Genomic DNA, 1,153,433 nt, shown 5'->3' with positions numbered 1-1,153,433 from the left:
TCCTTTGTTCTACCACTCATATTACTGTCACTCAGTGTTTACTGTCATCTCAAAAGTCTTTATGTTAGAAGACCCATAGCTGATCTCAATTTTCTTTTTAAAATTCCCTCTGGAAATTGTGATTCTCCAAATCTGTTGCAATTGATAAACTTTCACATCTCTCCCATCAGTAGACTTTCCATATCCATCCATCCATCCATCCATCAGTGATATTAAGAAATAGTCCTAGAACAGACCTTCCTCAATTGCAAATAATCATAATTTAGATTTCTTTAGCAACTCGGCTAATATTGTTATTACCGTTAAGGTCTTTGAGCATTCCCTTTGTGCAGTAAGTGATGTGGTTTAATAATACTACTTTAATTAATCTTATTTAATAAATAAGATTACTATAATTTCATTATTATTGTAAGACTACTTTTTGTCTATTTTTTTATTTTTTATTTTTATCCTAGTAAGTTCCTAATTTGTTATTATTTTATTCATTATTATTGTTATAATTTTATATTTCAAATGTCTTTCTTTTTTTTTTTTCTTTTAATTAAAAGAAAAAAAAGCATTATAAGACATTAGCATTAGTATATATGATACAAGAAAGCAAGCTTATGCAGCATCAGCCAAAAAAAAAAAAAAAAACCCACTTCCACTTCACCACTCTGTTCGTTCGAAATACCTCTCCAGCTGAGCCTTAAATTTATTTAGGCTATCAACTTCCACGACAAGGGATGGAAGTCTGTTCAACCAACCAACTACCCGCTGGCTAAAGGCAAATTTCCGCACGTCTATCCTATATCTGTTTTTCCTCAATTTGAATTTATGCCCTCTCAGGTGATTATTCTGAGCAAGAGGAAGAATCCCATCAGCATTGAGCATGCTGAAACCATTCAAGGCTTTATACACCTCTATCAGATCACCTCGCTGGTGCCTAGTCTCCAGACACTGTAATTTGCAAAACTTAAGCCTTTCTTCGTAAGAGTACTCCTTTGTTCCATTCACTAATCTTGTTGCCCTTCTCTGTACTCATTCCAGCAGCTCTACATCCTTCTTGAAATGAGGCCTCCAGACCTGTATACAGTACTCAAGGTATGGCCTGACCATTGCCTTATACAAGGGAATAATCACCTCCTTATCCCTGCTAGAAAAATTCCTGTATATCATTGACAAGACACCATGAGCTACTCTTGCAGCCCATCTGCATTGCTCAGAGAACTTCATATCATATGTTGCTCCGGGGTTGCTGTTTCCTATATGTAGTACTTTACATTTGTCAATGTTAAACTTCGTCTGCCACCTCGGAGCCCATCTGCTCAACCTTTCCAGGTCCTGTTGCAGCAGCAGCATAGTGTCAGTAGTGTCCTTGACAACTCTGCCAACCTTTGTATCATCTGCAAACTTGGACATTAATCTTGATATACCATCATCAATATTATTTATAAATACAGAAAACAATAATGGACCCAACACTGAACCCTGAGGGACTCCACTAATAACATTAGTCCACGGTGAGCAGTGTCCATTGATTACCACTCTCTGTCTTCTCCCCCTCAACCACCCCCTTTATCCATAGCAGCAATTTGCCTCCAATGCCACACTGCTCAAACTTGTGCAGCAGTCTTCCATGTGCAACAGTACCAAAAGCCTTTCCAAGATCCAAGTATATAATATTAAAGTTATTCCCTGCATCCAGTTCTTTTGTGACTGCATCATAGTATCCAATCAAATTAGTCAGGCAAGACTTCCCCTTAACAAAACCATGCTGTGGCTGAGCTATAACTGAAATCTTGTCTAGATGATCCTGCAGTGCTTCTTTAACCAGTGCCTTCATTAATTATTCTGGAACAGAAGTTAAACTCACAGGTCTATAATTACTTGTCGGCCTTTGATCCTCCTTTGTGAATTGGGGTCACATTTGCACATCTCCAGTCTGTGGGTACCTCCCCTGAGTCCAAAGAAGCTCTCATAATTATGGCTAAGGGTTTGTTTACATCCCTTTTTTTTTTTTTTTTTTTATGAAAACCCCAAACACGAAAGGTATCAAAACCTATAGTACATAGTACTGTGCATGGGTTGAAGGAGAAGTATGGGGGGAGGGGGATGCCGGAAACTTTGCTCTAGAGACTAAACATGGGTTTCACCACTTCAAGCCTCCAATAAGCAAAGTGGTGGTATTTCACCGGTTGATGAAATTTGCTGCCTCCTTTAATATAACTGGATAAATCCCATCCACCCCAGGTGCCTTGCTTGTGTTTATCTTCAACAATTTCTCCTCATAGGGACTTCTTTTTCCACTTATTTTTTTTCTTTGACGCAGAGAAATCGTTTACACACAACTGGATCACACAATTTTATAAAATCATCTAAAACAATATTGTAATAATCTGCCCACCTTCAACATTTATTTGGTGTCGAAACTTTTCAGCAGTTGCTGTCAGACATTTTTGCTGTTTTATTCGGTGAACTGTGCTAAGACCTGTATCCACTGCAGCACTAGAGCCTGATCAATTGGAATTTCTAACTGCTTTTTGTTGCCTCTTCTTCACAAAACTGAATAACTGAATTTTTTTGTGAAAACTCCAAACATGAGAAGTGTTAGAACCAGTAGTACTTATAGTACTTAGTACCATGCATTAGTTGGAGGTTGAGAAGATGAAAGAAGATATTTGTTGAAATTAGACTTGTACTTCTGTAGATTGAATTTTCAGGAAATGTGTATGAAGGAAGGTTGTTCCAGAAAACAGAAGTTGAATGAATAAATGAGGAAGAAGAAAAGTTGGTTCTGTGAGTTTGAAGTTGGACAGTAAAAGAATGTTGACTGGTTGCTGCACATGTTTGGACTTCTTCTGAAAGTCGATTCAGAAGAACAGTACCCATGTAAGTATCTATAGAAAAGAATGCAGCAGAAACAGAACATCTATGAGACAGAGATTGGAGAGAGACTGTTAGAGATGAGTCATTAATGAACCTAACTGTCCTCTTTTGAATGGAATCTAGAAACCTGAGAGAGGTTTTGTGTGTGCCACCCCAGATGGAACAATATTCCATGGTAGGGTGGAATTGTGATTTGTACAGCGTGAACAGCTGTTTGGAAGAAAGTTTTTTAGATGCAGAGAAAGCAGTATTTGTAATGTGCTTATGTCAAAAGAGATTACAAGTCGGGGTAATCCCAAATGGACATATGTGATCTTGCCTAGAAATCGGGGTGTCATCGAAGACAAGAATAGGAACAGAAGAATCCTTTTTGTGAGTTATAAGACAGGACTAAGCTTTAGAAGGATTGAAATCCACTAAGTTATCTTTGCCCCACTGGAGATCAGCATTTAAGGAACCAATAGTGGATATTTGAGAAGTTGAAGCTGTTTGAGGAGGGCAAGGTGGAATGCAATGTGTTATCATCAGCAAAACTATGGATATGATTTCTGGTCAGTGGAAGAAGGTCATTAATACACAAGAGGAAAAGAGTGGGTGAGAGAACTGAACCTTGGTGACTCTATTGTCAGGGAAACGGGGAACATGCTTTGTAAAAAGGATAGGTGGAACAGGACCAGGGTATGTCTGCCAGGAGCAAAGGTTGATGACATTGTAGAGCGGATATCATCTTTTAAGGGCACAAAAGTTGATATAGTTGTACATGTTGGCACTAATGATATTAAGAGTAGGAGACATGGCAGAATTACTTAACGAGTACAGGTCACTGTTGAAAAAAAACCGTGAATTAAGGTTGAATTTGAAAGTGTCTGCAATTCTGCCCAGACACGATAGGAAGGAGTATATGATGAGAGCCTTGTCGATCAATTCGGCCCTGGAAAGATTGTGCAAGGCTCAAGAGGTAGAATTTTTTTCAGGCTGGTCTGTACTTGTTAACACGAGAGACTGCTTCTACAGGGATGGGATACACTTAAATAGAAAGGGTGCAAAAATATTTGCTGATGCTATCGAGGCAGTGTTAGGTGGGTCGGAAAACTGCTAGCTTGGGGGGTATACAAGGACTAATAGATTAACAGTAGCCACTGGCAGAGGTGAAAGTGATTCTTGCACTGCTTCTATTGGAATGAGAAGCAGCCTGGAAAACAAGATGCAGGATATTTCAGAGACTGCTGGGAGTCATTGCGGTACAAGTAAACACATCGGTTGTGTTAGGGTAGCTAAGAATAGGAACAGGTGCATGTATACTTGTGTGTACCCCAGTGCTAGGAGTTTGGTAAATAAATTTGATGAATTTGAAGTATTGCTCAAAACATCAAAGGCAGATATTGTTGGGATATCAGAAACGTGGTGTCACACATATATAAGGAATGAAGAACTGGAATTTGGGGAGTTCAATGTGTACAGATAGGAAGGGAGGAGGGGTTATGCTATTAGTTAAGAGAAACATAAAATCCAAGGTAAGTGAAGCCAGTCGACATCACTGGACAGTGCAGTGTCGAGTCAGTTTGGTGTGACATAAGCATTGGGAGATCAAATTTGAGAGTAGGAGTGTGCTATAGGCCTAATGACTCTGACGAGTATAATAAGAAACTGTACAGGGAAATAGAGTGGGTCAGTAAATCACAGAGTCTTATAATGGGAGATTTTAATTTCCCAGATATTGACTGGAATTTGTGGGTTGGTCACTCTCACACTAACAAGGCTTTTGAGGATTTAGTGGATGATTGTTTTCTACATCAGCATGTTTGGGAGGCAACTAGAGGGAGTAATACTCTTGATCTGATTATCAGTAGTGATTCTTTATGCATTAAGAATCTGCAGATAAAGGAACCACTAGGTGGCAGTGAACAGTGTGCTGAAGTGGGATTTACTCAAAGAGGTAACTACCATCAGGGGTAAAGGGAAGGGTTTTTGCTTTCGTAAAGGCGACTATGATGGTCTTAGACAGTATTTAAATTCTATACAGTGGGACCAACTGATGATATTACCAACAGCAAATTCAAAATGGGAAGCAGTCAAAGAACTTATCTTGGAAGCTACTAGGCTTTACATACCAACTAAGAAATATTGTTCAAGGTTTAGGCCTAAGTGGATGTCAGATGAACTAATGAGACATATGGCAGAGAAGAAAAATGCATGGGATACATATAAATTAATGGGTGACATGGAAGCCTATGATAGATATAAGCTGGCCTGTAACCAAGTCACAAAGGAGATTAGGCAGGCAAAGGCAGATTATGAGAAATCCTTGGCAAAGGATGCAAAGAAAAACAACAAAGAGTTCTTTACATATGTAAACTCTAGAATGTAGATTCTCGAAGTGGGCGGTACACCCCCCCAGTGGGCGCTGATGCCTTCTAGGGGGGGGTTCAGAAGCAATTTGGGGGCGTTCAGGCCTTTTGGGGGTCGGTGGCTCCTTATCCGTATTTTTATATCCTCGGGGTCCAGTGGACCCAGTTCAAAGGTCAACTAATAAATTCTATAATTTTTACTCTATGGACACAGCTGAAATTCACTATAGGTGAAGCCAGAACTGTTTTCTTCGATTTTGCCACTTCAATTTTCAAAACCTTCTATTGAATGTCACGCAAATGACAAAAATGTGACATCAAGTGTGTATTTTTTTAGGCCTTTTTCTGTTATTTTTCTAAACCCACCCTAATTAGCCTAAGGCCTTTGAAACGCGACAACGCGAGCTACTGTGAGTTGACATAAGAAGCAATAAAGCAAAACAGTAGCAACAAATGTTTTTGAAAGGCGTACATTTTTGCTGTTTAGGAATAAGTTTCATTACAATCATCAGTCAAAAGTGTGATAGATAAGGGGAGTCATACAAAGTGTAAATTAAATCTTTTAATTTGTGAATATTGTTGCAAATTTTATTACTTCATTATGTCTGAATCTAAGAAGAAATATCGACAGTATAGTGTTGAGTATTTGAAATACGGCTTTATTCAGTCTCCTACGAACCAATTATTACCTATGTGCTTGATTTGCCAAAAAGTATTTTCAAGTGAAGCATTGAAGCCTTCTAGGCTACAAGAGCATTTGACTAAAATGCATGCTGACGAAAAGGATAAAGATTTGTTCTATTTTCAAGTACTAGAAGAAAAATATTTTAAACGTCCAACTATATCAAAACTTTTTGCGTCGTCCACTAAACAAGATAATGACGGATTACAAGCTTCTTATAATATTTCATTATTAATCGCAAAAGCGGGAAAACCACACACAATTGGTGAGGAATTAATCTTGCCGGCAGTAAAAGAAGTAATAAACACTGTGCTTCATAAGTCAGTGTCAGATATCATCAGGAAAATTGCTTTGAGGAATAATTCAGTGCAAAGAAGAATCGATGAAATGGCTGAAGACTTTGAAAAATCATTGTGCGATTATTTGAAGACATGCCAATTTTCCATTCAACTTGATGAATCAACTCTCCCAAATAATGAAGCACTACCCTTATCATACGTACGATTCATAAAAGAAGAAAAAGTTTGTCAAGAATTATTATTTGCTAAAAATTTGGAAGCTGATACAAAATGAGAATCTATATTTAATACCACGAATAAGTTTTTTCAAGAGAAAGACATTCCAATTCGTAATATTTTGTCTGCTGCTACTGATGGTGCTCCAGCAGTGACAAGGCGCCACAAGGGTTTCATAGCACATTTGAAACAAGCAGTATCAAATGTACTCTCTATACATTGTGTTCTTCATTGTCAACATTTGGTTGCGAAGAACTTAAGTGAATGCCTGCATACGTCACTCCATTACGTTATTAGAGCAGTCAACAAGATTAGAAGCAATTCATTGAGTGACAGATTGTTTAGCCAACTTTGTAGTGAAAACGATGAAGATTTCAATCGTTTGCTGCTTCACACAGAAGTTCGTTGGCTTTCAAAAGGTATTTGTCTGAATCGATTTTACAATTTGTTTGATTCAGTACTAGAGTTCCTAGAAAACAGAGATGACGGATTGCGGGCCAACCTGATTACATCCAAAAATTACATCGCTTATTTGACAGGCCTCTATAAAATATTTAATGAAGTCTATCTACAATTACAAAGTGATGAATAGAATTTAATTAAAACAAAAAACATTATTGCTGCTTTTGTGGGGAAACTTCTTTTGTTCAAGGGAATCTAGGCCGAGGGGAATATAGCCACTTTACAAATTTATCAACAGTGTCTCTCAAAAAGGAAGATTTACTTACATACTGCCAACACTTGGAGGTTCTCCATGCTGATTTTAATGAGCGATTCAAGGATATTCTAAACATGAATATACCAAATTGGGTTCTAGATCTTTTCTCACATGTAAACATAGTAGGATCATCAAATTTAGAAGAGGAACTCATAGAACTCACAACAAATGAAGAACTAAAAATAAAATTCAAAAGTGGATACCAAGAGTTCTGGCTTCAGAAATCAATACCGACACTGTACTCTGGATTATGGGAAATAGTGCAGAAATTTTTAATTGCATTTCCATCTTGGGCGCTTCCGTAGCCAGGTGAGAAGGAGCAGCAGTGCATAGCACACGCTTTTTTGATTAGACCGGGGTTCAAGTCCGTCACCACCAAATACGGAGGATGCGGAAAGGTCAGGGAATGACTACCGCATATCCCGGAGCAATATGGCCTTAGTTGCTAATGCTCCTAAAAAAACCAAATAACAAACATAACATTTCCATCTTCTTATTTGGCTGAGCATGGGTTTAGTGCTGTAACGAATTTACTATCTAAGAAAAGGAACTGATTGCATATAACTGAGCATGGTGATTTACGACTGTTTTTTCAGGCTTATCCTTCACATTAATTTGTTATTTTTTCTTTGTATTTTTACTTTGTAAGTTTGAAATAAACAATTTTCTAATACATTTGATGGTGTTTTAATTATTACAATAAGATTCTTACTAATGCATTTGCAATCTCTTAATATGTATTCCGAATTTTCGTATTTAAACCATTGTATGAAACTGTGCATAATGTTATTCAAGCATACACTTTACAATCTTTACATATGGGCTATGTTTCATCAAAATCGGAATAGCAATACAGTCAGTCCTCATATAACACGTGTTTGCACTACACAAATTCGATCATACACAATTTATAAACAGGGGAACGATATCTTATGTAACATGAACTGAATTCGCTTATGCACCATTCGCCTTTGTGTTTACAAGAAATGGCAGTCTAACCGAACCCTAACCGAACGCAACACGATAGGAATGAAGAGAAGATTCTGAAAAGTATTTATGTTTTTTATATCAGTGAAGGGGAAACACATTTCACCATAATAACGTAAAACCAACACAATTCCAGCAATCGGTATAATCACAAATGCAATTAGATCGAGTTTACTACCAGTTTATAACAGATTCCACTAGCAGAAACGCAACTGGAAATTGTTTTTATTGTTTTATGGTAGTAACCCCTAGAAATGTGAGGTGTTAATAGTATATCTCGGCCTTTACAGTGTTGTTTATTCAGTTGCTACATGCGCGCAGCTTTGTTTATGTGTATCAAGCGTGCCTCCTCGTTTTGTAATTGTGCTTTATTCCCTAAAAATGAGTAAAATACTTAAAAGGTGTGAAAAGGAAGCGTCCTGGTGAAGACACTGCAGATTCAGAGAGAAAAAGAAAAGCGATATCGATAAACAGGCGAACTGGGTCAAAAATTCTTACCCGGGAAAATTTATAGTGGCCTCATACTATGGTTTATGGCCAAAATCACACCGGCCTCCGACCCACCGGGGTTTCCCTGGTAAGGCTTATGGCCAGTCTGCCTCTGTCGATAGAGAAAAAAATATGAAATTGTGAAACGCTTTGAGCGAAATGAAAGACCATGTGATATTGCACGTGCTACAAGCCTAAATGAGGCAATGCTGAGAATTACAAAGAATGCAGAGAAAATAAAAACAACTTTCATAGCAGGAACAACTCAAAGTGTAATTAAAATCCATTAGATTAAGACACAAAGAATTGGAAGAGATGGAACGGCTGTCATCTGTTTGGATAGAAAATCAAACAAAAAACAAAGTTTGCTTACGACAGAAGCAAAAGCATTAGCAATATTTTATTATGTAATATTCGTAATAAAATACTGAAGTATTTTGTTATGATTATTTATTGTGTTTTGTAATGTTTTGGTTAGAAATATGTGTTCAATCTTAGGTGGTCGGCACCTAACCCTATTTTTCCCATAGGGCCTGTTGTTTATATTGCACGATTTTGCATTGCACGAGGGTTTCTAGGAACACAACTATCATGCTATAAGAGGACTGACTGTACCTGTGTTCAAGATGAAGCACATATTGGTCACTACTTTTTCAATAATTTAACGGCATAAAAGTAATGTATCATTAGTTCCTATTTACGTCAAAAATATCAAACGGCTTCAACGCGGAAAACTGTTATAATGGGGGGGGGGGCGTTACAAAATTTAAAGTGGGCAAAATTCTTGCAAAGTGGGTGGTGGCCCGAAAAGGTTTGGGAACCTATGCTCTAGAAGGAAAAGGATGAATCAGATGAACCACTGGATATTGATGGTTCAACAGTTGAGGATCCTGCTCAGGTGGCTAACAAACTAAACGAGTATTTTGCATCTACATTCACACATCAGGAGTTATTCAGGAAGGGGAATGCCAGAGGTGAAGTAAACTCTGGCAGTGAGCTAGATGATTTTGTGGTAACTGAGAGGAAAATGGAGGAGAAATTGTTGAGGATAAACACAAGAAAGGCACCTGGGGTGGATGGGATCTATCCAGTTATATTAAAGGACGCAGCAAAGGAAGTAAGAAAACCCTTAGCCATAATTATGAGAGCTTCTTTGGACTGAGGGGAGGTACCCATAGACTGGAGATGTGCAAATGTGACCCCAATTCACAAAGGAGGATCAAAGGCTGACACAAGTAATTATAGACCTGTGAGTTTAACTTCTGTTACAGGAAAATTGATGGAGGCACTGGTTAAAGAAGCACTGCAGGATCATCTAGACAAGACTTCCGTTATAGCTTGGCCACAGCATGGTTTTGTTAAGGGAAAGTCTTGCCTGACCAATTTGGTTGGATACTATGACGCAGTCACAAAAAACTGGATGCAGGGAATAACTTTGATATTATATAAATTGATCTTAGAAAGGCTTTTGATACTGTTGCACATGGAAGACTGCTGCACAAATTGGAGCAGAGTGGCATTGGAGGCAAATTGCTGCTATGGATAAAGGTATGGTTGAGGGGGAGAAGACAGAGAGTGGTAATCAATGGACACTGCTCTTCATGGACTAATGTTACTAGTGGAGTTTGCACCTCCGTAGCCAGGTGGGAAGGAGCAGCAGTGCGTAGCACACGCTTCTTGATTAGACCGGGGTTCGAGCCCGTCACCACCAAATATGGAGGATGCGGAAAGGTCAGGAAATGAACACCGCATATTCCAAGAGCAATATGGCCTTAGTTACTAATGCTCCTAAAAACCAAATAACAACATAACAGTGAAGTCCCTCAGGGTTCAGTGTTGGGTCCATTGTTTTTTTCTGTATTTATAAATGATATTGATGATGGTATATCAAGCTTAATGTCCAAGTTTGTAGACCATACAAAGGTTGGCAGGGTTGTTAAGGACACTACTGATGCTATCCTGCTGCAACAGGATCTGGAAAGGTTGAGCAGGTGGGCTGAGAGGTGGAAAATGAAGTTTAACATTGACAAATGTAAAGTACTGCATATGGGAAACAGCAACCCCAGAGCAACGTATCAACTCTGTGGTACTACACTGACAGTTGTAGAGAATGAAAAGGACCTAGGGGTAATTGTGTCAGGCCACACCTTGAGTACTGTATACTGGTCTGGAGGCCTCATTTCAAGAAGGATGTAGAGCTGCTGGAATGTGTACAGAGAAGGGCAACAAGATTAGTGAATGGAACAAAGGGTTGCTCTTATGAAGAAAGTCCTACGTTTTGCAAATTACAGTGTCTGGAGACTAGGCACGGGCGAGGTGATCTGATAGAGGTGTATAAAGCCTTGAGTGGTTTCAGCATGCTCAATGCCAATGGGATTCTTCCTCTTGCTCAGAATAATCACCTGAGAGGGCATAAATTCAGATTGAGGAAAGACAGATGAAGGATAGATGTGCGGAAATTTGCCTTTAGCCAGCGGGTAGTTGGTTGGTGGAACAGACTTCCATCCCTTGTTGTGGAAGTTGATAGCCTAAACAAATGTAAGGCTCAGCTGGACAGGTATTTTGAATGAACAGATGGGTGAAATCGAAGTGGGTTTTTTTTTTTTTTTTTTTTTGGCTGATGGTGCATATGCTTGCTTACTTACATTATATGCCTCTACTAATGCTAATGCTAAACATTAGCATTAGTAGAGGCATATACTTATGCCTTAGTTGCCATTATTGGAGAAATTAGAAAGCAGCCATCTACCATCACATGTTGTGAGCGGTCAGAGAGAAAACTAGATACCCAATTACAAAAAACAGTTGGCAAACCATACGATGGAAGCTTATTTAGAAGACCTTTATGCCAGTCTTAATCAAAAGTCTGAAATGTTAAGAGCAACTGCTTGAATTTCACCAAACTCTTCCATTGACTTTGTCCATAGATGAGTAACATAAGCCAGATTATCACCAATGGATCAAAACTGACAGATTCTTTACTGGTGAGAGTTGATCAGATAGAAGGTTTCAAGATAGTTTTAAGAGTTGTCAGTTAATTGATTTCTCCATTACTTTAGAAAGAGTAGAAGTAATTGCAATGGGTTAATAATTGGATGGGAGGACTTTGTCACCCCTTTTTAGGATCAGGTGGGCAGGAGCAGCAGTGCGTAGCACACGCTTCTTGTTTAGACCGGGGTTCAAGCCCGTGACCACCAAATACGGAGGATGCGGAAAGGTCAGGGAATGATCACCACATATCCCCGGAGCAATATGGCCTTAGTTGCTAATGCTCCTAAAAACCAAATAACAAACAAACAAACCCCTTTTTAGGAACTGGCTGGATATGAGCAAATTTCCAAGCAGAAAGGAAAATGCCTTTGGAATACGAAATTGAGAAAAGATAACACACAACAGGATTAAGATCAGGAGCACAGGTTTTGAGAATAAGTGGAGAAATACCATCAGGTGTTGGAACTTTCTTTGCATCAAGATTCGACGAAATCCTTCTAACATCCTTTTGATGGAAGACCAGAGGAAGCACTGATTTGAGTGTACTGGGAATGGTGGGAGATGGTGTACGAAGATCATTAATATACTAGTTGGAAGAAAAATAGGATTCTAGCAGGTCAGCTTTTTCCTTGGCTGAAGTGGCAATAGAACCATCTGATTTAGACAGAGGTCGGAACTGAGATGGGCAGAGATTGTGGCCAATAGCTTTGGCAAGACTCTAGAATGCTCAATTATCATTTGGACAAGAAGCAAGTTTTCTACTCTTAGCCTGTTTGAAATCCAGTTTGAACTGATTAATAAGTGGTTTACAATAGTTGTGAGCTTTGGTGTAGGCAGAAAACGAAACTGAAGATTTGGAAACAAGCTAATTACGTTATGTAACATTTTTCTCTCGAACAGCCATAGCACATTTATTGGAAAACCAAGGTTTAGATAAAGGACAAGATTTTAAGGTGGAGTGTGGAATAAAGGATTCCATCCCTACATGAATAATTTCACTGACATGATATGAGCAAATATCAACATTAGAAGTTTTGAAACAGCAATTCGACCTAGGAAAAGAAGAAAAGAAATCTTGCAGATCACCCATTTTGTAATCTTGTAATGCCAAACAACACTGTTGGGAATGGCCACGAAAGAATGGCTCCATTGGAGAAGAGACCATCACGAAGTTGTGATCTGAGGTGCCTAGGGTACCACTCACCTCTACTGTGTACTTAGAAGAGTTGTTCGTGAGAAACAAATCAAGCGTGTTGGCTGTGTGGTTAGGATTGTTTGGTATTCTGGTAGGTGAATGAACAAGCTGTGTGAGGTCATTAGTAATTGCAAAACCCTTTGCTTTACTACCAGCTGGGTCTGTGTGACTAGAAAATGGAAGCCAGCTGGAGTTGTGAACATTAAAATCACCGAGGAAAATTACCTCACTCTTAGGAGATTTGGACTGTTGAAAGTAGTTTCAAAGAGAGGAAGTCAGAGTTGCATGTGATTAGTGGAGGTGGGAGAATGATAGAGGCAACAGATGAATTTGATGGAATGTGGTAGAGAGATTTTATGTCAGAGAAGATCGAAAAGAGGAGATTCCAAATTACTAAGTCTCTGAGAGGGAATATCCGAACAGACATGCGCAAGTTCTACCTTTGTAGCGAAAGGAATCATACAGCGAATAACTCGGACAACTGAGATGGGCAGTGATCGAATCTACCAATAACTGAGACTCTGTCGGAAAGAGTACATAGGGTTTGGCCGACTGTAAGTGGAAATGGACATCATTGAGATTAGAAATAAGACCACAGATATTTGTGAAATGAACGAGGAAGTGTTTGGGAGTTTTAGATCTTTTTCCAGATAACAGATGTTTGCTCTATTAGTTTGACAATTCATGGTGTATTCAGTAGTAAGAAAAGGTGGTGGGTGGACATTCTGTATGAAGTAATGAAATTTTTGGATATGGTATACACATGGTTAGAATATACCCAGCTCCTTGACATAACGTGTACTTGACAATGCCCCCTGTATATACACTACTCAGACTTCCTCTAGTCACTATCTCTCAGAGTAGAAGCAGCGAAATTATATACATTAACTGATCCGGAAGCTTCCTAGATAGTAACCAATAGGTTCGATCCGTTGTACTAACTAGATGCCGTCCTGCGAATGCCGTTTTAGAGCTGTACCCTTGAAATGTAAGGAAGATTGGATCTTGCCATGATATCCATCACAACCTCAAAAGACAGCAATCATACTGCATGATGGAAGAGATCGAGGGTTTACCGGAGCTTTGCTCTGGAGACTAAAGATGGGTTCCACCACTTTAAACCTCCAGTAATCAAAGTAGTGGAATTTCACTGGTTGATGAGAGTCAACCACCACCTAGCAATGCCTGGTAACACAGAGGGGTGGCATTCCTCTGTGTAGTATGGGTGTCACACCTGACCCCTGCTTATGTTGGTTTGCACCTGGGTGGTCACCCACTGTGTGCTAGGTGCTATATTTCAGGGTTTGCACATGGGGGGGGGTTATACCCAGAGTTACTAACAGTCCCACCATTGTGAAGGTATAAGCAGAGGATTTGGCTGTCACAGTCTGACTGGACTTTGCCAATATTAGGTCCACTTGACTTGATTGTCACCCGAATGTCAGTTCCATCAGCATTTTAGACTCCAGTTAGCAAGTACAGCTTTGCATATCTGGGAGAATGTCTGCAACACCCTCAAGGTTGTTGCAGACATTCTCTCTTTGTGAGTTTAGGAGTGATATGTCTTATTCTTCTTGGAAGCAGATATCTGATGAAAATTACAAAATTTATAAAAATGAAAGCAAGTGAGATAAAATTTGACCTTAAGTTAAAGCAAATGCAAAGCATAATAAATTTCGGACATATCACAAAGTATACAAAGACTTTCTTTCCAGGAAACAAACAAAAAAAAAATAAAGTGCAATTGTTGAACTTCAGTGAAAGTTTAAAAATTTTTTGACGCTTTGATGAGAAGAATCTTTCAAGCACAAAATCATTGGCTGTGTAAAAATGCTGCCAGTGAAGACTGTATAGGAGTGATAGAAAAATGAGAAGATTAGAGCCAGGAGAACAACATGGTTCCCATATTCTGTTTGATATGCAGAACAGTCTCGACTGATGCTGCACAAGTTATTGCTGGCAAAATGCCGGCGGACCTTTTAGTGGTTCGTTCTGGCTTATATTATTGTTTAAAGAGAGGCATTGCCAAGGAGATCCTCGGCATCCGGTCCTGTGCGGTTGGCAAAGTGGTGTTTGAGAGGCAGCTGTTAGCGGTCGAGCGGAGGCGGATTGATGATGATATTGTAAAACTTTGGCAGAATAGATGGCTAAATTCAAGTAAAGGCCGAGAAACATATCATTTTCTCCCCTCCGTTCAACTAGTAAATTTTAGAACAAGACCTTGGCTGCAGTTTGGTCTACAGGCATGCTTCGTTCTGACTGGTCACGGATTACGGGCCAGGCTGAGTGAGCTTGGATTATCTGACACAGCTTTATGTGCTTGTGGGCAAATGGAGACTGGTCTCCATGTCATGTTATACTGTCCTATCTATTCTGATTTTAGATTGATGCTTGAGGTGGCTCTCAGTATTAATCAGAGTACCTTGTATACTATGTTTTTAACTCAGGAAAATTTTAAGGTTTTTAATGATTTTATTGACAAAGTGTTTGTTAGAAGACTTGCTGGTCTTAATACTTGAGTAGTGGTCTTCCTCCCCGTGGAAGGGGCGGGAACTGGAGCCATAGGGGATATTGAATTATCTCCCTATGGTGACAGGCTAAAGACCGAACAATTGTAAATCATACGACAAAAGAGTTAGAAGTTTTAGGATTTTAAATGTTTTATAACTTACTAACAAATTGTTTGTCGCTTAAATAACAAATTTTTTGGAGAAGAAAATTTTTCAAAATTATAAGTAATAATTTGTGCATATGGGCATATTGCCCAGGTGGCACACACAATTAACTCTGTTGTAATATGATGATTCTGTTTGGTGTGCTATACTGCTTAGTGAATAATAAGCAATTGGCTTGTAACATATAAAGTCAGACTTATGTAGCTTAAGCTTAACAATAAGCATAATGCTAATAGCATTTAAAGCACTTAATACCTCAGTGGTCTGGTCCTCAGCTGGTGAAAATAGCGAATTTAATATTAAAACCAATCTTGGATATTGAATAATGGGTGTTAAAATGGTCCAGTTATCATGCCAAATTGTTTGAATTTAGTCGAATGATACATTCCCATTTATAAATTGTGGAACTTCCTGAGGCTGAAATAGTCTTTATTGACCAAAGAAATGTGAAAAGTTGTTCATTTATGTAGCTATTTAAATATATGAACAGTCTTATAGGTTTTGATCTATAGATTAATAATATGCAACATATGCTTAAAAACATAAATAGCATTACTGAATGGTAAAAGTAAATAGTATATTTTTAGTAATATGTTTATTTTTGTAACTGAGAATTCAGTAAGTGTTAGTTGAATTCTTGTTTATTTGGCATTGAGGAATATTCCCTGCAATTTATGTATTTTTTTTCTAGCAATAAAAGATTGATAAGTATATTGCATTTTACAAGCTGCTTTCACCTTTCATTATAGGCCTTATTTGTCAGACATTTTCACAATCATCATGTGTGAAATTTTAGTCTCGTCACTTACTTCTTTGATATGGCTGAAAAGTTAATATCACGTTTCCAATTATTTTATTATTATATTTGTTCATACTTGAACTAGGTATAATCTTTGAACCACTTACGGTGTTTTGACAAAGCATGCAAAACTGGAATAACAGATTTACAAAATTTGCAGTACTAAATAACAAATTTACTTCTACTTTTTTTTCTCTCCCTCTAGTTCACTTTCTGTTTTCAGGGGTGAAATTGTGAGTTGCTGAATTTGTGTAAGTTAGTTATATTCAGTAATGATATCTGTTTTGTTATTAAAATATTTTTGTAAAGTCAACACTTTCTCTCTCTCTCTCTCTCTGTGTGTGTGTGTGTGTGTGTGTTGGTAACTGCCAAGAATTAATGCTATTATAAATGTTGGCCTTTTATAATACACTATGTATGTAAGGCACCAATTTTACTCTTTTCCTGAGATATTCAGGTTCTGTTGATTTTTCTGTGGTTCTGTTGATTTTTCTGTGGATTCTAGTAGATCAGAATTCCCCCAGTATTCTTTGGGGGGGGGGGGTTATTATGACTGCAAGCAGTATTTCAAACATAGTTTGTTTGTTATTTGGTTTTTAGGAGTATTAGCAACTAAGGCCATATTGCTCTGGGATATGCGGTGCTCATTCTCTGACCTTTCCGCATCCTCTATTTGGTGGCGATGGGCTCGAACCCCGGTATTTCAAACATAGCTTATACAGCACTTTTGCATAATTGTTTATATGATTTATTATCTGTTATATCAGAAATGAAAGATGCATTTTAATACAGTTAAACTTCCCTTTAACGGACAGCCATGGGGAACGAGAATGTGTCCGTTAGAGAGGTGTCCACTAACAAGAAGTCTGAGGGAGAAAAAAAAAAAAGAAAGAAAGAAAAATTGTTAAACGTTTAATGTAAAATTAAATTAAAATATATACAGATTTTGAACAATATTTTTGTAAATAATATACATACAATTGTGCTATGCATATTATGACTTTATCTTAAGAAAAATACATACAGTAATCACTTATTTTCTTCTGCACCTTCTTCCGGCTGATAATTTTGTTTTCAACATTTGTTTGGAGTGAAGAAACCATCGAAAGTCCTTCAGTATCTTCTTCAGCGGCGAAAAACATTTTTAAACGATTGATTTGTATGAGCGCTTCTTCTATTTTCATCGGTGGTTCATCATTAATATGTTCTTCGACAGAATGACCTCCTTCCATTTCTTCATCCTCATGAGGAACTTCTTAAAAAATATCGATGATAATGTCATTGATATCTAGAGCACCATCTTCTGTAGTGAGGTTCGAGTCTATATCTTTGTAGCCAGGGGTCACTTGTAGCGGAAGTATCGTACATTATCAATAGATGTTGAAGTTCTTGTTCTTGTTGGTGCTCCACATTGCTGTTCACAACTTCAGTTTTTGCGTTTGAGAAGCCAGACTTTACAAAACAGTTCACGACAGTTTGTTTTCTAATTGCGTTTACTGAAGAGGAGGCGCCTCCGTAGCCAGGTGGGAAGGAGCAACAGTGCGTAGCACACGCTTCTTGATTAGACCGGGGTTCGAGCCCGTCACCACCAAATGTGGAAGATGCGGAGAGGTCAGGGAATGACCACAGCATATCCCAGAGCAATATGGCCTTAGTTGCTAATGCTCCTAAAAACCAAATAACTAACTAACTAACTAACTGAAGAGGAAATCTATTGAATCGCATCTAGGATGCTGAGTTTCTTTGCAAGGTCACTCGCACATGTTACATCGTTCATGTTTGCAATGAGATGTCTTAAAACACGTTTTCTGTAGTGAAGTTTAAAATTTTTTATTATCCCTTGATCCAAGGGCTGACACTCTGCAGATGTCTTTGGTGGCAGAAAAACGATTTGAATGATACAATTCAATATGCGGGTGAGATGCAGCATTATCCATGAAAAGAATAATTTTTCTGTTTTGACGAATCATGTTTTGGTTAAAGTGACTTATCCATTCGCTCATGATATCTCGTGTCATCCACACTTTTTTATTAGACTTCCAGTCAACAAAATCTTTTGAATCTTCAAAAGATTCAACTTTATGCCCTTGAAACAACGAGGATTTTGTGGTTTTCCTATAACAAGAGGTTGTTCAAAGTCTCCCAGCATATTTGTACACAATAGTACAGTCAAGCGTTCCTTAGAAATTTTTCCGCCCTGGCACTTTTTGTTTTTTAAACTCATTGTTTTTTCAGGAAGAGCTTTAAAAAACAACCCTGTTTCGTCACAGTTGTAAATATCCTTAGCTTCAAAATCACGACATAAATCTTCCAATTACAACAGATCCACCTTCACCACTTACAGTTTTCCAAGAATTTTATGCCGAGTTTTGAACTTGTCTAGCTGTCCCACAGAAGCTTTGAACTCATTTACTTCCATAGATTTCGCAACCTCCAAAGCTTTTTCCCTAATAATAGGCCCATTAATGGAAATTTTTTAGCACGTACGCGACAAAACCACTCATACGCAACATTGTCAATTTGAAGTCCAACAGTTTTCGGGATTGATTTTTGAACCTGATCATTTACGTGTTGCCAAAATTGTTTGATCAGTTAATTTTTTTTCTTTAGGATGTCGCTTACCTGCGTCTTCCCGATTTTGAATTTTGCAACGAGATTGCAAACTATTTTTTTGCCAATCATACGCATTAATGAGTTTGACTTTATCTTTTAAATTTAAATGTTTACGAGAAGACATTGTGCACTTCACACTACACTGAACAAAACTGAAAACTGAAACTCAAAAGATGAAAGGCCGACAAAATTCCTCCACCCCTCATACACACGCCGAATTCATCAGAAGTTTTACACGTGCCTTAAAATTCTTGAAAAAGGGTTTAGAACCGCGACGTAAACCTTGATAAAATTCAGAGAATCGGAAATAGAAAATAAACACACAATTGAGGCAATACGTGGAAGAAACGTTCCTGGAAAAAGGGCCGTGAGCTTGCCCGCTGTCCATTATTGAGAGATCAAATTAAGTGCTAATCTAAACGAAACAGTGCAGATTGCCTGTCCGCGTCCGTTACAGAGAATGTCCGCTAGATAGAAGCTGAAAACACATTAAAACCAATAGAGGAGAGTTCGGGAATTTGAAAATGTCCATTGTAGAGAGATGTCCGTTAAAGAGATGTGTCCGTTAGGAGAAGTTTCACTGTATTTGGTTTCTGTTCCCAGTGATATATCACTGGGAACAGAATATTATTTTTGCCAAAAGAATCAGAAAATAACATTAAAAAATAAAACACTCAATATCTGCAGTTGGACTTCATCTCGTGCTAAGAAATGCCTGCACTGTAGGAAAACTTATTTGTGCAGTATGCTGCACTATGCTGCTTCTTGATAAATTGCTTATAATAGTTACCTTTATCTTAGTAAGGATGTTTATTATCTATTTGTTAATAGTAGTAGTGGCATGTGATGCAAGAAAGCAAATGTATGAGCTTATGCAGCATCAGCCAAAACAAAATCACACCATTCCCTCCAAATGCCTGTCCAGTTCCTCCTTAAATTTATTCAAACTATCAACTTCCACAACGACAGATGGAAGTTTGTTCCAGCAATTAACCATCTGCTGGCTAAAGGCAAATTTCCACACATCTAATCTACATCTGTCTTTTCTTAATTTGAATTTATGCCCCCTTAGGTTCGTAATCTGAACAAGTGGAAGGATCCCATCAGAATTCAGCGTGCTGAACCCATTCAAGGCCTTATACACCTTAATCAGATCACCGCACAGGTGCCTAGTTTCCAGCCACTGCAATTTGCAGAACTTGAGCCTCTCTTGATGAGAGGATCCCTTCATTCCCCCTCACCAATCTTGTTGCCCTTCTCTACACGCTCAAGTAAATCTACATCCTTCCTAAAATGAGGCCTCCAGACCTGTACGCAGTACTCAAGGCGTGGCCTGACCATTGCCTTGTACAGAGGGATAATCACCTCCTTTTCCCTGCTAGCAAAATTCCTATTATATCATTGACAAAACCCCATGACCTGCCCTGGCAGCCTGTCTGCATTGCTCAGAAAACTTCATATCTGACTGCACAATTACTCCCAGGTCTTTTTCATTTTCTACCACCTTAAGTGTAGTACCACACAGTTGGTAAGTTTCTCTGGGGTTACTTCTACCCATATGCAGTACTTTGCATTTGTCAAGGTTAAATTCCAGTTGCCACTTCTTAGCCCATCTGCCCAAATTATCTAGATCCTGTTGCAGTAGCACACTGCCATTACTGTCGTTAACAACCTTGCCAACCTTTGTATCATCTGCAAACTTCGACACTAAGCCTGATATACCTTCATCAATATCATTGATAAATATACAAAACAACAGTGGACCCAACACCGAACCCTGTGGGACTCCACTAATATTATTAGTCCAAGAAGAGCAGCACCCATTGATTACCACCCTCTGTCTTCTCCCACTTAACCATCCTTTTATCCATTGTAGCAACTTACCCTTAATACCATTCTGCTCCAATTTGTACAATAGTCTTCCATGCCCAACAGTGTCAAAAACTTTCCTGAAATCCAAATATATGATATCAAAATTATTTTTTGCATCCAGTTCCTTTGTAACCACATCATAATATCCTATCAAATTTGTCAGACAAGACTTTCCCTTAACAAACCCATGCTGTGTCTGAATTATTGCTGCAGTCGTGTCTAGATGATCCTGCAATGCATCTTTAACCAGTGACTCCATTATTTTACCCGGAACAGAAGTTAAACTAACTGGTCTGTAATTACTCATGTCACCCTTCGATTCTCCTTTGTGAATTGGGGATACATTTGCACATCTCCAGTCCGTGGGAACCTCCCCTGAGTCCAAGGATGCTCAGGATAATCTACAACCTTGCAATATAGTATGTGGCTGAATTGTGCAACTTGGTGACAAAATTAGTTATTCAATTATTTAGTTAAAAATTAATCTAATTCTGGCTAATATGAGCCCACTCATCCTTTTTTTTTTTTTTATGAAACCCCAAACACGAGAGGTATTAGAACCTATAGTACTTAGTACCGTGCTTGGGTTGGAGGTTGAGAAGACGAAAGAAGATATTTGTTGACATTTAGACTTGAACTTACGAAGATTAATTTTTAGGAAATACATACGAAGGAAGATTGTTCCAGAAAACGGAAGTTGTATGAATAAACGAGGAAGGTAATATGCAAAGATGAAAACTTGGGTCTATGAGTTTGAAGTTGGACAGTAAATGGATGTTGGCTGGTGGCGGCATGTGTTTGGACCGTTTTGAAAGAGAGAGCAGGAATTATAAAGCCAATTCAGTAGAACAGTGCCCATGGAAGTATTTGTAGAAAAGGCATGTAGCGGAAAAGTGTGTCTATGAGACAGCGAGTGGAGTGACTGTTAGAGATGAGTCATTAATTAACATAACTGTTCTCTTCTGAATGGGATCTAGAAGCCTGAGAGAGGTTTTGGAAGCACCACCCCAGACGTGGGAACAATATTCCATGGTTGGGTGGATTTGTGATTTGTACAGAGTGAACAGCTGTTTGGAAGAAAAGTAATGCCGAGAGCAAAAGAGAAAACCAAAGTTTTTTAGATGCAGAGCAAGCAATATTTGTAATGTGCTGCTTGTGTCAAGAGAGATTAGAAGTCAGAGTAATCCCCAAAAGAGATATGTCATCTTGCCAAGAAATCAGTGTGTCATCAAACCAGTAATGGTTTGATGACTGAGAAGTTCTTATAACTTCTCCAGTAATGCTGGTGTCCCAGCATTACTGGAGAAGTTATAAGACAGAGAACCATCTACCATCACCCTCAGTGAGCAATCAGAGAGAAAACTGGATAACCAATTACAAAAAGCAGTTGGCAAACCAGAAAAGGTGGAAGATTGTAGTAGTAGTAGTAGTGGCATGTGATGCAAGAAAGCAAGTGTATGAGCTTATGCAGCATCAGCCAAAAAAAAATAATAAAATAAAAAAATAATTGTTTAGAAGACCTTTATGCCAAACACGATCGAAAGCCTTTGAGATGTCAAGAGCAACTACTTGTGTTTCACCGAACTTTTCCATTGAATTTGTCCATAAATGAGTAACATAATCCAGAATATCACCAGTGGTTCGACACTGATGGAGTCCATACTGGCAATCGTTGATCAGACAGAAGGTTTCTAGGTAGTATAAAGTTGGCAGTTAATTTATTTCTCCATTACTTTAGAAAGAGTAGAAGTAATTGCAATGGGATAATTGGATGGGAGGGATTTGTCACCCTTTTTAGGAACTCGCTGGATATGAGCAAATTTCCAAGCAGAAGAAAAAACACTTTGGAATAAGAAAGCGAAAAAAGGCAGCAAAGAACAGGAGTAAATTCAAAACCACAGATTTTGAGAACAAGTGGAGAAATACCACAGGATCTGGAGCTGTATGAGCATCAAGTTTTGTCAAAATCTTTCTGACATCCTTTTCACGGAAGACCACAGGAGGCATAGAATGGAGCATATTGGGAAGGTGTTTTACCAAGATCATTAATACACGAGTAGGAAGAAAAATGGGATGCTATCAGGTCAGCTTTATCCTTGGCTGAAGTGACAACAGAACCATCTGGTTTTGACAGAGGTGGAAGCAGAGATGATCCGACCAAGGAAAAGAAATCTCGCAAGTCTTCCCATTTTGATTCCTTGTAATGCCAAACAAGGAATCTCTGTGAATGGAGAACACCTAAACCATTTACGATTTGCAGATGACATTGTGGTCATAGGCCACGATCCCAAAGAATTAGAGGAAAATCTTAATCAGTTATGCAAAGTTAGTAAGGATTTTGGACTAAAGATGAATATGGCTAAAACAAAAGTAATGATGAACAAGTATGCCACAGAAAGGGATATGATTGAAGGAGCAGTAATTGAAAAGGTGGAGTCATATACTTATCTGGGACAAGTCATTAGCTGCAATAATGATAAATGGATGGAAGTCAAGAGAATAAAATTTGGATGAATAGCATTCAGAAATATAGTCACATACTGAGGAGCAATATCCCAATTTGTCTGAAATGTAAAATAATGAACCAATGTATACTCCCCACCATGACTTATGGAAGCGAAACTTGGGCACTCACCAAAAGAATGGAAGAGAAGCTGAGAACTACACAGCGAAGAATGGAACGAATCATATTGGGGATCAGACCGTTAGATAAGAAGAGAAACACATGGATTAGGCAGCAAACTCAAGTAAAGGACATCCTTATCAAGACTAAAGAACTAAAATGGCCTTGGGCAGGACACATAGCTCAAAGACATGATGACAGATGGATTAAGAAAATAACAGAATGGTACCCAAGAAAAGCTAAAAGAAAACCTGGAAGACAACAACGGAGATGGACAGATGAAATTCATAAGTTTGTGGGTAGTAAATGGATGGCCATTGCACAAAACAGAAGGAACTGGAAAGTTGCAGGAGAGACCTTCACCCTGCAGTGGATTGAAAATGGCTGATGATGATGATGAATGCCAAACAACATGATGTTGGGAATAGCCATGAGATAATGGCTCCGTTGGAGAAGAGACAATCAGTAAGTTGTGATCTGAGGTGCCTAAAGGACCACTCACTTTGATCGTGTACTTAGAAGGGTTATTTGTGAGAAAAAGATCAAGCATGTTGGCTGTATGGTTAGGATTGTCCGGTATTCTGGTGGAAAAATCTTCAAGTGATGTAGATCTTTGTGATGAAAAATGTATGGGTAAGATTGTGAACAAACATATTTAGAAAAGGCTTTGATAATAGATATTTTCTTTATTAGTAAAAAAAAAAAAAAAAATATGCAGTTTGACTTTTTGTATTGATGAGTGGATCTGTTGATCTGATACAGCAGTTAACCAATTATTTGAACTAATTAGATTGGATTAAGTGGATTTTTTTTTTTATGATCAGATATATTTAAAAACATATTACACATTAAAAGAATTATGCACCCATGTTTTAAAGTGTTTTCTATTTGTTTTTGATAACTATATATATATATATATAATTTTTTTTTTCCCCTCTTCAGATTAGAGTCAGAGATAATAGATTCATTCCAATAATTTCTCTATTGAAGAATGCATTTCATCCATATGGATCCATGAAGGGTATGTATAGGCAAAACTTTTAACAGTATTTCAGATCTTAAATATTTTTGTGTCATTTGCAGTTATATCAAGAACTGGAAATTGGTGAAATAATGAGATTTGCAATGAAAAGATTGCCAAAAATGATATTAGCACAATCAACTACCCACTGGCTAAAGGCAAATTTCCGCACAACTATCCTACAACTGTTTTCCTCAATTTGAATTTGTGCCCTCATGTTTTCTGAGCGAGAGGAAGAATCCCATCAGCACTGACCTTGTTCAATCCATTCAAAGCCTTGAACACTTCACCTAGTAGGTACCTAATCTCCAGATGCTGCAATTTACAGAACTGAGGCCTTTCTTGGTAAGTGCGCTCCTCTGTTCCACTCACCAATCTCTTTGCCCTTCTTTGTACCTGTTCCAGCAGCAATCCCCAATAACCTGCTCTGGCAGCCTGTCTGCCCTGTTCAAAAAACTTCATATCTGACTGCACAATTACTCCCATGTTTTTTCATTTTTTATCACCCTAAGTGTAGTACCACATGGTTGATATGTTTCTCTAGGGCTACTTCTACCCATATGCAGTACTTTACATTTGTCAGTGTTAAACTTCAGTTGCTACTTCTCAGACTATCTGCCCAACTTTTCTAGATCCTGTTGCAGTAACGTACTGTCATTAGTAACCCTGCCAACCTTCGGATTGCCTGCAAACTTGAACACTGAACCCTGGGGGATTCAACTAATAACATTAGTCCACCAAGAGCAGCATCCATTGATTAATTCTCTGTCTTCTCCCACTCAACCACCCATTTATCCGTTGTAGCAACTTGTTTTTAATACCATAATGCTACAATTTGTATAGTAGTTTTCTCTATGCAACAGTATCAAAAGCTTTCCTGAAATCCAAGTAATGATATCAAAATTATTTTTGCGTCCAGTTCCTTTGTAACCACATCATAATACAGCAGGCCCTCGTTATAACGCGGTTCGTTTTACACTGATTCGCTATAATGCTGTCACAAATTACTATAACGCTCTTTTACAGATTGCATTTTTGGCATATTTAACGAAATCATTTCATTTGATGGAGTCGATAGCTTGAAAATGAATGGCAAAATAGCATTAAAATGTTTCCCCCGCTGACTTGAGAAATTTTCCCACGCTTAGTGAAATTTTCTTGCACGCCAATTTAATCGTAGTACAGTGACTTGTTACGTAGTTCCGAGATCAACATTTTAAAAAATGATCCAAGTATATTGCTTGTAATATTTGCATTATATGCATTTATCCGAAGTCTAGTCATCATTCAGTACAGTATTAGACATCGTGCGTAATGGACAGTTTACTCGAACATTGAATCATAATTATTAATGCAACCAACGCAGTTACATTTTCGAAGAGTTAATAATGGCAGATAAGAATGAAAAAGCAAAATCGTCTGGACGCAGTGTGAAGACTACAAATGTAAGAAAACTACTGAATTTTAAAATTAAATTAGACGTTTTGAAGCGAATCGATTCCGGTCAACGACAAGCAAATGTGTGCCATAATTTAGGACTTGCAACTTTAACTGTAAGAACAATTATAAAAAAAATAAAGAATCAATTTTAGCAGTGGGATAGACAGCTGTTCCACTGCATGCAACTAGGGCTAGGCCAGCTATTAGGATTGAAATGGAGAGACTTTAACTAATTTTATTGAAGATAATATCCAATGCAGAATTCAGTTAAGTTAAATACTATAAAAAAAAAAAAAAAGTGAGAGAGAAAGAGAGAGAGATTAGCCTATATCTGAAGAAAACTCACAAAAAAAAAAAAAAAAAAAAAAAAAACGTGGAACTATTTAAAACTAGTAAGGGCTGGTTGAATAGATTTAAAATTCAGGGAGAAGCCACAAGTGCAGATCAAGGAGCTGAAACTTTTACAAAGAACTTGTTAAAATTATTGAAGAGGGATATTATGTGTTATACTTCTCAACAAGTTTTTAACATAGATGAAGCAGGACTTTTTCGGAAACTAATGCCTAAAAGAAGTTTCGTATTGATAGAAGAAAAAAACATGCCAGGTTTCAAAGCGGCAAAGGATCGGTTGACTTTATTGTTCGGTGGTAATGCTGAGGGAGATTTAAAATTAAAACCCCTTTTAGTTTACCAAGAAGAGGGCCAAAGTACAACCCAAAATCGACACATTTTTCATGATTAAATTCATCAATTAAATTCATGATTTTAATTGGAAATTTTAAGTTTAATTTTGATACATAAGTAGTTATGTATCAAAATTACCACATAATTATATACGTATGTGATGCAGAATATTTTATATGTACAAATATTTGAATATTAAATATTTTGACTGACATTTGTGCATTTTTTCACTACCGTTTATTATTAAGAAATATCCTATGGCACCGACCGCAACTCACAAATACATGAATTTATGTTACCCTATGGGAATGCGGTGCTCGCTTAGCGCGGATTCACTTAGTACTCTGTTTTTCCGGAACAAATTATCAGCGTTAAGCGGGGGTCACCTGTATCCAATCAAATTTGTCACACAAGACTTTCCCTTAACAAACTGTTGTTCCGAGCCACCTAACACTGCCTCGATAGCATCAGCAAACTCTTGCACTCCTTCTATTTAAGGGTATCCCATACATGTAGAAGCAGTCTCTCCTGTTAACAAGCACAGACCATACTGAAAAATACTACTCCATGAGCCTTGCACAATCTCTCCAGGGCCAAATTGATTGAGAAGGCTCTCATCGTGTCTGGGAAGAATAGCAGACACTTTCAAATTTAACCCTAACTCATGAATTTCTTTCAACGTTGACCTGTTCTTGTTAAGTAAATCTTCAGATCTCTTACTTGTAATGTCATTAATGCCAACATGTACAATAATATCACCCTTTGTGCCCTTAAAAGATGATATCTGCTCTACAACATCACCAACCTTTGCCCTTGGCAGACATACCCTGGTCCTATTCCACCTGTCCCTTTTACACAATATATTGCCTGTCTCCCTGACAATAGAGTCACAGACAATCAAGCTCTCAGCTTGATGGGTCCCCCACTTTAATACCTTTGAGAGCATGAACCCAACTCTTGAAACTCTCATAAGTGCCCATCAGGACACTGAGTTGGCACCTAATTTCTTGACACTGTCTGCACCTAGCACACACAAAGACTAGCTAATCATGTCCTGTTCCAGGAAGGTCCTCAAATATTTCACAAGTTGAAAATTATTTTAGGCTGTGATGCTTTTGGATGTTCCCCCCCACCTCAGTTCTCCCCCGAGTCACAGCAATCTTGCTACTTTGTGCCCGTTGCTTTGCTGCTCTAGTCTGGGGCATAATATCCAATTGAATACTATTAATTAACAATGAAAATTAATAAGATTAATAAATTTAATTAAATAATTATCAATACTACACTATCTAATAGATTCCTAAATGCAGTGATACGTATTATGTTATCTAGTTTTACATTAGAGCCACCTATTTACCACAATTAAAAAGTTGAATTCCTACCACTGTCTATACTATAACAATGGCGGCAAGATTTGAATGAAATGATGGTTATATGTATATTAAGTAGTAACCTACAAAATTATCTAAAATAAAAATAATGAGCATAACTAGGAATGTATGTAATATATGTAATCACTTTTGTTAATAATGATAGTTGTATTATCTTTATCTGCATTTATATATGTATTTTTTTAAATGAAAACTACAAATATTATATTACTTAGTACTGTGTATGGGTTAAAGGCAGGAGATACTCCCTGATGTTAGAGTTGAATTTCTGCAGATTGTAGTTTTTAGGAAAGGAAGTTGTACTTCTTCTACATGTGAAGGAAGTTCTTCCAGAAAGCAGGATATATTAAGATATATATTCCACAAAATGCACACACATTGAAGTTGCTGAAGAGATTTAAGCTCTAAGAAGGAAAAAAAATTAATTTGACATACAATTTGATTGATATTGGGAAAAATGCAGATGTGGGAAATTGTAGCAAAATTTCTCATGGCACTATACAACTGACATTTGCTGGTACAGCCAAGTGATTATATACTATAAGTGTAGTTTAAGCAAAAAAAAAAAAAAAAGACAATAGTGTTAATCATTGTTGACATCACTTGGAATATTTTTCACATGCCCATACATGTGTTAAAAATAGCTATTTGACTGACTTACTCAGATCACAATATCAAATGATAAACAAGTCAGTTTATCAATAATGAAAGCTGAACTCTACATTGAGTGATCACCGAATTATAACCGCCTACTAATACTTCGTAGGTCCTTTTGCCCTCAGTACAGCAGCCTTCCAACATTGCATTGATTCAACAAGATGTCGGAAGCATTTGGGAGGTATGGCCCACCAAATTGTGTGTAATGCGGTCAGCAGTACAGGTATGTAGGTGATTGGTGTATCCAGATGCCTATATGCCTTTCCATAGTATCCCACAAGTGCTCTATGGGATTGATATCAGGAAGTTCAGAGGCCAATTGATATGCTGGAAGTCAGAACTGTGTTCCTCAAATCATTCCTGCACAACATGTGCCCTATGGCTCGGTGCATTGTCATCTTGGAAGACACCATCGCCATTCTGGGAAAAGTGTAACATAGCGGGGTGTACACAGTCGGCAAGCAGTTGATGATAGTGGGGATCACTGATACATTGTTCCACACTAGGGGTCCAAGTTCCTGGCAGTGAAATATGCCCCACACCATACAACCACCTCCACCAGCCTGCACTTTTGATACCATGCATGATGGATCAAGAGCCTCATGTCGACGCTAAATCTGTACACGACCATCCACGGTGTGGAGTAAATAACGTGACTCATCTGACCAGCACACCTTCTTCCAGTCTTCTAACATCCAACTTGCATGCTCTTTGCACCAGGTGAGTCTTTTACGCTAATGAACCTTGGTTAGGAGAGGATGCCGTAGGGGTTGTCTGTATGTCATATGTGCGAGAATGCGATGCATGGTCATGCCAGATATTGTTCCAGGTTGACCCATGTTGTATTGGGTAGTAAACTCTTCAACAGTGCTGTGCCTGTTTGCCTGTACGAGTCATTGGACCCAGCGCTCACCTCTAACATCAACCTTTTGCTGTCTGATCATTATTTGACCATTTTGACGCCAGTCCTGGTACACTTTAACAACAACGGCTCTCGAACACCCCACCAGTTCAGCCATTTGGGAAATCGAGGCACCAGCTCGTCGAGCACCAACAATCTGTCCTTTATCAAAGTCTGATAAATCCTTCCTTTTACCCATCATGCTCGGAATTTTACTACCTACTGAACCACTGACACCTTGTCTATGCTACATAGGTCGACTAACTCTGCACTCTTGTACCTCACATGGTCAACGGATTGCATTCAGTTTTCATAGGGATGGTCATAATCAGTGATCACTTAGTGTACATAATAGTCTGGGATACTGTTATTTTACTGATTATCACTTTACATATAAATTTAAAACCCTTTCATTATTTGCTCATTTCACGAAGCTGTTATAAATGTGAGATTTTTCTAATAAAACATTTCTAACAAATTCTTAGTTCTTTTCTCACTATAGTCTTGATCTTGCTGTATCCATGGTATATCCTCACTATAACAGCTTGCAACTACATATTGGATTAATAAAAAAAGGTGGTTTTTTTCCAGTCATCAGTGGTCCAACGACACTGTTCAGATGCAACTTTAGGTGTCATTGCTGATGTGTGGCTGTATGAGTACCTGACAGGGAACCTACTCTGGTGGCCCACATGAAGGATGATTCATTGTATTGTGGTCTCGAAAATGCTGTTGGTTGTCCCTTGCTTAAAATTCAGTCAGCCATTCCGCCATTTTACATTTATCTGCTCACACAGGGTGGGGCAGTTTATGTTCACCCAACTGTTGATAAGGTTGGGATATTCACCATTGGCCCTGCAACTGCTTCTCTGACTACTATCTGTGTACTCTTGAACTACACCATTCTGTAGACCACAAGATTCACAGTTTCCATGATACGGCCACTATTCAACTGCTACCCAACAATCATTCCATTTTCAAAGTCCATCAGATCATGTCCTTTGCCCATGTTGATAGAGTATGCTGTATGGCTCACTTGCCATGTTCAGTATCACATTTACTAGTTCTTAGCACAACGTATGTGCCACCATGTTGTCAGGCATGGTCAGTTACTAAAACACGGGGCGATTATAATTTTTTTATAATCCCCCGCCCCATAACTTTAAAAATTCAAAAATAGTTTTAACATGGATTGGAAAATATTTGGGAAACCCAGATACCATCACACTAAAGAAAATATGCTTCTATCATTTGAACAAAATGCATTCTTCTGAGAGTAGGACCACAAGCAGTTTGTCTGTTACTGCCTGGGGTTGTCAGTTTTGGGACTTTTTACTATTATTAATTAATAAGAATTAGAGCTATTGAAAGTTTTTATTTTATTTTTTTCTGGTTAATTGCATGTCAACATATAACATGGAGTCATTAATTTATAACCAGTAGTGGTCTCATTATTGGTTATTTAGAACCAATAATGACACAGTTATTGTTTTGTTGTGCATATTAGTTCACTGGTAAATGTTGCTTTTGAAAGAAACTGTTCTGCCAAAAGTCATGTGACACTTTCAGTTATAAATAAAATAGCATGTTGGCTCACTTTTGGACATAATGACTGCTTCAGTGCCTTGTGGGGAACACTTTTTACTAATTTCTAGTAGAAATTTCCTGGTATGTGCTCCACTCCATCTTTAAAAGCATTTTATCAGTTCTACTAAAGAGTTAATGGAACTCACAGATGCTAAATGTCTTGGCTGTGCTCAGTTAGGTTGATATTGGAGCTCTGCACTAATCACTGCAATTTTAAGTGTTTTTTTTTTTCTCTTTAACCCAGCATTCACGACCATTCATTATGACATGATGCATTGTCATGTTGAAGTTTTAAGGGCTGCTTCCATGAAATTACCAGAATGGAAGGCTCATGGAATTGTTCAAAACCAACTGTAGGGTGTAGCATTCATGCTTACATGCACTGCAACCTCTGGAAATATTCCAATTATCATAATAAACACTCTCAAACTGTGCCACCTCCTCCACCCCTCAACCACTCAGGTTATATGCCTTCCTAGCAACCACCATACCTGCACTTAGAGTATGTCGCGTGATTTGTTGTTCCACAGGACTAGTTTCCATTGATTCACAGTGCAGGTTCTATGCATCTTGCACCACGCAATCAATTTTGGATTAACTACTGATCACCTTTATAGATTAAAATATTTGCACATTTCATGGTCATATAATTTCCTGCAATCAGAGAGGTGTCTCATGGCTTTTGGTGTAGTGTATGAACTTAGTGGTACTTAAATTTTTTGTTTATGTATTAAAAACTACTTTTTTTTAGTATTTTTTTTTCTCTTTCCAGATATTGATCTTCTAATTTTCTAAAGCCTGTAGAAAACATTCTTTCAAGTTGACTGGCGTCTTTTGCATTTCACTTGCAATATGATGGTAAATATCTGTGCATGAATGATTTGACTGTAGAAAGAATCCCATTTCCAGGTCATTAAAGCACATTGAAACAGTGTGAAATATGTTGTTTTGTACTGTTTAGATTGTGCTTTGACTGGTTAAATAACACTTCTGTATGTGAAATATAGAAATAATTGGTTGTTCAGGGAGCTTATAAGTACTAATTTGAATAATGAATAAATTCATAATTTTTGAATTTAAATCTTGGGAGGTTATATGTTGCAACTTGGTTTTACAAGTTTTATTTCTCATTTGCCAACAGCTAATCTAAACCAAGGAACTTCTATGTGATCTGTGCCTGTTGTGTACAAAGTTTTTTTTCCAGCAGCTGTATTCCATCATCTAGAAATGAAATAGCTGTCTTAGGTCCTGGAATGTCTGGTTTTTGATAAAAAGGGATTTTCTTTTCTGTGATTTCATTGGATTTGATTAATGTTGGGCTGGCCCAAATTGTGAGCTTGGATGCCTGAATTGGAGATCTGGTTGGTTGGTTAATGTTTTATGGGTCACTTCACTTGCAGTAATTAAGAATCATTGTATTGCATCACAGTGCAGTTACCTGTGTTACAGCACAGTTATGTACATACAAGGGCTGGCAACTTTTAAATGGTCTCAAGATTGACCTATTACAATTGTTTTAAAAGTATATCTTTGTCTTAAATAGAATGTTTGTTGTTGTAGAATTACACTGGTCTACATTTTAAGAAACATTCTCTGATGTTTTACTAAGGAACCTGAACTAAATTTTTACCTGAAATTTTCTCTATCACAGAATTTTTTCTTAGGATTTATTCCATTATTACAATGGTTCTCTTCAACCTAACATCGAAAAGTCATTCCTTTATTCTTTTTTTCCATTTTCTTCTATCTTCCCAATCTCCGCCCACCAGTCCTCTTCTATTTATGGCTGCTCTCACACCCTCTATCCACGTCCTTCTTGGTCTTCCTCTCTTTTTCCTTCTCCATGGCATCCATTCCATTGCTCCTCTCAGCAATCTGTCATCCTCCATTCTCTTCACATGGCCAAACCATTCCAATCTTTTCTCGTCTATTTTATTAATGATAGTTTTTTGGACATTCATTGTATTCCTTATCACGTCATTTTTAATTTTTTCAGTCCTAGACTTTCTTGCTAATCTTTGCCAAAAATCCATCTCAACGGCCAGTAGTTTATTTGTCTTTCAGTTGAGGTCCAAGTCTCACATCCATATAATAAAACATTTTGTAATATTGCATTATATATTTGATGTTTAGTTTTGTTAATAATATTTTTATTCCATAGCACAGAATTAAGTATTCCTATGACCCTTCTACCTTCACCCAGTCTTGTCTCAATTTCCTCCACAGATGATCCATCAGCCTGAATAATTGCACCCAGGTATTTAAATTGCTGTACAGTTTTCACCTGTATTCCCTCTAAATTCAGAACCTCCTTGCTTCGATTCATGTACTCTGTCTTGTTAAAATTAACTGTCAATCCCCATGTTTTATATTCTTCTAGTAACTTTCTGCCCATGTAGTTTACATTATCATCATCCTGTGCTTACCACAACTTGGTCATCTGAAAACAGTAGATTGTAAAGGTACTTATTTTTACCAAGGGTACTTAAGGTACTTATTGTGACACATTGAACTGCACTTCTGTGACTATGGTCTAAAACAAAGTAGGTGACAAACAGCATCCTTGAAGTAGTCCTTTGGAAGTCTTAAATTTTCTTGATATTTTTGAACCAATTTTTATACAGCATGTATTGTTCTTGTAAATTCTTCTAATTATTTCAGTTAATGGCTGGCTTATTGACATTTTTTCCATAGCCTTCCACAGACGATTTCTTGGCACATTATCATATACTTTCTCTAAGTCTATAAACAGCATACCTACATCTTGGTTTGTAGTCTGCCACTTTTCCAGAATTTGCTTGAGTGAATAAATGGTCTATACATGAGCATCCAGTTGAAAAGCCACACTATTCCTCAGAAATAGCAATCACTTGTTCCAGTTTTGATTTTATCACTTTTCCAAATAGTTTAGCAACAGAGCTCATAACACAGATTCCTCTATAGTTGTAACATCTTTTTTCTGTCACCTTTCTTGAAAATTGATGTAATGTATCCGATTTTCATCTCATCTGGTATTTCTTTGCCATCGCATAATTTGTTGAACAATTGAGTTAGTAGATTTATAACTTTTTGACATCCATATTTAAGCAACTCCATGTTAATTCCACCTGGGCTGCTTTTCCATTTTTTGTGATTTTTATTTCCACTTCCTTAATCTGGATGTTCAGTCCTGTTTCCATGACAACGGCCTGTTTCAGTTTCTCTAAATTCCTCTCTTTCTTCATTCAATATCTGTTCATAATAATTGACCCATTCCTCCAGATCTATCATTTCCAGTCTAGCATTTTGCATATGTGGTTTCCTTAAACTCTTCAATACTCTCTACGCCTCTGCAGACCTTGTACATCCTAGTTTGCTGTTCACCTCGGCAGGTGCTCTATTTCAGGACTCGTTCTTTGCCTCGATGACCTCTGCTTTCACTTCCTTATATTTTTCTTCCCTTTTCTGCTTTTTTAATTCCTTAATTTCCATGTCAGACAATCATTTTTCATTTTGTTTCATCTTTTGAGATTTTCCTATTACCTCTCCAGCAATTTTCTTCACTATTTCCTTTAGGTATTCATATATATCTTTTGCACTCTCCCTATAGGTTTCATCTAATTCTTGGTCCAATCTTTGTTGATACAAGCCCCTAGTGCTCTCATCTTTTAGTGAGTCCACATTGAAACTTTCGGTGTCAAGTTGGTCACTCCTCTCAAGGTCTTTCTTCCTTTTTTCCTTCCTTTTTTGGCACATCCATGGAAATGACAACATAGTTTTCACCAAAAACACAATATGAGGCCTCCTCTCATCACAGACAAATATTGTGCTTTGTTGTTTAGGGATCACATAATCAATTATTGATTTTAGTCTTGTTTCTTGGAACCATGTGTGCTTATGAATGTCTCTATGTTGGAAGGTGTTACTAATCCTCAGCTTATATTGAGAGCAGAGTTCTATCAGTCTCTCTCTCCGTTATCATTCTTTACATTTTATCCATGTATTCCCACCATTTCATTGTCCGCAGCTTGTCTCACTCTGGAGTGGGACAAGCTCAGTATTTTTTACAAATAAAAAATCAAAATATTGCTTCTTGTTTATTTTGCATTTTTATAGATTTTACAAATAGGCTATTTTTATATAAAAATATGTAAAAACAGAAAAGATCAAGGGCTGTATCCTCCTGTCAATTATAAATGGCCACAGACTGGATTTCTTGACTAGACTGGATAAAACTTGTACCCTTTTGACATTTTTCACGTAGCTAGTATCCAGCAATCTTTTCAGTATCCAGCAATCTTATTGACATTCCATCTCTCTTCACATCTTTTTCAATTTCTTTTATATCCTGATGGGATCTTTCCCCCTTCCCTTCATTTAAATTATCTAAATTTTCTGGACAGTAGTTGAGATGAGATTGCAAGAAGTGTACCTTAACACTCGTACTGCAGCCTAAGTTTCTGAATTTCTCCAGCATGTCACTCACAATCATCTCATAATCTGAGTGTCTATTATTTCCCAAAAAATTGCATACTACATTTTTAAAGCTAATCTAAGCATCTTTTTCAATTTGGTTCATGGATCCTTCAAATAGAGTCTAGCAGCAGTTTATGGATTTGAAGTCTGACAAAAAAATTCCTACTTTGGTTTTTTCATATGTAAGAAATGGGAATTTAGTGCAAACATATTTGAAACAATTTTCTTCTTTATTCAGGGCATATACAAACTGCTTAATTAAACCTAGCTTTATATGGAGAGGAGGTAATAGTACTTTGTTTCAATCTACTAGTGCCTTGTCTTTAATGTTCTTTGAACCTGATGTCAGAGACCATCCTGGTGGCCGTACTTCCTTTCCCAATGCTTGCTTCTTGCTCAACTTTCCCACTTCCACAGAAAGCAAGGCATTTTTGTGTAACCAAGTAACAGACTAATAAATTTAAAATTTACACACACACACACACTAGCCAACCATGATCTTTGTACTGAATTCTTTTACAAAAGAAGCTTAATGTTTTTTTCCTTTTAAGTTTAATGGGCTTATGAGTGCATATTTCTGTCCATTATGAAGGAGAACTCTGAAATTTTGCTTCAGCAAGTCAATAAATAGCCTTCACTCTATTGGTTGATAGGAAAATCCAAACACTATGAAAAGACTATTCCTGGGCCCAGCAGATTCTTAGATTGTAGTCTTGACCCTGAAAGCTCTGCAGACCCCTTGGGGCAAATTTAAATCTCTCATAAAATTGCGAAGCTTGCTTTGTGTAAACAGCTGTGGTTCAGAGTTGTGAATTTCTTTGTTACAATAATTTACATCATTATCTAGATCACAAATGTCAGATTATGGATCTGATGGCATATGTTTAAGAACTGGTAGTGGTGGTACTGGCAGTTTGGGTCCATTGGGTGCTGGGCTTACAGCTGAAGTAATACTGCTGGTTTGCACAATTCTCTGCTTGTTCTTTGCATTATAAACTTGCTACATTTTCAGTAGCAGTCATTAATATGATCCCTAGGTTCTCTCCACACCATGGGTATGGCAAATGTCATGGCTTTCTGTTTACCACATTTCCACAATTACAAGCCCTCCACACATGTGTAGCACTCTTTATGATTGGAGGAGGGGCAACTTTTATCTTGGTTACCTAGTTTAATTCTAAAATATGCAGCATATAAATTTTTCACAAATGGTGTTATATCTTTCCTTTGTTTCCACAACATTTTTACCACAGATATAATAAAATTTATTTAGATTGTTCGCACAAGTTATGATTGTCAAAGACAGAATATGAAAATCACATTAAAAGCAGATGCTGTTTAGCACGACTGACCAGAAATCAACTGAGTGCAGAAGCAGCACTCTGCAGACTTATGTAGCTATCTTGGGTCTCAACATATCCAAACATGCCTTGAAGTAGTATGCATATCATGTATACATGGAAGGAATGTGTATATACGAAAAGTTTTTTTTTTTTTTTTTTTGTGAAAAAGCCGTACTTGGTAGGCAAAAATGATTTTGGATTTTTAGAAGTAGTACTAAAAGTACAACCAAAAATACTATGAATTTTGGAAACATCAAAATCTGTGCTGACCAGTGTTATCAATTTTTAATTATAAAAATCACATTAGGTAGGTAGATAAAAATTTAAAGTAAACTTAAAAAATAAATCATTCCAGTAATTAAGATTTCTGGCACTGTCATTCTCTAGAAAATTATATTTTTTTATTTCTAATACACTATGATCAATCAGAATATGCTTTGAGATTGGTCAGTCTTACAATCATCTCATTTGCTGGCCTCTAGTTTAAAATCCCTAAAATAGTTTCACACTTATACACACTTTTTACAAGTTATTAAATAATTTAATTTAAAAATTTTTTAAAAAGAAGTTTTAGAAAATTGTAGACTTGGTCATTTAAGGTGCAAATTTTGGTTCAGATCACTGCTCATTCTACCATGCTTAAATCATTAAGCTTTGTAGATCCTAATATCTTTCCTTTAACAAGTTCCATACCCATATGAATGGGTGGGAGAGGGATAAACAGAGGTTTACTTTAGTGACAAATGGGCCTGGAGTATTGGGGTCCATAGTTTCTAATACAGATATATACAGTTATACCCAGATATTTATTAACAAATAAAGTACAAATAAAATAAAATATAAGTACAAAAACCAGTAGCTTTCGGAACACGTGTCCCTTTATCAACTGATAAGTTAATATAAAATTTTGAATACACTACAAGCAAAGTGGCATGTTAATCATGCGTCATTGTTGTAGCACGGACGTGTGCTGCCTTACGCCAGTGATCATCCATCAATAAAACGGTTGTCTCTAGGATGGGATGCAGACGCATGCCTTTCTGGCGATTTAATGCCTTAGGGTTGTTTATTATGTTTAGTGACTCTAGCCATAGGCGGTGGCGAAAGTGTCGCGCGTGGTCCACTATCTCAAAGTCGCGCTTGGGGTCAAGATCGTGGTTGGTAGCCCAAAAATGTTCTGCGAGCACGGACTGGTCAGTTTCGGCAAGCCAGATTGCTCTGTCGTGTTCCGTGAGGCGATCCTGGAGATGTCTCGATGTCTCACCTACGTAGCAACTGTTACAGGCCTTACAGGTGATACGGTACACTACATTGCTGCATAAGACAGGTGTGACAGGGGTCTTCACACTGGAGACAAGTGAACGTAGGTTCCTACCGGGTAATTGTACACATTTGATGTTGTAACTTCTAAGGATCTTCGAGATACGTCCTGACACTCCTGGATAGTACGGAATGTTGGCGGACGATATGCCGACTTGCTTCAGAGGTCTTGGGTTGAATGTAAGTTCTTCTGCCTGTAACAAGCATCTGTTTAGTTGCTACGTGAGATATCTACTAGGTGAGACATCGAGACGTCTCCAGGATCGCCTCACGGAACACGACAGAGCAATCCGGCTTGCCGAAACTGACCAGTCCGTGCTCGCAGAACATTTTTGGGCTACCAACCACGATCTTGACCCCAAGCGCGACTTTGAGATAGTGGACCACGTGCGACACTTTCGCCACCGCCTATGGCTAGAGTCACTAAACATAATAAACAACCCTAAGGCATTAAATCGCCAGAAAGCATGCGTCTGCATCCCATCCTAGAGACAACCGTTTTATTGATGGATGATCAATAAAACGGTTGTAAAAAATCAGTATCACTGGCGTAAGGCAGCACACGTCCGTGCTACAACAATGACGCATGATTAACGTGCCACTTTGCTTGTAGTGTATTCAAAATTTTATATTAACTTATCAGTTGATAAAGGGACACGTGTTCCGAAAGCTACTGGTTTTTGTACTTATATTTTATTTTATTTGTACTTTATTTGTTAATAAATATTGGGTATAACTGTATATATCTGTATTTGAGAGGTTTACTTTATATCAGGAGCTGAAATGTACTTATCAATTTGTAGTTCCGAGACAAAATATCTACATATGGATCCCTATAGAGGGAACCTGTGAGAAAAATTTCCAAAACTGATGCTTTAAAGACTAATTTAAGGTAATTTTTGATGTGCACCTACTAAATTTCAGACTGAAGTAAAACCAATTTTTACGATTTTGCGACACATAAATGACATCATTTGTCGTCACTTTCATTTTTTTGATTCGATCAACAAACCGGAAATGACGATTTTGTGACACAAAAATTGTGCTGCAAAATCGTAACAGAATAGTGAATTCCTAGGAGATGAAAGAGGCGTCAATTAGAGTTGTTAAAACTCTAGAAAACATAATGTCACTTCCGGTTTGGTGATTTGATTCACAGACAGAAAATCACGATTTTGCATGGAATGATGTCCCTTGAGGTCACTTCTGGTTTGTCGATCAAATCGACAAACCAGAAGTGATGATTTTGCGATATGTCATTTCCCTTTCTCAAACTCTCATGTCAACACTATTTCATTGAATTGAAGCACCATTCATGCAACAAGGCATGAATGGTGCTTCAAATCGACATGTCTGTGGTTTAACCGGCATTATTTTCTTGTAACACATGAATGAGTTTGAAGCTTGATCATCCCCGAAGCCTTGCTGGTGGATACGGACACTAACTTATCAATCATTGCGATGGCGTCTTCTTTGTTCTTGCCCAAAGGACTTTGGGAGCATTATTTAGCCACAGGAAAATGTGTGCGTGTGGACTACCGCAAAGTTGAAATTCTATGCACTTGAAAAATTTGACTATGTAAAATTGATCAAACAGGCTATAATGTTTTGACTGCAATATGTTCATAATTTCATCTACAATCGTCTTGAAATATATCACACAAGTTACAGCATCTTCATTCACTAGCATCGCCTTCTGCATGAAGTCAATGTCGCTTGCAATGTCCTCACTAATATCGTGCCCTTTATTCTGTAGCTTAGTACAATAGCTGAAGCTAGCATGGCCAACAGATTTCATTGGCACTCAGAGTCAAGAACATTGTAGGTTTACCAAGCTGTCTAATCAGAGCAAATAGATCGTGCTTATGTTGAGCCCAGTAGTAGGTCTAGCTTGGAATTGTCCTTAGGAATGCCAAATTGTATCTTTACCTTTATATTTGAAAGCCCAACGGCAAAGAGTCTGTTGTTCTCAGTCTCATTATTTTCATTGCTACATAAAGGAGATGATATGGAGTAACGCCATGTCGGTCAGATTGTCTGAACTCACTCGTTGCCATCATGAACAGAGTCACATGTGAATTCTCTTTGAACGTTCTGAATTGTCCAAGATAAATGCTGGGAAAGGACAGTTTCTCTGCGTGCTCGTAAAACAGTAAACTCTGCAGTACGTTACTTTCTCCTGGGGAGATTCTAAGATATTTATCATAGCTCCACAACAACTTTTGCTGTTGGGCGATGCAACTCCTCAATTGGGACCACTTCACTTATGTTGTCTTTAGCCAAATTAATTTCCATGTGCCTGTCATCAAACAATGACTGCTCTATTGTGATTTCACTGATTTCATACAATTGATAGAGGCATGTTGACCAAATATTGAAGCCATGCTTTAACCACTCGCTTTCTTACGAACCCGATCAAATAGCTGGACTTGTGTATTTTCTTGTATTTTATATGCATAAATAAGGTGCCTGACACATTCATGCAGACAATGCAGCATTCTGGGCAAAGTGATCAATGTGCCTGTTTCAGTCTTGATCAATCTCCCTTGGCAAGCGATGGACCATTGTGTTGACTGAAATAGGAATATTGATAATTTGGCCAAGAATGCTGTATTGTTCGTATGATTGTCTCAGACTCCTTGTTTGCATGAATGGTAAGCGAGGAGAAATAAGCCTCTCTGTCACTAAATCCAGCTTCAGCAAATGAGACAGAATTTCTGGGTAGACAAAGCCATTTGAGTTAGATAGCGCTGGAATGGTGTTATTCTTACATGATCCTCTGCAGCCATTACAGACAAGGGTCCCGTTGACATCAATATCAGGAAATGCAGTGCATATCATGGTGCATCTTCAGCAGCTGGTTTCTTTGTGTCATTTTGGAACTATAGACAATCGCAAATGTAGCATACAGAACAGAAATCATTTTTCATAAATATCCTTTCAAACTCTTGATATGCCTTCTTATGTAAATAGTAGTCGGTGTAAGGAAAAGAGGCTTGATCATTTAAACTCATCTTTTTTTTTTTTTTTTTTTTATGTAAACCCCAAACACAAGAAGTATTAGAACCTATAGTACTTAGTACCGTGCTTGGGTTGGAGGTTGAGAAGACAAAAGAAGATATTTGTTGATATTGGACTTGAACTTCTGTAGACTGTAATTTTCAGGAAATACGTATGAAGGAAGGTTGTTCCAGAAAACGGCAGTTGAATGAATAAACGAGGAAGATGAAAAGTTGATTCTGTGAGTTTGAAGTTGGACAGTAAATGCATGTTGGCTGGTGGCTGCACGTGTTCTGAGTGTTTTTAAAGAAGAGAGCGGAAATTATAGAAGCCAATTTAAAAGAACAGTGCCCATGGAAATATCTGTAGAAGAGGCATGCAGCAGAAACAGTACGTCTATGAGACAGCGAGTGGAGAGACTCTGTTAGAGATGAATCATTAATTAACCCAGTGGTTTTATACCAGGGTGCTGCAACAACATTCTTGGGGTGCCGGGCAATTTGGGTTTAAGTTATTATTATTATTTTGAAATTTATATATTTATTTCATTATAAAAAGGGTACAATATAAATGGTACGGTATAATATCCATTGTACCGTATCTTTTTAATTTTGTAGTGATCTATAATTGATCTTTATTTAGTACCTCTATATAAAGAATAAAATTATTATATATAGGTATATATTAAAAGGTAGAAAAACCACTGTGTTTGGTATTTCTTTTGGCCTAGGGGTGTCGTGAAAAAATTACTGGGACAGTAAGGGCGCCGTGAACCGAGAAAGGTTGGGAATCTCTGAATTAACCTAACCGCCCTCTTCTGAATGGAATCAAGAAGCGTGAGAGAGGTTTTGAGGGCACCACCCCAAATGTGGGAACAATATTCCATGGTAGGGCGGATTTGCGATTTATACAGAGTGAGCAGCTGTTTGGAAGAAAAGTAACGCCGAGAGCAAAAGAGAAAACCAAGTTTTTAGATGCAGAGGAAAAAATATTTTTAATGTGCTTGTGCCAAGTGAGATTAGAAGTCAGGGTAATCCCCAAAAGAGATATATCATTCTGCCTAGAAATCGGAGTGTCACCAAAGATAAGCATAGGAGCAGAAGAATCCTTTTTTGCGAGATATAAGACAAGACTGAGTTTTAGAAGGATTGAAATCAACTAAATTGTCTTTGCCCCACTGGAGAATTACCTGAAGATCGGCATTTAAAGAATTGGTAGCAGAATTTCGAGAAGTTGAAGCTGATTGAGCAGGGCAAGGTTTCTCAAAATGGAATGCAATGTGCTATCATCGACAAACCTATGGATAGGATTTCCAGTCGATTTAAGAAGGTCATTAATATACAAGAGGAAAAGAGTGGGGGAAAGAACTGAACCTTGGGGGGGACACCGGCATTAGTGGAGAAGTTAGAAGACAGAGAGCCATCTACCATCACCATCAGTGAGTGATCAGAGAGAAAACTGGATAACCAATTACAAAAAACAGTTGGCAAACCATTAGATGGAAGTTTGTTTAGAAGACCTTTATGCCAAACACGTTTGAAAGCCTTTGAGATGTCAAGAGCAACTACTTGTATTTCACCGAACCTTTCCATTGAATTAGTCCATAAATGGGTAACATAAGCCAGAATATCACCAGTGGATCAACACTGATGGAATCCATACTGGTGATAGTTGATCAGACGGAAGGTTTCTAGGTAGTTTAAGAGTGGCGGTAAATTGATTTCTCCATTACTTTAGAAAGAGTAGAAGTAATTGCAATGGGACGATAATTGGATGGGAGTGATTTGTCAACCTTTTTAGGAACTCTCTGGATATGAGCAAATTTCCAAGCAGAAGGAAAAACACCTTTGGAATAAGAAAGTGAAAAAAGACGGCAAAGAATAGGAGTAAGTTCAGGAGCACAGGTTTTGAGACGATAATTGGATGGGAGTGATTTGTCACCCTTTTTAGGAACTCTCTGGATATGAGCAAATTTCCAAGCAGAAGGAAAAACACCTTTGGAATAAGAAAGTGAAAAAAGACGGCAAAGAATAGGAGTAAGTTCAGGAGCACAGGTTTTGAGAACAAGTGGAGAAATACCATCGGGATCTGGAGCTTTCTTAGCATCAAGGTTCATCAAAATCCTTCTGATATCCTTTTGACGGAAGACCACAGGAGGCATTGAATGGAGCTTGTTGGGAATGGTGGGAGGTGTTTTACCAAAATCAGTAATACAGGAGTTGGAAGAAAAATGGGATGCTAGCAGATCAGCTTTATCCTTGGGTGAAGTGACAACAGAACCATCTGGTTTGGACAGAGGTGGGAGCAGAGATGGGCAAAAGTTGCGACCAATAGCTTTGCCAAGAGATCAGAATGCTCGGCTACCATTAGGGTAAGAAGCAAGTTTTCTACTCTTAGCCTGTTCAAACTCCAGTTTGGACTGATTAATAACTGCTTTACAATTGTTGCGAGCTTTGGTGTAGGCAGAAAATGAAACTGAAGAATTAGAAACAAGCCAATTAAGATATGCAATGTTCTTCTCTTGAACAGCCTTAGCACATTTATTGGAAAACCAAGGTTTAGATAAAGGATGAGATGTTAAAGTGGAGTGTGGGATAAAGGATTCCATTCCTGCAAGAATAATTTCACTGACACGATCTGAGCAAACGTTGACATCACAAGTTTTGAAACAGTAATTCGACCAAGGAAAAGAAGAAAAGAAATCTCACAGGTCATCCCATTTTGCATTCTTGTAATGCCAAACAACACGGTTTGGGAATGGCCACGAAAGAATGGCTCCATTGAAGAAGAGACAATCACCAAGTTGTGATCTGAAGTGCCTAAAGGACCTCTCACTTCAACCGTGTACTTAGAAGGGTTGTTTGTGAGAAAAAGATCAAGCGTGTTGGGTGTATAATTAGGATTGTCCGGTATTCTTGTAGATAAATGAACAATCTGTGCAAGGTCCTTAGCGATTGCAAAAGCCTCAGCATCTCGACCAGCTGGGTCGGTGTGACTAGAAGATGGAAGCCAGCTGGAGTTGTGAACATTAAAATCACCAAGGAAAATTACCTCACTGTTAGGACAGTTGGACTGCAGGAAGTCAAGTTGCAAAGAGAGGAAGTCAAAGAGCTCCAAGTGATTGGTGGAGTTGGGTTGTTGTTGTTGTTTTGGTTTTTAGGAGCATTAGCAACTAAGGCCATATTGCTCCGGGATATGCGGTGGTCATTTCCTGACCTTTCCGCATCTGGTGGTGACGGGCTCGAACCCCGGTCTAATCAAGAAGCGTGTGCTACGCACTGCTGCTCCTTCCTACCTGGCTACGGAGGCGCCATGGTGGAGTTGGGAGAACGGGAGAGACCGCAGATGAATTTGACACAATGAGGTAGAGAGATTTTAAGCCAGAGAAGATCAAAGAGAGGAGATTCCAAATTGCCAAGTTTCTGACAGGAAATATCAGAACGGACATATGCACAAGTACCACCTTTGAGGCGAAAGGAATCATACAGCGAGTAATTTGGGCATCTGAGATGAGCAGTAGTTGAATCAACCAATAACTGAGATTATGTCAGAAAAACTAAATAGGGTTTGGTAGACTGGAAGTGGAAATGGACATCGTTGAGATTAGAATTGAGACCATGTATATTTGTAAAACGAATTAGGAAGTGTTTGGGAGGTTTAGATCTTTTTGCAGATAAGCTTGCTCTATTAGTTTGACAATTCATGGTGTATTCAATAGTAAGAAAAAGTGGGTGGGACATGCTGTATGAAGTACTGAAATTTTTGGATATGGTGTACATATGGTAAGAATATACCCAGATCCTTGACATAATGTGGCCTCGAAAATGCCCCCCCCCCCCCGCATACATTCTACTTGGACTCCCTCCAATCACTATCTGGCAGAGTAGAGGTAGCAAGATTATACACTAGCTGATCCGGAAGTCTCCTAGAGAGTTACTAATAGGTTTCGTCCGGTGTACTAACAAGCGGCTGGCCTGCGAACACCGTTTTAGAGCTGTATCCTCAAAATGTAAGGAATAATGGATCTCACCACGATGTTCATCATAACCTCAAAAGTCATCAATCATACTGCATGATGGAAGAGATGGGGAAGTGTTGACCAGAACTTAGCTCTAGAGACTAAACATGGGTTCCACCACTTCAAGCCTCCAATAAGCAAAGTGGTTGGTATTGCACCAGTTGATGAGAGTCATCTACCACGTACTGCCTGGTAACATAGAGGGATGGCATTCCTCCATGTGGTGTGGGCACCACATCTCGACCACTGCTTACGTTGGTTCACGCCTGGGTGGTCTCACCATGGTTGAGGGGGAGAAGACAGAGAGTGGTAATCAATGGACACTGCTCATCGTGGACTAATGTTATTAGTGGAGTCCCTCAGGGCTCAATGTTGGGTCCATTATTGTTTTCTGTATTTATAAATGATATTGATGATGGTATATCAAGCTTAATGCCCAAGTTTGCAGATGATACAAAGGTTGGCAGGGTTGTCAAGGACACTACTGACACTATGCTGCTGCAACAGGATCTGGAAAGGTTGAGCAGATGGGCTGAGAGGTGGCAAATGAAGTTTAACATTGACAAATGTAAAGTACTACACATGGGAAACAGCAACCCCAGAGCAACGTATCAACTCTGTGGTACTACACTGACAGTGGTAGAGAATGAAAAGTACCTGGAGGTAATTGTGCAGGCAGATATGAAGTTCTCTGAGCAGTGCAGACGGGCTGCAAGAGTAGCTCATGGAGTATTGTCAATGATATACAGGAATTTTTCCAGCAGGGATAAGGAGGTGATTATTCCATTGTATAAGGCAATGGTCAGGCCACACCTAGAGTACTGTATACAGGTCTGGAGGCCTCATTTCAAGAAGGATGTAGAGCTGCTGGAACGAGTACAGAGAAGGGCAACAAGATTAGTGAATGGAACAAAGGGGTGCTCTTACGAAGAAAGGCTTAAGTTTTGCAAATTACAGTGTCTGGAGACTAGGCACCAGCGAGGTGATCCGATAGAGGTGTATAAAGCCTTGAATGGTTTAAGCATGCTCAATGCTGATGGGATTCTTCCTCTAGCTCAGAAAAATCACCTGAGAGGGCATAAATTCAAATTTAGGAAAGACAGATGTAGGATAGACGCGAGGAAATTTGCCTTTAGCCAGCGGGTGGTTGGTTGGTGGAACAGACTTCCATCCCTTGTGGTGGAGGTTGATAGCCTAAATAAGTTTAAGGCTCAGCTGGACAGGTGTATTTGGAACGAACAGAGGGGTGAGGTGGAAGTGGTTTTTTTTTTTTTTTTTTTGGCTGATGCTGCATAAGCTTGCTTTCTTGCATCAAATGCCCCTGCTAATGCTAATGTACTTGTGCATGGAGGTTATACCCAATATTACTAAAAGTCCCACCATCGTGAAGGTGCAAGCAGAGGATTTGGCTGTCACAGACCATCCGGACTTTGTCGAAATATTGGTTCACTTGACTTGAGTATCACCCGGATATCAGTTTCATCAGTGTTTTAGACTCCCAGGTAGCAAGTACAGCTTGTCTGGTATATCTGAGAGAATGTCTTTGACAACCTCGAGGACCATTTAAACTCATCTACTCCACAATTGGAGAAATGTTCCGTTGTACATAATTAATACTCACTTCAACCGGCAGCGGCATTGCTGGTTGAAGGCAGTACTAAATCCAATGCTTGATTTTCTGTTTGTCTTTTACACAATCTTGATAGTCTGTTGTTTTTGCTTGCTCATTCCTACTTCCATCTTTATTTTGTTAGGTTGGCTTGCTCGATACTGTCAACAGTGCCCTGCATTTGACTTCGGCATTGTTGAGAACAAAGACTATAGCAGTGTGGCATTCAGTCCCTTTCGCTGCTCAGAAAATTATTACTGTGAAAACATCTATAGTGGCATATAACAATGGAATGTAACAAAAATGCAGTTTGCAACAATACAAATACTTGTATTGTTCCAATCATACTATTCAACAAATGGCTACAATCAAATGGGTAATTAGGCTTATTTGCTTGGATTTTGCTAACCACTTCCAAACTTTGATTCGGTAGGATAAGTAACGGGCGTGTGAATAAAACATTACATCGTTCATACTAAATATTTCGCACTGAAGTATGTCACTAATGTTACTAACATTGATTCAGTACAGTAAGTAGCGGATGAGAGCATAAAATGTTACATCGTTCATAACTTTGGTTCTAGCAGTTTGATTTTAAAATGGTTATGATTTTATTCAAAGATGCCTTCACATAAAACATTTTGTGCATACAGGGTACACATTTCGGGCCCGTCACCACCAAATACGGAGGATGCGGAAAGGTCAGAGAATGACCACCGCATATCCTGGAGCAATATGGCCTTAGTTGCTAATGCTCCTAAAAACCAAATAACAAACAACAACAACAAACAGGGTACACATGCACTTTTTTTTTTTTTTTTTTTAATTTTATTGAATATTCTGATATGAAGAGGGAAGATCCTACAACCTGACCACTCTATAATCAGTTTATTGTTAATTGTTTTTATATGTAAATCACATGTACCCTATGGAAGTTGTAAATTTGTGGGGTCAAAAACTTAAGTTTCTAGATGATCAAAGGAATTTAACGAGGAAAATCATGTAATCCTCATCATAGACTGACTGACTCCCTTATCTGTGTTTTGAAAATAGCCAATGAAATATTGCAATGCAATCTAAAACCATGGAAAATGTTGAATAGTAGTGACATGAGCAAGCAGTGGCATAGCTAGGGTGGGGCGGAGGGAGTGGAAAAGTGCCGCCCTGGGTGGCACTTTTTTGGGGGTGGCACTTTTCACGTGTTACACAATTTTATTTTTCGATGATTCTTTTGTTTATGTTAACTTAGTAATTTTTATTACTTAATTAATAATTAGTTTTTAACAACTACACTTACAACTAAAATAAATAAAATATAAATATAACAAAACCTTTACATTTCCCTATCATACTATAATTCAAATTCTTAAAAATAAAACAATAAAATGCATGGCACGACGATTGCTTTATTGGTTTATTGCTAATACCCTGGCAGCTGTGTCTCAGCAGCGGCACCACACAGTCAGTTTAATTTATTTCCCTATACATCGCTTTGACTTTTTGTAATATTTTTGGTGTGTATTGAGAGGGGCAGCAAACTCAGGGACCACCCTGGGCGGCAAAAGCTCCAGCTACAGTACAGAAAAACAAATTGATCAAATTATGTTTAAATTTCACATTAAGATGGTTCAAGGTTGGCATGGACTTTTTATTTTTTTTATGAGAAACATACCAGAATCGCCATACTCATTACCCTTTTTCAAGACAGTGTCCTGCCATCTCTTTGGCAAAATAATGATGTCAGCAGCATAGAAAGAAGTTGGCAGACTGTGTAGCCAATTCAAGATGCTATACTTGAATTAAGGTGTTATCTTTCTTGAATTTCTGCTCTCCAGGGTAGAATTTCTCAAATTTCTTCCCTACACTAATGCTCTTTCATTAGCTGAAACAAGTGACAATTACTGGAAACTAAACCTTGCCCATAAGGAGGGCTGTTCATGATTTCCCAATCCAGATGTGTCAGATACCATATGGACATTTGTGGACGGTTTTCATAAAGCAGAGTGATTCCCACTTGCAGTTTTCCAGGCCTTTTCTTATGGGCTGCTGTATGCACATCACTAAGAAGCAAGTTGCAGTAATACTGAGCCGTAACTATCTGAGGTGGCAGAAAATTTACAAGAATGGGCTTCTCTGAATCCCACAGTCTTGCAACTGGAGGCCATGTCTTGAATTTTTTTGAATGGTGGGGATCCTTTGTTGTGCCATTCCAAACTATTTCATACTGAATTTTTATTCTGAAAATAGTGTACCCATATCTAATTGGAAGTTGCTGTTCACCTTTAGTGGACAGCAAAATGAAATGCAATTTTTTCTAGTTCCAACTAGTTTAGATATTCAGTGGAAAGAGCCCTGTTAGGGCTTACAATTACGGGATCGCGGTAATTTTTATCCGGTATTCAAATACCGGTATTGATACAAAAATATCGGTTTTTTGGTACTAATTTAAAAAAAAAATAGTTTATAATTTAATCACATAATGGTTATAAAATCACCTTTATGTGATTATGACATCCTTATCTCTACTAGCAAATGTTCGATAAATCACCGATAGGACACCATGCAACAATGCAACCTCTCCACAATTCTCGGACTTCATGTCTAACCTTATCATAACTCCCAAGTCCTGTTCCTCCGCTACTGACTTTAGTTGAACTCCACCAAGTGTTACTTTGGGATTGCTCTTCCCCAGGTGTAAGACCTTGCATTTTGTTGAATTAAAGCATATAGCTGCCACTTTTCTGACCATCACGGAAGTCTATCTAGGCCACTCTGAAGAAGCTCTGCTTGGTGGTGATCATTAATTACTCTACTGATCTTTTCATCATCTGCAAGTTTAGACATCACACACCCTATATCCCTTCATAGATGTCATTTAAGATAATCAAAAACAACAGTGGTCCCAATACTGATCCTTGGGGAACCCTGCTTCTTACATTAACCCAATCCGAGGAATAACCATTTATTACAATCCCCTGCCTGGTGCCCTCAAGCCATCGTGCTATCCATCTAAGAATTTTCCCTATGATTTCAGCCTTCTCCGACTTATAAAGTAACCGCTCATGCGGGACTGAGTAAAATGCTTTGCTGAAATCCAAATAGACAATGTTGAAATTATTCTCTAAATCCAGCTCACGAGTGACCTGTCAAAATGGCTAACCAGATTTGTTAATCATTATTTTCCCTTTACAAAACCATGCTGTGTATTCTACAGAAGTCCATCTAAATGATTCTGTATTCCGCCCTTGATCGTTGCCTCCATGATTTCCCATTACACTCCTAGAACCGCCTTTATGTTCCAATTTACACCAATCCAACGGAATCTCTCCTGAGTCCAGTGATGCTCTCATAACTAGCCTTAATGGTTCAGTGCACTAACTTGCCGCCTCCTTTAAGATTATATTTGCCATCAACCACAGGAGCCTTACTCACCTGTGGCCGTGAAAGTTTTCTCATTAAATCAACATGTGAAATTTCAACATCATTAATTATATTTTTTCAACTTCTCCCATAATTTCTCATTGACTTGAAGGGTTTTTCTTCTGTAAATATCCATGCAAAGTAACTGTCGAGTTCGTCTGCAACATCAGTTGGGGTATCTAATACTGTCCCATGCAATTACATATGCATCCAATCTGATTTGTCCTTCTCCCATTTGCATTTATATATGTGAAGAATTCCTTAACTGCACTCTTTGCTCTCTTTATTCCTTATCCCCACTCTTTGCTCTCTCCCAGACTCAGTAAAGATACTGTAGTGAAATTATACTTCGCTGAATAAAATGTCTTTCTCCTTCAGAAAATTATGAACATAATTCAACCACGAAAGACCAACATGGAACAGAACATCAGTGTTCTGCAAATTCTTTCCAAAATAAGAAATTGCCTGACTCCAATGAGATTTTAAAAGATGAACTTTAGTCGGAAATTAATGAAATACTTTTAACTATTTTTACTAAAAAAGTTCAAAGCCTAGAAAATATGGACTGAGATTGTCTACGATTATCTCAGTACAATAGTACCAGAATAGAATCCGAAAGGGCGTTTTCTGCTGTTAATCAAATATGTACCAAAATTTGATCCATTTTAAACAATCATACTATTGATTGCTTATGTTTCTTAAGAGCTCACTTTATTCGGACAGGTAGTGTGGATGCTTAAACATAACTAAACTTTGCAGTAACAATATGTATTTTTTTGTTTTTAGAATAACCATATTTTTAATGATTTTTTTTCAGAATATTTATTATTGCAATAAATGTTTATTTAAAACTAACTACAGTACTTGTTTTTTCCTTATTTTATTGCACCTAACTGTCATCACAATTTATTGAGAAAAACATTTGTTTTTGCAATACCGGTATTAAGGGGTGCCTCTGTAGCCAGGTGGGTAGGGGCAGCAGTGCGTAGCACATGCTTCTTGATTAGACCGAGGTTCGAGCCCGTGACCAAATACGGAGGATGCGGAAAGGTCAGGGAATGACCACTGCATATCCCCGGAGCAATATGACCTTAGTTGCTAATGCTCCTAAAAACTAAATAACAAACAACAACAACCGGTATTAAGATTTTGAATTTGAACCGGTATTAAATCTTTGCATAATTGCCTCTAAACTTCCAGCACTTACGTACAGGTTTCGTGCAATATCATACAGTGTAATTCATCTGCTTTTCAAAAGCAGCTCCGTGATGTGATGGATGTTCACATCTGTAACAGGTGTCTTCTGCATACAAGTACAGATTTCTTTTTTTAATGTGAAAACATCTGTGGCGGCACTAGAGTAAAATTGATTGGTAACAAAATTTTCTTGTAACGGAAATGATGCAATTGATTGGTAATGAAGAAAGCTGACCGTTTAGATTTTAAATGATGTTACTTCCTAAATGGTGCTAATGATGCTAACTCAGTCACTGACATTGATTTGGTAGGGTAAGTAGTTGATTCAGTAGAGTAAATTCATATTAATATACGGAAATGATCTCACGTCCTTTTGCCTCTAACTCAGTCACTAATATTGATTCGGTAGAGTAAGCAGTGGGTAGTAACATTATGCAAGAATAAAAGCTTTGAAGAAGCCTCTCGTGTCAAAAAGGAACTAGTTCAAAACCATGGAGAATGAAATAAATGCAGACTTTAATAAAATCTGCAGATTTTATTGAAGAATATTCTTTCACACAAGACCATTTCATTGCATTAAAATTTAAATGGCTCCGAATGAAGAATGCGACAATAAAACAATCACTTCAACAAACATTAACTTGTTGCAGTAATTTTTGGTTATGACATCATACTAGTCTACAAATGGATTTCGTTAACTATTGAATTGTAAAATACCTGTAAAAGTGTTTCGAAGGTGGCTAAAACTCTAGATGATGGAAATCGAGAGAAGTATGCAAGAATAAAAGCTTCAAAGCCACTGAAGAAGCTTCCCATGCTGACAAAAGAATGATTTGAAAAACTTATATGAGAACAAAAAAAAAATGCAGAGTTTAATAAAATCTGTTTCTCAAGATTTTGATCAATATCAACCATCTACATCGACTTCTCATCAAGAAGATGGACTGTCGACATCATAAAATTATATTCAAGAACTTCCTGAAGATTTCAATCCAGAAGATTTGAGTTTAAATGAATTACCTGAGGATTTTCAATTGATTCCTGAACCGGCTTGACAGCATATACTGCAACAACCAGCTTTGCCTTTGAGGGACCTGCTAAAATGAAGGCTCATTGATTTCCTATAGCTAGAGAAATCGATTTAGAAGCCATACCGATCAATCGCAAGAAGTATGAGTGTTTTGTTGAATAATAACAGAATGATCTCGGCTAAATGAAATCATTTTCCACTAATACCGACGTGCTATTACCATCCATAAATCTCAGGGAGGTACTTTCGATTCCATAGCTTATGAATACAAGAAATGTCACGAACAACAACTAGTTTATGTTGCATTACCTCGAGTTACTGATATCAATAATCTTTACATTATTCCTGCAAATGGAGAAAATAAATTTTATCGTGGACTGAGAAACACTACATCTACTCTTACGCTTCAAGCTGAAATGACCAGGTTGTCAAGTAATTCTCTATTTACCATGCAAGATACTTTATACAAGTTCATCAGTAAATGACAAGATCTTTCCATTCTAACATTAAATTGTCAACGTTTACGTGCTCACAGTGACAATCTCACTGATGCAGTAACAACAATCCAATTTACTTCTGCTTTCTGAAACGTGGCTAAATAAAGAAGTAGTAAGCATACCTAACTTCGATTGTGTCATGCAATTCAAACAAGAAGATAAAAATAAATAAATTTTCAGTTTATACTCTGGCACGACAACCAAGTCGGAAGAGTTTACAATACATCATCAATAAAAATATTTATCGTATTTAGTAGTCACGGGCTTGAACCCCGTGACTACTAAATACGATACTCAAAGAATGTGTGCTATGCACTCTCACTCCTGACCACTCGGCTATGTCAACAAGCTTGTGGTGTAGCAGTTTATCATAAGAGAGAAAATTGTATTCGTGTTGTTACTTCTCATATGGAAGTGATTTATCGACATACTTTTGGCAAATCCGTGGGTGTTAGACCTGTTGGAGACATTTGTGCAGCTGAATGCCTTCTTCCTAATGGTCAAACGATATTGTCGGTAGTCATTTACATTTCCTCTAACCAAAAGATCGAACACATCATTGAATTCATCCATTTCGTTTTACTTCCTTACACGATTGAAGGAGCTGCATTGCTACAACAATTTTCTCACAAGAAATATGACTGGATACCAATGATACTTAGTGGAGATTTCAACATTAATTTTGCAGATACTCAATCCAAACCTTTGACTGATTTCATAGAAAATAAATTTGGGCTAAATACTTCTAGATATGTATCGACCACCAATCATGAAACTATAATTGATGCTGTGTTTCAAAGACATTTACTCTCTTTACAATCTCAAGTGTATGTATCATATTTTAGCTATCACAAACCCATTGTAACTAAATTACCTATTGAACATGTATTGCAAACTCAAATTCTTGAGACTTGAAAAAACATGAATGCTTTAAAATGTTAAACACGTTCGGATTCTTTTCATACTAAACCCCTTAATCTCATCCAATTGAAGGTTTTCACATAAAATAAAACACGAAAGGTATCAAAACCTATAGTACGGGTCGACCATAACTAATCCGGTTCCACCACTAATTCGGACATAATTTCCGCGAATGTATTTTCAAATTTCCTGGGTTGGCACACCGACCTGCCGCTACTGTTTTGGTGGCATTGGTTGCAGCATCATCTGTTGGTGCGAACTCGTAAACACTGGCAAGCTATTCCCACTTGTTTTTCTGCATTTATTATTATTATAACCTGCTCACATTTAGCCCCAGCTGTGGTTCCAATGCATAAAGGAAGTGCCTCTTGTGGTGTAAAGTGCAAACACTGTACATTGTCCCTAACAGATAAAGTTGAACTTCTGAAAAAACTCGACAGTGGTGTGTCCTGTGAGAAGTTTAACTCTGTTTAATTGTAAATTCCAGCAATTTCTCTCAGTTCTTCTTATTTTACTAATTTTATTTTAGCCATTCCTTTTTAGATTTTTTTTTTTTTTTTTTTTTTTACAACACTTGTACAAACTTGCAGAAAAACACAACACAATATGATGGATAATGCAGTGCGCTGACAAACTTTTTTTCACAAAATCTCTAACAATACTGACAAACTTATTGCGACGTTTGAGAGTTTATTTTATCACAATTAGTTTTATTGCAGTGCTCGCTGTGCATGCAATAAACTAATCACAAATGACCTTCGTATGTATGCCGTAATAGCATCACACGTATGTGGCCGACACGGCTTCTCAAGAAATAAAGTAACCTACTGGGCCACATATATGCGACATAAAAAAAGTCTCTTTTTTATATATTTTAAGCGAAAAAACGACAACACCGACATTACAATATTTATTTTAGAATTACTAATCAAATTATTTGCTAAATATTTTTTGGCCCCTGGGGAATTTTTTTCTTAAACTGGCTTGGCAGTCAACGTGTTAAAGGTAGGAGGAGGTGGTTAGCTGTTGGGTAAACTGTATGTGCTAAAATAACAACCGGTGATCTGGCAAACTCACTAATCCTGTACCCCACAGGTTCCAACGCAGCCGGATTAGTGACGGTCGACCTGTACTTAGTTCTATGCATGGGTAGGAGATGGGGAGGGAGGAAGAGGATGCCAGAAACTTTGCTCTGTTTTAACGTCTTCATTGCCTTCATAAAAGTTGTACCGATCATACGCTTGCATATGATAGTCTCTTTCCCATACTGTGCACGTAACCTGATTAAAATTCTTCTACACTTGCAGGGAGTCTGATGCCATATTGTATTACTTCTAATGTGTATGACTGGAGAGTATGGCTGTTTGTTAGGTGTAGAGAGCACCATTTGTCCGAACAAGTGTTTTGTCATTCTAGTACACCTAGTCCAAGACAACTGTGAACAAGCCTCTTTTATATTTAAATGCCAAACTATATATAGTTTAATTAACAGGGGTGGGCAACCTCTGGCCAGCGAATATGCATAATCCGGCCCAGGTTTTCAAATTATATATAATAAATGGCAAGCCATTTATTACATATTTTGAATTAATGTAATTTCTGGCGTAAATTTAGAAAATACTCTGCACATTGCTACGACAAATATCAATCCAGATATTGATTCACTGATAAAAATAAACAGTATCAAATCTCATTAAATATAAAAAAAATAAAATATCAATTTTTGTTATTGGAATTGTATCTGTATTTTGTTACTATAATCGTATTTTTGTAATTTTGTCTTGAATTTGTATTTCATTTTTCTTAATAAAATTATATGTACGTGTATGTATAAATATTACAATAAATAACATAAAACTGTTTATGATTTTCATTATACACTATCCTAAAAATCGTGGAAAGCTAAAAAAGAATTTGACCCACGTGTACCTCACAGACATTTTATTTGGCCTGCCATTTATAAAGGTTGCCTACTCCTGATATATAATATCAGTGCTCACTTGCATAGTTAAAGAACAAATTAGTATACATTCCAAACATCACATTTCATTGCAAACAAAGGTTGCAATGAATGCTATGTTTGGGACTTTTTGTGACACAGTTATTCCTTTGAGACTGATAACGTTGCAAATTCTCTTCATTAAAGGAATAACTGAAGTTATACAGAAAAATTTACCTAGGTTTCCATGTGATAACCTCATCTTTTCTTGTAATTCTTAAACCAACTGCACTGGTGATTTTGACAGCTCGTGATGAAATATTTTTTATTGGTTTGAGGTGTAATGTGGACAGGGCTGCTGCAAGTGGGTAGGCGGGGTAAGTGCCGCTTACGGGTGGGAGTTCAGGAGGGTAGCAAATATATTTTTGATATATACGAGTCAGACTTCTGTTTAACGAACTTCTTTATAGAAATTTTTTCTATTTAGCCCTTTTTTTTTAATTCTCCTTGGTAATTGCATTTAAAATGGTTTCGGTAAAACGAAAACTACTTCCATATAACGAACAGATTACAAGAGACTTGACTGGGAACGCATTGTTTGCACCTCTGGCCTTCAAGCAATTGAGTCAATCAGTGCTGCTGCTAAGCACGAATTAAGAGCCAAAAGGATTACCATTCTATAACTTAGTGTTACTCTCAAAACCTATCCAACTGCCTGTCCCACGTACTCAGAAGTTGCACTGGTCATCTGATTGGTTTTAACCAATCAGATGACTAGCACGACTTTCATCATTTACCAGCAATGGCAAATTCTGTGTAGGGGCACTGGGGCACGTGCCCACCTGTTGTTTATCGGAGAATATACACCAATCGTTTAAATTCCCTTTAGCTAGAAAAAAAATTTTTTTTCATTGTTAATATAGGATTTTATTTATTTCCGCATTGTGGCTCAGTTATTTTCAACTGACTACAGTTGGCAACACTGATGCTGATGTGATCGCCATTCTAGATCATCATGTCATACAGTTTGGTCGTGCGTAAAGTTTATTTCAAAGAATTCAGACTTTAGCTGTGTGCCTGTGTCCGCCAGTCACATTATGTTTGAGTGTCATATTTGTTTTGTCTGTGCATTATTTTGTGCCTTGTTTGTTCACAAACAAGGCACAAAATGGTACACCCCTATCAAAAATGGTGCCCCTTCTGTCATTTTTTTTCTGGATCTGCCACTGTTTACCAGTATTCAACATGGCAGGCAAATAATTCATTTGAAATATATACAGTACGTGAAATTGCAGACACGTTAATTTGCTTATCTGGATCTGTGTTTCATATTTATATTTTGCAGTTACAAAATCTTTTTCTTCAAGTTTTCTACTCTCAAGCAGGTTCAGGGCTCCATTGATGTCATGATTCTCTACTTCCGTTGTGCTATCCTTTTAATTCCTGCATAATTTCCTGTTACCACCAATAATCATTCCAATTCTCCTTTTCCCAGAAGTTCTCTTCCCACACATCTACCCCTCAATCCCTTTCCTCTACATGCTTTCTCTTCTCAATACATGTCCTATAAAGTTATTTTTTACTAACATTCTCTCTTCTACTTTCCTCAGAATTTCATTACTCACTCTGTCCACCCATTTCACCCTTTCTGTTCTCTTCCACACCCACATCTCGAAAACTTCTAGCCATCTAATCTTCTCTTTCCCAGTGTCCACTTCTCGGAGCCATATAGTAAAACAGTCCATATTAATGTTTTCACCATTTGCTTTCTTAACTCCTTGAAATTTCTTCTCAATAGTTCTTTTCTCTTACTAAATGCCTCTTTGCCCATTGCAATTCTTGATTTTATTTTTTCCAGGCTTTTTCCATTTTCTGTCATGCTTCCCAAGTATCTGTATCTGTTGACTTGTTCCAATATTATTCCACCTAATGTTATATTGATTCTTCTTTCTGGCCACTTTGAAATTAACATTACCTTGGTTTTATTGCTGTTAATCTTCATATTGTGCTCCTTTATTATGCTGTTCGAGATGTCCAAGGAGCTCTGTAATTCTTCATTATTCGCAATCAGTATTTAGTCATCTGCAAATCATATTGTCTTTATCTTCTCTCCTCCTTTCTGCTCTTCTTTGAATTCATTTATCAGTGCTTCTGCGTATGAATGAAATAGCATGGGAAACGTGGAACATCCTTGCATTACACTCCTACCAATGGGAAATCATGGAATATTTTAAAGAAAATAGAGCAGAGGAAGCATTCCAAAAAATTCTTGATTCGGCTAATGATATGGCTACTATCATTGGCATTGACACTTCATTTCCAGAAGAAGCACCGTAAGGAAAATATTGAAATGATGTCATTTCAATTATGAAACTAGAGAGGAAGCTATTCAAGATCCCCAACAAAATTTCAAAATTAATTTTTTCTTTCAAATTATGGACACTACAATTTTCTCATTAACTGAAAGGTTTAGAATTATGAAAGAACATGTAAAAATATTTAAAATATTTTATATTTTGGACTTTAAAAAAATGGTCATATGACGATTTATTAAATCATTGCAAAGATTTACATGTTAAGTGACATTGATCGTAATGAGTCTGTTATTGATGGTTTAACATTATTTGAAGTACAGGCAGTTCTCGCTTTACGAGTTTTCGGGTTTACGAGTTTTTTTTCCCTAGTATCAAGTATCAACAAAATCGAAAATATGAACATTAATTGCAAAAAATGAATGTTAAACATTCATAAATACCACATTTCAAACCACGTGCGTAGCTATACAGTACAGTGTACCCAGCTTTATGATATTAATCCGTTCCAGAGGCATTGTGCCGTTAAAATTTCGTAATATGAACCCAGTAACACATTGTTTTTTGGTAATTCGTTTCAAGATCTCGGAAGTTGGAATTTATCTCTAAAATGTCATTTTTAAGGTTACGAGCGTGACCTTAAGGCCATATAAAAGGTCGTGAGCATGGTTTGTAAATTGTATTAGTTACCAATTCAAATCATTAAAATGCACTACACTTTCGTTATCATATATTCCGTTATAAGAATCAATTTTAAACACCTTTGTGATATTTTTCTAAAGCACATTTCTGGAGGTCACGACCATAAAACAATAAAAACAATTTGCACTTTCCGGTTTATTGGGCTTTTCTGTTACTGCAAGCAATTATAAATGGGCAGTAAACTCAATCTTCTTGCATTTGCGAAAATACCGATAGCTGGAATTGTGTGGGTTTTAACGTTATTATGGCGAAATGTGTTTCCCCTTTACTGAAATCTTCAATCGTATAAAAAACAAATATATTTTCAGAATCTTCTCTTCATTCTTTTTTTTTTTTAAGCTTTGTAAACTTGGTACTCCACGTGAATCGTGTTAGTTGCAATTTGTGTGTGCCATTAAAAAATGCTTATGCTTGCAATTGTGAAATTTTTAATTAAAAGAGATTATCTTGGAAACAAATGCCTCTTGAAACATTTCTGAAGAAGACGACTCCTCGTGCAACAAACCAACGAGTGCCGAGCCATTAATGAGTGATCAACGAGTGTACATTTAGTCGATGATGATGATGAAGAATAAACATTCTTTAACATTTGTAAGTCGTAAATAATTTCTCTATTATAATTTGCTTGATTTTACAGGCTATGTTTTCATTTCTTTGGATAAATCAATCGTTGTTTAAACATAAACAAATTAGCTAACTGATTTCATTGTTGAGAACGTAACCCCTATTCTTAACCTTGTGTCTATGTGAAATAAATTCCCGCTTTACAAGTTTTCGCTTCACGAGCGCGCGCTAGAAACAAATTAACTTGTAAAGTTGAGAACTATCTGTACTTCAAATTTATATTAAAGACAATATTACTCCGTTTGAAGTGTTACAATATATTTTTAAAAACGATTTTACAGATACTTTTCAAAATGCAGCATTAAGAATTTATGCACATGAGGAGAACAAATGGATGCTCTTACCAAGAAAGGCTTAAGGTTCTGCAGATTGCAGAACCTTAAGCCTTTCTTGGTAAGAGCATCCTTAAGAACTTAAGATTCTTAAGGTTCTGCAGATTGCAGCATCTGGAGACTAGGCTTCTGCGAGGTGATCTGATAAGGCTTTAAATGGTTTGAGCAAGCTGATGGGATTCTTCCTCTTCCCCAGTTGAGGGCCATAAATTCAAATTGAGGAAAGACAGTTGCAGATAGATGTTTGGCAATTTACATTTAGCCAGCGAGTGGTTGAATGCTGGAACAAACTTCCATCTGTCATTGTGAAAGTTGATATCTTAAATAAATTCAAGGAAGAACTGGACAAACCTTTGAAGCAGATGGAGAGGTGAATGGGAAGTGGGTTTTTTCACACTTTTTTTTTTTTTTTTTTTTTTGACTAGTGCTGTACAAGCTTGCTATCTCGAATCATATGCCACTACTAATGTTAATTCCAATTTTTATAACTTTACCAGTTTCAGTTGCCTCAGGTGAATGGAGTTTTTCAAAATTAAAATTAATCGAAAATTATTTATGATCGACAATGTCTCAACAACAACTCTCTAATTTGGGAATAATTTCAATAGAAAATGATCATTTGGGACAAATAAACATAAATGAAATAATAAATTCACATCTCTTAAAGCAAGAAAACAAATTTTTATAACATTATAATTTTTTTTTTTTTGTTTTATTATTGCGATAGAATAAGATTACTGTGATTTAGAAGTTAAAGTTTATTTCCCGAATTTCAGAATGATTTTGTTATTTTTGTTTGTTGTTTCATTATATTATATGTGAGATATGCTGTAATTGTTTTATTTTTCAATAAATTAATACTAATTATTTACACCTAAATTTAATTTTTAATTGAAATATTTTGGGGCAGCAAATTTGATTTTGCTTACTGGCTGCATATAGCGTCAGTGGTCCGGAATGTGGTATCTGGTCACTCCAGACATAATTTTATTATTTTTAAAACAATATCTTTTTTTGCTTTGTAATGCATGTCTTATAACATCAAATTGCCAAACGGCTTCTTTATTTGTTTTGCATTAATGAAAGATATATCATTTTTATTAATGTCAGCATGGCTGTTGATCTTTAGGTGACCTTTGTAGAGCAAAAATTTGACCTGTGTCATACTCCCAACACATACACACACTTTACTACCACCACCACCACCACTTTGGATACAGCCATTGAAATTGAATTGAATAAGCACTTTTCTGTATATGATTTGTAGTGCACAAATGTTCTGTGACCTTTTAACACACTGCAGCATCTAATTTCCATGAAGTCTGGATATCTGGTGTGCAATATCAGACCATACATTCCAGACCTTTTTATGGTGTTTCTGATGTCAGAAATACAGACATTCCCAGAGAATGTATTGAGAACACACACTTGTGCAAAGCATGGTGCAATAATCGAACACAACTACTAGGATTGCACTGCTTCACAACCAAAATGTCAGAATTACAAAAAAAACAGGCTCCTGCCTATGCTAGAACATGTGGGCCACTAGAAAGGTGAGATCCTGATCATAAAATATAACAAATTGAGTAATGTATTCAGTGCATTACCTTAAGAAGTCGAATAATAAGTAAAAAGTAAATAGTTCACTTTAACAAATTAATTAATAAGGATTTATAAATTAATGCTAATTATACCTTATCAAAGGAATATATGCAAACTGCAACCAGCAGTGCCGAAGAGATGCTACCTGCAAATAAACAAAAATTAAAAATCACACTACCGAGTAAGAATAAAAATTAGAAATTTCAGAAATAAATAAGCAGAAGCCTACACTCACCAGGGGAAGCACAGCGATATGGTGTCCTGCTTGAAGTATGGTGCAACTGCTACTGGAGACAAGCTAGGAAACCTCCACTCCACCTAACCCAACAGGCAAATGTAGACACCCACTAAAAAAGAAAAAGTTTAGAACTACAGTGACCACTTCAAAGAGGCCTGTGGAGATTCTCCAAAATGCTCACATTTCCATCAAGACAAAATAGAAAAATAATCATTGATACCTCCAATTGTGTTCCATGTGCCCTGTAATTGTGTTATTGCGAGCAGTCAAGACAGGCGACAACAGAAAATATTTCTTAAATGTCATTATTCCAATAACTAAAAAACAACTCAAAGTAAAACACAAAATTTAAATTACATCTGCCACCTGATCAACAAGCCAAATCAAAAAGTAAATTTGCAGTAACATCTAATTTAAATTAATGAGCAAAACAGCAAATAAATTCAATTATTAGTTTGATAACACTGATCAATACGTAAAATGAAAATACCCAATTTTGACTAATTTTATGCTGCCTAACAAAAAAAAAAAAAAATCCACATTAAAATTTGTCAATCTGTTCTTGTTTTTGAATTGCAGTTGGCATCTCATATTAACTGGTTACTCTACCTTATCAACTATGGCTCTCAGCAGAATGCATGGCAACGTCACAGTTTCAATACCGCCACGCTCTTATCACATGATCGACAACTGTCGCCTCATTCTGCGTCACGATAAGTTGTCTCAAATGTGTCTTCAACTCTGTTGCAGTACTCCTCCAATATGGCTAGGTACTGGGCGATTTGTTCTCGTTTAATGGTTCTCTGTAAGATTCCTACTTTTTACGCAGTATTTGTGTCATGTAGATTAATGTGCCCCTTAATTGTGTGAACAGTTCGGATGACTTCTGCTATGTATGCTGAGAAGTCATGTTAGCTTCAAGAAAGCGTCCCTTTACTTGAGCCATAAAAAAGGCCTATTTCTTGTACTTTGGGTGTAAAGTAGGCAACCAGGTGAGGAGCTGGGCTTCACACATGCTGCACTACTTGTTCATCAAAATTCGACACAGTGAATTGAAAGGGATGTTTTATGCCTATCGCAATGCCCATGATATGGAGGGAGCCAACAAAACATATCACAGACTGTTATTTCTGTATCGTGCCTCCTATTAGAAAAGGAATGACAATGAAGAAAAGGTGGGCAGTGATGTACCCAAATATACCATCTGCAATTCGTTTTGTGCCTCATGGTGAAGTACTGCCTTTTGCCAAACCACCCAACCATTTTTTTTTTGTACATTCTGATGAACAACTTGATATACACGAAGAAGTACAGCAACCATCTACTTCAAGGGATCCACCGTTTTGTCCAAATATCCTTCCGAACCACATAACATTAAGAAAGTGAGCTTGATGACCTCATGAGGGATCTCAAACTGCCAAAGAATAAGGCAGAGCTTTTGGTCTCGAGGCTACAACAATGGAATCTTCTAGATCATTCTGTGAAAGTGACATTTCATACTCAAAATAAATACTAATAAATTCTATCAAACGGAAGGTGAACTCACTGTTTCTAAGGCTGTTGATGGTCTAATGACAGCAATGAATAGGCATGTTCCCGAAGAATGGCGACTATTTATAGATGCTTCGAAGGTTAGCTTTAAGGTTGTGTTATTACACAATGGAAATATGTTGCTTTCACTACCTCTTGCATATGCTTTCCACAAAAAAGAAACATATGCAAACATGGAGAACATCCTATTAGGTGTACACTGTCAGAAGTATGAGTGGCAGATATGTGGTGATTTAAAAATAATCGCTATGTTGTTAGGTCTACAAAAGGGTTACACTAAGTATTGTTGAGATTTAGAAGGGGTTTTTTCCAACATATCACAAAATTTCTCTGCAGCCACAGAATCGGCACTGGAAACTTCACCACATACTTTAATGTTTTGGAAACCAGCGTGATGCTTGAACCATCCATTGCTTGCCACGAACTTGGCTTGGTGTTTGCCATACTTTCCTTAATATCTTCATAAATACTTCTTGATTTTGCTTGAATGGCCATTGGATTCAGGGGCACTTGCTTCTGAATCTGATTTTCCATCCATATTAATACCTTTTCCATGTTCGATATAGCACATGAACACTGTTTATTGATCACTGTTGATCTTAAATGCGTTGATCCTTTAACATGTTCTTTTATACGTGCACTGTCCCTTAAAATAGCATTCACTGTTGAAGCAGCGAGACCTAATTCTGTGCAATAGATGACAGACTTTGTCCTGCTTCATACTTCTTAATTAATCATTTTTGTTTCGTTTTCTAGCACTGCCAGCACTTGCACTTTCCGTTGGTCCCTTTCCCTTCACCATTGTAATAAGTAAATAGGAATGAGGAGAAGATTCTGAAAATTTATTTATGTTTTTATATGATTGAAGATTTCAGTGAAGGGGAACTTATTTCACCATAATACTGTAACGTAAAAACCCACAGAATTCCAGTTATCGATATTATCACAAATGCAATAAGATCGAGTTTACTACCTATTTATAATAGATTGTGCTAACAGAAAAGCCAATAAACCGGAAAATGCAAATTGTTTTTATTGTTTTATGGTGACCTCCAGAAATGTGTTTTAGAAAAATATCACAAAGGTGTTCAAAATTGATTTTTGCAACGGAACATATGATAACGATGAAGGTGTAGTCCAGTTTCTATTAGAAAAATGACCTCTTAGAGAGATAAATTGCTTGGTTATATAGCAAAAATTTGAACTTCCAAGGTTGTGGAACGCATTACCAAAAAAAAAAAAAAAAAAAAAAAAATGTGCGATTGGGTTCACATTATGATATTTTCACGATACCGCCATTTATTCCTACAGGATGCAAAATGCGTTTCCATGATTTTTTTAAGTTTGCACTGGCCAGCAAAAACTTACATAAAGCCGAATTTCTGTAAGTAGTGTTACGTAAGCCAGGGAGAGGCTGTAATATTCATTCAATTTTTGTAATACTTTTTTTGTCCCTGAATTTTAATAAAAATTTGTTTATTTCATGAATCTTTGGTTTCGTGAAATAAACAAATAGCAACAATGTGCAGTCAACATTTTTGTAATTTACTTTACTTGTCCACTTCTGGATTTTATTAAAAATTAAATTATAATATATATTTTATGTTTCTGCTGGGATTTCAATAAACAAATTGTATAATTTATTATTTATATATTTAGTATATTAATCAGAAAAATAATGAGACCTTCAAAAGCAACAGTTTTTGTGTGTACAGTGTTTAAACTGAACTTTTTCTTTCTGCGCATCTGCCATGTCACCCATTCATTCCTCCACTTAGTGCATCCCAAAAAACATAATATCTAGTGCTTCAGCTGCAATATGTAGTATTTGAATAATCTGTGATATGTATGGAAAAAAAAATAATAACTTGCTGGTTTTTGTTTGTCTGATTTTAACAAAATTTTCAATGGTACTACAAATCTTTCTAAAAGAGCCAAATATAAATTTTCTTGAAAATCCATCCATTGGGAGATGAACTGTTACATATAGACATAAATGGTTAAGACAGTAAGCATGTTATGTGTATGCAAACATGCCTAAAAAAAACATTCTAGTGTCTCCTACCAGGAAATGAAACTATCTTCCAGCCAACCCACATAAGATCAACATATGCGTACTCACCTAGACATACCAATTATTGAAACACATTAGGAATCTATTAGCTCAGTATATTGTCAATCAATCAATTAAATTGTTTTAAATGGAAATCATGCCTGAGACTAGAGCAGCAAAGCAACGGGCACAAAGTAGTGTGAGCACTGTGGCTTGGGGGAGAACCAAAGGGGTTGATTCTCCTACGCATCTAAAAAAAGGTGCAACTTGTGAAATGTTTGCAGATCTTTCTGAAACAGAACATGATTCAGCCAAGGAGGGTGTCTTTGTGTGTGCTGAGTGTAGAGAGTGTGAAGAAATGATGGGCATCTATGAGAGAGAGAGTAGGATAGATGCTCTTGAATGAATTAAAATGGGGGCCCATCAAGTTCTTAGCTGCCCAACTCGATGCCAGAAGTCACGCTTATGTATCAGCAGTAGCAACCTTCAAGGCAGAATTCCTTCGTCCCACAGGCGCTAGTTGTGTCAGGGAAATGGGAAATATGTTGTGCAAGAAGGATAGTTGGAATAGGATTAGGGTATATTTGCCAGGGGCAAAAATAGATGACGGAGAGTCTTTTAAGGGTGCAAATGTTATTGTTGTACATGTTGGCACTAATATTTAGAGTAAGAGATATGAGGACTTATTTAACAAGTACAATGTTGACAAAAAGTCACCAGTTGGGATTGAATTTAAAAGTGTCTGCAATTCATGAATATGATACGATAGGAGGAGCCCATGAGGGCTCCTCCTATTGTATCATATTCATATGAGCCCTTTTCATAACAAAGCTGAGTTAGTTGACCTCTGGTGAGGGTAGCATGGTTTTTCCTCCCAGAAAATTGAGTTTTTCATCCAGCAAACAGAAAATTGACCTCAGAACACACAATTTACAGTCAATATACGCAGCAATAATGCCTTAGTCGTTAATGCTCCTAAAACTATGCTACAACAACACCAATGATATGAGGGGGGTACATGTTGAGAGCCTTGTCAATCAATTCGGCCCTGGAGAGAATGTGCAAAGCTCATGGGGTAGAATTTTTCTCAGTGTGCTCTGTGCTTTTTAACAGGAGAGTATTTTTATAGGGATTAGGTACACTTGAATAGAAGGGCTGCAAAAATATTTGCTGATGCTATCAAGACAGTGATAGGTGGGTTAGAAAACTGCTAGCTTGGGGGGGATGGACTAGGGCCACAGGCAGAGATGAAAGTGATTCTTGCATTGTGACTATTGATACGTACAACAACCTGGAAAGTAAGGTGTCTGGAATTTCAGGCCCTGCTGTGGGCCATCATGGAACAAATGAATATGTGCTATGTATTAAGGTACTAAGAGTAGGAACATGTACATGTACACATGCTAGGAGCATTGTAAATAAATTGGATGAATTTGAAGTATTGATTAAATTGTCGAATGCTGAGACATCGTAGGAATAGCAGAGATGTTGTGTCACTCAGACATAAGTGTTGCTGAATTTGTAAATGAGGAGCACAATGTATGCATGAAGAATAGACGTGAGAGGAGGGGTTATGCGCTTAGTTAAGAAGAATTTTAAATCGTAAGGCCTTGCATCTGGTTGACTTAAGTTAGGTGTTAGGTGTTATTTTGATTTTTAGGAGCATTAGCAACTAAGGCCATATTACTTCGAGGATATGCGGTGGTCATTCCCTGACCTTTCCGCATCCTCCATATTTGGTGGTTATGGGCCGAACCCCGGTCTAATCAAGAAGCGTGTGCTACGCACTGCTGCTCCTGCCCACCTGGCTACAGAGGCACCTTGATTTATGTGGTGAGTGCAGTGTTAAGTGAGTTTAATGTGATATAAACAAAATTGAGAGTAGCAGTGTGTTATAGGCCTAATGAATGATGAATATATACCAAACAGCTATACAGAGAAGTAGATTTGGCCAGCAAATCAAAATGTCTCATAATGGGGGATTTTAACTTTCCAGATTTTGACTGGAATTTTTGGGTTGGTCACTGTCACACTAGCAAGACTTTTGTGAATTTCTTAGTTGACTGTTTTCTACAGCAGCATGTTAGAGAGGCAGAAAGAGTGGATAGCCTCATCATCTTGCAGAACATGTTCAATAAACCACAAAAGGGCTAATTTGTGCCTGATGCATATTGGCTGCAGGAAACATTACAGAGCTGGTCCAAGAGACCATAGAAACATCCATTAATAAATCAGCCACTTGTGGAGATAGCTGCACAGCCTTGAGTTCAGTGGAGGCAGCTGCACATAAGGCCAATATCATGGTTACCAATGTGAAACAGTATTTTGGAGTGGTGTCATTCCCAACTGTTATGGAACAGCAGCAGAACGTGCTGTGGTGTGATGAATTTCATCACGTGATATTTCATTCTGATGAACATGTTTGGGTGTGTAGATTGCCTGGAGAGCACTTCCTGTCAGAGTGTATTGTCTCAACCACGAAGTTAATGGGAAGGGTCTGATGGCAAGCAGCTGTTTTGGACGTGAACTGCTGACATTAGTGCTTGAAAACTTGAAGTCCATGATCTATTTGGATTTTGTGGACATTTACATGTTACCTATGCCCGGCACTACACTGCTTGACAAAATTAACAGAACAATATGTTTTTTATGAATATTTTATTATGAATAGTGGTGCCGAGGTTGAATATTTGATATAATAGGCATCCTGACATGCAAATTCTGAGTATCCAATAGAAATCGATCTACTGCCTTACAGAGCTGCACATTATACAAATTATTCATGACTATAAAAAACAGGTTGTGCCCGTGTTTTTATAGGTCATGAATAATGTCTCCAATACTCAAGATGGCAAGTCATCGTCGTTTAGATGATTCTTTGAGATGGCGTGCCATTGGACAACTTGAAGCCAGGCGGAGGTGGCACGTTGGCTTAATGGGTAAAACAATGTCAGCACTATGAAAGCAGTTTCAGAGACAGGAACCATTACAAGAAGAGCTGGCCAAGGTTTCCCGAGGTCTGTATAAACCGGAACAAATTGCTATCTGGCTCTAACAGCAAGATGGAACCCTACAATGTCCTGTCATCAACTGTCTCTTGAGGTTGCTGCAGTCGGGTGTAAAAACATTTCCAACTGGACTGTGTTAAGAAGGCTCAATTCAATTTGTCTCTACACAAAGAAGCCAGTGATTTGTATCCCATTAACCTCAAACCATCACATAGCTCATTGAAACTGGTGCCATGAACATGTGACTTGGAGCCCTGACAAATGGGGTATAGTTGTGTTCTCTGATGGGTCCTGTTTTAGCCTATAAACAGATTCTAGACATTATTTCATCTGGAGACAACAAGGAATACAGTATCATCACAACATCAGAGAAAGGACATTTACAATGGAGGCAGTGTTCTCGTGTGAGGCGAAATAATGATCAACCACTGCACCCCTCTTCATATTTTGGGGTACTGTAACTGCATAATGGTACTGAGAACAGATGCTCGAACCTTGTTTGTGACTTTTTAGGTGTGCGGTTGGCCCAGATTTTCTTTTCATGAAACAACATCACTACACATAGAACTCAAGTGGTGGAGGAATATCTTGAAACTGAAGATGTCCAATGACTGCTGTGGCCAGCATGCTCACCAGACTTAAATCCTATCGAATATGTGAGGGATGCCCTTGGGTGTCGCATCGAACTCCAACAGCCAACTCCTTGGTCAGTTGCTGAGCTAATGTTTGTGCTGGTGGAAGAATGGGATTTGTTGCCACAGAATCTTATAGATACCCTTATATCGAGCATGGTTCACCGCTGTTAGGCCTGTTTAGCTGTTGGAGGAAATCATACGTGTAGGTGCAGTGTAAATAATATAAATGGGAGTTTTTAAATGTACTATGTTTTTAATTATATAAAGTTATTTTAATGTGAGTTTATTTTTATTGTATATATCAGGAGTGGCCGACTTAATTTGTGGTGCGATCTACTTTTTTCCTTCAAAATGTGCCGCGATCTACCATCGCAAAAATTTCATTGCACAAATCGAGGGATGACTGTATATTTAAAATTCGTCGTGATCGACCGAAATTAAATCCGCGATCGACTGGTAGATCGCGATCGATTCGTTGGCCACCCCTGGTATATATGATATTATGTTTAATGTTTTTAGAGTTGAAATTTTTTTGGTATAAAATGAGATTGGACAACTCGAGGTGGCATAAGCAGCCCGAGTTGTCATAAAAGACTAGGAGTGGTGGTGGCACACTCCTGTTATCCTGTGACTGGAAGGTCTGACTTATTTTTAATGTATGTTTTTTAGAATTGACATAGAGTAGTTAGATAGTAGAGACTCGCTTCCTCATGGCAGGGATGGTAATCCTGTTGTTAGTTAGTTATTTGGTTTTTAGGAGCACTAGCAACTAAGGCCATATTGCTCCTGGATATGCGGTGGTCATTCCCCGACCTTTCCGCATCCTCCGTATTTGGTAGTGACGGGCTCGAACCCCGGTCTAATCAAGAAGCGTGTGCTACGCGCTGCTGCTCCTTCCCACCTGGCTACGGAGGCGCCAATCCTGTTGTGATGTCTAACAGTGTTAGGTGATAACATGGGGCCAAGAGGCCTTATAATGTGATTTATTTTAAATTTTGCGTAAATATGAGGTAGAATAATGGTCCTTAATGTGGATGAGGCAATGGCTCAGGCAGCGTGTGGGTAGAGGTAGCTATAAAATTCAGACTATTGGGGTGGCCACACCATAATTTGCAATACCTTCTGTTGTTTAGTTGCTAGAAAGTCCCTTCACAGCTTAGAGCTGTGCTTCGGAACATTGTTTTGTTATAATATAAAATTTCTTCCACAAAAGTATAAACTGAAAATTTATTTATTTATTAAAGTTGAAGTTCGGAGGATGTTGCATTATGTTCAAGCCTTTTTTATAACCTTCTTTTCATAAAATTCCTTCATTTCTGACAATGTCACCCACTCCAGAAAAACAGAAGCAACCTCAAATCATGCTGTCCTATCAATGATTTATCAAACATCATCCTGTAGAGATATGGAGGTCATAGTCCCACTGTATAAGGCAATTGTAAGACCATTTGGAATACTATGTTCAAATATGGAGACCTCATCTGAAAAAAAAGACGTTGAGCTTCTTGAAAAGGTACAAAGATGGGCAACTCACATGGTGAGATCAGCAAAAGGGCAACCGTGTGAGGAAAGACTCCGATTATGTGTGCTGCAGTGTTTGCAACCAGACACCTTAGGGGTAACCTGATTGAGGTTTATAAGGCTCTGATAAGGGTTAGTAAAATGACGGAAGGCACAGTTTTCACTGTTATAGAAAATTCCAGAATTCAGGTCCGTAAATTCAAATTACAGGGGAAGACGTTTAAACTAGCATGTCGGAAGTTTTCTTTTATCCAGCGAGTCACTGATTGCTGGAACAGATTGCCTCCATAGGTAGTTGAGGTGACAGTTTGAAATAAATTCAGAAATAAACTGGATAGTTATCTATGTGAAGAGGGAAGCAAATAATTTGATTTTCTTATCTGTTCAGTTTTTTTTTTCCAGCCTGTGCAGCAAAAGCAAGTGGCTTCCTTGCACTATATGGCTATCACACTATCATGATGAACTATCATCATGCTTGACTGTAGGCACTGAACAATATGGCACCATTTTTTTCTTCAGTTGATTTGTCTCACATGAGCTCTATTCTTGGATTCATCCATCCACAGTACATTTTTTTTGCACTTCAGTTGTCCCATGTTGATAGCTCTTAACCCAAGCCAACTGTTTCTTTTGATTTTTTCAGTTTTAATAAGGGTTTTCAGACTGCTACATGACCATGAAGTCCTTCTTGTTTAAGACAAAGTTTTACAGTGAATGTTGACATGGTAGTTTCTCTGTTCTGTTGAACTCAGCTCGGCTTTCAGGTGAAGCAAGTCATTGATTGCATTTAGAAATCAGTGTTATGGTTTATTTTGTGCTTCTGTTGTTACTCGCAATCATCCGCTGATCATGGTTTGTCATGTAAACTGCCAGTCTCCTTGAATTGCCAAATGGGACTTTGTACCCCTCTAAATGAAACACCTAGTTTTTTTCCCTATACTTCTCAAGGAATAACTTTCTCTACAGGGTGTCTCAAAAATATTGGTACAAACGTTTAGGGGAGGTAGGTAACATCTAAAGGAATGTGAATTGCATAGGAACCCATAACCGGAAACGTCACGGGAAAGTAGTAGCAGAGGCACAAGAAGCAGAAGTGACACAAGACAGTAATTCGTGGCAAACATTTATTTGACATAATATTTAACAATGGAGTACGAGATGGATGCATTTCATGATGTTACAGCAGATGCTCGATGGTTCCACCATGAGACGCGATGCATGCATGACACCGATGCAGCATGGATTGGCGGACACAGTCGAACACACCTGGAGTTTCTTTGACAGTAGCAGCAGCACAGATGAATCTCGCCACGAGATCCATTTCCATCTCCACAGGCGATTCATACACGATAGACTTGAGGGCCCCCCACAGAAATAAATCAAGGCTCGATAAATCAGGTGAGCACGGAGGCCAGGCAACGGGTCCACCACGGCCAATCCATCGACGCCCAAAACGCCTGTTCAAATGGTCACGAACACACCTTCCATAATGGGGAGGCGCCCCGTCGTGTTGAAACCAAATGTTGCATCTCACATTTGCTGGAACATCGTCAAGTAAACCTGGTAGAACTTGTTCAAGAAAGATCCAATGTTTAGCGGAGTTCATGTGGGATGGTAACGGGTATGAGCCTACTAAGCGGTCACCGACCATACCTGCCCACACATTTATTGCGAAGAGATGTTGTGCCTAATGGGGACGCACACCGTGTGGGTTGTCGTAAGTCTTGAACACTTTCTTGGAGAAACCACTGTGCTCCCCCAAGGATGACCTTGGGGGAGCAGTAACTGAACCCTTTGGAGATGAAAGGGGTGTAAGGAATCGTCATTCCAGACACGCTGTACACTGCAACGAGACACTCCTAAGGCAGAGGCAGCGGCACGTGTGCTAGTAGTAGGATTATTCTGGACGGCATTCAACACACTTTCTTCCATGGCGGGAGTTTGCGTCGAACGTGGTCTGCCCGCACTACTCCTGTTACCTCTAAATGACCCATAATCGCACAAATTTTGATGCACACGTGCAAACAAATGGTGGTCCGGTACATGTCTCTCTGGGAAGTGTTCTCCATAAATTCGTTGAGCGGCTCGTCCATTGCCCTCTGCTAATCCATACACTAGGTGCATGTCTGCCAGCTCACAGTTCGTATATCGATGCATGCTCTTCGTGCGGCAACTACTGCTTGAATGAGTAAACCAGAAATTTTCCCTCTCCTCTCGCAAACTGATGAACAGTGCCATGTACCGACTTGCGGTGATGTTTCCGGTTATGGGTTTCTATGCGATTCACATTCCTTTAGATGTTACCTACCTCCCCTAAACGTTTGTACCAATATTTTTGAGACACCCTGTATATAGAGTTAAAATAGCACTTAATTTTTCAATGCTCAGTTCCTTATTTCTTGCCATGTTTATCATGAAACATACAAAATTTACACCAAACACTTTCTGAATGATGGCTGTTTGATTTTATACATTACTGCTTTTTACTCCTCAATTTATATTGTTGCAAAACACTTCAGAATCATCTACGATTTTCTATAATATTGAAAATTTTTAAAATATTCTAGATTCTATAACAATATACCACATTCAGGAATATTTTAATAAAAATTGGTAAACAAGTCTTATTTAAAAAAAAAAAAAATTGAAAATGAAGAAAAATGAAATGTGATTCCAACTTTTTAGCATTAGCAAGGGTACATGATACAAGAAAGCAAGCTTATATAGCATCAGCCAAAAAAAAACACAACCCCCTCCTCATTTCACCCATCCACTCGCTCCAAATGTTTTTCTATTTCTGCCTTGAATCTGTTTAAGCTATCAACTTCTACAACGACAGATGGAATTGTGTTCCAGCAATCAACCACCCGCTGGCTAAAGGCAAACTTCCGCACATCTATCCTACAACTGTCTTTCCTCAATTTGAACTTATGCCCTCTCAGGTAATTATTCTGAGCAAGAGGAAGTATCCCATCAGCATTGAGCATGCTCAAACCATTCAAGACTTTATACACCTCAATCAGATCACCTCGCAGGTGCCTAGTCTCCAGACACTGTAATTTGCAAAACTTAAGCCCTTCTTGGTAAGAATAACCCTTTGTTCCATTCAATAATCTTGTTGCTCTTCTCTGCACTTGCTCCAGCAGCTCTACATTCTTCATAAAATGAGGCCTCCAGACCTGTATATGGTACTCAAGGTGTGGCCTGACCATTGCCTTATACAAAGAGATAATCACCTCCTTATACCTGCAAAAAAAATTCTTATATATCATTGACAAGACACCATGAGCTACTCTGGTAGACTGTCTGCACTGCTCAGAAAACTTCATATCTGCTTGCACAATTACCCCTAGGTCCTTTTCACTCTCTATCACTGTCAGTGTAGTACCACACAGTTGATACATTACTCTGGGGTTACTGCTTCCCATATGCAGTACTTTACATTTGTCAATGTTAAACTTCAGTTGCCACCTCTCAGCCCATCTGTTTAACTTTTCTAGATCCTGATGGAGCAGCGTATTGTCATTAGTGGCACTAACAACCCTGCCGAACTTTGTATTGTCTGCAAACTTGGACATTAAGCTTGATATACCATCATCAATATCATTTATAAATACAGAAAACAATAATGGACCCAACACTGAACCCTGGGGGACTCCACTAATAACAGTAGTCCACAAAGAGCATTGTCCATTGATTACCACTCTCTCTTTCTTCTCCCACTCAACCATCCCTTTATCCATAGCAGAAATTTGCCTCTAATGCCACACTGTTCCAATTTGTGCAGCAGTCTTCCATGTGCAACAGTATCAAAAGACTTTCTAAGATCCAAATATATGATATCAAAATTATGCCTTGCATTCAGTTCCTTTGTGACTATATCATAGTATCCAATCAAATTAGTTGGACAAGACTTCCCCTTAACAAACCCTTGCTGTGTCCGAGCTATAACTGAAGTCTTGTCTAGATGATCCTGCAATGCTTCTTTAACCAGTGCCTCCGTTAATTTCCGTGGAACAGAAGTTAAACTAACAGGTCTGTAATTACCTGTGTCTCCCTTTGATCCTCCTTTGTGGATTGGAGTCACATTTGCACATTTCAAGTCCATGGGTACCTCTCCCGGGTCCAAAGAAGCTCTCATAATTATGGCTAAGGGTTTGTTCCAATTTGTGCAGCAGTCTTCCATGTGCAACAGTATCAAAAGACTTTCTAAGATCCAAATATATGATATCAAAATTATGCCTTGCATTCAGTTCCTTTGTGACTATATCATAGTATCCAATCAAATTAGTTGGACAAGACTTCCCCTTAACAAACCCTTGCTGTGTCCGAGCTATAACTGAAGTCTTGTCTAGATGATCCTGCAATGCTTCTTTAACCAGTGCCTCCGTTAATTTCCGTGGAACAGAAGTTAAACTAACAGGTCTGTAATTACCTGTGTCTCCCTTTGATCCTCCTTTGTGGATTGGAGTCACATTTGCACATTTCAAGTCCATGGGTACCTCTCCCGGGTCCAAAGAAGCTCTCATAATTATGGCTAAGGGTTTGCTTACTTCCTTTGCTGCCTCCTGGATAGATAACTGGATAGATTCCATCCACCCCAGGTGCCTTTCTTATGTTTATCTTCAACAATTTCTCCTCCACTTTACTCTCAGTTATTATCGGATTATCTAGCTTACTGCCAGAGCTTAATACACCTCTGGCATTTCCCTCCCTGAATAACTCCTGATGTGTGAATGTAGTTGCAAAATATTCATTTAGCTTGTTAGCTACCTGAGCAGGATCATCAACAGTTGAACCATCTCTATCAAGTGGACCAATTTGATTCATGCCGTTCCTTCTAGAGTTTACATAAGTAAAGAACTCTTTGCTGTTTTTCTTTGCATCCTTTGCCAAAGATTTCTCGTAATCTGCCTTTCCCTGCCTAACCTCCTTTGTGACTTGGCTACAGACCAGCTTATATCTGTCATAGGCTTCTGTGTCACATGTTAATTTTTATGTATCCCATGCATTTTTTTCTCTGCCACATGTCTAATTAGTTCATCTGACATCCATTTAGACCTAAATCTTGAACAATATTTCTTAGTTGGTATGAAAATCCTAGTAGCTTCCAAGATTATTTCTTTGAATGCTTCCCATTTTGAATTTGCTGTTGGTAACATCATCAGTTGGTCCCACCGTATAGAATTTAAGTACTGTCTCAGACCACCATAGTCACTTTTCTGAAAGCAAAAACCCTTCCCTTTACCCCTGATGGTAGTTACCTCTTTGAGTAAATCCCACTTCAGCATACTTTAATCACTGCCACCTAGTGGTTCCTCTATCTGTAGATTCTTAATGCATTAAGAATCACTACTGATAATCAGATCAACAGTATTACTCCTTCTAGTTGCCTCCCGAACATGCTGCTGTAGAAAACAATCATCCAATAAATTCACAAAAGCCTTGATAGTGTGTGAGTGACCAACCCACAAATTCCAGTCAATTTCTGGGAAATTAAAATCCCCCATTATAAGACACTCTGATTTACTGGCCCACTCTACTTCTTTGCACAATTGCTCATTATACTCATCAGATTCATTAATCCTATAACGCACACCTACTCTCATTTTTCCTTTCCCTGTTCGTATGTCACACCAAACAGACTCTAACATTGCATTGTCCACCAACATCAATTGGATGCACTTCCTTAAATTTTATGTGTTTCTTGACTAACAGTATAACTCCTCCTCCCTTCCTGTCCTGTCTATCCTTTCTGGACGCCTCTGTAGCCAAGAGCAGCAGTGCATAGCACACGCTTCTTGATTAGACTGGGGTTCGAGCCTGTGACCACCAAATACAGAGGATGTGGAAAGGTCAGGGAATGACCACCGCATATCCCTGGAGCAATATGGCCTTAGTTGCTAATGCTCCTAAAAACCAAATAACAAACAAACAACTATCCTTTCTGTACTCATTGTACTCCCAAAATTCCAATTCTGCACTGCTTATGTCTGTGTGACATCACATCTGTGATATCCCAACAATATCTGTCTTTGATGTCTTGACTAGCACTTCAAGCTGATCAAATTTATTAACTATGCTCCTAGCATTGCTATACATGCACCTCTTAGTTACCCTAACAGGTGTATACATGCACCTCTTAGTTACCCTAACACAGCCCATGTATTTACTTGTTCCACTATGACTTCCAGCAGGCCTGGAAATCCCCATTGCCTTGCTTTTCAGGCTGCTGCTCAATTGCATTTCAATAGAAGCAGTGCTTGAATCACTTTCACCTCTGGCAGTGGCTACTGTTAATCTATTAGTCCGTGTATCCCCCTAAGCTAGCAGTTTTCCGACTCACCTAACCCTGCATCAATAGTATTAGCAAATATTCTTGCACCCTTTCTGTTTATGTGTATCCCATCCCTGTAGAAGTAGTCTCTCCTGTTAACAAGCACAGACCAGGATGAGAAAAATTCTACACCTTGAGTCTTGCACAATCTCTTCGGGTCCAAATTGATCGACAAGGCTCTCATCATCCTATCATGTCTGTGCAGAATTGCAGACACTTTCAAATTCAACCCTAACTTTAGGCAGTAGTGAATAAAAAGAAAACAAATCTGCTCTCATGTGGGTACCACAGTTGGTGTAATCATTATCCTCTCTGCACCACTTGGGAAAGACCAGAGTTCAAATCGTGTCAATGACTTGAGGAATTTTTTGGGCCCTTTTTCCCAACATAGCTGAGTTAGTTGGTTGCAGGTGAGGGTAGCATGATTTTTACCTTCCAGAAACTTGGATTTTTCATCCAGAAAATCCATTACAGAACACACAATTTACAGACATTATATATGGCACAGTATGGCCTGAATTGTTGATGTGCCTACAACAAAACAAATCAGATCAGACTCTTGAGTAATGGGTGTTGGGAAGTCTTAGTAATCCAGCTGACTTTCCTGATAAATTGAATAAGTACTTTACATTGATCTTTACTGACGAAAGAACCTTCATTGTGAGGAGAGGCTGTGTGAGTGAGGTTGAGACACGTGAAATTAGCGATTTTGAAATTACACAAGACTGTTTATTAGAAAAACTTTCGAGCTGAAAGGCAAGCAGAAGGCTCCTGGAGGTGATGGCATATACCGAGTAATTTTGAGGGAGGTAGCTGGAGAGTGTTGAACCATTGAGGTTAATTATGAGGGCATCATTGAACTTGGGAGAGATTCCTTTGGATTGTAGAACTGCTAACATATTGTCAATACATAAAGGTTGTTCTAAAGAGTGAAGACTTGTTAGTCTGACTTCAGTAGTAGGGAAAATCTTGGGAGCAATGATTAAGAGTGCAATCCACCAGGGTTTTTTAGAGAGAAATGGCATTCTGAAGGACACACAAAATTGATTTGTTAAGAGGAAAATCATGTTTAACTAAACTGGTAAGCTATTTTAATACAGTTACTCATGAACTGGATGTAGGGAATAATTAGCAGGATAGTTTATTTTTATTTTAGCAAGGTATTTGACTTAGTCCCTCATGAGAGGTTACTGTAAACTGGAATGTGCTGAGATTATGGACTAGATTCTAAGATGGATCACAGGGTAGAAAGCAGGGTGTAATTAATGGATATTATTTGACTTGGTGTGATGCCAGAAGTGGGGTTTGACAAGGATCAGTTCTTGGACCACTTGTTGTCTCTGATTTTTGTAAATGACATCATAAAGATTGGGAGAGTCATTAATGATTAGAACCAAGCAGTTTTGGGATGACTTGGATAGGCTTTGAGAATGGTCAGAAAATTGGCCACTTTGATACAGTTACTCATTTGATACAGTTTGATACAGTCTCTCAGAGCCTTAAACACCTCAATCAAGTCTCCTCTAAGGTGCCTAGTTTCCAAGCTCTGCAACCCACATATTCAAAGTCATTCCTCATATGGACGCCCTTTTTCCAATCACACCAGTGAAGTTACCCATCTTTGGACCCTTTCACGAAGCACAATGTCTTTCTTTAGGTGTGGTCTCCATACTTGAACCACAGTATTCCAAGTGTGGTCTGACAATAGACTTATATAATGGGGTTATGACATCCTTATATCTACTAGCCATTGTTCAATAAATCAATGATTGGACATCATGGGTTTTCCTTGCAACCAGTCTACAATGCTCGGAGAACTTAATGTCTGACAGTATCGTAATATCCAAGTCCCTTTCCTCTGCTATCGGCTTTAGTTCAACTCCACCAAGTGTATAAGTTATTTTGGGGTTACTGTTCCCCTGGTGTAATAACTTACACTTTGCTGGATTAAATCATAGCTGCCATTTTTCTGATCATCCCTGAAGTCTATCTAGGTCACTCTGCTTGGCGGTAATCATTAATTACTCTACCAATCTTTACATCATCTGCAAATTTAGACATCATGCCCTCTATCCCTTCATCAGTGTCATTTATGAAAACCAAAAACAACAGTGATCAACCCAATCTGAGGAATAACCATTTATCATAACCCTCTGCCTCCTTCCCTGAAGCCATTCTGCTATCCATCAAAGGATTTTCCCTGTGATTTCAACCTGTTCCAACTTATAAAGTAACCACTCCTGTGGGACTGAGTCAAATGCTTTGCTGAAATCCAAACAAACAATGTTGAAATTATTCTCTAAGTATAGCTCTTGAGTGATCCTGTCAAAATAGCTAACCAGATTAGTTAAACATGATTTTTCCTTTACAAAACCATGCCTAGTATCCTTTAGAATTCCATTTCTATCTAAACGATCCTGAATTCCACCCTTGATCATTGTCTCCATGAATTTCCCTACTACTGATGTTAGACTAACCAGCTGGTAATTTCCCACTTCACTTTTAGAACCGCCCTTATATATTGGAATTAAAAACAGTAGAGGAAGAAAGGGAAGGATTTACGATATGGACAGATATGAAGTTCTCTAAGCAGTGTAAGCAGGTGCCAAAACAGCTCATGCTTTCTTATCGATTTATTGAAGAATAGCCCGTAGGGATGGGTGGTCATAATCCAGCTGTATAAAGCAATTAATAAGACTACACTTGGAATACTTTGTCTGAAGAAACCTAATCTAAAAAAAAGGCATTGAGCTTTTTGAAAGGATCCAAAGATGGACTGCAAAAGAACAACTATATGAGGAAAGACTTCGATTATGTGGGTTACAGGGCTCGGTAGCCAGGCACCTTAGAGGAGGGGGTCTGATTGAAGGCTGTAAGGTTTTTGGGGGGGAGATAATAAAATGAATGAAAGCAAAATTTTCTGTGTTATAAAGGATTCCAGAACTAGAGTTATAAATTCAAATTACAGAAAAAGAAATATAGATTTGATTGTGGGAAGTTTTCTTTTAGCTAGCGAGTTGTTGATTATGTAAGTTACCTCTTGTGAGCAGTTTGAGGCTGACAGTTTCTTTGTCACTTATGTTCCTTTGTATTTTTATTATTTCTGATTTATTTACTATTATTATTCTGTTCTTTTGTTATTATTGTTGATTATTATTATTATTTTTTATTTTATTTTTTTGTTTCATTTTGTTTTTTTTTTTTTTTTTTTTGGCTGTGCAGCAAAAGCTTGTGGCTTCTTTGCACTACATGGTTAATGCTATTTGTCATTGATATTTCATAAGAAAGAAGAAAACAATATCCAATATTCACCCTTGATAGATAGATAATGTGTAATTTTCAAATTTCAAGAACTTTGTGTTGCCCCAGATTTGATTAATGGTATCTCCAAACAAAATAAAAAAAATCTTGTTTCACAAATTAAAAATAAAGTTAATAAACAAATACATAATTTGAAACTCTGTGTTAAGTCATCTGACAGGTTCTTGCTCAATAACTCTTTGAAAACTCCAAAAAAATCAAATCATAGACAATTACAGTGAAAGTTTGTCTATATTTTGGAAGGTAGAAAATATTTCAGATTTTCACTGCCATCATCGTGTTAAAATGCTTTCATTTTTACAGTGAAATTAAAGTTGCTATTAAAATTTTCAATGCCACATTATTTGTCAGTTTCATCTTCACTGCAATTTATAGAAAGTATAAGGGTTCCTCCATTCTCTTTTCATTTATATCATCTTTGACCCATTGATAATTCTTTTTGAAATCTCTCACCTGCGTCCATTTATCAAGTGTCATTTGATTTAATTCTTCTTTTCATGCAGCACTCTTTCTGCGATTCTTTGTAAACTCTGTTTCTGCTAATAGTATTGTGGTTAAAACTAAATGGCCATGCTATTCTAAAAATGCATCTAAAATGTAACATTTTGTTGGAAGTTTAATTTTTTCTCATAAACCCCAAACAGTTCTGTTTCAGTGCATCTGGTGGATAAGAAATGTTATTTTGATACAATCATAATTTGATGCTATTCATTTTCAAGTTGTTGGAGCCCTGTTTATTTCTGGAATATTGGGCAATTACTGATTTGTAATCCATTGCTGAAAATTCTCAGCATTCGTTGAATCGGAGTAATTGCCCACTTCTGTTTTTGAATGATAATAGACTTGTGCCTGGAGTTCAGCCATTTTCATTGTCGGCGTGCAGAACAATAAATCATGCATTGTCTCAACTAATTGCTCTTTTGAAACAACAACCACCCACAGATTCATTAGCATTAGCATTACTAGAGGCATATGATGCAAGAAAGCAAGCTTATGCAGCATCAGCCAGAAAAAAAAAAAAAAAACTTCCACTTCACCCCTTCGTTCGTTCGAAATACCTGTCCAGCTGAGCCTTAAATTTATTTAGGCTATCAACTTCCACAACAAGGGATGGAAGTCTGTTCCACCAACCAACTACCCACTGGCTAAAGGCAAATTTCCGGACATCTATCCTACATCTGTCTTTCCTCAATTTGAATTTATGCCCTCTCAGGTGATTATTCTGAGCAAGAGGCAGAATCCCATCAGCATTGAGCATGCTCAAACCATTCAAGGCTTTATACACCTCTATTAGATCACCTCGCCGGTGCCTAGTCTCCAGACACTGTAATTTGCAAAACTTAAGCCTTTCTTCGTAAGAGCAACCCTTTGTTCCATTCACTAACTTTGCTGCCCTTCTCTGTACTCGTTCCAGCAGCTCTACATCCTTCTTGAAATGAGGCCTCCAGACCTGCATACAGTACTCGAGGTGTGGCCGGAACATTGCCTTATACAACGGAATAATCATCTCCTTATCCCTGCTAGAAAAATTCCTGTATATCATTGATAAGACGCCATAAGCTACTCTTGCAGCCCGTCTGCACTGCTCAGAAAACTTCATATCTGCCTGCACAATTACCTCCAGGTACTTTTCATTCTCTACCACTGTCAGTGTAGTACCACAGAGCTGATACATTGCTCTGGGGTTGCTGTTTCCCATATGTGTAGTACTTTACATTTGTCAATGTTAAACTTCATTTGCCACCTCTCAGCCCATCTGCTCAACCTTTCCAGATCTTGTTGCAGCAGCATAGTGTCAGTAGTGTCCTTAACAACCCTGCCAACTTTTGTATCGTCTGCAAACTTGGACATTATGCTTGATATACCATCATCAATATTATTTATAAATACAGAAAACAATAATGGACCCAACACTGAACCCTGAGGGACTCCACTGATAACATTAGTCCACGATGAGCAGTGTCCATTGATTACCACTCTCTGTCTTCTCCCCCTCAACCACCCCTTTATCCATAGCAGCAATTTGCCTCCAATGCCACACTGCTCCAATTTGTGCAGCAGTCTTCCATGTGCAACATTATCAGAAGCCTTTCTAAGATCCAAGTATATAATATCAAAGTTATTCCCTGCATCCAGTTCTTTTGTGACTGCATCATAGTATCCAATCAAGTTGGTCAGGCAAGACTTCCCTTAACAAAACCATGCTGTGTCCGAGCTATAACTGAAGTCTTGTCTAAATGATCATGCAGTTCTTCTTTAACCAGTGCCTCCATTAATTTTTCCTGGAACAGAAGTTAAACTCACAGGTCTATAATTACTTGTGTCAGCCTTTGATCCTCCTTTGTGAATTGGGGTCACATTTGCACATCTCCAGTCTGTGGGTACCTCCCCCTAAGTCCAAGGAAGCTCTCATAATTATGGCTAAGGGTTTGCTTACTTCCTTTGCTGCCTCCTTTAATATAACTGGATAGGTCCCATCCACCCCAGGTGCCTTTCTTGTGTTTATCTTCAACAATTTCTCCTTCACTTTACTCTGAGTTATTACAAGATTATCTTGCTTACTGCCAGAGTTGAATACACCTCTGGCATTACTCTCGCTGAATAACTCCTCATGTGTGAATGTCGATGCAAAATATTCATTTAGTTTGTTAGCTACCTGAGCAGGATCATCAACAGTTGAACCATCGATATCAAGTGGACCAATCTGATTCATCCCCTTCCTTCTAGAGTTTACATAAGTAAAGAACTCTTTGCTGTTTTTCTTTGCATCCCTTTCCAAAGATTTCTCCTAATCTGCCTTCGCCTGCCTAACTTCCTTTGTAACTTGGTAACAGATCAACTTGTATCTATCATAGGCTTCTGTGTCACGTGTTAATTTGTATGTATCCCATGCATTTTTCTTCTCTGCCATATGTCTCATTAGTTCATCTGATATCCACCTAGGCTTAAAACTTGAACAATATTTCTTAGTTGTTATGTAAAGCCTAGTAGCTTCCAAGATAAGTTCTTTGAATGCTTCCCATTTTGAATTTGCTGTTGGTAACATCATCAGTTGGTCCCACTGTATAGAATTTAGATACTGTCTCAGTCCATAGTAGTCGCGTTTACGAAAGCAATAACCCTTCCCTTTACCCCTAATGGTAGCTACCTCTTTGAGTAAATCCCACTTCAGCACACTGTGATCACTGCCACTTAGTGGTTCCTCTTTCTGCAGATTCTTAATGCATGAAGAATCACTGCTGATAATCAAATCAAGAGTATTACTCCCTCTAGTTGCCTCCCGAACATGCTGATGTAGAAAACAATCATCCAATAAATCCACAAAAGCCTTGCTAGTATGTGAGTGACCAACCCACAAATTCCAGTCAATATCTGGGAAATTAAAATTCCCCATTATAAGACTCTCTGATTTACTGGCTCACTCTATCTCCCTGTACAGTTTCTTATTATACTCATCAGAGTCATTAGGCCTATTGCACACTCCTACTCTTAGTTTTGATCTCCCAGTGCTTATGTCACACCAAACTGACTCGACACTGCACTGTTCAGCGATGTTGACTGGCTTCATTTCCTTGGATTTTATGTGTTTCTTAACTAATAGCATAACCCCTCCTCCCTTCCTACCCTGTCTATCCTTTCTGTAGGCGTACTCCCGAAATTCCAGTCCTGCATTCCTTATATCTGTGTGACACCACATCTCTGATATCCCAACAATATCTGCCTTTGATGCTTTGAGCAATACCTCAAATTCATTAAATTTGTGTAAGTAAGTAACTGGACAAGGATTTTGTGAAGAATGATTGTTTAATTTTTCGTGGATATCTTCTCACAACTGCTATATCTGTAACAATGCTCAGCTGCCAAAGAATTCAATATCTTTGTCTTTAGTCAATTGAAGTAAATTGCCTAATGGTACATTATGGTTGTCAATGTATTTGTTATAAATCAAATATCTTAAAATCTTTACTGAAATTGTCCATCCCAGTAATGGCTGCAGATCTTTTGGGTTTCCTTTCTCTGCCATCAGTGTCTGTTGTTCAGTTGCTGCTTACTTTGCAACATTTGCTCAAGAAATTCCTAATGCCTACGCTGCACTTTCATAAATGGATGCATTATGCAGTAGAAGTTATCCATTTTCTTTTTCCTTTTCAGAATAGGCTGACACATTTCTCCACAAAATTTGAGCAATCAATTGTAAACTTTTTTCTGTCAACAAAACACTATCACTTGCCTCTGCCATCTCATCATTTACTGTTTGAGGAAGAAGGACAGGGCTTATCTCAGTCATCCAGTCAGGATCGTTTCTTGAAAGAGTTTCATTTTAAAATAAAATATTAGGTGATTTAATCAACCAAGTTTTCTTTGAAGCAACGTCATGTATTTCATATATATGAAATTCAGTCAGTTGCCTTTTTCATGTCAATTGCCCTCAAATTCCCATTATAATGGTTGGCAGGATTGTTAATGTCAGTAATGACAGTATGCTACTGCAACAGGATCTAGAAAAGTTGGGCAGATGAGCTGAGAAGTAGCAACTGAAGTTTAATATTGATAAATGCAAATTGCTGCATATGGGTAAAGTAACCTCAGAGAATCGTACCAACTGTGTGGTACTACACTCAGGGTTGTAGAGAATGAAAAAGATCTGGGGTAATTGTGCAGTCAGATATGAAGTTTTCTGAGCAGTGCAGACAGGCTGCCAGAGCAGGTAATGGGGGTCTTGTCAATGATATATACAGGAATGAATTTTGCTAGTAGGGAATAGGAGGTGATTATCCCTTTGTATAAGGCAATGGTCAGGCCACACCTTGAGTACTGCGTACAGGTCTGGAGGCCTCATTTCAGGAAGGATGTAGAGTTTCTAGAATGGGTACGGAGAAGGGCAATAAGATTGGCTTAAGTTCTGCAAATTGCAGTGTCTGGAGACTAGGCTTCTACGAGGTGATCTCACTGAGGTGTATAAGGCCTTGATTGGGTTGAGCAAGCTTAATTCTGATGGGATTCTTCCTCTTGCTCAGATTACGAACCTAAGGGGGCATAAATTCAAATTGAGGAAAGACAGTTCTAGAATAGATGTGCAGAAATTTGCCTGTAGCCAGTGGGTAGTTGATTGCTGGAACAATCTTCCATCTGTCGTGGAAGTTGATAGCTTAAATAAATTCAAGGAAGAGCTGAACAAATGTTTCGAGGAAATTTATGCATGAAATGGGATTTTTTTTTTGGCCGATGCTGTATAAGCTTACTTTCTTGCATAATATGCCTCTACTAATGTTAATATGGAAGTGTCAAAAGTTAACTGAAATGGACTTACTACTTTTTGATTTTAAGTATAGTATATTTTTAATCATATTAAATTTCAAATCATGCGTAAACAAGGAGAGTTTGGAAGAGAAGCAATCCTATGAAGGAAAATAGAGGTAACTCATGAATTTTTAAACTGAGATGGACTATACAACTGTTACTATATGAGGGATGAAAAGCATGATTAACAACCATAATAATTTAAATAAAATTAAGCAAATTTTTGTAATTTCTTTTTTTAATTTGATGCTATAAAATCAATTGATATATTAATGTTTTCTACATTTAAAATAATATTTTTGAATTTGTGGTTTATTAAATTTTTTGAACTGTATTGTAATTATTCTCGTGAATAAAACATTCTTTTAAAATTTTTTAGTATAAATTTATTCACTTTTGTAGTTCACCTTTTTTTTTTTCTAGTTCATGGGAAATTTTAACACATTGACTGTCCAGGAAATAGTTTGGTAGTTCATGTGATGCTCCATTTTGTACATTTTATTTCATTATGTGTGTAATCATGGGCCAGTTTGCATGTTGTGTTAACTGATAAAACTGAAATAACTAGAAAATTAGCAAAGACTTCTTTACTTATAAACTAGAAGAAAAGGGATGAATCACATTGGTCCCCTCAATATGAATGCTATAACTGTTGATGATCCCACTCAGGTTGAATAGATAACTGAATAGATATTTTGCATCTGCAATCTATATTCATGCATGAGGAATTTTTTAGGGATAGGGATTCCAGTAATATATCAAATTGCAGCGAGCTAAATGATTTTGTGATAACTGAGAGGAAAGTGGAAGAGAAATCGTTCTAGCTAAATGTGAATAAAGCACCTGTGGTAGATGGGATCTGTCCAATTATATATGATCTTTATTGCAAAAACCTTATTACAATAAATCCATCACAGCCATAGGCTAGGGGTTTTACAAAGTATATTGTTGAAATAATAACAAATATAAGGAAATAATAAAATTAAAAGTAAAATAAATGAGAAGGTGAATTCAAATTATACATGGAAAATTAAAAGCCAGCACCTTTATTAGATATCTAGCCTTGGTAGAATATGGTGATTGACTTAGCATTGTACACCAGATGGCAGACAGTTTTACCAGTGTGCTGGGCCTAAAGTACACAGATCAAGACCTAATTTACAGAAGTATGGCTGTGTTGTGGATCGTTTTAAGTCACTTGGTTGTGGGCTATGAACACTTTGTCTGTAGATGTTATCCCCAGCAAATCTATAAAAGTTGCAGTAAAAAACTTAGAATGTAGGTAGCATTTGTGTTGGGGAAAACCTTCTTAAGAGTTAAAAATATTGCTTACTAGCTTGGAGAACAGGTGTTGACTGAAGAGCTGGTTGAGGTATTCTCCACTCAGTGGTTTCCTAAGCATCAGGAGGATTCAGATCACCAATGAGTGTTTTAATGGTTGACACTAACTATGTGTTATCAGTTGTGAAATTTAACCTCAGATAGTCAAGAGCTCTTGCAAGTTGTGATATGCAAAGCTCTGAATGGATTCAGTATTTGTAAGTGATCCATTTCAACAACTAGTATTCATCCATAAACATTCCATCAATAGATTTGGGGGCAGCAGATGCCCAAATTTCTACTGCTTACAGGATTGCTGAGTGGATAATTCTCTTGACACATTTAATACTGGTCTTAGGATTGGAGACATAAAGTAAGTGCTGTTTTGCTTGCTATCTATTTGTGGACAACTTTGTATATAGAATGAGTCACATTATCGTGAAAGGTCAACTTGGGATTGAAGATGGCTCCCAAGTTAGTGTGAGAAAAAACCCATGGAATGGGTGCTCCTAGTATGGCCGGTTGTAGGTAGATGGAGCTTTTTTTGAGAGAATAAGCCATCTTGGCTGATTTATTAGGGTTTCAGCTAAGGCCAAAGCCAAACAAATGTTAAGACAATTCATGGAGCCATAGCATTCAAGTGGTGCGTTAGCATGTTGTGGATCATCTCCAGCTTTAATAGCTGTGAAGAGCTTTATATCATCTGTATAGCAGACATTATCAGAAACAGAGATGACAATAGGGTAGAGTGAAGTGGTAAAATAAGAGGCCAGACAACACTCCTCCTTGAGAAATGCTTGCATGAAGTGCCAGCGAAAGTCTTTGAGCCTGCTTTTAGGCAGTATATTGTTGAGGTGAGCAGATTAGAGAAAAGCAAACAAGTCTTGAATTTGGTAATTCCTGGCAGAGATAGAGGGGCCATCAATGCTGACTGTGTCAAATAAACAGTTGTCATCTCCATCTTCAAAAGCCTTGAGAACTCTTGAGGAAGTATCCAACACATTCATAATTGTGAACCATCTCTTTTTGCCATGGTTAATTTGAGAGGGGTAATTTTTATATTAAGTAAGGCAGCAAAACAGGTCAGTAAACCCTTGAGCCATAATTATGAGAGCATCCATAGGTTCAGGAGAGGTCCCTATGGACTGAAGACATGTGAATATATTCCCAATTCACACAGGACAATGAAAGGGTGAAGTGAGTAATTACAGACCAAGAAGAGTCCTTTAGTTCTGTTCCAAGAAAAATAATGGATCATTGGGTTAAAAAGTAATGTAGGACCATTTAGACAGGAATGCAGTTATATGGCCATCACAACATCGGTTTGTTTGTAATGCAACAAAGGAAATGGATGACAAAAAGAATTTTAGCATTAGCATTAGCAGTGGAAAATGATGCAAAACAACAAGCTTATGCAGCAGCAGCTAAAAAAAAAACACAACACCTCTCCTTTCTCCTATTCATTCTTCCTTAAATTTATTTAAACTATGAAATTGGAACTTTAGCTGCTAAAGTTCCAACAACAGATGGAACTTTAGCAACCAACCACCCACTGGCTCAAGGCAAACTTCAACACATGTATTCTACCATCCTTCCTTACTACCAATTTCAGCCCCCTCATGTGTGTGGTCTGAGCAAAAGGAAGAATCCATCAACATTGAGCTTGCGCAATCCATTCAAAGCCTTAAACACCTCAATCAGATCACCACACAGGTGCTTAGTCTCCAGATGCTGAAATTTGCAGAACTGAAGCCTTTCTTAATAAGAGGACCTCATTGTTCCACTTACCAATCTCGTTGTCCTTCTCTGTACTCATTCCAGCAACTCCACATCCTTCCTAAAATGATGCCTCTAGACCTGTATGCATAATGTGGCCTAACCATTGCATTATACAATGGGATAATCACCTCCTTATCCTTGCTAGCAAAATTCTTGTATATCAGTGACAAAACTCCAGACTACAACAGGACCCCTGACAGGAGATATTATGCAGTCAGACATGAAGTTCTCTGAGCAATGCAGATAGACAATCCTGGCAGTCTGTCTGCATTGCTCAGAGAACTTCATGTCCAACTGCACAATTACCTCCAAGTCTTTTTCGTTTTCCACTATCCTCAGTGTAGTACCAATCAGTTGGTATATTACTCTGGGGTTACTGCCACCCATATGCAGTACTTTACATTTATTATTATTATTATTATTATTAGCTATATGGTGCAAGGAAGCCAGAGGCTTATGCTGCACCAGCCAAAAAAAAAATTCCCGAGTTACTCGGAGAGAGAGAGAGAGAGAGAGAGAGAGAGAGAGAGAGAGAGAGAGAGAGATAGTCAAAGTAGAAGGCAATCACCAAGAAAGAGAAGAATGATGATATCCAGCTCAGGACCCTGGGTTGGCCAAGCCCATACTCACTAGATGTGAGTCCCTGGGGTTATCAATGTTAACCTTCAATTGCCATTTTTCAGCCTATCTGCCTAAGTATTCTAGATCCTGTTGCAATAGCATACTGTCATTAACCACCATACCAACATTTGTATCATCTGCAAACTTGGACAATAAGCCTGATAAGCCTTTATCAATATCATTGATAAATATAGAAAGCAACAATAGGCCCAACACTGAACCCTGCAGGACTCCACTAATAACATTAATCCATGAAGACCGATGTCTATTGATTACCACTCTATCTTCTCTCACTCAGCGCTCCCTTTATCCATAGCAGCCATTTGCCCTTAATGCCACACTGCTCCAATTTGTACAGCTTTCTTTTATGTGCAGTGATATCAAAAGGATTTCCTGAAATCCAATTATATAATATTAAAATTCCACTTCCGTTATGACCACATCATAGTATCCAATCGAATTGGTCAAACAAGATTTCTCCTTAACAAACCAGTGCTGTGTCTGAAGTATAATTGTGGCTTTGTCTAGATGATTCTGCATTACTTCTTTTACCGGTGACTCCATTATTTTCCCTGGAACAGAAATTAAACTAATAGGTCTGCAATTACTCGTGTCACCTTTGGTCTCCCTTTTTGAATTGCAGATACATTTGTACTTCTCCAGTCCTGGGGACTTCCTCTGAATCAAAGGATGCATTAATAATTATGGCTAAAGGTTTGCTTGCTTCCTTTGCTGCTTCTCTTCATACAATTGGATAGATCCATCCACCCAGGTGCCTTTTTTATGTTTAACTTCAACAATTTCTCTTCCACTTTCCTCTCAGTTATCACAAAGTCATTTAGCTCTTTGTTAGCGTTTGATAAACTTCTGGCATACCCTTCCCTAAAACATTCCTCATGTATAAATGTATATGTAAAATACCCATTCAGTTTGTTAGCAGTCTGAACAGAATCATCAATGGTCAAACCATTGATATCGAGTGGACCAATTTAATTTGGCCCCTACTAGTGTTTGCATAAGTAAAGAAGTCTTTGCTGTTTTTCTTTGCATCCTTTGCCAAAGATTTCTTGTAATCTGCCTTTGCTTGCCTGACCACTTTTGTGACTTGATTACAGACTAGTTTATATCTGCCATGGACTTTTGTGTCGCCTGATAATTTAAATGCATCTCGTGCACTTTTCTTCTCTGCTACGAGTTTGATCAGTTCATCTGACATCCATTTAGGCCTACCTTGAAGATTATTCCTTAGTTGGTATGAAAAGCCTAGTAGCTTCTGAGATTAATTCTTTGAATGCTTCCCATTAGAAGTTATTATTATTATTATTATTATTATTATTAGCCATAAGTACAAGGAAGCCTGAGGCTTATGCTGCACCAGCCAAAAAAAAAAAAAAAAAAATTCCCGAGTTTCCCCCCTGTGTGTGTGTGTGTGTGTGTGTGTGTGTGTGAGAGAGAGAGAGAGAGAGAGAGAGAGAGAGAGAGAGAGGTATCACCAAGAAAGAGAAGAATGATGATATCCAGCTCAGGACCCTGGGTTTGCCAAGCCCATACTCACCAGATGTGAGCCCCCGGGGTTTTGCTGTTGGTAACATCATCAGTTGGTCCCACTGTATTGAATTTAAAAACTGTCTGAAACCACTTAGTCACCTTTAGAAAAGCAAAAACCCACAAGCATGTTCAACCAGTTCTGTCGAACAGGGCTCACGCTCAAATGGTCTTAATAATAATATCGTCCCCGTCTTTTCTGCATTTTCTCAATGAGCCTACCGCTGGCTTAATGTCTAGTTACCCACGTTATTGTCACTCCAAGAGTGCTTGTGTGAGTCGAAAATTGCTAGAAGTAGAGCATATACTTCATTCTCAATCTGTCTTTGCAGCCAAAAGGGGTAGAAATATTTTGTAATTATCTAAAAAATGTTTGTGTGTAATAATTGCTTTAATAATATGTAAATGTGTATAATTATTGTTTCCTATTATTATTTATTCATGTTCCTATTTTTATGAGATGACTGCAGTTCTTAAACAATATTGTTGATTAATGTATTAAATATTATTCATATTTAAAATTTTTGTTCAGTATAATTGGAAATTATTTAATTATTCCATAGTTGCTCTAAAATTTGAAAAAAAAAAAAAAAAAAAAAATCGCTATTACAAAAACTTCCCGTATAAGTTTTGTACAGTACCCCAAGGCCTGCAAATAATTCTTGAACTGGGTCGCACAAATTTTGTGGCTGGCCCTTGTACAGCATTCACTATTCGGAATTTTTATATTTTCCCATGTTTCTGCACATGTAGGAAGAAATAGCTTCAATTTGAGACCAGATCGGTTAGGCCTATCATATGCAATGGCTACAGCTAGCTGCACCCATTTTGAAAATTTCGTAATTGCTAGTAGAGTTTTTCTCTAGCTGACCTATTGTTATTTTTTCAGAACAAAGGACACGGTTGTGCAAATGTGCAAATTGTTAATCAGTTAAATAGTTAAAGTGCAAATTGTTAATCAGAAAAAAATGCCTTATCAACCTAGACAACTGTTTGTCTAACAGTTAACATCTTCCTGTAGCTCCATCTATGAAGTGAATGTTGAACAATTCTCATTTGTAGTACAAAACTGGATAGTTTTATTCCGAATAGTTTTATTTAACTAAAAGTTAAATAAAACTATTCGGAATTTTTGAATTTTACCATCTTTTTGCACACCTAGGAAGATATATCTTCAATTTGAGACCACTTTCAGCCCAGTCGGTGAAGCCGTATTGATATCTATATATCAATACGGTTTCCGTATTGATATATAGATACTTGCCTTTTAACTTTTGTTCCTCCATGCAAAGTATCCCATTAGGCCATTGTTAAAAATTTTCAAGCAGTAAGTAACTTTTTAATTTCAATGAGAGCTGTTTTATGTGAGAAAGTTGAACATACTTTATTCCTACTCTTGTAGCTGGTTCACCTTCTACGCATGTTGCAGCCATACTTCACCACCAAATTTTTCAACTCAATGTGCTCATCATGAATGGCAAAGTGTTGTAATTAACAATGTCACATTTTTATCATTAATATAAGTGGAAACATAGCTTTTAAATTTTGTTCCTCTATGCAGAGTATCTCTTTGGAGATATATTTCACCAGAAATGTCAGTTACACTTTACCCCGGCTCATATGACTAAAGTGACATGGGGACGAATTTTGACCAATGGCATTTTATCCAGCATTAAAAAAAGTAAAGTGAAAAGTGAACCAACAAACAAAAGTAAAAGAATTTATCAGATATCATGTATATTTTATTCCTTGTTTATTCATTTTGCATTATTCTGCAAAAATAAGTAATTCTAATCACTTATTTTTTCAGAATAAAGCATCGCCGAAAAGCAAACGAACAAAAAAATAACAGAATTTGTTGATCACTTTTTTCTTCTTTTGAACATATTCATAGCATTTTAAATAAATTCATTTTTCTTCATTTTTCTTTTGACTGCATATTGCTAAACTCACTTGATTCACTGAAACCGAAACTCTCTAGAACTTACATGGCATTGTTTACCGCTGCCCTGCAGAGATAAACAATGTCCCATGAGCAGTGCCACTTGACTTGGACTGTATTTGCTCAGGTCTTTCTTACTGCCTCTGCAAAAGTATCCCCAAAAAATTGCTGGGATAAGCATCAACTTACCAACAACTTGGCACCTCCGTAGCCAGGTGGGCAGGAGCAGCAGTGCGTAGCACACGCTTCTTGGTTAGACCGGGATTCAAGTCTGTGACCACCAAATACGGAGGATGCAGAAAGGTCAGGGAATGACCACCACATATCCCCGGAACATTATGGCCTTAGTTGCTAATGCTCCTAAAATCCAAATAACAAACAAACAAACAACTTAAATAGAAAAAAGAAGCTCATAAGGAATAAACTCCTACAAATCTGGCATAGGTTCAATAGGCATTCTCAGTGGGTTCCAGAAAAGAACCACTACATGGAAATTTCTATCTGGTGTCACAATGATCTGAAAAAGCAACATTGGTTGTCACCTGGCCTTTATGCTACATTCTTGATTATGGGCATGACTCCTATAATGTGAAGCTGCACTGCACATGTGGTGAGCCAGAGTAAGCAGTCTACTCACACAGATCAGATCTCTCCCTCAGTTGGCCAAGAATGACTCTGCCTTTAAGATTCAGAAGCATATAAACACTTTTCGAAGTTTGCCCTTGATTCTCTCACAATGAACTAGACCAGCGTTTCCCAAACTTCTTTAGTCACGGAACACTTTTCATCTCACAATATATTTACGGAACACAAGTTTACCGGGAGCCAAAGAACTGTTTTTTAATATTTTATTACGTATGATGCACTGTGCATCAGGAGCATCTTTATTTCCAACACGTGTAAAGCCAAAATTCAAATAGCTGTCATTGTACTTTAGTTTTGGTCTTTTGTTGGTTGGTTCCTGTTTTTTCACTTTGGATTTTTGGGGAACAGAAGGCTGTGATTGTTCATTCTCACTTTGAAGTGTGACAATATTGTGTTCATTTTCATCAACCACAGTTGCAATACTAGAAGTATTTGCTTCTTGTTTTAAAGTTCCTTTTTTCAACCACAAATCCATGGTCATTTATTTTAATAATAATATTTAGAAAGACTGATAATTATCAAAAAAATATACAAGGAAGTGAGTCTAACTATGCTTACTAGTTTTCCGCACTACTACAGAACTAATCTTGCAATTTCGAAGACAGTCTGGACTGCACCACCAGCACTGTGTAAATGTGCAAGAACGTGTCAGCGGAAGGCTACTTTGTTTCATCTACCCAAACAATGCATGATATCGGTTCGCTTCCCCTCTCCCTCAACCCGTGTACTCCAGGCTAAATCGCATACGAATGGCATATTAGATCACTACATTCCTACTTTTTCGTAGATGTCATTACCTCTACACATACTTCTCTGTGCAAAGCCCACCAAAATATAGCATTCCGTGGTCAATTTGATTATTAGTCAATGTCGGTACAGTATACCGAAAAAAACGATACAAAAGTGGTGTATGCTACAAATATGCAAATTATTTATTATATTATTTTTTTTAAATTATTAATTATGATGTTTCACAGAACATTAGTGTTTTGCGGAACACAGTTTGGGAAATGCTGAACTAGACTGTGGCAACTAAAGCCCACCCCTGGTGATCTAACTACCCTCAGCTACCCCTCGCCATTTAGCAGCAAGCAAGCCACTAATGCACTGCTGACACTGAGGCCCCAAACTACCGTGGAATCAACTTTATGCTAACTCTTATTGTAGAGTAGGATTCAAGCGGATATTGGGCCTCCTTGCTTTTTAACTAATTTTAACTAATTTAATATTAAAACTACATTCTGTGCTTTCCTCTCCATCACCTATTGGCTTAGCTTCCACCCACAGGGAAACCCCTTTCTATACCTTCTATTTTCCTTTGGAGGATTTCTGGTTCTCCAGTCCTCTCCTGTTCTTTTCACCTGTTTCTGCTAACCATGCTGTGTCTTTACTAGTTAAGTCACAGCATGACATTTTTAAAGGGAGGTCTTGTCTGACCAATTTCATTGGATACTATGAGGTGGTCACAAAGGAACTGAATGTCAAAAATAATTTTGATATCATATACTTGGATTTTAGGAATGCTTTTGATACTGTTGCACATGGAAGGCTGCTGTACAAATTGTAGAAGTATGGCATTAAGGGTAAGTAGCCACAATGGATAAAGGGATGGTTGAGTGGGAGACGACAGAGAGTGGTAATCAATGGACACTTCTCTTCGTGAACAAAAGTTAGTGGAGTTCCCCAGGGTTTGGTGCTGATCCCATTGTTGTTTTGTGTATTCATCAATGATATTGATGAAGGTATATCAGGATTAATGTGCAAGTTTGCAGATGATACAAAGGTTGGCAGAGTTGTTAACAACAGCAAAGACAATATGCTACTCCAGTTGGATCTAGACAAGTTGGGCAAATGGGCTGAGAAGTGGCAACTGAAGTTTAACATTGACAAATGCAAAGTACTGCATATGAGTAGTAATAACCCAAGAGAAATGTACCAACTGTGTGGTACTACACTCAGGGAAGTGGAAAGTGAAAAAGACCTGGGAGTAATTGTGCAGTCAAATATGAAGTTTGCTGAACAGTGCAGATGGGCTGCCAGGGCAGGTCATGGAGTGTTGTCAATGATATATAGGAATTTTGCTAGCAGGGACAGGGATGTGATTATCCCATTATACGAGGCAAAAGTCAGGCCGCACCTAGAGTACTGTGTACAGGTACTGTGTACATTTTAAGAAGGATATAAAGTTGCTAGAACGAGTAAAAAGAACTGCAACAAGATTGGTGAGGGGAACAAAGGGGTGCTCTTACCAAGAAAGGCTTAAGTTCTGCAAATTGCAGTGCCTGGAGAGTAGGCACCTGCGAGGTGATCTGATTGAGGTGTATAAGGCCTTGAATGGGTTGAGCAAGCTGAATGCTGATGGGATTCTTTGTCTTTCTCAGACTAAGAACCTGAGGGGGCACAGTTTCAAATTGAGGAAAGATAGTTGTTGAATAGATGTGCGGAAATTTGCCTTTAGCCAGCTGGTAGTTGATTGGTGGAACAGGCTTCCATCTTTTGTTGTGGAAGCTAATAGCCTAAATAAATTTAAGGCTGAACTGGACAGGCATTTGGAACGAATGGAGGGGTGAAATGGGTGGGTTTTTTTTTTGACTGATGTTGCATAAGCTTGCTTTCTTGCATCGTATTCCTTTACTAATGCTAACCCTCCTACTATTACCCTGTTGCTTCTGTCTATTTTTTTCCCTTGTGAGCTACCCCCATTTTGCCTAGCAAGTTCCTTTATCCTGGTAGATGCATAACTAGGGACAGAAATTAGGAATCAGCATGAAATTGTCTGCTTCCTGGTTGCTAAGATGCCAGTCATACAGTGCACTATACCACACACCCAACTTTATATGTCGACTGGCTCTACACAGTTATTGTATTGTTACAAGAGATATCTTAGAGTGAGGCCCTCTGGCATTGCACCAACCAGTGCACAATACACATTGTCCATTCGGTACACAATCTACTTACCATAGTCAATTTCCAATATCTCTATGATGTTTGTGCTTGATGACCTTGTTGAAGTGTACTTAACGAGTATTTCAAATTCATATTTGTTTACTATACTCGTGGCATTTGAGTTGCCTTCAGCAAGCCTTTAAATATGTGATACTTCACTTTCCAGACTGCTATATAACTCGATAGAAGCAGTGCCATAATTGCCTTCACATATGATCGCAGTTGCTGTTAACCTCAAATATTCATCAAATATTTGATATCATCAGCAAATATTCTTGCACACCTATTTAAGTATATTCCATCCCTATAAAAACAGTCTTGCCTGTTAATGACGACAGACCATGTTATGAAAAATTCTACCCTCGTTAGCCTTGCACAGTCTCTCTGAATTGAAGTGGGGCGGGCTCTAATCATGTATTTCAGCCTATCATGTCTGTAGACACTTTCAAATTTAACCTGAATTCGTGATTTTTCCTCAGTATTGTCCTATATCTGTTAAGTCCTTGAGTGAGGCTGTCACAGACATTCTCTCAGATATGTCAAGCTGAACTTGCTACCTGGGAGTCTGAAATGCTGATGGAACTGATATTCAGGTAACACTCAAGTCAAGTGGACCGAATTTCAGCAAAGTCTAGTTCTGTGGCAGCTAAATCCTCTGCTTGCACTTTCACTATGATAGGGCTGTTAGTAACCTTGGATATAACTAGGGCAGTGCAAGGGTACTTACCAGCGCCTCCATAGCCAGGTGGGCACGAGCAGCAGTGTGTAGCACACGCTTCTTGATTAGACGGGGGTTTGAGCCCTTGACCACCAAATACGGAGGATGCGGAAAGGTCAGGGAATGACCACCACATGTCCCAGGAGCAATATGGCCTTAGTTGCTAATGCTCCTAAAAAAAAAAAAGAAAAACCCAAACAATGAGATGAATGAGAATGAGGATCTAAAGCTTGCCATGCTCAATCCACTCAGTGCAATTGCAAAGAAACTCGAAAACTTGATGAACAGCGAGGCTTCTGCAACTTAATGAGAATGGCCAATGACAAGCAAAAGATTCTACTCATGCATGTAATTTGGAGTCTGTTATCTCCCAATCATGAACCAATTCAAATGTTCTTGACCGGTTCAACTGGTTGAGGAAAAACGTTTATCCAAGATCACCTCCCATGATCCTTTGCTTTAAATGCCATAAAGCATTTAAAGCAAAGGCACATAAAAGCAACGACAATGAAGAGCTCATACTAGATCGTAAATTGTACGAATTGGACTTAGACATTCACAAAACGATTGAAATATGTAAGATGATGTGTCAAGACAATGACGACGGTGGCCCTGACGAAGCATGTGGTAATTAAGTGCATAGCCATTTAAAGAAATGACAATGAAGAGCTCATACTAGATCGTAAATTGTATGAATTGGACTTGGATATTCACAAAACAATTGAAATTTGTAAGATGATGTGTCAAGATGATGGTGACCCTGACGAAGCATGTGGTAATGACCTGCATAGCCTTGTAATAATGCAACTGCAAGAAGAAGACCCCCCTTTCAAAACTTTTACAGTGAGATGAATGAGGATCTAAAGCTCACCATGCTCAACCCACTCAGTGCAATTGCAAAGAAACACGAAAACTTGATGACCAACGAGGACTTCTGCAACTTAACGAGAATGGCCAATGACAAGCAAAAGATTCTACTTGTGAATGTAATTTGGAGTCTATCTCCCAATCGCGAACAGATTCAAATGTTCTTGACCGGCCCAGCTGGTTACTGAAAAACGTTTATGATTCGCCTCTTGATGGAAACATACAACCACTTCAGTAATACAGACAGGTACTGTAATGCCTACAATACATGCACTTCAACTGGTAAGGCTGAAGCACATATAATGTAATGATCTTGGATGTGATCAGAGCTCATTTATGCCAGCTCTTAGCACATCCAAGATCACTTCCTTTAAGGTATTAATTGCTCTGATTATCAAAATGTTTCTACCACAGGTGGCAGTGGTCAGCTCCAAGCCACCTAAGTGGTATGCCCAAATCGTAAATGTTTTTCCGTAACTAGCTGGTTAAATGCCCTCTTTCAGCACATCCAAGATCACCTCCCATGCTACATTACTTTAAATTTTTCAAGATATCCATTTCTCTGGTTACCAACAGGTGTCTGCCACAGGTGGCAATGGTTAGCCCAAAGCCACCCGAATAAGTGGTATGCCCCGAATCATAAACATTTTTCTGCAACAAGCTAGCTTATGCCGGCGCCTCCGTAGCCAGGTGGGAAGGAGCAACAGCGCGTAGCACATGCTTCTTGATTAGACCGGGGTTCAAGCCCATCACCACCAAATACGGAGGATGCGGAAAGGTCAGGGAATGAGCACCGCATATCCCGGAGCAATATGGCCTTAGTTGCTAATGCTCCTAAAAAAAAAAAAAAACCAAACCAAGCAGACACTAGCTTATGCCTACTTGGATCTCATCCAAGATCACCTCCCATGATCCTTCACGCGATCTCCTCTCCCGAATCCATTTTTCTTTGTTATGAGATGGAAATGGTGTCAAATGACGTCATTTCTGTGTCGCAAAATCACGAAAAATTGATTTTACTACTTTCTGAAATTTAAGTGCCGCCAAGGATGTTTACACATCGAACAAACCCATTTCACACATCCATTCCCTCTAAACGTTTGTCCAGTTCCTCCTTCAATTTATTTAAGCTATCAACTTCCACAACTACAGATGGAAATTTGTTCCAGCAATCAACTACCTGCTGGTTAAAGGCAAATTTCTGCACATCTATTCTACAACTGTCTTTCCTCAATTTTAATTTATGCCCCCTTAGTTTCGTAATCTGAGCAAGAGGAAGAATCCCATCAGAATTGAGCTTGCTGAACCCAGTCAAGGCCTTATACACCTCAGTCAGATCACCTCGCAGGTGCCAAGTCTCCAGACCTGCAATTTGCAGAACTAAAGCCTTTCTCGGTAAGTCCACTCTTCCATTCCCCTCACCAATCTTGTTGCCCTTTTCTGTACTCGCTTAAGCAACCCTACATCCTTCCTAAAATGAGGCCTCCACACCTGTTCGCCATTGCCTTATAAAAAGGGATAATCACCTCCTTTTCCCTACTAGCAAAATTCCTGTATAACATTGACAATACCCCATGACCTGCTCTGGCAGCCTGTCTGCACTGATCAGAAAATTTCATATCTGACTGCACAATTACTCTATTCCCAGGTCTTTTTCATTTTCTACCACCCTAAGTGTAGTACCACACAGTTGGTACGTTTCTCTGGATTTACTTCTGCCCATGTGCAATACTTTGCATTTGTCAATGTTAAACTTCAGTTGGCACTTCTCAGCCTATCTGCCCAACTTTTCTAGATCCTATTGCAGTAGCACACTGCCATTACTGTCATTAACAACCCTGCCAACCTTTGTATCATTTTCAAACTCTGACATTAAGCCTGATATACCTTCATCAATATCATTGTTAAATATACAAAACAACAGTGGACCCAACACTGAACCCTGGGAAACTCCACTAATAACATTAATCCATGAAGAGCAGCGTCCGTTGATTAATTCTCTGTCTTCTCCCACTCAATTATCCTTTTATCCATTGTAGCAACTTACCTTTAATACCATATTACTCTAATTGGTACAGTAATCTTCCATGTACAACAGTGTCAAAAGCTTTCCTGAAATCCAAATATATGATATCAGAATTATTTGCATCTAGTCCCTTTGATAGTATTCAATCAAATTTTCAAACAATACTTTCCCTTAACAAACCGATCTGTGTCTGAATTATTACTGCAGACTTATCTATATGATCCTGCAATGCATCTTTAACCAGTGATTCTATTGATTTCCGCAGAACAGAAGTTAAGCTAACTGGTCTGTAATTGCTCGTGTCACCCTTAGATCCTGCTTTGTGATTTGGGGATACATTTGCACATCTTCAGTCCGTGGGGGCCTTCCCCTGAGTCCAAGGATGCTCTCATAATTATGGCTAAGGATTTGCTTACTTTCTTTGCTGCCTCCTTTAATATAACTGGATAGATCCCAGTGTTCTCCCAGGACCTATCGAATGGGCCCACTGCCTGGTGAATTTAACTGACCGCCTGGCTAAAATTTAAACGATTCTCATGGTATCGTATGGTATTGATCTCGATCAATATTAATTTGAACATTCTATGCGATCGAGGGCAATGTTGATAGGAGTGGATACTAATGTAGCTGGAATTGTGATTGTACATCGAAAGATTGGTAGAACTCAGTTTTCCGGTATGTAGCCTACCTAAGCATTATAAGAACTCCCACTATTCGACCATCGCGCTGACATCATGTGGCCATCACATAGTTCGACGCTGCGAATCGAGATTACCGAGAATATTGTTGTGCTCTGTGTTGAGCTATCAGATGCCAGTCTGTTGACACCGTCAATATGTTGGTTGAATTCTGCGATTCACTGAGTCGACTCATATTCACTTTTGTTATTCAAATCTTTTGGACACTTTCTGAGTTGACTTAGTATATCGACTCACTCGTTCTGTAGCCATTTCTACAGCAAGCTGAGTACAGTAAACCCGCTATTTGTGGGGGTTAAGTTCTTGAGAAATGGTGCGAATACCGAAAACTCGAATACTGTGTTATGGATCCCATAGTTATAAAAGGGTTCCATTCCAAAGTATGAAATATATAAGAAAAACTAGTCTAAAATTTTGGCTATGTATATATTATACGGCAGGCCTGGGCAAACTTTTGGGCTGAAGGGCCACAATAGGAATTCAAAAAGAAGGCGGGCCGCACGTAAAATACTATTTTTAGATATATATTATTTGTTATCATGAAGAAGAAATATAACATAAAAAAATTATTCTCTAAGAACCAAGGATTTAATGAAATGAATGGAACTGTTTTACATCTTTTAACATTTTTTTAATTTCGGATGTTAATTTTGTAGTTGAGATTCTTAAAACTGCTTGTAAATGTTCATCGGTGATGCTTGATCGTAAAGAATTTTTATTTAGATTCATGAGGGAAAATGTTTGTTCACATATGTAGGTTGATCCGAAAATAACCAACATTTTTTGGGCAAAATCTTTAAGTTCATCGGATTTGTTCGAATTAAGAGTATTGTAAAATTTACAGATTTCCTCACGATGGCACAATTCCCTTAAATCGGTATCACACTGCAGATCTATAATCTGAAGCTGTAGTTCACTCGGTGCACTATCAATTTCTATTGAAAATGGGTCACGCACTATTGCCAAACTTGTCTCAATTTTTCGGAAGTCGCCAAATCTTCGTGAAAAGTCATCATTCAAAGCGTTGATAATTTCACAATATTTTTCAAATTTATTTTCTGGAATCATCAACTTCGTGGTTGGAAAGTGGTCTACCTTGTTAATCAATAAATGTCAAAGGAACAACTGGAGTTTTAATTGAAATCCATTCAAACATTTTACCATATCATGGACGTATAAATTTTTCCTTGTAACACGGTGTTGAAAGTATTTAAGTGTGTCACGATGTTTAGGGTAAACGCAAAATCACAAATCCAGTTATTATCAGTTAATTCGGGAAAGTCCATAATATTTTTCAGTTTTAAAAATAGAACGATGTCATCTTTAAGATCCCATACTTGCCTAAGAATTTTTCCTAAGCTAAGCCATCGAATTTGGCTATGATAAACGGCTTCCGTAGCCGAGTGGTCAGGAGCGGGAGTGCAGTAGCACACGCTCTTTGAGTAGACCGGGGTTCAAGCTCCTGACTGCTGAATACGGTCGATCTGCCAACCCGCACTGGGCCAGCGTGGCAGATTATGGTCCATTTCCCTCAGCATGAATCGTTGAAGAGGCTTCCATCCTGCAGTGGGTTGATAATGGCTGCACTTTACATTTTTTTTAAGGAATATCTGTGTACTCGGATTCAATATCTTGAAGAAAATGAACGAATTGTCTGTTTCAGACCCCCCCTCGATCATATTAAATTTACTAGTTTAATAATACAAGATGAAGAAGAACTCTTTATTATATACAGAAGGCACATGTGGCATGTTCAACTTTTAACACATTTTTACATAATACTTGTTGATGTATAACACAATGAATTGTAATTAAATTATAATCAGGATAATTTTCACAAATTTTATCCTGAATTTTCTTTAACGCTCCAACATTTTTACCTGTCAAACTTGGTGCTCCGTCAGTTGTTACGCTTACCATTTTGTTCCATTGTAAATTATATCTTGTTAAGCATTTCTCAACTTTTTCAAATAAATCTGCTCCCGTTGTTTGGTCTTTAAGAGATTCCATTGAAAGAAGCTGTTCAATAATTTCAAAATTAGAGGTACATCCACGTATGAAAATCAATAACTGCGCAGTATTCTTTTGGTTGTTACTTTCATCGAGAGCTATCGAGTACCATGTTATGGATTCTAATACTCATAATAATTGCTCATTCAAATTTGTATCAATACATTCAATTCTTTTTATTATGGTTCGCCGAGATAAACTTATATTCTTAAATTTGTGTTTAATGTTAGGACATATAATTCCACAAGCTTCAGTCATACATTCTTTAATATAGTCTCCATCATAAAAAGGCTCATTGCTTTTTGCAATTATATGAGAAATAACAAAACTTGCCTCTACAGTAGCTTCTTGTTCCTTAGTTAGCCACGTAAACACATTTTGTTGTCTAGATCAATTTTGAATCAATCCATCAGCAGTTTCTTTCTCGCTTCCGAAGTTAAATTGGCACTATATTCAGAATGTTTAGTAGTGAAATGTCTTTTAATATTGTACTCTTTAAACTGAGACACTATCCCGGCAGATGAGACAGTCTCGTTATTTATGTTAGCAAAAAAATATTTTGTGTTCCACTCTTCATTGAAGACACGATGCTCTTGTTGAATTTTTTGTGTTTTATTCATTTTTAAAAAGGCGTAAATATTATTTTTATCGCTACTGGCACAAAGATGATAACCAAAGATAACGCAAAAAAACTAACTGTGGGATGACCATCAGAGAAAACAGATTGGAACTGTGGCTGGTCAGCAGTCCTATCCTATTACTCCGCCACCACAACAAAGCCGTTGTCGTTTGTTTTGTTTGTTATTTGGTTTTTAGGAGCATTAGGAACTAAGGCCATATTGCTCTGGGATATGCGGTGGTCATTCCCTGACCTTTCCGCATTCTCCGTATTTGGTGGTGACGGGCTCGAACCCCGGTCTAATCAAGAAGCGTGTGTTACACACTGCTGCTCCTTCCCACCTGGCTACGGAGGCACCGAAGCTGTTGTCGTCATCACTGGTTGTCTGTCACCGTAGTTTCGTGCGGTTACATTATAATTGCAAATTATACCATTATAAAAGCGCCCGTTGGCTCACTCCGGTTTGTGCACAATTTCAAATTCTGTCTCAATTTGAACAATACAGAAATGATAAAACAATTTACAAGTCGACAAATTCTATAATGTATTATACAAATTTGTATATACAAATTTATTTTCCAAAAAGGTGTCGCAAAAGGCATAAAATAAGTAAACGTTTTTAGAAAATACAATTAAAGCTCGTGGGCCGCATGCGGCCCACGGGCCATAGTTTTCCCCGGCCTGTTATATGGGGTGGGTTTCAGTAAATAGTACAAAAGAAAAAGGCGATAGTCAGAACTGACGCATTCGCTACACAAAATTTATCGCTGTCAGATTTACACAAATTGCGTTTACTGATACACCAAAAACCCGTGTCTATGTCTTGATTATAACATCTAGCAAATGACCTCCATTGGTGTCGATGCATTTCTGTAAGTGCTCCCAAAAGCTCCTCATGACGTCTTGAATCATTTCCTGGGGAATGGCCTCAATCTCTTCTTGGATTACCGTCTTCAAACCTCCAATACTGTGTACCTGCCAGGAGAAAACGTCTTTGAGATATCTCCAAAGAAAAAAGTCTGGGGCTGTCAGGTCTGGAGACATAGCCAGCCATGTGACATCCCCAAATCGTGAGATCAGTCGATATGGAAAGAACTGCTTCAGCTTGACCATCGTGGTACAGGCTGCAGCCCCATCTTGCTGGAATCATGTCGTGTGGAGAATACCTTTTCTCCATACTTCTGGAACGAAAAAGTTCTCAATCATGTTCCCATACTGCTCAGCGTTGACAGTCACTGTATGTTCTTCATCATCTTCAAAAAAATACGGCCCCACAATTCCTGTGGAAACTGTGATAGCACACCACATGACAGCCTTTGGGCTACTGTGAGGTTTTTCATGAAGAAAGTGCAGGTTGCTGTCTGCCCGGTAACGGAAGTTTTGCTTATTCACAAACCCGTTAAGATGAAAGTTCGCTTCATCAGACATAACCAGAGAAGTGAAAATTGACTCATCCTGCTCAAATATCTCAAGGAATTTTGTACAGAAGTATCGCCTGCTCACTTTATCTGCTGGCTGTAGCTCTTGAACAACTTGCAATTTGTACAGTTAGAACTTTAAATAAAATTTCACAATCCAATGCAGGGAACTGTGACACGTGCAGTGTCCTTGCATGGCGACCAACTGATCGCTAGGGACTTTGCTGCAGAGCCTCACGGACTCGTTGGACATTGTCAGGCGTATGCAGTCTTTTGGGGCCCCTCATGCTTATCGGTGACTGAACCCTTTTGTTGCCACTGTTTCACCTACCTTGATATTGTCCTGTTAGGAACACAGAAATGGCAGTCGTTTCCACGGTGCAACTCGTGTTGCACGGCTATAACACTCTTCCTCACACACGTAGGCCTCCACAGACTGAATACACACCTGCACTGGCCAATGACTCATGGCGAACTAAATGGCATACTTTAGTGTTCCAGTTGGGCAAGACAGGTGGCGCCACCACACTTTCCTGTCAACAGGGTTGCCACTTGTTATTGTACTATTTACCGAGACCCACCCTGTATGTACCTACATAATATTATAGTGAAATAAAAGCACAAGGTATTGAAATGAAAATAAGAAACAATTTAATATTATATGTAACATTTATTATAAATTTCAAACAAATCTTTCAAAAACATGGCATTCTCTTCCAAAGCAACTCCCCTTTCATCTGCATTGAACACCTGTTCGTGAACATATCCTTTGTCTGTAATTAATTTTTTAAATTCAATTGGGAAACTTTCTGCATCCACGAAATCTGCTGATGCAGACTCGCTTACAAGTTTCACATTATGAAGGTCATCGATTTTTAAACCTTTGAAACCAGCCTTTGCTAGCTAAAAAATTTATCCCACCAGTGCTATCACCAGTTTCCCTAAAGTGTGGATAAAGGTGTTTTGCCTTTTCACAAATGATGAGTGAACTTAATGGAATTTTATTTTGAGTTCGGTCTTCTATTCACAGATTTAAAGCCTTTTCCATTTTTTCTAATTTAACATCACGAGTTACAGAGCAAATTTTTGAAGCAATTAGCGCATTTTCACTGACACTACGGCTGATTTTTTCTGCCAATTTCTTGATTGATCATATTGACTCATTGATTTTATAATGTTATGCCACTGATGCGACACTTTCACCATTAGAAATTTTGTCTAATAACTCGATTTTACTTACTAATGTAATAACTTTTGATCTTTTCACAATTCCCGTGTTATTCGTAGCCATAGTTTCGTAGGGATTAGAAAAGAGCTTGTCCACAATAAAGTCACTCTGTTTTAACCGTTAACACACTTGAAAAAGTCTGTTTACACTAACACACTGCAAAATGATAGAATTTGCAATTATCTCGTTTACCAAAATGGTAAACGGGATAATTGCATCATTATACCTGATAAAAAAGTTCCTGAATATCATTGATAAAACCCCATGAGCTGTCCTGGCACCTCTCTGCACTCCTCATAGAACTTCATACCAGACTGCGCAATTATCCCCAGATCCGTTTCATTTTCCACTATCCTCAGTATAGTAACACAGAGTTGATACGTAACTCTGTGATTACTACCACCTATATGCAGTACTTTACATTTGTCAATGTTAAACTTCGGTTGCCATTTTTCAGCCCATCTGCTTAATTTTTCTAGATCCTGTTGCAGTAGCATACCATCATTACTGTCCTTAACCACCCTGATAATCTTTGTATATCATTATATCATTAATAAATACAGAAAACAACAGTGAACCCTGTGGGACTCTGCTAATAACATTAGAGTCCAGGAAGAGCAGTGTCTGTTGATAAGCATTCTATCTCCCATGCAACCATTCCTTTATCCATAGCAGTAATTTTTTCTTAATGCCACACTGCTCCAATTTGTACAACAGTCCTTGCTTTGCATGGTTCCGATATACACGAATTTCGGTTACCACAGTTTAATTAAATAACACCAGTCCCCTAACAACATGGTCCAAATTTCAATTACCACAGTATATTAACTGTAAGTAACTGCATAAAATACAAACTTCGCCGCTAGCTCTTCAGTCCACAAATCACTAAATTACAGGTGTGTATCGTGATCAGTGACCAATCGCTTCACTTCTTTCAAAGTCTGTCGGTCATTGGTCGCTGCATATCTGAACTATATTGTGTCTGAACTATAACTGCAGTATTGTCTAGATCGGAGGTTCTCAAACTTTCTCGGTTCATGGCACCGTTAGTATTGCAGTAATTTTTTTACGGCGCCACTAGGACAAAAGAAATACATAACAATTCTGTTTATTAAGTTTGTTTGTTTGGGTTTTTTTGGCGCATTAGCAACTACGGCTATAATGCGCCCCGTTTATTAAGTAGTAAGGTCCAAACAACTTAATAAGTAATGGTGAAACTTTGATAATGTTGACACTGTGAACTACCTTGAGCTAGTAGTCTGCGCAGTGTCCAACAGATGTTGAGTATCGCTGTGTTTCTCTCGAAAATTTAAAATATCCTGAGGTGCTGTGCAGGTTCCCTTTTTTTGTTCAGCAAAATCATTTAGAGTTTGATAACCTTCTGAAATCCACCTCGCTGAAGAATTCCTCATGTATGAATGTAGATTCAAAATACTTATTCATCTTGTCAGCAATCTGAGCAGGATCATCCATAGTTAAACCATTGACATCAAGTGGACCAATGTGATTAGCATTAGTAGAGGCATTTGATGCAAGAAAACAAGCTTATGCAGCATCAGCCAAAAAAATAAAAAATAAATAAAAAATAACCACTTCTACTTCACCCCTCTGTTTGTTCGAAATACCTGTCCAGCTGAGCCTTAAACTTATTTAGGCTATCAACTTCCACGACAAGGGATGGAAGTCTGTTCCACCAACCAACCACCCACTGGCTAAAGGCAAATTTCTGCACGTCTATCCTATATCTGTCTTTCCTCAATTTGAATTTATGCCCTCTCAGGTGATTATTCTGAGCAAGAGGAAGAATCCCATCAGCATTGAGCATGCTCAAACCATTCAAGGCTTTATACACCTCTATCAGATCACCTCGCTGGTGCCTAGTCTCCAGACACTGTAATTTGCAAAACTTAAGCCTTTCTTCGTAAGAGCACCCCTTTGTTACATTCACTAATCTTGTTGCCCTTCTCTGTACTCGTTCCATCAGCTTTACATCCTTCTTGAAATGAGGCCTCCAGGCCTGTATACAGTACTCTAGGTGTGGCGTGACCATTGCCTTATACAAGGGAATAATCACCTCCTTATCCCTGCTAGAAAAATTCCTATATATCATTGACAATACAACATGAGCTACTCTTGCAGCCCGTCTGCACTGCTCAGAGAACTTCATATCTGCTTGCACAACCACCCCCAGGTCCCTTTCATTCTCTACCACTGTCAGTTTAGTACCACAGAGTTTATATGTTGCTCTGGGGTTGCTGTTTCCTATATGTAGTACTTTACATTTGTCAATGTTAAACTTCATTTGCCACCTCTCAGCCCATCTGCTCAACTTTACCAGATCCAGTTGCAGCAGCATAGTGTCAGTAGTGTCTGCAAACTTGGACATTAAGCTTGATATACCATCATCAATATCATTTATAAATACAGAAAACAATAATGGACCCAATACTGAACCCTGAGGGACTCCACTAATAACATTAGTCCACGATGAGCAGTGTCCATTGATTACCACTCTCTGTCTTCTCCCCCTCAACCACCCCTTTATCCATAGCAGCAATTTGCCTCCAATGCCACACTGCTCCAATTTGTGCAGCAGTCTTCCATGTGCAACAGTATCAAATGCCTTTCTAAGATCCAAGTATATAATATCAAAGTTATTCCCTGCATCCAGTTCTTTTGTGACTGTATCATAGTATCCAATCAAATTGGTCAGGCAAGACTTCTCCTTAACAAAACCATGCTGTGTCCGAGCTATAACTGAAGTCTTGTCTAGATGATCCTGCAGTGCTTCTTTAACCAGTGCCTCCATTAATTTTCCGGGAACAGAAGTTAAACTCACAGGTCTATCATTACCTGTGTCAGTCTTTGATCCTGCTTTGTGAATTGGGGTCACATTTGCACATCTCCAGTCCATGGGTACCTCCCCTGAGTCCAAGAAAGCTCTCATAATTATGGTTAAGGGTTTGCTTACTTCCTTTGCTGCCTCCTTTAATATAACTGGATAGATCCCATCCACCCCAGGTGCCTTTCTTGTGTTTATCTTCAACAATTTCTCCTCCACTTTACTCTCAGTTATTACAAGATTCTCTAGCTTACTGCCAGAGTTGAATACACCTCTGGCATTCCCCTCGCTGAATAACTCCTCATGTGTGAATGTCGATGCAAAATATTCATTTAGTGTGTTAGCTACCTGAGCAGGATCATCAACAGTTGAACCACCGATATCAAGTGGACCAATCTGATTCATCCCCTTCCTTCTAGAGTTTACATAAGTAAAGAACTCTTTGCTGTTTTTCTTTGCATCCCTTGCCAAAGATATCTCGTAATCTGCCTTCGCCTGCCTAACCTCCTTTGTAACTTGGTTACAGATCAACTTGTATTTATCATAGGCTTCTGTGTCACGTATTAATTTGTATGTGTCCCATGCATTTTTCTTCTCTGTCATATGTCTCATTAGTTCATCTGACGTCCATTTAGGCCTAAACCTTGAATAGAATTTAAATACTGTCTCAGTCCATCGTAGTTGCCTTTACGAAAGCAATAACCCTTCCCTTTACCCCTAATGGTAGTTACATCCCACTTCAGCACACTGTGATCACTGCTACCTAGTGGTTCATTTATCTGCAGATGCATGAAGAATCACTACTGATAATCAAATCAAGAGTATTACTCCCTCTAGTTGCCTCCCGAACATGCTGATGTAGAAAACAATCATCCAATAAATCCACAAAAGTCTTGCTAGTGTGTGTGACCAACGCACAATTTCCAGTCATTATCTATGAAATTAAAATCCCCCATTATAAGATTCTCTGATTTACTGGCCCACTCTATTTCCCTGTACAGTTTCTTATTATACTCATCAGAGTCATTAGGCCTGTAGCACACTCCTACTCTCAATTTTGATCTCCCAATGCTTATGTCACACCAAACTGACTCGACACTGCACTGTCCAGGGATGTCGACTGGCTTCACTTCCTTGGATTTTATGTATTTCTTAACTAATAGCATAACCTCTGCTCCCTTCCTATCCTGTATATCCTTTCTGTAGACATTGTACTCCCCAAATTCCAGTTCTGCATTCCTTATATCTGTGTGACACCACGTCTCTGAAATCCCCACAATATATGCCTTTGATGTTTTGAGCAATACCTCAAATTCATCAAATTTCTTTACTAAACTCCTAGCATTGGTGTAAACGCAAGTATACATACATCTGTTCTTTTTCTTAGCTACCCTAACACAACCCATGTGTTTACTTGTATCCCAATGATTCCCAGCAGTCTCTGAAATATCCTGCATCTTATTTTCCAGGCTGCGGCTCATTTCAATAGAAGGAGTGCAAGAATTCCTTTCACCTCTGCCAGTGGCTACTGTTAATCTATTAGTCCTTGTATCCCCCCAATCTAGCAGTTTTCCGACCCACCTAACACTGCCTCGATAGCATCAGCAAACATTCTTGCGCCCTTTCTATTTAAGTGTATCCCATCCCTGTAGAAGCAGTCTCTCCTGTTAACAAGTACAGACCAGGCTGAAAAAAATTCTACCCCTTGAGCCTTGCACAATCTTTCCAGGGCCGAATTAATCGACAGGGCTCTCATCATATACTCCCTCCTATCGTGTCTGGGCAGAATTGCAGACACTTTCAAATTCAACCCTAATTCACGGCTTTTTTTCAACAGTGACGTGTACTTGTTAAGTAATTCCGCCGGTCTCCGGTGGTGATTCAGCTCCTTCTTTCTACAGTTAAATAAGTAAAATCCTTGCTGCTTTTCTTGTAATTTTTACCCGTGAATTTTAATTGATTATTATTGGTTCTGTTTATAATATGTCATAGAGACAAATATCTATTGTTACAATATCTATAATATGTCATAGAGACATATTATAGATATTGTAACAAGTAGCTACATTGTGTATTATATTTTCTTAGATAAATAAATAAAAATTGTTCTTAAAACCTATTATGTAGGATGTAGAACTGAAATGTTATTTGGATAAATTAATTAGTTCTTGGTTAAAATTTTTTTTTTTTTTTTTTGTTTCTTTTCAGATTGATGAGAAACAATTCACCCTCCTATAATACCAAGGAAAACCATTCCTCTTACATGAAAATCATTTTGTTTTATGTTCAGTGTAGTCCATTTTTGAAAGCTAATATCATTTTATATCTGATCACTATAATGGAAGTGGAATTGATTTCTAGAAAAAAACGATTGAAAACAGTGCATAACAGTGAAATACAAAGTCTAAAAAATGATTCATCCTGTTCTTCTAGTGCTTTTGTGCTTTCATCTGAGGCATTAAAATTAAATAATGGAAATGCTCTTTTACAATGTAATTATTATACATTCAATAGTTCTGATAGTTGGATATTGAAGAATACCAAACATTCACTGTTTAGAGTAACTTCTATGATAAAATTCAAAAATGGTACAATGCCATTTTTATCAGTGCCATCAGCAAAAATAGAAGATGAGCTGCTACATTTTTTTAAATGTATGGAGAAAAATTGCTTTTATACTTCAGATGATAAACATTCATTCTTATCACATCTATCTACACACAATATCAGTACAACTCTTTGTTTGTATTGTTTCCTTCAAATCAGGGCAGATCAAACTTTAATAAAGCATATGATTGACAAACATGGTAAAAGAAAATACCAGTGTAGGTTATGTTTATATCGTGGGATCAGTAAATCTCACATACAAATACATATGTCCAGTGTCCATCCCAGATTTCCATCTCATTTTGTTGTTTGCAGTTCAGTAATAAATCAGTCTGTCTTAGTTGATAATCATACCCACAGTATCTCAAAAACTTCAGAAAAAATCACTGATATAGAAGAAATTTACTCTGGATCTGCAAGTTTATGTCAATCAGCAGTTGAATCTGGCAGCTTATTAGGAGTAAAATTATACTACTGTTTAGTAAAAATATGTGATTTCAAAACATACGGAACAGTTGCTTTTAAAGAACACATAGAGCATGTTCATAAAGACTTATTTTCATATACCTGCCATGAATGCAATTCATTTTGTACAGATAAACTCAGCAAGCTACTTTTACATTATCAAACTCATGCATTTGGTAATTTTCAGTGTTTATATTGTTTGTACGGATCAGAAAATGAATTTAGTATTCTTGAACATATTGTTCATAACCACGCAGATATGCCTCTAAAAGTGTTTGTGAGAGACTTTTACAATTTTTCTTATGATGAGCCAGATGATAATAAAACTAGTAAAGGTATATCTAGTATGTCCAACGTTTTAGAGAAGAGAACAACTGAATCTCTTAGTAGCTCTACTGTCATCAGTTCTCCTGGACCTAAAATTGATTCTGATAATAATAATGATGAGTTTGTAATCACCTGTAAATGGAAATGTACACTGTGTGATTCGGTATATACAGAACTAAAGGAGATTAGCAGTCATTTGCAACTAGAGCACAAGGTTAAAGAAGCATACAGGTGTGGCTATTGTTATGAGATGAGTCTTTACAAAGACAAATTAGGGAGCCATATTAGGCAGATGCATTGTGGTATGCCGCTTGAAGCTTTTGAAATACATACAGGAAACAAATTATCTGTAGACCCGATAAATATACAGGAAGACTCTTCACAAATATTGCAGTGTTGTTTCTGTAGTTATAAGATCATTGCCACCTATGTAGATGACTTTTTAAAACACCTTTGTAATGAATTAGACTATAAAAGTTTCAAATGTAGTATATGTATGATGCGGTTCTACACAAAAGATCTCATTGACAGTCATTTTTCACATAAACATCCTACTAGTGAAGCTTCATATATCACTGAATGTAATGAAGAGATAGAAGATTGGATGAATAACCACATTCGCTCACAGTTAGATGGAATATCTCCAAGATATACACATGATGGAGCTTTAGAGACAATAACCACTAAGTCAGAAAATACATGTATTTGTTCCATGTGCCTATGGGAAACCAGTGATGCATTTGATATGCAGGAACATCTCTATAAGCATTTCAATTACACACCTTATAAGTGTTGCTTCTGTGATCAAACATTTGCTGATTTCAGAAAGTGCCTTGACCATGTATCAATTAAACACAGGACTACAACCTTCACCATCTTGAAAACAACCATAATGCGCATTGAGAAGTGGGTAGAAGAATATATTGAAGATCATCTTGCTGAAAGTGGTACTTTAGTATGTAGTATTAAGACCTGTCACTTCTCAACTGATAAAATAAATGAGTTAACTGTACATATTTTAAAGCATTTTGTAACAATTACTTCTTAGAATTACTTTTACAGTTTTAATGCATAATGAATTCTTAAGAGATGCACTTTATTGAAAAGTTTTATACATTGTTAGTAAAATAATGTCTAAAATGAAAATGCCATTTCATATTACATTTTAACAGTAACACCTAATAAAGAAGGAATAACAGCATTTTGTACAAAAAGACTTAAGTTAGACTACTGCAGAAGCAATCAGTTTTGAACTTTACTTATGTATGTCATATCAAGTTTGATGGGTCCTTAGTAATTGCTATATATTTTATTATAAAGTTTGTTTAATTTGCATTATGAAGAATGTTGAAATTAACTCTAATAATCAGTTAATAGTTAATAATCAGCACTCAATACTATAAATTAAGTTGAAATTAACTCTTAATTAATTTCAGTGTGCTATCTATACAACCAAATTATTCATACACCTAGAATTTACCTAAACTAATTCTTGAGATGGATATCGCTGCTGTTTTTTAGCAATACTGTTGCCTATTGAATAGTTTAATTATGAATAACTGTGTAAGCTCCACAGCAGTCATAATTTTTAAGGTTTAATTTAATAAAATTTATATATAAGTACATAATGACATATAAGCATTTTGAAAAAAAATCATACACAGAATTTTCTTATGTATTCATGACATATTGCGATCTTCTTGTACACCTTGCATTCATTTCCTGCAGCAGTAATAGCATTAATGTCATTATTTTCCATCACCACGGAAATGTTCACTGGTTTTAATTTAGTTGTTTTTCAATTAATTTTAGTTTGATCAAGTAATATAATAACTGATTAATTTTGAGCCAGTTTTAATTGAATATATATGGAAAAATGGGTATTTATGTGGAATTATGAAATGGGAAGGTAAAAAAAGAATATATATATTAAGCATTAATAAAATTGCATCATATGATGGTCTTCCAATTTTTAAAACCTAATATACCCTTAAAATCAATTAAATAGGAAATGATTTTATTCGGTACATAACAAAATTCTAAATACAAAGAGGGAGATTTTGTCCAAGGAGCTAATACTTGATAAAACTGGTAAACAAAACAGCTGTTAACAACAGACTGTTGGTAAGACTGTAATTGGTTGTCTCACGAGTCTATCAGGAGAATGTCAACATCAGAGGTGTGGAGGTCTAGTTTAGTTAGCATTAGCAACAGTAAAGGCATATGATGCAAGAAAGCCAGCTTATACAGCATCAGGCAAAAAAAACCCTTCTCATTTCACCCATTCACTCACTCCAAATGTTTGTCTAGTTAGCAGGTTTGCTAACTAGTTAGTCTAGTTAAATTCACTTGCAGTGACTTCTCAGTGTAATTACTGCTCTTCTGGTTTAGATAAAAACACCATCACTGTTTGGTTCAGCAGATCAGTTGAAGCTCTATTTGCAGTGGTGAAATGATGTGGGTAGGTAGGGTACTTGGAAGGAAGTTGTTGTCAGAGCTCTGTCCTCCATTATGGTGGTAAGGTTGCTTGGGCTGAGATGTTTTTTCTCAGTGAAGAGATTCTGAAAAAGGAAAATTTTTCTCTTGGTTATTTTAGCTGTCCCTTTGATTAGCAAAGATTCCAGGTGTGGCGATGATTGAGACGGGAGGTGTAACGATGTCAGTACCAAATTTGGTTATAGTGACCTCTAGGACAGTGAAATTAGAGATTATTCTGAAATGGCAACCTTAATCAAGAAAGTTCTGCTGATAGATCTCTTTTATGTATTGAGAGGGCTCTATGAACAAACTATCCCTGCTTTTAAAATTGTGAAAGGACATAATTGAACAGACACTGAAAAAATGCCACATTTAATACCACACAAGCCATAGTTAAACATAGAGCAAACTGTCTTTTAACTTTTGTAAAATCTGTTTAATAGTTATTTGTATAGTTATCAAATTGTTTACTTTTCAATTCATGTGCAAAAATCACAAATAATTATTCTTATTAATGATTTATAATCATTAATTATTTTTGTATGCCAACAAGCCATGCAATAGCATAAGGGAAGTGCACAAAACAGTACTCATTCCATGCACTGAGGTAAAAAATTAGAGGGCACTATGCTTGTAGCCTTAGTTTCCTCACAGAAGAACAAGAAATATCAAACTGCAGCAGCCATTAATTTTGCATGCTTGTTAATTAATGTATTTAATACATATAATAAAATTATGGTACAATTATGTATGTATACATAATTGTATTATAACTGAAATGCCTGTAAATCATTAAATTTGGAGAGATATATAGAAAAAAAGTCCAGTTAATCCAAGAGTCCAAATGATCCACTGATGATATATACTGGCTTATGTTACCCATCCGTGAACAAATTCGGTGGAAAAGTTTGGTGAAACTCAAGCAGTTGCTCTTGACATTTCAAAGGATTTTGATTGTGTTTGGCATATAGGTCTTCTAAATAAGCTTCTATCTTATGGTTTCTCAACTGTAATTGGGTATCCAGTGTTCTCTCTGACCACTCACTGCAGTTGATAGTAGATGGCTCTCTGTCTTCTAACTTTTCTACTAATGCTGGTGTTCCATAAGGTTCAGTTTTTTCTCCCACTCTTTCCCTCTTGTATATTAATGACCTTCTTCCATTGACTGGGAATCCTATCCATAGTTTTGCTGATGATAGCAAATTTTATCCCACATTTCACTTTGAGAAACCTTGCTCTCCACAGTTTCAACATCCCAAATATCCACTACAAATTCCTTAAATGCTGATCTCCAGGTAATTCACCAGTGGGGCACTGATGACTTAGCTAATTCAGATCCTTTTAAGACTCAGTCCTGTGTCTTGTATCTCACAAAAAGATTCTTCTACTCCTATACTTATCTTTGATGACACTCAGATTTCTAGACAAGATCACATGTCTGTTTGGGATAACCCTGACTTCTAATATCTTATGGCATAAGTGCATTACAAATATTGCTTCCTTAGCATCTAAAAATCTGGATTTTCTCTTTCACACTTAGCATTACTTTTCTTCTGAACAGCTACTCGCTCACTACAAATCTCAAATCAGCCTTACCATGGTACCCCACATCTGCAAAAAGAGTGATTGGTCATTGATTAACCTAACTGCCCTCTCTCAGATTTCTAGACTTCATTCAAAAGAGGGCAGTTCGGTTAATTAATGACCAATCTCTTACAAAGTCTCTCTGTACTCTGTCTCATAGACATTCTGTTTCTGCTGCATGCCTTTTTATAGATACTTCCATGGGCACTTTTCTTCCTGAATTGGCTTCTATAATTCCCCCTCTATTTTCCAGACGAGTCTAAGCACTTGCCACAACCATTCAGCATTCTTTTACTGGTCAACTTTAAACTCACAGAACCAACTTTTCTACTTCCTCATTTATTCCTTGAACTTTCTTATCTTTATCATGTTTAGATATTAGGAGTATAGAGGTCAACATCCTTTATAAACCCAGCCCTCTTTCACTCCAAGCCATCCTACCACTAAAAGCAGAGATAATTTGTTCATTTGCAATGCTCTTTTCTTGCGCTAAGGAAAACTATCAACTGAACTTTCTTACCTAAACTTGCAATTCCAGAATAATTGCTGCCCCAGAAAATTCACCGACCTGCATGATGTTGGAAACCATAGCTAAGTTCATTACAGGTGCTTCCATAACTTCTCCAAGTATCCATGATCTTTATATCAACAATCAAAAGGATAAGTAAATAAACAGCTAAGCCATTCTTCAAGTCCTTAAGACTGCTATCCAAACCAGAACATTCAAATCCAGACCTGCTAATCTTGCACCCCATTAAAGTTATTTTTCTAGCAATGCAGAAAAAAGAGAGGCATCTTACAACATCTCCTCCTCCACCAACTGCATTCCCCCATAACCACTCAGAAATGTTCACATATATGACCATAGCCCTAGCATTTTATAGTGCTAGATATCCAATGTATGTCACACATTCTCCTTGCGCTGACTCGCAGAAAATAATTCATAATTTGTGTTACTGTACCTTTTTTATCCATTTTATTGAGTTCTAACACAGAAAGTCAGTATAACAGTGGTCAGAATGTCTGTTAATACATACAAAAACTCCTGATACTGAATTAAAATCAATCTGTTTTATGCAGTGAATATGAAGTGACTAAGTAGTTACCTACAGCAAAAAAAAAAATACTGTTGTAAAATGCTCATATAGAATTTATTGAATTCAATATATAAAATTTGAAATAAATTGATTTTCTCATGTGCCAACACTAGAACTGTATACATCAGTCTTGAAACCTTGTCTAGTAGTTGCTGGAACAGTGTAAGTAATTACGAACACATGAAGCTGGTTATTGCACTTCATTAATATTTACCTAATTGATTAGCCTTTCTTGCTTCTACTTAAATAGGTTAACTCCTTCTTCCTCCACAAATATAAAATATATGAGAGAATTTCATGGGGGATTATTTCTAGTACAAAGTTCACTGTCACTAAATGGTTGTGATAATGTATATTTATTTTATATTATTATTTTTTTTTTTTTGTGTGATTAAAGTGCACATTACTATTGTTTTACTTCTTGGCATGTACATATTATATTTATTCTTTCATCTAGTCATATATTAAATCTCAAATGTAGATTTTACTCATAATGTTTATTTTATGAAACAAAAATTCTTAGTTTGACTGCTTTTTTTTTATTTTGAATGAACTCAGAATTTTTTAGCAACAGTGTGAAAAGAGAGCTGTATGTTATTTTTTATACTATAGAATTTCAAATACATTTCATTATAAATAAATACATCTGTTGCATTATTTGTATATATATATTTTTTTCCTCTTTTCATTAAGTGACTCCTTAGCATTTGTGTTTTATTAAACTGATATACTAATATCAAGTTTAGGATAATTTGTCCCTATATATATATATATTTTTTTTTTTTTGAACACTACTTTTAAGCCAATGTTCTATATTTGTTAAATTTTTCATTGCAAACAATGCTGCGTTTAAGCGGCATTAATGCTATTCTAAGTAAGGGGAACAAAAAAAAAAATTTTCACCACCACTCGCAAACCAAAATCTATTGGAACCTTGATCGTGTATATATATATATGTGTGTGTGTGGACAATTTTTTTTTTTTTTTTTTTGCAAACACAAAATTCTGTTAGCAAAGGTAACATGCACTGTTCATTCGCAGTGTATCAATTGCACAAAATGCCATTTACATAAAGCATAAGTAATCTGTAAGTCGTTCACAATCCACTGGGAAAACTACAATATATGTTTTTTAGTTATCAGTTATCCCATGAAAACTGTTAATTACAGTTAATTATGTTTTTGATATTTACAGTTTTCATTTCATTAAATGAGATGTGTTTTCATCTAATGGCCAAATAATCCACAAATTATTTCATTTGGCATTTCAAGAATGCATCATACTTTTAGTATTCAGTTTCTCTTTTTACTAGATTAATATAATTTGGAAATTGAACCAAAATTAAGCAAACAAGAATTTGGCACTGAAAAGAATTTTGATAATCAATTTTTGTGTTGAAATAACACAATTATCATAAATATGACTGCAGTGTGAATATTGTAGTAGTAGTAGTAGTGACATATGAGGCAAGAAAGCAAGTGTATGAGCTTATGCAGCATCAGCCCAAAAAAAAAAAAAAAAAAATCACACCATTCCCTCCAAATGCCTATACAGTTCCTCCTTAAATTTATTTAACCTATCAACTTCCACAACGACAGATGCAAGTTTGTTCCAGCAATTAACCACCTGCTGGCTAAAGGCAAATTTCCGCACATCTATTCTACATCTGTCTTTTCTTAATTTGAATTTATGCCCCCTTAGGTTCGTAATCTGAACAATTGGAAGGATCCCATCAGAATTCAGCGTGCTCAACCCATTCAAGGCCTTATACACCTCAGACAGATCACCGCGCAGGTGCCTAATCTCTAGCCACTGCAATTTGCAGAACTTAAGCCTCTCTTGGTAAGAGGATCCCTTCGTTCCCCTCACCAATCTTGTTGGCCTTCTCTGTACATGCTCAAACAAATCTATATCCTTCCTAAAATGAGGCCTCCAGACCTGTACGCAGTACTCAAGGCGTGGCCTGACCATTGCCTTATACAAAGGGATAATCACCTCCTATTCCCTACTAGCAAAATTCATTCCTGTATATATCATTGACAAGACCCCCATTACCTGCTCTGGCAGCCTGTCTGCACTGCTCTGAAAACTTCATATTTGACTGCACAATTACTCCCAGGTCTTTTTCATTCTTTATAACCCTGATTGTAGTACCACAGTTGGTACGATTCTCTGGAGTTACTCTACCCATATGCAGTAATTTGCATTTGTCAATATTAAACTTCCATTGCTACTTCTCAGCTTATCTGCCCAACTTTTCTATTCTCCTCCACTGTTGCAGTAGCATACTGTCATTACTGGCATCAACAACCCTGCCAACCATTATAATGGGAATTTGAGGGCAACTGACATGAAAAAGGTAACTGACTGAATTTCATATATATGAAGTACATGACATTGCTTCAAAGAAAACTTTGTTGATTAAATCACCCAATATTTTATTTTAAAATGAGACTCTTACAAGAAATGATCCTGACTGGATGACAGAGATAAGCCCTGTCCTTCTTCCTCAAACAGTAAACATTGAGATGGCAGAGGCAAGTGATAGTGTTTTGTTGACAGGAAAAAGTTTACAGTTGATTGCTCAAATTTTGTGGAAAAATGTGTCAGCCTATTCTGTAAAGGAAAAAGAAAAGACAGGCTGCCCTGGCAGCCTGTCTGCATTGCTCAGAAAACTTCATATCTGACTGCACAATTACTCCCAGGTCTTTTCATTTTCTACCACCTTAAGTGTAGTACCACACAGTTGGTACGTTTCTCTGGAGTTACTTCTACCCATATGCAGTACTTTGCATTTGTGAAGGTTAAACTTCAATTGACACTTCTCAGCCCATCTGCCCAAATTTTCTAGATCCTGTTGCAGTAGTACACTGCCATTACTGTCATTAACAACCCTGCCAACCTTTGTATCATCTGCAAACTTGGACACAAAGCCTGATATACCTTCATCAATATCATTGATAAATATACAAAACAACAGTGGACCCAACACTGAACCCTGTGGGACTCCACTAATGACGTTAGTCCACGAAGAGCAGCACCCATTGATTACTAGCCTCTGTCTTCTCCCACTCAACCATCCTTTTATCCATTGTAACAACTTACCCTTAATACCATTCTGCTCTAATTTGTACAATAGTCTTCCATGCATAACAGTGTCAAAAACTTTCCTGAAATCCAAATATATGATATCAAAATTATTTTTTGCATCCAGTTCCTTTGTAACCTACATCATAATATCCTATCAAATTTGTCAGACAAGACTTTCCCTTAACAAACTCATGCTGTCTCTAAATTATTGCTGCAGTCTTGTCTAGATGATCCTGCAATGCATCTTTAACCAGTGACTCCATTATTTTACCTGGAACAGAAGTTAATCTAACTGGTCTCTAATTACTCGTGTCACCCTTCGATCCCCCTTTGTGAATTGAGGATACATTTGCACATCTCCAGTCCGTGGGGACCTCCCCTGAGTCCAAGGATGCTCTCATAATTATGGCTAAGGGTTTGCTTACTTCCTTTGCCGCCTTCTTTAATATAACTGAATAGATCCCATCCACACCAGGTGCCTTTCTTATGTTTAACTTCAACAATTTCTCCTCCACTTTGTTCTCAGTTATTACAAAATCATTAAGCACCCTGCTACAATTTGATAACCTTCTGCCATTTTCAAACCTTAATAACTCCTCATGTGTGAATGTAGATGAAAAATACTCATTCGGTTTGTTTGCTATCTGAGCAGGATCATCAACAGTTGAACCATCGATATCAAGTGGACCAATCAGATTCATCCCCTTCCTTTTAGAGTTTATATAAGTAAAGAAATCCTTGCTGTTTTTCTTAGCATCCTTTGCCAAAGATTTCTTGTAATCTGCCTTCGCCTGCCTAACCTCCTTTGTGACCTGATTACAGACTAGTTTATATCTGCCATAGGCTTCTGAGTCGCTTGATAATTTATGTGCATCCCATGCATTTTTCTTCTCTGTTCGAGTCTCATTAGTTCATTTGATAACCATTCAGGCCTAAACCTTGAACAATATTTCTTAATAGGTATGAAACTTTGTAGCTTCCACGATTAATTCCTTGAATGCTTCCCACTTAGAATTTACTGTTGGTAACATCGTCAGTTGATCCCACTGTACAGAATTTAAAAACTGTCTGAGACCACTGTACTCACCTTTACGGAAGCAAAAACCCTTTCCTTTACCCCTGATGGTAATTATATCTTTAAGTAAATCCCACATCAGTGATCACAGTTGTAAACAGTGCCAATGTGGCATTGGCTCAGGACACCGAAGTTTTTATTATTATCATTATTTAATAATAATAAAAATAATTTTTTGTTACCAAAAATCCAGAGAGCAACAGAGACAAAAGGAGGTAAAATATCACTCACAATCAATAAGAAACAAGTAAATCATTTAAGTAAATTTGCTCAGCCTGTACACCATTTTGAGTCCAATAAACATAACAAGCAAAGCCTGTAAGAGATTAATTTGAATGTGTCACAAGCCATCTTCCTGCTTTCAAAATCAATTGAATACTTAAAAAAAATGCAAAACATGTCCTTCTAAACAATGCAAAAGAGTTCGCAATTGAATTGGAAATTGAACCGAATTTGAGCAAACAAGAATTTGGCACTGAAAAAAATTTTGATAATCAACATTAAGATGATGTTGGAACAACAGAGAAGGAAAATTTTAGGATATATTCTTTCAGCATTTTAGACAGTGCAATCTGGTCATCGAAAGACGAGTTGATCGTAAAGCATAGTGATCAATTCCAATTTCTCTGGGATATAAATTATGCCACAGAAATGAGTAAGAGTTGTATGGTTTTAGAAATACTGCCTACACAGAAGATGATCAGAAAGTCATCTCTGGCATCAATTTATACAAAATTAAAATATTTTCAAAACCATTTTGAAGCCAGTTATCCTTCACCGAAAATCATATAGTTTGTGTGTTCAACTTGACAGCCTCATTGGAAAATATTTTTGTGATACTCAGAATGCTTTTAACAGCAGAATCAGTGGACAGCACAGAATGGAGTTTTTTCTTCAAAACTTAGCTCCATTCCATGATGACACAAGATCATTTGGATAGCTGGACAGGTAAGGATCATTTCATCCACAAAGAGATTCAAAGATTTCCAGCTGTTAAGGTTCAAAAAGTTAACTGTTGAAACAGAAAATTTAGTTATTATGAATATGTAATAATTAATGCTACCAGTTTATTAAATTTAAATTAATAATATTTTTTATTTTAAGATTTTTAATAAAATGAACTGAATGAAATAAACAAAATTATGTAAAAAAAAAATATTATACTTTTGAAATGGGAATGCCTTTTTCAAGCAAAAGAGAGAGTAGGCACAAAAACAAAATTGGTCCAGACTACCAAAACCCTTTCAACCAGTTCTGTAAAAGTCTATATAGTATTCATTTTTAGGTGTATTTGCTTATATGTGCAAGAAATGCCTATTGATAGGTGGAACAGGACCAGGGTATGTCTGCTAGGGGCAAAAGTTGACGACGTTGTAGAGCAGATATCTTTTAAAGGCACAAAAGGTGATGTTGTTTTGTACACGTTGGAACTAATGACATTAAGAATAAAAGATCTGCAGATTTACTCAACAAGTACAGGTCAATGTTGACAAAAAGTTGCGAGTTAGGGTTGAATGTGAAAGTGTGTACAATTCTGCCTAGACACGATAGGAGGGAGTATATGATGAGAGCCTTGTCAATCAATTCGGCCCTGGAGAGATTGTGCAGGGCTCAAGGGGTAGAATTTTTTTCAGCCTGGTCTGTGCTTGTTGACAGGAGAGACTGCTTCTACAGGGATGGGTACACTTAAATAGAAAAGGTTCAAGAATATTTGCTGATGCTATCGAGGCAGTGTTACGTGAGTCGGAAAACTGCTAGATTGGGAGGATACACGGACTAAAAAGTTAACAGTGGCTGCAGGAGAGGCAAAAGTGATTCTTGCACTGCTTCTATTAGAATGAGCAGAAGCCTGGAAAGCAAGGTAATGGAGATTTCCAGGATTGCTGGGAGTCATAGTGGAACATGGGCTGTGTTACGGTAACTAAGAGTAGGAACAGGTGCATGTACACCAATGCTAGGAGTATAGTTAATAAATTTGATGATCTTGAAGTGCTAGTCAAGACATCAAAGGCAGATATTGTTGGGATATCAGAGACGTGGTGTCACACAGATATAAGCAGTGCAGAATTGGAATTTGGGGAGTACAATGTGTACAGAAAGGATAGATAGAACAGAAACGGAGGAGAGGTTATGCTGTTTAAGAAACACATAAAATCTAAGGAAGTGCATCCAGTTGATGTTGGTGGACAATGCAGTGTTGAGTCTGTTTGGTGTGAAATAGGCACTGGGAAAGGAAAAATGGGAGTAGGTGTGTTATAAGCCTAATGAATCTGATGAGTATAATGAGCAATTGTGCAGAGAAATAGAGTGGGCCAGTAAATTAGAATGTCTTATAATGGAGGATTTTAACTTTCCAGATACTGACTGGAATTTGTGGGTTGGTCACTTGCACACAAGCAAGACTTTTGTGGATTTATTGGATGACTTTTTTACAACAACATGTTCAAGAAGCAACCAGAGGCAGTAATACTCTCGATCTGATTATCAGCAGTGATTATTCGTGCATTAAGAATCTGCAGATAAAGGAACCTCTGGGTGACAATGATCACAATGTACTGATTTGGGAATTACTTAAAGATGTAGCTACCATCAAGGCCAAAGGGAAGGGCTTTTGCTTTCATAAAGGTGACTACAGAGATCTCAGACAGTTTTTAAATTCTGTACTGTGTAATCAACTGATGATGTTACCAACGTTTAATTCTAAATGGGAAGCCTTCAGGGACTTAATTTTGGAGGCTACTAGGCTTTTCATTCCAACTAAGAAATACTGTTCAAAGTTTAGGCCTAAAAGGATGTAAGAGGAATTAATGAAGCTCATGGCAGAGAAGAAGAATGTATGGGATGCATATAAAGTATGAGGTGACACAGAAGCCTATGGCAGGTATAAACTAGTCTGTAATCAAGTCACAAAGGATGTTAGGCAGGCAAAGGCAGATTACGAGAAATCTTTGGCAAAGGATGCAAAGAAAAACAGCAAAGAGTTCTTTACTTATGTAAACTCTAGAAGGAAAGGGATGAATCAGATTGGACCACTTAACACAGATGAGTTGACTATCGATGATCATGCTCAGGTAGCTGATAAACTGAATGAGTATTTTGCATCTACATTCACACATGAGGAGTCATTCAATGAGGGGAGTGCTAGAAGTGTATCAAACACTAACAGGAAGCTAAGTGATTTTGTAATAACTGAGAGCAAAGTGGAAGAGAAATATTAAAGGAGGCAGCAAAGGAAGTAAGCAAACCCTTAGCCGTAATTATGAGAGCTTCCTTGGACTGGATGTGTGCAAATGTATCACCAATTCACAAAGGGGATTCAAAAGGTGACATAAGTAACTACCGACCTGTTAGTTTAACTTGCGTTCCAGGGAAAGTAATGGAATCACTGGTTAAAGAACCATTGCAGGATCATCTAGACAAGACTGCAGTAATAGTTAAGACATTGCATGGGTTTGTTAAAAGGAGGTCTTGTCTGACCAGTTTGATTCGATACTATGATGTGGTCACAAAGGAACTGAATGCCAAAAAATAATTTTGATATCATATACTTGAATTTCAGAAAATCTTTTGATACTGTTGCACATGGAAGACTGCTGTACAAAATGGAGACGTATGGCATTAAGGGTAAGTTGCTACAATAGATAAAGGGATGGTTGAGTGGGAGACGACAGAGAGTGGTAATCAATGGACACTGCGCTTCGTGGACAGATGTTATTAGTGGAGTTCCCCAGGGTTCAGTGTTGGGCCCATTGTTGTTTTGTATATTTATCAATAATATTGATGAATGTATATCAGATTTAATGTTCAAGTTTGCAGATGATACAAAGGTTGGCAGGGTTGTTAATAACAGTAAAGACAGTATACTACTCCAACTGGATCTAGATAAGTTGGGAAAATGGGCTGAGAAGTGGAAGCTGAAGTTTAACATTGACAAATGCAAAGTACTGCATATGGGTAACAATAGACATTAACCAGAGCAACGTATCAACTCTGTGGTACTACACTGACAGTGGTAGAGAATGAAAGGGACTTGGGGGTGGTTGTGCAGGCAGATATGAAGTTCTCTGAGCAGTGCAGACGGGCTGCAAGAGTAGCTCATGGAGTATTGTCAATGATATACAGGAATTTTTCCAGCAGGGATAAGGAGGTGATTATTCCATTGTATAAGGCAATGGTCAGGCCACACCTAGAGTACTGTATACAGGTCTGGAGGCCTCATTTCAAGAAGGATGTAGAGCTGCTGGAACGAGTACAGAGAAGGGCAACAAGATTAGTGAATGGAACAAAGGGGTGCTCTTACGAAGAAAGGCTTAAGTTTTGCAAATTACAGTGTCTGGAGACTAGGCACCAGCGAGGTGATCTGATAGAGGTGTATAAAGCCTTGAATGGTTTAAGCATGCTCAATGCTGATGGGATTCTTCCTCTAGCTCAGAAAAATCACCTGAGAGGGCATAAATTCAAATTGAGGAAAGACAGATGTAGGATAGACGCGAGGAAATTTGCCTTTAGCCAGCGGGTGGTTGGTTGGTGGAACAGACTTCCATCCCTTGTGGTGGAGGTTGATAGCCTAAATAAGTTTAAGGCTCAGCTGGACAGGTATTTGGAACGAACAGAGGGGTGAGGTGGAAGTGGGTTTTTTTTTTTTTTGGCTGATGCTGCATAAGCTTGCTTTCTTGCATCAAATGCCTCTACTAATGCTAATGCTAATAACCGAAGAGAAACGTACCAACTGTGTGGTACTACGCTCAGGGAAGTGGAAAGTGAAAAAGGCCTTGGGGGTAATTGTGCAGTCAAATATGAAGTTCGCTGAGCAGTGTAGATGGGCTGCCAGGGCAGGTCATGGAGTCTTGTCAGTGATATATAGGAATTTTGCTAGCAGAGACATATTATCCTGTTATACAAGGCAATGGTCAGGCCATCCCTAGAGTACTGTGTACAAGTCTGGAGGCCTCATTTTAGGAAAGATGTAGTATTGCTATAACAAGTACAAAGAAGGGCAACAAGATTTGTGAGGGGAACAAAGGGGTGCCCTTACCAAGAAAGGCTTAAGTTCTGCAAATTGCAGCGTCTGGAGACTAGTCACCTGTTAGGTGATCTGATTGAGGTGTATAAGGCCTTGAATAAGTTGAGCAATCTGAATGCTTATGGGATTCTTCCTCATGCTCAGACTAATAACCTGAGGGGGGGCACACTTTCAAATTGAGAAAAGATAGTTGTAGAATAAAGGTGTGGAAATTTGCCTTTAGCCAGCGGGTTGTTGATTGGTGGAACAGGCTTCCATCTTTAGTTGTGGAAGCGAATAGCCTAAATAAATTTAAGGCTGAGCTGGACAGGCATTTGGAACGAATGGGAGGGTTTTTTTTTTTCTGGCTGATGTTGCATAAGCTTGCTTTCTTGCATCGTATGCCTCTACTAATGCTAATGCTAATTGTATTTACCACGTCCAACCATCTGCCATGAGTGCAAATGTTTGGACATCTCAACTCAACTTCCATTAGATGGATTTTTATGAAATTTTATAGTTAGCTCTTTTAGAAATGTTTCTTGAGCCATCCCAAATATCATTAAAATCAGACAAATAGGAATCGAGTAGTTATTATTTTTTTTCCCATGCACATCTAACCACTATATTGTAGTTAAAGTACTGTATATCATGTTTGTTGCTGTGTTCTGATTGGAGGAATGAATAGTTAAATATGGTGGATGCATATAAACAAAATATTTTCATTTGGTGCATAAAAATCATTGCTTTGTGAGGAGTAATTTTTTTGTTAACAGTTTACTTAATACATAAATCATTAATTATTCTCTATGCTTTTATAAATTAGCAGAAAAATAAAATACATGTTATATATCAATTGTTATTAAGAACCAGAAAGAAGTAAAGTACAGATTACTTTTTAATCACACTATTTATTTTACAAGTTTTACAAGTTTCAAATTTTTCATGCCAACATCATTACTCTGGAAAGAAAATTTGGAATTTTGGAGTTCCTGGATGAAATTTTTTAAAACCAAGGTGGTTTTAACTGCTGCCCTGCAGTATTAATGTTAATATTAGTAGTGACAAATGATGCAAGAAAGCAAACTTATAAAGCAACTGTCAAAAAAAAAACAGAAAGCCTGTCTATAACCATCAATATTTTGTCTAGTTCTTCCTTGAATTTATAGGTGATATTGTTGTACATGTTGGCACTAATGATATTACAATTAGGAGACCTGAAGAAGGCATCTGAGGTGGATGAGATCTGTCCAGTTATATTAAAGGAAATAAGCAAACTCTTAGCTATAATTATGAGAGCTACTTGGATTTAGGGGAGATCCCTGTGGGCTAAAGATGTGCAAATGTATCCCCAGTTCACAAAGAGTAATAAAAGGTGACATGAGAAATTACAGACTTGTTAGCTTAACTTCTTTTCCTCCCTGGAACAGAAGTTAAGCTAACAAAGGTTGTAAAGGGGAGATCTTATCCAATTAATTTGATTGGGTATTATGATGCAGTGACAAAGGAACTGGATGCAGAAAATAATTTTGATATCATATACTTGGATTTCAGGAAAGCTTTTGATACTGTTGCACATAAAACACTGCTGCAAATTGGAGCAATGTGGCATTAAGGATAAATAGCTGCTGTGGATAAGGGATGGTTGAGTAGCAATCAGTGGACACTGCTCTTTGACGACTAATGTTATTAGTGGAGTCCCCCATGGTTCAGTGTTAGGCCCATTGTTGTTTTGTGTATTTATCAGTGATATTGATGAAGGTATATTAGGCTTGATGTCCAAGTTTGCAGATGATACAAAGGGTGGCATTGTGGTTAATGACAGCATGCTACTGCAATGGAATTTAGAAAAGTTGGGCAGATGGGCTGAGAGGTGAGAAGTGAAGTTTAACATTGACAAATGCAAATACTGCTTATAGGAAGCAGTAACCCCAGAGTAATGTACCAACTGTGTGGTACTGCACTCAGGGTAGTGTAAAATGAGAAAGATCTGGGGTAGTTGTTCAGTCATATATGTAGTTCTCTGAGTAATGTAGACAGGCTGCCAGGTCAGCTCATGTGGGTTTTGTCAATGATATACAGGAACTTTATCAGCAAGGAGATGATTAAATTTTCAGATGATTCAAAGGTTGGTTGCTTAGTTAATGACAGTAATCAAGGGATGCTACTGGAGAAAAATCCAGAAAAATTAGGCAGGCAGGTTGAGAAATGGCAGTTCAAATTAATTTTGACAAATGCACCGTACTGCTTTTGGGTAGCAGTAATCCCAGATTATCGAATCAGCTGTATAATACACTGAGGTTAGTGGAAAATGAAAAAGATCTGGGGTAGTTGTGCAGTCAGATATGAAATTCTCTGACCAGTGCAGACAAGCTGCCAGGAGGACAGCTCATGGGGTTTTGTCAGTGATATACAGGAACTTTGCTAGCAGGGATAAAATGATTATTCCATTGTACAAGGCAATGGTTAGGCCACATCACAGCTACATATATGTCTGGAGGCCTCTTTTAGAAAGGATGTAGATCTGCTAGAACGGATGCAGATAATGGCAGTGTGAAAGGAACAAAAGAGGTACTCTTACTAAGAAAGGCTTTATTTCTGCAAATTGTAGCATCTGGAGACAGACGAGAAGAACTAATTCAGGTATTTAATGCCCTGAATGGATTGAGCATACTTCGTGTCGGCATTCTTCCTCGTTCTGAGGCTTCACCTATGGGTAGGCATAAATTCAGATTGAGGAAGGATGGTTGTAGGATAGATAGGTGGTTAGCATTAGCATTAGTAGAGGCATTTGATGCAAGAAAGCAAGGTTATGCAGCATAAGCCAAAAAAAAAAAAAAAACACTTCCACTTCACCCCTCTGTTTGTTCGAAATACCTGTCCAGCTGAGCCTTAAATTTATTTAGGCTATCAACTTCCACGACAAGGGATGGAAGTCTGTTCCACCAACAACTACCCGCTGGTTAAAGGCAAATTTCTGCAAGTTTATCCTACATCTGTCTTTCCTCAATTTGAATTTATGTCCTCTCAGGTGATTATTCTGAGCAAGAGGAAGAATTTCATCACCATTGAGCATGCTCAAACCATTCAAGGCTTTATACACCTATATCAGATCACCCAGCTGGTGCCTAGTCGTCTCCAGACACTAATTTGCAAAACTTAAGCCTTTCTTCGTAAGAGCACCCCTTTATTCCATTCACTTGTGTTTTTGTAATGGGCGGCACCTGGAACGTCAGTTCATCTCCAACTCGTATCTCTGTGAAGAACAGTACCACTGTAGAAGGGCCAGAAATTAGTGAATGTGTGTGATCTGTTGTGTCTGACAGCTTGGCTACCCAGAAGCATCAGTCACCTGGACAGATGATTCTGGGTATTCGTACACACCACAGGAAGGTGGGCCAGTCCCAGTGGAGCTCGCACTGTCTCAATTTGAGACGTTGACCCACCTGATGTTTGCAAATTATGGGCCAGATTCCTCTGGGGGCCCACTCCGGAGGGGAAAAAAAAGGGGTTTCCCCGTGGTGTTAAAAAAAATAATAAATAATAAAAATAATCAAATAAATAAAATAATATAAAATAATAATAAAAATATGTTTCAGATCCATTCCGTTACATTCATTCATTTCTTAATTACGTACAATATACAGTTTCACGATTATGTACATCAAAGTATATACATGATTTATATACAAGATATATTTACATATAATTATATGCTCTGTACGTATCAAACACTCGTGTGTGTGTGTGTGTGTGTGTGTGTGTGTGTGTGTGTGTGTGTGTGTGTGTGTGTGTGTGTGTGTGTGTGTGTGTGTGTGTGTGTGTGTGTGCGTGTGTGTGTAAGGGTGTGTGTGTGTGCGTGTGTGTGTGTGCGTGTGTGTGTAAGTGTGTTCTTTAATCAGGGTAGCTCCCGGGTATAAGCCCAACTCTACCTTGAGAATTTGTAAATATGTAGTCTTTACAAAGCAGGCCTGGTAAAGTATGTTGAATTACCTGGGTCTGATTTTACACTAGCACAATTAGCGCATGAAATCCCCCACCCACTGGAGGTAGTGCAATACCAGTGAGTGCAGCAATCCAGCTCCCCAGGTTGCCTATACCAGGGAGCTAGCAGGAAAAAAAAATAATAAATAAAATAAAACAATAATATTCAATAGTCTGGATGGCACAACTATAAACTTCGAAAATCACAGTTCGACTGAATATTTCCTCATTTGCTGTTCTACATGCACTGGAACCTCCAAACCCAAAAAAGGTACTGTCTAGCAAATCAACTATACGCCATGGATAATAGAACCATTAGAACACCAGACTCAACAAGGTCAAGGTGTGTTTGTGTTGATTGCGGTCTCCAGGGTTTTCCCTATATGCTGCTGTAGTATCTGAAAAGGCAAAGGCCAGGCTGGCAAGTGTATATATGTATGTGTCTTGTTATGGGTGCCAGCACCTGGCGACTTCGCAGCCAGGGGGCAGGGGACACATAGTCCCCTGCCTCCTGACTGCCAACCTTGGCCACGTGGAGGCTCACCAGGTTCCACTTTCTAGCTGAGACTCTTACTGGGGCTACCAGGCAAACCTGGTAGCCCCAAGGTATTTAAAGAAAGGAAAAGGGATATAGAAGGAGTAGTATGGAAAATGGAGGGAAAGGAAAATGGATAGAAAGCAAAGGGATGAGAGAATAAGGTATCCCCAGAAAAGAAGCAAAGTAGGAAGAAAAGAGTAAAGTTATTAGTGGAAAAGACAATCAGTTTTTAAACTAAGAAATTAATCTTTTAGATTAATCTTGTAGAGCAATAACTGTCTACCTAGCAGCAGTAACAAGAAAATTATTGGCCAAGTGGGTAAAGCGCCTGCCTGGCAACCCAAAGGTAGCAGTTTCGAATCCCGCCTCGGGCTTGGGTCAGAGTAAAATGCAAAAAACTTTGGAAGGTGCATTATGGCCACAGAAGCAGATGTGCCAACAACTAAAAAAAAACAAGAAAATTAACATGTCACAGCTGCTACAATCGGATACCAAGGCATAATTTTCAATTGACTTGGTTAAAATTGTTAACATTAAAACTCTTGATATTATGATTAAAACTCTTGCTATTATGATTAACACTCTTGATATTATGATTAACACAAGACCATGCAGTGAAGAAAAGACAAGAAGGTTAAGATACTAGCTAATGGGGCTTTCCCCAGCCAGTAAGAAAACATCCAATTATTATACTGAACACGCAGTAACAACTACATTAAACCATAAATCACTGTCTTGTGATAATCGAATAACCTCTTTATCCCCACCACTACAGGTCAACTCTATTGAAATTTGATCTCAACCTAAGATATATATTCGTCAACAAACAGCTCAATATCTATCTAACAAAATTTCACAGTGATTTGAATTTCAATTTAGCATGTCAGAAATCCTGAACTCACAACAAGAAAATAGTAAGTCAGATAATAGACTATACCCAAAATACTACAACCAATCTGAGATTTCAGCAATATGAAGCTGCAAGGCAAAATTTTCTTTCCAAGATCTGTCATCATCCCATGTGGGAAGTCACTTCAGAAATTATGTCCAGAGCCACTCAGAACATAAGAACAACCATTTACAAAAGGCCAACTGCCTGAGCACACAAGGTACTCATTTTAGGATTTTCATAAGTTCAATATATTTTTTATCACCAATCTTTAATTGACTCAATCCAGTCTTGTCTATAATTTAACCCCGGGGGCTCACATCTGGTGAGTATGGGCTTGGCACACCCAGGGTCCTGAGCTGGATATCATCATTCTTCTCTTTCTTGGTGATTCCCTTCTACTTTTGACTCTCTCTCTCTCTCTCTCTCTCTCTCTCAGGGTTACTCGGGAACTTTTTTTTTTTTTTTTTTCTGGTGCAGCATAAGCCTCAGGCTTCCTTGCATCATATGGATATTAATAATAATAATAATAATTAAGCAAAATTCAAAATTGCCGCGAACTTCAGCAATGAAAGGTTTATCCTTAATTTTTAATTAAGACAGTCAATTTTCTTTTATATATACACAATTTGCCCCTTTTGAGGAATCAAAATTACAAGCACACGCTCTGTGCTCAGTACAAACATAATGGAGAACATCACGTTGTTCTCAAGGGGCACGGGTATTTTTGATAATGATCAGTTCCATTCAGTCTTTTCCTTCGCCTAAAGATCTGCGAATTCAGCCAAAGCAAGGTAATTTTCTTTACTGTCAAGAAATCTAGGTAAGTCATTCTCCTCGTATATATTTGTAAGTCCCTTCTATAATCTAAGTAACAGTTACATTCAAAAATTAAATGCTGCACTTTTTCAGGCTCTCCACAGTTACATAGTGGAGAAGAAGAAGCCAGGCTAAAAGTATGCAATTTAAAATTCAGACTTCCATGGCCTGAAATCAAGAACGTTAAATTTAAGCCTAGGTTAAACCAAGGCATATTTGATTTACTTAATTCTATTACCCTAGGCATGAATTTATTAGTTATTCTACCATTAGTATCATTATACCATTCCTTCTGCCAATCTACAAGGAACTGATTCCGAATTCTCTGCACATCTTTCTTAACTGGTAACTCTAGATTAAGTGTATAATAGTCAATAACAACAGGTAGACCCTTCCGCCTATAATACTGTAAGTAGTTAAATATTATTTCAAACTAAATGGGCAGTTTGCCTGTTAGTACCCGGAGAGCTGAGGTCGAAATTGAACGACATACCCTTGATGTCGCTAATGAAAATAACCATTGAGTTTGCACAAAATACTTTTTTACAAGGCATTTACAAATACTAGTGCCCCATGCACCTGCTGCATAACAGGCTATAGGTAGAAATATGCTTCTATAATACATTTTTAATGTAGAAGGCTTAATGCCCCGGGTACATCTTGTAATTCTAATTAATTTTCCAGTCAGTGTTTTTATTTTCTGGAGTATATATTTTGCATGGGCTACGAACTGAAACCGATCATCGATCATTATACCAAGGTATTTATATGTCTGGAATTACCATATATGAGATCAACAAGATCGTCTGCATATGCAAGTTTAGAAATACACTCATGTTCTTTAACAAGACACCCATCAAGGATCACGTTCCAGCAAACAGGGCCGAGAACAGATCCCTGAGGGCAGCCGCGAGTAACTGGTCTCGCTACAGAGCAATGCCCCAGATGAGACTACAAGGCATCTGTCCGAAAGTAGTCAGTGGTAATTCTGAAAACGGGGACAGAGACCCCGACCTCCCGAAACTTCACCAGATCAGACATTCATTATATATGTACTTGTCTGTGGTGGCACCCAGACTAACGTCCATCTCCACTTGTATATTCTGTGTCCAAGTATTCTACTAATGGGCCTGTAGTGTAAAGTGTGTAATATGTTATAAGAAAAAAAAAAAAAAAACAGGCCTCTCTGCCACCAGGAAGCAGGCACCACCTAAGTATCTGTTACCTGGTGCAAACCCTATGCACATGAACCCCGGTCAAGGGTCTCCTTCACAGTCTGTGCTTTTGCACTAACACCCCGAACCCACCAGTGGTAGTACAATCCCATTACCAGGCCTTGGAAGCCTAAAAAAAAACAAACAAACAAACCCATTATTTATAAAAAATAAATATAAAAAATAAATAATAAATTAATTAATTAATTAACTAACAAATTAATTAATTAACTAACAATAAATTAATTAATTAACTAACAATAAATAAATTAATTAACTAACAATAAATTAATTAATTAACAATAAATTAATAATAAATAAATTAATTAATAAAAAATAAATAAATTAATAAGAAATAATAAAGAAAGAAAGAAAAAATTTATTAAAAAAATAAAAATAAAGAACACAACCTGCAAGAGCACCAGATCCAACATGTGTAAGTGTATGTTTCCTGTTTATGGTGGTCCCCAGGCATGTGACTATCTCCACCTAATGTCTCTGTGAAGGAAGAATCTCTGTACAATGGGCCTGACATAGTATTAACACACACTACGGCCCCAACTGCACGGGTGGGGAGGTCGAGAACTGGAATCACTTGGTCTACGACTGCCCAGAATATGAAGATCTCAGAGGCATCCTGATCACAAAGATACACTATCTTCTGAAAGGACTGGAATCCCACTTCATTGACACAGAAGAGGAATACAGAGCACTTTCTCAATATGCCCAGGACCTCTTCGAGAGGAGAAAACTGCTAATTACCATAAATCGTGTCTGACAAAAGACCACCACAAGTTAAACTATACAAGAACATAAAATATCATCCAATGGAATTACTACAGAGAAAAACCTTGAGGCAAGTTAGTGAAAAACACAAGGACGGGGCTTACCCCATGAGCGACTGGACTGAAATCGACTCGACATTGAGGAAAAGAGACTTAACGCAGCACAGCTGCCAAACGCCATTTGGCGACTTGAAGAGGGCACCCTAGCCTCCATCTTTAATATCACTATTCCCGGTGGGGGGGAGGAGACGGTCTTACTGTCTCCTCCCCATTCCCACTTTCTCTTCTGGTGGGGCATGGGCATGCCCCACTGTGACTTGGGGTTGCCTCCTCTCTTGACTCCATACTTCTGTCTTTTCCCCCCAGACTTCAGTCTCCCCACCCACTCTACCTGCACATACGCAAGCGAATGCCCTACATGTCGGAATTGATTTAATCATCTCCAAATTACGTTTTTTGCCCATACACTCGGCCTTTCAGAAATTTAGCGTTATTCCTCATCGAATTTGCCAAAAAAAAATATATATATATATATTTCTTTTTTTTTTTTAAGGTCCTAGCCGCCAAAATCTCAGGAAATTAAGCGGCAGGACCTGCCAGAGTAAATCTTAGTCTACTGGTGTTTCCTGGTCTGTCTCCACGGGGCGAAAGTGGGGTAACGTTGGGCCTCAGTAGGAGTCCAACGGCTAAACGACCAGATGAACAACGGTACATGACACTACACATACACAATATCCATACACTTTTAAATCTCTGGCATTTCCCAGCGAACTGGTTCACCCACAATGAAAGCAACGCGGAGATGGGGGAAACCCCTGGTGCCGTTTGACCCTAAACACACTTTACACTTTACTTTACTACAATTCTGTAGTATGTGTTATCCATGTCAGGCCATTTTGCCACCAGGAAGCAGCTGTCTCCTGGACAGCCAATTCCCTGGGCACAGAGTGAGATATTATTGAGTGGCTTGCAGCAATTTTCATCTTTTTCTAAAAACACTCAGACAAAAATGTTGAAAAACATTAAATCTATCTCTATCTGAGACAAACAAGTGTAATTCATTAACATTACTTATTAAAACTGTTTGAAACAACAGAGATCTTTCTTCAGTATACAGATTACAATCTTATAATACATGTTTCCAATCTTTTTCAATCCCACAAATAGAAAAACTATCTGTCGCTATGCCCAACTGAAACAGTGTTGCCTTTAATGATCCATGCCCTGTCAATATAAAAGAAGCCGTCATAGCTGGGAAATCAGTCTAATTGTTTAATGACAAATAGCAATTATCTGGCAAAAAGTATTTGGTGAATAGACCAGTCGTACTGTCGTTCCACCTATATTGCCATATATTATATAATTCATTTAAAATTCTTTTTGTCTCAATTTTCATATTAGAAGTTATTCCCATAAAGCTAACTTCCCTACCCTTCTTTAAATGATACGTCATCCCTCTATATATCACATTCAAATCAAGGGGTAAAACCCCAGCTATCACTTGAAGGGCATTCGTTGAAATCATCCTACACACTTGATTAATTGCTAATAACATCACCCTCTGTATGGAATTTAATTTATTTTTTATTCTAACAATATTTGTCCTATTATACCAAATACCAGCAGCATATGAAACAATTGGGAGGAAAACAGCCTTGTAATACAATCTAAGGTTTTTTTTTTTATTTAACCCCTATTCCGTTCTGGTTTTCCTAATTATAGCAGCACTAAAAGTTCTTACTTTATTCGCTAAATTTTCTACATGTTCTGTAAAACAACTTATCATCTATAGTTATTCCTAAATACTTATTGGTTTTAATATACTTTATTTGTTTATATTATATATACGTGCAGTAGGTGGACGATCATAATGAAAGCCCCGTTAAAAACTATCAGCTTAGTTTTTGTTATAGAGATATTCAACTTATGTAATGTAACCCATTGGGTCAGATCCTCCAATATTTTCTTAATCCTTGTCTCCAAGACCAATCTTGAAGACCCCTAAACACAAACTACCTAATCATCTGTGTATGCTATAAAATGACAGTGTTCAAAACCCCGAGAGAGAGAGAGCCACTGATCTAATACAAGATTCCAACACACAGGCCCCAGTACGGAGCCTTGGGGACATCCACGGTGTACCAGTGTGTTGTAAACTAAATGACGTGCCTTTACTGATATTTTCCTATTTGTAAAATAATTTCTTATTACTTTGTATAATTGATATGAACAACTCATCTTTACTAACACATTTAATACATTCTCCCACCACAGTGAATAAAATGCCCCCTCGAAGTCGATAAACACTGCCGTAACATTTATCAGTAGCAGTATCACAATAATGAACTAAGTCATATATAGCGTCTTCAGCAGATTTTCCCTGTTTAAATTCGTATTGATTTGTTTCAACTGTACAATTAACTTTTAATAATTCATCTAATCTTATGGCTAAAAGTCTCTCATATATCTTCCCTAGGTTGACCAATAAAGATATCGGCCAGTAGGCTCCGAAGGATTCTTCCCTGGTTTCAGGATTATCTTTAAAATTGCAAACTTCCATATTTCTGGAAAAACTGTTTCTAAAAGGCATTTGTTAAACATTTTTAAGAATATTTCAGGATAAATTTCAAACATCTTAACTATTACTGTATTTTCTACTAAATACAAACCAGGACATTTTTAACCTAACCGGTTTCATAACTGATTGTAACTCAATCATATTAAATAGCTCAGTTTCAACAGACGCATTATATAAACTGTTTTCCATTCTTATTCTAAGCTGATCAGCAGTGTCTTGTCCGACATCGTCACACTTATAAAGGCTGTTCACTATTGCAGCAACTGAAGAAAACCAATCTAACGTAGGTTCATGTAACATATCTTCTAAACTTTAAAATATATCTCCTAAGGGAACTTGATTGCGAGACATTTTGTACAATAAACCCCACGGCTCCATATTTCCTGTTTCTTTTACAAAATTCTGCCATGATTGGGTTTATGCTTCTAATTGCTTTACAGTATAATTTCTTTTTATTTTTGTAATTGGTTTAAAACCATTCGACCTCCTGAGCTGGTACCGATCGTCTTCTTTGATAATCTTTTCTTGCAGAATTAACTTGTCTATGAAGAGACGCTAATTCCTGAGACCACCAAGGAACTATGTTCTTTCCCATGTTTTCCCTCTTACATGCATAAGATGTTACTCTATACAAAGCATTCTGAATATATGAAGAGTATTCCAAAGCATTTAAAACATTCAATTGTGTGCCAGTGTCTCCCTCAAATTCTATACATAAGGCTTGCCTAAACTTTTCCCAATTCATTGTTTTAATTGAAATCTGTTTATATTTTGCATACTGAGAAAATTAACAACTGACCTGTCAAACTTGATAATAAAATGTATTGCTCTGTGGTCACTCTGTATCGCCTCAGTAAGAATTTTCCAACCAACGATTTTATTACAAATACTAGTTGTAGATAACGTAATATCTATTTGACTGTCCGTTCACAGTTGAAAATGTATACAGCATGCCCTGAACATTAATATTGTATATAAATATAATTTCTTCCAATAATCTACCGCTGTTATCAGTAAAACCACCGTGCCAATGCAGACTTGGCATTTGCATCCATAAGGTTAGAATTTGCAATAACACTCAGAAAACCTTCTAGTAGTTAACACGGTGATAAGAACAGTTTTGCCTCAAGCATTTTCTTGGGGTAACACACCATCTGTTGAGTCGGGGAGTTGCTAGGGGCCCTTCCTGCTCTGTGATCAGTTGTTCAGACTGGCTCTGTGATCAGTTGTTCAGACTGGCTCTGTGATTGGTTGTTGAGTCGAGGAGAAAATAATATTTATTTTAGTTCTTATTTTGCTTACTAGATGGGCTGCACGTTTTTTATTTTTATTACCAACGCTCAAACCCATGTCATCCATGCTGATTGTCTGGTGCTTATCCACGGGGCTACTATTTAAGTTGTATGAATGTGTGTAAATGTGCCTGATATAGTTATAAATGTGTGAGTGTGACATCAAGAGACCTGTATTCTGCAACGAATTGTGGGGCCCTCCTTTGCAGAGCTGGGCACCAAACATTGTTTATTTCTTCTGGTTCTATGTACGTGAAACAAAAAAGTTTTTTTTTCCAGTGTTGATACTATTGGAAATAAATACTGTGTTATTGTTAGTCCATTTTGCCAGTAAGAAGTAGAAATTAATGATTTTTATTTTATGTGTTTGATGGTTAAATATATATATTTTTGCCCATAGCTATGTATCGTGGCTCCATCTATTGGTTCTTTCTGCAAAGTGAAAAAAAAAATTTTTCCCTTCTTATTCTAGAATGTAAAGTTTTTTTATTTCCTGTGTTTTAGAGACACTTTGCCTTTGAAAACCTGAAAAGTAAAGATTTTTTTATGTTCTGTACTGTTTTTGATGTGTAAATATATTTTGCCAATGTTGTGAACAGTGATTCCATCTATCGGTCCAATCTGCAACTTGAATTTTACACTATATTTGAAATATAATGCTTTTTTACATTTCTAAAAGTAACTTCCCAAAGTTTAAGATTTTAAGGCTATTGATTAATGGAAAAAATTAAAGTTATTTTTCTAGTAGCTAAGAAAATGACAGACAATATTTATAAATAGAATAATTTTGTATTGATAAGATTTTACAGAGCTATCTACAAATCACAAAATGTTTTTAAAATTAACACAATCATTTACATAAGGTCCAAAGCTTTTCATCTGAACGCATACGTCGTATATTTCAATGTGTAAGCACAATTAAGTCATCGATCATCGAACTTACTACACTGAATAATCTATACACGCTGAACTCTGTTTTTTATCCCCTCTCTCAGTCACTTAGCAAAAAAAAAATTGAACGCTGGTATACGGTTCTACAGTTCTTATATAATATGCATAGACATCGTTAAACGATACATCGGCCTTTAGACACTCTCTAACGCTGCCAAGGTACTCCAATATAGCTGTTTGCATCAACAAAAATGCAAGCTTTTCGTTTTCTAGGCGTTGAAGAAAAGTATCGATATCTGTGATTCTAGTAGCCAAAACTTTTACTCTACCAGTACTACTGGAATCCCAACGGTCCTGCCATAATTTAATTAAATAATTTCACCAAAATTTTTCTTCTGTGTGCTGATTGCAGAAGAAACTTCATTAGTAATCCCCATAAATGTAATTTGTATTCCTTTACGTATAAAATAACAAAAAGCTCTATACATGACTGCTAAATCCAAATGCAATCACCTGTAGAGCATTATTCGAAACGGTCTTACAAACACGCAAAATAATTAACATTATTATTATTTGTATTGATAATAGGTTTTGTTTAAATTTTACATTGACAGTACGAAAATACCAAACTGATGCAGCATACGACACAATCGGAATAAAAATAGCTTTATAATATAGATACAAAATACGTTTACCTAATCCCCAATCTTTTCTGGTAACCGTAACTATAGAAGCAGTGTAATTTATTTTCATACTTAAATAATTCAAATGTTGTGAAAATAATAACTTATCATCCAAGATAACCACTAAATATTTTACCTGGGAAAAAAGAGGAATTTGTTTACTGTTTACTAATAATCGAGGTGGTCTGTTGTAGTCTAATTTTCTTTTTAATAACATAATGACAGTTTTAGTAGATGAAATTTTTAGTTTATTTAATGTAGCCCAATCAGTCAAATCCTGAACAATAACCTCCATTCTACTTTCTAATACTGCTCTAGATCTTCCTGTCACTCACAAAACCAAATCACCATAAGCCACCTTATAACAATTAGGGATTGTTCTACTTAACCACTGGTTTAAGACCAGATTCCATAAACTAGGACCCAAGACAGATCCCTGTGGACAACAGTCAATAATTCTATTAAATGTTAGATGTTGGGATCTTATAATAATGTGCCTATCCATTAAATAACTTTTAATAATTTGGTATAACAAATCGGGACAATTTAATTCTCTTAATGAAAAGAGAACACTTTGATACCATACAGTATCAAATGCTCCTTCGAAATCTATAAATAATGCTAACACATATTTCTCACCAGAATTTACACTAAAATTAATCAAATCGCGTAGGGCATCCTCTGTTGAACTATTTCTCTTAAAACCATACTGATATTTAAAATGAAGATTTTCTTCCTTGAACAATTTCTCTAGCCTTAACAACAACAATCTTTCCAATATTTTGCCCAAATTTGCCAACAAAGAAATGGGTCTATAACCCCTAGGATCGTCAACAATTTGCCAGGTTTTTGTAATAATTTTAACAGAGCAATTTTCCAAAATCCTGGAAAAACTCCTTTCAATAAATGCTTATTATACATATTAACCATTATTTCTGGACAAAACTCAACAAACTTTTTAACACAATAATTTTCAATCAAGTCTAAACCTGGTGTTTTATTATCCCCAACCTTAGAACATACAAATTTCATTTCATCAATATTAAACAATTCCATCTCAGATGATCCAATATATTGTTCATTCCCCTGTCTAATTTGTTTCGGCTGTACACTATCTTCCCCACAATTGTCATTCAGAAATAAAGTACTAGTAATAGTACCAATTGTAGAGTACCAATCAATAGACTCAGTATCATTTGAATACACAGTATTAATTAAATTATTAACATTGAACTTGTTTCTGGTTAACTTAAACAACAATCCCATGGCTCACTATTTCCAGTAGTACAAACCAAGTCTTTCCATGCATTAAATTTGTGTTCAGAGATTGCCTTATGGTATTCTCTCCTCTTAATTTTATACATTTCTTTATACCTTAATGCTTCATTATTACTTCTACCCCTAACCCTCTGAAAAAGCTTCCTCATTCTAAACACTTCCCTCCTTAATACTGATAGCTCTAAAGACCACCAAGGCGCTTTATAACCTCTGTTTTCTTCTCTTAGCAGCCAAATTTAAAGCATTAAAAATAGAAGATTGAACAAAAAATGCATATTCAGAAGCAGTTAATGAATTTAAATGGTCCCTAGTATAAATTGAAAAATTATCTAACACAGCACTTTTAAATTTATCCCACTTAATATTCTTATAATCAAATCTCAAAGTATCATCTGTTGACATCTGCATTGCTAATTTCGGATAAATTAATAATTATTACAATAGCTCTGTGATCACTGTTAGTCATTTGTAACAACATCCCAAGAACTGACTCTTCTAATTATTTACTAAGGTGATATCAATATTGGAAACACCGTGAATGTTATCAAAAGTATATGGTTTAAAAGGTTCATTCAAAACATTTAAATTATGACATAAAATGAATTCCTCTAAATGAACACATCTATAATCAACCATATCACTATACCACAAATGTGATTTTGCATTAGCATCCATTGCTAAAATAAGATTACTAGAAGCTACAAAATGCATTACATTTTCTAAGTATTGCACTGAAATATCAATATTAAATGAAGGTAGACAGTATAGAGATACTAAATAGAATGATATTACATTAGTTGAAACATGAATACAAGTAGCATATTCAGAGCAAAGACTAGATATAACAGTGATATTAAAACTCTTATTAAAAACTACAATAGCAGTTTTAGGTTTAACTACAGTAGTGTGTATAACATGAGCAGTTATTGGAAATCCAGTGACCTTAAAAGAGTTTGCAAATGTGCCTACATAAGGTTCTTGGAGACACAGAATATCATAACCTCCTTCAATCATACCAACGGCGAGGAGGGGAGGAAACACGAGGACAGTCTACTCCTTTCCCCCGCCGGGGAAAGGACAGGCAAGGCAATCCAGGCAAGGGCGCTGGCTCAGATCGCCAACATGGCTTGTTCGAGGAAAACTCTACTGTGTCATCAGTCGGTGGAAGGTCAGTCATGCAACGGCATCCCGACCAAGGTATCCAAAGGTCCAATTTTTTTAGTAGTCATTCATGGGACTAGTCCTATCCATATCCTCTTCATTTCTTGCTTCTTGTACTAACTACAGTTGGCAGCTGTCGGTGGTGTAGTCTATTTGCGGACAGTTTACGGCGTTCGGGGTTATGTTGGTATCGGGTCCATGCTGCAGTTTGCCATAGTTCATGCCAGGTAGACTCTATATGGCTGCAGTTGTGGTTGTGGCAACATCCTTCTTCTTGTGAAGAGATCTTGTGCAAACTGGGTGAAAGCGTTGTAGGTGTCTTCTTCAGTTAGTAGAAGGTGCTCCTGTAATATTAGTTGGGTGTTGGTTATGAGTCGGCAGCGGAGGTCTTCGTACAGTTGGCAGTCGTATATTAAGTGTCTCCATGTTTCCCGTTGGAAGGTGGTAGACATCAGAGTGCCCAGCACATGGAGGACTGGACCTTTGACAACGTGAAGATCATGGCATATGTGGATGATTTGATAGTCCTTGTTGGTGGCAATTCAAGGTCTTCTATTGAAATATCCGCTGAGAAAGTTCTATCTGATCTTCAACAATGGACAGTTGAAAATAAGTTAAAAATTAATTCTACCAAGACAAAAATTATGATCCTTGGCTCTAAATTGGACGTTCGTCGACCACCAAGAGTTAAAATAAACAATAGACAAATACCTCTAATAACGGAAATTAAACTTTTGGGAATAACTATTGACAGCAAGTTAAACTTTCTCCCTCATTTGTCCAATCTGCGAATTAAGATCAGAAATTCCGCCGGCGCTCTTGTCAGAGTGTCTAGAACTGAGTGGGGTCTTTCTAGAAGATGTTTAAGAATCTACTATAACTCTGTGTTTCTCCCTATGGTTGCCTATGCTGCTGGCGCTTGGTTCCATAGGGTGCGGACTGTACAATTTCAATCAAAATTGATGTCAATCCAGCGTACAATGTTACTTTGTATTTTGAAGATTTGTCGAACAGTTTCAACACCTGCTTTACAGGTTTTAGCCTGGACGTTACCACTCGATCTCTACGTAATTTTCAGAGGCTTATGTTCTCGCTTGAAACGTCAGATTCCCACTCAGATCCTTGGTATTTCTATTAACACTCAAGTCGATGTTAAAGCTGAACGACAAAGAATTTGGCAAGAGTTGATCAACTTGTGGCAGAGTAGGTGGGATGGCACAACACTGGGCAGTGTAACGCGTAAGTTTTTTCCTGAAGTTGACTCTTACGGATAAAAAATCTACAGTGTGGTTTAGCCTTGACTTGTTTACCTCCTATTTGATATCAGGACACGGATCATTAAATAAGAAATTGTTTAAATTTCGCTTGTCTCCTACGGAACTCTGCCATTGTGGCGGTGTGGAAGATTGGCAGCACGGGTTGTACTCTTGTCCCTCATACAATGAATTTCGAGTAATTCTGCAGAATGCAATTCCCAACTTTTCATCAGGATTGGAACCAAATTTTGTATCAAATGCCACGAGTTACCGCGCTCTTCAGGATTTTGCTAAGGCAACCTTCAATAAAAGGCTCGCAATCCTTTCTGCAATGACTACAAATGCGAATGTTTCAAATTCAGCTCAAGACTCTCCACCTTCACTGCAATGACGTCCGTTTTCTCAACAAGATCTACAATTCTGGACTTGTGCTCTGTGTGTTGTGTTTTTTTTTTTTTTTTTTTGAAACTCTACAAGTGTCCTACAACTACAACTCAATTTGGCGATGAAAAGTCCTGTGCTCCTTTGCTCGGATGGCTGTTAACTGACTGTGACTTTGTTATTGGTGATTGACTGTGACTTTGCTAATGACTTACTGGATTTAACCTCAACTGTTTATAAGGTTTGCGCCTGCTTCTGGGCTTGCGTAAAGTTTTGTCGGTTGAATGGTACTGTTATCCTTAATTATTTTATTATTTTTTTTAATGTTAATATGCATAAGATTACTTTCATTGTTTACTTTGACATTTCAAAGTATCATCTCTGTTTATCTCTTGTATAGTTGTATAAGTTCCTTTTTTTTTTTTTTACTATTTTTGGCTCGTACTCTGTTGAGCTCTTGGCGTCCCTTTCTTCTGCTGCCGCCGGTTGGTAGCCCCTTGGTCTACATTCCCGTGGTGGTGGTGGTGGTGGTGGTGGTGGTGGTGGTGGTGGTGGTGTTGATGTTGGCGCGTCTCCGACCTCCTGACTCCGGGTAGCCAAACAGCCAGTTTACTTCTGGCCATTTCTACAGAATCCTCTAATTTAAAAGTGAAACGAGGCGGAGATGAACAAACGTTACAGGTGCTGTCCAAGACAAATACATACATACATACATGGAGGACTAGACCCAGGGTTACCCAGCAGGAAACCCAAAGCACGACACCGCCGCTACCGGCTTGTTTTTGTCCCACGGTGCATCCAGGTGCCATCACTTCCCCAGGTAAATGACGCACACGTACCTGGCCGTCCATATGGTGCAACAGGAAACATGAATCATTGGACCAGACGTCTTTCGTCTAATCACTCAAGGGCCAGTTTCGATGCTCGCGTGCCCATTGTAAGCACTGTCTCCGATGAACCGTGGATAATATGGGCATTCGAAGCGGCCGTGGCTACACAGCTCCATTTTCAGCAGGGTTCGATGTTCTGTGTGTTGTGACACATTACTCCTGTCACCAGCATTCTAATTACCGACTAGTTGCGCCACACTGTGGCGCAACTAGCCGGTAATTGGAGTACGTGAGTACGGCGCTCCCGGATGGTACGTGGCAACAGCTCGGTTGTTGCCACGTACCATCCGGGAGAGCCTTTGCCAACCTCGAGCATCGATGAGCCGTGGTCGTCCAACCACCTCGCCGGCGGTTCGTGGGTTTTCCCTCCTCCGACCACATTCGGTAGGTACTGACCACGGCTGGCTGTGAGCATCCCACCAGCCGTGACGTTTCAGATATGCTCTGAGTCTGTGTGGGTAGCACTGTGGTATCGCCATCGTCCTCCCCACACCTGGTGGAAAAGGCCCGGGCTTGAATCCCGTCAGAGACGTGAGGAAATTTTATGGGAGCTTTTTTCACTTCGAGGCTGAGTTAGTCGGTCTCAGGCGTAGCTAGCAAGGCATCCCCCCCAGAAATGGGTTTCTCGTCCAGAAAAACAGGTAAATCGACCAGAGGACACACGTAATTTACAGACACAATACACATGGGTATAGGAAGTAACTTTCACAGTGACGCTAATATAATAGTTTGGATAATATCGAGTTTGTCACTAAGCTTTAATGTTGTTCTTCTTTTCTTCTGTGTATGAGGTTTATTAACTTTAGGAACGGCCATAGTGAGGAGGTTTTTAATTTAAAATAAATTAAAACAGCGTTATAATTGAGGAGTACAATGTGCACACTAAATATAGAGAGAATAGGAAGGGAGTAGGGGTTATACTGTTAATTCAGAAAAACAAAATCTAAGGAAGTGCATCCAGTTGACAGAGATTGACAGTGCAATGGTGAGTTCGTTTTGTGTGACGTAAGCACTGCAAAAGAAAAAATGAGAACAAGAGAATGTTATAGGCCAATGACTAATGAGTACAACGCACAATTGTACAGAGGAATAAAATGGGCCAGTAAATAAGATTGTATTATAATGGAGGATTTTAACTTCTCAGATATTCACTACAAATTGTGGGTTGGTCACACGCACACTAGCAAGATTTTGTGGATTTATTCGATTGTTTTCTGCAACAGCATGTTCGAGAGGCAACCAGAAAGGGTAATACTCTTGATTTGGTTATCAGCAGTGATTATTCTTGTATAAAGAATTTGCAGCTAAACGAACAACTAGGTGGCAGTGATCAGTGTATTGAAGTGGGATAACTTAAAGATATAATTACCATCAGGTGTAAAGGTAAAGGTTTTTGCATTCATAAAGGTGACTACAGTGGTCTCACATAGTTTATAAATTCTGTATAGTGGCACCAACTGATGGTGTCACCAACAGCAAATTCTAAGTGGGAAGCATTCAAGGAACTAATCGCGGAAGCTACTAGCCGTTTAATACCGATTAAGAAATATTGTTCAAGGTTTTGGCTTAAATGAATGTCAGATGAACTAGTGAGACTCGTGGCAGAGAAGAAAATGTATAGGATGCATATAAATTATCAGGTGACACAGAAGCCTATGGCATATCCAAAAACAGCAGGGATTGCTAAGAAAAACAGCAAGGAAGTCTTTATTTCTAGAAACTCTAGAAGAAAGGGGATCAATCAGATTGAGCCACTTGATATCGATGGTTCAACTGTTGATGGTCCTACCCAGATAGCTAATAATTGAGTGAGTATTTTGCATCTACATTCACACATGAAAAGTTATTAAGGTAGGAAAATGCAAGGAGTTAATCAACCTGTAACAGGGGCTTAATGATTTTGTAATAACTGAGAGCATATCGAAGGAGAAATTGTTGAATCTAAACATAAGAAAGGAAATTGAGCTGAATGGGATCTATCCAGTTATATTAAAGCAGGCGGCAAAGCAAGCAAGCAAACCTTAGCCATAATTATGAGAGCATCCTTGAACTCAGTGAAAGTCACCGCAGACTACAGTTGTTCAGATCTTTTCCCAATTCACAAACAGGGGATCTAAGGGTCAAATGAATAATTACAGACCAGTTAGTATAACTTCTGTTCCACAAAAAATAATGGAATCACTGGTTTTTTTTTATGAAAACCCCAAACACGGCAGGTATTAGAACCTACAGTACTTCGTACCACGCTTGGGTTGAAGGTTGAGAACACGAAAGAAGATATTTGTTAACATTAGACTTGAACTTCTGTAGACTGTAATTTTCAGGATATACGTATAAAGGAAGTTTGTTCGAGAAAACTGCAGTTGAATGAATAAACGAGGAAGATGAAAACTAGGTTCTGGGAGTTTGACGTTGGACAGTAAATGGATGTTGGCTGGTCGCGGAACGTGTTCGGACTGTTTTGAAAGAGAGAGTGGGAATTATAGAAGCCAATTCTGAAGAACAGTGCCCATGGAAGTATGCATAGAAAAGGGATGCAGCAGAAACAGAATGACTGTGAAACACGGAGCGGGGAGACTCATTTAGAGAGGAGTCATTAATTAACCCAACTGACCTCTTCTGAATGGAATCTATAAGCCTGAGAGAGATTTCGGAGGCACCGCAACAGATGGGGGAACAATATTTCATGGTAGTGCGGATTTTCGATTTGTACAAAGTGAACAGCTGTTTGAAAGAAAAGTATTAACATAGGCATATGATGCAAGAGATCAAGCCTATGCAGCATCAGCCAAAAAAAAAAAAAAAAAAAAACACTTGCATTTCACCCCTCCATTCATTCGAAATACCTGTCTAGCCGAGTCTTAAATTTATTTACGCTATCAACTTCCACAACAAGGGATGGAAGTTTGTTCCACCAACCAACTACCCGCTGGCGAAAGGCAAATTTCCGCACATCTATCCTACATCTGTCTTTCCTCAATTTGAATTTATGCCCTGTCAGGTGATTATTCTGAGAAAGAGGAAGAATCCCATTGGCATTGAGCATGTTCAAACCATTCAAGGCTTTATACACCTCTATCAGATCACCTAACCGGTGCCTAGTCTCCAGACACCGTAATTTGAAAAACTTAAACCTTTCTTCGTAAGAGCGATCCTCTGTTCCATTCACTAATCTTGTTACCCTTCTCTGTACTCGTTCCAGCAGCTCTACATCCTTCTTGAAATGAGGCCTACAGACCTGTATACAGTACTCAAGGTGTGGCTTCACCATTGCCTTATACAAGGGAATAATCACTTCCTTATTCCTGCTAGAAAAATTCCTGAATATTCTCGAATGACAAGACACCATGAGCCACTCTTACAGCCCATCTGCACTGCTCAGAGAACTTCAAATCTGCCTGCACAATAACCCCCAGGTCATTTTCATTCTCTACCACTGTCAGTGTAGTACCACAGAGTTGATACGTTGCTCTGGGGTTGCTGTTTCCCATATGTAGTACTTTACATTTGTCAAGGTTAAACTTCATTTGCCACCTCTCAGCCCATCTGCTCAACCTTTCCAGATCCTGTTGCAGCAGCATAGCGTCAGTAGTGTCCTTAACAACCCTTCCAACCTTTGTATCGTCTGTAAACTTGGACATTAAGCTTGATATACCATCATCAATATCATTTATAAATACAGAAAACAATAGTGGACCCAACACTAAACCCTGATGGACTCCACTAATAACATTAGTCCACGATGAGCAGTGTCCATTGATTACCACTCTGTCTTCTCCTCCTCAACCATCCCTTTATCCATAGCAGCAATTTGCCTCCAATGCCACACTGCTTCAATTTCTGCAACAGTCTTCCAGGTGCAACAGTATCAAAAGCCTTTCTAAGATCCAAATATATAACATCAAACTTATTCCCTGCATCCAGTTCTTTTGTGACTGCATCATAGCAAACAACCAAATTGGTCAGGCAAGACTTTCCCTTAACGAAACCATGCTGTGTCGAACTATAACTGAAGTCTTCTCTAGATGATCCTGCAGTTCTTCTTTAACCAGTGCCTCCATTAATTTTCCTGGAACAGAAATTAAGCTCGCAGGTCTATAATTACTTGTGTCAGCCTTTGATCCTCTTTGGTGAATTGGGGTAACATTCGCACATCTCCAGTCTATGGGTACCACTTCCAAGTCCAAAGAAGCTCTCGTAATTATGGCTAAAGTTTTGCTTACTTCCTTTGCTGCCTCCTTTAATATAACTGGATAGATCCCATCCATCCGGGTGCCTTTTTCAAGTTTATCCTGAACAATTTCTCCTCCACTTTCCTCTGAGTTATTAAAAAATCATCTAGCTCACTGTTAGAGTTTACTTCACCTCTGGCATTCCCCTTCCTGAATAACTCCTAATGTGTGAATGTAGATGCAAAATACTCGTTTAGTTTGTTAGCCACCTTAGCAGGATCCTCAACTGTTGAACCATCAATATCCAGTGGATCAATTTGATTCATCCCTTTCCTTCTAGAGTTTACATAGGTAAAGAACACTTTTCTGTTTTTCTTTCCATCCTTTGCCAAGGATTTCTCATAATCTGCCTTTGCCTGTCTGTTCTCCTTTGTGACTTGGTTACAGAGCAGCTTATATCCATCATAGGCTACATATCACCCATTAATTTATATGTATCCCATGCATTTTACTTCTCTGCCATATGTCTCATTAGTTCATCTGACCTTAAACAATATTTCTTGGTTGGTATATGTATATAAAGCTTAGTAGGCTTCCAAGATAAGTTCTTTTAATGCTTCCCATTTTGAATTTGCTGTTGCTAACATCGTCAGTTGCTCCCACTGTATGGAATTTAAACACTGTCTCAGACCACCGTAGTCGCCTTTACGAAAGCAAAAATCCTTCACTTTACCCCTGATGGTAGTTACCTCTTTGAATAAATCCCACTTCAGCACACTGATCACTGCCAACTAGTGGTTCCTTTATCTGCAGATTCTTAATGCATGAAGAATCACTACTGATAATCAGATCAAGAGTAATAATTCCCTCTAGTTGCCTCCCGAACATGCTGATGTAAAAAAAAAAAAAAATCCATGAAAGCCTTGGTAGTGTGAGAGTGACCAACCCACAAATTGCAGTCAATATCTGGGAAATTAAAATCACCCATTATAAGACTCTGATTTACTGGTCTAGTCTATTTCCCTGTACAGGTTCTCATTATACTGAGAGTCATTAGGGCTATACAACACTCCTACTCTCAGTTCAATTTTGATCTCCCAATGCTTATGTCACACCAAACTGATTCGACACTGCACTGTCCCGCGATGTCGACTGGCTTCACTTCCTTGGATTTTATGTGTTGCTTAACTAATAACATAACCCCTCCTCCTTTCTTATCCTGTCTGTACACATTGTACTCCCCAAAATTCCAGTTCTGCATTCCCTATATCTGTGTGACAGCACGTCTCTGACATCCCAACAATATCTGCCTTTGATGTTTCGAGCAATACCTATCAAACTTATTTACTAAACTCCTATCATTGGTGTAAACGCAAATATACATGCACCTGTTCCTATTCTTAGCTACCTAGTTTTACAAGGATTGAAATCAACTAAGTTGTCTTTGCCCCACTGGAGAATTACCTGGCGATTGGCATTTAAGTAATTGATAGCGGGTATTCGAGAATTTGAAGTTGATTGAGCAGGGAAAGGTTTCTCAAAATGGAAAGTGGAATGCAATGTGCTATCATCGGAAAAACCATGGATAGGATTTCCAGTCAATGGAAGAATGTCATTAATATACAAGAGGAAAAGTGTTGGGGAAAGAACTGAACCATTGTGGACACCAGCATTAGCGGAGAAGTTAGAAGACTGAGACCTATCGACCCTCACCCTCAGTGAGCGATCCGAGAGAAAACTGGATAACCAATTCCAAAAATTAATTTGCAAACTATAAGACTGAAGCTTGTTTAGAAGACCTTTATGCCGAACATGATCGGAAGCCTTTGAGATGTCAAGAGCAACTGCTTGTGTTTCACCAAACTTTTCCATTGAATTTGGCCATAAATGGGTAACATAAACCTGAATACCACCAATGGATCGACACTGACGGAATCCATACTGGCGATCGTTGATCAGATGGAAGGTTTCTAGGTAGTTTAAGAGTTGGCAGTTAACTGATATCTCCATTACTTTAGAAAGAGTAGAAGTAATTGCAATGGGACGATAATTGGATAGGAGGGACTTGTCACCCTTTTTAAGAACTGATTGGATATGAGCAAATTTCCAAGCAGAAGGAAAAACACCTTTGGAATAAGGAAGTGAAAAAAGGTGAAAAAGAACAGGAGTAAGTTAAGGAGCACAGATTTTGAGAACAAGTGCAGAAATACCATCGGCAACTGGAGCTTTCTTAGCATCAAGGTTCGTCAAAATCCTTCTGAGATCCTTTTGACGGAAGACCACAGGAGGCATGGAATGGAGCGTGTTTGGAAGGGTTCGAGGTGTTTTACCAAGATCATTAATACATGAGTTGGAAGAAAAATGGGATACTAGCAGGTCAGCTTTATCCTTGACTGAAGTGATAACAGAAACATTTGGATTTAGCAGAGGTGGGCAAAAGTTGTGGGTAATAGCTTTGGTAAGGGACCAGAATGCTCGGCTACCATTAGGGCAAGAAGCAAGTTTTCTACACTTACCTGTTCAAAATCTAATTCGGATTGATTAATGACTTTAGGCTTTACAATTGTTACGAGCTTTGGTGTAAGCAGAAATGAAACTGAGGAATTGGAAACAATCCAATTACGATATACAACATTCTTCTTTAGAACAGTCTTAGCATATTTATTGCAAAACCAAGGTTTAGATAAATAAATGAGATTTTAAAGTGGAGTGTGGAATAAAGGATTCCGTTCCTACAAGAATAATTTCACTGACACGATCGGAGGAATTGGCATCAGAAGTTTTGAAACAGTAGTGCGACCAAAGAAAAAAAAGAAATCTCGCAGGTCATCCGATTTTGCATTCTTGTAATGCCAATCAACACGAGTTTGGGAATAGCCATGAGATAAAGGCTCCACTGGAGAAGAGACAATCACCAAGTCGTGATCTTAGGTACCTAAAGAACCACTCATTTCGATTCTGTACTTAGGAGGGTTGTTCGTGAGAAAAAGATCAAGCGTGTTGGCTGTATGGTTAAGATTGTCCCGTATTCTTATAGGTAAATGTACAATATGTGCAAGGTCATTAGAAATTGCAAAAGCCTCAGCATCTTGACCTGCTGGGTCAGTGTGACTAGAAAACGGAAGCCATCTGGAGTTGTGAACATAAAATCTCCCAAGAAAATTACCTCACTCTTTGAAAAGTTGGACTGCAGAAAGTCAAGTTGCTAAGAGAGGAAGTCAAAGGGCACCATGTGATTAGTGGGGTTGGTTGAACGGTAGAGAAAGTATACGAATTTGACTCAATGAGATAGAGATTTTACGCCAGAGAAGATCGAAGAGAGGAGATTCCAAATTACCAATTCTCTGACATATAATTTTGGAACGCAGATATGCACAAGTACCACCTTTGAGGCGAAAGGAATCAGACAGCGAATAATTTGGGCGACTGAGATGAGCAGTAGTTGACTCAACTGATAACTGAGATTCTGTCATAAAAAGTACATGGGGTTTGGCAGACTGCAAGTGGAAATGGACATCGTTGAGATTAGAATTGAGACCACGTATATTTGTGAAATGAATTAGGAAGTGCTTGGGAGATTTAGATCTTTTCGCAAATAAGCTTGCTCTATTAGTTTGACAATTCATGGTGTATTCAATAGTAAGAAAAAGTGGGTGGGACATGCTGTATGAAGTGACATAGTGTTTTTTGACAGGCGGCACCGGTGCTTTCGCACAACTCCGCATTTGAATCTCTTGTGATGTAAGACAGTACTGTCAAGGCCAGATAGCATATGTTAGTGTATGTTCATGTTTGCTTAGTGCGGGTTATGTTGTTCATCTGGCCGCTTAGCCTAGGATCTGTGGAACACCACAGACTGCTAGTTACCGTCACTGCCACTGGGAGCCGGACCAGGTATGTTGGAAGAGAACTCTGGCTGGCCGACCCTGGGATTAGCCTGAGCTTCCAGGGAGGGTCAAAAAAAAAAAATAAATAAATAAATAAAAAAAATAATAAAAAAAATATATAAAAAAAAATAAATAAATAAATAAAATAAAATAAAAAATAAAGATTAAAACAATATACATATATATAAATATAAAAAAAATAAATAAAATAAAAGATATAAAAAATAATAATAATAAAAAAAATAAAAGATATAAAAAAATAATAATAATAAAAAATAAAAAAATAAAAAAATGAATAATTTTTTTTTTTTTTTTGAAATAGGAGAAGGGGTGAGAGTTTGAGGAGAAGAAAGAAGGTAAGCAGAAGAAAGAGGGCGAGGTAGGGTGGGCTCCCCTTTGGGGTAGCCCACCCTACCTCAGGAAGAAGAGAAAAGATTGTGAGGTCAAGTGACCCACAAAGTCAGGTTGCCTAATAGCATGACCCTGCGTTTGATAAGTCAAATGCCAGTCCCACTCCCAGAGGAGTATTTATGTGAGTTCTTACACAAGTAGGAAAATCAGTATTGTCCTACACCTCGAAGAGAAGAGGTGGCAGCAAGTGAGTGGGTCCCACATTGGGCAAGAGCCCAGTGTCAGCAATTCAATCTTCTTCAGCCAAGGGTGACTTGTAGGAAATGAGTCGTGTCCCACACTGGGTAGAGGACTTGGATAATCTTCTCTTACGGGATGAGAGGAGGCAAATGGATTCACGAAGCTCAAGGATTGCTTGGAGTTCTTGTGTCTACTGTAGAAAAGTCCTTTTTTGGGTTGGTGGGTTTGTCAGATAGCTTCCTTTGTGAACGTCGAGAGATTCCTGTTAGGTCAGGATAAATATCAATATCCTGTTGGTGTTTTCTTTGTTCTGTGAATTGAGTTTTTTCAGGATATGTTCTGTGAATTGAGTTTTGGGTTCATTATAAGATGGGGGTGCGCTGAACAGTTTGCTGTAGGTGAATTTGACGTATTTCAAATACAGTCTGGGCAAAAGTAGTGAAGGCTTTGTAGTTGGTTCCATCAATTATGTTGAGATGTTCCTGCCCATTGGGTATATTTCCAGTTCTGGTAATTAGGAGACTTCTGGGTAAATCATAAAGAGGGCAATTATACATGAGGTGAATCCAGTCTTCATTGTCAACACATGTGCAGAGAGGAGAAGCGGTGAGACCCAGGGCATGCAGCTTAGCCCGAAACGATCCATGACCAGTGAGGAAGAACGAGACGTGAAGGCCTGGTGAGTACCACGGTTGAGGTTTTGGTGCAATTATCATAATTTGTGGAAGAAATCTTTTAGTTGTTTCACCTTTGGCTGTTTGCTCCCAAGATCTTTGCCAATGCTGGAAGAGCTTAGAGGAAATCTGTTTCATTTCGTTTTTTGGATCATTAGTTAGATTGAGTGTTATATCCAAATGGTGGTGGAAATTCCTCTCTTTATGCGGTATGCAAGGCCACGACGAATAACCTCCAGGTCCAGAGGAAGAGTACCTGCTAAGACCTGCAGGGCAGGATTACTGACTGTGCGGCAAGCTCTAGTCACGGTGAGTAGGATATTGCGTTGAATTGAATGCAGCTTTGCTTTATTACGTGCAATGATGGCACGAGGGAACCATACGGCTGCACCATAGCACAAAGCTGGTAAGAAGATCGTTTTGTAAAGTAGCGTGAGAGTCATCCTCTTCAAACCCCAGTCTGCTCTGCTAATTCTTACGATCATGGCAGTATAACGACGTATTTTGTTGGAGAGGTAATTAAAATGAGGTAAGAATATTAATCGGGAGTCGAAGGTTACTCCTAGATATTTTAGTTCTGTTTTGAGTTGCAATGTCTGCCCAGAGATTTTAATCTGGGGCGATCTTCTTATGTCCAAGGATCCTTTGAGGAGGATAGTCTTCGTTTTTTCACCAGAGATGACTAAATTGTGGTTGTTTGCCCAATTTTGGTGGATCGTTAAGGCAGGGGAGGCAATTTGCTCAAGCTGAGTTCTAGAATCAGCTTTGATAAGGAGGATGACGTCATCTGCATAGGCCATGCAGTCCACAGGACCTAGATCCATAAGAAGAAATTCATCTAGTATTAGGTTCCAGAAATTGTTAGATGGTGTCCACAGGGCCCAAGAACTGAGCCCTGTGGACACCCTCTAACAACTGGTCGGGAGGTTTTCTGAAAATTTGTTTGAACGGTTACTGAGCGGTTGAAGAGGTAGTTCTGGAGACAGCGGTACAGGTTGAGTGGAATATTCAGTTGACGTAATCTCCTGACAATGCTGGGCCACCAGATGGAATCGAAGGCACCAGCAAAGTCAATGGAGATAGCCAGTAGATATTTTTCTGTGGTTGAGTTTGCTGTGTTGAGGAGATTGTTCATAGCATCTTCAGTGGAGCATCATGGCTTAAAGCCATACTGCTTTGGACAGTCTAAGTTCGGTGTCTGGTAGTAAGTGGATAATCTGGATTGAAGCAGCCGCTCTATTATCTTTCCCAAGACCGGGAGAAGAGCAATGGGACGGTAAGATTTGGGTAGAGTAGGATCTTTATCTGAACCTTTCAGGATGAGTCGAAGCACCGCCTGTTTCCAGGAATCAGGGGAAATTCCTTTTGGAAGGCATTTGTTGAACAGTGCTAATAGGTGGTTCGGGAGATGTGTTGCTGCTTTCTTGATGACCTCAGCCTCAATATTATCATGACCAGAGCATTTATTTATTTTTGTTCTGTCAAGTGCTTTGTTCATTTCCTCAGAGGTGAAAGGAGGTTCTATTTTATTGTTGGAGAAGACCTGGTTGTCTTGTTTAATTTGCTTTTGTTCATCATTGATGGGACTCTCATCAGTCTGAAGTAGGGCATTCAGAATATTATTCATGGATTCAGCCCATGTATGTGTTGGATTGCCATTGGGAGTCAGGGTTGCATTTAACATCTCTCCCCTGGGCAGCTTGTTCATAACAATGCGATAAACGACCCCCCAAGGATCTGTGTTACCAGTAGTTGTCACAAGGTTCTGCCAAAACACTTTCTTTTTCTGCCGAATGAGCCTTGTGTAGTCGTTACGATATCTTCTATATATTTCCCGTAGAGCCTGGACCTCAGCAGAAGGCCAGGAGTGCCTCGCTCTCTGGAAGGCTTTTCGGGCAGTGTGGACTTGGCGTCTTAGGTTTTCTAGTTCCCTGCACCACCAAGGGACGGCTTTTAGGTGCTTCTGACGTTTTTTCATAGTTCTCTCACATGTTTGTTGGATTGTGGTTGTTAAGAGGGAGAGGTGCTCCGGTGGATCAATATGGTTTAGTTGGGATGTATCCATTTGTAGTTTTGATTTTATATTGTCCTTGAAGGCATTCCAATCAGCTGTTTTGGTGGAGTATCTGATGATATTGTGGTATATGGGAGGAGTACTATCAAGTTGTCTAGATAGTTGGAAGGAGATGGCCCTGTGGTCTGAGGTGGTCCAGGCCTCATGAACCATCCATGATGAGAACTTTTGTGCTATGGACTGTGTGGCGAGGGTAACGTCAATGTTGCTTTCCCACAGGGTATTGCTGAAGGTAGAAAGGTAATGTGGTTGGTTAAGGATCTCAAATGGAGAAGATGAAAGGAAATCTTCTAATCGCTGTCCATTCTGGGAAACTACATGGCCATCCACCCGGCTATGCCACAAGCGAGATCTACAATTGGCATCCATCGTTACTAGGATTTTGCTGGAAGATAAGAGAGTTATGACTGACTGGAGATATTCAATATATGGTGCAATATTAGTTCGTGGTCGGCAGTACAACGAGACTACGTGCAGAGAGCCTTGTTGGCAGATAATGTGTGCACAAACACCAAAGGGGGTGCATAAGGAGTCGATCTTTGTGACTGTAATTGTAGTATTCCTAATAATGATGGCTGCCCATGGAGTATCTATGGTTGTCTCAATGATCCTATATGCTCGAGGGTAGCCCTGTACCCGTCCCTTGTGGGTGTAGGGCTCCTGAGCACAGAGGATATCAATTTCTTCTTCATCCATTTTCATTCTAATTTGTTCGACCACATTTCTGGCTCTTTGGGCATTCAGTTGGAGAATCTTGAGGACGTTGGTGGAATGGCGATTATGCTGTACAGCCATAGACGGTTTTGTTCTGGATGGTTCTCAATACCCTTAAATAGATTGTACATTTGACATCCCGGACAGAGTGATTGGTATCCATTTTTGCTGCTTTGCAGTTGGCGCAGTTAGGGGGTCGATGTTTGTTTGGACAATTGTTGTAGGTGTGTCCGCGTTCGGCACAGTGGCCACAGGTGAAGTCTTGGCCGGCACAGACATGAGATGTGTGTCCGAATCGAAGGCATTTAAAGCACTTTATGGTAGGTATGTGCTCCTTGAACCGGCAAGAGCTCCAGCCAATAAATATTCGTTGATTTTGGGATAATATTTTCCATATCTTCGGGGAGAGTTCGACTACCCAATTGCAACAAGTACCCGATCTGGATTTGGTCGAGTACTTGACTTTAAATTCACTTTGAATTTCATGTCTAGTGATATGATCAGCAAGGTTCCTGTCATATATTTCCTCAAGGAGGTCATCTTTAGAAATTCCTTTTTCGACATCCAAGATTACAATAGATGGGCCTTTTGGTTTGGGTATCTCAGCGCTAAGACCAAGTTCATTTATCTGTGGGATTTGGATAATGTTTTCTGCATCTTTTTTGGAAGCAGTCTCAATGATGATCCCAGAATTACGGATTTTTCTGAGGCTTTTAATTTTTATGGTTTTCATTTGAGGTTTCAGGTTGGTAGTAACAACCTCCTTGACAGCTTCGCTTGAAGTGAAGCAACCTTCCTGGGTCGCGCGAAGGATGACTAGGTTTTGTTCTTTATTCTGTCTGGTATTGGGAGGGGCAAATAGCTTATCTGCCATTGGTTGGATCCTCAGCGCATCTGAATAGGACCGGGGGCGCTGTGGCATTTCACTTGGTTCCCGGTTCTTTGTCTGGTGATAATCATTAACCGTGATATTCGGTGCACTGTCCATAAGGTAGCAGCCAATACTGCCTGGTGGTAAGGCAGTGTGATTGGGAGGATGGGCATTAATTTTTGGCCGCTGTACCATAGCATCATAAGTTGATTTAGGAGAAGTGTTGGCCGAGTCTGGCGGTTTGATTGTGCTGTCAGATCTGGGAGGAAAGAGTTCTGAGTGCTATTGCTGGTCCGAGCTGGACTGCTGAGGGCCTTTGTCAGGGTATAATTTGTTTCCCTCAGTTGTTCATTGATTGCTCTTAGTAGTTCGTTCTGTAGTATTAAGTCATGTAACATTTTCTCGAGGGTACCCCAGCAGCCTGTAACGTTTTGGGCAGTTGGCTTGGTTACTCTACTTCCTTCAAAGCGAAGGCAGCATTCCATCATGGACCTGAGGATCATAATTTTCTCCAAGTAAGAGCAATCCTTATCTAGTGAGGACTGCATGGAGTTCAGTTCTTCTTCTAGGTTCTCGCAGAGAGCAGCTGAAGGAGAACAGGTTTTAGTAGATTTCTTGACTTTTTTTTTGGTTTTTAGCCGTTTTCGCTCAGCTGGAGGGGTGGAGTTGTTCATATTGGTGTCCACACTCGCGACCTCCTCATCAACAATATTACTATTATTTGAATCCCGTTGCGAGGAAACATAAGTGCCTAACTTAGCTGGTTTGTTGTTGAGCCGTTTAATCAGAGCTGAGTTTGGGCAGGTGTTTTCAAGTAATTCTTCGTTGCTCGAGGTGTGCCGTTCTCTGCATGAAGGGCGCAATAGCACAACTACGGGAGTACAGTTTCCCGTTTAAGATTCAATTTTTTATTATTATTAATTTATTTATTTATTCATTATTACTACCATTATTACCTTATTTATTTATTATTATTTTTTTTTTTGAAGTTGTTCAAAACAGCTAGAATTTATAGCCAATTAGCAGGAAGCTTCTTAGTGCCAACTCGAAAAACGTAGGTTCGCTAAGTGAAACAATATGGTGGCGAACAAAGGAGACTGGCGATAAACATGGTAAAAGGTAAAATGAACTGCTAGAATTTAAAATAAAGACGTTGTATGTGAGGTGACCAGTTTAAAAGTTTCCTGGGAGAACTCCGCTCCCAATCAGTTTCACAGTTTACAGGTTTCACAGCCTCAGTGACACTATCGCTATGGCGACCATGTGGGTTTCCATAGGGAAGATACAACGATATATTCACTTGGTATGTTCGTACTGTCAATGTAAAATTTAAACAAAAACTATTATCAATACAAAGAATAATGTTGTTAACTATTTTGCGTGTTTGTAAGACTGTTTCGACTAATGCTCTACAGGTGATTGCGGTGGTATTGCCTTTGGATTTAACAGTCGTGTATAGAGCTTTTTGTTATTTTATAAGAAAAGGAATACAAATTACAATTCTGGGGATTACTAATGAAGTTTCTTCAGCAGTCAGCAGACAGAAGAAAGAAATTTTGGTGAAATTAATTAAATTATGGCAGGACCGTTGGGATTCCAGTAGTACTGGTAGAGTAACTTATTTATTTATACCTAGTGTTGAATTTAATTTTAATAACAAATTGCATCGCTGGTTTTATCCAAGTATGGAATGCTCATATTTTATTACGGGGCATGGTTCCTTAAAAAGTAAGTTGCATCAGTTTAGTTTAGTGGAAGATCATTACTGTGTTTGTGGAAGGTTGGAAACATGGGATCATATCTTATATGAATGCAATTTGTATGATGAATTTAGATTAGACTTATTTAATTTGGTACCTAATTTTATTAGGGGTTCTGAATTAATTTGGCTGTCTAATGAAAGGAATTTTGTAGTAATACTGACTAAAGACCTGTTTTTTTTGTTTTTTTTCCCTCCTCTGGATGGATAGGCAGTCTGTCTTGGAGGCGGGGAGAAATTTTTTTTTTTTTTTTTTTTGCTGGCCTTGTGGAATGACCATGAGGCGGGATTGTTGCACTCACTAGTAAGATGTATTCTCCTAGTTGGTGCATTTTTTTTTTTTTTTGCTGTCTCTTGGGTGTGGGCACCCCAGGAGCGGGACTGCTGGCACCCACCAGTCTTGCACCCTTACTGGTGGGTGCGGGATTTAGGTGCAATATGCACAGCCAGAGTTAATAGATCCAGGCATAACTCCTCGTGCCAGGAATGGGCACCAGGTGGTAATTGCCCAATGGACTATCACCTGGTAGCAGAGTAGCCTGTTTGACTTATAACACATTACACACACGTGTACACACACTTACACTAACAGGCCATTATGAGAATATGATATTATATGATAAATTGGTGGAGATGGATGTATGTCCGGGTGCCACACTTCGACAGTTAAATACATACATACATACATACATAGTTTAAAAGTTTCCTGGGAGAACTCCGCTCACAATCAGTTTCACAGCCTCAGTGACACTATCGCTATGGCGACCATGTGGGTTTCCATAGGGAAGATACAACGATATATTCACTTGCTTGTAAAATGGCCTTCCCACTTCAAATAAAATGATAAAATTTTACCTGCAGGTAAAATTTATTTTTATGTTGGGCAGTCTGAGCCGACTTATAATGTGTGTACTGGCCACTACACATTGATTTCCTATAGACCTTGGTTCTGTGGGTAGTCACCCACAGTGTGCTCGTGTATGGAGGTTATACCCAAGATTACTAAAGTCCTACCATCGTGAAGGCAAGCAGAGGATTTCGCTCTCACAGGCCATCCGGACTTCGCCGAAATTGGGTCAACTTCACTTGAATGTCACCCGAATATCAGTTCCATCAGCGTTTTAGACTCCCAGGTAGCCAGTAGAGCTTGTCTGGCCTATCATAGAGAATGTCTTTGACATCCCCAAGGACCAGTTAAAGATGCATTGCAGATCATTTAGACAAGAGTGCAGTAATAATTCAGACCACATGGGTTTGTTCATGGAAAGTCTTGTTTGACAAATTTGATTGGATACTACGATGTTGTTACAAAGGTACTGGATGCAAAGAATTATTTTGATATCATATACATACATATGTACATGGATTTCAGGAAAGCTGTTGACACTGTTGCGCATGGAAGACTACTGTGAAATGTGGAGTGGTATGGCATTAAGGGCAATTTCCTACAATGGAGAAACGGATAGTTGAGTAGGAAAATACAGCGAGGGTTAATCAAACGATACTGCTCTTCGTGGACTAATGTTATTAGTGGAGTCCCCAGAGTTCGATGTTGGGTCCACTGTTGTTTTGTATATTTATCAATGATATTGATGATGGTATGTCAAGCTTAAGGTCCAAGTTTGCAGAGTATACAAAGGTTGTCATGATTATTAATGACAGCAATGGCAGTGTGCTACTGCAGCAGATGGGCTGAGAAGTGCCAACTGAAGTTTTACATTGACAAATGCAAAATACTGCTTATGGGTATAAGTAATCCCAGAGAAATGTAATAACTATGTAGTACTACACTTAAGGTGGTAGAAAATGAAAAAGTTCTGGGAATAATTGTGCAGTCAAGTAAAGTTTTCTGAGCAATTCAGACAGGCTTTCAGAGCCGGTCATGGGGTATTGTCAATGATATAGAGGAATTTTACTAGTAGGGAAAAGGAGGTCAATATCCCCTTGTATAAGGATTGGTTAGGCCACGCCTTGAGTACTGAGTACAGGTCTGGAGGCCTTATTTTAGGAAGGATGTAGAGTTGCTAGAGCGTGTGGAAAGAAGCGCAACAACATTGGTGATTCGAACGAAGCGGTTCTCTTACCGAGAAAGGCTTACATTCTGCAGTGCAGCGGCTGGAGAGTTGGCTCCTGCGAGGTGATCTGATTAAGGTGTATAAGTCCTTGAATTGGTTGAGAACGCTGAATTCTGACGGGATTCTTCCGCTTGCTGAGATTACGAACCTGAAGGGGCATAAGTTAAAATTGAGGAAACAGAGTTGTAAAATAGACTGGCGGAAATTTGCCTTTTGCCAGCTGGTGTTTAATTCCCAGAAGAAACTTCCATACGTCGTTGTGGAAGTTGATAGTTTAAAGAAATTCAAGGCGAAACTGAACAAACTTTTAAAGCTTTTAGAGGGAATGGATGTGTGAAATTTTTTTTTTTCCCGGTGATACTACATAAACTCATGCTTGCTTTCTTTCCTCACGTTAGCATCAGCAGTAGCATTAGCAAAGGCACATGATCCAAGAAAGCAAGTTTATATAGCATCAGCCAAAAAAAAAAAAACCCTTATTTCGCCTATCCACTCGCTCCAAATGTTTGTCAAGTTCTGCCTTGAATCTGTTTAAGCTATCAACTTCTTCAACGACAGATGGAAGTTTGTTCCACCAATCAACCTCCCGCTGGCTAAAGGAAAACTTCCGCACAACTATCTTACAACCGTCTTTCCTCAATTGGAATTTATTCCACTCAGGCGATTATTCTGAGCAAGTCCCTCGATTGCTGTTACTACTACTCACGTGACTGCCTGTTTTCATTTTTAGGCATTGCAAAACATCTGCGCTGTGTGTAAACATCATATCTCAATGTATTTACTTGTTCATGAACTGGTATAATTAACATGTAAATTTGTACTTTTTGGAAAAGTAGTGGCATACGATGCATAATCATAGTCCCAGGGGCTCACATCTGGTGAGTATGGGCGTGGCACACTCACGGTCCTGAGCTGGATATCATCATTTTTCTCTTTCTTGGTGATTACTATCTACTTTTCTCTCTCTCTCTCTCTCTCTCTCTCTCTCTCTCTCTCTCTCTCTCTCTCTCTCTCTCCCTCAGGGTAAGTCGGAATTTTTTTTTTTTTTTGCTGGTGCAGCATAAGCCTCAGGCTTCCTTGCACCATACGGTTAATAATAATAATAGTAATCTGATACTTTGTCTGCATAGAAGTAATAGTTGCTATTGTAGTTGGCATTTTTGTTTTCTCAATGAAACGATTCTGATCAATTGTATAGTAAAATGGGTACCTTGTTGATAGCAGAGCACCACCAAGCGGATTTTGGGTTGGGATTCAAAGTTGATTCTTAGCTTCTTTCTAGTTACTCTGTGGTAACGGTGGTAGTTTTTTTTTTTGTTTTTTTATAATTCGTCAACTATGTTACGGTTATATATTTGATAAAATTATTAGAAATGTGCAGTAAATTGTTTTATTAGTGTTGAGCGTCCTTGATTCCGCCGATCTTTTTTAAAATGTCCAATCATGACAAACAGTGCTTGTAATAACAGAAGTTTATAAATTAACATTTGTATCTGTTTTGTATTCATAAAACACAATGCAGAATTAGCTTGAAGTGTGATTCAGAGAATTGAATTAACCGTTAAAGTTTCACTTGACTACAATCTATCAGACTGTAAGTAGCACGGAAGTTTTTCCTTCTCCAAAGTTATACAGTTATCCGATCATTGTGTTGTTATGGTTTTATGGGAATCAGGAAGAAACATTTTTGTTTCTTCCCGCCATCACAAATACAAATGAATACCAATCTCTACACCGCCAACATTTATATTTGAAATTTTAAGCAACTATTTATATGCTTAATTTTTTTTTTTAAATTGATATTTTAAGCATCTCAACCAGATGGATATGGTAATACTTAATAATGTTATTTTTCCAAGTGAAAAATGTGATTTGAACTGTGGATTTGTATATGGTGAATTTATGTTGAAGCGTTTTGTGTAATTTAATTAATGTTATTAGTCTGGATGCAGCATTGTTATCACCATTAAATCACCATTTTGTGCCTTGTTTGCACACCAACAAGGCACAAAATAATGCATGGAACAAAACAGATATGACACTCAAATGTAATGTGACTGGTGCACACAGCTAAACTCCGAATTACTTCGAACTAAACATTACGCATGACCAAACTGCTCGATGCCTTGAACTCGAATGGCGATAGCATCAGTGTTGGCAATTCAAGGGTTTAGTGTCAGAAAACATTAACTACAAAATCATATTGTAGTAAACGTTTTTATAATTAACCAATAAAAAGTCATTTGACATTTTCATGGTTTACTGGAAATGTGCTTATAGCCCAAGCTAACTTGTAAACTACTAGAGAAAGACATTTCTATTACATGATATGCATTGTTATTTTTATAAAGTCAAACTAAAGTTGTCTCAAAACAAAAAGTGCATATTTGTAATTAATGTTGTCTGACACTAAGCCCCCAAACTGTAGTCATTTGAAAATAGCTGGGACACAATGCAAAAATATCAGTAGTCCTATGTTAACAATGAAAAAAAATTTTTTTTGTAGATAAAGGGAATTTAAACGATTGATGTATATTTTCCAAAAAACGATGGGGGAAACATGCTCCAGTGTCCCTACCCTGAATCTGCCTATGGTTCTAGACCAGTGGCGTCTAACCTTTTCCCATACAGGAGTCATATTCAAAGTTAGATTTGTTTTGCAGGCTGCACTGAGTGATTCGAGAAAAATTAGTGTTACATTTTCCATATCTTGTTACGTGTAAAAGGAAGTTTTTTTTTTATGTAAACCCCAAACACGAGAGGTATTAGAACCTATAGTACTTAGTACCGTGCTTGGGTTGGAGGTTGAGAAGATGAAAGAAGATATTTGTTGTTGAATATGGAATGAATTAATAAATGAGGCAGTTGAATGAATAAACGAGGAGGATGAAAAGTTGGTTCTGTGAGTTTGAAGTTGGACAGTAAATGGATGTTGGCTGGTGGCCACGTGTTTAGACTGTTTTGAAAGAGAGAGCGGGAATTATAGAAGCCAATTCAGAAGAAAAGTGCCCATGGAAGAATCTGTAGAACATGCAGAATGTCTATGAGACAGCGAGTGGAGAGATCTGTTAGAGATGAATCATTAATTAACCTAACTGCCCTCTTCTGAATGGAATCAAGAAGTCTGAGAGAGGTTTTGGGGGAATCACCGCAGATGTGGGAACAATATTCCATGGCAGGGCAGATTTGTGATTTATACAGAGTGAGCAGCTGTTTGGAAGAAAAGTAACACCGAGAGCTAAAGAGAAAACCAAGTTTTTTAGATGCAGAGGAAGCAATATTTGTAATGTGCTTGTGCCAAGAGAGAGAGTAATCCCCAAAAGAGATATATCATTTTGCCTAGAAATCGGAGTGTCACTAAAGATAAGCATAGGAGCAGAAGAATCCTTTTTGCGAGATATAAGGCAAGACTGAGTTTTAGAAGAGTTTAAATGAACTAAGTTGTCTTTGCCCCACCGGAGAATTACCTGAAGATCGGCATTTAAGGAATTGGTAGCAGATTTTCGAGAAGTTGAAGCTGATTGAGCAGGACAAGGTTTCTCAAAATGGAAAGTGGAATGCAATGTGCTATCATCAGCAAAACTATGGATAGGATTTCCAGTCAATGGAAGAAGGTCATTAATATACAAGAGGAAAAGAGTAGGGGAAAGAACTGAACCTTGGGAGACACCAGCATCAGTGGAGAAGTTAGAAGATAGAGAGCCAACTACCATCACCCTCAGTGAGCGATCAGAGAGAAAATTGGATAATCAATTACTAAAAACAGTTGGCAAACCATAAGATGGAAGCTTGTTTAGAAGACCTTTACGCCAAACATGATCGGAAGCCTTTGAGATGTCAAGAGCAACTGCTTGTGTTTCACCGAATTTTTCCATTGAATTTGGCCGTAAATGTGTAACATAAGCCAGAATATTAACAATGGATCGACACTGACGGAATCCATACTGACGATCGTTGATCAGACAGAAGGTTTCTAGGTAGTTTAAGAGTTGGCGGTTAATTGATTTCTCCATTACTTTAGAAAGAGTAGAAGTAATTGCAAAGGGACGATAATTGGATGGGAGGGATGGGAGAGGACAGAGAGCCGATGATAGCACATTGCATTCCACTTTCCATTTTGAGGAACCTTGCCCTGCCCAATCAGTTTCAACTTCTCGAAAATCTGCTACCAATTCCTTAAATGCCAATCTTCAGGTAATTCTCCACTGGGGCAGAGACAACTTAGTTGATTTCAACCCTTCTAAAACTCAGTCTTGTCTTATATCTCGCAAAAAGGGTGGGATGGGAGAAGTTTCTATTTTCATGTTACAGTTTTTTTTATTTTCAGGCTATATATAAAAAATGCAAATTCCCAACACTTTTATGTGCAACAAATCTATGTCATATCAAATCAACAAATCTAAGACATATGACTGCACTGGACTACATGTACACATTTGATACAGTCAAGCTGAGTGCTTGCATGTCTGTACATGCAGTGGCGCGACTTCCCAAAATGCTCTTTTAGTTCATTTACCGCTTGGGCTGTAGGTTGGACCTCACTGCTCTGGACCGTGAACTGTTCAGTTCAAGAAAGTTTTGTTTTTACTGACAAGGGGAAATGCTCTCCCACTCTCACTCTCTCATTTCTGCCAGTGAAGGTTTCTGAAGTGCAGAATAATAGGCATATATGTTTCTCTACTTAAAATTCTACAAAGTACATCGTATATCAAGTGCTGTAGTCGTAAAATAAGCAGAAGGTATACTCTATGAATGTTACGAAAAGCAGATAGTATAATCTGCATATCAGGCTTATTAATCTAATTCTCTTCTCTCACATAAAACTATAAGTTTTGCCTAAGAATCAAATTCTAATTAATTTTCTTTTTAAAATTTTAGTAAATATTTGCTTTTTCAAGTATTCAAAAACCAGAAGGTATGTGCTATTCACCTAAAACAAATCCAGAATGTATACAGCATATACCCTCCACTACAGCCCTACCTATACCCTTCCAGCTGTATTTGTAGTTGATGGTTAGGTTAGCAAAAAATTTGATTGAATTAGCCAGTTGTAGGTACAAAATATGTTGCACTTTTATTTGTCTGACATACTTCCGATCAAACACCATGTGATATGTATTGTCGGTTGGATCTGGATTCGGTTAAGTATGCTCAATTTTCTTTAATCAAATTTATATTAGTATTGGCAATATGAAGCAAGGCAAGCCTATGCAGCATCAACCAAAAAAAAACAAAACCACCTTACACCCTTATTAATTTACCATTCTTTTTTAAACTGTCCGATCCTTTCTTAAATTTATTTGATTACATGTATGGATGTATAACACCATGAATTGTCAAACTAATAGAGCAAGCTTATCTGCGAAAATATCTGAACGTCCCAAGGACTTCCTAATTCATTTCACAAATATACGTGGTCTCAATTCTAATCTCAACGATATCCATTTCCACTTGCAGTCTGCCAAACCACATGCACTTTTTCTGACAGAATCTCAGTTATTGGTTGATTCAACTACTGCTGATCTGAGATGCCCAAATTATTCGCTGTATGATTCCTTTCACCTCAAAGGTGGTACTTGTGCATATGTCCGTTTTGATATTCCCTGTCAGAGACTTGGCAATTTGGAATCTCCTCTCTTTGATCTTCTCTGGCTTAAAATCTCTCTACCTCATTGTGTCAAATTCATCTGTTGTGTCTACCGTTCTCCCAACTCCACTAATCACTTGGAGCTTTTTGACTTCCTCTCTTTGCAACTTGACTTTCTCCAGTCCAACTTTCCTAACAGTGAGGTAATTTTCCTTGGTGATTTTAATGTTCACAACTCCAGCTGGCTTCCGTTTTCTAGTCACACCGACCCAGCAGGTCGAAATGCTGAGGCTTTTGCAATTACTAATGACCTAGCACAGATTGTTCATTTACCTACAAGAATACCGGACAGTTATAATCATACAGCCAATACGCTTGATCTTTTTCTCACAAACAACCCTTCTAAGTACACAGTCGAAGTGAGAGGTCCTTTAGGCACTTCAGATCACAACTTGGTGATTGTCTCTTCTCCAATGGAACCTTTATCTCATTGCTATTCCCAACCTCGTGTTGTTTGGCATTACAAGAATGCAAAATGGGATGACCTGCGAGACTTCTGTTCTTCTTTTCCTTGGTCGGATTACTGTTTCAAAACTTCTGATATCAACGTTTGCTCAGATCATGTCAGTGAATTTATTCTTGCAGGAATGGAATCCTTTATCCCACACTCCACTTTAAAATCTCGTCCCTTATCTAAACCTTGGTTTTCCAATAAATGTGCTAAGACTGTTCAAGAGAAGAATGTTGCATATCGTAATTGGCTTGTTTCTAATTTTTCAGTTTCATTTTCTGCCTACACCAAAGCTCGCAACAATTGTAAAGCAGTTATTAATCAGTCCAAACTAGAGTTTGAACAGGCTAAGAGTAGAAAACTTGCTTCTTGCCCTAATGGTAGCCGAGCATTCTGGTCTCTTGGCAAAGCTATTGGCCACAACTTTTGCCCATCTTTGCTCCCATCTCTGTCCAAACCAGATGGTTCTGTTGTCACTTCAGCCAAGGATAAAGCTGACCTGCTAGCATCCCATTTTTCTTCCAGCTCATGTGTTAATGATCTTGGTAAAACACCTCCCACTATTCCCAACACGCTCCATTCAATGCCTCTTGTGGTCTTCCGTCAAATGATATCAGAAGGATTTTGATGAATCTTGATGCTAAGAAAGCTCCAGGCACTGATGGTATTTCTCCACTTGTTCTCAAAACCTGTGCTCCTGAACTTATTCCTATTCTTTATCGCCTTTTTTCACTTTCTTATTCCAAAGGTGTTTTTCCTTCTGCTTGGAAATTTGCTCATATCCAGCCAGTTCCTAAAAAGGGTGACAAATCCCTCCCATCCAATTATCGTCCCATTGCAATTACTTCTACTCTTTCTAAAGTAATGGAGAAATCAATTAACCGCCAACTCTTAAACTACCTAGAAACCTTCCATCTGATCAATGATCGCTAGTATGGATTCCGTCAGTGCCGATCCACTGGTGATATTCTGGCTTATGTTACCCATTTATGGCCAAATTCAATGGAAAAGTTTGGTGAAACACAAGCAGTTGCCCTTGACATCTCAAAGGCTTTTGATCGTGTTTGGCATAAAGGTCTTCTAAACAAGCTTCCATCTTATGGTTTGCCAACTGTTTTTAGTAATTGGTTATCCAGTTTTCTCTCTGATCGCTCACTGAGGGTGATGGTAGATGGCTCTCTGTCTTGTAACTTCTCCACTAATGCTGGTGTCCCCAAGGTTCAGTTCTTTCCCCCACTCTTTTCCTTTTGTATATCAATGACCTTCTTCCATTGACTGGAAATCCTATCCATAGTTTTGCCGATGATGGCACATTGCATTCCACTTTCCATTTTGAGAAACCTTGTCCTGCTCAATCCGCTTCAACTTCTCGAAAATCTGCTACCAATTCCTTAAATGCCGATCTTCAGGTAATTCTCCGGTGGGGCAAAGACAACTTAGTTGATTTAAACCCTTCTAAAACTCAGTCTTGCCTTATATCTCGCAAAAAGGATTCTTCTGCTCCTATGCTTATCTTTAGTGACACTCCGATTTCTAGGGAAAATGATATATCTCTTTTGGGGATTACCCTGACTTCTAATCTCTCTTGGCACAAGCACATTACAAATATTGCTTCCTCTGCATCTAAAAAACTTGGTTTTCTCTTTCGCTCTCGCCTTTACTTTTCTTCCAAACAGCTGCTCACTATGTTAAATATGTTAAATGTCAAAGATAAATCGCAAATCTGCCCTGCCATGGAATATTGTTCCCACATCTGGGGTGGTGCCCCCCAAAACCTCTCTCAGGCTTCTTGATTCCATTCATAAGAGGGCAGTTAGGTTAATTAATGATTCATCTCTAACAGAGTCTCTCCACTCGTTTTCTCATAGACATACTGTTTCTGCTGCATGCCTCTTCTACAGATACTTCCATTGGCACTGTTCTTCTGAACTGGCTTCTATAATTCCCGCTCCCCCTTACTATTTCTTGAGTTGGCAAAATTCGATTTGGAAATGCGATTGATGGAAATTTCTCGTAGATGAAATTACCTCAAATTTATCATTTCATTGTTTCCTTTTAACTTGAAAGACTTCCGACAAAGGATCTATTTGTATATTCTCAGTCCCCTGACAAAGTCACGTATTGAATTTATTTTTTCCACCTGTGCATAGAGTCGGGTGCCGGAGGCAACTGCTGTACAAAAGAATGGATGACTAGGTGCTCGATATATTTTCATAGCCATAGATCACTTACGGTCAAAATTCAGAAATGCATTTTTTTGGAGACTATTTAATTTATTTCTTTTGCTAAATTGAGGGAATTTATCCGTTTATGTGCGTGTAAGTGGAAAGAAGGTGGTGAGTGTTTTAGGCCATATGCAGAAGGACTTGAAATGAAAGGAAATAGAACCAAAGAATCGGCAATATGGGCTTTGGGTACTTGAGAAATTTTATGATGAAATGTGCCACTTATAATCTTCCAAAGCGCCATAGGTTGGCTACCCCTGCTATAGACCTTGGTTCTAAGCCTGGAGCCTTCCCTTTACACCATTATATCCAGAAATGGTAGGGTGCCGTCTACTTCAGCCTCTGAGGTAAATTGTGTGAAAGGAGAGAAACCATTGAGAAAACTAACCACATCTTCCTCTCTCTCCCCTTTTTTACTATAGTGAACGTGTCATCCATTTCAAAGATACAGCATAGGTGAGTCTAAACAACAACAGCACTTAAGATTTGCATATCGTTGTAGGGATCATAGCCCTACCCCACATAGATTTAGTATTAAAGCACCATTTAAAGACACTCATATTTAAAGAAGCCAGCTAATGGGTTTCTATGAATAATCTTGTATGTATCACTATCACGTAATAAATCTAACACTTTCTTTTGGTAATCCTCCTTACTTAGTACAACAGTTGATCTTCCTTTGTCTGCTGGTAAAATTACAATATCATCATCCCATTTAAGTTCTTCTGTTTAAGGGTAAGATTTGCCGACCGAGCTACCCGTGTGGATAAAGTGCCTGCCTGGCAACCCAAAGGTCGCGGGTTCGATTCCCACCTCGGGCTTGGATCAAAGTACCGCAAAAACCTTGGGAGGTGCATTATGGCCACAGAAGCCTATGCACCAACTACAAAAAAAAAAAAAAAAAAAAGGGGGAGGGTAAGATTTGAAGCAGCCATTTTTGCCTGGCTCAATATAGCAACGGTTTTAACACGAATTTGATTAGCAGTGGATTCTGGTAGTTTGCTAATGGCCCTCTCAATGCCCATGGTTGTTTCAGTAATTGGAGGTTTAGGGGGTAATAATGCAAATTTGGGTCCTAGAGCCAACAACCCATCTTGCTCTTGGGTTAAAGGTTTGCCACTTAAGTTCTGGATGAAGTCAGAAAGATGATCACCTCTAGATATAGTGGTCTGTTCCTCCAATAACATATTGAACTTTTTAATATGTCTCTGTTTATATGAACATGCAATCCTATTCATCCTCTCCAGAACTAACCTCTTAACGCTCACCAGGTGCAGGGGGGACAATCTGCTACTAATATTACCTAATGATGCTTCAGTCAGTCTCTCCTATTACACCTCAGGTCATCATGTAGTTTCTGAATCCACACATTCAAAACCTTCTTTTGATACCAAACAATAATCCTGGCCATACGAGCATCTTTAAATGGTGCTTTAATCCTAAATCTATGTGGGGTAAGGTTATGATCCTTACAACGATATGCAAATCTTAAGTGCTGTTGTTGTTTAGACTCACCTATGCTGTATCTTTGAAATGGATGACACGTTCACTATAGCAAAAAAGAGGAGAGAGAGGAAGATGTGGTTAGTTTTCTCAATTGGTTTCTCTCCTTTCATACAATTTACCTCAGAGGTAGAAGTAGACGGCACCCTACCATTTCTGGATATAATGGTGTATAGGGAAGGTCGCAGGCTTAGAACCAAGGTCTATAGGAAATCAATGTGTAGGGACCAGTACACACACTATAAGTTGGCTCAGACTGCCCAACATAAAAATAGTGTGGTTAGGGCACTTATGGGTAGGGGTGAGGACACATTGTAGTACCTCTGAGGAGGGAGAGAAAGAAATTAGGCAAGTTATGACGGATCTTATGAAATGTGGTTACCCCCAGAGAGTCATTGATAAATATAATAGAGAAGTGGAGCATAACAGGTAGTTCCGCCTGCACCGCTTACCACAGTTTATATTCCCTACTATCCGGGCTTGTCAGATCACATTGCGAGGATGCTTCGCAACTTTCAGACACACTGTGTGCAGCTCCCGGGTCGGAGATTGCACACAGTGGTGTCACAGGTCAAAAACCCCATTACTAGGGACTCTAGTAGTGGGGTTGTTTATGAGATCAAATGCCCGAATTGTTGGAAATGGTACATGGGGAAGACAGGGCGATGACTTAAGGACCATCTGGGGGAACATACGAGAGCTATACAGACCGCAGAATTTAATAAGTCCGCGATTGCCGAGCACTATTGGGAAAAACAACATCAGGTGTCCCCTGAGAATGCTGTTATCCTTGACCGGGCGCATAGATTCTGGGACCACAAGTGGCTGGCGAGTTTGTGGATTGGGTCATCTGGTAATAATAGCACGAATAGCCAGGTCTGCTGACGAGGCTAGTGGAGGCCAGACATGTTCAAAGCCGCTAAGTGGATTTTTCTTATTTTTTGATTTGAAATTATTGTTTTTCTAAAACTTTTGATTTAAATTTAGTACTATAGCATTATTTTGTGATTTTCTGATTAATCTGGTGTATTTATTCTTTACTCAGCCTTGTAATTGCATAAAAGTATCGGTAAGGGTATCAAATCCACGTGTTACAAGTTGCAACTCCACTGAACGAGAAGTTTTTTAGCCATATTTAGCTGCTTTATTGAATATTTTTTACATCAAATTATTTTTTCTAAGTAGCTTATAGACCTAGTAAGGATCGTAAGTTATTCTGAATTGAGACAGCGAGATTTGAAAGTTAATTAATACTTAAGTGTCCGTAGATTTACTGTTCGTAATTGCCGCCTCTGTCATACGATACATTATATACCGAACTAGATAGCATTAGTATAGTATAGGTTATAATATTGTCAGTTGATCGGTAGAATCTATTAAACTTCTTGAACTTTGTTGTCAATTAAATTGTACTTTTAAATAAATACATATAATGACTTAGACTACAAACGTAACATAATTAATTAATACATAACTGATACGGAAGTTATATAAAGGGAACTCATAGTTATATAAAGGGTACCATTATAACTGTGTTATAATGGTACCCTTTAGAAATCATGACTCAGACCAGAGCAGCAAAGCAAAAGGCTCAAGCTAATGGAAGTGCTGTGGCTCAGAGGAGAACTGAGGGGGGCAGTTGCTTTCTGAATCACAGCCTTTTAAAATGCACTGATTGCATGATGTTTGTGGAGCATTCAGGTACGGGACATGATATTGCCCTGGGAGATGTCTGTGTGTGCGCGCGATGCAAGGAGTGTATTGAAATCAGGCAACAACTCAGCATTATGGGCCTATATGAGCGCTTCAAGGACAGGGTGGATGCCCTCGAAGGAACTAAATTGAGGGGCCCATCAAGCTCTCAGCTGCCCACATCAACACCAGAGCTTGCACTTGGTCATCACACAACACAGTGGCAACCCCCAAAGCAGAATGCGCTGGTCCCATAGGAACTAGTAGTTGTTGGTGACTCTATTGTCAGGGAAACGGGGGACATGCTTTGTAAAAAGGATAGGTGGAACAGGACCAGGTTAGGGCACTTATGGGTAGGGGTGAGGACACATCATCAACCTTTGCCAGTGGCAAAGGTTGATGATGTTGTAGAGCGGATATCATCTTTTAAGGGCACAAAAGGTGATATAATTGTACACGTTGACACTAAAGATATCAAGAGTAGGAGACCGGCAGAATTACTAAACGAGTACAGGTCACTGTTGAAAAAAACCCGTGATGTAGGGTTGAAATTGAAAGTGTCTGCAATTCTGCCCAGACACGATAGGAGGGAGTATATGATGGGAGCCTTGTCGATCAATTCGGCTCTGGAAAGATTGTGCAGGGCTCAAGGGGTAGAATTTTTTTCAGCCTGGACTATACTGGTTAATAGGAGAGACTGCTTCTACAGGGATGGGATGCAATTAAATACAAACGGTGCAAGAGTATTTGCTGATGCTATCGAGGCAGTGTTAGGTGGGTCGGAAAACTGCTAGCTTGGGGGAGGGATCCAATGACTAATAGATTAACAGTAGCTACTGGCAGAGGTGAAAGTGATTTTTGCACTGCTTCTATTGGAATGAGCAGCAGCCTGGAAAACAAGTTGCAGGATCTTTCAGAGACTGCTGGGAGTCATTGCGGTACAAGTAAACACATAGGTTATGTTAGGGTAGCTAAGAAAAGGAACAGGTGCATGTATACTTGCGTGTACACCAATGCTAGGAGTTTGGTAAATAAATTTGATGAATTTGAGGTATTGCTCAAAACATCAAAGGCAGATATTGTTGGGATATCAGACGTGGTGTCACACAGATATAAGGAATGAAGAACTGGAATTTGGGGACTACGATGTGTACAGAAAGGATAGGAAGGGAGGAAGGTTATGCTATTAGTTAAGAAACACATAAAATCCAAGGAAGTGAAGCCATTTGACATCGCTAGACAGTGCAGTGTCCAGTCAGTTTGGTGTGACATAAGCATTGGGAGATCAAAATTGAGAGTAGGAGTGTGCTATAGGCCTAATGACTCTGATGAGTATAATAATAAACTGTACAGGGAAATAGTGGGCCAGTAAATCAGAGAGTCTTATAATGGGGGATTTTTATTTCCCAGATAATGACTGGAAATTGTGCGTTGGTCACTCACACACTAGCAAGGCTTTTGTGGATTTATTGGATGATTGTTTTCTACATCAGCATGTTTGGGTGGCAACTAGAGGGAGTAATACTCTTGATCTGATTATCAGTAGTGATCCTTCATGCATTAAGAATCTGCAGATAAAGGAACCACTGGGTGGCAGTGATCACAGTGTACTGATGTGGGATTTACTTAAAGATTTAATTACAATCAGGGGTAAAGGAAAGGGTTTTTGATTCCGTAAAGGTGAGTACAGAGGTCTCCGACAGTTTTTAAATTCTGTACAGTGGGATCAACTGACAATGTTACCAACAGTAAATTCTAAGTGGGAAGCATTCAAGGAATTAATCGTGGAAGCTACTAGACTTTATATACCGATTAAGAAATATCGTTCAAGGTTTAGGCCTAAATTGTTATCAAATGAACTAATGAGACTCGTGACAGAGAAGAAAAATGCATGGGATGCATATAAATTATCAAGCGACTCAGAAGCCTATGGCAGATATAAGCTAGTGTGTAATCAGGTCACAAAGGAGGATAGGCAGGCGAAGGCAGATTAAGAGAAATCCCTGGCAAAAGATACTAAGAAAAACAGCAAGGATTTCTTTACTTATATAAACTCTAAAAGAAGGGGATGAATCTGATTGGTCCACTGGACATCGATGGTTCGACTGTTGATGATCCTGCTCAGATAGCAAACAAACTGAATGAGTATTTTGCATCTACATTCACACATGAGGAATTATTAAGGTTTGAAAATGGCAGAAGGTTATCAAATTGTAGCAGGTTACTTAATGATTTTGTAGCAACTGAAAGCAAAGTGGAGGAGAAATTGTTGAAGTTAAACATAAGAAAAGCACCTGGGGTGGATGAGATCTATCCAGTTATATTGAAGGAGACGGCAAAGGAAGTAAGCAAACCCTTAGCCATAATTATGAGAGCATCCTTGGACTCGGGGAAGGTTCCCACGGACTGGAAATGTGCAAATGTATCCCCATTTCACAAAGGGGGATCGAAGGGTGACACGAGTAATTACAGACCAGTTAGTTTAACTTCTGTTCCAGGTAAAATAATGGAGTCACTGGTTAAAGATGCATTGCAGGATCATCTAGACAAGACTGCAGCAATAATTCAGACAAAGCATGGGTTTGTTAAGGGAAAGTCTTGTCTTACAAATTTGATAGGATATTATGATGTGGTTACAAAGGAACTGGATGCAAAAAATAATTTTGATATCATATATTTGGATTTCAGGAAAGCTTTTGACACTGTTGCGCATGGAAGACTATTGTACAAATTGGAGCAGAATGGTATTAAAGGCAAGTTGCTACAATGGATAAAAGGATGGTTAAGTGGGAGAAGACAGAGGGTGGTAATCAATGAGTGCTTCTCTTCGTGCACTAATGTTATTAGTGGTGTCCCACAGGGTTCGGTGTTAGGTCCACTGTTGTTTTGTATATTTATCAATGATATTGATGAAGGTATATCAGGCTTAATGTCGAAGTATGCAGATAATACAAAGGTTGGCAGGGTTAGTATTGGCAGTGTGCTACTGCAACATGATCTAGATGATTTGGGCATATGGGCTAAGAAGTGGCAACTGAAGTTTAACCCTGACAAATGCAAAGTACTGCATATGGGTAGAAGTAACCCCAGAGAAACGTACCAACTGTGTGGTACTACGCTTAAGGTGGTAGAAAATGAAAAAGACCTGGGAGTAATTGTGCAGTCAGATATGAAGTTTTCTGAGCAATGCAGACAGGCTGCCAGGGCAGGTCATGGGGTTTTGTCAATGATAAGGCATGCAGTGGAACAGCTATCTTTCCCGCTGCTAAAATTAGTTCTTTATTATTTTTTTTTTATAATTGTTCTTACAGTTAAACTTGCAAGTCTTAAATTATGGCACACATCCGCTTGTCTTTGGCCGAAATCGATTCGCTTCAAAACGTCTAATTTGATTTTCAAATTCAGTCTTTTTCTTACATTTATAGTCTTCGTATTGCGCTCAGACGTTGTTGCTTTTTCATTCTTATCGGCCATGCGTTGGTTGCGTTAATTACGATACAATGTTCAAGTAAACTGTCCGTTTCGCACAATGTCTAATAGGGTACTGAGTGATGACTAGACTTCGGATAAATGAATATAACGCAAATATTACAAACTTGATCATTTTTTTAAATGTTAATCTCGGAACTACGTAACAAGTCACTGTACCCAGGGGCTCATCTGGTGAGTATGGGCTTGGCACACCCAGGGTCCTCAGCTGGATATCATCATTCTTCTCTTTCTTGATGATTTCCTCCTACTTCTCTCTCTCACATACACAGGGTAACTCAAATTTTTTTGGCTAGTGCAGCATAAGCCTCAGGCTTCCTTGCACCATATGGCTAATAATAATAAATATACGAATTTTGCTAGCAGGGAGAAGGAGGTGATTGTCCCTCTGTATAAGGCAATGGTCAGGCCACGCGTACAGGTCTGGAGGCCTCATTTTAGGAAGGATGTAGATTTATTTGAGCGTGTACAGAGAAGGGCAACAAGATTGGTGAGGGGAATGAAGGGATCCTCTTACCAAGAGAGGTTTAAGTTCTGCAAATTGCAGTGGCTGGAGACTAGGCACCTGCGCAGTGATCTGATTGAGGTATATAAGGCCTTGAATGGGTTGAGCACGCTGAATTCTGATGGGATCCTTCCACTTGTTCAGATTACGAACCTAAGGGGGTTATAAATTCAAATTAAGAAAGGACAGATGTAGAATAGACGTGCGGAAATTTGCCTTTAGCCAGCGGGTAGTTAATTGCTGGAACAAACTTCCATCTGTCGTTGTGGAAGTTGATATGTTGAATAAATTTAAGGAGGAATTGGACAGGCATTTGGAGGGAATGGTGTGATTTCTTTTTTTTTTTTTTTTTTTTGGCTGATGCTGCATAAGCTCATACACTTGCTTTCTTGCATCACATGCCACTACTACTACTGATTAAGATTTTCCTCTAATTTTTGGGATCGTGGCTTATGACCACAATGTCATCTGCAAATCGTAAAAGGTTTAGGTACTCTCCGTTCACATTGACTCCTTTCGGCGACCAGTATAATCTTCTGAAAGCTTCCTCAAGGGCAGCAGTAAACAGCTTCAGAGATATTGTGTCTCCTTTTCGAACTCCTTTCTCGATTTTAAATTTCCTACTGTCTTTGTCTAGTCTAATAAAGGAGATAGCACTCTCATATATTTTCTTCAAAATCATAATATGTGGGGTATCTATGCCTTGTCTTTCTAGTGCCCGAAACATTGCCTTATGCTGTATGGAGTCAAATGCCTTTTCATAATCCACAAATGCGAGTCATAATGGTGTTTTATATTCATTTGCTTTCTCCATTAGCTGTGATGTTATGTGAAGGTGATCCATAGTTGAGAATCCTGTCCTAAAGCCAACTTGCTCTTTCGGCGATTCTCATCAAGTATGCTTTCTAATCTGTTAGTAATGACCCTTGTGAACAACTTGTAGATGTGGGATAACAAGCTAATTGGTCTATAATTTCCAATTTCTGATTTATCTCCTTTCTTATGCAGCAAAACTATGATTTACATACCAACTATGATTTACATAGGCTTTACATACCAACTATGATTTACATAGGCTTTACATACCAACTATGATTTACATAGGCTTTACATACCAACTATGATTTACATAGGCTTTACATACCAACTATAATTTACATAGGCTTTACATGCCAACTAAGAAATATTGTTCAAGGTTTAGGCCTAAATGGATGTTAGATGAACTAATGAGACATATGGCAGAGAAGAAAAATGCATGGGATACATATAAATTAACACGTGACACAGAAGCCTATGATAGATATAAGCTGATCTGTAACAAAGTTACAAAGGAGGTTATGCAGGCGAAGGCAGATTACGAGAAATCCTTGGCGAAGGATGCAAAGAAAAACAGCAAAGAGTTCTTTCCTTATGTAAACTCTAGAAGGAAGGGGATGATTCAGATTGGTCCACTTGATATCAGTGGTTCAACTGTTGATGATCCTGCTCAGGTAGCTAACAAACTAAATGAATATTTTGCATCGACATTCATACATGAGGAGTTATTCAGTGAGGGGAATGCCAAAGGTGTATTCAACTCTGGCAGTAAGCTAGATAATCTTGTAATAACTGAGAGTAAAGTGGAGGAGAAATTGTTGAAGATAAACACAAGAAAGACACCTGGGGTGGATGGGGTCTATCCAGTTATATTAAAGGAGGCAGCAAGGGAAGTAAGCACACCCTTAGCCATAATTATGAGAGATTCCTTGGACTCAGGGGAGGTACGCATCGACTGTAGATGTGCAAATGTGACCCCATTTCACAAAGGAGAATCAAAGGCTGACACAAGTAATTATAGATCTGTGAGTTTAACTTCTGTTCCTGGAAAATTAATGGAGGCACTGGTTAAAGAAGCACTGCAGGATCATCTAGACAAGACTTCAGTTATAGCTCGGACACAGCATGGTTTTGTTAAAGGAAAGTCTTGCCTGACCAATTTGATTGGATACTATGATGCAGTCACAAAAGAACTGGATGCAGGGAATAACTTGGATATTATATATTTGGATCTTAGAAAGGTTTTTGATACTGTTGCACATGGAAGACTGCTGCACAAATTGGAGCAGTGTGGCATTGGAGGCAAATTGCTATGGATAAAGGGATGGTTGAGGGAGAGAAGACAGAGAGTGGTAATCAATGGACACTGCTCATCATGGACTATTGTTATTAGTGGAGTCACTCAGGGTTCAGTGTTGGGTCCATTATTGTTTTCTGTATTTACAAATGATATTGATGATGGTATATCAAGCTTAATGTCCAAGTTTGCAGACAAAGATTGGCAGGGTTGTTAAGGACACCACTGATGCTGTTCTGCTGCAACAGGATCTGGAAAGGTTGAGCAGGTGGGCTGAGAAGTGGCAAATGAAGTTTAACATTCACAAATGTAAAATACTACATATGGGAAACAGCAACCCCGGAGCAACGTATCAAATCTGTGGGCCGACCGGGCTAGTTGGGTGGGCAAAGTGCCTGTCTGGCAACCCAAAGGTCGCGGGTTCGGATCCTGCCTCGGGCTTGGATCATAGTACTGCAAAAACCTTGGGAGGTGCATTATGGCCACAGAAGCCGATGTGCCAACAACTACCCAAAAAAAATAAAATCAACTCTGTGGTACTACAGTGACAGCGGTAGAGAATGAATAGAACCTGGGGGCAATTGTGCAGGCAGATATGAAGTTCTCTGAGCAGTGCAGATGGGCTGCAAGAGTAGCTCATGGTGTCTTGTCAATGATATACAGGAATTTTTCTAGCAGGGATAAGGTGATTATTCCCTTGTATAAGGCAATGGTCAGGCCACACCTTGAGTACTGTATACAGGTCTGGAGGCCTCATTTCAAGAAGGATGTAGAGCTGCTGGAACGAGTACAGGGAAGGCAACAAGATTAGTGAATGGAACAAAGGGTTGCCCTTACGAAGAAAGGCTTAAGTTTTGCAAATTACAGTGTCTGGAGACTAGGCACCAGCGAGGTGATCTGATAGAGGTGTATAAAGCCTTGAATGGTTTGAGCATGCTCAATGTCGATGGGATTCTTCCTCTTGCTTGGAATAATCACCTTGAGAGGGCATAAATTCAGATTGAGGAAAGACAGATGTAGGATAGATGTGTGGAAATTTGCGTTTAGTAAGCGGGTAGTTGGTTGGTGGAACAGACTTCCAACCCTTGTTGTAGAAGTGGATAGCTTAAATAAATTTAGGCTATCCACTAATAATACCTGTCAGCTGGACAGGTATTTCGAACAAACGGAGGGGTAAAATGGAAGTGTGTTTTTTTTTTTTTTTTTTTTTTTTGGCTGATGCTTCATAAGCTTGCTTTCGTGCATCATATGCCTCTATTAATGCTAATTATAAGGAATTGTAGAACATGTATGTTGAGTCTGGACACCAAAAGTTAACTAGGTATACCAAGTTTCAGAGCACTACCTCTCACCATTGTGCAACAATAACACTTAAAACTTTGAAAATTTTTTGTGATTTATTCTGCATAACACAAGTGACCTCCACAAAAAAGGTGCTGTGCCTCAAGCATACTATATTTTGAATTGAAATTTTGCCCAGCTTCATTTGAAACCTGTTTAAACATCCACACCAAGTTTCAACAAAATTGTAAATGGTCGAGCAGGGACCCTAGGCCACTTGAAATGGAATGATCCAATATCTATGGACAAAGGTGAAAGCTGTACCCAATTGTGTTGTGCTGGAAAATGTGGCAGGAAGAGCAAGCTGACAAGCAGGATGCAAAGAAATTTTAAAAATTTTGTGATTTTAAATTGTGGAAGTACATGAATCTAAGAAACCAAATGAAGGAGTATGGTGCAAATATTTCGCTTAAAAGAACTGCAAGGTGACATTTAACAGCAGCAGGTTTAAAATTGTGTAGTCCATATCAAAAAGCAAAGATCACACCTAACGTGGCAAAAAAAAAGGCTAATGTGGCAAATGATTTGAAATCATGGTCAATTGATGAGTGGAGAAGGGCATCTAAAATTTAGCATACTAATATTACACCGTAGTGTTATTTAATTCTATTTAAGGCTATGAAAGAATGATATTGTATTGCACGATAAAATGCAAATTTTTTTGCCTATTATAATTTCATTTTTGCTCAACAGTACTTTAATTTTTGCTTATTTTTTTATTTTAATATATGTTTTAGTGATGAATATATAATTTGTATCTCAGAGGAAACAAGTCAGTATGTGTGCAGGAGGTAAAATGGAAAGTATCATGCAGATTGCATTACGCAAACAGTAACGCATTCAGCTTCAATTATAGTCTAGAGTGTGATACCTGCATGGTCTGCGGCATCTACATATTGTAGAAGGTACAATACGTCAAGGTTTTGCAAATAAGACTTTCACCTCAAATTTAAAAGTGTTCCTCAGATGGGCAGTGCATTTTCATGCATGACAGACCGACCTCCCTGTCGTAAGAAAAACAGACCTCTCTGTCATAAGGCAAAGAAAGTAACCAAAATACTACAAAAATTAAACCTGAAACATTGCCTTGGCCTGGAAACAGCCTGACATGAATCCAATAAAAAAATTTTGGGCTGTTGTGAAGAGAGAAATTAAAAAAATCATTATGATCAAAGTAAAGCTGATCAAGAATCTGATTGAAATCTGACACTACAATAGAGATAAATTGCTGCAAAACTCTTGTTGAGAGCATGCCAAGAAGTCTTGCAATGCTAATTAATAACAAGGGAATTCATACCAAATACAGTGTTAAAGTAAAAAAAACTGTAAAGCATATCTTTAGTCTAATACTTTGGCCACCTCTATATTATTAACTCCCATTTTTAAATTTTTTTCAAAATTTATATCTAATGTTCTGTGCTTTTCCTGGTGCCAACTTGGAATGTTGTTAACTGTATCCTGTTTCAATATCGCCTTTTGTGTTTTCATACTGTATGAAAAAAAATTACTACATGCATACTGGACATGAAGAAGTATATATTTCGTCACTGTTTATTTGAAGTAGTTTAAATTAATGTATCTAGTTTCTTGCATTATCATATTTCCTTTTTTTTTTTTTTTTTTTTACTCTTCTTCAGTATCTTTTCATACACTCTTCTCCAAGAAGATGATCCAAAAAAGTATATCTTTTGTCAAATATATAAATAAATAATAATAAAGGAGAGAAGAAAACAGTATCTAATTTAGTGGAGAGAAATATCCAAATCCTGAATAGAAATCACTGAAACAAACACTTTGAAAATACATTCGACACACTCAAAACAACAGTAGTTATAAAAACTTTTGCACAAACAACCCCTTCAATAGTATACGTGTTATTGTATTATTTTACATAAAGAGTAATATATCACTTCAAGATTATATATTTGTAAAGTTAGATTGGAACCAACAGGTGTAGTGCCCACACCACGTGGAGCAACATCGCCCCTCTATGTTACCAGACAGTACTAGGTGGTAGATGACTCTCATCAACTGGTGAAATACCACCACTTTGCTTATTGGAGGCTTGAAGTGGTGGAACCCATGTTTAGTCTCTAGAGCTAAGTTCTGGTCAACCCTTCCCTATCTCTTCCATCATGCAGTATGATTGATGACTTTTGAGGTTATGATGAACGTCGTGGCGAAATCCAATATTCCTTACATTTCGAGGGTACAGCTCTAAAACGATGTTCGCAGGCCGGCCGCTAGTAGAGAGTTACCTATTAGTAACTCTCTAGGAGGCTTCCGGATCAGCTAGTTTATAATCTTGCTACCTCTCACTCCAGTCACTACTCTGCCAAGTAGTGACTGGAGGGAGTCCGAGTAGTGTGTATGCGGGGAGCATTGTCGAGGCCACGTTATGTCAAGGATCTGGGTATATTCTTACCACGTGTACGCCATATCCAAAAATTTCATTACTTCATACAGCATATCCCACCACTTTTTCTTACAATTGAATACACCATGAATTGTCAAACTAATACAGCAAGCTTATCTGCGAAAAGATCTAAACCTCCCAAGCACTTCCTAATTCATTTCACAAATATACGTGTTTCAGTTCTAATCTCAACGATGTCCATTTCCATTTGCAGTCTGCCAAACCCCCATGTACTTTTTCTGACAGAATCTCAGTTATCGGTTGATTCAACTACTGCTGATCTCAGATGCCCAAATTATTCGCTGTATGATTCCTTTCGCCTCAAAGGTGGTACTTGTGCATATGTCCGTTCTGATATTCCCTATCAGAGACTTGGCAATTTGGAATCTCCTCTCTTTGATCTTCTCTGGCTTAAAATCTCTCTACCTCATTATGTCAAATTCATCTGTTGTCTCTACTGTTCTCCCAGCTCCACTAATCACTTGGAGCTCTTTGACTTCCTCTCTTTGCAACTTGACTTTCTCCAGTCCAACTTTCCTAACAGTGAGGTAATTTTCCTTGGTGATTTTAATGTTCACAACTCCAGCTGGCTTCCGTTTTCTAGCACACCGACCGAGCAGGTCGAGATGCTGAGGCTTTTGCAATTACTAATGACCTAGCACAGATTGTTCATTTACCTACAAGAATATCGGACAATCCTAATCATACAGCCAATACACTTGATCTTTTTCTCACAAACAACCCTTCTAAGTACACAGTCGAAGTGAGAGGTCCTTTAGGCACTTCAGATCACAACTTGGTGATTGTCTCTTCTCCAATGGAACCATTACCTAATGGCTATTCCCAACCTCGTGTTGTTTGGCATTACAAGAATGCGAAATTGGATGACCTGCGAGACTTCTTTTTTTCTTTTCCTTGGTCGGATTACTGTTTCAAAACTTCTGATGTCAACGTTTGCCCAGATCGTGTTAGTGAAATTATTCTTGCAGGAATGGAATCCTTTATCCCACACTCCACTTTAAAATCTCGTCCTTTATGTAATCCTTGGTTTTCCAATAAATGTGCTAAGGCTGTTCAAGAGAAGAATGTTGCATATCGTAATTGGCTTGTTTCTAATTTTTCAGTTTCATTTTCTGCCTACACCAAAGCTCGCAACAATTGTAAAGCAGTTATTAATCAGTCTAAACTAGAGTTCGAACAGGCTAAGAGTAGAAAACTTGCTTTTTGCCCTAATGGTAGCCGAGCATTCTGGTCTCTTGCCAAAGCTATTGGTCGCAACTTTTGCCCATCTCTGCTACCACCTATGTCCAAACCAGATGGTTCTGTTGTCACTTCTGCCAAGGATAAAGCTGACCTGCTAGCATCCCATTTTTCTTCCAGCTCATGTATTAATGATCTTGGTAAAACACCTCTCACCATTCCCAACACGCTCCATTCAATGCCTCCTGTGGTCTTCCGTCAAAAAGGATATCAGAAGGATTTTGATGAATCTTGATGCTAAGAAAGCTCCAGGTCCTGATGGTATTTCTCCACTTGTTCCCAAAACCTGTGCTCCTGAACTTACTCCTATTCTTTGCTGCCTTTTTTCCCTTTCTTATTCCAAAGGTGTTTTTCCTTGTGCTTGGAAATTTGCTCATATCCAGCCAGTTCCTAAAAAGGGTGAAAAATCCCTCCCATCCAATTATCGTCCCATTGCAATTACTTCTACTCTTTCTAAAGTAATAGAGAAATCAATTAACCGCCAACTATTAAACTACCTAGAACCTTCCGTCTGATCAACGATCGCCAGTATGGATTCCGTCAGTGTCGATCCACTGGTGATATTCTTTTACTTATGTTACCCATTTTTAGACTAATTCAATGGATAGATTCGGTGAAACACAAGTAGTTGCTCTTGACATCTGAAAGGCTTTTGATTGTGTTTGGCATAAAGGTCTTCTAAACAAGCTTCCATCTTATGGTTTGCCAACTGTTTTTAGTAATTGGTTATCCAGTTTTCTCCCTGATAGCTCACTGAGGATGATGGCAGATGGCTCTCTGTCTTCTAACTTCTTCACTAATGCCGATGTCCCTCAAGGTTCAGTTCTTTCCCCCCCACTCTTTTCCTCTTGTATATTAATGACCTTCTTCCATTGACTGGAAATCCTATCCATAGTTTTGCCGATGATAGCACATTGCATTCCACTTTCCATTTTGAGAAACCTTATCCCGCTCAATCAGCTTCAACTTCTCGAAAATCTGCTACCAATTCCTTAAATGCCGATCTTCAGGTAATTCTCCAGTGGGGAAAAGACAACTTAGTTGATTTAAACCCTTCTAAAACTCAGTCTTGCCTTATATCTCGCAAAAAGGATTCTTCTGCTCCTATGCTTATGTTTAGTGACACTCCGATTTCTAGGCAAAATGATATATCTCTTTTGGGTATTACCCTGACTTCTAATCTCTCTTGGCACAAGCACATTACAAATATTGCTTCCTGTGCATCTAAAAAACTTGGTTTTCTCTTTCACCCTCGGCGTTACTTTTCTTCCAAACAGCTGCTCACTCTGTATAAATCGCAAATCCACCCTGTCATGGAATTTTGCTCCCACATCTGGGGTGGTGCCCCCAAAACCTCTCTCAGGCTTCTTGATTCCATTCAGAAGAGGGCAGTTAGGTTAATTGATGATTCATCTGTAACAGAGTCTCTCCACTGTCTTTCTCATAGACGTACTGTTTCTGCTGCATGCCTCTTCTACAGATATTTCCATGGGCACTGTTCTGAATTGGCTTCTATAATTCCCACTCTCTCTTTCAAAACAGTCCAAACCCGTGCCGCCAACATCCATTTACTGTCCAACTTCAAACCCACAACCAACTTTTCATCTTCCTCATTTATTCATTCAACTGCCGTTTTCTGGAACAACCTTCCCTCATACGTATTTCCTGAAAATTACAATCTACAGAAGTTCAAGTCCAATGTCATCAAATATCTTCTTTCGTCTTCTCAACCTCCAATCCAAGCATGATACTAAGTACTATAGGTTCTAATACCTCTCGTGTTTGGGGTTGACATAAAAAAAAAAAAGAATCAGCTAGCAACAAGAAAACAAATGTGATTCCTACATATATTGAAATAACTTGTAACAAACATGGCAGTGTCAGACAGGTCTTTTCGTGCTGTAACTCTGGGAAAATGATAAAAAAAAAATTCAAAAATGATGCTAAGTAAACATTTGCCTATATTTAGGAATAGCACTAAACCACAGATCTTGTGCTGTTACTGCAGGGTTAAGGACCCCATCAATTATTTTTGCTTATGATTTATTCTTGAATTTTTCTGGTCACGTATGAGTAGCATTAAACACCTGTTATTAATATTCCTGCTTATAATGCTCACCCACTTTTTAATGCTTCTGTTAAGTGTCATGCTCTTTTTTGTAACATCTGTAGTGCATCCATTCAAAATGCCACTGCTTCATAAACAGTGCAATAAAAGACAAAAAAAAAAAAAAATAATAATAATAAATAAGTTATCTGCCAGAATATTGGAGAAATGTGAAAAATAGCAATGAAATATGGAGATTCTGCTTTGAAGCTTTCCTGGTTGTAGTACTCTTCAACTTTTTAGTTTTTGTTTTATAGGTCACCAAGGACCCTGTGATTTAGATAACTAGCAAAATAAAAATATTTAAAATATGTTTATTATTTAAGTTATTCAAAACATCACCTTACTATGAGAATTTATTTGGTTAAATTGAACAATTTTTCAGCTTACTAAATTAATTTATGGAAATTTTCCCAAAAAATGATATGGTTAGAATTAAAATAACTTGTGAACTAGTTCACAGAAACTGCCAAAGCAAACTGGGTCTAAACCAAAATTGTGTTTTTGAAAGAAATGGAACATGAATAAAAGAAACTTCAGCCCTAGGTTAGAAGAAAGGTATTTTGCTTTCTATTTTCAAAAATGAACCTCATTATAAATAATTTTGTAAATGTCACCATAATAATCTCTTTTATACAGTATGTAACTTATTAGAATAAACAATTTTACATTTTGTTAGTTTGTTGTTTTTTAGTCTTTGTTTTTAAAGATTACTCTAATTATTTTTTTTTTTCTTTCCTAGCCTTTTTGGAAAGTACGATACTTTGCAGTTGAAAAATGTTTCTGTTGAGAAGAGCAATTAAGAAAAATTGCTAGTTTTGTCGAATAAACAGTAATATATTTTAAAAACACATGGATAAAGCTAATTCCTTTAGTAAATCTCAGTCTGTATCATCTTGCTGGAATATTTCTGAAACTCCACAGCTAGATATTTGCAAAGATAAGAGCCATTTAGCATCACAGAATCAGTTGAGGACATATGATTGTATTGATATATCAGATGATGAAAGTACAGACCAGTTACAAGTGAATTCTTTAAAGCAGCTTCCAGATATAATTCCACAGAATTCAACTAGTAGTGATATAAATAATTCAAGTGAATCACAAAAAGAGGATGAGAACATAATAGAAATTTTTTGCTCAATAAAGCAAAAAAGAAATGCATCTAAAACTGTTGATAAAAATAAAGCTAAATTAAAGATACTTCAGTTCCAGTGTTTTGCATGTTCATTTCTAACTCTGGATGAAAAAAAATTTGTTTCTCATTATACTAAAAATCATTCATCTAGTAAACAGGTGTTTTGCTATTTATGTGGAAAAAAGTATCATTCTCTGCATCGGTTACTAAAGCATATTAAAAGAAACAAGTGTACAAGAAAATCACGCTACAGTTGTGGTTCTAAACATTGCCAGTTTAGATGTTATTTTCGTGAAACGTTTGTTATTCATGTGAAGCAGTGCAATAAATCTGGACAAGCCTTTAGTTGTGCATATTGTGAAGAGAATTTTACACGGCCATTAGATTTAGTGCGACATATTGATAAAAGCTGTCTTTTAGTCTACCACAACCGCCCTTGCAGAACTTTGGATATTTCTGTTGAAAATCTTGAGCAGTCATCAGATGTTTCAGTATCTCCTACAACTGAGTGTCTTATATCCTCCAATGAGAAACATTTGGATCATTCTTTTAAGCCTTCATCACTCTTACAGAAAGTTTCTGATTATCCTGTATCAGTTAATACTACTGCTGATACTACTACTGTTTGTACTACTACCACTACTGCTTCTGTTTGTACTACTACCACTACTGCTTCTGTTTGTACTACTACCACTACTGCTTCTGTTTGTACTACTACCACTACTGTTTCTGTTTGTACTACCACTACTGCTTCTGTTTGTACTACTACTACTGCTTATGTTTGTGCTGCTACTACTACTACAGTTTGTGCTACTACTTTTACTGCCATTCCTAAAGGTTACATTGGAAATTTTATACCAGTTACCATGCCAAATGTAAATAATGTATGTACTGTCAGTAGTTCTGTGTCTGAACAGACAACACCTTCTAATGTATCTGTTTACAAGACTCATGGCACTTCGGTTCTTACTCCAGTTTCAAATCCTAAAAATTGTTCTCTTGTATATGTCACTGTACCTGCTTCAGCAAACACCACTAAATCCATTTCTGATTTAAATCCTGTTCTTGCATCAATGCTATCATTTCCATCAGGAACAGGAGTACCAGTTGTCCACCAGCCACCAGAGCTTCTAAATTCATTAAATACCAGTCCTTTATTTCCTGTATCCACAATTAATTCAAAATCACATGGTATTACTAGTATTGTATTATCGCAGTCACTATCTTCAGGCATAGTTAACCAAAATATTTATACTTGTGGTTCAAATAATGTAGCTGTTACACCAGTTTCCATCTCTGGATATACTACTCCAGTAGTTTCAACTGTACCACTTGCTGAGAAACCTTTTCTAACTAAATCTAATTTTATTTTAAATCCCAGTACCACTCCAGTAGTAGTATCATCATTACCATCAAATTCTGGGATTTCATCTATAAACCATTCTTCCCAGAATACATGTTTGTCATCAGATGCAGATTTAAATACTACTGTAGCAGTTACATCTTTATTTCCAGTCCAGCAGGCATCAGAATTAAATTCACATCCTCATAATAATTCTAAGTCAAGCAGTTCAGCAGCCCCTCAAAGTTTAATTTCGCTGCGACCTGCAAATATGACTAACATTCAAAACTGTTCAGATCATCCTTCCTCAACAGTAATATCTCAGAATTCATCAAATATTGTTCTGAATAATCTTGGAACTGTTGTTATTGTAAATAAAGATACATCCACAAATACACCGTCAGTTTCATCTGAAGCATGCAGTTCTAAAATCCTTTTAAAGCAGATACCATCAGCTTTAGCTTTGGTTGTAAGTAACTGTCTGGAAAAGACACATAATCCTCCTGAAAATAATGTCATTTCACAATTAAACAGCACAGACAAGACTAATTGCAATATATCTTCAATACAAAATATCCAGTCCTCTGCTGATACCTTTGTACAAGGAAAAAATTCTATAACAAAAGCTTTAACTGTGAGCTCATCAGAATCAACGTCAGAAAACATCAGAGCTGACTTCAAGATGGCGGATGATAACCATCCTCAAGAAAATTTAAATTTGGAAAACAAAGTCAAAGTACTTGCTAATTATGAAAAATGTGACTTGTTTCAAAGCATTCCTTGTAAAAATACTGGTCCACCTCCACTGATTCAGAGTTTAGGAACTACCCAAAATAATGCTGAGCATGTTGGTGGAAAAGATCATGTAACATTTCAATCAACGAGATATTTAACTGAGAGTTTATCAGATATAAAATTAGGAAAAAACAGAAGTGAAGTTCAAATGGAAAGTATGAATGCTGACAAAGTTCGAGACAATTTGTGTTGGGAAAACAAAAATGACAAACCAGTTTCCAATTATAAAAAATGTGATTTCATTGAAAGTGCGCCTTCCCAAAATGCTGATCTACCTCTGCAAAGCATAACAATAGGAAATGCCAAAAATAATCATAAGAATGTTGTTAAACAAAGAAATGTAACATTCCACCCAAACCAGGCAGACACTTATGAAATTAAAGTTATGTCAGATAATTTCAAAAATGAAAGTACTGCACAGTCCCACATTAAAGATATACCTCATGATTCTCTCAAAGAATGTGTCCTTTCCAGTAATTTACAAATACAACAAAATATAATTAAGCCTGTTTTAATTAAATATTCTCATTCAGCAGGAATAAATAATGTTGTTTATAAAAACAGTGTGGATTACAAACAGAAATTTGTAACAGAATCTGATATTTATGAGAAACCTATCTGCCGTGGTCCAGAAGTAAATGTTACTACTGAACTTCCTAAGCATTTCCCACTGGAAGCTATCAATACACAAAAAATGGAACAAGAACTAGGTAATTCTTCGATTGTACAGTATCCTTCACAATGTTCATCAATTTCTGATAACTCAAGAAAGTGCAGCTCTCCTGATACCACTTCAATCCACATGCAGAACTTGATTATCAAGAGAGAGACTCCCAATAAATCTGATCCCAAGCCTAGTACACGATGTTTAGACAGGTCTAATAACAGTAGATCTTTAGATAAATCACCATGCTTACCAAATCTTTCCATTGCTGAAGTTCCCTGCACATCTGAAGTTACAGAATTGTCATCAACTGACCCCAAAAACAGTCTCAATTACAAACAGAAATTTGTAACAGAATATGATATTTATGAGAAACCTATCTACCATGGTCCAGAAGTAAATGTTTCTACTGAACTTCCTAAGCATTTCCCACTGGAAGCTATTAATACACAAAAAATGGAACAAGAACTAGATAATTCTTCAATTGTACAGTATCCTTCACAATGTTCATCATTTTCTGATAACTCAAGAAAGTGCAGCTCTCCTGATACCACTTCAATACAGATGCAGAACTTGATTGTCAAGAGAGAAACTCCCAATAAATCTGATCCCAAGCCTAGCACACAATGTTTAGACAGGTCTAATAAAAGTAGATCTTTAGATAAATCGCCATGCTTACCAAATCTTTCCATTGCTGAAGTTCCCTGCACATCTGAAGTTACAGAATTGTCATCAACTGACCCCAAAAACAGTCTCAATTACAAACAGAAATTTGTAACAGAATATGATATTTATGAGAAACCTATCTGCCGTGGTCCAGAAGTAAACGTTACTACTGAACTTCCTAAGCATTTCCCACTGGAAGCTATTAATACACAAAAAATGGAACAAGAACTAGGTAATTCTTCAATTGTACAGTATCCTTCACAATGTTCATCATTTTCTGATAACTCAAGAAAGTGCAGCTCTCCTGATACCACTTCAATCCAGATGCAGAACTTGATTATCAAGAGAGAAACTTCCAGTAAATCTGATCCCAAGCCTAGTACGCTATGTTTAAGCAGTTCTAATGACAGTACATCTTTAGATAAATCACCGTGCTTACCAACTTGTTCCATTGCTGAAGTTCACTGCACATCTGAACCAACTTGTTCCATTGCTGAAGTTCACTGCACATCTGAAGTTACAGCATTGTCATCAGCTGAACCCAAAGATTTTGTGAACTTTTCATCTCTTCAAAATTTAGATTCTTCTTTTGATCACACTACAAGTAATACATCTTCTCACAATGCATTCATGCAAAGAAATGAACATTATCATCCCAGTCACATAAAGGATACCTCAGCTTCCAACCTCACTGAAAACTCAAATGAAAATGAATTCAAAAGCAACACTGTACTACTTAGTGAAAAAGCATCAATTAAATATAGAAAAGCTGGTCCTGATGAACAAGATTTTAGTCATAAACATCTTAAATCTTTATTAGCACTGAATGAAATGTTAAAAAAAGAGAAACTTGTACATTTTTTTAAATGCATGAGCAAAAAGTGTTCCTATTCTTGCAATAATCAGGACATATTTTTGTTTCATATTAATTTGCATGAGGAAGCAAAGATGAATTGTATATATTGCCAAAAAGAATATGAAAGTAAATATCTTGTTTTGCATATGCTTGAAAGTCATGGGAATCAAAATTACCAGTGCTGTTTTTGCTTTTATCGTGCTGTTAGTTCAGTTCACTTAACGTTGCACTGGCACAAGACTCACTCTAATGTAGCATTTGAAATGCTGCACTGTCCAATAACAAAGAATAACAGTGATGATTCAGATGGGCTTATAGACCTTTCCAAGTTTGACAAGGTTTGCTGCACTGCCAAGAGTTGTGAGTATAATACATATGATCCTGCAGATTTAAAGGCCCATATTTTGCAGGTCCATGATTTCATTATATTTAAATGTTTTAAATGTAATATGATGTTTCATGTGGATATACTAATTAGTCATCTGTGTACCCATGGTTATAATAAATTTCATTGTATTTACTGTGCATACAACTCCAGTATCAAAGAAACTATTCTTTATCATGTGGCTGATTTTCATCCAGATAAGCCACTCAAGATTTTTGAAAGGTCTTCAAAACATAAAATCTCCAATCCTATTATGTTGTTGCAAAGAATTACACATAATGATTTACATTTTACGTCATCCCAAAGTCCCAAAATCTTTTCTGAAATTGAGGATAGTTTAGAAAATTCAAAAATGAACTCTACATTTGTCAGTGAAGGAAACAGCAGTGAATCAGGAGCAGAACTTAAAATTCAGAATGTCTTTTCCTGCACTGAAATTAAAAATGATGATTGCTATTCTCCAGCTGAAAATGTTCCCGAGACTGTCAAAGTCTCGAAACGCATCTATGACCCCTTTTCAGATATGTCTAAAAATAGTGACTCGCCTCGAAAACATTTGATATGCTCTTTTATAGAAACTAAAGGTAGTGAAAAACATAATCTTGTGGACAGCTGTTTTGTGTGCTCTCTATGTTCAGCAGATTGTTTTAGTTTGAAGAGTATGTTGCATCATTTACATTCAGCACATTACGTTGAAGGAATTTACAAATGTGACAACTGTAATAAATATACCATGACGAAAACTGAAATGATTATTCATGTAGAGACACATCACACCTCTCAGAGCAAATTTTTCTACCTTTGCACAGAGAAAGGTAAGTCTGCTCCAAGCCAAACAATTTGCACTAAAAATATTAAGACACTGTATTGTGTATTTTGTGGATACAAAGATAATTGTAATATTGAACAGTTTGTTGAACATCTCTATAAGGAACTGAATTACAAGCGCTTTAAATGTAGTTTGTGCAAGAAAGCGTTTCTTAATAAAGATGAAACTGAGAATCACATTATGTGTTGCCACGAAGATAGCAACAGTAATTGTATAATTCAGCTAGCTAAAGAAATTGAGCAGTGGATTGAAGGATATATAAAAGAAACTGAAAATCCTAATGTTTCCAGTCAGACCGAACCAGTGTCTTGTGGCACAAATGCATGCATTTGTCCTGTATGTGGTTGGCAAAATCCTGATATATTTGATATTCAGGAGCATCTTTTTAATCATAGCCATTATAAACCTTATTTGTGCAGCCATTGTGAAGAGCCTTTCTCAGATTTCAGGAAATTATTGGAACATATCTGCAATGAACACAAAGGAACTAATTTTAATATCATAAAAATTACCATAGAATACATTGAAAGCTGGGCATGGGGAATTATTGATAAACAGTTAGGAAGAAAGCATAATATGCATGTTATTGGAGCCTTACCATGTAGCATTGAAAAATGTAAATTTGCAACCCAGATAATAAATGATTTGAACACCCATGTTATTAGTCACTTTGCAAATATTAAATATAAATGTAAATATTGTTCATCATTGGAAAAAAATTATGAAGCCCTTTTGAAACATGAAAATCAAACACACATTAAAAATAGTGAAATGGCCATCCCTACAACATTGCCAGAGAATAATGTCACATTTAAAGAAAAGTACAATGCTTTGACAAACACCATCCATATAGCAAATTGTGGTATAACCGGCTGTGAGCCATCAGCTGATGATGTAAATGATACTTCTAGAAAAAGATATAAATATCAGTGTTCATATTGTACCAAGTCATCCTTCTATGTTAATGAACTGAAATCACATTGGAAAATCAGTCATAGCAAAGATGGGTGTGTATTTTCTATATTTAAAACAAACAGTTCTAAAGAATTTGATATAGAAGCAATGACAAGAAATGACAGCTCTTTGTCTGATAAAATGATACATCGTGTAGATTCAGATAGCAAAAATACTGCCTTTTATCCTAAAATGAAAAAGTATCATCTTTGTTATTATTGTAAATATAAGCATTGCAACAGAGCAAAAATGTTTGAACACACCAAAAAACTTCATCAGTTGGTAGTCTTTGTAGTTGCTCATGAATGGCAGAAGACTCCTGAATATGAAAAATTACTTAAGACCAAAGACACGGTTAATTTGCATTGTGCATATTGTTCATTTTATTGTTTTAAAGTACTTTTGTTTATTGATCATATTATTGAACATCATGTGCATAGATTTATTTGTGGGGTCTGTGATGCAGTATTTTTACATGCTAGTAGTGCAAAAAAGCACTGCAGTCGTTGCCATCCAGAAAGTGAAAGTAAAGTTCTTTTGTTGTATGATCAGAGCATAATTAGTATTGTACCAGTATCTGCTTCGGAAAACATTCCATCATATCTTCCAAGTGTATTGCCAAATGTTGAAATACTCATGATTGATACCAAAATTTCTTTATCAAGAAAGTGGACATCTGATATGGAAAATGAAACCAGTGTCACAGCAATTGAGCCAAAAAAATGGAAAACAGCTGAAACAGAAAATAAAATAACTGTTACAGTAGCTGAACCAGAGAAATGGAAATCAAATTATTCTCTTAACTCAAACCATCCTGTGTTCAAAAATGACCTACCAGTGACAAGTAGAGACCATAAGTTGCAATTATATGGGAATGAAATAGATAAGTTTAAAAACAGTACAAGTTTAAAAACAGTACAAGGCAAATCAAATTCTGAATTTGAAAGAAGAGAATTTGATGATAATTGTAACCTGCATGTGACATATGACCCATCAGATATATCAGAAACAGACAGTCATTCATCTGTAGAAGTAGAAACCAAGACAGCACAAAAGTGTGTTGATTCTGACGTTGACTTACTGTCATCTCAGATATATTCATTTTATGGTAGAAAAGAAGAGCCAATTGATGCAGATAAGATAAGTATTAATTTTTATACTGATGACTCTGTTATTCCAGTGAAATTGCCATTAAAATATGTAGTTCAAAAAGTGAACTTGCAACCAAAACTTATTTTGACTGATTTTAAAGAGGAGCTATGTAAAATAATTGCTTTGGGAGCACATAGATGATAAGATTTTATATGAAAATTCAAAAATACTGTTTAAAAATTACAAGGATGATTAATTGATTCCATAAATTGATGAAAATTGCTGTTGATTTAATTTTTCAGCAGCGGAAGGTGATATAAGAAAGAATCTAAGCTTACTTAAGTATATTCTGTTTGCTTGGTTAGTCTACATCCTTGCTTGTATGTTTCAAAATTTGCTTGACCTTTGAAAACTGCTTTATCAAGATGGTGCCAAAGAAAGAAAGAAATTTAGCAAATATGGTGACTAGGAAATATTAAGCTAAACTAAGACATCCTTATATATTTGGAACTCTTCATATGATTTATTGGATAAATGCTAATATTGATCACAAGCTGGAGATATTCAGGAACTGAAGCCACCAAAAAAGTTGCTGATAATGTGCATTTGGTACGAGAAATTAGTAAAAATAATTAAAATAATAATTAGATAGGTAGCCCTTATAAAAATAATTTTCTTTTATAAGGGCTGCCTCTTGAATTTCAAACTACTGTGAGAAATATGAACCATTTCTCAGCGCTGAAATCATACATAACTGTTTTACATAATTCTCTGAAAGTGGTGCATCATATGGAAGGAATTCCTTAATAAAGGTTCTTGCTGTGTGGTATTCAGTAAGATTCTTACTTCATTTTATGGCAAATCACTTGATATCTGTAACAGAAAAACATGCAAATAGAAGTTGATTTTGTTTTTCTTTTGAGCACTTATCTGCATGTTAAAATTGTTTGTGTGACTTATTAAAGTGGAAAAAAAAATTGCATTGTTTTTTAATTACTATTTTGGCTGCTGAAATGTAGTTTTGTATTACTAAATTCCACTTGAGAGATTTTAATAGTACATATCCAAATATGTACTATTAAAATATTATGTACAAGCTGTCCCTGAAAATTGTTGCCATATTTTGACATGCTCTTGTCAATGTGGGAGTTGCTGCATTTGAAAACCCACAGAAAGCCCTAACAGATATTCATAATGGTTACTATAGGCATCTTTGCACCATACCATTGTGCCTCAATTGAATGAACATTTGTGGCAGTACAATGGTTTTGTCACTTGTCACTCAATTGAATAGGTCTGGTTTCAAAGAAGCCTCTTCAGTTGGGGTGTAGTTATCCAAATACAGGTAGAGGAAGTAGCCCCACCCACGAGGTCTCTAGGTTTTTTAGCCCACTTAACATGCAAATTAGTCCATGAATGCTCGTTGATACACACACAGTGCAATATGGCCTTCGATGCAGACTATATAAATAACAACAGCTGAATGGTATTCAAGTTTGTACTTTGAGTTCCTTTGAGTGGATACATTTGCCTGTTTGTGTGCATGTGCACATAAATAAAATTGAATTTAAAATCAGAATATCTATTCGACAACTGTGAATTTTCATATTCCTTTAATGTCATCTATCTGTTTATGTACAAAGCACACCATGCATCTGCTCATGTAACTTTTTTTTTTTTTTCAGACTGATCAACTTCATTAACATTTTTTTAAAAAAAATCTTGAAATAAAAGCCAAATAGTCAATTTCAAATTATTTTATTTTTATTATTTTTTCCCTCAAATAATACTGTATGGTATACAAAGTAAACTTTGCACACCAAATTTTGTTAGTATATTTAACACACCTGTTGGTATATTTAACGGTGTGTTAAATATACCAACAAAATTACACAAACAGGTGTAACTTTGTTAGGCACACTGTTTCAATTAAAAATACCATATATTAGTTGTTCCCCTTAAAGTGTTAGAATTACCAGTATCATTGCAAAACGCATAATTTTAAAATTTTTCTAGCTTTAATGTAAATAGCAATAAGAGCTTAATAATAAATTTTTCTAGCCTTTAAATGCTAGCCTTTAAAAAAATTAATGCAAGGACTCCAGAGTTCCTGTGGGTTTCTTGCATATACAGTCGGATTCAACTAAACTGACATTGGAAATAATGATAACTGGCTAAATTGCACAGTGAAGTTAATTATGAAGAAACATATTCATGTGAATTGCACCATTTTACCTTGGTTACAACATCATTTCAAAATTGCACCTCGACTGTAACATCAAATTTTCCAGTGAACTGATCAGCAACATTTCACTGTATAAGTTGATATAATTTGGAAATGACACTGCATAGTGATTTTCTATAGATTAGTTTTAAATGAACTACTCTTTTACCACATGAATAGTGCAAAATTAGTTTAGCATTAGTAGAGGCATGTGATGCAAGAAAGCAAGTTTATGCAGCATCAGCCAAAAAAAAAAAAAAAAAATGCTCCCATTTCACCCTTCCGTTCATTCCAAATACCTGTCCAGCTCAGCCTTAAACTTATTTAGGCTATCAACTTCCACAACAAAAGATGAAAGTCTGTTCCACCAACCAACTACCCGCTGGCTAAAAGCCAGCAGGTAGTGTTTTGTTTTGCAGCTTTATTGTATTTTGCAGCTTTATTAAGTGTTTTGACTAAATGTCACCTTTGTAATAAGTTTAAGAATTAGGTCAAAGCACTTAATTAGTAAACTAATTTTGCATTATCCATGTGGTAAAAGAATGGTTCATTTCAGAATTAATCTAAGTTGATTTCTTTTATACAGTTGCATTTTGGATAGTGTCATATTTCAGGAAAATTTGTAATAAGAACTGCTCTACTTTTAATTCAGTTATTTCTGCCTCTAAAGGGTTTACTTCATGATATTTACTGCCTGTTAAGGGTTTACTTCATGATTATGCTGCACAGTAAACTGTGAATTTATAGCTCCCTTGTGTAGAAGATCATGAAACCTAAACATAAGGTGATGATGTGATATCACCCTTATTGATGTTATACTACATGGAAAGCTTTGATTATGTAACCGAACCATTCTTTGTGGCCTGTTTAGTACTGTGCTGCAAATTGGTTTCACTATAAACAATGCCTCAATATGGAAGCACATGTGCTCTGGAAAACTGACTGCCTTGAAAGTTTATTTTTCAAGAGTAAACCCCCAAGAGTTTTGTATCATCCATACGTATGTAGCTACCTTCTGTTTGAGAACATTGTTTTTGTTTTGAATTCCAGTCAGTTGGCATTAATCTGTTACAAAGATTAAGATGTGATTTTTACTTTTACAATGGACAGAAAGCAAAAAGTTGTGTTGAGAATAAAATGAAAGTTATTAGAGAAATATAAAATGGAAACGAGAAATGTGTTGTTGCTCGTGAATTTAACTTAACAAATTCTACGGTGTCCATAATTTGGATTTAAAAAAAAAAAAAAAAATTATTGCTTCAATTGAAAAGAATTGTAGCAGAAGAAATGCATACTTGAATCCAAACGCTGTTCTCAATGAGGTTCCTTTAAAGTGGTTTATATAGCAAAGGAGTGAAAATATCCTGATATTTTCACTTCTTTGCTTTTTTTTTTTTTCCCTGGATATCAGGATTATTTCACAGAAAATAATCCTGATATCCATGGTTCACTTTTAATGATTAAAGCAGAACATTATGCTAAATTATTTGGAATTGAGAACTTTCTGTTCTACTTTGGATAGTATTCTGATTTAATGTATGTATATAAATAATGTGTAGAATGTCCATGAGGGTGAAACATTTAGAGTAACTACAGATGTGATATGTGTACATTTTATAATAGATTTTATTATTAAATTTCTGCTAATTTCAGTATAATTTAAAATGTCAACCTCTGTTATAATGTCACTTGGTTATAACATCAAGAATATTACTCTGCCCTCAATGACACTATAACCAAGTTTGTGCTAATCTATCTGTGAATATTAGATCTGGGAATTCTACTTCTCCACGTTGTACAAACCGTTAATGAAGAAAGCATTAATCCAAAAGCTACACCACAGTAGTAGTGTGAAGGCACCATCTTGACATAAAAACACACACACCTTACTATACATCACCTCAATAACAGATACAGCTACTGAGGCTTGACAGATTTACATGCTTCATCTAGATGTTAGATTTGCATCCTTCATCACTTTACATTACATAGACATCCAGTTTAAGGTTTCTTGCACATAAACATAGGATTATATTGTTAGCAAATACTGGTAAGAATTGAGGAATGTTGATTCCAGAATTAACTTACAGGATCCAGTGGACTTTGTTGGCTGTTAATCTGCCTTTAACATTTTTTTTCTAAAGTGTATTGTCTTCGGTACAAAATTCACAAAACTCTAGCTGTTAGTACATTTTGCACCTTATCTTGTATATCATGGGCCTTGCAGTTATTGAAATTTTAGGCATGATAGCAGATAAAGATGTTTCCTTATATGAGTCATATTTTTTCCTATGCATCATTCTTGAATTTTAATTAAGCACTTTAATGCTTGTTTGAGTTACATAGAAGACAATCTTTCCATTCCTAGCTTCTCAAACACTGACAACTTAACCATTGTGATAATCCAAGCTGTGGACTTTCAGGTGTAATTAGTCTGAATGTTGTGATTATATGCAATAGAATCTCATAAATCTGGCAACAGATTTGATTATTGCATGGCTCTACTTTTAGTAAATTGTATAAATCATCAGCTACAACAATGTTCTGCCAGTGTGGCAAAGCAATGGCAATTACAGCATATCTCTTACTTTGGGAGAGTTACCAGAATATTGCATTCTAACCCTTAAGTTAGAAAGACAAAAGGAAAACACTGTTGTATTAATCATTCTAATAATAATACAGATGTATGAATATGACCACAAAATTTTGCCAAAGCTTTCTGAAGTAGTTTCCCATTGTCAGTAAAACTTACAAAGTTAGCCACGCTTGCAATTGAGAAACTAGTTCCTAATGAAGTTAACAATGCAGGTGAATATTTAAAATAAATAGCACTAATTGTTTTATTTTGGACGGCACCTCCTTAGCCAGGTGGGCAGGAGCAGCAGTGCATAGCACATGCTTTCTGATTAGACTGGGGTTCAAGCCCATGACCACCAAATATGGAGGATGCGGAAGGTTAGGGAATGACCACCGCATATCCCCAGCCCGGATAAAGGGTAAGGGTTGGCATCAGGAAGGGCATCCGGCTGTAAAAATTTCATGTCAAAACAGTAAAAAAAAATGCTGCCCTCATATATAATGGGAAAAAGGAGAGGAAAAATAAAAAAAAAAATTGTTTTATTTTGAACTATATTATTATATGATGTTTTGTATTGCTATATTGGTTTAGTTTTATCATATAATAATTTATAATGAAGTCCATAAATTCAGGTAACTCTTAAAACGTTTGTCAATAATGTATTTAATAAATGTAACAGCGTATTAACATTTATTGAAATACAGTTGAATATATACTTCAGTAAATGTTAATGTGTAATTTTTGATAAGCATTGTTAAATATGTATAATAAAGTTTTAATATACCTTATATATTAGAACTATATGTGAATGGGGTTTGCTTGAACTATATATATACATACTATATATTTTATCAATATATAGTCTGTATGTATATACATGTATATATATAGTTCAAGTCTGTGTATATATATATGTATAGTTCATGTTAGTTCAACTCTGAAATCATTGCTCTGCTTACAACTATTTTTGCACATTTGGCTAATAAAGTTATTAAAATTTGCAGTTGTTGCAGTTATTAAAATGAAATTATTAAAGTTAAAATTAAAGCCAATTCATTTTCAGAAATAGTTATCTCTATACAGCCAGTACCCATATACATTCTCCAACATGAACTGGGACATTAAATGAGAAAACAGAGGTTAAAGAAATTTTTGATATTGATTTTATGAATTTAAGTAAAAATGACCATGAGAATATGGATATATAAGTAAAAATGTCCGCATAATGAAAAAATATATTATTATTATTATTATTATTAGCCACATATAATGTAAAACGATATTCAAACTTTAGGAGATTGTTCACTACACTGCTTCACAAAATTAACAGAACATAATGTTTTTCATGCATATTTTATTGTGAACTGTGTTGCCAAATATGAATATTTGTTTTAATAGGCATCCTGGCATGTAAGTTCCAAATATCCAACAGAAATCGATCTACCACCTTACAGAGCAGCATGGTATGCAAATTATTCATGCCTATAAAGGTTGCAACCACATCACTTTATTCCTGTGTTTTTTTTTTTTTTTTTTGTTTTTTTTTGGCTTGCTCAGTGGGATAGCCACATCCAGTACTCAGGATAGCAAGTCGTCGTTTGGATGATTCTTTGAGATGAGATGGCAGGTTGTTGGATGACTTGAAGCTGGACAGTCGCAGGCAGAAGTGGCACGGTTTAACACGTCACACAGTTGTCTTGGCATGGAAGTAGTTTTGGAGACAAACCATTACAAGAAGGGCTGGCCTAGGCTGCCCAATGGCTAAATTCTATCTGGCTCTAACAGAAAGAGGGAGCCCTACGATGTCCTATCATCAACTGTCTCTTGAGGTTGCTGCGGCTACAGGTAAAAACATTCCCAATTGGACTGCGTTAAGAAGGCTAAATTCAAGTGGACCATGCAAGGAAGCCAGTGGTTTTTATCATTAATCCCAAACCACTGCAGAGCTCATCAAAACATGCCATGAACTTGTGACTTAGAGCGCTGACAAATGGAGAAGTTCTGTTTTCTGATGAGTCCCGTTTTAGCCTACAAACATTCTAGATATTATTTCTTCTGGAGAAATAACATCTAGAATGGATGAATAATATGGTACCATCCCTCCAACATCAGGAAGGGATGGTGGAGGCAGTATTCTGATGTTGGGGTGGAATAATGATCAATGGCTGCACCCCTCATGTTTTGATAGTACTGTAACTGTACAGAGGTACCGAAAATAGATCCTCGAACCCTATGTGCAACTATTTAGGGGTTCAGTTTGCCCAGATTTTCATGCACTACAACACTGCACAGAGCTAAAGTGGTGACGGAACACAACCCTATGTGCAACTATTTAGGGGTTCAGTTTGCCCAGATTTTCATGCACTACAACACTGCACAGAGCTAAAGTGGTGACGGAACACCTTGAAACTGAAGATGTCCAGTGACTGCTGTAGCCAGTGCAATCACCAGACATAAATCTGATAGAACGTGGGATGCCCTTAAGTGTCACATTGCACACCAACAGCCAATTCTGTCACTTGGTGAGCTAAGGTCTGTGTCTAAGACTTATAGATTTACCTTTATATAGAGCACGGTTCACCGCTGTCAGGCCTGTTTAGCCTTTGGAAGGAATCGTATTGTGACCATATTTTCGAACATCTTGTATCAACTTCTGTAATGCTGCCTTTTTGGCAGTTCTTATACAATCCCAATAAATGTCCCTTATACCTGTGCGAAGTTTCTCACTATCTCCCCATTTCATTCTGTGGTACACCATACTGAAAAATAATTTCGATATCGTATACGTGAATTTCAGGAAAGCTTTTGATACCGTTGCACTTGGAAGACTACTGTGCAAATTAGAGCAGTATGGCATTAAGGACAAGTTGCTACAATGGATAAAAGGATGGTTGAGTGGGAGAAGACAGATTGTGGTAATCAATGGATACTGCTGTTCTTGGACTAATGTTAATTGTGGTGTATCCAGGGTTCGTTGTAGGTTGTTTTGTATATTTATCAATGATATTGATGAAGGTATATCAAGCTTAATGTCAAAGTTTGCAGAGCGAATTGAGCAAATGATACAAAGGTTGGCTGGGGTAATAATATCAGTATGCCGCTGCAACAGGATCTGGAAAAGTTTGGCAGATGGGCTGAGAAGTGGCAACTGAAATTTAACATTGGCAGATGATAAGTACTGCGTATGGGTAACTAACTCAAGAGAAATCTACCAACTGCTTGGTGGGGTTATGGGGTCTTGTCAATGATAGGAATTTTGCTAGCAGGGATAAGGTGATTATCCCCTTGTATAAGGCAATGGTCAGGCCACACCTTGAGTACTGTGTACAGATCTGGCAGCCTCATTTTAGAAAGAATGTAGAATTGCTATAATGAGTACAGAGAAGGGCAACAAGACTGGTGAGTGGAACAAAGGGGGGCTGCTCTTATGAAGCAAGGCTTAAGTTTTGCAAATTGCAGTCTGGAGACTAAGCACCTGCAAGGTGTATAAGGCGTTGAATGGATTGAGCAGGCTCAATGCTGATGGGATTCTTGCTCAGATTACCAATCTGAGGTGGCATAAAAAAATTGAGGAAAGACAGTTGTCGAATAGATGTGTGGAAATTTGCCTTTAGCCAGTGGGTAGTTGATTGCTGGAACAAACTTCTATTTGTCATGGAAGTTGATAGCTTAAATAAATTCAAGGAAGAAGTGGATAAACTTTTGGAGTGAATGGATGGATGAAATGGGAATTTTTTTATTTTATTTTGGCTGATGCTGTATACGCTTGTTTCTTGCATAATATGCCTCTACTAATGCTAGTACCAAATTTTGTCCTTCATTGCAAACTGCACGAGTTACACCATGTTTCCTATGTGTTGTGTTAATTTTATTGGGTGCTGTAGGTGGTTTCAATTGTATAATAATAAAATTCTAAAATAAGGATAGAGAAAATGTAAACAAGCAGCCCATTGTAGATAAGTGAACGTGTAACATTTCAAATACAGTTATTAGTAAAAAGATAAATGCAGCCATGGCTAGTACTGACATTTAGTGCTAGTATTGATGTTTTTATGTATCTGCCTGTGCTTGCCTGTATAAACTTCATGAGTATGGGTGCTACGAGTGTTGGAATGCGAAGGTTCTATACTGATGATTCAACTGGAACTAAAGTAGGACCTGTTCCAGTACTAGTGATGAGTTTACTCTTTATTGCTTCTGTGTTTATGCTGCATATCTGGGATAAAGAAATGCTGAGTCACAGAAAGAAAATATATTGGCTCAGAAGAATATGGGGAAATTCCCAATTTGGAAAATGTTTCTATATTTCTAGCACTGGTGTGCAAAATTTACAGACGTCAGGTTTTCACCTGTAGCTTCTCATAGGAGTGGCCTGGATATGGGAAAAGCATACCAAAGGAACCTCGTGAGGTACAGAAATGAAGAAAACAACACTGAAACAAAATGGTACAGAGGGACTTTATTCAAACATGGCAACATAGCACTGGCTTCCATGATACAGATGCATCACCAAAGATGGAATGAAGCGAAGAGGTGGTCCTCAGTAGATATGGCTACCCCTAATGTTGATGCAGGCTCTGCACCGCCTGTCCATACTTAGAACAATGTTGATAAGTTCTTGTGGTAACATCGTCCATTCTTCTGTCAGCACCATCTCCAGCTGGTGAAGATTTTCTAGTGGGTGTAGATGTGCCGCTAGGCGTCTCCCCATTGCATCCCATATGTCTTCAATGTGATTTGGAATGGGCAGGCCAATCCATACCATCAATTTCCTCACTTTCCAAAAGCATATCAACTGCTGCAGTGCAATGGGGTGTGGCGGTATCCATAAACATGAACTCTGGGCCAGTGGCACCTCAGAACAGATGCACATGGGGTAGGATTACCTCAGTACAGTAGCGTGCACCAATTACAGTACCTGGAGTTGTGTACGCCCATCCGAGATAATGCCTCCCCAGACTAGAAATACCTCAACAGCCATATCGATCCCTTTCAGCGATGTTTGCATGGTGATAATGTGTGGAAATCTCTCGCCAGATTAGCTATGTCCAGAATCCCTGCTGAGACTGAATCTACTCTCATCAGTAAAGAGTACTTTAAGTAAAGATTTTGTGGTTCTAAACTTTAGAAATAGTGTTGGTCCCTACGTTTTGCACACCAGTCTACATAAATATATATTTTTTTTATGTAAACCCCAAACACGAGAGGTATTAGAACCTATAGTACTTAGTACCATGCTTGGGTTGGAGGTTGAGAAGACAAAAGAAGATATATGTTGACATTGGAATTGAACTTCTGTAGACTAATTTTCAGGAAATATGTGTGAAGGAAAGTTGTTCCAGAAAATGGCAGTTGAATGAATAAACGAGGAAGATGAAAAGTTGGTTCTGTGAGTTTGAAGTTGGACAGTAAATGGATGTTGACTGGTGGTGGCACGTGTTCAGACTGCTTTGAAAGAGAGAGCGGGAATTATAGAAGCCAATTCAGAAGAACAGTGCCCATGAAAATATCTAGAAGAGACATGCAGCAGAAATAGTACGTCTATGAGACAGCTAGTGGGGAGACTGTTAGAGATGAATCATTAATTAACCTAACTGCCCCCTTCTGAATGGAATCAAGAAGCATTAGAGAGGTTTTGGGGGCACCACCCCAGATGTGGGAAAAATATTTCATGGTAGGGCGGATTTGCGATTTGTACAGATTGAACAGATGTTTGGAAGAAAAACACCGAGAGCGAAAGAGAAAACCAACTTTTTTAAATGCAGAGGAAGCAATATTTGTAATGTGCTTGTGCCAAGAGAGATTAGAAGTAAGGTAATCCCCAAAAGAGATATTTTGCCTAGAAATCAGAGTGTCACCAAAGATAAGCCTAAGAGCAGAACAATCCTTTTTGCGGGAGATAAGACAAGACTGAGTTTTAGAAGGATTGAAATCAACTAAGTTCTCTTTGCCCCACTGGAGAATTACCTGGAGGTCAGCATTTAAGGAATTGGTAACAGATTTTCGAGAAGTTGAAGCTGATCGAGCAGGGCAAGGTTTCACAAAATGGAAAGTGGAATGCAATGTGCTATCATCGGCAAAACTATGGATAGGATTTCCAGTCAATGGAAGGTCATTAATATACAAGAGGAAAAGAACTGAACCGTGGGGGACACCAGCATTAGTGGAGAAGTTAGAAGACAGCCATATACCATCATCCTCAGCGAGTGATCAGAGAAAACTGGATAACCAATTACAAAAAACAGTTGGCAAACCAGAAGATGGAAGCTTGTTTAGAAGACCTTTATGCCAAACATGATGGAAGGCCTTTGAGATGTCAAGAGCAACTGCTTGTGTGTCACCAAACTTTTCCATTGAATTAGTCCATAAATAGGTAATATAAACCAGAATACCACCAGTGGATTGACACTAACGGAATACATAGTGGTGATCGTTGATCAGACAGAAGGTTTCTAGGTTGTTTAAGAGTTGGCGGTTAATTGATTTCTCAGTTACTTTAGAAAGAGTAGAAGTAATTGGATGGAAGATTTGTTACCCTTTTCAGGAACTGGCTGGATATGAGCAAATTTCCAAGCAGAAGAAAAAACACCTTTGGAATAAGAAAGTGAAAAGAGACGGCAAAGAACAGGAGTAAGTTCAGGAACACAGATTTTGAGAACAAGTGGAGAAATACCATCGAGACCTGGAGCTTTCTTAGCATCAAGATTCGTCAAAATCATGACATCCTCTTGACGGAAGACCACAGGAGGCATTGAGTGGAGCGTGTTGGGGAATGGTGGGAAGTGTTTTACCAAGATCATTAATACATGAGTTGGAAGAAAAATGGGATGCTAGCAGGTCAGCTTTATCTTTGGCTGAAGTGACAACAGAACCGTCTGGTTTGGACAGAGGAGGGAGCAGAGATGGGCAAAAGTTGTGGGCAATAGTTTTGGCAATTGACCAGAATGCTCGGCTTCCATTAGGGCAAGAAGCAAGTTTTCTTCTCTTAAAAAAAAAAAAAAAGGTAAAGTGCAGCCATTATCAACCCACTGCAGGATGGAAGCCTCCTCAATAATTCTGTTCAAACTCTAGTTTGGACTGAATAACTGCTTTATAATTGTGAGGTTTGGTGTAAGCAGAAAATAAAACTGGAGAATTAGAAACAAGCCAATTACAACTTTCTTCTCTTGAACAGTCTTAGCACATTCATTGTAAAACCAAGGTTTAGATAAAGGGCTAGATTTTATAGTGGAGTGTGGGATAAAGGATTCCATTCCTGCAGGAATAATTTCACTAACACGATCTGAGCAAACATTGACATCAGAAGTTTTGAAACAGTAATCCGACCAAGGAAAAGAAGAAAAGAAACACGCAGGTCATCCCATTTTACATTCTCGTAATGCCAAACAATACTAGATTGGGATTAGGCATGAGATAAAGGGTGCATTGGGGAAGAGACGATCACCAAGTTGTGATCTGAGGTGCCTAAAGGACCTCTCACTTCAACCATGTACTTAGAAAGGTTGTTTGTGGGAAAAAGGTCAAGCGTGTTGGCTGTATGATTAGGATTGTCTGGTATTCTTTTAGGTTAATGAACAGTCTGTGCAAGGTCATTAGTAATTGAAAATGCCTCAGCATCTTGACCAGCTGGGTCAGTGTGACTCAAAAACGGAAGTCAGCTGGAGTTGTGAACATTAAAATCACCAAGGAAAATTACCTCACTGTTAGGAAAGTTGGACTGGAGAAGGTCAAGTTGCAAAGAGAGGAAGTTAAAGAGCTTCAAGTGATTAGTGCAGTTGGGAAAACGGTTAAAATCTCTCTACCTCATTGAATTTGGCACAATGAGATAGAGATTTGACGCCGCAGAAGATCGAAAAGAGGAGATTCCAAATTACCAAGTCTCTGACAGGGCATATCGGAACGGACATATGCACACCACCTTCGAGGCGAAAGGAATCATACATCGATAATTTGGGCAACTGAGAGCTGTAGTTGAATCAACTGATCACTCAGATTCTGTAAGAAAAAGTACATGGGGTTTGGCAGACTGTAAGTGGAAATGGACATCGTTGAGAATAGAATTGAGACTTTGTATATTTGTGAAATGAATTAGGAAGTGTTTGGAGGGGTAGATCTTTTTACAGATAAGCTTTCTATATTAGTTTGACAATTCATGGTGTATTCAATAGTAAGAAAGTGGGTGGGACATGCTGTATTAAGTAATGAAATTTTTGAATATGGCATACACATGGTAAGTATATACCCAGATCCTTGACATAACGTGGCCTTGACAATGTCCCCCCGCATACCCACTACTCGGACTCCCTCCAGTCACTATCTGGCAGAGTAGAGGTTGCAAGATTATACACTAGATGATCCAGAAGCCTCCTAGAGAGTTACCAATAGGTTCGGTCCAGTGTACTAACTAGCGGCTGGCCTGCGAACACCGTTTTAGAGCTGTACCCTCGAAATGTAAAGAAGATTGGATCTTGCCATGATGTTCAGTCTAACCTCAAAAGTAATCAGTCATACTGCATGATGGAAGGGTTGTCCAGAACTTAGCTCTGGAGACTAAACATGGGTTCCACCACTTCAAGCTTCCAATATTGGGTTCTTGAGGTCCCAAATAAAATTAGGAAAGCGTTCTTGGCTTCAAATTTCTTGGCTTTGAAACAACGTAAGCAGGGGTCGAGGTGTGGTGCCCACACCACATGGAGGAATGCCTGGTAACACAGAGGGGCAGTATTCCTCCATGTGGTGTGGGCACCACACCTCGACCCCTGCTTACGTTGTTTCATGCCTGGGTGGTCTCCGACCGTATGCTTGTGCATGTAGGTTATACCCAGGATTACTAACAGTCCCACCATCGTGAAGGTGCAAGTAGAGGATTTGGCTGTCACAGACCGAACTTCACCAAAATTGGGTCCACTTGATTTGAGTGTCACCTGAATATCAGTTCCAACAGCGTTTTAGACTCCCAGGTAGCAAGTACAGTTTGTCTGGCATATCTGAGAGACTGTCTCTGACAACCTCAAGGACCGAAAACTCCATGGACCCAAAACCTCCAAGGAGCCAAGACAGAAACTCTATGCTTTTGCATAGAGTTTCTGTCTCAAGAAGGGCCAGTTCAAGGGATTTCCTTGCTGTGGGCAGAAAGATTTTTTGGTGTCCCTTTACTAAGGATATATATATATTTTGCCTCATTGGTCTGTTTTTGGCACCTGGGCAAGGACCCTACTAGCCTGTACCTTAGTCCAGCACTGGTCTTGAGAATTGTGCTTTTTTTTTCTCTCAGATCTGGAGAAATCACTTCTATAATCAAGAAATAAAATGTAAAATTTTTCCTTTAAGCGCGTCTCAATAAAACGTAAATAATTTTTTTTCCAAAATGATGGTAAATTGGAAATAAATGTTTATTATTTTTTAAAATAAATTGAATTTTCGAAATACATCGTCAATTTTTTCTTTAAGTGTAAACATTTAACCCTGAACACAATGATCCAGTGAAAATTACAGTATAAGCCAGAATATTTAAAATACTTCAAGGAGCTGCAAGAACGATCTGGAAATGTCTGATACCAGTGTGTGTTTGGTGCCTACAAGTACTGGCAACTAAATCGATGAAAGAAAATAAACTGAAATGTTATTGGTTCATCCTAATCTTGTTGATAAGTCACTCAACTATTGCAAAGATAAAGAAAAAGTTAAAAAAAAAGAGCGATATCGATGCCCTTTGCGTTCAGCATTTCCTATGCAGAATATTTTGATATCCTTTGAAGTAGTATGGCATATTGCTAGATGTCAAAAGCCTCACAGCATTGGGGAAGAGTTGAAGCCAGTGGCAACAGCAATATTGAAAATTGTATGAAGCAGATACATCGGAAAACTAGAACCATTACCACTTTCTGATAATACTATTCAACGGTGAATTAATTTCATATCATCGGACATTTTGGCTCAACTAGTTGTTGCTCTGAAAGAACCTGCAAAATTTTCATTGCAAATCGATGAAGCTGTTGACATTGCAAATGATCTTCAACTGAAATTTTTCGTGAGGTACAAACGAGAGGAATTTCTTTGGAGGAATTTCTCTTCTGTGTGGCCATGTCAACACCACAACTGCGGAAGACATTTTAAATATGGTGAATGATTTTCTCAAGAACCATTGCCTTGATAGCTGTGGCTGTATGCATCAACGAAGCTCCGTCTATGCGAAGTCATATAGGATTTGCAGTACAGTTAAGCCAGAAAGACTGACATCATAATTCAGTGCTTTTTCGGTGTTTGGGATTTAAAAAAAAAAAACTGTTGGGAGGTCAGGAAAATCTGATCTCCCAATGGTTGCAGCGGAACTACCCATGTTTGTTATTGGTGCTATCCGTATTGTGAATTTAATAAAGGCCAAAACTTTGAACTTGTGAATATTCCATAAAATGTGTGAAGAAATGGGATCACATCACCAAGATTTGTTGTGTCACTCTGAAGTCCTTTGTCTTTCTCGAGGCAAAATCCTGAAACCAGTTCTTGAATGAGTATAAGTATTAGTTGAGGCATATGATGCAAGAAAGCAAGCTCATATGGCATCAGCCAAAAAAAAAAAAACCTTTTGATTTCACTCTTCCAGTAACTCTAAATGGTTGTCTAGTTCAGCCTTAAATTTATTTAAGCTATCAACTTCCACAACAACAGATGGAAGTCTGTTCCAGCAATCAACTACCCGCTGGCTATAAGCAAACTTCTGCACATCTATTCTACAACTGTCTTTCCTCCTTTTTGACAACCGAAGGAGAAGTTTTTGTAGTGAGGAAGCAACCCTTGTCACAATATTCAAAGCCGACCGGGCTAGCCGAGTGGGTAAAGTACCTGCCCGGCAACCCAAAGGTCGCGGGTTCGATTCCCGCCTCGGGCTTGGATCAAAGTACTGCAAAAACCTTGGGAGGTGCAATATGCCCACAGAAGCCGATGCGCCAACAACTACCAAATCAAAAAAAAAAAAAAAAAAAACAATATTCAAGAATACTCCTCATTGATGATGTTGGAATACTGCTGGCAGGTTTGTGGTTTCGGGATGCTTATTTATTTATTTTTTGTCTTGTTAATCATTATGGTGAGGTGGCGTGATTAAAAAGGGGGGAAATGAACCAGCAGCAGGGAGATAGTGGTTTTAACTCGCAATGGAATTTAGGACAGATCTGCTCCTTATCAAAAGGGGTGTGCCCTTGCAGATACAAACTATAGCTTGTGTTGTGTTTATTACCTTATTATGTCCATCTGGGATTTTTCCTAACTTTCATTTGAATAAGGCCTGCATTAACCCAGATAATTCCAAGGTCTAGGAAAATAGAACTCCCTGGTCAATTTAACTCTTACAGGTTATCAATTTTCTATGTACCAGAGTGATATAACAGTATTTGTTTGGTCTTCAATCTTATCTTTCAATTTTAAGGTTTCCATTAATAGTTCAAGTTGAGTTTTCTAAATAAGAAGACAGAACCAGTAGAAGTAACTATAAACGTAACAAGTTTAATAGGTAAAGAAAGTAGATACATATGTGTGATAAGGCAATGCTTCGTAACTGGTACAAAACTATCATTAAACACAACATTACAGCAAAAGATTTTATCAGTGTGGACCTCTAGACAACTAGTGCAGAATTAGTTCTATTTACTTTCATTTGTTTGACTTTATTCCACTCAATTCAATGAGGGTCGCTAATTGCCCTTTCAAAAAAGAAGATAAGATAGTTAATTCCCTATCCTTACTCTTATGAATTAAAATACTAAATCGCTTTTAAAATAACTAATGTAGCCAAAAATGTTTGGAAGAACTTAAGACTAGAGTCAATGAACAAGTAAATACAGCTTTGTCTCTAAGTTTCGTGCGTTAAGATTTTTTATATACTTTTAGATATAGAATTTCATCTTTTAAGTTTCAGTTGTTGAGCTTTATAATATACTTTTAAATATAGAGTTTCATGGTTTAAATTTCTTTTGTTAAGATGTTTAATATACTTTTAAATATAGGCAGGCCGAAAGAAAGGGATATCGGTATATTAACTAGGTAGCAGTGATGAACCATAACTAAACACTTGAGAAGAGAAACTTTCCCTACAGATGAAATGTCGATCTGAAGTTGTTATACTCTCTTCTTGTATTCAAGCTTGGGTGATAACTTAGAAAACTTTAAGTGCAAACTAGATGCATATTTAAAGATTCACATTTTACTGTGTTAACGTTAGTTAATACTCTTTCCCGATAGCATACCATACCATACATTAGATAAGGGGGGATTCGGCCTGGGAGTCCTTACAGTGCCCTGCAACTTCTTCAGTTGAGTCGCACTGAAAAACTTTTACTTAAACTTCTCCCTCTTCTTTTCCACACAAAAGAGCGCACTCATATGTATGCCTTCTCTTGTGTCAATCAAAATAAAATTGGAATTTTCCCATTCGTCGGAAAAAGCTTTTGACCACCCTCTCTAGACACGATAAGATCTACCTAAAGGTGACTCATCCAATGCTTCAAAGCTCTCAAGGCGTTTCTTCTTCTTACACATTTCTAGTATAACTGTAAAAAAAACTATTTCTCTCTCCAATCCTTGACAGAACATCTGCTCGTAACTTAAGGGTAGTAGGTGTGACTAACTCGAGTTTAAAGAAACTGCTTATGTTCTTAACGTTTTTATGTTAATTTGGCATCCTGTTCATATAGATGAAAAATGATTATTAAAGAATTATCTAATAACCTTCCATTGTTTTAGGGTTTTCATAATGTTAGAATAAACGAGAACGATCAAGTCTTTTAGAAAGTTCTAAATTAACTACATAATTACTGCTAAAATAAAAGGCTCTCGTAAGCAAACTCATGATTATTACGTCCGTTTATAAATTCCAAAGAGCATATGGCTAAGAAATCATGATAGAATACAATAATCACTAATAATTATGTGTAATTATTGGATATCGTCACAACACATGCTTGTTTGTAAGTTTTAAGGTACTTCATCATTCTCTCAAGGGCAGTTGTCCAAAAGACAATGCGTGGAACAAAAATGATGTAACGTTAATTATAGTGCCTGCGTGAGCAAAATGAAAGAATACAATTTAGCAATAACTAGTAAAAGAAAGCTTCATCAGCCTCGACTGATAACAACATATTAAAGATATATTTCCATGATTTTTCGAATATTAGTTACTCTTATGATAATATTTCCAGTTAATAATATTAATCAAGTAATTAAGAAAAGATAAAACAGATATAATAGGATTACTAACGAACTTCGGTATAAAAAAATAATATGAGAGAGATGGCGGTTAGTTGCGAGCGATGGTAAGTGCTTTGCAACGTCCCTCCCTTCTTCAACTTTCGAAATCATATCATGATTGAGAATAAGCCTCCTCCTATATGAGATATGGGGGGGGTTGAATTCTTTTTGACACAAAGTCATTACCCAAAAAATATGTTGCGTAGTTTTGGAATGAAATTGTTATGTGCTGTTAAAACATTTAGACATATAAATTTAGATAAGAGTCCACGGATAGCTGATCTTATCAGATACTGCGGTGATTCTGCCAAATCAATTTGAATAATTTAGAAATTCCTTATGGAAAGAGGTAAAGTGTATGTATATATTTGAGATATACGTTCAGCAATAATGAAGTGCAAACATCTTCAAAATGCGTTAATATTTGCAACTTCTTGACAGTCATTGATTCATTGGATTTGTTATGTTCAATGATTAAAACTTAACACTAACAATTATGTTAACTTAAATTAACAATGTAAATTTCACAAACTTTGCTGTTGTGGTAATACAATAGATTTTTCTTCGACAATATAATCAATTTGAAAAAAGTTCTGTTATTATGAAATGTCCATAGAAAAGATTCAGGCACAAAATGTTCTTGATGGTTTCTCATAAACATAAAACAGTTCAATCACACTCTATTCTTCCTTTGGATGATCTTGTAGAATCACTACATCACATCTGGTGATCTTTCAAGCTAAGGAATTTCCTAATGAAATGCAGATGTTGAGTTTTAAGAAGAAAAGTCTTTTAATGTCCAGAAATTGTGGACATTAAATCACAATTCCTTTAAAAAGTTTCTAAATTTTCAAACCTGAACATTTCATTGTTGAAAACAGATCGGTAAGATAATGATCCAAATGTAATGTGTGTTACATTACACTTATCATAAATCGTTGCCCATTCACATGTAAGAAAAAGAAGGAATAGCATTACTATTACATATCAGCTATTTCAAACTAAATACACGTGATTATACAGTTTGAATAATCTTACTGTTCAAAAGATAACAAATTATTTTTAAAAAAATATATTAAAAGTTACATATCTATAACAGATCGTATTACAAAAATTACAAAATGATCCATACAATATGATGTAATATACAACTAGAGACTTCTAAATTATTTGACATACTTTAAAATAAGTTTAACTGATAATATTTATATTCATTATCTCAGAAATTCTAGAACTTCGCTCTTCCTTCCACTACATACTAAAAATACAAAAATTGTAGTATACCAATACATAATACATGTTACACAAACATCTTTAATAGTGGCTATAAGCCGACCGGGCTAGCCGAGTGGGTAAAGTACCTGCCCGGCAACCCAAAGGTTGCGGGTTCGATTCCCGTTGTGCTTGGATCAAAGTACTGCAAAAACCTTGGGAGGTGCAATATGGCCACAGAAGCCGATGCGCCAACAACTACCAAATCAATCAAGTGGCTATAAACTAAGCTTATGGCACAAAATATTCTTTTAATCTGTCAAATATATTGAGAATTATCATTAAAATACAAATGGAATCATAGATAAAAATACAAGTTAGATATACGAATAAAACATCAATCAATTAAGATATTAATTACATTACACCATGATTACATTATTCTATTTGAATTATACATGATCAACTATCGTACTATAACAAGGTCTCTATTGACATAATTGTAAAAAAAAAAAAGAACACATTTTCATTGTTAGTTTTTTTTTTCTTGCCCTTAAAAGAGGTATTGAGTACTTCAAGACGCCCTTTACTTTTGCCACAGCCCTATGTAGTTAAGATAGCATTCGACAGAGCTTAAACTTTCACTTTCGTTTTCAATCACCCCAGGGGTGCGGTCGCCGTAATAATACACTACAGTGACGTCACCTGTTCTCCTGTGAGCAGACAAGAGCATCGAACGCAAGGTCCAAGAATGGAGTAGATTGTTATACGAGTAGAAATTAGCAGGACAAGACACAGCACGTCTTGCATAAAGAGACCTTTATAAATGTATTAGCTGTCACTTCGATACTCCGTGCATGGTACAATATTCATTATTTCTCGCCCCCCCACATAGTTGACTCTTGAGATCAGAACAATTCTTAGGGAGCTCAGAGAGGGGGTGCAGAGATATATATTTTGGAAGGGGTAAGAAGAGATATACATTAACTTTGGGTGAGAAATGACAGGAAGATGAGAGCAGTGAGAGCCTTGGCCGATTTTTGTCATTGTGTGAAGAAGTATAATAATAATTACTAGAAAAAGATGAGAAAAGAATCATAATGACGTTTGGTACAGAACTCCCCCCCCCCCCGAGGATGTGCAGAATTATTCGGGTAAGTCAACCCTTATTGTTTAATAACAAACTATTAAATTGCCCAAAGCCGAACCTACCATCTACACACGTTTTAATGCATTTATAAGACATCTTTCCTCACATATATATATACCCAGACAATTGTTATGTCATTTCTTAATACTTAGTTTTGATAGATAATGCGACTTATTAAATTAGTTGTCAAAATACTAATTACACTAAGTTAATATAGTACCCTGTCTAGTATTTGAATAGTTATGTGTGTTGACAAACACCAATCATTTTGTACTTGCTAGAGAATTAGTGGAAAAGCCACATGAAGAACATTACAAAACTATAATATTGCTAACAGCAAGATAATGTTTGATTCAGTTAATTTACCTAACAAACACATACCAATTAATCTAAACTATATACCAGTCCTATTATACTCATTTGTATACTTATATGTTCAATAAACCTTGTTTGTTTGTTTACTTTTTGCGTCCTGACCATTCAATCTAGTTACACAAAATTCACTGAACAATTTTTTTAAGGAACCATTATTTGCGGGGCTCATAGGTCAACTTAAGGAACTTTTGAATTTAATCACAACGCGATCTTGATACTGCGGATTCACTCTTATTTAAGTCTGAGTGGGCTTGAGGGTGCAAGATTTATTGTCCTAATTTAACTGCTAGAAGATCATTTGAAACCCAGGTTTTTCTGGATACGCATGGTATTGTGCGGTCTTGCTGGAAGCCGAGTGATCCACGAGTACGTTGATAGGCAAGCACATAATATGACGGAAAATGCTGTGGAACACTGTTGCTAATCATGACCAGAATTAAATGTGCTTTTGCGGGATGAAAAACCTCTTTTTTATATGAAAGCTTGTGAGTTATGAGGATTACTGTAAACTGAAGAGCAGAGTCACAACAGGAGAAACTAGTGATTAGAAGACAAAATAAAAGGGATTACTGTTGTAATAGAAAGAAATTGAAAACGTTCCACTAGTGATTTTGTGTGTATACAGAGAATGGTTAGAGGCATTTTAATTCATTTTCTTTTTCTTTTTCAACAATACAAATAACAGTCCTCAAGTACATACATTGTAGTAACGCTTAGCAACTAGAAGCATTTAGAAGTAGTTAATTGATTTGTCAAAACAAATAATAATAAAAAAAAAACTGTAGTTGCTATATGTTATAAACTCATTTTGTTTTTAGAATTGTTCAGTACTAACAGTATAGTTCAATTTCAGCTATGTAAAGATAAGTACACTATTTTGGAGGGATCCTTCCCACCCCAAATTTTACTGAAATATTAAGAGTCACTTAATTTAACATAGACACTTATAATTCCAACGCGGAAGAACAAATCCCACAAACTTCAACCGACCTTTCGGCTGCATTGTTTGATATGCAACAAACACAATCCCCTCCCGGATCGGACAGGCTGCATGTGGCTAATATCGCAGGTTACCTGGGACTTGTGGCTACTTTTTTTGGTACAGATGAAGGCCCATCTGTCCAATATTTTTTTGAAACTTTAGAAAGCGTAGGGGAATTAGCGGCTTGGCGAAATTCCGAAATGATCTCCGTTTCAAAAGCGAAATTTCGATCAATAGCAGCGGAATTTTTGGCACAATCCACTGAATTATGTAAAGAAAAAATTATAACGTGTTCAAGAATGTTTTCTTAGCTCGGTTCAAAAAACGGAACCCATAGTCACTTGCTTAAGCAAATTCGCTAATACTGTACAAAAATCTACTCAAAATGTGGCCACTTTTAGCGCCAGAATTAATAATCTGGCAAGAAAGGTGTTCAAAACACAGAGTGAATCTCATGAGGTGAATATGATTTTAGATCAGGCAATGTTGGCCCAATTTCTCAGGGTGGTTTCAAATAAAATTAGAAGGATGGTACTTTCCCAGAATCCATTAACTTTTCAGTAGGCAATTACGATAGCCGAGCGCGAAGAAATTAATGAACTTCTTACAGAAACAAAACACAGACCAGTTAATGCCATGTATTGTCAATCTAACAGTGAAGAAGTCGGTGGCCAGCACGAAAATTATTTCGAAAAATTTATTAAGCCTTTGCAAGTTCAAATACTAGACTTACAACAGTCATTTAGAGCATTAACTGTAAATAATGCTACCTGTAATAATTTACAAACCCCAGTCAACGAAACGGAACCATGTCAAAATCATGATGCAGCAACTTCCCCTCTTTTTTCCCACACAGTTACAGAGCACCCCGTATTCGGAATTCGCCGTCTGATGAACGAAGAGACGCCATGCCTTCAGCTTTCAAGCACAAGGAAATCAATTGTTCAGAGGGTCGCGAATTTGCTCCGTGCTATGCTAGGAATCATGTATACTGTAACCCTACGTACGAAGCAAGACAGTGGGAAAAACGCTATGCGGCTTGTGGTCATCCAAGCAGCTCCCGACCGATGCCAATTTATCCTAACAGTCCAAGCCCAAGTCGCTGAGTGTGCAAATACACTGCATTACCAAAATATCAGTCGCCCTATGTTAACAGACAAAGTTGTAATTTTGATGGAAATGGGTTTAGAAATGCAAATAAAATGTATTATAATAATCGAAATAGGACTAATATGAACTCTTACACAGGGGTAAGAAAAGAAATACCTAGAAATGAGTTTAATCAGGTACAAACTCACCCTAAAGCGATTTTTGGTAGGTCAATGAACCAGGTAGGCAATGTAAGTTACAGACAAGATAGAGATAGGCATTTCTGACATAAATGGGTGTCTGAAGGAAATAGAAGGGACTATCAGCATCATAGAACTGTTTTTCCAGGTCAAAATTATTATAGAGGAGATAAACCTTATGCCAACCACAAAAATGTACAACAGGGAGTTTATATTTTAGATAACGATTCTCAATTGCTGTTGATCATGGGATCAGTTCAAAATGTTGAGGCTAAATTTTTATTAGATACAGGCGCGAGCATAACGTTAATAAGCACAGACTTATTTAATAAAATTAAGCATGATAAATCTCTAAATCCAAGGGCTCCAAACTTGACTGTAACCGGTGTTTCAGGGTATGTGGTGTCTATACATACGGAAGTTACAGCAAACCTTAAAGTTGTTGTTGTTTGTTTGGAGCATTAGCAACTAAGGCCATATTGTTCCAGGATATGCGGTGGTCATTCACTGACCTTTCCGCATCCTCCGTATTTGGTGGTGATGGGCTCGAACGCCGGTCTAATCAAGAAGCGTATGCTACGCACTGCTGCTCCTTCCCACCTGGCTACGGAGGCGCCACAGCAAACCTTAGGCTGGACAGTGGAAGTTTTCAGGATAATGTTTTGGTGGCTAATGAGAATTTCAAAGGTCAATACGATATAATATTGAGTTTAAATGTTTTAAGAGGTTTTTCTTTTATAATAGACCTAGGCAAAAGAATCGTACGGTGGCTCCCATTGAAAATTTGTTTAAGAGAAGTAGGTGTTAGGGAAAAAATCATGGGTTCTAAACCCGTGGTAGCCAAATTGACCAGTAAACCACTGATTCCAGCAACTTCAGAGAGTAGTAATGACTTTTTATGCAGACTTTCTTTCAAGACCAGTGTTAGAGGAGGGTGAAAAGAAGAAAAGGCCAAGGGAAGCTAAAACAACTGAGTTAGTCACTCCCATATCAGCTGATTTAACCATGGAGTCATTGGTGATGCCCCAGCAACAAACCAGAAATTTAATTAAAACCCTGCAAAGAGAAGATCCGGTTTTACAAAAGTTAATAGAACAATTAGAAGGAATACTCCAGGAATCAGCAAAAATCCCAGATTCCTTCTACTTAACTAAAGAGGGAATACTTTACCATTACACTTTATCCGACCCAGGAGTGACACGAGAGCAGCCAACAGAACAACTTATAGTCCCAGTTAGTTTGAAGACAGAAATGTTAAAGTCATGTCATGATAATGTTCTCAGTGGCAGACATTTGGCTCTACAGAAGACAGAGAAGGTAAAAAAGAATTTTTTTTGGATTGGGATGTTTTCTGACGCGAGGAACCATATTTAGTCATGCCAGTCTTGTATGGAATGTAACAGTTACAATCCTAAGGCTAAAGCAGCTTTGATGAGAGTTCCCATGGAAAACTCACCTTGGGTGCGAGTGTGATTGGATATTCTAGGACCTCTTCCAATGACCTTGAGAGGACACAAATATCTGTTGTTAGCAGTGGATAATTTACTCGTTATGCTGAAGCAGTTCCACTCCAAACTGAGAAGGCAGATGAAGTGGCCACAGCATTTATAAACAATGTGATTGCGAGACATGGAATACCTAAATACATTCTCACTGATCAAGGTACAAACTTCATGTCTTCCTTAGTCTGGCAAGTGTGAAAAACTGAGTATTCACCAGCTTCATACTTCGGTGTTCCACCCACAAGCGAATGCGAAAGTTGAACGTTTGAATCACACTTTAGCTAACATTTTATCCCATGTGGTAAATGAGACCCAGTCAGATTGGGACCAGATGGTACCATTGGCTGTGGCTGTATATCATGCTGCAACTCATAGTGCTACTCAAGAATCCCCCAACTTTTTAATCTATGGCAGAGATTTAGTATTACCTTCAGATTTATGGCATGCAAAATTAAGGCAAAGTTATGCATCGTTGGAGAACTATTCAGAACAGATGTGTGCACGACTTATGAAATTGTTTCTGAACATTTGGAGGAAGCAGTGCAGAAGCAAGAACAACGTAGAGCAGCAGTAGCTGTGGATAAGAATATTCGAGTAGGAAGTCTTGTTTACCTTTTCACTCCTAAGGTGAAAGTCAGTACCACGAAGAAACTAGCTCGTTTGAGCAGGTCCTTATAGAGTAATCAGTCAACCTTCATTGGTCAACTATGAAATACAGAATATGAATAACCAGAAAGACAAGCAGATTGTGCATGTTGACAGATTGACAAAGGCAGTAAATAGAAAAGTTTTTCCTGAACTTAGAGTAGAAGAGTCGGAAGAATCAGAAGATGGTGAACTACAAGATCAATCTGGTACAGAGACAGTGCCAAAAGAAACATGGATCTTTGATGAACCCATTATTGAAGAATGTGCTTTAATCCCACCCATAGACCCCCAATCTGTGTATTTTCAGCCAACTAGAACTGCACCTATTCCAGAACCTTTGACATCTCCAAATGAGAGCCAAAATTGGTCATCCGTGATAAAACAGTCTGAGGAGACAGTTAAATCCACCCGTAGGCCAGCACAGACACATGACTTTAATTTGCGCAGTCGTAGTCGTGTAACTCACACGCCATATGTGGTAACCCTTAATCGACCGTCACAAAATTAAGTGAGAATTCCCAAATCAGCTTCTAACAGTAGAGTGGAAACAGAACAGGGAAGCTCTTCTTGCAAAATGGAGATGCAGAGAGACGAACCTTCAGAGCACATTATTGAAGAACATGGAAGTGCAGATCAACCCAGTGGATTAGATAGGACTATTCACTTACCGTGAGGTTAGATGCACCAAGTAATGGAAAAGGATTGGATTTGGCAGGTCTTATCAGAGATGCGTGGAAAGATTAAAAATATATATATATAGTAAAATTGAAATTTTGAGAAAGAGAAAACAGTATGAGGAAAAGTTTTGTTATTATGTTTCCTCCGTCTTTAAAGTAAAGGAGTCAGCTCTTGGAAAGGGAAAGTTACACAAGAATGATGATTCCAATATCATGATAAATTGATTCATAGTGTCCTGAGATGAATATTGCATTCGGCTGAAGATGATTTGATAATAAAGCTAAGAGATGCATTAAAAAAAGCTTCCGATTAATTAGTCTCAGACCCAGGAAATTTATACTTCCTAGGGGAAAAGAAAGGATAGTTTTCATCAGACTCTATCAATGTGGTTATCAGCAGTTTTGTTATGGATGATGCAGTGAGCAAAGAGGATTAAAGGATGAAGATGGAAGCACGGAAAGAGAATCTGGATTTCAAATAAAAGCAAGAGTTATTACCAGGAGTTTAAAGGAGTTTATCCAAAAAAAATATATATATATATATATTTCGGCTTTTTCTTTTGAAGATCGGATGAAATAAGTGGCCTGAGGATGGCTGGTTCCACCCAGCCACTGCTTGTTTTGTCGTTCCTCTGAAGAGAAGAATAGAGTTAAAGAAATAGTAACACCTGTATTTCCAGATGAAGATAAGAGGATCTTTCCTTGTACCATTCTTAAAAGAATACTCAGCCTCATCCTGAGTTAAAGTTTTGAAACAATATAAATCAGAGTTGTAGTTCCATAGATAATTATTTTTTTTTTGAAAAGAAGTATATCCCCTAATTGCAGTTTTATCACATATGATGTTAGAAGGGTAAGTGAGATTGTATTAAAGTAAAAAGGGTTTAGACGGTACACATATTGAGTCTATATCAACTACAATAAAAATAAAACAGAAATCACACTGTTGAAGTATCACTCTTGTGCTCTTGCCTCTGATAATCCAAACAGCTGATAATTAAAACAGACCAGAGCTCGTTTTTCAAGTTTAGAGAATGGTTTCCAATTCCTTTTTATGGGAATCTTGTTAATCTGTCATGAGTGACTTCTGTGTTTCTGTTTCTTAAATAAAAAGAGAGATCCAAATTTTGAAAAGAAATGAAAGTAAATAAGAAAGCGACAGTTTTGGAATGTGAACAAGTACAGGAAGAGTGAGTGGAAAGTGTATAGGTAAACTGTAAATGACTTGAGACCTCACCCCCCTCTCCTTCAAGTCGAAACAAAAAGCGAAAAGATGAATAAAGGTTGTGAACCTGTCAGTTGAACATAGTGAACAAAAAAAAGAGAAAGAAAGAATAAATGAGATCCACTTAACATTTTACCCTCTTCTTACTCAGTTGATTGGATGAGATTTTTCAGGATGTCTTAGTTTTTTTTTTGTGCACGACGGTTGATTTTCTTCTGAACACACGCAAGAAGTTCTCCCATTCAGAACTGTAGTGAACATTTAATCTTTCTCCTGCCTCGACGTGACGTTCATACCAGCTGTGAAGGACTTATCCCTATGGATGTCCATGAAATCACTCAAAGAACATTATGCTGTCTTCACAGCCAACAAGTGTACTCAGGCTTGAACTTAAAGGATTTGTGAAGCCAAGTACTTTCTCGATTCGGAGAGGTAGTGAGACACCTCTAGAAGGTGCTGAACAGTTAAACTATGCAATTGGTCAGTTGATATAACTGTCTAAATTTTTACAGTTCAATTTGTAGTCTTATAACATTGCAAGTTATAAGTTGGAACTTGCAGCCATATTTATTCAATGTATTCTTTGATTTTTGTTCTTCTTGCAAATAATATATAGAATTTGCAATTATATTTGAGAATTTATATTATATAATCGCTTAGTGTTTGATGTTTGCTGTGTTTTCCTTTTTAAAAAAAAATAAAATAAAAATAAGTGAGAACTGTTCATGTGTTAGATGAAATTTTTTTTGCTGTTTGTTTGATATATTTACAAATACATTCATTATAAAGGAATGTCTTTTGTATTGTATACTTGTATTGTCTCAGTTATTAAATGTCACAATGAATGGTATGTCTAGTTTTATATTATACTAATTATGTTAAAACAAGAATAGATATTGATTCTTTGATTTTTCTGTTGCATGTAATGCTATTGTGTTGAGTCAATAATACGATTAAGGAATTGTGTCCAGAGAATTCTTTGAGAAGTTCCAGTATTTTCCCCAACCAACAATGAACAATCTTATCAGTATTCCAGTGCTTCAAATTTCCAATCCTGACGTTTCCAGCTTGGAGAACATTCGGTGCAACGATATCAAAACAATATGTTAATCAAAAAAAAAAAAACGGAAATAAATGAATAAAATAACCATTGTTACAATATAGACATTGCACATATGATAAACATCTCTTAACTCTTGTGAAAATATACTTTCTAGTATGTGATTTTCATTTAAGGTCTGTGGAGACCAAGTTGTTGGCTCAACCAAGGCAGGATTGTTGGATGTTAAAATTTACATGAAATTATTGTTGTTGGTTACTAGATGACTCAGTAGATTTTGGAAAGTATTGTATAAAAAACATTATTTTCTTTTTAGTACTATTTATCATAGTTAAGAGTAAATCAGTTTTGTAAGAGGAGAGATGTCTGTGACTACATTTTTCACACCGGATGATTTCATGTTCCGCGATTACTTCATAGAAACTCATAAATTTTGAGCATGTGAAATTACTTTTTCTTTATGCACAAAATTTATGGCCATAGGATAGAGGAGTGTAAAAAAACACATTTTCATTGTTAGTTTTTTTTTTCTTTCCCTTAAAAGAGGTATTCAGTACCTCAAGACGCCCTTTACTTTTGCGACAGCCCTATATACTTAAGATCGCGTACGACAGAGCTTAAACTTTTACTTTTGTTTTCAGTCAACCCAGGGATGTGGTCGCCGTAATAATACACTACAGTGACATCACCTGTTCTCCTGTGAGCAGACAAGAGTGTCGAACGCAAGGTCCCAAGAATGGAGTAGATTGTTATACGAGTAGAAATTAGCAGGACAAGACACAGCACGTCTTGCATAAAGAGACCTTTATAAATGTATTAGCTGTCACTTCGACACTCTGTGCATGGTACAATATTCATTTATTTCTCCCCCCCCCCACATAGTTGATTCGTGAGATCAGAACAATTCTTAGGGAGCTCAGAGAGGGGGTGCAGAGATATATATTTTGGAAGGGGTAAGAAAAGATATACATTAACTTTGGGTGAGAAATGACAGGAAGATGAGAGCAGTGAGAGCCTTGGCCGATTTTTGTCATTGTGTGAAGAAGTAAAATAATAATTACTAGAAAAAGATGAGAAAAGAATCATAATGACGTTTGGTACAGAACTCCCCCCCCCCCGAGGATGTGCAGAATTATTTGGGTAAGTCAACCCTTATTGTTTAATAACAAACTGTATTAAATTGCCCAAAGCCGAACCTACCATCTACACACGTTTTAATGCATTTATAAGACATCTTTCCTCACATATATATATATATATACCCAGACAATTGTTATGTCATTTCTTAATACTTAGTTTTGATAGATAATGCGACTTATTAAATTAGTTGTCAAAATACTAATTACACTATTAAGTTAATATAGTACCCTGTCTAGTATTTGAATAGTTATGTGTGTTGACAAACACCAATCATTTTGTACTTGCTAGAGAATTAGTGGAAAAGCCACATGAAGAACATTACAAAACTATAATATTGCTAACAGCAAGATAATGTTTGATTCAGTTAATTTACCTAACAAACACATACCAATTAATCTAAACTATGTACCAGTCCTATTGTACTCATTTTTATACTTATAAGTTCAATAAACCTTGTTTGTTTGTTTACTGTTTTGTTCCTGACCATTCCATCTAGTTACACACAATTCACTGAACAATTTTTTTAAGGAACCATTATTTGCGGGGCTCATAGGTCAACTTAAGGAACTTTTGAATTTAATCACAACGCGATCTTGATACTTCGGGTTCACTCTTATTTAAGTCTGAGTGGGCTTGAGGGTGCAAGATTTATTGTCCTAATTTAACTGCTAGAAGATCATTTGAAACCCAGGTTTTTCTGAATACACATGGTATTGTGCGGTCTTGCTGGAAGCCGAGTGATTCACGAGTATGTTGATAGGCAAGCGCATAATACGACGGAAAACGCTGTGGAACATAATCTTCTGATAAACAGTTTATCCAGCAAGAAATATACTTGCTAATATCATTTTTTTTTATATGTGGGTATAGGTTCTTCATTATTGTGCAACCTTAGTTGCTATTTGATCTATAAGTAAATTTACCACGTTCCAAAATTTGTACTTTCGTACAATCCTTGAGAGTCGTTCTTGATTCTTATTGGTCGAAATCATTCTGGTATTGAACAACATTAAATTTACTGTTCTTCCTATATTTCCAATAAATTCCAAACTAACTAGACACTTATACTTGATCAATCAATAAATTACACGTTCTGTTATTTCCTTTTCAGTGGTATAAAAATAGCTTTACCTCCATAAATATTAAATCTCAATGTTTTCCAAACATTACATATGTATGAGAAATATCTTCGAAATAAGTAGCATAATTTACAAATTAAGTACAGTAATACCCCGAAGTTACGCGATAGGTGGGTCCGACGAAAATCGCGTAAGTCGAATTCGCGTAAGTCGGGGTACAACTTTGCATATAAATACATATAAATTTTGCTTAATTGGGACCAAGGACTAACATAAACACTAGTTTAGAAAAAAATATTAATAAAATTGCAGTTCTTTATACATATTAATACAAAATATGTATTAAAAAACAAATTACTTACGTTAAAAAGTTATTTCGATGTCGATGGCTTCATAAAATCTAACAAATTCGTCTGACGACACAGCGCGTTCTTTTTTTCACGCAGAATTTCTTCGTAGCAAGCTAATAATTTTTTTTATTCCTTGCTTTGCAGCTATAACGCGTTCTACGTTGGAGTCTATGTTTTCTAAAATTTTTAAGCCCTTGACAATTGAGCCCTTTTCAATTTTGAACCTGTCAAGTTTGCAATTGTCATGTGCTTTTCGCCGTTGCTTCATTTAGGCCTGTAGCACGTGCAATATCACATGGTCTTTCATTTTGCTCAAAGCGTTTCACAATTTCATATTTGTTCTCTCGACAGAGGCGGACTGGCCATAAGCCTTACCGGGGAAACCCCGGTGGGCCAGTGTGATTTTGGCCATAAACCATAGTATGAGGCCACTATAAATTTTCCCGGGTAAGAATTTTTGATCCAGTCCGCCTCTGTTTATCGATAATTGCTTTTCTTTTTCTCTCTGAATCTGCAGTGTCTTCACCAAGACGCTTCCTTTTCATACCTTTTAAGTATTTTACTCATTTTTAGGGAATAAAGCACAATTACAAAACGAGGAGGCACGCTTGATATGCATAAACAAAGCTGCGCGCATGTAGCAACTGAATAAACAACACCATAAAGGCAGAGATACACTATTAACACCTCACATTTCTAGGGATTACTACCATAAAACAATAAAAATCCAGTTGCGTTTCTGCTAGTGAAATCTGTTATAAACTGGTAGTAAACTCGATCTAATTGCATTTGCGATTATACCGATAGTTGGAATTGTGTTGGTTTTTACGTTATTATGGTGAAATGTGTTTCCCCTTCACTGATATAAAAAACATAAAAGCAGCAAAGTTGAATTTTGTTCATCTTTCGCTCTCATTCTCCGCCGTCGCACCGTATATCGATAACATATGAAAAACGACCTTGAAGATAGTGGGCGGCAGCGTTGCCAAACGAAAAAATCAAGAACCGCGTAACTCCGAGTTCGCGTAAGTCGGGGTAGCGTAAGTCGGGGTATTACTGTATAACTTTCAGTTCTCTACAAATTTTGCTATCTCCTCAGCTAACACTTGACAAGTGGATCTTGAATAAGGCCACAATATAATGCAGCGTTTTAAAAAGATTAGCGTTGATTTCAAAGAAAATCCTATTTCCCATAGTACTATCCTCGAGGTATGGATAAGACTACCATTTTCCCGTTTCCTTAATGGAATATATCGACGAACTTCATATTTCCTTTTCTATCATATCCTTCTGCATCTTAATGCAAAGCAAAAAGATAATACTCTTCAAAACTTAAGCCTAAATGAATATTAAATTCACTAAGATTTTTTTTTCTTTTGTTACAACAAAGTCACAAAGTTTCCAAATTTTACTCCCAAGAATTTTCTGACATATTTTTTGATCTAAAAGGAATACTTTTGCCTTTAAGAGTTTCAACTACTCTCCTCTCCAATAAAGTTTCTGTGGTGGCGGCTGTATACAGGGCTGATCGTAGAATTTGTCTAAGCCTATTGAAGTTTGCTTGGTTAAAATACGCTCCCAAATTATGATCCAACTGGAAAGGATCTTCAATAGCCAGTGGCGAATTCCATTCCGGTTTAGCTGCTCGTGAATATTTAATACTCCTTACTGAAATGATTGTGTTCTGGTGGTAGAAGTCTTCACAATAACATAACAACATTTGAAACCAGAGTTCACCAACTCGGTCTTTGATCTTTTTATATCCAGCCTAAGTTCTTGGTATTCTCTCCACTTCATATTGAAAATGAATTGGATTTCTTTCTTTCTAGTGGTCTCTCAGCGCACCAGGTAGTTCTGATGACACTGGAAGAACTGGTGGATGAATTCTTTGTAAGAATTCATCCACCTTTGTAAGAATCTTTGTAAAAATCGCTTTGTAAGAATTCATACACCACTAACAGTGACAAACCAAGTGAAGAAACACCATACTTTCCAGTTCCCTCAACTTGAAGTTGCCGGGTCAGATATTTAAAATTTAAGATAAGATTTCTAACTCTTACATCAATTTGAGTGTAGGAATATAAGCTTTGGCTTACTATTAGCTTTGGCTGAAAAATGATTGATATGAATATCTACAAGAATTTTTCCTCACCTTAGTCCTTGACTTGGGTACATTGCTTTAACAAATGGCATCCTGGTCCGGATGATAGCATCTTCCCCTAGGCATGAAGTTCGATTTTTCAGCTCATTACAAAGCTCTCTGATCATTCTTAATACCATTATTCGCCACACCTTGGGTCCACGAGTAGTGAAGGTGACATTTAGATCCAAATCTGAGTTATAAACATCGAGTCAAGAGATAGATGATCCAATCATCGATACAAGAGTTTGAGGAAATAATTGTTGTCGATGCTCCCTGATATATTCACATAATGAATCCTTTTCAGCTCATTCGGCTTGTGTAGGACTTAATTTTTCTGCTTGACAATCGCACAATGTGGACAAACCATCTATACGCAAAGAATTTCGTAATGCGTATGCTAACCAACCTTGACTATCGAAACCAATACCCGTAGAGACTTGAGAACAACAATGATGCTCTCTGGTCTGTTGAGCTTTTACTCTGAGGTCGACTAATGCGTTTTCAAGACTCTTGACAGCTTCAGTCTCCACTTCTCCTGTTGCCATGACAATACTTAGTCATTCTGTGAAAATAGATAGTTCTAACGCCTTGATTTCCTGCAAGGTGATGGATGCATCTTAAATTGTGCATTGAATGATGCTAATAACTAAAACTTTTTCACAGGAAAATAAGAAAAGTTTTTTTTTTTTGATTGTATAAATATGGCATATAAGCCTTTTCTTCCTTTTATTTTTTTATACCTTAAAGATAGGGGGAAGAATTAGAATTTTAACGATTAGTTCCTTTCCTTTTCTCATTCTAAATTATCAAGACGAGCAGAAACAGGAACACTCACCTAGTCTCTTCTGTTCTGACAATGAAATTTTAATTCTATTCCTGAAAATACTTCAAGTTCTTCATTACTGATACAAATATTTATCTTAGTGTTTAAGAAACAATTCCAGGGCTGAAAGAATTGTTTTTGGTAAAAGGAAACATACAAATTTCACATGAAATATACTTGGTCGATACAGGAGTTACTGATCAGTAAAAATCTGTGTGTTTTTTTTTTTTTTTTGAGTCACTTTTTTAAGAAAAGTTAGTTATTCAAATAAATCATTCATTGAAATCTTAAACTTCTAGGAATCATATTCCATGGATATTGAATTCAGATTCTCTACTTGATGACTATCTCCATCAGATGTTATCTTTTCTATTGCTGTTTCAGTAGTAGCTGCTAAAAGAAGTGCTGACCCAAGGGTCTGCCTAAATCGAAAAAAAGTCTGATCGACTAACCTGTTTTCCCAAATTTTGACTTAATTCGAGTGGGTCTTCAATAACCAATGGAGAATTCCACTCTGGTCTATATTTCCTATAATAGATTTGATGCTGTCTTATGGAAATGATCATATTTTGGTAATCAAATGCATCACCATAATACATTAACATCCATATCCAAAGCTCACCAATATTATTTTGGTTTTGCCTCTATTCTGACCAAGTAGTAAGGATTTTTCTTACCATTTGTTGGAAGGGGGTAGGTTTCTTTTCTCCCCACCTTTTTGTTACTCGAGGTATTGCCCGATACCGGAAGTACAGGAGGGTTTACCCTCTGTAAGAAACAGATAACCATTAAAGAGAGTCCAAAGGAGGACATTCCTTTCCTTCCAGCTTCTTCCATTTGGAACTGTTTCGTCACACACTTCAAATTTACCAAGAGGATTTTTACTCTGTCGTCCATTCTAGAATAAGTTTGTATAAGATCATTTTGGGCTTCGACAATCGGGTTGTTTAACCATATATTCACTGGAACCTTCTCTCATCGTGGTCCGCGATTTTTATAGACCATTTCATACCCTTGAACGTGCGATTACATCAGCTTTTATGCACAATGGGTGTCTCGTCAGACTATTATACATATTTCTTCGAGAATTATCTCTTCAGTGGTTCGTTGAACCTCTGGTTCTTGAACTACAAACTTAATATTAATGTCCAAATCTGAACTCCAAATATTCAATTCCGTAGTCGATGACCCAATAATGGATACCTTGGACTCAGGACTTATTTTATTTACGGATCCTTTGACAAACACAAACAACATCTCTTTTTCCTTCCATTCCTCTCGAGTAGGGCTTAGATTTTTAGCCTGGTGGGTATAAAAATTTGTAAAACCCTGTAAACGCAATGGATTACTTAAGGCTCCTCTTACCCATTCCTGATTATCCAAACCCGTAATGACAGAAGTGTTGGAACAAATATGTCATCTGGTAGCTCGGTATTTTTTTACCTTCAGATTGGCAAATATCCGCTCAAGTTCTTCAGTCGATTCAGCTTTCTTTGTTGCCATAACGACATCCTTCTGATGAACTCGGATTCCCTGAATTCCTGTAATTATAGCACACGAACGCACTTCCTTAGATAGAGTTCCATATTTCGTCGCAATTTAGAGTAATATAAAGAAAAAACTCAGCACTAAGTTTCTCTATTCGATGGAATATATACCTCTATGAATGAAGTCCAAGACAAACTCCATCCGATATACTCAATCGCTATACAGATCTTCCCAAATTTCTCATTTTTTCCCCCCAAAAGCAATAAAACTATCCAAATTTTTTTATTTCCATAACGAAGAAAATGACCTATTAACATTTCAAACAGTGAATAAAAAGACAAGATATCAATATTTTCAAATGATGTGATGTTTTCTCATCATACTACTAGTTTATGTGATCCTAAATATCACATATTCAAATCAAATTCACATTCTATTGTTTTCAATGCTTCGTATATACACAATGAATTAGAGACATTGTTATTTGTTATTTGGTTTTTTTTAGGAGCATTAGCAACTAAGGCCATATTGCTCCGGAGATATGCGGTGGTCATTCCCTGACCTTTCCGCATCCTCCGTATTTGGTGGTGACGGGCTCGAACCCCGGTTTAATCAAGAAGCATGTGCTACACACTGCTGCTGCACCTTCCCACCTGGCTATGGAGGCGCCTAATTAGAGACATAAGCTCTAGACTAATTCCTTATGTGTAATCCAAATCCAGGGGTTTTTCCTCTTGATTTGTAAAGGTTAGTTGATTCAGTTGTACAAAATAAACATCTCAGATCAATCAAATTCATCATTCTATAGGTTCTCACCTGTACTGTTCTTGAACAAACTCTATCATCAGGTTATACATATTTGGATATATTCACTAGTCAGTACTCCTCAAATTATACACAATAGCTTGATTGCTGATGATAATTTTTTTTTTTCAATTCTACTTTGTCCATTTCTCTACAGTTTCTTCAAACCATGTTAAAGCATTTTGCGGTGATTGTCCAACTGCACCTTCATCTTCAACATCCGATATATCTGTGGGGGACTGTGGCATACCTTCTCTGACATCATCATCAGTCTCAACATTATCGTCATCGGTTGCAGATATTTCCAATTGCCTAACTGCTTCCTCTGTAGATAGTGATGCTTCACCATCTTTTGGAGTCCCCTTCTCTTGAGTGAAAAAGATAACCGTAGGCTTCTGCCTTTCCGGAATATATTTAACATCTACCTCTGTGGTTGGTTCATTCTGACGATCTCTGCTTCTTAAGTTATAGCTCTGTGTCGGTCTACTTAAAGATATTCCAGAGTGTAGGAATCTGCTAGAATCACACTGTGATGTCTGTGGCATTTCTTTGGATAATGGTGACCTTTTAATTTCCCTTGGCTCAATGCATGATCTCGTCATAGGTTTAGGTTGGATATGTGATGTGTTCCTATTAATAGGAAGTGCATCCCACCATATTTCTTCATCACTTTCCTCTTCTGTTTCTGTCGGAACTATTTAAGGGCTTGCATTTGTTTTCTGAGGAGTGGTTTGCTCCTCGATTTCAGGTCTCATTTCCAAAAATGGTTTTCTCTCAGTAACCTTGGTCAACATGAACTAATTGTCGGTCTTTGGTCATAGATGTTGTATTTCATAATTTACTGGAGATGTCTGGTCAATGACATGATATGGTCCCACATTTTGTCGAGCTAATTTTCGTGTAAAGCCTTTCTTCACTCTTGGCACATATAGACAAACCATACTGTCAATACGTATCTTCTTATCAACTGCTTTCCTATGTCTATAGGCTTCCTGTTCTTCATCCTCTTCCTCTAAATTTTCTTTGATAATCTCATAAGTTCTCTTTTGTCGTGCACACAATGCTTCACTATAATTCTCCAATGATGAATACGTTGGCTGATTATTCGACTTCCAGACATGCTGTGGTAACACAATGTTGCGTCCATACAGCAGAAAACTGGGAGTCTCCTATACCACTGTGAAATGTAGAGCGATATACTAACAAAGCAATCTGCAAAAATCTAGACCCTTCATTTTGACTAGTAGCAACCATATGTGACAAGATGTTTTCTAATGTCTGATTTATTCGTTCGCATCTTCCATTACTTGAGGGATGATATCCACTCATGCGTACTGCTCTAACTCCAAGTTTTGCATACACCTCTTGCATTAACTGTGATAAAAAATTACTGCCACCATCTGAGAGGACTATGGCAGGTATCCCATGACGACTTATTACTCCATCAATGAGAGATTCTGCGACCTGCTGAGCTGTCTGTGTACGCATAGGATATGCTTCCACATAACGTGTGAAATGATCCACTACCATTAAAATATACTTATAACCTTCTTCTGAAGTTCGTAACGCTCCTAACACATCAACTGCAATTTTATAAAAAGGCTTCGCTTCAGATTCAGCTTTAACCAAATTCGCTTTTGCTTTAGGTTTAAAACTTCGTCTTTCCATACAGCTTGGACAGGAACTAATATACTCTTTGTATCGGAATCCATATTATCCCATACATAACCCTGCCTAATTCTTTGAAGAGTTTTGGCAAGAGCCATATGTCCTGCACAATGTGCATCATGACATGCTCTCAAGATCTCACCCCCTTAATTTATTTGGTACGAACTAGTGTAAGTAAGTGTAAGTGTGTGTTGTTGTCTTACGGCACCAGGGGTTTCCCCCATCTCCGCGTGCTTTCATTGTGGTGACCAGTTCACTGGGAAATGCCAGAGATTTAAAAGTGTGTGGGAATTGTTCATGTGTTGTGTTCTGTACCGTTGTTCATCTGGTCATTTAGCCGTTGGACCCCTATTGAGGCCCAACGTTGTCCCACTTACGCCCCGTGGAGGCAGACCAGGAACCCAGTAGCTGTAGATTCACTCTGGCAGGTCCTGCCGCTTAATTTCCTGGGATTTCGGCGGCTAGGACCTTAAAAAAAAATAAATAAATAAAAAAAAATAAATAATAATAATAATAAAAAACAAATAAAAAAAAATAAAAAAATATATAAGTAAATAAAAAATCTGCACTGGGGTAATGTCGCTTTGGTTTGCTAGGCCGAGTTTTGGGCGTAAGGTAATTTTATCATATTAAGTTTTTGACGTGTGGGGCTTTCGCTATGATGAAGGTAGAGAGGGGAGGGAGACCAAAGATTGGGGGGAAAAGACAGAAATATGGGGCCAATAGAGTAGATAGCCCCAGTTTTCAGTGGGGCATGCCCATGCCCCACCAGAGTAGAAGTTTGGGGGTGGAGGAGAAGGAACAAAAAAATGTCCCCTCCCCCCCAAGGAAGTGGGAATAATAGGTGAAGAGCGCTAGGGTGTCCTCTTCAGATCGCCATCAAGCTGTTTCCAACTGTGCTGCGTTTAGTCTGTTCTCTACTGTCTGTGCTGCATTCCCCCGTCCTTGCTTTTAGTTGTTCTAATGGTTCAGCTCTAGTCGATTTGTCAGATGGTAGAGTATAATGGTATAACAGTCCATTTCTCAAAAAATACTGATTCGCCAATTTGGGTGAAGGACGTTGTCTTTCCTTCTAATTGTTCCAAAATAGGTTTTAAATTTTTGATTTTCTCGTTGCAGTTTACTAGTGATCTCTTGTGGATCGCTACTGTTACTATCACTTCCATCTTGATTTAGACAATGGATAAAAGGATGGGTGAGTGGGAGAAGACAGAGGATGGTAATTAATGGGTGCTGCTCTTCGTGGACTAATGTTATTAGTGGAGTCCCACAGGGTTCGGTGTTGGGTCCTCTGTTGTTTTGTATATTTATCAATGATATTGATTAAGGACTCTGACCAGAGCAGCAAAGCAAAAGGCTCAAGCTAATGGGAGTGCTGTGGTTCAGGGGAGAACTGAGGGGGGCAGTTGCCCTCTGAATCACAGTCCTATTAAAATGCACTGTTTGCTTGATGTTTGCGGAGCAGTCGGGTACGGGACATGATACTGCCAAGGGGGATGTCTTTGTGTGTGCACGATGTAAGGAGTGCAAGGAAATCAGGCGACAACTCAGCGTTGTTATGGGCCTTTATGAGAGCTTGAAGGACAGGGTGGATGCCCTCGAAGGAAATAAATTGAGGGGCCCATCAAGCTCTCAGCTGCCCACATCAACGCCAGAGCTTGCACTTGGTCATCAGGCAACACAGAAGCAGCCCCCTAGGCAGAATGCGCTGGTCCCACAGGAACTAGTAGTTGTTGGTGACTCTATTGTCAGGGAAACGGGGAACATACTTTGTAAAAAGGATAGGTGGAATAGGACCAGGGTATGTCTGCCAGGGGCAAAGGTTGATGACGTTGTAGAGCGGATATCATCTTTTAAGGGCACAAAAGGTGATATAGTTGTACACGTTGGCACTAATGATATTAAGAGTAGGAGACCGGCGGAATTACTTAGCAAGTACAGGTCACTGTTGAAAAAAAGCCGTGAATTAGGGTTGAACTTGAAAGTGTCTGCAATTCTGCCCAGACACGATAGGAGGGAGTATATGATGAGAGCCTTGTCGATCAATTCGGCCCTGGAGGGATTGTGCAAGGCTCAAGGGGTAGAATTTTTTTCAGCCTGGACTGTACTTGTTAACAGGAGAGATTGCTTCTACAGGGATGGGATACACTTAAATAGAAAGGGTGCAAGAATTTTTGCTGATGCTGTCGAGGCAGTGTTAGGTGGGTCGGAAAACTGCTAGTTGGGGGGGATACAAGGACTAATAGATTAACAGTAGCCACTGGCAGAGGTGGAAGTGATTCTTGCACTGCTTCTATTGAAATGAGCAGAAGTCTGAAAAACAAGATGCAGGATATTTCAGAGACTGCTGGTAGTCATTGCGGTACAAGTAAACACATGGGTTGTGTTAGGGTAGCTAAGAATAGAAACAGGTGCATGTATACCTGCGTGTACACCAATGCTAGGAGTTTGGTAAATAAATTTGATGAATTTGAGGTATTGCTCAAAACATCAAAGGCAGATATTGTTGGGATATCAGAGACGTGGTGTCACACAGATATAAGTAATGCGGAACTGGAATTTGGGGAATACAATGTGTATAGAAAGGATAGACAGGACAGGAGGGGAGGAGGGGTTATGCTATTAATTAAGAAACACATAAAGTCCAAGGAAGTGAAGCCAGTCGACATCGATGGACAGGGCAGTGTCGAGTCAGTTTGGTGCGACATAAGCATAGGGAAATCAAAATTGAGAGTAGGAGTGTGCTATAGGCCTAATGACTCTGATGAGTATAATAAGATATTGTACAGGGAAATAGAGTGGGCCAGTAAATCTGAGAGTCTTATAATGGGGGACTTTAATTTCCCAGATATTGACTGGAATTTGTGGGTTGGTCACTCGCACACTAGCAAGGCTTTTGTGGATTTATTGGATGATTGTTTTCTACATCAGCATGTTCGTGAGGCAACAAGAGGGAGCAATACTCTTGATCTGATTATCAGTAGTGATTCTTCATGCATTAAGAACCTGCAGATAAATGAACCACTAGGTGGCAGTGATCACAGTGTGTTGAAGTGGGATTTACTCAAGGAGGTAACTACCATCAGAGGTAAAGGGAAGGGTTTTTGTTTTCGTAAAGGCGACTATGATGGTCTGAGACAGTATTTAAATTCTATACAGTGGGACCAACTGATGATGTTACCAACAGCAAACTCAAAATGGGAAGCATTCAAGGAACTAATCTTGGAGGCTACCAGGCTTTACATACCAACTAAGAAATATTGTTCAAGGTTTAGGCCTAAATGGTTGTCAGATGAGCTAATGAGACATGTGGCAGAGAAGAAAAATGCATGGGATACATACAAATTAATGGGTGACATGGAAGCCTATGATAGATATAAGTTGGTCTGTAACCAAGTCACAAAGGAGATTAGGCAGGCAAAGGCAGACTATGAAAAATCCTTGGCAAAGGATGCAAAGAAAAACAGAAAAGAGTTTTTTACATACTTGAACTCGAAAAGGAAAGGGATGAATCAGATTGGTCCACTGGATATTGATGGTTCAACAGTTGAGGATCCTGCTCAGGTGGCTAACAATCTAAACGAGTATTTTGCATCTACATTCACGCATGAGGAGTTATTCAGGAAGGAGAATGATGTAGGTAAAGTAAACATTGGCAGTGAGCTGGATGATTTTGTAATAACTGAGAGGAAAGTGGAGGAGAGATTGTTGAGGATAAACATAAAAAAGGCACCTGGGGTGGATGGGATCTATCCAGTTATATTAAAGGAGGCAGCAAAGGAAGTATGCAAACCCCTAGCCATAATTATGAGAGCTTCTTTGGACTCAGGGGAGGTGCCCATAGACTGGAGATGTGCAAATGTAACCCCAATTCACAAAGGAGGATCAAAGGCTGACACAAGTAATTATAGACCTGTTAGTTTAACTTCTGTTCCAGGTAAATTAATGGAGGCACTGGTTAAAGAAGCACTGCAGGATCATCTAGACAAGAATTCAGTTATAGCTCAGACGCAGCATGGTTTTGTTAAGGGCAGGTCTTGCCTGACCAATTTGATTGGATACTATGATGTAGTCACAAAAGAACTGGATGCAGGGAATAACTTTGATATTATATATTTGGATCTTAGAAAGGCTTTTGATACTGTTGCACATGGAAGACTGCTGCACAAATTGGAGCAGTGTGGCATTGGAGGCAAATTGCTGCTATGGATAAGGGGATGGTTGAGTGGCAGAAGACAGAGAGTGGTAATCAATGGACACTGCTCAACGTGGACTAATGTTATTAGTGGAGTTCCTCAAGGTTCAGTGTTGGGTCCGTTGTTGTTTTCGGTGTTTATGAATGATATTGATGATGGGATATCAAGTTTAATGTCCAAGTTTGCAGATGATACAAAGGTTGGCAGGGTCGTTAAGGACAATACTGACGCTATGCTGCTGCAACAGGATCTGGAAAGGTTGAACAGATGGGCTGAGAGGTGGCAAATGAGGTTTAACATCGACAAATGTAAAGTGCTGCATATGGGAAACAGTAACCCCAGAGCAACGTATCAACTCTGCGGTACTACACTGACAGTGGTGGAGAATGAAAAGGACCTGGGGGTAATTGTGCAGGCAGATATGAAGTTCTCTGAGCAGTGCAGACGAGCTGCAAGAGTAGCGCATGGTGTCTTGTCAATGATATACAGGAATTTTTCTAGCAGGGATAAGGAGGTGATTATTCCCTTGTATAAGGCAATGGTAAGGCCACATCTTGAGTACTGTATACAGGTCTGGAGGCCTCATTTCAAGAAGGATGTAGAGCTGCTGGAACGGGTACAGAGAAGGGCAACAAGATTAGTAAATGGAACAAAGGGTTGCTCTTACGAAGAAAGGCTTAAGTTTTGCAAATTACAGAGTCTGGAGACTAGGCACCGGCGAGGTGATCTGATAGAGGTGTATAAGGCTTTGAATGGTTTGAGCATGCTCAATGCCAATGGGATTCTTCATCTTTCTCAGAATAATCACCTCAGAGGGCATAAATTCAAATTGAGGAAGGCCGGATGTCGGATAGATGTGCGGAAATTTGCCTTTGGCCAGCGGGTGGTTGGTTGGTGGAACCGACTTCCATCACTTGTTGTTGAAGTTGATAGCCTAAACAAATTTAAAGCTCAACTGGACAGGTATTTCGAACGAACGGAGGGGTGAAATGGGAGTGGGTGTTTTTTTTTTTTTTTTTTTTTTTTTTTTGGCTGATGCTGAATAAGCTTGCTTTCTTGCATCATATGCCTCTGCTAATGCTAATGCTAATGCTAAGGTATATCAGGTTTAGTGTCGAAGTTTGCAGATGATACAAAGGTTGGGAGGGTTGATAATGACAGTAATGGCAGTGTGCTACTGAAACAGGATCTAGATAATTTGGGCAGATGGGCTAAGTAGTGGCAACCGAAGTTTAACCTTGACAAATGCAAAGTACTACATATGGATAGAAGCAACCCGAGAGAAATGTACCAACTATGTGGTACTACACTTAAGGTGGTAGAAAATGAAAAAGATCTGAGAGTAATTGTGCAGTCAGATATGAAGTTTTCTGAGCAATGCAGACAGGCTGCCAGGGCAGGTCATGATGTTTTGTCAATGATAAATAGGAATTTTGCTAGGTGATTGTCCCTCTGTATAAGACAATGGTCAGGCCACGCCTTGAGTACTGCGTACAAGTCTGGAGGCCTCATTTTAGAAAGGATGTAGATTTGCTTCGGCGTGTACAGAGAAGGGCAACAAGATTGGTGAGGGGAATGAAGGGATCCTCTTACCAAGAGAGGCTTAAGTTCTGCAAATTGCAGTGGTCGGAGAGTAGGCACCTGCGCGGTGATCTGATTGAGGTGTATAAGGCCTTGAATGGGTTGAGCACGCTGAATTCTGATGGGATCCTTCCACTTGTTCAGATTACGAACCTAATGGGGCATAAATTCAAATTAAGAAAGGACAGATGTAGAACAGATGTGCGGAAATTTGCCTTTATCCAGCGGGTGGTTAATTGCTAGAACACACTTCCATCTGTCGTTGTGGAAGTTGATAGGTTGAATAAATTTAAGGAGTAACTAGGCAGGCATTTGGAGGGAATGGTGTGATTTTTTTTTTTTTTTTTTTGGCTGATGCTGCATAAGCTCATACACTTGCCTTCTTGCATCACATGCCACTACTACTACTACTACTACTACTACTACTACTACTACTATTGTCCAGGACAGCTCATGGGCTTTTGTCAATGGTATACTGGAATTTTGCTAGCAGTGATAAGGACACAATTCTCCGATTATTTAAGACAATAATCAATCCACATGTTGAGTACTGCATACAGGCTGGTGGCTTCATTTTAAGAAGGATGGGACGAGCCCAGCGAAGGGCAACGAGATTGGTGAGCGGAATAAAGGAGTGCTCTTAGCAAGGAAGGCTTCAGCTCTACAAATTACAGCGTCTGGAGACTAGGCATCTGCGAGGTGATCTGATTGAAATGTTTAAGGCTTTGAATGGATTATGCAAGCTCAGTGCTGAGGACATTCTTCCTCTTGCTCAGACCACACACATAGAGGGATACAAATCCAATTTGAGGAAGATCGGTGGAAAAAACATGTGCAGAAATTTGCCTTTAACCAACCGGTGATTGTTTGAAAGTAAATTTGAAGAAACTTTTCATCTATTGTTGTGGAAATTGATAGTTTAAATAAATTCAAGGAAGAACTAGACAAACTATTGGCGGGAATGAACAGGTGACATGGAAGGTGTTTTTTTTTTTTTTTTTTGACTGATCCCATATAAGCTTGCTTTCGTGCATTTTGTATTTGCCACTGCTAAGTGCAGGGCCGAAATAAAACCATTGGTGAAATGTTTCTTTTACGAAAAAGGTTGGCCCCTAGAAAGTAAAAATAGCCAAATAAAAAGCAGCTGCCTTCCCAGTATTTAGTGTGACGCTTTAAGATTTATCACTGACGTTCAGTCTGTTTTTTGTGAGTCATTTGAAGACTCTTCAAAAAGAATAAATTATACTTCACGCAGGTTGAAGTGCTAATTATTTCACCAATTTGAAATTTAGATATAATTTATCTGTGCTTAAAATTATAGAAATTATTTATCAATGAACTAACTCTTTCGTTATGATTATTTCTTGCGTTCAACGGAAATAACTTTATTATTATTTTTTTTTTTTTTTACCGGTTAACCGACTTTAGCGTTATCGCCTGTGACGGATGTTTTGTTACTGTCAGAATCTGTTGGCGGTTTATTCAGAAGTGGAGGTTGCAGTTATTGTTGAGTACGTAAGAGAAAATTATGTTGTTACTACTGTATTTAGAAATCCAAAGGTTGAAATCATAAATAACTTGATGTGGCTGGCGAATTTCCTGTAGTATTTTTGTTTCATTGTGTTAAGTGGAATGATTTTCTGTTGCAGTGTAACTATTGCTATGAACAATATTTTTAGCTATTACAAATTGTACTCCCAGCGTCTCATATCTGGTGAGTATGGGCTTGGCACACCGAGGGTCCTGAGCTTTATATCATCATTCTTCTATTTCTTGGTCATTCCCTTCTACTTGACACACTTTCTCTCTCTCAGGGTAACTCAGAATTTTTTTTTTTTTTTGGCCGGTGCAGCATAAGCCTCAGGCTTCCTTGCGCTATATGGTTAGTAATAAAATAATAGTAAGATGTCTCTTGAGTTTACATTTCTGTATGCATTTTGTACATCGTACTTTTAACGTGTACGTTTAATTGCATAATTTGTTCCGATACAATTTTGTTACGTGTATTCTGATGTAAACTATTTCTTTAATGTTTCTTGGCCACATCTTGAGTACTGTATACAGGTCTGGAGGCCTCATTTCAAGAAGGATGTAGAGCTGCTGGAACGGGTACAGAGAAGGGCAACAAGATTAGTAAATGGAACAAAGGGTTGCTCTTACGAAGAAAGGCTTAAGTTTTGCAAATTACAGAGTCTGGAGACTAGGCACCGGCGAGGTGATCTGATAGAGGTGTATAAGGCTTTGAATGGTTTGAGCATGCTCAATGCCAATGGGATTCTTCATCTTGCTCAGAATAATCACCTCAGAGGGCATAAATTCAAATTGAGGAAGGACAGATGTCGGATAGATGTGCGGAAATTTGCCTTTGGCCAGCGGGTGGTTGGTTGGTGGAACCGACTTCCATCACTTGTTGAAGTTGATAGCCTAAACAAATTTAAAGCTCAACTGGACAGGTATTTCGAACGAACGGAGGGGTGAAATGGGAGTGGGGTTTTTTTTTTTTTTTTTTGGCTGATGCTGAATAAGCTTGCTTTCTTGCATCATATGCCTCTACTAATGCTAATGCTAATGTGATATATACACACACACTGTCCTTAACCCCAGAGGCTCACATCTGTTTAGTATGGACGTGGCATGCCCAGGATCCTGAACTGGATATCATCCTTCTCTCCCTCTTGGTGATTCCCTTCTACTTCTCTTTCTGTCTCTCAGGGTAATTCAGAATTTTTTTTTTTTTTGGTTGGTGCAGTAAAAGCCTCAGACTTCCTTGCACCGAATAATAATAATACTGTAAAAGAATGTGCTAATTTTTTCTATTTGCTTTTTGACTTTATTTAACTTTTCTTCTACTGTTATGGACAAGTATAGAAATGCAGTTCCTGTTAGGTAGTAGTAGTAGTAGTGGCATGTGATGCAAGAAAGCATGTGTATGAGCTTATGCAGCATCAGCCAAAAAAAAAAAAAAAAATCACACCATTCCCTCCAAATGTCTGTCCGGCATTCCCTCCAAATGTATTTCATCAGGTATAGTGCCCTGATGAAATACATTTACCCAGGGGCTCACATCTGGTGAGTATGGGCTTGGCAAACCCAGGGTCCTGAGCTGGATATCATCATTCTTCGCTTTCTTGATGATTCCTTTCTACTTCTCTCTCTCTCTCTCTCTCTCTCTCTCTCTCTCTCAGGGTAATGCAGGAATTTTTTTTTTTGGCTGGTGCAGCATAAGCCTCGGGCTTCCTTGCACCATATGGCTAATAATAATAATAATAACCATGTATCAATATTTACTTCTGCTGATATCAGACTTTGCATTTTTGCCTTCCCTGTATTCGACCTCTAACTAAATTTGCCTACCCATATCTGATGACAGCTTTACCATCTTTATTTGGATTTAATTGTGTCATGTTAATAATTTTACTTTACAGTTCCTTCACATCCAAATTGGCTTTGCAATTCAGCCCATAATTTTCTTAATTTATCATAACTTGTAGGATATTAACATTCTTTTGCCTTTTTCAAAAATACATTACTTTTTTCTACAATACTTACCCTTCTAGTCCTTGGTATTTTGTGTAATTTTCACCTCCAGCAATGCAAACTTTATCAGACTTATCTATTCTTACATGTTTATATACAGGGTTGTTAAAATTAAAGTATCTCTATGTGGAGGACTCTGGAGCAAGTTCTAAGTCTCGTACTGAAGAGATATTTGGAAAACAGGTACAATAAAGAATGCGCTCACCATTTATTGGAAAAAAAAATTAGTTACAAAATTTGTCACTGTCTGTATGGCATGTAACTATCTTAGTTACGATTATGCAAATAACATAAGTTATTTGCATAATCGTAAGTTATTGCCACAGCACTACTCAGCTCTACTGTACTGTATAAAAGCAAAGCAGTCTCTTCAAAATCATGCAGTAGATGTTCGCCGGCGCTAGAGCAGCAATGGCAACAACGTTGCAGGAAAAGATGCTATTAGTGAAGCTGTACTATCAGAACAGCAACAGTGGAGCTGCGGCTGTCAGAGAATTCCGGCATCAAAAGTGCATAAGGCGTGGACCTATGACTGTTTGTGCTGTCCGCAAAATGATTGCAAAATTTGAAGCAACAGGACATCTTGGTGTTCAACCAGGTAGAGGTCGAAAACAAGTGGACTCCTCGTGTGTTGAAGATGTGGCTATGGCTGTTGTGGATTTATCCAATCAATCTCCATGTGGTAGTGCAAGTGTGCCAGCTGTTTCTCATGAAGTGGGCATCCTTACAAGATGCACATGCTACAGCAGCTAAAGCATGGTAATGCAGATATTCATTTCACATACGCACTTCAGTTTCTGGCACGAATGACAGTGGATATCACTTGGCCATGGAACATCCTTTGGAGTAATGAAATCCACTTCTGCTTAAATGGACAAGTGAATATGCACAACTGTGGCATTTGGGCAACAGAAAACCCTTGAGTTATCCAAGAGGTCCCGTTGCATTCTCCAAAAGTGACAATGTGGTGTGGATTTACGGCCACATTAATGATTGGGCTGTATTTTTTTGAACAGGTACCACCGACTGGACCCCGCACCTGTTCCATCACTGGACAGCAATATTATGAAATGTTGGCAAATTTTCCAATACGAGAGCTGCAACAATGTGGGTGCCTTCAAGATACCATATTCATGTAAGATGGTGTGCCACCCTACATCCAGCATTGTGTCCAAAGATTGCTAATGCAACACTTTATAGACGAACGGGTCATCAGCTGTTGTTTCCAGACATCTTGGCCACCCCGATTACCGGACCTCACTCCATGCAACAATGAGGTCCGATTACCGGACCTCACTCCATGAAAAAACCCCACAACCAATCATTCTGGTTGTGGGGTTTTTTCAAGAACCAGGTGTATCGGGAAGGATGTCAAGCTCTGACAGATCTGAAGGACAACATTAGACGTCATGTGCTGGCTATTACAGTTCACATGTTACGTTTTGCTGTAGAAAATGCTGTTCTTCAAATGGAAACTTTTGTTGACCAAAGTGGAGAAGACATTGAACAATTGTAGCACTGTTCAAGTGATTTGTATTGCCATAGTGCCATATAGTGACAAATTTTGTAACTAATTTTTTTTTTCCAATAAATGGCGAGTGCATTTTTTATTGTACCTGTTGTCCAAATTTCTCTTCAGTACAAGCCTTAGAACTCGCTCCAGACCCTTCTACATAGGGATACTTTAATTTTAATAACCCTGTACTTTTGCATCCTTTACTGCTGCTTTGCATATTTTGGTGCATTTGTCATACCTTGCTTATTCATTTTTTATTTTTCCATTAACTGTAACTTTGACTTTAAATTATTTTTAATATATACAGGGTGAGTCACTACCAGTGCGACAAACTTGCAGGAGGTGTAGGGGGCACAAAGACGAATCGGAATCACATAGCATTGCAGGGTCCGAAATGCCTTCGTCATGTGGTAGAGGACGTTGAACGGGAGGTCGCGTGAACAGTGATCCCCCTGGAAGTCAGCATTTGTGAACCGGTTCCCGAGGCAGTAGGATGGACGAGTATTCAAACATTGAACTGGCCGACATGCACTTCGCGTATGGAGGTGCGGAATGTAACGGGCGCGCCGCTCTGCGCTTGTACCAGGAATGTTTTCCGCACAGGCGTGCTCCTCATCATATGATTTTAATCGTATGATGAGAAGGTTACGTGAGACTGGTTGTTTCACGAGAGGTACCATGAATTGAGAGCGAACGACGAGGACACCAGACAATGAGGAGAATGTCCTATGTCTTGCAGAAGACAGTCCGAGCGATAGGCCAACGATTGGGTATTTCCCAATCCACTGTATGGAGGATACTGTCAACAAACCATATGAGTTCATACCATCTGCAACGCGTCCAATCATTGGAGCCTGCGGATTATCCACTCTGGAGGACTTTTGCTACTTGGTTTCTTCAACAGAAACGGTTCGCAAATGCTGACTTCCAGCGGGATCGCTGTTCACGCGGCCTCCCGTTCAACGTCCTCTACCGCATGACGAAGGCATTTCGGACCCTGCAATGCTATGTGATTCCGATTCGTCTTTGTGCCCCCTACACCTCCTGCAAGTTTGTCGCACTGGTAGTGAATCACCCTGTATACTAGCAGTATAGTACAAGGTAGCCACTGGCATTTGCTGCACCAACCAAAAAAATAAATAATAAATAAATAAAATAATACATTAATAAAAATAGTAAATTTAAATATGTGAAAAGAAAGTGATTTCTTCCAGACGTTGCTAACGATCTGTCTGACTTGACCAAGCTGTAAGAAGATATAGATTGAAGGAACATAATTAAATGAAAACTTAATAGGATAATAAACTAGTAAAATTAGCACTATTAAACTGATAAATTGAAGACAGTAGTCATAAATCAGATTAATTAAGAATGTGGATACTTCACATGGACATCATTGCTGATGACTTGGAACTTGGGAGAGTGGTCAATGATCAAAACATATTTTCCTTCTGGCCTTTTTTAATATAGGGCAGTGTATTGTAAACAAACTCTCTCTCTCTCTCTCTCTCTCTCTCTCTCTCTCTCTCTCTCTCTCTCTCTCAGAAAGAGCTGTAATTGGTCACATAGCATTATATAAAGAGGTGACCATTGTTTAAATCAGAACACTTGAACTAAATAAAAATAAACAGTTATTAAGTAAATTTCATTATATTTGAAACAGTGTTTGATGAACTGTTTTGAATATTGAACCAAATTTTGTATTCATATAATGCATGGCAAGGTGATTAATAACATTACTTAACATTCATTCTTAACATTTTGATTCTAAAATAAATTATTAAACAAGTTTGTTGGTTTCTGCTAGGTGATCTACTTGGAAGAGGGCATTTGAATGCTTATTAACAGAAAATTGTTACAGGTTACTGTATTTTATTGCTAAAAGAATGTATCTGATTACTATGAACTGACATTTTGGGTAAGTCCAATTTTATTTTATTCCCATGCAGCGATAGTTAATCCAGTGCTCAGATGTTATGTGGAAAGACAGTTTGGGACCACATATATCATTAATATAATTAACATCATCATCATTATTCTTTAATCCTACATTATTCCTTGTAAAAAGTTATCTGTATGGTGAATAGGGGGGGGGGGAGAGAGAGAGAGAGAGAAACTGGCTATCCTATCATAAAAGGGAAAAGATAGTGTGAACTTGTGGCAAGCTCAGTAAAATGCCTTTGAAATATCTACGCAATAGCTGAGTTCACTGATTGCATTGCAATGAAACAATACAAAATAATTTAAAATGAAACACAACATAGTGCACTGGCATAAAAACTGAATGCCAGTTTTCAACTACACATGCCCTTCAGTAGTATATTAAAAGTAATATAGCCTAATACTACTTAAATACATGCACAAAGTAGTGGGAGTGCTGTGGCTTGGGGAGAGCAACCAAAGGGAGCAAGTCTCCAATGCATCACTGCCTAAAAAATTGTGCAACTTGTGAAATGTTTGCAGACTTTCTGGAAAAGATCATGATCTAGCCAAGGAGGATGTCTTTCTGTGTACTAGGTGCAGAGAATGTGAAGAAATTGTGGCAGCTCAGCATTCTGATGGGTGCCAATGAAGCATTGGAGAGTAGAGTAGATGCCCTCGAAAGAATTAAAATGTGGAGGGGGTGCGCTCATCAAGCTCTCAGCTGCCAAACTCAATACCAGACCTCACTCTTAGGCGCCTCCATAGCCAGGTGGGCAGGAGCAGCAGTGCATAGCACACGCTTCTTGATCAGACCGGGGTTCGAGCCCATGACCACCAAATACGGAGGATGCGGGAAGGTCAGGAAATGACCACCGCATATTCCTGGAGCAATATGGCCTTAGTTGCTAATGCTCCTAAAAATTAAATAATAATAACAACAACCTCACTCTTTTACATCAGGGAATAGTGCAATTTTCAAGGCAGAATGGCTGGTCCCACAAGAGCTAGTTATTGTCGGTGACTTGATTGTCAGGGAAATGGGAAATATGTTGTGCAAAAAGGATAGGTGGGATAGGACCAATCTGCCAGGGGCAAAGGTGGATGATGTTTGACAACAGAGGCCGACCGGGCTAGCTGAGTGGGTAAAGTACCTGCCCGGCAACCCAAAGGTCGCGGGTTCGATTCCCGCCTCGGGCTTGGATCAAAGTACTGCAAAAACCTTGGGAGGTGCAATATGGCCACAGAAGCCGATGTGCCAACAACTACCAAATCAAAAAAAAAAAAAAAAAAAAATTGACAACAGATATCTTGTAAAGGCAAAAAAAGGTGATATTGTAAATATTGGCACTAATGACATTAAGAGTAGGAGATCTGCAGACTTACTTAACAAGTACGAATCAGTGTTGAAAAAAAGTTGCGAGTTAGGTTTAAATTTGAGTTTGTTTACATTTCTGCCCAGACATGATAGCAAGTAGTATATGATGAGAGCCTGGTCATTCAATTTCTGGAGAGATTGTGCAAGGCTCATGGGGTAGAATTTTTCTCAGCATGGTATGTGCATGTTAACAGGAAAGTGCTTCTACAGTGATGGGATACACTTAAATAGAAAGGGTGCAGGAATATTTCCTGATTGAGGCACTGTTAGGTGGGTTAGAAACTGCTAGCTTGCGGAAGGGGATTCACAGACTAATAGATTAATACTAACTGCAGGCAGAGGTGAAAGTGATTCTTGCACTGTTTCTATTGGAATGAGCAGCAACCTAAAAAACAAGGTGCTGGGGATTTCAAGAACTGCTGGGAGTCGTCATGGAACAAGTAAATACATGGGCTGTGTGTTTGGGTAACTAAGAGTAAGAACAGGTGCATGTATACTTACATGTACACCAATGCCAGGAGTATAGTAAATAAATTTGATGAATTTGAAGTGCTGGTCAAGACATCAAAGGAGGATATTGTCTTAATATCAGAGACAGACGTTGTATCACACAAATATAAGTAATGTGAATTGGAATTTGGAGAGTGCAATGTGCACAGAAAGGATAGATAGGATAGCCAGGGAGGGAGGGGTTATGCTATTAGTTAAGAAACACAAAATCTAAGGTAGTGCATCCAGGTGACATGGGTGGACTGTGCAATGTTGAGTCAGTTTGGTGTGACATAAGCATCGGGAAAGCAAAAATGAGAGTTAATGTGTTATAGGCCTAATGACTCTTATGAATACAAACAACTGTACAGAGAAATAGTGGTACAGTAAAGTCAGAATATCTTGTAATGGGGGGGGGGGGTTACTTCCCAAATATTGACTAGAACTTGAGTTGGTCACTCGCACACTAGCAAGACTTTTGCGCATTTATTGGATTATTGTTTTCTACAGCAGCATGTTCGAGGGGCAACCAGAAGGAGTAATACTCTTAATCTGATTATCAGCAGTGATTATTCATGCATTAAAAATCTGCAGATAAAGGAACCACTAGGTGGCAGTGAAATGATGTGGGATTTACTTAAAGATGTAACTACTATCTTTAAAGGGAAGGGTTTTTGGTTTTGCAAAAGTAACTACACTGGTCTCAGACAGTTTTTAAATTCTATACAATGGGCCCAACTGATGATGTTACCAACAGCAAATTCTAATTGGGAAGCATTCAAGGAATTAATCTTGGAAACTGAAGCCTTTCACACCAACTAAGAAATAATGTTCAAGATTTAGGCCTAAATGGATGTCAGATGAACTAATGAGACTCATGACAGTGAAGAAAAATGCACGGAATGCATATAAATTAGCAGGTGACACGGAAACCTATGGGATATAAACTAGTCTGTAATCAAATTGCAAGGGAGTTTAGGCAAGCGAATGCAGATTACAAGAAATCTTTTTCAAAGGATGATAAGAAAAACAGCAAAGACTTCTTTACTTTACTTGTGTAAACTCTAGAAGGAAGGGGATGAATCAGATTGGTCGACTTGATATCGATGGTTGTACTGTTGATTATCTTGTTCAGGTAGCTGACAAACTGAATGAGTATTTTGCATCTACAGTAGCGGACAAAAAAACTTCATCACCTTAAAAAAAAAGTAACATTTGTAGTGAAACGTACAAGATATTGTTTGATTACAGTTTGAAAGCCCATAGCATTATCGCGTCAGATAGTGCTACAGGCTTTCTATGCGTGTTATCGTTGATAAAATAGGCTGCCACCAGTCAACAATATCCCAGGTGCTGAAATTAAAGCAGGAAACCGGTGATGTGAAGAGAAGACCTGGATCAGGCCATAATAGATTGACTAGACGGTTAAGGTAAAGAAAGCCTGCATGAGAAGCATGCAAAAGTTTGATGAAATTTACCAGTAAAAGTACTTTGCCGTAACGGCATTTGTATTGTTCCTCACTCGGTAAACTGACGGTGGGTGTTATCAGTCTGGAATAAAGTTGAATCCCACAGGAGCTTGAAACCCTCCCAAAGTGGAGGGGGGTAACCTGATCATTTTTCTTTAGAATCACTAATTGAATTAACTAATTGAATCATGAACAGAGTCATATTGGAAGTTCTGGCATCGTAAAAAATGTTCGTAAAGTAGTTTCAAAGTTTGCTGTGCTTCTCATGTGGGCTTCCTTTGCCTTTTTTTTTTTCTTAATAAACAGTTTATCCACTAGTCCACCAGTAATTCTAAAGAAAAAAGGTCAGGCTACCCCCTCCACTTCGGGAGGGTTTCAATCTCCCATGGGATTCAATTTTTACTCCTGACTGATAACACCCACTGTATGTTTACTGAGCGAGCAACAATACAAATGCCGTTACGGCAAAGTACTTTTACCAGTAAATTTCATCGAAATTTTGCATGCTGCTTGTGCAGACTTTCTTTACCTTTGCCGTCTAGACCTTCCTGAGATCGATATTTGAAATGGCTGTGCCTTCATAATCGCCATGCTAGTGCTGCTGATCTAAAAGTGGACTTTCAGATGGCCTCTAGTGTTGAAACAAGTGTTGCACAAATTACCAAAGATGGCTTTCGAATGTGGTCTGCATGCCTATCGGCCCAAGAAGAAGCCTTTTTTGACCCAACAAATGAGGAAGAAGCGACATGCTTGGGCTAAAACGCATGTGTCATGTACAAAAGAGCAATGGGACACCATCTTTTCTGATGAATCGAAATTCAACCTGCATGGCTTGGATGGGAAGCGATATGTCAGAAGACGAAAATCGGAGGCATACCATCCTGATTGCATAACACCGACTGTAAAGTTCCCTGCCAGTCAGATGGTCTGGGGATGCATAACAAGCAAAGGGGTGGGGTGAATTAAGTTTATTAACGGAATGGTGATTGCAGAAACCTACACTGCTATCTTGAAGGAGCGCCTGAAACCCATTATTAGGATCACCACACAGACGTCCAAAACTGCATTTTTCAATAAGACTCAGCACCTTGCCAAACAGCAAAATTAGTAAGTTTTATGCTATTTAGATTTAATGATAGTTTGTCTTCTTGTCTCACAAGGCTTAAAACATACTTATACCAATGTTTTCCCTTGTTTTTCTCCCTTAAGGTGCAGTCATACCTCAAAAATGCTGGCATTACAGTGTTGGACTGGCCTGGCAACAAGCCAGATTTCAGCCCTATTGAAAATTGCTGGTAAATAATGTAATCTAAAATTGCTCAGAAGAAGCCAACAAGTAAGATTCAGCTGCAGGAGAGCATTATAAGGGTGTGGTACCACGAAATTGGGCAACCGTATATCCAGAAGTTGATTAACTCTATGCCAGATCGTTGCAAGGCTGTAATTGCAGCTTGAGGAGGAACAACAAAATATTGAGGAATTATTTTGCTGATTTACAGTACATCATACCATTACTTTAACTTGTCATTTCAGTTTGTACATGTAAATGCAATAAAATGTATGTTTGGTTGTCATGATTGCCATTTGCATGATTTCTAATATTTCCATTAATTACGCATTTTACCCTTTGGAAGATATTTATGACAATTAGGTATATCAGGTGTAGTCTTTTTATTGGATTTCATTCACAGAGATATATATCCCATCTAACAAATGCATTTCGAACATTTCTGCAACCCACAATGCAGTGCAAAACAAATTATTTGCAAAATTCACAAGTGATGCAGTTTTTTTGTCCGCCACTGTATATTCACACCTTAGGAATTATGTAGTGGAGGCAGAGGTTTATCCAACTTTAACAGGGAGCTAAATGATTTTGTAATAACTGAGAGCAAAGTGGAGGAAAAATTGCAAAGCTAAACATGAGAAAGGCACCTGGGGTGGATGGGATCTATCCAGTTATATTAAAGGAAGTAAGAAACCCTTAGCCATAATTATAAGAGCATCCTTAGATTCAGGGGAGGTCCCCACAGCCTGGAGATGTACAAATGTATCCCTATTTCACAAAGGGGTATTAAAGGGTGACACAAGCAATTACAGATATGTTAGTTTAACTTTTGTTCCAGGGAAAATAATGGAGTCACTGGTTAATGAAGCAATCCAGGATTATCTAGACAAGATTGGTTATACCTGTAGTTCAGATAGAGCATGGGTTTGTTAAGAGAAAGTCTTGTGTAACCAATTTGATTGGATACTACAATGTGATAACAAAGGAGAACTGGATGCAAAAAATAAGGGAAGCTTTTGATACTATTGCATATGGAAGACTGCTGTGCAGATTGGAGCAGTATGTCATTAAGGGTAAGTTGCTGCTATGGATCAAAGGATGGTTGAGTGGGAGAAGACAGAGTGGTGATCAGTGGACGCTACTCTTTTTGGATGAATGTTATTATGAATGTCAGTTTGGTGTTGGGCCCATTGTTGTTTTCTGTATTTATCAATGACATTGATGAAAGTGTATCAGGCTTAATGTCCAAGTTTGCAGACAGTATGAAGGTTGGCAGTGTTAATGATAATAATGACAGTACTCTACTGAAGTAGGTAGGGGTGGGCCGTCCCGAAGGTGCAAGGAGTGCACTACACTCGGGCGCCAATGTTCAAGGGGTGCCTGAAAACCTGAAACTTACATACACATATGAAGAAAATTTTAAAGGGGGGGCACCAAATTGTGACTGGCTCCCGGGTGTCACGTACCCTAGGAACGCCCCTGGCAATAGGATCTAAAAAAGTTGGGCTGAGAGGTCTCAACTGTAGTTTAACATTGACAAAGGCAAAGTACTGCATATGGGTAGAAGTAACCCCAGAGAAACATACCAACTGTGTGGTAGTACACTCTGGGTAGTGGAGAATGAGAAAGCCCTAGGTTTAATTGTGTAGTCAGATATGAAGTTTTTTGAGTAGTGCAGACAGGCTGCCAGAGCAGCTCATGGGGTCTTGTCAATTTATTTGAATATCTGAAATTTATTTTTGTCTGAAATTATCTCTGATATTTTTTGATCTGTGTTATCTAATTTTATCTGATATTTATTTGAATATCTGAAATTTATTTGATAGTCCTATTTCTGAATTGATAATTTTAGTTTCATTATTAATAAATTAAAATGGTCCAGTATTTTGAGATGACTTATGGTTATATGTTTATCATGTTTTTGCTACAGCAAATCAAGTATAGAAACTGTTAATGAAACATATGTGCTGTATAAGTGATGACAGGTGCACAAGATACTGTTACCCCTTGTAGTCCATCTGTTAAATTCAGTAGTAAAGAATACCAGGAAGTATATGAACTGGCAGTGACAAGTGGAATCATAATTGACCAACAAGTTGTCACGTAGGTATTTAAATTTTAGCATCACATGTAATGATTTGCATTCTTAATTGACAATATCTAATCACCCTTATTTCTTATTCCTGAGGTCTTGTTTATCCTGTTGCCACTTTTCTATGTGCCATCTTTATCTGCATTCATTATTCAAACCTCTATTCCTCCAGCCTAAAATCCTCTGTTGGCCTATAATGCCTTTCTGAAAAAAAGTTATGCACCCCCTCCCATTTATCCTATTAAAAAAAGAGGAATCTCTGTCAAACAGGACCAAAATAATATCCTCACACTTAAGTTTTAATGTAAGTGTAGTTGTCATGGCACATTATGGCCTCAGCTGTCAGTGCACCATCAAACACAAAACCAACCAACATAAGTGAAGCTGGGTTAATAATTTGCATAATTAATAATTATTAGAGTTTAGCATAAGTTTAGTATTATTATTGGTCATCCAGTGTGAGGAAGCCAGGCCATTGTTGCACAAGGTATTAAAAAATACAAAACAAAACAATATTTTAATTGGAACTTTGAATGAGTTGTTTCCTTTGTGAGAGTTATCTGTAAAGATTGATACAAATTACCAAAATTCTTTACACCATGATGAAATAATTTATTTTAAGCACTATGTTATAGCAACTTTAGTGGACCATTATAATCCAATGCAAATATAATCCAAAAATTGGATTATATTTGTGTGTGTTTTCTGGGCTTTAATCTAGTTTACAAGTGATCAAGGCTCCAATAAAGGTGCTATATATATATATTATATATATATATATATATATATATATATATAACATATTGCTGAATGTTAAATGATTTTATTGCTTTGTAAAGAGAGTAGGTAATTTGTTGATACAAATTACCTACACTCTTTATAACCCTGTGTTTCTCTTCTCTATATACTGATTCCATCTGGCTTTTGAATTTCTACAAGCTTGTCGGCTTCATACTTCCTACAGTGTACTCTGTAATCCTTCTCCTTATCTGAATTTATATCTTCCCCAGTTCTGTTATTATTTAATACAGTCAAACTTCCCATTTTCAGAAATGGACAAATTTAGTTCTCAGATTTGCAGATATTGACCAATGCATCAGAGCTAATTGTGAAGGGTTGATGAGATTTCACCTCAGCCTTAAATTTTTAGTACTCCAGCAACATTGAGAAATTTGTTAGGTCATTGGATTGTCTAATTGGTTTTTTATAAACAAAATTAGCAACTTGTTGATAATAAGCAATGGACTACTCTGTTTCTGAGTTTCATGATTTATACACGAAGCATAAAATTAAACTAACATTTCATTAAATATGTTTATTGTTTAGACATTTAAAAATTTTAGTTAGCTGTTTGTAAACATTGACATCAGCATCTTCATCCACTGCAAGGTGAAGGCCTCTTCAGCAACTTTCCAGTTCTTTCTGTTTTGTGCACTGGCCATCTATTTACTGCCCACAAACTCTTGAATTTCATCCATCCACCTCCGTTGTTGTCTTCCAGATTTTCTTTTAGCTCCTCTTGAGTACCATTCTGTTATTTTCTTAGTCCACCTGTCATCATGTCTTCGAGCTATGTGTCCTGGCCAATTCCCTTTCAGTTCTTTAGTTTTGATAAGAATGTCCTTTACTTGAAGTTCTCTTCTTATCCAACAGTGTGATTCCTAATATAATTCGTTCCATTCTTTGCTGCGTGGTGTTCAGCATCTCTTCCATTCTTTTGATGAATGTCCTAGTTTCACTTCCATACTTCCTACAGTCTACTCTGTAATCTTCCCCCTTATTTGAATTTATACCTTCCTATGGTAGGGAGTATACATTGGTTCATTATTTTACGTTTCAGACATATTGGGATATTGCTCCTCAGTATGTGACTATATTTCCTGAATGCTATCCATCCAAAATTTATTCTTCTCTTGACTTCCAGCCATTTATCATTATTGCAGCTAATGACTTGTCCAAGATAAGTATATGAATCCACCTTTTCAGTTACTGCTCCTTCAGTGATTATATCTCTTCCTGTGGCATACTTGTTCAACATTAATTTTGTTTTAACCATATTCACCTTTAGTCCGAAATCCTTACTAACTCTGCATAACTGATTAAGATAAAATAGGAGGGACTGCATGCTGGAAGCCTTGTGGATTAACTCAAGACTTGAGGGACTCTGCAAGACTTTTGGGGGGGGGGATTTTTATCACAAGGCTCATTGATTAGAACAATCTTCTCACCTGCCCTAGTATGTAAAGAAGGAATCTGTTATGTAAAAATGAATACATCTGAACAAAGGTGCTGCCAGATCTTTGTCAATATCATTAAGGAGGCTGCTAGTCGGATAGGGTAATATAAACTTGTATTTATCTTATAAGGGTCAAAATAACACATATCTCAACGAATATTTGGAAGATGTTCCAATCTTTCAAATAAAAGGGAAGTTAATGCTAGGGAAATGAGTTTAAATAACTTCAGTTTGGGGGGGGGGGGTGTGCCAGGATATTAAACTATACAAGAACTCTTAGTCTTAACTGTGGCAACAGTAATGTTGAGAGTATCATCAATAAAGTGAATTTGAACTGGTTAGGATAAGTAAAGCTGACATAATGTTAGGACTAATGGAAACATGGTGTCACCCAGAAATGGGGTTAGATCAGTTTTGCTATGTTTGTATGTATTTAGGAAGGTTAGCCAAGACAGAAAGATGAGGATCATGCTTCTTATCGAACACAGTCAGGGCATGATTCAGAATGCTGGCATGCATAAGGTTCAGAACTTTGCATGCATAGAATGTGTGGTGTGAGGTAGTTGGAAGCAACGAAAATGAAAATTGGGAGTGCTACAGACTAGAAGATTGTGAAAAGTATGATAAGAGCCTCTACATACAAGTGGAATGGACAAGTAAGTGTGATTGTCTTATTATGGATAATTTCAATTTGCTCCTTATTGATTAGAACAAGTAGGGAGGGAAATTCACCATGGGGGAAAATTTTTTAAAATAAACTAGATGATTATTAGTAACAGCGTATCAGAGATGGTACTAGGGGAAAGAACATTCTGAACCTGATCATCACCTATGGAACAGATGTTATCATAGGGCTAACAGTGAAAGAATCATTATCAGGGAGTGATCATGGAATTTTTAAGTTTGATGGAGAGGAAGCAGGACACAGTTGTTCAAAGCAAAAGAGACTGACAGTTTAAAGCACTACATGGCCTCTATGGATATTATGGAATATCTTAAAAGCAGTAGCCATGAATTTGGACCTCTGGGAGGCTATATCAAAAACTCCTCCATGGCAATATGGTGGTTTTGCTACTTATCAAATCATTTGGAGAGGTCTGAGTTGGGGCCCTGTCATAGACTAGAGGAATTTCTAAGGCCTTTTCAATTTGGACTACAGGGTTTTTCATCTTGCCAACATACAAATCAGCCTGTAGACACACTTGTACAGATATGCTGAAAGATTTGCTTGTTTATTATTATTATTAGCCATATGGTACAAGGAAACCTGAGGCTTATGCTATACCGAGGGGAGGGAGGGAGGGAGGGAGAGAGAGAGAGAGAATATCCAACTCAGGACCCTGGTTGAACCAAGCCCATACTCACCAGATGTGAGCCCCTCGGGAAATGTTTTTGAGATTTAGGCTGGTCACCCAAAGCCCAATAACAAGCTCTGTCAGACATTGTCCAACAGTAATCTGTGAACTCTGGTAGAACTGAAAAGCAGTATATCCAAAGTCATTTCCAACATAACTCTAACATGCTGCAGTTATGTTATGATCAGGATGGTGAACATTTTTAACTTTTTTTTTTTTTTTTTGTGTGTGTGTGTGATAAATTAAGCAATGTCAGAGAATAATGAATATTACTTGTTAATGTTGCATCTCTTTTCTGTGCTCTTTTCTTCCAAGTTATTTACATTATCATGAGTTCTCATTTAAAACACTCATCCAGTATAATTTTATAAATATATATCAATTGTTCTTATTTGTCCTAATTAAAAAAAAAAAGTTTTTTAATATATTTTTATAAAATTTTAAGTATTACAAAGCACACAATTTTAAATTATTTCTTGCCTTTATTCAAAACAAATCAATGAAAGTCCACCTCAAAAAATATGGTCTTGCTCATGTTATTTTTTTTATATGTTCATGTTACCATTGTCTACTCTAAAATTTACTATATAAATTAGCCCTTCAATACTTGCACTAAGTACAGGTGGACTCCAGCTTTTTTTACATGGCTGTACTTTCTTGGTCAAAAATTTTCCAGAAACACTGTTCACAGTACCTTTCTAGGAAATTGTTCAGGACACATTCATTTATTTTATTTATGAATGGAATTTGAAGGAGGAGTTCATTCTTGGTCAGGGAAAGACAAGCTAGGCCTGACGTAGCCAAGTGGTCAAGAGTGCGAGTGCAGTAGCACACACTGTTTGAGTGGATTGGGGTTCAAGCCGTGACTGCTAAAGACAATTAACATTTGTATTGATTGATTTATTGTAAACTCCACTGACCTGGTGGTTGTAGTAGTAGTAGTACTAGTGACATGTGATGCAAGAAAGCAAGTATATGAGCTTATGCAGCATCACCAAATAATAAAATAAAAAATAATAATAAAAAAAATAAAAAAAATTTAAACAACAATTTCCTCAATGTTTGTCCAGTTCCTCCTTAAATTTATTTAACCTATCAACTTCCACAACGACAGACGGAAGTAGCAATTAACCACCCGCTGGCTAAAGGCAAATTTCCGCACATCTATTCTACATCTGTCTTTCCTGTTTGAATTTATGTCCCCTTAGGTTCGTAATCTGAACAAGTGGAAGAATCCCATCAGAATTCAGCATGCTCAACCCATTCAAGGCCTTATACACCTCAATCAGATCACCTCACAGGTGCCTAGTCTACAGCCGGTACAGTTTGCAGAACTTAAGCCTCTCTTCGTAAGAGGATCCTTTCATTCCCTTCACCAATCTTGTTGCCCTTCCCTGTACAAGCTCAAGCAAATCTACATCATTCCTAAAATGAGGTCTCCAGACCTGTACGCAGTACTCAAGATGTGGCCTCACCATTGCCTTATACTGAGGGACAATCACCTCCTTTTCCCTGCTAGCAAAATTCCTGTATATCATTGGCAAAACCCTATGACCTGTCTTGGCAGCCTGTCTGCATTGCTCAGAAAGCGTCATATCTGACTGCACAATTACTCCTTGGGGTTACTTCTACCCATATGCGATACTTTGCATTTGTCAATGTTAAACTTCAGTTGCCACTTCTCAGCCCATCTGCCCAAATTTTCTAGATCCTGTTGCAGTAGCACACTGCCATTACTGTCATTAACAACCCTGCCAACCTTTGTATCATCTGCAAACTTCAACACTAAGCCTGATATACCTTCATCAATACATTGATAAATGTACAAAACAACAGTGGACCCAACACCGAACTCTGTGGGACTCCATAATAACATTAGTCCATGAAGAGCAGCACCCATTGATTACCACCCTCTGTCTTCTCCCACTCAACCATCCTTTTATCCATTGTAGCAACTTACCCTTAATACCATTCTGCTCCCATTTGTACCTTAGATTTCCATGTGCAACAGTGTCAAAAGCTTTCCTGAAATCCAAGTATATGATATCAAAATTATTTTTTGCATCCAGTTTCTTTGTAACCACATCATAATATCCAATCAAATTTGCCAGACAAGACTTTCCCTTAATAAACCCATGCTGTGTCTGAATTATTGCTGCAGTCTTGTCTAGATGATCCTGCAATGCATCTTTAACCAGTGACTCCATTATTTTACCCAGAACAGAAGTTAAACTAACTGGTCTGTAATTACTCATGTCACCCTTCGATCCCCCTTTGTGAATTGGGGATACATTTGCACGTCTCCAGTCTGTGGGAACCTCTCCTGAGTCCAAGGATGCTCTCATAGTTATGGCTAAGGGTTTGCTTACTTCCTTTGCTGCCTCCTCTAATATAACTGGATAGAGCCCATCCACCCCAGGTGCCTTTCTTATGTTTAACTTCAACAATTTCTCCTCCACTTTGCTCTCAGTTATTGCAAAATCATTAAGCACCCTGCTACATTTTGATAACCTTCTGGCATTTTCAAACCTTAATAACTCATGTGTAAATGTAGATGCAAAATACTCATTCAGTTTGTTTGCTATCTGAGCAGGATCATCAACAGTTGAACCATCAATATCAAGTGGACCAATCAGATTCATCCCCTTTCTTTTAGAGTTTATATAAGTAAAGAAATATTTGCTGTTTTTCTTAGCATCCTTTGTGAAAGATTTCTCGTAATTTGCCTTCGCTTGCCTAATCTCCTTTGTGACTTGATTACAGACAAGCTTATATCTGCCATAGGCTTCTGTGTCACCTGATAATTTATATGCATCCCATGCATTTTTCTTCTCTGCCACGAGTTTCATTAGTTCATTTGACAACCATTTAGGCCTAAACCTTAAAAAATATTTCTTAATAGGTATGAAACTTATAGTAGCTTCCACGATTAATTCCTTGAATACTTCCCACTTAGAATATGCTGTTGGTAACATCATCAGTTGATCCCACTGTACAGAATTCAAAAACTGTCTGAGACCACTGTAGTCACCTTTACGGAAGCAAAAACCCTTTCCTCTACCCCTGATGGTAATTATATCTTTAAGTAAATCCCACATCAGTACACTGTGATGTGGGATTTACTTAAAGCCACTGCCACCTAGTGGTTCCTTTATCTGCAAATTCTTAAAACACAAATGATCACTGCTGATAACCAGATCAAGATTATTACCCTCTCTGGTTGCCTCTCGAACATGCTGCTGCAGAAAACTATCATCCAATAAATCCACAAGTCTTAATAGTGACCAACCCACAAGTTCCAGTCAATATCTGGGAAGTTAAAATCCCCCATTATAAGACATTCTGATTTACTCTCCCACTCTATTTCTCTGTACAATTGTTCGTTGTACTCATTTGAGTCATTAGGTCTGTAACACACTCCTACTCTTAATTTTCCTTTTCCAGTGCTTATATCACACCAAACTGACTCAACAGTGCACTGTTCATCTATATCAACTGGATGCACTTCTTTTGATTTTATGTTTTTCTTAATCAACAGCATAACAGATCCTCCCTTCCTCTCCTGTCTGTATGTCCTTTCTATACACATTGTACTCCCCGAATTCCAATTTTGCATTCCTAATATCTGTGTGACACCACCATATCTCTGATATCCCAACAATATCCACCTTTGATGTCTTGACCAACACTTCAAATTCATCAAATTTTTTACTATACTTCTAGCATTGGTATACATGCAAGTTACCATAACAATTCTTAGTTACCCTAACACATCCCAGTTGTGCTGGAGTATAAACAAAAATTTTTTTTTAAGTAATGAGACTTCTACCACCTGTGTAGAACATGCGCTGGCATCAAAAACCACAATGAAGTAGCAACTCAATGGCTGGTCATTGAGTTGCTACTTCATTGTGGTTTTTGCTTGTTGAATTGAAGTGACATGCTGCTAAGATTTTCCACTGTATACGTTATAGTTATTCGATAATGAATATCGAAGCTGAATTGTAGGTCAGTGCATAATGGTGATTTTGAATAGTATTAATGATGGTGATTTTGAATAGTATTGTCATAGTGGTCCAAAGGTAAGTCATTTTAAAACTATTATTATTCCATTTATTGATGCCACATTGCAAATCGAAAAAAAAAAAAAAATAGAGCCAACATTAATTTAAATGTTGCTGAAAGGCAACAGAAATTAATCATTTATTCAGATCATTTCTGTATGATTTAGTCGCTCCAAATAATTTTTCACCATTTGTAGAGTGGCGTTAAGATATGGTAGATAAAGATATATATCTTTAAATTTTATAACGTTAATATCACGCCCATATTGTAAAAAAATCATTTTTACAGTATTTCATATTTTTGAGGGTGGTGGCAAATTGCGATTGGTACCCAGGTGCCACATTCCCTGAGAATGCCCCTGTCAACAGGTGAAAAAAGCAACTTATATGTTGTCACCTTAATGGTAACATCAATACCTGTTGATGTTAGCATTAAAATGATAAACTACCTGTTGCCTTACATTTCATTAATTTGCTCTATTTACATTTTTTTAAAACTGAACTGTGACAGTTATGAATATCATTATTGATATTTATGGAACTTAAGTGTTCTAGAACAGAAAACAAAATTATTATTATTACTACTTGCAAAAAACAAATTGTTTGGACATTTATCCTGTGGCCATCTTTTTTCAGTATGACTTTTGTATGTTTTGTCTGAGAAAGATTTAGAATACTATCATCATTAAGTTTATTCAATTTATTATTTTAATTAATTAATTAATTAATTATTTTTAAACCATGCTTTCTTATCGCGATTTTTAAACACCATTTTTAGTTTAACCAATGATTTCTCACACTTCTATTTTATGATTCATATAACCACAATGGATTATTGAGGTGAGTGCCCTCTCTTTATTAAGCTTTGACTAAATGCATATTTCTTGTCATTAACTTCAGCATCTTAAGCTTTTGCTAACTCTTATCATTTATTCAATCCATTTAAAACCTTAAATTGAACCAACATTAATTAAGTTCAATGGGAAATGATAAGTAGTCATGTAAAAGCTTTTAATCTTTGTGTGAAAATCAGTCTGCACAGCCACTTAGATTAAAAAATTAAATAAATAATTATTGCTATTACAAAATTGATATTTAATTTTATCTTGTAAACCAGAAAAAAATAATAATTCAGTGAGCCATGATATAAATGTTGAAGTGCAAAAATCATCCAATGTGAATATTTTCATTACAAAATCATTAAAAAAAACAACAAAAAAATTACCTAGTTCTGTTAATCATTCAAATAATTCCTTTTTAGTGATTAACGAAAACATGCTTTTTCAAAACATGACTAGGCATATTGTGGTAACATTTATCCCTCTTGCCCAGCCATGTTTTGAAAACGCTTGTTCCTTCTGGTTGGTTAAATATGGACATATCCCTCCCTCTACTCCTTTTCTGTTTTAAAATTGTTCCACATTAATGATTCATTCACTTTTCTGTTTATAAACAAGAATATAATATGATGTATATGTCCCTTGCACAATTTTCTTTTTTTAAATCCCACCACCTCTTTGCTACTTTCCCACCCCAACAGTTACTTACATTTACACTAAGTAAATATGAGAGTGGAGTTTCATTTATGCAGGCCAATCATTGACAAGAAAAAAGTACTTTGAATTTATGTCCTTGTATTAGTCGAAGCAAGATGAAGAATGCCATCACCACTGAGCTTATTCAATCCATTCAAAGCCTTAAATACCTCAATCATATAACCTTGCAGATGCCTAGTCTCTAAATGCTGAAATTTGCAGAACTGAAACAAATGCTGCAAATTGCAGCATTTACACCCTCTAATTTAACTATTTTTTATTGAATTTGCAAATAACACGTGGTATTTAGTTATGCAATGTTCAGTTAACAATAGAACATTGATGTGCTCCATGTCCTCGCACATACACAATGTAGCCTAGTGCTCAGGTGAACAAGTACAGAGTTACTCATACTGTGTGTTTGAATCTCTTTTGCCACTGTAATATGCTCTCTATTGTGTAAATTCCCCTAACCCTGTGTGACCATCACAGAGTACAAACTGAAAATTTTTATGTCCTTGCGTGCCAACAAATGAATAATATTTTAAACACAGACTGCTTTTTCAACAGAGTGAAAACCAATATTGCAAGTTTTATTAAAATATTCTTATGTGCTCAGATTATTGTGATTAAATAAAATACCAGTACCATAGACACTATACTACAATATTACTATTATAATAGAATATTATTAATACAAAGTGTAAGGGACTTAATTTTTGGGTTTTGTAATAATGAGGTCCATCAAAAAATGTCAAAACTTGACCATTTTCAATGGTACATATCTATTAATATTAACTTAAGCTTTGTCTAATGATAATAATTTGTATAAATTTTCTTTTATTTATTAGAGGAAACCAGGAGAACAGAAAAAATATGGTTGAAATGAAAATATATAATTAGTTGTTATTTAGTTTTTAGGAGCATTAGCAACTAAAGCCATATTGCTCTGGGGATATGCGGTGGTCATTCCCTGACCTTTCCGCATCCTCCATATTTGGTGGCTCATGGGCTCGAACCCCAGTCTAATCAAGAAGCATGTGCTACGCACTGCTGCCCCTGCTCACCTGGCTACGGAGGTGCCATATAATTAGTATCAAAGTGGTAAAAGCGGAAGACAGTATTAATATTAAAGGAAACATGAAACCAGTTAACTCTTTAATAAATTAATTTAACAAAAGAATCCAATTTCATTTTCATGTTTTATGTCTTATATTCTTAAATCAAGCAGAGATATTATTTTAACTTTCAGTTTCATTACTGGCAACAAGACTTCATTTTGTTTGGTGGTCAGGAGCTCTTCTGGTGTTGGTATTGTTGTAGTAGCAACACCATCATCCACCTTGAACTCCCAAAATTCTCTTAACAAACTCCATATGCACCTTCAAGGTCCCATCCCATTCATTTGCTGGACCATGTTTTTCAGTGTGACTCACTAAAGCCACTCTTTGTGAAGCCATTGATCATTACACTTGATGCAGTACCATCCCAAGAAATAACAACATTATGAATAGCATCCCAGACATTCCACTTTGGCTGCAAATTGATCCCTCCTATTTTGAGGATTAGCTGCCTTTATCAGGCATGCTTTATATGCTCCCTTGAGGTTATAAATAATGCCTTTACCTATTTGCTGCATAAAACTGGTAGTATCAGAAGGCATGTTCGTCATCTAAGGTGTTTCAGTAGAATATGTTGTACAGTGATCGCTACCTCCGTAGCCAGGTGGGCAGGAGCACCAATGCATAGCACACGCTTCTTGATTCGACCGGAGTTTGAGCCCGTGACCACCAAATACAGAGGATGCGGAAAGGTCAGGAAATGACCACCACCTATCCCCAGAGCAATATAGCCTTAGTTGCTAATGCTCCTAAAAAAAAAAAAAAAAAAATGTAGTCATCTGCAATTATCAAAATGGCCCTTTTTTCTGAAGCTATTCTCAGTAATAAAGACTGAAAAATTTTATCTGCAAGCCAAGACTCTTCTGTTGGCTCCACAATCACATGGAAGTTGGTTAACTGCTTTAAAATATCATAGCTTGGAAAATTTTCCAGTCACAAGTTGTTATAGATTGGTATTGCATCTGCTTTTCAGTATAACAATAGTAGTGCTTTCTTCACTTAGTTTTCCATCATTGCGATTCTCTTTGAGCAGCAAATTTTTTTTAGGATAAGTGAATAAATTAAACTTTAATCAATAAGGATTGTACCGAGGTTTGTATTAATCATACAAAATAACAATTTATTTCTCATGAAACAAATATGGACTTTGTAATGTATATTGACCAAATTTTGTAATAAATTAATATATCATATATAAAATACCTGCCCTTTAGCAGGCAAACAACATGTGATTTTTATGAGTGAGAACATTGTATAAATTGAGTTTTTATTGAGATCTTAATAAAGATCTCAATAAAATGTTGTTTTATTGCATCACTGTTTGGAAAGTTTTCCAACTTTCCAAACAGTGATGCAATTTTCCTTGGTGATTTTTATGTTCACAACTCCAGCTGGCTTCCATCCTCTAGTCACACACACAGCTAGTCGAAATGCTGAGGCTTTTGCAATTACTAATGACCTCACACAGATTGTTCATTTACCTACCAGAATACCGGACAATCCTAACCATGCAGCTAACAACCTTGATCTTTTTCTCACAAACAACCCTTCTAAGTACACGGTCGAAGTGAGTGGTCATTTAGACACGTCAGATCACAACTTGGTGATTGTCTCTTCTCCAATGGAGCCTTTATCTCATGGCTATTCCCAACCTCGTGTTGTAAAATGGGATGACCTGCGAGATTTCTTTTCCTTAGACAGATTACTGTTTCAAAACTTCTGATGTCAATGTTTCCTCAGATGGTGTCAGTGAAATTATTCTTGTAGGAATGAAATCCGTTATACCACACTCCACTTTAAAATCTTGTCCTCTATCTAAACCTTGGTTTTCCAATAAATGTGCTAAGGCTGTTCAAGAAAAGAATATTGCATATCATAATTGGCTTGTTTCCAATTCTTCAGTTATATTTTCTGCCTACACCAAAGCTCGCAACATTAATAACTGCTTTACAAGCAGTTATTAATCAGTCCAAACTAGATTTTGAACTGGCTAAGAGTAGAAAACTTGCTTCTTGCCATAATGGTAGCTGAGCATTTTGGCCTCTTGCCAAAGCTGTTGGCCACAACTTTTGCCCATCTATGCTCCCACTTTTGTCAAAACCAGATGGTTCTGTTGTCACTTCAGCCAGAGATAAAGCTGACCTGTTAGCATCCCATTTTTCTTCCACTCGTGTATTTATGATCTTGGTAAAACACCTCCCACCATTCCCAACACGCTCCATTCAGTGCCTCCTGTGGTCTTCCGTCACAAACAATCCTTCTGACATCCGTCAAAAGGATGTCAGAAGGATTTTGACGAATCTTGATGATAAGAAAGCTGCAGGTCCTGATGGTATTTCTCCACTTGTTCTCAAAACCTGTGCTCCTGAACTTACTCCTATTCTTTGCCGCCTTTTTTCACTTTCTTATTCCAAAGGTATTTTTCCTTCTGCTTGGAAATTTGCTCATATCCAGCCAGTTCCTAAAAAGGGTGACAAATCCCTCCCATCCAATTATCGTCCCATTGCAATTACTTCTTCTTTTGGAGAAATCAATTAGCTGCCAACTCTTAAACTACCTAGAATCCTTCCATCTCATTAACGATTGCCAGTATAGATTCCATCAGTGTCGATCCACTGGTGATATTCTTGCGTATGTTACCCATTTATGGACAAATTCAATAGAAAAGTTCAGTGAAACACAAGCAGTTGCTCTTAACATTTCAAAGGCTTTCAGTCGTGTTTGGCATAAAGGCCTAAACAAGCTTCCATCTTATGTTTTTCCAACTGTTTTTTTGTAATTCTTTATTCAGTTTTTCAGTTTTCTCTCTGACCCGTCAATGAAGGTGATGATAAATGGCTCTCTGTCATCTGACTTTTCCACTAATACTGGTGTCCCCCAAGGTTCAGTTCTTTCCCCCCACGCTTTCCCTCTTGTATGTTAATGACCTTCCATTGACCGGAAATCCTATCCATAGTTTTGCCAACAATAGCACATTGCATTCCAGTTTTAGAAACCTTGCCCTGCTCAATCAGCTTCAACTTCTAGAATATCCACTACCAATTCCTTAAATGTTGATCTCCAGGTAATTCTCCAGTGAGGCAAAGACAACTTAGTTGATTTCAGTCCTAAAACTACGTCCTGTCATATCTCACAAAAAGGATTCTTCTGCTCCAATTTCTAGGCAAGGTGATATATTTCTTTTTGGGATTACCCTGACTTCTAATTTCTCTTGGCACAAGCACATTACAAATATTGCTTCCTCTGCATCTAAAAAACTTGGTTTTCTCTTTCCCTCTCGGCGTTACTTTTCTTCAAAACAGCTGTTCACTCTGTACAAATCGCAAATCTGCCCTACCATGGAATATTGTTCCCGTATCTGGGGCGGTGCCCTGAAAACTCCTCTCAGGCTTCTAGATTTCATTCAGAAGAGGGCAGTTAGATTAATTAATGACTTATCTCAAACAGTCTCTCCACTCTGTCTCATAGACATACTGTTTCTTCTGTATGCCTTTTCTACAGATATTTTTGACAGAAATGTGCTCAGTCTCCTTTAGTGCATGGGCTATCTGATGTCGCCGTGTTCCGGTGCTTGGAGGGTTCAAGTGCGGGAAGTTTGAGTATATCGAGGTATTTTATGTTATTTATTTATTTAAATGTGGTGTTTTTAATTTAATGTAATTTTAATTTTTCTGATTTTATCCCAGAAATTGAAAAATTTTCTCCTATTTGGATATTGAGGTTAACTTTCATATTTATTACTACAGATACTTCCATGGGCACTGTTCTTCTGAATTGGCTCTATAATTCCCGCTCTCTCTCTTTCAAAACAGTCTGAACATTGTGCTGCCACCAGCCAACATCCATTTACTGTCCAACTTCAAACTGACAGAACCAACTTTTCATCTTCCTCGTTTATTCATTCAACTTTTTTTTTTTTATAAAAATCCGAAACATGAGTGGTATTAGAACCTATAGTACTAAGTACTATAGGTTCTAATACCTCTCGTGTTTGGGGTTTTCATTTAAAAAAAAAAAAAAAAAATCCTTCTGCACAATAACACTAATACGTGTATATACAATGCATGCAGTGGTAAACAGATAAATGAGTGATTTTCTAGTAGGTACTTGTTTTTTTGCTTGAAGAAGGTAGAAAGTTGGTAACACATACAAGATTTCCTAACAGTCAGTGATTGACAAATGTCTAAAAGATACTGCTTCCTATGAGAATTTTTTCACAGTGGTAAATATGATGCAGACATCACTTGTATGAATTGTAAGCTTAGAAATTTCAAAGCAACATCCCTTTCCTTAATTGTTTCTTTGAAATTTAATAATTTCCAGGCCTAAAGTGAGCTCTTTTATGTATTTAGTATTTGTTTACATTTACAGAATACTCATGGATTTGCTAAGTCTGGAAGTGTCTCCATCAGCAGTGTACATAATGTTGCAAAATATGGCTTATCATAAGCTGCATAGTAAAGAGCAGAGGAAGGGTTCCGTGTCAAAAGTTAATGGTCATTAGTTTTATTAAAAAATACAATGTACCAGTGCAGATTTATTTTACCAGATTTTATACAAAAAAAAAACCCAATAACATTTTTCTATATGTAATTTGTGATTGTTATTTATAATACTGTCAAAGAAATAAATTATTTAAAATAAGTTGTTCAAGTTAATTTTCTTTCCTTTAGGTTGCAACTTTTTATAATAAAACTGATTAAGTATACAATAGCTGCGAACATGTTAGGACAGAGATACAGATTTTGTTTCCATGAATGCAAAATTTTATGTCTGGTGTTGACTACCATAGTTCTTCTTGGTTCTTTAATAAACACAGCAATTTGCAAGTTACCTTGCAAGATTTGTGCCACTTAACCCTTCATGTAGTGACTAGCTCATTTTTAGAAGTTAAACATCTTATGTCTTCTATTTGCTGTACCAAAACAAAATATGATCTCAAATGTCAATCCAACTGAGCAGTTCTGCTCGGTTGGATTGAGATTTGAGACCATATTTTGTTTTCAGATTTGAGACCATGACAAGCAAAGCCAAGATTTTTAAGTCTATCCTCAAACCAAACCATTTGTCCTATAATTGTTGTGCTGATAGTATAGCCCTCTCCATAGTATTTCCACAATGTAAAGAGAGTTGATTTGTTTAGGATGTTGTTTCTGTGACTTCTTGCACAACAAACAAGCTTAGCCCACACTTCAAAAAATAGCTTCCTGACCACTTCATTACCACTGCCAACCTTCAGAGTGGGTTCATTGAAGTATATAGCCTCGTCTGCTGACAAGGCTAGTGGGTGCCAGATGTGTTCAAAGCTGCTAAGTGGATTTTCTTATTTATTGATTTGAAATTATTGTTTTTCTAAAACTTCGGATTTAAATTTATTAGTATATCATTATTGGCCTTACTCCAGTATATGGTGCCCCCTTGTAATTGGCTGTTAGAACGGGGGAAAGCAGTGATTGACAGGTTGTGACCCTGCCTACTGATCATCCCCTCTTCGTTTCAAGCGGACGTCACATGACACGATGCCATTGGAGCACTAAATGCGAAATTCATTGTGTATTCTTTCTTTTGAATGTTGGTTTCTATTGTGTACGGTGCTCAGCTGCTACTTGTTACTTTGCTGCTAATTGCCTCGTGGTCCTGAGTTTGTGTCGTTATCCCGTTCCACTGATGAGGTGAGTTTAGTTTGATTTGTATTTCTGTGTTATTTTCACGTATCATTAACCTAGTATTGTGTCTGCTGCGTTCTTTTCAAAAAAAATTCTATGTTGCCGTTTTGTACTTATGCAAAGAGCAATTTTATTGTTCATTGCATGTGTTAATTGACTTTCATTTCTGTTTAGCAAAAAAAGGATAGGTTTTTACGCAACTTCGGGAAGGATTCAAGCAAAAACCAGATGGACAAAAAAAAAATATGTGGGTTACGTTTTTAATGGTCTTTCATTTGTGTTTAGGGAAAAATGGTTAGGTTTTTACACGACTTTGGGAAGGATTCAAGCAAAAATCAGTCGTTCGATGAAAAAAAAAAATAATGGGAGTTACGTTTTTAATTGTCTTTCATTTGTGTTTAATGAAAAATGGTTAAGTTTTTAGGTTACCTTTTTACAGGACTTCGGGAGTTATTTGCCGAAAATTGGTCGTTTACTGCGTCTCATTTTTTTTTTATTTTTCGTTTTGAAAAAGAAATTATTGTTATTTTTACGTATAATTATTTTGGTTCTGCTCCAAAAAAATTGCTGTATTGCCGATAATTTCGTTGTTTTTCAGCTCCGCCATACTATTATGTCGCATGACATTTGCCACGTGCAGTTGTCGAGAAGAATAGGGGAAACGCAGTGAGTGGGCGGAGTTACGAACCGTTTGTCACTGCTTTCTCCCTTCTCGACGTGATTTTCAAAGGGGCACCGTTCTGGATTTTATCGCATTATTTTGTGATTTTCTCATTAAGCTGATGTATTTATTCTTTACTTGGCCTTCTAATTGCATAAAAGTATCGGTAAGGGTATCATATACATGTGTTACAAGTTGCAGCTCTGTGAACGAGAAGTTTTTTAACCATATTTAGCTGCTTTATTGACCAATTAATACATCAAATTATTTCCTATAAGTAGCTTATAGACTTAGTCAGGATCGTTAGATTTTTCTGAATTGAGACAGCGAGATTTGGAAGTTAATTAATACTTAAGTGTCAGTAGATTTACTGTTCGTAACGTGTGACATTGTTATACGATATGTTATATCCGGAACTAGATAGCATTATTATAGTATATAATATAATATTGTCAATTAATCAGCAAAATCTTTTAATTTTGTTAAACTTCATTGTCAATTAAATTGTACTTTTAACTAAATACATATAACGACTTAGATTACAAACGTAACATAATTAATTAATACATAACTTGATACGGAAGTTATATAAACGGAACATGTAGATAATATTTGATACTGAAAAATATATATAGCGTAATGTTGGGATACAAGTTTAGGGTTATAATTTTGTACCAAAATTGAAATGTTACTGAAATTAAATCGAAATCATCACTCCGACCAGAGCAGGAAAGCAAAAGGCTCAAGCTAATGGGAATGCTGTGACTCAGAGAACTGAGGGGGGGCAGTTGCCCTCTGAATCACAGCCTTTTAGTATGCACTGGTTGCATGTTTGTGGAGCAATTGGGTATGGGACATATTGCCATAGGGTATGTCTTTGTGTGTGTGCACGATGCAAGGAGTGTAACGAAATCAGGCGACAACTCAGAATTGTTATGGGCCTATATGAGAGCTTCAAGGATGGTGGATGCCCTCGAAGGATCTAAAGTGAGGGGGCCCATCAAGCTCTCAGCTGCCCACATCAATACCAGAGCTCACACTTGGTCATCACGCAACAACGGCAACCCACAAGGCAGAATGCACTAGTCACAGGAACTAGTAGTTGTTGGTGACTCTAATGTCGGAAATGGGGAACATGCTTTGTAAAAAGGATAGGTGGAACAGGACCAGGGTATGTCTGCCAGTGGCTAAGGCTGATGACGTAGAGCGGATATCATCTTTTAAGGGCACAAAAGGTGATATAGTTGTACACGTTGGCACTAATGATATCAAGAGTAGGAGACTTGCAGAATTACTTAACAAGTACAGGTCACTGTTGAAAAAAAGCCGTGAATAAGGGTTGAATTTGAAAATGTCTGCAATTCTGCCCAAACACGATAGGAGGGAGTATATGTGAGAGCCTTGTCGATCAATTCGGCCCAGGAAAGATTGTGCAAGGCTCAAGGGGTAGAATTTTTTTTCAGCTTGTTAACAGAAGGGACTGCTTCTACAGGGATGGGATACACTTAAATAGAAAGGGTGCAAGAATATTTGCTGGTGCTATCGAGGCAGTTTTAGGTGGGTCGGAAAACTGCTAGCTTGGGGGGGGGGAATACAAGGACTAATAGATTAACAGTAGCCACCGGCAGAGGTGAAAGTGATTCTTGCACTGCTTTTGGAATGAGCAGAAGCCTGGAAAACAAGATGCAGGATATTTCAGAGACTGCTGGGAGTCATTGCAGTACAAGTAAACACATGGGTTGTGTTAGGGTAGCTAAGAAAAAGAACAGGTGCATGTATACTTGCGTGTACACCAATGCTAGGAGTTTGGTAAATAAATTTGATGAATTTGGGGTATTGTTGGGATTAGCATTAGTAGAGGCATTTGATGCAAGAAAGCAAGCTTATGCAGCATCAGCCAAAAAAAAAAAAAAAAAAACACTTCCACTTCACTCCTCTGTTCGTTCAAAATACCTGTCCAACTGAGCCTTAAACTTATTTAGGCTATCAACTTCCACGACAAGGGATGGAAGTTTGTTCCAGCAATCAACCACCCGCTGGCTAAAGGCAAACTTCCGCACATCTATCCTACAACTGTCTTTCCTCAATTTGAATTTATGCCCTCTCAGGCAATCACTCTGAGCAAGAGGAAGAATCTCATCAGCATTGAGTATGCTGAAATCATTCAAGGCTTTATACACCTCACAGGAGCCTATTTACCAGATACTAATTTTGATAATATATTTTGGTTAAACAAAAAAAAAAAAAAGAATAATAATGATTAATCAAGCTAGTCAAGGAATGGACTCACCACATTCTCCATCCAGTGATTAGCCAGCTCACTCAGAAACAACCTAATTTTGTTGATTATTATTAAATCAATGTGCTGTTGTTTGCTTCACCCTGAGAACAGCCTTCAGCTAGAAGTTTCACAATATAGCCCAAGAGGCCCTGGCACAAGGGCCTCTTGGGTTATATTGTGCCTGTGTACATTATTAAGAAAAGATAAAAATCATGAAAATAATATACACACAGAAACATCAGATGTACATAAAATAATATAACTGCCAATATGTGAATATAATAGCAACAGATATTTGCAAACACACATACAGTGGCCTACAAATACATTTATATATGTACCTACGAGGGGTATCAAAAAGTTTGTACCATTACCTAGAAATAAAAACCCTAGAAAGGTGAAACTTCACAGGAACTGTAATCCCTAAGACACAGCATGGCAGATAAATTTATTCGGGTGGCCTAAAAATAACAGTTTGGTTTTTTTGCTCGACAAAATACCTTAATCCTTGGAGTCTGTGCCAGTAGCACAATGGTATCGTCACTGACCACCCCACACCGAATGGAAAAAGGCCCGGGTTTGAATCCCGTCAATGACACGAGCAACTTTAATGGGCTTTTTTCACTCCATGAATGAGTTAGTCAGTTTCAGAGGTGTAGATAGCAAGGTTTTCCCCCCAGAAATTGGGGTTTTTATGTCGACCAGAAAACACGCAATTTACAGGCACAAATACGGATTTATGTCATTATTGTGGGTAACCCTAATATAATAATAAAAGAAAAAACCATGCTATCTTCTCGTGATATCAACTAACTCAGCCAAGTTGTGAAAAAAACCTCTAAAAATTCGTTTCGTCATCAATGGAGCCCAAATCAGGTCATTTCCATCCATTGTGGGGAGGTTGTTGTTGTATTTGCGTTTTCTGGCACAAGGGCCTCTTGGGCTATATTGTGTCTGTTCGATATTTGCTTACCACAAATTTCTCATGTTATTGTGATCATAGGTTGTGGGGAGGACAGCGATTCTTCCAACTGCTGCTCCACGTATAGAGGTCTCTAATTATATCTCGACTAGACTAGAGCACTTGTTTATGACTTTGCTAGGAAGAGTATTAATGTTAATAATGGCCATATGGTACAAGGAAGCCTAAGGCTTATACTGTACCAGCCAAAAGAAAAAAAAATATAGTAAAATAATAAAAAAGAAATAAAATAAATAATAAAAGAATAGGAAATAGACAACCGATGAGTTTTCCACCATCCATGTAGGTAACTTATTCCAGTAATTTATAACTCGCTGGCTAAATCCTGCAATCTAAACATCTCTGTAACTTTATGGCCTCTACTTCTAAAATCATGTATAACCGTGAAAATTTCATCCAGATTCATTTTACTTTTGCCTCTCATTGCCTTAAACAATCAAGTATCCTCTAAGGTGCATAGTTTCCAAGCTCTGCAACTCACATATTCGAAGTCCTCATATGGACGCCCTTTGCTAATCTCACCAAGCCAGTTACTCGTCTGGACCCTCTCAAGAACTCGATATCCTTTTTTTCAGGTGCGTTCTCCATACCTGAACAGTATTCGAAGTGTGGTCTAACAATAGCTTTGTATAATGGGATTATGACGTCCTCTCTACTAGCAAATGTTCAATAAATCATCGATAGGACACCATGGGCCTTGTAACCTGTCTACAATGTTCGGAGAACTTCACGTCAGACCGTATAGCAAATCCCTTTCTTCCACTGCTGACTTTAAATCAAATCCACCAACTGTATAAGTTATATTTTGGGGTTGCTGTTCCCAAGGTGTAAGACCTTGCACTTTGCTGGATTAAAGCAAAGCTGCCACTTTTCTGACCTCCCTAGCGGTCATCATTGACTACCCTACCAATGTTTACATTATGTGGAAATTTAGACATCACGCCCTTAATCGATGTCATTTAAGAAAAATCAAAAACAACAGTGGTCCCAATACTGATCCCTGGGGAACTGAACCTCTACCCGATATTAGAAGAAAGATTTTACTGATGACCAGACGTTAGAGCTAAAATTAAAAGCCTCCCCATTCACTCTATATGGCCACTACTGTATGAACCGCAATGGACAAACCACTATGGAAACAAACCCATAACAAGCCGAGCTACCAGTATCAGATTACAGAAACTATCAGAATGCTGGAATGTTCACTTTCATAATATCACAGATTTAACAGATCAATTATCATCATCACAGATTTAACGTCTTCCCTCCGAATTACCCTCGCTCCTTGTGACGATTACTTTGGGAAATGGAGCTATAGCAGACATTGACATCCAACAACTACATCTTGTACATGCACAAAATTATTCCCACTTTTGTAAGGTGGTTCAAAGTATGGCAATAAAGCGTGTGCATCAGCTATCTTTCCTAATCCAACTCTTTAGCATTAGCATTAGCATTAGTAGAGGCATATGATGCAAGAAAGCAAGCTTATTCAGCATCAGCCAAAAAAAAAAAAAAAAAAAAAACACACCATTCCCATTTCACCCCTCCGTTCGTTCGAAATACCTGTCCAGCTGAGCCTTAAATTTGTTTAGGCTATCAACTTCAACAACAAGTGATGGAAGTCTATTCCACAAACCAACTGCCCGCTGGCTAAAGGCAAATTTCAGCACATCTATCCGACATCCGTCCTTCCTCAATTTGAATTTATGCCCTCTCAAGTGATTATTCTGAGCAAGAGGAAGAATCCCATCGGCATTGAGCATGCTCAAGCCACTCATAGCCTTATACACCTCTATCAGATCACCTCGCCGATGCCTAGTCTCAAGACTCTGTAATTTGCAAAACTTAAGCCTTTCTTCGTAAGAGCAACCCTTCGTTCCATTCACTAATCTTGTTGCCCTTCTCTGTACTCGTTCCAGCAGCTCTACATCCTTCTTGAAATGAGGCCTCCAGACCTGTATACAGTACTCTAGGTGTGGCCTGACCAATGCCTTATACAAGGGAATAATCACATCCCTATCCCTGCTAGAAAAATTCCTGTATATCATTGACAAGACACCATGAGCTACTCTTGCAGCTCGTCTGCACTGCTCAGAGAACTTCATATCTGCCTGCAAAATTACTCCCAGGTCCTTTTCATTCTCTACCACTGTCAGCGTAGCACCACAGAGTTGATACGTTGATCTGGGGTTACTGTTTCCCATATGTAGTACTTTACATTTGTCAATGTTAAACTTCATTTGCCACCTCTCAGCCCACCTGCTCAACCTTTCCAGATCCTGTTGCAGCAGCATAGCATCAGTAGTGTCCTTAACAACCCTGCCAACCTTTGTATCGTCTGCAAACTTGGACATTAAGCTTGATATACCATCATCTATATCATTTATAAATACAGAAAACAACAATGGACCCAACACTGAACCCTGAGGAACTCCACTAATAACATTTGTCCATGTTGAGCAGTGTCCATTGATTACCACTCTCTGTCTTCTGCCACTCAACCATCCCTTTATCCATAGCAGCAATTTGCCTCCAATGCCACACTGCTCCAATTTGTGCAGCAGTCTTCCATGCGCAGCAGTATCAAAAGCCTTTCTAAGATCCAAATATATAATATCAAAGTTATTCCCTGCATCCAGTTCTTTTGTGACTGCATCATAGTATCCAATCAAATTGGTCAGACAAGACCTGCCCTTAACAAAACCATGCTGTGTCTGAGCTATAACTGAATTCTTGTCCAGATGATCTTGCAGTGCTTCTTTAACCAGTGCCTCCATTAATTTTCCTGGAACCGAAGTTAAACTAACAGGTCTATGATTACTTGTGTCAGCCTTTGATCCTCCTTTGTGAATTGGGGTTACATTTGCACATATCCAGTCTATGGGTACCTCCCCTGAGTCCAAAGAAGCTCTCATAATTATGACCAGGGGTTTGCTTACTTCCTTTGCTGCCTCCTTTAATATAACTGGATAGATCCCATCCACCCCGGGTGCCTTTTTTATGTTTATCCTCAACAATTTCTCCTCCACTTTCCTCTCAGTTATTAGAAAATCATCTAGCTCACTGCCAATGTTTACTTCACCTACGACATTCCCCTTCCTGAATAACTCCTCATGTGTGAATGTAGGTGCAAATTACTCGTTTAGATTGTTAGCCACCTGAGCAGGATCCTCAACTGTTGAACCATCAACATCCAGTGGACCAATCTTATTCATCCCTTTCCTTCTTGAGTTTAAATAGGTAACGAACTCTTTTCTCTTTTTCTTTGCATCCTTTGCCAAGGATTTCTCATAATCTGCCTTTGCCTGCCTAATCTCCTTTGTGACTTGGATACAGACCAACTTATATGTATCATAGGCTTCCATGTCACCCATTAATTTGTATGTATCCCATGCATTTTTCTTCTCTGCCATATGTCTCATTAGTTCATCCGACAACCTTTATTTAACTTCCGGTGGAATGCAATAGTTATACTGCTGAGCTCAAAGCCACTGAGCTTGGCCTGGAAAATATTTCACTCCCAGCAATCAATAAAAAGTATAGTGTACACGGATTCTAATGTCGCTCTCCTTTTATCTCTCAAAAACATCTCACTTTACAATCCTTTGTTAATCCAGCTGATCTGAGCATTAGCTCAGATCAGCTGATTCATCTTCATGAGCATTAGCAAATTGCCTTCTCTTGGATCCAAGGTCGTAGTGGTATTTCAGAAATTCCTCAAAAATGATATGGTCCGATTTCCTGATTATAAATGCAGCATACAGAAAATATGGGTAGAACAATAGATACTTCTGTGAAAAAAGGCAAACACACAACAAGCTATTTCACCTGAAACCTGAACCACAATTATCGACTTCTGGACTCCGTAAAAATAGAAAAGAAGTAATTCTAGAAATAATCCAAATAGGCCATACTCACCTCACTCATCAGTTTCTGCTCACGGTAAATGATCCGCCACAGTGCACACACTGCTTGCAACCGCTATCAGCAAAGCACACACTCGTTGAATTTTACTTGTTCAACTATGTCGACAGTTCATTTTCAGCTCCTCTGAAATCTATAAGAACTTTTGTCACTCAGCGGCATCATAGGTAATGATGCAAAACCCCCGGAATTTTTCTCCTACCTGAAATGAACTCAAGTGTATGACCGATCCTAATTGCTCCCACAACAGTTATCACATGTTATCTCACTTCGGAAGGCGAAACGTTGCCCAAAGTAGCCCTTGAGCCAGAAACTTCCATAACAACAACAGAGATTGCATCTTGAAGGGGATAATTTGGAAACTTTCAGCTGTGTTAGGAGGTACATGTCCTCTATCATCCGAGTTCAGAACCACACCAATAACTTACATATACACTGCCCTACCGTTAATATTCAGATACCCCTTTAGACAAAAAAAAAAAAAAAAGAGCTTTTATTGTGTCATTTAATTTTTACAGCTGAAACCTTCTGCTTTTATGACAGTCTTGAATAACCAGCTTTTTATAAATGTCAGGTGATATGTTACTCCACTCGGCCTTTAACGCAGCCACCAGTTCGGCCTTGTTCTTTGGGCGATTAAGATTTGCCCGTACCCGACGATTCAATATTTCCCAAAGATGCTCAATGGGGTTCAGATCAGCCTCTGGGATGGTCAATCCAACTTTTCCACACCTATGTCCTCAAGCCACTCTGTTACGACCCGAGCAGTATGGCATGCATGCCGCGTTGTCTTGCTGATACAGGTATTGGCCTTCCCCAAAGTATTGGCATAATGTTGGAAGTGCATAATTGTCAAGGATGACCTGGTATTGCACAGCATTCATGATTTTGTCGAAAACAAATAATGGGCCCAAGCCAAACCGTGAAAAGAGCCCCTTACCATGACACTGCCTCCAGAAAATTTCATTGTTAGGATGATACAATCAAGAAGGAACTATTCCCCTGGCATTCGCCACACCCAGGAATGGTCATCAGACTGCTAGAGTGCAAACCTCGACTCGTCTGTCCATAGGACTGTTTCCACTGCTCTACAGTCCAGGATTCGCGCTGTTTACAAGATGTTAATAGGCATCTCACATTTCTTGAGGTGATCAATTCTGTTGTACTGTTGAGATAATTCTGTTGAACGTGTCATCTTGCATGCCTACATTTCAATTATATGTTCGAAGCCCAATGTGCATATTTATAGCAGGTTCAGTGACTTGTTGCAAGCATAGGACCTGTCTTCCCATCAATGGAGGGGTGTTCGGATATTAATGGTAGGGCAGTTTATAAAACAATACATATAAACGCACAAATAATAATTAAAATGCGGAGAACAAAGTAGGGCTGACCATAGTTACATCATGAAGGGGATAAACGAGAAACTGTTTATTATTATTATTATTAGCCATATGGTGCAAGGAAGCCTGAGGCTTATGCTGCACAAGCCAAAAAAAAAAAAAAAAAAAAATTCTGAATTACCCTCTGAGAGAGAGAGAGAGAGAGAGAGAGAGAGAGAGAGAGAGACAGAAGTAGAAAGGAATCACCAAGAAAGAGAAGGATGATGATATCCAGCTAAGGACCCTGGGTGTGCCAAACCCATACCAGATGTGAGTCCCAGGGTTTACAGCTGTTTTAGGTAGTACATGTTCTGTATCTTCCGAGAGTTTGCGCTTCTAGCACAGGGATATCATCACTGAACTCCCCAAACCGGGGAAAAGGCCCGGGTTCGAATCCCCTCGATAACGCAAAGAACTTTAATGGGCTTTTTTCACTCCGTGGCTGAGTTACTCGGTCTCAGGCGTAGACAGCAAGGTTTTTTTCGCCCAGCAAAACAGGCAAATTGACAGGGAATGTAAATTCTGCAATTTACAGATGCAAATACCGGTTTAGGTACTCAATTATGGGTAACCTTAATATAAGATAAAAAAAATCAAATCATTTGATTTTTTTTTTTTATCTTCTGAAATAGGTGAACTCAAAAGTAATGTAACACTATTCTGCCGAAATCCAATACAGTATGTATAATGTATTTAGGAGGGATAGGGAAGATAAAAGGGGTGAAGGGGTCATGCTTCTTACCGAAAGCAGCCTAAGCCCGAAAAGAGCTCTTACTGTGTCGGTATTTAGGTCTGCCACCATAGGATCTGTGTGGGGTGAGTTAGTCGGAAGCAAAGGAACAAGAAGTGTGGGAATAATCTAGAAACTGGAAAATTGTGAAGAATACGAAGAGAATCCTTATATGCAGATGAAATTAACATTAATTGAGGCATATGATGCAAGAAAGCAAGCTTAGAGAGTATCAGCCAAAAAAAAAAAACAAAAAAACCTTCCCATTTCGCTCATCCGGTCACTCCAAATGTTTATCTAGTTCAGCTTTAAATTTATTTAAGCTATCAACTTCAACAAAAAACAGATGGAAACCTGTTCCAGCAATAAAATACTCACTGGCTAAAAGCAAACTTCTGCACATCTATTCTACAAATGTCTTTCCTCAATATGAATCTATACCCCCTAAGGTTCTAAATCTCAGCAAGTGGAAGTATCCCATCAGCACTGTGTCTGCTCAAATCACTCAAGATCTTCTACACATAAATGAGATTACCTCGCAGGTGCCAAGTCTCCTGATGCTGCAACTGAGAGAATTTAAGCCTCTCCTGGTAAGTGAACCCTTTGTTCCTCTCATTAATCTTGCTGCCCTTCTCTGTACTCGTTCTAGCAACTCTACATCATTCCTAAAACGAGGCCTCCAGACCTATCCACAATACTCAAGGTGTGGCCAGACCATTCCCTTACACCAAGGTATAATCACCTCCTTGTCTCTTCTAACAAATTTCCTATATATCATTGACAAACTACGTGACCTGCTCTGTCATCCCGTCTGCATTGCTCAGAGAACTTCATATCCGACTGCACAATTACCCCGAGGTCTTTTTCATTCTCCACCTCCCTGACTGTAGTAGCACACAGTTGGTATGTTTCTCTTGGGTTACTACTACCCGTATGCAGTACTTTGCAACATTTTTCAATATTTAACTTCACTTCTCGCCCCATCTACCTAGATCCTCTTGCAGTAGCATACTGTCTTTACTATCATTATCAAACTTGCCAACCTTTGTATCATCAGGAAATTTGGACATTAAACCTGATATACCCTCATCGATATCATTAATAAGTACACAAACAATAATGGGCACAGCACAGAGCACCCTACAGGATTCCACTAATAACATTAGTCCACGGAGAGCAGGGTCCATTTATGACCACTCTTTGCCATCCCCTCACTCAACCATTCCTTTATCGATTGCAGCAACTTGCCCTAAATGCCATACCGGTCCTATTTGTACAGCAGTCTTCCATATGCAACCGTATCAAAAGATTTGCTGAAATCCAAGTATATGATATAAAATTTATTTTTTGCATCCAGTTACTTTGTGACCACATCGTAGTATCCAATCGATTTGATCAGACAAGAATTGCCATTAACAAACCCATGCTGTGTCTAAATTATTGCTGCAGTCTTTTCTAGGTGATACTGGATCACTTCTTTAACCCGTGACTCCATTATTTTCCCCAGAATAGAAATTAAAGTAATAGGCCTATAATTATTTGCGTCACCCTGCGAACCCACTTTGTAATTGGGGATACAATTGCACATCTCCAGTCCATGCGGACCTCTCCTGAATCTAAGGATGCTGTCATAATTATGGCTAAGGGTTTTCTAACTTCCCTCGCTGCCTCCTCCACTATACCTGGACAGACTCTATCTGTCCCATGTGCCCCTTTTACGTTTAACTTCAACAATTTCTCCTTCACTTTGAACTCTGTTATTACAAAATCATTTATTATTATTTTTTTTTATGAAAACCCCAAACACAAGAGGTATTGGAACCTATGGTATTTAGTACCGTGCTTGGGTTGGAGGTTGAGAAGACGAAAGAAGATATTTGTTGAAATTAGACTTGAACTTCTGTAGACTATAATTTTCAGGAAATACGTATGAAGGAAGGTTGTTCCAGAAAACGGCAGTTGAATAAATAAAAGAGGAAGATGAAAAGTTGGTTCTGTGAGTTTGAAGTTGGACAGTAAATGAATGTTGATTGGTGGTGGCACGTGTTCGGACTGTTTTGAAAGAGAGTGCGGGAATTATAGAATTCAATTCAGAAGAACAGTGCCCATCTGTAGAAAAGTATCTGTAGAAAAGGCATGCAGCAGAAACAGAACGACTGTGAAACACAGAGTGGAGAGAACCTGGTAGAGAGGAGTCGTTAATTAACCTAACTGCCCCCTTCTGAATGAAATCTAGAAGCTTGAGAGAGGTTTTGGGGACATAGTGACATAGTGTTTTTTTGACAAGCGGCACCGGTGCTTTCGCACAACTCCACATTTGAATCTCTTGTGAAGTAAGACAGTACTGTCAAGGCCAGATAGCATATGGTAGTGTATGTTCATGTTTGCTTAGTGCGGGTTATGTTGTTCATCTGGCCGCTTAGCCTAGGGTCTGTGGAACACCACAGACCGCTAGTTACCGTCACTGGTACTGGGAGCCGGACCAGGTATGTGGGAAGAGAACTCTGGCTGGCCGACCCTGGGGTTAGCCTGAGCTTCCCAGGGAGAGCCAAAAAAATAAAATAAAATAAAATAAAATAAAATAAAAATAATAATAATAATAATAACAAAAAAAAATTTAAAAAAAATAATAAATTTTTTTTTTTTTGAAATAGGAGAAGGGGTGAGAGATTGAGGTGAAGAAAGAGGGCGAGCTGGGTGGGCTTTCCCCAAAAGGGGAGCCCACCCTACCTCAGGAAGAAGAGAAAAGATTGTGAGGTCAAGTGACCCACAAAGTCAGATTGCCTAATAGCATGACCCTGCATTTGATGTCAAATGCCAGTCCCACTCCCAGAGGAGTATTTATATGAGTTCCTACACAAGTAGGAAAATCAGACATTGTCCTACACCTTGAAGAGAAGAGGTGCTGGCAAGTGAGTGGGTGCCACATTGGGCAAGGGGCCCAGTGTCAGCAATTTAATCTTTTTCATCCAAGAGTGACTTGTGGGCAATGAGCAGTGTCCCACACTGGGTAGAGGACTTGGATAACCTTCTCTTAGGGGATCAGAGGAGGCACATGGATTCATGAAGCTCGAGGATTGCTTGGAGTTCTTGTGTCTATTGTAGAAAAGTCCTTTTTGGGTTCGTGGGTTTGTCAGATAGCTTCCTTTGTGAACGTCGAGAGATTCCTGTTAGGTCAGGATAAAGATCAATATCCTGTTTGTGTTTTCTTTGATTCCATTCAGGATATGTTCTGTGAATTGAGTTTTGGGTTCATTATAAGATGGGGGTGCGTTGAACAGTTTGCTGTAGGTGAATTTGGCGCATTTCAAATACAGTCTGGGCAAAAGTAGTGAAGGCTTTGTAGTTGGTTTTGTCAATTATGTAAAGACGTTCCTGCCCACTTGGTATATTTCCAGTTCTGGTAATTAGGAGACTTCTGGGTAAATCATAAAGAGGGCAATTATACATGAGGTGAATCCAGTCTTCATTGTCACCGCATGTGAAGAGAGGAGAATCGGTGAGACCCAGGGCATGCAGCTTGGCCCGAAACGATCCATGACCAGTGAGGAAGAACGAGACGTGAAGGCCTGGTTAGTACCATGGAGGAGGTTTTGGTGCAGTTATCATAACTTGTGGAAGAAATCTTTTAGTTGTTTCACCTTTGGTTGTTTGCTCCCAAGATCTTTGCCAATGCTGGAAGAGCTTAGAGTAAATCTGTTTCATTTCGTTTTTTGGATCATTAGCTAGATCGAGTGTTATATCCAGAATGGTGGTGGGAATTCCTCTCTTTATGCGGTATGCAAGGCCGCGACAAATAACCTCCAGGTCCAGAGGAAGAGTACCTGCTAAGACCTGCAGGGCAGGATTACTGACTGTGCGGCAAGCTCTAGTCACAGTGAGTAGGATATTGCGATGAATTGTATGTAGCTTTGCTTTATTACGGGCAATGATGGCACGAGGGAACCATACGGCTGCACCATAGCACACAGCTGGTAAGAAGATGGTTTTATAAAGTAGCATGAGAGTCCTCCTCTTCAAACCCCAGTCTGCTCTGCTAATTCTTACCATCATGGCAGTATAACGACGTATTTTATTGGAGAGGTAATTAAGATGAGGTAAGAATGTTAATCGGGAGTCAAAGGTTACTCCTAGATATTTTAGTTCTGTTTTGAGTTGCAATGTCTGCCCAGAGATTTTAATTTGGGGTGGTCTTCTTATGTCCAAGGATCCTTTGAGGAGGATTGTCTTCGTTTTTTCCCCAGAGATGACTAACTTGTGGTTGTTTGCCCAATTTTGGAGGATCGTTAAGGCAGGGGAGGCAATTTGCTCAAGCTGAGTTCTAGAATCAGCTTTGATAAGGAGGATGAGGTCATCTGCATAGGCCATGCAGTCCACAGGACCCAAATCCATAAGAAGAAATTCATCTAGTATCAAGTTCCAGAAGTAGGGCCCAAGAACCGAGCCCTGTGGACACCCTCTAACAACTGGTCGGGAGGTTTTCTGAAAATTTGTTTGAACAGTGACTGAGCGGTTGAAGAGGTAGTTCTGGAGACAGCGGTAGAGGTTGAGTGGAATATTGATTTGACGTAATCTCCTGACAATGCTGGGCCACCAGATGGAATCGAAGGCACCAGCAAAGTCAATGGAAATAGCCAGTAGATATTTTTCTGTGGTTGAGTTTGCTGTGTTGAGCAGATTGTTCATAGCATCTTCAGTGGAGCATCCTGGCTTAAAGCCATACTGCTTTGGAGAGTCTAAGTTGGCTGTCTGGTAGTAGGTGGATAATCTGGATTGAAGCAGCCGCTCCATTACCTTTCCCAAGACCGGGAGAAGAGCAATGGGGCGGTAAGATTTGGGTAGAGTAGGATCTTTATCTGGACCTTTTAGGATGAGTCGAAGCACTGCCTGTTACCAAGAATCAGGGAAAATTCCTTTCGCAAGGCATTTGTTGAATAGTGCTAATAGGTGGTTTGGGAGATGTGTTGCTGCTTTCTTGATGACCTCAACCTCAATATTATCATGACCAGGGCATTTATTCATTTTTGTTCTGTCAAGTGCTTTGTTCATTTCCTCAGAGGTGAAAGGAGGTTCTATTTTATTGTTGGAGAAGGCCTGGTTGTCTTGTTTAATTTGCTTTTGTTCATCATTGAGGGGACTCTCATCTGTCTGAAGTAGGGCATTCAGAATATTATTCATGGATTCAGCCCATGTGTGTGTTGGATTGCCATCAGGAGTCAGGGTTGCATTTAACATCTCTCCCCTGGGCAGCTTGTTCATAACAATGCGATAAACGACCCCCCAAGGATCTGCGTTACCAGTGGTTGTCACAAGGTTCTGCCAAGACACTTTCTTTTTCTGCCGAATGAGGCTTGTGTAGTCGTTACGATATCTTCTATATGCTTCCCGTAGAGCCTGGACCTCAGCAGGAGGCCAGGAGTGCCTCGCTCTCTGGAAGGCTTTTCGGGCAGTGTGGACTTGCCGCCTTAGGTTTTCTAGTTCCCTGCACCACCAAGGGACAGCCTTTAGGTGCTTCTGACGTTTTTTCATAGTTCTCTCACATGCTTGTTGGAGTGTGCTTGTTAGGAGAGAGAGGTGCTCCTGTGGATCAAGATGGTTTAGTTGGGATGTATCCATTTGTAGCTTTGATTTTATATTGTCCTTGAAGGCATTCCAGTCAGCTGTTTTGGTGGAGTATCTGATGATATCGTGGTAGGTGGGAGGAGTACTATCAAGTTGTCTAGATAGATGGAAGGAGATGGCCCTGTGGTCTGAGGTGGTCCAGGCCTCATGAACCATCCATGATGAGAACTTTTGTGCTATGGACCGTGTGGCGAGCGTAACGTCAATGTTGCTTTCCCACAGGGTATTGCTGAAGGTAGAAAGGTGATGTGGTTTGTTAAGGACTTCAAATGGGGAAGATGAAAGGAAATCTTCTAATTGCTGTCCATTCTGGGAAACTATGTGGCCATCCACACGGCTATGCCACAAGCGAGATCTACAATTGGCATCCATCGTTACTAGGATTTTGCTGGAAGGTAAGAGGGTTATGACTGACTGGAGATATTCAATATATGTTGCGATATCAGTTCGTGGTCGGCAGTACAACGAGACTACGTGCAGAGAGCCTTGTTGGCGGGGACACCGCCCCAGATGTGGGAACAAAATTCCATGGTAGGACGGATTTGCGATTTGTACAGAGTGAATAGCTGTTTGGAATAAAAGTAACGCCGAGAGAGAAAGAGAAAACCAAGTTTTTTAGATGCAGAGGAAGCAATATTTGTAATGTGCTTGTGCCAAGAGAGATTAGAAGTCAGGGTTATCCCCAAAAGAGATCTATCATTTTGCCTTGAAATCAGAGTGTCACCAAAGATAAGCATAGGAGCAGAAGAATCCTTTTTGCGAAATATAAGACAAGACTGAGTTTTAGAAGGATTGAAATCAGCTAAGTTGTCTCTGCCCCATTCGAGATAAGACAACTTAGACCTGGAGATTTGTATTTAAGAGATCTGCAACAAAGACCTGAAGATCTGCATTTAAGGAATTGGTAACGGATATTCGCGAAGTTGAAGCTGATTGGGTAGGGCAAGTTTTTCAAAATGGAAAGTGGAATGCAATGTGATATCATCGGCAAAACTATGGATAGGATTTCTAGTCAATGGAAGAAGGTCATTAATATACAAGAGGAAAAGAGCTGGGAAAAGAACTGAAACTTGGGGAACACCAACATTAGTGTGGAAGATAGAAGACAGAGATCCACCTACTATTGCCCTCAGTGAGTGATCAGACAGAAAACTGGATAACCAATTACAAAAAACAGTTAGCAAACCATAAGATAGAACTTGTTTAGAAGACCTTTATGCCAAACACGATCAAAAGCCTTTGAGATGTCAAGAGCAACTACTTGTGTTTCACCGAATCTTCCCATTGAATTAGTCCATAAATGGGTAACATAAGCCAAAACATCACTAGTGGATCAACACTGATGGAATCCATACTGGCGATCGTTGATCAGACGGAAGGTTTCTAGGTAGTTTAAGAGTTGGCGTTTAATTGATTTCTCCATTACTTTAGAAAGAGTAGAAGTAATTGCCATGGGACGATAATTGGATGGGAGGGACTTGTCACCCTTTTTAGGAACTGGCTGGATATGAGCAAATTTCCAAGCAGAAGAAAAAACCTTTGGAATAAGAAAGTGAAAAAAGGCAGCAAAGAACAGGAGTAAGTTCAGGAGCACAGGTGTTGAGAATAAATGGAAAAATACTATCCGGACCTGGGGCTTTCTTAGCTTCATGATTCGTCAAAATCCTTCTGACATTCTTTTGATGGAAGACCACAGGAGCCATTGAATGGAGCGAGTTGGGAATGGTGGGATGTGTTTTACCAAGCTCATTAATACGTGAGTTGGAAGAAAAATGGGGTGCTAACGGATCAGCTTTATCCTTGGTTGAAATCACAACAGAACCATTTGGTTTTGACCTAGGTGGGAGCAGAGATGGGCAAAAGTTGCGGCCAATAGCATTAGGGCAAGAAGCAAGTTTTCTACTCTTAGTCTGTCGGAAATATAGTTTGGACTATATTGGACTAATTAAACTAATTTGAACTAATTCGAAATATAAGTTAGCTCCCTGTTAGAGTTTAATAAACTTCTGTGACCCCCTTCCGTACAAAATTCCCCATGAAAAACTCATTCAATTTGTGAGCTATCTGAACAGGATTGTTCTGCAGGCTTTCCTGTTATAGTGTGTGCTTGCCAATCAACGTTCTCTGTGAACCACTCGGCTTCCGGCAAGATCAGACACTAATATTTGCATCCAGAAAACCTGGGTTTCGTATGATCGACTAGCGATTTATATTAAAACAATAATCTTGTGTCCTCAAGACTTACTCGGATTGACATTGAGAGGAAGCTCGCAACATCAAAGATTGCGTTGTTTTCACTTTGAAACCCTCTTGGAAATTAATTGGGCTCCAGAGTGCCGCATAACTATAATTCTTAATCAATATCCTTTTCGAGTAGATTGTGTGTAGCAGGGAATGGTCATGAGACAGAATGATTAAACATAACAAGATTTAATAAGCAAAATTGGTCATACAAACAGTTACAAGTAGACAACTGGTCATGTTTTTGGTAAACTATCATTAGGCTCCTTGATCATTAACAAAAACCAATTAAAATGCTACAGATACTTATATACCAATTTGGTGCTGTTCTTCATGTGGCCTCTTCCTTCATTACACACACTCATATTCTGAGTAAATGTTACATATCTTACAGTACCTTGTTTTAATGCAAGTGTAATTCAACATGTCAGTTAATATTCCTAATTAACATTTAAGACAACTAGGGTGACAAGTCATATTCCGTTAAATTCTAATTACTATGAAAGGTGATAAAACAATTATCAAGACGTGTCTATGAAGAGAGAGGTCTGTGATTAAGGATAATGTTAGAGGGGTGGGTAGGATTGGCTTGGGGTAGTTTGGTTCAGTTTGCTCTAAAGAAAACTGGTCGACTTACCAATAAACTTCTATTCTTCTCCAACACTTCTAGATTCGACTTTATGCTCCATAGGTAGGACTTCCAGGAATATCTTTTCAATCACCAATATCTGCTATCTTCACTAGGCTTTCTTTATCTCATTCTCTTCACGACTCTGCTGATTAAACTACGGTTCTAGCCAAGTTAGCTCTTCCAAAGACTGCAATCATCCCACTCTAACTCTACTCCCATTCTACTATTCTCTGCTGCTACCGAAATCTTTTCTAGTCTCTCTATTACAAAATCTCTTCAGCCACTGCTCGTCGCTATCCCCTCTTCGTATACATACCTCTGCGTACCTGCTATCTATGCCTGAGACCGACTAACCCAGCCACGGAGTGAAAAAAGCCCACTAAAGTGCCTTGTGTCATCAACGGGATTCGAACCCAGGCCTTTTCCACCCAATGTGGGGAGGACGGTTATGATACCCCTGGGCTATCAGCGCAGACTTCTGGCCAGGCACAGTGAAAAGTTGCTAACAGCAACACTTCATCCATCTTGTGTGCAGTTCACGTTAGAAATGAGTGAAAAAACTGCACAAAAATCTAGCCGTGCGGACACGTCAGTTTGCAATGTCCTCAGTACCGTCTAAACTGTGCAGACAAAATGTAAAAAAACTGTGGGTTTTTTTGTTGTAAAAAAACTGGACCTGGCTTAACATTGTGAAACGGTAATCCCTTTCACTTGATTCGCGCTTTCCAATTACCTAAATTGCTTAGAGGCTAGAGGTGAGAACAATGCATACAAAGCTCTCTCATAATCTGTCGTTATATGGAAATTTTCTTCGTTCAACGGAAACTATTTTAAATGAAATTACCAAGGGGAATTTAAAAAAAATCGCTATAAAAAGTTGGTTTTGATTAAACAGAGGTCGATTAAATCAAAAATTTTAAAATACGTAACTGATCGATTACACAATTAAAATGCTGGGGCCCTGCTCGCCCCACCGTAGTTTCGCCTCTAGATACTCAATAATTGCATTCGGGATTTCATTCGTAAAATAAATGATCATCTCAACAATGGGCTCGCAAATTTTCAAAAAAAAAATAATAATAATAACAATGGGCTCTCGCGAGCCCACTATAGCTCACCACTGGATACCTGTAATAGATGAAAAGCTCTAAAGAAGAGTGAAGGAGGGGTAATAGAGTAAGAGGGGTATAAGTGCCTAAGCATGAATAGATAGACTTCTAAGGCAACAGCATGCTGGAGATTAAGAGCTATTTCACTGACATGCGGTTTCCTCAGCTATAGAAACAAGGTATGTGATGGTTCACCCACGCGGGGGATCTTATGAGCTTTCTGTTGAAGGTGGTGAGATGAGTCGATGTCTAGTTGAAGGTTTCCAGATTGAAGATTTGAATCCACGGAGTTGATTGTGATATACACCGATGAGCCAAAACATTATGACCAGCGAGTCTTCATGCAAATCGAATCAACTGCACTGAACTATGGCGGGCAGTTGAAGTTTAACACAGTATAAAAAAACACCTGATGCTGAGCTCCGTTAATCAGTGTTACTCTTATTCTTCAGATGGGAAAAGCAACGGACTTAAGTGAGGTTGACAAAGGCCAAATTGTAATGGCCAGACGACTGGATCAGGGCATTTCCGAAACGGCACGGCTGGTGGGATGCTCTCAGTAACCCTTCGATAGTACCTATCGAAAGTGATCAGAGAAGGGGAAACTTACCAACCTGCTGCCAAGGCGTTGAATGACCACAGCTCCCGGATGGTACGTGGCAACAGAAGGGCGACTGTGGCGCAACTAGCTGGTAATTGGAATGCTGGTGACAGGAGTAATGTGTCACAACACACAGTACATCGAAACCTGCTGAAAATGGGGCTGCGTAGCCACAGGCCACTCTGAGTGCCCATTCTAACCACGGTTCACTGGCGATAGTGCCTACAATGGGCATGCGAGCATCGAAACTAGAACTTGAGTGAAGGTGAATGACGTTCACCTTCACTGGGCTGATGAATGACGTTTCCTGTTGCACCATGTGGACGGCCGGGAACGTGTGCTTCGTTTACCTGGGGAAGTGATGGCACCTGGATGCACCGTGGGATGAAAACAAGCTCTTGGCGTCATGCTTTGGACGATGTTCTGCTGGAATGCCCTGGGTCCAGTCATCCATGTGCCAGGCACTCTGACGTTTACCACTTACCTAAATATCATAGCTGACCAGGTACACCCTTTCATGGCAACGGTCTTCCCCTCTGGCAGTGCCATCTTTCAGCAGGATAATGTGCCATGCCTCAATGCCTGGATTGTTCGAGGCTGCTTCGCGGAACATGAGGAAATCTTTCAGGTATTGCCCTGGCCTCCAAATTCCCACGACATCAATCCCATCGAGAATCTGTGGTTTGTGTTGGGACAGCAACTCTGATCTGCGCGGTCTCGAACACGGACGTTACAGAAATTAAAAGATATGCTGGTTATGTGTTGGTATCAGATACCACAAGACATTTACAAATCTTGTAGCATCCATGCCTCGCCGGGTACGAGCTGTTTTGGCTGCACGTGGAGAACCAACATCATATCAGGTAGGAAGTCATAATGTTTTGGCTCATTGGTGTACCAGGTTCCAATAATACCCACTGCTCTTTGTGGATTAATGTTATCAGTGGATTCTGCAGGGTTCAGCGCTGTCCCCATTATTGTTTATTTATTAATGATTGAAGGTATATCATACTTAATGTCTAAGTTTGCAGATGAAACAAAAATTGGCAGGGTAAGCTACTGCAGCAAGACATAGAAAAATTAGCCAGGTGGGCTGAGAAATGGCAGTTGAAGTTTAATATTCACAAATGCAAGGTACTGCGTTTGTGTAGCATTAATCTTAGATTAACGTACAAACTATGTGGTACTACACTCAGGTTAGAGGAAAATACAAAAGACCTGGGAGTAATTGTGCAGTCTGACATAAAGTTCTGTGAGCAGTGAATATAAACTACAAGGAAAACTCATGGGGTTTTACCAATGATTTTTTAACAACTTTGCTAGCATAGATAAGGAAGTGATTATCGAATTGTAGAAGCCAATGGTTGGGCTGCATCTCGAGTAGTCCATACAGGTCTGGAGGCCTCATTTTAGGAAAGATGTAGATTCTGCTAGAAGTGCAACAAGATTGGTAAAAGGAATGAAAATATGGTCTTACTAGGAAAGACTTCAGTTCTGCACATTGCAGAGTCTGGACTCTAGGCGCCTACAAGGTGATGTGATTGAGAAGTTTATGGCTGGCTTTGAATGATCGAGCAAGCACATTTTTTTTTTTTAAATGAGAATCGCGAAATCGAGAGGTATTAGAACTTATGGTATTTACTACCGAGCATAGTTTGAAGGTCGAGCAGATACCTTGACATTATATTTGAATTACTTTACATTGTAATTTTCAGGAAATACATATGAAGAAAGGTTGTTACAGTAAACGGAAGTTCAGTGAATACCTGAGGAATAAAAAAAGTTGGTTTTGTGAGTTTTAAGTTGGACAGCAAATGGATGTTGACTGGTTGCGGCACTTGTTTGGACGGACTGCTTTGCAAGAGAAAGCAGGAATTACAGAAGCCAAAATTAAGAAGAACAGTGCCCATGGAAATATCTAAGTAAAGGTATGCAGCAGAAACAGAACGTCTGTGAGACAGAGTGGAGAAACTCAAATTAAACTATTTTTATTAGGGTAACCTTGAAATCTAATTTCAGCTATCCATGTGGTCTGTAAATTTTGTGTGTTCTCTGGTCGATTTGCCTACTTTGCTGGACGAAAAACCCCTGGTTCCGGGGGGGTGGAGAAACCTTACTATCTACACTTGAGACCGACCAACTGAGCCAAGGAGTGAAAAAAGCCCATAGAAGTTCTTCGCGTCATCGACGGGATTCGAACCCCTACCTTTTGCACCCGGTGTTGGGAGGACGGTGACGATACCACTGTGCCTGCGCCGACAGCGAGTGGAGAAACTCTGTTAGAGATGTGCCATTGATTAAACTAACTGCTTCCTTTACATGGAATTTAGAAGCCTGAGAGAGGTTTTGGGGCATCGCCCTATTTGTGGGAACAATATTCCACGTAGGGTGGACAGTGACGCTACAAAGGAATGGAAAGAAAATCGTATAAAAAATGTTTTGTTGACATACGCCCACAATGACATCTTCAATGCTGATGAAACTGGACTCTTTTTTTTAAATTGATACCGAATAGAACACTTACATTTAAAGGCGAGAAATGTAGTGGAGGGAAAAAAAAGGCCAAATAACGGATTACCGTTCCCCTAGCAGCAAACTTGACTGGCACAGAGAAGTTCCTCCTTTAATCATTAGTAAAGGCCGTCGATGCTTTACAGGTTCTAAGACATTACCGACTATGTATCGAGCAAACCATAAGGCATGGATGACATTACAAATACCAAGAATGGCTCAGAGACTTAGATCACAGGATGAGTGAGAAAAATTTTGTTGTTTGTGGATAATTGCACTCCTCTCATTGTCAAGTGAACGACCTATGCGCAATTACTGTCGAGTACCTACCACCAAATGTGACGTTAGTTCTTCAGCCACTTTATCAAGGTGTAATCTAGTGTTTTAAGAAAAACTACCTAAGAATGCTATTAAATAAAAATGTGCAATGTCTTGAAAGCAAAATTCAATGTGAAATCGACGTCCTGCAGGCAATGTGCTTAAGCATGGAATGAAGCTGATGAAAAACTGATTGTCAACTGCTTCAAACATACAAGATTTACTGCCTTGAATAATGTACGAATTTTTGCATGCTTCTTCCTCTGTTAATTTAATACTGTAGTACACATTATAAATAAGATTATACTACATTGTATTAGTAGAATTACATTAAATATTCAAACTTTTACTTGTTTTGTTGGAGATTTCATGAATGATCGATATAACGTCCTTCCGATATAATGAGAGTTTTTCTCATTCCTCTAGAGGATCGTTATATAAAGCTTTCACTGTATATATTTCCCATGATGAGTAAACATTTCGAACTTTTCTCAGAAAAATAAATTGGAAGGTAAATAAAAGACACGGCACCAAGAAAGGGGCAATTGTTCATTGTTTTCCTTAAGTAGGAGGGAGGTGGGCGGGGTAATTTGGAAGGTTATGCATGAAAAAAAAAAAAAAAAAATCGGTTGCACCCCTGCTGTACAAGCCTGTTTGAGTTTGGAGATTTCGTCAGCCAGTGGGAGGCATTCTTGGAAAGACTGAAAATGAAATTTCTGGAACGAGTTTTATAATCGGATTAACTGCGGTTCATCCGTCCCTGCCAAGCTAAAGTATCTTGTTAACTTCTCCAATACGGTAATCCGGAAGTATAAACATAAAATTTATTATTTTTTTAGGTGTTACACCAGAACAACCTCGAGTACAACACCCTGCTTCGGTGAGGATTGTACTTGAAGGCACTCACTGAATTTTCCCCTCTCCTGCACGTTACATCGCAATATATCGGAACTGAAATGAAGAAAAAGAAACGGCAATTTTTTTTAAACAGCTAAGAACTAACAAAAAATTAACACCACATGCAACCACGGATTCTTCTCATCTGTACATTATTAGAATTTCACATGCAATTAACAATGAGAATTGCCCATGCACGTCAATAAATTTTTTTTTTTTTTTGTTTGTTCTGGAGGCTGGAGGGGCTGTGTGTCGCTTTATACTCCAGATTTTGGGTACAACCCGGTACTTTTTTTTTGTTCTGAGGGATGAAGCCCCCTCCCCCCAGCTTTTACGGGCGTACATTACTAGAGGATTTCATGATCATTAAAAATAAGAATTGCTCGTGCACGTCAACAGAATTTTTTTTATTTCTTTGTTCTGGGTGTTGCCGCCTCCGAACCTCGCTAAGAGAACCTGACACTAACAACTCAAAAATTACTTGTGGAAAAAACCAAATTGTCAAGAAATAAATAACTTAAACAAAAAAACTCACCTCATCAGTTCTCATATGCTGGGGACATGTTTATCCTTGCATGTTTTCTTCTTTATCCTCGCCTTCTTCCCACGTTTATATGGGGTCGGCATTTCCGTCCTTAATTCTTTTCCTCCATTACTCCATATCCTGGGCTTCCGCTCTCTTTTAAATCCTCTGCCACCTTGTCCTTCCATCTCAGCTTAGGTCTTCCCCTCTTCCTCTTCCCTGCCACCTCCAACTTTTCACACCTCTTCCCCACATACTCCTCACTTCTTCGTTACACATGTCCAAGCCACCTCTACCTAGATTCCTGCATTTTTTTACTCAGAGGCCCACCTTAACCGTACCTCTGATGTAGTCATTTCTTATCCTGTCCTTCCTCGTTACACCACATATCCATCTGAGCACCCTCATCTCAGCCACTTCCATCTTCTTTTTCTCCTGGGCCCTTGTAATCGCCCATGTCTCAGCATCGTACGTCAATGCGGGTCTAACCACAGTTTTATACACTCTTCCCTTCATTCTACAATTTACATGCTTATCACACAGCATCCCACTCATCTTTCTCAAGTTCAACCATCCACATTGCACTCTATGCTGTATTTCTGCACTCAATCGTCCATCCCTCTCAACGTTCGATCCCAGATACTTAAATTTCGAAACTGATGGTAGCTTTTCCTCCTGCAGTTTTATAGAACTCTCATCTTCTCCCTCCAATACAATATATTCTGTCTTTCTTCTACTTATCCTCATGCTTCTCTCTTCCAACGCTTTCCTCCATTCCTCCAATTTCTTCTGTACCTTTCGTTGGGATGGTTCGCACAGTACGATATCATCTGCGAACAGCATACTCCATGGTACTCTACTCTTCACTTCTCTCACCAACACATCCATTACCAGATCAAACAGATATGGGAGGAGAGCTGATCCCTGGTGCAGTCCAACTTCTACAGAGAACACCTCAGTCAACTTAACCTGGGTCACGGCTCCCTCGTACATTTCCTTCACAAGCCTTACGTACTTTTCTGATGCACCTTTCTCCCTCATGCATATCCATACCTCTTGTCTGGGCATTCTATCATATGCTTTTTCCAGGTTTATGAACACCATGTGCAACTCTACTTGCATGTCCCTGTATCTTTCAATCACCTGCCTTAAAGCAAAGACCGCATTTGCTGTTTCTCTTCCCGGCATGACACCAAACTGTACCTCTCATATTTCTGTCTCCTGCCTTATCCTTCCTTCCACAATTCGTTCTCAGATCTTCATCGAATGAGGCATTAGCATTAGTAGAGGCATTTGATGCAAGAAAGCAAGCTTATGCAGCATCAGCCATAAAAAAAAAAAAAAAAAAACACTTCCACTTCATCCCTCTTTTCGTTCAAAATACCTGTCCAGCTGAGCCTTAAACTTATTTAGGCTATCAAATTCCACGACAAGGGATGGAAGTCTGTTCAAGCAACCAACCACCCGCTGGCTAAAGGCAAATTTCCGCACGTCTATCCTACATCTGTCTTTCCTCAATTTGAATTTATGCCCTCTCAGGTGATTATTCTGAGCAAGAGGAAGAATCCCATCAGCATTGAGCATGCTCAAACCATCCAAGGCTTTATACACCTCTATCAGATCACCTCGCTAGTGCCTAGTCTCCAGACACTGTAATTTGCAAAACTTAAGCCTTTCTTCGTAAGAGCACCCCTTTGTTCCATTCACTAATCTTGTTGCCCTTCTCTGTACTCGTTCCAGCAGCTCTACATCCTTCTTGAAATGAGGCCTCCAGACCTGTATACAGTACTCTAGGTGTGGCCTGACCATGGCCTTATACAAGGGAATAATCACCTCCTTATCCCAGCTAGAAAAATTCCTATATATCATTGACAATACACCATGAGCTACTCTTGCAGCCCGTCTGCAGTGCCGAGAGAACTTCATGTCTGCCTACACAACCACCCCCAGGTCCTTTTCATTCTCTACCACTGTCAGTGTAGTACCACAGAGTTGATACGTTGCTCTGGGGTTGATGTTTCCCATGTGTAGTACTTTACATTTGTCAATGTTAAACTTCATTTGCCACCTCTCCGCCCATCTGCTCAACCTTTCCAGATCCTGTTGCAGCAGCATAGTGTCAGTAGTGTCCTTGACAACCCTGCCTACCTTTGTATCGTCTGCAAACTTCGACATTAAGCTTGATATAGCCTTATCAATATCATTTATGCATATAGAAAACAATAATGGACCCAACACTGAGCTCTGAGGGACTCCACTAATAACATTAGTCCACGTTGAGCAGTGTCCATTGATTACCACTCTCTGTCTTCTCCCCATCAGCGACCCTTTTATCCACAGCAGCAATTTGCCTCCAATGCCACACTGCTCCACTTTGTGCAGCAGTCTTCCATGTGCAACAGTATCAAAAGCCTTTCTAAGATCCAAGTATATAATATCAAAGTTATTCCCTGCATCCCGTTCCTTTGTGACTGCATCATAGTATCCAATCAAATTGGTCAGGCAAGAATTTCCCTTAACAAAACCATGCTATGTCCGAGCTATAGCTGAAGTCTTGTCTAAATGATCCCACAGTGCTTCTTTAACTAGTGCCTCCATTAATTTTCCTGGAACAGAAGTTAAACTCACAGGTCTATAATTACTTGTGTCAGCCTTTGATCCTCCTTTGTGAATTGGGGTGACATTTGCACATCTCCAGTCTGTGGGTACCTCCCCTGAGTCCAAGGAAGCTCTCATAATTATGGCCAAGGGTTTGCTTACTTCCTTTGCTGCCTCCTTTAATATAACTGGATAGATCCCATCCACCCCGGGTGTCTTTCTTGTGTTTATCTTCAACAATTTCTCCTCCACTTTACTCTCAGTTATTACAAGATTCTCCAGCTTACTGCTAGAGTTGAATACACCTCTGGCTTTCCCCTCGCTAAATAACTCCTCATGTGTGAATGTCGATGCAAAATATTCATTTAGTTTGTTAGCTACCTGAGCAGGATCATCAACAGTTCACCCATCGATATCAAGTGGACCAATCTGATTCATCCTCTTCCTTCTAGAGTTTACATAAGTAAAGAACTCTTTGCTGTTTTTCTTTGCATCCCTTGCCAAAGATTTCTCGTAATCTGCCTTCGCCTGCCTCACCTCCTTTGTAACTTGGTTACAGATCAACTTGTATCTATCATAGGCTTCTGTGTCATGTGTTAATTTGTATGTATCGCATGCATATTTCTTCTCTGCCATATGCCTCATCAGTTCATATGACATCCATTTAGGCCTAAACCTTGGAAAATATTTCTTAGTTGGTATGTAAAGCCTAGTAGCTTCCAAGATAAGTTCTTTGAATGCTTGCCATTTTGCATTTCCTGTTGGTAACAGCATCAGTTGGTCCCACTGTAAAGAATTTAAATACTGTCTCAGTCCATCATAGTCGCCTTTATGAAAGCAATAACCCTTCCCTTTACCCCTAATGGTAGTTACCTCTTTGAGTAAATCCCACTTCAGCACACTGTGATCACTGCCACCTAGTGGTTCATTTATCTGCAGATTCTTAATGCATGAAGAATCACTGCTGATAATCAAATCAAGAGTGTTCCTCCCTCTGGTTGCCTCCTGAACATGCTGATGTAGAAAACAATCATCCAATAAATCCACAAAAGCCTTGCTAGTGTGTGAGTGACCAACCCCCAAATTCCAGTCAATATCTGGGAAATTAAAATCTCCCATTATAAGACTCTCTGATTTATTGGCCCACTCTATTTCCCTGTACAGTTTCTTATTATACTCATCAGAGTCATTAGGCCTATTGCACACTCCTATTCTCAATTTTGATCTCCCAATGCTTATGTCACACCAAACTGACTCGACACTGCACTGTCCAGCGATGTCCACTGGCTTCACTTCCTTGGATTTTATGTATTTCTTAACTATTAACATAACCCCTCCTCCCTTCCTATCCAGTCTATCCTTTCTGTAGACGTTGTATTCCCCAAATTCCAGTTCTGCATTCCTTATATCTGTGTGACACCACGTCTCTGATATCCCAACAATATCTGCCTTTGATGTTTTGAGCAATACCTCAAATTCATCAAATTTATTTACTAAACTCCTAGCATTGGTGTACACGCAAGTATACATGTACCTATTTCTATTCTTAGCTACCCTAACACAACCCATGTGTTTACTTTTACCGCAATGACTCCCGGCAGTCTCTGAAATATCCTGAATCTTGTTTTTCAGGCTTCTGCTCATTCCAATAGAAGCAGTGCAAGAATCTCTTTCACCTCTGCCAGTGGCTACTGTTAATCTATTCGTCTTTGTCTCCTCCCAAGCTAGCAGTTTTCCGACCCACCTAACACTTCCTCGATAGCATCAGCAAATATTCTCGCACCCTTTCTATTTAAGTGTATCCCATCCCTGTAGAAGCAGTCCCTTCTGTTAACAAGCTGAAAAAAATTCTACCCCTTGAGCCTTGCACAATCTTTCCAGGGCCGAATTGATCGACAAGGCTCTCATCATATGCTCCCTCCTATCGTGTCCGGGCAGAATTGCAGACACTTTCAAATTCAACCCTATTTCACGGCTTTTTTTCAACAGTGACCTGTACTTGTTAAGCAATTCTGTCGGACATTAACTTTATTCCCCCGCAGTTCCCACATTCCTGCACATCACCTTTTCCTTTATAGATTGCACAAGTATACTTTCCCTCCAATCATTGGGTATCCTCTCCTGCTGCCACAGTTTTTCCCTAAAGTCCCATAGGATATCGATCCCTTCTTCGCCCAGACTTCCCCGTACCTCTACTGGTATCTGATCAACACCTACTGCTTTCCCCCTCTTCATTTTTCTGAGTGCGCTTTCCACTTCTTTCCTGCTTATGCCTTCACTACTCTTTCATTCGTCTGTCCATCCTCGCATAATGCTCTTGGGTTTTCCTCATTTAATAACTTCTTAAAATTGTCTTTCCACCTTTTGCTAACCTTCTCCTGGTCCTGTATAACCACTCCAATCTCATTTTTTTATCTGTGTTATTGATGAGAAGTCATTTGATGCCTTGTCTCTCGCTTTGGCTGTTCTCATCAATTGCCTATCTCCATCTTTCTTTTTCAGTTCCCCATAGGCCTCGTCCACTGCCCTCGCCTTTGCTATTGCCACAGCCTTTTTGCCTCCTTATATGCTAATTTATATGCTTCTTTATCTTCCTGGCTGCCTGTTAAATCCCATCTTTTCTTTATCTCCTTCTTTTTTTTTATCACCGATTGCACTTTCTCATTCCACCACCAAGCCTTCTTTCCCTCCGGCACCCCCTTTCCTGATGTTTTCCCGGACAACTCTTCTCCAACTTTCCTTATGATACAACTATTTAACTTCCACCACTCACCACTCTTGCACGTCTTCCGGTAACTTTATTCCTTTTAGCACCTTTTCCCTAAACTCCTTCCTCAAACCCTCGTCTTTCAATCTCCACTATTTTATCATTTTCTCCCTCTGTCTTGAATATTTCCTACTTTTGTCCTCTGCAACCTCCCAATCGACCACAAACAATCTATGTTGTACCGACCCACTTTCTCCGTTTATCACCTTGCTGTTCCTCATTTCCTTTAGATACCTCCTATGGCACATGATATAATCAATCTGGCTTGTCCTTTCCCCAGTCTTGTATGTTATCAGCTGGCTTTCTTTCTTTTCGAAGTAAGTGTTAACTATCGCCAGGCCGAATGCCACTGCGTGTTCTACTATCCTCTTCCCTTCTTTATTTCTTTCACCAATACTCCATCTTCCATACGCTCTTCCTTCCTCTCTCTTGCTTCTTCCTAAATGTCCATTTAAATCGCCCCCAACAATCAACCTCTCTTTCTCAGGTATTGTCATGACCACTTGATCCATTTCCATCCAAAAACTGTCCTTTTCTTCTTCGCCGCATCCTACTTGCCGGGCATACGCACATACTATTGTGGTCAAGTGTCCACCCACTTCCAGTTTGATGCTCCTAATCCTATCACTCCTTCGGTTAACCTCACACACTCCATCTTTTAACTCCTTATCAACTACAATACCTACTCCATTTCTTTCTCTCTCATCCGCTCCCCTAAAGAACAACTTGTACCTTTCACCGAGCTGTTTTGCTTTATTTCCCTTCCACCTTGTTTCTTGTAGGCATAGGATCTTCACTCTTCTTCTTTGCATGAAATCTACAATCTCTCTCTACTCTTTCCATTCATCGTTCCTATTCTAACACTTTTCATCCTCTTCTTCTTCACTAGCTGGACTAACTTCTTTAACCGAACCCGTCCTTTGTTCGGTAGCCCTGACCCTTTTCTTACAGTTTCCGGGAGACGTGACTGCGCGTCGCTTATGGGCCCTAGCCATTCCACATCTATTTTTCCGTCATTCTTTCATTTTCTTTTGTTTTGGCATAGTTTTTTACGGCCGGATGCCATTCCTGATACCAACCGTCACCATTTTTACGGCCGGATGCCATTCCTGACGCCAACCCTCACCATTTATCCGGGCTTGGGACCGGCACCTACTGAGGCTGGCTTTCCCCCCCTCGGTGGCTGGCTTGTTTATCCTCGCATGTCTAATGCACAATTCATCAAACATCTACACTGCAACACTTGTATTCCGAAGCTATCCAATTCACACTCATATGCCATTCGGTTAATCTTACATCCATCCTTTTGCAAACCATGAACACGGAATAATAATAACCGAGAGCAGCACGATGACGACTAAACAACAGCACGACAATTTCGCATTTCCCGCTGAAATCAGAAGTGAATTTGCATCCAACCAAACAATCAGAAACGCAAAATGAGGTAAATTACGCATTTCCAGTAATCTAACCAGCCAATCATAGAACTCGACCGGAAAATCGCTCCCTTATTCTGCGACGCCCGCAACGCGGTGACTCGGGTGTACCCATGTTCTGGATTTCAGCCTTTCTTTTTACTGTCCATTGAAGCCGCAGTTTCTGTCTGCTATTGCAAGCTATATCCTTTCACGTGAGAATTTGTACGTTATCCACTGTGTTATCTGCAAGGGATGATGTTGTAATAACATTATCATCTTAATTCACATACTGCAGATAATAGTAATAAAAATACATAGTTCCAACTAGCGTTAATTAAAAATTATTCTTTCACTTCATTAATACTGGCGGTATATGAATGAGTGCGTTTGCCGCCAGCTGTCGTCTGTCGATGTTGACTTCTGGTTGGCAGCTCGGGTTTTCGATACGTGAAGTTGAAATAATGAAAGGGCGTTAATTTTGATTGTTTATTTTTTAATTGTTAAGTATCGTCTTAATACTATACAGCAGCAGATGGTACTCTAAAGTAATCACATGAAAGCATTAAAAGTGCTGAACAGTTCTGATAAATTTTACCAATGTCTAGGGTAAAACTCAGAAGTATTGCTGAAATTTGTGCTGACTGTGGAGCACCAGGTGAGTGAGTATACGTGGTTATGTCATTCTGTGTGTGTGTGCACGCGGGCCTTTTCCTGTTAATACGGCATGTATATGAAAATAAGCATAACATTCACCCCCCCCCCCCCTTAAAATTGACTCTTTAGATAATACCACACAAACTTCTTCAGGTCTTTGAAATACGGAGCTGGCTGTGGCTACCTATGTGGTACCAATCAAGAGTTTGCTAGTTTTGGAAAATTTAGCATTACACGAACTGTTTAATCTTAAGTATAATTTCAGATGATCGTAGTAAGAAGTCGTTTCTTAGATGTAGTTGGTTTTTTTAAAACAAATCTGTTACATAACCGTTAACAGTTCATTGCACTGTTGTTAAAAAAAAAAAAAGCCTTTACTCCTTGGAAAGAGCTGTAGCAAGAATGAGTACCGGCTGGAACCGAAAAATATTTGTTTCGAATTGTGACATGTATTAGGGCCACAAGTACCAAAACTTTCCACACTAATAAGCAAATCTGTCTACTTGGTTTTGGCACCCCCCTCTTCTGTGCAGAGAGGCTGACACCTGCTACCTTGACTTGCAGTGTCACAGAGTATAATTCTAAATGAATTATAATATCGGTATAGATACACCATAGTTTACCCATAAATTTGAACTACGTGTGTTGTGTAAAAGGCATCGTTTTAATTGTATCTCATATTGTGGTTGCCTTCACAACGAGATAGCTGGTATTGCACTACTTCAAATAAATAACACTTCTCTAGTAGAGAAGACTGCAGTTATTTATTTTCAGTGGATACCACCACCCAGACGATCATTTCAAAGCTGTTTGGCTTCATCGTCAGTGAGTGGGCAGGTACCGTGGTAATGCAACATGCCATCACAGTTGCGAAGTTATATCCACAATACGAGAGATGCTAAATGGTGTATAAATAGTGATGCCCACTCACTGATGATGAAACCAAATAGCTTCGAAACGATCGTCTGGGTGGTGGTATCCACTGAAAATAAATAACAGCAGTCTTCTCTACTAGAGAAGCGTTATTTATTTGAAGTAGTGCAATACCAGCTATCTCATTGTGAAGGCAACCACAATATGAGATACAATTAAAACGATACCTTTTACACTACACAGGTAGTTCAAATTTATGGTGTCAACTATGGTGTATCTACACCGATATTATATAGTTAATTACCTAAACCCATATGAAATTATGCCTTGTGCATTTCATCTTCTAAGTTCTAAATTAATATAATTACAAACCTTGAAATGAAGGACAGAAATAAGCGATTATAAAAAAATAATAATAAATAAAATAACTTAATATATGACATCTGACAGAGCTGAATTCCAGCTTTTGATGTAACTATTGACTTTTTGGTTACAGTATTTATATATACCACAGTTTGAGGGAGGAATTGCTATTAATTTGACTGTCTTGCTGTATTTGAGCTCCACCAAATTGTAGGTATTTGATGGTTGAGAGAATAGGCTGTTGCTATCTGTTATAAAAGGATGAGTCAAAAATTAACGGCAGTTTAATTATTAAAAAGACAAAGAATGCATTAGATATCAGAATTTTTTTTTTAAAATTAATTTTGAGTATAATCTGTTGTTTTCATCCATCTGTTGTGGAAGTTAATAGCTTAAATAAATTTAAGGCTGAACTAGACAAGCATTTGAATTGACCAGATGGGTGAAATGGGAAGGTTTTTTTTTTTTTTGCTGGTGCTCTATAAGCTTGCTTTCTTGCATCATATGTCTCAGCTAATTCTGATAATTCCCATTCTTTTCGAAGTATGAGTTCCGACATTGTACCACACTGTCTTATAATTTCAGTATCCTTTCTGCAAATGTGCCTATCTACAGTTACCAGTCTTATGAGTTTGACCTAGAGCTGAGTCATTTTAATCAGGTTACAAATTTTTTTTGTTATTTCTCTAGGTCATTGAGTGGTAGAAAAACAAAATAAATAAAATTCCCATTCCATTTTGAGATGAATATATTGTTGTGTATTGTTATATGTTTTTTAGAATGTATGAGGGATGTTTGAAAAGATTTTGCTCTGAGTATGAAAGAGTAGTGCTACAGTGTTAAAAATTTCTGTACTTGTAAAACACTTCAAATAGTAACCCACCAAGTTTCAGTAATATATTTTTGTAATTACATGTTCTAAAGTCATCATAGTTGTGTGAATGAGGAAAGATGGACAAAATCAGTCACTGCGCAATCATACAATATTTGTGAAAAATGGAAGAAATGTCAAAGGCATTTCATGAGGATATGGTTACAATATTGGGGGAGGATGCCCTTTCTTATTCCATGGTTAAGAAGTGGGCAGCAGAATTTAAACAAGGGAGGGAGAGCCTGGAAGATGACCTGTGGAAGACCAGCAACATTACTGAAGTTACTGACAGTGTCCATGATCTGGGATGAGTAACAGTTTGGTACTTTTCCAGTATTTTGGGCAGCTCATCTGAATGTGTGTACCATATAATAACAGATCTTCTTGATATGAGAAAAGGTGTCAGCACGATGGGTCCCAAAGTTATTGACAGCAGGTCAAAAATGCACAAGATTGTCAAGTTAAGTGAACATTTGCATAATTTTGAAGCAGATCCAGTAAATTTCCTTGCAGGACCAGTGACAAATGCAGGACAAGATTTTTAGTGCCCCTTTATTAAGGATATATATATATATAGTCATATAAATTAGAATAAAGTTTAAAATAATGCCAGCAGTACGGCAAGACAGGAGCGAAAAAAAAAAAAAAAAGCCGTACTGCTGGCATTATTTTATTATTTTAAACCTTATTCTAATTTATATGACTATATTTCAAGCATCACATAGAGGAATATGCTTTTTGCTGCCTAGGATGTGTGCTGTACCCTCCTTTTTATTTTATTAAGTAATACTTCTTTTCCAACATTATTTAAATATAATTTTATGTATATATATATATATATATATATATATATTTTTTTTTTTTTTTTTTTTTCATGATTTGTAAAATTTGGCCCCCATTAAAGAATGGCACCCTGGACAAGGGGGTGGCGCCTCTGTAGCCAGGTGGGAAGGAGCAGCAGTGCGTAGCACATGCTTCTTGATTAGACCAGGGTTCAAGCCCGTGACCGCCAAATATGGAGGATGCGGAAAGGTCAGGGAATGACCACCGCATATCCCGGAGCAATATGGCCTTAGTTGCTAATGCTCCTAAAAACCAAATAACAACAACAACAACTGGACAAGGGTCCTGCTAACTCAACCCTTAATCCGGCACTGATTACGAAAGGTATAAATATACATATGTATACAGACATTCTCTTGGGTATGTCAAGTTGTCAAGTTGGGGCGCCTCCGTAGCCGGGTGGGCAGGAGCAGCAGTGCATAGCACACGCTTCTTGATTAGACCGGGGTTCGAGCCCGTGACCATCAACCTTTGCCGGGGGCAAAGGTTGATGACGTTGTAGAGCGAATATCATCTTTTAAGGGCACAAAAGGTGATATAGTTGTACACGTTGGCACTAATAATATTAAGAGTAGGAGACCGGCAGAATTACTTAACAAGTACAGGTCACTGTTGAACAAAAGCCAAGAATTAGGGTTGAATTTGAAAGTGTCTGCAATTCTGCCCAGACACGATAGGAGGGAGTATATGACGAGAGCCTTGTCGATCAATTCGGCCCTGGAAAGATTGTGCAAGGCTCAAGGGGTAGAATTTTTTTCAGCCTGGACTGTACTTGTTAACAGGAGAGATTGCTTCTACAGGGATGGGATACACTTAAATAGAAAGGGTGCAAGAATATTTGCTGATGCTATCGAGGCAGTGTTAGGTGGGTCGGAAAACTGCTAGCTTGGAGGGAGACAAAGACCAGTAGATTGACAGTAGCCACTGGCAGAGGTGAGATTCTTGCACTGCTTCTATTGGAATGAGCAGAAGCCTGAAAAACAAGACGCATGGTATTTCAGAGACTGCTGGGAGCCATTGCGGTACAAGTAAACACATGGGTTGTGTTAGGGTAGCTAAGAATAGAAACAGGTGCAGGTATACATGCGTGTACACCAATGCTAGGAGTTTAGTAAATAAATTTGATGAATTTGAGGTATTGCTCAAAACATCAAAGGCAGATATTGTTGGGATATCTGAGATGTGGTGTCACACATATAAGGGATGCAGAACTGCAATTTGGGGAGTACAACGTATACAGAAAGGATAGACAGGATAGGAAGGGGGGAGGGGTTATGCTATTAGTTAAGAAACACATAAAAACCAAGGAAGTGAAGCCAGTCGACATCGCTGGACAGTGCAGTGTTGAGTCAGTTTGGTGTGACATAAGCATTGGGAGATCAAAATTGAGAGTAGGAGTGTGCTATAGGCCTAATGACTCTGATGAGTATAATAAGGAACTGTATAGGGAAATAGAGTGGGCCAGTAAATCAGAGAGTCTTATAATGGGAGATTTTAATTTCCCAGATATTGACTGGAATTTGGGGGCTGGTTACTCACACACTAGCAGGGCTTTTGTGGATTTGTTGGATGATTGTTTTCTACATCAGCATGTTCGGGAGGCAACTAGAGGGAGGAATACTCTTGATTTGATTATCAGCAGTGATTCTTCATGCATTAAGAATCTGCAGATAAATGAACCACTAGGTGGCAGTGATCACAGTGTGCTGAAGTGGGATTTACTCAAAGAGGTAACTACCATTAGGGGTAAAGGGAAGGGTTATTGCTTCCGTAAAGGCGACTACGGTGGACTGAGACAGTATTTAAATTCTATACAGTGGGACCAACTGATGATGTTACCAACAGCAAATTCAAAATGGGAAGCATTCAAAGAACTTATCTTGGAAGCTACTAGGCTTTACATACCAACTAAGAAATATTGTTCAAGGTTTAGGCCAAAATGGATGTCAGATGAACTAATGAGGCATATGGCAGAGAAGAAAAATGCATGGGATACTTACAAATTAACACATGACACAGAAGCCTATGATAGATACAAGTTGATATGCAACCAAGTTACAAAGGAGGTTAGGCTGGCGAAGGCAGATTACGAGAAATCCTTGGCAAGGGATGCAAAGAAAAACAGCAAAGAGTTCTTTACTTATGTAAACTCTAGAAGGAAGGGGATGAATCAGATTGGTCCACTTGATATTGATGGGTCAACTGTTGATGATACTGCTCAGGTAGCTAACAAACTATATGAATATTTTGCATCGACATTCACACACGAGGAGTTATTCAGCAAGGGGAATGCCAGAGGTGTATTCAACTCTAGCAGTAAGCTACAGAATCTTGAAATAACTGGGAGTAAAGTGGAGGAGAAACTGTTGAAGATAAACACAAGAAAGGCACCCGGGGTGGATGGGATCTATCCAGTTATTTTAAAGGAGGCAGCAGAGGAAGTAAGCAAACCCTTAGCCATAATTATGAGAGCTTCCTTGGACTCAGGGGAGGTACCCATAGACTGGAAATGTGCAAATGTGACCCCAATTCACAAAGAAGGATCAAAGGCTGACACAAGTAATTATAGACCTGTGAGCTTAACTTCTGTTCCAAGAAAATTAATGGAGGCACTGGTTAAAGAAGGAGTTATTCAGGAAGGAGAATGATGTAGGTAAAGTAAACATTGGCAGTGAGCTGGATGATTTTGTAATAACTGAGAGGAAAGTGGAGGAGAGATTGTTGAGGATAAACATAAAAAAGGCACCTGGGGTGGATGGGATCTATCCAGTTATATTAAAGGAGGCAGCAAAGGAAGTATGCAAACCCCTAGCCATAATTATGAGAGCTTCTTTGGACTCAGGGGAGTTACCCATAGACTGGAGATGTGCAAATGTAACCCCAATTCACAAAGGAGGATCAAAGGCTGACACAAGTAATTATAGACCTGTTAGTTTAACTTCTGTTCCAGGTAAATTAATGGAGGCACTGGTTAAAGAAGCACTGCAGGATCATCTAGACAAGAATTCAGTTATAGCTCAGACGCAGCATGGTTTCGTTAAGGGCAGGTCTTGCCTGACCAATTTGATTGGATACTATGATGTAGTCACAAAAGAACTGGATGCAGGGAATAACTTTGATATTATATATTTGGATCTTAGAAAGGCTTTTGATACTGTTGCACATGGAAGACTGCTGCACAAATTGGAGCAGTGTGGCATTGGAGGCAAATTGCTGCTATGGATAAGGGGATGGTTGAGTGGCAGAAGACAGAGAGTGGTAATCAATGGACACTGCTCAACGTGGACTAATGTTATTAGTGGAGTTCCTCAAGGTTCAGTGTTGGGTCCATTGTTGTTTTCGGTGTTTATGAATGATATTGATGATGGGATATCAAGTTTAATGTCTAAGTTTGCAGATGATACAAAGGTTGGCAGGGTCGTTAAGGACACTACTGACGCTATGCTGCTGCAACAGGATCTGGAAAGGTTGAACAGATGGGCTGAGAGGTGGCAAATGAAGTTTAACATTGACAAATGTAAAGTACTACATATGGGTAACAGTAACCCCAGAGCAATGTATCAACTCTGCGGTACTACACTGACAGTGGTGGAGAATGAAAAGGACCTGGGGGTGATTGTGCAGGCAGATATGAAGTTCTCTGAGCAGTGCAGACGAGCTGCAAGAGTAGCTCATGGTGTCTTGTCAATGATATACAGGAATTTTTCTAGCAGGGATAAGGAGGTGATTATTCCCTTGTATAAGGCAATGGTTAGGCCACATCTTGAGTACTGTATACAGGTCTGGAGGCCTCATTTCAAGAAGGATGTAGAGCTGCTGGAACGGGTACAGAGAAGGGCAACAAGATTAGTAAATGGAACAAAGGGTTGCTCTTACGAAGAAAGGCTTAAGTTTTGCAAATTACAGAGTCTGGAGACTAGGCACCGGCGAGGTGATCTGATAGAGGTGTATAAGGCTTTGAATGGTTTGAGCATGCTCAATGCCAATGGGATTCTTCATCTTTCTCAGAATAATCACCTCAGAGGGCATAAATTCAAATTGAGGAAGGACGGATGTCGGATAGATGTGCAGAAATTTGCCTTTGGCCAGCGGGTGGTTGGTTGGTGGAACCGACTTCCATCACTTGTTGTTGAAGTTGATAGCCTAAACAAATTTAAAGCTCAACTGGACAGGTATTTCGAACGAACGGAGGGGTGAAATGGGAGAGGGTTTTTTTTTTTTTTTTTTTTTTTTGGCTGATGCTGAATAAGCTTGCTTTCTTGCATCATATGCCTCTACTAATGCTAATGCTAAAGAAGCACTGCAGGATCATTTAGACAAGACTTCAGTTATAGCTCAGTCACAGCATGGTTTTGTTAAGGGGAAGTCTTGCCTGACCAACTTGATTGGATACTATGATGCAGTCACAAAAGAACTGGATGCAGGGAATAACTTTGATATTATATACTTGGATCTTAGAAAGGCTTTTGATACTGTTGCACATGGAAGACTGCTACACAAATTGGAGCAGTGTGACATTGGAGGCAAATTGCTGCTATGGATAAAGGGGTAGTTGAGGGGGAGAAGACAGAGAGTGGTAATCAATGGACACTGCTCATCGTGGACTAATGTTATTAGTGGAGTCCCTCAGGGCTCAGTTTTGGGTCCATTATTGTTTTCTGTATTTATAAATGATATTGATGATGGTATATCAAGCTTAATGTCCAAGTTTGCAGATGATACAAAGGTTGGCAGGGTTGTCAAGGACACTACTGACACTATGCTGCTGCAACAAGATCTGGAAAGGTTGAGCAGATGGGCTGGGAGGTGGCAAATGAAGTTTAACATTGACAAATGTAAAGTACTACACATGGGAAACAGCAACCCCAGAGCAACGTATCAACTCTGTGGTACTACACTGACAGTGGTAGAGAATGAAAGGGACTTGGGGGTGGTTGTGCAGGCAGATATGAAGTTCTCTGAGCAGTGCAGACGGGCTGCAAGAGTAGCTCATGGAGTATTGTCAATGATATACAGGAATTTTTCCAGCAGGGTTAAGGAGGTGATTATTCCATTGTATAAGGCAATGGTCAGGCCACACCTAGAGTACTGTATACAGGTCTGGAGGCCTCATTTCAAGAAGGATGTAGAGCTGCTGGAACGAGTGCAGAGAAGGGCAACAAGATTAGTGAATGGAACAAAGGGGTGCTCTTACGAAGAAAGGCTTAAGTTTTGCAAATTACAGTGTCTGGAGACTAGGCACCAGCGAGGTGATCTGATAGAGGTGTATAAAGCCTTGAATGGTTTAAGCATGCTCAATGCTGATGGGATTCTTCCTCTAGCTCAGAAAAATCACCTGAGAGGGCATAAATTCAGATTGAGGAAAGACAGATGTAGGATAGACGTGCGGAAATTTGCCTTTAGCCAGCGGGTGGTTGGTTGGTGGAACAGACTCCCATCCCTTGTGGTAGAGGTTGATAGCCTAAATAAGTTTAAGGCTCAGCTGGACAGGTATTTTGAACGAACAGAGGGGTGAAGTGGAAGTGGTTTTTTTTTTTTTTTTTTGGCTGATGCTGCATAAGCTTGCTTTCTTGCAAAATGCCTCTACTAATGCTAATGCTAATACGGAGGATGCGGAAAGGTCAGGGAATGACCACCGCATATCCCCGGAGCAATATGGCCTTAGTTGCTAATGCTCCTAAAAACCAAATAACAAACAAACGTGTCAAGTTTTGCTTGCACCTGGGAGTCTAAAATGCGGATGGAACTGACATTCAGGTGACACTTAAGTCAAGTGGACCGAATTTCAGTGAAATGCGATTGACTTTGATAGCCAAATCTTGTTTGCACCTTCATGATGATACAACTGTTTGTAACTTTCAGTAAAACCCCATGTGCAATTCTTTTTTTTTATAGTAACAGTAATAGTATTTGCCATATAGTGCAAGGAAGCCACAGGCTTTTGTTGCATTGGCAAAAAAAACCACCAACTAGACAAGAAAATACAAATTATATACTCCTCTCCTCATACAGGTAACTTTTACTGTTGACAGTTCCTCTTTGAATTTATTCGAACTGTCAGCCTCAGCTACCTTCGAGAGCAACGTGTTCCGGCAATCAATTACTTGCTGGCTAAACGAAAACTTCCTACAATCTAATCTGAACTCCCCCCCCCACCAATAATTTGAATTTATGGCCCCTAGTACTGTAATTTAGCATTAGTAGAGGCATATGATGCAAGAATGCAAGCTTATAAAGCATCAGCCAAAAAAAAAAAAAACTTCCCATTTTGCCCAGCCATTTGCTCCAAAAGTTTCTCCACTTCTTCCTTGAATTTATTTAAGCTATCAACTTCCACAACGGTAGATGGAAGTTTATTCCAGCAATCAACTACCCGCTGGCTTAAAGGCAAATTTCTGCTCATCTATTCTACAACTGTCATTCCTCAATTTGAGTTTATGCCCCCCTCAGGTTTGTAAATCTGAGCAAGAGGAAGAATCCATCCCATCAGCATTGAACCTGCCCAAACCATTCAAGGCCTTATACACCTCAGTCAGATCACCTCACAGGTGCCTAGTCTCCAGATGCTGCACTTTGCAGAACTTAAACCTTTCTTCATAAGAGCCCACCTTCTCTGTACTCATTCTAGCAATTCTACATCCTTCCTAAAATGAGGTCTCTGAACCTGTACACAGTACTCAAGGGGTGTCCTGACCATTGCCTTATACAAAGGGATAACACCTCCTTATCTCTTTTAGCAAAAAAAAAAAAAAAAAAAAAAAACCAAACCATCAGTGTAAAAAAATTATTTATAAAAGTGAAAATTCCATCTTTATTCATTTTACCAATCCCTCTCAGTGACTTATATGTCACCTCTGAGGTGCCTGGTTGTTAAGCTTTGTAATCCACATAATCGGAGTCTTTCCTTGTATGGTCATCCTTTTGCTGATTGCCTGTCTTCTTAAAAGGTAACCCTTACTTTTAAAAGGGTCACCTTTTAAGAAGTTCAATATCATTTTTCAAGTGAGGTACATACTTGAACACAGTATGTGGTTTTACAATTACCTTATACAGTGAGATGATGACCTACCTCTCTACAGGATAACTTTCGATAACTCATCGCTAGGACACTATGAGCTTTCCTGGCTGCCTGTTTACACTGTTCAGAAAATTTTATCTGCCCATATCCTAACTCCCAGATCCCTTCCTTCCTCTACTGTTTTTAATTCAACTCTACCAAGTGGATAATTTATTTTGCAGCAAAACGCAAGGTCTTATATTGGGGTTGCTCTTCCCAAAATGTAAGATGCATTTCGCAGCATTAAACTTTAGCTGCTACTTTTCTGACCATTTCTCAAGCCTGTTCAAGTCGTTCTGAAGGAATGCTGCTTGGCGCCAATCACTAACAACTCCACCAATCTTTGTTGTCTGCAAATTTTGACTTAATACTTTTCACTGCTCTGTAACTATCCCATGCTATCTTTTTCTGCTTGATATGACTGGCCGGTTCCACAGTTATTCATTTCTGTATCCTCCTTCTGTAATATTTTTTAATGGTATGTATGTGTTTATGGCCTCCATGAGTTTTGCTTTAAAAGTATTCCATAATTCAAGTGTATTTGCCCTCCCTCAGCAATCTGCCCAATTCTTAGATGCTATATAGTGCCTTAAACTGTCAAAGTCCTCTCTTCTGAAGTTAAAATCCTTACTTTTATCTTTAACTACTGCAACATCTTTCTTCATCTTCCAACTGATGATTCCTGGCAATGATTACTGTATTCAAGCGGGCGCCTCCGTAGCCAGGTGGGAAGGAGCAGCGGTGCGTAGCACACGCTTCTTGATTAGACCGGGGTTCGAGCCCGTCACCACCAAATACGGAAGATGCGGAAAGGTCAGGAAATGACCACCGCATCTCCCGGAGCAATATGGCCTTAGTTGCTAATGCTCCTAAAAAAAAACCAAATAACAAATAACTGTATTCAAGCCCTGTGACATCATCTGATTCGTTAGAAATGAGAGGTCAAGAATATTCTCATCTCTATTACTTTAGGTGCCTCCGTAGCCAGGTGGGAAGGAGCAGCAGTGCGTAGCACACGCTTCTTGATTAGACCGGGGTTCGAGCCCGTCACCACCAAATACGGAGGGTGCGGAAATGTCAGGGAATGACCACCGCATATCCTGGAGAAATATGGCCTTAGTTGCTAATGTTCCACAAAACCAAATAACAAACAAACAATAACAAACTCTATTACTTTCTCTAATATGCTGGTACAAATAATACAATAAGATATTCATGCTTGCATGGCCATTCCATCTGCATGTAGAGACCCTTGTCATACTCTTCACAATATTCTGGTCTATAGATTACTCTTACTCTCATTACACCTTTGCTTTCAGCTAACTTGCACCGTAGATTCTATGCTGGCTGACGTAACTTCAGGCCCACCAAAGGCTCTATCATGCTCAGACTGCTTTTGAAAGGAGTATGAGCCCTCAACACTTTGTCTTTTTTATCTTTCCTAAATACATCATACATACATACAATAGTGGAAATCCTGAAATACTACAGCTACTATACTGGAGGTGACCACCGAGGTGCAAACCAATGTAAGCAGTGTTTGAGGTGTGGCATCCACATCACACAGAGGAATGACACCCCTTCTGTGTTACCAGGCAATACTAGGTGGTAGATGACACTCATCAACGGATGCAATACCACCGCTTTTGCTTATTGGAGGCTTGAAGAGGTGAAACTCGTTTAGTCTCCAGAGCAAAGCTCTGTCTCCCCCCTTATCTCTTCCATAATGTGGTATGAATGATGCATTTTGAGGTTATGATGGACATCATGGCGAGATCCAATCTTCCTTACAATTTGAGGGTACAGCTCTAAAACTGTGTTTGCAGGCCAACTGTTAGATAGGCCACAGGACCGAACCTGTTGTTCCTGTGGCCTCTAGTAGTTTTCTCAATCAGCTAGTGTACAATCTTGTTGCCTCTACTCTGCCAGATAGTGACTGGAGGGAGTCCGAGTAGTGTGTAAGTGGGGACATTATCAAGGCCATGTTATGTCAAGGAGTTGTGTATATTCTTGCCATGTGTGCACCACATCCAAAAATTTCATTACTTCATGCAACATATCCTCCCACTTTTTCTTACTACTCAGTATTTCAAGAATAGTCAAACTATTCTTGACATACAGACTTATCTGATAAAAGATCTAAACCTCTCAAACACTTCCTCATTAATTTCACAAATATATGTGGGCTCAGTTCTAATTTCAAAGATGTCCATTTTCACTTACAGTCTGCCGAACGTCATGTACTTTTTTTTTGACTGAATACGAATTATTGATTGAGTCAACCACTGCTGATCTCAGTTGCGCTTAATTATTTGCTATATGATTACTTATGCTGCAAAGGTGGTACTTGGGCATACGTCTACTCTGATGTTCTCTGTCAGTGACTCAGTAATGCGAATCTTCTCTTTACAATCTTTTCTGACTTAATTTCTCTTCCACATTCTGTCAAATTCATTTCTTGCTTATATCGTTCTCCCATCTCCAGTAATCACTTGGAACTTTTTGACTTCCACTCTTTTAAACTTGGCTTTCTCCAGTCCAACTTTCCTAACAGTGAGGTAATTTTTAATGGTAATAACTCCAGCTGGCTTCCGTTTTCTAGTCACATGAACCCCAGCTTATTGAGATGCTGATGCTTTTGCAGTTATTAATGACCTTCCTCAGATTGTTCATTTACCTACCAGAATACCAGACAATCCTAACAGTACACCCCAGTATGCTCTTTTATTTTTCCTACTTCAGATTCCAACTGGTGATGGTCTCTTCTCCAATGGAACCTTTTTTTTGTGGCCTTTCCCAAACTCATGTTGTTTGGCATTACAAGAATACAAAATGGGATAATCTACAAGATTTCTTTATCTTGGTTGGATTACTGTTTCAAAACTTCTTATGTGAACATTCAGATCATGTCAGTGAAATTATTCATGTAGGGATGAACTCCTTGATTCCACACTCTACTTTAAAATCTCACTCTTTATCTTGGTTACCATGGTTTCTTTACCTTTGTTTTCAAATAAATGTTCTATTAATAGCACATTTTCCAATAAATGTGCTATTAGAAGGTCATTAATATACAAGAGGAAAATGAGCGTGAGAAAGAACCGAACCTTGGGAACACCTGCATTAGTTGAGAAGTTAATAATAAGCAGTAAGCAGTCATAGAATAAACTGGATAACCAATTACAAAAACCAGTTGACAAACCATAATAGGGATGTTTATTTGGAAGACCTTTGTGCCAGACATGATCAAAAACCTTTGAAATGTCCAGAACAAACGCTTGAGTTTCACCAAACTTTTCCATTGAATTTGTCTATAGATAGGTAACATAAGCCACTATATTAGCATTCGCATTAGTAGAGGCATTTTGATGCAAGAAAGCAAGCTTATGCAGCATCAGCCAAAAAAAAAAAAAAAAACCATTTCCACTTCACCCCTCTGTTCGTTCAAAATACCTGTCCAGCTGAGCCTTAAACTTATTTAGGCTATCAACCTCCACGACAAGGGATGGAAGTCTGTTCCACCAACCAAGCACCCGCTGGCTAAAGGCAAATTTCTGCACGTCTATCCTACATCTGTCTTTCCTCAATTTGAATTTATGCCCTCTCAGGTGATTATTCTGAGCTAGAGGAAGAATCCCATCAGCATTGAGCATGCTCAAACCATTCAAGGCTTTATACACCTCTATCAGATCACCTCGCTGGTGCCTAGTCTCCAGACACTGTAATTTGCAAAACTTAAGCCTTTCTTCGTAAGAGCACCCCTTTGTTCCATTCACTAATCTTGTTGCCCTTCTCTGTACTCGTTCCAGCAGCTCTACGTCCTTCTTGAAATGAGGCCTCCAGACCTGTATACAGTACTCTAGGTGTGGCCTGACCATTGCCTTATACAAGGGAATAATCACCTCCTTATCCCTGCTGGAAAAATTCCTGTATATCATTGACAATACTCCATGATATACAGGAATTTTTCCAGCAAGCCTATATTACCAGTTGATCGACACTTGACAGAATCCATACTGGCAATCATTGATCAGATGAAAGGTATCTAGATAGTTACCTAGTTACTAGATAGAATTGGTGGTTAATAGATTTCTCCATTACTTTAAAAAGAGTAGAAGTGCAATGAGACAATAATTGAATGGGAGGATTTGTCACCCTTTTTTTAGAACTGGCTGGATGGGAACAAATTTCCTAGCAGGAAGAAAAACACCACTGGAATAACAAAGAAATTTAAAAAATGTCAACACACAACAGGATTAAGCTGATGAGCACAAGTTTTGAGAACAAGTGGAGAAATACTATCAGGACCTGCTACTTTCGTGTCATCAAGCCTATTCAAAATTCTTCTGACGTTCTTTTGAGGGAATTCCACAGGAGGCATTGAATAGAGTGTATTGGGAATGGTAGGAGGTGGTTAAAGTTAAAGCCAACCAAGAATCCTACTTTTCTTCTAACTCTTACCAAGATCATTAATATGATCTTGGTCAGAGTTAGAAGAAAAGTAGGAGTCAGTTGGCTTTAACTTTAGTTTAGGTGGCAATATAATGGCAAAAAAACCATGCTTCATTGTCCAGTTTATATAGACTAGAGACCAGCTTGAGCAAGAAACTCTTGCTCTGTATGATGATAGTTGTATGTATGATGATAGCTGGGAGTTCTTTAACCAGTTTTGCTGGTTTATTAGAGCTGTTTTTTTAAAATATAAGCAGCCTGTAGATAATAGAGAACAAGCAGACAATGTTTGATGGGATTGCCACTGACACGTGGGGATGGTTACTTGTGCAGGTGCATTGGCATATTATGCTGGTGGTGTAATTGCTCAGAGCTTTGGGGGCCAACAAGGAAAACATTTTATTTTTACTGTAGCATGTTACATTGATTTAAATAATATTTTTGAATTCTATCATGTTTCTATTATAAATAATTTAAGAATTTTTAGTATAAAAAAACATATTTTTATCTGTAGATAATTTTGTTGTTATGTTGTATTTGTATTATGTAGCAGAACTCAGCTCCATGGCTGTTGTGCTCACACTGTACAGTGCACATAATTGCACATTTTGTTAACACTTTCAGGTTATCACTCTGTTCTGTTTCTGTTTATGAGCAAACCATGTAAACAATTTTTTGCTTATTTATTTACATTGGTTATTGATTTAGTGATTGACAGTTAAATTATTTACAATAAATAATTAAATATATTCATCATTAGCTTTAGCAAGGGCACATGATGCAAGAAAGCAAGCTTATATAGCATCAGCCAAAACACGCACACACACACACACACACCCTTCTTATTTAACCCATCCACTCAGTCCAAATGTTTGTCTACTTCTGCCTTGAATCTCTTTTAGCTATCAACTTCTATGACAGATGGAAGTTTGTTCCAGCAATCAACCACCCGCTGGCTAAAGGCAAACTTCCGCACATCTGTCTTACAACTGTCTTTCCTCAATTTGAATTTATGCACTCTTGGGTGGTTATTCTGAGCAAGAGGAAGAATTCCATCAGCATTGAGCATTCTCAAACCATTCAAGGCTTTATACACCTCACAGGTGCCTAGTCTCCAGACACTGTAATTTGCAGTAATTAAGCCTTTCTTTGTAAGTACAACCCTTTGTTCCATTCACTAATCTTGTTGCCCTTCTCTGTACTTGTTCCAACAGCTCTACATCCTTCTTAAAATGAGGCCTCCAGACCTGTATACAGTATTCAAGGTGTGGCCTGACCATTGCTGGTGCATCTGTAGCCAGGTGGGAAGGAGCAGCAGTGCGTAGCACACACTTCTTGATTAGACCGGGGTTCGGGCCAGTCACCACCAAATACGGAGGATGCGGAAAGGTCAGGGAATGACCACCGCATATCCCAGAGCAATATGGCCTTAGTTGCTAATGCTCCTAAAAACCAAAAACAACAACTGACCATTGCCTTATATCCATGCTAGAAAAATTCCTGTATATCATTGACAGACACCATGACCTACTCTTGCAGACCATCTGCTCTGTTCAGAAAACTTCATATCTGCCTGCATAATTACCCCTAGGTCCTTTTCACTCTCTACCACCATCAGTGTAGTACCACACAGTTGATACGTTACTCTGGAGTTACTGCTTCCCATACGCAGTACTTTACGTTTGTCAATGTTAAACTTCATTTGCCATCTCTCAGCCCATCTGCTCAACTTTTCTAGATCCTGTTGCAGCAGCGTAGTGTCATTAACAACCCTGCTGACCTTCGTGTCATCTGCAAACTTGGACATTAAGCTTGATATACCATCATTAATGAATACAGAAAACAACAGTGGACCCAACACTGAACCCTGGGGGACTCCACTAATAACATTAGTCCATGAAGAGCAGTGTCTATTGATTACCACTCTCTGTCTTCTCCCACTCAACCATCCCTTTATCCATAGCAGCAATTTGCTTCCAATGCCACACTGCTTTATTCATAGCAGCAATTTGCCTCCAATGCCACGCTGCTCCAATTTGTGCAGCAGTCTTCCATGTGCAACAGTATCAAAAGCCCATCACAAACCATATCAGACAAAGACAAAATCATCATAAAAACAAAAATCTCAGCAGTTTAGAGAAGAGAAAACTTAAGAAAGAGAAGAATGAACATATAAAAAAAGTTTTTGTGAATATCCAAGTTTTTTAAACTTAAATCTGTTGTAAATGTAGTGAAGAAGTACCAAGTGTAAGTGTAAATGAAGACACAGGTGACCAATTAAGTGTAAAGTGTGTTTATGGTCAAATTGCACCAGGGGTTTCCCCAATCTCCGCATAGTTTACATTGTGGGTGAACCAGTTGACTGGAAAAGCCAGAGATTTAAGTGTATGGGTATTGTACATGTGTGGTGTTGTGTACCGTTGTTGTTCTTCTGGTCGTTTAGCCACCAGACCCCTACTGAGACCTGACGTTGCTCCACTTTCACCCTGTGGGGGCAGACCAGGTATTCACTAGTATGTAGTTCACTCTGGCAGGTTATGCCATCTAATTTCCTGCGATTTCAGTGGCTAGAACCTTAAAAAAAAAAAATTATGATTGTGTATGCGTCGTTCGTGGGAAGCGCTAGGAGAAGTCCAAAATGTTTGACGAAATTAATTTAGATCGGTGACTTTAGATTATGTGGGGTGTGTTCACATTGCAGTCAAATAGAATGGGGAGAAGGCTGAAGACTTGGGGAGGAGATAGATAGAAATATGGAGCCAAAAGGGAAGGCAACTTCAGTTTACAGTTGGACATGCCCATGCCCCACCAGAGGGAAAAAAAGGGGTGGTAGAAGGGGAAGGAGACAGCAAAACTGTCCCCCCCCCCGCTGGGAGAGGGAAAAATAGTAGGCCAGAAAAATAGTGGCCCAGATCGCCAATAAGCCGTGGATTCAAGAGGCTGCAGGCCAGGTGCCAAGGCAACAGGGTTGTGCCATCCTGGAACCCAGGAGGTCCAGCGACGATGCTTCCATCCAAGGTTTTGGTCTAGGTTTGGTAGTGATTTATGTAAGTCCTGGTTAGGTATTCACTCACGGGATACAAGTCCCGTCCGTTGTTCAATGGGTTTGTCCTCGTCGGTGATGACTCCGTCCATAGATCGGCAAATAGGAAATCTGGACAATCAGCCGGGATTTGGGTGTAGGTCCGATTACAGTCCATGCAGGTGATGTCATTTGTTGTTTCAGTTCTCTCATGGGGTCAATTTATCGTCCATGGATCAATATTTAAAAGTGAGGTTTAGTCACTTTTAATATATTATATTGGTACAGCTTTCTCTTGGTGCATCAGGTTGTTGTGGTTGGTGAAATTCGAGGTGGTCTCCGATGTTCGTTCTTGCAGCATGTTCTTTTGGGTTTTGTTAGGGCTTATTGCACTTCTGTTCACTCCGTTTGTAGGCTACTACTAAGTCCGTGGGGGTTACAGTATGTATGCTGTTTTATTCTGGTTGTTCTGGGTTTGGTCGCATAGGTAGAATCTGTAGTCTTGCAAATAAGCACTGTGAAAAGTTAGTGAGGGCATTGTTGGTTGCCTTGTCTTGTAGCGGACTCGTGTGATGGAGTGTCCCTTAAGATTTTCACACAACTCACACTCGTGCAGCAGGTGGTCCCAGGTTTCAAGGGAACCACATGCACATGGGTTATCTGTTAGTCTGAGGAGGTTAAGCTTATAGCAGATGGCTCCATGTCCAGTGAGAAGGTAGGTGACATGGAGACCAGGGCAGAGCCATGGCCAGGTCAGTCTGGCTCTTTGAAAGGTGCGTCTCTTCTGGTTCATTGCTCTTCTAAGCTGGTCGAGCTCTTGCAACCACCATGGGACAGCTCCCGGCTGGGAGGTCCTCCTCCTGATTGATTGATTAGTTGAGTTGACTATGGCATTGGTTACAGCGCGTTGATGTTGGTCAGGGGGTCTGTTTCTGGAGCTGATTGGACGACAGGTTGTGTGCGTTTCTGGTGATCGCCTCTTTGAATTTACCCCAGTATGCTTTATTTACAGCATATCTTTCCTGTTTGTAGCTGATTATCTGGATTCGATGGAGTGACCTATGCATAGTGAAGGTGATGGACCTGTGGTTGGAAGTAGTCCAATCCTCTTGCACTATCCAATCGTTGAGGTGACCAGCTAGACATCTAGTGGCCATGGTGGCATCCAGGGTGGCCTCCCAGAGTGTCGAACTAAATGTGGGAAGATTGTTGGCGTGATTGGAATTCCTCCATCTGCTGTCCGTTTATACAGCCTCTTCGCTCCTGGGTCTCGCTGTGCCACAGAGGTGAATGACAGTTCAGGTCGGCAGATGTGAGGATCTTAGCTCCCGCTAGTTCAGTTTGCACTTTGTGTAGATACTGGATGTATGGGAATATGTCTGCCTCAGGATGACAGTACAAGGAGATGACGTAAAGTTTCCTAGGGAACTAACGTGTGCACAAGATGCCCACTCTTGGCACAGGTGTGAGATCCTGGTGACGGTTATGTTTGGGTTTCTTACAACGACAGCAGCCCATGGGGTTGCTCCATCCACCTGAACAATCTTATAGCTGAGTGGGTCCCCCCGGACAGCCCCGGTGCAAGTGTAGGGTTCTTGCAGCAGGATGTCTAGGTTTTCTTCTTCAGCCTTTTGCCTTATCTGTCCTGCTACGGCAATTGCTTGCTGAGCGTTGAGTTGGAGGAATTTAATGCAAGTGGTGTTATAACTTTTAGGCAGAGTCCCCATAATGAATTCTTAATTGTTGGGTGCTTCTTGCTTTAATATATACCGGGCATTTGTTATCTCTGACTGAGTGTGTGTGCAGAGGAGTTTTTGCCACTTGCAGTTTGCACAGGCTGGGCCTCTTTCTTTATTTGGGCAATTTGCATAGTTGTGCCTCTTCTCAGCACAGTGCCCACAGGTAAGCTCCTGCTGGATGCACATGTTGGTGGTGTGGCCGAATCGGCAGCACCAGAAGCACTTTGGGACCGTGATGTGTTTCCTGAAGTGGTGGGAGCTCCAGTTTATATATATATATTCTCTCGTTCTGTTATCACCCTCCATACCTCGGGGGCCAGTCCGACCACCTAGTTTATTGAGCTGCCATTCCCGCTCTTGGTTTGGTGTTTAGGTGCCAGTAGACTTGTGTGGTCTCTGTTTGGTAGGTGTTGGAGGTTTCTTGTGTATATCTCCTCGCAGATGGAAGTGGGGGTCAGATCCAGGTCTGTGCCGAATATAACAATTGAGGGGCCTTTTTCTCTAGGCAGCTCAGCAGAGAGTCCAAGCATCTGTATCTTGGCATTATTTATGATCAAGTTGGCATACTTTTGTTTCCGTCTCTATTATTACCCCAGTGTTACATGTTTTCCTGATGGCTCTAATCTTGGCTGTTTTGAATTCTTGTGTCAGCGAGTCAATGACTTTCTTCTTTATCTCTTCGCTAGTTTTAAGAGTGTCAGTAGTTGTTGGTTTAAGAACCACAAGATGTGGTGTAGGGAGCAGCATCTTCCTGGGTGCGGACTTGGTGTTGGTGGTGTTTCTGATAGCCATTGTTGTCACAGTTTCCTCAGTGCATGAGGCGCCTCCGTAGCCAGGTGGGAAGGAGCCGCAGTGCGTAGCACACGCTTCTTGATTAGACTGGGGTTCGAGCCCGTCACCACCAAATACGGAGGATGCGGAAAGGTCAGGGAATGACCACCGCATATTCCCGGAGCAATATGGCCTTAGTTGCTAATGCTCCTAAAAACCAAATAACAACAACAACCTCAGTGAATCAGAATGTGTCGGGACGTGCTATGGCATTTGACTTGCCCCACATTCCATATAGGTCTGTAGCCGGGTGGTTGCTTTCTCTTTGTCAAGGTGTTCATCATGTAGGATTGTCTCCATCTTGTGGAAGATTGTTACAATCTCAGATCTAAGTGGTGCTGACACTCTGTTTGAGTTTTCTTTGAAAATGTTCTCAAGTGCAGTTTTGAGAAAGAGCGTCTTTTCATATATAGTATCCTCTCGTATGGCGGGGTCAAGGGGTGAGTCCTGCTGTTTGTCTTCTTTCGGGTCTTTTTGTGATGCGGCTATTTCTGGCTGTTCTTTAGTCTCTGTCTGGGAACGTGTTTCCTGCCAAACTTGGGGATCAGCTGATTGCGATTTTTCCGCTTGGTGAGTTGGGATCCAGAACGGGGATCCACCTCTTCATCCTGGGGTTCCACAATAACAGGGTTATCACTCTGGTTCTGGGGATCATTGTTTTCCTGTTCTTTCTTCCATATCACGAAATTCGGATAACCTGTACAGTTCGGATTATCAGGTGTACGGTAGGGTAGTAAGATAGGCAAATGATCCCCACCACAAGTCCATGGCTTAATTTATAGGTACAGTTGGTTATGGGAGTTTGGGGCTATCCCTTCTATCAGCTGTGGGGGGGGGGAGAGAAGAAACACCTAGGTATGAAAGTGCTCCTAGAAAAACGGGGTTACTTCCTCTTATGGTTTTTGGAGGCGCTAATTACGCTGGTGAAATCAGTTTTACTCCAGGAACAATAATTAGAGAGATCTGTCTCTTCCATGGAATGTCTATGGAGGGGGGAACACTGAGCACTTGGTAAATTTAGTTCCGCAAAGATAGAAGTAACACAAAATGATGGTGCACTCTTGCATCCCAGAGAGCACTAATTGGCGAATCCTCCCAAGTCAAGATCAGATTTGAACGTGGCAGCCGCGTTATATCGGAGCACTCTCCATTACCTCGCCGTGAGCGGCGTGGTGACCTGTCTCACAACAAAGGAAATAGATAAAGAACGTAAAAATCTGATTATATTTCCTTAGAAAGTTGGAGAAGTCTCATGAGTTTTTTAACTGTTAAAAAATACAGTTAAAAATTATTTCCAATAATTTTTAACTGTATTACATTTAAAACATATAATTCAGACAAATTATTGCGAGCGATAAACGACACGTCCGTACTGTAAGGCAGCCATATTGGTAGCCCAGGTGACCAATTAGTGGGAAGTGATAATATATTAATGAAGTAGGAGAGATTAAACGTAACAGTCACTGGAGAGTGAATATGCCAAAAACCCATTTTTAGCCATTCCATTTTGTTCAAATGATTATTAATACCAGTAATAGTGAAAGTGATGCATTTATTGCTGAGAAAATTAATCTTAATCTTGCAGAACAAGACGATGATAGTTAAATTTAAGGACCCACTTACTAATGACATTAAAAGAATTATTATAAGTAAACTGCCAAGTTTACTAATAATAAAACTTTACCAAGTTTACTAATAATAAAACTTTACCAAGTTTACTAATAATAAAAGAAACTGCCATCCTGTTCATAAACTTCCTAAAGATCCCATTCAGAAAAACAGGTGTTTTTTCAGAAGCATACTATTATTCAGTAAGTATAGTAGGAATAAAAATAAAATGTATGGCTGTGTTACTCTATGGCTAGATTACGTCGTATTTTGGGGCAAAAGCCTCAAGTTGCATAGTGAGTTAACATGCTTACAAGTTAGTGCAAATGCATCAGATTTGTTTGCAGCTAACTACTAAATAGATATAAGATTGGCATCATTATGTATATCTCATATTGTGAATACCGCTGATGCGCTGGTCCCGAAGGAACTAGTAGTTGTTGGTGACTATTGTCAGGGAAACGGGGAACATGCTTTGTAAAAAGGATAGGTGGAACAGGACCAGGGTATGTCTGCCAGGGGCAAAGGTTGATGACGTTGTAGAGCGAATATCATCTTTTAAGGGCACAAAAGGTGATATAGTTGTACACGTTGGCACTAGTGATATTAAGAGTACGAGACCGGCAGAATTACTTAACAAGTACAGGTCACTGTTGAACAAAAGCCGAGAATTAGGGTTGAATTTGAAAGTGTCTGCAATTCTGCCAAGACACGATAGGAGGGAGTATATGATGAGAGCCTTGTCGATCAATTCGGCCCTGGAAAGATTGTGCAAGGCTCAAGGGGTAGAATTTTTTTCAGCCTGGACTGTACTTGTTAACAGGAGAGATTGCTTCTACAGGGATGGGATACATTTAAATAGAAAGGGTGCAAGAATATTTGCTGATGCTATCGAGGCAGTGTTAGGTGGGTTGGAAAACTGCTAGCTTGGGGGGAGACAAAGACCAATAGATTGACAGTAGCCACTGGCAGAGGTGAAAGATTCTCGCACTGCTTCTATTAGAATGAGCAGAAGCCTGAAAAACAAGATGCATGATACTTCAGAGACAGCTGGGAGCCATTGCGGTACAAGTAAACACATGGGTTGTGTTAGGGTAGCTAAGAATAGAAACAGGTGCAGGTATACTTGCGTGTACACCAATGCTAGGAGTTTAGTAAATAAATTGATGAATTTGAGGTATTGCTCAAAACATCAAAGGCAGATATTGTTGGGATATCAGAGACGTGGTGTCACACAGATATAAGGGATGCAGAACTGGAATTTGGGGAGTACAATGTCTACAGAAAGGATAGACAGGATAGGAAGGGGGGAGGGGTTATGCTATTAGTTAAGAAACACATAAAAACCAAGGAAGTGAAGCCAGTCGACATCGCTGGACAGTGCAGTGTTGAGTCAGTTTGGGGTGACATAAGCATTGGGAGATCAAAATTGAGAGTAGGAGTGTGCTATAGGCCTAATGACTCTGATGAGTATAATAAGAAACTGTACAGGGAAATAGAGTGGGCCAGTAAATCAGAGAGTCTTATAATGGGAGATTTTAATTTCCCAGATATTGACTGGAATTTGGGGGCTGGTCACTCACACACTAGCAGGGCTTTTGTGGATTTATTGGATGATTGTTTTCTACATCAGCATGTTCGGGAGGCAACTAGAGGGAGTAATACTCTTGATTTGATTATCAGCAGTGATTCTTCATGCATTAAGAATCTGCAGATAAATGAACCACTAGGTGGCAGTGATCACAGTGTGCTGAAGTGGGATTTACTCAAAGAGGTAACTACCATTAGAGGTAAAGGGAAGGGTTATTGCTTCCGTAAAGGTGACTACGATGGACTGAGACAGTATTTAAATTCTATACAGTGGGACCAACTGATGATGTTACCAACAGCAAATTCAATATGGGAAGCATTCAAAGAACTTATCTTGGAAGCTACTAGGCTTTACATACCAACTAAGAAATATTGTTCAAGGTTTAGGCCAAAATGGATGTCAGATGAATTAATGAGGCATATGGCAGAGAAGAAAAATGCATGGGATACTTACAAATTAACACACGACACAGAAGCCTATGATAGATACAAGTTGATATGCAACCAAGTTACAAAGGAGGTTAGGCAGGCGAAGGCAGATTACGAGAAATCCTTGGCAAGGGATGCAAAGAAAAACAGCAAAGAGTTCTTTACTTATGTAAACTCTAGAAGGAAGGGGATGAATCAGATTGGTCCACTTGATATTGATGGGTCAACTGTTGATGATCCTGCTCAGGTAGCTAACAAACTAAATGAATATTTTGCATCGACATTCACACATCCGGAGTTATTCAGCGAGGGGAATGCCAGAGGTGTATTCAACTGTAGCAGTAAGCTACAGAATCTTGAAATAACTGGGAGTAAAGTGGAGGAGAAATTGTTGAAGATAAACACAAGAAAGGCACCCGGGGTGGATGGGATCTATCCAGTTATATTAAAGGAGGCAGCAAAGGAAGTAAGCAAACCATTAGCCATAATTATGAGAGCTTCCTTGGACTCGGGAGGTACCCATAGACTGGAAATGTGCAAATGTGACCCCAATTCACAAAGGAGGATCAAAGGCTGACACAAGTAATTATAGACCTGTGAGCTTAACTTCTGTTCCAGGAAAATTAATGGAGGCACTGGTTAAAGAAGCACTGCAGGATGATTTAGACAAGACTTCAGTTATAGCTCGGACACAACATGGTTTTGTTAAGGGGAAGTCTTGCCTGACCAATTTGATTGGATACTATGATGCAGTCACAAGAGAACTGGATGCAGGGAATAGCTTTGATATTATATACTTGGATCTTAGAAAGGCTTTTGATACTGTTGCACATAGAAGACTGCTACACAAATTGGAGCAGTGTGACATTGGAGGCAAATTGCTGCTATGGATAAAGGGGTGGTTGAGGGGGAGAAGACAGAGTGGTAATCAATGGACACTGCTCATCGTGGACTAATGTTATTAGTGGAGTCCCTCAGGGCTCAGTGTTGGGTCCATTATTGTTTTCTGTATTTATAAATGATATTGATGATGGTGTATCAAGTTTAATGTCCAAGTTTGCAGACGATACAAAGGTTGGCAGGGTTGTCAAGGACACTACTGACACTATGCTGCTGCAACAGGATCTGGAAAGGTTGAGCAGATGTGCTGAGAGGTGGCAAATGAAGTTTAACATTGACAAATGTAAAGTACTACACATGGGAAACAGCAACCCCAGAGCAACGTATCAACTCTGTGGTACTACACTGACAGTGGTAGAGAATGAAAGGGACTTGGGGGTGGTTGTGCAGGCAGATATGAAGTTCTCTGAGCAGTGCAGATGGGCTGCAAGAGTAGCTCATGGAGTATTGTCAATGATATACAGGAATTTTTCCAGCAGGGATAAGGAGGTGATTATTCCCTTGTATAAGGCAATGGTCAGGCCACACCTAGAGTACTGTATACAGGTCTGGAGGCCTCATTTCAAGAAGGATGTAGAGCTGCTGGAACGAGTACAGAGAAGTGCAGCAAGATTAGTGAATGGAACAAAGGGGTGCTCTTACGAAGAAAGGTTTTAATTTTGCAAATTACAGTGTCTGGAGACTAGGCACCAGCGAGGTGATCTGATAGAGGTGTATAAAGCCTTGAATGGTTTGAGCATGCTCAATGCTGATGGGATTCTTCCTCTAGCTCAGAATAATCACCTGAGAGGGCATAAATTCAAATTGAGGAAAGACAGATGTAGGATAGACGTTCTGAAATTTGTCTTTAGCCAGCGGGTGGTTGTTTGGTGGAACAGACTTCCATCCCTTGTCGTGGAGGTTGATAGCTTAAATAAGTTTAAGGCTCAGCTGGACAGGTATTTTGAACGAACAGAGGGGTGAAGTGGAAGTGGGTTTTTTTTTTTTTTTTTTTGGCTGATGCTGCATAAGCTTGCTTTCTTGCATCAAATGCCTCTACTAATGCTAATACCATGGCAACTCGTTGTGAAGGTATTCCAATACGAGATATGTATAATGATGCCAATCTTATAACTATTTAGTAGTTAGCTGCGAGCAGATCTGATACATTTGCACTAGCTTGTAAACTATGGCTAGATGTAACATATTGTCAGCCATGATGGTTATTTTTGATAAAAAGAGATACTACATGGGTTACTGGATTAGAAACTGGTTTCAAGAAATATTACAATACATGAAATATCCACTCTTTGCATTAATGATTATACAATCCGTGGCAATCCCATCAAACACTGTCCAAAAAAGTAGATTGCCATACAAAAAGTAAATTCTAGGGAAAACATTTTGTATCGAGTATTTTACATTAGCATTAGTAGAGGCATATGATGCAAGAAAGCACGCTTATGCAGCATCAGCCAAAAAAAAAAAAAAAAAAAACCACTCCCATTTCACCCCTCCTTTTGTTCAATATACCTGTCCAGCTCAGCCTTAAATTTATTGAGGCTATTAACTTCCACTACAAGGGATGGAAGTCTGTTCCACCAACCAACTACCCGCTGGCTAAAGGCAAATTTCTGCACATCTATCCTACATCTGTCTTTCCCCAATTTGAATTTATGCCCTCTCAGGTGATTATTCTAAGCAAGAGGAAGAATCCCATCGGCATTGAGCATGCTCAAACCATTCAAGGCTTTATACACCTCTATCAGATCACCTTGCCCGTGCCTAGTCTCCATTCACTGTAATTTGCAAAACTTAAGCCTTTCTTCGTAAGAGCAACCCCTTGCTCCATTCACTAATCTTGTTGCCCTTCTCTGTGCTCGTTCCAACAGCTCTACATCCTTCTTAAAATGAGGCCTCCAGACCTGTATACAGTACTCTAGGTGTGGTCTGACCATTGCCTTATACAAGGGAAAAATCACCTCCTTATCCCTGCTGGCGCCTCCATAGCTAGGTGGGAAGGAGCAGCAGTGCGTAGCACACGCTTCTTGATTAGACCGGGGTTCGAGCCTGTCACCACCAAATACGGAGGATGCGGAAATGTCAGGAATGACCACCGCATATTCACGAAGCAATATGGCCTTAGTTCCTACTGCTCCTGAAAACCAAATAACAACAACAACAACTTATCCCTGCTAGAAAAATTCCTATATATCATTGACAATACACCATGAGCTACTCTTGCAGCCTGTCTGCACTGTCAGAGAACTTCATATCTGCCTGCACAACCACCCCCAAGTCCTTTTCATTCTCTACCACTGTCAGTGTAGTACCACAGAGTTGATACGTTGCTCTGGGGTTGCTGTTTCCCATATGTAGTACTTTACATTTGTCAATGTTAAACTTCATTTGCCACCTCTCAGCCCATCTGCTCAACCTTTCCTTTGCAGCAGCATAGCATCAGTTGATGCTGTGCTGCTGCAAAGGAAATACCATTGATATACCATCGTCAATATCATTTACGAATACAGAAAACAATAATGGACCCAACACTGAACACTGAGGGACTCCACTAATAACATTAGTCCACGATGAGCAGTGTCCATTGATTACCACTCCCTGTCTTCTCTCCCTCAACCATCCCTTTATCCAAAGCAGCAATTTGCCTCCAATGCTACACTGCTCCAATTTGTGCAGCAGTCTTCCATGTGCAACAGTATCAAAAGCCTTTCCAAGATACAAATATATAATATCAAAGTTAATCCTTGCATCCAGTTCTTTTGTGACTGCATCATAGTATGCAATCAAATTGGTCAGTCAAGACTTTCCCTTAACAAAACCATGCTGTGTCCAAGCTATAACTGAAGTCTTGTCTAGATGATCCTGCAATGCTTCTTTAATGACTGCCTCCATTAATTTTCTGGGAATAGAAGTTAAACTCACAGGTCTATAATTACTTGTGTCAGCCTTTGATCCTCCTTTGTGAATTGGGGTCACATTTTCACATCTCCAGTCTATGGGTACCTCCCCTGAGCCCAAAGAAGCTCTCATAATTATGGCTAAGGGTTAGCTTACTTCCTTTGCTGCCTCCTTTAATATAACTGGATAGATTCCATCCACCCTGGGTCCCTTTTTTATGTTTATCCTCAACAATTTCTCCTCCACTTTCCTCTTAATTATTACAAAATCATCTAGCTCACTGCCAGAGTTTACTTCACCCCTGGCATTCCCCTTCCTGAATAACTCCTCATGTGTGAATGTAGATGCAAAATACTCATTTAGTTTGTTAGCCACCTGAGCAAGATCCTCAACTGTTGAGCCATCAATATCCAGTGGGCCAATCTGATTTATCCCTTTCCTTCTAGAGTTTACATAGGTAAAGAACTCTTTGCTGTTTTTCTTTGCATCCTTTGCCAAGGATTTTTCATAATCTGCCTTTGCCTGCCTAATTTCTTTTGTGACTTGGTTAGAGACCACCTTATATCTATCATAGGCTTCTGTGTCACGCGTTAATTTATATTTATCCCATGCATTTTTGTTCTCTGCCATATGTCTCATTAGTTCATCTGACATCCATTTAGGCCTAAACCTTTAACAATATTTCTTAGTTGGTATGTAAAGCCTAGTAGCTTCCAAGATAAGTTCTTTGAATGCTTCTCATTTTGAATTTGCTGTTGGTAACATCATGAGTTGGTCCCACTGTACAGAATTTAAATATTGTCTCAGACCATCGTAGTCGCCTTTATGAAAGCAAAAACCCTTCCCTTTACCTTTGATGGTACTTACCTCTTTGAGTAAATCCCACTTCAGCACACTGTGATCGCTGCCACCTAGTGGTTCCTTTATCTGCAGATTCTTAATGCATGAAGAATCACTACTAATAATCAGATCAAGAGTATTACTCCAATGTTTCCTCCCAAACATGCTGATGTAGAAAATAATCATCCAATAAATCCACAAAAGCCTTGCTAGTGTGTGAGTGACCAACCCACAATTTCCAGTCATTATCTGGGAAATTAAAATCCCCCATTATAAGACTCTCTGATTTACTGGCCCACTCTATTTTCCTGTACAGTTTCTTATTATACTCATCAGAGTCATTAGGCATATAACACACTCCTACTCTGAATTTTGATCTCCCAATGCTTATGTCACACCAAACTGACTGGACACTGCACTGTCCAGCGATATCGAATGACTTCACTTCCTTGAATTTTATGTGTTTCTTTACTAATAGCATAACCCTCCTATCTTCCTATCTTCTCTATCCTTTCTGTAGACATACTCCCCAAATTCCTGTTCTTTTGTTTTTTTTTTTTGTAATTGTTACCGCATAGGCTTCTGTGGCCATAATGCACCTCCCAAGGTTTTTGCAGTACTTTGATCCAAGCCCGAAGTGGGAATCGAACCCGCGACCTTTGGGTTGCCAGGCAAGCACTTTACCCACCCGGCTAGCCTGGTCGGCGATTCCAGTTCTGCATTCCTTATATCTGTATGACACCACATCTCTGATATCCCAACAATATCTGACTTTGATGTTTTGAGCAATAACTCAAATTCATCAAATTTATTTACCAAACTCCTAGCATTGGTATACACACAAGTATACATGCACCTGTTCCTATTCTTAGCTACCCTAACACAACCCATGTGTTTACTTGTACCGCAATGACTCCCAGCAGTCTCTGAAATATCCTGCATCTTGTTTTCCAGGCTGCTGCTCATTCCAATAGAAGCAGTGCAAGAATCACTTTCACCTCTGCCAGTGGCTACTGTTAATCTATTAGTCCTTGTATCTCTCCAAGCTAGCAGTTTTCTGACCCACCTAACACTGCCTTGATAGCATCAGCAAATATTCTTGCACCCTTTATATTTAAGTGCATCCCATCCCTGTAGAATCAGCCTCTCCTGTTAACAAGTACAGACCAGGCTGAAAAAAATTCTACCCCTTGAGCCTTGCACAATCTTTCCAGTGCTGAATTGATCAACAAGGCTCTCATCATATACTCCCTCCTATCGTGTCTGGGCAGAATTGCAGACACTTTCAAATTCAAGCCTAATTCATGGCTTTTTTTCAACAGTGACCTGTACTTGTTAAGTAATTCTGCCGGTCTCCTTCATAACTTTAACCCAAGCATTGTGTAATCTGCCACTATTCAGAGAGCATGATGAAAGTGTTCATATTGAAAATAGAGGTGTTTCTTTCAATAAATCTGTTTTCCAAGTATACCTTGAACAAATTATTTGGGAAAAAAAAAAAAAAAAGATTGAAAGACTCAAAGGAGAATGATATTCCCAACAAACTTATTGTGAATGAATCTTTTCTAGGACTTAATGCAGCAAGTGATTATTTCACAGAATGATTTTCAAAACTCTTGGAAAATAATTTAAATGATTCTGGTCAAAGTTATGATGGAGCCACTGTCATGTGTGGACCATATGATGGTTTTCAGGACAAATTTAAATCAAAAATATAAAAATTCTGTGTATGTTCACTTTGCCACATGCAATCTGAATTTACTATTTTGACCTATGTCCACATCATTTGAGGTGAAAAAGTTTTTTGATTTATTTGAATGGTTTATTTTTTTTTTTCTAATAGTGGTAAAAGAGGATACTCTGCATTCATTCTCAGAGTCTGCTAAAATAAAGAAAAAAATTATCTACAACATGCTGTTCATCGAGGCAAACATCATTGCATGCTTTGAAATATAACTTTAAAAATGTGATGAAGACATTATCTCAAATAATACCACTCATTAAAAACAGAGGAAATTTTAAATGCAAAAAAAGTAAAGACAAAAATATGAAAATTACAAAAATGTTTTCCTTTTAGTAATATTCGATAATTTAGGCAATAATTTTGCAGTCTATTTCTGCCATCTCCGCACTATTAGAGTTACTAAATATTGACCTGTTGAAAATTAGGGGGCAGTTTGATGTAACTTCACTTAAGGTGAAAATGTACTTTGAATATATGGCTCTGGATTCATTTTATAACAGTGAAAATTTTGCTATCCTTTTACAAATCCTTATAGACTTAGATTAGGTCACCTCTGTGGTCTCTGTGTAAGATCTGTAGCCTACATATTCCAACTCTCCTCATATGGTGGCCCCTTTGCACAATTCAAAGTTTGCAGATGATAAAGGTTGGCAGGGTTGTTAATGACAGTATGCTACTGTAACAGGATTTAGAATAGTTAGGCAGATGATCTGAGACGTGGCAACTGAAAGTTAACATTCACAAATGCAAAGTACTGCATATGGGGCATCTCCGTAGCCAGGTGGGCAGGAGCAGCAGTTTGTAGCACGTGCTTCTTGATTAGACCGGGGTTCGAGCCCGTGACCACAAAATACAGAGGATGTGGAAAGATCACGGAATGACCACTGCATATCGCCGGAGCAATATGGCCTTAGTTACTAATGCTCCCAAAAACCAAATAACAAACAAACAGCTGAATATGGGTTAGCAGTAACTCCAGAGAAATGTACCAACTGTGAGGTGTTACACTCAGGGTAGTGGAGAATTAGAGACCTGGGGGTAATTGTGCAATTAGATATGAAGATTTCTGAGCAGTGCAAACAGGCTGCCAGAGCAGATCATGGGGTCTTGTCAATGATATACAGGAATTTTGTTAGCAGGGATAAGGAGGTGATTATTCCCTTGTATAAGGCAATGGTCAAGCTACACCTTGAGTTCCGCATAGATTGTCTGGAAGCCTCATTTTAGGAAGGATGTAGAGTTGCTAGAATGAGTAAATGATATTTACTCCTTATAACCCTACAAGGATGCTCTTACAAAGCAAGGCTTAAGTTCTGCAAATTGCAGCATCTGAAGACTAGGCACATGTGAGGTGATCTGATTGAGGTGTACAAGGCCTTGAATGGATTGAGCAGGCTCAATGCTGATGGGATTCTTCCTCTTGCTCAGATTACAAACCTGAAGAGACTGAAACTGAAATTGACAGCAGTCATCTACTCTTTAGCCAGCGGGTAGTTGATTTCTGGAATAAACTTCCATCTGCAATTGCGGAAGTCAGTAGTTTATTTTGGCTGATGCTGAATAAGCTTGCTTTCTTGCATCATACGCCTCTACTAATGCTAACTCTCCAAGTTCAGCTTCTGCTGCATGCCTATTTTATAGATTCCATGGATACTGCTCTCTTGAATTGGCAACTGTAATCCCAACTGCCCTTCCAAACCAGTCAGTTTCATTTACTCTCCATTTCTAAAGTAACAGAACTAACTTTACCTCTTCCTCATTTATCATTAAACATAAAAAAGTGAGATTCCAATTTTTGGATCCATTGAAGAAGCTGTGTGCCTTTTTTTTCAGTATGGTCTCCATACTTGGACATTATTCCAAATGCATTCTTATAATTGATTTGTGGAATCAGATTATATTCTCCTTATAACCCTACAAGCAAATATTCAATAAATCAGAGGTTGCCTATCTTTCGTCACTTAAGTCGCACCTGAAGTTAAAAGATGCATATTCACGGCACACGTAATTAGTAATTGCCACTGAACTCGATGGTGCTTTTCCTTATCTCGCGGCATACTTGAAAAGAGTTGCGGCAAATGGGTTGGTAACCACTGAAATAAATCATCAGTAGGCACTGCAGCCCCTTTGTACCTCCTGTTTACATGGAGATCTTCACGTCAACTCACTGTAACCCTCATTGCACGGGTCCAGTGTGTTAAACCCACACCTGACTCATAAACAAAAACAAAAAACTGACATTAAGAAAATTTTTCTTAATTTTTGGTTGATATTTACTTCCTGGTGCTTAACATGGATCTTGGTGAAAAGGAGTGAAGAGCTGGCCCAGCTCCACCCACTGGTTCAGAGTGATTGGACAATTATTCCTGTGCATAAATTTGTTTCACGATTTTAAACCAGTGCCAAAGGGACGACACCAAACTTATATCCAACCTTTGGCGCCTGTGTAAAATATGGAAAGATTTTCCTCCTTTAGGCAGTGGTTTAAAATTGGGGAAAAATTATTTTTCTTCCCATTTGCAGCTGGTTTTAAATCGGGAATCGATCATCCAGTCACTGCGAACCAAGTGGATGGAACTAGGCCAGCTTTTCACTCCATATCTCAAAAATCCATGGGTAAGCACCATAAAGTAAATTTCAACCTAATTTTTTTATATATCAATATTAATGCAATAAATACCATAGGAGAGAGAGTATGTGATGGGAGCCTTGTCAATCAATTCGGCTCCGGAGACATTGTGCAAGGTTCCTGGGGTAGAATTTTTCACAGTGTGGTCTGCGCTTGTTAACAGGAGAGACTGCTTCTATAGGGTTGAAATTCACTTAAATACAAAGGGTGCAAAAAAAAATTTGCTTGTTATTGAGGCAGTGTTAGGTTGGTCGGAAAACTGCTAGTTTTGTGGAATTTTTTTTCAGTATGGCCACAGACTAATAGATTAACAGCTGCAGACTAATAGATTAGTAGCCACAGGCAGAGGTTAAAGTGATTCTTGCACTACTACTATTGGAATTAGCAGCAGCCTGGAAAGCAAGTTGCTGGAGATTTCAGGAAATGCTGGGAATAATCCTGGACCAAGTAAATATATGGGCTGTGTTAGGGCAACTAAGAGTAAGAACAGGTTTGTGTATATTTGCATGTACACCAATGCTAGGAGTTTGGTAAATAAATTTGATGAATTTGAGGTATTGCTCAAAGCATCAAAAGCAGATATTGTTGGGATATAAGAGATGTGTGTCACACAGATATAAGGAATGCAGAACTGGAATATCGGGAGTACGTCTACAGAAAGGATAGGAAGGGAGGAGGGGTTATGCTATTAGTTAAGAAACACATAAAATCCAAGGAAGTTAAGTCAGTCGACATCGCTGGACAGTGCAGTGTCAAGTCAGTTTGGTGTGACATAAGCATTGGGAGATCAAAATTGAGAGTAGGAGTGTGCTATAGGCCTAATGACTCTGATGAGTACAATAAGAAACTGCACAGAAAAATAGTGGGCCAATAAATCAGAGAGTCTTGTAATGGGGATTTTAATTTCCCAGATATTGACTGGAATTTGAGTGTTGGTCTCTCACACATTAGCAAGAATTTTGTGGATTTATTGGATGATTGTTTTCTACATCAGCATGTTCGGGAGGCAACTAGAGGAAGTAATACTCTTGATTTGATTATCAGTAGTGATTCTTCATGCATTAAGAATTTGCAGAGAAAGGAACCACTAAGTGGCAGTGATCACAGTGTGCTGAAGTGGGATTTACTCAAAGAGGTAACTACCATAAGGGGTAAAGGGAATGGTTATTGCTTTTGTAAAGGCGACTACGATGGTCTGAGACAGTATTTAAATTTTATATGGCGGGACCAACTGATGATGTTACCAACAGCAAATTCAAAATGGGAAGCATTCAAAGAATTATCTTGGAAGGTACTAGGCTTTACATACCAACTAAGAAATATTGTTCAAGGCCTAAATGGATTTCAGATGAACTAATGAGACATATGGCAGAGAAGAAAAATGCATGGGATACATACAAATTAACACGTGACACAGAAGCCTATGATAGATACAAGTTGATCTGTAACCAAGTTACAAAGGAGGTTAGGCAGGCAAAGGCAGATTACGAGAAATCTTTGGTAAGGGATGAAAAGAAAAACAGCAAAGAGTTCTTTACTTATGTAAACTCTAGAAGGAAGGGGATGAATCAGATTGGTCCATTTGATATCGATGGGTCAACTGTTGATGATCCTGCTCAGGTAGCTAACAAACTAAATGAATATTTTGCATCGACATTCACACATGAGGAGTTATTCAGCGAGGGGAATGCCAGAGGTGTATTCAACTCTGGCAGTAAGCTAGATTATCTTATAATAACTCAGAGTAAAGTGGAGGAGAAATTGTTGAAGATAAACACAAGAAAGGCACCTGGGGTGGATGGGATCTATCCAGTTATATTAAAGGAGGCAGCAAAGGATGTAAGCAAACCCTTAGCCATAATTATGAGAACTTCCTTGGACTCAGGGGAGGTACCCATAGACTGAATATGTGCAAATGTGACCCCAATTCACAAAAGAGGATAAAAGGCTGACACAAGTAATTATAGACCTGTGAGTTTAACTTCTGTTCCAGGAAAATTAATGGAGGCACTGGTTAAAGAAGCACTGCAGGATCATCTAGACAAAACTTCAGTTATAGGTCGGACACAGCATGGTTTTGTTAAGGGAAAGTCTTGCCTGACCAATTTGATTGGATACAATGATGCAGTCACAAAAGAACTGGATGCAGGGAATAACTTTGATATTATATACTTGGATCTTAGAAAGGCTTTTGATACTGTTGCACATGGAAGACTGCTGGACAATTGGAGCAGTGTGGCATTGGAGGCAAATTGCTGCTATGGATAAAGGGGTGGTTGAGAGGGAGAAGATAGGGAGTGGTAATCAATGGGCACTGTTCATTGTGGACTAATGTTATTAGTGGAGTCCCTCAGGGTTCAGTGTTGGGTCATTATTGTTTTCTGTATTTATAAATAATATTGATGATGGTATATCAAGCTTAATGTCCAAGTTTGCAGACGATACAAAGGTTGGCAGGGTTGATAAGAACACTACTGACGCTATGCTGCTGGAACAGGATCCGGAAAGGTTGAGCAGATGGGCTGAGAGGTGGCAAATGAAGTTTAACATTGACAAATGTAAAGTACTACATATGGGAAACAGCAACCCCAGAGCAACATATCAACTCTGTGGTACTACACTGACGGTGGTAGAGAATGAAAGGGACCTGGGGGTAATTGTGCAGGCAGATATGAAGTTCTCTGAGCAGTGCAGATGGGCTGCAAGGGTAGCCCATGTCGTTTTGTCCATGATATACAGGAATTTTTCTAGCAGGGATAAGGAGGTGATTATTCCCTTGTATAAGGTAATGGTCAGGCCACACCTTTAGTACTGTATACAAGTCTGGAGGCCTCATTTCAAGAAAGATGTAGAGCTGCTGGAACGAGTACATAGAAGGGCAACAAGATTAGTGAATGGAACAAAGGGTTGCTCTTATGAAGAAAGGCTTAAGTTTTGCAAATTACAGTGTCTGGAGACTAGGTACCGGCAATGTGATCTGATAGAGGTGTATAAAGCCTTGAATGGTTTGAGCATGCTCAATGCTGATGGGATTCTTCCTCGTGCTGAGAATAATCACCTGAGAGGGCATAAATTCAAATTGAGGAAAGACATGTAGGATAGATGTGCGGAAATTTGCCTTTAGCCAGCGGGTAGTTGGTTGGTGGAACAGACTTCCATCCCTTGTGGAAGTTGATAGCCTCAATAAATTTAAGGCTCAGCTGGACAGGTATTTCGAACGAATGGAGGGGTGAAGTGGAAGTTCTTTTTTTTTTTTTTTTTTTGGCTGATGCTGCATAACCTTTGCTTTCTTGCATCATATGCCTCTAGTAATGCTATACTTGCATTCACCAATGCTAGGAGTATAGTAAATAAATTTGATGAATTTCAAGTGCCGGTGAAGACATTAAAGGCGGATATTATTGGGATTATCAGTGACATGGTGTCACATGGATGTAAGGAATGCAAAATGTGCATTTGGCGAGTACAATGGATACAGAAGGACAGACCATATAGAAAGGGAGGAGGGGTTATGCTGTTAATTAAGAAACACAATAAAATCTAAGGCAGCGAATCCAGTTGACATGGATGGACAGTGCAATGTTGAGTCAGTTTGGTGTGACATGAGCACTGGCAAAGTAAAAATGAGGGTAGGAGTGTGTTATAGGCCTAATGACTCTGATGGGTGCAACAAAGAACTATACAGAGAAATAGTGGGCTAATAAATCGGAATTTCTTGTAAGGGGATATTTTAACTTCCCATATTGACTGAACTTGTGGGTTTGTCACTCACACACTTCTAAGACTTTTGTGGATTTATTGGATGACTGTTTTCTACAGCAACAAGTTTGAGAGGCAACCAGAGGGATTAGCATTAGTAGAGGCATTTGATGCAAGAAAGCAAGCTTATGCAGCATGCATAAGCTTGCTGCATAAGCTTATGCAGCAAGCTTATAAAAAAAATAAGCTTATGCTTATTTTTTTTATAAGCTTATTTTTTATAAAATAAGCTTATGCAGCAAGCTTTAAAAAAAAAAAATAAAAAATAATAATAATAAATAAATAAATAAAAAATAACCACTTCCACTTCACCCCTCTGTTCATTCAAAGTACCTGTCCAGCTGAGCCTTAAACTTATTTAGGCTATCAACTTCCACGACAAGGGATGGAAGTCTATTCTACCAACCAACCACCTGGTTGGCTAAAGGCAAATTTCCTCACGTCTATCCTACATCTGTTTTTTCTCAATTTGAATTTATGCTCTCTCAGGTGATTACTCTGAGCAAGAGGAAGAATCCCATCAGCATTGAGCATGCTCAAACCATTCAAGGCTTTATACACCTCTTTCAGATCACCTCGCTGGTGCCTAGTTCCCAGACACTGTAATTTCCAAAACTTAAGCCTTTCTTCGTAAGAGCACCCCTTTCTTCCATTCACTAATCTTGTTGCCCTTCTCTGTACTCGTTCCAGCATCTCTACATCCTTCTTGAAATGAGGCCTCCAGACCTGTATACAGTACTCTAGGTGTGGCCTGAACATTGCCTTATACAAGGGAATAATCACCTCCTTATCCCTGCTAGAAAAATTCCTATATATCCTCTTCAGTTGCCACCATAGATCAAGAGTAATACTCGTGATCTACGGTGGCAACTGAAGTTTAACATTGACAAATGCAAACTACTGCATATGGGTAGCAGTGGAGTAACACACCAACTGTGCAGTACTGCTCTCCTCATAGTGGAGAATGAAAAAGACCTCTGGGTAATTGTGCAGTCATATATGAATTTTTCTGAGCAGTGCAGAGAGGCTGCCAGAGCAGCTCATGGGGTCTTGTAAGTGATACAGGATTTTTGCTAGCAGGGATAAGGAGGTGATTATCCCCTTATATAAGGCAATAGCCAAGCCAAAACTTGAATAATGCATACAGATCTGTAGGCCTCATTTTAGGAAGGATGTAGAGTTACTGGAACGAGTACTGAGATTGATGAGGGGAACAATGGGTTGCTCTTACCAAGAATGACTTAAGTTCTGAAAATTGCAGTGTCTGTAAATTAGGCACCTGCAAGGTGATATGATTGAGAGTTGTATAAAGCTTTGAATGATTTGAGCAAGCTCAGTGCTGATGGGATTTTTCCTCTTGCTAAGATTGCACACCTGAGTTCAAGTTGAGGAAAGACAGATGTAGAATAGATCTGCACAAATGTGCATTTAGCCAGGCGGGTGGTTGATTGCTGGAAGAAACTTTCATTGATCATTGTGGAAGTTGATAGCTTAAATACATTCAAGGAAGAACTGGTCAACTTTTAGAGCAAATTGGATGGGTGAAATAGGAAGGTTTTTTTTTTTTTTTTTTTTGCTAATGCGGTATAAGCTTGCTTTCTTGCATCATGTGCCTCTAGTAATGCTAATGCTGAATAACTGGATTAACAGCATTGATTTTTTTTATTATATATAACAGAAAACTAAAAAAAAAATAGAAAAAATCAACTAATATAATAATAAATATTTTAAAATTATTGTGATAAATTACTTGTATTCAAAAACTGAAACCACAAAATTACCTGCAACCTGACCTGTAGGTTTTTGTAGGTACCCAGCCCAATGCAGGACTGTATCCCAAATCTCTTTTTCTTCTACTGCTTTTAATTCAGTCCTGCTGAGTGTATAAGTTATTTTGGAGTTGCCATTCCTCAGGTGTAAAACCTTTCATTTTGATGCTTTAAAATATACCTGCCACATTTCTGCCCTTCCTTGAAGCATATTGAGGAATGGCAACCCACCCCAAAATAAATTATAAACTTTGTGGTGTTGAATTACTGTGGAGGAAGAAAGTAATCTGGGAGTTATGATACAGGCAGATATGAAGTTTTCTGAGCAGTGTAAACAGGTGGCCAGGAATGCCATGGTGTCCTATCGGTAATTTATCGAATATTACCATGTAGTGGTCATAATCCCATTGTATAAGGCAGTTGTAAGACTGCATTTGGAATACTGTGTCCAAGTATGGAGATTATCTGCAAAAGATGAGCTTCTTGAAATAGTCCAAAGATGCACAACTCACATAGTGAGATCAGCAAAAGGGCAACCATACAAGGAAAGCCTTTGATTATGTGGGCTACAGACCTGGCTACCAGACACTTTAGAAGGGACCTGATTGAGATTTATAAAGCTCTGAGAGGGGTTAGTAAATTGAATGAAGGCAGAATTTTCACTGTTATAAAGAATTCCAGAGTTGAGTCCATAAATTAAAATTACAGAAGTGATTTAAACTAGATTGTAGGAAGTTTTCTTTTAGCCAGAAAGTTTTTGATTACTGGAACAGGTTACTGCTGCAGGTAGTTGAGGCTGAGACAGTTTGAAGAAATTATCTATATAAGGAGGGAAATGCATAATTTGTATTTTCTCATCTACTTTCTTTTTTTTTTTTTTTTTTGGCCAGTGCAGCAAAAGCTTGTGGTGTCATTGCACTATATGGCTAATATTCAAGTCATTATGCACTAGCACTGGTGCTAATCATTAACCACTCTCCTAATTTTTTTGTCATCTGCATATTTTGACATCACATCCTCTACCCTTCAATGATGCAATTTAAGAAAATTAAGAACAATAATGGTCCCAGAACTGGTCCTTGGGAGAATCCACTTCTGCTAACCCTATCTGAAGAATAACCTTTTAGCACAGTGCTCTGCCTCCTGCCTTGCATTAGCCTGTGACCTGTATAGAATCTTATATGTGATCCTAGAATGTTCCGGCTTATACAATAACCTCTCATGCAGGAGGACTACGTTAAAAATTTGCTAAAATCCAAATAAACAATATTAGGGCTAAGGTAAAGAAAGCCTGCTCGAGAACGACGAGAAACTTCAGATAACTTACGCAGAAAATTAGTTTCCTGACACTGAACTCTAGTGCTGCTCGCTTCGTAAACAGACGGTAGGATAGGTGTTGTCGGTCTGGAGCAGAAATCGAGAAGGATATATTGATTGACAGGTAGGCCTGGCAAACGATGAAATGATTGGTGGTGGGCGTGACAGACGACAAACTACTGTGTAGTCATTGGTTGGTATTATGATGTGTATTTACCAGTAAAGAACAGTGCATAATAATTTTGTAATGAACAGTGAACAGGTAATAGTAGCGATTAATCTTTTAAAGATGGAATAAATTTGTAAGGAAAATAAAACGTTGCTTGATTTTTTGATGAAAACTAAATTGGTAAGACCGAAATTGTACTGTTTTAAGTGCAATGATTATTTTCACCTAATTGAATCACGAACAGAGTCATGTGGAAAGTTGTGGTGTTGTAAAAAACGTTCTTCGCAAGTTTCTTTATGGAAACATAGTTTTATGGAAAATACAAAACATTTCATTGAAAAAGATAATATACATTATATACTTTTGGTCAACATGCACACCAGTAACTACAACGGCATTCCATCTGGAGATTTCGAAAGTGACAGCAACTAAGTTTTATAAGAAACTAAGAGATATTTGCGAATTGCAGTTGATAAAAAAAACCCAATAAGTTGGGTGGATCAGGGAAAATTGTAGAAGCAGATGAAACTGCTAAGAAGAAATGGGTGTTTTATGTGTTCGAAAGAGAATCTAAATTCTTCTTCATGAAACTGATAAAAAATTGGAAAGCAAAAACTCTTTTACACATTATTAGAAAAGTAGTGAAGAAAAATACTACTATCATAACATACGAATGGCATGCATATAGCCGTATTACGGCCTTAGAAAAAAAGAATTACAAACATTTAACAGTGAAACACAAGGAACATTTTGTAGATCCACATACAGGAGCACATACGAATAATATCGAAGCCCAGTGGAAGAAAAACTAAAAAGTGTAACTAAAAGAGTTAGTTAGTTAGTTATTTGGTTTTTAGGAGCATTAGCAACTAAGGCCATATTGCTCCGGGATATGCTGTGGTCGTTCCCTGACCTTTCCGCATCCTCCGTATTTGGTGGTGACGGGCTCGAACCTCGGTCTAATCAAAAAGTGTGTGCTACGCACTGCTGCTCCTTCCCACCTGGCTACAGAGGCGCCCAACTACAAGAGTAAATGGCAACTGTAAACATATGTTGATGGGTCACATCAATGAATATATGTGGCGTCAAATTTATGGGAAAAATCATGAAGACACTTTTGCAATATTGTTACTCAAATTGCAAATAGCTATTCAGGTCCAACTGTATGAGTTGTACTCATGAATTTTTTTTCTGAGAAAGTGTTTCGTTCCATTCATTTTTGTTCTTCATTGTGTTTTTTTTTTTTTTTTTCTCATTATTAAAAGCAGATTTTTGGAGTTGATGAGTGTTTTTACTGTATTATTGATTTAGGTTTGGTTACGAAAAAAAGGAAAAGGTTTCTTTGTTTTTCATTGTATTTCATAACCTGAGCTTAAATGGTAGGTTAGGAAATAAAAAAGAAAAGGTTTCCTTGTATTTTGCAACCTAAACTTAAATATTAGGTTGGGAAATAATAGAAAAAGAAAGAAAGATTCTTATATATATATATATATATATATATATATCCAATATTTTAAATTAAATAAAATAAAACATAAGCCAGTAGTATGGCAAAAACTGTAGAGCGAAAATTAACATAAATATAAATATAAGTTTTTGCCATACTACTGGCTTATGTTTTATTTTATTTAATTTAAAATATTGGATGTATTTCAGCTTCATTTGGAGGAATTGCATGTCGCTGCCTCTAATGAACGCCTAATTATTTATTTATTCACTTTATTATAATTTAATTTATGTTAATATTTAATATAATTCAATGATAGTATATATATATATATTCAGTATATATATATATATATATATATATATACTGAGTATATATATTCAGTATATATATATATATACTGAATAGCTATTAAGGTGCTGATTGACATTATCATACGTGTGTATCCGCACGGGTGTCTTTAAAAATAAAAGTACAGTAATAAAAAATTAATGTTTTGTTAATAAACAATTTGTGCTAGTCCACCCATGATTCTAAAGAAAAAAGGTTAAGTTACCCCTCCATTTTTGGAGGGGTTTAAGCTCCCATGGGATTCAAGTGGAGGTAACCTGATCTTTTTTCACCATTAGGTGAAAAAAGGTCAGGTTAAAAAAAATTTATTTTTTTATAAATGTATTTCTAAATATGACTTCTAAAGAAAAAAAGGTTAGGTTACCCCCTCCACTTCTGGAGGGGGGCACCTCCATAGCCAGGTGGGTAGGAGCAGCAGTGTGTAGCAAATGCTTCTTGATTAGACCAGGGTTCGAGCCCGTGACCACCAAATATGGAGGATGCGGAAAGGTGAGGGAATGACCACCGCATATCCCCGGAGCAATATGGCCTTAGTTGCTAATGCTCCTAAAAACCAAATCACAAACAAACAATCTGGAGGGATTCAAGCTCCCATGGGATTCAAGTCGAGGTGACCTGACCTTTTTACGCCATTAGGAAATACTGTAATGGTGAAAAAAGATTAGGGCATGTGCGGTTAGGACAAGTTACCATTAGTGCTGCTAAAGTGATACTAAACTGATGTTATCGTGTGTTGTGCTCGTGCACCAATCAGCACATCATTTTCCACACTTACCTGTCATCATTTTCCACACCTACCTGTCAATGTATATCGTTCTCAACTTTGCTCCAGACCAATAACACCTACTGCCTGTTTACTGAGTGAGCAGCCCTAGAGTGCTGTATCGGGAAACTAATTTTCTACATAAGTTATCTGATGTTTCTCGTCGTTCTCGTGCAGGTTTTCTTTACCTTCGCCCAATATTAGTTCAAATCTTGGTTTGAACAAAATTGATAGATTTTTGAATTTGGCCCTCTAGTATTGATTTATAAAAGATTATCAATCCACTTCAATGGGAGAAGTTTGTCACATGTAAGGATATTGAGTAGCATTAGCATTATCAGTGGCAAATCATGAAAGGAAGCAAGCTTATACAGCATCAGCCAAAAAAAAAAAAAAAAATGCACTGTAGAAAGTATTTTGTACATTGAAATTTTAACAGTATTTTTTTTTGTGTAGAATTCTCGAAGATCCCACTTTGAATTTTTCAATTGAAATGGTCTAACTTTGCAGATCCAACCTGGGCATCAATTAACAGGGGTTTGCTAATATGTGATGAATGCTGTAGTGTTCATAGAAGCTTGGGAAGGCATATATCTCAGGTGAAGTCTCTAAAAAAAGGAGCATGGATTCCAACACAATTAGCAGTATGTTTTTCTTTTTATATATATTTTTTAAATTATAAAAAATATGTGATCTTATTTCATTAATTTTGAGACATTATTAAATTTACCATAATTATTTATTAGTCAAATTTCACAAATTAGGAAGGAGTGAATTTAAAGATATTTTGCCAGTTAAAAATTACATGTTAAATTTTAATAAAATGTTAAAACTGGCATATAACCTGCCATAAAATAATGGGGAAAATAAGATAATTAACTAGCTGAATTTTGAGAAACTGAAAATTAATTCGAGCATTGTTATAATTACAGTGCAACCTCAGTATAATGCGAGTGTCAGGGAACAACTTTAACACCTGCATTATAAGGGAACCATCTTATTGAGAAAAATAAAATTTAACCAGCTTTCTTCCAATTTTTTAACATGAATACACAATGACTGAAAGATGATCTATTAAGTAAGCATTTTTAAACAAGCAAATTTCATCTTGCACATTTTTTTTCTCTTAGTTTTACTTTTTTTCCATCAGCACACTAAATGGGTTAAACATCTTAAATGCCAAATGCACAGTTACTGTAGTTTTTTTTTAAATAATACTGCACTTTAAAATAAAAATATTGAACAGCATTGCTTCATATAATTAAAAAATAAAATCAAAATTGTTCATTTAGTATTAGTATTGTAATGGCCATATGGTGCAAGGAAGCCTAAGGCTTATGCTGCACCAGCAAAAAAAAAAAAAAAAAAGAGTAAAATAATATTAATAAAAAAATTAAAAATATTAAAAGAAAAGGCAATAGACAACCTATGCATTTCCCTCCTACTGTAGGTAACTATAAATAAATAAATAAATTTTCTGTTTATACTCCGAGACGACCAAATGATCAGAGGAGTTCCAACTGACCTTTGAATTTCCCCAAACTGTCAGCTTCTACCACCCATGCAGGTAACTGATTCCAGTAATTTATAAGTAGCTGGCTAAAATAAAACTTCCTGCAACGCAGTTTTATCATCTCATCCCCCACCCCGTAACTTGAAATTATGGCCCTTATTTCTAGAATCATTTATAACTGTGAAAATTTCATCCTCATTAATTTTACTTTTGCCTCTCAGAGCCTTATACACCTCAGCCAAGTCTCCTCTAAGGTGCCTAGTTTCCAAGCTGTGAAACCCACATATTCGAAGTCTTTTTTCATGTGGACACCCTTTTTTGTTGATCTCACCAGGTGAGTTACCCGTAGGGCCCAGGGTGCCAAACGTTATAGTGATCAAGCGATTCTCTGAGTGATTTATAGAGCGTTTTCAAAAAGATGTAGTTTTGTTTCAGTTATAAAAGTTTTCTTACTTTTCTATAAAATTAATAGGCAACTTAGTCTTACAAATCGTAAGCAAGTTTCAGAAAGGAAAAACACCTTTCGTTTTTTCCCTTGAATTAATGTACTAACTTTTATACCACTTGGTCACTCTAGCAGCACTGCTCCTGCCTCCCCGTGGCGTGGCCGGGTAACCTGGGAGAAGAAATCCACTCTCCCAGGGCTGAAAGGAGCAATGATGGTTAACAATATGTTTCCACCTTTAGAGCAATTGAGCTCAAAACTAGTAACAAATCACACCACTGATGATTTTTCTCAACTGAAGAGGTTGAAAACAAATCTTCAAGAGGAGATACCAGCATTTCTCACACTGCACTCTACATCAGACTAGCCCCTGAGTAAACTGTCCCCATTCCTTGTGCAGAAATGCTTAGGAGCTGCCACAGGTTCACCAAAATCAGTAAGGCGACTTCAGTCTGGGGATCTTCTGGTAGACCATGAAATACCAGCATTCTACAAAGTTATTAAACCTGACTACTTTTGGCAGACATCCAATAAAAGTCACTCTCCTTGCCACCCTAAATTCCTCAAGGGAGTAATTGTAGAATGGGACTTATTAACTGTATCAAAGGAGGAAATAGTCAGAGCTACGAGAACAAAGTCATCCAAGCCAGGAGAATCATGACTCAAAGTTGGTATTCTTATTCTAACAGGGAGCATAGTTCTCACTTTTAGCTCTCCCATCTTACCAATATCTGTAAAAGCAAGCTATCTCTATTGCCGTGCCGGACCTTACATTCCAAACCCAATCAGGTGCTACAAGTGCCAAAAATATGGACACTCCCAGACTGCATGTAGAAGTGAGGCAATATGTCCTAATTGCAGATAAAAGGAGAACAACCAATTGCAACCAATTGCTACCACTCCTTGTTGCCCAAATTGTAAAGGTAATCACCTGGTTTTTTCCAAAATATGCAAACTATGGAAGCAAGGGAAAAAATTACAGAAATATAAAGTGGAGAACAAAGGTTCATATTCAGAAGCGTGAAGAGAAATAATCAAAATGGAGTCAAAGCATACATATGCCACAGCTGCTAAACAGGTCCAGTCAGTAAGTATTCAAACAGATGGTACAGTTCCTCCTAATACATCTATCGCCAATTGGGCACGATCCATGCTCACTTCTCCCAAACAGTGTCCTTCACAACAAAAATCTGAACAAGCCAGCAATACTCCAATTTCCATTCCAGCTGATGCGCCTTCAACAATGAAACCAAAAGTTACAGAAACCCCAATGGTGCAACCACAGATTTCAACTGAAATGGATATTGATCAACAGAATAATTCAGATGATGGAATTTTAGAACTTCACACAACCGGTGAGATGTGTGAACACGTCCTATCTTTCCTAAGAAAGACAAGTAAAAATAGAGAGGTATAAACAAGCTACAACCAAAAAGCAGTCAGAAACAAAAACAATCAGCAAGAACTCATAATGGAAAGAATCCTTCAGTGGAACTGTAGAGGCTTTCGTAATGCAAAAGATGACTTGAATGATCTCATCAACCGCTATGAACCTGCAGGTATCCCTACAAGAAACCTATTTTAAATCCACAAGTGTGTCCTATCAGGTAGCTGGTCTATTAGACCAGCTACCATCTCCTTTCTACTTGCTCGGAGACTTCAATGCTTATCATTCGCTGTGGGGATCTCCAACAATCGACGAAAAAGGTAAACTAATAGAAACTCTTTTTGATGTTTGTCAACTTACCCCTTTGAACACTGGTGAGCCTATCTATATTCATTTTTCTACAGGATGCATTATTGAAGTAGACCTTTCAATCTGCTCACCCTCCATATGTACCAATATGGAGTGGTCTGGTCTTGAAAATCCTCTAAACAGTGATCATCTGCCAATTCTTTGCAAGCTGCAAACATGAGTAAACTCCCCTTTGCCGGGTCACTCCAATTGGAAATTTTGTAGGGCACACTGGAATGAATATGCTTCAAATGTTCAGTTAGATGATGAAATAATCCAATCCCAACCCATAGATTATGTTGCACCACATATAACTAATCAAATACTACTCTGCCAACTCTACAACACCAAAATCTTTGCCTGGGAAATGCAAACACAGTAATTACTAGTGTAATCCGGATTGTACATACGCTAAACAGGACAAAAATAGGGCTTGGAATTTGTTTCGCAAATTCCCCACAACCTCTAACATAATTATTTTTAAAAGAATGAAAGCCAAGCTCTGCCAAATAAGAAGGAAAGCAAAAAAAGATGCATGGATTAGCTTTTCCTCTAGTATAAACAAGGACACAGATATCAGACTCATCTGGAAGAAAATACACACACTTATTGGCAAATATGTGCAATCCCTGACTTCAATATTAAACTGGGAAGGGAAGGAGTTGTTCTCTCTGGCAGAAATTGCAAATGCCTTAGCCAAATCATTACATTGCCAGTACATTGGCCGTATCCACCTACAACCCAATCTTTCAGCAAATTAAAAAATCTTCAGAGCAGCATAAGATCAATTTCTAACTAGAGTTTCACACCCATACAACCAGCCATTCACATTAACAGAACTTTTAGGGGTGCTCAATAAAACATCCAGTAATGCTGCTGGTCCAGATGGGATCTACTACATCGTGATAAGCCAACTAAACAGCAGAGCGAAAAGAACATTGTTAAAATATTACAATCGAATATTTTTAGAAAATACTTATCCAAACTACTAATGTCACTAAATTATATTAGCCTTCCCAAAGCCAGGAAAGGATCGCACCTTTCTACATAACTACAGGCCGATTTCACTGACCAGCTGTTTAGGCAAAGTCCTGGAAAACATGGTTCACAGGCAGGTAACATGGTTTGTGGAAATTAACAACTTGCTAAATAGCAATCAGTATGGGTTTTGGAAAAACCATTCCACATTAGATGTAATGATAAAAGCAGAAGCAAACATCCGAAATGCCTTCATATTCAGATATTCGATATTCAGAAAGCCTTTGATACCACCTGGCGTTATGGTGTACTTCAAGATCTTCATTCTTTTGGCTTGAGAGGTCATTTACCCCACTTTATACAAAACTTCCTATGCCACAGAGCATTTCAGGTTAGATACATGAACAATTTATCCAAATCATTTGAACAAGAGGAGGGTGAACTACAGGGGTCCATTTTAAGTCCAACATTATTTGCAACAAGAATTACAAACATGACGTTGAGATGTACCGAATACAGTAGAATCGTACATATTCGCTGATGACCTCATTATTTCTTGTCAATCCCAAACCATGAACACCATTGAAAGACAACTTCAAATTTCCATTGCTAAAATAGAATCATGGGCATTGCGGAATGGCTATTCCCTATCAGAAAAGAGATCTAGTGCAATTCATTTTTGTAAAAAATGCAAACTCCACCCTGATCCAGAAATATTTTTGAAAAACAGCCTGATTCCTGTCACTAACAATTTTGTCTTTTCGGGTTATATTTATACTAGCCTTTCCAAAGCCCAGAAAGGCTTTGGGAAGGCTAGTATAAATAATAAACTCAATTTTGAGTTTATTGAGCTTAGATAATAAACTCAATTTTGCTTTAGATAATAAACTCAAACTGAACATCCTAAGAGCAGTCTCTGCTATGTCCTGGGGTGCTGATAGAAGCTCTCTTCTTCATCTCTATAGAGCTTTAATGAGATCACACTTAGATTATGGAGCACCTGTCTATGACTGCTAGGAAAAGTTTGCTATTATGTCTGAACACCATACAGCATAGTGCCCTTAGGATAGCTGTGGGAGCCTTCAGAACATCTCCAGTACACAGCCTGTACATTGAGGCAAATGAATCCCCTTTGCATCTCAGGAGAAAATCCTTATTGTGTAATTATGCAGCAAAGATTAAAAGTATTCCGTCCCATCCTATCTGGCAGTACCTGTTTGACTCTCAACATGCCATACTATATCACAATAAACCTAATGAAAACCACCCTGCAGGGCTTCGACTGCAAGAGCTTATTCTCAGTTGGGACGTCAACATTCATAACATATTCCAAGACTTCGATACGCTGAACTTCCCTGGACTGAATTCTCACCTCTCTGTGACAATTTATTTTTAAGATGGGGAAAATTCTTCCTGGAAAAGATTAACTTTCATCTTCAAACTTTCAGCAGCTACATAAAGCACATTGCTTGGAAAATTCAGAGAAAGTACAAATATATACTGATGGATCCAAAACAGATGCAGCCATAGGTGCTGCAGTAGTTTCTTCCACCTTCTCAGTAGCTTTGTCAGTTCCTACTGAATGCAGTATTTATACTGCAGAATTATTTACAATAAAACTAGCTCTGGATAACATAAACAACCACCATATCAAGCAATCTTTGATATATACTGACTCTCTAAGTACAATTACCAGCATTCAATCTATCTTTTTTTTGCCTCTAATCCCGTTCTTAAAGAGATCCAATCCAAATTATTTTACTGTCAAACAGCCAACCAGAAGGTTACATTCTGCTGGGTCATGTCAGTCATCATCATCATCGTCAGCCATTTTCAATCCACTGCAGGATGAAGGCCTCTCCAGCAACTTTCCAGTTCCTTCTGTTTTGAGCACTGGCCATCCATTTACTACTCAAAAACTCATGAATTTCATCTATCCATCTCTGCCTTTGTCTTCCAGGTTTTCTTCTAGCTCCTCTTGGGTACCATTCTGTTATTTTCTTAGTCCATCTGTCATCATGTCTTCGAGCTATGTGTCCTGCCCAAGACCATTTTAGTTCTTTAGTTTTGATAAGAATGTCCTTTACTTGAGTTTGCTGCCTAATCCATGTGTTTCTCTTCTTATCTAACAGTCTGATTCCCAATATAATTCGTTCCATTCTTCGCTGTGTAGTTCTTAGCTTCTCTTCCATTCTTTTGGTGAGTGCCCAAGTTTCACTTCCATAAGTCATGGTGGGGAGTATACATTGATTCATTATTTTACGTTTCTGACAAACTGGGATATTGCTCTTCAGTATGTGACTATATTTCCTGAATGCTATCCATCCAAAATTTATTCTTCTTTTGACTTCCAGCCATTTATCATTATTACAGCTAAAGACTTGTCCCAGATAAGTATATGACTCCACCTTTTCAATTACTGCTCCTTCAATCATTATTTCCCTTTCCGTGGCATACTTGTTCATCATTACTTTTGTTTTAGCCATATTCATCTTTAGTCCAAAATCCTTACTAACTGTGCATAACTGATTAAGATTTTCCTCTAATTCTTTGGGATCGTGGCTTATGACCACAATGTCATCTGCAAATCGTAAATGGTTTAGGTACTCTCTGTTCACATTGACTCCTTTCTGCGACCAGTCTAATCTTCTGAAAGCTTCCTCAAGGGCAGCAGTAAACAGCTTCGGAGATATTGTGTCTCCTTGTCGAACTCCTTTCTCGATTTTAAATTTGCTACTGTCTTTGTCTAGTCTAATAAAGGATGTAGCACTCTCATATATTTTCTTCAAAATCATAATATATGGAGTATCTATGCCTTGTCTTTCCAGTGCCCAAAACATTGCCTTATGCTGTATGGAGTCAAATGGCTTTTCATAATCCACAAATGCCAGGCATAATGGTGTTTTATATTCATTTGCTTTCTCCATTAGCTGTGATATTACGTGAAGGTGATCCATAGTTGAGAATCCTGTCCTAAAGCCAGCTTGCTCTTTCGGTTGATTCTCATCAAGTATTCTTTCTAATCTGTTAGTAATGACCTTTGTGAACAACTTGTAGATATGGGATAACAAGCTAATTGTTCTATAATTTCCAATTTCTGATTTATCTCCTTTCTTATGCAGCAAAACTATGATTGCATTATTCCACTGCTTAGGCATCACACCTTTTCTAATGCACTTTGTGAAGAGCCTTGCCAGTTTTTGTGTTGTCTCTTCCTCCCAATTTTAACAACTCTACAGTAACTTCATCTTCCCCCGGGGCTTTCCGATTCTTCATTTTCTTCAATGCATGTTCTACCTCATCAGGAAGAATATTGGGTATGTCGTATGTGTTGCTACTTTGCAATCCATCTTCCCCACTGCTGGTATCATTCCCTCGCTCCTTGTATAATTCTCCATAGTAGTCTTCTGCTATTTGAATTATGCCTTCTCTGCTGTTTATAAGTTCACCATCGCTATTCTTCAGTTTCAGTATCATTTGTCTTTCTGTATTACTGCTCATGGTTGCTGATTTAAATCCTTTGTTTTCCCTTAATGCTTGTTCTACTTTTCTTGTGTTAAATCTTCTTATGTCCTCTCTGAGTCTTTTTCTAATGGCTTTGCATAACTCAGTATACTCAATTTTCTCCCTGTCAGTGTTTTTCTTGCTCTTCATTTGTCGTCTTTGGTTCATCATGACAAGTGTTTCTTGACTAATTTTTTCTTCTTTGGATTTCTGTTTCCCTATAGGTTTCTTGGGCTTTATCACTTTCAGAAAGTTGTAATATTCCTCGTCGATATCTTGGTCCTGAGCAGTCTGCAGAAGCTCAAACTTGTTCTTAAGTTCCAGTACATACTGCTTTTTCTCCTCCTCTGTTATTTCAAAGACCTTTTTATTATTTACTCGAGTCAGTTTTTTCCTTTCCTTTCCTACATCTATATCAAGTGTACATCTTACCATTCTGTGATCACTTCCAACATTTACCTTATTCAGGACGGTAACATCATTCACAATATATCTTCTGTTAGTGAGGACGAAGTCGATTTCATTAGTTGTTAATCCATTTGGACTCTTCCATGTCCACTTTCTGTTCACCCTTTTCTTGAAAAAAAGTGTTCATTACTGACATTCCTTGAGATTCTGCAAATTCCACAAGTCTTTCACCTCTTTTATTTCTTTCACCAATTCCAAAATTTCCTATAGTTCCTCTTTCTGCGCTGTTTTGCCTTTTTCCAACCTTAGCATTGAAGTCCCCCATAATAATAGTGTAGTGGGTTTTCTGCTCATCTAGAAGACTCTCAATTTCAGTGTACATTTCTTCAACCTCTTCATTATCATGGCTCGATGTTGGTGCATAAATCATTATAATCTTTAGCTTGTACCTCTTAGAAATCTTGAGTATTAGTCTTGACACCCTTGGTGATGTACTTTTGAATTCCAAAATGTTGTTTTTAAAATCTTTATGGACCAGAAACCCAACTCCACCTTCACTCCTTTCACTGTTTCCATTGGTGTACAGCAGATTTCCACTTGATAAACTTATAAGTGATTAATTTAAGACAGTATTTAAATTCTATACAGTGGGACCAACTGATGATGTTACCAACAGCAAACTCAAAATGGGAAGCATTCAAGGAACTAACCTTGGAGGCTACCAGGCTTTACATACCAACTAAGAAATATTGTTCAAGGTTTAGGCCTAAATGGTTGTCAGATGAACTAATGAGACATGTGGCAGAGAAGAAAAATGCATGGGATACATACAAATTAATGGGTGACATGGAAGCCTATGATAGATATAAGTTGCTCTGTAACCAAGTCACAAAGGAGATTAGGCAGGCAAAGGCAGACTACGAAAAATCCTTGGCAAAGGATGCAAAGAAAAACAGAAAAGAGTTCTTTACATATTTGAACTCGAGAAGGAAAGGGATGAATCAGATTGGTCCACTGGATATTGATGGTTCAACAGTTGAGGATCCTCTCAGGTGGCTAACAATCTAAACGAGTATTTTGCATCTACATTCACGCATGAGGAGTTATTCGGGAAGGAGAATGATGTAGGTAAAGTAAACATTGGCAGTGAGCTGGATGATTTTGTAATAACTGAGAGGAAAGTGGAGGAGAGATTGTTGAGGATAAACATAAATAAGGCACCTGGGGTGGATGGGATCTATCCAGTTATATTAAAGGAGGCAGCAAAGGAAGTAAGCAAACCCTTAGCCATAATTATGAGAGCTTCTTTGGACTCAGGGGAGGTACCCATAGACTGGAGATGTGCAAATGTGACCCCAATTCACAAAGGAGGATCAAAGGCTGACACAAGTAATTATAGACCTGTGAGTTTAACTTCTGTTCTAGGAAAATTAATGGAGGCACTGGTTAAAGAAGCTCTGCAGGATCATCTAGACAAGACTTGAGTTATAGCTCGGACACAGCATGGTTTTGTTAAGGGAAAGTCTTGCCTGACCAATTTGATTGGATACTATGATGCAGTCACAAAAGAACTGGATCCAGGTAATAACTTTGATATTATATATTTGGATCTTATAAAGGCTTTTGATACTGTTGCACATGGAAGACTGCTGCACAAATTGGAGCAGTGTGGCATTGGAGGCAAATTGCTGCTGTGGATAAAAAGAATGGTTGACGGGGAGAAGACAGAAAGTGGTAATCAATGGACACTACTCATCGTGGACTAATGTTATTAGTGGAATCCCTCATGGTTCAGTGTTGGGTCCATTATTGTTTTCTGTATTTCATAAATGATATTGATGATGGTATATCAAGCTTAATGTCCAAGTTTGCTTGGACATTAAGATGCTATGCTGCTGCAACAGGATCTGGAAAGGTTGAGCAGATAGGCTGAGAGGTGGCAAATGAAGTTTAACATTGACAAATTTAAAGTAATACATATGGGAAACAGTAATCCCAGAGCAGTGTATCTATTCTGTGGTACTACACTGACAGTGGTAGAGAATGAAAGGGACTTGGGGGTGGTTGTGCAGGCAGATATGAAGTTCTCTGAGCAGTGCAGATGGGCTGCAAGAGTAGCTCATGGAGTATTGTCAATGATATACAGGAATTTTTCCAGCAGGGATAAGGAGGTGATTATTCCCTTGTATAAGGCAATGGTCAGGCCACACCTAGAGTACTGTATACAGGTCTGGAGGCCTCATTTCAAGAAGGATGTAGAGCTGCTGGAACGAGTACAGAGACGGGCAACAAGATTAGTGAATGGAACAAAGGGGTGCTCTTACGAAGAAAGGCTTAAGTTTTGCAAATTACAGTGTCTGGAGACTAGGCACCAGCGAGGTGATCTGATAGAGGTGTATAAAGCCTTGAATGGTTTGAGCATGCTCAATGCTGATGGGATTCTTCCTCTAGCTCAGAATAATCACCTGAGAGGGCATAAATTCAAATTGAGGAAAGACAGATGTAGGATAGACGTGCTGAAATTTGTCTTTAGCCAGCGGCTGGTTGTTTGGTGGAACAGACTTCCATGCCTTGTCGTGGAGGTTGATAGCTTAAATAAGTTTAAGGCTCAGCTGGACAGGTATTTTGAACGAACAGAGGGGTGAAGTGGAAGTGGGTTTTTTTTTTTTTTTTTTGGCTGATGCTGCATAAGCTTGCTTTCTTGCATCAAATGCCTCTACTAATGCTAATTGGTCATTTATTAACCTAACTGCTCTCTTTTGAATGAATTCTAGATGGTTAAGAGAAGTTATGGGATGACCGTCCCCAGATGTGGAAACAACATTCCATGGTAAGTTGGATTTGAGATTTGTAAAGAGTAGCTGTTTAGAAGAAAAGTGACCTCAAGAGCTAAAGGAAAAACACAGTTACTTTTAGATGCAGAGGAGGCAATATTTATAATGTGCTTATATAAAGAGAAAGTAGAAATCAGAGTAATCTTTAATAGAGATATCAGATCGTTTTTAGAAATCTGATTGCCATCAAAGATAATCATAGGAGCAGAAGAATCCTATTTGCGAGATATAGGACTGGGCTCGGTTTTAGAAGGATTGAAATTAACTAAGTTATCTTTGCCCTTTAGCGTTAGCATTAGTAGAGGCATATGATGCAAGAAAGCAAGCTTATTCAGCATCAGCCAAAACAAAAAAAAAAAAAAACACACCATTCCCATTTCACCCCTCCGTTCGTTCGAAATACCTGTCCAGTTGAGCCTTAAATTTGTTTAGGCTATCAACTTCAACAACAAGTGATGGAAGTCGGTTCCACCAACCAACCACCCGCTGGCCAAAGGCAAATTTCTGCACATCTATCCGACATCCGTCCTTCCTCAATTTGAATTTATGCCCTCTGAGGTGATTATTCTGAGCAAGATGAAGAATCCCATTGGCATTGAGCATGCTCAAACCATTCAAAGCCTTATACACCTCTATCAGATCACCTCGCCGGTGCCTAGTCTCCAGACTCTGTAATTTGCAAAACTTAAGCCTTTCTTCGTAAGAGCAACCCTTTGTTCCATTCACCAATCTTGTTGCCCTTCTCTGTACCCATTCCAGCAGCTCTACATCCTTCTTGAAATGAGGCCTCCAGACCTGTATACAGTACTCGAGATGTGGCCTAACCATTGCCTTATACAAGGGAATAATCACCTCCTTATCGCTGCTAGAAAAATTCCTGTATATCATTGACAAGACACCATGAACTACTCTTGCAGCTCGTCTGCACTGCTCAGAGAACTTCATATCTGCCTGCACAATTACCCCCAGGTCCTTTTCATTCTCCACCACTGTGAGTGTAGTACACCGCAGAGTTTATACGTTGCTCTGTGGTTACTGTTTCCCATATGTAGTACTTTACATTTGTCAATGTTAAACTTCATTTGCCACCTCTCAGCCCATCTGTTCAAACTTTCCAGATCCTGTTGCAGCAGCATAACGTCATTAGTGTCCTTAACAACCCTGCCAACCTTTGTATCATCTGCAGACTACAACATTAAACTTGATATACGATCATCAATATCATTCATAAACACCGAAAACAACAACGGACCTAACACTGAACCCTGAGGAACTCCACTAATAACATTAGTCCACGTTGAGCAGTGTCCATTGATTACCACTCTCTGTTTTTCTGCCACTCAACCATCCCCTTATCCATAGCAGCAATTTGCCTCCAATGCCACACTGCTCCAATTTGTGCAGCAGTCTTCCATGTGCAACAGTATCAAAAGCCTTTCTAAGATCCAAATATATAATATCAAAGTTATTCCCTGCATCCAGTTCTTTTGTGACTACATCATAGTATCCAATCAAATTGGTCAGGCAAGACCTGCTCATAACAAAACCATGCTGCGTCTGAGCTATAACTGAATTCTTGTCTAGATGATCCTGCAGTGCTTCTTTAACCAGTGCCTCCATTAATTTACCTGGAACAGAAGTTAAACTAACAGGTCTATAATTACTTGTGTCAGCCTTTGATCCTCCTTTGTGAATTGGGGTTACATTTGCACATCTCCAGTCTATGGGTACCTCCCCTGAGTCCAAAGAAGCTCTCATAATTATGGCTAAGGGTTTGCTTACTTCCTTTGCTGCCTCCTTTAATATAACTGGATAGATCCTATCCACCCCAGGTGCCTTTTTTATGTTTATCCTCAACAATCTCTCCTCCACTTTCCTCTCAGTTATTACAAAATCATCTAGCTCACTGCCAATGTTTACTTTACCTACATCATTCTCCTTCCTGAATAACTCCTCATGCGTGAATGTAGATGCAAAATACTCGTTTAGATTGTTAGCCACCTGAGCAGGATCCTCAACTGTTGAACTATCAATATCCAGTGGACCAATCTGATTCATCCCTTTCCTTCTTGAGTTTAAATAGGTAAAGAACTCTTTTCTGTTTTTCTTTACAGCCTTTGCCAAGGATTTTTCGTAGTCTGCCTTTGCCTGCCTAATCTCCCTTGTGACTTGGTTACAGACCAACTTATATCTATCATAGGCTTCCATGTCACCCATTAATTTGTATGTATTCCATGCATTTTTCTTCTCTGCCACATGTCTCATTAGTTCATCTGACAACCATTTAGGCCTAAACCTTGAACAATATTTCTTAGTTGGTATGTAAAGCCTGGTAGCTTCCAAGATTAGTTCCTTGAATGCTTCTCATTTTGAGTTTGCTGTTGGTAACATCATCAGTTGGTCCCACTGTATAGAATTTAAATACTGTCTCAGACCATCATAGTCTCCTTTACGAAAACAAAAACCCTTCCCTTTACCTCTGATGGTAGTTACCTCCTTGAGTAAATCCCACTTCAACACACTGTGATCACTGCCACCTAGTGGTTCATTTATCTGCAGATTTTTAATGCATGAAGAATCACTACTGATAATCAGATCAAGAGTATTGCTCCCTCTTGTTGCCACACGAACATGCTGATGTAGAAAACAATCATCCAATAAATCCATAAAAGCCTTGCTAGTGTGTGAGTGACCAAACCACAAATTGCAGTCAATATCTGGGAAATTAAAATCCCCCATTATAAGACTCTGATTTACTGGCCCGCTCTATTTCCCTGTACAATATCTTATTATACTCATCAGAGTCATTAGGCCTATAGCACACTCCTACTCTCAATTTTGATTTCCCTATGCTTATGTCATACCAAACTGACTCGACACTGCCCTGTCCATCGATGTCGACTGTCTTCACTTCCTTGGATTTTGTGTTTCTTAACTAATAGCATACCCCTCCTCCCCTCCTGTCCTGTCTATCCTTTCTATACACATTGTATTCCCCAAATTCCAGTTCCGCATTCCTTATATCTGTGTGACACCACGTCTCTGATATCCCAACAATATCTGCCTTTGATGTTTTGAGCAATACCTCAAATTCATCAAATTTATTTACCAAACTCCTAGCATTGGTGTACACGCAGATATACATGCACCTGTTTCTATTCCTAGCTACCCTAACACAACCCATGTGTTTACTTGTACCGCAATGACTCCCAGCAGTCTCTGAAATATCCTGCATCTTGTTTTTCAGGCTTCTGCTCATTTCAATAGAAGCAGTGCAAGAATCACTTCCACCTCTGCCAGTGGCTACTGTTAATTTATTAGTCCTTGTATCCCCCCCCAACTAGCAGTTTTCCGACCCTCCTAACATTGCCTCGGCAGCATCAGCAAAAATTCTTGAGAATTACGTGTAGATTGGTAGTAGATATTTGAGAAGTTGAACCTATTTGTGTAAGGCAAGGTTTCTCAATCTGAAAGGTGGAATGCATTGTGCTATCATGAGTAAAACTATGGATAGGACTTCCAGTGAATGGAAGGTCAGTAATTTTGGCAGGAGTCCAGCATTCTCGTATACCATTTGGGCAAGAAGCAAGTCTGTTCAAAATCTAGTTTGGACTGATTAATAACTGCTTTACAATTGTTGCAAGCTTTGGTGTAGGCAGAAAATGAACTTGGAGATTTGGATGTCAGCCAGTTGCGATATGCAACATTCTTATCATGAACAGCCTTAGTACATTTATTAGAAAGCCAAGATTGAGATAAAAAACAAGGTTTTAAGGTTGTGTGTGAAATAAAGGATTTCAATCCTGCAGGAATAATTTCACCGACATGATCTGAGTAAACATTGACATCAGAAGACTCTTAAAATAGTAATCCAATCAAGGAAAAGAAGAACAGAAATTTTGCCAATCATATCATTTTTCATTCTTATAATGCAACAACATGAGGCTAAAAATGATAATGAGAGCTTCATTGGAGAAGAAACCATCACCAAGTTGGGATCTGAGGTGGCAGAGGACCACTCACCTTTACCATGTGCTGGGATGGGTTGTTTGTGAAGGAAAGATGGAGTGTTTTTGGCTGTGTTGTTAGGATTATCTGGTAGGTAAATGAATAATTTATATGAGGTCATTAGTAATTACAAGAGCCTCAGCATAGCATTGCAACCAGCTAGGTCCATGTGAGTAGGAAACTGAAGACACCTGGAGTCGTAACATTAAAATTACCAAGGAAAATTACTTCACTGTTAGGAAAGTTGAATTGGAGAAAGTTTTCAAAGAAAGGAAGTCAAAGATATCCACATAATTAGTGGAATTGGGAGATTGTATAGGCAACATTTGAATTCGACAAGAATGGGGTAGAGAGATTTTAAGCCAGAGAAAATCAAAAAGAAGAGATTCCAAAATACTAATTCTATGACAGGAAGTATTAGAGAAGACTTATGCATAAACACCACCTTTAAAGCAAAAGGAATCATACAGTGAATAATTAGGACAACTGAGATGAGAAGTTGTTGAATCAACCAATAATTGGGTTTCTGTTTTTCTGTGAGAAAAATGATGTGGAGTTTGGCAGACTGTAAGTGAAAATGGACATTATTGAGATTGGAACTAAGGCCACATATATTTGTGAAACGAACAAGGAAGTGTTTGGGAGGTTTAAATCTTTTCACAGAAAAGTTTGTTCTATTAGTTTGATTATCCATGATGTATTTAGTAGTAAGAAAAGGTGGAGAGGACACATTGTATGAAGTAATGAAATTTTTGGATGTGGCTTACATATGGTAAGAATATATCCAGCACCTTGATATAATGTGGTCTTGACAATGCCTCGTTGTATGCACACTACTCGGACTCCCTCCAGTCACTATATGGCAGAATATGATACAGTAGCTGATTCGGATGCTTCCTAGAAAGTTACCAATAGGTTCAGTCCAGTGGACTATTTACTGGTCAGCCTGCAGACAATGTTTTAGAGCTGTACCCTCAATGCTAGTAAGATTGATTTTGCTGTGATGCCATTATAATTCCAAAAGACATCCATCATCATACTACATGATGGGATAGATGTGGAGGTTGCCAGAGCTTTGTTCTGGATACTAAACAATGGTTTCATCACTTCAAGCCTGCAAATAGAAAATGGTAGTATTGCACTAGTTGATGAGAGTCATCTACTACTTAGATCATCTGATAGTCATCTACCACTATCCACCATTTTACTTCCAATTACTTTACTTTTGCTTCTGTAGGTTGTATTTTTAGGAAATTCATATTAAGGTAAGTTGTTCTCGAGACCAAAAGTAGAGATCATTAATTGATACTTGCCAGTTATTAATTACGCACCTTCTGATTTTGTTTTTGCAACCTGAATTTTACTTTTCATCGAAAGCAGTTTGTTAATGTTGTTGTTGTTGTTATTTAGCTTAACGACACAAGGGCTACTGAACAGTTTGTTAATGGTAGGCTAGTTCTGTAGATAGGTTTAGGGCAGGAGCATTGATCAGAGGCAGGTGAGCAAGCTTCCTTGGACATTGTGAAGGGAGATTGGATTTTGATTCTGATCTCCCCTATAAGGAAAGGCAGTTTACCCCAGTGAGGCATTTTCCCAGTACCTGTGGTGAGTCTGGATGTTCCCCATTAAGGGTTAGTGGCACTCTGTTAGCACAGAGGAGGTTATAGTTAAAAGGTGTTTATTTTTGCATTAAACAAGTAAGGCAGTGGGGCACCTGTATATAATGGCTGTAAATTGTAATATCAAGATTTGCCTTGTTTGCTTGATAAAAAAACTCTTTACTTGGAGGAAGAGAATCATGCATCCACCCATAATATTCCTCCCATCACAATGGGATTCAATGCAATTTACCCAGGCCCTAATGCAGAGGGTGGCCCCCAAAGCATTCCATAAATAGTATAATATAGCTATAACACAAGAAAGAAGAATGCTCCCAAACCAACCATGTGCCAAGCCCCCAGATACCATTGCATCATTCTGCAATTGCAGCGTGAATTTGTATTAGCAATGGCCACATGGTGCAAGGAAGCCTATGGCTTATTATGCTGCCCAGACAAAAAAAAAATAAATAAATAAATAAATAAAATAATAATAAGAATAAAATTAAAAAAAAAAAAAAAAATTTAATAAGAGAAAACAAAATAGAAAACTTATGCATTTCCCTCCTATCGTAATTATCCAGCTGACCTTTGAATTTCCCCAAAGTAGATAACTTATTCCAGTAATTTATAATTTTTTGGCTAAAATAAAACTTCCTGTAATCCAGTCTAAACACCTCACCCCATAACTTAAAATTATGGTCCCTAGTTCTAGAATCATTTATAACCGTGAAAATTTTGTCCTCATTCATTTTACTTATGCCTCTCAGAGCCTTAAACACCTTAATCAAAGTCGCAGGTTCGAATCCCGCCTCGGGCTTGGATCAAAGTACTGCAAAAACCTTGGGAGGTGTACTATGGCCACAGAAGCCGATGCACCAACAACTACCAAATAAAAAAAAAATAAAAAAATAAATAATAACCTTAATCAAGTCTCCTCTAAAGTTCCTAGTTTCCAAGCTGTGCAACCCACATATTTGAAGTCTTTCCTCATATGGATGCCCTTTTGCCAATCTCACCAGGCAAGTTACCCATCTTTGGACACTTTCAAGAACCACAATGTCTTTCTTTAAGTGTGGTCTCCATACTTGAACACAGTATTCCAAGTGTGGTCTAACAATAGCCTTATATAATGGGATTATGACATCCTTATCTCTACTAGTATTTGTTCAATAAATCATTGATAGGTCACTATGGGCCTTCCTTGAAACTTGTCTACAATGCTCAGAGAACTTCCTGTCTGACCGTATCGTAACTCCCAAATCCCTTTCCTCCGCTACTGGCTTTAGTTCAACTCCACCAAGTGTATAAGTTATTGTGGGGTTAATGTTCCCTAAGTTTAATATCTTACACTTTGCTGGATTAAAGCATGGCTGCCATTTTTCTGATCATCCCTGAAGTCTATCTAGGTCACTCTGAAGAAGCTCTGCTTGGCAGTGATCATTAACTACTCTACCAATCTTTACATTATCTGCAAATTTAGACATTATGCCCTCTACCCCTTCATCGATGTCATTTATGAAAATCAAAAACAGCAGTGATCCTAATACTGATCCTTGGGGAACCCCACTTCTTATATTAACCCAATCTGAGGAATAACCATTTATTACGACCCTCTGCCTCCTGCCCTGAAGCCATCAAGCTATCCATCTAAGGATTTTCCCTGTGATTCTAACCTGTTCCAGTTATAAAAAGTAACCGCTCATGTGGGACTGAGTCAAATTTTTACTGAAATCAAAATAATGTCAAAATTATTCCCTAAATCCAGCCCTTGAATGACCCTGTCAAAATAGCTAACCTGATTAGTTAAACATGATTTTCCCTTTACAGAACCATGCTGAGTATCCTTCAGAATTCCATATCAATCTAAATGACCCTGAATTCCACCCTTGGTCATTGTCTCTCTGATTTTCCCTACTACTGAAAGTTACACCGACTGGCTGGTAATTTCCCACTTCACTCTTAGAACTGCCCGTATGTATTGAAGATACATTGGCACTTTTTGAATCCAACATCCAGTGATGCTCTCATAATTAGCCTCAATGGTTCATGCACTCACTTGCTGCCTTCCTTAAGATTATAAGGTGTATGCCATCAACCCCAAAAACGTGTGAAATTTCAACATCATTAATTACATTTTTTTCAACTTCACTCCCATAATTTCTCTTTGACATACAGGGTTATTCTTCTGTAAATATCATTACAAAGTAACTGAGTTCATCTGAAACTTCAGCTGGGGTATCTAATACTATCCCATGTCCATTACATAGGGTCCAATCTGGTTTGTCCTTTCCTTCTTTGCATTTATATATATATATAAAGAACTCCTTATCCTCACACTTTGCTTTCTTTGCCAGCCTAACCTTTTCTGTGGCACTATTACAGATCAATTTGTAGCTGTTATAGGCTTCAGTATGTTTTATTGCCCTACAACTTTTCCTTGCTGTCTTTTTCTGCTCAAGTAATCTGGCAACTTCCTTATTCATCCAACTTGGACTCATCCTCATGTAGTAGTTTTTAAATAGTATATAAGCATTCAAGGCTTCTGTGATTAATGTTTTGAAGGTATACCATAATTCAGTTGTATTCGCTCTCTGTGAAATATCTACCCAGTTAGAGGCCATGTAGCATCTTATGCCGTTGTAATTTCCTTTCCTGAAACTTTGCCTTTAACTATTGCTACCTCTCTCTTCAACGTCCACCGTAGAATTCCTTAATTGCTTCCTGCTACTAGTTCCTGTACTGTCAGCCCTATTATGTCATCTGGTTCATGGGTGATGATGAGGTCTAGAATATTCTTTTCCCTAGTACTTTCCCTGACGTGTTGATACAAATAACAATCATCTAGTTGATTTAAAAAAAATTTGTCCCCCGTGTGGAGTTTCCTTCCCATTTCCTTCCATTAGAGGCAAATTAAAATCGCCCACAGTAAGACATTGATGCTTACTTGTCCATTCCATTCCATTCCATTTGGGTGTAGAGGCTGTCATCATAATCTTCACAATCATTTGGCCTGTAGATTACTCCCACTGTCATTATACCTTTGCTTCCAACTATCTCACACCATACAGATTCTATACTAGCACCAAGCTTTTGTTGCTGTCAGGCTGCTTTTAATAAGAAGCATGACCCCACCATTCCTTCTATCTTCCCTATCCTTCCTAAATACGTTATACATACCATACTGAAACTCGTCATCCCCTATCTCCAGGTGGTACCACGTTTCCGTACGCCCTGTTATGTCAGGGTTCTTGTCCTAACCAGCAGTTTGACTCATTTTATTGACGACACTTCTGACATTACTGTATAAACAATTAAGTCTTAGTGTTCTTGTATAGGTAACTACCTTGACACACCCCTAAAAGTTATTTAAGCTCACTTCCTTGACTTTAGCTACCCGCTCATTTGAAACGTTTGCCGCCAGAATATAGGGACCTCCGTAGCCAGGTGGGAAGGAGCAGCAGTGCATAGCACACACACTTCTTGATTAGACCGGGGTTCGAGCCCGTCACCACCAAATATGGAGGATGTGGAAAGGTCAGGGAATGACCGCCTCATATCCCGGAGCAATATGGCCTTAGTTGCCAATGCTCCAAATAACAAAAACGAGGCCGCCAGAACATCTTGCTAATATGTTCTGTTGTGGTAACAAACAAGAACTCCTCAGGTATGTGCAAGTGTTACTTTGACCAATATTATCAAATAAATGCATATCTATATTACCCTTCTTCCTCCAGACTAGCGGTTTCTCTGAACCTTTAAGGTATCCAGAATAATACTGGCAAAAACTCTTGCACCACCTTTGTTTATATGTATCCAGTCTCTACAAAACATTATTCCTTCTACCTATAAGTGCAGGCCAAACTGATAGAAATTTCCCCCCAAAAGCCTTGCAGAGTCCTTCAAGTCTTGAGTTAATCCACAAAGCTTTCAGCATATAATCCCTCCTATTGTGCCTGGGCAGAATTGCAGACACAGACATTGTAACTTAACTCGTGGCATTTCTTCAGCATGTTTCTATATTTATCTAACAAATCATCAGATCGTGTATGCTTAATATCGTTAGTCTAGACATGAATGATAATATTCTCTTTACCCCCCTTAAAATCTGACAGTCTGTTGATGATGCATTAATAGTTTCTCCCAGCAGACATACCCTGGTTCTAGTCCACCTATCCTTATTACAAAAAATATTTTCCATTTCCCTAACAGTGGAGTCTCCTAATAGAACTAAGTCATTTTGAACAAGAGTAGCTTTCACTAGGTTATTCTGTTCTGGGGCCCGAATCGGGACTGCATTACTTGGTATATTACTAGTCTTGAGTCTCTGATGAGCTCCCAGTTACATTATTCTCGAGGGCAAGCACCCGTTTTTTCAGTGACTGAAATTGTTCTAGCAATGCACCAAATTTTAACTTAAGATCGGTACACTCCTTACAATGGTGACAAAGAAAAGAATCACTAGGTGAGCTATGATATCCACTAGGTCAACCTTGGAATACATTTCACAGGTTCTGCAAAGGATAAAATCGTGACTCATCCCGGAGATTACCATCGGCTATTTCCATATGAGTCATGGTAATTTCTGATGAAGTGTTCGAGGCAGACCTTTTAACAACCATTGTAAAATTTACTAAATATTAATAAAAGAAACTTAAAAAAATTATATTTATAATATAAAAATCAAACTATTACAGGAAAAAAAAACTTATCAAATTAAATTTTACAATATACTAAATAACCTCTGAAATCATGCTCTACTCCACTAATCTCCTCTTATCTATAGTTCTTTGTTATCACTATGAAGAGCTCCACGAGGCACGTTTGCTTACTACAAATTTGTTGAGTATGTCTATTACAGGTATGGGTAGAAGGACCCCAGAGAAACGTACCAACTCTGTGGTGCTACACTTAGGGTGGTAGAAAATGAAAAATATATAGGGGAATTGTGCAGTTAGATATGAAGTTTTCTGAGCAATGCAGACAGGCTGCCAGAGCAGGTCATTGGATATTGTCAATGATATACAGGAATTTTGCTAGTAGGGAAAAGGTGATTTTTTTCCCTTTGTATAAGGCAGTGGTCAGGCCACACCTTGAGTAATGCATACAGGTCTGGAGGCCTCATTTTAGGAAGGATGTAGAGTTGCTTGAGCATGTACAGAGAAGGGCAGCAAGATTGGTGAGGGGAATGAAGGGGTCCTCTTATCAAGAAAGCATTAGTTGAGGCATATGATGCAAGAAAGCAAGCTTATACAGCATCAGCCAAAAAGAAAACATCCCCTTACCATTTCACCCATCCGGTCACTCCAAATGTTTGTCTAGTTCAACCTTAAATTTATTTAAGCTATTCAACTTCGACAACAACAGATGGAAGTCTGTTCCAGCAATCAACTATCTGCTGGCTAAAGGCAAACTTCCGCACATCTATTCTACACAATTCTATTGTACAACTGTCTTTCCTCAATTTGAATCTATGCCCCCTCACATTCTTAATCTAAGCAAGCAGAAGTATCCCTTCAGCATTGTGAGCCTGCTCAAACCATTCAAGGCCTTATACACCTCAATCAGATCACCTCGCAGGTGCCTAGTCTCCAGATGCTGCAACTTGCAGCACTTAAGCCTTTCTTCCTTTAGGCTTAATTTCTGAAAATTGCAGCGGCTGGAGACTAGGCACCTGCGAGGTGATATGTTTGGGGTGTATAATGCCTTGAATGGGTTGAGCACGCTGAATTCTAATGGGATTCTTCTGCTTGCTCAGATTACAAACCTGAGGGGACATAAATTCAAATTGAGGAAAAACAGTTGTAGAATAGATGTGCAGAAATTTGTTTTTGGCCAGCGGGTGGTTAATTGCAGAAACAAACTTGCATCTGTGGTTGTGGAAGGGGTTGATAACTTAAATAAATTGAAGGAGGAACTGGATAAACTTTTAGAGGGAATGGATATATGAAGTTGTGAAATTGTTTTTTTTTTTTTTTTTTTGGGTGATGCTACAAAGCTCATACGCTTGTTTTCTTGCATTACTACTACTGCTATCTTCAACATGACATTCCATCCATATTGTGAAATTGTTACAATATGGACAGATAGTCATACTGAAGATAAATAAGCAGGTACCCACTTTCTAATCTGCCTGTAGTAGTAGGATTGACTTCAATACTTTTTCACAAAAGGTGTTAGAAAAAAACCTTTTCTGTCATTTTCTGCAATAGCAACTTGATTCAATCAGAGGGCTTGGTGCATGGTTGGTTTAGGAGCATTCCTCTTTCTTTTGTTAATAAATTTTTGCATTCTTCCCGAAACCAAAATTTTTCTTAGTTTCTCAAACCTTTACTTCATTGATTTTTCTTTAATTCTGGTCTGTATGTGATACACTGAATTGGCAAACTTCCAATTCAAAATTCCAGTTGTCTCATATGCTGAACTGTTTGCTGTACAGTGAATTGTCTTGCACCCAATGGATGTTGGATGAATGTGTTAAAATAGTCTTTCAGCACTAGAGTGATTGTTGGAATAACATTAGCATTAGCAGAGGCATTTGATGCAAGAAAGCAAGCTTATGCAGCATCAGCCAAAAAAAAAAAAAAAAAAACCCCACTTCCACTTCACACCTCTGTTCGTTCAAAATACCTGTCCAGCTGAGCCTTAAACTTATTTAGGCTATCAACCTCCACTACAAGGGATGGAAGTCTGTTCCACCAACCAACCACCCGCTGGCTAAAGGCAAATTTCCACACGTCTATCCTACACATGTCCTTCCTCAATTTGAATTTATGCCCTCTCAGGTGATTATTCTGAGCTAGAGGAAGAATCCCATCAGCATTGAGCATGCTCAAACCATTCAAGGCTTTATACACCTCTATCAGATCACCTCGCTGGTGCCTAGTCTCCAGACACTGTAATTTGCAAAACTTAAGCCTTTCTTCGTAAGAGCACCCCTTTGTTCCATTCACTAATCTTGTTGCCTGTCTCTGTACTCGTTCCAGCAGCTCTACATCCTTCTTGTAATGAGGCCTCCAGACCTGTATACAGTACTCTAGGTGTGGCCTGACCATTGCCTTATACAAGGGAATAATCACCTCCTTATCCCTGCTGGAAAAATTCCTGTATATCATTGACAATACTCCATGAGCTACTCTTGCAGCCCGTCTGCACTGCTCAGAGAACTTCATATCTGCCTGCACAACCACCCCCAAGTCCCTTTCATTCTCTACCACTGTCAGTGTAGTACCACAGAGTTGATACGTTGCTCTGGGGTTGCTGTTTCCCATGTGTAGTACTTTACATTTGTCAATGTTAAACTTCATTTGCCACCTCTCAGCCCATCTGCTCAACCTTTCCAGATCCTGTTGCAGCAGCATAGTGTCAGTAGTGTCCTTGACTACCCTGCCAACCTTTGTATCGTCTGCAAACTTGGACATTAAGCTTGATATACCATCATCAATATCATTTATAAATACAGAAAATAATAATGGACCCAACACTGAGCCCTGAGGGACTCCACTAATAACATTAGTCCACGATGAGCAGTGTCCATTGATTACCACTCTCTGTCTTCTCCCCCTCAACCACCCCTTTATCCATAGCAGCAATTTGCCTCCAATGCCACACTGCTCCAATTTGTGTAGCAGTCTTCCATGTGCAACAGTATCAAAAGCCTTTCTAAGATCCAAGTATATAATATCAAAGCTATTCCCTGCATCCAGTTCTTTTGTGACTTCATCATAGTATCCAATCAAATTGGTCAGGCAAGACCTGCCCTTAACAAAACCATGCTGCGTCTGAGCTATAACTGAATTCTTGTCTAGATGATCCTGCAGTGCTTCTTTAACCAGTGCCTCCATTAACTTTCCTGGAACAGAAGTTAAGCTCACAGGTCTATAATTACTTGTGTCAGCCTTTGATCCTCCTTTGTGAATTGGGGTCACATTTGCACATTTCCAGTCTATGGGTACCTCCCCTGAGTGTAAGGAAGCTCTCATAATTATGGCTAAAGGTTTGCTTACTTCCTTTGCTGCCTCCTTTAATATAACTGGATAGATCCCATCCACCCCGGGTGCCTTTCTTGTGTTTATCTTCAACAGTTTCTCCTCCACTTTACTCCCAGTTATTTCAAGATTCTGTAGCTTACTGCTAGAGTTGAATACACCTCTGGCATTCCCCTCGCTGAATAACTCCTCATGTGTGAATGTCGATGCAAAATATTCATTTAGTTTGTTAGCTACCTGAGCAGGGTCATCAACAGTTGACCCATCAATATCAAGTGGACCAATCTGATTCGTCCCCTTCCTTCTAGAGTTTACATAAGTAAAGAACTCTTTGCTGTTTTTCTTTGCATCCCTTGCCAAGGATTTCTCGTAATCTGCCTTTGCCTGCCTAACCTCCTTTGTAACTTGGTTGCATATCAACTTGTATCTATCATAGGCTTCTGTGTCATGTGTTAATTTGTAAGTATCCCATGCATTTTTCTTCTCTGCCATATGCCTCATTAGTTCATCTGACATCCATTTTGGCCTAAACCTTGAACAATATTTCTTAGTTGGTATGTAAAGCCTAGTAGCTTCCAAGATTAATTCTTTGAATGCTTCCCATTTTGAATTTGCTGTTGGTAACATCATCAGTTGGTCCCACTGTATAGAATTTAAATACTGTCTCAGTCCATCGTAGTCGCCTTTACGGAAGCAATAACCCTTCCCTTTACCCCTAATGGTAGTTACCTCTTTGAGTAAATCCCACTTCAGCACACTGTGATCACTGCCACCTAGTGGTTCATTTATCTGCAGATTCTTAATGCATGAAGAATCACTGCTGATAATCAAATCAAGAGTATTACTGCCTCTAGTTGCCTCCCGAACATGCTGATGTAGAAAACAATCATCCAATAAATCCACAAAAGCCCTGCTAGTGTGTGAGTGACCAGCCCCCAAATTCCAGTCAATATCTGGGAAATTAAAATCTCCCATTATAAGACTCTCTGATTTACTGGCCCACTCTATTTCCCTGTACAGTTCCTTATTATACTCATCAGAGTCATTAGGCCTATAGCACACTCCTACTCTCAATTTTGATCTCCCAATGCTTATGTCACACCAAACTGACTGAACACTGCACTGTCCAGCGATGTCGACTGGCTTCACTTCCTTGGTTTTTATGTGTTTCTTAACTAATAGCATAACCCCTCCCCCCTTCCTATCCTGTCTATCCTTTCTGTAGACGTTGTACTCCCCAAATTCCAGTTCTGCATCCCTTATATCTGTGTGACACCACGTCTCTGATATCCCAACAATATCTGCCTTTGATGTTTTGAGCAATACCTGAAATTCATCAAATTTATTTACTAACTACATTCCACCTGATGTTGTAGAAATGGATAGTTTGAATAAATTTAAGTAAACATTAGATGAATTATTAGAAGGAATGAACAGGTGAAGCATGTAGTACTTTTTTTTTTTTTTTTTGGCTACTTTTGTATAAGTTTTCTGCCTTGCATCATTTGTCATTTTTAATGCTTAGTACTCTAATATTAATGTACATTTATGAAGTCCACCTCAATTGGAGCATGCAAACACTGTCACTTTGTCCTTTTGATGCCTCGTACCAGTGGGAGACTCTTTATTAGCAGTAAGTGTTTTACCTTGTATACAATACTTAAATAATGTGGCTTCAAACCTAATTTATAAATCTTAGCTAGTGATAATGTTTTGTCCTTCAGTGAATGCATCAGTAGCCTCTTGCCTCTTTGTCAGCTGAGGGCTTCTTAACACATTATGCAGAGTAATTCCTCGGTTATACATATGCCTACAATGAATGATAGGCCATAGAAACGGGCGCCTCCGTAGCCAGGTGGGAAGGAGCAGCAGTGCGTAGCACATGCTTCTTGATTAGACCGGGGTTCGAGCCCGTCACCACCAAATACGGAGGACGAGGAAAGGTCAGGAAATGACCACCACATATCCCGGAGCAATATGGCCTTAGTTGCTAATGCTCCTAAAAAAAAAAAAAAATAAAACCAAACCAAGCCATAGAAACTTAACAGTTTTAAGTTTTATGGCTAGCTTTCATAATCAAGCTATAATCATAGCTATAATCAAGGGTAAATTCACAAAAAATTTTTCCTTTAGCATCTTCCCACTAATAGTTATTGCCTTCTGCAGGGCAGTATGATCTAAGTGAATGCTTCTTGTTACAGTCAATTTTTTTTCTTTTTGTCACGGTATGCAATGAAAATGATGAATCAGTGTCAAAAGTTTCTCACAGTTGCTTCACTGACTCACCATTGCGAAAATATTTAACAATACAGGTAGGTCCCGTTTTACGAGGTCCATTTTACGACTTTTCACATTAACGACTGTTTCAAAATATTACCTGAAAAGGCACCTCTGTAACCAGATGGCAAGGAGCAGCAGTGCATAGCACACACGTCTTGATTAGACCGGGGGTTCGAGCCCCTCACCACCAAATATGGAGGATGCGGAAAGGTCAGGGAATGACCACTGTATATCCCGGAGAAATATGGCTTTAGTTGCTAATGCTCCAAAAAACTAAAATAACAACATTACCTGAAAAAATTGAAAATAACAAAAAAATCACAACTCAGTAACACGTTGCAGCAGCACCTGCAAGTCCAAACATGCACTAGGCATTTCTTTTGTTTTTCGTGGTGTATTGTGGGTGGAATGGTAGCTACCCCAAGAGTTATTATTAATAGCCATATGGTGCAAGGAAGCCTGAGGCTTATGCTGCACCAGGAAAAAAAAAAAAAAATTCCCAAGTTACCCTGAGAGGGAGAGAGAGTCAAAAGTAGAAGGGAATCACCAAGAAAGAGAAGAATGATGATATCCAGCTCAGGACCCTGAGTGTGCCAAACCCATACTTACCAGATGTGTGCCCCCGGAGTTCTTTGTTTACATTCAGTGTGCCCTGTTCGTTTCATTGTGAATTTTCCCTCAATTGTTAACGGGTTACACAGTGTTATTTCTCATTAATAATAATTTTTGTGTAACCATAAGCTCTAAACGTAGGGCAGTTTCTGTGCTGGGTTGGGGGGGGTCAAAATGAGTGTAAAACAACTAAGGAGAAAATGGATGCGATTGCCACATGGAGTCTGGTGAGCATTGGTCGGTTGTGTGTAAGGCGTTAAGTTTAGCACCTTCTACTGTATCAACCAGCATTAGCAAGGGCACATGATGCAAGAAAGCAAGCTTATATAGCATCAGCCAAAAAAAAAAAAAAAAACCCTTATTTAACCCATCTCCTCACTCCAAATGTTTGTCAAGTTCTGCCTTGAATTTATTTAAGCTATCAAATTCTACGACAGATGGAAGTTTGTTCCAGCAGTCAACCACCCACTGGCTAAAGGCAAACTTCTGCACATCTATCCTACAACTGTCTTTCCTCAATTTGAATTTATGCCCTCTTAGGCGATTATTCTGAGCAAGAGGAGGAATCCCATCAGCATTGAGCATGCTCAAATCATTCAAGGCTTTATGAACAATGTTGATAAAATAAAGCGTGCACACACAGGGATAACAAGTGTGTCATCCTCCAGAACAACTTATTCATGCAGTGAGACAATGGAAAAAATGGAGAAATTGTTAGTGTTGTGGGTTGATGATATGAACCAAAATAACATTCCTGTTACACAGGTGGTAATTCTGGACAAGGCAAAGTCATTATTTGACGAAATATGTGAGGAGTCTGGTAGCACTGAAACATTTACAGCCAGCAAAGGGTGGTTTTATCAGTTTAAAAACTGTTGTAAAATTCATAATGTGAAAGTGTCTGGTGAGGCTGCTAGTGCTGATGTTGCAGTGGTGGAAGAGTATCCTTCTGAATTTAAACGCTTAATAGACGAAGGCAACTAGTACCACCCTGATTTAGTTTTTAATGTGGACGAAACGGGTAGTGGAATCATTACTTGAGTAAATACGTACTCAATTGGTCCACAGGTCCAAAGTAAAATTTTATTTTGTTAATTAATTTATATATAAGTATAAATAAAACATGTGCATTAAATGTTTAAAATATTTAATTATTTATAAAGAACAAAAATATTAATGGATACTTGGAAAAATTTTGGGAATTTTGCAACCTATCTCATTCAATTACATTATAATTTGGTCTTGTTTTACGAATTTTCATTTTACGACCGTTTTGCTGGAACCTAACCATATCATAAAATGGGTCCTACCTGTACAACCTTTTTCACAATAGATAGCACCATATTTGTATTTTGAACTACCACATTTCTCTGAGCCACTTGCTTTTCTTTTTGGTAACATACTGAAAACTAGCTGCCAATTCTAGGTGTAACTGAAAATAACTGAAATAACTGAAATAAATAACAGATCTGAGGAAAATTTCAAAAAATTTAAGATAAAAGTGTATATTGTTGAATTTTGTTGTAATATTTGAAATGACCTTGAATTTTAGTTTTCTCAGTAATCATAGTGTGTTCTTTATAGATTCTGATGTTAATTTTACAAGATCATATGAAGATGCTAATTTTGTAATAACAGCAGTTTATAATAATTGCTGTAATTTTTTTATAGATGGTTCATTCTTTATATAATAGTGGTGCTAATTCTATTTGGGAACACACCCTGCTTGATCCTAGCTATGCTAAGGGTGGAAGAAGGAAACCTAGTCCTAAGGATCCTGTTCAGTGAGTGTATTTATTTTTGAAACATGATTGTTTTATTTTTTTAAGATAATTGTGTGTTGAGCATTTGCTTCTTTTTGCCAGCTGGCTTTAGTCAGATTGATTCCAATAATTTTAAATATACATTACTAATATTGCAATGAATTTGACAAATGCTTTGTTTTAGCAGAAAATTAATATTGGCAAATGCTTTATTTTAGGTATTAGTATTGGCAGATGATGCAAGGAAGTAAACTTACACAGCATCAGTCAAAAATAATAATAATAATAAATAAATTATACAGAGATGAGATTCATTTAAATATAAAGGTTACAAGAATATTTTGCTAATGCTGTCAAGGCAGTCTTAGGTCGATAGGAAACCTGCTAGCTTGGGGAAAGGATACACAGACTAATAGATTAACAATAGCTGCAGGCAGAAGTGAAAGTGATTCTTCAACTGCTTCTATTGGAATAGGCAGCAGCCTGGTAAGCAAGGTACTGGGCATTTCAAGGCCTACTGTGGGCCATCATGAAACAAGGAAATGCATGGGCTGTGTTAGGGTAACTAAGAGTAATAACAGGTTCAAGTATACTTGCGTGTATACCAGTGCTGGGAGCATAGATAAATAAAGTTGATAAATTTGAAAGGCTGGTCAAGTCATTGCAGCATTGTAGGGATATCAGAGACTTGGTGTCACTCAGATATAAGCAATGCAGAATTTGAATATGGGGAGTACACTGTATACAGAAAGGATATTGTGTATATTATCAAGTGGCACTGGGGGTTCCTCCTACAACCCACATAATATACATTGTGACACTAAAATTCTGTAAATGCCAGAGGTAGTGTAAGTTTTAGTGTTAGTTTGGGTAGTGTGGTGTTGGCCTGTTGTTACTCCAGCATTTAGCCAGAGGTCCCCAATGGGGCCCCACATTGCCCATCCTGGCCTTTCGGAGGCACTCAGGTGTATTACAGGTAGAAAGTTCTCTGACAGGGGCAAATCCTGGACTATGCCTGAGCTTGCTGGGGAAGGCCTTAGAGGGAAAAATGCTAGAAGAGGAAAACATGAAAGAGGGTGACAGTGAAGATGGACGGAACAAATGAAGGAGATTAAAGTGGACAATAGGAAGGCTGTCCACCTGGAAATAGGAAGTTAGAGGGGTAGTGGGTGCTCTGTGGAGGAGCCCATCCTCACCTTGAGGGAGGCTCTTAAGGAAAAGTAAAAAGTTTGTGCTAGTAGGATCCACCAGGCAAAAAGTTGTGATGGTAGTGTGGGGAGGGGGGAAGAAAGTCATAGGATCAGAGTGCACTGTGTGGAGGAGGGATTTTTTTATTTATTTACAAAAATACATAAACAGAAACGCTCGAATTTATAATAATTCGAACCTGTGTAAGAAACTCAAGCAGAAAATGGAGCTTCTCTTACAAAATTGTAGAATGCAACAAAACTCTCAAAGACTCAAAGTAAAAGAAATACATATATGCACACTCAATGACATTTATGTATGTGGCCTGTTTGTAGTGGTTCCAGGACTTGGGTCCATCTCTGCAAATTGTCTCTGGCTTGACTACAGAATCTGTGTAAACAGAGCCTGAAATGTGAGTAGCCAATACCTGAGCAACTGTGTTGGCTGCTTTGGGTATTTCAAGGCCTGTGAGCAGGCCTTGAGATGCCCAAAGTTGAAATGCCCAATTATTCAAAAACCATTTTCCTGGTTTTTGAATAATTTTAAGCAGTGCCTGCTTCCAGAAATTGGGGAATATGCCTTCCCAGAGGCACTTGTAAAGATTTAACAAAATATTAGAGTAGAGCTCATGAAATCTGGTGATGACTGCATTTTCTACCAGGTCAGGGCCTGGACACTTTTAGGATTCAACTTGGCCACCCACCATAGCACCAGGTTCAGTAGCAGTGAAAAGATCAATGTCCAGGGTACCTTCGTAAGTGGCATTGTCTATTTGAATTTGATGCATATTGTCAAGATTGGGATCATCTTTGGGAAAGATGTGTTCAATGATTTTATCAACTGTTGAGTGCCAGTCATAAGTTTCATCGTTTTGATATTGCACTGTGTTGTATATATTTGGGCAGATAATTTTGTTCCTACAGATCTTGTTTATGAGACCCCAGGGACCAGTGTTGCCTGGGGTCTCATAAACTTGGGAAACCAATTGTCCAAGACCTTAATTTTTTTCTCTGCGATGGCTTTATGGTAGATTTTTCTCTTTTCCTTGTACTCTTGCTTGAGAGCATCAGGATCAGGCCAGTGCCTGCACCTTTGAAAGGCTCTCCATGCCACATGTGTTTGCTTTCAGAGATCAGTAAGTTCCTGTGTCCACCAAGGAGTATGAGAAGTGTGGACTTTCTTTCGTTTGGCAGCATATTCAGTGGCTCCTAAGAGGGATGACTGTACGTAACAAGCATATTCAGCTGCAGAGAAGTTGTTAAGGTTTGGAGCTGTCGCTTTGAAGTCAAGGTTCAGAGATACTCTAAATTTAGCCCAATTAATGTTTTGGATTGAGAATCTGCTAAGGTTCTCCAGATTGTTGTCATTGTTCTTTGGTGTTGCAGCTATGATAGTGAAGGAGATGGCATGGTGGTCACTGTTAGAAATGTCTGTAAGCATGTCCCACTCTGCAATGTGATTAGAAACTGGGGTGAGGTTAAAGTGAGGTCAATGTTGGACTCCCCATGCACATTGCAGAAAGTGTAGGGTTTACCAGCTTCATTGTGTACCGTCCAGTTGTGGGCCAGAATGAAGTCCTCAAGGAGGATGCTTCGAGAATTAGTTTGGTTACTGTGCCACAGATGGGATTTGCATTAGAATCTGTTGTCTAGGTTGGCATGTCCCATTCTGCTGTGGCAGTCCTCAAGTAGGTTTAGGGCTTCTTGAATATCACCTGCTGGTGGGCAGTAGAGGGAAACAAGGTAGAAGGATAGCTCTTGGGTAGCAACTGAATACATCTGTTTTTTTTTTTTTTTTTTTTTTTTTTTTGTTTATTGAATAAAGCGACCCCAAGCCAGAAAACTAGCAAATCCGCCATACGTATAGAAATGGTATAGTACAGTGTACAATTATCAACAATACAAATTAACTACACTGTGCAATGGTCATTCCCTCAGCTACAGCACAACAACCTGGACTAGGCTACAACAGAAACTGATAAAGAGACACTGTCCACAGATGAGTACAAGCATCACTTCCTAGAGACTGATCATCGCTGGTAATCTCCAAAAGATAGAGTTCAATGAACAGCCATCTACCAGCAGTCAGAGAGCTCAACAGAAGTTACTCATATTAACCAGCAAAATCAAACTGGAAGAAGGTACTATTGCAGGATAAAGAAAAACAACTAAGAAAACACTCCAAGAAAAACAACTAGGGCCGCTTGCCAACTGCATTGGCAGGAGCAGAAGTGGACATCCACCCATTAAGGAAACAGAGTACTAACATCCTGTCCATCTCTGCAAAGAATTTTCTCTGTTCCTATGTAAAAAATAACATGCTGTTCCATGTAAAGAAGAGGGTACAGTCCACCAATTCAACCATTATTGAACTCTTAACTATTCCAATTGCAAAAGTATATTCCTTCTCAAGAAAACTGAATTTGCAAAATTTTGAAAGCCAATAAAATTTTCCCTTGCTTGTTTTAACAAGTACTGGCTCAATCCCATCCACCAGACGAGTTACATTATCAACATTATTCAGTAAATCCAATCGCAAATCAGCATATTCCAATTAAACACAACAATTAAACACAACATTTTCCATGTTTTCAGATCACCACATATACAGTTACATCTTGCTATGATTCCAAGACTATTCAGTTTAGCAAAAAATGATCTGTGGCCTGTTAGTAAGAATATACAATGTAAAATTGGTACTAATCAGATCGGTCTAATATAATTCACACCATTAACATAAGGGAAAAATTTGAATGAATGTTATTCTACCTTTTTCTGAACAATTCCATCTGTTTTGCCATTTTTGTAAAAGGGACTTCCAGATCCTCTTCTTTTCATTTCTCAAGTCACTTGAAGTGATAATTTCAATGCCCAGCAACTCAGATTTTATACCTCTTCTCAAATAAAAGGATAGGCTTCTAAACACTAACTGCAAATCAAGTGGAATTTTTCCAGCTAACACTTGCAAAGCTTCTGTGGAAACTGTTCTATAGGCCATAACCATTTTGAGTAACATAACTTGATGTATAGAATAGAGCAGGGGTGGCCAGCGAGTCAATCGCGGATTTAATTTCGGTCGATCACGACGAATTTTAAATGTAGTCTTTGCTCGATTTGTGCACCTTGTGCAATTAAATTTTTGAGATGGTAGATCGCGGCACATTTTGAAGGAAAAAAGTAGATTGCATCACAAATTAAGTTGGCCACTCCTGGAATAGAGCTTTCTGGTGTTACTTACTTTGATTGCATGGTCAACCCAAATTGATGCATCATACATAACAATCGGCAGAAAAATACAATCATAAATAAAACAAAGTGCTTTCCCCTTTATCCCCCATTCCACCCACGTTATTCTTAAGATCATTGCAATAAATTTCTTCACCACCTCTGATATATAGTTAATATGCTAGATAACGTTCAAGCCACTAGCAATACATATTCCCAAGTATTTAATCATTAGCACCTGCTGTAAGGAAATACCATTCAACCTTATGAGCAGAGGTCTACTAAGAGCCAATTGACCTTCAACATCATGATTTTAGTTTTGGATGTAGAGATTGTCAACCTATGTAAATTACACCATTTGCATAATTCTTTCAATATGCAATCAGACCTCATTTCAAGCTCCTTTCTGGAGTTTCTGCACACACAAGTATTACCATATCATCTGCATAAGCTATTGTGTGTGAGTGGTCAAATTATCTCTTGAGCCAATCTTCCAAAACTAATTTCCACATTAAAGGACCAAAGACAGATCCCTGCAGACAGCTTCGAGTCACACAATGCATAATTGATCCAAAATTTGACTTAACCATTACTGTGCAATCCCTAAAGTAATCTTTAGTTATAGAGAAAATATTAAAAGAATCAAAAGCACCAGCAAAGTCTACAAAAATTTCCAAGGTATAATTCGATTCCCGAACATTGCAAACTGAAGAATGAAGCGCATCCTCAATACCTACACCAGGAATGAAGCCATATTATTTGTTAGAAACGCTAATATTACTTCTTTGGTAGATAACAATCTGCATGGCTAAAAGCTTCTCATAAACTTTTCCAGGACCAGGAAGCAGTGCATAGGTCTATATGAAACAGGTGAACTGGTTGGCTTGGTTGGAGATTTTAGGATAATCTTGAGCAGTGCATCCTTCCAGGGAGACTGAAATACACCATCTCTTAGACAGTTATTAAAAACTTGTAACAACTCGTTCGAATAAAGATTAGAGAACTTTTTGATTACCTCCCCCTCCAGTAGGTCCATACCTGGACATTTGTTATTTTTAATGGACTTATTAACAATGGTGAGAAGTTCATCAAGGGTAAAGGGTAATTCTTCAATATCATTACCATACGACTCATTCAATGCATGCATATGACGATGTTCTAGATTAACACTTGGGTTATCAGCCATATTATCATTACCTATAAGGTGATAAAAGATTGCACTCATGAAATCTTCCCACCTACATGTCTCAGTGGTGCCCCTGCCAATAGAATATATAACACTAGCAGCTGCTCTGAATTTGCCAGCACAAATTTTATAAACCAATCCCCAAGGGTCATTATTTCCTGCTGTTTTCACCAAAGTTTTCCAGCAGTCATATTTCTATTTAGTGATAGCATGGACATACTTGTTACAAAGGCTTTGATAGTCTTTCTTTAATTGAATAACTTCCAAGGCACTTTCCCTATGTTTGCTCCTCTGAAATTGCTTCCTAACCTTATTAACCTGTTTTTTCAATAGAGTAAGCTGAGGTGCCCACCACTTAACTGATCTTCCATTTCATAGCAGCTACACATTCATCATAGATAAGTTTTGCAAAATCCCAGAGTTCTCACCTGTCATGTTAGATGACTCAGAAATTGCAAACATTGCCTGCTGAAGACTTCTCTCAAAGTTATCCCAGTTTGCATGCTGAACAGCAAAGTGCCATAATTGATTCAAGGGAACACTGTTTTTCCTATGTGTATTGATTTCATAAAATATCACACAATGGTCACTCAATACCCAATCAGATTTGACTTTCCATCCACAGAAAAATCTAACGCCAATTGAGTTTGCAAGAGTTACGTTTATGTTTGATTCACCATTTACTGTCCAAAAGATGAACTCCTCCCCAGGTTGATTGTGAACCATAAGCTTCCTCGCCACTATCATATCATCTAAAGCAGGGGTGGCCAACTTAATTTGTGATGTGATCTACTTTTTTTCTTCAAAATGTGGGTTGATCTACCATCTCAAAAATTTCGTTGCACATGGTTAAATAAGTTCATCAACACATATTGAAAAATGTTGTTTATAAATTTTAAAATTAAATACAATTTTGGAATTCTTATTTTAAATTCATATGTATTTAAAATTTTAATTTATGCAAAGTTTGTGTCTTCATGTCATCTGCCAAGCTTTCAAAATCAGGGATATACTGTGATAAGGCCAATTGTAAAGAATCTTCTGTATGCAAGTCCTTAAGAGTAGAGCGATTCTTTGTTTGTTTCAAATACGAAAAGGCAGATTCACATAGATATGTGGAACCAAAACAGGAATTTAAAACTACATTTTTTTTTCACATTTGGGTACTTTACTTGGCAAACATATTTCCAAAAGTCTTCTTCTGATGATTTGGCTTTTAGGAAGACATCATTTCCAATGTAATGATTTAATTTTCAAGTAATATTTTCTCCGTGTGAAAAATCTCAGCGTGTTTTTTTTTTTTTTTCTCTGCAATTTGTTTCGTATTAAATGGATAAGAAATATATTGAACAATTCCTTCAATTGTTTTAAAATCACTGAATCTGGTTTCAAAATTATTCACAACGTTCTCAATTTCAGAAACGTATTTCTCACTATTAAATTCAAAAACAGGATATGTTTGCAAAATGATCGGATTTTTTTTTTAGCCATTGCCAAAAATTGATGTTTATATGCAGAATTACTACTAATCAGTGGATTGAAGTGCCTTTATAAATTTCCTTTTTTTGGGTATAGCCACGGAATCATTGCAAATCAAACAACATTTTTCTTTTATCATTACAAAAAAGTATTCTAGTTCCCACCCTTGATGAAAATGACACGTTTTGCTCTTTTTCGTAGTACTAATTTTAAATCGAAGATTATTAAATTAACGTATAAGTACTGTGCAGTTATTAATATTAAGTAAGCTAAATAAGAATTCAACACATACACATGCCTTCCACAACGTAACTGCATGCATTTTCACTGGACAAGCCTAGCGACTGTGCGACGACAAGAATAGTCACATGGTTCAACAGATTTGTAATAAGCGTATGTAGTGGAGCGCATAATAATAATATTTGGATTTTGACTAATTTATTTTTTATATATAGTCGAACTTCCCTATAATGAATTCGATAAATCCAGCGAAAAATTCGTTATTGAGAAATTTCGTTATACGGAGAATATCTTTTTTATTAGAAATTGTTATCTAATTAGAAAATGAAAATACATTTATTTTTAATGTATTTTATTTCAAAAACACTTATTTAAAGTTTCACACAATTTTCACACACGTTTACACAATTTTCGCCGGTAAGTATCACAAATTAAAAAAAAAAAATCTGTAATTTTCGTTTGCACAGTACAATTAAAAAATGTCTGTTTCTCAGAGAAAACTGTAGACCCATACGAACTGTTTTAAAAGTGTTAATCATTTCTTCGCGAGTTGGCTTTTCTACGGGTTGTTCTGATGCATCTTCAGCGTCATTGTTAATTTCTTCGTGATCATGGTCATGTCTAACACTGTTCAGCAGTATTTCATCTTCATTTGGATGTTCTGCTGTAGTCAGACCTTGATCTACATAAACATAACTATCCAGTGTTATTTCATTTTCGATGTTTCCGGACGATTCTAATAATGTCCAAAAGTTTTTCAGTTGTGAAAGGGGCAGTTCATCTTGTTTGTCCAGTTGTTGTTCAACTTCAAATCCCGCTTTCAAAAAACAATTTTGAATAGTGTATTTGGTGACATTATTTGTCCAAACTTTTGCCAGTTCAGAGATGCAATCTTTAAGGTTAATTGTAACCTCCAAGTTTCTATCGACAATTGATTGACGCATTGACAATCTTCATTATTATTCTCTTTCGATAATGAAATTTAAAATTTTTAATAATGCCTTGGTCCATTGGCTGGAGTTTTGACATTATGTTTGGTGGTAAAAACAACAACTTCGCACTTTTAAGTTTGGCAGAAATACTGGCAGGTTGTGCTGGACAGTTGTCAGTTACCAACACGATTTTCCTTTTTTCTTTTGTTATACGCTTGTCTAGTTTTAATATCGATTCTTCAAAAATATCACTTGTCATCCACTTTTTTATTAAAGGTGTAGAGTCAACTTCCAAAGATTTTGTGCCTCAAAAACATCTTGGGTTTTTTGATATTACAATGACTAAAAGTCTTAATTTTTCACTTCCTGTACTATTTGCTCCAACTAGCACAGTGATTCTTTCTTTGCTTTGTTTTCCGCCAAAACATTTATCATCCTTAAAAGCAAGTATTCTATTCGGCAAACATTTAAAGAATAAACCCATTTCATAGGCATTAAAAACATCCTTACACTCATATTCTTCCAAAATCTTCTATAAGGTTTTTCCTCCAACTGTTGCAATCTTCTTTACTTACATTAACACTTTCTCCACAAATAACCTTTTCCACAATTCTGTGGAAAAATTCGCTTCTTAAATTTATTCACTGAAATTTATTTGCTTCAATTCGAAACAATTCACTTCTTAAATTTATCTAGCCACCCAGTGCTTGCATTAAATTCTGTATGTCCAAGGGACTGTGCAAATTTCAGAGCTTGTTGCTTAATTATTAGGCCCAATATTGGGATATTCTTTTCACATATCATTTGCATCCACTTTAGAACAGCTCTATCAACATCTTCGTATATACACAACTTAATTCGCTTCTTGTCTGCTCCTCCTTCAATTGCATTTAAAATCGATTTTCTATCAATTTTAGATCAATCAATAGATAAACTGCTTGCAGGTATGCCATATTTCTCTGCAACATCTTTTTTTTTAAAACCCTGGTCAATATCATAACAATCTTTGCTTTATCATTAATACTTAAACACTTTCTCTTCGACATCGTAAAAATTTTCTTTCTTTCCACAATTGTAAAAATTACTCGACTGCAGCTCTTGCCGATACATACACTGCAAACTTTGCTGCGCTGGCCATATTGTGAATTGTTGGTACCGTCTACTCAATGATGTTCGCTTGTCAATTCAACAGTATCACATGACCTTTCCTATCAATCACTTTGAAGAAATATATGACTTTGTGAATTTCTTTTATTCTGCTTTCATTCATGCGTACACGAAAGAATATTTATGATTAATGTATGCTGTATGTTATTTTTCAGAAAAAAACAAAAAAAACAAAAGCATATAGCCTATGTGATAGATGACGAGCGAAATAAAAAAAAAATTCATGAAAACCATCTACTGGGAGTCCAGTTTTTTTTTTTTTTTTTATGTGAATCTCAAACACGAGAGGTATTAGAACCTATAGTACTTAGAAGGGATAAGGAGGTGATTATTCCCTTGTATAAGGCAATGGTTAGGCCACATCTTGAGTACTCTATACAGGTCTGGAGGCCTCATTTCAAGAAGGATGTAGAGCTGCTGGAACGGGTACAGAGAAGGGCAACAAGATTAGTGAATGGAACAAAGGGTTGCTCTTACGAAGAAAGGCTTAAGTTTTGCAAATTACAGAGTCTGGAGACTAGGCACCGGCGAGGTGATCGGATAGAGGTGTATAAGGCTTTGAATGGTTTGAGCATGCTCAATGCCAATGGGATTCTTCATCTTGCTCAGAATAATCACCTCAGAGGGCATAAATTCAAATTGAGGAAGGACGGATGTCGGATAGATGTGCGGAAATTTGCCTTTGGCCCGCAGTTGGTGGAACCGACTTCCATCATTTGTTGTTGAAGTTGATAGCCTAAACAAATTTAAAGCTCAACTGGACAGGTATTTCGAACGAACGGAGGGGTGAAATGGGAGTGGGGGTTTTTTTTTTTTTTTTTTGGCTGATGCTGAATAAGCTTGCTTTCTTGCATCATATGCCTCTACTAATGCTAATGCTAGAACCGTGCTTGGGTTGGAGGTTGACAAGACGAAAGAAGATATTTGTTGACATTGGACTTGAACTTCTGTAGATTGTAATTTTCAGGAAATACATATGAAGGAAGGTTGTTCCAGAAAACGACAGTTGAATGAATTAAAGGAGGAGATGAAAAGTTGGTTCTGTGGGTTTGAAGTTGGACAGTAAATGGATGTTGGCTGGTGGCAGCACGTGTTTGGACTGTTTTGAAAGAGAGAGCGGGAATTATAGAAGCCAGTTCAGAAGAACAGTGCCCATGGAAGTATCTGTAGAAGACACATGCAGCAGAAACAGTACGTCTATGAGAAAGTGATTGGAGAGACTATTAGAGATGAATCATTAATTAACCTAACTGCCCTCTTCTGAATGGAATCAAGAAGCCTGAGAGAGGTTTTGGGTGCACCACCCCAGATGTGGGAACAATATTCCATGGCAGGGCGGATTTGTGATTTATACAGAGTGAGCAGCTGTTTGGAAGAAAAATAATGCCGAGAGCGAAAGAGGAAACCAAGTTTTTTAGATGCAGAGGAAGCAATATTTGTAATGTGCTTCTGCCAAGAGAGATTAGAAGTCAAGGTAATCCCCAAAAGAGATATATCATTTTGCCTAGAAATCGGAGTGTCACTAAAGATATGCACAGGAGCAGAAGAATCCTTTTTGCGAGATATAAGACAAGACTGAGTTTTAGAAGGGTTGAAATCAACTAAGTTGTCTTTGCCCTACTGCAGAATTACCTGAAGATCGGCATTTAAGGAATTGGTAGCAGATTTTCGAGAAGTTGAAGCTGATTGAGCAGGACAAGGTTTCTCAAAATGGAAAGTTGAATGCAATGTGCTATAAACGGCAAAACTATGGATGGGATTTCCAGTCAATGGAAGAAGGTCATTGATATACAAAAGAAAAAGAGTGGGGGAAAGAACTGAACCTTGGGGGACACCGGCATTAGTGGAGAAGTTAGAAGACAGAGAGCCATGTACCATCGCCCTCAGTGAGCGATCAGAGAGAAAACTGGATAACCAATTACCAAAAACAGTTGGCAAACCATAAGATGGAAGCTTGTTTAGAAGACCTTTATGCCAAACACGATCAAAAGCCTTTGAGATGTCAAGAGCAACTACTTGTGTTTCACTGAACCTTTCCATTGAATTAGTCCATAAATGGGTAACATAAGCCAGAATATCACCAGTGGATCGACACTGATGGAATCCATACTGTCAATCGTTGATCAGACAGAAGGTTTCTAGGTAGTTTAAGAGTTGGCGGTTAATTGATTTCTCCATTACTTTAGAAAGAGTAGAAGTAATTGCAATGGGACGATAATTGGATGGGAGGGATTTGTCACCCTTTTTAGGAACTGGCTGGATACGAGCAAATTTCCAAGCAGAAGGAAAAACACCTTTAGAATAAGAAAGTGAAAAAAGGCAGCAAAGAATAGGAGTAAGTTCAGGAGCACAGGTTTTGAGAACAAGTGGAGAAATACCATCAGGACCTAGAGCTTTCTTAGTATCAAGATTCATCAAAATCCTTCTGATATCCTTTTGATGGAAGACCACAGGAGGCATTGAATGGAGCGTGTTGGGAATGGTGGGAGGTGTTTTACCAAGATCATTAATACATGAGCTGGAAGAAAAATGGGATGCTAGCAGGTCAGCTTTATCCTTGGCTGAAGTGGCAACAGAACCATCTGGTTTTGACAGAGGTGGGAGCAGAGATGGGCAAAAGTTGCGGCCAATATCTTTGGCAAGAGACCAGAATGCTCCGCTACCATTATTGCAAGAAGCAAGTTTTCTACTTTTAGTCTGTTCAAACTCTAGTTTGGACTGATTAATAACTGCTTTACAGTTGTTGCGAGCTTTGGTGTAGGCAGAAAATGAAACTGAAGAATTAGAAACAAGCCAATTACGATATGCAACATTCTTCTCTTGAACAGCCTTAGAACATTTATTGGAAAACCAAGGTTTAGATAAGGGACGAGATTTTAAAGTGGAGTGTGGGATAAAGGATTCCATTCCTGCAAGAATAATTTCACTGACACGATCTGAGCAAACGTTGACATCAGAAGTTTTGAAACAGTAATCCGACCAAGGAAAAGAAGAAAAGAAGTCTCGCAGGTCATCCCATTTTGCATTCTTGTAATGCCAAACAACACGAGGTTGGGAATAGCCATGAGATAAAGGTTCCATTGGAGAAGAGACAATCACCAAGTTGTGATCTGAAGTGCCTAAAGGACCTCTCACTTCAACCGTGTACTTAGAAAGGTTGTGTTTGTGAGAAAAAGATCAGGCGTATTGGCTATATGATTAGGATTGTCCGGTATTTTTGTAGGTAAATGAACAATCTGTGCTAGGTCATTAGTAATTGCCAAAGCCTCAGCATCTTGACCTGCTGGGTCGGTGTGACTAGAAAACGGAAGCCAGCTGGAGTTGTGAACATCAAAATCACCAAGGAAAATTACCTCACTGTTAGGAAAGTTGGACTGGAGAAAGTCAAGTCAAGTACCAACCCCGTATATTTATACAGTTTATTAAGTATAAATTTATTATTCAAGTATAAAAAAAAAGTATGTTTAAAAAATAAGTAAAAATTAGTAAAAAAAAATAAGTAAAAATTAATAAAAAAAAATAGGTAAAAATAATTTCATAATAAACACACTGCAGACTTCTTACTGTTTGTGTCTGTTGCTGAATGATGTTTCCAGATCTGTAACCAAGTTACAAAGGAGGTTAGGCAGGCGAAGGCAGATTACGAGAGATCCTTGGCAAGGGATGCGAAGAAAAACAGCAAAGAGTTCTTTACTTATGTAAACTCTAGAAGGAAGGGGATGAATCAGATTGGTCCACTTGATATCGATGGGTCAACTGTTGATGACCCTGCTCAGGTAGCTAACACACTAAATGAATATTTTGCATCGACATTCACACATGAGGAGTTATTCAGCGAGGGGAATGCCAGAGGTGTATTCAACTCTAGCAGTAAGCTAGAGAATCTTGTAATAACTGAGAGCAAAGCGGAGGAGAAATTGTTGAAGATAAACACAAGAAAGGCACCTGGGGTGGATGGGATCTATCCAGTTACATTAAAGGAGGCAGCAAAGGAAGTAAGCAAACCCTTAGCCATAATTATGAGAGCTTCCTTGAACTCAGGGGAGGTACCCATGGACTGGAGATGTGCAAATGTGACCCCAATTCACAAAGGAGGATCAAAGGCTGACACAAGTAATTATAGACCTGTGAGTTTAACTTCTGTTCCCGGAAAATTAATGGAGGCACTGGTTAAAGAAGCACTGCAGGATCATCTAGACAAGACTTCAGTTATAGCTAGGACACAGCATGGTTTTGTTAAGGGGAAGTCTTGCCTGACCAATTTGATTGGATACTATGATGCAGTCACAAAAGAACTGGATGCAGGGAATAACTTTGATATTATATAATTGAATCTTAGAAAGGCTTTTGATACTGTTGCACATGGAAGACTGCTGCACAAATTGGAGCAGTGTGGCATTGGAGGCAAATTGCTGCTATGGATAAAGGGGTGGTTGAGGGGGAGAAGACAGAGAGTGGTAATCAATGGACACTGCTCATCGTGGACTAATGTTATTAGTGGAGTCCCTCAGGGTTCAGTATTGGGTCCTTTATTGTTTTCTGTATTTATAAATGATATTGATGATGGTATATCAGGCTTAATGTCCAAGTTTGCAGACGATACGAAGGTTGGCAGGGTTGTCAAGGACACTACTGACACTATGCTGCTGCAACAGGATTTGGAAAGGTTGAGCAGATGGGCTTCGAGGTGGCAAATGAAGTTTAACATTGACAAATGTATAAAGTACAACATATGGGAAACAGCAACCCCAGAGCAACGTATCAACTCTGTGGTACTACACTGACAGTAGTAGAGAATGAAAGGGACCTATGGGTGGTTGTGCAGGCAGATATGAAGTTCTCTGAGCAGTGCAGACAGGCTGCAAGAGTAGCTCATGGTGTATTGTCAATGATATATAGGAATTTTTCTAGCAGGGATAAGGAGGTGATTATTCGCTTGTATAAGGCAATGGTCAGGCCACACCTAGAGTACTGTATACAGGCCTGGAGGCCTCATTTCAAGAAGGTTGTAGAAGGTTGTACCCTTCTCTGTACTGGAACGAGTACAGAGAAGGGCAACAAGATTGGTGAATGAGACAAAGGGGTGCTCTTAGGAAGAAAGGCTTAAGTTTTGCGAATTACAGTGTCTGGAAACTAGGCACCAGCAAGGTGATCTGATAGAGGTGTACAAAGCCTTGAATGGTTTGAGCATGCTCAATGCTGATGGGATTCTTCCTCTTGCTCAGAATAATCAGCTGAGAGGGCATAAATTCAAATTGAGGAAAGACAGATGTAGGATAGATGTGCGGAAATTTGCCTTTAGCCAGCGGGTGGTTGGTAGGTGGAACAGACTTCCATCCCTTGTCGTGGAAGTTGATAGCCTAAATAGGTTTAAGGCTCAGCTGGACAGGTATTTCGAACGAACAGAGGGGTGAAGTGGAAGTGGTTATTTTTTATTTATGTTACTTTTTTTCTTTTTTTTTTTGTTTGGCTGATGCTGCATAAGCTTGTTTTCTTGCATCAAATGCCTCTACTAATGCTAATGCTAAACTGGATAGATCCCATCCACCCCAGGTGCTTTTCTTATGTTTAACTTCAACAATTTCTTCTTCACTTTGCTCTCAGTTATTACAAAATCATTAAGTATCCTGCTACAATTTGATAACCTTCTGCCATTTTCAAACCTTAATTCCTCATGTGTGAATGTAGATGCAAAATACTCATTCAGTTTCTTTGCTATCTGAGCAGGATCATCAACAGTCAAACCATCGATGTCAAGTGGACCAATCAGATTCATCCCCTTCGTTTTAGAGTTTATATAAGTGAAGAAATCCTTGCTGTTTTTCTTAGCATCTTTTGCCAAGGATTTCTTGTAATCTGCCTTCGCCTGCCTAACCTCCTTTGTGATCTGATTACAGACTAGCTTCTATCTGCCATAGGCTTCTGAGTCGCTTGATAATTTATATGCATCCCATGCAAAAGTTAACATTTAAGCTATTATTTAAAATTACAGTCGCAGATTTTGCCTTTATACTTTTGTTGTGCTCTACCCAACTAGAAATCAGAATAGAGTAAGGCTCCCGAAGGCATATAATATCAAAGTTTTCATCATGGACTACAACCCTTAATTGAACTAGGACAAAGCAAGCCTTATCGATCAATTCGGCCCTGGAAAGAATGTGCAAGGCTCAAGGGGTAGAATTTTTTTCAGCCTGGACTGTACTTGTTAACAGGAGAGATTGCTTCTACAGGGATGGGATACCCTTAAATAGAAAGGGTGCAAGAATATTTGCTGATGCTATCGAGGCAGTGTTAGTTGGGTCGGAAAACTGCTAGCTTGGGGGGAGACAAAGACCAATAGATTGACAGCAGCTACTGGCAGAGGTGAAAGAGATTCTTGCACTGCTTCTATTAGAATGAGCAGAAGCCTGAAAAACAAGATGCATAATATTTCAGAGACTGCTGGGAGCCATTGCGGTACAAGTAAACACATGGGTTGTGTTAGGGTAGCTAAGAATAGAAACAGGTGCAGGTATACTTGCGTGTACACCAATGCTAGGAGTTTAGTAAATAAATTTGATGAATTTGAGGTATTGCTCAAAACATTAAAGGCAGATATTGTTGGGATATCAGAGACTTGGTGTCACACAGATATAAGGGAGGCAGAACTGGAATTTGGGGAGTACAACGTCTACAGAAAGGACAGACAGGATAGGAAGGGGGAAGGGGTTATGCTATTAGTTAAGAAACACATAAAAACCAACGAAGTGAAGCCAGTCGACATTGCTGGACAGTGCAGTATTGAGTCAGTTTGGTGTGACATAAGCATTGGGAGATCAAAATTGAGAGTAGGAGTGTGCTATAGGCCTAATGACTCTGATGAGTATAATAAGAAACTGTACAGGGAAATAGAGTGGGCCAGTAAATTAGAGAGTCTTATAATGGGAGATTTTAATTTCCCAGATATTGACTGGAATTTGGGGGCTGGTCACACACACTAGCAGGGCTTTTGTGGATTTATTGGATGATTGTTTTCTACATCAGCATGTTCGGGAGGCAACTAGAGGGAGTAATACTCTTGATTTGATTATTAGCAGTGATTCTTCATGCATTAAGAATCTGCAGATAAATGAACCACTAGGTGGCAGTGATCACAGTGTGCTGAAGTGGGATTTACTCAAAGAGGTAACTACCATTAGGGGTAAAGGGAAGGGTTATTGCTTCCGTAAAGGCGACTACGATGGACTGAGACACTATTTAAATTCTATACAGTGGGACCAACTGATGATGTTACCAACAGCAAATTCAAAATGGGAAGCATTCAAAGAACTTATCTTGGAAGCTACTAGGCTTTACATACCAACTAAGACATATTGTTCAAGGTTAAGGCCAAAATAGATGTCAGATGAACTAATGAGGCATATGGCAGAGTAGAAAAATGCATGGGATACTTACAAATTAACACATGACACAGAAGCCTATGATAGATACAAGTTGATATGCAACCAAGTTACAAAGGAGGTTAGGCAGGCGAAAGCAGATTACGAGAAATCCTTGGCAAGGGATGCAAAAAAAAAAACAGCAAAGAGTTCTTTACTTATGTAAACTCTAGAAGGAAGGGGATGAATCAGATTGGTCCACTTGATATTGATGGGTCATCTGTTGATGATCCTGCCCAAGTAGCTAACAAACTAAATGAATATTTTGCATCGACATTCACACATGAGGAGTTATTCAGCGAGGGGAATGCCAGAGGTGTATTCAACTCTAGCAGTAAGCTACAGAATCTTGAAATAACTGAGAGTAAGGTGGAGGAGAGGTTGTTGAAGATAGACACAAGAAAGGCACCCGGGGTGGATGGGATCTATCCAGTTATATTAAAGGAGGCAGCAAAGGAAGTAAGCAAACCCTTAGCCATAATTATGAGAGCTTCCTTGGACTCAGGGGAGGTACCCACAGACTGGAAATGTGCAAATGTGACCCCAATTCACAAAGGAGGATCAAAGGCTGACACAAGTAATTATAGACCTGTGAGCTTAACTTCTGTTCCAGAAAAATTAATGGAGGCACTGGTTAAAGAAGCACTGCAGGATCATTTAGACAAGACTTCAGTTATAGCTCGGACACAGCATGTTTTTGTTAAGGGGAAATCTTGCCTGACCAATTTGATTGGATACTATGATGCAGTCACAAAAGAACTGGATGCAGGGAATAGCTTTGATATTATATACTTGGACCTTAGAAAGGCTTTTGATACTGTGGCACATGGAAGACTGCTACACAAATTGGAGCAGTGTGACATTGGAGGCAAATTGCTGCTATGGATAAAGGGGTGGTTGAGGGGGAGAAGACAGAGTGGTAATCAATGGACACTGCTCATCGTGGACTAATGTTATTAGTAGTCCCTCAGGGCTTAGTGTTGGGTCCATTATTGTTTTCTGTATTTATAAATGATATTGATGATGGTATATCAAGCTTAATGTCCAAGTTTGCAGACGATACAAAGGTTGGCCGGGTTGTCAAGGACACTACTGACACTATGCTGCTGCAACAGGATCTGGAAAGGTTGAGCAGATGGGCTGAGAGGTGGCAAATGAAGTTTAACATTGACAAATGTAAAATACTACACATGGGAAACAGCAACCCCAGAGCAACGTATCAACTCTGTGGTACTACACTAACAGTGGTAGAGAATGAAAGAGACTTGGGGGTGGTTGTGCAGGCAGATATGAAGTTCTCTGACAGTGCAGACGGGCTGCAAGAGTAGCTCATGGAGTATTGTCAATGATATACAGGAATTTTTCCAGCTGGGATAAGGAGGTGATTATTCCCTTGTATAAGGCAATGGTCAGGCCACACCTAGAGTACTGTATACAGGTCTGGAGGCCTCATTCCAAGAAGGATGTAGAGCTGCTGGAACGAGTACAGAGAAGGGCAACAAGATTAGTGAATGGAACAAAGGGGTGCTCTTACGAAGAAAGGCTTAAGTTTTGCAAATTACAGTGTCTGGAGACTAGGCACCAGCGAGGTGATCTGATAGAGGTGTATAAAGCCTTGAATGGTTTGAGCATGCTCAATGCTGATGGGATTCTTCCTCTAGCTCAGAATAATCACCTGAGAGGGCATAAATTCAAATTGAGGAAGGACAGATGTAGGATAGACGTGCGGAAATTTGCCTTTAGCCAGCGGGTGGTTGGTTGGTGGAACAGACTTCCATCCCTTGTCGTGGAGGTTGATAGCCTAAATAGGTTTAAGGCTCAGCTGGACAGGTATTTTGAACGAACAGAGGGGTGAAATGGAAGTGGGTTTTTTTTTTTTTTTTGGCTGATGCTGCATAAGCTTGCTTTCTTGCATCAAATGCCTCTACTAATGCTTTTACCATTCAGCTGTAGTACCTTCAAATACGTACTATCATTGCCATTATTTAAATCTCTACCATTATTCAAAATTCTAAAATTATCCATCGTCCTCTCTCGCCCTTGCTAATTCCTATGTCCTTCTATATTCGGGGCAACTGACATCTCTCACTGAATGGTCAATAGCTCGCCCCTTCCTTTTACAATTCACACAATATAAAGGCTTGTCTTTCTGTTTACAATCTTAAAACACATGCCCCCTCAGCACTCTGACCACACAACATAGTTATGTGTGTGCACATGCTTGAGTAGTGGCTGTATCCTAGACATTTAAAACATTTTAACACTATAGTAAATCTTTTAAATTTATGGGAATCATATCCCAAAAATATTCTGTCACTGTTTCTCAAAATGTTTAATAATTTTGGATCTAGTAATGGATAGAAAGAATACTTGACGAGAATCAACCGAAAGAGCAAGCTGGCTTCAGGACAGGATTCTCGACTATGGATCTGGAGAAAACAAATGAATATAAAACAAGATTATACCCGGCATTTGTAGGTTATGAAAAGGCATTTGACTCCATGCAGCATAAGGCAATGTTTCGGGCACTAGAAAGACAAGGCATAGACACCACATACATTATGATTTTGAAGAAAATATACGAGAACACTACCTCCTTTATTAGACTAGACAAAGACAGAAAAGACAAAGGCAAATGTGGGAGGACTGAGGACGAGGGTTGCCTGTGCGGACGTGCCTTTCTGCCGCTCTTGGAACAGAAAAGTTTTTTCTGATTTATTTTCTGCTTTATTAGTTTAAATTGACATATTAACTTATTTTCTAGAGTAGCTTTATATTCCTATTTACGGTACTTAAGTTTAAAGTAACTTAGATAGAGATTTTGTAGGTATTACTTAGTATCGGAAAGGGTATAAAATCCACGTGTTTACCGATCGTAAATGGCCACCATTGCTACGCGAAAATTAATCAGTAAAATCTATTAATCTTGTCGAACTTCATTGCCAATTAAATTGTACTTTTAACTATACATATAACCACTTAGGTTACGTAATATAAATAATTAGTAAAAATAAATAATTAATACATAACTTGATACAGAAGTTATATAAAGGGATTTCGTAGATAACACTCGTTACTGAAACAAATATTTTGTAGATAACGCTCGTTACTGAAACAAATATTTCGTAGATAACACTCGTAGATTTCGTAGATAACACTCGTTACTGAAACATAAATATAGCGTTATAACTGTGTTGGGATACAAGTTTAGGATTTAATTTTGTACTGAAATTGAAATTTTTATTGAAAGTAAATCGAAATCATGACTCAAACCAGAACAGCAAAGCAAAAGGCTCAAGCTAATGGGAATGCTGTGGCTCAGAGGAGAACTGAGGGGGGCAGTTGCCCTCTGAATCACAGCCTTTTAAGATACACTATTTGCTTGATGTTTGCGGAGCAGTCAGGTATGGGACATGATACTGCCATGGGGGATGTCTTTGTACGTGCGCGATGCAAGGAGTGTAAGGAAATCAGGCGTCAACTCTGCATTGTTATGGGCCTATATGAGAGCTTGAAGGACAGGGTGGATGCCCTCGAAGGATTACAAGTGAGGGGCCCATCAAGCTCTCAGCTGCCCACACCAATGCCAGAGCTTGCACTTGGTCATTGTGCAACACAGCAGCAGCCCCCAAGGCAGAATGCGCTGGTCCCAAAGGAACTAGTAGTTGTTGGTGACTCTATTGTCAGGGAAACGGGAAACATGCTTTGTAAAAAGGATAGGTGGAACAGGACCAGGGTATGTCTGCCAGGGGCAAAGGTTGATGACGTTGTAGAGCGGATATCATCTTTTAAGGGCACAAAAAGTGATATAGTTGTATATGTTGGCACTAATGATATTAAGAGTAGGAGACCGGCGAAATTACTTAACAAGTACAGGTCACTGATAAAAAAAAAGCCGTGAATTAGGGTTGAATTTGAAAGTGTCTGCAATTCTGCCCAGACACGATAGGAGGGAGTATATGATGAGAGCCCTGTCGATCAATTCGGCCCTGGAAAGATTGTGCAGGGCTCAAGGGGTAGAATTTTTTCAGCCTGGTCTGTACTTGTTAACAGGAGAGACTGCTTCTACAGGGATGGGATACACTTAAATAGAAAGGGTGCAAGAATGTTTGCTGATGCTATCGAGGCAGTGTTAGAAAGGTCGGAAAACTGCTAGATTGCGGGGATACAAGGACTAATAGATTAACAGTAGCCACTGGCAGAGGTGGAAGTGATTCTTGCACTGCTTCTATTGGAATGAGCAGCAGCCTGGAAAATAAGATGCAGGATATTTCAGAGACTGCTGTGAATCATTGGGGTACAAGTAAACACATGGGTTGTGTTAGGGTAGCTAAGAGGAAGAGCAGGTGCATGTATACTTGCGTGTACACCAATGCTAGGAGTCTAGTAAATAAATTTGATGAATTTGAGGTATTGCTCAAAACATCAAAGGCAGATATTGTTGGGATTTCAGAGACGTGGTGTCACACAGATATAAGGAATGCAGAACTGGAATTTGGGGAGTACGATGTGTACCGAAAGGATAGACAGGATAGGAAGGGAGGAGGGGTTATGCTATTAGTTAAGAAACACATAAAATCCAAGGAAGTGAAGCCAGTCGACATCGCTGGACAGTGCAGTGTTGAGTCAGTTTGGTGTGACATAAGCATTGGGAGATCAAAATTGAGAGTAGGAGTGTGCTATAGGCCTAATGACTCTGATGAGTATAATAAGAAACTGTACAGAGAAATAGAGTGGGCCAGTAAATCAGAGAGTCTTATTATGGGGGATTTTAATTTCCCAGATATTGACTGGAATTTGGGGGCTGGTCACTCACACACTAGCAAGGCTTTTGTGGATTTATTGGATGATTGTTTTCTACATCAGCATGTTCGGGAAGCAACTAGAGGGAGTAATACTCTTGATTTGATTATCAGTAGTGATTCTTCATGCATTAAGAATCTGCAGATACATGAACCACTAGGTGGCAGTGATCACAGTGTTCTGAAGTGGGATTTACTCAAAGAGGTAACTACCATTAGGGGTAAAGGGAAGGGGTATTGCTTTCGTAAAGGCGACTACGGTGGACTGAGACAGTATTTAAATTCTATACAGTGGGATCAACTGATGATGTTACCAACAGCAAATTCAAAATGAGAAGCATTCAAAGAACTTATCTTGGAAGCTAGGCTTTACATACCAACTAAGAAATATTGTTCAAGGTTTAGGCCTAAATGGATGTCAGAAGAACTAATGAGGCATATGGCAGAGAAGAAAAATGCATGGGATACATACAAATTAACACGTGATACAGAAGCCTATGATAGATACAAAGTTGATCTGTAACCAAGTTACGAAGGAGGTTAGGCAGGCGAAGGCAGATTACGAGAAATCCTTGGCAAAGGATGCGAAGAAAAACAGCAGAGTTCTTTACTTATGTAAACTCTAGAAGGAAGGGGATGAATCAGATTGGTCCACTTGATATCGATGGATCAACTGTTGATGATCCTGCTCAGGTAGCTAACAAACTAAATGAATATTTTGCATCGACATTCACACATGTGGAGTTATTCAGCGAGGGGAATGCCAGAGGTGTATTCAACTCTGGCAGTAAGCTAGAGAATCTTGTAATAACTGAGAGTAAAGTGGAGGAGAAATTGTGGAAGATAAACACAAGAAAGGCACCTGGGGTGGATGGAATCTATCCAGTTATATTAAAGGAGGCAGCAATGGAAGTAAGCAAACTCTTAGCCATAATTATGAAAGCTTCCTTGGACTCAGGGGAGGTACCCATGGACTGGAGATGTGCAAATGTGACCCCAATTCACAAAGGAGGATCAAAGGCTGACAAGTAATTATAGACCTGTGAGTTTAACTTCTGTTCCCTGAAAATTAATGGAGGCACTGGTTAAAGAAGCACTGCAGGATCATCTAGACAAGACTTCAGTTATAGCTCGGACACAGTATGGTTTTGTTAAGGGGAAAGCTTGCCTGACCAATTTGGTTGGATACTATGATGCAGTCACAAAAGAACTGGATGCAGGGAATAACTTTGATATTATATACTTGAATCTTAGAAAGGCTTTTGATACTGTTGCACATGGAAGACTGCTGCACAAATTGGAGCAGTGTGGCATTGGAGGCAAATTGCTGCTATGGATAAAGGGGGGTGGTTGAGGGGGAGAAGACAGAGAGTGGTAATCAATGGACACTGCTCATTGTGGACTAATGTTATTAGTGGAGTCCCTCAGCGTTCAGTATTGGGTCCTTTATTGTTTTCTGTATTTATAAATGATATTGATTATGGTATATCAAGCTTAATGTCCAAGTTTGCAGATGATATGAAGGTTGGCAGGGTTGTCAAGGACACTACTGACACTATGCTGCTGCAACAGGATCTGGAAAGGTTGAGCAGATGGGCTGAGAGGTGGCAAATGAAGTTTAACATTGACAAATGTAAAATACTACATATGGGAAACAGCAACCCCAGAGCAACGTATCAACTCTGTGGTACTACACTGACAGTGGTAGAGAATGAAAGGGACCTGGGGGTGGCTGTGCAGTCAGATATGAAGTTCTCTGAGCAGTGCAGACGAGCTGCAAGAGTAGCTCATGGTGTATTGTCAATGATATATAGGAATTTTTCTAGCAGGGATAAGGAGGTGATTATTCCCTTGTATAAGGCAATGGTCAGGCCACACCTAGAGTACTGTATACAGGCCTGGAGACCTTATTTCAAGAAGGATGTAGAGCTGCTGGAACGAGTACAGAGAAGGGCAACAAGATTAGTGAATGGAACAAAGGGGTGCTCTTATGAAGAAAGGCTTAAATTTTGCGAATTACAGTGTCTGGAGACTAGGCAGCAGCGAGGTGATCTGATAGAGGTGTACAAAGCCTTGAATGGTTTGAGCATGCTCAATGCTGATGGGATTCTTCCTCTTGCTCAGAATAATCACCTGAGAGGGCATAAATTCAAATTGAGGAAAGACAGATGTAGGATAGATGTGCGGAAATTTGCCTTTAGCCAGCGGGTGGTTGGTAGGTGGAACAGACTTCCATCCCTTGTCGTGGAAGTTGATAGCCTAAATAAGTTTAAGGCTCGGCTGGACAGGTATTTGAAATGAACAGAGGGGTGAAGTGGAAGTGGTTATTTTGTATTTATTTATTTTACTTTAATTTTTTTGGCTGATGCTGCATGAGCTTGCTTTCTTGCATCAAATGCCTCTACTAATGCTAAAATTTAAAATTGAGAAAGGAGTTCGACAAGGAGACAATATCTCTGAAGTTGTTTACTGCTGCCCTTGTAGAAGCTTTCAGATGACTGGACTGGTTGCAGAAAGAAGTCAATGTGAATGGAGAATACCTAAACCATTCATAGATGACATTGTGTTCATAAGCCACGATCCCGAAGAATTAGAGGAAAATCTTAATCAGTTATGCACAGTTATAATAATTTTGGTCTAAAGATGAATATGGCGAAAACAAAAGTAATGATGAACAAGTATGCCACAGAAAGGGATATAATCATTGAAGGAGCAGTAATATGAATCCACTTTTTCAATACTTATCTGGAACAAGTCATTAGCTCTAACAATGATAAATGGCTGCAAGTCAAGCTAGAAGAATAAATTTCAGATGGATAGCATTCAGGAAATATAGTCACATACTGAGGAGCAATATCCCAATTTGTCTGAAACGTAAAATAATGAATCAATGTATACTCCCCACCATTACTTATGGAAGTGAAACTTGGGCACTTGCCAAAAGAATGGAAGAGAAGCTGAATACTATACAGCGAAGAATGGAATATATTATATTAGCAATCAGGCGGTTAGGAAAGAAAAAAAAACATGTGGATTAGGCAGCAAACACAAATAAAGGACATTCTTATCAAAACTAAAGAACTGAAATGGTCTTGGGCAGGACACAGCTCAAAGACATGATGATGGATGGACTAAGAAAAATAGCAGAATGGTACCCAAGAGGAGCTACAAGAAAACCTGGAAGACAACTAAAGAGATTGACAGACGAAATTCATGAATTCGTGGGTAGTAAATGGATGGCCATTGCACAAAACAGAAGTAACTGGAAAGTTGCTGGAGAGGCCTTCATCCTGCAGTGGATTGAAAATGGCTGATGATGATACTATCTGTGTAGGCTGCATTATAAAAAAATAAATTATATTTTTGTGGCATGGCAGTGTATTGAAGAACAGCTTCTGGAAAATACTGACCTTCCTCAGACAATTGCCCTGTCATAGAAAAAAAGCTGTCCTAAGGGTCTCCAGTGACAGAATGATGGTCACCACTTCCTATATCACATAACCAAGGAGTGACACATACCTAAGATACCACATTGTTCCTTTGCTTGGATCGTCGCCTCTCTCTCTTTGCATTATCTGACTTCCTTTGATTCTCCCTAATGCTGCAATGGTTTTAGCTGTTTATTTAGATCAGAGGTACTCAAAGTGTGACCCTTAGGATTATCTGTGCTTTTTGTGTAATTATTAATGCATATTCTTGTAATTTTTGAAACCATGCAAATTAAACCAAGGAACTCCCTGAAACCATGCAAATTAAACAGGAACTCCCCGACTTATGAAATGGTTGCGTTCCACGGAACGTTACTTAAGTCTGGGAATTTTCCCCATGCTTGTGCAGCACTCACTGAATTGATTGAATCAAAAAAGAAATGATCAACGAACATGTAAATAGAATTATTCAATTTTTTATCTCGTGCGGAGAAAAAATTATAAAATTACAAAGAGAGGAGCCAGGCATAACGTCAGTAAGTTTTACCTCTCGAGCATCGTTGCAAGAATTAACGTAATCAGTTGATAAGTATGCCGTTGCGGAGGTAGAGGACTGTGGAGAATTAGAATGCACTGGCTGCTTAACCTTACGAAAGAACATATTAATGGATGACTGGATGGTGGCTTTTTTCTTTTCATCATAGATTTCTTTGTAGCAAGCATATCATTCACCCCTCTGAAAATTGAAATCATCTAGATGTGTAGGATGTCCAGGAGCATTATCTAATAGAAGCAAAATCGTGAAAGGTCATTGTCTTTTCAATATTTTTCAACCTTGGGAATGAAGCAGCATTTAAGCCAATCCTCAAAGAGAGATATTGTTATCCATGATCTCTGGTTCGATCGGAAATGCACGGGTAGGGTGGCTTTATTGACGCCCTTAAATGCACAAGGATTTCCAGAATGGTACACAAGCAGTGGTATTAATCTGTAATCTCTTGCTGCATTAGCCGTAAGCAAGAACATGGCCCTATCTTTTGACACCTTGAAACCTGGCGTTGTATTTTCTTCTTTGGAAATATATGTTCGATCCAGCATTTTCCTACAATACAGAGCAGTCTCGTCAATGTTAAAAATTTGCAGCGTTGAATAGCCGCCTTCATCAATAATTTTTTCCAACACATCACAAAATTTCTCTGCAGCTGCAGAATCAGCACCGGCAACTTCACTGCATACTTTAATGTTGTGGAAACCAGCGCAATGCTTGAACCTATTAAACCACCCGCTGCTTACCATAAACTTGGGTTGGGGTTCGCCATACTTATCCTTAATATATTTATAAATACTTGTTGCTTTTGCTTGAATGGTCATTAGACTCAGGGGTACTCACTTCTGAATCTGATTTTCGATCCATATTATTAACAGCTGTTCCATCTTCGATATAGCAGCTGAATGCTGTTTTGTGATCACTGTTGATCCTTCATGTTCTTTTATACACGCACTGTCCTTTAAAATAGTATTCACTGTTGAAGCAGCGAGACCTAATTCCCTTGCAATAGATGACAAACTTTGTCCTGCTTCGTACTTCTTAATCATTTTCATCTTCATTTCTAAATCAATTTTGTTTAATTTCCTGGCACCACCACCACAATGATGAAGGGAAAGCACTTTTTGTCGGGTGCTTTCCCTTCATCATTGTAATACTTCCAGGAATTAAGAAAAGTTTCTGAAAATTTGTTTTTTATATGATTGAAGATTTCAGTGAATTGAACACATTTCACCATAATAGCGTAAAAACCCACACAATTGCAGTTATCGGTATTATCACAAATGCAATAAGATCGAGTTTACTACCTGTTTATAATTAGATGCACTAACAGAAAATCCGAATAAACCGGAAAGGGCAAATTGTTTTTATTGTTTTTTGTTCGTGACCCGTAGAAACGTGATTTAGAAAAATATCACAAAGGCTTTCAAAATCGATTCTTATAATGGGAACATATGATAACTATGAAAGGGTAGTGCTATTTCCATTATAAATGACCTTTTAGAAAGACAAATAGCTTAGTAATACAGTGAAATTTTTAGTTTCCAAGACTTGGAACAAATTACAAAAAAAAAGTGTTATTGGGTTCCGATTATGATATTTCCACGATTTAAGTTTGCACTGGCCGGCAAAAACTTATGTAAAGTTGAATTTCGGTAAGTTGAGTATTACATAAGTCGGGGAGTGCCTGTATTTGAATATGTGACTACTCTAGAGGGCTTCTCCCCTAGGGTTCTCTACAGTAGATACGTGAGTTTAATTTACATGGCTCAATGTATAACAATGAATTTTATTTTTAAAACAGAGTTGTTATTGTAATGCCTTTCAGCTTACGTATATTGGACTAGCTGCAGTGTTGCTATATTTAAAGGGTTTTACTTTATATCATTAGAAGATTGAAAGTCAGCATGAAACAGCTGAAAAACACTTGTCATCAAACATGGGACAGATATTTATTGAATAATAAGTTTTCACACATGAAAAGAAAAGTTTGTCATATTTAAAACTTCCTTAACTTGTAAAATTGAATAAAATTGTATTCATAATTGCAATTCTAACTGAGGAACATGAGGAAACTGTCTTAATGTTGTTAAACGTGTTACCATTTTCATTATTACTTGCTATTTGTTACTACTTATTGTTACCCTTTTTGTCATTGCTTATTACAGGCAACCCCCATATTATTATTATTAGCCATGTGGTGCAAAGAAGCCTAAGGCTTATGCTGCCCCAGCCAAAAAAAAAAAAATTTCTGAATTACCCTGAAAGAGAAAAGTCGAAGGGGATCACCAAGAAAAATAAGAATGATGATGATATCCAGGGGTTTATAACACACTGCTTCTAAAACACTGTTTTGCCCTAACATGATTGATAAATTGCAGCAAACCTTGCATATATGTACTTATATAATATGGTTTTGCTCTACCACAGTTAAATTGCACAAACCTTGCATAATATGGTATTTTTGAGCTTTTGTGTGGGGGGAAACCCCTGCTTATTATGTTGAAATGTAATTTTTTGACATTTCCATTCTTTTTGTGACTCATTATGCAAAAAAAAAATTGGTAAATCCCCGTGTTTTATTTTGTTTTATTGAACTTGTGATTGTTTGAAAACATAAAAATTTGTGACTTCAAAGCATGCAGCTCAAGACTTTTAAAGTTTTTATAAATCTTTCCGGGTTATGTATTACTAAACTATGTTCTTAAGAAGCATATTAGAATAATTTCTCTGTTGTGAATTAAATTCCAGCCCTAAATTATGCCTACAAAAAGTAAAAAAAGCATTGCTCAAAGAAAATTTATTTCTCTAGAATCAAAGATACAAATTTGGAACATCTTCAAAAAAGGGAACAAAAAGTTTAAATTTAAATGAAGCAACAATCCGGACCATAAAGAAAAATGAACAGAAAATTAAGAACTGCTGTTGCTGCAGGACTTTTCATTTCAGCAAATATGACAGTTTGTTCCCGAGCACTAATAATTGAGAAATGGAAAAAGCACTCAATATTTGGATTGACAGATTTGAATGCTATTTTTAACATACTGTTTTTAATAAAAATAAAAATTTCTAATAGTAATAAATAAAAAAAAAAAAAAAAAAGTGTATTTTTGTTAGCTATCAGAATGTAACCTCCCTCCTGTTTTTTGTACTGATTCTTAGTCCCATATAACACCGTTTCGCACTACACGAGATTTTATAGGAACTTAACTACCATGTTATATGAGGGTTACCCGTACTTGTTAACCATTGTAATCTTTTCTTCATTACCCTTTCTGTCATTTGTCCTGAGAACGTAATCAAAAAGTTTGCCCAACTTTGAGTTTCGCTTGTGTCTATTGATGATATCTTCACATATTTGAAGAATTTAAACATTTGTTATTTTTAATAAATATTTTGGATTGACCATTATTGTCAACTTTCTTCAGCTCTGTCATTATGTTCTTTTAGAATTTTTTTTAAAACTTGTGTCTTCAATAGATCAGGTAAATTTTAAACATTATTATATGATTAGTAAACTTAATAGTGAGGTAAATCAGGTTTCCAGTATCATACATTACCATTACCTCATTTTAAATTCATTATTGAGACTTTCTTGTATAGACATTGTGTATTGTTGTTAGGTGTACTTGCAGATATACAAAAGCAATTCGAAATGATTAAATTCATTATACTTGAATATTTTTTTACTAATCAAATGCATTCATTTAACATAGCATTTTATACTGTAATTGTAGTCCTGCCAAAGCTGACTTTGTCCGTGCCAAACACCAAAATCTAGCCTTTGTTTATAGGCCAGGTAGAGAGGAGGGACCTTTAATAGAAGAAGATCTAAATAAAGTAGGTTTGTTTTTTATATTTCTCCAAAATCCTGTCTTTTTTTATTTTATTTGTTATGGATTAATTTGTAATCAAAAATGTAATTTAAAAGTTCCAGAACTATATGGAATATACAAAAATGACGAAAAAAGTGCTTACATATATGGAAAAGTAAATCTGTTATGTGGCTTCACTTTCATTGTCTTTTTTCAGTGCTATATAGTAACACGTATTAGCAGTGCTTTTTTTTTTTTTTGAGATGGTATGGCGTACTGGCACCTTTATTAAGAGTGACATGTGACATTTGTGCACTTCGAAATTTGTAATATTCCGTAAATTTTTTTGCTTGTTTACCTACTTTTGAAATAGGCTTAAAGTTATTTAACTAAATTTGCATCTCACTGTCTATTGTTAAGATATCTTCTATATAAAACTTTATAACCATTTTTAGAATTCTAAATTACTCAGTCAGACCTCTGTTTAACGAACTCCTTTTAGAGCGAATTTTTTTTTTAATCCCCTTGGAAATTACATTTAAAATAGTTTCAGCTGAGCGAAGAAAATTTTCATATAATTAATGACTTAGGAGAAACTTAACTACGTACACACTGTTCGCACTTCTTGCCTTCAGGCAATTTAAGAAATTAGTGCTGCTGCTAAGCAAGAATTGAGAGAGCGAAAAGGATTACCATTCTACAACTTAGTGGTACCTGGTAAAACCTATCAGACCACTTACCCCACATACGGAGAAATCGCGCTGGTTAACAGTCAGCAGATCAAGGGGTATTCTCAGTGGGCTCTGGTTCACCTTCCACTGCAGTGGTGTCCAACCTTTTCTTGTACAAGGGACATATTCAAAGTTACAATTTTTTTGGGGGCTGAACTGAGTGATTAGAGAAAAATTAGTGTGTTACATTTTCCATATCTTGTTACATGTAAAAGGAAGTTTCTGTTCTCATGTTACCTTTTTTTTTTTTTTTTTTCCAGGCTATATATAAAAAATGCAAATTCCCAATACTTTTATGTGTAACAAATCTGTCACTAATTTATTTTTTAGATTTTATTAAAATTATAAAAATATGAATTTCTTTTGTTTTTCAAAAACAATACCTTACTTTTTTCCTTTAAATGCTCACTTAATGAGAATTTTTTTGATAATTAGCAAAATTTAAAATGCTGTTTTAATTCACTTTCCACACGGGCCATAGGTTGGACACTGCTGGGAATCCACTGTAAGCACCCCGTTCAAGAATTAGGGAATGATTTTCTTTTACCTCAACAAATAATCATCTGTTGTTTCGTGGAAGTGCGTTATCCACATTTTTCCGTAAATTTTCCCTATATTTGTTTACATGGTCACAGTAGGAAATCCAAATGACACCGACATTTTGGAGTTTCAAAAAGAAAAATTCAAATTTAAGAACTAGTGACAATATTGATGATGAGAGAAGGAAAATGAGGACAATGAAGGTATTAATTAAACCTTCTAAACATGAAATGTTGGCATTTGGTGAGAATGAATTTAGAAAATTGTCAATTAGGCTTCACTTAATGAATGAGCTACAATTCGTCCATTTCGGAGAATACTTATCAAAAAGACAGTTTTTGGAAAAGTTGAAGAGCATTTGATGAATGTTCTGAGTAAGATACCAATTTCATCGAGTGAATGAGGATTTTTCACAAATGAATCTGATCGTCAGCCCAATCAGAGCTTTGTTGATTACAAAAACAATTTCTTAATTAAAATTGTTGGCCCACCGCTGAAATGCTTTGATCCAGCAAATATTCTTGGCTGCTTTGGAAACATCATTCAGCAACAGACACAAACAGTAAGAAGTCTGCAGTGTGTTTTATAGAATATTCTATAAAAACTTTATTATGAAATTATTTTTACCTATTTTTTTTTACTAATTTTTACTTATTTTTTTTACTAATTTTTACTTATTTTTTAAACATATACTTTTTTTTATACTTGAATAATAAATTTATACTTAATAAACTGTATAAATATACGGGGTTGGTAAAATTAAAGTATCCCTATGTAGAGGGCTCTGGAGAGTGTTATAAGGTTCGTACTGAAGAGAAATTTGGACAACAAGTACAATAAAGAATGTGCTCACCACTTAATTGGAAAAAAAAATTAGTTACAAAATTTGTCGCTGTATGGCGCATAACTATCTTAGTTACGATTATGCAAATAATTTGTTATTTGCATAATCATAAGTTATTGTCACAGTGGCACTACTCAGCTCTACTGTACTGTATAAAAGCAAAGCAGTCTCCAGTGTTTGCCTGCACTATAGCAGCAATGCCAACAACATTGCAGGAAAAGGCACTATTAGTGAAGCTGTACTATCAGAACAGCAACAATGCAGCTGTGGCTATCAGAGAATTCCGGCATCAGAAGCGCATAAGGCCCATGTGGACCTATGACTGTTTGTGCTGTCCGCAAAATGACTGCAAAATTTAAGCAACAGGACAGCTTGGTGTTCAACCAGGTAGAGGTCGAAAACGAGTGGACTCCTCTCGTGTTGAAGATGTGGCTATGGCTGTCATGGATTTATCAAGTCAATCTCAATGTGGTAGTGCAAGTGTACTAGCTGTTTCTCATGAAGTGGACATGCTATATCCACTGTAAGGCTAGTAATGCGTCAGGTGTTGCGGTACTATACTTACAAGATGCACATGCTACAGCAGCCAAAGCATGGTGATGCAGATATTCGTTTCACATATGCACTTCAGTTTCTGGCGCGAATGACAGTGGATATAACTTGGCCATGGACCAACTTGAACCAACTGAAAAAGCTCTGAAGAGAAGTGTAGTGCAACGAGATGCCAAACTTTCTGGTGATACACTCTCTCACCAACCAGCCTGTTGGCAAATTATCACCATTCGTCATCCAAAGATACTTGGAATCCATTGCTGGAACACCAAAAACGGTTAAGCGACTGCAGTCCGGAGACCTACTTATTGAAACATCCAACTCCAAACATTCCGAGTGGCTGCTCAAAACAACGAAATTCGGTAGGCTGCCAGTATCTATTACTGCACAAACACCTTAAATTCCCTGAAAGGCGTCATAACAGAATGGGATCTACTTACAATATCTGAAGAGGAATTAGTTCAAGAACTGAGTAATCAAAAAGTAATCAGTGCCAAATGCATAATGAGTAAAAAAGATGGACATCTCGTCCCAACTAGATCAATCGTTTTAACTTTCAGCACCCCAGATTTGCCATCCTCAGTAAAAGTTGGATATTTAAACTGCCGAATTCGGCCTTATATCCCCAATCCCATTTGTTGTTTTAAATGCCAAAAATATGGACACTCCCAACAAGCATGCAGAGGAGATGTCATTGGTCGTATTTGTGGTTCCAAAGAGCATACACATGCAGACTGTTCAGCCTCGTCCCATTTGTCCCAACTGCAAAGAAAGTCACCCAGCCTTTTCCAAATCTTGTGAAATGTGGAAAACAGGGAAGAAAATCCAAAAATATAAAATAGAATAGAAAAATATAAAATATAATATAAAAATATAAAATAGAGCATAAAGTCACATACTCTGAGGCACGCAGACAGGTTATGATGACCATGCCAAGTCGTCCTTATGCATCTCACACTCGAAGCTTTCATTCAACAGCAGCACAAACAGATGTATCAGTACCTCCCAGCACATCTCTATCTAACTGGATTAAAAATACATTATTAAACTCTGGAAAAGATACACATCAAACTACAACCAGTGAATCGACCAACACTCCAATCAGTATCCCAACTGATACTAAGACAGTCCCGCATGACAAAGAAAAATTAAAAACTACTAAAGACAACAAGAAACCTGAATCATCCACCAGTAGTATGGAAGTAAATGTGCACTCAGATCATGAAAAACCCATACTAGAACTTCAAGCAAATGACCATATAGATACCGGATGCCCTACCTTCCCGAAAAAAATGCTCCTCAAACAAAAAAGTCAGATGAATCATCCTCAAATAAACCTAAATGAACCACAGCATCTTACAATGGAATTGCAGAGGTATTCATTGCAACACTGACGATATTCAATACCTAATTAATTGATATTCTCCAGTTACCTTTTGTTTACAGGAAACTTACCTAACCACACAAATTTCTCCTTCGATGAAGAACTATTGCCTTTATTGAAGAGATCGAAATACATTTAATGCTGCCGATGGTGGTGTAGCAATCCTAGTAAATTCGAAGAACCCAACTAAACATATCCCACTTCAAACTGAAGTAGAAGCTGTTGCTGTTCGTATAACTCTCCATAGTGCTCAGTGGCTTCATATATATATAGCGTTAAAACATTTTTGCGATACAAGTTTAGGGTTATAATTTTGTTCTGAAATTGAAATTTTATTGAAATTAAATCGAAATCTCAATCCAGAGCAGCAAAGCAAAAGGCTCAAGCTAATGGGAGTGCTGTGGCTCAGGGGAGAACTGAGGGTGGCAGTTGCCCTCTGAATCACATCCTTTTAAAATGCACTGCTTGCGTGATGTTTGTGGAGGAATAGGGTAGTAGTAGTAGTAGTGGCATGTGATGTAAGAAAGCTTATGCAGCATCAGCCGAAAACAAAAAAAAAAACAAATCACACCATTCCCTCCAAATGCCGGTCCAGTTCCTCCTTAAATTTATTTAATCTATCAACTTCCACAACGACAGATGGAAGTTTGTTCCAGCAATTAACCACTCGCTGGCTAAAGGCAAATTTCCGCACATCTATTCTACATCTGTCTTTTCTTAATCTGAATTTATGTCCCCTTAGGTTCGTAATCTGAACAAGTGGAAGGATCCCATCAGAATTCAGCATGATCAACCCATTCAAGGCCTTATACACCTCAATCAGATCACCGTGCAGGTGCCTAGTCTCCAGCCACTGCAATTTGCAGAGCTTAAGCCTCTCTTGGTAAGAGGATCCCTTCATTCCCCCTCACCAATCTTGTTGCCCTTCTCTGTACACGCTCAAGCAAATCTATATCCTTCCTAAAATGAGGCCACCAGACCTGTACGCAGTACTCAAGGCGTGGCCTGACCATTGCCTTATACAGAGGGACAATCACCTCTTTTTCCCTGCTAGCAAAATTCCTATATATCATTGACAAAACCCCATGACCTGCCCTGGCAGCCTGTCTGCATTGCTCAGAAAACTTCATATCTGCCTGCACAATTACTCCCAGGTCTTTTTCATTTTATACCACCTTAAGTGTAGTACCACACAGTTGGTACGTTCATTCCATTCATACATTCATTGGCTCATTCCAATAAAAGCAGTGCAAGGATCACTTTTGCCTCTGCCTGTGGCTACTGTTAATATTTTAGTCTGTGAATTCCCCTCAAACTAGCAGTTTTCCGACCAATAATACTGCCTCAACAGCATCAGCAAATATTCTTGCTATCGAGACATATCATTCACTTATAAACTACTCATCTAAAACAGTTGAATATACTTCAGTTAATTTCATCCATGTCATGGTGAGCTGATTGGTGCTCCTTACTTCACCTTTACAAGTCTCTGATCTGTTCATTCTTAGATTATGGTTCTCCATTATACGACTCAGCTAAGAGAAGCACATTAGAATGGCTAAATGTCATCCAGTGCAGTGATCTGAGGACAGCCGTGGGAGCTTTCAGGATTTCTCCAGTCCAAAGCCTTACGTTGAAGGGTATGATCTTCCATTACACTTACCAAGAAAAACGTTGCTGGCTAACTATGCTGCTAAGGTCCAGAGTCTCCTATAACATCCCTGTCTTCAGTATCCATATAATATCCATTGGGATTCCTTTTATGATAGTAAGCCTAATAAAAACTGACCTGCAGCACTCAGACTAAGGTTAATTCTTCAAACTTAGAATGTTGATTTAAGTAAAATTTCTTAGGACACAACTCTCCCTGTTCCACCCTGGTTTCATTCTCCTGCTTCTCGTGATGATTACTTTCACCAGTGGGAGTAGAATGTTTTATCTTCCTTCAATATCATACAGTTGCACTAGTTCACTCTACGCTGAACTCTAATGCCTGTAAAATATGCACAGACAGATCAAAAACTGATAACACAGTAGGTGCTGCGGAAGTCTTTCCTTCGTTCATGGTTACCGCTTCATTGCCAGCTGAATGCAGTATCTTTACTGCTAAACTGTATGCCCATAAAGCTAACACTTGACCAGTTTGTAGAATTTTCCATTTCATATGCCCGAATCTACACTGACTCTCTCAGTGTGGTCTTTGCCATAAACGAAAACTTCCGAGGGACCAGAAAAATGTGGGATCATTTCTGCATATGTTGTAACTGAGGGATGGCACCAACTAATGAGGTGATATGTGAAAAAAAAAAAAAACATTACACACAACATATAAGTAAATGAAATTTGAGTATTTGAGTTATGATTATAAGATTAGACGTGTTGTGTTAGTTCTGTACTTGCTAAATTAGATTTGAAGCTGTTAAAGTGGTAGTATGCATGCATGTTGGAAATTTTTGATGTCCCAAATTTTGCTGTTGTACTGCCTATGTAACATGCTTGGCAATCTGATTGGTATCTGATCAAATATATAATGTTGTTATGATCTTGTGTCCTATACTCGTGTGTTGTCTTGTATGAATTGAATTGAGCTTAATTTAGCATTAGCATTAGTAGAGGCATTTGATGCAAGAAAGCAAGCTTATGCAGCACCAGCCAAAAAAAAAATAATAAAATAAAATGAATAAATAAAAAATAACCACTTCCACTTCATCCCTCTGTTCGTTCGAAATACCTGTCCAGCTGAGCCTTAAACTTATTTAGGCTATCAACTTTCACGACAATGGATGGAAGTCTGTTCCACCAACCAACCACCCTCTGGCTAAAGGCAAATTTCCTCACATCTATCCTACATCTGTCTTTCCTCAATTTGAATTTATGCCCTCTCAGGTGATTATTCTGAGCAAGAGGAAGAATCCCATCAGCATTGAGCATGCTCAAACCATTCAAGGCTTTATACACCTCTATCAGATCACCTCGCTGGTGCCTAGTCCCCAGACACTGTAATTTTAAAAACTTAAACCTTTCTTCGTAAGAGCACCCCTTTGTTCCATTCACTAATCTTGTTGCCCTTCTCTGTACTAGTTCCAGCATCTCTACATCCTTCTTGAAATGAGGCCTCCAGACCTGTATACAGTACTCTAGGTGTGGCCTGACCATTGCCTTATACAAGGGAATAATCACCTCCTTATCCCTGCTAGAAAAATTCCTATATATCATCGACAATACACCATGAGCTATTCTTGCAGCCCGTCTGCACTGCTCAGAAAACTTCATATCTGCCTGCACAACCACCCCCAGGTCCCTTTCATTCTCTACCACTGTCAGTGTAGTACCACAGAGTTGATACGTTGCTCTGGGGTTGCTGTTTCCCATATATAGTACTTTACATATGTCAATGTTAAACTTCATTTGCCACCTCTCAGCCGATCTGCTCAACCTTTCCAGACCCTGTTGCAGTAGCATAGTGTCAGTAGTCTTTGACAAACCTGCCAACCTTCGTATCGTCTGCAGACTTGGACATTAAGCTTGATATACCATCATCAATATCATTTATAAATACAGAAAACAATAATGGACCCAATACTGAACCCTGAGGGACTCCACTAATAACATTAGTCCACGATGAACAGTGTCCATTGATTACCACTCTCTTTCTTCACTCCCTCAACCACCCCTTTATCCATAGCAGCAATTTGCCTTCAATGCCACACTGCTCCAATTTGCGCAGCAGTCTTCCATGTGCCTTTCTAAGATCCAAGTATATAATATCAAAGTTATTCCCTGCATCCAGTTCTTTTGTGACTGCATCATAGTATCCAATCAAATTGGTCAGGCAAGACTTCCCCTTAGCATTAGCATTAGTAGAGGCATTTGATGCAAGAAAGCAAGCTTATGCAGCATCAGCCAAAAAAAAAAAAAAAAAAAAAACCCACTTCCATTTCACCCCTCTGTTCGTTCAAAATACCTGTCCAGCTGAGCCTTAAACTTATTTAGGCTATCAACCTCCACTACAAGGGATGGAAGTCTGTTCCACCAACCAACCACCCGCTGGCTAAAGGCAAATTTCCGCACGTCTATCCTACATCTGTCTTTCCTCAATTTGAATTTATGCCCTCTCAGGTGATTCTTCTGAGCTAGAGGAAGAATCCCATCAGCATTGAGCATGCTCAAACCATTCAAGGCTTTATACACCTCTATCAGATCACTTCGCTGGTGCCTAGTCTCCAGACACTGTAATTTGCAAAATTTAAGCCTTTCTTCGTAAGAGCACCCCTTTGTTCCATTCACTAATCTTGTTGCCCTTCTCTGTACTCGTTCCAGCAGCTCTACATCCTTCTTGAAATGAGTCCTCCAGACCTGTATACAGTACTCTAGGTGTGGCCTGACTATTGCCTTATACAAGGGAATAATCACCTCCTTATCCCTGCTGGAAAAATTCCTGTATATCATTGACAATACTCCATGAGCTACTCTTGCAGCCCGTCTGCACTGGTCAGAGAACTTCATATCTGCCTGCACAACCACCCCCAAGTCCCTTTCATTCTCTACCACTGTCAGTATAGTACCACAGAGTTGATACGTTGCTCTGGGGTTGCTGTTTCTCATGTGTAGTACTTTACATTTGTCAATGTTAAACTTCATTTTCCACCTCTCAGCCCATCTGCTCAACCTTTCCAGATCCTGTTGCAGCAGCATAGTGTCAGTAGTGTCTTTGACAACCCTGCCAACCTTTGTATCGTCTGCAAACTTGGACATTAAGCTTGCTATACCATCATCAATATCATTTATAAATACAGAAAACAATAATGGACCCAACACTGAGCCCTGAGGGACTCCACTAATAACATTAGTCCACGATGAGCAGTGTCCATTGATTACCACTCTCTGTCTTCTCCCCCTCAATCACCCCTTTATCCATAGCAGCAATTTGCCTCCAATGTCACACTGCTCCAATTTGTGTAGCAGTCTTCCATGTGCAACAGTATCAAAAGCCTTTCTAAGATCCAAGTATATAATATCAAAGCTATTCCCTGCATCCAGTTCTTTTGTGACTGCATCATAATATCCAATCAAATTGGTCAGGCAAGACTTCCCCTTAACAAAACCATGCTGTGTCTGAGCTATAACTGAAGTCTTGTCTAAATGATCCTGCAGTGCTTCTTTAACCAGTGCCTCCATTAATTTTCCTGGAACAGAAGTTAAGCTCACAGGTCTATAATTACTTGTGTCAGCCTTTGATCCTCCTTTGTGAATTGGGGTCACATTTGCACATTTCCAGTCTATGGGTACCTCCCCTGAGTCCAAGGAAGCTCTCATAATTATGGCTAAGGGTTTGCTTACTTCCTTTGCTGCCTCCTTTAATATAACTGGATAGATTCCATCCACCCCAGGTGCCTTTCTTGTGTTTATCTTCAACAGTTTCTCCTCCACTTTACTCCCAGTTATTTCAAGATTCTGTAGCTTACTGCTAGAGTTGAATACACCTCTGGCATTCCCCTCGCTGAATAACTCCTCATGTGTGAATGTCGATGCAAAATATTCATTTAGTTTGTTAGCTACCTGAGCAGGGTCATCAACAGTTGACCCATCAATATCAAGTGGACCAATCTGATTCATCCCCTTCCTTCTAGAGTTTACATAAGTAAAGAACTCTTTGCTGTTTTTCTTTGCATCCCTTGCCAAGGATTTCTCGTAATCTGCCTTCGCCTGCCTAACCTCCTTTGTAACTTGGTTGCATATCAACTTGTATCTATCATAGGCTTCTGTGTCATATGTTAATTTGTAAGTATCCCATGCATTTTTCTTCTCTGCCATATGCCTCATTAGTTCATCTGACATCCATTTTGGCCTAAACCTTGAACAATATTTCTTAGTTGGTATGTAAAGCCTAGTAGCTTCCGAGATTAATTCTTTGAATGCTTCCCATTTTGAATTTGCTGTTGGTAACATCATCAGTTGGTCCCACTGTATAGAATTTAAATACTGTCTCAGTCCATCGTAGTCGCCTTTACGGAAGCAATAACCCTTCCCTTTACCCCTAATGGTAGTTACCTCTTTGAGTAAATCCCACTTCAGCACACTGTGATCACTGCCACCTAGTGGTTCATTTATCTGCAGATTCTTAATGCATGAAGAATCACTGCTGATAATCAAATCAAGAGTATTACTCACTCTAGTTGCCTCCCGAACATGCTGATGTAGAAAACAATCATCCAATAAATCCACAAAAGCCCTGCTAGTGTGTGAGTGACCAGCCCCCAAATTCCAGTCAATATCTGGAAAATTAAAATCTCCCATTATAAGACTCTCTGATTTACTGGCCCACTCTATTTCCCTGTACAGTTTCTTATTATACTCATCAGAGTCATTAGGCCTATAGCACACTCCTACTCTCAATTTTGATCTCCCAATGCTTATGTCACACCAAACTGACTGAACACTGCACTGTCCAGCGATGTCGACTGGCTTCACTTCCTTGGTTTTTATGTGTTTCTTAACTAATAGCATAACCCCTCCCCCCTTCCTATCCTGTCTATCCTTTCTGTAGACGTTGTACTCCCCAAATTCCAGTTCTGCATCCCTTATATCTGTGTGACACCACGTCTCTGATATCCCAACAATATCTGGCTTTGATGTTTTGACCAATACCTCAAATTCATCAAATTTATTTACTAAACTCCTAGCATTGGCGTACACGCAAGTATACCTGCACCTGTGTCTATTCTTAGCGACCCTAACACAACCCATGTGTTTACTTGTACCGCAGTGGCTCCCAGCAGTCTGTGAAATATCATGCATCTTGTTTTTCAGGCTTCTGCTCATTCTAATAGAAGCAGTGCAAGAATCTCTTTCACCTGTGCCAGTGGCTACTGTCAATCTATTGGTCTTTGTCTCCCCCCAAGCTAGCAGTTTTCCGACCCACCTAACACTGCCTCGATAGCATCAGCAAATATTCTTGCACCTTTTCTATTTAAGTGTATCCCATCCCTGTAGAAGCAATCTCTCCTGTTAACAAGTACAGTCCAGGCTGAAAAAAAGTCTACCCCTTGAGCCTTGCACAATCTTTCCAGGGCCGAATTGATCGACAAGGCTCTCATCATATACTCCCTCCTATCGTGTCTGGGCAGAATTGCAGACACTTTCAAATTCAACCCTAATTCTCGGCTTTTGTTCAACAGTGACCTGTACTTGTTAAGTAATTCTGCCGGTCTCCTACCTCTTAATATCATTAGTGCCAATGTGTGCAACTATGTCACCTTTTGTGCCCTTAAAAGATGATATTCGCTCTACAACGTCATCAACCTTTGCCCCTGGCAGACATACCCTGGTCCTGTTCCACCTATCCATTTTACAAAGCATGTTCCTCGTTTCCCTGACAATAGAGTCACCAACAACTACTAGTTCCTTCGGGACCAGCGCATTCTGCCTTGGGTGTTGCCTCTGTGTCACGTGATGCCCAAGTGCAAGCTCTGGCGTTGATGTGGGCAGCTGAGAGCTTGATGGGCCCCTCAATTTAGTTTCTTCGAGGGCATCCACCCTGTCCTTCAAGCTCTCATATAGGCCCACAAGAACGCTGAGTTGTTGCCTGATATCGATACACTCCTTGCATCGCGCACACACAAAGACATCCCCCATGGCAGTATCATGTCCCGTAGCATGTCCCTTAACAAAACCATGCTGTGTCTGAGCTATAACTGAAGTCTTGTAATAAGATTTGTTATTAGATGTGAATATTAATTTGATATCTGTATTCTTAAAAATCTGTTGAAGTCTTCTAGCATAGTGTTGATGGTATGGGAGGGTGATAAGGGGTTTATATATCTTATTCTTATTCACGTGGTTACCAGCATCGATACTTCACTGAACACGTTTAATACAACACATGCAAGACTCAAATTTACCCTTGAAATAGAAACTGATATTAAAATTAATTTTCTAAACCTCACTATATACAAAATAAGTACATCTTTAGGCACCCAAATATACACAAAGAACACACATACAGGTAAATTCTTACATTACCACTCACACCACCCTTTATACATCAAAAAAGCAGTTCTATACAACCAGATATACAATGCTGTAAAATATAGTCACACACAAACAGACCTATCTGTAGAATTGCAATACCTCTCCAAAAAATTCATCGACAGAAAATACCCATTACAACTAATAAAAGAAACCATCACCAAAGTCCATAATAACACTAATAACCCAAGCAAAATTAATAACCACATGAATAAGATACATAAACCCCTTATCGCCCTCCCATACCACCAACAATATGCTAGAAGACTTCAACAGATTTTTAAGAATACAGATATCAAATTAATATTCACATCTTATAACAAATTAAGCTCCAAATCCAATTCATATAAGACAACACACGAGTATAGGGACACAAGATCATAACAACATTATATATTTGATCAGATGCTAATCAGATTGCCAAGCATGTTACATAGGCAGTACAACAGCAAAATTTGGGACATCAAAAATTTCCAACACACGTGCATCTACCACTTTAATAGCTTCAAATCTAATTTAGCAAGTACAGAACTAACACAACACGTCCAATCTTATAATCATAACCTAGTCATCGATTCAGCCATCACAGTAGTCAAATTAAATTCCAGCTATAAAATCCTTCAAAACGAAGCCCTCGTCATTGAGTGGTTTAAGTGCCATACATCACTTAACGTATTAAACAAAAAGATTCCCACCAACTTCTCCTCCATTTGGAATTTAGCACGTATTAAGTTTCCACGTGCACTGAAATGCATTTCGGTAACCCAACCCGTATATAGCACACTCGTGCATTCTCTTTTCTCCCCCGCTATAGCTAACTGAAGACGATTTTGAAAGTCGCTCTTGCGCAGCTATTAGCTTTTATCTTTCTTCATTTAATTTATTTTAATTAGGCAACCATAGAATGGAAGGTGCACTTTCCTTTCTTAGCAAAAATTTTAAAGCCCATAACTTAGTTTTTAAATCCATAATCCCCGTAATTTATTAGAATCTTATAACCACTATGTATGTGGTAAAACTTTCCACAAACTAAGCAGATTACTATGAGGTGGGTGCTGAAAAATTAAGCTAAGCTATACCTACGATCTACTTAAATCTAAACTTAAAATGGAAGATATTTACATAATGTAGCATTGTGCTGTTTTAATATAAAGGAATGTACTTTGTAATCTGATGCAGCTAAACAATATATACCATTTCTCACTTGAGGATGCTAAGGTCTTACTTTATTTGCTTTATTACATTTTGCAGCAAAACACATGGAAGGAGACTGTGATGAGTGTGTAGGTCAGTGCTGGAAAATTTTTGAAATTGCATGTTTTACATAGTATAACATCTTTAACTGTCTGTATCCCCTCACCCTTCCATTATTTTTTTAATGGAAATTTGCTCTTGTGTACATGGCACTTTTCGTGAACAAATCTATTGTGTAAATGTAGAAATTATTATACCAGAAATATAACTTTGTATAGTGATTACTCTTTGTGTGAACGAGAGAGAGACAGAGATGGATTTCATTTTTATCGTAATATATTAAGTTTTTATAATTATAGACTTTTTTTGTCTTTCTAGCAACTTCATTCAAGTGTCAGGACAGCAAATTTAGAAACAAGTTTAAGGCTCTTATCACTTGGTGCTGATCCTAACTTTGTCCATCCTGTGAGTATTGGGTGAGAAATTCTTTCCATTTGTAAAATGGAAACTTATATATGTTACGTGCAGATTGTGAAGGCACACAATTCATGAAATGTCTAGTTTCTTACCCATTTCATGAATTGTTGAAGGGCATTGAACAATTCATGAAATGGGCAAGAAACTAGACACTTCATGAATTGTGCATATGTATTTCTACATAAGTCATGAATTGTGCATCGTTGAACATCACACATCGCTGCCATTTTTGTAGTCAGAATAAGTACATCAAGCCTCCTTGCAATTCATAACAATATCATTACCGAGTTCCTACTCTGACATAGTAAGTATTAGCTCAGTGTTGTTATTACAATGTCATTAATAGAGATAGGAATGTCTTCGAGCATAGTCGAAATATCAGGAATGATATGTAAATAGTAATGATGATATTGAATAATACCAAACAAAAGAATTTTTTTTATTGGTAGATATTATTTAATGTTGTCATTATGTCATATTTAGATCCAAGCAATATGTTCTTAGTGGCTTAGATGGTAAAGGCGCAGTTTTCTAAACTCAGTGTTGCAGGTTCATGCCACGGTGCAGATAACTGTTAACATTTTTTTTATTATATTTATTTCTATAATAATCATTTTCCAAAACGTTTTATTTTGAATTATTCATTATATATTGTTTTAGATTTTATCTTTAAATGTTGTGTGGATAAGTTTCCCTCTAAACTATTTCCTTGTTCACTGCATTGCTGATTGTAATGTAAACAGGCAGTTTTGCCCATTCAATGCTCCCCAAGCCACCATAAAATCCAAAAGTTGAAAAGTAATCTTAACGTGTCCTTCCTTCTTAGTCAAGTTTAATCAGAATTACTTTCATTCCTTCTTAATCGTAACAAAAAAACAATCGAATTCGAAAGACGTCATAAACATTCTAAACGATAAAAGTAGACAAGAAGTAAGTACGCAATGTCAAATTTAATGGGTGTGACTAAAGTAGTGACCAAAAAAAGATGGTTGTTTCATGGCCACAAAAGAATCTACTATTACAATCATTCGTGATATTCATCTGTTTACTGGGCACAAAGGCAAGACAAACACTCACAAAAAAAAATAATGGAGAACTACACCAAAATCCCGAGACGAATTGTTTCTGAATTCATAAAACAATGCGAAAAATGCACCGAAAGCTAAAAAGAAAGGAAACTGTGAGTGGAATTGTCATCAGACCTATTACCAGGGGCCAGGTGGATCTTGTTGATATTCAAAGTTTATCAGATAGGAATTTCAGATTCATTATGCACTATCAAGAGCATCTGACGAAGTTTCACTTGATTCAAGCGCTGATCTCAAAAACTGAAAAGAAAGTGGCCCAGCATTTATTAAGTATTTTTCTAGAGTATCGTGCTCCATATGTCTTGCAATCAGATAATGGGAGAGAATTTACAGCTGAAATAATCAGAGAATGCTCTGCTTTTTGGCCGGGATTAGTTTTGGTGAATGGAAGACCCAGACACCCGCAAAGCCAAGGATCAATGGAAAGAAGCAATGCAGCACTTAAAGATTCTCTAGTTGCATGGATAAGAGATAATAAGTGTTCTAATTGGAGTCTAGGAATAAAGTTTGTACAGTGGAATACGAATACTACATACCATGAAACTATAAAAACGGAGGCTTATAAAGCTCTGTTTGGAGTGAAACTGGGACTTGGTACAAACCTTCCAATAGAATTTCGGAATAAAATTCAGCCAGGAATTGATGAGGACAATTTCATGGAGATGTTAAATTACCCTGAGTAATACAGTGCAAATAGCTAACTCCAAATGGTGCCTCCGTAGCCAGGTGGGCAGGAGCAGCAGTGCATAGCACATGCTTCTTGATTAGACTGGGGTTTTGTGACCACCAAATATGGAGGATGCAGAAAGGGCAGGGAATGACCACCGCATATCCCCGGAGCAATATGGCCTTAGTTGCTAATGCTCCTAAAAACCAAATAACAAACGTAGCTAACTCCACAGAAGAAGAATTCACATACTGACTTAGATTGTGAAGAAGGAGATGCCAAATTACATCAACCCAAAGGACAATATGTTGTGGTTTCTGAAGAGCTTAATACAAATGACGATAAAACGATACAAGAAAGTCATGAACACAGGTGCCTCCATAGCCAGGTGGGAAGGAGCAGCAGTGCGTAGCACACGCTTCTTGATTAGACTGGGGTTCGAGCCCGTCACCACCAGATGCAGAAAGGTCAGGGAATGACCACCGCATATTCCCGGAGCAATATGGCCTTAGTTGCTAATGCTCCTAAAAACCAAAATCCAAAATAACATAACATCATGAACACACTTTAGAAGAAACTAAAAAGGTGAAGAAACAACCCTTGATGATTCACTAGGTAATTAATGTCTAACTCTTTCAGAAACTTTAATAAAGGATGGAGATATCGATGCAGATGACCATCCAGCAATTAAATTAAAATTAAGGAAGGTTGTAAGTAAAAACATGGAACATGTTGCTACAAAAATGGTTCTAAGAACAAATAAGAAACTGAAAGAAGTGGAAGTTGGAGATTGTGTAAATGTGTTCTTACCCACCTGTGATCATGGCTATGGAGACCCTGCAAACCTGATAGGTATAGTTCTTGACATAAAAAAGGAAAAATACAGAATTGCCACCAAAGGGGGAGTCATTGAAAACTGGCTTCAGAGGAATTGTTTTGAAAGAATTAATTATGAAGGATTATCTATAAGTGAGATTCCAACGATCGAACTAAATATCAGAGCTCTGGTTCGCAAACTTTCCATTGGTAGCGACCAAGGATTCAAAAGATGCTCTTGTAAAGTACGTTGTGCAAGTTAGAAATGCCGATGTTTTAAAAATTAAGTTCTTTGCAATTTCTCATGCCATCCAAATAAATCTTGTAAAAATCATTGAGGGTTTTCATTCAAAGAAAAATTATATAACGATAACAGTAATGTTTGTTTATAGGTTCATTATGTTTTCATAAGTGTTTATTTCAATCGAAACTTGCACTATTAGTCTGTAATAATGATTACTCATGACTTACCTATGTTATTTGAATTTAGTTTAAAGATATATGTGTCTCAGTTAATGTAATTGTCTTGAAAATTGACTGTTTTGTAAGAATGAATAGAAAAAAAAATATTGAAATAAGAACTATATTATTTCTGCTGCTGTACAATTCACGAAATGAGCAGAAATCGTTGTGCCCAATTCATGAAATGTCTAGTTTCTTGCACATTACATGAATTGTATAATTCCCTTGTACAATTCATGAAATGGGCAAGAAACTAGACAATTTCATGAATTGTGCACTTTCACAATCTGCAAGATGCATATATAATATTTGACTGTCTAAATTATATTAGAATTAAATGTGTTCTATATACATTCAATGTCATAGTCTACTGTTTCTGCCTTGTGCAGGGTAGCAGAGATAGAGCATAATGTTGACAAATTTTGTTTTCTTTCATATATAGAAAACTGTCATGGAGCACAGGTAAATGTCTAGTAGTTTTTCTGAGTAAAAAATTGCAAAATTAGATTAAGGTTACAGGATAGACAACTCTAACAGTTGACAATGTTGAAATAAATAGTCAACAGAAAGATAAAAGTAAAGTTATGTTTGTAGATGACTTGAGTTGCTGAGTCTCCAGGGGTCAACTAAGGGGCAACTGATCATTGGAGGGGGCAGGAAGCTAGGTTATATGTTTTAATCTTCTCTCCGGCTGTAATGTTATGGTTGCTGTCCTTTGAACCAGCAACTATAACCTGTGCTGTTTTGGTAGATTGATGATTTTTTTTTTTTTTTTTTTTTTAATACTGTGATATAAAGTTAACTTGTGGTTCCCATCAGGCGACTTAGTGTCTGTTGCTGAATCCATCATGGTTGCCATGAAAGAGAGTTATCCAGTTAGAGGTCGGGGATGATGATGTCCCTACCTGGTGTTTCTATTAACTTTTTTTCAGTAATTCTTTTGGATGCAGAATGCTCCAAGAATGTCCCTTCAATTTTTTTCAGGTATGCAGCATTCAGAAATTTGGGATCCAAAATGAAGAATGCGTAGTCCTCAGGCGCCTCAGTAGCCAGGTGGAAAGGAGCAGCAGTGCATAGCACACGCTTCTTGATTAGACCGGGTTTCGAGCCCATCACCACCAAATACGGAGGATGCGGAGAGTTCATTCAGGGAATGACCACCACAACAATGTGATGATGTAATGCTCCCATGTGTTTTGTGTTCATCGATCTGAATTTGTGCTTTTGAGTGTTTCCCCTCCGTAATATTTAACTGTAATACATCCAAAAGCATTATCAAAAAATAGTTAATAGAAATACTGGCAAGGTCACCATTCCCCTTCCCCCACCCATTTCCTGGATAGCTCTCTTCCATGATAGACCCAGCAACTAAACAACCAACCAAGCCACCTGACAAGGACGACAAGTTAACTTCAAGATGGCTATCAGTCTACCAGTATGGCAGAGGAAATAGTTTCGTGTGATAGTTAGAGCAGAATAACAGCCTGCAACCATAACATCACAGCCAGAGAGGAGAATGAGTTCAGTATCCAGTCGAGAACATGACCCATTATCTCCTGACCTTTTTATCTCAGAATTGTATCTTCCTTGTCTCTGTATTTGGCGGCTTTGTTTCTGGCAAGATGTAACTGAAGGATTCTGCATTACGTAGATATCTAAAGTTTCTGCATGCACACACACACACATGTATAATTTATCCACAGAGAAGGAATCACAGTATTTTGAAATGTATGCAGTATTGTAATGTACAGCTATTAATTAAATTGTCTAAATTATGTTTATAAAATGCAGTGTTATGTGTTTTGTAATCAAATTAGTCTTTTCTGTGTTTCTTTTGTGTTCCTTTGAATATGTATAGAGAAATTTTTGCAATAGAGATAGAGAGGTGATTATTCCATTATATAAAGCAGTAGTTAGACTGCACTTGAATGTTGCATACAAGCATGGAGATCTCATTTGGGGAAATATGTGAACCTGTTGAAATGGGTACAGAGAAGAGCAGTGAGTTAGGGTTAAGGACACAAAGGAGTATTCTTATCGAGAGAGAGAGAGAGAGAATTCGGTTTTGTAAGCTGCAACATTTGGGAAACCATTCTTCTGCAGAATGAAAGTGACACGATCAAGGTGTTTAAGGCCCCGAAAGGTTTGAGTAAACTAAATGTGGGGCATCAAACCTATTCTTCAAGCCCCATATAATCCCATCAGAATACTGAGTTTGCACTTAACCTCTTCATGCTTTTTGCACTGAACGCACAAAGGCATCCCCTATGGCTGGATCATGGCCTGCTAGAGGTAGATTTGTGAAAAGAGCTCAAGTAACACACACACACACACACACACACACACACACACACACACACACACACACACACACAACATAATCCTGATTCATAGGATAGGAGAACTGCCATTGGGAGTTCTCCAAACCAAACCCGAAACAAAACATTTCTGCTACTTTGAGCCACACTTTGCTTTGCTTTGCTGCTCTAGTCTGAGGCGTGATATTAATCTAAATTTGATTTAAAAACAAAACACGGAACTAAGAAATTGTAAAGCATAATGCTATGCCAATTGCACTTATTTTATGGCAGTAAAAGCTATGCTCTTTTAGATTACATTATGTATTATGCAATAAAGTTGCATTAAAACATGTCTGAAAAATGCCGTTATTTTTAAAATAAAAATTTTATTTTCAGCTTTTATGTTGAATTTTAAATGGTGCTTTATTTATAAGGATCTATTAGTTTATCGACAACCGTATTAATGCTGCTGCCAAACCAGCCATGGCTGGGGGCCTCATTTTCAGTGCAAATATTTTCTAAGGTAGTGATAAAAATTTCTAATAATAATAATGAGTTTTTATAGATGACAGAAAATATCTATCAATGTATGAATGAATAAAACTCTCTAAAAACAAGTTGTTTAAAAAATCTATGTAGTATTGTATATATATACAGTGGAACTTCTCTATTACGAACTTCTATTTAACGAATTTCTCTATATTACGAATTTTTTTGCAAAACATTGCACCTTGAAACGAAATTACATGTAAAATTAACCCCATATAACGAAGTGTTAGTCTCTCTATAACAAATTTTTAAAAAAAATTAGTAAAAACATTTTTGAAGATTTTCAAGCATTTACCGCTAAACAGCCGCTCAAATATACTGCCGCCTTCCCTCTGCAATTTAGCATTAGCATCTGGAATTAAATAATCATCCTTTTAGTGAACACTTGTGGCCATGACCCCCCCCCCCCCGTAGGAGGGTCTTTAGTTCATTTTTTGTTACAGTTATTAAACCAAATGGGTTTTCTTAAAGTAGGAGGGTCTTTAGTTCATTTTTGTTTCAGTTATTAAACCAAATGGGTTTTCTTAAAAGTGGTCATAAACTTTACAATAAATAGGGTAGATTTGTAAATTGATGTTGGCTCAGGGGAAAACGAAATTCGCTGCGGTAAACCTTTAGCATGCTGCGGCGGCAATACATAGAATGCTACCATAGTCGGTTTTTAGTAACGTCTACTGAGTGACATGCGCTTCTCACCTCAACTGTACCACGTGACCTTCATGTCAATCATTATGTGATATGTCCGTTCTCATCTAACTGGACCCCCAGTAGATGGTTTTCATGAATTTTTTTTTTTTTTTTTTTTTTTCATTCGTCATCAATCACATAGGCTATATGCTTTTTTTTTTTTTTTTTTTTTTTTTCCTGAAAAGTAACATGCAGCATACGTTAATCATAAATTTTCTTTGGTGTATATATGAATGAAAGCAGAATAAAAGAAATTCACAAAGTCGTGTATTTTTTCAAAGGGAGTGATACTGTTGAATTGGCAAGCGAATGTCAGTGAGTAGGCGGTACCTGTACTAACAATTCACTACATGGCCAGCACAGCGAAGTTTGCAGTGTATGTATCAGCAAGAGCTGCAGTCCAGTAATTTTTAAAATTGCGAAAACAATGTCGAGGAGAAAGTGTTTAAGTATTAATGATAAAGCAAAGATATTGACCAGAATTTTAAGAAAAAAGATGTTGCGGAGAAATATGGCAATCTGCAAGCAGTTTATCTACGATTTTAAAAAAACCAATAATCAATTTTAAATGCAATTGAAGGAGAAGCAGAAAAGAAGCAAATTAAGTTGTGTATATACGAAGATGTTGATAAAGCTGTTCTAAAATGGGTGCAAATGATATGTGAAAAGAATATCCCAATATTGGGCTTAATAATTAAGTCACAAGCTCTGAAATTTGCGCAGTCCCTTGGACATACAGAATTTAATTTGCGCACTGGTTGGCTAGATAAATTTAAGAAGTGCCACAGAAATGTGGAAAGGTTATTTGTGGAGAAAGTGTTAATGTAAGCGAAGAAGATTGCAACAGTTGGAGGAACAATACCTTAAAGAAGATTTTGGAAGAATATGAGCGTAAGGATGTTTCTAATGCTGACAAAATGAGTTTATTCTTTAAATGTTTACTGAATAGAACACTTGCTTTTAAGGATGATAAATGTTTTGGTGGAAAACAAAGCAAAGAAAGAATCACTGTGCTAGTTGGAGCAAATATGACAGGAAGCGAAAAATTAAGACTTTTAGTCGTCGGAATATCAAAAACCCCAAGATATTTTAGAGGCACAAAATCTTTGGAATTTGAATACACCTTTTAATAAAAAAGCATGGATGACAAGTGATATTTTTGAAGAATGGATATTAAAACTAGACAAGCGTATAACAAAAGAAAAAAGGAAAATCGTTTTGGTAACTGACAACTGTCCGGCACATCCTGCCAGTATTTCTGTCAAACTTAAAAGTGCGAAGTTGTTGTTTTTACCACCAAACGTAATGTCAAAACTCCAGCCAATGGACTAAGGCATTATTAAAAATTTTAAATTTCATTATCGAAAGAGAATAATAATGAAGATTGTCAATGCGTCAATCAATATAATGAAGATTGTCAATGCGTCAATCAATTGTCGATAGAAACTTGGAGGTTACAATTAACCTTAAAGATTGCATCTCTGAACTGGCAAAAGTTTGGACAAACGATGTCACTGAATACACTATTCAAAATTGTTTTTCGAAAGCAGGATTTGAATTGAATACAGAAGTCGAACAACGACGACTGGACGAACAAGTGAACTGCCCCTTTCACAACTGAAAAAAATTTTTGACATTATTAGAATCGTCTGGAAACATCGAAAATGAAATAACACTGGATAGTTATGTTTGTAGATTACATGAACAGTGTTAGACGCGACCATGATCACGAAGAAATTAACGATGACGCTGAAGACCCATCAGAACAACCCGTAGAAAAGCCAACTCGCGAAGAAATGATTAACACTTTTAAAACGGTTCATATGGGCCTACAGTTTTGTTAAAAATGTTCCTGATAATGTTTTTAATGCTCTAAACAAATGTGAGGTTTTCTTTGAAAATCAGACAATTTTTTAATTGTACTGTGCAAATGAAAATTACAGATTTTTTTAATTTGTGATATTTACCAGCGAAAATTGTGTAAACATAATTTAAATAAATATGTTTTTGAAATCAACCATACAACATTAAAAATAAATGTAGATTCATTTTCATTTTCTAATTAGAGAACAATTTCTAATAAAAAAGATATTCTCTATATAACGAAATTTCTCTATAATGTATTTTTTCGCCGGATTTCTCTAAGATTTGTTATAGGGAAGTTCGACTGTATATATATATACATATATATATATACATAAACACACAGTCGATTCCGGTTAATTGGGACACATCATCGGGACTAGTGCATTTTGGCCCGATTAAGCGGCTGCTCCAATTATCCGAAGTTTCACATAAATAGTTAAAAATACAATGCCCCCCCCCCCCCTAGAAGGAGCAGCAGTGCATAGCACACGCTTCTTCATTAGACCGGGGTTCGAGCCCGTCACCACCAAATACGGAGGATGTGGAAAGGTCAGAGGGAATGACCACCGCATATTGCGGAGCAATATGGCCTTAGTTGCTAATGCTCCTAAAAACCAAATAACAAACAAACCCCCCCTTTTTTTTTTTTACAATTGGTTATTCTATTAAAAAGCAATCTTAATTAGTGAAAATAGGAGGAATATTATCCACAGGCTATAAAAGCAAAGATATATTAAGCACAAATTTACCCTTTATTATCTTACCAATTAAAAAATTAAACGATACGTGAAAATTGGAAGAATATACGTGATAATCGGAATAATTAATATGTACATAAAACTAAACTAGTTGATATTTCTGTTCAATGTCATTTGTGGGTGGGGATTAAAATTTAAAACAGTAAAAAGATAAGCAATCAATAACAAAAAACACGGCACACACAAATTGCAAGTAACACGATACGCGCAAGTGAGAACGGAGTAACAAATAACGAAGCTTTAAAAATAGGAATGAAAAGAAGATTTTGAAAATTATTTTTTTTTATATGATTGAAGATTCCATAGAAGTGTAAACACATTGTACCATAATAATCCACAGAATTCCAGCTGTCGGTATTATCGCAAATTCAATAAGATCGAGTTTACTATCAGTTTATGATAGATTTCACTAACAGAAAAGCCCAATAAACAGGTGACTGCTAATTGTTTTATGGTTGTGACCTCCAGAAATCTGACCAAACTACGTGGTACGGTCGGAAACAATCGTAGGGTAATCTTCAGTGCTGTGGTCTCCTGCCCCGATTAAACGGCATTTTGTCCCAATTAAGTGAAGTAAACCCTGGCTATTTTCTTGATTGGGTTCTGGTTTTTAGGATTTGCCCCAAATAAACGGCTGCCCCGATTAACTGGTGGCCCAAATAACTGGAATCCACTGTATATTAAAGGGTGTCAAATATAAATATGGCTGGGGGCCTATTTCATCGTTAATCTTCCCCAGAGTTTATCTCGCTTTTTCTTTCTTTAAAATTTCTTGAAGTCTATACCTTTTTTGATTATCTTCTGTTAGCTGAATTTCTGGCTTTTCATCTGGAAAACTCCCATCGCAAGAAGAGCAGTTTCAGAAAAATGCATATGATAGGTAATAAGAGCTGACTTATAATTTGCCTTTCGTGCAGATGTATAGCTTGTAATTGAAATTATGATTGCTGGAGGAGCAGTGTTTATACACTTCTAATTCTGAAAACAGGAATACATTTGTGCACGTAGCATCTGTCAAATACCAAACAAAATAAATTTTTTTGTATGCTTGTAAATCAAAACAAAAACAGAAAATGCTGTATCATCATTTAAAAAATATTGGTGTTGAAAGGTATATGAGAGAATTTGATTTTATTCTCAAAATTTAAAAAATAACTTAAATATTGCATCTGTCAGTACTGCATATACTTTTTGAGGTTAAAAATTATAATTTCTGATATGAGAGATATGAAAATAAGAGGTGAAAATTTTAATTTCGATTAAAAATAAATAAAATAATCAGAAAATAAATTTTCATATCTCTTATTTTAACCCTCTGACGGGAGCACTGCCAGATAAAGTATGCCAGAGCTATCTTTTTCTAATTTAAACAAAATCTGTACAAGTTGCATCAATGCCAATTTATGAATTGCTCAGTTAGTGTTTCTAATTAATATGCATCATTAATTGTTCTCTTACTAAAGAAGTTTGGCCATAAAACAACAAAAACCAAGTATTTCCTTAAGTTTATTCATACATATTATCACATGTTGAAAAACAAGAATTTCAAATTATCTATATCTTCAAACAGGCCTATGGGGCTGGGAAATTCCATACTGCAATAATTAAAGACAAACACCAGCCAAGGAATAAAAAAATTTTTACTATAAAAATAATGTGATACACTATCGGAAATATTACAATAAATTACGATAAAATAAATTATGATAAAACGTTAAAAATATAGTTAAAAATATACTGAAGCAATAAAATTATCTAAAATAAACTGGATTAAAAGCGATAAAACCTGAAGCTTTCGGAGACTGCTGTCTCCTTCTTCAACAGTATACTATTATTGCAATGACACATCCTTAAGTAATAGTATACTGTTGAAGAAGGAGACAGCAGTCTCCGAAAGCTTCAGGTTTTATCGCTTTTAATCCAGTTTATTTTAGATAATTTTATTGCTTCGGTATATTTTTAACATTTTATCGTAATTTATTGTAATATTTCCGATAGTGTATCACATTATTTTTATAGTAAAAATTTTTTTTATTCCTTGGCTGGTGTTTGTCTTTAATTATTGCAGTATTCAAATTATCTGCCTCTGTCCTGTTCCAATTACTGAAGCATGCTACCATTATGTTTGATCCCTGTGTTTCTAAGCAAAAGTGCTGGCTTACTTCAGATATTTACATTTCTCTCAGTGATTGACTAATTGCAATGTGCACAATTTCAGTTTTTTTCATATTTTTCTTGCTAACAATTGAGATAATACTCAAATGCAGGAGTTTTTTTAATGTGAAAAACCATGTCTAAAGCATATATCTAAGTGTGGAAAAGGGGTTTTATTTTAAAGAAATAATTAAAAGTATGTTCTTTTAATATAAAAAATGGATTATTCACAGTAATGTTCATAATAGATTGAAAACAAGTTAGTTAATGTACACACTGTGTTACCTTTCAGGTGCCATTGATGCATATGATGCAAGAAAGCAACTTATTCAGCATCAGCCAAAAAACTTCCCATTTCACCCATCCATTTGCTCCAAATGTGTGTCTAGTTCTGTCTTGAATTTATAGAAATAGTATAGTACAGTATACAATTATTAACAGTACAAATTTCATATTCACATTTCAAATCAACTATACTGTGCAATGATCACCACTCAGCTACAGCACAACAACGTGGCAAGTAGGCTACAGCAGAAACCGATGAAGAGAAACTGTCCACAGATGAGCACAAGCATCACATCCTAGAGACTGTTCATCACAATGAGCTGGACAAGTAGGCTACAAGAGAAACCGATGAAGAGACACTTTCACAGATGAGCACAAGCATCACATCCTAGATATTGATCATCGCTGGTATTCTCCAGAAGATGGTTCAGCCATCTACCAGCAGTCACAGAGCTCAACAGAAGTTACTCATATCAACAGCCAAAACCAAGCTGGAAGAAGTTGTTATTGCAGGATCAAATCCAAGAAAAACAACTAAGGCTTCTTCCCAACTATGTTGGCAAGAGCAGAAGTGGACCCCTACCCATTAAGGAAACAGAGTACCAACATCCTGTAGATCTCTGTAAAGAATTTTCTCTGTTCCTATATAAAAAATAACTTACTGATCCATGTAAAGAAAGAGGGTACAGCCCACCAATTCATCCATTATTCAACCTTAATCCTTCCAATTGCAAAAGTATATTTCTTCTCGCGAAAACTGAATTTGCAAAATTTTGAAAGGCAGTAAAATTTTCCCTTGTTTTAATAAGTAATGGCTCACCCCCATCCACCAGATGATTCACATTATCAAAATGTACATTAAATCCAAACACAAATCAGCATATTCCAAACAATTAAACACAACATGTTCCCATGTTTCCAGATCGCCACACGTACAGTTGCATCTTGCTACAATTCTAAGACTATTCAGTTTAGCAAAAATGATCCGGGCAAGAGGAATAATCCCATCAGCATTGACTTGCTCAAACCAGACAAGGTGTTATACACCTCACAGGTGCCTAGCCTCCATTACCCTCTATAATGGCATAATCACCTCCCTTATCCCTTGTAGAAATATATCCTGCAGCCTGTATGCATTGCTCAGAGAACTTTATATCTGACTGCATAATTACTCCCAGGTCTTTCATTTTCAACTGCACTGAGTGTAGTACCTCACAGTTGGTACATTACTTGGGTTACTGCTACCCATATTAGCATTAGCATTAGTAGAGGCACATGATGCAAGAAAGCAAACTTATACAGCATCAGGCAAAAAAAAAAAAAAACCCTTCCCATTTCACTGATCCATTCATTTGAAATGTTTGTCTAGTTCTGCTTTGAATTTATTTAAGCTATCAACTTCCACAATAACAGATTTAGTTTGTTCCAGCAATCAACTACCTGCTGGCTAAAGGCAAACTTCCATACATCTATTCTACAACTGTCTTTCCTCAGTTTGAATCTATGCCCCCTCAGGTTTGTAATCTGAGCAAGAGGAAGAATACCCTCAACATTAAGCCTGCTCAATCCATTCAAGACCTTATACACCTCAATCAGATCGCCTCACAGGTGCCTAGTTTCCAAACACTGTAATTTTCATAACTTAAGCCATTTTTCGTAAGAGCATCCCTTTGTTCCCTTCACCAGTCTTGTTTCCTTTCTGTGTACTCGTTCTAGCAACTCTATATCCTTCCTACAATGAGACTTCCAGACCTGTATGCAATACTCAAGGTATGGCCTGACCATTGCCTTATACAAGGGGATAATCACCTCCTTATCCCTGCTCGCAAAATTCCTGTATATCATTGACAAGACCCCATGACTCTGGCAGTCTGTCTGCACTGCTCAGAAAAACTTCATATCCGACTGCACAATTGCCCCAAGGTCTCTTTCATTCTCCACTACCCTGAGTGTAACACCATAGTCTACCATAGGCTTCTGTGTCGGCTGACAATTTATGTGCATCCAATGCATTTTTCTTCTCTGCCACATGTCTCAGTTCATCTGACATCTATTTAGGCCTAAACCCTGAACAGTATTTCTTAGTTGGTACGAAAAGCCTAGTAGATTCCAAGATTAATTCTTAGAATGCTTCCCATTTAGAATTTGCTGTTGGTAACATCATAAGTTTGTCGCACTGTATAGAATTTAAACTGTCTCAGATTCCCATAGTCACCTTTACAAAAGCAAAAACCCTTCCCTTTATCGCTGATGGTAGTTATATCTTTGAGTAAATCCCACTTCGGCACACTGATCACTGCCACCTAATTGTTCCTTTATGTGCAGATTCTTAATGCATGAAGAAACACTATTGATAATCAGATCAAGAGTGTTACTCCGTCTAGTTGCCTTCCGAATTTGCTGCTGCTGTAGAAAACAATCATCCAATAAATCCACAAAAGCCTTGCTAGTGTGTGAATGAGCAACCCCACAAGTTCCAGTTAATATCTGGGAAATTAAAATCTGCCATTATAAGACACTCTGATTTACTGGCCCACTCTATTTCCCTGTACAGTTTCTTATTATACTCGTCAGAGTCATTAGGCCTGTAAAACACTCCTACTCTCAATTTTACTTTCCCATTGCTTATGTCACACCAAACTGACTCGACACTGCACTGTTCAGCCATGTTGACTGGCTGTACTTCTTTGGATTTTGTTTCTTAACTAATAGGATAACCCCTCCTCCCTTCCTATACTGTCTATCCTTTTTGTATACATTGTACTCCCCAAATATCAGTTCTCCATTCCTTATTCATCAAATTCATCAAATTTATTTACCACACTCCTAGCATTGGTGTACACATGCAAGTATACATGCACCTGTTCCTATTCTTAGTTACCCTAACACAGCCGATGCATTTACTTGTTCTGCAATGACGCCCAGCAGTCTTTGGAATCTCCTGCACCTTGTTTTCCTGGCTGCTGCTCATTCCAATAGAAGCAGTGCAAGAATCACTTTCACCTCTGACAGTGGCTACTGTTAATATATTAGTCCGTGTATCCCCCCCCCCCAAGCTAGAAATTTTCTGACCCATCTAACACTGCCTTGATAGCATTGGCGACAACAAACATCTCGAGCGAATGGATGGGTAAAATGGGAATGGTTGGTCTTTTTTTGGTTTTTTGTTTATTTTGGCTGATGCTGTATAGGCTTGCTTTCCTGCATCATATGCATATGGTAATGCTAATCTACAGGGAATTCACTTGACGTAATGGTTAGTGCAATAGCATCATTATTATGTGTAAGTGAATCACCAAAATGGTGAAAATGGCATCGTTGTTATCATAAACTGTCATGACACAAAATCTTTATTGTGAATACCTTCACAATGAAATTCCTGATATTGCACTACATTGAAAAAACAATGCTTCTCCTGTGGAGAAGGCTGTTGTTACTTATTCTCAGTGGATACTGCCACCCAGACAGCCGTTTCAAGGCTGTTTGGCCCCTCATCAGTGGGTAAGTAGGTAACTTGGTGTTGCAATAAGTGACAACCCAGTTAGGAAGTATAACTTCACAATATCAATATGAGAGATGCCAGATGATATACAACAGTGTAGACTGAAAGAATTTGGCATGATATTGCACAACCTTGAATAAATGTTGCTTATTCTAGGTAGTAAGGAAAAAAATTAAAGGAAAAAACTGACTCAAGTAAATAATACAAAAGTCTTTGAGATAACTGAAGAAGAGAAAAAGCATTATATACTGGAACTTAAGAACAAGTTTGAGCTTCTGCAGACTGCTCAGGACCAAGATATCGACAAGGAATATTACAATTTATTTATTACAACTTTCTAAAAGTGATAAAGCCCAAGAAACCTATGGGTAAAAAGAAATCCAAAGAAGAAAAAATTAGTCAAGAAACACTTGTCATGATGAACTGAAGATGACAAATTAAGAGCAAGATAAACACTGACAAGGAGCAAATTGAGTATACTGAGTTATGCAAAGCCATTAGAAAGAGGCTCAGAGAGGACATAAGAAGATTTAACACAAAAAAAGCAGAACAAGCATTAAGGGAAAACAAAGGATTTAAATCAGCAGCCATGAGCAGTAATACGGAAAGACAAATGATACTGAAACTGAAGAATAGCGATGGCGTACTTATAAATAGCAGAAAAAGCATAATTCAAATAGAAAAAGAAGACTACTATAGAGAATTATATAAGGAGCGAGGGAATGATGCCAGCAGTGGGGAAGATGGATCGCAAATTAGTAACACGTATGACATAACCGATATTCTTCCTGATGAGGTAGAACATGCGTTGAAGAAAATTAAAAATCAGAAAGCCCTGGGGGAAGATGAAGTTACTGTAAAGTTGTTAAAATTGGGAGGAAGAGACATGACACAAAAACTGGCAAGACTCTTCACAAAATGCATTAGAAAAGGTGTGACACCTAAGGAGTGGAATTATGCAATCATAGTTTTGCTGCATAAGAAAGGAGATAAATCAGAAATTGGAAATTATAGACCAATTAGCTTGTTATCCCACACCTACAAGTTGTTCACAAGGGTCATTACTCACAGATTAGAAAGAATACTTGATGAGAATCAACTGAAAGAGCAAGCTGGCTTTAGGACAGAATTTTCAACTATGGATCACCTTCACATAATATCACAGCTAATGGAGAAAGCAAATGAATATAAAACACCATTATGCCTGGCATTTGTGGATTATGAAAAGGCATTTGACTCCATACAGCATAAGGCAATGTTTCGGGCACTGGAAAGACAAGGCATAGATACCCCATATATTATGATTTTGAAGAAAATATATGAGAATGCTACCTCCTCTATTAGACTAGAGAAAGACAGTAGCAAATTTAAAATTGAGAAAGGAGTTCTTGGAGACACAATATATCCGAAGTTGTTTACTGTTGCCCTTGAGAAAGCTTTCAGAAGATTAGACTGGTTGCAGAAAGGGGTTAATGTGAATGGAGAGTACCTAAACCAGTTACGATTTGCAGATGACATTGTGGTCATAAGCCACAATCACAAAGAATTAGAGGAAAATCTTAATCAGTTATGCACAGTTAGTAATGATTTTGGACTAAAGATGAATATGGCTAAAACAAAAGTAATAATGAACAAGTATGCCACAGAAAGTAATTCACTTACATGATTGAAGGAGCAGTAATCGAAAAGGTGGAGTCATATACTTATCTGGGACAAGTTATTAGCTGTAATAATGATAAATGGCTGGAAGTCAAGAGAAGAATAAATTTTGGATGGATAGCATTCAGGAAATATAGTCACATACCGAGGAGCAATATCCCAGTTTGCCTGAAACGTAAAATAATGAACCAATGTATACTCCCCACCATGACTTATGGAAGTGAAACTTGGGCACTCACCAAAAGAATGGAAGAGAAGCTGAGAACTACACAGCGAAGAATGGAATGAATTATATTGGGAATCAGACTGTTTAGATAAGAAGTGAAACACATGGATTAGGCAACAAAATCAAGTAAAGGACATTCTTATCAAAACTAAAGAACTAAAGTGGTCTTGGGCAGGACATATAGCTTGAAGACTTGATGGACAGATGGACTAAGAAAATAACAAAATGCTACCCAAGAGGAACTAGAAGAAGACAATGGTGGAGATGGGTAGATGAAATTCATGAGTTTGTGGGTAATAAATGGATGGCCATTGCACAAAACAGAAGTAACTGAAAAGTTGCTGGAGAGACCTTCATCTTGCAATGGATTGAAAATGGCTGATGATGATGATTCTGTTTAGTGCAGTATCAGAAAGGAAACTTATTGTGATGGTATTCACAATATAAGATAAGATAAAAATGATGCCATTTTCACCATTTCGGTAATTCACTTACATATAACAATGATGCTATTGTACTAACCATTACATTAAGTATAATTAATATTTCAAGTATTTTATTATGTGTATAGATTATAAATTTATAACAATATGAACATATTTTGATAACATAATTGTAGAACATAATACAATTTTATATCACTGTACACTACTCTTACATACACATGAGAATGAAGACATTATTGTACTTGTATATCTCTTAGTTTAGTGTAGTATGTTTAATTCAAATTTAAACTAAAATTATATCTTAGGCTAGAGCAGCAAAGCAACAGCTTAGAGTAGTGGGAATACTTTGGCTCAGAGGAGAACTGACCTTGGCAATTCTATGAGTCATGGTTTCATAACATTTGCTATTTGCGAAATGTATGCAGAGCTGTCCGTAGTGAGACATGAGACAGCCAGTTTGTGTGACAGTAGTTAATACTGTACTACCATCACATAATGTGGGAAAAGCCGAGAATTAGGGTTGAATTTGAAAGTGTCTGCAATTCTCTCCCGACACGATAGGAGGGAGTATATGATGAGAGCCTTGTCGATCAATTCAGCCCTGAAAAGATTGTGCAAGGCTCAAGGGGTAGAATTTTTTTCAGCCTGGACTGTACTTGTTAACAGGAGAGATTGCTTCTACAGGGATGGGATACACTTAAATAGAAAGGACGCAAGAATATTTGCTGATGCTATCGAGGCAGTGTTAGGTGTGTTGGAAAACTGCTAGCTTGGGGGGAGACAAAGACCAATAGATTGACAGTAGCCACTGGCAGAGGTGAAAGAGATTCTTGCACTGCTTCTATTAGAATGAGCAGAAGCCTGAAAAACAAGATGCATGATATTTCAGAGACTGCTGGGAGCCATTGCGGTACAAGTAAACACATGGGTTGTGTTAGGGTTGCTAAGAATAGAAACAGGTGCAGGTATACTTGCGTGTACACCAATGCTAGGAGTTCAGTAAACAAATTTGATGAATTTGAGGTATTGCTCAAAACATCAAAGGCAAATATTGGTGGGATATCAGAGACGTGGTGTCACACAGATATAAGGGATGCAGAACTGGAATTTGGGGAGTACAACGTCTACAGAAAGGATAGACAGGATAGGAAGGGAGGAGGGGTTATGCTATTAGTTAAGAAACACATAAAAACCAAGGAAGTGAAGCCAGTCGACATCGCTGGACAGTGCAGTGTTGAGTCAGTTTGGTGTGACATAAGCATTGGGAGATCAAAATTGAGAGTAGGAGTGTGCTATAGGCCTAATGACTCTGATGAGTATAATAAGAAACTGTACAGGGAAATAGAGTGGGCCAGTAAATCAGAGAGTCTTATAATGGGAGATTTTAATTTCCCAGATATTGACTGGAATTTGGGGGCTGGTCACTCACACACTAGCAGGGCTTTTGTGGATTTATTGGATGATTGTTTTCTACATCAGCATGTTCGGGAGGCAACTAGAGGGAGTAATACTCTTGATTTGATTATCAGCAGTGATTCTTCATGCATTAAGAATCTGCAGATAAATGAACCACTAGGTGGCAGTGATCACAGTGTGCTGAAGTGGGATTTACTCAAAGAAGTAACTACCATTAAGGGTAAAGGGAAGGGTTATTGCTTCCGTAAAGGCAACTACGATGGACTGAGAGAGTATTTAAATTCTATACAGTGGGACCAACTGATGATGTTACCAACAGCAAATTCAAAATGGGAAGCATTCAAAGAACTTATCTTGGAAGCTACTAGGCTTTACATACCAATTAAGAAATATTGTTCAAGGTTTAGGCCAAAATGGATGTCAGATGAACTAATGAGGCATACGGCAGAGAAGAAAAATGCATGGGATACTTACAAATTAACACATGACACAGAAGCCTATGATAGATACAAGTTGATATGCAACCAAGTTACAAAGGAGGTTAGGCAGGCGAAGGCAGATTACGAGAAATCCTTGGCAAGGGATGCAAAGAAAAACAGCAAAGAGTTCTTTACTTATGTAAACTCTAGAAGGAAGGGGATGAATCAGATTGGTCCACTTGATATTGATGGGTCAACTGTTGATGATTCTGCTCAGGTAGTTAACAAACGAAATGAATATTTTGCATCGACATTCACACATGAGGAGTTATTCAGCGAGGGGAATGCCAGAGGTGTATTCAACTCTAGCAGTAAGCTACAGAATCTTGAAATAACTGGGAGTAAAGTGGAGGAGAAATTGTTGAAGATAAACACAAGAAAGGCACCCGGGGTGGATGGGATCTATCCAGTTATATTAAAGGAGGCAGCAAAGGAAGTAAGCAAACCCTTAGCCATAATTATGAGAGCTTCGTTGGACTCAGGGGAGGTACCCATAGACTGGAAATGTGCAAATGTGACCCCAATTCACAAAGGAGGATCAAAGGCTGACACAAGTAATTATAGACCCGTGAGCTTAACTTCTGTTCCAGGAAAATTAATGGAGGCACTGGTTAAAGAAGCACTGCAGGATCATTTAGACAAGACTTCAGTTATAGCTCGGACACAACATGGTTTTGTTAAGGGAAAGTCTTGCCTGACCAATTTGATTGGATACAAAGATGCAGTCACAAAAGAACTGGATGCAGGGAATAACTTTGATATTATATACTTGGATCTTAGAAAGGCTTTTGATACTGTTGCACATGGAAGACTGCTACACAAATTGGAGCAGTGTGACATTGGAGGCAAATTGCTGCTATGGATAAAGGGGTGGTTGAGGGGGAGAAGATAGAGTGGTAATCAATGGACACTGCTCATCGTGGACTAATGTTATTAGTGGAGTCCCTCAGGGCTCAGTGTTGGTTCCATTATTGTTTTCTGTATTTATAAATGATATTGATGATGGTATATCAAGCTTAATGTCCAAGTTTGCAGACGATACAAAGGTTGGCAGGGTTGTCAAGGACACTATTGATACTATGCTGCTGCAACAGGATCTGGGCTGACCGGGCTAGCCGGGTGGGTAAAGCGCCTGCCTGGCAACCCAGAGGTCGCGGGTTCGAATCCCGCCTTGGGCTTGGATCAAAGTACTGCAAAAAACCTTGGGAGGTGCACTATGGCCACAGAAGCCGATGCGCCAATAACTACCAAAAAAAAAAAAAAAAAACAGGATCTGGAAAGGTTGAGCAGATGGGCTGAGAGGTGGCAAATGAAGTTTAACATTGACAAATGTAAAGTACTACACATGGGAAACAGCAACCCCAGAGCAACGTATCAACTCTGTGGTACTACACTGACAGTGGTAGAGAATGAAAGGGACTTGGGGGTGGTTGTGCAGGCAGATATGAAGTTCTCTGAGCAGTGCAGACGGGCTGCAAGAGTAGCTCATGGAGTATTGTCAATGATATACAGGAATTTTTCCAGCAGGGATAAGGAGGTGGGAGGGAGCAGCAGTGCGTAGCACACGCTTCTTGATTAGACCGGGGTTCGAGCCCGTCACCACCAAATACGGAGCATGCGGAAAGGTCAGGGAATGACCACTGCACCGGAGCAATATGGCCTTAGTTGCTAATGCTCCTAAAAACCAAATAACAATAATATTACGAAGAAAGGCTTAAGTTTTGTAAATTACAGTGTCTGGAGACTAGGCACCAGCGAGGTGATCTGATAGAGGTGTATAAAGCCTTGAATGGTTTAAGCATGCTCAATGCTGATGGGATTCTTCCTCTAGCTCAGAATAATCACCTGAGAGGGCATAAATTCAAATTGAGGAAAGACAGATATAGGATAGACGTGCGGAAATTTGCCTTTAGCCAGCGGGTGGTTGGTTGGTGGAACAGACTTCCATCCCTTGTCGTGGAGGTTGATAGCCTAAATAAGTTAAGGCTCAGCTGGACAGGTATTTTGAACGGACAGAGGGGTGAAGTGGAAGTGGGTTTTTTTTTTTTTTTTTTTTGGCTGATACTGCATAAGCTTGCTTTCTTGCATCAAATGCCTCTACTAATGCTAATGCTAATAGTACTAGCAAATGAATAGATATTTTCCATCTACATTCATACATGAAGATTTTAGTGATGGGCAAATTACAATTATACTTAACTCTAACTAGGGGATAAATGATTTTTTGATAACTGAGAGGCAAATGAAGGAGGAACTTGAAACTAAAATATAGAAAGTAACCAGGGCTGATGGAATCTATCCAGTTATATTAAAAGATTCAGCAAAAGTGGTAAGTAAACTTTTAGCCATAATTATGAGAGTAGCCTCAGATTGGAGATGTGCTAATGTCCTTCCTATTTGCAAGGGTGGGGGGCAGGATCAATGAGCAAAGTGATTAATTAGAAACCTCAGTCTTTTATGTGCAACAGTCAGACAAGATCACTGCTTAACAAATCAGTGCTGTGACTGTACTATAATTGCATTCCTGCATTACGTCTTTAGACTCTATATTTTCCCTGGAATAGAAGTTAACCTAATAGTCCTGTAATTAATCGTGTACCCTTGATCTCCCTTTGTGAATTGGGGATTACTCCAGTCCATAGGGACCCTCCCAAATCCAAAGATGCTTTCATAATTATGGTTGACAAATCTGCTTACCATTTCCACTGCCTTTTGTAATATAATTGGATAGATCCCATTGACCACAGGTGCCTTTTTTATGTTTAACTTTGACAATTTCCATTCAACTTTCTTCTCAGTTATTACAAAATGATTTATCTCCTTGTTAGAGTTTGATAAACTTCTGGCTCCCCACTTCCCTAAAGAATTCCTCATGTTTGAGTGTAGATGCAAAATGCCTATTCAGTTTGTCTGCAACCTAAACAGAATCATCAATACTTCAAAAAAAAAAAAATCAACATCAATTGGACTAATGTGATTCAACCCTTTCTTTTCCCTGGTCACTGTTCCCTGGAATAGTGACCTGCTCCAGGGAAAATATTGGAGTCATTGGTTAAAGAAGTGATGTAGGATGATCTTAATGAGAATGAGTTATACAGTAATCACAGCACAGCTTTTTTAAGGAGAGATTTTGTGCCTTCATCAATATCATTGATAAATATAGAAAACAATAATGGTCCCAACACTGAACACTGGGGGATTCCACTAATAACATTAGTCCATGAAGAGCAGTGTCCATTGATCACCACTCTCTGCCTTCACCTGCTCAACCATCCTTTTATGCATAGATAGCAGCAACATTTCCTCAGTGACATACTGCTCAAATTTGTACAGCAGCCTTCTATGTGCAACAGTATCAAAAGCTTTCCTGAAATCTAAGTATATAATGTCAGAATTACTTTTTGCATCCAGTTCTTTTGCGACCACATCATAGTATCCAGTTAAATTTGTCAGACAAGACCACCCCTTAACAAACCCATGCTGTGTCTGAACTATTACTGCAATCTTGTCTAGATGATCCTCAGTGGCACATTATACCTTCATGGGGCCCAAGGCAAAATGGAATTTGCAGGCCTCATCTATACCTTAATGGGGCACAAGGCAAAGTGGATTTTGGAGGCCCCCATCTAAAGAAAAAAACTAATAAAGAACATTTTCAATTTCATTTTATTGTGACAACAAAACAATCAAAATATATGACATAAGAACTAAATATAAAATTTCAATAAAATTGGTAAAACCATTTTTGAAAAAAAAACGTAATTTTCAAATTAATCTTCAAATAAAGTTCATTGATCTTGGAAGGTAGAAAATTCAGTTTCCAATAACAAGCACTTAAAAAAAATTAGTAAAAAACAGCAATGAGTTTTTGAAACAGATTTTGGGGTTCCCCTCTGATCGGGGCCCGAGATAAATGTCTTTTTTGCCTATAGGATAATGCAACACTGATGATCCTGCAATGCTTCTTTAACCAGTGACTCCATTATTTTCCCCGGAACAGAAGTTAAACTAACAGATCTGTAATTACTTGTCATCCTTTGATCCCCTTTGTGAATTGGGGATACATTTGCACTTCTCCAGTCTGTGGGGGATGTCCCTTGAATCCAAAGATGCTCTCATAATTATGTCTTGGGGTATGCTTACTTCCTTTCTTGCCTCCTTTAATATAACTGGACAGATCCCATCCACCCTGTGCCTTTTTTTTATTTTGAACTTCAAACATTTCTCTTCCATGTTCCTCTCAGTTATTACTAAGTTATTTAGAACCCTATTAGAGTTTGATAAACTTCTGGCTTCCACTTTTCTACAGAATTCCTCATGTTTGAATGTAAATGCAAAATACTCATTCAGTTTTGTCAGCTACCTGAAGAGGATCATCAACAGTCGTACCATCAATATCAAGTGGACCAATTTAATTCATACCCTTTCTTCTAGAGTTCACATAAGTAAAGAAGTCCTTGTTGTTTTTCTTTGCATCCTTTGCCAAAGATTTCTAGTAATCTGCCTTCACTTGCCTAATCTCCTTTGTGACTTGATTACAGACTAGTTTATATCTGCTAGAGTATGGGTTTGCCACACCCAGGGCCCTGAGCTGAATATCATCATTCTTCTCTTCCTTGGTGATTCCCTTTTATTTCTCTCTCTCTCTCTCTCTCTCTCTCTCTCTCTCTCTCTCTCTCTCAGGGTAGTTCAGAAATTTTTTTTTGGCTGGTGCAGCATAAGCCTCAGGCTTCCTTGCACCATATATGGCTAATAATAATAATAAATAATAGACCTCTGTGTCACCTGATAATTTATATGCATCCCATGCATTTTTCTTCTCTGCCACAAGTCTCATTAGTTCATCTGACATCCATTTAGGCCAAAATCTTGAACAGTATTTCTTAGTTGGTATGAAAAGCCTAGTAGCTTCCAAGATTACTTTTTTGAATGCTTCCCATTTAGAATTTTTTGTTGGTAACATCATCAGTTGGTCTCACAGCATAGAATTTGAAATTGTCTGAGACTACCATGGTCACCTTTAAGAAAGCAAAACCCTTCCCTTTACCCCTGATGGTAGTTACATCTTTAAGTAAATTCCACATCAGTGCACTCTGATCACTGCCACCTTGTGGTTATTTTATCTGCAGATTCCTAATGCATGAATAATCACTGCTGATAATTAGATCAACAGTATTACTCCCCCTGGTTGCCTCTTGCACATGCTGCTATAGAAAACATCCAGTAAATCCACAAAAGTTTTGCTAGTGTGTGAGTGACCAATCTACAAGTTCCATGTTATGCATTAATTAGTATTTTTGAAAGAAATGTTCTTATTTCTGTGGGTTACAGTTCAAAGTTGGATCTATATTAAGCTTTCCGGTTTCCAATATCTGAAAGTTAACTGGTATGCTTCTATGCAAGTTCAGTAGCTTATGATTGATGTATAAAGAAATAAATATAATTATATACTGCATATAATTATAGATATTCAGTACATTTCTAGCCATATTTTTTTAACATTTTAAATTTTGGCAAATGATTTTTTTAAATTTCATTAAAGGAAAAAGGTAACACTCCTCTTCATATGGCAGCCAAAGTTGGTCAGTCCTCTCAAGTTGAATTGTTAGCTGTTTATGGAGCTGATCCTGCAGCAGTTGACAAAGATGGAAAAGCACCTATTGAATATGCCAAGTAGGTATCAGGAACCATTAATAATAAGGTATGATTATTATGAAATTAATAAATTATCTTTTTTACAGCAGGTAATTTTTTTAAGTTCACTGCAAAACATTTTTCAGTGAGACTAGCTGACATTAACAAATGCAAATTTAAGGAAGGATGGAATGTATTCAGAAATGTAATCATTGAAGCTGTCAAGCTTTTTTTTTTATGTATTGTTTAAGGTTTAGTGTTTTTCACTGTTGTTCCATAATCCTTGCTTGAAATATTTCAAAGAACACTTTGGCAGTGCTTGTGGAAGTGTTTCTTATATATATATATATATATATATACACAAATCATTTTTTAATTCAACAGTTATAGCATAAAATGGTACCTATCATAATAAATTAATTAAAATTCAAAAAACAGAATTGGCAGTTAATATCTGATATTTACAAAGAACCCTATCAGCCTCTAAATAAAGCAAAGTTAATAATGATCATAATAATTGATATTTACAAAATACAAATATAAAATACAAAATCTAAAACAACTGAAAAATACCAAATTTATCAGTTATTACTGAATAAGGCTTACCTTGAAAGGCACATTTTCATAGGGCTAGTGCTTCTCAATATATGCCATCAATAACAACTAAATCTATCTGTTTCTGCTAGTTATATGCCAGCTATAACCATTATTATGATATACTAAATATAGTATGAATCATAGGTATAAGTTAAAATAAAATTAACAGCAGACTGGCAATAATAACTGCTAGCCCGTTTAAGTTAAGTTGAATTTAAGTTGATATAAGTTAATTTAAAATTAAAATTAATGGCAGACTGGCAAAAATAACTGCTAGCCCTACAGATAGCAAAAACTAAAATAATTAATTGAAACCTTATTAAAAATATACAAATGTTTCTATGAATTAAGAGCAATTATTATATTCAAGTGTTTCTGTTACTTAAGAAAAATATACAACTGTATCTGTTTCTTGTAAAAAGCAAAGCAAAGGTATAAACCAATATTAAGGCAAAAGGAATAGGCTGTAAGGATAGAAATAGTATCTCCATCTCCCTCGAATACCCTAATATATTTTGAGGCATAAGATATTAGAGTTAGATAGCATACAGATAAGGGCAAAGAAAAAGAATGCAAACTACTTCGGAAAATTACTGGAGGTGTAAAGCCCCATCTCTTAGTAGGGTTCCTGGTAATTCTTTGTGTAAAGGAGCATGTACTTAATAATTATTAATTGCACATTATGTATCAGAAGTAAAAGTAAAATTAAAAGTCAGTATTAAAAATAGCTAAAACCATTGGTAATAATTAAAAATGCATGTATGCATAATGAACTAATTGACATACTAAAGAACAAAGCCATCCTTACCAATGCCTCTGAACTTACAAAAACGTGGATAAACTCAAGCTGCTGCAGGCATTGAAAGAAATTTCAAAACTTTTTCTTCAACCAATTAAGATCACAGTTCCCTCTTCCTCCAATTAAAAACAATGGGGACAACAGTGACCTCTGAACACAACTCAAATGGAGGAATCTTATTTTTAAAATTGCCAATAACTATCCTAATTTTATTTAAAGAATACATTATTAAATTTATGGAATTTAATTTTATTTTATTTTAGTTTATGCTGGGCAAAATACAAAAACTTTCTCATTTACACTCAGGAAACCAAAAATTTCTAAATTATAGACCCAGATACCCGGAAAATTACCAGGGCTTTACACCCCTGGTAATTTTTCGAAGTAGTTTGCATTCTTTTTCTTTGCCTTTGCTCTTGAATTAAGAGTGGGAGCCATACATTAGGGCTTGCATAAAACCGAGAAATTTCAAAACCGAGTTTAACCGAAGTTTACTCTCAAAACCGGTTTTAAAACCGATTTTCTCAGACTTAGGGAAATAATTAAAAGCTTATAACGCAGGTATTTATTTTATCTTGGGTAGATTGTACAAATCGTAATCAAATCTTTTAAACAAAATCCATCACCTCTTATAGTAACAAAAAATAAAAAAATTAAAATGCTCCAAAAAAGTAACCAGCTTGAGATTATACAAAATTACAAATTGTATTCAAATCCTTTGAATAAAAACTATCTTCTCATATAGTAAACAAAAAAATAATAAGCCCTATAATAATAAATAAATAAAAATAATGTGAAAAAAAAACCAGCTTGGGAAAATTACTTTACTATTTATTGCTCAGCTTTTTTCTGAAAATGAACCTTTAAAAAACACAGTGTATTAAGCAATTTTCCTGATAGACTTGACGTTATTTTTGTGTTAAAGAGACCAGTGATCGAAAACACTCTCAGATTGGACACTTGTTGGTTTAATGGTCAGTAGTGCTCTATAAACTTTCTCCAGCTTTTCACTTCTACTGCTAGTTGCCTCCAAAATTTTAAATTCTTTACTGATTTCCAGTTCACTAGGATATTTTGAAGGCTCTTCAGTTAATATCTTTATTACACTATCATCCTCTCGCATGAGTGTATCTCCAACATCGGAACTATACAAGTCTTTGTTTTCTTCTAAAAGGACAGTTCGTTTATTTTCAGTTTCTTCATTCAATGCTAAGACTCCTTCAGAATGTTTTGCAAATAATCTCTGATAAATCTCTTCAGCATGCTTTTTCAAAACTTGCTTACTTGGAAAATCAAAAGGTCTTGAACCTGAATTGTCTTTCCTAAACTTTTTGGGGTTGTGTAGATAGCTCAGCAAAGCCACAGTTTGGCAATTTCCTCTTGCTTTGTAACGCTGCAAAAGACTTTGGTGAAACTTTAAAGCAAATGGGTTTTCTGCTGTATCAAGCTTAGCAAGCAAAAATTCTATTGAAGACTGCTTTAAGTAAGTCTGTATCTTCTGAGGTTATAGCCTTCAGAATCATTTCAACTGGTCGCAAAGTTTCACATAGCAATTCAAGTGTTTTCCAGTCATCGTCAGACACAGCTTCAGTTGACAGTACTGCACATAGAGCATTTGGAATGCAGTTTTTCAATTTCAAAAATCTCTCAATCATATAGAATGTGCTATCCCATCTGGTCTTGCAATCTAATATAAGTTTATATTCTTTCCCATTAAATTTTGCTTTAACAAAATTTTGTAATATGTCATTTTTGGTAGGCGATTTTCAAAAAAGCTTGCAATTTTTTCTGACTTTGTTAATAGTTTGTGCAATATTGGCCATTGGATTGAAGAAATAAATGAGCTCACCGGTAAAGTCAGTTTGATAAAGCATGCCTTGCTGTCTTTCTTCAACTTCTTCATCATCACTACTTTCTTCATTATTTTCATTGTCTTTGGGAGACTCAGACTGTGGCACCATAATTGATTGCTTTTTCATAAAGTACATCTATAACTGACAGATGTATACAATGGGCTATACATTGTTGATGATTAGGCGTAATTTGCTTGCCAAACTTAATCATCATTGCTGCTCCATCGGTTGTGCAGGCAACAATATCTTCATATAAGTTCAAACCAAATTCCTTTAAGTGTCCCTTCACAATTTGCTCACTTCTTCTGCTATCAAGTGAACCATTAATCTCAATAAGACCTAACGACCAATGATTGTCTTTTCAATGCACATTTATATTCATATACCTTTTATTTTGTATAGATCTATATTTGTCTAGAGTCAATGAATACCGTGCACCCAAAACCAATGAATTTTTGAAATGCTGAATGAGTTCTTCTTTCTTAGTTTTATAATAATTCAGAACCATATTTTTAATTCCATTCACTGAGGCTGGTGGTAATTTATCGTATTTATTTCTCTGAAGGTGAAGGCTTGATTGTATAAACTCACTCTTGGCAATTGAATTAAAAGAAAATCTATCTAAAGCAGCTAATTTTGAAATCTCTTCTTCCATAGATTTTTTAACGATACAGTTTTATAATGTTCTTACAACTTTTACGGGAGGTTCACTGTTATCTTGTTTAATGTCAATCTGATGCATTTTCTTTAAATGCAACATCAAAGATGATGTAGATCCTTCAGACGACTTCATTATCTTTTGACATTTCGAACATTGTGCTTCATCTTTGCTTTTTCGAGCAAAATAATTCCATACATTTGATTTCATCTTAGACATATTAAGACTAATAAATATTAATTAGTAGGAATTTATATCACCGACAATTTTAAATAAAAATATTGAAGATAACAAAGGCACAATACTATGTGTCACTCTCGCAAGCACTGAATGAAGAGTCTAAACGAGGCAAGTTTCAGAATTTTCACGAAAGAAATTTTTTATTTATTTATTCATATTTTATTTATTTATTTTTCCCCCCAATTAAATCTATTGTATTTTCAAAATTACATAAAAGCTAAATTTGGTGAAGCTGCTTTTTGGAGAACATTTGATCGCAAATTTAATAGGAATAAAGAAGCAAAAAACTTTCTATGATTGAAATTTGATGCAATATTCAGCGAATCTGTTCTAGTGGGTAACCATCAATAAGGTGGGTTCCATAACTTGTCTGGCGAACAAGATAGATGGAACGGAGAAATGTTGAGCATTTTCTTTTACGCTATCGCTCCGACTCACTCAGTCATAAATAAGTACACCTGCATCGTGCCATGATACAGGTGGGAAGATAAAAGGTACCCCTCCTAGATTTGGGCCACTTGCCCATGAGATTCGTACCTTAAAATAAAATGAAAAACATGTTTAAAACATAAAGCAGTTGAGCGATCCAGACAAACGAACAAACAAAAGAAAATGTGCGTAACAAAAAACTATATTTGAGGGCTGACTAAGAAAATATTCGAATCCGGTTTTAGAAGCTCGGTTTCGGTTTTAACAACTCAATATGAAAACCGATTTAACCGGTTTTATAAAACCGGTTTGCAAGCCCTACCATACATAATCAAAACTTGATGATGTGCCATAATGTGTTAAATTTTTGTGGCACATTTTGAGCTTGTCATGGCACACTGGTTGGGAATATCTGCAGTAGAGTATGTCAAGCCTGTTCAAGGTAGGATAGCTTCCAGCACAGACAGTTACCCCTCTTCTCAGGAACATTGCTAAGCTTACATTGGCTGTTTTTTAAGAATTGGGATCACTAATTCCAGCAGTAATTGTCTTGTACTTAGCATAAGGAGTTGTCACACCTATATTGCTGCCCACAGAGATTATCCACATATTGCGGATTATCCACACAATATTTAGCCACTCATTTACTCAACTTCAAAGTGAAATTTACTCCATATTTCTTCATTATTAAGACATTAAAACAAGTGTCTCTCTAACATTTTGTTATTATCTAATGAAAAGATTTTGATCCAGACGTGGTTTAAAGGCATCTCTTATTTGAAGGGTTTATCTTAACAGGTTGATTTGATTTTGTTATTTATAAACTCCTAGCATGTATTTCCTTTTTTCCCTTTTGTTACTAGCAGTAATGGATTGCCACATATGCACGTGCACACACATGATAGTTTTGTATTAGGAGCACCCCAACCATAACTTCATACAATAGTGTCTGCTGATACTGTCACCACATTGTGCACAGCCTCTATATTAGAAGGGTAGAACCTGGCACTACAGTATTCAGTACACTGGTGTTCCATGCAAAGAATGGAAAAGAGATGTGACCTAATGTAATGAGTGCCATTTACTTCTTACCAATCACTCATTACTAACTAACAATCAAATGTTTTGAGAAACAAGATGTAAAAATTTTGAAATTTATGAACTTTAAGAATCCTCCATAACAATATTCTATTAGTAAGATTGCTAATGAGACTCAACTGCACAATAGTCATTATTTGTTAATCCTTATATTTTATTTTTTAAGAAGAATTATTGTTAAAGTGAATAGTAGTTTAGATTAAAGTTACCTGTATTTTATCTTATGTTATGAATTTTGTTATCCATAACAGTATAGTTCACTTAACTAAAACACGTGTCCATATATAATAGAGGTTTATACAAATGTATAAGACATTGTTGTCATGGGTTTGTGTATGCTACACATGATCAATAGTACAAGTTGTGGCTATAAAATAACAAGACTGTTGCAATAAAATAAATATAATTTCTACTTGAGCAGAAAAAGGTGGCATGGAAAGGTTACAGAACAATACAAAGTACTGAAGCCTATAACAGCTACAAGGTGATGTGTAATAGAGCCACAGAAAAGGTTCGACAGGCAAAGGCAGTTTATGAGAAATCACTAGCAAACAGAGCAAAGAGGGGGGATAAAGAATTCTTCACATATATAAATGCCAAGAAGAGCAGGACAAACCAGATCGGACCTTTACGTAAGGGAAAGGGGATAGTAATAAATACACCAGCTGCCGTTGCAGATGAACTCAACAGTTATTTTGCATCGATATTTACAAATGAAAAGCCTTTTGTGGCAAAGGGAAATTGTGGGAGCGAAGTTAAAAAATATGTAATTAATGATATTGAAATTTCGCAAGATTATTTAATGAAAAAACTTTCGAGCCTACAGACCAGTAAAGCTCCTGGAGTTGATGGAATATACCCTATAATCTTAAGAGAGGCGGCAAGCGAGTGCATTGAACCATTGAGGCTAATTATGCGAGCATCATTAGACTCTGGGGAGATTCCCTTGGATTGGAAAAGTGCAAATGTATCTCCCATACATAAGGGTGGCTCTAAAAGTGAAGTTGGAAATTATCAACCTGTCAGTCTGACTTCAGTAGTAGGGAAAATCATGGAGGCAATGATCAAGGGTGGAATTCAGGATCATTTGGATCGAATTGAAATTCTCAATGATACTCAGCATGGTTTTGTAAAGGGAAAATCATGTTTAACAAATCTGGTTCGCTATTTCGAAAGGGTCACTCACGAGCTGGATTTAGGGAATAATTTCGACATTGTTTATTTAGATTTCAGCAAAGCTTTTGACTCAGTCCCACATGAGCGGTTGCTTTATAAGCTGGAACAGGTTGGAATCACTGGGAAAATCCTTAGATGGATAGAAGGATGGCTTCAGGGCAGGAGGCAGAGGGTTGTGATAAATGGCTATTCCTCAGATTGGGTTGATGTAAGAAGTGGGGTTCCCCAAGGATCAGTATTAGGACCACTGTTGTTTTTAATTTTCATAAACGACATTGATGAAGGGATAGAGGGCGTGATGTCTAAATTTGCAGATGATGTTAAAATTGGGAGAGTAGTTAATGATCACTGTCAAGCTGAGCTTCTTCAGAGAGACCTAGATAGACTTCAGGAATGGTCAGAAAAATGGCAGCTGTGCTTTAATCCAACAAAGTGTAAGGTATTACACCTGGGAAACAGTAATCCCAAAAAAACTTATTCACTTGGTGGAGTTCAACTAAACCCAGTACTGGAGGAAAGGGACTTGTGTGTTACAATACGGTCAGACATGAAATTCTCTGAGCATTGTAAACAGGTTGCAAGGAAGGCCCATGGTGTCCTATCAATGATCTATCGAACTTTTGCAAGTAGAGACAGGGACGTGATAATCCCATTATACTTTGTATAAGGCTTATGTTAGACCACACTTGGAATACTGTGTTCAAGTATGGAGACTGCACCTAAAGAAAGACATCGAGCTTCTTGAAAGGGTGCAAAGAAGGGTAACTCGCCTGGTGAGATCGGCAAAGGGGCGTCCTTATGAAGAAAGACTTCGAATATGTGGGTTGCAGAGTTTGGAAACTAGACACCTTAGAGGAGATTTGATTGAGGCGTTTAAGGCTCTGAGAGGCATCAGTAAAATGAATGAGGACAAAATTTTCAAGATTATAAATGATGCTAGAACTAGGGGACATAAATTCAAGTTACGGGGGGAAATGTTTAGATTGGACTGCAGGAAGTTCTATTTTAGCCAGCGAGTTATAAATTACTGGAATAAGTTGCCTTCATGGGTGGTAGAGGCCGACAGTTTGGGGAAATTCAAAGGTCATCTGGATAGTACTTTTGGGTAAGGGAAGCGCATAGGATGATAGGTTTAATTTCCTTTTTATTTATTTTTTATTTTATTTATTATTTTTTTATTTATTAATTATTATTATTTAGTTATTTATTTATTTTTTGTTTTTATCATTGTTTTGTTCGTTTTTTTTTTTTTTTTTTTTTTTTGGCTGGTGCAGCATAAGCCATAGGCTTTCTTGCACCATGCGGCCGTTACTAATACTAATAATGAAATATTTCATACCTTACCAGTTATCACCTTCAAAATAATTGCCTTGGGCTTAGACATGCTGTTTCAAACATTTCTGGAAGCCCTTTTAACACTTCAGTCAGTTTTTTGTGAATGTCTTCACTGGACTGAAATTGGGTTCTCTTAAGTAAACTTTTCAGTTTATAAAAGAAAAAAGTCACAATGGACTAGGTCTGGCAAGTAGGGGCATATTCACACACAAGGATTTGTTTTTTTGGCTAGAAACTGGTGAACAGAGAGTGCATCGTGTGCTGGAGCATTGCTTTGATGGAGCATCCAACTATCCTTCCACAATTCGGGTCTCTTCCTTTGAATTTTTTCAGCAGCCTTGTCAGAACTTCAATGTAGTATGTATGATTGACAGTGTGATTTGATGGGGTGCCATCATAATTCAGCCATAATAATTGCTTTAACATTGAAGAAAATGAGAAGCTTGGTTTTCATTTTTGTTTTTGATATTTTGGCTTTATATGGTCTGGGGATTGTTTTGTCTTCCATTGCATTGACTGTCTTTTAGTTTATATTGCAAGGTCATACTGGAACAGCCAACAGTAATTGCAGTACTCAGAAAATCTGGAGCTTCAGTTTTTTCCAAAACATCTTCACCAACTGAGAGCCTTTTCATTCTTAAAGTTTCAGTTATTGTCTTCCACATTTTCATCTTCCTCCAAAAAATCTTTTATTCAATTCAAACATGCAAATGCTTGACATAGTATCTTCCCCATAAACTTGACATAGCAACTCATAACTTTTGGGTGTTTTCTCTAGTTTTGTTAAAAAGAGGCATATGATGCAAGAAAGCAAGCATATACAGTGTCAGCCAAAAAAAAAAAAAAAAATCATCCTTTTGCTCCCTATGTTAAATGTTTCCCTAGTTCTGCCTTGAATTTATTTATGCTGTCAACTTCTACAATAACAGATGGAAGTTTGTTCCAGCAATTAACCACCTGCTGGCTAAAGGCAAATTTCTGCACATCTATTCTACAACTGTCTTTCCTCAATTTGAATTTATGCCCCCTCGGGCAATTAATCTGGCAAGAGGAAGAATCCCATCAGCATTGAGCTTGCTCAAACTATTCAAGGCCTTTACACCTTGATCAGATCACCTCACAGGTGCCTAGTCTCCAAACACTCTAATTTGCACGACATAAGCCTTTCTTCGTAAGAGCAACCCTTTGTTCCATTCACTTATCTTGTTGCCCTTCTCTGCTCTTGTTCCAACAGCTCTACATCCTTTCTAAAATGAGGCCTCCAGACACATATACCATACTCAAGGTGTGGCCTGACCACTGCCTTATACAAGACCATCTGCACTGTTCAGAAAATTTCATATCTGACTGCACAGTTACCCCCAGGTCATTTTTGTTCCCTACTACCCTGAGTGTAGAGAATATATATGTAGTAAATACCACACAGTTGATATGTTACTCTGGGGTTACTGCTACCCATATGCAGTACTTTTCAGTTGTCAATGTTCAACTTCAGTTGTCACCTCTCAGCCCATCTGCTCAACTTTTCCAGATCCTGTTGCAGTAGTGTACTGTCATCGGTGTCTTTAACATTCTTGCCAACCTTCGTATCGTCTGCAAACTTAGACATTAAGCCTGATCAATATCATTAATAAATGTAGAAAACAACAATGGAGCTGACACTGAACTTCATGGACTAATAACATTAGTCCACGAAGAGCAGTGTCCATTGATTACCACTGTCTGTCTTCTCCTGCTCAACCATCCTTTTATGCATAGCTAGCAGCAACTTTCACTCAATGCCATACTGCTCTAATTTGTACAGCAGCCTTCTATGTGCAACAGTAAAAAAAGCTTTCCTGAAATTAAGTGTATGATGTCAAAGTTATTATTTTTTTTTGTCCAGTTCCTTAGTGACCACATCATAGTATCCAATCAAATTAGTCAGATAAGACTTCCCCTTAACAAACCCATACTGTGTCTGAACTATGACTGAAGTCTTGTCTGGATGATCCTGCAGTGCTTCCATTAATGGCGCCTCCGTAGCCAGGTGGGCAGGAGCAGCAGTGCATAGCACACGGAGATTAGGCAAGCGAAGGCATATAAAGAAATCTTTACCAAAGGATGCTAAGAAAAACAGCAAGGATTTCTTTACTTATATGAACTCTAAAAGGAAGGCGATGAATCTCATTGGTCCACTTGATATCGATGGTTACGCTGTTGATGATCCTGCTCAAATAGCAAACAAACTGAATGAGTATTTTGCATCTACATTCACACATGAGGAGTTATTAAGGAAGGAAAATTTCAGAAGGTTATCAAATTGTAGCAGGGTGCTTAATGACTTTGTAATAACTGAGAGCAAAGTGGAGGAGAAATTGTTGAAGTTAAACATAAAAAAGGCACCTGGGAGTGGATGGGATCTATCCAATTATATTGAAGGAGGCAGCAAAGGAAGTAAGCAAACCCTTAGCCATAATTATGAGAGCATCCTTGAACTCAAGTGAGGTCTCCACGGGCTGGAGATGTGCCAATGTATCCCCAATGTACAAAGGGGGGATCGAAGGGTGACACTAGTAATTACAGACCCTTTAGTTTAACTTCTGTTCCGGGTAAAATAATGGAGTCACTGGTTAAAGATGCATTGCAGGATCATCTAGACGAGACTTCAGTTATAGTTCGGACACAGCACAGGTTTGTTAATCCCATTCTGGTCCGCCCTGTTTTAAGCCTACATTTAACCCCTCACTTGAAAGTTGTTCCCCCTGAAAAAACTAATAATTTCTACTCAATTTACAAAATTGAAACTCTCAATATACATAAACAGAAGTATATTCTTTGATTTCCTACCTTTAGCGTTCAGCAAAAACTATTAATTCACTCAAACTGCAAAAATGTATTATCACAATATCAATTTATGAATTATTACTTCGGCAAAACAGCATTAGACCTTTGAAGATGATACGCGTTACAGCATTAGTTCAAAATTCCCGGCCGCCTCCGTAGCCAGGTGGGAAGGAGCAACAGTGCGTAGCATACGCTACTTGATATAGACCGGGGTTCGAGCCTGTCACCACCAAATACGGAGGATGCAGAAAGGTCAGGGAATGACTACCGCCTATCCCGGAGCAACATGGCCTTAGTTGCTAATGCTCCTAAAAACCAAAAAACAAACAAACAATCAAAATTCCCACTTCATCTAGCTAAAACGAATCAACACATGTGGAGATATAATTGGCTGGTCAAGCTTACGTCATTAGCATTACCAAGGTGATCCAAGGAGAAAATAAAAATGTAAACAACTTTCGTGGAAAACAAACAGTTCAGCATCATTACTTGCGAACACTATTTTGCATGGTTCTCTCACAACAGTTTGCTTTACTGCTTTTTGTAATTGTTGTACGAAAGAATTGCCACGAATTTGTTTTGAAAAACAAAAATATCTTCTTTCCTTTCTTCAGTATGTATTGTATCTACTAACAAAAAAAAAAAAATCAAGGAAGTTCATCTATTGGAAACTACAGTGGAAATGGAAGGGTAAAAAAAACTGATCACTACAATGCGCGTTTCATAAAAAAAAAAAGTTTTTTTTTTATGAAACGTTAAGTTTTATGAAATGTTAAGTTTTTGTAATTGTTTCTAGAGGACTAAATCGGAACAGCAGTTTCATGGATCTATATTTGATCTTACGAAATTTCAAGAAAATATTTCTATTCATAGCTGCGTTATAAGTTTCGAAAATTTATGTCGAAGGAACTTTGCATGCATCTCACATGGTGTCAAATGAAAAAAAAAATGTGCTACTAGTAACAGATTGTGAAAATAATCCGTTATTCATAGTGACGGATTTGGAAATTGTAAGTAAATGTTATTGAATACTTCAATATTTCCTTGATGCATTTGATACCATCAAAAAATTTCAAGAGAAAAATTGAATTTTCATTATCACACACATGCCCGAAAAATTTGTCATAAAATGTCGTGTTTTGATGCTTGAATTCCATTCTGAGCTGCAACTGTAATTAAGTCACCTCTCTTGCACTGACAGAATATACGTTTACCGAATGAAGGAAAACAGGGTTCATTTTCCTAAAATTTCCAGTTCCCTTCATTCACTTCGTAGGAAAAACTCCTTAGGGAAGACAGTCCACCCTTTCTAGTCCGACCCAAGGAGGGAGGGAGGGAGGGAGAGAGAGAGAGAGAGAGAGAGAGAGAGAGAGAGAGAGAGAGAGAGAGAAATAAAAATACCCTTTTGGTGGGGAGAAGGCCAAGAGATTGTCAAATGTCCAGAGCTCTAACTTTCATTTATTTTATTTATTATTATTTTTTTTTTTTTCTTGTGTTGTTCTAGCTATCCATCCGGGATTGGGTCTTCCCTGGGCCGGGATAGGCCTTCTCTTTTCCTCTTTTCTCCTTCCCTCTCTTCATCTTATACAAGTTTTTCTTTCCTCCCTGTGCAACTCGTTCCCCAGGGAGGAGGATATGCAGATAATAGGGGAGGCTTTGCCCTCCTTCTGCTGGGGACGAGTACCTGGAGGCAGTCATCCAGGTGATTACTGCTTCCAGGTAGCCAAAATGTCAAAACACAACATCACAATACAGAACAAACACATAAGCTCACGAACAGTTTTTCTTTCCTGTCACTTTCTCCCGTGCGGGATGAAAAACTTTCTTTCTCTCTCTCTCTCTCTCTCGCGCCTTCCTTTTCATCTGTCTTCATCCAACATGGGATAATCCTATGCGGGATGAAATTTTTTTTTTTTTTTTGACATGACACACAAAGGTAAGTAAACCTTGACATTGAGTAAAAACTGAACAGATCAACGAGATGGAGATGAACTTTTGTTCTAGGGGCCGCCCATACAAAAACAATAATAAAAATAAATAAATAAAAATAATGATGATAAAAAAAAAGCATTGCAGCTCTAAGTCAGCCTCATCCTAGGATGCCGAAACTGCAATTGTTTTAGAGAACAATATTTTGCATTTTTACTTTCTAGCATTATTTTGCATTATAGCTCTGTTACTATATTTTGCTTTGTTTCTTTACATTATTGCTGCAGCCAACAATGTCGGTGTGCACGACGTTTCATCACAGATGCTGAAGTTCTAATTAGTCAGTTTCCTAGGATATGGAAGTACTAATAAGTCCGATTTTGGTCTGGTGCAAATTTGAGAAAAAATCCACAATAATCCCTCTGGAAATATTAGCGAGTGAATTGCATTATAAATTTTAAACATTGCTGTATAGCTTGTCCTTGAATGCAAATGACTACGGTTACTCTCCTTTGAGGGACCGACCTTTTACAGATGTTTTATTGCGGACACTTCCTTCCAGTAAAATCATCAGTAGTCGTCCTTTATTGCTAAAGTAATTCGTTTTGTTGGGGGAAACGGTTTTTGCTCCTAATTGATGTAGCACTTTCGAATTTCGCAAAGTGGATTATTTGAACACAACATACATTAGAAGGTCAGTAAAAGAGTTGATAATTGGCGGACAGCATTCCGACAAACAAATTTTCTGTTTATATTCCGGGATGACCACACGGTCAGAGATCCCAAAATAGAGAGAGAGAGAGAGAGAATACAAGAAACCGCACAACATTTATCAGTCACTGACTTGGTTGGGTGAAATTGCTTGCCAAAAACCACAGCAAAACAAGAGAAGTGATGGGAGTAAATCTATTTTTCAGCGTGGTTTATCTGTTTATTGCAGCTCAGAACAGCATTATGACCGTGGATAGTGAATTTATTCAGCTTCTGTACTAAAACAGAATTTCTCCCTTTGTGATGACATCAAAGCGTAACAAGCAAATATCTTCTAACAATACTTTTTTGAGCAGCCCATGATTCGTAATCTGTTAGCTTTGTATTGTTAGAAAGTATTACAGTTTTGTGAAGGCGACTCCGTAGCCAGGTGGGCAGGAGCGGCAGTGTGTAGCACACGTTTCTTGATTAGACCGGGGTTCGAGCCCGTGACCACCAAATATGGAGGATGCAGAAAGGTCAGGGAATGACCACCGCATATCCCTGGAGCAATATGGCATTAGTTGCTAATGCTCCAAATAACAAACAAACAAACAAACAAGCAGTTTTGTGAACAATACACATTTAAAGAAACAATCTGTTATTCATAGCAGATGATTTTTTTTTTTCCTTTCCTTAGATGCACCAGATAACGCAGCTATAAATAGAAATATTTTCTTGAAATTTCATTAGAAGATCAAACCCAGGAAACTGCTGTTCCGATATTGTTTACTAAAAACAATTACAATAAAGCAAACTTTTTTTTTTTTTTTTTTTTATCAAATGCGCATTGCAGCGTTATCAGTTTTACAACAGTTTTTTCCGTTTCCAACAGATGAATTTCCTTGATTTTCTGTTCGTAGGAGCAATACATGTTGAAGAAAGGAAATACAACCTGTTCGCCTTTCATAAACAGTTGTTGCTACTGTTTTGCTTTATTGCTTCTTATGTCAACTAACAGTAGCTTTCGTTTGTCTTTTGTTTATTTTCTTAGCGGTCCCGACGTAGCCGCGCGGAGACATAAGAATGACCGTTGACACTCTCTCAATGTAGCTGTATCTAGGAAGTTTGTGACGGAACCAATGGTTTTTCTTGTGCTCCGCTCCAAGAAAACAATTTTGCTCTGTAAACAGAAACTCCCACTCCAAAACAAACAAACGAATCAAGTATTGTGTTTCATAAGCCCTAGGCTAATTAGGGTGGGTTTAGAAAAAGAACTAAAAAAGGCCTAAAAAAATGCACACTTGATGTCACATTTTTGTCATTTGCGAGAAATTCAGTAGAAGGTTTTGAAAATTGAAGTGAGAAAATTCAAGAAAACAGTTATGGCTCCAACTATAGCAAGTTTCAGCTCTGTAATTAGAGTAAAAATTATAGAATTAACTATACTGCAATAATTAAAGACAAACACCAGCCAAGGTTTACTTTTACTTTTACTACCAGCCAAGGAATTAAAAATTTTTACTATAAAAATAAAATATACAGAAATAAAATATAATGAAATACTGTGATACACTATCGGAAGACTAAAATATTACAAAAAATTATGATAAAATAAACTACAATCGATAAAACATTAAAAATATAATTAAAAATACCGAAGCATTTTTTTGAGGAGTGTTATGTGGGCAATGTTTAAAAGACCGTCTGGGGGGGGGGGGGAGCACATGACTGCTATTAAGACTGCTTATTATGCGAGGTCTGCTGTGGCAGAGCATTTCTGGGAGAAGCAGCATCGGATCTCCCTTGAAGACGCGGCCATTATGGACCGTGCCCATGGATTTTGGGAACGCAAGTGGCTCGCGAGAGCTTGCGAATTAGTTCATCCAGTCGTAATACTATTGACAGGGGGATAGGTTTACACCCCCCGTTTGAGGCGTTCTCAGACGGGATGACTGGTTCTGTTTGACACGCTCCCGAGCCACTTCCGTTTCCGATGCGCGCGTGGGGAATGCCGACCATGTGTCTGATGGACCCCATGCATGAGTGCCATGGGCCTGCTACTTAAGGATTTGTCATTGCAGTAATAGTATACTGTTGAAGAAGGAGACAGCAGTTTCTGAACGCTTCAGGTTTTATCGCTTTTAATCCAGTTTATTTTAGATAATTTTATTTCTTCGGTATTTTAAATTATATTTTTAACGTTTTATCGTAGTTTATTTTATCGTAATTTATTGTAATATTTTAGTCTTCCGATAGTGTATCACAGTATTTCATTATATTTTATTTCTGTATATATTTTTATAGTAAAAATTTTTAATTCCTTGGCTGGTGTTTGTCTTTAATTATTGCAGTATGGAATTTCCCAGCCCCATAGGCCTGTTTGAAGATATATAGAATTAACTTGCTGAACCCAGTTGGGGTTGGAATGTACTCCACCGGACGGGAATATGCTTAAGGGAAAGTCTTGTCTGACAAATTTGATTGGATATTATGATGTGGTTACAAAGGAACCGGATGCAAAAAATAACTTGGATATCATATACTTGGATTTCAGGAAAGCTCTTGACACTGTTACGCATGGAAGACTATTGTACAAATTGGAGCAGAATGGAATTAAGGGTAAGTTGCTACATGGATAAAAGGGTGGTTTAGTGGGAGAAGACAGGGGTGGTAATCATTGGGCACTGTTCTTTGTGGACTAATGTTATTAGTGGAGTTCCACGTGGTTCGGTGTTGGGCCCACTGCTGTTTTGTATATTTATCAATGATATTGATGAAGGTATATTAGGCTTAGTGTTGAAATTTGCAGATTATACAAAGGTTGGCATGGTTGTTAATGACAGTAATAGCAGTCTGCTACTGCAACAGGATCTATAAAATTTGGACAGATGGGCTGAGAAGTGGTTTTTTATGAAATTTTTTTTTTATTTTTATGAAAACATCCCAAACAAGAGAGTTGGAGGTTCAGAAGATGAAAGAAGATTTGTTGACATTAGACTTGAACTTCTGTAGACTATAATTTTCAGGAAATATGTATGAAGGAAGGTTGTTCCAGAAAACGGCAGTTAAATGAATAAACGAGGAAGATGAAAAGTTGGTTCTGTGAATTTGAAGTTGGACAGTAAATGGATGTTGGCTGGTGGTGGCATGTGTTCGGACTGTTTTAAAAGAGGGTGTGGGAATTATAGAATCCAATTCAGAAGAACAGTGCCCGTGGAAGTATCTGCAGAAAAGGCATGCAGCAGAAACAGTAAATCTATGAAACAGTGAGTGGAGAGACTCGTTTAGAGAGGAGTCATTAATTAACCTAACTGCCCTCCTCTGATTGGTGTCTAGAAGCCTGAGAGAGGTTTTGGGGGCACCGCCCCATATGTGGGAACAATATTCCATGGTAGGGCAGATTTGCAATTTGTACAGATTGAACAGCTATTTGGAAGAAAAGTAACGCCGAGAGCAAAAGAGAAAACCAAGTTTTTTTAGATGCAGAGGAAGCAATATTTGTAATGTGCTTGTAATATCCATAACCTGCACCACAGGTGGTTTTTTTTTTTTTTTATTATTATTTTTATTTTATTTTATTTTTATTATTATTATTTTTTTATTTCTTTAAATTTTATTTTATTATTTTTCTTTTTTCTTTTATTTTATTTTTTTCCCCATAACCTGCACCACGGGTGGATTTTTTTTTCTATTTTGTCTGCACCTCTGGAATGGGCCCACAGAGGATCCTGACCTGCCTGCTGGCAACATCATGTGGGTCAGAGTCTCTTTAGAGCCAGTACATGCATTACTGGGACTGGCCCACCTTCCCGTGGTGTGGGAAGGTGGGCCAGTCCCAGTAATGTGAGTACCCAGAATCATCTCTCCAGGTGATTGATGTTTCTGGGTAGCCAAGTGGCCATGGACAACAACAGAACACACACACACACACACACACACACACACACACACACACACACACACACACACACACACACACACACTCATAATACACACAAACCTCCGTCACACACACATATCTGGCCCATTTGTAGTGATACTTTTCTTAACAGAGATACGAGGCAGAGTTGAACAGATGTTCTAGGTGCCGCCCTTTACAAAAACACATGTCCACATGATAAATTAAACACACAGTAAGACATTAAATACGGTAATAATAAAGTACTGCAGACTCTCGATTTACTGGAATTGGATTAACCAGGGCACTCCAAGACTCCAAATTAAAAAAAAAAACACCAAATCAACCAGAAGTCAAATTCAAGTAATAACTAGAATAGGTATAAACAGATATTTTGCAAATTGTAAATAAGCAACAAGAACCGGCGTTATAAGTCATCATTGGGCGATTGGTGTACCTATTTTATTGCAACCCCTGCTGTCTTCACACCTACCGCTCAAAACAAAAGAAAAAAGACACCAAATGCTTAGTTTGTGTTAGTGCGTTGCGCCGATTGTTGTGTTCTGTCGCACCGCAAAAGGACAAATTTTGTTTTATTTCTGTCAAGGATGTCAGAATTTATTTTATCATAACTATTTTTTTTTTGTTTAGAAATTGCGAAAATGATGGGCAAAGCAAGAGTTGTGCTTTCAGATTAAACAAAAACTTGAAATTATTCAAAAGTTTGAAAATGGTGCATCCATTAAATCTCTAAAGGACCATTATAATGTTGGTGACCAAACCATACGCGACAAAGGGAAGTATTCAATTTAAAATCAACATCGTAAAAAATAAAGGGAAGCATTGTTATTGGACACGTGAGTAGTACGTGTTAAGTTTTTCGTTTTTTTTTCCGTGGGTAACTGAATCAGCGGATACAAGGGCACAACTGTATTGATTTATTTTAGAGAACAACATATGTGAGGCATCTTATTCTGAATATATCTTTTGACAATACTAACCAAGTTCTAATGGGGGATGAATGGTTAGACATAATTAGTGGGGTTGCTGGTATGGCTGTTTTTGTCATCTGTTCTTATACAGCCATATCTCATACATATCAAGAATAGCCTAACTATAGAAGAACCATCAGCCAGAGGATCCAACATGCTCTATCCAATGAGAAACCTAACATTAGCAAGGGCACATGATGCAAGAAAGCAAGCTTATATAGCATCAGCCAAAAAAAAAAAAAAAAACACACACACCCTTCTCATTTCACCCATCCACTCACTCCAGATGTTTGTCTAGTTCTGCCTTGAATCTGTTTAAGCTGTCAACTTCTACTACGACAGAGGTTTGTTCCAGTAATCAACCACCCGCTGGCTAAAAGCAAATTTTCGCACATCTATACTACAACTGTCTTTCCTCAATTTGAATTTATGCCCTCTCAGGCGATTATTCTGAGCAAGAGGAAGAATCCCATCAGCATTGAGCATGCTCAAATCATTCTAGGCTTTATACACCTCAATCAGATCACCCTGCAGGTGCCTAGTCTTCAGACACTGTAATTTGCAGAACTTAAGCATTCTTCATAAGAGCAACCCTTTGTTCTATTCACTAATCTTGTTGCCCTTTTCTGTACTTGTTCCAACAGCTCTACATCCTTCTTAAAATGAGGCCTCCGGACCTGTATACAGTTATCCCCTTGTATAAGGCTATGGCCTAACTATAGCCTTATACAAGGGGATAATCACCTCCTTATCCCTGCTAGAAAAATTCCTGTATATCATTGACAAGACACCATGGGCTACTCTTGTAGACCATCTGCACTGCTCATAAAATCTGCCTGCTCAATTACCCCCAGATCCTTTTCACTCTCTACCACTATCAGTGTAGTACCACACAGTTGATGCATTACTCTGGGGTTACTGCTTTCCATATGCAGTACTTTACATTTGTCAATGTTAAACTTCAGTTGTCGCCTCTCAGCCCATCTGTCCAACTTTTCTAGATCCTGTTGCAGCAGTGTACTGTCATTAGTGTCATTAACAACCCTGCCAACCTTCATATAGTCTACAAACATGGACATTAAGCCTGATATACCATCAATATCATTAATGAACACAGAAAACAACAATGGACTCAACACTGAACCCTACTAATAATATTAGTCCACAATGCAGTACATTAAAAGGATAGCATGACCATTTCAATGTGGATTGTGCTTCGAGCACTAGCATGATTTGGCTCTCGCAATCAGTTGGTGGGCTGTTACCAACAATAACCTAACTGCTGGTGTCCAATGCTGTACTGTAGCAAATGGACTATAGTTGTAAGCAAATGTGCCTACTGTGGATTGAGAGCAGAACCACTGGACAGTGGATGACTCAAAATGGGTTGTCTGGTTCAGTCAGTCATTTTTCCAGCTGCACCTTGTGGACAGATGGGTGAAGGTATAGTCTACTAAGTGAGAGGCTCTTGGATCCTACAGCATTAAAGGGGTTATACAGGCCAGTGCAGCTAGCACAACGGTCTGAGGCATATTTGGATAGGAGGGCACTGGGTCCCTGGAACTTAACTGTCAGCACCTTACTGGAGACTTGTACAGGTCCATTTATGGTGACCATCTTCCTGGAATACCAAGGTGTCATATAGCATGATAATGCTTCTTGTCACAAGGCTGCAACAACATTGGATGATGTTCATTCCAGTAAGTTCTGTGTCCATTCTTCTGGTAGCCAAACTCACCCAATCTCAACCCAAATACAGGCAACCCCCGAATAGCATGGTACTTTTACAGCAGTTTTACTCTAACACAATTGATAAATTGCTGTAATCTTCTCACAACACGCTACTTATATAACAAGGTTTCGCTCTAACACAGTTTGGGAATGGCAGGAAATCTCGCATAACATGGTATTTTTGAGATTTCGTGCTGAGTAAACCCTGCTATTATGTTAGATGTAATTTTCGATGTTTCCATTCCTTTTTGAATCCCTGCCATTGACTCACTAGTCGTTATTGCCTTCATAGTATTTTTCTAAAGCACATTTCTGGAGGTCACTACCATAAAACAATAAAAGCAATTTGCACATTTCGGTTTATTGGGCTTTTCTGTTAGTGGAATCTATTATAAATGGGTAGTAAGCGATCTTATTGCATTTGCTGTAGTACTGATAGCTGGAATTCTGTGGGTTTTCATGTTATTATGGTGAAATGTTTCCCCTTCCATGAAATATTCAATCATATAAAAAACATAAATAAATTTTCAGAAACTCATTACTCCATATCTCACTTGTGCATATCGTGTTTGTTGCAACTTGTGCGTGCCATGTTCTTTGTTATTAATTGCTTATCATTTTTACTCTATTAAATTTTACAACCAAAAAAAAAAGGTAGGTGAACAGAAATATCAATTAGTATGTACATATTACAGTACGTATTAATTAAGCTATGTATGTAAGTGCAAATTTATTTTTATTTTGCTAACTGGAAAATATTTTTCCAATTTTCACATATCACTTAAAGCAGGGGTCTACTGTATTTTGTTGGGAGATCCCTGGGTTAGATTCTGTGCTATGGAACTTGTTTCTTTGAGACCATAAAAATTGTGACTTTGAAGAGTGCAGTTCATGACTTTTAAAGAGAGCAGGAGGCACACAAAATCTAGATGCTACAGAAGAGATTGGGCCTATTATTATTATTATTATTATTATTAGCCATATGGTGCAAGGAAGCCTGAGGCTTATGCTGCACCAGCCAAAAAAAAAAATTTGAGTTTCCCTGAGAGAGAGAGAGAGAAGGAAATCACCAAGAAAGAGAAGAATGATGATATCCAGCTCAGGACCCTGGGTGTGCCAAGCCCATACTCACTAGATGTGAGCCCCTGGGGTAGTGATGAAGAGAAAGAAAAATTAAATGAACGTATATTATCTCACATATAAGTATCACAGTTTGTTAGATAAGAAGTTTGTTCATTTACTATTATTACAGTTATTACTTTTATAAAAATAAAGTTAAAATATTAAGTTATTACTGCTATAAAAATTAAGTTTCCGTTAGTTATAAAAAAAAAATTGTGTATATTAGCATTAGCATTAGTAGAGGCATTTGATGCAAGAAAGCAAGCTTATGCAGCATCAGCCAAAAAAAAAAAAAAAAAACCACTTCCACTTCACCCCTCTGTTCGTTCAAAATACCTGTCCAGCTGAGCCTTAAACTTATTTAGGCTATCAACCTCCACCACAAGGGATGGGAGTCTGTTCCACCAACCAACCACCCGCTGGCTAAAGGCAAATTTCCGCACGTCTATCCTACATCTGTCTTTCCTCAATTTGAATTTATGCCCTCTCAGGTGATTTTTCTGAGCTAGAGGAAGAATCCCATCAGCATTGAGCATGCTTAAACCATTCAAGGCTTTATACACCTCTATCAGATCACCTCGCTGGTGCCTAGTCTCCAGACACTGTAATTTGCAAAACTTAAGCCTTTCTTCGTAAGAGCACCCCTTTGTTCCATTCACTAATCTTGTTGCCCTTCCCTGTACTCGTTCCAGCAGCTCTACATACTTCTTGAAATGAGGCCTCCAGACCTGTATACAGTACTCTAGGTGTGGCTTGCCCATTACCTTATACAAGGGAATAATCACCTCCTTATCCCTGCTGGAAAAATTCCTGTATATCATTGACAATACTCCATGAGCTACTCTTGCAGCCCGTCTGCACTGCTCAGAGAACTTCATATCTGCCTGCACAACCACCCCCAAGTCCCTTTCATTCTCTACCACTGTCAGTGTAGTACCACAGAGTTGATACGTTGCTCTGGGGTTGCTGTTTCCCATGTGTAGTACTTTACATTTGTCAGTGTTAAACTTCATTTGCCACCTCTCAGCCCATCTGCTCAACCTTTCCAGATCCTGTTGCAGCAGCATAGTGTCAGTAGTGTCCTTGACAACCCTGCCAACCTTTGTATCATCTGCAAACTTGGACATTAAGCTTGATATACCATCATCAATATCATTTATAAATACAGAAAACAATAATGGACCCAACACTGAGCCCTGAGGGACTCCACTAATAACATTAGTCCACGATGAGCAGTGTCCATTGATTACCACTCTCTGTCTTCTCCCCCCTCAACCACCCCTTTATCCATAGCAGCAAATTGCCTCCAATGTCACACTGCTCCAATTTGTGTAGCAGTCTTCCATGTGCAACAGTATCAAAAGCCTTTCTAAGATCCAAGTATATAATATCAAAGTTATTCCCTGCATCCAGTTCTTTTGTGACTGCATCATAGTATCCAATCAAGTTGGTCAGGCAAGACTTCCCCTTAACAAAACCATGCTGTGTCTGAGCTATAACTGAAGTCCTGTCTAAATGATCCTGCAGTGCTTCTTTAACCAGTGCCTCCATTAATTTTCCTGGAACAGAAGTTAAGCTCACAGGTCTATAATTACTTGTGTCAGCCTTTGATCCTCCTTTGTGAATTGGGGTCACATTTGCACATTTCCAGTCTATGGGTACCTCCCCTGAGTCCAACGAAGCTCTCATAATTATGGCTAAGGGTTTGCTTACTTCCTTTGCTGCCTCCTTTAATATAACTGGATAGATCCCATCCACCCCGGGTGCCTTTCTTGTGTTTATCTTCAACAGTTTCTCCTCCACTTTACTCCCAGTTATTTCAAGATTCTCTAGCTTACTGCTAGAGTTGAATACACCTCTGGCATTCCCCTTGCTGAATAACTCCTCATGTGTGAATGTCGATGCAAAATATTCATTTAGTTTGTTAACTACCTGAGCAGGATCATCAACAGTTGACCCATCAATATCAAGTGGACCAATCTGATTCATCCCCTTCCTTCTAGAGTTTACATAAGTAAAGAACTCTTTGCTGTTTTTCTTTGCATCCCTTGCCAAAGATTTCTCGTAATCTGCCTTCGCTGCCTAACCTCCTTTGTAACTTGGTTGCATATGAACTTGTATCTATCATAGGCTTCTGTGTCATGTGTTAATTTGTAAGTATCCCATGCATTTTTCTTCTCTGCCATATGCCTCATTAGTTCATCTGACATCCATTTTGGCCTAAACCTTGAACAATATTTCTTAGTTGGTATGTAAAGCCTAGTAGCTTCCAAGATAAGTTCTTTGAATGCTTCCCATTTTGAATTTGCTGTTGGTAACATCATCAGTTGGTACCACTGTATAGAATTTAAATACTGTCTCAGTCCATCGTAGTCGCCTTTACGGAAGCAATAACCCTTCCCTTTACCCCTAATGGTAGTTACCTCTTTGAGTAAATCCCACTTCAGCACACTGTGATCACTGCCACCTAGTGGTTCATTTATCTGCAGATTCTTAATGCATGAAGAATCACTGCTGATAATCAAATCAAGAGTATTACTCTCTCTAGTTGCCTCCCGAACATGCTGATGTAGAAAACAATCATCCAATAAATCCACAAAAGCCCTGCTAGTGTGTGAGTAACCAGCCCCCAAATTCCAGTCTGGGAAATTAAAATCTCCCATTATAAGACTCTCTGATTTACTGGCCCACTCTATTTCCCTGTACAGTTCCTTATTATACTCATCAGAGTCATTAGGCCTATAGCACACTCCTACTCTCAATTTTGATCTCCCAATGCTTATGTCACACCAAACTGACTCAACACTGCACTGTCCAGCAATGTCGACTGGCTTCACTTCCTTGGTTTTTATGTGTTTCTTATCTAATAGCATAACCTATGTTATGCTATTAGTTAATATTTGTTAGGTTTTGGAACGTAACCCCCTTTTTGTACTGATTCTTAGTCCCATATAACACTGTTTTGCATTACACGAGATTTTGTAGGAACCAAACTACCGTTATACGAGGGTTACCTGTATACTGCAACTCCAGGATATGCTCTGCACAGATTACTATACCCATGGACATTGCCCATGAATCTATGCTACAATAGATACAGGCCATGTTGCATGCTAATGGTGGCGCAACTGGGTACTACATAGGTATTTCAGAGAATGCAAAGTTATCTCAGGATGGAAAAATATTGCAAGCATATTTTTCCACTTATTGTTTTCTGTACCACTCAGAAATATATGAAAAATGTTAGTTTTTATTCTTAGTATCCAAGTGACAAATAGACAGATCAATCCAATTCATTTATTAATTTTAAAAAGTTACCTTTAAATAAGAAAGCTTGCAAAATAATTTTATACCTAGAATTTGTTTTCTTTTTAAGCTGCGTTTTGGCATTTTACTTAAAACTTAATCTGCCTGACACTTAAATGATTTGAAAGAAAAAATTTACCATAATTTTACAGGGAAGCAAGCCATTTAGATTTAGCCGACAGGCTAGTAGAGTGCCAATATGAACTTACCGATAGACTAGCTTACTATCTCTGTGGACGAAAACCTGGTATGTATTATTATTAATTGTTGATTTTTTTTATGTCTTTAATCATGTGTACTGTGATATTTCTTTTCTTCTGTAATATAAATGAAGCTTACAGGTAAATTTCCTAAATTTATATGAATACAGCAAGCTGACAGAGATATATTGTTGCTAAATGTTCTTATAATTATGAAACAGGCACCAGAAATATGCACTGGTATTAAAAATTTTACCCTTGACAGGATATATATTTAAAAAAAGTCTATGAAGAAGTAAAATGGTAATGAAGAATAAGGTATTACCTATTGTCACTGTCATCTGAAAAACAAGTGTCAGAGTGCAGCAGTGTATATTATAAATGCATCAGGTTAGTTGACAATTGTGATGTATTGGATATGTAATTATATTCCCAAGACATATTACCAAAAAAAAAAAAAAAAAAAAAAATCAAAATATCAGAGAAATAATAAAAATAGCACAAAATAATGAAAATAATAAAATTAGCGTAAAATAACACACACACCAATTTTCTTCCAACTCATGTATTTATGATCTTGGTAAAACACCTCCCACCATTTCCAACATGCTCCATTCAATGCCCCTTGTGGTCTTCCGTCAAAAGTAGGTCAGAAGGAGTTTAACAAATCTTGATGCTAAGAAATATCGAGTTCCCAATGGTATTTCTCCACTTGTTCTCAAAATCTGTGCTCCTGAACTTACTCCTGTTCTTTGCCGCTTTTTTCACTTTCTTATTCCAAAGGTGTTTTTCCTTCTGCTTGGGAATTTGCTCATATCCAGCCAGTTCCTAAAAAGGGTGACAAATCCCTCCCATCCAGTTATCATCCCATTGCAATTACTTCTACTCTTTCTAAAGTAATGGAGAAATCAATTAACCGCCGACTCTTAAACTACCTTAAAACCTTCCGTCTGATCAATGATCACCGGTATGGATTCCGTCAGTTTCAATCCACTGGTGATATTCTGGCTTATGTTATCCATTTATGGACTAATTCAAAGGAAAAGTTTGGTGAAACACAAGCAGTTGCTCTTGACATCTCAAAGGCTTTCAATCATGTTTGGCATAAAGGTCTTCTAAACAAGCTTCCATCTTATGATTTGCCAACTGTTTTTTGTAATTGGTTATCACTTATGGGATAATTATGTGATTGGTTATCACTTAGGTAATGGTAGATGACTCTGCCTTCTAACTTCTCCATTAATGCTGATGTCTCCCAAGGTTCAGTTCTTTCCCCCACTCTTTTCCTCTTGTATATTAATGACCTTCCATTGACTGGAAATCCTATCCACAGTTTTGTTGATGATAGCACATTGCATTCCACTTTCCATTTTGAGAAACCTTGCCCTGCTTAATCAGCTTCAACTTCTTGAATATCCGCTACCAATTCCTTAAATGCTGACCTCCAGGTAATTCTTGAGTGGGGCAATGACAACTTAGTTGATTTCAATCCTTCTAAAACGCAGTCTTGTCTTATATCTTGCAAAAAGAATTCTTCCACTCCTATGCTTATCTTTGGTGACATTCCGATTTCTAGGCAAAATGATTCTCTTTTGGGGATTACCCTGACTTCTAATCTCTCTCGGGACAAGCACATTACAAATATTGCTTCCTCTGCATCTAAAAAACGTGGTTTTTACTTTTGCTCTCGGCGTTACTTTTCTTCCAAACAGCTGTTCACTCTGTACAAATTGCAAATCCGCCCTACCATGGAATATTGTTCTCACATTTGAGGCGGTGCCCCCAAAATCTCTCTCAGGCTTTAGATTCTATTCGGAAAAGTGCAGTTAGGTTAATTAATGACTCCTCTCTAACAGAGTCTCTTCCCTCGCTGTCTCATTGACGTACTGTTTCTGCCGCATGTCTGTTCTACAGATACTTCCATGGGCACTGTTCTTCTGAATTGGCTTTATAATTCCTGCTCTCTCTTTCAAAACAGTCCGAACAAGTGCTGCCACCAGCCAACGTCCATTTACTGTCCAACTTCAAACTCACAGAACCAACTTTTCATCTTCCTCATTTATTCATTCAACTGTTGTTTTCTGGAACAACCTTCCTTCATATGTATTTCCTGAAAATTAGTCTACAGAAGTTCAAGTTTAATGGCAACAAATATCTTCTTTCATCCTCTCAACCTCCAACCCAAGCATGGTACCAAGCACTATTGGTTCTAATACCTCTCGTGTTTGGGGTGTTTTCTTAAAAAAAAAAAAAAAAAAAACCTTATTTTTAATGAAATTTAGGATGATCTGGTCAAATTTTTTGAACAAGCCAAATATAAAATTTATGAAAACCCATCCATTAGGAGTAGAGTTATTATATGCAGACTGACAGGAGAATATAATGAAGACAAGGGGTGCTTTATGTGTGTGTATATATGTGCACCTAAGAGGGCTATGAAACTAAAAGTAGGCAAGATAGAAGTTTGGAAACCTTCACATTATTCCTTTTTAAAACTAATAGAATTGAAGGTGGAAAATATAAAAGACAACAGACAGCATAAAAGTAGAAAGTAATCAAATAGAGTACTTGGGAGTTTAGCTGTCTGTCCTTGTGTTTAAGGTCCCTGGAATTATCTAGATTAACTATATATAAAGCCAGATTCTTGCTTCTGCACTTCCACCCTTGCACGATGGAAGTAGAGAAGTGAAAAATGGATTTTATATTGAATAATGAAAAATAATAAAATAATAGAATTTTAAAAGAATAATCAGGAATGGTATACTATTCAAGATATGATAACAATTCCTTATTATTCTTTTAACTTAGCATTTACATACATATATATATAAAATAAAAATATAAGTAAAAAAAAAAAATGAATATTCATAGACTACAGCTACTGATAACCAGAGAAAGACTAATGACAGTGATGAATATTAGTTTTGAAACTGATCACTTCATCAGTTTTTGCACCTGGTAGACATACCTGACTCTTTTCTATCTGTCTTTATTACAGAATATTTATTTCCTGTTTCCCTCACAGTTGAATCCCCAAGTGAGGCTAATTCCTGTGGACCCAAAGCATTTTGTATGGAAAGATTAGATTCAGTTCTGTGGCAGACTTGGGAGAGCATTGCCAATGTAGAAGCAGTAGTGCGTAGCACATGCTTCTTGATTAGACCGGGGTTTGAGCCCGTGAGCCACCAAATATGGAGGATGAGGAAAGGTCAGGGAATGACCATGGCATATCCCCAGAGCAATATGGCCTTAGTTGCTAATGCTCCTAAAAACGAAATAACAACAAGCCAATATAGAATCAGACACGTGAATCTCTGTTGAGTCCCCAGTTCAGTTTTTCTCTGGGGCATTACTTATGTTCTTAAAAGACAGTCTTGCCTGACAGTACACCGACTTATAATTTAAGGTTTAATGTTTGTTGCTTTCCCTCCATCTAGCACACTGAAAAGAATTACTAGAGAAAGTTTTGCATGTATGCTGCAGCAAGTACAAGGACAAAGGCCATAATGCACAGGACAATTGTTAGTAACATTTTCTCTGTCAATCATGATATTGTTTGACATGTTAGGCATACCTTTTCCAGTTGAAACCATTATTACATTTAAGTAAAGATTTAAATCAAAAAAATATCAAAAATAAGTATTGATGAATTACCTTTAAAAATTTACTCTTAAAATTAAACTTAAATTACAATAAATATCACAATATATTGAATAAGTTTAAATGTGAACAATAGCCCTGTTGATAGCGAATCTGCTAGAGTTTTGTGAAGAATGCTTTCTTGAAGATTTTCCTCTTGCTCACATGGTAGTATTGATGTATCTTTGAAGTTCCATAGGTTCCTATACTAAATTGAATAGAAGGCTGTGTCAGATTTGTCATATATTCCAAACACCGAATGTCCTTAAGTTTGAATACATCTGCATGATTCATTGAAATAAGTGTTCCTCCTCCCCTGTGCGTGTGCACACACACACACACACTCACACTCACTCAGAGTTGATATGTATATATATATATAGCTTCTTGAATTTTTTGGGCAGTTGCAACTGTTGTTTGAGGAAATTTCTTAACCATGGAGGTGCCTCCGTAGCCAGGTGGGCAGGAGCAGCAGTGCGTAGTACACGCTTCTTGATTAGACCGGGATTCGAGCACATGACCACCAAATACGGAGGATGCAGAAAGGTCAGGGAATGACCACTGCATATCCCCGGAGCAGTATGGCCTTAGTTGCTAATGCTCCTAAAAAAAAAAAAAAAAAAAAACCCAAACCTAACCATGTTATTTTTTGCTGATTCATTATATAATTTTTTGATTTAACTGAAAGTAAATTGATATTAGTATTAGCCATATGGTTCAAGGGAGCACTATGCTTTTGATGTACTGCCAAAATAAAGAAACAATGATTAATTAAAAATAATAAAATAACTAAACGAATTTTGGAATATTATTATTATTAGTCATATGGTGTAAGGAAGACTGAGGCTTATGCTGCACCAGCCAAAAAAAAAAAAAATTCCTGAGTTACCCTGAGAGAGAGAGGAATTACCAAGAAAGGGAAGAATGATGATATCCAGCTCAGGATCCTGGGAATAGATACCATTTGACTCTAAACACCCAAGCAAAAGACCAAAGATGAGGTGGATCAATGAAATTGTGAAATTTGCTGGTGTACAATTGCAACAGAATGCACAAGACTGCTGTTGCTGTAAACACGTTGAGGAACCCATAATCTTGCAATGGATCAACAATAGCTGAATATGACGACGATGATGAAATAATAAAATAAACTGCTTATTTGACTCTCCTTCCTAACATAAGTGTCTATCCAGCTGACCTTTGAATTTCCCCAACTGTCAGCCTCTACCACCCATGGAGATAACTTATTCCAGTAATTAACAACTAGTGGACCTAAAAGCAAACTTCATGCAATCTAGTCTAAACCTCTTTCTGTGTAATTTGAATTTATTACTCCTAGTTTTCAAGTCATTTGTAACAGTGAATTCCACTCTCATTCATTTTACTTTCACCTCTCAGAGACCCGATCACGTTTCCTCCAAGGTGTCTAGTTTCCAAGTTCTTTATCCCAAATATTCTTTCCTCATATGGATGCCCTTTTGCTGATCTCACCTGGTGCATTGCCCATCTTGGAACTTTTCAAGAAGCTCAAACTTTGTTTTTTTTTTAAGTTAAAGTATCCATACTTGAACACAGTATTCCAAGTGTGGTTTTACAGTTGCATTATACAGTGGGATTATGACCTCCATATGATACACAAATGTATGATAAATTATCGATAGGATACCTTGTGTGCCTTCCTTGCCACCTGTCTACACTGCTCAGAGAATTTCACATCTGACCATATCATAATCCCGAAATCCCTTTCTTTCTACTATTATTATTTCAAACCATTAAGTGTAAATTTATGTAGCTGCCACTTTTCTGACTATCCCTGAAGTCTATCTAAGTCAGGTGCCTTCGTAACCAGGTGGGAAGGAACAACAGTGCGTAGCACACGCTTCTTGATTAGACCGGGGTTCGAGCCCGTTTCCACCAAATACTGTGGATGCGGAAAGGTCAGGGAATGACCATCGCATATCCCCGGAACAATATGGCCTTAGTTGCTAATGCTCCTAAAAACCAAATAATAAACAAACAACAACTATCTAAGTCATTCTGAAAGAGCTCTGCTTGGCTCTGATCATTAACTACTCTACTGATCTTGATATCGTCTGCAAATTTTGACTTCACACCCCGTGTCCCTTCATCAGTGTCATTTAGGAAAATCAAAAATAGCAGTGGTCCCAGTACCAAACCTTAGAGAACTCCACTACTATGTTAGCCCAATGAGAAGAATAACCATTAATCATGTTCCTCTGAATACTGCTGTCCGGCCATTCTTCAGTCCATCTAAGTATTTTCCCTGTTATTCTAACACATTCCAATTTATGCAGGACCTCTAATGTAGGACTAAGTCAAATATTTTGCTGAAATCCAAGTAAACAGTGTCAATTATTCATACATCTAGCTCATGAATGATGTAAAAATAGCTGACCTGGTTAGTTAAACATAATTTCACATTTATAAAACCATGCTATTTCATTTGCAATTCAATTACTATTTAAGTGATCCTGTCTGATGAAACTATCCTTACAGTCAGTGAACTTTTGCCACTTATTATAGAATATTTTGCACTCTTATATAAAAAAATATTTTTGGACTGAGACAAAGAATAGTATATATTTTTTTTATGTAGATCACTGCTCCGGGCAGCATTTTATAATACCAGAAATGGCTGACAGGTAAGATTGCATGTTTTTTTAACTTACACAATCTTAACAATAAGAGTAATATTGTTAAAATTGTGTAAGTTGTCCTTTAGCTTAAGCAAAATGTATTTTAATGATGTTATTTATTTATATAAGCATATTAAAAGTAGAATGAAATCACAATATATACTACTAGTTTTCAATAAGTAAATAGTTACTAATAGAACAAATTAATAGAACAAGTTTGTTTATACTTTAAAATCTTGTCTTGAAATGGAGGGGAATGGATGGGAAATATTAATATTAACTTAAATTTAAGTTGATTTCAGTTAGTATTAATAATGGCAAAATGTTTCAAGGAATCTAAGCTTATTTAGCATCAGCCTTTAAAAAATCTCTCATTATATGATTTCACCCAAATATTTCTCCAACTCTGTGGTACTACACTCAAGGTAGTTGGAGAATGAAAAGACCTATGGGTAATTGTGCAGTCAGATATGAAGTTTTCTGAGCAGTAAAGACAGGCTGCCAGAGCAGTTTATGGGAGTCTTATCAATGGTATACAGGAATTTTGCTAGCAGGGATAAGGAGGTGATTGTCCCTTTGTATAAGGCCATGGTCAGGCCGCATCTTGAGTAATGCATTCAGGTCTGGAGGCCTCACTTTTGGAAGGATGCCAAGCTGCTGGAACACGTCCAGAGAAGGGTAAAGAGATTAGTAAGTGGAACAAAGGGTTGCTGTTACGAAAAATGGGCTTAAGTTTTGCAAATTGCAGCGTCTTGAGACGGCACCTGCCATGTAATCTGATTGAGGTATATATGGCCTTGAATGGTTTTTAGTAAGCTCAGTGCTGATGGCATTCTTCTTTTTGCTCAGATTATGCACCTGACGGGGCATGAATTCAAATTGAGCAAAGGCAGTTGTAGAATAGATGTGCAGAAATTTGTCTTTAGCCAGCTGGTGGTTGATTGCTGGAACAAACTTCTGTCGTTGTGGAAGTTGATAGTGTAAATTTACACATACTCGCATATCACACAGCAATTTCACCATGTTCTGACAGCACACTTACTTTATTTTTTTGTATATACAGAGGCACAGGTAAGTGGGATAACATGTCATTTACACATCCTTTTGCCCAGCATTCACCCTCCCCAATGAACAGACAGGCCATAGCACCCTGGATAACAAATGAAATTATTTATTTATTTATTGTTATTTTTAGACATATTTTCAAGGGTTCACATGCATTCTTCAACATTTAGGGATCATTCTCTTGCTTTCAATCTTCCACTTCTTTCATTACAGCAACCTGAATTTGGGACGACACACATGCCTCTTTTTTTGCAGGTTAAGGTCACTCTCTCTTTCTCTCAACAAACGTACATACAGGTAAGGGGATTCCAACTCATGTCGGACCAGACATGTAAAATTCACACACGTATGCATGCTTGCCCAACATTCTCTCCTTAAAATTATACACATTTACTCACACCAAGCACACACACACGCACACACACATTCAGACAGAGAAGTATTTCAAGATGCTGCTCAATGTATTTATTTACGTTTTCATGTATATACAACACTCTGTAACAGCCATGCTCATACACATTCTCTCAGCACTCTACGCGCACACATTCACAAGTGATCATATATTCATTCTCATCTACACAATAACCTTGCACACGCATGTTCATCCAGTCGCGCGTGCACACACACAGGGTGCCAGAGGTTAAGCTGGGAGTTATCACATTGAGGAAATCAAGTCTGGCAAGGATCAGCTTGATGGGATTTGGATTAACTCTCATTTAGTACTATTTATAAGTAGCAGGGGGCGGTATTAGTACAGCATTTTGTCTCAGGTTCTGTCTGCATGTCTGAAATATTTTCAGTGCACATTTCTTAAGAGCTACATAATAGGCTTTTTCCTGTAATAAAGAGGTGTTCATGACTAGGTAACAGGCCAATCCTTGAAATTAGTAGACTCTGGAGATTGTCATAGTTTGAGCACTCATGCACTGTGCTGACAGTCTTTGGGAGAAACAAGCTGGTGGAGCTTGGCCTCAAAGGACCCATATCTAGTTTTGATGAAAGTCATGAGCAGTCCTGGGGAGAGCTAAGGAGGTGGTTTCAGAGAAACCAAGCTACATAGAAATCTCCTAGTCATCTCTCCCTTTGTGGACCCCTCTTAGTTTGCTTGTGATCATTAAATTAACTCAGTGGAAATCCTTTTTTCTTTCCCTAGTCACATCATTGGCTAGGGAAAAGCCATACCCACCCAACAGCTGGGTATTCCAGGTGTGTCGGTATGGCTTTTTTTAGCCTGTAGTATAGTCCTCAGTGTACTATTTTACAAATCCAGGGGAGAGTACTTGTCAAAACTTGCAAGGCAGGGATATTCACCATGCAGCAAGCTCTGATTATAATGTATAGAATGGTTCTTTGAATGCTTTCTAATTTCCTCTTGTTTCTAACTAATAATGTCCCACGGAACCAGATACCAGCCCCATAGGAAATGGCAGGGATGAAGGCTGCTTTATACATAATAAGCCTAATGTTTTCTTATTAAGAAGCCAATTCAGCACTGCTGATCCTGGAGATCGGGCCATCATAATTTCTAACTTTTTTTAACTATATGTTCAATATGGGGGAAAAATGACAACTTGTTATTGAAAATTATACCAAGATATTTTAGTTCTTGGACCATTCTGATAAAAGTGCTATTAATTTTTATAAGTGTTGCTCTTCTAAGGGTGCCTTTCAGAAGGATAGTTTTGGTTTGGTCCTTATATTGACCTATGCTGCTGAGACATGGAGAATGAATAAAAGGGATTCTAGCAGAGTCTAAGCAATGGAAATGAAGGTGCTAAGAACCATGCCAGCTAAAACTAGAAGAGATAAAATAAGAAATACTGATATAGGAATGAATTTGGAATAAAAATTTTGAGGCAGAAGATGATTACATCACGTTTGCGATTGTTTGGACACGTGAAGGGAATGAACTTTGACAGATTACCAAAAAGAATGTTTGAGATTAAAATGGACAAGAAGAGGCCGAGAGGAAGACCCAGGAAGAGGTGGAGAGATCAGATTAGAGATGTGGAAACAAAGGAAATTGAGTGGGAGAGAATGAAAGAAGACAAGATCTGGGAAGACAGAAAAGATGGTAGGCTTTGACCCACCTCGTTCTTCATCACTATTCCAACCTAAGGTTGGAACGGTGATGAAGAACAAAGTTTTGGTTTTATCTGGTGAGAATTTTTAATTTATGGACTTATGTCTAGTCTTGCAATGTTAGTAAGGCAGTATTACCCAGATTTTCCAGTTTTCTACTGTTATTTTCCCTCACTATGATGACCAGGTCATCAGCAAAAGCATCTGCTGGATTTAAGTCCTTATTCAGGAACTCATCCACTACAATGGCACAAAAGAATGTCCAAAAGAACAATTATAAAAGGCTGTCCCAGTGCAGAGCCTGAGGACAGCCTTTTATAATTGTTCTGCTTTTTACTTGAAATTTGATCCTGACTATTGCTTTTCTCTTCTTGAGGTAGCTGCAGATAATTTTAGAGGTTCGTTGGCACCTTGGCGTAGCTTAACCTTCTGAGAATGCTGGGTCACCACAAACTGTTGAAGGCACCAGCAGAATCAACAGAGATGGCCAGCAGATATTTCTCCTCTGTGTTGTTGGCTGCATTAAGTAGTTGCTGCATTGCATCCTCAGTTGAGTGGCCTGGCTTGACATCACAAACTGCTTATCTGAGTACAGAGCTGTCCTCTGATAGTGATCTAGTAGCCAGCATAAAATCATTCTCTCTAAGATTTTACCAAGCACTGGTAGCAAAGCTGTAGGCTGGTAAGATCTGGTCTCAGTGGTTAGCTTATCAGGGTTCTTGATTATAAGCCTAAGTAGAGTCTGTTTCTATGGGGTTGGGAACACTCCCTGTGCCAGGCAGTTGTTGTATAGGTGAAGTAGTTGGTTAGGGAAGGCTGCAGAAAATTTCTTGACTTCCTCCCTTGAAATAGTCCTGGACATTTGTTATTTTCTGTGTGGTCTAAAGCTGCCTTTAGCTCTTCTTGGCAAAAGGGAGGTTCTATTTCTTCAGTATAGTAATTCTGATTATTGTTACAAATTTCTTGTTGGTCTGTGGTAAGAGCATGATCATATACAGGGAATAATTCACTAAGATATAATTCACTAACATAATAATTCACCATCACCACCATCCATGGCAGTGATGGTATTTACTATGGTGGAAATGACCTGGTTTTGGTGCATTATAGCCTTAGCTGCTAATGTGCCAATAAAATCCAAACCAAGCGTGGTGGAAGCTTGTTTGTGACAATCTGGTACATTACTTCCCAACGGTTGGAATTCCCAGACATCCCAACCAGATGCCAGGATTCCTTTTTCTTGAACCTTATGAGGACGGTGTAGTTGTTCCTGAGGGTCTTGTAAGTTTCCATCAGCACATTTACCTCATTCTCAGGCCAGTTAGCTTGAACCCGTTGGCAATTCTTTCTTGCCTGATGGACCCTTTGCTGGTGAGATTCCAGCTCTGGGGGACCAGCAGGGAACTGTATTTAGTTTTGGTTTCTTTTTCTACATAGAGGAATTGCAAACTTTTGTTAATACTTGTTAGATTTCAAAATATAAGAGCTATAAAGCTCAATCCTTCCGACTTAAGTACCATTTGCAAAATATAAAGATCTATTCATACCTTTTGATAGGAAAATTATTCTTTAGCCTGATGCTCACATCAAATTGATCCAATTAATACATTATGTGAAAGGACTAAATTTATAACACGATCTTATGCTTTAAAAATATTATTAATATGTACGGGTTTCTTAAAAAAATAAATCTTGTGTTCAATTTCCATTATCTACTCACTGCGAAAAGGAAGAGCAAAGCGTAGCCAATGCACATCAACCCACCCAGAACTAAACTAACCAGCAATAACAGACTGGAAACCGCCGACCGGGCTAGCCAGGTGGGTAAGGTGCCTGCCTGGCAACCCAAAGGTCGTGGGTTCGAATCCCGCCTCGTGCTTGGATCAAAGTACTGCAAAAACTTTGGGAGGTGCACTATGGCCACAGAAGCCGATGCGCCAACAACTACCAAAAGAAAAAAAAAAAAAAAAACAGACTGGAAACCAAAGACAATTGTCAAACTTCTTTATAAAGGATTAGGTTATTTTGGTATGATCCATGCTCACAAGAAGTAAAGTGACACACTTAACAATATCCACTCTCTAATATAATAAGATTCAAATGAATTAGCGTCCAGCGACTAGATTATTTTTGTTAACCAATGCAAATAGTGCTATTTACACATGCGCATAAAGGTCCACGAGTCTGAAATAGTGTATGGTCTATGTACATTTATGAAGTTCAGGTTTAACTTTATTTCAAGTGTTTCGGCTATCAAGAGCTTGGTATATTCATATTGTGTATTAATTGCTCTTGCCTCATTAAAAAGAAAAACATGATTCTCATGGATGGCATGAAAGGAAAGTTTAGAAGCACCTGTCCTTTTTGCTCTCATGGATGCCTGGTGTTGTTGAATTTGCATCGAAAGATAATTTTGGGTAGAGCCAATGTAAAAAGAATTGCACTCCCCACATGCAATGTTATAGACTGTTGGTTTGTTCCATGCAAACAATTGTAGTTGTATTCCTCATCTTCAATACCGTGTGGAGTTTACTTATAGGCTGTGCAACAATTTTAAATTCCGTGTTATAATGACATTATATTTAATAATACAGATAGGCAGGGTAATAATTCAAACCTGTGTCATGAATTTATCCTCGTATAATTTATCCACAGTGCAAATAAATCTCCTTAATAAAGGTCTTAATTATAATCTGCCACCTACACGACTTCCGAAAAAACAAACAGTAATTGAATTTGAATACGGCTTAAGAAATAGTAAGAATAAAGAAGGATTAATATAGCAGATCAACAATGTTATCAATAATTCAAAGCACCCAAACTATCTAAAGAAGAAAGGATCGGTTTACAAAAATTAAGAAAAAAATATAATATTGTAATACAAAGAGCGGATAAAGGGGACACTGTGGTCATCTTAAACAGGAAGGATTATATTGAGAAATTAAATAATATATATCCAATAACTCAACCTATCAACTGGAAAATAGAAGGACATTTGACAACTTGATAAAACAGCACAATAACACTCTGACTGAATACAAGAAGAAAGACGGCAACACTAAAGAATCTGAAAGCTAGAACCAATAATGTACCTACCATGTTTGGACAAATTAAGTTGCGTAAAACGGGGTAGCTGATTAGACCTATTGGCTCCTACAAAAAATTCGGCCTTTCCATCCCTTGCATCATATTTATATGATATTATAAAACCTTTACGTCTTATTTTAAAATTCATATTCAGAGTCACTTTTTAATAAATTAAGACAAAATGTTAGATAATGGTGATAAATTGTTTTCCCTAGTTGTTGTCTCATTATATACTAATGTAGATGTTAATTATTCACTCAATACATTATGGGATTTGATTAACAGTGATTCCACAATGCTGAATTAAACCAGGTTACCAAAAACTGAAATTTTTATTTAATCTGATTTCTCATTCAAACAAATTACATTGGTTTTCAATCGAGCATCTACAGGAAAATGTTTGGGCTTCCAATGGGACTTAGCTTGAATGGCCTTGCTGTGGAAATTTACCTTATCAATATTGAACAATTATATTTAAATCCGTATATTCCCAGTTTAACATTTTATGGTAGATACCTAGATGATATCCTTGTTATTTCTCATAAAGATATTATAATTATGGATTCTTAAAACAAAATTCATACGACACTTAAATTCACTTTAGAGGAGGAGAAACTGGGAGAGAAATCTATAAATTTTCTTAACTTTACATTAACAAGAGTCAACGATAACATACATTTTAAAATATACTCGCAAACCAACAAACACTGGAAAATGTTTGCATTATTCGAGTTATCACCCTTTTACTTATAAAATAAGTATCATTTTCAACCAATTTTATAATGCATACAGATATAGTTCTATGCAGGAATCTCTTAATAATGAACTTAGGGAACTCTACAAGATTTTTGAACAGGGGATATACATTAGGTACAATTGAGAGTATTCAACGACAGGCGAAAAAAAATCAGAATCTGTTTCACTTAATAAGAACACTACACAAAAATCAGAATCTGCTTTTTATTAAAGTTCCTTATGTACAACAGTGGTATAAACAATTTATTAATATTTTTAAAAACACGGAATTTAAACTTGTTGCATAGTCCATAAGTAAACTCCACACAGTATTGAAGATGAGGAAGACAACTACAATCGTTTGCATGGAATGAACCAACATAGTCTATAACATTGCATGTGGGGAATGTAACTCTTTTTACATTGGTTCTACCCAAAATTATCTTTCGATGCAAATTCAACACCACCAGGCATCCAGGAGGGCAAAAAGGACAGGTGCGTCTGAACTTTCCTTTCATGCCATCCATGAGAATCGAGTTTTTCTTTTTAATGAGGCAAGAATAATTAATGCACAATAAGAATATACAAAGCTCTTGATAGCCAAAACACTCGAAATGAAGTTAAACCCTAACTCTATAAATGTACATAGACCGTACACTATTTCGGACGCATGGACCTTTATGCGCATGTGTAAATGGCACTATTTACATTGGTTAACAAAAATAATCTAGTTGCGGAACGCTAATTTTAATTGAATCTTATTATATAAGAGAGTGGATATTGTTAAGTATGTCACTTTACTTCTTGTGAGCATGGATCATACTGAAATAACCTAATCCCTTATAAAGAAGTTTAGTCAAAAATATTTTAAGTAAATTTGACAATTGTCTTCAGTTTCCAGTCTGTTATTGTTGGTTAGTTTTGTTTTGGGTGGGTTGATGTGCATCGGCTACACTTTACTCTTCCTTTTGGCAGTGAGTAGATAATGGAAATTGAATACAAGATTAGTTTTTTAAAAAACCCGTACATATTAACAATATTTTTAAAGCATAAGATAGTGTTATAAATTTAGTCCTTTCGCATAATGTATTAATTGGATCAATTTGATGTGAGCATCGGGCTGAAGAATTTTCCTATCAAAAGGTATGAGCAGATCTTTATATTTTACAAAAAGTTAATACTTGTGTAATTTTCATGCAGTGGTTCGAGGTGTTAGGTGCAAGTGCAAGTCTGGCTGAATATTGCTTATGTTAATGTCTGCTGTAATGTATCCCAATCAGTGTTTTTAATACTATAACTTGTGATGTCAAAGAATGGGGGTCGAGGGTGCCTCCAGTTGACTTATATAGTCAATTTGTGATATTTGTGATCTAATCTAGTTCATGCATCATGGACGCACCAGTTTGTTATTTTGTGTGATATCAAGGCAGTTGCTAAGGTGACATCAATTGTTGATTCCCACAAGGTAGAGCTAAAGGTGGACAAATGGTGTGGCCTATTTAGAACCATGAGAGATGTTGTTACAAGAAACTCCTCCAGTATCTGGCCATTGTGAGTACTAGTAATATCTTCAGTTGGACTGTGCCAGAGTCCAGATTGACAATTGGTGTCTATTGCCACCAGTATTCTCTGACCTGATAATTTCTCCAGAGAAGTTTGTAAATAATGAGTATAAGGACATGGTCACAGTTATGTTTGTATTTCTGATCAATATTGCCACCCAGGTGGTGTCAGATGGTCTGTACCACTCTGAAGGACTGGAGATCCCCCTGACTGAACTCAAATATATGTATGGTTCCTTGATGGTTAGGATATCAGTGTTGTGCTCTTCCATGATTAATTTCAACTAGTCTACAATGGCACATGCTATCTGGACCTTAAATTGGAAGAACTTCAGCACAGTATTCATATTTTTATTATGCATAATTTCTCCTTGTTTATAATTGTCCTGTTTAACATCCCACTGGTAAACAGGACAGTGAGTATCACACAGTCAATGGGAATAACTGCAATGTGCTGTCTTGTGGCTGGAACATTTAGGTTGGGAGTCTTTGGATTGACAGCCACTGTATGCATTCCCAAAGGTAGCACAGTGTCCACATATGCTGTCTTTCTGAGCACATGTGTGTGAAGTATGTCTAAAGCACCTCACCATATCAGAATGCTCCCAAAATCTGTGTGATATTTTGGGGTAAGCTCAAAGATACAGTGTAGCCCTTTTTAAAACCATTTTTTGTATGAATTCTTAAATTTTTTGTTTGCCTTCAAAGTTGTTATAATAAATATCCTCCATGGGCAAATACATGGGAGTATTTCTTTGAATGTCAGACAGTAGGGTCCCCTTGGTTTTTGAGCCTCTGTTTTTAATCCTAGCTTTGACATTTTGGGGAGATCATTTATTATATTAAATCACGATATATACTACTAGTTTTAAATAAGTAAATAGTTACATATTAATAGAACAAAAATTTGTTTATACTGTAAAATCAAGCATCCGTTGATTTTGCTGCTTTTATGATGACTCCCATACTTCTGAACTTGCATACAGATTTCAGTTTCATCTTGCTGAAATGATGGGCTAATTGCTCAACAACAGCTTTGTGTGCTGCTTCAGAAGTGAGTTGTGAATTTTCAGTTAGTCTCGGGATTATAATGTTCTTGAACTAGGTTTCTTTTGTCTCTAGTCTAGGTCTATTATTTTTTTCCCTGTCTAGTGGCAGATTTTTGTTGAACTTATTCTGTGATGTTTGACTTTAGTGCCTGCATGATAGTCAGGTTTGTTTCATTTTTCCTTGTCTCTAGTTCCAACTTTAAAAGATTTAGTTTATTACATGCAGCTGTTATTTGTTGCTCTAATTGTAATCATAATTCAATAATCTGGAGCCTGACTGTAGTGGTAATTCGTTTGGATTAGGCTGCCATGAGTTTCTCCAGTTTATTCTTAGGTATAGTCTATTGCATCTAATGTCGATAATAACTGGACACTGATACTGATAATGTTGTTTGTAGTTCATTTGCTTCATTTTCATTTCTTTGTAAATCTTGCATTTTGGGAGCTATCACTACTACTAAGTGAACTTGTCAGCAATTTTACCATGTTTTTAGTCTTTTTCTTGTTCATTAATTTACTTTGAAATCCTCCTTCTTTTGGGTAATTGACTACTGGTAAATTCTGGGTTTGCCATTTTAGGGCCACTGTGGGCTTTGTTTCTTGGATGTCATTGTCTGGTTCAGACATTTTATAGTTCAGACATTTTATTTAACAGCAGGTAAGTCCAAATACAACTGTTGTTTTCACAATAAGAGTGCTTATTGTGAAATATGTAACTTCCAGAACAAAGAAAGGGAAAAAAGAAATGGGGACTGAAATGCAAATAGCAAAAGGATAATAGTCGTCAAAGATAACATATGACTCCTAAATACTGTTGCCACTACTTAATAATAATGTGTCAGAAGTAGTACCTTCCACAATTTACTAATCAAGCAGACCTCACTCACACACCTGTTCACATTGACTTCCGTACTGTTTTCCGTAGAGAAAGGTCAAACGAGACAGGGTGGGGTTATGCTTTTAGTTAAGAAGCATATTAAATCTAAGGCAGTGCATCCAGTCGACATGGATGGCCATTGCAGTTGAGTCAGTTTCCCAGTGACATCAGCACTGGGAAAATGAAAATAAGAGTAGAAGTGTGCTATAGGCCTAATGACTGTGGTGGGTATAAAAATTGTATATAGACATATAGTGTGCCACTAAATCAGAGTATCTTATAATGGGGGACTTTAACTTAACAGATATTGAGTGGACCCTGTGGATTAGAGACTAGCACATTAGGAAGACTTTTGTGGATTTATTGAATGACTGTTTTCTACAGCAGTATATTAGAGAGACAACAAGAGGAAGCAGTATTCTTGATCTGATATCAGCAGTGACTCTTCATGCATTGAGAACCTCCAGTTAAAAGACACTGAGTCACAGTGATCACAGTGTACTGATGTGGGATTTAGCTCCCTTTACCCTTAAGAGTAGACAACTACTTTTAAGTAGTTGTCTACTCTTAAGGGTAAAGGGAAGGGCTTTTGCTTTCACAAGTGTGACTACATTGGCCTCAGGCAGGTTTTAAATTCTCTGTAGTAGGAGCAACTGATGATGTGATGATGTTATCAACAGCAAATACTAAATGGGAAGCATTCAGGGAAGTAAATGTAGATGCTACTAGGATTCATACTAAGAAATACTGTTAAGACTTAGACCTAAATGGATATCACACTAACTGATGAGGCTTGTAGCAGAACAGAAAAATGCATGAGATGCATATAAATTATCAGACGATACAGAAGCCTATGGTAGAAATAAACTAGTTTATTTCTCTCTGGCATTCTCTCTGGCAAAGAATGAAAAGAAAAGCAGTAAAGACTTCTGTACTTATACTAACAGTAAAACGACATTGGTCCACTTGATGTCAATGGTTTAACTGTTGATGATTCTGTTCAGGTTGCAGACAAACTGAATAGGTATTTTGCATCTACATTCGCTTTGCACATGAATTCTATGAGGAAGAGGATTCCAGATGTTTATCAAATTCTAACAGGGAGCTAAATGATTTTGTGATAAGTGGAACAAAGTTTTTAAGCAAAACATAAATAAAACTCCTGGGGTAAATGGGATCTATCCAATTATATTAAGGTTGGCAGCAGTGGAGTTGTGATGTACTTGGGAAGTGTCCTCAGTTCACAAATGGGGATCAAGGGTGAAGTGAGTAATTATAGACATCTAAGACTGACATCTGTTCCAGGGAAAATAGTAGTCACTAGTTAGCATTATCATTAGTACAGGCATATGATGCAAGAATACAAGCTTATGCAGCAACAGCCAAAAAAAAAACAAAAAAAAACTCCCATTTCACCCCTCCATTCATGCCAAATGCTTGTCCAGCTCAGCCTTAAATTTATTTAGGCTATCAACTTCCACAACAAAAGATGGAAGTCTGTTCTACCAATCAACTACCCGCTGGCTAAAGGCAAATTTCCGCACATCTATTCTACAACTGTCTTTCCTCAATTTGAATCTGTGCCCCTTCAGGTTCTTAATCTGAGCAAGAGGAAGAATACCATCAGCATTCAGCTTGCTCAACCTATTCAAGGCCTTATACACCTCAATCAGATCACCTCGCAGGTGCCTACTCCCCAGGTGCTGCAATTTGCAGAACTTAAGCCTTTCTTGGTAAGAGCACCCCTTTGTTCCCCTCACCAATCTTTTTGCCGTTCTTTGTACTCGTTCTAGCAACTCTACATCCTTCCTAAAATGAGGCCTCCAGACCTGTCACAGTACTCTAGGTGTGGCCTGACTATTGCCTTATATAATGGGATAATCACCTCCCTGTCCCTTCTAGCAAAATTCCTATACAGGTAGTTCTCAACTTTACAAGTTAATTCGTTCCTAGTGTGCACGTGTAAAGCGGGAATTTATTTCCCATAGACATAATGTTAAAAATAGGTTGATGAAACAATGAAAAAACTAATTTCATTGTTGATTATGTGTTATCAACAATGAAATTAGTTAGCTAATTAGTTTGTTTAAACAATGATTGATTTATCCAAAGAAATGAAAACATAGCCTGGAAAATAAAGCAAATTATAATAATAGAGAAATTAATTATGACTTACAAATGTTAAAGAATGTTTATTCTTCATCATCATCATCATAGACTAAATGCACACTCATTTATCACTCATTATTGGCTCGGCAGTCATTGGTTTGTTGCACAAGGAGTCGTCTTCTTCAGAAATGCTTCAAGAGCCGTTTATTTCCAAGATTCTCTTTTCTTTATAAATTTCAATAGCATGCATAAGCATTTTTTAACAGAACGCACAAATTGAACTAACACGATTTGTGCAGAGTAACAAGTTTATGAAGCTTAAAAAAAGAAATGAAGAGAAGATTCTGAAAATTTATTTATGTGTTTTATGCAATTGAAGATTTCAGTAAAGGGCAAACACATTTCCCCATAATAATGTAAAAACCCACAGAATCCAATTATAAGTATTTTTGCAAGTGCAATAACGTAGAGTTTGCCACCTGTTTATAATTGCTTGCAGTAACAGAAAAGCCCAATAAACTGCAAATTGTTTTATGGTCGTGACTTCCAGAAATGTGCTTTAGAAAAATATCACAAAGCTGTTCAAAATTGGTCTTATAACATATGATAACGATGAAAGTGTAATGCATTTAATTATTTGAATTGGTAACTAATACAATTTACATACACTATAAAAATGACTTTTAGGAATTTATATAGCGAAAATTTGAACTTCCGAGGTTGTGGAATGAATTACCAAAAAACAACGTATTCTTGGGTTCACATTACGATATTTTCATGATACGATGGTAATGGATTAATATCATGAAGCGGGGTATTGTATAGCTATGAGCCTGGTTTGAAATACAGTATTTATGAATGTTTAGTAACATTAATTTTTTGCAATTAATATTCATATTTTCAATTTTGTTGATACTCGATACTGGAAAAAAAAACAACTCGTAAACCCGGAAACTCGTAAAGTGAAAACTGCCTGTATATCATTGACAAGACTCCATGACCTGCCCTGGAAGCTCCTCTGAACTGCTCAGTGAACTTCATATTTGACTGCACAATTGCCCCCAGTTCTTTTCACTTTCCACTTCCCTGAGTGTAGTACCAAACAGTTGGTACATTTCTCTTCGGTTATTGCTACCCACATGCAGTACTTTGCATTTGTGAATGTTAAATTTGTTGCCACTTTCAGCCCATTTGCCCAACATCTTTTTTTTTTTTTTTTTTTTTTTTATGTGAACCCCAAACACGAGAGGTATTAGAACCTATAGTACTTAGTACCGTGCTTGGGTTAGGGTTGAAGAAGTATTGGGGGAGGGGGATGCCGGAAACTTTGCTCTAGAGACTAAACATGGGTTTCACCACTTCAAGCCTCCAATAAGCAAAGTGGTGGTATTTCACCGGTTGATGAGAGCCATCTACCACCTAGATCGAAAGAGTAGCATACTGTCTTTACTGTTGTTAACAACCCTTCCAACCTTTGTGTCATCTGCAAACATGAACATTAAACCTGATATATACCTTCATCAATATCATTGATAAATATACAAAACAACAATGGACCCAACACCGAATCCTGGGGAACTCCACTAATAACATTTGTCCACGAAGAGCAGTGTTCATCGATTACTACATACTCTCTGTTGTCTCCCACTGAAACATTCCTTTATCCATTGTAGTAACTTACCCTTAATGCCATACCTATCCAATTTGTACAGCAGTCTTCCATGTGCAACAGTATCAAAAGCTTTCCTGAAATCTAAGTTTATGATATTGAAATTATTTTTGGCGTTCAGTTCCTTTGTGACCACATCATAGTATCCAATCAGACTGGTCAGACAAGACCTCCCTTTAAAAAACCCATACTCTGTCTTAACTATTATTGCAGTCTTATCTAGATGATCCTGCAATGCTTCTTTAACCAGTGATTCCATTATTTTCCCCAGAACAAAAGTTAAACTAACAGGTCTATAGTTACCTGTTTCACCTTTTGAATCCCCTCTGTGAATTGGTGATACATTTGCACACCTCCAGTAAACGAGGGCTTCCACTGAGTCCAAGGAAGCTCTCATAATTATGGCTAAGGGTTTGCTTACTTCCTTTGTTGCCTCCTTTAATTTAACTGGATAGATCCTCTCCACCCCAGGTGCCTTTTTTATGTTTAACTTCAACAATTTCTCCTCCATTTTGCTCTCAGTTATTACAAAATTACTTAGCTCCCTGTTAGAGTTTGATAAACTTCTGGCACTCCCCTCATTGAATAACTCCTCATGTGTGAATATAGATGCAAAATACTTATTTAGTTCAGCAGCTATCATCTACAGTGAAACCATTGATATCAAATGGACTAATCTGATTCATCCCCTTCCTTTTAGAGTTTATATAAATAAAGAACTCTTTGCTATTTTTCTTTGCATCCCTTGCCAAGGATTTCTCGTAATCTGCCTACACCTGCCTAACCTCCTTTGTGACTTGATTACAGACTAATTTATACCTGCCATAGGCTTCTGTGTCATCTGACACTTTATATGCATCCCATACATTTTTCTTCTCTGCCACGAGCCTCATTAGTTCATCTGACATCCATTTAGGCCTAAATCTTGAACAGTATTTCTTTGGAATGAAAAGCCCAGTAGCCTCCAAAATTAAGTCCCTGAAGGTTTCCCATTTAGAATTCAATGTTGGTAACATCATCAGTTGATCCCACTGTACAGAATTTAAAAACTGTCTTAGACCCCTGTAGTCACCTTTGCAAAACCCCTTCCCTTTAGCCTTGATGGTAGTTACATCCTTAAGTAATTCCCACATCAGTACATTGTGATCACTGTCACCCAGTGGTTCCTGTATCTGCAAAATCTTAATGCATGGATAATCACTGCTCATATTCAGATCAAGAGTATTACTCCCTCTCGAGCATGTTGCTGTAGAAAACAGTCATCCAATAAAACCACAATGGTCTTGCTAGTGTGACCAATCCATAAGTTCCAGTAAATATCTTTAAAGTTAAAATTCCCCATTATAAGACATTCTGATTTACTTGCATACTCTATTTCTCTGCAGAATTGTTCATTATACTCATCAGATTCATTAGGAATTTTTCTAATGAATCTTTCCTACACTGACTCAACATTGCATTGTCCACCAATGTCAATTGGATGCACTTCTTTAGATTTTGTTTCTTAACTAACAGCATAACCCTTTCTCCCTTTCTCTCCTGTCTAACCTTTCTATACACATTATACTCCCCAAATTTCAATTCTGCACTGCTTATATCTGTGTGACACCACATCTCTGATATCCCAACAATATCTGCCTTTGATGTCTTGACTAGCACTTCAAGCTCATCAAATTTATTAAGTATACTCCTAGCATTGGTGTACATGCAAGTTTATATGCACCTGTATCTACTCTTAGTTACCCTGACACAGCCCATGTATTTATTTGTTCCACTATGACTCCCCACAGTCCTGGAGATCTCCATTGCCTTGTTTTCCAGGCTGCTGCTGATTCTAATAGAAGCAGTGCAAGAATCACTTTTGCCTCTGCCTTCGGCCGCTGTTAACATTTTAGTCTGTGTATCCTGCCAAGCTAGCAGTTTTCTGATCCACCTAACACTGCTTCGATAGCATAACAAGCACAGACCAAGCTGAAAAAAAAATTCTACCTCTTGAGCCTTGCACATTCTCTCCATGGCTGAATTGATTGACAATGCTCTCATCATATACTCCCTCCTATCGTGTTTGGGCAGAATTTCAGCCACTTTCACATTCAACCCTAACTTGCGACTTTTTTTCAACATTGATCTGTATTAATATAGAACAAGTAAATCTAATAACTAATCTTCCATACAAAAATATTAGAATAGAGAGTAAGGAACCATTACTGAGGATTTAACGTAGACTGAAAAAAGGCAGGATCATCTAGACAGGAATGCAGTTTTACTGTGATCATAACACGGATTTAAGTGGTAATCTTATCTGACCAATCTGATTGTATACTATGATGCAATAACAAAGAAACTGGATGAAAAAATAAATTTGAGATTATATACTCGGATTTCAAGAGAGCCTTTGACTGTTGCACGTAAAGACTGCTGCACAAACTTGAGCAATTAAGAGCAAATTACTGTTATGGATAAAGGGATGGTTAATTGGAAGAAGGCAGAGAGTGGTAATCAACGGGCACTGCTCTTCGTCGACTAATGTTATTAGTGGGGATCCATCATGGTTCAGAGCTAGCATGTTGTTGTTTTCTATATTCATTAATGATGATGTCAAAGGGTTATCAAGCTTAATATTTAATTTGCAAATGATACTTTGTTTGGTAGGGTGGTTAATGACATTAATTGAGGTAAGCTACTGCAACAAGATCTAGTAAATTGGGCAGATTCGCTGAAAAATGGCAGTAGAAGTTTAACACTGACAAAAGCAAGGTACTGCATATGGGTTGCAATAATCCCAGATTATTGTACCAACTGTATGATACTACAATCAGAGTAGTGGAAAATGAAAAACACCTGGGGCAGGATAATAGTGCAGTTAGATATGAATTTTTCTGAGCAATACACACAAGCTGCCATAACAGCACAAATAGGGTTTTGTCAACGGTGTACAGGAGCTTTGCTACTAGAATAAGGAGGCGAGTACTCCATTTTTCAAGGCAATGGTTAGGCTGCATTGTGAGTACTGCATATGGATCTGGAAGCTTTACTTTAGAATGAATGTAGACATGTTGGAACCAGGTACACAGAAGAACAACGAGATTGGCAAAGGGAATGGGAGGGTTGCTCACCAAGAAAGGATTCAGTTCTGCAAATTACAGTATCTGGAGACTAGGCACCTGTGAGGTGATCCAATTAAGGTGTTTATCACTTTAAATGGAATTAGCAAGCTCAATGCTCATGGCATTCTACCTTTTTTTTTTTTTATGAAAACCCCCAAACACAAGAGGTATTATAACCTATAGTACTTAGTACCATGCATGGGTTGGAGGTTGAAAGAAGATATTTGTTGACATTAGACTTGAACTTCTGTAGATTGTAATCGTCAGGAAATATATATCAGGGACTTTGTTTCAGAAAACATAAGTTGAATGAATAAATGAGGAAGAACTAAAGTTGATTCTGTGAGTTTGAAGTTAGACAGTAAAAGGATGTTCAGTGGTAACAGCATATGTTCAGACTGCTTTGAAATAGAGAATGGGAATTATAGAAGCCAATTCAGAAGAACAGTGCCCATGAAAGTATCTGTAGAAAAGGCATGCAGTAGAAATGGAACATCTATGAGACCGAGGGTGGAGAGAATTTTTTAGAGATGAGTTACGAATTAATGTAACTACCCATTTTTGAATGGAATCTAGAAGCCTGATAAGAGGTTTCGGTGGCATCGCCCCCAGATGTAAGAACAGTATTCCATGGTGGGACAGATTTGCGATTTGCACAGAGTGCATAGCTGATAGGAACAAAAGTAATGTCAAGAGAGAAAGAGAAAACCCAGTTTATTATATGCAGAGGAAGCAATATTTTAAATGTGCTTATGCTAAGAGAGAGAGATTAGAAGTCAGGATAATCCTGAATAGAGATATGTCATCTTGCCTAGAAATCCTAGTGTCATCGAAGATAAGCACAGGAGAAGAAGAATCCTTTTTGCGAGATATAAGACAGGACTGAGTTTGAGAAGGATTGGAATCAACTAAGTTCTCTTTGCCCCACTGGAGAATTACCTGGAGATCTGCATTTAAGGAATTGGTAGCAGATTTTCGAGAAATTGAAGCTGATCGAGCAGGGCAAGATTTCTCAAAATGGAAAGTGGAATGCAATGTGCTATCATCGACAAAACTATGGATAGAATTTCCAGTCAATGAAAGAAGTTCATTAATGTACAAGAGGAAAAGAATGAGAGAAAGAACTGAACCTTGGGGAACATCAGCATTACTGGAGAAGTTAGAAAACAGAGCCATCTACCCTCACCCTCAGTGAGCGGTCAGAAAGAAAACTGGATACCCAATTACAAAAACCATACAATGGAAGCTTATTTAGAAGACCTTTATGCCAAACACGATCAAAAGCCTTTGAAATATCAAGAGCAACTGCTTGAGTTTCACCAAACTTTTTCATTGCATTTGCCCATAGATGGATAACATAAGCCAGTATATCACCAGTGGATTGACACTGATGGAATATATACTGGCGATCATTTATCAGATGGAAATTTTCTAGAGAGTTTAAGAGTTGGTGGCTAATTAATTTCTCCATTACTTTAGAAAGAGTAGAAATAATTGTAATGGGACGATAATTGGAAGGAAGAGATTTCTCAACCTTTTTAGGAACTGGCTGGAAATCAGCAAATTTCCAAGCAGAAGGAAAAACACCTTTGCAATAAGAAAGGAATAAAGGCAACACAAAACAGGAGTAAGTTCAGGAGCACAGATTTTGAGAACAAGTGGAGACATACCATCAGGACCTCCAGCTTTCTTAGCATCAAGATTGTTCAAAATCTTTCTGACATCCTTTTTGACAACTGCTGGAGGCATTAAAAGGAGCATAATGGAAATGGTGGTTTACCAAAATCATTCATACACGAGTTGGAAGAAAAATAGAATGCCAGTAGGTCACCTTTATCCTTGGCTGAAGTAGCAATGGAACCATCTGGTTTTGGCAGAGGTGAGAACAGTGATGGGCAAGAGTTGTGGCCAATAGCTTTGACAAGAGACTAGACTTCCCAGTTACCATTTGGACAAGAAGTAAGTTTTCTACTCTTAGCTTGTTCAAAATCTAGTTTGGACTGATTAATAACTGCTTTACAATTGTTGAAAGCTTTGATGTAGGAAGAAAATGAAACTGAACATGTTGAAACAAGCCAATTACGATATGCAACATTCTTCTCTTGAACAGCCTTGGCACATCTATTCGAAAACCAAAGTTTAGATAAAGGATGAGTAAGGTGGAATGTGGAATAAAGGATTCCATCCCTACAAGAATAATTTCACACAATCTGAGTAAACATCAGAAACAGAAATGTTTGACATCAGAAACGTTTTTAAACTGATCAAGGAAATGAAGAAAAAAAATCTCATACATTAGCATTAGAAAAGGAACATGATGCAAAAAAGCAAGCTTATATAGCATCAGCCAAAAAAAAAAAAACACATACCCTTCTCATTTCACCCATCCACTTGCTCTGAATGTTTGTCTAGTTCTGCCTTGAATCTATTTAAGCTATCAACTTCTACAACGACAGACGGAAGTTTGTTCCACCAATCAACCACCCGCTGGATAAAGGCAAACTTCCACACATCTATCCTAGAACTGTCTTTCCTCAATTTGAATTTGTGCCCTATCAGGCGATTATTATGAGCAAGAGTTAGAATCCCATCAGCATTGAGCATGCACAAACCATTCAAGGCTTTATTCACCTCAATCACAACATCTCACAGGTGCCTAGGCTCCAGACACTGTAATTTGCAAACGTAAACCTTTCTTCGTAAGAGCAACCCTTTGTTCCATTCACCAATCTCATTGCCCTGCTCTGTACCAGCAGCTCTACATCCTTCTTAAAATGAGGCCTCCAGACCTGTATACAGTATAGACCTGTATTCCATTGCCTTATGCAAGGGGATAATCACCTCCTTATCCTTGCTAGAAAAATTCCTGTATATTATGACAAGACACCATGAGCTACTCTTGCAGACAGTCTGCATTGCTCAGAAAACTTCATATCTTCCTACACAATTATCCCAGGTCCTTTTCACCCTCTACCACTGTCAGTGTAGTATTACACAGTTGATACATTACTCTGGGGTTACTGCTTCCAATATGCAGTACTTTACATTTGTCAATGTTAAACTTCAGTTGCCACCTCTCAGCCCTCCTGCTCAACTTTTCTAGATCACTGTTGCAGCAGTGTACTGTCATTAGTGTCATTAACAACCCTGCTGACCTTCGTATCGTCTGCAAGCTTGGACATTTAAGCCTGATATACCATCATCAATATCATTAATAAATACAGAAAACAACAGTGGACCCAACGCTGAACCCTGGGGGACTCCACCAATAACATTAGTCCATGAAGAGCAGCGTCTATTTTTTTATCACTCTGTCTTCTCCCACTCAACCATCCCTTTATTCATAGCAGCAGTTTGCCTCCAATGCCACACTGCTTCAATTTGTGTAGCAGTCTTCCATGTGCAACAGTATCAAAAGCCTTTCTAAGATCCAAATATGTGATATCAAAATTATTCTTTGCATCCAGTTCCTTTTTGACCACATCATAGTATCCAATCAAATTGGTCAGACAAGACTTCCCCTTAACAAATCCATGCTGTGTCCAAGCTATAATTGAAGTCTTGTCTAGATGATCCTGCAATGCTTCTTTAACCAGTGCCTCCATTAATTTCCCCATAACAAAAGTTAAACTAACAGGTTTGTAATTCCATGTTTTCCTTTGATCCTCCTATGTGGATTGGGGTCACATTTGCACATCTTCAGTCCACGGGTACCTCCCCCTGTGTCCAAAGAAGCTCTCATAATTATGGCTAAGGGTTTGCTTACTTCTTTTGTTAGCTCCTTTAATATAACTGGCTAGATTTTATCCACCCCATGTGCATTTCTTATGTTTATCTTCAATAAATTCTCCTCCACTGTACTCTTATGACAAGATTATCTAGCTTACTGAAGAGTTTAATACATCTTTGGCATTCCACTCCTTGAATAACTCCGCATATGTGAATGTAGAGGCAAAATATTCATTTAGTTTGTTAGCTACCTGAGCAGGATGATCATCGATATATAAAGTGGACCAATATGATTCATCCCTTTCCTTCTAGAGTTTACATAAGTAAAGAGCTCCTTGCTGTTTTTCTTTGCATCCTCTTCCAAAGATTTCTCTTAATCTTCCTTTGCCTGCCTAATGTCCTTTGAGACTTGGTTACAGACTTGGTTTGAAAGTGTCTCCAATTCTGCGCAAACAGCTTATATCTATTATAGGCTTCCGTGTCACCTGTTAATTTATATCTATCCCATGAATTTTTCTTCTCTGCCACATATCTAACTAGTTCATCTGACATCCATTTTGGCATTAATCTTGAACAGTATTTCTTAACTGGTATGAAAAGCCTAGTAGCTTCCAATATTAATTCTTTGAATGCTTCCCATTTTGAATTTGCTATTGGTAACATCATCAGTTGGTCTCACTGTATAGAATTAAAATACTGTCTCAGACCACCATAGTCACCTTTATGAAAGTAAAAACCCTTTCCTTTACCCCCTGATGGTAGTTACCTCTTTGAGTAAATCCCACTTCAGCACACTGTGATCACTGCCACCTAGTGGTTCCTTTATCTGCAGATTCTTAATGCATGAAGAATCACTACTGATAATCAGATCAAGAGTATTACTCCCTCTATCTAGGAAATAAACTCATACACCGACCATTGAACAAAATTTACTGTAACTAAAATTTTTACAAATAGTAGAAAAATATAATATAAAACAAATTATTTACAATACACTAATGTCATTAGTTTATTGTAAATAATTTGTTTTATATTATATTTTTCTACTATTTGTAAAAATTTTAGTTACAGTAAATTTTGTTCAATGGTCGGTGTATGAGTTTATTTTCTAGATATGAGTTTTCCCAACCTCAGAGGCCTCTTTCAGGATATTACTCCCTCTAGTTGCCTCCCGAACATGCTGCCATCCCATTTTGCATTCTTGCAGTACCAAACAACATGAGGTTGAGAATGGCCATGAGAGAAAGGCTTCATTGGAAAAGAGACCACTCCCCTAAACCATGTATTTAGATGGGTTGTTTGTGAGAAAAAGATCAAAGGTTTTTTGGTTAAGATTGGTATTCTGGTAGCTAAATGAACAAAATTTTAGTTTAGGGTTATATTTTTGTATTGAAATTTTATTTGGAATTGAATCAAAATCATGACTCAGACAGAGCAGCAAAGAAAAAGGCTCAAGATAATGGGAGTGGTGTGGCTCAGAGAAGAACTGAGGGGGGGTGGTTGGCCTCTGAATCACAGCCTTTTGAGATGTACTGCTTGTTTGATGTTTGTGGACAATCAGGAATGAGACATGATATTGCCAAGCGGAATGTCTTTGTGTGTGCATGATGTAAGGAGTTTGAGGAAATCAGGCGCCAACTCAGTGTTGTTATGGGCATATATGAGAGCTTGAAGGACAGGGTTGGTGCTCTCGAAGGATTTCAACTGAAGGCCTATCAATCTCTCAGCTGCCCACATAAATGCCGGAGCTTGAGCATCGTGCAACACAGTGGCAATCCCAAGGCAGAATGCACTGGTCCCACAGGAACTAGTGCTTGTTGGTGACTCTGTTGTCAGGGAAACAAGGAACACCAATTCTGGGTGTTTTGTAAATAAATTTGATGAATTTCCACCTATGCATAAAAGATAGATGGTACAGGACCCGGTTATATCTGCCAGGGGCTAAGGCTGATGACGTTGTAGAGCAGATATCTTTTAAGGCCACAAAAGGTGATATTGTTGTACAATGTTGGCACTAATGATATTGAGAGTAGGAGACTGGCAGAATTACTTAACAAGTACAGGTCAATGCTGAATAAAGCCGAGAGTTAGGGTTGAATTTGAAAGTGTCTCCAATTCTGCGCAGACACGATAGGAGGGAGTATATGATGAGAGCCTTGTCTATCAATTTGCCTCTGGAGAGGTTGTGCAAGGCTCAAAGGGTAGAATTTTTCTCAGCCTGTAGAAGCTGTCTCCTGTTAATAAGTGTACTTGTTAACAGGAGAGATAGCTTCTACAATTATGAGATACACTTAAATAGAAAAGGTGCAGGAATATTTGCTGATGCTATCAAAGCAGTGTTAGGTGGGTCAGAAAACTGCTAGCTTGGGGGGGGGATACCCAGACTAACAGATTAACAATAGGCACTGGCTGAGGTGAAAGTGATCCTTGCACTGCTTCTATTGGAATGAGCAGCAGCCTGGAAAACAAGGTGCAGGGGATTTCAGAGACTGCTGGGAGTCATTGTGGAACAAGTAAATACATGGGCTGTGTTAGGTTTGCTAAGAATAGGAACAGGCATGTATACTTGCATGTACACCAATGCTAGGAGTTTGGTATAAATTTGAAGTGTTGGTCAAAACATCCAAGGCAGATATTGTTGGGATATCAAAGATGTGGTGTCACACAGATATAAGCAGTGCAGAATTGAAAATTGGGGAGTTCAGTGTGTACAGAAAGGATAGACAGGACAGGAAGGAAGGAGGGTTATACTTTTAGTTAAGAAACATAAAATTCAAGGAAGTAGAGCCAGTCAACATGGCTGTGCAGTGTCGAGTCAGTTTGGTGTGACATAAGCACTGGGAAAGCAAAATTGAGAGTAGGAGTGTGTTATAGGACTAATGACTCTGATGGTTATAATAAACAACTGTACAGAGAAATAGTGGGCCAGTAAATCAGTGTCTTATAATGGGGGATTTTAATTTCCCAGATATTGACTGGAATTTGTGGGTTGGTCACTCACACACTAGCAAGGCTTTTGTAGATTTATTGGATGATTGTTTTCTACATCAGCATGTTTGGGAGGCAACTTGAGGGAATAATACTCTTGATCTGATTATCAGTAGTGATTCTTCATGCATTAAGAATCTGCAGATAAAGGAACCACTGGGTGATCATAGTGTGCTGAAGTGGGATTTACTCAGAGATAATTACCATCGAGTGCAAAGAGAAGGGTTTTTTTCTTTCATAAAGGTGACTACGGTGGTCTGAGACCATATTTAAATTCTATGTGGTGGGTCCAACTGATGATGTTACCAACAGCAAATTCAAAATGGGAAGCATTCAAAGAATTAATCTTGGAGCTACTGGGCTTTTCTACCAACTAAGAAATATTGTTCAAAGTTTAGGCCAAAATGGATGTCAGATGAACTATTGAGACATTTCGTAGAGAAGAAAAATGAATGGGATACATATAAATTAAAAGTTGACACAGAAAAGCCTGTGATAGATATAAGCTGGTCTGTAACCAAGTCACAAAGGCGGTTAGGCAGGGAAAGGCAGATTACGATCCAGATTACAAAGGCAGATTACGAAAGGCAGATCCTGCACATATTATGCTCCTTATTGAAATGTATCCAAATTGTTGCATTCCAATTTCGAGACTACTGTCTGAATATTGTTAATAATAGACCACTGATGAGAACAGTTTTTTTTTTTTTTTTTACATGTGAGCTGTTGATTCAAAATTTTAAATGAAAACCATAAATGAAGTGTGCCCTCTGTTTGCTTAGCAATCTGCTCATACACTTGTAGTCTCATCAGCGTAAGAGTTTTAAGTAATAACATTTTTTTTCCTACATAATAGTTCATTTTGAGCACTTTAAGAATAACTGCGCCTACTATTTTTCACTATTATATTTATTTTGTTATGCAAATTATTTACAGAAGTTTTATTTGAAATTAGTTTTTTTGGTATTTAATTAGTAGCCTAGTCAACTTTTGGCAGTGGGTCACTCAGTGACCTGTAGGTTATATAGGCTATGCCAACAATTAGTATAGAATTAGTTTTCATTATTTCTTCTGAGCAGTTTTAAATTTATTAGTCATTAGTGTTTTTTAAAATGACTTAATATCCATTATTATACTGTTCACTTTGGTTAATATAAACAAATTATACATAGTATTTGAACAACTATATATATGTCACAGTAAAGTTTCTGAACCTGCGAAATAAAAAACTCAGCGAAGGAGCTAAAAAAAATGGTTTTATTTTTATTTAAAGTAATCACCACCTGATTACATCATTCTAAAAGTTTCTGAAAAGATTGAGTGAAGACATTCAAAGAGATGCTATTAAGTTCAACAGTGATGTTTTTCTTTGTCCTCAACGTCCATTCCTTTAGGGCAGTTTTTACCTTAAGAAAGAGGAAGTTTGTTGCTAGGGGCAGTAGGGTGGATGGTTAATATCTCTCTCTCTCTCTCTCTCTCTCTCAGATACAGATAACACGATCAGCATCATCTTGATACTGGACTTATGTAAATAGAACTTTTTTGGGTCTTCGTGATAATTTCGAAGTCCATTGCATACTGACACTTCGTTTCTGAGTTGTGCTGAAACACCTCATCTCCAGTGACAATACAGTTGAGGAAATTAGGATTGTCTTGCAAATCTGGATGAAATCTTTGCATGAGGATGCTCTTCATTGCTTCTGCTCATCCGGAAGGCTGTGCATCACAAATTTTGTATAGACCTTCCCTTTTCCCTAAATCTTCATGTAGAATTTGTTGAATCATCTGCTTATTCAATCCAACTCATCAGTCATCATATTTGAGGGTCAAAAGATGGTCTCTTGCCACAATTTTCCAAACTTTTGCAACACTGTCCTCATTTTGAGATGTTGACAAATGCCCACTTCTTGGGTCATCACAAACATTTTTACCTCAGCCTTTGAACCGCTTATACCATTCAAACACACTGGTATGACTTAGCATTTCTTCACCATAAGCAGTTTTTAGCAATTCATATTTTTCTGTTGCATATTTTCCCATTTTAAAGCAAAATTTGATATTTGTTCATTGCTCCTGTGCAAAATTTTGACACAGAGTATTAAGGAGGACGTTTGAATGCAATGTAACTCTTTTATTTATTTTCAAACTCATCGAACATGGCTGCATAGCGCCAGCCTGAGAACTTTATTGCCACACCTCATGATATTTGTATTTATGTTTAGATATCAAAGCTATACTCAGTTATTGTCTAAAAGTAAATTTGAAATATATTTGACATCTGAATAATTTAAATATTTTGTAATAGTTTGGACCTCTCGGAACTTGCAAATGCAGCTAAAAAGAAACTTCAAGCAGTAAGTAATTTTTAATTTTGTTTGAGATTAACATTTGTGTTAGAATATTCTTTCATGCTAGGTTTTCTCTGTTTGGTTATTTACAATCATAATGAGATATGGAATTAACACTATCCTTCAGAGTCAAGTTACCTAATTAAGTTAAGTTAAGGATGATGTATTGTTCATCCTTTGATTCATCAATTTAGGTTTACATTACAGTTTATAACATCTATAACTTATATTTACATTATAAAACATCTAATGTTGGGGAAATTAGCACATTGTGTTTGTGGTTTGTCTGTACTCCTTATGGGTATATTTTAAGAAATGAGTCAAATCACTGTGTAGTCATCCTGACTGGTTTACCTATACGCTTTATATGGGCAATCCTTAGACAAATAGCAGGCTGTGTCAATAAAAAAAAAATGAACATCAAATTGACTTGAGTAAAAACAATTTTTCGACCCTTTTTTTGAATTGGCTTTCAGAATCAAGAACCATGTGGTCAAATAGATAAAGTATAATGCAGAGTTTTCACTGACTAAAAACTGACTGTTGCAGAATAGATGTGAAGAAATTTGCCTTTAGCCAGCTGGTGGTTGATTGCTGGAACAAACATCCATCTTACAGTTTGAAACTAATTTATTCCCTTCCAGAATCCATATATAGATTCCAGAATCCATGTATTTATAGATATGAATATAAAGTGTATATTTAATCAAATACCAATAATGCAATAGTACTCATTATAATTTATAACATGGTATCATTGTACACGTCAAGCATAGCCACTTTTTGTGTATAGAGCTAACTGGGTTCACCGCTGGTGCATTTATCTCACATTTGGAGGCACTTTGCTATGAGTTGCCTGGGTATTGAATTACTATAAATAAAAGACATTGCTCCAAGGAGAAGTATATTACTTTTTATTTAAAGTGTATGCCACTGCCCAGACCTGGGATTTGATTCTGATTGGAGTCTCATCAATGGACAGGTAGGCATTGTGAAAACCTGAGCAACCCATTGACAAGATAGATCCACAATGTGTGAGGTTGGATACACCAACGGCAGCTGGTGTATTTTTTACTATCCCCTTTCCCTTACGTAAAGGTCCGATCTGGTTTGTCCTGCTCTTCTTGGCATTTATATATGTGAAGAATTCTTTATCCCCCCTCTTTGCTCTGTTTGCTAGTGATTTCTCATAAACTGCCTTTGCCTGTCGAACATTTTCTGTGGCTCTATTACACATCACCTTGTAGCTGTTATGGGCTTCAGTACTTTCCTGAATGATGACCCAGCGACCCTCATAAAACCAAAACACCTGACCAAATCCCAAAAGCCTGGCTGGCCAAACGACAAAACAGGGTCTTTATAAACTGGGACAGCCACTGCTTCAAGGAATATGTGGCTGTGCCCAAATGTTTCCGTTGTTGCTGCTTCAGCCACATCATGCACACCTGTGCACAAAAAATATCAACTTGTGCCCATTGTGCACAAAAGGGCCAAGAATTTAATACATACCCAAACAAATCAGAAGAGGCAATCTGTGTAAACTGCAAAGAGCATAACATGCAATGCTCACACTCCACCAGGGATAATAAATGCCGAATCTACTTAAAAACAGAGCTTCCATCAGTCCAGAATCAATTATGGGTACTTACCGTAAACAATATAATAACAACAAAGTTAACTTCCTACAAAACAATGCACAAAGGGCAATTGCAGTTGCAAGCCAACTATGCCTCAAGCGGACAAAGAAAATATAGATATACTTCTACTACAAGAACCCTACGCTTGTGCCAAGGAAGTGAGAGGATCCCTAAACACCTATAAAATTGTCCAATGCCAGGATAACACCCCCCCCCCCCCAAGGCTGCAATCCTGGTATGTAACCCAGACTTCACAGTTACCAGAATCTCCCATCTCTGCCTCCCCTGGGTGGCCTGAAGCTTATATAGCATCAGCCAAAAAAAAAAAAAACCACTCCCCTTTCTCATTTCACTCATCCACCCGCTCCAAATGTTTGTCTAGTTCTGCCTTGACTCTGTTTAAGCTATCAACTTCTACAACGACAGGTGGAAGTTTGTTCCAGCAATCACCCACTCACTGGCTAAAGGCAACTTCCCCACATCTATCCTACAACTGTCTTTCCTCAATTTGAATTTATGCTCTCTCAGGGAATTATTCTGAGCAAGAGGAAGAATCCCATCAGCATTGAGCATGCTCAAACTATTCAAGGCTTTATACACCTCAATCAGATCACTTTGCAGTTGACTAGTCTCCAGACACTGTAATTTGCAAAACTGGATGTGCAACCTCCCAGGCCTATGCCAACGATCTTGTCTTATTGCTGGCTGTGAACTCCAGAGCACAGCTGGAGGCATTGGGAAACTGAGCCCTCGTGACCCTACAACAGTGGGCTGCCCAAACAACCTCCAAATATCACCAACAAAAACCTGCTCTATCTTGCTGAGAGGTCATCTCCACCCAAACTGACCACTGCAAATCAATATCCATAATACCACGATCAAGTTTGCCATGCAACTCAAACACCTGGGACTTATCCTCGATGGAAATCTAACCTTCAAGCCACACCTCACCTATATCCAGCGAAAAATAAAAGGCTACTCGGCAGTGGTTGCCAGTCACCCAGAGGGATTGGGGTCTCAAATGGAGAACCCTCAGTCTCTTCTACAAGACAGTATTCCTACCTGTCATAACCTAGGCTGCTCCGGTATGGTTCAGAAAAGCCACGATGGCAACCAACCAAAGAAACTCGAGAGCATACAATGCTCAATACTGTTGACCATCTCACGGGCTTGCCGCACTGTCAGCACTCATGCTCTACAGGTCCTGGTGGGATCCCTGGACCTGGAGATTGTGTGGTGTGGCATGCTCTACAACCTGACCTTCATGGACCACACACCACTGACCCAGAAAACAACCACTCCGTTGAAAAATGGCAACTCTCCACATTCCTCAAACAGACCTGGCAACAACGCTGGAATGACACAATGAAAGGTGCAATAATGAAGAAATTCTTACCAGAGCTTGACAAACCCCACGCAGCACCACCATCCTGGTTCTCTCCAGGCCTCTTCACTACTTATCTTCTGACTGGTCATGGTGCCATCAAAGAAAAACTAATTATCCTAGGCTTGATTGACAACCCGCTTTGCTCCTGAAATCCTGGGAATACATAATATACCACTGTCTGCTATATGAAGACCTCTGCTGCATACTGATTGCAACCATCCATTTCAACCCAAAGGACCAAGAGCACTATCTTCTGGATTCAAAGGAAACATACAATGCTTTCACAAAATTCGCCCATGACCTGTTTGAGAGACGAAGAACAAGCCTACCACCATAACATGACTCTCCCAAAGGAAAAATCACCACTCATATGCCAGAGAAACTGACCATACTAAACTAATGGATAGAAATCAACCACGCCTTCGTGACTATAAATTTCGGATGGGATTCCTCTCACAAATGATCCTAACATCTTGGAAACCAAGACTGGGATGCTGTCCTAGTTACGACTTTTCTAGGATGTCAATCGACAGCTATTGCCAATGTGCCATACAGGCTATTTGAGCCGGCTCCCTTGCTGGCCAATATTTCTCTCCTTCCCTGGGTGAGGGGAGTAGATGGCCTCACTGTCCCCCCCCCTTCTGCCACCCCCACTTTCCCTTTGGTGAGGCATGGGCATACCCCACTCTAACTGGAGTTGTCTTCCCTATTGGCTCCATATTGCTGTCTATCTCCCCCCAGTCTTCGGTCTCACCCCTACTCTACCTGCATGCAAGTGAATACCCACACAAACTAAATTCAACAGTCTAAAATCAATTTCGCCCACCATTTTTGGCTTTCTTCTAGTGCTTCCCCCGCTACACTAGGCGATCACTTTTTTTTTTAATTCCTAGCCACTGAAATTTCAGAAAATTAGGTGGCTGGACCTGCTAGAGTAAATCTTAAACTACTAGGTACCGGTTCTACCTCAACGGGGCAAAAGTGGGTCAAAATCAGGCCGCAGCAGAGGTCTATCGGCTAAATGGCCAGAAGAACAATGGTACATGACATCACACACTTCAAGATCCATACACTTTTAAATCTCTGGCTGTTACAGTGATCTGTATCACCACACAATGTCAACTACGTGGAGATGGGGGAAACCCCTGGTGCTATTTGACCCTAAATACACTTTACCTAAACATCATTGCTGACCAGGTACACCCTTTCATGGCAACAGTCTTCCACTCTGGCGGTGCAATCATTCAGTAGGATAATGCGGCATGCTACACCGCCCAGATTGTTCGAGAATGGTTTGCGGAACATGAGGAAAACTTCCAGGTATTGCCATAGCCTCCAAATTCCCCAGACATCAATCCCATCGAGCATCTGTGGTTTGTGTTGGAACAGCAACTCCAATCTGGGGCATCTCAACCACAGACCTTACAGGAGTTGAAGGATCTACTGGTTACGTGTTGGTACCAGATACCACAAGACACATTTAGAAATCTTGTAGCATCCATGCCTCGCCAGGTATGAGCTGTTCTTGCTGCATGTGGAGGACCAACATCATATTAGGTAGGTTGTCATAATGTTTTGGCTCATCGGTGTATTTCCAGCTGTAATGTGGCACACATCCCTGTGATAATTAATCTCTTTCCAGACATTGTCACCTGGGTGGTGTAACTCTGGTCAGTGATCCTGCTCTTCAAGTCGTTCACATCATTTGGCAAGGGAGCATGTACATTGGGACCCTAATTTAGCTCCACAGAAAGAAGTACAATGGTGTGAGGTCCAATGAGCAAGTTGGCCACAGAATTCCTACACTCCATACCCATCAACTTGGGTGCAGTTGAACTCTCATTCAGGTGCCACCATACCTTAGACACATACATACCCATTAACCTGGAAATGTCTTAGAGGTGGGGATACATTAGCATTAGCATTAGCATTCCTTGCATATGATGCAAGAAAGTAACCACATACAGCAACAACCAAAAAAAAAAAAAAAATAAATAAAAAACCTTCCCATTTCACCCATCCATTCGCTTCAAATATTTGTCTAGTTCTGCCTTGAACAACGACAGATGGAAGTCTGTTCCAGCATTCAACTACCCACTGGCTAAAGGCAAACTTCTGCACATGTATTCTACAACTGTCTTTCCTCAGTTTGAATCTATGCCTCCTCAGGTTAATCTGAGCAAGTGGAAGTATCCTCAGCATTGAGCCTGCACAAACCATTCAAGGCAGATCACCTTGCAGGTGCCTAGTCTCGAGATGCTGAAACTTGAAGAATTGTAGCCTCTCTTGGTAAGAGCACCCCTTTGTTCCTCTCACCAATCTTGTTCCCCTTCTCTGTACTCGTTCTAGCAACTCCACATCCTTCCTAAAATGAGGCCTCCAGACCAGTACACAGTACTCAAGGTACTGCATACAGGTCTTTGTATAAGGTCTGAACATTGCCTTATACAAAGGTAATAAATAACCACCTTGTCTCTGTTAGCAGAATTTCTATATATCATTCACAAAACTCCATAACCTGCTCTGGCTGCCCTTATGTACTGCTCAGACAACTTCATATCTGACTGAACAATTACCTCCAGGTCTTTTTCATTCTCCACCTCCCCGAGTGCAGTACCACATAGTTGGTACATTTCTCTTGGGTTACTGCTACCCATAAGCAGTACTTTGCATTTGTCAATATTAAACTTCAGTTGCCACTTTGCAGTCCATCTACATAACTTTTCTAGATCCTGTTGAAGTAGTTTACTGTCTTTACTATCATTAACAACCCTGCCAACCTTTTTATCATCTGCAAACTTGGACACTAAGCCTGAGGTAACTTCATTGATATCATCAATAAATACACAAAACAATAATGAGCCCAGCACCGAACCCTGGGGAACCCGACTAATAATATTAGTCCATGTGGAGCAGTGTCCATTTATTACCACCCTCTGCCGTCTCCCGCTCAACCATCCCTTTATCCATTGCAGCAACTTGCCCTTAATACCATGCCGCTCAAATTTGTACAGCAGTCTTCCATGTGCAACAGTATCAAAAGCTTTCCTGAAATCCAAGTATATGATATCAAAATTATTTTTTGCATTCAGTTCCTTTGTGATCACATCATATACCGGTGTGAAAAATTTAAGGACTAGTCAGGTTTTCACCTGTAGCTTCTCATAGGAGTGGCCAGGATATGGAAAAAGCATACCAAAGGAACCTCGTGAGGTACAGAAATGATGAAGGAAACAACACCGACACAACAATGGATATAAAACGGTACAGAGGGACTTTATTCAAAAATGGCAACATAGCACTATCACTGACTAGGATGGAACAAAGGGAAGAGGCAGTCATCAGTAGGAGATATGGCCACCCCTAATGTCAATGCAGGCTTTACACTGCCTGTCCATATTTAGAACAACGTGGTTAATAGGTTCGTGAGGTAACATCATCCATTCCTCTGTCAGTGCCAACTTCAGCTGGTGAACATTTTCTGGTGGGTGTGGACATGCCGGTAGTCATCTCCCCAGAACGTCTCATATGTATTCAGTGGGATTTAGATTGGTGGAATGGGCAGGTCAATTCATATGAGCAATGTTCTCATTTTCCAAAAGCATATCAACAGCTTCAGTGCGATGAGGTGTGGCGTTATCATCTATACCTTTGAACAGATGCACATGGGGAAGGATTACCTCAGTACCAGCTTCCAGTATCTTGTTGTGTACCTCCATCCAAGATAATGGTAACCTCTCGCCAGATTAGCTGACGTCCAGAATCACTGCTGAGACTGAATCTACTCTCATCAGTAAAGAGTATCTTCAGTAAAGATTTTGTGGTCGTAACCTTTAGAAATAGTGTTGGTCCTTAAGTTTTGCACACCAGTGTAGTATCCCTTTAACAGACCCATGCTGTGTCTGAACTAACTATTACTGCAGCCTTTTCTAGATGATCCTGCATCACTTCTTTAACCAGTGACTCCATTATTTTCCCTGGAAAAGAAGTTAAACTAACAGGTCTATAACTATTTGCATTACCCTGTGAATCCCTTTGTGAATTGGGGATACATCTGCACATCTCCAATCCATGAGAACCTCCCCTGAATCTAAGGATGCACTCATAATTATGGCTAAGAGTTTGCTTACTTCTCACACTGCCTTCTTCAATATAACTGGTTAGATTCCATCTGCCCTAGGTTCCTTTTTTATGTTTTGACCAACACCTTAAATAAATTTGATGAATTTGAGGTGTTGGTCAAAACATCAAAGGTAGATATTGTTGGGATATCAGAGACTTGGTGTCACACAGAATATAAGGAATGCAGAACTGGAATTTCGGAAGTACAATGTGTACAGGAAGAATAGACAGAATAGGAAGGGAGGAGGGATTATGCTATTAGTAAAGAAACACATAAAATCCAAGGAAGTGCAGCCAGTCGATATCGCAGGACAGTGCAGTGTTGAGTCAGTTTGGTGTAACCTAAGCACTGGGAGATCAAAATTTGAGAGTAGGAGTGTGTTATAGGCCTAATGACTCTGATGAGTATAATAAAAAACTGTACAGGGAAATAGTGTGCCAGTAAATCAGTCTTATAAAGGAGGATTTTAATTTCCCGGATATTGACTGGAATTTGTGGGTTGGTCACTCACACACTAGCAAGGCTTTTGTTAATTTATTATATGATTGTTTTCTACATCAGCATGTTCGGGAGACAACTACAGGGAGTACTCTCGTTATCTGATTATCAGTAGTGATTCTTCATGCATTAAGAATCTGCAGATAAAGCAACTACTAGGTGGCAGTGATCACAGTGTGCTGAAGAGGGATTTACTCAAAGAGGTAACTACCATCAGGGGTTAAGGGAAGGGTTTTTGCTTTCATAAAGGTGACTATGGTGGTCTGAGACAGTGTTTAAATTCTATACGGTGGGACCAACTGATGATGTTACCAACAGCAAATTCAAAATGGGAAGCATTCAAAGAATTAATCTTGGAAGCTACTAGGCTTTTCATGCCAACAAAGAAATATTGTTCAAGATTTAGGCCTAAGTGGATGTCATATGAACTTATGAGACATGTGACAGAGAAGAAAAATGCATGGGATACATATAAATTAATGGGTGACATGGAAGCCTATGATAGATATAAGCTGGTCTGTAACCAAGTCACAAAGGAGATTAGGCAGGCAAAGTCAGATTATGAGAAATCTTTGGCAAAGGATGCAAAGAAAAACAGCAAAGAGTTCTTTACCTATGTAAACTCTAGAGGAAAAGGGATGAATCAGATTGGTCCACTGGATATTGATGGTTCAACTGTTGATGATCCAGGTGGCTAACAAACTAAATGAGTATTTTGCATCTACATTCACACAAGAGGAGTTATTCAGGGAGGTGAATTAAATTCTGGCAGTGAGCTAGATGATTTTGTAATAACTGAGAGGAAAGTAGAGGAGAAATTGTTGAAGATAAACATAAAAAAGGCACCCGTGTGAATGGGATCTATCCAGTTATATTAAAGGATGCAGCAAAGGAAGTACGCAAACCCTTAGCCATTAATATGAGTGCTTTCTTGGACTCTGGGGAGGTACCTATGGACTGGAGATGTGTAAATGTGACCCCAATTCACAAAGGAGGACAAAGAGCAACACAAGTAATTATATACCTGTTAGTTTAAAATCTGTTCCAGGGAAATTAGTATAGGGCAAAAGTAGATGACAGAGCAGATATCATCTTTTAAGGGCACAAAAGAGGATATTTTAATACATGTTGGCACTAATGATATTAAGAGTAGGAGATCTGAGGGCTTACTTAACAAGTATGGGACAATGTTGAGGAAAAAGTTGCAAGTCGGGATTGAATTTGAAAATGTCTTCAATTCTGCCCAGACATGATAGGAGGGAATACATACGTGTTGCGAGTATTGCCAATCAGTTTAGCAATGAAGAGAATATGCAAGGCTCATGGGGCACAATTTTTCTCAGTGTGGTCTGTGCTTGTAACAGGAGAGACTGTTTTTACAGGGATAAGGTACCCTTAAATAGAAGGGGTGGAAAAATAGTTGCTTTTTGCTATTGAGGGTTGGAAAATGGGTGGGTTGGAAAATTGCTAGCTTGGGGGCCATACAGACTAATAGATTAACTAGAATAAGATTAGCTAAAATAGATTAACTAGAACCTCAGGAAGTGTTGAAAGTGATTTTTGCACTGCTTCTATTGGAACATGCAACAGGCCGGAAAGCAAGATACCTGGGATTTCAAGGCCTGCTGTGAGTCATCATGGAACAAGGAATTACACGGATTTTGTTAGGATAACTAAGAGTAAAAAATAAATAAATAAAAAAAAATAAAGGTGCATGTACACTGATGCTAGGAGCATTGTAAATAAATTGGATGAATTTGAAATACTGATTAAGTCATCAAAGATGGACATTGTAGGGATAGCGGAATCATGGTGTCACTCATATATAAGTGATGCAGAATTTGAATATAGGGAGTACAATTTGTACAGAAAGGACAGACAGGATAGAAGGGATGGAGGGTTATGCTCTTTCTTAAGAAGCATATTAAGTCTAAGGCAGTGCATCTAGTTGACATGGGTGGCTAATGCAGCTTTGAGTCAGTTTGGCATGACATATGCACTTGAAGTGCATATGTCATGTCAAACTGAGTGGTTAGGAGCGGGAGTGCATAGCACACGCTGTTTGAGTAGACCGGGGTTCACGTCCCTGACTGCTGAATACAGTTGATCTACCAACCCACACTGGACCAGCGTGGCAGATTATGGTCCATTTCCCTCAGCATGAATTGTTGAGGAGGCTTCCATCCTGCGGTGGGTTGATAATGGTTGCACTTTACCTTTACCTTTTTTATGCACTTGAAAAACAAAAATGAGAGCAGAAGTGAGAGCAGTGACCACCAAATACGGATGATGCGGAAAGGTCAGGGAATGACCACCGCATATCCCCGGAGCAATATGGCCTTAGTTGCTAATGCTCCCAAAAACCAAATATCATCATCATATCAATTCTGTCTTTGGAATATCATCTTCTGAGGAACTATGTAGCACTAGTTAGGTGGATCTGAAAAAAAATCCTAGCTTTGGGGATACACAGACTAAAAGGTTAACAATGGCTGCAGGCAAAAGTGATTCTGGCACTGCTTCTATTAAAATGAGAAGCAGTCTGGAAAGCAAGGCAATGGAGATTTCCAGGACTGCTGGGAGTCATAGTGGAACGAATAAATACATGGGCTGTGTTAGGGTAACTAAGAGTAGAAACATGTGCATGTATTCTTGCATGTACACCAATGCTAGGAGTATAGTTAATAAATTTGATGAGCTTGAAGTGCTAGTCAAGACATCAAAGGCAGATATTGTTGGGATATCAGAGACATGGTGTCACACAGACATAAGCAGTGCAGAATTGGAGGAGTAGTAGTAATAGTAGTAGTGGCATGTGATGCAAGAAAGCAAATGTATGAGCTTATGCAGCATCAGCCAAAAAAAAAAAAATAAAAAAAATCACACCATTCCCTCCAAATGCCTGTCCAGTTTCTCCTTAAATTTATTCAACCTATCAACTTCCACAACGACAGATGGAAGTTTCTTCCAGCAATTAACCACCCGCTGGCTAAAGGCAAATTTCCGCACATCTTTTCTCCAGCTGTCCTTTCTTAATTTGAATTTATGCCCCCTTAGGTTCGTAATCTGAACAAGTAGAAGGATCCCATCAGAATTCAGCATGCTGAACCCATTCAAGGCCTTATACACAGGCCTTATACACCTCAATCAGATCACCGCGCAGGTGCCTAGTCTCCAGCCACTGCAATTTGCAGAACTTAAGCCTCTCTTGATAAGAGGATCCCTTCATTCCCCTCACCAATCTAGTTGCCCTTCTCTGTACACGCTCAAGTAAATCTACATCCTTCCTAAAATGGGGCCTCCAGACCTGTACGCAGTACTCAAGGCGTGGCCTGACCATTGCCTTATACAGAGGGATAATCACATCCTTTTCCCTGCTAGCAAAATTCCTATATATCATTGACAAAACCCCATGACCTGCCCTGGCAGCCTGTCTGCATTGCTCAGAAAACTTCACATCTGACTGCACAATTACTCCCAGGTCTTTTTCATTTTCTACCACCTTAAGTGTAGTACCACACAGTTGGTACGTTTCTCTGGGGTTACTTCTACCCATATGCAGTACTTTGCATTTGTCAAGGTTAAACTTCAGTTGCCACTTCTTAGCCTATCTGCCCAAATGATCTAGATCCTGTTGCGGTAGCACACTGCCATTACTGTCATTAACAACCCTGCCAACCTTTGTATCATCTGCAAACTTCGACACTAAGCCTGATATACCTTCATCAATATCATTGATAAATATACAAAACAACAGTGGACCCAACACCAAACCCTGTGGGACTCCACTAATAACATTAGTCCAAGAAGAGCAACACCCATTGATTACCACCCTCTCTCTTCTCCCACTCAACCATCCTTTTATCCATTGTAGCAACTTACCCTTAATACCATTCTGCTCCAATTTGTACAATAGTCTTCCATGCGCAACAGTGTCAAAAGCTTTCCTGAAATCCAAATATATGATATCAAAATTATTTTTTGCATCCAGTTCCTTTGTAACCACATCATAATATCCTATCAGATTTGTCAGACAAGACTTTCCCTTAACAAACCCATGCTGTGTCTGAATTATTGCTGCAGTCTTGTCTAGATGATCCTGCAATGCATCTTTAACCAGCGACTCCATTATTTTACCCGGAACAGAAGTTAAATTAACTGGTCGGTACAATGTGTACCGAAAGGATAGGAAGGGAGGAGGGGTTATGCTGTTAGTTAAGAAAAACATAAAATCTAAGGAAGTGCATCCAATTGATGTTGGTGGACAATGCAATGTTGAGTCTGTTTAGTGTGACATAATCACTGGGAAAGGAAAAATGAGAGTAGGCATGTGTATTAGGCTTAATGAATCTGATGAGTATAATGAGCAATTGAGCAGAGAAATAGAGTGGGCCAGTAAATCAGAATTTCTTATAATGAGGGATTTTAACTTTTCAGATATTGACTGGAACTTGTAGATTGGTCACACTAGCAAGACTTTTGTGGTTTTATTGGATGACATGTTTTCTACAGCAACATGTTCGAGAGACAACCAGAGAGAGTAATACTCTTGATCTGATTATCAGCAGTGATTATTCATGCATTAAGAATTTGCAGATAAAGGAACCACTGGGTGACAGTGATCACAATGTGCTGATGTGGGAATTACTTAAGGATGTAACTACCATCAAGGCTAAAGGGAAGAGCTTTTGCTTTCGTAAAGGTGACTACAGGGGTCTAAGACAGTTTTTAAATTCTGTACAGTGGGATCAACTGATGATGTTACCAACATTGAATTCTAAATGGGAAACCTTCAGAGACTTAATTTTGGAGGCTACTAGGCTTTTCATTCCAAAGAAATACTGTTCAAGGTTTGGTCCTAAATGGATGTCAGATGAACTAATGAGGCTTGTGGCAGAGAAGAAAAATGTATGGGATGCATATAAAGTATCAGGTGACACAGAAGCCTATGGCAGATGTAAACTAGTATGTAATCAAGTTACAAAGGAAGGTTAGGCAGATGAAGACAAGTCATGAGAAATCCTTGGCAAAGGATGCAAAGAAAAACAGCAACGAGTTCTTTTCTTATGCAAACCCTAGAAGGAAAGGGATGGATCAGATTGGACCACTCAACATAGATGGGTTGACTATTGATGATCATGCTCAGGTAGCTGATAAACTGAATGAGTATGTTATATCAACATTCACACATGAGGAGTTATTCAATGAGGGGAGTGCCAGAAGTATCAGACTTTAACGGGACGCTAAGTGATTTTGTAATAACTGAGAGCAAAGTGGAGAAGAAATTGTTGAAGTTAAACATAAAAAAGTCACCGAGGGTGCATGGGATCTATCCAGTTATATTAAAGGAGGCTGCAAAGGAAATAAGCAAACACTTAGCCATAATTATGAGAGCTTCCTTGCACTCAGGGGAGGCCCCCATGGACTGAAGGTGTGCAAATTGGAGGTGTATCACCAATTCACAAAGGGGATGACACATCCCCTTTGTGAATTCCAACAAAAGATGGAATTCACAAAGTTCTGGGGAAAATAATTGAATCGCTGGTTAAAGAAGAATTACAGGATCATCTAGACAAGACTGCAGTAATAGTTAAGACACAGCACGGGTTTGTTAAAGTGAGGTCTTGTCTGACCAATTTGCTTGGATACTATGATGTGGTCACAAAAGAACTGAATGCCAAAAATAATTTTGATATCATATACTTGGATTTCAGGAAAGCTTTTGATACTGTTGCACATGGAAGACCGCTGTACAAATTGGAGAAGTATGGCATTAAGGGTAGGTTGCTACAATGGATATTTATCAGTGATATTGATGAAGGTATATCAGGTTTAATGACCAAGTTTGCAGATGATACAAAGGTTGGCAGGTTAACGACAGTAAAAACAGTATGCTACTCTAGCTGGCTCTAGATAAGTTGGGCAAATGGGCTGAAAAGTGGCAACTGAAGTTTAACATTGACAAATGCAAAGTACTGCATATGGGTAGTAATAACTGAAGAGTGTAGTACCAACTGTGTGGTACTACACTTAGGGAAGTGGAAAGTGAAAAAGACCTGGGGGTAATTGTGCAGTCAAATATGAAGTTTGCTGAGCAGTGCAGAGGGGCTGCCAGGCAGGTGATGGAGCCTTGTCAATGATACACAGGAATTTTTCTAATACGGACAGGGAGGTGATTATCCCGTTATACAAGGCAATGGTCAGGCCACACCTAGAGTACTGTGTACAGGTCTGGAGGTCTCATTTTAGGAAGGATGTAGAGTTGCTAGAGTGAGTACAAAGAAGGGCAACAAGATTGGTGAGGGGAACAAAGGGGTGCTCTTACCAAGAAAGGCTTAAGTTCTGCAAATTGCAGTGCCTGGAGAGTAGGCACCTGTGAGGTGATCTGATTGAGTGTATCTGAATTGAATCTGATTGAATATATAAGGCCTTGAAGGTATATTTTCAGACTAAGAACCTGAGTCAGCACAGTTTCAAATTGAGGAAAGATAGTTGTAGAATAGATGTGCAGAAATTTGTCTTTAGCCACTGGGTAGTTGATTGGTGGAAGACTTCCATCTTTTGTTGTGGAAGTTGAAAGCCTAAATAAATTTAAGGCTCAGCTGGACAGACAGCATTTGGAACGAATGGAGGGGTGAAATGGGAGGGGTTTTTTTTTTTTTTTTTTTTTTTGACTGATGCTGCTTAAGCTTTCTTTCTTGCATCGTATGCCTCTACTAATGTTAATACTATCATCCAAATAGTCATCTTTGTTGTATAATTTAGGATTAAATTTTGAGTGACCATATTTCGCTCCGTCTTCTATCATGGCTTCCTGCTGCTGCAAAACCTCCTTGTCATCACTCTTATTTTCAAGACTTGGAAGACCTGTATGTTTGGGGGTTAGCTCTTTGGTTTTCTGTAATGGGAAAGGTGGCCTTCAGGAGTTGATTTGGTTTGGTAGCGTGCCACCCAATGGCTGCCACCCCTCTTACTTATAGAGACCCATCAGAAAAATGAATCATATGCCCCATTACAGTTTACCACGTCATAAGTTATACACTTGGATCTCCCATGCCCTAAAAGAAAGAGCAAAGACAGAAATTTCCTGCAGCAGAAAGCTATGCTTTAAGTCCATTCTATCCATGTATGCCCTCTGTCACGTAGAGCTGGAAAATAGCTCAGAACATATGGCTTCTCAGAATTTAATAATCATCATCAGTAATTCAGTCTTGTGACTGGTCAGTTCCTCTGATGAGCTGTCTCCACCTTTGTCTCTCTTGTGACTTTTGTTAATAAAAATTTTTATTAACAAATTTTATTAATAAAAAGGTAACATTATGAGAGATGTGAAAAAAGCTTTATCGTTTATTTAGGTATTTCAATAAGAAAGTCTGGTGAAGTCGTCTCTTCTTTTCTCAGCATACAATTCTTAGCATAGAATCCCATCTTGTAAAATTTGCTGTAGCTTGATGCTACATTCAATATCCGGATCTCCATTCATAATCACTTCGCAGACCGTGTCAACCCCTTCCCCAAATAAAAACTTTCCCCAATTCTTCTGTTGAAAATTCTTTTTGTGCCACTTCAGTGTTATCCACTTCAGAATTGAAGTGGATAACACTGAATGATCTTCAATCTTCATATGCAGTTTGCTTGTCAATTTCAAGGATATTGCATCATCTAAGTCATTTGCTTGTGAGTCAGTGCAGTCACGTACATTGGCAGTGTTCAAAGTTTTCAATCCCAAGTCTTTTCCGATCTTCACAGTGTCTTCGGCAATTGCCTGAATTTGTGATTCAAAACCAGTGAAATCATTTGCCAAATGGGACAAAACATGCTGCCAAAAGGACTCATGTTGTTGACAGTGATTTCTAGCCAAGATGCAAATATAATTTTAATCGTATTTAAAGCGGTAAAAAGTAAATTGTGAAATGAAAAGCTTAAAAGCTATCACGTTATCCCATCAGGATGGAATTAAGAGTACTGAACATTGTTGCATGTTGCTGCTTACTGCCTGAGGGGAGCTATTGGCACATGTGCATATGAGACAATAGCATTGGCACTGCAGCATGTATGTACAAGTTCCTAGGCTACGACAATGCAGCATATATGTAGAATACGTGTCTAGGCTATTGAATGAGTTTTAATATGTACAGTAAATTTTTAACTTAAACTTAATTGAAAACTGTGTTATAGTGAAACCCATGCTGTTTGAAACCATGCTAAGCGAGGTATTGCTGTATTTCCTCCTCTATGTTTTCTTTTGAACCGTATTCCTCCATGTATACATGCTTGAATCTTCATAATGTTCTTCCACATATCTCCTCCATCTTTCCTTTTGTTATTCCAAATTCAGTACTGTTATTCCCTTTTCATCTTGCATTGCTCTCGTTTGAATTCCACTACTCTTTCTTGTTAACTATCTGATTTTTCTATGTGCCAAGTCCATCTGACCTTGTTGTTCGAGCATTTCAATCTCTTGAAAGTTCTCTGCCCACCACTGTTCCTACATTCTCTATCAATTTCATTCTTCAATCTACGATAATTCCCTTGATCATCATCATTTTTTTTGGCCTTTCAGTTTCCTCATCTCATCCATTTTCTGCAGTAAAATATGTGATCCAAGATTTCCTCCAAATTTTTTCACTCTTCCCCAGTGCCTCCAATGCAGCTTTACAAGTCATCTCCTTGATTAAAGACCAATTTCACTCACTATTGGTCTTAGTAGTGATAACATTGGTCTGATCTTGAAACACATTTTTTGCACTCTCCTCTCTAAATTTCTCAATGTTCCATCTCATGAATGATTTCCTTTTATTCAAGCACTTCAATTTTAGTTCCACATTCATTTTCACGAGTGAGTAGTCTGAATCTCCATCTGCTCCTATACGGGAGCGGATGGAGATTCAGACTTCCTTCACTTGGTTACAGTATCTTAGTTTAACTAAAATATAATCAATTTGGTATCTTCATGAGTCGCCAGGATTCTTCCGTGTATATCTTCTACAGAGTGGTGCCTTAAACCACGTTTGCTACCATTAGTCTTTCTTCTGTACAAAATTCCACTAAACGTTGACCTCTTGTGTTTCTCACACCTAGACCAAAATTCTCCTTTTCTTTCCCTCTCTCTTCAACCACAACATTCCAATCTCCTGTAATTATCACATCTCTTCATCTGGTTTTCCGTATTAATTCCTCCAACTGTTCGTATATCTCCTCAACTAAATTCTTCAGGACTATTTGAAGTTGACATATAAACTTGTATAATTATCCCTGTCAGCTGGATTTGTCACAAATCTGACTATGATAAGTCTATGTCTCAATGATTCCATATCTACCAGTGCTATCATGAATCTTCTTTTCATAATTATTGCCACACCTTTGTTTACTTGGATATTGGTTTCCTTGAAAATGACTTTATCATCTGGTTCTTGGTGAAATGTGGACTTTTCTAAAAGAAAGCTAACCCTTCTTTATTTTGCCAAACTTTTTACTCAACAGAATAGAAATTTCACAGGAATATAATGAATGGTGAATTCAATAACAGTGTCTAAATTTACCTTTGTAACAGTTATTTTTACTCTTGTTATTTATCAAGTGTCTTTTTTTTTTTTTTTTTTTTTTTTTTTCAGCTTCCAAATAACTTATTTGAAGAATTGGCTATGGATGTTTATGATGAGGTAGATAGAAGAGAAACTGATGCAAGTAAGTGTTGCTCTTATTTACACAATCATCTGTTCTCACTGTATTTACTTGAATATTGGTTTGTCTTTGAAAATTACTTTATCATCTGGTTCTTAGTGAAATGTGCCTTTCCAAAAATAAAGCTAACCCTTCTTTATTTTGCCAAACTCTTTTTTCCTCAACAGAATAGAAATTTCACAGGGATATAATGAGTGGTGATATTTACATTATATTTTCACATGGCTCCTTTATATTGTATAAAAACATTAGAGGGTCTCAGTCACATAAGTTGTCTGTCCAACTGGCTCCTCTATTTGTTCAGACCTTTCTCACAATGGCAACTTCACTTCATCATTGCCTTTTCTGATTAATCTGGATACCATGATGCAGTATCAAAGGAACTGGATATATAATGCAGACAGGCTGCTAGTAGAACTCATGATGACATTTTGTCAATGACATACAGGAATTTTTCCATCAGAGATAAGGAGATGATTATTCCATTGTATTAGGCAATGGTTATGCTACATCTTGAATACTGCATATAGGTCTAGCGGCTTCATTTTAGGAAGGATGTGAATCTGTTGGAACAGGTGCAGAGAAGGGTAGTGAGGGAAACAAAAGGGTACTCTTAACAAGAATTGCTTCATTTCTGCAAATTGTTTGGAAACTAGAGGTTATTAATTATTTCAGTGGATTGGGTAAGCTAAATGCTGATAGCATCCTTCTTGCTCAGACAACACACAAGTGGTCATATATAAATTGAGAAAGGACGGTTGCAGGTTAGATGTGCAGAAATTTTCTTTCAATCAGTGAGTAGTTGATCATTGTTGGAACAGACTTCCATCTGGTGCTTTGGAAATGGATAGTTTGATTAAATTTAAGGAGGAACTTTAAGGGATGAATCACATTGGTCCACTAGATATGAATGGTGTAACTGAAAACTGAATAGATAATTTGCATCTGTGTTCACATATGAGGAATTTTTTTTGGATGAGGATGCTAGAAGTATATCAACTTCGAGGGAGCAAATTAATTTTTTAATAAATTTAAGGAGGAATAACCTGTGAATTGCTGAAGAACGTAAATAAAAAAAAAAAAATTAAAAACTGTATACCTTGGACACCTGATGTGGAACAACAAATATGCAATTTTACAGCTAATTACTGAGGGGAGAATGGAGGGAAGAAGAAGAAGAAATCCTGGGAGAAGATGCATATCATAGCTAGATAACATCAAGAATTGGACGGGACCGAACAGCTGCTCAGAGACTACCAAAGACTGAGAAATATTTGCCATTATGGTGGCTGACCTTCATTAGGAGATGGCACATGGAGGAACTAGAAAAATTATTAGAAGGGTCAGGCAAGTGATGTGGTAAATGTTTTTTTTTTTTTTTTTTTTACTGTGTAAGCTTGCTTTCTTGTATCATTTGTCACTATTAATATTAAACGTAACCTAGAAGCTATTATGAAAGAAGACAAAGTTGATGTATAGCAGTCCTTGTGCAACTGACAAATGCAGAAATATATATGAAATATTTATTTGGAATTTTAAGAATTCCTTGCAGCAGTGCTGAGTTTGAGATGATATTCCAGAAGCCAGGTTCAAAAAAAAAAATAATAATAAAAAATAGGTTCAGATCTCTTTCTGATGGAAGCTTGGTAATGCTTTAACTGCCATAATTACATAGCAGGGCTGTTGTTATAAACAAATAGTATAGATATAACAAAAACACATTGACTTGACTTTTCTTCAGTTTGTGTCATCTAACAGATAATCCAAACAGTAATATATAGACAAAAAATCATAGATGCAAATATTTAATAAACTTGAGGCATTGCTCAAAACATCAAAGGCAGATATTGTTGGGATATCAGAGACGTGTCACACAGATATAAGGAATGCAGAACTGGAATTTGGGGAGTACAATGTGTGCTGGAAGGATAGGAAGGGAGGAAGGGTTATGCTATTAGTTAAGAAACACATAAAATCCAAGGAAGTGAAGCCAGTTGACATCACCGGACAGTGCAGTGTCGAGTCAGTTTGGTGTGACAGGGAAATAGTGGGCTAGTAAATCAGAGTGTCTTATAATGGGGGATTTAATTGCCCAGATATTGACTGGAATTTGGGGGCTGGTCACTCACACACTAGCAAGGCTTTTGTGGATTTATTGGATGATTGTTTTCTACATCAGCATGTTCGGGAGGCAACTAGAGGGAGTAATACTCTTGATCTGATTATCAATAGTTGATTCTTCATGCATTAAGAATCTGCAGATAAAGGAACCACTAGGTGGCAGTGATCACAGTGTGCTGAAGTGGGATTTACTCAAAGAGGTAGCTACCATCGGGGGTAAAGCGAAGGGGTTTTTGCTTTTGTAAAGGTGACTAGGTGGTCTCAGACAGTATTTAAATTCTATATGATGGGACCATCTGATGATTTTACCAACAGCAAATTCAAAATGGGAAGCATGCAAAGAATTTATCTTGGAAGCTACTAGGCTTTACATACCAACTAAGAAATATTGTTCAAGGTTTAGGCCTAAATGGATGAACTAATGAAACATATGGCAGAGAAGAAAAATGCATTGGATACATGTAAATTAATGGGTGACATAGAAGCCTATGATAGATATAAGCTGGCTTGTAACCAAGTCACAAAGGAGATTAGGCAGGCAAAGGCAGATTATGAGAAATCTTTGACAAAGGATGCAAAGAAAAACAACAGAGTTCTTTACCTATGTAAACTCTTGAAGGAAAGGGATGAATCAAATTGGTCCACTGGATATTGATGGTTCAACTGTTGATGATCCTGCTCAGGTGTTTAACAAACTGAGTATTTTGCATCTACATTCACACATGAGGAGTTATTCAGGGAGGAGAATGAAAGAGGTGAGTTAAACTCTGGCAGTGAGCTAGATGATTTTGTAATTACTGAGTGGAAAGTGAATTGTTGAAGATAAACATAAAAAAGGCTCCCGGGGTGGATGGGATCTATCCAGTTATATTAAAGGAGGCAGCAAAGGAAGTAAGCAAACACTTAGCCATAATTATGAGAGCTTCTTTGGACTCGGGTGGGGATACCCATGAACTGTAGATGTGCAAATGTGACCCCAATTCATAAAGGAGGATCAAAGGGCGACATGAGTAATTATAGACCTGCTAGTTTAACTTCTGTTCCAGGAAAATTAATGGAGGCACTGGTTAAAGAAGCACTGCAGGATCATTTAGACAAGACTTCAGTTATATCTCTGACACAGCATGGTTTTGTTAAGGGCAAGTCTTGCCCGACCAATTTGATTGGATACTGTGATGTGGTCACAAAGGAACTGGATGCAGGGAATAACTTTGATATCATATATTTGGATCTTAGAAAGGCTTTTGATATTGTTGCACATGGAAGACTCCTGCACAAATTGAAGCAGTGTGGCATTGGAGGCAAATTGCTGCTATGGATAAAAGGATGGTTGAGTGGGAGAAGACAGAGTGGTAATCAATATACACTGCTCATCTTGGACTAATGTTATTAGTGGAGATCCTCAGTGTTCAGTGTTGGGTCCATTGTTGTTTTTCTGTATTTATAAATGATATTGATGATGGTATATCAACTTAATGTCCAGGTTTCCAGACGATACAAAGGTTGGCAAGGTTGTTAAGGACACTAATGACAGTACGCTTCTGCAACAGGATCTAGAAAACTTGAGCAGATGGGCTGAAAGGTGGCAAATGAAGTTTAACATTGACAGATGTAAAATACTACATATGGGAAGCAGTAACCCCTGAGTAACATATAAACTCTTTTCTCTCAGGTAGATGTAACCCGAGAGAAAAGTACCGTGTGGTACTACACTTAAGGTGGTAGAAAATGAAAAAGACCTGGGAGTAATTGTGCATTCAGATATGATGTTTTCTGAGCAATGCAGTCAGGCTGCCAGGGCAGGTCATGGGGTTTTGTCAATGATATATAGGAATTTTGCTAGCAGGGAAAAGGAGGTGATGGTCCTCTGTATAAGGCAATGGTCAGGCCATGCCTTGAGTACTGCGTACAGGTCTGGAGGCCTCATTTCAGGAAGGATGTTGATTTGCTTGAGCATGTACAGAGAAGGGCAACAAGATTGGTGAGGGGAATGATGGGATCCTCTTACCAAGAGAGGCGCCTCCGTAGCCAGGTGGGAAGGAGCGGCAGTGCGTAGAACACGCTTCTTGATTAGACCGGGGTTCGAGCCCGTCACCACCAAATACGGAGGATGCGGAAAGGTCAGGGAATGACCACCGCATATCCCGGAGCAATATGGCCTTAGTTGCTAATGCTCCTAAAAACCAAATAACAAACAAACTTACCAAGAGAAGCTTACGTTCTGCAAATTGCAGTGGCTGGAGACTGGGCACCTGCACGGGGATCTGATTGAGGTGTATAAGGCCTTGAATGGGTTGAGCACGCTGAATTCTGATGGAATCCTTCCGCTTGTTCAGATTATGAACCTAAGGGGGCATAAATTCAAATTAAGAAAAGACAAATGTAGAATAGATGTGCGGAAATTTGCCTTTAGCCAGCAGGTGGTTAATTGCTGGAACAAACATCCATCTGTCGTTGTGGAAGTTGATAGGTTAAAATAAATATAAGGAGGAACTGGACAGGCATTTCGAGGGAATGGTGTGTTTTTTTTTTTTTTTTTTTTTTTTGGCTGATGCTGCATAAGCTCCTACACTTGCTTTCTTGCATCACATGCCTGTACTACACTGACAGTGGTAGAGAACAAAAAGGACCTGGAGATAATTGTGCAGGCAGATAATGAAGTTTTCTAAGCAGTGCAGACGGTCTGCAAGAGTAGCTAATGGTGTCTTGTCAATGATATACAGGAACTTTTCTAGCAGGGATAAGGAGGTGATTATTCCCTTGTATAAGGCAATGGTCAGACCACACCTTGAGTACTCTATACAGGTCTGGAGCCCTTATTTCAATAAGGATGTAGAGCTGCTGGAACGAGTACAGAGAAGGGCAACAAGATTAGTGAATGGAACAAAGGGTTGCTCTTACGAAGAAAGGCTTAAGTTTTGCAAATTACAGTGTCTGGAGACTAGGCACCGGCGAGGTGATCTGATAGAGGTGTATAAATCCTTGAATGGTTTGAGCATGCTCAATGCTGATAGAATTTTTCCTCTTGCTCAGAATAATCACCTGAGAGGGCATAAATTCAAATTGGGGAAAGAGAGATGAGGATAGATGTGCGGAAGTTTGCCTTTAGCCAGCGGGTAGTTGGTTGGTGGAACTGACTTCCATCCTTTTTTGTGGAAGTTGATAGCCTAAATAAATTTAAAGCTGAGCTGGACAGGTATTTGGAACGAACAGTAGGGTGAAATGGGAGTTTTTTTTTTTTTTTGGCTGATGTTGCATCAGCTTGCTTTCTTACATCATATGCTTCTACTAATGCTAATTTGTGGACTGATAAACATTCCAGTAACAATAAATCCTCTGATCTGTGTATTCTATGAATATTTTATTGGCTATATTGCTTGTTTATATGTAATATATGCTAGAAGTTTCATTGCACTAACTCTTATATTTTTTTTGTTTCATAGCTGAATGCGTGACAGTGCCATCATGGATAAAGTTTAATATTGGTTCTTTACCAAATTCCTGTTTTTGCAAGGCAAACCGCCAAGGACTATCCATGAAGAAGTGTCTATGGTGTATGGGGATATCTGTACATCGTATGACTTTGCAAAACATTGCTGGAGACAGTTCAAGTGCAGCCAGGAGAACATCCATGATGGAGAAAGAAGTGGGCTGCCATCCACAGCTCATACTATGAATTTGTGGAAATGAACAGATAATCCTCAATGACTGCTGGATAACAGTTAAACAGATAGTTGCTGAGGCTGGGATAAGCTATGGCTCAATGGAGAGCATAAGGTCTCATCATGATGGATTCCTTGCCTGTTCACGTCTTCAAAAAGAAAAAAAAGGCAGGCCTGCTCTGCTCAATTGATTTCCATGACAGCAATCCTGACCTGTTTTATTTTTCTGATTGGTAATTATGATTGAATCAGTGCAGGTCAGAGCAGTGATACATCACTTCTACCCTGAAACACAATAGGTTTCAAAATAATGGAAACATCCATCATCACAAACTCCCAAAAAGTCAGGAGTACAACCATCATCAGGAAAGGTGTTGCTGTCAGTTTTCTAGGATAATTATTATTCATACAGATTACCTAGAGAAGGTACCACTATGACCTGATCGAGGTTTATAAGGCTGAGAGGGACCAGTAAAATGAATGAAGGTGGAATTCTCACTGTTCTAAAAAATTCCAGAACTAGGGGTCATAAATTCAAATTACAGGGCTTAAGGTTTAGATTAGATTGTAGGAAGTTTTCTTTTAGCCAGCAAGTTGTTGATAGCTGGAACAAGTTGCCCTCGTAGGTAGTTGAGGCTGACATTTGTATAAATTCAAAGGTCAGCTGAATACTTACCTTTGTGAGGAGCGAAGCATATAATTTGTGTTTTCGTATGTACTTGATTAGTTGGGTTGTTTTTCTTTTTTTTTTTTTTTTTTGCCAATGCAGCAAAAGCCTGTGACTTCCTTGCAATATATGGCAAATACTATTACTCTAATTTGAGGACAAAAAGCATCTCTAAACAGTAATAACAGAAAACCATAACACACAGAATTATTCTTTTCTTAAACTGTTTCTCAAAAAAAATAAATAAAAGTATTGAGAGTGGTGAGGATAGCTATTTCTTTGCATTTTAAAAATGTAATCTGACAGCCACTTTTTAAAACCAGAATTATTTATACATGTAATTGAACATTCTCTTTGAAAAATAAAATTTTAAAAGAGGTATACATGGTTATTCAAATAAAATCTAACCCAGTTTGCACAATAATTTTCAACTTAAAATTTTGTTTTAAAAAATACAGAATTTTAATTAAAAGTTCTATGGAATGTTGAAAGGTATCTTCTTGATTATGAATATATATGCATTCTCTCTTTTTAGTGTTTTATGCAGTTCTAGAATATGTTCATCAGTAGCACAAATGCAGTCTGTTCTTGGTGTTTTGTTTCATTTCATCAAGGGTATATGAGTTTGAATGCTAAAGATAAAAATCAGGAAGTGACAAATAAACATACATTCTTATTGTAGGAACCCATGTCTCTCACCCCATTTCTCTATATTGCTCTTCAAATGCCATTCCAGTCACAGTGAAACTGCCTTCTGCCACCTGTATAAATATATCTAATTCCATTCCCAGTGATATTGTGTGCTCTGTTGCTGTAACAACCTCAGTATAGACTATCGAGAGTGGATTGTGCAGTAAATGGATAACCCTGTATAAAGCAGAGGATATTTTGTTCCTAAATATTGTTGCATTTTATGAATTCACCATATTTATTTAAATCTATGATTTATTTATTATTTGTTTTATTTATTTTTTTTTTTTTCCTTCCTTCAGTTTGGTTATCCATGCAGAATCAAAGTGCTTTGGTCACTGATCGTCAAACAGTTCCTTTTCTTCCCGTAAATCCAGAATTTTCTTCTACTAGAAATCAAGTAATGTTTTTTTTTTAATTCTTTCATTATTTTTAATATATTTCAGTTGACTTTACTAGTAATAATCTTGATCGATTGCCAACTTGGTTCCATAGTCAGTCAGATACCATCATCTATTCAATATTAAGAGCTCAGCATTTGACTTATAAAATGCAACCTGAAATTGATGACTATGCAGTCATTCAGCTTATGAACTATGCAGTCATCCAGTTTATGAAAATAGATTAGCAGTTCCTTAATTAAGGTGTGCATTGATTAATATAATGAAGCACAATAGCTTTGCTTGATATTACAGGATTTTGATTGAAATAATCTTGCATGTATTCATTCCCTTGTGAAGGTATAATTTAAAATGAAAATGTTCATATTCCTACTTAGGGATCAAGAAATATAACCAAAATCTACTTTATTAGTATCACTCTAGTTAGCATTAGCATTAGTAGTGACATATGATGCAAAAAAGCAAGCTTATACAGCATCAGCCAAAAAAAAAAAAAAAAAAACCACCTCCCATTTCACTATCCATTCCTTTCAATAGTCTGTCTAGTTCTTCCTTGAATTTGTTTATGCTATCAGCTTTCACGACAACAAATGAAAATTTATTCCAGCAATCAACCACTCGCTGGCTTCGATACTATATATATATATATCTAATGACTATGTATAAATATAGTGCAAGCGCATCAGAAATACATAGCTATATCTGAATAAATCAGAATATCAGTAAAACGGCATCGATTTAGGTTATATCTCATATTGTGAATACCTTCACAATGATTGCCATGATATTGCACTACTTCGAATAAGTAACGCTTCACCTAAGGAGAAGACTAATGTTACATATTCTCAGATGGATACCACCACCCAGACGGCACCGTTTCAGGTCTATTTGGCCCTTCTTCGGTGGGTGGGTAGGTACCCGAGTGATGCAATGATGGCAAAACAGTTATGAAGTATAACTCCACAATATGAGAGATGCCTGATGGTGTATCCATCTGGTGCATCTCTCCACAATATGACCCCCCCACACACACCGCGACAAGGTGAAGTATACCATTGGAGGGGGTGAAGACATCCTATTACAGCTAATCTCTTATCATTTAAACATGCACATGCTAAAATTCTCTACATTCGCTGTCAGAGCCAGAAGGAATCTTGGATCTGCTTTACATCTACTATTACCCAGTCGACCAGCACAAAAACCAAAAACTGTCTGGAAAATGAATGGAATATATACATCGAAACCTTCATCAGTCCTGGAACATAATGGATGTGTCATTGCAAACCAAACTGCAATAGCCAATGGTCTTGGGGAGACCTTTTCTACCATCTCTTCAACATCTTACTCTCCAGAATTCTGGTTCTGAGAGTCGATAATTTAAAAAAAAACAACCAAAGAACTTCGGATCTAAGAATTCCCTTCCTTATAACAGGCCTTTTACTGCAGTTTCAACTCTTATGAAGGTCAGTGCTGTTGGACTAGATCTTATCTATTTTGAAATGATTAAACATCTGTCAGCAAAATCCACGGACCACCTGCTCTTTCTGTATAATAGAATCTTCCTAGAAGAGCAGTTTCTGGATTCCTGATATACAGCAATCGTTCTTGCCTTTCCCAAGCCAGTAAAAGATCCCAAAATCCAAACAGACTACTGTCCTGTCACTATGACTAGCTGTCTGTGCAAAATCCTGGAAAATATGATCAGTGCCTGTCTTATATGGTATTTGGAGGTAAATGGGCTCCCCTCCAGAGTGCATTGTGGATTCCAAAGAAACCAGTCCACTCTGGACCATTTACTCAGGCTGCAAATACCATCTGGATGCTTTCCTTAAACAAAAACATCTGGTGTCTGTATTTTTTTATATGGAGAAAGCATATGACACAACTTGAAGATTTGGCTTCTTAAAATACTTGTATAACCTCTTTTTAGAGGGCATCTACCCATTTTTATTAAAACTTTTAGCTCATCAGTCTTTCCAAATTCAGGTAGGATCCTCACTCTCTCATCCCTTTTGCCAAGAGGTGGGAGTACCACAAGGATCACTATTAAGTGTGCCGCTTTTTGCCATCACAGAACAACTGCTTCCAACTGTAAACAGCACCCTCTATGTTGATGATTTTAGTATATTTTCTCAGCCATGCAACATGCAAAGAAAAACAGCAAAGAGTTCTTTACTTATGTAAATCCTAGAAGGAAAGGGATGGATCAGATTGGACCACTTAACATAGATGGGTTGACTATTGATGATCATGCTCAGGTAGCTGATAAACTGAATGAGTATATTGCATCAGCATTCACACATGAGGAGTTATTCAAGGAGGGGAATGCTAGAAGTTTATCAAACTCTAAAAAGGAGCTGAGTGATTTTGTAATAACTGAGAGCAAAGTGGAGGAGAAATTGTTGAAGTTAAACATAAGGAAGGCGCCTGGGGAGGGCGGGATCTATCCAGTTATATTAAAGGAAGCAGCAAAGGAAGTAAGCAAACCCTTAGCCATAATTATGAGAGCTTCCTTAGACTCAGGGGAGGTCCCCCATGGACTGGAAGTATGAATATGTATCACCAATTAACAAAGTGGAGTTCAAAATGTGACACAAGCTATAGACTTGTTAGTTTAACTTGTGTTCCAGAGAAAATAATGGAGTCACTGGTTAAAGAAGCATTGCTGGATCATCTAGGCAAGACTGCAGTATTAGTTAAGACACAGCATGAGTTTGTTAAAGAGAGACCTTGTCTGACCAATTTTATTGAATACTGTGATGTGGTCACAAAGGAACTGGATGCAAAAAATAATTTTGATATCATGTACTTGGATTTGAGGAAAGCTATTGATACTGTTGTACATCGGTGACTGCTGTACAATTTGGAGCAGTATGGCATTAAGGGCAAGTTGCTACAATGGATAAAGGAATTGTTTGAGTACTAGATGGCAGGGAGTGGTAATAAATGAAAACTGCTCTACGTGGACTAATGTTATTAATGGAGTCCCTCAGAATTCAGTGCTGGGCCCATTGTTGTTTTGTGTATTCATCAATGATATTGATGAAGGTATATCAGGCTTAATGTCCAAGTTTGCAGATGATACAAAGGTTCGGGTTGTTAACGATAGTAAAGACAGTATTTTACTCCAACTGGATCTAGATAAGTTGGGAAAATTGGCTGATAAGTGGCAACTGAAGTTTAACATTGACAAATGCAAAGTACTGCATATGGGTTTAAATAACCCATATGCAGTACTTTATTCCTGGACTAGAGAACTGTATCAACTGTGGTACTACACTCAGGGAAATGGAAAGTGAAAAAGACCTGGGGGTAATTGTGCAGTCAGATATGAAGTTTGCTGAGTAGTGCAGATGGACTGATAGGGCAGGTCATAGTCTTGTCATTCATATACAGGGTGTCTCAAAAATACTCGGCATAACTTCAGGAATGAGTTCTATTTTTTATACTCCGGCATGACAACCAAGTCAGTAGAGTTTAGAATAAATCGTCAATACAAATATTTATCGTATTTAGTAGTCACGGGCTTGAACCCCGGTCCACTCAAGGAACGCGTGCTATGCACTCTCACTCCTGACCACTGGACTACGTCAGTTCCTCATGTGTAGACAATAAAAATATTTTATATCAATATAGTTCCGGAAATGCTTGGTTCCCGAATTATTAACTGGAATGTCTTATCTCCCGCAGGTGATTTCATTCATCACAAAGTACTGACAGAGTTTGGTGGTTTTCCATTCCGACCATGTATTCAAATCAGGAGCAAGTGGATATGCACTTTATGTATGTTTTTGGCAAATGGTAATGATGTGGAGGCTCATCATTTGTACCACGAATGGTTCCCAGAATGAAGATGTATGGACAGGAAAAACGTTTGATGGTATCCATCACTGCCTTTGTGAACATGGGACCTTTACACCTCATGCTGCCGACAGAGGAAGACCAAGATCTACGACTCCTGAAGTAGAGGAGGAGATTTTGGATGTTTTTCATGCTACTCCTGGAATCAGCATACGCAGAATAGCAATGCAACTGGCTGTTCAACGTTCGACTATTTGGAGAGTATTGCTAGAACACCAACTGTATCCTTACCATCTGCAACAGGTACAGGCCTTGTCACCAGCAGATTACCCTGTGCAAGTAATGTTCTGCCAGTGGTTCTTGCAGCAGTGTGGTACAACTTCTCACTTTCTTGCCTTAGTGATATTCACAGATGAAGTACAGTTTACACTAGAAGGAATCCAAAACTTTCACAATCAGCATGTATGGGCTGAGGAAAACCCACATACAATTCTTCCATCACATCACCAACAGCAGTTCAGCCTCAACATCTGGGTGGGTGTTTTTGGTGAAAAGTTATTTGGGCCCCATGTACTTCCAAACAAACTCACAGGGCAGACATACAGAAACTTTCTGGAAAACAACATGCCTGATTTCTTGGATGACACACCACTGAGCACACTTCATGCACATGAAGTGTGCTTGTTGCTCCCACACATTTCAGCCACCAAGCCCGCAATTACCTGAATCGTAGGTTTCCTGGTCAGTGGAAAGGTAGAGGTGAACCAACTGCCTGGCCTCCATGCTCAACTGATTTAAACCCACTAGATTTCTTCTTGTGGGGCCATTTAAAGTCATTGGTGTATTCGACTCTGGTAGTTGATGTGGAACATGCCAGGAATTTGGCATTGTCTTCATGAGTCTACGAGACATCAATGTGAGGCCTGTATTCAGGCAGAAGGTGGACATTTTGAACAATTACTATAAGGTGATGTGAACGGTTAAGTATCGTAGACAGACCTTCAAAACTCGGAAACCAAGCATTTCGGGAACTAGTTGATATAAAAATTTTTATTGTCTACATATGAGGAACTCATTCCTGAAGTTATACCGTGTATTTTTGAGACACCCTGTATAGGAATTTTGCTAGCAGGGACAGGGAGGTGATTATCCCATTGTACAAGGCAATGGTCAAGCCTCACCTTCAGTACTGTGTACAGGTCTGGAGGCTTCATTTTAGGAAGGATGTAGAGTTGCTAGAATGAGTACGAAGAAGAGCAGCGAGATTGGTGAGGGGAACAAAGGGTGCTCTTACCAAGAAAGGCTTAAGTCCTGCAAATTGCAGTGCCTGCAGAGTAGGCACATGCGAGGTTTGCCTTTAGCCAGCGGGTAGTTGATTGCTGGAACAAACTTCCATGTTTTCCAAACTTTTTCCAAGCTTCCAGTTGTGGAAGTTGATAGCTTAAATAAATTCAAGGCAGAACTAGACAAACATTTGGAATTAATGGAGGGGTGAAATGGGAGGGTTTTTTTTTTTTTTTTTTTTTTTGGCTGATGCTGCATAAGCTTGCTTTCTTACATTGTATGCCTCTACTAATGCTAATGAGGGTTATTGAAAGACAACTGCAACAAGCCCTTGATCACCTTAATTCTTGAGCACTTGCTAATAGATTCAGATTCTTGCCACTAAAGATCGTTTGCGTACATTTTTGTCATGAGCATAATCTTCATCCTGAATCTGAATCGAGACTTGGACAAAATGCTGTTCCACAGTAGTGATAGATACAAAATTCTTGGGACTTGTATTTAATAAGAAGTTGACCTTTCTAGAACATATCCATCAACTCCTTACAAAGTGCACGAGAGGCTTGAACACTCTCTATGCTCTCTCCTCTACACCTTGGGGTGCAGAGCAGTGCACCTTACTATGCATCTACTGTGCACATGTGTGATCTAAACTTGATTACAGGTCCCAGATATATACCTCAGCCCAAAACAGTGTACTTCAGTGGTTAGATCCTATCCATCATCAGACTATTCATATTGCTAGTGTGAACATCTCCTGTCCAAAAATCTTCTATGTAGAAGCAAATGAGCCACCATTATCATTCCAATGCAAGCAGTTGTCTCTAAAGTGTGCTTTAAAGCTAAAATCTCTGCCAGACAATCCTATGTGGACATCCTTTTTTCAGCTGCGTTGGGAAATTTGTACAGTGGTCGTCAGACTGCCAATCATCCTTTTGATATTCATGTCCAAGAGAGTTTAACAACACAGTACATAATGTTCCCAACCACCAAAGCAATTCCTTCCATCCTGGCATGCTCAAATACCAACATGCGACTTTTCTCTTACAAACTGGGTAAAGTCTGATCATCCATCTACCTGTAGTTCTATTCAGCACACCGAGCTTAACATTCTTACTTCTTTCCATTTTACACAGACGGCTCAAAGTCTTAATAGGCGTAATATAGCCACAGCAGCTTGTGCGCCATTAAACACCCATACCACACTCAAAGTCTTAATCATATGTAAGATTTGCTGCCGCTTTCCAGACACTACAATATACAAGCAGGTTCTCCCTGAATGCAGTATATTCACTGCTGCTGCTGCTGCATGCTTTGTAGTTAGCCTTGGATCACATCAGTAATTTCCAGCACCACACTTCACTATGTATGCTGAATTCATTGAGCATCTTACAGGCTTTATCATCAGTGTGATATAACTTTCATCCAGTCTTGTCTCAAGTTCACAACTCTCTCGGAATGTAAATATCATATCTGCTTCTGCTGGATTCCTAGCCACATTGGGATTAAGAGAAATGATTTGGCTGCAGTGTCAGCTAAATCAGCAATTTCCATTAATAATCATTGCCTGTTAGTCCCCTATATAGACTACAGGCAAATAATTGACAAAAGATACATTCCCAATGACAATATTCATGGAATAGACAGACAACAAATAAATTACATCAGATAAAGTCTGTAATTGAACCGTCACAGTCTAGTCTGCACAGGAATTATAGCAAGGAAGTTGTTCTTGCTCGACTTAGCATAGGACTCAGTCATCTTACACATTCTTTCCTGCCGAGAGCAGATGATCTTCCTATGTGAGAGAGTCTTGTGACACCGTTTTAACTATAAAACATGTTTTAATTGACTGTGCTGACTTTAACCGTGCACAAAACATGTTTTGCCACTTCTACCCATCTGACTGACTCGGTCAAGGCCTTATACACCTCAATCAGATCACCTTGTAGGTGCCTTTTCTCTAGACTCTGCAATTTGCAGAACTTAAGCCTTTCTTGGTAACAGCAACCCTTTGTTCCACTCGCTAATCTTGTTACCCGTCTCTATACTCATTCCAGCAGCTCTACATCTTTCCTAAAATACAGGCCTCCAGACCTGTATGCAGTACCCAAAGTGTGGCCTGACCTTTACCTTATAGAAGGGGATAATCACCTCCTTATCCCTGCTAGAAAAATTCCTATATATCATTGACAAGACCCCCATGAGCTACTCTCGCAGCTATTTTTTGCACTGCTTAGAAACCTTCATATCTGAATGCACAGTTATCCCCAGGTCTTCTTCATTCTCCACTACCCTGAGTGTAGCACCACAGAGTTGGTATGTTACTCTGGGGTTACTGCTCCACGTATGCAGCACTTTGCATTTCTCAATGTTAAACTTTGGTTGCTACCTCTCAGCCCATCTGCTCAAATTCCAGATCCTGTTGCAGTAGAATACTGTCCTTACTGTCATTAACAACCCTACCAACCTTTGTATCATCTGCAACCTTGGATATTAAGCCTGATATACCTTTATCAGTATCAATGATAAATACAGAAAATAGCAATGGGCCCAACACTGTACCTTGCTGGATATCACTAATAACATTAGTCCACAGATAGCAGTGTCCATTGATTACTATCGTCTTCTCTCACTTAACCATACCTATATCCATAGCAGTAACTTTCCCTTAATGCCATACTGCTCTAACTTGTACAGTAGTCTTCCATGTGCAACATTATCAAAAGCTTTCCTAAAATCCAAGTATATGAAATCAAAATTATTTTTGGCATTCAGTTCCTTTGTGACCACATCATAGTATCCAGTCAAATTAGAGAGACAAGACTTCCCCTTAACGAACTGATGCTGTGTCTTAACTATAACCACAGTCTTGTGTAGATGATCCTGCAGTTCTTCTTTAACCAGTGACTCTGTAATTACTCGTGTCACCTTTCAATCTCCCTTTGTGAATTAGGGATGCATTTGCAATTTATCCTCTGCTTTTCTCTCAGTTATTACAAAATCCTCCCTGTTACAGTTTGATAAATTCTGGCATTCTCCTCCCGTAATAACTCCTAATGTGTTTTTTTTTTTATATATGTAAACCACAAACACTACAGGTATTAGAACCTATAGTACTTACTACCGTGATTGGGTTGGAGGTTGAGAAGACGAAAGAAGATATTTGTTGACACTGGACTTGAATTTCTGTAGACTAATTTTCAGGAAATACATATGAAGGAAGGTTGTTCCAGAAAACGGCAGTTGAATGAATAAACGAGGAAGATGAGAAGTTGGTTCTGTGAGTTTGGAGTTGGACAGTAAATGGATGTTGGCTGGCTGGTGGCGGCACGTGTTCGGACTGTTTTGAAAGAGAGAATGGGAATTATAGAAGTCAATTCAGAAGAACAGTGCCCATGGAAGTATCTGTAGAAGAGGCATGCAGCAGAAACAGTACGTTTATGAGACAGCGAGTGCAGAGACTCTGTTAGAAATGAGTCATTAATTAACCTAACTGCCCTCTTCTGAATGGAACCAAGAAGCCTGAGAGAGGTTTTGGGGGCACCACCCCAGATGTGGGAACAATATTCCATGGCAGGGCGGATTTGCGATTTATACAGAGTAAGCAGCTGTTTGGAAGAAAAGTAATGCTGAGAGTGAAAGAGAAAACCAAGTTTTTTAGTTGCAGAGGAAGCAATATTTGTAATGTGCTTTTGCCAAGAGAGATTAGAAGTCAGGGTAATCCCCAAAAGAGATATATCATTTTGCCTAGAAATCAGAGTGTCACTAAAGATAAGCGTAGGAGCAGAAGAATCCTTTTTGCAAGATATAAGACAAGACTGAGTTTTAGAAGGGTTGAAATCAACCAAGTTGTCATTACCCCACTGGAGAATTAACTGAAGATCGGCATTTACGGAATTAGTAGCAGATTTTCGAGAAGCTGAAGCTGATTCAGCAGGACAAGGTTTTTGAAAATGGAAAGTGGAATGCAATGTGCTATCATCGGCAAAACTATGGATAGGATTTCTAGTCAATAGAAGAAGGTCATTAATATACAAGAGGAAAATAGTGGGGGAAAGAACTGAACCTTGAGGGACACCGGCATTAGTGGAGAAGTTAGAAGACAGAAAGCCATCTACCATTACCCTCAGTGAACGATCAGAGAGAAAACTGGATAACCAATTACTAAAAACAGTTGGCAAACCATAAGATGGAAGCTTGTTTAGAAAACCTTTAGGCCAAACACGATCGAAAGCCTTTGAGATGTCAAGAGCAACTACTTGTGTTTCACCGAACCTTTCCATTAAATTAGTCAGTATATGGGTAAAATAAGCCAGAATATCACCAGTGGATCGACACTGACGGAATCCATGCTGGCGATCGTTGATCAGACGGAAGATTTCTAGGTAGTTTAAGAGTTGGCAGTTAATTGATTTCTCCATTACTTTAGAAACAGTAGAAGTAATTGCAATGGGACGATAATTGGATCGGAGGGATTTGTCACCCTTTTTAGGAACTGGCTGGATATGAGCAAATTTCCAAGCAGAAGGAAAAACACCTTTGGAATAAGAAAGTAAAAAAAGGCGGCAAAGAATAGGAGTAAGTTGAGAAGCACAGGTTTTGAGAACAAGTGGAGAAATACCATCGGGACCTGGAGCTTTCTTAGCATCAACATTCTTCAAAATCCTTCTGACATCCTTTTGACGGAAGACCACAGGGGGCATTGAATGGAGTGTGTTGGGAATGGTGGGAGGTGTTTTACCAAGATCATTAATACATGAGTTGGAAGAAAAATGGGATGCTAACAGGTCAGCTTTATCCTTGGCTGAAGTGACAACAGAAACATCTGATTTGGACAGAGGTGGGAGCAGAGATGGGCAAAAGTTGCGGCCAATAGCTTTGTCAAGAGACCAGAATGCTCGGCTACCATTAGGGCAAGAAGCAAGTTTTCTACTCTTAGCCTGTTCAAACTCAGTTTGGACTGATTAATAACTGCTTTACAATTGTTGCGAGCTTTGGTGTACGCAGAAAATGAAACTGAAGAATTAGAAACGAGCCAATTACGATATGCAACATTCTTTTCTTGAACAGCCTTAGCACATTTATTGGAAAACCAAGGTTTAGATAGAGGACGAGATTTTAAAGTGGAATGTGGGATAAAGGATTCCATTCTGCAAGAATAATTTCACTGAAACAATCTGAGCAAACGTTGACATCAGAAGTTTAGAAACAGTAATCCGACCATGGAAAAGAAGAAAAGGAGTCTCTCAGGTCATCCCATTTTGCATTCTTGTAATGCCAAACAACACTAGGTTGGGATTAGCCATGAGATAAAGGTTCTATTGGAGAAGAGACAATCACCAAGTTGTGATCTGAAGTGCCTAAAGGACCTCTCACTTCGACCATGTACTTAGAAAGGTTGTTTGTGGGAAAATGATCATGCGTGTTGGCTGTATGGTTAGGATTGTCTGGTATTCTTTTAGGTTAATGAACAGTCTGCAAGGTCATTAGTAATTGCAAAAGCCTCAGCATCTCGACCAGATGGGTCGGTGTGACTAGAAAACGGAAGCCAGCTGGAGTTGTGAACATTAAAATGACAAAGGAAAATTACCTCACTGTTAGGAAAGTTGGACTGGAGAAAGGCAAGTTGCAAAGAGAGGAAGTCAAAGAGCTCCAAGTGATTAGTCGAGTTGGGAGAACAGTAGAGACAACAGATTAATTGACGCAATGAGGTAGAGAGATTTTAAGTCAGAGAAGATCAAAGAGCGGAGATTCCAAATTGCCAAGTCTCTGACAGGGAATATCAGAACAGACATATGAACAAGTACCACCTTTGAGGCGAAAGGAATCATACAGCGAATAATTTGGGCATCTGAGATGAGCAGTAGTTGAATCAACCGATAACTGAGATTCTGTCAGAAAAAGTGACATGTGACTGTGTGAATGTAGATGCAAAATACTCATTCAGTGTCAGCTACCTGAGCAGAATCATAGACTGTTGAACCATTGATATCAAGTGGATCATTCTGATTCCCATGCTAGATTTACATATAAGCTAAGTAAGCTACAGCTTAGGGCTTCGCACTAGAAAGGGCCTTGCCCCATCTTAAAAAATCCTTTTTTAATATTGTCACAGGTGAACAGTAAGAGAGCATGTTATAGCTTAGGGCCTCAACAAGTTTGAATCCGGCTCTGATGATTCATATCAGTTATTTATTTGAATGCCAGAATGCATCTTGTTATTTCCAAGATCTTAATATTTAGGTGTGTATTGCTGTTTTTTTAAAAATTGATAGTGATAGAATGCAGTTATTTTTGATTTTTACATGTGTGAGCTTGGTTTTGTGTGAATATTTTTTTTTTTTTTTTTTTTTTTTTTTAGCAATAAAACCCCAAAAAATTGGAGTGAGATCTTTATTTTCAGCATCCAAAAATAAGTATATGATTAATACATCCTTTTTTTTTATCTATTTTCGCCCATTCACTTGTAGCGATCATTATTTGAGGTTACGTCCAAATACGTAAATTCAACACAACGTGCAGTCACTTATAACATGATCCAAAATTTTGGATACCATCACCTACGTTATATCAGGTCTACAGTATATATACCACTGAATATTTTGAGAAATGCTGACTGCATGAGTTTGGTGTGATCTCTCATTTCTTGGTCTTGTATCTCTAATTTTCCAATAATTTTATTAGCAGTGGCAGCCCTTTTTCAAGAAGAATGGTTATGACCCATAAATTTTGAATATGATGTTCAATAAAATATATTGTGGTTACTGTGTGTTTGCAATTTTCTGATTTTCTTTTTTTCACAGTACCAAATTTTTTCAACTCACTGATTTTGTTTTATTTTTTTGAGAATGAATGATTTCACAAACTTTATTTGGGAAGATGAACTGAAGATTTTTATAAAAGTGTTTATATTGTTAACCCATCCCTACCAAAATCTTATATTGCTTAATTAAAAAAACAAAAAATAAGAATGTGGTGACAAATGAGCAGCTTTCAAGCCTCCCAGTGTGGCAGAGGTAATCATTCTGGCAAAAAAGTACATTAATATGCCATTAACAGTTTTAATCTGCTGTATTTGAAAGTAATTTTATTAAAGTTAAAATTCTTAGAAAGTTATCTTACTTACCTTAGAGACATGTCTTAATTATCTATTACCCAGGTGCTAAGTGTTTCCGTGGCCATGTAATTATTGTGCATATATCAAGCATTTTTCTTCCCAGCGACTGAGTTTTCCTTTGATTTCTCTTGCACTTATTAAAATTTTCTGTTAAGTAGCTTTAATTTCTTAAAAGAAATAAGAAGAGAGCCCAGAAGAAGGAAAGCACCTTTTTCTTTAATTTAGATAGCCGTACTAACTGTACTGACTCTACGCTTGGCCACAAAGCAACACTGTTCCTGCCTCCTTATGGCAGGGTCGGTAACCTGGGTGGTAAGGAGAAACTTGCAGGGCCAAAAGGCGCCATTATGGATAAAAATAATTATCGACCGTTAGAGCCTTCAAGATCCAGAAGAGACACCTACATTAACCACGACTCCAATAACGATTAAGGAAATGATCATCCAAAGAGACAGAAGACTAATCAGATGAAGCAACCCTGCCCATCTTTTTTAATTTTTCCACTCCCTCACTAGTCAGCCAGTGAGCAAACTGTCTCCCTTCGTAATACAAAAACATCTGGAAGGTATTGCAGGATCTCCTAAGACTGTCAAGAGATTGCAATCAGGAGACCTGCTAGTGGAGACTACGAACCACAGGTATTCGGAGAAACTTTTACAGCTAACAAACTTTTCTGGCATTCCAGTAAAAATATCTCCTCAAGCAACCCTTAATTCATCTAAGGGTGTCGTATCCGGTTGGGACTGTTTAAATGTCACAGAGGAAGAAATAACCCAAGAGCTGAATGGACAACATGTAATTCAAGCAAACGTATAATGACTAAAAAAGATAATCAACTTATGCCTACCAGAAATATTATTCTCATGTTCAATACGCCCAACTTACCCTCCTCTGAAAAAACAGGTTATTTGCTTTGCTGTATCCACCCGTACATTCCCAGTCCTTTAAGATGTTATAAATGCCAAAAGTATGGCCACTCACAAACTGTATGCAGAGGAGTTCCTGTCTGCCCTAACTGTGGTTCCTCGGATCACATACAAAGTGACTGTATGACTACAAAACTGACCTTTCCAAATTGCAAAGGTGATCATCCTGCATATTCCAGAACTTATGAAAAATGGAAAACTGAGAAAAAAAATAGTAAAATACAAAGTTGAGAACAAAGTCAAGAAGCAAGAAGACTAGTTGCACCTACTATAAACAAAAATATTTCCTATGCTAATACAGTAAAAAAATACCAAACTGTCTCTACTGAAACTGATGTCACAGTTCCTACTAATAAATCAGTTTCTGATTGGGCTAGAATGTCCTCTCTGACGAACAAGCAAATAATACTCCTCTGACAATACCAGTGGCATCTCCTCCTCTAATGAGTGCTACCACACCACTTATTATAAACTCAAATATAATGAAAAATATTCAGGACACAACCATGGACACAGATGTGACATCTATACAAGAAGATCCAATTTTAAAAATCCATGTCAAAGAAGAAATGGACACTGGTCGGCCAATTTTCCTAAAAAAAGACAAACAAAAATTGGAAAAAGAAGCCAGATACAGCTCCAACAATTAAACACAAATAATAGTGTACATTGTACGATGGAACTGCAGAGGCTTTCGTTGCAACACAGATGATATCCATGATTTAATTAACCGATATTCTCCAGTTTCTCTTTGTCTTCAAGAAACTTAACCTCACAAATTTCTCCTTCGATAAAGAACTATTGCCTTTATCGAAGAGATCGCAATACAGAAAATGCTGCCCATGGTGGTGTAGCAATCCTAATAAATTCAAAGATCCCAACTAAGCATATCTCACTTCAAACTGAAATAGAAGCTGTTGCTGTTTGTATAACTCTCCATATTGCAGTAACACTAGTCTCAATCTACTTACAGCCAAACCATACTTACTGTTTAAAAGAACTTGAAGACCTCTTCATACAGAGATACCTACACCTCTCGGTATATTAGGGGACTAACGGGCACCATCCTTTATGGGGCGCTACTGAATTAGATAGATGGAGTCGACTCATTGAAACCTTTTTAGAGGCACTAAACCTTGCCACACTGAATACTAGTGCACATACATTCAGCTCCTGACTGGACATACTTTAGCAATAGATCTAGCAATGGGTGGATCACTCGTGCACTAATAAGTCTTTTGTGGATTTATTGGATGATTGTTTTCTACATCAGCAGCATGTTTGAGAGGCAACCAAAAGGAGTATACTCTTTATCTGATTACCAGCAGTGATTATTCATGCATTAAGAATCTGCAGAAAAAGGAACCACTTGGTTGCAATGATCACTGTAATTATGTGAGATTTATTTCCAAGATGTAACTACCATCAGGGGTAAAGGGTAAAGATTTGCTTTTGTAAAGATGACTACAGTAGTCTCAGACAATTTTTAAATTCTATATAGTGGGACCAACTGATGATGTTACCAACAGCAATTTCTAAATGGAAAGCATTCAAGGAATTAATGTTGGAAGCTACTAGGCTTTTCACACCAACTAAGAAATACTGTTCAAGGTTATGGTCTAAATGGATGTCAGATAACTAATGAGACTCATAACAGAGAAGAAAAATGCATGGGATGCATATAAATTATCAGGTGACACAGAAACCTATGGTAGATATAAACTAGTGTGTAATCAAGTCAAAGGAAATTGTAGGCAGATTAAGGAAATGCTTGCCAAAGGATGCAAAGAAAAACAACAGACTTTACTTATGAAAACCCTAGAAGGAGGGGAATAAACCAGATTGGTCCACTTGATATCGATGGTTTGACTTGTGATCTTGCCTGGGTAGCTGACAAACTGAAGCAGGCCGCCCATAGCAGAGTGGTAAGTGTAATGATACACAAGTACATGTGCCTTGAGCGACTAGGATTCAAACCCGTGACTGCAAAATACAATGCTGTTGTATTCTCTCTATCTTGTGAACTGGCGCCTCCGTAGCCACGTGGGAAGGAGCAGCAGTGCGTAGCACACCCTTCTTGATTAGACTGGGATTCGAGCCCACAAATACAGAGGATGCAGAAAGGTCGGGGAATAACCACCGCATATTCCCGGAGAAACATGGCCTTAGTTGCTAATGCTCCCAAAAAACAAACATCTTGTGAACTCCTCTGACCATATGGTCATCCTGAAGTATAACAGAAATTTTGTTATTCTGAATGAGTATTTTGCATCTACATTTCACAAATTAGTAATTCTGTGGGATAGTAGAGGCCAGAAGTTTATCAAACTCTAACAGGGAGCTAAATGATTTTGTAATAACTGAGAGTAAAGTGGAGGAGAAATTGTTGAAGATAAATGTAAGAAAGGCACCTGAGGTGGATGGGATCTGTCCAGTTATATTAAAGGAGGCAACAAAGGAAGTAAGCAAATCCTTAGCCATAATTATGAGAGCATCCTTGGATTCAGGGAAAGTTCCCACTCACTGGAGATGTGCAAATGTATCCCAATTCACAAAGACAGATCAAAGGGTGACACCAAATAATTACAGACCTGCTAGTTTAACTTCTGTTCCGAGGAAAATAATGGAGTCACTGGTTAAAGAAGCATTGCAGGATCAACTAGACAAGACCGTTTAGAGTTCAGACACAGCATAGGTTTATGAAGGGAAAGCCTTGTCTGAGCAATTTGATTGGATACTACGATATGGTCACAAAGGAACTGGATGCAAAAAATAATATGGATATCATATACTTGGATTTCAGGAAAGCTCTTGATACTGTTGCACATGGAAGATTGCTCTAGAAATTGGAGCAGTATAGTGGCATTAAGGGCAAGTTGCTGCTATGGATAAAAGGATGGTTGAGTGGGAGAAGACAGTGGTAATCAATGGACACTGCCCTTCATGGACTAATGTTATTAATAGAGTCCCCAGGTTTCAGTGTTGGATCCATTGTTGTTTTCTATATTAATGATATAGATGAAGGTATATCAGGCTTAATGTTCAAGTTTGCTAACAATATGAAGGTTGAGAGGGTTGTTATTGACAGTATGATACAGCACTAGGATCTGGAAAAAGTTGGGCAGATGGGCTGAGAGGTGGCAACTGAAGTTTAACATTGACAAATGCAAAGTACTGTGCTTGAGTGGCTGCAACCCCAGAGTAACGTACCAACTTTGCAGTGCTACACTCAGAAGTGGAGAATGAAAAAGACCAGGGGTAATTGTGCAGTCAGATATGAAGTTTTCTGAGCAGTGCAGATAGACTGCCAGAGCAGCTGATGGTGTCTTGTCAATGATATACAGGAATTTTGATAGCAGGGATGAGATGATTATCCCTTTGTATAAGGCAATAGTCAGGCCACACCTTGAGTACTGCATACAGGTCTGGAGGCCCAATTTTAGGAAGGATGTGGAACTGCTGGAATGAGTGTAGACAAGAGTAATGAGTTTTTTGAGTGGAACAAAGGGTTGCTCTTACCCAGAAAGGCTTCAATTCTGCAAATTGCAGCGTCTGGAGACTAGGCACCTGCGTGGTGATCTGGTTGAGGTGTATCAGGCTTTGAATGGTTTGAGTAAGTTCAGTGCTGATAGGATTCTTGCTCAGATTACACACCTGAGGGGGGTGGGACATGAATTCAAATTGAGGAAAGGCAGTTGTAGGTTAGATGTGTAGAAAATTGCCTTTAACCAGTGAGTGGTTGATTGATTGCTGAAACAAACTTCCATCGGTCATTGTAGAAGTTGATAGCATAAATAAATTCAAGGTGGAACTGAGTAAACTTTTGGAGCAAACAGATGGGTGAAATGAAGTTGTGTTTTTTTTTTTTTTTTTTTTTTTTTGGCTAATGCTGTATAAGCTTTGCTTCCTTGCATCATATGCCTCTACTAATGCTAAAATTAGAAGTCAGAGAGCCATCTACCATTACCTGCAGTGAGCAGTCAAAGAGAAAACTGGGTACCCAATTACAAAAAACATTTAGAAAAAAACCATAAGATGTTAGCTTATTTAGAACACCTTTATATAAATATATTTTTGTTACAAATATATACTAGTAGCTTGGATATATAATTAGTATGCTTTGTTCATTTAGTTCACGATAAACTAATTACATAAGCAAATATGGTAAGTGTTTTCATATCTGTTTATTGAGTTAGTGTTAACAACCGATGTGACATTTCACGCAACACATTACTTCAAGAAAACTTTTCATTACCTGTGGTTCACTTTATTTTTACAAATTTTCTGCATCTTTGATACATAAACCTCGGTGATCAGCCGCTGTCATAATTCATTTCTTGCCAGAAACTGTAATTTCAGCACATCATGTTAAATCTAATCATTTTGGAATCAGTAATAATAAGTTAAGTTTCTCTTGCGTAGTGCAATTTTTGATCTTCTCTTTATATTGCATAACTGCAAGCCATGAAATCATGAAATGATTTTTTTTTGTTGTTTTTTTGTTTTAGGGAAGGCAGAAATTGGCTAGGTTTAATGCGAGGGAATTTGCCACTTTAATCATAGATATCCTAAGTGAAGTGAAACGAAGGCAGCAAGGGTCATCTTCCACCAGTTACATACCTAAAGACAAAGGTTTATATATTAATTCTTTTTTGTATTAAAAAAAAGAGTATATAAATATTTAGTATTTATAGCAAAATATTCCAACAAATCTGATTGCATTCTTTGGAGAGTTTTTGGATCAAATTAAAAAATTTTTGTAGTTTTTGAAAATGGATTTAATCAATGAATGATTAAATCTATTGTGTGAAACCAGTGAATGAATTGTACCAATAAGGAAGGCAGTGCTTACCCTTTGATTAAAATGAAATTTGGTGAAGGTAAAGAAAGATAACCATGGGAAACTTTGTGGTCAAACGCATTTCCTGGTACCACAGTTTCTCCCTGCATTCTTGGTAAACAGATGGTGCATGTTATTGGTAATGGCAGTAGAAGTCGATAACGATGTATTGATTAGATTTTTTTTTTTTTTTTTTTTTTCATTATTAAAAGCAGATTATTGGAGTTCGTGAGTGTAATGCCTTCATGGCTGAAATTTACTTACAGCTACACCCTCCAGACTGCCTCAGGCTTAGGGTGTTTATCATCCCTTCCTTCTGTTTTATCTCGATAGGAAAACGACTTCTACTGCAACCCCAGATTAACGTACCAACTGCAGTGCTACACTCAGAGAATTACCGATAACACACATCGTCTGTAGAAGTGGTTTTCGTATCGGGTTAAAACAGTGGGTAAGGGAGATAAACACCCTAAAGACTGAGGCAATCTGGAGGTTTACCCATAAGTAAATTTCAGCCCACTCATGAACTCCGATAATCTGCTTTTAATAATAAGAAAAAACTAATCGATACATCATTATTGACTTCTGCTGCCACTACCAATAACATGCACCATCTGTTACCGAGAATGCAGGGAGAAGCTGTGGTACCAGGAAATGCTTTTGATCGGTAAAAGTTTCCCGTGGTTCTCATGTTGGCTTTGTCTTTACCTTAGCCCGAAATTTTTCTCTCACTAACTTAACTGAAAGATATGTTTACTTAATGTATACTCCCTACCCCCCAGTGTAGTTATTAATACAGAATCAATAAATCAGTAACAACTGTTTCTTTTTTATAGAATAATTTTTGCCTTTTATCATTAAGAGCTTTTTGATATGGTTCTTTTTTGTTAAGTAGTGTGGATTATATTATCATGACTTTCTTTTTCACATAAAAGAAAAAATCTTATTATAGAGAAATGGAAATAATATTTGTGATAAGATTAAACTTTAGAACATAATAAGACCACAGTAACATTCAGAAATGAAATAAATATAGAGGTATTGATTACTAAAAGACCAAAGAGTTGATTACTAAAATACCGATGGGTAGAAAGATGTTAGTAGTTAAATTCTAAAAAGCGCTCTCTCAACCTCTTAAAAAAGGTAAATGTTTCCAGCCCTTTTGAGTGTACAGTAAACCCCCGCTATTCGCGGGGGTTACGTTCTGAGAAATGTCGCAAATACTGAAAATGCGAATACTGAGTTATTGGCTCCCATAGTAATAAAGGGATTCCGTTCCAAAGTATGAAATATATAAGAAAAACTAGTCTAAAATTTTGTCTATGTATGTATGTATTATATGTACCTGCATAATATGACTATGTACATAGACAGTACATGGCGAAATGCAAGCATAAGGCATCGAAATGAAAATAAGAAACAATTTAATATTAAATGTAATATTTATTAGAAATTTCAAACAAATCTTTCAAACCAGCGCCTTTGCTAGCAAAAAAACTTATCCCGCCAGTGCTATCACCAGTTTCGCTAAAGTGTTGATAAAGGAGTTTTGCCTTTTCATGAATGATAAAGTGAACTTAACGGAATTTTATTTTGAGTTCGGTCTTCTATCCACAGATTTAAAGCATTTTCCAATTTTTCTAATTTAACATCACGAGTTACAGAGCAAATTTTTGAAGCAATTAGCGCGTTTTCACGGACACTACGGCAGATTTTTTCTTCCGATTTTTTGATTGATCGAACCGTTGACTCATTGATTTTATAATGTTTTGCCACTGAGGAGACACTTTCACCATTAGAAATTTTGTCTAATAACTCAATTTTATTCGCTAATGTCATCACCTTCTTTGATATTTTCACATTTCTCTTGTTATTTGTAGCCATATTTTTGTAGGGGTTAGAAAGAACTTGTCCACAATAGTCACTTTCGTCCGTTAACACACTCGAAAAAGTCTGTTTTACACTGCAAAACGGTAGATTTATCACTTTTGTAAGCATATTAATATATAAATTGATAAATATATTCAATTTATAAGCATATAAATTAAAAGCAAACGACAAATCTTCCATGACAAGCACATAACACGTACTGAACAAGGATTAGCAAAAAACATCCACACTCGCGATTTTGTCACCCCTTTCCACCCACTGAGCGCGATTTTGTCACCCCTTTCCCTCCACCCACTGAGCGCTATTTTGACTGGGAAAGATAATTTTAGCCACGCCCATGTTTTTTTATGGCGGATAATATTCACGGCACTTTAAAATTCACATTTTTTAGGTTTCATTTTATATTAAACCAGCGATCGCGAATACGGATACCGCGAATAGCGGGGGTTTACTGTATACTGATATAAGCTGTGATCAATGAAATAATGATAATTTTTGCTGAACAGGTATACACAATAAAAGAGGAGAGAAAGGGAAAATATTTTATTACTATATCTTATTGCATATCAGCTAGTTCAGTGACTTCATTGAGGTTGACTTAATAGTTTTCCAACAAACAGGATCTCCATGTTTCTTATCACCATCCAAAGCTATCATACCCAGTGCTGGTCCTGACAATAGCATAGATGAGTCCTTGAGGACTACCAGTCTTGCACTCATTATTTTCCTCCATTCTGTCCTATTTCCTGTTAGATTTTTTTCCCTAGCCAGAGTAAACTCTCTTTCCTCCAATTCTTGTTTTTCTAATACTATCATTTCTGCATATTCACACCATCTTACGTTTGCTTACTTACCTTTCTTAGGATATTTGTTACTCCAAGAATTTTTCTTATCTCCACATTTGTAATGTGATCTAGCCATTACTTAAATCTTAGTTTAATTTATTTTTCTTCAAACTGTAATTTCTGAAGGTTTTTACTCTTATCTACATCTCAACTTTATAGGCTGAAATAGGTTTAAAAACTAAGTTATGAACAGCAATTTTTGTCTTTTGGCTAATTTCTCTTTGTTCCAAATGATTTGTTTAATTGGTTTTCTACATGTTTGGCTTTATTTATTCTGTTGTTTATTTTCAATATAATTTTCTGCCTTCAGTTAAGAGTGTTCCTGAGTTCCTAAATGCACAAATTTACTAACTTGTTCTTTTGGATCCTACATATTGAAGTTTTGGACTTCAATATGTAGTCCACGTAATCCACATTCTAAATTTTTCTTATCTATTCTGACTTTAATAACATTCATTTTTTAGCTTATTTTCATGCAGATTATCTACAACCTTTATCTAATTTATTTGAAATCGTAGATGATCTTGCAAGCAAATATTTACACCTAAGGTAATATATGTAAAAAAAAAAAAAAAAAATTAAATTAAAATTTTTCATTGAAAAATAAATAATTACATAATAAGTATTGAAGTTATTATTATTATTAGCTACATGATGGAAAGAAGCCTGAGGATTATGCTGCACCAGCCAAAAAAAAAATATATATTCCCAGAGAGAGAGAGAGAGAGAGAGAGAGAGAGAGAGAGCGAGCGAGAGTCAAAGTAAAAGGGAATCACCAAGAAAGAGAAGAATGATGATATCCAGTTCAGGACCCTGAGTGTGCCAAGCCCATACTCACCAGATGTGAGCCCCTGGGGTTAAACATTAGGAAAATGTCAGGTATTGGTATACTACAAGCAGAATTTTAAAAAACCAAAAATGTTTTTCGCCAAAAAAAAAAAAAAAAAAAAAGTAGGTGGTCTTGTCAGGCCCTGTGCTATAGTGTTTTTTACCACAGGGATGCCACCCTGCTGATTTACCAGCACTATATCATCCAGTTATGAGCCAATAAAAATCAGAGTGGTTTAAGTCAAATTACTCTTTCAAAGTATTTTGATTTTAGTGCTTTGTCACAGAAAAGAAGATATGAAGTTTTCTGAGCAGTACAGATGGTCTGCAAGAGTAGCTCAAGGTGTCTTGTCAATATACAGGAATTTTTCTAGCAGGAGGTGATTATCCCCTTGTGTAAGGCAATGGTCAGGCCACACTTTGAGTACTGTATACAGGTCTGGAGGCCTCATTTTAAGAAAGATGTAGAGCTGTTGGAATGAGTACAGAGAAGGGCAACAAGATTAGTGAATGGAACAAAGGGTTGCTCTTACGAAGAAAGGCTTAAGTTTTGCAAATTACAGTGTCTGGAGACTAGGCACCTGTGAGGTGATTTGGTTGAGGTGTATAAAGCCTTGAATGGTTTGAGCATGCTCAATGCTGATGGGATTTTTCCTCTTGCTCAGAATAATTGCCTGAGAGGGCATAAATTCAAATTGAGGAAAGACAGATGTAGGATAGAAGCGCGGAAGTTCACCTTTAGCTAGTGGATGGTTGATTGTTGGAACAAACTTCTGTCTCCAAATAGGCCTCTGGGGTTGGGTATATTCATAATATAATTTTAAGTATTTTTCACCAACCATATGTTGAAATGACGAAATAAAACGAAAGCCAAAATTTTGATAACTTTATAATTAAGCTTACGATAAATTACTATTTACAGTGAATATAAAACAAACAATTAAATTATCATAAAATACACTAAAATATACCAGGTATTGATTTACTTAATGTATACTCCCTACCCCCAATGTAGTTATTAATACAGGTTAAAAGCAATAAAATATCTGTAAAACAAATTAAAATACAGTAAAATATACCAGGTTAAAAGCGATAAAATATCTGAAGCTTTCAAAGGCTCAGCCTTCTTTCTCAACAGTACTGTTGAGAAAGAAGGTCAGCATGAAGAGGGAAAAACCCTCCATCACATGAGTAAGACAAAACAAATGGCCTTCAGTCCCCAGCGGCTTTCACTCCCCCTGTTACGGCAGCGAGAGGATCAGAGTGGAAGCACAGGGTGCTAAGAATCTCTCGGTATGACCAAGCTGCCATGCATGGAAACTGAACTTGGCCTGTTACCACGTAAGATCGCTCAACAGTGAAGACAGGATATTAGAGCTGGAAAAGGAATTATAAAATGTGAATTTGAATATCATCAGTTTGGATGACAAGAAGAAGAAATGAATCACTTGAGTTTATCAAGTGGAAATCTGCTGTACACCAATGGAAACAGTGAAAGGAGTGAAGGTGGAGTTGGCTTTCTGGTCCATAAAGATATAAAAAACAACATTTTGGAATTCAAAAGTACATCACCAAGGGTGTCAAGACTACTACTCAGGATTTCTAAGAGGTATAAGTTAAAGGTTATAATGATTTATGTGCCAACATCGAACCATGATGATGAAGAGGTTGAGGAAATGTACACCGAAATTGAGTCTTCTAGATGAACAGAAAACTCACTACACTATCATTATGGGGGACTTCAATGCTAAGGTTGGAAAGAGACAAAAAAAAAAATGCAGAAAGGGGGAACTATAGGAAATTTTGGAATTGGTGAAAGACTCGTGGAATTTGCAGAATCTTGAGGAATGTCTTATTATTATTATTAGCCATATGGTGCAAGGAAGCCTGAGGCTTATGCTGCACCAGCCGAAAAAAAAAAAAAAAAAATCCTGAATTACCCTACCCAGAGAGAGAGAGAGAGAGAGAGAGAGAGAGAGAAAACACGAGTCAGAAATAGAAGGGAATCACCAAGAAAGAGAAGAATGATGATATCCAGCTCAGGACCCTGGGTGTACCGAGCCCATACTCACCAGATATGAGCCCCATGGGGTACTTTTTAAGTGTCCCAATTAATCCGATCCTGGTGTAAATGAATGGTTTAGATTGGTTTTGTTTTTTCTCCCATCACCAGAAACAAGTTTTAGCACCACATTGTATGTAGGGAGGCTTTCACCTCTGAAATTTGTTATGCTATCAACAGATAACTATAATGGCATGGTCATCTCAATATAAATCTATATAACATAAATACGAATTTAAAATAAGGGGGGTTTGGACTAACTTGGGCCACATGCTGGAGATATATGCAGGACAAAAATTGTATGACATTTTCCTATAGCTCACATCAAAAGTGAAATAAATACATAAGTTTCAGGTGAAGTTAAGAGTACATTGGGAAAAAAATTGATTCCGTACGAAACAATGAATGTAAAATACTTTTGATGTCCGTTTTGGGTTAAAAATAAGAAAATTTTTTTCCAAAATAAATAACTCCTTTATTAGATTCAAAATTAATGTAAGTTAACTGCACGCTTACTGCTTGTACAATGGAGATGAAATTTAGTGGTACAAAGAACAAAAAACAGTAGTCATAGCTCCTGAGTGCACACAAAAAAAAACCAGCAGGTAGGCAACTTGCTATAACATACAATTAATAAATTAACTAGAAGGCACTATAAAACTGTTATATCCATGGAAGCAACACTGAGATTGCCTGGAGAATATCAATGTGCATGGTGAGGGGAAATTTGTCATCATTCAATTCCCCTTCCCCCACAATGCGGTTGTGGGGGGATAATGCAGTTGTACTGGGGGTGGGGGGGTGATATCTAAAATGTAACTTCTTTTATTAATTTTTAACCATTCCACACAGGCTTCCTCCTCCATTTACATTGTCCCAATTTCAATCTTATATGTACATAATGAGTTATAACTAAACCCTCACTCATATGGTCCTTCTCTTATACATAAAACAAAACATCCTACCAAGTTACTATAATAATTAATGATAAACACCAGCCAAGAAATTAAACTGAAAATTTACTATAAAATAAAATAAAATAATATACAGTGAAATGTGATGAAAATAAAATAAAATACAACGATTAAATTATAGTTGCAATATAGTTAAAATATAGTTAAAAGCAGTAAAATTATCTAAAATAAACTGGGTTAAAAGCGATAAAACAATAAACCTGGCGCTTTTGGAGACTGCCGTCTCCTTCTTCAACAGCATACTACTAGTGCTAAGACACATCCTTAAGTAGCAGGTCCATGGCAGTAATGAACCCTTTTTTTCAAGAAAAGGGTGAAGAGAAAGCGGACATGGAAGAGCCCAAATGGATTAACAACTAATGAAATCGACTTCATCTCACTAACAGAAGATATATCATGAATGATGTTACTGTCCTGAACAAGGTAAACGTTGGAAGTGATCAAAGAGTGGTAAGATGCACACTTGATATAGATGTAAAAAAAGAAAGGAAAAAACTGACTTGAGTAAATAATATAAAGGTCTATGAGATAACAGAAGAGGAGAAACAGCAGTGTGTACAGGAACTTAAGAACAAGTTTGAGCTTTTGCAGACTGTTCAAGACCAAGATATCGACGAGGAATATTACAACTTTCTGAAAGTGATAAAGCCCAAGAAACCTATAGGTAAAAAGAAATCCAAAGAAGAAAAAATCAGTCAAGACACACTTGTCGTGATGAACTGAAGACGACAGATGAAGAGCAAGAAAAACACTGACGGGGATAAAATTGAGTATACTGAGTTATGCAAAGCAATTAGAAAGAGACTCAGAGAACACATAAGAAAATTTAACACAAGAAAAGTAGAACAAGCATTAAGGGAAAACAAAGGATTTAAATCAGCAGCCATGAGCAGTAATACAGAAAGACAAATGATACTGAAACTGAAGAATAGCGATGGTGTACTTATGAATAGCAGAGAATGCATAATTCAAATAGCAGAAGACTACTATAAAGAGTTATACAAGGAGCGAGGGAATGATGCCAGCAGTGGGGAAGATGGATCGCAAATTAGCAACACAACATACCTGATATCCTTTCTGATGAGGTAGAACATGCATTGAAGAAAATGAAGAATCAGAAAACCCCGGGGGAAGATTGAAGTTACTGTAGAGTTGGTAAAATTGGGAGGAAGAGACATGACACAAAAACTGGCAAGACTCTTCACAAAATACATTAGAAAAGGCGTGGCACCTAAGGAGTGGAATAATGCAATCATAGTTTTGTTACATAAGAAAGGAGATAAATCAGAAATTGGAAATTATAGACCAATTAGCTTGTTATCCCACACCTACAAGTTGTTACAAGGGTCATTACTAACAGATTAGAAAGAATACTTGATGAGAATCAACCGAAAGAACAAGCTGGCTTTTAGGACAGGATTCTCAACTGTGGATCACCTTCACATAATATCACAGCTAATGGAGAAAGCAAATGAATATAAAACACCATTATGCCTGGAATTTATGGATTATGAAAAGGCATTTGACTCTATACAACACAAGGCAATGTTTTAGGCACTGGAAAGACAAGGCACGATACCCCATATATTATGATTTTGAAGAAAATATATGAGTGCTACCTCCTTTGTTAGACTAGACAAAGACAGTAGTAAATTTAAAATTGAGAAAGGAGTTCGACAAGGAGACAATATCTCCTAAGTTGTTTACTGCTGCCCTTGAAGAAGCTTTCAGAAGATTAGACTGGTCGCAGAAAGGAGTCAATGTGAATGGAGAGTACCTAAACCATTTACGATTTGCAGATGACATTGTGGTCATAAGCCATGATCCCAAAGAATTACAGGAAAATCTTAATCAGTTATGCACAGTTAGTAAGGATTTTGGACTAAAGATGAATATGGCTAAAACAAAAGTAATGATGAACAAGTATGCCATGGAAAGGGAAATAATGATTGAAGGAACAGTAATTGAAAAGGTGGAGTCATATACTTATCTGGGACAAGTCATTGGCTGTAATAATGATAAATGGCTGGAAGTCAAGAGAAGAATAAATTTTGGATGGATAGCATTCAGGAAATATAGTCACATACTGAGGAGCACTATCCCAATTTGTCTGAAACGTAAAATAATGAACCAATATATAGTCCCCACCATGACTTATGGAAGTGAAACTTGAGCACTCACCAAAAGAATGGAAGAGAAGCTGAGAACTACACAGCGAAGAATGGAACGAATTATATTGGGAATCAGACTGTTAGATAAGAAGAGAAACACATGGATTAGGCAGCAAACTCAAGTAAAGGACATTCTTATCAAAACTAAAGAACTAAAATGGCCTTGGGCAGGACACATAGCTCGAAGACATGATGACAGATGGATTAAGAAAAATAACAGAATGGTACCCAAGAGAAGCTAAGAGAAAACCTGGAAGACAACAACAGAGATGGACAGATGAAATTCATGAGTTTGTGGGTAGTAAATGGATGGCCATTGCACAAAACAGAAGGAACTGGAAAGTTGCTGGAGAGGCCTTCATCCTGCAGTGGATTGAAAATGGCTGATGATGATGATGATATATATGATAAACAATGATAAACTAATAAATAATCCAAACTATATTATATGCTGACAATCAAGTTATAATTGCAAAATTGGAAGATGAACTACAGATAGCATTTAATCAACTGAATAAAATAGGCAAAAAGTATGAGTTGATCTCCACGTCAAAAACAAAATCAATGCGATTATGTGAAAAAAAACAGAGTCAAAATTGTTACTGATGAGAAAATAATAGGACAAATATCTGATTTCAACTATTTGGGAAATTTAATATCAAACGAAGGGAAAGATATCTACACTAAACTACAAAAATATACTAAAAATTTACAGAACGATTAAGTGCCAATTTGGAAAACAAATTACAACTGAAACAAAATTACGATTGCACAACATCACTTCAAAATCAGCCTTCTTCTACAGTTGTGAGACTTGGATAATAAATAAGAAAGATGCACAAAAACTTGAAGTAACACAAATGAGATTTTTAAGACCACTATTAAGTTTTACAAGGCTAGATCACCAGAGAACAGATATTTGTGAGAAATTAAAAGTAGATAATATAGTAATTGACATAAAACAGTATCAGAAAAAATGAATCAGTCACATAGAAAGAATGAACCCATAATGAATTTGCCTCTGCCAAGGCATATTCAACAGAACTGTACCATAGTTATCTTTGGGTTGCTTTTGCAGAGTTCCACAACTTTATATATCAATGTTTACTTTGTATGTCATCATGTTTACTTTTCTCTGATAAATTAACAAAAATGTCACTAGACCTTTTCTTTTGCATTTCTCAAGGAGTAAATACATTCTGTACTTAATGGATGACTTTTAAAATTCACCCTGTTTAGTGTGTGGCATTTAGTATTAGTATTTGTCATTAGTAGTGGAGCCATTGATAATTTATACAGTATCAGCCATTGATAAAGCCATTGATAATTTATACAGTATCAACAAACAAACAAAAAAAATCTTCCCATGTCACCTGTCCATTCCCTATAATAGTTTATCTAGTTCTTCCTTGAATTCATTTAGATTACCCACTTCCAAAACACCAGATGGAAGCCTATTCCAACAATCAACTACCTGCTGGCTGAAGACAAACTTCCACATATCTATCCTGCAACCATCCTTCCTCAATTTGAACTTATGCCCCTTCATGTGTATATATTAATTTAAAAAAAATAAAAAGACAATAAAAATTATAAAAATTTTCTAATTAAAGAACTTAGAAAATGTTTCCATTTATTTATAAATTTAAATGTTTTTTAGAATTCAAAACCAAAGTATATTGATAAAACCTTTTGATCTTTGCTTATATTAATTTACAAGGGTTTTTTTTTTTTTTTTTTTTTTGCTTTTAAATGCTATCTAGGATTAGAACAGAAATTAAACACCCCAGGAAAATCTGACAAAGGAAGTAGAAAAGATAAAGGCAATCTTAGTGATGATGAACCTCTTTATGATACTGTAGCATCAGATGAAGAATGTAGTACTGGAGAGCATGTTGTTTCTTGTCAAGAACAAAACTTGGGTACCACAGAGGTATTATTGGTGTCTGATTTTCATTGTACATTTTATATTTTTAGTGATTTTATTTTATGCAATTGGGAGAAATGAAAAAAAAAAAAAAAACATAATGGTGATCAAATGCTATGTGATTTGCATAATCAGTGGGACTGATTATCTAAAATGTTTATTATCTGAATAAGTCAAGTAATTGACACATGGCTTCAGTTGCCACTTCTCAGCCCAGCTGAGAAGTGGCAACTGAAGTTTAACATTGACAAATGCAAAGTACTCCATATGGGTAGCAGTAACCCAAGAAAAACATACCAACTGTGTGGTACTACACTCAGGGTAGTGGAGAATGAAAAGGATCTGGGGCTAATTGTGCAGTCAGCTATGTAGTTTTCTGAGCAATGCAGACAGGGTGCAAGAGTAGCTCATGGTGTCTTGTCAATGATATACAGGAATTTTTCTAGCAGGGATGTGAAGATGATTGTCCCCTTGTATAAGGCAATGGCCAGGCCACACCTTGAGTACTGCATATAGTTCTAGAGGCCTCATTTTAGGAAGGATGTAGAGCTGCTGTAACAAGTACAGAGAAGGACAACGAGTTTGGTGAGTGGAACAAAGGGTTGCTGTTACCAAGAAAGGCTTAAGTTTTGCAAATTGCAGCATTTGGAGACTAGGCACCTGCGAGGTGATCTAATTGAGGTGTATAAGTTCTTGGGGTTGAGCAAGCTCAATGCTAATGGGATTATTGCTCTTGCTCAGATTACTCACCTGAGGAGACAAATTCAGATTGGGGAAAGACAGTTGTAGAATAGATGTGCATAGTTGTAGAATAGATGTGCAGAAATTTGCCTTTAGCCAGCGGGTGGTTGATAGTTGGAACAAACTTCCATCTGTTGTAGTGAAAGTCAACAACTTAAATAAGTTCAAGACAGAATTAGACAAACATTTGGAGTGAATGGATGGGTGAAACGGGAAGGGGTTTTTTTTTTTTTTTTTGGCTGATGCTATATAATCTTGGCTTTCTTGCATCATATGCCTCTGCTAATGCTAATTGGTGTTGATGGACTTGGAGTTAAATAACATGTAATTGTTATGTATCTCGTCTTGTTTTCTTTTCTTTTTTATCTATATTTATTGATTTTGAAAGCCTTGAAGCTTTCTTTTAATTGGTACAATTGAAATCTATTAAGGAATCTCTTATTAATAAAGTTATCTAATAGGCAATGATTATATTATTTATATGATTAATAAAACACTCATACTCTAAAAATTAGGGAATTATCAGTTGTAATAAAGTTCGATGGACCTCAAAGAAGAAACAACAGGAACAATCTAATTTCAATACATAAATTAAAAATAAACACATACTCTGTTATTATTAAATTTAATTAATTTTTAAATTTACAAAAAAATAATAAAGCTATAATAAATCTATGACAGCCAACGCAAAGAACAAACAGTGTGAACAATCTAATTTCCATATGTATTGAAATGGAAATAATACAACTACTCTGTTAATATTTATATTTTTGTCTCTGTTTACTCATATCTAAAACTAATATCATTTATTTTTAAACAAGAGCTTGAGGAAGAATTTGGAGAATTAACAAAAAAGTACACTTCCATCCCTTCTGTCCTTAACTATACAGTCAAATTCATCCTGGAATTCATTTATTCTAGCCAAATATTCTCATATTCAACCTTTCTGTAGCTTCTAGAAAACTTGCCAATGTGCCAATAACAATTGTTGATATTGCACAAATAAATCAGCCCTTATAAATTCAGGTGCTACTTAACATAAGTATATTGAAACAAAACAAATTGCCATTATTCATACCATGATGGTGCATTACCCCTGAGAATCTAGCACCCGTGTGCCATGCACACATTGTACCTTCTTTGATGTGGCCCTGTCATTTCACTTTTGGAAGCTATTTCATACCACATGCATTCTGTGCTGACGTGCTTAAGTTCTGAATGTGAGAAAGAATCTGTGAACTCATGGCTCATACCAGAAATATATATTGGCATTTCCCGTGTTTCATGAGTTTGTCACTCATATAGCTTGTGGCATGTATTCAAAGTCAGTCTAGTAAAAAAATAAAGCTTAACTGACGATTATTTTCTTTGCACCCAATGTAAGAAGTATACCAATGTCAAATTAAAACTTAGTACATTACTAGTAGAATTTGAGTCACTGAAGGAATGGTTAATTGCCCTAGAAACAAATGTAACTGTGAGCTCATCATGGGGCCGATCAAAATGGGACCCATCTACCTCTCAGTAGCCCAACAACACCAGAGTTCACACTTGTGCATCAGGCAACATAGCAGCAACCCCCACAGCAGAATGCACAGGTCCCACTAGAGATAGCTATTGTTGGCGAATCTATTATCAAGGAAACGGGAAATATATTGTGCAAAAAAGGATAGCTGGAATAGAAACGTTAGCATTAGTTGAGGCATATGATGCATGAAAGCAAGCTTTATAGAGCATTAGCCAAAAGAAAAAAAAAAAAAAAACTTTCCCCTTTCACCCATCCAGTCACTCCAAATGTTAGTCTAGTTTATCCTTGAATTTATTCACACTATCAACTTCCACAACAACAGATGGAAGTCTGTTCCCAGCAATCAACTACCTGCTGACTAAAGGCAAACTTCTGCACATCTGTTCTATAACTGTCTTACCTCAATTTGAATCATGCCCCCTCAGGTTCTTAATCTGAGCAAGCAGAAGTATCCCATCAGCCTGCTCAAACTATTCAAGGCCTTATATACTTCAATCAGATCAGCTCGCAGGTGCCTAGTCTCCAGATGCTGTAAGAGAACCACTTTGCTTCTCTCACCAATCTTGTTGCCCTTCTCTGTACTCTTACTAGCAACTCTACATCCTTCCTAAAATGAGGCCTCCAGACCTGTACACAATACTCAAATTGTGGCCTGACCATTGCCTTATACAAACGTATAATCACATCCTTGTCTCTGCTAGCAAAATTCCTATATATCATTGACAAAACTCCTGCCCTGAGCGTATTACCACTCCACCTCCCTGATGTATTACCACATAGTTGGTACGTTTCTCTTGGTTAATGCAACCTGTATGCATTACTTTGCATTTGTCAACATTAAACTTCAGTTGCCACTTCTCAGCCCATCTGCCTAACTTTTCTAGATCCTGTTGCAGTAGCATACCGTCTTTACTATTATTAACAACCCTGCCAACCTTTGTATCATCTGCATACTTGGATATTAAGCCTGATATACCTTCATCAATATCATTAATAAATACACAAAACAGTAATTAGTCCATATAGAGCAGTGTCCATTTATTACCACTTCTTGTCTGCAGAAACAGGTATGTCTGCCATGTAAAAAGTTGAAGATGTAGAGCAGATATCCTTTAAGTGCTCAAAAGGCGAGTGATATTGTGGAACAATATAACCTTTTGTGCACTTTGGCACTAATGACATTAAGAGTCGGAAAACTGCTGACTTACTTAACAAGTACAGTGTTAAGGAAAAGTCACGAGTTACGGTTAAATTTGAAAGTTTCTGCAATTCTGCCCAAGTATAATTGGAGGGAGTGTATGATGAGAGCCTTCAGTCCAACCCTGGAGATATTGTGAAAGGCTCGTGGAATGAATAGAATTTTTCTCAGCATAGTCTGTGCTAGTTCACAAGAGAGACTGCTTCTACAGGGGTGGGATACAATTAAATAGAAAGGGTACAATAACTTCCTAACTGTATTGATAGCTAAAGCTATCAATGAAGTGTTAAGTGGATCGGAAAACTGCTAGTTTTGGGTTGATAGATGGATTAACTTATGTAAACTATAGAAGGAAATGAATCAGATTGGACCACTTAACATTGATGAATTGACTATTCATGATCAAGCTCAGGTAGCTGATAAACTGAATAAGTATTTTGCATCTACATTCACACATGAGTTATTCAATGAGGGGAGTGTCAGAAGATTATCAAACGCTAACTAAGATAGATAAGTGATTTTGTAATAATTGAGAGCAAAGTGGAGGAGAAATCGTTGAAGTTAAACATAAGGAAGGCACCTGGGGTGGACGGGATCTATCCAGTTATATTAAAGGAGGCAGCAAAGGAAGTAAGCAAACCTTAGCCATAATTATGAGAGCTTTCTTGGGCTCAGGAGAGGTCCTCATCGACTGAAGGCGTGCAAATGTATCACCAATTCACAAAGGGGTTCAGAAGGTGACACAAGTAACTATAGACCTGTTAGTTTAACTTGTGTTCCGGGGAAAATAATGGAATCACTGGTGAAAGAAGCATTGCAGGATCATCTAGACAAGACTGCAGTAATAGTTAAGACAGAGCATGGGTTTGTCAAAGGGAGGTCTTGTCGGACCAATTTGATTGGTTACTATGATGTGGTCACAAAGGAACTGAATGCCAAAAATAATTTTGATATCATATACTTGGATTTCAGGACTGCTTTTGACACTGTTGCACACGGAAGACTGCTGTACAAATTGGAGCAGTACGGCATTGGAGGCAAATTACTGCTATGGATAAAGGGATGGTTGAGTGGGAGAAGAAAACAGAGTGGTAATCAATGGACAATGCTTTTTGAGAACAAATGTTATTAGTGGAGTTTCTCAGGGTTTGGTGTTGGGCCCATTGTTGTTTTGTATATTTTTCAATGATATTGATGAAGGTATATTACGTTTAATGTCCAAGTTTGCAGATGATACAAAGGTTGGCAGGGTTGTTAAGGACAGTAAAGACAGTATGCTACTCCAACTGGATCTAGATAAGTTGGGAAAATGGGCTAAGAAGTGGCTACAGAAGTTTAACATTGACAAATGCAAAGTACTGCATATGGGTAGCATTAACTGAAGAGAAACATACCAACTGGGGGTAATTGTGCAGTCAGATATGATGCTTGCTGCAGTGCAGACAGGCTGCCATAGCAGATCATGGAGTCTTGTCAGTGATATATAGGAATTTTGCTAGCAGGGACAGGGAGATGATTATCACATTACACAAGGCAATGGTCAGGCCACACCTAGAGTACTGTGTACAGGTCCGAAGGTCTCATTTTAGGAAGGATGTAGAGTTGCTAGAACGAGTACAAAGAAGGGCAACAAGATTGGTGAGGGGAACAGAGAGGTGCTCTTACCAAGAAAGGCTTAAATTCTGCAAATTGCTGCACCTGGAGAGTAGGCACCTGCAAGATGATCTGATTGAAGTATATAAGGCCTTGAATGGGTTGAGTAAGCTGAATGCTGATGGGATTCTTCCTCTTGCTCAGACTAAGAAACTGATGGGGCACAGTTTCAAATTGAGGAAAGATAGTTGTAGAATAGATGTGTGGAAATTTGTCTTTAGCCAGCGAGTAGTTGATTGGTGGAACAGGCTTCCATCTTTTGTTGTGGAAACTAATAGCCTAAATAAATTTAAAGCTGAGCTGGACAGGCATTTGGAACAAATGGAGGGGTGAAATGGGAGCGTTTTTTTTGTTTTGTTTTTTTTTTTGGCTGATGCTGCATAAGCTTGCTTTCTTGCATCATATGCCTCTACTAATGCTAATTCTGATGAGATTCTTCTGCTTGCTTAGATTACGAACCTGAGGGGGCATAAATTCAAATTGAGGAAAGACAGTTGTAAAAATTTGCCTTTGGACAGCAGGTGGTTAATTGCTGAAACAAACTTCAATCTGTCGTTGAGGAAGTTGATAGCTTAAATAAATTCAAGGAGAAACTGGACAAACATTTAGAGGGAATGGATGTATGAAAATTGTGTTTTTTTTTTTTTGGTTAAAGTTACATAAGCTTGTATGCTTGCTTTCTTGCATCACATGCCTCCATTACTACCACTACCACTACTACTACATGATTGGCAAACACATGACATCTGTTAGATTAAAGGGAGTTTCAATGAGTTTAATCTTTTGGCCAGGAGAAATTGTTCTCATAATAGTTTCAATTTCTGTCCTGATGTCCAAATAATGTGGACAGTCATACAAAACATGGCTCCAGCTCCTGGCCTCTCCACAAAAACAGAGGTGTATTGCTCAGGCTGAACTTATAGTTTTAAACATTTAACAAACCAAGTCCTGTAAGAATATAAGAACTGAACATGCTCGTAGAGCTTATTTGTTCTTATGTCCACTAAATAAGAAATCCGAGTAATAAATTTCTTAATCACTAATCCAGCTTCGGTGTATCCCATCTGTCATGCCATTTGTTCACCAACTTTGTTTCTCTCTCTTAGTATCTTGTTGTGTGTCAATCTCAATAAATGCAGTTGGGATCTGTTTACAGATATCTGTCGTGCCATTTGTTCACCAACTTTGTTTCTCTCTCTCTTAGCATCTTGTTGTGTGTCAATCTCAATAAATGCAGTTGGGATCTGTTTACAGATATGAAAATACTAAAATGATACCCTTGAAATACTAAGAAACAGTCCAATGGTAACACTCTAGCTAATACCTGCAAAGCAGCCATCGTAAAATAGCCAACACCATTGTCCTTTGCAATGACATGAATTTTAATCTAATATTTATTGCCCTGTGGTATCATGCTCCAGCAGCAGAGGTACCAAAAGGAGGAAGACTGCAGAGTAGTATAGCTTCTAAGTTTTTCTTGACAATCCTTACTCTGCTCTTGATATCCTAAAAATAGCTGCAGTGAACTTAACTTTACTGAATAAATAAGAAAGATGTATCTAGCTTGTAATCAGTTGTCACACCTAAATATTTCACTTCAGTTACAAGAGGAAGTTGAGTCCCATTAATTTTAATTTGAGACGGTCTCTGTAGATTTAATTTAGTCTTAAAAATAATCATCTTAGTTTTAAAAGAACTAAGGGTAAGCTTGTTCTTAAGAGTCAACTTATATAGATCCTTTAATACATGGTTGACAGAAGACTCTAATGCTCTTCGGGAATTATCTTCAATTAAAATAGTTAAATCATCAGCATATGCAATAAGTCAAGTCCTGTCAAAAGTCGTGCTAACCATTCCTGTAATACATAATCCACATTAACAGTCCCAAAATCGAGCGTTGAGAACACCCTCGACTAAACTTCCACTCTGCACATAGAAATTTTGATTTCACCAGTATTTTCCTTTGTGATAAATAACTTCGTACTAAGTTATTAGCATTAGTAGAGGCATACGATGCAAAAAAGCAAACTTCTGCAGCATCAGCCAAAAAAAAAACAAAAAAACCCTCCCATTTCATCCCTCCATTTGTTCCAAATGCCTGTCCAGCTCAGCCTTAAATTTATTTAGGCTATTAGCTTCCACAACAAAAGATGGAAGCCTGTTCCGCCAATCAACTACCCGCTGGCTAAAGGCAAATTTCCGCACATCTATTCTACAACTATCTTTCCTCAATTTGAAACTTTGCCCCCTCAGGTTCTTAGTCTGAGGAAGAATCCCATCAGCATCAGCTTGCTAAACCCATTCAAGGCCTTATACACATCAATCAAATCACCTCGCAGGTGCCTCCTCTCCAGATGCTGCAATTTGCAGAACTTAAGCCTTTCTTAAGAGCACCCCTTTGTTCCCATCACCAATCTTGTTGCCCTTCTTTGTACTCATTCTAGCAACTCTATATCCTTCCTAAAATGAGGCCTCCAGACCTGTACACAGTACTCTAGGTATGGCTTGACCATTGCCTTGTATAACGGGATTATCACCTCCCTGTCCCTGCTAGTAAAATTCCTATATATCATTGACAAGACTCCATGACCTGCCCTGGCAGCCCATCTGCACTGCTCAGCGAACTTCATATTTGGCTGCACAATTACCCAAAAGGTCTTTTTCACTTTCCACTTCCCTGAGTGTAGTACCACCCAGTTGGTACGTTTCTCTTCGGTTATTGCTACCTATATGCAGTACTTTGCATTTGTCAATGTTAAACTCCAGTTGCCACTTCTCAGCCCATTTTCCCAACTTATCTAGATCCAGTTGGAGTAGCATACTGTCATTATTGTCGTTAGCCACCCTGCCAACCTTTGTATCATCTGCAAACTTAGACATTAAACTTGATATACCTTCATCAATATCATCGATAAATATGCAAAACAACAATGGGCCCAACACCGAACCCCAGGGAACTCCACTAATAACATTTGTACACGAAGAGCAGTGCCCATTGATTACCACTATGTTGTCTCCCATTCAACCATCCTTTTATTCATTGTAGCAGCTTACCCTTGATGCCATACCTCTTCAATTTGTACAGCAGTCTTCCATGTGCAACAGTATCAAAAGCTTTCCTGAAATCCAAGTATATGATATCAAAATTATTTTTGGCATTCAGTTCCTTTGTGTCCGCATCATAGTAACCAATCAAATTGGTCAGACAAGACCTCCCTTTGACAAACCCATGCTGTGCCTTAACTATTACTGCAGTCTTGTCCAAATGATCCTGCAATGCATCTTTAACCAGTGACTCCATTATTTTTCCCGGAACACAAGTTAAACTTAACAGGTCTCAGTTACATGTGTCACCTTTTGAACCTCCTTTTTGAATTGGTGATGTATTTGCACACCTCCAGTCCAAGGGGACTTCCCCTTAGTCCAAGGAAGCTCTCATAATTATGGCTAAGGTTTTCTTACTTCCTTTGCTGCCTCCTTTAATATAACTGGATAGATCCCGTCCACCCCAGGTGCCTTCCTTATGTTTAACATTTCACAATTTCTCCTCCACTTCGCTCTCAGTTATTACAAAATCACTTAGCTCCCTGTTAGCATTTGATGAACTTCTGGCACTACCCTCATTGATTAACTCCTCATGTGTGAATGTAGATGCAAAATACTCATTCAGTTTATCAGCTACCTGAGCACAATCATCAATAGTCAACCCATCTATGTTAAGTGGTCCAATCTGATTCATCCCTTTCCTTCTAGAGTTTACATAAGTAAAGAACTCTTTGCTGTTTTTCTTTGCATCGTTCGCCAAAGATTTCTCATAATCTGCCTTAGCCTGCCTAGCCTCCTTTGTGACTTGATTACAAACTAGTTTATACCTGCCATTGGCTTCTGTGTTGCCTGATACTTTATATGCATCCCATACATTCTACTTCTCTGCCACTAGCCTCATTAATTCATCTGACATCCATTTCGGCCTAAACCTTGAACAGTATTTCTTAGTTGGAATGAAAAGCCTAGTAGCCTCAAAAAAAAAAAAAAAGTCCCTGAAGGCTTCACAATTTAGAATTCACTGTTGGTAACATCATCAGTTGATCCCATTGTACAGAATTTACATACTGTCTGAGACATCTGTAGTCACCTTTATGAAAGCAAAGCTCTTCCCTTTAGCCTTAATGGTAATTACATCTTTAAACGTCAATGCATTGTGATCACTGTCGCCCGGTGGTTACTTTATCTGCATATTCTTAATGCATGAAGAATCACTACTGATAATCAGATCAAGAGTATTACTCTCTCTGGTTGCATCTCGAACATGTTGCTGTAGGAAACAGTCATCCAATAAATCCAAAAAAGTCTTGCTAATGTGTGAATGACCAACTCACAAGTTCCAATCAATATCTGGAAAGTTAAAATCTCCCATTATAAGACATTCTGATTTACTGGCCCACTCTATTATTCTACACAATTGCTCATTATACTCATCAGATTCATTAGGCCTATAACACACACCTATTCTCATTTTTCCTTTCCCACTGCTTATTTCACACCAAACAGACTCAACACTGCATTGTCCACCAGCATCAATTGGATGCACTTCCTTAGATTTTGTGTTTCTTAACTAACAGCATAACCCCTCCTCCCTTCCTATCCTGTCTATCCTTCCTATACACATTGTACTCCCCAAATTCCTACTCTGCACTGCCTATATCTGTGTGACAGCACGTCTTTGATATCCCAACAATATCTCATCAAATTTATTAACTATATTCCTAACATTGGTGTACATGCAAGTTTACATGCACTTAGTCTTACATTTAGTTACCCTAAGTCATCCCATGTATTTACTTGTTTCACAATGATTCAGGCCTTGAAATCCCCCAAGATCTTGCAGTGCAAGAATTACTTTTGCTTCTTCTTGTGGCTATGGTTAATCTCTGTATGCCCCCAAGCTAGCAGCTTTCTCACCTACCTAATACTGCCTTTATAACATCAGCAAATATTCTTGTACCCTTTCTATTTAAGTGTATTCCATTCCTGTAGAAGCAGTCTCTCCTGTTAACAAGCACAGACCAAGCCGAGAAAATCCTCCGTGAGCCTTGCATATTCTGAATTGATTGAAAAGGCTCTCAACATGTATTTCTCCTATTGTGTCTGAGTAGTATTGCAACCACTATCAAATTTAATCCTAACTCATAACTTATCCTAACATTGCCCTGTTCTTGTTAAGTAAGTTCTCTGATCACTTACTCTTAATATCATTAGTGCACACGTCTATGACAATATTATTGTTGTCTCTTAAAAGACTGTATCCGTTGGCACTGGAATTGATTTGTGCAGCCAAGAGCTTGATCGGCTCTCCATTTTAATTCCTTCAAGGGCATCCACCCTGTTCTTCAAGCTCTATAAATGCCCGTTAGAATGCTGAGTTTGTGCCGCATACTTTTTATGTTGAACTCGCACAAAGGCATGGCATCCCCCTTTGATCCATCATGAATGAAAGATAGTAGTAGGTGTAGTGGGGTCATGCTTCTTATAAAAAATAGTCTGAGCTTGAAAACAGCATTTGATGAGTGAAAAGTTACTTCTGCCAGCATGGATCTGTGTTATGAGTTAGTTGGAAGCAAAGATATAATGATAGTGGGAGTAATTTAGAGACTATGAAATTGTGAAGAGTATGACGAGAGTCTCTACATGCAGATGGAATGGGCAAGCAGTGTGAATATCTCTCTATTATGGGTGGCTTCAATCTGTGCCTAATTGATTGGAATAAGTGGGAAGGAAACTCAACATGCAGAACAAAATTTTTAAATTAACTCATCATCATTATCAGCCATTTTTAATCCACTGCAGGATGAAAGTGGAAAGTTGCCTCTCCAGCAACTTTCCAATTCCTTCTGTTTTGTGCAATGGCCATCCATTTACTACCCATGAACTCTTGAATTTTATCTGTCCATCTCCATTGTTGTCTACCAGGTTTTCTTTTAGCTCCTCTTGGGTACCATTCTGTTATTTTCTTAGTCCATCTGTCATCATGTATTTGAGCTATGTGTCCTGCCCAAGACCATTTCAGTTCTTTAGTTTTGATAAGAATGTCCTTTATTTGTGTTTGCTGCCTAATCATTGTGTTTCTCTTCTTACTTAACAGTCTGATTCCTAATATAATTCATCCCATTCTTCACTGTATAGTTTTCAGCTTCTCTTCCATTCTTTTGCCGAGTGCCCAAGTTTCATTTCCATGAGTAATGGTGGGGAGTATACATTAATTCTTTATTTTACGTTTCAGACAAATTGGGATATTGTTCCTCAGTATGTGACTATATTTCCTGAATGCTATCCATCTGAAATTTATTCGTCTCTTGACTTCCAGCCATTTATCATTGTTACAGCTAATGACTTGTTCCAGATAAGTATATAAATCCACCTTTTCAATTACTGCTCCTTCAATGATTATAATCCTTTCTGTGGCATACTTGTTTGATATGGCTAAAACTTTTGTTTTAGTCTTATATTTAGTCTGAAATCCTTACTAACTTCATAACTGAACAGTTATTAAGGATTTTCCTCTAATTCTTTGGGATCGTGGCTTATGAATACATTGTCATCTGTAAATGGTTTAGGTATTAAACAACTTCAGCAGTAAACAACTTCAGAGATATTGTCTCCTTGTCAAACTCCTTTCTCAATTTTAAATTTGCTACTGTCTTTGTCTAGTCTAATAAAGGAGGTAGCGTTCTCATATATTTTCTTCAAAATCATAACATATGGTCCAACATTTACCTTGTTCAGGTTAGTAACATTGTTCGCAGTATATCTTCTGTTAGTGAGGATGAAATCAATTTTGTTAGTTGTTAATCCATTTGGGCTCTTCCATGTCCACTTTCTGTTCACCTTTTTCTTTAAAAAGTGTTCATTACTGACATTCCTTGAGATTCTGCAAGTCTTTCACCTCTTTCATCAATTCCAAAATTATCTATAGTTCCCCTTTCTGCACTGTTTTGTCTCTTTCCAACCTTAGCATTGAAGACCCCCCCTTCCTAATAATGGTGTAGTGAGTTTTCTGTTCATCTAGAAATCTCTCAATTTCAGTGTACATTTCTTCCACCTCTTCATCATCATGGCTCAATGTTGGTACATATATCATTATAACCTTTAGTTTGTACCTCTTAGAAATCCTGAGTAGTAGTCTTGAAACCCTTGGTGATGTATGTTTGATTTCCAGAATGTTGTTTTTATATCTTTATGGACCAGAAAGCCAACTCCATCTTTGCTCTTTTTGCTGTTTCCATTGGTGTACAGCAGATTTCCATTTGATAAACTTATAAGTGATTCATTTCTTCTTCTTGTTTCAGCCAAGCCGATGATATTCCCATTCTAATTTTCCCATTCCTTTTCCAGTTCTAATATCCCGTCTTCACCAATGAGCGGTCTTACATTGTAGCGGGCCAAGTTCAGTTTCCGTGCATGGCAGCCTGGTCATACCCAGAGATTCTTAGCAGCCTCTGCTTTAAATGAACTAGATGATTATTATTTGTACCAGCATATTAGAGAAAGTACTAGAGAAAAGACTACTATTGACATCATCGTTAATCACAAATAAGATGACTGCACAGGACTTTAATTAGAGGAACCACTGGCAGGTAGTAATCATGCAGTCGTTAGTTGGAAGATCAAGAATGATGTTGCAGTAAAAGGTAAAGTGCAGCCATTATCAACCCACTGCAGGATGGAAGCCTCCTCAACAATTCATGCTGAGGGACAGGCACAGGTTTTAATATCAGGCAAGGGACTATGACAGTTTAAGACTCTACATGGCATCTATTAATTGGATGCGTACATTAGAATTATGGAATACCTTTAAAGCAATAATCATTGAAGCCATGAATGCATATATTCCATTAAGAAAATAAAGCACAAATAGGATGTTGGGATGGATGAAAACATAGCTGGCCAGTCTAAGAGAACAGCAAGAGATAGCATAGGAAAGTTACAGTGTGAGGAAAAGTACAGAAGCCTACAGCAGCTACAAGTTGACCTGTAATAGTACCACATATAAGGTTAGGGAGGCCAAGGCTAAGTATGAGAAAGTACTGGCTAAAAGAGCAAATAATGAGGAAAAAGAATTCTTCATGTATGTGAATACAAAGAAGAAGAAGAAAACAAATCAGAACGGACCGTTGTGTACTGGCCATTGGAAAGTCTTGGACTTTCAGCTGATGTTGCTGATGAATTGAGTAGGTACCTCACATCAGTCTTACTGACAAAAGACCCTTTACGCTGAGGAGAGGCAGTGTGAGCAAAGCTGAGCCATACGAAATTAGTTATTTTTAAATTACAGGTGACTGTTTTTTAGAAAAACTTTCGAGCCTAAAGGAAAGTAAGGCTCCTGGAGTTGACGACATATACCTGGTAATCTTGAAGGATGCTGCCAGAGAGTGTACTGAACTATTGAGGTTAATTATGAGGGCATAATTTGATTTGGGAAAGATTCCTTGTATTGGAGATGTGCTGACTTATCACCAGTATGCAAAGGTAACTGCCTTTGCATATTGGTGCTAAGAGTGAAGAACTACATACTGGTTAGTCTGACTTCAGTGGTAGAGAAAATCTTAGAGACAGTGATTAAGAGTGCAATCCAGGGACATTTAAATAGAAATGGTATTCTGAAAAACACACAACATGGCTTTGTTAAGGGAAAATAACTGGGACCTTTGCTCTTGGAGAGCCCTTCAGCTTCCCTCAGAGCTATCCCAACTTTGTCTTCATCTCAGCTGTCTTCACTGGTCTCACGTACCCAGTCATTGGATGCTAACCTTAATAAGTTTGCTTGTGACAGGGAGTACAGATGACGCATCCTTCCTTGAGTTGTCCCTTCTTGAACCTCATCTTAATGCCATTTAAAACCATAAAGGAGGCATACTAATGTGTTCATTACGATGCTGAATAATGACAAACTTTGTATTTCTGCTAATGTTTTTATGTGGTGTGACTCACTATCTCTAAGACAGAAATGATTTTGAGCTTTTGTGTCATTATATCTTTTGCATTGCAAGGTAAAACTATTTTTATTCACTTATATTGTGTTGTGTGTAATTGTAGTTTACTTTGAACTGTAGTTCATTTTATGCTTCTGTATATGTATTTCCTTATGTTTGATTTATTGAATATTCTCTGTTATCATTATTATTTATTCATTTTAACTTTTCTCACACATGCTGTTAACCCCTGATTCGGTTGCTGTGAAGAGCAATATTGCAATGCCTTGTATCTATTAGTATTATTATTACAATAAAGATTTCTACAAAATCATGTTTAACTAACCCAATAAGCTATTTTAGCAACCCATTTCATTCAATCCGAAATGAGAGGTTACTATATAAGCTGGAACATGTTGGGATTGCATGGTGGCTTCAGGGCAGAAGGCAGGAGGTAGTGATTAATGGATATGTTTCAGGTTGGTATAAGAAGTGGGGTTACCCAAGAATTGGCTCTTGGACCACTGTTGTTTCTGATTTTCATAAACAACATCGACAAAGGTATAAAGGGTGTGATGTAAAAATTTGCAGATGGTATAAAGATTTGAGAGAGTTGTTAATCATCTATGCCAAGCAGTGCCCCTTCAGGATGACTTGAAAAGGCTTAAAAAATGGTCAGAAAAGTGACAACTATGTTTTAATGCTGCAAAATTCAAGGTCTTACACTTGGGGAATAGCATCCCCAAAATAACTTATACCCTTGGAGAATTGAATTAAAAACAGTAGACGAAGAAAAGGATCTGGGAATTATGATATGGGTGGATATAGAGTTTTCTGAGCAGTTTAAGCAGGCAGCCAGGAATGCCCATGGTGTCCTGATATATGATTTATCAAATAGTACCCTGTAGAGATGGGGGGGGATATTAGTGAAAAAAGGTATGAGACAAATGTAAGACTGTATTTGGAATACTGTGTCCAAATATGAAGATCTCATCTGAAAAAAAGGTATTGAGCTTCTTGAAAAGGTCCTGTTGTCTTTTTACTACTAAGATATGAACCTCTATTTTTCAAAGCCAATGATCAGTTAGTAAGCACATGAAAAATGTGTTGAACATCGAAATGCCCTGTCCTACATTAGATGTGTGCACGCCCACCTTGACCAAGAATTTTTATGATTTTCACCAGATTGATGCAAATCATAAAAACCCTTTTTTATTACCGTTTTATGCAATTACTTATATATTCGTGTATGTTTCAACATGTTTACATTTTAGATTATTTTTCTCTTCCTGTTTTTCTTTCTTTTTTTCAATCTTTCATTCAGTTCCTTCTTCCTTTCCTTCCTAGAACACTTGGTAACTAGTACATTCTACATCACAGTCCAAATTATTTCCAGTTTTTACCTGTTCTTATTTATGATACTACACTCTGTAAATGTAGCCAGGTACATACAGATGTAGATAATGCATTTTCATCCTCTTTACTTCATCTCATATTAGTCTCACCTTGCATTCCTGTTGTTTTTCTGTATATCTTATTATCAAATGAAGTTATGCGACTATGTTAACAGAATTATATAAAATGCATGCTAACAAATTAAAATGTGAAATATTTATATATATAAGCACATTGTTGGATAATCAACCATCAAGATTGAAAGGAAAGGCAACCTCTGGGATTCACATCTGGTCAGTATGGGCTTGGCACACCCAGGGTCCTGAGATGAATATCATCATTCTTCTCTTTCTTATCTTGGTGATTCCTTTCTACTTCTCTCTCTCTCTCTCTCTCTCTCTCGCTCACACACACACACACACACACACACACAGGGTAACTCAGATTTTTTTTTTATCTGGTGCAGCAAAGGCCTCATGCTTCCTTGCACCATATGGCTAAATATAATAATAATAATATGTAAATTTTGTTTTTTCTTGAATCTTGCAGAGGGGTGAAGGATTTGTAGTTTCATGTACAGTATGTACCTGATACACACTAAATGATTTTATATGCCATAAAAATAATGTATTTTAATTTAAAATACTGATTACTTATGACATATTAATATGAAGACATATATCTGTGAAAAGAAAGTCTCGTAATCTGATCAAGAACATAACCTAGCTTTATTACACTATTTCTAGTGGGAAAATTAAATATGAGATGTGTGTGGTCAGATTTCTCTGAACACATTAACATGACTCAAGGAATGGATATCTGTTTGCCTTAACCTAGAACAAGATAAAATCATTGTTACACCAAAATTGCTGTCCAGTTCCTGCTGATACTAACTTATGGTCTACCCTGTATATTGTTATAAACACTTCATAGCTCTAAACATAATCATTCAGCATAAGTACATGCCTACATCCATGTAAGTTTGTGCATTATATTTGTTTGTGATCTAGGAGAGCAAAATTTTGGCATCAAACAGCACTTCTACACGTTCGACACTTTCTGCACAGAGTACTATGCATGTAGTGAATGAAGAAGGTTATTTATTTGAGGATGAAGACAAAAAGTATTCTGGAAACAAAAGTGATAGGCCTGAAGTAAGTTTTTTACTGAAAGGTTCTCTTTTTTTGTTTCTGTTTATTTATGGGTGTAACATGGATTCTCTTGTATGTCATTGATCTAATTTGATAAGATCTTATTGTATTGATATGAACTGATAATATTAAAGTATAATAGTGCAAAATTATTTTAACATTTTTTTTTTTTTAATTAAATGAAATTGAGTTAGGTTTTTTTTTTTTTTTTGTTATGGTTTTTATTTTGTATTGAAAACATTTTAGAAATCCAAAGCCTGATATTGTGCAGAATGAAAAAAAATTATCATGACAATGTCAGTACTGAATTTGGAAAAAAAAAAAAAAAAAAAATGTAATTGATATAATTCAGAACAGTTTGTCCTGTTGTTTACAGAAAACTAAAGGTTTTATTGACACGTTAAAAACATTCTGTATGCTTAACCTGAGTTGTATATGGCTTGTAGCATTGACAGTTTCATGTTTTGTGAAATTTATACAGTGTATAAGATTCCAGTTTTCTACTTGAGTTTTGTAAACTGGGTCCTCGATGGTCTAATGAAAACAAATTTAATAGTGTACTGCCTGGCAAATATGGTGGTCACTGAAGCAACAAACATCTTCAAACATTAGGTGTGATGTTAGCATTGGTAGGGGGCATATATATATAAGCTTGCACAAGCTTATACAGAATCAACCAAAAAAAAAAAAAACTTCTGCAATGAGTCTCATTAGTTCATCTGACATCCATTTTAGGCCTAAACCTTGAACAGTATTTCTTAGTTGTATGAAAAGCCTAGTAGCTTCCAAGATTAATTCCTTGAATGCTTCCCATTTAGAATTTGTGTTGGTAACACCATCAGTTGATCCTACTATATAGAATTTATAAATATGGGAGTCAACAAAACGTCGACTCCCATTTGTTGAAAAATGGTACTGAATTATAGTTTAACTTAGCATTGGCATTAGTGGCAAAAGATGCAAGAAAACAAGCTTATACAGCATCAACCAAATAAAATAAATAAAAAAAACAATTCCCATTTCATCTGTCCATTCCCTCCAATAGTTTGCTAGTTCTTCATTGAATTTATTTAAGCTCTCAACTTCTACAACAGTTGGAAGTTTGTTCCAGTAATCAACCACCTGCTGGCTAAAGGCAAACTTCCGTACATCTGTTCTGCAACCATCCTTAAATTCAATTTGAATTGGTGCCATCTTATGTTCTTATTTGAGCAAGAGGAAGAATCCCATCAGCATTAAGCTTGCCAAATCCATTTCAAAGCCTTAAATACCTCAGTCAGATCACCTTGCAGGTGCCTTGACCCCAGATGCTGCTATTTGCAGAACTGAAGCTTTTCTTGGTAAGAGCACCCCTTTATTCCACTCACCAATCTCATTGCCCTTCTTTGTACTCACTCCAGCAGCTCTACATCCTTCCTAAAATGAGGCCTCCAGACCTGTATGCAATACTCAACATGTGGCCTGACTATTGGCTTATACAATGCGATAATCATCTCCTTATCCTCTCGTAATCTGCCTAACATTCCAGTAGAATCAATGCAAGACTTACTTTCACCACTGCCTGTGGCTATTGTTAATCCATTAGTTTGTGTAACCCCCCATTCTAGCACTTTTCCAACCCACCTAACACTGCCTCAGTAGCATAACAAAATATTCTTCCACACTTTCTATTTAAATGTATCCCATCCCTGCGGAAGCAGTCTCCCCTGTTAACAAGCACAGACCATACTGAGGAAACTTCTATCCCATGAGCCTTGCACAATCTCCCTAGGGCCAAATTGATTGACATGGCTCTCATTATATACTCCATCCTATTGTGTCTGTTCAGAACCGCAGATACTCACATTTAACCCTAACTTGCAAATTTTTTTTCAACATTGCCCTGTACAACATTGCCGTCAGCAAATCTCCTACTCTTAATGTCATTAGTTTCAATGTGTACTACAATTTCACCCTTTATCCCCTTAAAAGATAACTTGCTTGACAATGTCATCAACTTTTTTTTTTTGTACCTAGCAGGCATACTGATCCTGATCAGGTAGCTAACAAACTAAATGAATATTTTGCATCAACATTCACACATGAGGAGTTACTCAGCAGGGGGAATTTCAGAGGTGCATTCAACTCTGGCAGTAAGCTAGATAATCTTGTAATAACTGAGAGTAAAGTGGAAGAGAAATTGTTGAAGATAAACACAAGAAAGGCACCTGGAGTGGATAGGATCCATCCAGTTATATTAAAGGAGGCAGCAAAGGAAGTAAGCAAACCCTTAGCCATAATTATGAGAGCTTCCTTGGACTCAGGGGAGGTACCCATAGACTGGAGATATGCAAATGTGACCCCAATTCACAAAGGAGGATCAAAGGCCGACACAAGTAATTATATACCTGTGAGTTTAACTTCTGTTCCAGGAAAATTAATGGAGGCACTGGTTAAAAAAGCACTGCAGGATCATCAAGACAAGACTTCAGTTTTAGCTCGGACACAGCATGGTTTTGTTAAGGGAAATTCTTGCCTGACCAATTTCATTGGATACTATGATGCAGTCACAAAAGAACTGGATGCAGGGAATAACTTTGATATCATATACTTGGATCTTAGACAGGTTTTTGATACTGTTGCACATGGAAGACTGCTGCACAAATTTGAGCAGTGAGGCATTGGAGGCAAATTGCTGCTATGGATAAAGGGGTGGTTGAGGGGGACAAGACAGAGAGTGGTAATCAATGGACACTGTTCATCATGAACTAATGTTGTTAGTGGAGTCCCTCAACGTTCAGTGTTGGGTACATTGTTGTTTTCTGTATTTATAAATAATATTGATGGGTATATCAAGCTTAATGTCCAAGTTTGCAGACGATACAAAGGTTGGCAGGGTTGTTAAGGACACTACTGACACTATGCTGCTGCAACAGGATCTGGAAAGGTTGAGCAGATGGGCTGAGAGGTGGCAAATGAAGTTTAATATTGACAAATGTAAAGTACTACGTATGGGGAAACAGCAACCTCAGAGCAATGTATCAACTCTGTGGTACTACACTGACAGTGGTAGAGAATGAAAAGGACTTGGGGGTAATTGTGCAGGCAGATATGAAGTTCTCTGAGCAGTGCAGATGGGCTGCAAGAGTAGCTCATGGTGTCTTGTCAATGATATACAGGAATTTTTCTAGCAGGGATAAATAGGTGATTATTCCCTTGTATAAGGCAATGGTCAGGCCACACCTTGAGTACTGTATACAGGTCTGGAGGCCTTATTTCAAGAAGGATGTAGAGCTGCTGGAATGAGTATAGAGAAGGGCAACAAGATTAGTGAATGGAACAAAGGGTTGCTCTTACGAAGAAAGGCTTAAGTTTTGCAAATTACAGTGTCTGGAGAATAGGCACCGGCGAGGTGATCTGATAAAGGTGTATAAAGCCTTGAATGGTTTGAGCATGCTCAATGCTGATGGGATTTTTCCTCTTGCTCAGAAGAGGAAAGGGCATCACCTGAGAGGGCATAAATTCAAATTGAGGAAAGATAGATGTAGGATAGATGTGTGGAAATTTGCCTTTAGCCAGCGTGTAGTTGGTTGGTGGAACAGACTTCCATTCCTTCTTGTGGAAGTTGATAGCCTAAATAAATTTAAGGCTCAACTGGACAGGTATTTCGAACGAACGGAGGGGTGAAGTGGAAGTTTTTTTTTTTTTTTTTTGGCTGATGCTGCATAAGCTTGCTTTCTTGCATCATATGCCTCTGCTAATGCTAATACCTTGATCCTATCCCTTTTTGCACAGTATATTTCCCATTTCCCCAAGACATTCTGCCTTGGGGCTTGCTGCTGTGTTGCCTGATGATCAAGTGCAAGCTCTGGTGTTGATGTGGGCATCTGAGAACTTGATCCCCCCCCCCACCAGTTTAAATCCTTCAAGGTATCCACCCTGTTCTTCAGGCTCTCAGAAATGCCCACAAAAATGCTGAGTTGACACCTAATATCGTCTCACTCCTTATATCAAACACATACACAATGATATCCCCTGTAGCAATAACATGTTGTGTTCCACACAACATGTTATAAATAATATTGATGGGTATATAAAGATAAGTTCTCAAACATCAAACAAGAAGTGTATTTCGTGAGCCATGATTCAGAGGGCAACCCACCTTCTTAGTTCTCCCCTGAGTTATGGCACACCCACTGCCTTGAGCCCTTTGCTGTGCTTTTTTTTTTTTTTTTTTTTTTTTTTGTTCAGATTCGTTATAAATAAAAATACTACACTAAACTAATATGCCTAATGCATTAATGGCACTATGCACTGGTTATGAAGTTTACATTATTGATTATATACATATTATGCTATACCACAGAACTTACATTTGTAAGTTCTAAGTTATTATAATAGATAATAAAAATATCTAACTAATGTCAACCTATGGATTCAAACTTTCGAGCTACCTATTTACCACAGTTAAAACGCCGGAATTCCCCTACCATGCACTCAATACTAACAATGGGCTAATTCACTTGTTTGTGAAAGTGACTGTATTATATATTTACTTTTGTACTATGTCATCTGTTACCTTACAATCTCTAGCTCATTTAAAAATAAACTGATGAATGTGACTAGGACTGTAAAGCTATTTATAGAATACGATTTAATATGACAATTAGACCAATAAAACAGCAATTTTTTTCAAAAACTTATCGTTTCCGGAAGCTGAAAATTCTTTGTTGTAGGTACATAATGTCCACCAGAATATCCATGTGGTTGCTGGAATTCACAGTTCTCTCACACTCTTCAAAGGAGAATGGGCTAATTCACTTGTTTGTGAAAGTGACTATTATATATTTACTTTTGTACTATATCATCTGTTACTTTACAATATGGAGATTTTTCTGATCCCAGATGCTCATATTGTTTATTCACCTTTCCAAATGTATGAAAGTCATAAAATCTTTAAATTTTTCCATTTCTCTGTAACCTGGCATTTCAATGTGCATTTACAAATTTAGGTGTAAATGCTTCTTTAACAACTTGTTTACTGTGCCATTTGTAATAAATGGGTGACATCTTGTGGCCTTCTGAAAACACACTGACTCTGTAAGTACACTGCAGGCTTTATCGGGTATGAGGTATAATCCTCATCCATTTGTGACCCGGATTCAGCAGACGCTACACACTCTCTGTTTGAGCGTTCTTTTGACATTCGTTTCTGCTGGATTCCAAGCCACATTGGGATCGTGGGAAATGAACTGGCAGATGCTGCGGCCAGGTCACCCGAACCCCACAACACTTATTGCCTGTTAGTCCCCTATACAGACTACGGGCAGCTAATACACGATAAATTACTGTCCCAGTGGCAACAATCCTGGCATGAGCAAGTCACAAACAAGCTCTATCAGATAAAGCCTGTAATCCGACATTGGCAGTCTAGTCTGCGCAGGAATCGCAGAGAAGAAGTTGTTTTAGATCGCCTCCGCATAGGACACAGTCATCATACACATGCCTTTTTGCTGAGGGCAGATGACTGTCCTATGTGTGAGAAATGTGACACCTATTTAAGCATACGGCACATTTTAACTGAGTGTCCACGTTTTAGACACGAACGTGATTTTTATTTTACCGCTTTTAGTCATCTGGCTGAGCCTTATACACTCAGTCAGATTTTATCCGACAATGACAATGTGTCTGCTGTTTTTAACTTTTTAAAATCAGTAAACCTTTTTTCTCATATTTAAAATTGATTTGTCATTTCTTTGTTCATGTTTTGTACTATTACTCCTTTTATATCTCGACATGGTGGCCTAACTCCTTAGGTCACTGAAGATTTTAACTTTTTATTTATGACCGGTATTTGGCGCATTATAGCCTCAGTTGCTGATGTGCCAATAAAACCCAAACCAAACCTTCTGAAAACTAATGAACATTTGTTGCATGATATTTTTTCTTCTTAGATAAGCAGTAGGTCACCACTCTTCTTGTGAAAGGTATTGTCTGTTTCATTTTATACAACGGCAAATGGTGATCACTCACTCTTGTAGCTTTTTTTGTAATTTTGTTGCAATTGGACACCACATTTGGTCTTAGACAAGTAAATAAGTAGGATTTTTTCCTGAGGAAGTGTTCCAAAAATTTTCACTTTTTTTAGTCCACTTTTCAGACACCGATTGGCTTATGAGATAGTAATTTGTGTTCCTTCCTGACAACATTTCTGTTTAACCTGATTGAAACCATATTTAAAAGTATATGACATCAAAAAGTAATTTTGCTATCATATACTTGGATTTTAGGAAAGCTTTTGATACTGTTGCACATGGAAGACTACTGTACAAATTGGAGCAGTATGGCATTATGGGCAATTTGCTACAATGGATAAAAGGATGGTTAATTGGGAGAAGACAGAGAGTGGTAATCAATGGACACTGCTCTTCATGGACTAATGTTATTAGTGGAGTTCCCCAGGGTTCAGTGTTGGGTCCATTGTTGTTTTCTATATTCATTAATGATATTGATGATGGTATATCAGGCTTAGTATCGAAGTTTGCAGATGATACGAAGGTTGGCAGGGTTGTTAATGACACTAATGACAGTACGTTGCTGCAACAGGATCTAGAAAAGCTGAGCGGATGGGCTTCGAGGTGGCAAGCAAAGTTTTAATGTTGAAAAATGTGAAGTACTGTGTTGTACTACACTGACAGTTGTAGAGAATGAAAAGGACCTGGGGGTAATTGTTTAGGCAAATATGAAGTTTCTGAGCAGTGCAGACGGTCTGCAAGAGCCCATGGTGTCTTGTCCGTGATATACAGGAATTTTTCCAGCAGGGATAAGGAGGTGATTATCCCCTTGTATAAGACAATGGTCAGGCCACACCTTGAGTACTGTATACAGGTCTGGAGGCCTCATTTTAAGAACAATGTAGAGCTGTTGGAATGAGTACAGAGAAGGGCAACAAGATTAGTGAATGGAACAAAAGGTTGCTCTTATGAAGAAAGGCTTAAGTTTTGCAAATTACAGTGCCTGGAGACCAGGCACCTGCGAGGTGATCTGATTGGGGTGTATAAAACTTGGAGTGGGTGTTCCCACACCCACTCCAGGTGTGGGAACAATATTCAGCGGTAAAGAAGATTTACAATTTGTGCTAAGTGTGTAGTTGGTTTAGATGAAAAGTAATACTGAGAATGAAAAGGAAAACCCAGTTTTTTTTTTTTTTATGCACAGGAAGCAATATTTATGTCAAAAGAAATCATAAGTTTTTAGGGTAATTCCTAATAGAGATGCATGAACTTGTATAAAAATCTGAGTGGCAGGCAGAGATGAGGGTAGGTGCAGTAGACTGCCTATTCAGTTATTTTTTGCGAGAACTATGATAGACATTATGACTGTGCTTTATGAAGCAACTTTTAGTCGTTTTCACAACTTTGTGACCAGTTATTTTCATAAAGAGAATTTAAACTCTGGTTTTAAACTACTTTCCATTCTGTAATACAATAATGAAATCATTAGCAGTGGGAAATGATGCAAGAAAGCAAACTTATTCATCATCAGCCAATAAAAAAAAAGGACACTTCCCATTTCACCTATTTATTTGCTACTATAGTTTGTCTAGCTCTTCCTTGAATTTATTTAAACTATCAACTTCCACAACAACAGATGGAAGCTTGTTCCAGCAATCAACCACCTGTTGACTAAAGGCAAACTTCCACACTTCTATTCTGTAACCATCCTTCCTCAATTTGAATTTCTGCCCCTTCATGTGTGTTGTCTGAGCAAGAAGAAGAATGTCATCAACATTGAGCTTGCTCAGTCCATTCAAAGCCTTAAACACCTCAATAAGATCAGCTTGCAGATGCCTAGTTTCCAGATGTTGGAATTTGCAGAACTGAAGCTTTTCTTTGTAAGAGGACCCCTTTGTTCCTCTTGCCAATCTCATTGCCCTTTTCATACTCATTCCAGCAGCTCCACATCCTTTATAAAATGAGGCCTCCGGACCTGTATGCAGTACTCAAGATGTGGCCTGACCATTGCCTTATACAAAGGAAAGGGATGAGCCATATTGGGCCAATATGTACAAATGACATAACTGTTATTGATGATACTGTTCAGAGTGCTGAAAAACTAAAATGTTTTACATCTACATTCACCTGCAAAGACGATTTTAGGGATGGGAATACCAGAAGTACAGACTATAACTGGGAGTTAAATGATTTTTGTGATAAATGAAAAGAAAGCTGAAGAGGAATTTTTGAAGTTTAAAGTAAATAAAGTACCTAGAGCTCAAATTATTTTAAAACAAACAGCAAAAGAGGTAAGCAAACCATTAGCCATAATTATGCACCCTTGGATTCAGGTGAGGACTCATAATTATGCATCTTGGATTCATAGGAATCGAAGATTCCTATGAATTGGAGATATGCAAATGTCTCCCCAACTTACAAGGGGAGATAAACAGGTGAAGTGAGTAATTATAGACCTGTTAGCTCGACTTTTATTCCAGGTAAAATAATGGAGTTAAAGATATCATGAAGGATGATCTTCACAGGAATGCAGTTATACAGCTGTTACAACATGGATTTATGGACACTTTCCTGACAACATTTCTTACAACCTTTTTGACTCAGGATTGAAAACCACTGGATTGAGTCAATCAGGATTGAAAAGGGCGAAGACATTTTTGGGCTTTCTTCTAACTATGACTGAATTAATCAGCCTCTGGTGAAGGTTGCTTGACAGAAATATCCAGTTTTTCTTCTGCCAAATTGTAAGGAAAAGTTTTTAAAGTAGGGTGGTTTTCCATCCAAGTGGATTAAAAATCCGAAGCTGCATTATTTGCATGAGGAAGCAGTGAATGTGTTAAGGAGCAATCTTATGTGACAAATTTGATTGGATTCTATGATGCTGGAACATAAGGACCTGGATGTAAAAAATAATTTTGATATCATATTCTAAAATTTGAAGAAGGTTTTTGATATTGTTTCACATGAAAGACTGCTATATAGATTGGATAGGAGCAAATTACTGCTATGGATAATGGGATGGCTGAGTGGCAGAAAATTGAGGTTTGGTTATTAATGGGCACTGCTGTTCTCGGACTAATGGAGTGCCACAGTTTTCAGTGCTGGGCTCATTGTTTTCAAAATATTATTAATAATATTGATGAAGGTTTTATAATTTTAAGTTGCAAATGATATGAAATGTGGCATGGTAGGCAATAACAGTGATCAGGGTATTCTACTGCAAAAAGATCTGGAATTGTTATGCAGATGGGTTGAGAAGTGTCATTTGAAGTTTAACGTTTACAAATGCAAGGCACTACATACAGGTAACTGTAAGCCCAGAGATATACTCACTTTATATCTCTGGGCTTACAGTTACTCTCTACTATCTTCAGTGAGACAGCACTGAAGATAGTAGAGAAATATGAAGAGCTTGTAATGGTGAAGTCAGATATGAAGTTCTCTGAGCAGTGCAGAGAACTTCATGTTCAGGATTTTGACAATGATATACAGGAATTTTGCCAGCAGGGATAAGGAGGTAATTATTCTGCTATGTAAGACAATGGTAAGGCCACATCTTGTGTATTGTATACAGGTCTGGAAGCCTTATTTTAGGAAGGGTGTGGTTGATCTGTTGAAATGGGTACACAGAACAGCAATGAGATTAGTGAAGGGAATAGACGGTACTCTTACCAAGAAAGACGTTAGTTCTGAAAATTGCAGCATCTGAAAACCAGGCATCTGTGAGAATATCTGATAGAGATGCTTAAGGCCTCTGAATGGATTGAGTAAGCTAAATGTTGATGTGGCCCTCTCTGTAGCTTAGACAACGTACATAAGAAGGCACAAAGAATTGAGAAAGGATGACTGCAGAATAGATGTACAAAAAATATACTTTCAGCCAAAGGGTTGCTGATTTTCAGAACCAACTTCCATCTGGAAGTGGCTGTTTTAAATAAATTTAAGGAAGAATTAGACAAATTATTAGAGATTTGATAGGTGATGTAGGAAGTGTTTTTTTTTTTTTTTTTTTTTTATCCGCTGAATACATTAACCAACTTATTTAGTTGGTCTCCAGATTTTTTTTTTTTCTCCTTCAGCTTTTTATCCAAGGCTTTTAAGTCATGCAAGTCTGATTACCTTTCTATAGAACAGGTTACTTATGGTTTATCATACTAATATAAAATATTGCAAAACAAATATTATTATAATATTTATAATCAACAATTCAACTCAAGAAAATATAATAAAGGTGCTCTTTCTGAATTTTATTTTAACAGTCCTACATTGTAGCTTACTTCAAAGCAGTGGGGGTAACATGAGTTTTTCATGAGGATGAAAAGCTCAAAAAGAGAGGATAAAGCCTAGAGTCTAGTTATGTTCTTAGTTATACACAGTAAAATCTTGCACAGTTGACACGTACGTTCTCATTGTAACTTTTAGAATATGAACCCCTATGGTTGATTTAATGATAATATGCCATGCTCTATTTCACTAAAATCAAAATGGACCATGCATGGATAATATAGTGTAGTTCTATCCTACAATCGATTGTCCAATCTTAATTGTGAATGTGCATTTAATTTCCAAGTTACCAGTGTCATTTATATAATGATCATTGTTGTGAGTCAGTAAAGAATGTGGGCTGCATTTTAAAGAAGCTAATTTGCATACATCAGCTGATGTTGCAGATGAACTCAACAATTACTTTGCATTGATGTTTACAGAAGAAAAATGCCTTGTCAATGAGAAATTATGGGAATGAATTTGAAAAATATGTAATTAATGATATTGAAATTTCACATGATTATTAATGAAAAAACTTTCAAGCTTACAGGCAAGTAAGGCTACTGAGGTTGATGGTATATACCCCATAATTTTAAGGTAGTCAGCAGGCTAATTATGAGAGCATCACTGGACTCAGGAGAGATTCCATTGGATTGGAAAAATGCCAACGTATCACCAGTATATAAAGTTGGTTCTAAGAGTGTAGTGACTCAGTTTCACATGAATGGTTACTTTATAAAGCTGGAACAGGTTGGACTCAGGAAAAATCCTTAGAGAGAGCGTGATGTCTAAATTTGCAGATGATGTAAAGAATGGTATAGTAGCTAATGATCACTGCCAACCAGAGCTTCTTCACAGTGACCTAGATAGACTTCATGGATGGCCAGAAAAGTGGTATCTATGCTTGAATTCAGGAAAATGCAAGGTCTTACACCTGGGGAACAGCAACCCAAAATTAACTTATACACTTGGTGGAGTTGAACTAAAGTCAGTAGTGGAAGAAAGAGGCTTGGGAGTTATGATACGGTCAGGCATGAAAGTTCTCTGAGCATTGTAGACAGGTTGTAAGAAAGGTCTATGGTGTTGAAAATGTTCGATAAATCATCTATCGATGATTTATCGAACATTTTCTAGTCGAGAGAAGGATGTCATAATCCCATTAATATAAATAAGCTATTGTGAGACCACACTTGGAATGCTGTGTTCAAATGTGGAGGCTGCATCTAAAAAAAAAAAAAAAAAAAAGCTTCTTGAAAGGGTGCAAAGACAGGTAACTCGCCTGGTGAGATTGGCAAAAGGGTGTCCATATGAGGAAAGACTTTGAATATGTTGGTTGCACAGCTTGGAAACTAGGCACCTTAGAGGATACTTGATTGAGGAGTTTAAGGCTCTGAGAGGCAAAAGCAAAATGAATGAGAATGAAATTTTAATGGTTATAAATGATTCTACAACTAGGGTCCATAAATTCAAGTTCTGGGGGGCAGCATGTTTAGACTGGATTGCAGGAAGTTTTATTTTAGCCAGAAAGCTATAAATTACTAGAATAAGTTACCTACATGGGTGGTGAGGCTGACAGTTTGGGGAAATTCAAAGGTCAGCTGGAAAGTTGCCTACTGGAGGGAGGGAAATGCATAGGTTGTCTATTTCTTTTCTTTTATTAATTTTATTATTATTATTATTTTACTCTTTTTCTCTTTTTTTTTTTTTTTTTGGCTGCTGCTGCAGCAGCATAAGCTTGCATCATATGACCATTACTAATACTAATACTCTTTCTAAAGTAACAAAGAAATCCATTAAACACCAACTCTTAATTATTGATACTAATTCTTAATATCTCGGTTAAATATATAAAACTTCATGCCCCAAATGTTTCCATTTAATAAATGCCAGTCAGATGAATAAAATAACTTTAACGTATATGGTCCATTGGCTCCTTCATTATAAAATGTTTTTCTTTATTTCATTTGCATTTTTTAAATTTAGTAACAAAGTTGTAAAGATGACTTATATTTAACATGTATTTCAATATATTTTTTTAAATTTTCTATATTAATATTAAATACTGCCTTTTTAATTGACATACCTTTTATTTTATTTTTTAGAATTCAATGGATTTCAAATAACATACTTTTTAAAAGCATAATAAATTTTAAACTGCAGTGGAGAAATAGATTTATTTTTGAAGTTATTGACAATTTTGGCATTTAATTTTTATTTTACACATTAAAAATAATAATAAAAAAGAGGAAAACGAGCAGCAAGTTTTCATTATCACATATGATAATATTGGTTGATTTCAGTAGCCTGCTTGAAGATTTCCAATTAGTTGACCACCTTTTAGAAGATAATCAAAATTTGTAATGTTGGGAAATTAATCAGGCACCTATCGCTCTCTGGTAGAATTATTTAAAGATATTCACACTACACTTTTTATACTGCAAAAAAAAGTGCCTGACCCATTGTTAAATGAGATTGGGTATATGTGGTTAACCTCATAGGTAAATTATCACGTGTATTGCCTGTATATATGACTGTAGCAAATGATGCTAGAAAGCAGGCTTATAAATCATCAGCCAAAAAAAAAAAAAAAAAAAAACACATCACCTGTCCATCCCTCCAATAATTTAAATAGTTCTTGAATTATTTATTCAAACTACCCACTTCCACAACAACAGATGAAAGTTTTTTTCTAACAATCAACCATCAACTGGCTGAAGGTAAACACATGTATCTGCACATGTATCCTGCAACAATCCTTCCTCAGCTTGAATTTATGTACCTCACATGTGTATTCTGAGCAATAGGAAGAATGTCAACAGCATGAACTTCCTTAATCCATACTTTTTGACATCACTAGCAGTTTTCATTTTTAATTTTTATGTCATCACACATTAAAATAAATAATAAAATTAAACTCTGTCAGATTGACTGATGAAAGTTACCATAATAACCAAAAGCTTTTTGTACTGTATGTATTTAACATATTGTGGTTTACAATTTAACATTAAACTTGTAATTTATTTTATTTTATTTTATTTTGTCTTCCGTTTCACTCTGTACTACATAATAACTTACCATAATGAATCCAGAGGACACAGGTCTCTGCCAATAAAATTAAAGAAATGAGCAGTAATAGCAGCAAGGTTTCATATCGTATATGAAAAAAAGCGTTTGATTTTAGTGGCCTCAATGAGATCACCTTGCAGGTGCCTAGTTTCCAGATTCTGCTTTTTTCAGAACTGAAGCCTTTTTGGTAACTAACTTTGCTTACCTCATTAACCTCATTGCCCTTCTCTGTGCCTATTCCAAAAGATCTACATTCTTCCTAAAATGAGTCTTCCTGATCTATAATAGCATTAGCATTAGTAGATGCAATAGTACCCAATATTCTTCCTGATGAGGTAGAACATGCATTGAAGAAAATGAAGAATCGGAAAGCCCCGGGTGAAGATGAAGTTACTATAGAGTTGTTAAAATTGGGAGGAAGAGACATGACACAAAAACTGGCAAGACTCTTCACAAAATGCATTAGAAAAGGTGTGACACCTAAGGAGTGGAATAATGCAATCATAGTTTTGCTGCATAAGAAAGGAGATAAATCAGAAATTGGAAATTATAGACCAATTAGCTTGTTATCCCACTTCTACAAGACGTTCACAAGGGTGATTACTAACAGACTAGAAAGAATACTTAATGAGAATCAACCGAAAGAGCAAGCTGGCTTTTAGGACAGGATTCTCAACTGTGGATCACCTTCACATAATATCACAGCTAATGGAGAAAGCAAATAAATATAAAACACCATTATGCCTGGCATTTGTGGATTATGAAAAGGCATTTGACTCTATACAGCAAAAGGCAATGTTTCAGGCACTGGAAGATAAGGCATAGATACCCCATATATTATGATTTTGAAGAAAATATATGAGAATGCTACCTCCTTTATTAGACTAGATAAAAACAGTAGGAAATTTAAAATTGAGAAAGGAGTTCGACAAGGAGACACACTATTTCCAAAGTTGTTTACTGCTGCCGTAGAGGAAGCTTTCAGAAGATTAGATTGGTCGCAGAAAGGAGTCAATGTGAATGGAGAGTAACTAAACCATTTATGATTTGCAGATGACATTGTGGTCATAAGGCACGATCCCAAAGAATTACAGGAAAATCTTAATCAGTTATGCACAGTTAGTAAGGATTTTGGACTTAAGATGAATATGGCTAAAACAAAAGTAATGATAAACAAGTATGCCATGGAAAGGGAAATAATGATTGAAGGAACAGTAATTGAAAAGGTGGAGTCATATACTTATCTGGGACAAGTTATTAGCTGTAATAATGATAAATGGCTGGAAGTCAAGAGAAGAATAAATTTTGGATGGATAGCATTCAGGAAATATAGTCACATACTGAGGAGCAATATCCCAGTTTGTCTGAAACATAAAATAATGAATCAATGTATACTCCCCACCATGACTTATGGAAGTGAAACTTGGGCACTTACCAAAAGAATGGAAGAGAAGCTGAGAACTACACAGCGAAGAATGGAACGAATTATATTGGGAATCAGACTGTTAGATAAGAAGAGAAACACATCGATTAGGCAGCAAACTCAAGTAAAGGACATTCTTATCAAAACTAAAGAACTAAAATGGTCTTGGGCAGGACACATAGCTCGAAGACATGATGACAGATGGACTAAGAAAATAACAGAATTGTACCCAAGAGGAGCTAGAAGAAAACCTGGAAGACAAAGGCGGAGATGGATAGATGAATTTCATGAGTTTTTGGGTAGTAAATGGATGGCCAGTGCTCAAAACAGAAGGAACTGGAAAGTTGCTGGAGAGGCCTTCATCCTGCAGTGGATTGAAAATGTCTGATGATGATAGTAGACGCATATGATGCAAAAAAGCAAGCTTATATAGCATCAGCTAAAAAAAAAAAAAAAAAAAACATTTCACTCATCCATTTGCTCTTTGTTTCAGCAATCAACCACCCACTGGCTAATGACAAATTTCTGCACATAAAGGCATATGCAGTACATGTGGCCTAACTATTGCCTTGTACAATGGGATAATCACCTCCGTATCACTGCTAGCAAAGTTCCTGTATATCATTGATAAAATCCCATGAACTGTGCTGTCAGCCTGTCTGCACTGCTCAGAGAGCCCTTTTTCATTTACCCCCAGCCCTTTTTCATTTACCGCTACACTGGGTATAGAATCATACAGTTCGTACATTAATCTGGGATTACTGCTACTATATGCTGTACTTTACTATTAGTAGAATTAGTACCAGTAAATCATCTAAGAAAGCAAACTAATACAGCATCATCCAAAAAACAAAAAGAAAACAGCTGCCAATTTAGAAAAACAGTGCCCATGGGAAGTATCTATAGAAAAGGCAAAACTAAAGCTGTAAAGAAGGGCAATAAGATTGATGAGGGGAATAAAAGGGTGATCTTACCAAAAAAGGCTTAAGTTCTGCAAATTACAGTGTCTGGAGACAGTGCATTTGCAAGGTGATCTGATTGAGGTGTTTAGGCTTTAAATGGATTGAGTAAGATCAATGCTGATGGAATCCTTCCATTTGCTTAGACTGCATATATGAGGGGGCATAAATTCAAATTGAGGAAGGATGGTTGTAGGACTGATGTGGAAGTTTTGCCTTCAGCCAGTAGATGATTGATTGTTGGAACTAATTTCATCTGTTGTTGCAGAAGTGGGTGGTTTGAATAAATTCAAGGAAGAACTAGGTAAACTATTGTAGAGGGGGTGGACAGGGTTTTTTTTTTTTTTTTTTTTACTGATGCTGTATAAGTTTGCTTTCTTGCATCACATGCCCCCACTAATGCTAATCTGAGAGTGGAGAGACTTCGTTGTAAGAGAGATGGGCTGTTGATTAAACTGACTGCCCTCTTTTGAATAGAGTCTAGAAGTTCTTAAGCTTCTAGACTCAATTGAAAAAACTATTCTTAAGCTTCTAGACTCAATTGAAAAAACTATTCTTAAGCTTTTAGACTATCTAGGGGTTTTGGAAGTACCAGTCCTGATATGAGAACAGTGTGTTGTGTAGGGTCTTTTACAGTCTTATGTTGTAATTACATAGTAATTGAATCACTCACCTAGGCAAAAAGATAACCTTTGAACTTTAAATTATTTTAATTAATGACTGTGTACTGTCATCACCTTGGTCACTAAACTTAAAACTGGAAGTGTGCTAGTGAACATCAATTAATGTAAATTTCTTTGTAATAAATTTTCTGTTTTGAAAATTTGTACTTTTACTGGAATGTATGATTTAATTGGCTCAATATAATACATGGTGTCTTACGTGGCATCTTTACTACTTTGAATCACTAGGAATAGGGAATGAGAACTCCTATTTTAATGGTGTTTGCTTTGGGAAGAACATACCCTGCAGTTTTTTCACTTATTGTCATCATTAGTCCACTTTGAAGTGAGCCTCTCTTATTATCTGAAGAATATTAAGCCAGTGTGTTAGCTGTTGCCAGCATGCTTGTGTCAGTTGCTGTAATAGCATCAATGATCTTCTGTAGCTCCTGTATTGTATATACCTTCCTTTACACAGTGTTCTTGACATATATCCATAGTAAGTAGTCAGGTGGAAAAATCCATTATGCTCATACAACTGTTTTGTCATGTCCATGGCAAATGCATAGCAGTGCAGACAAGCATTAGCATTAGTAGAGGCATTTGATGCAAGAAAGCAAGCTTATGCAGCATCAGCCAAAAAAAAAAAAAAAAAAAAAACCACTTCCACTTCACCCCTCTGTTCGTTCAAAATACCTGTCCAGCTGAGCCTTAAACTTATTTAGGCTATCAACCTCCACCACAAGGGATGGGAGTCTGTTCCACCAACCAACCACCCGCTGGCTAAAGGCAAATTTTCGGACGTCTATCCTACATCTGTCTTTCCTCAATTTGAATTTATGCCCTCTCAGGTGATTTTTCTGAGCTAGAGGAAGAATCCCATCAGCATTGAGCATGCTTAAACCATTCAAGGCTTTATACACCTCTATCAGATCACCTCGCTGGTGCCTAGTCTCCAGACACTGTAATTTGCAAAACTTAAGCCTTTCTTCGTAAGAGCACCCCTTTGTTCCATTCACTAATCTTGTTGCCCTTCTCTGTACTCGTTCCAGCAGCTCTACATCCTTCTTGAAATGAGGCCTCCAGACCTGTATACAGTACTCTAGGTGTGGCCTGACCATTGCTTTATACAATGGAATAATCACCTCCTTATCCCTGCTGGAAAAATTCCTGTATATCATTGACAATACTCCATGAGCTACTGTTTTGTCATGTCCATGGCAAATGCATAGCAGTGCAGACAATCATTGCACCTGTACAAGTTGAATACTGTATGCATGCATGCCTCAAGTGCCTATGTACCACCTTGTGCACTGTTGAATGTGTAATCTGCAATTCCTAGCTTTTCTGACAGGTTTCTGAAGACAAATAATTCTCACATCCACTCCATATATCCTGCACTTATTCTTGCATACCTGGATCGTAGCTACTATGAGACACTTTGTCTCCCTGAATGAATTTCTTATTCTATTTTTGTTCTGTTTTTTTTTTTTTTTTTTTTTTTTTTTTATGTAAACCCCAAACACGAGAGGTATTAGAACCTATAGTACTTAGTACCATGCTTGGGTTTGAGGTTAAGAAGACGAAAGAAGATATTTGTTGACATTGGACTTGAACTTCTGTAGATTGTAATTTTCAGGAAATACGTATGAAGGAAGATTGTTCCAGAAAACGGCAGTTGAATGAATAAATGAGGAAGATGAAAAGTTGGTTCTGTGGGTTTGAAGTTGGACAGTAAATGGATGTTGGCTGGTGGCGGTACGTGTTCGGACTGTTTTGAAAGAGAGAGCAGGAATTATAGAAGCCAATTCAGAAGAACAGTGCCCATGGAAGTATCTGTAGAAGAGGCATGCAGCAGAAACAGTGCGTCTATGAGAAAGTGAGTGGAGGGACTCTGTTAGAAATGAATCATTAATTAACCTAACTGCCCTCTTCTGAATGGAATCAAGAAGCTGGAGAGAGGTTTTGGGGGCACCACCCCAGATATGGGAACAATATTCCATGGCAGGGCGAATTTGCGATTTATACAGAGTGAGCAGCTGTTTGGAAGAAAAGTAACGCCGAGAGCGAAAGAGAAAACCAAGTTTTTTAGATGCAGAGGAAGCAATATTTGTAATGTGCTTGTGCCAAGAGAGATTAGAAGTCAGGGTAATCCCCAAAAGAGATATATCATTTTGCCTAGAAATTGAGTGTCACTAAAGATAAGTATAGGAGCAGAAGAATTCTTTTTGCGAGATATAAGACAAGACTGAGTTTTAGAAGGGTTGAAATCAACTAAGTTGTCTTTGCCTCACTGGAGAATTACCTGAAGATCGGAATTTAAGGAATTGGTAGCAGATTTTCGAGAAGTTGAAGCTGATTGAGCAGGACAAGGTTTCTCAAAATGGAAAGTTGAATGCAATGTGCTATCATCGGCAAAACTATGGATAGGATTTTCAGTCAGTGGAAGAAGGTCATTGATATACAAGAGGAAAAGAGTGGGGGAAAGAACTGAACCTTGGGGGACACCGGCATTAGTGGAGAAGTTAGAAGACAGAGAGCCATCTACCATCACCCTCAGTGAGCGATCAGAGAGAAAACTGGATAACCAATTACTAAAAACAGTTGGCAAACCATAAGATGGAAGCTTGTTTAGAAGACCTTTATGCCAAACACGATCAAAAGCCTTTGAGATGTCAAGAGCGACTACTTATGTTTCACCGAACCTTTCCATTGAATTAGTCCATAAATGGGTAACATAAGCCAGAATATCACCAGTGGATCGACACTGACGGAATCCATACTGGTGATCGTTGATCAGACGGAAGGTTTCTAGGTAGTTTAAGAGTTGGCGGTTAATTGATTTCTCCATTACTTTAGAAAGAGTAGAAGTAATTGCAATGGGACGATAATTGGATGGGAGGGATTTGTCACCCTTTTTAGGAATTGGCTGGATATGAGCAAATTTCCAAGCAGAAGGAAAAACACCTTTGGAATAAGAAAGTGAAAAAAGGCGGCAAAGAATAGGAGTAAGTTCAGGAGCACAGGTTTTGAGAACAAGTGGAGAAATACCATCAGGACCTGGAGCTTTCTTAGCATCAAGATTCATCAAAATCCTTCTGATATCCTTTTGACGGAAGACCACAGGAGGCATTGAATGGAGCGTGTTGGGAATTGTGGGAGTTGTTTTACCAAGATCATTAATACATGAGCTGGAAGAAAAATGGGATGCTAGCAGGTCAGCTTTATCCTTGGCTGAAGTGGCAACAGAACCATCTGGTTTGGACAGAGGTGGGAGCAAAGATGGGCAAAAGTTGCAGCCAATAGCTTTGGCAAGAGACCAGAATGCTCGGCTACCATTAGGGCAAGAAGCAAGTTTTCTACTCTTAGCCTGTTCAAACTCTAGTTTGGACTGGTTAATAACTGCTTTACAACGGTTGCGAGCTTTGGTGTAGGCAGAAAATGAAACCGAAGAATTAGAAACAAGCCAATTACGATATGCAACATTCTTCTCTTGGATAGCCTTAGCACATTTATTGGAAAACCAAGGTTTAGATAAAGGACGAGATTTTAAAGTGGAGTGTGGGATAAAGGATTCCATTCCTGCAAGAATAATTTCACTGACACGATCTGAACAAACGTTGACATCAGAAGTTTTGAAACAGTAATCCGACCAAGGAAAAGAAGAAAAGAAGTCTTGCAGGTCATCCCATTTTGCATTCTTGTAATGCCAAACAACACGTGGTTGGGAATAGCCATGAGATAAAGGTTCCATTGGAGAAGAGACAATCACCAAGTTGTGATCTGAAGTGCCTAAAGGACCTCTCACTTCGACCGTGTACTTAGAAGGGTTGTTTGTTTGGTAGCATCCTTTGGTATTTTACCCAAAATCTGTGCTGCACCTGAACATTTGATTTGGGCTTAATAAACTATGATACACACTGTGCCTTCTCTTTAGATGTCATCATTTTCATTTGCTAAGTTTTGGGGTTGCTCAGTTACCTGCAGTCATCTAGAACAGTATAAAAGAATGTGTTGTAATAAACTTTTTCAGTTGCTTTATACGAGATGTGACAAAGTTTCAAGAATAATTAATTTAAAAATTTTATTTTGAAAATTATACAGTGAGGCCATTGCCTTCAAAGTAGTCCTCTTCAGACTGTACACACACACACACACATTCCAGCGTAGGATCCATTGATTGTAACATATCTGGTACTCGCTTTCTGGTGTCTGTTTTAATGCCCACGTTCCATTACTCTGAATTTCAGAAACTGACTGAAAATGCATTCCTTTCATGACTCCTTTTAGTCGAGGAAATAAAGTCACAAAGAGACAAATCAGGTGAATACGGAGGGTGCTGCAACGTTATGATTGATTTTGAAGTTAAAAACTCTTTCACTACAATGGTGGAATTTCTTTCTGCTCATGAGAGAAGTTTTTCGGTACCAGCTTTGCACACACTTTCCTCATCAACAAATTTTCAGTCAAAATTAATCTAACACTTTCCCGATCAATGTTTAGTTTTTCAGTAATCATTCTTGTGGTTAACCGCCTATCGCTTCGAACAAGATCATGCACGTGAACGATGTTTCTGTCGAGTCATGGAAGGATACCCTGAACATTCAGCATCTTCAGCGGATTCACATCCTTCTCAAAACAGTTTTACCCAATTGAAAATGTGTGGTTTCAACATGGTATCATTTCCATAAGCTCTGGTCAACTTTTCATAAATATCTGTTGACGATTTGCTGCTTTTCACCAAAAATTTTATCACAACTTTTTGCTCTTAATTGCATTCCATTTTTCATGTAACACGGAACTGAAACACATCTTTACCCGAACCAACTTGTACAATGGCTGAAACAACTGACGACGTTTACCCTCTGCATGTAGGTAGAAGGGGGTTCAGGCTACACCGTGGGAGGATGTAACGGTTTACAGTATGGCCACTTTGATGGAAACAAAATTATTCTCAAAACTTTATTGTCACGCCTCGTAGTTTGCAAAAAAAATCTGCATTAATTAGATGCCTCCATTTAGAGGTTACATTTATTCCAAACTGTAAAAGTTTCATGTGAAACCCTTTATGTCAAAATGTGAAGGCATTAGGAAAATTTCATAACTGGTTCTTATCTTACTTTCTTAGAGCATGGCTTCTTCTGACCAGTCAGATACTCCCATTACGTTGGAAGAATACATAGATGTAAAAAGACAGTTAGCCAAATCAGAAGATCGAATTTGTCGATTAATGCAAGGTAACAAAGATATGAAGCAGGAAATAGCTTTGTTACAAAACATGGTAACCATTTTCTCCTTCTTTATGCTTTAATAATTTCATTAACATTATTAAATAATCAATATTGGTAAATTTTACACAAAAATGGAAACTCATTTCTTCAAATGTTAATAACTGCTATTTGTGGATGTTATAAAAAAAAAAAAAAATTTTAAATCAGCAGATATATACTGGTAATAACTGTTCTATCCTCAGCTGAAATCTCATCTCCTGTCATGATTTATTTTTTATTGTGATCAAGAATTCATATCCTTTTCAAATATTAAAATCACTGACAAAATTAAAGTAACTCTGATTACAATACTCTCAGCAGCAACCTGAAAATATTTAAGTTAAGTAGTTTGAAGAGAGCATTGTTAATAATATCTTTATATTAATTATTATTAGTATAAAGCTTTTATAATATATGTGAAATGCCTCCATTGCTGTTGATATTAGAGAACTGAAATGAGGAAGGCAGATTAAAATTTCAAAATGAAAAACATTCCCATTAGAGAAAGTTTTGTGCCTTTTTCTTAGTTCATCAGAATTAAAAGCATATGATACAATAACATGAAGTTATTGTATCATATGGTTGTATCAAAGGTTGAGCAGATGGGCTGAGAGGTGGCAAATGAAGTTTAACATTGACAAATGTAAAGTACTACATATGGGAAACAGCAACCCCAGAGCAACGTATCAACTCTATGGTACTACACTGACAGTGGTAGAGAATGAAAGGGACCTGGGGGTGGTTGTGCAGGCAGATATGAAGTTCTCTGAGCAGTGCAGATGGGCTGCAAAAGTAGCTCATGGTGTATTGTCAATGATATATAGGAATTTTTCTAGCGGGGATAAGGAGGTGATTATTCCCTTGTATAAGGCCACACCTAGAGTACTGTATACAGGCCTGGAGACCTCATTTCAAGAAGGATGTAGAGCTGCTGGAATGAGTACAGAGAAGGGCAACAAGATTAGTGAATGGAACAAAGGGGTGCTCTTACGAAGAAAGGCTTAAGTTTTGCGAATTACAGTGTCTGGAGACTAGGCAGCAGCGAGGTGATCTGATAGAGGTGTACAAAGCCCTGAATGGTTTGAGCATGCTCAATGCTGATGGGATTCTTCCTCTTGCTCAGAATAATCACCTGAGAGGGCATAAATTCAAATTGAGGAAAGACAGATGTAGGATAGATGTGCGGAAATTTGCCTTTAGCCAGCGTGTAGTTGGTTGGTGGAACAGACTTCCATTCCTTCTTGTGGAAGTTGATAGCCTAAATAAGTTTAAGGCTCAGCTGGACAGGTATTTCGAACGAACAGAGGGGTGAAGTGGAAGTGGTTATTTTTTATTTATTTATTTTACTTTAATTTTTTTGGCTGATGCTGCATAAGCTTGCTTTCTTGCATCAAATGCTTCTACTAATGCTAAAGTTAAAAGAAATGGCAAAATCCAGAACTTTAGCTACACTTTTCAAACAGTTTAGGCTATCATCAGCTGGACTAAAAAATCTTCTTTTTGGGATTTAATCCTTTATTACAATGGTTCTCCTCAACCTACAGCTGAAAAGTCATTCCTTAATTCTTCTATCTTCCCAATCTCTGCCCACCAGTCCTCTTCTATTCATAGTTGCTCTCATGCCCTCTATCCACGTCCTTCTTGGTCTTCCTCTCTTTTCCTTCTCCATGGCTCCTCTGGGCAATCTGTCATCCTCCATTCTCTTCACATGGCCAAACCACTCCAATCTTTTCTCCTCTATTTTATCAATGATAGTTTTTTGAATGTTCATTGTGTTCCTTATCATGGACTAAAAATAATAATAATATAAGGAAACATCTTACATCACAGATGTGAGATAGTTATACCTGGTTGGCTATTTATGAAGATATTCTGCCATATAAAAAGAATATCAACAAGGGTAAAATTGTTTAATACATTTGAATGTGGGAAAATTATAACCTTCTGAAATTTTTGGTTTATAATTAGAAGTACATGTGTTTAAACAGCTCATTTTTACAGTTATTACTATTACTAATATTTGGTAGTATGTTCTCATACCAGAAGTGGAATTTCCTTAAGAGTAAGCTGTATAACTAATGTATTTGGCATTACTGTTTTTCTGAAATTCCGTAAGATAAACCATGTTGTTTAGATCATTTATGGTATTAATGATCACATATCTATTAAGGATTATCCTGACTTCTAGTCTCTCTTGGCATAAGCACATCACAAATATTACTTTCTCAGTATCTAAGAAACCAGGTTTTCTGTTTTGCTCTTGGCATTACTTTTCTTTTAAATGCTTTATACAATTCTCAAATCTGGCATACAGTGCAATATTGTTCCTACATCTTGGGTGGTGACCCCAGTAACTTCTCTCAGGCTTTTAAAAAGTCACTCCACTCTCTCTCTCTCAGATGTTCTGTTTCTGCTGCATGTGTTTTCTGTAGATACTTCCATGTTCCTCTGAATTGACTTCTATAATTTCCCCTCTCTTTTGAACCAGTCTGAACGCATGTTGCAACAGTCAATATACTGTCCAATTTTGAACTCAGAACCAACTTTTCGTTTTCCTCATTTATCCCTTTAACTTCTGTTTTTTTGGAACAACCTTGCTGCACATGTATTTCCTGAAATATACAATCTACAGAAATTCAAGGCTAGTGTCAACAAGTATCTGCTATCATCTTCTCAACTTTTAACCCATGCATAGTATAGGTTCTAATACCTTTCATGTTTGGGGTTTTCAAAAAAAAAAAAAAAAATGCAAGACTACCACAAGGAGTTATTAAATATCTATAGCCCAGATATTTAATATCTATTTCCTTCTGCTTGGAAATTTGCTCATATCCAGCCAGTTCCTAAAAAGGGTGACAAATCCCTCCCATCCAATTATCGTCCCATTGCAATTACTTCTACTCTTTCTAAAGTAATGGAGAAATCAATTAACCACCAACTCTTAAACTACCTAGAAACCTTCCGTCTGATCAACGATCGCCAGTATGGATTCCTTCAGTGTCGATCCACTGGTGATATTCTGGCTTATGTTACCCATTTATGGACTAATTTAATGGAAAGGTTCGGAGAAACACAAGTAGTTGCTCTTGACATCTCAAAGGCTTTTGATCGTGTTTGGCATAAAGGTCTTCTAAACAAGCTACCATTTTTATGGTTTGCCAACTGTTTTTAGTAATTGGTTATCCAGTTATTATCTCTCTGATTGCTCACTGAGGGTGATGGTAGATGGCTCTCTGTCTTCTAACTTCTCCACTAATGCCGGCGTCCCCCAAGGTTCAGTTCTTTCCCCCACTCTTTTCCTCTTGTATATCAATGACCTTCTTCCACTGACTGGAAATCCTATCCATAGTTTTGCCGATGATAGCACATTGCATTCAACTTTCCATTTTGAGAAACCTTGTCCTGCTCAATCAGCTTCAACTTCTCGAAAATCTGCTGCGAATTCCTTAAATGCCGATCTTCAAGTAATTCTCCAGTGGGGCAAAGACAACTTAGTTGATTTCAACCCTTCTAAAACTCAGTCTTCTCTTATATCTCGCAAAAAGGATTCTTCTGCTCCTATGCTTATCTTTAATGACACTCCGATTTCTAGGCAAAATGATATGTCTTTTGGGGATTACCCTGACTTCTAATCTCTTTTGGCACAAGCACATTACAAATATTGCTTCCTCTGCATCTAAAAAACTTGGTTTTCGCTCTTGCCTTTACTTTTCTTCCAAACAGCTGCTCACTCTGTATAAATCGCAAATACGCCCTGCCATGGAATATTGTTCCCACATCTGGGGTGGTGCCCCCAAAATCTCTCTCAGGCTTCTTGATTCCATTCAGAAGAGGGCAGTTAGGTTAATTAATGATTCATCTCTAACAGAGTCTCTCCACTCGCTTTCTCATAGATGTACTGTTTCTGCTGCATGCCTCTTCTACAGATACTTCCATGGGCACTGTTCTTCTGAATTGGCTTCTATAATTCCCGCTCTCTCTTTCAAAACAGTCCGAACACTTCCACCACCAGCCAACATCCATTTACTGTCCAACTTCGAACCCACAGAACCAACTTTTCATCTTCCTCATTTATTCATTCAACTGCCGTTTTCTGGAACAACCTTCCTTCATACGTATTTCCTGAAAATTACAATCTACAGAAGTTCAAGTCCAATGTCAACAAATATCTTCTTTTGTCTTCTCAACCTCCAACCCAAGCACGGTACTAAGTACTATAGGTTCTAATACCTCTCGTGTTTGGGGTTCACATAAAAAAAAAAAAAAAAAAAAAAGCTTACTCCATGCACTTTGTTTTGTTAAATCCATATTGGTTAGGGATTAGAATTCCTGGATAAAGTAGTTATAGTTACATTTATTTAGGAGATATCAGGTATTCCAGAACCTTGCCCAGGATGGGAAGGAAGGTGATAGGCCTGTGAGAGAAGGGGTTTGTTTTGGGTTTTTCAGGGTCTTTCATTAAGATTTTCAACAATGCAGTCTTCCATAGATCTGGAATGGTTCCTTCAAGAGACCATCTTGAAGGCAAGAGGTATATGAATCCTCCAAAATTTGCCACATAGCTTTCAGAAATGCTTGAATGCCTTCCCCTAAATAGGTGTATCCTTCACACTTTCTGTTATACATATGCTTTATGGTATCCACAAATTCAGCCTCCATCAGATCGTCTCCATCCAGACAATCAGTATTATCTCCATTGTCAGTCCTACTTTGGGCATGGATATCTGTTTCTGTATACAGGTTGTCTTATTTGATGCTGTCCAAAATTCTGTGGTAGATTCCACCTATGAGGTTTCTTCCAGGGGCTCTATCAGTTTTGATTGAACAGTATATTTTTCCTGGAATGATTTTGTTGTTTAAACATCCCAGTGGCTTCTCATTCTCTGCCATTTCAGCATGATTTTATGCTATTATGCTATCAAATTTCTCAGATTACTTTCTAATGTTCTGGTATCTCAATTTCAAGGTTTCAATCTGTTTTGCTGGGTGCCCATTCTAGCTTCTTTGAAATTAGTGTAGTGCCTGCCTGCCCTGAGATCATAAGAGTGATAATCAGAGCAGCAGTCAACCAAGATATGCAGTTCAGCCTTTGCATCTTTCTTGTCATTGAAACAGAGGCAGCCCTAAAGCATGACCCTTAGATAAAATTTACCTCACCTGTCATTGTCAATGACAGGCACCTGATTTGATCTTTGGCAATAATTTCACTCTAATGTTGGACAATTTAGTCAAATACAAAGATATCTCCACAGCAGAACTCCTTGATTCCATAGGAAATAGCTGTAGTTAGTGACTTGATTGTCAGCAAAGTGGAAAATATATTGGGAAAAAGGACAGGTGTAATAGTACCAGGGTATATCTGCCCAAGGCTTAGATGCTAATGCTTGGCACTAATGATGTTAAGAGTAAGAGGATTTAATTAACAAGTAGAGAGTAACAAGTATAATGTTGAGAAAAAGCTGAAATTGAAAGTGTCTGCAATTCTGTCCATACAAAATAGGAGGGAGTACTCAATAAGAGCCTTCTCAATCAATTCACAGCCCTGAGAGACTGTGAAAAGACCAACAGATCAACAATAGCCACAGGAAGAAGTGAAATTGTGATCCTTGCACTGCTTTTATTCGAATGTGCAGCAGCTAGAAAGCAAGGTGTTGGGATTTCAAGGCCTGCTGTGGGTCATCGTGGAACAAGGAAATTCGTGGGCTATGTTAGGGTAACTAAGAACAAATACATGTATACCATTGCTAGGACCATTGTAAATAAATTTGATGAATTTGAAGTAACAGTCAACTAATCAAAGGCAGACATGGGGATATCAGAGATATGGTACCACTCAGATATAATGGATTCAGAATTTGAATATGAGGAGTACATTGGTATACATGAAGGACATAGCGTTGCTTGTCAAATGGTACTGCCCCCCAACTCTGCTATACATGGACAGACAGGATGGGAGGGCTGTTAGTTAAGAAGCACATAAAGTTCATCCAGTGCATCTAGTGGACATTGTGCCCAGTGCAATGTTGAATCAGTTTCATGTGACCTAAGCACTGGATAAAGGATGAAAGGATGGTTGAGGAGGAGAAGACAGAGAGCAATTACCAATGGGCACTGTTCTTCTTGTACTAATGCTGTTAGCTGAATACCCTGAGTTCAATGCTGGGTCCATTGTTGTTTTCTGTATTTATTAATGAAATTGATGAAGACATGTCATGTATAATGTCTAAATTTGCAGATATACGATGAACATTGGCAGTTGGTTAATCACAGTAATCAGGATCTGTTACAGCAACAAGAACTAGTCAAATTAGGCAGACGGGCCGAAAAGTGGCAATTGAAGCTTAATATTAACAAATGCAAGTTACATCATATCGCAAACAGTAGTCCCAGATTAATGTACCATCTGTGCAGTGGCATGCACACTCAGGGTGGTGGAGAATGAAAAGACTTGAAGATAATCATGCAGACAGGCATATTGATCACAATATAAATCAATACACTAAGTAGCAAATTGATTTGCTTATTAACATTAGCAGAGGCATATAATGCAAGAAAGCAAGCTTATACAGCATCAGCCAAAAAAAAATACCATTCCCATATCACCCATCCATTCGCTCCACAAGTTTGTTCAGTTCTTCCTTGAATTTATTTAAGCTATCAACTTCCACAATGACAGATGGAAGTTTGTTCCAGCAGTCAACTACCCGCTGGCCAAAGGCAACTTGCCACACATCTATTCTACAACTGCCTTTCCTCAATTTGAGTTTATGCCTCCTTCAGGTTTGTAATCTGAGCAAGAGGAAAAATCACATCATCATTGAGCTTGCTCAAACCACCTCAATGCAGCAGTGCGTAGCACGCGCTTTTTGATTAGACCGGGGTTCGAGCCTGTCACCCCCAAATACGGAGGATGCGGAAGGGTCAGTGAATGACCACCGCATATCCCAGAGCAATATGGCCTTAGTTGCTAATGCTCCTAAAAAAAAAAAAAAAAAAAAACCCAAACCAAATAACACCTCAATCAGATCACGTCACAGGTGCCTAGTCTCCAGACACTGCAATTTGCATAATTTAAGCCTTTCTTGATAAGAACGCCCCTGTGTTCCCCTCACCACCCCTTGTTGCCCTTCTCTGTACTCATTCTAGCAACTCTACATCCTTCCTAAAATGAGGGCTCCAGATCTGTATGCAGTACTCAAGGTGCTGACCATTTACTTATACAAAGAGATAATCGCCTCCTTATCACTGCTAGTAAAATTCCTGTATATCATTGACAAAACCCCATGACCTGTTCTGTCAGCCTGTCTGCACTGCTCAGAAAACTTCATATCAAACTGCACAGTTACCCCCAGATATTTTTCATTCTCCACTACCCTGAGTGGTACTACACTCATGGTAGTGAAGCGCAATTGCCACTTCTCAGCCCATCTTCCCAACCTTTCTAGATCCTGTTGCAGTAGCATACTGTCATTAACAACCCTGCCAACCTTTGTATCATCTGGAAACGATGACATTAAGCTTGATATACCTTCATCAATATCATTGATAATATACAAAATGACAATGGGCCCAACACCAAACCCTGGGGGAATCCACGAAGAGCAGTTTCCATTAACACTGCCACTCAACCATCATTTTATCCATTTTAGCAACTTGCCCTTAATGCCATACTGCTCCAATTTGTACAGTAGTCTTCCTTGTGCAACAGTATCAAAAGCTTTCCTGAAATCCAAGTATATGATTATTTTTGTGTACACATTAAAACTATGCCCTACATTGTACAATAATGTTCTATATTAACTAAGAAAAATGGGAAATTAATGCAAGATATATTAAAATGATATACTAAAATTTAACAACGAATGTTTATAAAAAATCAAAGCAATGCAAATGAAAAAAAAGTCACAACAGATGATATATTATTGTCCCACTCCCTGTCTTAAAATCATCCTGCATGTGAATCAAGCACCATCTGATAAACAGTTCAGTGTTTTTACAAATGAAAAAAACTTTGAATATACCCCCCCCCCCCCAAATCAGTTCAAAAGAATCACAGACATGGTTAAAATATTATAAAGTTTACAGTTTCTTTTCAAATAATTGAAATGCTCTCCAGGAAACTTTAATTTTTGCACTATCATGATGAAAGCCAGATATGATTTCATGCTATTAATCTCTATTATGTTCCTTCATCCAGTAAGACCTGTTCTGTATTATTTCACAGAACAGATATAAAGTTATATCAATCATTGCAAGATATATACTACAGCAATTGTAAAACAAAGAACTGGCAGTTCAACTTTGTAGCTTCTAAACTGAACTGTAAAATGCTAGTGGCCAAGTTGTATTTCTTAGTTGCCATGATTACTGTATGATCATGGCAACTAAGAAATCCCTACTTGTTAAGCTCTTCTTGTATTCCTAAAAATTATGCCTTTGCATAAGTTGGGATACAAAGGCAATAATTCATTTTGATGTTACAACCAGATAAAGCTATCAACAATTGGATCATTTAACCCAAGTTTTAGATAAAAAATAACCTGCACTGGTCAATTGAAAAGGTATGGTGTCCCTGCATAATAATGTTAAATCCATTTTGCAAGAATCACACAATCTGACCTGCAAGTCGAACCTGTACCTAATGGCACCATACACTGTAAGCTTTGCACTATCAGATTGCCCCAACATGTGTATAGTCTGAGCAAGAAGAAGAATGCCATTGTTTATTCAGATAAGATTTCTCTAACTTTTTTGAAATGAAAGGGTTATAGCAACCAAGTGCAGTCATAATTGAAAAAATTATAAGCCTTTGATTCTAATAAAAGTATAATGTAAGAAATGAAATTGTCTTTTCAGCTTGATAATATGAAAACCCTTACACTAGGAATTTTCATAAAATGCATGAAAAAAGTTTAATTTCTATTTTTAGGTTCAAAAATTAATGCAAGAGAACTCCCATCTAAGATCTTTTGTTCACTGTGGAACAACTGATTCTTCAAGAACACATTCTCACCTCTTACCCAATGGCTACGAACTTCCCCCTGGACATTCTCATCCGGCATCTGTGCTTCCATCTCCAATAGTTGAAGGAATTATTTCTCGGTCACCTCGCTCTAGTCAACGACCACAGTCAATGTATGAGCCCAGGGAGAGACAACAACTACATCATCAGCAGTTTCCTCATATGTGGAATGCAGGATTTTCTGTAGGTCAAAGCTGTTGTCATAGTAGTTATGGTAGTAATCTGCCTAGGGATGATAGTGGTATAGTAAGTAACAGTTTTAAGTCTTTGCATGAAGCATATTGATTTATTGTATGCATGCCTGGCAGCTTTCCTATTAAAATTATAAGATTTCCAATATTTATGGTTTTCTAGTAAACCACCTTCAGGTGGCTTTTCTCGTGTTTGGTGCAGAGAGTATCGTAATTGTAGTATTAGTTTTAGTAATGGTAGTGGCATCTGTTGCAAGAATGCAAGCTTATAAAGCATCCGCCAACAAAAAAAAAAAAAAAAATCCTCTCCACATCATCCATCCATCCCTGAATTTATTCAAACTACCCACTTCCACAATAACAGATGGCAGTTTGCGCAAACAATCAACCACCTGCTGGCTGAAGGCAAACCTCCACACTTCTGCTTTGCAACCATCCTTATTCAGTTGAATTTATGCCCCAACATGTGTATAGTCTGAGCAAGAAGAAGAATGCCATCGGCATTGAGCTTGCTCAACCCATTCAAAGCCACACTTTGACTCTGAATGCCTCACTTTGAAAGCTTCACCTTACTCAGCCAATTCCTCAGTCAAATCTCCTCACAGGTGCCTAGTCTCCAGACACTTCAGTTTTCGGAACTGAAGCCTTTCTTGGTAAGACTACCATTTTGATCCCTTCACCAATCTCGTTGCTCTTCTCTGTACCAGTTAATCAGATCAGTATCCTTTCTAAATTTCTAAATTGAGGCCTCCAGGCCTGTATGCAGGACTCAAGATGAGGCCTAACCGTTACCTTATACAATGGAATGAACCCCTCCTTATTGCTGTCAGCAAAGTTCCTGAATATTTTTGACAAAACCTCATGAGCTCTCCTGGCATCCTGTCTGCATTGCTCAGAGAACTTCATAGGTGACTACACAATTATCCCCAGATTTTTTTCATTTTCCAGTATTTCCTGAGTTTAGTACCACACAGTACTTTACTCTGGGATTACTGCTACCGATACATGTTACTGTGCATTTATCAGTGTTAGAATTTAACTGCCATTTCTTAGTCCATCTGCCTAATTTTTTAGATTTGTTGAAAGCATACCCTGATTACTATTATTAACCACCCTACCAACCTTTGTATCATATGCTGACTTAAACATTAAATGATGCAAATGATTTCATAAATACTGAAAATGTTAATGGGCTCAGCACTGAAGCCTTGGGGGACTCCACTAATAACATCACTCTGTGAAAAGCAGTGTCCATTAATAACCACTCTATCTTCTACCATTCAACCATCCTTTTATCCAGAACAGTAACTTGCCCTTAATGCCTAACTGCTCCAATTTTTCAGCAGTCTTTTATGTGCAACAGAATTTAAAGACAACATGAATGCAACAGAAACTTGAATTTCCTAAAATTCAAGTTTGATAGTATGAACCAGAGCTGTAATGCTCAATACGTTCGACGTTGATATCAATATTTATAAAATAATAAGAGAAGTTTACCTCAATATAATACATAGAACACTTCCATATGATACTCTCCAGCAATTAAAAAGAAAAAATCGAAAATCTTACGTTACAGAAAAAATAATTAAAAATCAATTGAACACAATTAAAAATCAATCTAATGCAATTAAAAATTAAATAAATTAATTAAAAGAAATTTAACAAAAAGAAATTGACAACACTCGTATATACTTGATCGCATGCCCGCGACAATGTGTTAGAATTTGTGTGAACATGTTTTGACCCTTCCGATATTGTATTCAATTTGTTTAAAGTGTCTGTTTTTTATTTCTGAGGCCTGTGCTTCACATTGCAAATCTATGGAGGTCTTCAATACAGACCAATCACTAGGCTGTAGACTAATTTTTTAAATTTGTCGCGAAGTTTCCTAACCTGGGAAAGGTATTTTCGTTTATTAGAATACCGAGATCTTAAGGCAAGTTTGACTATATTACGTGATGTGGCAAGTGCTTGTTGCTTTATGCCCGACATTTTATGATTTAAATTGATCCTGACAAACTTCGGAACGATGTTTTGAAAGCAATATTTCAGAAAAGAAATATGGTAAGTTTGGGCCGAGTATTTTAGTGTTAATCTACATGTAATTTTGCACCAATTCAAAAAATCCCCCATAATTGTGTGTATTGATTCCCTATTTAAGTTTCATGTGTTTAATTAATTAATTTAATTTTTAATTTTTATTTGATTTTTAATTGTGTTCAATTGATTTTTAATTATGTTCAGTTGATTTTAATTATTTTTTTCTGTAATGTAAGATTTTCAATTTTTTTTTTCTTTTTAATTGCTGGAGAGTATCATAGGGAAGTGTTCTACGTATTATATTGAGGTAAACTTCTCTTATTTTACAAATACTAAAATTCAAGTGTATGCGACCAAAATTTATTTTTCTTCCAGTTCCTTTGTTACTGCATCATGGTATCCAATCAGATTGGTCAGACAAGACTGCCATTCTACAAATCCTTCTTGTGACAGCAATATAATTGCATTCCTGTCTAGATGGCCTTGATTTACCTTTTTAACCAGTGACTCCATTATTTTCCCTGGAACAGAAGTTACACTAACATGTCTGTGATTACTTATGTCACCTTTTGATTCTACTTTGTGAATTGGGGATACATTCACACATGGTGAAACCCATGTTTAGTCTCTAGAGCAAAGTTTCCGGCATCCCCCTCCCCTCATACTTCTCCTTCAACCCATGCACGGTACTAAGTACTATAGGTTTTGATACCTTTCGTGTTTGGGGATTTCATAAAAAAAAAAAAAAAATCTCCAGTCCCTAAGGACCTCCCCTGAATCCATTGCATCTCATTTTGAGAGATTCTCTCATAATTATGATTAAGGATTTGCTTACTTCCTTTGCTGTGCCTCCCTTAATATATATAGATACCATCTACACTAGGCACCTTTTTTTATCTTTAGCTTCAATAATTTCTCTTCCGCTTTCCTCTCAGTTTTACAAAATCATTTAGCTCTCTGTTAGAGTTTGATAAACTTCTCACATCCCATTCCCTAAAGAATTTTTGTTTCCATGTAGATGCAATGTACCTATTCAGTTTGTCTGCAACCTGAGCAGGATCATCAACTGTTAGACCATCAACATCATGTGGACCAATGTGGTATAACTCTTTCTTCTACTGTTAATATAAATAGTCTTTGCTGCTTGTCTTTGCCAGTGACATTGTATTCTGTCTTAGCATACTTAACCTCCTTTGTAACTTGATTGCATCTAGTGATACTTTATATGCATCCAGTGCATCTTTCTTCTCTGCCACAAATCCAATCAGTTCATCTGACTTCTCCATTTAGGACTAAGCCTTGAATAGTATTTCAAGGCCTAAATGGATGTCAGATAAAAACTATTAAAGTATTTCCTTGAGTAATATTTTGCTGTTGGTAATGTCATCAGTTGGTCCTCACTGCATAGAATTTAAAAACTCTCTGAGACCACTCTAGTCACCCTTTTGAAAGCAACAGTCCTTACCCTTGACAGTAGTTATATCTTTAAGTAAATCCCACATGTGGGATTTACTTAAAACCCTGCATTATTGCACAAAAGGTCACTGCTGATAATCAGATCAAGAGTATTGCTTTCTCTTGTTGCATCTCTAACTTGCTAGTGTTGGAAACAATCAGGTTGGACAAAAAAAAGTCAAGTTGGGCAGATGGGCTGAGAGGTGGCAACTGAAGTTTGACATTGGCAAATACAAAGTATTGCATATGGATAGTAGTAACCCCAGAGTAACCTACCAGCTGTGTGGTACTACACTCAGGGTAGTGGAGAATAAGAAAGACCTGAGGGTAATTGTGCAGTCGGATATGAAGCTTTCAGAGCAGTGCAGACAGGCTGCCAGAAAAGCCCATGGGGTCTTGTCAGTGAAATACATGAACTTTGCTACCAGGGATAAGGAAGTGATTATCCCCTTGTATAAGGCAGTGGTCAGACCATACCTTGAGTACTGCACAGGTCTTCAATTTAAGAAGGATGTAAAGCTGCTGGAATGAGTACAGAGAAGGGCAACGATATTGGTGAGTGGAACAAAGAGGTACTCTTACCAAGGAAGGCTTAAGTTCTTTAAATTGCAGCATTTGGAGACTAGGCACCTGTGACGTGATCTGATTGAGGTGTATAAGGCTTTTAATGGTTTGAGCAAGATGACGGAATTCTTCCTCTTGTTCAGATTACACACTTTTGGGGCATGAATTCAAATTGAGGAAAGACAGTTGCAGAATAGATTCAAGGAAGAGCTGGACAAACTTTTGGAGCAAAGGGATAGGTGAAATGAGAAGTGTGGTGTTTTTTTTTTTTTTTGACTGATGCTGCATAAGCTTGCTTTCTTGCATCATATGCCACTACTATAATTAATCATACAATAAATCTACAAAATCTACTGTGTGAATGGTTTACTGAGTTTTGGTTAATGGTTTACCGAGATCATTAATACCAGAGTTAGAAGAAAAGTAGCATGCTAACACGCAACTGTTATCTTTAGTTAGGTGGCAATCGAACCATTGGATTTTAACAGAGTTGGGAAAAAGTTGTAGCCAATAGCATTCTGGTCTCTTGCCAAAGCTATTTCAAGTGGCAATTGAAAGAAGAGCAAATTTTCTATTGTCAGCCTTTCAAAATCTGAGACTAATTAATAACTGCTTTACAGTTTATGCGTGCTTTGGTGTAGGCAGAAAATGAACTTGGAGATTTAGATGCAAGCCAATTGCGATACTCAAAATTCTTATTTTGAACAAACCCATTTATTGGAAAACTGAGGTTTAAATAAAAGACAAGAATTTAATATAATATGGATATATTAATTTAATATGTGATAATTTAATATGGAGTGTGTGGTAAAGGAGTTCATTCCTATAAGAATAATTTCACTGAAACAATCTGAGCAAACATTGATATCAGAAGATTTAAAACAGTAATTCAACCAAGAAAAAGAATATAAATCTCACAGTTGATCCCATTCTTATAATGTCAAACAATATGAGCTTGAAAGTGGTAATAAAGGAAAGGCTCCATTTGAGAAAAGACCATCAAGTTTCACAAACAACCCTTGGAAGGGTTGTTTGTGAAAAAGAGATCAAGTGTTATTTGCATGCTTAGGATTGGTATTCTGGTTAGTAGCTGAACAACCGTGCAAGAGCCTGATCATCTCAACCATCTGAGTCCATGTGACTAGAAAACAGAAGCCAGTCGGAGTTGTGAACCTTAAAATCACCAAGAGAAATTACCTCACTCTTAGGAAAGTTGGCCTCAAGAAAGGAAGTCAAAGAGTTCCAGGGAATTGGGAGATCGACACAGGAAGCAGATGAATTTTACAGAATAGTGTGTGTATATATATATAGAGAGAGAGAGAGAGAATGTCTTCGGAATCTCCTCGAAAACAGACGATAAGTTACAAAGTCACTGATGGAAATATCAGAGTTAACACAAGTACCATCTTTGAAGCAAAAGGAATTATACAACAAATAATTCAGAAAACTGAGATGAACAGTGGTTGATTCAACTGATAATTAGGATTCTGTCAGAAAGAGTACATGGGGTTTGGCAGACTGCAAGTGGAAATTGACATCATTGAGATTAGAACTGAGATAACGTATATTTGTGAAATGAATGGAGAAGAGAGAGGTGTATTCTCTATGATGTCCATTTTGCAGATTAGTTTGTTCTATTAGTTTGATAATTCATGATGTATTCAGTGGTAAGAAAAGGTTGGGAGGACATGCTGTATGAAGTAATGAAATTCTTGTGTATATTGTACACATGGCAAGAATGTGCCCAGCTCCTTGACATAATGTGGCCTCAACAATGCTCCCTGCATAGACACTACTTGGACTCCCTCCAGTCACTATCTTGCAGAGTACAGGCAAGATTATACACTAGCTGATCTGGAAGCCCCCTAAAGAGTTGCCAATAAGTCCTGCCTGGTGGACTATCTAGTGGCCAGCCTGTCAACATTGTTCTAGAGCTGTAATCCTCAAAATATAAGGAAGATTGGTTCTCACCATGATGCCCATTACACCTCAAAAGACATCAGTCAAACTGCATGATGGAAGAGATTGGAGTTGCCAGAGCTTTGCTCTGGAGCCTAACATGGGTTTCATCACTTCAAGCATTCAGTAAGCAAATTGGTGGTATTGCACTGGTCCATCACCTCTGTGTGACTAAGCAATACTGGTCCATCACCTAGTATTGCTTAGTCACACAGAGGAATTTCATAGGAATCACACAGAAATCTCACATAGATTATCATAAGCATGTGGTTTGGGTGCCACACCTTGACACCTGCTTGCATTGGTTCACACCTGGGTTTTCACCTCCAGTATCCTAGGTGCATTATTTCAGGACTTGCACACAGGAGCTACTAGGGATGTTTATTATTTTCTTCCAAGGATTTGCTGTTTACAATCATGTCATTAAAGAAGATTAAGCAAGCTAAGACAAATTATCATAAGACTTTAATTAAGAATGCAAAGAAAAGTAGCAAATTCAATGGAAAAGTTTGGCGAAACACAAGCAGTTTCTCTTGGCATCTCAAAGGCTTTTAATCGTATTTGGCATAAAGGTATTCTAAACAAGCTTTCATCTTATGGTTTTCCAACTGTTTTTTGTGATTGGTTATCCAGTTTTCTCTCTGACACCTTACTGAGGGTGATGGTAGATGGCTACCATCATCTTCTAACTTCTCAACTAATGATAGTGTCCCCCAAGGTTCTGTTCTTTCCCCCACACTTTTCCTCTTGTATATTAATGACCTTCTTCCACTGACTGGAAATCCTATCCATAGTTTTGCCGATGATAGCACATTCATTCCACTTTCCATTTTGAGAAACCTTGCCCTGCTCAATCAGCTTCAGCTTCTCAAATATCTGCTACCAATTCCTTAAATGCTGATCTCCAGGTAATTCTCCAGTGGGGCAAAGACAGCTTAGTTGATTTCAATCCTTCTAAAACTGTCTTGTCTCATATCTTGCAAAAAGGATTCTTCTGCTCCTATGCTTATCTTTGGTGACACTCCAATTTCTAGGCAAAATGATATATCTCTTTTGGGGATTACCCTGACTTCTAATCTCTTTTAGCACAAGCACATTACAAATATTGCTTCCTCTGCATCTAAAAAACTTGGTTTTCTCTTTCGCTCTCGGCGTTAACTTTTCTTCCAAACAGCTTTGCGAATTGTACACAGTTCACTGTGCACAAATCGCAAATATGCCCTTCCATGGAATATTGTTCCCACATCTGGAGCGGTGCCCCCAAAACCTTTCTCAGTCTTCTAGATTCCATTCAGAAGAAGGCAGTTACATTAATTAATGACTCATCTCTCCACTCTCTGTCTCATAGACATACTGTTTCTGCTGCACACGTTTTCTACAGATACTTCCACAAGCACTATTCTTCTGAATTGGCTTCAATAATTCCGACTCTCTCTCTTTCAAAACAGTCCGAACGCGTGCTGCCACCAGCCAACATCCATTTACTGTCCAACTTCAAACTCACAGAACCAACTTTTCATCTTCCTCTTGTATTCATTCAGCTGCTGTTTTCTGGTACAACCTTCCTTCATAATATTTATTGAAAATTATAGTCTACAGAAGTTGAAGTCTAATGTCAACAAATATCTTCTTTCATCTTCTTAGCCTCTAACCTATACACGGTACTAAATACTATTTATTCAATTACCTCGTTAAATAAAAAAGTACGTTTTTCATTAACAGCATGAAAGGCTAATTCTGACGCTTCTCTGAACAAGAAAAACGAACTGAGGCCACGTGTTGATTAACACGAAAATTCAGAGGAAGCCCCATAGTACCCTGATAAGACAAGTCGAAATCACCACAAGAAACGTATACCAATTCATTTATTTGTCTTACGAACAAAGAAAAGACTAAGCGATTGTTCAGTATAGTGTGTTATTTACGTATTGGCCTGGCCACAATTTTAAATTCGGTATCTTTAAAGAATATGTTAAGTTGTTTGTGCCACTGTTCAACGTATGGGACAGAAATAAAGTATTTTTTGATATTACTATTGGTGGTTGGCGTAGTTTTTTATATCCTGTCCTTAGCTTGTACCCTAATTCGGTTTATTGTAGCAAGGAGTAACCCCTGTTTAATAATCTGCTGGTTAATATTTGTATTTCTGAGTCTAAAGCACATTTCGTCATTGAATATTTATAGGCATTGACAAATTGATTAAAGATAATACACCTTTTGTAGGTGAACGGGTGATAGTTGTTATAATGCAGAAGCATACTGACGTTTCCAGGTTTATGATGGATGTAAGATTGGATTTTGTTCGAGTCCTGAGTATTAGTATTAGCAAAGGCACATGTTGAAAGAAAGCAAGCTTATATAACATTAGCCAAAAAAAAAAATCTGATCTCACTCCAAATGTTTGTCTAGTTCTGCCTTGAATCTATTTAAGCTATCAACTTCTGTAACGACAGATGGAAGTTTGTTCCGGCAATCAACCACACGCTGGCTAAACGCAAACTTCCGTACATCTATCTTACAACTGTCTTTCCTCAATATTGAATTTATGCCCTCTCAGGCGATTATTCTGAGCAAGAGGAAGAATCCCATCAGCATTGAGCATGCTCTCAAAACCATTCAAGGCTTTATACTCCTCAATCAGATCACCTCGCAGGTGCCTAGTCTCCAAACACTGTAATCTGCAAAACTTAAGCCTTTCTTCGTAAGAGCAACCCTTTGTTCCATTCACTAATCTTGTTGCCCTTCTCTGTACTCGTTTCAACAGATATCCTTCTTAAAATGAGGCCTCCAGACCTGTATACAGGTCATTACCTCCACACCTGGAAGCAATGATCAGGCCTCAAGGTGTGGCCTGACCATTGCCTTATACAAGGGGATAATCATCTCCTTATCTGTGCTAGAGATTCCTGTATATCATTTACAAGACATCATGTGTTACTCTTGCAGACCATCTGCACTATTCAGAAAACTTCATATCTCCCTGCACAATTACCCTAAGGGGCTTTCACTCTCTACCACTGTCAGTGTAGTACCACACAGTTGATACGTTACTCTGTGGTTACTGCTTTCCATATGCAATACTTTACATTTGTCAATGTTAAACTTCAGTTGCCACCTCTCAGCCCATCTGCTCAACTTTTCTAGATCCTGTTGCAGCGTACTGTCATTAGTGTCATTAACAACCCTGCCGACCTTCTTATCATCTGCAAACTTAGACATTAAGCCTGATATACCATCATCAATATCATTAATGAATACAGAAAACAACAATGGACCAAACACTGAACCCTGAGAGACTCTATTAATAACATTAGTCCAAGAAGAGCAGTGTCCATTGATTACCACTCTCTATCTTCTTCCACTCAACCATCCCTTTATCCATAGCAACAATTTGCCTGCAATACCACACTGCTCCAATTTGTGCAGCAGCCTTCCATGTGCAACAATATCAAAAGCCTTTCTAATATCCAAATATATGATATCAAAATTATTCTTTGCATCTAGTTCCTTTGTGACTACATTATAGTATCCAATCAAATTGGTCAGACAAGGCTTCCCCTTAACAAACCCATGCTGTGTCTGAGCTATAACTGAAGTCTTGTATAGTTGATCCTGCAGTGCCTCCATTAATTTCCCTGGAACAGAAGTTAAACTCACAGGTCTATAATTACTTGTGTCGGCCTTTGATCCTCCTTTGTGAATTTTGGTCACATTTGCACATCTCCAGTCTGTGGGTACCTCCCCTGAGTCCAAGGAAGCTCTCATAATTATGGCTAAGGGTTTGCTTACTTCCTTTGCTGCCTCCTTCAATATAACTGGATAGATCCCATCCACCCCAGGTGCCTTTCTTGTGTTTATCTTCAACAATTTCTCCTCCACTTTACTCTCAGTTATTACAAGATTCTCTAGCTTACTGCCAGAGTTGAATACACCTCTGGTATTCCCCTCGCTGAATAACTCCTCATGTGTGAATGTCGATGCAAAATATTCATTTAATTTAACTACCTGAGCAGGATAATCATCAGTTGACCCATTGATATCAAGTGGACCAATCTGATTCATCCCCTTCCTTCTGGAGTTTACATAAGTAAAGAACTCTTTGCTGTTTTTCTTTGCATCCCTTGCCAAAGATTTCTCGTAATCTGCCTTTGCCTGCCTAACCTCCTTTGTAACTTGGTTACAGATCAACTTGTATCTATCATAGGCTTCTGTGTCACGTGTTAATTTATATGTATCCCATGCATTTTTCTTCTCTGTCATATGTCTCATTAGTTCATCTGACATCCATTTAGGCCTAGACCTTGAACAATATTTCTTAGTTGATATGTAGAGCCTAGTAGCTTCCAAGATAAGTTCTTTGAATGCTTCCCATTTTGAATTTGCTGTTGGTAACATTTTCAGTTGGTCCCACTGTATAGAATTTAAATACTGTCTCAGTCCATCGTAGTCGCCTTTACGAAAGCAAAAACCCTTCCCTTTACCCCTGATGGTAGTTACCTCTTTGAGTAAATCCCACTTCAGCACACTGTGATCACTGCCATCTAGTGGTTCCTTTATCTGCAGATTCTTAATGCATGAAGAATCACTGCTGATAATCAAATCAAGAGTATTCCTTGTTGCCCTTCCGAACATGCTGATGTAGAAAACAATCATCCAATAAATCCACAAAAGCCTTGATAGTGTGTGAGTGACCAACCCACAAATTCCAGTCAATATCTGGGAAATTAAAATCCCCCATTATAAGACTCTCTGATATACTGGCCCACTCTATTTCCCTGTACAGTTTCTTATTATACTCATCAGAGTCATTAGGCCTATAGCACACTCCTACTCTCAATTTTGATCTCCCAATGCTTATGTCACACCAAACTGACTCGACACTGCACTATCCAACGATGTCAACTGGCTTCACTTCTTTGGATTTTGTGTTTCTTAACTAATAGCATAACCCTCCTCCCCTTCCAATCCTGTCTATCCTTTCTGTAGACGTACTCTCCAAATTCCAGTTCTGCATTCCTGATATCTGTGTGACACCACGTCTCTGATATCCCAACAATATCTGCCTTTGATGCTTTGACCAATACCTCAAATTCATCAAATTTATTTACCAAACTCCTAGCATTGGTGTACACGCAAATATACATGCACCTGTTTCTATTCTTAGCTACCCTAACACAAACCATGTATTTACTTGTACTGTAATGACTCCCAGCAGTCTCTGAAATATCCTGCATCTTGTTTTTCAGGCTTCTGCTCATTCCAATAGAAGCAGTTCAAGAATAAATTTCACCTCTGCCAGTGGCTACTGTTAATCTATTAGTCTTTGTATCCCCCCAAGTTAGCAGTTTTCTGACCCACCTAACACTGCCTTAACATCATCAGCAAATATTCTTGCACCCTTTCTATTTAAGTGTATCCCATCCCTGTAGAAGCAGTCTCTCCTGTTAACAAGTACAGTCCAGGCTGAAAAAAATTTTACCCCTTGAGCCTTGCACAATCTTTCCAGGGCCGAATTGATCGACAAGGCTCTCATCATATACTCTCTCCTATTGTGTCTGTGTAGAATTGCAGACACTTTCAAATTCAACCCTAATTCACGGCTTTTTATCAACAGTGACCTTTACTTGTTAAGTAATTCTGCCGGTCTCCTACTCTTGATATCATTAGTGCAATATATATGACATTTGTACAAGCCTGGACTAAACCATTTTTGAGCTTTATTGATAGTAAATTATACTTTTGGAATAAAATTTTTAGTTGCTGTTCCTTTTATATTTGAATTTGAACATTCTTGCCAGTTTTTAATTAATAGATCACAATGTTTCTTTTTTAAAAATTATTAATAGTAATATTCCTGATACTTAATGAAATTCCTTTTCTAATATGATAACATATACTTTTATGGATTACACGAAGGTCTAACAGTTGAGTACCTGCTATTACCTTTAAAGCAGGAGATGAAACTGTTCTACATGCTTGAAGTAAAGCTAAAAAATTATTTTTGAATTGTAGTAAGTATAGATTGGATAGTTAACAGAGCAGCTCTTTAATACCAGATGCATGCAGCATAGGTTAAAATTGGTATTAAAACTGAATTTTACAATAATGGTAGTTTGGTAATACAAAATTCTACCACTCCACTCATCAGAACTTTCCTCTCCACTCTTTATACTCCACTCATGCCATGACACCCTAAATCATAAAAGCAAAAAAAAAAAAAAAAAAAATTGTTTCTCTAATAAATTCTGCCATATTGAGGAGGTAAGGTCATATCTTCCAATATCTGTTGTGATTGTATTTTTCCATAAACTGCTTTTTTTTTGTTCCCTTTCTCTTTTTTTATTGGAAAAAAAAAACAGGTATGGTATATTGAGGTTCACTGTATTTATTCTTAAGTTTTTTTTTGTTTTTTTTTTAGAAATGATTGTGGTTCTTTTTATTTCACAATCCTTTTCTTTAGTTTAGTTTAGTTTAGTTTCATTTTCGCCCAGTGATGGAATCCTAGTGGATTAGGATAGTTATTCTTATTCAGCCAGGATATTTAAATACTCTGTGTATTTTTATCATTTATTTCGTAGTAAATTAATTGAATAAAAAAAAGTGGTGTAAAAGTTCTGTTATTCATTTTGTAGTTAGAACATTCTGATTTTTTCTTTATTTGATAATGTTGCTTACACTTGAGTATAAGGTATGTTAATAAAGTCTTATGCTAAAACATATCAAATTCCTTCCAAACATGATTAATAAATAAAAAATTGTGCATTTTATTTTTACTAGGGGCACACACACTCCAGCCATTCTTCCAGGAACAGTGGAGAATATGATAATACCTCTGCCAATATCAGCTGCAATAGGTATGTCAAAATTATTATTATTTCAACAAAAAAACTATATTGTTGCAAAAGATGTGCTTCGTTCAAAAAAGGAGCCTTGAAATTTATAAGCCAACAGACTAGAAGTTATCACAAGAAAATGGGCAAGTTCAGTTAAAAGAAGGCCATGTAAAATACAACAGGATGTTAACAGTTGTGTGGGTTACTTTCCTGAAGACCACGGTGATTGATAAGATTAAAGGCCTGTAGGATAAATTGTGGTTAGGTTTGAAACTTGCAAGACATTTTTGCATAAAATGTATTTGATATTGATCTATACATATTAACCAGCCATTCATTTTACTAGGTACACTTTGTGAAAATAGTGAACATGTGATTGTAGGGCGCCATTAAATTTCTATTTAATTGGCATTCGAAATTTAAAGGATTATTATTTTATTATCTTTACATTTAAATGTTCTAAATTATCTTAAAAAGTTCCTTCTGCAATATTTTTACTCTTGTTACCCCTCTCTTCCCTCCCTGTTGGTTTGATCGTTATGTTTAATTTTGACTCTTTTCGCTCTTCTGTCTTGCCATGCCATTATTTTTAATTCTTGTTCTAATTTATTTTTATATTTCAAGCATCATGTAGATGAATATGCTTTTTGCTTCCTCTTTACCTTTTTATTTTATTATTTTTTATTATGAAATATTCAGTTTTCAACTATTTCAAACATTATTCAAATACAGTCGAACTTCCCTATAACGAATTCGATAAATCCAGAAAAAATTAGTTATAGAGGAATTTCGTTATACAGAGAATATCTTTTTTATTAGAAATCATCTAATTAGAAAATGAAAACGAATCTACATTTATTTTTAATGTATTTTATTTCAAAAACACTTATTTATATTACGTTTACACAATTTTCACCAGTAAGTATCATAAATTTAAAAAAATCTGTAATTTTCGTTTGCACAGTACAATTAAAAAATGTCTGATTCTCAAAGAAAACCTCACATTTGTTCAGAGCATTAAAAACATTATCAGGAATGTTTTCACAAAACTGTAGACCCATATGAACCATTTTAAAAGCGTGAATCACTTCTTCGCAAGTTGGCTTTTCTACGGGTTGTTCTGATGCGTCTTCAGCATCATCGTTAATTTCTTCGTGACCATGGTTGCGTCTAACACTTTTCAGCAGTATTTCATCTTCATTTGGATGTTCTGTTATAGTCAGATCTTGATCTACATAAATATAACTATCCAGTGTTATTTCATTTTCAATGTTTCAACAACTCAGTGTTCTTATGGGCCTATATGAGAGCTTGAAGGACAGGGTGGATGCCCTCGAAGGAACTAAAGTGAGGGCCCATCAAGCTCTCAGCTGCCCACATCAACGCCAGAGCTTGCACTTGGTCATCGTGAAACACAGTGGCAACCCACAAGGCAGAATGCGCTGGGCCCAAAGGAACTAGTAGTTGTTGGTGACTCTATTGTCAGGGAAACAGGGAACATGCTTTGTAAAAAGGATAGGTTGAACAGGACCAGGGTATGTCTGCCAGGGGCAAAGGTTGATGACGTTGTAGAGCAGATATCATCTTTTAAGGGCACAAAAGGTGATATAGTTGTACACGTTGGCACTAATGATATCAAGAGTAGGAGACAGGCAGAATTGCTTAACAAGTACAGGTCACTGTTGAAAAAAAGCCATGAAATAGGGTTGAATTTGAAAGTGTCTGCAATTCTGCCCAGACACGATAGGAGGGAGTATATGATGAGAGCCTTGTCGATCAATTCGGCCCTGGAAAGATTGTGCAGGGCTCAAGGGGTAGAATTTTTTTCAGCCTGGACTGTACTTGTTAACAGGAGAGATTGCTTCTACAGGGATGGGATACACTTAAATAGAAAGGGTGCAAGAATTTTTGCTGATGCTGTCGAGGCAGTTTTAGGTGGGTCGGAAAACTGCTAGTTGGGGGGGATACAAGGACTAATAGATTAACAGTAGCCACTGGCAGAGGTGGAAGTGATTCTTGCACTGCTTCTATTGGAATGAGCAGAAGCCTGAAAAACAAGATTCAGGATATTTCAGAGACTGCTGGGAGTCATTGCGGTACAAGTAAACACATGGGTTGTGTTAGGGTAGCTAAGAATAGAAAAAGGTGCATGTATACTTGCGTGTACACCAATGCTAGGAGTTTAGTAAATAAATTTGATGAATTTGAGGTATTGCTCAAAACATCAAAGGCAGATATTGTTGGGATATCAGAGACTTGGTGTCACACAGATATAAGGAATGCAGAACTGGAATTTGGGGAGTACAACATCAACAGAAAGGATAGACTGGATAGGAAGGGAGAAGGGGTTATGCTATTAGTTAAGAAATACATAAAATCCAAGGAAGTAAAGCCAGTGGACATCGCTGGACAGTGTAGTGTCGAGTCAGTTTGGTGTGACATAAGCATTGGGAGATCAAAATTGAGAGTAGGAGTGTGCTATAGGCCTAATGACTCTGATGAGTATAATAAGAAACTACAGGGAAATAGAGTGGGCCAGTAAATCAGCGAGTCTTATAATGGGAGATTTTAATTTACCAGATATTGACTGGAGTTTGGGGGCTGGTCACTCACACACTAGCAAGGCTTTTGTGGATTTATTGGATGATTGTTTTCTACATCAGCATGTTTGGGAGGCAACTAGAGGGGGGAATACTCTTGATTTGATTATCAGCAGTGATTCTTCATGCATTAAGAATCTGCAGATAAATGAACCACTAGGTGGCAGTGATCACAGTGTGCTGAAGTGTGATTTACTCAAAGAGGTAACTACCATTAGTGGTAAAGGGAAGGGTTATTGCTTTCGTAAAGGCGACTAAGATGGACTGAGACAGTATTTAAATTCTATACAGTGGGATCAACTGATGATGTTACCAACAGCAAATGCAAAATGGGAAGCATTCAAAGAACTTATCTTGGAAGCTACTAGGCTTTACATACCAACTAAGAAATATTGTTCAAGGTTTAGGCCTAAATAGATGTCAGATGAACTGATGAATCATATGGCAGAGAAGAAACATGCATGGGATACATACAAATTAACACATGACACAGGAGCCTATGATAGATACAAGTTGATCTGTAACCAAGTTACAAAGGAGGTTAGGCAGGCGAAGGCAGAGTACGAGAAATCTTTGGCAAGGGATGCAAAGAAAAACAGCAAAGAGTTCTTTACTTATGTAAACTCTAGAAGGAAGGGGATGAATCAGATTGGTCCACTTGATATCGATGAGTTAACTGTTGATGATCCTGCTCAGGTAGCTAACAAACTAAATGAATATTTTGTTCTAGCAGGAATCGACATTCACACATGAGGAGTTATTTAGTGAGGGGAAAGCCAGAGGTGTATTCAACTCTAGCAGTAAGCTAGAGAATCTTGTAATAACTGAGAGTAAAGTGGAGGAGAAACTGTTGAAGATAAACACAAGAAAGGCACCCGGGGTGGATGGGATCTATCCAGTTATATTAAAGGAGGCAGCAGAGGAAGTAAGCAAACCCTTAGCCATAATTATGAGAGCTTCCTTGGACTCAGGGGAGGTACCCGCAGACTGGAAATGTGCAAATGTGACCCCAATTCATTAAGGAGGATCAAAGGCTGACACAAGCAATTATAGACCTGTGAGTTTAACTTCTGTTCCAGGAAAATTAATGGAGGCACTAGTTAAAGAAGCACTGCAGGTTCATTTGGACAAGACTTCAGTTATAGCTCGGACACAGCATGGTTTTGTTAAGGGGAAGTCTTGCCTGACCAATTTGATTGGATACTATGATGCAGTCACAAAGGAACTGGATGCAGGGAATAATTTTGATATTATATACTTGGATCTTAGAAAGGCTTTTGATACTGTTGCACATGGAAGATTGCTGCACAAATTGGAGCAGTGTGACATTGGAGGCAAATTGCTGCTGTGGATAAAGGGGTGGCTGAGGGGGAGAAGACAGAGAGTGGTAATCAATGGACACTATTCATCGTGGACTAATGTTATTAGTGGAGTCCCTCAGGGCTCAGTGTTGGGTCCATTATTGTTTTCTGTATTCATAAATGATATTGATGATGGTATATCAAGCTTAATGTCGAAGTTTGCAGACGATACAAAGGTAGGCAGGGTTGTCAAGGACACTACTGACACTATGCTGCTGCAACAGGTGGAAAGGTTGAGCAGATGGGCTGAGAGGTGGCAAATGAAGTTTAACATTGACAAATGTAAAGTACTACACATGGGAAACAGCAACCCCAGAGCAACGTATTAACTCTGTGGTACTACACTGACAGTGGTAGAGAATGAAAGGGACCTGGGGGTGGTTGTGCAAGCAGATATGAAGTTCTCTGAGCAGTGCAGACGGGCTGCAAGAGTAGTTCATGGTGTATTGTCAATGATATATAGGAATTTTTCTAGCTTCTCATTTCAAGAAGGATGTAGAGCTGCTGGAACGAGTACAGAGAAGGGCAACAAGATTAGTGAATGGAACAAAGGGGTGCTCTTACGAAGAAAGGCTTAAGTTTTGCTAATTACGGTGTCTGGGGACTAGGCACCAGCGAGGTGATCTGATAGAGGTGTATAAAGCCTTGAATGGTTTGAGCATGCTCAATGCTGATGGGATTCTTTCTCTCGCTCAGAATAATCACCTGAGAGGGCATAAATTCAAATTGAGGAAAGATAGATGTAGGATAGACGTGCGGAAATTTGCCTTTAGCCAGCGAGTGGTTGGTTGGTTGAACAGACTTCCATCCCTTGTCGTGGAAGTTGATAGCCTAAATAAGTTTAAGGCTCAGCTGGACAGATATTTTGAACGAACAGAGGGGTGAAGTGGAAGTGGTTATTTTATTTTTTTTTTTTTTTGGCTGATGCTGCATAAGCTTTGCTTTCTTGCATCAAATGCCTCTGCTAATGCTAATGCTTCCGGACGATACTAATAATGTCCAAAAGTTTTTCAGTTGTGAAAGAGGCAGTTCATCTTGTTCGTCCAGTTGTTATTCGACTTATATATATATATATTTTTTTTTTTTTTTTTTAAATATTATTAGCAGGAGTTTCATGATCAGATTCCCACCCTTTATAATGTGTATTGCTTTCATTTTACGTACTATATGAGGATGGGTCAAATGAGATTGATATTAATGCTTCTTCCAAACAATAGGGCATGCCAATTCTCCTGTGTGACAGCATGCAGAGTGCTGTGTTGGGTATGTCCAAGTTAGCACAAGTTAATTATTACTTGTTAATTTCACAATCAGAAATTCTCTAATGTGTGAAAAATATGTATATTAACAACTGTATGTTGTGCCCACTGCTGTATAAGTGGACAGATTGTTTACAATGATAGAAATAAAACTTTGGAGTATAACCTTTGCCCAGGACAAACTTACACAGTTGTCACAGAAAAAAACATTGTCTTGGCAGACAATGCCATCGAGGCATATCAGTGTATAGTAGGTAATGATGTGGCCATCATCCAAGACAAAAATTAATTTTCAATTTTCTCAACAAGGAAAAAAAGTTTACAAATGGAATTGTTTTTATAACACAATGTAAAGGAGAAAATGACCTCTTGAATCATATAGTGACTGTGAATGAGACATGGAGTATTTGAACAATAAGCAGTTCAATGTATAGTGGAACATCCGTCATGATCCTGCTCGAGTAGTTGATAAACTGAATAAGTATTTTGCATCTACATTCACACATGAAGAGCTATTCAAGGAGGGGAATGCTATTAGTTCATCAAACTCTAACAGGGAGTTAAGTGATTTTGTAATAACTGAGAGCAAAGTGGAGGAGAAATTGTTGAAGTTAAACATAAAAATTGTTGAAGTTAAACATAAATAGTTAAACATCATTTCATTATAACTGGATTCTATCCAGTTATAATGAAATGATGCAGCAAAGGAAGTAAGCAAACCCTTAGCCCTAATTATGAGAGCATCCTTAGAGTCAGGGGAAGTCCCCTTGGACTGGAGATGTGCAAATGTATCCCAAATTCCCAAAGGGAGTTCAAAGAGTGACACAAATAATTACAGACCTGTTAGTTTAACTTCTGTACCGAAAAGAAGTAGTAACCCTTGCCAGGTTAAGGATAGGACGCTCGTATCTTACTCATTCCTATCTACTTAGAGCCGAAGAACCGTCTCAGTATAATCAGTGCCATTTACTAGTAGATTGTCCAACTTTTATAAACCAAAGAAAAAGAGCCTTTAAGTCTAAAACTAATATTCAAGATATCCTCAAAACGGCCTCTAAGGTTGGGAGAATAGTTCATATCACAAATTTAAATAAATACACCAACCGTTTTGATTAAAATAGTTTAATACTGTAAAAATATAAATATGATAAAATGTACCAAGTGATACAGTGGATACTGTAAAATAATATTTACAAAACTGATTCACTATAAAATAGAATAAAATATATTACGAAAATGTTAAAATACAATAAAATATGAAAATTAAAAGCGATAAAACAATGATTGTAGCTTTCGGGGGCGTCCGCCTCCTTTCTCAACTACAATGCTACTTGGGCAACACATCCTTTAATATCAGGTTCACGGCACACGTGGCTGACCAGGTGCATGTTCAGTATTACTTTCATGTGCACCAGAACCGGAAGTGGCTCGAGAATGTGGAAACGAGAAGCACTCATCTCTTGCAAGGACTACAGCTTCCAAGATGGGGTGGAGCCGAACACCCCTATCCCTATTCATGCTGCTGTTTTCGGACGAGCCAATCCACAAATTCTCCAATCACTTACGGTCACAGAACCCGTGCATCCAGTCAAGTATGACAGCATTGTCGGGGAGAGACTTGGTGTTGTTTTTCCCAATAATGTTCAGCAATCGCGGACTTATTGAACTCTTCGGTCTGTATGGCTCTCATGTGTTCCCCCAGATGGTCTTTTAGTAGCCATTCTGTCTCTCCCACATAACACTCCCCACAATCCTGTCATCCGATCTCATATATAAACCCACTACTAGAGTCCCTAGCAATGGGGTCTTTGACCTGTGACACTACCATGTGCAACCTCCGGCCCGGAAGTTGCACACAGCGTGCCTGAAAGTCACGAAGCATCCTTGAAGTACGATCTGATAAGCCCGGATAGTAGGGAATATAAGCTGTGGTGACTGGAACGGACAGTGTTGTTTTATGATTGGACTGCACGTCTCTACTATATTTATCAGTGACCCTCTGGGGGGGGGACTGCATTTTATAAGGTCCGTCCTAACTTGCTCAATTTCTTTCTCTCTCTCCTCAGAAGTACTACAATGTGTCCTAACCCTACCCAAAAGTGCCCTGGCAACACTATTTTTATGCTGCACAGTCAGCGCTGAACTGTACTGGCTGTACTGGCTCCTACACAATCACCTAACTTGGTGATTGTCTCTTCTCCAATGGAGCCCTTATCTCATGGCTATTCCCAACCTTGTGTTGTTTGGCATTACAAGAATGCAAAATGGGATGACCTGCGAGATTTCTTTTCTTCTTTTCCTTGGTCGGATTACTGTTTCAAAACTTCTGATGTCAACGTTTGCTCAGATCGTGTCAGTGAAATTATTCTTGCAGGAAAGGAATCCTTTTTCCCACGCTCCACTTTAAAATCTCATCCTTTATCTAAACCTTGGTTTTCCCATAAATGTGCTAAAGCTCTTCAAGAGAAGAATGTTGCATATCGTAATTGGCTTGTTTCTAATTCTTCAGTTTCATTTTCTGCCTACACCAAAGCTCGCAACAATTGTAAAGCAGTTATTAATCAGTCCAAACTAGAGTTTGAACAGGCTAAGAGTAGAAAACTTGCTTCTTGCCGTAATGGTAGCGGAGCATTCTGGTCTCTTGCCAAAGATATTGGCCGCAACTTTTGCCCATCTGTGCTCCCACCTCTGTCTAAACCAGATGGTTCTGTTGTCACTTCAGCCAAGGATAAAGCTGACCTGCTAGCATTCCATTTTTCTTCCAACTCATGTATTAATGATCTTGGTAAAACACTTCCGAACACGCTCCATTCCATGCCTCTTGTCGTCTTCCGTCAAAAGTATGTCAGAAGGATTTTGATGAATCTTGATGCTAAGAAAGCTCCAGGTCCCGATGGTATTTCTCCACTTGTTCTCAAAAACTGTGCTCCTGAACTTACTCCTATTCTTTGCCGCCTTAAATGCCGATCTTCGGGTAATTCTCCAGTGGGGCAAAGACAACTTAGTTGATTTCAACCCTTCTAAAACTCAGTCTTGTCTTATATCTCGCAAAAAGGATTCTTCTGCTCCTATGCTTATCTTTAGTGACACTCCGATTTCTAGGCAAAATGATACATCTCTTTTGGGGATTACCCTGACTTCTAATCTCTCTTGGTATAAGCACATTACAAATATTGCTTCCTCTGCATCTAAAAAACTTGGTTTTCTCTTTCGCTCTCGCCATTACTTTTCTTCCAAACAGCTGCTCACTCTGTATAAATCGCAAATCCGCCCTGCCATGGAATATTGTTCCCACATCTGGGGTGGTGCCCCCACTCTAAGGCTTCTTGATTCCATTCAGAAGAGGGCAGCAGTTGGGTTAATTAATGATTCATCTCTAACAGAGTCTCTCCACTCACTGTCTCATAGATGTACTGTTTCTGCTGCATGCTTCTTCTACAGATATTTCCATGGGCACTGTTCTTCTGAATTGGCTTCTATAATTCCCGCGCTCTCTTTCAGTATAATCCGAACACGTGCTGCCACCAGCCATCATCCATTTACTGTCCAACTTCAAACTCACAGAACCAACTTTTCATCTTCCTCGTTTATTCATTCAACTGCCGTTTTCTGGAACAACCTTCCTTCATACGTATTTCCTGAAAATTACAGTCTACAGAAGTCCAATGTCAACAAATATCTTCTTTCGTCTTCTCAATCTCCAACCCAATCACGGTAGTAAGTACTATAGGTTCTAATACCTCTCATGTTTGGGGTTTACAGAAAAAAAAAAAAAAAATATATATATATATATACTATCATTGAATTATATTAAATATTAACATAAGTTAAATTATAATAAAGTGAATAAATAAATAATTAAGCATTCATTAGAGGCAGCGACATGCAATTCCTCCATATGAAGCTGAAATACATCCAATATTTTAAATTAAATAAAATAAAACATAAGGCAGTAGTATGGCAAAAACTGTAGAGCGAAAATTAACATAAAAATAACCCAAATAAACAAACGAACGAAAAGAAAGAATAGATATAATTAGTAGCCCAGAAACCCTTGTATAATTTCGAACTTTAAATCCAATTAACAAAAACTATACAAAATTTAGGATAATGCCAATTACATATTAATTTAGAGGTACCCCCCCGAGAGGTACCAGTTCCGAAAAACCTGAAATATCACCAAAAGGGGGTTAAAGGAACTACCAAATGATAACAAAATCAAAATAAAATAGACTGACCATCATGCCCCATATCGACAGAGGATCACGAGGCCAATAATGGTCATGGAATCGCTGCATTTCAATCGCTATACAAATCGTCGCCGTGGTGAAAAGATCGAAGTACCAATTCACCCTCCCTTCTCCGATCGATCCACCAATGCAGAGGATTTGCACGCCGGTGGTCCTTATGCAGCGAAAAATAAATTATAGAACAGACAGCACTCTAGAGCAGAGCCACACCACTGACATACTGTAAGCTGAATCAGCTTATATAGAAGAAAAAAGGAAAATAGATAGCGGCACAGGCATTGCTAAATTATTTAATTTAAAATATTGGATATATATATATATATTACCATACCATTATCCTGATCACCACTCTGGGTATTTTGCTGCCTTTGAGTTCAGTCTTGAACCAATGTAATTTTCCTTGTGGTGGTTTTTTGAAAGAAAATTTGTTCTGCAGGAACCTGGCTACACTCGTGGACTAAATTCATAATTGTTCAATTGTGTCATGAAATTGACAGACTCATTTGTGTTATTGCAATCTTTGGTATGCTTTCAGGAACTTTTCATCAAAATGAAGGACATGTGATAAATAAGAATGTGAGCATGAAAATTCATAAAATTGGTAACAATAAATAAATGTGTTTTTAGGAAACATTTAAATGTATCAAAATTTTGTGCTTTGCTCTGTAGATATTGATAAATTTTTCTTAGAATTAAATTTCTTTGTGTTTTCATGCAATTGGCATGTGTGCATGTTATATAGCTTTGTATATATTGTACTGTAATAACAAATGCAGTTGTGCCACCCTTGAGCATTGCACCAAGAATAGAGCATCATATTTGAATATATTATTTTACTCTTCAGCCTGTTAAGGTTTCCTTGTAGTGGGATTGTAGGTTCATGTGTAGAAATTTTGCTGAATGAAGACAAAAGTAGTGAAGAACCTAAGATATAAATATATAACTCCTTTCAGCACTAGAGTGAAAGTCCAGAGTGCTAATAAATAACACCAAAATTTTGATTACTTCTTTTCACTCTAATGTACAGAATTGAAAAATATTTAACTGAAATATATATTCTGTATATTTGTGTTAATGTTTTTAGACTTCAAACTTTAATAAACCCATTGTTAATTATATGCAGTGAACTGGTTTTTCTTTCTGAATCCAGTTGATCTATGAGAGTGGTAGCAATACCCTCCAGTTCTCAAACTAGAAATGTGTAGAATCTTTGAAAGTCTGCTTCAGGACTTACTTAAAGAAATATGAGGATCAGAAGGTCAAACAGGGTACATAACTTAAAAAACAGTTTCCTTAATACTGCTAGATTAAAGTGTCACCCGTTTGTATGTATGTATGTCTATTATTACTAATCGCTTTGTTCTAGGCAGAAGTTCTTATACTGATATTAGTATTATCAATAATGAAAATATTTTTTTCTTTCTTTCTTTCTTTCCCTTTCCATCCTTTAAGCAAATTGAGGATAATGTTCCATTTACAATTTTAGTTCATGTCAGCAAAGTCGTAGCAGCTCAGTGAGTCCGCCATCTGAAACCTCTTTCTCATACTATCCTCTTGCACATCATGCCACACTTCCTGTAAGTGAAAAATTGCCCACTCAGGAAGAAGTCATCAGAAAAACAGAACAAATTACAAAGAAAATTCAGGAGTTGTTGATATCAGCTCAAGAAGGAAAGCATGAAAGGTTAGAATTCTGCCTTATTGTAATTTATAAAAAAAAAAAAAAACTTTTGTTTTTACATTTTTTGGATATTTTTTAATTTATGCTTACACTGCTCAAGATTAAATTAGGCTAAAATATGTTAAGGTCATCCCCATGGATATCATGTATCTCCCGTTCACAAAGAGCGATCAAAGGGTGACATGAGTAATTAGACCTGTAGATTAACTTCTGTTCCAGAGAAAATAATGGAGTCGCTCATTAAAGAAGTCATGCAGGACTACCTAGACAGGAGTGCAGTTATACTTCAGTTACAGCATGGGTTAATTAAGGAGAGATCTTGCCTAGCCAATTGGATTGGATATTTTGATGCAATGACAAAAGAACAGGTGCAAAAAAATAATTTCAATGTCATGTGTTTGTATTTGAAGCAGTGTGGCATTTTAAGGGCAAGTTACTGCTATGGATAAAGAAATGATTGAGTGGGAGAAGACAGAGTGGTTATCAGTTAACACTGCGCCTCGTGAACTTATGTTATTAGCAGAGTTCCACAGGGCTCGGTGCTGGGCCCATTGTGGTTTTCTGTATTTATTAATGATATTGATGAATATCAGATTGAATGTCTAAGTTTGCAGGTGGTACAAAGGTTGGCAGAGTGATTAATGACAGTAAGGAAGGTATGCTGCTGCAAAGATCTAGAAAAATTAGGCAGATGGACTGAGAAATGACAATTAAAGTTAAATATTAACAAATGCAAAATACTGCATATTGGTAGCAGTAATCCCAGAATAATGTACCAACTGTGTGGTAGTACACTCGGGGTAATGGAAAATGAAAATGAACTGGGGATAATTTTTCAGTCAGATAGAAATAAAGTAAGAAATAGAAAGTAAAGCAGCACATAACTACAGCAACAAAAGAAGGAAGAGGGAATAAATTGACAAAGGGTGTTGCAGAAGGGGTTTACTCCTAAAATAATTTAGAAAAATGCCAATTAATCAAAATACCAAATAATATATATTTTAAAAAGTACCAATTAATTCAAATACAACACCCCGTGATGATGCCAATTTCACATTATGTGAAATATCACTATAACTGCTGCACAAATTGGAGCAGTGTGGCATTGTAGGCAAGTTGCTGCTATGGATAAAGGGATGGTTGAGTAGGAGAAGACAGAGAGTGTCTTCAATGGACACTGCTCTTCGTGGACTAATGTTATTAGTAGAGTCCCCCAGGGTTCATTGTTGTTTTCTGTATTTATTAATGATATTCATGAAGGTATATCAGGCTTAATGTCCAAGTTTGCAGACAATGCGAAGGTCGGCAGGGTTGTTAATGACAGTACACTTCTGCAAGAGGATTTAGAAACTCTGAGCAGATATGCTGAGAGGTGGCAACTGAAGTTTAACATTGACAAATGTAAAATACTGCATATGGGAAGCAGTAACCCCAGAGTAACATGTCAACTGTCTGGTACTACACTACTGACACTGGTAGAGAATGAAAAGGACCTGGGGGTAATTGTGCAGGCAGATATGAAGCTTTCAGAGCAGTGCAGACAGGCTGCCAGAAAAGCCCATGGGATCTTGTCAGTGAAATACATGAACTTTGCTACCAGGGATAAGGAAGTGATTATCCCCTTGTATAAGGCAATGGTCAGGCCACACCCTAAGTACTGTATTCAGGTCTGGAGGCCTCATTTTAAGAAAGATGTAGAGACTATGTATATAGTAAGTGCAATAGCATCGTTTTAAGTTATAACTCATATTGTGAATACCTTCACAACGAGTTAGCATTAGCATTAGCATTAGTAGAGGCATATGATGCAAGAAAGCAAGCTTATTCAGCATCAGCCAAAAAAAAAAAAAAAAAAAAAAAACCCTCTCCCATTTCACCCCTCCGTTCGTTCGAAATACCTGTCCAGTTGAGCTTTAAATTTGTTTAGGCTATCAACTTCAACAACAAGTGATGGAAGTCGGTTCCACCAACCAACCACCCGCTGGCCAAAGGCAAATTTCTGCACATCTATCCGACATCCGTCCTTCCTCAATTTGAATTTATGCCCTCTGAGGTGATTATTCTGAGAAAGATGAAGAATCCCATTGGCATTGAGCATGCTCAAACCATTCAAAGCCTTATACACCTCTATCAGATCACCTCGCCGGTGCCTAGTCTCCAGACTCTGTAATTTGCAAAACTTAAGCCTTTCTTCGTAAGAGCAACCCTTTGTTCCATTTACTAATCTTGTTGCCCTTCTCTGTACCCGTTCCAGCAGCTCTACATCCTTCTTGAAATGAGGCCTCCAGACCTGTATACAGTACTCAAGATGTGGCCTAACCATTGCCTTATACAAGGGAATAATCACCTCCTTATCCCTGCTAGAAAAATTCCTGTATATCATTGACAAGACACCATGAGCTACTCTTGCAGCTCGTCTGCACTGCTCAGAGAACTTCATATCTGCCTGCACAATTACCCCCAGGTCCTTTTCATTCTCCACCACTGTCAGTGTAGTACCGCAGAGTTGATACATTGCTCTGGGGTTACTGTTACCCATATGTAGTACTTTACATTTGTCAATGTTAAACTTCATTTGCCACCTCTCAGCCCATCTGTTCAACCTTTCCAGATCCTGTTGCAGCAGCATAGCATCAGTAGTGTCCTTAACGACCCTGCCAACCTTTGTATCATCTGCAAACTTAGACATTAAACTTGATATCCCATCATCAATATCATTCATAAACACCGAAAACAACAATGGACCCAACACTGAACCTTGAGGAACTCCACTAATAACATTAGTCCACGTTGAGCAGTGTCCATTGATTACCACTCTGTCTTCTGCCACTCAACCATCCCCTTATCCATAGCAGCAATTTGCCTCCAATGCCACACTGCTCCAATTTGTGCAGCAGTCTTCCATGTGCAACAGTATCAAAAGCCTTTCTAAGATCCAAATATATAATATCAAAGTTATTCCCTGCATCCAGTTCTTTTGTGACTACATCATAGTATCCAATCAAATTGGTCAGGCAAGACCTGCCCTTAACAAAACCATGCTGCGTCTGAGCTATAACTGAATTCTTGTCTAGATGATCCTGCAGTGCTTCTTTAACCAGTGCCTCCATTAATTTACCTGGAACAGAAGTTAAACTAACAGATCTATAATTACTTGTGTCAGCCTTTGATCCTCCTTTGTGAATTGGGGTTACATTTGCACATCTCCAGTCTATGGGTACCTCCCCTGAGTCCAAAGAAGCTCTCATAATTATGGCTAGCGGTTTGCATACTTCCTTTGCTGCCTCCTTTAATATAACTGGATAGATCCCATCCACCCCAGGTGCCTTTTTTATGTTTATCCTCAACAATCTCTCCTCCACTTTCCTCTCAGTTATTACAAAATCATCCAGCTCACTGCCAATGTTTACTTTACCTACATCATTCTCCTTCCTGAATAACTCCTCATGCGTGAATGTAGATGCAAAATACTCGTTTAGATTGTTAGCCACCTGAGCAGGATCCTCAACTGTTGAACCATCAATATCCAGTGGACCAATCTGATTCATCCCTTTCCTTCTCGAGTTCAAGTATGTAAAGAACTCCTTTCTGTTTTTCTTTGCATCCTTTGCCAAGGATTTTTCGTAGTCTGCCTTTGCCTGCCTAATCTCCTTTGTGACTTGGTTACAGACCAACTTATATCTATCATAGGCTTCCATGTCACCCATTAATTTGTATGTATCCCATGCATTTTTCTTCTCTGCCATATGTCTCATTAGTCCATCTGACAACCATTTAGGCCTAAACCTTGAACAATATTTCTTAGTTGGTATGTAAAGCCTGGTAGCCACCAAGATTAGTTCCTTGAATGCTTCCCATTTTGAGTTTGCTGTTGGTAACATCATCAGTTGGTCCCACTGTATAGAATTTAAATACTGTCTCAGACCATCATAGTCGCCTTTACGAAAACAAAAACCCTTCCCTTTACCTCTGATGGTAGTTACCTCCTTGAGTAAATCCCACTTCAGCACACTGTGATCACTGCCACCTAGTGGTTCATTTATCTGCAGGTTCTTAATGCATGAAGAATCACTACTGATAATCAGATCAAGAGTATTGCTCCCTCTTGTTGCCTCACGAACATGCTGATGTAGAAAACAATCATCCAATAAATCCACAAAAGCCTTGCTAGTGTGCGAGTGACCAACCCACAAATTCCAGTCAATATCTGGGAAATTAAAATCCCCCATTATAAGACTCTCTGATTTACTGGCCCACTCTATTTCCCTGTACAATATATTATTATACTCATCAGAGTCATTAGGCCTATAGCACACTCCTACTCTCAATTTTGATTTCCCTATGCTTATGTCACACCAAACTGACTCGACACTGCCCTGTCCATCGATGTCAACTGGCTTCACTTCCTTTGACTTTATGTGTTTCTTAATTAATAGCATAACCCCTCCTCCCCTCCTGTCCTGTCTATCCTTTCTATATACATTGTATTCCCCAAATTCCAGTTCCGCATTACTTATATCTGTGTGACACCACGTCTCTGATATCCCAACAATATCTGCCTTTGATGTTTTGAGCAATACCTCAAATTCATCAAATTTATTTACCAAACTCCTAGCATTGGTATACACGCAGGTATACATGCACCTGTTTCTATTCTTAGCTACCCTAACACAACCCATGTGTTTACTTGTAATGCAATGACTACCAGCAGTCTCTGAAATATCCTGCATCTTGTTTTTCAGACTTCTGCTCATTTGAATAGAAGCAGTGCAAGAATCACTTCCACCTCTGCCAGTGGCTACTGTTAATCTATTAGTCCTTGTATCCCCCCCAACTAGCAGTTTTCCGACCCACCTAACACTGCCTCGACAGCATCAGCAAAAATTCTTGCCCCCTTTCTATTTAAGTGTATCCCATCCCTGTAGAAGCAATCTCTCCTGTTAACAAGTACAGTCCAGGCTGAAAAAAATTCTACCCCTTGAGCCTTGCACAATCCCTCCAGGGCCGAATTGATCGACAAGGCTCTCATCATATACTCCCTCCTATCGTGTCTGGGCAGAATTGCAGACCCTTTCAAGTTCAACCCTAATTCACGGCTTTTTTTCAACAGTGACCTGTACTTGCTAAGTAATTCCGCCGGTCTCCTACTCTTAATATCATTAGTGCCAACGTGTACAACTATATCACCTTTTGTGCCCTTAAAAGATGATATCCGCTCTACAACGTCATCAACCTTTGCCCCTGGCAGACATACCCTGGTCCTATTCCACCTATCCTTTTTACAAAGCATGTTCCCCGTTTCCCTGACAATAGAGTCACCAACAACTACTAGTTCCTGTGGGACCAGCGCATTCTGCCTAGGGGCTGCCCCTGGGTTGCCTGATGACCAAGTGCAAGCTCTGGCGTTGATGTGGGTAGCTGAGAGCTTGATGGGCCCCTCAATTTATTTCCTTCGAGGGCATCCACCCTGTCCTTCAAGGTCTCATAAAGGCTCATAACGCTGAGTTGTCGCCTGATTTCCTTGCACTCCTTACATCGTGCACACACAAAGACATCCCCCTTGGCAGTATCATGTCCCGTACCCGACTGCTCCGCAAACATCAAGCAAACAGTGCATTTTAATAGACTGTGATTCAGAGGGCAACTGCCCCCCTCAGTTCTCCCCTGAACCACAGCACTCCCATTAGCTTGAGCCTTTTGCTTTGCTGCTCTGGTCAGAGTCATGATTCCAATTTAATTCAATAAAATTTAAAACAAAAATTAAATCCTTAAGTTATATCCCAAAACAGTTATGTTATATATATATATTTTTTTTTTTTTTTTTTTGGTATCTAGCGTTCCCTTTATACAACTTCCGTATCACGTGTACCACTATAGTTATGTATTAATTATTTGTTACGATTAAGTCGTTATATATATTTATAGAGTTAAAAATACAATTTAATTGACAATAAAGTTTATCAAGATTAATAGATTTACTGATTAATTGACAATATTATATTATGCAGTATACTACACTAAGCTTATGCTATCGTGTAAAAATGGCGGGAATTCACGAACGGTATTTCTACGGACTCGTAAGTATTGATTAGCTTCGAAATCTCGCCATCTCAATTTAGAATAAACTAAGGATCCTGACTAGGTCTATAATCTACTTATAGAAGATAATTTGATATAACAATTGGTTAATAAATCGACTAAATTTGGTTAAAAGACCTCTCGTTCAATTTGTGACACGTGGATTTGATACCGTTACCGATACTAAGTAATATCTACGAAATATCTGTCTAAGTTAAACTTTAAACTAAGTATCGTAACTAGGAATATAAAGCTACTCTAGAAAATAAGTTAATATGACAATTTAAACTAATAAAGCAGAAAATAAATCAGGAAAAACTTCTCTGTTTGAAGAGCTTTAAGGAGCAATGTCTGCACAGGCTAACCTCGCACTCAGAGTTGCCATGATATTGCACTGCTTCGAAGAAGTAACGCTTCACCTAAGGAGAAGACTAAAATTACTTACTCTCAAATAGGTACCACCACCCAGACGGCACCATTTCAGGGTTATTTGGCCCTTCTTTGGTGGGTGGGTGGGTGGGTGGGTACCCAAGTTGATGCATTGATGGCAAAACAGTTATGAAATATAACTCCACAATATGAGAGATTCCTGATGGTGTATGATGTGGGTACCTACCCACCCACTGAAGAAGGGCCAAATAGCCCTGAAATTGTGCCGTCTGGGTGGTGGTGGTACCTATTTGAGAATAAGTAACATTAGTCTTCTCCTTAGGTGAAGCTTTACTTATTCGAAGTAGTGCAATATCGTGGCAACTTGTGAAGGTATTAACAATATGAGATATAACTTAAAACGATGTGGCCTTATAAACATTCTGTTAATTCAGAAATGGCTGTGTATTAATGATGTTATTGCACTTAATATATACATAGTCTATACTTGCTTGAGGCTTTAGCCCTAAATGCATCTTAGAAGGATGAAGAGTTGCTGGAACAAAGGGTTGCTCTTATGAAGAAAGGCTTAAGTTTTGCAAATTAGTGTCTAGAGACTAGGCACCTGCAAGGTGATCTGATTGAGGTGTATAAATCCTTGAATGGTTTGAGCATGATCAATGCTGATGGGATTCTTCCTCTTGCTCAGAATAATTGCCTGGGAGGGCATAAATTCAAATTGAGGAAAGATAGTTGTAGGACAGATATGAGGAAGTTTGCCTTTAGCCAACGGATGGTTGATTGCTGGAACAAACTTCCATCTGTCGTTGTAGAAGTTAATAGCTTAAATAGATTCAAGGCAGAACTAGAAAAACATTTGGAGTGAGTGGATGGGTGAAATGAGAACTTTTTTTTTTTTTTTTTTTTTGGCTGATGCTATATAAGCTTGCTTTTTTGCATCATGTGCCTTTGCTAATAAATGAAGAAGCGCCTCCGTAGCCAGGTGGGCAGGAGCAGTAGTGCATAGCACGCCCTTCTTGATTAGACCGGGGTTCGAGCCTGTGCCCAAAAATATGGAAGATGCAGAAAGGTCAGGGAATGACCACCGCATATCCCAGGAGCAATGTGGCCTTAGTTGCTAATTCTCCTAAAAACCAAATAACAACAATAAATGAAAACAAAAACAACCACAACAACATGACAAATAGGATTAAAATAAAATAGACCAACTATTGTGCCTCATCTTGTTGGAAGGCCATAATAGCTGGGGAATCACTGCATTTCAAACATTAAACAAATCAGTGCATTAACAACCTGATAAATATACTAATCAACTCACAATTGCAAGAGATTTAAAAAATGGTGGTCCTTATTCAATGAAAAATTATACTAGAACAGATCAGAGTATTGAAAACACTGAACCAATGAAAATACAAAAAGATGTAGTTACATACTGATTTACATTCTTTTTGACACTTAGTTTGCTTGCTATACAACTGAAATATTCATATCGTTTCTGCAACTTGTAGTAGGTAATGTTTAGAAATACTGTTCAAGGCTTAGACCTAAATGAATGTCACATAAACTGCTGAGTCTCGTGGCAACATGTAATAGGTGACCACTGATATTTACTATACTGGTTTTATTCCTTTTTCTGTTTTTCTCTTCTTTATTATATTCTTTATTACTTATTAAAAAAAGTATTTTTATAATACATGGTTAGTAGTAAGTTGAGATGCTAATGCACTGCTCGTAATGCCATTTACAGTTTAGTTTATTTTGGTTGTATTCTTATTTAACTGTTACTTTGTGTCAGTGGTTTGGTGTTTAGCCTTGTGATTGCTCTGATCTGAATAATTTTTTTCTGTATAAGGGAAACCAATATTCAAATCTATTACATTGGTGGGATGCACTGTTGACCTGACAGTGTATCTATCAGGTTGAAAGTGCATTTATTTCTTTAATGTTTGAAGTGCAGTGATTCCACAGCTCTTGCTGGTCTTGTAGTCTTACAACGAGATAAGGCACAATGGTTGGTCCATTATATTTTATTTTACTTTCGTCCTGTTGGTTACATTGTTGTGATTGGTTTTCGTCTGTTTATAGTGATATTTCACAAATTTTGGATCTCGTACCGTCAAGAGGTGATGCTAAATTTAAATTTCTTGGCATTTTTGTAAATTTATATTATTTGTTAATTTAATTAATTGACATTTTTTAAAATTATTTTAGGAGTATATTCCTTCTATAGCATCCTTTATCACAATTTATTCCCCCCTTTGTTTTATGTAAGGGTGATTACATGGGTCTCAGACAGTTTTAAATTGTGTGCAGTGGAACCAACTGATATGTTGATGAAAACAAATAGATTATATTATCTATTTACTATCAGCAAATTCTAAATAGGAAGTATTCAAGGAAGTAATCAAAAAAAAAAGCTGCTTGGCTTTCTATACTGACAAAGAAATACTGTTCAAGGCCTAAATGGATGTCACATGAATTACTCAGACTCGTGGCAGAGAAAAAAAGTGCATGGGATGCATATAAATTATCAAGGTGATACAGAAGCCTATAATAGATATAAATTAGTCTGTAATCAAGTCACAAAGGAGGTTAGACAACCCAGGTTGAATATGAGCAGTCTCTGTCAAAGAACTCAAAGAAAACCAGCAAAAATTTCTATGCTTATTTAACAGTAGAAGGAAGGTTGAATCACGTTGGGCCACTTAATGTTTATGGGTTAGCTGTCGATGACCTGCTCAGTTGTGGACAAATTGAATATCTATTTTACATCTATATTCACATATGAGGAATTCTTTACAGCAGAGGATGCCAGAAGTTTATCAAACTCTAACAAGAAGCTAAATTACTCTGGGATAACTGAAAAGAAAGTGGAGGGGAAATTGTTGAGGATGGACAAGAAAAAAAAGCACCTGGGGCAGATGAAATCTATCCAATTATATTAAGGGAGACAGCAAAGGAGGTAAGCAAACCTCCATAATTATGAAAGCATCCTTGGATTCAGGGGAGGTCCCTACAAAGTGGAGATATGCAAATATACACCCAACTCATAAAGGGGGATCAAAAGGCGAGAATAAATAGGTACTACAACAAGATCTAGGAAAATTGGATTGATGGGCTCAGAAATGACAGTTGAAGTTTAACATTGAAAAATGCAAGGTACTGCATGTGGGTAGCAGTAACCCCAGAGTAACTTATCAACTGTGTGGTATTACATTTAGGGTAGTGGAGAATGAAAAAGAACTTGGGGATAATTGTGCTGTCAGACATGAAATTTTGTGAGCAGTGCAAACATGTTGCCAGGACAGCTCATGGGTTTTTGTCAATGATTTACAGAAACTTTTCTAGCAGGAATAAGGAGGCGATTGTCCCTTTGTAATTGCAGCTTCATCTGAGAAATGTGCTTGTTGATAAACAGGATCAGTATTGTATTTATCTTGAACTAATATAAAATGAAACTTTTTGGCCTTGATGATGACTTTGAAGTTTGCTGCCTGCTTTGACACTTCATCTCAGGGTCATACTGAACCACCCAACACTCATTTCCATTGACAATACAGCCGAAGAAATTAGCATTATCTTGACACATTTTGGCGTTGATGATTGATGAGGCTAGTGGGAGCCAGTCGTGTTCAAAGCTGCTGTCACCTTTTTTTATTTATTGATTTGAAATTATTGTTTTTATATAACCTTTGATTTAAATTTATTAGTAGCATTTGAATCTGCCGCCATTGTTTTTCATATCGGTATAGCAGATACTGGAAATTTCTACGTGACATGTAGCAGTGTAATCAGTTTCAGCAGAGGATTATAAACTACAGTGGATTCCAGTTATTTGGGCCACCAGTTAATCAGGGCAGCCATTTATTTGGGACAAATCGTAAAAACCAGAACCCAATTGAGAAAATAGCCAGGATTTACTTCGCTTAATTGGAACAAAATGCCGTTTAATCGGGGCAGGAGACTGCAGCACTGGAGATTACCCTACAATTGTCTCCGACCATACCACGTAGTTCGGTCGGATTTCTGGAGATCACAACCATAAAACATTTAGCAGTCACCTGTTTATTGAGCTTTTCTGTTAGTGCAATCTAACAAACAGATAGTAAACTCGATCTTATTGAATTTGCGATAATACTGACAGCTGGAATTCTGTGGGTTATTATGGTAAAATGTGTTTACGCTTCCATGGAATTTTCAATCATATAAAAAAAAATAATTTTCAGAATCTTCTCTTCATTCCTATTTTTAAAGCTTTGTAACTCATTGCTCTGTTCCCACTTTCGCGTATTGTGTTACTTGCAATTTGTGTCTGCCGTGTTTTTTGTTATTGATTGCTTATCTTTTTTTAACTGTTTTAAATTTTAACCCCCACCCACAAATGTCAGTGAACAGAAATGTCAACAAGTTTAGTTAGTATGTACATATTACAGTACGTATTGATTATTCTGATTATCACGTATATTCTTCCGAATTTCACGTATCATTTAATTTTTTAATTGGTAAGGTTTAAATTTAAAGGGTAAATTTGTGCTTAATATATCTTTACTTTTATAGCCTGTGGATAATATTCCTCCTATTTTCGTTAATTAGACTCGCTGTTTAATAGAATTAAAATTCAATTCACAAATGTGATCACAATGACCGACACTTACTGCACATCGTATAGTGATTGTACACTGAATTAATTGTGAAGGGGGGTACATTGTATTTTTAACTATTTACGTGAAATTTCGGATAATTGAGGCAGCCGCTTAATCGGGCCAAATTCACTAGCCCCGATGTGTCCCAAATAACCGGAATCGACTGTATTAATTATAGCACTGCTTACATGTTTTAATAATTAAACTTGTCACGTAGACATAACATACGACAATAATAATATTAGTAAAGCTTTAAGAATTGGCGATTTGGCATAGATAGTGCGCTTGAGGTTTGAACCACGTGAGTGGCAATAGATAGCTAAATTTATTATCAATTATAAATACTTTGATTTTACAAAAGTAATGTTTTAACTTAATACATATAACCACTTAGATTTTACAAATAAAACGTTATAACTTAGTACAGTCAGTCCTCATATAGCACGTTAGTTGTGTTCCTAGAAACCCTCGTGAAATGCAAAATCGTGCAATAAAAATAACAGGCCCTATGGGAAAAATAGGGTTAGGTGCCGATCACCCAAGATTGAACACACATTTGTAACCAAAACATTACCAAACACAATAAATAATTGTAATAAAATACTTATGAATTTTATTACGACTATTACGTAATAAAATATTGCTAATGCTTTTGTAAACAAACTTGTTTTTTGTTTGATCTTCTATCCAAACAGATGACAGCCGTTCCATCTCTTCCAAATCTTTGTGTCTTGATGTAATAGATTTTGTTACACTTTGAGTTGTTCCTGCTACAAAAGTTTTTATTTTCTCTGCATTCTTTCTTGGAGTTGCCTCATTTAGGTCTGTAGTACATGCAATATTATTGGTCTTTCATTTTGCTCAAAATGTTTCACAATTTCATATTTTTTTCTCTATCAACAGAGGCGGACTCGCTATAAGCCTTATCAGGGGAAACCCTGGTGGGCCCGGAGGCCAGAAGATTATGAGGGCCGGTGTGATTTTGGCCATAAATGTTAGTATGAGGCCGCTAATTAATTTATTAAATACGCTAATAAATTAATTTTCCCAGGTAAGAATTTTTGACCCAGTCTGCCTCTGTCTATCGATATTGCTTTTCTTTTTCTCTCTGAATCCGTAATGTCTTCACCAGGACGCTTCCTTTTCACACCTTTTAATTATTTTACTGATTTTTAGGGAATAAAGCACAATTACAAAATGAGAAGGCACGCTTGATACACATAAACAAAGCTGCGCGCGTGTAGCAACTGAATAAACAACACCGTAAAGGCAGAGACACACTAACACCTCACTAGCTCACATTTTACTAAAACACATTTCAGGGGGTTACTACAATAAAAATAATTTCCATTTGCGTTACTGGTGGTGGAATCTGTTATAAACTGGTAGTAAACTCGATCCAGTTGCATTTGCGATAATACCGATAGCTGGAATTGTGTGGGTTTTTACGTTATTATGGTGAAATGTGTTTCCCCTTCACTGATATAAAAAACATAAATACATTTTCAGAATTTTGTCTTCATTCCTATTGTGTTGCTTTCAGTTAGGTGATTCCACATTTGACTGCCATTTCTTGTAAACACAAAGGCGAATTGTGCATAAGCGAATTTGGTTTGTGTTATATACAATATCGTTCCCCTATTTATAAATCATATATGATCAAATTCGTGTAGTGTAAACACGTGTTATACGAGGACTGACTGTACATATAACTTAAACTTGTTAGGAGACATGAAATTAATATAATGTAATTCGGAAGGAGATAAAACTCAATACTGAAATATATATATAATGTTATTACTGTATTGGGATAGACGTTTAGTGTAATATTTTTAATTGTATTAAATTTTGCCTCAGACCAGAGCAGCAAAGTAAAGGACTCAAGGTAGTAGGGGTGCTGTGGCTCAGAGGAGAACTAAGGGGGGTGGTTGGCCTTTTTAAATGTACTGCTTGTTTGATGTTTTTGGAACAATCAGGTAAGAGACATGATGTTGCCAAGGGGAATGTCTTTGTGTGTGCTCGATGTAAGGAAATGAGGCGCCAACTCAGAGTTATGGGCCTTAATTGAGAGCTTGAAGAACGGGGTAGATGCCCTTGAAGGACTTAAATTGAGGGATCCATCAAGCTCTGAGCTGCCCACATCAATGCCAGAGCTTGCACTTGAACATCAGGCAACAAAGTAGCAATCCCCAAGGCAGAATGCACTGGTCCCACAGGAACCAATTGTCAGTGACTGTTCTCTGGGAAACGTGGAATATATTATGCAAAAAGGATAACTGGAACAGAACCAGGGTATGTCTGCCAGGGACAAAAGGTGATATTGTTATACACATTAGCACTAATTAACAAGCATAGGTAAATGTTGAAAAAAAGTCGCAAGTTAGGGTTGAATTTGAAAGTGTCTGCAATTCTGCCCAGACATGATAGGAAGGAGTATATGATGAGAACCTTGTCGATAAATTTGGCCATGGAGAGATTGTGCAAGGCTAATGGGGTAGAATTTTTTTTCAGCGTGGTCTCTGCTTGCTAACAGAAGAGATTGCTTCTACAGGGATGGGATACACTTAAATAGAAAGGGTGCAAGAATATTTGCTGATGCTATCGAGGCACTGTTAGGTGGGTTGGAAAACTGCTAGCTTGTGGGGATACCCAGACTAATAGATTAACAGTAGCCGCTGGCAGAGGTGAAAGTGATTCTTGCACTGCTTCTATTGGAATGAGCAGCAGCCTGAAAAACAAGGTGCCGTGGATTTCAGAGACTGCTGGGAGTCATCATGGAACAAGTAAATATGTGAACTGTATTAGGGTAGTAGTAGTAGTAGTAGTGGCACATGATGCAAGAAAGCAAGTGTAGGAGCTTATGCAGCATCAGCCAAAAAAAAAAAAAAAAAAAATCACACCATTCCCTCCAAATGCCTGTCCAGTTCCTCCTTAAATTTATTTAACCTATCAACTTCTACAACGACAGATGGAAGTTTGTTCCAGCAATTAACCACCCGCTGGCTAAAGGCAAATTTCCGCACATCTATTCTACATCTGTCCTTTCTTAATTTGAACTTATGTCCCCGTAGGTTGATGAATTTGAGGTGCTGGACAAAACATCAAAGACATTGTTGGGATATCAAAGACGTAGTGTCACACAGATATAAAGAATACAGAATTGGAATTTCGAGAGTACAGTGTGTACAGGAAGGATGGTTAGGATAGGAAGGAACGAGGGGTTATGGTATTAGTTAAGAAACACACAAAATCTGAGAAAGTGCATCCAGTTGACATTGGTGGACAGTGTGGTGTTGAGTCAGTTTGGTGTGACATAAGCACTGGGAAAGCAAAATTGAGAGCAGGAGTGTGCTATAGGCCTAATGACTAAGATGAGTATAATGAACAGCTGTACAGAGAAATAGAGTGGGCCAGTAAATCAGATTGTCTTATAATGGGAATGAATTTTAATTTCCCATATATTGACTGGAACTTATGGGTTGGTCACTCACACACTAGCAAGGCTTTTGTGGATTTATTGGATGATTGTTTTCTACAGCAGCATGTTTGGGAGGCAACTAGAGGGAGTAATACTCTTGATCTGATTATCAGTAGTGATTCTTCATGCATTAAGAATCTGCAGATAAAGGAACCACTTGGTTGCACTGATCACAGTGTGGAATTTACTCAAAGACATAATGATGTGGGATTTACTCAAAGATATAACTACCATCAGTCATAAAGGAAAGGGTTTTTGCTTCGTAAAGGTGACTATGGAGGTCTGAGACAGTTTTGAAAGTCCAAAATGTTGCCAACAGCAAATTCTAAGTGGGAAGCATTCAAAGAATTAATTTTGGAAGCTACTAGGCTATTCATACCAACTAAGAAATATTGTTCAAGATGGTAGGAAGTTTAGGCCTAAATGGATGTCAGATGAACTAATGTGACATGTGGCAGAGAATAAAAATGCATGGGATACATGTAAATTAACATGTGAAAGCCTATGGAAGGTATAAGCTGGTCTGTATTCAAGTCACAAAGGAGGTTAGGCAGGCAAAGACAGATTGCGAGAAATCTTTGGCAAAGGATGCAAAGAAAAAAGGCAAAAAGTTCTTTACTTATGCAAACTCTAGAAGGAAGGGGATAAATCAGATTGGTCCACATGATATCAGTGGTTCAACTGTTGATGATCCTGCTCAGGTAGCTAACAAAACTGAATGAATATTTTACATCTACATTTACACATAGGGAGTTATTCAGAGAGGGGAATACCAGAGGTGTATTAAACTGTGGTAGTGAGTTAAATGATTTTCTAAGAACTGAGAGCAAAGTGGATATAAAATTGTTGAAGATAATCAAAACAAGGCACTTGGGGTCAATGGGATCTATCCAGTTATATTAAAGGAGACGGCAAAGAAAGTAAGCAGACCCTTTGCCATAATTATGAGAGCTTTCTTGGACTCAGGGAAGGTACCCATGGACTGGAAATGTGCAAATGTGACCCCAATTCACAAAGGAGGATCAAAGGGTGACACAGCTAATTACAGACCTATTAATTTAACTTCTGTTCCAGGGTAATTAATGGATGGAGGCACTGGTTAAAGAAGCACTGCAGGATCATCTAGACAACACTTCGGTTATAGTTCGGACACAGCATGGGTTTGTTAAGGGAAGTCTTGTCTGACCAGTTTGATTGGATATTATGATGTGGTCACAAAGGAACTAGATGCAAAAAATAATTTTAATATATCATATACTTGTAACTTAAGAAAGCTTTTGATAGTGTTTAACATGGAAGACTGCAGTACAAATTGGAACAGTATGGCATTAAGGGCAAAATGCCGCTATGGATAAAGGAATGGTTGAGTGGGAGAAGACAGAGTGATAAACAATAGACATTGATCTTTGTGGACTAATGTTATTATTGGAGTCCCCCAGGGTTGAGTGTTGGGTCTATTGTTGTTTTCTGTATTTATTAATGATATTGATGACAGTATATCAGGTTTAATGTCTAAGATTGCAAACAATACGAAGGTTGGCAAGGTTGTTAATGACCTTAACTACAGTATGCTGCTGCAATAGGATCTTGAAACATTAAGCAGATGGGCTGAGAGATGGCAACTGAAGTTTAACATCGACAAACGTAAAGTACTGCTTATGGGTAGCAGTAAATCCAGCGTAACATTTCAACTGTGTGGTACTACAATTGGGGTGGTAGAGAATGAAAAGGACCTAGGAACAATTGTGCAGTCAGATATGAAGTTTTCTGAGTAGTGCAGTCTTGTCAATGATATACAGGAATTTTTCTAGCAGGGATAAAGAGGTAATTATCCCCTTGTATAAGGAAATGGTCAGGCCACTCCTTGAGCACTGTAATCAGGTTTGGAGGCCTCATTTTAGGATGTAGAGCTGCTGGAATGAGTACAGAGATGAGCAACAAGATTAGGGAATGGAAAAAAGGGTTGCTCTTATGAAGAAAGGCTTAAGTTTTGCAAATTACAGTGTCTGGTGACTAGGCACCTGAGAGGTGATCTTGATTGAGGTGCATAAGGCCTTGAATGGTTTGAGTAAGCTTAATGCTGATAGGATTCTTCCTCGTTTCCAGATTAATCACCTGAGGGGGACATGAATTCAAATTGAGGAATGGTTCAAATTGATGTGTGTAAATTTGCCTTTAGCTAGCATGTGGTTGATTGCTGGAACAAATTTCCATCTGTTGTTGTTAGAAGTTGGCAGCTTAAATAAATTCAAGCCAGAACTAGACAGGGCAAAACTTTTACAGTTTAATGGAAACATTTGGAGCAAATGGGTGGGTGAAATGGAAAGGATTTATTTTATTTTTATTTTTTGGCTGGTGCTGTATAAGCTTGCTTTCTTGCATCATCATCATTTCTGCTCATCTGTGTGGATCAAATTTTACACAGTCCTTCCTTTTCCCTAATCCTTCATGCAGAATTTGATGAATCATCTCATTATTCACATTTAACTCATCATTCTGAGGATCAAACAATTTCTTGACACAGTTTTCCCTCATCATTTTGAGAGGTTAACAGATGCCCACTTCTGAGGTCAACATGAAGATCCTTTTTCTGTATTTGAATCACTTATGCCATTTAAACACTAGTAGGACTTTAATGTTTCATCACTATAAAAGGTTTTTACATGTCATACATTTCTCTTTCAGATTTTCCCAGTTGAATGCAAAATTTGTTATTCATTCAATGCTGTATTGCAAAATTGTAACACAGAACATTAATGCTATTAATAAAACTAGTTGTTACTAGGAGTGGGCTGGCCATAACACTTACTGGGGAAACCCCAGTGGCCAGAGGCAGGAGACCGATGGAGGCTGGTGTGATTTTGGCCATAAACAGTACATCCGTAAACACTAGTATGAGGCCACTACAAGTTTGTCCCAGTAAGAATTTTTGACCCAGTCTGCCTCTGGTTGTTACTTGCAACCTCTCAGCCTACTGGACAATCTCAGTACCACGATCTGTTGGAGGAAGTTTGAACTACAACATACCACTTCTTATTTATTTTAAAACTCACTGCACATGATCACAACAGCACCAGTTTGGGAAGTTTATTGCCATATTGTGTGTGGGGGGGGCACATCTGTTTCAAGGTTGAAAGCCAGGCTATACTGAAGAAATACCAAAATCCAAATTATCATCACCTATTTTCATTTTTAGAGCATTTCCAATATCAGCAATTTCATAAAAATCATGGAGTCTTGTGATTTAATTAAGTCTTAGACTTACAAATGTGTATGCATTAGCATTACTAGAGGCATGTAATGCAGAAAGCAAGCCAAAAAAAAAAAAAAAAAAACAACTTCCCATTTCAACCATTCATTTGCTTCAAATGTTTGTCTGGTTTGCCTTGAATTTATTTAAGCTATCAACTTCTATGACAGATGGAAGTTTGTTCTAGCAATCGACCACCCACTGGCTAAAGGCAGATTTCCACACATCTATTCTACAACTGTCTTTCCTTAATTTGGGCACCTCCGTAGCCAGGTGGGCAGGAGCAGCAGTGCGTAGCACACGCTTCTTGATTAGACCGGGGTTTGAACCCGTGCCCACCAAATACGGAGGATGCAGAAAGGTCAGTGAATGACCACCGCATATCTCCGGAGCAATATGGCCTTAGTTGCTATCTCCTAAAATCCAAATAACAAACAAACAACTTTCCTCAATTTGAATTTGTCACCTCAGGTGATTAATCTGGGAAAGAGGAAGAATCCCATCAGCATTCAGCATATTCAAACCAAACTTATACACTTAAGACAGATCTCCTCGCAGGTGCCTAGTCTCCTTTAATTTGGAAAATTTAAGCCTTTCTTCGTAGAAGCAACTCTTTGATCCATTCACTAATCTTGTTGCCCTTCTCTGTACTCGGTTTTTTTTTTTTTTTTTTTAGTAGTTGTTGGCGCATAGGCTTCTGTGGCCATGATGCACCTCCCAAGGTTTTTGCAGTACTTTGATCCAAGCCCGAGGCGGGAATCGAACACGCAACCTTTGGGTTGCCGGGCAGGCACTTTGCCCACCCGGCTAGCCCGGTCGGCTCTGTACTTGTTCGAGCAGTTCTACATCCTTCCTAAAATGTGGCCTGACTATTGCCTTATACAAGGGGTTAATCTCATCCTTTTCCCTGCTTGAAAAATTCCTGTATATCCTTGATAAGACCATTGCCTTATACAAGGAGTTAATCTCATCCTTTTCCCTGCTTGAAAAATTCCTGATTATCATTGACAAGACACCATGAGCTACCCTTGCAGACCATCTGCATTTCTCAGAAAACTTCACATCTCACTGCACAATTACCCCCAGGTCCTGTTCATTCTCTTACCACCCTCAGTGCAGTACCACACAGTTGATATTTTATTCTGGAGTTAATGCTACCCATATGAAGTACTTTACATTTGTCAATGTTAAACTTCAGTTGCCACCTCTCAGCTCAACTATACTAGATCCTATTGCAGTAATACTGTCATTAGTGTCATTAACAACCCTGCCAACCTTCGTTTTGTCGGCAAACTTAGACATGATGCAACAAAGCAAGCTTATATAGCATGAGCCAAAAAAAAAAACACACCCCCTTCTCATTCCACTCATCCACCCACTCCAAATTTTTATCTAGTTCTGCCTTGAATCTGATTAAGCTATCAACTTCTACAACAACAGATGGAATTTTGTTTCAGAAATCAACCACCTGCTGGCTAAAGGCAAACTTCCACATATTTATTGTACAACTTTCTTTTCTCAATTTGAATTTATGCACTCTCAGGCGATTATTCTGAGCAAGAGGAAGAGTCCCATTAGCATTGAGCATGCTCAAACCATTCAAGGTTTTTATACACCTCAATCAGATCACCTCGCAGTTGCCTAGTCTCCAGAAACTATAATTTGCAAAACTTAAGCCTTTCTTCATAAGAGCAACCGTTTCTTTCATTCACTAATCTTGTTGCCCTTCTCTGTACTCATTCCAACAGCTCTACATCCTTCTTAAAATGAGGCCTCCAGATCTGTATACAGTTCAAAGTGTGGGCTGACCATTGCCTTATACAAATGGATAATCACTTCCTTATCCCTGCTAGAAAAGTTCCTGTATATCATTGACAAGACACTATGGGCTACTCTTGCAGACCATCTGCACTGCTCAGAAAATTTCATATCTGCCTGAACAATTGCCCCCATGTCCTTTTCACTCTCTACCCCTGTCAGTGTGGTAGCACACAGTTGATACATTACTCTGGTGTTACTGCTTCCCATATGCAGTACTTTACATTTGTCAAGGTTAAACTTCAGTTGCCACCTCTCAGCCCATCTACTCAACTTTTCTAGATCCAGTTACAGTAGTATACTGTCTTTACTGTCATTAACAATCCTACCAACCTTTGTATCATCTGCAAACTTGGACATTAAGCCTGATATATACCCTCATAAATATCATTAATGAATACAGAAAACAACAATAGACCCAACACTGAACCATGGGGGATTCCATTAATAACATTAGTCTACAAAGAGCAGTGCCCATTGATTACCACTTTGTCTTCTCCCACTCAACCATCCCTTTATACATAGCAGCAATTTGCCTCCAATGCCACACTGCTCCAATTTGTGAAGCAGACTTCCATATTCCACAGTATCAAAAGCCTTTCCAAGATAGAAATATGATATCAAAATTATTCTTTGCATCCAGTTCCTTTGTAACTACATCATACTATCCAATCAAATTGGTCAGACAAGACTTTCCCGTAACGAACCCATGCTGTGTCTGAACTATGACTGAAGTTTTGTCTAGATGATCCTGAAATACTTCTTTAACCAGTGCCTCCATTAATTTCCCTGGAACAGAAGTTAAACTAACAGGTCCGTACTTACCTGTGTCTTCCTTTGATCCTCCTTTGTGGATTGGGGTCACATTTGCAGATTTCCAGCCCATGGGTACCTCCCCCTGTCCAAAGAATCTGTCATAATTATGGCTAAGGGTTTGCTTACTTCCTTTGCTGCCACCTTTAATATAACTGGATAGATTCCATCCACCCTTTCTTATGTTTATATTCAACAATTTCTTCTCCACTTTACTCGGTTATTGCAAGATTATCTAGCTTACTGACAGAGATTAATACACCTCTGGCATTCCCCTCCCTGAATAACTCCTCATGTGTGAATGTAGATGCAAAATATTCATTTAGTTTGTTAGCTACCTGAGCAGGATCATCAACAGTTGAACCATCGATATCAAGTGGACCAATCTGATTCATCCCCTTCTAGAGTTTACATAAGTAAAGAAAATCTTTGCTGTTTTTCTTTGTATCCTTTGCCAAAAATTTCTCGTCATATGCCTTTGCCTGCCTAACCTCTGTTGTGACTTGGTTAAAGACTAGCTTATATCTATCATAGGCTTCTGTGCCACCTGTTAATTAATGTCCGATGAATTTTTCTTCTCTGCAACAAGTCTAATTAATTTATCTAACTTCAATTTAGGCATAAATCTTGAACAATATTTCTTAGTTGCTATGAAAAGCCTTGTAGCTTCCAATATTAATTTTTTGAATGCTTCCCATTTTGAATTTGCTGTTGGTAACATCATCAGTTGGTCCTACCATATACAATTTAAATACTGTCTCAGACCACAGTAGCCACCTTTACGAAAGCAAAAACCTTTTCCTTTACCCCTGATGGTAGTTACCTCTTTGAGTAAATTTCACTTCAGCGCACTGTGATCACTGCCTGTTCCTTTATCTTTATCTGATATGAACCACTGATATTTACTTTATCAGTGGTTCCTTTATCTGTAGAATCTTAATGCATGAAGAATTAATTCCAATACTGATAATCAGATCAAGAGTATTACTCCCTCTAGTTGCTTCCCGACATACTGATGTAGAAAACAATCATCCAATAAATCCACAAAAGCCTTGCTAATGTGTGAGTGACCAACCCACAAATTCCAGTCAATCTCTGGAAAATTAAAATCCCCCATTATAAGGCACTATGATTTACTGGCCCACTCTATTTCTCTGCACAATTGCTCATTATACTCATCAGATTTATCAGGCACACCTACTCTCATTTTCCCTTTCCCAGTGCTTATGTTACTCCAAACAGACTCAACATTGCATTGTCCACCAACATCAATTTGATGCATTTCCTTATATTTTGTGTTTCTTAACTAACAGCATAACCTCTCCTCTCTTCCTGTCCTTATCATCCATTCGTTACACATTTTACTCCCCAAATTCCAATTCTGCACTGCTTATGTTTGTGTGACACCACATCTCTGATATCCCAACAATATCTGCCTTTGATGTCTTGACTGGCACTTCAAGATCATCAAATTTATTAACTATACTCCTAGCATTGGTGTATACACAAGTATACATACACCTGTTTCTACTCTTAGTTACCCTAACACAGACCATGTATTTATTTGTTCCACTATGACTCCCAGCAATCCTGGAAATCCCCATTGCCTTGCTTTCCTGGCTGCTGCTCAACCCAGGTACTCATATCTGGTGAGTATGGGCTTGGCACACCCAGAGTCCTGAGCTGGATATCATCATTCTTCTCTTTCTTGGCGATTCCCTTTTGAATCTCTCTCTCTCTCTCAGGGTAACTCGGGAATTTTTTTTTTTTTTTTTTTTTTTGGCTGGTGCAGCATAAGCTTCAGGCTTCCTTGCACCATATAGCTAATACAGTCGATTCCGGTTATTTGGGACACATCGGGACTGTGCATTTTGGCCCGATTAAGCGGCTGCCCCAATTATCCGAAGTTTCACGTAAATAGTTAAAAATACAATTTACCCCCCCCCTTTACAATTAGTTCACTGTACAATCAAATCACGTTACGACGAACTCAAAATAGTAAAGTACCGTTCACTATACGATGTGCAGTAAGCGCCGGTCATTGTGATCACGTTTGTGAATTGAATTTTAATTCTATTAAACAGCGATTCTAATTAGCGAAAATAGGAGGAATATTATCCACAGGCTATAAAAGTAAAGATATATTAAGCACAAATTTACCCTTTATTACCTTACCAATTAAAAAATTAAATGATACGTGAAAATCGGAAGAATATACGTGATAATCGGAATAATTAATACGTACTGTAATATGTACATACTAACTAAACTAGTTGACATTTCTGTTCACTGACATTTGTTGGTGGGGACTGAAATTTAAAACAGTAAAAAGATAAGCAATCAATAACAAAGGACACAGCACACACAAATTGCAAGTAACACAACACGCGCAAGTGAGAACGGAGTAACAAATTAGGAAGCTTTAAAAATAGGAATGAAGAGAAGATTCTGAAAATTATTTTTTTATATGATTGAAGATTCCATGGAAGTGTAAACACATTTTACCATAATAACCCACAGAATTCCAGCTGCCGGTATTATCGCAAATTCAATAAGATCGAGTTTACTGTCCGTTTATGATAGATTGCACTAACAGAAAAGCCCAATAAACAGGTGACTGCTAATTGTTTTTATTGTTTTATGGTTGTGACCTCCAAAAATCCGACCGAACTACGTGGTACGGTCGGAGACAATCGTAGGGTAATCTCCAGTGCTGAGGTCTCCTGCCCCGATTAAACAGCATTTTGTCCCAATTAAGCGAAGTAAACCCTGGCTATTTTCTCGATTGGTTTTTGTTTTTTAAGATTTGCCCCAAATAAACGGCTGCCCCGATTAACCGGTGGCCCAAATAACCGGAATCCACTGTAATAATAATTGTATTTCGATAGAAGCAGTGCAAGAATTACTTTCATCTCTGCCAACAGCTATTGTTAATCTGTTATTGTGTGTATCCTCCCCCCAAGCTAGCAGTTTTGAAATCTACCTAACTCTGCCTCGATAGCATCAGCAAATATTCTTGCACCCTTTGTATTTAAGTGTATCCCATCCCTGTAGTGGCAGTCTCTCCTGTTAACAAGCACAGACCAGGCTGAGGAAAATTTTACCCCTTGAGCCTTGCTCAGTCTCTCCAGGGCCAAACTGATCGACAAGGCTCTTATCATATACTCCCTCCTATCATGTCTGGGCAGAATTGAAGACACTTTCAAATTCAACCCTAACTCAAGGCTTTTTTTCAACATTGACATGTACTTGCTAAGTAATTCCGCTGGTCTGCTACTCCTAATATCATTAGTGCCAACATGTACTGCAATAGCACCCTTTGTGCCCTTAAAAGATGATATCTGCTCTACAACATCATCAACCTTTGCTTCTAGCAGACGTACCCTGATCCTGTTCCATCTATCCCTTTTGCACAATATGTTTCCCATTTCCCTTACAATAGTAGTAGTAGCAGTGGCATGTGATGCAAGAAAGCAAGTGTATGAGCTTATGCATCATCAGACAAAAAAAAAAAAAAAAAAAAAACACACCATTCCCTCCAAATGTCTGTCAAGTTCATCCTTAAATTTATTTAACCTATCAACTTCCACACCAAAAGATGGAAGTTTGTTCCAGCAATTAACCGCCCGCTGGCTAAAGGCAAATTTCCGCACATCTATTCTACATCTGTCTTTTCTTAATTTGAATTTATGCTCCTTTAGTTTCGTAATCTAAACGAGTGGAAGGATCCCATCAGAATTCAGCGTTCTCAATCCATTCAAGACCTTATACACCTCAATCAGATCACAGTGCAGGTGCCTAACTCTCCAGCCACTGCAATTTGCAGAACTTAAGCCTCACTTGGTAAGAGGATCCCTTCATTTCCCTCACCAATCTTGTTGCCCTTCTCTGTACACGCTCAAGCAAATCTACATCCTTCCTAAAATGAGGCCTCCAGACCTGTACACAGTACTTTAAGTGTGGCCTGACCATTGCCTTATACAGAGGGACAATCACCTCCTTTTCGCTGCTAGCAAAATTCCTATATATCATTGACAAAACCCCATGACCTGCCCTGACAGCCTGTCTGCATTGCTCAGGAAACTTCATATCTGACTGCACAATTACTCCCAGGTCTTTTTCATTTTCTACAACCTTAAGTGTAGTACCAAACAGTTGGTACATTTCTCTTGGGTTACTTCTACACATATGCAGTACTTTGCATTTGTCAAGGTTAAACTTCAGTTGCCACTTCTTAGCCCATCTGTCCAAATTATCTAGATCCTGTTGCAGTAGCACACTGCCATTACTGTCATTAACAACCCTACCAATCTTTGTATCATCTGCAAACTTCGACACAAAGCATGATATACCTTCATCAATATCATTGATAAATATACAAAACAACAGTGGACCCAACACCGAACCCTGTGGGACTCCACTAATAACATTAGTCCACGAAGAGCAGCACCCATTAATTGCCACCCTCTGTCTTCTCCCACTCAATCATTCTTTTATCCATTGTAGCAACTTACCCTTAATACCATTCTGCTCCAATTTGTACAATAGTCTTCCTTGCGCAACAGTGTCAAAAGCTTTCCTGTAATCCAAATACAGTCAGTCCTCATATAGCACGATAGTTGTGTTCCTAGAAACCGTCGTGAAATGCAAAATCGTGCAATATAAACAACAGGCCCTATGGGAAAAATAGGGTTAGGTGCCAACCACCCAAGATTGAACACACATTTGTAACCAAAACATTACCAAACACAATAAATAATCGTAATAAAATACGTAAGTGTAATTAAATATGTAAGTATTTTATTACGACTATTACGTAATAAAATATTGCTAATGCTTTTGCTTCTATCGTAAGCTAACTTGTTTCTTGTTTGATTTTCTGTCCAAACAGATGACAGCCGTTCCATCTCTTCCAATTCTTTGTGTCTTAATCTAATGGATTTTAATTACACTTTGATTTGTTCCTGCTATGAAAGTTGTTTTTATTTTCTCTGCATTCTTTGTAATTCTCAGCGTTGCCTCATTTAGGTCTGTAGCACGTGCAATATCACATGGTCTTTCATTTCGCTCAAAGCGTTTCAAAATTTCATATTTTTTCTCTATCGACAGAGGCCGACTGGCCATAAGCCTAACAGAGGAAACTCCGGTGTGATGATTTTGGCCATAAACCATAGTATGAGGCCACTATAAATTTTCCTGGGTAAGAATTTTTGACGCAGTCCGCCTCTGTTATCGATATTGCTTTTCTTTTTCTTTCTGAATCTGCAGTGTCTTCGCCAGGACGCTTCCTTTTCACACCTTTTAAGTATTTTACTCATTTTTAGGGAATAAAGCACAATTACAAAACGAGGAGGCACACTTGATACACATAAACAAAGCTGCACGGGTGTAGCAACTGAATAAACAACACCGTAAAGGCAGAGATACACTATTAACACCTCACATTTTACTAAAGCACATTTCTAGGGGTTACTACCATAAAACAATAAAAACAATTTCCAGTTGCGTTTCTGCTGGCGGAATCTGTTATAAACTGGTAGTAAACTCGATCTAATTGCATTTGCGATTATACTTGTTGGTTTTTATATTATTATGGTGAAATGTGTTTCCCCTTCACTGATAAAAAAAACATAAATACATTTTCAGAATCTTCTCTTCATTCCTATCGTGTTGTGTTCAGTTGGGGTGATTCTGCGTTCAACTGCCATTTCTTGTAAGCACAAAGGCGAATTGTGCATAAGCGAATTCGGTTCGTGTTATATAAGATATCGTTCCCCTATTGATAAATCGTGTATGATCGAATTCGTGTAGTGTAAACACGTGTTATACGAGGACTGACTGTATATGATATCAGAATTATTTTTTGCATCCAGTTCCTTTGTAACCACATCATAATATCCTATCAAATTTGTCAGACAAGACTTTCCCTTAACAAACCCATGCTGTGTCTGAATTATTGCTGCAGTCTTGTCTAGATGATCCTGCAATGCATCTTTAACCAGTGACTCCATTATTTTTCCTGGAACAGAAGTTAAACTAACTGGTGTGTAATTACTTGTGTCACCCTTCGATCCCCCTTTGTTGGGGATACATTTGCACATCTTCAGTCCGTGGGGACGTCCCATGAGTCTAAGGATGCTCTCATAATTCTGGCTAAGGGTTTGCTTAGTTGCTTTGCCGCCTCCTTTAATATAACTGGATAGATCCCATCCACCCCAGGTGCCTTTCTTATGTTTAACTTCAACAATTTCTCCTCCACTTTGCTCTCAGTTATTACAAAATCATTAAGCGCCCTGCTACAATTTGATAATGTTCTGCCATTTTCAAACCTTAATAACTCCTCATGTGTGAATGTAAATGCAAAATACTCATTCAGGTTGTTTGATATCTGAGCAGGATCAACAACAGCCGAACCATCGATATCCAGTGGACCAATCAGATTCATCCCCTTCCTTTTAGAGTTTATATAAGTAAAGAAATCCTTGCTGTTTTTCTTAGCATCTTTTGCCAAAGATTTCTCGTAATCTGTCTTCGCCTGCCTAACCTCTTTTGTGACCTGATTACAGACTAGCTTATATCTGCCATAGGCTTCTGAGTCGCTTGATAATTTATATGCATCCCATGCATTTTTCTCTGTCACGAGTCTCATTGCCGACCGGGCTAGCCGGGTAGGTAAAGTGCCTGCCTGGCAACCCAAAGGTCGTGGGTATGAATCCTGCCTCTGGCTTGGATCAAAGTACTGCAAAAAACCTTGGGAGGTGCACTATGGCCATAGAAACTGATGTGCCAACAACTACCAAAAAAAAAAAAAAAAAAAACTAGTCTCATTAGTTTTTTTGATAACCATTTAGGCCTAAACCTTGAACAATATTTCTTAATAGGTATGAAACTTTTAGTAGCTTCCTCGATTAATTCCTTGAATGCTTCCCACTTAGAATTTACTGTTGGTAACATCATCAGTTGATCGCACACTTTACAGAATTTAAAAACTGTCTGAGACCACTGTACTCACCTTTACGGAAGCAAAAACCCTTTCCTTTACCCCTGATGATAATTATATCTTTAAGTAAATCCCACATCAGTACACTGTGATCGCTGCCACCTAGTGGTTCCTTTATCTTCAAATTCTTAATACAAGAATGATAACCAGATCAAGAGACCACGTGTTATCAAATCCACGTGTTGGAGTCTGGGTGTGAGGTTAGACTGTGCGGACGAAGCTCCTTGAAGCTCTTGGAACAGAGAAGTTTTTCCTGATTTATTTTCTGATTTATTAGCTTAAATTGTCATATTAACTTATTTTCTAGAGTAGCTTTATATTCCTAGATACGATACTTAGTTTAAAGTTTAACTTAGACAGAGATTTTGTAGGTATTACTTAGTATCGGTAACGGTATCAAATCCACGTGTTACAAATTGAACGAGAGGTCTTTTTTTTTTAACCAAATTTAGTCGATTTATTAACCAATTGTTATATCAAATTATCTTCTATAAGTAGATTATAGACCTAGTCAGGATCCTTAGTTTATTCTAAATTGAGATAGCGAGATTTGGAAGTTAATCAATACTTACGAGTCCATAGAAGTACCGTTCGAGAATTCCCGCCATTTTTACACGATAGCATAAGCTTAGTGTAGTATAGTGCATAATATAATATTGTCAATTAATCAGTAAATCTATTAATCTTGATAAACTTTATTGTCAATTAAATTGTATTTTTAACTCTATATATATATAACGACTTAATCGTAACAAATAATTAATACATAACTATAGTGGTACACGTGATACGGAAGTTGTATAAAGGGAACTCGTAGAAAACACTAGATACCGAAAAAATATATATATAACATAACTGTTTTGGGATATAACTTAAGGATTTAATTTTTGTTTTGAAATTTTATTGAATTAAATCGGAATCATGACTCTGACCATAGAGCAGCAAAGCAAAAGGCTCAAGCTAATGGGAGTGCTGTGGTTCAGGGGAGAACTGAGGGGGGCAGTTGCCCTCTGAATCACAGCCTTTTAAAATGCACTGTTTGCTTGATGTTTGCGGAGCAGTCAGGTACGGGACATGACACTGCCAAGGGGGATGTCTTTGTGTGTGCACGATGTAAGGAGTGCAAGGAAATCAGGCGACAACTCAGCGTTGTTATGGGCCTTTATGAGAGCTTGAAGGACAGGGTGGATGCCCTCGAAGGAAATAAATTGAGGGGCCCATCAAGCTCTCAGCTGCCCACATCAACGCCAGAGCTTGCAGTTAGTCATCAGGCAGAATGCGCTGGTCCCACAGGAACTAGTAGTTGTTGGTGACTCTATTGTCAGGGAAATGGGGAACATGCTTTGTAAAAAGGATAGGTGGAATAGGACCAGGGTATGTCTGCCAGGGGCAAAGGTTGATGATGTTGTAGAGCGGATATCATCTTTTAAGGGCACAAAAGGTGATATAGTTGTACACGTTGGCACTAATGATATCAAGAGTAGGAGACTGGCGGAATTACTTAGCAAGTACAGGTCACTGTTACAAAAAAGCCGTGAATTAGGGTTGAATTTGAAAGTGTCTGCAATTCTGCCCAGACACGATAGGAGGGAGTATATGATGAGAGCCTTGTCGATCAATTCGGCCCGGGAGGGATTGTGCAAGGCTCAAGGGGTAGAATTTTTTTCAGCCTGGACTGTACTCGTTAACAGGAGAGATTGCTTCTACAGGGATGGGATACACTTAAATAGAAAGGGTGCAAGAATTTTTGCTGATGCTGTCGAGGCAGTGTTAGGTGGGTTGGAAAACTGCTAGTTGGGGGGGGATACAAGGACCAATAGATTAACAGTAGCCACTGGCAGAGGTGGAAGTGATTCTTGCACTGCTTCTATTGAAATGAGCAGAAGCCTGAAAAACAAGGTGCAGGATATTTCAGAGACTGCTGGGAGTCATTGCGGTACAAGTAAACACATGGGTTGTGTTAGGGTAGCTAAGAATAGAAACAGGTGCATGTATACCTGCCTGTACACCAATGCTAGGAGTTTGGTAAATAAATTTGATGAATTTGAGGTATTGCTCAAAACAACAAAGGCAGATATTGTTGGGATATCAGAGACGTGGTGTCACACAGATATAAGTAATGCGGAACTGGAATTTGGGGAATACAATGTGTATAGGAAGGATAGACAGGGGAGGAGGGGTTATGCTATTAATTAAGAAACACAAAGTCCAAGGAAGTGAAGCCAGTCGACATCGATGGACAGGGCAGTGTCGAGTCAGTTTGGTGTGACATAAGCATAGGGAAATCAAAATTGAGAGTAGGAGTGTGCTATAGGCCTAATGACTCTGATGAGTATAATAAGATATTGTACAGGGAAATAGAGTGGGCCAGTAAATCAGAGAGTCTTATAATGGGGGATTTTAATTTCCCAGATAGGAATTTGTGGATTGGTCACTCGCACACTAGCAAGGCTTTTGTGGATTTATTGGATGATTGTTTTCTACATCAGCATGTTCGTGAGGCAACAAGAGGGAGCAATACTCTTGATCTGATTATCAGTAGTGATTCTTCATGCATTAAGAATCTGCAGATAAATGAACCACTAGGTGGGAGTGATCACAATGTGTTGAAGTGGGATTTACTCAAGGAGGTAACTACCATCAGAGGTAAAGGGAAGGGTTTTTGTTTTCGTGAAGGTGACTATGATGGTCTGAGACAGTATTTAAATCCTGTACAGTGGGACCAGCTGATGATGTTACCAACAGCAAACTCAAAATGGGAAGCATTCAAGGAACTAATCTTGGACGCTACCAGGCTTTACATACCAACTAAGAAATATTGTTCGAGGTTTAGGCCTAAATGGTTGTCAGATGAACTAATGAGACATGTGGCAGAGAAGAAAAATGCATGGGATACATACAAAGTAATGGGTGACGTGGAAGCCTATGATGGATATAAGTTGGTCTGTAACCAAGTCACAAAGGAGATTAGGCAGACAAAGGCAGACTACGAAAAATCCTTAGCAAAGGATGCAAAGAAAAACAGAAAAGAGTTCTTTACGTATTTAAACTCAAGAAGGAAAGGGATGAATCAGATTGGTCCACTGGATATTGATGGTTCAACAGTTGAGGATCCTGCTCAGGTGGCTAACAATCTAAACGAGTATTTTGCATCTACATTCACGCATGAGGAGTGATTCAGGAAGGAGAATGATGTAGGTAAAGTAAACATTGGCAGTGAGCTGGATGATTTTGTAATAACTGAGAGGAAAGTGGAGGAGAGATTGTTGAGAATAAACATAAAAAAGGCACCTGGGGTGGATGGGATCTATCCAGTTATATTAAAGGAGGCAGCAAAGGAAGTAAGCAAACCCCTAGCAATAATTATGAGAGCTTCTTGGGACTCAGGGGAGGTACCCATAGACTGGAGTAGTGCAAATGTAACCCCAATTCACAAAGGAGGATCAAAGGCTGACACAAGTAATTATAGACCTGTTAGTTTAACTTCTGTTCCAGGTAAATTAATGGAGGCACTGGTTAAAGAAGCACTGCAGGATCATCTAGACAAGAATTCAGTTATAGCTCAGACGCAGCATGGTTTTGTTAAGGGCAGGTCTTGCCTGACCAATTTGATTGGATACTATGATGTAGTCACAAAAGAACTGGATGCAGGGAATAACTTTGATATTATATATTTGGATCTTAGAAAGGCTTTTGATACTGTTGCACATGGAAGACTGCTGCACAAATTGGAGCAGTGTGGCATTGGAGGCAAATTGCTGCTATGGATAAGGGGATGGTTGAGTGGCAGAAGACAGAGAGTGGTAATCAATGGACACTGCTCAACGTGGACTAATGTTATTAGTGGAGTTCCTCAGGGTTCAGTGTTGGGTCCGTTGTTGTTTTCGGTGTTTATGAATGATATTGATGATGGTATATCAAGTTTAATGTCCAAGTTTGCAGATGATACAAAGGTTGGCAGGGTCGTTAAGGACACTACTGACGCTATGCTGCTGCAACAGGATCTGGAAAGGTTGAACAGATGGGCTGAGAGGTGGCAAATGAAGTTTAACATTGACAAATGTAAAGTACTACATATGGGAAACAGTAACCCCAGAGCAACGTATCAACTCTGCGGTACTACACTGACAGTGGTGGAGAATGAAAAGGACCTGGGGGTAATTGTGCAGGCAGATATGAAGTTCTCTGAGCAGTGCAGACGAGCTGCAAGAGTAGCTCATGGTGTCTTGTCAATGATATACAGGAATTTTTCTAGCAGGGATAAGGAGGTGATTATTCCCTTGTATAAGGCAATGGTTAGGCCACATCTTGAGTACTGTATACAGGTCTGGAGGCCTCATTTCAAGAAGGATGTAGAGCTGCTGGAACGGGTACAGAGAAGGGCAACAAGATTAGTGAATGGAACAAAGGGTTGCTCTTACGAAGAAAGGCTTAAGTTTTGCAAATTACAGAGTCTGGAGACTAGGCACCGGCGAGGTGATCTGATAGAGGTGTATAAGGCTTTGAATGGTTTGAGCATGCTCAATGCCAATGGGATTCTTCATCTTGCTCAGAATAATCACCTCAGAGGGCATAAATTCAAATTGAGGAAGGACGGATTTCGGATAGATGTGCGGAAATTTGCCTTTGGCCAGCGGGTGGTTGGTTGGTGGAACCGACTTCCATCACTTGTTGTTGAAGTTGATAGCCTAAACAAATTTAAAGCTCAACTGGACAGGTATTTCGAACGAACGGAGGGGTGAAATGGGAGTGGTGTGTGTGGTTTTTTTTTTTTTTTTTGTTTTTTTTTTGGCTGATGCTGAATAAGCTTGCTTTCTTGCATCATATGCCTCTGCTAATGCTAATGCTAAGAGTATTGCCCTCTCTGGTTGCCTCTCAAACATGCTGCTGCAGAAAACAATCATCCAATAAATCCACAAAAGTCTTACTAGTGTGTGAGTGACCAACTCAGAAGTTCCAGGCAATATCTGGGAAGTTAAAATCCCCCATTATAAGACATTCTGATTTACTGGCCCACTCTATTTCTCTGTACAATTGTTCATTGTACTCATTCGGGTCATTAGGCCTATAATACACTCCTACTCTTATTTTTGATTTCGCAGTGCTTATGTTACACGAAACTGATTCAACAGTGCACTGTTCATCTATATCAACTGGATGCACTTCTTTTGATTTTATGTTTTTCTTAATTAACAACATAACACCTCCTCCCTTCCTATCCTTTCTGTACATATTGTACTCACCAAATTCCAATTCTGCATTCCTAAAATCAGTATGACACCACGTCTCTGATATCCCAACAATATCCACCTTTGATGTCTTGACCAACACCTCAAATTCATCAAATTTATTTACTATACTTCTAGCATTGGTATGCATGCAAGCATACATGCACCTATTCCTAGTTACCCTAACTCATCCCATATACCCACCTGTTTCACTATGACTGCCATCAGTCCCTGAAACCCCAGCACCAATTGCTCTAGGTCACTACTTATTCTAATAGAAGTTGTGCAAGAATCACCTTCACCTCCGCCTGTGGCTACTTTTAACCTGTTCGTCTGTGAATTCCCCCAAGCTAGCAGTTTTCCGACCCACCTAACACTGCCCCGATAGCATCAGCAAATATTCTTGCACCCTTTCTATTTAAGTGTATCCCATCCCTGTAGAAGCAGTCTCTCCTTTTAACAAGCACAGACCATGCTGAAATAAATTTTACCCCCTTGAGCCTTGCAGATTTCCTCCAGGGCCGAATTGATTGACAAGGCTCACGTCATATACTCCCTCCTATCATGGCTGGGCAGAATTACAGACACTTCAAATTCAAACCTAGCTCACAACCTTTTTTCAACATTGACCTGTATTTGTTATGTAAATCTGCAGATCTCCTACTCTTAATGTCATTGGTGCCAACGTGTACAACAATATCACCTTTTGTGCTCTTAATAGATGATATATGCTTTACGTCATCAACCTTTGCCCCTGGCAGACATACCCTGGTCCTGTTCCATCTAACATTTTTACCCAATATATTCTCCGTCTCCCTGACAATAGAATCACCAACAATAACTAGTTCCTTTGGGCCAGCGTATTCTGCCTTGGAGATTGCCGCTGTGTTGCCTGATGCCCAGGAGTGAGCTCTGGCATTGAGTTCGGCAGCTGAGAGCTTGACGGGCCCCTCATATTAATTTCTTTGAGCGCATCTACCCTACATCTCAAGCTCTCATAGGCGCCCAATAGAACGCTGAGTTGATGCCTAATTTCTACACACTCTCTGTACCTGGCACACACAAAGACATCCTCGGTGGCTAGATCATGTTCTGTTCCAGAGAGTTCGGCAAACATTTCACAAGTTGCACATTTTTTTAGGCTGTGATGCCTTGGAGAATGGACCCCTCAGTTCTCCCCCGAGTCACAGCACTCGTTGCTTTGCTGTTCTGGTCTGGGGCATGATATTTTAAATTAATAAGATCGATAAATTTAATTAATTAATTTTCAATACTATGCTATCTAATAGAATCCTAAATGCAGTGATGCATATTACACTATATAATTATACGTTAGAGCTGCCTAGTTATCACAATTAAAAATATGAATTCCCTACTACTCTATACAAAAACAATTGCTGCAAAATTCGAACAAAATAACGGTTTTACGTATATTAAGTAGTAATCTACAAAAATTTGTTATCTAAAATAAAAATAACCAGCGTAACAATAACTATAAGACTACGTATAAAGTGCAATATAAAATAACAATTAGGTAAATAAAAAGGCAAACACTTATCGCTTTTTCGGAGCCTGTAATTCACGGCTGTAATTTTTAAAGAGAGTCAGTGCCCTCCCAACAACTTCCTTTAAGACCAATGCATTCTGCCTTGGGGGTTGCCGCTGTGTTGCTTGATGTTCAAGTGCAAGCTCTGGCATTGATGTGGACAACTGAGAGCTTGATGGGGCCCTTCCATTTTAAATCCTTCTAGGGCATCAACTCTGTCCTTTAAGCTCTCATATAGGCCCACAACAACACTGAGTTGGCATCTGATTTCCTCACTCTCCTTACATCGTGCCCACACAAAGAAATTCCCCTTGGCAATATCGTGTCCTGTTCCTGATGCTCTACAAACATTAGACAAGCAGTGCATTTCAAAAGGCTGTGATTCAGAGGGCGGTTGTCCTCTGAATCACAGCCAATTACCCCCAGGTCCTTTTCATTCTCTACCACCCTCAGTGTAGTACCACACGGTTGATATGTTACTCTGGGGGTTACTACCTATATGCAAGTACTTTACATTTGCCAGTGTTAAACTTCAGCTGCCACCTCTCAGCCCATCTGCTCAACTGTTCTAGATCCTGTTGCAGTAATACTGTCCTTAGTGTTATTAACAACCCTGCCAACCTTCATATTGTCTGCAAACTTAAGCCTGATATTACATCATTATCATTGATAAATGCAGAAAACAACAATGGACCCAACACTGAACCCTGTGGTACTCCACTAATAACATTAGTCCATGAAGAGCAGTCCCCATTGATTACCACTCTGTCTTCTCCTCTCACCTATCCTTTTATCCATAGCAGCAACTTTCCCTTAATGATATACTGCTCCAATTTGTACAGCAGCCTTCCATGTGCAACAGAATCAAAAGCCTTCCTAAGATCCAAGTATATGAAATCAAAATTATTCTTTGCATCCAGTTCTGTTGTGACCATATCATAATATTGCTGACTGGGCTAGCTGGGTGGGTAAAGTGCGTGCCTGGCAACCCAAAGGTCGTGGGTTCAAATCCCGCCTCGGGCTTGGATCAAAGTACTGTAAAAACCTTGGGAGGTGCATTATGGCCACAGAAGCCGATGCGCCAGCCAACTACCCAAAAAAAAAAAATAAATAAATAAATATCATAATATCCAATCAGATTGGTCAGACAAGAGTTCCCCTTAACAAACCCATGCTGTGTCTGAACTATAACTGAAGTCTTGTCTAGACTATCCTGCAGTGCTTCTTTAACCAATGCCTCCATTAATTTCCCTGGAACAGAGAATTTATACTAACTGAAACTTGAAACTTGTCAAAAACGCTCCATTTTAGTTTTAAAAAAAATCTATGCAGGTTTTTCCCTACCTTGACAAATTAAGCAAACTTTGTAAAGCCAATTTTTCTGCTGCATAAATATAAAATTTATGCAGGAAAAAACAATCACAACAAATAATGACAACATAAATAATTACGAATCCCAGTACCATTTATCAAATATGCTAATCTAACATAATCAGAATACCTAACAATATAGTTGTTTTGCTTTAATGCTATCATAACCATGGCTAAATTTCATTGGTTTTAGAGCTATTATTTTTTATCATAAAAGTAGCAGTTTCTACCAATAAAGTTCTTAATTTTCTGCACTTAATCATCATCGCGTAAGACATCAAATGAGAAATTTTCAGAATGTTTCATGTTAGAAAACAGGAAAACTTAAGAACAGTACTGCAAAAAATGCTAGGCACATTGGGTAATGACCTGTCACCCAGTGTGCTCAGAAGCGTGACACATAGATCCCTCACTTGTTATCAAATACTGACAACCAGGAGTTCAGACAGGTTACACTAACTGATATTAGTATAGGAAATGATACTTAGAGAGCTACATGGCATTAGAATTCACAACAGAGCTACAGTGCACACATACAAACCAAAAATTATAGCATGCAATTTACTGCTTCAGCTTGCCTGCCTGTCTTAATTGGTCTGTAGAATATTCAAAAGTTGTGTTATGGATTGATGAATCACAAAGTACAGTTTCAATTCTCATCCTAACTACGAAGTTTGGCAGAGGTGCTGTCACCATCTTAGGTTCTTTCTCATACTTTGGACTTGGACCATTGATATCTTTCCTGGAACAATATTCTGGAAAATTTCACTCTTCATACATAATAGCAGAAGTATAGTGAGTCCCTTTTCTGTTTTGGCATGACAATGTGGCGTAGTAGTAATAGTGGCATGTGATGCAAGAAAGCAAGCGTTATGAGCTTATGCAGCATCAGTCAAAAAAAAAAAAAAAGGACACAACCATTCCCTCTAAATGTTTGTCCAGTTCCTCCTCAAATTTATTTAACCTATCAACTTCCACAACGACAGATGGAAGTTTGTTCTAGAAATTAATAACCCACTGGCTAAAGGCAAATTTCCACTCATCTATTCTACGTCTGTCTTTCCTCAATTTGAATTTTTTTTTTTTTTTTGTGTGAACCCCAAACACGAGAGGTATTAGAACCTATAGTACTTTGTACCGTGCTTGGGTTGGAGATTGAGAAGACGAAAGAAGATATTTGTTGACATTGGACTTGAACTTCTGTAGATTGTAATTTTCAGGAAATACGTATGAAGGAAGGTTGTTCCAGAAAACGGCAGTTGAATGAATAAATGAGGAAGATGAAAAATTGGTTCTGTGGGTTTGAAGTTGGACAGTAAATGGATGTTGGCGGCACGTGTTCGGACTGTTTTGAAAGAGAGAGCGGGAATTATAGAAGCTAATTCAGAAGAACAGTGCCCATGGAAGTATCTGTAGAAGAGGCATGCAGCAGAAACAGTGCGTCTATGAGACAGCGAGTGGAGAGACTCTTAGAGATGAATCATTAATTAACCTAACTGCCCTCTTCTGAATGGAATCAAGAAGCCTGGGAGAGGTTTTGGGGGCACCACCCTAGATGTGGGAACAATATTCCATGGCAGGGCGGATTTGCGATTTATACAGAGTGAGCAGCTGTTTGGAAGAAAAGTAATGGCGAGAGCGAAAGAGAAAACCAAGTTTTTTAGATGCAGAGGAAGCGATATTTGTAATGTGCTTGTGCCAAGAGAGATTAGAAGTCAGGGTAATCGCCAAAAGAGATATATCCTTTTGCCTAGAAATTGGAGTGTCACTAAAGATAAGCATAGGAGCAGAAGAATCCTTTTTGCGAGATATAAGACAAGACTGAGTTTTAGAAGGGTTGAAATCAACTAAGTTGTCTTTGCCCCACTGGAGAATTACCTGAAGATCGGCATTTAAGGAATTGGTAGCAGATTTTCGAGAAGTTGAAGCTGATTGAACAGGACAAGGTTTCTCAAAATGGAAAGTTGAATGCAATGTGCTATCATCAGCAAAACTATGGATAGGATTTCCAGTCAATGGAAGAAGGTCATTGATATACAAGAGGAAAAGAGTGGGGGAAAGAACTGAACCTTGGGGGACACCGGCATTAGTGGAGAAGTTAGAAGACAGAGAGCCATCTACCATCACCCTCAGTGAGCGATCAGAGAGAAAACTGGATAACCAATTACTAAAAACAGTTGAGAAACCATAAGATGGAAGCTTGTTTAGAAGACCTTTATGCCAAACACGATCAAAAGCCTTTGAGATGTCAAGAGCAACTACTTGTGTTTCACCGAACCTTTCCATTGAATTAGTCCATAAATGGGTAACATAAGCCAGAATATCACCAGTGGATCGACACTGACCGAATCCATACTGGTGATCGTTGATCAGACGGAAGGTTTCTAGGTAGTTTAAGAGTTGGCGGTTAATTGATTTCTCCATTACTTTAGAAAGAGTAGAAGTAATTGCAATGGGACGATAATTGGATGGGAGGGATTTGTCACCCTTTTTAGGAACTGGCTGGATATGAGCAAATTTCCAAGCAGAAGGAAAAACACCTTTAGAATAAGAAAGTGAAAAAAGGCGGCAAAGAATAGGAGTAAGTTCAGGAGCACAGGTTTTGAGAACAAGTGGAGAAATACCATCAGGACCTGGAGCTTTCTTAGCATCGAGATTCATCAAAATCCTTCTGATATCCTTTTGACGGAAGACCACAGGAGGCATTGAATGGAGTGTGTTGGGAATGGTGGGAGGTGTTTTACCAAGATCATTAATACATGAGCTGGAAGAAAAATGGGATGCTAGCAGGTCAGCTTTATCCTTGGCTGAAGTGACAACAGAACCATCTGGTTTGGACAGAGGTGGGAGCAGAGATGGGCAAAAGTTGCGGCCAATAGCTTTGGCAAGAGACCAGAATGCTCGGCTACCATTAGGGCAAGAAGCAAGTTTTCTACTCTTAGCCTGTTCAAACTCTAGTTTGGACTGATTAATAACTGCTTTACAATTGTTGCGAGCTTTGGTGTAGGCAGAAAATGAAACTGAAGAATTAGAAACAAGCCAATTACGATATGCAACATTCTTCTCTTGGACAGCCTTAGCACATTTATTGAAAAACCAAGGTTTAGATAAAGGACGAGATTTTAAAGTGGAGTGTGGGATAAAGGATTCCATTCCTGCAAGAATAATTTCACTGACACGATCTGAGCAAACATTGACATCAGAACTTTTGAAACAGTAATCCGACCAAGGAAAAGAAGAAAAGAAGTCTCGCAGGTCATCCCATTTTGCATTCTTGTAATGCCAAACAACACGAGGTTGGGAATAGCCATGAGATAAAGGTTCCATTGGAGAAGAGACAATCACCAAGTTGTGATCTGAAGTGCCTAAAGGAGCTCTCACTTCGACCGTGTACTTAGAAGGGTTGTTTGTGAGAAAAAGATCAAGCGTATTGGCTGTATGATTAGGATTGTCCAGTATTCTTGTAGGTAAATGAACAATCTGTGCTCGGTCATTAGTAATTGCAAAAGCCTCAGCATCTCGACCTGCTGGGTCGGTGTGACTAGAAAACGGAAGCCAGCTGGGGTTGTGAACATTAAAATCACCAAGGAATTTATGCCCCCTTAGGTTCATAATCTGAACAAGTGGAAGAATCCCATCAGAATTCAGCATGCTCAACCCATTCAAGGCCTTATACACCTCAATCAGATTACCTTGCAGGTGCCTAGTCTCCAGCCTCTGCAATTTGCAGAACTTAAGCCTCTCTTGGTAAGAGGATCCCTTCATTCCCCTCACCAATCTTGTTGCCCTTCTCTGTACACGCTCAAGCAAATCTACAATCTTCTTAAAATGAGGCCTCCAGACCTGTACACAGTACTCAAGGCATGTCCTGACCATTTCCTTATACAGAGGGCAATCACCTCCTTTTCCCTCTTTGCATTTATGCGTCATGGTGCATAGCCTGTAGTGGCTTGGTTTGAAGACATGGGCAAGCAAAAGCTTCATTGGCTTGCTCAGAGTCCTGACCTGATACCCATTGAACACCTTTGGGATGAACTGGATCATTAATTTTGGCAGGCCAACATGCTCACAATCAGTAGCTGAATTGGCTGCTATGGTGAAGAAGGAATGCAGTGCTCTCACTCCATTCACCTCTGTGGTGAATGGAGATAAATACCAATTCTTGTTTTCAAAATGTTTAGCTTAAGTTCCTTAAGGCCTGCCCTGACCTTAAACCCACTAAACACCTCTGAGACAAATTGGAACACCAACTTTTTGCCAGGATAACATGCTCACAATCAACTGAATTGACCACTGTGGTGAAGGAGAAATAGAACAAAATACCACCTTCCTATTATCAAAATTGGTTTAGTCTCTTTCTTTCTGACGAGGTTACAGTGTGTAATCAGGGAAAAGGTGGGCTGACACATGATTAAATATTTTATCAATAATGGTTCTTGAAATATGCACATATCTTGTAACTTTTATCTAGGAGTTTGTAATATAAATTGCAGGATCTAGAAACCAGTCATTTACATTGTGACCTAATTGAAAAAGAATGATAGCAGAAAAGAAGTGAAAGAATTGGAAAATGAAGTAGGTAAAGGGAGGGGGGGTGTTGTTTATGCTGTTAAGCTTTCCCAGTACTATTGCTAGTTTGGCCTTCAGTTTTTAATGACCACTTATGCATTTACCTTCTTCCTTTGAGACTTTTTCATAAATTAATAGGCCAAGTTTTGATTTAGGTTCAATGTATTCCCTCCATCCAGAATAAAAATGTGTCATTATTTACAATCAAAAAATTTTAAAAGGAGAGCTCGGGTTTGCCTACAGACCACTGTCTAATGCTTCCCATCTGGTCTCTTCTCAGCAAACTTATTGCTAGTCATAGTTATATGTCCGACTAGGTTATGTGCATTAGTATTAGTAGGGGCAAATGATGTAAGGAAGTAAGCTTATAGAACCAACAGCTAAAAAAAGAAAAGAAAGAAAGAAACCTATATGTAATAAATTTAAGGAAGATTTGTCTAAATCTTCCTTAAATTTATTTAAACTACCCACTTCCACAACACCAGTTGGTAACTTGTTCAAACAATTAATTCCTCTCTGGCTGTAAGCAAATTTTCACACATCTATCATTTGGCCATCTTTTTCAGTTTAAGATGGCCAAATGGTGGATGAATGAAAACATCATTAAAAGAATTAAAAGATATCTCTATTTAAAGCCTTAAACACTTCAATCTGGTCTCCTCACAAGTGCTTGGTTTCCAATTGACATCTTTTGGTGGTAAGAAAACCCTTTTTTTACCACCAAAGTTTTTCTCTTTTTGTCTTTTTTCTCCTCTCTGCACCCATTCCAAGAGATCCACATCATTTCTTAAAATTAAACTTCCAGACCTGTATGCATTCCTCAAGATGTGGTCTGACCATTGACTTTACAATAGGATAATCACCTCCTTGCTCCTGCTGGCAAAATTCCTGTATATTATTGAACAGTACCCACATGAGCTCTTCTAGTAGCCTGTCTGAACCACTCAGAAAATTTTGTGTTGGACTGTACCTTTATTGGTATTTTATTCTGGGATTACTGTTGCCCTTATGTATTACCTTATATTTATTAATTTTAAACACCAATTACCACATGTCAGCCCATCTGCCTAATTTTTCTGGGTCATAATGTAGTAGTATACCTTAATTCCTGTCAATATCCTTTGTTCATCTACAAGCATAGACATTAAGCTTAATATGCTGTCGGTATTGTTAATAAATATTATAAGCAGTAAGGGGCTTGCCCATTACTGAACCCTGAGGGACTCCTAATAACATTAGTCCAAGAAGAATAGTACTCATTTGTCACCATCCTCTAGTTTCTGCCATGTAACCATCACTTTATCCATAGCACTAACTTGCCCCTAGTGGCACACTGCTTTAATTTGCACAATAGTCTTTCATGTGGAACAGTGTCGACTGCTTTACTGAAATCTAAATATATTAGCATTAGCATTAGTAGAGGCATACGATGCAAGAAAGCAAGCTTATGCAGCATCAGCCAAAAAAAAAAAAAAAAACTTCCACTTTACCCCTCCGTTCGTTCCAAATACCTGTCCAGCTGAGCCTTAAATTTATTTAAGCTATCAACTTCCACAAGAAGGGATGGAAGTCTGTTCCACCAACCAACTACCCGCTGACTAAAGGCAAATTTCTGCACATCTATCCTACATCTGTCTTTCCTCAATTTGAATTTATGCCCTCTCAGGTGATTATTCTGAGCAAGAGGAACAATCCCATCAGCATTGAGCATGTTCAAACCATTCAAGGCTTTATACACCTCTATCAGATCACCTCGCCAGTGCCTATTCTCATCATGTGATTTGCAAAACTTAAGCCTTTCTTCGTAAGAACAACCCTTTGTTCCATTCACTAATCTTGTTGCCCTTCTCTGTACTCATTCCAGCAGCTCTACATCCTTCTTGAAATGAGGCCTCCAGACCTGTATACAGTACTCAAGGTGTGTCCTGACCATTGCCGTATACAAAGGGATAATCACCTCCTTATCCCTGCTAGAAAAATTCCTGTATATCATTGACAAGACAATATGGGCTACTCTTGCAGACCATCTGCACTGCTCAGAAAATTTCATATCTGCCTGAACAATTGCCCCCATGTCCTTTTCACTCTCTACCTCTGTCAGTGCGGTCATAAACCTTATATGTACCACAAATTATCAGTACCAGGCTCACTCAGACCAGTTAACCCTGTCAGTGCCTGGGCCTAGGGCACATCTGGTAGGTATAGGTAGCAGTAAATAATTGTCCTAGATCATGGTAGTAGTGAATAAGTGTCCTAGATCACAGTATGAACCACAAACTATTAGTGCCAAGCTCACTAAGACCAGTTAACCCTGCCAGTGCCTGGGCCCAAGGCTCATCTGGTAGGTATAGGAAGTAGTGAATATTTGTCCCAGATCACAGTAGCACTGCAAGAACAAGAAGGAATGATTGAGGCATAGAAGACAACAAGAAGGGAGGAAAGGGAAGGAAAGAGAGTAGAAGGAAAAGGGGAAGAAGAGAGACAGAATAAAATCAAGGGGCAGGTCACTGAATCACATTCCCAGTGCCCATGCCTCAGACATCTCACCCTGCAAGCAGTTAAGTGCCAATGAGAACAAAGCAGGTTGACTGCAACGCTGACATCACAAATTACACCAAGGGCCAAAACTTTGTACCTCACATCAACAGTACCAGGCACAATAAGGCCAGTTAACCCTAACATTGCCAAAGCCAAAGGCACATCAAGTGAGCAGAGGTAATGGGGTGAAATTCCCAGGTCACAATAGTATGACATGGACAACAAGCAAAGATTGAGACATGAACAACAACAAAGAAGAAGGGAAGGGGAAGAGAAGGAGAAAAGAGGAAGAAGGGAAGAGAAGGAAGAAGGGGAAAGGAGGGAAAGGGAAAGAAGAAGAACAAGAGGAAAAGGGAAAGAAAAGACTAATACCAAGGGGCATAACACTGAACAACATACCCAGTGCCCATGCTTAAGACTGCACAGGAAAAGGTACACACAAGGACATATCCAGGAGGAAAGAAAAGAGAGGGAAGAAGGAGGAAAGAAGGGAAGAAAGAAGAAGAAGGAAAATGGAAGAGAGGGGAAAAAGAAAGACAAGAAGAAATGGACACTACCATGCCAGATTGCGTACCAATATGAACTGATCACATCATTCCCACTCTTGGTCAGGATTGAGCCCTGCAAGAGATGGAATAGTACATCCCTCCCACTCTTGGCCAGGACTGAGCCCTGTGAGAGATGGGGTATAGGGATATCGAAAAGTAAATGATAGTCCTTATATTATTATAGTTTAATTTATTTTATTTTATTTATTTTATTTTAATATATTTTACTTTATTTTATTTATTTTAATTATCTTATTTTATTTTACTTTACTTTATTGTAATTGTTTTATTTATTTTATTTTACTTTACTTTATTTTAATTGTTTTATTTATTTTATTTTATTTTATTTTATTTCATATCTAAGGGGAAATAAAACCAAAAAAGTGTGCCCTGGTAATTCTGAGGGGACCTTCCCTGATGCATTACCCGGCCACACAGGATTAACTTGATGGGACATCAGACGTCCAAAAACTTAACCACAGGACCGGATCAGTCCATGTCCTCTTAAGATAAAGTAGATCCTGGCTGCCTCCATGTGGCTAGGGATGGGAGTGAGGGGCTGTGACACAAACCTGCCACAGCCCCCTACTGCTAAATGCCAGGTGCCGGCTAACACACAACGCAAACACAACACTAATGCACACCTAATTACATATTTCATCAAAAACTTAAAAAATTTAAAGAAATTTTTTTTTTTTTTTTTTTTTTTGTGTTAAATATATACGTGAAATTTTGATGTTCTTTTAAGTTCTTTTCTAAGCCGGCAACTTGGCAAAAAGCCTAACAAACGGCGGATATAGGGGGAACCCTGGAAGCCGCTAATAACTTACAAATACACTTTATCTGTCAGTGTGGTACCACACAGTTGATACATTACTCTGGTGTTACTGCTTACCGTATTCAGTACTTTACATTTGTCAAGGTTAAACTTCAGTTGCCACCTCTCAGCCCATCTACTCAACTTTTCTAGATCCAGTTACAGTAGTATACTGTCTTTACTGTCATTAACAACCCTGCCAACCTTTGTATCGTCTGTAAACTTGGACATTAAGCTTGATATACCATCATCAATATTATTTATAAATACAGAAAACAATAATGGACCCAACACTGAACCCTGAGGGACTCCACTAATTACATTAGTCCACGATGAGCAGTGTCCATTGATTACCACTCTGTCTTCTCCCCTCAACCACCCCTTTATCCAATTTGCCTCCAATGCCACACTGCTTCAATTTGTGCAGCAGTATTCCATGTGCAACAGTGTCAAAAGCCTTTCTAAGATTCAAGTATATAATATCAGAGTTATTCCCTGCATCCGGTTCTTTTGTGACTGCATCATAGTATCCGATCGAATTGGTCAGGCAAGACTTCCCCTTAACAAAACCATGCTGTGTCTGAGCTATAACTGAAGTCTTGTCTAGATGATCCTGCAGTGCTTCTTTGACCAGTGCCTCCATTAATTTTCCTGGAACAGAAGTTAAACTTACAGGTCTATAATTACTTGTGTCAGCCTTTGATCCTCCTTTGTGAATTGGGGTCACATTTGCACATCTCCAGTCTATGAGTAGTTGGGGCAGCTGCTTAATCAGGACAAAATGCACTAGTCCTAATGGTCCCAAATAACCAGAATGGACTGTATTTGTATAGTTTGTTAATATTTTTGTCCTGTTCTTTCAGATGCAACAATATTCCTCATGCATTATGAAACCCAAAGCAAAAGACCTTTTCCTAAGTAGCCTATGTAAATGCAGGTAAATAATTACATTGGGATATTTATTCAACCTTGAGAATGCTGCATGGTGGGGTAGCCAATAGGAGAAGATGGATGCAGGTCATGTGGTACAAGTGGGTGGAGCAAATTTTTTCTATATAAAAGACACATTTGTCGAAATGCACTGATCGATATCTAATCAGGAAATGACCTATAACGGCATAGGTCATTTCCTGATTAGATATCGATCAGTGCATTTCGACAAATGTGTCTTTTATATAGAAAAAATTTGACTTACTCCGTCACACCTCTATATTTTACATAGAAAAGTGTGTGCACGGATTGGCGAGCAGGGTCTGAAGCCAACTAGTTTTATTATTACAGGAATATCTCACATAGTGCAGTTAATGTGTTGGAAAAAAACTACCACACTGACTGAATCAACAGGGAATAATTTCAATGTGAAAAATAATGATACATGGGTATCTTAAGGATTTTTTTATATTATAAATAATTATGCATAATTAGTTAGAAAAATAATAAATACAAATAGTAATGAGGTAGACTAAGAACGAAATTAATTGATAATCAATCACAGTCACAGATTATAAACTGCACTATAGTGAATCCCGCACTGTGCGAGGTATTGCTGGGTTTTTTTTTTTGTTTTTTTTTTATGTGAAAACATCTTTAGCGGCACCTACTAAATTTCACATGAAGTAAACCAATTTGTCACGATTTTGCGGCACAGAAATGACGTCATTTGGCATCATTCTCGATTTGATTGACTAATCGGAAATGATGAATTTTCGACACGGAATTGACGTTGCAAAAGCGTGACAGAATAGTGAATTTCCCCAGGACAAAAGAAGTGTTAATGACGTCTTAAACGTTATATCTGGTTTGTCGATTTTATCGATGAACCAGAAATCTCAATTTCACGACGCGGAAATGACACGTTGCAAAATCATGGTACTTCTGTTGTTTATCCGGCATTATTTTCTTGTAACAAGTTAGTGTCTGTCTCACTAGTGGAGACAGACATTAACTTGTCAATCATTGCAATGGCATCTTCTTTGTTCTCACCCAAAGGATATTTGGGAGTGTTATTTACCCCACAGCAAAATGCGCTTGTGGACTACTGCAATGTTGAAATTCTATGCACTTGAAAAAGTTGACCACGTAAAATTGACCAAACAGGCTATAATGTTTCGACCACTATACGTTCCTAATTATCCACAACCTTCTTGAAAATTGTAGATGTTATATAGTACAAGATACAGCCTCTTCATTTACTAACGTCGCCTTCTGCACGAAGTCAATATCGCTTGCATTGTCCTCGCTAATATCGCACCCCTTATTCTATAACTTGTACAATAGCTGAAGGTAGCACAGCCATCCGATTTCATTGGCACTCAGAGTCAAGAACATTGTAGGCTTATCGAGCTGTCTAAATAGTAAATAGATTGCTCTTACGTTGAGTCCAGTAGCAGATTGAGTTTGGAATTGGCCTTAGGAAGGCCAGGTGGCTTTCAATACAGCTGTTAATGTATTCTTTCAATTTAACTTGCTCACGAGTCAGTTTAGTATCTTTACCTATGTATTTGAAAGCTGCCGTCAAAGAGTGTCTCATTCTCAATCTCATAATCTTCATTGCTCTGTAAAGGAGATGATATGGAGTAACACCATGTCAGTCAGATTGTCTGAGCTCGCTCATTGCCATCATGAACAGCAACGAGAATGATAGCTCATTGCCATCATTCTCTCTGCACATTCTAAACCCTCTCTCTCTCTCTCTCTGTCTCTCTCTCTCTCTCTCAGGGTAATTCAGAAATTTTGTTTTTTATTTGGCTGGTGCACCATATGCTAATAATAATAATAATTGTCCAAGATAAATGCTGGGAAAGAATAGTTCCTCTGAGTGCTCATCAAACAGTAAGCTCTGTGGTACATTAGTTTCTCCTGGGCGAAACAATGAAACTTTCCTCGATCGGAAATGCTTTGCTTATGTTGTCTTTAGCCAACTTAATTTCCATGTGACTATCATCAAAGAACGACTGATCTATCATGATTTGATACAATCGATAGAGAGACGTGTCGACCAGATATTGAAGCCATGCTTTAACCACTTGCTTTCATACTAACCAAATCAAATTGCTGGACTTGTGTATTTTCTTGCATTTTATACATTTTATATGCACAAATAAGGTACCTGAGACACAATACGACATTCTGGGCCAACTGATCAATGTGCCTGTTTCAGTCAATCTCCCTTTGCAAGCAATGGACCATTGTGTTGACTGAAACAGGCACCTTATTTCCAAGGAGAAATAAACCTCTCTGTCACTAAATCCAACTTCCAAAGGCGATGGAATTTCTAGGTAGACAAAGCAGTTCACCTTAGATAGTGCATGAATGGTGTTGTTCTTAAGTGATCCTCTGCAGCTATTACACACAAGGATCCAATTGACATCAACAGATGTAGAAATGCAATGTGTATCAATGGTGCATCTTTAGCAGCTGGTTTCGCTGTGTTGTTTTTGAACCATAGACAATTGCAAATGTAGCATATAGAACGGAAATCATTTTCCATAAATATCCTTTCAAAATCTCAATGCGTGTTCTTATATAAATAGAAATCAGTGTAAAGTAAAGGAGCTTGATCATTTAAACTCATCTGCTCCATAATTTGAGAAATGTTTCAATGTACATAATTAATACTCACTTCAGGTACGTTATTTTTAGATTTTTTTTTTTTATGAAAATCCCAAAACATAGTACTTAGTACTGTCATTGGAGGTTGAAGACGAGAGAAGATATTTGTTGACATTAGACTTGAACTTCTGTAGACTGCAATTTTCAGGAAATACATATGAAGAAAGGCAGTTGAATGAATAAACGAGGAAGATGAAAAGTTGGTTCTGTGATGTCGAAGTTGGACAATAGAAGGGATGCTAGCTGGTGGCGGCACATGTTCGGACTGTTTTGAAAGAGAAAGCTGGAATTATAGAAGCCAATTCAGTAGAACAGTGCCCATGGAAATATCTGTAGAAAAGTAGCAGAAACAGTAAGTCTGTGAAACAGAGTGGAGAGACTATTAGATATGACTCATTAATTAACCTAACTGCCTTCTTCTGAATGGAATCTAGAAGCCTGAGAGAAGTTTTGGGGCATCGCCCCCAGATGTAGGAACAATATTGTAGGGCGGATTTGCGATTTGTACAGAGTGAACAGCTGTTTGGAAGAAAAGTAATGCCGAGAGCGAAAGAGAAAACCAAGTTTTTTTTTAACATGCGGAGGAAGCAATATTTGTAATTTGCTTGTGCCAAGAGAGATTAGAAATCAGGGTAATCCCCAAAAGAGATATTAGCATTAGTAGAGACATATGATGCAATAAAGCAAACATATGCAGCATCAGCCAAAAAAAAAAAACCCATTCCCATTTCACCCCTCCGTTCATTACAAATACCTGTCCAGCTCAGCATTAAATTTATTTAGGCTATCAACTTCCACAACAAAGGATGGAAGTCTATTCCACCAACCAACTACCCGCTGGCTAAAGGCAAACTTCCGCACAATCTATCCTACATATGACTTTCCTCAATTTGAATTTATGTCCTCTCAGGTGATTATTCTGAGCAAGAGGAAGAATCCCATCAGCATTGAGCATGCTTAAACCATTCAAGGCTTTATACACCTCAGTCAGATCACCTCACAGGTGCCTAGTCTCTAGACACTGCAATTTTCAAAATTTAAGCCTTTCTTCGTAAGAGCAACCCTTTGTTCCTTTCACTAATCTTGTTGCCCTTCTCTGTACTCGTTCCAACAACTAGGACTCTACATCCTTCTTAAAATGAGGCCTCCAGACGTGTATACAGTACTCAAGGTGTGGCCTGACCATTTCTTTATACAAAGGGATAACGCCTTCTTATCCCTGCTAGAAAAATTCCTGTATATCATTGACAAGACACTAAGAGCTACTCTTGCAGATTGTCTGCACTGTTCAGAAAACTTCATATCTGCCTGCACAATTGCCCCCAGGTCCTTTTCGTTCTCTACCACTGTCAGTGTAGTACCACAGAGTTTCCACGTCACTCTGGGGTTACTTCTTCCCATGTGTAGTACTTTACATTTGTCAATGTTAAAATTTCATTTGCCACCTCTCAGCCCATCTGCTCAACTTTTCTAGATCCTGTTGCAGCGGCGTACTGTCATTAGTGTCCTTAACAACCCTGCCAACCTTCGTACCATCTGCAAACTAGGATTTAAGCTTGATATACCATCATCAATATCATTTATAAATGTATAAAACAACAATGGATCCAACACTGAACCCTGAGGGACTCCACTAATAACATTAGTCCACGATGAGCATTGTCCATTGATTACCACTGTCTTCTCCCACTCAACCATCCCTTTATTCATAGCAGCAATTTGCCTCCAATGCCACTCTGCTCCAATTTGTGCAACACTATCAAAAGCTTTTCTAAGATCCAAATATATGATATCAAAGTTATTCCCTGTATCCAGTTCCTCTGTGACCACATCATAGTATCCAATCAAATTGGGCAGACAAGACTTTCCCTTAACAAAACCATGCTGTGTCCTAGTGCCTCCATTAATTTTCCTGGAACAGAAGTTAAACTCACAAGTCTATAATTACTTGTGTCGTCCTGTGATCCTCCTTTGTGAGTTGGGGTCATATTTGCACTTCTCCAGTCCATGGATACCTCCCCGAGTCCAAAGAAGCTCTCATAATTATGGCTAAGGGTTTGCATACTTTCTTTTGCTGCCTCCTTTAATATAACTGGATAGATCCCATCCACCCCAGGTGCCTTTTTTATGTTTATCTTCAACAATTTCTCCTCCACTTTCCGCTTAGTTATTACAAAATCATCTAGCTTACTGCCAGAGTTGAATACCCCTCTGGCATTCCCTTCCCTAATTAACTCCTCGTGTGTGAATGTAGATGCAAAATATTCATTTAGTTTGTTAGCCACCTGAACAGGATCATCAACAGTTGAACCATCAATATTCAGAGGACCAATCTGATTCGTCCCTTTCCTTCTAGAGTTTACATAGGTAAAGAACTCTTTGTTGTTTTTCTTTGCAACCTTTGCCAAGGATTTCTTATAATCTGCCTTTGCCTGCCTACTCTCCTTTGTGACTTGGTTACAATCCAGCTTATATCTATCATAGGCTTCCATGTTATCCATTAATTTATGTGTATTCCATGCATTTTTCTTCACTGCCATATGTCTCATTAGTTCATCTGACATCCATTTAGGCCTAAACCTTGAACAATATTTCTTAGTTGGTATGTAAAGCCTAGTAGCTTCCAAGATAAGTTCTTTGAATGCTTCCCATTTTCAATTTGCTGTTGGTAACATCATCAGTTGGTCCCACTGTATAGAATTTAAATACTGTCTCAGACCATTGTGGTCGCCCTTACGAAAGTAATACCTCTTCCCTTTACGCCTGATGGTAGTTACCTCTTTGAGTAAATCCCACTTCAGCACACTGTGATCACTGCCACCTAGTGGGTCATTTATCTGCAGATTCTTAATGCATGAAGAATCACTACTGATAATCAAATCAAGAATATTACTCCCTCTAGTTGCCTCCCGAACATGCTGATGTAGAAAACAATCATCCAATAAATCCACAAAAGCCTTGCTAGTGTGTGAGTGACCAAGCCACAAATTCCAGTAAATATCTGGGAAATTAAAATCCCCCATTATAAGACTCTCTAATTTACAGTTTCTTATTATACTTATCAGAGTCATTTGGCCTATAGCACACTCCTACTCTCAATTTTGATCTCCCAATGCTTATATCACACCAAACTGACTGGACACTGCACTGTCCAGCGATGTCGACTAGCTTCACTTCCTTGGATTTTATGTGTTTCTTAACTAATAGCATAACCCCTCCTCCTTTCCTATCCTGTCTATCCTTTCTGTAGAGCTTGTACTCACCAAATTCCAGTTCTGCATTCCTGATATCTGTGTGACACCACGTCTCTGATATCCCAACAATATCTGCCTTTGATGCTTTGAGCAATACCTCAAATTCATCAAATTTAATTACCAAATTTCTAGCATTGGTGTACACGCAAGTATACATGCACCTGTTCCTATTCTTAGCTACCCTTACACCACCCATGTGTTTACTTGTGCTGCAATGACTCCCAGCAGTCTCTGAAATATCCTGCATCTTGTTTTCCAGGCTTCTGCTCATTCCAGCAGTGCAAGAGTAACTTTCACCTCTGCCAGTGGCTACTATTAATCTATTAGTCCTTGTATCCCCCAATCTAGTAGTTTTCCGACCCACCTAACACTGCCTCGATAGCATCAGCAAATATTCTTGCACCCTTTATATTTAAGTGCATCCCATCTCTGTAGAATCAGCCTCTCCTGTTAACAAGTACAGACCAGACTGAAAAAAATTGTACCCCTTGAGCCTTGCACAATCTTTCCAGTGCCGAATTGATCCACAAGGCTCTCATCATATACTCCCTCCTGTTATGTCTGGGCAGAATTGCAGACACTTTCAAATTCAGCCCTAATTTGCTGCTTTTTTAATATATTAATTTGCCTAGAAATCAGTGTCACTAAAGATAAGCATAGGAGCCGAAGAATCCTTTTTGCAAGATATAAGACAAGACTGAGTTTTAGATGGATTGGAATCAACTAAGTTGTCTTTGCCCCACTAGAGAATTACCTGGAGATCTGCATTAAAGGAATTGGTAGTGGATATTCAAGAAGTTGAAACTGATTGAGCAGGGCAAGGTTTCTCAAAATGGAAAGTGGAATGCAAAGTGCTTTCATCATCAAAACTATGGATAGGATTTCCAGTCAATGGAAGGAGGTCGTTAATATACAAGAGGAAAAGAATGGGGAAAAGAACTGACCCTTGGGAGACACAGGCATTAGTGGAGAAGTTAGAAGACAGAGAGCCATCTACCATTACCCTCAGTGAACAATCATAGAGAAAACTGGATAATCAATTACAAAAGCAGTTGGCAAACCACAAGATGAAAGCAAGAAAAACACTGACAGGGAGAAAATTGAGTATACTGAGTTATGCAAAGCCATTAGAAAGAGACTCAAAGAGGACATAAGAAGATTTAACACAAGAAAAGTAGAACAAGCATTAAGGGAAAACAAAGGAATTAAATCAGCAGCCATGAGCAGTAATACAGAAAGACAAATGATACTGAAACTGAAGAATAGCGATGGTGTACTTATAAACAGCAGAGAAGGCATTATTCAAATAGCAGAAGACTACTATAGAGTTATACAAGGAGCAGGGGAATGATGCCAGCAGTGGGGAAGATGGATTTCAAAGTAGCAACACATATGACATACCCAATATTCTTCCTGATGAGGTAGAACATGCATTGAAAAAAATGAAGAATCAGAAAGCTCCGGGGGAAGATGAAGTTACTGTAGAGTTGTTAAAATTGGGAGGAAGAGACATAACACAAAAACTGGCAAGGCTCTTCACAAAGTGCATTAGAAAAGGTGTGACACCTAAGCAGTGGAATAATGCAATCATAGTTTTGCTGCATAAGAAAGGAGATAAATCAGAAATTGGAAATTATAGACCAATTAGCTTGCTATCCCACATCTACAAGTTGTTCACAAAGGTCATTACTAACAGATTAGAAAGAATACTTGATGAGAATCAACCGAAAGAGCAAGCTGGCTTTAGGACAGGATTCTCAACTATGGATCACCTTCATGTAATATCACAGCTAATGGAGAAAGCAAATGAATATAAAACACCATTATGCCTGGCATTTGTGGACTATGAAAAGGCATTTGACTCCATACAGCATAAGGCAATGTTTCGGGCATTGATATCCCATATATTATGATTTTGAAGAAAATATATGAGAGTGCTACCTCCTTTATTAGACTAGACAAAGACAGTAGGAAATTTAAAATTGAGAAAGGAGTTCGACAAAGCTGTTTACTGCTGCCCTTGAGGAAGTTTTCAGAAGATTAGACTGGGCGCAGAAAGGAGTCAATGTGAACGGCGAGTACCTAAACCATTTATGATTTGCAGATGACATTGTGGTCATTAGCCACGATCCCAACGAATTAGAGGAAAATCTTAATCAGTTATGCACAGCTAGTAAGGATTTTGGACTAAAGATGAATATGGCTAAAACAAAAGTAATGATGAACAAGTATGCCACAGAAAGGGAAATAATGATTGAAGGAGCAGTAATTGAAAAGGTGGAGTCATATACTTATCTGGGACAAGTTATTAGCTGTAATAATGATAAATGGCTGGAAGTCAAGAGAAGAATAAATTTTCGATGGATAGCATTCAGGAAATATTGGATGGATAGCATTCAGGAAATATAGTCACATACTGAAGAGCAATATCCCAGTTTGTCTGAAACATAAAATAATGAACCAATGTATACTCCCCACCATGACTTATGGAAGTGAAACTTGGGCACTCACCAAAAGAATGGAAGAGAAGCTGAGAACTACACAGCGAAGAATGGAACGAATCATACTGGTAATCAGACTGTTAGATAAGAAGAGAAACACATGGATTAGGCAACAAACTCAAGTAAAGGACATTCTTATCAAAACTAAAGAACTAAAATGGTCCTGGGCAGGACACATAGCTCGAAGACATGATGACAGATGGACTAAGAAAATAACAGAATGGTATCCAAGAGGAGCTAGAAGAAAACCTGGAAGACAAAGGCGGAGATGGATAGATGAAATTCATGAGTTTGTGGGTAGTAAATGGATGGCCAGTGCTCAAAACAGAAGGAACTGGAAAGTTGCTGGAGAGGCCTTCATCCTGCAGTGGATTGAAAATGGCTGATGATGATGATGATGAAGATGAAAGCTTGTTCAGGAGACCTTTATGCCAAACACAATCGAAAGCCTTTCAGATGTCAATATCAGCTGCTTGTGTTTCCCTGAATTTTTCCATTGAATTTCTCCATAAATGGGTAACATAGCCAGAATATCACTAGTGGATAGACACTGACGGAATCCATAGTGGCAATCGTTGATCAGACGGAAGGTTTCTATGTAGTTTCAGAGTTGGCAGTTAATTGATTTCTCCATTACTTTAGAAAAAGTAGAAGTAATTGCAATGGAATGATAATTGGATGGGAGGGACTTGTCACCCTCTTTAGGACCTGGCTGGATATGAGCAAATTTCCAAGCAGAAGGAAAAACACCTTTGGAATAAGAAAGTCAAAAAAGGCAACAAAGAACAGGAGGAAGTTCAGGAGCACAGGTTTTGAGAACAAGTGAAGAAATATCATCAGAACCTGGAGCTTTCTTAGCATCAAGATTCGCCAAAATCCTTCTGACATCCTTTTGACGGAAGACCACAGGAGGCATTGAATGGAATGTGTGTTGGGAATGGAGGGAGGTATTTTACCAAGATCATTAATACATGAGTTGGAAGAAAAATGGGACTCTAGCGGATCAGCTTTATCCTTGGCTGAAGTGGCAACAGAACCATCTGATTTTAACAGAGGTGGGAACAGAGATAGGCAAAAGTTGTAGCCAATAGCTTTGGCAAGAGACCAGAATGCTTGGCTACCATTAGGGCAAAAAGCAAATTTTCTACTCTTAGCCTGTTCAAAATCTAGTTTGGACTGATTAATAACTGTTTACAATTGTTGCAAGCTTTGGTGTAGGCAGAAAATGAAACTTAAGAATTGGAAACAAGCCAATTATGATATGCAACATTCTTCTCTTGTGAACAGCCTTAGCACATTTATTGGAAAACCAAGATTTAAATAAAGGACGAGATTTTAAAGTGAAGTGTGGGATAAAGGATTCCATTCCTACAAGAATAATTTCCCTGACACGATCAGAGCAAATGTTGACATCAGAAGTTTTGAAAAAGAAATCTCGCAGATCATCCCATTTTGCATTCTTGTAATGCCAATCAATATGAGGTTGGGAATAGCCATGAGATAAAGGCTCCGTTGGAGAAGAGACAATCACCAAATTGTGATCTGAAGTGGCTAAAGAACCACTCAGTTTGACCATGTTCTTAGAAGGGTTTTTTTGTAAGAAAAAGATTAAGTGTGTTGGCTGTATGGTTAGGATTGTCCGGTATTCTTGTAGGTTAATGAACAATCTATGCAAGGTCATTACTAATTGTAAAAGCCTAATCTTGACCAGCTGGGTCGGTGTGACTAGAAAACAGAAGCCAACTGGATTTGTGAACATTAAAATCACCAAGGAAAATTACCTCACTATTAGGAAAGTGCGACTAGAGAAAGTCAAGTTGCAAAGAGAGGAAGTCAAAGAGCTCCAAATGATTAGTGGAGTTGGGAGAACGGTAGAGACAACAGATGAATTTGACACAATGAGGTAGAGAGATTTTAAACCAGAGATGATCGAAGAGAAGAGATTCCAAATTACCAAGTCTCTGACAGGGAATATAGGAACGGACACATGCAGAAGTACCATCTTTGAGGCAAAAGGAATCATACCGAAAATAATTTGGGCAACTGAGATGAGCAGTAGTTGAATCAACTGATAACTGAGATTCTGTCAGAAAAAGTACATGGGGTTTGGAAGACTGCAAGTGGAAATGGACATCATTGAGATTAGAATTGAGAATTGAGACCACGTATATTTGTGAAATGAACTAGAAAGTGTTTGGGAGGTTTAGATCTTTTCACAGATAAGCTTACTCTATTAGTTTGACCATTCATGGTGTATTCAATAGTAAGAAAAAGTGTGTGGGGGGGGGGACAACATGCTATATGAAGTAATGAAATTATCCAATATGGCGTACACATGGTAAGAATATATCCAGGTCCTTGACATGACGTGGCCTCGACAATGCGCCCTGCACACACACTACTCCAGACTCCCTCCAGTCACTATCTGGCAGAGTAGAGTTAGCAAGATTATACACTAGCTGATCCGGAAGCCTCCTAAAGAGTTACCAATAGGTTCGATCCTGTGTACTAATTGACAGCTGGCTTGCGAACACTGTTTTAGAGCTGTACCTTCGAAATGTAAGGAAGATTGTATCTCGCCATGATGTCATCATAACCTCAAAAGCCATCAAGTCATACTGCATGATTAAAGAGATGGGGAAGGGTTGACTGAAACTTAGCTCTGGAGACTGAACATGGGTTCCACCACTTCAAGCCTCCAATAAGCAAAGTGGTGGTATTGCTCCAGTTGGTGAGAGTCATCTACCACCTAGTATTGCCTGGTAACCCAGAGGGGCGGCATTCCTCCATGTGTTTTGGGTGCCACACCTCAACCTCTGCTTACATTGGTTCATAACTTGGTGCTCACCCACAGTGTGCTTGTGCATGGGGGTTATACCCAGGATTACAGTCCCCCACCGTCGTGAAGGTGGAAGCAGAGGATTTGGCTGTCACAGACCATCCGGACTTTGCCGAAATTGGGTCCACTTGGCTTGAGTGTCACCGGAATATCAGTTCCATCAGCGTTTTAGACTCCCAGGTAGCAAGTACAGCTTGTTTGGCATATCTGAGAGAATGTCTGTGATAACTAACCTCAAGGACCAGATGTAGCAGCATTGCTGGTCGAAGGTACTGCTAAATCCAACGCTTAATTTCTCTTTGTCTTTTATGCAATCTCGATTGTCACTCATTGTTACCTCCATCTTTATTTCGTTAGGTGGCTTGCTTGATACTCTGGACAATGCCCTGCATGTAACTTTGGCAGCGCTGAACAGAAAGGCTATAGCAGTGTGGTATTCAGTCCCTTTCGCTGCTCAGAAAACTGTTGATGTAAAAACATCAATAGTGACTTCTAACAATGGAATGTAACAAAAATGCAGATTGCAACGATACAAATAAATGATACAAATATTTGTATCGTTGCAATCATACCATTCAACAAATGGATAATTAGGCTATTGGCTTGAATTTTGCTAACCTCTTTCAAGGGTCAATTTGGTAGAATAAGTAGGAGGCATGTGCATAAAACATTAAATTGTTCATACTAAATATATCGGACTGAATTATGATGCTAATGTCTCTAACATTGATTCAGTAGAGTAAGTAGCGGGTGTGAGCATAAAACGTTACATCGTTCATGACTTCTGTTCTAGCTGTTTGATTTTAAAATGGTTCTTATTTTCATCAAAGATGTTTTCACATAAAACATCTTTCGTGCGTACAGGGTACGTGCACAGTTTTTTATTTTTATTCTTTTTTCCAAATGTAGCAGTGTTTTCTTTCCCTAGGTTCCCTTTATATTTTAATTTTATTCTATTCTAAGAGGAATCACAGCAATGCATTGTAATGCTGAAACTTTTTTAACGTGTTACTGCAATTATAAATTTGATTTTTTTTTTTAAATGGTCTATAGTTTTTTTACGCAGGAAACGTTCATAAATGACTACAATATTAGCATTAAATATAAGACGAAAATGGACCATCATATACTCACTCATATTATAAAAAGCAACGTATATGCTGATGGGTTAATGAATGACATTGAAGTCTTTATTCAGATTCTTTTCATATATTGTTCTTCTAGATTTCAATTTTATAAGCAAACAATTTTAAATTGCTTTTTTTTTTTCCCCCAATCAGATGCGCAAATGTTTCTAAAATGAAGCTGTATAGAATTAAAAGATTATTATTCATTTTATTTATTCATATTTTTATTATTATTATTTATTTATTTTTATTATTTTATTTATTTATTTTTTATTTATTTATTTATTATTATTATTATTTATTATTATTAATTATTTATTATTTATTTTTTTTTATTTATTTATTATTATTATTATTTATTATTATTAATTATTTATTATTTATTTATTTATTTATTTATTTATTTTTTTTCAGTTTTATTCCATGTTCAGAAAAAGTATACAGAGCTGTCTTAGAAATGGCTAGCATATTTCCTCAGGTATTTTCTTATGTAGCATAATTTAAAAAATTTTGCTTAGTCTAATTCTTTATTCCATACTTACAGTTATAGTTGTAAAAACGCAAACTTGTTTCCCATAAGTCTAACCCATATATTCATTTGGTTGAATTCATGTTAATATATGCTATATTTGTGTTATGTTTGTAAAATTACTGATTTATATAGCCCTACATTAGTTTCAGGTCTTACTATCATATGGGTCCTTTAATAATTCACATATGCTAAATTCAAAAAACGGTATCCATTTTATAATTTACTTTCCCTGTATGTGATGGTGAAACCATACTCATTTAATGTGTTTGAATAAAATATGCAAAAATATTACATTTTATTTTTACAAAGTGAAACCACTGGTTACTAGTTTTTATAGTATGATTTATAGTATGCACACAGAGAGCCATTTCAAAAATTGATGTGCAGCACAAGATGGTATTAGTCTATAATTTGACCCCGGACAGTGTCATTTTAGTTTGTACAGTACAATCATTAAAATTCATCATGATCATAAGTTTAGGGTACAGTACAACATTTTCATATTGGAACAAATCAGTTTCCACATACATAACATTCACAATCTGATGTTCAAGGGGTACATCATTTTGAAGCTGATACATTTTGCTGCATTTGTGTCAATTTCATTATAAGAAAGTGAAGGGAGGACAATATTCGTTTTTAAAATAGAATTTGTTAAAAGTTGTATTCTTTAGTGAAACTTTGTAATGATCAAGATAAAAATGGGCTCCACATAAACTTTTCCACATGTGTAAAAAGTCCAGGAAATGGAATCAAAGTGAAAATCTCTGCCTTTCTCAATTCCCGTGCGCTGGAGTGAAAAGCAAGAGAGCCGAGATGTTGCATAGTCGATTGTCTTCTATATTCTTGATTATCTAAAGTGTAAGGTTATAGCACTGAAAATGACATTTCATATTATCATATTTACGATATTCTATAATACCTACCATGCAAGACCTAATCTACCTCTGCCTTCTCCACCTGGAACTCTAGTACAGTTTCATCATCAGATTGTGAATGTAATGTATGTGGAAACAGTGATTTTTTTTTTTTTTTCCACACAAAGCAAGCTAAGATTTGGTAGACATTTGAGTCTTAAAAAATCTTTTACAGAGATCCTAAGATCAAGACTAAAAAGCTGCTCTCTGCATGGACTACAGAGATCCTAAGATCAAGACAAAACTAAAAAGCTGCTCTCTGCATGGACACCTTGGTACAGATATTATGAGAAGGAATACATTTCATATTTTTTTTCCCCAGACAATTCACTTGTCTGTTGTGGCAGTATTTTTCAGTCTTAGGAGCTCCAGTATGTGAATCATTTAAGTGGAAGTTCTTCATCGTCCCCCCCCCCAAACTACAAAACTAACCTGAAAGCCAGGACAGGAGCTGCACTTAGTTGTGTCATAGGTAATAGATCCTGTACCTACCAAGGGAACTATATACAATTAAATGTCCAACTTGTGGTGAATGTTATGTGGGGAAGCCTATAAGAGCACTAGAATTGACTGATTAATGGAACTCTTCTGTGACTGAGCACTTTTTAGAGAAAAATCACAAATTTTTTGGGAGACAATTACTGTTGATTGTTTGCATGGGTACTGGAAATGGCTTGAGAGAGAGAGCTTATGGATTTGTTCTTTTGTCTTTTATTTCAGGCTGTGATCCTTAGACATTATGAATGGTTTCAGCCAGCACACTCCTCGCACATTTTCAGCCCTATGTGCATGTATGGATGACAGCTCCCATGATCCTTCAATAATACATAGCAAGCTGTGGTTCTGCTGTGTTATATAAAGATGTACTGTCACTTGGAAATTGTCTTCTGTAATTTTGACTTAATTTTATCAGTGTATTGTGTTTTAATTCTGTTCCACTTTCCTCTCAGGTATTGCAAAATCATTATTCTCAGTTATAACTTGGCGTACTTCTGGTATCTCCATTCCTAAAAACTTCATGTAGATGTAAAATAGTTTTTCACTTTATCAGCAACCTAGATTATCAATAGTTATTATCTTGGATAATAACTATTGTTGACAAAAACTTTTTGTCATCTACCTTAGTTTGCCTAACCTCTCTTAAGGCCTTGATTATATTCTAGTTCATACTTACTGTAGGCTTTTGTGTTCCCTGTTAATTTGTAATCATCTCATGCATTTTTAGGTGCATTGGCATATGTGCATAATGGAGCTGTTGTCTTCACCTGTCTATCCACATATACAACTCTACCCCAAGTCAATGGAATTTCATGAATTTTATATTTGGGCTTTCAACAGATTTCATTAAAATCAGACCAATAGAAATATGGCAATTATTATTATCATTATTATTATTTTTTTTATGTAATAACTTGACATCCCAGTACATGGATTGCCATGAAATTGTATATTTGAGCCAGTTAGAAAAACTGGTTAAGCTATCCTAAATTTCACTAAAATTGGACTAATAGTAATCCAACGATTATTATTTCTTTCTTTGTCTGGCCGCATATAATAACTCGACTCCCAGTTGATGAATTTTCATGAAATTTTATATCATCCAAGTTTCTTGCTATGACCGACTAACTGGTTAAATTAAATTTATTAAAATAAAAATGATAGATTTTAAAAATGATAAATAAATTTATTAAAATAAAAATTTTAAAAAAATGTAAAATAAAAATACATAGATAAAGGTGTTAAAATACAATAAGATAAAAGCATTAAAATACTTAGTAGTTTTCGAAGCAAAGTGCCTCTTCATCAGCTAGCCTGTGAGCAGTGTACACTTGAGTATATATTGATGGTTACAATAGCACGAGTCTGGTGTCGATAGAGTAGAATTATGTACACATGATGATCACCACTGCCGACCGGGCTAGCCAGGTGGGTAAAGTGCCTGCCTGGCAACCCAAAGGTCACGGATTCGAATCTTGCCTCGCACTTGGATCAGAGTAGAAAATGCAAAAATTGTGAGAGGTGCAATATGGCCACAGAAGCCAATGCACCAACAACTAACAAAAAAAAAAAAAAAAAAAATGATCGCCAGCACTCATCACACTGCAATACAGTACATTCTATAATAGGGTATAAGTGTACTCCCCTCGTGCGATTCATAGTACTATTATTTGTGGCTATGTGCAGTGCTTCAGGCCACTCCTGGCTTGAAGATCTGACCAAATATTTTGGTCAGATCTTATAGCACGCCAAACTGACTCAACATTATGCTTCTGTTTCTGTTAGACATTCACTTAAAGGAGATGTATGAAAACACAAACTACTTCTTAATAAAGTTAAATATATAAAGGATATAACAGGCTACTTGAGAGACTTGAGCTCTGTGTAATCTGTTGGGTCAGCAACCAGGTTACACCAAAACACATTATTTCATATTGAGTGGGACAGCTGAGCATGAAGTCAGCACTGGACAAACGTCCAGTGCTGACTTCATGCTCAGGAGAGATTTACAGGAGAGATTGCTTCTACAGGGATGGGATACACTTAAATAGAAAGGGTGCAAGAATATTTGATGATGCTATCAGGGCAGTGTTAGGTGGGTCGGAAAACTGCTAGCTTGGGGGGAGACAAAGACCAATAGATTGACAGTAGCCACTGGCAGAGGTGAAAGAGATTCTTGCACTGCTTCTATTAGAATGAGCAGAAGCCTGAAAAACAAGATGCATGGTATTTCGGAGACTGCTGGGAGCCATTGCGGTACAAGTAAACACATGGGTTGTGTTAGGGTAGCTAAGAATAGAAACAGGTGCAGGTATACTTGCGTGTACACCAATGCTAGGAGTTTAGTAAATAAATTTGATGAATTTGAGGTATTGCTCAAAACATCAAAGGCAGATATTGTTGGGATATCAGAGACGTGGTGTCACACAGATATAAGGGATGCAGAACTTCAATTTGGGGAGTACAACGTCTGCAGAAAGGATAGACAGGATAGGAAGGGGAGACGGGTTATGCTATTAGTTAAGAAACACATAAAAACCAAGGAAGTGAAGCCAGGCGACATCGCTGGACAGTACAGTGTTGAGTCAGTTTGGTGTGACATAAGCATTGGGAGATCAAAATTGAGAGTAGGAGTGTGCTATAGGCCAAATGACTCTGATGAGTATAATAAGGAACTGTACAGGGAAATAGAGTGGGCCAGTAAATCAGAGAGTCTTATAATGGGAGATTTTAATTTCCCAGATATTGACTGAAATTTGGGGGCTGGTTACTCACACACTAGCAGGGCTTTTGTGGATTTATTGGATGATTGTTTTCTACATCAGCATGTTCAGGAGGCAACTAGAGGGAGTAATACTCTTGATTTGATTATCAGCAGTGATTCTTCATGTATTATGAATCTGCAGATAAATGAACCACTAGGTAGCAGTGATCACAGTGTGCTGAAGTGGGATTTATTCAAAGAGGTAACTACCATTAGGGGTAAAGGGAAGGGTTATTGCTTCCGGAAAGGCGACTACGATGGACCGAGACAGTATTTAAATTCTATACAGTGGGACCAACTGATGATGTTACCAACAGCAAATTCAAAATGGGAAGCATTCAAAGAACTTATCATGGAAGCTACTAGGCTTTACATATCAACTAAGAAATATTGTTCAAGGTTTAGGCCAAAATGGATGTCAGATGAACTAATGAGGCATATGGCAGAGAAGAAAAATGCATGGGATACTTACAAATTAACACATGACACAGAAGCCTATGATAGATACAAGTTGATATGCAACCAAGTTACAAAGGAGGTTAGGCAGGCGAAGGCAGAGTACGAGAAATCTTTGGCAAGGGATGCAAAGAAAAACAGCAAAGAGTTCTTTACTTATGTAAACTCTAGAAGGAAGGGGATGAATCAGATTGGTGCACTTGATATTGATGGGTCAACTGTTGATGATCCTGCTCAGGTAGCTAACAAACTAAATGAATATTTTGCATAGACATTCACACATGAGGAGTTATTCAGCAAGGGGAATGCCAGAGGTGTATTCAACTCTAGCAGTAAGCTACAGAATCTTGAAATAACTGGGAGTGAAGTGGAGGAGAAACTGTTGAAGATAAACACAAGAAAGGCACCCGGGGTGGATGGGATCTATCCAGTTATATTAAAGGAGGCAGCAAAGGAAGTAAGCAAACCCTTAGCCATAATTATGAGAGCTTCCTTGGACTCAGGGGAGGTACCCATAGACTGGAAATGTGCAAATGTGACCCCAATTCACAAAGGAGGATCAAAGGCTGACACAAGTAATTATAGACCTGTGAGCTTAACTTCTGTTCCAGGAAAATTAATGGAGGCACTGGTTAAAGAAGCACTGCAGGATCATTTAGACAAGACTTCAGTTATAGCTCAGACACAGCATGATTTTGTTAAGGGGAAGTCTTGCCTGACCAACTTGATTGGATACTATGATGCAGTCACAAAAGAACTGGATGCAGGGAATAACTTTGATATTATATACTTCGATCTTAGAAAGGCTTTTTTTTTATTATTATTATTATTAAAATCAGTTTATTTCCCAAAAAACCTTGGGTCACCCCGGGACGGCTCTGTGCCAGAAGGGTGTGAATACAGACTAAGGTGCGAGGAACACAATGTACAATAAACAAGGGTACATTCGTGCTCGACCCGAGACTTTTACAGATTAAATAAACAAAAATGTACAAAATATACAGTAATATACATGATTACTTGAAGACAGAAAGTCTTTGTCATATACAAAGAGGCAAGTTAAAAAAAAATAATAATAAATAAAAAAAAAAAGGTCTGTCCAGGAGCAGGTGAGTATTATAGGTTCATAATCTGGTAACAGTTCTTGAGGATTTCCTTCCTGTAGGGCTTGTCTTCACAGAACCTATCAGGGTGGATCCTAAATTTATTGAAGATCCGAAGACAATTGGCTGGAAACATGTTCCTCAGGGAATCAATGCTTGACAGCGTAAGACGTAGAGGGAGACAGGAGTCGGGGTGCTTCCCTCTTGCCCTCTTCGGGCCAGAGATTAATGCGGATACTGATGGAGCGTCAATTCGCCTCGATATAAGCCGTGCAAGCGTGAGAACATTTTTTGTCATGATGATATGTCTCCAGGGAGTGGTGCCCAGATTTGCTTGTAGGATAGATCTGGAGATAGCTAGGAGATGGCCTACCACCCTGTTCATCCATCTAAGCAACCAGTACTCTAAACTAAGATACTTCTGAAGGTATGAGGCAGGGGCAGATGACCAAATTTCTGAAGCATAGAGAGGAATCGGCATAATACACCTCAGGATGTGCCGAACAAGCAGCGCTGGCTGATGCACACCAACGAGCTCTTGCCGCACTGCCCAAAGAGCAGCGTACGTCTTCTGCCTCATCCTGGCAAAGTGAGGCTGAAATGTGAGCCCAACGTCCCAGGTGAGGCCAAGATCAGTATGAGAGTTGACCTTTTGCACCGGTTCCCCACTCACAAAGATTTGGATATCATTTTTGGCTTTCTTCTTGGTTATCGTCAGTTGTGCTGATTTGGAAGGGCTCAGATGCAGTCCTATTGTGGCAAGATAACTTTCCAAGCTCGATATCTGCCTAGAAGCTTGTTGGTTGATATCATGAATCTGATGATTATGATCTGAGCTCACGTAGAACTTCAGATCGTCGGCATAAGAAACAAAGTTCGGATTCTGAGCAAGGAAAGGCTCCAGAACTGCTGCAAACAGGATAGCTGACAGTACACTTCCTTGTGGAATGCCTCTTGAGACGTCAATAGTTACTTGAAAGTCATTGTGGATCACAGACAGATGTCTAGGAAGTAAAATAGACTTCAAAATTTGAAGTAAGGTTTCCGCCAGGCCGAAGTAGTGTTTCAGAATGGTAAAAAGAGCTGGGAGGTGTATTCTGTCATAAGCCGATTTTATGTCGAGGAATATGATGTCAATCTGTGATTTGTTGTTAAGAGTGTGCTGAATTCTGAAGAGGGTATCAAGAAGATTGGTAGTTGTAGATCTCCTTTGTAGAACGGTATGGAGGTACTCGGGCCTGTGTGCAAAGCAATGCTGGGCAATTGTTGGCTGAATTACTTTTTCGAAAATTTTGAGTAAAGAACAGCTGATGGATATTGGTCTCAGGTCTTTAGGAGATTTCGGTTTCTTGATCTTTGGAATGGGCTTAACATGGTAAGTTTTCCAAATTGAAGGAACTATTCCAGATTGCAGGATTTGTCTGAAAAGGTGAAGGAGAAGGTCGACTATATATGGGCTGCAAATTTTGATAATAAAGATTGGGAAACCATCCGGACCTACAGTGGCTTTGTTGGGTAGTTTATTTATGACATCAATTAGGGTCTCTCTAGTTATTTCTTTTGATACTGTTGCACATGGAAGACTGCTACACAAATTGGAGCAGTGTGACATTTGGAGGCAAATTGCTGCTATGGATAAAGGGGTGGTTGAGGGGGAGAAGACAGAGAGTGGTAATCAATGGACACTGCTCATCGTGGACTAATGTTATTAGTGGAGTTCCTCAGGGCTCAGTGTTGGGTCCATTATTGTTTTCTGTATTTATAAATGATATTGATGATGGTATATCAAGCTTAATGTCGAAGTTTGCAGACGATACAAAGGTAGGCAGGGTTGTCAAGGACACTACTGACACTATGCTGCTGCAACAGGTGGAAAGGTTGAGCAGATGGGCTGAGAGGTGGCAAATGAAGTTTAACATTGACAAATGTAAAGTACTACACATGGGAAACAGTAACCCCAGAGCAACGTATCAACTCTGTGGTACTACACTGACAGTGGTAGAGAATGAAAGGGACTTGGGGGTGGTTATGCAGGCAGATATGAAGTTCTCTGAGCAGTGCAGACGGGCTGCAAGAGTAGCTCATGGTGTATTGTCAATGATATATAGGAATTTTTCCAGCAGGGATAAGGAAGTGATTATTTTCTTGTATAAGGCAATGGTCAGGCTACACCTAGAGTACTGTATACAGGTCTAGAGGCCTCATTTCAAGAAGGATGTAGAGCTGCTGGAACAAGCACAGAGAAGGGCAACAAGATTAGTGAATGGAACGAAGGGGTGCTCTTACGAAGAAAGGCTTAAGTTTTGCAAATTACAGTGTCTGGAGACTAGGCACCAGCGAGGTGATCTAATAGAGGTGTATAAAGCCTTGAATGGTTTAAGCATGCTCAATGCTGATGGGATTCTTCCTCTAGCTCAGAAAAATCACCTGAGAGGGCATAAATTCAAATTGAGGAAAGACAGATGTAGGATAGACGTGCGGAAATTTGTCTTTAGCCAGCGTCGGGATGCTGTCGGAATTTAGCTCAGAATCCATTCAAAGCTTTAAAACCTCAATCAAGTCTCCTTGCAAGTGCATACTTTCTAGACTGCAGTTTGCAGAACTAAAGCCTTTCCTGGTAAGAATACCTCTTCTTGCCCTCTGCTGCAACCATTCCAGCATATCAACGTCCTACCAATGAGGTCTGTACAGATTATGTAGTATGCAGTACTCACTGTGTAACCTAAGCTTTACCTTATACAATGGAATAATCACTTCATTACCCTGCTGGCAGAATTCCTGTATATCACTAATAGAACTCCATGAGGCCCTGGGTGCCAAGCGAATGTGATCGAGCGTTTTCTCTGTGCTTAAAAAGTAATTATCTAAAATCGATTTAAAGTTATATTAAGTTCCTCTCCTTAAGAAATTTATTTTTTAATATCAGCTACTGTCACAAAAGTACTTGTACAGAGCAAGCAAGAAAAGCTACCTTTCTTTATTTTTCATATTTCCTCTACTAACACTTACTACTCTACGCTTGGTCACACCGGGCACTGCTCCTGCCTCCCCGTGGTGGGGCCGGAAATCTTGGCAGAAAAGCTAATCTGCCAAGGGCTAAAAGGAGCAAACATGGATCAACATACCTTTCCGCCTCTCGAGCCGACAAGCTCTCGGCCAGAGTTAGACAGCGAGCATAACACGTCACAACCCAAGAGGTTGAAAACCACTTCCTCAGCGACAAATTGACCTGCATTTCTAATAATGCACTCTCTTGGAGATAAGCCTCTCAGTAAGCTCTCTCCGTTATCCAAAAACACCTGGAAAGTCTAGCAGGATCGCCTAAGACAGTCAAGAGACTGCAATCAGGCGACCTACCAGTGGAGACAATAAACAATGGACATTCGCAGAAACTACTAAACCTTGCCAACTTTGCTGGAATTCCAGTAAAGGTTTCTCCCCGTGCAACCCTAAATACATCCAAAGGGGTTATATCCAGCTGGGATCTTTTGAATGTCACGGAGGAGGAGATAATGCAAGAACTTCAAAATCAAAATGTCATTGCAGTCAAAAGGATTATGACTAAAAAAGACAATACACTTACACCTACAAGGAACATTATTCTCACATTCAATACGCCAAATCTACCAACATCGATAAAAGCAGGCTATCTACTTTGTCGCATCAGGCCCTACATTCCTAATCCATTGAGATGTTTTAAGTGCCAAAAGTATGGCCACTCTCAAACGACATGCAGAGGAAATCAAGTTTGCCCCAATTGTGGGTCCTCTGAACACACTCAAAGTGATTGCTCAGCAAAAGAAATGGCCTGCCCCAACTGTAAAGGCAACCATCCTGCTTATTCCAGGTCATGCGAAAAATGGAAAACTGAAAAGAAAATTGTGATATGCAAGATTGAAAATAAAGTAAGTTTTCAAGAAGCAAGGAAAGTAATTGCTCCCAGTATGACTAAGCGTACATACGCCAGTATTGCACAAAAGTATCAATCAGTGGGCACCCAAACCGATGTTACAGTACCTTCAAACACTTCAATCTCTGACTGGGCTCGGGCTGTTCTCTCCCAGCAACAGTCCAATACCCCTAAGCAGTTGAACCAGGCAAATAATACTGCAATTACAGTACCAGCAACATCTCCTTCTCTTCCCACAGTGATTGCTTCTACCTCGAATAATCAGAGCTCACATTTAAAAAAGAATATCCAAGAAACATCTATGGATACATTCGACTCATCTAGACAAGAACCTATCTTAGAAATACATGCGGAAGAAGAAATGGACACCGGTCGACCATTCTTCTCCAAAAAAGACAAACCAGAGCCTGAACATCACAAGCCAGCCACATTAAAAAAACAGTCAGATACAGCTTCTTCTACTAAACACCAGTATATTCTACAATGGAATTGCAGAGGATTTCGTAGCAACCTTAATGATATTCAAGTCCTAATTCACCGCTATTCTCCAGTTGGTTTCTGTCTACAGGAAACCTATCTAACTCCACAAATTTCCACCAACATAAAGAACTATGCCATATATCGACAAGATCGTAATACTTCAAATGCTGCCCGTGGAGGTGTGGCTATCTTGATCAGCTCAAAGATCCCGACCAAACAAATTGTTTTGCAAACTGATATTGAAGTTGTTGCCGTACGTTTGATAACCCAGATTGCGTTAACACTAGCATCAGTCTATCTCCCACCAAGTCATACCTTCTCTTACCAAGACCTTGAAAACCTGCTAATGCAATTACCACCCACTGTCTGTCTGTTGGGTGATTTCAATAGCCACCATCCCTTATGGGGATCAACAAAAGTAGATACACATGGCCGCCTAATTGAAACATTTCTAGACAAGCAAAACCTTACTGTTCTTAATACTGGTGCACCCACTCACATACAATTACCAACTGGACAAACTTCTGCAATTGATCTATCAGTATGTTCCCTGATTCTGTTTCCAATCATAGGATGATCTGTTTTAGATGACCCCTTGGGCAGTGATCATTTTCCTATTATTTGTGATCTGCTCACTGCACAACCACCATTAGTCAAACCCTGCAGGAAATGGAAGTTCTCTCAAGCCAACTGGGTCAAATTTCAATTCTTTGTCACCCTGGATGAGCAATATATACGTTCACAGTCGATAGATGAAGCCACAGATTATATCACTTCACACCTACTATCTGCAACTAAGTGTTCAATTCCATTGTCGAATCCTCGGTCCCGACGGCACCTTAACTATTGGTGGAATGAAGACTGCACAAAAGCAAAGAAGTTAAAAAATAAAGCGTGGAATTTATTTCGTAGATCACCAACCACGGCTAATCTTATCAATTACAAGAAGCTAAGAGCGAAAGCACATCTCATTCAAAGGCAAGCCAAGAAGAATTCTTGGATTAGTTTTGCATCTACCATAGACAGACACACTAACTCCAGGTTAATATGGAAGAAAATCAGACAGATTTCTGGAAAATTCCCTACAACCCCTTCACCAATTCTTTCATGGAATGGGCAGGAACTCTCTGCTCCTGAGGACATAGCAAATGCTTTGGGCAAAACGTTTGCTAAAGTTTCAGCTGCCTCAACTTATTCTGCGGATTTTCAGAAAATAAAGACCAAGAGCGAAGAACCAGCCATAAGCTTTCGAACCTCAGTTTTCCTTCCGTATAACCAGCCTCTTCAATATCATGAACTTCTACATGCATGAAAACGACACACAACGGTGCCGCTGGGCCAGATGGAATATCTTATATCATGTTACAAAACCTTGGTGACAAAAATTTACAAATACTACTGGTCTACTATAACAGAATATTTATGGAAAACATTTATCCCAGTTCTTGGCACCATGCCACAGTTCTTGCCTTTTTGAAACCTGGAAAAGACCCTACAAGACCATTCAATTACCGACCAATTTCCCTCTCCAGTTGCCTCGGTAAATTACTTGAAAAAATTATTCATAATAGACTTGTTTGGACCATCGAAACACAACACTTAATGAGTAATAATCAGCATGGCTTTCGTAAGGACGGGTCCTCCTTAGATCTCATGATTAAGGAAGAGTGTGCAATTCACAATGCCTTCGTAAAAAATGAACATCTCGTTTTGGTTTCCATAGACAGAGAAAGCATTTGACACTACCTGGCATCATAGCATTCTCAGCGACCTCCATGCCCTTGGTCTACGAGGCAGCCTTCCTATATTCATCAGAAACTTTCTCCAGAATCGTTCGTTCCAAGTTCGATACCACAACTCGCTTTCTAAGACATTTTTACAGGAAGAAGGAGTGCCATAAGGTTCTGTATTGAGTGCAACCCTCTTCGTCCTTAAAATTGATTCTATAACAAAAGAACTTCCAAATACAGTTGAGACCTGTCTTTATGCGGATGATCTCAGCATTTCTTGCCATTCTCAGAATATTAGATCCATTGAACGGCAACTGCAGTTATCCTTGAATAAGGTGCAAAGGTGGGCAGGACTCAATGGCTATCGTCTATCTCAGCAGAAAACTGTTGCAGTCCACTTTTGTAATCAACGAAAAATACATGCAGATCCTGAACTTCAGATGTCAAATTTTACCGTTCCAGTGACCAACAATATCAGATTCTTGGGATTAATCCTTGACAGAAAATTAAATTTCTTTGAGCACATTAAATCGCTGCGTACTTCCTGCCTCAAAAAACTGAACATACTCAGAGCTTTATCTGCAATGTCTTGGGGAGCAGACCGTACATCTTTGCTTCTGCTATATAGAGCATTGATCAGATCCCGTTTAGATTATGGTGCTCCAATCTACGATTCTGCCCGAAAGAGTACACTACGCTGTTTGGACCCTATACAGCATAGTGCACTGCGGATTGCCCTTGGCACATTCAGGACATCCCCTACCCATAGTTTATATATTGAAGCACATGAGCCCCCTCTTTGTCTCCGCAGGAAAACACTACTTCTTAAGTATGCAGCCCAAATACAAAGCTGCTGTCAGCATCCTATTGGGCCATATCTCTGTAATCCACCACTGCAAAACCTTTATAGAAATAAACCCAGTAAAATAAGACCGGCAGGCTTACACCTAATTGAAATAACACAGAGTTGGAATATTCCTAATGTCAACAGGCTAGACATAGTGAAATGCTCTCACCTACCTTGGACACCTCCTCCACAATTAACTTGTGATACTTATCTTCAAAAATCAGGAAAGAATCTTCTACCGTCACTCAACGTGAAACAACTCCATGCAAGCCATATTCAGAAATATGCTAGTTTATTGCCAATATATACTGATGGCTCCAAATCACACTCAGTCGTTGGAGCAGCAGCAGTATTTCCCTCAACAATCATTTATGCTTTCCTTCCACCTGAGTATAGCAGCTTCTCTGCAGAACTTTATGCAATAAAGTTAGCTTTAGAAAACCTGAATCTCTACCCATCTCTAAAATATATTGTATACACTGACTCTCTAAGCTCAATAGCACATGCTTCTTGATTAGACCGGGGTTCGAGCCCGTCACCACCAAATACGGAGGATGCGGAAACATCATTCAGGGAGTGACCACCGCATATCCCAGAGCAATATGGCCTTAGTTGCTAATGCTCCTAAAAACCAAATAACAACAAATAACAAATAACATCTAAGCTCAATTACGGCAATAGAAACTTTTCTTACAAGGTTCATCCTATATTAAACCAAATCAGAAGCCTATTATTAAAAATTGAGGAACGTCATCAATCAGTGACCTTTTGCTGGATCCCAGCCCATTCGGGGATAAAAGGGAATGAACTGGCTGACAAAACTGCCAAAAATCCATCAACTTATGATTTAATGCTTGCTCCTATTCCAATCTATGATTATAATCATATCGTACAAACAACATGTCTTGCAATGTGGAAAGAGTTATGGCACACCCAAACCAATAATAAACTTTATCAGTTGAAACAGGATCCACAGCTTTGGCGCTTTAGCACCAAAACAGTACGAAGAGAAGTAGTAGTGCTTGCACGTGCACGGATAGGACATACATATCTGACTCACCTTCATCTACTTACAGGAGAGGATCCTCCTCAATGTCCACACTGTTCCTCGCACTTATCAGTCAAACACATTCTTGTTGACTGCCCTCACTATGATCAGGACAGAATATCCATCTTCCTTTCCCTAAAAAAATCTTCCGGAACCGAAGACATTAAAACATATTATTGGTGACGATGAAAACATCAATGAATTCTTCTCCTTTTTGAAAAAAATTGGAATGTATCATAAATTCTAAAACATCACTCTAATAAACCATAAATTGATTATATCTGAAATTTGATTTTTATCATTTTCCTATGAATAGGCGCACTATAGCCCCAGCAGCTCGTGCGCCATTAAACCCCCATCACTCACTCACTCACTCAGAATTCCACGAGCTATCCTGGTAGCCTGTCTGCACTGCTCAAAGTACTTTATATCTGACTGAAAAATTACCCCAAGGGCCTCTTTATTTTCCATTACCCTGAGTGTAGTACCACACAATTGGTACATTACCCTGGGATTACTGCTACCCATATGCAGTACCTTGCATTTGTCAATGTTAAACTTCAATTGCCATTTCTCAGCCCATCTGCCTTCTAGACCTTTGCAGCAGCATACCTTTATTACTGTGAATAATTGGCACCTCCGTAGCCAGGTGGGAAGGAGCAGCAGTGCATAGACCGGGGTTCGAACCAGTCACCACCAAATACGGAGGATGCGGAAAAGTCAGGGAATGACCACTGCATATCCCAGAGCAATATGGCCTTAGTTGCTAATGCTCCAAATAACAAACAAACAAACAAACACATTACTGTGAATAACCACCCTGCCAACCTTTGTATCATTAACATTAGCAGAGGCATACAATGCAAGAAAGCAAGCTTTTGCAGCATCAGCCAAAAAAAAAAACCTCCCATTTCACTCATATGTTTACTCTAGATGCTAGTCCAGCTCAGTCTTAAATTTATTTAAGCTATCAACTTCCACAACAAGAGATGGAATTCTGTTCCAGCAATCAAATACCCGATGGCTAAAGGCAAATTTCCACACATCTATTCTACAACTTTCTTTCCTCACTTTGAATCTATGTCACCCTCAGGTTCTTAATCTGAGCAAGAAGAAGAATCCCATCAGCATTCAGCTTGCTCGTTCAAGGCATTATACACCTCAATCAGATTGCCTCACATGTGCCTAGTCTCCAGAGACTGCAATTTGCAGAACTTAACCCTATCTTGGTATCACAAATTTAAACAAGTACACCAACCATTTAACTATAATAGTTTAATACTGAAAGTTATAAAATGTACCAGATGATACAGTACTGTAAAATAATATTTACAAAAACTGGCTTACAAAATAAAATGTATGATGAAATTTTAAAATGCTATAAAATATAATAAAGGTTAAAAGCGATAAAACAATGATTGTAGCTTTCGGGGGCATCTGCCTCCTTTCTCAACAACAATGATGTTTAGGCAACACATCCTTAAATAACAGGTTCACGGCACACGTGGCTGACCAGGCGCATGCTCGGGAGTGTGAAACGCAAAGCGCTCGTCTTTTGCAAGGACCACAGCCTCCAGAAGGGGGTGGAGCTGAACACCCCTGTCCCTATTCATACTATTGTGTTCGGATGAGCCAATCCACAAACTGGCTCCGGGTGCCAAGCAAATTCGAGGTCAAGCTATTTTTCTGCGAAAACAGAGTGCTCATCAAAAGCGATTAAAGTTTTTTCTAATTTCCTACGTTTCTATTAGCAGGTTTATTTCTATATCGTTCTACACTTAAAAGCCACAAGTTAGAACAGAGAAAGGAAACTCACCTTTCTTTATTTATCCATATATTTCTATTTTCGCTAACTAACTAACACTTTAACCGCTTGGCCTCCTAGCGGCACTGCTCCTGCCTCCCCGTGGCGGGGCCGGAAATCTTGGCAAGTAAGACCACTTGCCAAGGGCTAAAAGGAGCAAACATGGCAAACACAGACCATCAGGATATTGAGAACGAAAATCCAAAGAGATAAAAGACTGATCGGATGGAGCAACCTTGCCCATCGTTCTTAATTATCCACTCTCTTACTAGTCAGCCCATTAATAAATTGTCTCCGTTTGTCATACAAAAACATCTGGAGGGTATTGCAGGATCTCCCAAGACGGTGAAGAGACTGCAATCAGGAGACATACTAGTAGAAACCACCAACCACAGACATTCTGAGAAGCTGTTACAGCTTACAAGTTTTGCTGGCATTCCAGTCAAAATATCACCGCACACAACCCTAAATTCATCTAAGGGTGTGATATCCAGTTGGGACTTATTAAACGTTAATAAGGAAGAAATAACCCAAGAGCTGCAGGGACAACACGTAATTGAAGCAAGACGAATAATGATTAAAAAAGATAATGAACTTACACCTACAAGAAATATTATTCTCACCTTCAATACACCCAACTTACCCTCCTCTGTAAAAGCAGGTTATTTACTTTGCCGAATCCGCCCGTACATTCCCAATCCTTTCAGATGTTTTAAATGTCAAAAGTATGGTCACTCACAAACTGTATGCAGAGGAGTTCCTGTCTGTCCCAACTGTGGTTCCTCGGATCACATACAAAGTGACTGTACGACTACTAAAATGACATGTCCAAATTGCAAAGGTGATCATCCTGCCTATTCTAGAACTTGTGAAAAATGGAAAACGGAGAAACAAATTGTAAAATACAAGGTCGAGAACAAAGTGAGTTACCCAGAAGCGAGAAGACTAGTGGCACCTACTATGAATAAAAATATTTCCTATGCTAATGCAGTTAAAAAATACCAAACAGTCTCTACTCAAACTAATGTTACAGTTCCTACTAATATTTCAATTTCAGATTGGGCTAGAACTGTCCTCTCTGTGGAAAAACCAAATGTACCTAAACAACAACCCAAACTCTCAGACCAAGCAAATAATACTCCTCTTACAATACCAGCGGAATCTCCTCCTCCAATGAGTGCTACCACACCATGTATCACAAATTCAAATAGAATCAAAAATAATCGAGACACAACCATGGACACAGATGGAACATCTATAGAGGAAGATCCACTTTTAGAAATCCATGCCGAAGAGGAAGAAATGGACACTGGTCGGCCAGTCTTCCAAAAAAAAGACAAACACAAATTGGAACGCCATAAACCAGTCACTTTCAAAAAGCAGTCAGAATCCGCTCCATCAACTAAACACAAATAATGCCTTGTATTTTACAATGGAACTGCAGAGGCTTTCGTTGCAATACAGTCGATATCCAAGATCTAATAAATCGATTTTCTCCAGTTGCCCTTTGTCTTCAGGAAACTTACTTAACTTTGCAAATTTCTCCTTCGATAAAGAACTATTGCCTTTATCGAAGGGATCGTAATACAGCAAATGCTGCCCATGGTGGTGTAGCGATACTGATTAATTCAATGATCCCAACTAAACATATTCCACTTCACACTGAAATAGAAGCTGTTGCTGTGCGTATAACGCTCCATATTGAAATAACTTTAGTATCAATCTACTTACAGCCAAACCGTACCTACTGTTTAAAAGATCTTGAAGATCTCCTTATACAGATACCTCCACCTCTCTGTATGTTAGGGGACTTCAACGGGCACCGCCCCTTATGGGGCGATCCTAAATTAGATAGACGAGGTCGACTCATTGAGAGCCTAATAGAGGCAGTAAACCTCACTATACTCAATACTGGCACACACACTCACGTTCAGCTCCCAAATGGACATACCTCAGCCATAGATCTCTCCATTTGTTCTCCATTACTGGTCCCGACCATAGAGTGGTATGTTTTAAATGATATAATGGGTAGTGATCACTTCCCAATCGTATGCAACCTATTAATAGCACAGACTCCTCCAGCTCAACCCTGCAGAAAATGGAAATTTGCCCGAGCAAACTGGGCAAAATTCCGGTCATCAATATCTCTTGATGAGCAAAAAATCCGTCTCCAGCCTATCGATGATGTGACAGAATACATCACGTCACATCTCCTAAATGTAGCTAAAGAAACAATACCACTGTCAAATCCCTCGGTTCGTAAGCATTATAATTATTGGTGGAATGAGCAATGCACAAAAGCCAAAAAAGCAAAAAATAAAGCCTGGAATTTGTTTCGGAAATATCCAACAACACCCAATCTAATTAATTATAAGAAGTCAAAGGCAAAAGCACGCTTCATACAAAGGCAAGCCAAGAAAGAATCCTGGATCCGTTTTGCATCAAGCATTAACAAAAACACTAACACAAAAATAATATGGAAAAAAATTAGACAACTTTCTGGTAAGTTTCCTACTGTACCTTCACCAATTCTGTCCTATAATGGGCAAGATCTATCTAGTCCTTTAGATATTGCAAATGCTTTGGGCAACACATTTGCTGAAATCTCAGCGTCAGCAGCTTACACTCCACTTTTCCAGAGAATTAAAAACACTGCAGAACGGCACTCTATTAACTTCCAAACTGCTCATCTTCTGCCGTATAATAAACCTCTACAATATTCCGAACTCTTGCATGCGATCGGAACAGCCCACAATGGTGCTGCCGGACCAGATGGAATCTATTATGTCATGCTACAACATCTTGATGACAAAGCCTTGCATCTCCTTCTGCTCTTTTACAATCGTATTTTTCTAGAAAACGTCTATCCAACCTCTTGGCATCATTCTACTGTTTTGGCATTCCTAAAACCTGGAAAAGATCCAACCAATCCCCATAGCTATAGACCAATATCCCTCTCAAGCTGCCTCAGCAAAATTCTAGAAAAAATTGTCCACTGTCGACTCGTCTGGATCATTGAGTCAGAACAGTTAATGAGCAATAGTCAGTATGGCTTTCGTCAAAACAGGTCATGCTTGGACCTTATGGTGAAGGCTGAATTTGCCATTCGTAATGCCTTTATTAAGCATGAACATCTAGTAATGGTTTCCATAGATATAGAGAAGGCTTTTGATACCACCTGGCGGCATGGCATACTAAGAGATCTTTACTCTCTTGGTCTGCGGGGCAACCTTCCTATATTTATAAAGCATTTTCTACACACTAGATCGTTTCAAGTACGATACCAATATGCCCTCTCTGCAACTTTCATTCAGGAAGAAGGTGTTCCACAGGGATCAGTACTGAGTGCCACTCTTTTTGCTCTAAGAATAGATTCTATCACTAAACAACTTCCAAATACTGTAGAAACTTACCTTTATGCAGATGACCTTTCCATCTCCTGTCATTCCCAAAATATGAGATCTATTGAACGACAGCTTCAGATATCATTAAATAAAATACAGCAATGGGCCAGTCTTAACGGCTACAGGCTTTCGCAGCAGAAAACAGTTGCTATCCATTTTTGTAGACAACGCAAACTTCATCTGGATCCTGAACTTTACATCTCTAATATCTCCATCCCAGTCACTAGTAATATTAGATTTCTAGGTTTAATCATGGACAACAAGCTAAATTTCTTAGAGCACATTAAAAAAGTACGTACTGCCTGCTTAAAAAAGATAAACATACTCAGAGCTTTATCTGCACAAACGTGGGGTGCAGATCGTACCTCCCTTCTTCGATTATACAGGGCATTAATCAGATCTCGTCTTGATTATGGAGCTCCCATTTATGACTCTGCCAGAAAGAGCGCATTACGCTGGCTTGATCCAGTACAACACAGTGCACTGAGGATTGCACTTGGTGCATTCAGAACATCGCCAGCACATAGCCTTTACATTGATGCTCACGAGCCGCCACTATCTTTACGTAGGAAATTGCTTTTGCTGAAGTATTCTGTCAAGATACAAAGTTGTGCCTCACATCCCATTCAGCCATATCTTTTCAATCCGCCATTTGAAAATCTGTACAGAAATAAACCTAGCATAATAAAACCAGCTGGTCATCGCCTCCTTGAACTACTGCAGGTTTGGAATGTATCCATCCATTCCGTACAACAAGTCGCCACTTGTACTCAACCACCATGGGTTCCACCTCCTATACCGACCTGTGACACTTACCTCTGTCAGTGGGGAAAGAATATCTTGCAATCATCAAATATCAGACAAGTTCATGCTGTTCACACTCAAAAATATATTGATTTTTTACCAATATACACAGATGGCTCTAAATCAAATTCAAAAGTTGGAGCAGCTGCAGTGTTTCCGAATACAATTGTATCAGCAGCCCTTCCTCCTGAATTCAGTATCTTCTCAGCTGAGTTATTCGCAATTAAACTAGCTTTAAAAAATCTCCCTCCTGACTGCTCATTAAAATCAGTAGTTTACACTGATTCCCTCAGCTCAATCAACGCTTTGTGTAGTTCCTCAGATAAATTTCACCCTGTTATAATTGAAATTAGAAATTTATTACTAAAGATTAAAGAACGTCACCAACTGGTCGCCTTCTGCTGGATACCAGCACATTCTGGTATTTTAGGCAACGAACAGGCTGATAAAGCTGCAAAAAACCCAACCAGCTTAGATTTCACCAATATCCCTGTCCCAGCCTCAGACTACGCGCTAATGATTCATGCTGCATGCCTAACAGAATGGACAGCACTATGGCATTCCCAAACGAATAATAAACTCTTTCAGATTAAACAGGTTCCGAAAATCTGGCCCTCCAGTGTCCGGACATCAAGACGAGAAGAAGTAATTCTTTCAAGAGTAAGAATAGGTCATACTTACCTGACCCATTTTCATTTACTCACAGGAGATGATCCACCACAATGTCCACATTGCTATATAAATATGACTGTTAAACACATTCTCATTGACTGCCCCTATTATAAACAAGACAGATTTTCAACCCTGCAATCACTGGTTATCCTTCAACAACCAATAACCCTAGAGAATTTGATAGGTGACAAGGCAAATATATCTGAATTCTTCTGTTTTCTGAAGCAAATTAGAATTTTTAATCTTTTCTGATTAAGGACATTTCAGGCAGTACGATTCTTTCCCTTTTCCTTTAATAGAAATGAATAGGCGCATTATAGCCAAAGTTGCTTATGCGCCATGAAACCCCCACAACAACAACAACCAATCCACAAACTCTCCAGCCACTTACGGTCCCAGAACCTATGCACCCGACAAGGATGGCAGCATTCACTGGGGAGACCTGGTGTTGTTTTTCCCAATAATGCTCAGCAATGGCGGACTCATTAAACTCTGCGGTCTGTATGGCTCGCATGTGCTCCCCCAGACGGTCTTTTAGTCACCATCCTGTCTCCCCCACATAACATCCCCACAATCCGGGCATTTGATCTCATATACGACCCCACTACTGGAATCCCCAGTAATGGTATCTTTGACCTGTGACACCACTGTGTGCAACCTCCGGCCCAGAAGCTGCACACAGCGTGCCTGAAAGTCACGAAGCATCCTTGCAATACGATCTGACAAGCCCGGATAATAGGGAATATAAACTGTGGTGACTGAAATGGACGGTGTTCCATGATTAGGCTCCACTTCTCTATTATATTTATCAATGACCCTCTGGGGGTAACCGCATTTTATAAGATCCGCCCTAACTTGCCCAATTTTTCTCTCTCCATCTCCTCAGAGGTACTCATTGTGTCCTTTCCCTGGCAACACTATTTTTATGCTGCGCAGCATAAAAATAGTGTTGCCAGGGGAGCACATGCGAGCCATACAGACTACAGAGTTTAATAAGTCCGCCATTGCTGTGCATTATTGGGAAAAACAACACCAGCTCTCCCCAGTGAATGCTGTCATCCTTGACCAGGCACACTTATGCAAGTTATTTAAGGTTCTGGGACCGTAAGTGGCTGGAGAGTTTGTGGATTGGCTCATCCGAAAACAATAGTATGAATAGGGACAGGGGTGTTCAGCTCCACCCCCTTCTGGAGGCTGTGGTCCTTGCAAAAGATGAGCGCTTTGCATTTCCACACTCCCGAGCCACTTCCGGTTCTGGTTCACGTGGAAGAAATACTGAGCATGCGCCTGGCCAGCCATGTGTGCCATGAACCTGTTATTTAAGGATGTGTTGCCTAAACATCATTGTTGTTGAGAAAGGAGGCGGATGTCCCCGAAAGCTACAATCATTGTTTTATCGCTTTTAACCTTTATTATATTTTATAGCATTTTAAAATTTCATCATACATTTTATTTTGTAAGTCAGTTTTTGTAAATATTATTTTACAGTACTGTATCGTCTGGTACATTTTATAATTTTCAGTATTAAACTATTATAGTTAAACAGTTAGTGTACTTGTTGAAATTTGTGATATGAATCATTCTCCCAACCTTAGAGGCCTTTTTGAAGATCCTATCTTGGTAAGTGCACCCCTTTGTTCTCCTCAACAATCTTGTTGCCCTTCTTTAAACTCATTATAGCAACTCTACATCCTTCCTAAAATGAGGCTTCCAGATTTGTACCCAGGATTCAAGGTGTGACCTGAACATTGCCTTGTACAATGGGATAATCACCTCCTTGTCCCTGCTAGCAAAATTCCTATATATCATTGACAAGACTCCATGACCTGCTCTAACAGCCCATCTGCACTGCTCAGTGAACTTCATATCTGACTGCACAATTACCCCCAGATGTTTTTCACTCTCCACCTCCCTGAGAGTAGTACCACACAGTTGGTATGTTTCTCTTGGGTTATCGCTACCCATGTGCAGTAAGTCGCATTTGTTAATGTTAAACTTCAGTTGCCATTTCTCAGCCCATTTTCCCAACTTATCTAGATCCAGTTACAGTAGTATACTGTAACTGGATCTAGATAACAACCCTACCTACTGTCATTAACAACCCTACCAACCTTTGTATCATCTGCAAACTTGGACATTAAGCCTGATATATACCCTCATAAATATCATTGATGAATACACGAAACAAGAATGGGCCCAGCACCAATCCTTGAGGAACTCCACTTAACACTCCAATAACATTAGACCATGTAGAGCAGTGTTTATTGATTACCACTCTCTCTCTTCTCCCTCTCAACCATTCCTTTATCCATTGTAGCAACTTGCCCTTAATGCCATACTGCTCCAATTTGTACAGCAGTCTTCTGTGTGCAACAGTATCAAAGGCTTTCTTGAAATCCAAGTATATGATATCAAAATTATTTTTTTCATCCAGTTCCTTTGTGAAAACATCATAGTGTCCAATCAAATTGGTTAGACAAGATCTCCCTTTAACAAACCCATACTGTGTCTTGTCTAGATGATCTGGCAATGCTTCTTTAACCAGTGACTCTCTGGAACATAAGTTAAACTAAGAGGTCTGTAGTTACTTGTGTCACCTTTTGAACCAACTTTGTGAATTTGGGACACATTTGCACACCTCCTGGGTCTAAGGAAGATCTCATAATTATGCCTAAGTGTTTGATTACTTCTTTTGCTACCTCCTTTAATATAACTGGTTAGATCCCACCACCCACCCCAGATTCCTTCCTTATATTTAACTTGAATAATTTCTCCTCCACTTTGCTCTCAGTTATTATAAAATCACTTGGCTCCCTGTTTGAGTTTGATAAGCTTCTGGCATTCCTCTCCTTGAATAACTCCTCGGGTGTTAATGTAGATGCAAAATACTCATTTATCAGTTGCCTGAGCAGTATCATCAATAGTCAAACCATCTATGTTAAGGCGCCTCGGTAGCCAGCTGGGCAGGAGCAGCAGTTTTCGAGCCCATGACCACCAAATACAGAGGATGCTGAAAGGTCAGGGAATAACCACCGCATATCCCTGGAGCAATATGGCCTTGGTTGCTAATGCTCCTAAAAACCAAATAACAACAACAACCATCTATGTTAAGTGAACCAATCTGATTCATCCCTTTCCTTCTAGAGTTTATATAAGTAAAGAACTCTTTGCTTTTTTTCTTTGCATCCTTTGCTAAAGATTTCTCGTAATCTGCCTTCTCCTGCTGAACCTCCTTTGTGACTTGATTACAGACTAGCTTATATCTGCCATGGGCTTCTGTGTCGTCTGATAATTTGTATGCATTCTATGCATTTTTCTTCTCTGTCACGAGACTCATTAATTCATCTGACATCCATTTAGGCCTAAACCTTGAACAGTATTTCTTAGTTGGTGGGAAATGCCTAGTAGCCTCCACGATTAAGTTCCTGAAAGCTTCCCATTTAGAATTCACTGTTGGTAACATCATGAGTTGATCCCACTATATAGAATTTAAAAACTGTCTGAGACCACTGTAGTCACCTTTAGGAAAGCAAAAGCCCTTCCCTTTGCCCTTGATGGCAGTTACATCTTTAAGTAAATCCCACATCAGTACACTGTGATCACTGTCACCCAGTGGTTCCTTTATCTGCAAATTCTTATTGCATAAAAAATCACTGCTGATAATCAAATCAAGAGTATTACTCCCTGCAGTTGCCTCTCGAATATGTGTTGCTGTAGAAACAGTCATCCAATAAATCCACAAGTCTTGCTACTGTGCAAATGACCAATCTACAAGTTCCAGTCAATATCTGGAAAGTTAAAATCCCCCACTACAAGATGTTCTGATTTACTGGTCCTCTCTATTTCTCTGCACAATTGCTCATTGTACTTATCAGATTCATTTGGTCTATAACACACACACCTACTCATTTTTCCTTTCCCATCGCTTATGTCATACTACACTGACTCAACATTGCATTGTCCACCAATGTCAATTGGATGCACTTCCTTAGAGTTTGTGTTTCTTAACTAACAGCATAACCCCTCCTCCCTTCCTGTCCTGTCTATCCTTTCTGTACACGCACTCTCCAAATTTCAATTCTGCACTGCTTATATCTGTGTGACACCACATCTCTGATATCCCAACAGTATCCACCTTTGATGTCTTGACCAGCACTTCAAACTCATCAAATTTATTAACTATACTTTTAGCATTGGTGTACATGCAAGTATACGTGCACCTGTTCCTACTCTTAGTCACCCTAACACTGCCCATGTATTTACTTGTTTCACTATGACTCCCAGCAGTCCTGGAAACCCCCAGCAACATGCTTTCCAGGCTGCTGCTCATTCCAATAAAGCAGTGCAAGAATCACTTTTGCCTCTGCCTGCAGCCACTGTTAATCTTTAATCTATGTATCTTCCCCAAGCTAGCAGTTTTCCAGCCCACCTAACAGTGCCTCGATAACATCAGCAAATATTCTTGCACCCTTTCTATTTAAGTGTACCCCATCCCTGTAGAAGCCGTCTCTCCGGTTAACAAGCACAGACTACACTGAAAAAAATTCTACCCCATGACCCTTGCACAATCTCTCCACGGCCGAATTTAAATTGAAGGCTCTCATCGTGGCCCCGAGTGCCAAGCTTATCTATTGATCAGGCAATTTCTCTGCGATTATAAAGCAATTTCTAAAGTGAGAGTGATACACATTTATAGAGTTTAAAGCAAATTCTCTATTGTATATACACTTGGTCGTCGACTTACGACCTATGCGACTTACGACCGGCCGCACTTACGACCACAAAAAAAAATAATAATAAATTAATTAATTAATAATAAATCAGGAAATTACTACTGGTGACACCCACAACCCAGGTGAGGAGGCACATCGATGACGGGAGGCCTGAAGACAGCACCAGGCACATACACCCAGTCACTCTCTCTCACATGCACCCAGTCGCTTTCAAGTATCTGTTGCTTGTGGTGTATTAATTAAAATTCTACTGAAATACGCATAAAATGTTTAGTAAAAGGAAAATGACTTCATCTACATATACGCCAGCTAAAAAGTCAAGGAAAACTATTGATTTAGAGTGTAAAATGAAAATTATCCAGCAGTATGAAGGCGGAAAGAAAGTGAATACGATAGCATGTGACTTGAAGTTATCACATTCCACGGTATTGACGATACTTAAGGACAAAGAAAGAATTCGGGAAGCTGTGAAAGGTTCTGCACTTATTAAATCTACAATTTTAACCAAACAACGACAGGAACCCATCCATGAAATGGAGAAATTGTTGTTTATGTGGATGGAAGATTTAATACAAAAAAATACACCCATGAGCCTTCACACAGTGCAAGCAAAGGCTAGAAGTTTGTTTCAGTTTAAAATCACGCACCGGAGACGATTACACAGAAGATTTTCAGGCTAGTACTGGGTGGTTTAAGCGTTTTTAAAAAAAGATTTTCTTTGCATAATGTCTCTATAAATAAACATCTCCTACCTCAACCCAAGAACAGGGCCCTGACGATGCACAACCCAGCACAAGCAAAGATTGAAAATTGATTTTGTAAATTTCATTTGTATTAATTTTTACATTAATTTTAGATTGTATTTTTTGTGTTTACAGTACATTATGTACAATATAATTATAGATTGTAGTTTTGTTTTTTTATAAACAGTATGAATAATAAACCAATTAAAATGTAGAGAACGTTTGAATTTAACCTCATAGAGAGAGAGAGAGAGATAGCCTAGGCGTAGAAACGAAGGTATATTCAGTATCGCTAAGTAAAAGATAAAATCATTACTGTATTTAAAATGAAAAATAAAAGATTATAAAAATAAATCATAAAGATGATAAAAAGATTAGAAAGGTTAAAAAATACTGTTAATAAATATATGGCCGACATACGACCAGATCGACTTACGACCTGTCAGTCAGAACGGAAGTCGGTCGTAAGTCGGCGACCAACTGTATACAGTTGCTGAAAGGTATCAGCACAAAGGATCCTAAGAAAGGAAAAATACCTTTCTTTTATATATTTTTAGTTCTACTAACTACTAATCAACTTCCCCTTGGTCACTAAGGTGGCACCGTTCCTGTCTTCCCATGATGGGGCTGAAAACCTGGGAGGAAAAGCTGTCACTCTCAGGGCTAAAAGGAGAAAACATGAATGATCCAAATATCACAACCACATATCCCAAAGATCCGACTCCTTTGAGTCGGAAAAATGAGGATAATGAGATGAATGTAACCAAAAGGCAAAAAAAAAAAGGCCATGACACGCTTCATGCACCCACTTTTCTAGTCCTTCATTCAACATCAGAACAGCCATTGGGAAAACTGTCGCCATTTGTCATCCAAAAATGTCCAGAAAGTGTGGCTGTAACACAAAAAAATGTCAAGCGACATTTTAGTCGAGACAGCCAATGCAAAACATGCAGAAAGACTGCTTCAGATGAGAACTTTTGGTGGGATCCCAGTAGCGGTCTCTTCCCATAATAGCCTAAATACATCAAAAGGAGTAATTTCTGAATGGGACCTTATTAGTGTCTCAGAAGAAAAATGAGTTGGAAGATCAAGGTGTCATAGCTGTGAGAAGGATTAAAGTTACTAGAGATAGTATACTTACTCCAACCAGAAATCTGATACTGACCTTTAACACCCCCAATCTACCTACATCAGTGAAGGCCGGATATCTAAATTGTAACATCGGATCATATGTTTCAAATCCTCTCCGCTGCTTTAAATGCCAAAAGTATGGTTATTCACAAATGGCATGCCATGGAGTTGCTGTCTGTTCCAACTGTGGATCTCAAGATCACACCAATCAGAACTGTCCAGCCTAACAACCAAAGTGTCCAAACTATAAGGGGGAACCATTCTGCCTATTGTAAGAACTGTGAATATTGGAAAAGAGAAAAGCAGATTCAACGATATAAAGAAGAACACTCCGTCACATACCAAGAAGCTAAGAGAACTGTACTCCCGACTATATTAAACAGACCTTCCTATGCACAAATCATAAAGAATCGGTGTACATACCCAAACAGATTTCACGATTCCTCCAAAGAAGTCTATTTCAGACTGGGCAGGAGCTCTACTTATCACATCCCAGCCAAAACAAAAAGAGAAAGTCACAAACACACCACTATCTGTACCTCCCAATCCAAAACACTCAGAAGCGAAGGCCACAGAAAAACATATCATAGCCAGAAACATAGCCAGAAAAACATAAAAACATAGCCAGAAGCCAACAGAACAAATGGATACAGAAGTGACCTATCAAGCAGAGGAATCAGTACTAGAGATTTTTGTGGAAGAAGATATGGATACCGGTAAATTATATTTTCCAAAGGAAAGGCTTAAACATCTAAGAAACAGTCTGACACATTCTCCAAAACCAAATAATGGGGACTATAATGCAATGGAACTGCAGAGGTTTCCACACTAATATACATGATATATATGATCTGATTGCACAGCATACCCCGCTGTGTCTTTGCCTGCAAGAAACATATCTCAGAACTCAAGACTCTCCCACAGTAAAGAACTATATCACATACCGTAAATACAGAGTAACAGGTGGCACGACCCATGGTGGTGTGGCAATTTTGGGAAATTCACACATTCCTTCCCAATTTCTTCCCCTAAACACAACCCTTGAGGCAGTTGCAGTATGTACAGCCATTAAATCTCTCATAACCATTATAACAATTTACATTCCCCCAAACCAAGAATTACAACAACAAGACTTAGAAGATATACTAACTCAGTTACCTCCACCCTTCTGTATACTGGGAGACCTCAATGGACACAGCCATAGACCGGAGATGAAAACAGATTGAAAAATGGATAGAACAGAATGACTTAACCCTGTTGAATAAGGGCACACATACATACACATTTGTAATCAGGTCATAAAGGAGGTTAGGCAGGCAAAGGCAGATTATGAGAAATCTTTGGCAAAAGATGCTAAGAAAAACAGCAAGGATTTCTTTACTTACATAAACTCTAAAAGGAAGGGGATGAATCTCATTGGTCCACTGGATATCGATGTTTCAGCTGTTTTTGATCCTGCTCAGATATCAAACAAACTGAATGAGTATTTTGCATTTACATTCACACATCAGGAGTTATTAAGGTTTGAAAATGGCAGAAGGTTATCAAATTGTAGCAGGGTGCTTAATGATTTTGTAATAACTGAGAGCAAAGTGGAGGAGAAATTGTTGAAGTTAAACATAAGAAAGGCACCTGGTGTGGATGGGATCTATCCAGCTATATATTAAAGGAGGCGGTAAAGCAACTAAGCAAACCCTTAGCCAGAATTATGAGAGTATCCTTGGACTCCGGGGAGGTCCCCACGGACTGGAGATGTGCAAATGTATCCCCAATTCACAAAGGAGAATCGAAGGGTGACATGAGTAATTACAGACCATTTAGTTTAACTTATGTTCCAGGTAAAATAATGGAGTCACTGGTTAAAGATGCATTGCAGGATCATCTAGACAAGGCTGGAGCAATAATTCAGACACAGCATGGGTTTGTTAAGGGAAAGTCTTGTCTGACAAATTTGATAGGATATTATAATGTGGTTACATTTTTTGCATCCAGTTCCTCGCCACAAAAGGAACTGGATGCAAAAAATAATTTTGATATCATATATTTCGATTTCAGGAAAGCTTTTGACACTGTTGCGCATGGAAGAATATTGTACAAATTGGAGCAGAATGGTATTAAGGGTAAGTTGCTACAATGGATAAAAGGATGGTTGAGTGGGAGAAGACAGAGGGTGGTAATTAATGGGTGCTGCTCTTCTTGGACTAATTGTGGGGCTTCGTGGAGTCCCACAGGGTTCGGTTTTGGGTCCACTGTTGTTTTGTATATTTATCAATGATATTGATGAAAGTATATCAGGCTTAGTGTCGAAGTTTGCAGATGATACAAAGGTTGGCAGGGTTGTTAATGACAGTAATGGCAGTGTGCTACTGCAAGGATCTAGATAATTTGGGCAGATGGGCTAAGAAGTGGCAACTGAAGTTTAACCTTGACAAATGCAAAGTACTGCATATGGGTAAAAGTAACTCCAGAGAAACATCCCAACTGTGTGGTACTACACTTAAGGTGGTAGAAAATGAAAAAGACCTGGGAGTAATTGTGCATTCAGATATGATGTTTTCTGAGCAATGCAGTCAGGCTGCCAGGGCAGGTCATGGGGTTTTGTCAATGATATATAGGAATTTTGCTAGCAGGGAAAAGGAGGTGATGGTCCCTCTGTATAAGGCAATGGTCAGGCCATGCCTTGAGTACTGCGTACAGGTCTGGAGGCCTCATTTCAGGAAGGATGTCGATTTGCTTGAGCATGTACAGAGAAGGGCAACAAGATTGGTGAGGGGAATGAAGGGATCCTCTTACCAAGAGAAGCTTACGTTCTGCAAATTGCAGTGGCTGGAGACTAGGCACCTGCGCGGTGATCTGATTGAGGTGTATAAGGCCTTGAATGGGTTGAGCACGCTGAATTCTGATGGGATTCTTCCACTTGTTCAGATTACGAACCTAAGGGGGCATAAATTCAAATTAAGAAAAGAGAGATGTAGAATAGATGTGCAGAAATTTGCCTTTAGCCAGCAGGTAGTTAATTGCTGGAATAAACTTCCATATGTCGTGGAAGTTGATGGGTTAAATAAATTTAAGGAGGAACTGGACAGGCAATTGGAGGGAATGGTGTGATTTTTTTTTTTTTTTGGCTGATTTTGCATAAGCTCATACACTTGCTTTCTTGCATTGAGAAAGAGCACAACTATCGACCTATCAATATGCTCTCCAACATTATTTCGAATACTTGATTGGTCTGTACACTGAGATCCTCTCAGCAGCGATCACTTTCCGATAATCATTACCATTATATTAGGAACCACATGTCAGATATTATCAAGCAAAAACTGTTAGATGCAGCAGTACAATATGTAACAAATAAACTAATCCAAGCTGCTGAGCAGACTATTCCAAAAACGTCATCACACCTTCTAACACATCCAAAATCATGGTGGAATGAAGAATGTTTACACGCTAAAAGAGAGAGAAATAATACCTGGAATCATTTCCGAAGATGCCCCACTACAGAGAACCTCGTATTAATCAAAAAAGGCACGAGCGCAAGCCAGATATGTTAGAAGAGCCAGTAGGAAAGCATCCTGGATAAAATTTGCATCCACTTTAACAAGTTCCACACCATCTCAAACTGTCTGGAATAAAATCAGCAAAATGAATGGCAGATACCAGATTAATCCACCTCCAATCCTAAACTGGAATGGACAAATCAGTGCACAGCCTTCAGAAATAGCAATGCACTAGCTGAAACCTTTGCCAAAACATCAGCAACCACATCATATACTCCTAGTTTTCAAATATGACAAGGCAAGAATAGAAAAACACAAACCGAATTTTTTCACAAGAAATGTTGGACAGTACAACCTTCCGTTAACTTTTCATGAATTAAAAACAGCTCTATTGCAGACAAAGCAAAGTGCTGTAGGACCAGACCAAATTCACTACATGATGATAAAGGAACTTGACCACCAATTCCAAATGGCATTACTTGAACTGCATAACAAAATCTTCCAACAAGCCAGTTTCCAGATAGTTTGGCATCATGCAATAATTTTAGCTTCCCAAAACGGTGAAAAGATCTCTCTAACCATGCAACTACCGTCCAATTGCTTTAACAAATTTCCTAGGGAAAAGTTATGGAAAAAATTATCAATGCTCGTTTAACATGATTTTTAAACAGAAATAACCTTCTCGATCCATCACTTTCAGAAAAAATCGTTCAACACTAGATTTAATTATCAAATTAGAAACAGTGTACGAAATGCCTTCATCCGAAAGGAACGTCACATCATGATCTGTTTTGATATAGAAAAAGCTTACAATACAGCAAGGCGTTACAGAATTCTCCAAAACCTATACCTCCTTGGTTTACGTGGACATCTTCCTAAATATATTCAGAATTTCTTGCAATGCATCACATTCCAAGTAAGGCTGCAGACAACCCCTTTCAAAGGTTTTCATCCAATAAGAAGGCGTGCGTCAGGGTCTGTGCTTAGCACCACCCTTTTTTCTATTAAAATAAATACAATAACCGAGCACATTCCAAGAATCATTGACGCAGCTTTATACGTTGATGATTACAGCATTTCCTATCACTCTCAGAATATGCAAAGTATAGAATGGCAGCTACAAGGAACAATAAACAAAATAAGCAAATGGGCTCAAACAAATGGCTTCCGAATTTCCACACAAAAAACTGCATGTATACACCTCTGTAGAAAACGAAACCTACACCCTGATCCTGAATTGAAACTTGACGGACATATTATCCTAGTAGTACCAAGCATAAGATTCTTAGGACTTCTCTTGGATAAGAAACTAACATTCCTTGATTACATTCCTTGATAGAGAAGCTACATGATTATAAAGCAGAATCTTGGCTTTATTCTAAACCACAAAAGTGAAAAATGCTGATATACGAAACTCTCCTACCTAGGCTAGGCACATTATAACCTAAGCTGCTCTTGCGCCAATAGCTCTTAAACAACAACACCTCTCATCGTATACTCTCTCCTATCGTGGCTGGGCAGAATTGCAGACACTTTCAAATTCAAACCTAGCTCACGACTTTTTTTCAACATTGACCTATACTTGTTAATTAAATCTGCATATCTCTTACTCTTAAGGTCATTAGTGCCAACGTGTACAACAATTTCACCTTTTGTGTCCTTAAAAGATATCTGCTCTACAATGTCATCAACTTTTGCCCCTGGCAGACATACCCTGGTCCTGTTCTGCCTATCCTTTTTGCATAATATATTCCCCCCCCCCCCCGTCTCCCTGACAATAGAGTCACCAACAATAACTAGTTCCTGTGGAACCAGCACATTCTGCCTTGGATATTGCCTCTGTGTTGCCTGCTGCACAGGAGTGAACTCTGGCATTGAGTTGAGCAGCTGAGAGCTTGATGGACCTCTCATATTAATTTCTTTAAGGGCATCTACCCTCACCTCAAACTCTCATAGATACCCATCAGAACACTGAGTTGGCGTCCAATTTATTTGTGCTCTAGGCACCTGGCACACACAAAGACATCCTCCTTGGCTAGATCATGTCCTGTTCCCAAAATGTCGACAAACATTTCACATTTCGCACATTTCTTGAGACTGATGCATTGGAGAATCGTCCCCTTTGTTTCTGCCCTGAGCCACAGCACTCCTGCTTCTCTGTGATTTTTGCTTTGCAGCTCTAATCTGGGTCATGATTTCCATTTAAATGCAGTTTAATTAACAATGAAATTTAATGAGATTAATAAATTTTATTGATTAATTGATAATACTATACTAAGCTAACAGATTCCTAATACATTACTACATATTGTGATATCTAGATTTATGTTGTATCTTACACTATCAGTACAAGATATACATTACACTATTTCGTATCGACCTATACAATGGCGGCAAGTTCAACAATATTGGCGCCAACACCAGTACAAGCAGTGAGTCATAATTTACAAAAATCACTAGTTAAATTTTTAAAAATATGCTAACAAATGCTACTAGGCCTATTTAATACCTTTGTAGAACACAATGTAGTATGTTAATTAACAAAGAATGCTGTAAAAATAACAAAACTACTTATTTTCAGCAGCTGAAAATCCGACTGTTCGCCTCCGCGATCCCAGTACCACCCCCCCCCCCCCCCCCCCCCCCCCCCGTTCATCTGCAAATTTAGATAATAAGCCTAATCTACCTTTGCCATTATCATTAATAAATACAGAAAATCACAATGTGCCAAGCTCTATGGAACTCCACTAATAATATTAGTCCATGAAGAGCAGTGTCAGTTGATAACTCCTCTGTCTTCTTCCACTTAACCTACATTCCCATAGACGCTTTTATGAAATCTAATTAATGTGTTATAGTAGTATTAGTGGTAATGGCAACTGGTGCAAAAAAGCAAGCATCAAAAGAAAAGAAGAAACATTTCACACATTCATACCATCCAAGAATTTCTCTAGTTCTCTCTTGAATTTATTCAACCCATCCACTTCCCCAACAGCAGGCGAAGGCCTGTTCCAACAATCAACCACCCTCTGGCTGAAAGCAAACTTCCACACATCTATCCTGCAACCATCCTTCCTCAACTTGAATTTATGCCCCCTCATGTGTGCAGTCTCAGCAGTTGAAAGAATGCCATTAACATTCAACTTACTCAATTCATTGAAGGCTTTAAACACCTCAATCCGATCTATCTCCCAGCAGGTGCCTGGTCTCAAGATGTTGCAATTTGCAGAACTGAAGCCTTTCTTGGTAAGAGCACCCTTTTGTTCCTTTCACCAATCTGGTTGCCCTTCTCTGCACCCATTCCAGCAGATCTACACTGAAAGGACAGAATACATGGGATACCTGGTTCCTGAGCAATGCGATGCAGTTGCCCCTCTTGCTAGTAGACAAACCCACCTCGTGGCAGGTATATAGGTACACTACATTCCCATAGAAAGTAATTCGATGTCAGTATGGATAAACATCATGATCATGAGTTAACCGACTTTGAAAGAGGGATGATAGTGGGTGCCTGACTCATGGGTCACTCTATCACAGAGGTGATACAGAAATTGCACTATCCCCATTCGACAGTATCAAGAGTGTATCGGGAATACGGAATTTCTGTAATAACATCTCATCGTGGACAGCGCTGTTGGTGGAGAAAAGATGGTGGATGAACGTGGCTGTTGACGTCTGTCTCACATGGTTTCAGCCAACTGGAGAGCAACGGTCACACAAATCACCACTGACTTCAACAAGGGAGCTGCCAGAAACGTCTTCACCAAGACCAACAGGCAATCATTAGCTGCAGTAGGTTATGGGAGCTGCCAACCCACCAGAGTTCCATTGCTAACACCACAACACAGGACTCTAAGCCTCAACTGGGCAAAAGAACATTGGCACTGGACCATGTATGATTGGAGATGGGTCTCCTAGTCGATGAGTCCGTTTCCAGTTATTTCGAGTGGACAAGGAAGGTGCATATCTGGCAGAAACCGCACGACGCTATACACCCATCATATCAACAAGGAACTGTTCAGGCTGGTGGACGGTCATTAATGGTCTGGGGCATGTTGAACTGGCACATGTTAGGACCTCTGGTATGTCTAGACTCATCTCTGACAAGTCCAGGTTGTGTCCATCCTTATACAGACCATTTGCATCCCTTCGTATCCATCATGCACCCACAGGGCAGTGGACTCAATCAGCAGGATAATGCCCTCCCCACAGAGCAGTGGTGAGTAGAACATGGTTCAAAGAGCATCACACAGATTTTACCACAACAGATTGGCCTCCCCGTTCACTGGATATGAGCCCTGTAGAGCATTTTTAGGATGCTGTGGAAAGGTCCATTCGAGCTTTGGATCCTCTACCCAAGAATGCGACGGAATTGTGGAACACTTTTGTGAGCTAGTGGACTCAATGCCTCGCCATGTGACTGCCCTTATCCGGCGAATGGTGGGCCTACCCGTTACTAGGTAGGTATCCCATGATTTCTGTATACTCAATGTTACATCCTTCCAAAAATGAGGCCTCCAGACTTGTATACAGCTAACACAAACATTTGGAAACAGGTCACCAAATCTGTACTCTGTTAACAAGTTCAACAGATCTAATGGCATTAACTATGCATTTACAAAATTTGCTTTATGTACTGAGGGCAAATGTTGCATTTCTTTTCCAAAATCATCACCGTTAAGGTCAGCAGGATAAAGATAAAGCTTTTCTTTCCACATCACTTTCAGACGTGGTGAGATATTTCCACAAGAAATCTAATTTTTCTGCCAACTGGTTCATCAGTATCATTGATTAATATTGAAAACAACAATGGATCCAGCACTTGAACCCTGGAAACTCCATTAATAACATTAGTCCATGAAGAGCAGTGCCCATAGGCACCTCTGTAGCCAGGTGGGGGAGGAGCAGCAGTGCATAGCGCACACACTTCTTGGTTAGACCGGGGTTCGAGCCCGTGACCACCAAATACAGACGATGCGGAAGGTCAGGGAATGACCACCCGGAGCAATATGGCCTTAGTTGCTAATGCTCCTAAAAACCAAATAACAACAGCAGTGCCCATTGATAACCACTCTGTCTCCTTCTACGTAACCATCCCTTTATGCATAGCAGTAACTTGCCCAGAATGTCATATTGCTCCAGTTTGTACAGCAGTCTTTTATGTGCAACAGTATCAAAATTATAAAACTTACAAGTATATGATGTCAGAATTTATTTTCCATCCAGTTCCTTGGTCACTGCATCATAGTAACCTATCAGAGTGATTATACAAGACTGTTCCCTTGACAAATCCATGCTGTGATTGCAGTATAATATGCCATGTATGTTAATACAGGTAACTCCCGTATAACACGGTACTTCTACAACACGGTTTCGCTCTATCATGATTGATAAATTGCGGAAATCCTCGCACAGCACGGTACTTCTACAAAAAGGTTTCGCTCTAACACTGTTTGAGAATTTCTGGAAATCCTCGCATAACACAGTATGTTTGAACTTTTCTGCTGGGAAAACTCCACTATTATGTTAGATATAATTTTCAACGTTTCCATTCCTTTTTGTGAATCCCCTCTGTTGACTCGCTAGTCATTATCACCTTCGTGATATTTTTCTAAAGCACATTTCTGGAGGTCACTACCATAAAACAATAAAAGCAATTTGTACATTTCGGTTTATTGGGCTTTTCTGTTAGTGGAATCTATTATAAATGGGTAGTAAGCGATCTTATTGCATTTGCTGTAGTACTGATAGCTGGAGTTCTGTGGGTTTTTATGGTGAAATGTATTTCCCCTTCCATGAAATGTTCAATCATATAAAAAACATAAATAAATTTTCAGAAACTCGTTACTCCGTATCGTGTTTGTTGCAAATTGTGCATGCCGCGTTCTTTGTTATTAATTGCTTATCATTTTTGCTGTTTCAAATTTTACAACCAAAAAAAAAAAAAATTTAATGAACAAAAATATCAATTAGTATGTACTTATTACAGTAGTATTGTTAAAATATAAGATAGATTATCATACCTTTTGTAGGAAATTTCTTCACCCAATGCTCACATCAAACTGATCTGGTTAATAATATAAAATAAAATAAAGATCTAAGTTTATAACACGAAAATATCCTTATTAAAAGATTGTAAATTGATGCGTTTTTTATAAAACTAATCTTGTCTTTAATTCCCATTGTCTACTTACTGCTACCAAGGAAGAGCAAAGCATATACTCGATGCACATTAATCTACCCCAAACTAAACCCAACAGCAATGATAGACTAGAAACAGAAGACAGTTGTCAAACTATATTAAAATATTTTTGACTAGACTTCTTTATACATGACAAGGTATTTCGGTTATGAACCGTGCTCACAAGAAGTAAAGTGATAATTTAAACAATATCCATTATTTTCATTAACCAATGTGAATCACACTATTCACACATGCGTGTAAAGAGTCATGAATCCGAAATAGTGTATGGTCTCCGCACATTTATAGAAATAGTTTAGTTTCATTTCAAGTGTTTCAGCTATTAACAATTTTATGTATTCATTTTGTGTATTAATTACTTTAGTCTCGTTAAAAAGAAAAATATGGTTCTCCTGGATGGCGTGAAAGAAAAGTTCAGATGCACCTGTCCTTTTTGCCCTCTCAGATGCTTGGTGTTGTTTTAAATGCATCGAAAGATAATTTTGGGTAGAACCGATGTAAAAGGAGTTGCATTCCCCACAAGCAATGTTATAGACTGTATTGGTTCGCTCCATGTTAGAGACTGAGGTTGGTTTCCTCACCCTCAATATTGTTTGGAGTTTACTTGTTGGTTGTGCAACTGTTTTGAATTCTGTATGAATATGAAATACAAAGCCATGCTGTGTATTCTTCAGAATTCCATTTCTATCCAAATGATCCTGAATTCCACCCTTGATCATTGCCTCCATGATTTTCCCACTACACTCTTAGAATTTCCTTAGTCTGTGTATACCCCCAAGCTATCACTTTTGTGACTCACCTAGCACTGCCTCGGTTGCATCAGTGAATATTCTTGCACTCCTATTTAAGTGTATCCCATCCCTGTAAAAACAGACTCTCCTCTTAAAAAAGCACAGATCACTCTGAGAAAAATTCTATCCCACAAGCCTTGCACATTCTCTCCAGTGCTGAATTGATTGACAAGGTTCTCAGCATGTACTCCCTTCTATTTGAGTGTGAAGAAGGATTACCGACACTTTCAAATTTAATCCTACCTCAACTTTTTCCCAACGTTGTCCTGTATTTGTTAATCTCCTCAGATCTCCTACTCTTAATATCTTATTATATCTTAATAATAAACATGTACAACAATATCACCTTTTTGTTCCCTTAAAAGATGATATCTTCTGTGCAAAGTCATCAACTTTTTCCCCTGGCAGACATATCCTGATCCTATTCCACCTATCCTTTTTGCCCAACATATTTCCCTGATAATGGAGTCACCAATAATTACTATCTCCTTTGGGACCAGCACATTCTGTCTTGGAGATTGCCACTGTGTTGTCTTATGCATCACAGAGGCAATCTCCATGAGTGGTTTTTGACATTGAGTTTGTCAGCTGAGAGTTTTGGTCCCAATTTTAATTGCTCCGAGAGCATCCACCCTCTTCTTCAAGCACTCAGATTTGCCCATCAGAACTCTGTTTGTGCCTAATTTCCTCATACTGTTTGCACTGAACACATGCAAAGACATCTCCTTTGGCTCCATGTCACATTCCAGATAGATGCACAAACATCATATTGGTAGTACATTTTGTTAGGCCATGGTTCATAGGAGAAAATCATAAGCCTAGGTGAAAACACCCCTGAGTTTTCACCTAGGCTTATGATTTTCACTTACTCTCTAACCTCACTGCTCATAAATTAGGCTTATTTAAACATGCGCTTAAAGAATAGTAAAGTTGCTCCTATGATTACTCTATACAAAATTTCTTCTTATTGAGTCAGTTACCTTAATGTTTTTGGAAGGTCTGTAGTTAACTTTCTCAGATTTATCTGCTATAAGTCTCAATGCTAGTGCACCCATTTTCATTTGCTGCCTTTAAAAAATCAATGAACTATACTGAACTTCAGTCTTGTGAATAACATTATCTCTGGCTCCATTGATTTTTTTCAGCTCTTAAAAAATATCAACTTTAATTGCTCTGCAAGACCTCTTAGACATTTACCAACATTTGTAATAGATAAATATTGCACAAATCATTCAGTGACTCAAATTTGGAAGTCTTTTCGTCAAACAGGGGAAAAAAAAAAAAAAAACTCCCATTTCTGGAAATCTCTCTGGTATGTTATTTATTTTTCAATTAATGCAATTAATAATACAAGTAAATTATTTGTAAACTGTTACTTCCAGTTGCTCCCTAATATACTGTTATTAGAATTTATTGCTGCATATACTGTACATACATACTGCTTTGTAATTGCACTTCCTTTTGTAATAGTGTTTAAAAAGCTTATTGCATGAAGAGTCTGCTGATAATCAGATCAAGAGTATTGATTTCTCTTGTTTCCTCTCTAACATACCTAACTTGGCATGTAATGGCCTCAGCTGCCAATGCACCATTTAAAACCAAATCATCATCTGTAACAAGCTGGTATAGAAAAGCTGTCATTCAATAAATCCACAGAAGTCTTGCTACTATGCTAGTGACCAACCCACAAGTTCCAGTTAAAATCCTCCATTATATGACATTCTGGTGTCCCTGCCCACTCGATTTGTCTGTATAGTTCATTGTACTCATCACAGTCATTAGGCCTATAACACACTCCTACTCTCATTCTTGTTTTCCCATTGCTTATATCACACTAAGCTGACTAAATATTGCCTATACCCATGTCATCCGGTTGCACTGCCTTAGATTTTATATGCTTCTTAACTAACAGCATAACTCCTTCCCCCCACATCTGTCCTTTCCCTCCTTTTTGTACATGCTCTACCCCCACATTCAAATTCTGCATCCCTCATGTCTGAATGACACCATGCCTCCAATATCCCTAAAATGTCTACATTTAATGACTTAACTAATTCTTCAAATTCATCAAATTTATTTACAATGCTCCTAGGATTAGTATACAAGAAAGTAGAAGTAATGACAAGATCCTAGGATTAGTGTACGAGAAAGAAGTAATGGCAAAGTTCAAGGTAGAACTGGTTTTGTAAATTTTTAGAAATGAGCAAAATGATTTAACTCTTTTTTTTTTTTTTTTTTTTATGTCTCACTTTATGCAGAATAAGCTCTCTTACTGATGTCATATGGCTTGACTAATACTAAAGAAAAACTTGTGATTTAATAATCAATAAACAGGGTTTTGAGAACATAGTATTTTCAAGTTTAAGGTATATTAGGTAATAATATTATATTGCATTGTTTTATATATATATATATAAAAGTGCACCCTGTACTGATTAATTAATGTATTCTAATTTGCTTATAGCTGCATGGCATTTAGTTTATTTATACTTATTAAAATTAATTTCCCTTGCTTGCTTTCTTTCTTTGTTTTTTAGTGCCCTAGAGAAGAAAGTGTATATATTGCATTAAGGCAGTTGACGGGAAGTGCCTTTCGTCTGCAGGGTGAATGTCGAAGTTTGCTGTGTGAACATCAACCAGCAATTGACTACCGTTTTGTTACCCAGCAGGTTATTCAATGTGCCTATGATATTGCCAAGGCAGCCAAACAGTTAGTTACACTCTTCCAGTGATTACAAAGGAATAATAAGCATGTCTATATTTGACAGAGCATTAAATGTCTTCATTTAGAAGATTCATCTAATGTTATCATTTATACCTAGGTTTTCTGAAATATTTGTCATATATCTTCCAAGTGCAGCTACTGTAAAATGTGTGATGCTGTTTGTAAAATAAGTCTCCTGGCAGCTTTCATAATTATACAGTTATATGTAATAGACTTCCTGTTAATTTTCTCTCACATGATATTAGTTGGTAAATATGATGTTCCAGTTGGAAACATTTTTACTATCTCTTCATGTATCTATTCATTGTGCCACATTTTGAAAGTTGACTATAATTAATGCCCTCTTCTGCATTTCATATTTATAAATAAATCATTTATTTGGAACACAGTGAATAAGATTTTATTAATGAATCATTTCTAATAAATTGCTCAAATTTGTTAAAAATATTTTCTAAATAGTAGATAATTTTATATGTTTACACACCTCACACATGATCAGTTGGAGGCAAAGTACAGGGCAAATTTTCTTAAAAAGTAATAAATCAGGTTTTTTTGGGGTTTTTTTTTTTTTTCTTTAAATATAAACATCTTTCAAAAATTTATAGCTCTTCCCCCCCCCCCACACACACCGCCCAATGAAAGGTTGCCTGACTCAGAAGTACATTTGGATATTCCTTTCCACTTAACTTTCTTTTCATTTTAAAAGTAGTAGAACTCTAATAATAAAAGTATAAATAAATAAAGGAGTATTGGTAATTTCTTAGGTAGAAATTTTTAGTACCTTTTTTTATATCTTTCATTTATTTTTGTTTGCTAATTTCATCCTCAGAAGTAATTCCATTGCTTTTGAGAACACACATGCATATTTTGCTAACATACATGCTAGTTATATGCACATTTTGCTAAATATTGCTTAACGTTTTTTTTTTTTTTTTTTCCTGACTTGTATCTACATGGGCGAAGGACAATCTCGAAACTTCCTTTCAAGTAAAGTTTGGTCGTCAGTTTCTTCATTAAAATTTGGCAAATAACTAGCAACTCTCAAGAAAACAGCTGCAACGGTGCAGAACACCAACAGATAGAATACCAACTATTTTAATTGATTCATAGCCTGAAAACTTGGTTATTGTTTTGGGTAATTGGCTGCTCTTGTATATTTTAGCTATATGGGATATAAAGAGTTTGTCAGTGCCAACTTACAAAAGGGGTATCAAATTATGTTAAATCCAAAAATATTAGTGGGGGCTGAAAAGTGCCTTTTTGATTGTCATTCAGTTTTATTTGAACAATTTTTTTGAAATATCATAACATCTTTCTTCCGCTATTTGACCATTTAAAAAAAAAGAACCTAGCCCTTCTAAATTCACATAACTTTATACCTGGTTGAGAAGAAATCTTACATGGTAATTTGATTAGATACCACGATGAGGTCACAACTTGGTGCAAAAAATAATTTTGATATCATATATTTGGATTTCAAGAAAGCTTTTGATACTGTTGTACAAATTGGAGCAGTATAACATAAAGGACAAGTTGCTGCTGCAGATAAAAGGATGGTAGAGTGGAGGAAGACAGAGTATTAATCAATGGACACTGCTCTTTATGGACTACTGTTATTAATAGAGTCCAACAGGGTTAGGTGTTGGGACCATTGTCATTTTCTATATTTATAAATGATATTGATGAAGGTATGTCAGGCTTAATATCCAAGTTTACGAAGATTGGCAGGGTTGTAAATGACAGTATGCTGCTGCAACAGGATATAGAAAAGTTGGGCAGATGGGCTGAGAGGTATCAACTGAAGTTTAACATTGACAAATGCAAAATACTGCATATAGGTAGTAGTAATCCCAGAGTGACATACCAACCGTGTGGTACTACACTCAGGGCAGTTGAGAATGAAAAAGACCTGGGGGTAATTTTGCAGTCATATATGAAGTTTTCTGAACAGTGCAGACAGGCTGCCAGAGCAGCTCACGTCTCGAGTCTTGTCAATGATATATAGTAACTTTGCTAGAAAGGATAAGGAGGTGATTATCCCTTCGTATAAGGCAACAGTCAGGACACAACTTGAGTACTGCATACAGGTCTGGAGGCCTCACCTTAGGAAGGATATAAAGCTGCTGGAATGAGTACAGAGAAAGACAAGATTGGTGAGGGGAACAAAGGGGTGTTCTCAGGGCTGTGTAAAGGTACTGGGGTGCCCATTTAATTATGTTGAGACTTTGATGGCTCTCTTGATTGGGGTCCCCTAGATCAGGGGCCCCTGATAATGCATCCCCCATATGCATTGCCCCGGGTGCTTTTACCAAGAAAGGCTTAAGTTCTGCAAATTACAGCATCTGGAGACTAAACACTTGCAAGGTGATCTGATTGAGGTGTATAAGGCTTTGAATGGTTTGAGCAAGCTCAGTACTGATGGGATTCTTCCTCTTGTGCAAATTACGCACATGAGTGAGGGGATGTAAATTGAAATTGAGGAAAGGCGGTTGCAGAATAGATGTATAGAAATTTGTGTTTAGCCTGGAAGTATTTGATTGCTGGAACAAACTTCCATGTGTCATTGTGGAAGTTGATAGCATAAATAGATTCAAAGAAGAACTGGACAGACATTTGGACCAATTGGACAGATGAAATGGAAGTTTTTTGGGTTTTTTTTGCTGATACTGTATAAATTTTCTTTCTTGCATCATATGCAAGTCATGCACACCTTATTATTCTCAGAAATCAATGCAGGCATACATGTGCCATTTATTGTATGAGTAGGATTTTTTTTTTTCTGATATTTTAAATAACATTATTTTATTTTTTTGTAAAGTTCACAGCTTACAGAAAGTTGCCCTCCTAATAAGTCACCATAAATATATTAAATAATAAACATATTGTCATCTATCCATTCCTTAACAATATATACGTAATATCGATTAAAAAGGTAGGAAATCACATTGTTTTGATTGATATCATTAAACTCTACAATCAGATGAACTATATCTTTACTTGTATAGAGTACATTTTGCAAAATTGATACGGTCACTATGTAAGAAATATATAATAATTTTTCCAATACTAAAATACATTTCATACAGAAATATATTTTTAGCTGGGAACCTATACTCACCTTCCCCATCCACCTTTTTCCTTAAACTTATCAGTAATGTAACTCTTTTTGAATAGATAGGTCCTGGTTTATTTTTTCCTAGCCACATTATAAGCTTCTAAAGTTGACATAAAAATAATCCTATATGACCAAAAGATTTTAAAGAAATAACTATTGCCTTTATGATTTAGACTTTTCATTTTTATGGTTGCTAGTATTATTGACTGGAAAAGAAATAATACGAAATATTCATAAAATGCCTTCATTTATGAAGTCAATTTTGATATTAAATAGATCCTGTGCTCAATTTCCAACATTCATAATGAAATTTAGATTGATACCAGTTAAAGCTGATGAATAATAGTGAGTAAAAATAACTAGCTGTGAAATATAAGTACCTGGGATCCCTAGGTAGTAGCTCATAAGTTCAAGAGTTAAGTAGTTCATGATCATAGGCACTGATTTGCAAGTTCTACCTTATTATTAATTATGAAAACCAAATAAAAATGGTACTTTTTCTGAAAAATCAGAAACACTTGAGTTCCCACTACTAAGCATATACATATTTTTTTTTTTGTCATTAGCTATGATATTAGTTGTAAGCATATTCAAACCAGTTGATTGTGTTCTTTAAAAACTTATTTATTTACAATGTTAAAAGAAGATTTTTTTTTTTTTTTTTGTCAGGTTTTAATATACACGATAACCACAAAAAAAAAAAAAAAAAAGCATGAACATACAAAAGTCATTCAAAACGTTTTGTCTCATAATTTCTTTTTCAGTGCTCTACTTTCTCCCCTTTTGGCTACAGAATATCAAAAAACTTCTATAAATAAACTAGAATAGTCAGTTATCAAAATAGAATCAGATAGAAAAGTTTGTCATGAAGAATTTGGATAAAGTTTTTAATATCAAAAAAGGAAACAATGAAAAATATTCATAAACATCTGCAAAACATCTAGGAGGATGACATATCAATAGAAGCACAGCTGAATACAAGATAAAATGTATGAGAGCATTAAAAAACAATCAAAATCTGACATCTGTGATCAATCATGCATCAGTCAGCCAATCTCAGCAGTAACATTGAATGACATAACACTCACAGAGGATATCATATTGGCTGGGAATCAGCATGTTATTGTTTAACTATAACTCAGAATTAATAAAGTTTTAATGCAATAATTAACCAATTTGATTATTTGGGTGTTGAGAAGACATTCATAATTTGTTCCACATCAACTAATATTAGACTACAATATATTTGCTTCTGAGTTTTGACATGTTATTAATCAGATCAGGAAGTTCCTTTCCAGTTTGTCATTGATAATGAAACATGGATACACCACCTTGTGCCAGAAACCAAATGGCTGTCCTTTAACTGATATTACCCAAATTCCTTACGTAAAAAGTTTGGGACATTTCCTCATCAAGATATGTGATGGAAACTACTAGAATGTTATTGACATGAAGGGAAAAACCATCTATTCTGAGCATGCATTATTATTTTGAATATGCACAAAAACAGTTTACACCAAATATAATCCTCCCCCTCCCTCCACCAAAAAAAAAGACATTAAACATCTTTTCCTTCATGGAAATGCAGATCATACACCAGTTTACAAAACTGCTCATAACTATGTTGCCCCATTTGGCATACAGTCCAAATCTCACTCCTTTAGGTTTCCAGTTCATTGCTCCTTTGGAGGATGCCATTCAACCAAAAAGTGTTACCCTTCAGTAAAACTGAAGTTTAGGGATGATGATAAAGTTATTGCTGAAGTGAAAAAGAAAGTTTCTCCCAGAGACTGAACAGAACTGCTGGCAAGGAACACTATCTCTTGTATCCTGTTAATCTAAATATATAGGAAAAGAGGTTTTTATGTATGCAGTATTTAGGAAAATACTACATACATAAAAACAAGGTATGTAAAATCACTTTTGCCAACCATAATTTAAACTTCATTAATATTTCTGGGAAAAAAATCTAAGGTGCAAAATGTTTTGGGTGACTTAAAACTTTCTTTTTTTATTATTATCTATTTATTAACTCTTGATTTTTAAGGAGTCCTTATGTGCTGTAATGTAATAACTAGATCGTAGGTATAGATTAGCTTAATTTTTCCAAATAATAATAATATCTATTTATTATTATTATTATTGTTTTGTTTTTTTTTGTTGTTGTTGTTTTTTTTTTTTTGTTTTTTTTGAAATATGAAAATATTATGTGACTTTTTTTTTGTTCCAAAGTTTTCAGGCAGTAGTTAGGTGTAAACAAGATTTGAACTTTCAAAAGAACTGATTGTGATTTTAGATGGTTATTCTGGATTTCCAAAAAAGTGACAGGAGACAAAACATTATCATTCTTATGACTTGCAGACAAAATGTCGGTCCTCTGAATGGAAGTATCCCACGGTTCCCAAAAAGAAAAAATTTTCATTGACAGGCTTCATAGTAAAGTTATGCAGAATTATTTTTTAACTGTAAAGATATAATTCATTATGAGTTTATACTAGGAAGTCACACTATTAATAAGACTGTATATGTAGAAATCATTAAGTTCTTTAGAGATAAACTTAATGATTTAATACTGGTCAGAAGGAAGAGACCTGATTTGTGGGAAAGGGAAAATTGGAGTTGACTCTATTTTAAGAAATTTGATGTGTAATTATCTATAAATATATTTGTTTAAATAAAAATTTTATCCTTTTAACTTTCTGATTCTGTTTTATATATAAGTGCAGTGTTTATGAAGAGTGAGATATTGAGTTTAATATCTAAAAAATTACTCTAAAAAATTAGTATCAGCAATGTCTAAGATCAACTATACAGTCATTACATTTGTTGTTTTTTTCCTAACTTTTTTTTTGCAATACAGTGAAAATGTGTTATTGTGAGACAAAAGAATGTCAGATTATTAAATTAAATATTTTTATCCAATTGTTCTGCTGGTTGCATTTAGTTGCTCCATTAATTTTAAATGACAGAACAACTAAAAAAGAGAATTTTGTTGAGAATGGATGAGGAACATAAAACTGTAAAAGAAAGCAAAATGGGAGAATTGATCTCTGAAGAGAAAATCTTATTTAAAAATTGAAGGATCTAATAAAGCCAAGGAATATACAACGGATGAAGATTGTGTTCATATGACGGTGAGAAACATAGAACTGTGATGTAACGTTATTTCTGAAATAGATAGCTGATGAATCTTAAAGGACTGTTACATTTGAAAGGTACTTTTTGCATATTCAAAACTGGAGTACCAGATCTTTCTATTAATTCAAGCAATTTTAAGGAGCAAGTTAAAACCAATAGTGTCATCAGAAAAGTGAAAATCAATTTGAAAAGTTGCCCTAAGCTCTTATATATATTTCATCTTGTGTGGTGTAGATGTAATTAAAGAATATACTTTTCTTAATATTTTATCATTGAAGATCTATAATCACTAGCAGTTATTATTGTTGGCAAAAGATGTATTCTGCAGCTTCTTATAAATGCCCCATATAAGAGTATAAAATACTTAAAAATTTTAATATCATCTGCAAATAATATAAGTTCGATTCCAGAATCAAAGTATATTAATATATGTAATATTAAAAAAAAAAAAAAAAAAAAAAAAAAAAAATAGAGCCAGAGATTTGAAGGATAATTTTTTATATATTGGTACCAGATTGAAAAGTTTAAGAGTTCTTTTATATAATTGAGAAAAAGTTAGATTAGTTAAAATCATTTTTTAAATTTCACTGAATTTTGTGAAAATATAGTACAGGAATGGTGTCAGACCTAGTGGCACTGTCCTTAATATTAATTGCTATGATCTCATTTCAGTAAAGAATGATTAAGTTAAAACAGTCTGTGGGGAATGCATTACTTATATCCAGTTAAGCAAAATGACATTTACTGTAGTGCATACAAAATATAGCCATTAAAGAGATGCATTTTAGGATGGTGAGAACATCAAGCAAACTGACTGCCACTTCAGAGTCATCATTTCATGAATTTAAAAATAAAAATTAAACGTTTTTACCCGTAAAAGATGCTCGAATGTCAGGAAACAGATATGAGTAGAACTGAAACAGCATTTCAAGATGAATGATTCTGAATGATTTTGAAATTTGTCAGATATGCTATTAAAAAGGCAATAAATATGGAAAGAGTATCAGATAATTAAAAAATCATGTAAAAGAAATTAATTTGCCTCTTTAAAAAACCCACTTTTGTAACAACAATGGTACAGCAGTGATTTCATTTGTAATTGATCTTATTATACTTTGTAAGGTGCTAATTTTTGAGATTTTTAAAATCACTGTGTTATTCATTAGCAGATGTTATCTTTGAAAGTGCTCTACTTTGAATTGAGCACAGATCTGAAGATAGCTCTATCCTTGCTACTAGAACACACTCTTCAAAACCCATTTAGATTAACTTAATATACAGTATGGTGTCTTTATCTTACATTCATTGGTAAGATGACTTGGCAAAAATGAAGTATAATGATTTCAGGATTTTTTTTTTGCCATAAGTAGCCGAGTGGGCAGGAGCGGGAGTGCAGTAGCACACGCTCTTTGAGTAGACCGGAGTTCAAGCCCCTGACTGCTGAATACGGTCGATCTGCCAACCCGCACTGGACCAGCGTGGCAGATTATGGTCCATTTCCCTCAGCATGAATTGTTGAGGAGGCTTCCACCCTGCAGTGGGTTGATAATGGCTGCACTTTACTTTTACTTTTTAATCCAATTTTTAGAATGACAAAATGAAAATGTGGTTCTTATTGAACTTCATTGTTTATCCACCTTAGCATTCTTATTAATTTAACATTGCAATCTTATTCTTTTCCTTCAAAGGAAAAGAACTGTTCCAACTGACTAGATATGTAAATTGAAATTAATTTCACAGAAAAATCAAATAAAGACGTCTTCACTTACCCAGCTTAAGAATCACAATAAATTATAATATTTAAAAAGCATACTTACATGAACTAGAAGAAGTAAAGAAGAATTTCAAATTTGATCAGCAAATCAATGCTTCTTCTAATATGCTTTAATACAGTATTTTCATTTTAAATCCATTTATTGAAACTGGCATTACTGAAATTTTATCATAACTTGTTATGCAGTTTGATTTGCAATTATATTTCGTAGGAATAAAATTTTTAAAGAACAAGTGCACATTTAGAGTTGACTTATTTGTGTCAGATTGAATTCTCAGAGTTTTGAAATCGAAGTTTCGACTGCAATTGACCAAAGTTCATCTCATAGTAAGATTGCTGTTTGCATTTCCTGAAATATCACAAATTGGTCAATAAATGCACTATAGACATTATTAAAAGGTTAGTGCTTAAGTCTTGTCTTAAGTCTATCTCTGAATCACCCATAAAAAAAGCTATATTTCTTCATCACTCGTAAAAACAGAGCTGCATGTGCTTCTTATAAAAAAAGGTTAATAGACAAAACAAGTAAAAATCTTATTTGATTTAGACAAAGTTAATACTTTATCTCCCGTAATGTTAGGCAAAATTATTTAGTATTGACAAAATGATGCAAGAAAGCAAAGCTTATACAGCACAAGCCAAAAAAGAAAGAAAGAATTCATTTAGAATGACAATTTGTCATTCCACATCTTGAGTACTGCATACAGGTCTCAGTGAGAAGAACAATTAGGGTTCTTTCACCAGGAAAGGCTTTGGTTCTGTAAATTGCAGTAACTGGAGACTAGGCACTTGCAAGGAGGTCTAATTGAGCTATTTATGACTTTGAATGGATTGAATAAGCTTAATGCCCATACAATCCTTCCTCCTTGCTCAGCTAAGAATGATTAAATTAAAACAGTCTCTGGGGAATGCTTTACTTGTATCCAGTTAAGCAGAATGACATTTTACTGTAGTTCATACAAAATATAGCCATTAAAGAGACATAAATTCAAATTGAGGAAGGATGGTTGCAGGATAGATGTGTGGGAGGTTTCCTTCAGCCAGTGAGTAGTTGATGGTTCCTTCCTTGTCTTTTGTAAATTTTGGCATTTTATTTTATATGGTAAATGTATCTCCCACTTTTCGGTGCTACTCTGTTAACAAATGAAAGACACATTACCTATCTCCATCTTTGATTTTTCCCTCTCATAATTGTGTATTTTTGCTAGAGTAAGATCATTAGTAATGTATGTTTATGAGTGTGATGACTCTTCCTACATCAGATTGCACATGTCTCCCATTTGCTCAATGCTGTAGTAGTAAAATTAGCAGAAGGTATATGCTATGAATGTTATAATGTAAAACATTTTAATAATATTTGTTTTCTTAAGTCTTTCAAAAACCAGAAGGTATACACTATTCACTTAAAAAAATCCAGAGGGTGTACAGCGTATATCCTCCACTACAGCCGTGCATTTTCTACTTTACTAGAATCCTCTGTGATAATATCATTGCTTGTTACTTGTTTAGATTGGTCTGGGTTTGGTTCCCATTGCAGATGGAGGAATTGTTAAAGATCTCTTCAGTTAGGACTGTAGTTAAGCCAATCTCATGAGCAAACAGCATGTGAACACACATATTACCACTGGATAATATGGCCCAAGATGCTAATATTTTATGAAACCAATGAGAACAGCTGCTTTCCTAGAAAGAAGGGGCATACATTTTGAATGACCATCACAACATATGCAGATTACCAAAACTTGCCAGATATTTTTAATTTGAAATGAAACTTTTGTTTGCCAAAAAATTGAGGACCCCTGATATTCACTGTGAAGATAAAAACTGTTAAACTATAACAGGTAATAGAGATGGGGCAAGATAAATTTGTCTGCTGAATCTTTCAGCGAATGGGATAGGTACCTTGGGATTAGTATTGACAAAATGATGCATGGAAGCAAGCATATATAGCACCAGTCAGAAATACTAAATCATATTTAAATTAAATTAAAAATGAAAGTAACCAGTGTTATGTACCTTCACTTCATTTACCTATTTATTTGAAGTATTTTTGAACCCCTCCTTAAATTTGGGTAAATTTCCAATGTGCACAAGAGTAAGTGGGAGTTTATCCCAACAGTCTATTACATTTTTACTAATAGAAAGTTTTGAGACATCTAGTTTACAATTATCCCCTTTCAATTTAAATTATGTCCCTTGTGAAGATCACATGAATATGCACAAAAATTCTTTCAGAATTTAGTATTCCCAAACCCTTTAAGGTGACCTGATCAACATGTTCCTCAATTAGGTTACTCCACAGATACTTGGTTTCCAAACTGTGCTTACAAAACTCAGGTCTCTTGTGGCCTTATAATTTAGTCATTACTTTATATAATACGATCTAATATATTATTGACAAAACTACCATCAGCTGCACTAGCAGCCTGTCTACACTGTCCAGAAAATATATCAGATTGCATAGTTTCTCCAATTTCTTTTCATTATCTACAATCTTAAGTTTAGTGGTATGTTACAGCTGGCATTTCTCACTCCACCCAAACACCTTGTCTTCTCTGATAGTGAACATTATGTCTAGTTGCTAGATCTTTTTAGCTGCAAAACTTGGTGTAAAATTGATCATGTGCATTATTTTGCAGCTAAATGATCCTAGTAGCCACGTATAACAATTTTTGCCTGAAAAATTCTGTTCAAAATCTTTGGTAGATTACAATGCTTTTATTGTGTGTGTGTGGGGGGGGGGGGGGGAATGTATATGTGTTATCAGTTATTGTTTTTTTTTTTATAATGTGTATCATAATGTTGAATGAATTGTGTAATTCATTCAACATTTTTTGACACTGCAGTAATTTTTTTTGTCAGGTTCAGCTGTTGTCAACCTAATTATCGTTAATAACATTTTACCAGTCTTCTAGGAACTATTTTTATGCAAAAAATTATTAGAAAATTCATATTTATTCCAATATTATATAAATATCTTGCACTCCCAGTGGCTAAAAAAAAAATTGTGGAAAGATCATCGCGGCATATTTTTACCATAAGTATTTGACCAGGAAAAAAAATTCCGAGTAATATCCATTTGTAGCCATGTTACATGACTTATAAAGGTTGGAAAAAAATCATTCTCCACAACCACTTAGATTATGCAACTTTAAAAAAATAACTATGGGCAATATGAGCATGATATTGGTTGTATAGTGCTTCTAGTATTATTGACCGTGGAGGAAAATAGTGAGAGAAACATTCAGTCACCTATCAGATCTCCACACAACCATAGCATTACAAGTATTTCGGCAAGATAAAAACAACTACTTATTCAAAAATTGTGAAAACAAGAGGAGGGAAAGAAGGGGGTCCCAAAATTTCTCCAAAGAGAAGTGTTTTCATTATACTAGTACTAACAATTTTATTCCTATGCTTTAAAGTCAGTTCCTCTATTCTGTAGAAATTTAAATTTATACATAGGTTTCCATAGTATAGAAGTATTATTTCTGTGTTATTATTATTATCAGTACATGGTTTTATCTTCAGAATTTTAATCAACATGTGGTCATATCTTTATTGATACATTATGATCTCTCATTCACATGATGATAAATTAAAAATTTTTCCTCTGCTGTTTTATATTTATAAAATTTGCTTCAGATATGCTGTTTTTCATGCTGTAGTCTATTGAAACCTTGTGGGAATCTTTTTCCTTAAAAAAAAAAAAAAGTAAGCATAGCATGTTTCAAAAATTTTGTTTTCTTGTACAGAAAACTAAAATTTTTGAATAAATTTCAAATATCACAACACAAACTTTTTCAGATGAGTACAGATTTCTACAACAGTGCTGCTATCTGTTAAAAAATGTATTAATTAATATATGCTGCAAGTAATATATATCTGAATATAACCTGAAAAAAAAAAAAAAAGTTTAAATTTTATAAGTTACATGTACTGTACGTTCACCAACCAAAAACTACAAAATGGATACAAATATGAATTTCAGGGAATCTGTTTTTCATTTAAACATTTTTTGTCCTATTTTGAAATAAAAATGTGGCTTCTTCCAACAAAAAATACATCTGCAGAGATAATTAAATTATAAAATATTTTAAGTATGTATTTTACATAGTTCAATCAATTTGTACCCTATTTTTGCTTTATAAAAGAATGTATTTATTCTAGATGTATTGTGATTTTAATTACCATATGAATATGGTATTATGTTCTAGTATATATCAAACAAGATATTCATTTAAAGAGTAATAACTTCCCAAAGAGAGTACAAAAAAGGAAATGTTTTTCTTGCTCTTCCATTAACATCAGTATTAATAATATGTACAGTTGACACTTCTGTATTATATGTACAATACATGTTTATGCAATCATTACTGCATATATCATAAAACTATTTTTAAAACAGCTTTTAAGCTTTGTCATAGAAGCTACATTTGAAAAAATATTGAAAACAGGAAAGACAGAAGCAGAATAACTGTTTTATAGATTTAGCTTTATTTAATGATTGTGTTGACTTGAAATTAGGCAAAAATAATAATTAAGAAAATATGTAGTGTATTTATAATTTATCAAATTTTCTTGCATTAATTGATAAAACTATACCAATAACTGTATACATGAAACAAAAAACCTGGGGTTTTTTTTTTTTTTTTTTCAGAAAGTGTACAATGGATGTTAACTAAATACTTTATACTTTCCTTTCTTGCCTATTTGCATACTTATTAGTTGTATTATACAATCTATTAAATAATAAATTAAGATTTTTATAATTATTTGTCAGCTGTGATACTTTATACAAAATTATCTCTCTTTACTATTTTGAGGAGCAGCCCTGTTTTATTTATAAAATGTATTGTAATTGGTCAGCATATATCATCCTATGTAGGGTTACCATCTGTCCTCTTTTAACCGGATTTGTCCGGATTTTTTGTCTAAAATTTTTGTCTGGGTGGATTTTTATAAATTTGTCTAAATGTCCGGATTTTTATATTATACTCCATTTTTTTATGCAAGCTCGACGAAAACTACCGAGTTACGTTATACAGAATCTTTTTAGGAATAGGAGACGATTCTTCAATTCGAATTTCCGTGTTGACAATTAGGCAGAAGACCCCGACGATGCTCAATTTAGTGCATTGAGGTTGTTACCAACACACGCCTGCTTCAGAATTTACGCACATATAAATTTTATATAGTCTAGCAATACAATATTTTGGTTTAGAGAGTAGATAAAGCATGAAGATCAGATGGTGTGCTAGAAAAAGATATATAAATTACAGGAATTCTAGCATGTCAAATAAATATTGACAGTTAAGAGGGACCGTTTTCTCTAGAAATTTATTGCAGCATATGAAAACGTGGATTTGAGCTGTGTGCACACCAAATTGATCAAAAGTTGCGTACTGTGGACTAAATTTGGTATACTTATCAACGATCCAATCAAGAGGCAGACACTAGTTTATTTAATACCAAAGTTTACCTTTTTTTAAAATACTGTTTTTCACTTTAATTACAAAAATATTTATTATCCATCTTTATACCTGTAGGTACTTTTCTGCAATTAGGTTAGTTTAGTTGTAAATGAAAAACATAACCTAACCTTAATAAAATTTATGCTTCACTACTTACAATAAAAAATATTTATTATTATTTCAGTTATAAAAATTAATAGAATCTTTAATTGCAGCAATGATAGACATACAATTAGTCCCGTCACGGCATGGTGGTGCCAGGGGTTTATATTATTATTATAAAGTTTAAATTATTATTATTGTTAATATTATAAAGACTACCCCTAAAATGCCTAAAAGGAAGTGCATGTTTACAGAAGAGATGAAAAACAAATTTCCATCTTTTTTTTGTATCTGGCCGAGAGGAATGGGAAGCTGAATGTAAAGTTTGCAGAATGGGGATGTATGTTTCAGTAGCCAATAAAGGGGTTGGTGATTTGAAACTGAGAAGCACAAGAAAGCAGTTCAAGGCGAGGCCTCTTCGGGAAAAGTTAGTTTTTTTTGTCAAAGCTGTCGGTAAAATAGAATATGATCTGGCTGCTGCAGGGGTACCTTTGCTTTTCACACTGTTAACAATCATAGTAGTTACAAATCAATGGATTGCACAACTGTTGTGTTAAAAAATGTATTTTTTGATTCTGAGATAGCAAAAAGATTTTCCTGCACTAGAACCAAGACAGAAGCCATTGTAAACTTTGTACTTGCAAATCATTCTCTTAATGTTACTGTAAAAACTTTAAAAGATAATAAAATTGCATACTGTGGGGTCTCAACTGATGGAAGTAATCATGGTTCTGAAAAAATCTTCCCATTAATTATTCAGTATTTTGATGTAAATGAAGGAGGGTTACAAACAAAATTAATTGAATTACAGAAGATGCCTAACGAAACTGCATATACCATTTCTACGTATGTTAAAGAAACTCTTGAAAAAAATAGTTTGTGTGAAAAATGTATTGCATTCACTGGGGACAATTGCAATACAATGTTTGGAGGATTGAGACGAAATGAAGAAGGGAATAATGTCTTTGCAAAATTAAAGAAATTGTTGCATAACAAGACTTTGACTGGAGTGGGCTGCCCTGCATCTATTTTGAACAATTGTCTTCAGAATGCCGCAGAACTTTGGGAAGTTGATGTAGAGAACATTGTTTTTAAAATTTACCAGTATTTTCATAATTATACAGTCTGGACTGAAGAGCTTAAGGAATACTGTGAGTTTGTTGAGATTGAATATAGACAACTCCTTTCTCACAGCAAGATGAGATGGCTTTCATTATTTCCAAGCATCACAAGGCTCATAGATATGTTTCCAGATTTACAGGCTTATTTTCTGTCCCCAGAAAAACCTCCCATTTTGATTAAAAGGTTCTTTGAAAATGGATTTAGTGAGATTCATTATGACTGTATTCCATACACATATACAACGAATTGAAAGGGAAAGTAACTCAACTGCAGAAGTGATAGATGTCTTAGTCTCAGTGAAAGAAATTATCTCGAAACGGATGGATCACAACTTCATGCCATTAATAGTAAAGGAAATGCTATACAAAAAACATGATGAAGGACTTGTACTTGAATGTGAAAAATTTTCTAGTGATACAAAAAATCTGTATAGAAATTGCATGGAATATTTAGATAAGTGGCTTCACCATATGAAATCCATTTCCTGTTTTATGTGGATGAAAATGGATGCAGTACCAAGCTGGAACGATGTAGAATGTTCTATTTCCTACTTGATTGACAAAGGAGTAACAATTGATGATGTTAAGTGTTTTGACCAATTTAACAATTTGAAGAAATTTTTTTGAGGTTAAAATGAATAATAAAGACTTTAAAAACATGCTTATACATGAAAAGTGGGCCAAATGTTTTAGTAATTCAAAAAATATTGAATTCCATTCAGAATTGTTGAAAATTGTCCAGTTTTTCTTTGCAATTCCTCTTCACAATGCAAATGTAGAGAGAGTATTCTCTCTAATGCAAAGTCAGTGGATGAAAGAAAGGAATAGGTTAAATGTCAATTCTGTAAAAGGTATTTTGTTTTTGCAGTACAATTTCAAACATATGTCATGCGTTGATTTTTATGCATATTTGAGAGGCAATCCAGAGCTATTGAAAAATAATTCCTCAAGACAAATATGAATGTACTAATCCTAAACATCAGTAAATGTGGTTTACTGATTGTCTTTATTTTATTATTTGCATAATGTTTGTCCTCTTTTTTAATCCAAGATGAACTTTTTGTCCTCTTTTATTTGCCCCAAAACATGTAAATGTCCTCTTTTTATGAGTGCAGAAGATGGTAACCCTAATCCTATGTGCTATCTGTCACATTGTTTGCATGCTGGTGTACACTTTATCATCACTTAACTTAGTAGATATAATCACATGCAAGATTACTTAGGGATTTTTACTTTCATTGTTTATGTACATATTCAGTGTTCATTGCTAAAAATTTTTTTTTTTATTAGTAGTAAATGATGCAAGGAAGCAAGTTACATGGCAGCCAAAAAAAAAAAAACACTTCCCATGCCCCTCTAATAACAATGAACAAAAAAAAAATTTATTTTTTCATACCTCCAGTGCAAAAGTTGCAGATTCTGAAAGGAAATTGATCCTCTGATTCCAAAATTGTCTCCATCCATTGAATACAGCATCAACTAAAAAAAAAAAAAAAAAAAAAACATTGCCCACTCATCTGACCATTCCATCTAATAATTTGTCTGATTAGTTCTTCCTTAAATTTCTTCAAACTACCCACTTCCACAACATCAGGTGGTAGTTACTGCTTTTCCATCAAGAATATACACAGTGTGCCAATTAAATAACAAGACTGATGATACTACAGAAAAAAAGAATAACACTAACAGCAAAGTAAGGTTATAGAGTATGTGGGGTGTTCAATGACAGGAATCAATTTTTTTGCCAAAAATTGCTTGATGAATTCCTGGCTGACTGAACATAGATCAGTTGGCCAGGTCGGGGATCATCCTCTAACGACTCACGTCCTTTACGAAAATGAGAAAACCATTCAAACATTCTTGGTTGAGACAAACATTCATCAGCATAAACCTTTTTTAAATCTTCAAAAGTTTCCATAGCACTTTTTTCCCTCTTTGCTCCATTTTCAGTTTTCTGCACAAAACTTCTATTACTCTTTCCGTCATAAATCCGGAACTACTGACCTGACAAGTTTCAACTTGCACTCATTGGAAAGAGCACACCCTAGTGAACCTAATCACGTACTATTTTGGCCTCTTACAGTAATACTAAATGCAGAGAGCACAGTCTCGTTATTTAATTGGCGCACTGTGTATCCAGATGAAGGCATTCCCTCTTCCTTATCACTTACATCCCCCCAAATTATGAGCTAAAAACTGAAATGGGAATGAAGAAAATGAATTTTCAAAGACACTCAGCAGCCTTTCTAACATTATAGTAGAGTTGACACCAAGGATTCATAATTATTGTCTTTCCTTCTTACAAAAAATCCGTGCACAAATGCTTTAACTCATTACCAAACTGCAAGTTCAGTATCCTGTACTTTCATTACAAGAACATCATTGTTGAAGAGTTTCTTTTTTGAGGTACAATAAAAATTTCTCTCAGTTTTACACCTGTTAACTTGAGAAACATTATCTGTAGGTAACAGAATCCACTTCCTTCTCTATCTTGAACTTTAACAAATTTTTTCATTAATCCAAAGTTTTATGTGAAAAGTTGAAAGAACTCAACCAGTCAAATATGTTACTTCTCCCAGGTAAAAATTCTTTCCTCTTTCCCAGTGCTGCAAAAACAGAAAACAAGTGTATTTTGTGAAACCTCATTGTACACTAGTAAAGAATCCGATTACTGTAAGATCACCACATACAGTATTGTTATTAGAATTAGTAGTGGAAAATGACTCAAACTTATAAAGCATCAGCCAAAAAAACTTGTCACTCATCACTTGTTTGTTTCTTTCTTCCAGTAATTTTATTCTTTGGTTCTTCAAACTGTCCACATTCACAGCTTCAGATAGAAGCTTCTTCAGACAATCGACCACCCACTGGGTGAAGGCAAACTTCCACACATCTATCCTGCACCCATCCTTCCACAATTTGAATTTATGCATCCCACAAGTGCAGTCTGAGCAAGAGGAAGAATGCCATGAGCACTGAGCTTACTCAATCCATTCAAAGCTTTAAACACCTGAATCAGATCACTTAGCAACTGCCTAGTTTCCAGATGCTGCGATTTCCACAACTGAAGCCTTTTGTGGTAAGACCATTCTTTCATTCCTTTCCCCAACCTTGTTGCCATTCTCTGCACCTATTCCAGCAGATCTGTATCCTTCTTGATATAAGGCTTCGAAACCTATATGCAGTACTTAAAGTGCTGCTTAACCATTGCCTCTTATAATGGGATAATTACCTCCTGATTCATACTAGAAAAGTTCCAGTATATCATTGACAGAACCCCATGAACTATCCCAACAGTCTGTCTAAACTGTTCAGAGAATTTCATATCTCACTACACAACTTGAATGGCCTTGAATGGGTTGAGCACGCTGAATTCTGATGGGATCCTTCCACGAACCTAAGGGGGTAAGCATAAATTCAAATTAAGAAAGGACATGTAGAATAGATGTGCGGAAATTTGCCTTTAGCCAGCAGGTGGTTAATTGCTGGAACAAATTTCCATCTTTCGTTGTGGAAGTTGATAGGTTGAATAAATTTAAGGAGGAACTGGACAGGCATTTGGAGGGAATGGTGTGATTTTTTTTTTTTTTTTGGCTGATGCTGCATAAGCTCCTACACTTGCTTTCTTGCATCACATGCCATTACTACTACTACTACCACCCCCATTTCTTAATTTTCCACTACCCTGATTGTAGTACCACGCAGTAGGTATGTTAACTGGGATTATTGCTACCCATATGTATGCATTTGTCAATATTAAACTGCACATGCCAATTCTCATCCCATCTGCCTAATTTTTTTAGATCTTATTACATTAGCTTAATGATTACTGTCTTTAACTATCCTGCCAATCTTTGTAGTATCTACAAACTTAAACATTAAACTTGATATATACCTTCATCAGTATCATTAATAAATATAGAACACAACAATGGACCCATCACTGCACCCTGGGGGACTTCACTAGTAACGTTAGTCCATGAAGAGCAGTGTCCATTAATAACCACTTTTTCATCTGACACTCAATCACCTCTGTATCCAGAACAGTAACTTGCCCTTAATGCCATGCTGCTCCAATTTTTACAGCAGTCTTTTATGTGCAACAGTATCAAAAACTTTTTGGAGATCTAAATGTATGGTATCAAAATTATTTTTTGTAATACTGTAATTACTCATGGCATCTTTTGATTTCCCTTTGTGAATTGGGATACATTTGAACATCTCCAGAACATAGGAACCTCCTCTGAATCCAAAGATGATCTCATAATTACGGCTGTGGGTTTACTTACCTCTTTTACTGCTACCCTTAATATAATGGTTGGTTTTGGTTTGGTATTTGGATTTTAGGAGCATTAGCAACTAAGGCCATATTGCTCCGGGATATGCGGTGGTCATTCCCTGACCTTTCCGCATCCTCCGTATTTTGTAGTGACAGGCTCGAACCCCGGTCTAATCAAGAAGCATTTGCTACACACTGCTGCTCCTTCCCACCTGGCTACGGAGGTGCCCTAATATAATGGACTGATACCATTGACACCAAGCACCTTTATGTTTAGCTTCAACAATTTCTTTTCCACTTTCCTCTCAGTTATCACAAAATCATTTAGGCCCCTGTTAGAGTTTTATAAAATTCTCATCCCATCTCCTAAACAATTCTTCATGTTTGAATATAGATGCAACATACCTATTCAGTTTGTCAGCAACCTGAGCAGGATCATTAACAGTTAAACTATTGAGATCAAGTGGACCAATGGGACATCACTGAACTCAGGCGCTTGGATTTACTTTCATGTGTTTCTTTCAAGCAAACAACATGAAGTAGAGGAACTGAGGAGAATAGCAGCAAAACTGCCTGTAAACTTTATTTTGAGGCAACGATAAATGTATGTCATTCATTAGTATTGCATTCAGTACTAATGAATACCATTCATATTGCATTATCCTCACCCATCTTTAGAGAAGCACCATTTTCCATAAAATATTTTAAAAACACTTAATTTCAACTTCAAGTAATGCCTTCTATTAGAACTAGAACCAAGAAGCACTGCATGCTGTAGTTAAGTTTAAATCATGAACTACCGTATTTCCCCATATATAAGACGCACCTTTTTTTTGAAAAATTTGGGGTATAAAAACTGGGTTCGTCTTATACAGTGGTTGTAGATTTTTTTTAACTTGCATTTCCTGCTCTTTCGCACTTTTTACCGGTATATTAGGTTACGTTTTGCCACGTTCTGCCCAGAAAAGATTTTCTACAGTGCTGAATTCAAGTTAAAAGTGATCCAGTTTGCAAAAGTGAATGGAAATCGTGCTGCTGAACGTAAGTTTGGTCGTCCTCCAACTGAGAAAACAATCCGAGACTGGATACTTGAAGAACAAAATCTACTGAAAACGCCACGGCAGAAGAAGGCTATTAGAGGCAAGTCAGCAAAATGGCCTGATTTAGAGAGGGAATTGAAGATATGGATTGAGGAGCAAAGGGAAATTAGAATTCCTGTGTCCACAGAGATGGTTCAGCATGAGGCAAGAAGAATTGCTGATGAAAAAGAAGTTACTGATTTCAAAGGAGGACACAATTGGTGCTTCAGGTTCATGAAACGGGATGGACTAAGCATGCGTACACGGACCAGATTTGCCCAAAAGATGCCTGAAAACTATGAGCAGAAGGTCCTTGAATTTCATCGTTTTGTCATTCAATGTCGGAAGACACATCAGTTTGAGTTGGGACAGATTGCAAATATGGACAAAGTCTCCCTTTAATTTTATGTCCCAAGTAACAGAACTGTTGTTAAGAAGGGGATGAAAACTGTAACTGTGAAGACAAGTGGACATGAAAAGAGCCATTATACAGTTGCTCTAGCTTGTTGTGCCGACGGAACCAAGCTGCCTCCTATGCTGATTTTCAAACGCAAAACAATGCCAAAAGAAGACATTCCTCGAGGAGTGATTGTCCACGTTCATGACAAGGGTTGGATGGATCAGGATGGGATGAAGAGCTGTTTTGAGAAAGTTTGGAGCAGGAGACCAGGTGGGCTCTTACGCAAACCTGCCCTATTGTTGCTTGATCAGTTCAGGGTACACATAACAAAAAATACAAAGAAGATTGCTGTCATACCTTGACATCCGAGCTCCAACCACTTGATGTCAGCATTAACAAACCCTTCAAAGCTGACATGAGAGACGAATGGAACCAATGGATGAAGTCTTCTGGGAACAATTTGACACCAGCAATAAGATTGAAGAAACCAACTATAGGAGAAGTTTGTACTTGGGTGAAAAGATCCTGGGACAATATCAAGATTGAGATCGTTGTCAAGTCATTTAAGAAGTGTGGCATTTCAAATCTCATAGATGGAACTGAGAACGAGGCAATATATGAAGAGAGTGATTCGTCATCAGACACAGATCAGGACAAGCTAATGGATGGGAGTTTTGACAGTGATCAATTGTATGAATTTTATGATGAATAAAACTTGAGTTCAATAACTTTATGTAATTCATTTTTTTTTTTTTTTTTTTTTTTTTTTCAAATTTCAGGCCCCAAAATTAAGGTGCGTCTTATACATGGGGAAATACGGATAAGTCCCTGAATTCTTCTTACCTACATACCTACTTACATATTGCATTATAATTTTCTGATTGGTAAGTCTAAGGTAAGGTTGGTAGTTTAAGGGCACAAAATGTGATATAGTTGTACACGTTGGCACTAATGATATCAAGAGGAGGAGACCGGCAGAATTGCTTAACAAGTACAGGTCACTGTTGAAAAAAACTGTGAAATAGGGTTGAATTTGAAAGTGTCTGCAATTCTGCCCAGACACGATAGGAGGGAGTATATAATGAGAGCCTTGTCGATCAATTCGGCCCTGGAAAGATTGTGCAAGGCTCAAGGGGTAGAATTTTTTTCAGCCTGGACTGTACTTGTTAAAAGGAGAGACTGCTTCTACAGGGATGGGATACACTTAAATAGAAAGGGTGCAAGAATATTTGCTGATGCTATCGAGGCAGTGTTAGGTTGGTCGGAAAACTGCTAGCTTGGGGGGAGACAAAGACCAATAGATTAACAGTAGCCACTGGCCGAGGTGAAAGAGATTCTTGCACTGCTTCTATTGGAATGAGCAGAAGCCTGAAAAACAAGATGCAGAATATTTCAGAGACTTCTGGGAGTCATTGCGGTACAAGTGAAAACATGGGTTGTGTTAGGGTAGCTAAGAATAGAAATAGGTGCATGTATACTTGCGTGTACACCTATGCTAGGAGTTTAGTAAATGAATTTGAGGTATTGCTCAAAACATCAAAGGCAGATATTGTTGGGATATAAGAGACGTGGTGTCACACAGATATAAGGGATGCAGAACTGCAATTTGGGGAGTACAACGTCTACAGAAAGGATAGACTGGATAGGAAGGGAGGAGGGGTTATGCTATTAGTTAAGATATACATAAAATCCCAGGAAATGAAGCCAGTGCACATCGCTGGACAGTGCAGTGACGAGTCAGTTTGGTGTGACATAAGCATTGGGAGATCAAAATTGAGAGTAGGAGTGTGCTATAGGCCTAATGACTCTGATGAGTACAACAAGGAACTGTACAGGGAAATAGAGTGTGCCAGTAAATCAGAGAGTCTTATAATGGGGGATTTTAATTTCCCAGATATTGACTGGAATTTGGGGACTGGTCACTTACATACTAGCAAGGCTTTTGTGGATTTATTGGATGATTGTTTTCTACATCAGCATGTTCAGGAGGCAACTAGAGGGAGGAACACTCTTGATTTGATTATCAGCAGTGATTCTTCATGTATTAAGAATATGCAGATAAATGAACCACTAGGTGGCAGTGATCACAGTGTGCTGAAGTGGGATTTAATCAAAGAGGTAACTACCATTAGGGGTAAAGGGAAGGGTTATTGCTTTCGTAAAGGCGACTACGATGGACTGAGACAGTATTTAAATTCTACACAGTGGAACCAACTGATGATGTTACCAACAGCAAATGCAAAATGGGAAGCATTCAAAGAACTTATCTTGGAAACTACTAGGCTTTACATACCAACTAAGAAACATTGTTCAAGGTTTAGGCCTAAATGGATGTCAGATGAACTGATGTGGCATATGGCAGAGAAGAAACATGCATGGGATACATACAAATTAACACATGACACAGAAGCCTATGATAGATACAAGTTGATCTGTAACCAAGTTACAAAGGAGGTAAGGCAGGCGAAGGCAGATCACGAGAAATCTTTGGCAAGGGGTGCAAAGAAAAACAGCAAAGAGTCCTATACTTATGTAAACTCTAGAAGAAGGGGGATGAATCTGATTGGTCCACTTGATATCGATGGGTCAACTGTTGATGATCCTGCTCAGGTAGCTAACAAACTAAATGAATATTTTGCATCAACATTCACACGAGGAGTTATTTAGCGAGGGGAAAGCCAGAGGTGTATTCAACTCTAGCAGTAAGCTAGAGAATCTTGTAATAACTGAGAGTAAATTGGAGAAGAAATTGTTGAAGATAAACACAAGAAAGGCACCCGGGGTGGATGGGATCTATACAGTTATATTAAAGAGGCAGCAGAGGAAGTAAGCAACCCCTTAGCCATAATTATGAGAGCTTCCTTGGACTCAGGGGAGGTACCCACAGACTGGAGATGTGCAAATGTGACCCCAATTCACAAAAGAGGATCAAAGGCTGACACAAGTAATTATAGACCTGTGAGTTTAACTTCTGTTCCAGGAAAATTAATGGAGGCACTAGTTAAAGATGCACTGTAGGATCATTTAGACAAGACTTCAGTTATAGCTCGGACACAGCATGGTTTTGTTAAGGGGAATTCTTGCCTGACCAATTTGATTGGATTCTATGATGCGTCACAAAAGAACTGGATGCAGGGAATAACTTTGATATTATATATTTGGATCTTAGAAAGGCTTTTGATACTGTTGCACATGGAAGACTGCTGCACAAATTGGAGCAGTGTGGCATTGGGGCAAATTGCTGCTATGGATAAGGGGTTGGTTGAGTGGCAGAAGACAGAGAGTGGTAATCAATGGACACTGCTCAACGTGGACTAATGTTATTAGTGGAGTTTCTCAGGGTTCAGTGTTGGGTCCGTTGTTGTTTTCGGTGTTTATGAATGATATTGATGATGGTATATCAAGTTTAATGTCCAAGTTTGCAGATGATACAAAGGTTGGCAGGGTTGTTAAGGACACTACTGACGCTATGCTGCTGCTGCAACAGGATCTGGAAAGGTTGAGCAGATGGGCTGTGAGGTGGCAAATGAAGTTTAACATTGACAAATGTAAAGTACTACGTATGGGAAACAGTAACCAGAGAGCAACGTATAAACTCTGTGGTACTACACTGACAGTGGTGGAGAATGAAAAGGACCTGGGGGTTATTGTGCAGGCAGATATGAAGTTCTTTGAGCAGTGCAGACGAGCTGCAAGAGTAGCTCATGGTGTCTTGTCAATGATATACAGGAAGTTTTCTAGCAGGGATAAGGAGGTGATTATTTCCTTGTACAAGGCAATGGTTATGCCATATCTTGAGTACTGTATACAGGTCTGGAGGCCTCATTTCAAGAAGGATGTAGAGCTGCTGGAACGGGTACAGAGAAGAGAAACAAGATTAGTGAATGGAACAAAGGGTTGCTCTTACGAAGAAAGGCTTAAATTTGGCAAATTACAGAATCTGGAGACTAGGCACCGGCGAGGTGATCTGATAGAGGTGTATAAGGCTTTGAATGGTTTGAGCATGCTGAATGCCAATGGGATTCTTCATCTTGCTCAGAATAATCACCTCAGAGGGCATAAATTCAAATTGAGGAAGGACGGATGTCGGATAGATGTTCGGAAATTTGCCTTTGGCCAGCGGGTGGTTGGTTGTTGGAACCGACTTCCATCACTTGTTGTTGAAGTTGATAGCGTAAACAAATTTAAGGCTCAACTGGACAGGTATTTCGAACGAACGGAGGGGTGAAATGGGATTGGTGTGTTTTTTTTTTTTTTTTTTTTTGACTGATGCTGAATAAGCTTGCTTTCTTGCATCATATGCCTCTACTAATGCTAATCACTACTGATAATCAGATCAAGAGTATTACTCCCTCTAGTTGCCTCCCGAGCATGCTAATGTAGAAAACAATCATCCAATAAATCCACAAATGCCTTGCTAGTGTGTTAGTGAGCAATCTACAGGTCCAGTCAATATCTGGAAAGTTATAATCCTCCATTATAAGACATTCTGTTTTACTGGCCCCCTCTATTTCCATGGCGACTCGGTAGCCAGGTAGGAAGGAACAGCAATGCATAGCATACGCTTCTTGATTAGACCGGGATTCGAGCCCGTCACCACCAAATACGGAGGATGCGGAAAGGTCAGGGAATGACCACCGCATATCTTGGAGCAATATGGCGTTAGTTGCTAATGCTCCTAAAAACCAAATTACACACACACACACACCCTCTATTTCCCTGTCCAGTTTCTTATTATACTCATCAGAGTCATTAGGCCTAAAACACACTCCTACTCTCAATTTTGATCTCTCAATGCTTATGTCACACCAAACTGACTCGACACTGCACTGTCCAGCGATGGCGACTTGCTTCACTTCCTTAGAATTTATGTGTTTCTTAACTAATAGCATAACCCTTCCTCCCCTGTCTATCCTTCCTGAACACATTGTACTTCTTAAGTTCCAGTTCTTTATTCCTTATATCTGTGTGACACCACGTCTCTTATATCCTAAAGTGTGGAAGAAAGAATGAACCTTAGCGAACAAGGTTCAGTTTTGCTGATGAAAGCATACTGCTTTCCACTTTTAAATTTGAGAAAATTTGCTCTGCACAAACAGCTTCAACTTCTCAATTCCTGAAATGCTGATCTTAAGAAAAAATCACTATTGAGGCAAAGATAACAGTGATTTCACTCGTTCTAAAACTCAGACCTGTCTTATGTGTTCTCCTGGTGTCTTGTCAATGATTTCAGATATTTTTCTAGCACGGATAAGAATGTGATTATCTTCTTGTATAAGGCAGTAGTTAGGTCATATCTTGAGTACTGCATACAGGTTTGTAATTTTTTTTAGGCCACTGAATAATTAAATTCATCTGCCGTGCTGTGTCTTATGTCTGTTATTTGCTTTTCTTCCATGGTCGATTTGTTTCTTTTTTGCTGGACGAAAAACTGCATACTCTTATGGTGGCCTTATTTTAGCAAGGATGTAGAGCTGCTGGAACGAGTACAGAGAAGGGCAACTAGATTGGTGAATGGAACAAAGGGTTGCTCTTACCAAGAAAGGCTTAAATTCTGCAAATTGCAGTGTCTGGAGACTAGGCACCTGCGTTGTGATCTGATGGAGATGTACAAGACTCTTGCTCTCTGCCTCTCTAAGTGCAACTCGGGAATTTGTTTTGGCTGGTGCAGCATAAGCCTCAGGCCTTCTTGCACTCTATGGTAATAATAATAAAAATAAAATAAAATAAAATAAAATGTTTGGAGTGAATGGATGGGTGAAATGGGAAGTTTTTTTTTTTTTTTGAACTAATCCTATATAAGCTTTCGTTCTTGCATCATATGCTTATACTAATGCTAACGGCACAAAAAGATTTCTTCAGCTGCTATATGTCACTTGGAAAACAGAGAATTTTACGGAAGATATTATAAGTCCTGGGAAATGATGGATTGAAACAATCTTATACATTAGCAAGAAAAAAAAAGAACACTGTCCACCTCATCTGTTCATTGCTTCTAAAAATAAACTTCCGTTGCCACTTCTCTGTCCATCTGAATATATATAGTAGAAAGTAGACTGTCGAAATAACCGCTCATTCCTTTCCGGGTCATTTAAAAGTGCCAGCTAACGGCACTTTTAAATTTGATGTTTTCATACAGCGCAGATGGCTTGCAGTGCCGAAAAAAAGAAAAAAAAAAGAAAAAGAAAACCACGTCACGTGATTATTGTATTTGTTTATGTTCGCCATTTTCAAAGTGAATTCTGTACTGATATCACGATTATACCGGTGTTTTCCATTTATTTTAAATTAAAAATCCCTCACTATGGCTCCTAATGTTAATAAACCTCATACAGAGAAGACAAGCAGAACAACATTAAAACCTTGTGACAAACTTGATATAATGAAAACTATTTCATTAGGGTCAACTGGAAAGTTAATCATATATCCATGTGTATTGTGTCTGCAAATTGCGTGTGTTCAACTCCATTATTTGGGTACCACTTGTCTCTGCGCAGTGGGCGTAGAACAGAATGAGTGTACGGTCGAGTTCAGTGAATAGGTGATTATCATGAAAGCGTTTTCTTTCTGATTGTTTTGTGTCGTCGAGGTGGGGGGTTCTTAGCCTAGGAAAGGTGTTTATCGCCCCCATCCCGCTGTTTTAAAATCGGAAAACGAGTTGCGGATTTAAAAACAGCGGCAATTGAGGAGAAAAACGTCCTAGGCATATCAACCTAGGAGGACAATGGCGGGGAAATCAGTGAGTGGACTGCCAGTCACTGCTTTTTTCCTGTCCATCTGTCGAAATATGGACTAGTACCCAAGATCTGGAGTTTTGCCATTCTCTTGTGGATTTCCCTGTTTTGCTGGACGAAAAACCCCAGTTTCTGGGGAGGGGAATCTTGCTGTCAGCGCCTGAGACCGACTAACTCAGCCACGGAGTTAAAAAAGCCATTAAAAGTTCCAACCGTTATCGACTGGAGCGAACCCTTCCACCCGGTGTGGGGAGGATGGTGATGATACCATTATGCTCCCGCAGAGACTAAACTTGATATTATAAAGAAAATAGAACGGGGCGTAAGTAGGAGTGTATTTATGTCAGAATATAAGATTGGATCGTCAACATATTTATGTTTTTTATGTGCAGCTAATAAAATTGCATTCGTAATCCCCCTATTTCTTATTTAGCCTCATTATTTCTGCATTAAATATATTAAACATAAAACTTTTTAGATAACGGAAAAATCAAAATAACGGTACCCTGAATCCCCGAAGGTGCCGTTATTCTGAAAGTCTACTGTGATCTTTTTAGATCATTTGGCAGTAATATTAATCACTCTGCCGACCTTCGTGTCGTGTGCAAACTTAGTGAAGATTGTGTGCAGATTATCGGGATCGAATGTACTGTATTATCGAATAAAAATAATAAAATACACTTGAGTACTTTAGCTGTGTGCATAATCTTGAAAAAAAAAAAAAACGTAATTTTTAAAAATTCAACCTGTACTGGGTACATACGTCGTCTCGATTTTTGAGGTTCATGCTATACAAGGTGGTTGAACAGAAATGGGAAAGTGGAGTGAGGGAAGGTTGTCACCTATTTGATTACTTCTAGCTATTTTTTTCCTTGATATGAAAAAAAAAAAACGTTCTTAAATCTCCTGGCTGCTTTGCATCATTTTTCTACTAATATTAATTAATCAATATTTTCACTGCATTTGTTTTCGTAAACGGATGAACGTTTTCCACGTGGCGTCACGGTGTTTCCCCACATTGCGATATCAACCAATAGGTTCATGCAACGACAACCTTCATCCTTGCGTAATAACCAATCTCCGTGCGGCAACATATTTGCCAACAAATTTTTTCACTTTCGTGTCGTGTTCGTTTTGTATAGCTTGTTATATCTAATTCTCATCTGAACTCTCGAAATATAGTTGCATCATCTATTACAGAAACATGTTTTTTCACAGTTGTACATTACGAATGTTTCTTTTATTTACTTCTTTACTGCTAAATACTGCCCTTGTTACAGCTCTGAAAGGAGGAGTTTCGTTGGACTCGTGGTCGTTTGATAAGGTTAGTATGAGCAATATTTTTCCTGTTTAGTAAGAAATTACAACGCGGTATTTTCACTTGAGGACTTTCTTGTTTGTATATTGACCAGCTTTTTATTTAGCTAATGCTATTTATCTACCGGTGAAGTCGAGAATGGTGAGATGTGAAATCTGAATAACCGCCAAAGCATGTAACGCCAATAGAATCAAAAGTTTTCTATTTCATTACAAAATGTGGATGCAGGTTTTTGTCATTTATTGGATGTAGATTTACGAAATCATTTTAGTGATTATTGTGATCACAATGTAAAAATACAAGATTTCAATATAAGAAGCAGGTATTAATAAAAATGGGCTTAAACAAAAAGTGTAGTGGTAATATTTGTATAATTGTAATACACGTTGGCTTTATTTAAATTGATATTTTGCCACACTTCTGATAGCAGAATCCTGTTAGATGATGAACATATGCACAAGTCTGTTTCTTGCATCCGCCCACTGGCTTTTCATTAAACTGAAAACTCTCCAAATTTGTATTGCGAGCTGGTATCGCAAAACAAAAATTTCATTTTTTTTTAAATTTCGACGATGTGCTAGGATTTCTGTTTTTAAAATACTGTTCATTTTTGAGCGTGCTGTGTGCACGCTCAAAAATGAACAGTATTTTAAAAACAGAAATCTTAGCACATCGTCGAAATTTAAAAAAAAATGAAAATTCCTGATCTCCTATTTCTACCAAGAAGCTATTCAGATTTATGCTTTGGTCAAACAATAGGGAATTAATCGTATCCACAACCATTCCTTTCAAGTACTCGATGTTTTTTTTTAATGTCATTCCAAGTCAGCTTAGTGCTGAAATCACTCCACTTAAAAACTATGAATCGTCAAAAGAGGATGTCCACAAATTTAAATACTGAATGCCACAGTAGTATACATACACTAATTCATTTTTAATGCATTGGTTCTAAACTGATCATCATTATTTCTTATGATTTCCTTAACTTTTAAAAGAAGAAATTCTTGAGTTTACCTAAAGTTCCTTTAGCGAAGCTTTTACAGATCTCAATATATTAGTAATTTTCATTAAAAATAAACTGAATGAGTGTTATCTGTAGTTTCAACTCTTTAATGTAATTGTTTTACTCATAAATAGAGAGCATGGAAAAGAGAAAAAAACTCATTAAAGAACATTTCAGTATTTTGTGACCAAAAACAGGATTTCAGAGCTGGGTATAATTGTAAATCTCTGTTAACTGCAAGAAATAATGACAACTATCTGGTCTTTCAGTGAAATAATAGTTTTTGATACTTCACATCAACAAATCTACCAAAATCGCAATCTCTGTGCGAACTGTGAATGCTGTGAAATAATTATAAATTTTCAAAATGATTTGACTCTAGGTTGATTGGTAGACCATCTAATGCATGTTGAACATAGTTGTTTAAAATGCTGGATTGATGTCCTATTCAAATCAAATCTTTACCTAATGAGTTTTGTAAATGGCTGAAAACATGGTTTGTACCTCTGCTTTCAATACTGTACCACCAAAATTTGTGTTGTTTTTTTTGTTTTTACAGTTGTCTCTTGTAAAAAGTGATACATCTACCCTTTAAATTACAATTGTGTAATATCATTATAATGAAATCACAAGTTGTCTCGGCTTTCTCATCTCAAACAGATTTCTTTCTATTAATCTATGTTCGATTACAAATTCCTTTTCAAAGTACTGAACTAAAACAGGAAATATTTTTATTGCTCCATGATTCGATCCATCCGTGCATACACTTACATATGAAATGTTTGAATCCTCTATTCTTTTTAACTTTGCTTTTAATGAGTTCATTGCCACTACATTCACCTTGAAGTGGCATACTATTATTTAATATACCACAAAAGACAGAACCTCCCATGTAATGTTAACAACATAATATTCTGGACTTGAACAATACTGTCTAAGAGGAGAAGAAAAGAATCAGATGTGAACTGATCTCCTTCTGGCAGACTGCCTGCGATGCCAACCCGCTGTGTAGAACCACCCATAATTACATGCCTACAGTACAGGAACACTCCAAACAGCTTAACAAATGGTTCATACCAAGTCTATTTTTGACTTTCTTCCTACTAACCGAACACAGAAGCCTGAACGACAAACTCCATGCTTTGGGGCTAGCACAAACCTCTGACTGCACCTGTGATATGTTGGAGACAGCACACCACATACTTTTGCCTATATAATCTACCAGGACCCGTGAACGCCTCTTCAAATTCTCACTGAGGCATATGCACAGAAACAGGCACCGTTACTCATACAAACAAGGGAAAACTTTGTAGCTTTGCTGAACGTGTTTTCAAGCAGCAATGATGCCTGATGGAATCCTAACCAGACATGACCCGCCTGTGGGCTCCACCTATATTTTAGTGAAACTACAAACAGAATGAACCCACAGATAATGACATCTGAACTCGGAAGACACTCCAGATCATGACTGCTGACCCCATGGTAGGTGGGATAAAATAAGCGACTCAGCCAAGCTGAGTGGGAATCAGGCCTTAGCCTAGTACGAAGACACTTGCTAACTCTTTGGCGGTTGGCGCCTCCGTAGCCAGGTGGGAAGGAGCAGCAGTGCGTAGCACATGCTTCTTGATTAGACCGGGGTTCGAGCCCGTCACCACCAAATACGGAGGATGCGGAAAGGCCAGGGAATGACCACCGCATATTCCTGGAGCAATATGGCCGTAGTTGCTAATGCTCCTAAAAACCAAATAACAAACATAACTCTTTGACGATCGGATTCAACCCCTACGGGGACCCATCATGAGGTGGACCTACTGATTTTTGGGGTGGAATCAACCCACTGTCCTTCTCATATTTTTTTTAGTCTGTCTTTCACTTCTCTCTTTTTGCTCCAGGGGATGCCTCTTTCATCCCCTCTCTGACTCGACTCTTTTCCCATCCATTCCAAACTTCTTTTAACACCACTCAGTGCCTACAGATACTCTCTGTGGATGCCAGAAACAGCCACTGATAGTAGAAACAGGTGTGCCTCCATGTGGCTTTGGATGGGAGTCAGGAGGTGCTTGACCAGGCATTGGGTGCCACCCTGGCTGCTAAACACCTGCTTGCATGCCTACAACAGAGCAACACTTCCAAACATTGCACTTCCACAAACCTACGCTACACAAGCGGCTGGCTTGGGTTCAGCCCAGTATAGAAGACTGGCATATGGGGGAACCCTGGAGACTTCCACATGAAAACTCAGACACATTTGATATTTGAGTGCCGATGCATTATTTACAATTGCTTCTATTTTAGTTCTAGGAGAAGAAATCTTTGATGCTACTTATGAATCATTTAACAAGCAATGATATAAATTAATTGAACAATCACAAGATTTGTAGCTTTGGTTGTAAATTGCCATATGAAAGGCCAACATTGCTTGTGCAGTTAATATTTTCTACTCTGCTTCCATTTTTTGAGGAACAAAAAATGTGTTAGTTTGTCCTGAACTGCTGGCTACTTGTATGCAGATCTTGTGCTTCAAATACAACAGATGCTGATCTAAATCAGCCTTACCTTTGTTGGGTGTATTGCAAGAATTGCCGGGCATGTTTCACACGTTTCATTTGTCTGATTTGCATAGTTTAAATATAGTGTTTTTTTTTGTTTTTTTTCCCCTCTAATTCATTGTTGAACTTGCATTTAGGTAATTCTTATGTTACAAAACAAAACAAAATATAAACTATTACCTCAAACAAATTTTAATGGCAACACAAAAATATTTCAAACATTAAAAAAAAACACAAAATGTGTAACCTTGATAAACCATTGTATAATTGGGAATACTACTTGCTCTTCTTTGTTTGTCATCAATTTTCAAATTTTTACCAAAAGCAGATTCTGCAACAAATACAAACATTCATGTGTAATCATCTGGCTTGAAATGAATATAATTGACATTTAATCTGTTCGGAGAATGTGAAATTTTTAAATCTAACAAAGAGTACTTTTAGTATTAAAATTAAAAAAAGTAAGTGTATACTATTTTTAAAGACAAAAAAGAGTACTCATACTCTGTGTTGAGCAGGGGTGGGCAACTTTTTTCGTCAGCGGGCCGAATGAAATTTTCCCATCATGATGCGGGCCGGAATAGATTGAACGATTTAATAAAAAAAATCAGAACCTAAAAAATGTTATATTACTTGAATTACCAAATTATTAATGTATTTTTAAAAAAAATATCTGAATGTCCAATTATCATTGAAAATGCGGCATTCGGCATCAATTTTTCTTTTTTTTTTTAATTGGCTCATTTTATGGGCTATAAATTATATTAAATTAAAAATTGTAATAATTAGAAAAGGCATAAAACATAAAATATCTCGCACCAATATTATTTTTTTCAATAAGAAGTCAAACCCAAAGGAACTTCGTTCGATCGATGCTACAATAATAATTAGGAAATAACTCTTTGACGCTGCGTAGAATCACTTGGTTACTGTTGTACTGGCCGCGATTCCCGATTGAACCGAATTAAGCCGAACGTTTACGGCGAGTGTAGTCAGGTATGGATTTTCTATATTTATGCATTTACCGAGGGGGGCGGATTCAACATCGTCGCGGGCCGGCTGTTGCCCACCCCTGGTGTTGAGTATGGTTGGTAACCTAATTGGATGTGATATTCTGTTTTCAAGTATTTCCTATGTACTGTTTGTACATAGGAAATACTTGAAATGCATTGCAGCTTTTAGGGTGTTTTACAGTTTAAGATCTGAAGTTAAGATTATGGCATCTTTAGGTACTTTATTCAGTTTTCCATTTCTCACCAAAATGTAAAATGAATTACATGTTTATCCAAATTATTCACTTAGTTTTTGAACAATTCTAAGTTTTTTTGATTTTGATCATATGCCAGTACATATACTAATTATTATTAGTATAAGTACTGGCATATGATGCATGAAAGCAAGTTTATAAAAAAGTCTTCCCTCATCATCCCTTCCAGCCTGTTACTGTCCATCCCTTCCAATAATTTGTCTAGTACTTCCTTGAATTTCTTCAAGCTATCCACTTCCACAACAACAGATGTAAGTTTGTTCCAACAATCAACCACCTGCTGACTGAAGGCAAACCTGTTGTGTGTAGTTGGAGCAAGAGAATGTCATCAGCATTCAGCTTGCTCAATCAACTCAAAACCTTATACATCTCATCAGATCACCTCGCAGGTGCCTAGTCTCCAGATACTGCAGTTTTGCAGAACTGCAGCCTTTCTTAAACCACACTTTTGTTTCCTTGACCAATCTCATTGCCCTTCTCTGTACTCATTCCAGTAGATCTACGTCGTTCCTAAAATGAGGCTTGTGTGCAGGTACTCAAGTTGCAATTTCACTGATACGATCTGAGCTGAAGTTCAGATCATGTCAGTGAAATTATTCTTGTAGAGATGAAAGCCTTTATTCCACATAAAGGACGAGATGTTAAAATCTCGTCCTTTATCAGCATTCAGCTTACCTTGGTTTCGATCTACCTTGGCTTTCCGGTAAATGTTTAAGGCTGTTCAAGAGAAGAATGTTGCATGTCATAATTGGATAGTTTTCAAATCTCCAGGTTCATTTCTTGCCTACATCAAATCTTGCAACGATTGTAAAGCATTTCAAAGCAATCAGTCCAAACTAGATTTTGAACAGACTAAGAGTAGAAAACTTGCTTCTTGACCAAATGGTAGTCAAGGATTCTAGTCTCGTGCCAAAGCTGTTGGCTACAACTTTTTCCCGTGTATGTTCCCAACTATTGCCACTTCAGCTAATGATAAAGCTGACCTGCTAGCATCCTACTTTTCTTCCAACTTGTATTGATATCCTTGGTAAACCACTTCCCACTATTCCCAGTACACTCCATTCAGTGCCTCTTTTGATCTTCGATCAAAAGGATATCAGAAGGATTTTGATCAAAATCTGGAGCTTTCTTGATCCTAAGAAAGCTCCAGATCCTGATAATATTTTACAGTTGTTCTCACAACCCGTGCTCCTAAGCATACTACTGTTCTGTGTCATCTTTTTTCACTTTTTTATTCCAAAGGTGGTTTTCTCATATTGAGCCAGTTCCTAAAAGTGTGACAAATCCTTCCCACCCAATTATCGACAAATTGCACTTGTATTCTTTCTAAAGTAGTGGAAATCTCAATGAAGCAATATGGATTCCTTCAGTGTTGCTCAATGGAGTGACAGTGAAGGAATCCATATTGCTGATCATTGATCAGATGGAAGGTTTCTAGATAGTTTGTTTGGCAGTTAATTGAGATCTCCATTGTTTTAAAAAATGTTTGGTGAAATTCAAGCAGTTGCCCTTGACATTCAAAGGCCTTTGATCATGTTTGGCATAAAGGTCTAAATAAGTTTCCATCTTATGGTTTGCAACTGTTTTTTTTGTAATTGGGTATCCAGTTTTTTCTCTGACTGCTTGCTGTGGGTGATAGTAGATGGCTGACTTTAAATTCTCCACTAATGCTGGTGTTCCCCAAGGTTCGATTCTTTCTCACACTATTTTCCTCTTGTATATTAATGACCTTCTTCCGTTGACTGGAAATCCTATCCATAGTTTTGCTGGTGATAGCATATTGCATTCCATCTTCCAGTTAGAGAAACCTTGCCCTGCACAAACAGCTTCAACTTCTCAATTATCCACTACCAAATCTTTAAATGCTGATCTCTGGGTAATTTTACAGTGGGGCAAAGATAACTTAACTGATTTCAGTCCTTCTAAAACTCAGTCCTATCTTATATGTCTCGCAAAAAGGAGGGGCCGCCGTAGCCTAGTGGTCAGGCGTGCTGGTGCATAAGTACACTTGCCTTGAGTGACCGGGGTTCAAGCCGTTGACTACTGAATATGGTGCTGTTTCTTGTATTCTGTCTATCTTGTGAACTCCTCTGACCGTTTGGTCATCCCGGAGTATAAACAGAAAATTTATTTATTTTATTTTATTATTTTGCTCCTAGGCTTATCTTCTATGACACTTTGATTTCTAAGCAAGATCATATATCTTTATTGGAGATTACTCTAATTTCTCTTGGCATAAGCTCATTACAAATATTGTTTCCAGTGCATAAAAAAAACGGTGTTCTCTTGTGCTCTCGGCATTACATTTCTTCCAAACAGTTGTTCGCTCTATGAAATCTCAATTCTGCCCTACCATGGAATATTTTTCCCGCATCTGGGGCAGTGTCCCCAAAACTCTCTCAGGCTTCCAGATTCCATCCTGAAGAAGATAATTAGGTTAATTAATGACTCATCTGCAATAGTCTCTTCACTCTGTATCATAGATGTTCTGTTTCTGCTGCATGCCTTTTCTATAGATACTTCTATGGGCACTATTCTTCTGAATTAGCTGCTATAATTCGCACTCTTTCTTCTAAAGCAGTCCAAACAAGTGCTGCAACCAATCAACATCCTTTTACTGTCCAACTTTTCTTCTTCCTCATTTATTCATTCAATTTCCGTATTCTGGAACAGCCTTCCTTTATACCTATTTCCTGAAAATTTCCATCTACAGAAGTTCAAGTGAAATATCAACAAATGTCTTCTTTTGAGGTGTTTATTTAAAGAAATAAATAAATACAAATCTCAGCAAAACAAAGAATTCCATCAGCATTCAGCTCTCTCAATCCATTCGAAGCCTTAAACTCCTCAATCTGACACCTCTCAGGTGCCTGATCTCCAGGCTCAATTTGCAGAACTGAAGCCTATCATGGTGAGAGCACCCCTTTTATTCTCCTCGCCAGTCTTGTTGCCCTTCTCTGTACCTGTTCCAGCAGCTCTGCGCCTTTTCAAAAATGAGTCTTCCAAACCTGTATGCAGTACTCAAGATGTGGCCTGGCCATTGTCTTATATAAGGCACCTCCATAGCCAGGTGGAAAGGAGCAGCAGTGCGTAGCACACGCTTCTTGATTAGACCAGGGTTCGAGCCCGTCACCACCAAATACGGAGGATGCAGAAAGGTCAGGGAATGACTGCCGCATATCCCGGAACAATATGGCCTTAGTTGCTAATGCTCCTAAAAAAAAAAATAAAACAAAAAAAAAAACAAATAACAAAATAAAATTGCCTCATATAATAGGATAATCACCTCTTATCCCTACTAGCAAAAGTCCTGTATATCATTGGCAAACCCCATGAGCTGTCCTGGCAGGCTGTCTGCATTGCTCAGAGAATTTCATATCTGACTGCACAATTATCCTCAGTTCTTTTTCATTTTCAACTAGTCTGAGTGTAGAACTACACAGTTGGTACATTACTCTGGAGTTACTGCTACCCACATGCAGTACTTTGCATTTTTGAAGGTTAAATTTTAACTGCTATTTTGCAGCCCATCTGCCCAACCTTTTTATCATCTGCAGACTTGGATATTAAGCCTGATGTCATCAATATAATTAATAAATACAGGTAGTTCCCAACCTTACAAGTTGATTCGTTCCTAGCGTGCATTCGTGAAGTGTGAATTTTTTCCCATACACGTAATGTTAAATAAAGGTCAACAAAGCAGTAGTTTATGGTTAAACAATGATATATTTATCAAAAGAAATTAAAACATAGCCTTTAAAAGCAAGCAAATTATAATAATAACGAAATTATTTATGCCATAGAAGTGTTAAAGAATTTTTACTCATCATCATCATTGCTGGTTTGTTGGAAACACAATGAGTAGTCTTCAGAAATGCTTCATGATTCATTTGTTTCCAAGACAGTCTTCTCTTTTCTTTATAAATTTCGCGATAGCATATATAAGCATTTTTTTAATCTGTAGAAAATTTTCTTGTGTGCTCAAAATTTGAATCTTGTGACTTGAAAATCTCAATTGCTTTTCATGTGTGTTGAAAAGCTTCGTCATGTCCCTTGAGAGTGAAGGAATGAACAGGAGTTTCAGCTTTAAATCTTCTTCTTCCTAAGTTTCTGCACTTGTCATTTCAAGGGGTCTTCATTTGGGATCTCTCCACTTGTGCTTGAAGCATATGAGTGACTTCAGTTGTAGAAACCTCAAGCTGCAATTGATTAGCAATATTAATCGCCATTTCTGTTTCATTTTGTATGATATCTGCTGTTAACTTATGATCTCATATTTTGTTTCCAACGAAATAAGACAATTTACCCCAGAGGCTCACATCTGCTGAGTATGGGCTTGGCAAACCCAGGGTCCTGAGCTGGATATCATCATTCTTCTCTTTCTTGGTGATTCCTTTCTACTTCTGACACACACACGACAGCAAAAATGAAGTGCAACACCACCACTTTTTTTGTAATATCAGCTTGGTAACTACTTTATGTTATGTGAGTCAGTGAGATGCTTTCGTGTGCCTTAACACACAGTAGTACTGTATTGTATATCTACGTGCGTGTTTGAAATACCACATTTATTTATTGCAGTTAATGTTCATATTTTCGATTTTGTTGATATTTGATACTTGAAAAAAAGAACTTGTAAACCCAGGAACTCGTAAAGCGGGAACTGCCTGTATTGGAAACAAAAATGGGCCCAGGAATGAACCTGGGAAGCTCCACTAATAGTCTGCGAAGGGTGGTGTCCATTGATAACTACTCTCTGCATTCTCTCACTCAACCATCCTTTTATCCATAGCAGTAACTTGCCCTTGATGCCACACTGCTCCAGTTTGTATGGCACTATCAAAAGCTTTCCTGAAATCTAATATAGGATATCAGAATTATTTTTTGCATCCAGTTTCTTTGAGACTGCATCATAGTATCTGCTTATCAAACCCATGCTTTGTCTGAAGCATAACCTGCAGTCCTATCTAGAACCAGTGACTGCATTATTTTTCCTGTATCAGAAGTTAAGCTAACAAGTCTATAATTATTATGTTGTCCCCCTTTATGGACTTGGGATGCATTCTTACAACTCCAGTCCATAGGGCCCTCTCCTAAATTCAAGGACGCTCTCAATTATGACTAATGGCTTGATTACCTCCTTTGCTGCCTCCCTTAATATGATTGGATAGATCACATCCACCATGAGTACCTTTTTTGTGTTTAGCTTCAACAACTCCTCTTCCATATCTGCAATAAGGCCTCTGAGGTTGGGATTATTCATACTACCAATTTTAAACACACACGCCAACCGTTTATGACTGGTTGAATAATGAAATAAAATAAAATGATAGAAAAGACTGTAAAATAATATTTACAAAAAACTTTTAATCATTTACAAAAAACTAAACTATAACAAAAGTTAAATAAGTTAAAATGCTTTAAAATATAAATATAAAAGCGATAAAAAGACGATAAAAAACACTAGAGCTTTCGGAGGTGTCTTCCTCCTTCCTCAGTAATAGTGAGACTTAAATGACACATCCTTAAATACCAGGTTCACGGCACACGTGGATGACCAGGCGCATACTCAACATTCCTTTCACTTGTACCGGAAGTGGACTGGACACATGGAAAATTAAAACGTTTGTCTCTTGTCAAAACCGCTGCCTCAAAAAGGGGGTGAAGCCTAACTCCCCTGTCTCTGTTTATACTATTGTTACCAGAGGATCCAATCCACAGACTTTCCAGCCACTTGCGGTCCCAGAATCTATGCGCCCGGTCAAGGATGACAGCGTTGTCGGGGGAGATCTGGTGTTTTTCCCAATAGTGCTCGGCAATGGCGGATTTATTGAGCTCTGCGATCCGTATCGCTCGTGAATGTTCTCCCAGACTGTCCTTGAGACGCCGTCCTGTCTCCCCCACGTAACATTCCCCACAATCCGGGCATGTGATCTCATACACGACCCCACTACTAGAATCCCTAGTAATGGGGTCTTTGACCTGTGACACTACTGTGTGCAACCTCCGGCCCGGAAGCTGCACACAGCGTGTCTGAAAGTCGCGAAGCATCCTCGCAATGCGATCTGACAGGCCCGGATAGTAGGGAACATACACTCTGGTAAGCGGTACAGGTGGAACTACCCGATTGGGCTCTTCCTCTCTGTTGTATTCATCAATGACCCTCTGGGGGTAACCGCACCTCATAAGATCCGTCGTGATTTGCCTAATTTCCTTCTCCCCCTCCTCAGGGGTACTGCAATGCGTTCTCACCCTACCCAAAAGTGCTCTGGCCACACTATTTTTATGTTGGACAGTCTGTGCCGTCCTATAATGTGTGTACTGGCCCCTACACATTGGTTTCCTATAAACCTTAGTTCTAAGTCTGGGGCCTTCCCTATATACCATTATGTCCAGAAATGGGAGGGTACCATCTATTTCTACCTCAGAGGTAAATTTTATGAAGGGGGAGAAACCATTGAGAAACGAGACCACATCTTCCTCTCTCCCCTTCCTTACAATAGTAAACGTGTCATCAACATATCGTTTCCACTTACTTTCACGAGCATAGAACATTCACGAGCGATACGGACCGCAGAGCTCAATAAATCCGCCACTGCCGAGCACTATTGGGAAAAACAACACCAGATCTCCCCCGACAACGCTGTCATCCTTGACCGGGCGCATAGATTCTGGGACCGCAAGTGGCTGGAAAGTCTGTGGATTGGATCCTCTGGTAACAATAGTATAAACAGAGACAGGGGAGTTAGGCTTCACCCCCTTTTTGAGGTGGTGGTTTTGACAAGAGACAAACGTTTTAATTTTCCACGTGTCCAGTCCACTTCCGGTTCCGGTACAAGTGAAAGGAATGTTGAGTATGCGCCTGGTCATCCACGTGTGCCGTGAACCTGGTATTTAAGGATGTGTCATTTAAGTCTCACTATTACTGAGGAAGGAGGAAGACACCTCCGAAAGCTCTAGTGTTTTTTATCGTCTTTTTATCGCTTTTATATTTATATTTTAAAGCATTTTAACTTATTTAACTTTTGTTATAGTTTAGTTTTTTGTAAATGATTAAAAGTTTTTTGTAAATATTATTTTACAGTCTTTTCTATCATTTTATTTTATTTTATTTCATTATTCAACCAGTCATAAACGGTTGGTGTGTGTGTTTAAAATTGGTAACTCCTCTTCCACTTTCTATTCTGTTATCACAAAATCATTTTGCTCCCTGCATGTGTTTGATAAACCTCTGGCATCTTCTTCCCGAAAGAATCATTGTGTATGAATGTAGATGCAAAATACTTATTCAGTTTGTCAGCAATCTGAGCAGGATCATCAACAGTTTCACCATCGATATCAAGTGAACCAATGTGATTTATCACCTTCCTTCTAGTGCTTATATAAGTAAATCACTCTTTGCTGTTTTTCTTTACATTCTTTTCCATAGATTTCTCGTAATCTGTTTTGATTGCCTTACCTCCTTTGTAACTTTGATTGCAGACTAGTTATTATAATTGCATTCCTGTCTGTATGGTCCTGCATTACCTCTATAGTCAGTGGCTCCATTATTTCCCTGGAACACAATTGAATAGTCTGTAATTATTCATCACCTTTTGATCTCCATTTGTTAATTGGGATGCATTTGTCATCTTCAGTCCATTGGGGACCTTCTTTGAATCCAAAGATGCTGTCATAATTATGGCCAAGGATTTGTTTACCTCTTTTGCTGCTTCCCTTAATATAATTGGATAGACCTCCATCTTCTGCAGGCACTTTTTTATGTTTAGCTGAAACAATTTTTCTTCCACTTTCATCTTAGTTTTCATAGTCATTTAGCTCCCTGTTAGTTTTATAAACTTCTGGCATTCCCTTCCCAAAAGAATTCTCTATCTGTGAATGTAGATGCAAAATATCTATTCAATTTGTCAGCAACCTGAAAAGCATCATTAACAATAAAACCATCTATAAGTAGTAGTAGTGGCATGTGATGCAAGAAAGCATGTGTATGAGCTTATGCAGCATCAACCAAAAAAAAAAAAAAAAAATCACCATTCCCTCCAAATGCCTGTCCAGTTCCTCCTTAAATTTATTCAACCTATCAACTTCCACAACGACAGATGGAAGTTTGTTCCAGCAATTAACCACCCGCTGGCTAAAGGCAAATTTCAGCACATCTATTCTACCTCTGTCTTTTCTTAATTTGAATTTATGCTCCCTTAGGTTCGTAATCTGAACAAGTGGAAGGATCCCATCAGAATTCAGCGTGCTCAACCCATTCAAGGCCTTATACACCTCAGTGGGATTTACTCAAAGAGGTAACTACCATTAGGGGTAAAGGGAAGGGTTATTGCTTTCGTAAAGGCAACTAAGTGTATAGTACAAGCTTCTTGATTAGACCGGGGTTCGAGCCCGTCACCACCAAATACGGAGGATGCGGAAAGATCAGGGAATGACCACCGCATATCCCGGAACAATATGGCCTTAGTTGCTAATGCTCCTAAAATCCAAATAACAAACAAGGCGACTACGATGGACTGAGACAGTATTTAAATTCTATACAGTGGGACCAACTGATGATGTTACCAACAGCAAAAGGCAAAATGGGAAGCATTCAAAGAACTTATCTTGGAAGCTACTAGACTTTACATACCAACTAAGAAATATTGTTCAGGGTTTAGGCCTAAATGGATGTCAGATGAACTGATGAGGCATATGGCAGAGAAAAAACATGCATGGGACACATACAAATTAACACATGACACAGAAGCCTATGATAGATACAAGTTGATCTGTAACCAAGTTACAAAGGAGGTTAGGCAGGCGAAGGCAGAGTACGAGAAATCTTTGGCAAGGGATGCAAAGAAAAACAGCAAAGAGTTCTTTACTTATGTAAACTCTAGAAGGAAGGGGATGAATCAGATTCTTCCACTTGATATCGATGGGTCAACTGTTGATGATCCTGCTCAGGTCGTTAACAAACTAAATGAATATTTTTCATCGACATTCACACATGAGGAGTTATTTAGCGAGGGGAAAGCCAGGGGTATATTCAACTCTAGCAGTAAGCTAGAGAATCTTGTAATAACTGAGAGTAAAGTGGAGGAGAAACTGTTGAAGATAAACACAAGAAAGGCACCTGGGGTGGATGGGATCTATCCAGTTATATTAAAGGAGGCAGCAGAGGAAGTAAGCAAACCCTTAGCCATAATTATGAGAGCTTCCTTGGACTCGAGGGAGGTACCCACAGACTGGAGATGTGCAAATGTGACCCAAATTCACAAAGGAGGATCAAAGGCTGACACAAGTAATTATAGACCTGTGAGTTTAACTATTGTTCCAGGAAAATTAATGGAGGCACTAGTTAAAGAAGTACTGCAGGATCATTTAGACAAGACTTCAGTTATAGCTCGGACACAGCATGGTTTTGTTAAGGGGAAGTCTTGCCTGACCAATTTGATTGGATACTATGATGCAGTCACAAAGGAACTGGATGCAGGGAATAACTTTGATATTATATACTTGGATCTTAGAAAGGCTTTTGATACTGTTGCATATGGAAGACTGCTGCACAAATTGGAGCAGTGTGACATTGGAGGCAAATTGTTGCTGTGGATAAAGGGGTGGCTGAGGGGGAGAAGACAGAGAGTGGTAATCAATGGACACTGCTCATCGTGGACTAATGTTATTAGTGGAGTCCCTCAGGGCTCAGTGTTGGGTCCATTATTGTTTTCTGTATTCATAAATGATATTGATGATGGTATATCAAGTTTAATGTCGAAGTTTGCAGACGATACAAAGGTAGGCAGGGTTGTCAAGGACACTACTGACACTATGCTGCTGCAACAGGATCTGGAAAGGTTGAGCAGATGGGCTGAGAGGTGGCAAATGAAGTTTAACATTGACAAATGTAAAGTACTACACATGGGAAACAGCAACCCCAGAGCAACGTATCAACTCTATGGTACTACACTGACAGTGGTAGAGAATGAAAGGGACCTAGGGGTGGTTGTGCAGACAGATATGAAGTTCTCTGAGCAGTGCAGATGGGCTGCAAGAGTAGCTCATGGTGTATTGTCAATGATATATAGGAATTTTTCTAGCAGGGATAAGGAGGTGATTATTCCCTTGTATAAGGCAATGGTCAGGCCAGTACTGTATACAGGTCTGGAAGCCTCATTTCAAGAAGGATGTGGAGCTGCTGGAACGAGTACAGAGAAGGGCAACAAGATTAGTGAATGGAACAAAGGGGTGCTCTTACGAAGAAAGGCTTAAGTTTTGCAAATTACAGTGTCTGGAGACCAGGCACCAGCGAGGTGATCTGATAGAGGTGTATAAAGCATTGAATGGTTTGAGCATGCTCAATGCTGATGGGATTCTTCCACTCGCTCAGAATAATCACCTGAGAGGGCATAAATTCAAATTGAGGAAAGACAGATGTAGGATAGACGTGCGGAAATTTGCCTTTAGCCAGCGAGTGGTTGGTTGGTGGAACAGACGTCTATCCCTTGTCGTGGAAGTTGATAGCCTAAATAAGTTTAAGGCTCAGCTGAACAGGTATTTTGAACGAACAGAGGGGTGAAGTGGAAGTGGGTTTTTTTTTTTTTTTTGGCTGATGCTGCATAAGCTTGCTTTCTTGCATCAGATGCCTCTACTAATGCTAATGCAATCAGATCACCGCACAGGTGCCTCGTCTCCAGCCACTTCAATTTGCAGAACTTAAGTCTCTCTGGGTAAGAGGATCCCATCATTCCCCTCACCAATCTTGTTGCCCTCCTCTGTACATGCTCAAGTAAATCTACATGCTTCCTAAAATGGGCAATTGTGATTGAACCCCTTTCTTCTGCTGTCAGTATAAGCAAATAACTCTGCTGCTTTTCTTTTACAGAAACTTCTCCTAATGTGTCTTAGCTTCCTAACCTCCTTTCTGTCTTCCTATGTAATTATCTCTGGTTATTCTCATCTTTCTTCTGGCTTTGATAACTTTAAATTTCCTGTTATCTTTTTCCACCCTTTCAAAGATGTGAAAGATGAGTTGCATCTTTGAAATTATATTATTGTTGCTGTAGAAGTTCTTTAAAATTTTATTACTGTTGTAGAAGTTGCAAATCATCTGATCAAAATGTCTCAGAATTTCGACCAGCTGGGTCTGTGTGACTAGAAAAGAGATACCAGCTGAAATTGTGAACATTAAAAATCACCAAGGAAAATTATCTCACTGTTAGGAAAGTTGGATTGGAGAAAGTCAAGTTTAAAAGAGAGGAAGTCAAAGGGTTCCAAGTGATTAGTAAATTTGAGAACAAAAGAGGTGACAGATGGTTTTGACAGGATGTGGTAGATAGATTTTAAGTCAGAGAAGGTTGAAAAGAGGAGATTCCAAGTTGCTGAGTCTGACAGGGAATATCAGAACAGACATATGCCAAAGTACCACCTTTGAAGCAAAAGGAATCACACAGCAAATAATTCGGACACTGAGATGAGCAGTGGTTGAATCAACCAATAACAGATTCTGTCGGGAAAAATACATGGGATTTGGCAGACTGTAAGTGGAAATGGACATCAGTGAGATTAGAATGGAAGCCATGTTTTTTTGTGAAATGGAACAAGGATGTATTTTAAGCAATAATTATTAAAATTTTAATATTAAATATTTGTAGGGGACTTATTGCTGATGAGCTGGACCCATTTTGAATGAATGGCCCATGCTTTCAGTGAGTGGCACAGTTGCTGGTCCTTTTGAAGCAGCTATACACCCAGCCTCCAAGACTACCTAAACCTATCACTGAATCCTCAACCTAACAGTAGATATGCAAATATAGAGGCCTCCTGTATCTTTCAGTCTTGCTTGTCTTTTTGGTTGAAGGTTCAGTTCATTCTCACATGGTTAGAGAGTTGGGATATGCAGAAAATGTTAAACTTCTCCAAATTTTGCAGGATATTCTTCTTCCACAGATAGTGAAAGATCAAAAAAATCATTTTAAATATTACCGTATTTCTTCGATTGTAAGATGCACCTTAATTTCGGAAAAAAAGCTTTGATTCTAAGAAAAAAAATAAATAATAAATAAATAAAATATTAAAATAAATCTAACAAATATTTTTATTATAATTGAATTCAATTTACTAACAACAGTAGTACCAGTATTTATAAGTAGGTATGTTATTCATCACTTTCTTCTGAGTTGTCGATATCTGAGTCAATATCAGAGTCTACTTCACATTCAGGATCAGATTCTTCTAATTCATCGTTATCTTCATTATCCCATAACATATCATTTTCTGAGCCATCAAGAGCGTTGGTGATGCAACATGTTTTTAAATGAGTGCTTGACTATTCTTTCTGAGATCAGCTTCCAAGCTGTTGATACCCATTCTTCTGGCAATTTTGATGCCAGTGCTTTCTTAATTTTTCCGGAAGGTGTCAGCAGAAGGTTGTCGGTCAACAGCCAGGATTCATATTCCTTTCTCAAGTAATCCTTAAATGGTTTGTTGACTTAAACGTCAAGTGGCTGCAGTTGGCTAGTCATGCCGCCAGGAATCAAAACCAAGTCACCGTGTTTTTGCAATATTTTATTTTTGACCCGTTTGGACAAATGTCCACGAAATGCATCAAGTACTAGCATGTACTTGATGTACATGTGCACGTACAATAACATCTTTGGGGAAAATTTCATTCTTCAGTATGATTTTTCGATTTAAAATTAAATATGATGGCAACTGTCGACCATCAGCAGTGATGCATAGCATTACAGTGATATGCTGCTTTTCGTAGCCCATGCTTATCTTGATTTCTTTAGCACCTTTAGTGTTGACGGTGTAATTTCGAGGCATATCGAAGAAGACCGGGGTTTCATCAGCATTTCCAATTTGACTAAACTCGGGTTTTTTTTTTTTTTTTTTTTTCCTTAATTTCATCACCTGTCGCTGAAAGTTAATCAGCTTCTGTTGAAAGTCTGCAGGAATTTTTTGACAGATAGATGTTCGGCGCCTTAACGATAATCCACTACGACACATGAGTCTGTCGCACCAGCCGCGAATGTCTTTAAAAATTATTTTTTCTATTCCGAGGGACTTTGCAATTTCTCCGGCTTTCAATTGCATGGCTTGTTGAGTGATGGGTAATCCTTTTGCATGTGTCTCCATTACAAAACGTATCACAGCTTCATCGACTTGTGGAAATCTTCCTTTCTTAGGCCCTGTAAAGCACTTGGTTGTTGCTTTGCATGAAAATATGGAATTGCGATCATTTCTTAAAACGAAATTTACTTTACTAATGTTAAAATGTTGACCCGCAGCTCTATTTCCATGTTCTTTTGCATATACAATAACTTTTAGTTTCAATGTGGCTTCGTAGTGCAATATTTTTGACATTTTAATGTGCAATAAGGGATCAAAATTAATGAAATACAGTAACTCCACTTACGTACTTTTGAAGATACAAACAAAACTTCCTAGTTTTCACTGAGTGAGCTCCACTATAATGAAATAACGGCGGCTTCACATTTCGAAAGCACATGAAGTCACCCACGCCACTTTATTCTTCATTGGAATTGGAGAATGCGATAACGGTCAAACTTGGAGGTGGGATTTCCACGTCAAAACAAAACGTGTGGTGCTGTGCAAAGCACGGGAAAATTCCAAAAAAAACTGCGATTGTACGACACACCCCGTTTTTAGAGATGTTTATAGGGGAGAAAAAAGTGCGTCTTAGAATCGAAGAAATACAGTATGTTATGTTGCTTTTGATCCATTGTTGAAGAAATCCATAGAGAAAATGTACATTGTAACCCACTCATATTCCTTCCAAAATTAGATCAAAAGTTAATCAAACCACAGCAAGCAGTGTGAAATAAATTCTTTCAGATTCTATACTTCTCTTTGTTTACAAAAAAAAAGATGCCCATTGCAAATACAATTAGAACACAAATCAAGAATTTATGTTGGTAGTCTTGCAGTTCTAGTACAACTTTAGGAGGCTCATTGAAGCAAAATTTGGCCTTCTCTTTGTTGAAATATTAATAGTGTAAAAATATCAGGAATAAACTTAGCATCACTCCTAGCTGCATGAAATACATCAGGAATGCCTCTGATCTCCAGAGTTACCTACCTCAAATTATATTATATTCAATGGTGCACTGTGTTATGCCACTTGTGGGTTATAAGTGCCATATCTTAACCAAGCTTAGTGGTGGGACTGGGTGCATTAAATTTTCATGGCACAGTGGTTAGGAATGTATGGTCTAGAGCAGCGGTTCCCAAACCACTGAGATTTACGGACCCCTTCAAAAATGTTCATGGACCCTACACGCATATTCATGCATGTACGTGTTTGTGTGAACACTTGGTTTTCTGAAAAGAAAATTCAAAATTTTATATGTGAAACAGCTCAACTTTATTTTTATCTTCTTCCAGTCAAATAGCTCCCTGAGGAGCTGTCGTGGCCACCAACAAATTCCTCCAGCTGCATCAATCGTGTGCTATACGAGCAGCATTGCAAAGTGTTATCCCCAGAAGTTCACTGATCCCATCCTTCCACCTATTTGCAGGTCTTCCTCTTCCCCTCAGTTTTTCCTTAAATTATATTTTTCAACAGAGTTTTCCTTTCTTACTATATGACGAAAAAGCTTGAGTTTTCTTTTGTTGATGCTATGAAGAAGAATTTTAGGCCTGCCAATTTTATTCAATACCCTCTCATTTGTTCTTCGATCCAAGTAAGAAATATGCAGTATTCTCCTGTAACACCACATTTCAAATTCCTCAGTTTTCTTCCTGTCAACTCTTTTCAGACTCCATCCTTCACATCCATAAGTGGTAACTGGAAAAATTAACGAATCAATGACAGATATATATTTTATACAGATATATAATAATAACTTTATTTATCATCAGTTGCTATACATAGAACAAATAATTTTAAATATACAGGTAACCCTTGTATAACACAGTACTTTGGTTCCTACAAAATCTCGTGTTATGCGAAACCGTGTTATACAGGACTAAGAACCAGTACAAAAAGTGGGGTTACGTTCCAAAAGCTAACAAAAATATGCCTTTCTTTTTTTATAAGTATCGGAAACTCGATTTTTATAGTAGTAATAATTTAATATTTTAACTATTATTTTTATAATAGTAGTAACTTAAATAGTAATAATTGACCAAACATTTTACCTTACAAACTGTGATACTTATTTGCCAGACGACTGGGCTAGCCAGGTGGTTAAAGTTCCGGCCTGGCAACCCAAAGGTCGCAGGTTTGAATCCCGGCTTGGATTAGAGTAAAATGCAAAAATTTTGGGTGGTGTATTATGGCCACAGAAGCCGATGCGCCACAACTAACAAAAGAAAAAAAAAAACATATGCCAGATAATGTACGTTCATTTAATATTTTTTTTCTTCCTCGCTGCTAAGCACAATCTCTTCTGCAGCATCTAGATTTCGTGTACCTTCTGCTCTCTTTAAAAGTCACGATTTTTTTATGGACCAAACAAGCACAAGTTCAATAACACGGAATCTAACCCAAAGGATCTCCCAACAAAATACAGTGGACCTCTACTTTAAATGATACATGAAAATCGGAAGAATATTTTCCAGTTAACAAAATAAAAATAAATTTATGCTTACATACATAGCTTAATTAAAACGTACTGTAATATGTACATACTAATCGGTATTTCTGTTCAGACTTTTTTTTTTTTGTTGTAAAAATTAAAACAGTAAAAAATGATAAGCAATTAATAACAAAGAATACAGCATGCACAAGTTGCAACAAACACGATACAGAGTAATGAGTTTCTGAAAATTTATTTATGGTTTTTATATGATTGAATATTTCGTGGAAGGGGAAACACATTTCACCATAATAACGTGAAAACCCACAGAATTTCAGCTATCGGTACTATAGCAAATGCAAGAATATCGAGTTTAAAATTGTTTTTATTGTTTTATGGTAGTGACCTTCAGAAATGTGCTTAAGAAAAATATCAATGGTGAAACAACTAGCAAATCAACATCAGGGATTCACAAAAAAGAAGGAAATGTTGAAAATTATATCTAACATAATAGCAGGGTTTTCCCAGCATAAAAGCTCAAAAATACTGTGTTATGCTAGATTTAGCATTAGTAGAGGCATATGATGCACGAAAGTAAGCTTACGCAGCATCATCCAAAAAAAAAAAAAAAAAAAACACTCTCCCATTTCACCCCTCTGTTTGTTCCAAGTACCTGTCCAGCTCAGCCTTAAATTTATTTAGGCTATCAACTTCCACAACAAAGGATGGAAGTCTGTTATACCAACCAACCACCCTCTGGCTAAAGGCAAATTTCCACACATCTGTCCTACATCTATCTTTTCTCAATTTGAATTTATGCCCTCTCAAATGATTATTCTGAGCAAGAGGAAGAATTCCATCAGCATTGAGCATGATCAAACCATTCAAGGCTTTATACACCTCAATCAGATCACCTCGCAGGTGCCTAGTCTCCAGACACTGTAATTTTCAAAACTTAAGCCTTTCTTCGTAAGAGCAACCCTTTGTTCCATTCACTAATCTTGTTGCCCTTCTCTGTGCTCGTTCCAACAGCTCTACATCCTTCTTAAAATGAGGCCTCCAGACCTGTATACAGTACTCAAGGTGTGGCCTGACCATTGCCTTATATAAGGGGATAATCACCTCCTTATCCCTGCTAGAAAAATTGCTGTATTTCATTGACAATACACTATGAGCTACTCTTGCAGATTGTCTGCACTGCTCAGAAAACTTCATATCTGCCTGCACAATTACCTCCAGGTCCTTTTTGTTCTCTACCACTGTCAGTGTAGTACCACAGAGTTGATACTCACTCTGGGGTTGCTGCTTCCCATATGTAGTACTTTACATTTGTCAATGTTAAACTTCATTTGCCACCTCGCAGTCCATCTGCTCAACCTTTCTAGATCCTGTTGCAGCAGCAGCATACTGTCATTAGTGTCCTTAATAACCCTGTCGACCTTCGTATCGTCTACAAACTTGGACATTAAGCTTGATATACCATCATCAATATCATTTATAAATACAGAAACAACAGTGGACCCAATACTGAACCCTGAGGGACTCCACTAATAACATTAGTCCACAATGAGCAGTGTCCATTGATTACCACTCTCTGTCTTCTCCCACTCACCCATCCCTTTATCCATAGCAGCAATTTGCCTCCAATGCCACACTGCTCCAATTTGTTCAGCAGTCTTCCATGTGCAACAGTATCAAAAGCCTTTCTAAGATCCAAATATATGATATCAAAGTTATTCCCCGCATCCCCTTCCTTTGTGACTATATCATAGTATCCAATCAAATTGGTCAGGCAAGACTTTCCCTTAACAAAACCATGCTGTGTCTGAGCTATAACTGAAGTCTTGTCTAGATGATCCTTCAGTGCTTCTTTAACCAGTGCCTCCATTAATTTTCTTGGAACAGAAGTTAAACTAACAGTTCTATAATTACTTGTTGCCCTTTGTTCCTCCTTTGTGAATTGGGGTCACATTTGGACATCTCCAGTCCATGGGTACCTCCTCTGAGTCCAAAGAAGCTCTCATAATTATGGCTAAGGGGTTGCTTACTTCCTTTGCTGCCTCCTTTAATATAACTGGATAGATCCCATCCACCCCAGGTGCCTTTCTTGTGTTTATCTTCAACAATTTCTCCTCCACTTTCCTCTCAGTTATTACAAAATCATCCAGCTCACTGCCAGAGTTTAACTCACCTTTGGCATTCCCCTCCCTGAATAACTCCTCATGAGTGAATGTAGATGCAAAATACTCATTTAGTTTGTTAGCCATCTGAGCAGGATCATCAACAGTTGAACCATCAATATCCGGTGGACCAATCTGATTCATCCCTTTCCTTCTAGAGTTTACATAGGTAAAGAACTCTGTTTTTCTTTGCATCCTTTGCCAAGGATTTCTCATAATCTGCCTTTGTCACTTGGTCACAGACCAGCTTTTATCTATCATAGGCTTCCATGTCAACCATTAATTTATATGTATCCCGTGCATTTTTCTTCTCTGCTACATGTCTCATTAGTTCATCTGACATCCATTTAGGCCTAAACCTTGAACAATATTTCTTAGTTGGTATGTAGAGCCTAGTAGCTTCCAAGATAAATTCTTTGAATGCTTCCCATTTTGGATTTGCTGTTGGTAAAATCATCAGTTGGTCCCGCCGTAAAGAATTTAAATACTGTCTCAGACCACCGTAGTCACCTTTACGAAAGCAATAACCCTTCCCTTTACCCCTGATGGTAGTTACATCTTTGAGTAAATTCCACTTCAGCACACTGTGATCACTGCCACCTAGTGGTTCCTTTATCTGCAGATTCTTAATGCATGAAGAATCACTACTGATAATCAGATCAAGAGTATTGCTCCCTCTTGTTGCCTCACGAACATGCTGATGTAGAAAACAATCATCCAATAAATCCACAAATGCCTTGCTAGTGTGCGAGTGACCAACCCACAAATTCCAGTCAGTATCTGGGAAATTAAAATCCCCCATTATAAGACTCTGTGATTTACTGGCCCACTCTATTTCCCTGTACAATATCTTATTATACTCATCAGAGTCATTAGGCCTATAGCACACTCCTACTCTCAATTTTGATTTCCCTATGCTTATGTCACACCAAACTGACTTGGCACTGCACTGTCCTGCGATGTTGACTGGTTTCACTTCCTTGGATTTTATGTGTTTCTTAACTAATAGTATAACCCCTCCTCCCTTCCTATCTCGTCTATTCTTCCTGTACACATTGTACTCCCCAAATTCCAGTTCTGCATTCCTTATATCTGTCTGACACCACGTCTCTGATATCCCAACAATATCTGACTTTGATGTTCTGAGCAATATCTCAAATTCATCAAAGTTATTACCAAACTCCTAGCATTGGTGTACATGCAAGTATACATGCACCTGTTTCTATTCTTAGCTACCCCTAACACAAACCATGTGTTTACTTGTACTGCAATGACTCCCAGCAGTCTCTGAAATATCCTGCATCTTGTTTTTCAGGCTTCTGCTCATTCCAATAGAAGCAGTGCAAGAATCACTTTCACCTCTGCCAGTGGCTACTGTTAATCTATTAGTCCTTATATCCCAAAGCTAGCAGTTTTCCCACCTAAGACTGCCCTGATAGCATCAGCAAATATTCTTGCATGCTATTAAACTAGTACTGGATGATATTACCGAGCATCAACTTTTACCTGCTCTAATCTATACTGTCTCCCTTAGTGCAGTAGCAGCTCTATAGAATAGCAAATATTCCTCAAATTCCTTGATTCAGCATCTCAAAAAACAACTCAGAATTTTGCATAAAGCAAGAAAACAAGTGTGTATCTGTTGGATTCCCAGCCATGTTGGAATCCCAGGAAATAATCATGCAGATCAAACCGCAAAAAATTCAGATCTTAATATACAAGGTAACTTTCAGTTTGTACCATTTACAGATTATTATTATTACTAGCCATATGGTACAAGCAAGCCTGGGGCTTACGGTGCATCAGCCAAAAAAAAAAAAAAAAATTCCCGAGTTACCCCATGAGAGAGAGAGAGAGAGAGAGAGAGTAGAAAGGAATCACCAAGAAAGAGAAGAATGATGATATCCAACTCAGGACCCTGGGTCTGCCAAGCCCATACTCACCAGATATGCGCCCCTGGAGTTAAATATTATAGGGATGTATTTTGTACCAAATATACTTCCATTTGGAAACGACTTTGGAGGGACCAACTGTGCAATAAATTTCGCAGAATAAAAAAAGATCTATGTTCGTGGCATTCTAGCTCGCGTAAAAATAGGCAGGAGGAAGTAATATTAACAAGACTGTGCATTGAACATACCTTCCTCATTCACAAACATTTACTTCTAAGAGAAGATCCTCCACTCTGCTCTGTTTGTCAGATGCAACTTACAGTAAGGCGCATCCTGATTGATTGTCCATCCTATTCAGCCATTCGAACTACATCCTTCCAATCATTAGCAAACTTACAAGCTCCTCTAACCCTCTCTCATGTACTTGGTGACAAAGCATACCTAAGTGAACTCGTTATATATATTAAACATCTAGGAATAATAAATACACTCTGATATATCCATCCACAAATGATTAAAATGAACATAATGACACTGACAGACACATATTGGTCACAGTTGCCCTTGTGTCGTGAAATTTTTTATAACAACAACAACAACACCCTTTCTATTTAAGTGTATCCCATCCCTGTAGAAGCAGTCTCTCCTGATAACAAGTACAGACCAGGCTGAAAAAAATTCTAGACCTTGAGCCTTGCACCTTTCCAGGGCTGAATTGATCGACAAGGCTCTCATCATATACTCCCTCTTATCGTGTCTGGGCAGAATTGCAGACACACTTCCAAATTCAACCCTAATTCACGGCTTTTTTTCAACTGTGACCTGTACTTGTTAAGTAATTCTGCCGGTCTCCTACTCTTAATATCATTAGTGCCAATGTGTACAACAAATCACCCTTTGTGCCCTTAAAAGATGATATCTGCTCTACAATGTTATCAACCTTTGCCCCTGGCAGACATACCCTGGTCCTGTTCCACCTATCCTTTTTAAATAGCATGTTCCCTGTTTCCCTGACAATAGTCACCAACAGCCACTAGTTCCTGTGGGACCAGCGCATTCTGCCTTGCCGCATTTACAGTAATTCTCAAACTGTGTTAGAGCGAAACCTTGTTATAGAAGTACCATGTTGTGCGAGGATTTTCGCAATTTATCAATCATGTTAGAGTGAAACCGTGTGGTAGAAGTAACGTGTTATACGGGGATTTCCTGTATACTATTCGTGTCGAAAATAAGTAATGTTCTATAACGAAATTTGTTGCGATTCTATTAATATATATTTTTATGAAAATAAACACCTGTTGTTTTTGATCGATTGGTTGTTGTTAGGTTTTAGGAGCACCAGCGAATAAGGCCACGTTGCTCGTGTATACGGTCTGTAAATTAGAGATTCGATTTTCTGTGTGCTGGATGAAAAACTCGCGTTTCCAGGAGAAAAACATGCTACCTTCACCCGACTAACTCAGCCATCTGAAAACATATTACTTGATACCTTCTGATATTTTGCAGACCCTCTGGAACGGATATGCAGACTCCAGTTTGGGAAATACTGGTCTAGAGCATATATGTGTGTTTCTCAATGTAAAAATTTTTGAGATAACTTAAGAATCGCATTAAAAAATTTGGGTGGATCCAGAGTTGGTCAACCCAGAGATTCAGTTGAATTCCTCATTCACTCAAAATAAGTCATCATTCTGTCGGAATCTTCAAATAACTCAATATAATCATTATTCTCTGTAATGACTTGACTGAGTTGAATCATCCAAAGGACTTGTTTTGCCCGTCACTAGTCATCACGATGGGTCATAGGCTCTCTCCATATTCAGGACATATCAAAAGACCTACACATACGGATACATGAAACCATCCCTCTAATGTTAGCCTACTACCACAGCAGAAATGAGATGTCAGTAGCTTGCCTTGATCACCTATAGACATTTCAAAATAGGCTTCATGTTCACTGCAAAACTTTTTGCTGCCAGCAGTGTTATGTTCATCTGCTTTGGGCTTATGTAATATCCAAAAATGCAGAACATGTCTGGGGATAACCGGCAGTTTCGTTTGTAGCAGTAGCTAGAATAAATGCAAGAAGAAGAACATATAAATACTCCAAATTCTTATGTATCATAGTTTTGGTCTACATCTATGTATACCAAAACTTAACCTTCAGGTTCGAGCCCGTGACCACCAAATATGGAGGATGCGGACAGGTCAGGGAATGACCACTGCATGTCCCCGGAGCAATATGGCCTTAGTTGCTAATGCTCCTAAAAACCAAACAACAAACTTAACCTTCAATTTCCGTCAAAATTTTGACACTAGAAAAAAACCAATGACACACGGGATTCAACACACAATACATGTAAAAAAAACATTTAAATGTAAAGTTTTTTTTTTTTTTTTTTTTTTTGTTATATAGTGTTATCCATTTGAATAATACTCTTGCTTGTGTACATTATTTCTTCATTTTATTATCTTTATTTTATAGAAATAACTAATATTCTTAGTTAAATGCTCTTTATTAATACAATTACTGTTAAAAATTTTGAGAAATAATATACACGATCATTGAAGAACTCCTGTACTTTAAAATCTGCTGTTTTGTAGATGATGTGTAGCTGGCAGCACATAAATAGTTATGGAAATCAAAGGAGAAGATGTCATCTCTCAACTCCTTTGTGTGATTTGGTTTTACAAAAGCTGAAATTGAAGAATTTTTTTTAAAAATTCTGAGGCAGAAGTGTTAAAAACTGAATTGAGTGCTCCACATTAGTAAAGAGATGTAAAGCATATTATTGCATAAAAAAAAGTAATTACAAATTTTAATATTCTAATTTTTAGTTTTTTAAAATTCTGATATGATTTTTGACAGTCATTTTGTTCCAGTGTTAGAAATTAAAATAAGAACAAATTAAGATTTTAAACCATTTATGTGTAGGATTTTCATTTTTCAAATTTGCATGAAAATTTTCATTTCGATAACTTATTGCTATCAAAAATTTACTTCAATTGAGTTTGCTGAAGATAGGTGTCTTCTCAATACTTTTTTTTTGGGGGGAAGAAGGCCCTCCTGTGCAGAAAACTCACTTGTGAAGTGCTAAAGTTGTCAAATCATTGGATTGGATGTGTATAGTATATCTTTTGTATAGCAAAAAATATGCACTTCCAGGAGTTCTTTGTTGTTCAGCCTATATTTAATTTTCAACCAAAATTTATAACTGCCATAATTTAAGATTAAAAATTTTGTTCATTGTAGATAATTCCAAAGTTTAAAGCATCGTTGGTGAAGTTTGATGTTACATATCCTTATGGTGATAAGGAAGATGAATATGGAAAGGTAGCAGAGTCTGCTCGATATTCGCCAGATTTGTTAGTAGCCGAAGTTGGAATACAAGGTGATAAAGTAGTTTTATAGATAAAGCTTTTTTCCTAATGTTTTATTTTGGGCAGTTGGGAGATAATATATTAATAGTAAAGAGCCAAAACCAGTTTTCTTCGAGTAATAAAAAATTTTGTACATCTTTGAAATTTTATTGTTGTTGCAAATTGCATTTTGTGAAGTTATACACTGGTGATGATTGAGAGCCTTAGATACTGATAAAGAAAATGTTGAGAACCATCTCTGAAATCCCAGGCAGCGTTAAGAAACAGTTCTACTAATAGGTAAACTGATCCTATGATAGTTTCTTTCCCCTCCCATTCCCAAAAAAAAAAAAAAAAAAAGCTGATATAGTTCTGTATTGATAGCAGAGCTCTGGGACAGAACAACTGAGGCACTTACCAGTCAATAAAAACTTCATTGTCTCTCATCCGTTTTTACTGTGCAGAAGAAAAAATCATCAGCCTTAAAAATGAGGAAGAAAATATCTTCTAGTTAAGACTGATTCAGCTTCTGTCATGTCTTTTACACACAAAAAGTCATTTTAAAAAAAAATTCATTCCTCACAGTAATTTCTGATTTCTCCTAGGCAAATTCTTTCCCACTAAAAATAGATGCCTAGTCCATTGTTCCTTCTCAATCAACTAAGCATATGAAGTACGAGTCCAGTTGATAATTGAGTAAAAGATTTGCATTACAGCATGGCAGGGTTGAAGTTAACAGTAAAGAAAGACAGGTATTTTAGTCCTTTGTATAATTTTTCGCCTTACAATTTTAATTACCAGAATAAATTATTGTTATGGTAGTGTTGCAGTTCCAAATTGTGAACAGTGTTAAAGGTGGGATGTCTACAAGTGCTTAGCTTAATAGTATTGGTTAGTTGTATATCGCGTGCATAACACTTTTTGCAACTTTGTTCCCCCCTCCCCTTCAGAAAACTTATGGTCATTTGACCTTGCCTGTTTTCTCTGTATATTAACGTATGTTCTCCAAAATTACAAATACCACCATCCATGAATTAATTGAAATTTAATATGGTGTGTTATATCAATAAATATGCCTTCTGCATAAAGCAGCTTGTTTAACCAGTTAAAATAATTTATCAGACATCCCAAGACAAAATTGTGAGAGCTTGTTTTGTTATAGAATCTGTGGTTTCCAAATTTTGAATGCCGTTACATCATTATTTAATACAGTCAATTCCAGTTATTTAGGACACATCGGGACTGGTGCATTTTGGCCCGATTAAGCGGCTGCCCCAACTATCTGAAGTTTCACATAAATAGTTAAAAATACAATGGACTGTACAATCAAATCATGTTACGATGGACTTACCATAGTAAAGTACTACTCACCATACGATGCGTAGTAAGCGCCGGTCATTATGATCATATTTGTGAATTGAATTTTAATTCTATTAAACAGCGATTCTAATTAGCAAAAATAGGAGGAATATTATCCACAGGCTATAAAAGTAAAGATATATTAAGCACAAATTTATCCTTTATTACCTTACCAATTAAAAAATTAAATGATACGTGATAATCGGAATAATTAATACGTACTATAATATGTATATACTAACTAGTTGACATTTGTGGGTGGGGGTTCTTCTTTGGTCCTTAGCTGGCAGCTGGGGGATGCGGTTGGCCACGCAACCAGTATGCTGCTGTAGGTGCCGCAGGGTTTCGGACTTGCTCTGTGATGTTCTTCCATACATGGGGGTTAAAATATAAAACAGTAAAAAGATAAGCAATCAATAAAAAAGAACACAGCACACACAAATTGCAAGTAACACGATACGCGGAAGTGAGAACGGAGTAACAAGTTACGAATTGGAATGAAGAGAAAAGATTCTGAAAATTAATTTGTTTATATCATTGAAGATTCCATGGAACTGTAAACACATTTCACCATAACCGACAGAATTCCAGCTGTTGGTATTATTGCAAATTCAATAAGATTGAGTTTACTATCCGTTTATGATAGATTGCACTAACAGAAAAGCCCAATAAACAGGCGACTGCTAATTGTTTTTATTGTTTTGTGGTTGTGACCTCCAGAAATCCAACCAAACCACATGGGTACGGTCGGAGATAATCGTAGGGTAATCTCCAGTGCTGTGGTCTCTTGCCCTGATTGAATGGAATGGTGTCGCAATTAAGTGAAATAAACCCTGGCTATTTTCTTGATTGGGTTCTTTTAATGGCTGCCCCGATTAACTGGTGGCCCAAATAACCATAATCCACTGTATTATGAAAGTCATGACATTCATAATAGAGAAAATAACATTTTGATTGGAATATCAATGCAAACTATATCAGCTGAGTTAACCCATTCAGTGATATTTTCAAGTATGTTAATTTTTATAATGGTAAAATTTTCTGTTACACATCAGTGTTACTTGTTCAAGGATTGTTCTAGCTTGAAAGCCAGATTGTTTTTTAAACAAAATCTGCTATGCATATACTGTAGCATTTCATAAATCTGATAACACTGCGATGTAGCCTTTCCAGATTTTCAAAACCTAATATGGAATTCTAGTAGTAAAATGCACAGATTATTATCAAAAAGATTGTACAATGTTCCCATGGTGTGGCAAAAGCAATGTTGCCACAGTGCAAAACATTTTTGGGACTGTCAAAGTAGCACATTTTGCTGATGTAAATCAAACTCATGCTAAGATTTCTTTAAACTGTTAATAACATTCACCACATTGCATGGTGAATGTTATATTGGTTGCTTGTAATCATAACTGATACATGCTGTCATTCAAACTATGGAAATTAAAGTTTGAAGAAGGGTTTATTTATTATTATTTTTTTTAATGCAAGTAATCATTTTGGCAACTTTATTGTGCTTTACTTTTCTTGAATTTATGCCTTTTGATTCCACTGTGCTGCGTGCCAAATTTTGACTTACCAGACCTAGGGAATAGGTTTTTTGCTACATGCAATCTGGTGGAAATACAGTAAAAATCCTGCAGTTCAGAATGCATCACAGTGAAGTTTGAAGCAGTTTCATCATCACATTCTAGCTATAAGTTAACCCTTTGCTGTCCATCCCATAAACCAGAAGATTGTTACTCAAAATATGATTTCACAAATTATTTTTGAGTGTATGTAGGCTGACAAAGCCTCATCTAGACAGTTGTTCAGGGATATATGTAATTTTTCAGGCTTATGACAATAAACCCCAAGAGGCTCACATCTGGTGAGTATCGGCTTGGCACACCCAGGGTCCTGAGCTGGATATCATCATTATTCTCTTTCTTGGTGATTCCCTTCTCTCTTACTCGGAACTTGGGATTTTTTATTTTTTTTTTTTTTGGCCGGTGGCATATAGCTAATAATAATATCTTGCCCAGTCAGTTTTACCTACTGGCACTCTAACATTTCCAAAACAATACATGCTAATATAATACTCTCTCAATGCATCAGAATTGCAACAATATGCAATAACAATCTCTTTGCTGACAACATTAAACAACTCCATGATAAATTGCTATGCAATAATTTCCCCACAGCATTCCTCTACCATCATTTCAAAAAAGTAGTAAATATTATAAAATTCAAAAACCTTATAAACTACAACTTTGATATAAACAACATATTTACTGTTTGATTACATATTACTTTCAGGCTTGTACATAATGTATAGTTATATACCCCCAGCCTCTGTCGTGTCTCACGGTTTAGAAAGCTTGTGCCCACGGACTGGCGATGCATGAGGGTATTGTGTTCTGTTATGTCACTTTTTTTTTTTTTTTTTTTTACATTTACTCAATACCAATACTGACTTAAACATATGAGACATCTGTCCAGGGACCAACTATGGTACAGGTTCAGCAACCCGAGCACAACTATATTACTCTTCTTCAAATTGCTTTCTACTATCCTTAATTACTGCATTTCATTTCTCGTGTGAAATTAGGCTGGCTGAAAGCAATATCAAGATGCTATTCCTCTGCTGTTACTTCTTTTTTCTTCTGATACAAAGTTTAGTGTCTTTTCTACACTAGTTTGTCAGTCATAGTCTCCCTTTGCTGGCACTTTGTCTCATTTGTTTATTTACCTACTTCCGCGTAAAACGGGACAGTTCACTTTGACGACTCCACTTCTTCCTCCTCGTACGTGGTTACTTCAACTGATATAAACATTCTGGATAGAGATCTATCGGCTTTTTTATTTGGGTCTCCAATGTTGCTCTGTAACCACCACGCACAGCTGTTTCACCGATTATGGTCCAAGCACACAGTAAGTTGGCTTTAACCTTGGTCCTTTAGGTTGTCACAGACATTCTCTCAGATATGCCAAACAGGCTGTACATGTTACCTGGGAGTCTAAAACGCTGATGGAACTGATATTCGGGTGACACTCAAGTCAAGTGGACCCAATTTCGGCAAAGTCCGGATGGTCTGTGACAGCCAATTCCTCTGCTTGCACCTTCACAATGGTGGGACTGTTAGTAATCCTGGGTATAACCTCCATGCACAAGTACATGGTGGGTGACCACCCAGGTGTGAACCAACGTAAGCAGGGGTCGAGGTGTGGCACCCACACCACATGGAGGAATGCCGCCCCTCTATGGTACTAGGTGGTAGATGACTCTCATCAACCGGTGCAATACCACCACTTTGCTTATTGGAGGCTTGAAGTGGTGGAACCCATGTTTAGTCTCTAGAACTAAGTTCCAGTCAACCCTTCCCTATCTCTTCCATCATGCAGTGTGATTGATGACTTCTGAGGCTATGATGAACATCGTGGCGAGATCCAATATTCCTTACATTTCGAGGATACAGCTCTAAAATGGTGTTTGCAGGCTGGCCGCTAGTTATTACACCGGACCGAACTTATTGGTAGCTCTCTAGGAGGCTTCCGGATCAGCTAGTGTATAATCTTGCTACCTCTACTCTGTCAGATAGTGACTGGAGGGAGTCGGAGTAGTGTGTATGCGGGGAGCATTGTCGAGGCCACGTTATGTCAAGGATCTGAGTATATTCTTACCATGTGTATGCCATATCCAAAAATTTCATTACTTAATACAGCATGTCATTCCCACTTTTTCTTACTGTTGAATACACCATGAATTGTCAAACTAATAGAGCAAGCTTATCTGCAAAAAAAGATCTAAACCTCCAAAGCACTTCCTAATTCATTTCACAAATATACGTGGTCTCAATTCTAATGTTAACGATGTCCATTTCCACTTGCAGTCTGCCAAACCCCATGTACTTTTTCTGACAGAATCTCAGTTATTGGTTGATTCAACTACTGCTCATCTGTTGCCCAAATTATTTGCTGTATGATTCCCCTCGCCTCAAAGGTGGTACATGTGCATATGTCCGTTCCGATATTTCCTGTCAGAGACTTGGTAATTTGGAATCTCCTCTGGCTTAAAATCTCTCTACCTCATTGTGTCAAATTCATCTGTTGTCTCTACCGTTCTCCCAACTCCACTAATTACTTGGAGATCTTTGACTTCCTCTCTTTGCAACTTAACTTTCTCCAGTCCAATTTTCCTAACAGTGAGGTAATTTTCCTAACAGCCAACACTCTTGATCTTTTCTCTCACAAACAACCCTTCTAAGTACACGGTCGAAGTGAGAGGTCCTTTAAGCACCTTAGATCACAACTTGGTGATTGTCTCTTCTCCAGTGGAGCCTTTATCTCATGGCTATTCCCAACCTCGTATTGTTTGGCATTACAAGAATGCAAAATGGGATGATCTGCGAGATTTCTTTTCTTCTTTTCCTTGGTCAGATTACTGTTTCAAAACTTCTGATGTCACAATTTGCTCATTGTGTCAGTGAAATTATTCTTGCAGGAAAGGAATCCTTTATCCCACATTCCCCGTTAAAATCTCGTCCTTTATTTGAACCTTGGTTTTCCAATAAATGTGCTAAGGCTGTTCAAGAGAAGAACGTTGCATATCATAATTGGCTTGTTTCTAATTCTTTAGTTTCATTTTCTGCCTACACCAAAGCTCGCAACAATTGTAAAGCTGTTATTAAGCAGTCCAAACTAGAGTTTGAACAGGCTAAGAGTAGAAAACTTGCTTCTTGCCCTAATGGCAGCCGAGCATTCTGGTCTCTTGCCAAAGTTATTGGCTACAACTCTTGCCAATCTCTGTCCAAACCAGATGGTTCTGTTTTCACTTCAGCCAAGGATAAAGCTGACATGCTAGCATCCCATTTTTCTTCCAACTCATGTATTAATGATCTTGGTAAAACACCTCCCACCATTCTCAACACACTCCATTCAATGCCTCCTGTTGTCTTCCATCAAAAAGATGTCAGAAGGATTTTGATGAATCTTGAAGCTAAGAAAGCTCCAGGTCCCGATAGTATTTCTCCACTTGTTCTCAAAGTCTGTGCTCCTGAACTTACTCCTGTTCTTTGCCACCCTTTTTCATTTTCTTATTCCAAAGGTGTTTTTTCTTCTGCTTTGAAATTTGCTCATATCCAGCCAGTTCCTAAAAAGGTTGACAAATCCTTCCCATCCAATTATCATCCCATTCCAATTACTTCTACTCTTTCTAAAATAATGAAGAAATCAATTAACCGCCAACTCTTAAACTACCTAGAAACCTTCTGATCGTGATTGACGATCACCTGTATGGATTCCGTTAGTGTCGATCCACTGGTGATATTCTGGCTTATGTTACCTATTTATGGATTAATTAAATGGAAAAGTTCGGTGAAACACAAGCAGTTGCTTTTGACATCTCAAAGGCCTTCGATCATGTTTGGCATAAAGGTCTTCTAAACAAGTTTCCATCTTATGGGTTGCCAACTTTTTTTGTAATTGGTTATCCAGTTTTCTCTCTGATTGCTCATTGAGGGTTGTAAGATGTAAAATCTTACATGTTTAATATTTTAGAAAAAAAGGTGTAATTAATATAAAATAAAGATTAGGAAATGGCAATATGGGGCAGCGGAACAGTACTGCCCACAAATTCTAATTAGATAATGGGTCACAGGCAAAGGGATTAAATGTAGACAAAGTAACGAGCAAAGGTTAGCGTGGGAGACTACGGGCCGAACGTGGCTATGGCTACTGGCGAGGAGGTGCGAACAATTTAGGCTAGGACAGAACAATACGAGAAGGACACAATCGGTCGGTCATTCCTTTTGATCGAGGACCCCCGGAGACCAGCCAGGTAGTAAATAGGGGTCAAATGCTCTAGTGAGATTTTAAAATTGGCGTCCGACTGTCGGCGATCGCAAGGTTAGAAGATAGTGAAAAAACAAATTTGTTAAAAGCACAAAGTAGCGGCGCACTTCAAAGAAACAGACAATCTGGGAAAATTTATAATTTATTAAAATAAGAGGTTGCATTGTACATAGTAAAATTAGCTGGAGAAAGGTCGAAGGACGAATAGGGCAGAAAGAAAGTCGAAGAAAAGGAGAAGATTGGTTATAGAACAAAAAAGGGGCAGACCTGACATACTAGGGCGGTACGCGATTGAAATGACAAAAAGGAGTGAACAGGGGAAAAGAAACAGACCCGTCAGTTGAGCTTTATGTGGATGGTTATGAAGATGAGTTAGAAACGATGAGAACCCCGAGTTGAGTATGTGGGGGTGTGTGGAAATGTGTTAGGAAAGGACAAAGTTTAGATTCTCGTCGGCTTTTGGGAAAATGAGTTAGGACAGGAAGTTGTTTTTTGTGTCGTGTTATAAAATGGGACAGATACAGAGTTGAGAATTTGGGAGTATTTTGCGAAGATGAGTTAGAAACGTGGACAGTTGAGGGTTCTGTTGTGGCAGAAAATATGTATCAGTTAACAGTTGAGTGTTTGGACGTGGTGGGAAAAGAGCAGGGTAGCGCCCTGTGAAATTTTCTTCTTGAAGGAGTTCTTAATAGGTGGAGCGGGAAAACGAGGGTAGCACCCTATGAGTTTTTCCTTGTGAAAGGTTTTAATAAGGTGGAGAGAAAGGGAGCGAAATCCGCAGAATCAGTAGCTCAAGAGAAAGGAGCGAAAACTCGGAATTAGTTGCTCGATAAAGTGGCGAATGGAAGTAGCCCGTGTAAGTTGGAAAAAGGCCTCAGGATGAAGATAGCAGTCCCCATATCGACGGAGTATGATAGTATGCAACGTGCCAGCCCAGTTAAAGTGTACAGTGAGTCCATCAGAATACCATGATCCTCATTAGAAAATTCGCTAGGAGTTCTAGAATGAATGCCCTGATATACGATGATGACATTTCCAACTAAGAGCAGGAGGATCCAAAACAGCGAAGCCGCCTAAGAAGAAATTAAGTAAGTGACTAACATAGTATTCTCGTTACCTTAAAGGACTTTAGGACCCTAATAACAGATTAGTGGAGATTTAAGATACTAAGAGATATATACATGTATAAAAAAATATACGTAATGTAGAGAGAGATAAGTTAGATAATAATAATAGAAATATGACAGGTATAACTTTGTAATTAGTGAAAGGAGCTAAATAAGAAGAAAAGGGTGTTAATGATAGTAGTGGCTTTGATTAATAATCAAACATATGTTATGTTATGTTATAAGCAAAAGAGAGAAAAGGAATAGTAGTAGTAGTAGTAGTGGCACATGATGCAAGAAAGCAAGTGTAGGAGCTTATGCAGCATCAGCCAAAAACAAAAAAAAAAAAAAAAATCACACCATTCCCTCCAAATGCCTGTCCAGTTCCTCCTTAAATTTATTTAACCTATCAACTTCTACAACGACAGATGGAAGTTTGTTCCAGCAATTAACCACCCGCTGGCTAAAGGCAAATTTCCACACATCTATTCTACATCTGTCCTTTCTTAATTTGAACTTATGTCCCCGTAGGTTGGTATTCTGAACAAGTGGAAGGATCCCATCAGAATTCAGCGTGCTCAACCCATTCAAGGCCTTATAGACCTCAATCAGATCACCGGGCAGGTGCCTAGTCTCCAGCCACTGCAATTTGCAGAACTTAAGCCTCTCTTGGTAAGAGAATCCCTTCATTCCCCTCACCAATCGTGTTGCTCTTCTCTGTACACGCTCAAGCAAATCTACACCTTCCTAAAATGAGACCTCCAGACCTGTACGCAGTACTCAAGGCGTGGCCTGACCATTGCCTTATACAGAGGGACAATCACCTCCTTTTCCCTGCTAGCAAAATTCCTATATATCATTGACAAAACCCCATTACCCGCCCTAGCAGCCTGTCTGCACTGCTCAGAAAACTTCATATCTGACTGCACAATTACTCCCAGGTCTTTTTCATTTTCTACCACCTTAAGTGTAGTACCACACAGTTGGTAGGTTTCTCTGGGGTTACTTCTACCCATATGCAGTACTTTGGATTTGTCAAGGTTGAACTTCAGTTGCCACTTCTTAGCCCATCTGCCCAAATTATCTAGATCCTGTTGCAGTAGCACACTGCCATTACTGTCATTAACAACCCTGCCAACCTTTGTGTCATCTGCAAACTTCGACATTAAGCCTGATATACCTTCATCAATATCATTAATAAATACACAAAACAACAGTGGACCGAACACCGAACCCTGTGGGACTCCACTAATAACATTAGTCCACGAAGAGCAGCACCCATTGATTACCACCCTCTGTCTTCTCCCACTTAACCATCCTTTTATCCATTGTAGCAACTTACCCTTAATACCATTCTGCTCCAATTTGTACAGTAGTCTTCCATGCGCAACAGTGTCAAAAGCTTTCCTGAAATCCAAGTATATGATATCAAAATTATTTTTTGCATCCAGTTCCTTTGTGACCACATCATAATAACCAATCAAATTTGTCAGACAAGACTTTCCCTTAACAAACCCATGCTGTGTTTGAATTATTGCTGCAGTCTTGTCTAGATGATCCTGCAATGCATCTTTAACCAGCGACTCCATTATTTTACCCGGAACAGAAGTTAAACTAACTGGTCTGTAATTACTCGTGTCACTCTTCGATCCACCTTTGTGAATTGGGGACACATTTGCACATCTCCAGTCCGTGGGAACCTCCCCTGAGTCCAAGGATGCTCTCATAATTATGGCTAAGGGTTTGCTTAGTTGCTTTGCCGCCTCCTTTAAAATAACTGGATAGATCCCATCCACCCCAGGTGCCTTTCTTATGTTTAACTTCAACAATTTCTCCTCCACTTTGCTCTCAGTTATTACAAAATCATTAAGCACACTGCTACAATTTGATAACCTTCTTCCATTTTCAAATTGTAATAATTCCTCACGTGTGAATGTAGATGCAAAATACTCATTCAGTTTGTTTGCTATCTGAGCAGGATCATCAACAGTCGAACCATCGATGTCAAGTGGACCAATCATATTCATCCCCTTCCTTTTAGAGTTTATATAAGTAAAGAAATCCTTGCTGTTTTTCTTAGCATCTTTTGCCAAAGATTTCTCGTAATCCGCCTTCGCCTGCCGAACCTCCTTTGTGACCTGATTACAGACTAGCTTATATCTGCCACAGGCTTCTGCGTCACCTGATAATTTATATGCATCCCATGCATTTTTCTTCTCTGTCACGAGTCTCATTAGTTCATTTGATAACCATTTAGGCCTAAACCTTGAACGATATTTCTTAATCGATATATAAAGTCTAGTAGCTTCCACGATTAATTCTTTGAATGCTTCCCACTTAGAATTTACTGTTTGTAACATCGTCAGTTGATCCCACTGTACAGAATTTAAAAATTGTCTGAGACCACTGTACTCCCCTTTACGGAAGCAAAAACCCTTTCCTTTACCCCTGACGGCAGTTACCTCTTTGAGTAAATCCCACTTCAGCACACTGTGATCACTGCCACCTAGTGGTTCCTTTATCTGCAAATTCTTAATACACGAATGATCACTGCTGATAACCAGATCAAGAGTGTTACTTTCTCTGGTTGCCTCTCGAACATGCTGCTGCAGAAAACAATCATCCAATAAATCCACAAAAGTCTGACTAGTGTGTGAGTGACCAACCCACAAGTTCCAGTCAATATCTGGGAAGTTAAAATCCCCCATTATAAGACATTCTGATTTACTGGCCCACTCTATTTCTCTGTACAATTGTTCATTGTACTCATTCAAGTCATTAGGCCTATAACACACTCCTACTCTTATTTTTCCTTTTGCAGTGCTTATCTCACACCAACTGACTCAACAGAGCACTGTTCATCTATATTAACTGGGTGCACTTCCTTTGATTTTATGTTTTTCTTAATTAACAGCATAACACCCCCTCCCTTTCTGTCCTGTCTATCCTTTCTGTACACATTGTACTCCCCAAATTCCAGTTCTGCATTCCTTATATCTTTGTGACACCACGTCTCTGCTATCCCAACGATATCCGCCTTTGATGTCTTGACCAACACTTCAAATTCATCAAATTTATTTACTATACTTCTAGCATTGGCATACATGCAAGCATACATGCTCCTATGCCTATTCCCTGTTACCCTAACACATCCCATATACCCAACTATTCCATGATGACTGCCATCCGTCCCTGAAACCCCCAACACCCCTCGCTCCAGGTCGCTTCTTATTCTAATAGAAGTTGTGCAAGAATCACCTTCACCTCTGCCTGCGGTTACTGTTAAACTATTAGTCTTTGTATCCCCCCCAAACTAGCAGTTTTCCGACCCACCTAACACTGCCTCGATAGCATCAGCAAATATTCTTGCACCCTTTCTATTTAAGTGTATCCCATCCCTGTAGAAGCAATCTCTCCTGTTAACAAGTACAGTCCAGGCTGAAAAAAATTCTACCCCTTGAGCCTTGCACAATCTTTCCAGGGCCGAATTGATCGACAAGGCTCTCATCATGTACTCCCTCCTATCGTGTCTGGGCAGAATTGGAGACACTTTCAAATTCAACCCTATTTCACGGCTTTTTTCAACAGTGACCTGTACTTGTTGAGTAATTCCGCCGGTCTCCTACTCTTAATATCATTAGTACCAACGTGTACAACTATATCACCTTTTGTGCCCTTGAAAGATGATATCCGCTCTACAATGTCATCAACCTCTGCCCCTGGCAGACATACCCTGGTCCTGTTCCACCTATCCTTTTTACAAAATATATTCCCTGTCTCCCTGACAATAGAGTCACCAACAATAACTAGTTCCTTTGGGACCAGCGCATTCTGCTTTGGAGATTGCCGCCGTGTTGCCTGATGCCCAGGAGTGAGCTCTGGCGTTGAGGTGGGCAGCTGAGAGCCTGATGGGCCCCTCAATTTAGATCTTTCGAGGGCATCCACCCTGTCCTTCAAACTCTCATATAGGCCCATAACAACGCTGAGTTGTCGCCTGATTTCCTTACACTCCTTACATCGCGCACACACAAAGACATCCCCCATGGCAATATCATGTTCCGTTCCAGAGAGTTCGGCAAACATTTCACAAGTTGCACATTTTTTTAGGCTGTGATGCGTTGGAGAATTGCCCCCCTCAGTTCTCCCCTGATTCACAGCACTCCTGCCACTTTGTGCCCGTTGCTTTGCTGCTCTAGTCTGGGGCATGGTAGTTTAAATTAATAAAATCAATAAATTAAATATCAATAGTATTTGAATAGAAACTATTAAATAGAAACAGTGAAGCGTATTACTATATAATTATGCGTTAGAGCTACCCAGCTACCTCAATTAAAAAATTTGAATTCCCTACCACTATATCCAAAAACAATGGCTACAAAATGGAACGAAATAACGGTTTTACCTATCGTAAGTAAAATCCACAAAAACTCTTTATCTAAATTAAAAATAAAAAATAACCAGCGTAACTATAACTATATGACTACGTATTAATACAATATAAAATAACAATCATGTAAATAAAAGGCAAACACTTATCGTTTTTGCGGAGCCTGTAACTGTCAGCTGTAACTTTTAAAGAGATTCCAAGAGAATATTTGTCATAAGTTGTTTCCTGAAAAATGTAGGTATGATTAGCATTTTGGAAGGGGAGGGTAAAGTCCTAAACCTGTGTATAAGGTAAGAATTATGGAGCATGTAAGGAAATTTATGGATCATGTGCAAGGAAGGAAATTCATGGATCATGTGCAAGGAAGAAACTATAACAGTTGCTGTACTAATATCGTTTGTGTTGTGAAGGAAAGGATAACATTAATAGAGTATAACCAATGTACGTAATTGTATATATAACTAATACTAAGTAGACAAAGTTGGATATTAATAGTACATGCCTCAGTTTGTTCATTTTTTTATGTTGTATATATATGTAAATAAACTGTTATATTATATATTTGTGTGTGTAGTTTGTCATCCTGGAACACCCAGCTTTTCCGAAGGGAATTATAATTAATCGAGAAGTTCCCTTGAATTTGGAATTCTTCTGTGAAGTAAAGTCAGATGCGTAAGTGGGGGAAATAAGAATAAAGTGGACAAAACCTAAAAGGGAACAAAAATAAATAAAAGTAAAAATATAAGAAACAAAAAAATTATATATAAATCATCAATCTTTTATTCCACCCCCCACAGGGTGATTGTAGATGGCCCTCTGTCTTCTAACTTCTCCGCTAATGCCGGTGCCCCCCAATGTTCAGTTCTTTCCCCCCACACTCTTTTCCTCTTGCATATTAATGACCTTGTTCCATTGACTGGAAATCCTACCCATAGTTTTGCTAATGAAAGCACGTTGCATTCCACTTTCCATTTTGAGAAATCTTGTCCTGCTCAATCAGCTTCAACTTCTCAAATATCTACTACCAATTCCTTAAATGCTGTTCTCCAGGTAATTCTCCAGTGGGGCAAAGACAACTTAGTTGATTCCAATCCTTCTAAAACTCAGTCTTCTCTTAAATCTTGAAAAAAGGATTCTTCTGCTCCTATGCTTATATATGGTGACACTGATTTCAAAGCAAAATGATATGTCTTTTGGGGATTACCCTGACTTCTAATCTCTCTTGGCACAAGCATATTACAAATATTGCTTCCTCTGCATCTAAAAAACTTGGTTTTCTCTTTCGCTCTTGACGTTACTTTCTTCCAAACAGCTGTTCACTCTTTACAAATCGCAAATCAGTCCTACCATGGAATATTGTTCCCACATCTGAGGTGGTGGATCCAAATCCTCTCTCAGGCTTCTTAATTCCGTTCAGAAGAGGGCAGTTAAGTTAATTAATGATTCATCTCTAACAGTCTCTCTCCACTCGTCGTTTCACAGGCGTACTATTTCTGTTGCATGCCTCTTCTACAGATATTTCCATGGGCACTGTTCTTCTGAATTGGCTTCCATATTTCCCGCTCTCTCTTTCAAATCAGTCCGAACACGTGCCGCCACCAGCCAACATCCATTTACTGTCCAACTTCAAACTCACAGAACCAACTTGTCATCTTCCTTGTTTATTCATTCAACTGCTGTTTTCTGGAACAATCTTCCTTCGTATTTCCTGAAAATTACAGTCTACAGAAGTTCAAGTCCAATGTCAACAAATATCTTCTTCGTCTTCTCAACCTCCAACCCAAGCAGGGTACTAAGAACGCTCGGCTACCATTAGGGCAAGAAGCAAGTTTTCTACTCTTAGCCTGTTCAAATTCTAGTTTGGACTGATTAATAATGGCTTTACAATTGTTGCGAGCTTTGGTGTAGGCAGAAAATGAAACTGAAGAATTAGAAACAAGCCAATTACAATATGCAACATTTACTTGAACAGACGTAGCACATTTATTGGAAAACCGAGGTTTAGATAATGAACGAGATTTTAAAGTGGAGTGTAGGATAATGGATTCCATTCCTGCAAGAATAAATTCACTGACACAATGTGAGCAAACGTTGACATCAGAAGTTTTGAAACAGTAATCCGACCAAGGAAAAGAAATCTCACAGGTCATCCCATTTTGCATTCTTGTAATGCTAAACGATATGAGGTTGGGAATAGCCATGAGATAAAGGCTCCACTGGAGAAGAGACAATCACCAAGTTGTGATCTGAGGTGCCTAAAGGACCTCCAACTTCGACCATGTACTTAGAAGGGTTGTTTGTGAGGAAAAAGATCAAACATGTTGGCTGTATGGTTGGGATTGTCCGGTATTCTTGTAGGTAAATAAACAATCTGTGCAAGGTCATTAGTAATTGCAAAAGCCTCAACATCTTGACCAGCTGGTTTGGTGTGACTAGAAAACAGAAGCCAGCTGGAGTTGTGAACATTAAAATCACCATGGAAAATTACGTTACTATTAGGAAAGTTGGACTGGAGGAAGTTAAGTTACAAAGAGAGGAAGTCAAAGAGCTCCAAGTAATTAGTGGAGTTGGGAGAACGGTACAGACAACAGGTGAATTTGATATAGTGAGGTTAAGAGATTTTAAGCCAGAGAAGATCGAAAAGAGGAGATTCCAAATTACCAAGTTTCTGACAGGGAATATCGGAAAGGACATAAGCACAAGTACCACCTTTGAGGCGAAAGGAATCATACAGCAAATAATTTGGGCAACTGAGATGAGCAGTAGTTGAATCAACCGATAACTGAGATTCTGTTAGAAAAAGTACATGGGATTTGGCAGACTGCAAGTGGAAATGGACATCACTGAGATTAGAATTGTGACCACGTATATTTGTGAAATGAATTAGGAAGTGTTTGGGAGGTTTAGATCTTTTTGCAGGTAAGCTTACTCTATTCGTTAGACAATTCATGGTGTATTCAATAGTAAGAAAAAGTGAGTGGGATAAGTGTACTCCATCCCTGTAGAAGTAGTGGGTGGGACTGCTTCTACAGGGATGGGGTACGCTTAAATAGAAAGGGTGCAAGAAGTATGAAGTAATGAAATTTTTGGATATGGCATACACATGGTAAGAATATACCTAGATCCTTGACATAATGTGGCCTTGACAATGCCCCCCACATACATGCTACTCGGACAGCGCCTCCGTAGCCTGGTGGGAAGGAGCAGCAGTGCGTAGCACATGCTTCTTGATTAGACTGGGGTTCGAGCCCGTCACCACCAAATACAGAGGATGCACCCATGTTCCCGGGGCCCAGTGTGGGGGCTCTTTCTTTTTGCATGTGGGGTGGGACTCTCTGCCCTCAATGTTTGTGGGAGGAGGACAGGAAGGAGGAAGTGTTCTCCCCCTTCCATGTAAATTTTATAGTCAGTGAAAAGGGGAGAGCACTTCCTCATTGCTCTCCTTTTTTCACTGGTGTTGGGGGTAGAGGGTCCCCCTGTATGTGGGGTGGGAGGAGCGGCGGGGACGGAGTTCTCCAGCGTTGGGCTTTGGGAACATCGATGCAGTGACTCCCCCCCCTCGTCCACTGAGGTCAGTGCGCCCATGCCCTAATGTCGGGGTGGTTGAATATTGTGTAGCATTTGACTGGGTGGGGGTTTTGCTTCGTAGCCTGCTGGGGTCCATTTTGCATGAGGGGCCGGAGCGGGAGTGGAGGTGGCAGAAGTGGATGAAGATTGGTGGTAATGGAGAGAAGGTCCATTATGGCTACAGGTTGGAATATGAATGGTGCATTTTACTCTTTCAGATTTTGACTTGTGCTCTTTGGTGGTTTCAGAATTGTTGCTCCTTTGGTTTTGAATTGTTCTTGGCCTTTGCCTTTCTTTTGATTTTTAAATTCGTTTTATTTCACTGTCTGTAATTTCATCTTACATTACAATTACTGTTATCTTCTAAGTTTAATATTAAATATATATTTTTATTATTATTATTATTATTAGCTGTTTGGTGCAGGGGGGGTGCCTGAGGCTTATGCTGCACCAGCCAAAAAAATTTTCTAAGTTACTGTAGAATAGCTGAATTCTCACCTTATGCTTGCCTTAAAAGGCTATTATTTAGCCAATTCTCATGTCTTTAGACAAGTCAACCCATACTTTTGTCCACTACTGTACGTGTAGTGAGAAATTTATGAGTTCATTGTAGGTGCAAGGATGTAGAGCTGTTGGAACAAGCACAGAGAAGAGCAAGATTAATGAATGGAACAAAGGGTTGCTCTTAAGAAGAAAGGCTTCAGTTTTGCAAATTATAATGTCTGGAGACTAGGCACCTGCGAGGTGATCGCAGGTGCCTACACTAACAGAAACAAAAACAGGTGCAGGTATACTTGTGTGTACACCAATGCTAGGAGTTTAGTAAATAAATTTGATGAATTTGAGGTATTGCTCAAAACATCAAAGGCAGATATTGTTGGGATATCAGAGATGTGGTGTCACACAGATATAAGGGAGCAGAACTGCAATTTGGGGAGTACAACGTCTACAGAAAGGATAGGAAGGGGGGAGGGGTTATGCTATTAGTTAAGAAACACATAAAAACCAAGGAAGTGAAGCCAGTCGACATCGCTGGACAGTGCAGTGTTGAGTCAGTTTGGTGTGACATATGCATTGGGAGATCAAAATTGAGAGTAGGAGTGTGCTATAGGCCTAATGACTCTGATGAGTATAATAAGGAACTGTACAGGGAAATAGAGTGGGCCAGTAAATCAGAGAGTCTTATAATGGGAGATTTTAATTTCCCAGATATTGACTGGAATTTGGGGGCTGGTTACTCACACACTAGCAGGGCTTTTGTGGATTTATTGGATGATTGTTTTCTACATCAGCATGTTCGTGAGGCAACTAGAGGGAGTAATACTCTTGATTTGATTATCAGCAGTGATTCTTCATGCATTAAGAATCTGCAGATAAATGAACCACTAGGTGGCAGTGATCACAGTGTGCTGAAGCGGGATTTACTGAAAGAGGTAACTACCATTAGGGGTAAAGGGAAGGGTTATTGCTTCCGTAAAGGCGACTACGATGGACTGAGACAGTATTTAAATTCTATACAGTGGGACCAACTGATGATGTTACCAACAGCAAATTCAAAATGGGAAGCATTCAAAGAACTTATCTTGGAAGCTACTAGGCTTTACATACCAACTAAGAAATATTGTTCAAGGTTTAGGCCAAAATGGATGTCAGATGAACTAATGAGGCATATGGCAGAGAAGAAAAATGCATGGGATACTTACAAATTAACACATGACACAGAAGCCTATGATAGATACAAGTTGATATGCAACCAAGTTACAAAGGAGGTTAGGCAGGCGAAGGCAGATTACGAGAAATCCTTGGCAAGGGATGCAAAGAAAAACAGCAAAGAGTTCTTTACTTATGAAAACTCCAGAAGGAAGGGGATGAATCAGATTGGTCCACTTGATATTGATGGGTCAACTGTTGATGATCCTGCTCAGGTAGCTAACAAACTAAATGAATATTTTGCATCGACATTCACACATGAGGAGTTATTCAGCAAGGGGAATGCCAGAGGTGAAGATAAACACAAGAAAGGCACCCGGGGTGGATGGGATCTATCCAGTTATATTAAAGGAGGCAGCAAAGGAAGTAAGCAAACGCTTAGCCATAATTATGAGAGCTTCCTTGGACTCAGGGGAGGTACCCATAGACTGGAAATGTGCAAATGTGACCCCAATTCACAAAGGAGGATCAAAGGCTGACACAAGTAATTATAGACCTGTGAGCTTCACTTCTGTTCCAGGAAAATTAATGGAGGCACTGGTTAAAGAAGCACTGCAGGATCATTTAGACAAGACTTCAGTTATAGCTCAGACACAGCATGGTTTTGTTAAGGGGAAGTCTTGCCTGACCAACTTGATTGGATACTATGATACAGTCACAAAAGAACTGGATGCAGGGAATAACTTTGATATTATATACTTGGATCTTAGAAAGGCTTTTGATACTGTTGCACATGGAAGACTGCTACACAAATTGGAGCAGTGTGACATTGGAGGCAAATTGCTGCTATGGATAAAGGGGTGGTTGAGGGGGAGAAGACAGAGAGTGGTAATCAATGGACACTGCTCATCGTGGACTAATGTTATTAGTGGAGTTCCTCAGGGCTCAGTGTTGGGTCCATTATTGTTTTCTGTATTTATAAATGATATTGATGATGGTATATCAAGCTTAATGTCCAAGTTTGCAGATGATACAAAGGTTGGCAGGGTTGTCAAGGACACTACTGACACTATGCTGCTGCAACAGGATCTGGAAAGGTTGAGCAGATGGGCTGAGAGGTGGCAAATGAAGTTTAACATTGACAAATGTAAAGTACTACACATGGGAAACAGCAACCCCAGAGCAACGTATCAACTCTGTGGTACTACACTGACAGTGGTAGAGAATGAAAGGGACTTGGGGGTGGTTGTGCAGGCAGATATGAAGTTCTCTGAGCAGTGCAGACGGGCTGCAAGAGTAGCTCGTGGAGTATTGTCAATGATATACAGGAATTTTTCAAGCAGGGATAAGGAGGTGATTATTCCATTGTATAAGGCAATGGTCAGGCCACACTTAGAGTACTGTATACAGGTCTGGAGGCCTCATTTCAAGAAGGATGTAGAGCTGCTGGAACGAGTACAGAGAAGGGCAACAAGATTAGTGAATGGAACAAAGGGGTGCTCTTACGAAGAAAGGCTTAAGTTTTGCAAATTACAGTGTCTGGAGACTAGGCACCAGCGAGGTGATCTGATAGAGGTGTATAAAGCCTTGAATGGTTTAAGCATGCTCAATGCTGATGGGATTCTTCCTCTAGCTCAGAAAAATCACCTGAGAGGGCATAAATTCAAATTGAGGAAAGACAGATGTAGGATAGACGTGCGGAAATTTGCCTTTAGCCAGCGAGTGGTTGGTTGGTGGAACACACTTCCATCCCTTGTGGTGGAGGTTGATAGCCTAAATAAGTTTAAGGCTCAGCTGGACAGATTTTTTGAACGAACAGAGCGGTGAAGTGGAAGTGGGTTTTTTTTTTTTTATGCTATTGCTGCATAAGCTTGCTTTCTTGCATCATATGCCTCTACTAATGCTAATCTCAATGTGTTGGGTCCATATGACTAGAAAACTGAAGCCAGCTGGAATTGTGAATATTAAAATTGCCAAAGAAAATTACCTCACTTCTAGGAAACTTGGCCTGGAGAAAGTAGTTTCAAAGAAGGGAAGTGAAGGTTCCAAGTGATTTAGTGTAGTTACAAAAACAATAGAAGCAACAGATGAATTTGGAACCTCCTCTTTTTGGTTTCTCTGGCGTAAAGTCTCTTGATTTTAAGCCAGGAAAGATCGAAAAGAGGAGATTCCAAAATCTTTGACAGGAAATATCAGAGCAGCATATAAGTAAAAAAGAAATCTAAAGAAGAAAAAATTAGTCAAGAAACTCTTGTCATGATGAACCAAGGACAACAAATGAAGAGTAAGATAAACACTGACAAGGACAATATCGAGTATACTGAGTTATGTAAAGTCATTAGAAAGTGGATCAGAGAGGACATGAGAAGATTTAACACAAGAAAAGTAGACTAAGCATTAAGCAAAAAGAAAGGGCTTAAATCAGCAGACATGAGTAATAATATAGAAAGAAAAATTATACTAAATCTGAAGACTAGTGACATAAATAACAAAGAAGGCTTAATTCAAATAGCAGAAGATTACTATAAAGTATTATATGAGGAGCAAGGGAATGATACAAGCGGTGGGGAACACAGATTGGTGAGGAAGAGAGAACAGTTGGTTGATTTTTGGCTGCTGTAAAGGGATAAGTATTTTTACCATATTCTTTGTTAATTAACATACTACATTGTGTTTTACAGAGATATTAAATAGGTTTAGTAGCGTTCGTTGGCTTCTTTTGAATTTAACCAGCGATTTTTGGAAGTTACTACTCCCAGTGTTGGCGCAAATATTGTTGAACTAGCCGCCATATTGTAGTCAATAAGAAATAGCATAATATATATATATATATATATATATATATATATTGAACTGATAGTGTAAGGTATAAAGTAAAACTAGATAGTTAATAGGAAGCACTGTATTAGGAATCTGTTAGCATATTATAGTATTATCAGTTAATCAAAAATATTATTAATCTTATTAAATTTCATTGTTAATTAAATTGTATTTAAACAGAAATTATGACCCAGATATACCTGCGAAGCAAAGATCACAGACTAGCGAGAGTGCTGTGACTCTGGGGAAAAATGAAGAGGGCGATTCTCCAATACATCACAATTTCAAAAAATGTGCGAAATGTGAAATATTTGCTGACTTCCTAAACCAGGACATGATCTAGCCAATGAGGATGCCTTTGTATGTGCTAGGTGTCTAAAGTGTCATGAAATTAGGTGTCAGCACAGCATTCTGATGGGTGTCTATGAGAGTTTGAGGTGTAGGGTAAATGCCCTCAAAGAAATTAATGAAGGGCCTGCCAAGCTCAATGGCAGAGCTCACTCCTGTGTATCAGCTGCTACTCCTGCCCACCTCCGTAGCCAGGTGGGCAGGAGTAACAGCGCGTAGCACACGCTTCTTGATTAGACCGGGGATGGAGCCCGTAACCACCAAATACGGAGGATGCGGAAAGGTTAGAGAATGACCACCGCACATCCCCGGAGCAATATGGCCTTAGTTGCTAATACTCCTAAAAACCAAAACAACAACAGCAAAATGCACTGGTCCTAGAGAAACTAGTTATTGTTGGTTGACTCTATTGTCAGGGAGACAGAGAATATACTATGCAAGAAGGATAGGTGGAACAGGACCAGGGTATGTCTTGTCTGACAGGGGCAAAAAATGAAGACATTGTAGAGCAGATATTTTTTAATGGCAAAAAAAGAGATGATGTTGTACACGTTGGAACTGATGACATTAAGAGTAAGAGACTTGCTGATTTACTCAACAAGTATAGCTCAATGTTGAAAAAAAGTTGGAAGTTAGGATTGAATGTGAAAGTGTCTGCAGTTCTGCCCAGACATGATAGAAGGGAGTATATGATGAGAACCTTGTTGGTCGATTCGGCCCTGGAGAGATTTTGCAAGGCTCAAGGGGTAGAATTTTTTTCAGCCTGGTCTGTGCTTTTACAGGAGAGACTGCTTCTACAGGGATGGGATACACTTAAATAGAATTGGTGCAAGAATATTTGCTGATGCTATCGAGGCAGTGTTAGGTGGGTCAGAAAACCGCTGGCTTGGGGGGGGATACACAGACTAAAAGGTTAACAGTGGCTGCAGGCAGAGGCAAAAGTCATTCTTGCACTGCTTCTATTGGAATGAGCAGCAGCCTGGAAAGCAAGGTAATGGAGATTTCCAGGACTGCTGGAAGTCATTGTGGAATAAGTAAATAATGTGCTGTGTTAGGGTAACTAAGAGTAGAAACAGGTGCATGTACACCAATGCTAGGAGTATAGTTAATAAATTTGATGAGCTTGAAGTGCTAGTCATGACATCAAAGGCAGATATTGTTGGGATATCAGAGATATGGTAGTAGCACAGACATAAATAGTGCAGAATTGGAATTTGGAGAGTACAGTGTGTATAGAAAGGATAGACAGGAAGGGAGGATGGGTTATGCTGTTAGTCAAGAAACACATAAAACCTAAGGAAGTGCATCCACTTGATGTTGGTGGACAATGCAATGTTGAGTCTATTTGGTGTGACATAAGCACTGGGAAAGGAAAAAATGAGATTAGGTGTGTGTTATAGGCCTAATGAATCTGATGAGTATAATGAGAATTTGTGCAGAGAAATAGTGGGCCAGTAAATCAGAATGCCTTGTAATGGGGGATTTTAGTTTTCCAGATATTGACTGGAACTTGTGGGTTGGTCACTTGCACTCTACCAAGACTTTCGTGGATTTATTGGAGTGTTGTTTTCTACAGCAACATGGTCGAGAGGCAACTAGAGGGAGTAATACTCTTGATCTGATTACCAGCAGTGATTATTTGTGCATTAAGAATTTGCAGATAAAGGAACCGCTGGGTGCCAGTGATCACAATGTACTGATGTGGGAATTACTTAAAGATGTAACTACCATCAAGGCTAAAGGGAAGGGCTTTTGCTTTCACAAAGGTGACTACAGACATCTCAGACAGTTTTTAAATTCTGTACAGTGGGATCAACTGATGATGTTACCAACAGTGAATTCTAAATGGGAAACCTTCAGGGACTTAATTTTGGAGGCTATTAGGCTTTTCATTCCAACTAAGAAATACTGTTCAAGGTTTAGGCCTGAATGGATGTCAGAGGAATTAATGAGGCTCGTGGCAGAGAAGAAAAATGTGTGGGATGCATATAAATTATCAGACAACACTGAAGCCTATGGCAGATATAAACTAGTCTGTAATCAAGTCATAAAGGAGGTTAGGCAGGCGAAGGCAGATTACGAGAAATCTAGCAAAGGATTCAAAGAAAAACAGCAAAGAGTTCTTTACTTATGCAAACTCTAAAAGGAAAGGGATGAATCAGATTGAATCACTTAACATAGATGGCTTGACTATTAATGATCATGCTCAGGTAGCTGATAAACTGAGTGAGGATTTTGCATCTACATTCACACATGAGGAGAGTGCCAGAAGTTTATCAAACTCTAACAGGGAACTAAGTGATTTTGTAATAACTGAGAGCAAAGTAAAGGAGAAATTGTTGAAGTTTAAACATAAAAAAGGCACCTGGGATGAATGGGATTTATCCAGTTATATTAAAGGAGGCAGCAAAGGAAAAAAGCAAACCCTTAGCCATAATTATGAGAGCTTTCATGGACTGGAGGTGTGCACATTAGCATTAGTAGAGGCATATGATGCAAGAAAGCAAGCTTATTCAGCATCAGCCAAAAAAATAAAAAAAATAAAAAATAAACACACACCACTCCCATTTCACCCCTCCGTTCGTTCGAAATACCTGTCCAGTTGAGCTTTAAATTTGTTTAGGCTATCAACTTCAACAACAAGTGATGGAAGTCAGTTCCACCAACCAACCACCCGCTGGCCAAAGGCAAATTTCCGCACATCTATCCGACATCCGTCCTTCCTCAATTTGAATTTATGCCCTCTGAGGTGATTATTCTGAGCAAGATGAAGAATCCCATTGGCATTGAGCATGCTCAAACCATTCAAAGCCTTATACACCTCTATCAGATCACCTCGACGGTGCCTAGTCTCCAGACTGTAATTTGCAAAACTTAAGCCTTTCTTCGTAAGAGCAACCCTTTGTTCCATTCACCCGTTCCAGCAGCTCTACATCCTTCTTGAAATGAAGCCTCCAGACCTGTATACAGTACTCAAGATGTGGCCTAACCATTGCCTTATACAAGGGAATAATCACCTCCTTATCCCTGCTAGAAAAATTCCTGTATATCATTGACAAGACACCATGAGCTACTCTTGCAGCTCGTCTGCACTGCTCAGAGAACTTCATATCTGCCTGCACAAATACCCCCAGGTCCTTCTCATTCTCCACCACAGTCAGTGTAGTACCACAGAGTTGATACGTTGCTCTGGGGTTACTGTTTCCCATATGTAGTACTTTACTTTTGTCAATGTTAAACTTCATTTGCCACCTCACAGCCCATCTGTTCAACCTTTCCAGATCCTGTTGCAGCAGCATAGCGTCAGTAGTGTCCTTAACAACCCTGCCAACCTTTGTATCATCTGCAAACTTGGACATTAAACTTGATATCCCATCATCAATATCATTCATAAACACCGAAAACAACAACGGACCCAACACTGAACCCTGAGGAACTCCACTAATAACATTAGTCCACGTTGAGCAGTGTCCATTGATTACCACTCTGTCTTCTGCCACTCAATCATCCCCTTATCCATAGCAGCAATTTGCCTCCAATGCCACACTGCTCCAATTTGTGCAGCAGTCTTCCATGTGCAACAGTATCAAAAGCCTTTCTAAGATCCAAATATATAATATCAAAGTTATTCCCTGCATCCAGTTCTTTTGTGACTACATCATAGTATCCAATCAAATTGGTCAGACTATAACTGAATTCTTGTCTAGATGATCCTGCAGTGCTTCTTTAACCAGTGCCTCCATTAATTTACCTGGAACATAAGTTAAACTAACAGGTCTATAATTACTTGTGTCAGCCTTTGATCCTCCTTTGTGAATTGGGGTTACATTTGCACATCTCCAATCTATGGGTACCTCCCCTGAGTCCAAAGAAGCTCTCATAATTATGGCTAGGGGTTTGCTTACTTCCTTTGCTGCCTCCTTTAATATAACTGGATAGATCCCATCCACCCCAGGTGCCTTTTTTTATGTTTATCCTCAACAATCTCTCCTCCACTTTCCTCTCAGTTATTACAAAATCATCCAGCTCACTGCCAATGTTTACTTTACCTACATCATTCTCCTTCCTGAATAACTCCTCATGCGTGAATGTAGATGCAAAATACTCGTTTAGATTGTTAACCACCTGAGCAGGATCCTCACCTGTTGAACCATCAATATCCAGTGGACCAATCTGATTCATCCCTTTCCTTCTTGAGTTTACATAGGTAAAGAACTCTTTTCTGTTTTTCTTTGCATCCTTTGCCAAGGATTTTTCGTAGTCTGCCTTTGCCTGCCTAATCTCCTTTGTGACTTGGTTACAGACCAACTTATATCTATCATAAGCTTCCATGTCACCCATTAATTTGTATGTATCCCATGCATTTTTCTTCTCTGCCACATGTCTCATTAGTTCATCTGACAACCATTTAGGCCTAAACCTTGAACAATATTTCTTAGTTGGTATGTAAAGCCTGGTAGCCTCCAAGATTAGTTCCTTGAATGCTTCCCATTTTGAGTTTGCTGTTGGTAACATCATCAGTTGGTCCCACTGTATAGAATTTAAATACTGTCTCAGACCATCATAGTCGCCTTTACGAAAACAAAAACCCTTCCCTTTACCTCTGATGGTAGTTACCTCCTTGAGTAAATCCCACTTCAACACACTGTGATCACTGCCACCTAGTGGTTCATTTATCTGCAGATTCTTAATGCATGAAGAATCACTACTGATAATCAGATCAAGAGTATTGCTCCCCCTTGTTGCCTCACGAACATGCTGATGTAGAAAACAATCATCCAATAAATCCACAAATGCCTTGCTAGTGTGCGAGTGACCAACCCACAAATTCCAGTCAATATCTGGGAAATTAAAATCCCCCATTATAAGACTCTGTGATTTACTGGCCCACTCTATTTCCCTGTACAATATCTTATTATACTCATCAGAGTCATTAGGCCTATAGCACACTCCTACTCTCAATTTTGATTTCCCTATGCTTATGTCACACCAAACTGACTCGACACTGTCCTGTCCATCGATGCCGACTGGCTTCACTTCCTTGGACTTTATGTTTCTTAATTAATAGCATAACCCCTCCTCCCCTCCTGTCCTGTCTATCCTTTCTATACACATTGTATTCCCCAAATTCCAGTTCCGCATTACTTATATCTGTGTGACACCACGTCTCTGATATCCCAACAATATCTGCCTTTGATGTTTTGAGCAATACCTCAAATTCATCAAATTTATTTACCAAACTCCTAGCATTGGTGTACACGCAGGTATACATGCACCTGTTTCTATTCTTAGCTACCCTAACACAACCCATGTGTTTACTTGTACCACAATGACTCCCAGCAGTCTCTGAAATATCCTGCATCTTGTTTTTCAGGCTTCTTCTCATTTCAATAGAAGCAGTGCAAGAATCACTTCCACCTCTGCCAGTGGCTACTGTTAATCTATTAGTTTTTGTATCCCCCCAACTAGCAGTTTTCCGACCCACCTAACACTGCCTCGATAGCATCAGCAAAAATTCTTGCACCCTTTCTATTTAAGTGTATCCCATCCCTGTAGAAGCAATCTCTCCTGTTAACAAGTACAGTCCAGGCTGAAAAAAATTCTACCCCTTGAGCCTTGCACAATCCCTCCAGGGCCGAATTGATCGACAAGGCTCTCATCATATACTCCCTCCTGTCGTGTCTGGGCAGAATTGCAGACACTTTCAAATTCAACCCTAATTCACGGCTTTTTTTTTCAACAGTGACCTGTACTTGCTAAGTAATTCCATCACTAATTCATCAGTAATTTCATCACTAAAATGTATCACTAATTCACAAACGGGGTTCAAAAGGTGACGTAAGTAACTGTAGACCTGTTAGTTTAACTTGTGTTCTGAGGGGAAAATAATGGAATCACGGGTTAAAGAAGCATTGCAGGATCATCTAGACAAGACTGCAGTAATAGTTAAAACACAGCATGAGTTTGTTAAAGGGATGTCTTGTCTGACCAATTTGATTGGATACTATGTTGTGGTCACAAAGGAACTGAAGGCCAAAAATAATTTCAATATCATATACTTGGATTTCAGGAAAGCTTTTGATTGGAGAGGTATGGCATTAAGAGTAAGTTGTTACAATGGATAAAAGGATGGTTGAGTGGGAGACGAAAGAGAGTGGTAATCAATGGACACTGCTCTTCATGGACTCATGTTATTAGTGGAGTACCCCAGGGTTAAGTGTTGGGTCCATTGTTTTCTGCATTTGTCATCGATATTGATAATGGAATATCAGGCTTAATGTCTAAGTTGTTCATAAGGGTCATTAGTAACAGATGAGAAAGAATACTTGATGGGAATCAACCAAAAGAGTAAGCTTGCTTTAGGTCAGGAATCTCAACTATGGATCACCTTCACATATAATTTAGAAAAGCAAATGAATATAAAACATCATTATGCCTGGCATTTGTGGATTATGAAAGACATTTGACTCCATACAGCATAAGGCAATGTTTTGGGCCTTAGAAAGACAAGGCATAGGCATCCCATACTTTATGATTTTGAAGAAAATATATGAGAACACTACCTCTTTTATTAGACTAGACCAGTGGTGTCCAACCCTTTTCCCATACAGGGGCCATATTCAAAGTTAGATTTGTTTTGCCAGCCACACTATTCCAGAAAAATTAGTGTGTTAAATTTTCCTTATCTTGTTACATGTAAAAGGAAGTTTCTATTTTCATTTTAACATTTTTTATTTTCAGGCTCTATATAAAAAATGCAAATTCACAACACTTATGTGCAATAAATCTTGTCAGTGATTTATTTTTTTAGATTTTATTAAAATTATAAAAATATGACTTACTTTTGGTGTTTTTTTTAAAAAATACCTTTTGCTTTTGAATGCTCTCTTTAGAAAATTTACAACCCGAAAAGGATCACTGCTTTTCACTGTTAAAGTGAATAAATAAATATAATGATACATCTAAAATTGAAAATATTTGAAAACGGTATTAAGTACAATACACAATAACATTTAATGAGAAAATTTGGTTGGTAAATTACAAAATTTAAGATGCTGTTTTAGTTCACTTTCCAATCGGGCCGTAGGTTGGACACCACTGGACTAGACAAAGACAATACCAAATTTAAAATTGAGAAAGGAGTTCAACAAGGAGACACAATATCTCCGAAGTTGTTTACTGCTGTCCTTGAAGAAGCTTTCAGAAGATTGGACTGGCCACAGAAAGGAGCCAACCGGGCTAGCCGGGTTGGTAAAGTGCCCGGCAACCAAAAGGTTGCAGGTTCGAATCCTTGGGAAGTGCATTATGGCCACAGATGCCGATGTGCCAACAACTAACAAAGGGGGGGGGGACACAGAAAGGAGTCAATGCGAATGGAGACTACCTAAACCTTTTACGATTTGCAGATGACATTGTGATCATAAGCCATGATCCCGAAGAATTAGAGGAAAATCTTAATCATTTTTGACTGAAGATGAACAGTTAAAAGAAAAGTAGTGATGAATAAGTATGCTACAAGAAGAGATATAATCCTTGAAGAAGCAGAAATTAAAAAGGTGGATTCATATATTACCTTGGAAAAGTCATTAGGGCTAAGGTAAAGAAAGCCAAAACGAGAACGAATAGAAACGTCGGATAACTTACGTGGAAAATTAGTTTCTCGACATGGCACTCCAGCGCTGCTCGCTCAATAAGCAGACAGTATGTGTTCTTGGTCTGGAGCTGAAATCAAGAAGGATATATGTTTGTTTGTTTGTTATTTGGAGTATTAGCAACTAAGGCCATATTGCTCCGGGGATATGCGGTGGTCATTCCCTGACCTTTCCGCATCCTCCGTATTTGATGGTCACAGGCTCGAACCCCGGTCTAATCAAGAAGCATGTGCTATGCACTGCTGCTCCTGCCCACCTGGCTACGGAGGTGCCGAGAAGGATATATTGATTGACAGGTAGGCGTGGCAAATGATAAAATGATTGGTGGTGGGCACTACAGACAACAAGCTACTGTGTAGTCATTGGTTGGCATTATAATGTGTATTTATGAGTAAAGAATGGTGCATAATAGTTTTGTGATTAACGGGTAAACAGGTAATAGCAATGATGAATCTTTTAAAGATAGAAATCTGTAAGGAAAATAAAATGTTGGTTGATTTTTTTGATGAAAACTGAATTAATACGAGTGTTGTTCCTTTCATTTTTATGTTCTTCATTATGTTTTTTTCTCATTATTAAAAGCAGATTTTTGGAGTTCATGAGTATTTTTACTATATTGTTGATTTAGGTTTGGTTACGAAAAAAGGAAAAGGTTTCTTTATTTTTCATAACCTGACCTTAAATGGTAGGTTATGAAATAATAGAAAAGGTTTCCTTATATTTTGTGACCTAACCTTAAACGTTAGATTAGGAAATAATAGGAAAAGAAAGAAAGATTCTTTATATATAAATATATATATATAGTGAATAGCTATTGAGGTGTTGATTGACGCTATGATATGTGTGTATCTGCATGAGCGTCTTTAAGAATAAAAGTACAGTAATAAAAAATTAATATTTTGTTACAAAACAACTTATGTGCTAGTCCACCCATGATTCTAAAGAAAAAATGTTAGGTTACCCCCTTCATTTCGGGATGGGTTCAAGCTCCCATGGGATTCATGTGGAGGTAACCTGACCTTTTTTCACCATTAGGGTATATTATCGAACAAGAAAATAAAAAATAGTAATAAAAAAATTTTTTTATGACTGTATATATACTGTATATACATTAATAAAAAAATTTATTTTTTTACGAATGTATTTCGAAATATGACTGTGATTCTATAGAAAAAAGGTTATGTTACCCCTTCCCCTTTGGGAGGGGTCAAGCTCCCATGGGATTCAAGTGGAGTAACCTGACTTTTTTTTCACCATTGTGGAAAGCGTTCATTAGGGCAAGTTACCATTAGTGCTTCTGAGTGATACTAAACTGATGTTATCGTGTGTTGTGTTTGCGCACCAATCAGCACATTGTTTGCCATGCCTACCTGTCAATCAATATATCGTTCTCGACTTTGCTCCAGAGTGCTGAGGTGGTAGATGACTTTCATCAACCGGTGAAATACGACCACTTTGCTTATTGGAGGCTCGAAGTGGTAAAACCCATGTTTAGTCTCTAGAGCAAAGTTTCCGGCATCCCCCCCCTTCTCCTTCAACCCATGCATGGTACTAAGTACTATAGGTTTTGATACCTTTCGTGTTTGGGGTTTTCATAAAAATAAAAAAGACCGATAACACTTACTGTCTGCTTACCGGGCGAGGCGCTAGAGTTCTGTATCGGGAAGCAAATTTTCTGCGTAAGTTATCCGAAATTTTCGTCATTCTCATGTTGGCTTTCTTTACTTTTGCCGTCATTAGCTATAATAATGATAAATGGCTGGAAGTCAAGAGAAGAATAAATTTCTGATTGATAGCATTCAGGTAACCTGAATGCTATCAATCAGAAATTTACTGACTTCAGTATGTAGTCGCATACTGAAGGGCAATATCTCAATTTGTCTGAAACATAAAACAGCGAAACAATCTATACTCCTCACCATGTGACTTATGGAAGTGAAACTTGGGCAAAAGAATGGAACAAATTATATTAGGAATCAGATTGTTGGATAAGAAGAGAAACACACGGCAGCGAACTCAAGTAAAGGACATTCTTATCAAATCTAAACAACAACTGAAATGGACTTGGGCAGGACACATAGCTCGAAGACACGATAATAGATGGACTAAGAAAATAACAGAATTGTATCAAAGAGGAGCTAAAAGAAAACCTGGGACGCTTAAAAGAAAACTTGTCACTGTTGTATGGAGTGTAGTGATCTGAAGTTAAAATTCGGTGCGTTTCAAGAAGTTGTCACTGAGAAAATGGGTGCTTGCCCTTGAGAATAATGTAACTGAGAGCTCGTCAGGGACTCAAGATTCTAGTAACCAACCAAGTGATTAACTCCCGATTTGGGCCCCAGAGCAGAATAACTAAGTTCAAACTGCTCTAGTTGAGAAGGGCTTAGTTATATTAGGAGACTTCATTGTCAGGAAACGGGAAATATTTTTTGTAATAAGGACTACTGGACTAGAACCAGGGTATGTTTTGCCAGAAGCAACAATTAATGACGTCACAAACAGATTGTCAGATTTTAAGGGGGATTAAGAGAATATTATTATTCATGTGGCGACTAATGATATTAAGCACACATGATCGGACAGTTTGTTAGATAAATATAGGACAATATGAAGAAATGCCGCCTCAAGTTTGGTCCAAATGTATGTGTCTCCAATTCTGGACAGTCACGATAGGAGGAATTATATGCTGAAAGTTAATCCTTGTTGATTAACTCAAGACTTGGACTCTGCAAGGCGTTTGGGGAGAAATTTTTATCAGCTTAGCCCACACTCTTAAGTAGAAGGAATCTGCTAGTTTTTGTGGGGCACAGGGGTAATATAATTACACGTTCTTCTGATAATATTGGTCAAAGTAACGCTTTCACATAACTCAAGAGTTCTTGTTTATTATGCAACATTCTAGTAGCAGGATACTTACTCTAAGGGCAGAAGTGTTTAAAATGAGCGGGTAACCAGTGACAGCTAAGCAAGCTTAAATAACTTCAAGGGCTGTGTCAGGTTAGTTAATTATACAAGAACTCTATATCTTAATTGTTTATACATTAATGTCAGAAGTATCGTCAGAAAAGAATGAGTGTTCCAATTCAAACTACTGGTTAGGACAAGTAATGCTGACATAATAGGGCATACGGAAACATGGTGCTACCCGGAGATAGGGGATGATGAGTTTCGGTACGGTATATACAATGTATTTAGGAAGGATAGGGAAGATAGAAGTAGGAGTGGTGAGATCATGCTTCTTATCAAAACAGCCTGAGCGTGACAAAAGCATTCCCATATTCAGAGGTTTTGCATGCTAATATAGAATCTATATGGTGTGGGATAGTTGGAAGCAAAGGTATAATAAGAGTGGGAGCAATCTACAGGCCAGGTGATTTTGAAGATTATGAAAAGTCTATACATGCAAGTGGACTAGGAAAGTAAGCATGAATGTCTTATGGGTGATTTTAATTTGCCTCTAATTGATTGGAGCAAATGGGAAGAAAACTCGACATAGGGGACAAATTGTTTAGCATTGGCATTAGCAGAGGCATTTGATGCAAGAAAGCAAGCTTGTGCAGCATCAGCCAAAAAAAAAAAAAACACTTCCATTTCGCCCCTCTGTTCATTCGAAATACCTGTCCAGCTGAGCCTTAAACTTATTTAGGCTATCAACTTCCACGACAAGGGATGGAAGTCTGTTCCACCAACCAACCACCTGCTGGCTAAAGGCAAATTTCCGCACGTCTATCCTACATCTGTCTTTCCTCAATTTGAATTTATGCTCTCTCAGGTGATTATTCTGAGCAAGAAGAAGAATCCCATCAGCATTGGGCATGCTCAAACCATTCAAGGCTTTATACACCTCCATCAGATCACCTCGCTGGTGCCTAGTCTCCAGACACGGTAATTTGCAAAACTTAAGCCTTTCTTCGTAAGAGCACCCCTTTGTTCCATTCACTAATCTTGTTGCCCTTCTCTGTACTCATTCAACTAGATGATTGTTATTTGTATCAACATGTCAGGTAAAGTACTAGAGAAAAGAATACTCTAGACCTCATCATCCACGAACCAGATGACATGGTAGGGCTGACAGTACAGAAACCAGTAGTAGGAAGTGATCATGGAGTTCTATGGTGGATGACGAAAAGAGAGGTAGCAGTAGTTAAAGACAAAGGAATGGATTATAATTTCAGGAAAGGAAATTACGATGGTTTAAGGTGCTACATGGCCTCTGTTAACTGAGTAAATATCTCACAGAGAAGGCGCCTCCATAGCCAGGTGGGAAGGAGCAGCAGTGCGTAGCACACGCTTCTTGATTAGACCGAGGTTCGAGCTCGTCACCACCAAATACGGAGGATGCGGAAAGGTCAGGGAATGACCACCGCATATCCCGTAGCAATATGGCCTTAGTTGCTAATGCTCCTAAAAACCAAACAACAAACATCTCACAGAGAGCGTATAAAATTGAATTATTGTATACCTTTAAAACATTAATCACACAAACCCTGAATGCATATATACCCTTAAAAAAATACTCCTTAAGGAGGATATCAAGTTGGATGAATAATGAAGTTGCCAAATTACTTGAGCAGAAAATGATAGCATGGAAAAATTACAGAGAAATAAAAAGTACTGAAGCTTATAACAGCTACAATTTGATCTATAATAGTGCCACAAAAGATTAGGCTGGCAAAGAGGTGAGGATAAGGAATTCTTCACATATGGAGCAAATGCTGTTAGAACCAGCAGTCTGTTCTGGTTGACATAGCCCCCTCAGTCGACCTTGGCCAGTTCTTCTTGTAATGGTTCCTGTCTAGTGAAATTGCTTCTATAGTATCAAAACGACATTGCGTTACACATTAAGCCAATGTGCCATGCCTGTTTAATGTATTGTATGGGACATCACACTTTGTGAGACATGGGGTGCTGTGCAAGGAGAATTTAGATAAAATGAACCTTTTGAGATGTGGGTTGAGCAGAGCTGGAACTAGGGTGGGGCGAGCGGGCCACCAGCCCCTGGTGCAGCATTTTAAGGGCACATTCAACTAGTTATATATTTTAAAATTGCTTCATTTTTATTTAATTACAGTTGGACCTATGTTTAACGAACTTCTTTATTGTGAATTTTTTTGAATTCCTTTTGGTAATTACATTTAAAAATGTATGCAGCCACCTATCCCACATCCCGAGAAGTCATTCTAGTCAAATGCTTTCTATAGCCAGTCAAAAGATTAAGGCGTATTCCCAACACAGATAATAGCTTCTGGTCAACTTGTATTCTTTGTTTAAAATAAAAATTTTAAAAAAATACTACATTATCTCTGTACATGCTACTTATGATTCCAAAAATTTTTGTGGTTTGGTGAGAGTGAAAAAAAATTATAAATTCAGTATTTATAATCACTTGCGGAAAAAATATCAGGGAAGAAGTGCTTTATAAATTTCGCAAATAACGGAGAAAATCCAATTACAAACTTCTATAGAGTATGGCCCGTGATGTCACACCTCTGAGCTTTTTGGTTTGTCCTCAAGTGGTTAGCACTGGAGGACAAACAAAAATTTTCAAATATCTGTTCATAACCCCAGGGGCTCACATCTGGTGAGTATGGGCTTGGCATACCCAGGGTCCTGAGCTGGATATCATCATTCTTCTCTTCCTTGGTGATTCCCTTTTATCTCTCTCTCTCTCTCTCTCTCTCTCTCTCTCTCTCTCTCTCTCTCTCTCTGAGTAGTTCAGAATTTTTTTTTTTTTTTTTTTTTTGGCTGGTGCAGCATAAGCCTCAGGCTTCCTTGCACCATATGGCATAATAATAATATATAAATGCAAAGAAGGGAAAGGCAAACCAGATCAGACCTTTATGTGGACTTGGGATAGTATTAGCTACCCTAGCCTATATTACGGATGAACTCAACAGTTGCTTTGCATCTATATTTACAGAAGAAATACCTTTTTACATCAATAAATTATGGAAGTGAAATTGAAAAAAATGTAATTAATGATATTGAATTTTCATGTGATTATTTAATGAGAAAACTTTTGAGCTTACAAGGGGTTGATACATATACCCTATAATTTTAAGAGAAGTGTCAAATGAGCACATTGAACCATTGAAGCTAATTATAAGAGCATCACTGGACCCAGGAAAGATTACATTTGATTGGAAAAGTACCAATGTATTTCCAGTACATAAGGCGGTTCTAAGAATGTAATGAGAGAGAGAGATTACCGACCAATCAGTCTAACTTCAGTAGTAGGGAAAATCATTGAGGCAATGATCAAGGGTGGAATTCAGGATCATTTAGATAGAAATGGAATTCTGAAGGATACAAGCATGGTTTTGTATCCTTCTGGTTAGCTATTTCAACAGGGTCACCCATGAACTGGATTTAGGGAATAATTTTGACATTGTTTGTTTAGATTTCATCAAAGCATTTGACTCAATTCCACGAGCGGATACTTTATAAGCTGGAACAGGTTGAAATCACAGGGAAAAGATGGATAGCAGGATGGCTTCAGGGCATGAGGCAGAAGGTTGCGATAAATGGTTATTGGGTTAATGTAAGAAGTGGGGTTCCCTGGGATCAATATTGGAATCACTGTTGTTTTTGATTTTATTAAATGGCATCGATAAAAGGATAGAGGGCATAATGTCTAAATTTGCAGATGATGTAAAGATTGATAGGATAGTTAATGATCACCGCCATCAGAACTTCTTCAGAGTGACCTAGGTACACTTCAGGCAGGAATGGTCAGAAAAATAGCAACTTTACTTTAATCCAGCAAAGTGCAAATTCTTACACCTGGGGAACAGTAACCCCATAATAATTTATACACTTGTTGGAGTTGACTAAAGTCTGTAGTGGAAGAAAGAGACTTGGGAGTTATGATACTGTCAGACATGAAGTTCTCTGAGCATCGTAGACAGGTTTCAAGGAAAGCCCGTGGTGTCCTATCAATGATTTATCGAACATTTGCTAGTATAGATAAGAATGTCATAAGACTATTTTTAGACCACACTTGGAATACTGAGTTCAAAATGAGACTGCAACTAAAAAAAAGACATTGAGCTTCTTGAAAGGGTTCAAAGATAACTCGGCAAAAGGGTGTCCATACGAGGAAAGACTTCGAATATGTGGGTATATGTAGCTTAGACACTAGGCACCTTAGAGGAGACTTGATTGAGGTGTTTAAGGCTGAGAGGAGAAAAGTAAAATGAATGAGGATGAAATTTTCACAGTTATGAACTAGGGGCTGTAATTCAAGTTACGTGGGGACATGTTTAGACTAGATTACAGGAAGTTTTATTTTAACCAGCTAGTTATAAATTACTGGAATAAGTTACCTACATGGGTGGTAGAAGCTGACAGTTTGGGGAAATTCAAAGAAACCCTTACCCATAATTATGAGAGCATCTTTGGCCCATGGACTGACTGCAGAAGTGCCAGTGTATCCCCAAATCACGAAGGGTGACACGAGTAATTACAGACCAGTTAGTTTAACTTCTGTTCTGGGTAAAATAATGAAGTCACTGGTTAAAGATTCTTTGCAGGATCATCTAGACAAAACTGCAGCAATAATTCAGACACAGCATGGATTTGTTAAGGGAAAGTCTTGTCTGGAAATTTGATTGGATTCTATGATGTGGTTACAAAGGAACTGGATGCAAAAAATAATTTTGATATCATATACTTGGATTTCAGGAAAGCTTTTGACACTGTTCCACATGGAAGACTACAGTACAGATTGTTGCAGAATGGTATTAAGGTTAAGGTGCTACAATTGATAAAAGGGTGGTTGAGTGGGAGAAGATGGAGGGTGGTAATCAATGGGTGCTGCTCTTTGTGGACTAATGTTATTAGTGGAGTTCCACAGGGTTAGGTATTGGGCCCACTGTTGTTTTGTATATTTATTAATGATATTGATAAAGGTATGTCAGGCTTGGTGTCGAAGTTTGCAAATGATACAAAGGTTGGCAGGGTTGTTAATGACAGTATTGGCAGTGTGCTACTGCAACAGGATCTAGAAAATTTGGGCAGATGGGCTGAGAAGTGGCAACTGAAGTTTAACATTGACAAATGCAAAGTACTGCATACGGGTAGAAGTAACCCCCAGAGGAATGTACCAACTGTGTGGTACTACACTTAGGGTGATGGAAAATGAAAAAGCCCTGAGAGTAATTGTGCAGTTAGATACGAAGTTTTCTAAGCAATGCAGACAGGCTGCAAGAGCAAGTCATGGGGTTTTGTCAGTGATATACAGGAATTTTGCTAGCAGGGAAAAGGAGGTGTTATCCCTTTGTATAAGGCAATGATCAGGCCACACCTTGAGTACTGTGTACAGGTCTGGAGGCCTCGTGAAGGGAATGAAGGGATCCTCTTACCAAAGAGGCTTATTAAGTTCTGCAAATTGCAGTAGCTGGAGACTAGACACCTGCGAGGTAATCTAATTGAGGTGTATAAGGCCTTGAACGGGTTGAGCATGCTGAATTCTGATGGGATTCTTCCACTTGCTCAGATTACGAACATAAGGGGGCATAAATTCAAATTGAGGAAAGATAGTTGTAGAATAGCTGTGCGAAAATTTGCCTTTAGCCAGCAGGTGGCTAATTGCTGGAACAAACTTCCATCTGTTGTGGAAGTTGATAACTTAAATAAATTCAAGGAGGATCTGAACAAACATTTAGAGGGAATGGTTGCGATTTTTTTTTTTTTTATTTGGCTGATGCTGTATCAGCCCATACGCTTGCTTTCTTGCATCACATGCCTCTATTACTGTTACTATTTTGTTTTCTTTTATTAATTATTTTTATTTAAAAATTTTTTTCTTATTATTTATTTTTATTTATTTTTTTTTGGCTGGTGCAGCAAAAGCCTTATGCTTCCTTGTACCATATGACTAATACTAATATAAATGGGATTCTTCCTCTTGCTCAGAATAATCACTGAGAGGGCATAAATTGAGGAAAGACAGATGTAGGATAGATGTGTGGAAATTTGCCTTTAGCCAGCTGGTAGTTGGTTGGTGGAACAGACTTCCATCCCTTGTCTTGGAAGTTGATAGCCTAAATAAATTTAAGGCTCAGTAGGACAGGTATTTCGAACAAACAGAGGGGTGAAGTGGAAGTGGGTTTTTTTTTTTTGCCTGATGCTGCATAAGCTTGCTTTCTTGCATCATATGCCTCTACTAATGCTAACGCTAATAAAATCAGAGATGGACAGATGAAATTCAAGAGTTCGTGGGCAGTAAATGGATGACCATTGCACAAAACAGAAGGAACTGGAAAGTTGCTGGAGAGGCCTTCATCCTTTAGTGGATTGAAAATGGCTGATGATAATCAGAGTGGACCTATGCAAAAGTATCACCTTTGAAGCAATAGCAATTGAACAGCAAATAATTACAACAAGTAAGATGAGTAGAATAAGATGATGGTAACTCTTTCGGAAGTGGCTTCAGTAATGATGCTGAGTGGATTAAGGCATTTTTTTGTATATTTGATATTGGCTGGGGATTTGTTTATTTGGATTTTAGGAGCATTAGCAACTAAGGCCATATTGCTTCGGGGATATGCGGTGGTCATTCCCTGACCTTTCCGCATCCTCCATATTTAGTGGTCAGGGGCTCGAACCCCGGTCTAATGAAGAAGCGTGCGCTACGCACTGCTGCTCCTGCCCACCTGGCTGGGGGTTGGCAAGCGAAGCGAGCAGGGGGTGGAGTCCCCCTAGTATCCCAATAAAAAAATATATCTAATAAAGTTTTATATTGGATTTTTCCAGTTATATGTAATTTAAAAAAAAAAAAAGTCAAAAGCTCTGTGGGCCACAACATTGGCCAACTTCTGAACAACCTAAAAGGATATGGGAATCTCTTAAAGAATTATCTGAAACTTATTGATAAAGTGCCTGTTATGGTAGGTATAAAAACTGTAGTAGTAAATGTATTAAAAAGGGGCAGACTATATGCCTTCCTAAAAAGGGTACTACTATCTTAGAAGTTCTAAATGGAAAGAGATTTAAACAGTTTCAATTAATGCATGCCATTGAAGTAAAAAAAAAAAAAAAAAAAAAAAAAACGTTTGAAGCATGTGTGTACTCATTGACTATTCCTGATAGAACAGGAATAGTCAAAGAGTACAAGTCTGTTTATAGAAGAGGTTAAAATTGCTTGAGAAAAGCAATATGGGAAATTTTCAGTATTTCCAGGGTAGTACTGATTTATATTCATAATCAAAGAAGTCTTAAAAGAAAAATGTGAACTCCTCAAGAAAAAGAACTGAATTGCAAACTTCTGGTAAAAGCAGTCCTAAATTCTAGGTACATTATCCTCATCCAGGCAGAAAGTCTGTTCCTCTTTTTGGGTTGAATAAAGCTGTTTGGTTTATCTTTTAAATGTTATGTCAATATTTCAATATTTAAAAAATCTAAACATTGCCATTTAATCCAGTGTACTCCATATCCATGTACTCAGGTCATTACTCCTAGATACATTGGAAACTGTGATATTTAAATTTATTATACCAACTGTTTTTAAATCTTCCACTTCCATTTTAGAAGTAAATTACCAAGCTAGATGTATGGTTCTGGTGTAGCAGTTTCCATTTCTACTGCCAGGGTAATGTGGAGAGCCAAAAATAATAAAGATTCTTTTTTTTTTTGTTTAGTGAAGAAGTACTTTATTACTGCATATGACTACATGTCACACAAGTTCCCTCTGAAAATTGGAACTCTCATAAATGCTGAGATAGCACAAATTTCATCAATTGGGCAGTGCATCATTTTTCGATTTTAAATTTTTTGTGGACAAGTTTCTAGTACTTCTTGGGGTCCTTAAAGATAAAGAAATAAATGAAGCAGTAGTTAACTTCTCATCAGTTCTGCTAGTTTCAGAGTGTGAAACTTAAGAGCATGAACAAGCAAAAACCCTAGAGTAGGTTGCATATTAGTAACGGCAGAAAATGCAAGAAAGCAAACTTAAAACAGCATCAGCCAAAAAAAAAAAAAAAAAAAATACTCCTTCCATTTCACATATTCATCCCTCCACCAGTTTGTATATTTCTTCTTTGAATTTATTTAAACTGTCACCTTCCAAAGCAACATATGGAAGTTTGTTGCTAAACATATACACATTATTCTGCAACCGTCCTTCCTCAATTTTAATTTGTGCCCCCTTGTGTGTGTGTGTGTGGTCTGATCAAGAGGAAGAATCCTATCAGCATTAAGCTTGCTCAATCCATTCAAAGCCTTAAACACCTCAATCAGATCACATCGCAGGTGCTTAGGATCCACATGCTGCAATTTGCAGAACTGAAGCCTTTCTTAGTAATAGAACCCCTTTTCTCCACTCACCAATCTTGTTGACCTTCTTTGTACTTGTTCCAGCAACTCCACATCCTTCATAAAATGAGGCCTCCAGACCTGTGTTCAGTACTCAAGATGTGGCCCACCCATTTCCTTATACAATGGGATAATCACCTCCTTATCCCTGCTAGCAAAATTTCTGTATATCATTGACAAAACACAGTGTGTTGTCCTTGCAGAATATCTGCATTTCTCAGAGAACTTCATATCTGACTGTACAATTTCTCCCAGATCTTTCTCATTTTCCACTACCCTGTGTGTACATTACTCTGGGGTTTCTGCTACCCATATGCAGTATTTTGCATTTTTCAATGTTAAACTTCAGTTGCCATTTCTCAGCCTATCTTCCCAACTTTTCTAGATCCTGTTGCAGTAGCATACTGTCATTACTGTTATTAACCACTCTTGTAACCTTTGTATTGCTGGAAACTTGACATTAAGCCTGATATGCTTTCATCAGTATCATTGATAAATATAGAAAACAACAATGGCCTCCACCTAATAACATTTATCCAATAAGAACAATATCCATTGATTACCAACCACTCAACCATACCTTTATCCATAGCAGCAATGTGCCTTTAATGCAATACGTGCTCTAATTTTTAAAACAGTCTTTCATGTGCAACAGTATCAAAACATTCCTGAAATCCAAGTACTGTATATGATATCAAGATTATATTTGCATCCAGTTCTTTTGTGACAACATCGTAGTAACCACTCAAATTGGTTAAACAAGATTTTCCCTTAACAAATCCATGATGTGTTGGAATTATAATTGCAGCCTTATCTACATGATCCTGCATTACTCCTTTCTAAGAGTGACTCCAGTATTTTCCCTGGAACAGAAGTTAAACTAACAGATCTGCCATTACTTGTGTCCCTTTTTTGAATTGGGGATACATTCATACATATCCAGCCCACGAAGACCTCCCCTGAATCTAAGGATGCTCTCATAATTATGGCTAAGGGTTTGCTTACTTCCTTAGCTGCCTCCCTTAATATAATTGGATAGATCCCATACACCCCCAGGTGCCTTTCTTGTGTTTAACTTCAACAATATCTCTTCCACTTTCCTCTCAATTATTACAAAATCATTTAGCTCCATGTTGTTAGAGCTGGATGAATACAGTAAATTTTCAAAATAACAACACTTTCAGGGTTTCAAGGTGCCGTTATTTTGATTTTAACGTTATCTAGAAAGTTTTATTTTTAATATATTTAATGCAGAAATAATGAGGCCAAATAAGAAATAGAGATTAAGAATGCAATTTTATTAACTGCACATAAAAACCATAAACATGTTGACAATCCCATCTTATATTCTGCCATTAATATACTTCTACTTATGCCCCATTCTAATTTCTTTATTGTATCACGATTAGTTAGTGCAGTAGCACAATGGTGTCGTCACCGTCCTCCTCACATGGGTGGGTTTGAATCCTGTCGATAATGCAAGGAACTTTTATAGGCTTTTTCACTCCGTGGCTGAGTTAGTCAGACTCAGACGTAGGTAGCAAGGTTTTTTCCCACAGAAACTGTGGTTTTTCGTCCAGCAAATCGAGCAGAGAACACACGCAATTTACAGACACAATGAGTATATGAATTAACATTTCGGGTGACCCTAATGTAATACAGTCAGTCCTCGTATAACACGTGTTTACATTACACGAATTCGATCATACATGATTTATAAATAGGGGAATGATATCTTATATAACACGAACCGAATTCGCTTATGCACGATTCGCCTTTGTGTTTACAAGAAATGGCAGTCGAACGCAACACGATAGGAATGAAGAGAAGATTCTGAAAAACGGCCGCTGTAGCCTAGTGGTCAGGCGCTTGGGTGCATAAGTACATGTGCCTTGAGTGACCGGGGTTCAAGCCCGTGACTGCTGAATACAGTGCTGTTTCTCGTATTCTGTCTATCTTGTGAACTCCTCTGACCGGTTGGTCGTCACGGAGTATAAACAGAAAATTTATTTATTTAATTAATTTATTTATTTATTTTATTTATGGTTTTTATACAAGTAAAGGGGAAACACATTTCACCATAACAACGTAAAAACCAACATAATTCCAGCTATCAGTATAATCACAAATGCAATTAGATCGAGTTTACTACCAGTTTATTACAGATTCCACTAGCAGAAACGCAACTGGAAACTGTTTTTATTGTTTTATGGTAGTAACCCCTAGAAATGTGCTTTAGTAAAATATGAGGTGTTAATAGTGTATCTCTGCATTTACGGTGTTGTTTATTCAGTTGCTACACGCGCGCAGCTTTGTTTATGTGTATCAAGCGTGCCTCCTCATTTTGTAATTGTTCTTTATTCCCTAAAAATGAGTAAAATACTTAAAAGGTGTGAAAAGGAAGCGTCCTGGTGAAGACACTGCAGATTCAGAGAGAAAAAGAAAAGCAATATCGATAAACAGAGGCAGACTGGGTCAAAAATACTTACTCTGGAAAATTTATAGTGGCCTCATACTATGGTTTATGGCCAAAATCACACTGGCCTCCGGCCCACCGGGGTTTCCCCGGTAAGGCTTATGGCTAGTCCACCTCTGTCAGTAGAGAAAATTAGCTCCATGTTGTACCAAACACAATAAATAATCGTAATAAAATACATAAGTATTTTATTGTGTTTGGTAATGTTTTGGTTACAAATTGTGTTCAATCTTGGGTGGTCGGCACCTAACCCTATTTTTCCCATAGGGCCTGTTGTTTATATTGCACGATTTTGCATTGTACGAGGGTTTCTAGGAACACAACTATCGTGCTATACGAGGACTGACTGTAGTTTGGTTTATATCAAGTTTCTCACTAAACTTTAATGTTGTTCTTTTCTTCTCTGTATGAGGTTTATTAATTTTAGGAGCCATAGCGAGGGGTTTTTAATTTAAAATAAATGTAAAACAATGGTATAATCCATGATATCAGTACAGAATTCACTTTGAAGATGGCAAACATAAAAAAGGGGGTCTTGCAGTGCCGAACTTTTTTCGTCACTGCAAGACGTCTATGTTGTGTGAATACATCCGAGCTCAATGTGCCCTTATTTGGGGTGCCGTGTTTCAACAGTCTACTGTACTGGCATTATGTTACCTAAAGAATTCCTCGTGTATGAATGCCCACTTCATAAAATTTAAAAACGGAGACCACGGTAGTCACGTTTGGGAACGCAAAAACCATTCCCTTTAAAGATGGTAGTTACATCTTTAACTAAATTTCACATCAATACACTCTGGTCACTGCCATCTAGTGGTTCTTTTATCTTCAGATCTGGTGAGAATGGGCGTGGCACACCCAGGGTCCTGACCTCGATGTCATCATTCTTCTTTATTAGTGATTTTCTTTTACTTCTGACTCTTGTTTCTCTCTCTCTCTCTCTCTCTCTCTCTCTCTCTCTCTCTCTCTCTCTCAGGGTAACTTTTTTTTTTTTTGGCTCGTGCAGCAAAAGCCTCAGGCTTCCTTGCACCATATGGTTAATAATAGTAATCACTCCTGATAATCAGATCAAGAGTATTACTCCTTGTTGCCTCTCTAGCATAATGCTGTTGAAAACAGTCATCCAGTATATCCACAAAAATCTTGCTAGTCTGTGAGTGAATACCTTACAAGTTACAGTCAAAATTGGATTGATACTTGTTGACATTTAATAACTAAGAGCAAAGTGGAGGAGAAATTGTTGAAGTTAAACATAAGAAAGGCACCTGGGATGGATGGGATCTATCCAGTGATATTAAAGGAGGTGGCAAAGGAACTAAGCAAACCCTTAGCCATAATTATGAGAGCATCCTTGGACTCAGGGGAAGTCCCCATGGACTGGAGATGTGCAAATGTGTATCCCCAATTCACAAAGGGGGATCGAAGGGTGACACGAGTAATTACAGACCAGTTAGTTTAACTTCTCTTCCGGGTAAAATAATGGCGTCACTGGTTACACATGCATTGCAGGATCATCTAGACAAGACTGCAGCAATAATTCAGACACAGCATGGGTTTGTTAAGGGAAAGTCTTGTCTGACAAATTTGATAGGATATTATGATGTGTTACCAAGGAACTGGATGCAAAAAATAATTTTGATATCATATATTTCGATTTCAGGGAAGCTTTGACACTGTTGCCCATGGAAGACTATTGTACAAATTGGAGCAGAATGGTATTAAGGGTAAGTTGCTACAATGGATAAAAGGATGGTTGAGTGGAAGAAGACAGAGGGTGGTAATTAATGGGTGCTGCTCTTCGTGGACTAATGTTATTAGTGGAGTCCCACAGGGTTCGGTGTTGGATCCACTGTTGTTTTTTATATTTATCAGTGATATTGAAGAAGGTATATCAGGCTTAGTGTCAAAGTTTGCAGTTGATACAAAGGTTGGCAGGTTTGTTAATGGCAGTGTGCTACTGCAATAGGATCTAGAAAATTTGAGCAGATGGGCTAAGAAGTTGCAACTGAAGTTTAACCTTGACAAATGCAAAGTTCTGCATATGGGTACAAGTAACCCCAGAGAAACGTACCAACTGTGTGGTACTACACTTAAGGTGGTAGAAAATGAAAAAGACCTGGCAGTAATTGTGCAGTCAGATATAAAGTTTTCTGAACAATGATATATAGGAATTTTGCTAGCAGGGAAAAGGAGGTGATTTTTCCTCTGTATAAGGCAATGGTCAGGCCCTGCCTTGAGTACTGCATACAGGTCTGGAGGCCTCATTTTAGGAAGGATGTAGATTTGCTTGAGGGTTTACAGAGAAGGGCAACAAGATTGGTGAGGGGAATAAAGGAATCCTCTTACCAAGAGAGGCTTAAGTTCTGCAAATTGCAGTGGCTGGAGACTAGGCACCTGCGTGGGATCTGATTGAGATGTATAAGGCTGCAGTGATCTGATTGAGATGTATTGGGTTGAGCAAGCTGAATTCTGATGGGATCTTTCCACTTGCGAACCTAAGGGGGCATAAATTCAAATTAAGAAAAGACAGATGTAGAATAGATGTGCAGAAATTTGCCTTTAGCCAGTGGGTGGTTAATTGCTGGAACAAACTTCCATCTGTCATTGTGGAAGTTGATAGGTTAAATAAATTTAAGGAGGAACTGGACAGGCATTTGGAGGGAATGGTGTGTTTTTTTGTTTTTTTTTTTGGCTGATGCTGCATAAGCTCATACACTTGCTTTCTTGCATCACATGCCACTACTACTACATTAGACTTGAATTTCTGTAAATTGTTTTCAGGAATTACATATGCGATTAAAGGAATAAATGAGGATGAAGAAAAGTTGATTCTGCAAGTTTGAAGTTGGATAGTAAAAGGATGCTGACTGATTATGTGGTTCCAGTATGTTCGGACTGGTTTTGGGGAGAGAAAGAGCAAATTATAGAAGCCAAATTCAGAAGAACAGTATGGAAGTACCTTTAGAAAAGGCATGGAGCTGAAACAGAATGTCTGTGACACAGAGTGGAGAGACTTTGTTAGAGATTGGTCATTAAGTAATCTAGCTGCTGCTGTCTTTTGAATGGAGTCTAGAAGATTGAGTGGTTATGGGGTACCACCCCATATTTGGAAACAATATTGCAAGATAGAGCAAATTTGAGATTTGTGTAAAGAAAATTAACAACACAGAAGCAATGTTTGTGATGCACTATTGATAGGAGAGATTAGAAGTCAGGGTAATACTTAATAGAGATGTGTGATCTTGTCTAGAAATCTGTGTCACTGAAGATGCGCATAGGAGCAGAAGAATCCTTTTTGCGAGACATAAGACGGGACTGAGTTTTTGAAGGATTAAAATGAACTAAGTTATCTTTGCCCAACCTGAGAATTACAATTGTACAGCAGTTATTAATCAGTCCAAACTAGATTTCAAACAGGCTAAGTAGAAAACTTGCTTCTTGTCCAAATGCTAGTTGAGAATTCTGGTTTGTTGCCAAAACTATTGGCTACAACTTTTTCCCATCTCTGTTTGCACCTCTCTTGAAACCAGATGGTTCTGTTGCCACTTCAACCAAAGATAAAGCTGACCTGCCAGCATCCTATTTTTTTTTTCAACTCTTGTATTGATCGTGCAATAGAACCATCTGGTATTGTCAAAACCAGATGGTTCTACTGCCAATTCAACCAAAGATAAAGCTGACCTTCCAGCATCCTATTTTCTTCCCAACTCGTGAAACACAAAACTTCGTATCTAACTGCACAATTATCCCCAGGTCTCTTTCATTCCCCACTACCTCCTTTGTTTATCTGTTAAGTTTATTTTAAATGAAGAGTTTCTTTTATTTGAAAACATGATTTTAATATGGCATTTGTTCCTTTTTAAGATTATGGGGAGAAAGAGAATTCAGATCTAGGAGAAAAATATGGAGTGAAAAAGGAAGATTTTCCAGTGGTGAAGTTATTTGTTGATGGTGTAAAACAGCCTTATTCCTATTCTGGTGAAATTAAGGCAGATGACTTGAAATCTTTCATCAAACAGCATTCTGGTAAGTAAAATGAAAATCGCAAATTTTTAGTATTAGAACACAAATTTATATCTGACTGGTTGAAATCTAGCTAATGCTCCTCTTCTCATGATGTAACCCAGCGTTTCCCAAACTTTTCGTCATGGAACACTTTTCATCTCACAATATATTGACAGAACACTTAAACACAAGTTTAGCGGGAGCCAAAGAACTGTTTGTAATATTTTATTACATATGACGTACTGTGCATCAGGAGTGTCTTTATTTCCAACACATGTAAAGCCAAAATTCAAATAACTTATTATACTTTCGTTTTGGTCTTTTATTAGTTGGTTCCTGTTGTTTCACTTTGGATTTTTTGGGGAATAAAAGGCTGCGATTGTTCATCCTCACTTTGAAGTGTGAAAATATTGTGTTCATTTTCATTGACCACAGTTGCACAACTAGAAGTAATTTGCTTCTCCTTTTCTTTTTTCAACCACAAATCCATGGTCATTTATTTTAATAATAGTATTTTGAAATACTGATAATTATCAAAAAAAAAATTTAAACAAGGAAGTGAGTTTAGTTATGATATCAGTTCACATCCCTCTCTCCTTCAACCCGTGTGCTCCAGGCTAAATTGCATGCGAATGCCATATTAGATCATTACATTGCTACTTTTTCGTAGATGTCATTACCTCTATGCATACTTCTCTATGTAAAGCCTGCCAAAATAATATGTTCCCTAGTCCATTTGATTATTAGTCTATGCCAGTATATTAATAACCGAAAAAAAAATAATGTTAAAAATTATAATGATACAAAAGTGGTGTCCGCTACAAATATGCAAAATATATTTATCTTATTTTGTTAATTATTAATTACTATTTTTCACAGAACACTTGTTCACATTTCACGGAACACGGTTTGAGAAACGCCGATGTAACCTATAAATAGGAAGTTGGTCACAAGGCCACTGAATGATTAAGAGGGGGTTGGCAGTATGGGACTAAGATAACCAGACTGGATAAATTAGTGGCCAACGAATTTAAAACTTTTTTATTTTTTTTTCATAGTGACATGTTATCCATTCACATTTTGTGGTTCTGAACAGGAACATTACCTTAATTTTGCTATTGTTACCCCCCCCCCCCCCCCTTTTTTTTTTTTTTTTTTTTTTTTTGAGGAATGAAGGGTAGGACTTAGCCCAGTCATGATTTTTTTTTGCATTCAAGGCAGTGCAATGTGGTTTACGGAAAAGTGGACCCCCGCATTTCGCCTCGCACATTTCACTCCCAGCACATTTTGCCCCCAGTAGATAATGCTACAGAAATGTAAATACTGTACAGTCAACTCTCAATAACTCGAATTTTTATTGAAGTCCCAGCCCCTTTAGTGGAGATTCCATGTTAAACTCTCTCGATTACTCGAACTGAACTTCCGATAACTCTAACTTTTCCAAACAAATTTTCAAAATGACATTCATGTATAAATTGTCACGTAGCTTTTAAACTAATTTCTCCCCTTTTGTATGTCTTCAGGGTTCTCTTTCCATTGTGAAAGGATTAACTGGAACTGTTAATCCTTTCACAATCATACATACTCGACCACGGGGGCGATAGTCACGTGGTTAGTGACAGACATGGGGGGGAACAGTGACTAATCTTATAGGAGTTTTTTCAGTAACAAGTGAATCTTGTTTTGATTTGTCTAAATTCAAACAATAAAAGTTCCTGCATCTGGCTCTCCTCATTTCGTGGCGCAGTCGACAGTGCACGTTTGCTGTTTTCGCTGCGTCCACAGAGAAGTAAGATACAGAGGGACTCTTGCTCAATTCAAAAACGTTCCACCTGCAAAGGGCGTGTTTGGACAGAGGGTTTGGAAGGCCCAGTTGTGAAAGTCGTAACTAAACATAACCATGCAGCTCAAGCTGCAAGGTCGGAAGCATTGCAATTGATTGGTCAAATACGGCAACATGCAACAACCACGAACGAACGGCCACAGCAAATTGTTGCATCAGTTATTGCAGAGGCCCATACCAATGTCACGACATTACTTCCTAAAAAGGATTCACTTAAACGACCATTCGTCATGTTCGATGCAACAATCCTGCTTTACCGAGCAATCTCCAGGATCTAGTAATTCCACAAAATTATCAAGAAATTATTATCGATGGCAATGTACAACAGTTTTTAATTATATTATAAATCAACAGGGATTACCTTTATTTTAGATATAGGAAGCTTCTTTTCCAACTCTCCTAGTCCAACTCGCTAATAATTCTTGAGGATGGCGATATCAATGATTAATTGTGAGTTGCTCTATTCCTGTGAACATGACGCCCGAAAAGTTCTAGTCCGACTTAAGGAATGTAGAGAATAATCCCCCCCCCCCATATCCAATTTTATAAGACCCCTAAATTTAACTCTAAAGTCCAGCTACAGGACCAAAATAAATAATCAGTCCATATTTATTAAACAGTTTAGACCTTCAAAAATCTAATTTTATGCCAATCCACGTAATGGTTTCCTTGCTGCCAGAGGTATGGTGTTTGAAGACAGAAGTCTTGAGCACTCATTGTTGAGACCACACGGTCTGAACACTACGGAAGGCGCTCCTTAGCCAGGTGGTAAGGAGCAGCAGTGCATAGCACACACTTCTTGATTAGACCTGGGTTCGAGTAAAGGTAATCCCTGTTGATTTATAATATAATAGAATATAGGAATTATCGAGCACTTATTAGCTCTCAGTTATCAAATCTATTAAACAGTTTTTAATGTATGATTCTCAGGACGAACTGCTCCCGGGTCGCATGCTTATTTTTTCCACTAATAACAATCTTCAGTTATTGGCGCGTAGTCAGGAGTCGTTTTCTGATGGAACAAGAAGTATGCTGCAGTTTCTGCTAGAATCAAAAGTATAGTCCAAGATTTTCAAAATCGTAATGTGATTGATTATCTTAGAGGCATTGCATACAACTTCGAGTTTTAAACAATAATAATGTGCATTTATTCTATGATTGATTACCTTTACCTTTGATTGATTCATTCTATTAAAACAAAATAAATTAGAATTAATAAAAAATTAGGTGTATTATTTACATTTCTATAGCCTATTCATTATCTACTGGGGGCGAAATGTGGGGGGGGCAACTTTTCCGGATCCCGTGCAATTCATGGTAACTCATTGAGAAGTATGAGATACGGTTGAATTGATGCCGTAGTTCCCTTTATAAGAGTTGTCTATGGTGTTTTTACACCGATATTATATAGATGATATAATCAAAATAAGTTTTCTTCAACACGTCTTTGTGTATTTCATTTGTACAAAAAATTCAGACTTTAATGCTATTTTTTTCATGTCAGCTGCTCACAGTTCCCATTGTAATAATTCAGTAGTTTTGAATTAGAACTTTACAGTAAATATAAAAATTGGAATTTGGTTGAAATTATTGATTTTTTTTTTTTTTTTGCCCTTTATTGAATTTAGTAGTCACTTTTGTGGTGTTTGCTTTAGAGTGTTACCTGTAAAGGTAATATTATTGCCAGTTTTGAAGAGCCTTAAAAGTGTGTGTGGTGGGGGGGGTAATCACGTGATGTAGCTGCCATCTGCTGGTTCAACAGTAAAACTGGTGACTGGGCTGATCGAAAACCTGGCCCCTTGCAATGAAGTGGACAAAATTTGGTATGGTGGTGTACCATAGAATAACGAAATAATGAGAGAAACAGTGAGAAATTTTGGACGGGTATAAAGGATATTTATAGGGGTTGTATAAGAATTACCAAAAAGTGTTTGCATATGATCTCCAATGGCTAAACAGGCTTGAGAGCAGTGAACCATTCTCGTTCACTGCTGTCAAGCAGTGAACATTGGGTATTTTTGTTTTCGTAACAAATCCCATTCTTCCACCAACATAGATATTGGGTCACCAGATGACCAAGGAATTGGCCATCGGCACGCAATGCAACACCGCACGTGTTTGATCAGATTTAAGTCCGATGACACTGGTTAACGCCTAAAATGTTACAAAAACAAAAATACCCAATCTTGACTAATTTTATGCTGCTAAACATGAAAATCACATTAAAATTTGTCAATTGGCTCTTGTTTTTGAATTACAGTTGAGGTCTCATATTTGCGAGTTACTCTGCATTACCAACTAGGGCTCTCAGCAAAACTCATGGGGCAACACCGCAGTTTCAGCACTATCACACTCTTATCACATGATCGGCAACTGTTGCCTCGCTCTGCATCACATAAGTTGTCTCCTCAAATGCATCCAACTCTGCAGTAATCCTCAAATACAACTAAGTACTGGGCAATTTGTTCTCAGTTAACGGTTGTTCTCTGTGAGATTTCTACTTTTTTGCACAATATTTGTGTTGTGTAAGATTAATATGCCCCATAATTGTGTAAATAGTCCGGATGACTTCTGTTACGCATGTGGAGAAACCATATTAGCTTCAAGAAAGCATCCCTTTACTCTGGCCATTAAAAAAAGCCCACGTCTTGTTCTTTGGGTGTTAAAGTAGGCGACCAGGACAAAAACTGGGCTCCATGCATATGCTGCACTACCTGTTCGTCAAAACTCAACATGTAGGTGAATCAAAAGGGACATTTTATGCCTTTCGCAGTGCCCGTGATATGAAGGAAGCCAAAAAATCACGTCACAGACTGTTACTTCTGTATGGTGCCTCCTATTCGAAAAGGGATGGTGATGAAGAAAAGGTGGACAGTGACATACCCAAATGTACAATCTGCAATTCGTGCAGTGCCTCGTCATGAAGTACTAGCTACTCCTGAACTACCCGACCGTTTTTCTGTACACTCTGATGAAGATGAAGACACTAAAAAACATCAACTTGATATACACAAAGAAGTACAGCAGCCGTCTACGTCAAGGGAACCACCATTTTGTCCAAACCTTTATTCTTCTGAACCAGATAAGATCACAGAAAGTGAGCTTAATGACCTCATAAGGGATCCAGAGGCTACAGCAGTGGAATCTTCTAGATCATTCTGTGAAAGCGACATACTCAAAATAAAGACTGATAAATTCTATCAAATAGAACGTGAACTCACTGTTTGTAAGGATGTTGGTCTGATGACAGCAATGAACATGAGGCATGTTCCCGAAGAATGGGACTATTTATAGACACTTCTAAGATTCGCCTTATGACTGTTATTACGCAATGGAAATATGCTGCCTTCAGTACTGCTTGTGTATGCCATGCATGTCCACAAAATAGAAACATGCAAATATGGAGAACATCCTCTTAGGTGTACATTATCAGAAGTATGAGTGGCAGATATGTGGTGATTTAATGGTAATCGCTGTTTTATTAGGACTACAAAAGGGTTACACTAAGTCAGTGGTTTTCAACCTTTTTTTAATAACGGCACCCCTAAGTAATTTAATTTATTTTATTTTGCGACACCCCTACTCAATTTTCTGCGTGTTAGATCCAATTCTCTGTGTGTGTGTGTGTATAATATTAAAAAATATATATGTCCACACCCAGGGTCCTGAGCTGGATATCATCATTCTTCTCTTCTTTTCTTGATGATTCCCTTCTCTCTCTCTCTCTCTCTCTCTCTCTCTCTGGGTAATTCAGAATTTTTTTTTTTTTTTTTTTGGCTGATGCAGCATAAGCCTTAGGCTTCCTTGCACCATATGCTAATAATAATAATGAAGGAATGTCTCATACCTACTCGTTTCTGTTATCTCTTTATCAGTTTTGCCAATTATTGATTTTGCACTTAATTTAATTTAATTTTGATTTACTTAATTTAATTTTAAATTAGAAAAGAATAGCGAAAGCTTAAAAAGCGGTACTCACCTTGAAATTAATCTGCGATGTTTTACTTAGGTAGCGTGGTTAATGTTTAAGTTGAATTGTTAAATTGAAAAATTAAAAGGGAGGGAAGTAGGTAAAAGTTGACTGAATTAAATAGGCGCAAGGAAATAGAAGTGTACACATCCAATCTTTGGTTGTCATCGAAATAAAAGAAAAGAATAGTTAAAAACTGTAAAACTGTTACAGTTTTTAACTATTCTTTTCTTTTCTTTTATTTCGATGACAACCAAGGATTGGATGTGTGCACTTCTATTTCCTTGCGCCTATTTAACTCAGTCAACTTTTACCTACTTCCCTCCCTTTTAATTTTTCAATTTAACAATTCAACTTAAACATTAACCACGCTACCTAAGTAAACCATCGCAGATTAATTTCAAGGTGAGTACCGCTTTTTAAGCTTTCGCTATTCTTTTCTAGTCTATTAACACGGTACTTGAAGATTTCTAAAAATTTCGTATTGTTTAATTTAAAATTAAAATTTTTCAATCATAGAGTCGGAAGCAGCAAACTGGTATAGATGATACAAAGCCCAACGGGTAAGTATCTGAATAAACGAGAAAGGTTTTTACTTACTGCTATTTGTCCTGTGGTGGTTTGTCAGAAAGGGGGGTTATTCCCGCTTTCTGTTTGTTTTATTGACTGATCGGTTTTTACTGCGCAGTTGCGTCTATTGTGTGTTATGGTGTGATGTCGATATTGCTGTAGGGCAATATATTTTGCAAGTCATGAGAGTGTTTATTTTTACGTTTGTTGGGTAGGGGACCATCCGAGTTGAAATGATGCGTTTTTATATATACAAGTATTGGAAAATACGTAGTGATTATTGATAAAGATGATGTTTTGCCGAAAAGGCTGATATTATGATGAAAGGATGATGTTCATATACATTTTTTACATGAAATTGTTTTGCTATCCCTTGGACTGGGCCGGTATAGCTTTTCTAAGGCATAACGACCCGTGTTGTCCAATGGGGTAGCTATTTACATATTTACAGCCTCCTTCTAAGTGAATTTTTACCATGTGTCTCCTTGTGTTATTTTGCATAAGGGTGTTTGCTTATAATGCTACTGGTGGTATATTTCCGTTATTTGTGCTGTCAGTCTTGGTTTTTCTAAGTTTTATAATTTTTAGAGGGGTGGGTTAGTTTAGAATGTCGGATTGCAGTGCGGTCAGAAGATGAGCCTCTTCTGAGCACAATAAATCCGGGTATCAAATTGGGGAGTATTTATCTTGCATTGTAATTTAGACAACTTAGTGGCGGTAAGTTACTGATGGTTTAAAGATGTTTTCAATAATTTTATATGGACTGACGTTCGGTTGGTGTATTTTGATGTTCATATGTATGGCAGCTTTAATATGATGTCTGCTGTAGTCGGTGGGTATATTGTTTTTGGTGAGGGTTTTTAAGAGTTTTTTAATTGCATCCGTTGTATTATTGCATATGTTTAGTAATGTGGTTGTTTGGTTTCTAATGGTGTTTCCTTGGATGTGTTTAGCAATGTTGCTATCCCAGTGGATGAGCTTTATTGCTGGGAAGCTGAAATAGTCTCTTTTGTCGTAGTGTTTAGTATCGATATTGTCTTTGGTGATAGTGATTTGGCTGTTGAGATAATATGCTTGTAGGTTGCTACGTTCAATGGTTGGGTCTGTGGGTTAGATTTCCTGGGCTAATGTTTTGAAGTTGTTGTAGTTGATGACTAGGACATCATCAGTATATATATATAGAAGTTGATTTCTTCTTGGATGTTGCTTTCAAAGTGGTGTAGGTAAAGGTTGGCTATTGCACAGGAGCAGCAAGATCCCATGGCTATCCCTTTAGTCTGTACATAAATTTTGTTTCCCATTAGCATGTAGTTGTTTTTGATGTTGAGATTGATGAGGTCGTGCCAGTATTGTTTATTGCATTTCAAATTTTTTTGATGGTTCTGGTAGTAGTATAAGAGGACTTTAATTAGATTGTCATGTGAAATGCTGGTGAAGAGGTTTTTAAAGTCGTAGGTGTAGATGCTTATGATATTATTGTTTTTGATGTATTCTAAATATTTTTTGTTGTTGGAATGATTTTGGTGTTAGTGATTTTGTTGGCTATAATATTAAGTTTGTCTTCCATTAGGTTGCTGGAAGGTTTTATGTAACTGTTTTTGCCTGATGTGATGAACCTTTTTCCAGTGGGTACTTTATGAAATTTGGGGATCCAGTAAATGAATGGGTATCTTATATTATCTATTTTCAGTTTGAGTTTTTTGTGCATGGCTATGATTTTCTTGCTAATGCTGTTTGGTGTGGAGTTCATAATTTTGTATGTTTACAATATGAACAACACAGACCAACCTTGCCACTGCCAAGACAATAAATATAAAAATTACATAGATCCACATTAGAACCATATTATCACAGGCGATCTTCGCATTATAGAGGATCACACAATAAAAGAGATCATGGAAAAGGGAACCAAATTCAGACCCAACACCCCAACCAATTTTAAAAACACACGCAAATCTATATACACGGATCTACTTCAATTCACCTTCAAAACTTGCATACAAATTTAACACACCTATAGAGGCATTTCAAATCTGGATAAATAATACCACAGAACGTATCATGAATAGATTCCAAGAAACCATAACACTACAAAATTGCGTTAAACAATTTAATTTAAAAAAACATTAGATACAAGGCGAAAGAACTACAAAACAAATTCGTCATAACAAACACAGATAAGGCCAACAACAACTTTAGTGTAATTTGCAAAAGGTTTTACATAGACACGCTTAAAGAGGAATTGAACCACAGTGAAACATACAAAATTATGAACTCCACTCCAAACAGCATTAGCAAGAAAATCATAGCCATGCACAAAAAACTCAAACTGAAAATAGATAATATAAGATACCCATTCATTTACTGGATCGCCAAATTTAATAAAGTACCCACTTGAAAAAGGTTCATCACATCAGGCAAAAAATCACTAACACCAAAATCATTTCCAACAACAAAAAATATCTAGAATACATCAAAAACAAAAACAATAATATCATAAGCATCTACACCTACAACTTTAAAAACCTCTTCACCAGCTTTTCACACGACAATCTAATTAAAGTCCTCTTATACTACTACCAGAACCATCAAAAAAATTTGAAATGCAATAAACAATACTGGCACAACCTCATCAATCTCAATGTCAAAAACAACTACGTGCTAATGGGAAACAACATTTATGTACAGACTAGAGGGATAGCCATGGGATCTTGCTGCTCCTGCGCAATAGCCAACCTTTACCTACAACATTTCGAAAGCAACATCCAAGAAGAAATCAACTTCTATAGATATATCGATGACGTACTAGTCATCAACTACGATAACTTCGAAACATTAGCCCAGGAAATCTACCCCACAGACCTAACCATTGAACATACCAACCCGAGTAGCAACCTACAAGCATATTATCTCGACAGCCAAATCACTATCACCAAAGACAATATCGATACTAAACACTACGACAAAAGAGACTATTTCAGCTTCCCAGCAATAAAGCTCATCCACTGGGATAGCAACATTGCTAAACACATCCAAGGAAACACCATTAGAAACCAAACAACCACATTACTAAACATATGCAATAATACAGATAATGCAACGGATGCAATTAAAAAACTCTTAAAAACCCTCACCAAAAACAGTATACCCACCGACTACAGCAGACATCATATTAAAGCTGCCATACATATGAACATCAAAATACACCAACCGAACGTCAGTCCATATAAAATTATTGAAAACATCTTTAAACCATCTGTAACTTACCGCCACTAAGTTGTCTAAATTACAATGCAAGATAAATACTCCCCAATTTGATACCCAGATTTATTGTGCTCAGAAGAGGCTCGTCTTCTGACCGCACTGCAATCCGACATTCTAAACTAACCCACCCCTCTAAAAATTATAAAAATTAGAAAACTTAGGAAAACCAAGACTGACAGCATAAATAACGGAAATATACCACCAGTAGCATTATAAGCAAACACCCTTATGCAAAATAACACAAGGAGACACATGGTAAAAATTCACTTAGAAGGAGGCTGTAAATATGTAAATAGCTACCCCATTGGACAACACGGGTCGTTATGCCTTAGAAAAGCTATACCGGCCCAGTCCAAGGGATAGCAAAACAATTTCATGTAAAAAATGTATATGAACATCATCCTTTCATCATAATATCAGCCTTTTCGGCAAAACATCATCTTTATCAATAATCACTACGTATTTTCCAATACTTGTATATATAAAAACGCATCATTTCAACTCGGAAGGTTTTTCCCCCGACCTCAACCCCCCTGCACAGTAAAAACTGATCAGTCAATAAAACAAACAGAAAGTGGGAATAACCCTCTTTCTGACAAACCACCACAGGACAAGTAGCAGTAAGTAAAAACCTTTCTCGTTTATTCAGATACTTATCCATTGGGCTTTGTATCACCTATACCAGTTTGCTGCTTCCGACTCTATGATTGAAAAATTTTAATTTAAAATTAAATTGAATAGAAAAAAAATTAAATTAAGTGCAAAATCAATAATTGGCAAAACTGATAAAGGGATAACGGAAACGGGTAGGTATGAGACATTCCTTTAGTCTGGCTACCAATCTGCTCAAAGCCCCTGATGAAGTAGTGGATAGATGACCAGGTGAAAGAATGTTATTTAATGTTTAACCTAAAAAATATTTTACTGGAATTTGCATTGCTTAATACCATTAGTATATATATTTTTAACTTCATTTATTATTACATTTACAGGCCCCCAGGCTAAAGTTAGCCCACAAATGCTAACTTGTTAACCTGTTCCCTATACACTTAATACCTATAAATAACATTAATAAATAAACACCAGAAAATAGATTAAATCGACCAATATTAAATCATTAAATCAATTGACCAGTGTGTGTGTGTGTGTGTGTGTGTGTGTGTGTGTGTGTGTGTGTACACACAGTATATAATATTATTCTTTATATAGAGATACTAAATAAACATCAATTATAGATCACCACAAAATTAAAAAGATACTGTACACCTTTTTATAATGAAATAAACATATAAATTAAAAAATAATAAGTTAAAGTAACTTAAACCCAAATTACGTGGCACCCCTAGAATGTTGTTGCGGCACCCCTGTTGAAAACCACTGCACTAAGTATTGTTGCTTTCTCTGCAAGTGGGATAGGCATGCCAAGGATATGCACTACAAGAAGAGGAGTTGGTGTCAACAAAAATCATTAACATCTAGAATGAAAAATACAGCATTTGAACTCTGGTAGATCCAAATAAAGTTTTTTTTTTTTTTTTTTCCCCTACCATTCCACATCAAACTGTGACACATGAAAAATTTCCTGAAATATTTGGAAATGAACAGTCCTGCATTCACATACTTGCAATAGAAATTCCCAAGGCTAAGTACCGAGAAGATTAAGGCAGGTGTTTTCATTGGTCTGCAAATAAGGCAACTTTTCAAAGACACAGTTCAAATGTGTCCTTAGTGATAGTGAGAAATCAGCGTGGAGAGGCTGAATACAAACAAAAGGTGAAAAGAATCCCATGTTCGATATAGGTATGTTCATAGCTACATCTCACTGCTATATAAATAAAGAAATACCTTGTATAAATATAAAAAACTACTTTTTGTTTTTTAAAAGAGGGCCACGCTGACATTTTAAGCACACTTTCTGTGTTTAGCATCCCAAAATCTATAAAGTAAACTTACTTTCATGCCTGTAACAAGATGTAACCCAAAATTTGTTGTTCAGTGTAATCATGCTGGCCATGACAGTCGTTAGATACCTTCAGTTTCAAGATATTCCTCCACCACAGGAGACAGTCGATGTCATGACATCGCTGGATTCTGTCTTGCTGTTAGAGCCAGATAGCAGTCTGTTCTGGTTGACTTAACCCTCCGGAAACTGGCCAGCTCTTCTTGTAATGGTTCCTGTGTCCTGAAACTGCTTCAGTAGTGCTGAGACAACACTGCATGACACTGAGTAAGCCAAAAATAAGAATGAAGTGATGTGGTCACGATCTGGGTTTTTTTATAGGCATGAATAATTTGTAGCTCTGTAAGGTAGTAAACTGATTTCTATTGGACACTCAGAGATTTCCTACCGGGATGCCTATTACATCAAATATTCACCTTCGGTGACATTGTTCATAATAAAATATTCATGAAAACGTTTTGTTCTATTAATTTTGTCGAGCAATGTATAAGCCTTTCATTTTATTACCAACAAAAGTTGTTATATATAAGCATATATGTGGTTACTCTGGTTGGTTTTACTTGTATCACAATCAAATGCTATATTTTGCCAAAAATGTTATTTAGTAGTGGGTATAAATACAATTACAGAAAAAGTGGTGAGAAAAATAAATAATACATTTAAAAAAATATACAGAAAATTAAAAAAAAAAAAAAAAACAGCATTTCCCTCTCTTAAAATCGTAAAACCTTAAACCCATTTCCACCAGAGCTGCAAGGAAGCACCTCAGAACAGGGCAGGGGGATGAAATGATACTTTCTCTCAACTATTAGACCTTGCAGGGAGCCACCTCCCCACCTTCCATAGTGTTAATGAATGTTATGCATGAATAATATAGAATTCAGGGGTACAATTACTCTATCTGCATTGGGGCATACAAGGTGTCACCTTAGTGTGGAACTTTTTTTTTTTTTTTTATGTAAACCCCAAACATGAGAGGTATTAGAACCAATAGTACTTAGTACCGTGCTTGGGTTGGAGGTTGAAAAGACGAAAGAAGATATTTGTTGACATTGGACTTGAACTTCTGTAGACTGTAATTTTCAGGAAATACGTATGAAGGAAAGTTGTTCCAGAAAACGGCAGTTGAATGAATAAATGAGGAAGATGAAAAGTTGGTTCTGCGAGTTTGAAATTGTACAGTAAATGGATGTTGGCTAGTGGCGGCACGTGTTCGGACTGTTTTGAAAGAGAGAGCGGGAATTATAGAAGCCAATTCAGAAGAACAGTGCCCGTGGAAGTATCTGTTGAAGAGGCATTCAGCAGAAACAGTATGTCTATGAGACAGCGAGTGGAGAGACTCTGTTACAGATGAATCATTAATTAACCTAACCGCACTGCCCTCTTCTGAATGGAATCAAGAAGCCTAAGAGAGGTTTTAGGGGCACCACCCCAGATGTGGGAACAATATTCCATAGCAGGGCGGATTTGCGATTTGTAAAGAGTGGACAGCTGTTTGGAAGAAAATTAACGCCGAAAGCGAAAGAGAAAACCAAGTTTTTTTAGATGCATAGGAAGCAATATTTGTAATGTGCTTGTGCCAAGAGAGATTAGAAGTCAGGGAAATCCCCCAAAGAGATATATCATTTTGCCTAGAAATTGGAGTGTCACTAAAGATAAGCATAGTAGCAGAAGAATGGCGCCTCCGTAGCCAGGTGGGAAGGAGCAACAGTGCGTAGCACACGCTTCTTGATTAGACCGGGGTTCGAGCCCGTCACCACCAAATACGGAGGATGCGGAAAGGTCAAGGAATGACCACCGCATATCCCGGAGCAATATGGCCTTAGTTGCTAATGCTCCTAAAAACCAACCAACCAAACCAGTAGCAGAAGAATCCTTTTTGCGAGATATAAGACAAGACTGAGTTTTAGAAGGGTTGAAATCAACTAAGTTGTCTCTGCCCCACTGGAGAATTACCTGAAGATCGGTATTTAAGGAATTGGTAGCGGATTTTCGAGAAGTTGAAGCTGATTGAGCAGGACAAGGTTTCTCAAAATGGAAAGTGGAATGCAATATGCTATCATCGGCAAAACTATGGATAGGATTTCCAGCCAATGGAAGAAGGTCATTAATATACAAGAGGAAAAGAGTTGGGGAAAGAACTGAACCTTGAGGGACACCGGCATTAGTGGAGAAGTTAGAAGACAGAGAGCCATCTACCATCACCCTCAGTGAGCGATCAGAGAGAAAACTGGATAACCACTTACTTAAAAACAGTTGGTAAACCATAAGGTGGAAGCTTGTTTAGAAGACCTTTATGACAAACACAATCGAAAGCCTTTGAGATGTCAAGAGCAACTACTTGTGTTTCACCGAACCTTTCCATTCAATTAGTCCATAAATGGGTAACATAAGCCAGAATATCACCAGTGGATCGACACTGATGGAATCCATACTGGCGATCGCTGATCAGACGGAAGATTTCTAGGTAGTTTAAGAGTTGGCGGTTAATTGATTTCTCCATTTCTTTAGAAAGAGTAGAAGTAATTGCAATAGGACGATAATTGGATGAGAGGGATTTCTCACCCTTTTTAGGAACTGGCTGGATATGAGCAAATTTCCAAGCAGAAGGAAAAACACCTTTGGAATAATAAAGTGAAAAAAAGGCGGCAAAGAATAGGAGTAAGTTCAGGAGCACACTTTTTCAGAACAAGTGGAGAAATACCATCGGGAACTGGAGCTTTCTTAGCATCAAGATTTGCCAAAATCCTTCTGGCATCCTTTTGATGGAAGACCATAGGGGACATTGAATGGAGCGTGTTGGGAATGGTGGGAGGTGTTTTACCAAGATCATTAATACATGAGTTAGAAGAAAAATGGGATGCTAGTAAGTCAGCTTTATCCTTGGTTGAAGTGATAACAGAACCATCTGGTTTGGACAGAGGTGGGAGCAGAAATGGACAAAAGTTGCGGCCAATGGCTTTGGCAAGAGACCAGAATGCTCGGCTACCATTAGGGCAAGAACCAAATTTCCTACTCTTAGCCTGTTCAAATTCTAGTTTGGACTGATTAATAACTGCTTTACAATTGTTGCGAGCTTTGGTGTAGGCAGAAAATGAAACTGAAGAATTAGAAACAAGCCAATTACGATATGCAACATTCTTCTCTTGAACAGGCTTAGCACATTTATTGGAAAACCAAGGTTTAGATAAAGGACAAGATTTTAGAGTGGAGTGTGGGATAAAGAATTCCATTCCTGCAAGAATAATTTCACTGACACGATCTGAGCAAACGTTGGCATCAGAAGTTTAGAAACAGTAATCCGACCAGGGAAAAGAAGAAAAGAAGTCTCGTAGGTCATCCCATTTTGCATTATTGTAATGCCAAACAACACGAGGCTGGGAATAGCCATGAGTTAAAGGTTCCATTGGAGAAGAGACAATCACCAAGTTGTGATCTAAAGTGCCTAAAGGACCTCTCACTTCGACCGTGTACTTAGAAGGGTTGTTTATGAGAAAAAGATCAAGCGTATTGGCTGTATGATTAGGATTGTCCGGTATTCTTGTAGGTAAATGAACAATCTGTGCTAGGTCATTAGTAATTGCAAAAGCCTCAGCATCTCGACCTGCTGGGTCGGTGTGACTAGAAAATGGAAGCCAACTGGAGTTGTGAGCATTAATATCACCGAGGAAAATTACCTCACTGTTAGGAAAGTTGGACTGAAGAAAGTCAAGTTGCAAAGAGAGGAAGTCAAAGAGCTCCAAGTGGTTAGTGGAGTTGTGAGAACGGTAGAGACAACAGATGAATTTGACACAATGAGGTAGAGAGATTTTAAGCCAGAGAAGATCAAAGAGAGGAGATTCCAAATTGCAAGTCTCTGACAGGGAATATCAGAACGGACATACGCACAAGTTACCGCCTTTGACGCGAAAGGAATCATACAGCGAATAATTTGAGCATCTGAGATGAGCAGTAGTTGAATCAACCGATAACTGAGATTCTGTCAATAAAAGTACATGGGATTGGCAGAGTGCAAGTGGAAATGGACATTGTTGAGATTAGAATTGAGACCATGTATATTTGTGAAATGAATTAGGAAATGCTTGGGAGGTTTAGATCTTTTCGCAGATCAGCTTGCTCTATTAGTTTGACAATTCATGGTGTATTCAATAGTAGGAAAAAGTGGGTGGGACATGTTGTATGAAGTAATGAAATTTTTGTGTATGACGTACACATGGTAAGAATATACCCAGATCCTTGACATAACGTGGCCTTGACAATGGTCGCCGCATACACACTACTCGGACTCCCTCCAGTCACTATCTGCCAAAGTAGAGGTAGCAAGATTATACACTAGCTGATCCGGAAGCCTCCTAGAGAGTTACCAATAGGTTCGGTCCAGTGTACTAACTAGCGGCCAGCCTGCGAACACCGTTTTAGAGCTGTACTCTCGAAATGTAAGGAATATTGGATTTCGCCACGATGTTCATCATAACCTCAAAAGTCATCAATCATACTGCATGATGGAAGAGATAGGGAAGGGTTGACCGGAACTTAGCTCTAGAGACTAAACATGGGTTCCACCACTTCAAGCCTCCAATAAGCAAAGTGGTGGTATTTCACTGGTTGATGAGAGTCATCTACCACCTAGTGATCCAATAGATTCCAATAGAGATCTACCATCTCAATTGGAATGAGCAGCAGCCTGGAAAACAAGACTGCTAGGAGTCATTGTGGTACAAGTAAACACATGGGTTGTGGTGGGTAGCTAAGAATAGGAACAGGTGCATGTATACACCAATGCTAGGAGTTTGGTAAATAAATTTGATGAATTTGAGGTATTGCTCAGAACATCAAAGGCAGATATTGTTGGGATATCAAAGACGTGGTGTCACACAGATATAAGGAATGCAGAACTGGAATTTGGGGAGTACAGTGTGTACAGGAACGAAAGACAAGATAGGAAGGGATAAGACAAGATAAGAGGGGTTATACTATTAATTAAGAAACATATAAAATCCAAGGAAGTGAAGCCAGTCAATATCGCAGGACAGTGCAGTGTCGAGTCAGTTTGGTGTGACGTAAGTATTTGGAGATCAAAATTGAGAGTAGGAGTGTGTTATAGACCTAATGACTCTCCTGAGTATAATAAGGAACTGTACAGGGAAATAGCGGGCCAGTAAATCAGAATTTTATAATGGGGGATTTTAATTTCCCAGATATTGACTCGAATTTGTGGGTTAGTCACTCTCACACTAGCAAGGCTTTTGTGGATTTATTGCATAATTATTTTCTACATCAGCATGTTCGGGAGGCAACTAGAGGGAGTAATACTCTTGATCTGATTATCAGTAGTGATTCTTCATGCATTAGGAATCTCCAGAGTAAATCCCACTTCATCACAGTGTGCTGAAGTGGGATTTATTCAAAGAGGTAACTACCATTAGGGGTAAAGGGAAGGGTTATTGCTTTCGTAAAGGTGACTACGATGGACTGAGACAGTGTTTAAATTCTATACGGTGGGACCAACTGATGATGTTATCAACAGCAAATTCAAAATGGGAAGCATTCAAAGAATTTATCTTGCAAGCTACTAGGCTTTACATACCAACTAAGAAATATTGTTCAATGTTTAGGCCTAAATGGAATGCAGATGAACTAATGAGACATGTGGCAGAGAAGAAAAATGCATGGGCTACATATAAATTAATGGGTGATACTGGTCTATAACCAAGTCACAAAAGACATTAGGCAGGCAAAGGGAGATTATGAGAAATCCTTCGCAAAGGATGCAAAGAAAAACAACAAAGAGTTCTTTACCTATGTAAACTCTAGAAGGAAAGGGATGAATCAGATTGGTCCACTGGATATTGATGGTTCAACTGTTGATGATCCTGCTCAGGTGGCTAACAAACTAAATGAGTATTTTGCATCTACATTCACCCATGAGAAGTTATTCAGGGAGAGATATGCCAAAGGTGAGTTAAACTCTGGCAGTGAGCTGGATGATTTTGTAATAACTGAGAGGAAAATGGAGGAGAAATTGTTGAAGATAAACACAAGAAAGGCACCTGGGGATGATGGATTTATCCAGTTATATTAAAGGAGGCAGCAAGGGAAGTAAGCAACTCCTTAGCCATAATTATGAGAGCCTCTTTGGACTCAGGGGAGGTACCCATGGACTGGAGATGTGCAAGTGTGACCTCAATTCACAAAGGAGGATCAAAGTGCAACACAAGTAATTATAGACCTGTTAGTTTAACTTCTGTTCCAGGAAAATTAATGGAGCCACTGGTTAAAGAAGCACTGCAGGATCATCTAGACAAGACTTCAGTTATAGCTCGAACACAGCATTGTTTTGTTAAGGGAAAGTCTTGCTTGACCAATTTGATTGGATACTATAATGTGGTCACAAAGGAACTGGATGCAGGGAATAACTTTGATATCATATATTTGGATCTTAGAAAGACTTTTGATACTGTTGCACATGGAAGACTGCTGCACAAATTGGAGTAGTGTGGCACTGGAGGTAAATTGCTGCTATGGATAAAGGCATGGTTGAGTGGGAGAAGACAGAGTGGTAATCAATGGACACTGGTCATCGTGGACTAATGTTATTAGTGGAGTCCCTCAAAGTTCAGTATTGGGTCCATTGTTGTTTTCTGTATTTATAAATGATATTGATGATGGTATATCAAGCTTAATGTCCAAGTTTGCAGACGATACAAAGGTTGGCAGGGTTTAAGGACACTAATAACAGTACGTTGCTGCAACAGGATCTAGAAAAGTTGAGCAGATGGGCTGAGACGTGGCAAATGAAATTTTAACATTGACAAATGTAAAGAACTACATATGGGAAGCAGCAACCCCAGAGTGACATATCAGCTCTGTGGTACTACACTGACAGTTGTAGAGCACGAAAAGGACCTGGGATAATTGTGCATGCAGATATGAAGTTTTCTGAGCAGTGCAGATGGTCTGCAAGCGTAGCTCATAGTGTCTTGTCAATGAAATACACGAATTTTTCTAGCCGGGATTAAGGAGATTATCCCCTTATATAAGGCTATGGTCAGGCCACACCTTGAGTACTGTATACAGGTCTGGAGGCCGCATTTTAAGAAGGATGTAGAGCTATTGGAACGAGTACAGAGAAGTGCAACAAGATTAGTGACTGGAACAAAGGGTTGCTCTTATGAAGAAAGTCTTAAATTTTGCAAATTACAGTGTCTGGAGACTAAGCACCTGCGACATGATCTGATTGAGGTGTATAAAGCCTTGAATGGTTTGAGCATGCTCAATGCTGATGGAATTCTTCCTGTTGCTCAGAATAATCATTTGAGAGGGCATAAATTCAAATTGAGGAAAGACAGATGTAGAATAGATGTGCGGAAGCTTACCTTTAGCCAGTGGGTGGTTGGTGGCACAGACTTCCATCCTTTGTTGTGTAAGTTGATAGCCTAGATAAATTTAGGGCTGAGGTGGACAGATACTTGGAACGAATGGAGGGGTGAAATGGAAGCATGTTTTTTTTTTAGGCTGATGCTGCATAAGGTTGCTTTCTTGCATCATATGTCTCTACTAATGCTAATCTCATTATTAGCCATTTCTAATTTCCCCCCTTTTTTTTTTTTTTTTTTTTTTTTTTTTTGTACATGATATTCCTTCATTCTTTCTGCTGGAGTTTGATTCCTGATAAGTATCAGGCATAGTGGAACTCTGTGGTTGAATTTCATTATGATTCGGAATAGTTTGAATTTCTAATTTCCTTTTCTTGCGTTCACGATATTCCTTCATTATTTCAGCTCTAATATTTTTTTTTTTTTTTTTTTTTTTGTGTGTTGTTTGAAAACTCCCAGGCCTAATGAAACACTCTTGTTGAATTTCATCTGAGTTCACATTTCTGTCCAACTTCCCTTTCTTTCTTTCGCGATATTTCTTCGAACGCTGGGCTGTAGATTTTGGCACAGTCACTCACGTATTAATCATTATGCTGATATAATAGTATAACATAGCACGCTCAATTGTACGTGTTGTGTCACTGCAACTTGTTGCATCACCGCACTAGTTGCATACAATTGAGTTTTCTTGGATGCATGCATTGTACTTTGTGCGTCACTGCATGCAACAAATACAATGCAAGCACATCGGGTTTCATGACTATTTAGCATTAGCATTAGTAGAGGCATTTGATGCAAGAAAGCAAGCTTATGCAGCATTAGCCAAAAAAAAAACCCGACTTCCACTTCACCCCTCTGTTCGTTCAAAATACCTGGCCAGCTGAGCCTTAAACTTATTTAGGCCTTAAACTTATCAAGGGATGGAAGTCTGTTCCACCAACCAACCACCCGCTGGCTAAAGGCAAATTTCCGCACGTCTATCCTTCATCTGTCTTTCCTCAATTTGAATTTATGCCCTCTCAGGTGATTTTTTTCTGAGTTAGAGGAAGAATCCCATCAGCATTGAGCATGCTTAAACCATTCAAGGCTTTATACACGTCTATCAGATCACCTCGCTGGTGCCTAGTCTCCAGACACTGTAATTTGCAAAACTTAAGCCTTTCTTCGTAAGAGCACCCCTTTGTTCCATTCACTAATCTTTTTGCCCTTCTCTGTACTCGTTCCAGCAGCTCTACATCCTTCTTGAAATGAGGCCTCCAGACCTGTATACAGTACACCAGGCGTGGCCTGACCATTGCCTTATACAAGGGAATAATCACCTCCTTATCCCTGCTGGAAAAATTCCTGTATGTCATTGACAATACTCCATGAGCTACTCTTGCAGCCCGTCTGCACTGCTCAGAGAACTTCATATCTGCCTGCACAACCACCCCCAAGTCCCTTTCATTCTCTACCACTGTCAGTGTAGTACCACAGAGTTGATACGTTGCTCTGGGGTTGCTGTTTCCCATGTGTAGTACTTTACATTTGTCAATGTTAAACTTCATTTGCCACCTCTCAGCCCATCTGCTCAACCTTTCCAGATCCTGTTGCAGCAGCATAGTGTCAGTAGTGTCCTTGACAACCCTGCCAACCTTTTTATCGTCTGCAAACTTGGACATTAAGCTTGATATACCATCATCAATATCATTTATAAATACAGAAAACAATAATGGACCCAACACTGAGCCCTGAGGGACTCCACTAATAACAGTCCACGATGAGCAGTGTCCATTGATTACCACTCTCTGTCTTCTCCCCCTCAACCACCGCTTTATCCATAGCAGCAATTTGCCTCCAATGTCACACTGCTCCAATTTGTGTAGCAGTCTTCCATGTGCAACAGTATCAAAAGCCTTTCTAAGATCCAAGTATATAATATCAAAGCTATTCCCTGCATCCAGTTCTTTTGTGACTGCATCATAGTATCCAATGAAATTGGTCAGGCAAGACTTCCCCTTAACAAAACCATGCTGTGTCCGAGCTATAACTGAAGTCTTGTCTAAATGATCCTGCAGTGCTTCTTTAACCAGTGCCTCCATTAATTTTCCTGGAACAGAAGTTAAGCTCACAGGTCTATAATTACTTGTGTTAGCCTTTGATCCTCCTTTGTGAATTGGGGTCACATTTGCACATTTCCAGTCTATGGGTACCTCCCCTGAGTCCAAGGAAGCTCTCATAATTATGGCTAAGGGTTTGCTTACTTCCTTTGCTGCCTCCTTTAATATAACTGGATAGATCCCATCCACCCCGGGTGCCTTTCTTGTGTTTATCTTCAACAGTTTCTCCTCCACTTTACTCCCAGTTATTTCAAGATTCTGTAGCTTACTGCTAGAGTTGAATACACTTCTGGCATTCCCCTCGCTGAATAACTCCTCATGTGTGAATGTCGATGCAAAATATTCATTTAGTTTGTTAGCTACCTGAGCAGGATCATCAACAGTTGACCCATCAATATCAAGTGAACCAATCTGATTCATCCCCTTCCTTCTAGAGTTTACATAAGTAAAGAACTCTTTGCTGTTTTTCTTTGCATCCCTTGCCAAGGATTTCTCGTAATCTGCCTTCGCCTGCCTAACCTCCTTTGTAACTTGGTTGCATATCAACTTGTATCTATCATAGGCTTCTGTGTCATGTGTTAATTTGTAAGTATCCCATGCATTTTTCTTCTCTGCCATATGCCTCATTAGTTCATCTGACATCCATTTTGGCCTAAACCTTGAACAATATTTCTTAGTTGGTATGTAAAGCCTAGTAGCTTCCAAGATAAGTTCTTTGAATGCTTCCCATTTTGAATTTGCTGTTGGTAACATCATCAGTTGGTCCCACTGTATAGAATTTAAATACTGTCTCAGTCCATCGTAGTCGCCTTTACGGAAGCAATAACCCTTCCCTTTACCCCTAATGGTAGTTACCTCTGAGTAAATCCCACTTCAGCACACTGTGATCACTGCCACCTAGTGGTTGATTTATCTGCAGATTCTTAATGCATGAAGAATCACTGCTGATAATCAAATCAAGAGTATTACTCCCTCTAGTTGCCTCCCGAACATGCTGATGTAGAAAACAATCATCCAATAAATCCACAAAAGCCCTGCTAGTGTGTGAGTGACCAACCCCCAAATTCCAGTCAATATCTGGGAAATTAAAATCTCCCATTATAAGACTCTCTGATTTAATGGCCCACTCTATTTCCCTGTACAGTTTCTTATTATACTCATCAGAGTCATTAGGCCTATAGCACACTTCTACTCTCAATTTTGATCTCCCAATGCTTATGTCACACCAAACTGACTCAACACTGCACTGTCCAGCGATGTCGACTGGCTTCAATTCCTTGGTTTTTATGTGTTTCTTAACTAATAGCATAACCCCCCCCTTCCTATCCTGTCTATCCTTTCTGTAGACGTTGTACTCCCCAAATTGCAGTTCTGCATCCCTTATATCTGTGTGACACCACGTCTCTGATATTCCAACAATATCTGCCTTTGATGTTTTGAGCAATACCTCAAATTCATCAAATTTATTTACTAAACTCTTGGCATTGGTGTACACACAAGTATACCTGCACCTGTTTCTATTCTTAGCTACCCTAACACAACCCATGTGTTTACTTGTACCGCAATGGCTCCCAGCAGTCTCTGAAATACCATGCATCTTGCTTTTCAGGCTTCTGCTCATTCTAATAGAAGCAGTGCAAGAATCTCTTTCACCTCTGCCAGTGGCTACTGTCAATCTATTGGTCTTTGTCTCCCCCCAAGCTAGCAGTTTTCCAACCCACCTAACACTGCCTCGATAGCATCAGCAAATATTCTCTAGGTAGCATAATGCTTTTTTCCGAATAATGCCGGTAAAAATGTTTTTAATGTCAAAAAGTTCATATGAACATGTCTGATTCTGTATAACTATGAAGTTTTCAGGGGTAAAATATACAGCAATACCCCACATAGCACTGATAATTGGTATCGAAATTGTTCCGTGTTATGTGAAATCGTGCTGATTGAGGTGTAATTATAATGAGTTTTAATTGAATGCGTACCAGAGAAACAGTCTGTGTACAATGGCAGTGTCCAATATTTTTTTATTTCAACTCCTTTTAATTGGCTATAAATCGATAAACAATTTGCACTTGATAGTCAATTAAAAGGATTTTAAATAAAAAAATATTGCAAAAATTTTATTAATGAAAAGGTAACATCATGAGAGATGAGAAAAAAGTTTTATTGTGTTTATTTAGGTTTTTCAATAATGAAGTCTGGTGAAGTTCTCTTCTTTTTCTTGGCGTACAAGTTTTTGTAGCATCAAATCCCATCTTGTAGAGTTTGCCGTATTTGGATGCTACATTCAGCATCCGGATCTGCATTCATAATCGCCTCACAGGCCATGTCAACCTCCCGAAACGCTTTCTCCAATTCTTCTGTTGAAAATTCTTTTGGTGTCACTTCAGAATTGTTTTCCTCTTTTACAATCTGCACAATGTCTTCCACAATTGTCTGAACTTGCACTTGCAATTTAAAACCAATGAAATCATTTGCGAAATGGGGCAAAACATGTTGGCAGTGGTTTCTAGCCAAGATGCAGATATATTTTGAATCATATTTAAAGGGTTTTGTAAAAAATAAACTGTGAAATGAAAAGTTTGAAAAGCTGTCACATTGTCTCGTCAGGATGGAATTAAGAATACTGGACACAGTTGCACATTGCTGCTGACTGCCTGAGGGGAGCTGTTGACATGTGCATGTGAGACAATAGAGTTGGCACCGCAGCATATATGTATGTGGACCTAGGCTGCAACAATGCAGCATATTTATGCAGAGTAGTGTCTAGGCTATTAAATGAGTTTTACTATGTACAAGTATATTTTCAACTTAAACTTAATTGAAAACCGTGTTATAGTGAAACCCCTGCTGTTTGAAGCTGTGCTAAGCAAAGGTATTGCTGTACAATGAAATTTTATATAAAATATGATACAAAATAAATAACTTATTAGTGTGTATGTGTCTCCCTACTCTGATTATTTTTTATATATTACATTATATATATAACAAAAAAATAAGAATCAGCATCTACTTAATATTAATATTAGACTGTCAAATTATGCAAGGAAACAAACTTTCTGCATCAATCAAAATAAATAAATAAACATTAAAAAATTAAATTTAAAAAAATACGAATCTAGAAAAGCCTTTGTTGTGTCAAAGCTGGCTTGTTATAAGCGTGATCCCTCTTCTCCATCCGTTTTACCTTGTCTATCCTTGTGAATAAACATTTTACTGGATATATGTCTGCTTATTGTTTACATTTTTTATTGTTGAAAACTGCAAGGCCATTTTTAAACAGCCATGACTCCATAACTGTTTAGAATTGGACAGATGTTTTTATAAACTTTTCTCATTGTTTTTTGATTGTGAATTAATTCTGAAATTATAGCCCATGTGTATAAAATAACTGCTGAGAGAGTGAGTTGGGGGGCCCAACTCACTCTCTCTCACTCTCTCTCTCTCTCTCTCTCTCTCTCTCTCTCTCTCTATCAGCAGTTAATCAGCATAATTTGAATTTTATTATCTAAAAATCAATTTTGCTTAATTTCTCGTATAGATTTTCCTCCTTAAATATTTTATTTCTTCCAGATGTACGACTAGTGTTAGACAAGTGCTTACAACAGTTTGATGGGTTAGCAGAAAGATTTATATCAGCAGATAAAGAGAAGCAAGAAGCTTTGCTTGAAGAAGCACAAGCCTTGGCAGCAAGTTTGACAAAGGAATTAGAAAAAAAATCAGCTGAAGTATATATTAGAATGATGCAGAAGGTGATTGAAAGAGGCAAAGCATTTATTGCAAGTGAGTCTGAACGTGTGAAAAATATTAAAGATGGAAAAATTACTGCAGCTAAAAAAGAAGAAATGCAAGGCAGACTTAATATTCTACAGTCATTTAGAACAAATGATGAACTTTGACTTGATTTAGTTAGTATGTTTTGAAGTTTATTTTCTGTTGTTGCAGTATATCTAAAAACTGAAATTTCATAAATTGACCTTTATGTCATGGTTGCTACTCCAAATTTTGAGATATGAGTAACTTTTAATAACGGGTTGATTAAGGGTAATTCCTAAAAAATTAGTTGCCTGTGTAATTGGGATATAAATGAGAGCTGCTTGGACGCTTCGTATTCACAGCCATGCTGTGTACTTGGAATCCGTTTAACATTTGCATAAGTCTTTCAGAAATAGAGATTATGCAATTATTAGTATAGGCCATTATCACTATGGATGATAAAGGGTCTGTGCTATTAAGTTCATTGGTCAAACAAGAATATTGGTATTTGAGAATATTAGCTATGATTCTTAGATCTTAATATTATTTGGAAAATATCTGTGTTAATCTCTGTCACTTTGTCTTAAAATTTAGTCTTGTCTGTCAATACAGTTTCTGTAGTACAAGTAAACTAAACTGCTCTGTCATGGCATTAAGTGATTTAATTAATTGTAAGAAAGGTTACATCAGTGGAGATTAAATATTAATTTTAGCCAAATATATTTATTCTGATGGTTATATTAGAGACTCCTTAAAGTAAAGTTTGACAGTTGACCACCTTCCACCGGTGCAATTATTTTTTTGAGGGGGGAAAAATTGTCTGTATGGTAAATATATGTAAATATCACACAGACAAGAATATAACATAAATCCCAAGAGGTTCACAAGGCAGTCTTCACATCAACTATTAAAATTTTAATGGCACCATTCCAAATAATTTTTAGTTCTTGGGTTTAATATCTGTATATTAAAAAAAAGAGAAGAGTTGAATCTTTTCAGCATTTCATTGTCGTAGTGAATACATATGAAACACCAGGAAGCGATTAAAAGCATAAATAAAGCCATTTTGATTTATTGTGGATAGCCAGCCACACTTTTTTTTTTTTTTGAAAAAGAAAGACACCAAACCATTCAGTACACAAATAAGATGTTAGTTGATACTATACTATCACTTAAAAAGCATCAACAGTAAAAGTCAAACTTCAGCACAACAGTTTAGAATATAATATAGTAGTCCCATAATTTAATTCTTCTTTCACTCTTGTATTGTGTTTTGTATTATGTTTTCTCATATTACTAAACTATTCACAACCTCAGATCACCGTCTTCATACTTTATTTTGCAGAGTGTAAATAATGCTCCATCCATGATAAAAGCACAGAAATCTAATAAAGCTTTTTATTTAATTTTGTCTAGCTTTTAGAATTGAAGAGTATAATAGTCTTCCCTCTTATTTCCATTTCACAAAAGTTAACACATTTGCTACCATCGCATGTATGATCAGTTGGCACCAAATTAATTTGCCATAATGCATACATTCTTAAGCACTCAATAAATGAGTGCTGTAAACGTAAGGGTACTTCAAATTAATAACTGCTTGATATTATCACACTGATTGAAGCCTGTATTAGTTGCAGTAAAGCATCAGCCATGTGCTGTCAAGGTCTGGTACACAGTTTTTATTTGTGTTTTGCTTATGTTGAGGTTTATGTATGTGGAATAAAATTTTGATGAAATTGAGATTTGTTCTGATTTTCAACTCAGTACAAAATCAAGTGTTTGCTTTTAGCTGTGAATTTCAGGCATTTACTTTGTTTATTTTTTAGGGTTATATTAAAAGGAGCTACTCCTCAACATTTGAAAATTATAGCACATTAAATGTACCTCTCAGATATAGTTGATACAAACATGTTAAACACTCACTACTTGTATATAAAAAATGATGTTGCTACTCCTTGATTCATTACTTTCTTAGATTTATCAATATTTTTGTTGTCATTATAACAATTCCCATTCTCATTTTTTAGTCCCAGCTTATGAATTTGGCTTTATTTGATCATATGATGATTCTATCCCAAATTTTTGCAGCAGGAAACCTTTACAGATGTCTTATTGAAGCATTGAACACTTAAAAAATATATATATAATTGCTTTGACTAACCATAAGAAGTTGTGATGTGAATCCTCTAGGACTGATAGTTGGTTTCCTTCAATTCTTATTATATTCTTTCCTTATTTTATTTGAAAATGTTATTTTCCATGAATTAGCACTCACCCCTCAATTGACAGTCACATTTCTTTATCCAACATTTTTCACAAGACTCGATGATGAAATTTTTCTAGAAACTTTTTTTTTTTTTTTTTTGTAGAAAAGGTTTTTTACTTTATTTTATTTATTTATTTTTTTAACCTCTCATTGTAAGTTACTGTCATTAATATAAACTGAAAATGCAGGGGGGAAAACTGAGAGGATTAGGTTTAATTTTGTATGAAACTGTAATGATAATTTTTTTTAATACTATGGTGTATTTGGTAGCCCAACTGAAATTTGACTAAGGAAAATGTGACATGAACCTTGATTGGCATTATCTGCCATCCTGATCATCATTCTTGCATATTTTTAATATTTAAAAATGTGTAGGCTAAATATGAGACTTTTGATCGGCAGTGGTTTCCTTGGAAAGATTTTTTAGGGTGAATTTAACAAACTTATTAAAAGGCAAACATGAATAACTACCTTATTAATAGTTGTGGATATGATTGCACCTGTGTATGAAACAAAGAAATATGCAAATAATCAACAGTATAAATGTTTTAGTTTTTGTGGATCATCTGTCTTTGCTTATTGGTTAACATTTGAGATTTTTATGATTATTTTGCCTGAAGTTTCTGAAGTATAAATTTTATGTCTATATAATGTTATGTTGAATGGCTAAAAAATATCACTCATTTCTTATAGGTTTTTTTTTGTTGTTGTTGTTGTTACATCGGCTTCTGTGGCCATAATGCACCTCCCCAAAGTTTTTGCAGTTTACTCTGATCCAAGCATGAGGCGGGATTCGAACCCATGACCTTTGGGTTGCCAGGCAAGCACCTACCTGGCTAGCCCGGTTGGCATTTCTTATAGCAAACCAGTAGTTTCTACATTTATTTTATGTAATAGTGATGTCCCTTTAGGTTAGCAGCATTTTAATTGCACCCATTTCCACTCATCTTTTTGCAAGCAATAATGGGACATATACAGAGAAAGATGTCATTATTGTGGTTGCAATTATAGTTGTTTTAACCTCTTGCCATGGTTGTCATTTGCGTATAGTCTTTTTCTCAAGATGATCACTCAGAAAGAACATTCAAACATTTATTCTTAAAATAATGAGATCTTTGAAACTCTGTCGCAGGAATGTGTCACAACATTGGTAACACCATTTTCACATTATTGATATAATAATGTTGTTGATAAGGTATTGTAGCCGGGGGAAATGGAAATTTGAAGGCACCACAGTTATTTGGAGAATGCTATTAAGTGAATGTAGCTCCATTCCAACCAATCTACTGTCACTTGTATGGTATGCGATTGTGCACTGCAATTTAAGATGATGGCTCAGTCATTAAGAAGTTGGAGTTGATTTCTTCTTGTGGTATTTCTCTCTGTCTGTATAGTTAAATAGTATCTTTGAACATTAATACTGAAACTATGTTCTGCAAAATCAATCAAAAACTTTTTCTACTCCAGAAGATTGGGAATATCACTTTTCTTGCAGATAATTTTATTAATTTTTTTTTTTTTTTATTCACATGCATTCAAGGATGCTTTCTTTGATAACAGTTTCTTCTGAGTCATAACACTAAGAATTTTCTAGAGAATATCCCCATTCACACATTTTTTTGCTTGTTTGTCAAATTTTAGGACTCACCTGTTTGATCACTGGAGTTTCACTCTGTAATACATTCAGTTGCAGTAACAGCAAGAGCAGTGATTAATGTTTGTAATTGACCAGGCCATCTTCACCCTAAAAGTTGCTTCTCACTTCCTGTCTTGGGCTCGGAAATAACTATCGCCACATTTGGCATCAGTTATAAAAAAATTTTTGTAGACAATGCTGCTTCCCTCTGTACTAACATAATTTTTTGTGGATTTCTATTAGTTATCTTTAGCTGCCTTATTCTAGATTTCTATGTTTTCTTATCTTGCCCACCCATAGGAAATGGGTGGCTCATCTCACTTCTTTCGTATATGCATCTATACAGTTGGCCATTTCGAATAATCACTTACTCAGACAAAAAGAAGTCATTCATATCAGTTTAATTTGCTACATACCATTTCATAAACATTCAAGGTTACATTTTTATACTGCATTTGAAGACCTTGATTTCTTTCTTTTTTTTTTTTTTTTATTCCCCCCCACGGATTCTTGAATATGTGCACAATTTTAACTGGTTATACTTGAAAGGATGTATAAGTGAGGTGGAAGAGTATCACATAGATATTGACTGCTAGTCTTAATTAGAAGAAGATTAAATAATAACCTGCTTACAATAAATTTATGTTATTCTTGTTCAAGGTATGTTTGTGTACCTGTCAAGGAACCAAAGTGCAATTTTGTTTGTTTTTTGTTGGGAGGGGGGGTATAATGTAAAGATCTAAACATTCCAGATATATTATACCTACTACTGTTACATAGCTATAAATACCTGTATAAAACTTATTAATTTATTTATTTTTATTTTTTTACAGTATGTTGTGCAAGCATACTGAAAAAGAACCTAATTTATTTTAAGTTGTAAATAGTAATCATATTACTTTACTTTTTTGTTATTAATGAAACTTGGGTCCATGAATATGTGTTACTTTTTTTGGTTTTTAAGTGAAATATAATTGTTTTTAAAAAGGAATGAAATTAAGTTTTTGCTTTTAAATCAGTTCAGTGTGGCATTGCAAAATTCTTTACTATGTATAAACTTTTGTAATAAGTGGTACACTTTACCAAGATGGAAAATAGGATACAAATGTCAGGGTATGATATATGTTCATCTATTTTCGGTGATTGTTACTTCTGCACAGTAGGACATCTGACTAGCCATTTTACAAAAATTCAGTTTTGTATCCTGACACTGACTTGCCGAAAACATCTATATGAGGAAATAGTGTTGTAATGACATGTCAATAAATGGATGGTATTTGAGTGGTAACTTGGTTTACTCCAGACAAGTATGTAATGGATCTGTAGCAAACAAACTAAGAAACCTTTCATGGGGTATTTCTGACAAGTTGCCAGTATGATCCAGCCTTCCCTTGTCTGTTAATTAATGCTATTATGAACTTGTAGAAGTATGGGATGAACTCAATGTTTTTAATTAGCAGTAATGGCAAATGATGTGAGAAAGCAAGGTTATATAGCATCAGCCAAAAAAAAAGGCACAGTTCACCCATCTGTACCCTCCAAGAATTTGTCTAGTTCTCCTTTAAATGTATTCAACCCATCCACTTCCACAACAAACAGATGAAAGCCTGTTCCAACAATCAACCACCCACTGGCTGAAGGCAAACTTCTGCACATCTATCCAGCACCCATCCTTCCTGGTTCAAGAGTTATAATAGCATTGTTTCTTTTACAGTGATAGTTTATTTATTTTGATACCTTAAATAATTACCGAAGATATTTCATGAGAGACAGATAAATTTTCTAAAACAAAAGGGGATTTGGTTGGTGTTGCAAAAAATAAATAACTATTGTAGTTGGAGCACACTGTTTCGTTTTTACAGTTACTTTTGTACCATTGATCAGTTGAGAAAGGGTCATGTTTCCTGCACTTATTAGCTAAGATCTAAACATATAGTTAAGAGGTTGTTTAGATTTTTGTATAAACATTACTACAGTTATATTTCATTTTCATCACACTTCTAATATTACTGGCCAACGTGAAAAAATTCAGGGAGAAATATCAAATCCAGCTGCTTTATAGCAGCTAAAATGTGAGCATAAAATTTGGTTGCCACTTACATTTGCAATTTTTTTTTTTTTTTTTTTAAATAATAATTGATAATATAAATATTTTTCAAGTCCATATAATATTTTTGACTAATGGGAGAAAAAAATTAGCAGGTCTAATATTTAAAAATTCTTCATCCATTTTAAGATTAAATTAACTATTTTAATAGCTTTTTACACTATTAAGCTTGATCCTCTAAAGACAAATTATTAAATTATATTAACACTTAAATGAAAATTGTTTGCAAAAAAAAATAAAAACAATTTTAACTTTCTTTTCTTTCTTTTTTTCTTTTCTGACTTTCTTTTCTCAATAATTAATATGTGAGATCACAGTTACAAACTTTTCTTTTGTAAAGAAACAGTAAGGCTACGTTACTGTTTCTACCATCAGAGAGGACCCCATGGCTGTAAACCATTCAATTATCATTTACCCAACTCAGTGGGTTTGGTGGTCTAGTACAGTTAAACATATTCCAGTTTTTTCTTGACAAGGTGTAAGTTACATTTGTAAGTGACATTGCTCCTCACTTCCACTTATCATTGATATTTAACAGGAGCCAATACATTTAAGGATCCTTGAAATGTAGATCACTGTTCCATCCACAGAAACTTGAATGAAAGTCAAGAATGTGCATATTAAATGTAGCAACAATTATTAGGACAGCATTTGAAGTTCATTTGAGCTGTGTATTTGAAAGCAATTGTGACAACAATAGTATTAAGCTATATTTGGAGGTTCACCTTGCTACAGAAACCCACAACAAATGACATTCCAGTAGAACACCTTTAATTGGCTGTTTTACACTTAACAAATCAATATGTTTAAGAATTTTGACCAATACCGTAATCACCTGTTACATAATAAGAAGGAACATTTAAGCATTCCAGTTTTACTGTGTAAATAAATAAATAAAGTTCTAGGTTTTTAATGTAGTATTGTGGTAAGCAGCAAGACTATCCATCCCCATAAAAAACAGAAAAACAAGGGTTGTAGATTGAGAGTTCTTTAGATCAGAAGTGCAAGCTCATGATTTCCAAAAAACTTGATGTAACTAATAAAGTTCTTAAACACTGTTTCAGTTCCTACCATAGAGCATTGAAACATTATCATACTTTTATCATTTACAGCTTGAGAAACTATACTAGCCAATGCACACGTAGTACACACCTCTGATGGACCTTGAGTATTTCATGCACAACTGACAACTTCATGGTTAATCATATTTACTGAGGGAATTTTTGCCCCTAAAATATAGCTTAAGATAGCATATTTCATTTTATCAATGAAAGTTAACTGTAAGCCAAGGAAACCTGACGAGCTATTATATCTTTGTCAGATTTGTTGCTTTTTCCATAAAACTGATCTGTATTTATAGAAGGAAAGCCAAATTTGACTCTTTTGTCCATAAAAAATTTGGTAGATGTTTTACTGCCAGTGAGTATTTTTGGTCTGCCTCCAATCCATTGCAAATATGTTGGATATGATCTTTGAAAGGTATCATGTAGGCAAAGAAAAGGTAGCCTATTATGTGTGAAAGTGATAATTATCACTTTTAATTTAACATAGGGTGTTGAAATGGAAAACGTGTCTGCAAGCTTGAACAAACATACTGATTAACAGTAATAATAATTTCAATTTATATCACTTCATATGCACAAATTTTGGCTCATTTTAGTAAAAATTAATGAATAAGTAGATTAATTTTGCATTAAAACTTAATTAGTGGTAACAAACATAGCTCAGTGTTGCTAGCCATAAGAAAACAAATAAATGAACCAATGCAATAACCTTGTGTGATCATATGAAATGTAGACTAGGTTATGTGTTTTATACAGGTTGACAAGCTCCCGGGTTATTTACAGTTTTTCTTTGTGTATAAAATGGAAGACCTTGCAATTTGGAGTATCTTAATCAAAAGTAGGCAACAGTAATTTTACTGCACAGAGAATGATTTTCATTATAACCAATGTGTTATATGCATGATTGCAGTAGTACTGTTGTTTTTTGTTTTTTTTTTAACCATAATTTAGTATGTAAAGTATGTTTTGCATTATTTTTAAATTCATTATTTGTTTATTAAAATATTATACTTTGAGCATACTGTTAAAAAAGCATTCTGTTATCTTAATGCTCTTTTGTAAGTTTTTCTGTTTGTAATTTTTTGTTTTATTTGTGCAATTAGGGAAATGAGCAGTTCACTGTTAAAATCTTTTAACATGTAAAGATGTCACCTATTAAGAATTTTGTACATTTTATACATTGTGTTTATTAAAATAATTAAAAAAAAGTAAACTGCCCCACAAGTTTTTTAGATCTTTATTACTGTTATGCTACATTTTGATTGCAGATCATTAATTTGTTTTTGGTTTAATATTTCAGCTAGATTTTTGTTTGGTGCATTTTTATTTGTGATATTCTGTTATGTAATATTAATATCTTGTATATTTTAGTTTACAGGTGTCTCATATATTTTAATCTCTGAAGCATGAATAAGTTTCTATTTTATATTCGAAGAAAAAGATAATGTTGTCATTTCTTTTATACTACTACATTTCTGGAGTTTATTGCAGTGTAGAGAATGTTACATAGTTATGTATGATACTGCAAAGACCAAAATTGCAAAAATACACACTGGCAAATGCTGAATATATAGTTATTGTACTTGATTTAGTTAATGTATAATATACAGTTAATTTCTGTATTGTGTAATTTTGTTACAAAGTAACAAAATTACAGTTGCTGTTGTATCATGGAGTATGACTCGGTTTGATTGAAAGAAACACATTTTTAAAAAAAAATGCATCACTCATTTGAATTCATTTCCGTGTTTAAAGACAAGCTAATACTTGTAGATATGAGGTTCAAAACATAATTTTCTTTCTCTTTTAGCTTAATAGAGGAAATGAAAATTTTGAAAAAAAAGGACGGCTATATAAAATCTGTTTTGTGACTTGTACAAAATTCCTCTACCAGAATACAGATAGCAAATTAAGATTGTGGTTACACATATATTTCTTTGTTTTGGCAGGAAAAATAAAGGTAAAGTGAATATTGCAGTAAGAGAGATTGGGCCACTTTGGCCATGATCTTCTAATCCCACCTTCCTCGTCCATACATTTTGTAATTTTCAAAATGAGATGACATTAAAATTTTGGTAAAGAATAAAGTATGGAAGCTAGTTTAAGATACTAGTACCGTCATTAAATGTTTACTTTGTTAAAAACAAGCTGTAGAAAACTTTAGACTGGTTTTTATGAACATTCCATTTTAAAATTGTAATTTCAGTTTAAATTTTGCACTTCAACAAAAATTATGAAGAAAAAACACCACTTCAACTTGTCTGTCCCCTCTAATAGTTTAGTTTTGTCTTTGAATTTATTCAAACTACCCGTGTCTACGACACAATGCAAGTATGTTCCAACAATCAACTACATGCAGGCTGTGACAGATCAGTCAACCATCCTTCCTCAATTCGAATCTTGTAGTCTGAGCGAGAGGAATGATACTATCTGTATTGAGCTTACTTTATTTACTCAAAGCCTTAAATGCATCAGTCAGATCCCCTTGCAGGTGCTGTTCAGAAGCTGCAATTTGCAGAACAAGTATTTCTTGGTAGGAACACCGTTTTCAGCAGATTGATACAATATACAAAATATGAACCATGCTCTCTTTTAAACCTCGAGCAATTTCAAACAGCTGGTTAAGCTTGTACTTATTAGCACATCTTCCCTCTTGTTTTTGTCCTGAAAATAAGGTAGTTGTGTTCTTCCACTTACCATAAAGATGAACAAAAGGTGGGGGGGGAGGGATTATTTTTGGCATTTGGAAAGTGCTCATATACAGTTCACATTCCACTTTTATTGCCAGAAATTATGACCTAGTTTAAGCATGACAGGAATGTTAATTACCAGCCTATGCATTATGCCTTTGCAAAGGTAAGTAGGGGTGCTGGTGTGCTTCACACAAAATGAATTTTCTAAGGACAATTTTATGAAATAAAAGGAAATAAGTGATGGCATCAACTTGCTTTATCCTTGACCCAATTCAATAACTGGAAGCAATGGGGTATCAGAAAATAAAGGTGTGAAGCCAACTCAAAATTAACCTGGATAACTGAAAAACCCTGATCAATTGGGAGTGGACCACTTGCTACTGATTAGGGATCTCCACTTAAAAAAAAAAAAATTACCAGGAAGCTGTGGGGTCTTGCTATGCCACCTGCAAGGGAAAGTAAACATTGTTTGAACATTGCTCATTCTTATTAACAAAATGTCCATCTACCTCAATGCCAATGTTAGGAGATAAAACTTTTATATTAGTAATGAAACCCACTCCCCAAAGAGGTTTAAAACAATTTTATTTCTGCCAGATTTGCTTTTGGTGTTACAATTTCATTCAAAGCTATCACTTTTAGACAACACTAGATGCTTTTTCCAAACAAATAATTCGTGGGTAGCACATTATAATCACCATCCTCCCCACTCTGGCTGGAAAAGACCCAAGTTTGAGTCTCGTCAATAACGAGAATTTTTATGGACCTTGTTCTCATTGTCACTAAATTAGTCCCAGCCAAGGGTAGCATGGTTTTTTCTGACAGCAAACAAAATCGACCATAGAAGTTGCTAATACTCATAAAAACCTTACTACAAATTACTTTGGCTGAATGCAAATTTTTGCATACCTATTTTTCCAATCTTTAAATTAATGACCTATTATGTGTGTAACTTAAGAAAAATGTGCAATCAGCACTTAGTTCACTCAAAGCCATACCTTTAAATATTTAAAACTTTGCTCTGGTCTCTCTGCAGATGCTTTGTTCCCAGATGCTACAATTCTCAAAACCAGTTTTTCTTAGTGATAGTGCTCCTTTTACTGCTCTTCTGACCATTTTCAATAGATCCATATCTTGATATCAAACTCTCAGATCTCTACAGTGCATTCTATGTGACCTAACCATTTCCTTATACAATGGGGAAATCATCTGAATTTATAGCTTCTGGCAAACTGCATGTCCAAACAACTTCATGTTGGACTATACAAATTGCCACTTAAGTCTTTATTTGGTCTCCACTACCTTTAGTTGCACCAAATTCACATGTTTTTCCTGGGAGTTAGTGCTACCATTATGCAGCATTTAGCAGTGTAAAGCCTCAAATTGCCACTTCTCAGGCCATATGCCCAAATTTTCTGGGTCTTGTTGCAGCATGTAGCAGGAGTGCCTTCATACCTGCTACTTTTTGAGTTATCAGAAAGACAAACTTTATATTCCTTCATTGTTTGTAAATCAGATAGTCTTATAATGGGGAATTTTAATTTCCTGGATATTGACTGAAATTTGTGAGTTGGTTGCTCACAAATTAGCAAGGCTTTTGTGGATTTATTGGATGATTGTTTTCAACATCAGCATGTTCGGGAGGCAACTAGAGGGAGTAATACTCTTGATCTGATTATCAGTAGTGATTCTTCATGCATTAAGAATCTGCAGATAAAGGAACCGCTAGGTGGCAGTGATCACAGTGCTGAAGTGGGATTTACTCAAAGAGGTAACTACCATCAGGGGGAAAGGTTTTTGCTTTCGTAAAGGTAACTACGGTGGGACCAACTGATCATGTTACCAACAGCAAATTCAAAATGGGAGGCATTCAAAGAAAATCTTGGAAGCTACTAGGCTTTACACAGAGTTCTTTACCTATTGTTAAGGGGAAGTCTTGTCTGACCAATTTGATTGGATACCATGATGTCACAAAAGAACTGGATGTAGGGAATCATTTTGATATATATTTGGATCTTAGGCTTTTGATACTGCTGCATGAATTAGAGCAGTGTGGTGTTGGAGGCAAATTGCTGCTATAGATTATGGGATGGTTGAATGGGAGAAGACAGTAGTAATCAATGGCCCCTGCTCTTCATGGACTTATTAGTGGAATCCCTCAGGGTTCAGTGTTGGGTCCATTGTTTTCTGTCTTTATAAATGATATTGATGATAGTATATCACGCTTAATGCCCAAGTTTGGAGACGGTACAAAGGTTATAAAGGGCGCTAATTACAGTACGCTGTTGCAACAGAATTGAGGAAAGTTGAGCAGATGGGCTAAAAGGTGGAAAATGAAGTTAGCATTGACAAATGTAAAGTACTACATATGGGAAGCAATAACCCCAGAGCAACGTATCAACTCTGCTATTACACTGACAGTGGTAGAGAATGAAAAGAACCTGGGGTAATTGTGCAGGTAGATATAAAGTTTTCAGAGTACAGGCAATCTGCAAGAGTAGCTCATGGTGTCTTGTCAATGATATACAGAATTTTTTTTAGCAGGGATAAGGAGGTGATTATCCCCTTGTATAAGGCAATGGTCAGGCTACACTTTGAGTACTGTATATAGGTCTGGAGGCCTCATTTTGAGAGGGATATAGAGCTGCGGAAATGAGTACAGAGAAGGGAAACGATTAGGGAAAGGAACGAAGGGTTGCTCTTACGAAGAAAGGCAATGTTTTGCAGATTACAGTGCCCGGAGAGTGGACACCTGCAAGGTGATATAATTGAGGTGTATAAAGAATTGAATGGGTTGAGTATGCTCAATGCTGATGGGATTCTTCCTCTAGGTGAGGTTGATCACCTGAGAAGACATAAATTCAAATCGTGGAAACACAGTTGTGAGATAGATGTGCGGAAGTTTGCCTTTAGCCAGTGGGTAGTTGATTGGTGGAACAAACCCCCATATTTTGTTGTGGAAGTTGATAGCCTAAATTTAAGGCTGAGTTGGACAGGTATTTGGAACTGAGTGGTTAAATGGGATTGTTTTTTTTTTTTTTTTTTGCTAATGCCGTATAAGCTTGCTTTCTTGCATCATATTAAAGAAAGGGTGCATAATAATGAGTATTAGTAGAGGCGTACGATGCAAGATTACACAGCAACCAAAGCGGGATAAAAACATTTCACACATCCATTTCCTCCAAACGTTTGTCCAGTTCTGTGAATTTAAGCTATCAGCTCTACATGTGGCCTAACCATTGCCTTATACAAATGGATAAATCATCCCTACTAGCAAAAGGAGGTGCAGCTCAAAGTGTATTGTCATTGACAATACACTTTGGACTGCTCTACCCAGAAAACCTTACATCTGACTGCATATCACCCTCAAGGTCTTTTTTTATTCTCTGCTGGGCCAAATTTTTGAATACTTCACTGTAGCTACGCTGAGTGTTGTACTGCACAGTTGATATGTTGCTCCAAGGTTACTACCCATGTGCAAACTTTGCATTTGTTGTGCTAAACATCAGTTACCACCTCAGCCTATCTGTCCAACTTTTCTAGATCCTGTGTCAGTAGTTTAGTCATTGACAACAACCTTCATATCGTCTGCAAACTTGGGCATTAGGCCAGTTGTACCTTCATCAATATCATTGATAAATACAGAAAACGATGGGTGGGCGCTTTTCCAATTCCATGGGATTGGAAAAATTGCCAATGTAACTTCAATACATAACTGCGTTTCTCACAGTGTAATGGAAAATTACAGGCCAGTCAGTCGGTAATTTTCATTAGTAGGGAAAATCATGGAGGCAATGATCAATAGATAGAAATATTTGGAAGGATATGCAACATGGTTTGTAAGATAAAAAATCATGTTTAACAAATCTGTTTAGCTATTTTTAGAGGGTCACTCATGAGCTGGATTAAGTGAATAATTTCAACATTGTTTATTTAGATTTCAGCGAAGCTGAAAACATTGCTGGCTGGTTTATAAGCTGGAACAGGTTGCATGGAAAATAAGATGGATAGCAGGATGGCTTCAGGGCAGGAGGCAGAGGGTTGTGATAAATGATAAATGGTTATAGCTCAGATTGGGTTAATGTAAGAAGTGGGGTTCCCCAGGGACCACTATTGTTTTTGATTTTGTTAAATGCCGAAATTTGTCAATTTTAAATTCCACATGATGTAAATATTAGTACAATAATTAATTATCACTTCAGAGTGACTTAGATAGACTACAGGGATGGTCAGAAAAGTGGCAGTAATGCTTTAATCGAGAAAACTGTTAAGGTATTACACCTAGTGAACAGCAACCCTAAAGTAACTTATACACTTGATTGAGATTGAACTAAACTCAATAGCAGAAGAAAGGGACTTGGAAGTTACGATATGGTCAGACATAAAGTTCTCCGAGCATCGTAGACTGGTTGCAAGGAAGGCCCATGGTTTCCTATCGACGATTTATCGAACATTTGCTAGTAGAGATAAGGACGTAACAATCCAATTATATAAGGCTATTGTTAGACCACACTGGGAATACTATGTTCAGGGTCCAAAGACGGGTAACTCGCCTGGTGAGATCGTCAAAAGGGCATTCATATGAGGAAAGACTTCGAATATGTGGGTTGCAGAGCTTGGAAACTAGGCACCTTAGAGGAGACTTGATTTAAGTGTGTAAGGCTCTAAGGGGCATAAGCGAAATGAATGAGGTCGAAATTTTCACGATTATAAATGATTCTAGAACTAGGGGCCTTAAATTCAAGTTACAGCTGAAGACATTCAGACTGGATTGGCAGGAAGCTTTATTTTAGCCAGCGAGTTATAAATTATTGGAATAAGTTACAGACATGGTAGAGGCTGACAGTTTGGGTATATTCAAAGGTCAGCTGGATAGTTACCTGCGTGAGGAGGGAAATGCATAGGTTGTGTATTTTGTGAAAAATATTTTCATTTTCAGCCCTTTCACTTATTTTCAAGAGGTATTTGGCCTAATAATGCCTGATATATTTTTCACGGCCTGTACAACTAAATTATATACGATAGCATCACTTCAGCTAAGCTTTTACTTTCGCTTTCAAATCACCCCAGGGATGCGGTCGCCGTAAGGGGACACTACAGTGATGTCACCCGTTCTCCTGAGCGGACAAGAATGTTGATCGAACGCAAAGGTCCGAAGAACGGTGAATTGTTATGAGTAGAAATTACCAGAACAAGACACAGCAGGTCTTGCATAACAAGACCTTTATAAAGATATTAATTGTCACTACGACGCTGTGCATGGTACAGTATCAATTTATTTCTCACCCCCCCCCCCCCGAGGCGATGCAGAGATATATATATTTGAAGGGGAAAAAGAAAGGGGAGAGGCACACAGACAGTGATCTTTGTGCAAGACATGACTGAAGAAAGAGTAGTGATACGGTTGGCGGATTTTTGTCATTGTGTAAAGAAGATGTAAATTAATAATTACGAGGGAAAAGATGAGAAAAGAACTATATTGATGTCTGGAACAGATTCCCCCTCCCCCGAGGCGTTGCAGAATATTTTCGGGTAAGACAACCCTTATTGTTTAATAACAAACTGTATTAAATCACCCAAAAGCCAACCTATTACCTGCATACGTTTTAATGCCTTTATAAGACACCTTTCCTCACATAAATATACCCCGACAACTGTATTATTTTCTTAGTATTCAACTTTAATAATAATGCGACTTATTAATTTAATTGTCAATTACTAATTACACTATTAAGATAATATAATTACCTGTTTCATATTTTGAACAGTGGTATGCTCTGACAAACACTAATTATTTTGTACTTGCTAAGGAATTAGTGGAAAAACCATATGAAGAATATTACAACATTGTAATATAGCTAACAGCAAGATAATGCTTGCATTCAATTAATTTGTCTAACAATTAAATACCAATTAATCTAACTTATTTACCAGTTATATTGTACTCATTTGTATACATATATGTTAAATAAACTTATTTTGTTTGTTATTATTTTGCGTTCTGATCATTCTTTCTAAATTACATACAATTCACTGAACAATAATTATTTTTAAGAATCATTTATGGCGGCATTTCGAACCAGCCCTTAGCTAAGAGTTGTTTCGGGATGAAAAAACACAACGCAATTCTGTCGCTGCGAGTACGCTCACTGTGACATGTTGAGTGAGACTTGAGGGCGCAGGATTTTGTCCTAATTTGAACCACTAGATAGATCATTCGAAACCCAGGCTTTTCTGGAATTCACATGATATTGTGCTGACTTGCTATAGCGAGGATTCACGAGTATATTGATAGGCAAGAGCATAATATGACGGAAAAGCCTGTGGAACACTGGTTGCTAATCGTGACCAGGATGAAATGTGCTTTTGCGGGATGAAAAACCTTTTTTTTTTTATATATGAAAGCTTGTGAGTTATGAGGATTACTGTAAACTGAAGAGCAAAGCACAACAAGAGTAACTGTGAATAGAAGACAAATAAGGGATTAATGTGGTAATAGAATAAAAGGGAAACGTCTAACACTAGTGATTTTGTGTGTATACAGAGAATGGTTAGAGGCATTTTAATTAATTTTAGTTTTTTTTTCAGCAATACAAATAACATAGTCCTCAAGTACATACACAGTAGTAATACATACAACTAGAAGCAACTAGAAGTAGTTAATTGATTTGTCAAAACAAATAATAATAATAAATTACAAAAAAAAATTCTAGTTGCTATATGTTAGAAACTCATTTTGTTTTTAGCATTGCTCAGTACTAACTGTTTAGTTCTGTTTCAGCTACGTAAAGGTAAGTACACTATTTTGGAGGGACCTTTCCACCCCAAATTTTACTCAAATATTAATAGAGTCGTCTAATTTAACATAGACACTTATAAATCCAACATGGAAGAACAAATCCCACAAACTTCAACCGACCTTTCTGCCCCATTGTTTGATACGCAACAAACACAATCCCCTCCCGGATCTGACAGACCGCATGTGGCTAATATCGCAGGTTTTCTTGGCCTTGTGCCTACTTTTTTTGGTACAGATGAAGGTCCATCTGCCCAATATTTTTTTGAAACTTTAGAAAGCGTAGGGGAACTAGCATATTGGCGTGATTCCGAACTCATCTCGATTTGTCGAGCGAAATTTCGTTCTTTGGCCGCGGAATTTCTAGCACAATCCATTGAATTACGTAAGGAAAAAAATTATAACGTGTTCAAAAATGCTTTCTTAGCTCACTTTGAAAAAACGGAACCCATAGTCACTTGTTTAAGTGAATTCGCTAATACTGTGCAAAAACCTGACGAAAATGTCACCAGCTTTGGAGCCCGAATTCAAAACCTGGCAAGAAAGGCGTTTAAGATACAGAATGAAACCCCTGAAGCAAAGTCGATTTTAGATCAGGCAATGTTAGCCCAATTTCTTAGGGGTGTTTCAAATAAAATTAAAAGGATAGTCTTGTCACAAAACCCCCTCACTTTCCATCAAGCAATTGTTATTTCGAAACGAGAGGAAACAAATGAATTTATTACAGAAACAAAACACAGACCAATTAATGCCATATACTGTCAATCTAATAATGAAGTAGTCGGTAGCCAGCAGGAAAATTATTTTGAAAAATTTATTAAACCTTTACAAAATGAAATACTGGACTTAAAACAATCACTTAAAGCATTAGCTGTAAGTAACGCGACTTGTAATAATTTACAAACGCCAATTTACGAAACGGAACGATGTCAAAATTTTGATACTGCAGCTTATCCATTTTTTCCTTCCTACAATAACAGAGCGCCCAGTAGTTTTACGTATTCGCAGTCTGACGAACGAAGAGACGCTATGCCCTCAGGTGTCAGTAGCAATGAACTCGCCCAAAGTGAGAGACGCGTTCCTGCTCCGTGCTATGCTGGGAAGCATGTATACTGTAACCCTACATACGAAGCAAGACAGGCAGTAAGACGCTATGCCGCTTGCCGTCGTCCGAGCAGCTCCCGACCGACGCCAACTTATTCTAACCGTCCGTGCCCGAGTCGCGGAGCGCGCGAATACACTGAGTTACCAAAATATCGGACGCCTTATGTTAATACACAAAGTTGCAATTTTAATGGAAATGGGGTTAAAAATGCAAATAAAATGTATTATAATAATCAAAATAAGACAGATATGAACTCTTACACAGGGGCAACAAAAGAAATGCCTAGAAATAAGTTTAATCAGGGGCAAACTCACCCTAAAGCGATTTTTGGTAGGCAAATTAACCAGGTAGATAATATAAGTTACAGACAAGGTAGAGATAGGTATTTCTGACATAAACGGATGTCAGAAGGAAATAGAAGGGACTATCTGCGTCATAGAAATGTGTTACCAGGTCAAAATTATTATAGAGGAGCTAAATCGTATGCCATCCACAAAAATGTGCAACATGGAGTTTATATTTTAGATAACGATTCTCAATTGCCGTTGATCATGGGATCAGTTCAAAATGTTGAGGCTAAATTTTTGGTAGATTCAGGCGCTAGCGTAACTTTAATTAGTACAGATTTATTTAATAAAATTAAAAAAGATAAATCTCTAAATCCAAGAGCTCCAAACTTGACGGTAACGGGTGTCTCTGGATATGTAATACCGATCCATACTGAAATTACAGTAAACATTAAACTGGATAATGCATGTTTTCAAGATAATGTTTTGGTAGCTAATGGAAATTTCACCGGACAATATAATGTTATATTAGGATTGAATGTTTTGAGACGTTTTTCGTTCATAATTGACTTAGGTAAAAAAATGGTTTGCTCAATCCCATTGAATATTTGTTTAAGAGAAGTAGGTGTTAGGGAACAAATTATGAGTTCTAAACCTGTGGTAGCTAAACTCACATGTAAACATGTGCTACCTGGATATTCCGAAAGGGTGGTGACAGCATATTGTAACCAGCTTGCTGTTTCCACAGAACAACTTGTGTTAACAGAGCCTAATTATAACCTTGGTCATGAAGATTTAGCTGTCCGTTGTTCGGTGGACAAAGTACAGGCCGATGGATTAGTATCAGTCCTGGTGGCAAATTTGTCAACTGAGCCTTTATATCTTCCAAAGGGGATGGGTATTGCTAGTTTGGAAAGGGTTGAAATTAATCCAGTTACTTTTGCAGGTAAGGAAGTAGAAGACAATAAGACATCTCCTGTGACTTTAAATGATTTTAATCTTGATCATTTGACTGGTGATCAGAAACGTAAACTATCAGACTTGTTGTATGAATATAGAGATGTTTTTGCCAAGTGTCCAGCTCAGCTAGGAAATTCAAAGGTATATAAACATAGAATTAAATTGACGGACAGCATACCGGTTAAGCAGACAGCTTATAGAGTTCCTTTCTTGTTGAAAGATGAAGTTCGAAGGCAGGTGAATGAACTTTTGGAGGCAAACATCATTCAACCCAGCAACTCCCCATATTCAGCGCCAATTGTTTTGGTGCGCAAAAGGGACCAATCATATAGGCTGTGTATTGATTTTCGGAGATTGAATGCGAAAACGGTTTCAGATGCATATCCTGTCCCAGATTTAAATGAAATTCTCCAACTTTTAGGGAAAGTGCGCTACTTCTCTTCACTTGATTTGCGAAGTGGATTCCATCAAATTGAGGTGCACCCAGCTGATCGACACAAAACCGCCTTCACTACTGGAGAAGCCTTATTTGAGTTTTCTCGAATGCCACATGGATTAAAAAATGGATTTTCGTCATTCTTGAAAGCCTTATCATTAGTGCTTCATGGACTCGGTGAAGAATCGATTTTCGCTTACCTTGATCATATAATTATTGCATCGCCCAACCTGAATGAGCATCTCTTGAGGTTGCGAAAGGTTTTCCAGCGTCTGAGAGAATACGACCTTAAGCTAAAACCTAAGAAATGTGAGTTCCTGAAAGAACAGTTAAAATACCTTGGGCATTTAGTCAGTTCTGAAGGCATTCGTCCTGATCCCGAAAACTTAGTCGCTGTTCGAGACTGTAAACCGCCCAGAACGATCAAACAAGTCCGATCATTTCTTGGTATGGCAGGATTCTACAGGAAATTCATTCCCAATTATGCAGAGATAGCGAGACCCCTTACTTCGCTAACAAAGAAAGAAACACCTTTTGTTTGGGACTGTTCCACGCAGCGAGCTTTTGATCAACTGAAAACTGCCTTGACAACTGAACCTCTGTTAGTTTTTCCTGACAACTGAACCTCTGTTAGTTTTTACAAAACCATTTCTCTTATCAACTGATGCCTCAGCATACTGCGTAGGGGCCTGTCTGGAGCTTCAGGTAGATGAAGATACAAGACAGCCAGTTGCCTATGCTTCTAGGCTATTAAAGGAGTCAGAATTGAATTATAGTACGACAGAGAAAGAAGCTTTGGCTATTGTTTTCGCAGTAACAAAGTTCAGACCTTTTTTAGTGTCCAATCATTTCACCCTGATAACAGATCACCAACCCTTGAGTTATTTGCTCAATCTGAAGAATCCTTCCCCCCGCTTAGCGAGATGGAGTATGCTTTTACAAGAATACGACTTCCAAATTCAGTACCGTCCTGGTAAAGTACATTCAAACGCAGACTTTCTTTCAAGGCCAGTGTTAGAAGAGGATGAAAAGAAAAAAAGGCTAAGCAAGGCTAAAACAACTGAGTTAGTAGCTCCCATATCAGCTGATTTAACCATGGAGTCATTGGTGATGCCCCAGCAACAAACCAGAACTTTAATTAAAACCCTGCAAAGAGAAGATCCGGTTTTAAGAAAGTTAATTGAACAGTTGGAAGGAATACCCCAGGCATCAGCAAAAATCCCAGATACCTTTTATTTATCTGAAGAGGGAATACTATATCATTACACTTTATCTGACCCTGGAGCGACAAGAGAAGAGCCAACAGAACAATTAGTGGTCCCCGTTGGCCTAAAGACAGAAGTATTGAAAGCATCCCACGAGAACGCTCTTTCTGGCGGCCATCTTGGGCTACAGAAGACGTTGGAGAAACTCAGAAAGAATTTTTTCTGGATTGGGATTTACAGCGACATTAAGAATTATATTGAGTCATGTCCATCGTGTTTGGAACGAAAAGGATACAATCCGAAAGCCAAAGCAGCTCTGATGAGAGTTCCCAGTGAAAGTTCACCTTGGGTGCGAGTATCATTAGATATCCTAGGACCACTTCCTATGTCCTTGAGAGGACACAAATATTTATTGTTAGCAGTGGATAATTTCACGCGTTATGTTGAAGCAGTTCCACTCAAAACTCAGAAGGCAGATGAAGTAGCCACAGCATTTATAAACAATGTGATAGCGAGACATGGAATTCCTAAATACATACTCACAGATCAAGGTACAAATTTCATGTCCTCATTATTGCGACAAGTGTGTGAGAAGTTGAGCATTCATCAACTACATACATCTAGCTTCCATGCACAAGCAAACGGAAAAGTCGAACGTATAAATCGTACCTTAGCGAACATATTATCCCATGTCATAAATCAGACTCAGACTGACTGGGACGAAATGATTCCATTGGCTGTGGCTGTATATCATGCTGCAACTCACAGTTCTACTCAAGAAACACCCAACTTTTTAATCTATGGCAGAGATTTAGTGTTACCTTCAGATTTATGGCATGCAAAATTAAGGCCAACTTACGCATCCTTAGAGAACTATTCAGAAGAAATGTGTGCACGACTCCGTAGAGCTTATGAAATGGTCTCTGAACATTTGGAGGAAGCAGTGCAGAAACAAGAACAGCGTAGAGCAGCAGTAGCTGTGGATAAGAACATTCGAGTAGGAAACCTTGTTTACCTTTTTACTCCCAAGGTAAAAGCCGGTACCACGAAGAAACTGGCTCGATTGAGTACAGGACCTTACCGTGTGATCAATCAGACCTCTCCAGTCAATTTTGAAATACAGAATATAAATAAACCTAAGGACAAGCAGTTAGTGCATGTTGACAGATTGACAAAGGTGGTAAATAGGAAAGTGTTTCCTGAACTTAGAGTAGAAGAGTCAGAAGAATCAGAAGATGGTGAAATACAAGATCAATCTGGTACAGAGACAGTGCCAAAAGAAACATGGATCTTTGATGACCCCATAATAGAAGAATGTGATTTAATCCCACCCATAGACCCCCAACCTGTGTATTTGCAGCCAACCAGAACTGCACCTATTCCAGAACCTTTGACGACATCTTCAAATGAGAACCAAAATAGGCCGTCAGTGATAAAACAGTCTGAAGAGACAGTTGAATCTACCCATAAGCCAGCACAGACACATGACTATAATTTGCGCAGTCGTAGTCGTGTAACTCACACACCATATGTGGTAACCCTCAATCCACCGTCACAAAATGAAGTGAGAATTCACGAATCAGCTTCTGACAGTAGAGTAGGAACAGAACATGGAAGCTCCTCTCATGAAACAGAGATGCAGAGAGGCGAATCTTCTGATCAAAATACAGAAGAACATGGAAGTGCTGATCACGCTGATCAACCCAGTGGATTAGATAGGACTATTCAGTGGATGCTAGGTCCACTTGCTTCGAGACTGGATTCACAAAATAGTGATAAGGGTTTTGATTTTGCAGGTCTTATCAGAGATGCGTGGAGAGATTAAAAGTAAAAAGAAGCAAAATTGAAATTTGTGAGAAAGAGAAAACAGTATGAGGAAAAGTTTGTTATTGTGTTTCCTCCATCTTTAAAGAAAAGAAGTCAGTTCTTGGAAAGGGAAAGTTATACAAGAATAATGATTCCAGTATCATGCTAAATTGATGCATAGTGGCATGAGATGAATATTGCATTCGGTTGAAGATGATTTGCTTATAAGCTAAGAGATACATTAAATGAAGTTTCTGATTAATTAGAGTATCAGACCCATGAAGTTTTTACTTATAAAGGGAACAGAAAGGTTAGTTCTCATCAAACTCTATCATTGTGTTTATCAGCAGTTATGTTAGGGATGATGTAGTGAGCACAGAGAATTAAAGGATACAGGTAGAGAACATGGAAAGAGAATCTGGAATTCAAATAAAAACAAGAGTTATTTTCAGGAGTTGTTTCACGCCAAAAAAAAAAAAGAGAAGGTAAAAGAAGATAAATACTAGAACTCTTATTCAAATTTGACCATTGAGGAAAATATTTTCTTATGGAACCTATATTATCACCCTCATTCCACAAAACATGTTGCAATTGTATAGGCCAATTTTGAGAGGAAGGTTGCAGTGGATACTAGGGCCTTTTGGGTGCACCCCCTAGTTTCTTTTGTTTTCTCTCTCTCTCATTGCTGACTAAAATTTCACTACAAGAGAAAAGATTCTGGAAAAAAATATAAATATGTCTATATATATATTTAGGCTTTTTCTTTTGAAGATCGGATGAAATAAGTGGCCTGAGGACGGCTGGTTCCGCCCAGTTACTGCTTGTTTTGTCGTTCCTCCGAAGAGAAGAGTAGAGTGTAATAAATAGTAACACCTGTGTTTCTAGATGAAGATAAGAGAATCTTTCCTTGTACCATTTTGAAAAAGAATACTCAGCCTCATCCTGAGTTAAAGTTCTGAAACAATAAAAATCAGAGTTCTAGTTCCACAAATATTTTTTTTTGGAAGGAAATTTATCCACCAATTGGAACTTTATCATGCATGACATTAGAAAGAGTAAATGATATTGTATTAAAGTAAGGAGAGTTTGAATAGTACTCATACTTGGTCAATATCAACTACAATGAAAAGGGAACTGAAAGCAAACTGTTGAAGTATCAATCTTGTGCTCTTGCCTTTGATAATCCAAATAGCTGATGATTAAAATAGTGCACTGATTGAGAAGATCAGAGCTCATTTTTTCAAATTTAGAGGATGGTTTCCAATTCCTTTTTATGGGAATCTTGTTAATCTGTCATGAGTGACTTGTGTGTTTCAGTTTCGCAAATAAAGTAAGAACCAAATTTTGAAATGTAAGGAAAGGAAATAAGGAGGTGACAGTTTTGGAGTGTGATCAAGTACAAGAAAAGTGAGTGGAAAGTGTATAGATGAAGGGTAAATGGCATGAGACCTCACCCCCTCTCCTACAAGTCAAAACAAATCTGAAAAGATGAATAAAGATTGTGAACATGACATTTGAACGTGTTGATCAAAAAAAAAAGGGAAAGAAAGAAAGAGAAATGAGATCCACTTAACATTTTACCCTCTTCTTGCTCAGTTGCTTCGAGGAGATTTTTCAGGATGTCTTAGTTCTTTATTGTGCACAACAGATGACTTTCCTCTGAAGGCATGCAAAAAATTCTATTATTCAGAACTGTAGTGAACATTTAGTCTTTCTCATGCTCTGACATGGTGTTCCAGTTAATAGTGAAGGACTATCTCTATGAAATCACTCAAGGAATATGATGCAGTCTTCACAGCTGACAAGTGTACTCAGTGGCCTTAAACTTTAAGGATTTGTGGACCCAAGAACTCTCTCTATGTCTGGAGAGTTAGTGAGATATTCCCCACAGATGATGGTTGCACCATCAGAAGGTGCTGAATAGTTAAAACTATACAATTGGTCAGTTGATATAACTGCCTAAATTTTTTACAGTTCAGTTTGTAGTCTTATAACTTTGCAAGAATAAGTTAGTACTTGCAGCCATATTTATTCAATGTATTCTTTGATTTTTTTGTTCTTATTGCAAATTCTGTATATTAGTTGCAGGAATTTAATTATATGTGAGGATTTATATTATATAATCATTTAATGTTTGATGTTTGCTATGTTTTTCTTTTTTTAAAAAAAAGGGTAAATAAATAAATAAATATGATAGAATAAGTAAAATAAATGTTCACCTGTTAGAAGAATATTTTTTTTTGCTGTTTACTTGATATATTTTTAAATACATTTATTATAAAAGGATGTCATATGTATTGAACATTTGTGTTGTCTCAGTTGCTAACTGTCATAATGAATAGTATATCTACTGTCATATTATACTAATTTTGTTAAAAAGAATAGATACAGATTCTTTGATTTTTTTTTTGTTGCATGTAATACTATTGTGTGGAGTCAATGCTGATATAAAGGAAATGTGACCAAAGAATTCTTTGAGAAGAAGTTCCAGTATTTTTCCCTGACCAACAATGAACAATCCTATCAGTATTCCAGTGCTTCAAATGTCCAGTTCAGACGTTTGTGTAGAGAACATTCAGTGCAACATACTACAACAATTTGTGTTAATACAAAAATAAACATTGCTACAATATAGACATTGCATATATGATAAACACCTCTTGTGAAAATTTACTTGCTAATATGGGATTTTGTTTAAGGTCTGTGGAGACCAAGTTGCGGATCAACCAAGGTAGGGTTGTTGAATGTGAAAATTTACATAAAATTATCGTTGTTGTTATTAGAGGACTCAGAAGATTTTGAAAAGTGTATGTAGACACATTATTTCTTTTTGTTTGGGGTACCATTTATCATAGTGGAGAACAATCCGAATTCTGTAAGAGGAAAGATGTCTGTCACTTCATTTTTTTTTACACCGGTAGAATTCATGTTACACGTTTTTTTTTTAAAAAAAAAAAAAAAAGAAACTTGAGTAATTTTGAGCTTGTGAAATTCTCGGCGCTCAGAATTTCTTATCCGTAGGGGGAAGGTGTGTGAAAAATATTTTCATTTTCAGCCCTTTCACTTATTTTCAAGAGGTATTTGGCCTAATAATGCCTGATATATTTTTCACGGCCTGTACAACTAAATTATATACGATAGCATCACTTCAGCTAAGCTTTTACTTTCGCTTTCAAATCACCCCAGGGATGCGGTCGCCGTAAGGGGACACTACAGTGATGTCACCCGTTCTCCTGAGCGGACAAGAATGTTGATTGAACGCAAAGGTCCGAAGAACGGTGAATTGTTATATGAGTAGAAATTACCAGAACAAGACACAGCAGGTCTTGCATAACAAGACCTTTATAAAGATATTAATTGTCACTACGACGCTGTGCATGGTACAGTATCAATTTATTTCTCACCCCCCCCCCCGAGGCGATGCAGAGATATATATATTTGAAGGGGAAAAAGAAAGGGGAGAGGCACACAGACAGTGATCTTTGTGCAAGACATGACTGAAGAAAGAGTAGTGATACGGTTGGCGGATTTTTGTCATTGTGTAAAGAAGATGTAAATTAATAATTACGAGGGAAAAGATGAGAAAAGAACTATATTGATGTCTGGAACAGATTCCCCCTCCCCCGAGGCGTTGCAGAATATTTTCGGGTAAGACAACCCTTATTGTTTAATAACAAACTGTATTAAATCACCCAAAAGCCAACCTATTACCTGCATACGTTTTAATGCCTTTATAAGACCTTTCCTCACATAAATATACCCCGACAACTGTATTATTTTCTTAGTATTCAACTTTAATAATAATGCGACTTATTAATTTAATTGTCAATTACTAATTACACTATTAAGATAATATAATTACCTGTTTCATATTTTGAACAGTGGTATGCTCTGACAAACACTAATTATTTTGTACTTGCTAAGGAATTAGTGGAAAAACCATATGAAGAATATTACAACATTGTAATATAGCTAACAGCAAGATAATGCTTGCATTCAATTAATTTGTCTAACAATTAAATACCAATTAATCTAACTTATTTACCAGTTATATTGTACTCATTTGTATACATATATGTTAAATAAACTTATTTTGTTTGTTATTATTTTGCGTTCTGATCATTCTTTCTAAATTACATACAATTCACTGAACAATAATTATTTTTAAGAATCATTTATGGCGGCATTTCGAACCAGCCCTTAGCTAAGAGTTGTTTCGGGATGAAAAAACACAACGCAATTCTGTCGCTGCGAGTACGCTCACTGTGACATGTTGAGTGAGACTTGAGGGTGCAGGATTTTGTCCTAATTTGAACCACTAGATAGATCATTCGAAACCCAGGCTTTTCTGGAATTCACATGATATTGTGCTGACTTGCTATAGCGAGGATTCACGAGTATATTGATAGGCAAGAGCATAATATGACGGAAAAGCCTGTGGAACAATTTCCTTTTCTTTTATAATTAATTTTACTGTTGTTTTTAGCTGGTGCAGCATAAGCCTTAGGCTTATTTGCACCACATGGCTATTACTAATACTATAATGAATAATAATATTCATTCTGTTTCTTTATCCTTGATCCAATGGAGGATGTTGCTATAATGGCCTTTAATGTGGAACTATAGCAAACGATTTACTGAAGTTTGGGTAAATCAAGTCAAAGTTGTTTCTTGCATCCGAATGTATTATGATTCATAATAATTCTCTTGTTATGCAAGAATGTACGAGGAAGTATTCGTTGTTTGAACTTTATGACTTCAAAGTTAAAACAAGTATGTAAAAAAGCGTGCAGGTGCCGGTATATCTACAACAGGGAACATGGTGATTGTATGTTACGCAAGAATGTGAGAGATAGTACTTGTTGTTGTGAACTTCGACTTCAAAGTTAAAATGAATATGGGAAAAAGCGTGCAGGTGCCAGTATATCTACAACAGGCAACATGGTGAAGTGCTGGTCTATAGTGCAACGATTCTAGTGTGGCATTCTGAACGTTTCGTTACAAGTGGAACAGCCATGTGTGGTCCACACCAAGTGGTAAGTTGTGTGTCTTGTAACACGGCAGTGATGCAACACAATAGCCCATCTAACCACCCAGGACAATGTTGGTATATGGTGGACATTAGTTTTTATAGGCTATGGCAGTCGACAGCCGCCAATGGGACCTTCTAATTAGTAGACACAAGAAACCACCTTACAAAGCATGTTAGCACGAACACAACCACCGACATGAAAATCTGTTGCGTGTTCTGATGAATCCTATTTCTATTATGTTGATGGGTGTATCTGCACAGAGAAAGCACGTGATGCCATGACACCTAGATGCGCTGTTGATATTCGGCAGGGTGGTAGTGCTTTGGTCTGGGGCGCTTCTCATGGCTTCCAGGATCCTCTGATCACCGTTTATCAGCGGCCCGATGGCAACGCCTACTTTTTGTGTCGTCGCTGGCGAATTGCATCCCTTCGTGATGACCGTGTATCCCATCAACTAGCCCTGGAGTCTATGAACAAGACAACGTACCATGCCACGAGGCCCGACAATTTGCTGACTGGTTTCAGGAACATGACAGTGAATTGACTGTCCTTTGGCTGCCCAAAACATGCAATCCTAATCCAACTGAGCATGTTTGGGACCTAATGGAACATGATATTCGATGTTACCATCTAACTGACAACGTATGTGTATTATTAGACGCATTATGTAACCTTGGGCTTACATAAGGTTGTAGGGCTTACACCCTAAACACCTTGTGAAATAAGGATTGTATTCCGGGGAAAAGGTGCCCCACGAGGGATTAGTTGTTACTAATGGAAAGCCAGCTTAGTGTACGCTTATAATACCTGTATAAGTATCTCCTAGTAGTCTTTATTCTCCCATGATTTTCATCTTTCACTCGATTAAAGCCATTTCGGAGTTATTCTTTCTTTTTTTTTTTTTTTGCCAAATTCCTCCATTGTAAAAATGCATTCAGGATAAATTGCTTGACTATTTCCTATAAAGAATCCAGCAACTTATAGTCCGCTCTCTCTCCCGTTAATAGAATTCACGAAAAATATGTATTAATTTCAATAAGGTGCCCTTTATTGAAATCTCTCCATTACCGTTAACCACATAAATCGCTATGGACAGCCATTTTTTTCTGTAGTTATTATCTATTGTTCGTTACAGCATTCAAATTGTGGATATAGTTTGATGTTATTAGTTTGATTTAATGTTATTAGTGGAGTCCCTCAGGGTTCAGTATTGGGTCCTTTATTGTTTTGTGTATTTATAAATGATATTGATGATGGTATATCAAGCTTAATGTCCAAGTTTGCAGATGATACAAAGGTTGGCAGGGTTGTCAAGGACACTACTGACACTATGCTGCTGCAACAGGATCTGGAAAGGTTGAGCAGATGGGCTGAGAGGTGGCAAATGAAGTTTAACATTGATAAATGTAAAGTACTACACATGGGAAACAGCAACCCCAGAGCAACGTATCAACTCTGTGGTACTACACTGACAGTGGTAGAGAATGAAAGGGACTTGGGGGTGGTTGTGCAGGCAGATATGAAGCTCTCTGAGCAGTGCAGACGGGCTGCAAGTGTAGCTCATGGACTATTGTCAATGATATACAGGAATTTTTCCAGCAGGGATAAGGAGGTGATTATTCCATTGTATAAGGCAATGGTCAGGCCACGCCTGGTGTACTGTATACAGGTCTGGAGGCCTCATTTCAAGAAGGATGTAGAGCTGCTGGAACGAGTACAGAGAAGGGCAAAAAGATTAGTGAATGGAACAAAGGGGTGCTCTTACGAAGAAAGGCTTAAGTTTTGCAAATTACAGTGTCTGGAGACTAGGCACCAGCGAAGTGATCTGATAGAGGTGTATAAAGCCTTGAATGGTTTAAGCATGCTCAATGCTGATGGGATTCTTCCTCTAGCTCAGAAAAATCACCTGAGAGGGCATAAATTCAAATTGAGGAAAGACAGATGTAGGATAGACGTGCGGAAATTTGCCTTTAGCCAGCGGGTGGTTGGTTGGTGGAACAGACTCCCATCCCTTGTGGTGGAAGTTGATAGCCTAAATAAGTTTAAGGCTCAGCTGGACAGGTATTTTGAACGAACAGAGGGGTGAAGTGGAAGTGGTTTTTTTTTTTTTTTTTTTTTGGCAGATGCTGCTTGAGCTTGCTTTCTTGCATCAAATGCCTCTACTAATGCTAATGCTAAAGAGATTCTGCCAAAATGAGAAAATTAGGTTAGTGCAAAAGCATAATTTTAACGTAGCCATCTACCAAAGTAGAAAATGATGCTTTTGCACTAACCCCCGTGTTAGTCATTCTACCACGTAGCATGAGGCCTTTGCCCTTAAATAATTTATAGATAAATTGGTAGTAAACGATATAAATAGAAATAATTGACAAAATTACAAATGACAAATAAGTCTAGGAATTAAAAGTGATCAAAAGTTTGCGAGACAGTGCCCAAGCCCAACACCACATTGATGTAGTAGTAGTTAGTATTAGTGGCGGCATGTGATGCAAGAAAGCAAGTGTATGAGCTTATACTGCATCAGCCAAAAAAAAAAAAAAAAAAAAAATTACAAAACAATCCCCTCTAAATATTTGTCCAGTTGCTGCTTAAATTTATTTAACCTATCAACTTCCAAAACGACAGAAGTTTGTTCTAGCAATCAACCACCCGCTGGCTAAAGGCAAGTTTTTGCATATCTATTCTACATCTGTCCTTCCTTAATTTCAATTTATGCCCCTTTAGGTTCGTATCTGAACAAATGGAAGAATCCCATCAGAATTCAGCGTGCTCAACCCATTCAAGGCCTTATACACCTCAATGAGATCGTCTAGCAGGTGCCTAGTCTCCAGCTGCTGCAATTTGCAGAACTTAAGCCTCTCCTGGTAAGAGGATCTCTTCATTCCCCTCACCAATCTTGTTGTCCTTCTCTGTACACGTTCAAGCAAATCTACATCCTTCCTAAAATCAGGCCTCCAGACCTGCACGCAGTACTCAAGGCGTGGCCTGACCATTGCCTTATACAGAGGGACAATCACCTCCTTTTCCCTGCTAGCAAAATTCCTGTATATCATTGACAACACCCCATGATCTGCCCCGGCTGCCTGTCTGCATTGCTCAGAAAACTTCATATCTGACTGTACAATAACTCCCAGGTCATTTTCATTTTCTACCACCTTAAGTGTAGTACCACACAGTTGGTACGTTTCTCTGGGGTTACTTCTACCCATATGCAGTACTTTGCATTTTTCAACGTTAAACTTTTGTTGCCACTTCTCAGCCCATCTGCCCAAATTTTCTAGATCCTGTTGCAGTAGCACACTGCCATTACTGTCATTAACAACCCTGCCAACTTTTGTATCATCTGCAAACTTCGATACTAAGCCTGATATACCTTCATCAATATCATTGATATTGATGAAGGTATATCAGGCTTCATCAATATCAATATCATTGATATTGATGAAGGCTGATGATAACATTGATATTGATATTGAATATACAAAACAACAAAGCCACCCACATGTATATGTGGGTGGCTTTGACCTTATGCACCCATGTTCTTTGGGTCATGCGGATGACAAACTAGCTATAATGACCATCCTCTCTACCGTGCTGAAAAGCCCTTGGGATTCTAATACATCAATAATGCTAGGAACTCTTTCATGCGATTTTCCCACCTAATGGCCGAATCAGTCGGTCTCATTCGAAGTTGTTGTTGTTGGGTTTTTAGGAGCCTCGATGACTAAGGTTGCTCCGTGTATATTGTCTGTAAATTCCATGTGTTCCGAGGTCGATTTTCTGTTTTGCTTTACAAAAAACCCGAGTTTCCTGGAGGAAAAAAAACTGTGCTACCTCGCCTGAGAACGATTAACTCAGCTCCGTTGTGAAAAAGACCTATAAAAATTCCTTCCGTTATTGACGGGATTCTAACTCAGGTCTTTTCCACCCGGTGTGGGTAGGGCGGCGACCCTACCAACTGCGCTACCCACGAGAGCCTCATTCGAGGATAGCAAGATGTCTTTTCTCTTTATCCCGTGTTTTTTTTTTTTTTAATTCAGCAAAACAATCATCACACTAACAAGAGAACACGCACAAAGCTTACGTACCTAATCCAGATTGGTGAATGAGTCTGTTCTCTTGGGCAACTGCAATATGAAATATGAAATACTTCATAAATACGGAAGCCGATGCAATGATTGTTTTTTCTTCCTGTCATTATTATTATTTATTAAAAATAAATAATAATAATAACATTTCTGTTATTTTTTTCTTTAAGTTTTAATGGCTTTATCTTTTACCACTAAACAGAACTCAGTTCTTTTGACATGGGCGACTGCTAGAATGACTAGCATAATTACTGTGGCAGCATAATGGTAGACAGATCTTTCATATCGAGTAATACTACTTTTATTTAGTTAGTGTGACTGTTGTAGGCTCTGTCTTCTGGTATATCGCCATGATAGGTGTCACGAAGTTCCTTTACCCTCTTTAGTTCATAATTAATCAATTATATAATTATTTTACGGTTATAGACGTAACCGTAAAATTTGCAAACACGATCTATAATTTATTTAAATTACTTTAATAATTTTTGGTTCATTATTGTTGGATGGGGTTGGCATCCTAACAGTATATCATAGATTCCTATGTTAAATTAAAATTTGCTTTTAAATCGGCGACACCTATATTTTACTGTTAATTTCGAAGCTTTCAATTTAGGGCAATTCCATCAGCGAATTTTGAGTAATGTGTTTAGTACTAATGCTGGCATTTTGATTTACAGACAAGCATGCTGTGTTCAAATACCTAATAACTGTATCCTTCGTAAATATAATTGTGTTTAAATGAAGTTTAAGCATTCAGAGAAACTTGATAACAAACATCTAGTTTTCAACAGCAGGGAATAATGAAAATGCAGCGCAATAATATTTGAAGAACAATTCCTTTTAATGATATAGCTATGATGTAAGTATGGTTTTTAACTGGTAAATATTCATAATAACAGAATTCATATTTTTAAGGTGGGATTATGATTTACAAAATGCATGAGAATTGGCGGGGGGGGGGATGGAAATTGTTTCTTTACATCCAGGTGTTTGTCGACTTCGCTTTGCCTTCTGATTTTCATAATCGGTGCTAGTATAACAGCTGTTTTTTTTTTTTTTTTTTTTTTGTTTTTTGTGTGTGTGTGTGTTTGTGTGAGACGTCGTTTAGGATGTGCCCATCTAGTATTACTGTTAAAAGCGAAGTAAACGAATTGCACCTTATTAATGAAAAAGGTCGATGTGGAATGCACATGAATTGCTTAATTAAATATGAAGGGAGGTTCAGCGTTAGTGTGTCATAATTAAAGTTTATGTAAGAACTTGACTGTTACTGTTTGCTTTTTATGTTCATTGAAGTTTGATCTTCGTATTAGATGGCTGTTCCTGTCTCTTGACGACGTCAGTTTTTTTTTTGTTTTTTTTTTTTTTGTAGCATCTGTACCCATGGTAGCAGCAGAAAGTTTGGTAAGAATGCAGATCTTGGTTACCTCTCCATACTTCGACTAAAAGTCAGGAAGAAGGCAGTGATTGGCAGGCGCCTCTCACTGCCTTCTTCTTGTGACCTGCCTAGGATGTTTATCCCCCAACTTGCCGCTATTTTAAAATCTGGAACTCGTTTTCCGATTTTAAAACAGCGGAATGGGGGGGATAAACACCCCTCTCCTCGACGACACAAAACAGAAACAAAACTCTTTCACAATAATCACCCAATCACAGAACTCGACCATACAATTACTCTGTTCTACTACCACGCCCACTGCGCGGACACAAGTGGTACCCAAATAATAGATATTAGCCGAGATGGTAAATGAAAATTCAGACTCTAAAATTTAATTATTATTTATTTAAGGCGGTGCTCGAATTGGGCTACTACCCCGTTCCTGTTGATACGTTTTCTTTTTTAAATCAAGCTTAAAGCCAGTGGCGTAACTATGCCGAAGTAGTCGATTTGAAGTGAAACTTCTTTAGGCGCGCTCCAGGCAGTTTTCACATGGGAGTAAACCGCGTCCGTGGATTGACAAAAAATCACTACGAAAATGCGACACGAAATGATTATCACCCCCGCCATTGTACTATTCCGTACCAAGCATGAGCAATGCGGCTTACGTAGCAGCGACGCAGACGCATCACTGCCCCTACGGAGCGACCACGGTGTAACTGGCACGCGTGTCGCGTTTACGTTTTAAATCGCTGTATCTCAGCTTCTAGCAGTCCGATTTTAAACATTTAAAAACCAAAATATTTTTTTTGTCATTCCCTACCGTATTTCACAAAAAATTTATAATTCAACACCAAAGACTAATAGCGTTGTAAGGCGTATAGAACACGTATTTGCAATGCGACCATCGAAACCACCTCCATTGAGTACAAAGGAGAGGTCTAAGCTAAGAAACGTTTCAAAAAATTCTAAAGAAGTTTCACTTCACTTTGTCTATGCGTGCTTGGCGCACGCAATATTTTTTTATTAATAAAAAAAAATCTAAATCAATTTTTTTTTTTTTTTTTTTTTTTGTGCAGGTTGCAAAGAATAGGTTCATTGCACTAGCGGGTGGTTAAGTTTTCAGTATGCTATAATTTGACGCCGAAACGGAGGAGCAATAAGGTTATATGTCGCCCGAGAACAGTGATATATATGTAATGTAAATAAATAATGCCATCTGGCGTTATGAGAGCAATGATATATATATATGTAAATAAATAATGCCATCTGGCACCAGCGTAGAATGGCGCAGGTCAGGCCACGCCTTGAGTACTGCGTACAGGTCTGGGGGCCTCATTTTAGGAAGGATGTAGAGTTGCTTGAGCGTGTACAGAGAAGGGCAACGATTGGTGAGGGGAACGACGGGGTGCTCTTACCAAGAAAGGCCTAAGTTCTGCAAATTGCAGCGGCTGGAGACTAGGCACCTGCGAGGTGATCTGATTGAGGTGTACAAGGTCTTGAATGGGTTGAGCACGCTGAATTCTGATGGGATTCTTCCCTTGCTCGGATTATGAACTTGAGGGGGACATAAATTCAAATTCAGAGAAGACAGTTGTAGAATAGATCTGCGGAAATTTGCCTTTAGCTAGCGGGTGCTTAATTGGAAGTTGATAGGTTAGTGGAAGTTGATAGGTTAAATACATTCAAGGAGGAACTGGGCAAACTCTTATAGGGAATGGATATGTAAAATTGTTGTTTGTTTTTTTCTTGGGTTGATGCCACATAATATATAGTGGAGTGCTACATATTATGGAGTATCAACATGGGTTGATGCTCATACGCTTGCTTTCTTTCATCACTTGCCTCCATTATTACTATTACTGGTCGTTCAAACGGTGAAAGAACACCTGCGGCCAGAAGTATCTATTTACCAATTATTTCGACTTTATTCTCTATGCAAGCTGCACTAGTTAATATAACTTGACTGAATGAACTCGTACATATTTAAAATCGCTTCTCGGCCTTCTGGCTTATTTCGTATTGTAGTACATACTTAAATCTGCTATATATCATTACGACACTGCTCTTCGATCTGGGACTGCATTGGAGCCGATGTTGTCTCAACATTTTGTTGTCCAATGTTGGACAACAAAAAGGCAGTTGTCTCCCTGTGTCTTTGCACAGGGAGACAACATCGGCTCCAGTTCAACCAATAGTGTAATCATGGGTGGATATTTAAAGAAACGGAACGTCCACTAATAAATTATCTCATTTTAATAATCAACTAGGTATACCTGTGACTAACCGGAAGAACGTCGTTCCGGTACATTCCAATCCTTGAATGTAACGGTTAAACTGGGCTTTTTTTTTTTTTTTTTTGTTGTTGTTGTTGTTAGCGCATCAGCTTCTGTGGCCATAATGCACCTCCCAAAGTTTTTGTATTTTACTCTGATTCAAGGCGGGATTCGAACCCGCGACTTTGGGTTGCCAGGCAGGTATTTTACCCACCTGGCTAACCCGGTCGGCAAAATGGATTTCATGTGTGTTCTTATTACTCTGGGTATAAGTATATGCGATGAAATTCAAATGTAGACGTTAATTATTATTATAACTATTCCTCGATTCATATGGCAGAAAAATTGGACGAAGTGGTATAAATTTATGAGAGAGAGAGAGAAAGAAAGAAAGAAAGAAAGAAAGAAAGAAAAGTATACTTGCTTTAACTAAGATGTATCAATAGCGCCTTAACATCATTGTTGAAACGTGAAGTTGTGGGTGAATTCACTTTAATTTTTGTATCCACACAAAGAAATAGCGTGACAATATCTTTGTCAACTTAATTATTTTAATCCATATAAATTGGTCTGCGTATCAAGGTGTAACAAAATTGGTAATACGAGGTCTATCACAAAATTAGTGAGACTGATTTTAAAACAAATGTTATTGTAAAATTTTCTGCAACTGAAGGTTCTCTTCTTCAAATTAGTTTCCTTGGGGAGCTCCACATCTTCTCTAGCGTTCCTTCCATCCCAGGAAGCAGTTCTGGAATTCTTCTTCTGGGAGATTCTTCACTGCATCGATTACGGCGCTCTGGATGTCGATTGTTACAAAATGATGTCGTTTCAGGCGATTTTTGGAAAAACTCCAGGGCACATTTTCGTGATGCAAAATCCAGTTTGTCCTTTTCAGGTCGAACGCGCAGAACCCATTTCCGTAGTCGTTCAAGAACTTCTTGGTAGAAAGAAAGTTTGGGTGACAGGTTTACCTTGCGGCAAGGACCCTTTGTACACCACTCCCTTCATATCCAAATAAAAAACAAACAGATGAACATCGATTTGATTTTGGATTTGCCCATTCGTGCTTTCTTTAGGGGTGGTGAATTTGCGATGTGCTATTCTTCGCTGTCTTTTTGTTTCAAGTTCCGCACGGTTATCACTTGCTTACGGAACTTTGGCTCAGTTTCAACGCGATCGAGGTCAAGTGCAGATTTTCTGATTTTCCTCTCTTCTTCAGTGAGTTTTTTTGGCGCCATTTTTGCCCAAATTTTGCGATTGCTGAACAGTGCTCTGTTAAAATGTCTTGTATAGTGCAGGGACTCATGTTCAGCTCACTTATCATCAGTCTCGCGGTCAACCGTCGGTGAGATACAATCAGAGCTCTAACCATCTCCACATTCTCTGTTGTTGCTGAGACAGTCTTCTTGCGCATGACTCATCTTCAACAGCTTTACATCCTTCCAGAAAGGCTTTGTTAACTTGAGCTGGCAATAAAACTTTATTTCCATAAGCCGTTTTTAACTTTTAGTGCGTTTCCTTCGCGCTTTCGTTGAGTTTTGACGCAAAATTTGATGGTATATCGTTGCTCGGTATTTATTCCGCCATTTTTCGTGGTTGCTTTCTTCACGATTGGACACCATAGCCTACTAGAGTACTCTAGTACAGTGCTTCTCAAAATATCAGCGGTGAAAGACCAGTTCCTTTTATTTCCAATCCGTCGCGGATCTGTAACGGACCAATCGTCGCCGATTAGTATCGTCCGAGACGAATTTCCAATTATTTATTTATTTATCAAATCTGATTATTGCTCTGCTCAAGAGCCACCCACTGGACAGCAGTAAGCTAGGTGGGTTGATATTTACACTCAGAGGTTAAAGCAGGGACATGTGTCTGGCGGTTACATGGAGCACATGTAACGTGACGTGAAAGGTACAGCGCTTACAGTGTTTGTTATTTTACCTATTTGAAAGTTGTGGAATAAGGAAGTGTCAAAAATTATAGGATATGATTTTATCAAAAGTGCTGTAAATTACAAAAACACGAGACATATGTACAAAAATATAATGGATTGAGACAGTCCATCGCCAGTTGTTTGTTGTCCTTGGTATCTCTTCAATTTTGACTGTTGACCGTTCTAATGCTCAACCAGGCGCATTATCCGCGATAATGGCATGGTGAATTATCCTGCTGAAAGACGGAACCGCCAGAGGGGAAGACCGTTGCTATGAAAGGGTGTACATGGTCAGCAGTTATGTTTAGGTACAGTGTAGAGTGTGTTTAGTGTCAAACGGCACCAGGAGCTTCCCCCATCTCCGCGTAATATACATTGTGAGTGTGAAACAGAACACTCTCAATGCCAGAGGTTTAAAAGTGTATGGGTTTTGTATGTGTCGTGTACCAGTGTTCCTCTGGTCATTTAGATGCTGGATCCCTAATGGGACCCAACATTTTCCAAACTCTGACCCGTGGAGGCAGACCAGGTACCCAATAGTTTAGATATTATTTACTCTAGCAGGTTCTACCACATAGTTTCCTGAGAATTCAGTGGCTAGGACCTTTAAAAAAAATAATAAAATAATAAATAATAATAAATAACTAAAAATAAAAAATAAAATAAATAATAAAAAGGAGGAAAACGTTAGATTGGTAGCCAAAAGTCGTGTGTGTGAGGTTCAATTTTGACACGTGGGGTGTTCTCTGGTATATAGGTAGCGTAGGGGAGGGAGACTGAATACTGGGGGGAAAAACAAAAGAATGGGGACAATAGAGAAGACGACCCCGGTGGTCAGTGGGGTTTTCCCAGGTCCCACCAGAGGAAAGGAGCGATGGCAGGGAGGGGAGCAGACGGAGAACCGTTTCCCCTCCACCGGAGAGGAGAGTATAAAGTAAATTGAGACAGGGAGCTCTATTTAGATCGCTAATAAGGCACTTTGCAGGAGAGCTGCACTGCCAGATCTGGTGGTATCTGTCTAGCCTCCACAGAGGTCCAATCAATTAGTTGTCATTCATGAGACTCAGGTCCCGTCAGTGCTGTCTTGAGTGTAGTCCTTACAACTAGTAGTCAGGTCCATTGTTTGTGGCGTTTTCATCACTCTTGTCCGGGAAGTGGAGTTTACTGACTGGGTCTGTTGGTCATTCATTAAGTCACATTTCACGATGATTTGGGGAAGTGGATTTCACTCCAGGCTTCGTTGCGTTCTGTGGTCAGTCGCATCCGATTTTGAATCACGTCCGGGGATGGGTATTAATCTGGTTTGTTCTGATATTTTTGAGGGCATCATCCTATCCTACTGTGGTCAGATGCCTCCGTCCAACAAGCCGTTGCTGCTTGGGTTTGTTGCACTGTAGTTTTCATGGTAGCGGGTTGCTGTCTATTCAGGTGGGTTTGGTGGTTGCGACTGGGTCAGTCTTCTTGTGAAGAGACTTTAGACATATTTGGAGAATGCTTTGTAGGTGATGTCACTCTCTAGGATGTGGTGCTCTCTGTCTTGAGGGATAAACTGTAGCTCGGTGATGTATAGACCCTGGAGGTCCTCATAGAGTCGGCAGTCATACATCAGGTGGTCTCAGGTCTTCTGTGAACCACATTCACAAAATGGATTGTTGCATATGGCACCGTGTCCAGTTAATAAATAAGTAGAATAGAGTCCCGTGGAGAATCACGAAGGCGATTTTAGATACGTTGTTTTTACGTCTGGAATGAACTTGTGGGTTATCCAGTTTGTGGACTCCATCCAACGTTGTTGCCATACGGATTGGAGGTAGTTTGTAGTCGTTTCTTTCCTGTACATCCTTTCCCAGCGTTGTCCGTGTTGGTTCCTGTATGTCGTGCACTTTCCTCGTCCGAGCTGGTACAGCATGCCTGTGCATATCACCTCCAGGTCAAGAGGCAACGCCCCCCATGATCACCTGCAGGGTGTGGGTGGAGACAGTGTTACAGACCCGCATAATGGCAAGAAGAACTGGTCAGTGAATAATATTAAGTTTCCTGCTATTTGCTGCTTTTGTCGCCTTGTTAAACCACACATCTTTAGGCCCTAGTCCTGGCGGACGATCCTTGCCACCATTGCTGCTTATTTCTTCATCTTTGTTTGGATGTAGTTCAGATGTGTTAGGAAAGATAGTTTACTGTCGAGAATAATTCCGAGGTGCTTTAGTTCCATGACCAGATTTATGGTTTTGCTGTTAATTTTAATTTGTGCAGACCTTGTGGGTGTTAGGTATCCTGTGAGGAGAATGGATTGAGTCTTGGTTGAAGAGATTTGCAAGTGGTGCTTTCTGGTCCATTCCTGAAGGACGGATAGGGCTCCATTTGCAGTTGTTTCCATCTGAACCCTTGAATCAGCTTCCAAGATCAGGGTTAGGTCGTCCACAAAAGCCAGCGCCCGGACGCCCCCAAGGTCCATGGAGAGGAATTCATCCAATACATAGTTCCAAAGGAGCAATCCAAGAACGGAGCCCTACGGGCATCCTCTGTAGATCTGTTTTCAACTCTCGAATAAGTTGCCTCGATCACCACTCTTCTGTCGGTGAGATAACGCTGCTGGCAGTTGTACAGGTTCATGGAAGGTTTGATCGCCTCAGTCGAACAAGGACGCTTGGCCACTAGAGGGTGTCGAACCCCCCCACAAAATCGTCTGACGACGAGGAGGTATTTTCTTTGGCAGTTTTCAGCTGCGGTGATGATTCTTTCAAGAGCATCTGGTGGATCGGTCTCTCCTAAATCCAAATTGGTTCTGTGCAGGAAGCTGTGCTGAATTGCAGTAGGTTTCTGTCCTTTGACATAGGAGCTGCTGGAAGATCTTTGCTTAGTACAGAAAGAAGAGCGATTAGGCGGTATGAATCAGGCATGTGTTATGGCTTGGTTGGGTTTTTCAGAATCGGTTTGATATTGGCAGTTTTCCAGTCTGTGGGAAAGCGGCCGCTTTGGAGACAGTGGTTATATAGGCCCAGGAGATTTAGGGCAAGCTCTGCCACCTTTTTGACTATTTCAGGTTCTATCATATCCATTCCTGGTGATTTCTTGTTTCTTATTTTGCCGACTGCGGAAATTAGGTCCAGTTGCATGAACGGTGCATCTGTGAGGGTTGTGCGACATGTGTCATTCTCCTGGCAGATTTGTTCTTGTTCAGCAGGGTTTTGGCTGTCCAGGGTTTTTAATATGGCATTTAGGATGTTGTTAACCGAATTGTTCCAATTTTTCGTCATGCTTCCTTAGGGCGCCCTCGTAGAGGGTGTCACCTCACCTCTGGAGAGTTTGTTCATTGTGATTTTATAGACTATACCCCAGAAGTCTGAGTTTCACCATGGAGACCAGGTGCTGCCAGCTTTTTCCACTGCCTGATCATTGCACTGTAGGCATTGCTTGTTTCCGGTATTGTTGCCTGAGGGCCTCTACCTCTGAGGGGGGGACAGGAACGCCTGGCTCTTTGGAATGCTCATCTCTTTTGGTTGAGTTCTCTGTACAGGGCATCCAGTTCTCTAGACCACCAGGGAACGGCCCCTCGTCTTGGATAATTTTCTCTTAGTGGCCTGGTTTGCCTCATCAACAATTGCGTTTGTGACTCCAAGCTGGGTGGAAATCAGGGGTTTTGGTCTGGTAGTGCTCAGTCGACAGTCTCTGTGCATTTGTAATGATCACTTCCTCAAACACATTCCACTCTGCTTTTTCCACAGCGTATCTCTGGAGCTTGTAGCTGGTGATGGGCTCTTGATGTATTGTTATTGTGCATGGTGAAAGTGATGGCACGGTGGTAGGATGTGGTCCAACCCTCCTGGACCTTCCAATCGGTTATATAGCGGGTGAGAGATTTTGTTGATAGGGTAACATTCAGAGTTGCCTCCCAGAATGTAGAGGCAAAATTTGGAAGGTTGTTTGGCCAGTTTAATACGACAATGCCACTGTTTGCCAAGAAATCCTCTATTTTTTTGTCCGTTCCTGGATTCTCTGTGCTTTGGAGTGGCACTGTGCCAGAGGGGGGAGCAACTGTTTACATCAGCGGAGATTAGAATTCTGGAGCCTGGGATCTCTGCCAGAACTTGATTCAGGTACTGTGTTGCCGGGAGAATGTCCTAGCCTGGTTGACAGGAGAGAGAGAGAGAGAGAGAGAGAGAGAGAGAGAGAGAGAGAGAGAGAGAGAGAGAGAGAGAGAGAGAGAGAGAGAGAGAGAGAGAGAGAAATCTGCAAGGGCAGAGATGATGTGCGCGCATTCATTTCATTTCATTTCATTTATTTACATACAAAGTTTATGTACAATTCCAAGATAAATATACAATTAATTTATACAGGGTGTTTCAGTTAAACGTTTCAGAACTTCTAAGAGGGGTAGGGTACATCCTGACAACTCGAAATCATATAGCAATGTGGGGTCGGAAATGCTTTCCTGAAGCGGTGTTGTACACAGAAGCACCATAAAGAAAAGAGACCGTAAGTGAGAAATCGTTTTAATAATACATGAAAAGAAGCAAAAGGTACATGGATTAAAGTAAGTGTTCGAAGTTTCTTCCACGGGCTACAATGCACGCCTCACATCTCCGACGCATGGACATCCGAACATTCTGGAATACTCCAGGCGAATTTCGAATTTCTTCGGCAGCTACTGCGATTCTTGCAACCAGCTCCTCAGCTTTGTCAACAGGGGTGTCATAAACTAGCGATTTCATATGACCCCAGAAATAAAAATCAAGACATGATAGGTTGGGTGACCGAGCAGGCCAACGCACGGGACCACCACGTCCGATCCACTGTTGACCAAATGTGACATCCAGGTAGTTACGAACATCTCCGCTATAATGGGCAGGGGCTCCATCGTGTTGGAACCACATTGTCTGTTGCGTCGATGCAGAAATCTGTTCATCTCTCAAAAGTTGTCACCCGACCTATCATGTCTTGATTTTTATTTCTGGGGTCATATGAAATCGCTAGTTTATGACACCCCTGTTGACAATGCTGAGGAGCTGGTTGCAAGAATCGCAGTAGCTGCCGAAGAAATTCGAAATTCGCCTGGAGTATTCCAGAATATTCGGATGTCCATGCGTCGGAGATGTGAGGCGTGCATTGTAGCCCGTGGAAGAAACTTCGAACACTTACTTTAATCCATGTACCTTTTGCTTCTTTTCATGTATTATTAAAACGATTTCTCACTTACGGTCTCTTTTCTTTATGGTGCTTCTGTGTACAACACCGCTTCAGGAAAGCATTTCCGACCCCACATTGCTATATGATTTCGAGTTGTCAGGATATACCCTACCCCTCTTAGAAGTTCTGAAACGTTTAACTGAAACACCCTGTATGTTTCTTTATAGTTCTATACATCCTCATTTGGTAAGTATCTCTTCCTCTGATAGTTCCTTCTCGCCTCGAAAACTTGGGTCCTCAAACAGGACAGATCGGGGGTCCTCCAAGGAACTAAAACTTTTTTGGGTTGTTTTCTTTTCGCAGACTGTTGCATTGCGAGGAAAAGATGAGTCTCTATAAAATTAACATATTCAAGTGCTGTCATAGAATTTAAGCAATTTTGAACTTCCTCTGTTAGAATGGTATTAAGGTACTCCTTGAATTTTTCTCACTTTATTGTCTTCATAAGAAAACGTCTAAGATCGTTTGGTTGTATATTCAATACGTTGCTGTTTAGGTAATACACCAAAAATAAGAGCTTGATGATGGCTATTTATTAGTCCTGGAATTACATCCCAGTCCGTGATCATTTTATCCATTTTAGCAGATGGTAAAGTTACGTCTATATTAGATTCTTGGTGCGTGCATCATCATCATCATCTTTGTTTCAGTTCTATAGTGGCCCCAAGACTCTCGTCCAAATCCACCTAGAGTTATAATCAAACATGTACTCTATGAATATTACAGGTGGCCTGAACATTATATTTAGGCTACATCACCACCAGGAAGCAGTCACACCTGGGCAGTTGCTTCCTGGTACCCATCCCAGGCACATTTTCCAACCTGGGTCTACTAAAACTCTCACCGTGCGAATTGGCACCAATCCCGTACCCACCTGAGGTAATGTTATACAGGTGGGTGCCAACACCCTGCACCCAGGCTGCCCAATCCGGAGTGCCAGAAAAAAAATTAATAAAAAAAATATATTAACTAAAAAAATTAATTAATTAATAATAATAATAAATAACTAAAAATAAAAAATTACAAGTAAAATAAAAATAATCATTAAACAAACAAAAAAATTCAATTAAATTCCTCCCCAAATAGCCAAAGTAAGCCAGGGGAAAAATACACAAACGACCTACCATTCCATTTATGGAAAAACACATTGCAAACCCGCACCAAGTAGTCAATTCTAATTATCCTGGTACCAGCATCCCGTTCTAGTAACACACTAGATTGCCAGCAAAAAAAAAAAAAAAAAAATATATATATATATAAAATAAGTAAATAACAATAAAAATAATAATAATAATCATAAAATAAAAATAAATGAATAAATAAATAAAATAAAATAAAAATCCTCCTCCACAGGGCCAAATTAAGCCAGGGAGAAAAAAAAAGTATTAGCATCTATGAACTGTAAGCAACAGAAAAGAGAGTTCTCCTCTTCTTAAAAACTAATCTTGCAAAATTTTTAAGGCCTGAAAGACTTCTTTATTATCTAAACATACATAGTCTTGTCCTCTGACAAGGTGTGGTACAACAAACATTAACCCCCTCTTGTAATCCTCATATATGGGGCAATCAAAAAAAATATGATCCCACAATTTCGGCAGTGTGCACGTACAATTAGGATGAGTTTCTAACCCAAAATAAAACAACTTCTGGTTCAAAAACCCATGCCCCGTAATTAAATATGATGTTTCTATATTTGGATAAAACCATTTCTTATTTTTGATAATTGTGATTAAAACGCACATTGCGAATAAATAATCTGGTAACTTCTCCCGTTAAACTCCTCTGCTCCCAACGATATTGCCACATCTCTACTAATCTACTTATAATCACTTCCTGTTCTTTTTAACATCATCCATACAAGTAACATTTATCTCTCAAAAGCTTGTTCTTACCCTTTTTCTCAAGAAATAACAAAACGCTCTATAAATAGCATATAAATCTAAAGACAATACCCCTCTCCCATTACCTGTAAAGCATTTGTTGAAACGGTCTGCATGCTCTTATAAAAGCCAACATTATTACTCTCTCTCTCTCTCTCTCTGTAGGGATAATAACTTTTGTCTAAACTTAACAATATTTACACGATTAAACCACATAGAGACAGCGTATACTACGATTGGGAGAAATACTGCCTTATAATATATACTCAAGACGCTTTTTCCAAGTCCCCAATCAGTTTTTGTTACTCTAATAATTGCTGATGTAAATTTTTTGATCTTATTACTTATGTAATCAGGATGCTGGAAAAATGACAATTTGTCATCTAATAAAATTCCTAAGTATTTAACTTGAGATTTCAATGGTATTTGCTTCCCATTAATTATTAATTTCGGTGGCCTTCCATAATCTAACTTGCCTTTGAGCAACATCGTTACTGTCTTACTATCTGAGATCTTAAGTTTATTTACACCTGCCCACATATTCAGATCTTTTACTACAACTCCCATCGTCTGCTCTAATTCTAACCTGGATTTACCCTCAGTACATATTACTAAATCATCTGCATACGCAACCAACTTACAATGCAGAATTTCTTTCTCCAGCCACTGATTTAACACCAAATTCCAAAACACCGGACCGAGCACCGATCCTTGCAGACAGCCTCTATTAATAGATCTACCAAATTTCAAATGTTGTCAATATACTTGAACTCTCCCACCGCTTAAATAACTTCTTAATGTTTGATACAATATTTGAGGACAATTTATTTTTCTTAACGAGCATAAAATGCTCTCGTACGACACCTTATCAAATGCACCTTGAAAATCTACAATTAATGCCAAAACATATTTACTTGTTGATTGTGAACTATAACTCAGTAATGTATTTATAGCATCTTCGGTTGAAAGACCTTTTCTAAATCCAAAAATGACCTATAAACTCCATTTTTAGACTTAATAAACACATGTTCTAATCTTAAAAGTAACAACTTCTCAAAACGTTTTCCCAAATTTGACCACAGCGAAATAGGTCTATATCCTCTAGGATCACTAACAGGTTTATGTATAAGCTTTAGAAGGGCAATTTTTCAGAACCCTGGAAAACTACCCTCCAACAAACACTTATTATACATAACTATCAGTATCACAGGATAATATTCATTCATCTTAGTTATACAATTATTTTCTATCATATCCATGCCTGGAGTTTTATTTTCATTTAATTTAGAACATATCATTAATAACTCCTGAGTAGTGTACAAGTGTATGTCTTTATTTCCTACATAACTAAAATTATTAACCTTAATTTTCCTTTGGTCCTCATATCACCATTCATAGTATCAAATTATCATACACAAACAGCTGATCTGTAATAGTTTAAATGGTTGCAAGCCAATCACAAATTTCTATATTATTTGAGTTAACTGTATTAATAGCATTATTAATATGCAGTTTGTCTCTCGACAATTTAAACAAAGGTCACCAGGGATCTGTATTCCCTGTTGTTAGTACAAAATCCCTCCATGCAGCTAACTTATGTTCATATATTTCTTTGTGAGGTTGTTTCCTTTTAATTCTGTACCGTTCTTTAAACACTAATGCATCAGCAGAATCTCTACTTCTACATATCTGATATTTCTTCCTAAGGGTGAAACCATCAAACTATTGGACCACAAAGGCACACATCTCTTGTTTTTTCTTTTCCTTTTAGCAGCTAACAGTAAAGCTCTATACAGAGCATTTTGCACATAAAATGCATTTTCAACAGCATTCAAACTGTTTAATTGATTCAAAATATTATCATCAAAAGATGTTTCTAAAGAATACTTGAATTTATTCCAGTTAATCCTTTTATACCCAAATCTTACATGATCAAATGCCAAATTACTATCTAAATGGAGATCAGTCAGTAATACATGAAACAATATGGCCCTGTGATCACTGTTGATTCCACCAAGCACCACATCCCAATGACAAACTCTCCTGCTAAGTTGCTGATTTGCAATGGTAACATCAATATTGGAACTTCCATGTAAGTTATCAAATATGGAGGTTTCCCCTCCACATTAAGAACACTTAAATTAGGTTTAGAATAAATTCTTCCAGTATCCTGCCTCTGTGGTCAACTGTGGAACTGTGCCACAGTTTTGACTTGGCATTTGCATCAACAGCAACCAAAAGGTTTCCACTACTCACAATTTCCATAATTTGTTCCAGACACTGCAATGTATTCTCAGTATCATGAGAGGGAGATATAGGTATGTTGAGGGTCAGACGGCTCCGGGGATTTCTCCCATCTCCGCGTATGTTCTATGTATCGAGTGATGGTACCCTGTCTATGCCAGAAGTTTAAAAGTAATGTATGGGTCATGTGGTTTGTAGTTTGTTGTGCCCATTGTTCATCCCGCCTGTTGGCCGCCAGGCCCCTAGTGGGATCCGGCGTTTCCATATCTAGCGACAGGGACGCCGGCCGGGTGTACCAAGAAACTAATTATACTCTGGCAAGCCCTGCCACTTACTTTCCTGGGATTTCGGTGGCTAGGACCTAGAAAAAAGGTTGAACGATCGCGGTTGATTTCGGTAAAACTGCATTTAGAAAGCACTACGTGCGGTTTTACGCTGAAAGAACTATTTCTACAGAGCCTAAAAGGTCGAGCAAAATTTGATGTGATTTAAATTTGGACATGTGGGGCAGTCGCTGTACAAGAGAAAGTGTTTGGAGGGGAGGGTGAAGACTGGGGGGAGGGTGAAATAGGAAGAAGAGGGGTCGATAGGAAGGTGACAGCAAATTGAAGCTAGAGAGAATGATATCACTGGAGTTGATATGTGCACACAGATAAAATTCCGTGCGCGCAGGAGGCCCCGAGCATAATTGTGAGATCTTTGTGACCATTAGGTTTGGGTACCTAACCAGAATGGCTGCCCAGGGTGTTTTGCTTCCACCTAGACGATTTTATAGGATATCGGGTAACCCCCACTTCGTTGGCTACCGCATAGAGTTCTTGTATTCGTATGATATCACAGTTTTCTTCATCTGCCTGTTTCCGTAACTGGCCTGCCACAGCTTTGGCCCACTGTGCATTGATCTGCATGAACTTGATGCACTTGTGGTTATATTGTTTAGGCAGCATCCCCATATTCAGTTCTCTGCTGGTGGGTACTCTTGGCTTTAAGGTATATCGGGCGTTTACTGTCAAGAATGGAATGGGTGGGTGGAAGTTTCAGGCTTTTTCAGTTTGCGCACGTTGGTTCTCGTTCCTTGTTTGGCCAGTTTGCAAACTTGTGCCCCTTCTCTGCACAGTGGCCACAGGTCAAAGATTTAGGCACATGTGTGCGTTGTGTGTCCGAAGCAACAGCAGCGGAAGCACTTGGGTACTGCTACATGCTCTCTATACCGGCTCAGTTTACGAATATTCTTGTCTGCCATGTGAGAATCTTCCATGCGTCTGGAGTAAGCTCTACAACCCAGATTATGGAGTTGCCATACCTGTTTCTTGTCTGATATTTAGGGATTAATAACACTTGCCAGGTCTTGGTTAGGTAGGTCCTGTTGTAGGTAGCGTCTGTATATTTCATCACAGAATGTGGCTGGATTAAGCTCTTTGTCTATATCATACATGGATATGTAGGGTCCTTTCTTCCTGGGTGGTTCTGCCATGAGGCCAAGTGTTGGGATTTTAGTATTACTCAAGGTAAGGTTGACGTCATGGCGGGATTCCGTTTCAATAATCACCCCAGTGGTGCGAGCTTTCCGTATCGATATTATTTTGGCCGTCCTAAAGTCCTCGGAATCCAGCACAGTCTTTTTTACTTCCTTGCTGGCTGATTTCTAAATGTGTCTTGTGGTATCTGGTACCAACATGTAACCAGCAGATCCTTTAACTGCTGTGAGGTCCGTTGTTGAGACGGCGCAGATCAGAGATTCTATTCCAACACAAACCACAGATGATCCAGGGATTGATGTCTGGGGAATTTGGAGGCCAGGGCAATACCTGGAAGTCTTCCTCATGTTCCACGAACCAGTCTCGAACAATCCGGGCGATGTGGCATGGCGGATTATCCTGCTGAAAGATGGCACCGCCAGAGGGGAAGACCGTTGCCATGAAAGGGTATACCTGGTCAGCAACGATGTTTAGGTAAGTGTAAAGCAGTGGCGTAGCTACCATATAGGCAGGCAAGGCAATTGTCTCCGAGCCCAGGCCCTTTAGGGGCCCAACATCTTTGGCTATCTCCTCTTTTTGTAATTTTCATTAATTAAGTAGGCGCCCGAACATGTTCTTTGTAAAGTAAAGTGTATTGATGTCTAGTGGCACCAGGGGTTTCCCTCATTTCCGCAGTTGCTTTCATTGTAGGTGTACCAGTTCACTGGGAAGGCCAGGGATTTAAAGGTTTGTGGATTTTGTATATGTGTAGTGTTGTGCATCGTTATTCATCTGACTGTTTAGTCGCTGGACCCCTACTGAGGCCCAACGTTGTCCACACTTAGCCACGTGGAGGCAGACCATCTACACAGAATGAATTTTTCTTTGGCAGGCCCTGTCACCTAATTTCCTGAAATTTCAGTGACTGGGGCCTAAAAAAAAAAAAAAAACTCGGTTAAGGGTGAGCGCTGGAATTAGAAAAGCCAATTGAGGTTTATGCTGTTTAATTTGGATGAAGTTAAGTTTTTCAGCTTGTGTGAGGTTATATGCTGGCATATTAGGCAGAATAAGGGGGGGAAGACTGAAGGCTGGGGACGATAGAGAAGGCGATCAGGATGTTCAGGGAGGCAGGCCCGTGCTCCACCAGGAGAAGAATAAGGGTTGGCAGGGGAGGAGAGACAAGACTGTCTCCTCCTCCCCACCAGGGGAAAGGGAGTAAAGGTACCAGGCAAGGGAGCCCGGTTCAGATCGCAATCAGGCATTGGCAGTAGAGAGCACGTGAAGAGTCCAAGCGATCTGAATCGGATCTTCGTTGCTGATCATGTTCAATGTAGAAGTCAAATCTAGTGGTAAGGTTATACATGAGGCAGTCTCGTCCTATGTGTGCATGTTATGAGGATGCTGCCTTGGGTTCTGGTGATATCATTTTCTTAGTTTGTGCATTGGCCATTTGGTTTAGCCATCCAGCTAGTGGTCCAGTGCGAATAATTTGTATCCAGTTCATGTCAAGTCCTCTGTCAGTTTGTCTGATTCAGACGTAGGTCTTCCTGGTTGTCAGTTCCCTCGTGAACAACGCTAGTGTGGGGGGTGGTATTTGTTTTAGGTTATTCTGGGGGGATAATAGTTTTTCCTTTATTTATTATTTATTCTTTAATAATAAATCACGTTACCTTCCAGACCCACCTCTTTTAACTTTGTATTCCTTAATTAAATTTCCCCCTTAATTTACCACCCTCCACGTTAACACCTGACTTGTATACTGCACAGAAGATCACAGATTCTGGGGGAATAATAGTTCGTGTATGTCTCCTCTGGACTGGCTGAGTATTCAGAATGACTCGACACTACACATGATAAACATATACAAATTTGTTTATTTCACAGTATATACATAAAAGAATTGTATCATACAACATCAATGGGTATAATGTTAATAACTGGCATTATATGTGTGTTAAGATGTAAAATTAATAGCAATTGATATAATATGTCTCTTCGTGTCTTTCTGCTTTTTCTCCTTCTGGTTTAGGTTACATCTCATAACATTATTTTTTTTACTTTCTAACAGTTAAACTTCCCAACTGGAATTACCTCAGTGGGCTTAACACCTCTATGGATATTGTCCTAGATTTATAAATCCCCGCTATAATCTTTCATTAATTTATCCCTTCCAAAATAATTCAATCTTAATATCTTGTAACGTTTCAAGTACATAGAACACCTTTACTTCTTAACTTAGAACATACCAGTCTCAAGTACATGTATCTAAATCTTCCTTGCTTTAACTTATCCTTGAGATGAAGTACATACATCTATGAACCCTTTTCTTCCTTTTATACTAATCAATACCAAATCTACTATCAACTAAATAAACATTTTTCTAAAGTCCTTCTCTTCAAATCTACTATCAACTAAATAAACATTTTTCTAAAGTCCTTCTCTTCAAATCTAGCTTAAAATTATTATCTCGTACTTACATATTAACTTAGGGAATCACTCTTTACACTACCTTTTCTCAGTTCAGGGGCGACTCATCATCGACAGCATAGGGCATCATCAGGCTCCAACTGGAATTTTTCATCGGCAAAGTACTGCTGTTCATCTACAGGGATTCTCCTACGTTCAGGAACTCGCTCCTCTTTACATACGGTTATTAAATAAGTTGCTCCGGCCTGCTTTTTGGGCGTCTGATCAGTTCGACGAAACTGGGAAGCATAATAGGATTATCAGGACTCTTCTTACTGCTTTATTAAGAAGCCTGGCTATGTAGCTCTTCCTTATCGTTCTATGGTGAGGCTTTTCGATCCTTTTTACTCAGCTCCAGCATAGGTGTTTCCATCTTTCAAGGATTATCTCCTTCCTATTTCAACAACTCTTAAACAGCATCTCCCACAACTCATTACTCTGGCCGCTACTTTCTGGCGATTCTCCCGGCACTTCTCGGGATTTCTTTCCAGCCGCACATCACTCAGGCATCTCCACGGGAACTCTCTCAACTTCCACACTGCCAAAACTCACAACTCTCCCACAAAAACCTCTCCTTTCCTGTCTTGCATCTGCCTTTTGTTTCAGCCGCTCATTCTATTTTGATCCAATCGTCGTTCGTTCTCCATCATCTCATTTTTCTCATTCGCTCTCTCCCACTTCTTCCGTTTTTCTTGGCCCTTCCCTCTCCTGGGGTAACTTCCTGTTTACGAAATTTTCATCAACTTCGATGAACTACAGGGCGTCTAGAAATTTCTAGATATTTCCTTGTGATCATTCCCGATTCACTTACCGCCATTAGTCCACTCTGTTTCTTCTCTACCGCTCCTTGAAATTAGTAAGTGCTCAAGGAGTCGGTCTGTTTCAAATAGCGGCAGCCATTTCTACATAGTGTATATCGCATCCAGGGTTTTCTTCACCCTCCTAGTTCTTAAAATCTTCCTCTCCACAAGGGGGAGTCGGTTCCCTTGTTCTTTCTTCCAAAGAGCTGCTCACTTTCTGTTTATGCGACCATGAACTGGCCTTGCGGTGCTCCCTTTGTACTAGTGTTCCAGTGCTCCCATTGTCTTGTGTACCGTCCTGCTACCCCCCGTTGTTACGTTAATCCTCCCCTACTTGACTGTATGGTACAGAGCGATCGAAATCTGGTTGAAAATCATCCTATGTAAATAATATTATTTACTATTTACATCTTTTTTTTCTTGTTATGTTATAATATTTATAACATAACATTCGCTAGGATAAGTGTAAGAATTTTGTTCTTACACTAGATGATGGTTATTTTCGTAGTTATTTTGGTACAGTTTTCTTGTTTATTCCAGTTTTCTCCAGTCCTAGTTTCATGATTCATTATAAGCTTCCGGTTGCTGTGCATGGAGGTTTGCTATAAGTGCTCTCCTTCTAGCAAAGAGTTTTTGTTCAAAGATGGTAAGGGCTTTGTATTCATGTTACGAGTCGAGAAGATGCTGTTCCATGTTCTGCGGGAAGTAGGTGATAGCAGTGGTGAGCATGCATCATCCTCATAGTGGTTGCAGTCATACATTTGATGTTGCCACGTCTCCTCTCGGCCACAGAGGCAAACGGGATCCTCAGTGATTCGGGAGCGAGACAGTTTTGCATTAAATGGCCCGTGCCCGGTGAGCCGAAACGTGACAGGGAGTCCCGGCTGGAACCAACGCGGGGGTTTTGAAAAGACTGTTTACTTTCGGGAGGAACTTCTTGGTGATTTCCCTTTAGTGCAATCTGCCCACCGATCCTGCCATTCCTGTCGTCGGGCAGTCTGGTTTTTTCAAACTTCCTGTTGTTTTTTCTTCAAACTACCTGAACTACATGTTGAACTACAGGTCCAACAGGACGCATCTAATGATTTCCAAGTCCAGCAGGAAAACTCCCTCCCGAAGCTGGAGTGCTTGTGTGCTGTCAAGACAGCTCGTGTGATTATCAGAATTACTGACCACTGGGCACTATCCAAGGTTTGGATATTTACCACTATGGTTACCTTTTTGCACCAAACTGGTGAGGCATATGTGATGACCGGGATGAAGGTAGATTTATTGTACAGGGACAGGGTCCTCTTGTTTAGCCCCCAGTCCCTCCTGGTCCCGCTGGAGACCAGTGCAGAATATTACCGTATTTTTTGTTTAATGTACTTTAGATGGGGCTGGAAAGACAGATTTTTGTCAATGATGATTCCGAGATATCTGATTTCTGTAGCAAGTTTTATTGTAGTGCCTTGGAGTTTCACTTGCAGTGGTCTGGCAAGGTCGAGACTACCCTTCAGGAGTACTGGGCAGGTATAACTTGGCAAAATCCGCAGGCAATGGATTGTAGCCCAGTTTTGCAAAATTCCTATCCCGTGGTTGGCTTTTTCTTCGATCTGCGCTCGTGAGCCAGCAGCAACAGTTAGTATCAAATCATCGGCGAAGGCCTTGGCGCCGACTTCGCCAATATCAAGGGCCAGGAATTCATCTAAAATCATTTTCCATAACAGGAGTCCTAGGACAGCCCTGTGGGCACCCCCTGTGGATTTGTCTGGTTAGCTTCCTATACGGTGCATGTACTTTGATCGTTCTCTGTTTTAGGTAACTCCTGATTGTGTTATACAGGTTTAGAAGCACTCCAGCCCGCCTAAGTCTCGCGAGGACGCACGGCCACCAGATGGCGCCAAACACCCCTCGAAGTCGATACTGATAACAAGAAATTATTTGGTAGTACAGGCTTCTACTTTATCCAGTAGTGTCTTGAGAGCTTCGATTGTGGATAGGCCAGGTTTGAATCCAAATTGCCTTGCGTTTGTTAGGTTTGCCCCTTCGTAATAGAAGAGGAGCAAAAATTAATCAAATTATTATATTAGGGAAATCCTTAATTTTTTACAGTTACCCATATTTTTATTTGTCTGTAAATTGCGTGTGTTCTCTGGTCGATTTGCCTGTTTTCTGGACGAAAAAACCCTAATTTCTTGTGAAAAAACCTTGCTATCTATGCATGAGACTGACTAACTCAGCCACAGAGTGAAAAAAGTCCATTAAAGTTCCTGGCATCATCGACGGTATTCGAAACCGGGCCTTTTCCACCCGGTGTGGGGAGGACGGTGATGATACCACTGTGCTACATGCGCAGACAGTGGAGGAGCAGGTAGTAGACGTCAGAGTCCCCAGCACATGGATGACTGGAACCTGGGTATCCCAGCAGAACATCACCCAAAGCATGACACCGCCGCCATCGGCTTGTTTTTGTTCCATAGTGTAGCCAGGAGCCATTACTTCCCCAGGTAAACGAAGCACACACACACCAGGCAGTCCACATAGTGCAACAGGAAGCATGATTCATCGGACCAGCGACCTTCTTCCAATCAGTCAAGGTCCAGTTTCGATGCTCGCTTGCCCATTATAGGCGCTGTCGCCGGTGAACCATGATTAGCATGGGCACTCGGAGCGATCTACGTCTACTCAACCTCATTTTCAGCAGGGTTCGATGTACTGTGTGTTGTGACATATTACTCCCGTCACCAGCATTCCAATTACTGGCTAGTTGTGCCACAGTTCCCCTTCTGTTGCCACGTACCATTCGGGAGAGTCTTCGCTCACCTCGAGCATCGATGAGCCATGGTCGTCCAACACCTCGCCAGCGGTTCGTGGGTTTTCCCCCCTCCTCGGACCACTTTCGGTAGGTACTAGCCACGGCTGACCGTGAGCACACCACTAGCAGTGCCGTTTTGGATATGCTCTGACCCAGTCGTCTGGCCATTACAATTTGGCATTTGTCAAACTCGCTTAAGTCAGCTGCCTTTCCCATCTGAAGAACAAGAGTAACACTGATTAACGGAGCTCAGTATTAGGTGTTTTTTGTACCGTGTCCCGACCCGCGTCGTAGTTCACCTGCAGTTGCTTCGATTTGCATAACGACTCTCTAGTCAGTAGTGCGGCATTCCTATGTTCCGCCAGTAAGCAAAATAAAATTTGCCGCCCAAAATGTTAAATACTGATAAGCGTTAACCAATCAGAAAACAATATCAAAAAAATTTCGTGGTCCTTTTCAACTGTCGATCGTAAGCGACGCTTACCTAGCCTACCTCCTTGTGGCGGCCCTGTTGCTGGTCATAATGTTTAGGCTCATCGGTATATATATGTATTGAATATAAAATGATAATTTTAAATGTCGTGCAGTACTAAATGAGTTAACAAATAATAAAATATTTAAGTATTCAAATGTAGTTGTTGTGGACCCTAGGGTTTTCCCCATTAGCCGCTTTTACACTTCTTGTCGTGAGGCTAACGCGAAATTCGGTCATGTGCGTGTTTTGTATAAATTTTTTGCTCTGTTCTGGTGTTATGTTGTGTGACCTGGTAACTTACCAAAAGTCTCATCCTGGTATCATGATCAGTAAAAAAAGGAAGCTGGTCAGGGACATTCCTGTCTTTGAGGAAAGAGTCCAACGATCATGGACCAAATTTTACCCAATCACACTCCATTAATAGGGCAAGATTCAGTATTGACAAATATATTCACTATAGCAATCAATAGCAAGTCAAAGTTGGCTTCAAAATTTCACCAGACAATACAAGTCCAAAAGGAAAATCCACTGGAGTAGCTTTCCAAAGGATCAAATAGAAGGATCTTCAGAGGGACTAGAAATCCGAAAGTGGTTCTAATGTATAACAAATGTTTGTTATTTGGTTTTTAGGAGCATTAGCAACTAAGGCCATATTGCTCCGAATATATAACAAACCATTATTACCATCTAATAAAAGTAGTCACTGTGAGAGGTCATAGAAGTAGCTTTTCAGTACACCAACCCTGAGGTACAAATAGTCACAAGAACAACAGTCTATCTTGAGTTGACTGATCGAAGTTCATCGTTCCTTTTGAAGACACGTGTAGAAAATGTATTAAGAGCATTAAGTGCAATCTGAGATTGAACAAGTAAGGATTTACTAGTGAGTCCTCTAATAAGTTGAAGTTCTTGTCTGCCGTCCAAATAATAGTGAGAGTCAAGTAAGATATGATCCACTTTCTCTTCAGCCCCACATTGAAAAAGTGCAGTAGGAGATAGTCCCAGTTTAAACAGTTTTCTATTAATGTACCCGACAGCAGGAATGTGCCGTGCAATCCCAGAGAACACCATAAAAATTCTTTCTTCTTCTTGAACTCTCTAACTAAAGGTAAGAATTCTCTCATTACACTACCAAGATCTGAAGTGTTCCAATCTCTTTGCTGCTTTTCAATGTTGACGGAACATGGTCTTTTCCTTTCAGAAGCTAAAGAAACCCTCAAATCAAGCTACACACCTTCCAATGAAATAAGGTGTGCTTTTTTCAGATGATAATTCAAGTATCTGTATTGGATCTCATAATGTACTCGTAGTTTTCTCAACAGGACCTGTAAAGTCACAGTAGATGTAGTCCTACATGCTCTAGACAACTGTTTAATCACAGTAGACTTAGTAGCTCTATAGCGCCAAGCACCGGCACCATAGGTAATAATAGACAAAAAGATACAATTGTAATATAGTCTGAGAGAGTGACCCCTCAGACCCCACTCCGTTCTGGTTAATGATCGTAATCTTGCATAGATACCTAAATACTTAGTTGTAGAATTATACTTAATGGACTGCCCTCGATACTTGATCAGTGGAGGAAACCGTCTGTCTAGCTTACCCTTCAACACCATCTGAGATGTTTTAGCCGTTGAGACCTGGAGTTTATGTATTTCAGACTAGGCGTAAATTTCCTGAAGTACGTGATTGGCTGTAACCTCCAAAGATATCCTAGAGTTTCCCTGAACATCCGCATATGCGAACATGGTGATCGCTTCAAATCCGTTAAGCCAAGAGTCAAATATAAGATTCCAACACAGGGGCCCCAATATTGACCCCTGTGGACATCCTCATGAAACATTTCTGGAGACCTATACAGATCCACTCTTGACGTTTATGGGGCGATTTGAGAAGTAACTTGACAAAAGATTGTATATTGGTCTTGACACTTCTGCCTCCCGGAACCTCTCCAGGGCACTTGGCCACCAAAGTGGTGTCAAAGGACTCTTTGAAGTCCACAAAGAGGCCAAGTAAATGTTTAGTTCTAGTCTCCACCTGAGATACTAGAAGAGAAGCAATTGCATACTCCATACCCTTTCCACGTGTAAATCCATATTGCACCGGAGACGAAAGTCCTTTATTAGTGGAGGCAATCAAAACATGTTTTTTTATTTATTTTTTTTAACAGATAATAAAAAAAGTTGTTCTTGTTGAACTATTTAAAATCGAAGAGTTTGATTTATAAGGAATTATGAATAAAATTTGGGAAGAAATTCGGCACATGGGAAAGGGGTATTCCCCCCCCCATGTGTTTGCATTAAAGTCGGAAACCGTGACTGACTTAGGTTGATATATTCCCATTCAAATGATGTGTCACATCCTTTTTATATGCCTTTGCAATTTTAAACCAAAGGCTTGGTGGTATTCCATATGTCTGTATTAAAATCGGAAACTATGATTTCATGGTTGCTGCTGTATAATAATAATAATAAATGGTTATGTTTTGGTGCCATTTCGTGAAGTCATGGCGCCAATGGCGCATTGAAAGGCAAATATATGAGATCACGTGTGATTTTTATGTATAATTTTAAGGTCGCGGGTAGGAAAACGTTGGAACCTCTCGAACTAAGGTCCGATAACGCCATTGGCGTATACAAGCATTCACACATAAGTAGCAATAATTCGGTTCGTACTCTTGTCTAAACTCCAGAGAACTCACCGATGGCTAAAGCAAAATTGTGCAGTTAAATACGAAGATAATTCTGAAAGTTTCCGGAACAAGGCGTTTTATGCAGCTGTAATCGCCGAGGAAGAACAGTTGGCGTCTTCTGATCCGTAGTTTTAAGGTTCTCACAGCAATAGAGGGCACTATGGTAGAATTTTGTGTCTTTTGAATTGCAAATAAAAAAATATATTTTATGATTCGAGGGGACCATGCCCCCATGGTTTTACTGACCCTACACAATTGCCTTGTCCGCCTAGGGGTAAGATAGGTCCTGTGCTAGAATAGAGCATTACCAATCTCATCTTTTTTTTACTGACCGGTAGGTGGTGATGGTAGTGGTTTGTCTTCATTCTGCACGTATGTTCAGTATTTAGTAGTAGTTTTGTCTTTCTTGTGTTCTGTGAAATTTCCTTGCCGTTCGTTAATATACGTTTTTAGCAGAACTTTTTTTATTTAATGGGCATTTAAATTAACCCAAAAATATGGAGGCGAATAAAAAAAAAGAAAAAGAAAGATCGACAGAGAAAATCTCGAATTTCAAGACCAATGTGAAAGTGAATATCTGTTTATTCTTCACGAAGGAAAGCCACAGCGTTTAGAGTGTTTACAGATGCTGTATGTAAGGAATACAACATAGAACATCATTATTTTACGTTGCATCAAAAACAGTATTCTTGCACAGGCAACACTGGAATAGCGCTGGTAAAAAAATGAAGAGAATGAACAAACAACATTTTTTTAATAAGATATCAAAGTCACAAGAAGTACGAGTAGATGCTTTATTTGCCGTGTCACACATTCTGATGGATAATTAATTTAAGAATGTGCCCTACAAATGGCTCAAGCTTTCAGGGAAGAACAAATAGTTAAAATATTTCAAACCGTTCGCTCTTTCTCATCAGTCAGAAGATAAGTATGTATGTCAGTAAAAAATTAAAAAAAAAAAAAAAATTGTCAACAAGTGTATTTTTCTGTCTCTTTTAATGAAAGCACAGACATATCTGATACAAGCTAATTGCTTATTTTTATTTATAAGAACCGGTGATGAAAATTTTAGTTATTCTGAAGAACTTTAAAACTTTGCATCATTGCACGGAAGAGCAAAAGTAGAGAACACTTTTACCGAATTAAAACGTGCAGTAGCGGAATATGGTGGTATTGATAAATGCATTGCTATTGTAACTGAAGGTGCCTAATCCACCACTGGCCAAAATATTGGACTCTAAGGATGGCTGCAAAAAGAAGGAATTAAATGTCGAGTGTTGCATTATATCGTTCATCAGGTAGCTTTCTGTGGAACTTTGCTGAAATTAAGCATACAGTGGAAAGGGTTGTTAAAATTATCAATTTTATACGGGGCGGAAATCATGCTCTTACATAGAAAATTCAAAACTTTTTTTGGATGAACTCGATGCTGAGTATACCAATCTATTTTTACACAACAGAATTCGCTGGTTAAATGCTTAAAATGATTGCTTCGAAAAGAAATTAATATTTTTAAACAGCAAGTCTTGTTGATGTCAATTTTCTAAGTTCCCTTGCTTTCTTAATGGATATTACAAGGTATTTGAATGACTGGAAAAGATCAAAACATTTGTCATCTTTATAGCGTATTATTGGATTTAGAAATAAATTACTATTGTTAAAATCAAATTTTCAAAAAAATAATAATTTAAATAATTTTGAATCTTGCAAAGGGCTTTTCAATGAACTGGTGTAACTAGAAGAACAAATAATTCAAAATTATAAATTTTGAATTATTTGTTCTAAAATTAGAGGTACTAATTGAAGAGTTTAACAAAGGGTTTGCTCAATTTGGTGCGCTTAAAGGAAGCATAAGATTATTCAATAATCCATTTATTGTTGATATTGAAACAGCAAGTACTCAATATCAAATGGAATTATGTGAGCTTCAGGCAGACCCTTTTCATTGTATTTAGTACAGAAACTTGCACGGAATTATTCAAATTTCTATCCAAAAAAAAAAAAAAAAATATATATATATATATATATATATATATTCCAACTTGAGAGATTTTGGAGTACCAATAATATTTGGTAGTACAGTACGTATATCTGCTAGCGAGCATTTTCTGATTTAAAATCAAAATACAGGACCTGCACGAAGGACACTACTCTTGAACATATATTGCGACTGGCAACAACAAACACCGAAGTAGATATAAATAAACTTGCTTCGGAGTAGCTTAAACCACAATTTTCCCATTAAATTTTTACATATTAAATATCATCATTATCACGATCACACTGTCTCCCTATTGAGGTAGGCTCTCCCCATTGAAATCACATTTGCTGCCTTCGTAGGCGGGGAGAGCCGAGCAGTCTTGCCTTCCTACACTTTGTACGTCGCTTACCTCTTCAACTCATACTTTGACATGCATGTTCTTCGGTTTCTCTTTACTTATTAGATAAATTTACTCATTTGCAAAAACTTTACGGTAATAGGTACGTAAAAATTAGATATTAGTATTATCTGCTATTTTAAGAGTTATAAATAAAAAAAGAATTTATGCTCTACCGCGGATTATTTTTAGAAACTTTGATTTTTTTAAAATCATTATTTCCTGTGGCCCGCAAAAAAGAATTTCAAGAGAAAAATTGGCCGGTGGCTTATTGAAGTTGGACCTTGCGACAATGACATAAAGCACATTGATACACCTCTGTTAAAAAAAAATGCCTAAAAAAGCATGTAATCTTGTTTACGTGTTTTTGGCTCGAAAGAAAGGAAGTTACATACCAGCAAACTAAAGATTAGGAAATAAAAGGGTGAAGTGTTGAAAATTACACAATTCTAGGTGTAGTGCCCAGTTATCTTTAGCATGACCAAAAGTTTGGGATGCACTGACATACGATTTAAATTCCAGTTTTATTAGTAGAAATTATGACCCGAGTTTCAGCGCGACAGGAGCCATATTTACCAACTCTTGTTTACTTGTTTACATCGATTTTCTGAGGACGAATATTTACTCTGGTGCAGTATGGCGTTTAGTTGCCCTAGTAACTAAAGGCCATAATGTTGTCATTAAGAGCTGTTAAGTCCTTAATAACAATAAGCGGTAGTAACATTTATTCATTAAACTAAAATTATTCGTATTTGTAACGCACAGTATTCTCCTAGCTTGAAACGGAAGTGGTCTGAAGATTTCCTATTTCATTTTACACTAATTCTTATAGATTTATAATGAAGCCACCAATAGCAAAATTTCCTAGAAATTTGGTTATTAGGTCAAGTACATATCAGAAAAAGATGTTATTGCAATATATATTTCAAAAAGAATTTAATTCAAGTAGCATGTAGAGCGGTCCAAAGGTTTTTTCCGTTTGACGCCGGTTTTTTGTGTTTTTATTGCCAGTCTTCAATTCATTGGGAGTATTAGTAGATATTTCTTGAACTTTGAAAGTTACTATGCACATCCAAGAACTAATCCGTTAATCTAATACTAATCCATTCAAAAACCAGTATGTTATAGGTATCATGTTTTTATTTTTTTGCTATTACAAGATGAACGCCGGGTTTATTTTGTGTTTCTGTATGAATTATTGCAATTCTGAAGTTCTTCACAGAAATCACATTCGCTGCCTTCGAATAATTCAATTCCCCAATGAAATTGAAATTGTGCAATAAACCAGAAAGTTTCGATACTTGTTTTAGTAAAACTTTACATGATTGAATTTTGGAAAAAAAAAAAAAAAAAAATTACAATAGAAGAATCTTACCGTACTGTTACTTTAGACTATAGTATACCTAAACGCTTCCTTACACTAATGTTACACAGATGGCATTATATGTACTTTGTAATTTTCCTGTTTGCTGGACAATTAACGGACATTTCTTGAATTTTCAATAGAGAAATTAAAGAAATCACTTTTTTTTCAGTCTCGTGGAACTTTATAGCCGTTTGTTTTCACACTGTGGACGAGTTAGCTGGTCTCTTGCGAAGTTTCCATGGTTTTTATTCAATAAACTAAAACTGTAAAACCGTCTTAAAATTTTTAAAATCATGTACGGTAAAATATATTTAAACATTTATAATAGTAAAGGTAACACAAATGTTTATCTTGTATTAACATATATATTATACTGTATATGTGAACTAGCTATTATATCCTACTAATATTTTTTTAATTTTTATAATTTTTTTAAAAATTAATTTAAATTATTTTAATAACATATTAATTAAAATTAATTTACTATTGAATTATTGCCAAAGCACTTTAAAAATAACTATATTGATTGCATTTGTGTGAACTATAATGTAAAAATCGGAATAATATCACAAGTGCATAAGTCTAAATTATTTAATGCCTTTATTTTTAGTATAATTGAATAATGAAGAAAAACTCACCATGACGTCTGCTCATGTTAGTGTTTTTAACGCGCCTACTAGAGGATTTAATAACCATATACAGTATATAAAACCACTCCCCACCCTGCAGTGGCGATATGGTAGTTTTGCTATTCCACAGTTAGAAAATAGCCATTAAACTAGACTGTCACAGAGAAAAGTGTATGGATGTTTGGGTACTATACCTAGGTCCGATTCCTTTCACCAGTTAAAGTTCAGAAATATTGCCAAAGAACTTTTATGGCTTTTTGTTTTTAGACCATGGGCAAGTTAGCTGGTCTCTTACGAGGTTTGGTTTTTCGCTTGTAAAATGTGGTTTTTCATCCAGGACAATAGACAGTCTTGCCATGCAACACACAATTTACAGAATTGATGTTTTAATGCCTTATGGCCTTAGTTGCCTCGGCATATACTCTAAACAAATTCAACCCAACTCTAATGATGCATTCCGGGCATCATTTATGCATCCTTCTTTAATTAAAAACAAACCAGCATAATTCACAAATTTTTGCAGGTCTAGTTTAACTAATTTTAATTTTCTAAGGCTTACATATTATATAGCTCCGACTGTATATCGTGTGGAAGAAGTTGAAAAATTTGGTTTTTGGGAAATATTTTAATAGTAATTTCTTTTTCTAGCGTTACATGATACTAATAGTAAAACCCAATCGTTGTTCTTGTTATGTGCTGCGTAAAACCGAACCAATCACATGTTATGTTTAAGCTATTCCCCTTTCAAGATGGCAGCATGTTCTGGTCAACGAGTGGAAAAGAAGCGACCGCATGGAAAGGGATTTCAGTCGTTTTGTTTGGGTCCTCCAAATTGTTTTTTTAGACACGATGGTGCTGTTAATTGTGCCACTCCTATTGTGATGCAAAACAAAGTCTCCATAAAAGAGGTACAAATATTCACTCATTATTTTGCTAACCTTTTTAATGAAAGCACTATATATAGTTGTAATGTTTTTGGGAGTGTGTCACGCTATATGCGTAGGCGTTGTCATACAGTGAATTAAAATGATTCACACATGAATTAATATATGTATATTTAACTATATGTATATAAACACATACATATATGCATATGTACACATCTATTAAACATATAATGATTAATGTGACATTTCATATTGGGGTCTCAAAAAGTGTCGCTATTGTATTCCGCTCTTGCGTCGCTTGTCTTGGTGAATTGCTAATAAATGCACACTTTATATGCTATATCAATATCCTGTAAACGATTATTGCACGAATAAAGGGTATATTATATATGTTAGATGTGGCTTGTATTTGTATTTCAGTCTGAAGTTTTTGTGATTGTTAATAATAGATAGTTGATTATTAATATTAGATAACATACCCCTTAGGTTGGTTATATATGATTTATGTGAAATCACGCATGTAACGAATGTTCGAATTCGAGAAGAAACGCCAAACGCAGTGTTCGATATTTTTTTTTCGATTTCGTTAATTAGACACGACATTCCGTCTCCGGAATGTCATATAGAACTTTTGGGTGAGATGCATTGGCGACGTGCAACTTACAACTGAATAGACTTCTTTACATATAATAATTTTTATAAATAAAAATAAAAAAGTAAATTGAGTAACATAACATTCGGTGTAATCATAAAATTACATACGTACTCCTAAATATATATTGTTTAATTGGATAAAATTACAAATTTAAAAGTTAACGGCATCTTGAAGTTGCAAAATTTGAAAGGATTAAAATTGTAATGTCCTTTCAAATTTAAGCACATCGAATTAAATTGTGAATAATTAATATTGGTAATGAATATCAGAGTGTGTATATCTAGATATAGATATCTGTATCTAGATAGATACAGAAGTATCTATCTAAATGTATAGAATGAACTATGTTAATAAACTGTAGGGGAATAAAAATGTGAAATATGTGGTAGTTACCTATTTAGAAATATCACTGGAATATGAATATAATACCGAGAGAGTAATGTTATTAACTGTAAAAGTGGAGTCAACAGTGAAACAGTAAAATATTTTAAAATCTGCTAATGCTAATCTAAAAGGCATGTAATTTCAAAAATTATTTTATAATCTAAAAGATAATTTAGATGCCACCAAGGAGACTGTAAATAAAATGGAGAGTGCAATATATATGCATACTACCTGTATAGGTCTGTTTAACTAATTATGTAACACAAGGAGGGAGTCATAAAATGCTTCATTGCATTCTGAGTTGGGAGGCCCTTGTGAATGTTACTGTAAGTTTTGTATAAAAAAATAAATGACAGATTCAAAGCTATTGTTACAAAGTGATTGGGGAAAGAGGATAAAAATAGCTTTATGTAATGAATATAGATGGGTCTATCTATATACAGATCAGATAGACCCATCTATATTTATATATATAGATAGGTCTATATATAACCCTGTGTATATATATATTTGAATAATGTTTGGAATAGTTGAAAAGTGAATCTTTCATAATAAAAAGCTAAAGCAAACATCAGAGGCAGCAAAAAGCATATTCCTCGACATGATGCTTGTATTATATTGATGCTTGTATTATATAAAAAATTAGAATGATAATTAAATTAAAATAATGCCAGCAGCATGGCAAGACAGAAGAGCAAAAATAGTCAAAATTAAACATAACGAAGAGAAGGGTAACAAGAGTAAAAATATTGCAGCAGAAACTCTCTAAGATAATTTAGAACATCTAAATGTAAAGATAATAAAATAATAATCCATTAAATTTCGAATGCCAATTAAATAGAAATTTAACGGCGCCCCCTCTGATGGGAGCCAAGTCCAAATTTATGTGAAATATCACATAAAGATGCAAACAGAGATGCAAACCAACTACAATAAAATAAAACAAAAATAACCCAAAAATAGACTGACCAGAGTTTCTGCTACAATATTTTTACTCTTGTTACCCTTCTCTTCCCTCCCTGTTGATTTGATCGTTATGTTTAATTTTGACTATTTTCAATCTTTTGTCTTGCCATGCTGCTGGCATTATTTTTATTTAATTATCATTCTAATTTTTTATATATATACAGGGTTTATCTTAACACTTCAGGGATGGATTTAGGACCTAAAAACAAAAAAAGAAGTTCATGCAAACATAGATATCGTCTTCATTCCAAGTTACAGCCATTTTTATTTCCAGCGACTATCTGCTACATTTACAGGAAATGCACAGAATGACTACCATGCACCTGGATACAAGCCTGCAAATGCCTCATCATAGACTTCACCTGCTCAGAAGTTCCAGGTGTCTGTCGGATTTTCTGGGAGCCTTGTTCCACAAATTGGTGGAACATTTCAATGTTATCAATTGGTGTGGAATAAACAGTGGCTTTATTGTTTATTCTACAGAATATGCAGATGTCCGGAAGCATGCAGGCCAGGCAGTGGGTCCTGCATGACCCATTGCTTCCATTTAGCAACATGGCTAAAATGAAGTGGGGCACCGTTATGCATAAATCATGTCACAAATGTTATTAAGTGTAACTTCTTCCAACAACTCCAATGTTCTCTTAAAAAGTTGCAGTAGGATGCTTCTGTTAATCTCCCATGCAGAACAATAGGCCCAATTAAATTGTTGCCAATTATTTCTGCCCATACATTCATGCTGAATTGTTGCTGGTTTGGGGATTTTCTTCAGCCCATCAATGAGCGTTCTGAAAATTGACCACACCATTCCTAATAAATTCAGCTTCATCAGGAAATAATACAGCAGTAGGAAATGCTGATCATGAGCACATATCTGAAACCAATTACAAAACGCTTCTTGTGGTGGGAAGTAAGCTTTAGTAAATCCTACTCTGAAGATGATATGGATAAAGTCATTTGTCCCATGTTCTTTGCTGTTGCAATTCTTTGGGTGCTGTCACCATCATTTTGAACGTGATTGAGGATTCATTCTTCAAAATCAACAGTTCTGGTGCTGGTGTGTCTACTACCGTCTGAAACTTATTTTTTAAATGAACCAGTTTCTGCAAGGCATTTATGTATTCTCTGAAAGGTCTTATTTGGCACATGGCGATTAGGGAATTTTCTGCATACATATCTCTCGGCTACATTGCCTTTAGCAAGTCCTTACATGAGATACATGTTGCCATTTCAATTTGAATAAGCCTTCATTATCACAGTAAATGTACAGTATCAAAATGTTAATAACAAGCTCCAAATGCAGTGCCCTTGTTAGGAGAACTAACTGAAATCACTCAAAGAACACTACGGGATCTTGTTTACATAACTATGGCAAGGCACTCTATGAGATACTGAGCATTGTAAACAGTTGAATGTGAACCAGCTGTGCTAACTCAGTTTGTGGAAAGAATTGCTGGAACACAAAAATGGCATAACTTGAAAACAAGGTGAAATCAGACCTATTTTTACCTGTACTTTTTTTTTTTCTTTTTTTCTTTATTGTTTTTAGATCCCAAATCCATCTCTGAAGTGAGTCCCACATGTTATGTACACCCTGTATATGTGTCATTACCAGTTTAGAATACTGGTAGGGCGCCTCCATAGCCAGGTGGGAAGAAACAGCAGTGCGTAGCACACGCTTCTTGATTAGACCGGGGTTCGAGCCCATAACCACCAAATACGGAGGATGCGGAAAGGTCAGGGAATGACCACCGCATATTCCCGGAGTAATATGGCCTTAGCTGCTAATGCTCTTAAAAACCAAATAACAAACAAACAAGAATTCTGGTACACAGTAAAATCTTGTTACAACAGGCTACTGGAATGCTAATTGGGTTTTGTTGATAAACAAGAACTTTGCCAGCAGGGACAATTCTTTGTCATTGGTGATCATCCTGTTGTGTAATGCAATTGATGGTTAGACCACATCTAGATGTGTGTGAAATATTGCATACATGTGTGTGTGAAATTTTATTTTAGCAAGATTTGTTAGAAAGAATGCTTAGAAGAGAAAAAAAGATTAGCTGGAGACACAAAAGGATATTCTCACCAATAAAGGCTAGAGTTCTATAATTGCATTCTCTGGAAACCTGGATTCTGCATGGTGATCTAACCAAAGTGTATAAGGCTTTAAAATGGCAACTAAATTCTGATGGCACCTTTCTGACGTAAAACACACAAGGTAGCATACATTTAAATTGGAAAAGAATGGTTGTAGAATAGATGTGTGAAAATTTGCATTCATTGCAAATTCAGTCATTAGAATAAAGTTCCACCTAGTGTTTTGGAAGTTGGTGGTTTTAATAAATTTAACCCAGCACTAATGGCACCCAAAATGTAGCAAAAAGGATGAAAGGTCACCTGATGAGTGATCAACTTTTTTTTCCCACTTTCTAGAAATGTTTTATTTTTAATTCTGTTTCAACAGTGGCATTTCATATTTCTAAATTGATTCCCATACTTTTTTTTCTTTTTAAGTTTTAATAAAAAATTGAACATTTTAAAATGTTCTATCTATTTTACATCTTTAATAAAAAAAAAAATAAAAAAAATCAGCTGAAAATTGAAAAAAAAAAAAAAAAAAAAGTTTGGACATTTGATTCTTTACTTCTATTTTCCAGTTTAAAAGGTTAAGTGCAAGAAATTTCAGATGTGCATATCAGCATAATTTCTGCTTACTGTGTATATAAATTTTATTAAAAAAATTAAAAATTATATATTCGATATTGTTAATTCGATTTTTGAGTGTATTTCAAATTTGGTTGATTTCACAGCATACAAAATTTTAAACTATGTATCTTGCTTCCTGCAGTGCCACAGCATCTTGGAAGAATATCTTTTTTCTGTCTTTAATATGTGAAAACAATAATAAATCTTTCAAAAACAGCTAGTATAAGACTGGATATTTCTTGAGCTACAGGGTAACCTGATAAACAGGTAACCTGAAAATGTGAAAAAAAGCCATGAATTAGATTGAATTTGAAAGTGTCTGCAATTCTGCCCAGACACGATAGGAAGGAGTATATGATGAGAGCCTTGTCGATCAATTCGGCCCTGGAAAGATTGTGCAAGGCTCAAGGGGTAGAATTTTTTTCAACCTGGACTGTACTTGTAAACAGGAAAGACTGCTTCTACAGGGATGGGATACACTTAAATAGAAAGGGTGCAAGAATATTTGCTGATGCTATCGAGGCAGTGTTAGGTGGGTCGGAAAACTGCTAGCTTGGGGGGAGACAAAGACTAATAGATTAATAGTAGCCACTGGCAGAGGTGAAAGAGATTCTTGCACAGCTTCTATTGGAATGAGCAGAAACCTGAAAAACAAGATGCAGGATATTTCAGAGACTGCTGGGAGTCATTGCGGTACAAGTAAACACATGGGTTGTGTTAGGGTAGCTAAGAATAGAAACAGGTGCATGTATACTTGCGTGTACACCAATGCTAGGAGTTTAGTTGATGAATTTGAGGTATTCTCAAAACATCAAAGGCAGATATTGTTGGGATTTCAGAGACGTGGTGTCACACAGATATAAGGAATGCAGAACTGAAATTTGGGGAGTACAACGTCTACAGAAAGGATAGACAGGATAGGAAGGGAGGAGGGGTTATGCTATTATTTAAGAAACACAAAATCCAAGGAAGTGAAGCCAGTCGACATCACTGGACAGTGCAGTGTCGAGTCAGTTTGGTGTGACATAAGCATTGGGAGATCAAAATTGAGAGTTTTTAGGCCTAATGACTCTGATGAGTATAATAAGAAACTGTACAGGGAAAATAGTGTGCCAGTAAATCAGAGAGACTTATAATGGGGATTTTAATTTCCCAGATAGTGACTGGAATTTTGGCGCTGGTCACTCACCCACTAGCAAGGCTTTTGTGGATTTATTGGATGATTGTTTTCTACATCAGCATGTTTGGAAGGCAACTAGAGGGAGTAATACTCTTGATTTGATTATCAGTAGTGATTCTTCATGCATTAAGAATCTGCAGATAAATGAACCACTAGGTGGCAGTGATCACAGTGTGCTGAAGTGGGATTTATTCAGAGGTAACTATCATTAGGGGTAAAGGGAAGAGTTATGCTTTCATAAAGGCGACTACGATGGACTGAGACAGTATTTAAATTCTATACAGTGGGACCAACTGATGATGTTACCAACAGCAAATTCAAAATGGGAAGCATTCAAAGAACTTTCCTTGGAAGCTACTAGGCTTTACATACCAACTGAGAAATATTGTTCAAGGTTTAGGCCTAAATGGATGTCAGATGAACTAATGAGACATATGGCAGAGAAGAAAAATGCATGGGATACATACAAATTAACACGTGACCCAGAAGCCTATGATAGATACAAGTTGATCTGTAACCAAGTTACAAAGGAGGTTAGGCAGGCAAAGGCAGATTACGAGAAATCTTTGGCAAGGGATGCAAAGAAAAACAGCAAAGAGTTCTGTACTTATGTAAACTCTAGAAGGAAGGGGATGAATCAAATGGTCCACTTAATATCGATGGGTCAACTGTTGATGATCCTGCTCAGGTAGCTAACAAACTAAATGAATATTTTGTGTCGACATTCACACATGAGGAGTTATTCAGCGAGGGGAATGCCAGAGGTGTATTCAACTCTGGCAGTAAGCTAGAGAATCTTGTAATAACTGAGAGTAAAGTGGAGGAGAAATTGTTGAAGATAAACACAAGAAAGGCACCTGGGGTGGATGGGACCAATCCAGTTATATTAAAGGAGGCCTCAAAGGAAGTAAGCAAACCCTTAGCCATAATTATGAGAGCTTCCATGGACTCAGGGGAGGTACCCACAGACTGGAGATGTGCAAATGTGACCCCAATTCACAAAGGAGGATCAAAGGCTGACACAAGTAATAATAGACCTGTCAGTTTAACTTATGTTCCAGGAAAATTAATGGAGGCACTGGTTAAAGAAGCACTGCAGGATCATCTAGACAAGACTTCAGTTATAGCTCGGACACAGCATGGTTTTGTTAAGGGGAAGTCTTGCCTGACTAATTTGATTGGATACTATGATGCAGTCACAAAAGAACTGAATGCAGGGAATAACTTGGATATTATATACTTGGATCTTAGAAAGGCTTTTGATACTGTTGCACATGGAAGACTGCTGCACAAGTTGGAGCAGTGTGGCATTGGAGGCAAATTGCTGCTATGGATAAAGGGGTGGTTGAGGGGGAGAAGACAGAGAGTGGTAATCAATGGATACTGCTCATCATGGACTAATGTCATTAGTGGAGTCCCTCAGGGTTCAGTGTTGGGGTCCATTATTGTTTTCTGTATTTATAAATTATATTGATGATGGTATATCAAGCTTAATGTCCAAGTTTGCAGATGATACGAAGGTTGGCAGGGTTGTCAAGGACACTACTGACACTATGCTGCTGGAACAGGATCTGGAAAGGTTGAGCAGATGGGCTGGGAGGTGGCAAATGAAGTTTAACATTGACAAATGTAAAGTACTACATACGGGGAAACAGCAACCCCAGAGCAACGTATCAACTCTGTGGTACTACACTGACAGTGGTAGAGAATGAAAGGGACCTGGGGGTGGTTGTGCAGGCAGATATGAAGTTCTCTGAGCCGTGCATACGTGCTGCAAGAGTAGCTCATGGTGTATTGTCAATGATATATAGGAATTTTTCTAGCAGGGATAAGGAGGTGATTATTCCATTGTATAAGGCACCGGTCAGGCCACACCTAGAGTACTGTATACAGGTCTGGAGGCCTCATATCAAGAAGGATGTAGAGCTGCTGAAACGAGTACAGAGAAGGGCAACAAGATTAGTGAATGCAACAAAGGGGTGCCCTTACGAAGAAAGGCTTAAGTTTTGCAAATTACAGTGTCTGGAGACTAGGCACCAGTGCGGTGATCTCATAGAGGTGTATAAAGCCTTGATTGGTTTGAGCATGCTCAATGCTGATGAGATTCTTTCTCTTGCTCAGAGTAATCACCTGAGAGGGCATAAATTCAAATTGAGGAAAGAGATGTAGGATAGACGCTCTTCTGTTTAAGGAAATTTGCCTTTAGCCAGCGGGTGGTTGGTTGGTGGAACAGACTTCCATCCCTTGTCGTGGAAGTTGATAGCCTAAATAAGTTTAAGGCTCAGCTGGACAGGTATTTCAAACGAACAGAGGGGTGAAGTGGAAGTGGTTTTTTTTTTTTTTGGCTGATGCTGCATAAGCTTGCTTTCTTGCCTCAAATGCCCCTACTAATGCTAATGTAAAGAAACCCAGCATCAATGCTTGTCCAGTCTACACCACTACTTTCTACTTCAAGCAGAAAGCTCGATAGCAATTTCTATATGAAAACTAAAAAAGATCCTTCAGAAACTATTGCAGTAAAAGTATGACTTTATTTAGGAAGGTAGAAAAAATTTCAGATTTTTAATCATTGATAGTGGGTTATGCTCCCGGTTAACCCACCATCACTGATGGGTTAACCGGGAGCATAACTCTTCTTCCCCATCTTCTCTATATATATTGTACTCACTATATTCAGATTCTGCATCCTTTGTTTCTGAGTGGCCCCATGTCTACAATATCTCTACAGTGTCTTTGTCTGATGACTATTTAAGCAGTACTTCAAATTCATTATATTTGTTTATTTCTAGTAGTGGTGTTTTTGTAAGTATACATGCACCTGTTCTTGCTTTTAGTAACTTTAATAGCCCATTTATTTGCCCCTCTCAGGAGGCCCGCCATCCTAAATCTCAATTTAGTTTTCCAGGCTGCCTGACCCAATGAAAGCAGTGCAAGAATCATTTTCACTTCTGCCCGCAGCAGCTGTTATTCTTTGTATCCCCGAAGCTGGCAGTTTTCTGACCCACGTAACACTGCCTCAGTAGTATCAGTAAGTATTCTTGCACCCTTCTGTTTAAGGATATCTCATCCCTGATTCTACATGATGTAGCCATCTGATTCTACAGATGTGCCGTACACATTCTCTTCAGGGCTGAATGGTCATTGTCCTCTTGTTTTGAATCATTGCATCCAAAATCTTAGTGTTTTCTTCAATGTACACAGATTTAGTCGTCTGCTCTTTGGCTGGTCACAATGTCAGTGACATTATTGTTGTTATATTATTTCTTCTTATGGGGGTTCCACCCCGTGTTGGGTACTGGTACCAAGTGCACAGGGTGGTTGTTGTCTGGTGTTACTGTTGGTCAAGGAACTCTCTGACTATTTTACAGATGTTCAGGATTGCAACTTTTTGGAGTTCCTTCTTTGGGTTCTCTGGGAGACCTATTACTGCTAGGCTGTTATGTAGGGTCTTTGGCACCTTACCAGTGTGTTGTGTCAGCCCTACTGGTGGTTGACACAATGATCAATATGGTTGTTACTTGTTGCATATGGCATATCTCTTTGATGTCCTGCCTTAGGTCTCTGTACTTCCTAATCTTTTCCTCATAGATTTTCTGGAGACTGCTAGCATTAGGCACCGCTAGCAGTCTCCAGAAAATCTATGAAAAGCCCAGTCTGTTGTGCGGGATTGTCTTGTCTGTTTTTATAGTGCCATTCCAGCTTGTGGGTTGGGGTCTCTAGTAGCCAGAGGTTTGTACTTTTAATACGGTAGCAGCAGCATCATCATCATTATTATTAGTGTAGTAGTGTATTAGTAATGGCATATTATGCAAGAAAGCGAGCTTATAAAGCATCAGCTAAAAAAAAACCTCCCACATCACCTTTCCATCCCCTCCAATGATTTGTTTGGTTCTTCCTTGAATTTATTCAAACTGCCCACTTCCAGCACAGATGGAAATTTGTTCCAACAATCAACTGATTCACCCACTGGTTTGTTCCAACAATCAACCACCCACTGGCCTTCAGCCAGTGGGTGTTTGATTGTTGGAACAAATTTCCATCTGTGCTGGAAGTGGGCAGTTCCACACAATCCTCCAAATCTATCCTTCTTCGGTTTGAATTTGTGTCCTCTCGTATGTAGTCTGTGCAAGAGAAAGAATTCCATCAGCATTGAGCTTGCTCAATCCATTCAAAGCCTTAAACATCTCAATCATATCACCTTGTAGGCACCTAATCTCCACATTCTGCAATTTTCAGAACTGAAGCCTATCGTGGTAAGACCACTGTCGTTCCCTTCACCAATCTCATTGCTCTTCTCTGCACCCATTCCATCAGATCTATATCCTTCCTAAAATGAGGCCTCCTTTATGCTCTAGAGGTGTTGCATATCTGTTGCCTTATGCAGTGGAATAATCACATCCTTATCTCTGCTAGCAAACCTTGTGAGCTATCCTGGCAGTCTGTATTGAACCAAGAATTTCATATCTGACTTGACAGTTAGCCTCAGTCTTTTTCATTTTCCACTACCCTGAGTGTAGTAAAACACACTTGGTATGTTACTCTGGGATTACTGCTACCAAGATGCATACCTTGCATTAATTGTTGCAATTATCATTTCTCAATCCATCTGCCTGAATTTTCTAGGTCTTGTAGCCTTCTGCTTTAAATCATGCTTTCAAGAAATCTCCTTTAAAGTAGACTGCTTTAAATTGCGCAGGCTGTCTACAAACATTGCTTAAATCAATAATGTCTTATTGGTATACTTTTCTCAATTTTTTTATGAATCAGGACAGCTGTGTTTTCTCCTGACTGGAAAAGGAACACTGCCACTGACTGTTGGTGGAATAGACACCAGTTTGTTTGTAACTTGAGATCTATAATAGAATAAACTTCTATTTAGCATGTTTGCTTTGTGATGCTAACTCAATTAAAAAAAAATATTGCCTAAGAGGCATTACTTATGGACCAGGACTTGTACATAAACTTTTGGAGGAGATCTTAAGATTAATTATGTGTCACCAGGCTATACTTGAGACAACAAAGAAAGGGGTATCTGTTTGCTTATGTAATTTTGTATCAAAATAAGTATATTAAGTACAGTATAGTTTCCACCCTTGTAGATGGTACTGTAGGAATTCAACAGTTGATTTTTAATAAGTTTGTTGAAGTATCAGAAGGATTTCTGGAGCTCCTGCAAACAGATTTGTTTTGTTTGAAATTTTATCATATTTTTGATTAATAAACGTATTAATTTGTATTTTACAAATAGATTAAATAGACTTAGTAGCATTTGTTAGCTTATTTTTTAAATTTAGCTAGTGATTTTTTAAGTTACAACTAGCTACTCATACTGCTATCGTATCAGTGTTTTGGAAGAGAATATCGTAGCACGTAACCAGTAGTGCAGAAGAATAGTAGTGTTTTATTTGTAATAATTAAGTATTTTGAAGGTTTAATCACTTTTTGGGTATATATCTTTTGTATTTAGCTAAGGATATAACTAATTTAACATTGTGATTGTTACAGTATAGTGTAACTTGATAGCTAAGGTATAACTAAAACTATATACGTTCACTTTAGTAGCTTAGTATAGTATTGTATAGTCAGTCAAGTATAGTATAGTCAATTAATCAATTAAATTTATTAACCTTATTAATTTTAATTGTTAATTAATTGCATCATATTTAAATGGAAATCATGCTCCAGACTAGAGCAGAAAAGCAATGTGCACAAAGTAGCGGGAGTGCTTTGGCTCGGGGGGAGCCACAGGGGGCGATTCTCCAATGCATCACAGCCAAAAAAAGGTGCAACTTGTGAAATGTTCATAGAATTTTCTGGAACAGGACATGATCTGCCCAAAGAGGATGTCTTTATGTGTGTGCATAAAGACATCCTCTTTATGGTGCAGTCAAGAAATCAGGTGCCAACTTGTCATTCCGATGAGCATCTATGAGAGTTTGAAGATTAGGGTAGATGCCCTCAAAGGAATTAAAATGGGAGACCCATCAAACCCTCAGCTGCTCAACTCAGTGCCAGAGCTCACTCTTGTGCATCAGGCAAAACAGTGGCGAACTTCAGGGCAGAATGCGCCGATCCCACAGGAGTTAGTTATTGTCGGTGACTATTGTCAGGGACACCGGAAGTATATTGTGCTAAAAGGATAGGCGGACTAGGACCAGGGTACGTCTGCCAGGGAGAAAAAAGTTGATGACATTGTAGAGTGGATATCCCCTTTTAAGGACACAAAAGGGGATACTGTTGTACCCGTTGGCACTAATGACATTAAGAGTAAGAGATCTGTGGACTTAACAAGTACAGGTCAGTGTTGAAAAAAAGTTGAGTTAGGGTTTAATTTGAAATTACAGGTGACCCCCGCTTAATGCTGATAATTCGTTCCGGAAAAACAGAGCACTAAGTGAATCTGCGCTAAGCGAGCTCCGCATTCCCATAAGGTAACATATGTATTTGTCAGTTGCAGTTGGTGCCATAGGATATTTCCTAATCAATAATAAATGGTAGTGAAAAGATGCACAAATGTCGGTCAAAATATTTAATATTCAAATATTTGTACATATAAAATATTCTACATTACATACGTATATAATTATGTGGTAACTATTTACGTATCAAAATTAAACTTAAAATTCCAATTAAAATCATGAATTTAATTGATTTTGATTGATTTAATTTAATCGATGAATTTAATCATGAAAAATGTGTAGATTTTGGGTTGAACTTTGGCGCTCTTCTAAATAAACTAAAAGGGGTATTAATTTTAAATCCCCTGCAGCGTTACCACCCAACAATAAAGCGAACCGATCCTTCGCCGCTTTGAAACCTGGCATGTTTTTTTCCTCTTTTAATATGAAACTTCTTTTAGACATTCGTTTCCACAAAAGTCCTGCTTCATCTATGTTAAAAACTTGTTGAGAAGTATAACACATAATACTCCTCTTCAATAACTTTAACTTCTTTTTTGAAAGTTTCGGCTCCTTGATCTGCAGTTGTGGCTTCTCCCCGGATTTTAAATCTATTCAACCAGCCCTTACCAGTTTTAAATGGTTCCACATTTTTTTTTTTTTTTTAGGTGAGTTTTCTTCAGATAATCATATTGGCTAATCTCTCTCTCTCTCTCTCTCTCTCTCTCTCTTTCTCTTATAATATTTAACTTAACTGAATTCTGCATTGGATATTATCTTCAATAAAATTAGTTACAGTCTTTCCATTTCAATCCTAATAGCCGGCCTAGCCCTAGTTGCTTGCAGTGGAACAGCTATCTTTCCCGCTGCTAAAATTAATTCTTTATTTTTTTATAATTGTTCTTACAGTTAAACTTGCAAGTCCTAAATTATGGCACACATCCGCTTGTCATTGACCGGAATCGATTCGCTTCAAAATGCCTTTTTCTTACAATTATAGCCTTCGTACTGCACTCAGACGTTGCTTTTTCATTCGTATCAGCCATTATTAAATCTTCTAAAATGTAACTGCGTTGGTTGCATTAATTAAGATACAATGTGCAAGTAAACTGTCCGTTTTGCATGATGTCTAATACGGTACTGAGTGATGACTAGACTTCGGATAAATGCAGATATTACAAGCAATATACTTGATAAATTTTTTAAAATGTTGATCTCGGAACGACGTAACAAGTCACTGTACTGCAATTAAATTAGCGTGCGAGAAAATTTCACTGAGCGTGGGAAACGTTTTAATGTTGTTTTGCTATTCATTTTCAAGCTATCGACTTCATCAAATGAAACGATTTCGTTAAATATGCCAAAAATGCAATCTGTAAAAGAGCGTTATAATGATCTGAGACAGCATTATAGTCAGATACAGGTTATAATATAAGAACAGCGTTATAGCGAATCAGCGTAAAGCGATCCGAGTTATAACAGGGGCCTGCTGTATCTGCAATTCTGCCCAGACACAATAGGAGAGAGTATAAGATGAGAGCCCTGTCAATCAGTTCGGCCCTGGAGAGATTGTGCAAGGCTCGTGGGGTAGAAATTTTCTCAGCGTGGTCTGTGCTTGTTAACAGGAGAGATTGCTTCTACAGGGATGGGATACACTTAAATAGAATGGGTGCAAGAATAGTTGCTGATGGTATCAAGACTGTGTTAGGTGGGTCGGAAAACTGCTAGCTTTGCGGGGGGGGGGGTTTACAGACTAATAGATTACCAGTAGCCACAGGCAAAGGTAAATATGATTCTTGCACTGTTTCTATTGGAATAAGCAGCAGCCTGGAAAGCGAGGTGCAGGGGATTTCAAGGACTGCTGGGAGTCATCATGGAACAAGTAAATACATGAGTTGTGTTAGTATGAGTAAGAGTAAGAATAGGTGCAATTACACCTATTCTTAGGTGATTCTTGCACAACTTCTATTAGAATAAGTAGCGACCTGGAGCGAGGGGTGTTGGGGGTTTCAGGGACGGATGTCAGTCATCGTGAAACAGGTGGGTATATAGGATGTGTTAGAGTGGCTGGGAATAGGAATAGGTGCATGTATACTTGCATGTATACCAATGCTAGAAGTATAGTAAATAAATTTGATGAATTTGAAGTGTTGGTCAAGACATCAAAGGCGGATATTGTTGGGATATCAGAGACGTGGTGTCACCCAGATATAAGGAATGCCGAACTGGAATTTGGGGAGTACAATGTGTACAGAAAGGATAGACAGGATAGGAAGGGAGGAGGTGTTATGCTGTTAATAAAGAAAAATATAAAATCAAAAGAGGTGCATCCAGTTGATATAGATGAACAGTGCACTGTTGAGTCAGTTTGGTGTGACATAAGCACTGCGAAAGCAAAAATTAGAGTAGGAGTGTGTTATAGGCCTAATGACTCGAATGAGTACAATGAACAATTGTACAGAGAAATAGAGTGGGCTAGTAAATCGGAATGTCTTATAATGGGGGATTTTAACTTCCCAGATATTGACTGGAACTTGTGGGTTGGGCACTCACACACTAGTCAGACTTTTGTGGATTTATTGGATGATTGTTTTCTGCAGCAGCATGTTCGAGAGGCAACCAGAGAAAGTAATACTCTTGATCTGGTTATCAGCAGTGATCATTCATGTATTAGGAATTTGTAGATAAAAGAACCACTAGGTGGCAGTGATCACAGTGTACTGACGTGGCATTTACTTAAAGATTTAATTGCCATCAGGGGTAAAGGAAAGGGTTTTTGTTTCCATAAAGGCGAGTACAGTGGTCTCTGACAGTTTTTAAATTCTGTACAGTGGGATCAACTGACGATGTTACCAACAGTAAATTCTAAGTGGGAAGCATTCAAGGAATTAATTGTGGAAGCTACTAAAAGTTTCATACCTATTAAGAAATATTGTTCAAGGTTTAGGCCTAAATGGTTGTCAAATGAACTAATGAGACTCGTAACAGAGAAGAAAAATGCATGGGATGCATATAAATTATCAAGCGACTCAGAAGCCTATGGTAGATATAAGTTAATCTGTAATCAGGTCACAAAGGAGGTTCGGCAGGCAAAGGCAGATTACGAGAAATCCTTGACAAAAGATGCTAAGAAAAACAGTAAGGATTTCTTTACTTATATAAACTCCAAAAGGAAGGGGATGAATCTGATTGGTCCACTTGACATTGATGGTTCGACTGTTGATGATCCTGCTCAGATAGCAAACAAACTCAATGAGTATTTTGCATCTACATTCACACGTGAAGAATTATTAAGGCTTGAAAATGGCAGAAGGTTATCAAATTGTAGCAGGGTGCTTAATGATCTTGTAATAACTGAGAGCAAAGTGGAAGAGAAATTGTTAAACGTAAGAAAAGCACCTGGGGTTAATGGGATCTATCCAGTTATATTAAAGGAAGCGGCAAGGCAACTAAGCAAACCCTTAGCCATAATTATGAGAGCATCCTTGGACTCAGGGGAGGTTCCCACGGACTGGAAATGTGCAAATGTATCCCCAATTCACAAAGGGGGATCGAAGGGTGACATGAGTAATTACAGACCAGTAAGTTTAACTTCTGTTCCGGGTAAAATAATGGAGTCGCTGGTTAAAGATGCATTGCAGGATCATCTAGACAAGACTGCAGCAATAATTCAGACACAGCATGGGTTTGTTAAGGGAAAGTCTTGTCTGACAAATTTGATAGGATATTATGATGTGGTTACAAAGGAACTGGATGCAAAAAACAATTTTGATATCATATATTTGGATTTCAGGAAAGCTTTTGACACTGTTGTGCATGGAAGACTATTGTATAAATTGGAGCAGAATGGTATTAAGGGTAAGTTGCTACAATGGATAAAAGGATGGTTAAGTGCGAGAAGACAGAGGGTGGTAATCAATGGGTGCTGCTCTTCTTGGACTAATGTTATTAGTGGAGTCCCACAGGGTTTGGTGTTAGGTCCACTGTTGTTTTGTATATTTATCAATGATATTGATGAAGGTATATCAGGCTTAATGTCGAAGTTTGCAGATGATACAAAGGTTGGCAGGGTTGTTAATGACAGTAATGGCAGTCTGCTACTGCAACAGGATCTAGATAATTTGGGCAGACGGGCTAAGAAGTGGCAACTGAAGTTTAACCTTGAAAAATGCAAAGTACTTCATATGGGTAGAAGTAACCCCAGAGAAACGTACCAACTGTGTGGTATTACACTTAAGGTGGTAGAAAATGAAAAAGACCTGGGAGTAATTGTGCAGTCAGATATGGAGTTGGAGACAGGCTGCCAGGGCAGGTCATGGGGTTTTGTCAATGATATATAGGAATTTTGCTAGCAGGGAAAAGGAGGTGATTATCCCTCTGTATAAGGCAATGGTCAGGCCACGCCTTGAGTACTGCGTACAGGTCTGGAGACCTCATTTTAGGAAGGAGTAGATTTACTTGAGCGGGTACAGAGAAGGGCAACAAGATTGGTGAGGGGAATGAAGGGATCCTCTTACTAAGAGAGGCTTAAGTTCTGCAAATTGCAGTGGCTGGAGACTAGGCACCTGCGCGGTGATCTGATTGAGGTATATAAGGCCTTGAATGGATTGAGCACGCTGAATTCTGATGGGATCCTTCCACTTGTTCAGATTACGAACCTAAGGGGGCATAAATTCAAATTAAGAAAAGACAGAGGTAGAATAGATGTGCGGAAATTTGCCTTTAGCCAGCGGGTGGTTAATTGCTGGAACAAACTTCCATCTGTCGTTGTGGAAGTTGATAGCTTGAATAAATTTAAGGAGGAACTGGACAGGCATTTGGAGGGAATGGTGTGATTTTTTTTTTTTTTTTTTTTGGCTGATGCTGCATAAGCTCATACATTTGCTTTCTTGCATCACATGCCACTACTACTACTACTACACCAATGCCTAGGAGTATAGTAAATAAATTTGATAAATTTGAAGTGCTGGCAAAGACATCAAAGGCAGATATTGTTGGGATATCAGAGACATGGTATCACACAGAGATAAGGAATGCAGAATTGGAATTTGGGGAGTAGAATGTGTACAGAAAGGATAGACAGGATAGAAATGGTTGCAGGGGTCATGCTGTTAGTTAGGAAACAAAATCTAAGGAAGTGCATCCAGTTAACATGGGTGGACAGTGCAGCGTTGAGTCAGTTTGGTGTGACATAAGCACTGGGAAAGCAAAGTTGACAGTAGGAGTGTGTTATAGGCCTAATGACTCTGCACAGAAATAGAGTGGGCCAGTAAATCAGATTCCTTTATAATGATGGATTTTAACTTCCCAGATACAGACTGTAACTTTTGGGACATTCACACACAAGCAAGACATTTGTGGATTTATTGGATGATTAGTTTCTGCAGCAGCAGCATGTTTCAGAGGCAACCAGAGAGAGTAATACTCTTGATCCACTCTAAGGAACCACTAGGTGGCAATGATCACAATTTACTGATTATTGTTAGCATATGGTGCAAGGAAGCCTGAGGCTTATGGAGAGAGAGAGAGAGAGAGAGAGAGAGAGAGAGAGAGAGAGAGAGAGAGAGAGAGAGAGAGAGAGAATGAGTGAGGTGAGAGTGTTAGAAGTAGAAGGGAATCACCAAGAAAGAGAAGAATGATGATATCCCACTCAGGACGTGGGATTTACTCAAAGATCTAACTAACCTCAGGGGTAAAGGGAAGGGTTTTTGCTTTCGTAAAGGCGACTACAGTTGTCTCAGACTGTTTTTAAATTCTATACAGTGGAAGCAGCTAATGATGTTACCAACAGCAAATTCTAAATGGCAAGTATTCAAGGAATTAATCTTGGAAGCTACTAGGTTCTTCATACCAACTAAGAAATACTGTTCAAGGTTTCGGCCTAAATGGATGTCAGTTGAACTAATGAGACTTATTATTATTATTATTAGCTATATAGTGCAAGGACACGTGTTCAGACTGTTTTGAAAGAGAGAGCGGGAATTATAGAAGCCAATTCAGAAGAACAGTGCCCATGGAAGTATCTGTAGAAGAGGCATGCAGCAGAAACAGTACGTCTATGAGACAGCAAGTGGACAGACTCTGTTGGAGATGAATCATTAATTAACCTAACTGCCCTCTTCTGAATGGAATCAAGAAGCCTGAGAGAGGTTTTGGGGGCACCACCCCAGATGTTCCCACATCTGGGGTGGTGGGGTGATGCCCCCCATTACTTTTCTTCCAAACAGCTGTTTGGAAGAAAAGTAATGCTGAGAGCGAAAGAGAAAACCAAGTTTTTTAGATGTAGAGGAAGCAATATTTGTAATGTGCTTGTGCCAAGAGAGATTAGAAGTCAGGGTAATCCCAAAAGAGATATATCATTTTGCCTAGAAATCGAAGTGTCACCAAAGATAAGCATAGGAGCAGAAGAATCCTTTTTGCGAGATATAAGTTCCAAGTGATTAGTGGAATTGGGGTTCTCCCAACTGTAGAGACAACAGATGAATTTGACAGAATGAGGTAGATAGATTTTAAGCCAGAGAAGATTGAAAAGAGGAGATTCCAAATTACCAAGTCTCTGACAGGGAATATCGGAATGGACATATGCACAAGTACCACCTTTGAGGTGAAAGGAATCATACAGCAAATAATTTGGGCAACTGAGATGAGCATTTGTTGAATCAACCGATAACTGAGATTATGTCAGAAAAAGTACATGGGATTTGGCAGACTAAATGTTAGGTGGGTCGGAAAACTGCTAGCTTGGGGGGAGACAAAGACCAATAGATTGACAGTAGCCACTGGCAGAGGTGAAAGAGATTCTTGCACTGCTTCTATTAGAATGAGCAGAAGCCTGAAAAACAAGATGCATGGTAGTATTTCAGAGACTGCTGGGAGCCATTGCAGTACAAGTAAACACATGGGTTGTGTTAGGGTAGCTAAGAATAGAAACAGGTGCAGGTATACTTGCGTGTACACCAATGCTAGGAGTTTAGTAAATAAATTTGATGAATTTGAGGTATTGCTCAAAACATCAAAGGCAGATATTGTTGGGATATCAGAGAAGTGGTGTCACACAGATATAAGGGATGCAGAAATGCAATTTGGGGAGTACAACGTCTACAGAAAGGATAGGAAGGGGGGAGGGGTTATGCTATTAGTTAAGAAACACATAAAAACCAAGGAAGTGAAGCCAGTCGACATCGCTGGACAGTGCAGTGTTGAGTCAGTTTGGTGTGATATAAGCATTGGGAGATCAAAATTGAGAGTAAGAGTGTGCTATAGGCCTAATGACTCTGATGAGTATAATAAGGAACTGTACAGGGAAATAGAGTGGGCCAGTAAATCAGAGAGTCTTATAATGGGAGATTTTAATTTCCCAGATATTGACTGGAATTTGGGGGCTGGTTACTCACACACTAGCAGGGCTTTTGTGGATTTATTGGATGATTGTTTTCTACATCAGCATGTTCGTGAGGCAACTAGAGGGAGTAATACTCTTGATTTGATTATCAGCAGTGATTCTTCATGCATTAAGAATCTGCAGATAAATGAACCACTAGGTGGCAGTGATCACAGTGTGCTGAAGCGGGATTTACTGAAAGAGGTAACTACCATTAGGGGTAAAGGGAAGGGTTATTGCTTCCGTAAAGGCGACTACGATGGACTGAGACAGTATTTAAATTCTATACAGTGGGACCAACTGATGATGTTACCAACAGCAAATTCAAAATGGGAAGCATTCAAAGAACTTATCTTGGAAGCTACTAGGCTTTACATACCAACTAAGAAATATTGTTCAAGGTTTAGGCCAAAATGGATGTCAGATGAACTAATGAGGCATATGGCAGAGAAGAAAAATGCATGGGATACTTACAAATTAACACATGACACAGAAGCCTATGATAGATACAAGTTGATATGCAACCAAGTTACAAAGGAGGTTAGGCAGGCGAAGGCAGATTACGAGAAATCCTTGGCAAGGGATGCAAAGAAAAACAGCAAAGAGTTCTTTACTTATGTAAACTCTAGAAGGAAGGGGATGAATCAGATTGGTCCACTTGATATTGATGGGTCAACTGTTGATGATCCTGCTCAGGTAGCTAACAAACTAAATGAATATTTTGCATCGACATTCACACATGAGGAGTTATTCAGCAAGGGGAATGCCAGAGGTGTATTCAACTCTAGCAGTAAGCTACAGAATCTTGAAATAACTGGGAGTAAAGTGGAGGAGAAACTGTTGAAGATAAACACAAGAAAGGCACCCGGGGTGGATGGGATCTATCCAGTTATATTAAAGGAGGCAGCAAAGGAAGTAAGCAAACCCTTAGCCATAATTATGAGAGCTTCCTTGGACTCAGGGGAGGTACCCATAGACTGGAAATGTGCAAATGTGACCCCAATTCACAAAGGAGGATCAAAGGCTGACACAAGTAATTATAGACCTGTGAGCTTAACTTCTGTTCCAGTAAAATTAATGGAGGCACTGGTTAAAGAAGCACTGCAGGATCATTTAGACAAGACTTCAGTTATAGCTCAGACACAGCATGGTTTTGTTAAGGGGAAGTCTTGCCTGACCAACTTGATTGGATACTATGATGCAGTCACAAAAGAACTGGATGCAGGGAATAACTTTGATATTATATACTTGGATCTTAGAAAGGCTTTTGATACTGTTGCACATGGAAGACTGCTACACAAATTGGAGCAGTGTGACATTGGAGGCAAATTGCTGCTATGGATAAAGGGGTGGTTGAGGGGGAGAAGACAGAGAGTGGTAATCAATGGACACTGCTCATCGTGGACTAATGTTATTAGTGGAGTCCCTCAGGGCTCAGTGTTGGGTCCATTATTGTTTTCTGTATTTATAAATGATATTGATGATGGTATATCAAGCTTAATGTCCAAGTTTGCAGATGATACAAAGGTTGGCAGGGTTGTCAAGGACACTACTGACACTATGCTGCTGCAACAGGATCTGGAAAGGTTGAGCAGATGGGCTGAGAGGTGGCAAATGAAGTTTAACATTGACAAATGTAAAGTACTACACATGGGAAAAAGCAACCCCAGAGCAACGTATCAACTCTGTGGTACTACACTGACAGTGGTAGAGAATGAAAGGGACTTGGGGGTGATTGTGCAGGCAGATATGAAGTTCTCTGAGCAGTGCAGACGGGCTGCAAGAGTAGCTCATGGAGTATTGTCAATGATATACAGGAATTTTTCCAGCAGGGATAAGGAGGTGATTATTCCATTGTATAAGGCAATGGTCAGGCCACACCTAGAGTACTGTATACAGGTCTGGAGGCCTCATTTCAAGAAGGATGTAGAGCTGCTGGAACGAGTACAGAGAAGGGCAACAAGATTAGTGAATGGAACAAAGGGGTGCTCTTACGAAGAAAGGCTTAAGCTTTGCAAATTACAGTGTCTGGAGACTAGGCACCAGCGAGTTGATCCGATAGAGGTGTATAAAGCCTTGAATGGTTTAAGCATGCTCAATGCTGATGGGATTCTTCCTCTAGCTCAGAAAAATCACCTGAGAGGGCATAAATTCAAATTGAGGAAAGACAGATGTAGGATAGACGTGCGGAAATTTGCCTTTAGCCAGCAGGTGGTTGGTTGGTGGAACAGACTGCCATCCCTTGTGGTGGAGGTTGATAGCCTAAATAAGTTTAAGGCTCAGCTGGACAGGTATTTTGAATGAACAGAGGGGTGAAGTGGAAGTGGGTTTTTTTTTTTTTTTTTTTTTGGCTGATGCTGCATAAGCTTGCTTTCTTGCATCAAATGCCTCTACTAATGCTAATGCTAATGTGGAAATGGACATCATTAAGATTAGACCTAAGACCACATATATTTGTTAAATGAACTAGGAAGTGACTATGACTTGTCCCTTTTTTTAATCCCTGTTAGTCCCTTTTTTCCCAACTATTGGATGACTATACAGTGACTAATTTTGACAGAGGGTTTTTGCTATGAAAACGGTGTCCATCTTTCCTCATTCACACAAGTTCATTGACTTCAGGACTTGTAATTAAAAGAAGATGCTATTGAAACTCCATGAAACTTGTTGGGTTACTATTTGAAGTGTTATATATTAAGTTCAGAAAATTTTAACACTGTACCACTATCCTTTCATACTCAGGCCATGAATTCTTCAAATGCCCCTCTTATATTGGCATGCATTGAAAGCATAAAAATCACCCCAAGATTTGCTGTGCTCGTAGCTCTTTTCTAACTAAATCACAGTGAATATTTGGAATATTCAGTTATACTTAAACTGTTCTCTGGGTGACTAGAATTATGTGTGGGTACCACATGCTATTTGTACCACTTGTTCAAATGAATTACATGGCTGGCTGAACTAAAGGAAAATGTCAATACTGTTTACCATACTCACGATATGGATAGAGTCAAAAGATTATGATGGTAATTGTTACTCTGTAATGCTAATGTAACTAAATTCTCAGCGTAAAATAAGCACAAGATTGCACTTTAATCTTGATTTGGCTATGAGACTAATCCTTCGTGACATTATTCCAATTCTGGTTCCTCCACAGCATGAAATAGATTTTTTAGATGAAGTAGAATGATGAAAATGCAGTTTTCAGAGACCTTTGAACTTCAGCTGATCCTGAGTATGCACCTGAAGAAGAGACAGCACAGTTTAAGCCGTTTATCAAAAATGAGTCGAAAGACTTTCTGAAAGAACTAGCCCTTTGCAAAGATAAAGCAAAACCTCTTGTCTTGAGACTAAAAGAAATACTTGGTGAAGAATGTAACGTCAGTGTCTCATTATTGAAAAAATAAACCCCATTTTGGCAATGTTCTTTACAGTAAACAGTCTGTCTGCTCTGCTCCTTCCGTAATATCAGTGGAGTTTTTAGGGAATCATTTGATTGTTACCTCTTGATTGACTGTTCACAGCAAAGTCGTTCTCTTGCATGATGGAAACTTAAAGCCAACAATCCCCATTGCCTATGCTCTTCAACTAACAGTGTGGAATTAAGTTAACATGCAAAGACTACTTGAAGCAGTTCAATACAGTACTTATCAATGGACATGCAAGGATGGTTCACAAAATATTGTTGTTTCCTATGCCTATGGACAGCTGTTCTAACACAGATCATCATGTCTGTGACTGGCCTCAAAGAAGCACATATGAGCCAGGAATGACTGGTGCACAGTATGGTCCATCAGTGGATCTGACAAAGAATTTTCTTCCACCTTTCCATGTTAAACTTCTTCTGATTAAGAGATTTGTGAATAAGATGAATTTGAGAGTATTTCATTACTTAAGTGAGAAATTCCTAAAGAACAGTGCCACGAAGAGTGAATCATTGTGGGCCTCAAATCAGTGTTTCTGCATCCGAAATCTTTGAAAAATGGCTTTTGTGGAAACTTTTTGGGAAATCTGAATTCTCCTGCATACAAAGATGGACTTCAGAAACTGCTTGATACCTAGAGAAATGGGATGTTGTGTGTCACAGAAACTTCATTCCTTGTATTCATATTTAGGTTCTTTTTTTCTGTAAACCTTGGCATTGTGAGTGATAAACAGGGAAAATTGACTTAATGGTTTGATCCATCAAGACATTAAGCCAATGGAAAATCACTACAGAGGTTTCTGGAATGAATGTATGTTGTCAGACTATTGCTGTATGTTGCTCCTTGACATCCCAAATAAAATCTGTCCCATTTTTAAGTTGTGCATATTCTTTTTACAATAGTGTGCCATGTTATCTTACCTATGTGCATAAAGTGTATTTGATTTAAACTGTAAAAGTGATAAAAAAAAATGTACTGTAATTGTAATGTCTCATGCATCTTAATTAACTTTTACTGATATTATCAGCATTTGCATTACAAAAACTATATGCTAAAGAAAAACAAAGGACATTTGAGATCAATGTGAAAAAATAATTTAAAAAAGTGCGCAAGCATCTCTGATGAGGAGGAAGTTTTTTAAATTTTGTTGACCACTATCATTTTAACAAATGTTTATAAAATTAAAAGAACACAAAAGAACCAATTCTAAACTAGAAGAGAATTTTAACTTATGGTAATTATCCCTCCTAATTTCCCTTAATTTTCTTAATCATTGCCTATCAGGTTTTCTCTACCACTGAAACCAGACCAACTGGTCTGTACTTAACTTCAATTTTAGAACTTGTTTTATGTACTGGCAATATGTTGGCTATTCTCTAATCCAAAGGAATCTCTCCCAAGTCTGATGGTGCCTTCATAATTAACCTCAGTGGTGCAATACACTCTCTGGCCACATCCCTCAAAATTACTAGGTATATGCCATGAACTCCAGAATTCTTTGCTCTTCTTTAGACTCGAAAGTTTTTCTAATAAACAATCGTCTGTAATTTTGAAATCGCTAATTTCATGTCTTAGTTGCACTTGCACAGCCTCTCCTCACCATGAGTGGGCTTTCATCATTAAAAATTAATGCAGAGTATTATCTGTTCATTTTACCAGTAACATCAGCCGGGTTATCTGAGACTTTCCCACACTCATTACACAAGGGTCTGATTTTCTGATTTTCTTTTTCTTTGTATTTGCATACTTGAAAAATTCCTTGTCCTATTTTTTGCTCTCTTAGCTAGTGCATTCTCATACTCAGCTTTGGCCTCCTTAACCTTGTCAGTGGTACTATTACAGATCAACTTGTAGATGTCGTAAGTTTCAGTACTTTTCATCACTCTGTAACTTTCCCATGCTGTCCTTTTCTGCTCTATTAGATGGCCAGCCCCATATTCATCCATCTTGGCATCCACCTCATGCTATATTTTCTTCATGGTATGATGTGCATGGCTTCTGTGATTATCGCTTTAAAGGTATTCCATAATTCTGATGCATTTGCATTTCTTCTGCAATCTGCACAATTAATAGATGCTATGTAGAGCACAAAACTGTCAGTCTCCTATCCTGAAATTAAAATTTGTGCCTTATCTTTAACTACTGCACCATCTTTCTTCATCTTTCAACTAATGACTGTATGATCTTTACCTGCAGTGGTTCCTGTATTGCAAGGCTGCCAGAGCAGGTCATGGAGTCTTGTCAACGATATATAGGACTTTTGCTAGCATAGACAACGAGATGATTATCCCTTTGTATAAGGCAGTGGTCAAGCCACACCTTGAGTACTATGTACAGGTCTGGAGGCCTAATTTTAGGAAGGATGTAGAGTTGCTAGAATAAGTGCAAAGAAGGGCAACAAGATTGGTGAGAGGAACAAAGGGGTGCTCTTACCAAGAAAGGCTTAAGCTCTGCAAGTTGCAGCATCTGGAGACTAGGCACCTGCGAGGTAATCTGATTGAGGCGTATAAGGCCTTGAATGGTTTGAGCAGGCTCATTGCTGATGGGATTCTTCTGCTTGCTCATATTATGAACCTGAGGGGGCATAGATTCAAATTGAGGAAAGACAGTTGTAGAATAGCTGTGCAGAAGTTTGCCTTTAGTTAGCAGGTAGTTGGTTGCTGGAACATCCATCTGTTGTTGTGGAAGTTGATAGCTTAAATAAATTTAAGGCTGAATTAGACAAACATTTGGAGTGACTGGATGGGTGAAATGGAAAGATGTTTTTTTTTTTTTTTTTTGGCTGATGCTGTATAATAGTAGTAGTAGTAGTGGCATGTGATGCAAGAATCTTGCTTTCTTACATCATATGCCTCAACTAATGCTAATATCATCTTATTCATGAATACTGATGAGGTCTACAATATTCTTACTTCTAGTATTTTCTTTTAAAATGCTGGTAAAAATAATCATCACCATGGGGAACAAAAAATTTTGTTCCCCATGGTGAATTTCCTTTCACTTATTCCAATCAATTAGGTGCAGATTGTCATCTGTAATAAGACATTCACACTTGCCCATTTTATCCTCTGCATATAGAGACAACAAGACTCTTGTCATACTCTTCACAGTCTTCTGGTCTGTAAATTACTCCTCTCTTTTTTTTTTTTTTTTTTTTTTTTTTAATAAAAACTTCAAACACAACAGGCATTAGAACCTATAGTACTTAGTACTGTGCATGGGTTGAAGGTTGAGAAAATGAAAGAAGAAAAGAAAGAAGATATTTGTTGACATTAGACTTGAACTTCTGTGGATTGTAATTTTCAGGAAATACTTGTGAAGGAAGGTTGTTCCAAAAAACAGAAGTTGAATGAATAAATGAGGAAGAAGAAAAGTTGGTTCTGTGTGGTTGAAGTTGGACAGTAAAAAGGATGTTGAATGGTTGCAGCATGTGTTTAGACTGCTTTGGAAGAGAGCAGGAATTATAGAAGCCAATTCTGAAGAACAGTGCCCATGGAAGTATCTATAGCAAAGGCATGCAGCAGAAACATGGTTGGGCAGATTTGTGATTCATTTTATTTATTTATTGTTTTGTGATTTATTTACTGTACTTCACTCTCTACAGTTGTACAGAGTGAAAGAGAAAAGTCAGTTTTTTAGATGCAGAGGAAGCAGTATTTGTAATGTGCTTAAGCCAAGAGAGATTTTGAAGTCTGGGTAAACCCAATAGAGATATATGGTCTTGCCTAGAAATTGGAGTGTCATCAAAGATAAACATAGGTGAAGAAGAATCCTTTTTGCGAGATATAAGACAGGACCGAGTTTTAGAAGTATTAAAATCAAAAAGTTATCTTTGCTCCACTGGAGAATTACCTGGAGGTCAGTATTTAAGGAATTGGTAGTGAATAGTCAAGAAGTTAAACCGTTTGTGCAGAGTAAGGTTTCTCTAACTGGAATGCAATGTTTGTTTGTTTGGTTTTTAGGAGCATTAGCAATTAAGGCCATATTGCTCCGGGATATGGGGTTGGTCATTCTCTGACCTTTCCGCATCCTCCGTATTTGGTGGTGATGGACTCGAAACCCAGTCTAATCAAGAAGTGTGTGCTATGCACTGCTGCTCCTTCCCACCTGGCTATGGAGGCACCTCGGAATGCAATGTGCTATCATCAGCAAAACTATGGATAGGATTTTCAGTCAATGGAAGAAGGTCATTAATATACAAGAGGAAAAGAGTGGGAGAAAGAACCAAACCTTGGGGAACACTAGCATTATTGGAGAAATTAGAAGACAGACAGTCATCTACAATCACCCGAGGTGAGCACTCAGAGAGAAAACTGGATGCCCAATTACACCATACAGTTGGCAAACCATATGATGGAACCTTAATCAGAAGACCTTTATGCTAGACACAATCAAAAGCCTTTGAAATGTCAAGAGCAACTGTTTGAATTTCACCAAACTTTTCCATTGAATTTATCCATAGATCGGTACATAGGCTAGATTATCACCAGTGGATTGACACTGACGGAATCCATGCTGTAACCATTGATCAGATGGAAGGTTTTAGATAGTTTACAAAGAGTTTGTGGTTAACTGATTTCTCCATAACTTCAGAAAGAGTAGAAGTATGGGACAATAATTTGATGTGAGCAATTTGCCACCCTTTTTGGGAACTGGATGGATATGAGCCAATTTCCAAGCAGAAAGAAAAACACCTTTGGAATAAGAAAGTGCCGACACAGAACAGGAGTACTCTTAGGAGCTCGGGTTGTGAGAACAAGTGGAAAAATACCATCAGGATATGGAGCTTTCTTACCATCAAGATTGATCAAAGTACTTCTGACATCCTTTTGATGGAAGACCACAGGAGGCACTGAATGGAGTGTACTGGGAATGGTGGGAAGTGATTTCCCAAGTACATCAATACACGAGTTGGAATCAAAATAGGATGCTAGCAGGTCAGCTTTATAATTAACTAAAGTGGCAATTTCACTATCTGATTTTGACAGGTGGGAAGAGAGATTGGCAAAGTTGCAGCCGGTAGCTTTGGCAAGAGACCAGAATGCTCTGCTATCATTTGGATAAGAAGCAAGTTTTCTATTCTTAGCCTGTTCAAAATTTAGTTTGGACTGATTAATAGCTGTTTTACAATTGTTGCAAGCTTTGGTTAGGCAGAAAATGAACCTGGTGATTTGGAAGCAAGCCAATTACGATATGCAACATTCTTCTCTTGAACAGCTTTAGCACGTTTATTGTAAAACCAAGGTTTAGATAAATGATGAGATTTTAAATTGAAGTATGGAATTAAGAATTCCATCCCTATAATAATAATTTCACTGACACGATCTGGGCAACCATTGACATCAGAAGATTTGAAACAGTAATCTGACCAAAGAAAAGAAGAAAGATATCTCTCAGATCGCCTCACTCTATTTTGCATTATTTTAATAGCAAACAACATGAAGTTGAAAATGGCCATGGGAAAAAAGTTCCATTAGAGAAGAGACCATCACCATGACTGTACTTAGAAGGGTTGTTTGTGAGAAAAAAAAGATGAAACATGTTGACTGTGTGGTTAGGATCATCTGGTATTCTGGTAGTTAAATGAACAATCTGTGTGTGGTCATTAGTAATTGCAAGAGACTCAGCATCTTGTGGACCCAGCACCTGCTGGGTCCACATGACTAGAAAATGGAAGCCAGCTGGAGTTGTGAACATTAAAATCACCGAGGAAAATTATCTCACTGTTAGGAAAGTTGGACTGGAGAATGCAAGTTTCAAAGAGAGGTAGTCAAAGAGTTCCAAGCAGAGGCAGACTGGATGGAGGCCAGTTTTATTTTGGCTATAAACAATATGGCCATAAACACTAGTATGAGGCCGCTACAAGTTTTCCCTAGGAAGTATTTTTGACCCAGTCCATCTCTCGTTCCAAGTGATTAGTGGATTTGGGAGAGCAATAAAGCAACAGATGAATTTTACTGAATGTGGTAGAGAGGTTTAAGCCAGAGAAGATCGAAAAGAGGAGATTACAAATTACCAATTCTCTACAGGGAATATCAGAATGGACATATGCACAAGTACTACCTTTGAAGTGTAAGGAATCATACAGCAAATAATTCAGACAACTGAGGTGAGCAATGGCTGAATCATCCGATAACTGGGATTCTGTCAGAAAAAGTACATGGGGGTTTGGCAGACTAAGTGGAAATGGACATCTTTGAGATTAGAACTGAGACCACGTATATTTGCGAAATGAACGAGGAAGTGTTTGGGAGGTTTAGATTTTTTTGCAGATAAGTTTGTTCTACTAGTTTATTCAGAAGTAATACTAGTTTATTCAGAAGTAAGGAAAGGTGGTGAGGAAGTTCTGTATGAACTAACATCATTTTTGGATAGTGTACACATGGTAGGATATGCTCATCTCTTTGACGGCAGTGTCTCCCACATACGCACTAACTCCCTCCATTCACTATCTGGCAGAATAGAGGCATAATGTATAGTGTTAATTATAATGAGGCTCCGGGGGATTCCCCCATCTCTGCATCAAGCAATGCAATGAATACAAAACTCTGTAAAGACCAGATTTATGTAGGTTAGTGTGGGTTATGTTGAATGTGTTGTTCATCCAGTCTCTTTGCCTAGGGGCTTATGTTTTCAACAGAAACCCCTAGTTTATTGTCCAGTACCATGAGGAGTGGGCTGGACAGTAGGGAGTATGAAGCACTAGTGGAACAAACCCCGATGTAGCCAAGGCTACAGTAGAGAGAGAAAAAAAAAAAAGACTAGTGAAAATTAGGATGGGATAGTGGGGAAATAGGAAGTGAGGGGTTAAAGTAGTAGAAGGATAGAGGGGGGGACAGTAGTGGAAGCACCCACCTGGTTGAAACGAGGAGACAGCAAATGGACGACCCAGATCAGGATACCCGTCCTGGTTTGTGGGGAGATTTGAAAGTTGACTGGGGTGACCCACTAGGCTAAGGGGGAGCCACCCAGGGTGGAGGAGCGAGAGAACAATCAACCTAGATGGTAGGAGTGAAAGAGAACACGGGAAAGAGTTCCCCATGTTGGAACTCTAGGTGCTCTGTTCCACACTAGCCAGGGGTCAACTCTGCTGACCCCAGCATCCTGCAGTAGCTACGGCATGATCGTCTGCTAGGGTGGGCATGGGCTAGGATGGGCATGGGCTAGGATGGGACCTCATAATTACTAATGAATCAGATGATATCACAGGACTTCAGGATCCATTGTCAGGTATAGTGATCGTGTAATTGTCAGTTGGAAGATGAAAAAAAGATGCTGCAGTAGTTAAATCTAAAGGCACTGGTTTTAACTTCCGAAAAGGGTACTTTGACAGTTTAAGGTGCTATATGGCTTCTATAAAAATGGATGGACTGCCAAGGCATGGGGAAAACATTTTAATTATGGAATACTTTTAAAGCAAAAATCACAGTAGCTACAAACGCATACATAGCTTTAAAAAATATTGCAGGAGGAGGATGCCGAAATGGATGATGGCAGAGCTGGCTGGTCAAATAGAGCAGAAAAAGATAGCATAGGACAGTTATAGAGCAATGAAAATTATCGAAGCCTACAACAGGTAGAAGTTGATCTCTAATAGTACCACAAATAAGGTCAGGGAAGCCATGGCTGTGTGTGAGAAGGCATTGGCAAAGAGAGCAGGCTGAGGTTGAATTGAATAGGTACTTTGCATCCGTCTTTACTGAAGAAAGATCCTTCATTCCAAAAAGACACTGTATGAGTAATGCAGAGCCATATGAAATTAGTGATGTTGTAATGGGGACAAGGAATTTTTCATGTATGTGAATACAAAGAAGAAAGCTAATCAGATTGGACTCTTCTTTACTGGGTGTGGGAAAGTCTTCAATAACCCAGTTGACGTTGCAGATGAATTGAATAGGTATTTTGCATCTGTATTTACTGAGGAAATACCCTTTGTCCTAAAAAGACTCTGTATGAGTGATGCAGAGCCATATGAAATTAGTGATGTTGTAATTACAGATGATTGTTTATTAGAAAAACTTTTGAGCATAAAGGAAAGTGAGGTTCTTTGAGGTGCTGGCATATAACCTGTAGTTTTGAGCGAGTGTGCAAGGGAGTATATTGAAACATTGAGTTTAATATGAGGGTGTCATTGGACTCAGAGGAGATTTCTTTGGGTTGGAGAAGTGCCAATGTATTGCCAATACATAAAAGTGGTTCTAAGAAAGTTTGGTTCCTACAAAATCTTGTGTAATGCGAAACTGTGTTATACGGGACTAAGAACCACTACAAAAAGGGGTGTTATGTTCCAAAAGCTAACAAAAAACACCATTTTTTTTATAACTATTAGAAACTTAATTTTTATAGTAGTAATAACTTAATATTTTAACTTTATTTTTATAAAAGTAGTAACTTAAATAGTAATACCTGAACAAATGTCTTACTTTACAAACTGTGATACTTATATGTCAGATAATGTACGTTCAATTAATTTTCTTCCTCTTCATCACTGTTAAGCACAATCTCTTCTGCAGCATCTAGATTTCGTGTACCTTCTGCTCTCTTTAAAAGTCACGAACTGCACTCTTCAAAGTCACAATTTATGGTCTCAAACAATCACAAGTTCAGTAGCACAGAACCTAACCCAGGGTCCTCCCAACAAAATACAGTGGATCCTTGCTTTAAATGATACGTGAAAATCAGAAGAATATTTTCCAGTTAGCAAAATAAAAATAAATCTATGCTTGCATACATAACTTAATTAATACGTACATACTAACTAATTGATATTTATGTTCACTGACTTTTTTTTTTTGGTTGTAAAATTTAAAACAGTAAAAATGATAAGCAGTTAATAACAAAGAACCCGGCATGCACAAGTTGCAACAAACATGATATACACAAGTGAGATACGGAAAAATGAGTTTCTGAAAATTTCTATATGTTTTTTATGATTGAATATTTCATGGGAGGGGAAACACATTTCACCATAATAATGTGAAAACCTACACAATTCCAGCTATCGGTACTATAGCAAATGCAAGAAGATCGAGTTTACTACCCGATTACACTAACAGAAAAGACCAATAAACCGGAAACTGCAAATTGTTTTTATTGTTTTATGGTAGTGACCTCCAGAAATGTGCTTTAGAAAAATACCATGAAGGCGATAACGACTAGCGAGTCAACAACAGGGATTCACAAAAAGGAATGGAAACATTGAAATTACATCTAAAGTAATAGCAAGGTTTTCCCAGCACAAAAGCTCAAAAATACTGTGTTATGCGGGATTTCCCGATTCTCAAACTGTGTTAGAGTGAAACCTTGTTATATAAGTACCATATTGTGTGAGGATTGTCACAATTTATTAATCATGTTAGAGTGAAACTGTGTTGTAGAAGTACCGTGTTATATGGGGGTTACCTGTAATGTGGAATTTAACTGAAGACATACGTACTGTCTAGGGTAAAATGAAAGGTTTTTGCTTTCGTAAGGATGACTACAGGGCCCAGAGAGTTTTTAAATTCTATGCTGTGGGATGAACCGATGATGTTACCAACAGCAAATCCTAATGGGAAGCATTCACAGAAGTAATCATATAAGCTACAAGGCTTTTCATACCAACCAAGAAATGCTGTTCATGGCCATGGTAAAGAAGAAAAATGCATGGGATGCATATAAATTAAGTCTAATCAAGTCAGTGGAGATTAGGCAAGCTAAGACAAATCATAAGAAGTTTCCCGTAAAGAATGCAAAGAACAGCAGCAAACACTTCTATGCTTATATTAAAAGTAGAAGAAAAGTACTGAATTACATTGGGCCACTTAATGTCAGTGGGTTAACCATTGATGATCTTGATTAGGTTGCTGACAAATTGAATAGGTAATTTGCATCTGCATTCACACATAAGAATTCTTTAGGGAAGATGATGCCAGAAGTTTATAAGTTTGGTGGGTAATTAAATGATTTGTGATCACTTAGAGCAGCGGTTCCCACCCTTTTTTGACTCGCGAACCCCTTTCAATGTAAAATTTTTTTTAGCGAACCACTAAGCCTATATTTTCTGAAATCTTATAATATTTCCGAAATTTTATTACAAAATATTTCCAGTATTACGTTCTTATAAGTGACATAGCATAATAATAATTTTTATTATTAAGTATCATTTATACTTGGTAAAGCAGTTATTAATCAGTCCAAACTTGATTTCGAACAGGCTAAGAGTAGAAAACTTTCTTCTTTTTCATTGGAAGTCGACCATTCTGGTCTCTTGCCAAAACTATTGGCTACAATTTTTGCCTACCTCTGTTCTCACTTCTGTCAAAACCAGATGGTTCTGTTGCCACATCAGCCAAAGATAAAGATAAAGCTGTACACTCCATTCAAGGCCTCTTTGTTCAGAAGGATTTTGATGAATCTGATGCTAAAAAACTCCAGGCCCTGATGGTATTTCTCCATTTGTTCTCAAAACCTGAGCTCCTGAACTTACTTCTTTGCCTCCTCTTTTTCACTTTCTTATTCCAAAGGTGTTTTTCCTTCTGCTTGGAAATTTGCTCATATCCAGCCAGTCCCTAAAAAGGGTGACAAATCCCTCCTATCCAATTATCGTCCCATTGCAATCACTTCTACTTTTTCTAAAGTAATGGAGAAATCAATTAACTGCCAACTCTTAAAATATCTAGAAACATTCCGTCTGATCAACGATTGCCAGTATGGATTCCGTTAGTGTCGATCCACTGGTGATATTCTGGCTTATGTTACCCATTTATGGACAAATTCAGTGGAAAAGTTGGTTGAAACACAAGTTCTTGCTCTTGACATCTCCAAGGCTTTCGTTCGTGTTTGGCAAGAAGGTCTTCTAAATAAGCTTCCATCCTATGGTTTGCCAGCTGTTTTTTGTAATTGAGTATCCAGTTTTATCTCTGACTGCTTGCTGGTTAATGGTAGACAGCTCTCTGTCTTCTAACTTCTCCAGTAATGCTGGTGTTCCCCAAGTTTCAGTTCTTTCTCCCACTCTTTTCGTCTTGTATTTCTTCTTCCATTGACCGGAAATCCTATCCATAGTTTTGCTGACGATAGCACATTGCATTCCACCTTCCAGTTTGAGAAACCTTGTCCTGCTCAAACAGCTTCAACTTCTCCAATATCACTATCATTTCCTTAAATGCTGACCTCCAGTGGAGCAAAGATAACTTAATTTCAATCCTTCTAAAATTCAGTCCTGTCTTATATCTCGGAGAAAGGATTTTTCTGCTCCTATGTTTATCTTCGATGATGCTCTGATTTCTAGGCAAGATCTTGGGGATTACCCTGACTTCTGATTTCTTCTGGCATAAAGCACATTAGAAATATTGCTTCCTCTGCATCTAGATAACTTGGTTTTCTCTTTTTCTTTTGGCATTACTTTTCTTCCAAACAGTTGTTGACTCTGTAGAAATCACAAATCTGGCCTACCGCGTAATATTGTTTCCAATCTTGGGCGGTGCCCCCAAAACCTCTCTCAGGCTTCTAGATTCCATTCAAAAGAGGACAGTTAGGTTAATTAATGTCTCATCTCTAACAAAAAAAAAAAAAAAAAAAAAAAAATTATGATATTAGGGTCACCCGTAAACGATTTCATTTACCCATATATTTATTGTGTCTGAAACCGACTAACTCAGCCACGGATTGAAAAAAGCCCATTAAAATTCCTCGTGTCATTGACAGATTCAAGCCTGGACCTTTTTTACCCAGTGTTGGGAGGACGGTGACGATACCACTGTGCAATCGCACAACAGTCTCATCTCTAACAGAGTCTCTCCACTTTCTGTCTCATAGACCTTTCTATAGATACTTCCACGGGCACTGTTTTGAATTGGTTTCTATAATTCCCGCTCTCTCTTTCGAAGCAATCCGAACACAACCAGTCCTGTCCATGTTCAAACTCACAGAACCAACTTTTCTTCTTCCTCATTTATCCATTCAATTTCTGTTTTCTGGAACAACTCCTTATGTATTTCCTGAAAATTACAATCAATAGAAGTTCAAGTTTAATGTCAACAAGTATCTTCTTTCAACCTTCAACCCACGCACGGTAGTAAGTACTATAGGTTCTAAAAAAAAAAAAAAAAAAAAAAGTACCTGTACATAACAATGGTCCTTGAGAATAAAAAAAAAAATTGGTATGGAAAACATTTATTTAACATGACATACTGTAAGATAGTAAACTAATTATAATAAATGTGGGGATGTGGTTTCTTTCTTTGGCAGATCTTTACTGTTTATTTAATTTGATTTTACTTTATTGTTTATTATTAGTTATATTTTGTAGTTTACAATAATATACCTTTGTAAATATAAGCAGATGCCATTATAGAATTTTTAGTGCGAACCCCCAAGGGATTTACGAACCGCCGTTTGGGAACCGCTGATTTAGAGGGAAGTGGAAAATAAATTGTTGATGCCGAACATCGGAAAGGTGCCTGGAGTGGATGGAATCTATCCAATTATATTAAGGGAGGCAGCAAAGGAAGTCAGCAAACTCTTACCCATAATTATGAGAGCATCCATGGATTTAGGGGGAATCACTATGGACTGGAGATGTGCGAATGTATCTCCAATTCACAAAGGGAAATCAAAAGGTGAGATGAGTAATTACAGACCCGTTAGCTTAACATTTGTTCCTGGGAAATAATGGAGTTACTGGTTAAAGAAATAATGTAGAACCATCTAGACAGAAAGTAAATATAATGCAGTCACAGCATGGATTTGGTAAGGGGCGGTCTTGTGTGATCAAACTGATTGGATGTAATGATGAAAGAACTTGAAGGTCCTTGAGGTTGTCACAGACATTCTCTCAGATATGCCAGACAGGCTGTACTTGCTACCTGGGAGTCTAAAACACTGATGGAACTGATATTCGGGTGACACTCAAGTCAAGTGGACCCAATTTCGGCGAGGTTGACGGTTTATGACAGCCAAATCCTCTGCTTGCACCTTCACGATGGTGGGACTGTTAGTAATCCTAAGTATAACCTCCATGCACAAGTACATGGTGGGTGACCACCCAGGTGTGAACAAACGTAAGCAGGGGTTGAGGTGTGGCGCCCACACCACATGGAGAAATGCCGCCCCTCTATGTTACCAGGCAGTACTAGGTGGTAGATGACTCTCATCAACAGGTGCAATACCACCACTTTGCTTATTGGAGGCTTGAAGTGGTGGAACCCATGTTTAGTCTCTAGAGCTAAGTTCCGGTCAACCCTTCCCTATCTCTTCCATCATGCAGTGTGATTGATGACTTCTGAAGCTATGATGAACATCGTGGCGAGATCCAATATTCCTTACATTTCGAGGGTACAGCTCTAAAACAGTGTTCGCAGGCTGGCCGCTAGTTATTACACCGGACCGAACCTATTGGTAACTCTCTAGGAGGCTTCCGGATCAGCTAGTGTATAATCTTGCTACCTCTACCCTGGCAGATAGTGACTGGAGGGAGTCCGAGTAGTGTGTATGCGGGGAGCATTGTCGAGGCCACGTTATGTCAAGGATCTGGGTATATTCTTACCACGTGTATGCCATATCCAAAAATTTCATTACTTAATACAGCATGTTCCACTCACTTTTTCTTACTATTGAATACACCATGAATTCTCAAACTAATAGAGCAAGCTTATCTGCGAAAAGATCTAAACCTCCCAAGCACTTCCTAATTCATTTCACAAATATACATGGTCTCAATTCTAATGTCAACAATGTCCATTTCCACTTGCACTCTGCCAAATCCCATGTACTTTTATTGACAGAATCTCAGTTATCAGTTGATTCAACTACTGCTCATCTCAGATGCTCAAATTATTTGCTGTATGATTCCTTTCGCGTCAAAGGCGGTACTTGTGCTTATGTCCGTTCTGATATTCCCTGTCAGAGACTTGGCAATTTGGAATCTCTTCTCTTTGATCTTCTCTGGCTTAAAATCTCTCTACCTCATTGTGTCAAATTCATCTGTTGTCTCTACCGTTCTCCCAACTCCACTAATCACTTGGAGCTCTTTGACTTCCTCTCTTTGCAACTTGACTTTCTCCAGTCCAACTTTGTTAACAGTGAGGTAATTTTCCTTGGTTATTTTAATGTTCACAACTCCAGCTGGCTTCCGTTTTCTAGTGACACCGACCCAGCTGGTCGAGATGCTGAGGCATTTGCAATTACTAATGACCTTGCACAGATTGTTCATTTACCTACAAGAATACCAGAGAATCCTAATCATACAGCCAATACATTTGATCTTTTTCTCACAAACAACCCTTCTAAGTACACGGTCGAAGTGAGAGGTCCTTTAGGCACTTCAGATCACAACTTGGTGATTGTCTCTTCTCCAATGGAGCCTTTATCTCATGGCTATTCCCAACCTCGTGTTGTTTGGTATTACAGGAATGCAAAATGGGATGACCTGCGAGATTTCTTTTCTTCTTTTCTTTGGTCAGATGACTTTTTAAAAAGTTATGATGTCAATGTTTGCTCAGATCGTGTCAGTGAAATTCTTGCAGGAATGGAATCCTTTATCCCACACTCCACTTTAAAATCTCGTCCTTTATCTAAACCTTGGTTTTCCAATAAATGTGCTAAGGCTGTTCAAGTAAATGTTGCATATCGTAATTGGCTTGTTTCTAATTCTTCAGTTTCATTTTCTGCCTACACCAAAGCTCGCAACAATTGTAAAGCAGTTATTAATCAGTTCAAACTAGATTTTGAACAGGCTAAGAGTAGAAAACTTGCTTCTTGCCCTAATGGTAGCCGAGCATTGTGGTCTCTTGCCAAAGCTATTGGCCACAACTTTTGCCCATCTCTGCTCCCACCTCTGTCCAAACCAGATGGTACTGTTGTCACTTCAGCCAAGGATAAAGCTGATCTGCTTGCAACTCATGTATTAATGATCTTGGTAAAACACCTTCTACCATTCCCAACACGCTCCATTCAATACCTCTTGTGGTCTTCCGTGAAAAGGATGTCAGAAGGATTTTGACGAATCTTGATGCTAAGAAAGCTCCAGGTCCCGATGGTATTTCTCCACTTGTTCTCAAAACCTGTGCTCCTGAACTTACTCCTATTCTTTGCTGCCTTTTTTCACTTTCTTATTTCAAAGGTGTTTTTCCTTCTGCTCGGAAATTTTCTCATATCTAGCCAGTTCCTAAAAAGGGTTCCAACCCCCCCCCCCCAATCCAATTACTTCTACTCTTTCCAGAGTAATAGAGAAATCAATTAACCGCCAACTCTTAAACTATCTAGAAATCTTCCGACTGATCAACGATTGCCAATATGGATTTCATCAGTGTCAATCCACTGGTGATATTCTGGCTAATGTTACCCATTTATGGACAAATTCAATGGAAATGTTTGATGAAACACGAGCAGTTGCTCTTGACATCTCAAAGGCTTTCGATTGTGTTTGGCATAAAGATCTTCTAAACAAGCTTCCATCTTATGGTTTGCCAACTGTTTTTTGTAATTGGTTATCCTGTTTTCTCTCTGATCGCTCGCTGAGTGTGATGGTAGATGGCTCTCTGTCTTCTAACTTCTCCACAAATTCCAGTGGTCCCCCAAGGTTCAGTTCTTTTCCCCACTCTTTTTTCCTCTTTTATATTAATGACCTTCTTCCATTGACTGAAATCCTATCCATAGTTTTGCCGATGATAGCACATTGCATCTCAGAGGCTTTCGATTGTGTTTGGCATAAAGGTCTTCTAAACAAGCTTCCATCTTATGGTTTACCAACTGTTTTTTGTAATTGGTTACAAAACTGTTTTTTGTAATTGGCTCACTGTCTTCTAACTTCTCCACTAACTTTTCCTATTGTATATTAATGACCTTCTTCCATTAACTGGAAATCCTATCCATAGTTTTGCTGTTGATAGCACAGTGCATTCCAATTTCCATTTTGAGAAACCTTGCCCTGCTCAATCAGTTTCAATTTCTCGAATATCCGCTACCAATTCCTTAAATGCTGATCTCCAAGTAATTATCCAGTGGGGCAAAAACAACTTAGTTGATTTCAATCCTTCTAAAACTCAGTCTTGTCTTATATCTCTTGGAAAAAAGGATTCTTCCGCTCCTATGGTTATCTTTGTTGACACTCCGATTTCTAGGCAAGTTGATAATCTCCTTTGGGGATTACCCTGACTTCTAATCTCTCTTGGCACAAGCACATTACAAATATTGCTTCGTCTGCATCTAAAAAACTTGGTTTTCTCTTTCGCTGTCGGTATTACTTTTCTTCCAAACAGCTGTGCACTCTGTACAAATCGCAAATCCGCCCTACCATGGAATATTGTTCCCACATCTGGGTTGGTGCCCTCAAAACCTTTCTCAGGCTTCTTGATTCCATTCAGAAGAGGGCAGTTAGGTTAATTAATGATTCACCTCTAACAGAGTCTCTCCCCTTGCTGTTTCATAGACGTACTGTTTCTGCTGCATGCCTCTTCTACAGATACTTCCATGGGCACTGTTCTTCTGAATTGTATTCTATAATTCCCGCTCTCTCTTTCAAAACAGTCCAAACACGTGCCACCACTAGCCAACATACATTTACTGTCCAACTTCAAATGCACAGAACCAACTTTTCATCCTCCTCGTTTATTAATTCAACTGCCATTTTCTGGAACAACCTTCCTTCATACGTATTTCTTGAAAATTACAGTCTATAGAAGTTCAAGTCCAATGTCAACAAATATCTTCTTTCGTCTTCTCAACCTCCACGGTACTAAGTACTATAGGTTCTAATACCTCTCGTGTTTGGGGTTTACATAAAAAAAAACCTGGATGTAAAAAATATTTTTCATATTATTTACTTGGATTTCAGAAGGCTTTTGGAACTGTTTCACATGACTACTACTGTCCAAACTGGAGCTATGTGGCATTAAATGCAAGTTACTGCTATGGATAAGGTGATTGTTGAGTGGGAGAAGAGAGAGTAGGTATCAGTGGGTGCTGCTCTTTGTGGTTTAATGTTATTAGTGTAGTCTCCCCAGGGTTAAGTTTTGGGACCATACGAGGTGTAATGTCTAAGTTTTCAGATGATTCAAAGGTCGGTAGGGTAGTTAATAACAGGGATCAGGGTGAGCCACTGCAACAAGGTCTAGGAAAATTAGATGAATGGGCTGAGAAATGGCAGTTGAAGTATAATGTTGACATACAAGGTTCTGCATATAGGTACCAGTTATTCCAGCTTAACATTTCAGCTTTCCATTGCATTGTGGTACTACTACAGGGTAGTCGAAAGTGAAAAATACCTGCTGGTAATTGTGCAGTCAGATATGAAATTCTCTGAATCCGTGCAGACAGGTCTCCAGGACTTAAGGGATTTTGTCACTGATAAATACAGAATCTTTACTAGCAGGTGATGATTATCTATTTGTACAAGGTCATAGTTCAGCCTGTGTGGTAATGAATGCAAGATGGCAATTGTGTGAGAGAATGTAGTTTTATTTGTTGTAAATCAGTCTGCCCAAAATATATGTCATAAAAAAAGTGTGTACCTGTGTATATGTATGATAGGTGTTCAAGTATGCTGAGTACATGTGGAGTGTGAGTTGTTCTGACAGGCCCCTAGTTAGACTGCAGTGTGGGGCAACCTACCAGGAAACTCCACTGTCTTGTTAACAACATGCCATCATCTTGTGGGACATGATGTAGGATCTGCAAACACTGGCTTCAGCTGGCTTGGGCATTATTGGATTTGAAACAGATGTACTGTATGTCTATAGTGCTTCTCTTCCCTCACATATGGCACCCTGCCCCTATTACTTTACTCCCCTTTAAAACTTGTTTCCCTATGCCACCTCCTATCCAAACCTTTTTGACCAGTGGACTCTGCCACCACAAAACTTCCCCTCTTAATAGTCCCCCACTCCTGTGAAAGATGAACTTCTTCCACAGAGGTGCCCCTCTGTCCCCTTTAACTTCCGTTTTTTAGGTGGAATCCTTCCTACAGTCCACCTTCTTTTCTGCATCTGTGCCCTCCTTCTCAAACTGTCCCTGCAGAGAACCTTTCACACTACAACCTGATCTTCCTCCTTGTGGTGATGGATGGGCAACAGGGGGATCCTGTTTCTTGGAGGACCTTTGCTAAGTGGCCTGAGGAACAACATACCAACACAACCCAACACCACTATGCAGACTACACTAAAATTCACACTACCTCTGACCTTTACAGTGTTTGTACTGCTACATAGTGTACAACGTGGAGTTGGAGAGTGGGCCCAGTGCCACTGGACATTAAACACTACTATGTTTCTTTTACATTTATGGCGTCTCCATAGCCAGGTGGGCAGGAGCTGCAGTGCGTAGCACATGCTTCTTGATTAGACCGGGGTTCGAACCCGTGACCACCAAATACGGAGGATGCGGAAAGGTCAGGGAATGACCACCGCATATCCCCGGAGCAATATGGCCTTAGTTGCTAATGCTCCTAAAAACCAAATAACAACAACAACATATTACATTTATCTTTTTTGCACAATGTATTTCCGTTTCTCTTGACAGTAGTGTCACTGACAGTAGTTACTATCTCTAGGATTAGCACATTCTTTGTGTTGCCTGTTGTGCAGGTGCAAGCTCTGGCATTGAAGTGAACAGCTGAAAGCTTGATGGGCCTTCTATTTAATTCCACCTTTTTATTCAAGCTCTTGTAAAGCGTTCAAAGATGAACCACACACACAAGGAGGACTGTCTCGACAACAACAGGGAAGAACATGGAGATTGTAATGGCTCTAATTGTTGTCATTAACTGTTGTTGACCATGAGATTGATGGCAGGTGAGCTGAACATGTCACCAAGGTATTTATGACATTTTAAGCATTTGGGCATGTGCAAAATATGTGTGAAAATGTGCCAAAAAATCTTACTGAAGAACAGAAGCAAAATTGTAAGAACAACTGCCTTGACTTTGATTGTGTTGGAACTGATGCAGATTGATAGCAGGTAATGAAACTTGGAGATTTGAGTATGATTTAGAAACAAAAAGACAGAAGAATGGCATACCACAAATTCACCACCTATGAAGAAAGCACAAATGAGTAAATCCAGAATCAAATTGATGTTTCTCTTGTTTTTTTTTTTGATAATCAGGGAGTGGTACATACAGAGTTCATGCTCAAGTTAAAACTGTTACCCAACTTTCTACTGCGAAGTCCTCAAATCTACTGAAAAGGATCCTGCACATTTGACCTGAAAATTCCATATACTAGATTTCCCATCATGATATGTGCCCTGTCACTGCTCGATGTCTGTTATGGAATAATTTTTAGCTCTAAATGCATTCTAGTGTATTTGCAGTCACCATATTCCCCAGATCTGTTGCCATGTGACTTTTCTTTTTTCAAAGAACAAGAGTTCTTGGCCTTTGAGACATCATTTTGGAACTTTTGACGACATTCAGATTGCCATAGCCAATGCACTGAAGGAACTCACAGCACATCTCAGTGCATCTTTACTGCTTCTAAGGATGATAGGAGTGCTGGAGAAGGCAATGTGTAGCTGCTCAAAGAAGCTACTTTGAAACAGAGACCCTTTCAGTTATAGAAAATTTTACAACAAAATTTTTTTTTAAAATCAGTGTCATTAATTTTGTGACGCTTTCAAAATTATTAATTTGAGAAGTACAAGGTACAAATGATCACTAATGAGTGTTTTCTGTGAATTACTAAATGTGCATGTGCATTGTTCAGAGATGTTTCCTGATAGTGAAATAGCAAAAAAATACAGTTTTGGAAGAACAAAAACAACAGGCATTTTTAATGTAATTGCATGGATAGGGAAAGAAGTACCGGTGGCTCTGAAAAATGGCATTTTCGATTGCTGCAATGGCAGTAATTAAAATGATTCCAAGCTTTATCCCATTGGGGGGTCTTTTGTAATTAAAAAAAAAAATTATTACAAAAATGATTCATGCTCAAATCCAGTTCATGATTGAAAAATTTTGAAAGAATACAAGTTGAACTCAAGAAAAAGAGCTTCTTAATTGAAACTTCTGATGAAAGTAGCCCTAAACAGCCAAGCAGAGTTAAAAGTTGACGGTTTTGACCATGCAGTCTGATATGATATGAATAGTGTAGACATGCTGCTTGGATAGCTTGTGGGGGTTCTGTTAGTGACTCTTAGAATTCATTGACAGAACCCCTGATAATTCTAATCATGTTATCCTCACTCATGAAATCTATTCTCGCTTAAATTGATGCAATTTTCTTGTTTTGTTTAAATGTTATGCTGTGTGAAAATCCAAACATATCTCTTCAGTACAACATGCCTCACATCCATGTATTGAGGTCATTACTCCTAGATTTCAAAATGTTATATGCAAATTTACTATACAGTCAGTCCTCGTATAGCACAATAGTTGTGTTCCTAGAAACCCTCGTGCCATGCAAAATCGTGCAATATAAACAACAGGCCCTATGGGAAAAATAGGGTTAGGTGCCGACCACCCAAGATTGAACACACATTTGTAACCAAAACATTACCAAACACAATAAATAATCATAATAAAATACTTATATATTTTATTACGACTATTACGTAATAAAATATTGCTAATGCTTTTGCTTCTATCATAAGCAAACTTTTTTTTTTGTTTGATTTTCTATCCAACCAGATGACAGCTGTTCCATCTCTTCCGATTCTTTGTCTTAATCTAATGGATTTTAATTACACTTTGAGCTGTTCCAGCTATGAAAGTTGTTTTTATGTTCTCTGCATTCTTTGTAATTCTCGGTGTTGCCTCATTTAGGCCTCTATCACGTGCAATATCACATGGTCTTTCATTTCGCTCAAAGCGTTTCACAATTTCATATTTTTTCTCTATCGACAAAGGCAGACTGGCCATAAGCCTTACCGGTGGCCGGTGTGATTTTGGTCATAAACCATAGTATGATGCTACTATAAATTTTCCCGGGTAAGAATTTTTGACCCAGTCCACCTCTGTTTATCGATATTGCTTTTCTTTTTCTCTCTAAATCTGCAGTGTCTTCACCAGGACGCTTTCTTTTCACACCTTTTAATTAAGTATTTTACTCATTTTTAGGGAATAAAGCACAATTTCAAAATGAGGAGGCATGCTTGATACACATAAACAAAGCTGCGCAACTGAATAAACAACACCGTAAAGGCAGAAATACACTATTAACACATCACATTTTACTAAAGCACATTTCTAGGGGTTACTACCATAAAACAATAAAAACAATTTCCAGTTTTTTTTTTTTTTTTTTTTTTATGAAAACCCCAAACACGAAAGGCATCAAAACCTATAGTACTCAGTACCGTGCATGGGTTGAAGAAGAAGTATGGGGGGAGGGGGATGCCGGAAACTTTGCGTTTCTGCTAGTGGAATCTATTATGAACTGGTAGTAAACTTGATCTAATTGCATTTGCGATTATACCGATAGCTGGAATTGTGTTGGTTTTTATGTTATTATGGTGAAATGTGTTTCCCCTTCACTGATATAAAAAACAAATACATTGTCAGAATCTTCACTTAATTCCTATCATGTTGTGTTCGGTTGGGGTGATTCTGCGTTCGACTGCCATTTCTTGTAAACACAAAGGTGAATCGTGCATAAGCGAATTCGGTTCGTGTTATTTAAGATATCGTTCCCCTATTTATAAATCGTGTATGATTGAATTTGTGTAGTGTAAACACGTGTTATACGAGGACTGACTGTACTAAGTTTTTATATCTTCCACTTCCATTTAGGAAGTTAATCACCAAACTAGGCAGAAAATGAAAAATGATTCTGACTTAGGCATTTCTTCTCTCAAGGTCATGGAGAGTCTAAAACAAGAAAAGATTCTGTTCCTTTGTTCAGTGAGGAAACACTTTATTGTTGCATATGACTATATGGTATATAGATTTCCATTGAAAAGCAATGTTCTTATAATGGCCAAGGTAGCACAAATTTTATCAGTTGGTAGCACATTATTTTCAAATTTGAAAAAAATATTGTGTAACGCATTTTCCAGTACTACTTTGCATCATTAAAGTTAAAGAAATAAATGAAGCGAAATTATTATGAACAAAACTTTGACTTAACTTTTCTGAAGATAGGATCTACAACTGTATCTTTCTTGAAGCAATCAGTTGATGTCTAACAGACAATCCAAACAGAAAGCTGCAGACAGAAAAATCTTAGGAAATGTTTGAAAGCATACTGCAATCTGTCTCTGTATTTTAATATAAAATGTATATAATAATGTGTATATAAAAATGTGTAAAAAATGTCACTAAAATTAAATTTTTAGTGCAGTATGGACCTTAAAAAAACCGCATGCTTTTTCCAAAAAAAATTTTTTTCCTCCTGCTTACAATTACCAGCTTTATGAAAGCCAGAGATCGGCAGCTGTGACTATGCAATCAGAATATGCATGAAGTTCTCAATACAATCTGATGTATGAACAGTGTAGATATGCTGCTTTGATAGCTTATGGGGTTTGTCAGTGATTCATAAGATTTTATCAGTAAAGACAGAGTTGGTTGATTAGTCCATTATGTAAAGCAGCAGTTAGGCCACATCTTGAATATTGCATGTAGTTTCGTAGACCCCACTTTTGGAAAGATGTGAACCTGTGCAGAGAAGATTGACAAAATTGGTTAAGAACACAAAGGGGTGTTTTTATCGATAGTGACTTGAGTTCTGTTAAGTCCATGTTTTTTTTTTTTTTTTTTTTATGAAAACCCCAAACACGAAAGGTATCAAAACCTATAGTACTTAGTACCGTGCATGGGTTGAAGGAGAAGTATGGGGGGAGGGGGATGCCGGAAACTTTGCTCTAGAGACTAAACATGGGGTTCACCACTTCAAGCCTTCAATAAGCAAAGTGGTGGTATTTCACCGGTTGATGAAGGTCATCTACCACCTGTTTGCAAATGGTGTGCCATATATTTTTGCATATAAGTCTGATATAATAATCATCAGAAATTTTAGTGTGCTTCATAACAGTTATAAAATGAGCTTGAATTAAATGCAAGCTTAAGGTTAGCAATACATTAATTAATATCAGAGTATTTACAGTTTATTTTATATATATATTTATTTTTACATTAGTACACATTATTCCTCATTTATTAATACCCAAGAATATGTTCATCTTCTTCATTAGGCAGTTTCAGTTTGCTTCTCAAGGTCTCAAAAAATATGTAATCCATACTTATCAAGATGAATGGGATCTATGTGAGATTGAGATCGATAATTTGTTTTAGCAGACATTCTTCCATATTGAGACATTGTTTGCAGAATTATTCTTGCTCAGGAATTCACAGTGTATATTAATAGATCAAGTTCATTCATGACATTGAATTTGTTGCAGCCTATTTTTTCTTGTAAGTGGTCAGTGGATCTACAATTCTGTTTTGAAAATGAAGATATTTTACGCAGTGTTTGACACTGTCATTGTACAAAAGTAAGTAGACCCATCCATAGATCTGTAACACCTGTTACTTGACAGTTAATGCATAAGAGAAGGAAGAAATTATTTTGTAAAATATTTTGTAGAATAGAAATTGATCATATTTTTTATTTCTTTAGGCAGATGACGATTTTACAGCTCCCTTTAATTCTGAAAACAGCAGTAGCAGCACAGCTTGTGATCGTATTGACAAGTCAGGTTGTTTACCACCATCAGATATTTCCACTGAATTGACCACACAAAAGGTGATCAACTCAGGACAACCAAAAGTCCTTGAAGGAGTTGAGATGTTTGATGCAGGTTCTAAAGGTATCTGTTTTTCAGTTACTCACAGAATTTTTTTGCCACTTTAAGTGAAGCTACCTTTATGTTTAGGAATAACAGGCTAATTAATTGGAAGGGGTGCTTTGTATTTATTCGTCATATAGGTATGAATTAAGTAGGCAACACTAATATACCATGTGAAAGATTAAGTTATTTTATTGAAAATTTTGTAATTGCTTTGAATACACCTCATTAAAAACGCTTAAAACAATTTGCTGACATGTCAAGAAGTCACTGTTTCTTTTCGCCAGCAGACCTATATGCTTGATTAGAACAGATTAACTTCTAAGTTTAGCTACTGCTGCTTTAGCCAAACTTAGAAGTTAATTATGATGAATATGATTACAAGGATAACTATACTCCAGTTACAAAAAATATTAATATGACTAAGTTAATGATTAGGTTGTTTTTCCAGAGGGTGGCAGAGAATGTTGCTGACAGAGGAGATAGTCACCATTAGGATTCTGTTTAACTTAAGTTAAAAGTACTAGAAATCATGCAGTACTTGGGAAAGAAAGGAAAGGGTATGGTAATTTAAAGTACCAGATAGACCATTAATAGCATCCTTAGAAAACAGAAAAATTTGAAAAGGCAATGCAGTTAATAAAACTCACAAAACTGTCAGGAAGGCATATCTGTTGGAATGCCTTCCTGATAGATTAAGGATTATGAAAGAGTAGGAACAAGGCCTTTAGGCTAAGATTAGGAGAAAACTATGGTTACTAATGATAATGAAAGTTCCTGGAAATATTTTGGAATAGTTTCCTCCTAATTTTAGCCTAAGGACCTTATTTGAACTCTTTATTAATGATTTAAGGATTAAGGAACCTTCCTATTGTCCCCCATACATTTATCCTAGGCTTTGAACCATATACTTAAATACTTTCACCAGTTCTGGTAGTTCAAGCTACTTTGATCCAGGAGTTACACCAACAAAAGCCTCCCTCGTGGTTTTCTCAGTTTCATTAACTTCATTATCTCTACAAATTTTTCTGTTTTCTAAGGATGTTATTAATGGTCTTTTTTGTCAACACCATTCCTCTTTCATCCTTCAGGACAGTAACATAACCATTTCGTTGGTCATGTTAATATTATTATTTTTGTAATTAGATGTATAATAATTGTTGTAGCCATATCGATCATAATTTATTTCTAACTTTGGTTTTTATTGTTCTAACCCACCTTTGAAAGCCTGATGCTGAGAAACAGACTTATCAAAATGTTGTTGAATTGCTTGTATTTCTATTGAGATGTATTCAACACCCCAGGGGCTCACATCTGGTGAGTATGGGCATGGCACACCCAGGGTCCTGAGCTGGATATCATCATTCTTCTCTTCTTGGTGATTCCCTTCTCTCTCTCTCTCTCTCTCTCTCTCTCTCTCTCTCTCTCTCTCTCTCTCTCTCTCTCTCTCTCTCTCTCTCTCTCTCTCTCTCTCTCTCTCACACACACACACACAGGGTGGCTCAGGAATTTTTTTTTTGCTAGTGCAGCATAAGCCTCACGCTTTCTTGCACCATGTAGCTAATAATAATAATAATAATAATGTGTAACATTTTCTGTAAAACAACTTATTCTTTCATGTTGTGTCATGTCAGTGTTGCTTACTTAATTCATTCTCAAATAAGAGTGTAAATACAGTAAACCCCCGTTATTCGCAGTATCTCTATTCGCGGTCGCTGATTTAACATAAAATGAAACCTAAAAAAATGTGAATTTTAAAGCGCCGTGAACATTTTCCTCCATAAAAAAACATGGGTGTGGCTAAAATTATCTTTCCCGGTCAAAACAGCACTCAGTGGATGGGGGGGAGAGGGGTGACAAAATCGCGAGCGTGGATGTTTCTCGCTAATCCTTGTTCGGTATGTGTTATGCACTTGCCATGGAAGGTTTCGTCGTTTGTTTTTAATTTATATGCTTTTAAAATTGAATAAATTTATCAATTTATAAATTGATATGCTTACAAAATTGATAAATCTACAATTTTGCAGTGTAAAACAGACTTTTTCTAGTGTGTTAACGGAAGAAAGTGACTTTATTTGGACAAGTTCTTTCTAACCCCTACAAAAATATGACTACGAATAACAAGGGAAATGTGAATATGAAATTATCAAAGAAGGTGATGACATTGGCGAATAAAATTGAGTTATTAGACAAAATTTCTAATGGTGAAAGTGTCTCCTCAGTGGCAAAACATTATAAAATCAATGAGTTAATGGTACGATCAATCAAGAAATCGGAAGAAAAAATCCGCCATAGTGTCCGTGAAAACGTGCTAACTGCTTCAAAAATTTGCTCTGTAACTCGTGATGTTAACTTAGAAAAAATGGAAAAGCTTTAAATCTGTGGATAGAAGACCGAACTCAAAATAAAATTCCGTAAGTTCACTCATTATTTGTGAAAAGGCAAAACTCCTTTATCAACACCTTAGCGAAACTGGTGATAGCACTGGCGGGATAAGTTTTTTAGCTAGCAAAGGTGCTGGTTTGAAAAATTTGTTTGAAATTTCTAATAAATATTACATTTAATATTAAACTGTTTCTTATTTTCATTTCGATGCCATATTAGCATTAGCATTAGTAGAGGCATATGATGCAAGAAAGCAAGCTTATTCAGCATCAGCCAAAAAAAAAAAAAACACACACCACTCCCATTTCACCCCTCCGTTCGTTCGAAATACCTGTCCAGTTGAGCTTTAAATTTGTTTAGGCTATCAACTTCAACAACAAGTGATGGAAGTCGGTTTCACCAACCAACCATCCACTGGCCTAGTCTCCAGACTCTGTAATTTGCAAAACTTAAGCCTTTCTTCGTAAGAGCAACCCTTTGTTCCATTCACTAATCTTGTTGCCCTTCTCTGTACCCGTTCCAGCAGCTCTACATCCTTCTTGAAATGAGGCCTCCAGACCTGTATACAGTACTTTAGGTGTGGCCTCACCATTGCCTTATACAAGGGAATAATCACCTCCTTATCCCTGCTAGAAAAAAAGTTCCTGTATATCATTGACAAGACACCATGAGCTACTCTTGCAGCTCGTCTGCACTGCTCAGAGAACTTCATATCTGCCTGCACAATTACCCACAGGTCCTTTTCATTCTCCACCACTGTCAGTGTAGAAACGCAGAGTTGATACGTTGCTCTGGGGTTACTATTTCCCATATGTAGTACTTTACATTTGTCAATGTTAAACTTCATTTGCCACCTCTCAGCCCATCTGTTCAACCTTTCCAGATCCTGTTGCAGCAGCATAGCGTCAGTAGTGTCCTTAACAACCCTGCCAACCTTTGTATCATCTGCAAACTTGGACATTAAACTTGATATCCCATCATCAATATCATTCATAAACACCGAAAACAACAACGGACCCAACACTGAACCCTGAGGAACTCCACTAATAACATTAGTCCACGTTGAGCAGTGTCCATTGATTACCACTCTCTGTCTTCTGCTACTCAACCATCCCCTTATCCATAGCAGCAATTTGCCTCCAATGCCACACTGCTCCAATTTGTGCAGCAGTCTTCCATGTGCAACAGTATCAAATGCCTTTCTAAGATCCAAATATATAATATCAAAGTTATTCCCTGCATCCAGTTCTTTTGTGACTACATCATAGTATCCAATCAAATTGGTCAGGCAAGACCTGCCCTTAACAAAACCATGCTGCGTCTGAGCTATAACTGAATTCTTGTCTAGATGATCCTGCAGTGCTTCTTTAACCAGTGCCTCCAATAATTTACCTGGAACAGAAGTTAAACTAACAGGTCTATAATTACTTGTGTCAGCCTTTGATCCTCCTTTGTGAATTGGGGTTACATTTGCACATCTCCAGTCTATGGGTACCTCCCCTGAGTCCAAAGAAGCTCTCATAATTATGGCTAGTATGCTTGCATTTCACTATGTACATAGTCATATTATGAAGGTACCTATAATACATACATAGACAAAATTTTAGACTAGTTTTTCTTATATATTTCATACTTTGGAACGGAACCCTTTTATTACTATGGGAGCCATAACTCAGTATTCATGTTTTCGGTATTCGCGGCATTTCTCAGGAACATAACCCCTGCGAATAGCGGAGGTTTACTGTATATATATTTTGTGTGATCTTTGAATTTGAAATTTAGAAAACTGAACAAATTGAATATTTGATGCAACAGTATTAGTATTAGCAATGGCCACATGGTGCAAGGAAGCCTATGGCTTATGATGCACCAGCCAAAAAATAAAAAAAATAATAAAATAAAATTAATAAAATAAAATAATAGTTAGATAAATAAAATAATAATAATAATAAGAAGAAAATTTTTAAAATTTAATAATTAGCATTAGCATTATTAGAGGCATACGATACAAGAAAGCAAGCTTATGCAGTATCAGCCAAAATTAAAAAAAAAAAAAAAAAAAAAAAACCCTCCATTTCACCCCTCCATTCATTCTAAATGTCCAGCTCAGCCTTACATTTATTTAGGCTATCAACTTCCACAACAAAAGATGGAAGTCTGTTCCACCAATCAATCACCCGCTGGCTAAAGCAAATTTCTGCATATCTATTCTACAACTATCTTTCCTCAGTTTGAATCGAGGAAGAATCCCATCAGCATTCAGCTTGCTCAACCTATTTAAGGCTTTAAACCCCTCAATCATGTTTCTAAGGTGCCTAGTTTCCAAGCTCTGGAACCCACATATTCAAAGTCTTTCCTCATATGGATGCCCTTTTACCGATCTCACTGGGCGATTTACCCATCTTTGGACCCTTTCAACGAGCACGTCATTCTTTAGGTGCGGTCTCCATACTTGAACACAGTATTCCAAGTGTGGTCTAACAATAGCCTTATATAATGGGATTATGACATCCTTATCTCTACTAGCAATTGTTTGATAAATCATTGATAGGACACCATGGGCCTTCCTTGCAACCAATCTACAATGCTTGGAGAACTTCATTGTCTGACTGTATCGTAACACCCAAGTCCCTTTCCTCCACTATGGGCTTTAGTTCAACTCCACTAAGTGTATAAGTTATTTTGGGGTTACTGTTCCCCCAGGTGCAATACCTTACACTTTGCTGGATTAAAGCATTGCTGCCATTTTTCTGACCATCGCTGAAGTCTATCTTGGTCATTCTGAAGAAGCTCTGCTTGGCAGTGATCATTAACTACTCTACCAATCTTTACATCATCTGCAAATTTGAACATCGCGGCCTCTATCCCTTCATCAGTGTTATTTATGAAAATCAAAAACAACAGTGGTCCTAATACTGATCCTTGGGGAACCCCACTTCTTACATCAACCCATTCGGAGGAATAACGGTGCCTCCGTAGCCAGGTGGGAAGGAGCAGTAGTGCGTAGCACACGCTTCTCGATTAGACCGGGATTCGAGCCCGTCACCACCAAATATGGAGGATGCGGAAAGGTCAGGGAATGACCACCGCATATTCCCCGAGCAATATGGCCTTAGTTGCTAATGCTCCTAAAAAAAAAAAAAAAAAAACCAAATAACAATAAATGAGGAATAACCATTTATCACAACCCTCTGTCTCCTGCCCTGAAGCCATCCATCTAAGGATTTTCCCTGCGATTCCAACCTGTTCCAGCTTATAAAGTAACCGCTCATGTGGGACTGAGTCAAATGCTTTGCTGAAATCCAAGTAAACAATGTTGAAATTATTCCCAAAGTCCAACTCTTGAATGACCCTATCAAAATAGCTAACCAGATTAGTTAAACATGATTTTCCCTTTAAAGAAGCCATGCTGAATATCCTTCATAGTTCCATTTCTATCTAAGTGATCATGAACTTCACCCTTGATCATAGTCTCCATGATTTTTCCTACTCCTGAAGTTAGACTAACCGGCCAGTAATTTTCCACTTCACTCTTAGAATGGCCCTTATGTATTGGAGATACATTGGCACTTTTCCATTCCAACGGAATCACTCCGGAGTCCAGTGATGCTCTCATAATTAGCCTCAGTGCATTCACTTGCTGCCTCTCTTAAGATTATAGGGTCATCATCATCATCATCATCATCATCAGCCATTTTCAATCCACTGCAGGATGAAGGCCTCTCCAGCAGGCCTTTTAGTTTTGATAAGAATGTCCTTTACTTGAGTTTGCTGCCTAATCCATGTGTTTCTCTTCTTATCTAACAGTCTGATTCCCAATATAATTCATTCCATTCTTCGCTGTGTAGTTCTCAGCTTCTCTTCCATTCTTTTGGTGAGTGACTAAGTTTCACTTCCATAAGTCATGGTGGGGAGTATACATTGGTTCATTATTTTACGTTTCAGACAAACTGGGATATTGCTCTTCAGTATGTGACTATATTTCCTGAATGCTATCCATCCAAAATTTATTCTTCTCTTGACTTCCAGCCATTTATCATTATTACAGCTAATGACTTGTCCCAGATAAGTATATGACTCCACCATTTCAATTACTGCTCCTTCAATCATTATATCCCTTTCTGTGGCATACTTGTTCATCATTACTTTTGTTTTAGCCATATTCATCTTTAGTCCTAAATCCTTACTAACTGTGCATAATTGATTAAGATTTTCCTCTAATTCTTTGGGATCGTGGCTTATGACCACAATGCCATCTGCAAATCGTAAATGGTTTAGGTACTCTCCATTCACATTGACTCCTTTCTGCGACCAGTCTAATCTTCTGAAAGCTTCCTCAAGGGCAGCACTAAACAACTTCGGAGATATTGTCTCCTTGTCAAACTCCTTTCTCAATTTTCTACTGTCTTTGTCTAGTCTAATAAAGGAGGTAGCATTCTCATATATTTTCTTAACAAAATCCTAATATATGGGGTATCTATGCCTTGTCTTTCCAGTGCCCGAAACATTGCTTTATGCTGTATGGCATCAAATGCCTTTTCATAATCCACAAATGCCTTGCATAATGGTGTTTTTTATTCATTTGCTTTCTCCAGTAACTGTGACATTACGTGAAGGTGATCCATAGTTGAGAATCCTCAACTATGGATCACCTTCACGTAATGATTGAGAATCGATCAAAAGTACAAGCTGGCTTGTACTTTTGATCGATTCTCATCAAGTATTCTTTCTAATCTGTTAGTAATGAAACCTTGTGAACAACTTGTAGATGTGGGATAACAAGCTAATTGGCCTATAATTTCCTATTTCTGATTTTAATCTCCTTTCTTATGCAGCAAAACTATAATTGCATTATTCCACTCCTTAGATGTCACACCTTTTCTAATGCACTTTGTGAAGAGCCTTGCCAGTTTTTGTGTTATGTTTCTTCCTCCCAATTTTAACAACTCTACAGTAACTTCATCTTCCTTCGGGGCTTTTTTCTTCTTCATTTTCTTCAACGTGTGTTCTACATCATCAGGAAGAATGTCAGGTATGTTGTATGAGGCATATGGCAGAGAAGAAAAATGCATGGGATACTTACAAATTAACACATGACACAGAAGCCTATGATAGATACAAGTTGATATGCAACCAAGTTACAAAGGAGGTTAGGCAGGCGAAGACAGATTACGAGAAATCCTTGGCAAGGGATGCAAAGAAAAACAGCGAAGAGTTCTTTACTTATGTAAACTCTAGAAGGAAGGGGATGAATCAGATTGGTCCACTTGATATTGATGGGTCAACTGTTGATGATCCTGCTCAGGTAGCTAACAAACTAAATGAATATTTTGCATCGACATTCACACATGAGGAGTTATTCAGCGAGGGGAATGCCAGAGGTGTATTCAACTCTAGCAATAAGCTACAGAATCTTGAAATAACTGGGAGTAAAGTGGAGGAGAAATTGTTGAAGATAAACACAAGAAAGGCACCCGGGGTGGATGGGATCTATCCAGTTATATTAAAGGAGGCAGCAAAGGAAGTAAGCAAACCCTTAGCCATAATTATGAGAGCTTCCTTGGACTCAGGGGAGGTACCCATAGACTGGAAATGTGCAAATGTGACCCCAATTTACAAAGGAGGATCAAAAGCTGACACAAGTAATTATAGACCTGTGAGCTTAACTTCTGTTCCAGGAAAATTAATGGAGGCACTGGTTAAAGAAGCACTGCAGGATCATTTAGACAAGACTTCAGTTATAGCTCGGACACAGCATGGTTTTGTTAAGGGGAAGTCTTGCCTGACCAATTTGGTTGGATGCCATGATGCAGTCACAAAAGAACTGGATGCAGGGAATAACTTTGATGTTATATACTTGGATCTTAGAAAGGCTTTTGATACTGTTGCACATGGAAGACTGCTGCACAAATTGGAGCAGTGTGGCATTGGAGGCAAATTGTTGCTATGGATAAAGGGGTAGTTGAGGGGGAGAAGACAGAGTGGTAATCAATTGACACTGCTCATCGTGGACTAATGTTATTAGTAGAGTCCCTCAGGGCTCAGTTTTGGGTCCATTATTGTTTTCTGTATTTATAAATGATATTGATGATGGTATATCAAGCTTAATGTCCAAGTTTGCAGACGATACAAAGGTTGGCAGGGTTGTCAAGGACACTACTGACACTATGCTGCTGCAACAGGATCTGGAAAGGTTGAGCAGATGGGCTGAGAGGTGGCAAATGAAGTTTAACATTGACAAATGTAAAATACTACACATGGGAAACAGCAACCCCAGAGCAACGTATCAACTCTGTGGTACTACACTGACAGTGGTAGAGAATGAAAGGGACTTGGGGGTGGTTGTGCAGGCAGATATGAAGTTCTGTGAGCAGTGCAGACGGGCTGCAAGAGTAGCTCATGGAGTATTGTCAATGATATACAGGAATTTTTCCAGCAGGGATAAGGAGGTGATTATTCCCTTGTATAAGGCAATGGTCAGGCCACACCTAGAGTACTGTATACAGGTCTGGAGGCCTCATTTCAAGAAGGATGTAGAGCTGCTGGAACGAGTACAGAGAAGGGCAACAAGGTGAATGGAACAAAGGGGTGCTCTTACGAAGAAAGGCTTAAGTTTTGCAAATTACAGTGTCTGGAGACTAGGCACCAGCGAGGTGATCTGATAGAGGTGTATAAAGCCTTGAATGGTTTGAGCATGCTCAGTGCTGATGGGATTCTTCCTCTAGCTCAGAATAATCACCTGAGAGGGCATAAATTCAAATTGAGGAAAGACAGATGTAGGATAGACGTGCGGAAATTTGCCTTTAGCCAGCGGGTGGTTGGTTGGTGGAACAGACTTCCATCCCTTGTGGTGGAGGTTGATAGCCTAAATAAGTTTAAGGCTCAGCTGGACAGGTATTTTGAACGAACAGAGGGGTGAAGTGGAAGTGGGTTTTTTTTTTTTTTTTTTTTTTTGCTGATGCTGCATAAGCTTGCTTTCTTGCATCAAATGCCTCTACTAATGCTAATGCTAATGTGTTACTAATTTGTCTTTCTATATTACTGCTCAAGGCTGCTGATTTAAATCCTTTGTTTTCCCTTAATGCTTGTTCTACCTTTCTTGTGTTAAATTTTCTTTTGTACTCTCGGAATCTCTTTTTAATGGCTTTACATAAAGTATACTCAATTTTCTCCTTGTCAGTGTTTATCTTGTTTTTCATTTGTCTTCTTCGGTTCATCATTAAAAGTGTTTCTTGACTAATTATTTCTTTTTACCTATAGGTTTCTTGGGCTTTATCACTTTCAGAAAGTTGTAATATTCCTCATCAATATCTCGGTCCTGAACAGTCTGCAGAAGCTCAAACTTGTTCTTAAGTTCCAGTACATACTGCTTTTTCTTCTCTTCTGTAATCTCAAAGACCTTCGTATTATTTACTCGAGTCAATTTTTTCCTTTCCTTTTCTACATCTATATCAAGTGTACATCTTACCATTCTGTGATCACTTCCAACATTTACCTTATTCAGGACGGCAACATCATTCACAAATTATCTTCTGTTAGTGAGGATGAAGTCGATTTAACTAGTTGTTAATCCATTTGGACTCTTCCATGTCCACTTTCTGCTCACCCTTTTCTTGAAAAAAGTGTTCATTACCGACTATCCTCAAGATTCTGCAAATTCCACGAGTCTTTCACCTCTTTCATTTCTTTCACCAATTCCAAAATTTCCTATAGTTCCCCTTTCTGCATTGTTTTGTCTCTTTCCAACCTTAGCATTGAAGTCTCCCATAATGATAGTGTAGTGAGTTTTCTGTTCATCTAGAAGACTCAATTTCGCTGTACATTTCTTCAACCTCTTCATCATCATGGCTCAATGTTGGTGCATAAATTTTTTTTAATATATTTATGGACCAGAAAGCCAACTCCACCTCCACTCCTTTCACTGTTTCCATTGGTGTACAGCAGATTTCCACTTGTAAACTTATAAGTCATTCATTTCTTCTTCTTATTTCAGCCAAACCGATGATATTGCAATTCACATTTTGTAATTCCTTTTCCAGCTCTAATATCCTGTCTTCACCGATGAGGAATCTTATGTTGTAACAGGCCAAGTTCAGTTTCCGTGCATGGCACCCTGGTCGTACCCAGAGATTCTTTAGCACCCTCTGCTTCCACTCTGATCCTCTCGCTGCCATAGGAGGGGGAGTGAAAGCCGCTGGGGACTGAGGGCTATTTATTTTGTCTTACCGTCATGTGCTGGAGGGTCTGGTCTTTTCCTCTTCACGCTAACCAGGCGTCTTGAAGCGAACCACTCTACACGTTTGTTGCCACCTAAGTGGGCTTACTAACAGGGCTTACTATTGAGAAGGTGTGCATGTGTGGATTTTAGGGAGTCAGGCCAACCGGACTTCTCCTAAATCTTCTGAAATAGAAAGATATTGGATCCATCAGTGTTTTAGACTGTCTCCACGCCCCTGATTATAGGGTATATGCCATCAACCCCAGGAGTCTTGCTGGCCTGTAGGCTCGAAAGTTTATTCATTAAATAAACATGTGAAATTTCAACATCATTAATTACATTTTTTTCAACTTCGCTCCCATAATTTCTCATTGACGTAAAGGGTTTTTCTTCTGTAAATATTGACGCAAAGTAACTGTTGAGTTCATCAGCAACATAAGCTGGGGTATGTAATAATATCCCACGTCCATTACATAAGGGTCTGATCTGGTTTGTCCTTCGCTTCTTTGCATTTATATATGTGAAGAATTCCTTATCCCCCCCCCCTTTGCTCTCTTTACCAGCGATTTCTCATAATGTGCCTTTGCCAACCTAACCATTTCTATGGCACTATTACAGATCATTTTGTAGATTTTATAGGCTTCAGTACTTTTTATTGCTTTGTAACTTTTCCATGCCGTCTTTTTCTGCTCAAGTAATCTGGCAACTTCATTATTCGTCCAACTTTGAATCCTCCGGGGTGGGTGGAGTATTTTTTTAATGGTATATACACATTCAAGGCTTCTGTGATTAATGTTTTAAAGGTATACCATAGTTCAGTTGTATTTGCTCTCTGTAAGATATCTGCCCAGTTAATATAGGCCATTTAACACCTTAAGCCGTCATAATTTCCTTTCCTGAAATTATAACCCATTCCTTTGCCTTTAACTACTGCTACCTCTCTCTCTCTTCATCATCCACCGTAGTACTCCGATGATCACTTCCTGCTACTGGTTCCTGTACTGTCAGCCCTATTATGTCATCTGGTTCATAGGTGATAATGAGGGTTAGAGTATTCTTTTCCATAGTACTCTCCCTGACAGGTGATACAAATAACAATCATCTAGTTCATTTAAGAATTCCGTACCCCGTGTGGCATTTCCATCATCCCATTTGGTTCAGTCAATTAGAGGCAAATTAAATCACCCATAATAAGACATTCATACTTACCTGCCCATTCCATTTGCATGTAGAGGCTCTCATTATAATCTTCACAATCACCTGGCCTGTAGATTACTCCCACTCTCATTATACCTTTGCTTCCAACTATCTCACACCATACAGATTCTATACTAGCATGTGAAATGTCTGAATCCAGGAAAGCTTTTGTCGTGCTCAGGCTGCTTTTGATAAGAAGCATGACCCGATCACCCCCTTCTGTCTTCCCTATCCTTCCTAAATACATTATATATACCATAGTGAAACTCGTCATCTCCTATCTCCGGGCGGCACCACGTTTCCGTAAGCCCTATTTGCAAATATGGCTTCATTTTATGAAAATGAAGTACAAGCCTTGTTAGCTAATCAAAATGGAAAGATGCACAGTATGTACGGTGAGTCGTTATGAAGTTTTACAGTTTTCTCTCTGAAAAATGGATAGAATTGTGTTTTGCACTGCTTGTTTTTTAGAGGTTTGGGATTGGGAGAAGGGTGCTGATGATTATGGATGGTTCAGTTAAGAGAAACAATTGGAATATATTCTGTAGCGAGGATAGATAGATTTTGACCAAGGTTATAACTGCCAGGTAGACAAAAATTAATATTATAATTATTTTACATTCTTCTTTTGATGCAGTCTTCTATTGGAGCTTGGTGATCACCATTCTGTAATTCTCTCTGTCGTGGGCAAGATGAAAACGTTCCTTAGCTGATCTGCCAGTCCAGTTGCAGATGTTTTCCAGCCATGAAAGTTTTCTTCTACCCACTCCTCTCTTTCCCTCTATTATTACTTGAAGCAATTTATCTTTCTCATTTCTAAGGATGTGTCCCAGAGTTTTCCCACTCTTCACTAAGCTCAACAATTCATGTTTTCTTTCTGATCTTTTCAAGACTGCAATGTTGGTGCTCCTGTCTAATCGACATATTTTTAGCATGCATCTGTAGATTCACATTTTGAAGGCCTCTATTTTGTTCATGTTTTAGCATCCAAATTTCAACTTTGTATAATAGTATGGACCACACAGAGCATCTAATCAATTTCACTCTGATTGACAAAGCTAGAGCATCGTGACACAGCATTGTTCTGTATTTTGTAAAGGCATTTCTTGCAACCTCTATTCTTGCTTTTATTTCTGCTTCTGGATCTAGATCAGCATTTTGATAACAATCAAGGTATTTAAAATGATTCTATTGGAGATTTACTCAGTCATGTATATTTGGTCTTGTTGACGTTGATTCTTGAACCCCCCCCCCCACTTTTTCTTACTATTGAATACACCATGAATTGTCAAACTAATAGAGTAAGCTTATCTTCAAAAAGATCTAAACCTCCCAAACACTTCCTAGTTCATTTCACAAATATACATGGTCTCAGTTCTAATCTGAACGATGTCCATTTCCACTTGCAGTCTGCCAAACCCCATATACTTTTTCTGACAGAATCTGAGTTATTGGTTGATTCAACTACTGCTTATTTCAGTTTTCCAAATTATTTGCCGTATGATTCCTTTTGCCTCAAAGGTGGTACTTGTACATGTGTCCGTTCCTATATTCCCTGTCAGAGACTTGGTAATTTGGAATCTCTTCTCTTTGATCTTCTCTGGCTTAAAATCTCTCTACCTCATTGTGTCAAATTCATCTGTTGTCTCTACCGTTCTCCCAACTCCACTAATCACTTGGAGCTCTTTGACTTCCTCTCTTTGCAACTTGACTTTCTCCAGTCCAATTTTGTTAACAGTGAGGTAATTTTCCTTGGTGATTTTAATGTTCACAACTCCAGCTGGCTTCCATTTTCTAGTCAGACCGACCCAGCTGGTTGAATTGCTGAGGCTTTTGCAATTACTAATGATCTTGCACAGATTGTTCATTTAGTTACAAGAATAATGGACAATCCTAACCATACAGCCAACACAATTGATCTTTTTCTCACAAACAACCCTCCTAAGTACACGGTCAAAGTGATTGGTACTTTAGGCACCTCAGATCACAACTTGGTGATTGTCTCTTCTCCAGTGGAGCCTTTATCTTATGACTATTCCCAACCTTTTGTTGTTTGGCATTACAGGAATGCAAAATGGGATGACCTGCAAGATTTCTTTTCTTCTTTTCCTTGGTTGGATTACTGTTTCAAAACTTCTGACATCAACGTTTGCTCAGATCGTGTCAGTGAAATTATCCTTGTAGAAATGAAATCTTTTATTCCACACTCCACTTTAAAATCTCATTCTTTATCTAAACATTGGTTTTCCAATAAATGTGTTAAGGCTGTTCAAGAGAAGGATGTTGCATATCGTAATTAGCTTGTTTCCAATTCTTCAGTTTCATTTTATGCCTACATCAAAGCTTGCAACAATTGTAAAGCAGTTATTAATCAGCCCAAACTAGATTTTGAACAGGCTAAGAGTAGAAAACTTGCTTCTTGCCCCAATGGTAATGGAGTATTCTGGTCTCTTGCCAAAGCTATTGGCCGCAGCTTTTGCCCATCTCTGCTCCCACCTCTATCAAAACCAAATGGTTCTGTTGTCACTTCAGCCAAGGATAAAGCTGACCTGCTATCATCCCATTTTTCTTCCAACTCATGTATTAATGACCTTGGTAAAAAACCTCCCACCATTCCCAACACACTCCATTCAATGTCTCTTGTGGTTTTCCGTCAAAAGGATGTCAGAAGGATTTTGATGAATCTTGATGCTAAGAAAGCTCCAGGTGCTGATGGTATTTCTCCAATTGTTCTCAAAGTCTGTGCTCCTGAACTTACGCCTGTTCTTTGCCATCCTTTTTCATTTTCTTATTCCAAAGGTGTTTTTCCTTCTGCTTGGAAATTTGCTCATATCCAGCCAGTTCCTAAAAAGGGTGACAAATCCCTCCCATCCAGTTATCGTCCCATTGCAATTACTTCTACTCTCTCTAAAGTAATGGAGAAATCAATTAAACTCCAACTCTTAAACTACCTAGAAACCTTCTGTCTGTTCAACAATCACCAGTATGGATTCCGTCAGTGTCGATCCACTGGTGATATTCTGGCATATGTTATCCATTTATGGACAAATTCAATGGAAAAGTTCGGTGAAACACAAGCAGATGCTCTTGACATCTCAGAGGCTTTCAATTGTGTTTGGCATAAAGGTCTTCTAAACAAGCTTCCATCTTATGGTTTACCAACTGTTTTTTGTACTTGGTTACAAAACTGTTTTTTGTAATTGGTTACAAAACTGTTTTTTGTAATTGGCTCACTGTCTTCTAACTTCTCCACGAACTTTTCCTATTTTATATTAATGATCTTCTTCCATTAACTGGAAATCCTATCCATAGTTTTGCCGTTGATAGAACATTGCATTCCACTTTCCATTTTGAAAAACTTTGCCCTGCTCAATCAGCTTCAACTTCTTGAGTATCCACTACCAATTCCTTAAATGCTGATCTCCAGGTAATTATCCAGTGGGGCAAAGACAACTTAGTTGATTTCAATCCTTCTAAAACTCAGTCTTGTCTTATATCTCTTGGAAAAAAGGATTCTTCCGCTCCTATGATTATCTTTGTTGACACTCTGATTTCTAGGCAAGTTGATATATCTCCTTTGGGGATTACCCTGACTTCTAATCTCTCTTGGCACAAGCACATTACAAATATTGCTTCGTCTGCATCTAAAAAACTTGGTTTTCTCTTTCGCTCTCGGCATTACTTTTCTTCAAAACAGCTGTGCACTCTGTACAAATCGCAAATCCGCCCTACCATGGAATATTGTTCCCACATCTGGGTTGGTGCCCTCAAAACCTTTCTCAGGCTTCTTGATTCCATTCAGAAGAGGGCAGTTAGATTAATTAATGACTCCTCTCTAACAGAGTTTCTCCACTCGCTGTCTCATAGACATACTGTTTCTGCTGCATGCCTTTTCCATAGATACTTCCATGGGCACTGTTCTTCTGAATTGTATTCTATAATTCCCGCTCTCTCTTTCAAAACAGTCCGAACACGTGCCACCACAGCCAGCATCCATTTACTGTCCAACTTCAAACTCACAGAACCAACTTTTCATCTTCCTCGATTATTCTTTCAACTGCCGTTTTCTGGAACAACCTTCCTTTGTACATATTTCCTGAAAATTACACTCTACAGAAGTTCAAGTCTAATGTCAACAAATATCTTCTTTTGTCTTCTCAACCTTCAAACTAAACACGGTATGAAGTACTATAGGTTCTCATACCTCTCGTGTTTGGAGTTTTTATAAAAAAAAAAAAAAGTATCATATGCTCTATCAATTGATCATTTATTTTAATTCCTTCTTTCCTTTTCCACGATGCATTTTGGAAAGTAACTTCAGAATAGATGTTAAATAGCATGGACGAGAGAATGCAACCCTGCCTTACCCCTCTTTTTATATTGATCTCGTCAGTTTCACCTTTGGATGTTAGAATTTTCACCATATATTTTACATTACAGTTATTATATTATTAATAACTTATTTACCCACCAAAAAATGCAGCATCCAATATAACCATGGCTTTTGATGCCTTTTAGAGGCTGTATGAAAGGATTTTATGTGGTATTAAGATAAATTTTAGTAGTAGCAGACAATGGAAGGTCAAGATTTCCTGGTTGTATCAAGTATATTAGGTAACCACTTTGAGGACATTTAGGGGTAAAAATGCAGCAATTGTGTTGTAGACTAAAATATGAATAGTTCACATTGATTCAATTATTTTCATGGTCAGTAATTTTTGTAAACACTGTAAATGGCAGTAGGAGAGTGAGAAAAAAAAAAGTTGATCAAGCTGGATTTTCTACATTATAATTTTTTAAAAATGGATTGCATTTACACTTTTAAAAAGTTTTTTAAACAAAAAAGGAAAGGATTAATTTAATGGTTGAAACCGTAAAGTCCCAAGTGTTCACTTATCTCAAATATCTCATTATTTACAGTACTTACTCTTTAATGCCATATTAATGAAATTACAAAAATAAAATAAATATTTTTTGACATTGTAGAGCGGATATCATCTTTTAAGGGCACAAAAGGTGATATAGTTGTACACGTTGGCACTAATGATATCAAGAGTAGGAGACCGGCAGAATTACTTAACAAGTACAGGTCACTGTTGAAAAAAAGCCGTCAATTAGGGTTGAACTTGAAAGTGTCTGCAATTCTGCCCAGACACGATAGGAGGGGGTATATGATGAGAGCCTTGTCGATCAATTCGGCCCTGGAAAGATAGTGCAAGGATCAAGGGGTAGAATATTTTTGACCCTGGACTGTACTTGTTAACAGGAGAGACTGCTTCTACAGGGATGGGATACACTTAAATAGAAAGGGGTGCAAGAATATTTGCTGATACTATCAAGGCAGTGTTAGGTGGGTCAGAAAACTGCTAGCTTGGAGGGGATATGAAGACTAATAGATTAACAGTAGCCACTAGCAGAGGTAAAAGCGATTCTTGCGTGCTTCTACTGGAATGAGCAGAAGCCTGAAAAAAAATGCAGGATATTTCAGAGACTGCTGGGAGTCATTGCAGTACAAGTAAACACATGGATTGTGTTAAGGTAGCTAAGAATAGAAACAGGTGCATGTATACTTGTGTGTACACCAATGCTAGGAGTTTAGTAAATAAATTTGATGAATTTGAGGTATTGCTCAAAACATCGAAGGCAGATATTGTTGGGATATCAGAGACGTGGTGTCACACAGATATAAGGAATGCAGAACTGGAATTTGAGGAGTACAATGTCTACAGAAAGGATAGACAGGATAGGAAGGGAGGAGGGGTTATGCTATTAGTTAAGAAACACATAAAATCCAAGGAAGTGAAGCCAGTCGACATCACTGGACAGTGCAGTGTCGAGTCAGTGTGGTGTGACATTGGGAGATCAAAATTGAGAGTAGGAGTGTGCTATAGGCCTAATGACTCTGATGAGTATAATAAGAAACTGTACAGAGAAATAGTGGGCCAGTACATCAGAGAGTCTTATAATGGGGGATTTTAATTTCCCAAATATTGACTGGAATTTGGGGTCTGGTCACTCACACACTAGCAAGGCTTTTGTGGATTTATTGGATGATTGTTTTCTACATCAGCATGTTTGGGAGGCAACTAGAGGGAGTAATACTCTTGATTTGATTATCAGTAGTGATTCTTCATGCATTAAGAATCTGCAGATAAAGGAACCACTAGGTGACAGTGATTACAGTGTGCTGAAGTGGGATTTACTCAAAGAGGTAACTACCTTTAGGGATAAAGGGAAGGGTTATTGCTTTCGTAAAGGCGACTACAATGGTCCGAGACAGTATTTAAATTCTATACGGTGGGACCAACTGATGATGTTACCAACAGCAAATTCAAAATGAGAAGCATTCAAAGAATTTATCTTGGAAGCTACTAGGCTCTACATACCAACTAAGAAATATTGTTCAAGGTTTAGGCTTAAATCGATGTCAGATGAACTAATGAGACATGTAGCAGAGAATAGCAGATATGCACAAGTACCACCTTTGAGGTGAAAGGAATCATACAGCGAATAATTTGGGCATCTGTGATGAGCAGAAGTTGAATCAACTGATAACTGAGATTCTGTCAGAAAAAGTACATGGGGTTTGGCAGACTGCAAGTGGAAATGGACATTGTTGAGATTAGAATTGAGACCATGTATATTTGTGAAATGAATTAGGAAGTCCTTGGGAGGTTTAGATCTTTTCACAGATAAGCTTGCTCTATTAGTTTGACAATTCATGGTGCATTTAATAATAAGAAAAAGTGGGTGGGACCTGCTGTATTAAGTAATGAAATTTTTGGATATGGCGTACACATGGTAAGAATATACCCAGATCCTTGACATAACGTGACCTCGACAATGCTCGCCGCATACACACTACTCGAACTCCCTCCAGTCACTATCTGGCAGAGTAGAGGTAGCAAGATTATACACTAGCTGATCCGGAAGCCTCCTAGAGAGTTACCAATAGGTTCGGTCCGGTGTACTAACTAGCGGCCGGCCTGCGAACACCGTTTTAGAGCTCTACCCTCGAAATGTAAGGAATTTTGTATCTCGCCACGACGTTCATCATAACCTCAAAAGTCATCAATCATACTGCATAATGGAAGAGATAGGGAAGGGTTGACCGGAACTTAGCTCTAGAGACTAAACATGGGTTTCACCACTTCAAGCCTCCAATAAGCAAAGTGGTGGTATTTCACTGGTTGATGTGAGTCAACTACCACCTAGTACTGCCTGGTAACATAGAGGGGCGGCGTTCCTCCATGTGGTGTGGGCACCATACCTCGACCCCTGCTTACGTTGGTTCACACCTGGGTGGTCACCCACCATGTACTTGTGCAAGGAGGTTATACCCAGGATTATTAACAGTCCCACCATCGTGAAGGTGCAAGCAGAGGATTTGGCTGTCGCAGACCATCCAGACTTCGCCGAAATTGGGTCCACTTTACTTGAGTGTCACCTGAATATCAGTTCCATCAGGACCAAGACAGGTCCTGACGGAACTGATATTATGATGAAGATAGAATAAAGAAATGCCATGTCAGTACCAAGACATGGCATTTCTTTATTCTATTAAATTAAAAACTTAATAACACGATTAAATAAAATGTCAATAGTTGTTTTATTACCTATTAAAAGGACGTCGTCTGTGTATCTTATATACAATTTGATACCAAGAGGAAAAGGTTGAAGTATTTTTTTTCTTTTAATACAACGCATGAGAGACTCAAATTTACCCTCGAAGTAGAACCTAATAATAAAATTTATTTTCTAAATCTCACTGTATATAAAATCAGTACAATTTTACGCACCAAAATATACAGGAAGAACATACATACAGGGCAGTTCTTACATTACTACTCACACCATCCTCTATACATCAAAAAAGCAGTTCTTTATAATCAGATATATAATGCTATTAAATGTAGTCACACACCAGCAGATCTATCCACAGAATTGCAATACCTCACTAAAAATTTTATCAATAGGAAATATCCATTACAACTAATAAACGAAACCATTACTAAAGTCCATAATAGTATTAATGGCCCTTTTAACATTAATAACCATTTGAATAAGATACACAGACCCCTTATCTTCGTCCATACCATCAACAATATGCTTGACAGCTTCGACAGATTTTTAAGAATACAGATATCAAGTTAATATTTACATCTTATAATAAATTAGGTTCTAAATTTAATTCATACAGGACAACATATGAGTATACGACACAGGATTATAATAACATTATATATTTGATTAGATGTCAATCAGATTGTCAAGCATGTTACATTGGTAGTACAACAGATAAATTTGGGACTTCAAAAATTTCTAACACATGCCTACTACCACTTTAATAGCTTCAAATCTAATTTATCGGGTGCAGAATTAACACAACATGTTCAATCTTGCGACCATAACCCACGCATCGATTCGCCTATCACCGTAGTTAAACTGAATTCTAGTTATAAAATTCTTCAAAATGAGGCTTTCATCATTGAGTGGTTTAAGTGCCACACATCGTTTAACATATTAAACACAAAATTTCCAATCAACTTCTTCCCTATTTGGAATTTTGCACGTATAAAGTTTCCAGGTGCACTGAAATGCATTTTGGGAACTTAACCAGTATATAACATGCTTCGCATATTCTTCTCTTTCCAGTAAAGCTAACTGAGGATGGTTTCGAAAGTCGTTCATGCGCGGCTATTAGCTTCTATCTCGTTTTAATTTTTAATACATGAATTCAATAAGACAACTATAGAATGGAATGTGCATTTTCCTTTTCAAATTTTAACACTTTTTAAAGCTCATAATTTTTAATTTTTAAAATTCATAATTACACTAAGTTACGAATAGCTACTAATCGGAATTTAAAAGTTTTATAACTACTATGTACCTCTTATAAGTTTCATCAACCCAAGTGGATTACTGTGAGGTGAGTGCTGAAAATTAAGCTACGCTATACTTTAACGGAATCATGACCCAGACTAGAGCAGCAAAGTAACGCGTGCTGTGGCTTGGGAGAGAACCGAAAGGGCAATTCTCCAATGCATCACAGTCTATAAAAATGTGTGAAATGTTTGCAGACCTTTCTAGAACAGGACATAGTCTAGCCCAAGAGACGTAGTTGCATGTGCTAGGTGCAGAGACTGAAGAAATTAATTGCCAACTCAGTGTTCTGATGGGCATCTATGAGAGTTTGAGCTGTAGGGTAGAAACCCTCGAAGAAATTAATATGAAGAGCTGATCAAGCTCTCACTTGCCCAACTCAATGCCAGAGCTCACTCCTGTGCATCAGGCAACACAGCGACAATCTCCAAGGCAGAATCTGCTGGTCCCAAAGGAACTAGTTATTGTTGGTGACTCTATTCAGAGAGTCAGGGAATATATTATGCAAAAAGGATAGGTGGAACAGGACTAGGGGTGAAAGTTGATGACGTTGTAGAGCAAATATCATCTTTTTAGAGCACAAAAGGTGATATTAAGCGCCTCCGTAGCCAGGTGGGAAGGAGCAGCAGTGCGTAGCACACTCTTCTTGATTAGACCGGGGTTCGAGCCAGTCACCACCAAATACGGAGGATGCGGAAAGGTCAGGGAATGACCACCGCATATCCTGGAGCAATATGGCCTTAGTTGCTAATGCTCCTAAAAACCAAATATAACAATATAACAATATAACAATATAACACATTGGCACTAATGCCCTTAAGAGTTACAGATCTGCAAATTTACTTAGCAAGTACAGGTTAATCCTGAAAAAAAGTTGCAAGGTTGGGTTAAATTTTAAAGTGTCTGCAATTCTGCCCAGACACGAGAGGAGGGAATATATGATAAGAGCCTTGTCAGTCAATTCGGACCTGAGAGATTGTGCTAAGCTCACAGGATAGAATTTTTTTCAGCGTGGTCTGGGCTTGCTCACAGGAGAGACTGTTTCTACAGGGATGGGATACACTTAAATAGAAAGAGTGCAAGAATATTTGCTAATGCTATCGAGGCAGTGTTAGGTGGGTTGGAAAACTGTTAGCTTGGGGAGGGATTCACAGATTAAAAGATTGAATAGCTGCAGGCAGAGGCGAAAGTGATTCTTGCACTGCTATTTTAATGAGCAACAGCCTAGACAGCAAGTTGCTGGGGATTTCAAGAGCTACTGGGAGTTACCATGGAACAAGTAAATACATGGACTGTGTTCTTACTCTTACGGTAACTAAGAGTAAGAACAGGTGCATGTATACTTGCATGTACACCAATGCTAGAAGTATAGTAAATAAATTTGATGAATTTAAAGTGCTGATCAAGACATCAAAGGCAGATATTGTTGAGATACCAAAGACACGGTATCACACAGATACAAGCAGTGCAGAATTGGAATTTGGTGAGTACAATGTGTACAGATAGGATAGACAGGATAAAAAAGGGAGGGCCGATCGGGCTAGCTAGGTTGGCAAAGTGCCTGCCTGGCAACCGAAAGGTAAGTAAGTGTTTTCAGTGTCTAACGGCACCAAGGGTTTCCCCCATCTCCGCGTTGCTTTTATTGTGGGTGTACCAGTTCACTGGGAAGGCCAGAGATTTAAAAGTGTATGGATTATGGAAGTGTGGTGTTTTGTACCATTGTTCCTCTGGCCATTTAACCATTCAGAACAGGTCTGAAGCCCAACGTTGCCCCACTTACGCCTCGTGGAAGCAGACCAGGTACCCAATAGTCTTTAGTTCACTCTGGCAGGTCCTGCCACCTAATTTTCTGAGATTTCAGTGGCTAGGACCTTAAAAAAAAATTTACACATATATGTATAGATATATGTGTGATACCGAAATATGGGCGTAAGTTAATTTGAATTCATTGAATTTGTTTGTGTGTGAGGGGGGGAGATTTTGCTTGTGTAAAGATATAGAGAGGGGGAGACTGATGACTGGGGGGGGGGTGTTAAAGGAGGAAGGGTAAGGCCAATGAGTAGGAGGCCTCAATTTGGTGTCAGTAGGGCATGCCCATGACCTGCCAGAAGGAAGAATGGTGGTGCCTTGGAGGGAAGGAAACAGTATGGCCGTCTCCTTCCCCCCTGCCGGGGTGGGGTAGAAAGGGCCAGACAAGGGAGCCGGCACAGGTCACCAATATGGCGTGTGTGTGTAGCGTGGCTGCAGAGTGGCTAGGTCAGCAGGTTCAGAACAGCATCACGACACTGGCCCCACCAGGAGGCACATCCAGGGACAAGGTCTCTGCCGACTTCTTCACAGATCGGTTGAATGCCGGTGTTGGTCATGGGATCAAGGTCTCATCCAGTTTGGTCGTGGTCATGGTCCTTCTATTTCCATTTTGGGTGGTCATTCTTGGTACGTGGTCACTTTCACTGTTTGTTCTGTTTTCTAGGCGCCGATATCATCGACAATACACCGTGAGCTACTCTTGCAGCCCGTCTGCACTGCTCAGAAAACTTCATATCTGCCTGCATAAACCACCCCCAGGTCCCTTTCATTCTCTACCACTGTCACTGTAGTACCACAGAGTTGATACGTTGCTCTGGGGTTGCTGTTTCCCATATGTAGTACTTTACATTTGTCAATGTTAAACTTCATTTGCCACCTCTCAGCCCATCTGCTTAACCTTTCCAGATCCTGTTGCAGTAGCATAGTGTCAGTAGTGTCCTTGACAACCCTGCCAACCTTGAGCAGTGTCCATTGATTACCACTCTCTGTCTTCTCCCCCTCAACCACCCCTTTATCCATAGCAGCAATTTGCCTCCAATGTCACACTGCTCCAATTTGTGCAGCAGTCTTCCATGTGCAACAGTATCAAAAGCCTTTCTAAGATCTAAGTATATAATATCAAAGTTATTCCCTGCATCCAGTTCTTTTGTGACTGCATCATAGTATCCAATCAAATTGGTCAGGCAAGACTTTCCTTAACAAAACCATGCTGTGTCTGAGCTATAACTGAAGTCTTGTCTAGATGATCCTGCAGTGCTTCTTTAACCAGTGCCTCCATTAATTTTCCAGGAACAGAAATTAAACTAACAGGTCTATAATTACTTGTATCGCCCTTTGATCCTCCTTTGTGAATTGGGGTCACATTTGCACATCTCCAGTCCATGAGTACTTCCCCTGAGTCCAAGGAAGCTCTCATAATTATGGCTAAGTGTTTGCTTACTTCCTTTGCTGCCTCCTTTAATATAACTGGATAGATCCCATCCACCCCAGGTGCCTTTCTTGTATTTATTTTCAACAATTTCTCCTCCACTTTACTCTCAATTATTACAAGATCATCTAGCTCACTGCCAGTATTTACTTCATCTATGGCATTCCCCTTCCTGAATAACTCCTCATGTGTGAATGTAGATGCAAAATATTGATTTAGTTTGTTAGCTACCTGAGCAGGATCATGAACAGTTGAACCATCGATATCAAGTGGACCAATCTGATTCATCCCCTTCCCTCTAGAGTTTAGATAAGTAAAGAACTCTTTGCTGTTTTTCTTTGCATCCCTTGCCAAAGATTTCTCGTAATCTGCCTTCGCCTGCCTAACCTCCTTTGTAACTTGGTTACAGATCAACTTGTATCTACATAGGCTTCTGTGTCACGTGTTAATTTGTATGTATCCCATGCATTTTTCTTCTCTGCCATATGTCTTATTAGTTCATCTGACATCCACTTAGGCCTAAACCTTGAACAATATTTCTTAGTTGGTATGTAAAGCCTAGTAGCTTCCAAGATAAGTTCTTTGAATGCTTCCCATTTTGAATTTGCTGTTGGTAACATCATCAATTGGACCCACTGTATAGAATTTAAATACTGTCTCAGTCCATCGTAGTCGCCTTTACAAAAGCAATAACCCTTCCCTTTACCCCTAATGGTAGTTACCTCTTTGAGTAAATCCCACTTCAGCACACTGATCAGTGCCACCTAGTGGTTCATTTACCTGCAGATTCTTAATGCATGAAGAATCACTACTGATAATCAAATCAAGAGTATTACTCCCTCTAGTTGCCTCCCAAACATGCTGATGTAGAAAACAATCATCCAATAAATCCACAAAAGCCTTGCTAGTGTGTGAGTGACCAGCCCCCAAATTCCAGTCAATATCTGGAAAATTAAAATCCCCCATTATAACACTCTGATTTACTGGCCCACTCTATTTCCCCGTACAGTTTCTTATTATACTCATCAGAGTCATTAGGCCTATAGCACACTCCTACTCTCAATTTTGATCTCCCAATGCTTATGTCACACCAAACTGACTCGACCCTGCACTGTCCAGCAATGTCGACTGGCTTCACTTCCTTGGATTTTATGTATTTCTTAACTAATAGCATAACTCCTCCTCCCTTCCTACCCTGTCTATCCTTTCTGTAGACATTGTACTCCCCAAATTCCAGTTCTGCATTCCTTATATCTGTGTGACACCACGTCTCTGAAATCCCCACAATATCTGCCTTTGATGTTTTGAGCAATACCTCAAATTCATCAAATTTATTTACTAAACTCCTAGCATTGGTGTACATGCACGTATACATGCACCTGTTCTTTTTCTTAGCTACCCTAACACAACCGATGTGTTTATTTGTACCCCAATGATTCGCAGCAGTCTCTGAAATATCCTGGATCTTATTTTCCAGGCTGCGGCTCATTCCAATAGAAGCAGTGCAAGAATCACTTTCACCTCTGCCAGTGGCTACTGTTAATCTATTAGTCCTTGTATCCCCCCAATCTATCAGTTTTCTGACCCACCTAACTCTGCCTCGATAGTATCAGCAAAAATTCTTGCACCCTTTCTATTTAAGTGTATCCCGTCCCTGTAGAAGCAATCTCTCCTGTTAACAAGTACTGACCAGGCTGAAAGAAATTCTACCCCTTGAGCCTTGCACAATCCTTCCAGGGCCGAATTGATCGACAGGGCTCTCATCATATACTCCCTCCTATCGTGTCTGGGCAGAATTGCAGACACTCTCAAATTCAACCCCAATTCACGGCTTTTTTCATCAGTGACCTGTACTTGTTAAGTAATTCTGCCAGTCTCCTACTCTTAATATGCAATATAAGGTGCTCCCGTTCCTTTGGGTTAAAGCGTGTCCTTTGTGATGAAATACATCTGATGTCCTCAAGGAGGGGACATTCCTGCATTAGGTGTGACCATGTTTGGTTTTCTCCGCAGTGGCATAATGGGGAATCCGAAAGTTGACAGCTTGGCATTAAAAGAATATGATGCCGAAAGTATGGATGCTGATGCCGAAAGTTGACAGCTTGGCATTAAAAGAGCCGTGCCCTGTTAGAAGAAAGGTGGTGTAGAGTCCCTGTGAGAACCAGTTTGGCTGTTCGGGATACACTTGGGTAATGTCCGGGATGAACTTCCGGGTTATCTCACCTTTAGTTGAGTCTGCCCATCGAGACTGCCAGGTTTGTTGAAGATATTTGATTAGTCGTTTCTTTTCTGCGTTGCTGTTGTTGGTCGGGTCTGTGGTGAAGCCAATGCAAGTTACACTGTTCCCTCTTGATAGTTGATGTAGCATGCCACAGCAGACAATCTCCAGGTCCAAGGGTAGTAGGCCCACAAGAGCCTGCAGTGCGTGTGAGCTGACCGTGCAGCATGCTCTGGAGACGGTGAGTAAGATGCTGCACTGTATCGTTTCTAGCTTTCTTTCATTGACTGCTGTGATTGCTTTTTTAAACCAGATCCCTGCTGCATAGCTGATGGCTGGAATGAAGAAAACTTGTAAAAGAGGGTCAGGGTTCTTTTCCTTAAGCCCCAATCCTTTCGCGAGACTCTTGCTATGAGGGCTGAGTAGTTTTTGGTCTTTTTTTGTAGATATACGAGGTGTGGGGTGAATGACAGATTTTTGTCAAGGATGATTCCTAGGTATTTTAATTCCGTGGTCAGTTTTATGGTTTTTCTTTCTATTTTTATCTGAGGTGGCCTTCTAATATCAAGGGAGCCTTTTAAAAGTATTGAGGATGTCTTATAAGATGATATTCTTAAGTGATGATTTTTTGACCATTCTTGGAGGGTTTCTGTGGCCCGGTTTGAAATAGCCTCAAGTTGTGCACGATTGTCTGCCTCCAGCATCAGGACCAACTCATCTGCGAAGGCTTGAGCATCTGCTCTGTTTAGATCCTGGTTGAGGAAGCCGTCCAACACCAGGTTCCAGAGGAGAGGCCCCAGGACTGATCCCTGTGGGCATCCCTGGAACACCGGCCAGGTAAGTTGGCTATAGGGTGTAGATACTGAGATCCTTCTGTCCGAAAGATAGGTTTTAATGCATTGGTATAAGTTGCTGGGAATGTTTGCCTCCTGGAGTCTGCCGAGGACACTTGGCCACCAAAGTGAGTCAAATGCCCCGGCAAAGTCGATGGAGATAATAAGGAAGTATTTACTATTGCTGTGTGTAGCTGCATTTATTATATGTTCCAGGGCATCCATGGTGGAACATCCTCATTGAAAGCCAAATTGCTTAGGAGAGGGGAGGTCTGCTTCTTGGTAGTGAGCTTGTATCCTGCTGTGTAGAAAGTGTTCATACAATTTACTTGGTACTGGCAGTAGGGCTATGGATCTGTATGACTCCGGGAGAGTTCCTGTGGTTTCTTCGGGTTCTTCAGTATTAGTCTAATTTGGGCTGCTCTCCAATCACAGGGAAAATATCCTGCAGATAGGCAGTGGTTGTATAAGTTTAATATAGTTGTTGGGATATATTCCACGGCCTTTTTTACAATTTCTGGCTCCATGTATTCTTCGCCAGGTGTTCGCTTATTTCTTATTTTTGCTGTCACCAGATGGATATCTTCAAATGTGAATGGGTCCTCCCGATGTGCTGGGCAGTAATTAGTATTTTCCTCGCAGAGCAGAAGTTGCTCAGGAGTGTGGTCTGGGGGGAGTTTCTGGAAGGTAGTATTCAGGATATTGTCTATAGATTGGTGCCAGGATGTGGTATAGTGGCCATCGGGTGTCTTTGTCAAAGATATTACTTCTCCTTTTGGTAATTTATTAGTTGACACTTTATATAAAACCCCCCCAGGGGTCCTTATTTCCTGTTGTTGAGACTGGTGTCTCCCATGAACATTTTTTCTGGGTTCTTATCAGGGCTGTGTATTTGTTTCTGACCTCACGGTATTGTTGTCTGAGGACTTCTACCTCTGCCGCCGGCCAGGATTTTCTCGCTCGCTGGAAGCTTTTATGGCGTGTATTTACTTCATTCCGCAGTCTCTGAAGCTCAGGGCACCACCATGGGACTGAACCTGCAGATGGTTTCTTTCTTTTTATAGCTATGTTTGAAGCCTCTGTGATTAGACTTACTATAGCACGCTGGTGCTGGTCCGGGGTGAGGTTTGTGCTGTCGAATGCTTCAACAGAGTATGTCAGTGCCTTCCGAAATTGTTCCCAGTTTGCCTTGGCTATAGCAAATCTGTTGAGGATTGTTCTGGGTGTGGGTGATCTATTGAGGCATGGTGCATGGAAAGTTATTACTCTATGGTCAGAGGTTGTCCAGTCCTCTCTGACCTTCCATGAGGATATGTATCCTGCTGTGGAGCGAGTAGCTAGGCTTATGTCTATTGTTGCCTCCCAAAGAGTACTTGAGAAGGTCGGTAGATTATTTAGCTGATTCAATACTGTGAAGCTGCTGTTGGTCAGGAATTCTTCCAGGCGCTGTCCATTGGCAGTTCCTCGTCGATCGGGAGTTGTACTGTGCCAGGCTCGTGACCTGCAGTTTGCATCTGCATAGACGATTATTTTAGCATTAGGGAGCTCGTGGAGGACATTTTGCAGGTATTGGGTTGCGGGGAGAATATCTTCGCCGGGTCGGCAGTAAAGCGATATGGCATAAAATTCTCCCAATGGAGAGATGATCTGGGCACAGGCAGCCCATTTGTTGCAAAAGTGGGTTATTTTAGTAACCATGAGGTCAAGGTTGCAGACAACCAAGGCTGCCTAGGGGGTGTTGCCATTATGTTGTACAATTTTGTACATGGGTGGGTATACTCTCACCTCTTTCTTGTGTGTGTGTAGGGTTCCTGGAGGAAGAGGATGTCAAGGTTGTCCTCGTCTACCTTTTTCTTTAGTTGCGCAGTGACTGCAATTGCCCGTTGTGCATTATGCTGTGCAAATTTCACTGTGTTAGAATCTTTATATTTACAAAGAGTTCCCATAATTTGTTCTTTGTTGTTGAGTGCTTTTGGCTTTTAAGTACACGGGACAGTTACTCTCTCTGACAGAGTGGTCTGCTGGTAACTTTAGGGCTTTGAAGTTTGCGCAAACTGGTGGAGCGGTTTTGTTTTGGCAGGAATTATAATTGTGGCCTACTTCTGCGCAGTGCCCACAGGTTGGAGAAGTTTGCAGTTGGGTACACGTGTGTGTGGTGTGGCCAAATCGGCAGCACCTAAAACACTTTGGAACAGCCACGTGCTCTCTGAAGCAATGACTGCCCCAATCAATGTAGATTCTTGTCTGCTGCATTAGTACTTTCCATGCTCTGGGAGCTAGTTCTACCACCCAGTTAGTTCAGTTATTATACCTGGGTTTTGTCTGATATCTGGGTGTTATCAGATTCGTTGGGTCCGTATCCGGGAATGCTTGCTGCAGGTTTTTGTGATATATCTCACCTTGCAGTTGTGTTGGGGATAGGTCATTTCCTGTGTTAAAGATTACAATGCTTGGTTCTTTTTTCTTGTTAGTTTCTGCTTGTAGGCCCAGAGACAGCACTTTCGGATTTGCTATAATTTTGTTCGCCTCCTCCTGTGTTTCTGGCTCGATGACGCCGACGTTGCGGGCCTTCCTTATTGATTTTATTCTAGTGTGTTTGAATTCATTGCTAAGGTTAGTAATTACAGTCTTCTTTACTTCTTCACTTGTGTGAAGAGTCTCGGTGTTTGTTGGCTTCAGTATGACCAGGTTGGGTCTTGGTAGTAGTGATAATTTCTTTTTGCTGGGAGCAGCGAGGGTTGGTGGTCGCTCCGTTATCATTGTGGTCCTCAGCACTTGGGCATATGTGGGCGCGCGCAATTGCATTTGGTTTGCCCCACATTCCATGTATGCCTGGAGCTTGGCATTGGCTCCCTCACTCTCGAGGTAAGTTTCCGTCAAGAGAGTGTCCAGCTTGTTCCACAGGTTCACAATTTGTGCCCTTAGCCCTGTGCTTACCCTGTTAGATTGCTCCTTAAATAATGTTTCCAAGGGAGCCTCGAGGAACAGAGACTTCTCGTGAACTGTACCCCCTGGCAAGGAGGGATCCAGGGGAGCCTCTGGTGGCTTCTCCTCGCTGGTGTCCTTTTGGTTGGTTTGGTTTTCTGTTATGTCTTTTGATTCAGTTTGGGAGCGCATCTCCCACTCCGGATTAGGTGTTGGCTTTCTATACTTGCGTTTTCCTGTTAGCGGGCCCCCCGAATGTGGTTCTGACATCTCCTGTTGTTGGTCTATGACGACGGGGGTCGTCATTTTGGCTCTGATGCGCGCCATCTGTGGGCTTTTTCAATTTCCCATCCATCTTTGCGAATTTCAGATTATCGAACTTTTGCGGATAATCGGAGTTTATGAGGTCCCGCGTGAAAGAGCTCGTGGAGGTGAGCGAGGCCACCTTCGTCAAGTCTTTGTTTGAATTTGGAGCTGAATAGTTCTTCAGCGAAGGTTTTGGGCTATCCCCCTCTGTCACTTGGGGTGGGGGTGGGGGAAACAGCCAGATGTGGAAATTCCCCTAGAAGAACGGGGTTAATTTCCTATTGAGTAGTTTATATCGGCGAAGACGTTGGTAGTGTTATTTTGTTGAAGAGATCATCGGAACAGAAGTAGCTTCTCTCCATGGTCAGTTTATGGTGGGGGGGGGGAAACAAAAATCATCGTTTCCATTTGGAATTTCACTAAGTTGATAGGAGTTGGTTGGGACACAATCACTGTCCAAAGTAACTTTCTCTGAACATTACCCCAGTCAAGAGCCAGATAGGTACGTGGCGCCCGCGTTATATCAGTGCCTCTCTATTTCCCTGTTGTGTGCCACATGGTGACCAGTTCAGTCTCACAACAAAGGAAATTGATACTAACGTAAATATCTGGCGATAAACTTAGTAAAACACCAAAAGTATCTCACTGGAGGAATCCACTGATGTTACTCTTTAGTTGAAAGCACTTTTCTGGAGATAAAATACATTTAAATCACATATTTGAAAGAGAAGTTCACGGAGTGATGAATAGCATGTCCGAACAGTAAGGCGGCCATATTGGCGATCCAACCGAAAGGTAGCAGGTTCGAATCCCACCTCGGGCTTGGATCGCAGTAAAATGCAAAAAACCTTGGGAGGTGCATTATGGCCACAGAAGCTGATGTGCCAACAACTAACAAAAAAAAAAAAAAAAGAGGAGGAGGAGGGGTTATGCTGTTAGTTAAGAAACACATGAAATCTGAGGGGAAGTGCATCCAGTTGACATGGGTGGACAGTGCAATGTTGAGTCTGTTTGGTGTTACATAAACAGTGGGAAAGGGAAAATGAGAGTAGGAGTGTGTTTTAAACTTAATGACTGATGAGTCAATGAACAGTTGTGCAGAGAAATAGTGGGCCAGTAAATCAGAATGTCTTGTAATGGGGGATTTTAACTTTCCAGATATTGACTGGAACTTGTGAGTTGGTCACTCACACGCTAGCAAGACTTTCTTGGATTTATTGGAGGATTGTTTTCTACAGCAATATGTTCGAGGGGCAACCAGAGGGAGTAATAGTCTTGATCTTATTATCAGCAGTGATTATTCATGCATTAAGAATTTTCAGAAAAAGAAACCACTAGGTGACAGTGATCACAGTGTACTGATGTGGGATTTACTTAAAGATGTAACTACCATCAAGGGTAAAGGGAAGGGTTTTTGTTTTCGTAAAGGTGACTACAGTGGTCTCAGACAGTTTTTAAATTCTATATAGTGGGATCAACTCATGATGTTACCAACAGTGAATTCTAAATGGGAACCCTTTAGGGACTTAATCTTGGAGGCTACTAGACTTTTCATATCAACTAAGAAATACTGTTCAAGATTCAGGCCTAAACGAATGTCAGATGAATTAATGAGGCTTGTGGCAGAGAAGAAAATATGTGGGATGCATATATATATATATATATATATTATCACATGACACAGAAGCTTATGGCATATATAAGGTAGTCTGTAATCAAGTCACAAAGGAGGTTAGACATGCAAAGGCAGATTACAAGAAATCTTTGGCAAAGGATGCAAAGAAAAACAGACTTCTTTACTAAGAACTCTAGAAGGAAGGAAGGGGATGAATCAGATTGGTTCACTTGATGTTAGTGGTCTGACAGTTGATGATCCTGCTCAGATAGCTGACAAACTGAATGAGTATTTTGCATCTACATTCACACATGAGGAGTTATTCAAAGAGGGGAATGCCAGAAGTTTATCAAACTCCAACAGGGAGGTAATTGATCTTGTAATTACTGAGAGCAAAGTGGAGGAGAAATTGTGAAGTTGAACATAAAAAAGACACCTGGGGCAGATGGAATCAATCCAGTTTTAATGGAGGCAGCAAGGGAAGTAAGCAAACCCTTAGTCATAATTATGAGAACATCTTGAGAGTCAGGGCAAGGTCCCCATGGACTGGAGATGTGCAAATGTATCCCTAATTCATCTCTATCGCTGGATGATAGCCCATGGACTGGAGATGTACAAAGGGGTGCAAAGGGTGACACAAATAATTATTGACCTGTTAGTTTAACTTCTGTTCCGGGGGAAAATAATGGAGTCGCTGGTTAAAGAGGTGAAATTGAGAAATTGTTAGAACAGCTAAGGTAAAGAAAGCCAACACGAGAACCATGGCAAACTTACTGGACAAACTTATTTCCCACTACCACGGTTTCACCCTGCATTCTCGGTAAACAAATGGTGCGTGTTATCGGTAGTGGCAGTAGAAGTCGATAACAAAGTATTGATTAGTTTTTTCTCATTATTAATGGCAGATTATTGGAGTTCATGAATGGGCTGAGATTTACTTATGGGTATACCCTCCAGACTGCCTCAGCCTTTGGGTGTTTATTCCCCCTTACAACTGTTTTCAAATAGGAGAACGACTTCTCACACTACTGGTAACATGCACCATCCGTAGAAGTCGTTTTCCTATTTTAAAACAGCTGGAAGGAGGGATTACTGAAGACCCTAAGACTGAAGCAGTCTGAAGGGTGTACCAATAAGTAAATTTCAGCCGCGAAGACATTACACTCATGAACCCCAATGAATTCCAAAGAGAATAAATATACAAAAAGTTGATAGTTTAAAAATAAAAAAGGTCCTTCGTGCTAGGTGTCTCAAAGAGGAGTATCCACAACATGTAAAACAACTTCATGCACAAACTGCTTAATAACAGCATAACACTGAGAAGCAAAAAGATTGTGTTGCTAAGCAGTCAACCTCCAAAAATTACATCCGAAACCACGGCAGAGATTTTGAGAGAACTGCCTGACTCAATTTTTACTTGTACCACATGCAAGAGATATGGGTAGTCATTCTGTTGGTCTTAATGGAGCATGACTTTTCAGTTTAGTTTTTTCTTTTCTTTTTTTTTTTAATGAAAACTCCAAATATAAGAGGTATTAGAACCTATAGTACTTAGTACTGTTGGGTTGGAGGTTGAGAAGACGAAAGAAGATATTTGTTAACATTAGACTGTATTAAATATTGTCATATCCACCTTTTGGCATCTCTCATATTGTGTGATTATCTTCACAACTGGGTCGTCATGTCTGCAATACCAGGATACCTGCCCACCCACTGATGATAGGCCAATAGCCTTGAAACATGTCTGGGTGGTGGTACTCACTGAGAATAAATAACAATAGTCTTCTCTATTAGTGAAGCGTTACTTATTCGAGGTAGTGCAATATCACGCCAACTCGTCGTGAAGGCAGAGCACAATATGAGAAAGAGCAAATGATGCCTACAACTACTTTGTAGTTTCTTAAGAGTTGTCTATGGTGTATCTACACACCGATATTATATAGATATTAAACTCTTAATGTATTATGCCTTGTGCATTTAGTTATTTTAAATATTGGCAAGTAATAATGAAAGAATAGTTAAAGGGAAAAAAATCCCATCTGGATTTGATCACATATCTGGAATAATAAAAATGCGTGAAGCTGATTTTATTCATTATACTACCAGTTCATCTGTTATTGTGGCACATATATTATCTAATTTACAGTATCAGTTGTTTGTGCAGCCACATCAATTACATAATTTTGTATTTAAAAATTAACTCATTTAATTGCGGTTAATATAAATTAAATTCCTGGTGAGATTTTATGAATGATACAATTTATCTTTTTAGATACAAAATTCGAGACCATTGTCAGCAACAAACATATTCAAGAATGGTTTGAAATTGTATGATAGATTAAACAAATGAAATTATAATATTAATTAATAATTTCAATTATTATATTATGTTAAATTATAAGAGAAAATAATTATTGAACAAATTGAATATAATAATTGTGATAAATATAAAAGTCTGTCGCCTTTATTTAAGTTACTTAGTGGATTTATTTTATATAGAATAATTGATTTAGATAATAAAAATTGTAGTCATATTTTTAAAATAAATCATAAATTCAGTTATTCTGATCCCTTTCTTTAACTCCATTTGACACCTATGGCCAAAGCCATACGTGCCATACAATAGTTCAGTAGTTCTCAAACTTTTTCATCAATGAGCCAATATTGATGAAAATATGAAGATAGAAATTGTGTGGCCATATATTGGGTTAATGCTGTGATATCACTCACAGCATTAACATTATGTGTATATATTGCACACAACATACCTATTAGAAAACAACACTTCTCAATACATTTCATTATATTGGCAAAATATGTACAGGTAGTTCCTGACTTTACGAGTTAATTCGTTCCTAGCACACGCTCATGAAGCAAAAACTCTTAAAGCAGGAATTTATTTTCTATAGATGCAATGTTATGTTATGACATAACGTCATAACAACATGACATAATGTCATTTTTTTAACAATGAATAATTTGACCATAGTAATGTTAAATAAAGGTCAACAAAACAGAACAGTAGTTTATGCTTAAACAATAATTTATTTGTCCAAAGAAATGAAAACATAGCCTTTAAAATCAAGCAAATTATAATAGTAAAGAAATTATTTATGTCATACAAATGTTAAAGAATGTTTATTCTTCATCATCATCACTATATGCACTCGTTGTTGGCTTGTTGGAATCACGAGTTGTCGTCTTCTTCAGAAATGCTTCAAGAGTCATTTGTTTCCAAGTCGGTCTTCCCTTTTCTATATATATTTCACGATAGCATGCATAAGCATTTTTAAACCTGTATCAACTTTTGTGGTGTGCTCGAAATTTGAATCTTGTGACTCAAATAATCTCAATTGCTTTTTCTATGTGTTGAAAAGCTTTGTCAAGCCCCTTTAGAATGAAGGAACAAACAAGTATTTCAACTATTAAATCTTCTTTTTCCTCAGCTTCTTCACATTTTGCCATTTCATAGATGTCTTCATTTGTGAGCTCTTCATTGTGTGCTTCAAGCAGATCAGTATCAGTAGTAGAAACCTCAAGCTGCAATTAGTTAGCAATATTAACGGTCACTTCTGTTTAATTTTGTACAAGTACAGTACACAGTAGTACTGTTGTATAGCTATGTGTATGGTTTGAAATGCCATACTTATGAATGTTTAGCATTTATTTATTGCAATTAATGTTCATATTTTTGATTTTGTTGATACAGTCAGTTCTGCTATAACATGGTACACATGTTCCTAAAAATCTCTGCTTTATGGTATTTCGTGCTTTAAAAACAGCAAGGCTTATGGCAGGAATACGGTTTGAGCACTCAAAAAAAAGTTCAGTACATAAAACACTAATAAAAGTTAGAAACCCAATAAAATTGCTAAAAGAGGTTTAAACATCTTAAATTTTTAATAAATAAATAAATGTTAACCGTAAATATAGCACTTTACCTTGACAAGATACCTTGTATTGATTGGAGTCGATGCACATATTACAGTATTAATTATGCTATGTACGCTTACGTACATAGCTTAATTCATGCTGTAATATATTTGTACTAATTGATATTTCTATTCACTCACATTTTTTGTTTTTGGATTGTAAAATTTAAAACAGTAAGAAAGATAAGCAATCAGTAATAAAGTACACAGCACACACAAATTGCACAAATGAGATACGGAGTAACAGGTTTACAAAGCTTAAAAATAGGAAAGCAGAGAAGATTTTGAAACTTTTTTGTATGATTGAAGAGGAAGGGAAAATACATTTCACCATAATAATGTAAAAACTCACAGAATTCCAGCTATTGGTATTATCGCAGATGCAATAAGATCGAGTTTATTACCCACTTATAATAGATTGCACTAACAGAAAAGTCCAATAAACCGCAAACTGCAAATTGTTTTATGGTAGTGACCTCCAGAAATGTGCTCCTTTGTTCATGCTATCATGCCTCTTGAAATTTCTATTCGAGCAGAAAAATGTGAGCTTCTGACAACACGAGTCTGCCTAAAATATCACTTCTTAACTTGTGGATACAGTGAATGACAACAGTGTGTCTCCGACCAATACAACTACAGTAAATGGGAAATATAGCTCTCACATACAGTAATACCCCGACTTACGCTACCCCGACTTACGCGAACTCGGAGTTACGCGGTTCTTGATTTTTTCGTTTGGCAACGCTGCCGCCCACTATCTTCAAGGTCGTTTTTCATATGTTATCGATATACGGTGCGACGGCGGAGAATGAGAGCGAAAGATGAACAAAATTCAACTTTGCTGCTTTTATGTTTTTTATATCAGTGAAGGGAAAAACACATTTCACCATAATAACGTAAAAACCAACACAATTCCAGCTATCGGTATAATCGCAAATGCAATTAGATCGAGTTTACTACCAGTTTATAACAGATTTCACTAGCAGAAATGCAACTGGATTTTTATTGTTTTATGGTAGTAACCCCTAGAAATGTGAGGTGTTAATAGTGTATCTCTGCCTTTATGGTGTTGTTTATTCAGTTGCTACATGCGCGCAGCTTTGTTTATGCGTATCAAGCGTGCCTCCTCGTTTTGTAATTGCGCTTTATTCCCTAAAAATGAGTAAAATACTTAATTAAAAGGTGTGAAAAGGAAGCGTCCTGGTGAAGACACTGCAGATTCAGAGAGAAAAAGAAAAGCAATTATCGATAAACAGAGGCGGACTGGGTCAAAAATTCTTACCCGGGAAAATTTATAGTGGCCTCATACTATTATGGTTTATGGCCAAAATCACACCGGCCCACCGGGGTTTCCCCGGTAAGGCTTATGGCCAGTCTGCCTCTGTCGATAGAGAAAAAATACGAAATTGTGAAATGCTTTGAGCGAAATGAAAGACCATGTGATATTGCACGTGCTACAGGCCTAAATGAGGCAACGGCGAAAAGCACATGACAATTGCAAACTTGACAGGTTGAAAATTGAAAAGGGCTCAATTGTAAAGGGCTTAAAAATTTTAGAAAACATAGACTCCAACGAAGAACGCGTTATAGCTACAAAGCAAGGAATAAAAAAATTATTAGCTTGCTACGAAGAAATTCTGCGTGAAAAAAAGAACACGCTGTGTCGTCAGACGAATTTGTTAGATTTTATGACGCCATCGACATCGAAATAACTTTTTAACGTAAGTCATTTGTTTTTTTAATACATATTTTGTATTAATATGCATAAAGAACTGCAATTTTATTAATATTTTTCTTCTAAACTAGTGTTTTTGTTAGTCCTTGGTCCCAATTAAGCAAAATTTATATGTATTTATATGCAAAGTTGTACCCCGACTTACGCGAATTCGACTTACGCGATTTTCGTCGGACCCACCTATCGCGTAACTTCGGGGTATTACTGTATTTGACATTTTTAAGCTTAGTAAACTTATATGTATTGCTGTGCAGATCGCTACATTCAGCTTGGTGCCGGGTTTTGCATTCACCTAGTGTTACTCGTAGACGAAATCGTGCAGGAGCCAACATGACAATCACATTATACTTGCATTGTTCCCTAATGTATCAGTCGCATTGGAGCAAATTCGTGTTGCTAAAATGCACGATATAGCAGAACTGACTGTACTTGATATTTGAAAAAAATAACTCGTAAACCAGGGAACTCCTGATGCGGGAACTGCCTGTGCATAAAATTAGCAAATTTTCACATGAAACCTTGAATGGTATTTTTCCAATTAAACAACACAGAATTTTATGTTAATTTCAAAGCAAATGAAAAACGTGATTGCGGTATACAAATTCCCGGGATTACGATCTTTGCATGAAAGAAGGGAGTCATCATTGTTACTATACAATATTTGTGGAATTACCATCTTTGCATGAAAGAATGGTTGGAAAGAGAAGGGTTTGCATGTGCATCTTGTTATTATGACTGTGATAGTTGAGATTTTGCAGTACTTTCCAGTCAAATTTGGCTTTTGGCTGTCGTGTAACTCATATTTATTACAATATAGAAATATACATTTGCATCCTTTGGTGCTGCTGCTTTGTGCACTTTGGTGCATTTGACATATCCAGTTTATTTTATCTTCCTGCTATTTCTACAGTTTTAATTCATTGGTATTATATACTATATCTATTTTATATACAGGGTGCAGAGAAACTCTACCGACAAACTTGAACAGGTGATAGAGGGTACCAAATGAAACATTTTTTGTCCAGTAAACACAGGTCGTAAATGAGTTGTTATAGCAGCAGAAGCTATTAAAGGGTTGTAAAAATCGAACAACACATTCAATTTAATGTTGTTTAATGCAGACAAATGATTCTGTTGCACACAAAATAGAAAAAACAATCCATAACACAGTGCTTGAACGTATGACTACCTTCAACATTAATGTATGCATGCATCGAGAGGTCCTTGGAGTGGTGTGTATCTGCCGCTAATAGCATGAACACGTAATGTCATTTTATGTTCAGTACGGGTACAGACATGGAAATGGAAGAGAGGCTCGCAGGATTTATCAAGAACGCTTCCTAGGCAGAAGGTTGCCTCACCACACAACATTTGCTGCAATGCACCAAAGATTGTGGGACAGTGACTCTTTTGGTATGAATATGCATGATACTGGGCGTCGACTCACTACTAGGACACCCTCCTGGTTTGAGGAAAAGGTTTTGCAGATCTTTGCTTCCTAATACTCCTACCAGCACAAGTGCCGTTGCACGCTGATTGGGTGTGCAGCTTTGTTTGTGTGGGATGTGGTGCACGAAGCCAGACTACATCCTTTCCGATGCCAGAAACTGCATGCACTAGAACTTGCTGACTTTGCCCACCATGTCAAGTTCTCCCACTGATTTTTGCAAGAAATCAACTTGCAGCCTGATTTTTCCAATAATGTGCTTTACACTGATGAGGCATGTTTCGCCCAAGAGGGATTGTTCAACAGCTGCAACAGTCATGTGTGGGCAGAGAATAATCCCCATGCAATGGTTGAACATGGCTACCAATACATGTTTAGCATCAATGTATGGGCTGGCATTGTGGAAAATGTTTTAGTTGGACCATACATGTTGCCTGCACGTTTAGATGGGCGACTCTGTGTTTTCTAGAGCCAACAACTTCTAGAGTTGTTGGAGGATGTTCCTCTGATTGTCCGAGCACAAATGTGGTTCCAACATGATGGAGCACCACCACATTTTCACAGACGTGTACGTGCACACTTACAACCTATCCAGGCAGATGGATTGGTCAAGGTGGACCTGTAGCCTGGCCAGCAAGGTCGCCTGATCTGACTTGTTTGGATTTTTTCTTTTGGGGATACACGAAGACTCTTGTGTATGAAACGCCAGTGGAGGAACTTATAGCATGGATTGTCGCAGCAAGTGCAGAGATACAAGACAATCCTAGGAACTTCCAACGCCTATAACATTCAGTGATGCGTCGGTGTGGGTTATGCATTGAACATCATGGTCACCAGTTTGAGCACTTCTTATGAATTGTTTTTTCTATTTTGTGTGCAACTGCAAATGATTTGTATGCATTAAACGACACCAAATTACTGAATGTGTTGTTTTGATTTTTACAACCCTTTAATAGCTTCTGTTGCTATAACGACTCATTTACGACCTATGTTTACTTGACAAAAAATGTTTCTTTTGGTTCCATCTATCACCTGTTCAAGTTTGTCGGTAGAGTTTCTCTGCACCCTACACACACACACACACACACACACACACACACACACACACACGCACACACACACACCAGATGGTTATAAAATAAGTTTCCGTATTCATGAGACCCTAGTGTCAAAACGGTTAGTGCTGTGAAAATCAGTGAGTATGTCATTTAGGGTATGGGGAAGCGATTTGTAGAAGGGGGAGAAAAAGTTCGAATTTTTGTCACCAGGGGGAAAATGGCCCTGCTTGTATGTAAAAGTTGCCGTTTACCTCAAGGCACGCTGCTTATGCAAATGACATCCTGTTAGATAAAAGCAAAAAGGCCAACACCACCGTCGATAACCATTATGGCTCTTACATAAAAGGAACATGCTCTTTTAGTAAAACTATTCTGCCAGAATAATAGTAATGCTAATGCAGCACTACGTGAATATCAGAAACTTAAAGGTTTGCATAAAGGACCTTTGACTTCAGTGGAGCTTCGAAAACTAATAAAAAAAAAAAAAAAAGAAATTTGAAGCAACCGGGAAGTTAGGTATAATTCCAGGCAGGGGACGACCACATATTGGAACGGAGGTAGTGTATGAAGTGGAATTTGCAATGGACTCCAGGTCAGAATGCGAAACACTAACAGTCAGTAGTGCCAGAGGTGTGTCAAGAGACTTGAACCTTCCTTGGTCTACTGTGCGTAAAGTACTTTGAATAATTTACTCTTGTTTCCATACAAGATTCACGTGGTGCAAGAATTAGTCTTGTGATCAACAACAACGAATAGACTTTGCTCTACGATTTCTGGCTCATATGGAACTTGACGATACATGTGCTCGAATGATCTTGTGGTCTGATGAGGCATATTTCATTCTTCATGGGGTTGTAAATGCACAAAACTGCCAAATATGGGGAACTTCTCGTCCATCTGCTGTGCATGAAATACCACTACCAAGTCCATATGTTACAATATGGTGTGGATTCACAGCAGTTTATAATTGGACCATTTTTCTTTGAAGAGTCTGCACCTCATGGCCCCGTAAGATGTACGGTAACTAGTGCATGGTACTGTGCTCTTCTAAGAGATCACATTATTCCTACTCTGTAAGAAAGGCAATGCTTGAAGACCATAGTATTCATGCAACATTGTTCCCCTCCCCACGCTGGTCAACAAGTGAAGGAACTGCTCCGTTCAACATTTGGAAATGATTGCATCATTTCTAGAGACTTTCTGCCGTTCTGGCAAAGGGATACCTGAAAGACAGAATTTACCGTGGCGGCATTACAGATGCTTGTGGATTTGAAAGCAAGCAATAAATAGCATGTAGCCAACATCTCCAATGAGATGCTATGCTAAACTGTATCACAGGCAGTCATCTCAAGTGAAGGAAAGCACATAGAACAATATCTGTATATTTCTAAGTTCTAATATTAAAATCTGATCCTAAGTTAAGTATTTCATTTCATATTTACAGTGCCAATTTCTCCCCTGGCGGTGGAAATTTGAACTAATTTTTTTCCCCTTCTATAGATCACTTCCCCATACCCTAAATGACATATCCGTCGATTTTCACAGCACTATCTCTAACTGTTTTGACACTAGGGTCTCCTGAATAGGGAAACTTATTTTGTAATCACCCGGTATATCACTGCAGTGGTGTTCGCCCCAGGAAATTTAGCCAGCCGGGTAGCATTATGAAGTAGCTGGGTGGGGAAGTGTAATACTTTGCAATATTAAAAATTTTCTGTTATTTATAAATGTAACTTAAGCAATCTAGAGCAGAAATAAATTGCATAATTTAACATTATATGCTCCCGCATTGATCTCAATCGCATAGTATGTTCGAATTAATATCGATCGAGATCAGTGAGCAGTGGCATATGGTACTGCAAGAATTGCTTAAATTTTAGCAAGGCTGTCAGTTAAATTCACCGGGTGGTGCACCCATTCGATAGATCCTGGGGAGAACACTGCACTGTATTGTTGTTTGTTCAGAACTATTTAATGGATTTTCATTTCATGTGAAAAAGTAATATTAATTTTATATATTTATACAATAAATATATAAATTTATTTATTACCATTTAATTTAATTTTCATATGGTCAACGATATTGAAGGTGTTATTTTAATACAAATATGTGGCATTATTTAGCAAATATAAATTGCAGTGAAGGGATTTTTTTTTTCTTTTTTAAATAAAAGATTGCAATTAAGATGTTCATGATTATAGGCTTTGCTTCAGTTGTTGATGGCATGGAATCAAAAGTTTTGGAAGAGAAAATACAAAAGAAAAAGAAGAAAAGTTTCCAACAGGCAACATCACGTAAGATAAGTTTGTTTTAATGTATATTAGACAAGGCACACTTTGTTAACGTATATTTTAATCCATAAATGATATTCTACAGGGTGTATGATTATTCACTCTCTTTTCAAAATGCTTCTAATATTTTATTTATTTATTTTTTATAATTTCTGCATTGATTTTTATTATTCAAACCATAAATGGCACATTGCTTAATGAGATTCTTGTCAGTATCATATCTATACTCCCTGTAGTCTCCTTATTTTTGCATGCTTTTGCAGCATACTTATTTTAAAGGCAACAAGAACAGTCATTTTTCTTCCAGTTTTTTGGCTTGATACAGTAAACATTTTCCTTCACTCGGTCCGAGAGAGAGAGAGACCCATAAGGTGTGAGGTCCAGACTGAGTGCCATGCATACGATTTGCATTTTTGGACAAAATTGGAGGCTGTGTGGAGTAAAATGATAACAGTGCAAAACCTTACTGAATGAAGTATCATTTAGTTTGAATCATAAAAATCAGTACAGGGGAAAAAAAAAAACCATTTCAAAACATTTCAACTCAGTAAATGATATCACGAACTTGTTTTTAGCAGTCTTTGTGATTGACTATTTCTGATTCAGAATTCAAATAAACCTTAATCCTTTTAATTTCTTTCATTTAATTCCATTTTAATAGTTTCACTAAAAGGGTTTGGTAGATTCCATGATATTTCACTAGGTTTATTGATAAATAAATAAATATCTGCTTATTCATTGTTCCAGAAAATTGCATGACCATTCACTGGCACTAATTTCCCTGTTTGGTCAAGACTTAGTGTTTATAGCAAAAAAAAAAAAAAAAAAAAAACATGAATCATTTTTATATCAAAAGTAATGTTACTCTGTCTTATTTTAAAGGTACAGAAATTCTGCTTCAAACTTGATGTGGATTTGATTGCAGTTGGTCAGGGTCACAGATTTGAGATTTTACGAATGCTGCATTAAAAAAAAAAAAAAGAAAAAAAAAGTCAGTTCTTGTGGTGTTTATAGTGTAAATTTTACTGATAGTACTCTCAACAAAATGAAACTTTTTCCATCAAAGATGTAAACACTTTTCTAAATTGATTTTGTGTGCTGATTTCAAATATGATCTCAGTTCCTTCTATCACATGTAGTTTTTGCAATATGATTGCTGGTAATATTAGTACAACTTAAAACAATTTCATTACAAAGCATGGGACTGGTTACAATTACATTTTTATTAATTTTTCGGTTTAAACTCACTACACTATTGTAAAAAAAATGTGTACAATTTAAAACTGTCATGCATGTGATTTCCTTTGGTACATTCTGTCTGGAATGTCAAGGTACAACATGCAGCAGTAGTCTGCCAACATGCCAGCATTCCAGAAATCTTATTAGCAATTTTCCATTGATTTAATGTCAGGATAGAATTGTTCCCCTGTTTGTCACTCACTGTGCTGTTGTTTTCAGGAAAGAAATCTAAATGTGAATGCAAGAAAATGAAGTTTCTCATCCCATTTCTTTATATGTGAGAGATCTGCGGCTTTCTACAAATTCATTTGAAAACTTGCTGTGCTTTTAGTTCTAGAACATTCAGGCATTTTTCAAAGCTTTCATCCTACAGAAGCTCTCTGATTTGAGGCCCACAAAGATTTCCTCTCACTTTTGTGGTACTGAACTTTGGAAATTTCTCACTTAATGTTTTGAATTCATCTTACCCATTATTTTCACAAAATTCTTCATTGGAATTTTTGAGGTCAGTCACATATGACTGGCTGTGGTAGAACACCAGTCCTATTGGCACATAGAAACAACAATATTTTGCAAACCCTCCTTGCATTCCCATTAGCACACCAGTGACTTTGAGGTCACTGGATATTCCATTGATGGATACTATATTGAATTTCTTCAAGTAGTGTCTTCATGTTCATTAGCATGCTTCCTTTAGTGAAAGAGTGGGCAATAGGGACAGATGGCTGTAAGTTCACATTATGCAGCAGGAAAACAGCTTTAAAATTTTGCTGTGAGTAGTTGCCATTCAGATGTAATGTTCTTGTGACAATTCCCCAAAAACTCCATTTGTATCATGGTAGTAGCAAAGTAGACCATTTACTATGAATAATGTTGCCAAAACTTGGTTTCTTTTCTATAGTTAGATACTTTGACATTGTTAGCATTTCTGCTTTAGTCTTGAGATGAAACATTTGGTTTTATCTTTGGAGAGGGCTACATCTTTAGCGAGGTCATTTAACTCATCTTTGGTAACAGCTGAGGTCCTGATGTCTCTTTTTCAGTTGTGTACTTGAGATTGACTGAAGTTCTCAGGTCTCTGAAAATAGTATTTCGTTGCATTCCATTTTGTTTTCCAAAGAGTCTAGTCCATGCCTGTGAAGGCATCAGAATTAGCATACTGTCATTATGAGGGATTAGTCTGATTGCCAAATCCAGGTCCAGATAAAGAATCTTATGCTTATACTTTGCTGAAAATTCAGTTACACTAACATTACAAAAGTAACAATCACTGTCACAGTCTTTCGGCTCCATCCATATCATAAGTATGGTAAACAGCATCAAGATTTTCCTTTTGTTCAGCCACTCACGTAATCTGTTTGAACAAGTGGTACAAATAATACATTATTCGCACCTTATTCTGGCCACCCAGAGAACATTCAAAGTATAACTGGTAAATTTTGACAATATTTGTCATGATCTTATGCCACTGTGAGTTAGGAAAGAGCCACACATACACATGGCAGAATTTGTTTAGGTTATTTTTATGCTTTTGAGGTTGAATATGATTCATTGGATCCTACCAGAAACAAATTGCATAAATATGAATGTTTAAACAATAATTTTATTCATGAAGGTTGGTTGAACAGGTGTGTGAGTAATCACAAAATCTAGATGCAATGGAGTAAAACTGAAAATAAATTTGGAGTTGGCCTCCAAAGATATGTTCCACAATTTTCCCCCCTTTCTTTCTAATGAAAAGTACTTATTGACCTGTGTAATTTACTAGAAACAAAACATTTGGACATAAAATAAATTCCAAAAAAAAAAAAAAAAAAAAATGATAGAATTCAGTTAAAACACATGATGTAATAATATTCTGTCATTTGTGTTTTGATGATAGTTTTAGTTCACAATCCAGGAACTCAAAAGCATATGCCTCTAAAGGGCGAAGATTGTTCCAGCAAGCATTATATACTTTCATAAATGATTCCAAAATTATTTCTTTCCGTTCGAATGCAACACAGTTTTTTGTGAATGGATTGTAATTCTTGCATATTTGTTCCCTTTGTTCATATGCGTTTTAGAATAAATGCACTTGAATTTCAATCATTAAAATTGATAACTGACTATCAGCTTTCCATTTGGATGTTGACACACACAAAAAAGAAAAGAGATAATCCCAAACACGAGTTGTTTCTTGTTGATCTTGAATTTCTGTAGGTTTTAATTTTCAGGAAAGAAGGAAAGTTGTTCTAAAGAACAGAAGTGGAAAGTTTAAGTGAAGAAGATGAAAACTTGGTTCAGTGAATTTAGTATTGAACTATGCATAGGAGTTGAATAGCTGACGCATGTTATTCAGATTAGTTTGAAAGAGAGATTGGCAGGCATATGTGAGCTTTAGTATAGGCAGAAAATGAAGCTGGAGATTTGGATGCACATCATTTGCAATGTGCTTTATCCTTATCCTGAGCAGCTTTACCTGGAAGTCCGCGATTTAGATAAGGGACAAAAGTTTAAGGTAAAATGGAGGATTTCATTTCTACAAGAATAATTTCAGTTACATGATCCGAGTGAGTATTTGGATTGTCATGTCTACAATACCAGGATACCCGCAGTCCAACCAGAGGAGAAAGGAATAAATCACCAGAACATCCCATTTTGCATTGATGTAATGGAATATTCTTCAAGACACAAAGCTGAGAATGGTTATGGGTAAGGGTATGTTTCCACTTTTGAAGAAACTATCATCAAAATGCAATCTGAGGTTCTTAGAGGAACCTAAGATACACTGCTAATAACTGTATACTTTGAAGAGCTGTTGGTAAAAAAATCTGTAGTGTCAAGTGTGCAGCATTGTAGTAAGGACTTGTAAATGAGCAAGTTGTGCATGGTCATTAGCAAAAACCGTGGCATATCTACCAGCTGGGTCCATACAAATTGAAGCCATCTGTAGTTATTAAAATCTTGAAATAAATTTTTCACCCAGTTGGTAAGGTACGCTGGAGAAAGTTGTTTTTAAGAAAGAAAGCAAGTGAATTTGACAGAATGTGTTAGAAAGTCTTTGACAAGGAATATCAGAGCAGACACATGCACAAGCACCATCTTTAAAGCGAAAGGCATTATATGCAGTGCTTACCTGTAATATGTTTAAGGGATGGTGTATGTGATTCTAGAAACATTTAAAAAAAAAAAAATTTCTGAGAAACCATGAGATCAAATGTAATGTTTATTATTATTATTATTATTATTTAACTTGTAATTAATTCACTGTAGGTGGTAGATGACTTTCATCAACCGGTGAAATACCACCACTTTGCTTATTGGAGGCTTGAAGTGGTGAAACCCATGTTTAGTCTCTACAGCAAAGTTTCCGGCACCCCCCTCCCTCCATACTTCTCCTTCAACCCTGCACGGTACTAAGTACTATAGGTTTTGATACCTATCATGTTTGGGGTTTTCATAAAAAAAAAAAAAAAAAAAAAAAAATCGGATAAGCTTGCTGGCTAAGGTAAAGAAAGCCAACACAAGAACCCCGGGAACTTTTACCAGTCAAAAACGTTTCCTGGTACCGTAGCTTCTCCCTGTATTCTTGTTAAACAGATGGTGCTTGTTATTGGTAGTGGCAGTAGAAGTCGATAACGATGTATTGATTAGTTTTTTCTTATTATTAAAAGCAGATTATCGGAGTTCATGAGTGGGCTGACATTTACTTATGGGTACACCCTAAGACTGAGGCAGTCTGGAGGGTGTACCCATAAGTAAATTTCAGCCACGAAGGCATTACACTCATGAACTCCAATAATCTGCTTTTAATAATGAGAAAAAACTGATCAGTACATCGTTATCAACTTCTACTGCCATTACTGATAACACGCAACATCTGTTTACCGAGAATGCAGGGAGAAGCTGCGGTACTGAGAAACGCATTTAACCGCTAAAAGTTTCCCGTGGTTCTCATGTTGGCTTTCTTTACCTTCACCAGCTAGCTTTCCTGTGTGTGTATAGCTGAAACACAAGTGCTGAGTTTATCAGTAACAGTATTGTTAATCATTATTTTCACTACTAGGTTCAGAACCTCTTGTGAATACAGTTTTTACCCCCTTATTTTGATAAAAGAAAATTGCAGTGACAGCTGAATATTAAAATTTACTTTTTAAAATAAATAAATATATATACAGGCTGGCCTCGATTAATTTGTCCCGCGAGCGCATCGCGCAAAACGGAAACGCGTTAATCGAATATAATAATCAATAGAAAAAATTATAATTGGTCCTTGACCTTCTAGAATGTCTATAAAGAATTTAAAAAAAACACCTTTTAAATAACTTTTTAACTGTATACAATGTAAAAGATAATGAAAATAATTATGGAATTAAATGTTTATTGCATAAAACAGCGGTTCCCCAACTGTGCACCGCAGAATATTTTTAAATTTTCGAGGGAAACACAGCGATACTCGACATCTGCCGGACACTGTCCGAACTACTAGCTCGAGGTAGTTCACAGTTTCAACATTTCTTCAGTTGTTTGGACCTAACTACTAAACGGAACTGTTAGGTATTTCTTTTGGTCTGGGTGCGCCTTGAAAAAATTACTGAGACAATAAGGAACCGAGAAAGTTTAGGAACCTCTGACATAAAATACACAATGAAGAAATGACTGTTGCGGAAATATTTGAACAGTGTTGACTTTCTCTTTTCATCAGTCAATTTCCGATTGCCGACAACAATCTTCTCTGGGCCCTGGCGAAATAAATATCGCAGAGAACCTCAAACCTTTTGTTTGAGGTTCTATGTGATACGAAAGATTTCATCTAATTCTTTTACCGTTATCTCCTTCGCAGTAACATTTGCATCTGGCTCATTTAAAATTTTGAATTTTTATGCAAGTATGCATTGACTTTATTAGCAGGAGACAAACAAGTAACACGTCTTCTTCCGATGGTTGATGGAACACACTGAGGCAGGCAGCAGGCAAACGTTTGTTTATTGACCGTATGACTCACGGTAAGCTTAACACGCGTTAACTGGAAATTTGCATCGTGTAAAGTGAAAAGTGGTATAATTTTTCAAATATTGTTAACTGAAAATCGCGTTAATTGAACTTGCGTTATGCGAGGCCTGGCTGTATATATATGTGTGTGTACAGGTTAATAAATATAATATTGGTGTAAACACACCATAGACAACTCTTAAACAAAAAACTACATTAGTAGTTTGAATGGCATCGTTTTATCTGTGTCTCGTATTGTGCTCTTCCTTCACAAGTTGCCATGTATTGCACTACCTTGAATAAGTAATGCTTCACTAAAAGAGACTATTGTTACTTAATCTCAGTGGGCACCGTTTCAAGGCTTGTTGGCCTTTCATCGATGGGTGGGCAGGTACTCTAGTATTGCAGACATGACAATCCAGTTGTGAAGATAATGCCAGAAGGTGTATGTGATAATATTTAAGTAAAATCAAATGCAACAAGGCATCATATCTTTAAGAGTATAATAATCTATATAATATTGGTGTAAACACACCATAGACAACTCTTAAACAAAAAACTACATTAGTAGTTTGAAGCATTACTTATTCGAGGTAGTGCAATACATGGCAACTCGTTGTGAAGGAAGAGCACAATATGAGATACAGATAAAATGATGGCCTTCAAACTACTAATGTAGTTTTTTGTTTAAGAGTTATCTATGGTGTGTTTACACCAATATTATATAGATTATTATACTCTTAAAGATATGATGCCTTGTTGCATTTAATTTTACTTAAACAGGTTAATAAAGAAAAGCAGCAGTTTTGAATGCCTGTATTTTTTGATATACTGAGGAAGGATTGGTGAATTTGGTACAATAACATATGTATGACATAGAGTTCATTATTCAATGAAAACATAATCAGTATCTTAATTTTAAACCCAGTATTAGTCAGTTTGGTATTTAAGGACACCATAATAACCAATACCAGCCCAGTACTTCAAAAAATATAAGCATTTAAAAGTGGTGTGCATTTTGTTGATGACTCATGTATATTAATAAGTTTACTGATTATTAATATACTCATTATATTAATAATCAGTTTGGAAAAATCAATATGCAATTATTCCATCAAGAAGCTTTAAGCATTTCCATCATGAAATATCAGTAAAGGAGAAGAAGTAAGCATGCTAGCTATTTTTCTTTGAGAAAGGTTGTATATTGATTAAGAACTTTCAATCTTGGAATATTGCATTGGTATTGATACTGTTACAGGATTAACTACGAATTACAGTTGCATAAATTGTATAAAAAAAGAAATGGCAGTAATACTAGTAAAGTCTAGTAATAGCTAAACGTTGATGGCAACTTTAAATGTTTATTGGTATTAAACTTGTATTTTAATTCTTTGTGTGAAGAATATTGTACCATTTGTAAAAGAACTTTGCTTAATGTACTCAACTTAACTTTCTACTTGTTTGTAGTTGTTTAATGCAATCTAGACAGAAAAATCACTTGAGTTAAGAAGAACATTACCTCTCAAACTTCTAGCATTCAGAGACCCAAATGTGGCAGTTGAACACTCACTCTGTTATATAAATTACAGACTGGATTCTAATGAAAACTTAGTCAAGACTAAGTATGAGTTAAGTGTATATTAATATTTCATAGTCACCCATTGCAAAAGTTTTAAAGCAGAAGGCAGAATTGATAAATTGTCAGAGTGTATCAGAAGTGAAAATATCACTAAATCAAAGATTTTTGGGAAAAAGAAGTTAACAAACTTTTATATAGTGTATTGAGAGTTATAAAAAGAATTGTAGACTTCAGCCTCATATATATGGTGTTAGAAATATAAGCATAATGTACAGTCAACTTTTCAGCCCTTGGCCACTCCCCACAAGAGAACTATCAATGTGTTGTTTCTCAAAACATGATCTGCAGTTTTGCTCATTTATAGATATGCCAAGTAATACTTCTGTGCAAGGTATTTAGCTGCCAATACCAACTGCAATTATCTCCAAAAGAAAAAGAAAAAAGCCAAATTGAATTGTTGCAGCTTTAACAGCTATTGTATTGAAAAACTGGAGGAGTTGTAATTGGGTGACTCGTGTGTAATCTTTCTACCTTCATAATGCACATTCTGGTTGTTTTATAAAGAAAAAATTCTTTTCCTCTGTGAGCAAACTATAATGCTTCTTATTCCTTTATTCAGCCGAAATTGTACAGCTCCCCCCACTACAAATGTGACACATCTTACATCCTAGACTCTTTCTTGTCAGATGGTTGATTGTGATGACTGCAGTGTCTTTATATCCACAAAGCAATCAGTGGTGGAAATGAATGCGAAACGTTTCTTAATTTGCAAGTCACAGAAACTTTACAGGAGTATGTACTTTGGTCATGGATATAAACACAAGTTGCCAGTGAAGAGCTTCTTGCAATTACCTTTTTTTATTTATTTAAACCAGATAGAAGTGTACAACCTGTTTTTTGCTTCCCTTTGCCTCTCCTCTTGAAATGCACATGCAAGTCTCCACTCACATAGTAGCTGTTATGATTACAGCTTCACAGCATGCCACCAATGAAAATTTGCCTCCCCCCCCCCCCAAACACAGGAATTTAGTACATATTCTATAAATGAGTTAAATTTTAGATGGGGTTTCCACAGGAGAAGGTTGATAGTTCCCTTGTCAGTAACTTTTCCTGAAAAGAAAATACTTAGCCACATTTTTCTTTTGTGATTGATGCTGAGATACTCCAGAAATTAGCAGTTTGGTTAGATGAACAAGCTGTTGTCATCATTAAAACTCATTTACAAGGCAGAGCATGGAACTTGAGCTAGACCAGTAATTCCCACAGGATTCTGAACTGCTTCTAAAGCCTGACAAATCTGGAGAGTTTTCTTAACAGCCTAGAGCATAAAAGGAAAGTTAGACCATTTGAAAACTAAACAAGATTTGGTGTGCAAGAAAAATCTGAAAAACCTGACATCATGGTCTTTTCACTTAAACCCACACATCATAATTCATCCTGTGATTGATGGAGTCTTTATCCCATGCAGTGAGAGATCCAGTATGATCGTTGATTAAAAATTAAGATGTGCATAAAACTGAAAGAACATCATAGCTTAAAAAAGGTGGATCAGAGGGCAGCCAATGAATAGTCATTTTTAAGTATGCATGGCAGAGAACATGAATTATTGGAGTACTTCTGTATTTGACTTCCAGCATTCTCCAGTTACTTAGTTGTTCTGCAAAGCTGATATAGATGCTATCAGTTGTTGTCTATGTTAACCAAGAATGTAACATATATCCTTAAAAAAAAAAAAAAACTGATCTGTTAAAGTGATGCAGCAGAATAAGTTTCTGATAAGGAGAGGATAGGAGTGGTCATTGAAGTTTTTTGGTGTGTTGATTTGAGATTCTTTACAATCTGTTTGAATAAGTTGGTTCAGGTAAACTTACTTTGTGTGGCTCTCTGTCATCAGTGGAGCAGGAGCTTGTATGTTAAACTATATTAATATTGCAGTTAGTTATATTGTACTTATGTTTAAAAAATTTATTGCGTTTTCTATATTTCTTTTGACATATTGTTATTTATTAAATTATTTATTATTTTCCAGATGAGGAAAGCACATCACTTCCTACAGATATCAATGGCAATGTCTGTCAGAATAGAAATGGTCATCATTCAATTATAACTCCATCTCTTACAAAATGTGAGACACTTGGTGGAAGTTTAAATGGAGGTAGCATAATTTATGAAAGCCAATCTCCTAAGTTAGAAATGTCTCAACGCAAGGGTAAAAAAGTACGCAATTGTGCTGAAAGTCAGAACTTCATCCTATCCGAAAATATTGCTGGACATAAAGGAGAAGTTGAAATTGATGAACTTCTGAACTTTATTCAGTCATCTGGTAAGAAAAATAGAATGACTAGAGGAGGAAGTTCTTGTCAGAACACACCGGGAAAATATTTGCTGGTTGACAGCGACAAAAAAAATGAAAAGATTATTTTTAAGGAAACAAGATCTAATAGTGGCATTACTAAGTATATTGATAAACAGAATTCCATTTCTTTTAGTAGAGATGAAAATAGAACTACCGAAAGAAGTAAACATCAGTCAAGTGTAATGTTAAAGGTTGAAAATGAAAGCATCCCTTCCACTTCAGCTGATTATAGTAAAAAAGGTGAAGAGAAGTATATTGACTGGAGTAGTTGCATTCCTGATACTCCAGAAGAGAAGAGAAGCTATTCTCACCGTGATGATAAGTCTCCAACTGCATCATCGGATGCTTCAGTGAATTGTGACTCTGCAGCAGATAATGAAGTCTCTAGCTTTGTTAGAGATTTTTATGCTGTTACAGATCCAGAACAACAACCTGAAGAAACTGAGTTTCGAGTTGTGGTAAAAAAACAGAAGAAACGGTACCAGCCAAAAAGATTAGATTCATATAAACGTTATAGTAATAGTGCAGGACCATTTGAAAATGAACAAGGATTTTATTTCCACGATCGGTACTCACACAATGGTAGGATTATGTTTCTTTCTAATGGTACACTCTCACGACGCAACCAGTTCAGGAGATTTGATTCCTTCCGGCGCAAGTCTACTAGTAGTATGCCACCATCAGAGCATTCCTCTGCTGATAATTCTGATCTAGATAGTGTTCATTCGCTTCCTGTTGGAAATTCAACTTCTACTCCTTCTTCATCTCTGACACCACAGGCATCATATGCAGATATTGCCCGATTGCCTTCAGCATCGAAAGCCAAGTTACAAACTTCTCATAATTCTAGTCTTCATATATACTCACAAGCTCCCTGTATAAGACGAGACTGTCGTAAAAGTTCAGACAGTTCAGAAACTAACGGTCAAACAGTCAGACACCCTTTAGAAAATCAAACTCTAATGAACCAGTTAACTGATAATTCATCTATAAAATCAATGATTCCTGAACAGATAATCATAAACAGTAGGTTCAGTGAAAATAAGGCTTACTTTCCTTCAGACAGTAAAAACGTTGTTAATTCATTACCAGGATCACAAGGAATACCACAAAGTGTTCATATTTATTCTGTAAAATACCCAGGACATAATATAACACAAAATGTGAATCCTGCATTTTCTGTACTTAATAATGGTATGCCTTCAGATGTAAAAAGTGGACCATCACGTATTTCATCCAACCCTAAAAAACATGAAAATTGTGAAAGTTATGGGGATACCCCTAGAAATGTTTTAGTGAGGCACAAATCTGTGTCATCTAGACAACTTCCAGCTGTAGTTATTATGGATAATTGTCTGCCTTCAGGTAATCTCTGTGGTGTTAGCTTTGGTTTTGACATTGAAGAAGTTCTTAAAAATGGTTCTAATGCCATTTCCCCTTGTGCTGTTCTTATGGAACAAGGTGCAGTTAACAGAACAACAGTGACTTCAGCTGGTGAAGATACTCTTTCTGAATTAAAAGGAAAACCTGTGGTTGAACTTGTAAAGAGAGCAGAAGTCATGTATATTGGCCACTCTCAGACCAAAGGTGCTCCGGCAACTAATGTACAAAGAGAAAACAAAGAGGGTCAAATTTTTACCCCACTTATTATTGAAGGAAAAAATTATGCATGGAAAGACTGTGTTGGCGACACCGAAAGTTTCAACTATATCCAGATTGTTAGTTTTCTTGCACAGGGTAAGTAATTTATAATTTTATTATTTGAGATAGTAGTGTTTACTGTGCATGATAATAGGTGCAGAAACTGAACAGAATAGTTACTTATGCACACACTTGCACTAGGTCCATTGAAAAGAATTTGATCCACTTGCACTGATACTTTGATTAATCTTCACCCTCCCATAGAGCAGTGATGTGAAAATTTTTTTGCGGTCACCAAAAATTAGTTGCAATTCCAACTTTGATTTTTATTGTCATTGTATTTGGGACTAAATGTGTGACAATGTGTGAATGTTTATTGGTTTATTTAAAGAGTGGAATCAGTTCTTTAAATAATTAAATCTTTCTTTATTTAGGTGATATTTAGTTGATATAAAACTAAATTATTGAATAAGAATATTTAAAAATATATAAATTCTTTGTTCTTTTTGTATTTCCAAAAGAATTTTTTTACAGATTAATATGGCATACCTCTTTCTGCTTTTCACTGATATTTTATTTGCAACTGTGCTTGTACAGCACTGCTATAAACTAATTAAAACAAGTTAACAAAGTCATAGCAGTATCAAGGCCTTATTTATTAGAGTAAGTTTCCTATGTTAATGCATTTAATCCCCTTGTCAGGACTGAGAACACCTTAATTAAAAATTATTCTGTTCATGTAGTTATCAAAATTTACAATCAGTGTAATTTACTGCATTTTAAATATTCTATTCTACTTTCTTTCCAGAGGCAAAGTTACAAATTCTTAATCACAACCATCCCCACATTCTTTAGCAGCCATAACAAATCATACTGTTCCCCTCTCAAATGGAAATAAAATGCAGCTGTGCTTAACCCCTGCTGTAGAGAAACATAAACCACAGAGAATGGCATGATATGCTATGTTTTCTTCTAGATAGGTTATTCAGACATGCTAAAAATTAGCAATTGTGCTGTAATACTGGTGAATGCAAGGCTTTACATTTGGACAGCATTAATCTAAGGATACTGTACCACACTTGGGAAGCAGCTGGTGATGGGCATAATCAAAAGATTTGATTATGGCATTTTCATAATTGATTATATGCAAATTAGATGATTACAAAATAAATAAGAAAAAAGGAAGAAAAATAAAAAACATAACAGCAGAAAGATTCAATCCAGTATTATCAAAACTAAAGATAAAGTGCTCTTACTTGGCTAATAGTTCCATTGTGTCTCCAATACATAAGGGCTGAACTAAGAGTGAAGTGGGAAATTCTGGCCAGTTAGCCTAACTTCAGTCTAAGTAGAGTAAACCATGGAGACGATGGTCAAGTGTGGAATTCAGGATCATTTAGATATAAATGGAATTCTGAAGGAATACTCAGCATGGTTTTGTAAAGGGAAAATCATGTTTAACTAATCTGGTTAACTATTTTGACAGGGTCACTCAAGAGCTAGGAATAATTTTGAAATTGTTTATATGGATTTCAGCAAAGCATTTGACTCAATCCAATATGAGTGATTACTTTATAAGCTGGAACAGGTTGGAATCACAGGGAAAATCCTTAGCTGGATGGCTTAAGGGCAGGAAGCAGAGTGTTGTGATAAATAGTTATTTCTCAGATTGGGTTGATGTAAAAGGTGGGGTTTCCCAAAGATCAGTATTAAGACCCCTGTTGTTTTTGATTTTCATAAATGACACTGATGAAGGGATAGAGGCCGCGATGTTCAAATTTGCAGATGATGTAAAGATTGGTAGAGTAGTTAATGATCACTGCCAAGCAGAGCTTCTTCAGAATGACCAAGATAGACTTCAGCGATGGTCAGAAAAATGGCAGCAATGCTTTAATCCAGCAAAGTGTAAGGTATTGCACCTGGGGGAACAGTAACCCCAAAATAACTTATACACTTAGTGGAGTTGAACTAAAGCCCATAGTGGAGGAAAGGGACTTGGGTGTTACGATACAGTCAGACAATGAAGTTCTCCAAGCATTGTAGATTGGTTGCAAGGAAGGCCCATGGTGTCCTATCAATGATTTATCAAACAATTGCTAGTAGAGATAAGGATGTCATAATCCCATTATATAAGGCTATTGTTAGACCACACTTGAATACTGTGTTTATGTATGGAGACTGCTCTTTCTTTAGGTGCAGTAATAGCTAATTGAAAGGGTCCAGAGATGAGTAACTCACCTGGTGAGTTACTAATCTTTGGACCCTTTCAATTAAGGACGTCCATATGAGGAAAGACTGAATATGTGGATTGCAGAGCTTGGAAACTAGGCACCTTAGAGGAGACTTTACTGAGGTATTTATGGCTCTGAGAGGCATAGGCAAAATAAGTGAGGACGAAATTTTCACAGTTATAAATGATTCTAGATGGGCCATAATTTCAAGTTATGGGGTAGGGGAGATTTTTAGACTGGATTGCAGGAAGTTTTATTTTATCCAGCGAGTTATAAATTCCTAGAATAAGTTACCTACATGGGTGGTAGAGGTGGACAGTTTGGGGAAAATCAAAGGTCAGCTGGATAACTACCTACGGAAGGAGGGAAATGCATGGGTTGTCTATTTCCTTTTCTCTTATTAATTATTATTTTTTAAAAAAATTTCTTCTTCTTATTATTATTATTATTTTTTTATTATTTTTTTTTTTGGCTGGTGCAGCTTAAGCCATAGGCTTCCTTGCAACATGTGGCCATTACTAATACTAAGTTCAGCCACTATTGTTGCTGGTTTTATAATCACAAATTTGCATATAATTGATAATGAAAATGCCATAATCGATTATTGCAGATTTCATAATTAACTAATTTGCATATAATTGATTATTTCAGTTATTGAAATAACCGATTATTAATCATTTGATTATGCCCACCACTAGCATCAACAAATTCAAGATAGTTGATAATGATAAAAGACAGTTTGATGTGATGTCCTTTGAGAAGCACAGGTGGCTTGCTAGTTTAGCTTTGAGGGTTTTGTCAGTGTTGTATAGTACGAGAGAGATTCTATAGTCTGGTCTATGAATTTCAGTTAGCCAGCCCAGAAAACAATGGCGTTTATTATATATATATATATTATAATTAGTAATAATAATAGGCTGTAGTGATAAAATAGAATGTCTATAAAAGAATGAAAATATAATAATAATATATAATAATGGATTATGGATCTGGGACACTGCTAGTAATAGCAGAAATACCCAGCATAATGAAAACCATAATGTAATATATGCGAATGGATGATAAGTATATGTGTAGGAGTGCTGACCTGACAGGTGTAGTTACAATGGAAAAATTTAAAAGTGCCTGAAAAATAAAAGCAGATTACTTAAACTTAGATCAATAAAATAAAAATAAAATATAAATAGTACTTAATGCTGCCTAAGATTTTGGCTGCCAGCCCTTGATGACGTAGCTCAAGTCTTAGGAACTAGTGCTATTTATATTTTCTTTTTATTTTAGTTTTATTCTTTTTTTAAGTAATCTGCTTTTATTTTCAGGCACTTTTAATTTTTTCTACTACACCTGTCAAGTCAGCACTCTTACACGTACACTTATCATCCATTTGCATATATATATGAAATTAGTGTTAAAATGTAGAAAAATAGAGAATTAAAAAAAGTGTCAGATCAGCTTAATGCCATCAAGGTATCAATTAAACATTACATCTGTCTGTAAAACTTATATTACAGTATTTAATGAACAGCATATCATGGGAATCAAGTGAAATATAATTAGAATATGGAATATAGGTATTCAGAGTAAAAGTATACCTGTAGCATCATAAGGCCAAAGTATTTAGTTAACCTAAGTTGGACTTCATTGTTATACCCTATAATTAAACACATAATATAAAATAATAATAAAATAAGATGATAATGAAGCTAATACTAATAATTACTAATAAAAGGTTCAGTGAGATTAAGATAATAAGATTCAATGTATATTGAATGGTATGTTTTCTAGGGCTAGCACCACTCAATACATCCTATCAATAATTGGCTAAGGCTGTCTGTTTCTGTTTGTTATTTGCCAGTATATCTAGGTTCAAATTATTGAAATTATAGTTTAAATTGCTCTAAAGGTATATATGCAATTTATGTTAAATTTAGCAGTGCAGAATGGCAGAATAACAGCTAGCCCGACAGATAGCAGTGAATCAAAAATAATAATGAAAAATAATGAAAGTGAGTGCCAACAATAACTTTGTTATAGGTTTATTTACTAGTGAAAAATAATTATGTAGTGAAAAGGAAGGGCTTTTGCCGATTTAAGACGAAAAGAAAGAGGAGTTCGGATAGCTATAGTACCACAATTTCCCTCGAATTGCTCTAATAGATTTTGAGGTATAAAAAATTAGAGTTAGCAAACATAAAGAAAGAGCATATTATAGAGATACTTCGGATTTACTGGGATTGTAACTGCCCGTCCCTTTAGTAGGGATCCTGGTATTACAGTAGGTAGTGATACTTGAAGTAAATTGAAGATTTACTTCAATAGAACACACAATATATTATTATTATATATTATGTGTTTAATTATAGGGTATAACAATGAAGTCCAACTTAGGTTAACTAAATAGTTTGGTCTTATGGCACTGTAGCTATACTTTGAATACCTATATTCCATATTCTAATTATATTTCATTTGACTTCCATGATATACTGTTCATTATATATATATATATATATAATATAAGATTAATATGTACGTTGGTGTGTGTGTGTGTGTGTGTGTGTGTGTGCAGTAAACCCTCGATTTAACAGACCGAACAAATAATAATACAGTAACGTACATATTAATCTCGACCATATTATTTTTTTTATACAAAACTTCAGTGTTATTATTAATTAGAAATTAATAATAATTACCTATTTCCATTATTGCTTTGATAATTATTTACTTTTATTTTTATAATCAAATTAAGGAAATTGTTTTTTATTCTTTCTGAGAACGTGTTCAATTAGCTGTTTTCCCAAATAACAGGTAAGAGCAGGCGATGACTTGCGAGCTGAATGTGACTCGGGACACTAAACGGTAGGTCTACCAGCTTGCTTTGTTACGGTCTCAGTCTGCCTCAAGCTATCATGCAGTCAGGTTGTGTACAGAGTGTTTCTGTGATTTCTGAATTGTGACTTTATTTATTAAATAGTTTTGCAATCCTTACAATTTAAAATGGCATCAAGTGATAGAGGAGTTAAAAGAAAGCATGTGAACTTAAATGTGGCACAGAAATTAGAGCTAATTGAGAAATTGGAACAAGGCATCTCAGTAGCACGTGTTTGCGAAATTTACGGCATAAAAAAACAAACTGTTTCTGATATCTGTAAATCAAAGCCAAATTGCAACATTTTTCTTTAAAATACAGTGTTGATAGCTCTAAATGTGGTTCCTACAAAGGGGAGTAGAAAACACATTAAAGTTGCGCAAGATAAAAACTTATTATTACTAAACTTATTAAACTTATTATAAGGAAACATATTCCTTATTATGATTTAATAATTTTATATTGTACAGTACTGTATATTGTATTAAAGCTTTTTTTTTACATTAAGAACAATAAAAAATGCCCCCCCCCTCCCCAGGTTACATTTGATTTAATGGACTTTTGGCATTAATGGACACTCCTTCTCCCCTATTAGTCCGTTAAATCGTTTACTGTATATAGAAAACTAATAAAAATTGCTATTGTTTTCTTACTTATTTTTTTACTGTATTTGAACATTTGAATTCTCTAATAGTTTTAATTATATTGTAAATGATAGGCAGAAAAATTAAGTGAACTACCAAGACCCTTAGGAATTAAGTGATCTTGAAGATAAAAAAAAAAAAAAAAAATGGAAACTGATAAACAGACTTCTGCAGTAGATAAAGAGGTGATTATTTCATTGTATAAAGCAGTGGTTAGCCCACATCTTGATTGAATATTGCATACAGTGAAAATATCAGACCTGATAAACTGCTTAACTAATTTACATCTTCATGTGACTAGATTGAAATATTAAAGGCATTAAACAGATTGAGTAAACTAAATGCTGAGGAGTCTTTATTCTTTTTATATATTTTTCCCTAGTCAGCAGTACCATAACCATTGCAAAAATGAAATCGGAAGTTGAATAAAATATGGCAGGTTATTTGTTATATAATTACGGAAAACTCTCATCTGACTAGGTAATCTTGTACTACTATGATGATGTCATCACAGAAGTGTGATTTCTACTTCATTTCTTACTCTGTTATTTAAATCTACCACCAGTGATAGTCTTTCTTTGTCATTAGTTTTTGCTGTTCCTGAAATATGAAAGAATATTTGGCATATACACATTCACAAAATACATCAAGAGATACATAATGTATACCCAACACAAACTGGAAAAAAGAAAAATACTGCCTGATTTAAATAATTAAAAATATATATATGTTTTAAATATATGAGCAGATTTATATATACATGCCACATTCAAAATTATGTTCATATCTCCCAACTATATAGTGATAGTTCAAAAACTGATACTGCTGTGGATTCATTAATAGGCTTTCCCTACCACTTTTATCTCTATATTACTTCTGATAAAATGCAGCACCATCTCTTTGCACTTAAATTAGTACTAGAGAACATAGACCTTATAACCACTATTCACTACATGATTTATACAGATTCTATTAGTACATGCAGTGTCTTCAAAGTAGTACAGTCAGTCCTCATATAGTACGATAGTTGTGTTCCTAGAACCCCCGTGCAATGCAAAATCGTGCAATATAAATAACAGGCCCTATGGGAAAAATAGGGTTAAGTGCCGATCACCCAAGATTGAACACACATTTGTAACCAAAACATTGCCAAACACAATAAATAAAATAGTTACGTATTTTATTACGACTGTAACGTAATAAAATATTGCTAATGCTTTTGCCTCTATTGTAAGCAGACTTGTTCTTTGTTTGATTTTCTATCCAAACAGATGACAGCTGTTCCATCTCTTCCAATTCTTTGTGTCTTGATCTAATGGATTTTGTTACACTTTGAGTCGTTCCTGCAATGAAAGTTGTTTTTATTTGTTCTACATTCTTTCTGCTTCTTGGCATTGCCTCATTTAGGCCTGTAGCACGTGCAATATCACATGGTCTTTTATTTCACTCAAAGTGTTTCACAATTTCATATTTTTTTTCTCTTCTATCGACAGAGGCAGACTGGATGTAAGCCTTACCGGGGAAACCCAAGTGGTCCGGAGGCCAGTGTGATTTTGGCCATAAACAAATTTTCCCAGGTAAGAATTTTTGACCCAGTCCACCTCTGTCTATTGATATTGCTTTTCTTTTTCTCTCTGAATCTGTAGTGTCTTCACCAGGACACTTCCTTTTCACACCTTTTAAGTATTTTACTCATTTTAAGGGAATAACGCACAATTACAAAATTAGGAGGCACGCTTGATATACATAAACAAAGCTGCACGCGTGTAGCAACTGAATAAACAACACCGTAAAGGCAGAGACACACCATTAACACCTCATTAGCTCATATTTTACTAAAGTGCATTTCTGGGGGTTATTACCATAAAACAATAAAAACAATTTCTAGTTGCATTTCTGTTAGTAGAATCTGTTATAAATGGGTAGTAAAGTTGATCTGATTTCATTTGCGATAATACCAATAGCTGGAATTGTGTGGGTTTTTACGTTATTATGGTGATATGTGTTTCCCCTTCACTGATATAAAAAACATAAATACATTTTCAGAATCTTCTCTTCATTCCCATCGTGTTGCATTCAGTTGGGGTGATTCCCATTTGACTGCCATTTCTTGTAAACACAAAGCCGAATCATGCATAAGCGAATTTGGTTTGTGTTATATACGATATCGTTCCCCTATTTATAAATCGTGTATGATCAAATTTGTGTAGTGTAAACACGTTATACGAGGACTGACTGTATTAGTGTAAGTGGTGGTAAAGTACGGAAGAAAACAAACTTATACAACATGAGCAAAAAAAAAAAAAAAAACCCCACCTCATCAGTTCATCTGTAATAATTTGTTTAATTTTTCCTTAAATCTATGCAGACTATCCACTTTCACAAAGACCAGATAGAAGTTTGTTCCAACAATTAAAACAATGCTAACTATCTACTTCAGCAGTTCACTACGAACAAAACATGGTGCAGTGGCACTAACTCATTCACTAGAGAATCTTACATGTAGTTTCATGCTTTATGCAAACCAATCACCTTAGTTTATACTATGGCATCTCTCATATTGTGGGGTTAACTTCATAACTAGATTATGATTACAACACCAGGGTACCTACACGACTACTCAACAAGTCTTGAAACGATGCCGTCTGGGTGGTGGTATCTGCCAAAATTAAGTAGAATTAGTCTTCTCCATTGGTGAAACGTTACTTATGTGAGGTAGTGCAATACCATGGTAACTTGTTGTGAAGTTATATACAATATGAGATACAATTAAAACAATGCCAATTATCGACTTCAGAAGTTCACTACGAACAAAACATGGTGAGTGGCACTAACTTGTTCACTAGTTAAATGAGAAAAAATTACCAGACCATAAAGCCCCTCAAAAGAAAGATTTACTTTGATGCTTGGCTGAAATGCTTCTAGGGATTTTAAAATGAAACCACTTTTAGTTTATCATTAGATTATAAGAGAAAGTGCCAGGATGTGAAATTTTGTGCTTGTGGAAACGGATGGTTTTGGAAATTTTTTACCATCTTTCTCATTAAGTAACATTAAATTGTGTTTTACAAATAGTTTAAATAGTCTAAGTCACGTTTGTTAACTTATTTTTAAATTTAGCTGGTGATTTTGTAAGTTACAACTTGCTGTTTTTACTGCTATTGTATTGGGCATATTTTTTTTGTGTTTAGCTAAGGAATTTTAAACTTTTTAGCAAGGATGTAACTAATTTAACGTTGCAGTTGTTACGGTATAGCGTAACGTATATCTTGAACTTGATAGTGTAAGGTATAAAGTAAAACTAGATAGTTTAATACATATCACTGCATTTAGGAATCTATTAGCTTAGTGTAATATTGTCAATTAATCAATTAAATTTATTAATCTTATTAATTTTTATTGTTAATCAATTAAATTGTATTCTTTTTTTATATGAAAACCCCAAACACAAAAGGTATTAGAACCTATAGTACTTAGTACCGTGGTTGGGTTAGACGTTGAGAAGACGAAAGGAGATATTTGTTGACATTAGACTTGATCTCCGGTAGACTAATTTTCAGGAAATATGTATGAAGGAAGGTGAAAAGTTGGTTCTGTGAGTTTGAAGTTGGACAGTAAATGGATGTTGGCTGGTGTTGGCACATGTTCGGACTGTTTTGAAAGAGAGAGCAGGAATTATAGAAACAAATTCAGAAGAACAGTGCCCATGGAAGTATCTGTAGAAAAGGCAAGCAGCAGAAACAGTACATCTATGAGACAGCGAATGGAGAGACTGTTAGAGAGGAGTCATTAATTAACCTAACTTCTCTCTTCTGAATGGAATCTAAGAGGTTTTGGGGGCACCACCCCTAATGGCGAACAATATTCCATGGTAGGGCAGATTTGCAATTTGTAGAGTGTGAACAGCTGTTTCGAAGAAAAGTAACACTGAGAGTGAACAAGACAACCCAGGTTTTTTAGATGTAGAGGAAGCAGTATTTGAAATGTACTTGTGCCAAGAAAGATTAGCACTTAGAGTAATCCCCAAAAGAGATATATCATCTTTTCTAGAAATCGGAGGGTCACCAAATATAATTATAGGAGCAGAAGAATCCTTTTAGCATTAGTTGAGGCATATGATGTAAGAAAGCAAGATTATACAGCATCAGCCAAAAAAAAAAAAAAAAAAAACACATCTTCCCATTTCACCCATCCAGTCACTCCAAATGTTTGTCTAGTTCAGCCTTAAATTTATTTAAGTTATCAACTTACACAACAACAGATGGAAGTCTGTTCCAACAATCAACTACCCACTGGCTAAAGGCAAACTTCCGCACATCTATTCTAAAACTGTCTTTCCTCAATTTGAATCTATGCCCCCTCAGGTTCTTAATCTGAGTAATTGGAAGTATCCCGTCAGCATTGAGCCTGCTCAAACCATTAAAGGCTTTATATACCTCAATCAGATCACCTCACCGGTGCCTAGTCTCCAGACACTGTAATTTGCAAAACTTAAGCCTTTCTTTGTAAGAGCAACCCTTTGTACTTTGTATCTTGTTGCCCTTCTCTGTACTCGTTCCAACAGCTCTACATCCTTCTTAAAATGAGGCCTCCAGACCTGTATACAGTACTCAAAGTGTGGCCTGACCATTGCCTTATACAAGGGGATAATCACCTCCTTATCCTAGAAAAATTCCCGTATATCACTGACAAGACACCATGAGCTACTCTTGCAGACCGTCTGAACTGCTCAGAAAAATTCATATCTGCCTGCACAATTACCCTCAGGTCCTTTTCTCTCTCTACAATTGTTAGTGTAACACCACACAGTTGATACGTTACTCTGGGGTTACTGCTTCACATATACAGTATTTTAAATTTGTCAATGTTAAACTTCAGTTGCCACCTCTCAGCCCATCTGCTCAACTTTTCTAGGTCCTGTCGAAGCAGCGTATGGTCATTAGTGTCATTAAAAACCCAGCCGAAATTTGTATTGTCTACAAACTTGGACATTAAGCCTGATATACCATCATCAATATCATTAATGAATATCGAAAACAACAATAGACCCAACACTGAACCCTGGGGGACTGAATTAATAACATTAGTCCATGAAGAGCAGTGTCCATTGATTACCACTCTGTCTTCTCCCACTCAACCATCCCTTTATCCATAGCAGCAATTTGCCTCCAATGCCACATTGCTCCAATTTGTGCAGCAGTCTTCATATGCAACAGCATAAAACTCCTTTCTAAGATCCAAATATATGATATAAAAATTATTCTTTGCATCCAGTTACTTTGACTACCTCATAGTATCTAATCAGATTGGTCAGACAAGTCTTCCCGCGCCTCCGTAGCCAGGTGGGAAGGAGCAGCAGTGCGTAGCACACGCTTCTTGATTAGACCGGGGTTCGAGCCCGTCACCACCAAATACGGAGGATGCGGAAAGGTCTGGGAATGACCACCGCATATTCCCGGAGCAATATGGCCTTAGTTGCTAATGCTCCTAAAAACAAAAAACAACAAAAAAAAAACAACAAGTCTTCCCCTTAACAAACCCATGCTGTGTCTGAGCTATAACTGAAGTCGTGTCTAGATGATCCTGCAATGTTTCTTTAACCAGTGCCTCCATTAATTTCCCTGAAACAGAAGTTAAACTAAACTAACATAAGAAAGGCACCGGTGGTGGATGGAATCTATCCAGTTATATTAAAGGAGGTAGCAAAGGAATTAATCAAACTCTTAGCCATAATTATGAGAGCTTCCTTGGACTCAGGGGAGGTACCTATGGACTGGAGAAGTGCAAATGTGAACCCAATCCACAAAGCAGGATCCCTTCCTTTGATCCTCCTTTAATTCATTTGCTGCCTCATTTGATATAACTGAATAGATTCCATCCATCCCAGGTGCCTTTCTTATGTTTATCTTCAACAATTTCTCCTCCACTTTACTCTCAGTTATTAGTATCAGTAATGGCCGCATGGTGCAAGAAAGCCTTTGGCTTTTGCTGCACCAGCCAAAAAAAAAAGAATAAAACGATGATAAAAAAAAAATAATAATAATAATAATTAATAAAAGAAAATGAAATTAAACCTATCATCCTATGCGCTTCCCTGACCCAAAGGTACTATCCAGATAGCATTAGCATTAGCAGAGGCATATGATGCAAGAAAGCAAGCTTATTCAGCATCAGCCAAAAAAAAAAAAAAAACACACCACTCCCATTTCACCCCTCCGTTCGTTCGAAATACCTGTCCAGTTGAGCTTTAAATTTGTTTAGGCTATCAACTTCAACAACAAGTGATGGAAGTCGGTTCCACCAACCAACCACCCGCTGGCCAAAGGCAAATTTCCGCACATCTATCCGACATCCGTCCTTCCTCAATTTGAATTTATGCCCTCTGAGGTGATTATTCTGAGAAAGATGAAGAATCCCATTGGCATTGAGCATGCTCAAACCATTCAAAGCCTTATACACCTCTATCAGATCACCTCGCCGGTGCCTAGTCTCCAGACTCTGTAATTTGCAAAACTTAAGCCTTTCTTCGTAAGAGCAACCCTTTGTTCCATTTACTAATCTTGTTGCCCTTCTCTGTACCCGTTCCAGCAGCTCTACATCCTTCTTGAAATGAGGCCTCCAGACCTGTATACAGTACTCAAGATGTGGCCTTACCATTGCCTTATACAAGGGAATAATCACCTCCTTATCCCTGCTAGAAAAATTCCTGTATATCATTGACAAGACACCATGCGCTACTCTTGCAGCTCGTCTGCACTGCTCAGAGAACTTCATATCTGCCTGCACAATTACCCCCAGGTCCTTTTCATTCTCCACCACTGTCAGTGTAGTACCGCAGAGTTGATACGTTGCTCTGGGGTTACTGTTTCCCATATGCAGCACTTTACATTTGTCGATGTTAAACCTCATTTGCCACGTCTCAGCCCATCTGTTCAACCTTTCCAGATCCTGTTGCAGCAGCATAGCGTCAGTATTGTCCTTAACGACCCTGCCAACCTTTGTATCATCTGCAAACTTGGACATTAAACTTGATATCCCATCATCAATATCATTCATAAACACCGAAAACAACAACGGACCCAACACTGAACCTTGAGGAACTCCACTAATAACATTAGTCCACGTTGAGCAGTGTCCATTGATTACCACTCTCTGTCTTCTGCCACTCAACCATCCCCTTATCCATAGCAGCAATTTGCCTCCAATGCCACACTGCTCCAATTTGTGCAGCAGTCTTCCATGTGCAACAGTATCAAAAGCCTTTCTAAGATCCAAATATATAATATCAAAGTTATTCCCTGCATCCAGTTCTTTTGTGACTACATCATAGTATCCAATCAAATTGGTCAGGCAAGACCTGCCCTTAACAAAACCATGCTGCGTCTGAGCTATAACTGAATTCTTGTCTAGATGATCCTGCAGTGCTTCTTTAACCAGTGCCTCCATTAATTTACCTGGAACAGAAGTTAAACTAACAGGTCTATAATTACTTGTGTCAGCCTTTGATCCTCCTTTGTGAATTGGGGTTACATTTGCACATCTCCAGTCTATGGGCACCTCCCCTGAGTCCAAAGAAGCTCTCATAATTATGGCTAGGGGTTTGCATACTTCCTTTGCTGCCTCCTTTAATATAACTGGATAGATCCCATCCACCCCAGGTGCCTTTTTTATGTTTATCCTCAACAATCTCTCCTCCACTTTCCTCTCAGTTATTACAAAATCATCCAGCTCACTGCCAATGTTTACTTTACCTACATCATTCTCCTTCCTGAATAACTCCTCATGCGTGAATGTAGATGCAAAATACTCGTTTAGATTGTTAGCCACCTGAGCAGGATCCTCAACTGTTGAACCATCAATATCCAGTGGACCAATCTGATTCATCCCTTTCCTTTTCGAGTTCAAGTATGTAAAAAACTCTTTTCTGTTTTTCTTTGCATCCTTTGCCAAGGATTTTTCATAGTCTGCCTTTGCCTGCCTAATCTCCTTTGTGACTTGGTTACAGACCAACTTATATCTATCATAGGCTTCCATGTCACCCATTAATTTGTATGTATCCCATGCATTTTTCTTCTCTGCCACATGTCTCATTAGTTCATCTGACAACCATTTAGGCCTAAACCTTGAACAATATTTCTTAGTTGGTATGTAAAGCCTGGTAGCCTCCAAGATTAGTTCCTTGAATGCTTCCCATTTTGAGTTTGCTGTTGGTAACATCATCAGTTGGTCCCACTGTATAGAATTTAAATACTGTCTCAGACCATCATAGTCGCCTTTACGAAAACAAAAACCCTTCCCTTTACCTCTGATGGTAGTTACCTCCTTGAGTAAATCCCACTTCAACACACTGTGATCACTGCCACCTAGTGGTTCATTTATCTGCAGGTTCTTAATGCATGAAGAATCACTACTGATAATCAGATCAAGAGTATTGCTCCCTCTTGTTGCCTCACGAACATGCTGATGTAGAAAACAATCATCCAATAAATCCACAAGAGCCTTGCTAGTGTGCGAGTGACCAACCCACAAATTCCAGTCAATATCTGGGAAATTAAAGTCCCCCATTATAAGACTCTCAGATTTACTGGCCCACTCTATTTCCCTGTACAATATCTTATTATACTCATCAGAGTCATTAGGCCTATAGCACACTCCTACTCTCAATTTTGATTTCCCTATGCTTATGTCGCACCAAACTGACTCGACACTGCCCTGTCCATCGATGTCGACTGGCTTCACTTCCTTGGACTTTATGTGTTTCTTAATTAATAGCATAACCCCTCCTCCCCTCCTGTCCTGTCTATCCTTTCTATACACATTGTATTCCCCAAATTCCAGTTCCGCATTACTTATATCTGTGTGACACCACGTCTCTGATATCCCAACAATATCTGCCTTTGATGTTTTGAGCAATACCTCAAATTCATCAAATTTATTTACCAAACTCCTAGCATTGGTGTACACGCAGGTATACATGCACCTGTTTCTATTCTTAGCTACCCTAACACAACCCATGTGTTTACTTGTACCGCAATGACTACCAGCAGTCTCTGAAATATCCTGCATCTTGTTTTTCAGACTTCTGCTCATTTCAATAGAAGCAGTGCAAGAATCACTTCCACCTCTGCCAGTGGCTACTGTTAATCTATTAGTCCTTGTATCCCCCCCAACTAGCAGTTTTCCGACCCACCTAACACTGCCTCGACAGCATCAGCAAAAATTCTTGCACCCTTTCTATTTAAGTGTATCCCATCCCTGTAGAAGCAATCTCTCCTGTTAACAAGTACAGTCCAGGCTGAAAAAAATTCTACCCCTTGAGCCTTGCACAATCCCTCCAGGGCCGAATTGATCGACAAGGCTCTCATCATATACTCCCTCCTATCGTGTCTGGGCAGAATTGCAGACACTTTCAAGTTCAACCCTAATTCACGGCTTTTTTTCAACAGTGACCTGTACTTGCTAAGTAATTCCGCCGGTCTCCTACTCTTAATATCATTAGTGCCAACGTGTACAACTATATCACCTTTTGTGCCCTTAAAAGATGATATCCGCTCTACAACGTCATCAACCTTTGCCCCTGGCAGACATACCCTGGTCCTATTCCACCTATCCTTTTTACAAAGTATGTTCCCCGTTTCCCTGACAATAGAGTCACCAACAACTACTAGTTCCTGTGGGACCAGCGCATTCTGCCTAGGGGGCTGCTTCTGTGTTGCCTGATGACCAAGTGCAAGCTCTGGCGTTGATGTGGGCAGCTGAGAGCTTGATGGGCCCCTCAATTTATTTCCTTCGAGGGCATCCACCCTGTCCTTCAAGCTCTCATAAAGGCCCATAACAACGCTGAGTTGTCGCCTGATTTCCTTGCACTCCTTACATCGTGCACACACAAAGACATCCCCCTTGGCAGTATCATGTCCCGTACCCGACTGCTCCGCAAACATCAAGCAAACAGTGCATTTTAATAGACTGTGATTCAGAGGGCAACTGCCCCCCTCAGTTCTCCCCTGATATTCTTTGAATTTCCCCAAACTGTCAGCCTCTACCACCCATGTAGGCAACTTATTCCAGTAATGTATAACTCGCTGGCTAAAATAAAACTTCCTGCAGTCCAATCTAAACATTTCCCCTGTAACTTGAATTTATGTCCCCTAGTTCCAGCATAATTTATAATTTTGAAAATTTCGTCCTCATTCATTTTACTGTTGCCTCTCAGAGCCTTAAACACCTCAATCAAATCTCCTCTAAGGTGTCTAGTTTCCAAACTCTGCAACTCACATATTCGAAATCTTTCTTCATAAGGACGCCCTTTTACCGAACTCACCAGGCGAGTTACCCGTCTTTGCACCCTTTCAAGAAGCTCGATGTCTTTCTTTAGGTGCGGTCTCCATACTTGAACACAGTATTCCAAGTGTGGTCTAACAAAAGCCTTATATAATGGAATTATCACGTCCCTATCTCTACTTGCAAAAGTTCAATAGATCATCGATAGGACGCCACGGGCCTTCCTTGCAACCTGTTTACAGTGCTCAGAGAATTTCATGTCTGACCGTATCGTAACACCCAAGTCCCTTTCCTCCAGTACTGGGTTTAGTTGAACTCAACCAAGTGAATAAGTTATTTTGGGATTACTGTTTCCCAGGTGTAATACCTTACACTTTGTTGGATTAAAACATGGCTGCCATTTTTCAGACCATTCCTGAAGTCTATCTAGATCTCTTTGCAGAAGCTCAGCTTGACAGTGATCATTAACTACTCTACCAATTTTAACATCATCCAAATTTAGACATCACGCCCGCTATTCCTTCATCGATGTTGTTTATGAAAATTAAAAACAACAGTGGTCCTAATACTGATCCTTGGGGAACCCCACTTCTTATATCAACCCAATCTGAGGAATAGCCATTTATCACAACCCTCTGCCTCCTGCTCTGAAGGCATCCTGCTATCCATCTAAGGATTTTCCCAGTGATTCCAACCTGTTCCAGCTTATAAAGCAACCGCTAATGTAGGACTGAGTCAAAAGCTTTGCTGAAATCTAAATAACCAATGTTGAAATTATTCCCTAAATCCAGCTCGTGAGTGACCCTTTCTAAATAGCGAACCAGATTTGTTAATCATAATTTTCCCTTTACAAAACCATGCTGAGTATCCTTGAGAATTTCAATTCTATCCAAATGATCCTGAAATCCACCCTTGATCATTGCCTCCCTACCACTGAAGTCAGACTGACAGGTTGATAATTTCCCACCTCACTCTTAGAGCCACCCTTATGTATGGGAGACACATTGGCACTTTTTCCAATCCAAGGGAATATCCCCAGAGTCTAGTGATGCTCACATAATTAGCCTCAAGTTGAATGCGCACTCACTTGCCGCCTCCCTTAAGATTATAGGGTATATTCCATCATCTCCAGGAGCCTTACTGGCCTGTAGGTTCGAAAGTTTTTTCATTAAATAATCCTGCAAAATATCAATATCATTAATTACATATTTTTCAACTTTGCTCCCACAATTTCCCATTGCCACAAAAGGTTTTTCATTTGTAAATATCGATGCAAAATAACTGTTGAGTTCATCTGCAATGGCAGGTGGTGTATTTAATACTATCCCGTTTCCCTTAATTAAAGTTCCAATCTGGTCTGTCCTGCTCTTCTTGGCATTTATATATGTGAAGAATTTCTTATCCCCCCCCCCCCCTTTGCTCTGTTTGCTACTGATTTCTCATAAACTGCCTTTGCCTGTAGAACCTTTTCTGTGGCTCTATTACAGATCATCTTGTAGCTGTTATAGGCTTCGGTACTTTTTATTGCTCTGTAACCTTTCCATGCCACCTTTTTCTGCTCAAGTAATGTGGCAACTTCACTATTCGTCCAATTTGGAACCCTCCTTGTGGAGTATTTTTTTAATAGTAAATACGCATTCAAGGCATCTGTGATTAATGTTTTAAAAGCATACAACAGTTCAAATGTATTCATTCTCTGTGCGATATCTACCCAGTTAATACAGGCCATGTAGTACCCTAAGGCATCGTAATTTCCTTTTCTAAAATTAAAACCTATTCCTTTGCCTTTTATACTGCTCCCTCTCTCATCACCATCCACTGTAGAACTCCGTGATCACTTCCTGCTACTGGTTCTCCTACTGTCCGCCCTGTTATGTCATCTGATTCATGGGTGATGATGAGGTCTAGGATATTCTTTTCTCTAGTACTTTCCATGACATGTTTATACAAATAATACTATTTATAAAATAATATTACAAGATTATCTAGCTACTGCCAGAGTTTTATACACCTCGCCTCTGGCATTCCCCTCCTTGAAAACCTCTTTATGTGTGAATGCAGATGCAAAATATTCATTTAGAGTGTTAGCTACTCGAGCAGGATCATCAACAGTTGAACCATCGATATCAAGTGGACCAACCTAATTGATCCCCTTCTTTCTAGAGTTTATATAAGTAAAGAACTCTACTGTTTTTCTTTGCATCCTTTGCCAAAGATTTCTTGTAATCTGCCTCTGCCTGCCTAACCTCCTTGGTGACTTGGTTACAGACCAGCTTTTATCTATCATAGGCTTCTGTGTCACCTCTTAATTTATATGTATCCCATGCATTTTTCTTCTCTGCCACATGTCTAATTAGTTCATCTGACATCCATTTTGGCCTAAATCTTGAACAACATTTCTTATTTGGTATGAATAGCCTAGTAGCTTCCAAGATTAATTCTTTGAATGCTTCCCAATTTGAGTTTGCCGTTGGTAACATAATCAGTTGGTCCCACTGTATAGAATTTAAATACTCTCTCAGACCACTATAATCACCTTTATGAAAACAAAATCCCTTCCCTTTACCCCTAATGGTAGTTATCTCTTTGAGTAAATCCCACTTCAGCACACTGTGATCACTGCCACCTAGTGGTTCCTTTATCTGCAGATTCTTAATGCATGAAGATAATCACTGATAATCAGATCAAGAGTATTACATCCTCTAGTTGCCCCCTGAACATGCTGCTGTAGAAAACAATCATCCAATAAATCCACAAAATGCTTGCTAGTGTGTGAGTGACCAACCCAGAAATTCCATTCCATCTCCTGAAAATTAAAATCCCCCATTATAAGACACTGATTTAATGGCCCACTCTATTTCTCTGCACAATTGCTTATTATACTCATCAGATTCATTAGGCCTATAACACACACCTACTCTCATTTTTTCTTTCCCAGTGCTTATGTCACACCAAACAGACTCAACATTGCATTGTCCACCAATATCAATCGAATGCACTTCCTTAGAGTTTATGTGTAACTTTCAGTTGATAACTAAATCAACTAAGCATTTAAGGAATTGGTAGCGGATATTTGAGAAGTTGAAGCTCATTGAGCAGGATGAGGTTTCTCAAACTTGAAAGTGAAATGTAATGTATCTTCAGCAAAACTATGGATAGGATTTCTAGTCAATGGCAGAAGGTCATTAGTATACAAGAGGAAAAGAATGAGGGGAAAGAACTGAACCTTGGGAGACAACAGCATTAGTGTAGAAGTTAGAAGACAGAGAGCCGTCTACCATTAACCAGTGAGCAGTCAGAGATAAAACAGGATACTCAATTACCGAAAACAGCTGGCAAACCGTAGGATGGAAGCTTATTTAGAAGACCTTGGCCAAACACTAACGAAAGCCTTGGAGATGTCAAGAGCAACTGTTTGTGTTTCACAGAACTTTTCCATTGAATTAGTCCATAAATAGGTAACATAAGCCAGAATATCACCAGTGGATCGACACTGACGAATCCATACTGGCGATCGTTGATCAGACGGGAGGTTTCTAGGTAGTTTAAGAGTTGGCGGTTAATTGATTTTTCCATTACTTTAGAAAGAGTAGAAGTAATTCCAATGGGACAGTAATCGAATGGCAGGGATTTGTCACCTTTTTTACGAAATGGCTGGATATGAGCAAATTTCCAACCAAAAGGAAAAACACCTTTGGAATAAGAAAGTGAAAAAAGGCAGCAAAGAAATGTTAATTCAGGAGTGCACGTTTTGAGAACAAATGGAGAAATACCATCAGGTCCTGGAGCTTTCTTAGCATCGAGATTTGTCAACATCCTTCTGACTTCCTTTTGATGGAAGACCACAGGAGGCATTAAAAGAAGTGTACTAGGAATGGTGGGAGGTATTTTACCAAGATCATTAATACATGGGTTGGAAAAAAAATGAGATGCTAGTTGCCCAGCTTTATCCTTGGCTGAAGTGACAATAGAACCATCTGGTTTTGACAGAGGTGGGAGCAGAGATGGACAAAAGTTATGGCCAATAGCTTTGGCAAGAGACCAGAATGCTTGTCTACCATTAGGGCAAGAAGAAAGTTTTCAACTCTTAGCCTGTTCAAATTCTAGTTTGGACTGAATCATAACTGCTTTACAATTGTTGCGAGCTCTGGCGTAGGCAGAAAATTAAACTGAAGAATTGGAAAGAAGCCAATTACGATATGCAACATTCTTGTCTTGAACAGCCTTAACACATTTATTAGAAAACCAAGGTTTAGATAAAGGGCGAGATTTTAAGGTGGATTGTGGAATAAATGATTTCATTCCTAGAAGAATAATTTCACTGATACGATCTGAGTAAACGTCGACATTAGAAGTTTTGAAACAGTAATCCGATCAAGGAAAAGAAGAAAAGAAAAGGATGCAGGACATCCCATTTTGTATTCTTGTAATGCCAAACAACACCTGGTTAGGAATAGGCAAGAGATAAAGGCTCCTTTGTAGAAGAGACCGTCACGAGTTGTTATCTGAGGTGCCTAAAGGACCACTCACTTCGACCATCTACTTTGAAGGGTTGTTTGTGAGAAAAAGATCAAGTGTGTTGGTTGTATGGTTAGTATTGTCCTGTATTCTGTCAGGTAAAAGAACAATCTGTGCAGAGTCATTAGTAATTGCAAAAGCCTCAGCATTTCGACCAGCTGAGTCTGTGTGACTAGAAAACGGAAGCCAGCTGGAGTTGTGAACATTAAAATCACCAAAGAAAAGTGCCTCACTGTTATGAAAGTTAAACTGGAGAAAGTCAAGTTGCAAAGCAAAAAATTTGAAGAGCTCCAAGAGATTAGTGGAGTTGGAAGAATGGTAGAAACAACAGATGAATTTTGACAGAATAAGGTAGGGACATTTTAAGCCAGAGGAGATTCCGGATTGCCAAGTCTCTGATGGGGAATATTGGAACAAACATATGCACAAGTACTGCCTTTGAGGTGAAAGGAATCATATAGCGAATAATTTATTCAACTCAGATGAGCAGTGGTTGATTCCACCGATAACTGCGATTTTGTCAGAAAAAGTACATGGGGGTGTGGCACACTAAGTGGAAATGGGCATTGACATTAGAACCGAGACCACGTATATTTGTGAAATGAACCAGGAAGTGTTTGGGAAGTTTAGATCATTTCGCAGATAAGTTTGCTCTATTAGTTTGACAATTCATGGTGTATTCAATGGTAAGAAAAAGTGGAATGGGGATCATGCTTTTTTTTTTTTTTTTTTTATGAAAACCCCAAACATGAGAGTTATTAGAACCTGTAGTACTTAATACCGTTGTTGGGTTGGACGTTGAGAAGACGAAAGAAGATATTTTTTGACATTAGACTTGAACTTCTGTAGACTGTAATTTTCAGGAAATATGTATGAAGGAAGGTTGTTACAGAAAACAGCAGTTGAATGAATAAATGAGGAAGATGAAAAGTTGGTTCCATGAGTTTTAATGGCTGAAGAACAATAGAACCATCTAGGTTTGACAGAGGTGAGAGCAGAGATGGGCAAAAGCTGCGGCCAATAGCTTTGGCAAGAGACCGGAATGCTCGGCTACCATTACGGCAAGAAGCAAGTTTTCTACAATTAGCCTGTTCAAAATTTAGTTTGGACTGATTAATAACTGATTTACGGTTGTTGTGAGTTTTGGTGCAGGCAGAAAATGAAACTGAAGAATTGGAAACAAGCCAATTACGATATGCAACGTTCTTCTCTTGAACAGCCTTAGCACATTTATTGGAAAACCAAGGTTTAGATAAAGGATGAGATTTTAAAGTGGAGTGTGGAATAGAAGATTCCATTCCTACTAGAATAACTTCACTGACACAATCTGAGAAAACGTTGACATCAGACGTTTTGAAACAGTAATCCGACCAAGGAAAAGAAGATTAGAAATCTCACCGGTCATCTCATTTTGCATTCTTGTAATGCCAAACAACGTGACTTTGTGAATAGCCGTGGGATAAAGGCTTCATTGGAGAAGAGACAATTGCCAATTTGTGATCAGAGGTGCCTAATGGACCGCTCAAGTCGACCGTGTACTTAGAAGGGTTGTTTGTGTGAAAAAGATCAATGTGTTGGCTGTATTGTTAGGATTGTCTGGTATTCTTGTAGGTAAATAACAATCTGTGTAAGGTCATTATTAATTGCAAAAGCCTCAGCATCTCGACCAGCTGGGTCGGTGTGACTAGAAAATGGAAGCCAGCTGGAGTTGTGAACATTAAAATCAACAAAGAAAATTACCTCACTGTTATTAAAGTTGGACTGGAGAATGTCAAGTTGTAAAGAGAGGAAGTCAAAGAGCTCCATGTGATTAATGGAGTTGGGGGAAAGGTAGAGACAACATATGAATTTGACACAATGAAGTAGAGAGATTTTAAGCCAGAGAAGATCGAAAAGAGGAGATTCCAAATTACCATGTCTGTGAGGGAATATCGGATCGGGCATATACACAAGTACCACCTTTGAGGCGAAAGGAATCATACAGCGAATAATTTGGGCACCTGAGATGAGCAGTAGTTGAATCAACTGATATCTGAGATTCTGTCAGAAAAAGTACATGGGGTTTGGCAGACTGCAAGTGGAAATGGACATTGTTGAGATTAGAATTGAGACTATTTATATTTGTGAAATGAACTAGGAAGTGTTTGGGAGGTTTAGATCTTTTCGTAGATCAGCCTACTGTATTAGTTTGACAATTCGTGGTGTATTCAATAGTAAGAAAGGTGGGGGGACATGCTGTATGAAGTACAGGAATAACTATGTATAAATATAGTGCAAATGCATCAAAAATACATAGCTATATCTGAATAAATCAGAATATTGGTAAAACGGCATCGTTTTAAGTTATATCTCATATTGTGAATACCTTCACAACGAGTTGCCATGATATTGCACTACTTCGAATAAGTAACGCTTCACCTAAGGAGAAGACTAATGTTACTTATTCTCAGATGGATACCACCACCCAGACGGCACCGTTTCAGAGCTATTTGGCTCTTCTTCGGTGGGTGGGTAGGTACCCGAGTGATGCAACGATGGCAAAACAGTTATGAAGTATAACTCCACAATATGAGAGATGCCTGATGGTGTATCATGTATTTAGACTCAAGCGTTTAGGGCATAAGCCTCAAGCTATGAAGGAGTCTAGACTATGTATAAATATAGTGCAAATGCATCAAAAATACATAGCTATATCTGAATAAATCAGAATATTGGTAAAACGGCATCGTTTTAAGTTATATCTCATATTGTGAATACCTTCACAACGAGTTGCCATGATATTGCACTACTTCGAATAAGTAACGCTTCACCTAAGGAGAAGACTAATGTTACTTATTCTCAGATGGATACCACCACCCAGACGGCACCGTTTCAGAGCTATTTGGCTCTTCTTCGGTGGGTGGGTAGGTACCCGAGTGATGCAACGATGGCAAAACAGTTATGAAGTATAACTCCACAATATGAGAGATGCCTGATGGTGTATCATGTATTTAGACTCAAGCGTTTAGGGCATAAGCCTCAAGCTATGAAGGAGTCTAGACTATGTATAAATATAGTGCAAATGCATCAAAAATACATAGCTATATCTGAATAAATCAGAATATTGGTAAAACGGCATCGTTTTAAGTTATATCTCATATTGTGAATACCTTCACAACGAGTTGCCATGATATTGCACTACTTCGAATAAGTAACGCTTCACCTAAGGAGAAGACTAATGTTACTTATTCTCAGATGGATACCACCACCCAGACGGCACCGTTTCAGAGCTATTTGGCTCTTCTTCGGTGGGTGGGTAGGTACCCGAGTGATGCAACGATGGCAAAACAGTTATGAAGTATAACTCCACAATATGAGAGATGCCTGATGGTGTATCATGTATTTGGACTCAAGCGTTTAGGGCATAAGCCTCAAGCTATGAAGGAGTCTAGACTATGTATAAATATAGTGCAAATGCATCAAAAATACATAGCTATATCTGAATAAATCAGAATATTGGTAAAACGGCATCCATCTGAGAATAAGTAACATTAGTCTTCTCCTTAGGTGAAGCGTTACTTATTCGAAGTAGTGCAATATCATGGCAACTCGTTGTGAAGGTATTCACAATATGAGATATAACTTAAAACGATGCCGTTTTACCAATATTCTGATTTATTCAGATATAGCTATGTATTTTTGATGCATTTGCACTATATTTATACATAGTCTAGACTCCTTCATAGCTTGAGGCTTATGCCCTAAACGCTTGAGTCTAAATACATGATACACCATCAGGCATCTCTCATATTGTGGAGTTATACTTCATAACTGTTTTGCCATCGTTGCATCACTCGGGTACCTACCCACCCACCGAAGAAGAGCCAAATAGCTCTGAAACCGGGTGCCGTCTGGGTGGTGGTATCCATCTGAGAATAAGTAACATTAGTCTTCTCCTTAGGTGAAGCGTTACTTATTCGAAGTAGTGCAAATATCATGGCAACTCGTTGTGAAGGTATTCACAATATGAGATATAACTTAAAACGATGCCGTTTTTAACCAATATTCTGATTTATTCAGATATAGCTATGTATTTTTGATGCATTTGCACTATATTTATACATAGTCTAGACTCCTTCATAGCTTGAGGCTTATGCCCTAAACGCTTGAGTCTAAATACATGATACACCATCAGGCATCTCTCATATTGTGGAGTTATACTTCATAACTGTTTTGCCATCGTTGCATCACTCGGGTACCTACCCACCCACCGAAGAAGAGCCAAATAGCTCTGAAACGGTGCCGTCTGGGTGGTGGTATCCATCTGAGAATAAGTAACATTAGTCTTCTCCTTAGGTGAAGCGTTACTTATTCGAAGTAGTGCAATATCATGGCAACTCGTTGTGAAGGTATTCACAATATGAGATATAACTTAAAACGATGCCGTTTTACCAATATTCTGATTTATTCAGATATAGCTATGTATTTTTGATGCATTTGCACTATATTTATACATAGTCTAGACTCCTTCATAGCTTGAGGCTTATGCCCTAAACCGTGAGTACAGGAATAACTCACATGGAGCGGTTAATTCGTGCCAAAAAAATACCGCGCTATGCAAAACCATGCTGATCGAAGTATTATTAATATGTATTTTAATGTAATGCTTTCCGACAATTTGATTATATCGGTCGAGTTGCAAAAATATATAGGTGTTTGTTTACTTTAAATTGATGCACACGAAATTCTTTGCAAAAAAAGAAACTAAAATGAAAAATACTAGTAAATACAGTACAAATGATTTTTATTGCATTTTTACATACCAAAAGAATATAAGTGAAGTATGTACTGTATTTTATTTTGAAAATTACTGGTCAGCTTAGTTTGCACACTTTTTTTGTTCTTTTTATCTGCATACACCTCTTTATAACATCGATGTCATTTTGCAACGCCTGCCTTACTTTCATACCTCGTTCAATGTTTGGATCTAGAAGAACACTCGGCGCCATACATTTCTTCTTTCCACTCATATTTTCGTATAAGGGTGTAACGTTTTTAAAAAATAATCTTTAATAAAAATACACAGCGAAAAATATTTGTACAGCTTATGCACAATCAACGACTTCACCGCTCGGAAACTAGAATGTTACTAATCTATCAAAGCTAGCAGAATCCATATATAATGGGAGTCGTGACAACAGTCAGCTTGGCATTGAATCCGTAATGCATTGGCCTACATGCTGGCATTATAATACATACATACATATCAATGTGTTGGTGCGTAACATAGTTAATTTTTTTTTTTTTTTTTTTTTTTCAATTTGTAACCGTGCTATAGCAAAACCCGCACTATGCGAGGTATTCCTGTAATGAAATTTTTGGATATGGCATATGTATGGTAAAAATATATCCTGATCCTTGACATAACGTGGCCTCGACAATGCTCCCCACATACACACTACTCAGACTCCCTCCAGTCACTATCTGGCAGAGTAGAGGTAGCAAGATTATGCACTAGCTGATCCGAAAGCCTCCTAAAGAGTTACTAATAGGTTCAGTCTGGTGTGTTAACTAGCGGCCAGCCTGCGAACACCGTTTTAGAGCAGTACCCTCGAAAAGTATGGAAGGTTGAATATTGCCATGATGGAAGAGATTGGGAAGGCCGGTACTTAGCTCTGGAGGCTAAACATGGGTTCCACCACTTCAAGCCTCCAATAAGCAAAGTTGTGGTATTGCACCGGTTGATGAGAGTCATCTACTACCTAGTATTGCCTTGTAACACAGGCGTGGCATTCCTCGATGTGTTTTGGGTGCCACACCTCAACCCCTGCATATGGAGGTGATACCCAGATTACTAACAGTCCCACCATTGTAAAGGTGCAAGCAGAGGATTTGGCAGTCACTGAACGTCTGGACTTTGCCGAAATTGGGTCCACTTAGACTTGAATGTCACCCGAATATCAGTTCCATCAGTGTTTTAGACTCCCAGGTAGCAAGTCCAGCTTGTCTAGCATATTTGAGAGAATGTCTGTGTTAACCTCAAGGACTATATGCTGTATGAAGTTTTTTTTTTTTTTTTTTTTTGTAGTTGTTGGCACATCAGCTTCTGTGACCATAATGCACCTCCCAAGGTTTTTGCAGTACTTTGATCCAAGCCCGAGGCGGGATTCGAACCCGCGACCTTTGGGTTGCCAGGAAGGTACTTTACCCACTCGGCTAGCCCGGTCAGCGCTGTATAAAGTATAGGTATAGGTATAGGTATGTTGAGGGTCTGACGGCTCCGGGGATTTCTCCCATCTCCGCGTATGTTCTTTGTATCGATTGACAGTACCCTGTCTATGCCAGAGGTTTAAAAATAATGTATGGGTCATGTGGTATGTAGTTTGTTGTGCCCATTGTTCATCCGGCCTGTTGGCCGCCGGGCCCCCAGTGGGACCCGGCGTTACCATACCTAGCGACGGGGACGCCGGCCGGGTGTACCAAGAGACTAATTATACTCTGGCAGGTCCTGCCACTTACTTTCCTGGGATTTCGGTAACGAGGACCTAAAATAAAGGTTGGAATTATCGGTAAGTTGGAGTTATCGGTTTAAGTAAAATTGCATTTAGAAAGCGCTGCGTGGGGTTTTACGCTGAAAGAACTATTTCTAGAGAGCCTAAAAGGTCGGGCAAAATTTGATGTGATTTAAATTTGGGCATGTGGGGCAGTCGCTGTACAAGAGAAAGTGTTGGGAGGGGAGGGTGAAGACTGGGGGGATGAAATAGGAAGAAGAGAGGCCGGATAGAGAGGTGACCCCCCATTTTCAGTGGGGCATGCCCGTGCCCCACCAGAGTGAAAATATGGAGAGGCGAGGAGAGGAGAAGAGCAAATACTCCCCGGAAAAAAAAAAAAAAAAACCGCACAAGGGAGTGCAATTTTGGGTCGAGCTGTATAAAGTAATGAAAAAATGAAATTAATGAAAAAAAAAGTAATGAAATTTTTGGATTTGGTTTATACATGGCAATAATATACCCAGATTCTTGACCCACAGTGTACCCAGGATTACTAACAGTCCCGCCATCATGAAGGTGCAAGCAGAGGATTTGGCTGTCACAGACTGGACTTTGCTGAAATTAGGTTCACTTGACTTGAGTGTCACCCGAGTATCAGTTCCATCAATGTTTTAAACTCCCAGGTAGCAAGCACAGCTTGTGTGGAATATCCGAGAAAATGTCTGCGACAGTCTCCAGGACCAAACACAGTATTTAAACAGAAATCATGCTCCAGACTAGAACCGCAAAGCAACAGACACAGAGTAGTGGAAATACTGTGGCTTGAGGAAGAAGAAAGGGGGGATTTCTCGAATGCATGATAGCCTGAAAAAAATTTGTAACTTGTGAAATGTTTGCAGACTATCTGGAACAGGATATGATCTAGCTATGGAGGATGTCTTTGTGTGCTAGGTGCAGAGTGTGTGAAGAAATTAGGCGCCAACTCTGTGTTCTGATTGGTATCTGTGAAAGTTAGAAGAGTATAGTAGATGCCCTCGATGGAAGTAAAATTGGGGTCCTGTCAAGCACTCAGCTGCCCTACTCAAGGCATTAGCTGAATCTTGTGCATTAGGCAACACAGCAGCAATCTTCAAGGCAGAATGCAATGGTCCCACAGGAGCTAGTTATTGTTAGTGACTCTATTGTCAGGAAAACGATAAATATATTATGCTAAAGGGATATATGAAATAAGAGCAGGGTATATCCACCAGAGACAAAAGTTGATCTTCTTCTAGAGTTGTTGGCGCCTCCGTAGCCAGGTGGGAAGGAGCAGCAATGCGTAGCACAAGCTTCTTGATTAGACTAGGGTTCGAACCCGACAGCACCAAATACGGAGGATGCGGAAAGGTCAGGGAATGACCACCGCATATCCCGGAGCAATATGGCCTTAGTTGCTAATGCTCCTAAAAGCTAAATAACAAACAAACATCTAGAGATGTTGTTTTTTAAGGACTCAAAAGGTGATATTGTTGTACAAGTTCGCACTAATGATATTAAGAGGAAGAGATCTGAGGACTTACTTAACAAGTATAACAAGTATATGATGAGAGCCGTGTCGATCAATTCGGCCCTGGAAAGATTGTGCAAGGCTCAAGGGGTAGAATTTTTTTCAGCCTGGACTGTACTTGTTAACAGGAGAGATTGCTTCTACAGGGATGGGATACACTTAAATAGAAAGGGTGCAAGAATATTTGCTGATGCTATCGAGGCAGTGTTAGGTGGGTTGGAAAACTGCTAGTTTGGGGGGAGACAAAGACAAATAGATTGACATTAGCCACTGGCAGAGGTGAAAGTGATTCTTGCATTGCTTCTATTAGAATGAGCAGAAACCTGAAAAACAAGATGAATGATATTTCAGAGACTGCTGGGAGCCATTGCAGTACAAGTAAACACATGGGTTGTGTTAGCGTAGCTAAGAATAGAAACAGGTGCAGGTATACTTGCGTGTACACCAATGCTAGGAGTTTAGTAAATAAATTTGATGAATTTAAGATATTGCTCAAAACATCAAAGGCAGATATTGTTGGGATATCAGAGACGTGGTGTCACACAGATATAAGGGATGCAGAACTGGAATTTGGGGAGTACAACGTCTACAGAAAGGATAGACAGGATAGGAAGGGGGGATGGGTTATGCTATTAGTTAAGAAACACATAAAAACCAAGGAAGTGAAGCCAGTCGACATCGCTGGACAGTGCAGTATTGAGTCAGTTTGGTGTGACATAAGCATTGGGAGATCAAAATTGAGAGTAAGAGTGTGCTATAGGCCTAATAACTCTGATGAGTATAATAAGAAACTGTACAGGGAAATAGAGTGCGCCAGTAAATCAGAGAGTCTTATAATGGGAGATTTTAATTTCCCAGATATTGACTGGAATTTGGGGGCTGGTCACTCACACACTAGCAGGGCTTTTGTGGATTTATTGGATGATTGTTTTCTACATCAGCATGTTCGGGAGGCAACTAGAGGGAGTAATACTCTTGATTTGATTATCAGCAGTGATTCTTCATGCATTAAGAATCTGCAGATAAATGAACCACTAGGTGGCAGTGATCACAGTGTGCTGAAGTGGGATTTACTCAAAGAGGTAACTACCATTAGGGGTAAAGGGAAGGGTTATTGCTTCTGTAAAGGCGACTACGATGGACTGAGACAGTATTTAAATTCTATACAGTGGGACCAACTGATGATGTTACCAACAGCAAATTCAAAATGGGAAGCATTCAAAGAACTTATCTTGGAAGCTACTAGGCTTTACATACCAACTAAGAAATATTTTTCAAGGTTTAGGCCAAAATGGATGTCAGATGAACTAATGAGGCATATGGCAGAGAAGAAAAATGCATGGGATACTTACAAATTAACACATGACACAGAAGCCTATGATAGATACAAGTTGATATGCAACCAAGTTACAAAGGAGGTTAGGCAGGCGAAGGCAGATTACGAGAAATCCTTGGCAAGGGATGCAAAGAAAAACAGCAAAGAGTTCTTTACTTATGTAAAGTCTAGAAGGAAGGGGATGAATCAGATTGGTCCACTTGATATTGATGGGTCAACTGTTGATGATCCTGCTCAGGTAGCTAACAAACTAAATGAATATTTTGCATCGACATTCACACATGAGGAGTTATTCAGCGAGGGGAATGCCAGAGGTGTATTCAACTGTAGCAGTAAGCTACAGAATCTTGAAATAACTGGGAGTAAAGTGGAGGAGAAACTGTTGAAGATAAACACAAGAAAGGCACCCGGGGTGGATGGGATCTATCCAGTTATATTAAAGGAGGCAGCAAAGGAAGTAAGCAAACCCTTAGCCATAATTATGAGAGTTTCTTTGGACTCAGGGGAGGTACCCATAGACTGGAGATATGCAAATGTGACCCCAATTCACAAAGGAGGATGAAAGGCTGACACAAGTAATTATAGACCTGTGAGCTTAACTTCTGTTCCAGGAAAGTTAATGGAGGCACTGGTTAAAGAAGCACTGCAGGATCATTTAGACAAGACTTCAATTATAGCTCGGACACAGCATGGTTTTGTTAAGGGGAAGTCTTGCCTGACCAATTTGATTGGATATTATGATGCAGTCACAAAAGAACTGGATGCAGGGAATAGCTTTGATATTATATACTTGGATCTTAGAAAAGGCTTTTGATACTGTTGCACATGGAAGACTGCTACACAAATTGGAGCAGTGTGACATTGGAGGCAAATTGCTGCTATGGATAAAGGGGTGGTTGAGGGGGAGAAGACAGAGAGTGGTAATCAATGGACACTGCTCATCGTGGACTAATGTTATTAGTGGAGTCCCTCAGGGCTCAGTGTTGGGTCCATTATTGTTTTCTGTATTTATAAATGATATTGATGATGGTATATCAAGCTTAATGTCCAAGTTTGCAGACGATACAAAGGTTGGCAGGGTTGTCAAGGACACTACTGACACTATGCTGCTGCAACAGGGTCTGGAAAGGTTGAGCAGATGGGCTGAGAGGTGGCAAATGATGTTTAACATTGACAAATGTAAAGTACTACACATGGGAAACAGCAACCCCAGAGCAACGTATCAACTCTGTGGTACTACACTGACAGTGGTTGAGAATGAAAGGGACTTGGGGGTGGTTGTGCAGGCAGATATGAAGTTCTCTGAACAGTGCAGACGGGCTGCAAGAGTAGCTCATGGAGTATTGTCAATGATATACAGGAATTTTTCCAGCAGGGATAAGGAGGTGATTATTCCCTTGTATAAGGCAATGGTCAGGCCACACCTGGAGTACTGTATACAGGTCTGGAGGCCTCATTTGAAGAAGGATGTAGAGCTGCTGGAACGAGTACAGAGAAGGGCAACAAGGTGAATGGAACAAAGGGGTGCTCTTACGAAGAAAGGCTTAAGTTTTGCAAATTACAGTGTCTGGAGACTAGGCACCAGCGAGGTGATCTGATAGAGGTGTATAAAGCCTTGAATGGTTTGAGCATGCTCAATGCTGATGGGATTCTTCCTCTAGCTCAGAATAATTACCTGAGAGGGCATAAATTGAAATTGAGGAAAGACAGATGTAGGATAGACGTGCGGAAATTTGCCTTTAGCCAGCGGGTGGTTGGTTGGTGGAACAGACTTCCATCCCTTGTAGTGGAGGTTGATAGCCTAAATAAGTTTAAGGCTCAGGTATTTCGAAAGAACAGAGGGGTGAAGTGGAAGTGGTTTTTTTTTTTTTGGCTGATGCTGCATAAGCTTGCTTTCTTGCATCAAATGCCTCTACTTAATGCTAATGTCATTGTGACCATGTCTCTAACCACACCCAGATGATAATTTAATCTTTTTAGCATTAGAAGAGGCATATGATGCAAGATAACAAGATTATAACCCAGAGGAATATCTGTTAGGTGGTATAAAAGCTTAGTAACTTCCATGATTGATTTTTACTGAATTTGCAGTTTTTAACGTCATCAGATGGTCTCACTGAATGAATTTAAAAACTGTCTAGGATCGCCGTAGTCATCTTTACGAAAGCAAAATGTCTTACTTTTTACCTTTGACAGTAGTTATGTCTTAAAAAAAAAAAAAAAAACCCTTCCTCTTTCACCATTCCATTTGCTCCAAATGTTTGTCCACTTCTTCCTTAAATTTATTTAATCTATCAGCGTCCATAATGACAGATAGAAGTTTGTTCCAGCAATCAGCTGCGTGCTGGCTAAAGGCAAATTTCAGCACATCTATTCGACAAATGTCTTTTGTCAATTTGAGTTTATACCCCCTCAACTTCGTAATCTGAGGAAGAGGAAGATTCCCATCAGCATTGAGCCTGCTCAATCCATTCAAGGCCTTATACACTTCAATCAGATCACCTTGCAGGTGTCTGTTCTCCAGACACTGCAATTTGCAGTATTTAAACCTTTCTTAGTAAGAGCACCCCCTTTGTTCTTTTCGCCAATCTTGTTGCCCTTCTCTGTACTCATTCTAGCAACACTACTTCCTTTCTAAAATCAGGCCTCCAGATCTGTATGCAGTATTTAAGTTGTGGCCTGACCATTGCCTTATACAAGGGGATAATCACCTACTTATCCCTGCTCCCAAAATTCCTGTATATCATGGAGAAGACCCCATGATCTGCTCTGGCAACCTGTCTGCATTGCTCACAAAACTTCCTATCTGATTGATGCATGATTACCCCCAGGTCTTCAGTACCCTGAGTGTAGTACCACATAGTTGATTCATTACTCTGGGGTTACTGCTACCCATGGAACTACTTTGCATTTGTCAATGTTAAATTTCAGTTGCCACCTTTCAGCCCTTCTGCCCAACTTCTCCAAATCCTGTTGCAGTAGTGTACTGTAATTAACAACCCTGCCAACCTTTGTATCATCTGCAAATGCCCACAATAAGCCTGATACACCTTCATCAATATCATTGATGAAATTATATCAAGCATACAAAACAACAATGGGCCCAACACTGAACTCTGGGGGACTCCACTAATAACATTAGTCCATGAAGAGCAGTGTCCATTGATTACCACTCTGTCTTATTCCACTCAACCACCCTTTTATGCATTCTAGCAACTTTCCCTTAATGCCATACAGCTTCAATTTTTACAGTAGTCTTCCAAATATATGATAACAAAATTATATTTTTGCACCCATTTCCTTTGTGCCACGTCATAGTAGCCATTCAAACTGGTAAGGCAAGATCTCCCCTTAACAAACCCATGCTGTGTCTGAATTATTACTGCAGTTTTGTCTAGATGATCTTGTAGTGCTTCTTTAACCAGTGACTCCATTATTTTCCCCAGAACAGAAGTTAAAGTAACTGGTCTGTAATTACTCGTGTCACCCTTAGATCCCTCTTTGTGAAGTGGGGATACATTTGCACATCTCCAGTCCGTGGGGACTTCCCCTGAGTCCAAGGATGCTTTCATAATTATGGCTAAGGGTTTGCATACTTCCTTTGCTGCCTCCTTTAATATAACTGAATAGATCCAATCCACCCCAGGTGCCTTTCTTATGTTTAACTTCAACAATTTCTCCTCCACTTTGCTCTCCGTTATTACAAAATCATTTACCTCCCTGTTAGAGTTTAGTATACTTCTGTTCTCCCCTTCCTTACAGAAATCCTCATGTGTGAATGTACACTGGTGTTCAAAGAAAGTGCATCCCCCCTTAAAATTGTAATTGTCGTCCGATTAACGTAAGTATATGGCAATATTTCTGACAGATTGCATCAGATAAGATTGACCCACATAGGTGATGATGTAATATTGCATCAGCCATTAATTTCAGCTGTATAAGCACCCTCTGCAAGAGTTGTAGTCATTTGTTGCTTTTGTCGGGATGGCAAGTTACCTGCAGTTTCTGCCGTGAAGAAAGAGTGCTATTGTTGCTTTACATGAGGAAGGATGTTCTTCCTGTCATATTGCTTATAGAGTCTTGTAATCAGTAAACAGTGAGTAGATTTTTTTCCAAACTCAAGAATACTGCTTCTGCCGATAGGAAAAAAGGAACCGGATGCAAACAAGTCTCTAAGCCAAAACAGGACTGCATTTTGAAGCACTCATGCCTTAAAAACCATAAAGCTTCTTCGTCTGAGCTGAAAAGAGAATGGGAGGAACATACAGGAGTGGTAGCAAGTGCAGTAAAGTCAGAAAATGCCTCTTCAAAAATGGACTTGTAGCCCATCGTCCTAAGAGGAAGCCACTCCTCACACAAAAAATGAAAAAGGTCCGATTAATGTGGTGTAAGAAGCATGTCAAATGGATCCCCGAGAAGTGGAAGTCAGTAATTTTCTTGGATGAGAAGAAATTCAACCTGTATGGCTCTGATGGGAGACAAATGATTCGCCGTAGACGTGGTGAAGAATACCATTCAGACTGTATGGTCTCTACGATGAAATTCCCTACCAGCCAAATGATATGGGGGTGTATTTCGTATCGTGGAGTAGGTCACTTGCAGTTTATAAAAGGTTTCGTAAATGCCAATGGATCCCTGTCTATATTGTAAGGCAAATTGCTGCCAACCATTACAGACCATTTCAACCTGCCAAGTAACTGCATCTTTCAGGATGACTCTGCTCCTTGTCATCAGGCAAAAATTGTAAGTAGGCACTTCTGTAGTTACTTTAGCTTCATTTCTGCATTAGAGGTTCAACGGATGTGTTAAAATTTGTTGCAGGTGAAAAAATGGTTAGAAGAACGGTCCATTAACAACTCTTAGCTGGCCAGGAAACAGTGTAGACCTGAATCCTATAGAGAACTGTTGGCATCGTGTGGAATCTACAGTTGCCAGAAAGAAACCAAAGACCCTTTGTGAACTTCAGGAAGCCATAATTCATGTTTGGAACCACGAACTAACAGTTGATTATCTTCAGAATTGCCGACCGGGCTAGCCGAGTTGGTAAAGTACCTGCCCGGCAACCCAAAGGTCGCGGGTTCGATTCCCGCCTCGGGCTTGGATCAAAGTACTGCAAAAACCTTGGGAGGTGCAATATGGCTACAGAAGCCGATGCGCCAACAACTACCAAATCAAAAAAAAAAAAAAAAAAAAAAAAAAATCATCTTCAGAATTGATCTTGTCAATGCCTCGACAGTGTGCTGCTGTCATCAGGGCCAGAGGCAGTTCAATTAAATTAGTTTGCACCTAGTGAACTTTTCATTTTGTTTTCCATTTAAAATGATAAACTGAAGCAAATTGAGAACTTCTGATAACATTTTAGCCATAATTGTCGTGTTTTGGTAAACACGACAATTATGGCTAAATGAATATGAAGGTTGCAAATGCTCATTTTGGAATATTTTGAGAGCACCTGTCAAATATTACTTAGCTTTGCCTTAACTATTAATAAATATCTTTTGCTTATATTTCTATTTGTGATGCTAGTCATTAATGTAACATACCATCGCGAAAAAGGGTTAGAAATGTGAAATTCCAAGGTGATGCACTTTCTTTGAACACCAGTGTAGATGGAAAATATTCATTCAGTTTTTCAGCTATCTAAACAGGATCATCAACAGTCAAACCATTAATATCAAGTGGACCAATCTGATTCATCCTCTTCCTTCAAGAGTTTACATAAGTAAAGAAGTCTTTCTCGTTTTTCTTATTCTTTGCCGAAAATTTCTTGTAATCTGCCTTTGCTCACCTAACATCCTTTGCAACTTGAACATTTATGAAGTCCTGGGTTTCAAACAATTCCTGTACACACATGAGCAGACGTAGGAAGAAAGAAATATTTCCAGAATGCAAGTATAGTAACGAAGTTTTTTTACATACCTCATAAATGTTCAATATGAGAGCCTTTAGTGATCTGGCAGACATCATCTCGGAAAAGGAATTCTTCCCACACACAGCTTAGTAAGTCAGGAGTGATGTTGTCAATGGTTTTGGTGATCCGATCTTTTAGTTCTGGTATAGTCGCAGGTAAGGGAGGCACACAAATGTTATCCTTTACGAAACCCCACAGGAAGAAATCGCACAGCGTTAGGTCGGGAGACCGAGGCGGCCAGGATTTGATCTGCTGATCTGCAGCACTCCCATGTCCGATCCATCGCTGTGGTAAATGGCGGTTTAAAAAATTCCAGACTATGTGATGGAAGTGACATGGGACACCATCTTGCTGTATAGGATGAAGTTCGCACTATCGTCCTGTAGTTGGGGTAGAAGCCATAATCATAATAAATCCAGATAAATCTCCCCAGTTACAATCTTTTCACAAAAGAAAAATGGACTGTAAACTTTCCTTTGAGATATGGCACAAAAGACATTTACTTTTGGAGAGTCCTGCTTGTGTTCCACATGCGTATGCTGATTTGATTTCTCCCAAAATCGCACATTCTGCTTATTCACTTTCCCCGACAAATGGAAGGTCGATTCATCAGAAAAAAAATCACTCTGTCAGCAAACGGGTCATCTTGTTCCATGCGGCTTTGCAGTGCAGTGCAGAAGTTACTCCTTGCGCACAGATCATCTGGTTTCAAAGACTGCAACAGGGTTAGACGATATGGTTTCATTAGTAATCGCTTCCGCAAAACACGCCAAACTGTAGTTTGTGGGATGTGAAATTCTTTGCTTGCCCTCGTAGTGGATTTCCTTGGGCTCCTTAGAAAAGTTTCCCTAATGCGTTCCACATTAGCATCTGATACGGGCGAGCAACCGAGACTTTTTCCCCTGCACAGACATCCTGTCTCCTTAAACTGCGTATACCATCGTTTAATTGATTTGTCCGTCGGCAGATCTTTCTTAAATTTTGTCCGAAAGTGGCGTTGCACAACGGTAACAGATTTACTTACATGAAGCTGCAACACAGTAAAAGCTTTCTCATTACATTCCGAAGCCATTTCACAACAGAGCAGAACTGGCATCACAGGCAAACGAATGACTGCACGGCGGTATGCGTCCAATGCCATCTGGTGGTTAGCCGTGCAGTATACCGATCATTGCGAACGTGGGAACGAAACTTGAGATATTATGCGTTCTTTCGAGATGGCTACAAATGATTATGACACATGCGCTTTCCCAAAAAAAATTCTAAAACCCCAGACTTCATTTTGAATAATCCTGTATGTACCATAGGCTTCTATGTTGTCTGATAATCTGTGTGCATTCCATGCATTTTTCTTCTCTGCCATGAGTCTCATTAGTTCATCTGACATTCATTGGGCATAAACCTTGAACAGTATTTCTTAGTTGGTATGAAAAGCCTAGTAAGATCCAATTGATTCCTTGAATACTTCCCATTTAGAATTTGCTGTTGGTAACGTCACCAGTTGGTCCCACTGTATAGAATTTAAAAAATCTTAAATAAGTTCTAGACAAACATTTGGAGTGAATGGTTGGACGAAACAGGAAGGGTTTTTTTTTTTTTTTTATTTGGCTAATGCTATATAAGTTTGCTTTCTTGCATCATATGCCTATGCTAATCTGACAAGATAGCTGTACCCTGAATGATACCTAGATTGGACATAACCGAATTGATGACTGGGCCACCCCTCAGGGTTACACTACCTGTGGCCCCACACTCACTCACTAAATAAATATAAAGGGGAGGCAGTTAGGGAAGCAACTCAGATGAATATTAGTAAGATTGTTGCATGGGTGTGCAATATAGAATGAAAGAAGAATAAATCAGAGTTAAAGAATTAAGTGAATGTGTCGGTGCTGAATGAATGTGATAGAGTGAAATAGAAATTGTAGTGGAAGGTAAAGAATATGAAGTTATGGTGAAAGAAAGTGACCTAGCATGGAAGCAAAAGAGAGTGAATGAAAAATATGGTAAATGGGAGTGAATGAAGGTATGAATGTAACTGAAAGTATGGAGACACACTTTTGTTAAATATATAGTTTTATAGTATACACACTAACACAAATGAACTTAGTTATGCACCAATACACCAGCTGCACTCCTCCCTGGCATGCAAAACATGCAGCTAGGACTGCACCCCATGGAATAGTAATAGTAAGTTGAGGGTCCTGGGGATGCAGAGAGAATGGAATTCAATAACTTGAAACTTGAAGGAATGAATGGCAGCATGTGTGTGAGTGAGAAAGAACATAAATTTAAAATCTTAGTGAGTTTTGTTAATACTAACCCTTATTTAAGCTGTTCTTTAAATTTAAACTACAATCAAATTGGTTAAAAAGAGCACCAGAATAACGAGATCACAGCTGTAAGGGGCAAAAGGCCATAATGATTTTAATGTACACGTATTCCCATACAATCGTTCACTGTTATGATGAGAGTACTACATGGATGTACCCTACAAATTTTGGTAATTGTGCAAACATGCAAACATTCTTAATTGCTTGGGTGGTTGAAAAAACCCAATTCTTGGAATAGACAAAAATGAAAGGAGTGACTTAGCTTTTATGACCACCAGCATCAGATTTGGGGCCGGTTTATGACCTAACCTTGTCCTTTAGGGGGCAGGGGCTATACAATAGTGCATTGGTGTTCTGTTTGTAATTTCTGTGGTCACATTACAGATTGCCTTGTATTCACTGAACCATAAATTTATTTCAGGACTTATAAATATTTTGGAAATGATAATTGTTTGTATGTAGCTCACTACTGTCATTTTTAAGTAAAATCAGTTAAAAATGAACCCTTCCTTCAGAAACAAGTCTCCTAACATAAGAAAGTGTCTCTCAATTCACAAAAAATTTGAAATTATTCTTGAGATTAAAGAATGGTGCAAAAAAAAAAATTTTGAAGTGTGTAAACAGTTTACTTTGTCCTCCACCAAGAGTATCGACATTGTGAAAGAATAAACATGTTTGCATTTTGGCACTAGGAAAGAACATAACCAAAAAAAAAATAGTGCGAAGTTACAAATGTCGATGAAGCAGTGCTTCAATGGTTCACTACACAAAGGAGTGCTGGATTTTCAATAGGTGGCCCTATCTTGAAGGCTCAAGCGGAAAAATTTTCTGAACAATTTGGACTCTCCGATTTTGTATGTAACCATGTTTGGCTGGATCGATTTAAAAACTTACATAACATCGTTTATGCATCTTGATCTGCAGATCCAATAATGGCAAATGAATGGCTTGACCATGTTTGGGCAGAAATCAAGAAAGATATCAATGAAAAAAACACCGACAAAACAGGAAATCGTGTTTGCTGTTAATTAGTATTGTTTTTAATTGCGGAGAAATAAATTTTGTTTAGTATTAAGTGTATGGTTTTAAAATTACAGACAAATGAATTGTGTTTAATGTTAAGTGTATTGTACTTTATAGGTTATTCAGAATTTTAAAAAAAATAGGAGGTAGGTTTAACTCATCACTGATATAGTGAATAATGGTTATAATTATCTGTATTTTATTTAAGTAAATCTTAAAGTATTTTATCTTAAACTTCACTACACACCATTGCATTTCCCCCATGGTGTGAGAAAGAGAATTGATGTCTGGGAGAGAGAGGGGAAAAAAATTAACAGGAAAAAAAAATTATATAATGTGTTAAAATGTAAGACAAAAGCATAAAAAGCAGAATTGAAGCAGATTGCGAATGAGAGTTATGAGTGTATGGGTAACCCTTGTATAACATGGTTGTTAGGTTCCTATAAAATCTCATATAGTGCAAAACCATGGTATACGGGACAAAGATCCAGTACAAAAAGGGGGTTATGTTCCAAAAGCTGACAAAAATAAACCATTTTTTTTTTTTTTTTTTAACTATTGGAAACTTAATTTAATTTTTATTGACAATAGTAATAACTGACCAAATGTCTTACAAACTGTGATACCTATATGTCAGATTATGTACATTCATTTAATTTTCTTCCTCTTCACCATTGCTAAACATAATCAAACGAGAGCATTTTCTCTGTTGCAGAATATCTTCACCTTCTGAACTTCCATCTGTGGCATCTAGATTTTGTGTATCTTTTTGCTCTCTTTAAAAAATTCCATAAACTGTGTTTGTTTGCTTTTGCTTGATAGATGTTTGTAAATTTTGTGGTCTTGAGTTAAGAATGTTGGAAGCTCCCTTTTGAACTTTGTGCTCCTTCAGTCAAAGGATCTGCAATCAAAAAATAAGATTCTAATTGCTTGGCTAAGTTTGTCTTCTCGTATGCTTTTTATTGTAAAATTTGGAACTTCGGAATTTTCATCTGCACTATCATCCTCTGAATTGATTGCTTCGTTTAAATTTATACTTTATGCAACGTATGAACTCTTTCTCCTGTTTTTAAGACAATACAAATTTTGTATCTTTGATTCTAGAGAAATAAAGTTTCTTTTGAGCAGAGTGTTTTTGCTTTCCTTAGGCATAATTTAGGACTGGAATTTAATTCACAACAGAGAAATTATTAGTATTAGTATTTTTAGTAACGGCCGCATGGTGCAAGAAAGCCTATGGCTTATGCTGCACCAGCCAAAAAAAAAAAAAAATCCGAACAAAACAATGATAAAAACAAAAAAAAAAAAATAAATAAAATAAATAACTAAATAATAATAATTTTAAAAAAATAAAATAAAATATAAATAAAAAGGAAATTAAACCCATCATCCTATGCGCTTCCCTTACCCGAAAGTACTATCCAGATGACCTTTGAATTTCCCCAAACTGTCGGCCTCTACCACCCATGAAGGCAACTTATTCCAGTAATTTATAACTCGCTGGCTAAAATAAAACTTCCTGCAGTCCAATCTAAACATTTCCCCCGTAACTTGAATTTATGTCCCCTAGTTCTAGCATCATTTATAATCTTGAAAATTTTGTCCTCATTCATTTTACTGATGCTCTCAGAGCCTTAAACACCTCAATCAAATCTCCTCTAAGGTGTCTAGTTTCCAAACTCTGCAACCCACATATTCGAAGTCTTTCTTCATAAGGACGCCGGCCGACCGGGCTAGCCGAGTGGGTAAAGTACCTGCCCGGCAACCCAAAGGTCGCGGGTTCGATTCCCGCCTCGGGCTTGGATCAAAGTACTACAAAAAAAACCTTGGGAGGTGCAATATGGCCACAGACGCCGATGCGCCAACAACTACCAAATCAAAAAAAAATAAAATAAAAAAAAATAAAAAAAAAAATAAGGACGCCCTTTTGCCGATCTCACCAGGCGAGTTACCCTTCTTTGCACCCTTTCAAGAAGCTCGATGTCTTTCTTTAGGTGCGGTCTCCATACTTGAACACAGTATTCCAAGTGTGGTCTAACATAAGCCTTATATAATGGGATTATCACGTCCCTATCTCTACTTGCAAAAGTTCGATAGGACGCCATGGGCCTTCCTTGCAACCTGTTTACAATGCTCAGAGAATTTCATGTCTGACCGTATCGTAACACCCAAGTCCCTTTCCTCCAGTACTGGGTTTAGTTGAACTCCACCAAGTGAATAAGTTTTTTTGGGATTACTGTTTCCCAGGTGTAATACCTTACACTTTGATGGATTAAAGCACAGCTGCCATTTTTCTGACCATTCTTGAAGTCTATCTAGGTCTCTCTGAAGAGACCTAGATAGACTTCAAGAGACCTAGATTCCAATGCAGTTCTTAATAACAAAGTTTAGTAATACATATCCGGAAAATTTATAAATGATCAAATAAAAACCAAAAAAACCTTAAAAGTTACAAACTGCACGCTTCAAAGTCACAATTTTTTGTGGTCTCAAACAAGCACAAGTTCAATAGAACCTGATACAGGTATTTCCCAACATAATAGCAGGGTTTCCCCTGCAAAAAAGCTCAAAAATTCCATGTTATACGAGGTTTGCTGTAATTCTCTGTGTTAGAGCGAAACCATGTTGTAGAAGTACTGTGTTATACGGATGTTGCCTGTATTAATTTTGTCTCCCTCATATTCCCCCCCCCCCCCGGGATTGGATGATGGGCAGGTGCCCATCCAAGCAGACACAATGCCGTGGCTACTAAGCTGGCATGGTGTGGGAAGCAGACACTGGTCAGTAGGACTTGATGCCTGACCAGTGTGGGATAGAGCACCAAACATGCGCTCCAATGTAGGGATCCCTTTCCCTATGAACTTTCATTCCAACTGGGTTGGTTGTTCTCTCGCACCCCTCCCCATCCTAGGGGGCACCCTCTCCCCACTTCTCCTGGTGGGTTACCTCACTGCCATCTCCCCCACCTCCATAGCAGGATGGGCATCCTGGGGACCCTTCTATCCCACCTGTTCAATCAGGTGAGCACCTTCACTGCTGCTCCATCCCTCTTTCTCTCTACCACTTTAACCCCCTCCCACTTCCTATCTCCCCACTATTCACTTTTTTTTTTTTTTAATGGGCTCTTTGAGTCCATTAAAAAGCCTTGTAGCCTTGGTTTGCCCTGCTGGTGCTTTATACTCCCTACTGCCCAGCGTGCCTCCTTGTGGCACTGGACTGTAAACTAGAGGTTTCTATGTGAAAACACAAGACCCTAGACTAAGAGGCTGGAAGAACAACGCAACAGACATTAACACTACACGAACATTCACTAACCTACATAAATCTGGCCTTTACAGAGTTTGTATTCATTACATTGCTTGACGTAGAGTTGGGGGAACCCTCGGAGTCGCATTACAGTTAGCACTATTCACTATACTCTGTTCTAAAGAATTCTAGAACTTGGGGTCATAAATTGAAATTACAGGGGTTAAGGCTTAGATGAGATTGTCGGAAGTGTTCTTTTAGCCAGTGAGTCATTGATAGCTGGAACAAGTTGCTCTTGCAGGCAGTTGAAGTTGACAGTTTGAATAAATTCAAAGGTCAACTGGATACTTACCTGTGTGAGGAGGAAAGCATACAGTTTGTGTGTTTTTTTTTTTTTTTTTTTTTTGCCAGTTTAGCAAAAGACTGTGGCTTCCTTGCACTATATGGCAAATACTATTTATCCATCTGCGAACTAAATCGGTGGTTTTCAATTTAATTGCTTGAGTTTGGTGAAATTCCAGCAGTTCTTGACATTGCAAAGGCTTTTTATCGTATTTGTTATTAAGCTCTTCTAAATAATCTTTTCTTTTATGGTTTGGCAACTTTTTTTTTTTTTTTTTTTTTTTGTAATTCGGTATCTAGTTTTCTCTCTAACTACTCACTGCATGTGATGGTAGACAGCTCTGTGTTCTAACTTCTCCACTAATGCTGACTTTTCCCAAGGTTCAGTTCTTTCTCCAATTCTTTTCCTCTTGTATAATAATAACCTTCCATTGACTGGAAATCCTATCCATAAGTTTGCCATGATGGTAGTACGTTGCATTCCACCTTCCAGTTTGAGAAACCTTGCCCTGTGTAAACAGCTTCAACTTCCTGAATATCCACTACCAATTCCTTAAATGCTGATCTTCAGGTAATTTTCAAGTGGGGCAAAGATAAGTTAGTTAATTTCAATCCTTCCTGTGCTTGTCTTCAAAGACACTCAGATTTCTAGACAAGATCATCTTTCTCAGCTTTCAACCCATTCATGGTACTAAGTAGTATAGGTTCTAATACCTTTTGTTTGGGATTTTCATAAAAAAAAAATAAATAAATAAAAACCAATCAGACCAAGTGGGATTCCTATTTCAAGAAGACCAATATTTCAGCCATAAAGGAGCAACATCCTGTCTTCAACATTAAAACAATCTAATTTATTATTTTAACTTTTCACTGCAAAATCACACTTTTTGAATTTCTGAGCTTCCACGATACTCACTGAGTGCTAAGGACCTCCAATTACTCGATTCAGAAGATTTTTGGGATGAGATGTTTATTCTGGAACTAATTAATCTTATAAGTTGAGGTATCACTGTTTACTATACTGAATCTCAGACTTGTGAACACACTATGACAGAGATGGTGACCTCGATACTAAAATTGATATTGCTAATTTTAGCAGATTGTTTAAAAACTCAATTTTAAATATGCATGTAAATAATGAAATGATTTGTGTCACTCCGTTACTTATTAAGACACTGAAAAAAAAGTAAAATGCATATATATGTATGTTTGCAAACAATATCAGTAAAAGGGGCTAATAAACAAGGCTTGTGCTTATTTGCATCTTTCATCCGGCTTATAATTTCTTTTTGAATTTGCATAAACTCTTGTTTCAACAAGGTTTAGTTGTCAGTGGGGTGCACCAATAAAAATGCTTTATTGGTGCACCCCACGTTAAATGCTTGCGATTCTGCCACTATCCGACAAACTTTTATTTAATGTACATTGCAAATAAATATAGAAAAAACTTTGGAAAGGCTTTGAAGATGGTTTTGACTATGCTACAGTGAAAATTGTCAAGTTTTATTTTGATTTCTGTCTATGAGTCAGACTCAATGTTGGTAATGTCACCACTTCAACACCAGGGCAATATTGATAAAAAAAATTTCTGTTTAGGAAAAATTGAATTAAAAGGGAATTGTACTCTGCCAACATAAAGGGATGTCAGTGAATAAAGAAGGCACTCTCGATTATGTGTGGGATGCTTATTGTAACAGTGGGAGTCTGGTGTTGATGTGGCGAATCCTATATCCATTGCAAGTGCCTGTGCTGACAAATAAACTAAATGTTTATAATTAGACAAATCTGATGCGTTGTGGATTCCACGACTGCTTCCCCATCACACACAGTTTTACATGGATATTAACAGTGGCACTCGTACAAAGTTGCATGAACAAATTCCAGTACCACCTTCATCATTAAATGCGGAAGGTAATCTGCTCAATGTTACCTATTTCATTATAAAAAAAACACTAACTCTTTGGTTGATGAGGAGATTGAAGGCTGCGACCACTAGTGATGTCAGGAGGGTTTTGTTGTCTCTTTGGTGCTGCTGCCTTTGCTCTGTGTCTCTGTGTTGATTCTTGCCAGACTTCTTATTGCTGCTGTCAGTGGATCCTGTTTTGCAGAGAGCGTTTATTGAGCTGGATGGTTTGTTGTTTGGTTGGTTTTTAGGAGCATTAGCAACTAAGGCCATATTGCTCCGGGATATGCGGTGGTCATTCCTTGACCTTTCTGCATCCTCCGTATTTGGTGGTGACGGGCTCGAACCCCAGTCTAATCAAGAAGCGTGTGCTGCGCACTGCTGCTTCCCACCTGGCTACGGAGGCACCGTGAGCTGGATGGGGTTGGGTTTGTAATTGCTGAGACCAAAGTATGAGTCATTCCAATTTGACAAATGACAACTACCCTACAGAACTGGCCTCACCAACAGCCACAGTGAGATTAGTAGCCGTTGCTGCACAGATTCAGGGCAACAAGAGCTAGAGCCACTGCAACTCTCTCAACAAATCCTGACCTTTACATTCCACATTTTCAGTAACCACAACCTTCACAATTCCTGCTTCCTGCTGACCATTATGCAGACTTCTGCATCTTGTGACTTCAGTTCTTTGTTTAAGTGCCATATCAGTTGTTTCTCATAGCCTTTTATTTCAATGTTTCAGCCTCAACTTTTGTTTATTTATTCCCAAGAAGTTATTATTGTGAAAATAGTACTGGGCTTCATTTCTGCAGCCACATAACTTCATGCATGCATGTGTTCATGGAGCCTCCGTAGCCAGGTGGGCAGGAGCAGCACAACGTCTAATCAAGAAGCGTGTGTAGCACACGCTTCTTGATTAGACCGGGTTCGAGCCTATGACCACCGGCATCCCCGGAGCAATATGGCCTTATTTGCTAATGCTCCTAAAAAAACAAATAACAATAACAAATAGCATGTGTTCATCTCTGAGGAAGTGGAGCAGTAATGTTATATTCAGCTAATTATAACTTTTGGTTTGCTAGAATTGGCACCATGTGGATATAGGATTCACTTTATCAATATCAGTATCCTCCTACATTTAACATCCCATACACATAGTCAGTTATGCCTTCTTCATTTGTTCTTCTAGTTCCAAACTCCTTTGTGATGTCATTCAGATCACGTCTAAAATATGCGAAAAGCATTCACAGGAATTAGAGCATGCGACCAGCATCTGTGAGAAGAATATTGAAAGTTGACCTTGTACTATTTCCCTGTAAAAATCCAGCTAAGACACAAGCACATGGAGATGTACATGAAATTTAGTCAGTTGATAGAACTGGATTATTATTATTATTGTTATTATTATTATTATTATAGCCATATGTGCAAGGAAGCCTGGGGCTTATGCTGCATCAGCCAAAAAAAAAAAAAAAAAATCCCATGTTACCCTGAGAGAGAGAGAAGTAGGGAATCACCAAGAAAGCAAGAAAGAGAAGAATGATGATAACCAGCTCAGGACCCTGGGTTTGCCAAGACCATACTCACCAGATGTGAGTCTCTGGATTAGGACTAGATAAATGTGTGTTTTAGGATGAAGCACAGTCTCACCTGGATGATTTAGTGAATTATCAGAATTGGAGGTTTTGGGGGTGGACCTAGTGTGGAACTACACGAAGGCTGTTCCACGTGAGATAAGAATAGGCAAACCGTGACAATCACATCAAGACATCATTAGAAAGCTTTCTGCCAAATTATCACATCATGGTGGAATTGACTTTAAAGAGCAGTGGATGCAACAGAATAGCACAACACTGTGCGCTACTAACACCAATGCAAGACTGCTGTAATATAGTTTGGGAATTAAATCATCTCAGTACAAAGAGATTTCTTTTGGTTGTTTTACTCCCCAGGTCTTAACCCTTTAGATTTTTTTTTTTTTTTGTGGAGTTACACCAGTAGCCGAGTGGTCAGGAGCGGGAGTGCAGTAGCACACGCTCTTTGAGTAGACCGGGATTCAAACCCCTGACTGCTGAATACGGTCGATCTGCCAACCCGCACTGGACCAGCGTGGCAGATTATGGTCCATTTCCCTCAGCATGAATTGTTGAGGAGGCTTCCATCCTGCAGTGAGTTGATAATGGTTGCACTTTACCTTTTTGTTTTTTACACCAATGACTAATTGAAAATGACTGGAGTTACACCTATGCAAATAAACCAGTGACCATCTGAACTGAAAAAGAATGTTTAAGAATTTATCCAGAAAGTCCCAGAGGTTAAGTAATATAAGTAATGAGGAACTTGGTAGTGTGCTTAAACCAGTATTGAACCTTCAAGGTTGTCATGTCATATTCATTGTCTTTGCAGTAATAAAATTTCCCATCTTTCAGAAGCTTAAGCAATGTTTTCTGGTCTTAATCAATTCAGAAAGAACAAAAATATCCCAGCATTCAACTCAATTAGTCCTTTAGAGCCTTGGAGACATCAATCAGTTCACTTTGTGGATGCATAAAATCCAGGCTCAGGCTCTGAAAACAACAAAACTGCACTGTTTGCTATTAGAGTATCTCCTACACTCCTGGCTCATCTTGAACTCTGTTTTGCATACTTTCAAGTAAGTCCAAGTGCTTTCTGAGATGCTGTCTCCAAACTAGGGCTTACAATACCAAGATTCCAGGATCCCGAATACCGGGATCCTGGCCATTTTTTTCCGGTATACAAATCCCAGTATTGATATGAAAATACCGGTTTTTCGGTACTAATTTAAAAAATAATTATCCACGATTTTTCGCATAAAGGTTATAAAATCGACAACAATAAATCATTAATACTTCTGAATTTGCAAATGAGGGATTGTTATACACAGTACAAATGCAACGGAAACCTGAAAATGTCATGAAACTGTAAGACATAAAATCTTACAAATATATTTCTCTTAGTAAGTACAGTGTGTGTGGAAGTAAAGCACTTAAGGAATGACAAAAACATCATTACGGAAATATTTCCATTAGTGGCAGTAGGCCTGGTAGTGCAATTAAGGAACATAGTGAGCGGTGGTGTGGCAGGTGCAGAAGGGTTAAAATTAAAAGCTTCTGAACAATATTTTAATCCCTCTATTACACCGCTACTTGAGGTTGCGACACTTAGTGCATTTTGGGAAAGGATGTTGGTATGGAGCAGTTCAAAGGTATTGTGAACAGGTGATCTTGAGGTAAAAGATGAAAGCATTTCGTTGTATGGGAAAAATATTCAGTTTTTCCCACCAAAGGAAGAAGAGCGAGTTTAAAGAATAACACAGCAATTGACTCAGGTTTAAATTAGATAGTGAGAGATACGTAAATGCATGCAGGCCCCTCTGGGGTTTGCACATAAGCTTGTGTATAAAAAAGTACAACTTACAAGGGGCAATTGTAACTTGCAGTCAATTTAATAAATAAATAAATGAGAAGGAAATAAGGTGCTCGCACCGAAAGAGGGGTTTGTGGTTGTTGTTCAGAGGGATTGCAGACTTCCAGTGGTAGTTCTGAGTTCAGTTCGGTTTCAGTTCTGGGAGTGTCCAGCTGTATAGTGAAGGGTTCTGCCGGGCATGTTCTTGTGCTAGAAGTTAATCTGGAAGTTGAATAACAAGCCAGTAAGATAGCGCCCTGACTTCTACTACTGCTGTGGTAATTTCCTTCAGTATTAACAGAGAACTGTTCTCGCAATCCTGAAATAAGACAGTACTGGAAGAGCTCTACAGCAGGGGTGCAGAGTTCAACTATTGTTGTTTGTTATTTGGTTTTTAGGAGTATTAGCAACTAAGGCCATATTGCTCCGGGAATATGTGGTGTTCATTCCCTGACCTTTCCACATCCTCTGTATTTGGTGGGCATGGGCTCGAACCCCGGTCTAATCATGAAGCGTGTGCTATACACTGCTGCTCCTGCCCACCTGGCTACGGAGGCAACAGAATTAAACTAAGAAAAGAGAGAGAAAGATATTGCTGCACTCTGTGGAAGAAACCTGCACAAAGGAATCCCACCGTGAAAGAGAAGGCAGGTAAGTTCTCTGAACTATGTTGTTTTGGAAATGGTACTTAAAGTGGGAGATTATTTTAGAGTAAGGTTGAAGTTGAAGAAACACGAGAAATAAGGAAATGTTTAGTATTGTGTTGGTTAATTGTGGTTGAAGTTTTAAAGAAAATTGATGTTGCTAAATTAAGAGAGAGATTACACGGAATTGTTAGCAACTTATGGATTGCTGTTGTGAAGAGAATTGATATTGCTGATTAAGAGAACTATGAGGAAGTGATTAAGATTGAATTAGTTCAGTGTTTGTAGCTGTAGAGAGAGTTGTTAATTGAGAGAAATTTTATGGAAATGATAGCATGTATTAACAGATTGAATGAGAAAAATGAATAGATTACATGTAAATGAACACCAGTTATGTGTTGTAAGTAGATTTGTATGAAAAATGACTTTTGTTTTATATTTGTGTCATTGCTTTTGAGAAACTGACAGCTCACATATATATATATATATATATATAAGGTGCCTCCGTAGCCACATGGGAAGGAGCAATAGCACATGCTTCTTGATTAGACCGGGATTTGAGCCCGTCACCACCAGATACGGAGGATGCGGAAACAACAAACTAAACTAGCTCACATATAATATATATACACTCGTGTGTAGTGGGGGGGGTATCCCTCAGCTCCTGGAAATTCTCATTTTTTAATGCAGCAGGTAGTTTGTGGGACTTAGTGCTTGCATAATCATAACAATGTCCACTGACAGTGATACTAAGTTATGGGGAAATAAAAATGGATTAATAAATACCCCCCTCCCCCACACACACACACAACTTAGATTTGGTTTCCACACCAAGCTTAAATGTCAATCCCTCTTTTTCGTTAATATGGATATAGTGCCATAAAAAGTCAAAAAGGAATATTTTTTTATTTTTGATAAAAAGGAAATAAGATTTTTTGAAGATGAGGGAATAAGTGGTGGGGTGGGGGTTAAACTGCAACTTGTCTACGGCTATCTTAGTACAAAGCCCCAACCAGCACAGAATCCAAAAGGACGTTTTCTGCCACTAATTAAATATGTACCAAAATGTGATCCAGTTTAAACGATAACACTAAGCTTCTTAAGAGCTCACTTTATTCGGACAGGCAGTGTGGCTGCTTATTTTTTTGTTTAATAATTTTTGCTAGAATATTTATTATTATGATTAAAGTTTGATTTAAAATGTGAATTCAAGTAATTACTTGTTTTTTCCTTACTTTATTGCACCTAATTTTCAAAATTTATTTGGAAAAATGTTTTTTTTTTTTTTTTTTTTTTTTTTTTTTTGGAATACTGGTATCCCGGTTTCATAAAATAAAAATACCGAAATACTGGTATCGTGAGCCATACTCCAAACCTATATATAGGTAAATCCCCGTATAACAAGGTACTTCTACAACATGGTTTTGCTCTAACACAATTGATAAATTGCAGCAATCCTTGCACAACACAACACAATACTTAGTTAACACAGTTAGAGAATTGTGGCAAACCTAACATAACACTGTATTTTTGAGCTTTTTTACGTGGAAAACCCTGCTATTCTTTTTTTTTATTAAAATATTGAAAAATTTAAAAATAAATTTTTTAATTTTTCAATATTTCCATTCTCTTTTGTGTGAATCTCTGCTGTTGACTTGCTGGTCATTATGCAAAAAAAATTGTTGGGAAATCCTCGTGTTAGGTTCTGTGCTATTGAACTTGATATTGGCATTAGCAGGGCATATGATGCAAGAAAGCAAGCTTATATAGCATCACTAAAAAAAAAAAAAAAAACCACTTCCCATTTCACCATCCATTCACTCCAAGTGTTTGTCTAATTCTGCCTTGAACTTATTTAAGTTGCTGACCTCCACTACTACAACAGATGGAGGTTTGTTCCAACTATCAACCACCACTCTGGCGAAAGGTAAATTTCCGCACATCTCAAAAATTCTGCGCTTGTCAAATTTCAAAGTTTTATTACTATTGGATATCGTGCCAGGCCATCCAAAAAAGTTTTAAGTCATCAAACTTTGAAGTAATGTTCCTACTGCCTAATAAAACTTCTTTAATTCAGCCAGTTAGATCAAAGCATTATATCTACCTGTAAAACCCATTACATCAGAAAATCGTTACAATGGATTTTGGAAAAAATTAATTCTGAATCTATCGAAGTGATTGGAGGCTTGGAAGCTCAAAGAAGTAAAACAGTCAACATTAAATGCATGTTGGAAAAAAGTATGGCCAGAGTCAGTTCATTCAGGAATTGTGGTCGAACTGACAGAAAACGGAATCAGTGCGATGGTAGAACTTGCCAAGTCGGTAGGACGAGAAGGTTTTGATGTTATGATGACTGAAGACATTCAAGAATTACTGGTAGAAAAAGAGGCTGGTGAAGCAGATTTAGTGGAAATGGCATTTGAAGTTAAACCAAATCAATTCAGAGAATGATAGCACAGATTAAAATTCTGAAGTTCCAAATTTTACACTAAAAAGCATACGGGAAGACAAACTTAACCAAGCAATTAGAATCTTATTTTTTGAATGCAGATCCTTTGACTGAAGGAGCACAAAGTTCAAAAGGGAGTTCCAACATGTTTAGCTCAATATCACAAAATTTACAAACATCAGTCAAGCAAAAGCAAACAAACACAGATTATGGATTTTTTTAAAGAGAGCAGAAGAAACACAAAATCTAGATGCCACAGAAGAAAGTTCAGAAGGTTGTTTTTTTTTTTTTTTTTTTTTTTTGTTATTTGGAGTATTAGCAACTAAGGTCATATTGCTCCGGGGATATGCAGTGGTCATTCCCTGACCTTTCCGCAACCTCCGTATTTGGTGTTCACAGGCTCGAACCCCGTTCTAATCAAGAAGCGTGTGCTACGTACTGCTGCTCCTGCCCACCTGGCTACGGACGCGCCGTTCAGAAGGTGAAGATATTCTGCAACAGAGAAAATGCTCTCGTTTGATTATGCTTAGCAGTGATGAAGAGGAAGAAAATTAAATGAATACATTACTTGACATATATGTATCGCAGTTTGTAAGACATTTGTTCAGTTATTACTATTTTTAATAAAAATTAAGTTTCTGATACAGTCTGTCCTCGTATAGCACGATAGTTGCGTTCCTAGAAACCCTCGTGCAATGCAAAATCGTGCAATATAAACAACAGGCCCTATGGGAAAAGTAGGGTTAGGTGCCGACCACCCAAGATCGAACACACATTTGGAACCAAAACATTACCAAACACAATAAATAATCGGGTAATTTTAATCGTTATAAAATACTTACGTATTTTATAACGATTAAAATACGTAATAAAAATAATATTATATTATAATAAAGTATTTTTAGTATTTTTTAATACTAAAAAAGAATTTTTTACGGATAAAATACGTATATTCGTAAAAAAATTTATTATATTAAATAAAATAGTCGTAATAAAATACTTACGTATTTTATAATACGTAAGTATAAATTATAATACGTAAGTCGTAATAAAATATTGCTAATGCTTTTGCTTCTATCGTAAGCAAACTTGCTTTTTGTTTGATTTTCTATCCAAAGAGATGACAGCCGTTCCATCTCTTCCAATTCTTTGTGTCTTAATCTAATGGATTTTAATTACACTTTGAGTTGTTCCCGCTATGAAAGTTGTTTTTATTTTCTCTACATTCTTTGTAATTCTCCGCGTTGCCTCATTTAGGTCTGTAGCACGTGCAATATCACATGGTCTTTCATTTCGCTCAAAGCGTTTCACAATTTCATATTTTTTCTCTATCGACAGAAGCGGACTGGCCATAAGCCTTACGGGGGAAACCACGGTGGGCCGGAGGCCGGTGTGATTTTGGCCATAAACCGTAGTATGAGGCCACTACAAATTTTCCCGGGTAAGAATTTTGGACCCAGTCCGCCTCTGTTTATCGATATTGCTTCTTTTTTTTTCTCTCTGAATCTGCAGTGTCTTAGCCAGGACGCTTCCTTTTCACACCTGTTAAGTATTTTACTAATTTTTAGGGAATAAAGCACAATTACAAACGAGGCGGCACGCTTGATACACAGAAACAAAGCTGCGCGCGTGTAGCAACTGAATAAACAACACCGTAAAGGCCGAGATACACAATTAACACCTCACATTTTACTAAAGCACATTTCTGGGGGTTACTACCATAAAACAATAAAAACAATTTCCAGTTTCGTTTCTGCTGGTGGAATCTGTTATAAACTGGTAGTAAACTCCATCTAATTGCATTTGCGATTATATCGATAGCTGGAATTGTGTTAGTTTTTACGTTATTATGGTGAAATGTGTTTCCCCTTCACTGATATAAAAAACATAAATACATTTTCAGAATCTTCTTCGTTCCTAACGTCTTGCGTTCAGTGGGGTGATTCCGCATTCGACTGCCATTTCTTGTAAACACAAAGGCGAATCGTGTATAAGCGAATTCGGTTCGTGTTATATAAGATAACGTTCCCCTATTTATAAATCGTGTATGATCGAATTCGTGTAATGCAAACACGTGTTATACTAGGACCGACTGTAGTTACAAAAAAAATGTGGTGTATTTTTGTTAGGTTTTGGAACATAACTCCCCCCCCCTGTACTGGTTCTTAGTCCCATATAACACGATTTTACACCTAACCTAACTACTGTGTTATTCAAGGGTTACCTGTACTGTAGTCCAGATAGCCAAGTAGTCAGTGCAGTTCATAGGGCTCAAGCCCCTGGATGCTAATGGTGATGTTTCTTGTATTCTCTGTATCTTGTGAACTCTTCACCATGTGGTTGTCCCGGAGTATAAGCAGATTTGTTTTTTACGTATATATAACCTAACTAGTACTATACAAAAGGAGAATTAGCTCTTTGTACTACTAGCAAAATTTCTTGGTAACATTAACAAAATTCTGTGTCACTCTGGCAGCCTGCCAGCACTGCTGAAGAAGTTATTTATGAGTTACAAGGCCACAATGTAACTAAATGTTGTTTAGCATTAGTAGAGGCATTTGATGCAAGAAAGCAAGCTTATGCAGCAGCAGCCAAAAAAAAAAAAAAAAAAAACCACTTCCACTCCACCCCTCTGTTCGTTCGAAATACCTGTCCAGTTGAGCCTTAAACTTATTTAGGCTATCAACTTCCACGACAAGGGATGGAAGTCTGTTCCACCAACCTACCACCCGCTGGCTAAAGGCAAATTTCCACACGTCTATCCTACATCTGTCTTTCCTCAATTTGAATTTATGCCCTCTCATGTTAAATTCATAGTTTTATCAATGTGAATTGTGGTTGGAATTTAGATTGCATTATAGAGTTGCATCCATTTGAGGGAAGTAAAAAATATTGGCCACATGTGGTGTATCTTCTAGGAGGTGAGCTAGTTGTTCATTGTGGAAAATGAGCAAAAATAGTTTTTCAGTCACTGTTATATGTATGAAGCAGTCAGTTGAGTACTGCTGAGATGATTAGGGTTGGACTGATTTTGTATAGACCAGTCATTAGCAGGCCACATTCAGTTTCCATCTTCATAATGTCTTGCATTATGAAGATGGAAACTAGCAAATTTTAAAAAAAGAAAAACGAAAATGTGTAGGTACCATTTATTTACATAGATATAATTATTATATTTTATTTGGGAATGAAATGTTTATAATATTTTTAATAACATAACAAAACACTTTAAATGAAAATGTAACCTGCAGAATAATATTGTAACTTTCTATAAATGATAAAATGCATTTTGATTTTCACTTTATTTTTTCAAGAAAAAAAAAAAGTATCACTCATTATATATTGAAGCGCTTGACCATGCAATGTTTTAAGATTGTGGATTAGTATTAGCCATCATCATCATCCATTTTCAGTCCACTGCAGGATGAAGGCCTCTCCAGCAACTTTCCAGTTCCTTCTGTTTTGTGCAATTGCCATCCATTTACTACTCACAAACTCATGAATTTCATCTGTCTATCTCCGTTATTGTCTTGCAGGTTTCTTCTAGCTCCTCTTGGGTACCATTCTGTTATTTTCTTAGTCCATCTGTCATCATGTCTTCGAGCTATGTGTCCTGCACAAGACCATTTTAGTTTTGATAAAAATGTCCTTTACTTTGAGTTTGCTGCCTAATCCATGTGTTTCTCTTCTTATCTAACAGTCTGATTCCCAATATAATTCATTCCATTCTTCGCTGTGTAGTTCTCAGCTTCTCTTCCATTCTTTTGGTGAGTGCCCAAGTTTCACTTCCATAAGTCATGGTGGGGAGTATACATTGATTCATTATTTTACGTTTCAGACAAACTGGGATATTGCTCTTCAGTATGTGACTATATTTCCTGAATGCTGTCCATCCAAAATTTATTCTTCTCTTGACTTCCAGCCATTTATCATTATTACAGCTAATAACTTGTCCCAGATAAGTATATGACTCCACCTTTTCAATTACTGCTCCTTCAATCATTATTTCCCTTTCTGTGGCATACTTGTTCATCATTACTTTTGTTTTAGCCATATTCATCTTTAGTCCAAAATCCTTACTAACTGTGCATAACTGATTAAGATTTTCCTCTAATTCTTTGGGATCGTGGCTTATAACCACAATGTCATCTGCAAATCGTAAATGGTTTAGGTACTCTCCGTTCACATTGACTCCTTTCTGCGACCAGTCTAATCTTCTGAAAGCTTCCTCAAGGGCAGCAGTAAACAGTTTTGGAGATATTGTGTCTCCTTGTCGAACTCCTTTCCCGATTTTAAATTTGCTGCTGTCTTTGTCTAGTCTAATAAAGGAGGTAGCACTATCATATATTTTCTTCAAAATCATAATATATGGGTATCTATGCCTTGTCTTTCCAGTGCCCAAAACATTGCCTTATGCTGTATGGAGTCAAATGCCTTTTCATAATCCACAAATGCCAGGCATAATGGTGTTTTATATTCATTTGCTTTCTCCATTAACTGTTATATTACATGAAGGTGATCCATAGTTGAAAATCCTGTCCTAAAGCCAGCTTGCTCTTTCGGTTGATTCTCATCAAGTATTCTTTCTAGTCTGTTAGTAATCACCCTTGTGAACAACTTGTAGATGTGGGATAACAAGCTAACTGGTCTATGATTTCCAATTTCTGATTTATCTCCTTTTTTATGCAGCAAAACTATGATTGCATTATTCCACTCCTTAGGTGTCACACCTTTTCTAATGCATTTTGTGAAGAGTCTTGCCAGTTTTTGTGTCATGTCTCTTCCTCCCAATTTTAACAACTCTAGAGTAACTTCATATTCTCCCGGGGCTTTCTGGTTCTTCATTTTCTTCAACGCATGTTCTACCTCATCAGGAAGGATATCAGGTATGTTGTATGTGTTACTAATTTGCGATCCATCTTCCCTGCTGCTGGCATCATTCCCTCTCTCCTTGTATAATTCTCTATAGTAGTCTTCTGCTATTTGTAAGTACACCATCTCTATTCTTCAGTTTCAGTATTATTTGTCTTTCTCTATTACTGCTCATGGCTGCTGATTTAAATCCTTTGTTTTCCCTTAATGTTCGTTCTACTTTTCATGTGTTAAACCTTCTTATGGCCTCTCTGAGTCTTTCTAATGGCTTTGCATAACTTAGTATACTTAATTTTCTCCTTGTCAGTGTTTATCTTGCTCTTCATTTGTCGCCTTTGGTTCATAATGACAAGCGTTTCTTGACTATTTTTTTTTCTTTGGATTTCTTTTTACCTATAGGTTTCTTGGGCTTTATCACTTTCAGAAAGTTGTAATATTCCTCGTCGATATCTTGGTCCTGAGCAGTCTGCAGAAGCTCAAACTTGTTCTTAAGTTGCAGTACATACTGCTTTTTCTCCTCTTCTGTTATCTCCAAGACCTTTGTATTATTTCCCCTCGACGTGGGCACCTGTACGTGGCGAGGGGACCTCCCAGTGACGCTGCTGGACTTCCAGACTAGCATCACTGGGATCCAACGCCCACAGCCCAGGTTCCAGGCTTACATCAATGGAATCCGGCGTGTTTGCCATGCACTGCGACCCGTGGAAATTCGGAAAGGGGGATCCTGGTGGTTGAGGGGCCCAGCTTCAATACACCACTTTGGCCCCTGCTTCGACAAGACGGGTGGTCCTGGAAGGCCCGGCTAGGATCAATCGGCTAGTAGGCTCGCCTGCGAGGGTCAACCGTGTCAATGCCACGCCCCTACCCTCATGGTCCAAGGGACAGGATTCAGGCTGGCGGCGGTGCGGGTATAGTGTCTGGGTAGCCCTGGCGTTCCACTCCCGAGCGCATTTATTGCATGCCGGGTAGTGGGCGTCCCTTTGGGCTCCGTGGTGGGTGGGTGGGGAGCCCGGGCACTGAACAGTTTAAAAACTATATGAATCCTGATAAACATATTTCTTCAGGGGCCCCAACCCGGTCCCTATCTGAAAACATAGACGAAGACACAGATAGTATTATTAGTACAAAGAGGCAACGATCTGAAGTACCACCAGGGACTGTTCCAAGGTTCCTAATTATACACTCCACCGGTGAAATACCGATTGGTAAAATGTCCCCCTTTTTTATTCAAAAAGAGTTAGATGGGTTAGCAGGTTCTCCGAAATCAGTTAAGAGGCTCCATTCTGGAGACCTCTTAATTGAAACTAAAAATGACAGGCAATCTGAACATCTACTCCGAACAACATCAATCGGAGGAATACCTATAACAGTGACACCACACAGAACACTCAATTCATCGAGAGGTGTCATTTCGGAGTGGGACCTTCTCGACGTAACCGAGGAGGAAATCTGCTCCGAATTAAAACCCCAGGGAGTTATTGCCGTCAAGAGAATTACTGCGCGAAGGGATGGAAAAATTGTTAAAACCAGGAGCGTTATCCTGACTTAACTCTCCTAAACCTCCTGATGAGATTAAAGCTGGATACATCAACTGTTCAGTGCGTCCATACGTTCCGAACCCGCTGCGGTGTTTTAAATGCCAGAAGTATGGACATTCTCAAATGGCCTGCCGTGGAGTCCTTGCATGCGCTCGATGCGGTGCAAAGGACCACAAAACAACAGCATGTTCAGCCGCAAAACCCACCTGTATTAACTGTGAAGGCAAACACCCGGCCTACTCACGAGCATTCCAGAGGTGGAAAGAAAAAAAGAAATTCTACTCACGAGCATGCCAGAGGTGGAAAGAAAAAAAGAAATTCAACGGCTGAAAGCAGAGCTAAATATATCATACCAGGAGGCAAGGAAATCGGTCAAACCCCTGAATATCAACAAACCTACCTACGCCCAGAAGGTAGCAGGGAGATGTTCCGTTCCTCCAAAGGAGTCTTTCACTCCCATCGCGCGGTATCTCTTAAGTTCTCAAAAACCTGCACAAAAGGATCAATCAGCTGCCATTCCTATATCGGTACCTCCTAATGCTCCACAAGTAACAAAGATAATTATGAAAGAAAAGAATAAGAAAGGGGAAGTCCCCCCCCTAGTACCCAAGAAAAGATGGATGTCAAGCAGAAGGAGGTACCCGAAGATTCAGTCTTGGAACTCTTGCGGAGGAGGAAATGGACATGGGACAGCGTCCATACTTTCCCAAAAAAGACAAATCCAAGACTGATAAAAGTAAGCCCTCGGCACCTCGGAAGCCGCCTGATGGACCCACCAAGCCAAAATAATGGCTAAATTCCTACAATGGAATTGTCGTGGATTCCGGCGAAATATTGATGACATCAAGGCCCTCCTGCAAAAGCACGAGCCAGTTTGCTTTTGCTTGCAGGAGACATATCTAAAGGCAAATGATGATCCCACCATGCACAACATCACAGTTTTTCGAAAGGATAGAATTGCGGATGGCTCTGTACATGGGGGAGTGGCTATCCTTGTGGGTAACCAGCCCCAGTGCAGCCCTTGCTAATTACAACCAGCATAGAGGCTGTTGCAATTCGCCTTTCAGTGGGATTTTTATTAACTGTGTGCTCCATTTATTTGCCACCTGGGACTGACATCTCTCAGGCAGACCTTGATGATCTTCTAACGCAGCTGCCTCCCCCTTTCTTACTTCTCGGGGATTTTAATGGACATAACACCCTGTGGGGTAGTGCTAACATCAACGGAAGGGGACGAGTCATAGAGCGTATGCTCAATGTCACCACCAAATTAGTGGTGACATTGAGCATACGTTAGATAATTGGTGGTGACTTTGAGCGTATGCTCAAAGTCACCACCAATTATCATCCTATTGCTCTGACTAGCTGTCTGTGCAAAATTCTGGAGAGAATGGTTAATTCCCGTTTAATATGGTACTTAGAATCAAACGACCTTCTTTCCAAAATCCAGTGCAGCTTCCGAAGGAACTGGTCCACTTTGGACCATCTTATTAGACTGGAAACATCCATCCGGGATGCTTTCCTAAAACGCGAACACTTGGTGTCGGTGTTCTTTGACATGGAGAAAGCGTATGACACAACTTGGAGATTTGGCATCTTAAAAGATCTGCATAGCCTTGGCCTTAGGGGGCAACTCCCCATTTTTATTAAAAACTTTTTAGCCAATCGATCTTTCCAAGTTCGTGTGGGATCCTCACTCTCTCGTTCCTTCAGTCAAGAGGAGGGAGTACCACAAGGATCAGTATTAAGTGTCACGCTTTTTGCCATCAAAGTAAATTCCATCACAGAACAACTTCCTCCAACTGTAAACAGTGCCCTCTATGTTGATGACTTTAGTATATTTTGTCAGTCATGCAACAAGAGGGTTATTGAAAGACAACTGCAGAAAGCTATTGATCGCCTCAACTCCTGGGCTCTTGCTAATGGCTTCAGGTTCTCCCCGGAGAAGACCGTTTGCGTACACTTTTGTCGTAAGCGTAATCTTCATCCTGAACCTGAAATAAAGCTCGGACAAAATGCAATTCCAGTAGCAGCGGACACAAAATTCTTGGGACTCGTATTCAATAAAAAGCTGACCTTTCTGGATCACATCCGTCAACTCCGCACAAAGTGCACAAGAGGGCTGAATATTCTGCGCTCTCTTTCCTCAACATCTTGGGGTGCGGATCAATGCACCCTACTACGCATCTATCGTGCACTTGTACGATCCAGACTAGATTACGGGTCCCTGGTATACAATTCGGCCAGAGACAGTGTACTTCGATGGCTGGATCCTGTCCATCATCAGGCTCTCCGTATCGCTGTTGGAGCATTTCGAACATCTCCTGTCCAGAGCTTATACGTCGAAGCAAACGAACCACCGTTATCACTTCGACGTAAGCAGTTGTCTCTAAAGTATGCCTTAAAACTGAAATACCTGGCAGACCATCCTACGTGGCCATTCGTTTTTGAGCCACGATGGGAAAATTTGTACAACACCCGTAAGACTGCCAATCGCCCTTTTGGTATTCGTCTCCAAGAGCTACTCAAAGAACTTAATATTAAGGTAGACAAGGTTGCCCAAACATCAAAGCAACCCCTTCCACCCTGGCATGCTCATGTTCCAACATGTGACTTGTCCCTTAGAAATTGGGGAAAGTCGGACACTCCATCGTCTGTCTACCTGCAGCTTTATTCAGCACACCGAGCTGAACATTCTGACTTCGCGCCAGTTTACACAGACGGTTCGAAGTCGGAATCATATGTGGGATCTGCTGCTGTCTTTACAGACAGCACTACATCGGAGCAGATTCCCTCTGAATGCAGTATATTTACTGCAGAGCACCATGCTATAGAGTTAGCCTTGGATTACATTAGTGAATGCCAATACCAACGGTTCATTTTATATTCCGATTCTCTCAGCGTGTTACAGGCTTTAATATCTGTGAGATGTAATCCTCATCCAGTTCTGTCTAGTATTCAGCAGAAGATTCACTTCCTCCTCAGACGTGAATATGATATCCGCTTCTGCTGGATTCCCAGCCACATTGGGATTAGGGGAAATGATTTGGCTGACGCCGCAGCCAAATCAGCAATTCCCAATAATAACCGCTGCCTGTCAGTCCTCTATACAGACTACAGGCAAATAATACACCAAAAGATATATTCCCAATGGCAGGATTCGTGGAATTGACAGACTGCGAATAAATTATATCATATAAAGCCTGTTATTAAACCGTGGCAGTCTAGTCTGCGCAGGAATCGTAAGGAGGAAGTTGTTCTTGCCCGGACCCGCATAGGACACAGTCATTTAACTCATTCGTTTTTGCTGAGGGCTGATGACCCTCCTATGTGTGTGTCCTGTGGCACAATTTTAACGATTAGACACCTTTTAATTGACCGTCCAGATTTTAGCAATATCCGTTTTACCGCTTTTAACCATCTGACTGAGCAGTATACACTCAGTCAGATTTTTCTGACAATGACAATGTGTCTGCTGTTTTTAGCTTTTTTAAATCAATAAAGGTTTTTACTCGTATTTAAAATTTTTACGTTATTGTTATGTCTTTTATTATATATCTGGACATGGTGGCCTAACTACTTAGGTCACTGAAAGAATAAATTTTTATATATTACCTGGTTTTGGCGCATTATAGCCTTAGATGCTAATGCGCCAATAAAATCTAAATCAAATCAAAAATCAAATTTGTATTATTTACTCCAGTCAGTGTTTTCATTTCTTTTCTTACATCTATATCAAGTGTGCATCTTACCATTCTGTGATCACTTCCCATGTTTACCTTGTTCAGGACAGTGACATCATTCATGATATATCTTCTGTTAGTGAGGAAGAAGTCAGTTTCATTAGTTGTTAATCCATTTGGACTCTTTCATGTCCACTTTCTGTTCTCCCTTTCCTTGAAAAAAGTGTTTATTACTGACATCCTTGAGAGTCTGTAAATTCCACAAGTCTTTCACCTCTTTAATTTCTTTCACCAAATCCAAAATTTCTTATAGTTCCCCTTTCTGCGTTGTTTTGTCTCTTTCCAAGCTTAGCATTGAAGTTCCCCATGATAATAGTGTAGTGAGTTTTATGTTCATCTAGAAGTCTATCAATTTCAGTGTAGATTTCTTCAACCTCTTCATCATCGTGGCTTGATGTTGGTGCATAAATCATTATAACCTTTAGCTTATACCTCTTAGAAATCCTGAGTAGTAGTCTTGGCACCCTTGGTGATGTACTTTTGAATTCCAAAATGTTTTTTTTTTATATCTTTATGGACCAGAAAGCTAACTCCACCTTCGCACTTCTTTCACTGTTTCCATGGTGTACAGTAGATTTCCACTTGATAAACTTATAAGTGATTCATTTCCTTTTCTTGTTTCAGCCAAACCGATGATATTGCAATTCACATTTTGTAATTCCTTTTCCAGCTCTAATATACTGTCTTCACTGATGAGCGATCTTACGTTGTAACAGGCCAAATTCAGTTGCATGGCAGCCTGGTCGTATCCAGAGATTCTTAGCACCCTCTGCTTCCACTCTGATCCTCTCACTGCCGTAAGAGGGGGAGTGAAAGCCGCTGGGGACTGAGGGCCATTTGTTTTGTTGTGCTGGAGCGTTTGGTCTTTTCCTCTTCATGATGACCAGGCATCTTGAAGAGAACCACTCTACACGTTTGTTGCCACCTAAGTGACGTAACTGGGCTTACCATCAAGAAGGTGTGCATGAGTGGCTTTTAGGGAGGCAGGCCAACCGGACTTCTCCTAAATCTTCTGAAATAGAAAGATATTGGATCCATCAGTTGTTTTAGACTGAGTGTCTGAGCCCCGTATTAGCCATATACATCCGCTGAAAAAAAAGAATAATAAAAATAAAATTTTTCTTGTTTGATGAATAATTTTTATTATTTGCTAAAATAAATAAAAAAAAAAAAAAAAAACTACTTGTGTTTTCCTAACTGATCTTTAAATTTCCCCAAGCTTTCAGTCTCAACTACCTACAGAGGTTACTTATTACAGTAATTAACTTGATGGCTAAAAGAAAACTACAATATAATATAAACTGCTTTCCCCATAATTTTAAGTTAAGGCCCCTAATTCTGGTATCATTTTTAATGACTGAAAATTTTCACCTTCATTAAAAATGATACCGGAATTAGGGGCCCCTTCTTGTTAGCAAGCTCTATATCATACATCTTTGAAGCCATTCCTCATGTGGATGCATTTTGCTGATCCCACCAGGCATCCTGCATATCTTCAAACCTTTTACCTTCATCTCCACAAAAAAAAGTTCAATAAATTACGTACATCATCAGGCCACCTGTCTATGCTACACAAAGAAAGTCATATACATCCTTATCATAACGCCAAAATCACTTTCTTCTACAGTTTTTGTTCAACCCAACAAGTGTATAATTTATTTGGGGGTTGCTGTTCACAAAGTGTAGGAACTTGCATTTTGCTTCTTTACAACAGATGCCACTTTTCTGACTATCCTTGAACTTATCCTGAAGAAACAACTTCGTACTGATCAATAACTGCTCTCCCAGCCTTGACATCATCTGCAAATGTTGACATTCACCTTCAATCTCTTCAACAATACTATTTAAGAAAATCTGAAACAACGGTGGGCCCCAAAAGTGATTCTTGGGACACCGTTTAAAATGGTTTCCCCAAGGTTAACAAGAAGGGCAACGAGATTGGTGAGGGGAACGAAGGGTTGCTCTTGCCAAGAAAGTTCTGCAAATTGCAGCATCTCTGAAGACTAGGCACCTGTGAGGCATATGATCTAGGTGTATAAGACTGAATGGTTTGAGCAAGCTCAAAGCTGATGAGATTCTTCCTCTTGCTCAGATTATGCAATTGAGGGGGCATAAATTCAAATTGAGGAAAGACAGTTGCAGAATAGATGTGCAGAAATTTGCCTTTAGCTAGCGGGGGTGGGTGAGTGCTGGAACAAACTTTCTCTGTCATCGTGGAAGTTGATAGCTTAAATAAATTCAAGGAAGAACTGGACAAACTTTTGGCGTGAATGGATTTTTTTTATTATTTTAGGTTGATTCTGTATAAGCTTGCTTTCTTGCATCATATGTCTCTACTAAAGCTAATGGTCGTCGAATTAGAGTAATAGTATTTGCCATATAGTGCAATAGGCTTTTGCTGTACTGGAGGGAAAAAAAAGAAAAAAAAAAACACCACCAAGTAGATAAGAAAATACAAATTACAGGCTGGCCTCGATTAATTCGTCCTGTGAGCACATCGCACAAAACGGAAACGTGTTACTCGAATATAATAATCAATAGGAAAAATTATAATTGGGCCTTGACCTTCTGGAATGTCCATAAAGAATTTTAAAAATACCTTTTTAACTGTATACAATGTAAAAGATGATGAAAATAATTATGGAATTAAATGTGTATTGCATAAAACAGCGGTTCCCAAACTGTGGGCCGCAGAATATTTTATATTTTGAGGGAAACGCAGCGATACTCGACATCTGTCGTACACCGCGCGAACTACTAGCTCAAGGTAGTTCACAGTTTCAACATTTCTTATTAAGTTGTTTGGACCTAACTACTAAATGGAACTGTTAGGTATTTCTTATGGTCTGGGTGCGCCGTGAAAAAATTACTGGGACACTAAGGCCGCCGTGAAAAAATTACTGAGACACTTAAGGGCGCCGTGAACCAAGAAAGTTTGGTAACCTCTGATATAAAATACACAATGAAGAAATGGCTGTTGTGGAAATATTTGAAAAGTGTTGACTCTCTCTTTTCATCAATCAATTTCCGATAGCCGACAACAATCTTCTCTGGGCCCTGACAAATTAAATATCGCAGAGAACCTCAAACAAAAGGTTTGAGGTTCTCTGCGATACAAAAGATTTCATCTAGTTCTTTTACCGTTATCTCCTTCACGGTAACATTTTCATCTGGCTCATTTAAAAATTTGAATTTTTAAATGCAAGTCTGCATTGACTTTATTAGCGGGAGACAAACAAGTAACACGTCTTCTTCCGATGGTTGATGGAACACACTGAGGCGGGCAGCAGGCAAACGTTTGTTTATAGCCCGTCCAAGCTTAATGTGCGATTCAAATCTTTTTCAACTATCGCATAAAAAAAAAAAAAAAAAAAAGATTGCGTTAAATGGAAATTTGCATTGTGTAAAGTGAAAAGTGGTATATTTTTTACAAATAGTGGTAACTGAAAAACGCGTTAATCGAACTTGCGTTATGCAAGGCCTGGCTGTATATGCTTCCCTCCTCTTATAGGTAACTACCCTCAATAGCCCTTTGAATTTATTCAAACAGTCAGCCTCAACTACTTGCGAGGGCAACTTGTTCCAGCAATCAGTGACTCAATGGCTAAAAGAAAACTTCCTACAGTTTAATCTAAACCTCAACCCCTGTAATTCGAATTTATGGGCCCTAGTTTTACACTTCTTTATAACAGTGAAAATTCTACCTTCATTTATTTTACTAATCCCTCTAAGAGCCTTATAAAATCATGTTACCTCTGGTGCCTGGTTGCTGATCTCGCCATTCCAGTTGCCCATCTTTGGACCCTTTCAAGAAGTCAGTATCTTTTTTCAGACCAGGTCTCTGTACTTGAACGCAGTATTCCAAAGATGGTTTTACAATTGCAACTGTTTCCTATCTACAGCTATCTGCTATCCATATAAGAACCCTAAACTTGATTCCAACATATTACAGTTTATATAATAGGCTTTTACGTGTGACTGAGTCGAAACACTTTGCCAAAATCCAAATAAACAGAATTGAAATTATTTCTTGTATCCAACTTTTGAGTGACTGTCTAAATATCTAACCAGGTTAATTAAACATGCTTTTTCTTTTACAAAACCATGTTGTGTTCCCTTCAGAATTCCTTTTCTGTTTAAATGTTTGTATGACACCGTTGATCTTTGCTTACATGATTTTCCCTGCTACCAAAGTCAAATTGACCAGTCTGTAGTTATTCACTTCATTCTTAGAGCTGCCTTTTGTATTGGCAATACATTTGCACTTCTCCATTCCACAAAAGTCTCTCCAGAGTCTAAAAATATCCTCATAATTAATCTTAATGGTTCCATGCACTCTATTAATTCTGCCCTTAGTATTTTTTTTTTTTTTAATGAACAGTCTGTAATTTCATTATCAATAATTTTATATGCTACCCATGTCACTTATACATTCTCACCTCATCATGAAAGTTTTTTTTTTTTTTTTTTTGTCTGTAAAGATCAGTGCAAATCTCCGTTCAGTGCAGCAGCAGCATCAGGATTATCTAGGACTCTCCCCACAGCTATTACCCAATGGTCTGATCTGATTCAGGCTTTTTTTTGTATTCGTGTACCTGAAAAAAACTCTGTCCCAATAGTTTGCTTTTAGCCAGTCATTTCTCATAATCAGCCTTTGCCAGCGTAACCTTTTCCTTTCCCTACTACCAACTTGGTATTCTTACTGATCAGTTTGTTGTTATCAGCTTCAGTGCTTTTCATTGTTGTGTAACTTTACAATGCAATCTTTTTCTGCTCTATTAAATAAACTTACTCTGTGTTCATACCTCCCACCATCCTTCTTGTGCTATATTTTCTTAATGGTATATGGTACATATTTAAAAGTATTCCATAATGCTAATGTATTCACCCTTTTTGTGCTAACTGCCCAGTAGATAGTATTAGTAGTAGTAGCAAATGATGCATGGAAGCAAGCTTATATAGCATTTAAAAAAAAAAAAAAAAAAAAAGCCCCACATATCACAAACTGGATATCCAATTAGACCTATCGTCTCCTATAGAAATTTGGCTTTTGCATTGCTCGCATCTTATTTATATGACATCATAAAACCTTTACGTCTTATATTAGAATTTAGTATAAAAAAATCCAGATTCACTTTTTAATAAATTAAAAGAAAAAAGGTTAAATAATGATGATAAACTGTCTTCCCTGGATGTAGTGTCATTATATATTAATGTTGAATAAAACAAGGCTTCCAGTAAGTGAAATTTTTCATTTTATTACATTTCTCATTCAGGCCAATTATACTGATTTTCAATCGAACATTTTTAGACAAATTTTTGGTCTTCCAATGGGACTTGGCCTGGTGGCTGAAATATATCTTAACAATATTGAACAATTACATTTAAGTCCTTCATTCCTAATTTAACATTTTATGGTAGGTACCTAAACGATATCCTTGTTATTTCACATGAAAATACTGTAAATAACCTTATGGATTCTTTTAATAATATACATATGACTTAAATTTACTTTTGAGGAAGAAAAAATTGGGGGAGAATTCTATAAATTTTCTTAATTTTATGCTAACAAGAGTCAATTATAGCATACATTTTAAAATATATCATAAGCCCACCGATACAGGAAAATTCTTACATTATTCCAGTTATCACCCTTTTACTTATAAAAGGAGTATCATTTTCAATCAATTCTATAATGCTTATAGATATAGTTCTACGCAGGAATGTCTTAATAATGAACTTTGGGTACTTTTAACAGATTTTTGAACAGGGGATACACACTAGGTTTAATTAAGACCATACGGCAACAAGCAAAACATAAATCCGAATCGATACTAATGAGCAGTAATACTGCACATAAATACTTAATTAAAGTTCCGTATGTACAACAGTGGTATAAACAGTATTTATTAATATTTTTAAAAATACAGAATTTAATATAGTGGCACAACCTATAAGTAAACTACACAATGTATTGAAAATGAAAACATCCTCAATCTCTAACATGGAATGTACCAACATAGTTTATAGCGTTGCATGTGGGGAATGCAATTCTTTTTACATTGGTTCTACCCAAAATTACCTTTCAAAGTGAATACAACAGCACCAAGCATCAGTGAGGGCAAAAAGGACAGGTGCTTCTGAACTTTCCTTTCATGTCATCCATGAGAACCATGTTTTTCTTTCTAACGAAGCTAAAGTTATTGATATACAAAATGAATATATAAAACTCTTAATAGCTGAAACACTTGAATTGAAGTTAAATTTTAATTCTATAGATGTTCGTAGACCATACATCATTTTGGATTCATGGACCTTTACGCACATGTGTGAATAGTAGTATTCACATTAGTAAACAAAAATAATCTTGATGCTGGGCAGTATTAAATTTGGTTTATAACAGAGTGGATATTGTTAAGTTTGTCATTTTACTTCTTGTGAACACATATTTCAACCGAAATAACTTAGTCACTTATAAAGAAGTTTATCTAAAAATAATGAGGAAAATTTGACAATTGTCTTTGGTTCCTGGTCTGTGGTTGTCAGTTGGTTTAGTCTTGGGTGGTTCAGTGTGCATCGACTACGCTTCGCTTTTCCTTTCTTAGCAGTTTACAGATAATGGGAATTGAACACAAGTAGTTTTTTTAATAAAACCGTATGGATTGATAATAAATTTTATGAATAATATCACATTACTAACTTAAACTTTTTTTCATAATGGGTTAACTGGATAAGTTGGGGGTGAGTGTTGGCTGAAGAGCATTCCTATAGTAAGGTATGAGAATTTCTGTTATATTTAACAATATTACTGAAGTAGGAAGGATTGAACTTTATTGTTTTTATTTTTAGCAATTTAAGATATGAGTTAGGCACCTTTACAAAGTTTTTCTTTGGGTGCCACAAATGCTAGTGTCAGCCCTGTTGAAAAGCCTCACTTACTCTTTCTGATTAATCTCAGTCATTGATTTCATTTGCTCTGTGAATATTATCATTCTCCCAACTCTACAGACCACTCCAAATTTTTTTTTTTTTTTTTTCCTTTTTAATGATTTTAATGTTCACAGTTGCAGCCCACTTCAAGTTTCTAGTTATACAGATCTAGCTGATTACTGATAGCTCTTATAACTTTTCATTTAACTACTATAATAGTAGACAGTTCTTACTGCAGACCAGCAGCCCTGCAAACAATATTAGTTGTCATTGCTGCCCCCCCCCCCCCAAGCATCTGTTGACATTTCAGAGGCTTTTGATCGTGTTTGGCAGAAAGGTTTTTAAAATAAGGTTCCATCTTTTAGTTTGCTAACTGTTTTTTGTAATTGGATATCCAGTTTTCTCTCCGACTGCTCACTGCAGGTGATAGTAGAGGCTCTTTCTTCTAACTTCTTCACTAATGCTGGTGTTTCAGTTCTTTCAGTGAAAGAACTTGGGTTCAGTTCTTTCAGTGGAAGAAAGAACTGAATCCATGGTTCAGTTCTTTCTTCCACTCTTTTCCTTTTGTATATTAATGACCTTCCATTGGCTATAAATCCTATCCATAGTTTTGCTGCTGATAGCACCTTGCATTCCACCTTTCAGTTTCAGAAATCTTGCCCTGTAATAAAACAGTTTCAACTTCTTGAATATTCACTGCCAGTTCCTTAAATGTTGATCTCCAGATAATTCTTCAGCGTGGCAAAGATAACTTAGCTAATTTCAGTCCTTCTAAAACTCAGTCTTGTCTTATATCTTGCAAAAAGGATTCCTCCTCCTCCTCCTATGCTTATCTTTAATGATACTGAGATTTCTAGACCAGTTCACATATCTCTATTAGGGATTATCCTGACTTCTAATCTCCTTTGACATAAGCACATCACATATATTTCTTCCACCCTACCATGAAATATTGTTCTGACATCTGAGCATTCCCCAGAAACCTCTCAAAGGCTTCTAGATTCCATTTGAAAGAGGGCAGTTAAGTTAATTAATAACCTGTCTCTAACAAAGTCTCTCCATTCTGTGTCTCAGAGTTGTTCTGTTTCTGTTGCATGTCTTTTCTGTAAATACTTCCATGGGCAGTGTTCTTCTGAATTGGCTTCTATAATTTTTGCTCTCTCTCTCTCTTTCTTCCCCCCCCCCCTCCTCCTCCCAAACTGTACTGAACACATTCCACAATCAGTCAGCAACCTTTTACTGTCCAACTCACCGAACCAGCTTTTCTTCTTTATCATTTATTCCTTCAACTTCCATTTTCTGGAACAACTTCCCTCCATATGTACTTCCTGAAAATTACAACCTACTAAAATTCAAGACTAATAGAAGAAGAACTCTTTATTGCATACAGAACACACGTGCCGTACACATACCCTTCATGGCTACAAGCCAGGAAGCCAAGAAAGTTGAGAAGTTAACAAGTAACTTCTCAACTTTCATGCTTGGGGTTTTCATTAAAAAAAAAAAAAAAAAGTAATTGGTTTCCATAGCTGGGTTGTTACATCACCAGTTTTTGCACTTGATAGATATACCCTGGTTCTCTCCGTCTATCCTTATTACAAAATATATTATCAGTTTCTCCTACATTTAATCTCACAGCAAGACTATCTTCTGCAAAAACAGGGCATTCCATGGAATGATCCAGTGCTGGGCAGGACTTGGGAGTATATCATCCCAGTGTAGAATTAGACACCAAGTCTCTGTCAAGCCCCCACCCCCCAACAGTTTGATTTTATTTTAAGGCATCACTCGCTTCCTCAGAGACTCATTTCATCTGCAGTAACACAGAGCTTTCATTTCGTATTTTCACACTCCCTACATCTAGCATATAACAATGAATCGGCATCAGCTAGATAAGTTCTGTATATGTGCAATAGCATTTACAGTGACTTCTTACTTTACACGTGTTAATTTAATTAGTACTTATATCTTTCTTGTGAGGCATATAAGCATCACAAGAAGGGAAGTATGCACCCAAACAGATATTCAACCTCAATGAAACAGGTTTATAGTGGAAAACAAAGCCTGGTCGCACTTTTCCATTGCCGAAAAGACTGTGCCTGGCTTTAAGGCAATGAAAGATCGGATAACACTTTTGTTTGGTGCTAATATAGAGGGTCATAAACTGAAACCTGTTTGCATTTAACACTATCAAAACCCTCCTGCCCTTAAAGGTTACGACAGGTCATACATGTCCTGTGTACTGGTACTCAAATCCTAAAGGGTGGATGACCCAAATTAAGAGATAAAGAGATTACCATCTGCAACTCAGTGGGACCCGTAAAACGTATCCGACTACCTGTCCCGCATACCAAGAAGTCGAGCTGGTCAACTACTTTCTGTGTATCCATAGCCAATATGTGGACCAAGGTGTAACATTCGGACAGTAGGCTCTGGTCAGCCTTCTATTGTAAGCACCCTGTTAGAGATTTAGAAGAGAGTGTGTTTCCTTTATCCCAACAAGCGGTCATCTGTTGTTTCATGGAAGTGAAACTTCCACACGTTGCCTTATATTTCCCCTGTTTACATGGTCACAGTAGTGAATAGTTGAATATCCCAGTACGCCGACATTGGACAGTTTCAAAAAAAAAAAAAAAAAAAAAAAAGAAAGAAAGAAATTAAGAACTAGTGACAATATCGATGACAAGAGGAACAAAATGACAGCAACAAACATTAAACTTAAACATGAAATGTTGGCAACTTCTGAAATTTTGTTGAGGCCTTCAGTGCAAAGAAAATGATCCTGAACATAAAGCAAATACGAAAATTTTTTAATGATCGATGTGTACAATAAAATCCAGTGTACAACAAAAGATAGCCAAATATTTCGCAAAATAATTCCTAATTAGTATGTACGAATGAAAAAATCATTTCTTAATATGCATGTATTAACAAATTGTTTTCAAATGCTAGAAAATTTATTTATTCCACTTGTTTCTGATTGTACCATATTTTTGAATGTTGAATTATTTTTAATTGTTGAAAAGGTCATATTTCTTTATATCGAAATTTCTGTTTAATGAATTTTTGTAAGTGAACATCGATTTTGTTATATAGAGATCTGACTGAATTTTGATCATTGTTTTATTGAGTTGGAACGTAAACAATATCATTGGTTATATGTATGTACATATATAATGTAAAACAAATAAACTTCTCATATTTAATAACAAAATAATACCGAAGAAATACTTCTAGAGGAAGAAATACATAAAATCAGATTTATATGGATAGGAACATAAAGTTATTATATAGGAACATAAAATTATTAACTTACATCAAGCTTCATTTTTCTTGCTTTAGTGTTAGCAAAATTTGTGATAATTTCATCGAAGTCTATTTTGCTAGCAAGTTCATGTTCAATTGAAAGGAGACATAGATGTGATGTGCGTTCTTGTCCTGATGTCGATCTCAAATAATTCTTAACAAGTTTTAACTTGCTAAAACGTGTTTCTGCAGTGCCTACTGTTGTTGGTGCTGTAAGGAATGGTTTAAGAGCCCTTTCAATATTTAGTTAGGTTTCTTGCAACTCCCATTTAGCCAATACATTCAAAATAATGTTATTATTGAACCAGGATTTTTGTTTTCTAATATTTCCATTATTTGGTGTTTAAAACATTTAATTTCAATATTAAATTGGTCTTGATTAATTTCAGGGTATTTTTCTGACAATAAAATAGCTTTAGTTTTTGAATCCTTACATGTCATTGAATGGAATGCTTCACCAGTCAAAAAATGAAAGTCTTCTGCTATCTTTTTTATAGATTCAAATCTTTCATTTAACTGCATTATAATGGAATCAATTATCGAAAAACAAGAAATTTTTATTCCATCAAAATTCGACAATTCATCTTCATCATACACATTTGATATTTTCTTTTTTTTTAACTTCCTCTTTTCAACTTGTACTATTTTCATTTTTTTGCAAGTTTCCTCGATTTCAGTAAAAACATTATAAATTTTGTTATTTCTTAGATCTTTAAAATAATCTACAAGTCTTTTTAATTAATACGGATGATCGATAAATATCCTGATTTTTTTTTTTTTTTTTTTTGCAATGATATGTTGACTCTATTTATCCTTTCCAGTATCAAATTCCACAGGCTTAAAAACGAAATAAACTTGTAACTACAGGTGACCCCCGCTTAACGCTGATAATTCGTTCCGGAAAAACAGAGCGCTAAGTGAATTTATGCTAAGCGAGCTCCACATTCCCATAAGGTAACATATGTATTTGTAAGAGTTGCGGTCAGTGCCATAGGATATTTCCTAATCAATAATAAACGGTAGGGAAAAGATGCACAAATGTCGGTCAAAATATTTAATATTCAAATATTTGTACATATAAAATATTCTGCATTACATACGTATATAATTATGTGGTAACTATTTACATATCAAAATTAAACTTAAAATTCCAATTAAAATCATGAATTTAATTGATCTAAATTGATTTAATTTAATTGATGAATTTAATCATGAAAAATGTGTCGATTTTGAGTTGAACTTTGGCCCCCTTCCAAATAAACTAAAACGGGTATTAATTTTAAATCCCTGGCAGTTTAATTACCACCCAACAATACTGTTTAAAAAAAGCCGTGAATTAGGGTTGAATTTGAAAGTGTCTGCAATTCTGCCCAGACACGATAGGAGGGAGTATATGATGAGAGCCCTGTCGATCAATTCGGCCCTGGAAAGATTGTGCAAGGCTCAAGGGGTAGAATTTTTTTCAGCCTGGTCAGTACTTGTTAACAGGAGAGACTGCTTCTACAGGGATGGGATGCATTTAAATAGAAAGGGTGCAAGAATGTTTGCTGATGCTATCGAGGCAGTTTTAGGTGGGTCGGAAAACTGCTAGATTGGGGGATACAAGGACTGATAGATTAATCGTAGCCACTGGCAGAGGTAAAAGTGATTCTTGCACTGATTCTATTGGAATGAGCAGCAGCTTGGAAAATGAGATGCAGGATATTTCAGAGACTGCTGGGAGTCATTGAGGTACAAGTAAACACATGGGTTGTGTTAGGGTAGCTAAGAAAAAGAACAGGTGCATGTGTACTTGTGTGTACACCAATGCTAGGAGTTTGGTAAATAAATTTGATGAATTTGAGGTATTGCTCAAAGCATCAAAAGCGGATATTGTTGGGATATCAGAGATGTGGTGTCACACAAATATAAGGGAGCAGAACTGCAATTTGGGGAGTACAACGTCTACAGAAAGGATAGGAAGGGGGGAGGGGTTATGCTATTAGTTAAGAAACACATAAAAACCAAGGAAGTGAAGCCAGTCGACATCGCTGGACAGTGCAGTGTTGAGTCAGTTTGGTGTGACATATGCATTGGGAGATCAAAATTGAGAGTAGGAGTGTGCTATAGGCCTAATGACTCTGATGAGTATAATAAGGAACTGTACAGGGAAATAGAGTGGGCCAGTAAATCAGAGAGTCTTATAATGGGAGATTTTAATTTCCCAGATATTGACTGGAATTTGGGGGCTGGTTACTCACACACTAGCAGGGCTTTTGTGGATTTATTGGATGATTGTTTTCTACATCAGCATGTTCGTGAGGCAACTAGAGGGAGTAATACTCTTGATTTGATTATCAGCAGTGATTCTTCATGCATTAAGAATCTGCAGATAAATGAACCACTAGGTGGCAGTGATCACAGTGTGCTGAAGCGGGATTTACTGAAAGAGGTAACTACCATTAGGGGTAAAGGGAAGGGTTATTGCTTCCGTAAAGGCGACTACGATGGACTGAGACAGTATTTAAATTCTATACAGTGGGACCAACTGATGATGTTACCAACAGCAAATTCAAAATGGGAAGCATTCAAAGAACTTATCTTGGAAGCTACTAGGCTTTACATACCAACTAAGAAATATTGTTCAAGGTTCAGGCGTAAATGGATGTCAGATGAACTAATGAGACATGGCAGAGAAGAAAAATGCATGAGATACATATAAATTAACATGTGATCCAGAAGCCTATGATAGATATAAGTTGATCTGTAACCAAGTTACAAAGGAGGTTAGGCAGGCGAAGGCAGATTACGAGAAATCTTTGGCAAGGGATGCAAAGAAAAACAGCAAGGAGTTCTTTACTTATGTAAACTCTAGAAGGAAGGGGATGAATCAGATTGGTCCACTTGATATCGATGGTTCAACTGTTGATGATCCTGCTCAGGTAGCTAACAAACTAAATGAATATTTTGCATCGACATTCACACATGAGGAGTTATTCAGCAAGGGGAATGCCAGAGGTGTATTCAACTCTAGCAGTAAGCTACAGAATCTTGAAATAACTGGGAGTAAAGTGGAGGAGAAATTGTTGAAGATAAACACAAGAAAGGCACCCGGGGTGGATGGGATCTATCCAGTTATATTAAAGGAGTCAGCAAAGGAAGTAAGCAAACCCTTAGCCATAATTATGAGAGCTTCCTTGGACTCAGGGGAGGTACCCATAGACTGGAAATGTGCAAATGTAACCCCAATTCACAAAGGAAGATCAAAGGCTGACACAAGTAAAGTAATTATAGATCTGTGAGTTTAACTTCTGTTCCAGGAAAATTAATGGAAGCACTGGTTAAAGAAGCATTGCAGGATCATCTTGACAAGAATTCAATTATAGCTCAGACACAGCATGGTTTTGTTAAGGGGAAGGTCTTGCCTGACCAATTTGATTGGATACTATGATGTAGTCACAAAAGAATTGGATGCAGGGAATAACTTTGATATTATATATTTGGATCGTAGAAAGGCTTTTGATACTGTTGCACATGGAAGACTGCTGCACAGATTAGAGCAGTGTGGCATTGGTGGCAAATTGTTGCTATGGATAAAGAGATGGTTGAGTGGCAGAAGACAGAGAGTGGTAATTAATGGACACTGCTCATCGTGGACTAATGTTATTAGTGGAGTCCCTCAGGGTTCAGTGTTGGGTCCATTGTTGATTTCTGTATTTATAAATAATATTGATGATGGTATATCAAGCTTAATGTCCAAGTTTGCAGACGATAGAAAGGTTGGCAAGGTTGTATGGATGCTACTGATGCTATGCTGCTGCTGCAACAGGATCTGGAAAGGTTGAGTCTCAGATGGGCTGAGAGGTGGCAAATGAAGTTGAACATTGACAAATGTAAAGTACTACATATGGGAAACAGCAACACCCCAGAGCACCGTATCAACTCTGTGGTACTACACTGACAGTGGTAGAGAATGAAAGGGACTTGGGGGTGGTTGTGCAGGCAGATATGAAGTTCTCTGAGCAGTGCAGACGGGCTGCAAGAGTAGCTCATGGTGTCTTATCAATGATATACTGGAATTTTTCTATCAGGAATAGGGAGGTGATTATTCCCTTGTATAAGGCAATGGTCAGACCTCACCTTGAGTACTGTATACAGCTCTGGAGGCCTCATTTCAAGAAGGATGTAGAGCTGCTGGAACGAGTACAGAGAAGGGCAACAAGGTTAGTGAACGGAACGAAGGGTTGCCCTTACGAAGAAAGGCTTAAATTTTGCAAATTACAGTGTCTGGAGACTAGGCCCCGGCGAAGTGATATAATAGAGGTGTACAAAGCCTTGAATGGTTTGAGCATGCTCAATACTGATGGGATACTGCCTCTTTCTCAGAATAATCACCTGAGAGGGCATAAATTCAAATTGAAGAAAGACAGATGTAGGATAGATGTGTGGAAATTTACCTTTAGCCAGCGGGTAGTTGGTTGGTGGAACAGACTTCCATCCCTTGTTGTGGAAGTTGATAGCCTAAATAAATTTAAGGCTCAGCTGGACAGGTATTTCGAATAAACGGAGGGGTGAAGTGGAAGGGTTTTTCTTTTTTTTTTTTTTTTTTTTTGGCTGATGCCGCATAAGCTTGCTTTCGTGCATCATATGCCTCTACTAATGGTAATGCTAAGTCACCCGAACCTTCGCTGCTTTGAAACCTGGCATGTTTTTTTCTTCTTTCAATATGAAACTTCTTTTAGGCATTCGTTTCCACAAAAGTCCTGCTTCATCTATGTTATAAACTTGTTGAGAAGTATAATACACAATACCCCTCTTCAATAATTTTAACGAGTTCATTTTTGAAAGTTTCGGCTCCTTGATCTGCACTTGCAGCTTCTCCCAAGATTTGAAATCTATTCAACCAGCCCTTTCCAGTTTTAAATGGTTCCACATTTTTTTTTTTTTTTTAGGTGAGTTTTCTTCAGATCATCATATTAGCTAATCTCTCTCTCTCTCTTTTTTATAATATTTAACTTAACTGAATTCTGCATTGCACATTATCTTCAATAAAATTAGTTAGTCTTTTCCATTTCAATCCTAATAGTCGGCCTAGCCTTAGTTCTTGTAGTGGAACAGCTATCTTTCCCGCTGCTAAAATTAATTCTTTATTTTTTTTATAATTGTTCTTACAGTTAAACTTGCGAGTCCTAAATTATGGCACACATCCGCTTGTCGTTGATGGAAATCGATTCGCTTCAAAACGTCTCATTTAATTTTCAAATTCAGTCTTTTTCTTACATTTATAGTCTTCGTACTGTGCTCAGATGTTGCTTTTTTATTCTTATCGGCCATTATTAACTCTTCTAAAATGTAACTGCGTTGGTTGCATTGATTACGATACAATGTTCAAGTAAACTTTCCATTACGCACAATGTCTAATACGGTACTGAGTGATGACTAGACTTCGGCTAAATGCATGTAACGCAAATATTTCAAGCAATATACTTGATCATTTTTTAAAATGTTGATCTGGGAACTACGTAACAAGTGACTGTACTGCAATTAAATTAGCGTGCGAGAAAATTTTACTGAGCGTGGAAAATATCTCAAGTCAGCGTGGGAAACATTTTAATGCTGTTTTGCTATTCATTTTCAAGCTATCGACTCCATCAAATGAAACGATTTCGTTAAATATGCCAAAAATGCAATCTGTAAAAGAGCATTAGTGATATGTGACAGTGTTATAGTCAGATACGGGTTATAATATAAGAACAGCGTTATAGCGAATCAGCGTAAAGCAAACCACGTTATAACGGGGGCCTGCTGTACTCATTTGACGGGCAAGAGATAATGCATCACCAAGTAAATAATCATCTTTCATTTGGCCTAATATTAAAATAATTTCTTCGAGTTGTCCATATATGGCATGTATGGCATTTACTTTTGAACACCATCTTTTATGACCGTTAATAGTTTTTCTCATGGTCATGGCTAGTGGATGAAGAGAAGAAATTGTACAGTGACTGTATAGTTCTGAAAAATGTGACATTGCATTAATGCTGGCTGCATGTATGCCTACCAAATTAAGATTATGTGCACAACATGCAATATACCGATCAAGGGAATTCTCCTTTTGAAATATAGCTTTGGACACATTTGTACTTTCCCAACATATTGGCGCCATTATCGTGGCCTTCACCAAGTATATTTTCAATTAATAAGCCATCTTCAATTAATTTTTCCTTAATTTCTGATGGAATTCCCTCTCCCGTTTTTTCTGTTGTGTTTTTGAAAGCAATGAACCTTCCTTCAATTGTATATTTATTGTCTGAAAATTTTACATACCTAATCATTTCCATTAATTTGTCTTTGTGTGATACATCTGGAGTGCTATCAAATATTATGCTATAATATTTAGCCATTTTGATTTCTTTTATTATTTCACTTCATACTTTTGTTGCTAACAAATTAATAAATTCATTCTGAATTTTTGGAGAGAAATAATTAGTGTGGTGTTTAATATGCGATTCCAGAACATTTTTCATACCAACGTCAAATTGGCTGACAAATTTTATCAAGTTTAAAAATACGCCACAATTGTTTTCTTCGTTATTGATATTACTAGCACGTCCACAAAATGCCAAATTATTTTCAGCACAGAACAATATACATTTCAATATATGACGCCATTTCAAAATTTCGCTTCTTAGTGCTGCTTGTGCAGCATCGTCAATTAGTCCACCTTTTTGAAGACCCTTTTCTAATAATTTCCATTTGTGAAATTGTTTATGTGTTGCAATGAATTCTCATGAAAAAGAACGTTTGGATTTAGATGTTTCCAATCCTTAAAATGGAACGTATTTGTGCGAAATACAAATAAGAGGCACGGAAAACAATAAAATAATAAAAGTTTTGCAATAAAATAACCATTTCCTCTTTTTTTTTTTTTTTTTTTTTTTTTTTTTCAATACCTTAATTTTTGTATTTCCACAAATTATTGAAACATCAGCCATTAGTGACAGGATACATATGTTCAGGACCGTGTTGCACCATAAGAGATCTGTTTTTGTAGGTATTAAAGTTCCATGTGGTCGGATCATTAAAATTCAGACTTACATGTTCCATGTAATATTAATTGCTGCCATCATTTTCTTCTGCAAAATGTTGTTGGTTATTGTCCACACTTTCTAATTCTTTTAAAATAACTTCAACTGTTTGAGCTTTTTCTTGGACTTCCATTTCAGTGGGATCATTTGTTTCATCTTCATTCGAATCATGTTCGTTTTCTTTGTCACTTTCAATTTGTAAGCCAGTTTTGTAAACTAGCGGAATGTTTTTTTTTTTTTTTTTTTTTAATTTCCTCTTTATGCAGTCTTTCTACGTAGTACTGATGTCCAACTTTTTTCTTTGCTGGCATGTCTAAAATTAATTTGGCCTTTATTGTTTTATTTAAATTATAAATCACAATATTCATGATTACCTGTTTATATAGCAATCTCAAAAACACTATAACTTATAATTTATTCAGTTTGTACACAATGCGTGGATTGTGAATTACTATGCATTCAAGCATGCCCTGATGACGTGATCGCCTGATCAGGCCTCCATAGCTGAGTGGTCAGGAGCAGGAGTGCAGTAGCATGTGCTCTTTGAGTAGACCGGGGTTCAAACCCCTGACTGCTGAATACGGTCTATCTGCCAACCAGCACTGGACCAGTGTAGCAGATTATGGTCCATTTCCCTCAGCATTAATTGTTGAGGAGGCTTCCATCCTGCAGTGGGTTGATAATGACTGCACTTTATCCTTTTTTTTTTTTTTATGCATTCGATCATGCCCTGATGAAGCGATTGCCTGATTGGTCCCTTCAAAGTTATATTCTGGACAGCAAATAGATCTATGATGGTATGCAGTATGTACTCAGATGTAAGGATGCATGCAGGTTTGAATCGCCGTGTGAAAATAAATTTTTACCCCGCCCTGTGCTGTCATCTTGATTCGACATCATAGAGGGGTGCCATTTCATCAGCTAGTCTCAGGTGTCAAAATAGCTTGCACTGTACTGATGTGGCCTCTCAGTGGCACCCTTCTCCTGTCGACACCCTTGGCACCTGCCCCAATGCCAAGGTGTTCCTATGCCACTGCACTTTGGTGTTTCATTTTTCATAGTACAGTTCCTGTACACATCCAGCACAATACCTGCAGAACTCTTCTGCCTCACAATGCTTGGCCACGTGGCCAAATCTATAACACTGGGTCAGGGTGAACAAGTCCAGGATCCAATGAGAGTTCCAATCAACATAAATTCTTGAGTGATTTATAAGTATTTTCCTAACTCTGCTGGATACTTCTAGCACATAGTTAATACCAGAAGAAGTTCTTGCTTTATTTTTTGACAGCACTATAACCTCAGAAAAAACTTGATCTCTTGTTAATCCGCCATCAGCCAAGTTCCTTCTCTGTAGTTCTAGAAAATATTCTTTAGTGGCTTCTGTGCTTACATCAAACACCACAAGCCGGGGATTTTGTTAGAGGGTCCTTTCTACCTCCAGCCCCATCTCTTATACTTGAGCACAGTCCCTTATCATCTTAATATCATTCTCAGTTGCGGCCTCAACAGCTACACATCGCTTTCAGATTGGATGAACAGCAATAACTCTTACTGTCGGCAGAACCGGGGTGATTCCACCCACCAGTTCTGCTTTTACCCGGTCACTAGTCTGGTATCTCTCAGTCCTAGCCTTCAGGATTATAGTCTTTCTTGTTCTGAAGGACGAACTACATCAGATAAGTCCTTGTAGGTGAGACTTGCTCATCTAACAGCACTTCCAGCTTCGCTTTTAGTGTAATATTTTCAACCATAAACTTCTGTACCACCTGTGTCATCTTATTCCAGTAAGACATGCAATGTTCAAGATAAGATGGGGTCACATCATGCAGGGTCGAGACACATACCTGTAATTTTTCTTGGTAATTATTCAGTTCCCCAAGCACAGTTAAATCTAGATCACTACTGTCATTTTTCACACCATGACTGGAGGCAGGAGGCCCAGGACTTGCCTTGGCACCTATTTGCTTTGATAGTAAAACAGATTCTCTTCAGATGATTCCTCCCCTTCTGGGGTCTCCTGTACTTCTACTGGAGATTGAGGAATCTTCCTCCTTGTTCGAGGCATAATAATTTTGTTATTAACAAAGAGAATTCGAAATCACAGCAAAGAACTACCTGATTCAAAACAATCTGTTGGATTTGGAACAAAATTGCCAAAAAGCTCTTTCTGCCAGCTGGGGACTCGCCCCAGCTGCCCAACCCAGACCACAGGGAGGCAGAGCTTTTTTTTTTTTTTAAGCAAATTGTCTAGTTGGGAACCAGGCAGTTGACAAAAGACGTGTTGCTTTGAAACAGTCGCAATGATAATCACAAAACCAACAACTATATAAAAGATCATTTGGCAGCTGGGCTTTAAGTGGATTTGTGCATGTGTGCACGGCTCCTAGAACAAAAGTTCATCTCTGCCTCATTGTTCTGTTCAGTTTTTACACTCTGTCAAGGTAAGACCAGTGTTTTTTTTTTTTTTTTTATGAGAACCCCAAACACAAGAGGTATTATAACCTATAGTACTTAGTACCGTGCTTGGGTTGGAGGTTGAGAAGACGAAAGAAGATATTTGTTGATATTGGACTTGAACTTCTGTAGATTGTAATTTTCAGGAAATACGTATGAAGGAAGGTTGTTCCAGAAAACGGCAGTTGAATGAATAAATGAGGAAGATGAAAAGTTGGTTCTGTGGGTTTGAAGTTGGACAGTAAATGGATGTTGGCAGGTGGCGGCACGTGTTCAGACTGTTTTGAAAGAGAGAGCGGGAATTATAGAAGCCAATTCAGAAGAACAGTGCCCATGGAAGTATCTGTAGAAGAGGCATGCAGCAGAAACAGTGCGTCTATGAGAAAGCGAGTGGAGAGACTCTGTTAGAGATGAATCATTAATTAACCTAACTGCCCTCTTCTGAATGGAATCAAGAAGCCTGAGAGAGGTTTTGGGGGCACCACTGCAGATGTGGGAACAATATTCCATGGCAGGGCGGATTTGCGATTTATACAGAGTGAACAGCTGTTTGGGAGAAAAGTAACGCCGAGAGCGAAAGAGAAAACCAAGTTTTTTAGATGCAGAGGAAGCAATATTTGTAATGTGCTTGTGCCAAGAGAGATTAGAAGTCAGGGTAATCATCAAAAGAGATATATCATTTTGCCTAGAAATCGGAGTGTCACTAAAGATAAGCATAGGAGCAGAAGAATCCTTTTTGCGAGATATAAGACAAGATTGAGTTTTAGAAGGGTTGAAATCAACTAAGTTGTCTTTGCCCCACTGGAGAATTACCTGAAGATCGGCATTTAAGGAATTGGCAGCAGATTTTCGAGAACTTGAAGCTGATTGAGCTGGACAAGGTTTCTCAAAATGGAAAGTTGAATGCAATGTGCTATCATCGGCAAAACTATGGATAGGATTTCCAATCAATGGAAGAAGGTCATTGATATACAAGAGGAAAAGAGTGGGGGAAAGAACTGAACCCTGGGGGACACCGGCATTAGTGGAGAAGTTAGAAGACAGAGAGCCATCTACCATCACCCTCAGTGAGCGATCAGAGAGAAAACTGGATAACCAATTACTAAAAACAGTTGGCAAACCATAAGATGGAAGCTTGTTTAGAAGACCTTTATGCCAAACACGATCAAAAGCCTTCGAGATGTCAAGAGCAACAACTTGTGTTTCACCGAACCTTTCCATTGAATTAGTCCATAAATGGGTAACATAAGCCAGAATATCACCAGTGGATCGACACTGACGGAATCCATACTGGCGATCGTTGATAAGACGGAAGGTTTCTAGGTAGTTTAAGAGTTGGCGGTTAATTGATTTCTCCATTACTTTAGAAAGAGTAGAAGTAATTGCAATGAGACGATAATTGGATGGGAGGGATTTGTCACCCTTTTTAGGAACTGGCTGGATATGAGCAAATTTCCAAGCAGAAGGAAAAACACCTTTGAAATAAGAAAGTGAAAAAAGGCGGCAAAGAATAGGAGTAAGTTCAGGAGCACAGGTTTTGAGAACAAGTGGAGAAATACCATCAGGACCTGGAGCTTTCTTAGCATCAAGATTCATCAAAATCCTTCTGATATCCTTTTGACGGAAGACCACAGGAGGCATTGAATGGAGCGTGTTAGGAATGGTGGGAGGTGTTTTACCAAGATCATTAATACATGAGCTGGAAGAAAAATGGGATGCTAGCAGGTCAGCTTTATCCTTGGCTGAAGTGACAACAGAACCGTCTGGTTTGGACAGAGGTGGGAGCAGAGATGGGCAAAAGTTGCGGCCAATAGCTTTGGCAAGAGACCAGAATGCTCGGCTACCATTAGGGCAAGAAGCAAGTTTTCTACTCTTAGCCTGTTCAAACTCTAGTTTGGACTGATTAATAACTGCTTTACAATTGTTGCGAGCTTTGGTGTAGGCAGAAAATGAAACTGAAGAATTAGAAACAAGCCAATTACGATATGCAACGTTCTTCTCTTGGACAGCTTTAGCACATTTATTGGAAAATCAAGGTTTGGATAAAGGACGAGATTTTAAAGTGGAGTGTGGGATAAAGGATTCCATTCCTGCAAGAATAATTTCACTGACACGATCTGAGCAAACGTTGACATCAGAAGTTTTGAAACAGTAATCAGACCAAGGAAAAGAAGAAAAGAAGTCTCGCAGGTCGTCCCATTTTGCATTCTTGTAATGCCAAACAATACGAGGTTGGGAATAGGCATGAGATAAAGGTTCCATTGGAGAAGAGGCAATAACCAGGTTGTGATCTGAAGTGCCTAAAGGACCTCTCACTTCAACCTTGTACTTAGAAGGGTTATTTGTGAGAAAAAGATAAAGCGTATTGGCTGTATGATTAGGATTGTCCGGTATTCTTGTAGGTAAATGAACAATCTGTGCTAGGTCATTAGTAATTGCAAAAACTCAGCATCTCGACCTGCTGGGTCGGTGTGACTAGAAAACGGAAGCCAGCTGGAGTTGTGAACGTTAAAATCACCAAGGAAAATTACCTCACTTTTAGGAAAGTTGGACTGGAGAAAGTCAAGTTGCAAAGAGAGGAAGTCAAAGAGCTCCAAGTGATTAGTGGAGTTGGGAGAACGGTAGAGACAACAGATGAATTTTACACAATGAGGTAGAGAGATTTTAAGCCAGAGAAGATCAAAGAGAGGAGATTCCAAATTGCCAAGTCTCTGACAGGCAATATCAGAACGGACATATGCACAAGTACCACCTTTGAGGCGAAAGGAATCATACAGCAAATAATTTGGACATCTGAGATGAGCAGTAGTTGAATCAACTGATAACTGAGATTCAGTCAGAAAAAGTACATGGGGGTTTGGAAGACTGCAAGTGAAAATGGACATCGTTGAGATTAGAATTGAGACCACGTATATTTGTGAAATGAATTAGGAAGTCCTTGGGTGGTTTAGATCTTTTCGCAGATAAGCTTGCTCTATTATTTAGACAATTCATGGTGTATTCAATAGTAAGAAAAAGTGGGTGGGACATGCTGTATGAAGTAATGAAATTTTTGGATATGGCGTACATGTGGTAAGAATATACCCAGATCCTTGACATAACGTGGCCTCGACAATGCTCCCCGCATACACACTACTCGAACTCCCTCCAGTCACTATCTGGCAGAGTAGAGGTAGCAAGATTATACACTAGCTGATCCGGAAGCTTCCTAGAGAGTTACCAATAGGTTCAGTCCGGTGTACTAACTAGCGGCCGGCCTGCGAACACCGTTTTAGAGCTGTACCCTCGAAATGTAAGGAATGTTGGATCTCGCCACGACATTCATCATAACCTCAAAAATCATCAATCATACTGCATGATGGAAGAGATAGGGAAGGGTTGGCCGGAACTTAGCTCTAGAGACTAAACATGGGTTCCACCACTTCAAGCCTCCAATAAGCAAAGTGGTGGTATTTCACCGGTTGATGAGAGTCATCTACCACCTAGTACTGCCTGGTAACATAGAGGGGCGGCGTTCCTCCATGTGGTGTGGGCGCCACACCTCGACCCCTGCTTACTTTGGTTCACACCTGGGTGGTCACCCACCATGTACTTGTGCATGAAGGTTATACCCAGGATTACTAACAGTCCCACCATCGTGAAGGTGCAAGCAGAGGATTTGGCTGTCATAGACCGTCCGGACTTCGCCGAAATTGGGTCCACTTAGACTTGAGTGTCACCCGAATATCAGTTACATCAGCGTTTTAGACTCCCAGGTAGCAAGAACAGCTTGTCTGGGATATCTGAGAGAATATCTGTGACAACCTCAAGGACCCGTGGGAAAAAAAAAAAAAAAATTCATGCTGCATATGGGGGGGGGGGGAGTTTTTCATCCCCCATGGGAGAAAGTGACAGGAAAGAAAAACTGTTTGTGAGCTTATGTGTGTCTTTTGGCCTTTTTGCTACTTGGAAGCAGTGATCACCTGGATGACTGCCCCCAGGTACTCATCCCTAGCAGTGGGGGTGGGGGCAAGGCCTGCCTTGCTATCTGCATGCCCTCCTCCCTGGGGAACGAGTTTTCCCAGGGAGGAGAACTCCCTGGGAAACATCCTGGATTGCTAGAACAACACAAATAAATAAATTAAATAAAAATAAATAAATAAAATTAAGTGGACTAAAAGCATTCTTAGGCAAGAGCTTCAAGCTGCATGGCAGTTTGACTAACCTAGGGGTCAGTGCAATTGCATAATTTGTATACCTAGGCACCTACCAAAGTTGACAGATTGGCATTGTTTTAATTACATTTCATATTGTGAAGGTATTCACAATATTGGCCATACTGCCACGTAGCTTGAAGCTCTTGTCCAAGAATGCTATTAGTCTTAACTGCTACACACACCATTAGGCATCTCTCATATTGTGGAGTTATACTTCATAACTGGGTGTTGAGAGAGAGAGAGAGAGAAAGAAAGAAAGGGTGTAATGTGTTCAGGGCTGGATTAAGGTATTCCCGCTGTTGTTGCTGTTATTTGGTTTTTAGGAACATTAGCAACTAAGGCCATATTGCTCCGGGGACATGCGGTGGTCAAATGACCACCGCATGTCCCCGGCCATTCCCTGACCTTTCCGCATCCTCCGTATTTGGTAGTCACGGACTCAAACCCCAGTCTAATCAAGAAGCGAGTGCTATGCACTGGCTACGGAGGCTAATTTTTCTGCCCGGTATTCCCGCACCCCGGGCAGAAAAATTATTTTGGCTCCCATTGGCATATCCTAGAAATCTGTGTAAGGGCAGCGACCCTGAGCTATAACCAGCTTCTGGTGCCCATGCCTTAATCTGGCAATGAATGTGTTATGTAAAAATATTTTTTTCATTTTCAGTTTCTTTACATAAATTTTTGATGATAAAAAATTGTCACAAAACTTTTTGTGTTGACCTTGGTGCATTTGGTCAAGTCCATATGCTTCGATATTTTTATTTAACTTCATAAACATAACATTCCCATCTGCTTTTAAAAATTCAAGTATATTAGGACCTCTCCACTCATAGGAGATTCCTGAAGATGTCTGTGAACTGCAAAGTTACAATGGCAGGTTAATTATCTATGGGGAAAGGGGGAGTTAGAGCCCTTATTCACATTAGTTTTTGACTGGTCATTGATTTTGCTAGTGTACATACTGAATCATAACAGCAAATAACGTTATGCCATGAACTGATTAGTTGATTGGCAGGTGGGCTTATCAATCATTAAAATTACTTAGGGAAAGTGACTGGTAGCAGCTGCTTTTCAGTCAGTGGACTCATTGCCGTGACTCTGTAATCAGCAGTTGCAAAGTAAATTAGATTAGTATCCCGTCCACGATTGCTAAAAAGTATCATCAAAGCATGAACTTCAAGGTTCCCTGTAATCATTTTTATTTATTTATTTTTTTTTAGTAAATTTTAACATAAGTTTGCTCTGAACTTATTTGCAAAATTTAGAATTTTAAAAATTCTAAAATTGTCTGGTAATCCCTTCCGTCTTGGGTAATTAGTGTGTCATCCAACATGTGATGATAGGGCACAGGTTGCTGATCACTGTTTGTTTCAGAACAGCCGCAGATATCAGTGTTTCCTCTCTCCGACACAACACATACACAGTCGCATATAGATATAAAATATTGCCTCTTTAGCATCTAATACAATAATTTAAAGATTTTTAAACTGTGATATAGATATTCATGATATGCTGACCATGCCAGCTCTCTCACTTCTAAATGTATTATGTATGTTATCTACAGTGATGATCATAATGGCATACCCTGCACTTTAGACAGTGTCATCAAAATATAAAGAAAAGATTCCCCTAGAAAATAAAACTATTAAGTATAAGAAAGTATATTAAGTACAGGATCAATGAAGTTAAAATTCACATTTTTTATGCTGTAGATATTTTAGCCTCAAAAAGAAAATGGTTCTTTTCAATTCAGGCATGCAGCACACATGATTGTAACAGGTGGTGTTTGCTCATCTGTTGCAATTTGGAGGTGATGATTATTTCAAAAACATTTTCAGTTCATCACTAGTTATTTTAATATATTTTATCACTAATTATTTTAATTTTCTTTTATAGCTTGGAAGGATATAGTTCTTGATTATAAAACTGGTAAGTAGACTTTACTCAGAAATTTTTACATGATTATACCATTTCTTCTTAGAATATCATTAAAGTAACTTTTTTTTTTCTTTGGTTTTATTGAAAAGCATTAAAAATAATAGAAACTGTTTGTTCTGGTCTGTTTTTAGGTGTCAAAATTAAAATTTTATTTTTAATTAATATTTTTAATACAGAAACTTTTTTTTTTAACATTTATTTAAAACTATTTTAAATTTGTTTTGTCTATCACTAAGTTGCCAGTTGTTACTTTATAACTGTTATTTAATTCAACGGTACAAGCTGTTTCTGTCAGATTATATCTCATCTGAGAGTGAGCAGGTTAGTTGACACTAGCAAAGGTTGATAAAAGAAGTGAAAAAAACTTGCTTCTTTTATCAACTTGATCTCACTATGAAAATGTGCAAATTTACGCACTGTGAGATTGACCCATAAAAATTCCACATGCCCACTGTTTCACTGGTAAATTAGGTGCACTGAAGTTGTAAACTCTTCTATCCTTGGCTGTCCAGATAAATGGAAATTGATTTGTTCAGTTATCATTTGTTTTGTCAATTTGGCTTTGTTTTTATAAAATTCTTTATCTGGATGAATTTTTAAAGAATTGAGAAAAAATTGTCAACCTATTACTGTTAGTTTTCATGATATGCTGACCATGCCAGCTCTCTCACTTCTAAATGTATTATGTATGTTATCTACAATGATGATCGTAATGGCATTCAATATGCCATTACGTAATGGCATCGTAATGGCAAAATATAAAGAAAAGATTTCTCTAGAAAATAAAACTGTTAAGTATAAAGAAGTAATACCTTGAGTTGTGGGAGTGGTGTGTTCCATGATAAAGTTGAGTAATTTGAAATTCGCATAACTATAGCAATTATTTTTCCACAACTCAGGAAAAACCAAACATTTTTATAGAAGAAAGATTTATTGTAAAAAAAGTAAACAAACTTTAATTTTTCACGATAAAATAATTACATAAACTGACATTAGATACTGAGTCTTTATCTTCATTAGATGAATGAATGACATAACGACTTTAGAGCCTGCTTATTAATGAAGGTATCTAACATTTATACATATATATAACATATGTTTACATCCATCATCAATCTTTAAAATCCTTGCCCTTCTTCATTGGGGTTATTTTCAATAAAATATGATTAACATTCCAAATGTTTAAAAGACATGGTCATTTCACTTATTGTCAAGGTTTTTGTTGCATGTCTTCCTGAATGTTTTCTTCTTTTTTCTTGGACAGCTAATAATTAAATTGGTTAGTTCCTGACAGTCGGACTCAAGCAATTCAAAATTTCTTCGTCCACTTCATCAGCACCTACGGATTTCACCAATCCAATAATTTCATATTTGTCCATTTGTGTCTTTTAAGACACAAATGGACAAATATGGACACGTGTCTTTTAAGCAGCTATGTGTTACTCCACCACAGGATTCTCAAATAGCATTGATACCCATTTTAATATTAAAATTTCTCCAAAAATCTTTGACATTCTTTTTTGCATTGAGTTCTTATTGTTTTCTTCAATATTTTTCAAATGTAATAACATTTATTAAGGCTGGATTAATGATCTGGTGTTGGATAGCAAGAGTAGCACTTCAGTATTCTCATTAATGTTTGCAACTGTCTACAAATATTCCAGTGCATTTCAATTAATATTAAAATTTTAAAAGAATTCTTTTCCCTCTCAAATACTTTTTCAGTTCAGGAATAAGTATATTGATGAAACAATCTACAAATAAAGCACATATGACACAAATTTTTCTGCAATGAACAGATAAGTCTTCTTTTAGCATTAGTAGTGGCATTATGATGAAAGAAAACAAGCTTATACAGCATCAGCCAAAAAAAAAAAAAAAAAAAAACTTCCAATTTCACCTATCCATTTCCCTCCAAAAGTTTTTCTGGTTCTTCCATGAATTTATTTAAGCAATTAACTTCCACAACAACAGATCTAGCAATCAATGACTTGCTGGCTAAAGGCAAATTTCCACATAATCTATTCTGCAGCTGTCTTTCCTCAGTTTGAATTTATGCTCCCTCAAGTTTGTAATCTGAGGAAGAATCCCATCAGCGTTGAACTTATTCAAAGCCTTAAACGTCTCAGTCAGATTACCTTGCAGGTGTATAGTCTCCAGACACTGCAATTTACAAAACTTAAGCCTTTCTCAGTAAGACACCCCTTTGTTCCTCTCATCATTCTCGTTGCCCTACTCTGTTCCAGCAGCTCTACATCCTTCCTAAAATGAGGCCTCCAGACCTGTATGCAGTACTCAAGGTGTGACCTGACCATAAGGGATAATCACCTCTTTATCCCTGCTAGCAGAATTCCTGTGTGTATCATTGACAAAACCCTATGAGATGTCCTGGCAGCTTGCCTTCACTGCTCAGAGAACTTCATATAAAAAAAAAGTAAAGTGCAGCCATTATCAACCCACTGCAGGGTGGAAGCCTCCTCAACAATTCATGCTGAGGGAAATGGACCATAATCTGCCACGCTGGTCCAGTGCGGGTTGGCAGATCGACCGTATTCAGCAGTCAGGGGCTTGAACCCCGGTCTACTCAAAGAGCGTGTGCTACTGCACTCCCGCTCCTGCCCACTCGGCTATGGATATCTGACTGCACAATTACCCCAATTTTTTTCATTCTCCACTACCCTAAGTGTAGTACCACACAGTTGGTACGTTACTCTGGGGTTACTGCTACCCATATGCAGTACTTTGCATTTGTCAGTGTTCAACTTCAGTTGCCACTTCTCAGCCCATCTGCTTAACTTTCCTAGATCCTGTTCCAGTATCATACTGTCATTACCAACCCTGTCAACTTTTGTATTATATGCAAACTTCAATGTTAAGCATGGTATACCTTCATCAATATCATCGATAAATATAGAAAACAACAATGGGTCCGACACTGTTCCCTGGGAGACTCCACTAATAACATTAGTTCATGAAGGGCATTGTCCGTTGATGATTATCACTCTGTCTTCTCCCACTCAACCATCCCCCCCCCCCCTTTAATGCCCTGGTCTACAATATTCGTTGCACTATTAAGCACTTCCACTTTTTCCAATACACTCAAGGATTTCCTCTTAGACATTGTAAGGTTACATGCACAACAGCTAAAACAAGACTGATTTAGGGACCACTTGTACATACCATGTAAACAGAGACAGGTGAAATTTAGTGAGTGTGGATGACTCATTTCTGCAAAACAAGACGAATTTCTGGGATAAAGGAAAATCACTCTCCTAATTCTTTAATAGGGTGCTTAGTATTAAACAGGTTGACCAGAGCCAGTGTCTACATCAGGAATATGCCGTAATCTTTGCCATTGGCTGGGGATACATAAATAGCAGCTGACCAGTGTGACTTTTTGGTACGATAAGGGCATTTGTATAGGTTTTTTGGGCACCACTAAATTGTGGAATGTTTTAGCTCTTAATATGTGCTCTTAAAAATTAATCCCTTTAGCTCTTAATTCGTGCTTTTTACAGCATCAGCTCTATTACCTAAAGACCAGAGTTGCGAACAGTGCATACCCAGATCTCTTGAAATTAGTTCATTATATGGAAATTTTCTTCATTATACAGAAACTGTTGAATGTAATGACCAAGGAGAAATCAAAAAAATTTTGCTATGTGGAAATTCATTAAAGAAAGGTCAGACTGTATATTGCAGTTTGGAGCTTATAGTATATGTATTTCATATCTCCTACAAATAAAGCACTTATGACACATATTTTTCACCTGCAGTGAATAGATAAGTCTTCTTTTAGCATTAGTAGTGGCATTATGACGAAAGAAAGTAAGTTTTATGTATTACGCTATACCGTTGTGTTTGTAAATTCTAACTAGTTATATAATAAATTTATCTATCTATCACCAACCTAAGTGATTTAAACACTTGAGTGACGTATTTGCGATACTATATCTACACCAAACCACCAATACTAAAAGCTCTACAAATATTAATGTCATATGTTACAGACTGCGATAAAGTTAAGCTATTAAAAACACTTTTATGTGGTACTATAAATTATAGTTTATAAGCCTCTTCTAATGCTGATTACACTGCTAAAAAGCTATGTAGACACCTCCAAGTATCTCCTACATCCAGTGGTGTGCTGGAGCCAGTTTGCACGTGTCATTTGTTAAATTTTCAAGAATTTTGCAAGCTGGTTGTTAAGCCTATTATGGCTATAAACTGTAGAGCAGCATGCACTTCAATCCATAGTGGCTAGCAGCATTTGGGCAATAAACTTGTATATGGTGACACGGAAAATCCAACCAGGGTACGCTTATTTCAGCACCCTTTGTGCTTCCTTTCCATTGCCCCTTCCCTATGTGACAGCCTGTGTAGGGATTATTTCCTCTAGCAATTTTACAGGAATATTATTTCCAACAATAATTTCTCACCCTTGTACAAATGCATGTATGAGGGTAAGAAATAGTTTAACAATAGCTCACATATCAAATTTAATGAAAATTAATTTATTGGGAAAGAGCTAACGGATTGGGATGCAACTCTGTTTGTCAAATCATGGTTGAATTGCAACCATAGATTGGCTACAGATACAAGAGCTCGTCACAAGTCAGTGAAAACATTTTGTGAGAATCAATTGGCTGTATGGAAATTACAATAAAAAAATGAATATTTTATTATTGTTTTGAAATTTTTGTATTCCTAATTGTTGTAAATCAGTAAAACTTATAATAAATATATACACACATATCCTTGGATTTTTTTTAGCAAGCTGGTTGTTAAAAATTTACTAGCACGCCACTGCCTATATCAATACTAAAACAAGGGGGCAAAATTCGAACGTTCTTTTTGATACAGTGCTGGAAGAAGTTGACTGGGTTTTTTAAGCAATTTTAAGGGCCAAGTAAAGAACAAGTACACCAAATTAATCAGGGAATGACAAATAAGCACTACTCTACTTAATCAAAAGTTAGAGGGAAAAAAACCATAATTTCAAAATCAGTGAATAAAGTTCCACTTAGAGGCTCCCGAAAAACCATCTAGTCAGTAGCCTTGTCAGCAGGACTATCCAAAAACCTCAGAGCTACCTTGAAGCTCTGAGGTTTTTGGAATGGTAAACCAGTAATGGTTTTAATTTTCATGATCAACTTGGCATGCATTTCCAAAATAGATGGTCCCATCTAAAGTAACCTGGGTTCATAATTTTAGTCAGTAATTATGACTTTACACATGTGAAATTTTTGCCAGCTTATTTCTCAGCTGCTGTAGCTTCCCTGTCAATTTTAAATTGTAGATGCCATGGCCGTCTTTTGATTTCTGGAACCATCTGGCTCTATCATTAAATGACAGCCTCTGGTTCATCACTTTTTAAACTCATAAACATTTTGGGCTTTTTCTTAAATCACTTGTAGAACTGGGAGCACTTTTTTTTATTTCGATGTTCAATGTATGAACCTAAAATCCTTTCCATTTTTTCCATAATCACTGGTCAAATGACAGAACCTCAAACTGTTTTCATATGTTTGCATTTTTACACGATTCTTTAATTTTATCACCATTGTCTCCAGTTGTAGGAACTGCAAATTCTGTGTCTGTTTTTTTTTCTCCACTTTTGTGTTTCCTCACTACAACAAGGTAATAGCCTTCCTTTTCATTGAAGCTTCATTTGAACTCATATTACAGAGTTCATGATTGAAACACAAGAAAAGAAAAAAAAATGTACACAAACAACAAAACAATTAAATTGAAATCTGAAGGTAAATGGGGTAGAAATAACACTAGTTTAAACTAACATTGCAACAGATTTTCTGAGCAATATTCACAAGTGGGAAAGAGAACAACCCTTTCTATTTTTAAGTGCAGTTCTATGTAACTTTATTATAAATCATATACATATTTAAAAAAACAAGTATGAATGTTTAATATAACATATTAATGTGATGCATCAAAGTAGGCAAAGACCCTCCAAAATTTTTCTTATTTTCCAGTTTGGTCTGACCATAACTGGTAGCAGTAAACTTGAGGCCGCAATTTAGCAGTATTGGTAGTTATCATGTAAAATTCAGTCTCCTATTAGTCGTTGATTAGAAAAATGTTTTCTCATGCCAAATCTAAGAGAGGATCTATTATTATTGCAATTTTCATATAAAAGTCTTTCGGTTCTCCATTTCTGAGTTTCATTTTTTCCACACATCGCTTAATTAACTATTTTTGTGTGTACAACTGAAATATTCAGTATCCGTTTTACTTTTAAACAATAAATTTATCATATGATTGCAAATGATCATTTGCTTTTCTATAACTAGTAGCCAATTAAAAAAATAATAATAAATCACTCTAACTAGGCAGAATTGATAGCATGGTAATCATCATTTATACTGAAAGCACCAGTTGGAGTCTTCAGCATGGAAGGATTAATTCTGAGTCCATGATATGGAAGGATCATAGTAAAAGTGTTATTTGATCTACTCACAGATCAAAGAATTATTTGACGAATTTTGAGCCTACCAGCTCAGTTAATATATAATTATGGTTCATCAGTTAAAGAAGTGTTGAACCCAGAAATCCTCAGACAGGTGACATGCCACTTCACTATATTCGCTGGGAGCGGTTACTCCTGTGCCTCACTTGAAATGTAAGTTAACAAAAATGTTAACAGACCTATTTAAATATTTTATAAATTATGGAACAAACTCATTTACAAAGCTTTAAAAAATACCACAATGTTAAAATTTGTCAATCTGTATATGTGGCTGTTATTTTCTAAATGCACAGCGGCATTGCCAGAAATTTTCATGGGGTTGGTTGGTATCAGGTTTTGTAACTAATTAATTTTGTTATGTTGTAGATATATTGCAGGAGAAGGATTGTTAACAGACCTATTTAAATATTTGGTACATTAAGGAACAAACTCATTTACAAAGCTTTAAAAAATACCACAATGTTAAAATTTGTCAATCTGTATATATATGGCTGTTATTTTCTAAATGCACAGTGGCACTGCCAGAAATTTTCATTGGTATCAGGTTTTGTAACTAATTAATTTTGTTATAAATTGTTGTGTTGTAAATATTGCAGGAGAGGGATTGTATAAGTTATGCAGATGAAGAAATAGCTAAAAAGAGAACACCAAACTGCTTAAATAAAAGTGGAATTTATTTAAAGTTTAATAGAAAGTAATTTGGGGGGGATGGTATTACCGTGACATTTCAGGAGCTGCTTGCTCTGTTCTTTTGAGGCTTAAAAGACTAAGATATGGCCTCATGGCTGTAGGAAGGCAACCTATTTGACTTCACTCATGCTTATCTACTTGGTTTTGTGTTTCTTCAACAATTTTTTTTAAACCTCTTTTTAGCTTTAAATCATTTTATATGAAATAAAAATTAACTGACATGTCTTCTATTATAGTGTAAGATTCTTTAGTATATTTTCTGTCTGTAAATTGTAATTTTTCATGAATTTGTATTGAGTACTCTGTTAGATGCGATTTTTTTAACCCAGCAGTGCTCGTGCAAGACCTCCTGAGTGCTGTTCTAATATTGATTGCACGATAATTGTTGGTTAAAAGTTAATAGGTTTAATTTTTTGTATGTTCCTAAAACTGTACACAGTTTTATTCGAGTAGTTTTGGGAGGGAAACAGCTATTATTTACTCAATTAAATATGGAAACAACCTGTCAGGTGCCACATGACTGTGTTACTGTTTTTGTCTTCCACTTTGTCTTGCTACTTTCAGTTTCATCATAGTGCAAACAAATGTTTCTCACTGGATGGCTGCTGCTACTGCTACAGAAACTAGGTACTCTTTTTTTTTTTTTTTTTTTCATGCTTAATTGTTATATAAAACAGTTTCTTGTCTCGTTTATTATTATTATTGATGTAAAATGATTTTTGTCTCCTTTTTCCTATTTATTTCTTTATTTATATGTCAAAGCATATTAATATTGTTCACATGCATAAGCATGAATTTTTGCTCACTTAACATTTTTATAAACTTTAAAATGGAAGTGAATAAGTCTTGTGTTTGTTTTATGATTTTTTTTTTTTCCAGCAGAATTTAAAAAAATTTTGTTTCATCGAAATAACAGATGTACAATAAAACACTATATTTTTAAAAATATAAAAAAATTGATTAAATATTTGTTAAAACCCATCAGTGAAAAGTCAAGAAATTGCATAATGCTCCAAGCTGAATCCAGAAAAACCAGACTTTTTCCAGAAATAAAAAATGAAGGTTGAGCACCTCAGGTGCTGTGCAACCATTTTTGCTCACTATATGCAGCCAATGCTGAGTTAAAGTAATATTGATATTCCCTTGCTCTGCCACTGTTATAAATAAACTTGGGGAAACTGAGAGCTTCTCTGCTTCATGATGGCTTAAGTAGGCTTAAATTAAATTATCTTAAATATGCTGCTCTCTCTCTCTCTCTCTCTCTTTTTTTTTTATTGAACCTTGCTAGATAACTTCTCAAAACATGAGTATTTTTATATACTGGGTGGCCACAATTAAAGTATCCCTATTTAATCATACATTATTAGTTTGAAAATATACTTTGGGTTCCTTAAACAGTGAAGGCTTGTATAATAAGTAATGAAAACAGTGTAATTAAATATGTAATATAACATAAGGAAAAACCTTACATATCAAAATTATATTATAAAATAAAATTATGTTAATTATAGGTATATAGATACATTGAAAGGGACTTTTTCGAGGGCTAACCCTCTGAATGTATCAACCATAATTAACAGGCTATCTGTTTCTGTAGTCATCGTCCAGCTTAACGGTGTCCAGAATATAGCTATGTAGTATGAGATAGCATTACCAAATGAAGGTAATGTAGTATTAGATCACAAAACCAAAATATATTACGGTTAACTAAAATTAATATATCCAAATTTAGTAGTTAGCTGGCTAGATGACTGTTAGCCTGACTGATAGCTAATTTATAAAACGATAATAATACGTAGCTAATGTAGAAAGAGATCCATCCTTTGTTAAACATATACATATGGGGTATATTATATATCTTATAGGTAGCATTAGTATTAGTAGCATATGCTAAAAGTAACACAAAGCAATAATAGCATAAGCTAAAGAAGGCGAACAGAGGGAGAGTAAAGTAGTACCTCATCCCCCCTCGAATTACTCTAATAGTTCATGAGGTATGAAAAGTAGAATTGTTACAGTAAAAGGTAAAAAGCATAGAAAAGGTGAAACATAATTTTACTTAGGATAAAACCGGGAACGTAACTTCCCGTCCCTTATAGTAAGGGATTCTGGTTATTAGATATAACAATAAGAGTCAATAAGTATAAGATAAATTTATATATATAAAATGCTTACCATTGCAAAGAAAATGTAAGAAAGACAGAATAAGTCCACACGTGTAGCATATATGCGTACCTAACCAATCGAAGCTCCCCCTGGTAACTGTAGTTAATGTCACTAAATAGCCAAAATTAATTCTAAAATCTATAGCGCCCTCTGCAATTTTGTATATAAATATGGAACTAGCATATGGTAATGATAACAAATAGATAGTTCTAGGAGACATCGTAGAGGATAATAGAATTGGTTCCTACCCATAGAGTAAATATGGGTTCCTACCCATAGAGTATATATATATTACAATATGTATATTGTAATTCCTTCCAATTATCATCTTCTCTCACTTCATTTAATTTTCCCCCCTTCAAGTATTTATCCAACCCCCTCCTTGAATTTAGATAAATTTCCAAATTCCATAAGAGTTTTTGAGAGTCCATTCCAAGTCCTTTACCCCCTTGACTAAAGGAAATTTTTTGGACAGTGCAGTCTACAATTATCTCCTCTCTTACTTTAAATTTATGCCCCCCTATATGTCATGTGATTAAATGTAAAATTTGAGCTGTCTGGAGCATGATCTAATGGAGGAAATTGTAATCAAAGAGTATATGAAAGAGAATTACAAGAAAAACATAATTAGTTCCAAATATCACCACTGGGAAGAAAGGTTGCTGTGAACAATTTGTACTCCATTCCACTCATGCATAAATACAGAATGGAAAGTGTAAGATTTTGGAAATGAGGATATCATAGTGTTTTGGGCACAATGCCTCTCACTTTACAAGAGTGTGCTTTGATTGCAAACCTCTGCTGCCAGAATGAAAGCAACAGCAACAAAGAGCAGGTGACAGCATTTAGCCCCAGAAAAATGTTTACGTGGGATGAAGAAATCTCAGAATGAAGTCAGGGAGAGGATGCAAACCTGTCAACCAAGAGCAGTTTGAAGACATTGTTGCTGCACTCCCAGAAAGGTCTATAGATAGTAGTGTACTGATTGGCACCAGAAGGCAGAACCAGTGCATGTGCAGCAACAAGACAGCTGGATATCCTGTATGTAACAGCACGGAAGATGCATAAGGTCTTACATTTTTACCTACACAAACTCCACCCCAAGCAAAAATTGCAAGCCAAAAAATTGCATACCAAAACTCAAATGACATTTGCCTCCAACTCCTTGGCATGAGTGGAGGTAGATGTCGAGTGGCCATGGAATATCCTTTGAAGAGATGAGGTACAGTTCCACTTGAATGTGTTATTGTTGTTGGTTTTTAGGAGCATTAGTGACTTCGACCATATTGCTCCATTATTTATGATGCCTGTACAAGTGCCCAGAATAACTTATGGCGGGGGGGGGGGACTCCTGTTCCCACTGCCTGGGATTAGTTAAAACAGCCCTGATTGAAGAAACCTTCAATCATCCACAGGATTTTAACACAAACTTCTCCAAATGGCTGACAAGTGGTGAAACCACTATGAGACTCTGTACACCCAAAACTACAGAATTCAGAGGAATGTCGTGTATTGTACAGAGCCACCTTCTACAATACAGGACATTCCCTTACATACAATTAAGGTTACTGTATGGTGTGGTTTTGTTTTTTGGCTACCTTCGTTATCAGTTTATTTCTCTTTGAAGAAAACCTACTGACCCATGGCATATTCAGCTCCCACCCAACTTTACTGGGGCCTTACTAAATACCATAGGTTAGTACCATATGTGGTACTAACCTATGGTACAGTCTGTCCTCGTATAGCACGATAGTTGTGTTCCTAGAAACCCTCGTGCAATATAAACAACAGGCCCTATGCGAAAAGTGGGGTTAGGTGCCAACCACCCAAGATTGAACACACATTTGGAACCAAAACATTACCAAACACAATAAATAATCGAGTAATTTTAATCGTTATAAAATACTTACGTATTTTATAACGATTAAAGTATTTTTTAATACTAAAAAAGTATTTTTTACGAATAAAATACGTATTTTATTCGTAAAAAATTTATTATATTAAATAAAATAGTCATAATAAAATACTTACGTATTTTATTAAGACTATTACGTAATAAAATATTGCTACTGCTTTTGCTTCTATCGTAAGCAAACTTGTTTTTTGTTTGATATTCTATCCAAACAGATGACAGCCGTTCCATCTCTTCCAATTCTTTGTGTCTTAATCTAATGGATTTTAATTACACTTTGAATTGTTCCCGCTATGAAAGTTTTTATTTTCTCCGCATTCTTTGTAATTCTCGGCGTTGCCTCATTTAGGTCTGTAGCACTTGCAATATCACATGGTCTTTCATTTCGCTCAAAGCGTTTCAAAATTTCATATTTTTTCTCTTTCGACAGAGGCGGACTGGCCATAAGCCTTACCGGGGAAACCCCGGTGGGCCGGTATGATTTTGGCCATAAACTGTAGTATGAGGCCACTATAAATTTTCCCGGGTAAGAATTTTTGATCCGGTCCGCCTCTGTTTATCGATATTGCTTTTTTTCCTCTCTCTCTCTCTCTCTCTCTCTCTCTCTCTCTCTCTCTCTCTCTCTCTCTCTCTCTCTCTCTGAATCTGCAGTGTCTTCGCCAGGACGCTTCCTTTTCACGCCTTTTAAGTATTTTACTAATTTTTAGGGAATAAAGCGCAATTAAAAAACGAGGAGGCACGCTTAATACACATAAACAAAGCTGCACGCGTATAGCAACTGAATAAACAACACTGTCAAGGCCGAGATACACTATTAACACCCCACATTTTACTAAAGCACATTTCTGGGGGTTACTACCATAAAACAATAAAAACAATTTCCAGTTTCGTTTCTGCTGGTGGAATCTGTTATAAACTGGTAGTAAACTCCATCTAATTGCATTTGCGATTATATCGATAGCTGGAATTGTGTTAGTTTTTACGTTATTATGGTGAAATGTGTTTCCCCTTCACTGATATAAAAAACATAAATACATTTTCAGAATCTTCCCTTCATTCCTATCGTTTTGCGTTCGGTTGGGGTGATTCCGCGTTCGACTGCCATTTCTTGTAAACACAAAGGCGAATCGTGCATAAGCGAATTCGGTTCGTGTTATATAAGATATCGTTCCCCTATTTATAAATCGTGTATGATCGAATTCGTGTAATGTAAACACGTGTTATACGAGGACCGACTGTATTTAGTACCATATGTGGGTTGAAGTTTGGGAAGACAGAAGAAGAAGGTACTTGTTGACAGTGGACTTGAATTTTTGTAGATTGAAATTTTCAGCAAATGGATGTTGACTGGTTGCAGTATGGGTTTGAACTGGTTTGGAAGAGAGAGAGAGAGACCAATTCAGAAGAACAGTTCCCATAGAAGATACAGAGCAAGCAGTATTTGTGATGTGCTTATGCCAAGAGGGTTTAGAAGTCAGTGTAATCCCTAATAGAGATATGTGATCATGTCAAGATCTGGGTGTCACCGAAGATAAGCATATAAGCTTATCAAAAAACTGGATTTTCTCTTTCACTATTGGCATTACTTTTCTTCCAAACAGATGTTCATTCTGTACAAAGAGGACAATTAGGTTAATTAATTACTCATCTCTTAACAGATTCTCCCCACTCTGTTTCACAGATGTTCTGTTTCTGCTGTATGCCTTTTCTGTAGATACTTCCATTAGCACTATTCTTCTGGATTGGCTTCTATAATACCCCCCGCCCAAAGCAGTCCAAACATATGCTGCAACCAGTCAACATCCTTATACTGTCCAACTTCAGAGTCACAGAACCAACTTTTCTTCTTCCCCATTTAATCATTCAACTTCTGTTTTCTGGAATAACCTTCCTTCATATGTATTTCCTGAAAATTAGTCTACAAAAGTTCGAGTGTAATGTTAACAAGTATCTTCTCAGTCTTCAGCCCATGCATGGTACTAAATACTATAGGCCCTAATACCTCTCTTGTTTGGGATTTAAAAAAAAAAAAAAAAAAAAAAAGCATAGAACTGGTAGATTCCTTTTTTTTGGGAAATAAGACAAGACCAAGTTTTAGGATGAAATTAACTAAGTTATTTTTGCCCCATTGGAGAATTACCTGGAGATCAGCATTTATGGAATTTGTTTTGGATGTTTTAGAAGTTGAAGCTGTTTGTGATGGGAAGGGTTTCTCAAACTGAACATGGAATGCAATATGCTATCATCAGCAAAACTTATGGATAGGATTTCCAATCAGTGGAAGAATGTCATTAAAGAGTGGGAGAAAGAACTGAACCTTGGGGAACACCAGTATTAGTAGAGAATTAAGAAGACAGTCATTTACCATTGCCTGCAGTCACAGAGAAAACTGAATACTCAATTGCAAAAAATAACATGATTGTAAGCCTTGCAATTTCACAACTGCATGAGCAAGGATGCCTGGAAACAAGATTTATTTTATTCAAGACAGCACACCTCTGTATATCAGAAGATATACACAATGATTATTGTGACATTCTTTTAGCGCTGAAAGGATAATCAACCACACATTTCCTATAATATGGTCACTTTGCCTGATCTCATTTCTTAGGATTTTTGGATCTTGGACTACCTGAGAGATGGTGTGTATCATGGCAACATTTGTGAACTAGAATCCCTAAAATAGAAACGTTACCTCCCTATAAGTTGTGTTCTACACTAGGCCATGTTTGTTACTCAATTTGAGGTCCAAGGCATTGACAAATCCAGTATCACCACTGGAAAAGGAAATGCCATACTTAATATTTCATGAGGAATAAGCATTAGTAGTGGCATATGATGCAAGAAAGCAAGATTATATAGCATCTGCCAAAAAAAAAAAAAAAAACCTTCCCATTTCATCTATCTGTTCCAAATGTTTTTACAGTTCTTCCTTGAATCTGTTTAGCTATCAGGTTCCATGGCAGGTGGAAGTTTGTTCCAGCAATCAACCACTCTATGGCTAAAGGCAAATTTCTGCACCTTCTACAACTGTCTTTTCTCAATTTGAATTTATGCCCCTAAAGTGCGTAATCTGAGCAAGTAGAAGAATCCCATCAGCATTGAACTTGCCCAAACCATTCAAAACCTTATACACCTCAGTCAGATCACCTTGCAGTTGCCTAGCCTCCAGATGCTGCAATTTGCAGAATCTAAGTCTTCCTTGGTAAGAGCACCCCTTTGTTACCCTCACTAGTCTGGTTGCCCTTCTTGCTACATCCTTCCTAAAATGAGGCCTCCAGACCTGTATGCAGTATTCAGATTGTGGCCTGACCATTGCCTTATACAAAAGGATAATCACCTTATTCCTGCTAGCAAAGATCCTGTATATTATTGACGAGACCTTATGAGCTGCTTTGGTGGCCTGTCTGCATTGCTCTGAAAACTTCTTATCTGACTGCACAGTTACCCCAGGTCTTTTTCATTCTCCACTACCCTGAGTGTAGTATTGCACAGTTGGTTTGTTACTCTGAGGTTACTGCTACACATATGCACTGCTTTGCATTTGCCAATGTTTAATTTCAGTTGCCACCTCTCTGCCTGTCTTTTATAGATCCGGTTGCAGTAAACGTACTGTCATTAGTGTCATTAACAACCCTGCCAACCTTTGTATCATCTGCAAATTTGGACGTTAAGCCTGATGTACCTTCATCAATATCATTGATAAATAGAGAAAACAACAATGGTCCCAACACCAAACCCTGGGGAACTCCACTAATAACATTATTCCACGAAGAGCAGGGTCCATTGATTACCACTCTCTGTCTTCTCCCACTGAATCATCCCTTTATCCATAACAATATCAAAAGCTTTCCTGAAATCCCATCAGCATTGAGCTTGCTCAAACCATTCAAAGCCTTATACACCTCAGGCAGATCACCAATTATTTTTTTTTTTCTCCCATCCAGTTCCTTTGTGACCACATCATAGTATCCAGTCGAATTGGTCAGGCAAGATTTCTTCTTAACAAACTCATGCTGTATCTGAACTATAATTGCAGTCTTGTCTAGATAATCCTGCATTGCTTATTTAATGAGTGCATCCATTATTTTCTCCAGTACATAAGTTAAACTAACAGGTCTGTTATTACTCGTGTCACTTTTTGATCCTGCTTTGTGAATTGGGGATACATTTACTCCAGTCTATTGGGACATTCCTGAATTCAAGGATGCTCTCATGATTAGGGCTAAGTGTTTGCTATCTTCATTAATAGAACTGGATAGATCCCATCCACTCCAGGTGAATTCTTATGTGTAACTTCAACAATTTCTCCTCCACTTTCCTCTCAGTTATTACAAAATCATTTAGCTTCCTGTTAGAGTTTAATAATCTTCTAGCCTTCCACTGCCCTACAGAATTCTTCATGTGTGAATGTAGCTGCAAAAATCGCATTTAGTTTTTCAGTTACCTGAGCAGGATCATCATCAGTCAAACTGTTGATATCAAGTGGACCAATCTGATTCATCCCCTTCCTTCTAGAGTTTACATAAGTAAAGGAGCCTTTGCTATTTTTCTTTGCATCCTTTGCCAAAGTTTTTTGATAATCTGCCTTTACTTGCCTAACTTCCTTTGTGGCTTGATTATAGACTAACTTATATCTTCCATAGGCTTCTTTGTCACCTGATAATTTATATGCATCCCATGCATTTTTCTTCTCCGCCATGTCTCATTAGTTCATCTGACATCCATTTAGGCTTAAACCTTGAACAGTATTTCTTATTTGGTATGAAAAGTCTGATAACTTCCAAGATTATTTCCTTGAATACTTCCCATTTAGAATTTGCTGTTGGTGACATCATCAGTTGGTCCCACTGTATAGAATTTAAAAACTGTCTGAGATCACCATAGTCAGGTTTGCAAAAGCAAAAACCATTCCCTTTACCTCGATGGTGGTAGTTGCATCTTTAAGTAAATGCCACTGTGATCATCTCCATCTAATGGTTCCTTTAACCGCAGATTCTTAATGCATGAATAATCACTGTTGATAATCCGATCAAGCGATCCACTCCCATTGGTTGCCTCTCAAACATGCCGCTGTAGAAAACATCATCGCAACATGTGCATTGTGATGATAATCTTACAGAAAAATGTCAGGCAGTAAGGCGGTGGTTCTCAAAGTGGGTGTCGCTTACCCTTTATAGGGGTGCCGCAATGCCAAATTTAGCAGCGACTTACATTGTGGCCGTCGCTACAAAAGGTCGTTGATTTTCATGCAACTGTTTAAATTAGAAGTCGTCATGAAATAATTGCTGACCGCTGACTGCATCGCAGTTTTTATGTACGTACACATACATATACGGAACAGCTGAGCCATCCATCGTGTACACTATATTTGAAACAGCACCTTACAAAATATTCTGCCAGTGCCCATTGCACCTGGTGCTGGGGGGTGCCAGGAATTTTTCATAATGGATTTAGGGTGTCTTCACATTAAAAAGTTTGAGAACCACTGCAGTAAGCCGACAATGTTGCCATACTGATGTAAAAAGTGTGTTTCGTTTCCAGTATGTACAACCACACAGATTGTGTAAAAGGATAATTGGTTATGCAGAACTTTCCTCCTGGTGTTGATATTTGAAACTAATTTTGATTTTTATGTAATTCCCATCCACAGACACCAGTGAACATACCTGCCAAATTTGTTTGCATTGCTTCCCTTGTGTGTGCTCTTGTTGTTAGTATATAGTTGAAATTGTGTTAGTATTTCTAAATAAATATACACTGGTGTGCAAAACTTAAGGACCAACACTACAAGGTTTACAACCACAAAATCTTTACTTAAGATATTATTTACTGATGAGAGTAGATTCAGTCTCAGCAGCGATTGTGGGCATCAGCTGTTGGTGAGACGTTGGCACAAGGTATCACCCTACAAAACATCACTGAAAGGGATTGATATGGCGGTCGAGGTGTTCTTGTCTGGGGAGGCATTATCTTGGATGGACATACACAACTCCAGATACTGGAAGGCAGTAGTGTAACCGGTGCACGCTACATACTGAGGTAATCCTTCCCCATGTGCGTCTGTTCCGAGGTGCCATTGGCCCCGAGTTCATGTTTAAGGATGGTAATGCCACACCCCATTGCACTGCAGCTGTTGATATTATTATTATTATTAGCCATATGGTACAAGGAAGCCTGAGGCTTATGCTGCACCAGGCAAAAAAAAAATTTCTGAATTTACCCAGAGAGAGAGAGAGAGAGAGAAGTAGAAGGGAATCACCAAGAAAGATAAGAATGGTGATATCCAGCTCAGGACCCTGGGTGTGCCAAGCCCATACTCACCAGGTGTGAGCCCCCGGGGGTAATATGCTTTTGGAAAGTGAGGACATTGTTCGTATGGATTGGCCTGCCCATTCTACCGATCTAAATCCCATCGAACACATATGGGATGCTCTGGGGAGACCAGAAAATGTTCACCAGCTGCAAGATGGTACTAACAGAGGAATGGATGATGTTACCGCAAGAATGAACAGGCGGTGCAAAGCCTGCATCGACGTTAGGGGTGGTCATATCTTCTACTGAGGACCATCTCTTCCATTTGTTCCATCTTTGGCAGTGATGCATCTGTATCATGGCATCCAGTGTTGTGTTGCCATTTTTGAATAAAGTCCCTCTGTACCATTTTGTTTCCCTTGTTGTGTCGGTGTTGTTTCCTGCATCATTTCCTCGCGAGGTTCCTTTGGTATGCTTTTCCCATATCCAGGCCACTTCTGTGCGAAGCTACAGGTGAAAACCTGACTCGTCCTTAAATTTTGCACACCAGTGTATTATTGTTAACTGTGTGTTCTTGCAGCCAATTATATTCATTCCGTCACTCACTCCCATTTACCAAAACATTCAGTCTCTCTCTCTTGCTCCCTTACTGGGTTACTCTCTTTCACCAAAACTGACATTTATTTCCTCTTACCACAACTCCTGTTTCATACTACCATTTGGTGCCCAGCACATTCACTCAGTCTATCATACTCTTTCATTCTTCTTTCATTCTGCATTGCATTCCCTTGCTACTTGCTTACTAATATTTTTCAGCTAAGCTGCTTCCCTGGCTGCCTGTACATCTCCTTCCCCAACATTTACTTATTTGGTGTGGAGTCCCCCACTAGGGGAAAGGTAAACTTATGGGGGCCCTAGTCAATCTGGTTTAGTCAGATTTGGGTATCTGTCAGGGAGCTGGATACAGCTACCCTGTCTGTTAAAATGTCATCATTTGGGCATGGTAAGAGACATCGGCACTTTGGTTATAGATTGTTGTTTTGCTGTGTGGACTGTTAAGACCCACCTCTGGATATTTCTCCTCATTTCGAGTACTTTTTGTGTAAAGCTTGTGAAGGCTTTATAATTATTTTCTTCAATTATAAATAAATGTTCTTGTCCCCTGGGTTGGGGGTCCAATTTCTGCTATTAGTTGAGTTCTTGGTGTATCATAAATTATACATTCATATAGAATGTGTGCCCAATCTTCACTTTTGCCAGAGGTACAGTTTGGATTATCAGTCAGCCTGAAGGCAGTTAATTTAGCCTTCAGGGAGCTGTTACCTGTCAGTATAAATGTGATGAAAAGTCCAGGGGTGTACCACTTTGGGCTAACTATTGCCACCTGTGGCAGAAACCTTTTGGTAACCAGACCTCTGGTTTCCTGCTTCCAATTTGTTTGCCATAGTTCATGGAACTTTGTGGCCATTCTCTTTCTTTCAGCCTTTATGGTGTGTTGGCTGTGTGAAGGGCTAACCCCAGAAAATCTGTGGGTATGCTCCTTTTAAGTCTAATATAAGCCTCTTGGCTACTTCCAAATCAAGTGCTCACAGTGCAACGTGTTCTGGATATAGTGAGAAGTATTGTTCTCTGAATTGTATAATTTGTTACTGTTTCTGGCTATGGCCATGTAGATAAACCACACACACACACCAGCTCCATAGGTGACGACAGGCAAGAACACTGCTCAGTATATGATTGCCTTCTTTTGAGTCCCCAATCAGCCAAACTGATCCTGGCAGTCATGCCTGCATAGTTCTCACTTTTCTTGCCAAGTATGCAAGGTGGGGATAAAAGGTTAATTTTGAGTCAGAAACAACCCCTAGGTATTTTAGTTCTCATTCCATTTTTACAGTTTTTCCATTAATTTTAATTTGAGGGGGGTCTCCTAGGTTTCCTTTCAAAAATATGGATTTAGTTTTTTCAGGTGATATTCTGAGCATGTGCATTTGTGTCCGCTCCTGCATGAGAGTGGAATTTGATCTTTGCTCTACAACCACTCTTGTGTTTCCTTTTACAAGGAGGATCAAGTCATCCACAAAGGCTAGGCTTTCCACTGGGTCCAGATCCAAGGTCAGAAATTCATCTAGAACGGATTGTCCAGAAGAAAAGGCCAAGGATTGAGCCCTGCAGGCAACCTTTGTTCACAGGGCATGTCATTTCCTTGAACCTTGTGCAAACTGAGACACTTCTGTCTTTAAGGTAGCTGTTTATTACTTTATAGAGGTTTTATGGGACATTTGTCTGGCAGAGTCTCCTAAGGACACTATGCCACCAGAGTGAATCAAACGCCCCAACAAAACTCTGTAGAAATTGCCAACATATACTTTTCCTCTGTATTTTTTACTGTTGTCAGTAGGTGGTGCATAGCATCCTCCATAGCATTGCCCTGTTTAAAACAATTCTGATTATTTGAGTGAAAGTCTGCTTCTGTATAATACACATATCCTGTTATAAATTAGTCTTTCATATATTTTTCCTAGTACTGGAAGCAGAGCTATTGGCCTGTATGATTTTGGATCAATGGGAGGTTTCTATGGGTTCTTCAGGATTAATTTTAGTACTGTCTTTTTCCAGATTTTAGGGAATGTTCCCTGTGTTGTGCAGTGGTTGTATAAAGCTATTAATTTTTCTGGTGCTATTTCATCTAATTTTTTGATTTCAACCTCTAGGAGGTCAAAACCAGAGCTTTTTTCTTTTGTGGTTAGGGCTATTTCTAGTTCTTCTGTTGTAAACGGAGGCTCTATGTTGGCATTTTCATATTCAGTATTTTATTTTATAATGTCAATCTGAGTAGGGGAATAATCCCTAGCCACAGTCTGGATAATAGTGTCTAAGATGTTGTTCACAGGAGTGGGGATTCCATCTGGTTTAACTGTAATTTCTATTATATCCCCTCTTGGCAACTAGTTACTCACTATTCTGTTGACAATTTCCCAAGGGTCAGCATTTCCAGAGGTTCCTACCAAGTGCTGCCAGTATTCTTTTTTCTTTTCTCTAATGAGAGAAGTACAGTATATTGGTTTCTGAGAGTCTGTAAGTATCTCTTAGTGCATCAACCTCATTTTGTGGCCAAGATGTTCTGGCTCTTTGAAAATGTCTTCTTGCCTGATTGTACCCTTCTCCTGAATACAGTCAGTTCAAGGCACCACCAGGGAACTACCTGCTTCCTCGGTTCTTTCTTTAAGATAGACAGTTTTGATGTGTTTATTAAGACATTTGTCATAATCAGTGCATGATCGTATAATTGTCGTTTAATCTAGACCGCTGATTTTTCTGCTTTTGCAACTCAGATGTTGTAAGTTCTGTGAAGATATTCAGTTTGCTTTCTTTATGTTATATCTTAACAGGGATTGTTGGGCTGTTTGTAACTGTTTATTTAGTTTGAAAGTAATTGCTCTATGATCTGATGTGCTCCAGGCTGGCTGGACACACCAGTCTGTAATGTTATAAGCTATTTAATTTGTGGCAAGAGTGACATAAGCATCACTCTTCTATGTGGTGCTGCTAAAGGTTGGCAGGTTACTTGAAATGTGTAGGTGACTATGTATTCAGTAAGTATCTGGCCATTGTGTGTGCTTACTCTGTCTTCTGTGCTGCTGTACCATAAGGTTGACCGGCAGTTGACATCAGCACTCACAATAATGTTAGCATTAGGTAGCAAATCTGTAACTACTTGTAGATATTCAATAATGTGATTTTTATCTTATTTAAATGTATAGCTAATGTCAAGAGTAAAGGAAGGATTACACTTTTGCAAAGGTGACATTGTAGAAGCTACTGAACTTTATATACCAAGTAAGAGATATTGTTCAAAGTTTCAACGAGTATAAATTAGTCTGCAATCATCACAAAGGAAGTTAAGCAAGATAATGCTAGGACACAAGAAGTCTTTGGCTAAGAATGCAAAGAAAAATAGAGAATTCTTTGCTTACATTAGCACTAGAAAAGCGCGCCTCTCTAGCCAGGTGGGAAGGAGCAGCAGTGCGTAGCACATGCTTCTTGATTAGACCGGGGTTCGAGCCCCTCACCACCAAATACGGAGGATGCGGTAAGGTCAGGAATGACCACCGCATATTCACGGAGCAATATGGCCTTAGTTGCTAATGCTCCTAAAAACCAAATAACAAACAAACAAACAACACTAGAAAGAACATGATGAACCACATAGGTCCACTAGATATGGATGACATAACTATTAATAATCCTGTTAAGATTGCTGACAAACTGCATAAATATTTTACATGTACATTTGCACATAAAGAAGTTTCTAGTGATGAGAATACCAGAAGTATACCGAGTTATAACCTGAAGTTAAATGGTTTTGTGATAACTGAAAAAGTGGAAGAGGTTTTGAAACTAAAAAGTAAATTTAGTTCCAACGTTATATTGCAAGAAACACTTAGGGAAGTAAGCAAATTTTTAGCCATAATTGTAATGCATCCTTAGATTCATAGAAGGGAACTAATGGTTGGAGTGTAAAAACATTTCTCCTATTTGTAAATTGAGGAATGAGAGGATTTTAGCATTAGGGAGGTTACTGTTATAGAATAAAGAATGATTGATAGGGGACTGAGTGGTTATTAATGGCCACTGCTCTTCATGGAATGTGTGGAGGCCCACAGAGATCATTGCTGTGCCCTTACTGTTTTTAGTTTTTATTAACGATGGTGAATGCATATCAAATTTAATGTCTGAGTTTGCTGATAAAAAAAGATTTGCAGATTATTAATGACAGGAATCAAGGTATGCTACTGCAACAAGACCTAGAGAAGTTAGGCAGATGTGCTGGGAAGTGGCATTTAAGGTTTAGCATTCATAACTGCAAAGCACTTCATTTGGCTAACAGTAATTCCATAATAATATACCAATTGGGTGTTGCCACATCCATGATGGCAGTGAACAGAAAGATCTAGGGTTAATTGTACAGTCCCATATGAAGTTCTCTGAGCTGTGAAAACAGATTGCTAGGGCAGCTTATGTGGTCCTCTCAATGAAATGCATGAATTTTGCGAGGAGAACATGAAGGTGATTATCCCATTGTAGAAGGGAATGGTTGGCATGCAACTTGAGAACTCCATAAAGTCTTGAAGCCTCATTTTGGGAAGGACGTGGATCTGTTGCAAAAGTGCAGAGTAGAGCAACAAAATTTGTCAGGGACACAAAAGAATGCTCTTACCAAGAAAGACTTCATTTCTGTAAATTGCAGCATCTAGAAACTAGGCACCTAGAAGAAGACATAATAAAAACGCTTGAGGCTTTGAATGGATTAAGTAAGTTAAACATTGATGGCATCCTTGCACTTTCTCAGACAATGCACATATGGGGACATAAACTTAAAATGATAAAGGATGGTTGCGGGACGTATATGTGAAAATTTGCTTTCAGCCAGAGAGTAATTGATTGTCAGAATAAACTTACAGAGATGATTGTGGAAATTGATAGTTTGAATAAATGTAAGGAGGGATTAGAGCAGATGAACAAATGATGTGCATGCATAGTGGGGAGGGGGGGTGGGGTTGGCTGATGCTATATAGCAGGGGTGGCCAATGAGTTGATCACGAATTTTAAATATACAGTCATCCCTCGATTTGCACGACAGGTATACTACCAAAATTTTATATTGCGCAGAGGGTTTCATTACTTGCGCATTGTTTTGTTTATTTTTTACAAAGCTTCAAAAATAGGAATGAAGAGCAGATTTTGAAAATTTATTTATTTATTTTTTTTTTTTGCATGATTGACGATTTCATTGAAGGAGAAACACATTTCACCATAATAACATAAAATACCACAGAATTCCAGCTGTCTGTATTATTGCAAATGCAATAAGATTGAGTGTCGTAACCTCCAGAAATAGCATTAGAGAAATATCACAAAGGCATTCAAAACTGATTCTTATAGGGATATAACTAAACAGAGCAATAAACGGAGGTGGGTTTTTCCAGTTATTTTTGAAACAACGTCCTCATTCAGGAATCCTCTTCGTCAATTATCCTACGTTAGCTGTTCAGACAGAATATTTTTCCGCTTCGCGCAACTTAAATTTTAAAGTGTTTTAATCGGTAAGCATTGCTTTTGCTGATTTAATAACTGGACAGTACTTAGGTTAATTTAATACCTTTTAATTTAAAATGAATACTACGAAAAAGAGTAAAACATATCATTTTCATCAAGAGAATACTTTTTTGTAATGGTGAAAGAAAAATGTTGCTGTTGATTTGCAATGCTTCCGTGGAACGCTATACCCAAAAAAGGAAATTTAGAAAGGCACTTCATCGCACTCCATGGTAAATACCAATCGGATTTTCCGCCGAATAGTGACCTTAGAATAAATAAATTAGAACTTAAATCCAGATTATTCGCACAACAAAATTTCTTCATGACACCTAATTTACAATCTAAAGCAGTAACTGTAGCATCATTTAAAGTGAGTCATCCTCTTGCAAAAAAATGCATATCATTTTCTGATGGTCGATTCATTTTTAGAAATAACAGATTCTCTTTTTGAAAATTAAGAACAAAAATGAAATTAAAAGTGCCCTTCAAGATTTGCAATTATCTCGAAATACTGTGATGCGACACATCGAAAAAATAAATAAAAATATGAGCGAACAATTGCACGTGCTGATATTGCTAATTGTGTGTCCTTTTCTTTACAACTGGATGAATATACAGCGACAGTGATACAGCTCAATTGCTCATTTTTGTTGGTATGTTTTTCGATGATTCTGCCACTAGAGAAGAACTGCTGGGTATGGTTTCATTAAAAGAAAGAACTAGAGGTCTTGATATCTTTAACTCATTCAAACATTTTATTGAAAAAATTAAATTAAATTACCACTATTTAAGCTCGTATCAGTAGCATTAGTAGAGGCATTTGATGCAAGAAAGCAAGCTTATGCAGCATCAGCCAAAAAAAAAAAAAAAAACACACTTCCACTTCACCCCTCTGTTCATTCAAAATACCTGTCCAGCTGAGCCTTAAACTTATTTAGGCTATCAGCCTCCACCACAAGGGATGGAAGTCTGTTCCACCAACCAACCACCCGCTGGCTAAAGGCAAATTTCCGCACATCTATCCTACATTTGTCTTTCCTCAATTTGAATTTATGCCCTCTCAGGTGATTTTTCTGAGCTAGAGGAAGAATCCCATCAGCATTGAGCATGCTTAAACCATTCAAGGCTTTATACACCTCCATCAGATCACCTCGTTGGTGCCTAGTCTCCAGACACTGTAATTTGCAAAACTTAAGCCTTTCTTCGTAAGAGCACCCCTTTGTTCCATTCACTAATCTTGTTGCCCTTCTCTGTACTCGTTCCAGCAGCTCTACATCCTTCTTGAAATGAGGCCTCCAGACCTGTATACAGTACTCTAGGTGTGGCCTGACCATTGCCTTATACAATGGAATAATCACCTCCTTATCCCTGCTGGAAAAATTCCTGTATATCATTGACAATACTCCATGCGCTACTCTTGCAGCCCGTCTGCACTGCTCAGAGAACTTCATATCTGCCTGCACAACCACCCCCAAGTCCCTTTCATTCTCTACCACTGTCAGTGTAGTACCACAGAGTTGATACGTTGCTCTGGGGTTGCTGTTTCCCATGTGTAGTACTTTACATTTGTCAATGTTAAACTTCATTTGCCACCTCTCAGCCCATCTGCTCAACCTTTCCAGATCCTGTTACAGCAGCATAGTGTCAGTAGTGTCCTTGACAACCCTGCCAACCTTTGTATTGTGTGCAAACTTGGACATTAAGCTTGATATACCATCATCAATATCATTTATAAATACAGAAAACAATAATGGACCCAACACTGAGCCCTGAGGGACTCCACTAATAACATTAGTCCACGATGAGCAGTGGCCATTGATTACAACTCTCTGTCTTCTCCCCCTCAACCACCCCTTTATCCATAGCAGCAATTTGCCTCCAATGTCACACTGCTCCAATTTGTGTAGCAGTCTTCCATGTGCAACAGTATCAAAAGCCTTTCTAAGATCCAAGTATATAAAATCAAAGTTATTCCCTGCATCCAGTTCTTTTGTGACTGCATCATAGTATCCAATCAAGTTGGTCAGGCAAGACTTCCCCTTAACAAAACCATGCTGTGTCTGAGCTATAACTGAAGTCTTGTCTAAATGATCCTGCAGTGCTTCTTTAACCAGTGCCTCCATTAATTTTCCTGGAACAGAAGTTAAGCTCACAGGTCTATAATTACTTGTGTCAGCCTTTGATCCTCCTTTGTGAATTGGGGTCACATTTGCACATTTCCAGTCTATGGGTACCTCCCCTGAGTCCAAGGAAGCTCTCATAATTATGGCTAAGGGTTTGCTTACTTCCTTTGCTGCCTCCTTTAATATAACTGGATAGATCCCATCCACCCCCACCAGGTGGCTTTCTTGTGTTTATCTTCAACAGTTTCTCCTCCACTTTACTCCCAGTTATTTCAAGATTCTGTAGCTTAGTGCTAGAGTTGAATACACCTCTGGCATTCCCCTTGCTGAATAACTCCTCATGTGTGAATGTCGATGCAAAATATTCATTTAGTTTGTTAGCTACCTGAGCAGGATCATCAACAGTTGACCCATCAATATCAAGTGGACCAATCTGATTCATCCCCTTCCTTCTAGAGTTTACATAAGTAAAGAACTCTTTGCTGTTTTTCTTTGCATCCCTTGCCAAGGATTTCTCGTAATCTGCCTTCGCCTGCCTAACCTCCTTTGTAACTTGGTTGCATATCAACTTGTATCTATCATAGGCTTCTGTGTCATGTGTTAATTTGTAAGTATCCCATGCATTTTTCTTCTCTGCCATATGCCTCATTAGTTCATCTGACATCCATTTTGGCCTAAACCTTGAACAATATTTCTTAGTTGGTATGTAAAGCCTAGTAGCTTCCAAGATAAGTTCTTTGAATGCTTCCCATTTTGAATTTGCTGTTGGTAACATCATCAGTTGGTCCCACTGTATAGAATTTAAATACTGTCTCAGTCCATCATAGTCGCCTTTACGGAAGCAATAACCCTTCCCTTTACCCCTAATGGTAGTTACCTCTTTGAGTAAATCCCACTTCAGCACACTGTGATCACTGCCACCTAGTGGTTCCTTTATCTGCAGATTCTTAATGCATGAAGAATCACTACTTATAATCAAATCAAGAGTATTACTCCCTCTAGTTGCCTCCCGAACATGCTGATGTAGAAAACAATCATCCAATAAATCCACAAAAGCCCTGCTAGTGTGTGAGTAATCAGCCCCCAAATTCCAGTCAATATCTGGGAAATTAAAATCTCCCATTATAAGACTCTCTGATTTACTGGCCCACTCTATTTCCCTGTACAGTTCCTTATTATACTCATCAGAGTCATTTGGCCTATAGCACACTCCTACTCTCAATTTTGATCTCCCAATGCTTATGTCACACCAAACTGACTCAATACTGCACTGTCCAGCGATGTCGACTGGCTTCACTTCCTTGGTTTTTATGTGTTTCTTAACTAATAGCATAACCCCTCCCCCCTTCCTATCCTGTCTATCTTTTCTGTAGACGTTGTACTCCCCAAATTGCAGTTCTGCATCCCTTATATCTGTGTGACACCACGTCTCTGATATCCCAACAATATCTGCCTTTGATGTTTTAAACAATACCTCAAATTCATCAAATTTATTTACTAAACTCCTAGCATTGGTGTACACGCAAGTATACCTGCACCTGTTTCTATTCTTAGCTACCCTAACACAACCCATGTGTTTACTTGTACCGCAATGGCTCCCAGCAGTCTCTGAAATACCATGCATCTTGTTTTTCAGGCTTCTGCTCATTCTAATAGAAGCAGTGCAAGAATCTCTTTCACTTCTGCCAGTGGCTACTGTCAATTTATTGGTCTTTGTCTCCCCCCAAGCTAGCAGTTTTCCGACCCACCTAACACTGCCTCGATAGCATCAGCAAATATTCTTGCACCCTTTCTATTTAAGTGTATCCCATCCCTGTAGAAGCAATCTCTCCTGTTAACAAGTACAGTCCAGTCTGAAAAAAATTCTACCCCTTGAGCCTTGCACAATCTTTCCAGGGCCGAATTGATCGACAAGGCTCTCATCATATACTCCCTCCTATCGTGTCTGGGCAGAATTGCAGACACTTTCAAATTCAACCCTAATTCTCGGCTTTTGTTCAACAGTGACCTGTACTTGTTAAGTAATTCTGCCGCTCTCCTACTCTTAATATTATTAGTGGCAACGTGTACAACTATATCACCTTTTGTGCCCTTAAAAGATGATATTCGATCTACAACGTCATCAACCTTTGCCCCTGGCAGACATACCCTGGTCCTGTTCCACCTATCAAACAACAGATGGTATCAAACAACAGTAACAACAGATGGAGCTAAAGCAATGATGGGGCATCTTAACGGATTCATTGCATTGTACCAAAAGGATGATGAATTCGCAGATTTTTTGAGTTACCACTGTATCATCCACCAACGTGCTAGCCAGCAAAAGATTAAATACTAAAAGTGTTATGGACATCGCTTTCGAAATCATGAATCAGAGGACAATCTCTTCAAAGGAGACTTTTCAAAATGCAACTCGATGAAAAAGAACCAGATCTGATATTACACACTTGAGGTGGCTGAGTCAGAGTAAGTTTCTACAGAGATTTCGAAATTTGCTGAATGAAATTAAAAAATTTGTTGATCAGAGGGGAGATGATTATCAGCAGCTACAAGATACGGAGTGGTTGTTTGATCTGGCTTTTTTGGCAGATTTTACCACTAAATTAAGTGATCTGAATTTGGAATTACAAGTTAAAAATAAAAATGTGGGTGACATGATTAATAGTATTTCTGCATATAAATATCAATTTTTGGCAATGGCTAAGGATTTCAGAGAAAAAAAATTCAACTATTTTGCAAATATGCAAGATCATTTGCAAAAATATCCTGTTTTTGAAGTGAGGAATATAGTGAGGAATATGTTTCTGAAATTGAGAATGTTGTGGACGATTTTAAAACCAGAATCAGTGATTTTAAAACAATTGAAGACATTGTTCAATATATTTCTTATGCATTTAATGTCCAGATTAGATACGAAACAAATTGCAGAAAAAAAATTGCTGCGATTTTTCACATGGAGAAAATATTACTTGAAAAAATTAAATTATTACATTGCAAAACTATATCTTCCTAAAAACCGGATCATCAGAAGAAGACCTTTGTAAATATGTTTGCTGAGAAAAGTACCCAAATATTAAAAAAAATGCACTGAACTTTTAAATTCCTGTTTTTGTTCCACATATCTGTGCGAATCGGCCTTTTCGTATTTGAAACAAACAAAGACGAAGAATCGCTGTGCTCTTATGAACTTGCATACAGAAGATTCTTCACAGTTGGCCATATCACAGTATACCCCTGATTTTGAAAGTTTGGCAGATGACATGAAGACACAAACTTTGCATAAATTAAAATTTTAAATACTTATGAATTTAAAATAAGAATTCTGAATTGTACTGAATTTTAAAATTTATAAACATTTTTCAATATGTGTTGATTAACTTTTTTAACCTTGTGCATTGAAATTTTTGAGATGGTAGATCGCGGCACATTTTGGAGGAAAAAAGTAGATCACATCACAAATTAAGTTGGCCACCCCTGCTTACTCCCTTGTATATTGTAATACTAAATATAAAAATGTTAAACATTTAAACTATTAAAAATAAGTAAGTAATTAACATACCATGGATTATTAAGTGTTATGATGCAAGCCAAAGAGTTCATAACTTTATTAACATTAATGTTTAAAAGCTTAAAATTTCTTGTTATACCTCCTCAATGAAAATATGTGATTCTGGAGGAAATAAATGCACTGATTCCGAAAATCCCATAAAAAGTCTGTCACATCTGTGTCAAAAGGTGTACCAATGTTTAATGTTAAAATAAAGAGATATATGTATAATTCAAGTTTGTAATACAAGTGTAAAAGAATATTATACATTCTCTATAACTCATTTAACTTCAGAATAAATTATAAATCAAAGCGAAATAGTTATATTTCAATAATATATAATCAGCATAACTGTAATTGTCCTTAAAAATGTTTGCTACTAAGGGATTTTCTCTTGTATTCCTGCTTACTCTCCTCACAAGGAAACAGCAGTAATTCCCCATCATTGCAGGATTCTGGCAACCTTGGTACCGCTTTTCCATTGTGGAAATATCTTGATGAAACCACTCCCCCTTCTTCTTAAACTCACATCTCTCTGATTTTCGGGTCAAAATTCGAGATGGAAATAAAGAAAATTAATTTTCAACGACATTTGACAGCCCATTTCTTGTAGCACTCTAGTAAATTAGACACCAACATTTCATAGTTTTCTTCTTTCCTATTACCCAAAAAACCATGTACTACCACCTTAAATGATCACTAAGTTGCCATTTCACTCTCCTTTAACTGGGTTTCAAACGAATCGTCTCTCAGGAGTTTCCTAATTTGGGGTCCTACGAAAATTCCTTCTTAAGTTTGGCATATATTAAATTAGGAAACACACTTCTCAAGTATGCAAATCTGTTACCTTCTTTAACTAGTACATTCACGAAATTTTTCATCAATCCAAGTTTGATGTGCGGGGGGTGGAAGAAGAAACTTGTTTGATTACACTAAAGGAATATATTTTACATTACATTGTCCTGGTATGAACTTGTCCCAGTGTTGCACAACGTAATGTTCTGTCGCACAAACACAAAAAAACAATATTTTGTGACTCCCCCCCCCCTTGCAAACCAATAACCTTAAGATCACTGCATATGTTCCAACCATAATTCTGGTATTTTATAGCATGTAGAACCTTAGACATGCTTTCGTGACTTTAAGTCCAACTGAATGAAACACAGGAACTGATGCAAATTTGTTGCCATTATGAAGCACACCGCATTTCACTTAATTTTGAGAGATCTATGAATAAATGGCATTATCTGACTTAAGCACGACATCTAATTCTTTCAGAAGTCCAATAATGTCCTTGCAAAAACACATACTATCCTCGTAGCAGAATATTTCAAAAACTTTTCATGTCTTTTTCTAAACACTGAAATCTTTGTTCCTGCTGCAAGTATATTCCACTGCTGTAACCTAGAACCTAACAGTTCATCTTGTTTGATTAAATATACCTCACTACCTGAACTTACTGGCTGATAGGCGACATCTTGTGAAGTGGAGGCTTCTGGGGCATCCTCAACTTGAACCTGATCACTATTATCTTCCCCACTACTGTTTGAAGGATAGATTTACAACCCTGAGAACATGTCATGATCAGTTAATACTTGGAAAACCTTGGCACAGCCTACAAAAACCTCACCAAAAATGCTGTGTGCTCTCTTCAAATTGTAAGTTGTTGCATCAGAATTTGAACCTGAGTATGTAGAAATCTGATTGTTTATCACAAGAAAACAGAGGCCAGAATTGATTGCTAAAATTAAGAAGCTTATATCTCTTAAAATTAATCAGTATGTCATACATTACTGGCTAGGTTATGAGAAATTGGCATATTTTGGTAAAACATAACTCTATATTTAATAACTGTGATGTGATGTAAAACTATCATGGTGATTTTCGAAATCTACTCATAAAAATTGGTTAAAAACAGCATTTAAGTTCTTGGAGGTAAAAATTGTGTTGGCTAGTGTAATCAGTACACAAAACCTTTTTATACGATAATTAAACATGAAATAAAGGGTACCTAACTTCTGTGGCAATAGTAACAAGTCAATACCTAGGGATTATAGGTACACACTTATAATAGTCATATGTGTTAGTTCTTGTGTGTGTTTAAATTGAAGTTTTACTTCCATGCACCACCCACCAGCTGATGTGAAGCCACTAAGTTTTGAAGCAGCTATGCTGATGGGGGGTTTTATTTTTTTAGAAATAAATAAATACCACTTTTGCAGGTGATGCCATACAGTTTAAGAAGATAGCAACAGCTGAGGCAGAAGTGGGTTTTGCAACCTATTCCGGAAAACTCTTCTTCCACATTCTCCATCCAGATTTCAACTTTGAGATGAATACTCAATAATTATTTGTCTCTAAGTCAGACATAAGCTCCAGTCTTCCATAACAATATAATGGTTTTGCACTTCTCATGTTTGAGATGTCTGGGTTCAAGTCCTGTCATATGACTAAAGGAAGTTTTAAACTCTTCCTCTGTGGGTGCTGTAGTTATCTGATTTCAGGTGGAGAGAGTAGGATTTTCCTTGTGAATTAGTTCAGGTTTTTCAGCCCACATAAAGTTATCAGCATATTAACACACTTGTATAGGACATATGTGATGGTGCAATATGGCCTAAGTTGCTGATGCACCAAAAAACCCATAACATAAATATAAGCACAGGCTGAAGATCAAGTATTCAGCCTTGGTCCTAAGTGGGAGGACTAAGTACTTCATAGACTTTTTCAATGAAATATGCAAAAAAAAAATGCTGTTATATGCAGTAATATTTTTACATCTGTTACTATTTTATCACAATTAATTGAATTGCAATTTATTTGTACTTGATATTTAAAAATATGAAAAAGCATTTTGTATATTAATGAAATGTTTTAGAATTTTACAACCCACATGGAATAACTCTTTGTTACCATAAACAACAATAGATTCGGGGCATTTGTCTTCCAAAATCATTTTAAAGCATAAAATGATCTTTCCACATCGACAAAGTGTCTAGGCTAAATTGAAATAGATGTGAACCTCTGCTTGAAATGGAAATCCTCAAAATTCTTCAACAGAATCATCTATATTTGTTGAAATATGAAATCCAGAGTAGGTTATTGTTTTTTTGAACCATTTTCAAATTCATTTCTTATTATATTATCTCTTATGTCTCATGAATGGTTGAAAATTTTAACTGAACTTTCTCAGCTCTTCAATTTCACTTCAAAGAATGGGAAAGAGTTACCTTAGCAGTGCTAATAGCTGCAGTATCCAAAGCATTCACATATTTTGTAGAATCCAAAGTTTTGACATAATGTGTAACCATGTTCCCAGCCACATCGAAATAGGTGCTTGTGGAAGAGGAGGCTTGGTACCTGTAGGAGCTTTTATGAAGATCTTTTTACACAAGAAATAATCCTCCTGAATTTTTTCTGTAAGACATGAGTTTTATTATTGTTGTTGTTGTTAGCCGTATAGTGCAAGTAAGCCTGAGGCTTTTGCTGCACCGGCCAAAAAATTTTTTTATCCTTGTGGGTGGGGGGGAGAACAAGAGTCAGAAGTAGAAGGGAATCACCAAGAAAGAGAAGAATGGTGATGTCCAGCTAAGGACCCTAGGTGTGCCAAGCCCATACTCACAAGATGTGATCCCCTGGGGTTAAAAAAAATAATATGGATCAGCAGTGGGATAGAAAACTTGCAATGCAGAAACTACTTTTATCTTATATGGACTAGCATGTATGAGCTGATTTATGCTAAAAAAAAAAAAAAAAAAAAAAACTTCATATCTGACGGCACAATTACTCCCAGGCCTTTTTAGTTTTATACTACCTTAAGTGTAGTACCACACAGTTAACAAAAATTTAGTCTTTATTTCGTCATGGGTCAGTTCTAAGTCTGGCCATAACTGCAAAGAATCATTCACATAGCTTGCAAAACTGTGAAGTGATTCACATTTTAGAGAATGGGCAGTTAGATGTAGATGAGAAGTTTCTGCATATAATTTCTTACACACCAAGTATTCCAATATAAGGGCTACAAGCATCTGTCGTTTCATCAGCATATTGGCGAAAAGTGCATACAGGAAAAGTGCACTTTTCTCTGTCAAATATCATTAAGATGATTCTTCCTCAAAGTAGATTCAACTGAAATGTTTTGATTTATACAGTAGTTTTTCAAAAATTTTGGAAAACAACTGCTTAACTTATTTCAACATATCGAGGAAAAGACTGGTCCTTTAAAAGACGCTTCTCTTTAGATACATAACTTAGTTAAAAGTGATTTATCTGGCTTTTATGTTTTTATTTTTTTGCCATGATGTGCAGTAATCTTTTCACATGTTAGTCAACATTCTTTTTTATTGTTTGTGAAAAGAACTTCATTATTGTGAATCCATGATTCTAAGTTTAGTAGTAAGTTTAATTTTTTAAAGTAAAACAACTTACAATATATATATTTATATATATATATATATACAAAGAATGTACTTCCATCCCAATGCCATTGATAGAGACTAAGAATGCATGTTTTACTCACTTTTATTTTCTTTCAACCTCTCAGATTCACTTTTCTGTCCAAACTGTCAAACTCATCTCACAATCCAGCATATCATAATTGACTGTCCTCTCTAATAGAATACGACAAACCATATTCTTATCAAAGCATACAGCTGGAAACACTCCTACTTTTAGAAGACAAATCTAATATCAATGCAGTTTTCGTTTTCCAGAAAAGATTCAAAACTATGACTGAATTTGATGCTAAATTCCGTTTAATGCACATATCTGACTTTTAATTGCACTTGTTGTTTTTCTACTATTGTTTGACACATAATGGCCTTCAGCTGCCATTGAACCATAAAACATCCAATAACAACAGCCATTGATGGTGTGAAAATTAAAGATTAAAAATTGGGAAAATATGTTAAACACTATTGACATATTTTCACATTCTAACAATGGTAGTATTTAGTGGCGAAAAATGATGCAAGCTTATACAGCATCAGCAAAAAAAAAAAAAAAAAAAAAAAACACTTCTATACATCGACCAGAGGACCTTTAGCTATTGGAGAACCTTTCAGGAAATCAATTGCAGACAAAGAGGTTCTGCTCTAATTTCTTATATACCAGATGCGCAATATAATGGCCATATAAAGTGTAGACAGCCATAAAGATGGCACTCAATTACACTCCGGCTGAAAGAAAATTTCACACATCTATCCTGCAACCATCTTCTTTCAGTTAAAATTTACATTCCTTTACGTACATTGTCCAAGTAAGAGTAAGGATACCATCAGCATTTACTTTGTTTAATCCATTTAAAGCCTTAAATACTTCAATCAGGTCCCCTCGCTGTGTTTGTTATTGTAATATTGTGAAGTTTTCAGTGGTTGAAATCACATTTCAAAAAACTGACCAAATTAATGAAAATATGAAGTGTTGCTGTTGATATTCGTTTTATATGCATTTATGTTTGTTTGTTTGTTATTTGCTTTTTAGGAGCATTAGCAACTAAGGCCATATTGCTCCGGGATATGCGGTGGTCATTCCCTGACCTTTCCGCATCCTCCGTATTTGGTGGTGACGGGCTCGAACCCCGGTCTAATCAAGAAGCGTGTGCTACGATATGCATTTATGTGCACTAATGATAAATATATGGTCACAATATACAAATGCATATAATCTAATGCTAGTTATAACTAAACCACTTATGAAACACACCCCCAGTTATTCAAACTTTGGAAGTAGACTTCCAAAGTTTGAATAACTGGGTAGACTTCCAAACCACTGAAAGTATTTTTGCCCTTTCTTAATTCCTCTGCTGCACACAACAGCAGAGTTATCCTGTACTATGCACTCCTGAACCTTGGCATTGTTTACTCCTGCACGACAATAAAGGTCCTGGAGGGCATATATGTTTATTTCCTCCACCTCCCAAAAAAAATTTGTCTCATTAGCATTGAAAAAAGCCATATAATAATTTGGAATTTACACCCCAGCCTTCTGTCACTTGCATCCTCAGTATTAATAAGGATATTCGTGGCATCTGTGTTTCAATTATAAAACACAGATGTTTTAATTTTTTTGTTTTTATTTTTTTTGTTTTGTTTTGTTAATTAAAACAAAAAAACTTTTTTGTTTTAATTATAAAAGATTAATTTTTAGCTTTATTCACTGAATTAAAAACATGATATATTAATTATAATTTGCTAAAATCCAACCAAAAATAGATTGAAAATAAGCGAAAGAAACTAATAATAATAATAATTTCCGCACATCTATTCTAAAACTGTCTTTCGTCTATTTGAGTTTATGCCCCATCAGCATTCAGCCTGCTCAAACCATTCTAGGCCTTATACACCTCAATCAGATAATCTTGTGTGCCTAGTCTCCAGATGCTGCAATTTGTAGAACTTAAGCCTTTCTTGATAAGAGAACCCCTTTGTTCCCCCTCACCAGTCTTGTTACCCTTCTCCATACTCATTCTAGAAACTACACCCTTCCTAAAATGAAGCCTTCAGACCTGTATGCAGTACTCAAGGTGTGGCCTGACCATTGTATTATACAAAGGGATAAACACATCCTTATTCCCAGTTAGCAGAATTCCTGTATATCATTGACAAGAGCCCATGACCTGCTCTGCAGCTTGTCTGCACTGCTCAGAAAACTTCATATCTGACTGCACAATTACTCCCAGGTCTTTTTCATTCTCCACAACCCAGGTATAGTACCACACAGTTGGTACATTTCTGTGGGGTTACTGCTACCCATATGCAGGCAGTACTTTGCATTTGGCAATGTCAAATTTCAGTTGCCACTTCTCAGCCCATCTGCCCAACATTTCTAGATCCTGCTGCAGTAGCATACTGTCATTACTTCATTAACCATGCCAACCTTTGTATCACCTGCAAACTTTGATATTAAGCCTGCTGTACCTTCATCAATATCACTGATAAATATACAAAACAACAATGGGTCCAACACGAAGGCCTGGGCCCATTGTTGTTTGGTCCATGAAGAGCAGTGTCCATTGATTACCACTCTCTGTCTTCTCCCACTTAACCATCCTTTTATCCATTTTATCCTTTCATCCCTTAATGCCATACTGCTCCAATTTGTACAGTAGTCTTCCATGTGCAACAGTATCAAAAGCTTTACTGAAATCCAAGTATATGATATCAAAATTATTTGTTTGCATCCAGTTCCTTTGTGACCACATTATAGTTTCCAGTCAAATTGGTCAGACAAGACTTCCCCTTAACAAACCCATGCTCTATCTAAACTATAACTGCAGTCTTGTCTGGATGATCCTGCAGTGCTTCTTTAACCAGTGACACTATTATTTTCACCGGAACAGAAGTTAAACTAATAGGTCTGTAACTCTATTTTTTTTTTTTCATAAGAAAGGCAAAACAATAGTAGATAGATACAAGCAATCTACAAGTGAAAAGCAGTGGGAATCAAGAACAAACCATATAATCACACAACGGAAAGAATTTTTCACTGGAATTGTAGAGCCTTAAAATACAAAATATGATATAAACGATCTTATCGATTGAAATGAACACAGGCATATCCTTACATGAAACTTATTTAAATTCACAAGTGTGTCCTACTAATAAAAATTATACTCTCTTTAGAAGAAATAGGAGTATTGGCTCACCAGCCTGTGAAGTGGATGGCAATTCTTGTTAGAAACAACATTCCATCCAAACATAAACTATCAATTTCCACAACAGATGAAAGTTTGTTACAGCAATCAACCACCAGCTAGCCAAATGCAAACTTCTCACATCCATTCTGCGACCATCCTTCCTCAATTTGAAATTGTGCCCCCTCATGAGTGTACTGTGATCAAGAGGAAGAATCCCATCAGTATTGAGCTTGTGCAATCCATTTCAAAGTCTTAAGCATCTCAGTCAGATCACCTCATAGGTGCCTAGTCTCCAGATGCAGCAATTTGCAGAACTGAATTCTTTCTTGGTAAGAGCACCTTTTCCCTCACCAATCTCGTTGCACATCTCTATACTCATTCCAGTAGCTATACATCCTTCTTAAAATGAGGCCTCCAGACCTGTATGCAGTACTCAAGATGTGGCCTGACCATTGCCTTATACAATGGGATAATCACCTTATCCCTTCTAGCAGAATTCCTGTATGTCATTGACAAAGCCCCCATGAGCTGCCCTGGCAGCCGGTCTGCATTGCTCAGAGAAGTTCATATCCGAATGCACAATTACCCTCAAGTCTTCATTTTTCACTACCCTAAGTGTAGTACTACACCTTGGCACATTACTCTGGAGTTGCCATTTCTCAGCCCATCTGCCTAACTTTTCTAGATCCTGTTGAAGTAGCATACAATCGTTCCTGTTATTAACCACCGTATCAACCTTTGTATCATCTTCAAACTTTGCGTGTTAAGCCTGATATGCCTTCGTCAATATCATTAAATAAATATAGAAAACAACAATGGACCTAATACTGAACCTGCTGGAGTTTGGTATTGGGCCCACTAATAACATTAGTCCACGTACAGCAGTGTCCATTGCTTACCACTCTGTCTTCTCCCACTCAACTATCCCTTTATCCCTAACAGAAACTTGCTCTTAATGCCGCACTGCTCCAGTTTGTACAGCAGTCTTTTATGTGCACAAGTATGAAAAGCTTTCCTGAAATTGAAGTATAATTTTGATATCCTTGGATATCAAAATTATTTTTTGCATCAGTTCCTTTGTGACTACATCGTAGTATCCAGTCAGATTGTTCAGACAAGTTTTCCCCTTAACAGACCCATGCTGTGTCTGAAATATAATTGCAGTGTTATCTAGATGTTCCCACATTACTTCTTTTACCAGTGGCTCCATTATTTTTCCTGGAACAGAAGTTAAACTACCAGTGTAATTACTTGTGTTATCCTTTTTTCCTCCTATGTGAATTGGGGATACATTTGGGCATCTCCACTCTGTGGGGACCTACCCCAAATCCAAATTTGCTCTTATAATTTTGGCTTAGGGTTTTGCTTACTTCCTACACAGCCTCTCTTAATATAACTTCCTACAATCTAGTCTAAACCTCTTCCCCTGAATTTGAATTTATGCCTCGAGTTCTGGAATTCTGTATAATATTAAACATTTGCCTTCTTTCATTTTACTAACTCCTCTCAGCTTTATAAACCTCAATCGGGTTACCTCTGAGGTGCCTCATATGGTTGCCCTTTTGCCAATTTCACCATGGGAGTTGCCGGTGTTTGGACCCTTTCAAAAAGCTCAATCTTTTTTCAGATGAGGTCTCCATCTTGAACTGAGTATTCCAAATGTGGTCTTACACAGTTGCCTTATACAGTGGGATTATGACCTCATATCTCTACAGGATTATGTTCAATAAATCATCAATAGGACACCATGGGCTTTCCTCGCTGCCTGTTTACACTGCTCAGAAAACTTCATATCATGCCCGCGATATAACTTCCAGATCCCTCTTCCTCCACTGTTTTTAATTCAACCCAACAAGTGTGTAATGTATTTTGGGGGTTGACATTTTGTTGCGTTAAACATAGCTGCCACTTTTCTGAGCATTCTTGCAGTCTGTTCAAGTCATCTTGAAGGAGCACTGCTTGGTACTGATCATTAACTACTCTACCAATCTTTACATTGTCAGCAAATTTTGCCGATCTCACAAGGCGAGATCAGCAAAAGGGCATCCTTTCAAGAAGCTTGATGTCTTTCTTTAGGTGCGGTCTCCATACTTGAACACGGTATTCCAAGTGTGGTCTAACAAAAGCCTTATATAATGGGATTATCATGTCCCTATCTCTACTTGCAAAAGTTCGATAGATCATTGATAGGACACCATGGGCCTTCCTTGCAACCTGTTTACAATGCTAAGAGAATTTCATGTCTGACCGTATCGTAACACCCAAGTCCCTTTCCTCCAGTACTGGGTTTAGTTGAACTCCACCAAGTGAATAAGTTATTTTGGGATTACTGTTTTCCAGGTGTAATACCTTACACTTCGTTGGATTAAAGCATAGCTGCCATTCTTTTGACCATTCCTGAAGTCTATCTAGGTCTCTCTGAAGAAGCTTACCTTGACAGTGATCATTAACTACTCTACCAATTTTAACATCATCTGCAAATTTAGACATCACGCCCTCTATCCCTTCATTGATGTCGTTTATGAAAATTAAAAACAACAGTGGTCCTAATACTGATCCTTGGGGAACCCCACTTCTTACATCAACCCAATCTGAGGAATAGCCATTTATCACAACCCTCTGCCTCCTGCCCTGAAGCCATCCTGCTATCCATCTAAGGATTTTCCTAGTGATTCCAACCTGTTCCAGCTTATAAAGCAACCGGTCATGTGGGACTGAGTCAAAAGCTTTGCTGAAATCTAAATAAACAATGTCGAAATTATTCGCTAAATCCAGCTCGGGAATGACCCTTTCAAAATAGCAAACCAGATTTGTTAAATATGATTTTCCCTTTACAAAACCATGGTGAGTATCCTTGAGAATTTCAATTCTATCCAAATGATTCTGAATTCCACCCTTGATCATTGCCTCCATGATTTTCCCTACCACTGAAGTCAGACTGACAGGTCGATAATTTCCCACTTCACTCTTAGAGCCACCCTTATGTATGGGAGACACATTGGCACTCTTCCAATCCAAGGAAATCTTCCCAGAGGCTAGTGATGCTTGCATAATTAGCCTCAATGGTTGAATGCACTCACTTGCCGCCTCCCTTAAGATTATAGGGCACCAGGAGCCTTACTGGCCTGTAGGCGTGAAAGTTCTTTCATTAAATAATCTTGTAAAATTTCAATACCATTAATTACATATTTTTCAACTTCGCTCCCACAATTTCCCTTTGCCACAAAAGTTTTTTCATTTGTAAATATCGATGCAAAATAACTTTTGAGTTCATCTGCAACAGCACCTGGTGAATTTAATACTATCCCCTTTCCCTTACGTTAAGGCCCGATCTGGTTTGTCCTGCTCTTCTTGGCATTTATATATGTGAAGAATTCCTTATCCCCCCCCCCTTTGCTCTGTTTGCTAGTGATTTCTCATAAACTGCCTTCACCTGTCGAACCTTATCTGTGGCTCTATTACAGATCATCTTGTAGCTGTTATAGGCTTCAGTACTTTTTATTGCTCTGTAACCTTTCCACGCCACCTTTTTCTGCTCAAGTAATGTGGCAACTTCACTATTCATCCAACGTGGAACTCTCTTCGTGGAGTATTTTTTTTTAATGGTAAATACGCATTCAAGGCATCTGTGATTAATGTTTTAAAAGCATACCACAGTTCAATTGTATTCATTCTCTGTGCGATATCTACCCAGTTAATAGAGGCCATGTAGTACCTTAAGGTATTGTAATTTCCTTTTCTGAAATTAAAACTCATTCCTTCGCCTTTTACTACTGCTACCTCTCTCATCATCATCCACCATAGAACTCCGTGATCACTTCCTGCTGCTGGTTCCTCTACTGTCAGCCCTGTTATGTCATCTGCTTCATGGGTGATGATGAAGTCTACGATATTCTTTTCTCTAGTACTCTCCCCTGACATGTTGATACAAATAACAGTCATCTAGTTGATTTAAAAATTTTGTTCCCCATGTCGAGTTTCCTTCCCATTTACTCCAATCAATTAGAGACAAATTGAAATCACCCATAATAAGACATTGACACTTACTTGCCCATTCCATTTGCATGTAGAGGCTTTCATCATAATCTTCACAATTACCTGGTCTGTAGATTACTCTTACTCACATTATACCTTTGTTTCCAACTATCTCACACCATACAGATTCTATACTAGCATGTGAAACGTCTGAATCTGGGAAAGCTATCATCGCACTCAGGCTGCTTCTGATAAGAAGCATTACCCCCACCACCCCTTCTATCTACCCTATCCTTCCTAAATACATTATACAAGCCGTACTGAAACTCATCATCCTCTATTTCCACCCCTTGACGTGGGCACCTGTACGTGGTGAGGGGACCTTCTAGTGATGCTGCTGGTTTTCCAGATTAGCATAACTGGGATCTAACGCCCATACCTTGGTTCCAGGGTTACATCATTGGAATCCGGTGTGCAGCCGTGTGCCGCGACCTGTGGATTTCGGGAAGGGGGATCCTGGTGGTTGAGGGGCCCAGCCTTAATACACGATTTTGGCCCCTGCTTTGACAAGACGGGAGGTCCCGGACCGGCCCGACTGGCATCAATCGGCGGGTGGTTTCTTACTGCTAGAGTCATCTGCGTTCCAATAAGTCTCCCTCCCTTTGGTCCTGGGACGGGATAAAGACTTATTGGTAACGTGGGTATGGTGCTCCTAAGCGAACTCCCCGTCCTATTCGTGTACGCAGTACCTGCTAGTTCACGAGTGGGCGTCCCCTCGTTGGGCTTGGTGGTGGGTGAGGTACTTAGGCATCAGACACTTTCTCTTTACTCTTATGAGTAATTTAAATCTTTCAAACCCCTCTGGGGCCTCTACGAGGTCCCTACCTGAAATTGATGAAGATAATATATCATCAAAAAAGAAACACCGAACAGAAGCTGCACCACCTCCTGTACCTCGATTCCTTATCATACATTCTACTGGTGAAAAGGAAATAGGTAAAATGTCGCCCTTCATTCAGAAGGGTCTTGAAGGGCTGGCAGGGTCCCCGAAGTCGGTAAAACAACTTAGATCGGGTGACCTTTTAGTAGAAACGTCCTCAGTGCGACATTCAGAATTGCTTCTAAAAGCAACATCTCTTGGGGGCATTCCAATTAAGACATCACCACACAGGACATTGAATACGTCGCGTGGCGTAATTGCCGAGTGGGATCTCCTTGAAACATCTGAAGAGGAGATATGCACCGAACTGAGAGATCAAGGAGTAACAGCCGTTAAGAGGATATTTATGCGTAAGGAGGGAAAACTAGTCCCAACTACGGTTCTTATCCTTACATTTAACACACCAAACCGCCTACTTCCATCAAGGCTTGTTATCTGAACTGTCCTGTAAGGCTGTACATTCCAAACCTGTTGCGATGCTTCAGATGCCAAAAATATGGCCACTCTCAGATGTCATGTCATGGATCACCTGCTTGTGCCCTCTGTGGAGCAAAAGAACATGACACAAAGGAATGTTCTGCCTCGAAACCAGCATGCTTGAATTGTGGCGGTGAACTCCCTGCATATTCAAGAGCATGCCAAAGATGGAAAGACGAAAAACATTCAAAAAATCAAGACTGAACAGAACATCCCATATGTGGAAGCAAAGAAACAGGTAACACCAGTAAACAGTGTAAAATCTTATGCACAAGCAATTTTAAGGAAGGTTTCAATTTCGACGCAAACTGATATTTAGATATTGCCACGTGATTCTTTTGCACCCTAAGCTAGATACTTGTTGACACAAGCACAGCAAGATAAAGCAGTTGCTACTCCCGTTTCAATACCACGCAAGGAAGTAGCACCTAAAGGAAAATCACCTCCAACTAAAACCTCGCCTGTTATTAGTGAGGTACAGGAGGAAATGGAGGTAAATGAAGAAGCTGAAAGTGTGGAAGAAGCTATTCTGGATTTTCATCCGGAGGAAGAAATGGATATTGGTTGCCCTCAATTTCCCAAAGGCAGAATAAAACCCAAAGCAGGCCAATCAAAACCTGCATCACTTCAGAAGCCAGTCAACGGTTCCACTAATTCCAAGTAATAATGGCTAAATTACTGCAATGGAATTGTCGTGGATTCCGACGAAATATGGAGGATGTCAAAATGCTAATGCGCAAATACGAACCTGTTTGCTTTTGCTTGCAGGAAAGCAGGAAATGTACCTAAAGGCAAATAATGATCCCATCTTGCGAAATTTTACTGTTGTTCGTAAAGACAGAAACGGGGATGGCCCGGCCCATGGAGGAGTCGCATCCTTGTGGGCAACCATACCCCTTTCTCACAAGTTCAATTGAACACTAACTTAGAAGCAGTAGCCATTCGTTTAGCAATAGGGTCTTTACTTACAATATGTTCTATATATTTGCCTCCTGGGACACACATTTCCCAGGTAGATCTCAACGATCTTATTACGCAATTTCCCTCTCCTTTTTTACTTCTTGGAGACTTTAATGGACATAGTACTGAAACTAATGAACGAAGTCGTATTGTTAAACGTTTTCTCGACAATAACGGCCTAAATATGGGAATAAACACCTATTTCCATATGCCTACCCGTACTTTCTCTGCCATCGATCTTCCATCTGCTCGCCTTCTCTGCAACCTTTGCTTTCCTGGGAAGTGGAACAGAATCCTTATGGAAGCGATCATTTCCCCGTAATATCTACCATAATGGACGGACAACCTTGTCATCCATTTAGAACTCCACATTGGAAGTATGATCAAGCAGACTGGAGTAAATTTTCACAGCTCACTGAATTTGATCCTGTACAAATTCAACAGGAGTCAATTGACGAAGCAGTGAAGTACATCACAGATTGTATTATCCATGCAGCAGAAATTGCAGTTCCAAAAACATCCTCCCGATTTCCACGTTATCCAAAACCATGGTGGAACCAACACTGTAAAGAAGCAAGGAAGTCACAAAATCGGGCATGGGGAAAATTTCGACGTCACCCCACCACCGAACGTCTTATAGCCTTTAAACGTGCCCGTACCAAAGCACGATTTATACGCCGACAGAGACAAAAGGAATGCTGGGTCAAGTTTACATCCTCAATTAACCAGATGACCAGTGCTAAAGTCGTCTGGGATAAAATTAGGAAAATGAAGGGCAAATATACATCACTTCCCTCATCAATGTTAGAACACAATGGGCGTACATTAGCCGAGCCAATTGATATTGCCAACGCTCTGGGAGAGTTTTTCTCCAGCATATCTACTGAGACTTAGTATACTGCAGAGTTCCTATTATTAAAGAAGAAAATGGAGAAGCAAAAACTCAACTTTTCTTCAAGCAAAGTCCAGCCTTATAACCTGCCTTTCAGTAGAGTGGAATTAACCATTGCACTTGCTACCTCAAAGGTCAGCGCTGCAGGACCAGATGATATTCAGTATGAGATGATCAAACACCTTTCATCTCACTCTCTAGGCTTGTTGTTATATCTGTACAACCGAATTTATCTGGAGGATCAGTTTCCTAATTCTTGGCATAGGGCAATCGTTCTTGCATTCCCAAAGCCAGGAAAGGACCCCTAAAATTCCTAACAACTATCGTCCTATTGCTCTGACCAGTTGCTTATGTAAACTTTTGGAAAAAATGGTGAATGCCCGACTTATATATTACCTTGAGGCAAATGACCATTTGAACAATTTTCAGTGTGGCTTCCAAAGAAATCGGTCCACTTTGGACCATTTAATTAGACTGGAAACAGCGATTCGCAATGTGTTTGTAAAGTGTGAGCACTTGGTATCAGTTTTCTTTGACATGTGGAGAAAGCTTAGACCTCCATTTATTTGGTCTTAGAGGTCACCTTCCTATTTTTGTTAAGAATTTTTTATCAAAACGACTTCCAGGTTTGTGTTAGATCCAGTGTGTCCCGCCTTTTTTGTCAGGAGGAAGGAGTCCCATAAGGCTCTGTCTGTCCTCAGTGTTACACTGTTCGCAGTCAAAATTAATTCCATTACAAAACAGCTTCCTCCTTCAGTAAATAGTGCTTTGTATGTAGATGATTTTAGTATTTTTTGTCACTCCTGCAGCATGAGAGTAATTGAACGACAATTGCAACAAGCAATCAACCATCTTATTTCCTGGACATTAGCCAATGGGTTTAGATTTTCTGCTCAAAAGACCGTTTGTGTGCATTTCTGCCGCAAACGGAATCTACATTCTGACCCGGAACTCAAACTTGGACAGAATCCAATTCCTGTGGTAGCAGAAACAAAATTTTTGGGACTCATCTTTGATCAAAAGCTAATGTTCCTCCACCATATTCGTCAGCTCAGAGCAAAATGTACGAAATGTTTGAACATGCTCAGTGCTATCTCCTCCAATTATTGGGGAGCAGACAGAAGCACATTATTACATCTGTATGGAGCAATTGTCCGCTCTAAACTTGATTATGGTTCCCAAGCCTATTCTTCAGCTAGAACTTCTGCACTCCGATGGCTCGATTCAATACACCATAGAGCCATACGGATTGTCACAGGGGCATTTCGTATTTTGCCTGTACAAAGTTTATACGTTGAAGCCAATGAACCACCATTGATGCTTCGACGTCAGCAATTGTCGTTACAATATGCCATAAAAATAAAATCCCTGCCTGACCATCCTACGTGGACATAATACGCGTAAAACTGCCGGTTCGACCCTTTGTATTCAAGAGCTGGTTCGTGATATTAACTTTACATTGGATAATATATCCATGTCAGCTAAGCAATCAGTTCCTCCCTGGAATATGCAATTTCCGACTTGTGAATTAAGTCTTAGGAGCTGGCTGAAAGTTGATACATTGCCAGGTATATATCGGAAACTCTTTGCAGCGCACCGCGCCGAAAACCCAGAATTCTTGCCAGTATATACAGATGGATCGAAGTCCGAAGAATTTGCTGGGTCTGCTTGTGTTTTTCCAACCCAAACAATCTGCAATCGTATTCCGTATGAATGCAGCATATACACTGCAGAACTGCATGCAATAGAACTAGCCTTGGATCATATAAAATCCCACCACTACCAAAGGTGCATATTATATACTGATTCCCTAAGCGCATTACAGGCCTTATCCAAGGTGAGAAGCACTCACCCAGTATTGTGCCGGGTGCAGCAAACATTACACTCCCTCTTAAAGTTAAACTTCGATATTCGCTTTTGCTGGATCCCTAGCCATGTTGGTATTAGAGGCAATGATTTGGCTGATGAAGCAGCCAAATCAGCAACGTCACAAAGTAGTATCCGCTTGTCTGTCCCCTATACAGACTGCAAGCAACTAATCCACAAAAAATTATGCATACGTTGGCAAGAAGCTTGGAATGGGTGCTCTACCAACAAGCTGAATGAAATTAAGCCTGTAATAATGCATTGGCATTCTGGTCAGCGCAGGGTTCGCCAGGAGGAAGTAGTTCTTGCTCGTCTACGCATAGGACATTTTCACCTGACGCATTCATATTTGCTGAGGGCTGATGATAATCCTGTTTGTAGATATTGTAGCGTATTTTTAACCATTCGTCATATTTTAGTAGAATGTACTTTTTTTAATACTGAACGCCGTTTATGTTGTACCCATTTGTCTGAGCCTTATACACTCAGGCATATTTTATCAGACGACGACAATGTGTCAGATGTACTTAAGTTTTTACAACTAATTAATCTATATAGTTTTATTTAGATCTCTTCAATATTTAATACATTAGAACTGTGTTTATGGCATATGTTATTTTATTGTATATTTTTACATATTTCTTATATATTTATATCTTATACCTCTAGACTTGGTGCACTATAGCCTTAGTTGCTGATGCGCCATAAAAATCCTAATAACCAACCAACCAACCCCTATTTCCGGGTGGCACCACATTTCCGTAAGCCCTATTATGTCCGTGCTACTTGTTTTAACCAGAAGTTTGAATTCGCTCATTTTATTGACGACACTTCTAACATTACTATATAAACAATTAAGACTTACTGTTCTTGTATATTTAACAACCCTAACACAACTCTTGAAGTTTTTTAGGCTCGCTTCTCTGGCATTAGCTTGGAGCGTGTTGGAAATGGTGGGAGGTGTTTTACCAAGATAATTAATACATGAGTTGGAAGAAAAATGGGATGCTAACAGGTCAGCTTTATCCTTGGCTGAACTGACAACAGAATCATCTAGTTTTGACGGAGGTGGGAGCAGAGATAGGCAAAAGTTGCGGCCAATAGCTTTGGTAAGAGACCAGAATGCTCAGCTACCATTAAGGCAAGAAGGAAGTTTTCTATTCTTAGCCCGTTCAAAATCTAGTTTGGACTGATTAATGACCGCTCTACAATTGTTGCAAGCTTTGGTGTGGGCAGACAATGAAACTGAAGAATTGGAAACAGGCCAATTACGATATGCAACGTTCTTCTCTTGAACAGCCTTAGCACATTTAATGGAAAACCAAGGTTTAGATAAAGGATGAGATTTTAAAGTGTAGTGTGGAATAAAGGATTCCATTCCCACTAGAATAATTTCACTGACACAATCTGAGCAAACATTGACATCAGAAGTTTTGAAACAGTAATCCAACCAAGGAAAAGAAGAAAAGACATCTCGCAGGTCATCCCATTTTGCATTCTTGTAATGCCAAACAATACAAGGTTGCGAATAGCCATGAAATAAAAGCTCCATTGGAGAACAGACAATCACCAAGTTGTGATCTGAGGTACCTAAAGGACCTCTCACTTCGACTGTGTACTTAGAAGGGTTGTTTGTGAGAAAGAAAAATCAGTTGTGTTGGCTGTATGGTTGGGATTGTCCGGTATTTTTGTAGGTAAATGAACAATCTGTGCAAGGTCATTAAAAATTGCAAAAGCCTCAGTATCTCAACCAGCTGGGTCGGTGTGACTCGAAAATGGAAGCCAGCTGGAGTTGTGAAAATTAAAATCATTAAAGAAAATTACCTCACTGTTAGGAAAGTTGCAAAGAGAGAAAGTCAAAAAGCTCCAAGTGATTTGTGGAGTTTGAGAACGGCAGAGACAACAGATGAATTTGACACAATGAGGTAGAGAGATTTTAAGCCAGTAAAGATCAAAAAGAGGAGAGTCCAAATTACCAAGTCTCTGACAGGGAATATCGGAACGGACATATGCACAAGTACCACCTTTGAGGTGAAAGGAATTGTACAGCGAATAATTTGGGCAACTAAGATGAGCAGTAGTTGAATCAACTGATAGAGATTCTGTCAGAAAAATTATATGGGGTTTTGCAGACTGCAAGTGGAAATGGACATCATTGAGATTAGAATTGAGACCATGTATATTTGTGAAATGAACTAGGAAGTGTTTGGGAGGTTTAGATCTTTTCGTAGATGAGCCTACTGTATTAGTTTGACAATTCATGGTGTATTCAATAGTAACGAAAAGTGGTGGGGGACATGCTGTATGAAGTAATGACATTCTCGGATATGGCGTACACATAGTAAGAATATACCCAGATCCTTGACATAACGTGGCCTCGACAATGCTCCCCCCCCCCCCCCATACACACTACTCGGACTCCCTCCAGTCACTATCTGGCAGAGTAGAGGTAGCAAGATTATACACTAGCTGATCCGGAAGCCTCCTAAAGGGTTACCAATAGTTTCTGTCTGGTGTACTAACTAGCAGCCAGCCTGCGAACACCGTTTTAGAGCTGTACCCTCGAAATGTAAGGAAGATTGGATCTCGCCATGATGGAAGAGATGGGGAGGGTTGACCAGAACTTAGCTCTGGAGACTAAACATTTGTTCCTCCAATAAGCAAAGTGATGGTATTAGTGCACTCTGCCATTGTCTTCATTCTGCCTCTCATCACATCCTGAAACAAATCCAATGCAGATTTTCACTCTCAAACATCCAACCAGATGGTCAACTTCTGCTGGATCCCTGGTCATATCAGCATCCCAGGTAAATGAACTTGCTGTTAAACATTCTGACACTGGTTTTCCCTCTCATCTGAAAGTGCCTTACACTGACTGCAAATCCTTTATTAAAACAGCATGTAGGAATCACTGGTCTCAACTGTGGTAAACTCAAATCAGTAATAAACTCCTGCAGATAAAAAAAATAACTGCAGCTGTGTGAGCATCTAGTTTCAAGAGAAGTAGGCAAAACAAAATGATTTTGGGAAGACTGCATTAGTCATTTCTATCTAGCTCATCTGTAGTTGTGATACAGTCTAGTATCTGGAAATCCAGCTTTAGCTTTCTATCCAACCTGCAGGAACCTTTAACATTATCATAAGAACTTTATCCTTGGTAGTGGTGCAAATTTTGATATTTGAAATGAATAAATTTATATAATAAGCTCTAATATTCATAATATGGAAGTAAATCATGAACAAGCACAATTTGGCCCAGGAGGCTCTTGAGTGCCAAAAACCTTCAAATACGACAACAGCAATGTTCTTTTCATCTGAGTAAGGAGTAAGCAAAAACAGAAAGATCCACAAAGTGTGTAGAAAATCATAAATCATGCTTTTATCCATTATAAGGACACCCAGACTGAAAGTAAATCAAAAACTCAACTAATATGAGAGAAGGGGTGGGGACTTAAATAACAGATTGAATGCTTGGACTAGCCTCATAATGAAACCAGATAAATGAAATAAAGAAATCTTATTGTTAAATGAATACTGCCAAAAAGTAGTACAGCAATCAGACATGTCATTAAAAATTTAGACATATTGTAAAAAATTTCCCTAATTGTAACAAAAAACGAAATATTGTGGCACCTTATAAGACTGCTTATATTGTTAGATGAAAGTGCTACCTTAGCAGTGTCAAAATTTTACATTCATAAGCATAACAATGTATAGAATGCACAAAGTGCTGTTGTCTTGAAACTTACATAACCAAATATTGGATTTTATACTTTAAGTACATAACCTAATTGATAAAGGAACACTGTAAAACCACACTATGAAAAGATAACTATTAACCACATTATGAATAAAAGAGCCACTCTGCAGACAGCTGTTCAATGTTTCTTGGCACCTGATCAGCAAAGAGCTGGGTGAACGACCTAAAGTGTAGACAACTATAAACCATATTTTTTATCCACTCTGGGCACACACATTTAAAAGGTTAATTGGAAACTTGACCAATATAGGGGGGGAGGGGATAAAAATAAATTAGAATATTAAAATATAATTTCATAATAGATTTGATGACCACAATGAACTCTCTTCGGTAAGTTTAACTAGTGGGGGTTTTTTTTTTGGAAAATCGCTGGCTGATCAACACTGCACTTATGTAAGTTCCCCCACCTTGAATATTTGGAATCAACTGTTTAATGCTGTGTCTCAGCAACTACCCCTTTTGGTTGTTCCTTCAGATAGAACAAATCAAGGCCTTCAGACAAATAAGAGCACAGCTTAGGTCGTTACTTCATATGAGGTTTCGCAATCTCCAATGCTAACGAAATGCATTACTTCATTATAATGGTGCAATTCACAGAAGATTATTTTTCCCTCTGTCCTTCAAAATTGTCAGCTTCTGGAGATTGCAAATATCACTAATTGCTTTAATCCCATCTTCATTTTCATCATAAGATTTCTACATTTTTTAGCATTAATTACATCACAAAGACTACTTTTTTCTAGGAATAATGACCTAAAATGGTCTCAAAAAATGATAAAAAGCATTAAAATTTCCTAAACACTGCACTGAATGCAACACGAGCAACTGCTGAGTGCCAGCCAAATACTCTGACACTGAGTGTTTGTTGACTCAAAAACAAAACCTGGTACATCAGTTAAGAATGTTGGGGGTACGGAAGTACAAGTCTGAATGTGGGTTTAATGATTGTGAAGTTGACTTTTCAAAAAATAGCTACTAATAATATGAAAATGATAATTTTTTTATTTGAATTTACAGTAGAGAGTTGAAAATGTGAACGGCAATAATCCGAACAAGCCAGCATTTATTTATTTTTTATTTTATTATTATTATTTTATTATTATTATTTTTTTTTTTTTCATGCTGGTGCCATGAAATAATTACAGCAGGCGCCGATTATTGTGATCACATTTGTGAATTGAATTTTGATTCTATTAAACAGCAATTCTAATAAGTGAAAATCAGAAGAATATTATCCACAGGCTATAAAAATAAAGATATAAAGCACAAACTAACACTTTTATTACCTTACCAATTATAAAAATTAAATGATACATGAAAATAGGAAGGATATTATCCACAGGTTAGCAAAATGAAAATAAATTTACGCTTATGTACATAGAAGAATTAATATCCATATAGTACTAACTAAACCTCATAGGTAGCACAGTTGGTAGGAACGCCATCCTCCCTACACCAGATGGAAAAGATCTGAGTTCAAGTTGATGACGTGAGGAATTTTTATGAGCCTTTTTGACAATCTGGCTGAGTTGGTCTCAGGTGAGGGTGGCATGGTTTTTTTCTTTTGGAAACTCTGTTTTTTCATCTATCAAACAGAAAATCAACCTCAGAACACATGCAATTTACAGACAATATATTCGGAGCAATATGGCCGTAGTCGCTGATGCTCCTAAAACCCTATGATATTCAGTACTAAGTAAACATAACACTTTGTAATCTGATAGGGTTTACCAATGATTTTATTCCAAACGTCAAGAAGTATCGTGAACAAGAAGGCAAAATGGGAAATGTCTTGCTTATCCTAGACAATGTGCCATCTCATCCTTCAATGGAAACGTTAAACAAAATAGATGACAGATTCAAGGTCATGCTTCTTCTATCAAATGTTACTGCACTTCTCCAACTGGCGGACCAGGGAGTCATTGAAAAGTTGAAGAGAATCTACAAAAAACAAGTATTATGTCGTTTGCTTTTAGTAGAAAGCAACGAAGAAAGCATTGTAACTTTTTTGAAAAAGCTCATCAAGGACAGCTGCTACATGTTAGCTGACACATGGAAATCACTCACTGTGCAGAATTGAACAGAAGGAGATGAGGGACAAATACTGAATGAGATGATCAACTTGTTTCAGTTAATCCCTGGGTTTGAAGATTGCAATGAAAGTGATGCAAGGTGTGGGTGGAAAATGATATTGATGCTACGAGGTTTCCTGTTTTAAATGAAATTATGAATGTAGAAGAAACTGAGGCTCCTGAAAATGATACGGACGAAGACATTGGCAAAGAAAATTGCATTAACACTGGGTCTATGCATACTGAAACATTCACTGCACTAGAAATTATGACTTGGTATGAGCAACAAACTGAATGCCATCCAACTCAACTACTCTTGCTGAAAAGAGTGAGAGAGCAAAGAAACGAAGTTCACAAATGAAGCAAAAAATAAGTAATTATTTTCACTAAAGCCTATACATGTGTTATTGTGGCTGAAAGTTCTATTTGTTTTGTTAAACAACTTAGTGGTTTTATTTCTAAACTTACTAAGCCTTTTTACTTTTATTTTTTTTTTTATTAGTCTCCAGAACAGTATTTTTGATAAGTTCGAAAATCCAAACAAATCGGAAGTCTGAACTACCCGCAGTCCCAATTAGTTCAGATTATTGACACACTACTGTATATAATATTGATGACCAGTGGGGGAAAAAAATAAATGAGAATTATTGATGGGTGCACTATAAGCATTTGAGTTTTGGATGCTGCCATGATGCCTGCATACTGACAACATCAGTATATTTGTTTGTCAGTTTAATAGGTTCCTCCTAGCTTGATAGGTTCCTGAAGTAATTTCTAGGTGTTATCTATCTTTGAAATATACATATTAATTTGTTGCTGTCTAACCACAGTATCAGTATGATGCATCATTGCACTGCAGTTTTAATAGCACGAAATTAGATTAACAAGGAAATATATGACAAAGTTTTGCTCCTTCGAGTAGCTATAAATCAGTACTGATTGCATGGGCACCGGCAGTATGGTGCAAGGTGGGCAAGTGCACCACCTTTGGATTTCGAAGTAATACATAATTTTTAATATTTTCATTAATTTATTGAAACATAAGATATTGCATGTATTCAAAAATTTGGTGAGCAAAAAATTTATTCCCACATGCACCACCTTGCAAAATATCCTGCCGGCCCCCATGACATTGTTTCTTTTGACATCCAGGACATCTCCAATGGCTGCAACAGTTGCCAGCCATTTAAATATTTGTGTATTTTATTTTATTTTTTTCCCTTCAAATGAGTTAAGTTAATTGTTTCCATACAGAGATTGTAGAGATATTTACCTGGAAATTCAAGGTTTTCTTATCCACAAATTGATAAATTTGCTAACCCAGCAAATTTAATCACTATCTCTGGCATCTTACTGTGTAAATTCCTTTCGGTGCATAATAGCAATATAGATTATAAGTGGAAATGTTATTTTTTTTAAATTTAAAAATATGAATTGGTCCAAATGTATCTTAGTAATTTTATCCATTTATAGCACATACCAACCAATTTGGTTGTTGGTTTGTTTTTTTTCCTCTTTTGTTTTTAAATATTTCACACTTCCTATAATTAACATATGCATTTATTTACTTATTTGTTTATTTATTTATTTTCATTTTTTTTTTTTTTTTTTTTTTTTTTTATCTAGGAAGAGCAGAGCACTCAAATTCCAAAGTTCGTTATTACAGTGATCTTTGATGTTGACATAAATTTTATCCCTGAAAAGAAAGCAAAGCAGTTTTGAGTTCCTGGATTTTGATGATTATTGCAAGGTGATTTTCCCCTCCCACTTCTTTCCTCTCGTATAAAATCAAGAAAGCTGTAGCAATAGCAACAGTATTGGTTGAAGTCAAAATTTTAAGGAATATTTAAAGGAGAAAAAAAAAATTAAACCAATGAGTCTGTTAACTGCTTTTTTCAGAAAATGCTTCAAAATTTTAGAAAAGGAAGACATATTGTAGCATTCTATTCTGATCAAGAAGACAAGATTTTCCAAGAGTCCGTATTGCAATTTCCCCCCACATCATTGCTACAGTCATTGTGATGGAAAACTGATTGGTGGACTTTCTCTCTCTTTTTTTTTTTTTTTTTATCCAGCAGAAGTTTTTGTGCACTGAACTGTGATTTTTTTTTTTTTTTTTTTAAGCAAATTGGACTGTTGGAACAACTTCAGAACTTCAAAATGCTTGTGTGCCACACCTATTTTATATAAAAAAAATTATATATGTGTATACAAATATATATTTCATGCTTCATGAAAATTGATAGTCGGTCGGACATTATTTCTTTTTAATTCTGAGGAGCTAAATTTAAATAGTTGGTGATAAAAGTTAAATTTTGTTTATAACATCCATTGTCTTCTTTATGCATTGCATTCTGTGACTTCTACAATCACAGTTATCCTATATAAACAGTAAAAAACCCTGTACTCA

At 38.1% G+C, this 1,153,433-nt stretch overlaps 6 protein-coding genes across 8 annotated transcripts; 5 read left to right on the top strand and 1 right to left on the bottom strand.

Annotated features, from left to right (window-relative positions):
• The first annotated feature begins 192,049 nt into the window (after nucleotides 1-192,049).
• Nucleotides 192,050-195,418, top strand: LOC150090246 (uncharacterized). Its single transcript, XM_090390227.1, has one exon. It carries the CDS (start codon nucleotides 192,050-192,052, stop codon nucleotides 195,416-195,418), a length of 3,369 nt encoding a protein of 1,122 aa, XP_090246353.1.
• A 36,891-nt stretch (nucleotides 195,419-232,309) lies between these two features.
• LOC150090245 (KRAB domain-containing protein 2-like) lies at nucleotides 232,310-232,876 on the bottom strand. The gene has a single exon (XM_090390226.1). It carries the CDS (start codon nucleotides 232,874-232,876, stop codon nucleotides 232,310-232,312), a length of 567 nt encoding a protein of 188 aa, XP_090246352.1.
• A 7,189-nt stretch (nucleotides 232,877-240,065) lies between these two features.
• Nucleotides 240,066-267,213, top strand: LOC150090244 (mitotic-spindle organizing protein 2B-like). Of its 2 annotated transcripts, XM_090369032.1 has the most exons (3): nucleotides 240,098-240,164; nucleotides 252,181-252,353; nucleotides 267,025-267,213. In XM_090369032.1, the coding sequence occupies exons 2-3, from the start codon at nucleotides 252,229-252,231 to the stop codon at nucleotides 267,155-267,157; spliced, it is 258 nt and encodes an 85-aa protein (XP_090225158.1). In that variant the 5' UTR covers nucleotides 240,098-240,164; nucleotides 252,181-252,228; the 3' UTR covers nucleotides 267,158-267,213. The 2 variants fall into 2 exon arrangements, 1 of the variants encoding a protein (XP_090225158.1); XR_016546702.1 differs by lacking the exon at nucleotides 252,181-252,353 and having other exon boundaries at nucleotides 240,066-240,164.
• A 32,779-nt stretch (nucleotides 267,214-299,992) lies between these two features.
• On the top strand, nucleotides 299,993-721,395 carry Git (ARF GTPase-activating protein GIT1). 2 transcript variants are annotated; one of them, XM_090369030.1, is made up of 20 exons: nucleotides 299,993-300,173; nucleotides 342,947-343,080; nucleotides 372,011-372,123; nucleotides 401,451-401,553; nucleotides 415,180-415,266; nucleotides 440,181-440,311; nucleotides 465,107-465,201; nucleotides 471,411-471,456; nucleotides 497,815-497,863; nucleotides 515,117-515,189; nucleotides 522,629-522,726; nucleotides 540,367-540,490; nucleotides 551,232-551,401; nucleotides 567,890-568,033; nucleotides 589,528-589,680; nucleotides 598,599-598,937; nucleotides 611,678-611,754; nucleotides 622,690-622,887; nucleotides 680,719-680,782; nucleotides 720,908-721,395. In XM_090369030.1, the coding sequence occupies exons 1-20, from the start codon at nucleotides 300,116-300,118 to the stop codon at nucleotides 721,100-721,102; spliced, it is 2,451 nt and encodes an 816-aa protein (XP_090225156.1). In that variant the 5' UTR covers nucleotides 299,993-300,115; the 3' UTR covers nucleotides 721,103-721,395. The 2 variants fall into 2 exon arrangements, with proteins under 2 accessions (XP_090225156.1, XP_090225157.1); XM_090369031.1 differs by lacking the exon at nucleotides 567,890-568,033.
• Nucleotides 721,396-749,427: 28,032 nt separating this feature from the next.
• Nucleotides 749,428-849,373, top strand: wbl (endoplasmic reticulum protein 29-like protein wbl). The gene is made up of 4 exons (XM_090369029.1): nucleotides 749,428-749,635; nucleotides 777,301-777,439; nucleotides 823,782-823,943; nucleotides 848,575-849,373. Exons 1-4 carry the CDS (start codon nucleotides 749,516-749,518, stop codon nucleotides 848,898-848,900), a joined length of 747 nt encoding a protein of 248 aa, XP_090225155.1. The 5' UTR covers nucleotides 749,428-749,515; the 3' UTR covers nucleotides 848,901-849,373.
• Nucleotides 849,374-910,946: 61,573 nt separating this feature from the next.
• LOC150090241 (uncharacterized) lies at nucleotides 910,947-1,153,060 on the top strand. The gene is made up of 6 exons (XM_090390225.1): nucleotides 910,947-911,105; nucleotides 957,714-957,903; nucleotides 1,000,075-1,000,167; nucleotides 1,009,986-1,012,049; nucleotides 1,099,128-1,099,160; nucleotides 1,152,650-1,153,060. The coding sequence occupies exons 1-6, from the start codon at nucleotides 910,947-910,949 to the stop codon at nucleotides 1,152,697-1,152,699; spliced, it is 2,589 nt and encodes an 862-aa protein (XP_090246351.1). The 3' UTR covers nucleotides 1,152,700-1,153,060.
• The last annotated feature ends 373 nt before the right edge of the window (nucleotides 1,153,061-1,153,433 follow it).

Source organism: Mastigoproctus giganteus, chromosome 2, assembly GCF_048544385.1.
Source record: "Mastigoproctus giganteus isolate SK-2022 chromosome 2, ASM4854438v1, whole genome shotgun sequence".
In the NCBI taxonomy this organism is placed as follows: Eukaryota; Metazoa; Arthropoda; class Arachnida; order Uropygi; family Thelyphonidae; genus Mastigoproctus; species Mastigoproctus giganteus.
The sequence above is the reverse complement of the archived record's forward strand: the minus strand, read 5'-3'. Positions and strand labels throughout refer to the sequence as shown.

What these genes read in the sequence shown, in the direction of transcription:
- LOC150090246 (XM_090390227.1), top strand. Translation starts at nt 192,050, where the DNA reads ATGAATTGTATATATTGCCAAAAAGAATATGAAAGTAAATATCTTGTT.
- LOC150090245 (XM_090390226.1), bottom strand. Translation starts at nt 232,876, where the DNA reads ATGGAAAGACGAAGTTTTAAACCTAAAGCAAAAGCGAATTTGGTTAAA.
- LOC150090244 (XM_090369032.1), top strand. Translation starts at nt 252,229, where the DNA reads ATGACAGGTGCACAAGATACTGTTACCCCTTGTAGTCCATCTGTTAAA. An exon ending in ATTGACCAACAAGTTGTCAC is followed by an intron (nt 252,354 to 267,024) that starts GTAGGTATTTAA and finishes TTACATTTACAG; the next exon opens with AATACTCATGGATTTGCTAA.
- Git (XM_090369030.1), top strand. Translation starts at nt 300,116, where the DNA reads ATGTCTAGGGTAAAACTCAGAAGTATTGCTGAAATTTGTGCTGACTGT. An exon ending in ACAAAAGTGATAGGCCTGAA is followed by an intron (nt 568,034 to 589,527) that starts GTAAGTTTTTTA and finishes TTACTTTCTTAG; the next exon opens with AGCATGGCTTCTTCTGACCA. An exon ending in TAGCTTTGTTACAAAACATG is followed by an intron (nt 589,681 to 598,598) that starts GTAACCATTTTC and finishes TTCTATTTTTAG; the next exon opens with GTTCAAAAATTAATGCAAGA.
- wbl (XM_090369029.1), top strand. Translation starts at nt 749,516, where the DNA reads ATGTTTTTTCACAGTTGTACATTACGAATGTTTCTTTTATTTACTTCT. An exon ending in AGCCGAAGTTGGAATACAAG is followed by an intron (nt 777,440 to 823,781) that starts GTGATAAAGTAG and finishes TTCCTTTTTAAG; the next exon opens with ATTATGGGGAGAAAGAGAAT. An exon ending in TTTCATCAAACAGCATTCTG is followed by an intron (nt 823,944 to 848,574) that starts GTAAGTAAAATG and finishes TATTTCTTCCAG; the next exon opens with ATGTACGACTAGTGTTAGAC.
- LOC150090241 (XM_090390225.1), top strand. Translation starts at nt 910,947, where the DNA reads ATGGCAGCATGTTCTGGTCAACGAGTGGAAAAGAAGCGACCGCATGGA. An exon ending in ACAAAGTCTCCATAAAAGAG is followed by an intron (nt 911,106 to 957,713) that starts GTACAAATATTC and finishes TTATTTCTTTAG; the next exon opens with GCAGATGACGATTTTACAGC. An exon ending in TGTTAGTTTTCTTGCACAGG is followed by an intron (nt 1,012,050 to 1,099,127) that starts GTAAGTAATTTA and finishes TTTCTTTTATAG; the next exon opens with CTTGGAAGGATATAGTTCTT.